Genomic DNA, 1,001,515 nt, shown 5'->3' on the forward strand with positions numbered 1-1,001,515 from the left:
GAAATGACATAACGAGAAAATATAAAATTAATTATACATCGTTTCCTACATTGTAAATTATAATTTAATAATTAAGGATATTATTCATTTCACGGAAAATGATATTTAAAGGGGATATTCTAAAGAAAATAAATTTGCCCATGTTGTAAAATTAAATTAATTACGATAATTTTTTTTTGATAAATTAAATTTAATATTGAATTTTAATACTAAATTTAATTTAAATTGTAATAAAATTTAACAATTTAACAATAAATAATTAGAAAAAAAAATTATAAATAAACAAAATGAAAAAATAATTTATTTTAAAATTTAACAATTTTAGTGACTAATTATGATAATTTGTATGTTAAATATTTTTAATTTACAATATTATAGTGAAATCTATTATTAATTCATCACAACATGGGCGTTAAAATTGCGAGGCTTATAAATAATGAATAAAATGCATATATAGAGAGTATTCAAAAGAAATGAAATGAAATGTTGAATTTCAAATAAACTAATAAGGAACATCAAAATGAGTTTCAATTAATATTTTAACTGCAAATTCAGTGCGCAATATAGACTAATGAGGTATTTCTCAAGACCTCCTGGAATGGAACAATATAGTTAATCCGTTATATGTAGAGCATAATGAATAAGACATTAAACTAATTATTCAATGTAAGAAATTTTTTCATTTGAAAAAAATTGTAATAATTTAATTGCGTTAATAAAAATAAATAAAAAAAAAAAAGAAATTTTTGTTTAGCAAAAAAAATAGAAAATTTATAAAATTAAATAATAAATTTTAACTAAAGACTGAGAATAAAAAATTCGACTAAAGAAATAGAAAAAAAAAACTGTGGAGGGAAAAAAAAACTCTTCTCCTTTACAGTCTCTTCTTGCTCGGCATCGACTACTTGAAAATACAATAGCCAATTGCGTAGGCGATTTAAACTCAGAATTTTGCTGCTAAGAAGTATATACGATAACAAAGCGTGTCTCTTTTCGCCCCAAAAAATGCAATCCTATGCGCTTCTTTCACTAACGGTTGATATAACGAGATAATAATTCTTCTACTCTCATATACATATATATATATTTATTATCGCCTCGAATCTTAAGTATGCGTGAAATAGCTTAGAAGTCTCTTATTTTGCCGCGTCACCTTTTCTTCAATATATATATATATTTCTATTTGATTCAAGCCAGTCTTTTTATAGAGCTAATAAAGACGTTTCTTTCCCACATCCGCTCTCTCTCTCTCTCTTTCTGCGTTTTCTAACGATATAAGGTCGAGGATCGCGGAGTATCGCTCAGTATAAAAAAAATCCAAAAAGAAAGCTCACCATTTTATCAGGTGGAAGAACAAAAAAATCTCGAGTGAATGCTTGTCTTTCATGATTAGCATCGTCGCCGTTGTGATCAACGAGATCTCTTCCAGTCTCGTGGCAGAATCCTTCCTTCCTTTGAATTCTCACCCTTGTCCTCTCATTTGCTCCATTAAATACAATCTGTTAAAAATTATTTTTCAAATTAGTATGATGATAATAAAATTATATTTATGAAATGAAAGATTTAGAGTATATTTTGTCTCATTTTAACTGTTTTGTGACTAATAAAATATTGAACAATACCCAGGGACAAAGTGTAAAGAAAATTATTGTAAAGACTAGAAAATATTTCCTCTTGTGTGTATTTTCTCTCTTGAATAGTAGAAGGAATAAAAGAAACGATTCGAAGACCAAAAAAAAAAAAAAAAAAATTGCATTTCAAAAGACCCTATTGGTCAGCCAACCCTCTTTCATTCCATATAGTATCAATGGTATATCTACCACGCAGGTCGGGTACATTCACATTTACATTTCTTGAACGTACACACAAATGCTAATATACATGAGACAATAGGCGTACCTTTATCACGTGACCAACACGTGAGTACCCTCAAAAAAGACCCTCAACTTGTAACTTTTTTCCTCTCTCTCTCTCTCTCTTTCTTTCTCCATTCATATGGTTCGCTCATTTTGTGGGTGACGGCGAAGACTTAAAAAAAAAAAAAAAATTCAGACGAGGCAAGTGCTTTGATACCAAAAAAAAAAAGAATCACGTTCCTATATACTTCAAAGCACACTTCTTTTTTCCCTCTTCAAATGCAAGACTTATGAAATTATTCAATCAAGGTTAATCTTTAATGGAATCACACTATAATAATTGAATAATTTTCTCATTTAATACTTTTGTTTTTCGCATTTGATTGTAGGAATATAAAGTGATTATTTATTCAATTGATTTATAAGTGTTTTTTTTCGTTTAGAATTGCTCGATGAGTAATTTGTAACACAAAAATTAAAAAAAAAAATTAAAATAATTAAATTAATAAAATGAAAAAAGGGAGGAGAATGGAAAAATTAATTTTGGAAATTTAATTTCGAAGATATAAAATAAAAATTTGACAGGTATGAAAAATAAAAAACAGAGAATTAAAAAGCGGTTTTTATAATGAGAGCAACGACCCTCGAATAAATTTTTTTTTTTTATCCCGATAAATCGTAATTACTTTGATGGATTTATAAAATCGATTGTCGGGTTCTGGAAGAAGCCGAAGTTGAGTATATATGATGTATACTCGAGTCACTCCCCTTAGTGGTTTTAATGTCTTTGGAACGCCGGGAGCACGTGTTACAGTTCACAATGAACGTGTAACAGGCCGTGGCTACTTTCAAAGTATGTGTGTGTGTGTATATTTCTCTTCAGAGTCACGCATATAACCAACATTTGTAAATGATCTCTATACGTTTTATGTTCCGGATGTTTGCATGCAAGTTATTTTGCGATGTATATAAAGAAAATTTTTTTTTTTTTTTTTTTTTTGCAGAAAAATTCCATTCATATCCATTTATAAGAAATAAAATATATAAATAAATTGATAAAAATAGAACAAATAAATTTAATAAGAAGAATAATAGAAGAATGGTAAATAAACGTTTATTATTCGTCTATATGGGATTGAAACAAATTAGGAAGATAAATCGAAGAGACACCCAGTGGGGCAAAACGCGATTCATGAATCATTGTTGTTGAGCAACAACTGTCGAGAAACGCCTCTCACTACAAACTAACAATAGGATAGTACAATAATACGATCCCATTATCACGATTCACCGGTAACGCCGGGTTATCTGGATTAATCAAAGTATCAAGTATATATATATATATATATATATATAAAATGACAATAGCGAATATTATAGCAACAAAACGATCATGTTCTTCCTTCTGATTCGATGATTCGAAATTATTATCCACGCGACACTTATTATAACTTTCTTAAATTCTGACACTTGATTGCGAAATTTGATTTTATTTTTTTAATTGTTCAACTTCAATAGATCCAATTTAAAAAGATTAAAAATGTTTCTAAAGAATATTGTAAATAAAAATTTAATAATTTATAAAATATTAATAAAAGTAATAATTTATAAAATATTAATAAAAGTAATAATTTAAGAAAACGAAATTTTTTTAAAAACCTTTTCTGTGGCTGAGAATATGCATCCCTTATTAATGAACGAGTTCGGAATAATCTTACTCATATTAACGATTTCGCAAAAGAAAAAAAAAACCCCGTATAAATGAAGAAAGGAGAAAAAGGGTTCTAAAAGAGAAGAAAAAAAAGGCAGGAAAAGGTATGGACCAAGGGACTAAATAGATGACTCACCTTTACTGCGAAAGAGAAGAATCTGCTCGACTTAATGTCCTCCATTACTTTTTGTTCTTTTCCCCAGAGATTCAATCTAAAAAAAAATAGCAAACGTCAGTGATTCTAAATTCCATTAACAATCTTAAAAGTGTTCCTAAAAGAACCAAATTAAAAATCTATAAAATCAAAATTATAATAAAATCAATATCTCTTATCATATAAAATAGAAAATTTCATTTTTAAAAATTATTTTCAAACAAAATACAATCAGGAAGTTATAAAATAATTCTTTTAGTAATTATTTTTGATATACCTCCTCTTCTATTTGGATTTTCTAGATCTAGAAAGCGTGACATATATGACAGCTGGAATGGATATATTCTTCCTGAAGAAATACGATTCCCTTCGCACGATGATCCCCGCGGAACCGGCTGTGAAACAGTAGCTCTCTTGTCAAAACACCATAACTCTTCCATCATCACAACTTTTGTCATATAGCGCAAAATGCAATAGGCACCTGACAAAAGAAAAAAAAAATTCTTTGTGATATAAAAAAATCATCTCCAATGTGACGAAATGAGGCTTTGCAACGAAGCTGAAGTACGCAACGTTTATGATAAACGATTTTTAAAGAAATAATTTTGTAAAATAAAAAATTGTATAATGTTTTGCCTAAAAAATATTTTTTTATAATTTGTTAATTAATAAAAACTACAAGAAATATTTTTTAGGCGAAAAATTATAGAATTTTTCATTTCAAAAAATTAATTCTTTAAAATCGTTTATCATAAACGTTGCGTACTTCAGCTTCGTGCTTTGCACTCGTTACACTTCGTTGGGAATTCTTTCCAACAATCGGAAATGAATTGTGCAAAATATTTAAAACTCGTTCAATTATACTATTATCAAATTAAAATAGTATTAACTAATAAAAATTAGAAAAAAAATTCAATTTTAAATAAATAAAAATAGAATTCAATATAGAAAATAAAAATAACTATTAAAAAAAAAGAAAGGAAAAATATTTTAGGAAAATGGTAAAACATAACCTAGAACTTAAAAGGGGGAGATATTTTGCTAGGAGGAAAGATTCATACATAAATTCACGCCACTGTTTGCTGGAAAGCAATACTCGAGTTCCTTAAGAGGCTTAACGTGAGAAAGAGAGAGAGAGAGACTTACCAGTAGACGCGCGCGTTCTTCTTTATTCTTTGTTCTCCGCATGGTGTTCTCCAGGCAGAAGAGATGAGAGAAAATGAAAAGAAGCCCGTGGGAGGCTGCGGGTATACTCGAGAGAGAGAGCATTGTCGCGTGGGCCTGCATATGTCCTACGAGCCAAGTCCATTTGTCCCCTTGCATTTGTTTGTCGTTGTCGTCGTCGTCGTAGTCCTCCGGTTCGAAATGTGCACGAGTCGTGTTCACTTGGAGATCCACTTTAATCTCAAAGCGATTAACAATGGTACCGACCACAGACAAGCTATTCCCTTCTTTATGAGATTAAGATCTCTATGCAACAGAAACTCCTGTAAACTTCACATTAAGCCTTTTTTTCATGCGTATATATAATTTATCCTCCGCCATAAACAAATTTTCATTTTTTCTGTTTTTAATTGCATGTAATATGATTTTTTTTAAAATTACTTTTTCCATATTTCATATTTAGTCTCACGGTTTTCAAACTGTAAATAGAAAATAAATACAATAGTACATTGTGCACCAAGTACAGAAAGGAGCAATTTTCCGACGAGGGGTTTAAAAAATGCTTCTTTCTCACTTATTTCATGTTGAACCCGGTTGGAAAAACATTATTTTTGTGCTAATTTAATGTAAGAAACTAATTTAAATTATCTTTTACTTTGTTGCGAAGTATTTTGAGGTTATGTTCGTCCTACTGAATTTAGAATCTCTTACACGGCACTTATTTTATCACTTTTTCGATTCATTTAGTTAATTTCGATCAATAATTAACCATAATTAGAGAATTTAAAATATTAAAATACGATTAAAAGATAAATATACAAAAGAAGTGTATCATCTTCAAACGACTTTCGTCAAACTAGCCGTAAACTATTTTCGAAAACCAAGGTCATAAAACTTTTACAAATTTCCGCTAGATGGCGCAACTATAGTGTTCCCAATGCAGAAAAATTTCGATTTAAGTTCAAAAAAGTTGAGATTTTATATATAAGTCTTCGAAATTAATTTATGTAATTTAATTTTAAATTAAAAAAGAATAATTTTAAAATTATTAAATAAATTTTCAAGAGGGTTAGGTTAAAATTTAATAATTTTGCAATAAATGCAAACTTACTTTTTTGTTAATGGAATGTGGTAATCTTGTGAGCCTCGCGAAATGAGAGGAAGTTAGAGCTGATTTCTTCAGGAAACATAAGGCGTTTTAAGTATTATTCTCTCTTGGCACTTTCGTCGCACTCCCTTGCGCGTATATATATATATATATTCTTTTCACTTCCTACTGGCAATATGTGGGCAGCACGGTTATTAGACATTTTTATTTGCAAAACTCTTGCGTGTACACACGTGAGACCATTGTTTTGCAATTCACGTTTCTCTATCCTTCGGGTATTTGATAAAAATAACGATGAAAAGGGAAGAAACAAAAAAAGAAAACACCTATTGACATTTTCTTATTTTTATATATACTAAGAATATTTTCTTTGATCTCTTTTCTGAAAATTTTCTTATATATGGCAAATTAAAATCTTCTTTTTCATCATCAATTTGCAGTAATGTATTTTTGATTTTTTTTCTCTCTCCCTTTTGTCTTGCAATTATCCAGCGAGCGATTATTTTATCCCAACACTTTCATTTGAAATTCACTCACTGTGAACGTCATTATGTCCTGGTGGTGAATACTCTCAACGAATATAAATGAGTACTGAGACGGCTATATAGTGATAATATTCCATACAGTCAAAAAAAGCAAGTGTCAAACTGGTTTACATGTCGACAAGAATATATCCTACTTCCAAGGATGCAATCATTCAAACAGATGCTTAATGTATAATTTAATGACATTTTGATTTAAGATCACTTTCCTTTCTTCCGGCAATAATTCTTTAGGATAATGAGAAATGTCCCTTTAAACAATTTTGTTTTTATCTGCAAGATGTAAAATAAATTATTCGTTTGGACACTTTTTTTTTGAAATTTTAATAAAATTTATTCAACAATAAATAGAATTTAAATAAAATATTAACGACGTTCAAAAAAAAGTTATGAATTTGAAAATTAAAAAAAGGATATTTTGAAATAACTGTAAAAAAAATTCGTTTTAGGGAAAAACGGAAATAAGTACCATAATCCTCTTCAAAAATCACTGACTTTCGTTCTATTGCTGTTATAAATTAAAGTGAATGCGCCTTTTATCATGAATTATGTTTCTCTGTTACGTGCGGATCCTACGCACATCCTCATTCCAATTGCCCTTATGGAGATAGAATCTAGCTCAATTTCATAAAAGAAAAAAAACTCATTATTTTGAGGAAACATCAACAAGCCTGTTGAAAAAAAAACATAAAAATAAATAAAAATATTTCAAACAATTTTTATAATAATCAATTGAAAATTAGTTTTCTTACCTGCGATAGGAGCTCATCTTCCAAAAATAATATCACAAATATTAAAAACTGAAAAAAAACCTGAAAATCAGACAAAAAAAATGGAACAATTCGTTTTTTATTTTATTAAGAAATTTCATTTTAATAGGAAGTTTGTTTTTTCGTTTAATTAGGAAGCTAATGATCTTGAAAATATGGGAAAAAAAATAATGTTCAAAGTACCTATCGCGTGTTCTATAAATATATAGACATCCAGACAGCTTGGTAGGAGGATTCATGGGGTTGATGACCAAGGGTTGTAAGTGGGTGCGGCTTTTCTGATAATAGCACCAAGGGTCTTAAACGAACTTTCTCTCTCTGACCATTCAGTCGATTTACAAATTGCAAACACTGAAAAACTAATTTATCAATGATAACGTCAATCCAGCATCACTCACACTTCATTCTTCAATCCACTCTAAAAAAAACAATCACATTCAAAATAAAAAACACAAATTTCGAAATAAATTATAAATCTAAAATAAAAACAAAATTAATTTCAATAAAATATTTTTAAAAAAATTTCATAATTATACTATTTTTATTCCGAAAGGTAAAGAAAAATTATTTTAAAAAAAAATTATTCCTTATTTTATAAAGTAGAAAATTTTTCTCAGGAAATAAAGTGAAGAGAAGGAAAATAAGTGAAATTAAGGATATGAAAGGATCCTCACTCTCATCTCTCTCTTTGCATATTTAATAAATTTCAATTCTCCTCGAGTCTTCGAATCACTGAATTATTAATTTACTCAGTGAACAAGATTTTCTCAAAAAAAAAATCTTTATCATAAATTCAAGTCAAAGATATCATTTAATGAAGTAGTGTTTATTACAGAGAAAACGTTACACTGTTTACTTTTTTTCTTCATCTTTGGAATAATGTAAGAAAGTGCATAAATTTTAACAGCATGCGAAGGACTATTGACTAATTTTTTTTTTTTTCAATCCCTACATTATAAATTACAATTTTACAATTGGCATGTAAAAAATTGTACATTATTTTTGTACACTTTCGTATAAGCGCCGTCTTACCCAAAGTTTTTTTTTTTTCATAAAGCTTTGTGTAATTTTATACTCATAAGTGCATACTTAAAAAAAACACTTAAAGAAAAAATGGTACTCGATTAATTATCAAAAAAACAATGATCAAGAAAATACAACTGTGAAAAAGTCGTAAATTTCTATTGAAAAAAACAATAATTAAAAAAAGAAAACAAATGATTGCAATATTTTATCTTGTGCCATTTTTTCATATTGATTATAATAAATCGTAATTTTTATTCACAATGTGATTACAATAGTCTTGAGAAAAGGAAATGTTTCCCATTTGCATAGTGTCAAGAACAACGAAAAGAAATTAAACAAAAAAAAAAAAAGTAAATTCTTTTGCCTTAATTGCAAAAATATAATTTCAATTTCGTTTCCTTTTCTCGTTTTCAATTAATAAACCATAAAATTAAATGGTTCGTTACTTAGAAAAAAAAATCATTGATTAAATGAAGTTAATTCACATTTCATTTCAATATTTATCAGTTTCCAAAATATGTAAAAACTTAAATATGATATATTAAAACAATAGGAAACGTTACTCACATTTTGGACAAAATAAAAATGAAATGTGCCAGTTGCAAACAATTAATTGCGGAAGTAGATTTCCTCGATTCATTCATTCATAAACACACGTCGCTTATCTAAAATCATAAAAGAAAAAAAAGTCTCTCTTATTAAATATGATTATTAAACTAGTACAATTTTCCCCTGAAATCCTTTTTTTTTTTTTTGCTCACAATACGATACAGGTATTTTTTTTGCCACTAATTGAAAGATTATAATTCATTCAATGTGGACAAGGACATAATTTATCGTGAATGATGTACATCGGTTAATTAGAAACTTTTTAGTTTTTTCGGCTACCTGAACAAATATGGAGAAGCTGCTATTTACACTCAGACTGTAGAGGTAATACATTAGGCTCTTTTTCTCTGTTCATTCTCAAATCTAAGCAACACTCAAAAAACTATTTATTTTTTTTTATGTAGATTTTTTCTATGATTAAATGAAACACGTATAATCAAATTTTCTTTATCGAAAATCATTAATTTACAAATATTAATTGATAAATTATCATTTAATATCTATTAAATAATAAATTTCGAAAAATTGATTATACATATGTCGATTTTCTACACTATTGATAGTATTTAATACTAATTAAACATTTGAAAAAGTGTTTTTAATTTTAAGTGCAGAATTAAATTTCCTAGTTTCTAGATTTCCCGGTGTTATCTTTTTGATGGATTTACATTTTTTTTTCTCTCTTAAAACTATTAACTAACATATTACACCCATAAATTAGTTTAATAGTACCTATGTATACAATTTCCACAGTCTCTCAATTTCACCATTTATAATATTTTATACACTTATACTGGATGAGAAATATACTTAACTATTTTTTTGAGTACACATCCTTTACTCACTATGACGGACATTACGATATGGTCCCTAACAACCGCATCTCACTGCTGTCTTCATCCTCGTCTTCTTCTTCCTCCTATAATACAAAAAAAAAAATAATTGAATAATTGACAAAAGATATTTATTTTTTTTTTTAAATGTCAAAAATAATATTTAACATACCTCATCAAAACCAAAACAATTTTCCATGTCTTTACGCAATTTAGGATCATGTTGCGAAGACTGTGACTCAGATTTGTTTCTCGTGATTTGAGTTCGTAATTTTAAATTCTCTAACGAAGTGTCTCCCTCTTCTTCTTCATCATCTTCTTCAAGTTCGCCAGAGACATCGGCGACAATGGTATTTTCTTGACCCAAAGGATCCTCCATTACTATATCTCCATCCTCATTAGCCACAACAGCCATTTGCTAAATAAAAAAAATTAAAAATTAATTTTTTTTATTTAAAAATTTTGGAAATCAAAAAAATTTTTCAAAAAATTACCTGATCGGATCCTTGATTATCAGCAAGTTGAATAACTTCCAGAACAACGTATTGTTGACCGTCAGTTCCTTCAACGGCCATCATTTCATCATCACCCATCTCTTCTTCCTCCTCCTCCTCCTCTTCTTCTTCCTCTTCTTCTTCATCGTCATCATAGCTTAATTTAGAAGCTAAATCACCTAATTAATTAATTAAATTAATCATTTAATTTTCAGTTATTTTAAAGTTTTTTTTTTTTTAAAAGAAAAACTCACCTGTCATGACTTCAACTCGTTGACCATCAATAATTTGAATTTTCTTTTGCCTTCCCATTTTCAAAGCTTGTTGTTTCTCTTGCAATGATGACTCTGGATCATGCACAGCCATATGGCGAATAAGATTACCTTTATGTCTGTAAATTAAAAATAAATGAATAAAATAATTCAAAACTTTCAATTAATTAAAATTAAATTCTGTATTCTTTTTCTTTAATTCAATATTTTTAATTATAAATTTATATCATAATGCTTAATTAACGATAAATTTTTTTAATTGATTTTATTTAATTACCTGAATGGTCTCTCGCATTCTGGGCACTGATGCGTTTTTTCCTGCGGTGGCGGTGGAATATAAGATGGATTATGATATAAATTGCAATGTCGTTTCAATAATTGCTTTTGCCTGAATGACTGATAACAATGATCGCATTGATATGGCTTTTGATCTGTATGAATAAGCATATGGCTCTCCAAATGACGCGCTGATATTGATGCATAAGGACAAAGATCACATTTATAGCACTTCTCGCCTTCATGAGTTTTGCTATGAAGCTTGTAACTATACCTGTAATGCACAAATAGAAAATTATAAATTATAATCTGAAAAATTAAATCGATTTCATATAAATAAAAAGGAATTCTTTTAAAGGTAAAATTTTCATAAACATTGCTTCTATTATTCTTACCTGTCAGGGAATGTTTTTCCACAGCGTTTACATTTTAATGGTTTGTCTGAAGTGTGTAATTTTTGCACGTGAATACGAAGATCCGTTTTACGTCCACACGTTGTCGGACAAAGTTCACATTGAAAAACCGGCTTGTCTCCAACTTTACAAAAAAAAATTAAATTAAAATTTATAATTAGAAGACCAAAAAACGGTTTTTTTTTAAATACATACCATTATGAACCAATTTGTGAGCCTTTAAACTATTAGATTGTGTGAATCTTGCTTGACAAATATCGCACTCGTACGGTTTCTCACCAGTGTGAATTCGTAAATGTCGCTTCAATTTGAAAGTATCAGGACTCGCGTAAGTACAATGTGGACACTGCGAAGACAAAAAAAAATTAATTAAAAACTTATTATAACAATAAATAAATTTTTCGAAAATTTATAGTTATTTTGTCAAAGGATAAACAAAACCTCATAAGGACGTTCGCCTGTATGAATACGCATGTGATTGCGTAATTTATTTTTTTCCACACTGGCATAATCACAAATAGTGCATTTGTGAGGTTTTTCATTCGTGTGTTTGTATCGCGTGTGTCGTACCAATTCACCTAAATATGAAAATAAAATATTTTTAAACATACCTGATAAGGTCGTTCTCCAGTATGACAACGAATGTGTCGCTTGAGTTTCGACAGTTCAACAGAAGCGTAATCACACTCGTGACATTTGTGCGGCTTTTCATGAGTGTGTCTGTACCGAACATGTCTTACAAGTTCACCTGTAATCAATTTTTTTCTTTTAGAAAATGTAAACCATTACACACCAGAATATATTAGCATTCAATTGAATTTATATTAAAATATAAAACAATTGTCACACAAACAAAAGTCACAAGTGCATGAATATAAAATTGTTTTAATTATTGTTTATTAACATCTATTTAAAAAAAAAGCATTCACATTCAAATAACTCAAAAATAATTTTACAAATACTATTTCAAGCAAAACATGTCGGTAGACACAATTCATGCAAAACACAAAATTAAAAATGCCGAATGCAATTAAAACGAATACAATTAATATTCTTTGAAATATAAAAATATTTTTTGTCTTTTGATTCATTAAAAAAAATTAAATTCATGCATAAATGACAAAAACAATTTTTAAATAGAGATGAAAACTAAAAAAATATAAACAATTTGAAAATCCACATACCCGATGTAGTAAATGCACTGTCGCAAAATTTGCAATGATGCGGTTTGGTCCCGGTATGTGTATTAACATGATTTTGAAGTGATGCCAAAGTCTTGAAACCTCTTTCGCACACACTACATTTATGTGGCCTTTCCTCTGAATGAGATTTCATATGTCGAGATAAAAGATATCTGAAAATTCCCATAAATATAGATTTTCAAACAATTTTCACTCGAAAATTTTAAATTTTTTTGCCATAATTGCTTATTAATAAAATCAAATAAGAAAAAATAAATTTAAAATTTTTTACAAAATTATCTATAGAATTATTCTTAATACTAGAAATAGAAAAATTACCTCTTAGGACTTGTGTAGTTGCAATAATTACACATATGCGCTTGAGTAACAGTTTGTGACTTTCTGGGAATGTATTTAATAATTTTAGTTTTATCATCCTCGGTTTCTGATTCAACGGTGGGATCATTGTCCTCATTATCTTCAAAATCATAAACAGTGAGATCCTGTTCACCATCACCTTCCTCTTCACCTGCTTCATTGTCACGTTTTGGTTTCTCTTCATTCTCAGGTTGTTGCACTATAAGAACATAACTCACTTCACCAGGATTAGTGTCCGATGGAACAATTGTTACTGTTTGATATGCATCATTGGAATTCAATACAACTTGATTATTCGTTGCATTAACAGCTTGTTCCTGAAAATATAATTTAGAAATCAGAAATTTGAATTTAAAAATTACAAAAAATAAAGATAAATGTAATGTAATATTAAATTAAAAATTACATTTTCCCCATCGACTTGCTCTAATTCTTCAAGTTCTTGATATTGTTCATCAGCTGCAGTGTCGCCTTCAGTTTGTCCTTCTGTGTCATCAACTTCTTGTATTTGAACTTGGGTCATTACAGGTGTGTCATCACCGCTTGCTTGATAATAATATTGTCCTGATTGATCGACAAAATATGTTCCACCTTCTTCGCCACCAGAAAGACCTTCAACTTGTTGTACTGCAAATAAATAAAATTTACCATAAAAATATTGTTTTTAATTTTTTAAATATCGGAAAATAATTATAAAGAAACTTACGCTGAACATGTTGAAATTGTTCACCCTGTCCTCCTTCTATTTCCTTGTTGAAGGTTTCCAGGTAAGTTTGTATTTCCGTTACGGTTTCCTGATTACCCTCTAATTTTATAGTAGTCACGTTAGTTGTCATCTTTGCGTGACTCAATCATGAAACTTTAGAATGAGAAAAGTTGCAACTGAAATTAAAAAAATCACAAATTTACCCAAAAAAAAGTATTTTAAATAAAAAAAGCTATTCAAATACAAACTATATTATTATTAATAATAATTTTTAACAGAGAACCTGAAAATTAAATTTTACAAACTAATTTATATTCTCAAACCATAAAAAGATACGGGAGTAACAATATTAATATTATTGCTTACATATCTTTTTTTTCAATTTGAACGACAATAATTTAAAAAAACGAATTATGTAATAATCGAGTAAATTCAACTATAAAACAATGTAATAAAAAGAAAAACAAGGACACAATTGTCCCGTTTTCAATTGTTTTTCAACAATTTAAAAATATTCACCAACAAAAAAAAATCGGAAATAATTGCAATACATTGCAAAATTAATATTAATCATATAATTAATTTTTCCTAAATATTTTTTTTTTATTTTAAACATCCCTGCTATAAAGTTTGCAAGCCAATTACCTTTATTGTACTTTATACAAGAAACAGAGGCCAAAGTAGAGTCGAAAGAAAATCAATAGCTCAAGAAAATGATATATGAATATAACCCGGAAGTGTTTTTAGGACATTGAAATCAGCACTAATTACAAAGGGAAAAAGAGGGGGAGAACCTCGTCCAGAGGATGATCATCGTGGTCACGTAAAATTATAATAAACCTTGGCTATACACAAACAAACGTTAAAAATTAATCAAAAATAAATCGAGGGGAAAAGTGAAGCGGTGGAAAGACGCCATGGTTCGATAAAATGTTGACCTGTTCTAGGCGGAATCATGCCGAGGTCGAGAGGTGTTCGCGAAGATGGCAACTAGGATATTCGGTCCCAGGATTAATTCATAGGCAGTGTGTTGTCCTAGAAGCCGCGCATTCTGTCGGGAAGCTTTTAAGACAACGTGGGTGCTTTCGACTTCAGGACACAGGGGGCATTAACGACAAAAATTTCAGAAAATTATCACTGTCGGCGCTGTCATCAATATGGAGGGCGCAGCTAAAAGGATGCAGTCGCACCAGCTTTACAATGTCTAGTACTCACCAACTTTTTTCACACCGTACGGCTTGTAGACTGCTTCAATGTCGCCAAAAACACTGTAATATGCTTTATTTCACTACTATTCAAAATTATTTCCAATTTAGAACACGTTCAATATTTGATAAACGGAAATTATTTCCGTTTTACCTCGTAACTCTGAATTGTTCGCTTGAGGGCGTTGTGTAAGAAGTAATGACAATATGGCGCTGACGTACTGCGAAAGTTTAAATGCTGCGCAGTTGCGTTTGCGCATTGAGGCTAAACGTCTTCTTGTCACGTGATTGGACAAGATGGGTATTGCCAATATAAATCAATTTCCGGTTTTGGAAAGTTTTGTTTAATAATAGAGAATAAATTCTTATATAAATTGTCATTCAATTTATTTAAATTTAGACGAATGTTTATTTTAATGTATATATTTTTTTAGTTACATTATCCATAACGATTCCATTACAAAATATAAGTATAATAAAAGATAACACTACAGTTGGCAATTCTGCTTTTGTTGTTTTTACCATTTCCGGTTTATCCGAATTTTGTTTTTTGATTTTTCGTTAAAATTTAATGCCAAAGTGACCGGAAATGAGTGTTTTATTCCGGATGATTAATTTTTATTGGTAAATTAAATTTTTTCTACTAAATACCTTTTTATTTAACACTATATTCCGTTAAAATTCTTTCTATTTTTTATTGCGTAATGTGACGTAAGTATCGTAACAAATTTACGCTTATTTGTACGTAAGGTACGTTACACTCGTTTTTTGAATTTTCTATGAATCGTTGACGTTTTTTCTAAACAAATTGTTTTTAATTTTAAAAAAATGTTTATATTTATTATTTATAAGACACGGAGATTTAGGGTTATTTATTTAAAGTTTACGGTTAATAATAACTTTCGAAATACATTTCTTGTAAGGTAAGGTTAGAACCGCACATGATCAAATAAGGTTATGTTTGTGATATTTCAAAACAAAATATTTGTATGCCTTTTATACAAAATGTTGAAAGTTAATTAAAAATAGTTTTTTAGTGTCAAATTTGAGAAAAGTTCAAGTTATTTGTATAAATAATGTTAATGTCAAAGATTTTATTTCGAACTCTTTTAAAAACAAACAATGTGAAGTGCAATTATCTCCATAAAATTCATTTTCAAAAAAGAAGAATTAGATTATTTTCAACTGTTTCTGAATCAGAAAATCTTGTATGCAATGTAGGAACAATAGGACATGTTGATCATGGAAAAACAACTTTAACTGCCGCTATTACCAAGTATTTATCTGAATTTAATAAAAGTTGTAAATATGTTTCATATGATGAAATTGATAAGGCACCGGAAGAAAAAGCAAGAGGAATTACAATAAATATTGCACATGTTGGCTATTCGACGGAAAAAAGACGATATGCTCATACAGATTGTCCAGGACATGCTGATTTTATTAAGAACATGATTAGTGGAGCATCACAAATGGATGGTGCTATTCTTATTGTTGCTGCCGATGATGGACCAATGCCTCAAACTAAAGAACATCTTCTCCTGGCAAAACAAATTGGAATCAAGAACATTATTGTTTATATAAATAAGGTATTGTAATTTTTTTTTTCCATTATCTAGGATCATGAATTTAATAATTATTAATTTTTTTTTCCAGGCTGATGTGGCAGATGAAGAAATGCTTGATCTCGTGGAAATTGAAGTTCGAGAATTATTATCAAATTATAATTACAATGGTGAAGAAATTCCATTTATTCGTGGTTCAGCTCTTTTAGCATTAAATGGCGATACATCCAAATATGGAATCCCATCAGTAATGAATCTTCTAAACTCCTTAGATTCATATCTTCCAAATCCAAGTAGAGATTATAAATCGCCGTTTATCTTACCTGTCGACAATGTCTTCAATGTTCCGGGTCGAGGAACAGTCATTGTTGGAACAATAAAACAAGGCATAATGCAAAAGAACATGCATTGTCATCTCCTCGGCTTTGATGAAAAATTCAAAACATCAATCTCTGACATTCAGGCAAGATTAACTTTTTAATTAATTAATAATTGACAACAGTGACTTTATTTTTACAATATTCTTTTTAATTACAGATTTTTCAAAAAAGTATTCCCGAGGCAAAAGCTGGAGAAAATGTAGGCGTTTTACTAAGAAATGTAAAGTACACATCCATTCGAAAAGGAATGCTCCTGTGTCTACTTAACACTCAAAACATTAGCAATCATTATGAAGGTCAAATTTATTTGATGTCAGCAGAAGAAGGTGGAAGATCAAAACCCATTCCGGTGAGTAAATTAAAATTATAATCAAAATTTGTCATCTATAATTGGAAAATTTTCTCAGGTGCACGGTTTTAGTACACAAATTTATTGCTCAACGTGGTCCATTTATGGGAGATTCGATCTTATTCTTCCCGAAGGTTCAAAAATGTTAATGCCAGGCGAACAAGCAACAACGAGATTAACATTTCTGGATAAAATGCCAGTATTGGTTGGTCAAAATTTCACCGTGAGAGAACACAATATAACAATAGCCACTGGACGAATCACAAAAGTAATGGAATCCCTTGCAGTTGATAAAAAGAAAATAAATAAAACCATAATTCCCGGAGTATGTGATGTTCCCCTTGAGACAAAAAAGAAAGTCCAAAGTAAAAGTAAGTAACAATCAATTAAAAACCTATAGTAAGGCGTAAAAATTAAATCTAATTTTTTTTTAAATTGAAAAAAGAATATTGTTATCTATTTTATATTTATTTTCTTATCCTCGAATAATTTTATTCGTGCATTGTTTTTTTCAATCGTGAATGACAAGATGAACGTTTTTTTTTTTTATACAATTTACACATGATTCATTTTAACGACAAAGAAATTAAATGGAAAAAAAATAGAAGTAATAAAATATAATATAACAAAACAATTGTCTTTTTTATATTAGAAAACAAAAAAGACAATTTATCAATGACGAAATAGTTGGATATTTTAATTTCTTTTTTATTAAAGAACCAACGAGTAACGTATCAATAATATGTTGGACTATTGTGTTTGTGTTTTTTTTTTTTATCGTTCGTATATGGAATTCTTTAAAATGACACTTTTTTTTATGTATAAACATGACGCGTTTTCCCGAATGAACATCATTCGAGATTTGGTACATCACTTATATACGTGAACAACGCGGATGTCGATTACTTGTCTAAAGACGCCTTGGCCTTAAAAGCGAATGATTTTTTTTATGCGTTGAATCCCGCCAAGAAGTCTGTGACAATCTTCTTCATTTTTGCGTCTGACGCTTCAGTGATTGTATTTTCTTTCGCGATGGTTGCCAAGAGATCTTTTTGCGTCGACCTATAAAAAATATTGAAATATTAATAAATTTTTATTCAATAGATTAGAATTATTAGAAAAAAAAAAGAAAGAAAATTACCTAATGTGGGCGAGGAATTCTTTTTCGAAGGCAGTAATTTTGCTGGGATCCATTTTATCAAGGTAACCACGGACACCACAGTAAATAACAGCGACTTGCTCTTCAATGGCCATTGGCACTGGAAAGAAAAAAAAAATATTTTTAAATTCGAAAATTGTGGGATTTTTGGTAAAATTTTCAAAAAAAAAGACAAATTTACCATATTGTCCCTGTTTTAAGAGTTCTGTAAGTCGAACACCACGGTTTAGAAGTTGTTGGGTTGCAGCATCCAAATCGGAACCAAACTGTGCGAAAGCGGCGACCTCACGATACTGGGCCAACTCCAATTTCATGGAACCGGCGACCTATAGGAGAAATTCGGCAAAATTTAAAAAACGAATATTAAAAATTATAATTTCCAAAATATTTTGAGAAACAAACCTGTTTCATGGCCTTGGTTTGAGCAGCTGATCCGACACGAGATACAGACAAACCGACGTTAATGGCTGGTCGAATACCCTTGTAGAACAATTCGGTTTCCAAGAAGATTTGTCCGTCAGTGATGGAAATGACATTGGTGGGAATGTAGGCAGACACATCACCAGCTTGAGTTTCAATGACTGGCAAAGCAGTCAATGAACCACCACCAAGTGATTCATTCATTTTAGCCGCTCTCTCAAGAAGACGTGAATGAAGATAGAAAACATCTCCTGGATAGGCCTCACGACCTGGTGGTCGCCTCAACAACAGTGACATTTGACGATAAGCCACAGCTTGTTTTGACAAATCATCGTAGATAATCAAGGCGTGTTTGCCATTATCTCTGTAAAGAAACAAAAATTGAAAATTCATCTCAAAAAAAAAAAAATAAATAAAAATAAATACCTGAAGAATTCTCCCATGGCACAACCGGAGTATGGTGCCAAATATTGTAGAGGAGCAGCATCGGAAGCTGTAGCCGATACAATAATAGTATAATTAATAGCTCCACTGTCGGTCAATCGTTTCACAATTTGTGCAACAGTTGATCTTTTCTGTCCAACGGCAACGTAAATACAATACAATTTTTTCTTCTCTTCGCCAGCGTCATTGAAACGCTTTTGATTGATGATGGTATCAATGGCAAGAGCAGTTTTTCCAGTTTGCCTATCACCAATGATCAACTCACGTTGACCACGACCAATTGGTACCAAAGAATCGACGGCCTTAATACCAGTTTGCATGGGTTCCCTGACAGATACTCTGGAGAAAAACAAATAAATTTATCACTCTTCGAAAGATTACAATTTTTAAAAAAAATTTAACAATTTACCTAGGAATGATACCAGGGGCCTTGGTTCCAATACGGAATCGAAGTTTATTATTAAGAGGACCCTTGCCATCAATTGGATTACCCAAAGCATCGACGACACGTCCCAAAAGTTGTTCACCCACGGGAACATCGACAATAGCTCCGGTACGTTTGACAATATCACCTTCCTTAATATGCCTGTCGTTACCAAATACTACAACACCAACATTATCAGGCTCCAAATTCAAGGCCATTCCCTTTAATCCAGAACTAAATTCCACCATTTCGTCGGCCTGAATATTCTTCAAACCATAAACACGAGCAATACCATCACCAATGCTCAAGACACGTCCAGTTTCTTCCAAATTTGCCTATCATAAAAATAATAATTATTCCAAAAATTTAATTTCATTTATAAAAACTCATTAACCTAATTTTAAACTCACTTTTGGTGCTGCACCAAGGATACGTTCCTCCAGAATGGAAGAAATTTCGGCAGATCTTCTGCTGCATGAAACATGATATTTACGCGATGCAATTCCACTAGCTGGATATTTAATCTGTAATAACAAGTTCACATTGATATTTAAATAAATTTGTTTTCTAATACACACACCAAAATACTATCATTACATAACGTACTCCGATTTATGTAATACAAATATCTAGGGCGATATTTTCAAATCTAATGTAATTAAAAAATGATTTTACACAAGAAAAAAGGACTTTTCCAATATTTTCGAAGAAGAACGTAAAAAAGATAAAATAAAATAGTCAGTGATGTGGAAATTAAAAATTTGACCGGTGGCACTCACGGAAAATGTCGGCGCACACTCAGGCACACAATAAAATTGTCGTTCATGATATGGTTTGAGAGAAATATTTTGTTCAATTTACCTGCACAGTGGCGTTTGGCAGTTGTCTTGCCACAGAGGCAGCCAGACGAAGGGACAATAGGGCCATTTTTTTCGTATTTTTTTGCCCGTCGACCGGACTACGATGTCAAAGATGAAGAACGGTCAAGACAACGAACGAGCAGAAGAACAAGTCTCGTCCAACCCCACTCTGTCGTCCACGCTGCTTTAAGCACAGGAAATTGGCATCCATCGATCCATTTTTTACACTCGAACCCAAAGTTACTACTCTGTTTTTAAGAAAGAAATTTACCTTTTTGTGTAATTTTATTTATTATAATTGTGTAAGTTTCATAATTTATTTATATTTTTCATCTATTTAGAATATTTTCTTATCTTATTTTGTCACTAATTAGTCAAATTACATGAGAAAATTGTGACGTTATTTCCGGTTTGAGGTTATGTTTTGAATCAAATCACAAGGCGAGGGAAATTTAAATAGTGAGAATTAATAAACACTTAATTGATAATAGTAATTTATGTATTTTTTTAACAAATAGTAAATTTAATAATAATTTTTACTAAAAGCCTGTCAATTTATAAAAATTTAATAACATAACCTAAAAATTGTTATTAATTTTTATTCTGAAAATATAATCGTTTAATATTCAGTATTTAAATATTCAGATAAAATTGTATGAAATATTTAAATAATTATTTCTTTCTACAATTTTTCTTTTATTGTAATTTATATTTAAATTTTGAATTTGAAAAAATTAACCAATCACCAACAACCACCCCCTGCCCTAAAAAAGTAATCCACCCCTGGACATTAAATAAAATGGCAGACTTGTGTTGAAAGGACGTTGAGAAATTTATTATTTTAGAATGTCGTTAAATACATTCCAACGTGTGTGATAAGTGATTAGTATTAATTACAGTGTTAAACAGTAATCATTTTAGATAATAAATAATCAAAACATGAAAATCAGTTAAATGTTCATTGTGTATTTTGTGTACATTGAAGGAATCAAAAGTCTTACAGAATGACTAATATCCTTAGATCAAGCTCAACTACATCAATTCGATGATGGAGCTTTTTACAGTCATTTATCGATTATCAAAAAGATCATTGTTTGACCTTAAATTATCAAAGGTTGAAAATCTAAAAATTTGCCAAGGTGTGTTCTAATTATTGACTATGAAAACCTAACCCAAAAATTTTTAACGATCGCAAAATGTTAATTGAATTACAACGGTTATACTTGAAAGCTCTCACGATAAGTGATATAATTATCACGTTACCTAATAAATTATAATGGTTAATGATAAATTAAATTATGATAATTGATAAATTATAATTGTAATTTATCAATTATATTTATTAAATTTGAATTATTTATAAAAATAACGGTCAATTAAAAATAATAATTGTAAGATCATAATAATCACAATTATTAGTAACTAATACAATTTTTCAATTAATAAATGTTGTATATTTTAATCAATATCATTTCTTTTTTTTCAGAGAATGTTGAATAAACAATGAAGACGTAGATAATTCCTAGAAATAGTGAGAAATGAATCAATATTCGACGGAGATGATCTAAATTTAATTGATACAGAAATTTGGAGAAAATCAATTTTTATCAATGAAAAGTATGGATTCAGCAACGGAATTGGAGCATATTGAGAAGCTCGTGAAGGAGTCGGAGACATTAAAAATCCGCCTCGAGGATGAGAGACAAAAATTGAATGATGTTACACGTGAGTAGATTTTTTTTATAAATTAAATTTAAAAAAAAAAAATAGAAAACTTATTGTTTGTGAGAAAACAGTAATAATTAATTTAAAATAACATTTACATTGAAAATGTTTAATAATTATTTATAAATATTTTCTAAAATTTATAATTAAATGACAAAAAAAAATATTTGAATCAAAATAGAAAAATTTCTTATGAATAGTTTAATGGCGAAATTTATACGAGTTTTTTTATAATCGTATTTTTATCAAAGAAACATCTCGAGAATTTTTTTGATGAGAAAGTCATTCATTATTTTAGTCGCAACTGTTGCTGACAGACTTGAGGCTATAAATTGTATTAATGTAAAACCTAGGAGAGTATTAAAAGGACATCAGGCGAAGGTACTTTGCTCTGATTGGTCTCCAGATAAGCGACACATTGTTTCTTCATCTCAGGTATTAATATATGAATTTATTAGTAATCCAAAAATGATTACAATTTTATAGTTTTATTTCTTTTTTTTTTTCTGAAAAGAATTTTTTCTAAAATTCCTGCCTGAATTGCTTCTTTGTTTGGCTTTTTAGAAAAATGCCTATTCAATTTGTTTTTTTCGCTTGAATTGCTTTTTTCAATTTTTAAGAAAGTATCTTTTAACTTTGAAAATTCTGCTTGAATTTTTTTTTTAGAAAAGCACCTTTAATGTTTAATTTTTTTTCACTATTGAGGAATGCGATTGTTTCAAGATTTTTACGTACATTACGTTTTAAATGCACAGTAAAATCTTGAAAATTTATAATTAGAATTTAAAATTTTTGCAGAAGTTTAAATTAAAAAAATTAGGGGACAAATAGATAAAAGAAAACAAGTATCTATTTTATTTGTCTATTAGTAATGTAAAATACGTAAAAAGCGATGCACTTTTTTTTTGCATTCTCCGCTAAATTTTTCTTTAACTTTATTTAGCAGTGTTGTTTTTATTTGAAGCATGTGATGTTTTGCCATTGTATATAATATAGAAGAACATGTGGATGTTTTATAAAGTAAGTGTTTTTTGTAAATTATTTTCTTTTTTGTATAAAGGTATAAAAAGGTGTGTTAATTATTTTCGCAATTATTTTTTATAATTCGTTTTATATACAAATTCATTTTATTCTTTTTTAATTTATTTCAGGATGGGAAAATGATCATCTGGGATGCTTTTACAACTAATAAAGAGCATGCAGTTACAATGCAGACAACTTGGGTTATAGCTTGCGCTTATGCTCCGAGTGGAATGCTAGTAGCTTGCGGGTGAGTATTTTTTAAAAGAATAAAAATTTCTATTTTTACAAAAAAATGTATTTTAGGGGTCTGGACAACAAAGTAACGGTTTATCCCTTGAGTCTTGAGGACGATGTATCGGCGAAAAAAAAGACTGTCGGCACTCATACGTCGTACATGTCTTGTTGTGCATTTCCAAACAGCGATCAGCAAGTATTGACCGGAAGTGGTGACAGTACTTGTGCCCTTTGGGACGTGGAGAGTGGACAACTTTTGCAAAATTTTCACGGACATTCGGACAGCGTAATGTCCATCGATTTATCGCCCAGCGAAACGGGCAATACTTTTGTTTCCGGAAGCTGTGACAAAATGGTCTTCATTTGGGATATGCGAAGTGGACAGTGCGTACAAAGTTTTGAGGGTCATCAGTCGGATGTTAATTCGGTAATTAATTATTTATTTTTTTAGTATTTTATAAATTATTTTTTTAATTCTCATTCTTATTTTAATTATTAAAATTAATTATTAATTTACTTATTAATTTTAGGTGCGTTTTCATCCAAGTGGAGATGCAGTGGCAACAGGTTCTGACGATGCAACCTGTCGTCTCTTTGATCTTCGTGCAGACAAAGAAGTTGCAGTTTATGCAAAAGAGAGCATTATTTTTGGTGCAAATGCTGTTGATCTCAGTGTTAGCGGTCGTCTTTTATTTGCAGGTTATAACGATTATACCGTAAATGTTTGGGATACATTGAAATGTCAACGTGTTGCTCTACTATACGGACATGAGAATCGAGTTTCTTGTCTTCGCGTTTCACCAGATGGAACCGCATTGTCTACTGGTAGTTGGGACACGACTCTTCGTGTTTGGGCTTAATTTTTTTTTTTTCCATCACCAATCATCTTTATACGCCCTTCTCTGTGCACAATTATTATTGATTAATTTCTTAAAATAGCACAAAAAAAAATGAAAACGATGATATTTAAACACGCAGTATTTACAATAAAAAAAAAGAAAAATGAAAATTGTACCAAACGCGATATTTCATGAAATTCATTGATATTGTTACTAGTCGACATTTAAGAGAAAATAAAAATTGTAGATGCGTATTAGATAATAAATTACTGTTAGATTTTCCCATGTGTCGTTTTAGATTTGATGAAATTGTGTTAGGCTGGCCCTAAATTATAACTGGTCAGAGAAAACTATCCCTGTTGAGATTATAAAAAAAAAGGAAAAATAAAGATTTAGAGAACGTGACAATTGTTTTATTTTCTTTCCAAATTTCATTTATTTTCTGTTAAAATAAAAGATTTTTTTTTAAATTAATTTTAAATGTGAATCATTTAAAAAATCTTTTATTTTATTTATTATTTATTTATTTCTTAAATGAGATTTTTTTTATTTTAATTCCTATTATATTAATTTTATCGAAGTAATTCAAAAAATTTACAATCTATTAATTCATTATAACAAATTTAATTATTTTAAAAAATGTTTTTATTATAAAATTGCGATTATTTTTAAATTTAATTATTTTGAACTTCAATTATTTTGGAATTCAATTATTTTCGCATTAATTTATTGTAAAATAATTAAATTTACGAAATAATTATATTTTAAAAAAAAATTAACTTCAAAAAAATATCGGAATTTAAAAAATAAATGATTTTAAAAATAATTAAATTGTAAAATATTTGCAAAACAAAAAAATTCCTCGAGTTTATAATAAAAAGAATAATGAAACAGTTAAATTATGAAGTTTAAATTTAAAAATAATAGACATTTTATCTACAAAAAAATTATTATCCAAAAAATATCAGTAGATTAGGATGGTTCGTTTATTTAATGAGTTTTTCCCCCTTTCGTTTAATAAACGGCGCGCTCTATATATCGCGGTTAGATGACTAATCTTTGAATGAGAGACCACACCTAAAAATTTATTTGTTCAGATAAAAGAAATCCCATATAAAAAGAAATGTTTCGCTTATAAATAAAATACTGCGTAAATTGCAAAATGCAATATAATATGAATTTATTCGAAAAAAAAAGGATTTTCCTTGAAAATTTTCGTTTTTTTGCAATGAGAAAGAGAAGCGCATCTTGTACACATTATATTTTAGGAATGTCAAGTATGTGAAGACTTTAGCTGTAGGGCATATATTTACCTTGTAAACAGTTGAGAGGCATAAGATGAAGGCAAAAGAGTCATCATACGACTTTATCTGTAAACTTGGTGAAAAACTAAAGGGTACGAAGTACAAATGTGCATAATACGCACAAGTGTGTCGTCTTCGCGTTTATTTCTCTATATATTGGTTTTGTCCCTTTCTTTTCAGTTTTAAACCTCAAAATAAACGACAAAAAAATATCGAAATAAAGTAAATAAGCTCAGGTTGTATATTATGTGTGCTTTTCCTTATGGTATACAAAATATTACCGGATATTTTTCCTCTTTTGGGTTACTGTTATCCTTAATATTGAATCCTTAGTGTTACGAGAGTAAACTTTTTTTTTTTTTTTTTTTGTTTCTGACCTTATTATCTGTAAGCGTTTGAAGAATTTTAAAAAGTTCGGAAATATTCTTCGGTGAAAAGGTTTTTTATTACCGATTTTATTATATTTAGCGGATTTTATAAAAAATAATCTAAAAAAATTATTATTTATTTTACCATTACTATATATATTTATCCCTTTTTTAAATCATATTTATAACGCTACTTATTAAATACAATTTAAAAAAAAACTATTAATTCTTTTTGTAAAATTTTTATTTTAAAATGAAAGGAAATATATTAGTAGAATTTTTTAAATAATTTATAAATGCTTGAAAGGTGTATAGATTTTTCTATTTTATATTCTTCACGTATCTTTTTAAAAAAATCACACTATATAATTTATTTAGCGGCAAGTTTCGTCTTATAAAATATTTTATGTATTTCTATATTATATATACAAAATCGATTAAAAACTAAAATAAACACTTGGCCTTAAAAGAAAATGAAAGATTTCAGTTAATTATTGTTTTGTGTGAATTAAAATTTTTTTTTTAAATTATAATCTTCAGTAAAAAAAGAAAAATATTTCTATTTTTTCAATTTAATGCAATACAGATCCGATATACAATATGAAGAAGATAAAGTCTACTTTTGGTATTACATATAATAAAATGACCGATAACTCTTTGTTAAATCTGCTCAACACAATGAGAATAAATTAAAAGATGTTGTTCGAGAATATAACGTTAGACGTCAATAAAATTTAATTTTTAGTTTCAATCACATGGAAAATATTGGATAATTTTGCAAAATCTAAATTTAAACATTTTACAAGGGAAAAAATATTGACGAACGTTTTTTTGTATAATTACATTTTTAAATTGAAAAAAAATTGTATTTATGGAATTTTTCCTGAATAATTATTTATTAATTATTTAAATTTTAATAATTTTTCAAAAAATATTTGATTTTAAATTATTTTAATTATTAATGTAATAAATTAAATGTAGTTAATTGTAATGCAATAAAATTAATGTTTTTTTTTTGTTAAATTTTCAGAAATGGCGACATTTTTCAGTGACACATTCTATGGAAAATTTAAAATATCCTGACACCAGGAGGAATTTGGAAATATTGTGGAAAACATCATAATTTTGAGGAAAACTTATATGCACTAGAAAATTGAGGAAATTCTTTATCGAAATAATGAAGAATCTCGGACATTGCTGTTTTTGGGTAAGATTATATATAAATTTTAATATTTAAATAAATCTTTAAATAATATTAAAAAAAACTATTATATTAAAAAAATTATATTCAAAAGAATTTTTATACATTTAAGAGAATCTCTAAATATTTAACCAAATTTTCAAATATGTCAGAATTTAAAATTAAATCGTTAATTATTCGAAATTTCATTTAGCCAAATTTTTATTTCACAGAATCGCCAAATTATTAATTTTTGGCCGAAATTTCATTTAGCCAAATTTTTATTTCACCGAATCGCCAAATTATCAATTTTTGGCCGAAATTTCATTTAAGCAAATTTTTATTTCACAGAATCGACGAATTATCTTTTTAGCCGAAATTTCATTTAGCCGATAAATTTTTTTTTTGAATATTAATCGATTGGAAAAACAAACTGTGTCGTTTATTCGGACAAATGAAGTTTTTTAAAATGAGAATTTGATGAATTGAAAATATACTGCCAACTGCGAAAATTCGGCTAAATGAAATTTCAGTTAAATTCAGATAGGGGAGATGATTTGGTATAATTTTTTAGAATTTTGCCAAATTCAGATATTCTTTGTTCGATTCGATAAAATAAAATTTAGCTAAATGAAAATTTAAAATCCATTAAGTAGAAAATTGAATATATAAAAATTCGATATAAAATAAATATTTTGTTAAATAAAAGTTAATTAAAGTGGAAATTCGGTTAAATAAAGAATAATGTAAATAAATAAAAATTCTAAACATTCTAAATAGAAATTCTGTTTCTAGTTGGAGTAAAGTTGGAGAAAAAATTTCATCTTATGAAATTTGGCTTAATGGAAATTTTGCCATTGAATTTCGATACTTTGGAAATTTGGACTGTCTCAGAAATCATTTGGTTTTTCAAAAGTCTTGATAATTTCATTAGGATATTTTGGATTTTCTTTTGGATATTTTTGGAAAGTCTTTTTTGATTTTTTAGGAAGTTTTTTTTTAGATTTTTTCGTTCCCCATAGGCAAATTAGAGGGGAAGGGTCCTCATCACATGTATATTAAAGTGTTATTAGGCATGCGAGGGAGTATGTATATATATATATATATCGTAGTGAATATCGCGTTTGTATATATCGGCGATGCGCAGGGGGTGCCGAAATGTCTAATTAGCCTTCCAGACCTACCCTTATGAGAACCAATGAGAAGGCTCGTTTTACTTGAAAGCCCCGCCTCACAAAGCACCGTTGCCCTTTTCCTCGTGACAACCGACCACAGTTTGAACGTGAGCGCCGATCGGCGAACGTCTCCTGTGTGCGGAAGTTGAACGCTCTCATTTTTTTTATCTCTCTCTATCTTTCTCTCTCTCTCTCTCCCTTGAAATCAGAAACGTGTTTACCGTTTTGTTTTTTTTTCTTTTTTCGGCAAAAAAGGAAAAAAACAAAACTAGTTAAAAAAAGTTTAATTTTGAAATAAACAAAGTTTCGTATGATAAATTGCAAAAACGAAGATTTTTTTTAAAAAAGTGTGCGGGTTCGTTCATCTCAAAGTTGACGTGATACAACCGGTGACTTCTCTTCGTGTTTTGTCCGGATTCCAACAGTCGAGAAGTTGTTAATAGCTCTTTCTCTCTCCCTTTGACTCTTTTATATATATTTTGAAGTCGGGAGAGATCGAAACCTCGTCCTTGCGATCTTTGGAACAAAAGAGGAGAAAAAAAGGGACTTCTCTTTCTTCGGAGCCACAGTTTTTTTTTAAGGTATACACATACAGATATATATATTTTGTTAGAAAAAGGATTACTGTCTTTCTTCGTTGTTGTTGTTCTTCTTCTTCTTCTTCTTCTTCTTAGTCTTCTTTTACCCGAAGCCTTGTTTTTATATTGGCGATCTTTCTGTAATGGCATGTCTGCTGTTTTGCATTACAAGAAATTTCACTTAAAGTTGAATTTTTAATGTAATTCAAATCATTCCCATTGATTTCAAAAAGGCAAATGTTTAACCATATGTGTATTTGTGTGGAACCCTTTTGTCGATCCTATTCTGAGAATTTATGTTCTCCGAGGATCAAAACGCAAACGTGTATATGTGTGTGTCGATTCAGGTTTTTTTTTTTTAAATAGAAATTGATGCCTCACTGTATAGACATAATTAATTAGCTTCTGACTTAAAGGCAAATTAGCACCAAAATCTTTTATTTAATTAGAGATGGATCCCGTATAAGAAATTATTGTGTGTGTCTAATTGATACTCTTTTTTTTTCTTCTTCTTTCGAAACGTGTTGAATTCAAAAGTGGAATAATAAAACATCCGCGTCAAAGATTTTTTTACGTCCGTAAATTTCACTTTTTAGATTTTTTTTGTATATAAGATTTTTTAGAAAATTGATTTTCAAATCGATTTATTTTTTTCAGTTTCAGTTAAATGTATTTTTATTATTAAAACTAGTTTTTAAATTTATATATTAGGAAAATTGATTCTCCAAATAGATTTTTTTTTCCCCCTAAATGGATTTATTATGAGAAAATGAATTTTTCTTTCACGAGTAAATAATTTATATTCAAATATAATAATTTATGCGCCTTTGAACAATATCCTGAATAAATATGCATTACATTTGCATTAATTATATGTGAAAATATTGATAGTATATATAATAATATTGGTTTAATGTGTTGTTAATAAAAGTTTTTTTTTTTTTTTTTAATATTCGTTTATTAATAAATTATTCTAATTAAATAATATAATTGAATGCATATGCGCAAAAGTTTGTTTTAATCATTAATGTATGTTCTATAATATATAGAACTTTCTCTGATTGTAAAGTAAAGGCTCCGTTTTTCCTCGCGCACATTGATCTCGCCAATAATCATACCTCTTTCTTTAATTATACCACTTTTTTTTATCAGTGATTCGCTAATTACAAATAACAGCTTTTATGTCTTTTAAATTACTTGCCCCCTTTTTATTTCCTTTTATATTTTTCCTGATCGTCTTTGTCGCGATGAAATTTATTATTTCCATTAAAACATTTGTCGATTACGTTTTGCAATTAGAATTATAAATGAAGGATTAATTGAATCAAATTATTATTGATGTCACAAAAGTTAATTATGAAATTGAAAAGTAATTACAAAAATATTTCAATTATTAGAATTTTTTATTCAATGGACAAACTAAAAAAAATTAAATTAATCAATTTTGTGAATGACAGTTGTAATATAAAAATTATTATTTTTGAAAGTCATAGGAAAAAATCAGTTCTTTTTTTTTTCTTTATCAAAAAAAAGAAACGGGATTTAAAAAACACTACTGTTTTGAAGGAATCAATTTATAGTATAACATTTTTACTGAAGTCAAGTATATTTAATTGATTCATAATTTGATTCTAAAAATTTACTATATTTATGAGCGCAGAGATTCTTCAATTTTTAATGAGTTCTGCTCCAAACAAGAGTTTATTGCCGCTCGTAAATATGTCACTATTTTTACTCTTTAATTGCGCTTCGATTTGATTCTTTTCTGATGAAACACACACTATTTAAATTAGAGTACATAAATTATATTTTCATATATGCAAAAGAATAATGATATTTATTTATATCGAGAAAGTTTAATGCAATAAATAACAATTATATATATGTTGGATATATATATGTAATATTTGCGTTATTTCGACATTTTGATTAATTGCACTATATTTCATTATTATTACAGTTAACATTTCTCTTTTTCAAATTTAATTTTAAAAATATATTATTTGATTTTTATTTTTATAATTTGTTTAAAAAAAATTTTTTTAATATTTTTCAAATTATTCATTTTATTTAAAAATTTTAAAGCTTCATTAAATTACCTGTGAAATTGTGAATCGTTTATTGAATTTTTATTAAATGGGATTTAATTTAAATTTAATTTATCGCTAATATTTTTAAATCGTTTTTTTATTTTTATTTTAATAATATTAATTTCCTTTGGAAAAATGAATTTAAAATAATATTAATTCGAATTTGAACGTATTACGCAGTTGTGAAAAAACGAAATTAATATACCGATTGTAATCGTGAGAGTAATTTGTGTCATTATCGGGATTAAAATCTCTAAATTGAAAGAATGATGAACGATAGACAAGGAAAGAAAAAGGGGGGATGGACAATATAACGCTTTGATGGAAGTAAAAAAATATTCCTTCTTTTTTTTAGATTCAGGACCGGAAATTGGATCGACCTTCAATCACATAAATGAGGATGATGCCTCGAGAAGACCGAATTTCGATAATGCGAGGTTAGGAGTGTGACTTTTTCTCTTTCGGAGTGATTTCCTTGCTAACGGCGCTCCAAAGAGAATCGAAAAAGAGTTAAATAGGAGAGGGGAGAGAAGAAAAGGAAGCCGATTGTTTCAAGTCGGAAGATGCGTCAGGCGATAATTACAACTCTCGTCCTCCTGCTTCTTGTCGGCCGGAAAGGCGTCTCGGCGAACTGGTGGTAAGTCTTTTATAAATGCTAATTAATATTCTATAATAATATTATTAAAGCTTCATTTTTCGTCATTATTGCTCTTGTAAATTTATCGTATCAGATGCAAGGGAGATATTATCAGTTCCTTTTAATTTGAAATTCGATTATAATTATAATAATTAAGTTTTTTTTTTTTTTTTTTCTTTATTCCTTTTTGGTATTTGAAAATAATCTCGTTCCTTGTGTAATATTTGAATTTGAACTACAAATTTTTATATTTCGTTGGTACGAGATGCTAAATAACTGTTTATGACCATACGGTTTATTTCTTTCCTTTTTTTTTGATCGGTTTCTTGAAAATTTTTCGGGCTTTCTTCGATCACCATCCCCGATTCTGACCCAGCTTTCTCTGACCGCTTTTGTATTATAGTGGGAAATGTGTTGTATTTTTTTTTTATTTTCAAATGGGATTTCTATCTAAATAGCCCCCGGTGCAAACCCAGACGGTTGTAAATTGGGGTGGGTCAGTGTTATAGTAAAGAGGGTCTTGTGCTCCAAAAAGTAATTTTCTCAAAGCAGATAAGAGATAAGGTACCAAACGGAATATCGTTCTTGACGCGAAAATGTTCTTATATATATACAATTTCTTTTCTTTTTTTCATGTTCACTGGAAAAGAAAATATTCTTCGAAATGCGGACAATTTGATTCATATGAGTGAGGCAAAAAAAAAAAAGAGGAAAAAAAAAAATTCATTTAAAGAAAACGTGTAGGTACTAATTGAAGAATCCCGTTGAATAGATATGTGTGTGTGTGGTTTTTTTTTTTATTTATACAAAAGTTCCTTCTGTCGAGAGGATTCTAAATAGTGATGTAGATATCGAAAAATTATCATCATCATCATCATGTCGAGCCACAGGGGTTCTATAATTTTACATTCTCATTACACGCGAGAGGATTATTTTCTTCTTGTATATATATATATAAAAATTCGACCCCCGTGCCCCCGTTTTCATCACATCTTCACGTTTTGAGACCCTCTGAAACTGAAAAACCGGTTTAAAACGATGGTGTGTCTGTCTGCTGTTCATCTTTCTCTCTCTCTCATGGAAACATGTTACCTGCCTACCTAGTAACATTCCAGTAACTAGTCACTTGTTACAAAAATGTTACTAATATAGTTCAGAGTAATTATATCAATTTTTTGTGCCGTTAATTATATTTTAAAATAATTTTTGATCAAGAAGAGAATTCATTTGATAAATTATTTTTTTTATCTAAAAAACGGATAATAATTTAAATATAAAATCACGAAAAAAAAAAAAATAGAGGAAATTTGATTGCGTTTCTAAATGTTTCATGAATTATAATTAATTTATATGTCTATTAAAAAACCATTAGGTCGCAAATTTTAAATATTCTCCTCTATAGTTAATTTATAAGTTGGCTTTTAAAAAAGAAGATTTATTTCTTCATTAAAAATTAAATAAATTATGATAATGAATTTTTTTTTCTGACTTTTTATGAGCAAAGAAGATTTGGAATTGTATAATGTTTTGAAATTTGGATTATTTCAGTTGATATTTATGTTTGAAACAGTGATTTAATTATTGAAAATTTCAATGTGTTGGCGCATTTGAGAAGTGTTTATTTTATCAAGAACTTTAAAAACCCTTTGATTTTGTGGGGGGGCAATAAAATTATGTTTTTGCTTATATATCCCACTAAAATCGTCTTTAGATCTCTTTTCGACACGTCTTATATTATTCTATTTTGCTATTATGTATATATTTGAAAATTCTTGTTGGCTCGGTAAACAATATTTCTTTTCGGCCATTTATATATGTTTTTATATAAAGCATATCGCGCAGTTTTGCTTTTCAATTTTTTTTTAATTCCATTGTTAAAATTTTCTTAAAATAAATATTTTGAAATTGTTGCAGTTTCACACGTTCAGAAAACAATTTATTTTGTAGGTGTGTTTTTGGGAAATTTGTTTCGCGTCGAAAATTGAATTAGTTAATTTATGACAAATGTGGTACACTGAAAAAAAATTTATTTGATTACTGGACTATTATTATTAAATATTTACTTGAAACAAGTAATTTTTATTTGAATTAAATAAATTGTATTTGAATCAATAATTTTTGAACGAATACGATTTCAAATAATAATTATTTGTTAGAAATAAATATTTATTTGGTAATAGTCAAGTAAACGAGTATTTGAAGCAAATAAATTTTTTTTCAATGTTTACTTGTAATAATTAGTATTTATGTAAATAATATTTTTATTATTATTTTATTTATTATTAATATTATTTTAATATTATTACTATTATTTTAATATTATTATATTACTTTAATAATAATATATTATTTTAATAATAATATTATATAAATTTAATAATAAAATTACTAATTGATACAATAAATGTTATAATATTAATTAGACTAAAAATATAAAATTTCTTTCTTTTCTTTTGTTAACTTTCTAGTTTGTTTTAGCGATTATGATGTTGGATTTATTTTCTTTTTTTTTGGGACAAATCACCGATTTGTTTGGATGTTTTTAGAAATCAATGTTCACTTATGTTTCTTTGTTAATAAGAAATGAGCATTTCCTTTTTCTGTGAACAGAGAGCGCGCCCAGGTAGAAGATCTACTTTCAAATAATTCATCGGAAAGCTCTCTACAAACAGACGGAAGTGAGTGCTTCTTTCCTAAAGAGGCTTTTAATATCACAAATATTCGTTTTTTTTTCCTCAACATATACGGTTCTGCATTACTATCATTTCCGTTTAGTATTTTCCTTTCTCACAAATCTATATTACTTTCTTATCATATCTTGTGGTCTTTTCATCTTCAACGTGTATTACACGTATATTTTACCTGCGAGGGGATTTTTCCTTTAAGAAATAAAAAAACATATTTTATTTATGCGCATAAATTAAAAATTTTAATAATTTTATAAATTTTTTTAATTCAGTTTGGTTTAAAATTTTTTATTATTATTATTAATATACATATAAAAAAAAAATTATAATAAATACACTGACAAAAAAAAATTTGACTCACATATTCGGTAACTTTTTTTTAAATGATTTTAATGATTTTATAAATTTTTAATTCAGTTTGGTTTTAAATTTTTTATTATTATTATTAATATATATAAATAAATAAATTATAATAAATACACTGACAAAAAAAAATTTGACTCAAATATGCAGTTATTTTTTTTTTAAATAAATATTTACTAGAACCAAATAATTTTTATTTGAGCTAATTAAATATAGTATTTTGTTTCAAATACAGAAATTATTGGTCTAAATACAAATTAATTTAATTCAAATAAAAATTATTTAGTTCAAAGTAAATATTTATTTAATAGTCAAAGTAACCGATTATTTGAATAAGATAAATTTTTTTCTCCGTGTATAATTATTAATAATAATAATAATAATAATAATAATAATAATAATAATATTATTATTGTAATAACAATTTTTATTATTATTAATTATTATATTTTGAAAATCATCTACGATATTTTTTTTAATATATTATTATTTAATTTTTTTTATTTGTAACAAAATATCAAGTTTTGTACAGTTCCCTCGTTTATTTCATTTGCAAAGTCAATTTTCAATATTGGACCACCTAGTTTAAATGAATCCCTCTCAATGATTTATTTCTTTTTCTTAAAATAAGAATTTCCCTCTAACTTTTATTATAAATGGTTCGATCTGAATCTTTTTTTTTTTTTTTTTTTAATGATCCCATTATTAGTGCCCTCCTACTATATACTAAAAAAAGGAATGATTGTTTCCAAAATTATATTATATAGAAAGAAATTAGTTACACTCTAATAATTGTATATCTGAATCAAAGTAGACTTTAGACACGCCTAATGGCAGCTTCCTTTGATGTTGTTTTTCAATGTGTGTGGAGAATGGCAAAAATAGCCATTAGTGAGTGCAAAAGAGAGAGAGAGAGAGAGAGAGAGAGAGAGAGAGAGAGAGAGAGAGAGAGGTAGGGGTGTGTCCCGTATATATGCAAGGAGAAAAGGTGCACGTCAAAATCGTTTAAATAGTGAAAGGAGGCAGAAGAGATGTGAATGACGTTTCTTGTCTTTTTCTTTTTTTTTTTTTTTTTTTGCGCGTGCAATCTGATAAGGGATGATGGTGATGGTGATGTGGGAGGGGCCATGTCCCGGTCACGCTTTGAAACAGAGTCAAGTAGATTTGTTGTAGATAAAGATAGGAGCTCGTTGATAGCAAGCGAACAGTCAAACGATCGTTTGAGAAGATTTTATTTCTGACAAACTGGTTCCCTTGGCGATTAATCGCCCCCACTATATGTATATAATCCTCAAGGCGGCTAACCGACCGTATGGTATATACTACGATACTATATAATACTTCTTCTTTTTTTTCCCTTCTGTATATATCGTCTTATTTTGTCCTCACCAACCCTGAAACCACGAAGCAAAAGCTAATTGCAAATGAATGCCACAGATATACCGGGTGCTCTTTCTCTCTCTCTCTCTCTCTGTATAAATGTTTTTATAAACTTAGAATTGCAAATGTTCATATATAGAAAGGCGTTGACTCTTATCTCACATCTCTCTCTATAAGTATTTCCAGATAAATGTCTCTTTGTTTTATTCGTGCAATCTTACCTCGATACATATAAGAAACAACACGTTCTTCCCATTTCGCTTTTTTGTTTCTTTTGTTAGTTTCGTAGAGATTTTAATTTTATTCATTATAATTTACTTTCTATTTGATTTTTATAAATTTTCAACGTTTATTTATATAATTTTATTTATTTGATGTATTTATTAAGGTAGTTACTGAATCATCAACCTATTAATCGTATTTTATGTGGTACAGATATTTCATATTTATATTTTCTCTCTATGTATACTAATTAATCATTTCAATATAGTTGTAATTTATATAAATTACGAGGATTTGATGCGATCTTTAATATATAAATGAGGTGTAATTAATTATTAGTTTTGTACAATGATTTTGTTTCAAATCAAACTTTTTGTTGATTTCTGTATTTTATTATCGTTTTTTTCCGTTGTATTTGATAATAATTATTGACATATCGTTATGGTAGCAGGTAGCGATTAATTAGATAGTAAATTTTAATTAAAACAGTAGCTGATAGTAGTTTCAGTGAGTAATTTATTTAATTTACGAAAAAAAAATTATTCTTAACTTTAGGAAAGTTTTTAAATTAATATTTTGTAATTATTGAAAATTATTTGATTGTACTGTCTGAATCTGAATTAGTAACAATTTTAACTGAATTAGTAAAATTTACGTAATTAATAGTAAAAAAAAAAATTATTTTATTTTTGAATTAGTAAACTTTAACTGATTAATAGTACAAAAAACATTTTTATTATCGAATTAGTAAATTTTAACTAATTAATAGTACAAAAAACATTTTTACTATCGAATTAGTAAAATTTAACTAATTAGTAGTAAAAAAAATGTTCTACTATCGAATTAGTAAAATTTAATTAATAGTAAAAAAAAATTTTTTTTATGAAATTAGGAAATTTTAACTATTTAATAATAATAAAATTCTTTCATTATCTAATTAGTAAATTTTAACTAATTAATAGTACAAAAAAATAGTACATAAAAAAATTTTTTTATTATGAAATTAGTAAATTTTAATTATTTAATAGTAATAAAATACTTTTATCATGCAATTAGTAAATTTTAACTAATTAATAGTAAAAAAAATGTTCTACTATCGAATTAGTAAAATTTAATTAATAGTAAAAAAAAATGTATTTTGAAATTAGGAAATTTTAACTATTTAATAGTAATAAAATATTCTTTTATTATCTAATTAGTAAATTTTATCTAATTAATAGTTCAAAAAAATAGTACATAAAAAATTTTTTTTTATGGAATTAGTAAATTTTAATTATTTAATAGTAATAAAATTCTTTTATCATGCAATTAGTACATTTTAACTAATTAATAGTAAAAAAAACATTTAATTATCGAATTAGTAAAATTTAACTAATTAATAGTACAAAAAACATTTTAACTATCGAATTAGTAAAAATTTAAATAATTAATATTTAAAAAAAATTTACTATGGAATTAGTAAAAGTTAATTAATAGTAAAAAAATTTTTATTATGAAATTAGGAAATTTTAACTATTTAATAATAATAAAATTCTTTCATTATCTAATTAGTAAATTTTAACTAATTAATAGTACAAAAAAATAGTACATAAAAAAATTCTTTTATCATGCAATTAGTACGTAGTAGTAGTAATTAACTAATTAATAGTACAAAAAACTTTTTGACTATCGAATTAGTAAAAATTTAACTAATTAATATTTTTAAAAAAAAATTTACTATGGAATTAGTAGAATTTAACTACTTAATAGTAAAACAATTTTTTTCTATCAAATTAGTAAAATTGAACTAATTTAAAAGCAAACATTCAGTCCCAAATTAAATTTAATTAAAATTTATAGTTTTTACTAATTCTTTTGAGAGTATATATAGCAGCTAATTGAAAATTAATTAGAATTAATTTTACGATCTTTAATTCATATATATTCTGCTGTAAAATTTACCATATATATATATATAATTATGATCAATTCATATATTATTTTTGCTGTACCATATAATTAATTATCTTTTTTCAATATTTTAAATCACAAGGTTGTGTTATATTTATAAAATATCTTATTATTTTACTTTATCTGAGTTTAATGTGGGCTTTTATGGTAACAGCATAAGTATCACTTTAGAGGTAAATAGTCTATTTCACCTATTACAAAATCTCGTATAATATATTTTAATGTTCTACAACGTTTATGTACTGAGGAAAAATAGATTATATTTGAGATAGAAGATAAATAAATTATCTGTAATATAAACGTGCTCGAGTTATAACATATATATTAATACGAGTCACAATTAATATTATTTCCAAATAATATCGTAACAGTTTCCTGGTTTTTAAAAAAATAAATTCATTTGATTCGCGCGTTTACTTGACGAATATCAAATAAATATTTAATTGAACCAAATAAATTTTCAAATCAATTTTTGAAATTAAATAAATTTTGAAACCAAATTTAATAATTTTTTAAACCAAATAATTGAATATTGAATAAACCGTATTTGAACCTGTTTCTGTATTTTAAACAAGTACCATTTAATTAATTCAATTAAAATTTATTCGGTTCAAGTAAATATTTATTTGATAATAAGGAATCTATTAGTTGAATCAAATAAATTTTTTTTTCAATCTCTAACAATGGTTATAGTTTTCTTTTGTAACAGTAGGTTTCTTCTAACTTTTCCGCTTTGTTTCAAAACCAATTTTCAAATAATTAATTTCACAGAAAATTAAAAGGCATTAAAATAAGCTGCAACGCTTATTATTTTAATCCAATTTTGCTTATTTTAATACCAAAATGGATTAAAATAAGCAAAATTGAATTAAAATAATAAGCAGCTTATTTTAATGCCTTTTAATTTTCTGTGTTTAAATAATTAATTTTAAATAATTAATTTTCAATTAATTATTTTTTCATCAGTGATAGTTTTAGATAATGTGTTCATGGCATTTATGGTACCAGACCAATGGTAGTTTCAAATATGGTAGATTTCGAGAATAGTTTAAAATCGATGATTTAAAAATCAATGATCTATAATCAATGATCAATAATTGATAATTTAATCAATAATCGATGATTAAATCAGTAATCGATAATTTTAAGTAGGCAATAATGTAAATAATTTTCTAATTACAATGTTAATAGTAATTGAACGAAGGAACAACCCAGGGCACCTTGTATATAAAACACGCACCTGTTTAAGATGTACAAAGATCTCGACAAAAATCGCATCCTCCTCGAGTCCCTGAAATCCTTCTTCGGATCCATTCTCCCGGCGTGATCAACGCGCGATTGGCGAGAGAAAGACAAAAGCCAAAGTAAAGACGAAGAAATATCAAGAGAGAGAGAGAGAGAGAAAGATAAAAAAATATATGTAAGGGAGAGAGAGTGAGTGAGAGAGAGAGAGAGAATGAAAGAAAGAGTCAATGAGAGGCAAAGGAGAGAGCATGCAAAAGAGAAAGGCGTTAATGCGATTTTTAATCTCCCTCGTAAAGTCGGCGCGCGTGCAACTATAATGCGTCCTGGCGGTCGGTTCGCGCTTAATAAAGGTGCCTTTATTAAACCTGCGGCAAAAAAAAAAGCACGCCTTCTGATGCCTCGGCTTACGGCCATTTTTTATGTTCTTTCCATCGTTTTAAAAGGCAACTTCTCTCGTCTTCTTAGTCGCTTTTTTTTTTTTTTTTTTTTTGCATATATGACCATTTCGATTATAGGTGTGAAAAGTCGCTTTTAAAAATAGTGACTCATTTTCTGCAATGTTTACGATTATTTCAAACAAGAGGTGTATATACACATTTCGCATCTAGTTAGACTATTTTAAAATTTCCAATTTTCGTTATGAAAATTTAATTTTTTTTTAATTAAAGGACTTTTTATTTTAGAATTGGTTCTCTGAAGATTAAAATAATTTTTTCGAAAGAGGAAAAGAAAATTTTGTTTTTTTGGGTCAATTAGGGATTTTTGAAAAAAAAAAAAAAGATTTTAGTTATTACAAATATATGAAAATCATTGGAGACAGTTAATCCTTTTATATATATATATATTTATATATCCATAAAATCAATTGCTTTTGAAAATTATTCATTGCATTTTTATTATATAGGCGCGAACGAATATACTTTAAAGATTAATAATCTTTGTAATAACGAAAAGTAATTTTCTGACACTCATTGGCATATTTGCCCTGTGAAAGTTTGTTATTTTTTTTTAAAAAAAAGATACTCCAATTGACATACTTTATTTTATTTATAAATGCAGAAAAAAATATTTTATTTAATATATTGAATAGAACGAAGCTCCAATCTATTATGATTTTATTATAAAAATAAAATAATACGTGTGGATTTTTGTAATTTTTTTTACGGTTTACATAAATTGTAATTTATATTTTTTAATTAATTTTTTTAATTAATCGACAAATTTAGATTTCGAATAATATTAACATTGAAAAAAAATTTATTTGATTCAAATACTCGATTACTTATTATCAAATAAATATTTACTTGTATAAAATAAATATTTACTTGTATCAAATAAATATTTATTTGTATCAAATAATAAATTTGTATCAAATAATAAATTTGTATCAAATAATAAATATGAATTAATTAAATAGTATTTATTTCAAATACAGAAATTATTGATTCAAATACAGTTTATTTAATTCAATTATTTGGTTTCGAAAATTATTTGATTCAAGTAAATATTTATTTATTTGATAATAGTCAAGTAACCGATTATTTGAATCAGATAAATTTTTTTTTGTAACAAATATTTATTTACGGTTTTTTTTTATTCATTTCTTTACAAATGTTGATAGTTTTTTTTTATTGTCAACTCTTAATGCATTTGAATTAAGCGCATGAATTAAATTTTAACGGTCGAAAGGGACTGTGAATGAAAATGTGTTTCTTGCTTTAAAAAAATACATTGTCCTTTTATTCATATATATATATATTATTATATATAGAATGGATATTGTCTTTTATTATATAAAATTTATTTTTAAACATAAAATTTCCGAGTTTGAATCGAGAGAGGGTAGTAAAACGACCCTTAGGATTGCTATTTATCCGCTGTGTCTATTGAGAAACATATTCGATCAGACAGAGGACGTTTTTCTTTCAATTCCTTTTTGCGAATTGACGAGGTTTTAGTATACATATATAGAAAGGATTTTAAGAGCCTCGTAAACCCAAAATGCGCCATCGAGCATGAATCGCACGTTGAATCGACATTGAAACTTTTTGTCGGGATTTTTTTTTCCTTTTTTTTTTATTTTATATACGATTCCATGTAAAGAATGAAACTGGAACAAATTGTTGCTTACGTGGTTACTATTTGTCATTAAATTGCCGTTTCTATTTAAAAAAAAAAGGTTCTGTTTTTAAAAAACAGTTTTTTTTCTAAATTAAAAAAAATTACAATTATTTAATTGATTTATTTATAGTAAGGGGTTTTTATAATTTTTTTCTTTTTGCAAAAAAAAAGGAGTCAAATTTTTCATGAATTAAAATTGAAAACACAAACACGTTTCAACAAAAAAAAAAATTCCTGAATTAATGCCATGATTAGCGTCAATTATTCACCAACTTATCGCATTAGTTCCACATCATTAAGAATTGAATTAGTTGAACGGTGATTTAATGAATCAAATTAATGTTGTAACCTCCCTCTCTCTCTCTTTCTCTTGGAAATTTTAAATGAAATTTTGTCGACATTTCAATACACGGGCTTTTTATATATATATATACATAATATATATGTGTGTATCCCTTCTTTTCGGCGAATGGCCGGAAGAGAAACTTTTTTTTGCTGATCAAACAATGTATCATCCTTTTATCTTTTTTAAAAAAAAAAAACTCTTTTATCTCAACCTGTTTATTCACACGCTTTTTGTATTTCAGTCATCATTACAAAAGCACTTAAAAGAAATTACTTAATTTTTTTTTCTTTATATGCAGTGTAGTAAAAAAAAAATTGCACCTTCGGTATTTTGTCTGATTTTTTATTTTACATTCAGAGAAAAAATATATTTTTCTCAGAGCTAAATATATTTTTGTTTGTTGGAAATAAATTTTAGTTGATTTAAATAAATATTTAATTGTTGCAAATAAATATTATTCGATTTAAATAAATATTTATTTATTGGAAATAAATATACAATTTTTATTGATTTGAATTCGAATTGATTATTCGAATTATACACCCAAGGAAATGTTTTATTTGAACCAAATATATAATATATTTGGATTAAATAAACGTAAATCTGTCTCAGTAGCGTCTACTAATTTATTTATTTGTTGTAAATAAAAATTTTATTTAAATGTCCCGTTAATAAATGAAATGAAATGAAAATGAAATAAATAAAAAGTTCATTTGTAACAAATAAAATTGATTTGCAATAAATAAATTTTTGGTTCCTAGACAAATATATTTATTTGCAACAAATAAATATTTGGCTCTGAGACAAATATATCTTTTCTGTGGATGTATTTATAATAATTTCAAATTTTTCGAAACAAAATTGATACAGTGAATATAAAATGAATATATAAAATTGTATATATTTTATTGCACTGGAAATAAAATCGCCAATTGAATATAAAATTATACCAATATGAAAATAATGCGAGAACTGACGGTTTTTTTTTTTTCTTTTTTTTTTACAAAGAAGAAAATTGAATCCTGGATGATTGCATATCTTTCACGCGCATACGAAAATATGATCTCATCACGTGATGAGAATGTTTCCTTGATATTTTATTAACTTAGATTTTTTTTTTCAAAATGACAAAGCGTATAAAATCGCAGATTGCAGCTTATCTTCCATTTAATCTCTCGCAATTGCTTATATTTCTCTCTCTCTCTCTCTCTCTCTCTCTCTCTCTCTCTCTCTCTCTCTCTCTCTCTCTCTCTCTCTCTCTCTCTCTCTCTCTCTCTCTCGGTTATCAATATCGAATGATATAATACAGTAGCCCTTAATTAAATATAATTTTACATTTTCCCTTCTTACGGCTTTGAAATCATTCGAGCATATTCGAAATCCTCCCACGGGAGCTGAAATGGTATAATAAAAGAGGCGATTTGATTCAAAAAGGAGAGAAAGAAAAAGAAAAAAAAAAAAAGGTTTTAAATTGGCAATTCGTCGAGTTTCATTTTACGTCAGCAGGTTTAACGATTAGCGTATGTGTATATCTGGCGAGTCCGAAAAATCTTAATACAAACAGAGCAATATGTTGCGCGAGGGGAAAAGAGAGAGAGAGAGAGAAGGAGCTTTTTACAGGCGTATATATGCGGATAATAACGCGGGACCCTCAAATACGTTTTTTTTTTTATGATAGTACAAGATCACATGACCATATAATATATTACGGGACACTTTATGCCTTGAATAAAAAAAAAAAAAAAAAAAAAATGGAGAAAAAAAAAGAAAAATTCGATGGGGAAGCACCCAAGTGGCAATGCCCTCTCTTGCAATATAAACCTATGGTTGAAGCTAAAGATCAGGGAAGGACGAATACGATCTTCCGCCATGTTGCCAGTTCAGCTATATACCTTTGGCTTTGGAATCCATTAGACATTAGAAGCTTATGGGAATATTAAAAGTGGAAATCGTAAGCTAGTCTCACTCTAACGAAATCCCTCCGTTTTATATCGATACTCGCCATTACTCGGAGTATGTCTACGAGACATTCACCGTCGTCATAAATTCTATTTTATATTGTATTTTACTGCCATCACCTTACAGTTAACTACCGTTTTCTTATAATAAAATGCATTCCATACCTTAAATTCGCTTTCACAGTCAATACAAAATAGTGTAGGAAAAAAGTCTTTTTTTTTAAAAAAAAAATACAAAATATATATTTTTTGATAAGAACGGAAAAAAATTTATTGTGGCAACAACTCCAATTTTAGAATAAAATTGTAAAAAATGCTATAAACAAAGAAAATAGTGCATATTCAACAGGTAACAATCTGTTTTTTTCACAAAAAAAATTTGCAGGTGCGCCAAAAATTTTTTTTACAAGTTTCATTTGTGTATTTTCCAAAATTAGCTATTTTGTAGAGAATACAACTGCAGTTTGTAGATAACACATGAGATTCTGTGCAAGAAATTTATTTCCGTGCACGGAGAAATTCTGGTAATATTTACTCTGAAAATGGTAAAATTTACTATACGAAAATAGTAAAAAATTTACTCCTGAAATAGTAGAAATTATTTTGAAAATAGTAATAATAATATATAATTTATTTCAGCCTATTTGGGCCAGAAACGAAATTGGTTTACATTTATATTTTATCTAGTCTCATTCATTTATCTATACTAGTCTCTCATATGCTTATATTATTCCGAAAATAGTCAATTTTACTATTTTCGGAGTAAAAATGCCCAGAAATGGGCAGAAACTCCGAATAGTTCTGATTAATTGTTCATTACATTCTGGTAATTTTTACTCCGAAAATGCTAAAAATTTACTCCTAAAATAGTGAAAATTATTCCGAAAATAGTATAATTTACTCCTGTAATAGTAAAAATTATTCCGAAAATAGTCAATTTTACTATTTTCGGAGTAAAAATTACTAGAAATGGACAGAAACTCCGGACAGTTCTGATTAATTGTTAATTACATTCTGGTAATTTTTACTCCGATAATGGTAAAATTTACTATACGAAAATAGTAAAAAATTATTCCGAAAATAGTATAATTTACTCCTGAAATAGTAAAAATTATTCTGAAAATAATAAATTTTACTATTTTCGGAGTAAAAATTACCAAAAATGCGCAGAAACTCCGAACAGTTCTAATTAATTGCTGTTAATTACATTCTAGTAATTTTTCTCTGAAAATGGTAAAATTTACTATACGAAAACATCAAAATTTACTACTAAAATAGTAAAAATTATTCCGAAAATAGTAAATTTTACTATTTTGGAAGTAAAAATTACTAGAATTTAATTAACAATTAATCAGAACTGTCCGGAGTTTTTGTGCATATTTCTGGTAATTTTTACTCCGAAAATAGTAAATTTTACTCCTGAAATAGTAAAAATTATTCCGGACATAGTAAATTTTACAATTTTTAAAATAAAAATTACCAAAAATGCGCAGAAACTTCGGACAGCTCAGATTTTACTTTTAAAGTATAGTAAAAGTTATACTTTATTCATTTTTCTCCGTTATGAAATCGAAGCAAGAGGCAAAAAAATATTTTTGAAAATTAATTTCAATACTTTAATATTATTAAATTTCCAAATTAGTATTTTTTTGTCGAACAAAAAAAAAAGGAACGTAAATTTCGAGAATAATAATAAAAAAAAAAAAAAATACGAAAGTGAAGACGTCGCGGATGAAGCGCTACTAAATTGAAGATGCCGGAAGAAATTTATTGGCGGCGGTGGTGGTAGTCTTACATAAAGAAAAACGTTTACGACGGTAATTATTCAGGTTGCGGTGAATCATTTCCCCGCGAGAGTGTTGTTACTTGTATATATGCGAATCCCCCTTGATTTGGTTCGCGGTCCAGGAGAAAAAAAAACAGAGAGAGAAAGAAAGAAAGAAAAAGAAGAAAAAAAAGAAGGTTATTTAGTCCTGCGGGCAGTATTTGGCGCGCGATGGCACACAGGGTAATAATACTTTTGAGGAGAGACTCCAAGGAACACCGCTCTCATCTTTTGCGTGGGGGCATCTCTCTCTCTCGCGATCGTGGCAAAACCTAATGGGCGCAAAACTCTTTATTCGTTTCTCTGTTTCGTTTATAGTAACTTCTCATTTTTGTCTCTACTTTTTCCCTCCTTCTTTCATCCTCCCATGTAACGTTTTCTCTTTCACTCACGGAGGTTATTTATTTTTTTTTTTTTTTTGGTCCTCATCCTCCTCAATTCTCAGTCGCTCGAAAAATCACCGACAAAGGTATATATGAAGCTCGATGGACCTGCGAGGCCTATAAGGATACTCGAATCCAAATGTTTCCCTCGCTTTAAAAAAAAAAAATAGTTATATATAGATATAAAAGGGGGTGCTCCCGAAATACTTAAAAAAATAAAATAATCCAATTTTTTTTTAGACGGAATTTTCATTTGGTATAATTTTATATTTAAGTGAATTCAATTATCGGAATTGTCATTTGGCTTAATATTTATTTAACTGAATTTTTATTTGACAAAATTGTAATTTGGCAAAATTTTTTTTTAGGTATAATTTTTGTTCAACTGAATTTTTATTTAACCGAATTGTTATTCGACTGAATTTTCTTTTGGTATAATTTTAATTTAGCTGAATTTTCATTTGATGGAATTAAAAATTGGCTAAATTTTCCGTTGGTATAATTTTTGTTCAACTGCATTTTCATTTAACCGAATTGTTATTCGGTTGAATTTTCTTTTGGTGCCAAATTGTCATTTGGCTTAATATTTATTTAACTGAATTTTTATTTGACAAAATTGTAATTTGGCTAAATTTTTTTTGAGATATAATTTTTGTTCAACTGAATTTTTATTTAACCGAATTGTTATTCGACTGAATTTTCATTTGGCTGAATTTTCTTTTGGTATAATTTTAATTTAGCTGAATCTTCATTTGAAGGAATTAAAAATTGGCTAAATTTTCCGTTGATATAATTTTTGTTCAACTGCATTTTCATTTAACCGAATTGTTATTCGGTTGAATTTTCTTTTGGTGTAATTTTTATTCAACTGAATTTTTATTTGGCTAAATTTTAATTTAACCAAATTGTCTTGGGGTAAAATTTTTAATTAAACACATATGCATTAAGCCAAATTTTTATTTAACTAAATTTTCCGTCAACCTAACCTTATTTCACTGAATATTCTTTTTTTGTACGAGAATATTTTCTAATAATTCGCTATTTATATTTATAATTGAAGTAAACATTTACATATTGTATATCATTAAAAAGAAATATTTCCACTCTGATCTTTACATTGTATATAATAATTAAATATATACAGAACATATATATAGGTAATATATAAACATTTTGAATCGCAAATAAATATCAGTCATGCATATATAAAATAAACATTGCGTATACATAAATTTAATATGCAGAAAGTCGGTTAAATATATAATGTGAAAAAATTGTCGACGACACTATTTTTGCATCGTTGCGTATATATAAATATATGTAAAAAAAAAATCTTATATATCCTTCGGCAATTTTCATGCGCATTTTAATTAGTTGTACTATATACTACTATAGAAACTTCGTCTTGAAAAGACCATCGGTCTATCTCCGAAACACACTTGTTGAACGCGTGGTTTATCTTTGGCCATAGATCACTCGACGAACATTGAACGCGTATAGTAGTCCCCTAACCCCTTTTGAGCTGTCGCGATTCTCCTCCCCCTTTTCAGAAAAAAAAATACTGCAACTTATCCCTCACAGATTCTTTTTCTTTTCTTCGCGTATTCTTGTTAATTTTATATATTCATAGAGAAATAATTCTAGTTTTTGAAATATTTAATTTTTGATTGAATCTTAAAAAAATAGAATGAATTTTTATAAAATAAATTCTAATATTCGAAAAATATTTTATGACCCCTTATTTGTCTTCTTATTTACAAAACTGGTGCAGAAATCTAGTTTCATTGCTTTCACTCTGTTCGGATTATATATATATATATATACGCATTTGCCTCGAGCCTCTCTTTCTTTCTCGCATTCATCGTGTATATATATGTTGGGGTTTTTTTTCCCCCTTCAACCCTCCTGATATATCTCCTTGGCAGCCATAAATTGCCGTGTCCTTTTATTTGCGGGACTTTAAGTAACAGGATTCAGAGAGAGAGAGAAAGAGAAACAGAGTTTGGGAAGTATTGGCAATAGTTTTGTGTGTGTTTATATGTATATATGTATGTTTCACGTTTTTGAACTGGACTCTCTCGTCTGCTTTCGTATGAATGAAAATGAGAGACCACCCTCTTGCAAAAGAATCACGGCACAGATGCAATCTTATTTCACGGGATCACCCCCATGTTTCACATTCACATGTTATACATGTACGCGGAGGGCTGTGTGTTTTGAATTATATACAAGAGTCTCTAGGCGTCGCAAAACGATTTTCTTTTTCTCTCCCTGACCTCACATTCATCTTAAATTCATTACTGTGTACGATTCCGGTTGTTGTGTCCAGCTGGTTTTGTGTCTGTATCCAAAGTTCAAAAATTTTAATTTCTTTTCGGTTTCCTTCTTTTATACCATTGTTTCATTACTTATTAGGAACTAATTTTGGTTCCAAAATCAGTATTGTGATGACAAATAGTAGTACTAATATATTCGTTGTAACAATAGGTTGTAAGAACAACAATACAGATTTGTTGTAGACCAAACAAAATTAGTTCCAGGTTTAGTTAGTACAATTCACTTTTTGGACTGAAGAGACACAAAGAGGATCGACTATTAATACAAATTACTGTACGGAGAGAAGAGAGTATAACACGTTTAGTACAGAAAAGAAATACCCAAATCTTGGTTGTCTACAATTAAGCAGATTTTGGACAACAGATTTGGGTATTTTACCAAACAGAATAGTCCACTTAGTGACTGTTTAGTGAGTCCAAAATGAACGATTCTGTTTGGTAAAAATGGTACTACGCCTTGATCTTAAATCCAAAATCTGATTTTGATTTTACCAAAAATGAAGCCTCACCAAACACAACCTTTTTACATTCTCTATGGTATTTTTAACCTTTTCTCTTTTAGAGTCAATATTTGAATTTTTTTTCCATTCAATTGAGTTTTTTGGGAAATTATTCTCTATTTTTTTTTTTTCATCTAATTATATACTTGTTTCCGGGTATTTTTTTGTGGTTGAAAGCACCCTCTGCTTATACATAGTTATGGGAAAGAGTCGACAACCCCATAGGCCCGGTATCAATTAGTCGCGGGTTAAAGCCTGGTCTAATCTCCATCATAAATAACTCAGTGCAGATGCGTGTATATTGGCGCGTTTTCGGGGAAGCAGTCCCCTAAATTATTTCGAAGCGATTGTAATTCGTTGCCCCACCATTCATATATGTGCGTGTGTCTGACCCTCTCTCTCTCTCTCTCTTCTTCTTCCTCCTCCTCCTTCATCATATAACATTATTTCCCCCCCATTATATAGTTTTCCTCTTTCTCTTTCATTCACATATGTTATACGTGCCGTTATATTTTGGTTTCAAAAAAAAAAAAACATTAACGAACCTTTTAAAGAAATTCAATTGTATTTTATAGACAAATGTGGCACGTTTTGAAAATATATTTCATTTTTTATTTCAATATTTGTATATATTGTCTAAGGTGTAACATAGTGGATGCACCTAACACCTAATTGGTAAAATAAACCCAGGTGGAACAACCGGTCTCAAGGGGACGGAAACACTCTCACTATTGGATGTTTCTGCAATATAACTCGTTTGGAGGATTTGCAAAAATAAGTTTTTTTTCCAAATTATTAATAATTTTTTAGGATTATTTTCCCCATACAAAAAGCGAATGATAAAAGGTTAATATACAAAAACAAGAGTATAAATTTCTAAAATGTTCCTTTCGAGATTAAAATATCATAGATATAGAGAAACTTGAATGTTACCATTTAATGTGTAAATATCAGATAAACCATATGTTGGGAACGTAAATTTTTCCCCATATAGTGAAAGGTCTTGTCTTGAACTGCAATTTCTCGATTTCTCTCTTACATCTTTTTGTCGCACACGAGGCCATACGGGGTTACAAAATTGGCGTAAAAAAAAATTATCTCTTGAAAATGAAAATGGAAAGTTATATATAGAGGAACAAAGAGATGAGGCATGTCGTTACAGATGATGTAGTCAATGGCATTGGGTTTGTGGGACGTACTAGCAAACCACGAAATCCCCATAGACCTTTAATATTAACGAACAAGTTAGTAGGTACTCTGAAGGGCATAACACGCGGGAGCGAGTAACGATGATCCTTTAGGCTATACATATATATATATGCGTGTGTTATGCCGTTGCTGCCCTGGGCCATTACGATTCTCCGTATATATATAGAGGGCCGCGAGTTTACTGCTACGCTGTTTTACACGCACGTGGGGTTCCTTTTTTTATGGTCAGGTGATTTCCGCCCGTTTCTATCTCCTCTATATCCTTTCCCCCATGAGTCATAATGGGGGAGCAAAGTTAAGACGGATCGAACTTTTGGCACTTTTTCCTTAATACCTGCAGAATTTGTAACCTTTTTAAAAAGATTTGAATATGGATCTAAATTTTTTAGTTTTTAATTTCATAAGGGGGTTTTATTGCTTGTGGGGTAAGAGAACGATGGAAATTGGTACTTAAACGTGATTGTATGGAGGTAGCTACCCTGACTAATTGCATTATCACGGTTAGCCTAACTAATTGTATTGAAATTATGGCATTAGAAATGATTTTAATTGGCAACATTCTTTTAATGGCAACATTTCTTTTAAAATTCTTGATGTAATTTTGTCAATTTTGAAAATCAGGAAATAATTTCAAATTTCCGGTTCTGGTTTCCTATCCGTAAGGTATAATTTAATACCGATTTTAGGTGCTAATTTGGTACTATTTTCATACCTAAAATCGGTAGTGTATGAGAAAAATATGCTATTGAATCAACGGCATTTTTGCTAAAGGCATAAAAATTATTGATTCTGAAGCATATATGCTGAATTAATTTTTATGCCTTTTGTAGAAATGCTGTTAATCCAATAGCATATTTTTCTCAGCTAATTAACAGCTAGATTTTGTTTTACTATTGTTTCAGTAACGTTTTCTATACTCTGTCATAGAAAGAATTTAAACAGGAACTGTTTCTTTTCGATAATTAAAAAATTTAGCAGGGATCTCTAAGCGACTTTTTCTGACTATACAGATAAACATATTTCCAAACTGCGCTGAAAAGTTTCCATTAAAGTTGTGCAATCATTTTCTGGTTTCTAAGAGTTTTTCGCTCACATGTACATATATCCATTAGATTTATCAGTACTTCAATTTCCAATCACATTTGCTTGATCTCTATACTTTTTCAATCACTAATGATATAAGTAATTGAAACTTCAAGTAAAATATTTCAAATTTTATCATTATACAAATACTCTAAAAAGCCGTTTCTTTTATATATTTTTTTTTGTCAGAAATACCGGAATTAGAATTCCTAATTAAAAAATACAGAGAATCTATTTCGAAGGGTTTTTAGTTGTCTCCACCTGCTAGTATATACACCTGCTATATTCTATTCTCTGAATTTTGATCACTTTCGGGGAAAAAAAAACATATAAGAGATTTTTTTATTCGAGCATCAATGGAATGCATTAAAATTACCATATATTGTCAGTGATTGGTTGAATTTCTCGAATGAGGGTTGGAGTTCGAAGAGGGCCATAGAGGGTGGAGCACTCGAGAGCGTACTCCATAATACTGGAGAACCATATACCGAGCAGTATAGGAGCAACGGAACCAGGAAACATTGGTGGCGGACCTCTCGTTGCTTTTCTGGACGAGTAGAAGCGTGCATATGCATGTGCTTGGATTCACAGCTCAAGTGTCCTTCAGACGTGAAATAACCCTTGCTGGAAAAAACCTCGAAAGCTCGTTAACGAGTTTCGCCATTTTTTTTTTTTTTTTTTTGCCTCTCCACTTCTTCACCCGGTTGATCCTCTCTTTGAGTTCTTTTCTACATCCCGCAGGCTTTTCGTGGTACATGTCGATGAGAGAGAGAGTGAGAGAGAGTGAACGGAAACTGGAGGACCCTCACCCCAGTTACACTATATGTGATATACGCCCCATTCTTTTCATTATTAATCCTTCGGTATATTATATACAAAAAGAGGGATTTTTTTTTTCGAAAATTTATCAAATATTTGATTTTTGTTATTATTATGCGGTATGTATGTTTTGTCGTCGAGTAAATATGTGTATTGTGTGTATACGATTTGCGGGACAAATCGCGAGTAAACTGAGAATCGATATGCCGGTATGGCTAGGTTCATAAACAGAGAGAGAGAGAGAGCAATATGCGATTGAATAGTTCTTCAATGGTGTTGACTTTAGTTAATCAATTCCAGCATCAATGAAGGTTTTTTTTTCCCGCATTGGTTTAAAAAAGCAACCATTGTTCCTGAACCGTTATTTTAATTTTTTTCTACGCACATTAATCGGAGTGAGCAAACATTGCCGGGGGGTGTATAGCTTCAGACCTTTTTTTGTAACAGGGAAATTAATCTAAAATTAATTTTATACTGGTGGTGGGTATTAATTCTTTATACATCATTTGCCCTCTTTTTTTTTAAGTTCGACTTTCTTTTTTTTTTGGAGAATATTTACTATCTCCTCTATCATATTGTAGAAAGACATATGCGAGTAAGAGAGTGATAAGGGAAAAAAAAAGCGTAAACAGCAAGCAGAGAGGCAAACACACAACAACAAACAGACAATATCACCAAGGCATTCAGAGTACGGCGGATTATGCCTTGAATTTTGCAGGGCCATATTCATTTCTGAGATTGGTTTCTGGCTTCTTCCGCTTTTTCTTATCGTTGAACGGGTGTCCTCCCCCCTTCTGTCCCGATGAATTTGCAGGAGAAAGAAAGTTGTAGAGAAAGAGAGAGAGAGAAATGAAAATAAAAAGAGTTGGCCAGGAAGAGCTTATTAGTTCCTTCCGAGGGAAAAATAAAAGTTTACCCGACATCAGCTAGATACCCATCGCAAAATGGGAACTAGTTTTTTGTATCTATATATAGAGAAAGAGAGGATCGAAAATACAATCTGCCGAATCTTTTGCGATATCGAAAATTGAAGGTGATCCAAAAAGTATATAGAATATGCAGAAGGTCTTTTCATGTTTCTTATGGTAAAAAAAAAAAGTATGAAAAACTTTTTGTCTTTATTTCTTGAAAAAAGTTTCTTTAGTGAGAAAAATATTTATTTGATTCAAATAATAATCGGTTACTATATCAAAATCAATATGAACACAGAAAATTAAAAGGCATTAAAATAAGCTGCAATTATTTTAATCCAATTTTGCTTATTTTAATCCATTTTGGTATTAAAATAAGCAAAATTGGATTAAAATAATAAGCATTGCAGCTTATTTAAATGCCTTTTAATTTTCTGTGAATATTTTTGTATAAAATTTGAGTCAATTAAATTGTATTTGTTTAAAACCATATTTCAATTTAAAAGAAATGGTACAGATTTTCGAACTGTTGCGGTTAAATAACTTCAACTGCTCTCTAAATTTGAATCAGCGATAAGTATATACCACTGTTATACCAATTAGCGTATATACGCTGAAAAATCAGTGAATTTTCACTAATTTATCAGTGCATATACACTGATTGGAATCAGTGGTATAATTATAGCTGAGAATCAGCGAGATTTCGCTGATTCAAAGAACCCCGCACCATTTACATGGGAATTTGGGGTCCGGTGAAATTTTCTGCAACTTTATAATTTTGTAGTTTTTGACCTCCTGAACAAAAAATGTAAATGGCAAAATTCAAAAAAATGTACAAATTTTTTAAAAATTGAGGTTTAAGTTTAAAAAATAGTGTTACAAGCGGAAAAAATTCAAAAATGAGTAAAACCAAAAGAGGTAAACAAACTGTCTTAAAACTCGCTACTCGAAGGTTTTCGGGGTCGCTCATTACGAATTCGATGTCAATTTTTGAAAATCCAAAATGGCGGATCCAAAATGGCCGACGATTTTTTTAAATACATTGAATTCCCTTAAATCTTGTTACTCGGGGGTTTTCGGGGTCGCTAATTACGAATTCGATGATAGTTTTTCAAAATTCAAAATACCGGATGTGAAAAAAGGTTTAAAAATTATTTTTTAACGTGTTTTAAGAAACTTTGTTTAGTTCTTTTGGTTTTGCTCATTTTTGAATTTTTTTTGCTTTTAACACTATTTTTTAAACTTAAACCTCAATTTTTAAAAAATCTGTCCATTTTTTTGGAATTTTGCCATTTACATTTTTTGTTCAGGAGGTCAAAAACTACAAAAGTTCAAAGTTGCAGAAAATTTCACCTGACCCCAAATTCTCATGTAAATGGTGCGGTGTTCTTTAGAGAGTGCATTATCAGAATTGAATGTTACAGAAAATTAATTTTCGTTAGACATTTTTTTTTTAAATATTTTTTATTCTCCATATACATTTTATCGTGGCATATATAAAAAAAAATGCAAAAAAAAGAGGCTAAAAATATTTAATATATACATAAAATCCAGAAGCAGTTTCCTTTTCAATATGCCGGTATACTATAAGAGAAATCTATAATTAGAACCCGGTCTTGCCCCATCTTCTCTGGCGAAACAATTAATTAAAATTCTCCAATAATTAGAGGCGAGATAGACAGGCAAAAGGGGGGGGGGGCAAAAAAAATTGATAAAAAGTTAAAAAAAAAAAAGGAGTAAGGGTTGGTTGATAGTGTGCGGTTTTAGACTTAGAATGCATTCCAAAACGGTTATCAGACGAATAGGGTATAGGGAATATAGCCGGTGGCAAACAAGCTCCATGATGTCGTGTTTCGTTATATATGAATATGATGGGAACGAAATAATACAATATGGATCCCAACCCCCCTTCACCCCCCTCATATACTCATCATGTTACATATATATGGGATAAAATATATTAAAAAACAAAAACATTTTTTCCCCGCATAATTCTGAATAATCGATATTTATAACAATTTTTATTTATTTATTTATTTATTTATTTATACAATTTTTTATTACCAATTTTTATATATTAAAATTATTTTCGAGAAAATAATAATATGAATAAAAATACAATACTTCCCCTATGAGGAAGCAATAAATAATAATAAATATAATAATAATAATAATAATAATAATTTTTTTTTAGAAGTAATAAAATAAGTGTTGTTCTTATAGGGGGAAAATATATATATATATATATATGTAAAACTTGGATATAATAAACGTATACTCTATATAGGAGAACAAGGTTCGTACAGCTATACATATGCGGTAATTAGCGAAAGGGGTTAGTTTAGCTAAAGGCGGGGCCTACACTAACCAATGGGATCGTACACTTCTTGCGGATGCTGTGTATAAAACACACTCTGATAACACCGCCCGCGGGTATTCTCTTCGCAATTTTTAATTCTCTCGTTTTTTTTTCTTCTTCTTCTTTTGTTGTTAAATTTGCCCTTCCTAAATTTTAGGTCTTTGCATTTTTGAATAATATTAATTTTTACATCATTCAATAATTTATTATCAATTTTTAAAAATTTTATTTTTTATATTATTATTATTATTATTATTGTTATTATTATTATTATTATTATTATTGTTATTATTATTATTATTATTATTACTATTATCATTATTACACGGGGAAAAATATTTACCTGAAATAGCGAAAGTTTTCACTAGAGTAGCGAAATATTTAACTGAAACAAGTAAAACTTTTGCTACTGTAGTGAAACGTTTCGCTGTTCGATGTAAGTCTCGAAGTAAATCTTTTTTCCGTATATTATTACTATTATTATTATTATTATTATTATTATTATTTTATTATTATTACTATTTTTTTTATTATTTTTGTTATTATTAAATGGTTCAAATATGGATAGAATTTTTTTTTTCTTTATAAATAAATATTTGTGGAACTGTAAAAAGGATAATTTTTTATAGAGTAAAATGGAAAATTTTATTTGTGCTATACATTTCTCTTCTCTCTTTTTTTTGTACATGTTTTTTACACATTTTTCTCGCTGATATCCGCGTACATTTTTCTAGACCATCACCACTATGGCAGAAAAATTTAATAAGAAAAAATCTCGGAGAACATTTGCATTACTTACATTCTTCACGATCTTTTTTATTATTGTAGACAATTTTTCTGTGTTTATATATATATATAAAAATTCTGACATATCTCTCCTTCACTTCTTGCACATCTGTGCATATGATTTCATATGCGCAAATAATTTTTGCTTCTTTTGTATTTTTCTGTTTTTAATTCTCATATACAATTTATATACATTTCCTATATATATATATACATTTCGTTATATGCGCGTCATCGACTTTGCCTTTAGGCGCCTAATCGTTTATTTTGTGTCTAGATTATAGCTCCTAAACGTTCTTCTTCATCCATTTTCGCTATAAGAGTTAAATCATTTCATGCTAAAAAATTCTGGTCCTTTTTTTTTGATCAAGTTTATTTTTATTCTACAATAAGTATATCTGTTTATGATCTATATATTACCAATCACTACACGGAAAAAAATCTTAACCTGAAACAACGATAATTGTTTTTTGGAACAGCGATATATATTTTACTAAAGCAGTAAAAATTTTCGTTATTCTAGAGAAACATATCGCTGTTTCAGATGAAGATTTTTTTTCGTGTAGTATTTTACTGGGGGCAAAAATTAAGGGCAAAAATGTTCATACCTAGATCAGCGATATGTTTCACTAAAACAGCGAAAGTTTTCGCTATTCTAGAGAAATATATCGCTGTTTCATCAGGTATTAATTTCGGGAATAGTAAAAACTATTTTCGGAGTAAACTTTACTATTTCCGGAGTAACTTTTTCTATATTTGGAGAAATAGTTGTCGGAAATTCCGAACTTTGAGTTTTACTTTGTAAGTACAGTAAAAGTTACTTTAAATTTTTGTTCGTGTAGGAAAAACATATATTTATACAGAAAATTAAAAGACATTAAAATAAGCTGCAATGCTTATTATTTTAATCCAATTTTGCTTATTTTAATCCATTTTGGTATTAAAATATGTAAAATTGGATTAAAAGAATAAGCGTTGCAGCTTATTTTAATGCCTTTTAATTTTCTGTGTAAAGATTTTTTTTTGTCGTGCCCTTTTTTAATTTGCAAAAAATTAATGTTACTTTATATCAATTAATTTTTTTATAGTATAATTATTAATTTTTTATTTTACGGAATTTAATTTATTTAAAAAATTATTTTTTGCAGAAAAAAATTGCATTTCAAAATATTTTACTAAAAATTATTTTCTAAATATACATTGATAGAAATAAACTTAATTTGTGTTATATCCGGGTCAATGCAATTTGTTATTTCCTTATTACAATACGAAAATAATTCACAGAGGCGCGCATCGATTATCAAAATAAATTCTGAACATAAAAAAGAAAAATCTTTTTTGAAAAAGTAAATCTCTTTTGGTTTTAAGTGATTCTGATTGTTATTTATATATATATATATTGAATTCTTTAATTGGGATCGCGAGTTATCTGTAATTTGAGGCATTTGGTGAGATTATAGCAGCGCAACATTGGGAAGGTATAATATATATAAGAGAAAACAAGGCATGAGCATTAAAAGGAGAGTCGATTCTGAAATAAGATAAATGAGAAAAAAAAAGAAGGAAGGAAGGGATATAACGAAGACATTTGAGTTCTATTGGTCCCGACCATGCCTTTTCTGCATGGCAAAGCAATTAAATGCAATTCCAAAGAATTCCACTCAGCACTCAGCGCATAATCTGCAACAGTCTGCTTCTCCTCCTGAGAATGAGAGTAGTGGCGATCCCTTACCTTTATCTTATTAGTCTACAGTTATATATTACAGTCTTTTAAATGATCTACTCAACTTCTTCATTTTCCCACAGGGGAACCTTATATAAAAAAAATAAACCTGTTATAGTGTTGACAAAAAGCTTTTGCCTTAAACACTATATTATATACCTGTATATTAATACTTTCAAGTCTTTATCGAAAATTAATCAATCGATCCTTAAGTGGAATAATAACACTTATGATAATATAAAAATAATAATATTATTATTATTAATTTTTACAATTTTTTGTAATTATTATTATTAATAATAATTTATTATTAATTTATTAATTTATTAGTTATAATATTAATAATAATTATTACAAATAATTAATAATAATAATAGTAATAATAATAATAATGGGGCGCATGATTATTCCATAAAAATCAAATAAGAATTTTCATTTTAGAGAATTTTATTAGTAGTCATTATTTTTAGGACGAATTTTCATTTTCCGAATTAGAATTTCTTTTTATAGAAATTTTCACTTAATTAAATTTTTAGCTGCCGAATTTTGGTTTGGCAGAATTTTTATTTTTATATAGTCATTTAATTTACATAATTTTTTTTTTAAGGGAATTTTAATTTAGCAGAATTCTCATTGAATTGAATTTTATGTGATACGAATTTTTAAATGTGACAAATTCCAAATTCACCGTATTTTAATTTGTCCGAATTTTTATTTATACGAATTTTAATTTGTCTGTATTTTTATTTGTACAAATTTTTATTAGTACAATTTTTTTTTAATTAATAGAATTTTTTTGAATTAATTTTCATTTGTCAAAAATTTTATTATGTAAAAATTTATATAAAAGAAAAATCTGTCTAATTTTAATTTGAAAATTCGTATAAAAAATAATTATTTCTAAAAAAAATAAAAATTCTAAGTGATGATTTTTTTTTTTTTTTTGAAAAAAATTTATGCGGCAATAATTATTTTAATTATTTAACTGTTAATTAATTATTTTATAGTCTTTTAATTTCCGTAAATAATCGTCCTTAAATTTATTGAATTTATTCCAGTGTCAAAATTTTATTCGATAATAAAATTCGCAGGTTTTTTTTTTTTGATATTCTCTAAAATCGACAATAAAATATTAATATGTGAATAAATTTTCAAAAATGTAGAAAAAAACACAATTCTTCTTAGTCACTGAGTTTGAAAAAAAAAAAATTCCAAAGCAATCAATGAAAAAAATCAACGATTTTAAAAGAAGTCAACGACTGTAAAAATATTATGTAGTTGCTAAAAAGAAAGCGAATTTTTTTTTTTGAAAAAAATGATTCGGAAAAATTAAGGAAGGGAAATAGAAATATTATTCAAATTTGAACGATTTTATTTTTATTTTATTTTTTAATTCTTGGACTTTAAAAAATATATATATATGAATAACGAAGCATATTGTAGTTGTTTTTACATGATTGAATGGAATATCAGGGTTTTTTTTTTGCGGCATACACTGCACATCGTTGGGCGGTACACACTCTACTTGATATCCCAGGGGCAATATGCCTCTGCACTTTTAGAGTTTTCCTAAATAAATCTACATATAACGTTCATGAAGTATACGGCTGCGCATATCAACATGGGTTTAAATCGTAAACAAGAACAATGGCTTTTTACCCCGAGGGGATATTTCGCATACCCTAATTAAGAATGGCCTTGTTTTTAGTAAACTGCAAAATGATTTGCAGGTCCCTCTCGTCATCATCATCATCATCATCATCAACATCAACCATCTTCATCTTCATCATCATTATTGTTATTACCTTCATCGTTAGGTCGCTCGTTTTATATATATTTGATTTAACCCCTAAGATTTTGATTTCAAATTTTAATTTTTGATTTTCTAATTTAAATTCAAATTTGAATGTGAATTCGTTCACTAATTTAAATTTTTGAAAAAAAATTTTTTTTACTGGTTTTCAGTCATTTTTTTCACTAAAAAATTTGGGAAAGGAAAAAATATTACTGAATCAAATAGTAATGTTTTACTAAAAATTAGTTAAAATTTTTTACTAATTTTTAGATTGTTTTCACTAATATTTAGTAAGAAAAAAAGAAAATAGTACTAAATTCAATAGTAATATTTTCAGAGTGTCTACTAGTCCTGGAAATGTCCTGGAATTTGAAAAAATGTCCTGGAATGTCCTTGAAAGTCCTGGAATTTGAATTTTTGTTCTTGAATTTTTTATATTTTGCTTTTAAATTTTCAAAAATTTATAATTTTGTCAATCAAGTTAAAAAAAAATTCATTAAATAAGTAAAATGAAAATTTACTTAAGTGATTAATTAATTTTTTAATAATTTCTGAAAACAATAGTTAAATTAAAAATTTTTTTATTCCTTAAGGTCATCCAATTTAATGTTCTGGAAAAATAAGAAATTTGTCCTGGAAAGTCCTGAAAAAGTCCTGGAATTTTAATTCAGATTTTTAGTAGACACACCCTGTTATTTTACTAAAAAATGGAAAATAAAGATTAGAAAATTTCTATTAATTTTTAGTCAGTTTTCTTTTCACTAAAACTTTAGTTAAAAAATATAGTATTAAATCAAATAATATTTTACAGGGCTGCCATACGGGTCAGAAAAATCAGGAAAAAGGTCAGGGAATTTTATTGAAAAGTATTTTAGAAAAATATCAAATTTCTAAAAATGCTACTAAAATTATAATTTTCAAAATTTTCAATTCAAACTTTTCCTCTCGCTTTTGCTTCCAAAAATTATTGTCTTTTTTTTATTATTGAAAACCATAAATATTTTAGAGTAAGGGAAAAAATTTAAATTCAGACTGGAAAGCAGGGAAAAATAAAATTTTTGTGACAATTCTATTTACTAAAAATTAAAATTAATTTCTACTAATTTTTAGTCATTTTTCACTAAAAGTTTAGTAAAAAAAAATATGTATATATATTTCTATCAAATAGTTTTACTGAAATAAATTTTACTAAAAATTATTGAAAATTTCTATATTAATATGAATTAGTTAAAAAATTATTTTATAAATCTTTTTTATTTGTATTTTTTATGATTGTAGTTATTTTTAATTTTTTTTTAAATATTTTTTTAATATTTGTTAAATTAATATTTTATTATTATAAAAATTGAAGAAAACGAAATAGTTTTTTATATTTGATAAACATATATAATAGTGGATTGACTTTTGTATGTATACAAGAAAAAGTTGATCCTCAATTTTGTGCAGGATACTCGGCGCGTTGAATGAAAATTGAGGATTGAAAAGGAAAGATGCGATTCACTCGAATAAAAGAAGCAAGAAAAAAATTGAGTGGAATAAGTGGAGAAACTATTTCCTTTTGCGCGGTGCTTTTTTTTCTTTTTTTTTTTTTTTTATAAAACTTATTAATTCGAGTGCTTTTCTATGATTTGAAAAAACTTATCTTAAGTTCTTTACTAAAATTTAAAAAATTAAAAAATTCTTCAAAAATTTACCCATAAAAAAGAGAACAAATATTTCCAGAGTCAAATTAATTTTTTTTTATTAGAGAAAAATTTTTTTGAAATATTTGAAAATTAATTTTTTTCGATTATTATTATTTATTATTTTTTTCTATTATTGGAGAGAAATTTTTGAAATGTTTGAAAATTAATTTTTTTTTGAGTGAATTTTAAAAGCGTAGAAAGAAAGGAAATTATTTTTTTTTCTTTTATTGGAGAGAGAAATTTTTGAAATGTTTGAAAATTAATTTTTTTTTTTAGTGAATTTTAAAAGCGTAAAGAAGGGAATTTTTTTTTTCATTTATTAGAGAGAAATTTTTGAAATGTTTGAAAATTAATTTTTTTTTGAATGAATTTTAAAAGCGTAAAGAAGGGAAAATTTTTTTTTTTTTTATTAAAGAGAAATTTTTGAAATGTTTGAAAATTAATTTTTAGTAAATTTTAAAAGCGTATAGAAAGAAAGGAAAAGGATTTCATCAAGTAAGGAGTGATTTTATATATTGTATATAAACCAAATACTCATACGTTTATGTAAATACAGATGTATGCCCAATTTGTTTGGCACGCGTTTCGTAAATAGAGCACACAAAAAAATTGCACACGCTCAAAATGCCTTGCGATGAAATCAGAGATGACATGAAGTGTCGACAGAATTCGTTAAAAATCACTCTCGTACATTTTTCTCATTAACATTTTTTATTTTGAAAAAAAAAATAAAACAAAAAATGAATTTATAAAAAAAAAAAATTTTTTTCTCTACTAAACAAAAAACCAATATTTAATTACAAAATTTTTTTTTTTGATAATATATTGGTAATATAATAGGAATTATTTTCCCTTGATGTGTACGCGATCTTGTAGAAATTTGAAGCTTCAAATCGATCGAGAAGCACACAGAGAGACTTTGCGAGGGTGACACAAAACCAAGAAAAGAAGAAAAAAAAAAAAAAAAGGGGTAAGTCGAGCTGTGTGCATAGTAGACTTTCTGTCCTCTTGGGAAAGGTAAGAGGTATATTATAGGGGTGCAGGGGGGGGGAGGATTAAAAAATATAAGGGGGTGGCAAAATACACGACACAATGGTTAAAAGCAACAGGAATAAAAAAAAAAAAAAAAAATCCATATTCAGATTCGATGGCTAAGATGAATGTTCTATTCATGAAAAATGTCCGTGTGCCGCCCATTATCATCGTTATATTGCGCAACCGATGATTATTATTATTATTATTATTTGAGGGTATCGCATTGCCCGTCATAACCACGTCAGAGGGAGCATTGTCCACGTGACAGCGATAAGGCCCATTTGCCGCAGTTTGAAGTATATTCAACTAAACCGCAAATATAATAGGGATAAAATTCCAAAAGCGTCCAACAATGGTCCTCGACGTACTGCCTTCAACCCCCCGAGAAGGGTAATTATAAAACCCGCGCTTTTTTTTTTTTTGTGAGAAACATATTAATTACACTTTAATGAATTTCATCAAGATCTTATTTCCGCGAAATCGACATAATTGGAAAAATTTTCTGTAATAAAAAAAAAAATATATTATTTTTGAAACAAATTTTTTTTAATTATGAAATTTGATAAAAAAGAATTCTTTTTTTTCTATTAAATTTCTGTTATATAAATTGTTGGTTACTTAATTAGGAAAGCTGTAATTAGGAAATGAATCGTAAATTTAGTTTAGGCCGCGGGTATCTATGAATAAAGTTGGTGGAACTAAAATTGGATGGAAAATTTTTTTTTTGAACTTTTGGAATATTAAAAAACGAGACGAAAAAATTAAAAAAGGAAATTTTAATTTAAAAAATGGTAATTTTTACTAAAAATAGTTTTTAATTTATTTTATGTTTTTTTTTTATTAATAAATTTGTATTTTATTTTGAAATTTTAATTTAAAAAATAGTAATTTTTACTAAAAAATAGTTTTTAATTTATTTTATGTTTTTTTTTTTTATTAATAAATTTGTATTTTATTTTGAAATTTTAATTTAAAAAATAGTAATTTTTACTAAAAATAGTTTTTAATTTATTTTATGTTTTTTTTTTATTAATAAATTTGTATTTTATTTTGAAATTTTAATTTAAAAAATAGTAATTTTTACTAAAAAATAGTTTTTAATTTATTTTATGTTTTTTTTTTTTATTAATAAATTTGTATTTTATTTTGAAATTTTAATTTAAAAAATAGTAATTTTTACTAAAAATAGTTTTTAATTTATTTTATGTTTTTTTATTAATAAATTTGTATTTTATTTTGATAGGAGAAATTGCAATCGAGGACCGGGATTTTCGAAGTGTTTCAATATCGTAGGGTCCACTCTCAGATATACAAAACTCGAATATATATTTGGCAAAGGGATAAGCCGTATCGTAAATACCACTTTTGAACAATACAAAAAGGAGAATATATATAATATTTATGTAGAATATTCGAAATTTAGCTTTGAGACAAGTGTCAAAATACTCAAAATATACAAAACTCATCCTCAAGAGGAAATTTTATTTGACGAACATTTCAAATTCTGTATTGCAATAAGTCAGAAATTTTTATATATTTTTATTTCAAAAGAAAATTTAAATTAAAAAATAGTAAAGATTCCAAATTTTGTCTAACAACTGAAACTGATAAAATTTAAGAGCAATAATGAAAAACAATTTTTTGCAAATTCTTTTTTTAAATATTCATTTTTTTTTTGAGATATTAATTTTTTATTGCATTTCAGGTTTTTGGGTATTGAACCAAGAACAAGTACATCACACGAAAATGGAGGAGAAGGACAGATTGGAGCCGGAGTAATTGGTCCAGCCAGTGCGGAAAAAAATTGCAGAAACTTACATCTTACTCCAAAACAGCAGGCGATATGTTTACGATCGCCACCTTCCCTGCAGGTGATTTCAATCATTAATTTAATTAAGATTCTTCTTTCATTTTTTTTTTTAAATCTCTTTTTTAAATTTAATATTTTTTAATTCAAATTTTTTTTTTACGAAAAATTTATTAATAATTAATTTTTTAATTCCAGGTTATTAAAATTAAAAGTAGTACTATTTTGTAATTATTATTATTTTTAAAAAAAATTTTTTTTATTGAGGATCAATATCTTTGTGATACGTATTGAATTATAGAAATTTTTTTTTCTCATCTCAGTTTTGGAAAGTGCGTTTACATTTCTTAATGCACAAATCTGGTGAGAATCTTTGGTCTAGACAAACTCGAGCCAAAAGTTGGTTCCTTTGACTATTGCCGACGCGCGCGAGAAGTGCAGACCGGTATATTGTAGAAGAAAAAATATTATATATTTATGAGAATCTTTTCTTTTTTTTTTTTCTTTTCAACACTTTAATTTAAAAATATTCTTCACGCTTAGATTCATTAGAAATTCGATTTTTTTGAGGGGAAAAAAATATGTTTGAATAGTAAATTTTACGAAATTAAATAAAAAAAATTACCGAAGAGTACAAAAAATTTGTAAAAATCAACTGCAGGATAATTTACGTTTAATTTAATTCAATTTATTAATTATTAATTATTAATTATTAATTGTAATAATTCAATTTATTTATTTAAAATTGGAGTTATTTAGTTAATTGAATTTCTTTAAATTTTAGTTTTATTTATTATTTTTTTATTTTATTTATTGTCAACTTGTAATTTACTTTATTTTTTATTTCAATTTTTTTTATCAATTCTTAGTTTTTTATTATAAGAGTTTATATAATGATCGCATTAATCTGCATATACATAAAATACAATTTGAAAGATTGAAACGCGCCTCGTGCAGATGCTTTATGCAATATCTGCAGAAGACATGTAATCGCTCATCTTGAAATTGAACATTAATCCTTAATATCCTTAATTGAGTTTATCGTACCTATTTAAATTCTTTAGAAATTGTTTTTGTTGTCCTTTTTAAAAATTGCAATATTTAATCAAAAATATATTTCTCAAATATTTATTTTATTTATTATTAATTTTTATTTGTATTGAAATTATTTTAATTTATTTAAACCAATAAATTATTTTCTAAAATAATTTTTACCAATAAAAATAAATTATTTAATTTTTTTTGTATTGTGAAAAATATTATTTCAGCTTCTGTATTTTGAGCGCCAATTTTTTTTTTTTTGCGAATAAATTTTAATTTATTTAAATTGTTTCAGGCAATCAGTGCAGGTGCAAGATTAGCGATAGAAGAATGCCAACATCAATTCAGATCGGCAAGGTGGAACTGTACCATTAATCCTGAAAATCCCGACAACATTTTTGGCGGTGTCATGCTAATCAGTGAGTCCAAAAACTAGTAATTTTTGCCTATTATTTTCTTATACCCACCATTAAAAATCGCATTTCTTAAGAAGCAATTTTCAACTTTCTCATTTTTCAAATATGAAAACAAGAAACTGACAAAGAGAAGCCTCTTTTTGTTCTTGTTCAGAAGAATTTTTTTTTTTTTTTTTTTTTTTTTTTTTTTTTCCTTTGAATATTCGCATAAAATATATTTGTAAAATTAAATAACAATTTTTATTCTTAGATGAATATTTTTTAAATTTGAAATTTAATTTTATGGAAACAATTTTTAAAAACCTCTTTTTTTGAATAATAAAAGAAATTTTTTTTTTTTTAAACAGATAGTCGAGAGGCTGCATTTATTTATGCGATATCAGCAGCGGGAATCGCTTATAGTGTGACGAGAGCTTGTTCACGAGGAGCTCTTACAGATTGTTCTTGTGATAACCGGGTGAGAGCGAGACATCCCAATCATTGGCAGTGGGGTGGCTGTAGCGAAGTAAGTGTATTAAATTTCAACCCTTTCATCTTCCTTGCGCGCATGTTTTTTGAAATGAAAATTTTTCTCTCCTTGAAAGACAAAAAAAAAAATGATTTATTCATTCGTAAATTTTTGTGAAAACTATAGCGGATTTTTGAATAATTGTCAAATAGAGATGGAGAATAAAGAAAAGTGATTTTTCTCTTTACAAAACAAAATAGCACTGTCATCATTATTTTGTATAGGGACGATGACTGAGGCTAGTGGAACATATTTTCTTTATTCTATCTGTAACGCTGAAGGGGTCGACCGCAGGTATTTCAGTTACGACAAGACGAAGCACGTAAACGGATGCATTTTGCGTGAACAGGTGACCCCTTGTAGACATTGCAAGCTTACAAGGGGATTAAGGGGACACTAAGCTTGTTAACTTGCAACAACCCCTCTTATTCACGAACCCATGCTTTGCCTATGAAACACGTTTCATCAACATAAAACCTAGAAACAACCCTCAAGATTCTCATTTCTCAATCCTGGACACAGTTTATAATTTTTCTTTCTTTAACTACTTTAATGAGTTGCAAAATTTCTTTTCTTTAACATTTATTGATTTCATAATTAATTTTATTATTTATTTTTTTCTAGACAAAAAATTTATCAGATTGTAAATTTGAAGAAAAAAAATATATATATAAACTAGATTTTTGTATTTTGTAAACGTGTGAAACAAGTTGACGTTAAAGTGAAGAATTTCTAGTGGACGACCTTAAAAACCCACGCGCTATTTAGATAAAGGATATAGAGACGTAAATAAATGCGGCTAACCATAGTAAAACCATAGTCAAGTTTTGTCCTTGCAATTTATAAACGAGAGAATATATATCCCCTTCGTTGAGGTCCTAGAACTGTCAGAAATACGCTTGATCTCAAGTAACAATGTTTGCACCTCACTTCCCTTTTTCAAAAATAAAATTCAAACACTCGAAGGTTTTTGCTTTTCAATACTTATTGCGTTCACCTCAAAAGGAATTAGGATCAACAACAGAGGAGATTATTTCTCTTGTTGGAAAAGCCATTTTACCTTTCACATTTAAAAAGGAATTTGCTGATGCAAATGTCCTTCGAATTATTTTCTATTAATATATACAAACATTGTCTTTTTTTGCGCAAAATTTTTTTCTATTTTTAATTTTAGTTTCTTTAAACAAATTTTAATTTAAAAATTTTTTTTTTAAAACTTAATTTTAAAAAATTAATTAAATAAAATTAATAATTAGTGGGATAAAGAAAAACGGAAACCAGTGTCAAAATTATAGTTTCATTTAAAATGAAGAGAAAAAGAAGTTATATTTCTTATGAATAAACATGACTTTGCTTTAATTAACTCACGAAACGGATACTTTGCTAATAAACTTATCTCTTATCGTCACAGAGTTTGAACATAAAAAACATGCAAATGTGAATCGGGACATGCTGATTTCATTGAAAATGTAACCATTAAATTTCAATTAGTTTTTGATCTGGGAGATTAAACTCATTATTCAGATGTACTTGACACACAGTAATATACAATATTCTTGAAAGAAAAATTTATTTAATATTTATTAAAATTATCTTGCTCACATATAAATTTATTTTTAAGGAATGTAAATGTGAAAGTTTACTATATTTATATATATTTTCATATTTCTCAAATGATATATATTTAAAATTTCAATTATTTCATGTTTCTGTAAAATTAACAGAAAATTTACAAAAAAAAATTTATTTGCAAGAATTTTTTTTTTAATATACTTTTGAAATACCTACTTTTAATCAGTTATAATAGTTTAATAATTATAAATAATTGTAAAATTATTCTATTGTAGAAGTTATTAAAAATAATTGAAAATTAATTTATTCAATGAATTTATTGACAGAAAATTTACAAATATTTGAAAAAAAAAATGTATTTGCAAGATTTTTTTTTTAAATATAATTTTGAAATACTTTTAATCAATTTGAACAATTATAAATAATTTGTAAAATTATTCACCTATTGTAGAAATAATTAAAAGTAATGGAAAATTAATTTATTCATTGTAAAGAGTAAAAAAAAAAAAATTGAAATTTCGCCTGACAGAAAATTGTTTTCAGGATATTCACTTTGGAGAAAAATTCTCTCGCGAATGGTCAGATGGAGGGGAAGAACCAGTAAAAGACGGTGTAGTTCAAGGCCCAGCTGGATTAGCAGGATTACTCATGAGAAAACATAATAGTGAAGCTGGAAGGCGAGCGATTCGCTCAAGGATGCAACGTGTCTGCAAGTGTCATGGTAAATTGCAAAAAAAAAAGAAGAAAAGAAAAAATCCTTTAAAAAGGAAAAAAAATGGTTTTTAATTAATTTAATGGCTTTTGTTAAGAAAATGATTATAATCTTTACTTTTCAGGTATGTCCGGTTCATGTAGTGTTCGTGTTTGCTGGCGGAAATTACCCACATTTAGGGTGGCAGGAGTGGCATTGGCAGCACTGCACGAGGGCGCAGCTTTAGTGCGTCTTGCTCAAAGGGGTGGCAAAAAACCAGCAAGATTAAGGCCGGCAAGACCTGACCTGAAACGGCCAAACAAAACCGACTTGGTTTACTTAGAAGATAGTCCTGATTATTGCGAACGAAATACCACGTACGATTTTTTTCTAAAAAGAAAATTTTATTTATTTTTAAATATTTATTTTTTAGCTTACCTTAATTTAAAAATAAAATTGTAATTGTATGTTTTTCAGTTTGGGAATTCCTGGCACGAGGGGAAGGATATGCAATCGAACATCATTAGGATTAGATGGATGTCGTCTGCTCTGCTGTGGCCGAGGATATCAAACACGAGTGCGAGATGTAACGGAAAAATGTAATTGCAAATTTGTCTGGTGCTGTGACGTAAAGTGCGAGCTCTGTCGAGAAAATCGTGAGGAGCATGTTTGCAATTAAAAAACAAAACAATGTTTTCACCAGAAGGCAAAATGGTACTTAGAAGAAAAAAACCTCAAAAGGTTTTATATTCAAAAGTATAAAGCGAAAAAGTAAGAAACATTTTTGACCCTCACTTCTTTGTTTTTTATTATTAATAATAATAAAGTGATAGACTTCATTTATCATGAGAAAATAGTCAAAAAAAAAAGTAATAAATCTACATAACATACGAGGCAGGGGGAATATTCCAATTATTATTTTTTTTTTTGAAGACGAATTCAAACTTGAAATTTATTTTTTTATTGTTGATTAATTTTAATAAATTCTTGAAAAGAGTGAATTTTTTTTTATTCTAATATTTGTGCGTAAAATTGACTCCCTGCCAGAGAAGAAGTTATTGAGATTTTTCGTAAAAAAAAGAAAAAAAAAAAAAAGCCGCCCGAAAATGTTTGACGCACGACGTACGCAAATTCGCGCTTCCAGTGCGTAAGCGCCAAGAGAGGCTACTTTTAAAAGATATTTATAATTTATGATTTCCCAAGAGCGTGAATGCCATAGCGAGTAAAATGTAAACGAGTTTGTAATGTTAAAAAATTGTAAACCGTTTTTCGTTAAGCTCTCGGCCCTTGGCTTTAAAAAAAAAAATTTTTTTTGGCGCTCAAGGATCATCAGAAATTGATTCCATTTAGGAAAGAAAAAAAAAGCGCCCATGCTCTCTAATGAGTATATAGTGATTTCAAATGACAACCCAACGACGCCTTCGGGCCGACCGAGAAGATTTTTCTCGTATGCCAATGAATGTACATACACGATTTTTTATTTTCTAACGTACTTAATACTTATCCTTACCGCTGTATATGTATATATATATAAAAATATGCGAGACACATTATTTCTCGTCCAATTCAATTTTTTGATTTTTTTTTTTAATTCAAATTTAAATTAAAGGTCGTTAATTTGCGACGAACTGACCATTCTGATTTTAATTTAGAAAAATCGAAAATTTCTATAAAAAAAGAAAGGACTATTTAAAAAATAGTTTTTTTAATTTTAAAAACAGAATTAAAATAAAATTGAAATTACATAAATAAAACTCAAGAGAATTTAAAAAAAAAATTGTTTCATCGAGAAATAAGTCAAGAATGTCGCAAATAAAATACCTTGGAGAATTTTTGATTCCATAATAAGAAATGGACGAAAAAATAATCAATTGCATATACATATTAAACGTACATAGTACTGATAATACGAAATCCAAGGCACTTTCATTCGAAAATTATTGAGCCGAGGATTCCGTCCACTAGTTTTGCCCATTCTCTGTGTTTTAAAAAATACTTTGTAAAAAAAAAAATTATTTCGATTCCAATTCCAAAAATCAAATTTTTCCTTTCTTTCGAAAATTTAATTTTCGAATATTTTTTTATTGAGGTGATAATTTTATTATTTTTTTTAAAAATGCACAATCCCATAATTTCAATATCCGTCGGGCAAAAAAAAATCGATAGGTTATAACCATATCGAAAGTTTAGAGAGTAATAAAAATGAAAAAAAAAAAAATGAAAAGCAAGGTTATTCTCTTGCTGTACAACAACGATATACAAAGCGCAGTATTGAAAGATTGTAATTTATTTTGTTTGAGATAATTTATATAAATATATATATATATATAAATATATAAATATATGTGTATATTCATACAGGGTAATTATCCAGTGATTTACATTGATTTGTGGTAAAAAAAAAAAATTGAAAAATCATCTAATTTTTTTTTTTTTTGTTTCATATATTTAATTATTGCACATGATTTTTGTAAATCATAAACTTCTTGGATAATTACCTTGTATATTTATATCGTAATCGCAACTTTTCTAACGTTACTTTTTCTCAAGTAACTGTTTGAAATATCGCATCACTCGATTAGCCTTAGGATACGGTAGTTTATAATATTTATATATGCATGACTTGTATCTTATACGTGTATTTATAAATACAAGATATAAAAAAATTTGATCACAATTGCTCAATTTTGTTTTTTTTTATAATTCGTTGTTTTTGTTTCATATTTCGTTGTTATGAATGTTTATGCAAAAATTTTATATGCATAATTTATTCTAAAGTTCTAAATGTTCACACGAACAAAATTTGTAATTTTAAAAATAAAAAATGAAAAATTGAAATTTGAAAACAGAAAACAATGTTCATTTGAACATTAAGAACTTGTATGAATTATTTACAATTAATTTGAAATATTGCCAAAAGTAAATTTAAAGTTTAATTTAAAAAAAAAATTATCTTTTATACTTTCCTTTTGATTTATTATGTTGACGTTCGTTCATTGCTGCGAAACGTGTGGCAAAATAAAGCATCGTAATGAAAATACTAAGTAGAGTGCCAACTGCAATACCATAGAGAAATTGCCATATTTCAGCGTAAGTATGAATATTTTTAACAGGTAAAAGAAAATTATCAGCTTCTGTTCTAATGCGTCCAATGTATTTAAGCCAAAAAACAAGTCTATCCATTGCAGGTGTTGGTCTATCTCTCAAGGAAAGTGAAATTTTTCTTGCATTTTCACGATACATAGCAGAATTGTGAATTTCATTCACAGCAGCGAGAATAGTTTCAATTGAAAAATCGCCTTCCGTCGAGTAAGCAAATCCTAATTTCAGAATGTGTAATGCATTTTTTTTCTCGTCGAAATTTCTCGGAAAACATATAACAGGCGTTCCATGAAATGCCGCCTCCAACAGTTCAGTTTCTTCACAATGACTCAATAAAACTCTCGTTCGCGGATAGCCTGTAAAATAATTTTCAAACTTAAAAAAAGAAGAAATTAAATCGTAAATTTAATCGATTTTAATTAAATCGTTATTAATCAATCGTACTATTCTAAAAATACTTAAGAGTAATAAATATATTTGTAAATAATACCTATAAGATCTTGACGATCGACTTTATCGTTAACAAAAAGATTTGTTGGTTGCGCTTCAAAAGTTACATTTTTTTGTCTCCAAACAAGAGCCTGTCCTTGTCTTCCCTGAGGTAATTTTTTTGCCAATTCTTCCATGAGACTTGAATGACTTTCATCTAACAATGAGACAATTGTTCCAGATCTTAATTCAACTAATTCTTTTTGAAGATTTTCAGGCAATGGTTCAACACCTCTACAATGGAAACATCCGACCTAAAAATTAAAAAATAATTTTCCTTATATCCTTTTTTTTTAATTATAATCAGTAAAAAAAAAAAATTATTCCTCACCTCTACAACTAATTGTGTCAAAGATGCAAAATTTGTACTAAAAACACTGTCACTTCCCCATAAAATTAATTCAACATCATTGTAAAGATTTTCCAATGTCACATCAATATTTGGAAGATATTTTGAGACTAATTTCAAAGCTGGATTAACGTAATTACTGCGAATTGATGAAATAAATAATTTATCTTTTACTGTTGAAATCATTGTCATCATAAATCCCTCAGTGTTTATCGGAATTGCCGATCCTGTTTGTATAAACGTATAAAGTTCTTCATTTGAACCTAGAGTCCAAATTACTGGAATTGATTTAATTGACTTCACCCAGGGAATTAAACAGGCATCGTGTCTGAAATATACAAGGTATTTTTTTATTAATAATTGCATGAAAATTAAATTAAATTAAAAAAAATATATATACCTAATAGAAGGAAATATTGTAAATGTGGGTTGAAGTTCACGAACTCTTTTTAAAATTGTTTTATCACTGAGAAGTTGTTCGCAGGCTTTGAGAGCTTTTGCTTCGACTTTAGTTTCTTCATTAAAAACTTTAAGCACTTCAACTTCAACTAAATTTTCATAAATATTCGCTGTCGAAGGAACAATTAAAGTTGTATCAATTCCCTGATCAGATAATGTATTTGCCAATAAAGAAAGATCATAGGTCTCTTCAAAGGCCACAATCAAAGCATTTTGTGGTGGAGTCGCTAGAAATGATGTTCTAGCTAAGGAAATAAATGCAAATAGTAAATTTATTATAATCTCTCTCTTCATTTTTTAACTTTTATTAATAGTCACTTTTTTTTAGAATTATTTTTAAAACCACACTTATAAATTTTATTTAAAAATATTTGTTAATTATAATACACTTTATAGCACTCTTTTTATCACAACTTATCACAGAATACTACTCCCACATGTATATTTTTAGTAAATCACCGAAAAAGGATATTCCTCCACGTGTACTTTTCTTTTTTTTAAAAAAAGTTTTATTTATAGTATTTTTAAAATACAATGTAAAACTAAATTTATCACAAATCCTTGACACACTTTTCAAAAAAAAAAAGAAAAAATAGTTTATTATTAATAAAAAATATTGACTTTTAAAAAGAAAAATAAAGTATAAACAAGCCGCAGAACTGCCAGGGAATGTTATCTGTCAACATAACCGCGATTTTTCAATTTTTCTTTATATTATTTAAAAATTAACAATTATTATTTGAGTTAATTCCTTTTTTACAGAAAATAACTATTTTGTCTTATTTTAATTCACAATATAAATATTAATATTTTTGACAGGTAAAAATAAACAATGCTTTTATTTACATATGTAAATATTAGGGCTGGTTCACACGTTATTTCTCGTAAAATTACGTATTGTACGTAAAGCAACTACCGTTCTTTGCTATTATTGCGTTAATTATTTCTCTACCTACTCATATCTGATTAAAGAAATTGACAAGTGTGTTTATCCTGTCATTTTGTAATTAAAATATTTCAGCTTTATTTAAAATATTAGTTAAAAAGTGCTTAAATATTTAAATAAACAACATTTTTATCTAGTTGATATTCACTTATTGACATAAGGGACATAAATAACATTACAAATTACTGTAAGTATAATATCTCATTCTTATTCGTAGTAGAATGTCAACTTTTTCATATAATTAAAATCTTCTCTTTTCTAATAATAGAAAAGATCCAAAATACAAAATAAATTGCCATTATAGTTTTTACAAAAAGAAAAATAGAGTTTATATGTTAGGATTTTTCTGAAATGTCAATATTCGTTGTTCTCTAACCTTGAAATTATGCGAAACATTATGGATTGTTATTTATTTTTTAGATAATAGTGCATTTCCAACAGGAGAACAAAATGGAAGAAAATAATGAGAAGGAAACAACTTATGCCCAGGAAGAGCCAACGACAACTGCAGGTCAACCGTTATCTGATTTTCTCCTTCAATTAGAAGATTATACCCCAACGGTACTTTTAACTTTTATTTTATTTGTATTCACTATCAAGTAAATTAAATTAATTTTGAATATTATAAAGTAATTATGAAACTTTTGCAGCTTCCTGATTCAATTACGGAACATTATCTGCGTACTGGAGGATTCAATACTACAGATGCAAGAATGTGAGTATTTTAAAAAGTAAAAGTATAATTATATTTTAAAATAATTCTATTCTTATTTTTAAATGTGTCAATAAAAAAATTCGACATTTTTTACAGTGTTCGTCTAGTTTCTTTGGCGGCACAGAAATTTATTTCCGAAATATCAAATGACGCTCTTCAACATTGCAAAACAAGAGGTGCGAATTTAAATACAAAAACCAAAATAAAAGATCGTCGTTATACATTAACTATGGAAGATTTAACTCCCGCCGTCGCAGAATATGGAATAATTGTCAAAAAACCACATTATTTTGTTTAATTTCCTTCTCTGTGTCTATAATAAATTAATTACACTCTTAGAATAATTATTTGTAACAATCATTGTTATTTTATTTTGTACTGAAAATCATCTAATGAATACTTTTATTTACACAACAATAATTTTATTTTTATTGCAAATTTTTTTTCTTTTAAATTATCAAAAAAAAAATATTTAAATTTTGTTTTATCATAAATTGAAATTTCGCGCCAAGCATTTATGCGCAGAATCGTGTGCGCGAGAAGGATGAGATTTTTGGAAATTCGATATTTTTTTTTTAACAATTTTTTTTGACTGCCGAACAACAAAAAAAAGGATTGTCATAATTATAATTCATTATTAAACAATTAACGAATTGGATAATTTGCAATAATTAAAATTTCAAGTGTTACACAACAATTTGTGTTCGTCGTTAGAAAGAACCATCAACAAAATCAAAGAAATTGGAAGCAATGAAAATGAAGCAAATGGTGATTGTATGACAATGGATTCAATGGATGCAAATGGAAACGGGAAGCGTGGTCTTCCCAAATTACGAGAAGTTTTTTACCGGCAAAGACAAGATTCTGATGTGAGTCATTTCTAATTAATTGTATATTCTCAGATCCCTGAGTGACCTCCATGGATTTTATCAGGCACTGATTATGGACCCGCTTCCTAACCTAATTTTTGACAGCTGAGCAAATTGTATTATATATATATATATAAAATATATAGAAATATCTGTGAATCGTTTCCTTAAAAAAATCACCAATTATCTAATAATGGTAGATCAATTTTTTATAAGCTTTTTTTAAAAAAAAATACTCACTTTAGCCTTTTTTTTGTCACGATTAGGGAACTCCTCGAAACATACGCTTTTTGGGGGTCTTTGATATGGCTCCAAAAGTAACATTTTTGTTTATAGATTTATTTAGAATATATAATTTACTATAATGAATTTTTGAAACATTAATTTTTTCCTATAAATGATTGAATGATTTTTTTTTATTTCAGTTACAGATTTTGTCAATATTGATTATATTATACAATCAGCAATATTATCATATTGCCAAATGATAATTGTATTATTTTTCAATCAATTGTTGAAGATTCCATTATTTTATCTTCATTATTATTCTTCTTTTGTTGCATTATAATAAAAGAGCTTCTTTATTGCATGACAAAAGTGTCAATAGCAATTTTGCTTCTAACCCTTTCAGACCCATTGGGAATTTTAGATTTTAAAGTAATTTAATAAAAATTTGTAGACAAAAACTTTTTTTTGTTTTTTTAATCACAAAATTGAATTTTCAGCATTTGGAGAAATTTTTGGGTATTAAAGGGTTAATTTTTACATTATTTTTAATAGCTTTGATGGTGTTAAATTTTGATTTTGAGAATTAATTTTAATGTGTAAATTTAATAGGATGGACAAGAATCTTCAATTTTGGATTTTGTCTACGATGACGCAGACACACATACAAATGAAATTGCAGAACTTTACAGTTACACCGAACATTATGAATTACAACTTAATCTTAAGGTTTGTTTTAATTTTTATATTAAAAAAAAAAAGTCAAATTTAATTTAAATAAAACACATAAATTTTAGGCGTTCGAGGATCAAATGGAAATTTACAATCTTCGACCGTTGTGGCAAAATTTATCAACAGAACAACAAAAGTCGATAATTCATAAATTATTAGATCAACTTGAATTATCAAATAAACAAACTAGAATGAAGGCAGCTCGTTGTATTTTATATATTGCTCAGGGTTGTTGGGCAGAAGTTCAGTCCGATAAAGAACAACAAGAATGGTCGAGAACAAATGTTATGTTACTTTATGAAACTGGTACTTTTGCTGCATTCGTTGAATTATTGAATATTGAAATCGAGTGGGTATTATATTTTATTTGAAATGGAATTATTCTTTATTGTTAAATTATTCTAATTAATTTTTTTTAAAACAGAGACAGCACAGCAGCTAATTCTGCAATGAGAAAATTGGCAGTCAGCCTCGCAGACTCTGTAGATATTCGATTAATTTTATCTGTTTTGTATATTATCACTGAAATAATGAGAGAGGAGTCAAAAAATTTAGAAGACAGTCCATATAAAGTGAATTTTGAAACGTTTAAAGAAGAACTCAGTGAGTAATTTATTGATTTATTTTTATTATAAAAATTAATTAAAATCGATTGATCATAAAAAATTTCATTACAGTGAATCCCTATGGCGATGAATTTTTGATAATCAAATTACTTGGAATGGTGACATGCTTCTGTAGTGGAAGTGCTCCTCATTTTCCAATGAAAAAAGTTTTACTATTCCTTTGGAAACTTATATTAGTTTCTTTAGGCGGTATTGAAGCTTTACGTGAATTGAAGAAAAAATATCGCGAGGAAGCAGGACTTCCTGTCGATCAAGAAGACACAATAGAGGTGACAAAAAATATGAGACCAAGCTCACCACCTACAAGTGCTGCTGATTTACTCGATTCGCAGAATCAAAAAAGGAATAATAGAGCTTTTCGAAGGGTTCGTTTTATTTTAATTTCTAACTTAAATTTTTGTTAATTTAAATAAAAAGGAAATCATTTTTTATTTTTAGAGTTTAATGAAGCAAAGTTCATTGGATGAACCATTATTGGGAATGGAATTTGAAGGTGGCGAAGGTGGAACAAATTCGGGAAATAATGAAGGTGACGGCGATATGGTATTGTATATGGATCAATCACAATGTCAGAATTATTATGAGGATCCAAGTAGTTTGGTTCAACCGAGACCAAGTACACCGCAGCCAGTGAAAGATAAGGGTTTACCATGGACTCCAAAAGTTAGGCAAAAGGACGTTGATATGTTCCTCGAGGGTTCAAGATTGAAATTTGTCGGTTATAAATTGCAAGGCGATCGAGAAAGTTTAGCGGGTCTACCTCAACCAATTCACGAAGGAGTCAATATTCTCAAACGAGTGAGTTTTTAAAAATAAAATTCTTTTTTTCTAATAACTAAATTATTTGTAAATTTTCAGCATATGTACACTTCATTAGCGGAAATACAAATTCAAAAAGAAGAGGAAATAGCTAGAAATCCAATGAGCACTGAGGAACCAACAATTCGTCAGACTCCAACAGAAATTTTATATCAAGCAATGCTACCCAATCTTCCTCAGTACATGATTGCCTTATTGAAAATCGTCCTTGCTGCTGCGCCAACAAGCAAAGCAAAGACTGAAAGCATTAATATTATGGCTGATGTTTTGCCTGAAGAAATGCCGTAAGTATTTTTTAATATCTATTGAAAAAACAAGCAGTTATTTTTGTTGAGAAAAAAAAATACACTAACAAATTTAATTGCAGAATGACAGTATTGCAGTCTATGGAATTAGGAATCGATGTTAATCGTCATAAGGAGATTATTATTAAAGCGGTTTCAGCAATTTTGCTTCTTTTATTGAAGCACTTTAAAATAAATCACATTTATCAATTTGAATTTATGTCACAACATCTTGTTTTTGCCAATTGTATACCTCTAGTTTTGAAGTTTCTTAATCAAAATATCCTCGCTTATATTGAAGCAAAAAATGTGTAAGTTTTCGAAAAAAATGTAAAACATCAATTTTCTGATTTATAATTTTTGTTTTTCTTTTCAGTATTTCAATGTTAGATTTTCCAATGTGTGTTATCGGTGATCAACCAAAAATAACAGTGGATGATCTCGAAATAAGAAGTACTCAGTATTACTGTTGGCGAAATGTATTCTCGTGCATTAATTTATTGAGGATTTTAAATAAATTGACAAAATGGAAACACAGCCGTGTAATGGTACGTTGAAATTAATTTTTGAATTAATTTTTTTTTCTAAATATTCTATAATTCACGAATTTACAGATGCTAGTTGTATTTAAATCAGCGCCGATATTAAAGCGAACATTAAAAGTGATGCACGCCATGATGCAATTGTATGTATTGAAATTATTGAAAATGCAAACAAAATATTTAGGCAGACAATGGCGCAAGACAAATATGAAAACAATTAGTGTTATTTATCAAAAAGTTCGACATCGCTTAAATGACGACTGGGCTTACGGCAATGGTGAGTGAATACCTTTTTTTCTATATACATAAATTATGTAAATTACAATTTAGAAAAAATAAGAAAAATAATTTTTGAAAGTAGATTTGGAAGCAAAACCATGGGATTTTCAAGGAGAAGAATGTGCTCTAAGAACTTGTGTTGATCAATTTAATAATCGTCGATATTCGACAGCAATTCGTGACGAGGAACTAGAACCAGTTGATACAAGTGTAACATCAGTTCTTGGAGTTAATGTCGAACTCACCGATGAATTTAAACAACACTATGAATTATGGTTACAGCAAGAAGTCTTTCAAACTAATATTAATTGGGACGAATTATTAGAAACAAATTGTGAAATCTAAGACGAAATCATGCTTTATTTAAAAAAAAAAAACGAAACAAACTAAAAAAAATAACAAACGAAACGAAAATGGAAAACTAAAAGTTTTATCAGGTTTCGTTAATAAAAACAAGAAAAATGTTCGAAGAACATGATTTTTACGTCTAATCGGACGGCGTTCATCAAAACGTAAATATTTGATGAAATTTATTCCTTTTTCGCATCGCCGATTTTACGTACATATAAATGTATTTTTTAAGTTTGTGCAATTTACCGGAACTAGCCATGTAATATTTATATAATCGATTTTTCTGGAGCAAGAAAAAAAAAAAAGAAATTCTTTGTACCTTTGTAAGTATCGTTTTTTAGTGTTAAAGAAGAAGAAAAAAAAATTAGGAGAAAAAAAAAAGAAATGAAATAATATCTTTGGTTCAAAATGGCGAATCGTTCCAAAGATCCGTTATTTACTCATCGAGATTAATTAGCAAAAATCCTGATGAATTATGATTAGAGTGTCGTACGTTCTAATTGTGATTTTCTCCCATTTACTAAACAAAAAATAATTAATTGAAACTTGTAAGCAATTTTTAATTTCGTATTTATAAATTTAAGAAAAATAATGACAAGAGGAACGCGAAAACGAACGACGTCACTTTTTATTGTACATTAATCATCGTGTATATTTATGAATTGTGCGCGTGAGATTATCAAGATTATTTTTTTTTTTTATTTGCGAGAAAATTATCAATACATTTTTTTTATGTGAATTTCCATACTTTTTTCTTTTTTTAAAACAAATTTTTTTGAACTATTTATATTTTAAATTTTGTATATGGAAAATTACATTTAAAAATTTTTTATTTAAGAAATTATACATTTTAAAACCTTTTTTCTGTGAATTAAATAAAATTTTGTCAAATGAAAATTTGTATTATAGGAAAAAAAAAAGTGATTTAGAATAGTCTTGATGATTTTACTTTTGTGTAGAGTAAAAACAAAAACTTTTTGTAGAAACAATAATAGACCAAGAAAAAGTTTTGAAAATTTTAATAGCTTTGCTTTGTCTTTTAGTGCAAAAGCATAATTATTACAAGAAAAAAAAAAAAAGAAAACCTGTAGAATTAGTTATTCTGAGGAAGAACAAAGAAGCGATGTAATGTGATTAATTTAAATGAAAATAAAATAATTTTTACCTTTCTTTTTTCTACTCAACTGCCAGATGCAATTGTTGAATAAGAAAAAAAAACAGCAGGAGCTGATGAACAAAATTTATTGAGAAAATATTTTCTTTGATGAAAAAATATTTTTATAGTTAAATAAGAGACTTTTAGCACTGCCTATTTATTATTTACAATTGTTAATAGAAAAATCAATGTTCTCAATTTTTATACCTTAAAAAACTTATTTTTTTATTTATATTTCAAAAAATTGTTCCTTCCATTTATCTTTAAAAATTCAATTGTTTTTAAATGTTTCTGTTTAAAAAAAAACAATTTTCAAGAAAAATTATTTTATTTTATTATGTGTAAATAAATAATTATAATTTAATTGAAAATATAATTGCAGTCTCTTGTATAAATAACATAGTAAAATAAAAAATAAAATCAATATTAAAAATTTTCATGATTTCTAAAATTTATTTTTCAACGATAAACTATCGTAGAATTTTTTTTTTATAATTGAAATGTATTAGATCGCAAATTAAATAGTAACTACAAGTATTTTTTCATCGAAAGAAATAAAAAACACTCAAGACCAGTATTCTCTGTATGCGTACAAACCTTTTATTAAATATTCGCAAAAAAAAAATTGACATATTAAATAAACATTATTAGAAAAATAACAACGTTTTTTTAATTATTCTTAATTTTTAAAAACAATAAATTTTTCTGTAACCTACAAGTACCTATAGTAAATATATTTTAAGACACAATGTGATTTCAATTGGATTATTTCACAAGGAAGAATATACAAATATCTTGCATAAATATCAAAAGTTGTACATCTTTTCAAAAAGGAAGACAGAAAAATACAATTAGTTAATAAGTATTTATTTTTTTTTTTAAAGGACTATTCAAAGCACGTTTGGGAATGTATTTGTCTTGATTTATTATTTTATAGCAGTCTCTCATTTCTATATTAAAAACGATTTAATTCCTATTTTTTTATCATTTTAATTAATTCAATCAAATTCAGAACAAATCGATATTGAAAAAAATATAAATAATTTAGCATGAAATCGGATTTGTCCTTTAATCTGCTTTCGAATATGGAGAAAAAATATTGTATATAAAAAACAATTCAAGAAATGAGAATTATTAATTTAAAAAGATTTTCTTTAAACAATTTCTCATAATTGGGTAATTTGCTATTATTTCTAAAAAATTTTCTAAGGAAATCTTAATTCTATGTTCTTTTGTTTCTGATTCGTATTTAAATAAAATCTAATAAATAAAAAACTTTAGGATCAAAAAATCAGTGATTGTGGGGATGTACCCATTTATATGATCCGTAATAAATAAAATTATTGTCTTTCGCCTTTTCATCGGCTTCTTTCGGTCCACGGGAACCATATCTAAAAAGAAAATAATATTTTTTAAGTATTTTCAATTTATAAATTAAAAAAATAATCTAATATTTGAAAAAAATTATAATTTTACTTAATTAATTAGATTACTTACTTTAATTAGATTTATAATTAAAATAATTTACATTGAATGAACAAAAGATTTTTAAAAAATATAAAAAAAGTACGACTTACTTATACGGAGTAGGACGGATTTTTTCTATTTGATGAAGAAGAGGAGTGAAAATTCTCCAAGCCTCCGAAAGTTCATCGCTTCGTACAAAGTGCATTTGTGATCCACAGAAAACATCCAAAATCAGTCTTTCATAAGCATCGGGAAGTTTTAGACCCTAAAGGAAAATTTTTTTATTATTTTAAAAAAATATAATTAAAAATAAGTTAACTTATTAAAATAAAAACTAAATTTTACCTTATATCTGCTAACATAACTGAGGTCCAATTCAGTTTCTTCCATGTCAAAAGTTATACCTGGAGATTTTGTCATCATTTTTATATAGATGGCCTCTCCAGGCTGAACTCTGATAACCAATTCATTTCTTTTTGCTTTTCCATCGAAAATATCACCAGGAACATCCTGATATTGAACTCGAATTTCCGCTTTGCGTTCATTTAACGCTTTACCGCATCGCAAAATAAAGGGAACACCGTCCCAACGTTCATTTAAAATTTTCAAAACCGCAAGAGCATAAGTTGGAGTATTAGAATTAGCAGGAACAGTTGAATCATCCAAATATCCCAATTTTCCCTCTTCGTCCTTAGCTTCTGGATCGCCGACATATTGACCAAGAACAACATCGTCAATTTCAACTGGTTTTATACACTTCAAAACTTTTACTTTTTCATTTCTGAAAATTAATTATATATTACCAAAAAAATAATTAATTACAATAACAAAAAAAAAAATGTTTTTTAATTTCAACCTTATATCGTCCGGATGACATGAAGCCGGTTTTTCCATTGCAAATAATGATAATATTTGCAATAAATGATTTTGCATGACATCGCGTATAATTCCAAATTCATCAAAATAACCACCTCTTCCTTGTGTTCCAAATGGTTCTTTAAAAGTAATTTGCACCGACGCAATACTATCTCGATTCCAAGTTGGACTGAAAATTCGATTTCCAAATCTCAATGTCATTAAATTTTGTACCATTTCTTTTCCAAGATAATGATCAATTCGATATAATTGATCTTCCCTGAAAAGACTCGCCAAATGATCGGATAACTGTTGAGAACTGACAAAATCTTTTCCAAATGGTTTTTCTATAATTATTCTCGTCCATCCTCTAAAATTAAAAAAAAAAATTTCAAATAAAAATTTAATTTAATATTTAATTAAATAATGTAATAAAAATAGACGTACTTTTGTCCCATACAAGTGTTTCTAATGTGAACTGTCACAGATTCAAAAACACTTGGTGGCAAAGCGAGATAAAATAATCTGTGTGCATTTTGTCCTTTTTCGTGTTTCTCAAGTTGCTGATTAAGTAATTCAAAATCCCTTCGTGTATTATAAGAACCAGCAACGTAGTGATTTAATTTCCAAAATTCCTCATATCTCTCTTCATCGCCTGGTTTTACTTTCATGTATTTTTCACATTTTTCCCGTAAATCTTGTACTGTTAAATTACTTCGTGCGTAACCGAAAAATGTAGTTGTTTTTGGCAGTAAATTATCTCGAAATAACCACCAGAGAGTTGGATAAATTTTCTTTTTCGCTAAATCACCCTTTGGAAAAATTTATAATCAAAAGTTAATTGTAAAATGTAAAAAAAAAAATTTTTTAAATAAACTTACGGAAGCACCGAGAGTAACGAACACATGAGGAAAAGAAGAATCAAAATGTGTTCCTTCTAAATGATCCATTTCTTCGGATTTCAAGGACTGCCTGATAAACATCAGACTGTCCTCTGTAGATCGTCCTGTAAAAAAAAATAAATTTCTTACATAATAATTTTTAAAGAAAATAAACATAAAATTAAAATTAATTTCTATTTTAGCCTTGAAAATTTCAGTCGCAATTCAATCATAATTAAGAAATAATTATTGTCATAAAAGACCTTGATATTTATCAAATCCTTTTCGAAAATTAAAATTTATTAATTTCATTATATTAAATTCATATTTAAAAGATATTTTTCATTAAATTATATTTTTTAATATATTTAAATTATTATGTATTTTTGATAAATTTTCATACGTAAAAAATATAATTTCATTTTTCTCCACATACAAAAATAATGTGCCATCTTCTTAAATTTACATTTGAAAAATCGCAATAAAATTTGTTTGTTTCACTGAAACATGTAATTTGCATATAGAATATTTTATCTAAAAAATTTCCGCTAAAATACTCGAAAAAAAAAAATAAATAACTTACGTTCCATGATGATGGTTGTTTAAATTTTAATTGAACAGGAAATCTAAATGTGAAAAATTAAAAAAAAAAAAAAAATACACAATAAAGATTTTAGAAAAATAATTAAAATAATAAATTTTTTAATTTTAACTCCGAATAGTTTGAAAGAAAAGTTCGAACTGCGGAGTCAATCGTATTCCGCATAGTCAGTGAATCGAGTTGAAAACCACGTGGATGGCTCACATACAAAAAAAAAAAAAAAAGCGGGGATACAAATACACTTATATACAATATTGTACAATTATATTACAAAATATTACGTCAATGTTCAATGACTGAAAATAGTTAATTATTTTCCAAGAATTAATTTTTTTTTTCCAATTTTTTTGTATACGTGTTTTTTTTTTTTTAATTGGAATTTAGAAATTTCAATTTGAATAAAAATTTAAATTTTAGAAATTCGTATAAATTATGATGAAAACTATAATTTCACATCTAATTAAAATTATAATTTAATTTTAATTAGAATAATTTTATTGAACCGAAAAGAATTATTTATAATTATTCTCTATCTATTGTCCCTTTTTGTAAATTTACAATTTAAATATAAAAATTTTAATTCTCTATATTTTTAGTGTAAATAAATTTTTTTTTTAAAACTCTGAATTCTAAGTAAATACAATGAACGTGAAATTAGCATTTTTAATTAATGTATTGGATTTGAATTTAACATTTTAACATTGTATTGAGAAAAATATTTTAGTTAGAAATCACAATGTAAGAGAAAAAAAAATAGTGTATAATCGTACAAGTTTTATCAATCATCGAATTATAAAAATCTGTTAATTTTTCTTTTTGTCAGTTGTTTGTAATATTCATCTGAGGGTCAAGGTTACTTTGCGTTTAAGATATTTTATGCAACTATGCTTATTACCTTCATTAATGAGCTTTTAGATATCCAGAATTTAACATTTTCTTTTTCTTTAATGTATATATACTTTTCAAATGAAATTGCGCAATTTTAAAGAATTAAATTTACATTTATAAAATTAAACTTTCTAGAAAAATTTTCTTCAAATACAAATACAAATACAAATATTTTATTTAACAATTTCATAATGTTTAAAAAAAATTAAACAAATATTTACATTTTAATTTTATTTTTGTTAATTAAAATTAAAAAATTAAAAACCTCAATCGAAATGTCACTGAACGATAAAAAAAAAAAAAATTGCATTGAAGACCTTTCAATGAATGGGAAAATCCGGAAGTAAATAATTCTTTCATTAACATGAATACGATTCAACTTATAAATATTCAATGAATTCTACTCACGTAAAAACCAAATTTCTTTTACTATTTACACAAAATTGGAATAAATTTTAAATATGCTTCAAAATGTGGAATTTTTTTTGAAAAATAAAAGAAATTCTTTGAAACGTAGAACAAATTAATTATGAAACGAAAGTATTTACTTATTTGAAAATTACAAATAAACTGACAATAAAGTATTTTTTTTACACCTGTTTTCTAACTAATAGAGAAACCATTGCATTTGAATTTATTTATGCATTATTACAAAAAAAAAGAGTGGGGTTAATCAGTTTTTTTCATATGAATGTATACTTAAAACATTGTAAAACGTTAATTTTATTCTATTTTGAAATTCTCATTATTTTTAATAATAGTCCTACATTGGAAATAACAATTAGAATGTTACATTAAAAAAACAAATTAGGAAAAAAAAATCAAAATTACGAACAAAATAATATTAAAATTTAATTATACATTTATCCAAGTATTTAAATTTTATTTAAAATTGTAAATTAAATTTACGTTTAGAATTATAATATTTAAATTTAAATTTATTTTCGTCAAAGGGTTTTTTTTTAAATTGAAAGATAGAAAAAAATAATTTAAAAATATATTCAACACGTGCTTTTAGATATTAGCTAATGCTTGATGTAAAACGTGACAATAATCTAATGACATCATAACAGTAATATCATCCGAGTCATTATTATCAATAAAATGTATTTTTGTTACATTAAATAAAAAATCGTGATTTATATTAGATTTGATAATTCAACAAATTATCACTGATAATAATTTGTTGGATAAATTGTAATACTAAATCAAAGATCATACAAAGTGCAATAAAAAAAAATTGAAAATAAAACATTTGCAATTAATCGCAATTTATATAAAAATAAAACAAAAAATGATTGTGCACTTTTAAAACATGCTGATCATTATCTTCTGATTTTTAATAGAAAATTTAAAAACAAAAAATTATTTAATATCAAGAACAAGGTCATTTGATAAAAAAATATCTTGACAAAATATTGTATAATTTAATGATTATAAAATTTAGAAAATAAATAATATTTAAAGAAACTCACGTCGTAAATTTAAGGAAGACATTTTTTTTTTTTTTGGTTAGGTTGCAACAGTTGAATTTTCCTTTGACTTCTATATAATAAATGAAAATGTGTATTTAAACACTGATCTATTGGATTAAATCTCTCTTCTTCAACAAATAATTAAGACTTTCTCTTTTGACCAAGGTTTAAAAACTGTAAAAAAAACTGTTTATTGTCCTTGAGTTGTGTGGTTTTCGAGACTTTAACGTTATAACCTGAAAAATATTCAATAACACAATAAATTCGAATTATTTTTATTAAATCAATTATTTATATATTTCACCAAATTTTCCATTTATAATCTTTCTTAAATTCTGATTATGACAATAAATAAACAAAGTACATATTTACCTCTGATTACACTTATACCGGATCACGTGATTCGCCATCAGCTGATTGTCAACATAACCTTAATTGTTTTTGTCTCCTCGTGCGTCGATTTTTTTCGGCTCCTTTTATTTCTAATTCCAGTGATTTTAATTTTGTAAGTATTTAAAAATATTGCATTACAAATATTCTTTCTTTATTATTTAAAAAAAAGCAATAGACATTTCTTTTATTTTATTCTAGAAATATTAAATTTTTACTAGACTATCTTAATTTTCATTCCTTCTAATTTCTTCAATAATTTACTATTATATAGAAAATGAGGGGTAGTCATTTATTAATGAGTATAGCAAACAAAAATCATCCAAGGGCTCAACAAAGAGAAACTAAAGTGACATTTAAGGCATTATTACCTCTTAAATTAAGAGATAGAGTCAGTGGAAAAGGTGACCTTCATAAAGGTAAATATTTAAAAATAAAATCATATGTATAAGTGAGAAAAATATCAAAACAAAAACAAATTAATTTATATTTTTTAGAAAAAGGTTGTCTTCATGAAATAACTCTTGCCATGGCTTGTCTTGCAAAACATAATTATGAAAACATACCATGCACAAAAGAATTGAATACTTTTAATGATTGTTATAATAAATATATAACGAAAAAAAATGCATTAAAGGAAAATCGAGAAAAGGGCATTCTCACACCAAATGCAAAAACATTAAATCACAATGAAGTTAATATTCTTCTTAAAAGATATCCCACTCAATAATGAACGTATGTAATTTTTTTTCTTCTTCTTTATATTATAATTTATTAAATAGAACAGAGATTTTATATCAAATGACTCCATTAATTAGTTTTTAAAAAAAAACCTATCTTGTAGTATCAAATTATTAAATATATATATAATAAAAAATAATTTGAAATTTAATTCATATTTACAATTATTAAATTTTATTTAACTTAATTTTTTGCTAATTATTATTTAATAGAAGTATTGTCAGCTGTTGTTGTCAAGCGTTTAATAGCCAAACGTTCAGAGAATCCTGTTAAAATTTTAACAATAATAAAACAATCAATAAATAAAATATTTTTCAACTAATGTAAAATATAAATTTAAAAAAATACTCACGAAGAACGTGTGTTGTTTTTATGGGTTTAAGTTCATTTAAATCTTGTAGTTGACTTTCAATACGCTGTAGGACTTTATAATTTTCCAAATGTTCATCTTTATATGAAAAATATGAATAAAATAGAGTCAAAAAACAAAGGAATAGTGAACATTTCCGAACCATCCAAGTTGAATGTAAAAGTTGTATCTATAAAAAATATATTAAATTAATAATCAGAGAAAATTGAAAATTAGTAATTAATGTAAATTAATGTAACCTTATCGTCGTGTAAATTATTTTCGTCATTAGCATAAAAATTAACAAGCATTCTTTCAATAATAATATTGAAACTCAATACTGTAAAGAGAGAAATTCGAGAATTTAATGTCTTTTTCGTTGCACTAAATAGAGCCGCAAAAATGCAAGAGATAATATAGTAAATAATTGACTGAAACCAAGACACTTCGCCGATAATCCAATTTTGAAATGTACGAATATAGGAAAATATTTGATACAACAATTCCTTTTGATCTCGAGCCGATTCTCTGCAAAAAAGAAATTTTTTTTAAATTCTCTTTATTTTCGATTTCAAAAAAAGAAAATTTCAAACTTACTTGAAATCACTGACAATATTGTTTACAGTTTCAGCTGAATTTTGTATAACACCCTCTAATTTAAGTCCATTGTCCAGAAGTTGATTTTGCATTTCTAATCCCTCTTTTTGTCTTTCTAAAACTACACTTTGCATTTTTGCAGCCTCGGAAATTTGCTCTTTCATGTGAGTTGATGCCTTATACAAGCTGCAGGAAAATATAAAAAAATTATTCAATTTTAATTGCATTTTAATAATAATTCAATTTATTATTTATAAAAATAAACAAACTGTTTTATTGTAGATTCCGTTTCCGCTTGCCAAATTTCATGACTCAAAAAGAAACAAACATGAGAAGTGTGAGTGTAAAATTCATTGTATACTCCAAAAGCACGATCGGTCATTTTATTAATGCACTTTCTGATGAAAAATAAAATTTATATAAAATATATTTGAAAAATAGGATTGAAAAAAAAATTGAAATTATTACCGTCTTTCGCTTCCAGTTTTGCTGAGATGACAAGAATATGTCACATGGCCAGAATCTTCTAAAAAGCAATTTGCTAAGTAAAGAGCTAATATTGAGTGTTCATGATCATTTAATTTTTCACAGTTTCCTTTGATGGCTTTTAATGCTTCATGCCAGCAAATGCCATGTTGTGGTAAAGTTGATTTCGCTTTAAATAATAATCATTAATTATAGAATAAATTAAAGTACATTTTTTTTTAAAATTAAAATAACAAATAATAAAAAGGTAAATAAACTAACCTTTTATAATATGATATTGTTCTTCTCCTAATTCTTTAATTTGTAAATCACCATTAAAAGCGGAAGTCAATAAAATACACTTGAATAAAAATAATAAGAATTTTAACATTTCTAGGTTAGAATTAAATAATCAAAACAAATGAATGTTGATAATTGTCAACAATTAAATTATTGTTAATCGTGATTAAAATAATAGATAACATTACGAGTTTTTAATTAACAATTCAAAAGGGTAATTACGAATTTCCCGATTGTGTTACCATTATTATAATGTCGTGTTACTAAAAAACAATACTTTGCTAATTTTTTTTTTCAAATTGTTTGAATTTCAAATCAAGACTCTAAAAACAAAAGTAAACAAAAACACAAGCGGACAAGTGTCAACCTCAACTGTCACTTTGTAGATGGCGCTATTCAAAATTTCACGGAATTTACGTAAATTGTCGTAATGTTTTAAAATAAAATGCCGCGAATTTCAAAAATGTTCTCTATTTTTTTAATTGATAATTTACAAATGTTAATTAATTTATATTTGTTCATTAAACAATTTTTTCTTTAATAAAATTAGTAATTAGTAATAATATTTAATAATAAAACGCTTAAATTATAATCGATTTATTATTTTATAAAATATTATGTAATTATACAATTTTTAACAACTTTCGAAAGTAAATATTTTTTTTTGTGATCTAACACAGATCTTATAATTAATTTAAAAACTATAATTTTCAACAAATTATAGCCTATAAAACCTAGTTTTTTTTCAGTCTGATTCGCATGTCAATTCATGCTCAAATATTAATATCACTGAACCAATTTGATTTCATAGAAAACAATAACAATGGTTCATATTAACATATTTTTTTAAACATTTTTTTTTTTTCAATTCTCATTCAAAAATAATATAAAAATTCATTTTTTAAATTAAAAATACATACAAATTTAATTTGACTGTTAATCTTATTTTTTTTTGATATCTAAAAATTATAAATAAAACTTATTCAAGGTGAAAACATTTTTGTACTAAAAGTAGAAAATTACATTTTCCATCTTTTACAATTGTGAACTTTTTTTTAAAGGAAAACGATTTTTTTTAATTCTATTAATAATGAGAGAATAGAAAGATTTTTAGTGAAATGAAGAAATATGAGTATAATCTTTTTTTTCTCTAATGGCATAAATAAAAATCTCACTTTCATTTGAGATATGTGGAAGTTCTTGAACTTCAAGAAAGAAATCAAATTACACATAATTTCTGATCTCATTGAGAGAGATCAAATTTTTGTGTAAAAAGAAGAAAAAATTATTGATCCCATGAAAAATATAATTTCAAATTAAATTATTATGTCACGATGGCTCTTTTTCTTGATTTGTATTATTTTCTACTTGATCATAATGACTAAGACATTGTTGATATGATACTGCACTGGCGTGTCCCGATCTTCCCGATGACATTGGAACACCCAATTCCCATTGATCTTTAGCGGGATCATAAATTTCTACTATATTTAAAAAGCAATTACCATTGTAACCTCCTGAAATTGTAAATATTTTTAATTAAAATTTAATTTATTTTTAATTTAATTAAAAAAAAACTATTGATTATTGAAAAAGTAATTACAGACCCATAGCATATAATTTTCCATCTAAAACAGTAACACTTAAGGCACTGCGAGCAACTGAAACGCTGCTTACTGTTTCCCAGACACTTGTCTCGGTATCGTATCTCTCGACTGATTTTAATTGACTTGTTCCATCGTATCCTCCAACTACGTAAATATATTGACCTAAACTAGCGACACCAGCTCCAGATCGACAGCACATCATTGACGAAACCATTGTCCAATTATCATTTTCCGGATGATAACATTCAACAGAACTTAGACGATATTTCCCATCAAATCCACCAACTGCATAGAGTAATCTAAACAAAGAAAAATTAATTTTTTAAATCACTTTTACTGAAATTTCAATTTTTTTAAAAATATATTTGCCTGTTTACAACCGCAACTCCAACACCCAATCTTTTAACATGCATTGATTTAATACTTGTCCATGAATCTTCCTCAGGATCATAACATTCCACAGTATTATGAAATTCTGGACCAGAACTTCCTCCGACTGCATATAATAATCCATCCATCACTGCTACGCCAACTCGATTTCTCGGCACAGACATTGGACTACAAGGTCTCCATTGATCCATTATTGGATTATATCTATCCACCCAATCGCTGTCAAATCTAAAAGAAAAATAAATTTTACAAAAATTAAAAAAAAATAACTAAATCAAAAAAATTTTCATTCACCTGCTATCTGGCGAATTATTTCGACCACCCACAGCATAAAACATTCCTTTAACAAAAGCACCACCTAATCCCGATCGTGGAACAAGTAAATTTGCATGTTTCGACCATGTTTTATCATCAACATTATAACCCTCCAATACATCTAATGAATGTTTCAAAAAACCACCGGCAATATAAATAATTCTCGGTGTATTTGGTGTTCTTTCTTTAACAATTGGCTTTTTATGTAGTGTTAATTCTTTAAATATTTGCGCAAGATATTCACGACATGCAGGTACTTTCTTTAAAACATCACAATTTATCATTTGATCCTTAAGAAAATTTGGTGTCAAATATTGACAACGTACTGCTTGCAATATATTCTCCATTTTTGGTCCTCTTGCCTCCTCATTATATTTCACCCATTTTAATACAGCATTATAAACCTCTCTCTCTTCTTGTACATTTAATTCATCTTTCCTCACAAGTGCAATTAATCGCATTGCTGACAATTGTAAAAATTCATCTTCCAAACAAATTTGTGTAAAATGTTGTAAAATATATTGATTTGCTTTATTTAATAATGTTTGACAGCCATGTTGCTCGGCAAAATTTGCTATTCCTATTGCATTCGTTGGATCAAGTTGTTTTTCCAAAAATGTACAACACGCCTCAATTACATTATTTACCTGCAATTTCAAACAATTAGTAAATTTTACAGAACTAAAAATAATTTATCCAAACAATATTTGGAAAATATTTTTTAAATTTAATTGAATTTTCAAAAGATTTAAAATTGAAATTTTTGAATTTAATTGAAACTTTCAAGTGTTTTGTAATTAAAATTTTAGATGATTTCACTAAAAATTTATTAGAAAATGAGGACAAAATACAATAATTTGAAAATCATTTTTAATTGAAAAATGGTTTCAGATAGTTGAAATTTCAAAGAATATTATTAAAATAGTTAAAAATAATTGAATTGAGTTATAATTGAAATTATTAAATTTCAAAAAAAAAATTTCGATGGCAAATTTTAGAAATAATTAAATTTTAGATGCTTTTAAATTCAATTAATTTTGAATTCAAATTTTTGAGAATAATTCAATTAATTTTGAATTCAAATTTTTGAGAATAATTCAATTAATTTTGAATTCAAATTTTTGAGAATAATTAAATTTTATTTAATTGTAAATTTGAAAAATAATTGAATTTCAGTTCATTTTGAATTGAAAATTTTGGGAAATAATTGAATTTTAATTGAAATTTTGGATAATAATTTAATTTAAGTTCATTTTTGATTGAAAATTTAAATAATTAATTTTGAATAGAAATTTTAGAAAATAATCGACTTTTATTTCATTTTAAATTGAAAACTTGGTAAATAATTAAATTTTAAATTGAAAATATTTGATAATTATTGAATTTTAATTGATTTTGAATTAAAATTTCTTGTAATAATTGAATTTTTGTTTATTTTGAATTGAAATTTTTAAAAAATAATTCAATTTTATTGTGATATTTTTTTTTAAATTATAAAGAATTGTTAAATTTCATAAAAATTTTAATTGAAAAATAATTTTGATATAATTGAATTTGTGTATTTTTTAAAAAAGTCGGAAAAAATCATATAATCATATTTTGCTAGTAAGAAAATAAATAAATATACCTGAAACATTGTCGCAGCTGGCAATAATGAACAGACAGTAACTTCAGTCACTCGAATTTGACCCGTGTACATAAAATACATTAATCTTGCCATTGCTGTTGGACATACACCGTGTAATTTAACTCTTGTCATTTCACATTCCTTCAAACCTCCAGTAAACATTGCCTAAATATAAAAATCAAATTTAAATTTTAAACTAAACATTTCTATATATAATTAAAAAATCAAATACCTTAAAATATGGACTCGCTGCTGCTAATATGACTTTATGAGCGTGAAATAATTCGGAACCAACTTCTAAAATAACATCAGTCAACATATGATGACTACGCATCATAAACATCATTTTCATAGCCTCTTTTAAATAATTTGCCATACAAAATGTCATGTCTCCAAGCTCATTGTGTTCTTCTGCATTTATACTACTGTCCAAGTCATTTTCTTCAATTGACGTTTCTGTTTTTCGTTTAAGAGGCTGGAATTGACATCCAGATCCTCTTTTTCTCCGTAAACTCTCCTCGTCATCCATTAAAGTAATCTGAAATTAAAAAGGATTAAATAACAAAAATAACCAAAATAATGTTTGAGAGTATTTAAAATTTTAAAAACAAATACTCTTGTCAACAATCACCGCACTAATGACAGGAATGGTAAAAAAAAAACACCGGTTCCATATCCGGTCAAAAAACCGGAAATACACGATTCTTTAAAATGATTTGCAATTTTTTTCGCGCGCTTTGTTAATATTGTCTTTGTCTAACTAGTTAGAAAAAGAGATTCAAGAAGACGCGTTAATAACCGTTAAAATCTAGTTTATTTAATAAATTCCTTAGTGATTAGTGCCATTAATTACGTAATTAATAAACAGGTTTATTTTAAAAAACATTTGTCTACTTATGTTAAATATTACAAAGTTGTATACTATTATCAACAAAGGCATATTTAATAACGAAAACAATATTTTTAGGTTAGGATTTCCAAACAAGATTCGAAATTACATTTTTAATGAAAATTCAAAAAATTTATAAAAAAATTGTAAAGAAGAGAGGTCAATGAGTTAATTTAGAAGCAGAAACAAGTTGCAAATTAAATATTCAAGGAAGAAAAAATACTGAGAAACATAACCTGAAAAAGATGAATACGAATATCTGACGTTTCTGCTGGAATTTAATTTACAATTTAAAAATTCTTTTCCGTAAGTTTTTAATTAATTTATTTATTATTTATTAATTAGTTTATTATATAAATTTATTTATATTTAAATTTTATGTTTAAATACGATTTTAATGAAAATGATTAAATTGAATCAAGTGAAATTTATGATTCTGTTTTTTAGTAAATATTTACATATTTATAAAAAAACAAATAGTTTTCCTTACCGATTTTTATCAAATAGAAAATGCAGATTCAATATTATAATATATTATAAACAGTTTGAACAGTCCATATTATTTCCAAATGAATTTTTTTTATATAATAAAAATAACTTAATCACCAAATAATTATCGATTTTGTGTCCTGAGGATCATTATTTACCGGACTTTTAGAGAATGATTCACGATATGACTTATCATTGATCATGAAGAAACAGACGTGAATATTATATTTGATGACAGGTTTATTTTTTTTTTTTTACTCAAGTTCTTTATAACTATTATAATTGTCTTGTATATACACTTTACACAACAACAACAAAAAAAACACTCAATTGTTTCTTCTTCAATGATGATATAGTTTTAATATTCCAACAGTATAACATCTGTGCTACATAATGCTGTCACAAAACACACCACATTACAAAACACACGGAAGTTGTGTGACGTCACGTTTGATCTATGTGTTAGAGTTATATAGATGGAAGATATCATGACTGACAGATTTATTTGTTTATATTTATGAAAGAATTTATTTTTATTTATAATTAACATAATTTAAATTCATAAAAATCGATTTTCGAAATTCCATTTTTTTTTATTTCATTTATAAAAAAATAATTTACTTTTTGTTTTTTTTTTAAATTTATTTGGAAAAATGAAAGAAAAATGTTATTTTAATTAAATTATTAATTATTTTAATGTAAAATATTTAATATGAACTTTAAACAATTTAGATTTGACAATCTTTTGTAGATGAAAATTTTCGTTATCAGATATACCTTTTTATTTTGTTATTTAATCTGTAAGCTCTTTCTCTCATTTGTTTCTCTAATATATCACATAAATAAATAAGAGTATACCAAGTTACACTAAATGATAATAATTTAAGATAAACTGAGAGAGCTTAAATGATTAATAACTTTTCTTTTCTTTTTTTTTTTCTGTTAGTGTGTGAATCTATATAAATTTGTTTTATAGAAATGAAGACTACAGAGTATGAAACGTACAGAACGCGAAACCACGAATGACTTGCATTATTTTCTATACAATACGTTAAAAGTTCTTTTGCTGACGTTTCGTTTTATTTACTTTTAAAGTTCTTGTGTAATTTTTCTATGAATATTAAATTTATTTATTTAATGGGCTTTTATAGAAAAAATATTTCAAAAATCAAGTGCAAATTTTTTTTATTAATTCATATGTGATATCAAAAAAAAAAAAAAAAGCTCAAAACAAAAGACTTTTTTTGATAAGTCATTCTGAGATTGCACTTTCACTTAAATGTCACGCGCGTTTATTGTAATTCACTGTTAAATTTGCTTTTAAAAACAAACAAGGCTAATTAAAGTTTATTATCTCGTTGAGATTACGTTGTCAAGTTCATATATAGTAATGATAAATTTAAACATTTTCTTTTTGGCATTAATATATCGTTTTTATAATTTATATTGTCAATTTTAAATTTAGAAAAATTATTTTAATTGAAAAAAATTGTATTTAAAAAAAAAGATTTTTGGATATTTTTGTGAATATGAATAAGAAATCAATTTTATATTGAGACAATATATTTATTTTTTCTTATAATGTGGAGTTTTCATCAACAATAACAGTATAGTTAGTAGGCGCGTATAACAAGAGAATTTGCACGCCAACAAGTCACCACAGCATTATTATTTTTTATAATGATCTTCAAAACGTTCGATCCTTGATGAAAATTGACATTAAGGCTCTACAATATGATTTAAATTTTCTTTTCTTTTTTTTTTAGTCAGTTTTGATCCAATTTCAATTTTCAATCAAGATCATATTCACATCTCCTGTTACTAATATTATTATTATTATTATATATTTCTCCATTATGTTTTTAAAAAGATCTTTGTTGATCCTCCGATTTCATTCGAGCATCACATTTTTATTTCTTTTTTTTGTTGTTTTTACGTAGGTAATTAATATCTTTTTTTTCTCTGACAAAAATGCGACACTAATTTATTCCTATGACTAATTAAAAGATTGTTTTTTTTTTTTAATATCAGACTAAAAATATTTGTTTTTCAATTTTATAACGTCATATTTATATGTCAATGTTCTATTTTCTATGAAACATATAAATAAAAAGAGGTATTACGATTGTTAATACTGTACGTTTCAGAAACGGCAATTGTTTTTTTTTTTACTTTCGGGAAATTTAGCGAAACGCAAGATTTCACGAAAGTGAATATTGATAATTATTTATACGGTTTTATAACTTACAATTACATGACTAAAACTCCAATGAAAAGAGACTTCGTTTTTTTAAAAAGAAGATTATCTTCTATTTCGCAGTGATTTTTTTTTTTTTTTTTTTTTTTTATTCGTGAATGTACTTTCTACAGTTTTATGTCTTTATGAATTTATATTTCTTATTATTTAAATGAAACTAATGATTTTTTAACTTTTACGACTGACAATAGTTGACAAATTACGGCAGTGCTTAGAATAATATTTATTCCCTTCGATGATTTAACACACATTTTGCGATAGTTTTTCCTTTTTTTTATTTTTTTTTTGACTCCAGGGAATAAATTGAATCGCAATCGTTGTCCTTATGAAGTTAATGAATTTATCGATTCATAAAGCTTAAGGCTATATAGTGAGTCACAAATGAATTTTGTTCATGAAGTTGATTTTTTGTTTTAAAAGAAATAATAAAATGAGTTAAGTTATGGACAGCTTGCTTTGTGCATCATGGTTTTTTTTTTTTTTTTTATAAATTATCTTTTCGTACTTTTTTATTGCATGTATACATAGCGACGAAAAATCCAAGATTTTTCTTTTCTTTCTTTTTTTTTTTTTGGCGAGAGTTAATGGCGGTTAAAGATTTTTTAGAAAAAGTTATCAGACAACAATTTATAAATAATTATGGTCAAAAAATATCCAAGTAATCGAAGACAGATTTTTTTTTTTTTCAAAATTTCAACACTTGGATATTTTTTGTAACTCTCAAAATTATATATTGATATTAATAGTATATACAGAAATAGATAATGAAATGATAGACTAGGCCGCCATTTCTCAAGGCCTAACAGGCACTACGATAGTTTTTTTTTTTTTTTTTTTTTTTTTTTTTTTTTTAGTATTAACGATTATTTATAATTAAAATTTTTTTTTGAGGAGAGGAGAAAAATAAAAGGGAAGATGTTCTTGTTGGCGCACAGAGACGGTGTGTGGTGAGATCAACCTCTGATTCAGGCAATCTCGATAATTAATAATTTTTTTTTTTTATAATTTTTATATATATATATATATATGCATTTATATACAGGGGATTTTCTCGTGATGTCGTTATATGCAGAGTCTTCAGTAACTTTGTCATTTAATAATAAATTCTTTTTTTTAATTACAAACCAAAATCTAAAAATAGCAACTTAACTAAATCACAGATAGATCCCGCCTGACCAAGATTTAGACATAAAATTAATCTCTAGTAAGTTTATCTTTGATTTTTTTAGGCTCGGGTGACTCTTTGGCCCCCTATAATTTGTATTTTGATCACTCGTTAATTAATTGCATTATTCTATGTATTTTTTCATTTCTATTAATTCACTTTTTTTTTTTTTAAATATTAGACGAATACGCAATATATTTTTTTCTCGAAAAAAATTTTTGGGGAATGATCAAGGCATTCATTTTATTTCTCTCAGGAAAGGCAAATTTTTGTTATATTTTTAATTTTCTTTTTCAAAAACGAATATTGCCAATATTTTTGTGATAAAATTCTACCTTGATCGTACCCCGTGAGTTTGAATCTAATTTTTCGTCAGACGAGCTCACAATTATTGACAATAGTCTATTGATATATTTTTTTTTTGGTAATTTGCAGGATAAGGTAAAATGCGACTGATACGCACACAACGTTTTTGAGAAACATTTTGCATTATATACTGATAATCAGAAAAGAGAGGAAGAGATAGAGATAGAGAGAGAGAGAGAGCTTCAGCAAGTGCAAACGCTCAGGACTTTCAAAGATGTCAGTCATGTTTTTTCTAACGTGCAATCTGGACGTAGGATATAACGCTTTTTAAAATTCGCTAATACAATAGGAACAGTGATGACTCTTCCATTTTTGGAAATCAAGACATTCTGGCAAATATACCCGAATTTTTATAATATATACAGTCATGAGTGAGTATTCTAACTTTTAATAATAAATTTTTTTGTAATACCAAAAAATTCAATTTAATTTCAATTGAAAATATAATTTTTTTTGATTATAATTTTCATTTTAAAAAATGGATTTTCACTTTGTTTTTCAGAAATCAAAACATTTTGTACTGTAAAATACAATTGGAATAAAATTTTTGGAAATAAATGAGGAATCTTCGGAATTTTAAAAAATCCTATAAAAATATTGCCCATGACTGATAAAAAAGGATTTTGTTCAATTAAAAAATAAATTGACACAATTCACATTAAAGAGGATCTACCGCATAAAATTTGTTCATCAATCGCAATATTAGATTTTCAACAGTCAACTATATAAACTATGAAACTAAATTTCTATAACTACTTAATATAATGTAGAGAAATCTTCCAATAGAGTAGGTAGGTACTTATACATAATTCAACTATCAAAGTATTGGGCGGATACCGGCTACATCTAAGGCCTCGCTCATGAATCATTTAAAATTAATAAGTATTTAATTTAGTCCCATACATTCATTCTAACAGCTTAATCGAACAGTATTTAGAAGAAATAAAACAATTGTATTTGTCACTTTCATTCGATCGAAAGGATTCCGGTGTGGATGACAGGATTTTTTTCAAAAAAAAAAAAAAAACAAGCTTTCTTCTTTCAATTCCAATAAAATTGATTGTTGGTAAGCAATTCCCGCAAATAGTTTTTTTTTGTAATTGAATATAGATATTTATATCAGTCTCAGCATTAATGGCGAAATGAATATTGAATCGTCCTTAATATTGTACTTATATTGTAATTGCAATTTTTTTTTATCGACATCCTTTTTTGAAAAAATTGAATCCCAACAATCGTCACGAAAATGACATTTTTCTAAAATGCCATTTCTATTTTTTTTTTTTTGCTTCGCATTAATTTAAGAGATCACGCGTATTATAAGTGGTCATTCTACGCCGAGAAACCTACAAACGTGAGCCTCTCTTTCCGTAATAGGAAATGTAGATATATTTAAATTGTTAAGGGATTTTTTTTTTTTGCAAAACTTGGAATAAAATTAAAACAAACCCTTATTGTCAGTACTGGTCAAGTCAAAAAACACAGATTTTTTTTTTCGAAATAGACTTGTACAGTTCTGCAAACACGAGGTCACTTGTCAATTCCCTAAATTTTTTTTAAAATCTACAAAACTACATCTATACACTCTATATACTACTTGACATTAATGAATCGCAACTTTAGAATTATGTAAGAAAATGTTATAATAAAAATTGGCAGCGTTTTTTTTGAATTTTACGCACTTATTTATCAATTAATAGATATTACAATATATTTCTATAAAGTTCTAAAATTTTTTTTATTACGATAGACAATTTCGCTTTTGCACCTACGGTAAATAATTTGTTTAAAATTTTCTATTACAATGGAAAGAGAGACTCACCCGGGCCCACGGTTAGTGTAGAGTTAAAATGCCAACAAGAAAATATTTTAATATTTTCACAAGTGCTATTTTTTTTTTTTCCTTTTTTAAGACACGTCTACCAAAAATTGATAGAATTATTATTTTTTTTTTCTATTAAGTATATATTAATATAGCTTATTTCTTTTTATCTCTCTTTTTGTTTATTAATGTACATAACAACATGCGAACAAATTTGTTCGACCTGAATATTTTTTTTTAACTCCATTCTCATTTACGAAATACTATATATTAATGCAATATTCAGTCCTCTGAAATTGCATTCTTTTAAAAATTTTTTTTATTTTCAGTTTCTTCTATAAATTGACCTATAAATCTGATATTGCTTATGTCAATCAAAGCCCCTCAGAGGCGACGATCATTATTATTAAAGCTGGCTGCTTTCTATTTAAGAATCTCTCTCTTTTTTATTTTTTTACGGGAATATCACGATCTATCAAGGGGGATCGAGTAATTCGCGATGATGCGCTCGCGCTGTTAATATTGCTTTCAATTCCGATTCCAATTGTTTTTTCGTTCGTTCATTCATCAATTTACCACCCACAACGGGTTGGGCATTTAATCTTGGTGACTGTAGGTCACTCATCGATTTGCCCGTGTCCTTATTCTCATGACTTCTTGCACGGCGAATCGGCTTTTTCAATGAAAGTATATCCTCTTGACTTTTTTTACGACGTGAACCCTCCTCACCGGGAATCAATGTTGATTCTTGATTCAATGTATAGGTTGAACATGATCCAATTGCTTCTGATGATCTTGTTATATCGAATATACCAGAGCCCCATTCACGCGATAATTTACGACCTATTATCGAGGTCAATTCATTGTTTGGCGAGAGTAATGGACTTTTGCATGCCTGCGAATGATGATGATGATGACTTGATTGTGGTGTGCGTAATGTTGCAAAAGCTGGAAACGATTGTCCTCTTTTTGCTGGACTTCGTGAATATTTAGGTGGTTGTGTACAACTTGCACCTGATAATGATTCACCACGTGGCGGTGCAATTGGACGTAAATTTGCACTACCACCAAAATTTGAACCAGGATATGGCGGCGGTGAATCACCTTCACCATGACTTAATCTACGACCCACTGTTTCCAATGGACTTCGTGCACGAAGATTTGTGCTACTTAATGTAAATTCACGTGGTTTCATTGTATCTAAACTGATTGGCGATAAACCCAATCTTGAACTTGATAAATTTGTCGAACTCGTACATTTCTCGGATCTTTTTGGACTCCTCAACATCAATGGACTCTTACTTCGACTTCGATCACGTCCCTGTTTCTCTTCTTTTTTACCTGCACGCTGTATCTCTTCCTTTGGCGCTGCATCCACCTTCTCTTCCTGTTGCACTCTGTTGAAATAATTTTTTCCAAATTTTTATTTAGCCAATTTTATTTTCCCCTATTTTTTTTTTTTTTGATCTCTATTTAGTTTTTTTTGATATTTTACTTTTTCAGTACCTTCGGATTTCCTGAATCATTTCAAAAAATTGTGCTTTACTTTTGCGACGACGTCGTTGCTCATATTCCTTCTGGAACACAGATGTGGTTTGAAATCGTGTGCAAAATTAATTTTTTTATCAACAATAATTAATTTATATTCTTTATGGAAAAAAGTTAACTTACCCGTTTCACGCTCTTTTGAAATAACGATGTAATTTGTCCCTGACGAACAGTGTGTACCAATTCACGTGCAGCATGATGTGGCGATACCAATTCAACACAATTAATAAATCGATAGAGTTTTTGTGAGAAAAACATGACATTTCGATTTCGCCACATTGATGTTTTTGGACGATGACGTAATTTTGGTAGTGTATATTTGTAAAACAAATGCTCGGCAGCGAGAATAATTGTTCCTAATAGCATTCCCAATCCAAGGAGGCAAAATACACCGGCAACTGATGCAACACCAAGTGGTCGTGGTTGTCCACCGTGCTCGCGATCGATCCCCAATTCACCATCTCGCATGCATGGTAAACCGCCGTACCTGAATTTAAATTAGTCTAATTTAAAGGTTTCCTTTTTTATTTGCTACTCTCGAGATATAAATTTTTTATAACCACTGAATAAATTTTACTATTCTCCATAAAAAAACAAAAAAAAAAGGAAATTTCTATTTTCCGCTAAACAAATTTTTATCTTTTTAAATTAAATTAGAAAATAAATTGTCTTTTTTTTTGAAAGAAATTTTTATATTTTCTAATTCTGTTTTATTTTTTTTAAGGTAATATTGATCTCGTACCATTTTTCCTGCAAGATATCCAAGAATCCATTGCTCGTGTAATTGGCTATTACTTTGGAAATTGTTCCCGTGAGAGGATGTCCTTTAGACAAGGCGATGGCATATGTGTCGGCATTCATGATGGTATCGCCATTTTTTTGCAAACTACAACCATTGTCCGTGCCTCGATAATAATCCAAAATAGGAGTATCAGCTATGAGAATATCAAGACTTCCATTTCTTAGTCTCTCAACACCTTCGGCAACATCAGACAATGAGTATTTAATAATATGCGACCACAATTCTTTATGATATTGTTGCACATAATACTCGGCAGCTGATGCTTTTGGAACTCCAACACGTTGTGATAATAACTGTAACAAAATTTATTTTTGTTAAATATTTTCCAATTCTTAATTATATTTCAAAATCTAATTTTTTTTAAATTAATTTAGAACTTACACTTCGATGAGTGGTGACGGACGAATGAAAAAAGAGACCAGCAATTAAAGCCGCTATATTGGCAGTATAGGAAGCGACAAATATAACGGAAAATCCACCCCAGACGTTGATCAAAAATTTATTAGGCCATGATTTGGGAGCTTTGAATGCAACAAGATGACCACATAGAAGACCCCACATCACCCATAATGCTGAGGCTATTGAAAAATTTTTACTACGCTGTCGTCCCCATGGATTTAAGCCAAATGGACTGAACCATTCATAAACAGCAACTGCAACAGCTGTTATATTTAACGAGGTAAATACCGCTATCCAAAGTTGTGGACTAAATGGCTGTAGAAAGGCAAGTAGTGGAATTTCCGAACGATGTTTTGGCGCTGATAAAAAACTAACGCCACTATAAAAATACGGAGTTGTAAAATCAACCACCTCAGCACGTTTCTTTGATACGCTCAAAGGAGCAAATGCTAATTGAGCATGACCCGTAACAAGTTCGCCAATAACTCCATTCCATGTGCCATCGCGTCCAATTTTTCTTCCAAAAAAGCCATCCTTTACAATATAGAGATTAAAACGAAATTCCAATTCTTTGGACATTTGTGCCAATAAATCAATTGTATAGCCATAGCAACATTTTGTAATTTCATCCTGATGACATGTTAATCCTCTCAAACATTGTCCCTCTTGTAAATTTGTCGCCATTGTAAATGGTGGTGCAAGTGCAGTTACAATACGATACAATGGCATTCCAATTTTTTCACCACCTTGCTCAAGATAAGCTGGCATAATTCCACCACCTGGCCAAATAATTGTATCCAATCGAACACTTTTACCACCCTTGATATTGCCCACTTTGGTCCATCTGAAAAAAAACAATATTTTTATTCCATCCTTAATTGTGCCAAAATATTATTAACTTACTTCAATAGTGTTCTATTTCCAGCAAATGTAACGCCTTGTAAATTTAATAATTGAAATTCAGCTTTATTTTTTGAAATTTCATCCATTGAATTACGTAATTTTGCTGTTAATATTCTCGACATATTTTCACGATATTCATTAAATGTGAATTTTGCTTGACTATGAGCGAGGCATTCAGGTATAAAATAATCCTTTAATTGAGGATCACGAATTCGCGCAAGTTTTGGTTTTAATTGAGCGATTGATTCTTCTAATGCCTGTGATGTTGCACGCAACATACTTGGCAATATATCTTCACCACTCATAAGGCGTCTTGTTGATGCTCTTGAATCATCACCACTTGTCAGATGTAAATTAGAAGGCGTCAATGCAAGCATTCCAACTGGCATAAAATTTTTAGAATTTAATTTTTTATTTATAATTTTCTCATCGTCATTGTCATCAATATTATTAATAAAATGTGCCGATTTATCTTGACGTTTACGTTTAATAAATATTTCGCTTGCCCATCGATATTCATGTAAATGTTGTATGTCATTCGCTAAATTAGGTAATAAATCTAAATTTATTTCGTTATCGGGAACAAGATTAATATTACGTTCCATTGTTTCTAATGGCGGTAAATTATCATTTGTTGTTATTCCAACACGCGATGATGATGATGTGCCATGTAAAATTTGTGAATCAATTAAATTTGGTTCATTTGAACGTAATTCTTCTTTTAAATCGAGCCACAACCACAAAAATCGTCCTGTGAGCATTTCAAATTTACTCGCTGCCATTATTATTTTACGTGCGTTGTATAAATCGCAACCCATTACAAGAACACCGCCACTTCCACCTTCTTCGGATAATCTACGAAGTCTTAGTCTTAATGTTTTGTCGTTGGTTGGAAGATGAATTATCGTTTTGGGTGTTAAATTCATTCGATGTTTCTGTAGAAGATGATGCACGGGAAGTAATGTTGTATCAATGAATAGAGTGAATGCATGCCAATTGGCCTTGTGCATTAAAGCGGCGGCCGCTGCTCCAACTTCCTCTGGACTTGAGCCTAAACGACTTTCAAATCGTGCTTTCTGCCCCTGAAAAAAAATTCCAAATAATATTTTCTGTTTTTTGGTAAAATATATTTTAATTTCTTTTTTGTTGCAACAAACCTGTTGGAGAAAATCGCGATAGGTGAATGGCAGCCAAAGAGTTGGTAAATTGAGAGATGATGCTGCGGATACGAGAAATCTGGCTGCGGGACCACCGCCAATAACAATGCTCAATATTGTCTTGCCATTTTCGATGTCGAGGCAAAATTTATTTAAAAGTGACAATGGATAGGATAATGAATCGGTGACGGGTGTTTCACGTGCTTCAACATATGACAATTCAATGTCCTCCAATGATGCATCAGCTCGTGTCTTCTCCCATGCCGATTGTATATCATTTTTATAATTTGTCGCTGTATGAATAACACGTCCATGTGATTGTGTAAACGATACAACTAAACGCCATGATGACGATCTAAGGCGATTTTTCAATGATCTTACTGATTTGTCACTTTCAGCTGCGCAAGATAATTGCCAACAAATCACAACTCCAATTATTATAATAACAAGTCTTCCCCAAGAGGAGCCGCTCATCTTTCAACCTCCTCTTCTATTTCACCTTCTTCAAATTTTGTAATCTACATTGTCCTCTGCTTTCTGTAGTCTAAAAAACAAATTTTAAATCAAAAAAAATTTCCCTAAAAAGTTAATTAATTACCATGTTTACTCAAGTTGGAAAATATTTTTCCAGAATTAGGACAAAAAATTCAATTACGAAAATTAGCAAGCTAAGCAAAAAAAATTGCATAAACGAAATAATTATCGATTTAATTAGATTCTAAAACAAGTATTAATTAATTTCTATTTTTTTCCCCTTACCTTTGAGAAGAATTAAGGGTTGACGGCGACGAGGGTGACGACGCGTCTAGAGAATACCTCCAAATACCGCGAGGTATGCTTCTGAGGCACGACAACATAATCAAATTAATGATTAAATAAATAACATTAGAATTTGTCCGCAAAAAAAATAAATTTTTTTTCAAACTTCTTGTTTTTGTTTATTGGAAGACAAAAAACAAAAATAAGCCGTCACTTGTTCTCTTGAGAATATCTTGTTCCTTGCGTGACAGCCATTTTCGGGCTCCACCCCATACAAACACCCACCTACGTTCTATACATGTGACGTGAGCGCTTGAACCAACTTAAACGAAACGCAATGACAGAGGGTGCGCTCTTGAAAAATATTTCAAAAAAGAAAGAAAAAAAATTGATGCGCAACAACAATGTTTGTCATATCAATTTTTAATTTTTTTTCGCGAAATAGATTTAAAGGCGTTAAAGTATTTTTTTTTTAATTTTTTGAAACATTTACACGTAATATACAAAACTCGCAAAATATTTTGACACTAATATGGTTTTATAGGTCGAATAATCATCAGGAATCTCTCGTACATAAGATACTTGTGATTGATTTTCTTTTTATGAAAGACACAATAGGGTAAAAGAAAGAAAATGTGTCGCCCTCCCTTCAAACGATTAAGATCAAAAAAGATTTTTAACGAGATAACGCCTCACTTTTTATATATCCATTTTTTTTCTCATTTTGCTTTTATTTGCTTTTTTAATATTTTTTGCTGTAAATTTTTTCTACTTTTATATTCAATTATTTCTTTTTTGCAAAATTTGCATTTTTACAGAGTAAAAAAAAGGAACAATAATCTGTGAGGGAATATAACTTTAGAATTTATTTTTAAAAACAAAAATTTGGTAAATTATATAATTTTTAAATTTTCTATTTATAATATTGAGATTAATTTGTTGAGATGAAAATAAAAAATATTTATATTTATTAATAGCTATTAAATGCTCTTTAAATTGAATTAATAAACGATATTTGAGTAATTATATACAATGTTATCGATATATGAGTATTTATCGTGGACTCTAAGAATATAAATGTGATTTTCTGCAAATATATATGTATCTGTGATTAAAATGTAACAAACAGCAAAACACATCCTTTTAACTACTTTTCATATTTTTATTCTCCGATTGTGATTATATATATATATATGTGAGACGCGAAAATATATACAAGTGCAATATGAAAAGAGCTGACAGATCACGTTTTACTTTCAACATATAATAATTCATGCAGATTTATAAATATTTATAATTACTAAAATTTTCCATATTTTACAATTTAAACATAATTCCATTGAAAACGATTTTTTCTCATGTAATATTATTTTTATAATTTTTTAATATTGACTTATTTAAAAAAAAAATATTTTTTAATTTATTACAATATTTATAATAATTATATTTATTAATATTTTTCTTAATTGTTTATTTAATTTTCAAATTATTTCCATTTTTTTTAATTCTCCCTAATGCATGATTAAAAAAGAAAATTTGTTTATAAATAATATATTGTAAGTTTAATTGTAAACAATTAGTTAATAATAATAATTTTTGTTTACAGATTGGTTTTTGGTGAATTGTCGGCGACTTGAATTTGCCGCTGAACTTGCGTACTAATAAAATCAATGCGACTGAATTGTGGCGAGTGCAGTGAATGGTGTCAGTCAGAACAATTCCTTAAATTAGAGGTATTCTCCTATTTTGCAAAGGAACAAAAGATTGGCAAAAAAATAATGTACAAAAATGCCAGGTCAAGAGGATATTGATCTTTACACGGACAAAGTCCTGTCGAAAACCAGGATATTACTAGAATTGACAAAAGCAATTAAATTGGTAAGGACATGTCTGTACTGCATGATTGGGGGGATATAAGGATTGTAAATTCACTTTATTTTATTTAATTTAAAATTATTTTTTGTTTTTCAAATATCATTTGTGTAATTGAAATTATTCATTTTTATTTTTGCAAATTTTTGCATAAAATGGATTTATAAGTAATTTTTATATCACAAATTTTTTTATTTCATTTTATTTATTTTAATATTTTAATATTTTAATATTGTAATTATTTTACATTTTATATATTTTTTCTTTTTATTTTATAATATTTTGGTTTTTATTTCTTTTTTTTTCCAAATGTCATATATCGATCACTTTTTCTTTGTCATTGTCAAGTTTGAATAAATCGTCATATCTAAATTTACTTTCATTGGTCCATTTCGAAATAAAGTCCTCTAATTTTATATCTTTATATCTTTGACAATTTATTCAATAATCACATATATATATATATATATTCTTAATCTGCTTTATTAAAACTGTGTTTTTTTTCTGTAATTATCAGCTGCTTTCATTTCTTGCCGTCAAATACGCATTTAACTTTATAATACTAACTTATTTCATGAAAAAAAAAAAAATTTATGGAAAGAGAAACTTAGAAAAAGGTCGAGGACTAATCATTATTTTCTCTTCCAATATACATATAGTATTGACATGCCATTGTAGAAAACTTTTTAATTTCATAATCTTTTGTTTTTATTGTTAAAAATTGTTCATTTTAATTAAAATGTCAAGACTTTATCTTGTTACCTTGGGGGAATTTATTATTTTATTTAAAAGTTAATTTTTATATTTTACTATTTGCATTTATTAAAATTTTTATTTCAAATTTTAATGAAAAAAAAAAAAATTATTATTTTTAAATAAATATATAAAAATGATTGAAAATTGATATTTTTGGAAAAATTAGGTTTATGCTCAAAGCCTTCATGGCTCGGTTGTATTGGATGGAGATTCTTGGTTAGTTTATTGGTTAGATCGAGCCTTAAGACATGGTTTACGTATAGAAAGGCATGGATATTGGGGCACGGCACGAGAGCTTAGCCACCAAGATGTCGTTGTTGTAATTCACGCATTAGGAAATGTATTAACATCCATTGGAAAAGGTATTTTTCTCTCTTTCTCTCTCTCTTTCTCTGCATCTGCATTTATAATCAAAGTAGATTTTCTCGCAACTAATTCTCTCCTATATAAATATTAATCGAAACCGCTTGAACTCAAATATGCATTCAAAACAAATTCTTTACAGGATTATATTGATACTCTATTCAAAAAAAAGAAAGAAATATTAATTACAAAATAAGTAATTCAATTGTTACAAATTTTTCTAATCTTAATTATATCAAAAAATATTTTGTAAATTAAATAAAAAAAAATTTATTTTATTTCAGGTCGAGCTTGGCTGTATCATACTTTGAGTGAAGGAAGTTTTGAAAGTTATTTAGCTTGTCTTCTACGAGATACACATACTTTAAAAAAACAGTATTTTCCTCATGCGCTTGTTAGGAATCCTGACAAAACCAATCAGCTCATTAATTTATTAGTTGGTCTAGAAAATCTTTCTTTTACATTGCAATTGGTAAGCAAATATTTTTTTTAATTCCCGCTTTTTAAAAATAATTTCCATACCTGGTGTGTGTCGATAAAAAAAATTATTCTCATTTCAATGCAACGATAAGAAATAAAAATGAGTCATATGTTTTTGTATTTTAAAAAAGAAGCTGGATAATTGCATATTTTTCCATTTAATTTTTATTCTAATTAAATTAGAATAAATAATGAAGTAAAATGAAAAAGAAACATTTTTTAAAAAAAAAATTGAATTTACTTCCTTTTTCATTTTACATTATAAGTAGAAGTATCACCCCCCGGTTACAATTATCACGACTAATAAATAACATCCGTCCTATAATGAAACATAAAGATAAATATGTTTTCGTGACAAGCAAGAGCAATATGTTATCGCAATGTGTACCTTCTTTTTTGAGGATTATATATCGCTGAAAGATTTGCGTGGAAAATTTTGCTAACTATTAATTCATTAATCACATATGTCTCTCATGGACTTTTATCAATATTGTTTCTTTATAACAATAAAACAATAAAAAATGTTTCATATCAACTTGTTATTTTTTTTTAGGATGTTACATATTTGGATATTGTTAATTATATGCCTCAACGTCCTATGAGTGGATCACCATCTGGTACAGCTTTGACATTGCATCTGAGATCATCGAGTTTTTCACCGAGTTTAGTTTCACCCGGTGACAGTGGTGTTGCACTCGATAGCGATATGGATCTTTCAAATGAAACCGATGGCAGTAGTTGTCGAGAGGTAATTTTTCCGAAAATTTTCTAAAAAGTACATTACTTATAGAGAAATTATTTAAATTACAGGATTCGTCAATTGAAGATATTCCAAGATATCGCAACAGCAAATACAAGACAATTTTGAGTAATTGTACAAAAGATATGAAAAATATGGATCGTTCATTTTCATCGAGTGATTCGAGTGAAGATGGAAAAACGACAAAATTTCAAAAAACTTTGGTAACAACAAGTGATATTGTTAATCAAAATTTCCCACAAAAACTCGATGACAATGAAATAATTGGCTCGAGTTTGGATACATTGAAAGATTATTCGTACTATAGTAAAAGTCTCGAGGAGTCAAAGGTTAATAATGATTTTGACAATATTGGCAGTAACAGATACAGCTACTATGGCGATAATGCTTCATACAGTTTCAAAAAAAATATCGATCCACGCAATTCGTATGTCATTAATAATGATACAAATTTATTGGAACTTAGCATGACAATCTCGGACTGTGATAGTACCGAAGCACCGTACAGTATTTTAAATACTATCAATATGGTTGATACCAGCATTCTATCGACATCGAGTTCAGAAACAGTTGTACAACGTCGACAACGTAAAAAGAAACGTGGCGAGGGTAAAAAACGTGTTAGCTTTCACGAGGATATTTTTAAAATGATGAAACTCGATGACGATGAGAATTATGAGGATTTCTCAATGAATTATCGTTCACCTTATCAAAATCAAAAGAAAAAGGATGTTCAACAAGAACGTTATAGTTGGTGCGCCAATGGTGATTCACCATACATTAAAGAGACAATAGACACAAGAAATGCATATTCGGAATATTATTCATCAAGTTCATCGTTAAGTACCCACGATAGTGAAAATGAAAGACGATTAACGACAAAACTTTGCAATCATCCTGTTTGTCAAAAAAATTATCGTTGCACATGTCTCTCAATATCAGAACGCGGTGTACCCGAGGGTCAAGAGGATCCACAAATTAATGCTCGACCAAAAATGGAAATTGATCTCAAGGATAATGAAGCACAGGAAGCCTATATTGTTGAAAAAGAATATGGAAATATTATTGAAGATCCACCAGTTAAATTAGAAATGCCAAATAAATTACCAAATACAAAATCAGATTGGTCAGATGTTGATTCAGTTACAACATGTGATTCAGATGATAGAAAAAATCGTCATTTAGCATCACCACAAAAAAAACGCAATATGACGGCAATTTTATCAGGTGAAAATAGTAAATTACTTATTCCACCTTTACGTCAAGTACCATCAAAAACATCACTATTGAATCGATTTCTTCGTTCAATTACCGAGAGAAAATTTGATGTGAAAAAAAATAAAAAACCAAAATCAAATCAACTTTACATTAAATGCGCAAAAGTTGATCAAGATTCATTTAAAGAATTTAATCGTGAACTCGAAAAGGAAATACAAGATAATCAAGATCCCGATAAACGACGATTTAGCGGTGAAAAAATAAGTTTTCAACAAAAAGAAATTTTTAAACACAGTATTTATAGAGATAAAACAGAACAATTGTACAAGGTTTATAAAGTTCGTAGTTCCTACATGACAAATGGCGAAAGTAAACCAATGCTCGCACTTTTAACTGATAAAACTCTCTATTTAACAAGTTCAAAATCTGATCACACCTATCGAAATCAGTTTGTTATTCCTTATAATGAACTCGATGTTATTATGGTAAGTTGATAAAATTTAATTCAATGACAAAAATTTTGTTAATTTAATTTATTTCAGCTTGGACCGAATGCACAAACAATATTAATATCAAACGCTGACAATGAAATGCAATATTTATTTTCAACTGGAAGTGCTGAAACCACTTGGGAACTTATTGCTCATTTAGAAATGGCTATGAGAAGATCACCATCAAAGCCAAGATTACCAGCAGTCAGAGAATTAAGTTACGATGATATGCATTCATTGAGACATTCTATTTTAGCCGAAACGGCAGTAAATCTAGTAAGTTAAATAAATAACAAAAAAGAACTAATTCATTATATTTTTATAATTTAAAATTTTCTAAAGAAAAATAAAAAACATGTATTTTTTTTTTAAGGAGGAAAAAATTGAGCACTACAATATTATTTACATGGAGGATGAGCATATATCACCGCCAAGTACACCTTGCGGTCCAACAAAAGAGGGAGATTTAATGTTTCGCCCACACACTTATCAATCACAATATCCAAATGCACCAACAAATGCATGGGAGGCGGGATATTTTGTTTTAAAAGGCGGTGTTGTTTATATGTTCACTGATTCTAGTCAAAGACTTCCAAAACGTGCGATTCCATTGAAAGGTGGCCTTTGTCAAGGATGCCGACGAATACCAAATTCACATCGACCACATACATTTGAAATTCTTCTCAAGTCAAATAAATCATTTCAATTTGCTGCACCCGATGAATATGTTGCTTCAGAATGGTTACAAAGTTTTATTCAAAGTGCATCGGGATTATTTGATTCATGCGAAAAACGTGAACCATTGCCATGTAGTTTGGTTGTATCGTCGAGGCATTTAATTGCAATAAATGAAGTTTTTCCAGGAACGCAACGAGGACAAATTTTATCTTGTGCATCGATACAGGATTTAACTGCTCTTCGAATGCCTTTAACGAATCAGTCGTGGTGCGTTTTGGTAAGTTATTTTTTTTCTATTATTCTGTGTTAGAGAAAAATCATTTTTTTTTGGCTTTAATTTTCAAGTTCTATTTTTGTATTTTTCTCTTTAATATTATAATTTTTACTGAAAATGAATTTAGAAAATTAAAATAGCTTTTTCGGAATTGAATTAATATTTTCAGAATTCATTTTTGGTTGGATAAAAAAAAATGCATGTAAATTTTAATTCTTTTTTTTTAAATTAGGAATTTGCGTGTCGTGAAGTTCACGAAAGTAACGGAGATTGGGTAGTTTACTTCACTAACTACGCAGAATTCTGTACTTTTAGAAAAATCTTAGAAACCCTCTGGAACAACGTTCATGAGGTAAATATGGTTTTAATTTTTACTTTTTTTTTTTTACTTAATAGATAGAATTTTTATCTTACTTCTTTACTTTTTGTTAATGAAAATATTTAATAGTTTATTATAATTATAAATTATTAATTTTTCTATTATAATATAAATATTTTTTTGTTAATATTATGAAAAAATGGTCATTAAAAATTGTAAATTATATAAATAATAAAATTAATTACAGGAGGATTTTCCAGTGATAACAATTCAGCCTGAAGATAAACTTAATCAGCGATGTACGGAAGTTAGTAAAGACTTAGAAAATGCCTGGCAATATTTGTTACCTATAGCACCTGAATAGTGGTTAGTAAATGGTACATTAAAACAGCATAATCAGTCCTTTATTCCTATTGTCGATAGTTGCAAAGGTATTCTTGAAAAATCTAAATCATTTATTGCAATGAAAAAGCAAATGCTATCTTATCAGCTTTTCAAGATCGTCTAGCAATGTTCTTAAAGTTCACAAAATTCACATGATTCGAATTTATTTTCCACGAATATATTTTCAGTAAACAATAAATGGAAAATTTCTATAAAGGAACATAATAATTGATAAAAATTAATTTAATTTTTAAATAACACTATATTATAAAAAATTTATTTTTAATATTTTTAAAAACAATGTGAAAATTTTGAACTTTATGAATCATTGTTAAGTACCAAATATTATAACGTTTGGATCAGTTATTTTCATTGACAAGAAAATAATAAACTAGTAGAATAAAAAAAAAGAAAACCGATAAATACTCAATGCAACTCTGCTAGAGATTAAAATGATAATTTTTTTCGACTGAAATAACACTTAAGCAAGTGCAATAATTTTTTGAAATATTTGCTAATAAGTACACAACACTGTTATTACCACTCACAATTATAGAAACAACTAATATATATATATTATATATATCTATAATTGAAACTAATGTGAAACTAATTATGTGAGTGTCTGTATATTCGCATTTACCAAAGATTATATATATATATTAGTGAAAAATATAAAATGCGACCTAATTTTTAAATTCATTATAAAACCGCCTTTATTATCAAATTAAAATCAAGAAAAAATAGTACTTTCAAAGTATTTAAAAAATTTAGTTTCTTTAGCTAATTTTTATTAGTCATTGTTTATTGTAAAAAAAAGATAAATATTTGTTTGACTTGTGGTGCTTTGCTTAAGATTCGCATAATAATTAATTATTAAATGTTGTAATTATTATTAAGTATACACATAAGAATCAATTAGCTTTATTTCAATTCTTTATTAATGAAAAATTTCATCATAAATTACTTTTGTATAAAATACTTTATATAATATATAAATATATTTTCTCGCATTTTAGATGCATATTTTTTTTCTAGTAATTTCGAAAGAGTAGAGAAATTTGTATTATTTGTAAAAAAAAAAAAAATTTAATTTCCTTTATTATATTTGTTGCTTATGCCACGTAATTGTGACGATAAAATGAATTGTGATAGAATTAATAGTAAATAATTTAATTATGAACTGATTTTTATGAATAATACATTCCAAAAAATGAAGTTTTGTGCAAATATTGTTTTAGCGATTCGAACAAGGTATAAATTTTATACTGCTGAAAAGAAATACTTGCTAATATTATGCCTTTGTACTTATCGCGTACAGTCTACAAAAATTGTAGCTCTTCATCCCCCAAACAAAATGTAATACTTATACGGAAATTAATAAAAATTACTTCAATGAATTAGTTGACTTTTTTTTAAAATTCTAACTTTTATTTAGCTTTTTGTGTATAATAAATGTTTTTAAAAAAATTTATAGTAATAAAGAAAATATATTTTAATACCTAATTTATTGATTATGAGAATCCCACCAAGATGGAATAAAATGTCCTTGAGAACTTCTATTCTTTTTTCTTAAAACTTTAGCTATATCAACTTTTGGATATTTTGCTTTGATTGCTTCCATATCTGGATTAGGGAAATTGCGTAAAATGCATGCAACTTGATTTTCCTCGTAACTGAAAAGAAAAAAAAATATTACAAATAGTAATTTTTCTTAGGAAAATTCAAATAAAAGTTCAAAACATACTTTCTAAATTTTCGCCTTTGATTATGAAATTTCTCCTGATATAATCTCAAGAATTTTGCTACTGCTATGCCTCTATTACTATGTATATGTTCTTTTTTCCATTTTGTATTGACAAATTTCGGAATTGAATATTGACGAAAACGATAAACAAATGGTATGCCTGTAAGAAAAATTCAAAAATTATAAAATTGTATTAAAAAATAAAAGAAACAAAATTTTAATTAATACCAACCAATTGCATTTCTCACGACATTTGCTGGTCTTTCGCCTGATTTTCCAGTTTCAAGTAAATGATAAGCTTTATTTCTTTCTCGAACAACAGTTTCTAAATTTTCCATACTTATTTCAATTTTATCCATTCGTTCATCATTGGGAAAAATTTCATATTTTATTTTATACAATTCTTCCATTGTTAATAACATATTTCGTTCCTTTAGCAAAATATACCTAAAATATTTTTCTCTAGTAAAATTTAGAAAATAATTTAATAAAAATATTTTTTTTTTTTTAATGAATTACCATAATTTATGAAGATCTTCATTACTCTTTATTCTTAATTCATCAAGTTTCCATGCACGTCCAACTTGTACTTTACGTTTTCCCCAATTTTTTTCATCATCAAAAAATTCCATTAAATTTTTTGCATCATTATGCTTTGACGTTGTATGTATAAAAGAAGATTTATTAAAAGATCTAAAAATAATGTAAAATATTTTACTAAACAATAAAACTAACCTCTAAATTTTTTATTACAGTATTAATCCAATTTTTGATAAGAAAGATGAAATATTAAATTAAAGAAAAAATATACCATGCGAGAATAAATTTAACAGTAAAAATAAATAGTAAAATAAATAAATAAAGCAAAAAAAAACAATTGTTACATGAGTAACATGTGAAAATACTTCTTTTAAATAAGTGTTTCTTCTAATGACAATAATTATAATTTATATACTTACATCAAATTACAAGTAGGGATTGCAACTGATATTGTTTCAGTTTTAATAGATAAATTTGTTAATAATTTAACTACATTATTTAATTTACTACCGTATATCACTTTAGTTAACGCCGCCATTTTTATTGACTTTGATTTCAAGTTGGTACTACTAGCTCTTGTTTTTTTTAAATTGTCCGTCAGATGGCGAAATTATCGATTTTTTCGTTTTACAATATTGGTAAAATAATTACCGGTATAATAATATTACCGGTAAAATGACATATAACCTAAAAAAAATATTTAACACAACATGTCTTGTATAAAAGTAGTAAGTAAATAAACATTTTACATAAAAAATAATAATTTTTATAATAATAATTTAATAAATTTATTTTATAATTTTTATTATTACAGTCAGTTCCACAAATTGATTTTTCAAGTACATCCAGATCATCAAATGATGATTTATTATCTATTCAAAATAAATATAATGAATTAATAAAAGCTGCAAAAAAAGTTTTTGGTAGTGGTTGGAGCCATTCAGTAACAAATAGTACAATTGGTAAGATATTTATATATATAATAGTCTAAATCAAAATAATGTTTTGTTTTTCATAACCTGTAAATAATTTTTTTTAGATTTCATTGATCAAAATGGAACAAATTTCTCAGTGGGATGTTATTCATCATTAAAAGTGATACTGCCTAATGGAATATTTCACGAAGATTCCGGTTATTCTAACATAGAAGGAACGACAAAAGGATTATCCATTGAAAAAGCAAGAGTAGTAAGTATTTTCAATTACATTTTTCTTTAAATAAATATTTTCACCTATTTTTTTTGTTTGTTTTACAGACTTCAATGACGAATGCTCTTGCCAAAGTTTTATCCTGTTTTACGGAAATGGATAGAGAATTAGAAAATTTCAATCAAACATTAAATGTTTCTGCTATTCCAAAAACAAAATTTCCATTAAAGCGGCCAATTTCACCACCACCACCGCCAGCTCAATCAACACCTAAAGTCTCAAGAGGTCCTGCTATTTTTGATATGACAACATTTAAAGAACCCGAATCACATTCTAAAGCTGTAAAAGAAAATGTTATTGATTTCAACGATATTTTTGACTCTGTTCCAACATTAGGTTCTTCTGTTACCACCTGTGAGTATTATTATTTATTTTAACAATTCTCTAATTGAAATAGCAATTAATTAAAAAAAAAAAAAAATCTTTTTTCAAAGCTGTAACTCTAACAGAAGAGGAAATGCGTCTTGAAAGATTACGTAAACAGCGTGAAAAACAAGAAGAATATAAAAGAATAATGAGAGAGAAAGAAGAAAAACGAAAATTTGAATTACAAAAGCCAAATTCTAAATTTTAAGTTAAAATTCAAGTTTATAAATTCGAATGAAAACTTGTAAAGATAATGTTAAATTGTATAGATTTATTTATTATTTAAGACTTTTTTTTTTGTTTTCCATGAATATTCTGGAAAAATATTCATGCAGTGTATAAAAGTTTATAGAAATAGGATTCATTAAAAATTATTATTATGCCTGAAAAAAATAAAGTTCCTAAAAGTTTGTAATTAAAAAAAAAAACACTTATTCATCATCGTCATTATAAATTACGATTTAACCCTTTTTTTCAAAGAAAATATAATTAAACAAAAAATAAAAATTTCTCTACATTGAATAATAAATTTTACAATATATTTTCATAAATAGAGAATATTAAATTCTCTCATTGATTTATTAATTAATTACGATAAGCTACAAGCACTTTTCATATTTTTTTTTTTTTTTTTTTTTTTTTTTTTTCATTTAAATTCATTTTTTCGTCCTTCCCGCATTCATCGGTATTAATTTTTAATAATTTAATAATAAACTAACAATAATTATTCATAGACAATAATATCTGTTTACTATTTGCGAATTTAATTACAATCGTTAATTAATAGTACTCTTCTCCGTTAAAATTATTTAACCATTTAAGCGTTACTTTTGAGTAGTAAAACTCGATTACATTCACATATAACGATAGTTTTTTTTTTTCCCGTATCTATCATTGTAAGCGGAGAAGATACAATATTTATAGTATCGTAAATCATTTTTTATTTGATTACGTTATGTACAGGAACCTATGATGGAGCTTTTCTTTCATTCTCATTTTTTCTAATTTTTTTTTTTTTGTTAATTTGCTCTTTTGGGCGGTTTTTATTTTTATTCAACGGAATGCAACATTTCTTTAAAAATCGGTGAATTATTCCTCGCTGAATTTTATTATAAATCGATTTCTTTTCATTGAGAAAAGCAATTCCATTTAAATAATCTGATAATTTTTTTTTTATTATCCAAACTTTGATAATTAAAAATAAATAAAATTTGTAATTAAAAATTATTTAAACGTAAAATAAAATTAATATAATTGAAATTAACATTAAATAAAAATATTAAAGACTTTTAAATAAAAAAAAGTAAATATTTATATTCCTTACAAAGTAAATAATTAAAAATGAATTTGTTAAAAGTTTTTTTTTAACACTAAAAAAAAAAAAAAATAGAGAAGCTGCCATAAATTTGTTTATAGGAAAAAAAAATCAGATCACAGTTGGAATTACTTTAAGTGTAACTCTATAAAATTTGCAACTATATCGATTGCAAAGTCGTGAAAAGTCTCCATAAAAGCGAGTTGCTAATTCATAATTACGTGATATTTCTTTCATATAACAATACTGCTTTAGTCGCTAATTAATTATTATTTTTATATAAATATTTGATAATTTGGCATATAGTACATTAGAAATAGTTCCTTTGTTCACAATATTTTTTTTGTGTGATAGAGATATATTGCACTAATTTCAAAAAAAAAAAAAAACTAATCTAATACTGACGAAAAATTTTTTGTACGTCAATATTATATTTTTCATTAAATGAAAAATAAAATTTCAAAAAAAAATATATATATATAAAAAAAATTCAAAATAAAAGTATTTCAAGATATAAAATTATATTTCTTGTTTTATATAATTTTTTTGCGATAATTATAATAAATAAATTTTTTGTATTAAACCAAGTCCACTTCTGGGCCGAAAGGCTGAAGCTTAATTAATAAATAAATAATAAATAAATTCTTCGACGACTTATAAAGCATTTTTCAATGGCACAAACAACTTGGAAATGGATTTCGAAAAATTGCTTATTTTAACAGTGATTTTCTTTTTAGAAAAGAAAAAAATAAATAAATAAACGAAAATCTTAGTAGAATAAATTTTACGTAAAAAGAATCATGAAAAAAATAATTATAAAAATAAATATGTTTTAGAAAGAAAAAAATACAATAAAAAATAATTTTTCCAGAACTGTTAATATTTTTTCGAAATTCCAAATCTAAGTGTTTACAAAATATAAGAAAAATTAAATCCTCTTTTAACAAGTCAGCTGGTTTTTTTTTCTTACATTTACACGCAGCGATGGTAAATCGAAAATAAATATTCAAAAAAATAAAAATAACGTAAAAAATTAAATAGCAAATAATTTAGGGCCACGCCTCGCGCAATTGCAACAAAGTGACTAGTTTTTTTTTTTTTTTCTTTTTTCGTCTCTACTTCACTTTCACTTTATTATGAGATTATGTAATTGTAGGGAATCTAGCTGACTAGTCTTAAATATCACTGAATTTACCGAATTACATTATACAATAATTATAAATACTCGAAAACCAGCACTTTTTATACGACGGAACATAATTACTATATTCATTGCCCACTGATTATTTTCATAGTCATTTTAAAGGGCTACTAGTGTGCATGAATTTTTTTTTGAGAATTTTGTTTTTCCATTACAATTCGTTGTTTTACAAGTTCTTTTTTTTTCAAGAATTATCATTATGTATATATTTTACATAGTTGAACGTTATTTCTTTCTTTTTTTTCGCTTGTAATTGAATTACAGTTTATTGAACCGGGGTGTAGTAAATTCTAAAACTTTCTACGGGAAAATTGTTGCATTCTGTTGATTTCCTTTTTTTTTTTTGGCAGAGACTAGCACACTCGCCCCCGATCCGACTACATAAAAATTATCATCTAAGATAATCCCTTTCCATCAACAAATAGAATTTAGATATCCTGTAATTTCACCTATCTGTACAGTAACCGCTTTTTTTTTGTGAATTCGGTACTTATTTATATTCTTTTGGAATATAGAAAATAATAAATAAATATTCGCGACTGGAGATCAGCGTCGCTCGTTGGTTCCCATAAATTTTTCTCGAAGAACACAAACGAGACGGGATATAATTATAATATATATATATAATATATATATAATTTAAAAAGAAAAACAAAATAGAATTTTTTTTTGAAATGCCAATTGTTTTTTTCGTCAGTGTACAAACAGTTAAAAAATTATGAGTTTCTCACAATTTACTTCGTTTAAAAATGAAAAAATTGTGCTTACAATTTTTCTATATATAGATTTAGAAAAATAATATCACAAGCGGAATTAGAAAAAAAGAATTAATATATGAGTTTTTTTTTTCACATCTACAAATATTTGTTCCATCTAAAATACAAAGGATACATTAGTGCAGACACGATTACAAAGTGCAATGTCGCGTTTACAAAAGCACACATTATTGTTTAAATATTAATTGAGTCAAGAGTATGATAATATAGATATTATATTATAGAATAACTGAGATCAATTATATGTGACCATTTTTTTTTTTTTTTTTTTTTTTTTCTTTGGTCATTATCATTAATATTAATAAAGAGTCTAGGTATAATTTTTTTTTTTCAACTTGTCAAAAAAACAAGTTTAGTCTTTAAAGACTTGGAAGTATTTTTTTCACTGATTGTACACTGAGGAGAATATTTGTACGATCTTGGTTAACGTATTTTGTAAATAAAATTTAAATACGTTGAGAATGAAAAAAATGCCTTCTTCAAATAGAATATATATATATAATATATAGAAAAAAAAAACAAAGATCGTACCTATAAAAAAAAATCCCTTGAGAAGCCTTAAAAATTAGTGAATCACGTCTTCACTTTATTTTTCGCTCTTTACGTCATACGTAGGGAATACGTTTCCCCCCCTCCCTTTCACGGATTAAAGTCTTCAATATTTTTTTTTTTATAAGGAGTGTCCATTGGTTTAACTAGAAAGGTTTTTTTGCTTACTAATTTGATCCAAAAAGGTATCACATTCCTAGTTGGCTGTAGTTCAATAAATTCTCCTCACTCGAGTTGAATTAAACATTTCCCACATATAGTTGAATGTCGCAGCCTCACGTTTCACGTCCAATCACTGTACTTTCCGGCATTGGTCTAAATCTGCGGCATCTAAAATTAGTTTCTTTATTGGACAAATAATAATTTCGAAAAAAAAAAAACTAAAAGCAGTAAAAATAAAATTGGCATCTAATTAGTTTGTTTGGGACAAATAAACAAAAAATAATTCACACCTTGCATTATTTTCTCCGATGTGAGGTGGCAAAGATGAAGGTGGTGGTGGAGGTTGAGAATTCGCTGCTCCACTGCTGTTTGAATCATTGTCACTGCTCTCTTCGGTTCTCTTGCCAGCTTCTCCTAGAAGATGAGAAGGTACACCTCTCGGATACCATCTAGATATTACCTCAGATATTGGTCTTGTTCTACCTTGTGGTCTTTGAAAACGTAAATTAAGTTGACTTGCGTCGGTCACATATTTTTCGCTAAGCCTGCGACGACGCAATGCCGGTGTGCAGCCAGTTAAATTCTCGTCTTCAGTGGAACTTGTCGAAGTTAATGGCGCCACATTTGGCCTTGCATCGGGTAATGTTGCGCAACGTCTCAACGCTGGTGCTTCCGCATGAATTGTCAATGGCTTACCTTTAGTGACTAAATACAAATGAATGTGTTTTGTTAGTTTATGATTGATTAATTGCAAAAAAAATAGAAGCTGTTAAGAAAAATAAAAAAGAAAACAAAAAGATATATTAATTAACAAATCAACTAACCCGAGTCTTTTGATTGAGAATTTTGAGCCGCAGATTCACTTCCTGTTCTCGTTGTTGTTGTATTTGTTTCTGGTGTTGATTCTGATAAGGAACATCGGGGACTTTTTACCGGAACTGGAATTTTACTGTATGTACTGTGTGGCCTGTAGGAATTTTCTCTGTCTTTATGTTCTCGAAGTTGAACACTCGATGGTACAGTGGTCGACGCTGTTGTCACGGGATTTTTATTTGGCATATTGTTTGCGCAAACACGATTTTCAGTTGTGTCGTAATAGACGGAAGAATCTTGCTGACCGGCTGGACTTCCAGCTGTGCCATTCGTTAATTTTTCTGCAAAAAAAAAGATAATTTTGAATTTAAAATCAAAATTTTAAATAATTTGAAAAAAAAGAAATGTCCTTACTACTTTGTAATGGTTCTTTATCGGCGCTTGTTTGGACAACAGTAGCGCCTCCAGTTCCATCGACAACTCTTATTTCAAGTCTTCCAGCGACCGCTTGTTCCTCTTCATCACCGGCTGGTGTTGTTGGAACTGTATTTGTTGGCGAAAACGTAACTGCAGGAACACTCGCACGTCTACGTGGTGGACTTTCTCTTGGCTCATCGTGTCGCGTTGCAATATTCCTCATAACATCGACTTCGTACAATAAATCATCAAATGCAGCCTGTTGGACCTATCAAAACGAATTAAAAATATAAATTTTCGATAATTTTAAAAAGCAGATTGAAACGTACCAGAGGAGCTTCTAAATAATCGCGAACGTGCGGCGCCAGCGCCGGTACACTCCATGCTCTCGGTAATGCTCTCTGTAATTCCGGATATTTTTCAATTCCGGCAATATTTAAACACCTGTGCCGACCAGCAGCACGCGGTGAATCCTCACTTATTCGCGAAAGTGCAGTTTGAACAGCCGATAAACTCTGTTGTTGTGATGAAGTTGGCAACACCGACACGTGCACCTTTCCTTCCTGAGATGTCGTTCCCGCCACTACTTCATTACCGATCTAAAATAGAAAAAAAAATGCATAAAGATCTCAAAATTCTATTTATAAATTTCTATTCATAGATATTTTTTTTTTGTCAAACCTTCTTTTCTAAATTCTATGACACAATCGAAAATAGAATATATATAAATAGAATTTCCGAGAACTATAAAATTCCAAATTTGAATTGAAAATAATCTCACTTGTGGTACAATGGATGGTGGGTGACCTCCTTTATGTTCCGGACTTTGTAGATTGTCGCCTTTCCATTCATTGTCTGTTTCCTCGGAATCGTCAAACTGTGATTTCCACTGTGATGCCAATGTCAATCCACCGCCACCTTTTGTGACTTGTTGTAAAGCTGAGACATTATCATCATCTATTTGTGCGAATTGAGTAATGGAACAATCTCTAAACGCTGAACGACCACTTCGTGACTGATGACGTCCATCGACTCTCTTTTTTGGTTCTCTTCTCAAAGGTTCCCTCTGCTCTGTTACCTGTTATAAAATAATAATAATATTAATATTAAACACCAAAAAAAATTTTAAATTCAGAGAGACGAAGACAATTCACGTTAAAAAAACGTTTCACGAACCAAAGTTTATTTCTTCTTTCATAAGGACTAATTCACAAAATTATTTCTCAAACACTACTACTAAACACTGTTTTTATACCTTAAAATTTTATAAATCAAAAAATTGAAAATGTTTTCAATTTTGCTTCTTCGTCAACTCTATACACGATTCTTCACTGACGTTATCAATACTCTTCGTTGAAATTTCCTGAAATATTTCATTCAAATAAAAGGAGAATAAAATCAAAAAGAAATTTCCATCCAATATTATGTCTGCTTTCAAAAAAATTTAGGAATTTAGGAATATTTTAAAAATGAGATAATGAGGGGAGAAAAAATGAAATACTTACTGGACTTTGGTTTCCGACATTTTTTGCATTAGTAACGTCGTACGAACAATACGAGGCATCGACGTCAGTTTGTATTCGAGGACTTGGTGGTTCACCAGATGTTTGTTCTGGCGCAGCAACAACTCGTAAACGTGCAAAAGTTGCACCGCTCGCCGATTTACGAAGAGGCACAGAAACATTTGTATTCGATTTAGTACGTGGGACTTCTGATGCTGAACGTGCAGACGCAACCATTTCATCTGCCTCGGTGTCAATTTGCTTTTCCACCGGTGGCGTTTGACATTGTGGTTCGACTGCCATTGAAACTGCGCGTCTCTTCTTCGGAGAAACTGCAAAAATTTCGTTTATTTTTTTTTATTAAATAATTTATTAATCAAGATAAAACTCATAATAAGCTATAAAATTCCATTTCTTACATAGTTGCAAAAACTGAAAGTATTTTTTTGCATAAATTTTCGAACCTTGCACAGGTAGTGAAACAGCGACTTGACCCCCTTGAGGATTTGTATTGTCCGTAACAGGTAACGTAGCATTGCAATTTTTATCCCGGCCATGATTGCTAATTGCTGCTGTTAACGGAATTGTTGATCCTTCTATTGTACACTGTCGACTTCTCCTGCATATACTTTCATAATCCAATTGAGCCTTTAAAAGAAATATTTTTAATTATAAATCAAAATTGTTTAAATAAAAAAAATGAAATTTTGAAAAATTAAATAAACTTACATCTAATTCTTTTCTGTTGTCGGGCTCGACATTCTCTTGATTATTAGTATCTACATTTGGTGTGGTTTGCAATTGATTAATTGTCGTCGCTGTTGTATGTGTTGGCGGTAGTGGAACAGTGGGTAACGATCTGGTGGTTGGTAAACCTTCATTAACAATTATAGGTCTTTCCCAGTCGTAGGGGTCACTCGCCTTCACACCACGACGTCTCATACACCTTTCAAGTAAACCACTCAACATTGCATAATCTGGTTTATCCGCATAGCTCAAACTCTAAAAAATAAATTCAAGGTAAAAATAAAAATTAATAAATACAAAATTAATCGAAAAAATTAGAAAAAAAATTTTGTACTGAATTTGAATACAAAATATAAACAAACGTTTATAGAATAAGTTTAGGTACATTTTGTAGAATGCCAAATATTTCTCTTCGATGCAACGATAATACGTAAAGAAACTTTGTCAACAAGCCAAAAAAGTGTTATAGATATTTGTAACATAATTATATCATTTTCAGTAAAGTATTTTTCAATAAGCTTAAAAAAAAATGATGTAATATGTTAAAAATAATATTTTTATTATTTTAATTAATTTACAAAAAGTATAGTAAAAGTATAGTTACCTGAATGTGTTCTAAGAAAAGACGGAAATCCGAAGGAAGATGCTTCAGCAGTAATCGATAATCATATTTTTCTTTCAATAATCCTACCTGATTGATTGAAAAAAAAAGAAATTAAAATTACATTTTTAAAATAAAATTATAAATATATTTAGAAAAATTTAGAAGACTTACTTGTTCCTTGTCTTTGAGTTTACGCCAAGGAAGTGAACCATTAACGAATTCTATCAACATATAAAAAAGGGACCACAAATCGTCGTGTCGTCCCATTTCTTTGTTCTTGTGAGCATTGATAGACGCATACCGGACGGTACCTCTGAATCCTGCCGCTGCACGAGGAGGTCGAACTTCTCCATTTCCCGTTGTAAATTGACGAGCCAGTCCAAAATCCAGCATAAAAACCAATCTGCAATTATTGGACTGACGACCAATTGAAAAATTTGACTGCAAAATAATTAGAAATTTTTAGAAAATCCTCGTTTTAAAAATTGGTAAATTATTTTTTAAAATCTTAACTATTCCGTAAAAAAACAAAAAAACTCACTGGCTTAATATCTCTGTGAAGGAAGCCAACTTGATGTATATTTTCTATTGCTTTTAAAATTTGAATTCCAAGTCTCAATGTTGTGGATAGAGAAAAAGAACCTCTCGGTTGCGCACGTCGTAATTCTGCCAAATTTTTTCCTTGAAGTTGCATTACTACATAATTGAATCTATCATTTCGTCCACAGCCTATAAATCTACAGACATTTTCTTTACCTGAAAAGAAAAATTCCTTAATAACCTTTTGAATTAAATAGAAAATTTCTAAAAATTTACACAATAAAATTTGAAGGCTTTCATAAACATTCGTTTTGTAATTCAATTTTATTAAAAAAAAACATTTGCCAAAAAATTTAAATAAATGTATCTTAACAATTACCACCTTGAAGCTTTTTAAGAACAGCCACTTCCATTTTAAGAACTTGTTTTGGTTGACGAGCTGATTCCACTTTAAGGGCGACATTTTCCTTTGAGACTAAATCTAGGCCTTCATAGATTTCCCCAAATCCACCACCGCCAATTTTTTTCGTCTATTTTGTAATAAAAAAAAAAATAAGTAATTACAAGAAATCATAAAAATTACAAAAGGAACAATAATCAAAAAAAAAAAAAATTCTCAAAGAAAAGGAGAGTTCGTGGATGAACTGTACCTTTTATTTTTTACAATTGCATCAATTAGAAAAATATTATTCCGTTATGAAAATTATTTTGATTAAAAAAAAACTATTTTTCTCCCGTCAAAGAATCTTATCATTTTATGAATCATTATACATGCATTATTAAACAATGTGTTGCATTATTGAAAACACTATATTATTCGAGAAAAAAAAAATATCTAATGATTCATTCATAGAATCAAAACACTTATATAACAATAATAATTTGCAAGAAACATGCTGTTTTGTTGTTTAAAATAAAACACTACCTGCAGTTACTTTTAAACTCATGATCAATACAAGATTTTCAATAAAATATTAACTTCTCTCTCTAAACCTCAAGCTCCATTAGTTAGAATTTAATAATGACTTCCAAAAAAAGACTTGAAAATTAAATCAAGAAATACATTTTTAAACGATACAAATATACATTTTTATAATATTGATTATATTATAACAAGAAGAATAAGTAAAAGAAGAAATAAATAAAATAAAATAAACTTTAATAAAATTACTATCAAGCACTAAATTCTAAAAATTCATTTTGTTATCCAACTTGAAATTTACATCAGAGATGTGAATGAAAGATTCACATTAGATTCAAAGCCAAAATCAATAGTTTTGGAGTAAGTTTCTCCTAGAATGACAAGAATTAATAATAATGAAAAATTATGAATTGACTTGATTAATTATCGTCGAGTGTTGATATGAAAATTTTTTAAATTCTCAAGGTCAAAATAAATTAGATTTTTTTAAAATACCAGTAAAATTGATGTAGAAATATAAATTCAATAGAGAAAACTTATCGAATCGTGTAATTTGATACTCGACGTAGTCTATAAATTCATGAGTTTAAAGTTCAGCTCATTCACAAAAGCAGAAATAATACACACACACATGGAAAAAAGCCAAAAGTAGGTAAGAAAAATAGTGGAAAAAATTGATAAAAATAAAACTAAGACAAAAAAAAAAAAAAAAAAAACATGTCGCTTACCACTTTCCATCTTTCTTTAACCACATGGCCGGGTTGCAGAAGATTTTCACTCGTCATGGTGATGTTATTATTCTGATCCGTGCTTTCATCGCCTACATGTCTCGAGATGAGTTTTTCCGGATGATTGGGATGCCTAGAAAATGGAACCAACCCCTTAATGCGGTTGCCATGGTTCTCGACAACGATTGCACACTAATTTAAAAACCGCGAGTTTAATCTCGCGACAGGGACACTTGACACGCCCAGTAGCCCACACACAAAAAATACAATTTATTTATTTTTATTTTTTTTAGTTCGTAACCTATAAAGAAATAATCGAAGAAAAATTCTTGGTACGCGCCCCGTGTTAGGCAGCCATGATTGCGTTTAAGCAAAGGGTCAGCTATTCCAAGGGGATGACTTTGCCCCCTTTCCCTCCGACGATAAGTCACCACACAACCGGCGCACAAAAAAAAAAGAAGACAATAATGTCCCTTGTCTCAATGAAAATGTTAAATGACTAATAAGAACCTCAAATTCAAGAATATTTTTCTTATTTAATGTAATATGAAGATTCGTTCCTTTTTATCTCCCACGCATTTAGGAGTGATCCAAATATATGACATTTATTTTTACTTAAAACGAACGTCGTCTGCTATTGTAAAATGAATTGAATGTTGTCACTTTCACAATTGATAATGTTGTCTTAAAATTATTGGAATAGATTTTTGGAATTGGCAGCTTTTCTTTTTCAATTATTAATCACGATAAATTAAAAGGAATTAATTAGAACACTCGCGAAATAATTCGTCGTACGCCGATGATGGCTCCACCATTTTTCAACCAAAAGTCTTTTTAGTTTAATTGATTCACCGCTAGGAGCGCGAGAGATGTGTTTTAAGAGCGCGACATTCAAATACTAAAATATTTAAACTTGAAAAAGCTCTAAGCACATATCATCAGACTTTGAGCTTTCACAAGAGACAAATGTTAAGAAACAACTGATGATAATAATAATAAAGCTGAAGCATAAGTTATAAGAGTTTATTTTGAAACGGAATCAGATAAACTTCAACGTAGAAAGGGACATCATTCAACAGGGGCATTTTAAGGAACTTTTTATATTTTTGCTTCATAAATAAATAAATACATAAATAATTTATAAACTATAATTATTTATGTATAAATTTTATTATTTCTCAAATAGAAAATAATTAATTGACAAATAATGTACGTATAAAAAAATAGAAATTTTTCTTATAAAACTTAAGAAATTGTTTTTTAATGAAATTATAAAATTAATTTATTGTAAAATATGCAGTTTATGTATTACAAAGCGTGTAAGAAAGAAAGTTTCATAGAATGAAATTACATTAAAAGGAAATTATTTCATTCGTGCGAATTACGATAATTCAGAGCGTTGACCGTGCCCCATTAATTTTCAACACATTAACCCGTTCTCTGAAAATAGCTGAGATCTCGGATCCTTATTCAGATTGAGCTATAAGTTTTAAGTTATCCACTCTTCTTGAAAGTGGCCAGAAAGTCATTCAAGTAATTATAAAAATTATTTTTAAATATTTACAAAAAAAAAAAAAAAATTTACTCATATTTGTAAAATAATTATTAATTAATATATTAATTAAAAAGAAATAATTTTCCTTCTATATAAAGGAAGGAAAAATTCTATTTTTAAATACTCATTAAAAAGTCTTTTGTTTTAATTAAATAGTAGAGAGTTTAATGACTTGATTTAAATTTCTTTCCTTCAATGACAAAATCATTAAAATTTATTTTTCAACTAATCAATTTTTACTATTATTTTTATTTCATTTTCAAATTTCTTTTTCTCTTTTTTTTTGTTATAAAAATTAATTTATTAAAGTTATTTTTTAAAGGTGCAAAATTTTTAAATTGAAATACATTTTGTTAATATTGTTTGACATTCGTTTTGATATTTGAAGGTTTTTAAACATTGAGAGAAAAAAAATAAAGTTTCTCGCTTCTTAGTTTGTCAAAGTGAAATGTTTTTGTGCAGAACTGTGTAAAAAAAAAATGTTGAAAATTTAAAATTAGATGCGATTGAATTCATTTTTTGTTTTTTTAAAAAAATCAATGTTCACATAAATCGTATCAAAAGAATTACGTAACGTTTGAAAAAATTTATATGGTATAATAATTGCAAACCGATTATTATAGATTACAATGTTATAACAATAAAAATTGCAAAAAAAAAAATTTATTTTGATTATTTTAATTAATTTTTAAAAAATATGCAAGAATAAAATAATAAAAATAGAATTTTTAATTAATTATTTACAGTAAAATAATTTAAATTAAAAACTAATTAATAATTATTATTATCAAAAGATTAATTAAAAGAGAAAATGAAAAAAAAAATGTTGATATAATCAAAAAGTAACGACAAGTAAATTTAATTTTTCTTCAAAAATAACGAGAAAATAATCATTTCCCACGACATAAATGTGATTGGAAGTAATAAAATAAAATATAAAGCTACTGAGAATCGCGGAAAAGACGCGCGCAATTTTTATTGAAACATTTCTGTCAAAACTTCTTGGAAAAAAATTAGCAAAAGTAAAAAAAAAAAAAAGAGAGAGAAAGAAATGAAGAGAAACACATGAGGAAAAAACAAATATCTCTTTTGAAAGAGAAAAAATGCAGAAGAAAAATTCAAAAATACAACCACAGTGCAAGCATCTGGGTGCTATGATTAAATTCGGAGTTTGCTCTGGTTATTTTACGCTCTCGAGTCTGTTTCCTCTATTATGTATAGTTTGCACTCATAAGAAGAAGAAGAAGAAGAAGGAGAACAAAGCCCAAAAAGTTACACCTTTTTGAGATAATTTATAATTACTTCTACCGGCTATTTACGATTCCTTTCTATATAAATTATATAGGTACGAATATTCCCATATGATTATCGATTATACACGAAATGTCTGATATTTTTAGACGATATTTGGATTTCTCTAAACACTGACTGGTACAATAATTTGCATTCAAGGCTGGAATTTATTTATTTTTATCGAATTTATAAAAAGAGTCTCCCTTTGAATTAAATATCCCTCTAAATTTCATCGAGAAAAATATTTTTCCCTATATACCTAAAAAAAAATAATTTTTAAGTTATTAATTTATTTAAATAAAATTAAAAATAAAACTAATTAATGCTAATTATGATAAATCATTGTTAAATAATATTCTTTGAAATATTTTTAATTAGGTACTTAAAAATAGATGTTAAAAAAAAAATTAATTTTATGAAAAAAAAAAAATTAATCTAAAATAGTAAAAACTGATTATCAAAATGATGGAAATTTATTGCTCTCTACAACTAACTCTAGGCTTGTTAAATTATTGTTGATGCCAATTGATGTCATACTAGATAGAGCATGTTTATTATTCTGGTTCATAAGATTTTGCAAAACACTCATGTTTTAATATATATATAAAATAAAAAATTTTTAAATTATTAATTATTTTCTCGAAATACATGAAACTATTTGGACAATAAACAAAAAGCAAATGACGTTTTTCTTTGTTAACTTTCTAATTTTTTTTTTTTTTTGTTTAAAAATAATGATAAAAAAATCATCAAATTATAATTTATATCACATTATCATAATAAATATTATTTAAAACAAAATAATTTTCTTTATCTATAAATAGAATTTTAAGTTCAATGTTCGATCTTGAATTATAACAAAGGAGAATTTTCCGTAAAATTGAAAGAATAAAAAAATTTTTTTTAAACTTTTTTTACCCTCACTTTTATTGCAAATTACAAGAAAGAGAGAGAGAGGGCAAAATTATGTTATACGAGATAGTAAATTTGCGAGAGAGTGTATATTATCTTTCTTTTCTCCACTTTGCTTATAAAGTTTTGTCCACGAAAGACAGAAAGGTTTATACTAATATACTCTCTTCTTCAACAGAGAGAAATAATTTAAGTTTAAACATCTATTTTTAAGCAGCCCCATTCTGTTTATGATACCAGAGTTAGACTCCTATTTCCGCACGAAAAAAACATTTTTTTTGTTTTATTTTATTTTTTTTATATTTCGATTATGTATATAGTACTCGAATGATTCCTAGGTCAAGATATCATGAATTTATTATCTTACTCTATTAATAATGAACCGATTTTCAAAATGAATTTTTTTTTTACTTTTTAATTACTAAACACAAAAAAAATTGGGTCTATTATTTCGTAAACGAAAAATATTTTTGAACAATTTTTTTTTTTTTATTTCTACACATTTTTTTTCGTTTTGCTTTCGTTTTCTTGATTTTGTAATTAGGACAACGTGTACAAATGACTTGAAATGTAAACGTAATCCTTAAAACTTCATTTATGGCAATTGGGTCAGTATATTGAAAAAAAAAGCAGTTTGTTCTACACATCATTAATCGATAGATTCTTCCAATATAAATTGAGTAACATTATATGGCATTCAAGTTTAGAAAAAAAATTAATAAATTAAAAAAAAATATTTAAAATTTATATTAATTATTTAAAAAATTGGATATTTTAATTTATAAACTATATTTACTCCGATTCAAATGAATTTTTCCTCGATCGTTAAAAAAAAGAAACAAAGAGAAAATTAATGATAGAGCAATTTTTATTTCGATTCTAAAAAAAAGTAATTTTTATTTTGTTCTATATTATCTAATTTATTCTTAACTTCTCGTCTATCTAGAAACACGTGTCCTCTCACATTAAAACGTGTCGTTGAAAACTAACTTGTCAATTATTTTCAAATTGATGAAAAAAACAAAACAATGATTAATTAATTATATTCTTTCTTACTTTTTATTATTACAATAATTACTACTAATTAGAAGAATAAAATTTTAAAAATATTATTTTTTTATTTTACTATATAGTGTTATAAATAATTTAAAAAATAACGGAAAAATAATATCTATCGATTAATGATTTTATGTTTAAAAAAAAAGCCATAAAAAATGTTTTCCTTTGACCTTTTAAATTTGAAAATATTATTTTTGAAATTTATTAACCACAGTAGCATTTCTAAAAACGATTTTACAATTCAATAAAACATCGGCAAAACAATCAGATTTGCGAGAAATATTATTATTATCATGACCTTTGTAGAAAAAAAATATTATTGATTTTAAACATTAAATTGAAGGAAGTCACGAAATTTTGACGAAAAGTTCAATTATTTTTAACGAGCTTTTTACAGGCGAAAATAAAATTTCAATTGAAATTTTCTTTTTTTTTTTTTTGAAGCAAATGCGAAATGTTAAAAATAAATATTTCAAATTAAATATAGTAATAAAGAAAGAAAGCTAAGCTTATATGTATATGAATATTGAAAGCACATGATGTTCATAATTAGCATTATTAATTGTCAGATAAATCGATTTCCTTAGAGTTTTTCAAGCAAAAATAGTTATAAGAAATTTTTTTTCACATCTCATTAATTATGAATATAGAATTTATTATAATCTTTAGAAAATAAAATAACCTTTTTGTTAAAATATTTAAATAATGGAACTAAAGAAAAATATTTTTTTTTATACACTGTAAAAATAAAAAACCCAATTTTTTAAAAAATAAATATTGTAATGAATTAATTAATAATTAATAAAATATTTCTTTTTCACAGTGTATAAAAAAATGTTCCATTCATAAACACATAAAATGATCAAACAAAACATCATCGTTTACACATACCTTCTGTGGGGTAAAAATTAATCATATTAATTATTTAACGTTTTCCGCAACAAATATTCTAAACAACTCATTAATTTTCAATTATGTAAAACTAAAAAGACACTGTTTTCACACATACCACTTCATGGCCTCCAATTAGAAGGTATCACCAGTAACAATTGGAATATTTTTGAGTTCTTGATTTAAAAAATTTGATTGAAAATAATTATAACAATTAGAAGGTGAGAGTGAGACGATATATAACTTTTGAGAGAGAGAAAGAGAGAGAGAGGACCTTCGCGCGCCGATTCATCCAAAACTCTGATCTGAAAACTAGAGCCGGCAAAGCTACACGAGCCAAAACCAAGTCGTTGCCGTTCAAATGGCATTGGAATAAGATGCCAAATTTCCACCATTTAGGACCCTCCCTCATTTTTAGGCTCATTGTCCTCCCACATCACCTGAAAAAAGACAATAACATTAATCAAAGTGTTTTGACAATTTAGAATCAATTTTTAGAAGAATTAACAGAGTATTTTTAATTAATTTGCCAAACATTTTCACGTAGATAAAAAATAAATTTTTTATTTTAATTCAATTAAATAATTTAAAATAATTATTTTATTTACTTTTCCCAGACTTTTAGTATAAAAATAAAAAAAGAAATAGTTAATTTTTTTTTTGAGGTAAAGGAAAAAAAATTATGACAATTGGAAAAACCCAAGAATATATAATATTGGGGTCAAAGAGAGAAAATAGTAAAAAAAAAAAGAAAAGAAAGAAGATAATTTTGTGAGTTATTTTTTTTCTCAACAAGTCGTTAAGCAAAAAAGTCTTGGCAAAAGAATGGTGAATTTAATGTCTACAGTCATGATTGGCAAACCACTTGCTAATTAACGAAGGTCCTCATATAAGAATAATTATAGAATGCTAGGACAAATGTGTTATCTAATTACATATATGTTTATCAAGATAAAACAACACTTTCTCTATCAAAACAAAAAGAGAGTAAATTTTTTCTATTTTCAAATTTTCCCTCAAGTAATTTAAAAATCAATTCTTTTTCAAACTACAAAAAAAAAAATTACTAAATATAATAATTATTATAATTAATCAGAAATAAATTAATAATTACTAAAAATAGAGTGAATAAAAATTTTTTAAAAAATTTAATTTTTTTTTAGAAACTATCATCATAGGTAAAAAAAAAGAAGAGCGGAAGCAGTGGTTTTTTTTAATACGAAAATCAAAAATCTTTCGGCCAACGCATTTCACGAGGTTAACTATTTTCGTAATCTTGACACATGTATAATAATTTCACGTAGAATTATTATATGGTTTAATTTAATATGAATTAAATAAAAAAATTATATTTCACTTATTTCTCTAAAAAACAATATAATAAGTAAATAAAAACAATAAAAATGAACAATTCTAAATTTTTCGTCTGTCTGTCTGTCTGGTAGACACAACTTATCTTGCTATTTAGTGAAAAATGAGTTTTCCAACATTTCTGAACATTCACTATAACTTCTTTCATTGACATACAATTTGGCATATGATCAAAGGGATATTTGTCCGGTTGTTGTTAATATCAACGTGAATTTTACTCTATTTTTAGATTTATTAACAAGCAACAGGTTAATAAACTCGATAAAGAATTTTCAAAAAAAAAAATTGTAATTGTCTTTAACTAAAAAAATATATAAATTTATGATTCTGTATATTCCTAAATTTGAATTATAGCTATTAAACTAATTTAATTACCAAAAATTTCAGTTACATTTACATATCAAGTATAATTAAATTAACAATTAAAAATAGCCAAACATAACAAAATTGAACTTAATTTTAGGTTATGTTGACATTAATTTTAAAATTTTATCCTTAATTTTATATATTTCAAACAAAAACAAAATAAAATCAACTGTCTATACATTCTTGACTAATAATTTTTAATTGTTTACGAAAACTAATTATTTTTCATTAATTAAAATATAGTATAAACAAAAAGTTACCGTTAAGATTTGACATTGAAAATTTTGACTATAATTTAGATTTAAATAAAATATGTGACACTTACTCATTTTTTTAAATTATTTATTTGGATTGTTATTATTCTCAATAAATTACTTTAATTATCCTCTCTTTAAATTGAAATTAAATTAGAAACTGATTATAAATTTTGAAAACTTCGTGTTATTGTTATCGTTAAACTGATATGAATGACTGATATACAGATAAGAATTGAAATAGACATTAAACAGGGGCCGATTTTCAAAAGTCCCGCTCTAAAATAAGTCGATAGGTGTCGCTCTATTTGTGCGTCGTCTGCTAAAGCATGTTTATTAAAGATCACAAGAAGACAATTATGATTTATTTTCTTTATTTGTTGAATTAATTATTCACCGGTTGATTTATTGAAGAGGACACGTTAATTAGATATAAAACAGTAATTAAACGTTATAAAGGTAACTATATTATTATATACAATCTTAAAACTCAATGTAATTGCAACCCATAGTACCAATTCGCTCTGCGAAGTAAATTTGATAAATTTAGTCACCGAAAAATTAGATTACGGATCTAAATTTACGATTTAATACTATAAAATAAACTTTTTTTTTCTGTCCTATTAATGATTATCAGGTACAGAAGTTCTGGCTAAATAATGGACGCAAAACGTAACGGGTTTCATGACTATAAATTAAAGACGCGAAATAACTTTACGGAGAGTTAGATCCTTGACATACATCATACTTAATAATGCCTCTCACCAATTATTTTGCAAGAAAATTTCTTCAATCTGAATACAAATTACACGAAAATTATAACACAAAATTTCGCTTTTTTTGTGAAAGTAATCTACTCGTGTGTAATAAGAGTGTGAGACAATATTTATTTTGATATATAAACTCTGATATATTTTCAAAGAATATTATCTCTCAATTGAAAATATATTATTCTTTACTATTTCTTTTTTTTTAAGTTTCAAATTATAATTTATTATAATAACATAAAAATGATTTTGAAAATAAAAACCGGTTTATCGAAATTTGCTGATTAACGACATTAATTTTGAGAAATCCATTATAGAAATGATTTAAAAATAATCGAAATTATATTTTGTTTATAAGAAAAATATAGCGAATTATGAAAATAAAAAAAATTTACATATTTAATGATTCTATTACTCACGCGGTGTGTGAAAATTATACAAGTATTTAATATGAAAGATTTGCAATAATTATGACAGAAATTTAATGAGAAGTTTATAATTTATTGAACATTAAATTTGAAATTAATTTGAAATGCAAGTGCAAAAAAAAGAAAAAGAAAGAGCAAAAAATACTTTGGGAAACTTTAATCATGGAGCCGTTACTGGCTGTTCTCCTGTCACTAAAAATTGTTCTCTCTTCAACACATTTGGATTTAGTATAGATCTTTTCTCTTTTCTCCATTAGTCCATTCCAACCAATCTTTCCCACTCTCGTGAGAAGTCGACTCTCGTGTGACGTAGCTCCTCGTGTTTTAAGATTATTTGGATTTGATTCCTTTTTCACCATTACAGTTTGAGTTACGTTTTGCGTCGGATTTGTTTCTCATAATCATATTGTTTATTCGCAATTGACAATTTTAATGTTATTTTCTTTTTAATTTTTCTTTACCAGAGAAAGGTGAATTAATTTATAAAAAAAAAAATTAAATAGAGCGCAATGGCAACTTCAGAGGTAGCTAATTTTTTCCAAGATAAAAACGTGTTCATTACTGGTGGTACCGGCTTCCTTGGAATTTGTGTTATCGAGAAATTACTACGATGCTGTCCGGATGTTAATAATATTTACGTTCTAATTCGTCCAAAAAAAGGGAAAGAAATTCAAGATAGACTAGAAGAATTGACGAAAAATTCCGTAAGTTATAGAAATTTTTTTTTTTAAATTATTATAATTAAATAAATTTTAATTTGTAATTAAATACGGCGCACCTCTTCCCACTACAATATCAAAGTTCAATGGCATTAATTATTACTCAATCTCTATTTATTATTTTCTCGCTCTAATCAATTCAATCTCTAGGTCAATGTTAATTTCATTAATAAAAGATTTTCTTGTTTTATAAATTAGTGATGGTTTTTTTTTTTTCGATTTTTAATTTTGAAGATTCAATTATTTTTTTTGTATATTTAAAATTTTGAAATTTCACAGGTATTCGAGAAAATTAGGAAAGAAAATAAAGAGGATCTTTTTAAAAAATTAATCGCTGTCGCCGGTGATGTTGGTGAGGAGAATTTGGCCCTTTCTGCTAATGATAGATTGACATTAGTGGAACATGTCAATATTGTTATTCATTGTGCAGCATCATTGGACTTTGAAGCCGATTTAAAGAGTACTGTCAATATTAATTTATTAGGTACTCGACGTGTTGTACTCATCTCTCAAGAAATTCGTGATCTTAAGGTTGTTTTTTTTAAATATTCTAATAATTTTAATTTTTTTACATTTTTTGTATTCTCAAGATTTTATTTATTTTAATCTATTAAATATTTATAGTGAATTTATTTTTAAATATTACATAAAATTTTCATTTTCTATTCAGGTGTTGGTTCATATTTCAAGTGCATATGTCAATTCAGTACTTCATGACGTTCAGGAGAAACTTTATCCTCCTCCAACCGAAGTAAAAGAATTTTTGAAAATGGTCGAAAGAACGGATGAACAAATTTTGAAGGAAGAAACAAGAAATATTATTAAAGATCATCCCAATCCGTACACTTTCACGAAACATTTAGCTGAACATGAAATTGCAAATTCAAATCTTCCCGTTACGATCATACGTCCCTCAATGAGTAAATTTTTCTCTTTTTTTGAAAAATAGTAATAATTTTAAATATTTAAAAAAAAATTATTATTGCAGTTACTGCAGCGTGGAATGAACCCATGCCAGGATGGACAATTTCAAAGAATGGACCGCAAGGATTTTTGATGGGAGCAAGCAGAGGAGTCGTGAGACGTTTACCAATTGCACAAGAGCTCATTTACGACTACATTCCTGTTGATATTGTCGTAAATACTATTCTTGTTGGTGCCTACAGTGTTGGCCGAGAAAAGTAATTAAATATTATCTCAATTTCACGACATACCTAAGTATTTAAATGTTAATTATATTTAAAATTATTCATGACAGAACTTGAAAAGAATTACAAAAAAAAAAATATAATTGTTACTTTCTTATTTATATTCTGTGGTCATCGTTAATCAATGGGTTATTTTGTTTTTTTTTTCTCTAAAGAATAATTCAATTTTGTTTTTATTTAAATTTTTATAATTTTAGAATTTAAAAAATTATTTTTAATTGTTTGAAGCAATTTGAAAAAAAAATACTTTAAGAGTTTGTGTTTTCTTATGGAAATGAATGATGATTTTTTATTTTAGGAGTAAAGAATTGAAAATTTATCATTGCACATCGAGCACATGCAATCCATTTAAATGGGAAATGGTATCTCCGAAAATTGATGAATTTCTACACAAATATCCACTTCGCGGCGCAGTTTGGTATCCAACATTGAAATTTTTGCCATCACTCTTTTGGTTCAGAATTTCCGCCTTTTTTTTGCATATGATTCCAGCTTATATTTTAGACACTGTGACAAAAGTGTCCGGCGGTAGACCAATGTAAGTTCAAAAATTTAGTTATTTTTAAATAGAATAAAAATTAAATTCATTTTTGTGTCTTATAACACATTTTTATTTATTTCAAAGTATTGAGAAATAAATTTATTGAGAATAAGACATTAAATTGAATATCTAAAATGTAAATTTCTTAATTTACTTTTTTATGTATTTTATTTAAATATCTATTTAATTAAAATAAATAAGAATAAGAATTAATTGAATAGGAAAAATATGAATTATAAAAAAATTTGAACTTATTTTTCATTGGAAATTTAATTACAGTTTAGTTCGTCTACACACGAATGTAAATAAATCACTTGATCTTTTGGAAAAGTTTATCTTCACTGAATGGAAGTTTGACAATTCACGTACTCTTGAATTGCACGAATCTCTTTCAAATGAGGACAAAAGTCTTTTTACAATGGACATAAGACCATTAAATTGGGAATATTATTTTCTGGATTTAGTTCAAGGTGTTAGACACTATCTCTCCAAGGAGAATCCCAAAAATTTGGAAAAGGCTCGATCAAAGGATAAAATGTAAGTAATTTTTTTTTTAATTAACATTAATAACAATTCATTATTAATTATTCATTATTGTTATTGCGAGTTCGTAAATAGTTTTTTTCAACCAATTTCAAAGATACTCAAAGCAGGGTGTCTACTAGTCCTGGATGTCCTGGAAATGTCCTTGAAAGTCCTGGAATTTTAAATTTTGTCCTTGAATTTTTTATATTTTGCTTTTAAATTTTCAAAAATTTCTAATTTTGTCAATCAAGTTAAAAAAAATTCATTAAATAAGTAAAATGAAAATTTACTTAAGTAATTAATTAATTTTTTAATAATTTCTGAAAACAATAGTTAAACTAAAAATTTTTTTATTCCTTAAAGTCATCCAATTTAATGTCCTGGAAAAATAAGAAATTTGTCCTGGAAAAGTCCTGGAATTTTAATTCAGATTTTTAGTAGACACCCTGTCAAAGTGAAACAAAAATACATTTTATTTTTCTCGAAAACTAATATAAATATTTTTTTTGCCAAAAAACTAAAGTTCGAAATTTAAATTTAAAATCAAAAAAAGTAACCAATTATTTTCTTCTGTAATTAAAAAAGTTCAATATAGTAAAAGAAATCGAATAATAATTTTTCTCGAAAACTAATATAAATATTTTTTTTTGCCAGAAAACTAAAGTTCGAAATTTAAATTTAAAATCAAAAAAAGTAACCAATTATTATCATCTGTAATTAAAAATGTGCAATATAGTAAAAGAAATCGAATAATAATTAATGTAGAGAGTAATTGTCATGAATTCATTATTATTAATGAATTTATTTATATTTAGGTTGATGGTGATTCACTTAATTCTGCAAGCAGCTTTATTAGCACTTGTTTGGTGGATTACCAAATCTGTTCTTGGATCAACTTGGACGAAAACTGGTTTAATAGTGCCTTTGATCTATGTTCTCTTTAATCAGCTCTAATTTTTTTTTTTTTTACAGTTTATTAATCACAAAAGTGGCATTAACGAAAATCGTGAAATTTGATGAAAAGAAGGTTTTTTAAAATACTTTCGATTATCAATTTATAATATACGTTTGGGGTGCTAATACGTTAACGTTATAAAAAGAAGTATTCCTCTTAAAAAGGAATAGATTAAAGAATTAAAATTTAATAATTATTCCAAGAAATTGACAAAAAAGATTTTCTTTTTGCTTTTTCTCTACTTATTTTTAAATTTCTTATTTGTTAAAGAAACCTTACATTAAAGGTACGAGCAATTACTTTATATATGTTATAAAGGTGACGGTAATCGATTTTCTTTAGTAATGCACAAATAATATCCATTAATGTTTTTTTTCAGAGATTTAAGATTGAAAACAGATTCTCTTACATAGTATTTGACTTGCATTTATTTTGTCAATAAGTTTAATTTTATTGCATAAACATTCCAATATTTAAAAAAAAAAAATTCTCAAAATTATTCTGATAAATAGTAAACATAAAGCACCAAGTATAATATATTTTAAGAACTATAACTAAAAAAATGTCATCATTGATAGTTAAAGTATATTTATTCGTGAAATAGTTTAAAGCTTTAATGATTGTTTATTTAATTTCTACGTTTGCCATTAGTGTGTCTGAGTGTGGGTTGTTGGTGTAATTTACACATTGAAATAATAAAGTAGCTTGTACTTTTTCATACAATTTTCTTAATTCAATTTTTTCTCAAATGATATTTAAATAATTGTTTCATTAAAATATAACATTTTTACAATATAAAGAAAACATTAATTAAATACAATTTCATTTTTTAATTTGTAAAATAGTGTTGTTTAACTAAGAAACGTTTTCAATTCAATTACAATTGAAATTTATTTTTAAAAATTAGTAAATTTTCCATGTATATTAAAGTCTTTTCTTTTTCTTCTTTTTTTATAAAAATATCTCAGGAAATTGCATTCTAATATTTTACAACTAGTTTTTTAATGACAACAGAAGTAAGTAGTTAGGGAAAAAAAAGTATTTTAAACAATTGAATCGGTTAATAAAAAAAAATACTTGTCTATTGTTTTCGCAAATTGTTTTCATTTCAAACATTTCCTTGAAGATTAAAGAGACGTTAGAAATTTAAAAAAAAGGAAGAATATTTTCGAAGAGAAATTAATTTTTCTAAGTATCGATTCAATTAGTTTATTAAAATTTTTATTATTATTTAATTCTTTATTATTTTAGGCAAAAATTTTTGATTGAATTTTCCTTCAAAAAAGAGTTGAAAATATTAGTTAAGAAGAGTTTGAAAAATAAAAATATTTTTTTTTTTTGAAGAAAAATGATTATTTATTAAAGGTAAAGTATCAAATGGAAATAATGAGATATAAAAAAATGTGATTTATCTTATTTTACATTTATTATAATAAATTTCTTGTGGGGAGATTTTTTTCAGACAATCACAGTATTGAATATCCATCGACCCTAACGCATGGATGCAAGCAAGATTAAAATGTGAAGGTATACATAAAAGCGTTCTCCGATCAGAGAATGGTAGTCAGTCGGCTCAATAAGTCACTTTAAATCTGGACTCCCTGAAGAGAACCTCCGACAACGTCGTTTAATTTGTTAAGTCTTAGTCATCAATTGGCAAATCAATCAGTCTTACAGGATTCAACTTTAAATTTCACATTAAAAAAGGTCAGTTTCTGTGTTATAAATATTTTTTAATTAATTTATTTATTCATATTAAATTCATTAAATTTGTTGTTTAATTTTTTTATTCATTTAATATTCCTCAGTTTTCAAATTTTTATTATTTTCGTTATTTTCAATTTTTAAGATTAAAATTTTTTTGAATTTTAATATTTTATAATTTATTGAAATTTATTTTTTAATAAAAAAGGTATTTTTTCAATATAAACTTTTCTTATTTTATGAAATCATTTTAATTAACTTCATTCATTATTTTATGAATTTCTTTTAAATATGAACTAAATTAAAATTTATTTTAATAATTAAAGGTTTCTTATTTTTTTAATTGAAAAAAATTGGTATAACAATAATAAATAATAGACAATAATAAAAATTTATTATGACAATAATTATTTTCTAAAAAATGAAAAAAATCTAAACATCTAAGATAAAAATAGTAATTACAATTAAAATCATTTTTTGTTTATTTCTTGTACTATAAAAATTTAAAAACTATCATAACCACATTTTAATGAATGCATTAATTATTGCTGAAACAAATTTTTTTTTAATTATATTCGTACCTCATTAAAAATTTGATGCCAAGTGCTTTGAATTAGAGTAGGAAAATTTTAATGAAATTGTTAATAGATTTTTCTACACATGAAATTAATTTTACGATTCGTTCAACTATAAGAACTACTTTTTATGTGATTTAGTGCACGCAGCAAATTTCGAAACATTTTATTTGTATTGGCCTCGAGGAACTTGTATATCTTTTGTGTATCAGAATGCACTTTCGCATTCAATATATATACTTGATTCGTGTCTACAATATTCTTTAAGTGCAGTACACTAACTATGCGACGAGAGAGGAACACTTTTATTTCAAAATCCAAACTTTGAAAAAAAAAAAAAATCATTTTAATTACGTATCAAAGGGAGCAAGGCTACGTTCTTGTAATCAAGTTGAAATAAATTTTCTTTCACGTACTCAATTTGCACGAAACAAGTCCCGCAAATATTGGAAAAAACATTTAAAATTATTTAAATTAATTTTTTTCTCTACAAATTTAAAACGTATACAATGTAACTCGGTTAATTAATTTGCATAAATTAATTACCGGTCATAAATTTCCATTTTTTTTTCATGAAAACAGATCTGAATACATTTTATTTGATTTGGAAATCAATTTCATTTAACTAATTTAATTGAAATTATTTTTATTCATCTATTTTGATCATTAATTCATATAATTAGATTTAAAAAAAAAATTTTTACATTCAAGGAAAGTAATTGTTGATTATGCAAAATAAATATAGAAATGTCATATGAGAAGTTATCATTGACTTTAATATGTAAATATAGAAAATAAATTTTGTTCCTCTTATAAAAATGAAAAGAAATCAGGACAACGACGACTAGTCGCTGTGGACTTTAATATTACTTTTTATTAAAATTCTTTTTTTTTTACAATTTATAATTGTTCTTCTCTTTATTTTATTTGCATAAAAAAAAATTGATCATCATAATTTAACGATTTGAATATTCAAATGATTTTTATATAAAATTAATTAAGTTCAATTTAAAAAATTTTTAAATAATATTAATGAAAAATATAAATTTTAACATGTTAAAAGTTTTAGATAGGGCTTTTAGATAATAAAAAAGTTTTATGTAAACATGGTCCATTTGTAGGTCACGAAGCCTATAAAAATGAAATGTGTGAAAATAAATTTATTTATCTTTTTTGGTCTAAAACGTATATTTATAATACGAGGTGAAAAAATTTCTATTGGTTAAATAGTGTTAAAATTCTCTCATAATAATTGATGCAAGAAAATTAAAATACATTACATTTACTCGCCTAATTAAGGCTTTGAAAAGTCGTTTACCTTTTAAATAAATATCACATTCTATTTAACAACAAAACCTTATTTCATATTAGAAATGCAAAAAATAATTTAATTATGAAATTGTCAATTACAATTTATTTTTTTATAAATTAATATTTAATTTCTATAGAAACAAAATGATTATAGTGTTTTTTTATGAATTTAAAAATAGGAAGTGAATTGGAGGGTCAATAATTAGAATCATTAAAATCTATTTGAAAAAATAATAATTTGAACAGAGGAGAATTTCTTTTTATTTTCCAACATTAATATCAATTTCTTTGGAAGGCATTTATCAAAAGATTTCTATTAAACATTCTCATCATAATGCAACTGTATGAAGGATATTACATCTTTCACTGTCACTTTTTTTTTTATTCATCAAGAGCTCGTAATGTATGTTTGAGATCATAAAAAATTATTCACTTTTTGTTTCTTTATAATTAGTAAAGAAATTTCTAAGTGTTTATAATTTTTTCAGTTAGAAAATTTTTTTTTTTATTTTGTCTAGATTTATATTTTTTTGTAATGTAAATATTTTTTTTAAATATTTAATAATAATTAATTGAGAGAATCATCATCATTCGAAATAACTTTCTCTTTTTTTTTTGTACGAAATCTGAACAACTTTTCTAAAATATCGTTTATATAATATTTTTTTTTCTCCAATTTTCGAAAACTCAAGTTTTGTTTGTTAAATGCAAATTGAAAGATAAAAAAAAATTTAACTCATCATTATTATTTTTAATTAGTTAAAAGAAAAAAAATGGTTAAAAAAAGTAAATCAATGAAGAATTTAATTTTTTTATTTTTTTAATTACATAGCCGCAAACAAAATTATTATATGAATATTTATATAAGATTGATAATTTCCGTAAAAATTATATTTACAGTTTTGTTGTTTTTTATGTTTGTTAAATTGTTTATAAAATGACGACATAATAATTATGTGAATTCCTATTTTATAGACACCTTTTGACATTAATTGCATATCCGCTTCAAAAGGGGGGTAAGGGGGGTAGGTGGGGACTTTACTCAGACGAATGGATGAAACAATATTGAATCATCATTGATTTCATTAGTTTCCGAAACGAAAGGTGGCTTGGCAAAATATTTTTTTTTTTTTCGAGAAGGCCTTGAGGGTTTATAAACGATTTCACATTGAACTAAGGTCTCTTGGGCACTTCTTTCACCCTTTTTTTTATTCTTGAAAAATTATAGCTTGCACTCTCTGTTTTTTTTTCGTTTAAAATAATTTTAGTTAAATAAAAATTGTCTTATTAAAATTTAATTTGAAAAATATTTTATATATTTCATTGAAATTTATTGTACACAAAATTTTTTAATTTATTTTATTGATAATGAATTTTTTTTTTTTTGCAGATTGAATAATGGAACCAACAATACCAGAATGGTTCCGAGATAGAAATGTTTTGGTGACAGGTGCCACGGGATTTGTGGGGAAAGTTTTAGTAGCCAAATTACTTCTCACTTGTCAGGAAATTGGAAATATTTATATTTTGATACGAGAAAAAAAGGATGTCAGTCCTCAGAATAGACTAAAACATCTTTTACAGGTGAGAAAATTAATGAAAAACGATTAAGAAATTATGAAACCGTTTTTTTTCGCTTTCTTAGCGCAAAAAAAAAAAATGTGCGTACTTAAAAGAATTTAAATTGTTTATTTATAATTTTTGTTTTGATATTACCTAATGTTGGGCTTTGAGAAATAAAATATTGATAGTCTTGAAAAATTGATGAGTCAAATGAAGAGGAAAATTTTTTCTCATTAAAAATGATTAATGAAACAGGTTTTCAATTTTGTAAAAATATGTATATTTTTTTTTTTCATTAATATTTTTGCATTTTATAAAAATATTTAACAATGTTTTCTTCTAGCTCAAAAAAATTCTCGCCTTATTCCGGTTTATATTTTACATAATATCTTATTCTATAACCAAGTTTTCGTTTATAAATAAAAATTCAAGGCTGAATTAGCAGGAACTACTTTTTTTTTAAAATCTTTAACCAGTTTTTGTTTAATTTAAATTGTAGAGAATGAACTGTGAACGTTAATTTTCTTATCAATATTTTATCTTTTTTAAAAAACATTTCGAAAACTGGAAAAATTACTTCTTACTACGCTACAATGTATAAAAGAATTAATTATACTTTTATATAAGAAAATAGTAATATAATTTTTAACTATCATAAACATTTTTTTTTTAGTAGGTATTAAAAAGTTTTTTGAAAAATTACATCATTGTGAAAATGAATTTTATGGATATTTAAGTGATAATTAACTATCAACAAATTTTAATATTTTTACCAAAAATGATTTTCTTGTAAGAAAATTATTTCTTATATGAATATCAATTATACCATTTTTGATGCGATTGGCAATTTTTTTTATAGTTGTAACATATTTAGTTATTATAGAATGTGAAATGTTTTCCTTAATATTATTAATGAAAAGTGAAAGCTGGAGAAAATTATATACATATAAATTGTATTGTTCATATTTTTTTAAGGAAAAAATATTTTTCATATTTTTTTTTAATATTAAATAGCTGAGAGCTCTTTCTTTACATTTTATTTGATTTACTTTTTTTTTTTTAATTCGAATATAAATGAGATATTTGCTACTGATTCTTGAGGAGTTTGTTTTGATATATTTTTTTTCTCCCCTTGCACTACATATTTGCATCGGTCTCTTTAACGCACAAGAGAAAGGAACTTACTGCGCGTAACTGAGTTATTTTATTTTGGTGTGATTTAAATTATCTCAACATAAAAAATGAAAAATAATTGCAAGCCTTGAAGTTTTATAAAATAAGAAAAGTTATATAAATTATGTCTTTGCGTACAAAGAGTCATAAAGTCAGGTACTCCAAAAGAAAACAAAATAATCTCCTGTGATCTCCTGGAATTAATTTGTAGCACAAAAAAAAAAGAAGTGATCTACGATAATGATAATTATTTTTAATTTTATATGTAAAATAATATTTTTCTCATTTAATTTTTCTTTTTTTTATCTGAAAAAATTTTGATAATTATTTTTTTCTTTTTCCAGCAAGAACCATTTAGAATATTGTCAGAGAATAATCCTGAGAGACTGAAAAAAATTGTTGTCATTAATGGTGATACAACAATTGAAGGACTTGGATTATCGCTTACAGATAAAAATCGTTTAATCGAAGATACCTCGGTAGTTTTTCATATGGCTGCAAATGTTAGATTTGATCTTTCATTAAAAACTGCTATTAATTTAAATACAAGAGGAACGGCTAATGTTTTGTCAGTTATAAAGCAGGTAATTAATTAATTATTTTATTTATTTAAATAGAGAAAAAAAATCTAATTTTGTTAAGAAAATTAAAATATTTTTCAGTTTAAAAAATTAAAATCATTTATTCATGTATCAACTGCATATTGTCAATGTGGAGAAGAAATTTTAGAAGAACGTGCTTATCCAACGCCAATTTTACCAGAAAAAATGTTCACTCTTATTGATACAATGAATGATAATATTTTAGAAGCATTGACACCAAAATTATTGGGTGATCAACCAAATACATATGCCTTTAGTAAGGCATTGAGCGAAGCTGTTGTGTCAAAATCTGGCATACCTACAGGCGTTGCTCGACCCTCGATCGGTAATTTGATTTTCTGTACTTTTTATTCTTTTTGCTAATGGCAAATATATTTCAAATTTATAATTTTAAACAAAAGAGAAAATATAGAAATCAAACGATAGTTAATTTTTAATATACTTAATTAATTTTGTAATATATTTGCGAATTATTTATATTAACTAATTTTGATTGGTAAATTCTATTTCAATTCTATTTTCTCCTAAGGATATTTTTAATTTATTTTTATTATGCTAAATATTTCAAATTTTTAGTTCTTATTCGATTAATTTATTATCTATTATATAATTTTTTTTAAAATGATGATTAATTTTTTTTTCATTCAAATCATTATTTATTGTAAATTTTTGGAATAAATTATCTTACATTGTTTAGAATGTGCAATTGGTAATCATCAATTTATTCACACATTATAGTAACTGATTGCGCTTATAAAGTATATTTGATTGCATCTTAATAAATATTCATTTACTTGATATTCTGTAAATCTTTCATAAATGACGTACTGTGCATTTCTTTTTTTCTTCAATATTGAAATTTTTTTTCAATACGTAGAAAAAAGTGTTCCATTTATTTTTTTTTTATAGAAATAATTCAATTTTTAATTCTTAGCTTATGTAATATTATTTATTAGTAATAAAATAAATTATAATTTAATAAATAAACTTCAGAAAGCTTACTAATTTTTATATTAAATATAAAAATTAATTAGTAATCTTTCTGAAGTTTATTTATTAAATTATAATTTATTCTATATATAATTTATTATTATTAATTATAATTTATAAATAAATTTTATTTATTTACATTTTTAAGCGGGCTATTTATTATATATTTTTTAATAAAATTTTGTTATTTAATAAAAAGAATGAATTTAAAAAAAAAAAATTGCATAAAATTTCAATATTTAATTAAAATGATGTATTTCAGTGACTGCATCTTGGAAGGAACCAGCTCCAGGCTGGGTTGATAATATGAATGGACCAACTGGTTTAATGATAGGAGCTGGCAAAGGTGTAATTCGTTCGATGCTCTGCAATCCCGACTATCTCACCGATATTATACCTTGTGATCTTGTGGTTAATGCCACAATTACACTCTCATGGAAAGTTGGCATTGAACAACCAACTGAACCAATTTTCATGAATGTTACTGAAAGTGGAAAAAATCCAATTTCCTGGAGGTACGCGCTCGACAGTGGCAGAAAACACGCTCTCGAAAATCCATTTTCAGGTGTGGTTTTTAATTATCATTATTATCTTATATTACAAAATTATAAGAAAAAAAAAAAAAGTTCCTGAAAAAATTTAAATATAAATGGAATTTTTAAATAATTTATTTAAACCAATAATCCCAGAAAATTGTTAATAATTTTTTTTTTTTTCATTGAATGAATTCTTCCTTTAATCAAATAACCAGCAATTTACTAAAGAAGTAATTTCTACTTTAAATGTACTTGACATTTATGTAATATTTCGCAGTGTTTTCAAAATGACAAGAGACTTTTTTTTTGTACTGGAAAATGAAAAATAGAATAAATAAATCCTATAGTAACAATTTATTTATATTATTAATTATTAATTTTTTTTTAAAATCATTTTCTAGGACCTTTGTGGTATCCTGGAGGTGGATTCACAACTTCGAAAATTGTTCATTGGTTCTCTGTATTATTTCTTCATATTATCCCGGCTTATTTATTGGACACATTATTATATGTCACTGGGAATAAACCATTTCTTGTAAAAATTCAAAATCGAGTTACAACGGGTCTCGATTTACTGCAATATTATACGACGAAGCAATGGAATTTTCGGTAAAATTATCAATTTTCAATTTTAATTGTACTTGTTAGTTTTAAAAAAAAAATAACAAAGAAGTGAAAATTAATTCATACTTGAAATTCGGATTTTAAATTTTAATTAATTTTTCTATTTTTAAATCGTTAAAGACAAAATATTTTATTAAGTTTACTTTCGATGATGAAAATTATTTTTATTACGTTAGAAAAATTTGCAAAGAAATTACCCATAGCGGATGTTTGTCATCCTTCTTAGAAATCTCTCTTTTTTTATTAAAAAAAAAAAAAGATAATTTTTTTTTTCCAAACTCTCGCAAAGTTTATTATTCTTGTCATAGTTTTCTAATAATAGATTCATATTCATAATTTCTAAGACTTGAGTAAATTGAACGATTCTAATCTGCAGGAAATATAATTTATGTTGGTGTCTTTTACATTTACGTAAATGTTTGTTTCGTCAAGTGTGGTAGGTCAACGGGTTAATGACGGAGAAACATTTACATTTAAGCTATTTTATGATCAAGACACTTGTTGCACTTTAAAATAAATTGCATTCAATTTGAATTCTTTATAATCAAAACAAGCTCGAGATATTTTTTTTTCTCGTGTGAAAATTTTTTTATTTATTTTCGTTGATTAAAATTTAAAATTATTAAATTATTAAATTAATAAATTAATGATTTATGTTTACAGAAATGACACGATGAAAAATTTGGAGAACAGTTTATGTACATCTGACAGAGAAACGTTTTTTATGAATACCAAGGCTATTTGTTGGAATGAATACATATTAGATTATATATTGGGTACTAGAAAGTATTGTTTAAAAGATGATCCTTCAACTTTGCCACGTGCAAGACGTGTTTTTGCATTTTTATATGTTGCAGACTTGTGTCTTAGGATAATATTTGGAATTTTAATTGCTTGGTTCATTTATTCTTGGATGGTGCCATTTAAAACTTTAATGGAAGTCAGAGAAATTTGAATTGTTTAAAAACTTTTTGAAAAATTTCCTTTTTTTATCATCTTAATTTATGACTAAATTATTTTTTTTATGGCAAAATTAATTAATATAAATAAAAAAAAAAATGTTTTGACAAAAATGTAATAAAATAATTTCTAGTTAAAAACATTAGTAAAATTGGATTAAAATTAGAAAAAAATGTGAATGTTAAAAAGTAACTAATTAGTGTTATTAGCTTTGTTGATTAATAATTATTAAAACGAAAATTTATGTCTGGTGGTTTTTTTTCGTTAATAAACTAGATAAATACAATAATCAAATATACAAATAAAAACAATAAATAAGTGCAAAAAAAAAAAATGAATAAAAATGATATTCAAGCGTTTTATGAAACTGTTTTCCAGTATTTTTTATCCTTTTCCAACATACGCACATATAAAAATGAAGTAATACTTTTAGAAAGTTATTTTATTTTCAAAGATATTACTTAATAAAAATTTGACTGATGTTAGAAATATTATAAAATTATAAAGTTGGTGTAAGAAGAACAAAATTCAAAAGTATTACAACACAATATTATCAATGAACACAAATCATTCGAGAAACTATGAGATAAATGATAATAATTTTTTCTTAATGAAAAATAATTTGAAAATATAAAAATATATTAACAATATAAATAAATTATATATAATGGAGAATAATTGTAAAACAATTTTAATATTATTTATCTAATTATTCGAATAAAGTATTAGTAAAAAAATAAAAAAAATAATTAATTAATTATTATTAGTAAAATTATTCGTAATAATTAATAAAAAATAATTTGATAAATATAAAAAATGTATAAAAATATTGTAGGGGGAATTAAAAAAAAAAAAAAAAAAGTGAATTGCAGGCATCCTGAAATGTTGAAATTTTAGTGACTAACTTTAAAACTTCGTCTAGTGTATACACTTATTCGATAGTATCTGTCCAGTTTACTTACTCTTACTCTCACCTCTTTGCTCGACTCGAATGGTTTAAGTCGTAGCAGCAGCAGCGCACGAAAGTTTTCTTGCATCATCGATATATAGAGGTCGAAGTGTTTCGCTCTAAGGATATAGTAAAAATGTAATTTACAATGTTCTGCCATGAGAAATGGCACCTGCAAAATGTTATTCATATAAAACTACTGCCAATTGAACTCGTTCTTTTTTTCCTTTCTCCTTGCGATAAACTATAAAAAAAAAAATTTCATTTACAAACATTTGAACTCATCTTGAAAATTGTACCTGTTCTTCTCATAATTATTTTATACCAGAGATTTTTTTTATCTTTTCATTTAAATTATAATAAAAAAAATTTATACCTCAATAATTAGCTAATTTAATTATTTGAAACTAGATAATTTTCCTCTAAACTATAATTTTTCTCTAAGTGATTGTTAAATTATTTGTCTATCGTAAAACAAACTTATTATTACTTAACTCTAATTTTTTCTAATATTTGTCCTTATAATTATATAATATTTTATTTTTACTGGTATAAACAAAGTCAATAAACGGATAATTATTCAAAAAAAAAAAAGGATAAACAAAAACAAAATGTAATAAAATTATCTAAATTATTTATTAAAAAAAATTTATTGTTGATTTTACTAACAGTAAATAAATGAAATAAATATGCAAAAAACCAGTTTAAGTGAGGAGGGTACGTTACAAGTCAGACAAGTGAAAAGAGACATTTACTGAAAGACAAGTAGAAACGGAAATTTATTGAAAGACAAGCAAGGGTCAAGTGCCTGATGTTTTTCAAGAATGAAATGAATTACATTGAAACGATAATAATTCTCTCTTTTTTTTTTATTTAATTCAATCAATTGCTATATAATTTTGTCATTTATTAGAAACTCCCTCTCTCTTTTTTTTACTTTTGCAAATAATTAATAATAAAAGTACAATTTAATGGCAACCCAATTAAAAATAAATTTAAAATAGAACATTCTTTTTTTTTACACATATTTCATAATCATAAGCCATTCTAATGTTATATAAATGATCAAACGTAAAATTAACTAAGACCCAAAATAGAAGAAAATGATTTAATAATATGTATATATATATATATATATATATAAAAGTGTGATTGCTGAAATTTCGAACGTGATTTCATTAATTCACTTTTAAATCCTTTTTTTAATACATGAAATTTATTATACAAAAATTTTGAAATAATTAAAAATTTCACAATTTAATTTTTCTTTGTTCTCATTTTTTTTTTTTTTTTGTCGAAATTTCTCTTACGAATTTGTGAATAAAAAACTTAGAAAAAAAGATAGAAACTAAAAACTGTTCTTTGTCAAACGAAAAATTTATTTTCCATATATTTGGATATGGAAAATAAATGTATATTTTCTGTAATTTAATTAGATGTTTTATTTTATTTCTTGTACTTTTCCCACTGTAAATAATATTTTTTTCCCTGTATATTTATTTGCCATTTTTAAAAATAATATTTGCTATTATTATTTCTATTATTTCAAAGAATTTCAAATTTTTGTTCTAGGAATTTTAAAAAATTATATTAATTTATTTAAAAACTAAAATTACGAAAAAATAATTTAAATCAGAAAATTGATTATAATTAATTAATTATTAATTGGAAAATTAATTAGAACATTTTTATTTGTAAAAATAAAAAAAAAGATGAAACAAACAATGATTAATCTTTCAATAAATTTCACGGATCTCTTAATATTCTTTATATAAATAATTACCATTGTTAATGAAGTTTCAATTCATTTGTGAATCCCCGAATTTTTTGGGTCCGTAATAAACGGCCATACGGTCCTGAATCAGTAAACCGATAAATGACCGGTAGACGTTGGGCCATATTATGTCGGTCATGTTACCTCAGTCTGCAACGGACTCACCAACCTAACGTGTCGAGTTGAGCTGGCTGCAAATTATAGTGTTTAACGCCTAACGAAAAAAAAAGAAAAAAAACAATCGTATACGGTCGCTTGGACGCGTCACATTTTTTTCGGCCAGTGTTCCAAGGGAGGATCCAATATTCTCCTTGTAAGTGATTTAAAATTAAACAATTTATAATTGTTAATTTATTTTACTTTGCCTCCTTTTTGACTTCAAATATCGCGGGGCTGCAAATCCCTTTCTATTCTTCAAGACCTCAACACGTGGAAAACCTGAAAAAGTTTATGTAATTAACAAACTATTTAACTTTGTAACAGTGATCGTGTTCAATAGAAAATATATTTTATTATTTTCAGTGAATAAAAAAAAAAATTACTGATATTAGTATTTTTTAATAATTAGTCAATATAATTTTTTTTTTTATTGATTTCTTATGATTTTTAATTAATTATTGTTTTTTGCTTAAAAATTAAATTCTCTAATTATTTTTTTTCAATTATTCATAAGTTGACTCAATTTTTTCTAATTTTTATACTATCTCAAATCATCAATTTATTGAAAGGAAATTTTTTTTCTTTGACGACAAAATTATTTAAATTTTATTTGAAAAGAATAATTTTATGAAAACAAAAAAAAAAAATTGATGTTCTGTGTATAATGTATTCTAATCACGAAAAACATTTCATTTCCTTTTGTACTTTATGCAACAAAAGCAACTATTTTAAAATGATCGTATCATCAGAAGAAAATTATATCCAAGAGTTATACGAATGCGTTTAAGAATAAAACGTTTGACTTTTACTCGCGACATTATTAAAATGCACAATAAATAAATTTTATTTGCACATATCATTTCACTTTTAGAAATTCAAGGAACAATGTTTTTTTTTTTTTTTTTTTTTTATTTTAAAAGTAACTATTTTTTAAATTACATTTTTGAATAAAATTAAATACTCCATGAAAATTTTTAATTATAATTAAAAAAACATTTTTTTTTTCAATAAGGACTGAAAAAAATAATTCACGAATTCAGGCAGAGGGGGAGAAAAATATATTTTCTTTAGGAAAGTTTGTTCGGTTAAAATTTCTCAAAGTCAAGGATAGTGCGGTTGATTCTTATAATGACAGTAATCTCTTCAGGAGAGGAAAGCATTGTTTTATTTCTATAATACGTGAACAAACGTGAGATCATAATAACGGAATAATTATTTTGATTTAAAGGAGGAAAAAAAAAGTTAGCGACTGACGAACTGCGAAATCGACAATTACAAGGGTGATTAGCTTCATTGTTCATTTGTCACTTCTATAAAAAAAATAATAAAACAAAAAAAAAACTATACGCATATATTTGCATCGTTAAAAAAAAATTTTTTTTTCTCTTAAGCTATTTACAAATTAAAACAATAAATAAATTTTTTAAACAAAAATTCAGAATAAAAGCACCTACTAAAAGTTATTTATAAAATTAATTTTTTTAAATATAATTTTAAAAAATTATTTATTCCTTTCAGTTTCTAATTTCTCGATTATTTTTTTCTATATTCTCCGTTATTACAAGATCAAGTTTCAAACAAATTATAAAAGATGAAAAAAAAATTGCATAAATATATAATAGGTAAATTATAAAAATGTTATTTCAAGTACAAATTGTTTTTGTTTAATAGTGCACTTCCTTAACGTGAAATTCATATTTTGCCACACTTTAAAAGAAATAATATTTAACGAAAAGTATGCAATTTCTTGTTATTGCCAATCGTGCTTACTACCAATTACTTCCAATCACGTGATTATATTTCACAGCAAATGCAATGCTGTTATAGGTGAAATACATATTCATGATTAAAACACGATTTCGCATATGTATGTTGAAAAATTTCGCTACATATTCAAAATGCACCTTTCCTAATACCCGACATTTGATAATAGTAATATTCTCATTTATTGATAATTATAATATTGAAAAAAAAAATAATAATAACTATTTTGTTTTACATTATTATTTTTTCTAATAATAATTAAATAAATAATAATAAAAATAGTATTATTTTTCTTTTTTATTATTATTACTAAAATAATAAATCTTGTTAATAATTATGGAAAAAATAATATTGTTATAAATATTAAATTACAATAATATAACAAGTCTATATTTCTATAATTTGATTTAGAAAGTCAGTGACTCTTCCTTGTTCTAAAAATAAACTTCATTAGAAGTCAATTGACATGAGATTTATAACTACATGTTACATAAACAATCCTATTTTTTTATCTTTTTTATCCAGGATTGTAACAATCAATTATGTTAATTTGGAAAATTAATGTTTTTTTTTACATTATTATTTTCAATTTAAATAAAGGTGTGATTTGCATTTTTAAATAAAAACTTTACTCTACTTTTATGTTTTACATAATCGTATTCATTTTAAGAATTTGCACTTGAGTTTAAAACTGGTTTCTAAAAGAATTCCAAATTATGCTATATTTATGATCAACGACAAAGTCAATATTGTTAAAAATTTCTGGATGAAGCGCAGAATTTTTGTATTATTTGACGAAAATTTCATAATGAAATTAGATTTCAGAAAATTGTCAATACTTTTTTTTCAAATGATGAAAATATGAAAGACGAAGATTAAAAATAACTTGTTGCATTATGTATTTATAATTGTGAACATGTAATTATTTCCTAATGATCTTTTTTACTATTATCATTTTTAACTGATTTTTTATTTAGTATTCAAAACTTGTTTATTTATTGTTTTAAGCTTCAGATTGTGTTTTAAAATTTATAATAAAATTTCTTTCAATATTTTCAAAATTAAATATTAAAATATTAAATAATATTCAGTAACAATATAAAATATTAAGTATTTTAAATTCTTTCGTGAAAATTATTTGTATTATTTAATCATTTAACCTTTTACACAAAATATAATTTATCTTTAGAAATTTATCATTAGAATGTCAACTTGAATTAAACAGAAAAGATAAAATTTTACGTAATATATAAGAAAATAGAAAATCAAAAGTTCAAAATGATTACACTATTGGATAAATTTGTTATCATATATGAAAGATCAGGAATTTTTTTTTCATTTTATATAATAATAAATTAAAAATAATTGTTTGAATAGAAATGAAAAATTTTATATTTAACTGATAATGTTACCTATGTTTCTTTGCAGAAAATTAATCCAGATCAGCAATTCGTTTGAAAATCATGACGGAAGTGAAAATAGAGGAGTGGCCAGATAGAATAGCTGAAGTATTCAAAGGTCGTGAAATTTTACTCACAGGAGGCACTGGATTTTTAGGAAAAGTTATAATTGAGAAATTTTTGAGATGCCTGCCAGAAATTGAACAAATTTATCTTCTTGTCAGGCCAAAAAAGGGAAAAGATCCAAAACATCGACTGGATGATATATTTAATTCTGCTGTAAGAAAAAAAAATAAATTTTTTTAATTAGCTATTCTTAATTACAAACTAATTTATTTTTTCAATTTCGAGAAGATAGTCAAAGACAAATAAAAATTCAAAATAATTAATAATTTAGACATAAAAATAAAAAAAAAAATAAACTAAAGCGAAGATGTTAAGAACAACGAGTGTTAAATTCTGATCTCACAATATTACGTATTATTACAAAATCAACCTGCAAAAGTAAAAGTGTATTGCACGGAGAGAAAGTCTATATACCTATACAACAAGATACATCGTTGCTTGTGTTCGGAAGCTGTATAATTGTGCAATGACTCATTGGCGTGCAAACGTTTATTCTATTAGTTGCAAAGAATTTGCGTACGAATGATATTTGTTTAAACGAGGCCAAGAAAAAAAAAAATAAACGAATAAAAAAGAAATCAAGTGAAATAAAATACTCTAAAAGCAAACTAAATTAAAACCTACGATTTTTTTTACATTTTCCATGTAATAAGCACTTTCTCAAATCAAATTTCCAGTTTAAACATGAAATCAAAACAAGATCTGAATTTTTTTTTTTTTTTTAATTACTCAAATAACTATTATTTTTGTTTCTTTAAAAAAAAATTATTTCTTTCCCTGAGGATAAAAGTTGTTAACTTACAAGTTAATATTTAAATATTTTTCTTTAAGTTTCGAAGGTTTTTTTTCTTTTTCAAAAAATAATTTTACCTCTTGGTGAAATAAAGAGAATTTTTTCGAAATAACAATAATTTCATTTTAAACATGGAAAATAAACTTCATGAAAAATATGTCATTTAATGATTCAGGACACTATTCTGGAAATTATATAAGAGAACTCGATTCTCCTGAATTCTGCACAAAAAAAAAAAATTGCAAAGTCATGTCATTACTTGCAGGAATAATTTAAATTCAATAGTAAACCTAGTTCTCAAGCAGGTTTTCATATTTTTCGTTTTATAAATTTTACATGTATATGTATATTATTTACAGAGTAAAAAAAAAAAATTAAAGTTTGTTTTTGTGGGAAGTAAATTCGTCAGGGAAAGCGTCTTGGGCCTGGTTATAATACTTATTGCAGAAACAGAGTCAAGGCCTCGTTCAAACATATAACCGAACGAATATTATCGCATGGTGAAAGTATTAAAGCTAATATATGTTATGTCATTATATCTTAACTGAACATTCTAACGCAATATCAGACGTACATCATCGTATGACGAGAGTTACGTCAACGAGGTTCAATAAAACAAGGCCAGGGTACTGGAATTTACTTCCAATTGATTATACCCCCCAAAAAAAGAAAATTCAAGTCAAGAGCAAATCATTAACTTTCGTATTTTCAATGAGAAAATTAAGAATTTCGAAAATTGCCATCAATTTCAAAATGAAATTACAATAATTGTTTAAATTCAATTTCAATTTTAAGACAATTTTTTAAAATTAAATTAAAATTGAAGCTGATCCTTGAATTTTTTTAAATGAAAAACTTTTTATCTAACAAAATCATCTTTTACAATATCGAACTTTTTTTTATTCATGAATGATTTGAATATTTTTGCATACGTTGAATTAATTTAAAGGATGTCGACGTGACTTTTATCGAAAAAAGAATATTAAAATAAAACAAAATCCTGAAAGGCCAACGACACTTCTCTGACTCAAACGGGAATTCCTGCAACTCAAGGCAGAATGCAAAATGAGGAAAAAAAAAGAATGAAGGTTGAATTTGAATCATTGTAAATATAAAAAATTATTTCGAAAAAATTCTCTTTTGTTAAATTTTCAAGACAATTGGAAAAAAAAAATTACTGTCAAAATGTATTTTTTTCAATTATGTTGCATTTTTAATAAAAAAAATTTTCTCAATTGTAGTTTTCGACCTTTAAAATATTCAAGGATACTTGAAACAAAATGTTCATAACATGCAAATTCAAGGCAATCATGTAAATCATTTGATTATGTGATAGGAAATCAACTACACATAATGACGCGAATGGCAAGATAGAAAAAAAAATGATTACCATGTTAAAAAAAAAAAAATTGCAAAACTTTCTAAAACCAAAAAAAAAGGGGAATTATAGTTTATTACTCTAAACAGGTCAAAGTCACGTTACGAAACGTTGCAATAGTAAAATTTATCACTTTAGGAAGTTTGAATTTTTTTTCTTAACGAATTATTTACAAATCGAATTTTATTTATTAACTTGTATATGAAAATTATTATTTGTAATTAAATAATTTCAAATTAAATTACTTATTTTTAATATTGAACTATTTACTTTTAATTAAATAAAATAATTGTAAATTTTCGATTTGCTTACCTAATTTTAAAATTATTTTTCAGCTTTTTGAAAAAGTCAAAGCACAACGAGGAATTGAATCTCTGAAAAAGTCCGTAACCGTAATTAGCGGTGATGTATCGTTACCAGGATTGGGAATATCAGCAGAGGACAGAAAATTGATATGTGAAAATGTCAGCATTGTTTATCATGGAGCGGCCACAGTCAGGTGTTATAATATCTGAAAAAAAGAAATTAGTTTTTTAAAAAAAGAAACTTATAATTTTTAAATTATTATTTTTTTTTTAGATCTTTTTATGACTGATATAATTGTAAATGATTGTCTAAATTAATTTTTAATTAGGTTTGATGAACTACTTAAAAGAGCTGTTTTGCTCAATACTCGTGGGACAAAACAAATGTTAGACCTGGCTAAAGAAATGAAAAATTTAATTTATTTTGCACACATCAGCACTGCCTATTGTCATCTCGAAGAGAAGGTATAATTTTTTTATTAATTAACGATTAAATTATATTTTAATAAATAAATATTTAATACCTAACTTTCCATAGCTTCTTGGCGAAAAACCATATCCACCACCTTCGAATCCACATAAAATTATCAAATGTGTAGAATGGATGGACGATGATGTTGTAGAGGCAATGACTGATAAAATTTTGGGAAATTTACCAAATACTTATGCATTCACAAAAGCCTTGTCCGAAGGTCTTGTCGAAGAAGCAATGCCACATATTCCAGCAGTTATTTTGCGGTACACAAAATTTGATTGTTCCAGAAAAAAAGAAAAATTAATTTAAAAAAAGTTCTTTAAAATTCTATACAATTGTGCATTATTTTCTTTTTTTTTCTAGACCAAGTATAGTGATTCCAGTTTGGAAGGAGCCTGTGCCAGGTTGGACGGATAATATTAATGGACCAACAGGACTTTTAATAGGAGCTGGAAAGGGAGTTATCAGAACGATGTATTGTAATGAAAATGGTTACGCTGATTATTTACCAGTTGATATTGCAGTTAATGCAATATTAACAGCTTCTTGGAATTATATTTACTGCAAAGAACATCATAAAAGAGTTTATAATCTCACTAGTAGCAGTGATTTTAAGGTTGATGATTACTATTTAGATAATTTTTTTTTTGTAAATTATAATTTTTTATTTGAATTTTCTTCGCAGGTAACATGGGCGGAAATTATAGAACGAGGTCGTCGAATTACGGAAAAAGTTCCTCTCAATGGCGTTGTCTGGTATCCTGGTGGTAGTATGAAAAAAAGCCGTCTCATGCACAATATTAGTGTTCTTTTCTTTCACATGATTCCTGCCTACATAATTGATGCCCTTATATTTCTCGCCGGACACAAACCAATGTAAGATTATTCTAAAAAAAAAAACGCGATTCCTTTTTTTCATATAAAAAACGGAATCACAATCTTATAAAATTTTTTTTTTTTTAATAGAATGTGCAGAGTACATCGACGCATTCAAAAAGGTTTTGAAGTTTTTGAATATTACGCCAATAATCAATGGGATTTTGTAAATACAAATATTGCAGAAATTAGAGATAAATTAAATCCACGTGAAAAAATGTTGTATCAAATTCACGGTGATGATTTGGATTTGGATGCTTATTTTGAAGCTTGCATAAGAGCTGCAAGAGTTTATATTCTAAATGAACCGCCAGAAACACTGCCTTCTGCTCGTAGACATATGAAAGTGTAAGAAAATTTTATTTGCAAATAAGTTTTAATTTTTAAAAATATTTTCTCCAAATTTAAAAAAAAAAAAATTGTCCAAACAATTTTAGCGCGGTTTTTAAAACTAGCCAATCACAAGTCATTTACAGCATAGTGATTGGTTAGTTTTAAATCTCGCGCATAATTCTGGACAAATTTTTTGTATGTTTATAAATTTTCTTTTATATTAATTTTTCAAAAAAAATTTTTTTTTTAATATTCAGAATGTACTGGGTGGACGTGATCACGAAAATCCTCTTCTTCGTCTTGCTCATTTACATGTTCGCATGTTGGAGCGAAAGTTTTCGAGAATTACTAGCTCGAGGCTGGGAATTAGTCACTCGACAACTAACATCTTAATTTATAATTTTTTTTTTTTTTTAGACCATAACTTATATACTTTTGTACTTTCGACCAATTTTTAGGTCATTGAAAATCGACTGCAAAACATTTCACAGATACATAAAAAGTTATTTACATTTCATTATAAAAATAATTTTTTTTTATACTTATTAAAAATCATGCATACTTTTATTTAAATTCTAGAAGATAAAGACAAAAATTATTTAACAAAAAAAAATTAGCTAATACGAAAATATGTACTCTACTTTGTAATAAAATTTTTTTTAACAAAAAAAATGGAACTACAAAAATGGAAAATTTAACCTTCGAGAATTTAAAATTGTAATTGATAATAAAGGGACTATAAATTTCAATATTTTTTTTGTCGATTTATTTTAAAATATTGAAAATAAATTTTTTTTTAAATATATATATTTTATATATATATTAATAGTGATTTAAGAAATGTATACAACATACCGAGTAACTGCTTGTGTGGTTAAAAGGAATAAAAAAAGAAAAGGAATTCAAAACATGTTCACCGTTTCGTGGTTTTTATTTTTAAAAATTAGAAATAACACCACTTCAGACGGATTCTTGAACTGGTGGTTCGTAGCCTTCTGGTCTATCAACTTTCGAACCAGCTTCACCACCCTCACCACCTTTACTTCCACCTCCATCCCCGTGTAATTCCAACAATTTGCTCAATTCAAAACGGGGTTTCTTTAATACCTTAACCTGTAAACAAAATTGAAAATTTATTTCCAGTTAATCATATTAACAATATATTTATAAAAAATCAATTTTGTTTTTTCAAGAAATAAAAATAGCTTTTTATATTACACACCTTACGAATATAGACATCATGAAGTGGGTAAATTCCCTGACAAGCTTTCTCAATATCCTTGGCAATAGCATCGGGTAAAAGTTTACTAACAACGCCCTTGAGGTCACTTTTAGAGATGTCCTCGTTGATGATTTCTACCATCTTCTTGCGAATGTTGCGCACCTAAAATGATAAAATCTCAATAATTACACAATTCTTCAATTACTAATTTAAATAAAGTACAATTTTTAAATATTTTCAATTTAAAAAATTGTTGCGACTACAAATAACACTGTAGCCATTCAATAACAACAGTGTGGTAAGAGAGTCCATTTAATCTACGCAAAACTTAATACCACTGAAATATTACAAATTACAACAGATCAAAGATTGCGTTTGTTACAAAATTCTAAAAACAAAAAAAAAATTCCATCTCTTACTTGAGAATGTTGAGCGTAACACGTTTTTCTTGTGCTCTGTTGATCTTTGTTCGTGAAACCAATACAGAATACTCTCAAAAGATATCCGTCTGTGGTTTTAACATCAACGTGTGCCTCAATTAAAGTTTGCCATTTTTTCACCATTGATCGAAGTTTGTCAGTGGTGAGATCCATACCATGGAAATTGGTCAAGACATTACGTCCTTGAACATCTTCGGCGATGAGTCTAAATTTTCTGAAGGATCTCTCGGCATCGTTATCACTTTGAAGATCAGCAAGTGAAACTTCAAATACTCGGAATTTCAAACCTTCGGAGGCGATTTCTAAAGAAATGATAAAAAAAAAATTTAATATTCTTTCTAAATCAATAAGAATCATAAAAAGAAAATATTCTACTATTCTATTATATATAATATCTAATATTCTATTATTTATATTAAATAAAATAAAATGTCGCAAACACCAAGTTTATCGTTACTGTGAAATAAGTAACAAAATGGTAATGATGTGTACTTTTTTTTAGCAACATAAAACGCCACAAAAGTTTTGAATCACTAAAATGGAGCTGGAGTTGCATTATTTTAATACATTAATCAATAAATTTAATTGTAAAAAATTGAAAATTTAAGAAAATATTGAGACAAAATTACAAAACTTACTTGTTCCTTGAGTCCTGTTAACCAAAGTTTTACCGACCTGGCGGCTGGTAAACATCGATGGTGCTTTAACATCATACCAATCTTTGCGAGTGAATGGGTCGACACTATCAAAATAATAAAATAATTTTAGATACATCTACAAGATGTATTTTAGATTAAAAAAAACAATTAAATCATAATGCTAATACTAAAAAAAACGTGACTAAAATAATTTCACATATTTTTAGGTTAGGTTAAACTCCAAAAAAAAAACACATTTAAAAACCAAAGCAAACGAAATTAAATTAGACCTTACAAAAATTACAAAGTACTCATTAAACAAAAATTTATTAGTTAAATAATAGAAACAAAAAAACAAAGTTCAGTGAAATAAGTAAACAAATTACATTCTAAATAAAATAAAACAAATATTTGTATTCTATTCAGAAAATCACTGTATTGAACAATTATACCAAAATATTTTGTTTTAATACAAAATAGATATTAAAAAATAAGGAAAATATAAGAGGCATGGAAGATTTCAAGTGTCACACGCGTTAAGAAATCCATTATAATCACGAACATCGTCGAGCACAACACAAAACCAAAACATTTTTTATATCCAATAAAGCACAAATTATAATGCACAATAAATATAATTTACTCACATCTTCTTTTTGACGCCTTTTTTGCCTCCTTTTGAAAGTCCCTTATTTTTACCCACCGCCATGTTTGCGGTTTACAACGGAAAGAAGTGTGCGACGTGCACAGAAGAAAAAGGCGGAAGTGAAACGAAACTACTGCGACCTATCAGCGACATTTGTAACTATCACAATTCAAATTGCGCATGCTTACAATTACTTTTTAAATTTACTTAAACAAATTTATATTTTTAAAACATTAATTTTTACCACATTGTTATTTTTATTATTAGTTTTTAAAAAAAGATAATTTTTACTAATATACAATGTATTAGGAGTGTTTTACATGTTTAATAATTCAAATAAGCGCGCTCTCACTTACCTCAAGCATGCGCAGATAACTTCACAACAGTTACATGCATTTACGCACTTACGTAGCGACAAGTATTTCACGGGATACTCTGTAAACACCAGGTAAACAGCGTAAACACATAACAATCAGTGCAAAGGTGCAAAAGTAAACATAACCTGATTTTCCCTAGTATTCTTTTTTTTCTAAGTTATATTTATTTATGAATATTAAATAATAGGTTTAAAAATTGTCCTCCAATTGAAAACATAATTGATCATTGTGAAGTTAGTTGTCTCGAATGAAATCGATGTTACAATCATATAAATCGATATAAAAGGTGTTCAAGTCATTAACGGACGTTGGGAAAAGTTTATTAATCAGTGAGACAAAAACAAGGAGAGTGGCTGTTCCAAATGATTAGAAAATCGGAGTGAAGGCAACTCGCATGCGCGTGTATGAGTGAAAAGCAGGAAGATGAAAAGAGAGATAGAGGTAAGTGTTAGTCAATAAGAGAATGGAATGATTGAGAGAGACAGAAGTGTAGATCGAATGGCGGGGGTACTGTAGATGACACCTGTAGCTCGAGCTGATCAGTTTCGCCGCGACTGTCATCGTTGATACATTATTGTTTTTGTGTACAGATGTTCATTATTTTATGTGACGTGCACGTGACAAATTATTGCATACTGAATAATCATTAAGTGCGACAGGTGGGTGTTATTTCTCAACGTGTTTATTGTCATTAGTTTTATCGCGACTAATTTATTCTATTTACTGTTTTTCGTCTTATCCGCAACCGTTTAATTTTTCCCTTATTCCCCTTCCCCCTCTCCCTACAATTTAAACAAGTTTGATTAGCTCCTTGTAAACAGAAGACATAAATGTTTAATATTCCAGTGAATCGTAGATAATAGCATTTTTTTACTTTTCATATAATTATTTAGTTTCTCGAATTATGAACGTTAATTTTAGCTAGTTGATGTGGTAAAAGAATGTCAAATTGAAAATAGAACTTTCCTAGTGAAGGTTAATCCACCTACGCCATCTGTGTTAGTTTTTCGCGGACCGTTATATTTTGAAAATTTTTGTGTTATAATCGGATCGTGGATAGTTATTGTAATGTTGATTTTTTTTCGGTAAAATTAATAGCATGTTTCATGTTTATTACATATTGAAAGTTAAAAACATGGAGTGTAGACGTGGAGCCGAACAGGTTTTATTCTTTAAGATGAAGCATGGATTCTTACGTTCTTAACTGAAAATAGAAAGGTAACTACTGTTCACCATCAGGCTTTAAAAGAAGATAATTTTCTTGGAAGTGATTAACGCGCAATTAACATTTGAAATGGATTTATATCGTGTTTTCGTGTTTATTTTGTAAATCAAGTGATTAATTTTTGATATATAAAAAAATTATAGGTTAAGTTTGTCAAAAGTGATAATATTGACGAGTTTGCTCTATTTTGCGAACGTCGCCATTTATTGGCAATACGTCAATGATGTAAATATTAAATGACAACAATATTCGAGAGGTATTTATATACAATTTTTTTTTCCTTTTCTTTTTATCTTTTTCATATATTAAAACGAGAGTAGATACAACAAGAAATAGGTTAGGTGTTACAAAATTTTTTCTAACTTTTATACCTCTTTGCATCAATGTTTTTATATTACATAGTTTAAAAACTTATAATTGATCGACCTAGAATGAGAAGTAAATGATGAAATAATGATGCAATTATTATATACAGATAATTGCGGAATTCTTGAGGTTTTTCAAGTTTGTTATTATTTTAATAACGTATTAATCTTTCCTTTGTTGGAACGTTTGTTTTCGTAACTTAACCTAAGATTATGTGTCTGAAATTTCAATTCCGATTCTAAAATGGTGATTGTTTTTTTCATTAAAATTAAATATTTAGAGGTTAGAAATTTTTAAATTGAAAATAAATCGGTTGTAGTTTTTTTTAGAATATTTTAATTGTAGATATTTTATTTTAGTACGCAGTAAATTGTTTTTATAGGTGTTTTAATCTTTAAACGTTATTGATTTAAGAATCTTTATTAATTATTTAAAGAATATCTGAAAGTATAACTTCTTAAACGGTTATTGGCGTTGTACGAGTTGTCTTCTTGTTTTCATGTTAATTATACATGTATATCAACATCAGGATCAGATTATTGTTCAGTAGAGCCCAAGGCTGTAATTTGAGATAACGATTTGTATAATATACTCTTTTTCTATTCAAAAGTAATATTTTGAATTTGAAGAATTATTCAAATTAAAATGTTTTGTTTCTATTTTTCAAATACTTTCAAATATGTAAAAATTGAAAACAAATTTCAATTTATTACAATTATAAATTATTCAAAATATTTTAAAATTGTTTTTTTTTTATTTTTACAGACGAACATATACGGCGACATTAAAAAAAATTGAATTTAGAATTTATTAAAATCTTTCTCTTTCTCGTTGATTTGACGACATTATCTTTAAAACATTAAACGACTGCTCCTACCACCTTCGACCTGCTAATCGCTTAGACTTGGACATTTAGCGAGGCGACAGAAATCTTACTGCTTTTTAGCACAGTATGTCGATTATCAAGGCGATACTCTTTCGATATTTTATAGATCATGATAAATCTTCAATTAATTCACAATATCCTGGTTTCATATGGTAACGCTTTTACTATATACTAGTGACGTAAATGTGACACAGAAATCGTGAAATGTGTGAAAAATTGGAGAAAATAATAGACAACAAAAATCAGGTACAATAATTAAATATTTATTATTTTCTCTTTTTTCTTCTCTTGAATTTTTCTATTATTTTTCGATTTAGAATTTATAATAGACATTTCTTATCAAAAAGGATAGAATTATTACCACTCAATTATTATCGCTTGATTGCATTGATAACGGGGTTTAATTTCAAAACCTTCAAGTTAGAAAAAAAAAAAAACAGCTGAAAGTACATTATTGAAGGTTTTGTTGACTTTAAAAATTAGATATTTATTTTTATTATAGTAAATTTTGTAGTTTTGGAAATTTAAAAATTTTTTTTTAATTTGTAATTTCAGTTATATTTCGTTATTTCAACGCACTTTATTCAGAGAGATACATCAGGAAGTTAATGGAAACACTTTCGTTTGTAAAAAAAAATTCCTTCGAGTGAAATCAGAAAGATGGACGAATTTTTGAATTTGTATATATATATAGAGAAAAAGTAGATATATAGCAAAGTGATCGTGCACAAGTCAGTATAGAGAAAGGCAATGGGAAGGGAAGGCGGAGTTGCGAGACGAGGAGGAAGAAACACAGATTGGACAGGTTGAGCTCCGCATCGTCTTGCATTCCAAGAGGCAGCGGATTCCGGAGCGTTTTCATCGGGGAAGTGGAACGCTTACGGTATAACCATTTTCCCCGCAACTCAAGGAGCTTCATCGCTTTTTAGAGAGCAAACCAAATGACATTGAATTGAAAAATCTTGGATATCTCTATAGTTTTTGATGGATGCTTATCGTTGTAATCGTGATTTACGTCCTTGAATCACGTAACGCTTTTACTCTTCTTTGACTTTTCACTTGGTTATAAAACCCCTTCCCCTCCCCTTATTTGCGAGTAGGTTCATATTTTCTCCTCGATCTCAATATTCTTACCAAAAAAATTATTTAAAGCCTTTTCTAAAATTATTTACTGTTATCGGTATTTATTTTCAAATAAATTAAAATTCGAAATTGTCCTTTTCAATTTGGAAGTTTGTAGTAATAAAAAAGAAAATAGTGATATTATTGAAGGCAAACCAGAAGTAGTTGCAGGTAATTAAAATTTCCTCTTTCGACCTGCTTAACAGAGGGGCAACTTCCATAAATTGTCGCACAAAAGTTGTTTTAACGGATTAGAAAGGATCTTTGAAAATTATCCTTGTATACAATAATGTGTAGGAATTTCCCAAAATTTTTTTTTTTTTTGAAAAATAGTTGACAGATGATTTTATAACTGAACATCTTTTCAAGTAAAATAGTCATAAATGTAAGGAACAAAAGAAATGGAAAATATTTGTTACGACCTGCAATTTTGTTAAATATTTTTTTTTCTATTTTATGAAATTGAATATTCTGGTACTCTTATTTATTATTTATTTATTTTTTTTTGTACACTGAATTTAAGACAAAAAGTTACGAAAACAATATTTAATTTTGTTTTTTTTTTCATGAAAACCAGTTGTTTTATCAGATGTTATCAGTTAGTTTTTTACCCGTTATTATAAAATCCAAAGAAACCGGTGTCTTATTACTAAGAACTTTTGATTATGCAATATTATTGATGAATTGTCATTGATATTTCTAATTGATTTCAATAATCAACTTTTTCTCAATGGATTAAAATATATTAAATATTTCTATGATTTTATTCGATTTCAATTAGTTTATTAATTAATTTAATTTAATTTTTTTCTATCGACTTTTTTAATTTAATTTTTGATTTCCATATATGGATGAGTTAATTATTTTGGTTATTCATCAAGTTTACGTATGTTTACATGTAAACTAAATTTTCCGCCTAGTTTTCAGAGACAATATAAACTGAACATAGAACTAGTTGCCCTGTAGAAACCGATTTCTATTGTGATAGCTGGGTGAAACAATGGAACGCCTAGACTTTGTCGGAGAGAGTGTGTGTGGTCATTTATTGTTACACTTGTCTAACCTTATTCAACATTAAACCTCCATTTGTTGTCATTTGTTTTGTACGCGATATGGTGTCCCATTGCGTCTCTTTTTTCCATTGATATTTAGAATTTTGTAGAAAGCTAAAAATCAAAGAGTAGAAAAATCGGCTGAAAGAAATTTTTTTCCATTTGTATTTTCTTTAATTGTTTTGTGATACTAGATAATTAAATTTTTTTTAATGTTTTGATTTTTATAGTATTTTTTGAATTAGATTTTTTTTTTTTTTGGTTTTTATTTCCAATGGGATGTAATATGAATTGGTGAATGCAAGTTTGAAAATGTCAGCAACTTGCCAAGCGGGTCGTTTGCCCTTGTGAGCATGTAATGAAACACTTTCGACTTTCGACTCTGACAGCGACTCCTAGCAATAACAACTGTTAACCAATACAAGTAGAAGGATCTCTTTATAATAACTATATACAACGCCCACAATCGAAAACACCTGCAGTTTTTTTTTTTTCATTTTCCAATTTTTTTTCCCCCGGTTTGTCTCAAATGGCAAATTTTTCGAAATTTTCCTGTTAATTTCTCATTTAATGTTAATTTATTTATGTCTATTTGTTTATGTTCGTTTTGCGGTTGCTTTGTATATATTATATTTATGATTCTCATGACATCTCACTTGAATAGGATTTCGAAACATGTTATTTCTCAAATGTATTTGCAAAAAAAATTTTTTTCTTATTTAGAATTTTTTTGATAAAATTTGAGATTTTTTATTAAAAAATTGTTGATTGACAAAAACAATTAGGGAATAAATAATAATTTGCATAAAAGGGTTTTGCAGGTTGATAAATTCAATTGCTGATAAATAGAAACAATTTTCTTTGTCTGGCAGGTTATACATATATCTATAGGTGTGCGCGCCATTGTAAACTCCAATTGCCAATCATTTGCTCGGCTGGAGAGCACGTGGCTAGTGGTTTTGCAAGGCGCGTAAAACACTCACAATGATAAAACATAGTTAGGAACATTCGCTTTGCTTCCTGATTTCTCTTCGCACATAAGTAAATATACGCGAGTTGAATATTTTCGCAAAAAAAAAAAAAAAAAAAAAGTTTTCCTTTACGCGGGAAATTATTTTTCCTTTCGCCATTCGAAAATTGAGCATCAATTTATTTTCATTTTATTATATTCTATTCTCAATTTTCATTATTTAATTTTAATTCGAAAATCAATTTTATTTGAAATTCGTTTTTTTCCTATTAAATTATTATTTATCCCTTTGGTTATTTTAGACGATTATTTTCTATTTTGGTACAGAGGAAAGCGATTTTGAATCTTTTTATATTTTACCAGAAGTATTTTTATTTTTTTCTCGTTTTTGAGAGAAAAAGGGACATTAAATACGATCTGAAAAAATATATACTTGAAAATTAAATCTAAAATCAATTTATTGTAGAATTATATAATTTTATAAAATTACTGATAATCAAATTTTAATTTGCTGGCAAAAATTAATTGTAACTTTTGACTAATAATTAACTATAATAATTCTCCAATTGTCACTTGAAAATTTGATTATCAATTTTTGAAAATAATTTTTGCAATTCGATTCATTTCTTTATTAATTTAAATCGTAATTAATTTTTCCTTCTCTTCATTCTTGTATGAAACGTGATGAATATTCGAAATACTTAAAAATATTTTGAATTCTTATAAATCAACAGAAACATTTCTCGTTCTTTCTTTACCAATTTTATTTTTTTCTCATTATATAATTTATGCCAAAAACTATTTTCAAAATCAATTTTCAAAATCAATTTTCAAAATATTGATTAAAAAAAAAATGATTTACTATTGTATGAACAGGCTACGATTATTTATTTTGAGAAATCATTCGCGATTAATAAATGGCTAATGAATTTTTCTTTTATTTTCAGATTGGAGTGCCATCTTGGTTATAGAGGAAGCTGAGGAAGATAAAAGTCCGTGTCATCGTCGTGGACTTAAAAGCCGCATAAGTGGTTTCGTGGAGTAGCGATTATAGTCGTCGTGCTTCAGTAATTCGTGTTCAACTCGCTGTTCGCTTTGGACTTGGATTTAATCCTCCTGACTGTCCAGCAGGTCGTGCCGGATCTATCATGCGAGAATCGAGTTCAACTGAAATACTCTAGTGAAAGAGTGAGAAAAAAAGAAAAGAAGAATGTAAATGTGCGTATAAAAAAAAACAAAAATGTGTATAAATATTTTCATTCGGAAGTGAATATTGTGTTTAAAAGTGAAAAACCGCGTAAATATAGTATATATATATATATTGGTAATAAATAAATACGCAGTCCACATGGTGAATGGAAAGTCAGAGGATCACGCCAGTGATGCAGTGGTGTCGTGTTTGTGTTAAGTGCCCCGTGCTCATTGTTTGGATTACCTAAAGAGATGTCTTCCTCCGTGGGATACTATGACGATAGAAATCCCCTCCTTAAGGGCACTTTATCCAGGTACTGTTTATACTTTTTAAACTTTTCAATTTAATTTATTTGAAAAATATTTTTTAAAGTTGCGCAGGGTTACATTTTTTAAATAAAAGTACAATCGGTCCAAATAGATTTTTTCGAAGAATCATGAAAATCCTTTTTTTCGAAAAGGGAAAAATAATTTTCCATTTCAAGGTTCGTGATGATCATCATTTTATCAGCATTGTCCCATATGTTTAAATATTTATCCACCTGAAATATTAATGTTCCAATGCAAATAAACAAGATATTGTATATATTTTTCTCGGAAAAAAAAGACGATTTTGCGAAAAATTATATTTCAATTTGTAATATCGAAAAGAGGAATTAAATGTCCCCAAATGAATGGGACGCATGATTATGTTTTAAAAATCATTAGTCATAATTTACATTTTATCGAATTTTATTTGTCCTAATTAGTTTTGAGCCGAATTTTAATTTGTTCGAAATAGCATTTGGCATATAATTTTCATCAATCTGATTTTCTATATGGCAGAATTTTTATATAACGGAAAATTCAACTCACAGAATTTTTATTTCTTCGAATTTTTATTTGTCAGAATTTTTATTTACTCGAATTTTCATTTAACATAATCGTCATTTTAAAGAATTTTTATTGGGTAGAATTTCATTGAATAGAATTTTCATTTGTCCGAATTTTCAAATGGCCGAACAAACAATCGACAGAAAGATTTCGGCGCGATTTTTAAAATCAACCAATCACAATTTTATGAATAATTTTTGATTGGTTGATTTTAAAAATCGTGCCGAAATCTTTCTGTCGATTGTTTGTTCGGCCATTTGAAAATTCGGACAAATGAAAATTCTATCAATTAGAAATTCTATTAAATGATTTGTCGGTTAAGTAAAAATTCTGTAGTATGAAAAATCGATTATATGGAAATTCTATCAAATAATAATTCGAACAAATGAAAATTCATCTAAATGAAAATTCTATTCAATGAAATTCTACCCAATAAAAATTCTTTAAAATGACGATTATGTTAAATGAAAATTCGAGCAAATAAAAATTCTGACAAATAAAAATTCAGCCATATAGAAAATCGGATTGATGAAAATTATGCCAAATGCTATTTCGAACAAATTAAAATTCGGCTCAAAACTAATTAGGACAAATAAAATTCGATAAAATGTAAATTATGACTAATGATTTTTAGAACATAATCATGCGTCCCAAATGAATTAAGAATTAATTCTTGTTTTTTTAATACTAGGTCGATGGTTGACCTCCGTTTGCCAGACTCTCTTTGGGAGAGAAAATCACGGACGCGTTGCTTGCTGGCAATTCGGTGAACGTATGTAACACGTGCGTCTGCTTTTCTGCACGTAGGCTACTTGTCGATCGAACTACCACTTTATAAAATAGCAATTTAATAAAGAGGGGGTAGGGGATATAGGACAGGGTCGGCATTGTATACAAAAATTATGCGTCATTTCACGTAATTATCGCACATCGTCAAATGTTGGGGGAAAACAAACTACAAAGATTTTTCACAAAAATTTCCATTTTATTCCTTATTGGTTTTTTGTTTAAAAAGATTCTATAGGTTTTCATTTTCTAATTCTCGTTTTTGTGTTTGATAATTGACGCGTAGCTCAGAATTTTAAACCCCTTGCGACAATACCCTGGGGGTTAACGAGCTTTGGGGTCCGTCAAATTTTTGCACGTGTACAATTGCTGATCTTTTGCCAGATTTGAGAAAAAACCATTTCTCGTTCTCGTTAACGATAAAACTCAACTGCTTTTTTTTTAAAAAAAAAAAAAAGTTTCTGACCCAGGTATATACACCTTATATTCACCTTTGCTCTATTTTACACTTTATCTGCAGTATACACTCAACTCTCACACATTTATCATTCTCCCGAACGATTTTTAAGATAATATAAATTTTTAAAATAAATGTATATACTCTTTCTTTCTTTTACGTTCTCTTGCTTTGAGATTATCATCAAAGAAAATCGTACTTTTTTTCAAAAGTAATTTTTGATGGTTATTTTTTTATATTCTAAATATAAATTTTTTTATTTTTGTCAATTTTCTATTTACCGTTTTTAGTGAAGATTATAATATAGAAGTTTTAGTGCTGATAATATTGTATTAAATTTAGTCTTGACTTAAGGTTGTGGATATTACGAACGTTGCTAATAATTTCCGGTTTTATTCAAAGTCGAGATCTTACAAACTGCGGGGACACAAGAGAGCTCTCTCATCAGGGTCGTATATATATCTCTGTAAATGTTTTTTGTACTCAAATCGAGAGTCAGGAAGAATCCCATCGTCCTTGTTTGATATGAAGGATATATTTGTTTTCCAATTCTTATTTATTTTCTATTTCCTTTTTTTTCCTAGTTTTCATTTGTTTCAAAAATAATTGTTGAAAAACAATTTTTTATATTCTAAAAAAAATTCTTTAAATAAGAATATTTCGAATTATTTTCTTCAATTACGTTTTGTTTCCTTTTTTCTGTAAGAATTTGTATTAGAAAAAATAAAAAGATTAAAAAACGAATAAAGTAACTTTTAAAACTACTTTAAAAGTAACACCTGAACTGTCCGCAGTTTCTGGCAAAATTTTAACTCCGAAAATAGTAAAATTTACTTCTGAAATAGTAAAAATTATTCCGGAAATAGTATATTTTACTATATTTCTGGAGTAAAAAAATGTGGACAATTTCGATGTTATTTTTAAAGTAGCAATAGTTACTTTATTCGTTTTTCCATTTTTTGTAAGTGTAACTATGACAATAGTTACTTACTATGGCAAAAGTTACTAGGGCAACAATTACTATGACAAAAGTAACTAGGGCAGCAGTTACTATGGCAAAAGTTAGTTACTAGGGCAAAAGTTACTAGGGCAGCAGTTACTTACTATGACAATAGTTACTATGGCAAAAGTTACTAGGGCAACAGTTACTATGGCAAAAATTACTAGGGCAACAGTTACTTACTATTGCAAAAGTTACTAGGGCAATAGTTACTAGGGCAGCAGTTACTATGGCAAAAGTTAGTTACTAGGGCAACAGTTTCTATGGCAAAAGTTACTAGGGCAGCAGTTACTTACTATGGCAACAGTTACTATGGCAATAGTTACTATGGCAAAAGTTACTATGGCAAAAGTTACTAGGGCAGCAGTTACTTACTATGGCAATAGTTACTATGGCAAAAGTTACTAGGGCAACAGTTACTATGGCAAAAGTTACTAGGGCAACAGTTACTTACTATTGCAAAAGTTACTAGGGCAGCAGTTACTATGGCAAAAGTTAGTTACTAGGGCAACAGTTTCTATGGCAAAAGTTACTAGGGCAGCAGTTACTTACTATGGCAACAGTTACTATGGCAAAAGTTACTATGGCAAAAGTTACTAGGGCAGCAGTTACTTACTATGGCAACAGTTACTATGGCAATAGTTACTATGGCAAAAGTTAGTTACTAGGGCAACAGTTACTATGGCAAAAGTTACTAGGGCAACAGTTACTTACTATTGCAAAAGTTACTAGGGCAGCAGTTACTATGGCAAAAGTTAGTTACTAGGGCAACAGTTTCTATGGCAAAAGTTACTAGGGCAGCAGTTACTTACTATGGCAACAGTTACTATGGCAAAAGTTACTATGGCAAAAGTTACTAGGGCAGCAGTTACTTACTATGGCAACAGTTACTATGGCAATAGTTACTATGGCAAAAGTTAGTTACTAGGGCAACAGTTACTATGGCAAAAGTTACTAGGGCAACAGTTACTTACTATTGCAAAAGTTACTAGGGCAGCAGTTACTATGGCAAAAGTTAGTTACTAGGGCAACAGTTTCTATGGCAAAAGTTACTAGGGCAGCAGTTACTTACTATGGCAACAGTTACTATGGCAAAAGTTACTATGGCAAAAGTTACTAGGGCAGCAGTTACTTACTATGGCAACAGTTACTATGGCAATAGTTACTATGGCAAAAGTTAGTTACTAGGGCAACAGTTACTATGGCAAAAGTTACTAGGGCAGCAGTTTCTTACTATGGCAAAAGTTACTAGGGCAACAGTTACTATGGCAACCCTTACTATGGAAATAGTTACTATGCCAAAGGTACTATTACTTTTTTTCCTGATTTTTTTCTTTTTTGATAGAAATTTTCCGTTTACAATTAAATATTTGGATTAGGTTATAAAATTGTTTTTTTTTTTAATGCGAAATGTAATAATGATCAAGATGTTACACATTGAATTATATAGGGACTTCTTACACTTAAGAGCATTATAATGTACATTATATATATGTTCTATGAATCTATGCAGTGGACTTGTTTAGCACACGATGCTGTCAAGCCTGCAGCTAAACACTTTCACCGACGGATTTCTAACGCCATACTCTTCGAATCTTCGAGACGTTTTCTGTTATGTATATATAGGGTAAGTGTATCAATTACTGTTAAGGTCCCAATTACTGCGATTTTTATAAAATTAGTAAAACTTAGTAATTGAGAACATAAAACAGTTTTAAAATGACTTTAAAACTTATTCCTAATGATAATTGATATTATATCCACTAAAAATGCATATTTCGACTATTATCAAATTAGTTATTTATTTTTCAATTGAACCTATCACAGTAATTAGAGCATGTGTATATTTTTCTCATGCTGCTATTACTGTGATCTATCCAGTCAACCTAACCTCTAAATCAACGCTTTTTGCGTTACAGTAATTGGTGCACATGATTCACAGTAATTCATGCAAATTTGCAGTAATACCAGCATATGCCATTTTTTAAAAAGTTAATATTTTTAATAATATATATTAGTTTTTTTCAAGTTTAAAGTATCATTTCTATTTTAATAGACACTAATAGTGATTTAACAAAAAGAAATAAATCATTATTTTATTTACACTTCTATTATTTTATCATTAAAGTCGGTCTTGGGTTGTACATCACAGTAGTTGGGACATTTACCCTATGTTTGTGTCAAAAAATCACTGACGCCATTTCTAAATCCCAAGAAAAAAAAATAGTTCATATTTTTAAATCCGTAAAAAAAAATCTAAACGCTTTTAGAGAAATTCATTGTCCTATTTTTAAATTTGATTTTAAAAAAAAATTTTGTTTTCTCCGTTTCGTTCGTAAAAGTTTTATTTCTCGTGAAAAAAAAAAAAAAAAAAAATTCGACTATTGGGAAGTAATATTGCTTTTTTTTTGTCGAAAATCCATTTTTACGATTTGTAATATATAATTGACCTCATTTTTTTTATTTTGCAACTATTAGACAATTGAAAAATAATAATTTTTTGTATATTGTCTTTATTATTTTATTGTTCGGTTATAAATTTATTATAAAAGAATGTACGGACGAATCCTTTCTCTTGATGACGTGACGTTCTGCCATAAGTTTATGGATTCGAAAGATAGAATTCGTATAGTATGTCGTTCCTCGTTTTATGTTTCGATAAGGTGGTCTGAGAAAGAATTTTTTTTCAGTTGTAACGACAACGAAGGAGGTTTATAAATATATATATATATATATACACAAGTGAAAGTCGATGATGACAATAACAATTTGTCTGTAACCTAATTATTTCTTTTCTAAAATTAGGTATCGTTAAAATCAATTTTTTTTTATTGGAAAAAAGAGAAGAAAAAAATTAGTATTTCAAAAAACATTTTTCCTTTTTTAAAAAAATTTATTTCTTCTCAAATTAATGTTCTTATATAACAAAGAAACACATAAACTTTTTTTTTTGTCTCTAATGTATGTGATTAATTCCGCTATTAAATAGCAACATTTCGTTTCATTTGCTGTTGTTGTCGATAATTACTTTTGGAGAAAATTGTTGTTTTCTATTTGATTTGCAACAGAGAAATTTTTTTTTAATTAAAATATTGAGTAATAAAAATGTATCAATTATTAATATTATAATTAATTATTAATTAATTAATTATTATTTAGTATTATAAAAAAAATTAAATATTGAGTCGATAATTCTAAAATACACCGCAGTGGGAATAAAAGAATTTTGCATTGAATGAATGTTACTGACATATAGACGCGTACGTTATGTGTTGTTTGTCACTTGGAGGAAAATTCAATCACTGTCAGCAGACTTTTGAAAACAGATTGAAATAAAATCTAAATTAAAATCTCAAAGGGCGCGCACAGTTAATTAAATTGCAAATGAGAATGGATTTTAATATTTTTTTTTGTAAAGCTTTTCTAAATTATTAAAACATTTTTTTTAAATTTATTTCGAGATAAAAAAAAATGAAAAACGCGACAATCTTAATTTTTCTCTTTGAAAAAAAAAATTCGTGTCTAATTAAAACATTCCTTGACTGTAAGTAATGCTCATGGTATATAATAGTGTAATAATAAAACAGTTAATTGTCTACTTTCGTCTCGCTATATGTATATGTATACTTGAAATGATAAAAAAAAAGTAGTTGCCGAAATCATTACCGTGACAATATAATCCCACTTCCTGGAAGTATTAAAAAAAAAAAAGTAAATAAATTAATTGAAGATTCTATTAGAAATTTGTTCCCAATTTTTAAATTTCGAATTATATTTTTGAAAATTTAATTGAAAATATTTTCTTTGTGATAAAATAGAAAACAAAATTTTTTCTCTAGTAATTATTTAAATCAATGAATTAGGGAATAATTTCGATAAATAATATTGCAATTTCCTTGCAAAAGCGATTTTTTTTTTTTTTTTTTTTGTCAAATGCAAAGAGAGAATTTCTTTCTCACTTCTCGCTCTATACATTCCAGTGATACGCATAGTTGAGTGATTCTCACGGAACCTAAGCCTGTGTGTTGTAGTTCTCGACGCCCGATATGACGTCAAAGATCGCGTAGAAAGAGTTCCGTTAGTCGGCGCCGCTGCCACCGTCGTCGTCGCCAACCAGTACCTGGGAGCTGCTGCTGCTGTGGGAATCATCCGGTCGAACCTTTTTTCCCCCACTCCCTTTTTTCTCTATATATATATAACCTCAACTCTCGTATCCTCATCCTTATTCATCCAATATAGTTTCTACCTTATCGTCATTCCAATTTTGAACCAAAAAAATAGGTATTTTTCGAAGTGCATTCGCTATCCTTTTTTTTTTTGTTCTCGTTAGTCGACATCTTCTTCTTCTTCGAGAAATTAGTCGCCCAACGATCACAGCGCAAACGAGAACCTACTTTCAAGGCTCTTCCATATTTAATGTGTTTTAGTCACTCTCCGAAAGACGTTCAAGCATTTCCATAATTTATACGACTTTAGCACTCTCTGCGCGCAAAAGAGATGTTTATTAATCTTCCATTTCCAACATTACTTTTCGCAATAGAGAAAGAGAGCATTGCTTTTATTAATAATATTTATTTCGAGTTGAATTTTATTAACCAAAAATAATGTCCAAGTTTAAAAACGAGGGTTTTTAATTATTATTTTCCGGTGATGTAATGAGAAAAAATTGAGATTATTTCGCTAAATTTTAAAAAATAGTTTTGTTAGCAATTATTAAAAAAAAAAACTGAAAAATAGCCAAACTAATAAAATTACCAGAAATTTTTTTTGGTAATTTCAAGATAAAAGTGAATTTAACTGACAATTATTTTTAATTATTTTCATTATTATTTATTATAATTATTTTTTATATTATTTATTATTATTTATTATTTTATTATTTATTTTTTCTATAATAATTATTTATTATTTTATTATTATTTATTATTATTATTATTTATTTTTTCTATAATAATTATTTATTATTTTATTAATAACGAAGCTGAAGTACGCAACGTTTATATAAACGATTTTTAAAGAAATAATTTTTTAATTAAAACAAATTCTATAATTTTTTGCCTAAAAAATATTTTTTTATAATTTCTTGATTAATGAAAACTACAAGAAATATTTTGTAGGCAAAAAATTATAGAATTTTTCATTTTAAAAAATTATTTCTTTAAAAATTGTTTATATAAACGTTGTGTACTTCAGCTTCGTTATTAATATTAATTTTTTAATTTTTTAATTTAAAATTTTTTTTATTTATTAAAATTAACTTATAAAAAAAGTGACAAATTAAAAATAAAATTCAGAGAGAGTAGGAGAGAAAATAAAAGTTTGTCCCATCTTCTTCTTTCCTTAGCTTATAATATTGATCTTGTTTCTATATCATCTTGTTTTCCTGAAATCTTATCTTGTTTCACCTTCACCTCTATACATATACGTATATATGTATATTTTCCATGCCATTTGCTTCTGTCATATTTCGCAAAATTGACTTTCCTCAATTCCACTTTTACCTCAAATATATATATATATAAAATTTTTTCCTTTATTCAACATAAGTTTAGTTTTATTACTTTTCATCATCCTCTTGATATCAGTGTTTTCTTATGGTCTCTTTTGAATTATATTATTTATTATTATTTTTTCTCAAATATTATTTTTGATTATTCATTTTTATTATATTTATTAATTTATTTTTCATTTCTATTTCTTATTTCGGAATTTTATCATTTCCTGAAGGAATAGTGATTATCCCGCATATATAAAGTGACTTACTTCTCACGATTTCGCAACCAGTGAAAATTTCCATGGGAATTGAAGAGTAAAAACAAATAGGTTTTAATTGTTACATCCTAAACTGTTGCAATGAAATAATTTTAAGTGAGATTTTTATTTTTATTTGACGGCGAAAAAAAAAATGTTTCATTATTAAGAAATATTTATTTTTTATGGCCAAATTCGAATATAATTTTTATTTTTTTAGATTTCGTTTTTTTATATTATTTATTAATTATTAATTATTAATTATTTATTATTACTTATTAACTATTTATTTATTACTATTTATTTATTACTAATTATTTATTAAAAATTATTTATTAATAATTATTGATTAATAATTATTTATTAATAATGTAAAGAATAATTTTTTAAACTGATAAATTTTCTTTAAAAAAAGCATTTTCCGTCAGAAAATATTTTTTCCGTCTGTGTTAATACAACATCTGACCTAGAAAATCGATATTTGACGAATTCTCGAAATGTCGGGAAACAAAAAAATGAAGAGATGATTTTAATGCATTGTTCTTTAAATTTTTTCAAAGCAGCACTTCCTGTCTCTTTTCTTTTTTTTCGATTCTGTCAATTTTTTTTTCCCCATCTTTTTTTTCTGGGTTTCAGATCAATTTTTTTTTCTCTTTTGTTTTTCTCCTATCTATGACGCCCTTTAACTCTCGACAATTCCGATTTTCCTGCGCGTCCTCTCATTTTCTATCTCTTTTTTTTCTCTTTCTCTCTCTCTCTCGCTCATCTCTCGCTAAATTTATCCCAAGAATTCACACTGAAAATATCCATCTCATCTGGCGAGAGGTGGCTGCTCTTCTCTTTCTCTCTCTCTCTCTCTCTCTCTGTCTCTCTTGATGTAAACGCGGCGACGACAAAACCCACGCGGTATTAGAGCAGACACGGGGAAGGAACAATGTGGGGTGTTGTCAGTTAACAAAAGATTTTCGTTTAATGTACTTGATCCACATATTTCGCTTAAATATAAAAAAAAAATTAAATTCAAGGACAATTTTAATTTACATTAATAATTATATATATTTACAATTGTTGGTCTCAATTTTTAACAGAAAATTATCTCTATTATGAATATATTAACTAAAAAATTAATACAAATTTATACACTGAAAAAAAAATTTATTTGATTCAAATACTCAATTACTTGAGTATTATCAAATAAATATTTATTTGAACCAAATAATTTTTATTTGAATTAAATAAATTGTATTTGAACCAATAATTTCTGTATTTGAAACAAATATCATTTAATTGACTCAAATAATAATTATTTGATACAAATAAATATTTATTTATCAAGTAATCGAGTATTTGAACCAAATAAATTTTTTTTTCAGTGTAATAATAAATAATTAAAAAATTTGCACTAAATACTTTTTTAACCGATGGAATTATTTCTTTTAATAATCAAAATTTATTTAAATATTTAATTTAAACAAATTCGTATTTCTGAAAAAAAATGAAATCTATTTGGAATATTTCATTGTATATAGAGAAATAAATGCATTTAGTGTCACTGTGTATTATAAAGTATAATAACGAGTCGCTGGTTATATATGGTTAACGACAATTGTAAATTAAGATTTTTCGCAAATGCTGTAAATTACAATAATTCTTCTATCGTCAGGCAAAGAAGTTAACCTTGAGGGGAAAAAACTTCGTTTCCACAATCAAGTTGAAAATTATATTATTAGATATTTTTATTATATATATATATATATATATATATATATTACGAATTATTGATCAATGTATATTTATATTATAATAGAGATATTATTGGACTTCAATTTTATATTTATACTAAAATGTGATATAAATATTATTTTTATTTATATAACAAAAATTATTCTGAATGACGTTTTAAATATTAGTGTCGTATATATCAAAAATTACGTATCCTGTGATGGTATATATATTTTTGTCCAGTTAAAAGTTATCTTTATAATATTTGCAATGGAAATATAATTTTTTTTCTATTTTATACAAATTGTCAGATCGCAATTGAGTTTTATTTTGCTCGAAACTTTTTTAATGGAATTGTTCGCTAGTCACTATTTTCAATTCAATTTCACAAATTATTCTCCTCTCTGTCAGGTACACATATTTTCAAGGTTTTTTTTTCTGATTCGAAAAAAAGATCGATAGATTAGAATATATATTTTTTTTTCAAAAAAAAAAATTATGTTTCCACACTCAGAGAAATGGTATATTTGTCTCCGAGCCTACTAACTCATTTATTTGTTGCAAATATATTTCATTTCATTGTAATAAAAAATTTATTTGAGCCAAAGAAAAATTTATTTCTAACAAATAAAATTTTTATTTACGACAAATAAATAAGTTAGTAGGCTCTGAGATGAATATACATTTATTTAACTCAAATATATTTTATTTGGTCCAAATAAATCATTTTTCTGGTTGCATTATATTTTCTATATTATAAATAATTATAATTTTTAATAATTTCAATATATTTGAATTAAAATTATTTTATATAAATATAATATATAATCAATTAACACTAAATTGATTGAGATTTGATTGATTCCCGCATATAGTGAAATTCCACTACTGATTCCAATCTAGAGAGTTGCATTAGAATTCTTTTCCATTTAGGAAAGTTTAGGAAAGTTATATTGGCATCTATATATATATATATATATATATATATATATATACTATATATATTATTGTTATTATTATTATTATATTATTATTACTATTATTATTATAACGGGTATAAAATAATTTTTTTTTTTTGACAAATTTATTTTAAATGAAATAAAAATATTTTTAATCTTTACTAATTAGAATATAGAACAAGTTTTTTTTTATATTATGTTGCTGATAAGCTTTTGATTAAATCAGTAGACATTTTTTTTTTTTTTTTTTTACAAAAGTCGTTCACCGTCTGGTAACGATTTTTTTTTTTTATTCTATAACACTGAATTAACATATACTAAGAGAACTTTTTTTTTTTTTTCGTTCAATCTGCAACTTCTAAAGGAACCATATATATATAGTTTACATATATATATATGTATTTATATCGTTAGTATATTGAAAAAAAAGTATCAAAATTTTAAGCAGCCTTCAGACTTTAACCCACATCTTATCTCACCAGCTGATAAAACATATTTTTCTTAAAACATAATGGGACATGTATATTTGAAATTTATTAAGTGAATAATCTTCTTTTCGTTTGTGCTTCATGTTTTTATAATATGATATTGATTTTTAGTTGACGTGCAATGAGAAAATAAAATTTTAATTTTTTTCAAAGACAAAAGACAAATTATAATTTTCGGAATTTCTCTTAAAAAAAAGTTGCAAAAAAAATAATATTAAATTAATTTCGTAACTGAAAATTTTAATAATTTCTATTTATTATTAAATTTAAAACAATAAAAAACAAATATTTTTGCAAAAGATTTATTTTCTTATTTAAAAATGGAAAATATGTTAAAATTCTCATATATCTAGTAAAAATAAAAAAAAAAATATTGTGCTTATTAAATTTTATCGCTGAATGCTTTTTTAAAAAGAGGTTTCTTTGCTTTTGAAATTATTGTGAAAATACGGGGGGAAAAAAAAAATAAAATAAAAAATAACTGAAATTATACGAAAAGCAATCTTCCGGTAACTCGTAATTGTAACTCAGTGAAAGTTCAAATGAAGCATATGCCAATGCGGTTATAATCTCAACATGATTTTAATTAATTGAAACTGAAATTGTTTTTTCTTGTTCACTTTCTCATATATGTGAAATATAATAATAATAATAATAATGAAAGCTTTGTTTAACGTTGATTAAAATATCAAAATTTACTTCTGTTTTAACAAAAAATATTACAATAAATAAATAAACACTAATAAAATAATACATAATAATAATATTAATAATAATAATAATATTATTATTTATTATTAATTAAGCTTCAGCCTTTCGGCCCAGAAGTGGACTTGGTTTAATACAAAATTAAAAAAATATATAATAATAATAATAATAATAATATTAATAATAAAAATAATAATAATTATTATTATTATTATTTTATTAATTATAATTTTGAATGTAGGACTCTTTTGTATATGATGAGCATTGTGGTATTCTCCAGAATTTTTTTTTCGAATGAGATTTAAAAAAAAAAATTTTGAAACGTGATAGCAATATATGTATTAATTCTTATTATTTAAATTCGCTCTCTATTTGGCTTTATTTAATGCACGTAATATACATATATGTAATTTAAAGACTCACATGCAGGCGGAATGCGAAAAGAGTGTAGCGCGGTAGCTATTGGCTTCAAGGCGACAAGTCTCCTGGCCAATGAACTGGCAAGTTGAAGATTCAATGTCCGTCCGACGTCCCTGGGATACAAACGTTAATCCACACTCTTGTGGATTGAAACGTGTGTGTTATTATTATTATTATTATTTTTTTTGCACTGATTTTTTCTAAAATTTGTAATTCTATTCCAAAATTCGAAGAAATAATTCTTCTTTCTTTATATACAAAATGCATTTTTAAAAAGAAAGAAAAGTTGATTGGTTTAAATAACCGGTGGCCTTAGATTTGCCAGATCATTATAAAAGACGATCGCATCTTGATGCAAAAAGATCCCTGCAGCGAATGTTATATTCGTTATATTATAGTCAATTTAAATAAAAAAAAAGAAAAAAAAATGTAAACAGCTTCTTCGAGACAGATGACCATGAATTTGTCTGGACCACAAATTAACGAAAATCTAATTTTAGATCTCAGATAATGGGGGAAAAAAAAAAGATAACATCGTTTATTCCGCATTTCGTTTATTAATTCTTATATTAATTAAGAATTTATTGTATTTTTATTTTAATGAAAATTTTGTATTTTTAAAAAATCAAATTGAATTTTTGTCCTTGAACAATGTTTTCCGGGGCCAAAAGTATCAGTTGCGCTTTGTTATCATATGCATATATATACCGTTCAGATTCATTTGATGATTAATATGACCTTATCTCTTTTCCCCTTATGTCACTTGGGTCACCTTTTTTTTTTTTACTCTCCTCTTCCTCCTCAGCGCAATACCATTAAATTCCCATTAACTAGTTACAATTTTTTTTTCTAATTACACTCACCGAGTAATACAAATATAATATTCTCATTTTATGTATATATACATGTTCAAGAAACATGATTCGGCTCTGATGCTTTGAGGTCAAGTTCTCGTTAATTCTCTATATAGACACACAATGAGTTGATAACAAATCGATATACATTTAATATGTTGAAATCGCTCATCATCATCATTATCATCATCATCATCATCAAATGTGTGTGTATATATTTAGATTCGACATTATTGTCCGAAAAGAATGGATGATTGTTATATATATAAATTATTATATACAAAAGCAAATATATAATATATATATTGTGAAATTAAATTTAGAATCTCGTTATATTGATTAATGTTATGATAACTAATGAGTATTTTCTTTTATTGAAATTCGATATCTTTCACTATTTGAAATTTTTATTAGAAAAAAAAGAATCTTTCTCTTCAACTTTAGTGGAATATATATTTTTTTTTGTGCATTTAAATACATACCGCGAGTATTTCTCAAATGTGGAAAATATTATCGCAGCATCGTGCTAGAGATTTTAATGAAGTATTCTTCAGTGAAGCAAAAGATTTAATTTACACTGAAAACAGTTTTAGACTTTCCCGTTTAGAGAGAAGTTTATCCTCAACATTTAGCAAAACCTTTTGGTAAAATCTACGTGACGGGAGACAATTCGCGTTTTACATTTTAACATTATGTATTATAAATGTGGATTAAAATCACTTGTTTCGTTTGATTAATAATAATTTAATAATAATAATAATATTCAAATTTTATTTGGTCTAAATAAATTTTATTCGGTCTAAATAAATTTTATTTGGTTTAAATATATTTTATTTGGTCTAAATAAATTTTATTTGGTCTAAATAAATTTCATTTGGTCTTAATAAATTTTGTTCGGTCTAAATAAATTTTATTTGGTTTAAATAAATTTTATTCGGTCTAAATAAATTTTATTTGGTCTTAATAAATTTTTTTCGGTCTAAATAAATTTTATTTGGTTTAAATATATTTTATTTTACCTAAATAAATTTTATTTGGTTAAAATAAAAATTGTATTTGTTTCAAATAAAGAAATTATTAATTCGAAAAAAGATTATTTGGTACAAATAAATATTTATTTGATAGTAGTCAAGTAACCGATTATTTGAATCAAATAAAATTTTTTTTTTTCAGGCACTAAGACAAATATGTTTTTATCTGATTCAAATAAATTTTATTTAACCCAAATATAAATGCAAATAAAATATTTCTCTGGATGAGAGATATTAAAATTTTTATTTTAACCAAATAAAATTTATTTAGACCAAATAAAATATATTTAAACCAAAATAAAATTTATTTAGACTGAATAAAATTTATTTAAATCGAATAAAATTTATTTAGATCAAATAAAATTTATTTGAAACAAATAAATATTTATTTGGCTCTGAGATAAATTTATTATTTCTCTGGATGCAGTTGATCTTACCAGAAATTAACTAAAATTATCTAACCAGAACTGTCTAGTCTTATCTACTTTCTCTTGTTAAAAGAACTGGAATTTTTATAATATTTTACTAGATACATCTAGTAAATTCAATCAGAACTTTTTTTTATTGGTGTTTTATATTTTTATGGTTCGTATCCATTGTTCACAAATCTATATTTGTCCCTTTTCCATATATAGAAATGGTGCGCACTTTTCTTCATTTTTCTCCATCTATATATACACTCAGAGAAAAGATTTTTTTTTTGAAACAAATATATACAACTTTTTTGGATTAACAACAATATTTTTGTTTATTTCAAAGAGAATTTATTTGTTTTAAATAAAATTTGTATGATTCAAATAAAATCTGTTTGAATTCAAATGAATATTTGGTTTATTTCAAACAAATTTTTCGAACAAAGAAAGAATTTGATTGAAACATATAAACTTTTGGTTTGTTTAACTGTATTTTTATATATTTGTTACTGTATATATTTATTTGGTTGATTCAACAAAAATTTATAGTTGTTTCAAACAAAATTCTGATATTTCAAACAAAATTCGGTTGTTTCAAATAAAATTTGGTTATTTAAAAAAAAACATTTAGTTGTTTCAAACAAAATTTAGTAATTTAAAAAAATATTTGGTTATTTAAAAAAAAAACATTTGGTTGTTTAAAACAAAATTTAGTAATTTAAAAAAATATTTGGTTGTTTCAAACAATATTTATTTGTTTCATGCAAAATTTGATTGTTTCAAACAAAATTTGGTTTTTTAAAAAAACGTTTGGTTGTTTCAAACAAACTTTTTTCTGACTGTATAAGTATATAATTGGATAGAGAAAAAAAAGTTATCTGATTTAAATAATCGGTTACTTGACTCAAATAAATATTTACATTAAAAAATTTTTTATTTGAATCAATTAAATCGTATTAGTTTCAAATATTATTATTGTGCCAAATCCAGAAATTATTATGCCTTCATTTAATTCAAATAAAAATTATTTTGTTCAACTAAATATTTATTTGATAATAGTAAAATAATCGATTATTTGAATCAAATAAATATTTAGTTGAACCAAATAATTTTTATTTGAATCAATTAAATCGTATTAGTTTCAAATATTATTATTGTACCAAATCCATAAATAATTGTGCCTTCATTTAATTCAAATAAAAATTATTTTGTTCAACTAAATATTTATTTGATAGTAGTAAAATAATCGATTATTTGAATCAAATAAATATTTAGTTGAACCAAATAATTTTTATTTGAATCAATTAAATCGTATTAGTTTCAAATATTATTATTGTACCAAATCCAGAAATTATTGTGCCTTCATTTAATTCAAATAAAAATTATTTGGTTCAACTAAATATTTATTTGATATAATAGTCAAATAATCGATTATTTGAATCAAATAAATTTTTTTTTTAATATCCATATTTTTATATCGTGTATCAATTTCGTATCCATATTCAATATTTGTCAATGTAATATGAATGTAACATCCTTGTACGGATGTAAACTTGGAAGAAAGCAGATGAAGACGAGTTCAAGTGCCATTCAAACATTTCTATTTTCGATTGTCTATACTATAGAAATGGATCCTTTGGTGTATATAAATATATAGTTAGAAATTTTCCAAAGTGTATGTGTGAGCTCGGTATAAAATGGAATTTGGTAAAAAGTTGAACGCTTGATGGAGGTTGAAACGTGTGTATCGTCTTTGTTGCAGCGTTTATATACTCTCGAAGATGACCCCGAGCATACGTGGCATTCTGTCTCCTGGTGAGTATGTGGGTCGAGAAATGCCGCACTCGCTAAATATATCTACAATGCAATGCAAACGTGAATTGTGAACGCACGAGGACCGGTGGTGTATATGTTGTTCACTAACCGGTCGTCGTCGTCGTTGTCGTAGTCGAAACATTTCTCGCTCCTTCCAGGAGAAGCCTTATATATATATTTATATACATCTTCCCATTTGGATTCGCCTGCATATTCGCCTGGAAGCGAATCGACAAATCGATTTGTCAATCTGTCACTGCTATCGAGTTCCTTAGTTGCTTTGGAACGAGGCCTTGTGTATTTACCGGACTTTATATTGTTGTAAGGTTGCCTCTCAGGTTCGTCTTGAAAATCAAAACCCCTAGTCGTGAGGAACTCGAAAATAAATTGTTCATTCTCCTTCCTTCTATTGAAACCTTAGACGCAAAGACGAAGGCAATCTTTATCGCAAAAAATAAATGTGAACTTCTTTTCCATTTTTTTTTTTTTTTTTTTTTTTTTTTAACTTTTCCGAGATTTTCTCGATATATTTGGGTATAAGTATTGTAGCAATTTTTTTTGAATTTTTCTCTGAAAATTATTTTCAATTATCTTTCACTGAAAAAAAATTCTAGTTAGATTAACCAGAATTCTAGTTAGAATAACCAGAATTCTGGTTAGGGTATATTTAACATTTTGATTCTGGTTAGGTTAACCAGAATTCTGGTTATTTTAACGAGAATTCTAGTTAATTCAACTAGAATTCTGGTTAACATAACTAGAAAGTAATGTTAAATGTAGCCTAACCAGAATTTTTTTTTCAGTGTTTATTTGGAATGAGATTTGATAGAGAAAAAAATTTGATTTTATTTAAATAATAATAATTATTTATTCAAATAAATAATAGATGTAATAAATATTTTTCTATAATAATTTTTAAAAATAAATAATTGAAGTGTATTTGGACCAAAAAAATTTTTCTATTTTGACACAAATACTATTTCAAATAATAATTATTTGAATAAATACACAGAAAATTAAAAGGCATTAAAATAAGCTGCAACGCTTATTATTTTATTTTTAATCCAATTTTGCTTATTTTTTAATCCATTTTGGTATTAAAATAAGCAAAATTGGATTAAAATAATAAGCGTTGCAACTTATTTTAATTCCTTTTAATTTTCTGTGTATTTATTTGATAATAGTCAGGTAATCGATTATTTGAATCAAATAATTTTTTCTTTCAGTATATTGAACGCAAAAAAGAGCTTTTATTACTTAAAAGAAAGAGAAATTTAATATTTACAATAATAAAAGGATTATTTTTTATATTATTATTATTTTATTATTATTATTATTATTATTATTATTCTTATTATTATTATTATAGTATTATTATCTTTAGTTTTATATTTATTAATAAAAAGGGTTTTTGACAAAAAACAAATTATTAATATAATGAAATTATTAACTTTTATTTTTTTTTTATAATTGAAAAATATACCAAAATTAATTGCTAATTTTTCTTCTGTTTTTTTTTTCAGGTGAGTTTTCAGATGCAATTTTTCTACTTTAAGAATCGCGCAGATTTTGTGAGTAATTTTATACAAAATATATATATATTTTTTATGATAAAAAGAAAATCTTATTTTAAGATAGAATAATTTAATAATTATAATAAAAATTAGAAAATTAAATAATAAATAATAATTAGTAATTAAATAATTAATTAAAAATATTGAAACCTTAAGTAAAACTCATTTCTTTATTTTTAAAATAAGATTTTCATTTTAGAATTTTTTTTATTATTGTAGAATAATTTCTTTTTTTTATACTTTACTACACAAAAAAGAGGAAATTAAATTTTTTTTATTCTATATCTTTAAATATAAACGCTGCGTAAAAATTGCAGTTCCCCTTTCTTCACTTCGATGTTTTTCGATCATTATATATTCAATGACGTATCGAGTTCTAGTAATGTGTCGCTTTTTTTCTGAAAGTTTTACGAAAGTATGAATATTATGAAAATTTCTATATATATATATATATATATATATATTTGAGTAGCATCAGTACGCCAATTTTTTTTTAAATTAAAAAAAAAAAAGAAAATAAACGTTGACTCCAATTGAGTGAACGATTCTATCGACATGCAAAGTGAAAGGCGCAAGCAAGTCCACCAAGTTAGGTTGAAATAAAAAAAAAATCGAGATAAACAAGAAGAAGAGAAGGGGAAATAAGAGACTGGACTGAATATAATTATTGTATATATGCATTAATATATATTATTTTAAAATCTTCAACTCATATATATATATATAATATATATTTGAAGCTAGTTTCCCATTTTGCAGTTAACATAATTATAAATTCTTAATAACGATATAAATTTAATGCGCAATTATAAAGAAATTTTTTCAGGAGATAAGAATTTTATTTTTTAAATTTATTTTGTTTATTTATTTATTTTCTTAAATTTTATTTCCTTTTTTAAAATAAATTTTTTTTTGCTCCCTTTTTTACATCCAGAAAAATGTTTTATTTGAACCAAATATATAATATATTTGAGTTAAATAAATGTATATTTGTCTCATAGCCTACTAGACCATTTATTTGGCGTAAATAAATTTTTTTTTTTATTTAAATCAAATAAAAATTTATTTGAATCTAATATAAATTCATTTGAACAATAAAAAATTCATTTGAATAATAAAAAATTTATTTGAAACAACTAAATATTTATTAGGCTGAGACAAATATATAATTTTTCTGAATGTATATATTTTGAAAAATTTATTCCTTTCAATAAGTAAAAAAATTTAATAATATTGTATAAATTTTTTTTTTTTATTTGCTCTTTAAAACAATTAAGTAATCTGTGTGTGGTATACCACATGCATTGTCACGTTTGTCGATTGTCTATTATTATCAACATTTCCCTATAGTCAGACCACAAACGTAAACGATATGACTTTTTTTTTTTTATTTCTTGTATAAAGATATATATTAAGATACTGTAATCACCTTCTTTTTAAAAGTCTATAAATTATATCCTCCGACACAATTTTCAACTTTTATTTTTATTTCTTTTTTATTTACAATAAAAAAATAATTATCATTTTAAAAATTTATGTAAAAAAAAGTAATTTTTATTTTAAAAATATTTGACGCTTTTGATTGATTTAGCAATATTTAGTTGCAATTTTTTTTTAATGACTTTTTTTTATCATTGATATTGAAATTAAGTCTAATTTGTTATTGGGAATGGAGCATGTTGCGCCGCACAGCGCCGACAATATCGAAATGGAGTCAATAAAAGAGTACACATACACGTAAAATTACAAACACATATGTATGTATATCTATGTGGAAGAGACGAGTTCTTATTATATCGGATGCGATCGTTCAAGACAAGAACCACGGAGTCAGAAACCATTCCAAACGGAGATTCAAGTAAAAATTGTGTTGCTGGGCTATACCATATATATATAGCAATATCTAATCCTCCCTTTTGCTTTGGTAGTTCACCCTCAGCAGGAAATCAATAGAGCCGCAGTACTGGTCAATGAGAAGCCTGTACTGGGTGAGAGATGACGACATTTCTCTCTCTCTCTCTCTCTTCCTCTCTTCATCTTTCGCCACTTCTGAAGGTCCTCTCTCATCCTGTGTGTGTATCTTCTGTTGATATCCAACACATTCGTCCCTCTTTTTTTTTTTTTTTTTAAATACTCTTCTTTCTCCACTTAATTATCCAATATTTCCGAAACATCAATTAGCACCCTCTCTCGAATGCTAAAAAAAAATACAATTTTCATTCAGAAACAATTTTAGGACTCTATTCGAAAATTAGAACGTTTTTTATAATTTTAAAAATGACAAATACATTTTCATTCTGTTTAAGCTTGGATAGTATCTTTATAGACGATCTTTTCGCCCTCTTTTTGGAAAAATAGTCTGGTAATTTTTATTTGAAAAAAAAATTTAACACTATACAAACACTGATTTTTTCTCTAAATTTGAATTAGTTGAAAGTGACTATTAGTAAAAATCGTGGCTTACTTTTTATTTCCAAAATTAGTGAAAGATAATTAATTATTAGTAAAAATAACTAATTATTGGAAGAATAAAAAATTTACTAAATTATTAGTCAAATTTACTGTCTAGTAAAATTTAAGTAATTTAATAAGTGAAAAAAATTATTTTACTATCGAATTAGTAAGATTTAACTAACAGTAAACAATTTTTTTTTACTATTGAATTAGTAAAATTTAATTAATTAAAAAGTCAGTTACCTAATTAGAATTAAATAAAAGTAAATAATTATTAGTGAAATCATGGCTCACTTTTTGTTTCCAAAATTAGTGAAAAATAACTAATTATTAGAAAAAAAAAAAATAAAAAAAATTTACTAAATTATTAGTAAAAATAATCAATTATTAGAAAAAAATAAAAAATTTATCAAATTATTAGTAAAAATAACTAATTAATAAAAAAAAATTTACTTAATTATTAGTAAAAATAACTAATTATTAGAAGAAATTTATTACTAAATTATTAGTAAATAGTAATAATAATAATAATAATAAGCAATAAAAAATATTTAAATTTAACTAATTAATAGTAAAAAAAAATTTTTACTGTGGAATTAATAAAATTTAAGTAATAAATAGTAAAAAAAAATTATTATCGAATTAATAAAATTTAACTAATAGGAAACAATTTTTTTTTACTATTGAATTAGTAAAATTTAATTAAGTCAAAAACAAAAAATCAGTCACTAATTAAAATTAAATGAAAGTAAATAATTATTAGCAAAATCATGGCTCACTTTTTATTTCAGAAATTAGTGAAAAATAACTAATTATTAGTCAAAAAAAATAACTAATTCGAAAGCAAAAATCAAACACTGATTCAAATATTAATATTTCTTCTGATCATTTAGTTAAAAAATTATTAATTATTAGTTAAATTAATTTTCAGGTTATGTAAAAATAACTGAAATTTTTGTTTAATTATTAATTAATTCAATTAGTTAAATTTGACTATTTTTTAATTTAGTTTTTGACTAATAATTACCTATTTATTTTTTTGACTAATATTTTTTATTTTTCACTAATTGCGAAAGTAAAAATTAAGTCATGATTTTACTAATATAATTAGTCACTTTTAACTAATTAAAAATTGAAGATTATATTCTGAATTAAAATCAGTAAAAATTTCAACTAATTTGAATTAATGACTCATTTTTTGCTTTTGGATTAAAAAAAATTAAACTTAATAATAAAAAAAAAAAATTTACTATTAATAAATTTTAGTTATTTTTGTTAATTTTACACTGAAAAAAAATTTATTTGATTCAAATACCGGTGTATTTGGTTATTATCAAATAAATATTTACTTGAATCAAATATTTCTTATTTGAATCAAATAAATTGTATTTGCTTCAAATACTGAAATATTTGATTCAAATACTATATATTTGATTCAAATAAGAAATATTTGATTCAAATAAATATTTATTTGATAATAACCAAATACACCGGTATTTGAATTAAATAATTTTTTTTTTCAATGTAGTAAAATTTATCTAATTCAAAAGCAAAAAATGAGTCATTAATTTAAATTAGTTACAAAAATTTACTACACTCAGAAAAAAATTTGTTTGAATAAACTAAATTATATCAACCAAATAAATGCATTGCTATAACAATTAACCAAATTCTTGTTTGAATCAAACCAAATGTTTTATTTCTCTCAAATAAATACTTTCATTGTTCGAAAAATTAATTACAATTAACAAAACGTTCATTTAAATCAAATAAATATCTATTTAAATCGAACAAATTTTGTTTAAAATAATTATAAAAATTATATCTTACAAAAAAATAATATATTTGTTTCAAATAAAATTTTTCTCTGAATTGTAATTCAAATTTAGAGAGTACTGAATTAAACAGTAATAGTTTACTAAAAAAAAATTAAATTAAAATTTCTAATTTCAATTTTCATCACTTTCTCTATTAGAAAAAAAAAAAATAATTCTCCACAACAATCAATTGTAATAGGTGATAATTGTTTTGTTAAATCATTTGTTGAGCAATAGTTTATGATTCATTACTAATAAAGCTCATGCAAACTGTGTATATATTTTCTAATGATTGATGATGTTTCTTTGTCTCTCTTGTTGAAAGTGTCCTCTTGACATGCAACGTCCTTGCATCACCCACACGTACACATGTTTATTTATTGTCTAAAAAAATGTGTACTCTCTTTTTGAGAGAGATAAAAAAAATCGCTACAAGAAGAGTGTATTTTTTTTTTTGTTTTTGATTGCATTTTTTGAAAACCCCAGAGGGGGGAATAATAGTATCTTTTCTTATGCACTATATTTGAGGTGGGTGTTGTAGGTCTATATATTCTGCATGTAATCCCCAAGTTTCTACGTCATCGGTGCGTGGTTTCTTGCGCCTGCGTGACGTTGCAGAAGTCATGCGTCACTAGTGACGTGTGTCGTGTGAACACCCGATGCAATGTTAGGTTACATTGATGAAAACTTGTTGCACATCGTATATACATTCACGTAATGAACGCAATTTTTTTTTTCCCACTACATCCCCATTGTAGTCATTTCTTTTTTTTCATTCATAATCCTTTTTTTAAACATCTACATTTTTTTTGGTACTTTTGTAATTTTTTTTCTTCGTTAATTATTTTTCTCATTTTTATCAAAAAATTTTTTGTAGTTTTGGTTTTTAGTTATTCAGACTTCCTTATCAGCTTTTTCTTCTTTTTTTTTTTGAAGTTATAACATGTATCGGGAATATTCAACATAACAGGAAAACTTGAGATTCCAGATGTTAGTAGTTATCAGCACTTAAAGTTACTTTCACTTGAAGTAAATCATGTTAAACTTCAGGATAATTTTATACATTGCTCATAAATAACTTATATGTTTAAAATGTCATTAAAGTACACGAAAAATTTTTTATTTGCAAAAAAACAATTTTCTACGCTTAGAAATGGTGTAAAATTTAATTTTTAATTATGTGCCTTTTTTTTATTTAAAACTCGGAAATTATTTTATTTTTTTATTTTCTTTATAGAAATAATAATTCTTCACAAAGAAATAAATTCAAAAGTATATGCAAAATCTTTCTATTAATAAATCATTACAATATTTACGAGAGACAACTTTCACGATTGAATAATTAAGTTAAAGGAATATGGATCAGACTTGCTTTTTTCTTTTCTTTTGAAAAAAAAAAAAAAAAAAAATGTTGAGGAGAGTCTATTTTGAACACACCCTCGGAAAGTATTTCATAGTGATTGTTGCAAGAGAAACCCATAATTTTCTTCAATCTTTAGGATCATATAGCCTAGATTCATTCGATTCTCACTTTTTTTTTTTCTCTCTTTCTGATCGAGAACACTTTGCGTAAGTTGAGACAACGTTATCTAAACATTGTGACCTGTTTAAATGAATATTTTTCCTAGGTAGATTATTTAAATGGAATTCAAGTGCTGACGGATAAAAGAGAAGAAAACGAAAAACTTTATTGAAAATAGATTTTAATTGCTTGTCAATAAAAATTATATTATATATTTCCTTTGCAGAAATATTTTTCGTTTTCTTGCCGTATTCCTGTTAAACCTGAAATAAATTAATTTTACTATTACATAATTAGTTAATTAATTCGTTAATTATTTAATTAATTAGTTAATTATTTCATTAATTATAATAAAATTTTTTCAGTTCGGTTACATTTTCAATATAGTTAAAATTTTGAAAGTAAAAAAAAATAATAAAAACAGTTCTGTAATTCAATTGTCGCTTTAAAGGAAAACAGTTTATGACTTTGCGGATAGAAACTTTAACGATAATAACCCTATCGTTTACATACCATAATCATTAACATAAACTTCAATAATGTTGATTCCCCTTCTTTGATCAAATTATACTCGGAAGTCAACCAGTGTGGGATAGCTATAGGACAACCTGGCTAGCTCCCAGAGAAAAAGACTGGTTTCTATAATAGTAACGGTGCCGAATTAATAAAAAAAAAAAAAGGAAAAAAAATTATATGTGTAAAATAATAATAATATATGTTAAAACTTGTAAGAAAATAATATTCTGAGCCTTAAAAAATATAATAAGAATCCTGAAACATAAAATAAGATATTAAAATTACTTGAATTTAAGAATTATAAATTTTTTGATTCAAATAATCGGTTGAGTTATCAAAATATTTATTTTTATTAAATATTATTTTAGTTAAGTCAATAATATTTGTTTCAAATACAGAAATTATTGGCCCAAATATAATTTATTTAATTCAAATAAAAATTTGGTTCAAATAAAAGTTTGGTTCAAATAAAATTTTGGTTCAAATAAAAGTTTAGTTCAAATAAAAGTTTAGTTCAAATAAAAAATCTTTGATTCAAGTAAATATTTATTTGATAATAGTCAAGTTTATTTGCAAATAAACTTTGTTTTCTCAGTGTATTAACGTAAAATTTCGTTTTTTGTTTTTTTTGGTAAATTTTTTTGTTTTTTTCCTTTACATTCATAAAGGATCATGAAAGTAATAGTATTGTCTCGACCCACAAGAAACTTGAACGATAAGACTTTATCTCAAGTGCATGCAATGATTGTATATATACGCTCTTTCACTTGAAACTTTTCCCGAGAAGACAAAATTAAGGATCAACTGTATAGTAATTTATTTTAGAAAAAAAAAACAGTTTATAAATTTTCAAATGATTACACTGAAAAAAAGATGATTTATTTGGTTCAAATAATCAATTACTTTGCTATTATATCAAATAAATATTTATTTGTTTGAAATAAATTTTTTTTGGTCTAAATATATTTTATTTCATTTAAATAAAAATTAAATTTGAAATAAATTTTATTTGGTTTTTAAATAAAAATCGTATTTGCACTAAATAAAAATTGTATTTGCGTTAAATAAAATTTTATTTGTGCTAAATTAAATTTGTTATTTAAAACAAAAAGTTATTAGGCTTTGTGACAAATATATTTTTATTTAAGATTCAAATAAATTTTATTTGTCTCAAATAAAATATTTCTCCAGGTGTTCGAACTGAAAAAATGTTATTTTATATTTAATTAAAAATTTATCTATAATGAAATAAAAATTTACCTATAATTAAATTAAAATTCTTCTATAATTAAAATTCATCACTAATTAAATTAAAAATAATTTCTATAGTGCAAATTAATTTATTAAGATATTGAAAATTTTTTTATTTTTTGTAAAAGTAACTCTTATAATGTAGTATATACAATACCGTCCATTGGCAATTTGAGGAGCATCGAGGATTTCCTGTGTGGTATATATATAGGGAATGTAAGAAAGATAGAAAAAGTCAGATAAGACGAAAACCAGAATAGGAAGTTGTTATCGTTATCACTCGTGATGTTATTTTCGGTTTCGAACGAGCAATGAATTGCAAACAATTGCTATCTTCATATATAGGTAATTTGAGAATCTGTGCGCGCGGCCATTTCAGAAGAGAAAGAAAATCGTTTATTCCGGTGACTGACTTTTAATTCGTATCATTTGCATTAAAATCATTGGCTTTAATTCCAGTTATGTTCTTATATATCCTTTACATGAGACAGTTGTATATAACTTACATTCTTGTTACTATTTTAATTAATCAGAATTTGTTTACCTTTTTTCAATTTGCAAAAAAGTTTTCCTCAAAGTAAAACTCGAAATAAAAATTTGATATCATTCAAGATGTCAATAACAATACTTAACCTATTAATAGTTTGGTTAATTTTTTGACAATCGGTCAGGTAGTCAGTAATTAGTGAATTATACTCCAAAGTCTTTTTTGATATAATCAGGAATTAATAAACTGGAAAATGATCAATTCACGATCTATTAACAACAATCAGTAATATATTATTCTAAAATCAATTATCTAAAGCGACGTCGTAATTTTTTTGAACGAAAACAAAGTTAAATTAGTGTCGGTAAGCAAGTTTTGATATTGGATGAGGGATTTAAAAAAAAAAATAGTTTGACAAAAATCCAAGAGATGTCAGCACAAGCGCCACGCGAGTTTTAGCCAATGAAATATGATCCCCTCTCCTCGTGCACCAATGGCGCTTCGATGTTCAGCACACGGACGGTGATGATCGCAATATGGCTTCCGTCACCGCCAGCAAGTGAGAGTTCTTCATCGTGTAGTGAGCATTTAACAATAGACAAAATAATGGATTATTGACGTTTATTTGTGTTCATGTGCAAGTTAATATAACAGTGTATCGTTATAATTGATTATTCTTCTATTTTGTGATTTTCCTTATGAAATAATGGCCGAAGAATCTTAAATGACGAGAATGTGAGTGAGCGCAGATATAGTGATTCTAAAACAAGTGTGACAAAGACAGCAGTATAATATATAAAAGAGGCTGTATGTAGTTTTTTTTTTTTATTATAACAATGATGATCAAGATTATATCTCGTGTAAGTGTATTGAAAGTTTGTTAACTGTCAATAGTTTTTGGATTTTGTCTAAGGCTATTATTCGTTACGGTTCGTCAGTTTCCTCGGTCCTGTGAGCTCAGTGTTGCCCTCTCACCGCCACCAGAGACCTAGAGGTAGCCATCAAAGTAGTGTTGAACTAGAGTCAAGTGTATTGGTGTGTATAATCATGTTCATGTACACGGCCATCTGCCTCTTCGTACAGAGTTGTGTTCACCTGTGTGAATTTACGTGTATGTGTACTCCCGCACAGTGTGAGTGAATGTGTTAGTGCAAGAGAGAAGACTATACAACACACTCTTGTTTGTGTGTATATATATATATATATATATGAAAATGTATAGAGCAACGCGCGTTTAAGTGAGCGAGCGACGTTGCCACAATTCTCTCTTTCGACGAAGGAGCGGGATTACGAACGAGAAACGTCCTTTCGAGTTTGTGTGAAAGAATATATTGTCGCGCCCCGAATTTTTCAAAGCTGTGTTATTATCAGCAACAGGGAAATTGATGCCATGAGACTACTTTTGAGAGGCCACGACAACACGTGAGAGAGGGGTCCTTAAGAAACAATCATGGGGAGGCCACGGTAAGTCTCTCTCTCTTTCTTTCTGCACTTTGTCTTCTTCTTATTAAGTGCAAATTTTCTCTGTTCGATATTATAAATATTTTTTTTTAGGTATGTTTTTTTAGGTTAGTGTCATTTCGTGTTTTCTTTCTTACTTTTGGTTTTTAGGTTAGGTTTAAACTTTTTTTTTATACTTAGACAATTTAGTCGTCCATTTACAAGTTTATCTAAAATATTGTGGGGGCTATATATAAACATAATGTAGGATTTCTAGCCCTAGTTTTGGTAATAAATCTATAAATAGATTTATCAATTAAAAAAATTATTTTTGGATATACTTTTATGGAAATGTGTCGGACTTGTGTAAATTAATTACGACTTTTTTTTATACATAATTTAACTTTGTTTTAAAAGAATTATTTTATTATTTAGCATAAAACGGTTTGTAAAATATTTACAAAAATATTGTCAATCAAAACAATGGCGAATTAAATGAAATTCGAGAATCGTGATATTTAATACAATAATAATTATGTACTATTAACACTGATTTATGAATTTTAATGTAATTATATATACACAGATTATTTTCGTATATTTAATATACAAATAATGCATTTATATGGCAACACATTAACGTCAAATTGTCAGTGATACCAATACAAGGGGTGGGAAAAGATACTGCACTCGGGGAATGAAACAGACACTAACACACACATATACGTGAAAATATTTGTGTGTGATTATAGATTGTAAAGTCGGAGAGTGAAACGGAGACAACGAGTCAAAGCAAGTGTCAGCTGTGTGTTAAAAAGGGGGATGCTTAACGGTGTGTAGGTGTGTGTGTATATATATATATATAAATGTGAGAGAGAGAGGGGTCTCTTTGGTTCCCCTTTTTCCCTTCTGCACCTATAAACGCCCATGTCATACTCGCACATGCATGCCGATGTGCCTCTCTTGTCCTTCTTGTAGGCTCTCTTTTCTATACATATTCTCCTCCTCTCTTCTCTATATGTATATATACCTTCTCGTCGCGAGACGTTTCGAACTCGCGCTCGATTCACACTAATCACGGAGTGGCGTCCTCGCCATTCGTGTTTTATTCGTCTTTCGTGTGCGCATTCGAGACATGCTTTTGCACGGTTTCGAGTCGATGCGACTCTCCCAACACTATTCCAGATACTTCTGGATTTATCATGTGATTCGCGTGGGCGAATATATATATATATATATATATATATATATATAATTGTAAAGCTTAAAAACCTTGAGGGAAAAGATAAAGACGAAAAATTATACCGATATATAGAACATAGAATATATATACAATATATAGAATATAGAACATATAGATTTCAATAGATTTAAAAGTGTGATGGTAAAAAAAACCGATCGCATGTTGTCAAAAAGTAATTAGAATCAAATCACAGAAAATTAAAAGGCATTAAAATAATAATTTTATTATTTTTATTATTATTATTATTTTAATCCCATTTTGCTTATTTTAATCCATTTTGGTATTAAAATAAGCAAAATTGGATTAAAATAATAAGCGTTGCAGCTTATTTTAATACCTTATATAATTTTCTGTGATAGTAAAGGGATGATTTACGTTAGGAAATTAGGCTGAAAAAATATAATATTATATTAGTATAATTTATATATAATATATATTAATTATTTATTTATATATTATTATTTAATAATAATATAATATTATATTATTAAATTATTATTTATTATTATTATTATTATTATTATTATTATTATTATTATTATTATTATTATTATTAATTATACTATAAAATATAATTATAGTAATTAGTGATGGAAATTATTTTATTACAATAAATGTTTATTTAATTCAAATATATATTATATTTGGTTCAAATAAAACATTTTTCCAGGTGCAATTAACAAAAAAAAATTTTTTTTTTTTTTGTAAACTGTCAAAAGTTTACGGTTATAGAAAAAGGAAAAATGATATACGGAAAAAAAGGTGAAAAAAGTAAGGAGGCAAATAAATAAAATAAATAGGAAAAGTGAAAACGAGGGTTGAAATTAGAATGGGAAAAAAGATCTTTACCATGTTTCGAATCAAGTTGATGGATAAACGTGTGTGTCTGTGTGTGTTTATCATTATTCAAGAAATATTTCTAGATGTCACAAGTTAACGGAGATGAATGACCAATAAGAATCCGATATTAATATAAAAAACATTTTTACACTTTGAGAACAAATTTTCGGAAAATAAAATCCCTCGATTTTTTTTTTATTTATTATTATTATTATTATTATTTTATTATTATTATTTTATTATTATTATTTTGTTATTATTATTTTATTATTATTATTTTATTATTATTTTTTTTTATTATTATTATTTTGTTATTATTATTTTATTATTATTATTTTTTATCATTTTTTTTTATTTTTTTGTATTTAAAAAAAAGAACCAAAATTCCTATTAAAATATAAATTCAGAATAATTATATATAAATTTCCAATATTGTCCCTGTGGCTAAATAATCTTTTTCTCTTTTAGAGACTAAATTAGAGGGTTTTTATCTATTTTATCTCTATTTTTTTCTTTCGTATAGATATTTTAGACGCCCTAGTACTATTTCCCCTCTTTCACACGTGTTTTTGTCCTTATGCACTAGAGTCACGTTCCGGATAAAATTCTCCCTTCCAAACCCCCACCGCCCCCTCTTTTTTTTTTCTCTTAAGGGGGCAATGCTCGCTATATGTGCACGCTTTCAAAAAGAAATAGAAGAAATTTACATTTATGAAATAAAGATCACAAATTTATTTATATTGCACTATCTTTTTTTTTTGAAAGTTTATTTGGAATAGAAATATACATTCTTCATTTTTTTTTTTTTGTGGTGGATTTGACACAATTTTGGACATATAATAGTGGCGGGGGGTGGGGGGCACACACCACTCAGTTCCATTTTAATCGGATATATTTTAATCCAAGCTTTAAGCCATTCGCGAACCCTATAAGCTAAGCCAAAGCACTGGACTCAGGATTTGTAATCTTCACTGACCTGGAAATACGAGGCCAGAAGCGTACTATTTTTCTTTTTTTTTTTTTCTTTTTCTTTATAATCATAAAATTATGAATTTAATTCGCTTTGTAAAATTATGGGATGATTAGAATTTCTTTTATATTCGTGTAAAATTACTCGTTCGTTAAATCTTGTAGAATAATTTATCTTATTTTTCTATGCCTACCGATTTTTCTGTTAGCTTGAAGATATATTTTTCTTTAACTCACATTTTCCCTCGCCGTTTTTATATTGGCGACTACAATTATCGTGGACAATGGATTTATCTTCCGTTTTATACCTGGTGGCATGGACAACTGTCAGTGTTGCTTCTCTGACCTTCACAAAGGGGGAGAAGAAGGAAGTTTAAAAAAAAATTCTATTGTGATAAATGGAAAAATTTTCTGGAAAAAAAAATATGAGAAATAGTAAATATTTTCCAAAATGTATAGTTGCTATTTTGTAATATGAAAGGAGATCAAAAAAAAAAGTGAATTTTGTTGAAGAAGAAAGGTACGAACTTTTTAGCATCTCACATAAAAATGGGCTATGACTCATCAGTGGCTTAATCTGGATTTGTTTCGTGGCAGGTTCATTGTACTTTGGTCTACGGGTATATAGCACATTATAACTCTTTCTATTTAATTTTGATTTTTGAATTCGAAATCTTTAATTTTTGGCGAAAAACTTTTTCTGCAATTTAGAATTTTTTCTATTTAAATATTTTTTGAGAGTAAGCGTGAATGACTATTTCGTGGAAGAAATGTCACCGACAAATTCTAGTGAATACAAAATTTATCTTGAAAAGATCAATCAATTTGATTCTAAGAATGAGATTTTTTATTTCAATTTTTTTTTCTTGATAATTGATAAATGTTTAGGAATTAATTATTTTAATAATTAATAATTAAATTTTCATTTAGAAATTTAATTTACCGCAAAAGTGAGTTTAAAAGTTAAATGTCTAGTATGGTATTGATTATCGGATAGGGTGGAAGCTAATTAGGCGCACGTGTGGTTTGGCAAAGGGGGAGGGAAAAAAAAAAACTCTTGTCATTGGGATAAGAAGAATGATTGAGTTTAACTATTTTCTTTTTATATCACAATTGATTCTGTATTGGATAGATTTTTTTTAGCAAACTAAAAAATTCGTTGTTTTAGATGTTTCATTTACAAAAAAAATAATTGATGTGTTCTATATAAGCCATGTGTTTACTAAACGCATACTCTTTAAAAAATCGTCGCTTATTTTTCGATTCTGTCAGCTGTTAATTATTTTATTATTATTCTATTATTATTTTATTATTCTATTATTATTTTATTATTATTATTTATTCTATTATTAAAGTAATTTTTATTATTCATATTCAAATAATTTGTTTTTTTTATATTGTAATTATTAAAATAAAATTTTAGTTTTGAATATTAAAATAATTGGATTAAATTTGATTTGACATTTGGACAAAATGTGTGATGGGAAATTTTTTTTTTTTTTTCTTTCGATAAGATCGTTATAAAATAATGAAAGATGATAATCTCGGTGAGTTGAAAAACAATTATTGAAAGTGAGCATATAGAGTCTGGAGACGTTATTTGAAAATGAAAGGTGGTGGGGACTATTAAGCGATGTTGCCAGTTGGCACGCGTTTACAAGAGAGGTTACTTCGCGCGAACGCGTGCCATTCGTGTTTCCACTCGACTTGTAACGCAATGTAACGTGCTTATGTGCTTGCTTGCTTACTATATACCTACTTGTTTATTACCCACTTGGTAACTGACACTCAAATCTTACCCCTTCAAACTTATTGTATATATATATATGTACACTTTCTTTAAATTTCTTCCTTTTGTCCCGCATTGTATGACATTCACATAAATATGTTTCTAATTAGTAAAACTGGAAAAAAAATTTGATTCAAATAAATTTTTTTTTCAATACTCTTTAAATCTTAATTAGTAGTTTTCTACTAATGAAAAAGTGAGGATTCGTTTACCAATCACTCAGAAAAGAATTCGTTTGAAGCAACCAAATTTTGGTTAAATCAACAAAATAAATTCATTGATATACAGTTAACCAAACATTTGGTTGCATAAACCAAACGTTTATTTAGCTCAATCAAATTGTTTCTTTATTCAAAAAATTTATTAAAATAAACCAAACAGTTATTTAGATCAAATAAATATTTATTTGAATTAAAGTTTGAACTAACCAAAAAATTGGGTAAATATAAAAAAATGGTACATTTGGTTCAAACATATCTTTTTTCTGAGTGATTGAATTAGTAACAGTTTTGACTCTATTTTTTTTTTTAGTAGAAAACTACTAATTCAGATTTAGAGAGTATAATTAGTTTTGTAACAGTATAGTAAAAATTATTTTACAGTACATAAAAATTATACCGAAAAATTTGGTAACATTTGTTATCGGGAAATCAGAAATTGTTTATAAGAGAGACAATAGGAAAATTCATAACAGGATGTAATAAATAATATACTTGCTACTGTAAAAAAAATGTTAATGGTACATGATTCTGAAATTGCATTCTATTCTTATCTCACATCACTGTATATATACTATTATTATTAATTATTCAGTATAAATTTGAATTAAACTTACAAAATTTAATTATATTCTTATTAAACTTTATATAGAAAGTTTTTAGTTCTTTTTTCTTTCTTTGAAACTTGTTTTTTCTTTTTTTTTTTTTATTTTAAAGTTGTGGAGTATTTCTTTTAATTTGCGGTAGTTATAAATCATGTTTAAGTCAATCAACGAATGCATTTAATTTTTTTTTTGTAAAAAAGTTTAATTGAATTCAAAATTAGAAAGTAGTTTTTGCATTTATGATAAGAGGATTAACTTTCTCTTTGAAAAACTTCTTTATATATATCAAAGAAGGAAATTTATATTTTAACCCTTCCTATATTTTTAGAAGTGATATTTAAATATTTATATTTATTGGTGTTGTTATAAAATTTTATGTAACGATAACAGTTTTATTGGGCAAAAATTACAATTTTTATTCAAATAAAATTTATTTGGTTCAAGTAAATATTTGTTTGATAGACGATTATTAAATAATTTTTTTTTAGAATTATTAGCAAATTTTTGTTCGGAATGAAAAATAATTTTCGATTTTAAATACAAAGAGGGGAAAAATTGCGGAAAATCGTTTCATTGGAAATAATGCAATGTAACTCAATGAAAGGATATATCCAAATAGGATTGCTTATTAGAGCGAAGAGAAACGGGTCTTATAGTCCAGAGTTTCTTGAATGTTTACAGAAGACTAAGACATCTTTTGTATATCATATCCTCTCTCTCTCTCTCTCTCTCCCTCTCTCTCTCTCTCTCTCTCTCTCTCTCTCTCTCTCTCTCTCTCTCTCTCTCTCTCTCTCTCTCTCTCTCTCTCTCTCTCTCTCTCTCTCTCTCTCTCTCTCTCTCTCTCTCTCTCTCTCTCTCTCTCTCTCTCTCTCTCTCTCTCTCTCTCTCTCTCTCTCTCTCTCTCTCTCTCTCTCTCTCTCTCTCTCTCTCTCTCTCTCTCTCTCTCTCTCTCTCTCTCTCTCTCTCTCTCTCTCTCTCTCTCTCTCTCTCTCTCTCTCTCTCTCTCTCTCTCTCTCTCTCTCTCTCTCTCTCTCTCTCTCTCTCTCTCTCTCTCTCTCTCTCTCTCTCTCTCTCTCTCTCTCTCTCTCTCTCTCTCTCTCTCTCTCTCTCTCTCTCTCTCTCTCTCTCTCTCTCTCTCTCTCTCTCTCTCTCTCTCTCTCTCTCTCTCTCTCTCTCTCTCTCTCTCTCTCTCTCTCTCTCTCTCTCTCTCTCTCTCTCTCTCTCTCTCTCTCTCTCTCTCTCTCTCTCTCTCTCTCTCTAGTGCCGCCTTTAGCGTATATCTTTCCGATTTTGCGATGAGGAAGGATCTTGCCGACGTTATATAGTGAAAACTTGTAACGTCGACAAGAGAGCACGTGCACAATTGGAAGAAGCAAATATTCGCAATGCAAACTTGTTTTTATTTTTGTCGTGCGATGCACACAGGAATGCAACTCTTCTGTTTCTTTCTTTTTTTTTGTCATCGTTTTTACCCTCTCTCTCTCTCTCTTTCTCTTTTCCTTTTCAATTCTTTCTCCTCTCTGGACCAACCATCTTCTTTTCTCAATAACACGTCGATAAAGGCTGCGACTGACAACCCACTTTGATAACGGTGCTGCCCGAACCAACTCAATAGTCGCTGTCGTCGCGCCATTTCAATTTCTGCGAAAAGCTTTGTGCTATGTCGGGGTCTTGCGAATATATATATATATATATATATATTCGACAGATCGAGAACACATTCCCCGAGAGTCGTGTGTCTACCAACGTTTCTCGTTTTCGAGATAATATACAAATTTAAAGGAGTTCAAAGAATAGAGAATATTGACTCAGTTTGATGATTCGATATATATATGAATTTTTGGAATTTGAAAAATAGAACTTTGTGTTTGGGAAAATAAAACATGGAAGATAAAAATAATTATCTTTATCTATATTTGTAATTATAATCATGGTTAGATTTTGATAATATATATAAAGTCATTTATTTATTTTGAATGTGGGAGTAAAGGAATTTTTCATAATTTTCACAATTTTAAATTTTTATGAGTAATAATTAATATAATTAATATAATTAATAAATAATTAATATGAGTAATTTATAATTTTAGCTTTGAATTACTCATTATTAATTTTAAATTAGTGAGAATTCGTTCACTAATTCAAATTAGAAATTTTTACTAATTTTTACTAATTTTGTACTAAAATTTTACTATTTTATTTAGTGCTATTTTTTTTACTAAAGTTTTAGTGATAAATAACTAAAAATTAGAAATTTTCACTAATAGTAAAATCACAGAAAATTAGAAGGCATTAAAATAAGCTGCAACGCTTCTTATTTTAATCCAATTTTGCTTATTTTAATACCAAAATGGATTAAAATAAGCAAAATTGGATTAAAATAAGAAGCGTTGCAGCTTATTTTAATGCCTTTTAATTTTCTGTGATAGTATTTAGTAAAATTTTACTATTTGATTTAGTAGTATTTTTTTCTACTAAAGTTTTAATGATAAATAACTAAAAATTAGTAGAAATTTTTTAACTAATACTATTTTATTTAGTGCTATTTTTTTCTACTAAAGTTTTAGTGATAAATAACTAAAAATTAGCACTAATAGTAAAATAGTATTTAGTAAAATTTTACTATTTGATTTAGTAATATTTTTTTCTACTAAAGTTTTAGTTCATGATAAATAACTAAAAATTGGGAATTTTCACTAATAGTAAAATAGTATTTAGTAAAATTTTACTATTTGATTTAGAAATATTTTTTTCTACTAAAGTTTTAGTGATAAATAACTAAAAATTAGTAGAAATTTTTGACTAATACTTTATTTTTGAGTAAAATTTTTTTTTATTTGATTTAGTAATTTTTTTTTTTTACTAAAGTTTTGGTTAAAAGTAACTGAAAAATTAGTGTAAATTTTTTACTAATTTAAATTAGTAAATAAATTCTCTTTATATATTTAAAATTTAGGAAATTAAATTATTATTTAGTACTCTATATATATATATAAAAGAGTACGAGATTATTTTTAAAAAGAAAAAAATCTCCGCAAAAATATTATATATTCTAAGCTTTCTTGCATGTCTTTTTTTAGTATACATGCGAATTCGGATTCTTCTTTTAGATACCTCTGAAATCATTTAAAATACTCTATAAAATGCTCCAGAATATCTAAAGGAAATCTATTATGCAAACTTTTTCAAATTCCTCTAAAATTTATATTTATATATATACAATTTTAAACAGTATTTATCATTCCGAGATTGAAAAATAGAAATTACACTATTTTTTATTTTCTCTAAAAATAAATTTTACACTATTTTATTTTTTATTTTCGTAAAAATATATTTTATACTATTTTTTTATTAAGAAACAAAACAAAAAATTAATTAAAATAAAAATATGTAAAAAATAGTAAAATTAAGTTTTTATGAGACAAATATTTAAATTTGTACCCTTTTTTTTGTGTTTCAGGTATGTTCCTGTTATTATGGCTTTTATTATTCGTGAACAATGATGTGGTAAGAGAAAAAAGTATAATTTTTTATTTGAATACGAAAAAGAACGAATTTCCCTGAAGTGAAATTTTCAGAAATGTTTAAACTTTTCAAACTTTAGAATAACAAATTTTTTTTTATTTCTTTTTAAATTTAATTTTAATGTTAACTTGATATTTGAACATTCTTTTTTTAAATTAAATTTTATTTATTTTTATTTATTTACATTTATTTATATTTATATTAACTTGGAATTACTCTCTAAATCTGAATTAGTAAAAATTTTAACTAATTTGAATTAGTGACTCACTTTTTGCTTCTCAATTAGTAAAATTTTACTAATTATTAGTAACTTTTACTAACAATTAGTAAAATTTAACTAATTCTACAGTAAAAAGTGTGTCACTAATTTAAATTAGTAAACATTTTTACTAATTCAGATTTAGAGAGTACTAATTGAAACTTTAAGAAATTTTAATTCGGAAATAATTTAGAGAGTTAATTTTTTAAAATAAATTTAGAGGGTTTTAAATATATTGAGTTTGAAAAAAAATGATTTCTTTGAAAATTTCACTCACTATTGGGAATAGGGACTTTATAATAACGGAATCATCATCAATTATGCCTATACACGATCGTATACATATGAGTATGTATATGTATAAACTGAACACTTGATTGTTTCGGAAGTTCAAACCCGATACTTATAGCTATATCGCATTACGACCTCGGTGTAGCTACTGCAAAGATTACAATAGCGCATAATGCAAGGTACACATGTTATACTCCTGCTCATATATATATATATATATATATATATATATATATATATATATATATATGTGTGTGTGTAGGAGGAAAAAGAGACCTAGAACTCAGAAAAGGCCATTATAAAGAGAAGTTTATCCACTGTTGATAAGGTCACAATCGACATTCTTAGTTAACGTATATAAAATTTCAAAAGTATAGTCACAAACATTATTATCTGCTATTAACTTAATTTAAACAAGTCAGAGTCTACATTGAACAAAAAAATATATTTTTCAGCTTACTTTTTAAATTTATATTAGTGGGGCTACACTAATTTAAATTAGTTGAAGTTTTTACTAATTAGTAATTTTTTTTATTCAAAATTTAGTAAAAAAACGATTAGTAAATATTTCAAGTTAATTTAATACTAACATTTTTAGTAAAAAAAAAATATATTACTAAATATTTTATTTATTAGTTTTTTAGTAATATTTACTAAAAATTTCTACTAATTGAAATTAGTAAAAAAAGTCTTACTAATTCAAATTTTCGGTATACTCTGACTGAAAAAAAAATTATAATTCAAATGATCGATTAGTTTTATCAAATATACTCTCTAAATCTGAATTAGTAAAAATGTTCACTAATTTCAATAAGTAACTCACTTTTTGCTTCTCAATTAGCAAAATTTTACTAATTATTAGTAACTTTTAACTAATTCTAAAGCAAAAAGTGAGTTACTAATTTAAATTAGTAAACATTTTTACTAATTCAGATTTAGAGAGTAATTTGTTTCAAGTAGAGAAATTATTGTTTCAAATACAGAAATTATTGGTTGAAATAAAAATTATTTACTTCAAGTACTTCTCTAAATCTGAATTAGTAAAAATTTTAATTAATATGAATTACTCACTTTTTGTTTTGTATTACAATTTTTGTTTATTATTAATTTTTGGGTATTTAATTAATTCAAAAGCAAAAAACGAATCACTAATTCAAATTAGTTTGAAAATTTTTACTAATTCAAATTTAGAGAGTAAATAATTATTTGATAATTGTCAAGTAATTGATTATTTGAATCAAATAAATTTTTTTTTCACCGTAGAGATAGAAAGAAAAATTATTATTTTAAAAATTTTAGAATACAGGGAAATATTTTAATTTTTCTATTTTCACTAAATACCAAAATAGAAAGTAAAATAAATTTAATTGAAAAAATAATTTGTACGAAATTAATTAGTTAATAATTAATCGTATATATATATATATATATATATATATATATATATATATATATATATATATATATATATATATATATAAATATGTAAATATAGTGGTTATTGGCTAATATTTGATATAGGTATATATACGTAAACATGAACTAGACTTTGATTAATTTGTTTTTTATTAAGCTTAATGCTTTGTGATAATATTTAATAAGATGGACAATTTGTTTCAATATAGCGGTGGTTTTTTATTTTTCTTCTCATTCTCGTGTGTTGTAAATGGTTTTTAAACACTTGTGTTGTTATATCTTGATAAGTCGATTGAAATAATAATACCATTGTGCGACCAAGAACGTCGATCGTTGCGCCATCTAATAGTGGGTATATTATTGATATCGCTCATCGTATGTATTCTATCTCTTTGCTCCTCTATGATTATAATACTATTTTATTTATCCTCCTATATACATATCGTCTCTTTTCTCTCTTTCTCTCTCTCTCTCTCTCTCTTCGAAGTGTATATAAAACTCTTTTTTTGCGTTTCCTCGTGCCGTGCTTTTTTACCAAATGAATAAATTAACATTTTTTTCCTGTAGAGTTCAGTGCCGCATTCCTTGAAGACTAGGGAAGGGGGACGAGTTACAGTTAATTGTGTCAAAGGTCATTTCTTATTACAACTTAATTTTTAGTAGATTAAAAAATATTTTTTCAAAATTTTTTTGTTTTAGTTTTTTTTTCAAATTTTTTGTTTTAATTTTTTAAAATATTTTTTAAAATATTTTTTTAAAATATTTTTTAAAATAAAATTACCAAAATTATAATTTTGCTTTCAAATTGAAAATAAGTGGTTGGAAAAATAAGTTGACAAGTATTGGTCAGTATTAATTGAATATGATGCAAGTGGGTCACGTTGGCCACGTGCAGGGCATTAAGAGTCAATTAGTAGTTGTGACCGCAAGTCAGAGCTAAACGTTTATATGAAACATTTTATAAAGATTTTTGTTGTAAATTTTGTTTTTTATTTTTTATTTATTGAGGCGGAATTTTAGTGAAAAAAAAAATTATTTCAATATAGATAAGAAAATCCAATATTTAATTTTCTTTAAATTTTATTTATTTATTTTTCATAATTTTGTTTTAGTTTTTTTTCAGAGTGTAGGTTTCTTTTTTTTGGGAAAATAAAAAATTATTGATAGCAATTTTTAATTTTCTTTTTTAAATATTATTTTTCATTTATGATTTTTTTAAAATTTTGTTTAAAGTGTGAGTCAAACGAAAGTTATTTGAACTTTTGCGTTGAATAAATTGATATTTAGTTTTGTTTACAATTTTTAAAATTGTTGGAATTTATTCTATTTGCCGTTTTGATATATTTATACGATGAACTGACGTTTATTTGTATTATATTTTTATTTGTCAATTTTTTTTTTTTTATCGTGAAATATATATTTTTACATATTTTTTTTTTTTATAAACCAATTAGTAACAAAGAAATAAATAATATTTATAAATAATAATATAATTATAAATAATTTTATAATAATAATTTAATTGTAAATAATTTAATAATAAATAATAATTTAATAATAAAATAATAAATTAATGAGAAAAGCAAATATTGGATTTTTTTTCTATAATACAAAAAAATGATTTTTATTTTTGTTTTTTTAAAAGGGTAAAACATGGGTCAAATGTATACAGGTGGATAAAACGAGGGCTGAACACAACGAGTGGGTGATCTTCTTCCAGTTCCACGTGTAGGTTGAAGGTTAAAGCGACCCAGAAGCCGCGACCTTTGGGCTTCGAGTCAATTTAGCACTACACAGGACGAGCAGTTCGTTTGCTATCAATAATTAAAGAGGGTTTTTTCATTGTTCAATGATTAAATTCAATCGCGAGAAGTAATAAATTTCTTTTCCATTTCAGTCATTTCTGTCTTATTATTCTTCTCTTTTTTTATCGCTTTTAATTAATTCGTTTTTTCTTCTAAAAATTAACTCTTTTTTTTCTTTTTAATATACCTTTATTATAAGAGTTGATTTTTTTTCGAATTAAGTCACTGGTTTGTTTTTTTTGTCGACATACCTGTTGTTGATAATTGTCGATGATACCTCATTATCTCGTTTACTTGAAGGTCAATTATAACACAAGTTAGGTTTCGTTTCATTTTTTTTTGATTTTCATTTATAATCCATAAATTTGTAATTTTAGGATTTTTTTCTCACATTTTTTTTTTGTGGAAATATTTTTTGGAATATATTATAATTTTGTCCTTTCGTTATTAATATATAAATGCAATTGATAACCATATTTGCAACGGTTTAATTGCTTTCTGTATTCCGTTATGATGCCGCATTATACACACATCGACATAAATTCCACTCGACAATATCACTTGGATAAGTCCTCAGAATGAAAACTGACTTCCCTTTCCTTTCATATATAGTACAAATGAATGTTTCCTGTAATTAAAAAATATCGTATAGTCCACGGATTATTAGAGTTTATATGAAGTCTGGATATTTTGTAATCTCTTCTATTTCAAGAATTATACATATATATAGGGAACTATAAATTTACCATTGAAATATGTATTAATTTTTCAACCTTTGAGGTGGTGTTGTGTTTTATTCAAATTCTTTTTTTTGCAAATTTTTTTTTGAGAAAACAAAAAAATCTGAATTTTTCTTTTCTTCTTTTATAACGATAAACATATTGCTTCTCCGACCTTTTGCGTGAACAATAAAATTTATGGCACCCGCATTCCACTCTACTATGTGGACATACAAAAAAAAAAAAAAAAAAAAGATATTATGACCTCGCCATCGATTTGATAGGCGGATATCATTTTGTTGTTTTTTTTTAAATTCCTGCCGGTAATTTTGTAAAAAAATTTCATTGCAAATTATCATATGCTGATAAACCGATAAACTATAGGAGGCTAAATTCTGTTATTATAGAGAAAAAGGAATGTAGGAAGAAAAAAAAAATTTTATATTACGGTAAAAATTTTTAATAATATATTTAATCAATTTAATTTTAATAAAGATACAAATTTATGAGAAAAATGAATTTTACTAAACCTGGGAAAAAAATTTTGTTTAGTTGCTACAACAAAATCTGTATTTTTGTACTAACAATATTACTACAACAAATTTTTAGTTATAATAATTATAATAATAATAATAATAATAATAATAATTGTACATAATAATAATAATAATAATAATAATAATAGTACACAATAATAATAATAATAATAATAATAATACAAATTTGTTGTAAGAAACCATTAAAAATTTTGATATAACTAAAAATTTGTTTTAGTAACAAATATATTGTTAGTGCAACAATACAAATTTGTTGTGGCAACTAAACAAAATTTGTTAGTTTCAGGTTAAAAATAAATTGTACATACTAAAGTAAAATTTATTTTTCCAGGGCGTATGGTTATCCAAAAGAAATTATTATTAATTAAAATTTTCATTTTAAAGAATTTTATTGGAAATAATTATTTTTTGCACGAATTTTCATTTTTCGAATTAGAATTTGATACAGAATTTCTTTTTATACGAATTTTTATTTACTCTCTAAATCTGAATTAGTAAAAAAGTTTACTAATTTGAATTAGTGACTCACTTTTTGCTTTAGAATTAGTTAAATTTTACTAATTGTTAGTAAAAGTTACTAATAATTAGTAAAATTTTACTAATTGAGAAGCTAAAAGTGAGTCACTAATTCAAATTAGTAAACTCTTTTACTAATTCAGATTTAGAGAGTAACAAAAATTTTTATCTACAGAATTTTTGTTTGGCAGAATTTTTATTTTATTGTCATTTATTTTACATGACTTTTATTTTATTTAAGAGAATTTTAATTCAATCGATTTTTAATTTAAATTTTCTCATTCAATCAAATTTTATGTGATTCGAATTTTTAAATGATAGAAAATTCGAGCAGAAATTTAAATTTACCGAATTTTTTACTTACCCAAATTTTTAAGACGCCGAATTATCATTTATCCGAAATAACAAATAGCCGAACAAACAAATCGGTAGAAAAATTTCTTCGATAATTTGTAGTTTCGGATAAATAAAAATTTAGCGCCTTATAAAAAATCCATCAATTAAAAATTCGGATAAATTAAAATTCGTCGATTTGGAATTTTCGTCATTTAAAAATTCAAATATAAAATTCGATTCAATGAAAATTCCATTAAATTAAAATTATAAATAAAAAGTCATTTATAAAGAAAATGATTGTTAAAAAAATTTTGCCAAATAAAAATTTTAGTAACTGAAAAATTTTGTTTTGTTAAAAAAATTCGAATGAAAGGGAAAATAAAAACATTTTTCGAAATGGATATTAAAAATTTCAATGCAGGGAAATAAAAAAAAAAAAATTGATATCTCGTGACTAATGGATTTTTGCGAAGAAATTACTTTTTATATAGAGTGTTTGAACGATTTCAAAGATATATATATTTGGTATTGGTGAAGAATTTTCCAGTATTGCCTTTTGCCATTGTCTGAAAGAGGAAAGGACTTATTTCAAAGGGGGTGAATTGAAAAGGATCTCCAGCAGTTTAGGTTTAGTCATACTCAGTAAATAGAACACGACACTTGGAAGACAAAAAGAAAGAAAGAAAAAAAAAAAAAAAAAAAAACCCAAAGGCAAAACTTGTCATTATATTCTTCTATTACGTCATATCTATTGCATGATAATAGATTCATTGTAATAGCACAATTTATAAATTGCCCGTGGAAATAAAATTGAATCCAGATTTTTTTTACCAAGAATAAGATTTCGAAATTTACCACAAAAATGTGTTTTCAATTATTTTAATATTTTTCCTCTTATTCGATTTTTTTAAATAGTTTATTCTGAAATTGAATTTATTATTTGAAAAATTAAATAATTTATAAAACTTTCCAAAGTTAAATTTATTTTTATATACGAGAAAATATATATATATATATATATATAGTGAAAGCAGTGTCGAAGGCAGTGATGCTTGCAATGCTTGTCCTTGGCTTCGCATTTACTAATCCGTAAAATCTTTTAAAAGTATTAAACGCAGAACAAATTGCATTTTATTTTGTCGAAAGCGGATTTAATTGTAAATATATTCTGTTTGGTTTTTTGGATAAGATAAAATGTATTTTCTATTTTAGAAAATTTTTAATGATTCATTTTTTGAAAAATAGTAAGAATTTTATGATTCATTTTCTGAATTTCGTAATTTTCTTTATACAAAGAATAAATATTGTGATTTATTATCTTAATGATAGGTATATAAATTCTCGAAGTCGTCATAATTTTATATATGGTCATGTGGAGGACATGTTTATTAATAACTAATTGAAATAATGAATTAAAAATTTTTTTTTTTTTAAATTCCAGTGGGAAATATAATTTAGTTTAGTGATTTTTAACGGTCTTTGCTATTTCGAGTTCCTTGAGTTTCGCCCTTATACTCCCCCCCCTCTTTAGACCCTAAATTCTCTAAGCGATTTTTCTCTCTTTTTTCCCCACTCTTTTTTTCGTCTCTCACTCCCTCGTTTTTCTTCTTCTCTCTCTCTCTCTTTGGTTGCAGTCTGTCATTTTGTTTTCTTCTTCCCTTTTTTCGAGAGTCGACGTGAACAGTTGCACGTGAGTCTCTTTAAAACTCTCGGTTTTTTAAATCCCAAAGTGATTTTTTTATCTGAATAATATTTTTTTTCAATTTAAAAGAAAAATTAGTGAATTTTTAAGAATAATTAAAAAAAAAAAAAAAAATTGGTCTTAATGAAATACATGATAATGATGATCATGACGACAACGACCGTGAGACCGTGAGAACGACAGAAATGTGAGGTTAAATGCGTGCCACTGGATATATAGACACGCAATGTGCATGATGTTGTGCGTGTGATGCCAATATACATATATATATACCTGAAACTTTTATTCCCGAGACTCCCTTCAAAAGCTGACAACAAATGTCCCGCAGGCAAGTGTTCAAAAAAAAAAAAAAAATAATTCAACACAAGGGGTTTGGTTTTTACTGCTCGTTAAGTTGGAAAATCTAAATGATTTGAGTCGCGATTTGTTGCGGGATATATAATATATATATATATGTTTTTAGAAGTAAATTTTTCAAAGGGTAGAGAAAAATCGAGGGTGGGATTTTAACAAATTTGATAACCCCGCCTCACCTAAAAAAATGTGATTTAATTGTTTAGAGCTGTATATAAATTTCCTAAAGGCAACGGAGAGTAAATATACAATCAAAGAAATCTTTTATTACGTCAATTAACGAATTTTACCCCTCGATAAATAACACATTGTACATCTCATTCGAGCAGCACTTTATTTGCTTTCACTGGTTTTTTTTTTCATTTTTTTTATTTTTTTAAATTGCCTTTTTGTCCGAGAAAATGTTTCGCGTGAGAATTGGCAAAATTCCCCGCTGAAATTGACAATTTGTTTAAAGTATTTTCTGCAAATATATTTTATATAAATATTTGCATATAAATATATTTTTACTAGTATTCTTTATTAGTAATTTTATTAATTTTTGTATTAATATTTTATAAACAAATAATTTTTATTAATATTTATTATTTTTTATACAAATATTTTTAAATAATTTTTTATAGAAATAATTTTATATAAATATATATATTCTTATATATAAAAATAAAATTCGCTTGTTAATAAGAAATGCATTGTGAAATACTAAAAAATATTTGAGATTTGAAATTAAAAAAAAAAATTGATAGAAAAAATGAATCGTTTGAATTGAATAAAATTTTGTACTATAATACAACAATATGTAATTTAGATATGGTTGACTTTCGTTGTATTTTATAATTTTTAGACTCGATGCAAACTAAAGAACCTCATTATGATCCGAATAGTTACTTACCGACAGAGTACACTCATTTATCGCTCTACCGCCGATGGTATAGATTTCTACTTTGTAATCTACTTTATCTAATTAAAGCGTAATTAGCCTTTAGCATATACACGTATTTTCTCAATAATTTTGTGTAAATTAAAGTAAATTAAAAATTTAACTCTTCTTTATAATATTCAAGTTCTATAATCACTTCCAATTAGAAATTACGAATAAAAATTTATATATTCAAAGAATTCAAAAAAACTAATAATAATAAATAATAATAATTAATAATAATTAATAAAAAATAGTATAAATTATAAAAATAAAAAATAATAAAAAATAATAATAAAAATTATAATAAAAAAAATAGTAATAATAATAATAATTATAGAAATAAAAATAATAATATTTTAAAAGGTGTTATTATTGTTGATTAAAAATAATAATGATAATAATAATATATTAATTTATTATTCGAGTATAATTAAAATAATATTTATTTCACGTTAATTTTTTATTTTAATAATTGATATAGTTAACAATTGGATACTTCGATTATAATAATAAATAATTAAAAATTATTTTCAATCATTTTAAATCAAATAAACAATTTTCATTGACAATAAGAAATTATCTACAGTATATGCGACCTTTCTTATATGTAAAGTTTTTTTTTTTTAAATAAAAATAGAAACAATTATGTTTTATTGACTTCTAACCGGTTTGGAGACATTAATTTTTAATTTCCTTTCGTCATTGAGGAGTTTATATTATAATTCTCGGATATACTATATATAATAACGAAACTGAATTTTTTTTTAAAATTATTTAAATAATATAAAATTTAGAAAAATTATTTTTTATTTCGTCTATTTTTAAACTTATTCTAAGTTTAACGGGAAAATAATCAATGTTTCATTTTAAGAATTTATTTTTCATTAGATTTATATAGAATTGTTGGAAAGAAAAAAAAATGTGTGTGTGACACGTGCAGTCAAGTGCACCAATGAAACACGTGTCTTTTTTGATTTTTTTTTCTCACTTTTTCTTTTCTCAAACCTTTTTTTTTCTCTTTCTCTAAATAATATTTTATTTCAATTTTTATTACCACACGTGTGTTCTATATTATATATATATACTGATATTATACAATAACAATTGTTATAATTAATCACATATATATGATAAAAATGGTGTTTATTGTTATAAAAGTGATTTTGTTTGTATTTTTTAATTCTTTTTATTTCGTCTTTGTTTTCAAAGTATTAATTTTAATTATATTCGAAGAAATAAATTTGCGATTTATATTGTATATAGAATTTTTCGCGCGCAAAATTGTTCACTGTATATATATCTTAAATTTCATTTCTTATCTTCTCATCTTTCACATTAGCAGGAACTGATAAAATAAATTGCTCATTTGCAATTGTTAAGTCCTGCTGTTTTGATTTCTCTTGCAGTGAAATAAAAATTTATTTGATTCAAATAATTGGCTATTTGTTAATTAGCAAATAAATGTTTATTTAGATCAAATAATTTTTAGAGTTAAATAAACTTAATTTGTATTTAAAATAAATAATTAATTGATATTTGTAATTTATTTTTTAATAATTTTAAATAATTTTTATTTTAGGAAAATAATTATTACTCGATAAAAATAATGATTGATAAAAATAATTATTACTCGATAAAAATAATGATTGATAAAAATAATTATTATTCGATAAAAATAAATATTTAATTGATAGAAATAAACATTGCTTTAATACAAATAAATAGTTATTTTATACAAATAAATATACTTATTTGATAGAAATAATATTATTTGATAAAAATAAATTTTTCTTTAATACAAATAAATATTTCTTTGATACAAATAAATAATGTTCCTGAAGTTGCGAACAAATTTTTTTCCACTGTACACTCAGAGAAATGAACCAAATAAAATATATTTTTAAGTTAAATAAACGTATATTTGTCTTAGAGCCTACTATTTATTTGGCTTAAATAAATATTTTGTTTGGCATAAATAAATATTTTATTTGGCATAAATAAATATTTTATTTTGCGTAAATAAAAATTTTATGTATAAATTTTTTATTTAAATGAAATAAAATATATTTGTAATAAATATAATCGGCAGGCAGTTTTTTTTTGTAAAAAAAATTCTTTTAAAAGAGGTATATAGATGATAATTTCTTTTATTAGATAAAAGATATAAAAAATAATTTCCCGTATTATAGTATACAAAATCGGAACACTTGACATTTTCTCTATAATATTAATTGAACTGTTTATCTCTCCAATAATATATCAAGTTGGTTTATCACATTACCAAATCTCATTATACGTTAGCTGAGACGCCATCTTTCCAGCATCTCGACTTTGGTCCATAGAGAAAGAGAGAGAAAAAATAGCAAACGAAAACTGTCTATGAGGGTTGAGTGAACGTTTATTCATTTTTTTTTTTTGGGGGGGGTTCCTATTTATGTGTGTGTGAGATGAAGAATCTAAAAAGAAAGGGAATATCTATGGGGGCGCTCTGTCGTGGCAACAGTGGTTGGCACATGGAAAATTGAGGGGTTCTCTCTTTCTATATGGACCAAAGTCGAGACAGAGAGAGAGAACTAAAATCGTTTCGTGGGCGATGGAAGTGGATGATGGTGGTGTAGCAAAAGGGGGTAGAGGATTGGAGAGGAGGGAGGGGGGGGGGAAGAGACGCGCGACGACGCGACTATACCATTGCACTCTCGCACGATTTTCACCGCGCGCATATTCGTTCTCTCTTCGTTCATTTCCCATTACAAGCCATCTCTCTCTTTAACCGATAGTGTCTGCCAATAAACTCGCTTCGCTTCCTTTCGCCGAAAGCGTGACGTAGGTCAGGATACGATTCTGCTTGGATTCAAGAGAGAGAGAGAGAGAGAGAAAGGGTCATTCGCATTGCGCTTTACATTTTCGGAACCTATGTCCATCTTCTCTTTTCGACTCTCGCCCCCCCTTTTTACCCTCTTTTACCCCCTTTTACAATTCCCTCTTTTACCCCATTACAATTTCCTTTTTTGTCCCTTTTGCTCTTTCTGTTTTGCACACCTCTTTTCTTTTTTTGGATAAATAAAACAAATGTCTGTTTTTTGATAACATATCGGACAACTCGTTTTTTTTTTTTGGTTGAGAAAGAAATCCATTTTTAAAGGTGATTTGTTTATGGTTCTTTATGGGTTCGCTCGTGAAAAATCTGTAAATTTCATATAGGAGGTTTTTTTGTTGTTGTTGTTTTCACTGCGCTATGGAAAACCTGGATATATACTTCATTTATATTCTATTTTATTTCTCATAAATTCTGATTTTTCGCAGTGATTTTCGCGTATATATGTATATGCATGTCTGAGAGTGTTTTTCGTATATAAAGTATTGTATATTTATTTTTCTTTATTTCGAAATGGTTTTGAATTTTTTTTTGCAAATTTTTGGAAGAAGATATTTAAAGAAAAGGAACAGAAATTTTTTTCATCTTTAATTGAGAGAAAAAAAAAGTGTATTTAGTATTATTTTACTAAGTTTTAAAATAATAAATGTAGTAGTTTTTTTTTAGATTCATTTGCGACTTTGAACAGTTGTGTATTTTTTTTTTGTATTTAGAGTATAAGATTAAAAATAAAAGAGGAATGAGAGAGTTTAGATAGAGGATGCTATGAAAACAAATAAGTCTTATCGATACACAGTAAAAAGAGACCCTTTTCCTTTCGAAAGGCAGTTAAATCTTTTTATCTAAATTTCAGTTAAATTGAGTAAGAGTCCGTATAAAATTTATCGTCGTTAAAATGATACACAGTCTTTAGTACTTTTTTTTTTTTAACTATTTAATAATGTTTCCTCTATTATTAATCATAATTATTTCGTATTTATAATAATAGTAATAATAATAATAATAATAATAATTATTATTATTATTATTAATACTACTACTACTACTTTATTATTATTATTACCCACTTGGAAAGATTCCCCGGAAAGTGCCCCCTGGAGGTTGTATCAGAATTCCGCCGGAACTTCCAACGTAATTCCGTCGGAATTCCATCGAAGTTCACAAAGAATTTCCGATGGGATTCCGACGGATTTCCAACGGAATTAGGACTCCAAAAATTTCGAAAAAAATTAATCGGAACTCCGTCGGAATCCCATCGGAAATTCTTTGGAATTCCGACGGAATTACGTTGGAAGTTCCGGCGGAATTCTGATAGAACCTCCAGGGGGCACTTTTAGGGGAATCTTTCCAAGTGGGTTATTATTATTATTATTATTTTGTATTATTATTAATACCTATTATTATTTACTAGTATTTTATTTATTTATTATTTATTTATTATTTATTTATTATTTATTTATTATTTATTTATTTAATATTCTTTTTTATATACCGAATTTAGTTTGTTTAATTTTTTGTTCATTTTTTGTTGTTGTTGTTGTTGTCTTTTTGAAGTGTTTTTATATATATATATATATATTTATAAAAAGAATTTCATTGATCTTTTATAATAGAAAAACTGTTGCGCTTTTCTCGAAAGAGAATGAGAGTGCGCATTCCCGTGAGTAATCGCATTTTGTCCGAATCAGTAGTTACGGAATATTACAGTCAGACGTCTAAGTAGTTACTCCTGCTGCTACTGCCGCTTCTGCGGCAATGGAATTCCTTGTAAAAAAAAAGAATAAATAAATATAAAAGCTTCAACTCGTTGAAACTTTTCCAAGGTTGGGGGTGGGGGGGAAACACTTGAAGAAATTAACTTTTTAAATATTTTGCCAGAAATTTATTTTCTTTTGTTGTTGTTGTTTTTTTTTTGGTCCGTATGTGAATAAAAAGTTTTTATGAAAAATTACTTTCGTTTATTGTATGCGCGGAGCATCTGCAATTGCGAGTTTTCGTAAATTATTAAATGCGACAGTAAAAATAAATACTTTTTTTTTTACTTTTAATTCTATAATTATTTTTTTTATTGTTAATAATATTATTATATTATATTTTTATATTTGTATTATTATACTATACTATATATTATATTTTTATATTTATATTATTATATTATACTATATATTATATTATTACATTTTTTATTATTATTACTATTAATAATAATTTAATTATTAATTAAAGTAATATTAATGTCTGTATAATTTATTTTTAAAATATATGTGAAAATTATGTTTTTTAATAATATATTTTTTATTTCTTTTTCAGGTAAGTTCAATTTTTATATATGGTGGAAAATGTGCAGTATCGGTGAGAGTAAATTAATTTCCATTATTAATTATTAATTATTAATTTTTACTATGTAATTCGGATTTGTAAAATATTTTTTTTTTGTGAAATTTATAATTTTTAAAACTTGACAAATAAATTATTAATTTTTTTTTTATTCCTTACCAGAAATTGACAGTTTTTACTACTGGCGAAGTTCTGGTACTAGTATTTTGCCATTATTGCGCCAGTACTTAATTTTTAATAGGGATTATTAATTGAAAAATCGATTTTCCATACACCAAAAAAAAATAATTTTATTACAATATATTATTATGATTATAATTAGCATAATATTAACATTATTAGTACACTGAAAAAAAATTTATTTGATTCAAGTAATCGCTTACTTATTGTTAAATAATTACTTATTTTTATTAAATAATTACTATTGGAGTCTATAAATATTATTGTACTATTGGAGTAAATGATATTCGTTTTAAATACAGATTGATTCAGATACAGTTTCTATAATTCAATTATATTTGGTTTCAAAAATTATTTAGTTCAAGTAAATATTTATTTGGTAATATAGTCAAGTAATCGATTATTTAAATGAAATAAATTTTTTTTTTCAATGTAAAATGCATATTATTATGATTAGTATAATATTATAATTACAATTAGAATTGTAATATGATTATAATTAAATATGTGACCTTCCACGAGAAAAGGGACCTTCCGTTAAAAAAAATTTTAGGTTATGTTTAGCGATAGTTTTACCTTGATAAAAAGTTTCTTTTTAGATAAGGATAATAAAAATTTATTTTTGAATTTTTCGAATGTATTAGATAAATTTTTTTAAATTAAAAATTGAGTATTTTCACTTTAAAAAATTACAAAAACATAACCTAAAATTTTTTTTGAACGTAAGGTCCCTTCTCTCATAGCGTCACAATTATTAGTTACACTGAAAAAAAAAATTATTTGATTCAAATACTCAATTACTTGACTATTATTAAATAAATATTTATTTGTATCAAATAATTATTATTTGAGTCAATTAAATGATATTTGGCTCAAATACAGAAATTATTGGTTCAAATACAATTTATTTAATTCAAATAAAAATTATTTGGTTCAAGTAAATATTTATTTGATAATAGTCAAGTAATCGAGTATTTAAATCAAATAAATTTTTTTTTTTAGTGTATAATTATAATTAGTATAATATTGCGGTTATAATATAAAATTATTTTTTTTTACGTTAAACGCATATCAGATAATGTAAAATTTTGAAAAAAAAAAAATAATCCAGGATGGATTAAGAGCAGTGTTTTACTGACAAGCAAAAAAGGAGAGAGAGAGAGAAAAAAAAACATTGTTCTCGTGTGGCTATTCTTTTGTCACATTGCTATCATTTAAGAGTATCGCTACTTATATATATATACACACGCAGTTACTGATTAACAGGAGCAGTATATAAATATAGTACTACTAATAAATATATATATAGTGCGACCATTATCATCTTCTTCTATATACTAGTATTGTTTAAAGACACCCGGCGCAATATTGTTCCCGCGCGGCGGCGGCGTATCGGTCGAGCGGCCATTTTGATAATCTACTCCCTCTTCCATTCCCTCTCTCTCTCTCTCACTCCCCCCCCCCTCTTTTAACAGAGTCCCTCCCTCACATCCCGTATCATCTATCCGTCTATCTCGTTCATGGACCCTCTCTGCATCATCCTCTCCTCTCTCTCTTTCTCTCTCTCAAAATTCTCCCACCGCGCGCGCCACTCGTCGACGACTACGACGACGCGCGTGTGTTTTTTTTTTTTCTTCCTTGTGCGCCTTGACGCGCGAATCTCGCGAGCTTTTGCGGCAAAGACGTGCAAAGTGTCGCATCGTGTGTTTTCATGTCAATTTATTTTACATAAATAATATATATATATATATATATTTATATACGCAGTGAGAAATAAATTTTCGTTGTAACGGTTTTGAAATCGCTAACAACGAGAGAGAGAGAAGTAGATAAACATTTTATCTGTGAATGTGAGAGATAGTGTGACGCAAAAGTGTGACAGTGATTTGTTTTTTTTTTTCTCGTTTTTATTCAATTTGTGAGTATATAGAAGTGGTTAAAGCGTTTCCGGAGGAGCGCGCGTCTGGATTAGCCGCTCTCTCCCAACGCAACTACGTCAGTGTCACGTGTTTTTTTTTTTTTGGTTTTTTATTTGCAGTGCAAAAAAGAAAATGAGGGTGTTTATATTTTTACACGACATTAGTGTTGGTGATAGATCAATAATAGGATTTCGGAACAATGAAATAGTGCGGTTTTCGAATTATTAGCTGTGTGATTATATTGGTGGAAAAAATTCTTTGGTGAGTTTTTTTTTTGGAGTAATTTCGAAAGGGATTTTTTATATACACAGAAAAAAGCTGGTGTTAAAGTAACACTTTGTTTTTCTTGTGTAGTATTTGATATTTGTTTGGCTATAATTTTGACTGATTCGATTTACTTATCAAAAATTGAGTACTGGCGCAGTATCGGTAGTACTGTCAATTTCTAGTATGTGGCCCACTTTTTAGCCTAAACCAAAAAATTTTTTTTTAATTTTGGTTTATAATAATAATTATTTTAATAATACAAAATTATTATTATTATTATATTTTAATAATTTTGCACTTAGTTTTTTTTTTATTTTTTTGATTTTGTATTGCCTCTGTTGATTTTATTGAATCGTTAAATTATTCTTATTATTGATATCTTTTGAATCAATTTTTATTCGATGATACATCGTAAATTAAATTAATTTTGAAAATAGTTTACTAATTAATTTTCCATTAATCGCTTTCTATTGTCAATTTATTTGTTGAGTATTATTTATTTATTATTTATTTATTATTTATTTATTATTATTATTTATTATTATTTATTTATTTCAATTTTATTTATTTATTTTATTTTTTTTTGATTTTCTTGAAAAAAAAATGAAAGAAAAATTTAGTCGAGCCATATTGGGCAATTATATGCGATTAACTGTCTTTAAATTTATATAGTACACACATAAATGATTTTGTTGAACAGAAATAGTCGCTTTGAGTTTCCGGATGAATCAGCATTCAGAGAAAGAAGTTGATTCAGAGTAACAAAACATAGTTCGCAATACATATATATAGAAATTTCAACTGAATTTAGTATTTACTATTTCTCCTCAATGTTTATATCAAAAAATTTTTTATAATTAATCCTCTCACAGGGAAAAAAAAATTAGACAAAAAATTATTTGTAATTCGAATCAGTTAATTTGTTTATTAAAATTAATTTATAATAATAATTATATAATTCAATTAATTATTGTTATAATTTAATTATTATTATATTATTATTATTATTATTATTATTATTATTATTATTATATAAATAATTAAATTGTTTGATTTCGAAAATTTTCATTTTAAATTAAATATAGGAATTCCATGACGTATTTTCGTTTTAAATCACAGAAATGTTTTTTATATAATTTAAAAGGCGATAGATAAATTAATTTCTGTTTTGCTTATTGAGATTCTTTTTTTTTATATATATATACTTGGAGATTCTCTTGTGACGTCAAGACGTCATCGGGGTCAACCGGTCGCGACGGTAATTTGCACTTGTGTGTACACACATTTGTTTTTATAAGAAAAACGGAGAAACTCATATGTTTTCCCCTCTTTCCCCCCCACTGCCTTTTTTTTTATTCTTAGTATTTTTGCACTATACTTTTGTGCGATCTTGAAATTCTTTGTATTTTTCTTCTTTTATTGTCTCTGATTATATTATTATTATTATTTTATTATATTATTATTTTTTTATTGTTATTATTATTATTTCTTATTATTATTATTATTATTATTATTATTATTATTTTTATTATTGTTATTATTATTATTTCTTATTTTTATTATTATTATTATTATTCACTCTCCCTCTCTATATAATATTGTGATTATAATTCTTGGTTCGCATATTATCGTTTCTCATCTCTTTCTTTCTCTCCTTGTTACTTGGCAAATGATTACGTAAGTGACAAGAGCTCTACTATGCGGACAAGTTGGTTTCCTTTTAAAAATGGCCGCCTACCCACTATTCCTAACCGAACGAAGAACCTCGGGAGCTTTCGTGTAAAAACAGAGAGTCTCGCGAATGCTCTCTTCTCTCGTGCCTCTTTTCAACGTACGCCAATTCCTTATTTCCCCCCCCCACCCTCTCCACCCCACCCACTCATCCATTCTTTACTGCTAAATCTGATTCAATGACGTTATAGTATATGTTATTTTTTTTTAAAGGCATTTTCATTTAAAAAAAAAAAAATTCATTCTCTTTGACGTCATAATTTTTTATTTTTCTATTTTTTATATATCCCGAGAATGATAATTGTTTTGAATTATTTGTATTCAGGAAACTAGTTTTTTTTTTGATTCAAATAATTTATTTTATTGTAGCAAATAAATATTTACTTGAACCAAATAATTTCTATATATATTGAATTTAAAAATATTGCACTTTAAATAATTTTTATTTGAATTAAAAATATTGTACTTGAACCAATTTAATTTACTCCAATAATAATAAATATATTTATGAATAATAATTATTTGATATAAAGAAATATTTATTTATTACAAGTAAATAATTATTTAATGTCAATAAATATTTATTTGATACCAATAAATATTTATTTATTACAAGTATTTATTTATTACTAATAAATAATTATTTAATATCGATAAATATTTATTTAATACACACTAAAAAATAATACTTACTTTCAGTTCACTTTTGACTTAAACCGTTAACATTAGAACCATTTTTACTGAATTTCAGCCTTGAGTGTATGATTTTAAGTCCTAAAATTGACTTAATCTAGTTTTAAGATTAAAATCACACTAGTTTTAAGGCATTTTGATTTTAAAATGTTAATGGTTTCAGTATTTGTTTTTTGTGTGTAGAAATAAAATAATTGTTTAATACAAATAAATATTTATTTAATAATCATCAAGTAACGGATTATTTGAATTAAATTCTTTTTTCATTATTTAATAATATGGTGAATAAGAGGGAATTTTTAATATCAATATAATTACGTAGTGGAATATATTTGAAAATTACTGTTTTTTTTTTTTACAATTATGTCACGCTTTCACAATTTTGTGATATACTTTCGTTTAACGAAAAAAAAAAATATTAGAATTTGGAGAAAGTATAATATACTCCATATGAGTAAAAGTATAATATTAATGTTTCAAATAGAGTTCATTGATTAGATGTGGCTAAGTTTAGATGAGATGATTTTCCTCATTTTCATGCTCTCAGTTCGATGCTCGGAAGAGTTCAATGACGCTATATAGACGTTCGCACAAAGGAACTTTGTGCTCTCTTATACGTTGCCATCGCAATATCACACGACAAAGTGTATAGCAGCAGGTTTTGTCTCTCTATTGAAAAATTTTATTTTATTTACATACTCTTCCCCTCTAATATAAATCACATTCCTTTTTTTCTCAGTTAAAATTTTAATAACTTAATTTTTGCCATTTAAAATTGACTCCTTTTTTTTTGTTAAAAAGAAAAAAAAATAATTAATTCCCATAATGCGGGAACATAATTACCTTATATAATGGAACGAAAAAATTTCCTTTCTCTCCTGGTAGTATGAATATAATGAAATATTTATATACCATATATATATGAGAAAATCTAGTTCAAAGCCAAAATTGCTTGTAATTTAAAGGGATTTCTTTCCTCGAACTTTTTCAACTTGAACTTATTGTGAACTATTTTAGAACTTTTTTTTTTATTGTATTTAATTTTTTTCTTTTTCTTTTGGATATAAATAATTTTGATGTCATATGATTTTTCTGTGAAATATTTTATTTTATAAGAAAGTAACATGCAATTGTTTTTTTTTTTTTTTTTTTTTTCCTCCTGACCAATCGACTAACGATGTCAGTGTGTCAGTGTCAAGGGAATCGAGCTCGCCAGATCACAAGTGGAACAAACTTTTATTCACTAGGAGTTTTATAAAAATTATTTTCAATTTTAGGAATGATGCAAATAACTATAAAAATTTTATAATTATTACTCTCTAAATCTGAATTAGTAAAAATGTTTACTAATTTGAATTAGTGACTCACTTTTTGCTTCTGAATTAGTAAAATTTTACTAATTATTAGTAACTTTTACTAACAATTAGTAAAATTTTACTAATTCAGAAGCAAAAAGTGAGTCACTAATTCAAATTAGTAAACATTTTTACTAATTCAGATTTAGAGAGTAATTATTGTGGCATAATATTAATATTTTTTTTTTTATATTCGATTTTTGAAAAAACGATTTTTTTTTATATAAAAATTAAATTTTAGAGATTAATTTCAATTGAGCTCCTCGTATATGTACAATAACAATCTTATTACGTTGTAATTCTTTTCTCTTTCTCTGTTCGGTAATAGCCTGAATATTTACTCGTCCTTCGTCATCCACAAGTGTTTTGAAATGTTAATGCTGTCTCATCCGTCGAACGCTTTCTTTAGTTTGTCTATCTCTCTCTTTCTCTTATACTCTTCTGGGCTGAGTTTATAGCAATCTCGTGTTTGTATGTTGAAAGCAACAACTCCTTCAATCGCATGATATTGCCATAGTGTGTATATATAAAGCAAAGAACGGGACTATAATAAATCAATAATAGCACAAGCGTGTCTATAGGTGTACAATTTATCAGAGAAAAGAGAGCTGATAACTTCTTTAAACTGTCTATAATCGCTTGTAGGAAATTCTTCGATATATATATTTTTCCCCTTTAATTTCGAATTAAATCATTTTTTGTTTGGAAAGTAAAAACAGTTCGGAAAAAAAAAATAATCGAAAATAGAATTTTACATTAAAAATACAATACAGAGTGGGTTTTATGTTCCGGACCCCCTAAAAATTATTTTTTAATTCAATTTTTTTTTATTCAAAAAATGAAAAAAAATGAGATTAAAAAAATATTTTAGGGGGTACATAAAAATCACCCCTGTATATATTGTTCCCCTGTAATTTCGAAATTATTTTTGTTTGTAAAGTAAAAACTATTTAGAAAAATAATTGAAAAGCAAAAAAAAATTTTTACATTAAAAAATATTATTAATTAATAATTAATTAATTAATTAATACAGGGTGTCTACTAGTCCTGGAATTTGAAAAAATGTCCTGGAATGTCCTTGAAAGTCCTGGAATTTTAATTTTTGTCCTTGAATTTTTTATATTTTGCTTTTAAATTTTCAAAAATTTATAATTTTGTCAATCAAGTTAAAAAAAATTCATTAAATAAGTAAAATGAAAATTTACTTAAGTGATTAATTAATTTTTTAATAATTTCTGAAAACAATAGTTAAACTAAAAATTTTTTTTATTCCTTAAGGTCATCCAATTTAATGTCCTGGAAAAATAAAAAAACTTGTCCTGGAAAGACCTGAAAAAGTCCTGGAATTTTAATTCAGATTTTTAGTAGACACCCTGTAATACTATTAAAAAATTATTATTAACAAAAAAAAAATATTAAAAAATAAATTAAAACAAAAGAAATTGTTTTTGTTCTGAGGGATTGAAATATTAGTTATATGTAAACAATGGTGAGAGGAGAAATTGAGAAATTGATTGGCATAAGAAATTAATTATAATATATATAACGGGTGAAATAAAATGTGTAGATTTCTCGCAGGTCTTAACATCGAGGGACATGAAGCTTATTATTGATTTATAAAATGTCCTCATATAACGTGCAATTCATATAGTGGTCTTATGTAAATTATGTCGCTTCTCGAAGGTTAAATCCCTGAAATGTAAACCAAGGTCAATGAGACTTTGCACATCTCGCATCACGACATTAAGACACACTGAGAAATCGAATTTTCCAAATTTTATTCTACATTTTATTGCTTAAATAAATAAAAAAAAAAAAATTCCCCCAAAATGACACAAAAAAAAAATTATACCGCGCCAGAGAAAAGTTTTGTTTAATTCAAATATATGGAAAAAAAAATTTATTTGATTCAAAATAATAATTGGCTATTTTCATTATTAAAATAAATATTTGTTAAATACTTTTTATTTCCCTCAAAATAATTTTTAACTAAAACCAAATGATTTCTGTTTGTAACAAATAAAATTGAATCAAACAAAAATTATATTTGGTTCAAAGAAATATTTATATTTGATAATTTAAGGAATATACATATTTATAAATAATAATAATAATTAATAATAATAATATAATTTATAATAATATTTAATATTTATAATAATATTTAAAATATAATTTGGAATATTTATATTGTTTATAAATATTTGTTTACTTTAAGCCTAAGTTATTTCAGTTAAATAAAATTTAATTGATCCAAACAAAACGTATTTGAAAAAAAAAATTTGATTAAAATAAATATTTTTTTGATCTAATTATAAACGTTTTGTTTATTTTACTAAATTTTTCGAATCAATACTGAATTTAATGGAGCCAAAGAAACTTTTGATTAATTTAACGCAAGGTTAATTTTAATTAATAATTATTTATTATTTATTTAATATTAATTATTAGTATTTATTTATTATAAATTATTAACTAATTTTATTCAATATTAATTATTAGTATTTATTTATTATAAATTATTAACTAATTTTATTTAATTTATTGTATATAAGAGAAAATTTATTTGAATGAAATAAATTTATTTAGTTGATTCAATTAAAATTTGATTGTCTCGAAACAAATTTTAATTATTTGAGGACAAATTTTGTTTTCCGAGTTCACCCTATTTGAACTCTGCTTCCCCCCTCCCCCTATTTAAATTCCCCATCTCTCAATTTTTTTTCTTCTTCTTTTGATCTCTTTTCTCTCAAACTGGATGACGTATATATGCGAATAGAATATATCGCACGTGCATGTAAGCCACGTGCACATGCGTGTTTCTCGCACTATAAAATATTGTTAGTATCAACTTTTAAATTTCCGGTATAGAAAAAAAGATAAAAGGGTCTGCTTTTTTTTTCATCATTGATAAAAGAGATCTTTCAACAATGAAAATAAGATGAAGGCTCATTTTATTGTAATTTCATCACGAACAGAAACATAATTTTCTGGCACTTGAAGAAAATTTAATGATAGAAATTATTTTCTCCTATATAAAATTGAATTAAACCACTTTTCAATGTTATAATGAAGTGTATATAAATTCTGCCGTGTTTTCTAAAAACTTAGGTAACTGCAGAATGAAAGATTTCGAGAAAAACGCGAAAAACTGTTTAAACTTCATTGATATGTACCGCAAAGCCTAATTAAAATTTTTAAATGCCGTTTTGTTCCTTCGATTCGTCTAAATTTATTCTTTTTAATTATGTAAAAATAAATGTTGTATTTGTTTAAACATTCAATAAATTATTAAAAATGTAGTTACCGGTATGCTGATTCGAGGGTCGTCGCACGAGAAACTTAGGTAACTGGTAGTTACTTGGTCCCTCGTGCTAATAACCGCCCGTATTAGGCCTCTCGTCGCACAGAAAACTTAGGTAACTGCAGGGAATATATAAGAATTTTCATCTTTCTGGGCAAAAAATAGTAAAAATATATTAAATAATAAACTATAATTATTTAATAAGCTGCGAAAGTTGTCACTATAATTATTGTTTTTTACAAATATTTAATTTTATGGTTAAATTTATTTTAATTATACAATATTAGAGTCAAATATTGTATTAACTCAGAATATATTAAATAATAATATAAAATAAAATAAAATACATAAATAAAATTAAAAAAATAAATTAAATTAAATTAAAAAATAGTAAAAATATATTAAATAATTATATGAAATAAAATAAAAATAAATAAAAAAAAATAATAAATAATAAAGTGTAATTATTTAATAAGATGCGAAAGTTATCATTATAATTATTGTTTTTTACAAATATTAAACTATATGATTGAATTTATTTTAATTATACAATATTAAAGTCAAATTATTGTAGGTAATGTAGTTCGCTGCTTTATTAACGTTTATTTAAATAATTAAAAACGATTTTAATTTTTTAAATAATTGAACTAAATTATTTATATATTAATCATGAAATAAACATATTACTGAACTTCATTTTCTTAATTTATTAATGCTTTTATATTATTTATTAAAATTAATACTTAATTTTTCAATAATTGATAAATTATTATTTAGGTATAATTATATATATATATAGTATTGGAGTTTTTTATTTCATTATTTATTGTCATTATAAATTATTAATTGCACAAAAAACATTGTAATTTTAAAGAAATGTATAAGATTTTGCAGTTACTTGGTCCTTCAAAACACGGACCTCCTTTTTCGAGGCCTCGTCGCATAGAAAACTTAGGTAACTACAGTGCTCTGATAGCACTCTGTAGTTACCTAAGTTTTCCATGCGACGAGGACTCGAAAAATGAGGTCCGTGTTTTGAGAAACTTAGGCACTGGTGCAGTTACCTAAGTTCTTCAAATCACGACCTACAAAATACGTCACAACACCCAAAGACACCCAAGTTTTTATAGCAGTTACCTAAGTTTCTCAAATTATCACTCATCAATTTTTGCAGTTACCGGTATTTTCAATTATTTATGCAAAAATTATTATTAATAATATTAACAATTTTTAAAAATAATTTGCATTAACAGGTGTATCTTTTTTCCACGATTCCAACGATATAAAAAACTCATTTTTCGATTTTTTTGCAGTAACCTAAGTTTTTAGAAAACACGGCAGAATTGATATATCTTTTTGTAAAATTGTGTGTATGTAAAATGAATGACGAAACAATAATTGACAAACAACGGAAAATATTATCTTTCTCTCACTCTCATAATGAAATAATATATATATTCAGTTCAATGTGCTCGTGACATGTCAAAATCATTATCGATAAAATATATATATATACGCACGGTGTACTTCATTTATTATTATCACACAAGAGAACTTTTCAACTGTTTGTATAAATTGTCAATGTGTGGAAATTAGCTAAACGATTCGCATATATATTGTATATATGCGTGTAGTTTGAAAAAGAATTTATTATATCTATATATGTTTCCTTGTAGAGACAAAGCGGAAAGTTAACTTGTTAAACACACATTTAATGAATATTTAAATTCAAGTCAATATAACACTATAGTTTACTAGTTTTCAAGATTAATAAATAATACTTGGAAAAAAGTTTGTTTTTTTTCATAGAAATTTTCTTCTTTTATCTCTTTTTTTACTTTTAAATATTTAAATAAATTTTTCTTTTATTTTTCAAAAATAAGAAAATTTTTTTTCTAGAAAAAATTCTAAAATTTACGTTTATAATCAACGATTTTTTATTATATTTTTTAAATGAAAATTCTATAAATTTTTGTCATTGTTTCAGGGAAAAAATTTTTTTTTTGGATCAGCTATATGTTTCTCTGGAATAGCGAAAACTTTCGTTGTTTTAGTGAAAAAATATCGCTGTTCCAGGTGAAGATTTTTTTCCTTATCAAAAAATTATAAAATGATGAATAATAGCAATAATAAAAAATTTAATAATTCGATAATCGATTAATTAATAATTATTTATTTATTTTTATTTATTATAATTATAATAATATTTCAATAATTTTAATAATTAATAATAATTAATAATAATAATAATAATAATAATAATAATAAAAATAATAATAAATAATTATTAATTAAATTTAACTTTTGGTTAAATCAATCAAAAGTTTCTTTGGCTCCATTAAATTCTGCCTTGATTCGAAAAAATTTAGTAAAATAAATCAAATTAATTATATCAAAAAAATATTTATTTTAATCAAATAAATTTTTTTTCATCAAACACGTTTTGTTTGAATCAATTAAATTTTATTTTTAATTTAGTTTAAAGTAAACAAATATTTATAAACATAAATATTATTATAAATATTAAATGTTATTGTAAATGATATATTATTATTATTATTATAAATATTATTATTTTGGCAACACTGGTCGATGAATATTTCCAAATTATTTAACTTTATTATTTCAAATTACGTAAATATTCAAACTGGAAGGTTTGTGACAACCCGAAAGTACCGATTTTTATTGCGGCTTACCTGAATGTAATTATTTATTTATTTACATATATACGGGCAATAACGGGCAAATTATTAAATAATAATAATATTTCAATAATTTTAATAATAATAATAATAATAATAATAAATAATAGAAAAAATAATAAATTTTTATAATTTTCTGATGTTAAATTTATAATTTTCTGTTTCAAAAAATAATTTGTTTTATTTAAATTAAAAAATTAAATTTTATTTTTTATATTGAAAATCAAATAATTTATTTTTTTTAATTATAATAAGGCGAGGGATTTTTATTTATATAGATAAGCGCGTATATATTCAATTTGGTTAATCTCAAAAAATGGATTTAATAAAAAGAAATGCTAATTGCAAGTGAAGGGATGAAAAATCTAATTTAGAAGTCAAAGGAGGGAGAAAGAGAAAAAGATAAAAATTGTGAACAGTATTTTTAAAAAAACATGATCTCTCCCTCATATCAGTATAATTCTCCGTTCGCAACTGGCGAACCGCATAAATCATCCCTGCTCTCTCATTACCATTTCAAATGGGCCGCGATTAACGAGAATTAATTATCCACCGGGCAATATCGGCCTGCAGCGTGCTACGCCGTAATTGATTCGTTATTACAGTATCTATATAAACGAAAAATACGAAAAAATTCTCTCTACTTTTTTATATATATATATATGTATATAGTTTTTAACTTTTCCACTTCTCGATTACTTTTGGCGAATAAGCTCACTTTTACACTCTCGAAACATTTCCCTGCCAAAGAAGAAAGTTATAAAAAGGATTATTAAACTTATTACCGACAATTACCTCTTTTTAGAAAAAAAAATGCGACTTTTTTCTTTTTAAATTTAATTTAAAGAAATTGAAAAATTATATACCTTATTTAAGTTGAATTTTTTTCTTTTCTATAAATTATTTATCAATTTATTTTTGGATACAAAAAATTATAATTTTCTATACTTTATTATTTGTATACTACTCTCTAAATCTGAATTAGTAAAAATGTTTACTAATTTAAATTAGTGACTCACTTTTTGCTTTAGAATTAGTTAAATTTTACTAATTGTTAGTAAAAGTTACTAATAATTAGTAAAATTTTAGTAATTGAAAGGCAAAAAGTGAGTCACTAATTCAAATTAGTAAACTTTTTTACTAATTCAGATTTAGAGAGTAAAAAAGTAGTAAACAAATTTTTCGTTCAACGTTTAAAACTTGAGGTATATTAAAAATTATTTGATTCAAGTAAATATTTTGTTTAATAATAGTCAAGTAACTTATTGTTTGAATCAAATTTTTGATACTCTCTAAATCTAAATTAGTAAAAATGTTTACTAATTTGAATTAGTGACTCACTTTTTGCTTTAGAATTAGTTAAATTTTACTATAATTGTTAGTAAAAGTTACTAATAATTAGTAAAATTTTACTAATTCAGAAGCAAAAAGTGAGTCGCTAATTCAAATTAGTAAACATTTTTACTAATTCAGATTTAGAGAGTACACGGAAAAAAAGAAAAAGTAACTTTTACTACTTTAAAAGTAAAATTGGACCTGTCCGAAGTTTCTGCGCATCTCTGGCAACTTTTACTCGAAAAATAGTAAAATTGACTATTTCTGTAGTAAATTTTACTGTTTCCGTAGTAATTTTTACTATTTCTGAAGTAAATTTTACTATTTTTGGAGTAAAAGTTGCCAGAGATGCACAGAAACTTCGGACAGGTCCAATTTTACTTTTAAAGTAGTAAAAGTTAAAAAAATCGTGTATTAGGAAAAATATTTTATTTTACTACTTGTTACATGGAAACTTTTGTATTTTAAGTCATAAAGAGATAAAAAAAAAGAGTGAAAACAGAACATTACTGTTTCCCATATAAGCCTTTATTTTTGGTTTAGGATGTTTTAACGAGTCATGTGAAGTTGGCACCAAAATCTCAAAAAATGAAAAATCCACAATAAGTTCTGGGTAGATTATCAATAGTTCTAGAGTTCTATAAGTTTTAATTCAATAGTTCCGTAAATTTTGACCAGAAAACATGATATTAAAAAAATAAGGTGCTAACTTCACCCAGCACTATAAATTTCGCAAAAAAGAGTTCTGACATATTATTCCGATAGAAAATACAGAGTTCTAGAGTTCTCTTATAAAACAAAAAAAAGTTCCGCAAAATTTAAAAATTTTGAAAAATTTAAAGTTTTAGTCAATTTGACCAAAGTTCTGGCACCTTTATCAATAGTTCAACAAATTATTCTTATGAAATTCTACTCTTAAGGGTATGTGGGAACCTCCCACGTGACCTAGTATGGAAAAACGTATTTTGTTAGTATACATCCTTCTCTAAAACGAGAAAAGATTTTTGTCTAAAATTTTGAGGGATGATAGATTTTGGTACTTACAATGAATCTCGCTGTTCTCCGAAAAATACATAATTTTGCGTTAAATTATTAAAAAAATGAAGTTTAAAAAGTGGGATTTTTAAACGAAAATGAAAAAAAGATGGCGGCGCATACAGAGTCGTTGCTTGAGTGTGTCAGTGCTCCAGTAAACAGCGCCAATTTAAGCGAGTGGCCGCTGAATGAACTATGATAAAACACATTATTTTACTATTTATTGCTTTATTTTTATTATTTTTGCGTTAAGTTGTAGTAAATAAGTAGAACAGCGAGATTCCTTGTACCAAAGTAAATCATTTCTCCCGAATTTCAACCCAAAATCATTTTTTATTTCAGAGAAAGATTCAAACCACAAAAAAACCTCCTTCGCCCACATACCCTTAACTCAAAATCAAAACAAGTGCTGAACTTTGAAATTTTCGAAAAAATTTGAGTTCTCATGAGTTCTAATTAGAGTTCTGGCATCTTCATCAAGAGTTCTACAACTTATCCTTATCAAATTTTACTCTAAATTCAAAATAAAAAAAAGTGCTGAACTTTGAAATTTCCGAAAATTTTTTTTCAAAAATTTGAGTTTTTATGAGTTCTGATAAGAGGTTTAGCAACTTCGTAAAGAGTTCTACGATTTATCCTTAGAACATTTTACTCAAAATTTAAAATTAAAAAAAATGGGTGAACTTTGAGTTTCTGAGATTTCATCAACAGCGCGGAAAAAAAATTATTGTGGGATTTTTTTTCAACTACCATTTTCATGCATATAAAATTTACAAAAACAAATAACAAAAATTTTTTCATGTATTTCGGGAGTGTTTTTCTTTAGTCTAACAACTTATATGTCAATATTTATAATACAAACCAATCAGAAAAATTCTAGAAAACAAACTTCATTTTATCGCGTCTAAAGTGGGTAGACCCCTTAAGGGTTTTTTGTAGAATTTAGTGGGAGAAAACAGAACTACTATCAGAATACTTAGAACTGAATTTCGAAATATTTTAATTGTTGTCAATTGAAAGTCCTGTAGTTTCTTTGATAAGAAATTTAAATGGAAAAAAATTTTATTACTGTTTTTTGTAGAACTTAATGAGGGGCAAACAGTACTCTAATCAAAACTCTTGCAATTCAATTTTGAATTATTTGAATTTTTTTTAAATTTCAAAGTCACGTAGTTTTTTAGGGTTTCGTGGCCCATGGCCGAAAGCTTTATAGTTTCACTTTGGCGTCCGTCTGTCCGTAGTATATTTTGGGGCACCACAGCTCCCAAATCAAATTTTAGGGCACAGATGCCAAATTAAAATTTTGGGGCACCACAGATCCCAAATTAAAATTTTGGGGGCCCACAGATCCCAAATTAAACTTTTGGGGCACCACAGATCCCAAATTAAAATTTTGGGGCCCCACAGATCCCAAATTAAACTTTTGAGACACCACAGATCCCAAATTCGAATTTTGGGCAAACATAGCTTCCAAATTCGAATTTTGGGGCACCACAGATCCCAAATTAAAATTTTGGGGGCCCACAGATCCCAAATTAAACTTTTGGGGCACCACAGATCCCAAATTTAAATTTTGGGGCCCCACAGATCCCAAATTAAACTTTTGAGGCACCACAGATCCCAAATTCGAATTTTGGGCAAACATAGCTTCCAAATTCGAATTTTGTGGCACCACAGATCCCAAATTCAAATTTTGGGCAAACATAGCTTCCAAATTCGAATTTTGGGGCACCACAGATCCCAAATTAAAATTTTGGGGCACCATAGCTCCCAAATTCAAATTTTGGGGCCCCACAGATCCCTAATCTCCATTTACTGAATGGACATTTTCCCGAATGGACATTACATGTCCCATTAGTTAACATGCCCCTATAATTAACATGTCCCAGTAGTTCATCTGTCTCAGTAATTGACATGTCCCAATAGTTGACATGTCCATATAGTAGACATGTCCCTATAGTTGACATGTCCCAGTAGTTGACATTAAAATTTAAAGCGCCACGAAACCCTAGATGTAGGCGCAATTGCGCCTAGTTCTTTTCCCATTTTTTAATTTTAAGTTTAGAAAAAAAATGTAGGTGTGTTTTTTGTAGAACTTAGTGGGGGGTAAACAGAACACCCATCAGAACTTAAAGAACACGTAATTTAAATATTTTTTTAAATAAAAAAAATTTTCGTACAGAACTATTTTAGATAAAAAGGAGAAATCTAAAACTCTGTTAGTACTATTCAGAACTCTAAAAAATTTTGATTTTTTTGAAAGTGAAGGGGTTAAATGTAGATTCTGAAAATAGTAAATGCACTTTTTTTGATTTTGAATTGAGAGTAGAATTTCATAAGGATAATTTGTAGAACTCTTGATGCAGATGCCAGAACTCTAATCAAAACTCATGTAAACTCAAATTTTTGAAAAAAATTTTCAGAAATTTCAAAGTTCAGCTTTTTTTTTGATTTTGAATTTGGAGTAAACTGTTATAAGAATAAGTTGTAGATCTCTTGATAAAGATGCCAGAACTCTTCTCAGAACTCCTGAAAACTCAAATTTTCGAAAATTTTAAAGTTTAGCACTCTTTTTGATTTTGAATTTAGAGTAAAATTTCATAAGGATAAGTTGTAGAACTCTTGATGAAGATGCCAAAACTCTAATCAGAACTCATGAGAACTCAAATTTTTTTGAAAATTTTAAAGTTCATTTTTTTTTTAATTAAGAGTAAAATTTCTTTTAATGAAGATGCCAGAACTCTAATCAGAATTCATAAAAACTCAAATTGAAAAAAAAATTTCGAAAATTTTAAAGTTCTGTACTTTTTTTTATTTTAAATTTAGAGTAAAATATAAGAATAATTTGTACAACTCTTGATGAAGATGCCAGAACTGTTATTAGAACTCATAAAACTCAAATTTTTGAAAATTTTAATATTCAGCACTTTTTTTATTTTGAGTTTAGAGTAGAATTTCATAAGAATAATTTGTACAACTCTTGATGAAGATGGCAGAACTCTTATCAAAACTCATAAAAACTCAAATTTTTGAAAAAAATTTTTTTTTAAATTTTAAATTTCAACACTTTTTTTTATTTTGAGTTTAGAGTAGAATTTCATAAGAATAATTTGTTGATCTATTGATAAAGATGCCAAAACTATGGTCAAATCAACTAAAACTTTAAATTTTTTAAATTTTGCAGAACTATTTTTTGTTTTATAAGAGAACTCTAGAACTCTGTATTTTCTATCGGAATAATATGTCAGCACTCTTTTTTGCGAAAATTATAGTGCTGGGTGAAGTTAGCACCTTATTTTTTTAATATCATGTTTTCTGGTCAAAATTTACGGAACTATTGAATTAAAACTTATAGAACTCTAGAACTATTGATAATCTACCCAGAACTTATTGTGGATTTTTCATTTTTTGAGATTTTGGTGCCAACTTCACATGACTGTTTTAACGTAAATGAATATATATGTAAACGAAGCAACTAGCATGCTCTCATCCATTACGTCGCGTTGCAGTTGAATTAATTGCGTCGATGAATTGACGCATACGCATCGATATATACTATCGAAATATCGAGGTGCAGTTAATACGCGAAACTCTCTCTCTCTCCTTCCCCCCTCGGATGCACTTTGATCGGCTTTGAACGTCCAAACTGTTAAGCATAGGATTTAATCATTCGCTTTTCTCATTTACTGTTATATATGCGCAATGATATATATATAAATTTATGAAAATCGCAAACTAAAATCATTTTCACCTTTAAATAATTTTTTTTTGAATATTTCTTTTATTGACTCGAACAAAATTTTTCCTATAACCCTTTTTTAAATTTCCAAAGTAATAACGATTTAGTGCGATAATAAATATTTCGTGTAGAGTTATGTGAAGAAAAGAATGGAATTTTGTTGGTTTTGAAATTTACGATTGTAATATTATTAAAGGAGAATTTATTAAGCATTATGTTTATATATATATATAGTGAACGAAAAATGATTTTAAAAGAAAGGAAGAATTTCATGTTTGGTTGCGTGTTGAAATTCTTAGTAAAACTCATAAAATTGAAGAATAATATTGCTTCACAGTTAATAGCTGTTATAGTATATAAAATTGTACACACCAACGATGAGTAAAACGCGAAATTGTCGCGTGACTTTGTAAAGAGATTATATTTTTGCTATATTTCAACGGCAGTCATCTCCCTCTCGACAGATAATAAAGATTTTATGTATTGTGTTTTGTATATTCCAAAATATATATATATAGTTTAAAGGCAATATAATACGCCACAGGCGGAAACCACTTAATTGCAATGATCTACTTTAGCTTTTGTTTCTAAATAACTAGCGTTATATGTATATATACAATTGTGCTTCATTTTTGAAAATTTATTTTCTTCATTGAACATCGAAAACTGTAACTAGGAAAAACAAAACATTATTTTAATCAAATGTAAACTTTTTACTCCATTTTTCATTGTTTTCAAACCTTTAATCCCCTAAAACAATGGAAAATGGAGCATTTTATGCATTTTAACCCTTTTTGCTCCATTTTCCATTGTTTTCAACCCTTTAATCCCTTAAAACAATAGAAAATGGAGCAATTTATGTATTTTAACCCTTTTTGCTCCATATTCCATTGTTTTAGGGGATTAAAGGGTTGAAAACAATGGAAAATGGAGCATTTTTCAAAATTTTTTAAGTTTGCTCCATTTTCCATTGTTTTAGGGGATTAAAGGGTTGAAAACAATGGAAAATGGAGCAAAATTCGAAAATTTTGAAAAATGCTCCATTTTCCATTGTTTTCAACCCTTTAATCCCCAAAAAAAAAGGAAAATGGAGCAATTTATAGATTTTAACCCTTTTTGCTCCATTTTCCATTATTTTAGGGTATTAAAGGGTTGAAAACAATGGAAATTGGAGCAAAATTCGGAAATTTTGAAAAATGCTCCATTTTCCATTGTTTTCAACCCTTTAATCCCCTAAAACAATGGGAAATGAAGCAATTTATAGATTTTAACCTTTTTTGCTTTATTTTCCATTGTTTTAGGGGATTAAAGGGTTGAAAACAATGGAAAATGAAGCTTTTTATGAATTTTAACCCTTTTTGCTCCATTTTCTATTGTTTTCAACCCTATAATCCCCTAAAACAATGGAAAATGGATTAATTTATAGATTTTTACCCTTTTTACTCCATTTTCCATTGTTTTCAACCCTTTAATCCCCTAAAACAATGGAAATTGGAGCAAGAAGGGTTAAAATCTATAAATTGCTCCATTTTCCATTGTTTTAGGGGATTACAGGGTTGAAAACAATGGAAAATGGAGCAAAAAAAGTTAAAATTTATAAATTGCTCCATTTTCCATTGTTTTAGGGGATTAAAGGGTTGAAAACAATGGAAAATGGAGCAAAATTCGAAAATTTTGAAAAATGCTCCATTTTCCATTGTTTTCAACCCTTTAATCCCCTAAAACAATGGAAAATGTAGCAAAAAAAGTTAAAATCTATAAATTGCTCCATTTTCCATTGTTTTAGGGGATTACAGGGTTAAAAACAATGGAAAATGGAGCAAAATTAGAAAATTTTGAAAAATGATCCATTTTCCATTGTCTTAGGGGATTAAAGGGTTGAAAACAATGGAAAATACAGCAAAAATGATTAAATTTCCTAAAATGCTTTATTTTTTTATTGTTTTAGTTGATAGTTATTATTTTCAACTGAAAACTATTAAAGTTGTTTGATACCAAAAAGTGAATTTCTAATTACATTATAAAATAAATTGTTTTTTCTTCAATCCTGTTCTGGTAAGACATTTGTCGCCGCATATTAAATTCGTTGTAACATTAAGTATATATATATATATATACATATGACTTTGTTTTCCCTTCGTGCAGGAAATCGCAGTGAGTTTGTTTCGACCTCGGTTTCGACTGAACGTGTAATTCGAGAACTGGCGAGTGTGTTAGAGTTGAATTTATGAAGTAGAGAAGGTGTGCATAGCTTTTGTCCTCTGGTATAATATACATTCACAAATGTAGTCGCGCGCGCGGCCAATGCTCCCCCTCTCTATAACATGTAATCCCAGCGAAATAGTGATATTGAACCTTAAGTGCAATTGCATCTATGATGCAAAAGTTTTGAACGTTCAAATGAACAAAAAAAAAATTTTTTTGTTTTTTAAAATATTCAATTGGAAAACCTTTAAGTTGACCTACAAAGACGATATCAATCATAAAAACAAAAAAAAATTAATATTAGGGGTGATAAACCACCCCTAAGTAATAATTGATAGAAAACATAAGAGAATTAGACCCTTACGTAATAACTTTTTGGGTTCAAAAGTATATAAAAAAATTTGTTTTTTTACCCTAAACAACCACCATGTATTTAGACCCTTCGGACCCTCCCCTAAAAGCCACCCCCTCTTGGTAAAAAATCAAAAAGTCCATTTTCGACCCTTACGTAATAACTTTTTGGGCTCCAAACTAGCTAAAAAAATTTCTTTTTTTACCCTAAACAACCACCATGTATTTAGACCCTTCGGACCCTCCCCTAAAAGCCACCCCCACTTGGTAAAAAACCAAAAAGTTCATTTTCGACCCTTACGTAATAACTTTTTGGGCTCCAAACTAGCTAAAAAAAGTTGTTTTTTTACCCTGAACAACCACCATGTATTTAGACCCTTCGGACCCTCCCCTAAAAGCCACCCCCTCTTGGTAAAAAATCAAAAAGTCCATTTTCGACCCTTACGTAATAACTTTTTGGGCTCCAAACTAGCTAAAAAAAGTTGTTTTTTTACCCTGAACAACCACCATGTATTTAGACCCTTCGGACCCTCCCCTAAAAGCCACCCCCTCTTGGTAAAAAATCAAAAAGTCCATTTTCGACCCTTACGTAATAACTTTTTGGGCTCCAAACTAGCTAAAAAAAGTTGTTTTTTTACCCTGAACAACCACCATGTATTTAGACCCTTCGGACCCTCCCCTAAAAGCCACCCCCTCTTGGTAAAAAATCAGAAAGTCCATTTTCGACCCTTACGTAATAACTTTTTGGGCTCCAAACTAGCTAAAAAAAGTTGTTTTTTTACCCTGAACAACCACCATGTATTTAGACCCTTCGGACCCTCCCCTAAAAGCCACCCTCTCTTGGTAAAAAATCAGAAAGTCCATTTTCGACCCTTACGTAATAACTTTTTGGGCTCCAAACTAGCTAAAAAAAGTTGTTTTTTTACCCTGAACAACCACCATGTATTTAGACCCTTCGGACCCTCCCCTAAAAGCCACCCCCTCTTGGTAAAAAATCAGAAAGTCCATTTTCGACCCTTACGTAATAACTTTTTGGGCTCCAAACTAGCTAAAAAAATTTCTTTTTTTACCCTAAACAACCACCATGTATTTAGACCCTTCGGACCCTCCCCTAAAAGCCACCCCCTCTTGGTAAAAAACCAAAAAGTCCATTTTCGACCCTTACGTAATAACTTTTTGGGCTCCAAACTAGCTAAAAAAAGTTGTTTTTTTACCCTGAACAACCACCATGTATTTAGACCCTTCGGACCCTCCCCTAAAAGCCACCCCCTCTTGGTAAAAAATCAAAAAGTCCATTTTCGACCCTTACGTAATAACTTTTTGGGCTCCAAACTAGCTAAAAAAAGTTGTTTTTTTACCCTGAACAACCACCATGTATTTAGACCCTTCGGACCCTCCCCTAAAAGCCACCCCCTCTTGGTAAAAAATCAAAAAGTCCATTTTCGACCCTTACGTAATAACTTTTTGGGCTCCAAACTAGCTAAAAAAAGTTGTTTTTTTACCCTGAACAACCACCATGTATTTAGACCCTTCGGACCCTCCCCTAAAAGCCACCCCCTCTTGGTAAAAAATCAAAAAGTCCATTTTCGACCCTTACGTAATAACTTTTTGGGCTCCAAACTAGCTAAAAAAAGTTGTTTTTTTACCCTGAACAACCACCATGTATTTAGACCCTTCGGACCCTCCCCTAAAAGCCACCCCCTCTTGGTAAAAAATCAAAAAGTCCATTTTCGACCCTTACGTAATAACTTTTTGGGCTCCAAACTAGCTAAAAAAAGTTGTTTTTTTACCCTAAACAACCACCATGTATTTAGACCCTTCGGACCCTCCCCTAAAAGCCACCCTCTCTTGGTAAAAAATCAAAAAGTCCATTTTCGACCCTTACGTAATAACTTTTTGGGCTCCAAACTAGCTAAAAAAAGTTGTTTTTTTACCCTGAACAACCACCATGTATTTAGACCCTTCGGACCCTCCCCTAAAAGCCACCCCCTCTTGGTAAAAAATCAAAAAGTCCATTTTCGACCCTTACGTAATAACTTTTTGGGCTCCAAACTAGCTAAAAAAATTTCTTTTTTTACCCTAAACAACCACCATGTATTTAGACCCTTCGGACCCTCCCCTAAAAGCCACCCCCACTTGGTAAAAAACCAAAAAGTTCATTTTCGACCCTTACGTAATAACTTTTTGGGCTCCAAACTAGCTAAAAAAAGTTGTTTTTTTACCCTGAACAACCACCATGTATTTAGACCCTTCGGACCCTCCCCTAAAAGCCACCCCCTCTTGGTAAAAAATCAAAAAGTCCATTTTCGACCCTTACGTAATAACTTTTTGGGCTCCAAACTAGCTAAAAAAAGTTGTTTTTTTACCCTGAACAACCACCATGTATTTAGACCCTTCGGACCCTCCCCTAAAAGCCACCCCCTCTTGGTAAAAAATCAAAAAGTCCATTTTCGACCCTTACGTAATAACTTTTTGGGCTCCAAACTAGCTAAAAAAAGTTGTTTTTTTACCCTGAACAACCACCATGTATTTAGACCCTTCGGACCCTCCCCTAAAAGCCACCCCCTCTTGGTAAAAAATCAAAAAGTCCATTTTCGACCCTTACGTAATAACTTTTTGGGCTCCAAACTAGCTAAAAAAAGTTGTTTTTTTACCCTAAACAACCACCATGTATTTAGACCCTTCGGACCCTCCCCTAAAAGCCACCCCCTCTTGGTAAAAAATCAAAAAGTCCATTTTCGACCCTTACGTAATAACTTTTTGGGCTCCAAACTAGCTAAAAAAAGTTGTTTTTTTACCCTGAACAACCACCATGTATTTAGACCCTTCGGACCCTCCCCTAAAAGCCACCCCCTCTTGGTAAAAAATCAAAAAGTCCATTTTCGACCCTTACGTAATAACTTTTTGGGCTCCAAACTAGCTAAAAAAAGTTGTTTTTTTACCCTAAACAACCACCATGTATTTAGACCCTTCGGACCCTCCCCTAAAAGCCACCCCCTCTTGGTAAAAAATCAAAAAGTCCATTTTCGACCCTTACGTAATAACTTTTTGGGCTCCAAACTAGCTAAAAAAAGTTGTTTTTTTACCCTGAACAACCACCATGTATTTAGACCCTTCGGACCCTCCCCTAAAAGCCACCCCCTCTTGGTAAAAAATCAAAAAGTCCATTTTCGACCCTTACGTAATAACTTTTTGGGCTCCAAACTAGCTAAAAAAATTTGTTTTTTTACCCTAAACAACCACCATGTATTTAGACCCTTCGGACCCTCCCCTAAAAGCCACCCCCTCTTGGTAAAAAATCAAAAAGTCCATTTTCGACCCTTACGTAATAACTTTTTGGGCTCCAAACTAGCTAAAAAAAGTTGTTTTTTTACCCTGAACAACCACCATGTATTTAGACCCTTCGGACCCTCCCCTAAAAGCCACCCCCTCTTGGTAAAAAATCAAAAAGTCCATTTTCGACCCTTACGTAATAACTTTTTGGGCTCCAAACTAGCTAAAAAAATTTGTTTTTTTACCCTAAACAACCACCATGTATTTAGACCCTTCGGACCCTCCCCTAAAAGCCACCCCCTCTTGGTAAAAAATCAAAAAGTCCATTTTCGACCCTTACGTAATAACTTTTTGGGCTCCAAACTAGCTAAAAAAATTTGTTTTTTTACCCTAAACAACCACCATGTATTTAGACCCTTCGGACCCTCCCCTAAAAGCCACCCCCTCTTGGTAAAAAATCAAAAAGTCCATTTTCGACCCTTACGTAATAACTTTTTGGGCTCCAAACTAGCTAAAAAAATTTGTTTTTTTACCCTAAACAACCACCATGTATTTAGACCCTTCGGACCCTCCCCTAAAAGCCACCCCCTCTTGGTAAAAAATCAAAAAGTCCATTTTCGACCCTTACGTAATAACTTTTTGGGCTCCAAACTAGCTAAAAAAAGTTGTTTTTTTACCCTGAACAACCACCATGTATTTAGACCCTTCGGACCCTCCCCTAAAAGCCACCCCCTCTTGGTAAAAAATCAAAAAGTCCATTTTCGACCCTTACGTAATAACTTTTTGGGCTCCAAACTAGCTAAAAAAATTTGTTTTTTTACCCTAAACAACCACCATGTATTTAGACCCTTCGGACCCTCCCCTAAAAGCCACCCCCTCTTGGTAAAAAATCAAAAAGTCCATTTTCGACCCTTACGTAATAACTTTTTGGGCTCCAAACTAGCTAAAAAAAGTTGTTTTTTTACCCTGAACAACCACCATGTATTTAGACCCTTCGGACCCTCCCCTAAAAGCCACCCCCTCTTGGTAAAAAATCAAAAAGTCCATTTTCGACCCTTACGTAATAACTTTTTGGGCTCCAAACTAGCTAAAAAAATTTGTTTTTTTACCCTAAACAACCACCATGTATTTAGACCCTTCGGACCCTCCCCTAAAAGCCATCCCCACTTGGTAAAAAACCAAAAAGTTCATTTTCGACCCTTACGTAATAACTTTTTGGGCTCCAAACTAGCTAAAAAAATTTGTTTTTTTACCCTGAACAACCACCATGTATTTAGACCCTTCGGACCCTCCCCTAAAAGCCACCCCCTCTTGGTAAAAAATCAAAAAGTCCATTTTCGACCCTTACGTAATAACTTTTTGGGCTCCAAACTAGCTAAAAAAATTTGTTTTTTTACCCTAAACAACCACCATGTATTTAGACCCTTCGGACCCTCCCCTAAAAGCCACCCCCTCTTGGTAAAAAATCAAAAAGTCCATTTTCGACCCTTACGTAATAACTTTTTGGGCTCCAAACTAGCTAAAAAAATTTGTTTTTTTACCCTAAACAACCACCATGTATTTAGACCCTTCGGACCCTCCCCCAAAAGCCACTCCCCTCTTGGTAAAAAATCGAAAATGTCCATTTTCGATGAGATAGAAGTCCGCAACGTTTTAAGAAACGAAAAATTAAAAATGCAGAAAAATAACTTTTCACAATACAAGCCGCTTAAAACACACGTTATTATTACAAAAACAAAATATTAAATCATCAACCCCCAAATTAAACCTAAAATTATGGGTAACTTGCCCCACGTCATCAGTAAAGTACCCTTAAATGGCCCAACTTTTCATATTTTTTGGTTAAAATGGCTTCTCCTAACCATAAGACAAATTTCGAAATAATCTTTCCAAATTTTCATATAAATTTAGTAAATAACGAAGTGCGCGTCGGTTTAACTTACTTCTGGTTTTTCGTATAAATTTATCAATTTACGAAATAATACTTTCAATTTCTGGAATATATTTACTAAAAAGACTATTGGTAAAAATATACCGATTTTCGTTATCAAACTTAAATGTTCCGCGTTTGAAAAAGAGAATACTAAAATTTCCTATCAGACTTATCAAATATTGATACACTGAAAAAAAAATTTATTTGGATCAAATAAAAAGTATTTGATCTAAATACATCATTTAGTTGTCTATTATCCAATAAATATGTATTTGAACCAAATACACATTTACTCAACCTAAGTATTTTATTTTATCGTATCAAATAAATAGTTATTTGAATCAAATACATAGTATTCAAATCAAATAAATGGAATATTCAAAACGAATAAATAATTATTTGAATCAATTATGAAAATTATTTCATTCAATACTGCATGTTTTTTTACTCAAATAAATATTTATTTGCATTAATAAAATATTTTTCTCGAAACAACTAAAAATTTTCTTGAATCAAATATTCGATTATTTGTCATAAGTAATTGTTTTAATTGAAACTAAAACCTCTTTAATTGCGGCAATTATTATTTTATTTGATCCAAATACATAATTTATTTGCATAAAATGTAAGAATTTTTTGATTCAAATAAATCAAAATTTGAATTGAATAAATAACATATTTATTTACTAATTCTTCAATTTCTAAATTAAATTCTTACTCAAATAAATAAATTAAAAAATATGTAATTTCTGCATACTATGATCGCATATTTTCATTTTTCAACTAATTCATACATAGAATTAATGATTAAAGGTAAACCTGAGAAATAAATAAATCTAACGCATGGGGGGAATCGAACCTACGACCTATACTACGGATTATGAGTCTAACGCTTTACCAACTACGCTACGCACGGTACGTGAAAACGAATGTTAACTTCTTGATGTCAATTGAACTTGCAAAATACTTAACTCAGAAAAGTGCTTGGCATCATTTAGTTAAAGTTAAGATATTAAATTATATTTTCCAATTAAATGCAATTTATAAAATTTAATTAATTATATGTTTCATGATTATTATCATGAATCATCCCAGGTGAATTTTCAAAAAAAAGTGTAAATATATTTTTATTAAAAACGCGTTTTTCGCTGTTCTGAATCATTGTAAACATTAATTTTGTATTGATGGAAAAATATTTGACTTTTGGACTTCGAATATTATTAAATAATATATATAAATAAATGAATAGTAGGTATCAAATAACTGATTATTCTCATTACACTTAAATATTTAATTTATCATAATATTTTATTTTCCTTTAATAAAATAGTGTATTATTTAAATAACGCATTATTTGTATGAAATAATTTAATTAATTAGAATTAATAAATTTATTGTATCAAATACTTTTTATTTGTATCAAAAAAATGAAATATTTGAGTGAAATAAATAAATTAATTGTTTCAAGTAAATCATTATCATCGTTTCAAATAAATATTTAATTGATTGAAATATTTTTTTATTTTTCTTAATAAAATAGTGTATTAGGATTAAATAACGAATTATTTGTATTAAATAATTCAGTTTATTTGAATCAATTACATAAATTTATTGTGTCAAATACTTTTTATTTGTACCAAATAAACGAAATATTTGAGTGAAATAAATTAATGAATAGTTTCAAGTAACTCATTATTTGTATTAAATAAATTCATTTATTCAATTCAATTAATTATTTAATTGAACCAAATACGATTTATTTGGTTCAAATAAATGCGATTCAAATAATTCAAGTTATTTGAATCAAATACATATTTTTTTGATCCAAATAAAAAGTATTTGAACCAATTAAATATTTTTCAAATAATTTAAAGTATTTGAATCAAATAAATTTTTTTTTCAGTATACTAAATTTCTTCCGTGTGTAAGTTTAAACCGAGTGGATAAAAGCAGATATATTTACTTGCAGGCGACATTGACTCTGGCTGGGACTGGTGTAGTGCAGGCGGGGATATTCGGTCGCGTCCGGTGTACTTCGTTTACGCTCGGCGCTACCCCCGCCGGCCGCCACATTCACCTTCAAGGCTCTGGCGAAAGTCGACTGTAAAACGTTTCTTGCATTTCTCGACTAATTTCGTTCTCTCTCCACTCGGAAACAAATTTTTTTGTGCTAGCACGGCGGTTTAAATGTAACACAATTTTTTTGTTAAATATTTAGCTAATAACATAAATTTTTTTTGTTAAAAAAATTGATTTTTTTATTACGAAAAAAATTTTTTTTCCAAAAATTGTTATTTTTTATTACAAAAAAAAAATTTGTTTTCCAAAAATTGTTATTTTTTTTAAGAGAAAAAAATTTATTTAAAAGAGAAATTTTTTTTTTAAATGTTATCAAAATATGAGTCATATTATTTTAGAAAGAAATTCGAAAAAACGGCTTTTTTCACTTGTCACATTTTTTTTCTTTTAATAAAAAAATAAAATTTTCTTTTAAATAAATTTTTTTTTTTTAAAAAAAATTTTTTTTTAAAAAAAATATTTTTTTGGAAAAAAAAATTTTTTTCGTAATAAAAAAATCAATTTTTTTAACAAAAAAAAATTTATGTTATTAGCTAAATATTTAACAAAAAAATTGTGTTACATTTAAACCGCCGTGCTAGAACAAAAAAAAATTGTTTCCGAGTGGAGAGAGAACGAAATTAGTCGAGAAATGCAAGAAACGTTTTACAGTCGACTTTCGCCAGAGCCTTGAAGGTGAATGTGGCGGCCGGCGGGGGTAGCGCCGAGCGTAAACGAAGTACACCGGACGCGACCGAATATCCCCGCCTGCACTACACCAGTCCCAGCCAGAGTCAATGTCGCCTGCAAGTAAATATCTCTGCTTCTATCCACTAGGTTCAAACTTACACTGTCTCTGACATATGTGTGCGTGCACATTTAATTCCAGGAACCATTATTACAAATTAAAATGATAAAATATTTTCTGAATTAACAAATTTTTGTTAAAAAGATTTAAATAATATTTTTTTCAAAAAACATTTTTTTAATTCCCAAAACAATAAAAAATTTTGTACATAAAATTTTTTAAAATTTTTTGTTGAAAAATTTTTTAATTTTATTAAATGAAGAAAAATTTTGTTAAAAGCTCTTATTTTTTAATTTTTATTAAGTCAATAAATTTTTCTTATTATTTTAAAGTGTTCGTTCCGTCCATTGTTTAGAATTTTTTTTTCGTATATTACAGAAGGTATCTAAACAATAAAATTTTTGGTCCCGGCTATTCTTTTTACTCCTTGTAAAGTATGCCTTAAATTTCGCCTCGGGTTACTATACATATAATACTTAAATCTGAGAATTAAAATTTTTGCACGCATCGAAGATCAAACAACTTAAACATGAAGGTATTTTTCTAGCTTAATCGATTATTAACTATGCATAATAACAAAGATATTATAGACGTAAATTTTTTGGGGGGAGGTTAACATCAAATTGCATTCCGCAATATTTACAGGCTCAAATGTGAGGCATTTTACGTGTAATGTCCTGAGTTAAAAAATTGATTTCTCGAAAAAAAGTAAAACTTAGGGAAATTGTTGTCCTACCTGATAGAAAAATATCCCCAAAAAAAGTTTTGACACCGCCTACTATTTGAATATTTTCTGTCTATAAATGCAATAAATAAAATTTAGGCAGGTTTTTTTTTGAAGTTTTTTTCATGCTCTTTCCGATGGTGAATTTCGTTTTTTTGAAATAAATAATTACAAAGAAAAGTTCAGGTTTTTTCCGATCTGTATATAAATTTTCAGAATGCCGAGTTTTTTTGTTTTCGAGATATTAAATATCAAACATTTTATGTCGGCGAGCGCCAGTGTAAACGGCAACCACGGCGCGGTATAAGTTGACATTTAAGGGTACTTTTCTGATGACGTGGGGCAAGTTACCCCAAAACGAATGCTTTCCGCCCCCTCTGGGGAGTTCTAGTGCACATATCTTTTAGTCTTATGGTTAGGAGAAGCCATTTTAACCAAAAAATTTGAAAAGTTGGGCCATTTAAGGGTACTTTACTGATGACGTGGGGCAAGTTACACCTAATTTTAGGTTTAATTTGGGGGTTGATGATTTAATATTTTGTTTTTGTAATAATAAAGTGTGTTTTTAGCGGTTTGTATTGTGAAAAGTTATTTTTCTGCATTTTAAATTTTTCGTTTTTTAAAACGTTGCGGACTTCTATCTCATCGAAAATGGACTTTTTCGATTTTTTACCAAGAGGGGGGTGGCTTTTGGGGGAGGGTCCGAAGGGTCTAAATACATGGTGGTTGTTTAGGGTAAAAAAACAAATTTTTTTATATACTTTTGAACCCAAAAAGTTATTACGTAAGGGTCAAAAATGGACTTTTTGATTTTTTAACAAGAGGGGGGTGGCTTTTGGGGGAGGGTCCGAAGGGTCTAAATACATGGTGGTTGTTTTGGGTAAAAAAACAAATTTTTTTAGCTAGTTTGGAGCCCAAAAAGTTATTACGTAAGGGTCGAAAATGGACTTTTTGATTTTTTACCAAGAGGGGGTGGCTTTTAGGGGAGGGTCCGAAGGGTCTAAATACATGGTGGTTGTTTAGGGTAAAAAAACAAATTTTTTTAGCTAGTTTGGAGCCCAAAAAGTTATTACGTAAGGGTCGAAAATGGACTTTTTGATTTTTTACCAAGAGGGGGTGGCTTTTAGGGGAGGGTCCGAAGGGTCTAAATACATGGTGGTTGTTTAGGGTAAAAAAACAAATTTTTTGAGCTAGTTTGGAGCCCAAAAAGTTATTACGTAAGGGTCGAAAATGGACTTTTTGATTTTTTACCAAGAGGGGGTGGCTTTTAGGGGAGGGTCCGAAGGGTCTAAATACATGGTGGTTGTTTAGGGTAAAAAAACAAATTTTTTGAGCTAGTTTGGAGCCCAAAAAGTTATTACGTAAGGGTCGAAAATGGACTTTTTGATTTTTTACCAAGAGGGGGTGGCTTTTAGGGGAGGGTCCGAAGGGTCTAAATACATGGTGGTTGTTCAGGGTAAAAAAACAAATTTTTTTAGCTAGTTTGGAGCCCAAAAAGTTATTACGTAAGGGTCGAAAATGGACTTTTTGATTTTTTACCAAGAGGGGGTGGCTTTTAGGGGAGGGTCCGAAGGGTCTAAATACATGGTGGTTGTTGAGGGTAAAAAAACAAATTTTTTGAGCTAGTTTGGAGCCCAAAAAGTTATTACGTAAGGGTCGAAAATGGACTTTTTGATTTTTTACCAAGAGGGGGTGGCTTTTAGGGGAGGGTCCGAAGGGTCTAAATACATGGTGGTTGTTTAGGGTAAAAAAACAAATTTTTTTAGCTAGTTTGGAGCCCAAAAAGTTATTACGTAAGGGTCGAAAATGGACTTTTTGATTTTTTACCAAGAGGGGGTGGCTTTTAGGGGAGGGTCCGAAGGGTCTAAATACATGGTGGTTGTTTAGGGTAAAAAAACAAATTTTTTGAGCTAGTTTGGAGCCCAAAAAGTTATTACGTAAGGGTCGAAAATGGACTTTTTGATTTTTTACCAAGAGGGGGTGGCTTTTAGGGGAGGGTCCGAAGGGTCTAAATACATGGTGGTTGTTTAGGGTAAAAAAACAAATTTTTTTAGCTAGTTTGGAGCCCAAAAAGTTATTACGTAAGGGTCGAAAATGGACTTTTTGATTTTTTACCAAGAGGGGGTGGCTTTTAGGGGAGGGTCCGAAGGGTCTAAATACATGGTGGTTGTTTAGGGTAAAAAAACAACTTTTTTTAGCTAGTTTGGAGCCCAAAAAGTTATTACGTAAGGGTCGAAAATGGACTTTTTGATTTTTTACCAAGAGGGGGTGGCTTTTAGGGGAGGGTCCGAAGGGTCTAAATACATGGTGGTTGTTTAGGGTAAAAAAACAAATTTTTTTAGCTAGTTTGGAGCCCAAAAAGTTATTACGTAAGGGTCGAAAATGGACTTTTTGATTTTTTACCAAGAGGGGGTGGCTTTTAGGGGAGGGTCCGAAGGGTCTAAATACATGGTGGTTGTTCAGGGTAAAAAAACAACTTTTTTTAGCTAGTTTGGAGCCCAAAAAGTTATTACGTAAGGGTCGAAAATGGACTTTTTGATTTTTTACCAAGAGGGGGTGGCTTTTAGGGGAGGGTCCGAAGGGTCTAAATACATGGTGGTTGTTTAGGGTAAAAAAACAAATTTTTTTAGCTAGTTTGGAGCCCAAAAAGTTATTACGTAAGGGTCGAAAATGGACTTTTTGATTTTTTACCAAGAGGGGGTGGCTTTTAGGGGAGGGTCCGAAGGGTCTAAATACATGGTGGTTGTTTAGGGTAAAAAAACAAATTTTTTTAGCTAGTTTGGAGCCCAAAAAGTTATTACGTAAGGGTCGAAAATGGACTTTTTGATTTTTTACCAAGAGGGGGTGGCTTTTAGGGGAGGGTCCGAAGGGTCTAAATACATGGTGGTTGTTCAGGGTAAAAAAACAACTTTTTTTAGCTAGTTTGGAGCCCAAAAAGTTATTACGTAAGGGTCGAAAATGGACTTTTTGATTTTTTACCAAGAGGGGGTGGCTTTTAGGGGAGGGTCCGAAGGGTCTAAATACATGGTGGTTGTTTAGGGTAAAAAAACAAATTTTTTTAGCTAGTTTGGAGCCCAAAAAGTTATTACGTAAGGGTCGAAAATGGACTTTTTGATTTTTTACCAAGAGGGGGTGGCTTTTAGGGGAGGGTCCGAAGGGTCTAAATACATGGTGGTTGTTTAGGGTAAAAAAACAAATTTTTTTATATACTTTTGAACCCAAAAAGTTATTACGTAAGGGTCTAATTCTCTTATGTTTTCTATCAATTATTACTTAGGGGTGGTTTATCACCCCTAATATTAATTTTTTTTTGTTTTTATGATTGATATCGTCTTTGTAGGTCAACTTAAAGGTTTTCCAATTGAATATTTTAAAAAACAAAAAAATTTTTTTTTTGTTCATTTGAACGTTCAAAACTTTTGCATCATTGCATCTAGAAACTTAGAAAAATATTCCATGAAGCGAGGGAATTGCTTTTATAATACTCTTTTTTTCTTTTTTTTCTTTGTTTTCTCTCCTCTTTTCTCTTTATTCTCTCGCAAAGAAACAGATCAATAAGAGATTATATGTCTCCTGTAAATTTCTGTCTATATAAATTTCATTCACTATAAATTGTGTACGTGTATGTTTTCGACAAAAAGAAAAAAAACATTTGGTTAATTTATTTTAATTTTTACATTAAAATAAACGCGTTAGGAGAGTAATTGCACGGAGAAAAAAGATTTCTTTTATAAAGTAACTTTTACTACTTTCAGAGTAAAACTGGACCAACTCGAAGTTTCTGCGCATCTCTGGCAATTTTTACTCCAAAAATAGTAAAATTTACTCTAGAAATAGTAAAACTTACTACGGAAACAGTAAAATTTACTACAGAAATAATAAATTTTACTATTTTTGGAGTAAAAATTGCCAGAGATGCGCAGAAACTTCGAGTTGGTCCAGTTTTACTCTGAAAGTAGTAAAAATTACTTTTTCTTTTTCTACGTGTGTTTTATGGAAAGTAAACATTTTTAAAGGAATCAATATATTTATTGATGATTGAGAGACATCAAAGACTTTATCATTTATAGTTGGTTTATGGTGCAAGTTAACATCGCAATCAAGTCTGTGTATGTCATTGCGATGCGCATTGTCCTTCGGGCAATCAGAGGTTTGCGCGTTTTACTGCGTGTACACACATCAAGTGTAAACATATGCTGTTGCCAGCTGCATGATTGTTTTACACATATATAAATGTATGTATAAAATAACTCACACACATTTCCATTTATGTGTTTGCGCGTACAGCTTAATTATGCAAAGTCTTTCATCTTTCCATATCGGATAATTGCAGTATACAACAACAACAACAACAACAACAAGAACGATTTTCGCATCAACGCGAATCGCTTTGCCAACCGAAATTAATTTATACTTAGATGAACATTGAATAGAAAGTTCCAATTGTAAAGGCATATAAACGTTTATTTAAAAGGAGCGCTTTAGTATATGCGAACTTTCTGAATTTTTAAAAATTTTCTATATTAGTTTTGATAAAACGCGATTTTTTAATTAAAATAAATTTTAAACGTTGCTTGAAAGGAATGAAATTATAAAATTAAATATACACTGAAAAAAAAATCCTCTTGTTTCAAAAGGATTCCTCTTATATTTCAATGCATATTTTCCTCTAGTATATGCTGCAAAAGGATGTCCTCTTGGTTTAAGAGGATTGTCCTCTATGTAAAATTATTCCCCTTAATTTAAGAGGATACTCTTATTTTATAGAGGAAAATATCATCTTAAAAAGAATTCTGACACAGAAAATTAAAAGGCATTAAAATAAGCTGCAACGCTTCTTATTTTTATCCAATTTTGCTTATTTTAATCCATTTTGGTATTAAAATAAGCAAAATTGGATTAAAATAAGAAGCGTTGCAGCTTATTTTAATGCATTTTAATTTTCTGTGGAAATAATGAAAATACAATCATCTAATTTGTATGTCATAGATATAATCTATAAAATTAAAAAGGAATAAAATTTGTTATTCCACACTGAAAAAAAATTCTAGTTAGAATAACCAGAATTCTAGTTAGGGTATATTTAACATTTTGATTCTGGTTAGGTTAACCAGAATTCTGGTTATTTTAACGAGAATTCTATTTAATTCAACTAGAATTCTGGTTAACATAACTACACGGAGAAAAATGGAAAAACGAATAAAGTAACTTTTACTACTTTAAAAGTAAAATTGGACCTGTCCGAAGTTTCTGCGCATCTCTGGCAACTTTTACTCGAAAAATAGTAAAATTGAGTATAAATAAATTTTATTTATTTTATTTTTTATTTATTTTTATTTTTTTTTATTTTATATAAATAAATTTTTTATAAATAAATTTTGTTGAATAAATCAACTAAAGCTATTTTTATTAATATTTTTATGCGAAAAACATATATAATTCATTAAATTTGAAAATTTATTTTAAATAAATTTTCAAATAAAATTAAAATAAATAAAAAATCGTAATAAAATAAATTTTTAAATAGCATAACTTCAAAATTATTTAAATTTTCTTAAAAATTACTTTTAAAAATTTCTTTTACATTCAAAAATAGGCACGTATATTGTGTAAGCTGCAACTCTATCAAGATATTTAAAAGATTATTATCCATTTTGGTTTATTCCCCCCTTTTTTTTTTACACAGAAATTAAAATTTTTTCACGCATGATATATGCGATTTATGACGCGACGTAAATAATATGACGCAATCATCTTTGCGCATGAGCGACTTTTTATGGAAAATCCTCTTAGAAAATTTAGAGGAATATTCTTAAACATAGAAGATTATTCTAAATTCTAAGATTATTATTTTAATTCTAAAAAGATTTTTCTGAATATAAGAGGAATGCTCTAGAATAGTCCTTTTTTGTTTCGATCCTCTTGAAATTAGAGGAAAATATTCTCATTTAAAGAGTATAATACTCTTGTTTTAAGAATAAAAAATTCAAGAGGATTCTGTAAGAGGAATTTTCCTCTGAATACTCTCTAAATTTGAATTAGTAAAAAAGTTTACTAATTTGAATTAGTGACTCACTTTTTGCTTCTAAATTAGTAAAATGTGAGCACAGAAAATTAAAAGGCATTAAAATAAGCTGCAACGCTTCTTATTTTAATCCAATTTTGCTTATTTTAATACCAAAATGGATTAAAATAAGCAAAATTAGATTAAAATAAGAAGCGTTGCAGCTTATTTTAATGCCTTTTAATTTTCTGTGAGTCATTAATTTAAATTAGTAAACATTTTTACTAATTCAGATTTAGAGAGTACAAGAATATTTTTTTTTCGGTGTAATTTGATGATTTAATTTTTAGTTAATTTTTTGGAATTACTAATTTTTTGTTTTTTTAATTTTCAGTGTGGAAAGGGACCGACTTCGAGAGCGGGAACGACAAGCCCGCGCAGCGATGTCGGTCCAGGCGGAGCAGGCAGCAGCTGGAGGTGCTCCTGACGCTCGGCACGGTCATCACAATCATGGACATCATGCCGATTCGCACGCTGCTACCGCTTCCCTCTTTCGTGCTCCTGTTAAGGTAAGATTTCTATTTACTTTACTATTTTTCTTATTTTTTTTTTTTTCCAAAATCGAAAAATTTTTTTCTACCAAGAAAACTTTTTTTTTTTATCTTTTACATTCATTTTTAAAAATTTTTCTCTTTTTTCTTTCTTTGCAAAAAAATTTTCTTTTTAATTCGAGTTGAGAATAAAAATTTGTTTTCTTGTTAAAAAAAAATCTTTTTTTAAAAATTGATTTGAAGAATTGTGAATAAAAATTATAATGGCCAAAGATTCTTCAAATCGTTAAAAAAAAAAAAAACTTTGTTTCATTTAGAGAAAAAATGAAAAGAATTTGCTTCCGATGAAACAAATATATATATATATATATATAACTGATAACATCTGCTTCACCGGAAACTAAAAATTTTCACATCACAGTTTCTCCTTTTACAAATATTGATTTTAAATATTACGTGTTTATAGCTTTTAAACGCTCGAATGAGTGAATTTTTTTTTTATTGATTTAAATTTTACCTTTCACTGTATATATTATTTAAAAAAAAATTGTGTTTAAACAGCTTCGTATTCATTTCGTTTTTTAATTTGATTTTAGAGACTTTTTAAATATTGCAAATAGATAAAAATGCTTTTAAGGTTAATTCAATTTTTTTGCAATATGGCAAGACAAATATTTTTCATTCAAGGGAAATAATTTTTTTTTTTATTTCTTATTAAATTTTCTCTGCGGCGAGTTAATATATAGGAAAATTTGAAAAATGTTTCTTATTTTAAGATATTTTATTTTGTATTGCAATAAATTTTCAACACTGATCTTATTTTTATAAATGAAACTAAAAATTACTTTTAATTAAATTTGGTAATTTAATTAATTAATTAATATATAATTTAATATTAACTAATTAATTTTGGTACTTTTTGGAAGGAATGATGTCACAAAATATATTGCGTCAAATAATATTATTTTGTTACATTTTATTTCTTTCACAAAAAATCGCGTTTATTCAAATTTTTATAAAAACAATAACTTAATTTTTTTTCTTGAAAATTTTTTTAAAATTTTTAAATTTTTTTCAATTAAAAAAATATTTAAATTATAAACAAATTATTTATTGTTTTTATTAAATAATTTTTTAACCATTACGTTATAATATTTTTAACCATTATTAGTATTAAATTAATTATTACTATTATTGTTATTACTATTATTATTATTTAGTTATTTGAATATTTACGAGCAGTGCCCTTTCGTACAATATAAATATTATTTTTATTATTATTATTAGTATTATTACACTGAAAAAAATTTATTTGATTTAAATAATTGGTTGGTTACTTGATTATTATCAAATAATTTATTTGTATCAAAATTATTTTTTTCAGTGTATTATTATTATTATATAAAATAATTATTAAATTAAATCACTCAATTTACTATCAGCAACATTAAAAAAATTACAAATATAGAGAAATGTTTCAAGGAATAAAATAATTATTTGTTTATAAAAATTGGATAAAAATTGCGATTTTTGTCTGAACTGAAAGGAAAAAAAAACGAAGCTGAAGTACGCAACGTTTCTATAAACGATTTTTAAATAAATAATTTTTTAAAATAAAAAATTCTATAATTTTTTGCCTAAAAAATATTTTTTTTATAATTTGTTAATTAATGAAAACTCCAAGAAATATTTTTTAGGTCAAAAAATTAGAGAATTTTTCATTTTAAAAAATTATTTCTTTAAAAATCGTTTATTCACTCAGAGAAATAGTATATTTATCTCAGAGCCTACTAATTCATTTATTTGTTGTAAATATATTTTATTTTATTTGAATAAAAAATTTATTTAAACTAAAGAAAAATTTATTTATGACAAATAAAAATTTATTTATGACAAATAAAATTTTTATTTACATCAAATAAATAAGTTAGTAGGCTCTGAGACAAATATACGCTTATTTAATTCAAATATATTTTATTTGATTCAAATAAATCATTTTTCTGAGTGTATAAACGTTGTGTACTTCAGCCTCGTAAAAAAAAATAAAGACGGTAAAAATAATTATTTGATGATAGTTTTTTAACTAAACCCTTTTTTTCGAAATGGTTATATTATCAAATTTTTCATAATTAATTAATTTTTCTAATTAAATTAATAATTATTTCCGAAATAAAGAATAAATATTTTTATAATGTATCAAAGAAATTGCCATTTATTCTTTAAATAAGTTTTTGAAATTACCCACCGTTTAATTATCGTAATTTTGGGGGAAATTGGCCAACGCTATATATATATATGGGGAGCTAAATGAATCTCAATTAATTTTATGGATATACCCCTAGCTTACAAGTCGTTGTTGAGATAAGTCTATAGAATTGAGGAGGGCGTAATGCGTGTTGAAAATCGGAAGTGTGAAGGGATGATGAGAGGGTGGAGAGGGGGGAAAGGAGGTATGGCAGCTGTCCACAAAGCATCGGAAACAACCCTTGGTTAGGTTTGAAGCCGGTTAGGTTTGAGGATATATCCATTGGACCTCTCTCACATTGCTCGTAAACTCCATGTGTATATATATATACACACATGTACATCTTCTCTCGTTTTCTTTTTTCTCCCTGAATTTTTTTTCGTCCTCTCTCTTTCTCTCTCTCTCTCTCTCTCTCTCTCTCTCTCTCTCTCTCTCTCTCTCTCGTATTTTTTTTCTCCTTTTCTCTCTTTTTTTATTTTCCTCCCGCCCCCCCCCTTGCCCCCCCTATTCTAAGCCTTTTGAGATTTATCGTTTACTGAAGATACACTATCCTGTCGATAGATAAAATCGCTAGCAATCTCGTGGCATTTGAAACGGAAGAGAATTGCCGAACGGCGTAAAACACACCACTGAAGGAAAGTGCATTGAAAATCAATGTTTACGAGTCGACGTATCTCACTACTTGTTACGACACTCTCTATATACAGCTGTGATAATACCGGCTAAAAGCAAAAATAATTTACAAAACGCGAATTACAGTAAAAAAAAAGAAAAAAAAAACTCTTACATTGCGGTCATTGTCAAACAAAAAATCACAAATGTTGAATAAATATTTGAAAAATTCACTCTCTTTTTTGTTTTTGTTTTTTTTTTTTGAAAGAAAGTTAAAATAAAATATTTCCCGCGGTTATATATATTTATGTTTAATATGTAAATGTGGTGGTAAAACGGTTTGATAAAATAAAATTTAATAAACAGATATGATATTATAACTTGATGAATTAATAAAAGTTTTAATATAATATAAAGCAACAGGTGTTTGTGGATTTGTATAAAAACATTTTTAAGAGAATTTAATGAGGGAGATTAAAATTTTATTTTATTCGACGGGGATGGAAAAATTCTTTTAGTATAAATAAATCTTTGTGAGAATAATATGTAAATAGAAAAAGAAAAATTGTATCATCTGTAAGTTAATTATTATTTTTTATTTTTTTATTCTTTATATTTTTATTATTTTTACTATTTTTTAATTTTTTTTTAAATTAATTTTTTAGTTTTTTTATTTATTATTATTATTATTATTTTTTAATTTTTTTTAAATTAATTTTTTAGTTTTTTTTATTATAAATAATAATATAGTTAAATAAAAAATTATTAGAATCAAAAATAAATAAAAAAAGATTTTATTTTTCATTTATTGAAGAGAAAGAGAGAAATAAATTTGATCACAATTAATAATTAGAATTTAATTAAATTATGGGTGATTGAAAACAATGGCATTTTAAATTAATAGAAATGAATATAAAAATATTATTCAACAAGTGATTTTTCATTGTTTTTAAATTTATTAACCACGATTTTTATTTATTAAAATAAAAAAAAAAAAAGTTTCCGATAAATATTTCCAAAAAAGTTGTTTTCATTTTTAATATAGATAAATTATTAATAAGAAAAGCTATTAATAGTGGGGTTTTTTTTCCCAACAGTTTGTAATTACAGATTAATCTAATTTAAGTTATTTCTAGACAATTACAAATGTGTCACATATCATGTGATACTTCAAGGACGAGTAGAAAATAATTTTGAATTCGTGTCTTATAGTATCACGCGAGGCGTACGTGGAACATTTTTGTTTGTCATTTTTTTTTCAAAGAAACACAAATTTATTTATATATATATATTTTTTTAGCTTTGATTGAAAAATGTAAATTAATAAATTGATTATACATTAATAATTTACTAATTAATTATTAAATTATATTTACTAATTATGTAAATTATATATAATTATTATATAAATAACATAAATATGTTATAATAATTTATAATCTATAAATTGTTGTATAAATTAATAATTTATAAATTATATTATAAATTAATTTAATTCAGTTATAAATTATTAATTAAGTTATAAATTAATTTATTGAATTATAAATTAATAATTAATTAATTTAGAAAATAATTTATTATTAATTTTTAAGAGTTTTAATTAACTCAATTAATTTATATAAAATTGAATATATTTTTTTGAAAATACTTTTTCAATATATATTAAATAAATAAATAAATAAATTTCTTAGCATAAAAAAAATTTGAGACAACAATGTTGAGAAATAAAAATTTTTTAAAAAAATAAACCTGTTAGTGATAATAATTTTTTTTTTTTTTTTTTCACTCGAGAATAGAATGAAGTGTATAACCGATGACACGTAAATTGAAAAAATACACATATAGAAAGAAGTGGAAGGTAAAAAATTTATACCACAATACAGAAAAATGTTGATAGTTGAAAGCTATTGAATATTTAAAGGACATTTTGTAAAAATTCTTGTCTGTATATATATATTCAGAGATAGAGGTTCGTTTGATTTATTTTCCCCACTCGTAATCTTGTTACGAATCAGAAAAATTTCAAGAATCAAATCTTATTTTCGAGATTTGAGCTTATATGGTCTTTCAAAACATGACATTTTTCTTCTCTGACTTTTTGCTCAATAGATATATATATTATAATCGAAATCAAATATATATAATCTTCTTTTTAGAAGATTATATAAAATTAATTTAAAAAATTAAATAATAAATAATAATAATAAATAAAAAATAAATACAAAAAAAATAAAATAATAATAAATAATAATAAATAAATACAAAAATAAATACAAAAATAAATACAAAAAAAAATTAAATAATAATAAATAATAATAAATAAATAAAAAATAAATAAATACAAAAAAAAATTAATAAAGTTGGAAATTTTTATAGAAATTTCAAAATAAAAATATTCTTGGCATGGAAAAAATTGTTTATCTGGAACAGCGGTATATTCATCTAGAATAGCAAAAACTTTCACTGTTTTAGTGAAACATTTCGCTGTTCCAGGTAAATATTTTTTTCAGCGAGGCTAAAATTTTTAAATTTGAAAAATTTTTAAATAGGAACTTAAATAAATAGAAACTCATTAAATAATAATTATTTTTTTTCATATGTAAATTATCAAATATAAAAAGGGGGAAAAAATTAATAAACAAAAATTCAATATTGTAAAATGTGAATCGATGATAATAATAATAATTATTTATTAATAATTTGTACATATGGCATTGGATTTCCTTTTTGCTGTTCTTCATTCTTCTTTCTATGTTTTTTTTTCCTCAATATATCGTGCTTATTACTCTTTTTCCGGTGCTTTCAGTATTCTTCACTTTGTCCTTCCGGTGGATATAATCGTACTTTCACGTAAAACCCACACATATGCACATACAGTATTTCGGAATCGGAGATAGTAGGTCACAGTTGTCAAATCATTAGTTTAGAATTCAGAATTAGTCATATTTATCAACATTTATAGAATCAAAAAAAAAAAAAAAAAATAATCGAAGGATAACGTTAAATGTCACATTTTTTTTTTAAAGACGTTAAAATATTTTATTTTCTATTAATGAAAGAGCTTTATTTATAGAAATAGGGTAAAAAAATTGCAAAATTTCCAAATTACTAAATTGCGACTTTTTATTTTAATTACAAAAATATTTATAATAAAACAATAAAATAAACGGGACTTAAAATCCGTTTAAGTATAACGGTTCGCTAACTTAAATGTTAACTTAAATGTATACACTTTTACGTATTTACGAGGACAAAAAAAAAAATCTACAAAAAAAAACAAAACGTATAAGGTCGTTAAAATTCTAAATTACATCGCGCATATAATGTTTTACACATATATTAGCTGTTAACCTTGTAACGGTTTTAATGAAACTTTCTTAATGAAATTATTATTTAATTTTAAATTTTACTTTTTTTTGTAAATTTTTCCTGGAAAAAAAATGATTTTTTCCAATATATGTAGAAAAAGTGAATTTTATTTTTCCGATTCGTTGGCTATGTTCCAAAAAAAGGGGTCAAGCTGTAGGTCAAGTTGAATTTTATTAACAAACTTTATATCGCGCAGAGTGTGACCAAAATTTACGTGTCTATCATCGATCTATTGTATATGTGACGTCGATATTACGTAATGAATTGCGATACTTTATCGTGCCCGAGTGACATATGTTGTGTTTGCACTACTTTAGATCGATTTAGATTCAATTTGTGACTGAAAAACAGAAAAAAGTCTTTAAAAATTTTTTTTCTTTTTATAAAGAAATTATTTTCTCGTATTAAATTGATTTGGTTTCATAATATAATATATATTTGTTTTCTCCCTTTTTTTTGCCTTTCATTTCAATTTTTTTTTCTCCAAAAAAAAATTGGACAAGTTTGTTGATATAGCAATTTTCTCCTTACTGTGATAACTTAATTATCCGCAATTAACTAACCCCCCCCCCTCCCCTTCTAAGTTTATATAATTATCGACGATTATATCGGATTCATCGACGACCATAATCGCTCCAGGGATTTGGATTTACGTTAAATTTAAGTTTGCCTCCTGACATTCATTATAACAAAATGTATATATGTATATAATTTGGGATGAGGCGAAGTTTCCAATTTCATTTACTAAAGTTGAGTGTAATTAACATGAGAAAATAATAATACTGGCGAGATGGGTAACTTTAAATTATTTTCAATTTTTGATCAGTGAAATTTTTAGTAAAAATTTTACTTGCAGTACAAAATTTACTAGTAAAAATTTTACTTACAGTACAAAATTTACTAGTAAAAATTATACTCACAATACAGTAGAAAATTTACTAGTAAAAGTTTCATTTGCAGTACAAAATTTACTATTAAAAATTATACTCACAATACAGTACAAAATTTACTAGTAAAAGTTTTATTTGCAGTACAAAATTTACTAGTAAAATTTTTACTTACAATACAGTACAAAATTTACTAATAAAAATTTTACTTACAGTACAAAATTTCTAGTGAAAATTTTACTTACATACAGTAAACAATTTACTAAGAAAAGGTTTACTTACAGTAGAAATTTTGAACTGTAAGTAAAATTATTATTAGTAAATTTTGGTATTGTATTGCAAGTAAAATTTTTACTATTAAATTTTGTACTGTAAATAAAGCTTTTACTAGTAAATTTTGTACTTTAAGTAAAATTTTTTTAGTAAATTGTGTACTGCAAGTAAAATTTTTATTAGTAAATTTTTAACTGCAATGTAAGTTAAAATTTTTCCAGTCAATTTTGTACTATAACTATAGCTTTTACTAGTAAATTTTGTTCTATAACTCAAAATTTACTAATAAAAGTTTTACTTACAGTACAAAATTTACCAGTAAAAATTTTACTTACAGTACAAAATTTACTAGTAAAAATTTTACTTACAGTACAAAATTTACTAATAAAAATTTTACTCACAATACAGTACAAAATTTATTAGTAAAAGTTTTATTTGTAGTACAAAATTTACTAGTAAAAGTTTTATTTGCAGTACAAAATTTACTAGTAAAAGTTTTACTTACAATACAGTACAAAATTTACTAATAAAAATTTTACTTACAGTACAAAATTTCTAGTGAAAGTTTTAATTACATACAGTACACAATTTACTAGTAAAAGCTTTACTTACAGTAGAAATTTTGTACTGTAAGTAAAATTATTATTAGTAAATTTTGGTATTGTGTTGCAAGTAAAATTTTTACTATTAAATTTTGTACTGTAAATAAAGCTTTTACTGGTAAATTTTGTACTTTAAGTAAACTATTTTTTAGTAAATTGTAAGTAAAATTTTTATTAGTAAATTTTTTACTGCATTGTAAGTAAAAAAGTTTCCAGTCAATTTTGTACTATAACTAAAGCTTTAACTAGTAAATTTTGTTCTATAAGTAAAAATTTACTAATAAAAGTTTTTCTTACAGTACAAAATTTACTAGTAAAAATTTTACTCACAATACAGTACAAAATTTACTAGTAAAAGTTTTATTTGCTGTACAAAATTTACTAGTAAAAGTTTTACTTACAATACAGTACAAAATTTACTAATAAAAATTTTACTTACAGTACAAAATTTACTAGTAAAAGTTTTATTTGCAGTACAAAATTTACTAGTAAAATTTTTACTTACACTTCAGTATAAAATTTACTAATAAAAATATTACTTACAGTACAAAATGTACTTTAAAAAAATTTACTTACAGTACAAAAGTTACTTAAAAAAAATAAATTAAATTTTGTACTGTAAGTAAAACTTATTAGTAAATTTTGTATACTGAAAGTAAAGCTTTTACTAGTAAATTTTGTACTGTAATTAAAATTTTTACTAGTATATTTTGTACAATAAGTAAATTTTGTAGTGAAAGTGAAATTTTTATTAGTAAAATTAATTAAAATTGAATTTAGTAAAATTTTACTTACAACAAAAAAAAGTAAGTAAATTTTGTGACAATTGAAAGTAATGAAATACTTTTATTATTCCATTAAATAAACTAGAATTTATTTTCTTTTTTCTTTTTATCTGTTTATAAAAAAAAAAATTGGTTTGTCTGTTTGTGTTGAACTTGATTTTCGTGTTTAATTTTCTACTGAATAAACTGATGAACGCATCACACCGTGTACGCGTAGTTTAGGGGTTGGGGGAGAAGGGACGATATTGGCAATGGTTTTTAATCCCCTTTTAAGATAAAATGTTGTTGAACTTTCAGTAAATTTCAACTGGCAGAATAAAGTAACGTGAAAATGTTGGCTCAACGCGTATAGTATTGATTTACCTCTCTTTTGCAGAGGAGTGAAATTTGCCAAAAAGGTCAAAGTAATCCTCTCTCTCTCTATATATATATCTATTTCGTTTAAACTTGATGTTCATCTCGCGGGACAAATTAATCTGTTGGGTAATGTCGCGTGTCGCAAAACAAAATTGAAAGGAGTTATATTAATAATAAATAAAAAAATTTTATATTTTTATATATGATTCTTTTTATTTTTATTATAATTCAACTCATATACAGAGATTTATTAATAAACGGAATTACGTAATGACATATACTTGTTTTATATATATATATATATAGTTTATATTTCGATTAATTATATAATATTTTTATTTTAATATTATAAAATTTTCGTTTTTTAAAATAATATAATTTGATGTATAGATTTTTAAAAATTTTTTTCAGTACATTTTTTTTTTAAATTGAAAAGAAATTTATTTAATTCAAGTAATCGGTTACATTATTATTAAAATATTAAATAAATATTTACTTGAACCAAATAATTTTTATTTGCTTTAAATAGACTGCATTTGAACCAATAATTTTTGTATTGGAAACAATAATTTCTGTATTTGAAACAAATACCATTTAATTGACTTAAATTATAATAATTATTTAATACAAATATTTATTTAATTGACGCAAATGATAATTATTTAACACAAAAATATTTATTTACTTGGCGCAAATAATAATTATTTAATACAAATAAATATTTATTTAATTGACGCAAATAATAATTATTTAATACAAATAAATATTTATTTAATTGGCGCAAATAATAATTATTTAATAGGTAAATAAATATTAATTAAATTGGCGCAAATAACAATTATTTAATAGGTAAATAAATTATTTATTTGATTAATAGTAAAGTAACCGATTATTTCAATCAAAAATAATTTTTCTATACATATTTCGTTTGATATATTTCTCAGAAATATATAAATTTTTAATGTTCTATTTATTTTTTTTTTAAAAAAAGGACAATTATTATTTCATTTGAATATGTAAAAATAATTTTAATTACGCCTGACCAATAAAAAACGAGTTTTTTTTTTGCAAAAGTAAATTTTCCATTTTTCAGTAAGACCTTTCACCTCCGTTTAAACGTCTTTAACGATAGCAATATAAATGTCTTTAAAACGATCTCAACACACTAAACTCACAGGTTAAATAAGAATTGCAAATTAGCACATAAAATTTGTATATAATGTTCTTGTCATTTTGATTTACACTGTCTCAACTGCATTTTTATATATATATATACAATGTTTATGTGTTAGTTTGTGACTCTCACATCATTTTTCTTTTTTTTTTTTTTTTTTTTTTTTTTAAATGCACTTTTTCAAAAAAGTTTTTTTTTTTTTGAATATGTAATGAAAAAAATTACTCGTAAATAATATTGAGAGCAGGCTGTTTGTCCTCTCTAGCCAGATGTTTTTTTTTTTGTAATTTAATTACTATATTTACATAGGTTTAATGTTTTTTTAAAACAGTTTTTGAATTATGGCATCAATATTTCATTGTTTATGAATTTGTATATGTATAGAAAATTACTAAATACACGTGGAAAATTAACATCATTGTGACTATAATTATGGTTTATGATCAGTGATAATTTTTTTAAAATTGAGAAATTAAAATTTTTTACTAATATGATATAAATTAAGTATACTTATTAAATTATAAATTATTTAAATAATATGTTTGAATAATTAAATTAGCTACAGCAAATTACAAATTATTATTTTAAATAATATTAATAAATAAATATATTATTAGTAAATAATAATAATTATTATAAATTCAACACTTATTAAACACTTATGTAAATAATTATAATAATAATAATAATAATAATAATAATTATAATTATTATTTTATTATTATTTTATTTATTATTATTATTATTTTATTATTTTTATTATTATTTTAATTATTATTATTATTTTATTTATTAGTAATTCTAAATTAGATAATTAATAAATGTTGGTTAATTAATTTTTTTTAATTGTTTGAGCTTTAACTGGAATAAAATAGATTAAATCGATTGTTTAGTTGTATCATAAATTGCATAATGAGCTTTCACAGTGAACTAAATGTATATATATATATATATTTCTATTGTATACGCGCACGTTAATTACAACATTAAACGGTTCATATAATGTTCATTGATTATCTGTTCAATACAATTTCCACCAATATTGTATAATTTAACTTTATAAATAGTTTACAAATATTCAAGACAAATGTTTATAAAATGAATTCACACCTTTTTGAAATTATATAATAATAATAATTATTATTATTTAATAAATTAGTTTTTCGATTTTTTGGAAGACGTAATAATAATAATTATTATTATAATTTATTTTGATTTTTTTTCTATATTAAATAAAAAAAAAAATTCAATTCAATATAGTTCACGCATAAAATATGTAAATTTCTCTCTCTATATATAAAGTCGATAGATGTGTGCATTTTCTAGTACTTGACGATTTTTTTTTCTTTTCCTCATTGCAAAAGTATTACAGTTTGAATCGTTTTAAATTTTCGGTTTTGCGGTCGAAAGGGCCGAATTGAGAGTATTGACCTTTATGTATTATTCAAGTCTCTCGATGGGGAGGGCCCTGGGGGTGAATATAAAGAAGTAGAGAGAGATTCAAAAAAACTAAAAAAAAAAAAAAAAAAACGGCTATCCACACAGTCCTACTGCTTCCCCCCTTAGCTCTATTTTCCTTGTTCACCCTCTTCTCCACGCTTGTAGAATGCAAAACGTCAGCGAAGTTTTTCTGTATTTGAAAAATTTTTGAACAGGTTATTCAATTTTTAATATTTATCGTCAAAGTAGTTTTTATTGTTAAATTATTATTATTATTACAATTATTATTAATATTATTATGATTATTATTAATATTATTATTGTGCCTAAAAAGTGTTTCCTCGTCAGTAAAAAAATTCTTCTAGTAATACAATTTAAAATTTGTTAAAAAATATTATAATTAACAAATTTTAATTATAATTCAAACCGACAGTAATGAAATTTAAATTTTTTACCTATCTCTGTCCAAATATTGTAAAATTAACAACTGAAACTATTATTGTTTGAAATTGTTTTAGTTTAAACCATCCTTTAAGAATACATATTTTGCTAAATATTTCAATTTTCCACTCTGAGTGTTGAAAATTATTTTTGAGACTTATAAATATATATTCTAAAACTTACCAAATTTAAATTTTACAAAGTGAATTTAACGTAGAACCAAATTTTTCAATAGTAGAATTTTTATTTAACCGAATTTTTATATAACATATTTTTACATATAATCAAATTTTTATTTAGATGATTTTTTTATTACAGCTTAATTTTTATTTAACCAAATTCTTATTTCATATTAAATTTTTGCTAAACGAAATTATTATTTAGCCGAATTTTTATTTTACTAAATTTTCATTGAATCGAATTATTATATATTTTCGAATTCTCATTTCACTGAATTTTTATTTAACCGAATTTTTATTTAATAGTATTTTTATTAAAGCCTAATTTTTGATTTAACCAAATTTTTATTTAATAAAATTTTTTATTAATGCCTAATTTTTAGTTAACCAAATTCTCATTTCACTGAATTTTTGTTTAACCGAATTTTTATTTTGCTAAATGAAAATTTAGGGTAGTAAAAATTCGGCTAAATAATAATTTCGTTTAGCGAAAATTCAATGAAATACGAATTTGGTTAAATGAAAATTCAGTCAAATAATAATTTAGTTACGTGAAAATTTAGTTAAATACGAATTTGGCTAAATAAAAATTTGGTTCAATGAAAATTCGATCAAATAATAATAATTCGGTTACATGAAAATTTAGTTAAATACGAATTTGGCTAAATAAAAATTTGGTTCAATGAAAATTTTTATTTAACCAAATTCTCATTTCACTGAATTTTTGTTTAACCGAATTTTTATTTTTCTAAATCAAAATTTAGGGAAATAAAAATTCGGCTAAATAATAATAATTTCGTTTAGCGAAAATTCAATGAAATACGAATTTGGTTAAATGAAAATTCAGTCAAATAATAATTTAGTTACGTGAAAATTTAGTTAAATACGAATTTGGCTAAATAAAAATTTGGTTCAATGAAAATTCGATCAAATAATAATAATTCGGTTACATGAAAATTTAGTTAAATACGAATTTGGCTAAATAAAAATTTGGTTCAATGAAAATTTTTATTTAACCAAATTCTCATTTCACTGAATTTTTGTTTAACCGAATTTTTATTTTTCTAAATCAAAATTTAGGGAAATAAAAATTCGGCTAAATAATAATAATTTCGTTTAGCGAAAATTCAATGAAATACGAATTTGGTTAAATGAAAATTCAGTCAAATAATAATTTAGTTACATGAAAATTTAGTTAAATACGAATTTGGCTAAATAAAAATTTGGTTCACTGAAAATTCGATCAAATAATAATTCAGTTACATGAAAATTTAGTTAAATACGAATTTGGCTAAATAAAAATTTGGTTCAATGAAAATTTAGTAAAATAATAATTTGGTTAAATGAAAATTTAGTGAACTGGAAATTCGGCTTAATAAAAATTTAGTAAAATAATAATTCAGTGAAATAAGGAATTCGTTTGAATAAAAATTCAATGTAATAATTCAGTTATAAATAATGAAAATTCAGTGAAGTGAGAAGTTGGCTAATCCAAAATTTAGTTTAATAAAAATTGAGTAAAATAATTTGGCTAAATAAAATTTGGTTAAATGAAAATTTTAAATGAAATAAAAATTCTAAAATAATAAATTAATTTAGCGATTAATTTATTTAACTGTGCATTTGGCTAATTAAAAATACGGTTTAATAAAAATTGAGTACAATGTTTAATTTGGCTAAATAAAATTAGGTTTAGTGAGAATTTGGTGAAATTTCGTTTTAATGAGAATTTGGTGAAATTTCGGTTTAATGAGAATTTGGTGAAAATAAAATTCGGTTTAATGAGAATTTAGTGAAATAAAAATTCGGTTTTATGAGAATTTAGTGAAATAAAAATTTTTATTTTGAAAATAGGAGCTTTTTTTTGCTATTTAGCATATGAAAAATGATTATTATTAAAGCGCACTTGTCCTCGAGTGACTCCTCCTACCGGTCTTTGACCGTGTCCACGTGCATAACAAGGATCGTTGTAAAGGGTGGTGAAAGTCTGCTCACCAGTTACCTCGTATACAACCACAGAGTCTACAAAGCGTATACACAGTGCCACGCGCAACCAATACGGTTTCTCTAGACTTGAGAGAGAGAGAGAGTGTGTGTGTGTGGGAGGTCGAAATCAATACGTGAGAAAGGGTGGGATAATGCAATAGCTTGTCAAGCGAATCGTAATACACACACACACACACACTTGTATATTAACATGCACTTTTATATTATATACATATATTGTATATACGTATACACATATTATATATACATAAACACCTTTATGGACAAAAGGAAAGTTGAAACCGAGATCCTTAAATAAAAAAAAAAAAAAAAAAAAATTGTGGAGCAAATAGTAAAAAAGGAAATGGGGTGGGGAGCACATAGGAAAATGAGGAAAATGAAAAGAGTGGGTTTTAGATGACAGAGAAATATACGAGGAAATGTCGACAGTTTTTAATGAAAGCAATGTGTGTTCCATCATTTTTATTCTGTTTTTTCTTTTTTTTTTTCTTTTTTTTTTTAATGTTGACGCATATAATTTCATTAGCCAATTACTTGAGAACCTGAAGGTAAAATGTAAATGTTATGATGATGGTATTCATCACTCTTATTGTCATTCATTTATATATATATATTTTTACATTCTCATCATGTTATTATTTATATGTATTCCTTTTTACCTGTATCTTGATTAATAATTAAAAAAATTTTTTTCTTTTGTTTCAGGTGAGTTCATGATTCATTTTCTCATTCAATATTGTGGTAAGTCGAAAAAAAACCGAATTTATACTATATCAATTTTTTTTTTTCAAAAATCGAAAATTTTATTTGTTTTTTTTGCCAAAAACCGTTCTATATATATATTTTATTATTAATTATACGAAAAACGGTTTTGTTAAAAAATAAATATTAAACCGATTTGGTACATTTTATTATTATTAATACAAAAAAAATGGTTTTTGACAAAAACTAAATATTACCGAAAAACTGTTTTAGGCCTTTTTTTGAATTAAAAAACAAATATTAAAACCGTTTTACGCCTTTTTTTTGTTATTATTAATAAACTGGAAAAAATTTATTTAATTTAAATAATTGAGTAATTGACTGTTATCAAATAAATATTTATTTGTATGAAATAATTATTTGCGTTAATTAAATAAATATTAATACCAACACAGAAAATTAAAAAGCATTAAAATAAGCTGCAACGCTTATCATTATTTTAATTCAATTTTGCTTATTTTAATCCATTTTGGTATTAAAATATTAAGCAAAATTGGATTAAAATAATAAGCGTTGCAGCTTATTTTAATGCCTTTTAATTTTCTGTGAATAAATATTATTTGCGTCCATTAAATTTATATTTATTTGTATTAAATATAATTATTATTTGCGCCAATTAAATAAATATTTATTTGTATTAAATATAATTATTATTTGCGCCAATAAAACAAATATTTATTTGTATTAAATATAATTACTATTTGCGCCAATTAAATAAATATTTATTTGTATTAAATAACTATTATTTGAATCAGTTTAAAATAATTATTTTTCAGGAATAAAAAAATTATTGGCTCAGATATAATTCAAATAATTATTTGTTTCAAGTAAATATTTATTTGAACATAGTCAGGTAATCGATTGTTTGAATCAAATAAATTTTTATTTCAATGCAGAAAAAACGGTTTTAACAAAAAAAAAAAACAAATATTACCAAAAACGATTTAGGCTTTTTTATTGTATAATTAATTATATTTATTAAATAATAATTAATATTAGTTAATTATTAATTAATATTAGTTAATTATTAATTAATATTAGTTAATTAATAATTAATTTTAGTTAATTAATAATTAATTAATAAAAAACTAAAAATGTACGATTAAATGGAAAATTGAAAAAAGCGCAGACAGGTGAATTAAATACCCATTGTTTTTGCGAGTATGATATATATAGTTGGTAGTGAAATATCGCGATGGAATTTTTGTTATATGAAAAAGAGAGTGAGGGGGGAAAAATGGAGAGCGGGAGGAAAAAAAAAAGACAGTTAAGTCGCAGAGACAAAGAAAGCTTGACAGATTAAGAGAATTTGAGACAGACACACGACGAAGCGAGATGAGAGATGGAAAGAGGGATAAGCGCGCGATAAAATAGAGAGGTAGAAAACAAAGAGTCCAAGACAATGGTTTTGAAAATGTCGAAACACATTTGTGGGGAGTCAGTGCAAGTAGAAAAAAAAATGAACGTAAAATAAATCTCTCTCTCTTTCTCTCTACTGCCGTTACGCTTTTCTGCAGACAGAAAATTACACCTGATGCTGGATAACCAAGTACCAGACTAAGTCGGAGATGGACCATCCATGTCACGTGCCACCTTTAACTTCTTTTTCTTTCTTGACACTTCATTTATTGCTCTTTATTTACAAAACAGAAAAAAAGCAATTTTCCTCGTAAAACAATATTATCTCAAAACATTATTTTTATAAAAAAAAATATTTCTTGGAAAATTTATTTATAAAAAAAAAATTGTACCTGGAAAAATGATTTTTATTTAAAAAAAAAAAGTTTATTTGGAAAAATTAATTTAGAAAAATTATTGTTATTAAAAATTATTATTAAAAATTGAAAATGGATAAATTTTTTTTTATGAAAAAATTATTTTTCTGGATGTGAAAAATAGTGATTAGAGGATTTTATTGGATTTTTTTTGAAAAATTGGATTAGTTTTATATATAAAATTGGAAAAAAACACCTATTACGTTTTTGCATGAGCGATGGAAGAAAGATGCTGTGTGTGAAGACTCTTAACCTTTTGTATCTGGAAGCGTCGATTAAAGCATTTCTGCTTGACTGCTCGTCTGTCATTTGAATACGATTCACAGTCGAGCAAAAGCACTTGCCACTGAGAGGATTAATTAATCGTATCCTGAGCAATGGGTTCTTGTTCCTTTGATTTACATCACGGTCCTTGAAACGGGTTTCGCTTTAGTATCAAGTGATCCGCTATCTAATGCTCCAGGAATCCCGTAGCTCTACCCTCTATATATGTATATTGTTACACATTACTTTTCATATACAAATAATAATTCAAATATGAATATTCCAAAAATATTACGAGAATATTCCAGAAAATATTACATAATATTTCAAAAATATTACAAATTAATATTTCGAAATATTACCGAAGAATATTCCAAAAAATATTACCGAAGAATATTTCAAAAATATTCCGAAATTATATTCCAAAAATATTCCAAGAGTATTTCAAAATTATTACAAAAGAATATTCGAAAAATATTACAAACTAATTTACCAAAAAATATTACAATATTCCGAAAACTATTACAGAAGAATATTCCAAAAATATTCCGAAATTATATTCCAAAAATATTCCAAGAGTATTTCAAAATTATTACAAAAGAATATTCGTTAAATATTACAAACTAATTTACCAAAAAATATTACAATATTCCGAAAACTATTACAGAAGAATATTCCAAAAATATTCCGAAATTATATTCCAAAAATATTCCAAGAGTATTTCAAAATTATTACAAAAGAATATTAGGAAAAATATTACAAACTAATTTACCAAAAAATATTACAATATTCCGAAAACTATTACAGAAGAATATTCCAAAAATATTCCGAAATTATATTCCAAAAATATTCCAAGAGTATTTCAAAATTATTACAAAAGAATATTAGGAAAAATATTACAAACTAATTTACCAAAAAATATTACAATATTCCGAAAACTATTACAGAAGAATATTCCAAAAATATTCCGAAATTATATTCCAAAAATATTCCAAGAGTATTTCAAAATTATTACAAAAGAATATTAGGAAAAATATTACAAACTAATTTACCAAAAAATATTACAATATTCCGAAAACTATTACAGAAGAATATTCCAAAAATATTCCGAAATTATATTCCAAAAATATTCCAAGAGTATTTCAAAATTATTACAAAAGAATATTAGGAAAAATATTACAAACTAATTTACCAAAAAATATTACAATATTCCGAAAACTATTACAGAAAAATAATTCGAAAATATTACAAAAGAATAATCTAAAAAATATTCCAAAAGAATTTTATTAAAATTCGAATTTGATTTGAATAGGAAAAAAATTTTCCATTAAAAAAAAAAACATTGCAATTGTAAGATTCGTCATGTAATTTTAATGTACATAATTTAACAAGCTGAAAATTAGTAATAAAGCAATGATTCTTGATATAATGATGGGACTAAGTTTCAGGTTCACTGAACCAGAAAAATGTACATAAATAACAATTGCGCTTGTATCATTACGTTTTACCTCTTATGCGTTTTCCTTTATGTTGATTTTATTTACACGTGCAATTCTGTTGTTTTACTTTTCATTGTTTATGTTTTTCTTCCAATATTGGTTATTCATTAATAATTACTATTTCATTATTTAATTATTAACAATAATAAAATTTTTATTAATAATTATTTTTAATAATTATTTTATTAATAATTATTATATTTATTATATATTAATTATATATTAATTATATTAATAATTATTATTTTATTATTAATTACTTATAATAGTAATTATTATTATTATTATTATAATTATTATTAATTATTATTAATTATTATTAATAATAATAATTATTATTATTAACAACAATTAATATTTTATTTATTATTGTTAATAATTATTATTTTATTAACTATCGTTAATAATAATTTTTTTTATTATTAATTATTGTTAATATAATAAAAAAAATACTTCTTCTTTCTTTGTCTCGACAATGATTTTAATCAAAATCATTTTGCGTAATTATTGTAGAGAGAAAAAACTATTTTCAGAGCCATATTTGAAATTGATGTTTTTACGTCTATAGGAATAATGGGAGAAGAGGGGGTGGATGATAGTTAACTGTCTGTTTAGTTACAAACTTTATTATTATTTCAAACTTATTCACTCTTTACAACTTTTGCCAATATATAATACCTTTTACGATAACATCGTTGCTGTCTTAACAACATCATTAAACTCACATAATTAAATGTTTTTACGCGCGCGTTGTATAGTGAAACAAAAAAAAAAAAAAAAAAAAAATCGATATGCGTTCAATTTTATTACTTTTCCGGGTAAAAAGCGATTATTATTTTGATGACGCCAATAAGAATTTCGCTGGAATTACTAAAATATATATTCACTCATGCAACAATAATCTTTCGCTAATTTAGATAAAGTATAATTTTAGTATAGAAGTATAAAAATAATAATTGTTTTTACTTATTTATAAATATTAAATTATTAAATTACAAAATAATTTAATTAGTAATTTAGTAAATTATAAAATTAGTAAATAATTAAATTAGTAATTTAGTAAATTATAAAATTAGTAAATAATTAAATTAGTAATTTAGTAAATTATAAAATTAGTAAATAATTAAATTAGTAATTTAGTAAATTATAAAATTAGTAAATAATTAAATTAGTAATTTAGTAAATAATTAAATTATTTAAAAAAACGATTTAGTTGAAATATTCAATTTACTGTTGATAAGAAGTAATAAATTATTTTGACACAACTTTTCAATATAAACACGACAGTTTACAGACACGTATTTAAAATCACAAGTTTAAAAAGTTTCAATTTGCAAAGTTTAAATTCTTTCGATTTGGTATGCGTCCGATTTTTCAAATTCTTCTCAAGTTATTCAAAACTTTTTTTCTTTTTTTTCACTAAAAGTAGAACATCACTTTAAATTTTGTTAAAACTTTGTGGTAATTTTTTTCTTTAGAAATAATTTATAAGAAAGTGGCTCTGAATTATAATTTTCAAAGTTTTTTCAAACGAAAATCAATATACGCGTCTAATTAAATTGTTTTATCAATATATTTACAATTATAAAATTAATAGCTGAAGGAAGGAAAATATAATTATTTTTCTCAAAGAATACTTTTTAAAAAAACATCAAACATTTATTGCGTATATTAGATGATTAGAACTATTTTTTGCGTATTAAATTTTCATAATTAAAAAGACGATATCGAAAATTGTGATTCAAGAGGAAGTAAACAAATTTTTGCCATGGTCCAATGATTATGAGGAATATATACTATCTTAACAAATGTCCCCGTCATTATATTATATTATATTCGATTCGAGGCTGGGCTTCCTTTTTGAGTCCTTGAAGAGGCTATTAATTCACCTACCCATTAACGTATCAAGTTTACCTCGACTCTAATCGATCACGAGTAAACCATATCTATATACACATACCTTCGATTTCATCAAGTATTTCGCTATTCATGCTCGCGTGTGCAATTCAAACGGGAAACGGGTCGTTTCGTGTCCTTCGAAGGACGCGAAGACCCATTGTTATAATCCCTTTGCGTGGTTCCTATATATGGATCACTATATATATATTTATATTTATAAGAAGCTCATTAAAAATGGTAATTAAAAAAAACAAACAGTTTGTTTGTTTGTCTTTTTTTTATTACTTAATTTTAGTCTAGAAAAAATTATTTGGTTCAAGTAAATATTCATTTGATAATAAAGTAATCAATTATTTGAATCAAAAAAATTTTATTTAGTCGAATTTTTATTTTACTACATTTTTAATTGAACCGAATAATTATTTTTTTCAATTCTCATTTCGCTGAATTTTTATTTTAACGAATTTTTATTCAAACAAATTTAGCCAAATTTTTATTTAGCCGAATTCTTATTTAATAGAATTTTTATTAAAGCCTAATTTTTATTTAACCTAATTATTATATCATTAAATTATTACTAAACGAAATTATTATTTAGCCGAATTTTTAGTACACTAAATTTTCATTTAATTGAATTCTTATTTTTCCAAATTATCATTTCACTGAATTTTTGTTTAACCGAATTTTTATTTTGCTTAATGAAAATTTATAGTGAAATAAAAATTGGGCTAAATAATAATTATGTTTATCGAAAATTCAGTGAAATGCGAATTTGGCTGAATAAAAATTTGGTGTAATGAAAAATTCGGTCAAATAATAATTTGGTTACATAAAAATTTAGTTAAATACGAATTTGGCTAAATAAAAATTTGGTTTAATGAAAATTTAGTGAAATAATAATTCAGTTAAATGAAAATTTACTAAACTGGGAATTCGGCTTATTGAAAAATTGTATTGAATAAAAATTTCGTTTAGCGAAAATTTAATTAATTAAAAAATTGATAAAATAATAATTCTATAAGTATACAATAATTCGGAATATAGAAGACTAAAGTCTAAAATCATTTTTTACTAAAGTTATTGTTTACTAAAGTTATTGTTTACTAAAGTTATTGTTTACTAAAGTTATTGTTTACTAAAGTTATTGTTTACTAAAGTTATTGTTTACTAAAGTTATTGTTTACTAAAGTTATTGTTTACTAGTTATTTTTACTAAAGTTATATTTACTGAAGTTATATTTACTAAAGTTATTGTTTACTAAAGTTATTGTTTACTAAAGTTATTGTTTACTAAAGTTATTGTTTACTAAAGTTATTGTTTACTAAAGTTATTGTTTACTAAAGTTATTGTTTACTAAAGTTATTGTTTACTAAAGTTATTGTTTACTAAAGTTATTGTTTACTAAAGTTATTGTTTACTAAAGTTATTGTTTACTAAAGTTATTGTTTACTAAAGTTATTGTTTACTAAAGTTATTGTTTACTAAAGTTATTGTTTACTAAAGATATTGTTTACTAAAGTTATTGTTTACTAAAGTTATTGTTTACTAAAGTTATTGTTTACTAAAGTTATTGTTTACTAAAGTTATTGTTTACTAAAGTTATTGTTTACTACAGTTATTTTTACTAAAGTTATGTTTACTTTTTTGAATTTATATTCTTAACACGGTATATTAAAATTCTCCTGTACAATATTAATGTCTTATTTGTCCGAAAGTAAATCACTTTTTGACAAAAATTTGAATTTTTACCCTCACTATATAAAAAAAAGGGACATTGTGTGAGCCTGCAATTTTCTTTATTCTTTTTCGGTCGTTTTTCCCATTTTTGTAGACGTCTGGCGTCTATGGTTTGTGCGAAAGGATTCAGAGAGAGAGAGAGAACGCGACGAGAATCACCGAATGAGACGCGTATTCACTATAGGAGAATGGAACTCGAGAGAAAGAAATAAAATGAGTGAAAGAGAGAGAGAGAGAGAGGGAGTTGGTGATAAAGAGGGTAAAGGGGGATGGAAATGATATGAAACGGAGCAAAACAAGGAAGGTTAGCAGTGAAACCACCGGAGATAGAATGAGATGTCAGAGAGTCGTTTGTTGGTAGCTTGAGAGAAAAAAAAACGGGGTGGGTGGGTGAGGATGGAAAACGGAAACTTGAGGGTGGAATAAAAGGGGTGAGAGAGAGAGAGAGAGAAAGAGACGAGACTGACGACGCGGTGGTTGGCAGAAAAATAATCGCGGATGAGTGGAGAGAGCACAAATGGACCGATTCCTTTTCCACTTCATTCAGTGTATTTCTTATCTTCTTCATTTTTCTATTCCTTTCTCCGCGTTCAGTTTGCTTTCTCCATTTGCGATGATTAGTTGCCTCCTCCTCTTTTCACATATATCGCGGAGCATTTAATTTTCAAAACGAACGTTCGCTTTTTTGTTTTTTTTTCCCCCCTTTTTTAGATTATTTTTCATCTTTTTTTTTTTATTTTTATTTTTATTGAATCATTTTTTATAACTATTGAATTTTGTTTTTATTAATTTGAAAATTTTGTTTTCTTTGTAATCTTTTAATATAAAATAGGAAAAATTCAATTTATTTTCGAAAAAGAGGATAAAAGTAATTTTTTTCGTTTCATTTTGTTCGCGAATTATTAAGTCAAAGGCAATTCAATTCCACCAAATTTGGTTCAGTTTATCTGCGTACGCTTTCAATCAGTTTCCCCTCTCTCTCCCCCTTCTCTTTTCTGCGCCTTAATTCATCCCAATTTACTTCGATTTCCCGCGCCTATTTTGCGTACAAACGTTTCATTTAATCAATTTTCTCGACCCCATTCCTTGGCAATTTTTCCTTAATTCTCGAAATATAATAATTATCCATAATTTTATCACAATTAATTATTCATCTGGTTGAAAATTCTATCCAATTGAATAATTTACTTTTTTTATTTCCATTTTACACTGAAAAAAAAATTTATTTGATTCAAATACCGGTGTATTTGGTTATTATCAAATAAATATTTACTTGAATCAAATATTTCTTATTTGAATCAAATATTTCAGTATTTGAAGCAAATACCATTTATTTGAATCAAATAAATTTTTTTTTCAGTGTATGATTATTATAATTTTATATTTTTTATTATTTTTGTTTTTACTCATTGTTTATAGTAATAAAAATTCAATTATCGATTTAATTTCACTTTTTCGAATGAAAAAAAAGTCGATATTCTCTTTTTTTCAAAGAAATAAAAATCTATTCTTGTGGTGCTTTTTATCTTAGAAACAGAAAATGTCGATCCATCAAAGAGTTACTTGTGGGAATTCATCTTGGTTCTAGAACAACTTCTTATTCTTTTTTTTTCTTTTACTTTTTTTTTTTTTTTTTTTTCTTTTTTTTGTTGATCGAATGAAGCCATTTCAGATCCTTAATATCGAGATTACACGTTCAGTGGTGTTAAGATTCCCACGCGTCTTTCCCGGTAAAGTGAAAAGAGAGAATATTGCTCACCTCGAAAAGTCAATGACTCTGTAAACCGAATGATTTTCGCTCGTTGATTACTCTATCCAGTTTGCGAAGAGATTAAAAAAAAACTATATATCAATCTATTTTTTCTTACATATTTATTTTGATTATTTAAAAATTACATAATACGTAAATAATTATCGACAAATAATTAAAAATTTCAATATGTGATAATGAAATTTTTTTTTTTTTTTCGCTAAACATATATTATTATTTATGGTTGAGAGGAAGAACTGTAACAGGTGGTATCAACTTGGTGACACAATTTTCAGAGTTTCCCTACTTTTCTTTTCTTCGTCAAGCTCTCTTACAAGATGTGTCGAGGTCGAGAAGAGTTCTTCTCTAGCACACGTGTTGAGACACCCATATGTACAACCATGTACTTCAACTATCGACACATTCTCATTGTCAAATGAAACCTCTCAAAACACCTTTTGCAAGCTCTTTGCTCAAGAGCTCAATTGTTTTTTTTTCTTCTTCTGGTATTTCATTTTTTTTTTTTTTTTTTTTTTTATTAATAGTGAAATATTTTTCTTTTCGAAAATTTATTTATATTTTATTCACGCAATTCGGATAAATTATAAATATAAATGCGGATAATTTTAAGCATAAAATATTAGTATTTGATTTAGTAATATTTTTTTAAAGTTATATGTTTAGTAAAAAAATTACTGAAAGTATTAGTATAAATTTTTACTTATTTAATTTAATAGGTAAAATATTACTATTTGATTCAGTAATATTTTTTACTGAAGTTATATTTACTAAAGTTATGTTTACTTAAGTTATATTTACTAAAGTTATATTTACTAAAGTTATATTTACTAAAATTATTGTTTACTAAAGTTATATTTACTAAAGTTATATTTACTGAAGTTATATTTACTAAAATTATTATTTACTACAGTTATTGTTTACTAAATTTATTGTTTACTAAATTTTTTGTTTACTAAAGTTATTTTCTGCTAAAGTCATTTTTTACTAAAGTTATTGTTTACTAAAGTTATTGTTTACTACAGTTATTGTTTACTACAGTTATTGTTTACTAAAGTTATTTTTTGCTAAAGTTATTATTTACTAAAGTTATTGTTTACTAAAGTTATTTTTACTAAAGGTATTTTTACTATAGTTATGCTTACTAAAGTTATGCTTACTAAAGTTATTGTTTACTAAAGTTATTTTCTGCTAAAGTCATTTTTTACTAAAGTTATTGTTTACTAAAGTTATTGTTTACTACAGTTATTGTTTACTACAGTTATTGTTTACTAAAGTTATTTTTACTAAAGGTATTTTTACTATAGTTATGCTTACTAAAGTTATGCTTACTAAAGTTATTGTTTACTATAGTTATGCTTACTAAAGTTATGCTTACTAAAATTATATTTACTAAAGTTATTGTTTACTAAAGTTATCTTTACTAAAGTTATGTTTACTAAAGTTATGCTTACTAAAGTTATGCTTACTAAAGTTATTGTTTACTAAAGTTATTTTCTGCTAAAGTCATTTTTTACTAAAGTTATTGTTTACTAAAGTTATTGTTTACTACAGTTATTGTTTACTACAGTTATTGTTTACTAAAGTTATTTTTACTAAAGGTATTTTTACTATAGTTATGCTTACTAAAGTTATGCTTACTAAAGTTATTGTTTACTATAGTTATGCTTACTAAAGTTATGCTTACTAAAATTATATTTACTAAAGTTATTGTTTACTAAAGTTATCTTTACTAAAGTTATGTTTACTAAAGTTATGCTTACTAAAGTTATGTTTACTAAAGTTTTTGTTTACTATAGTTATTGTTTACTAAAGTTATTATTTACTAAAGTTATTGTTTACTAAAGTTATGTTTAGTAAAGTATTAGTGAAAAATTACTAAAATTATTAGAAATTTTGAAAAAATGAATAAAATATTCCAGTAAAATAATGCCGAAATATTTTTATAAAAAGAATATTTTTCGGAATATTTTATATAAATGCTTCGGAATAATGTGTAGGAATATTGCAAAGATACTCCATGGAATATTAAATGATAAATATAAATATAAAATACTCATTTTCGGTTTTTTTTTGCACTATCATAAAAATACATATGTAGTATTGTATTCAGAATATGTGAAATTTATTGGATTTTAATTCGAAAGACAAACAGACATTTCCATTTCGAAATATTATGTGAAATGTTTTATTAATAAATCGTTTATACTATATATGTATGTAATATAAAGTGTTTGGAGAAGAGATATGGGGTGAGAGGGAGAGCTCATAAATAACAGAATATTCTGTGTATAGAAGTCAACCGAAATATTCCGTTGAGAGTATTATATATATGTATATACCTCCCACGTAGTTTTGTTTGTGTGATCTCAAATGTATGTATATACATATGTACTTCATTTCTACGCCCGGGCGCTTAATGCAAATTTTACATGCATGAAGCGACAAGGCGAAATTCTGGAGTTGGCGGATAAAACGATGCCGGGCACGTAACGTACCACGTGCATTTTAAAATTGAAAGAAAGGCGGTGCAACGGAGAGAAAGAGAGAGAAAGAGAGATATGTTCACCCTTATGGAACGAAAGACACACTCTTCTCTACCATTTTTTTCTTCTTTCTTTTTTTTTTTTATCTCTATTTTAAAATCTCTTCCTCCACTTTTCTTTCTTTCTTTCATTCTTTCTGACTCCATGGGTTTATTCCCCTTTATCATCGTCTAATTATCCTCCACTCGTATATATATATAAATATATGTCCCTTGACGAGTCGCGCGACAAACTTCCAACCCTCATTTTAGGAATAATGCTTTCTATTTTGTTTCATATAATAACCTGTTTGAAACCCTTTTTTTTTGTTGCAATTTTTGGATGAATCAAGTTTTTATTTCAATGTCAAAAATTTTTTTCGTATCAACCAAATTTATAATTGCTATACAGTTAAGCAATTTTCTGATTGAATCAACGAAAAGTTTATTTGGTTCAAATTTTTTCTTTGTTCAACAAATTTATTAAAATAAACCAAATGTTTATTTAGATTAAATAAATATTTATTTGAATAAAGAAGAAAGATTTGATGAACCAAATAAACTTTTGATTGATTTAATCAAAAATTTGAATAGATGTAATATTTGTTTTATTCAAATTAATATTTATTTGATCTAAATAAATCTTTTGTTTATTTTAAATAAATTTTTTTGAACAAAAAAAGAATTTGATTGAACCAAACAAACTGTTGGTTGCTTCAAACAAAAGTTTAATTGTTTCAAATACAGAAATTATTGGTTTAATTATAGTTTATTTATTTCAAATAAAAATTTATCTGGTTCAAGTAAATATTTATCTGGTTCAAGTAAATATTTATCTGATTCAAGTAAATATTTATCTGGTTCAAGTAAATATTTATCTGGTTCAAGTAAATATTTATCTAGTTCAAGTAAATATTTATCTGGTTCAAGTAAATATTTATTTGATTCAAGTAAATATTTATCTAGTTCAAGTAAATATTTATTTGATAATAGTATAACCGATTATTTGAATCAAATAAATTTTTAGTTCAAAATTATTATTATTATTATTATTATTATTATTTATCAGTGTTTATAAAATAGAGATCAATGTTAACGTACAAAGTTATCAAGTTGTATTCAAGTTTTGAGCGTAATTGGATATAGACGGTAGTACCTTGATGGCCAAGGAGATAAATCGATAACGATGGATATCAAAGCGTGTTATAATGTTTGATAAGCAATCACAGAGCATAGCACAAGGTTGGTTCATCCATATATATATATATATATATACAGTATAACAATACACAACAAACCTCTTTAATCAAAAATTTCATCATCTTCAATGAGAAATAAAAACACGAATTATTGCAAAATATTTTTCTCAATAACGAATATTTTTATATACAAATCAAGGCTTTAAAAAAAATTCTGTAAAATGTAAATACGAAGATATGAAAAATTCGTTCAGAAAAGAATTCTATCAATGAAAAAAAATTTATTTGTTTCAAATAATCGGTTACTTAACTATTATCAAGTAAATATTTCCTTGAACCAAATAAGTTGTATTTGCACTGCAAAAACTAGCCGTCTTAAAAGTGCAAAAAACGTCTTGTTTTAAGACACATTTGGTGTCTTAGACGCGAAAAACGTCTTAAAACAAGACGTTTTTTTTGCACTTTTAAGACAGCCAGTTTTTCACAGTGTGAGTCAAGTAAATTTTATTTGTATCGAATACAAAAATTATTGGTTCAAATTTAATTCAAATAAATTTATTTCGTTTAAGGAAATATTTATTTAATTCAAGTAAATATTTAGTTAGTTCTAGTAAATATTTATTTGGTGTAAGTGAATATTTAGTTAGTTCTAGTAAATATTTATTTGGCACAAGTAAATATTTAGTTAGTTAAAGTATATATATTTATTTGGTGCAAGTAAATATTTAGTTAGTTCTAGTAAATATTTATTTGGTGTAAGTAAATATTTAGTTAGTTCTAGTAAATATTTATTTGGCACAAGTAAATATTTAGTTAGTTAAAGTATATATATTTATTTGGTACAAGTAAATATTTATTTGGTGCAAGTAAATATTTAGTTAGTTCTAGTAAATATTTATTTGGTGTAAGTAAATATTTAGTCAGTTCTAGTAAATATTTATTTGGCACAAGTAAATATTTAGTTAGTTAAAGTATATATATTTATTTGGTGCAAGTAAATATTTAGTTAGTTCTAGTAAATATTTATTTGGTGTAAGTAAATATTTATTTGGTGTAAGTAAATATTTAGTTAGTTCTAGTAAATATTTATTTGGCACAAGTAAATATTTAGTTAGTTAAAGTATATATATTTATTTGGTGCAAGTAAATATTTAGTTAGTTCTAGTAAATATTTATTTGGTGTAAGTAAATATTTAGTTAGTTCTAGTAAATATTTATTTGGCACAAGTAAATATTTAGTTAGTTAAAGTTTATATTTATTTGGTACAAGTAAATATTTATTTGGTGCAAGTAAATATTTATTTAATAATAGTCAAATAATTATTTGAATAAAAAAAAAGTTTTTTTCCAGTATATTTAATATTTTTTTTCCGTGTAATTATTAAAGCGATAAAAAGGGTAACACCACGATTGTCAAGAGAGGGAGAGCGAATTTGATACAACAATGGAAGTAGAATGGGAAGACTTGAAAATTACACAAGTGATTAACGATCGTGTCGTGAAATTTCAGCAGTGAAGTTTGAATTGAGATATGGTAGATCAGTGAACTGGATATTGGATTAGAGTATATATATATATATATATATATATATATATATATATATATATATATACGTATATATGAAGTGAAGAAAACGATGGAGCGTAACGTTTTGATCGCGAAGTAACACTGGGCGGGCAAAAGTGTGGTAATTAATCACGCTTCAGTCAAGGTCTTCAGGGAGGCTTGGAGCAAAACGTTGCTTTGCCTCTGCCTTCGAGCCACACGTGTTATACCTATATATATATATATATATATACACTGTAGCACAGGTGCGCTCGTGCGCGAGAGGGCAGGAGCGTTAATTAGCGTTTCATTAGCGGATCGGACCGAAGGTGTCGCTCTCTCACACACACACATATTAAAACCCTCCAACTTTCCTTTCGTGAAATAATATCTGATTATATCAAGTATTTCATTTAACGATATAATTACTGTTATCGTTATTTCATTTGACCTTTCATTCACAAAACTTATTGAGGGAGTTTAATTAACATCAAAATTGCTTTGTATATTTAATACACCTACAACACTCTCTAAATCTGAATTGATAAAAATTTTAACTAATTGGAATTAGTGACGCACTTTTTGCTTTTTTATTTAGTAAAATTTTAACTAATAGTAAAAAATTTAGTAAAATTTTAACTAATAGTAAACAAATTAGTAGAATTTAAATAGCAAAATAGTCACCAATTAGTTAAAATTTTTACTAATTTTTGTAGGCATTTTTCTCAATCAAATAAAAATTTTAATAATTTTTATGAAACACGATGATCTCCGGTAAAATAAATAATATGTAAAAAAAAATTGGATAAATATCATTGGTGAATATAATTGAGAGTAAATATTCGAAGTATAAAGCGCAAAGGGATGATGACGCTTTTTATAATGTACTTATATAGAAAACCGTAGAATGTGTCGCATAAAGTGACTTTGAATGTAACGTAGCGTGGCGTTAGGAGGGTGTGAGGTAAGCGGATTTCCGCTTTTAAAGTAGGTTTGCTCTTGTATATGTATATTTATATGTATATATATATATATATATATATATATATATATATATATATATATATATATATATATATATATATACAGAAACGCCAAGAAGAGAGTATGTAAGTGAAAAAACCGCAGCATTTTAGTGAAGCAGGTGGATGTCTCGTTTGAGGTCGCGTGAGTTGTAGCACGTCCACAATTCGACCTCTTTCCTTTCCATGTTTCAAACCTCTATTTTCTCACTCTCTCTCTCTCTTTCCCTTACGTCGTTCTCTTGCGGTGAATCTGATCCCAAGGATGAGGATCAAGAAGTGAGTAAAATAGGGATCATCTAATAATCCTTTTTGTGGAAATTTTACTCACTTCTGCAAGACCTAAATAGTCTGCACTCGAAAAAAGGATATTCTTCATTTTGGAATTTAATTTTTCTTTTTCTTCTAACAATAGTATTAATATTAATTAGTAAATAACAATCTTCTATTATATTAAGTTAACAAATTTCGAACAACGACACCGACCCCGTGATCTCGACACCGTCCTTGAAAAATCTATTTTCAAATAAATCAAAATACTTTGCATATATGCTTTTAGAAAATCTTACAAACTATTTTTATGTAACATCTTTTTCCAAATTTACCCCGAAAATGGGTTATTTTTCAATTTTAACCCGAAAAAGGGTTATTTTGCAATTTTACCCCGAAAAAGGGTTATTTTGCAATTTTTTAAGAATTTTTTGATTTTTTCAATTTTTTATTATTATTTTTTATTATTTATTGTTGTTTTTTCAATTTTTAGTTAGTAACCTATAATAATGTGTCTAATTTTAAGTGTCATTAAAATCAAATGTTTTTAACTTAATAATTTTAACATTTCTTAATTTAAAACGAAACATCTTCTATTATATTAAATTAACAAATTTCGAAAAACGACACCGACCCCGTGACCTCGACACCGTCCTTGAAAAATCTATTTTCAATTATTTTCAAATAAATCAAAATACTTTGCATACATGCTTTTAGAAAATCTTACAAACTATTTTTATGTAACATCTTTTTTCAATTTTAAGATAAATTTTATACAATATTAATAAGATATCAATTTAAAACATAAATTATGTATATAATATACATAAACTACAATAAGTAAACAACAATAAGTACAATTTTAACCGAGCGAGCGTTAGCGAGCGAGGAATACATCGCTAGTATTAATTAATACTAAATACTAAATATTAATAAGGTTCCGAACCAAGTACGGAACCCTAATAAAAAAAAAATTTATTGTTATTTTACCTTAAATAAATTTTGAAATATTTTTTTGCTCGTATTTTTATAAAATTCATGTATAGCTATTTATCATATATGTTGAAACCAGAAGTTGATCTTTTTATGAGGATCATATGGGACAGGATGTGACAACTTTCGTCAAAGGGAATTTTTATGTCAGAGAAGGGAAACTTTGATGGATCGTGATATCATATATATTTTTTTTCTGTTAACTCTTTTATATCCTCCTTGATGTTTACCAAGTGTGTATCTCAGTATTCCATTATTTTTAATTGACGTAAAGATTTTAGAAAAAAATAGATTTTAATTATTAAACGTTACAATATTTAGAAATAATTAACGATAAATTTCTGTAAGAAATTTTCAATTTCGAGTGTAATAAAGATAATAGAAAATACGATTTCGTTAAGTAAATAATAAAAGTCTGATAATCTAAAGCAAAAATCGTTCATATAAGTTAAATGACGTTTTAAGCTTGAACAATTCAAGTTGAGTTGAGAATTTCAAAGAATATTGGTTTTAGTCTTTAAATTTCTAGATATATATATATATCTTCAAGTGAAAGCTTTCAAATTTAAACTTCAGAGTGGAATTCCTTATTCTCTCTCTCTCATCTTCAGTTGTAAAGTAGATATGTCTACTTTCAATGAATTGATTTGAAAAACTTTTGCGTTTTTCAATTTCTCTCTACGATTTAAAAAGCACTTGATGTCGCCTCTTCAGAGATATTTTTTTTTTTTCGAAAAATGAAATTTTACGCTACCTAAAAAAAAATATTTGAAAAATATACATTCAACAACATGGATAATTTAGTTTACTTGTTAATTAATTTAATAGCTATTCAACTGGCAACTAATTACTTAACTAGTTAGTCTGGTCCTTATAACGGAATAGATTCAACCAGTTCGTGGTCGTTACTAATAAATTAGTTTGTAAACCCACTGGGGTATATCAACTATACACTACTTTATTATTCTCCATATATAATATTCACAAACTAATTTATCAATATTGTTACACGAGATTTTCATAAAAAAAAAATTTACTTTTTTCCTTTTATCGTTGGGAAAAAAAAAAAATGAAATTACTTTGAAAACGGGAAAAATTCGTATATAGAAAGTTTTCCAATCCTCTTCCCCCATATATATACTTCTTACGTGCTTGGAGTATTTTCTTTCGCATTGATCGAAAATTTATATATATATATATTGAGAGATAGCAGATGGAAAAATCAATAAATATACACTCAATTTTATGGGTCAGTTAAGAATTTTTCAGCTGATATATAAATTCACTGCGACGTTAATTCTTCATTGCCATAAAATTAGATGATTCGAGTTTCCGCGTTGTTTATAAAGGAAAAAGAATTTAAAAAAAAAAAAAATAATAGAGATAACGAAAAAAAACCTTGAGCGCGTTCATCGATGCGATAAAAATCTCCTGCTGCTTTTATTGGTTACTTGCTTTGATAATACGACTTATGATAAAATCGTTAACACACGGTGTTATCTGAATATAATTTTCATGTTTACTTTTAACGTCATTATATTATTTTCAAGATTTTCTCGATTTTTATACAAATACGAATAAAAAATATATTTATCAACCCTTTTTTTTCTTAATCGAACTGTCGTTGAGAGAGAGAGAGAGAGAAAAAAAAAAAGGGAATTTAAAAGAACGGCAAAAGGAGAACGATATATGTTTAGCAATTGGCAAACGACTGCAAAAGATAAGATGAGTGTATAGGAGCGAGCAGAGAGCATCTCTCTAGCAAAACACTTGGACCATGGCAAGTCGGAGATTCTTACTGGCAAAGCTCGGAAGAAAAAAAAAAGTAGAAGCGCTTGATCTTTGCCAGACTCGCGGTAAAATAGAAAAAGAAAAGAGAGAGGTAGAGAGAGAGAGAAAATCCCTTCATCTTCTTCGCTTTTGCAAACGAAAGATTCCCATTGCCCGAGACTGTCCATATAGTCATCTATCTGCGTACCTTCGACTCTGTTCCGTTCTTTTTATGCAACCTCCCGAGACGATCATGAAATTTCTCGAATTTCTTTCTTCTCCTTCTTCACACAAGTATACCAGGTTATATATTACCCTCTTTCTCAAACTTGGCATATACGATTCTTTCCTTTTTTTTCTGGTCGTGAAAACCATTTTTTCCCTCTGAATTTGTCCAAAAAAAGGTGGATTTCTGAATTATCGACAGTATATTTCGATTGTGGTTAATTATGAAAGTGATAATTGGACCAATTTGGTAGAATTCGGTTATTTTGGGTTTAAGCTGAGAGCCACGATTAGTTTTACCCTCGAATTTGCTAAAAATTGAGGTAGATTCCTAATTTACCGACAGTATATTTTAGTTTCCGTCGATTGTGGAAAATTAGAAACGTAATAATTGGACAAATTTGTCAGAATTCGGTTATTTCGGATCTAAGTCAAGTGCTACGATTTGTTTTCCCTTCGAATTCGCTAAAAATTGAGGTAGATTCCTAATTTACCGACAGTATATTTCAGTTTCCGTCGATTGTGGAAAATTAGAAACGTAATAATTGGACAAATTTGTCAGAATTCGGTTATTTCGTATCTAAGTCAAGTGCTACGATTTGTTTCCCCTTCGAATTCGCTAAAAATTAAGGTAGATTCCTGCTTTACCAACAGTATTGTTCAATTTTCATCGATTATGGACAATTATGAAAGTGATAGTTGGACTAATTCGGCAGAATTCGGTTATTTCGGGTCTAAGCTAAGTGCTACGATAAGTTTTCCCTTCGAATTCGCTCAAACATGAGGTAGATTCCTGATTTACCGACAATATTGTTCAGTTTCCGTCAATTTTGGAAAATTATTAAACCGACAATTGGTTAAATTTGGTATCATTCGTTTACTTCGAGTCTGAGCTAAGTGCCACTACTATTTTCCCCTCTCGAATCAGCTAAAAATTCGTGTAGATTTCTGAATTACCGACAGTTCATTCATCCGTCGTAAAAGTAGTGTTTTAATTACTTTTTTGTCTTGACTTTTACAAACAAAAAATTCAATTGAAGGAAGGAACTTGATTTTATGAATATAATTTATTTCCTTAGGCATAATAATAAGAAACAAGAAAACTAGAAGCTACAAGAGTACCTAAAGAATGCTTTATTGTCGATGTTGGTCAAGGTTACGGAAGAAGGGAAGACCATGACCTAATCGCCTCCTCCTCCTCTTTGCACGTCCTATTTGCTTTTTCTTTTTTGCCTCTCTCTGTCTTTCCTCCCATTGTTATGAAGCGAATCAGATATCAATATATATATACACACAGATATTAATACACTCTCGGTGAATTGAAAACTTAGTTTTTTCCAAACATTAATAATTTTAAATCCTGTATTACAATTTTATTTATTTCTATTTCAATCTTGAGAAAATCAAAAGTACTTTCTCGATGAATGTTTTTTTTTTTAGTAACTCAACTTGGCAAACGATCTTAAAATTGATGCCAACTATTGTTCTATAAGTATACACCAATGTGACAATTCAATTTGATGTTTATTCACTCAGTGCGGAAATAGAATTTGAAGATATTTTTAAAAATTTTTTGATGAATTTTGCTTTTAGGTGAATCCCGATGCTCAAGATCGAACGACACAACAGATCCAGTCGAAATTGGGTAACTATTCGGTGGTGAGGCACCTGCTCGAGGATCCAAAGAGGCTGATTGGAATCGATGGGGTGCCAGCGAGTCCAGCACCGGCTCATTCATCGAGGCTCGCCAGCAGCTCTGGTTCGAGTTCAAGAAGCTCGCCATCGTCACAGGAGTTTAAAAAACCTGGGGGGCCCAGGTCAAGTTCATCTTCGAATTCATCATCGTCATCATCATCATCATCGAGTCACGCCTCGGCGCAACGTGGTGGTTTCGTTAAACCTGCCGATGGGAAACCACCCTACGGTGGTCGTGGTGGTTATCCAGGACAACCAGTGAAGCATGGTGGCAATAGTAATGATCATCGTAGTCATGGTTTACTTCCGGCAAAGGGTCCTCCACCTCCTTCAAACTCATCAGGAAGCGGTAATTCAAACGTTGGCAGTAGTATTGCCAATAGCAATAACAACAGCAGCAGTAATAGTAGCAACAGCAGCAGCAGCAGTAGCAACAGTAATCGACTTCATAACGCCGGTAGCCGTCTGCCGAGAATTAACCTCGATAATGTGAGTAAAATTTTTATTTTCAATTATTATTTATATAAAAATGTTGTTTCTGGGTTCAATCAGTATTTCTAAATTCTTTATTTTTATTCCGGCTTTAACTACTTTCATTTGACTCGATCGCATCAGGTGGACAATTTTGAGACGCTGAAATAAGCTCTAAAATTAATTAGAATTTTTTTTTTGTAGAATTTTATAACCTAAAATTTACTTTTAGCCGAATTTGCTTTGATTGAGACTGAAAATTACCGAATAAACAAGTGAAAGATTTCGGCGCGAATTGTAGAATCTGAAGCGAACTGTAGGACGTAAAATTTACTTTTAGCCGAATTTTCATTGATAGAAACTAAAAATAACCGAACAAGCAAGCGAAAGTTTTCAGCGCAAATTTTATAGCCTCAAAATTTACTTTTAGCCGAATTTTCAGTTGGCAGAATATTTAAAACGCCGAATTTGTTTTCATCGTAACTGAAAGTGACCGAACAAACAAGTGAAACATTTCGGCGCGAACCGTATAAACTAAAATTTTCTTTTAGCCGAATTTTCATTTAACAGAATTATTAAAACGCCGAATTTCCTTTGATCGGAACTTAAAATGACCGAACAAGCAAGCGAAAGATTTCGGCGCAAATTTTATAGCCTAAAATTTACTTTTAGCCGAATTTTCAGTTGGCAGAATATTTAAAACGCCGAATTTGCTTTCCTCGTAACTAAAAATGACCGAACAAACAAACAAAAGATTTTGGCACGAATTGTAGAGCGTAAAATTTACTTTTAGCCGAATTTTCATTTGGTAGAATTCTTAAAACGTCGAATTAGCTTTCACTAAGACTGAAAATAACCGAACAAACAAGTGAAACATTTCGGCGCGAACCGTATAAACTAAAATTTTGTTTTAGCCGAATTTTTAGTTGGCAGAATTATTAAAACGCCGAATTTCCTTTGACCGGAACTTAAAATGACCGAACAAATAAGCGAAAGATTTCAGCGCAAATTTTAGAGCCTAAAATTTAATTTTAGCCGAATTTTCAGTTGGCAGAATATTTAAAACGCCGAATTTGCATTCGTCGTAACTGAAAATGACCGAACAAACTAGCGAAAGATTTTGGCACGAATTTTAGAACGTAAAATTTACTTTTAGCCGAATTTTCATTTGGTAGAATTCTTAAAACGCCGAATTAGCTTTCATCAAGACTGAAATAACCGAACAAACAAGTGAAACATTTCGGTGCGAACCGTATAAACTAAAATTTTCTTTTAGCCGAATTTTCATTTAACAGAATTATTAAAACGCCGAATTTTCTTTGACCGGAACTTAAAATGACCGAATAAATAAGCGAAAGATTTCGGCGCAAATTGTGTAACCCAAAATTTACTTTTATTTATTTATTGTATAACCTAGAATTTACTTTTAGCCGATTTTACATTGACCGAAACTGAAAATGACCGAACAAACAAGCGCAAGTTTTTGGCGCGAATTTCAAAAACCAATCAGTATTTTATTGATAATTTGTGATTGGTTAATTTCGAAAATTCGCGCCAAAATCATTCTGTCGATTATTTTTCGGTCATTTCCAATTTCGGGCAAATGGAAATTCGGCGTTTTAGTTAAATTCGGAATTTAAATTCGATCAAATCAAAATTCGGCTAGAAAATAATGTTTTCTAGAAGTTTTTCTCTAATGCAAAAGTTAAAAAATTTTTTTTTTATTCTTTTTATTCATTACTAATAAAAAATAAATAAAATTTTTTTTATTCTTTTTATTTATTACTAATAAAAAATAAATAAAAATTCTTTTAAACGACTATTCTGTCATTCGAGAAAATAATAATTTTGTCAAATTTTAAAATCGATGTAATAAAAATTCGATTAAATGAAATTTCTATTAAATAATAATTTAGAGAATTCAAAAAATTCGAATAAAAATAAATTTTTGGTTATAATAAGAAATGAAAATTGAAATTCAATTAATTTTTGGAGCCTATTTAATTTTTTTAATAATTAAAAAAAAATTTTAATTAACGGATTGTTTTTTAACTTGTTAATAAATGATGTATATAAATACACGAGAGATGGGTTGAAGTATAATAATCAAGGGGCTTATAATTGTATGATGGTGACAACTGTTTACGGAGAATGGATAACATTGTGTCATCGTTTACAGAGAAGATATATGTGCCTGTGGTATTCGACCCCTTTGTGGTCGTTGTCAGCTAGTGCGAATTTCTTGAAAATGTAGAGCAAAGGTGTCACAGAGAGATTCAAATCTAATAGGAATTAATTTCAAAATTGTTTCGAAATATTTTGATGGAAATTTAATTAAAATTCTCCATTTTTTTTTCATTTTACTACAACAACAAAGCATTTTTTTAGAAAATTAATTTTCTCACATTCTAATAAATTTACAATTTATTAAATAATTATTGGCTAAAAAAACTTTTTCTTTTTTAATTTATAAAAATTTAAAATATTTTGTTGTAATATTAATTTTTGCTTGCATTACTGGATAAAATTTTTCAAAACATATATATTATGCCCTATTTAAAATATGCAATCTCTCGTTCTGATTCTCATCCGCTTTTATATATATACATATGTATATATATGTGATGGGAAATGACGTTAATTTTTCACCTGATGTATTTTGCAATTATTTTCATTTCCATTACATAAATTGAATGTTTATTCATAAATATCGTGTATGTCATTTATTTGATAATAATTGGACAGAAATTATTCATTATTTTTCTTTATTTTAATTTTTGTATTAATTCGATTACTGAATCAAAAATTTAGTAATTTATTTAACTGACTTGTTTAATTATTCGATTTTTAATGAATCATTAATTAAAAATTTCATTAATTAAATTAATTGATAATTATTCAATGACAATATTTTATAGTAACTTTTGCAAAAATTTGGCAATCTTTTTTTTTAATTTCTTTATTTTATTTTATATTTTTTTTCATAATAAATAATCTTTTTTTTTACTAGGTCTTTTATTTTCTTTTGTTATTATAGTAGAAAATAATTCTTTTTTTTTTTATTAGTTTTTTGTCTTTTTAATTATTTTTTTTTGTTATTATTTTTCCGTTTATTAATTTATTATTTATTATACATTGTTTCTTTATTGTAATTAAAGTTATACGTTCGTTTGCTGTTGAAAATAGCTTCTTTAATTGTCATTATTATTAATGTTGGCCTCTTTGATTGTAATCCATTGTTCGTAATTATTATAATTGAAGTTATTTTTTTTTTAGTTATTCTAATTGGCTTTATCTTCTTTTCTAATCAATATTTATTATATATTATATTACATCAAAAAAATATCAAATCATTATATTTTATAATTTTTTATTATTTTAATATTGATTTTATTGCATTGCAAAATTAGTTTCTTTAGTTGTCAATATTTCAATTATTATATTTTTAAATATAATTTTTCAATTATTGTTTTTTTAAATATAATTTTTCAATTATTAAAATGTTTTACGGGATATTTAATATATAAAAACGAGTTTTAAAAATAAAAAACCTTTTCTAGTTTCATTCATACTTTTTATATTTAACTTAGGAAAAGGGTTCAACTCATTTTGTGCCTTGAAAGGTACTTCAGCTTTATATATATGAAAATTGATTCTAACTGAAGTGCGCGCTGTTCATTTCCCTCTGGCGAAATTTTTTCCCTCTGATAAAAATAGACTTGATATATATAAAAAGAGAAGAGATAAAAATGAGTGTGAGATAAAGAGTCCTATCGCGATTAATCAGAACAGAATATATCCTAGTTATTTTATTCGTGTCTCTGTTCTTTTTTTCTCTATATTTTATAAAGTATCCACTGGCTCTGATTGCTACCTGTTTCTTTTCTATATAGATTTTTTTTTAATTTTTTTTTAATACTTTATCCTTGTCTTTCTTTCTTGATAAATGCTATGTAGTTGTGGTTTCATAGATAAAAGCCGATGAGAAGAGATTGAGTGTATCCCAAGTAGTTATCGAAGATTGAAATAAGAGTTTGGTTTTTGTTTTTTCCTCTTTCTCTCATTTTTTTTTTTTTTTATTCTTCTTTATAGCAAACTGTCAATTAAACTTGATTTCATGTTTCTTTTCCTATTGAATAATACTCGTGTGTGTACTATGCAAAATTGTGGTTTCATTCTCAATTATTACCGGTTATGCATATATGTTGTTAATCTTTTAATACTTGATTCGAAACAACTAATTTTGTATAATATATATTACACAGGGGCGTTTTATAATTATTCTGTAATAAGCTAATTGAGAGAAATTTATTAATTTACATTAAAATTCTATGGGAAAATAAAAATTTTTCCTAATTTAATATTTAAGAAAATCTTTATTTTAGTTCACAATTTATAATTTTATTTATTGTATTTTTTTTTATTTTCTTTATTTAAATTAAATATTAAAAATAATTATTTCTAAAAATAATTATTTTTAATATTTAATTTAAATGAAGAAAATAAAATGAAGAGAAAAACAATTTTTTTTACAGATGATATGGGAAACAAATATTCTGTTGCAATGATTATCTAATAGAAATAGGAAAATAAAGAAATATTAAGCTATGATATTAAGGTGTACTGCATAATCAGATCTATTTATTAATTAAAGTACGGAGAATTTAATAAGCTAAATCATTAGGGATTAAAAATTTATATAACTTGTTTATGTTTATATAATTAATTTTTCAACGAGAAAATGATAACAAACGTATATATATATATATATAAGTGAAAGTTATATGGAAATTAAATTTTTTTTTTGTTATCAAAATTTTATTTAGTAAAAAAAAATTGTAATTATTTTTGTTTTTCTTTTTTGCAGGGCATCAATTCGAGGCAGACTCTCGAGGAAAATACACCAGATGTTGAGGACATTTTAAAGGTGAGAGAAAAAAAAAAAAAAAAAAGAGACTTTTACCTGAATTTTGCGAGTTGTTAGATTAAGCTCAACTTTTAGGGTGTAATCTCTAAGCAAGTCAGTTTACAAGCGATTGTAAACTTTCCTGACACTCTGAAAACTCGAATTCAGAATATATTTCCCTCTTGTGTTTTCTCTTTGGGATTACTTGCCACTTATTTAGATTCTTTTTTTTTTTTCCTTTTTCTCTCTCTCTTGGAAACATAACCCTTTTTTTTATTCAACAAATTCGGAATATTGACTACCTTTTTTGTTACCGTTTTTTTTTTAAATTTGATTTTTTAATTTTTTAAATAGTTTTTCTAATTTGGAAATTTTCTGTCTATATAAAAAACAAAAAATTAGGAAAATAGAAAAATCGGTAGGAAAAAAGAACATTACAAATTGTATAAAAAATAAAAATTAGGAAAATAGAAAAATCGGTATGAAAAAAAAAATTACAAATTTTTTTTGTTCGCTTTTATATATTTTTTTACTTTCTTTTACTATTATTGAACATCGAATTGATTAATTAATAAAAATTAATTGATAAAATTAGTTAGTTAAATTAATTGATAAAATTAATTAGTTAAATTAATTGATAAAATTAATTAATATCATTTAATTAATATTAATTTAATATTATTATCCCGTAGAAAAATTGTGTACGGAACGTAAAACAAAATAGCTTTTTAATTCCCGGAAATATATTTTTTTTTTTTTTTGAGAATATATCGTGTAATTAATTAAAATAACCCTTTGATGCCAATATATTTAAATCACGCAAAAAAAAAAAAATCTAGAAAAAATATTCCTTATTTATTTTTGAGGATGAAGCTTATAAATATAATAAAGGGACTTGTGTCTTTATAAAAAAAGATTCCCCATGAAATTTGAGACAAAATTTTTTGAGGCCAGCGCTCTTTAGAGACTTGACAAAATTCTAATTCCCAATGGAGCTATATCGATCGGGAAGCAATTTAAACACACAACGATGAGTCATCATTGTAGCATCGCGTCTCCCCTTCGATTTTGTCGTTCGTGATTCATCTTTTGCCAGAGATTTTCTCTCTCTCTCTCTCTCTCTCTCTCTCTCTCTCTCTCGTTTTTTTTCGTCTGGTCCATTCGAGAGGAGAAAAATTCAACCCGCAGAAGCGTAATCTCTTGATTGACCTAAACCTAAAGGCGAAATATATATATCTATATATAGGAGGATTGTCGCCTACTATCTTCACCCTTAAAAAATATATAACGAAAATATCAAATTTCCATTGTGCTTGTAAATAGGGTTGTGAAACGAGAACCGCGTGTGTCTATAAATGATTATTGGATGCTTTTAGGATTCATGGGAGAAATTGAGGATCTCTATTAAAAATAGGAATTGATTTTTTATTTATTTATTTATTTTTGTTTTAAATTCAATTATAACAGAAGAAAAATTCCAGTTTATTTTTTTATATAAAATTTTTATTTGGTAAAAAAAATTCTTTATCATCACAGAAAATTATAAGGTATTAAAATAAGATGCAACGCTTATTATTTTAATCCAATTTTGCTTATTTTAATACCAAAATAGATTAAAATAATAAGCGTTACAGCTTATTTAATTGCCTTTTAATTTTCTGTGATGTTTCACTAGAATAGCGAAAACTTTCGCTGTTTTAGTGAAATACCTGTTCTTATATGTTCCAGGTGAAAAAATTTTTCCGTGTATAATTTTTATTTAAAAATCAAAGAAAAGGAATTTTTTTTTTCTAGTTTCGTGCTTTCAAGATTGTGTTTTTTTTCTGATTTATTTTAACCCCATTAGAAAAGAATAAATATATTCACTATTATTTGACATTGCGATAAGTGTATTAATTTGCAAAATATATTTGTTTGCATATATAGGTATAAAGAATTATTTTCTGACTCGTGTATAATAAATTGCTCGCACGCAAAGGATATATATTTCACTTTTTTCTTGAATAAATTATAGTTGAATTTTTATTTTATATGCAATTTAACATTCAATTTAATAGAGAAATTAATTTATCGCTATTTAATAGAAATAAAATATATCGTAATTATGAAATCAATTAGTTGAGATGAATTTATTAAGGAGAAAATTAAACTTGTTTTGATTCAATATTTTTTTACTCTTTTTATTTTTCGAAACATTTTCTTTTTTTTAAGTAGCCGAAAGTTTTTTCAACGAAATATTTTTTTCAATCTATAAATTATTAAAAATTATGATGACTATATGTAGAATAAAACAGTAAATTAATTATTAAATTAAATAACTTCTTTTTAGATATATTTTGAACAATATTTTGTAATAAAATTCGTACTTAAAGAAGTTGCAAAAAAAAAAAATTTCGTTCATATGAACGTTCAAAACTTTTGGCTCATTTTTTTTTTTTTTTTTTTACAAAATATATGTATTCTTTTTCACTATAATTTTTCTTTTAACCCTTTGAAGCAAACATTTTTCTTTAACAGGAATTTATCTTTGAAGTGCATTATAGGGGGTTTTAAGGGTTGCTGATTACGAATCCGAAGCCAGATTTAAAAAATTTTCAAAATTCAAAATGGCGGATCCAATATGGCGGACAATTTTTTTTTTTTAAATTGATCATATCCGCTCGAAACTGGTTACTCAGGGGTTTTCGGGGTCGCTGATTACGAATCTGGCATCATATTTTCAAAATTTAAAATGGCGGACCCAATATGGCGGACAACTTTTTACAAATTGTTCAAATTTGCTCGAAACTGGTTACTCGGGGGTTTTCGGGGTCGCTGATTACGAATCCGATGTCAGTTTTTCAAAATTCAAAATGGCGGATCCAATATAGCGGACAATTTTGTTAAAATTGATCACACACAAAAGCGCCATTTTGAATTATAAAAATCCAAAGTCATATTCATAAACAGCGACATCAAAAACATCGTAGTAACAAGTTTCAAGCAAATCCGATCAATTTTTTCATTTTGTCTTCCGCCATTTTGAATTTTGAAAGTCCAACGTCATATTCGTAATTAGCGACCTCAAAAACCCCCGAATAACATAAGTTTTAAGCAAATCCGATCAATTTTTCATTTTGTCATCCGCCATATTGGATCCGCCATCTTGAATTTTGAAAATCTGATGCCAGATTCGTAATCAGCGACCCCGAAAACTTTATAGACATTATTTTTAGGTTTTTTCGCTATTGTTGTTTAGTCACAATTACATTTATTGTAAAAAAAACGCTATTTTTAAACTTAATTTGTTTATAAGATTTATTTTATTTATAAAAAACAATTTTTTTAAATGTAGTTATATTGTAATAGATATTCTAAAATAAATTTTAAATACATTTTGTTACTGAAAAATGTGTAAAATAGTGGCTGAAGTATATTAAAAAAAGTGCCAAGAAAAAAGGTGACACTCAGGAGTGTTACTATACCGCAAAGGGTTAATATAAAAAATAACTGCAGAGAGTTAATTTTCGAAGTTGATAAAAAATTTTATGAAATAAAAATTCGTAGGAAATTCTATTGAAAAAAATAAAAATTCTATAAAAAATTAATTTTATCGATGCGATTGGAAAAATAGGTTGATATGTAGGAAGTCTTTTTTTTGAATGGTTCACGAATCATTTCCTAGGAGAAGAAGGGTTTCGATTTACAGGAGAATTTACGACTTGACTACTGTATATCGTCTTTCTGACTATTCGAAGTTCGTAAATGTATATATATATATATATATATTCCATAGACACACCGGTATGAACCGATGAATTATTCTCACGGCTGGCCCGTGGGAAAATACGGGTTGCGCCAGTAGGCATCGTAAATGCAACTGCTAATTGCACTCAACGATGGCAAAAGACGCGAGTTTCAACTACTTGAATATATATATATCACATTCTTTGACGAACTCAGATTCATTGAGATGATCATCATCCATCCTTTTGTTTTCCTTCCTCTACTCGCTTCCTTTCTTTCAATTTTTCCAACATTGTCTATATATGAAAAAATCAAATCTTTTTCTCCCCCACTTGTTACCAATTTTTTTTCTGTTTCTTAATTTTTTTTACTTTATTTTCACAATTTTTTCTTGCTTTTGAAAAAATGATACAGTTTTATTATTAAAATTTAAAAAAAAATTACCTGGAACAGGGAAACGTTTCACTATGCGGTAGCACACCCAGAAAAATGATTTATTTGAATCAAATAAAATATATTTGAATTAAATAAACAAATGTTTGTCTCAGAGCCTATACTAACTTATTTATTTGGCGTAAATAGAAATTTTATTTGTCATAAATAAATTCTTCTTTGGCTTAAATAAATTTTTTATTTAAATGAAATAAAATATATTTGCAACAAATAAATGAGTTAGTAGGCTCGGAGACAAATATACAATTTCTTTGAGTGCAAAAGTTACACTTGTTTCAGTTAAATATTTCGCTATTCTAGGGAAACCATTTGCTGTTTTGGGTAAATATTTTTTTTACGGGTGGTATATAGAAAAAAAAGATCACTATATTTTTTTTCGGCTGAAAAAAAATTGATCAAGAATAATGTTGTTTTCGAATGAGTCACTTGTTTCACTTACTAAAAGTGTTGTGCGCGAGTTTAAAAAAAAAAAAAATAGCCAATCCGTCAGTAAATAGTCACCTATAGAATCTGGGCCAACTATTCGTGTTACTACACTATATAACATCCAAGTTGTGTGTTCGATGAGATACGCAACAACGCGATCATTATACGACGTTCTATAATGGAGTAATAATTTCTATTTCTTTTTTCTCACTTTTCAATCGATTTTCATTTTTTTTTTCATTTTAATTTTTAATTTTTATTTTTTACATATTTTTTTATTTCATTTTCATTTTCATTTTTTTTTATTTAATTTTTACTTTCGACGGAAAAAAAATTATATTCCAAATTTTTGGAATGTAAAATTAATTTTATTTAAAATAAAAATGGTTTTTTGAGATTACATCTCACATATGTGATGAGTATCGTCAGATTACAGGCGCTACTTTCGCGCAAGAACATCGCGATAACGTGAGAATCAAAATTCAGCATTTTTCTCCAACCGTTTTACATTCAGAGGATGAAATTTTTTTTTTTTTTTTCTTAATAAAAGTAGTCCCTTATCTCCCACTTCTTTTAATAGTGTAATAATAACTTCAGTGGTTTTTACACATTTGTCACAGTATAATTTCTCGTTCATTTCAGAGTGAAAATATTAGTAGTGCGGTTTAATTTCAAAATTTTTCTTGTAAACAGGCAAATAGATTTTTTTATCAAAATAAACTTTCTCAAAAATAATACAATAATTTAATAATTATTTTTTAATTATTATTCAATAAAAAAATAATAATAAAATTAATAATCAATTAATTAATAATATAATAATAACAAAAAATATAAAAATAATAATAACTCTCTAAATTTGAATTAGTAAAAATGTTTACTAATTTAAATTAGTGACTCACTTTTTGCTTTAGAATTAGTTAAATTTTACTAATTGTTAGTAAAAGTTACTAATAATTAGTAAAATTTTACTAATTCAGATTTAGAGAGAAAATAATAATATTAATAATAATAAATAATTCAAAAACAAAAAATTCTACTATTGTTTGTGAAGTGAAGGAAGAAAAAAAACCCTCCTGAATTTGTTTTTACATCAAAAGTGGTAATATAAACAAATACACTTAATAAATAAAATTTATTTATATTTTAATTTTGTTTAATAAAAAAAATTTCTAAAAGTATTTTTTTAAATAATATAAAATAATAGTAAAGGAATTCTTTTTTTTTTTTTTGAAAAAAGATTCGGGTAAATTTACATTTGTTATACGTGTATGTTCGTTAATGTCTTTCCACCCCCTTTTTTGTGATTTATGCACTTCGGGGAGAAAAAGAAAAAGAAAATAAAATAAAATAAAAAAAAGTCGAAAGATAATAACGATCAACGCTCCGTAACATAAAGCTGTCATATAAATAATCACTGCCAACATTATATATAATATATACACGCATATACATATTATTTATATATATATATAAAATAAATAATAGAACGTGTAAATAAAAAATAAAATTTTCCTTGTTAACAATGAATTTTAATTTTTGCTGGAAAAAAAAGAAAAATAATTAAAATATATGTTCATATAATAATGCATCTCGTAGATTGCAATTTATTGATAAGTTTGTACACGTATTACATACAAGGTAGTCAATTTTTTTTTTTTTTTTTTTTTTATTCAAAGAATTTAATTCATTTTTAATGATATTTTATTGGCATAAAAGAGAGTCTGTGATTTTAAATTCCGATAACGAAGTGTCTCTAATTGAAGTAGAATTAATGGATAAAAAATTTGTAATTACAGTAATCAACCAAGTACCATAATTTAGTGATGTGAAATTATTGTAATTATTTTACACCAAATAGCTGGATATGTTTTCAGTATCGTTTACAAACTATAAATGAAATTTTTGAATTTTTTTTTTTATTGCTATTATCAATATTTATATGTTTTTTAAGTATTGAACATTTATTATTAATTTATTTATTATTACTTATTTATTATTATTTATTATTAATTTATTTATAATTTTATTTATTATTATTTATTTATTATTAATTTATTTATAATTTTATTTATTGTTTTTTTATTAATTTTACTTATTATTTACGTTCGTTAAAAATATTTCAATAATTTTTCTTGACCATTTTGGATACAAAAAAAAAATAAAAAAAAAACAATAAAAATTCTTTTCTTTTTATTACATCCAGAGAAATGTTTTATTTGAACCAAATATAATATATTTGAATTAAATAAACGTATATTTTTCTCACAGCCTACTAGACTATTTATTTGGCGGAAATAAAATTTTTTATTCAAATCAAATAAAAATTTATTTAAATTAAATAAAAATTTATTTAAATCAAATAAAAATTTACTTAAATCAAATAAAAATTTATTTGTATCAAATAAAAATTTATTTGTATCAAATAAAAATTTATTTGGCTGTGAGACAAATATATCATTTCTCTGGGTGTATATTTCTTTTTATTTTATTTTTTTTTTATTTTTCCTGTGTCCAAAGTGGTTGATAAAAAATTTTTTTAATTTATTTCAAAAAAATTATTTTACGTTTTAAAAAATTACATAATAAAATTGAAATTATATTTTAAAAATATTTTTTACATTGCGATGCACGTATAGTGTAATTATATGAGTTTTCAGGGCAAAGGGTAAAAAAAGAGAGAAAGAGAGAGAAAATAAAAAATACTGATTGATCGTTGCACTCATTATTACACGGTTGTAAACGGGCAATCGGAGGCGTGCACTTGCGCGTAATACAAATGCGCGTTGATAATAAAGACCAGTCGTATATCAAGTGTCGAGTCGAATCATCCCTGTAAAATCATATATATATATATATATATATGATCTTGATTTCTGATGAGTGACGTTACATACAAAATTGTGTTGATTATAATCGACGTATACATATTATATCCCACATTTATATATATAGATAGATATATAATGATCGTTAACGGCATTTCACATCGCACGCAGCTTGCATTTTGTGACGGTTGCGCTCTGCTTATTTCACAATAATCACTTCCTCTTCGCATAAATGGTCTGAAAAGCTTGTATAGAAATTAACAATAGAAAAAGACGTGGGCAATTAGTTTACTCATATTTTGAATAATCAGTCACGGCACTTACTATCTTTTTCATTAAAAAAATCTCTCTCCCAATACTACTTCTTTTTTTTTCATTGACTCACTTGTACTTATGTTGTTTAGGCTCTTTAAAAAAATTTCTTTCTATTCTCTTTGTTGTTTTTTTTTAATTTTTAAAAGTTTTCCGTTTAATATCAATTTTTATTTAGGCGATTTTCTGATTTTTTATTTAGCCAACTTTTTGTTTATCTGAATTTTTATTTTAAAATAGAATATTTAGTCAAATTTTTCTTAAGCCGAATTTCTATTTTAATGCAGAATTTTTATTCAGTTAAATTTCTATTTAGCACAATGTTTATTTAGTTTAATGTTCGTTTAGGTAAATTTCCATTTAATTAGAATTTATATTCAATCGAATTTTTTGGTTAAGAGTACTTTTTATTTAGCCAAATTTTTCCTTAGTCGAATTTTTATTTTAATAGAATTTTTATTTAGTCAAATTTCTATTTGGCATAATTTTTATTTAGTCGAATTTCTGGTTAACAGTAATTTTTATGAAGTCCAATTTTTATTTAGCCGAATTTCTGTTTTAATAAAATTCTTATGTAGTCATATTTCTATTTGACATAATTTTTATTTAGTCGAATTTCTTGCCAACAGTAATTTGTATTTAGCCAACTTTTTATTTAATTTAATTTTTATTTAGCACAATATTTATTAAGTCGAATTTCTGGTTAACAGTATTTTTATTTAGCCAACTTTTTGCTTATAACCGAATTTCTGTTTTAATAGAATTTTTATTTAGCCAAATTTTTACTTAGCACAATTTTTATTAAATCGCATTTCTGATTAACAGTAATTTTTATTTAACCAAATTTTTGTTTAGTCGAATTTTTATTTTAATAGAATTTTTATTTAATTAAATTTCTATTTGGCATAATTTTTATTTAGTCGAATTTCTGGTTAACAGTAAATTTCATTTAGCCAAATTTCTGTTTTAATAAAATTCTTATGTAGTCATATTTCTATTTGGCATAATTTTTATTTAGTCGTAATTCTGGTCAACAGTAATTTATATTTAGCCAAATTTTTGATTTAATTTAATTTTTATTTAGCACAATATTTATTTAGTCGAATTTCTGATTAACTGTATTTTTATTTAGCCAACTTTTTGCTTATAACCGAATTTCTGTTTTAATAGAATTTTTACTTAGTTCAATTTTTTATTAAATCACCTTTCTGGTTGATAAGAATTTTTATTTAGTCAAATTTTTATTTAACTAAACAATCTATAAATTCGTTAGCTTATTTAATTTTCAATTAACTGCAATTCGATCAAATATACAAGAATTCAAAATTCCTTCAAATTAAAATTTGTTTAATTAAAAAATTGACTAAACGAAAATTTAGCCAAGAAAAGCTAATAAAAATTTATTTATTTCGAAAAATAAAAAATTGGCTAAATGACTATTTAGCCAAATAAACCAAATGAATAAAAATGTATTTATTTTGCGAAATGAAAATTTAGTCAAATGAACCAAATAAAAATTTATTTATTTCGCAAAATAAAAAATCGGCTAAATGACTATTTAGCCAAATAAACCAAATGTATAAAAATGTATTTTTATTTCGCGAAATGAAAATTTAGCCAAATGAACCAAATAAAAATTGATTTATTTTGCAAAATAAAAATTCAAAACAGAAAATAAAAAGAAAATCATGAATACCTAATTAAAATTATTTTTTTTCCAAAAAAGAAATGAAATATTTTTTGCATTATTATAATATTTCTCAAATATAAACCATGCCTAATTATTATTTGAGAAAGCACGATCCGGATTTAATGAGGAAATTAGTGTTCAGTCGGTGTCAAACATGGATTGCATTTTATCTTGAATGTTGGTAGTTTGCTTTTCCATTACTTGGCACGTGCGGCATGAGGAAATACATACGTATATATATATATATAATATATATAAAAAGGGGTGAAGGGAATTTAAGTTTGTAGTTTGACGTCAGGTTTCCTTACGTATATATGTATATATAAAAGGGCGTTAAAGCGTAAAGAAAAGAGATAGAGAATTTCTCTCGCATATTATATCCTTGACGCGTCACAGTTGACGAAAACATTACTCTTTTGAAAGAGGGACCCATTAGATATATATGTATAACAGTCGTGCCGCTCATTGGGACGAGTGCAAAACTGAGCAAGTGCAATGTGCAAGTCGAGTTCATAGAAGAGGTGCACTTTGCCTCGCACTGTAACGGGTTTTCACTCCTTCACGTGCACGGTATAATTACCGAGGGCTTCACTGTATTCACTTAAGTATAGTTAACTCGTACATATATATATATATATATATATATATATATATATACACACGCGGGCATCAAGTATCCGGTCCCTGAATAAACTTGTACGCTTTTACTTGTCTATTTGATGCCTTTATTCCAAAACTATATCCCTTTTTTTTATTTTCTTATTTCTTTTTTTTCTTTGCTCAATAATAATAATTATTTAATCATTTGGTTAATAATATTAGGATTTTAATATAATTATTATATATTTATTTACAGTAATAAATTAAACTGCCTGTTCGTACAATTTTTGGTATTTTATTTAAAATAGAAAAAAATAATAATAATATAATTTTTGGAACTAGTATCTTTAAAGAAAAATATTTATTTGATTCAAACAATTGTTAACTTAACTATTATTAAATAAATGTTTACTTGAATAAAATAAATATTTATTATTTTCAAATAATTGCCTATTATCACACTGGAAAAAAAATTTATTTAATTCAAATACTCGATTACTTGACTGTTATCAAATAAATATTTACTTGAACCAAATAATTTTTATTTGAATAAAATAAATTTTATTTGAAACAAATATACCATTTAATCGAATCAAATTAATAATTATTTGATACAAATAAATATTTATTTGATAGTAGTAAAGTATAATCGAATAATTGACTCAAAATAATAATTATTTGATACAAATAAATATTTATTTGATAATAGTAAAGTAATCGAATAATTGAATCAAATAAATTTTTTTTTTCAGTGCAAATAAAGATTTCTTTGGACCAAATAATTTTTATTTGAAACAAATATACCATTTAATTGACTCAAAATAATAATTATTTGATACAAATAAATATTTATTTGATAGTAGTAAAGTATAATCGAATAATTGACTCAAAATAATAATTATTTGATACAAATAAATATTTATTTGATAATAGTAAACTAATCGAATAATTGAATCAAATAAATTTTTTTTTTCAGTGCAAATAAAGATTTCTTTGGACCAAATAATTTTTATTTGAATCAAATAAATTGTATTTCAAATAATTTTTATTTTAATTATAAATAAATTAAATTTGAACGAAATAATTTATAATTTATATATAAAAAGAAATAATTGAATAATCTTTGGAAATAAAAATATGAATTATATTAAAATTAAATAATTAACAATTTTTAATTTTATCTACATCTGTGACTTGACAGTTAGAAATATAATATTTCCCGATATATTAAATGTGACATTATCACTTTTTCCCTATTCCAATGGTAAAAACAAAAAAATCTCTTTCTTTTCCTTTTTTTTTTTTACTTCCGATTTCCGGTTTAACTCTAAAGTACTTTTTCTGTAACGTGTGAATGACAGTCGCGTTCACTTTTTTTTCTCTCAGAAAGTGGATATATAGCATTTTTTTTAGAAAGATATATATAATTTTTTTTTTATTTCGATTCTATGTTACGTGAGCATCTGCAGGTATTCTCTTTTTATGAGAAATGTATGTCTATTTTACGTTTGATGATCAGTCGTGAAATGTCCTCTCTCGAGCACACACACACCAATCATCTTATACATATTTCGATAGAAGAGGAAATAACTCTTGAGATTCAAAACAATTTATACATATCCAGACTCCTATATATATTATTGCTCGCAATGAATTTTATTCGTTTGCTCTCTATATAAATTCTACGTTTCAATTTGCAAATACTATTTGCATAACTAATTCGCAATGTTTTTTGTTTTTTTTTGTTTTATTTTTTTTTTCTAAAAATTGTTTATTCTTAAAAGTGGAGAAAAAAAAATGCCGAAAAAGAAAATTTTATTCAATCGTAAAAAAATATTTATCTAGAACAGCGATATGTTTCATTAAAACAGGGAAAGTTTTCGCTATTATAGAGAAATATATCGCTATTCCAGAGAAACTTATCGCTGTTCCAGGCGAATATTTTTTATCGCGTAATTAATTATTAATTATTATTATTTTTTCGAAAAAAATTATTAAATATTTTATTTTTTTTATATATTATATTCAATTATAAATATTTTATATTATATTATACAATATTTTATAATATTACACTGAAAAAAAAATTTATTTGATTCAAATACCGGTGTATTTGGTTATTATCAAATAAATATTTATTTGAATCAAATATTTCTTATTTGATTCAAATATATAGTATTTGAATAAAATATTTCAGTATTTGAAGCAAATACAATTTATTTGATTCAAATAAGAAATATTTGATTCAAGTAAATATTTATTTGATAATAACCAAATACACCGGTATTTGAATCAAATAAATTTTTTTTTCAGTGTATATATTATATAGTTTATTTAAAATATTAAATTAATTAATAATTATATTTTTGCAAAAAAGTGAATTTTCCCTTCTTGAATGATTTTTTTACTTTTTTTATATTTCAATTTTTTTCACGATAGTTATATATATATTTTTCGTTATCTTCACTTTTTTTGTGTTTAACTGGGATGTTAAATTAGTTATTACTGCGAAACGTGTGTATACGAGCTCAATGGCGCGATGGTATATATATATATTTATATTCGTATTTGTTTGCATAATTTCAAGGATATATAAATGCTTTCTCGCACCAAAAATATTCGCGATTCGTTATATTTGCGAAAAATATGCAGCAATGACGTCTGCGTACGACGACCTAGAAGCCAAGACTCGTCGATGAGTCATATATATATAGTTGAAGCATTCTTTTGACGCCATTTTTACCTTTCGCATTCCTCATCGCCCTCCATAGGGTCTCTCTCATATTGGTCACTATCGAAAAACTCGAATCCCGCGAATTATAATTGGAAAAAAAAAATAAAAAAAATAACAAAAAAAAAATTACTCCGCCAACGTTCGTCATTTAGAGAGCAAAATCTCAAATTTTAAAAAATGCGGTTAAAAATTTTATAGTCAATTTGGAAATTATATTTAATTAAATTATACATTTTATTTATATTAATAATTATAATTAATTTATTATTATTTATTAATATTTATTATTATTGTTTATTAATATTATTTATTAATAATTATAAAATAAAAAGGCCTAAAATGGTATTTTTATTTTATAATTATTAATACAAAAAATGGTTCTAGCAAAAAACAAAAATTTTTTTTTAATTAATATTGTTTATTAGTATTGTTTATTAATACTATTTATTAATAATTATAAAATAAAAAGGCCTAAAATGGTATTTTTATTTTATATAATTATTAATACAAAAAATGATTCTAGCAAAAAAGAAATATTTTTTTTATTAATATTGTTTATTAGTATTACTAATTAATATTATTTATTTAAATTTCTGAAATTAATAACAAATAATAAACAAATAACAAAACAATAATTGTTTAATCGACAGATAATTATTTTTTTCTGCATTAATAAATTAATAATTTCTCGAAATTTTTTTTTTTTGTCCACTTTCCTGAGGGGCAAATTTAAACATTTGAAAGAATAAAATTATTATCAGATTCTCTTGGGAATGAGAATATATATATATATATATAAAGTAAATATAATGAACTCTCCGGGATTTCGCGATATTGAGTATCATTCGCGGCTAATAAATATTTGTTCATGGTTTAAACAAACTCGAGAGTTAAACTCGAAAGACGATTAATTGTCCTCTGAGTCAACAAGTAGTACCTTCGAGAGCAAGTTTTCTTTTTTTTTTTTGTAACTTTTCTCTTTCTCTCTCTTGTCTTCAAACTCCTTCAATTTCTAGTCGCTCGACAATACGTTTGACTTACTCGTATCGCGTTTCTCACTTGAAGAAAATTGGCGAGAATGTCACACTAGAAAAAAAAAAAAAAACTTTATATTTTTCTTTGTTTCAGGAAATGACGTCAGCCGCAACACCATTGACAGCCATACCTCAAACACCAAGAAAGGAAATTGAGTCGAAATACACATTCAACACGAGTCTGGTGAGAAAATTTTTTTCAAAATTCTTTTTTTTTTTATTATTTGACGTAAATAATGGGAAAATTTAAATATGAAAATTATAATCAAGTTTAAGGAAAATAAGAACAAAACAAAAGGAAATAATTATTGCAATTGGGAGAAAATTAGTAAAATTGAAAAAAAAAATTTATTTACGCCAAAGAAAAATTTATTTATGAGAAATAAAATTTTTATTTACGCCAAAGAAAAATTTATTTATGAGAAATAAAATTTTTATTTGCGCCAAAGAAAAATTTATTTATGTTAAATAAAATTTTTATTTACACCAAATAAAATAAGTTAGTAAATAAGACAAATATATACTTTTATTTAATTCAAATATATTTTATTTGGTTCAAATATATTTTATTTGATTCAAATAAATTATTACTCTAGGTGTAATTGTGAAAATTAGCTCCCTGAGTAAAAATAAATAACACTAATTAACTAAAACTTAAATAATTAGTTAACTAATTATAAAATTAAATTATAAATCAATTAATTAAATAATTAGGTAATTAATTTTTTAGTTAATTACTCTCTAAATTTGAATTAGTAAAAACGTTTACTAATTTGAATTAGTTGCTATTTTTTCTCAATTAGTAAAATTTTACTAATTATTAACTTTTACTAACAATCAGTAAAATTTAACTAATTCTATAAAGCAAAAAGTGAGTGACTAATTTAAATTAGTAAACATTTTTACTAATTTAGATTTAGAAAGTTTAATAGAATTTTTGTTTGCTAACGAATTAATTAAAAAATAAAAGAATAAAAATAAATAAATAAAAAAAATTTTTTTTTTAAATTTAGAAATAATTTCTGATTAGAAAAGGGTCTCTTCAATTTTCCATTGAGTGGATTTCATTGCCAATTGGAAATCTTATAAGCAGAGCTCGACAGTGCTCTTTCGATTCATTCCTTTCATGCTTGCGTACACGGTATATAAACACCGGGAGAATTCAAATTGCCCGGTACGCTTGGCACTAAAAGGAGTCTCGTGCCACTTGGCGTTGTGTCAAGAAAAAATCGGCGAGAATGTTTCAATTCTTTCTTTCATAGCATATATATATATATATATATATATATATATATATACAAATTTTCAAGTGAAACAGAGTAAAACATATAAATACAGGGGACAGATATTCCACAAAGTTTATATACCTCATGTACAACTTCCCTTCTGCGTATTCTTGGAAATTATTATATCTCGTAAAATGTGGGTTAATTTCATCTCCTTCACATCTCTTTCTCGGCAGAGCAGGCGTAAATAAAATTCTTCTCATGTCATGAGAGAAAAGAAAAAAAAAATATTTGAAAACACTCGGAATAAATTTTGAAACGTCGCCAAAAACTTGATACTCCAAATCATTTTAAATCTTCTTGATTTGATTTAAATTGGATCAATTAATTGGATTACATTTAATTATACACAAAATTTTAATTTGATTTAATTTTTTTAATTCATTTATTTTTTAAATTTATTTATTTAATATTTATTTTTTCAAATAATTTTTTTATTTTTTTATTTATTTTATTTATTCACTATAATTTTTTAATTAATTAACCCTAGGAACTTTATTAAATAAATAAATAGTATTGTTTTTTAAATAAAAATATTTTTAAAACTTTTTTCCGTGTAGAATTTTTTTTTTTATTACTTTGTTTACATATATATATATATATCTTTTTGAATTATTTAAAACACAACTGCAGTCTTTTAAAGTCCTCTAAAAATTATTTCATATTCTCTTTATTACTTTTTTCCGTGTAGATTTAAAATAAAAAAAAAAAAAAATCCCAAAACTCTAAGCGAAGGAGAAAAATACATATTTCGAAATAATCTTTTTTTTCCTCTCTTAAATCAACAAAAGCATCTTCCTTATAATTTATAAAGAATGTTTTTCCATTTACTTTTTTATGATTTATGCAAATTATTTATAAACAAAAAATTTATTTTTCTATAATTTATAAATATAAATTTATAAATAAAAATTTATGAATTAAATTATTAAATATAAATTTATAAATAAAAATTTATGAATTAAATTATTAAATAAAAATTTATAAATTAAATTGTTAAATAAAAATTTATAAATTAAATTATTAAATTTAAATATTTACAAAGTTTATAGTATCATAAATCGTTTTTGGGGAAAAAAAAAAGAAATTTTTGTGGTATAAACAGTGGATTATATATATATATATGCTTTGAAATGCGGTACTTTGCAGCTGCATCAGGCATTATCCATCAAATGTAAAACTTTGGTTTTTGATCCTCGAAAGTTGTATGCACAACTTCGCAAGGTTGAAAACACCAGAGTTTCGAGTTTCTGCATAGAAATGTTCAATTCTCTCCACTTGAAAGAATGTCGATTTTAAAAAGAGTATTCTCATATTCTGACTGAAAATTTATTTTTCTACGTATATATACAAAACTTTTGTGTATAAAAATCAACAAAATGATTTTTTTTTATTTTTCAGGTTGAAAATCCACCACCAACAAAGCCTCGTGAGTAATTTTTAATTTTAAATTATTCTTAATTAATCGTTGAATTTAAAATCATTTGATTCAAATTTTTTTCGGTTAATAAATTGGTTTAATAATTTATTTATTTCCGTATAAATAATAATTTATAAATAATTTATTATTTATTTCCGTATAAATAATAATTTATAAATAATTAGTTTTTAAATCGTTTTGAATTAAATGATTTTAAATTTTTTATATAGAGCAATAATTCATTTTCAAAATGGAATTTTCTAGCTATACAATTATCATATATAGAGAACATAAATCAAAAAAAATTTTTATTTATCAAAAAAAAAAAAAAAAAAAAAAAATGAATACACTTTCATAGTGGAAATATATTTTAAATTCATAGTGCGTTCATTTTCTTTTTGTTCTTTGAATATTTTTTTTTGAGCGTAAAATGCGTGGAAATTGTGTGGTTTTGATTGAAATCCTGAGAAGGGTAGAAAAGTGGTTTCATGAATTAACCATACGACCTGCTGAGACATTTTCCATCTCTTTCCAAATGAGAGAGAAAGAAAAAAACCAGTTAACAGAATATTTATAAAACTATTTTAATTCTTTGATATTGCGATTACACAAATATAACGTAATTTTTTTTCTTATATCAAATATTTTTTTCATATAACAGAAATTTTATTTACATTTTTCTCTTTAGGTAAAATAAATAATATTTATTTAAAAATAAATTATAAATAAATTTAAAAAATAAGAAATAAATTAGAAATTCGAAATAAATTTAAAAAATTAGAAATAAATTAGAAATTCGAAATAAATTTAAAAAATTAGAAATAAAATTAGAAATTAGAAATTACAAATAAATTTATAATTTATAAATTATAATTAAAAATTATTTATAAATAAATATTTATATTTTACCCTAAGAAAACAATTGAAAATAAAATTGGAAAAATAATTTTGATGGTATTTTATATTTAATTTCGAGGGTCTCTCTCTCTGTGTATGTGTATTTAAATTACACACCTCAAGTTTACCCTTTTAACAGGTCCCTTTTGTACTTGTCGTTTGCGTGTGATGACCGCGAATGAACCACCGTACATCGTTTTGTGCTTAAATTAAACGCATTGACGTCAAATACCCCATTAGCAGAATCACTTGTTTTTGAATCTCATCGGAAATCATTCGCGAGTTGTTTGAATCGTCATTACCTACCTATATATATATCTGTTTCTCTCTCTTTTTTATCTTCGTCTTCTTTTTCACTATATATATATAGTTGATTTCACAATCATTTATCTTTTCTCTCTAATGTCATGATTATTATTACAGTTTCATTTTTATATTATTATCGCTTTTAAAATATCAAATATAACTTTTTTTCGAAACAAGTAAATATTTTATCAGTTGCTTTTCTGTTTAATAATTTTAAATTTCTATAAAAGTTTTCATCATGAAATTTGAAATGACTCTAAACTTGTTATTATGATCGTGTTTTAATTTCCTCATTTATACGCGATTATTTTTATCAGTATATATATAGGCTAAAATAATATATATCTTCCTTGTTCCTGTTTTTATTATTTTTGCGCGCATTTTTGATAATCTTCCCGCAATTTGGTTTAATTATTTTGTTTCCATTTTTTTTTTACAATTAAATTTTTCAATCTATTGCAAATTTATTTATTTATTTATTTACACGGGCAATACCGGAATAAAGAAATTTATTTCAATTTTTTATAATTTATTTTTATTTTATTTTTTATTTATTTACTTTATTTTTATAACTTTTATTCAATTTTTATGATTTATTGAAAATTATTTCTTTCAATTTTATGATTTATTTGAAATTATTTATATTTTGTAATTTAAAAAAATGGAATTATACATCCAAAGTATTTTTGATTTATAATTTTAAATATAGAGTAAATTATATTTAGTAAACTCTACCTACATTGAACCTTTCAACTATATATATATATATAAATGCCAGAATCTAATCTCCTTTCTTGATTCATTAATTATTTATTAGTGTTTGAACAACCCTCGAATATTTCGTGACATGATAACTACTGAATTATATATTATAATAAAGCCCTAATTCCCACATTGATAAAAATAATATCTAAAAATGATTTTTTAAATCATGTTTCTGGAACTCATAAATATTTTAATTCAATCATTTTGTCATTTTTTTTTTTATTTGATCCAATTTAAATTTATTATTATAACAATGTGGTTTACAAATTAATTATTAAATAACAATTAAAATAAATACCCGTTTGACCTACTAAATAATAAATTAATTAATAAACAAATTAATAAAAATTTACTGTAAAATAAAATTTATTATAAAGTAAAAAGAAAAAAAAATTAAAACAAATTAATTAATAAATAAATGATAAATAAACAATAATAATAATAATTATTATTATTACTATTATTATTATTAATGGATAGAATTATTATTATTATTATTATTATTATTATTATTATTATTATTATTTTCATTATTATAAAATATTAATAATGTTGTTAACAATAAATTAAAGTAAAAAATAAAAAAATAAAAAATTAAAATTAAAATGCAAATAAAATAACATAAATAAAATTGAGAATGGTTATTATTATGTTTTCGTTTTATTTTTACGTGGGGAAAACGCAGACATTTGCCAGGTAGTCACGGTCGTCAAAATGTTTCTGTTCAATGTTGATGAAAAATGCACTAGGTGTCCCAAAGTGGAATAATATATAGGAGAGGAGGGTGAGAAAAAAAAGGGGGATATATATAGTGTATACGTGTGATGGTATATATCATGAATTATATTTCACATTTCAACAATCGACCAACAGGTATATATTACATGAGTTTCTTTTTTTATTCACGTGCAAAAATCGCCCCTTTCTTTCCATTATTATGTCACTTATAGTAGATAAGGAGGGGTTGAGAAAAAGTTTTGTAGTTATCGTATATAAAGGTGTCACAAAACCCTCCACTTAAAAAAAAAAAAAAAGGTTTTAAGACCTTTTCTTTGATAATATATTCAATTTTGATAATATATAGAAAAGTCAAGGTAAAACGATCAATTGTATATAAATTTTGTAAAATAAGTATTTTTTATTCGCAAATTTTTTTCATTATACTTTTTTTTTTGTACATTGTTATTATTTTTTTTTCTAATTATTTTTAATTTGAATAAAGAAGAATAAACTAGGAATTGATTGATTCAATTAAAAAAAAAAAAAAGGAAAATTGACTTTTCTAGTGATTTTGCAAATATCGTAAATGCACTCGATTATATAAGGGACGAACTAATAAAGAAAACGCTATGCTTCCTTTGATACTCGTTTGCATATATTCATTTCAAGGGAGAGTTTGTGTGCGAGATCGCGTAACAAGTCACCTCCCCTTTTTCACCCTTCAACCACCCCCCCCCCTCTCCAGTCTACCCCCTCGAAAGGCCATCGCGGTGTTCATTGTCGCTTTCTCTCTTACACGAGTTTGGATTTTCCTTCTCTTTCTCTCTTATACTTAAATTTACATCCCTCTCTCTCTGACTTGTTCTCTTTCTATCGTCATCTCTCGCTTTCTCGCCACATGGCAATGTATACATATATATATATATGGTAGAAAGGGTGAGAGAGCGATGAGATGAGGTGGTTTCCATGGAAACGATCCAGCCAACCATCCTGGTTGTTCAGCATCGCGCCTGCAACCCCAAGTTGATCCGACTCGATGGCACCGCGTCGCTGAATCCGGAAACGAGCCTACTTCTCCGACAGATTTGACTCTTTTCTTTAAAAAACCCACGCCCGACGACGACGACCAATCTCATCTTCTTTTTTTCTTTGCGCGTTTTTATCTCAACTAACCGATCATCTGTTATATATAATTTCATTTATTGAGCTGTCGAGTTGAAAATTTCACGAGTTTCCCCCATCTTATTCTCTTATCTGTGACAATTTCTTAGAAATTGGAAAAAAAATTTTTTTTTTTTATTTGATTCAAATAATCCGATTAGTTTATTGTTATATATTTATCAAATAAAACATTTTTAAATTAACCACTTGGAAAGATTCCCCGGAGATTCTATCAGAATTCCGCCGGAACCTCCAACATAATTCCGTCGGAATTCCATCGGAGTTCCAAATAATTTCCGATGGGATTCCGACGGAATTTTTAGAGTTCTAATTCCGTCGGAATTCTGCCGGAACCTCCAACATAATTCCGTCGGAATTCCATCGAAGTTCTAAAGAATTTCCGATGGGATTCCGACGGAATTTTTAGAGTCCTAATATTCCGTCGGAATTCCGCCGGAACTTCCAACATAATTCCATCGGAGTTCCAAATAATTTCCGATGGGATTCCGACGGAATTTTTAGAGTCCTAATTCCGTCGGAATTCCGCCGGAACTTCCAATATAATTCCGTCGGAATTCCATCGGAGTTCCAAATAATTTCCGATGGGATTCCGACGGTATTTTTAGAGTCCTAATTCCGTCGGAATTCCGCCTGAACCTCCAACATAATTCCGTCGGAATTCCATCGGAGTTCCAAAGAATTTCCGATGGGATTCTGACGGAATTCCGACGGAATTAGGACTCTAAAAATTTTGAAAAAAAATTAATCGGAACTCCGTCGGAATCCCATCGGAAATTATTTGGAACTCCGATGGAATTCCGACGGAATTACGTTGGAAGTTCCGGCGGAATTCTGATAGAACCTCCAGGGGACACTTTCCGGGGAATCTTTCCAAGTGGGATATTAGGAAAAATTACTATAGGTTTACTAATTTATTTTTAGGAAATGTGTATTTTCGGAAATAGTTACCCTATACCAAAAATTACCAGTGTTCACTACTGGCGCGGTACTGGTACCAATATCGCGCCACTACTGTTAGTACTGGCGCTGTACTGCCCCAGTATATAATTAATTTTTGATAATTTATAGGAAATTTTAAAATTAGGAATTTATTTATTATTATGATAAATAATTATAATTCATTTATTTATAATTAATTATAATCTATTATAGCAATTATTATTATTATTATTATTATTATTATTATTTACTTATTATTTACTTATTTCTTCAATTTATTTACCCTCTAAATCTAAATTAGTAAAAATGTTTACTAATTTGAATTAGTGAGTCATTTTTTACTTCTGAATTTAATTTTTAATTTTTAGTTAATTTTACTAACAATTAGAAAAATTTAACTAATTTTAAAGCAAAAAGTGATTGACTAATTTAAATTAGTAAACATTTTTACTAATTCAGATATTTAGAGAGTAGAAAAATTGCAATGAAGTATAAATTATTTATAAATATATTTAAAAAAAAAAAAAAAACTACCATTGAATGTCAAAAAGGAATTTATACACAATTAATTTTGATTACTCATACAACCAATTTCACAAATAATCGCAACAGCTGACTTTTTTTTTTTTTTTTCTCCCTCTCTATATTAAACACCGCAGTCATGCCATTGATCATTAGTCGCTCGAGCTGTAAACTAGTTTCACTTAATAATTATCATTACTCAATGTAACTCATCAATCAAAATATTTTCTTTAAGTCAAATTTACTATCTAAGATCGAATTTAAGAAAATAATTGTTTTTTTAATTCGATCACTTTTGAATTTGAAAAATTACGAATATAAATAATTAACTATATATTTATATTTTATATTATATATTATATAATAATTATTATTATTTATATTATATAATATAATAATAATAATTATTATTATTTATATTATTAATTTATAATAATATAGTAACACAGAAAATTATAAGCGTTGCAGCTTATTTTAATGCCTTTTAATTTTCTGTGAAATTAATAATCAATATTTTCATTTTTATAAATTGTATATAGGGGAAATTTAATTAAAGGTATACTCGTTTTAACTTTTCCATAGTGTTATTGTTTTATCTGCTATACATAAAGATGAATTATTCTTATATGGCCTAATTCCTCGAATCATGTACCTAATGATATTCCAAGGGAGAGAAACGATGGAGGTCTTCGGGCATGCAATTCCCTGTGATATTAATAATTAAGATCGCCTCCAGCAATCACTTCTCTCCCTCTCTCTCTGTCTCTACTGTATATTATATATATATATCTCACTTCTCTTATACCCTTTTGAGCCTTCCCCTTTCTCTTCTCTCTCCCTCGTTTTGCTTCGAAGCTCGTCCATCAAGCCAGATTTCTCTCTCTCTCTCTCTCTCTCTCTTGCTATCGCTCGTTTTGCTTGAACTTGAGAGTGGAAGCTACCATGTCAGAGACACTTAATATTCAATCACTTACTCGTCACGTTCCTCAGTGTGGCTTTTGAATAAACGAATCTGATGAATTAATTTCCTTGCCGTCACACGATTTCACATCACAAATCTCTTTTTTTTTCCACATTTTCCAAACATTCAGGTGGAAAAAAAAAAAAAAAAAAAAAAAAAACCGTGAGCCAAAGAGGACAGGGAAAAATAGTCGCTCTTTCATTTCTCGCATTTCAATGACTCGAAAAAAAACTCTTTGTGGTCAATTCTTGTTATAACTTCAATGCTTTTTTTTCCACAAATGTATTTTTTTTTTTTTTTAATTTGACACTTTTTTCCGTGGCACAAAATTGTTATGGATTTTTTTAATAATTTTCTAATTTTGTTGATGATAATAAAAATAATAATAAATAATAATAAATAATAATAAATAATAATAAATAATAATAATAATAATAATAATATACTTAGAAAAAAATTTATTTGAAACAACCAAATTTTGGTTGAATAATACTAAATAGCAACCAAATATAAATGCATTGTCACAGTGAATCAAACTTTTATTTGAAGCAATCAAAACTTTATTTGGTTCAAGTAAATTCTTTTTTTGTTCGAAATATTTGTTTTTAATCAAACGAATTTTGCTTAAAATAACCAAAAAATTAGGTTAATACAAAAAAAAATTGTACATTTAGTTTAAACAAATTTTTCTATACGATTATAATATTAATAATAATAAAGAAATATTATAAAAATAATAATAAATAATAATAAATAATAATAAATAATAATAAATAATAATAATAATAATAATAATATACTTAGAAAAAAATTTATTTGAAACAACCAAATTTTGGTTGAATAATACTAAATAGCAACCAAATATAAATGCATTGCTGTCACAGTGAATTAAACTTTTGTATGTAGCAATCAAAACTTTATTTGGCTCAAATTCTTTTTTTGTTCGAAATATTTGTTTTTAATCAAACGAATTTTGCTTAAAATAACCAAAAAATTAGGTTATAATACAAAAAAAAATTGTACATTTAGTTTAAACAAATTTTTCTATACGATTATAATATTAATAATAATAAAAAAATATTATAAAAATAATAAAAAAAAATAAATAATAATAATAATTGCCTACACTCAGAAAAAAAATATTTTTTGAACCAAATGTACCATTTTTTTATATTTACCCAATTTTTTGGTTAGTTCAAACAAAATTTTTTTTAATTCAAATAAATATTTATTTGATCTAAATAACTGTTTGGTTTATTTTAATAAATTTTTGGAACAAAGAAAAAATTTGATTGAGCTAAATATAAACGTTTGGTTTATGCAACCAAATGTTTGGTTAACTGTATATCACTCTCTAAATCTGAATTAGTAAAAATGTTTACTAATTTAAATTAGTGACTCACTTTTTGCTTTAGAATTAGTTAAATTTTACTAATTGTTAGTAAAAGTTACTAATAATTAGTAAAATTTTACTAATTGAGAAGCAAAAAATGAGTCACTAATTCAAATTAGTAAACTTTTTAACTAATTCAGATTTAGAGAGCAATGCATTTATTTTGTTGATTTAACATAAAATTTGGTTGCTTCAAACGAATTTTTTTCTGAGTATATAGTCAAATCTGATTAAGCGAGATGAGTATAAAAAAAACCGACTCATTTGACTCTAATTAAAGGGAATTATATAAGAAGATCCGATTATAGAATTTACAGACGGTTTCTGATTAAAAATTTTTAGAACAAACTTGAAAATATAGTCAATGTAATACGATTTTTTTTTTTGTCTTTTATTATTCGGGTCCAATTTAATCAACTTTGTCTGTTTTATTATATTATACAATTTGAACTTGATTAAACAGAATTTGAGTAACGGGTTAAATAAAATTACTTTAAAACTCTTTTTCAGGAACTTTAAATTTGACATATTAAAAAGTTTTCAAATTTCTATACTAATACGAAAAAAAAAAAATTGCATCCCATTTAAGAAGGTTTGATTGTATTCTCTAAAAATAAAAATTAGTTAACACAAAAAAAAGGAATTTAAAAAAATAGGAAAATAAAAAATATAAGAAAATAGAAAAAAGGAAAATGGAAATAAAAAAATGCAAAAAATAGGAAAATAGAAAAAGGAAATAGGGTAAATGTACTAATTGCGGCGCGATTCGAGTCAAAACACCTTTGAAATAGAAAATTCGACATTTCTATTTTATAAACTCAATTTAAGACTTATTAAACTAAAAGCTTATGTTATTAAGATATTAAAAAAAAATTTAACTCTATAAAAATCGATTATTTAAACAAATATGAGAAATTAAAACTAATACCATAATTTTCTATTGCGGCGCGTTTGTATCAGTTTCGGTGTATCAATTTCGGTGACCAAAATTACGTGTATTTTGAAGATACTTTGCCCGCCGAAATTGGAGCCAATGGAAATCTTAAAAATGTTTCAATTACGGCGCGGAAAAAAATTTGATCTCAAATAATTAAATTAATAATTCTTTAAATGTGCATCTTTATAAGTATTTGTATCAAAAAAAGATTAAAATAATTTTTTTTTAATCATTTGGCAACAGTTATATTAAATATAATAGTAATAATAGTTATTTTTTATGAACGCGCCGTAATTGGTGCACTCGCCGTAATTAGTACACTTACCCTACAAAAAAAGTGAGAAAATATAAAAAAAAAATATAGAAAATTAGAAACAAAAAAGGATATAATACAAAAATGAAAAAATTGTCTCAAATTTTTTTTATAATTATATTTTCTTGTATGTGAAAAATCACATCGTTTTCTTGGGCTAGTTGACAGAATAAAAATTGGTTTATATATATAAAGAAGAAGAAAAAAAAATGAAGGGTTAAGAAATTTTATCGGGATATATAAGAGTCACAGGACTCTTGTGTCGGTGAACGGGAAATCTCGCGGATAGAAACTCAATCCGGAACTCGTTCCACCGGCTTTATCGGACGACGCGCAGGCAGCCCAACCGGAAACGAGGGTCGAGCTAACTGGATTCCTCCTCGACATAGCTCTGGTGTGTGTATGTGTGACCCTGGTCTCTGTGCCCATAGAGCTTATGTTACTATAGTCTGTTTACAAGGAGGAGAGGATAGCTTCGCGCAATTCCGCGTCCCGATAATATCTCCCTTCTCTCTTGTCTTCATTAGATAACAGCTAATCAGTCACCCTATTTAGGGTCCGCAAAATCCAAACACATACACACATTAAGCAAATAATTTGCACAATGTTTGTCAATCAATCAGTCTGATATTATCAAACAATTCTGTTTAACGTTCAGTTACTATTATTAACCACTTTTCACTTACTTCATTTCGATTATTTCATTATTTTATTATAATATAATAAATATTATTATTATTTTTATTTTATTTCTTCATTATAATATTAAAATAATAATAGCTAATTATTATTATTTTTATTATTTTTTTATTATTATTCTAGGGTTGTATAAATAATTTCTAAAAATCAATTAGAATTTTTTATTTAATAGAATTTCATTAGATATAATTTTCATTGTAGAATTTTCATTAAACCAATTTTCTGTATTAGAGAATTTTTATATTAACGAAAATTCACTTCACTGAATTTTTATGAGCCAAAAATTTTGAACGTTCAAATGAACAAATTTTTTTTTTGAAACTTCTTTACACCCAGAGAAATGATTTATTTGAACCAAATAAAATATATTTGAATTAAATAAACGTATATTTGTCTCAGAGCCTACTAACTTATTTATTTGGCGTAAATAAAAATTTTATTTGTCAGAAATAAATTTTTCTTTGGCTCAAATAAAAATTTTATTTGTCAGAAATAAATTTTTCTTTGGCTCAAATAAATTTTTTATTTCAATGAAATGAAATATATTTGCAACAAATAAAATGAGTTAGTATTAGGCTCGGAGACAAATATACCATTTCTCTGAGTGTAAGTGCGAATTTTATTACAAAATATTGTTTTAAATATCTACACGGAGAAAAAGAAAAAGTAATTTTTACTACTTTCAGAGTAAAACTGGACCAACTCGAAGTTTCTGCGCATCTCTGGCAATTTTTACTCCAAAAATAGTAAAATTTATTATTTCTGTAGTAAATTTTACTGTTTCCTTAGTAAGTTTTACTATTTCTAGAGTAAATTTTACTATTTTTGGAGTAAAAATTGCCAGAGATGCGCAGAAACTTCAAGTTGGTCCAGTTTTACTCTAAAAGTAGTAAAAGTTACTTTATAAAAGAAATCTTTTTTCTCCGTGTAGAAAGAAGTTATTAATTTAATATTTATTTAATTTACTGTTTTTTTTTACATTGACATTATAATTTTTAATAATTTATAGATTGAAAAAAAAAATTTTGTTCATTTGAACGTTCAGAACTTTTGGCTCATGAATTTTTTTGTTGTTCGAATTTTCATTTTCGTCAGGATTTTTATTTACTCGAATTTTCATTTATCAGGAATTTTATTTGTTCGAATTTTCATTTGGCAAAATTGTTTTTTTGCTCGAATTTTCATTTAACCACACTAATTATTTTAATGAATTTTTTATTAGGTAGAATTTTATTGCATAAAATTTTCATTTTATGTATATATATTTTTTTGATGAATTTTTCATTTATTCGAATTATTATTTAATACAATTTCCATATAGAACCGATTTTTTTACTACCGAATTTATATTTAGCTTAAAAATATAATGATTATAATTTCAAATTTTTTAATTTTCGGAATAATGTTGAGGAAAATTTTTTTGATAAGTATTTAATTTTTTTTTAACATTCTGATTTGTATCATTCAGCTTAGTCGAAAATTGCAATTTTTATAAACAATTTTTTATAAACAATTTATTTTATTTAGTGAAACATTTTTCTACAATTATTAATTTTCTTCAATTTTGTTAAAAAGTATAAACAATACAAATTTTATTTATTAAATTTTTTTTTATTAATTATTTTCAATATAAATATTAATAAATAATAATAATGGTAATTATTAATTTATTATAATAATAGTAATTAATAATAATTAATAATAATTAATAAATAATTAATAAATTATTAATAAATAATAATTAATTAATTAATAAAAATAATAAGTCAAACTATTTTAACTCGGCATAATTTTTTCCAAAAAGTGTATATCTTGTAAAATTGTTTGAAATTAATTTTTATTTGTTAATTTTGATTTTCTTAATTTTGTTTTGAGATCCATCCTCCATCGTCCCTTAAATTGCGTTAAATAGGTAAAATAATTCTTTTTTGCTGTATTTTATTTTTCGTAAATTCCTTTTTAATTGCAATTGAACTTTAATTATGAACTTGTAAATATTATGAACTTAACGAAATTAACTTTGGGTAAATTGGTTTTTAAATCAATTTTTATTTTTTAAGATTGCCTTTCAATTGATTTTAAAAACGGAAATTAATTTTTACCTAAATTGTATTTAATTCTTATTTAGATTTTCCTTTGTTTTAAATAGTTTATAATTTAAAAATTATTTATTTTTTTATATTTTATTTCAATATTTAAAAATTTTTAGTTACATTTAGTTAAAACTATATTTTCATAGTTCCTAATTTGAAAATCTTGTTTCGAAATTTAGTTTCTGTTTAATTTCAACTTCTCTAAATTAAAATTAATTAATAATATTTAAATAAACTTAAATATAATCTCAACAAAAAAAGTTGAATTACAAAGAATTTCCAGTTGAAGAAATCTAACAGTGAATAATGCCCGAGAGTGATATTATCATTATTATTATTATTATTATTTTAGTTGGAGATAATGAAAGGGATTATGGTTGCGCTGTTGATTTAATTAATTCGCTATTCAGTGTACATAGTCTCAAGAAAACTCATCTTGCGCAGTTGGGTTTTATTGCAGGACCGCGAAAAAAAAATAAAAAAAAAAAAAAAAAAAAAAAACTTAGAGTCAACTCTGCAAGAGAACAAAGATCGTGAAAAACAGGTTTGTGCGCGAATTATGACGCAATATATTTCGAGAAGCTGGAAGACGTGAAAAACAAGTGCATCTTTTTTAGTCTTTGCTTTTATATATATATAAGATGAAATAAAATGACGCGCATTGCATTTGAAAATTGAACTCTCTCTCTCTCTCTCTTGTGATCAATAAATACATGTCGACACTGACCGATTCCAATGAATCTAAACTTGTTTCGAATACCAATTAACAGAACGGTACTGATTACGTTATATGTGCTGAGATTAAAAGGAAATATCCATTGATTCCCGTATGTAAATTGTAAAATATTTTCTGTTTGTGTTTTTTTTTTTTTTATTTAATAATAAATATTTAAACAAAATATTGTTGAAAAAAAAACTGAAAAAAAATTGTTCTTTTTTTTTGATGTGGGATTCTCAATGATTTGTATATTGCGAAAAGGGTATATAAAAAAAATAAAAACGATGTGATTTCAATTTTTGTTGCGCGCACTTTGTTCTCTCTCCCCAAATCGATTTAATTGAACGATTGTATATGCAATATAAATTCACAACCACAGAATCGTTGAATTGAAAAATCTATTTTTTTACCTGAGAATAGAATTTAATTTGCGTTATCTTTGGAATAAAAAAAAGATTTTTTTGTTTGTTATCAAAGTGATAGGGGGTAATATAATTTGGCAAGTAGGTCAATGGAGGTTGATATTCAATAAATAATTTGGACCAAAATCCCAATTCTATGGAGAAAAAGAAAAGAGAGAGAGAGAGAGAGAGAGAGAGAGAGAGAGAGAGAGATTTACTTCCTGCGAGAGAGTAGTCTCTCTCTCTGTATGTGCAATGAACCTTGAACCCCCTTCTCTTGATTTTTTTTTTCATACTATACTTCAAGTTCCTCTACTCCGCATACTCACTGTTATCGGAAACGATAATGGTGCATGCAAGCGAGACATCAGATTTTTCAATGCTCAAGAAAAAGAGAGATATATATACAGAGAATTATTTCCAACATTGTCTAGCTATTTTATTTTATCAAGCGCAGACTTCGCAGTCCCATTTATATCTCTCGTTTTGTACTTTCAAGATATTCAAGATATTCTCATTATTTGCTCACATACCATAAACTCCGTTGATTAAGAGACATTCATTTATTATATTTACAAAATAATTTCCAAACGATTTTTATTCTTACAACCTATAAACATTAATTTTTATTAATATTTTAATAAATAAATAATTTATTTATTTGATAAATATTAATTTATTAATATTTTATAAATGTTAATGCACCCAGAGAAATGATTTATTTGAACCAAATAAAATATATTTGAATTAAATAAACGTATAATTTGTCTCAGAGCCTACTAACTTATTTATTTGGCGTAAATAAAAATTTTATTTGTCAGAAATAAATTTTTCTTTGGCTCAAATAAATTTTTTATTTCAATGAAATGAAATATATTTGCAACAAATAAAATGAGTTAGTAGGCTCGGAGACAAATATACCATTTCTCTGAGTGTGAATATTAATTTAATAATATTTTATTAATATTAATAAATATTAATTTATTACTATTTAATTAATATTTATTATTTATTTTACAAACAATATTGAGAAATTAGGACAACATTTTTTTTTTCAATTTCATTAAGGAAAGAATTTAGTTTATAATAAGGAAAATATGCAACTTTTTGCTAAGTTTCCTTATATATTATTATATTTGGTTTTAAAGAGGTACCAAAAAGAAAGTGGCTTTTAACAGCTTATAAATTACAAACGCGAATTTTCTCGAACCACTTTCTGTCATCGTCAAGGAAAAACAAGTCTTCTCGAGTATAAATAAAAAAGAAGATAGAAAGCTCCTCTCTCTCTCGTCAGAGATTTTTTATATAGAATGCACCATTTTCATAAAAAAAAGATACATCTATTTGAGTAATTAAAAAATATATATATACAATGGAAGATATTTGATATTTCAAAAATTCAGACAATGGGAATTCAGAAAATAGATAAAAAAAAGATGCTAAATTAAAAAGGGGAGAAAGATAAAATATATTAATTATTAATAAATAATAATAAAAATAATAATAATAATAATAATAATAATAATAATAATAATAATAATAGATAATAGATAATAAATAAAATAATATGTATATAATAATGAAAAAATATATTAATAATAATAATTAATAATATACTAACTAATTTGGTATTATTTATTAATTACTATTAGTAATTATTACTATTCGTTATTTTTTAGCATTAGTTGTTAATTATTATTAAATATTAATTACTAATTAAATAATAAATAATAATAATATAAAAGAGACAATAAAATAAATTATTTCCTAATAATTAGTAATAAATTAATTAATATATAATAATAAAAAATATATATTAACAATAATAATTAATAATATTCTTACTAATTAGGTATTAATTGTTAATTACCATTAATAATACTAATTACTATTTGTATTGACTATTAAATATTAATAACTAATTGAATCAGAGAAAATTAAAAGACATTAAAATATGCTGCAACGCTTATTATTTTAATCCAATTTTGCTTATTTTAATACCAAAATGGATTAAAATAAGTAAAATTAGATTAAAATAATAAGCGTTGCAACTTATTTTAATGCCTTTTAATTTTCTGTGATATTAAATAATATTAATAGTAATACTAATTAAATAATATTAATAATAATATATTAATTAATTAATAATCAGTAGGTAATTAATAAATAAATAACAGTTATTATTAATAAATATTTCCTATTAATTATTAATTATTACTAATTACTAATTATTTATAAAAGAAATTAATCAGATTAATTAGCTTAATCGGCTTAATATAATTAAATAAAAATAAAACGCGAAAAAAGAAATTTGACGAAATGAATTTTTTTTTTCAAAAAAAAGAAAAAAAAACCCCAATAAGTAGACGTGCAAAATGAAGAAAGATAGTAAGAACGATAAGAGAAATAATATAAAGAGCGATGAAAAATGAAGAAAAATATGACTGAAAGAAATGAAATTAAAGTGATTTTATCTTTGGTCAATAATTATGTTGCATTTTTTTTTTTTTTTTTTACCAAACTGCTGGTAATATTTCTTATATATAGGTTGTAATATATATATACAAGTCTCTCGTTTTTCTATGTAACAGGAATTTTAAAGTTTTTCACGAAATTACCAGTTTTTTTTCTCTTTTTTTTTTTTTTTTTTTTTGCAAGAAAAATAACGAAGCACGTCTCCTGAGTTGACGGAAAAACCTCGCGATAGTCACGTGCATCTGAGCAACGAGAGAAAGAGAGAAAATGAGAGAAAGAGAGTGAAAGAGAGAGAGAGAGAGGGGGAAGGAGAGTTACCCTCCCGTTTTGCAGTAAAGAGACCTCTTTTTCTTCCCTTCCTTTATCAACCCTCTCACCTCAAACCCCCCTCCCCCCATTTCTACCTCACGTACCGCACACAAAACACTGCTTCTTTCTCTGCAATGAGAGACTCGTTAATTGTTAATGCTCCCATCAAACAGATTGTTCCATCAATTAAAGTTCGCTCGCGGCTATATAGGGAGAGTGAGAGAGTGCATTTTCATCCTAATCATTTAATGCAAATATTGATTTTTTTTTCTTCACTTTTCTGATTAAATGTTTATTTATTTATTTCTTTTCGAAATTTACAGTTATTTTTTTTGCTATTGTTATAGAATAATTTATAATAATTTTAATGGGGAATTAAATTAAAATTTTTTAATTAGAACTAAATAAATTGATTTCTTATTCATTTGTGAATTCTTTTGAAGAGCTTCTTTTTTAAATTTTTAATCTTTAATTTTTTATTTTTTATTCATAGAAAAAATTTTTTTTATTTAATTCAAATAATCGGTTACTTTTATTATTAAATAAATATTTATTTGTAACAAATATATTTATTTGTATAAAATAAATATTTGTATCAAGAAATTTTTATTTTTTTCAAATAAATATTTAATTGTATTAAATGAATATTTAATTTGTTACGAAAAAAAAAATGTTTAGCTGGAACAGCGATATGTTTCTCTAGAATAGCAAAATCTTTCGCTGTTTTAGTGAAACATTATCGCTGTTCCAGATGAAGATTTTTTTCCATGTACCAAATAAGCTGTATTTAAACCAATCATTTTTGTATTTGAAACAAATATAAAATTTTATTGAATGAAATAAATATTATTTGGTTCAAAAAAAAAAATTTAGTCAAGTAACCGATTTTGTTTGAATCAAATAAATTTTTTCCAGTCTAACAAATTCGTATAAACGTTAATGAATAAAAAAAAGAGTAAAAAAAATGTTAATAAAAAATATTAGAAAGAGATTTAAAAGAAAAATTGAATTAAAAATTATTATTATTCTTTTTTAAATTTTGAATTTTGAATTTTGAATTTTTTATTCATAGAAAAAATTTTTTATTTAATTCAAATAATCGGTTACTTTTATTATTAAATAAATATTTATTTGTATAAAATAAATATTTGCATCAAGTAATTTTTATTTGTTTCAAATAAATATTTAATTTGTTACAAAAAAAAATGTTTACCTAAAACAGCGATATGTTTCTCTAGAATAGCAAAAACTTTCGCTGTTGTAGTAAAACATTATCTCTGTTCCAGATGAAGATTTTTTTCCATGTATCAAATAAGCTGTATTTACACCAATAATTTCTGTATTTGAAACAAATATAAAATTTTATTGAATGAAATAAATATTATTTGGTTCAAAAAAAAATTTAGTCAAGTAACCAATTTTATTTGAATCAAATAAATTTTTTTCAGTCTAACAAATTCGTATAAACGACGTTAAAATAAAAATAACGTTAATAAAAAAAAGAGTAAAAAAAAAATGTTAATAAAAAATATTAGAAAGAGATTTAAAAGAAAAATTGAATTAAAAATTATTCAATTATTATTTATAATAAGAAAAAATAGTGAAAAGAAATTAAAGAAAATAAAGTTAAAAAATTAAAAATTTCAGTAAAAAATAATAGTTAATATAAAATATTAGAAAATATAAAAATAGTTTATTTGGTAATAATGGAAAAATTGTGATTTAGTATAGAACGGGACAAAGTTTATATAAATTTTATTGACAAGTGTTTTTTTTTTTTTTTTTTTTTTGTCATTCATCTACTCTCCTTGTCCTTAATAACCATGGCCATTAAGTAGCGACCTCGCGCGTCGATGTTACACGAATTTTGAAAAACACTCTTTTTAAGAATATAATTTAATTGCGAGTTACCTTATGGAAAATTTTATTCAAAAGGGAGGGTAAGAAAAAAAAAATCATCTCCTTTTTATTGAGAATAAATAATTTATATATTCTCCCGCGCGAATATAAAATCATTTTCAACCAGTAAAAATTAAATTGACGTCTTATTTTTGTACCATATATATCTACATAATTTTCCGTTATATTTCAACTTCTGTCTTTTATTTGCATAATTTGGCAGCAAAAAAAAAAAAATATATTTTTCTTCAATTTACATAAAATATTGATTTATACTTTTATTTAAACAAATAAATTTAAATGTTAAATCGTTTTTTTAACGAAATCTTTTTTTCCGTTCTTAATAAATAAAATAAATAAATAAAATAAATAATTTAGTTTGAAATGTCAAATAATTAAAAAATATTTATTTATTTTTATTATTTTCTGTTATTTATTTATTTTTGTTATTTTTTTTATTTACTTTCGTTGTTATTTTTTTATTTTTGTTATTATTTTTTTATTTACTTTAGTTGTTATTTTTTTATTATTTTGTTATTTATTTATTTTTGTTATTTTTTTTTTATTTACTTTCGTTGTTATTTTTTTATTATTTTGTTATTTATTTATTTGTTTTATTAACCTTTTTTTTATATATTAATATTATAAAGGGATATATTCGTATATTCTAATAAAAATGATTTTCTGATGTATATTCCGAAACTCATTCGTTAAATATTTATTAGATGACGTATGTGTGTGTGTGTGTGGTGCCAAATTTAGCGAATGACCCTTGTCTTGAACAGTAGAAATATCGTTCAAGTAAATGCAGAAGCAATTGTGTTTCTTGTCGTTCTCGAGGCGTAAGAATTTACGACCACTGGGGCTTTTATGGTGTGAAGAACAGAAGGAGAGTTTCTTTACTTTTTTAAAAAATTATGGACAAGAAAGAAGAAAAGAAAGATAGAATAAGATATGAAGTGAATTGAGGTGAAATATTGTCGAAGAAGAAGGAAAATCCTATATAAAGATAGAGGCAAAAAAAAAGAAAAAAACACTTGATACAAAGTGGAAAAAAAATAAAAAACAGTAAAAAACAATTGAATATACTCTCAAAATCTGAATTAGTAAAAATTTTTTTAAAAATTTTAAATAAATAAATAAATATTGGCCACAAATAAATATTTATTTGATAATAGTTAAGTAATTCACTTGAATCGGAATAATATTTGATAATAATAATAATTATTAAAAAAAATAAATAAATAATTTATATAATTATTTTACTATGTTAATAATTATTTATTTCGTAAACTGAGAAAAATGTTTAGTCAGAGCAACCAAAATTTGGTTGGGCCAACAAAAAAATTTTGTTGGTATTTAAGCAACCAAATTATTTGTTTGAGTCAACCAAACTATTTGTTTGAGTCAACGAAACTATTTGTTTGAGTCAACCAAATTATTTGTTTGAATCAACCAAATTATTTGTTTGAGTCAACCAAAAAATTTGGTTGATTGTTTTTTGTTGGCATAATAAAAATGTTTGGTTAGCTCAACCAAATTTTTTTTGTTATTGGTAAACAAAAATGTTTGGTTGATCAAACAAATAGTTTTTTTTTGTAAAATTAAAAATTTTATTCTTTTCTTTTTGTCTTTTTTTATTTATTTATTATCAATTTAACATTGAATTTATATTTATCCGCAATTAAAATATTTGTGAATATTTTGTTTGTCGTAACGAAATTTTGGTTGGAATTTAAAAATGTTCAACCAAATAATTTTGTTGGCCCAAACCAAATGTTTGGTTGAGATAACTCTAGGACTTTGTTTCAGCTAACCAAAATTTGCTTACAAGAACCAAAATTGCCTACAATGGAAAAAAAATTTATTTGATTCAAATACCGGTGTATTTGGTTATTATCAAATAAATATTTACTTGAATCAAATATTTCTTATTTGAATCAAATAAATGATATTTGCTTTAAATACTGAAATTTTTGATTCAAATATTATATATTTGATTCAAATATTATATATTTGATTCAAATATTATATATTTGATTCAGATATAAGAAATATTTGATTCAAGTAAATATTTATTTGATAATAACCAAATACACCGGTATTTGAATCAAATAAATTTTTTTTTCGAGTGTAACCAAACAATTTTGTTTGCAAACACTAAATTTTTTTTCTCAGTGATATCATTTGGGTACTTCCATCGTTATATAGTTAAAATTAAACTTTTACTAATTCAAATTAAAAAGAGGTGCGAAAAAAAGTATAATTGAAATGTTAAAATGGAAAAAAAGAGAAATTAAAAAAAAATCGAGCAAAAGAAACAAATGAATTGCAGAGAGACGCTAAGTGAATTACTCGTGATATAAGATACTTTTCTCTTAAAATAAACAAAACAAAAAAAAAGGGGGGGGGGAAAGATACGAACGAGAAAAGGAAGTTGCAGAGAAAAGTGTCGCTCCCATTTTCTTATTAAAACCGTTGCCTCTAAAGCTGGTTTTGGATCTCTCTCATGACACGATGCGGAATTCCGTATAGCTTGTTAAGCTCAGCAGGACGCTGTGAACCTCGAAAGCACACCGTGAATAACGTTTAGCGCGGGTGTAATGTAAAATTCGCTCTTCAACGTGAAATTAAAATTTGTAGTCTAAATAATATTCTCACTTTTAATGAAATTATCGTTCTTTTTATTTTCAAAAAAGAAAAAACATTTTCCATTTTATCGATATTTTTTTTTGTAATTAATTTTGAATCAAGTTTTGAATTAATTTTTAAATCAATTTTTTAGAATTAATTTTCATCGATTATGGCTCGTGTATTTTTTTTTCTTTAAAATAGGTGTGTGAGATTTTTTTTTGAGAATTTTGCGACGCTTATAATTAGTGTGTTCGAAAAAAGGGTTCTCGATATTCGGTGTTTATGTGTGTGAGGGGAGATAATTTCCAAATGTCCAGGAGGAGAAACTGCTCAATTATTATATGTTTCGCTGCGTCTCGAAAGATTTGAACGAATTCGTACATCCTCGCTTATGCGCGGCGCTTTGCGGTATCTAATTTTACGTAATCTAATTTTGCCCGCAAAACCTTCCGTAGCTCGTAATCGACGCGTTCCGTGTGCAAAATACAAGAAAATCTTCGAAACGAAAAAATAGATTCTTAATTCATTCATTGTATATATTTTTTATTTATTTATTTATTATTTTCTATTTATTATTCATTTTTTCCCCAAAGTAAAAATTAATTTTTTTTATCGTTAGAAAAAAAGGGATTTTATTGAGAAAAAAAATTTTTAATTTGTAAAAAGTGGAAATTTGTTATTGCGGTTGTGGAGTAATTTATGTTAAGTGGTATTTATCGTTAAATGTGGAAGCTGCGGGCAGGTAGTTTTGTGTTTAAAAAAAAAAACAGTTTTTTTTCTGTTATTTCAATGGAAGTTTTTTTTTGGTAGAAAGAGGAATTTCCTCGGCATTTTTTTTTCATTCTTTATTTGTATCTGAGCATCTCTAACTATACCAGAAAGTTGTCCATTATTTGGAACGACAACGATAACTTGAGGGGACAAGGAGTCGTGTCACAACAATGTTGTTATATATATATATATATGTATGTGACTGTATGCCCACAACGCGTGTCTTCGAATCATTAAACTCAAAGTATATGACACCGACCACACTTATCGTCATTGTAACTTTTTTCCTCGTTTACAACTAAACTGCATATATACATCTCTTTCTCTCTCTTGAAAAAAAAAAAAAAAAAAAATTTCTATTGTCCTTGCCCACTTGGAAAGATTCCCCGGAAAGTGTGCCCACTGGAGGTTCTATCAGAATTCCGACGGAATTTCCAACGTAATTCCGTCGGAATTCCATCGGAGTTCCAAAGAATTTCCGATGGGATTCCGACGGAATTCCGATTAATATTTTCAAAATTTGTAGAGTCGGAATTCCGTCGGAATCCCATTGGAAATTCTTTGGAACTCCGATGAAATTACGTTGGAAGTTCCGTCGGAATTCCATCGGAGTTCCAAAAAATTTCGGATGGGATTCCGACGGAATTCTGATGGAATTCCGATTAATTTTTTTCAAAATTTTTAGAATCCTAATTCCGTCGGAATTCAGTAGGAATCCCATCGGAAATTCTTTGGAATTACGTTGGAAGTTCCGTCGGTATTCCATCGAAATTCCAAAGAATTTCGGATGGGATTCCGACGGAATTCTGACTAAATTCCGATTAATTTTTTTCAAAATTTTTAGAATCCTAATTCCGTCGGAATTCCGTCAGAATTCAGTCGGAATCCCATCGGAAATTCTTTGGAACTCCGATAGAATTACGTTGGAAGTTCCGGCGGAATTCTGATAGAACCTCCAGGGGGCACTTTCCGGGGAATCTTTCCAAGTGGGTGTATTAGAAAAATCTCATTATGATAATAACTAATTTAAGTTAATTCACACTTGCTAATTAAATAATTAATTTATTTATTATAGTCAAATTTTTAAGTTCCACAATTTAATTAATAATAAAAATAATAAATAAATTTGACTAAATTTCGAAGAGATTTTTTTAATCCAAAAAGTGGATTTATTTTTGATAAAAAAAAAGGAATATAAGAATAGAAAAGGAGAGTCAAATCATTTTCTCTTAATCAGTCATCGACTTTTCGAGTCACGATGAAGGAAGTCGATGACCCTCCGGTCTTCATGACGTGCACGTGCACACACCAATAAGTCATAGTGGCCATTTCAAACGAATGTACATTCATAAAGTATATCACTATAAACATCATTGTTTTCATATCGGGGGAAAAAAAAAGTTCTTTTCTCCTATCGGTAAATTTTTAATTAAATTTTTCGTTTCCCTTTAGGAAAAATTTTTTTATTCGAGAAAAAAGAGAATTTTTTAATTAAACACTTGTAATAATAATAATAATTCAATAACTAATAATAAATTAAAATAATTGATATTTATTTTTATTAAATTCAATTATGGTATTTATTTTAAATACAGAAATTATTTGGTCCAGCTAAATATTTATTTGATATAAAAAATAATTATTTGATATAAAAAATATTTATTTGCTATAAAAAAATATTTATTTGATACAATTAAATATTTATTTGATTCAATTATATTTGTTAATAACCAAATAACCGATTTATTTAAGCCAAATAAATAATTTTTTGTATAGTAGTAATATTTTTTTTTATATAAGTGAAATTTGGATTTTAAAATAAGAAAGTTTTGGAAATTTTTCATGATTTACGATTCATTGACAAATGAGGAGAAATTTTGTATTTATTATTCGCAAAATATTCTCTCTTTCTCTTTTTTTTATGTAGCATCTTATCAACATCAAACAAACTGAACTTTTATAAAAGAAAAGTTGACAAGAAAACCCAACAAGAGAGTTGTTGAAGATGTGTTTTTTTTCTATTCCCCCTCTCTCTTTACATATATGATTTATATTTATTGTTATTTCTTTGTTGAGTGGATAAACAACACGACAACTGACGAACTTGACACAATTTTAGATTTACTTCTCTATCATCTTATGACCCACATATTGTCAATATTGCTTTGCGGTTTTGTCCATTAAATAACATTTTTAATCAAAATCGAATCGAACAACTATTTATTATTATTAATTAATTATTAATTTATTATTATTAATTAATTATTAATTTATTATTGCCTATTATTATTAACTGATTATTAATTATTACAAAAAAAATAATTATGATTATGTAGTTTGCAGATTTTTTTTTATTGTTATTGTGACATAACGGATGCACCTTTTTTTTTTGCTGAAAATGAATTTAGAAAATAGTCGTGACTTTCTCGGAAAGAAAAAAAATAATGTAAAACGTGTTACATAAGAGACGAGAGCCTAGGGACAGGTCTCTCTTTCTCTCTTTTTTCCTTTCACATTTGCATTTTTTGCTCATAGCGTTGAATCCTATTAAACGCTATATAAGCTGCAACTTTTGTTCCCTTATAGCAATAAATGTATGTGTTGGTTATGACCTTCGAGAGGTATCGATTAATCAGCAGGAGGCCCAATGCCAACCAATCAACTTATCCATCTTTTGCGATTGATCGCGTGAGACACGAGCCGCACTAAAATTTGTTTCAGAAATATTTTTTTTCTTTTTTTTTTTTTTTTGCCTACCTCAAGTTTATATATATTGTTATTCCCTCGGCAAATGATTGGCCCCTCGTATATATATTCGCGTTCGGCTAAAACCATCAACCTAACGTGACTGAACGATAATTTCATGTTGAAGTCCATTGATTTCCTGTTACTAGACTCGTTTCTTGGGTAACCTTCTTCAATTTAATTAGGCGCAGTTACTTTTTTTTCGAAAAAACTATAAATGTTCAAATCGTATTTCCAAAATGCAACATAAAAATATATTTTAGAGAAAATTGGAAATAATTTTTAAAAGGAAATGCCAAAAAAAAAAAAATTTTATGAAAACTTCAATTTATAATATGCTCTGATATATATTTTGCAGAAACATAAATAACTTTTTTTTTTCGAAGTGCAGAATACGAAATGAAAATCAGTACAACGGCATTTGGGGGATTCGCATGAGCCATCTGTTCTCATAAAAGCTGGGACACATGTGTTACGCGATAAGGGTTAATTTACCCTCATTTTTCCATTTCTGTATTGCATTCAGCTTTTATTTATTGGAAGCGCCGTACTTTTCGACATATATATAGTATATAGACACAATTGTTTCATTTCCCATCAATATTTTCGAATGAGCATCAATGAAATTTGAATTGCATTATTATCATCATTTTTTATTCTTTTGTATTTTCGATTTTGTTCCTTACTATTATTTTTTACTACTACGATATAGTAATGCGACAGTAGTCAATTTTTAATAGGGAAATTATCAAGCACAAATATTTATTTCCATCATAAATAATTTTTATGAGTACCAAATAATTATATATTTGTACCAATTAATTATTTGTGTTAAATAAACTGTATTTGTACCAAATAAACTATATTTGTACACAAAATTTTGATTTGTATACCCAAAATTTTGATTTGTGCCAAATAATTTTTATTGGTACTAAATAAACTGTATTTATACCAAATAATTTATGATTCAAATACAATTTTTGCAACAAATACAGTTTATTTACTGTATTTGTATCAAATAAACTATATTTGTACACAAAATTTTGATTTGTACCCAAAATTTTGATTTGTGCCAAATAATTTTTATTGGTACTAAATAAACTGTATTTGTACCAAATAATTTATGATACAAATACAATTTTTGCAACAAATACAGTTTATTTACTGTATTTGTATACCAAATAAACTATATTTGTACACAAAATTTTGATTTGTACCCAAAATTTTGATTTGTGCCAAAATAATTTTTATTTGTACTAAATAAAATGCATTTGAACCAATAATTTCTGTATTTGTAATATAAAATTCAATTGTCTCAAATAAGAAATTATTTGCTTTAAGGAAATATTTATTTGATAATTCTTTCCATGAATTTTTTTTTATTAAATAGATCTTATATCCGTATTTTATCCCTAATGTCGTTGCACTGAAATTCAATTTCTTTTTGTTTTTTTGATATAAGAAAAACGAAACTTGAAAACACCAAGATGAGAATTTCCTTTTTCTAATTTGTTCAGAAGTGACTTTGAAGGTCATCAAAAATTACTGCGTCTAGCGACAGTAAGCGCAGCATTTCTAAGAACCAAATGTACGACGCAACCAACACTGCAACAGCACCTAGTAATAGCCTCGTCAAGTTTATGATAATGGCATAGCAACGAGCAACCACACTCATTTCAAAGTTGGCCTGCTACTGCTGCTGCTGCTGCAAGAATACATGCAATAAAGATCCTGCGAGAAACGAGGATTGTATACATATATACACACATTCGTGCGGTAAATGTTCGACCCCTTAGTTTGATAAAAGGCAACACAAGAAAGAAAAGGGTGGATTCAATTGAGAATAAAAAAAAAAAGAGAGGAAGGAAGCTCTTGCAACATGTACATATGTCCGTTGACCCAATTTTCAAAAACATTCTCGAAATGAATTGATCCACCATTGTTGTGTATATATATATGTTGTGGAATTTTATATATAAAATAGCTTCTAATAAGAATGAATCGTGGTAATTTAGCACGTTGGCCTTTCTCGATTATGGCTCTTCATCCTTGGAAATCATGACGTTGCAAAATGTCGTCTGCATTGCACGGTATATAATATAATCACCCAGGAAACCGCGTCGTGCAAATTCACCTGTTTGTTGTCGGAATCACAATTCTTACTGTCACTTCTTCTTTTTTTTTCTAGAAAATATAGTACCAATCATAATTTTTAATTGATATATCTATTTTTGAAATAGAAAAAGAAAGGAAATGTCGAGAATTCGAAAATGTTTCTCTCTCTCTCTCCTTTTTGTTGGAATAATAAAGAAACACTTTCGCAAAATGTGATTATAAACAAACGGTCTCGACCATGGACTCATTTTTCTAGCACTTTCAGTTTTGATGTAATGGCAATAATAGTCACCTTTCATATTGACAAATTCCTTAAAATTACAAATTAGAATCAGAAAATAATTCGAAGCAAATATTAATATTGTTCCCTCAATGTAAAGTTGTTGACTGAATATCGGTGGTCTTTTGAATTTATGCGTTTTTATCGCCTTAATTTGAAAGAGGGATCTCTCTTAGTATGTATAGGAGCCTATGAAAAAAGTTTCGAGAGTGAAACGAGACGAAAATACTGGTTTATTGGCATCCCTTTTCTTGATGGGGGGAGGTGAACTTCCGATCATCCAGTCGCCAATGTTGGAGAGAAGAAGAAGAAGAAGAAAGAAAAAGGCAAAGAAATAAAAAAGAGAAGGGAAAAAAAAAACAAAGAAAGAAAAGGGAGGTGAAGGAGTATATATAGGGAGTCGATTCCTACAGGTTCGGGGCAAGGTGGTCTGACCAGATCTTGCACCGAAAAACAGGTGTAGTCTCGACCGCCTATAGTGGCGTGTGCCACGCTTATACGATGTGGACACATGTCCTCTCTTTGAAATATACGTACACATATATATACTCAATATGATCTTTCACTTTTGTAATCTCTTCTTATAATGATACACCACTGTGTTTACATTAGCCACATCACTATCGAGATAAACGTATTTATCGACTTATCGCATATGTCTAACCTGTCTCTCTCACAGTTTATATCTGTTTAGTAACAGAGGCCACAGTTTACATCCTCTTTCCTGTCGTTTTTATCTTCTATTTGTCCTCTTGTTTGCATTATTTTTTTTTTTTTTTGATATTACTTTGTAGAAAATTTTTGAGAATAAGATTTACCTTTGAAATACTTTGATATTTACCAAAAGATAAAATTAAGTAGTTGCTTTTATATGAAGGATAAGATTTAATACCAATTAGAGAGATTAAATGATCAGCGGGCTTAATTACTGTGAAGGTTGCTTGATCATCTTTGGGAAAGGGAGATGCTGCATGTCGAGAAGGTCATGTGGCAATTGGCTGCTACCTGGATGCCTGATCATTTATCCCGTAGCGTAAAAGAAGACTAATATAAGGAGAATTACAAAATCTGTAGTGGATTTAATAGGAAAATTAACGGATGGTCTACTAAAAACCTTGTATACATCTGAAATAATCGGAATCGGAAACAGTGGCTAAATAGAATCAAAAAGAGCTGTTAGGGCAGAAGAAAACTTTGAAAGGTACAGAAACTTTTTCCTAATTTAGGAGTATTTAGAAGCATAACCAACATATTCATAAACCTTGTCTGGATGCATCGGAAACAATCAGAAACAGAAACAGTGGCTGTACAAAATCAGAAAGATCTGTTCTGGCAAAAGAAGACTTCGAAATGTTCACAAAATTTCGGCCTAAAGTAGGAAGATTTAGAAGCATAACCAGAATTCATAAATCTTGTCTGGATGCATCGGAAACAATCAGAAACAGAAACAGTGGCTGTACAAAACCAGAAAAATATGTTATAGCAAAAGAAGACTTTAAAAAATACAGAAATTTTTGCCTAAAACAGAAAGATTTAGAAGCATAACCAGTATTTAGAAACCTTTGTCTAGATGCATCGGAAGCAATAAAAATCAGAAACAATAGCTTTACAAAACCAGAAAAATTTGTTCCGGCAAAAGACTTCGAAAAGAACAGAAAGTTCTACCCAAAAATAAAATTTAGAAGCATTTCCAACTAATTCTACAAACCTTGTCTGGATCAGAATCAGTAACAGTATGGTCATGTAAAATCAGAATTATCTGTTCTTGCAGAAGACTTCGAATAGTACAGAAAACCCTGCCTAAAAATTAAAATTTAAAAGCATAAGCATAACAATACAAATTGTTCAAGTTAATCATTAAACAAACTTTGAAGTTTCCTTAAGGCAAATTTCCCTTTTATGAAACAACTATCTCGCAGCTGTTTTATTGACATTCGCGAAGAATATATATATTCATTTAAAAACTAATTCCAAGGAGGCATATAATCTCTTCGATCTTATATGTATTGCAATAAGTACCTTTGCAATATCCAATAAACACCTGGCCATTGCGCGTATAATATCCTCATTCTAACCTTGTTGAAAAACTCAAAAAACAGGACAAGCTGGAAGCCAGGTGTGCGTAGGCCCTTGATTTCTTTTTATTTTTTTGTTCCCACAAGGTGCCGTGTACATCAGCATTAGAACCGGAATTGATTAAGAATTCTATATTAGAAGTGAACCCCTTTTTTGGATTTGTGACCTTATAACCTTCCCTTCTCCCAAAAATATAGAAGAAGAAGAAGCAGGAAAAGAAGAAGAAAGTCTACAACTTGAGGACGATTTTATAACTACTAGAGTCTCTATATTCTACAAGACGAACAAACATACACGTTTCGGATACACAGGAAGACCAGGAGGCACAGAACCAAAGAGTGGGGCACAACAAAGCCATCGGCGAACGCAGGTGAACGCTGTGTGGCTCTGTGCCTTCTGTAGGCCGACAGAAACGCAACGTACCGGTTCAACACACAGGCTAAAACTCCACACGCATTTATACTACAACCACTTTACTGAGTTGCAGTCGTGTATACACCATCAGAATCGACACATAGGGCTGCGACGACGATGGGGTTCGTAGAGCTCGCCGGTCTCAGTCAACCGAGCCGCGTCTTTGCGAATGCACACAATATTTATACAGCCATTCGCTGTAGTTTGCGCGCCATTTTTTTTGCAATAATTATTTTGCCATATTTTTACAGAAAAATACAAAATCTGGTGATATGAAAAAAATTGGAAATATTTTTAGAGTGAATCAATTAGGCAAAAGAAAATACGTTTGCATCAATGAAACTTTTTAGTGTTTCCTGGTTGAGTCTCTTGAGATGTATACCAAGTTCGAGGTACTTCAAGGTATCGTCAGTTACCTTCTTGTCTCAGGTGGGCATGAGAATTTAGAAAATACAAAACACGTGGTTGTTTTTTTTTTGTGAAAAGAAATTAACGGCAATTTGCAATGTTAGCTATTTTACTGTATACACTAGTTTTGAAAGCTTCTGATGGTAAAATTAATTAAGTTTGGACGTAAACGTGTGTCTTGAATAATCAATTAGCTGGAGCTTAGTTTTGCTTCTAAGATAGCCGCCATGTTGAAAGCGGAAGTTTCAATCCTTATGGTGTGGGAACTGTTGAAAGTTGTTTCCTATATGATGAATGTTATAATTACCCCGGTGGAAGGGGTATGATGAGAATTTTCCCCGAAACAATTAGCGTTTTTTTTACTGTATTTAATTTTAGTTGTTGAAAAGGTTCCTTAAGGTTTTTGGCAAAAAGATCGTAGAATTTGTATTTAAAAATCTGATTTTAGAAACGTTTAGGTTATGTTCTGAATTGCAAATCAGTTGCGCGCGCATCTTCGAAGTGGTGGGGCAAGTCCTGTTTTTTAGATATTAAGTTTTTTTCTTTGTAAACATTTAACAATTGTTTTTTATGATAGTGTTATCAAGTAATTTTCCTGTCAACCTGAAACAGGTGTAACAGTTCAAAAAGATAACAAAATTGCAAATATTAATTTTAAATAAAGAAGAAGAAGCATTTTTAAAATATGGACTTCCCCTTTTTTCATGTGCCTCGTCACGTTTCACTACACCCTGACACGAGTCCATCCCTTCTCGGTACAGGCAAAAATCAATAACCGGAGAATTAACACCGAAGCTAGTTCTAAAACTAGTACTAGTTTTTTTTTTAAAGTAAATTTATAATGTCAGAAAGGGCTAAACTGACTTCCTATCAGGTTTTCGGTGAACACTTTGCATCTCTCTTCTTCTTCTTTTTCTTCTGTTACTTCCTTTTCTCTTCTGAGATCCCTTGGAGACTATATAGTAAACGGTAAGGCACCTTAAAGTAAAACTATCCACCAATTGACCTCTCTCGGGACTTTATATTCCCTTTTCCCATGATTTGCGTATGTGTGTTCTATTGCTTACGCAATAACCACTGGCACGAGTTACTCATAGCTACCGTTTTCCCCTCTCTTATTTTCATCGTGGGTCATTGTATTCTCGGGGCGACTCCAAACCTTACAACTTGATCGACATTGTAGAACCGCTTTTATATATCAATGAACCTTTTCAAGAGGAATATCGCTTCATATATATTTTTTCGATGCAGCAGCAACTATTTTAGGGTGTTGTTATGGTTACACTCTGGGATTAAAAGTTTTTACTAGCATCCGCTAGCATCCTATATAATACATTTCTTTTTGAACTATAGCGAAATAATTAATCATTAATTAAGATTAATTAATAGAATTCTTTCAAATCAAAAATCTGACTAATAATTTTTAATGGGTTAATCATATGCGCCCCCAAAAATTACGGTCTTACGGAAAATTATAAGTTATTAAAATAAGCTGCAACGCTTATTATTTTAATCCAATTTTGCTTATTTTAATACCAAAATGGATTAAAATAAGCAAAATTGGATTAAAATAATAAGCATTGAAGCTTATTTTAATGCCTTTTAATTTTCTGTGTATATTAGTATTAAAACAAACATAACCTCAAAATTCAAAGTCCTAGGTCTCTAAGATTCATGGATCAAACATAACCTTAAAATTCAAGCACAGAAAATTAAAAGGCATTAAAATAAGCTGCAACGCTTATTATTTAAATCCAATTTTACTTATTTTAATACCAAAATGGATTAAAATAAACAAAATTGGATTAAAATAATAAGCGTTCCAGCTTATTTTAAAGCCTTTTAATTTTCTGTGCTTTTAGTTTTGCAAAAGAAGAAACAATAAAAAAAAAAGTTACATATAGATTTGTACAGCAAAATCGTACAAATTTTCTAATTAAAAGCAAATACAATTATGAAAAAAGATGGGAATAAAATAAAAAAGGAGCAATTAAATAGAAAAAAAATGAATTAGAGAGAGATAATGCAGGAATATAAATAGTATACGTGTTTAGGTTTGTCGATTAAAAAGGAAGGGAATGCGTAATGTGGTCAAGGTTGTAAGTCAAATGGATTGGTTGGTATTGCGTGCTTGCTCTTCAAATATACAGTTTGAATATATATATATATATATACTGTATCTCTTTGCACATATACATAGACTGAAATGTTATATGCAGCATTGTGCACACGATATATATTCGCGAAAACATATTACTGTACTCCTATGGATATTTCATTGTTATCCAATTATACCCAAAAGCTATTAAGCAACTAAAAGCTGGGCTTCAAACTATCGATCCGATTTTAGCTTAATTACACCTCGTCTCGGTTTTAGACTCTGTATATTGTATATATATATATATATGTATGTACCATCTTTGGTATGCTGTCATCAATCGATTCAACGAAGACTAATTAGCGAATTTCTGATATCAATAATGTTTCCTTATGTCTCAATCTACAATAATAATAATAATAATAATAATCTTCTGATGATAAGTCTCTTATTAATGTAGTGTAAAATTGATTTTATTCAAATTATTGGTTGCTTGTATTATCGAAACGATATTTATTTACATAAATAATTGTTTACTTATTTATTATCGAATATTGATAAAAAAAATTGTTCGAAACCACCAAATACATATCTATACCCCAAAAATAATTTGTTTGGAACAACTGAATTTTGGTTGCATCCGTTAAATATTTATTTGGCTCAATTTGAATATTTGGCTCAATTCAGTTTAATTAAACCAAATTTAAATAAATATTTACAGTTAGAAAAAAATTTGTTTGGAACAACCAAATTTTGGTTACATCAAGCAAAAATTTATTTGGCTCTATCAAAATTGGTTCAACTCAACTTAATTGATTAAACCAAAATTTAATTTACACTCAAAAAAAAATTATAGTTGAATCAATAATTTATATTTATTTATATGATTATTATTATTTATTTGTTTATTTATTTATATTATTATTTATTTGTTTATTTATTTATATTATTATTTATTTATTTATTTTGTTTGTTTGTATTTATTTACTTACTTTCGTTCAGTAAACATCCATCGAGTTTGAAAATGATTTTGCCTCGTTTGTATATAATAGAAAATAAGAAAAATTGTAATTGTTATATAAATATTTTATTTTTGCTTTTTTTTTTTTAATAAACTTTTTTATTATTAAAGTTTACGTAAGGAACATTTTTTTTTTGTTCGTAATGAAAAGTACGTAATTGAAAGCAGTTTAAATTTTATTGCTCTCTGTCAAATGTAAATTTTCTTCAAAGATTTATCTCCTTTTATAAATAGCTAATTGTTTCTCTTTTGCTTGTTTTAGAACGTGAGAGACACGCTACCAGCAGACTTTCCACGTAAGTACCATATACACACACATATACAAATTTGCATCCAAAATAATTAACTATACTGAAATTGAAATTAATAATTAAAAAAAAGGAAATTGAATTTCGGTCTCTAGCGAAAATTTACGATTTTAATTTCATTTTTTTGCTCTCTCCTTTTTTTTCGGGTTATTTTTAAAAAACAAATTTGTTTTCGTACTCCTATATTGTTATTTGTATTTTGTTATTTCAATGGTTCTTTTTATATTTAACGAATTTGCAAATAATCATCTTTCTTTTTCTCTCAACGTATAATTATGAGAATTCGATTTCTTTTTTCAAGGTGGGGAATAAAGTGAGATTTTTTTTTTTAAATTAGTGAAACGAGGACCATTAATCTATCAAATGGCAATTAATTATGCATTCAAAAGAAACCAATCCAACTTGATAATGTCGCGCGTTGGCCTTCTCGCGCGCATTTAAAATAACGATTGAACTTGTACTTTGTGATTTAATTTTTATTGTCCCTCACTCTTAGTGCTATAAATTTAATTTAATTTCTATATCTATTTTCCATGGAAAGTTTTGCATTAATTATTATACTGTAAAATTATTATACACATCAAATAATTCTAGAGGAACAAATTTCCAACGTATATATATATATATATATATATATATATATATATATATATATCAGGGATGTGTCCGGAAACGGAACTAAAATCAATTTTAATTTTGTTCCGTTCCGTGCCAGAGGCATGAAACTGAATTACTTAAGAAATTTGTTTTGTGTCCCGGCACGAAACAAAAATAAGAGGCAATTTTATTTTGTGCCGAGGAACGGAACAAAAATACGAGGTAATTATATTTCGTGCCGAGGTACGAATCCAAAATAAGTGGTAATTATAATTTGTGCCAAGGAACAAAACAAAAATAAGAGGTTACTATATTTTGTGCTGTGGAAAGAAACAAAAATAAGTAGAAATTTTATTTCGTTCCAAGCTCAAAAACAGAAATATATAGTAATACATTTACGTGTCCTGACACGTTACTAATTAGACTCGGATTTTGTTTTGATTCTAAACCCTCTATTCAACATGATACAAACATTTAAATCTCATAAATTCCGAGAAATGAATATTTATCTAATTCTATAGTTTATTTCATTATTAAGATTAAATAAAAATACTCTATAAATTTTAATATATGAATATTAACATCATAAATGAATATTGTACCCTTTCAGATATATGTATATTTTTTTACTCAACAAAGTTTATAAATCATTGTACCCGTAAGGGTTTTTGGGGTCGCTAATTAAGAAACCAATATCAGTTTTTTAAAAATTCAAAATGGCGTATCCAATATGGCAGACGAATTTTAAAAAAAAATTATCGGATTTACATGAAACTTATTACTTAGGGGTTTTTTGGGTCGCTGATTACGAATCTGATATCCGTTTTTAAAAATTCATAATGGCGAATCCAATATGGCAGACGATTTTTTAAAAAAATTATTGTATTTACATGAAACTCGTTACTCAGGGGTTATTTGGGTTACTGATTACAAATCCGATATCAGTTTTCAAAATTCAAAATGGCGGATTCAATATGCCGAATAATTTTGCAAAATGTCCTAGCCGTAGCCGGATATCTCTACGATGTCCTCAGGATATCTATGGATATCCTAATTACCGGATATCCCTAGATCGTTCGTAGGATTTCTTGAATATCCGAATGCTGTTAGGGAATATTAATTGAGTAAAAACTCAAAGAATATTTTATGATTACATGTTTTCATGATAGCACCCGGTTATGATACACCCTGTATATATTCAGTCTATATTTATTTTATTTTAATTAAATTTCTCAGAAATCTTATTTAACATTTAATAGACAGTCAACTTGTTGATAAACAATTTTTATTGTATGCGACTTATTTATTTTATTTATTTACTATACATATATACACTGCCGCTCAATAATATTTACCCACCTTACAGCATATTAGGGCTTTACAAAAAGTTTTGTATCTTTAATTCTAAAAAAGATGTAACCTTCCTCAAATATTCATCTTAAAGCTTATATCTTTGACTTTAACGATACAAAAAAGAAAATAAAAAAAATGCATTGTTTAATTGTTTAAAATAACAAAAAAAATTTTCATTTTTTTTTTAAATTTCAAATTGATCTTGGTTATGAAGAAATGATCAGAATTTAATTCTCGATACGGCATTTGAAAGCTTATTTTATCACCTTTTAAACGCTTTTTTGAAAATTTGTGTACGATGATTTTTGAAAAAGATATGACCATTTACTCGACCATTTATTTAAAAAAATGGCCCATTTTTTTCAATTGTTTCTAACTTATGAACAATTAAGTTTTGAAAAAATTTGTTTAAAGAAAAAATGTTCCTTATTATGTGTAGAACTAGGAAAAAATATTTAAAATTTTTTAAAAATAATTTTGTTTTTCTCCCATTTTGATCTTATATATTTTTACGACAAATACATGAGGTCAAAATGAGAAAAACAAAATTATTTAAAAAAAATTTTTAATATTTTTTTCCTAATTCTGCATATAATAAGGAACATTTTTTCTCTAACCAATTTTTTTCGAAAGTTAATTGTTCATAAGTTATCAACAATTGAAAATTTTTTTCAATGACTGATAACTCGAAAAAAATGGATTTTTTAAATTTTTGATAAGAGAAGAAAAGTTTCAGTTTTTCTTTTACTTTTCAATAATGTTAACAAAAATTTTTTAACAATTTTACAATTTTTTTTAATTTTTAAAAATGCGCAAAATGCTGCGCGCGGTGTTTAAACGTTTACTTAAACCAATAAAACTTATCGGCCCACTCTAAATTTTTTTTTTCAAAATTTTCTTAGTATTTCCAGGTATGTTTAAAAAAAATTAAAAAAATATCATAGCCAAATTAAAAAAAACTTTATTTGTTTAAAAAAAATTGTTATTTTTTTAATAAAAACTGAAACTTTTCTTCTCTTAAAAAAATTGAAAAAATCCATTTTTTTCGAGTTATCAGTCATTGAAAATAGGTCTACATTGAAGAAACTGAAATTTCGAAAATTTTTCAAAAAGTAAAAGAAAATATAAAAAGTAACGGTAACGCGTTACTCTTTTAAAAAAGTAACTGTTCCCATAGCACATTACTGTTTAGAAAATGTAACGCGATAATTTTTAGAAACATTATCGGTAACGATTACGCGTTACTGTTTAAAAAAAGAATGTTAACGAATTATTTTTTAAAAAATGTATTGGTCACGATTAGCGATACTTTTTACAAAAAGTAACGGTAACGCGTCACTTTTTAAAAATAGTTACAGTAAAGATTGTATGTTACTGCATAGAAAAAATAACGGTAACGCGTTACTCGTTAAAAAAAGTAACTGTTCCCACAGCACATTACTGTTTAGAAAAAGTAATCCTATTGATAACGAGGGGGGCCGGGGGTTATAAAAAGAATAAAATATTGTTGACTTATTTTATGGAGAGCCCCTTATTAATAATACCACCCTTTATATGATACATTTTATTGTAGTCGAGTAATTGATTTTATCAATTTTATTAAAAAGTATTACGCTTGTAACTCATAAAGCTGTGGTTTGATTTTTTTATAATAAGAGACTAAGTACATATTATTTAGAATAAAAACATTTTCTTGTCTCTTTTCATTTCTAATGTTGGACATATAACGAATTTGAGAGATAATATCCTTGAGTGCAAGGACACTTAATGTAAACAGGCCCGACAATCTGTTCTCATTTATTGTTGTTTACGTATTTGGAACGGAATAATATTCCTAAATAATTAATTTTATTCTGTACTTATAGCACGAAAATAAATACCTGTAAATTTTTGTTTTGTACCTTGGCACGGAATTAAATATACAACTATTTTCGTTCCATGCCTTGGCACAGAACTAAATATATAACCATTTTTGTTTCGTGCCTCGGCACGAAACTAAATATGTAACTACTTTCGTTCCATGCCTTGGCACGGAACTAAATATTCAACCATTTTCGTTTCGTGCCACGGCACAGAACTGAATATACAACTATTTTCGTTCCATGCCTTGGCACGGAACTAAATATATATACATTTTCATTTCGTGCCTCGGCACGGAACTGAATACACAACCATTTTTGTTCCGTGCCTTGGCACGGAACTAAATATGTAAATATTTTTGTTCCGTGGCACTGGCACGGAACAGAACAAAAATGGCATTTCCGGACACATCCCTGATATATATATATATATATAATCTCAAACAACGTGCTCTCGGTAATCTGAATACAAGATTTAATTAACAAACTTATTAGGTTTCATTAACTAACTACACTGACTATATACAATACATATATTAAGAAAATTAAATTCAAATTATTATCAACAGGATACTTATCATATACTGAAAATAAATTTTTATTTGATTCAATAATAATCGATTATTTAATAAATATATAATATGTATTAATTTAGAAACAAATAATTTTTATTTCTGCTAAATAATTTGTATTTGCATCAAATAATTTTTATTTCTGCCAAATAATACCTATTTGTACCAAATAATACTTATTTGTACCAATTAATTCTTATTTGTGCTAAATAGTTTTTATTTGCATCAAATAATTTTTATTTGGGACAAATAATACCCATTTGTACCAAATAATACTTATTTGTACTAAATAATACTTATTTGTACCAAATAATACTTATTTGTACTTAATAATACTCATTTGTACCAAATAATACTTATTTGTACTAAATAATACTTATTTGTACCAAATAATATTTATTAGTACCAAGTAATTCTTATTTGTGACAAATAATACTTATTTGTACCAATTAATTCTTATTTGTGCTAAATAATTTTTATTGGTACTAAATAAACTGTATTTGTACCAAATAACTTTTGTTACAAATACATTTTTTGGAACAAATACTGTTTATTTACTGTATTTGTACCAAATAATTTTTTTTGTGCCAAATAAACTGTATTTGTACCAAATAATTTTTTTTGTGACAAATAAACTGTATTTGTACCAAATATTTTTTATTTGTACCAAATAATATTTATTAGTACCAAGTAATTCTTATTTGTGCCAAGTAATACTTATTTGTACCAATTAATTCCTATTTGTGCTAAATAATTTGTATTTGCACCAAATAATTTTTATTTGTGACAAATAATACCTATTTGTATACCAAATAATACTTATTTGTACTAAATAATATTTATTTGTACTAAATAATACGTATTTGTACCAAATAATATTTATTTGTACCAATTAATTCTTCTTTGTGCTAAATAATTTTTATTGGTACTAAATAAACTGTATTTGTACCAAATAACTTTTGTTACAAATACATTTTTTGGAACAAATACAATTTATTTACTGTATTTGCACCAAATAATTTTTTTTTGTTGCCAAATAAACTGTATTTGTACCAAATATTTTTTATTTGGCATAAATAATTCTCATTTAAATAAACAGTATTTAAATCAATAATTTTTGTATTTAAAATAAATATCATTGATTCAAATAATAATTATCATTGATAGAAATAAACATTTATTTAATAGTCAAGTAACCGATTATTTGAATCAAATAAATTTTTTTTCCAGTAGCATTTTTCTAACAATTTGCCCATTTTTATTATTATTATTTTTTTCATATTTTATTGAGTTTTGATATATAACAGTAAATTTAAAGCGGAAAGAGAGTAAATTACAAAATTTTTTAGATGGGAAATATACAATATATATATATATATATATTTAAGGGATATCTTTCACGGTGTAGTAAAACTTTCCTGGAAAGATGGAACAAGCGTAAATCAATGCAAGGTCAACGTGAAACTACATTTTTCCATCCATTGCGTTTCATTGTACGATTACCACGTGCAGAAGAAACGATCGTCAGGGGATTTTTAGTACCTTCTGGAATGTTGTTCGCTTCTGACAAAGGCGTAAAGTTCATGTATATATATATACACATGACGTGGGAGTTGATCGCATCAATCTTTATTTCCTTTTTTTTTAAATAAAAAAACCCGTCATTTGTTTATCTTTAAAACACAGGGTGTAACGTGATTTTTTTTCGAAGGAAACTCTAAACCCTTTGCTAATTTACTGCTGTTATTGAAAACATGAATTATTGGTCTCAATAATATGAGTTCGGTTCTCTGAACAGTTTTTTTTTTTTTTTTTTTTTTTTTAAACGTTTTTAATTATTGAAAAGTTAAAAAACTTACACCCAGAGAAATGTTTTATTTGCACCAAATATAATATATATTTGTGTTAAATAAACTTATATTTGTCTCAGAATTTACTATATAGCCCTATTTATTTGGCGTAAATAAAATTTTATATTTATAGTAAATACAAAATTTATTTGCATTAAATTAATATTTATTTGGCTCTGAGACAAAAGAATTTTTGTGGGTGCGTAAAAAATTGTTAATTAATTTTTTTTTGAAATTTAGTTTTAAAATACAATTTATATAAAAAGGCGAAAAGTGATTGGATCCAAAATCTTCTTCCGGCGTAATGCAGAATCTGATTGTTGGTAAATTGCTCTTCGCTTTATTACGTCGTTACGATATCGCAAAGCCAGTCTACCGTGCGAACTTCTCCAACTTGTATATACTCGGATTTATTGAGCATTGTAACACACAATCAAAGTTTCGTATTTCTCCAATGATGTGCGTGAACCGTCTCCATAACATTTGCACTATATCGACAATAGTCAAGATTTCCTCACTTCAATCAGGAATACATACATTCTCTCTAAATTTGCATTATAGTGAAAATTTGCCTCCAATTCAAATTAGTAGAAATTTTCACTAATTTTTAGTAAAATATTACCATTAATTTGTTTAAATACTAATTCAAATTAGTTGAAATTTTTACTAATTCAGATTTAGAGAGTAGAGTGTATTTTCTATTCCTTCTTTTTCGAATTGATTAGTAACTTTCCTCTCTCTCTCTCTCCCTGCAAAAAAAACTTTGACGAATAAGATCAGTGTAGTGGAAAAGAATTTTTTATAAAACTTTTTTTTCCCCCACTTTGCTTTATATATAGATAGAAAAGAAAAAAGAAAAAATGAAACAAGGGAAAAAAGATAAAACAATAATGCCCTCAACTTTCATAATTGAATAGAAGGATTCACTTAAACCATAGTGGAACTTGAATTTTTCATTTAAAGTTGGTTGGATAAAATTTTAAGTAAGAAAGAGAGAATTTATAAAAAGATTATTCCCGACTTTTATACAGAGTTGAGAAAAAAAATTATAAACTGCTTGAAACGTTGATAGGTTTAGCTATTAAAAATTTGAAACGTTGAGATGTTTTTCCTGTCATAGTATTTAGTTTCACTCATTGTAGTAATATAAAACGTTGATAATTTCAATCGATGACAGTTTTATCGTCTACAACATTAAACGTTGATATAGTTTCAGCCATTTTTAATTTTAAACGTTGTTGATTTCAGTCGTTCCTTATTTTAAACATTTCAGTCGCTTATATCTTTAAACCGAGTTGATAATTTCAGGCGTTTACAACTTTGAACGTTAATAATTTCAGCCGTTTACAACTTTGAACGTTAATAGTTTCAGCCGCTTACAATTTTGAATGTTGATAGTTTTAGCCCCTTATAATTTTAAACATTGATAATTTCAGCCACTTATAAATTTGAACTTTGATAGTTTCTATCGCTTAAAACTTTAAACGTTGATAATTTCAGCCGCTTGTAACTTGAAACGTTGATAATTTCATCCTCTTAAAATTTTAAACGTTTATAGTTTCAGTCGTAACTAACTTCACACATTAGTAGTCTGAATTAATAGTAGTTGTTTGAGACTTCCAGCCCTTTCCAATTTTAAACGTTTCCAGACTCAGTCGCTGATAACTTTGAACGTTGATAATTTTATTTGGCTGTAATTTTTAACGTTGATAATTTCAGCCATTTATAACTTTAAGTGTTGTTAGTTTCAGCCACTTCTTTCTTTTCAGCGTTGATAGTTTCAGCCGCTTATAACTTTGAACGTTGATAATTTTAGGCCCTTATATATAAGGGCCTAAAATTATTTATTATAAACTATTGTTTTGTACGTTTATAGTTTCAGCCGCTTATAACTTTAAACGTTGATAATTTTAGGCCCTTATAGTTTTGTACGTTTATAGTTTCAGTCGCTTATAACTTTAAACGTTGATAATTTTAGCCGTTTACAACTTTAAACGTTGATAGTTTCAGCCGCTTACAACTTTAAACGTTAATAGTTTCTGCCCCTTACCATTTTTAAACGTTTATAGTTTCAATCGCTTATAAGTTTAAACGTTGATAATTTCAGCCACTTATAACTTTTACGTTATTAGTTTCTGTCGCTTAGAACTTTTAACGTTGATAATTTCATCCGCCTATAATTTTAAACGTTCATAGTTTCAGCCGCTACTAACTAAACACTATAGTAGTTTGAATTAATACTAGTTTTTTGATAGTTTCAGTCCTTTCCAATTTTAAACGTTTCGAGATTCAGTTACTTATAACTTTGAACGTTGATAATTTTAGTTGATTGTAATTTTTTAACGTTGATAATTTCAGCCACTTCTTTCTTTTAAACGTTAATAGTTTCAGCCGCCTATAACTTTAAACGTGGATAATTTTAGGCCCTTATAGTTTTCTACGTTCATAGTTTCAGCCGCTTATAACTTTAAACGTTGATAATTTCAGCCGCTTACAACTTTAAACGTTGATAGTTTCAGCCGCTTACAACTTTAAATGTTAATAGTTTCAGCCCCTTACAATTTTAAACGTTTATAGTTTTAATCGCTTATAAGTTTAAACGTTGATAATTGCAGCCACTTATAACTTTTAACGTTGTTAGTTTCTGTCGCTTAGAACTTTCAACGTTGATAATTTTATCCGCTTATAATTTTAAACATTCTTATTTTCAGCCGCTACTAACTTCACACATTAGTAGTCTGAATTAATACTAGTTTTTTGATAGTTTCAGTCCTTTCCAATTTTAAACGTTTCGAGATTCAGTTACTTATAACTTTGAACGTTGATAATTTTAGTTGATTGTAATTTTTTAACGTTGATAATTTCAGCCACTTCTTTCTTTTAAACGTTAATAGTTTCAGCCGCCTATAACTTTAAACGTGGATAATTTTAGGCCCTTATAGTTTTCTACGTTCATAGTTTCAGCCGCTTATAACTTTAAACGTTGATAATTTCAGCCGCTTACAACTTTAAACGTTGATAGTTTCAGCCGCTTACAACTTTAAATGTTAATAGTTTCAGCCCCTTACAATTTTAAACGTTTATAGTTTTAATCGCTTATAAGTTTAAACGTTGATAATTGCAGCCACTTATAACTTTTAACGTTGTTAGTTTCTGTCGCTTAGAACTTTCAACGTTGATAATTTTATCCGCTTATAATTTTAAACATTCTTATTTTCAGCCGCTACTAACTTCACACATTAGTAGTCTGAATTAATACTAGTTTTTTGATAGTTTCAGTCCTTTCCAATTTTAAACGTTTCGAGATTCAGTTACTTATAACTTTGAACGTTGATAATTTTAGTTGATTGTAATTTTTTAACGTTGATAATTTCAGCCACTTCTTTCTTTTAAACGTTAATAGTTTCAGCCGCCTATAACTTTAAACGTGGATAATTTTAGGCCCTTATAGTTTTCTACGTTCATAGTTTCAGCCGCTTATAACTTTAAACGTTGATAATTTCAGCCGCTTACAACTTTAAACGTTGATAGTTTCAGCCGCTTACAACTTTAAATGTTAATAGTTTCAGCCCCTTACAATTTTAAACGTTTATAGTTTTAATCGCTTATAAGTTTAAACGTTGATAATTGCAGCCACTTATAACTTTTAACGTTGTTAGTTTCTGTCGCTTAGAACTTTCAACGTTGATAATTTTATCCGCTTATAATTTTAAACATTCTTATTTTCAGCCGCTACTAACTTCACACATTAGTAGTCTGAATTAATACTAGTTTTTTGATACTTTCAGTCCTTTTCCAATTTTAAACGTTTCGAGATTCAGTTGCTCATAACTTTGAACGTTGATAATTTAAGTTGATTGTAATTTTTTAACGTTGATAATTTCAGCCACTTCTTTCTTTTAAACGTTAATAGTTTCAGTCGCTTATAAGTTGAAACGTTGATAATTTCAGCTGTTTATAACTTTGAACATTGATAATTTCAGCCACTTATAACATTAAACGCTGATAGTTTTATCCACTTCTTACTTTAAACGTTGATACATTCAGCCAGTGACGAAATTAAAGCAATCGTACATTTTAAAACGATGTGATTGTTTTCAGTTAATTTTACAAATTACACAAAGGGTTTGAAGAAAAAAAAAGAGAGAGAGAGAGATTCGAGAACATTGCATAAAAACGATAATTCCAAGATATATATATATAAGTCGGAAATCGGATTAGTTTTTTTTTATCTTTTTTTTTTGTCGGAATGGAATAGCTTTGAGGATTGTTGTCGTTTTTAGGGAGAGAGAGAGAGAGAGCGGGGGCGCTTTGATTATCAACAGTTTGCAGTAATGAAGGAGACAATAAAAGAGAAGTTTTTATCTATGTGTGAGTGTGTGTGTGTTGTATGCACGGGGGAAGTGGAGCGTGACCTCACTTCCAACTCTTGCTTTGCGGAACGATTATGTTCAATTCTTTATATATTATTATATACATTAAAAAATGCTTCATAAGTTTTTCTCTATATATCTATTTTACTTTTTTTTCATTTGTTCTCGATTTAAAAAAAAAAAAAAAAAAGTTACAAATTGCAAATTATCGAATTACTTTTCTTTGCATGAATAAAAAATATGATAAATCACAACTTTGTTATGTAGAGTACAATGGACGAATATATTTATCGGTTTCTTTTTTTTTTTTTTAATCAATCCAACGTCAGTGATTGCAACATATTGCGGATTGCCACGTCCTATGACGAAATTCCAGTCACTTAATTCCATCATTATAAAAGTCTGTAATTTTATATTCGCAATATTCTCTCAAAGAAAAATAATGTTTCTTTATTTTGGTTTTTTTTTTTTTTTATTTTAATTTGTCATTGCGATATATTGTTTGGAATTATTTATATAATTGTTATATAAAAATATAATTGATAAAATAATTGTTTAAAAAAAAAATTATTTTATTTAAATAATCCATTACTTTACTATTATCAAAAATAGAGATTTTCTCGAACCAAATAATATTTTTTTTAACAAAATAATTGAATTAAATAAATTTTATTTGTTTGAAATTTATACAGAAATTATTGGTTCAAATATAGTTTACTTAATTCAATTATTTGGTTTTTTATTTGGTTCGAGTAAATATTTATTTGATAATAGTTAAGTAACGGATTATTTGAATATAAAATAAATTTTTTTTACAGTATATACAGCTAATTATTTATATATTATTATTATTATAATTATTATTATTGTTATTGTTATTGTTATTGTTATTGTTATTGTTATTGTTATCATTATTATTATTAGATTTGAAAATAAATGAAACGATGAATTCTTATTGTCTGGATAATTAAAGGTATAAAAAAGACCGCCGCAGTAGTAAAAGTTTAATTTTCCCAGAGTAATAATTTGAATCCGGATCTTTTTCGCGGATCCTCGTGGTTCTTTTTTTTTTTTTTCATTTTCTTGCGCTTATAAGTCAAAAGCAGAATGTTAAAACGTGTAACCGAGAACTCGTAACGACGACTTATGAACGTAAAGCCGGTAAATCCTCTTTAATAGGCTTCCACTCCAACATTGCAGACTTGTCTCAGTTAACTTTGTAATTTTTCAAGGTCGCTTGATGAACTATACTTAATTATATGTCATCTTTTATTGCACTTCTCGATACTTACTGTCCAAGGTAATTTAATAGCATCGCGCGCTTCTTCGTTATAATGTTGAACTGACGTTTATTTTGTTAAATATTCAATTTTATTTTGCGCCGGTTTTTTTTTTTTAATGGTAATTGAAAAAAATTTTGATTTTGTGAAAAAAAAATATTACGTTGTTTTAAAAATTTTAATGAAATAAATTTTTTTTTGGTAAATTGTAAAATTAAAAATTTATAATTGTATTAATTTTAATTTTTTTTGTAAATTTTGTCTTAATGGAATTAAGTTGGATTGCATTTTTTTTTATTCTTCAAATGAGAATAGATGAAAGTGAGTCGTGTGAATATTGACCTTTTAAATTTACCTGAGAAATTTGAAGGTCCAGTGATTTGAGTTTGAAATTTCGACTATGTGTTTCATTAAAGTAACAAGATTATCGTCGTGATAGTCGCACGTTTACTTAGAATTATTGACAAAGAGAATTTTAAGAAAAAAAATGAAATTTTTTTTAAATAGCAAATTTGAGATATAAGATTAAAAAGTAATGAATAAAAATAATAATTTAAAAAAAAAAAATAAATAATAAAAAAATTAACTAATTAAAAGTAATTTAAACTAATTTTAAAAAATTCCTCTTTTTTTTGAAATTAATAAAAATAGAAAGAAAAAAACGGTTACTGGCAAGTAATGAAAAATAAAAATGAAAGTTGATTGAAAAGAAAATATGTTTGTGTCATATTTTTAAAAAATCTTTGTAGCGAATAAATGAAAATTATAACTTTAGAGACGTATAATGAAATTTCCCTTTGAACATGGTTTTATTCGTATTATTTACTTTTATTCACATATATATAATGACAGATGGGAATTTCGGTGAAATTTCACGTTATATGCGCTCAATAACGATATTTTCAAGCCCTGCTCTTTCTCTCTATCTTTAAGGATTTTCAGTGTAGCTTTGATCTCTTCGTTTGTGTGGGTTATATTATATCACATTTCGAAGAGGGATTTCCCATCTCTTTTAGATATCGATTTCGATTGAAAATTCAATTTCTCTCTCTCTCCTTTATATGTATTTTATTTGAATAAACCATTAGTTTAATATTTTATCGATGTGACAATTTTAGTTTCTTATAGTCTCGACAAATTATGTCTTTCCAATTTTAACTTGTAAATTGTCTAAATAACTTTCAATATAATATTCTCCATTAATATTTAACATTATATGTATTCATTCTATAATCGTTATATTCAATTATAGTAAGGGTTTTAATATTTTAATATCTATATCTATATCTAGAAATAGTATATAGATATGGAAACATATTAAGGAGATTATTAAATTTGCAAAGTCTGATCAAAATTAAATTATAATTCACTTTGGACCTTTAATTGAAATTAAAATTAATATTTATATCAATTTTATATATATAGATGTAATTCTGAAATTAACATTTTCTAAGATATATATTAATGTTTAATCTATTTTTATAAGTGTTTAAAATAATATAGAAAAATTTATACGATAATAAATATAAAATTATTAAATATATTATTAAATAAATAGTAATAACAATAAAATAATAATAACAATAAAAATAATAATAATACAGAAATGTAAAATTATTATAAAAAATAAATATTTTTTTGTATATTACGGATAAAGGAAAAAAAAAATTCTAGTCTTGTGGGAAGTATAATTATTCGGTAAACTTTGTATAAAATTCACAGGATCAATATATATTATATATATATATACAGTATAAAAGTCAGTTATATTACCTAAAAGTTTTGGGTAGACTTTAAATTTTGCAAAATGGCTCTTGGGAGTAATTACAGAAGTTTCGCGAACGCGAGAATTGCAAATGGATTCCATTTTGTAAGTAATCTTTTAAATACTAGGTATTTTTGAATCAGCAAAAGAAGGAAAATTATTATTTGCCGTGCGCTTGAAAGCGGAAGAAGCAAAAGAAAATTTTGTTTACAATAAGAAAAACTTATTATTCAATTTAAATAATTGTTTATTTTAACGAAATTAACTGCGCTGGTTCAATAAATAAATTAACCGTTTTTAAGTCAAAAATAACTAATTGTTATAGTAGAAAACTAATTATTTATTTTGTAGGGCTACTATTTTAATTAGTACTACTAATTATTAGTAGAAAACTACTAATTAATTAGGGTTACTATTTAATAGTATATTTAATTAGTAATACTAATTATTAGTAGAAAATTACTAATTATTAGTGGAAAAGTAGTTATTAGTGGATAACTACTCAGTAATAGTAGAAAATGACTAATTATTAGTGGAAAAGTAGTTATTAGTGGATAACTACTCAGTAATAGTAGAAAATTACTAATTTATTTAGTAGGCCTACTATTTATTAGTATATTTAATTATTGATACTAATTGTTAGTAGAAAACTAGTAATTGTTAGTAGATAACTACTCATTAGTAGTAGGAAACTACTAATTCCTTTTAAAAGGCTATTATATCTTAATTAGTAAATCCTAATTAGTAGTTTTCTACTATTAATTAGTAGTTTTCTACTATTAATTAGTAGTTTTCTACTATATTAATTAGTAGTTTTCTACTAACAGTTAGTATTACTAATTAAAATAGTAGTATTACTAACTGAATTATTAGTTTTCTATACTAATAATCCTTAATTTTTAACTAAAAATTACTCAAATCCGTAACTATTTCCTTTAATAAACAAATCGTCGCAGTTAAATCAATCAAAAGTAACTAATTCATATTTAGATACTATAATAATAATTTTTAGAAACATAGAAAATTAATAAAAACAAAAAATTCTAAAATTTGTAGAAAAAAAAATTAGTTCCCATTTTTGAAGCTATTATGCAAATTAAAAGAATTTAAAAATTACTCTTTTTGAAACTTTGATCTAGTTTCTGAATATTGTTTCTTGAAGCTATTGAACCTATTTTGAGCATAACACTTGTATTTTAACACCTCATCTACACATGTATAACACTTGAATGGCTTCTTCCGATCATTAATATGAACTCTCTCTCTCTCTCTTTCCATCTAAAAACTTTAAAGCCGATCCCAGTTATTTCAAAGCTAATAGTCTGAAATTTTTTTTTATTCGAAGTTTATACTTTTCTTTTTTTTTTTTTTTTTTTTTGATTATATAGACTTTTTTCCCCGGACTTTAACGAGTGAAGCGCGAACCGCTATCTCTCTCGCAGACGAGAACACACACACAGATTCAGCTCACTTACTCATTCTTAAGCCGGATAGAGGCGAAATTATTACCAACGCTAGTTGCTGTACAGTACATATACCGGCGTTCGCGATATCAGAGTCTATGGAATATAGCACGCTGTATATGCGCGAATAGCAATGGCGTAACCAAAAGAGGGCAGAGAGAGAGAGAGAGAAAGAGAGAGGGAGGGAGGGGTAAAAGCGGAACTTGCAAGAGGGTTCGAGAGCCAGACGATACATAACACGAGATGCAACTCACGACCAAGCATCAGAAAAAGAATCGAGTCGCGACAAAGAAAATCGAGCCTCATTTATAATTTGGATTTTTTTTTTTCATTCTTATTGCTTTCCTACTGGAAATTAATAAATTAGTATTAGCGCAGTACTATTATCGTTTTCACTGATTTTTATTGGCAAAAATGACTAATTGACAGTAGAAAATTACTAATTTATTTAGTAAAGTTTACTAATTGAAATGGTAGCTTTACTAAATTAATTAGTAATTTTCTACTATTAATTAGTAGTTTTTTGCAATTAATTAGTAGTTTTCTACTATTAATTAGTAGTTTTCTACTATTAATTAATGGTTTTCTACTATTAATTAGTAGTTTTCTAATATCGATTAGTATAATTTTCCACTACCAATTAGAAGTATTCTGCTAGTAGTTAGTATTTTTCTACTATTAATTAGTATAGTTTTCTAATATCTATTAGTAATTTTCTACTACCAATTCTAATTGGTTCCAATTAATTAGTACCAATCCTAATTTAGTTTTCTACTAAATATTAGTCATTTTCTACTATAAATTAAACAGTAGTTTTCTACTACCAATTAAATTAGTTATTTTCTATTATCAATTAGTATTTTTTTACTAATAATTAGTCACTTTGTACTATCAATTAAATTAGTAGTTTTCTACTATTAATTAGTAGTTTTGTACTATTAATTAATGGTTTTCTACTATATTAATTAATGGTTTTTCATTATTAATTAGTAGTTTTCTGCTAGTAATTAATAGGATTCTACTATATTAATTAATGGTTTTCCACTATTAATTAGTAGTTTTCTGCTAGTAATTAGTAATTTTCTATTACTAATTAGTTATTTTCTACTATCAATTAGTAGTTTTCTAATTTCCATTAGTAATTTTCCACTACCAATTAGAAGTATTCTGCTAGTAGTTAGTAATTTTCTACTATTAATTAGTAGTTTTCTAATATCTATTAGTAATTTTCTACTACCAATCCTAATTGGTTCCAATTAATTAGTACCAATCCTAATTTAGTTTTCTACTAAATATTAGTCATTTTCTACTATAAATTAAATAGTAGTTTTCTACTAGCATTTAAATTAGTTATTTTCTATTATCAATTAGTATTTTTCTACTATTAATTAGTCACTTTCTACTATCAATTAAATTAGTAGTTTTCTTCTATCAATTAGTAGTATTCTACTGTCAATTAATCTTTTTTTTAGTAAAAATTAGTCAAAACTATTACTAATTCTTAGTAAAAAAAACTGATTGTTATTAAAAAATACTGCTAGTTTATTTAGTAAGGCTACTTTCTTTAATTAGTAAATTTTACTAAATGAATTAGTAGAAATGTAAGTAGGTGAAATAGTAGAAACAGAAATAATAGAAATAGTGGAAAGAAAATTAGTAGAAATACCAGAAATAGTAGAAATAGAAATAGTGTAAATAGAAATACTTGAAATAGTAGAAACCGAAATACTAGAAATATAAATAGTTGAAAAATAGAAATAGTAGAAATAGTAGAAATAGGAGATATAGTAGAAATAGTAGAAATAGTAGAAATAGTAGAAATAGTAGAGACAGAAATAGTGAGAGAGGGAGAGAGAAGAAGAGAGATTGGAAAAGACAGCGATGATAAAAGAGAGGTTAGGAGGGACAGAGAGAAAGAGGGAGGGTGAGAGAGAGAGAGAGAGAGAGGATAAAGAGGGAGAGTGTACGTTGGAACTTCCGAAGTTATTCGCAACAAGCAGCTTGCTAGTCTGGCTTGTGGAATCTACACCCCCTTCCATAAGTTCTCCTTTTACCTCCCCCCTGTCCCCCTCGACCCTCTTTATCCTCCATGGCATCCTTATTCTCATCCTCATCCACCTTCTGCCACCGACTCTGCAGTTTTCTCTCTTTCCTCTCACTCTCTCTCAGAACTTCCTGTCCTCCTCTATTTCACTCTCTCTCTCTCTCCCTCTCGTTAATGGCCCCCAAGAACTTACTACCAACTCCACAAATTCTAGCTCTCTGTGGGTAACTCTCTTCCCCTCCCTCCCCCCCCTCATCGTACGCGACAAAGACGCTTCACCGAGTAGCAAAAACACTTATTTCCGTTTCTTTTTTAAAATCAACCTCGCGGAAACTTTTCCCAAGGCGGATGTATCGAGACCAATGGGCAGAATACTTTGGATGCTTTGATCTTTTGCGCGCGGCGTGAGATGAAATGATGTCGTGCTACTGCAAAAATTGCTCTTTTGTAAATTAGATTTTTTATATATATATATATAGATATATATACTTTGACTTTTTAAAGAGAGAAAGAGAGAGAGAGAGGTTCGTACTTAAATTAATTGGATAGCTGCGAAAACGGAGCAGTCGAGAAGAGATGAATATATACTGTTTCAGCTGACCCGAAACTTTAGCCGGTCAAATACTTGAGTTAATTGGATTTTAGCTTTTCAAACTGATCATGGTTCTCTTCAGCTAATTACATTTCTCTCTCTCTCTACCTCCCTCTCTCTTTCTATTGATTGCATGTTTTAACTGATCAGTTTGCACTCTTGCTTGATTTACATCCAATTCGCGCTTTTGATTGTTCATTCTTGTGATATGATAAGATTAAAATTGGGCGAGTTGTTTTTTTTTTTATTAACACGATTTTTTCTTCTTTTATGATTTAATGTACTTATTTTTATTTTTTTTTTGTTGACAATTTTTATAAAAAAATTATTTTTATAGAATTTTTACATTCTTTCGTAAAATTTATTAAACGAACCAAACGTTTGTTTAGATTAAGGAAATATTTATTTGAATCAAACATGTATTTGGATCAATCAAATATTAGTTGGAAACATCGCGGTAGTTTCAGCCATTTATAATTTAAAACACTGATAATTGTAATAAATAGTAGTTTCAGCCATTAGGAATTCAAAACGTTGATAACTTTAATTAATTGTAGTTTCAGCCATTAGTAACTCAAAACACTGATAATATTAACCAATTGTAGTTTCGGCCATTAGTAATTTAAAACACTGATAATAGTAAGCAATGGTAGTTTCAGCCATTTATAATTTAAAACGTTGAAGATTTTAATAAATAGTAATTTCAGCCATTAGTAATTTAAAACACTGATAATAGTAAGCAATGGTAGTTTCAGCCGTTTATAATTTAAAACGTTGAAGATTTTAATAAATGGTAGTTTCAGCCGTTTATAATTTAAAACGTTGAAGATTTTAATAAATGGTAGTTTCAGCCATTAGCAACTTAAAACACTGATAATATTAACCAATTGTAGTTTCGGCCATTAGTTATTTAAAACACTGATAATAGTAAGCAATGGTAGTTTCAGCCATTTATAATTTAAAACGTTGAAGATTTTAATAAATGGTAATTTCAGCTATTAGTAATTGAAAACACTGATAATATTAACAAATTGTAGTTTTGGCCATTTATTTAAAACGTTGTTAATTTTCATCAATGATAGTAATTAGTAATAGTAATTAGTCATTTAAAACTAATAATTTCAAGTAATGGTTTAAACAAATTTTAAATTCAGCCTCTGATGTTAATTTGAAACATTGATAGTATCATATAATAATGTAATAATGATAGTTTCAGCCACATATTAGTTGAAACGTTGATATCAAAACGTTTATAGTTTCAGGCAATAATAGTAACAAAAAAATGGTACTTTCAGCCTCGGATAATAATTTAAAAACGCTAATAATTAATGACAGTTTCAGCCATTTGTAGTTTAAAAATTTTATTAATTCATAAATAATAGTTTATTAATTAATAATTAAAATAATTTAATGAAAGTTAGTTGATATCAAGATAGAAATTTGTCATCAATTAACGCCCTCTCTCTATAAAGTCCTGGAATAACAGTGACAAATCTTGAGTGGGAGATTATAGTCTAAGAAGAGAAAGAGAGAAAATGAAAAGGTTTCCCCTATATATTTAGAGGAGAGTGTAAAAATTGTCCTTAGGGGGAGGATTTCTTTTCTTTCTTTTTTTTTGCACGACTTTCTTTGTCGTGGTTGAGTTGATAGGAAGGGCGACAATTTGGCCACGCTTCCTTAATCAGGAGCATAAAGAGGGAGCGTTACTTTCCCATGCACGCCACTTGACAGGGGTTATGTGGTAGAGACAGAGTCTGGTAATCTTCGATCGTGAGGCACTTGGCAAGCGTTTTCCTTGCTTATTGGATATCCAAGGAGAATTATCGTCCTTCTCTCTCACTCTCTCTCTCTCTCTCTTGCTGTACACAAAGCTCGATATTATCTACCTCGTAAAGCTGGATTAACAGTTTTGCTCACTATAGAGGAGATCTTAACCAATACACGATATGCTGATCCTTTTTACCCCAAGCTAGATATTGACTAGATAATAATAAAAAGATATTATCAACTTTCTCAAATTTAATTGTTATTGTTTAGGTAATTATTTTACAGAGGTGATTCAAATTTTTTTTTTATTCGAATCTACAGCATCCAATATAGTGGACCAAAAAATCGGTCTTAAAAAGAATTATTGCTTTAATTTTGTCACTGGTTGAAGGTATCAACGTTTAAAGTTATATGCGGCTGAAACTATCAACGTTTAAAATAAGTGACTGAAACTACAAACGTTTAAAGTTAAAAGAGGCTGAAACTATCAAAGTTTAAAATAAGTGGCTGAAACTATCAACGTTTAAAGTTAAAAGAGGCTGAAACTAAGAAGTGGCTAAAATTAATAACGTTCAAAGATAGAAGTGGCTGGAACTATGAACGTTTAAAGATACAAGCGACTGAAACTAGGTATAAAAGGCTAAAATTATCAACGTTTCAAGTTACAAGCGGCTGAAACTATCAACGTTTTAGATTATAAGTGGCTAAAACTATCAACGTTTAAAGTTATAAGCGGCTGAAACTATCAAAGTTTAAAATAAGTGGCTGAAACTACCAAAGTTTAAAGTTAAAAGAGGCTAAAACTAAGAAGTGGCTAAAATTAATAACGTTCAAAGATAGAAGTGGCTGGAACTATGAACGTTTAAAGATACAAGCGACTGAAACTAGGTATAAAAGGCTAAAATTATCAACGTTTCAAGTTACAAGCGGCTGAAACTATCAACGTTTAAAAATGTAAGCGGCTGAAACTATAAATGTTAAAAGTTAATGTAAGCGGCTGAAAATATTAACGTTTAAAGTTATATGCGGCTGAAACTATCAACGTTTGAAGTTACAAGAGGCTGAAACTGTCAACGTTTAAAATAAATTGCTGAAACTACCAACGTTTAAAGTTAAAAGAGACTGAAACTAGGAAATGGCTGAATTTAATAACGTTCAATGATAGAAGTGGCTGAAACTATAAACGTTTAAAGTTGCAAGCGACTGAAACTATGTATAGATGGCTAAAACTATCAACGTTTAAAGTTGAAATAGGCAGAAACTGTGAACGTTTAAAATAAGTGGCTGAAATTAACAACGTTTAAAGTTAGAAGTGGCTGAAACTACCAACATTTAAAGTAACATGCGACTTAAACTAAAAGCGTTTAAAATTATAAGAGGCTAAAACTATCAACGTTTAGGGTTATAAGAGGCTGAAACTATCAACGTTTAAAGTTACAAAAGGCTGAAATTATCCTAAAGGAGAATGCTCAAGGATTTTGCGAGAATTTTTTTTTTCAATTCGAATCTACAGCATCCAATATGGACCATAAAATAGGTTACTACTATCAAATAAAATATTTATTTAAAAAAATTTTTTTTTTCGAATAAAAAAAAAATAATAATAATTTAAATTGAAGAAAAAAATGTTTTAATAAATTTTATAAAGCTTGGGTGACAAAAACAAATGTGACATAATTATATAATTGCAAGCGTTATAGAATTGAATGTCTCGTCGAGTTTCTAGACATTCTTCTTCTTCTTCTTTCTTTTTTTTTCTTCCTTTTCGAAAGATTATTGTGAAATTAACGCCTTTATAACATGACCCTATTTTCACAATTGAATTCGAAACAAGAAACATTATTATATTTGTCTCCCAAGATGAAATGTTGCGAGTCATCTGGCAATTTTATCAAATTAGTTTTGCCCTGCGAGAGATTTAATTGTGACATTAAAGTTTGCACTCAATGTATATATATCAACACAATCGCGCCTCATCTTCGAATTGATGTGCGCTTTTGACATACAACTAAACTTTATATATATATATATGTGAGAAACTTTGTCGAGGCATTTATCTTCTTTACGATTAACAAGAAACTTCCTATTAGCGCAAACTTAGCAAAACACTGACCATTCTAATTGTATATAATTATCGTGTCGATCCGTCTCGGCGCGCAGTTATCACAAGATCGCGTTATTATGTCCACGCGCAGGTTTTCGCTTTCTTGAGGCTAAACTCGCGGTGGCATTATTATTATTTTTTTTTTTCCTCTTTCCTCAAGAAAGGTGACACAATTTCTGCTATGGCTATTATAAAGTTATTATACATTATTCATAATCTAGTGTTGTTTACAAATTTCTTCATTTTGTCGTACGTGCGATAATTATTTAGAATCATTTTTATTTTTTAATCATTTTTTTTTCTAATGACAAATTGAAATTTTTATTATGGAGAAAAATTTAGAAATAATATAATAGTATAATTATTATTATATTTGCAAAATGAATTAGTATTTTCTACTGACAATTTTGTTACAAATTTTCACCAAATATTTAAAATTTGTTTTCAATGTCCAAAAATGCTTTATATAGTTTTTTTTTGCAAAAATATAGTAGAAAGGTTCTCTTTTTTTTCAAAATAAATTTTTTAACTTCAGAATTTTATTTTTGTAATTTTTTTGCGAAAGGAGGGAAAAGTTTTTAAGAATCACTGTAAACTTTTCAGTATAACTTTGGTGTAACTTGTTTTTTTTTTTATTTGGGGGGGAAAAAGTTGAAAGTAAACAATTCTGAAATAATTTTTGTGTAGAAAAATATTTTCAAATAATATAGTATATTTTAATACTAATTATTGGTATAAAATTAATAATTACACAGAAAATTAAAAGGCATTAAAATAAGCTGCAACGCTTATTATTTTAATCCAATTTTGCTTATTTTAATCCATTTTGGTATTAAAATAAGCAAAATTGGATTAAAATAATAAACGTTGCAGCTTATTTTAATACCTTATAATATTCTGTGCATTGGTAGAAAATTGCTAATTTAATTTGTAGTATAAAATTACTAATTTGCAGTACAAAAAATTACTAATTGTTAGTAGAAAAGAACTAATAATTAGTAGAAAACATCTAATAATTAATAGAAAACTACTAATTTAAATGATAGTAGAAAATTACTAATTATAAGTAGAAAACTGCTAATTTGTAGTACAAAAAATTACTAATTATTGGTAGAAAACTACTAATTGATAGAGGTAAATAAGTAATTATTAGTAGAAAATAACTAATAATAAGTAGTTATAAATGACTAATTTAATTGTTAGTAGAAAATTACTAATTATTAAAAGGAAACTGCTAATTGATAGTAGAAAACTACTAATTTATAGTATAAAAAATTACTAATTACTAGTAGAAAATAAATTATACTTAGTATACAGCTACTAATTTAATTAAAAGTAAAAAATGACTAATTATTAGTAGAAAACTACTAATTTGTAGTACAAAAAATTACTAATTGCTAGTAGAAAATAACTAATACTGAGTAGAGAGCTACTAATTTAATTAAAAGTAGAAAATGACTCATTATTAGTAGAAAACTGCTAATTTATAGTAGAAAACTACTAATTTGTAGTACAAAAAATTACCAATTACTGGTAGAAAATAACTAATACTTAGTAGACAGCGACTAATTTAATTAAAAGTAGAAAATGACTAATTATTAGTATAGAAAACTGCTAATTTATAGTAGAAAACTACTAATTTGTAGTACAAAAAATTACTAATTACAAGTAGAAAATAACTAATACTTAGTAGACAGCTACTAATTTAATTAAAAGTAGAAAATGACTCATTATTAGTAGAAAACTGCTAATTATAAGTAGAAAACTACTAATTTGTAGTACAAAAAATTACTAATTATTAGTAGAAAATGACTAATACTTAGTAGACAGCTACTAATTTGATTAAAAGTAAAAAATTACTAATTATTAGTAGAAAGCTGCTAATTGATTGTAGAAAACTACTAATTTGTAGTACAAAAATTACCAATTACTGGCAGAAAATAACTAATACTTAGTAGACAGCTACAAATTTTATTAAAAGTAAAAAAATGACTAATTATTAGTAGAAAACTGCCAATTGATAGTAGAAAATAACTAAGGAAAATAAAACTACAAATCAATAATAGAAAAAACTAATTGATAATAGAAAACTACTAATTGATAGCAGAAATTATAGAAATTAGTAGCAATATTCGCCTAATCCCATAAATATTATTTTAAAATACACGAAAATATTTTAAGCAAAATTTTCCCTCGCAAATTTAAATATCCGAAAAATTTTGCTATAGAGATTAGTAAAAATTGTTGCCTCTGATATTATTATTATTATTATTATTATTATTAGTCTCGTATATCTTGGCTAAATGCCACGAGGCAAATAGCCAATCCTTTATAGGCTCTCTCTCTCTCTCTCTCTCTCTCTCTCTATATATATATATATGAAAAATAGATTAAAAAATGTAGGCGTTAAATCGTAAGTAAATGAAAAGTAAGTAGCAAGATGGTTATGTATGGAAAAGTCTGGGCCAACTGTATCGATTGCTTGGTTGCAGTATATGTATACAGAAATCCACAGAGGGGGGGAGGATGAGGGTGGAAGCTGAAGAGGGGGGGGGTGGGGGTGGGGTGAGAATGGGTGGTTTGAGAACTCGACGCTCTCCTCTTCGTCCTCGTTGTTGTACGCCATCGGCGACACGAGGGTCACCAACCCGCTGCAAATCAATTTCACTATAGTCGAACTGCTTTTCTTCTCTCGCATGGAACAAAGAAATATTATCTCTTTCTCTCTATATACCCTTAAAAAAAAAAAAAATAAAATTCTTTTTTTTTTTAAAACTACCACCAATCGTTTTAACTAGATGGCTTCATATCAAAATGTTTCTTTCATTAAATAACTGTAATTCTTCCTAAATGAATAAATAAATATACAAATAAATAAATATATAAATAAATAAATATATAAATAAATAAATAGTTTAATAATATATTTTTTTATATTTATATAATTGTTATTTAAAAAGAAAAATAAAAATTACTCTTTTCATGCATAAAACAATATATATATGTAATAATTTTGCCAATTTCATTGGAAAATGAAAATTATTTTTACATTTCGTTTGCGTGGATTCCGTTTTAATCGCGCTTGCCCGACTGATTTGTAATATTTCTTCGAGAACAAATATATTTCTTGGAAAGGAATTATTATTACTATTATTTGACGGTGAGATTTCAAATTGGTTTTGCTTTTGTGACGCCTTACGATGATGCTTCCTGTTGTGTGTATATGTGTTGGGTTTGCTAAAAATCATAATTACGAAATTACTACCTTTACGGTTTTTTTTTTTTCGAAGTCCTTTTTTTTTCTCTTTTACTCATAACAATAATTTCAACTCATTAGTTGCTCTTTGTTTATTTTTCATTACGAGAAATACCATCGGTGTAAAAAAAAATCCTTTTTTTTGGAAAATTTACCCCCACAAAAAAAAGGGAAAAGAATTTTTTGAAAATTTTTCAAGTAGTAGGAAAGAAAAATTATTAACGAATAATTATTATTATTATTGAGTCAATAATAATTTTTTTTTTTAAAGAGATTTGTACCTTTTAGTCTATAGGGATTCAGAGACCTTGATCTATTTTTAATGCCTCAAATAATACACAATATGATACATCCCGTTTTTTTTTTTTGTAATATTTTCTCCGCCAAGTACCATCTTCAATATAATATAGAAATGGAGGCGAAAAAAAGAATCTTATATACAAGGTGTAACTGAATCGAATGCCGTTGGCAATGCCTTCTCACGATTAACAAGGATTTATGACCTTGAGTCCGTGGTATACCGACTAAGTCCCCTTCTGTCGATGGTTATCGATGCTTTACTAGCCGACCTTCTCGTAAAGCGAGCACACCTTATCCCACTTCAAGGGGTCTTCAAAAAATAGAAAAAAAAAATTCCCAACTCAATATATTATTTGTTCCTATAAAATATCGAATTTTTCACTCTTGAAAATGAAATTCATTTTTATTTGATTTAATGTTTATCAAATTTGAAACTTTTATGATCAATTGAAATAGTTAACAATTTATTATATTTTAATTATAATTAATTATTTATTAATTAATATAATTAATTTATCTATTAATTGATATAATTAATTTATTTATTAATTAATATAATTTATTTATTTATTAATTAATATAATTTATTTATTTATTAATTGATATAATTAATTTATTTATTAATTAATAAAATAAATTTATTTAATAATTTATAATTATTTTAATTAATAACTAATTTTGTAAAAAAAAATAATTACAAAATGTTTTTAATTTTTGTATTAATTATAAATTTTCATTATTAATTTTTATATTAAGTAGTAAACGACAGTTTGAGTCAGTCATGATTTTTTTTTAATTTTAATTACGCTGACAGTAGTGAAAATAAATTTTAGGCGGACACAGTACTCTTTGAATTAGTGTAATTTTCCTATAAGTAGTAAAAGTGAATTTCAGTCAGACTTGCCAAATCCTTGTATTGTAGTGAAAGTCCAGTATTTAAGTCAGACAGTACTTTAAAAAAAAAAAATTTTAATTTCACTATCAGTAGTAAAAGTAATTTTTAAACAAATTGAAATTCTCGCAATTTTAATATCAATAATATTGAATTAAATATTTAAATCTAAAAAATAAATAATAAAATAACGCTAATTAAAATTAATTTATTATTATTTGTATTGTCATAGTGTCTATAACAAAAAATAAATTACCATTAATTTTATGTCTGTAAATAATTGTCAATTAACGCAAATAAGAAATTTATCGCTTGTCAGTAAAATAAAGAAGTTCATAAATATTTAATTTAATATTTAATTTAATTATTAATTTAATTACTAATTTTAACGTTAATTATATTACTAATTTTATCGTTAATTATATTACTAATTAAATTATTAGGATTTATTATTAATTTAACTATTACTTTAATTAGTAATTTAATTATTATAATTAATTATTAATTAAATAATTATATAATTCGTTACTAATCACAGAAAATTATAAGTTATTAAAATAAGCTGCAACGCTCATTATTTTAATCCAATTTTGCTTATTTTAATCCATTTTGGTATTAAAATAAGCAAAATTAGATTAAAATAATAAGCGTTACAGCTCATTGTAATGCCTTTTAATTTTCTGTGAATTTAACTATTACAATGGCAAAAAAATTTATTTGTTTCAAATAATTTGAGTATTATCAAATAAATATTTATTTGTATCAAATAATTTTTTTTCAGTGTACTTTAATTACTAATTTCATTATTCTAATTAATTAATAATTTTATTTTCTCAATTAATTAGTAATTATTTTTTTTATTAATTATAGTTATTTTATTATTACAATTAATTAATAATTTATCATTATAATTAATTAGTAGTTAAATTATTATAATTAATTATTAATTTAACTATTACGTTAATTAGTAATTTAATTATTAATTTAACTATTACGTTAATTAATAATTTAATTATTAATTTAACTATTACGTTAATTAATAATTTAATTATTAATTTAATTATTACGTTAATTAATAATTTAATTATTAATTTCAATTAATCAATAGTTAAATTATTATAATTAATTATTAATTTAACTATTACGTTAATTAGTAATTTAATTATTAATTTAACAATTACGTTAATTAGTAATTTAATTATTAATTTAACTATTACGTTAATTAATAATTTAATTATTAATTTAATTACAAACTCACAGTCGATAATTGACATTTGAATAAAAACAGTTAATTTAATAATAATAATAAAAAAAATAGTATCACTTTGTGTATATAATGAAGAACAGATGTGAATCTACAAGTCAAGAAATATACCTCTGTTAATAAATTGATAAAAAACCAGTTTTTCCCAAGTGGCAACAAGAATATGAATTTTAAATATCTAATATCCAGTTTCCACATATATATTGTGATTTATTAAAGTATCATCTTTGAAAATAAAAAAAAAAAAAATCAAATACCTATTACAAAATGAGATTCCACGTGCCGTAAATATTAATATATATTTTTTTTTATTATTAAATTCAAGGAATAAGAAATTGAACAATTTTTTTTTTTTTTTTCTTGAAACGCGACAAATTTGACTTTCAATATATATATATAAATATCGATAGCGATATAATCAAGATGAGATCAATAGCCGAGGGGATGAAGATTAACATATTAGATGATGACCAGAGGCGGTTAATGTGGTAAATAATAAAGGATAATAGGCGGAGATAACTGGTATTTCATTCAAGTTGCGGACGTGTATTATGATCGGTCAAGCCTAAATGGATGATGAACGATGCTGCGCAACAGATTTATCTGGTATCTTAAAGAAGCCTTGAATGTAATATAAGAAATATCTTTTTTTTTCCCGATTATGATGTTTGCACTTAGTAGCGCGCTATAAAGAAATAAGACAATTTTTTACTATTTTCTTCAGAATATCTCAAACGAATCATTTTTAATTTTTTTTTCTGATCAAAATTAATTTCTGCAATTATTAGAAAGAAAAAAAACAGATTTTACAAAATAACAATATTAATAAAAATATATTAATAAAATAATAATATAAAATAATAATATAATAATAATAATAATATTTTACAAATAACAAAATAAAAAAACAGAAATTTGGATTTATGATATTTTTTTTTTTTAAATTATGTTTTGTACTCATGACAGAGTAGAGAGAAAAAAAAAGAGATAGGCAGAGAGAGAATTGAAGATTCAAGATGTAAATTCAAAACTTGAAGGGGGAAATCTACTAGTAGGTATAGTATGCGGTTTGAAAAGGTAATTTTATCGGATATAAAAGGAGTGGCTGATGCTCCTAGGATTGAAAAAGGGCCCGCCAAGAGGTTGCGTGTTGATGAGTTTGCGGAGGGTCGATGTCCGCCTTGTGTGTATCGTTTGAATATGTGGTCGCCACTTGACTTTGCTGCTTTCTACTTTCTGCCACTTTACTTGCCACTTCTTCCATTTTATAATGAAATGCTTCAATCTCGATCCGTGGAACGTTACAGACTTTGCGTTTTATGCAATTTTTTTTTTCATCTTCCATTCCCTTGAGCATTTTCCAAAAGGAATTTGTCGATTTCGTCACAGAGAGAGAGAGATTTATCTCCTTTTTTTCCGATTTTATTTATCAGATGCCACTTTTTACAAAATTACATCATTTTTTTTTTTTTTTGGAAAAAAATAATATTTTCGATGGAAACTAATTAATCTGCATTCCACCAGAATCAACCGGTTGAATTCTGAAACTTATCGTTATCATTATTTTTTTTCATTTAAAAAATACGTGTTTAAATTCCCATTTGATAATCGCAAAATATTTGCATTTTGTTTTTTTAAAATTTATTTTTAGAAAAATAATTTTTTAAATATTCATTTTTTTTTTGTTACAGGAACTTGGAACGCGACTTGAGTCTTTCCGATGATAGCGAAGATGAAGTGGATAAGGTGAGAAAAATAAAATAAAAAAAAAAATATATTCTTATATGTAGAATTTATAAAAATATTTTTCTTTCACAGAATCCACCGTCGAGACCAATACCAGATATTTCAGTCGAGTGAGTAAATTATTTATTTTTTTTAAACAAATTTTCTTTTTTTCGTTTTTGATTCTAATTTTGATTTTGAATTTTTTTTTGTGTAGTTTAACGGCACCTCTACTTCCGGCGATGGCATCAGCGGCTGGACCACCCTTACCGCCAATGTCACCAATGGGAATGTCGCCAATTGGTCCTATGTCGTCGCCAAGGCCTCTAAGTCCACCGGCAGCATCGCCTCTAATAAAGCAACCGATGCCGACTCCTCCAAGAATGTTGTCGCCAACAATTTCAAGTCCAGTGAATAATAAACGATCGCCAAATCCTCCGGCTAACCAAAGACCTCCAAGTCCACCTGGACAAGCGCCACCAAGTTCCGGTAGCGCGAGTTCCAGTTCAGATTCCGGTTCGGATTCCTGTTCAGATAGTAGCGACGATTCGGAAGATGAAGTCACCCAACCACCAGTCAAAGGTCCAACAACACCACCCTCTGTCTCGCCACCCGCTCCCATCGAGGAACCACCATCCGCCGTTGAGGAATCAAAACGACGCTGGGATCTCAGTTCATTTATGAATAAAACCGCTCTGCAAACCGGTGATCAGAATACCGACACCAAAACCAAACAGGTATTTTTTTATTTTTCGATTTTTATTTTATTTCTATTTTTATTTCGATTTCAATTTTTTTTTCGTTTCCAGAATGATGCATCGTCGAGACGTTCAGGATCGCCGAGTACCCAACCTGAATCGAGAACATCGCGTCGTGAAACAAATCGAAATGGCGCTCACGATTGGCAATTGGATGAGGCGTTAAAAAGAACACGAAATTCAACAATGATGAGTGTATTGAGCGACAGTGAACAACAATCGGACACTGAGAAACCAACGCAAGTAAAAGAGGAGCCTGAGAAACCAAAACCGCCCGATGTAAGAAAACGTGGTAGACCGAGAAAATCGGTAAAAAGTCCAAAAGCAAATAATCATCGTGCATCAGATGAGAATTTAAAGAATGTCACGACAAAACGTAGCCGACCACGTGCTGGTTCATCGAGTGTCAATAATAGTATGAATAAGAAAAAGGTGCCTACCTCAAAGCCAACATTGACAACGAGTGACGATGCAAGTGATGCAAGATCACCGGCAGCATCAAGTGATTCAGAATCTGATCGTCCAACAACGGCAAAAATTCCCGTTAAACGTAGACCAAGATTAAGTGTCTCATCAAATGATGATGATGATGATAATGCATCGGAGAAAAATAGTGGAACCGACGACGATGATGATGATGATAATTCACGATGGAGGCGAGTTTCAATGAAACGTAATAAAATTCCCGAATCGCCGAAAAAATCACAAGATAAAAAGAAAAGTCCCATTAAAAATAATTCCAGAAGATCGAGATCAAGAGTTACTAATAATTCCGGTTATCATTCCGAAACGGATAGTGATTCAGAATTTACAAATAGCGATGCTGTGAGGAATAATCGAATTCAGGTATTATTGAATTTCATTACAATTAGAAATTAAAATTAATTAGAAATTAAATTTAAATAAATTTGAAAAATGAATTTAAATTATTTTCCAGGTTGCTCGAGTACCTCCACGACCAAGAGCACCGTTAACGAGGACAACATCGCCGGACAATTCGGACAGTGACAATAGTCCAGCATCGGGAAAATTACAAGAGGAAGACGGTGGCAATGTTCAGGATAAAAAGAAGAGTGACACTTTAAGAAAATTATTCTCATCGGCAAAAGGCGGTGGCAAAGGTGGTGGTAAAGGTGGAAAGGGCGGTAAAGGCGGTGGCAAATGTGGAATATACGTTGAGGAATATACATCAGCAAATACGCCAACAGGTGGAGAAAGTCCATGTAAAAGGTTAACATCACAAAGTTCAACAACAATTCCCATACCTCCAATTAGTTTTGTTAATGGTCTACCAAGTGTATTGTGTCGGCTTGATTTAAGTCGAATTTCTCATATACCACAAATATCACGCGGTAAAGAACTTAGACAACGTACTGAGCTTCCTGATACGAGGCCGTCTTCCAGACAAAATTCCTCGTCAATTCATAATCATAATCATCAAAGATCGTCATCGAATAATAGACAGGAGGAAGGTGAAATTGTTGAAATGTCAACATCACAACAACGTCGTGGCGATGTGGACACAAAAAATATTGTGATTAAAACTGAATTGGAAATGAAACCATGTTCTGTAAATATTATTAATATGTGTAAAGGTGATGGTGATAGTGCCGGTATAATGAACACATCAGGTAGTTCTGGTTCGGGTTTAAGTGGTGCTTTTAGCGGCAATGCACCCAAGCGGAAACGCAATTTGAGTTGTAGCTCGGTTTCAAGTTTGAGCACCGTGTGCTCGGTTGATGTCAAAGTCAAGGACGAGGCCAAGGAGAAGAAAAAGAAGAGAAAACGAAAGCACTTGGAGTCTGATATCGTTGCTTCCAGACCATCCGCTAATCAGGTATCTAATTAATCTTGTTTTAATTTTAATTGTTTCACAATTTTATTGAATATTTAATTAAATATTTAATAAAAATCTGTTTTGATTTAATTTTTTTTTTGAAATTAATTTGATGTTATTTTTAAACAATAGCATATTGACGTTCAACCAACTAATCACGAGCGGGAAGAAAAACCAGATTTGGATGAATTACCACCACCTGAAACGAAACGTCTCTATTTCTCCTATTTCGATCCTCCGGTTCATGTTAAGGAAGACGACGAGAGGTGAGCATTTGATTTTTTTTTCTCTTCAACAAAAAAATTGTGAATTTTATTCATTTTATCTCTAGAGTACTAAAATAATTATAATTAACTAGCAATATTAAACGCGCGCCAAATTGAGTATTTAATTGTTTGTTATAAAGAAATTAAAGATTAATATTATCAATAATAATTTAAATTTATTAGAATAATATTTCATATTAAATGATAATAATGAAAATTATTATTATATGTTATTAAATTATATATAAAATTGAATTATTTTCCAAATTTTCAATTTAAAATTCAATTATTTACCAAGTTTTCAATTTAAAATTAAATAAAATTCAAATATTACCCGAAATTTTAATTCAACATCAACTTAAATTAAATTATTATCCAAAATTTCAATTAAAATTCAATTATTTTCCAAAATTTCGAGTCAAAATTAATTATTATTAAAATTTTCAATCAACAATCAACTAAAATTAATTATTATCAAAATTTTCAATCAACTAAGATTAAATTATTTTCAAAATTTTCAATTTAAAATTCAATTATTTACCAAGTTTTCAATTTAAAATGAAATAAAATTCAATTATTTTTTAAAATTTTTATTCAAAGTTAATTATCGAAATTTTCAATTAAAAATGAACTTAAATTAAATTATTATCGAAAATTTCAATTAAAATTCAATTATTACCCGAAATTTTAATCCAATATCAACTTAAATTAAATTATTATCCAAAATTTTAATTAAAATTTTATTATTTTCCAAAATTTCGAGTCAAAATTAATTATTATCAAAATTTTCAATCAGCAATCAACTAAAATTAATTATTTTCAAATTTTCAATCAACAATCAACTAAAATTAAATTATTTTCAAATTTTCAATTTAAAATTCAATTATTTACCAAGTTTTCAATTTAAAATAAAATAAAATTCAATTATTTTTTAAAATTTCGATTCAAAATTAATTATCGAAACAATGCCAAAAAAACATTGAAAAATTTTAACCAACACAAAATAATGTCAAACAATACATTTAAAAAAAACAAAAGACCTATAACAAATACTAACTTCAGGTGTGGACAGAATGAACGAAAGATATTCACGATTATTATATGTAATAATGTCTATATAAATTAATTAATTAAATGAGAAATAGCGGAATTTTGAATGGAAAATAAAAATGAAATTTATTTTTAATTTAGGGACCAGAATCAGTACCTGACAGAAGCGAAACGGCTAAAACATAGTGCTGATGTTGAAAGCGACACCATGGCTCAGGGTATGATGTATATTGAAGCAGTTATGTACTTCGTTCTTACTGGCTGTACCATGGAGAATGATCCTGTAACCGAAAGATCATCTTTCACCATGTATAGAGATACTCTCAGTCTTATTAAGTAAGTTTCTTCGCTTCTAATTAAAATTGTAAATTTATCATTTTTTTTAAAATTGACTCAATAAGGTTATTTACGTTTTCTGTTTTTTTCTAATTTAATTTTAATTTTTCTCTTTCAGATTCATTTCCTCAAAGTTTAAGACGCAACATGCATCAGAAAGCAGCATTAATACCAAACTAATTGTCTTAAGGTAATTTTTTTTCTTCAAATTTTACATATTGAAATGAATTTTATTAAATTTTTATTCCAGTTTAAAAGTTAATTTAATTATGTTTCGGCGATTGATTTAATTTCTATTTAATTACATTATTTTTAATCATTTACAATATTTCACTTATTTGTTTTACGTATTGTTTTTTTTTACTGCATTTTTGTACTTTTTATAAATTTTTCTCATTTTAAATACTTTAATCATATATTTTCTTTATTCATTATTTTTGTTTTATTTTTTTTTTTTACTGTTTTCTTCTTAAAATAATAAAAAAATTTTAATGTTACAATGTTTTATTAAAAAAACATTATTATTTTACTACAAAATAAATAACAATATATTTTTGAAATATTTAAAATTATTCAAGATTTTATTTTTTATTTTTTTAGTGTATAATAAAATAATAATTTCAGAAATAGAGGAATATAAACATGGGTGATAAACCACTCAGTGTGACATCAATGTGCGAAAAAAAAATAAGTGTGTATACGAAACGTAAATTGTTTACAAAATTAATTAACGAAATCATTTATTTTCAGTCTATGGTGCCAGTCTCTTATCTACATGAAGCTCTATCAAATGAGGAAAGTGGAAGTCAGAGAGCATCAAAAGGTCCTCACTGATTATTACCAAAAGGTAAAAAAAAATTTTAATTTATATTTTATAAAAGTAATTTTAATTTTGAAATTAAGTGAAAAAAAAAAAAAAAAACTGGATGAAAAATTACATTAAAGGTTTATTTTCTGCAGAATCCATCAACGCCGATTCAACCTGAAGGTCAGGGTACGCCATCATTGTCGCCAACACCGTCACCAGCTGGTTCGGTGGGATCAGTTGGAAGTCAAAGTTCAGGATACAGTAGCGGTGAATTGGCTCACAGATGTGCCAATGGACAACAACTTCAGGCTGCTTCCTACGTTAGTGTTCCTCTTGGAGTTTATAATGCTTTTTCCAGTCAAAATTATCATTTTGGTTTACTTATGAGTGGCCACGATCTTTGGGACCAGGCGAATGCTTTAGTGACTGGAGAACACAAAAGTGAGTAATTTATTCTGTTCAATTAAAATTAAAAATTACTGTAAAAAATTCTGCCTGAAGAAAGTTTTGCGTTTTAGATAAATTATATTAACGAAACAATTCAAATAACTTCAATTCTTTCTTTTAATTTCAGAATTTTTTATTGAGCTGGATGGGAAAATAGGTCCTCTAACATTGAAAAGTTCACTGCGAGATCTTGTGAATTATGTGTTAGAAGGGATCAATAAAATGCGAGCCCTTTGACCTCAGTGGCACAGCCCCCGACCACCAACTCCAAATTACATCACAGCTCTCCCTCCTAATATGGCAACGTATTCAAGTCTGTTTACGTAAACACGACAAAATAGACTCTTAAAAAAAAACTTGTTGAGCTAAAAAAAACAAACACTAGTGTTTTACGATTCAGTTTATTTTTTTTTTCGTTCGTCGAGCACAACAGACGTTTATATATACATATACACAAAAAAAGGTGCTTGAGGTATTTTAAAGAAACGGGGATTCTTTTTTTTATGTTTCTCGCGAGGAACACGTCTCCTGGAGGGATAACAACGTTCAGGTTCTCGGGGCTCTGGGAAACATAATCAACCAATCATCAACAAGTGTTACACACCTCGTGATACTGAGCGAATTTTTTTTTTCAATTTTACTTCAAAGACTGCTAAATTATTCCTGTCGAATAACCATATCGAGAAATTGAGATAACAATGGTGGTTGACAAAATTGCCTTTCAAAAAATAAATAAATTGACAAACGTCTACAAATGACGTTAATATCAATAATTTTGTCACTAGAGTATCGTTTTGTATTTAGAGAAGCAAAATTTTGTAATTAAACAAGTTTTATAAAAAAATCGTTTGTCTTCGTCGCTCACCATTGCTCTCTGACTCGAAATTAAAAAAAAAAAATAACAAAGAATTCATGTAGATAACTTAGTAAAAAAAAAAAATTATTAGTATATTCTTTGGCTGAGGATCTAGAACGCGAATAGATGAGAAACTATAAATGTTTATTTTTTTCTTTCCGAGGTGTCTTGCTTTTTTGTAAAATGTGAGTAGATACAATAAAAAAAAATGTGAACAGGAGAACAAACAAGTGCCACAGGAGCGTGCGCTCTCGCTCCTCATCGCGGGGAGTCTGCAGGTTACCTGAAGCATAATATATGTCGTTAAGTGATCCAAATCCAAGAATACACGATGATATAGTTTATTACGTATATAAAGTGATTATATACATAACGAGAAATTCTACATATATATATATATATATATATACATATTATATATAAAAATATAAACATATAAACAATGTGCACGTGAAAAAAGAAAATCAGTGCGCGCTTGCGCGTCCGTTCGCCGAAGGATTTTGCTCGAATCCATTATTCTAAAGTCGCAATTCCATCGGTTTACTGACGCGACTCATGTTTAGAGTTCTCAATTTAAAAAAAAATTACGTCGACATGAAATATTCGATTTCTTTTTTTTCCATTGTTCTTGATATTTTTCTTTATTACTATTTTCATTATTCTTTCGTTTTTTTAAATTCCGCTATTTTTTTTCTAATTCGATTATTATTTTCTATAATTGAAAATTCAGTTGAAATTGTAATTTAATTTTCTTCTAACAATTTTGGAGATTTTTCCAACTGAATTCTTGAATATTGATCGAGTTTAAAATTCGAGGAAAAAGAAAAGTTGAAAGGAATTTAAATAGAAAATTACCATCGTACGATAATGTATGATTTTATCTTTTTTTTTTCTAACTCTTAGGCAATTTTAAATATCTTTCTTTGGAATCTCAATTTTTGCCAAATAATTGGTTGAAATAATTTCAAGAAAGTAAAAAAAAGTAAAATGTAGAATAGAAAATTAATTTCAAATTTCAAATTTTTGTTAAAATTAGTAAATAAAATTGTAAATGATATAATTTAGTGATAAATTTTTTGTGCAAATTTTTGAAAAAAAAAACATTCGAAAATACGTGACACGTAATTTTGGAACTCTATTCATGCAATGTGTAGATAATCGAGATTAGTAAAATAAATTGAGTACGCAACAATCGACGCAAGTAAAACAAATTTCATATACTACAATTATTATTTACATTACTTAGACTGTAATGGGGAAAAATAGTGGTAATAGAGAAAAAAAAAAAGCTTTTAAGCAAGTACGTGCATATACGAAAAAAAAAAAACATACATTATAAAAAGCGTAAATGAGTGAAGAATCGAGCGCATATACATATATACATAATATATAAGTAAGTTGCTCATGTGTATATTTTTGTAAATAGGTATATTATGAGTGCCGCCGCCTTGAGGGTAGCCTAACTGCTTTTTCCGTCGAGCCAGTTGGCTAGCCCGCCCCAATTTTTGCTACGTTTTGCGAGAATATTTTTGATCAGATTATCTTTCTAGTTTTTAATCGATCACAAAAAAAAAAGAAGAAAAGAAAAGAAAGAAAATCCATGAAAATTCTCAAAAATTTTATTTTTCTGCTTACAAATAATAAAATTAAGCGTCTTGTAATTTTTCATTTTTCTTATAATACAAAAAAAAATTCACAATACGCTTAAATTTATTCAATTTTTTATGCGAGTCGGCTTTTTTGAAAAATAAATTTTACAAAGTTTACAATCTTTTACGAGCCTAGAGAAACTTCGAAAAGATTTTAATTTTTTACGCTCCAATGCTTGCTATATAGTTAACTTTTTTTAAAAAAAAAAATACAATCGAGATAGAAATTTCCCACTTTAGAAAAATTACTGTAAACACAAAATTAATTTCAAATTTTTATTCGAAAAATTTTAACTCTATTTTAAAAAAATAAAATTTAAATTTAAAATAAATTGATTTTTAAAAATTGTTAAATTTTAATTTTAGGTTTTTTTAAAGAAAATTCAAATTTTGTGTTTGCAATACTTAACAGTGAAATAATTGTTCGCGAGATAAAAAAAATAAGCTTTGATTACAATTCAAAATGAATGAGAGATAGAGAGAGAGAGAGAGAGTGAGTATGAAGAAATAAGATTCTATTTGTGAGTAAAAAAAAGTATTCGAAAAACGTAAAGAAAAGTGTCAAAAAGCAAATTAAAAGCTATAGCGGGCTGTAGTTTAGAAACTCATTGCGGTCCAATGGTTCACGGGATACAATTTTATATATCGAGCAAAAAAATAAAAAATGATGACCAAGGACGCTTGTTAAAGTTATAAAAAAAAATGCAAAGAGACTAGGAAAATTTTCGATATTTTCATGACATGTATTAATTGTAAGATAAAAAAAATATTTATATCAGGCCCGATACTCATCAGCTTCATTTTCTCCTGACTTGTGCGATTCTTGCTTTTGACACTTTTCTTGCAAGATTCTCAAGAGAGAGAGAGAGAGAGAGAGAAAAGAGAGAAAAATACTTGCACCGACAATTCTCGGTCCACAGTGTTTCTTTAAGTTTATGCATATCAATTTTTTAAAGGGATTTATCGTGCCCCTTTTTTTATCGAAAAAGAAAAATAAAAAAAAAAAATCTATAAACTATAATTTAAAACACATGGAATGAAATTTTAAATACAAGCGTAGATTATTTCAATCAGTTCGAGTTTCTTAATTGCTTTTTTTAAAAAAAAAAAACGTAAGACAAATTATTTTCTATTTTTCAAATTTAAATATTTATTTTTCAGATAATATTTTCTATTATATTTATTAATTACTATTAAAAAAGAAATATTTATATTCTTCATTGTTTCCGAAAATTACAATAGATAAAAAAAGAAAAAATGGAAAATAATTTGATTTTCGATTGTACGAAAAAGTGAGAACGTGAAAAAAAAGTGTGACTCTATAAGAAATATCGTTACTGCAATTTGTTTATAATAAAAATTTGGTCCATTGTATTACGCTACTTGTACTATATTTATATATACATATAAATATAATATATACATATATGTACACGCATATGTGTATGTATCCGTATCAAGATACTATTTTAATTGTATTATTATTATTATTATATTATTATTATATTATTATTATTATTATTATTATATTATTATTATCATTATTATTATTTTTAATATTATTATTGCATAATTATGTTATTACAATTATACTATATTGTAATTATTTTACTACGTTCTTGAATACAAGAAAAACTTCATTCTCACTCTCTTTTTTTTCAAATAATAGTTGGATTCAGAAAAAATTGTTTTAAAAAAAAAATATTTCACTGTGAAGAGAGCGAGGGATGAAGGGATTGAATGAGCGAGAGAGAGAAATTTAAAATTGTAAAAAACGAGTTTACATGGGCAGAGTTTGAAGATTCTACAATGAAATAATGACCAAGGCCTTTCATTGAAAATTATACACTTTGCAACGAGATAGTATGAGAGAAATAGAAAGAGAGAGAGAGTCAAAAAAAGAGCGAAGTTGGCATCGAACCGCAACGATGATCCTTGAGATTTTCGTCTTTTAACATTTTACTGAAAAAAAAACCAGCAATAATGCCATATTTAAATTAAAAATTTTATTTGTAAATTTTTGCAAACAAAAATGTTTTTTTTTTTTTAAATTCAAAAATTATTTTTGGGAAATACATCTTTTTTTCAATTTTTAATACAGAATTTCATTCATTCATTGTAAATATTTAAAAAGAAAAAGAAAACATTTTTTTAAATCGAAGTTTGATTTTAATTGTTGTTCTCTGCCATTGAATGAAATTGGAAAAAAAAATTTTTAATTCGAAAAATCCATCTCTTATTTTAAATAGAAATCCAAAGTTTGAGTGAAATTTTAAATTTATAATTGATATTTAATTAGATCAATATTAATTGTAAAGAAAGCGAATTTAGTTTTCGATACTTGGAAATGCCCAAAATTATTTTTTGTTTGAAAAAATATTAAAATATTTCGTAATTAAAATTTTTTTTTTATCCCTATTTTTGTTTTGATTAAAATGCGCTCAACGCCACAAAACTCTGTATTGTCGAATGCGCAGTAAAGAATGTGAATAAAATAAAATAAATGCCAGAGAAGTATCGAGAGTGCAACGAGACGAAATATAGAGAAAGAGATATGTAAAGGGCAACCGCACCAAGGAGAGACCAAACTCGCTTAAGATTATATTTACTATGCTTTTTATTTATTTGACTTATTATTATTATATTATTATTATTAAAATTATTATTATTATATTATTATTATATTATTATTATTATTATTATATTACACAATTAAATAATAATTATTATTAATTAATTATTATATTTATTGGCGTGGAGGCTGAACGAAACAGTCGAAACCACACTTTTCATAAATTAAATTTGTTGACACTAATATTATAATTGTTACTTAACTAATATTGTTTCAGTTGTGCAAAAAAAAAAAATCCGCAAAAATCATGCTTAAAAATGATTGTATCCAAATATAGTATTTTTTATTTATTTTTTTTTAACACAATTTACTACAAAAAATATTTTAATTTCAATTTGATCAAGAAAATATGAAAGTAATTTTTTTTTTGTTAGTATTTTGTATTATATTATTTGAAAAAATTTCTTTTTTGGATATTTCATCAAATTCTAATTGAAAAAAAAGAATCATTCGGCCTTGGTAGACTATTTAAATGAGAATGCGTGTCGATGGGCTTGGCTTGTACTTTTACTGATATACCTGTACTGATTAATTTATATAATTTATAAATTTATCTTACTTGTATAGGCTCGTGCAAAAAGAAAAAAAAAAAAATAATAACAATTTTACCTGGATTAGCGAAAATTTTCAAAAGAATTAAATAATTTTTTCTATTAGTTATTTCGATGAATTTATTTGTTATTCCAGGTAAAAAAAAAATTTTTCTCAGAATTGTATTTCCATGATACAAAACAATTATTTGATTAATCTCCCACACCCCCTACACCCCTCTCGCACCTCTCTGTGAGAAATAAAGATTTAAGTTTCTGAGGAAACTTCGCTTAGATAACACATGCGATTTAAAAACAAAAAAAAAAAAAAAATTGTAATATATCGAAAAGAGAATCAATTACACATTTTATCGTCTCACTTATAACAAAGTGAAGATTATTAATAAAAAAAAAATAAAAGAAAAAAATAATAATAAAAATGGAAGCAAAGAGAAAAAGCACAGTGACAATATGTATACATATATACATTTGCGAAATATTTTGTGAACAGGGCTTTTTTTACCTATTTTATAGTAAATCTCATTGAGAGGCTTTGTCCAGAGAAGCAGAGAGATATAGAAATACATTTAAATAAAAAAAAAAAAAGCAATCTGTAACTGAACATATATAAATATAAATATAAATATATATAGTTTAGAAATGACGTTGTGGTCGACGGGGCGGTTCGATATTTTATCGACCTGTACTCAATTTTCTTCTTTTTTTTACATTTTTGCGCCTTAGGCTGGCATTGTCATTATTCTAATTATTATATTATTGTGTATATGGTATAAATTGTAAAAAGGAACGTATTTACTACATCGTATTCATTTTATGAGGAAATAATTGTCCTCCAAATGAACATATTGTTTAAAGTAAATTGAATAAATAAATAAAACATTGACCAAATCAAAAAAAAAAAAAAAAAATTGCTGCTCTTATGTATTTGCTTTCCTTTTATTCAAAAAAAGTAATTAGCATTTATTATATAACAATATTTACTTTCCATTTATTTATTTTTATAAATATTTATAAAATTATTTCATTTTAGTTTTAATTTCTCTACAGATTTTTAAATTTAAATACGATATCGAATCGATATATTCATAACTTCACATTGCTCCAAATTTCTTAACCTCTATTACAATTTATTATAGAATTATATTCAATTATTGTATTTCACATCTTTAATATCAATTATTTTGTCATAAATAAGTATTATAGTATATAATTAATTAATAATTAATAATAAATTATATTATTTAAATTACAAATTTGAATTCTATCGATATATCGATAGTCGCGTTTAGTTCGAGAAGTGGCCACCAGTGGCGCTGTTGCGCACTTGCTTCTTTGTGAATGCAGCCGCCCGTCGGTTACAGTTGCGTCTGAACCTCCGTAGTGAGAGGTTGTATTTTGTCCAATTTTCTGTTTTTCCGTTTTGATTCGTCAACTTGCATAAATCTTTTGTGTTTGTTTTTTTATTTTTGTTGTAAAGAAATTATGTCATTATCAGTCTTTATTCAACATCCATAAAGGATTTAGTGTGTTATTAAGTGTTGTGTGCTATTGGAAAAAAGTTATCAAGAAATTATTCATCGAATAATTTCTCATCACCGTGTCAAACTGTACCAATCGTCTTTGTTTTGTTTATCGACATACTTTTCCGGAGTTTTTTTTTCACCTTACGTTACACACATAAAATTTTCAAGGTAAGCTTTTCTTATATAAATATTACAAAGTCGTATATGATTAAGCAGTGATAAGATAATTGTCAATTAACTTGTACTCGCGTTATTCAACTCAGCCACCTGTTGGTTTTGCGGAAATTGAAAATATTTTTCATTCCAAAGGAAATTATTCATTTATAAACGAATATTTAATACAATAATTGGACACATTATTACCTGCTTTGAAAGTAATAAGACGGAAAATCTGCGACATTTAAAGCGAATTACTGTATAGTGAATAATCTTTACAACATTTTTTTGTATACAAATCATTTTAAGATTTTTGAGTGTTTTTTTCTATAGAACGGATTGTTGGAAGAAATAACCTTAAGATTTGAATATGTTACTGATAATTTATTCTCGATAATTGTTTCCCCCCCTTTCTTTATTGGAAGCTTAATAATTTGGAGTGTTTTATGATTGTCTGGCATTTTTTTTTGATGATAAATTTTTATCCATTAGGTGTATTAGGGATGGGTGATAATATCCAATATATATATATGATTGTGTGTAAGTCCTTATCTGAGCTGCATTCCTTGTTTTCCCCTCACGGTTTAAAGCTGTAAGGAATGGAATTCGAGGATGCATACATTTAAGATACACATACAGGGAAAATACACAGTTTAACGTCTCGTTTCTCACCTCGTTTTGCTTTGCTCCATTCGACAAGCGGAATCGTTTACATAGGATGTGGCATTCCTTTTTAATGTCAAAAAAAAAAATCTAAATAGTTAAACTATCTCTCCAATGCTTAATATGTTCGAGATAAATTGTTTAATTTATTATAATTCCAAAAGAAGGAGAAGTAATCGTTTGAGGAAAACAAGTATTTAAAAAAAATAGAATTTTTTGAATTTTTAAAAAATTTAAACGTAAAAGAAATTTGCTTTTTAAAAATGTAGTCTACTTTTTCCTTGCTTTATGATTCGTTTAGTTTTTTTTCCTTTTGCATGGTCAATGACTTCAGTGCCTTGTTGTTATTATTAATATTTTATTTTATTAATACTATAAAAGGCTGCAATTTATTTATAGATTTTTCCTCAATAGCAGCAATGAATTTGTTATCCTTCTATAAATATATATGATAGGAATTTAGTTTTATTTTTTATTATTTTTTTTATTTTTTATTTTGAATTTGAGTGTTTTTCGGATTTATTAAAACAAAATGAATTATTTTAAGAAAATATTTTATTAAAATTATAATTTTTTTTTTAATCTTTGACATTTTTTAATTAATTTGAAAATCTACTGAAATTCATTATCAAAATATTTTTCCATATGATAAAATTAGTTTTTGAAACAATTTGTCAATTTATATTTTTTTTTCTCGAAACTTTTTACCGACACCTGTAATAAACCGTTTCTTTTGGTGTTTTAAATAGTAAAAAAAAATTTTATTGCTCGATAAAAATTTCTCAAATGCATATATTTTATGAAAGTGAAATATTTAATAGTATCCCGACAATAATATAATCGACTGGAATCTCTCGTGAACGAATCATTTTGAATGCTGTGTGTTTATCCTGGTCGAGGAAGGTCGGCTGCGTCGTGGCCTTGAAGTTAGCTGGTCCAGGGGAATGTGATCTCGACCTAAAGTATAGTTATATATACACCGATTCAGAGTTTCTTTGTTGATTCCCTCACTATAATGTACGATTGAAAATTATTTACGTTCATCTCTTCGACCTCATTTAAAATCCCCCTTCTCGAAATTTTTTGAGAAAAATTAACGTTTCTTTGCACTTGTGCAAGTCGACCTTCTGTATTTATATATTTGTCCTTTTTATTAGTTTCACAATTCATCTGCATTTTTTTTTTAAGTCTTCTAAAATATTTCTTTATTATTATATTTATTAATCGTAATTAATTTGATTACAATCAAAAATTTTTTAATTAACTGAGTATTAGAAATAGTAAACGAAATTTTAATTAAGAGCAATTTAGTTATGCAGAATGGTTTTGAAACCTTGAGACAGAGAGAGAGAGAGAGAGAGAGAGAAAGAGGGAGACTGACCGGATGTACCCTACAGTCATCTTCGCGAAGAGTAACAATGAATTGCGCAATTTTGTTACGACGTAACATTTTTGTTTTTATGGCAGGCGTGTCCTGATCCAATACATATTACGTGGTTTTAAACTCATCGGTTGCGTTAGTCAGGAAACGAGGATAGGTAACGTGCGACCTGGTTTATTAGGTGCGCCCTGAAAGGCGCCATAATAAATCCCACCTCGAAATGTCACGACCTGATCTCAATTTTATTATATTATAATATGCACTAAACTTATCTTCAAACTCTTATCTCTTTTTTAATGGCATTTAATATTTTTTTTACAATGCATTTATGCTTCTTGTAAATTATTTCGGTAGTTTTATATTATGGCTTCTGCTGAATTATATGAATATTTGTAAAATAATATTTACAATAATTTACACTGAAAAAAAAAATTTATTTGATTCAATTAATCGGTTACTTGATTTTTATCAAATAAATATTTATTTGTATCAAATAATTATTATTATATAAGTCAACATTATAAGTTCACAAACATTATTATTATTATTCATATGCCTTTCGGCTTTTGAACGTTATTATTATTATTTATATGCCTTTCGGCTTTTGAACGTTATTATTATTATTATTATTATTACTAACGACAAATATTAATATAATATAATATTATATTATATTATACGAAGCTGACGTACGCAACGTTTGTATAAACGATTTTTAAAGAAATAATTTTTTAAAATGAAAAATTCTATAATTTTTTGCTTAAAAAATATTTTTTTATAATTTTTTGATTAATGAAAACTACAAGAAATATTTTTTAGGCAAAAAATTATAGAATTTTTCATTTTAAAAAATTATTTCTTTAAAAATCGTTTATATAAACGTTGCGTACTTCAGCTTCGTTATATTATATTATATTATATTTGTCAATATGGGGAAAATACCTGAGTAATATCGGACCACTCCAATAATTATTATTTGAGTCAATTAAATGATATTTGTTTCAAATATAAAAATTATTGTTTCAAATAGAAATTTAATTCAAATATAAAAATTATTTGGTTCAAGTATAAATATTTATTTGATAATAGTCAAGTAATCAAATAAATTTTTTTTCAGTTTAACTGAATATATTTGAATTTATTATTTAATTATTTTTTTTTTTAATTAACACCAACTGAAAAAAATTATTTGATTCAAATAATCGGTTACTTGACTAATATCAAATAAATATTAAATTGGACTAAATAATTTTTATTTGAATTAAATAGTATTTGTAACAATTATTTTTATATTTCAATGTAACATTTAATTTATAATTATTTAATAGAAATTTTGAGTCAAGTAACCGATTATTTGAATCAAATTTTTTTTCCAGTTAATTTAATTTCGTAAAATATATTTTAAAACGGTTTTAAAAATATCAAAAAAAAAATTAAAAATAATTTCAAGGAATTTCGAATCTATTTCAATATATATACGCATTTCCAAATGTAGTTTCAATGAAATTTGAAAGTGATTTCAACCGGTTGGAGAAAAAAAAATTTTTTTTTGATGTAACTCTGGAATATATATATATAGAGAGAGAGATTGAACGAAATACTGTGTACATTTCATGAGAAAATTTCGAAATGATTTTGAAATAAAATATCGTATTGAATTGCTGCGTTCGTGATTGATATCAATAGGTTCTCTTACATATATATATTATATATATATATATACTTTAGAAAATCTTGATTAAAAGATTTTGTTCAAATGTTATCGACACATAAGAATTTTATCAAAAAGACAATAGAGTTTATTTTTAAATGATTAATAATATGTTTAGATAGAAGAAAAAGTATATAACATATAGATTGCAAAAAATGATAATGCGAGAATAATATTGTTGACGACGACAAGAGAGAATGATGTAAATGGCTCTCATTGCGTTAATTTTTTTTTTTATCAGTGATATTATATTTTCATTTATATATCCCATTAATATGGTAATCCAATTATTGGATAATGTTATGCAATACCAATGATTATATTTAATCGTTAATATTTTTTGATATCTGTTCATTTTGGCACAATTTTTGATTTTCAAATTGTACTCTCTAAATCTGAATTAGTAAAAATGTTTACTAATTTGAATTAGTGACTCACTTTTTGCTTCTGAATTAGTAAAATTTTACTAATTATTAGTAACTTTTACTAACAATTAGTAACATTTAACTAATTCAAAAGCAAAAAGTGAGTCACTAATTCAAATTAGTAAACATTTTTACTAATTCAGATTTAGAGAGTAATTTTTCATTTTAAAATTTGATTTTAAAATTAAAATTCGCTACATTCTTATTACGAATTTCATTTTGATAGGGATCTTAAAAATTTGATCAAGGTGACATTGAAAGTAGTCCCACCCCCTTCTATTTTTCTAGTATAAATCTTGTATATATAATACGTAGGCGAGATTTTCTCTACCGATCGAACTGGTTCGTGGATAAGGTCTTTAACCTTATCCCTGGACTCGACGAGAGTGAGGATAGTTGATTCTATCTCTGGTATCAGTAGAAGAGGTAGTTGGGGGAGGAAAATACGTGAATTTTATGAAGGTACTTGGTGCATGTACTTGTTTCGTTGGGGCAGCTTATCGCCTTTTTGCAAACTTGCGCAAAGTAATTTACACACACACACAGCTAAGAATATATAGATCCCCCATTGGATCGCGGGGGTTACAAACAATTCACGTGTTGCACACATTTTGCTCGCGTAAATTTTCATTTGCTCACTCGTGATTCTCTTCTCTCTCTCTCTCTCTTTTTCTTTTGGTATATCTTATCCACCCCGCGAGAACCTATATTCTCTGATAATGATCAGTGATGTTGTACTGTTTCGCTATATCTTACAAGAGAATCTTACACGCATAAATGAAAATATTGGAAAAACAAAGTAGACTAACAAATTTAATCAGAAAAGATTTATTTACTCATTTTTTTTCATCTTGTTTGCTATAGTAATTCTTTGCGAGAAAATAATAAGGCAAATGATGCAACATAGAAATAAATATACAAAAGAGATAATTAACCCTATTGTTGGGATCAATTTTATATATTTAGTGAAAGTATAAACAAATAAGAAAATATGAATGTAATTTTTGATATGCCATTGTGAACGAAATATCGCGCGGGTTTTGTCAAGTTCAATGTGGCGCAAGAGAAAGTATATTCTTTACAATAATGGAAACAAAAGTCAAAGGCAAATCGTGCCTTTTGTCAATTCTTGAGATCCTCTGTCCAGATTTTCTCTTTGATAAACAAAAAACACATTGTATTTATATAACTTATTATAAAACTTATTTTTAATACTACTACACATGATGAAAGAATGACGAAATTAAAACTTATCTGTTTCTAGAATTCACAGAATTATTTTTAAAAATATTTCTAGTTTCATTTGTACACTGTAAAAATAAAGTACTGTAGTACCGATTTTAGGTACACTGAAAAAAAATTCTAGTTAGAATAACCAGAATTCTGGTTAGGGTATATTTAACATTTTGATTCTGGTTAGGTTAACCAGAATTCTGGTTATTTTAACGAGAATTCTAGTTGATTCAACTAGAATTCTGGTTAACATAACTAGAAAGTAATGTTAAATATAGCCTAACCAGAATTTTTTTTTCAGTGTATCAAAATAGAACCAAATAGTACCTAAAGTAGGTATTAAATTAATATGCTGAAAAAAATATGCTATTGAATCCACAGCATTTCTGCTAAAGGCATAAAAATTATTGATTCTGAAGCATATGCTATAGAATTTGTAAAATATTCTATATAGCATATGATTTTGAATCAATAATTTTTATGCCTTTTGCAGAAATGCTGTTGATTTAATAGCATATTTTTCTCAATGTACCTTTTTTTTTACAGTGTACAAGAAAAATTTTGCCATTTAATTAGATTTTTAAATAAAATTGTTTTCAGTTATGCAATGATGTTTTATCGAATAAATGCTATAACAATACTATATATATGCATCTTCTCTATAGAAATTAGTAAACTCATTTGCATATAGTGCATCAATAGACAGGTGTCGCGTGCCATTGTTTTGATGATAATAATAATAATATACATAAGAATAGATATGTGAAGCGTCAACTAACCCATAATTATTGCTTTCTGATTTTCCTTTTGAATTATTGTTCACTTATAAAGGAGAGAACGCAAATTCCATAATTCATTGGGAGACTAGATTAACGACTACATCAGGAAATGAATAGGCCTCTCTCGTTTTAGAATCAAGTTTCATTATCTTAGGAAAGTTCATTCACGTTGGCTCGCCTCTTTTGTGAATTTAGATTCTAAAGTACAGATATAAATCATATAGTTTATGAAAATATAATACAATGTTTTAGCTACTAAAACAAAATAGTATATACATCTTATTTTATAGTTCAATTTCAAATAGTATTTTCTTTTTGATGGAAGGAAACGAAATATAGTGCCAAATATTATTTATTTTGAAAACTGGAGCAGTGTTAAATCCCCTTTGAAGATGAAGAGATGAGGTGAACTTATGTGGTTAAAGTCCCGTTATTCTGACCCAATCTTTTGCAAAGATTCTCCTGGTTCGTATTTCTCTTTTTCTCTCTCTTTTCTCGTTTACGATAAACGAGGGCCAAGGTTATAGGTATCGCATGAATAACCATTTCGCTTGGTTTATATTTTATGAAAGATCTGTCGTTTCCTTGTTGCTGCGCTGATGATATTACGATTTAAGATATTCGAGAATAAAAGAGTAAAGAATAAATTTAACCTTTGAATTTAATTCTTTGAAGTTTATACAGTCTTTTGTTGCAATATTAAGAAATTGTTGCTCAAGAGAAGAAACTTTGATATTTATAGAGGCAAGTTAACCTTAGACATTCTTTTGAATTCCAAAGAGACAGAGTTTTGATTCAACTTCCAGGCAACTTAAAAAGTCCATTTTTAACGAACCAATCATAATTTTGCTTTTCAACTCTCTTTTTGAGATGTCATAAAGTCAACTCATTAGTGACAACTTGTTTTTTTAAACCTCCTACTCATTTTCAAGTGTGTCGTAATTTCTCTCTCTTAGCAACAAAATAATTTTAGGACAAAAGAGATTTCGCATTTTTTTTTCGTTTTGATGAAGTCATGGATCAGGGCCGACAAATTTTGTTCTTATGCGATAATAATCCAGGATACGGTCTGTGTAATCTGTTCGTGGTTAGAAAGTAACCTCTTCAGGTGTCGGTTCAATTGTCACGTCCAATTTTTTTTTTTTTTTATCGAAAAATTACGTAAAAATTGATCGGATATCCTTTAAATTTTAGAAAAATCTTTATTCCGTGGGGTTTTTTAATTTATCATTCAGTGCACCTTCAGAAAGTGTGTGTATATACATCAATCAGGATGTAACTGGCTGTTATGAACGATGTAATATCCTTTGTGTATGTTGAACATTCCAGGTCTTGTATGGTAGCAAACGATCGCATCTTGAATTATGATGAATGTAGAATCTCTTTAAAACACACTCGTGTGAGGAATCTTAAATAGAAGTTCTCTTCAATATACTGAACCTTTATTTTTATATTTGTCAAAACCGAAATTCATGTATAATGACGATTTACAAAACAATTATGAGAATCGTAATGGTCGCACAAGACCAACTTAAATGGAATAGTGTAACTGTTATAATTAACTGCTCGGGAACCATCAAACCGTAAATATAATATTAAATATTACTAATTAGAAATAAAAAAAAAATTCCGTTTATATGGAATTCTTGCATTTATATGTGAGAACCTAAGAGTAGAATATAGTGTTTTATTCATAAAGCCATAAAAATGTTGATGAGATGCGGAGGAAAATACTTGATGCTGTTTGCATATTGTTAAACAGACACCATTGAATGGGATCATTCAAGAAAAGTATTTCATTCTGTGTTGAATACCTTTTGCATCCATATATATTTATTTATGGTGCGGTAAAGTCAGCAGAAAACACATAGTCATTTCCTAAAGCTTTTTAGATCTTTTTCGTTTCAGTATTTTCCAATCAGTCTTTATATTTGTACCTTGTAATTTGCGGGCTAGTTTGTTCTCTCAACTCGGCACAAATGTGAATGCGCACTGGCCCGCGCAGCTACGCTCTGCTTGCTGCCGACAACGCGACTCATTACCGGACTATCCTCTTTTACCTCGAACCAATCCCTCTCCATATTCTTCTAAAAAAAAAACTTTTTCTCATCATTGTAGTCTCCCACCATTATCGGCTCTTCAAAAAGATATTATGGTCCGAACTTTAGAATTCTCAGATTTTAGGATAAAACAATTTTAGATTAGTCAATTAGGATTAGGTACTTTTTGTAAATAGATTTGTTAAATGCTATTAATCTGCATTCTAGATGGTTGTAGAATTTCAAATTGTACCATTTGGAATCGGTATTGCTAAAGCAACAGTATTTTTATGATGGTTTTATTTTTCGCTCTCTTTAGAATAACATTTTATATAAAAATACAAAGAAAGGCTTGTTTTACTTTTAAAGAATGACCATAGATCTTGCTAAAAATAAAGAAACAGGTTGGGGTTGAAGCTGACCGTAATTTAACACCACCCACATCCTTGGTTTCTTTTGGTGGGGTTTCCTACTTGGTTCTCACGTGATCTGTGAGAAAACTACCAAAGGGAATTCTTACCACCATTCCCTTCGTCTTCTTTTTCTTCCTTATTCGCGTATCACACTTTGTCTTTCCTGCAGCTCACTCGTCTTGAAATTCCAAGAGTTCTGATGCGCGGATCCGCTTGAAAGATTTCCTTACAGAAAGAGAGCGCAGTATATGATGCTTCATGGAATCCTTGTCAGTAAATTAAAATTATTTAGTGTAATTTTTAGACCACCCTGAGAAAAATAATGCATTTTTGCAAGTCACGTCTCATGTTTGTCTGGCAAATATATCTCATTCTCATAAAAATTACACGCTTTTGCAACAAATAGACCGTCAGAGTGGATTATAATGAATGTTAAATAGCGTATATAGTGAATTCAAAACAGCGAGAGTTTGGCTCTTCTTTTCTTTCGTGTTTAAGATTGAGCCTTTCTCGTTTCGCGTAGGTAAAAGCGATTTTGATTCGCTCTAATCACTCAACTTTCCGTGATACTTACTAAATCTTACATGACCCATCTATGTGCGGCGAAATCGAATTCTCTCGCTCTTTTTTTGACGTCACATTCGATATAGTATGTGGTTTTAATGCGTCAAACCACAAATTCAATCCACGAATGGATATTTTGATTCATATATATATATATATATATATATATATATCTTGTACACGGGGATTTTGCGCCAGAAACTTACTCAATCAAAACAAAAGTTTCGTAAGTCGGGCAATCGATTCACGAGAGACTCTGTCTTGCATGAGAAGTCGCGTGATTCGCATCATTATCGAATTTCACGGTTTTCGTAAAAGTTTACATTTTTGCATGCAACATAATCCTCTCTTGATCTTATCAAAGTTTTAGAAAGTTTTTCTCAACATCAATATGATCGAAAACATCTTAATAATGGAAAAAAAATTTTTGATTATTTAGTAATTAGTTAGATTTTTTTTTGAAATAATTCTGATAAATTTATTTAGCGTGGGAGTTATCACGCGAATTCCAATAATGGTCGTAAGCGAAACTGTCATTAAAAATTAACATTGACTCTTCGAATTTCCCTGGAGGCATCAACAGATTCCGTGTGCGTCCATTATTTCTGTCGCTTCCAGGAAATACTTTCTGGGAAAAAAAGAGATACCTGATATGCGGTAGTTTATTGATTTTCACAAGGTCCCTAGAGAAAAAAAAAGTGTATAACAAAGAAAATGTTAAATTTTTTAAATAGTTTTTAGTATTAAATGCATTATGATAATGTTTCAAAAGGGGGAAATTAATTCTTCTTCAATTATATATAAATTGCAATTGTGAGGTATTTCATAAAAACATGTGGAATTTTAATCCCATTCAAACAAATACGAAGATATATTTCATCAAATTTTTACCTAATTGGTTTAATAAAATGCAATACAAGACCAAATTCGGGAATAAAAAAAACTAATTTAAAATTGTTTTCAATTTTAGATTTCTTGTAGAGGAATGAACGCAGTTGTAATGTAATTTCCTTCTATATTAAAATAGGATCTAATTACGAATAATTCATTTCTTTAAGATCCATTAGTAATATATGTTCCCGTGTTAGAAAAGTGGCATAAAATTTGGAACAGAACGAGTATTTATAAAACAAATCCATGTGAATTGAGCGGCATTTATATATGTTCGTTATAAGAAGCAAGAATCGGGTTTACCCATAGAAGGAAGCCAAATCGATGCTTCCATTACCGTTGTAAGACTTACGGAGAGCACTGTTACGTAATACCTGTTCTCCACAGTCCGAAACTCCTTTCTTGAACCCCCAGATATGCCGCAGGTGTTTTGGAAACACCTGATAAAAAAAGTTAATTATCCGTTTTATAGGTCATTGGATTCTTTTCAGAGCAACCCAAATATCTCTTTGAATATAAAATTTTGAATTAGGAGTTTATCATCATCCTATAGAAGTTTTTTCAATCAAAAATTGATGCTTATTCATACGCACAGCTTTCAATGCTCATCATTTGGATTTAATCGAATGAAGCTATCTTCTCTCAAACCTAGATTTATCGAAATTGTCCTACATACGTCGAGCCGTTCATTTCCTGAATTGGGATCAGTTGATTCCACTTCATATGCTGCGGGAATTGAAAATCTATTCGAATTTTTCGAGAAATGTTTATATTGATAAAAAAAAATATGCTTAAATCAATAAAAATTATTCGACGGTCAACTTCCCGGACATCGTATCATTTCTGACATCGCCCACATTCCATCCTGTTTATTAAATTGTTTTTTCTCCTTTCGCTTTAGAATCTCCTGCTGTATGTGTTTTAAAATGTTCATCTAAAACCACAAGAATGTGCTCATATTTTCTAGTGCTATTTAATTATTAATACGATCAGAATTTTAATTTAATTAATATGATAGAAAAAATTTGAACTACAGCAAAAATGAGACTAGATTTTTTCTGTGTATAAAAAGTATATACAATTTAAAAATAGACTTTTTTTTCTCGTAATTTAAAATTGAATTCATTCATTGATTGAATCGAGTATTGTCTTTATAAAATGTAAGTATGAGTGACATAAATAGGACCTTACAAAAGGTTTAACTTGACTCGGTACGACGACCTCAAAACTGTATAGGCCGTTGGTTCTTTCACGATCGATAGCAGTATATGCCACCTAGAGGAGGCGTCTATATGACCTTTGTACCTTTGATTTTAAATGCATGTCATCACGGTACTTTAATTTTAATTCCAAAATTCGAGTTTTCCAAAATTTATCTTCTTTGAAGAAGATGAAGTTTTTCGTTATTGCGTCTAGACTCCACTAATTAGCCGCAACTTGTAATTCCCCTCTATCTTATATATAATAAAGACTTGCACCTGCTTCTTTGTGGAACCACAGGTGTAGTTTCGGAAGCCATGCACGTTGTCCTTGTCTACTACAACATATCGACGTGAGATAACCATGCTTGCAGAAATGTCTAGAGAGCTTTATACCTTATGAAGTATTCAGACCACATTACCGGTGTTATACTTTCAAGGAGACGAGATCCTTGCAGACGATAGTTTATTCTCATCTAAGTTCATAGGGTTGTGCAGTGTACTAAAAGAAAATTTATCTGCCACGTGCCTCTTCGTGTCTTTTCAAACCTGTTTCTGTTTCTTCTTCTCTGAAATTTTTTTTTTGGTTTTTATTAAATTTTGCGCCTCGAATTTAGAGCAAATATCTAAAATTCATCATTTTTCAATCATCTAAATATTTAGAATCATATCCATTTATGTGGAGCTATGACAATAAAAGTATTTTTATTTATTTATGCATAGGCTCTAGTGGCGCCTGAGTGTCACTTTCGACTCTCCAGACACGCAAGAATACGACGTCTGAGTGACTCAGAGGAATATTAAACTAGTCTAGAATATATATACTTGAACGAGATAATGTTATGGTGTAGTCAATTCTATACATTGAAAGAAAAATAGTATTGAATCAAGAAAACCTATGTACTTGACCGTATTTTATACCAATATTTTCTTGATCCAAGAAAATTTACTTCAAACTAATAAAAATTTCTTGGATCAAGAAAATATTGGTGTCAATTACAAAGGTTTTCTTGATTCAATACTATTTTTTTTCAGTGTAATGACACAATATTGATAATTCTAATAAAGAATTTACAAGTAGAACCCCATACTAACATCTGATTTTTTTAAACATTATTTAGTTTTCACAAATCATTTCATTTATTACTTTTCTCTGGCAAGATAATTAGGTAATGATTTCTTAGCCGAAGTAAAACATGGATGATAGTGAACTTAGACTTAAATGTCAAGCTGACATACTTTTATTACTGTTTCTTTTTTTAAATTCGTTTTATTAAAACTTCTTTTTTTGTAAACTTTCGTTTATTTTAATGAAAGTGATTTTCTATGATAAACTTTAAAGACTTAATCTTTAAGATTCGATTTATGGGAGTCTGGGTGATCACATGCTGTGAATTATTATCGATCGACAAGGCGAACTTTAAAAATAAGAGATCCCCCACCATTTTATTTTACAGCTCCGCATGGCCTTTCTTCTTTCGACATTGGTGATCGCGCGGCGCGATGTCGAGAGGACGATAGTGAAACCAGCATTATCCAATCGTTGGTTGAGTGTTTGCGACCCTAGTCGTGACCGGTTAAGGTGGTGGGAATCCGCCCTAAGATCAACTCTCATACGCCTTAAAACCGACTGCATTTATATTTGCCGTCGCCCTGTCATTCTTTTATATATATTTTTTATATGACCATCTGAGTTCTTGGTATTCAATTGTCTTATTTTTGCGACTAATTCCGTCTTTGTGATGAGCTGCGATCACCATGAACGGAGAAAATAGGGAATTCAAAATCAAATTCTAAATCTTTTGAAAAATACGTATTTTTCATCTAAGCGCAAACGTACTACTACACTGTAAAACGAAGGTATTAATTTTATACCGAATTAGGTACTAAATTGAACCAACGGATCGTAGAAGGGCATATACGCAACACAGAAAATTAAAAGGCATTAAAATAAGCTGCAACGCTTATTATTTCAATCCAATTTTGCTTATTTTAATACCAAAATGGATTAAAATAAGCAAAATTGGATTAAAATAATAAGCGTTGCAGCTTATTTTAATGCCTTTTAATTTTCTGTGAATGTATTTAGCATGGCCCATATGCCCTTCTACGATCCTTCGGTTCAATTGTCATTTGGTTCTATTTTGATATATCTAAAATCGGTACTATTTTGGTACATTCTTTTTACAGATTATACTACTACACCCTAAATCTGAATCAGTGAAAATTTTACTGATTTGAAGTCAGTGAATAACTTTTAGAGTATACCATCCATTATATTTAATTAAAAACGTACCAAAATCACGAACGGATCATCTTGCGCTAATTTTGTTTATCCTACAATGACCTTTTGTCACTTATATTTTGAAAATCCAAATGATAATTTAATTAGTGAAATAATTTTAATGAATTAAAATTTCCAAGCATTTGGAATTTTATTACCTTTATACCTGCATTCCGAGCTTGATGTTTACATTGAAGTACAAAGAGCACCTTAAATTAAAGGTCATAACAAAGGAAATATCAAAGATAATAAAATCAGCTACCTGTTTAAACCCGTTTAGACAGTCGATTTTAAAATTTGTGCTGTATAATTTTTTATTTAATATTTTCTCATTCAAAGTGAATAGCTTCGGGAGTGTTCTTTTAATTCGCGAACAAATTTAAAAGTATTTGTTTTTTTGTTATGTAGTAAATTTTTTTGTTCCGGGAGTGTACGAAATTTTTAAAATCGCGATCGCTTAAATCTGTTAGCTAAAGTATTTCATATAATTTAAAAACGCGGTTTCCAGTGTTGATTTTCTTCATTATGTGATCTTCTCATCTAAAATCTATTTGTTACAAAGGTATAATTTTATAAATATTATATTCTTTTTCTAAAATTTAATTCTTTAAGAGACTTGGAAAAATGTACAAAAACATTTGCGATTTATATAAGAAGAAAAGGGTTGCATGACTTTTTTTTTAATGTCGCGACAAGTTCAGGTTAAACTGCATTCCAAGTCCATTAACGTAAAACGGGAACTTCCGAAAATAGGCAGCAATGTTGCCATTTTCTTCCAGCGATTCGCAATTCTTAGAAAAAAAAGAGGAAAAAAAAATTAATTTTCCTAATTTTTTTTTTGTTTCAGTTATGAAAGTTGGAAACGTCCAGTGAACACGTGAGTAATTTTTTTTTTTTTTTTATTAAATATTAAGATATTCTTTTGTGTAATAAGATAATAATTGACTCTATATATTTTATGAAATCTATTGTATTCATTGTATCGAATACGATATATGTAAAATAATTAAGTAACTGTTGGTGGATGCCGGAAATTCATCTCTGCAATATATTACCAACACCTCCGCGCGAAGCTCCTTTCTAATTGCAAGTTTCAATATATATATATAAAAAAAGGTATAAAATTTATATATATGTTAGGAGTTTATAATTATTAGAATTTGCAATATGACGTCTCTTTAATGGAAGGTTCGCGACTTCAATCTTCGTAACCGCGTGGTGCTAGGGGCGTTCACGCATCAACGATAGCAATTAGCGTGCCAATTAGCCCATAGATAGGTTGAGGCGTTTGTTAGTAATTAATTCGAAATTGGACGAGCCGTCGATGGCCCGGAAGTCATTCTCAGTTCTGCACTTGTAGAATCATTCGCCCACACATTGGCGCAAAATCGAGGTTAGTTTGTATATATATGCGTCCATTTTCTATCGCTCTCGTTGATTACACACCTCACCTTCGCATCTTGACAGATAAGAGCATGCACACCTGCGTTTATAACGGTTAACCATGGAAAATACGGGTCCTCAGGTTATTCGGTTTGTCCCACGGACCGGTTCACCTGATTATTCGCGATTCAATTGGAACATTATCATTTGATACTTGTTCGCCTCTTTTTGTACCGTTAGAGACGTATATAAGTAACTTGGTGAATTTGCAATATAACTTATTGAAAATATATGTTTATTTTTTTTTTTAATTCGATTTACTTTCTATAATTTTAATACATTTTTTTGATAATTTAGATAATAGAAAATTTTATAATAATACACTGAGAAAAATGTTTAGTCAGAGCAACCAAAATTTGGTTGGGCCGACAAAAAAATTTTGTTGATATTTAAGCAACCAAACTATTTGTTTGAGTCAACCAAAAAAATTTGGTTGAGTGTTTTTTGTTGGCATAACAAAAATGTTTGGTTAGCCCAACCAAATTTTTTTCGTTAGGTCAACAAAAATGTTTGGTTGATCAAACAAACAGTTTTTTTTTTTGTAAAATTAAAAATTTTATTCTACCTTATCTCTTTTCTTTTTATCCTTTTTATTCATTTAACTATTCTCTTAAGCTATGAGCTGAGAGCGAATCAAATTATTTGGTTGTCGCAACCAAATTTTGGTTAGGACAACAAACGATCATTTGGTTTTTTAGAACAAACTATTTTGTTGTGTTAACCAAATTATTTTGTTGTCGTAATCAAATTTTGGTTGGAATTTAAAAATGTTCAACAAAATAATTTTGTTGGCCTAACCAAATGTTTGGTTGAGATAACTCTACGACTAGGTAGGTTTCAGCCAACCAAAATTTGGTTACAAGAACCAAAATTGCCTATAATCAAACAATTTTACTGCACACACTAAATTTTCTTTCTCAGTGTAGATTTTTGAAGACCTTTTTTTTAAATGAAAAAATTCTATGAATTTTCGACTGAATAATAATTTTTGCAATGTTTATTAATAAAAAAAATTATGAAAAATATTTTTTAGAAGTTTTATAATTTTCTGTTTTAAAAAATAATTTGTTTTCTAATAATCAAATAAATACTTACTAGAACGAATAAATTATTATTTGAGGCAATTAAATTTCCCGTGTAGAAATTGCCCTACTAGGGCCCGCGGCGTTTCATTCCCTAATAGGGCAGCCTGATTAGGCCCCGATCTGGACCCTGGAAAAATTTCTGCACGGATTGTTTCAAATACAGAAATTATTGATTCAAATTCTATTTAATTCAAATAAAAATTATTTGGTTCAGGTAAATATTTGTTAATAGTTAAGTAATCGATTATTTGAATTAAATATATTTTAATGTTTTAAGAATTTTTTTTATTAAATCACAGTAGAGCCATTATCACAATAAAAACTGTAAATTTTTATATTTCAGAAGAAAAAATTTTTGTCTTATTAAATTCTTTGCTAATAGTTTTTTAAATAAACTTACATAAAATTGTATAAAGTAGGTAAATAATATTCCAATTACAATATAATAATAATAATAATATAGCTAAGGAATAATAATGAGTTGAGAGAATAATAAAATGTAGAATAAAAAAAAAATCCGTTACGGTATTTTTGTTTCTTGGAAATTTTTCTTTTTTTTCAACAATTCGTCAATCTATATTATTCACGTTACTTGTAAAGATAATGAGAGCAATTTAAAGTGGGCAAGCGTAAAAAAATATCCAGTGAATTAGATTCGAGGGCTAAGATAACGTATAAAACTTTCTTTTATTTCTTCATTCAAAAGACGTTTTGAGAGTAAATTTTGTATATATATATATATCGTTAATAAAATTTTAATGAAAAAAAAACAACAAACAAAATACTAGAGAGGTTAAATTTCAATTTTTAACCAATAAATTGATTTGAATAGAAGTGAGGATTCATTGAAATTTAATCGAGCTTTCGAGGACAAAGTGATTTTTAATATGATGAAAAATTGTATACAAAACTGAATTTCTACCTCAATGGAGATTAATATAAAAATAAATATTTTTTTTTTATGTGAAATGATATTTGAAAGTTAACGAAAAAATTAACTCTTTTTTTTATTTAGAATTTAAATTAATTTCTTTAATAGAATAAAAGTTTTGAATCTAGAATTTTTTAGACGAAAATTAATAGAATTTTTTATTTAAAAAAATATTTCTGAAAAAAATCGTTGATTATAAACGATTAACTGCAGCAAGGTATTTAATTAAAATACAAATTATTTGGTACAAGTAAATATTTAATAATAGTAAAATAATCGATTATTTGAATCAAATAAATTTTTATTCAGTGTATTACAAGAGTATTAAAAAAATATTCATCAAATGTATTATTAATCGGATGTAGGAAGGTTGGCTTTGTGGTTTAGGGGCCGATGGGGAATCCCCCTGAATATATATATACCGATGTAACCTTAACATTGTTGGGTCGGGGTTAAATCCGCTTATATTCGTTTGTGTCTCTTCAATCTTGAATTTGAATTTCATTTCAATTGTTAATTTTTCTTCTTGATAGTCGGCAAAGATTCTCTCTCTCTCTCTTTCTTTCTTCCATTTCTTCATAAAAAAAAAAATTCCTTTTCTTGAACGTTAGCCAACTTTAACCTTCCAACAATGTTGGACGATTTCTCTTGCAATTATATTCGTTTTGAGAGAGAAAAAGAGAGAAGTGACTGCACACAAATCTCTTGACTTATAACACAAAACAAGATAATTATGTGTCTCATTTTTATAGTGTGTATGTGAGCGCGCGCAGTAAATGAATTATAATCTTTTCCTGGAAATACTGAGATTTTCAAGAAAACTGGTTTTAATTCTTTAATTAAATTTATGTTGTTAGTGACTATAAATTTATATGTTCCAATTTATAATTATTTAAAAAAAAAATACTTGGAAAAAAACATTTTTTTTTTTTTTTTTATTTGAATCGAATAATTTACAGTTTTTTTTTTTTCTTTAATTATGACTGTTGTAATGAAAGTGGAATTTTCCATGCGTCGAAAATAGAGGAGTACTTTCGATATTTGACTATATGTATATATATATATCAGTGAAATGCGCGCGCGTAGATGATAATTTTATCGCATCAAATGAGCGAGGATGTCGTGTAAACCAACGCACTGAAGTTGAACGATAATTAATTATACTTTGGACGCACAATTTTGTTTATATATATTTAATTTCTTTAGTGGAAAGTAAATATGAACACACTTTGAAAGTAATTTTATAGTTGTTTACTTAAAATTAGATTTCGCTGCGCGGGTTAATTAACTATAAATTTTTGCTTGCAAAAAAAAAGAAAAGAAAAGAAAAAAAAACGAAAGAAAGAAGGTAATTGCAATATATGTAGATGGAGAAATTAATACTCGAGTTTCTAATGATTCTCTTTTTTATAACGCCTCTCTGTACATATTTCCTTTTTTGTCGTTTTTATTTTTTTACTTTTATTGTTACTTTTTTATTCTATTTTTATTTTATTTTTACTTTTTTTGTTACTTTTTTTTATTCTATTTTTATTTTATTTTTAATTCATTTTTAATTTATTTTTCGTTACTTTATTTTACTTTATTTTTTATTTTCATATTGATAATTTTTTACTTTATATTTTTATTTTATTATAATTATTTTCTATTTAATTTTAATTTTAACTGGATCGTTATTCAATTAATAATTTCGTTAACGTCCTTTTAATTTTGATGTAAAAATTAGTTTTTCGACCACCGGGAACAATTTGTTATTTTTATTAATTAAAAAGAAATAAAAAAACACAATTAAAAATGTATTATAATTTTTTAAAAATAAGGTAAAATTAAATAATTAAAATAAATTTATAGAAAATAAATAACATAAATTTATAGAAAATAAATTAAATAATATTTAATAATTAAATTATATTTAATAAATAAATAATATTTATTTATTATTCAATAAATAATTTTTTATTAAATAGTATTTAATTAATAAATTAAATTAAACCCTTTTTTAATTGAAAAAAAAAAATCAAAATTATCCTCGGTGGTTAAAAAACTGAATTTTCTACAGATTTTTTAAATTCAAAACACATTTTGTCTTGCTGAAACTTCTGTTTCTACTGAAAAAAAATAAATAGTAGTTAAATTCTTGTCCGGCTATAAAGTTCCATTACTACTTAAGATCGCGATTACAGATTATAAATATGTAATCGTGCAAGCATGAGAAAATGTTAATTAAAATTGTTCAATAAATTAAATTATAAAGGGCTTAATTAGATCTGAATTCATATATAATAATTCATAATACATTCACATTTATTTAATGGTAGCTGATTTTTTTTTATACAATCATTTTTCTTGTTAATAAGACAATAACAATTTGACATGATTTTTTTATTGCTTTTTTTAAAAAAAAATAGTAGTTAATTTTTGCATTGGAAAAAAATCATATTTTATTCAAATAATCATTTACTTTACTATTATATCAAAAAAATATTTATTTTTATCAAATAATTATTATATTAAAAATAGTTTTTGTTTCAAATACAGAAATAATTATTATTTATTTGATAATAATCAAGTAACTGATTATTTAAATAAAATAATTTTTTTCAGTTTACGATTTACCCATAGAGAAATGATATATTTGTCTCACAGTCTAATAATAATATTTATTTAATTCAAATAAATTTGTATTTATACATAAAAAATTTTATTTACGCCAAATAAATTCAATTAATAATTTAATTATATCATATTATATTATTTATATTATATTATTATTATTATATTATTATATTATTATTATTATATTATTATATTATTATTATATTTATATTATTTATATTATATTTGGTTTAAATAAAACATTTCTCTGGGTGTTGTATACTTTTAAATTAAACTGTGAATTAAATTATATTTTATAATTAAAATTAAAAAAGTGATTAACATTAATAGTAATATTCTTTTTTTGTATAAAAATAATTTTAATATTGTATAAATAATTTTTTAATGGCAAATTTTTTCTAAGTGAAACATTTACTCAAATTGGCATAATGCGTTTGTTAGTAGTAACATTGTTATGGAGTCATAGGTATATAGCATAATACGGGCGTTACGAAGTCAAACTGCAGCTGACGGGGAGTGAAGCACCGTTATCGTTTTATTATGAATTACCTCCGTGCGTCTGGTTCTAAGTTTCTCCTCTCTATATCTATCCATCTAAGTATATATATATATATATTATAGATATATAGGTTTATACATGTCTCATTTTCTCCCAACACGCGAAAGGAGCTCGATATTCGCAAGTGTATCAGACAAAGTGCGGAAAGTCATATAATATCGAGACGAGAACGAGACCAAAAGGTGTATATACCTATACATATAAAACGTTATATACACACAGAAGTTCGTATTCCCACGCCGTGAAACGGAATGAGCATCCCAACCCACACACACACAGAGAGACGCAAGCAGATCGTGAACGCGGATATAAGCGAGCGGCGTCGACTGCATCAGAAGCTTGAGAAATACGCGATAAATAATACATGAAATTGTCTATATATATATAATCGAGGGCCCTTTCAGTGTAACACTCTTTCTATAGGCAAATGCAATAATAATGCATCTTGTGTTGACGAGAGACGTGGCACACACGTTTTCTAAATACCCCTGACGTGACGAAAAGGGGCTCGTAATTTCTATATATACAAGGGGGAAGGGAGGAACCTACTTTAGAAAATCATGTCTCGTAACTGTCTATAAATATATAGTATATTGACGAAGAAAATTGTTTAATAGTTCCCTATCGCGAAACTAAATAGAAAATTGTTTGCTTTTTAATAGGTTTTTGTATGGAAATTTATATTATTATTATTTATATTTTATTACTACTTATTATATCGACAGTACTGATTGAGTACTGGCGCGGTACCGGTACCGAAGCTTGCAATGATTATTTTTTTGCCAGTACTGGTTGCCAGAGTCGGTAAAGTATCGGTCCTAATTATTTATTCACAGAAAAACGGAACCCTGTGAAATAAATAAAAAATCACCTTGAGGGGGATCGAACCTATCACCCGTGGAATTAAAATCTAACGCTCTAACCACGACGCTACGCGCACACACTACGGGACGCCTGATTATCCCGTAAAAATCAGTTAAAATTTCCATTTTTAAAGAATTTTATTGTATTTAATTATTTTTTAGAAGAATTTTTTAATTTTTCGAATTCACATTTTGACAGAATTTCTTTTTAAACAACACACTAAAAAATAATACTTACTTTCAGTTCACTTTTGACTAAAACCGTTAACATTAGAACCATTTTTACTGAATTTCAGCCTTGAGTGTATGATTTTAAATCCTAAAATTGACTTAATCTAGTTTTAAGATTAAAATTACACTAGTTTTAAGGCATTTTGATTTTAAGATGTTAACGGTTTACAGTATTTGTTTTTTGTGTGAAATTATTCACTAAACAGAATTTTTAGGCACCGAATTTTTATTTGTGAAAATTTTTATAACGCCGAATTTTTTTATTTGTCCCGAAATTTGCAAATGGCCGAATAAACAGTTGAAAAATTTCGGGGCGATATTTAAAATCCAATAACGATTTTCTTTGATAATTTTTGATTGGTGAATTTTAAACTTTGCGCCGAAATCTTTCTGTCTATTTGTTCGGACATTTGTAATTTCGGAAAAATAAAAATTCGGCGTTTGAAGAATTATATATACCAATTAAAAATTCGGTGCCTAAAAATTCTGTTAATTAAAAATTCTTTAAAAAAGAAATTTTTGACAATTAGAAAAATGAAAATTCGTGTAAAAAATAATTAATATTTAATAAAATAAAATAAAATTTAATTAATATATTCTTCTGATATAGAATAATATGCTCGAATCGATAGAAAAGAAATTTTCGAATCTTTACACAATTATTGAACATTGAGAAAAAAAATTGGTTTCAAATTTCTTTTACCGAAATCAGTTAAATTTAGTTTCCCCCTTGAAAAATGTGTGATGATTTATCACAGTTCTTAAGGAAGTGAAAGAAAAAAAAAATTCGTGTTCGACAAAAAACTCGTCTCTTTTTTCCCCATTTGTTTTCTTAAATCGTTTCTCTTAAACGGAAGTGTTTAAAAATAATAATGAATAAGTACCCTTTAAAAAAAAAAGTTCTGACACAACTAATTTTAGAAATTTCCGGAAGTTGGAAGATATTTTTGAATACTTTCACGTTTTTTTTTCTTCATACGAGTTGAATAAAAAAAATTAATTTTTCTGTGAAAATAAATTTATTTTCTAAAAAAAGAAAATATCGCGGGCTTTTTCAATATGGGAGAATATCAATGAAATGCGTGTGTAAGATGCAAAGAGAGAGGAAATCTTTATTACTCTTTGGTTTTGTGTTCGAGAAGTTATGAAACAAAGCACTTTGTCCTCTCTTTATATACAAAATGACAATGAGACGAAAGAGAAAGAGAGAGAGACTGTGCTTTTAGTTTTCTGCGATGTGTGAATAGACGACACTTGTCATTTACAGTGAGAGTTACTGCATATAGAAAAGATGTGTTTCCACAAGTGGATGCTGTGCGCACAAGGTTGTCGTCGGAGAGTACATTTTTCACTTACGCGGAAAGGATTTTTATATATGGAAACTTGAAGCATCTTTGTTTCCGTATATAACGTGTAGTTCGAATTAATCTCCTGCTTTTTTTTATCTCAAGAAAAAATTTGTTTGATTCAAATAATTGCGATTACTTGACTATTATCACACTGACAATGAGAGAAAAGATTGATTGGGGTTACCATTTTTAGTTAGTAAACTATACTGCTCCTAATTAGTTGTTACTATTTTTATTGGTTGGTATAACTATATTTTATTAGTTGGTTTAACTAATTAGTTTGTCTGTTATAACTATTTAGTTACCTTGGTTAGGCTGACTAATTAAATGGTAACAGTAACTAATATAAATTGGCAAAAATACTCTTACTAAACTAAACCAAACGTTTCTCTTAGTGCAAATAAATATTTCCTTGAACCAAATAATTTTTATTTGAGTCATTTAAATGGTATTTGTTATTAGATTCGAGTCAAGTAAATTGTTATTTGTTTCGAGTAGAGAAATTATCGATTTAAATACAATTTATTTAATTACACAAATTATTTGGTTCAAGTAAATATTTAATTGGCTCAAAATTAATTTAGTTCTGGTAAATATTTAATTGGCTCAAAAATAATTTGGTTCAACTAAATATTTAATTGGCTCAACATTAATTTAGTTCTGGTAAATATTTAATTGGCTCAAAATTAATTTGGTTCTAGTAAATATTTAATTGTCTCAAAAATATAATTTGGTTCCGGTAAATATTTAATCGGCTCAAAATTAATTTGGTTCTGGTAAATATTTAATTAGCTCAAAATTAATTTGGTTCTAGTAAATATTTAATTGTCTCAAAAATATAATTTGGTTCCGGTAAATATTTAATCGGCTCAAAAATAATTTGGTTCAACTAAATATTTAATTGGCTCAAAATTAATTTGGTTCAAGTAAACATTTAATAGACTCAAAATTAATTTGGTTCAAGTAAATATTTATTTGATAATAGTCAAATAACTGCAGTTATTTGAATCAAATAAATTTTGTTTTCAGTTTTCATTTTTTCAGAAATAATTTATTATTTTTATCCAAAAAAAACTTGAAAAAAATTGAATGTTTTAGAAATAGTTTATTTATTATTTTATTTATCTCTGAAAGCTATATGTAATTAGTGTTTGTTTGAACAGACGATTCAGCTAATTGTGTTTATTGAGTATTATCTGTTATAGTAGAATTTTTCGAACGGTCAATTACTCTTGGTTCGGATGACAGAGAAATATACCCTGTCCTCACTCTGACAAGTATGCGGCATTAGTCGGTAGGAGTAAAGATAGTAAAAGTGGGAGTCAAATGACTCATGTCGGGGAAGTTGGGTGGTTCGTTGCATGCTAACTAAACAGAGAAAAAATTCAAGAAGTTCTCTCTCTCTCTTTCTCTCTCTTTTAACATCCCACACTTTTTGAATATAATATTCTTTTACCACTATACAATTGACAAAAAAAAAATTTTCCTTTTTCCAAAACGTTGCATTGTTTTTTCAATATAAAAAGCTCATTTCTGTGAAACTGAAATTCTCAATATATGAATCAACACCAGGAATTTCTCTTGATTCCTCATTATCAGAAAAGAAAAAATAAATGATTTATTTCATTTATTTTTGTACTTTTCTGAATCTTTCGAATTCCTTAAATTCTTTAAAAAATATATTTTTTGGTTTTGCGAAAAAATTTTGAAATTTATTTGATACAGACTCCAATCATTTTAAGTTGCATTTAAATATTCTCGGGTTGTAAATATATAAATGAATTTTTTTTTTTTCCGGACGTATAGTGGTTTGAAAATCGTGACCTCTTTGGAAACATAAATAAAACGTTGTGTGTAAGCACATTTTCATGAAAAATTCATTTCCAAGGGTTGCAGTCAACGTAAAGTGCAATTGCACGTGAGTAGGCAAGTGAAATCAAATTTTGAATAAATTATTAGAGAGAGAGAAAAAGTTGTCCAAAATTAATCCCCCTGAGGAATTTATACCTATTTGCGATAATAATTTTTAGGTCATGAAAATTTTATACAAAAATCATTAAATATCTTGTTCAAATTTTTTAAAAATTACAATTTTTTTAATTTGGTTACAATGTACAATATTTGTCTAAATGAAAAATTATAATTTAGAAAAAAAAATTTTAAATTTAAGTTTAAAATTATAATTTCAACGTGGATTAATTTTGGTGATTTTATTACCTTTTGTACCTGAATCCCAAGTTTGCAATGTTTACATTGAAGTACAAAGGGCACCTTAAATTAAAGGTAATAAAAATTTGAGATGGGGGAAATTTGGAAGATAATTAAATTAGTTGCAATTTGTATATCGATCTGTTAAGACGTATAGTTAATATAGAAAATTAAAAGGCATTAAAATAAGCTGCAACGCTTATTATTTTAATCCAATTTTGCTTATTTTAATCCATTTTGGTATTAAAATAAGCAAAATTGGATTAAAATAATAAGTGTTGCAGCTTATTTTAATACCTTATAATTTTCTGTGAAAGTGAGTGTTAATTTTTTAATTTTAAACATTTTTTTTCTTTTTATTCCGAGAGTGTTCGAAATTCTTTAAATCGTGATCGTTTAAATTTAAAAAAAAGTATTTTATTTCTTAATTTAAAAGATCGAGTGTTTCAAATGTTTTAAATCTCGTGTATTTCCGGCGCATCTTGTTCAAAATATTTAATTCATCGTTTGCAGCCTAAAGGTGAGAGATATATTTTTTATAATCTCATGCAATATTCTTTCTTTTAGTTTTTTATTTGTTTTAAATAAAAGAATTTATTTTGAACAAATAAAATTTTGCTTAGCGCAAATAAAATTGATTTGAAACAAATAAATATATATTTGAAGCAAATAAATATTTATTTGAAGCAAATAAATATTTATTTGGCTCTAAGACAAATATACCTGTCCTCTGGGTGTATCATTACTATTATTTTTATTATTATTATTATTATTTCCATTCTTATTATTATTTCTATTCTTATTATTGTTGTTGTACTATTTATTGAACATTAACTATGGGAAAATAATTTTTCTACCTGAAAATCGGGAAATAGTTGGGAATTTATTTTTTTTTTTGTGCCCACCCTGAGGTTGTAATTTTTGAGGGAAAAAAAAAATATAAATACAAAACGTTATATGAATGTTGGAGGCAAATTATTTGAACGGATGTCATGCACTTTTATTATGATGATATACCTCTCTCGCGCGTACATTTTGAGTCATTATATATGTGTATAGTTGATATGATGAGCTTGGCCCATGCACCATGGGGTTCAAAAGAGATCATCGACCTTTTCTTCGATAGTCATCTTTCCAGAGACGTAGCGAATATGCTAATGTCAGAATGGCGAGCAAGTTAAAATACTCCTTCATGCATTGAAAACCGGTAGTTTGGAAAATGGCAAAAATTGCTACTTTATAACTGTGTAGAAAATGAGATAAACATGTCTCAAAACGTTCATCGGTGTTTATATATATATATATATATACATGTGAAAGCCAGCATCCAAATCAGGTTTTGTAGTTCCTTTTTTTCCTACCATTCCTTTTTTACTTTTTTATTTATTTTTTTTTTTTAATTTTTTACTTCTTTTTTTATTTCTTTTTCAATTTTAATTTTTTTGTACCTTTTTTTAAAAATTTTCTTTCTCTACTTTCCATCTTCGTTTTTCTTTTGTATTTTTTTCTCATTTTTTTTGTAATTCATTTTTTCGATGCATTTTTTATGTTCATTTGCAAGTGTGTACTTTGCCACGAAAGACACCATTGATTATATTCAATTAACAAAATTGGGGACGCCATTAAGGTAACGTGATATCTTTTAGGGAGTTGAAATTTAGGGTGAATTGTATTAATATGATGAATATTTATTCATTCTGCAATATTATCGAAGTTATTTTTGGAAAAAAAAATTTATTTTTAGATTTTTAATGCCCTATTAATTAATTTAACATATAACTTAAAGAATATTTAATATTTAAAGAATAGGTACTTAATTCTCATAAATTTAATGAGCCAAAAGTTCTGAACGTTCAAATGAACAAAATATTTTTTTCAATCTATAAATTATTAAAAATTATAATGTCAATGTAAAATAAAACAGTAAATTAAATAAATATTAAATTAATAACTTCTTTCTAGATATTTAAAACAATATTTTGTAATAAAATTCGCACTTAAAGAAGTTTAAAAAAAAAAAATTTGTTCATGTGAACGTTCAAAATTTTTGGCTCATTAAATTTATGAGAGTTTATTAAATATTCTCGATAACTTTTTCTCCCATTAGGAAATTGAAATAAATTCCCCTATTTATTTATATATATAAATTAAATAAATCATTTTCAATTTGATTCATATACTGCTTATTGTTTCATTTATTCATTTGTAATAAATGAGCACATGAAGTCTTGATCGTTTATCTCTCTCATTTTTTTTTTTGTACTGTGTAAGTACTTGGAAAAATTTTTAGAGCGCGTAATCTGGCGTGGATAAAAGATTGCACTCAATCTATGTGTGAGGAAAGTGGATTTGTTAACGGAAAAAGAATCCACAGTGGATTTTTTTCTCACGTTTCTGACTTTTCTAGATAGGAAAAAAAAACAGAGGGTAGCAATTTTGTGATTTTTTTTTCTCTCTCTCTCGGGGGAAAAAAAACCCCAAATGAAAACTCGAGGCACACTCAAATGAGTTTCTGCGTGAGAGCCATTGTTTTAATATCCCTTTGTTTTTTTTTACATCAACATTGCGCGACACAAATAATTTTCCGACGGATTTTCCCCTGATTTTAATAGCAACCTTTTGAAACCTTTGAAATAATTTCTCAAACACTTGTTGACGAGAATAGTTCGCATATTGTGATGAAAGCTTATTTGTTTTTTTTTTTAGAATATCGTAACATTTTTTATTTATTATTTTATTTAGAAAAATTGTTTAGAAAAATTCCAGAAAATGAAAATTGCAAAATATATAGTATTAATATTTATTTGTATTTTTTATAATATTCAATTTTTTAGAAAGAAATTATTTATTAAATTTTTTTTTTAGTAAAAAATTGAATTATTTGAAATTTGGAGAAAAGAAAAAAAATTGGGAAAAATTTAGATTTTTGCAGTTTCCTTGTTATGATATATTGGTGGCTGCCGCGGCGTTCATTCACTCTTTTATAAATAGCAACCTTAGGCCTGGTGCACGTCTCGGGTGTGGCAACTCTTTCTTGTCTCCTATCAGTGTGTCCCGTGAGACCACCGACAATTTTGAAGAACATCCAGACTCTTCTTATTGATTTCGATACGGAAGTCTGGCTCTCTAGGGTTGAATTTTAGTTCCTCTCAAATTGAGAATCTGTCTGTGACTTCTTATAAAAAAAAACTGGTCCAATTGTTTCCTCAAAAAATATTTCCAAATCATTTTTTTTAGTTCCAATGGTCACATATTTAAAATTTACCTGATTCAAATAATCTGTTATTTATCAAGTAAATATATACTTGAAACAAATAATTCGTTATTTATCAAGTAATTATATACTTGAAACAAATAATTTTTATTAATTAATTATATTTAATTAACAATATAATTATTATTAATATAATTAATAATATTTAATTATTTATTGCACTGAATAAAATATATTTGATTCAGAAATACAAAAACTTTTTGGTATAATTATTATAAATAATAATTATTATTAATTTAATTAATAATATTTAATTATTTATTTCAGTGAAAAAAATATATTTGATTAAAAAAATACAAAAAATTATTGGTCCCAACGAATAAATCAAATAAAAAAAAAAATTGTATTGAAATAAATTTTATTAAATTTTTACTTTTTCTGTGTTGCAGATTTTCAAATCACCGGAAATTCCAATTGAAATGCCTATTTAATTAAGGTGAGTCACATTCTTTTTCTTCTTTCTTCTTTAATATAAATAATCTTTTTTTTTTTTTTAAACAATATATTTTGAATTATCCAATTTTGATAAGAGCTAAACAAAATTGAGTAGAAAAAAAGAAAAGTGTGTCATTGTCACAATCATAGTATTGCACAATAATCATTTGAATATATATAGTGTGTGTTATTAGACGTAAAGGGTAACACACCTCTAATATGTATAGTTAAATTGATTGTGTAAAGTTAACTAATCCACATAATGTTTTTTTTTTCAATATAATTTGACCTTGAATTTTGCCGTGACCGGAAAATCGTCCAAGCGTCGCAGGTGATTATTAGAACTCCGATAACTGACGATTAACTTTGAAAATAATCCGCGTACTATTATAAAACTTGAAGTATATTTTATCGATAATCGGTTTTGCCTCTTATTTTATAAAGTCATATGTCAAAAAAAACACTCTCTTTGGCTCGTTGCCAAAAATTTTATGATAAAACTTTGTTCTTTTTTTTCTAATTTTTAAGTGGATATAAATTTTTGATGATAAAACTTTTATCTTGTCTCTTCTCAGAAATGATAAATTTTGATATTTTTATTAAAGTGATTAATTACTTAATTAATAATTTATTATTAATCTATTATTAATTTATTATTTATTAATTTATTTATACCTAATTTTTTATAATTTACTATTAATAATTTTAATTTTTGATATTAGATAAATAAATTATCTAAAAATGCTATTATCGTTGATAAATTAAGTGTTTTGATAATATTTCACTCATGAAATTGGTTTCGTTTTTTTCGATAAAAAAAAAATGGTTGTACATAAATATCGCTTATACATATATATCGATATCTCTATCTTAACGATATTTATACTCGGTTGTATAATCTCTGTTTACCTAAAGTAATTGCTTGTCATGTCACGCGTTTTCAATGTTACCTCAAAATGCGTACAGCAAAATAAATAGCAAGAGTTACGTGGCCTAAAGGATTTATATTATTGCAGCAGTAATTTTATTTTGTATGCTATAAATATAAAATACATTTGCAGAAATGCAACACAATATTTTGCAGAAAAAAAAGTAATATTAATTTTCACCTAATGAGTAAATATTATCAATATTGATTAAATAAATTAAATTTTTTTAATAGTGATACTTTGGTACTTTTGGTATCAATTTGGTAGTTTTAGTACCAATTTGGTAGCTGTAGTACCAATTTGGTAGCTGTAGTACCAATTTGGTAGCTGTAGTATCGCTTTGAAATTTTTGGTATCAATGTATAGTTTTGGTATCAATTTGGTACTTTTAGTAACACTTTAATGCTTTTGGTACCAATTTGGTAGTTTTAGTATCAATTTTATATTTTTAATATCAATTTGGTACTTTTAGTATAAATTTAATATTTTTGGTATCAATTTGGTACTCTTAGTATTAATTTGGTATACTTTTAGTATCACTTTGATATTTTTAATACCAAATTTAGTAGTTTTAGTATGCCTTTGATATTTCTAGTATTAATTTGGTACTCTTAGTATCAATTTGGTACTTTTAGCATTAATTTGGTACTTTTAGTATTAATTTGGTACTTTTAGTATTATTTTGATATTTTTACTACCAATTTTGTAGTTTTAGTATGCCTTTGATATTTCTAGTATTAATTTGGTACTCTTAGCATTAATTTGGTACTTTTGGTATTATTTTGGTACTTTTAGTATTATTTTGTTACTTTTAGTATCACTTTGATATTTTTAGTACCAATTTTGTAGTTTTAGTATGCCTTTGATATTTCTAGTATTAATTTGGTACTCTTAGTATCAATTTGGTACTTTTAGCATTAATTTAGTACTCTTAGTATTAATTTGGTACTTTTAGTATTAATTTGTTACTTTTAGTATCACTTTGATATTTTTAGTATACCAATTTTGTAGTTTTAGTATGCCTTTGATATTTCTAGTATCAATTTGGTAGTTTTAGTATATCAAATTTTAGTTTTATGACACTTTGTTACTTCTAGTAAAGGTGTTTGGTTATGACAACAAAACATTTGGTTGGTATTTAAACTAAAATTTTTTTAATCGCCTCAACAAAATTTTAGTTATCTTAACCAAAATAATAATTTATAGTACCCTTTAACTTTGGTTAAAACAATAAAAATACTTTTTATAATTTTACTGGCGCCAACTATCGGGCAATCAAAATTTTGTTGAGGCAACAAAAAAATGTTTGTTTAAATTCCAACCAAACATTAAATAACAAAACATGAAACATAAAATACAACATATAAAACACAACATTTGTGACATGTGACACACGTTTCTTATTTTCATGTAATAAAACGTATTATATATTATCGTGATATGGAATCGCGTGACTTTAGAGGACAATTTCATTGTTCACTCGATACTTCCTTCTCAAGAGTAAAATGAGATAGTGAGGAGAAGGAGGATGAGGACATGTGGACAAATGCAAATAGATATATATATATACAACGGGCTCTCTGACATGGATTTGTTCTTGACGCGACGTTTGCGCGAGAGTAATCCTCGCAGCCAGCAGCTGTGCCAAGGTCAAGGCTGAACGGGTTGCGAGGGTGCAATCGATGCAAGCTGCAAGCAAAAGCACCCTCTCTCTCTCTCCTTTTCTCTCTCCATGTAACCATGGTAACCATCTCTCTCCTGACCCATTGCAATGATATGCCATCTGTTCCATGAAAACAGTAGCTCAATTTGACCCGCTCGATCCAGGTCCAGTGACTGTATCCTGGATCAGCTGATTGTCTTCCCTTGACCCTTCATCGTCATTATTATTATTATTATTATTATTATTATTCCCCTTGGTCAGTATTTCTCAGACGGATCATTTTAAATTTAAATTTTGGAACCAAAAATTATTTCTTTTTCACTTAATCCCTATTAAAAATACGTTCACGATGTTTATTGATGAACGATTAGAAAAGAAATTTGGTTTAAACATTTTATTTTTTATTTAAGAGAATTTGAATTTAATTTTAATTTAGCGGAATTTTTATTTTGGCGAATTTTTTTGTGATTCGAATTTTTAAATGACAGAAATTCTAAGGCAGCGAATTGTTATTTTTCCGAATTTTAATTTGTATGAATTTTGATTTGTACGAATTTTTAAGAAGCCGAATTTTCATTTCTTCGAAGTTACAAATGATCGAAAAAACAATCGACAGAAAATTTTTGACGCAAATTTTAAAATGACAGAAATTCCAAGTCACCGAATTTTAATTTGTTTGAATTTTTATTTGTACGAAATTTTAGAACGCCGAATTTTCATTTTATCCGAAATTACAATTAACCAAACAAACAATCGACAGAAAGATTTTGGCGCAATTTTTGAAAATTAACCAATAACGATTTTCTTGATAATTTCTAATTGGTTAATTTTCAAAAATTGCGCCAAAATCTTTTTGTCGATTATTTGTTCGGAACAATTGAAAATTCGGCGTCTTAAAAATTCGTATTAATAAAAATTCGTACAAATAAAAATTCGTATTAATAAAAATTCGGACAAATTAAAATCCGTACAAATAAAAATTCGTACAAATAAAAATTCGTATTAATAAAAATTCGGACAAATTAAAATCCGTACAAATAAAAATTCGTATTAATAAAAATTCGGACAAATTAAAATTCGATGATTTGAAATTTTTAGCATTTAAAAATTCGAATCACATATAAATTATATTTAATACTAAATTTAGAAAACTTTTTCCCTATAAATTTTATTAATTTCAAAACTTTTGCAATTTCTCATTTAAAAATGGAAATTTTTATAATAAAAGCAAATTCTTCATTTTTGTTTTTCATCCGCAATTTTTCTTACAATTTTTTTAAATAATTCATATATTTTCCGTTTAAATTAGACTAATAATTTTTATCCTATCAAATTCCCGCTTTTTCTTGTCTGATAAGTTTTATCTCTCTCGCAATTTTTCCCCTCTTTTTTTTTTTTTTTTTTTTTTTTTTCCTCCCGATCTGGCGCACTTGGCCAGAAACCACGACTGCATCCTCCTTCTCTTCCTCTATATTAGTTTGAATCGCATCTTTCGAGGAGAAACGTGAGAGTGGAATTTCTAAGGTCAGGGTGTTTGGATCGATAAGCACCAAGTGGTTTTCGACAGACACACAGACGCACATAAGAATAGATATTTTCCTTCGACATTTTGTCACGTCGCGGAATTTTGAAGTGCACTTGTCTCACGTGGTTGTGATATAAAGATTAATTTTCCGTGTATAGAAAAAAAAAAAAAAAAAAAAAAAAAAAAAAAGAACTCGGGGGGGATGGAAGAATGGCAGGGAATTGGTTGGAAAAATGAGGAGAATTCACTTTTTTCCGTCTGGATAAAAAGAGTTAGAGAATCATATTTAGGATTATGGATTTTGGAAATTTTTCAGACAACCACTGGAATGACGACTGCAACCAGTGGAGGAGGAGGTGGTGGTGCAAGTGGAGGTGGCGTTGGAGGTGCCCTAAGTCTCATGGGATGTGTTCGTGAAGCATCACCAACGCCGGTTGATCATCATCCATTGCGACTCAGAAATTTTCAGCACAGTGTCGATGCATTACCAAAGGGTGAGTCGATTTTTTTTTTTACACTGAAAAAGAATTTATTTGGTTCAAATAAATTTTATTTTTTTTTTATTATTAAATTGACGGGATATTTATTTGTATCAATCTCTAAATTTGAATTAGTGAAAAATGAGCTACTAATTCACATTAGTAAGAATTTTGACTAATTTTTAGTAAAATATTACTATTTGAATTAGTAGTTTAAAATTTTTTTTACTAAAGTTTTAGTAAAAAGTGACTAAAGATTAGTTAAAATTTTTACTAATTTAAATTAGTGACTCACTTTACACTAATTCAAATTTAGAGAGCAGATAAATAATTGGTATAATTATTTCAAATACAAAAATTATTGGTTCAAACACAGTTTATTTAATTCAATTATTTGGTTTCAAAAATTATTTCCTTCAAGTAAATATTTATTTGACAATATTCAAGTAAGCGATTATTTGAATCAAATAAATTTTTTTTTTTCACTGTTGTATTGAAAAATTTAGTTTATATTTTTTAAAATTTTAATTGGTAATTCGTTTATTTTTATGATGATTAATAATAATTATTAATCATTATTAGTTATTATTAATTATTTTTAATCTCTCTAAATTTGAATTAGTAAAAAATAACTAATTAGAAAGCAAAAAGTCAGTCACTGATTCAAATAGTAATAATATTTCTACTTATCATTCAGTTATTGGTAAAAATAACTAATTATTAGTTAAATTCATTTTTTGGTTAATAATTAGTTACTTTTTTCTACTAATAATTAGTTATTATTTTTACTAATAATTAAATTTTTTTTACTAATAATTTGGTATTTTTCACTAATTGCTAAACCAAAAAGTGAGCCACGATTTTACTAATAATTAGTTACTTTAAACTAATTCAAATTTAGAGAGATAATTATTAATAATTATTGTTAGTTATAATTAATAATTATTGTTAATTATAATTAATAATTATTGGTAATTATAATTAATAATTATTGTTAATTATAATTAATAATTATTGGTAATTATTATTGTTAGTTATAATTAATCATTATTGTTAGTTATAATTAATAATTATTGTTAATTATTATTTTTATTAATTATTAAAATCTACCAATTAGTACCAAAAAAAAATTGGTCCACCTTACGCTGTCCAATTAATTCTCGTCAGTTCCCCAATTCTCATGCAAAAATGACAAAAAAATATTTTTTGAAAATTTAATTATTTTCTCTTTTTTAAATATATAACAACAATTTGTCAGAATTTTTTTTTCTGATGCATAGTGATTGATGAGATTTTTACAATTGGCGACACGTTTGTCCTTTTTTTTTTCACCACCGAAAAAGCTTTTTTTTTATTTTTTATTTTTTTTATTATCAGATAACTCCGACTAACGAGCATGGGGGATTAGGTTATTCATTTATCGACTGTTTGACAATTGTCCATGACCTAGTTTCAGATCTTGGAGAATGTACTCATGGTACACTGTCGCTATGCAAAATAAACATTTAATTCCACCATGATTTAATCCAGGAATTAAACTCATGAAAATTCCTTATTACGAAAGAACATTGAAAAAAAGCAACATTTATATGAGAATAATTAAATATTGCAAAAAATATAGTTTTTAAAAATTCTAAAAAATATAAGAATAATTTTTGTTTTTGCATATTAATTAGTTTAAATTCAAAATGGAATTGAATGGAAAAAAATAACTTTACAACTAAATTTTTTCAAATGTAATTATTTTATTATTCGAAATTGAAATCATAATTTTTGGCTATTAAAATTATTTAAAATAATTACAAAAAAAAAAATTTAATAATTGTCTTAATTTTGAAATTAACTGAATTTTAATTTGTTGACAGTTGATAAAAAAAAAAATCTAGCGAAGGAAAAATTTTTTTCAAATTATCAAAATCTAGGTCAGTAAATATGTTGAGTGCATTTTCCCCCCTAAACTCCTCATTTGAACTGGTTTAGAACGCTTTTTCTTTAATTTTAATTAATTACTGAGGTGCTATTTGCGTATATTTATATGGGCGGTAAAAATTTACGCAATTTAAGATTTAATTTGATGAAAAAAAGAAATGAAATATGTTGAGAAACGTATAAAGAATTTTTTATTAATTAATTATGCAATTATTTATTGGTTAAAATTTTTTTCTTTTTTTTTAGCTGAATTTATTATATCTATATTTTTTCAAACAAATAATTTTCGTAAAAAAATAGAAAAAAAGTCGTATTTTGACTTTTATGAAATATTTTTTTACAAAAAGTTGAATTATATATATATATCAAAATTGAATAACGATATTTAACTTCCGATATGAATTTAGCTATTGTTCAATATTTTTGACACGCTTCTCGAGCACAATTTTTTAGAGTCAATGACAGCTATTGGTGCGAACTGTGAATCGTATTTATTTGCCCTGTGTCGATTTTTTTTATTTATTTATTTCTTTTTCAAAAAATCGGATTTTCGAAAAAAAATGCTTCGGATTTTTTTTTTTTTTTTTGGCTTTGTATTAATTTTTTTTCTGGTATTTTTTAATATTTTCTGTTTTATACATGGAAAAAAAATTGTTACATTTTTTCCTAATAAATTGAATTGTAAAAAAAATGTTGAAAATGAGGTATTCAACAGTTTGTCGAAATGAAATATATTTTTTTTTGCTATATATATGTACAATTTTCCTCGCACAGTTAAAATTTCCGGTTTAACACCTCTGCCTTCGATTTACCGTCAAATAACTAACGAGACGCGAGGATTTTCGCTAATTAAATAGTTCCCCTCACCCCCTCCTCTCTGAGTTTCAAGTGGGGTGTAGATTCTGTTGATAGAGATGTTTCCCTGTAGCTAAATTGAATGTAGGGTAGATATTTAATTACATCAAATACACTCAATTCCCAATATACACTTGAGAATTCCGGTCGCGATGATATCTTCCTGAAAAAAAATATATAGGTATATATATATTTATAGATTCTTTAGAAAATTCCACATTTTCCTCGCACAAAATTCCAATATGAATTTATTTTTCTCTTTTCTAATATTTATTTTTTTCTCTCTCTATTTCTGAACAAAAATTTTTTTTTCTTGCATTTTCTATTTCGTGTGTGAATATGAATATTTTACTTTGGTATGCGTCTTTTATGTTGCTGTATCAGTTTTTTTTTATATGTATAATCTTATCAGTTATTCCATTATCGATTCACGGGAATTGGTAAAATTTTGTAATGATAATATTTTTACATAATATTTTATTTTTGTTATAAATATTTTTAATTTGTAAAATAAGTGAATAATTTTGAGGCGAATAATATTTAGTAGAAACTAATTTATTTATGACAAATAAAATTTTTATTTACGCCAAATAAATAAGTTAGTAGGCTCTGAGACAAATATTTGTTTATTTAATTCAAATATATTTTATTTGATTCAAATAAATCATTTCTCTGGGTGTAATATTTTTGTATTAAAATTTTAGTGAAAAATAACTAGAAATTAGAGGAAATTTGTATTAATTTTTAGTATTAAATATGTTTACTTGATTTAGTAATATTTTTTTTTTACTAAAATTTCAGTAAACAAAGTCTAAAAGTTAGTTGGAATTTTTACTATTTTTTTTAGTAAAATATTACCATTTAATTTAGTAATATTTTTTTATTAAACTTTTAGTAGTGAGAAGTAACTAAAAATTAGTAAAAATTTCTACTAATTTATAGTAAAATATTATACTATTATAGTAATTTTCTTTATTTAGTAATATTTTTTTACTAAAATTTTAGAAAATAATGACTAAAAATGAACAGAAATCTTTACTAATTTTTTGTAAAATATTACCAACTACTTTGGTAATATTTTTTTTTTACTAAACTTTTAGTGAAAAATGACTAAAAATTAGTAAAAATTTGCACTAAATTTTTAGTAAAAAAAATACTATTTAGACGTAAAATACAATTATTTATAAAATTTAAGGCATGTCAAAATTTAAGGCCTTTTTTAAATTGTTTTAAAATACTTTTTAAAATCGTGAGTCTAAAAAATCAGCGACTGAAAAATACACCGCGTTTAAAATTTCAAATCGTTTTAATATTACAATAAAAATAAATACGGACTTTGTAAAATCGCAGTTTGGGTATTTTCTTTTTTATTAATTTTTTAATATATTCTGAATATAATATGAAGGTTGAATGTATTGAATTTTTTATCGCCGCTACATATATATATAATATGTGTGAAGCCTTGATGCGAAAGAATTGTTTGATGTTATCGAGATCAAATATTCACTTTATGGTTCATAGCTTTTCTCTCTCTCTCTTTCGCTCTCTCTCGTCATCTTTTTCAATTGATAGCACACAACACTTTGCGTCATCGATTTTTCTAGTACTCTCTTTATTTTTCCTTTTTTTTTTATTAGAGATCCCTTCAATGTCTCGCAATTAAAGGCCATCCACAAGCCGCAGTAACGAATGTCACTCATTGTATATAAGGGGGTGCAACATTATTTGCTGATCGCAACAGTTTGCAGAAGCACGATTGTTGAGGTACTTAGACTGCATTGTTGTGTGTATAAATATAAGGGGAAAGAATGGATGAGAGAGAAAGAGAGAGAGAAAAAAAAATACGACCGCGCGACTTGCAACTATTTCCTGTGAGACTTGGCGGTTTTATGTTTTATAAGCGAGAGATAGAAAAGAACGCGTGTATATATATATATAGACAAAAACGGAAAGAAGAAATGAATTCATTTCTCCATTTCAAGTATTTAGTTCCATCACAATTTTTCTGTTCCACTTGCATGCAAGAGGGAGAGAGAGAGAGATAGAGAGATAGAGAAAATTAAACTAGCTGTATCTGGAGACAATATAGAATAAGACGGCAAATTTTTTTTTTGTTTCTTATTGCGGATTTTGTCTAGAAAATTTTGTTGGCATTTTAAAATGAAATTTTTTTTTTGAATTTTTTTTTACTTCAAATATGTATTTTTTTTATATTCATTCAATTTAAACATAATTTTTTTTTTAAATAAAACAATTTTTTTTTAATTAAATAATTAATTATTTTTAATTAAAATACTTAATTCCCACTTGGAAAGATTCCCTGGAAAGTGCCCCCTGGAGGTTCTATCAGAATTCCGCCGGAACTTACAACGTAATTCCGTCGGAATTCCATCGGAGTTCCAAAGAATTTCCGATGGGATTCCGACGGAATTAGAACTCTAAAAATTTTTGAAAAAAATTAATCGGAATTCCGTCAGAATTCCTTCGGAAATTCTTTGGAACTCCGATGGGATTCCGACGGAATTAGGACTATAAAAAATTTTGAAAGAAATTAATCGGAATTCCGTCGGAAACTCTTTGGAACTCCGGTGGAATTCCGACGGAATTACGTTGGAAGTTCCGGCGGAATTCTGATAGAACCTCCAGGGGGCACTTTCCGGGGAATCTTTCCAAATGGGTTACACGGAAAAATTTTTTTTTTATCTGGAACAGCATTATGTTTCTCTAGAATAGCAAAAACTTTCGCTGTTTTAGTGATACATATCGCTGTACCAGTGAAACTTATCGCCGTTCCAAGTAAAAAATTTTTTTCTCTGTATTTTTAAATAAAATACTTAATTACTTTTTAAATAAAAAATAAATATTATTTTTAAATAAAAAAAATTATTTTTAATATATAGAAAATTATTTTTAATATATAGAAAATTAATTTGTTTTCCAATAAAAATATTAGTTTTAATAAAAAAAAATTAATTCAATTGTTTTTGTATAAAAAATATTAATTATTATTTTTATCAATTTAATTTTTTTTTTACTTTAAATTAAGTCCAGTAAATTTTTCCTATAATTTATAATATTGCGATTAATTAACACTACAAGTATATATTAATTACACATTCGTTATTCATTAATTATTTTTCTAAACCTGTAAATATTCTTCTCTCTCTCTCTGTTTCTCTTTCTCGTATATGTATAAGAAATAAAAATAGTTTTCTACGCATGAAAATTGTTTTTATTCGAAAGTCACGAAGTAGAACTCTCATAAACTCAATCAGAAATTCTCTCACAGTAATTATTATATATATATATTATACTTTCCGAAGAAAACTGATGTGTGCGTATGTCTGCTCTTTTACAGAGTCAATTAAAATTAACCTCGCAATCAGTTTAACAAATGGAAGTTAATTTTTTTCCTTTTTTGAGTATAAATATATAAAAGCTGCGTGCGACATTCACTATACATAATAGTCTCCGATTAATTGTATTTAATTTATTTGTCTTATATAAGTTTATTGAAATTATCTTTTTGTGATATGTATTTTCCTTTTTTTTCCAATGATTAATCATTGCTTCCGTATATAGATGAGATTATTGTTGGTATTATTCAGAACTGATAATAATTAATAATTAAATATTAGATACCGCGTTTTTTTTTCTTCTTCTAAAATCCACAATAATTCGATTAACTCATTTTTGAGATTATTATCATATCTTTGTAATAGCTATCATGTAATTTGACATATATCGATTGCAATAAAAATTATCCACCGATTTGAAAATGATTTGAGAATTCTTTTATTTTTTTGGGAAATTTTATATTTTTAATAATTATTTAATATTACATTTTTGAATTGTTTTTAATAGAAAAAGTTAATTTTAACTAATTAAATGAGGCTTTATTCATTTAATTTATATAAATAAATTTATTTCTAAATTTATAAAAAAATTATATTATTTAGAAATAAATTTATATAATTAATTATGTTATTTATAAATTATTATTATATTTATTGTTTTATTTTTTATAAACAAAAAATATCCACCGATTTGAAAATGATTTGAGAATTCTTTTATTTTATTTTTTTTTAATTTTTTATTTTTAATAATTATTTAATATTAAATTTTTGAATTTTTTTTAATAGAAAAAGTTAATTTTAACTAATTAAATGAGGCTTTATTCATTTAATTTATATAAATAAATTTATTTTTAAATTTATGTAAATAAATTTATTTTTAAACTTATTATAAAAAAATTATATTATTTAGAAATAAATTTATATAATTAATTTTGTTGTTTATAAATTATTATTATATTTATTGTTTTATTTTTTATAAACGATACTAAAGTCAGTTACGTTTATTATCAACGATTAATAATTTTTTTCAACGGTAAATTGTAAAATTTTTCAGCTAAAAAATAATTTTTTTAATTAATTAGAAACACTCTGCGAAAAATAATTTTTTATATAGAATTATTCCTTCAAAAATATTATTTATATAAAAATCGTTGATTATAAACGTTCTCTTTATTTATCGTTTTTATCTATTTTATAAATAATTATTATAAATTAAAAAATAGAACTAAATAAGTATTAGCAAAAGCTGATTAATTATTTCGAAATCGCATATAATATTAAAAATTAAAAATATAAAAATATTGTAATATTTATTTTATTTATTATTTTATTATTATTATTATTTTTATTATTTATTATTTATTTTTATTTATATTATAATATTATATTATTATAAATTATAAATATTAAAAAATTTATTTTTATTTAAAAAAAAAATAAATAATCATTTACAAAATTCGAAATTTTTATTGCAAAACGATTTTTGTTTTTTTTTTATTTTTAAATTTAATTTAATGAGCGCAGGGATTAAAATTGTCAACTCTTTTAATGATCCCTCTATTTTTTTTCCTGTTTTTTTTTTTTTAAATAGCACACGTATGTTGAAAATAAATCTTGCAGAAGAGTAGTGGAATAAAATACAATAAAGAACGAAAGAGAGAGAGAGATTTAATTAGTAGAATAGTATGAAATGAAAAAGGAGTCTGTGTTTGTGTATATATATATATATGGTATCAAAAGCCAGCCTCTGGGTTAGCAGTGCGCCGCATTAAGCTTTGTGGATAATCATGTCAGTCGTGTGTACATTTCCTCTCCTCTTCCCCTCTCTTTTTGTCCCGCACCTGCAACACCTTTCTACCTTGCAATGTGTTTATTCGTATACAACCAAGTAAACTGGGTTACATCCATTGAAAACTACAATTTTCTATTTTTCTTTTTTCGTTTTGCGAAATAATTCTAAAAATAATTTTTTCAATACTTTAAAAAACTTCCCGCGAATTATCATAACAGTGTCAATTATGTCGATGAAGCAATATTTCCCATTTTTTAAAATTAAAAAAAAAAAAAAAAAAAAAAAAATTTAAAATAATTAATTAGTATTTATTGTATATTATTTATTATACAATATACAATTTAAATTATTAATTAAATATTAAATACCATTTTTATTTTTAATTTTATTTTTTTTCCATTTATTTCACATTAGACTTTTTAGAATTTTAAATTATTTATTAAATTTTAAATTTTGTATTAAATTATATATTATTTATGGATTTTCAAGTATTTGTAGATTTTATTGAAAATCCCCTTCTGATTGACGTAACATATTTAATCAGTTGCTACGAGGATATACACTTATCCCGAAGGCAAATTGACTCGTTCTCGCAGATTTGATTTGCTGAGGAAATGGGAGCAAGTTAAATGAACTGATGCGTAAATTTCGTTAGTTAATGTCAATTAGACTTTTTCGGAAAAAATTTCCACTTTTCTCATTAGCAACGATATAATGAAATTGCAAAAATTGGGAAATGTTTTTTTTTCCAAGTTGGCAAAATTCTTTTTTAGATACACTCCTTTCTATACATTTTGCAATTAATTACAATTAAAAAAAAGGGGGAAATTTAATTTTATACAAAATATAATATTTCACGAAACAAATATTATTTTCCAAATGTAGAAAAAATTTATTAATTGATAAAATTTCGTATAAATGAAAAAAAGTAAATTAAAAAAAAAATTGAAAAAATAATTGTAAATTTAGTGATAAAATTATATTTCGTAAATAAAATTAAATTAAAACAAAATTAAATTAAAACAAAATTAAAAAACTAATTGTTAATTTAGTGATAAAATTAAATTTCATATTTTTTGTAGGCCTTTCTATACCTTTTGCAATTAATTAAAATTTAAAAAAAAAAGTGTAAAATTTAATTTTCTACAAAATATAATATTTCACGAAACAAATATTATTTTCCAAATGTAGAAAAAATTTATTAATTGATAAAATTTCCTATAAATGAAAAAAAAAGTAAATTAAAAAAAAAATTGAAAAAATAATTGTAAATTTAGTGCTAAAAAATTATATTTCGTAAATAAAATTAAATTAAAACAAAATTAAAAAACTAATTGTTAATTTAGTGATAAAATTAAATTTCATATAAATGAAATATATATAAAAAATTAATTGTTAATTTACAGATAAAATTAAATTTCGTATTTTACAAATGTAAAAAAAAAATTGTCAATATTTTTACTAATTAAATTATTTTTTTATTGCAGAACCAAAGAAAAGAAGATTTCATCCATTGCGAGGATTGCGAAGAATATTTAGGAGAAAAAGTCGTGGAGCGGCGGATTCTCGTCTAACTTCCGGTTTAACTGATGGTGATTTACTAGCTCGTGATCGTGAGGAAGTCACTTTGCGACATCCTGCAGGGCGAACAGAAGAAGCACGTAGTCGAAGTGCTAGTGAACTTCTCACGGATTCCTGTGACAGAGAAAGGTAAAGACATTTTTTTATTTTTTATTTTAATTTTTTTTTTTTTTTTAATGTATATATTACCTTTGAAGTTTTTTTTTCACATTGTTTATAATATAGAAAATAATATGTATAAGAGAACAAAAAACTATTTATGAAGATTTTGAAAGAAAACCATATATATCTCTATGTTTGCGGTTTTGAAAAACACAGTCGACTCATTGCAATTACAGCGCTCTTTAATTTTATAATACATAAAAACGTTATAGTCATTAACTCGTTTTGCGCAATATTCTCTTCATTGCTTCTCTAGAAAATTTGTTTATTCTTCCTTCGTTAATAATAGGCTTTCTTCTCACACTTAGAATTTTTTTTTTCTCAAAAAAAAAAAATAAATAAATGCTAAAAACTAACAATAAAATAACAAATAATTAATAAAAACAATAAATACAATAAAAAACAATAAATGTAATAAAAAAACAAATAATTAAAAAAACAATAAATAATAAAAATTAAATTAAAAAAAAATCAATATAGATCATTATTCAAAATTTTCTTTCAGTATAGAACAAATTGGCTGGCCAGATAAATATGGAATAGTCTTCTCATTGAAGTCTGAGAATTCTTTCAAACAGTAAATATATTTTCCCAAAAAAAAAAATTGTCTGAATATTTTAAAAAAAATTCTTTTTATGTCTTTTGTGTATGTATAGTGAAATCGTATCCATATAAAGAGGCTATGAAATTCGAGAATGTTAATGTAAAGGCTAATTAGACAGTGAAAGCTTTTTTTCATTATTGCATTGTATTTGCTGGTATAATTTTGTTTTAAAAAATTATATTTTAATGTCCAATTTAAATGGTACTTGGTGCTATTTTTCAAGTTGCTTTTTATTTATTCGTCAAGTGCTATTTTTTTTAATATACTATATTTGGGATAATGGTGTACCTGGTTTTACAGACTTTCATTTTTTTAGTATTTTTTTTTTTAAATAAATTCCAAAACTGGGAAATATTTTTAGAAAATATTTATTGTAATTTAGAGAAAAAGAAGTTTGTAATTCCAGAAAATTAATTTTAAAATTCTTTTTTTTTTGCTTGTGAACAGTTGGAATGACTCGACGAAACATTAAAAAATAATGGATAAATGCTAATAAATTTAATAAATGTTTCAGTGTATTTCTCAGGAGAAATGGCGAAGATGATTCCTTTACGAAATTTCGAGGAGGAGCGGGACAATTATCAGTTTCACATGACAGTGTTTTTCCTGGAGAAGTGCCTCACACTCGTCCTCTATCTCTCGAATCTCTTACAACCCTTGAGGTGAGTTTTTTTTATAATTAAAATTCTCATTTAAAATTTATAAATATTTAATAATATTAAATATTAATTTATATAAATTTGGAGAATATTTTACGAGGCTGAAGTACGCGCAACGTTTATATAAACGATTTTTAAAGAAATAAGTTTTTAAAATGAAAAATTCTATAATTTTTTGCCTAAAATTTTTTTTTTATAATTTGTTAATTAATGAAAATTACAAGAAATATTTTTTATAGAATTTTTTATTTTAAAAAATTATTTATTTAAAAATCGTTTATAGAAACGTTGCGTACTTCAGCTTCGTGAATATTTTTGATTAATAAATTAATTCTTAAAGTAAAAATATATAAAAAGAAAAATAATCTCAAAGTAAGAATTTGAAATAAGTTTGGAATCTGAAATTGCAAAAATTGGAATTTAATTTTTTCTTTTAATATTTCAGAGATAGAGAATAAAAAAAAGAGATTAAATACTACAAAATGATTGAAACTAATGAGAAATAGTCGCGAAAAAAAATATAAGGGTTTCTTTGTAATATATGGAGAATTTGTTTGGAGTCTGTCGAAATAAAACAGACAGTGATAAATCTCCCAGAATTCTAATCTTGAGCGTTATATATTTTACCCGAGTGTTCCAAAGGTCCCTAACACCAGTAGCTGGAATGCTCGTAAACCCCGATGATGAGGTCAGACTGGAAAATCATTATAGTCATCCTTCCTATCATAATATTTCTCTTAACTGCATTCTTCGCAATAACCCAAAGATAATCGATAGTTTATTTCAATAATTTTACAATATTTATTTTAGGTCTTCTTTTTTTTTTATTTTCACATTTATTAGTTTCTATTATTTCTTAATTTAATCAATCAAAATATTTTTCATCTTAAAATTTTTCTTAATATTTTCGATTCCAAACTGATTTTCAAAAAGGAACATTATTTTATTTACTTTTCCTGAAAATTAGAACTATAAATTTAATTTTTAAAATAATTAGTGGAATTGAATTTGCGATTCTATATTAAAAAGTGAGTTTTTACATTTCGTTTTTGGCCTGCGACTAAAAAATTGAAATTCTTTTTCCATCTATATTCCATGTTCTCGTGACATGAAATAGAATTTTGTAGATATTTGCGAGAAACTTGGAATAATTTTTTTTTCTTTTTTTTTTTTAAACCGTACTTTCCACATTACTTCTTAAGAAATGAAAGATCCATTCTCAGCATCTGGTAAACTTATGCTCCGGTAACTTGTGCGAATGCATAGCACGCCTATTTCAGTCTGCAATAAGGTCAACAGCGAAAATAGAATCGCGGTAAGCTTTTAAGACACGAAAAAAAGAAATTTCAATTTGACAATTGAAGTTTTTTTTTTTCAAATGATCAGAAAAATTGCCCCACAAAGGAAATTCGAAATTAAAAAAAAATAATTCAATCTAAAATTATATATAAATATTAAAACGACCTAAAATTAGTTTTATGTTTTGATATTTTAATTACTTGTTAATGTACCGAGCGTTAGGTAATTCCAATATTGAAAAAAAAATTAGTACCTATCATTGAAAAGTAATAAATGAAATTTCACAATAGATGTTTGAATTAATCAATTCATGAATAATCATTCTGAAAAAGTATAATGACCTCAAAAGAATAGTGCAAGTCATGAAAAAAACTTAAATTGTATTTCTTAATGAACTGTCAAAGAATTTTTTTTTTCAACTTATTTAAATCTATATTGAATGACTAAAAAAAAAAATTACTGGTCACAGATAAATATTTGTAGTTCCAAACAATGAATTCATAATCAAATATTTACTTAAATCTATCTCAATTTTATTCACTATTTTAATCCTTTGTGTTTATATTTTTTTCCCTAATTTAATTAAAAACTTTTTTAATTTTTATTTAATAAAAAAAAACAGAAAAGTGAATTGCATGAGTTCATTTTTTTTCCCTTATAAATTATTATTATTATTCAAGTGTCTGCCCGTTCCGTTCTGATAGACGATGAAAGTTAAAGCGATTTTTCTCCTTAAAGATTAGCCGCATACTCTTGAAACTCTTGAAATTTACTTCAATTTTTATTTCAGCGAAGGCAATCTAATACTGGAGACGAGACGGAACACAACCGAGAGTACAAGTCACATGTGGCCCAAAGGCAGAGGATATCATTAAGGGTGAGTACAATTTTTATTCCTTAGATTACAAAATTTATTTTCTTTTTCAAATTTTTTTTTTTTTTCAAATTATTGTCTTTTTTCAATTTCATTAATTGACTTAATTATTAAGGATCTTAATTATTTGCCGAGAAATAATAATAATTATAATAATAATAATAATAATACTATTGTATTTCCAAATATATAATTTTATAATTTATTTAAAATAAATAATATAATAATATTTCAAATTTAAAACTGATAAAAAAAATGTTTTATTAATTATTTAAAATATTTTTTTTCTCTTACCAGAGATTATTATTAATTTAATTAAAAAATAGCGAAAAAAATTATTATTATTATAAATAAATTTAATTTAAATAATTTTGATTAAAATTTTAATATTAAAATAAAAAACAAAAGTACCCGTAACGATTCAGTAACTTTCAATTAAGTCTGAATAAAACTTTTAATATTTAGTTTTCTTTTTTTGTAACACAACTGATTGCTAGACAAAAAAAAAAAAATTAATTTTTTTTTTTTGTCTACTAGGGGACTTATAAATTATTATTATTATTATTATTATTTTGTATTTCGATAATAAAACTCTCGAAAGAGTGAAAGTCAACTGTCCGTGGAAGATACTCCTTTGCTTGAAAGACAATTTATTCCTAAAGTGCAATTCCAGTTAATGTGTTCAAGTGGGCATGATTGTATATTAGTGCACTTTCACGTTTGATGTTTGTAATTCAATATAGTAAATACAAATTCATCTTACATTTCTCACGATATAAACAATATAATGTTTTTTTTTTCAGTTACTTTATAAATACAAAACTCGAAAGTTGCCTCACGATCCTTTGGGAAGTTTTATTATCATTTCAAGCAAAGATATATCTTTTATACAAAAAAAAAACATTATTGCAAATTTTTGCTTTTTTCACTTTTATTTATTTGATAATTGCAAAAATTTTTTTTTTCTTTCCTTTAATATAATTATTTCCTTTTTTTAAATTAATTAAAATATATAATTAGAATTATATAATTATATTATTATAATATATATTATTTATTATTATTATTATATTATTATAATTTTTCGGTTTTGAATTATTTTAGTTGAAAGTGAAAAATTTAATTGATTTTTTATTCTATTTAAATAGAAAATAAAAATTCAGTTCAATTTTGAGAATTGATAATATTAAGTCAATGAATGGAGACGAAATGAATGCGTATTATGTGAACCGAGTCGCGTGTTTGAAACTTGACTAAAGCACGTTTTGTTTGCAGGTGCTGGAGCAAATAAAGACAGTCATAGAGAACCGGAACCATCAAGCCTCTGCGACCTCCACGGATTCCACGAGTTCCCCTCAAGTGAGTACATATACATATATATATATTATAGAGATACAAACTTGTCTCCATCAGGTTCACGACCCCTTGTCATTAGATTTATCGTCGCACTTTCTCTCAAAATTCATTGCCCTCTTTTTTTTTTATTTTTTTTTCTTAAACAAAAGTTTATCTTTCACTCTCTCTCTCTCTCTACCATCAGCTATATAATATTCCTATAACAGGACATTCAACCTTTCTCAATCAAAATTTCAGGAAATTCAACTACTTTTAGAAAGGTCGCACTTAAAAAGATTTTAAGACTTTTTACATTCAAAAGATTTATATCTTCAATTTTTTAAAAACCGGATATTAAAATTTATTTCATATTCTGAGACTTTTTTTGTCAATTCATTTTTCAAAAAAAAAAAAAAAAACAAACAAAATCCAATTGATAAATAAAAATAAATAATAAATTAAATTAATTGATAATTAAATAGTAAAAACAGGGTGTCTAACGGTCAGGGAAGTCAGGAAATTTTGTTGGTCAGGGAAAAGTCAGGGAATTTCAAAAAATTTCATTCAAAGTCAGGTAAATTTCTACAAAAATTAAAATTTTTTGTGAATTTAAAAATTTTTTAATCAAAAAAAATTTGAATGGTTTTTATTACCATTTGTTACTACCATTAGAAATTAATTTATTGTTAAATATGTCAATAACCATATTTTTGTCCAAAAAAAGCAGAAATAAAGTTATTATAAAGTCAGGGAAAATAAAAAAATGTCAGGGAAAAGTCAGGGAATTTTTTTCTCAACCCTTGTTAGACACCCTGAAAAATAAAAAAATTGAAAATTATTAAAAAATTATAAAAGAAAAAAATGAGGAATTGATTAAAAAAAAAAATTTCAATTGGAAAAAATTTTTTTCTCGAAATAATTAAATCTGCTGAGCTTCTGTCTTCTTATTGAATGACTTATTAAATTTCTTTAGAATTGATCACGTATTTATTGCAATCAGCGTTTCCTTTCAGTCATTCACGCGTGAGAGAGAGAGATTCAAATGAAAATTATTATTTCTTTTGTCTATACACACCATTATTATTCTTTTATATGACATTCTGACTTGTTTTTCACTTTGCAAACTGACATATTCACTATCAGCCGGAAACCACTGAGGTGAGATAATGCAAAAAGCGCTTTTATTCTACATATCATATCAGTCGAAAGTTCTCTCCGCTAATGCAGTTCTCCTCTGACATTAAATCGTACACAGTCACGTTTTTTTATATAGTATAAAATTGCATTGCTTTTTCAATTCCAATATTTTAAATGGGGGTAAACGAACTTTTGTTCTATTTTATATTTTTGATAACAGTTGTATATTTTTATTAAAAAAATAATATAATAAAATTGTTTTCCTTTTTTTAGAATCGCTTTGGCAGCTACGAAATTCATGAGAAATCATCAGAGGATTCATCGCAAACAAGGGTGAGTTAATTACTGATTTTTTCATAAACAGGTTAGAGAAGAAATAAAAAATAGAAATCGTATAAAATCTCGTGCAGCAACAGGTGGCGAATAGGGAATGATACCAACCCCCGTTAGTTAATCTTCTTCTGGTTTCCTCTGCCTTTTGCCGTGAAACGTTAAAAAGTCATAAAAATACTGCAATTTTACTTCGTCTCGTGGCTTTTTTTTTTCTCTTCTTCTTTCTTCACTGGGTAATAAACTTACCGAGAAAACGGTTTTAAATGTTATTGGTCAAGGCTTGCGGAAAATTCAAAGAGATTTCTCACGTTCGTGTCCCAACAATTATATTATAAAGTTCAAAATAGTAAAGAGTTGCTAAATTGAGTTCTTAAAAATTATTTTTCATTGTTTTTTTTTTTCTTCCATAGCGAAAGTTTTATATATTTTTTTTCGAGGCAAAAAAATTAATGAAATACAAAGAAAAAAAAAGCCAAAGTAGAATAAAATAATTGTGATAAATTAATTAATTTACTGTTAGATATATATAAATTTCAATAGAACTATTTTTTATTGAGGAGCAATGTCACAAAATTGATCATTATATTTCCGATTCTTAGGTAGCAATTTATACCGTTAGAATTTATACAGCACTTCTTGAACTGCGATAATGAGCGATAAATTTTCACGACTCTCTGCTTTTAACATTGCCTTGTCGTCGACGGATAAACATGCCGGATGCACATTTACTATGTTAGAATCAGAATGAATTATTATATTCTCTTAAACAGTTGTGCGATCAAAGCTCAAAATCTTTAAAAAACAATCGTCTCTATAAATAGATTTAAAAATTAAAAGTGCAAATTTCAAGACAATTTTTTTTCATATTTATTTAATTCAACAAAAATTCTTTAAGTGATTTGGAAAATTAATTCTTAATCACATTTTTATAATTTTTATATTAAAAAAAAAATCAAATTTCTCTTTTCTCGAATAAAATATTTTTAAAAATGTCTTTCTAATTTTTGTAAGAAATTTAAATGTTGTTTTTTTTCATTTTAAACATTTATGATTGAAACAAAAATTAATGAATGAATGAAATTCTTTTTTTTATTTAAAAAAATATTTTCTATTTTTAGTTCCATTTTTGTCTCGAGCTATATAAAATTTCTTTAGAATTGTGAGAAAACGTGGGAAATCAGGGCGGATTCTTTTCTTCGAATGAGTGCTTTAGTCGCTTTTGTGATCTATAGCATAAAGTGGTATTCGTGAAAAGTAATAACCGTTACTTAGCAAAGTGCGTGATGCCGTTCACAAAGTTGCGTTTAATATTATACTTAAAGAAATTTTTGTAGAATTAAATAAATATGTATAAAAAAAATTATAGCTTAGACAAAAAAAAAGAAAAAAAAAAGCGAAAAAAAAACAAAATAGAAATATTTCAAAAAGTATTTATTAAAGCGAAAATTTAATTTTAAAATTATCACACATTTTGTTTTAAACAATTTATTTTAGCACATTGAAAAAAAATAATATTGAATCAAGAAAACTCCATTTACTTGTCCGTATTTGATACAATATTTTTTTTTCGCCATTGACATGAAAAAGTGTCTTTTTTGTGCCTGTTTTGGGCAGATAAAGTAGCACTTTTTAAGGCAGTTTGGGCCAACTGCCTAAAAAAGACTTTTTTAGGCAGCAAACTGCCGTATAAAGTCTTTTTTAGGCAGTAAACTGCCCTATAAAGTCTTTTTTAGGCAGTTGTTAATTTTTGCATAATTTTTTTTTTTGCTTTTATTTTATTTATCAATTTTTATTATTTTTTTTCTTTAAAATTGTTTCACTTTTTCATAACAATGGCGAAAAAAATAGCGTATGTGGCTCGCACGTAGTAATTTTTAGGTTCGGATGATTTCAATACTCGCTGTCTGTGCGACTTCGGTTCGACTCGGCTCGCTTTCGGCTCGACTCGACTCGCCTTCGGCTCGTCTTCATCTCACCTACAGCTCGCCTTCGTCTCACCTACGTCGCACTAACGACAGCTCGTACTGAAAATTACATCCTCACCTAAAAAGTACTACTTTACGTGCTTGCCACATAATATACTATTTTGATCCAAGAAAATTTTTACTAATAAATTTTTTTGAATGAAGAAAATTATTAGATCAAATAAGGACGAGTATATAATTTTCTTAAATCAATGATACTTTTTTTCAGTGTACATTTTGAATTTCCCTCTATTTTGAAATTCAAATTATTCTGAATTGTAGGTTTTAAATATAATTCCCTTTGTACTTTAATTCATCTTGAAATTATAACTTTCTAAGTATATATATATATATAATTAATATAAAATCATATTTAGATTTGTAGTGATATTAATTTAATTTTAATCTTTCAACTTTCTAATTAGACTGTGAAATAGTATTCTAAAATTTGAATTAAACTTTTTGAATGGCATATAAGTAATTTTTATTCTCTATACAAATTTAGAAAGTTTATTAAAAGGAAAATTCAATTGTGCGTTAAAAAAATAGTTTTGGAAAGTCTTTTTTTCAGAAAAAAAAATTTTTGAAAATATAGTAATGATAAAAAGGATTTCTAGTCGACAGGTGATTCTTTACGATAAGTAGGTAAAGTAGTTATTACACTTGAGTTTATACTTACCGAGAAAATTCTTCATTACCAACAAATGAAAAAATTACCAACAAAAATATTATTTTTTTAAAAATATTATTTTTTAAAAATAATTATTGCAATTTTTTATAATATTCATTTTTCTTTAGTTTCTTTGAAATGAAAATAATTTCACATAATTACAATTATAAACTTGTTTACATTTTCTTCTTTATCCACTCAGTAGATAATTCCTGCTTTTGTCAGACAATTCAAAGGTAATGGATAACAAAATTAATTTTAAAATGCTTTTAATAGAGAATTAATTTTATTTATTTAAATTCAATTTTTTATAACTTACATAAAAATATAAATTGCAATAATTTTTATGAAATTTATTCGCACATTTGAAATGAAAGGATTGGAAGTAACTTACGTAAAGAATTGCCAATTTATGACCGACTGTTCATCTCCTTTCGACCGAGAAAACCGCTTGAGTAACTGTAGGAAATGATAGAAAATTTAAAACTTTTTTTCTTTTTTTTTTTTTTGCTTTTGTAAATAAATTGCTCTATACCAATTTAAAAAAATTCAGTGATACTTTGTAGCCGAATTAAACGTTAATTATTATTATTATACAACTGATTGAAAATTACAGTCAATTATTATCATAACAAGTTGCAAGTTAATTCCTTTATTTTTTATTCAATCATTAATTTACTTCCTCTAATTAATTAAACTAGAAATTAAATAAAAATACATTGTAAGTGAAATTAAAATTTTTATTTTATAGAAATATAAAAAATAATTTTGAATGATTTAAAAAAAATTGTAATTTTTGCATATCGGTTCGAAAATAATAATTTTTTTTTTATAAATTGATTTTGTTAGTAAAAGGTACATTTTTCGACAATTTGGCTCGTGTTTAATGTTTCCAATAGTTTTATTGATTTAATTTCGGTTGCTCAGACACGGTTTCTCGAAAACATTGTAATTTACGAATGTCTTAGTCATGACACGAAAATAACTTTTGATATTAAAAAAAATAGGCCTTTGGGTATTAATTTTTCGAAATTTTGTAGAGAATAAATTTTGTTCTATTTAAATACCCTTTCCACTATTTTTACTTATTTAATTTTTTAGTTTTGTCTATTTATTATTATTATTAATCTAAATTTCAAGAACAGAATTAAAGTGCAAAGAATTTTAAAAGAAATCAAAAATTTAAAAAAATTCGAAATCAAGAATTTAAAAAAAAAAAATCGAATTTATTTTTCAAATACCGGGTTTTATTTATTTTCTTTTTCTCATTTATTCTCTTGTCTAAACATTCGCAGTATATATACCCTTCATTTCTTATTTCTATTTGTTTCTCATCTTTCGAGACTCTCCTCTCATCTTTGTGGCACTCCTCAAGATTTTTCTCCAACATATAACAATCATGAGTCGTCAAGACAGTCCCGTTTCTTGGTTCGAATTTTTTTTTTTTTTTTTTTTTTTCATTTTTTATGGCATATATGCTTGTGCAATAAAGCAAAATAATAAACCTCTATTTTTAGTTAAAAGGAATTTGTTACAAAAATTTAAATAAGCAAAATTTCTTTATTATAAAAAGTCGTCATAATAATTTTCTAAAAAAAAATGGGGTTTTTATTATATTTTTCGTACATTGTTATTCCGTGAAGTTGATAGAATAAATTTTTCTGAATTGGTTAAATAAAACTTTTATATGTGATGTTGTTCAGTCGGCGTGGCGAAACATGGAAGTTGATTTCCGCCATAAATACATATATACATGTGTATATATATTCGACATAAATGTCAGGTAAATGACAAACCTATATAGAAAACTGACACCGGAGAAATGTCAAATTATATGCGAATCCTCTTCATTTATAAATCGTGAAAAATATTTTGTAATTGCGAGAAAAAATTTGAACTTTATAAAAAAAATTTAAATTCCTTTTCAAATAGTAATTTTGAATTTTAATTTCATTTTGAAATAATTTATTTCGAATTAAATTTTGAGCACCGATTTAAATTATTTTTATTAATGTCGATGGATTGTGTATTTTTTTTTTTTTTGAGGAGGTAAATTCATTGAATTTGATTGGGCAGTGAATTTTTTTCCTTAAATAAAAATAATTGAAAAACTAATTGAAAATAAAGAAATCTAGTTTGTGTATTAAACAGCTGGCAGGTAGTACATAGGTATATTATATATAATATATATATAGAAAAGTATAAGACCGTTACTGCAAAGTTTCAGTCCGACCCTCGATCGTTTTTTTTACCCTCTCCTGTCCCTTCACTCATGGTCGCATTGCCTCTCCAAAGTCAACCGCCCCCACTTTACTTTACTCCATCCCCAAAGCAATGTACTCGATACGCGAAAGGACCATCGTTATCCAGTCTTTGCGCCGTGACTCTCGCGAATGCGGCAACTCCTTCCGCAATGTGTACAGTAAAAAATAAAAATTGTGAGGTTTGAACGAAAAAAAAATAAAAATGAAATTCAAAAAAAAAACCTGCCAGCTGAATACTTAATCGCTTTCTTTATTTTTTTTTTCCAAATTAATGGAAATAGATGTAAAAGAAAGAAAAAGTGTTACAAAAATAATTGTTGTGTTTTATTCATTTGTGAAATTTACAAAAATTTTGTGCTCGAAAAAGTGACGAAAAAAACAAGTGAATAATGTTTCATATATTATTTCAAAATCGAAAATATTTTCAACCAAGTGAATTTCTCTCAAAAAAAAATCGAATCGATAAGAAAATCATTTGTCTTGATAAAAAAAAATGTTTTCTCATTCTTTTTTTTCCGTAATGTTTAAATGCGCCTTAATTAACGAATTGAGCATTTGTTTTCATATCTCATATTCTCATCATTTTCGTGATCTAATTTTTCCAAGTTCGTGCTGCGTGTACTTTCGATAATGTCATTGTAATTGTTCTTGGAACGGAAGATAGAGATTCCATGCGATTATATTTCTTTCTTTTCTTTCTTTTTTTTTTCAAGCACGCACGCTTTTCTTATGCAAGATGTATAACAATAATAATTATTATTATTGAGTGAACATATTTAAATATTCCGGGCAACGCTTTCACTTGTAACATTGGAATATCAATCATTTTTTTTTTCATTCTTCTATAATATAATTATTACATGACAAAATTTTTAAGGATTCTTTGTATGTATTCTCCATAATCGCTCACGAATTTATGTAATTAAATTAAATTTGTAAATTTTTTTTTCGTAGGCAAAAATTGTTTTGCATAAAAGGTAGATGACACTACTGCATAGAGGAATACGTTCGATTATCAGACCGAATCCTATATTGGTTAGAAAACTCTCGTTGTCAGTACGAATCGAGGATGGAAATTAGCATGCTTCCTTCTCGCACTTCCTATTCGCGTCGCTGAACCTCGTATACAATTGGAGACGCACGAGCAAGAACCAAGTTTCTGCTTTTAAAAAAAAACAAAAAATAAACTTCGTTCAGAGAATAATTCATATTTCGCAAATTTCGCCTTAATTGCAAGATTGTGAAATCCTTGTATCTTTTGTTTTTTTTTTCCTTTCTTTTTCCTTAAAGTATTAAAAATAAAGAAATTAATTTTTCCCTCCGCACGTGTATGAAATCCTAACTTTTGTAAAAAAAAATCAAATTTGTATTTAAAAATTTGTCAGCAAAAAAGAAGATTGAAAAATATTTTTCGCCCTGCATCATCTATATACAATCGTGTAAATTTACGGTTCCTTATTTTAGGTCAATCCACGAAATTCTCGCTTGAATGAATTTACCACTCCTTCACCCCCTTTTGCTTCATTGGTTTGTTTCAGAGAAAGCGCGTAATTCTTATTGACGCGATTAGATTAGATAAGATCAGTGCATATAGCCGCATGTGATTAATCAGAGAAGTTTTTTCTCTTCATTAATTTGTGCAGTGTTAGAAGAAAATTGAAAAATAAATTACAATTTTCAATTATAAACAGTATACACTTAGGCAAGAGAATCTTATTGTGTATTTAAAATCAGAAATTACATAATTTATTATTAGTTTTAGTTTATAAAAATTGAGAAAATAATAAAAATAGTAATAATTTAAAGAGTAATTGGAATTATTGCATTATTTTATATTAACGATTCGTCTGTGTAATAATTTTATATTTGAAAGACTAACTTTTCATCTCGGATGCATTTGATAGTTGGCGAAAGTTCTAGTTTTAAAATATCCTATTAGGGAGTTCTTTTATAACTTTCCATTAATTGACGCACAATTAGTATCAAATTCAATGATTGTATGTGAGAAACTGAAAGTGGTCTTTATCTTAATTAAGAAAATTTTTTTTTACTATTGCCATTATTCCTATACACAAGGGACAGAAAACAAAAACAAACACTTATTGTTTAAGGAAATTAGATCACAAACAGTTAATTTATATATATGGAAAATATAAATAATAACAAATTACCGACTGTTTGTAATGTGGAAATCTACTTCAGCGTTTGATACAGCAAAAAGAAAATTGAAAAGACAAAATTACCGACATAATAAAAACTAAATTACCGACAGAAGGTAAACAAATTTTTTGAAAAATGATCCTATAAAAAATTACCGACGTAGAAATCTACCATACCGACTGATGGTAAAACAGTTTTTTTGAAAAATGATCATATAAAAAATTACCGACATAGAAATCTACCTTACCGACCGATGGTAAAAGTTTTTTGAAAAATGAAAATATAAAAAATTACCGACATAGGAATCTACCTTACCGACTGATGGTAAAACAGTTTTTTTGAAAAATGAAAATATAAAAAATTACCGACGTAGGAATCTACATTACCGACTGATGGTAAAACAGATTTTTTGAAAAATGAAAATATAAAAAATTACCGACATAGGAATCTACCTTACCGACTGATGGTAATTACCGACTGATGGTAAAACAGTTTTGGAAAAATCAAAAAAATTAAAACTGTTTTACCATCAGTCGGTAATTACCATCAGTCGGTAAGGTAGATTCCTATGTCGGTAATTTTTTATATTTTCATTTTTCAAAAAAACTGTTTTACCATCAGTCGGTAAGGTAGATTCCTACGTCGGTAATTTTTTATATTTTCATTTTTCAAAAAATCTGTTTTACCATCAGTCGGTAAGGTAGATTCCTACGTCGGTAATTTTTTATATTTTCATTTTTCAAAAAAAACTGTTTTACCATCAGTCGGTAAGGTAGATTCCTACGTCGGTAATTTTTTATATTTTCATTTTTCAAAAAACTGTTTTACCATCAGTCGGTAAGGTAGATTCCTATGCCGGTAATTTTTATATTATCATTTTTCAATTTTTACTAGAAGTCGGTAATGTTAATTTCTAAGTGTCTTTTCGGTTTTGTTTAAAAAATTGGATTACCACGTTGATAATTTTGTCTTTTCAATTTTCTTTTTATTATATCAGACGCTGAAGTATATTTTTACATTGCAAGCACTCCGTATTTGGAACTCTAAAAATTTTAACCTTTAACCATCATAAAAAGCCTATTCAACTTTTAAACCTTTCAAACCTCATGAAAACACTATTGAACATTTTAACTTTTGTACGAGTTTCAAGATAGTTTTCATTAGGGTTCAAAGTTTCAATAGGATTTTTAAGAAAGGTTTAAAGGTTTTCAATTTTATTTTAGAGTACTAGTCTTTTCAGTTTTTGTCTTTTCTATTTCCACTTTTTCAAATTTCCGATATAGGATAGGTTTTCTTGAACTCCTTGAGTTTTCGTGTTTGTTCCTCTGGTTTGTCTGAAAAAAAATAAACAATTTTTTGTATCAATTATCAGCTTAGTAATTTTTAATATAAAAAATTCTGTTTTTAAAAAAATATTTATATTTTGTATTTTTTACAAATGTTTTTTTTTTATTATAAAGAAAATTAATACCGTCTTTTATTTACGAAAAATTAAGGAACTGAATATTTATTGTTGAAAAATGTCATTGTGTAACATGGCACTGACTGTTATGTTTATCCAGTTTAAAGTGAGACGTGTACGAGGTAAGACCGTGTAAATTAAATCTCTTTTATTGCATTAACCTGTTCTTATGACGCGATTTAAGACGTGCTTAAATAGAAAAAACTTGATGTTATTTTTTTTTTTTAAATGAATAAGATAAATTATGATTTTAAACAAAAAAAATTATGATTGTCTTTTCCTAAGTATTATTCACGTAGCAAAAATAATTAATATTTTAATATTTTATCTTATTAGAATGATATAAAGTCACTACACTGAAAAAAAAAATTTATTTGATTCAAATATTTGGTTACTTGATTATTATCAAATAAATATTTACTTTAACCAAATAATTTTTGAGTCAATTAAATAGTATTTGTTTCAAATACAAAAATTATTGGTCCAAATATAATTTATTTAATTCAAATAAAAATTATTTGGTTCAAGTAAATATTTATTTGATAATAAACCGATTATTTGAATTAAATAAATTTTTTTCTCATTGTATAAAATTATAATTAGTTATTAATTAAAATTAGTTAAAAATTTTACTAAATTTGTTTATAGAATTAATTTTATCAAATAGGTTGTTGATAAAAAAAGTTCACGTTCTACTCTCGAGCTGTATATATTTTCTCTCATTTTCTGTGACAATGCGACGGAAATGCGAGCATAGTTCTCGTTGTATTCGCAACGTGCCACATTTTTATTTTAACATCCTCTTCTTCATGTAAAACTATTAAATTATTTTTACATACATTGTGAATTTTCCTACGAAAGATATAATATCAATTTCTGATAATTTTCTAAAAAAAATCAAAACAAATTTTTTGAATAAAAAAAAATAATTTCTCCAACATTGTATTATGTGAAAAATATATTTCATCTCACATTACAAGATGATGATTCACTTGTCAAAAAAGGAGTTGAGAAAATTCAACCCACGAATTTTGAAATCACACCTCGTGCAAAAAAAAAAAAATCCTTGCATAATGTTTTATTAATTAGGAAAGAGTTGTATGAGTGGGCACATTAAAGAGTGTCAAATTCATAATTTACATTTCTTCTCAGTTCACCAAATAAATTTTGTATAGAAAATAATACAAATTATTATTAATCTTTTGCATTTTTTTTTTTTTTTAAAAAGTAAAATATTTTTTTTTACCTTGTGATTTATTGAAAAATCGTGTACAAGAAAATGTGAATGATTCAAACAAAATGCATTTTATCGTTGACGAGTGGTATTCGGATTTAAAGGATTGTTATAGCTCGTTACCTTATCATTTACGTCAATAAATTCCAAACTAGTGAAGGAAACTTAAAATTTTCATTTTCAAACACATGTAAATTTTAATTTGCAATAAAAATTTATTTGTTTTAAAAGGAAAATACTATTACGATAAAAATTATTGTAATCAAAAATAGATTCAAAATTTGAATAAGAGTAATTATTTTAATTTTTTAGTAAAATGTTAGTATTTGATTTTTTTTTTTACTAAAGTATTAGTAAAAAATTACTATTAATTTTACAAAATTTTTTTTTTCTTTTATGTAATTTAGAAAGTAATTTTTTTCTATACGTTAAAATTTAGATATTAAAAATAAAAGTTAATTGAAAATTTAAAAAAAAAGGAAAATTGGTATAAATAATAAATGGAAATTAAAAATAAAAAACAAATGATAATTATCGATTAGGAGAAGAATTATTTTGATTATAGAATATAAAATAATGAGCTTTAATGGGCCCTCTCAATTGGATGTAATTTAAAAATAAAAAAAAATGTACTCACTTTTTAAAAGACGGAAATTTCTCTCCGGGGAATTAATCTTTTATTTCAGGCACACCTTCCATTTTTTTTCTTCATATAATCTTGTATGTTTCCTGAAAACAATTAAAAGCACTTTTAGAAATATGAAAATATTTTCAAAAAAAAATGGTACAAATAAAAAAGTTTCAAAAAAATCAGTACAATTTTAATTAGAAATGTTGATAATTTATTTTTCTATTCTCAAACAACTTTCCAACAATTTTTTAATATATCTATACACTGACGTTTATGTGAAATTTACACGTAATTGTAATTTACACATATTTGTGTATAGATATTTAAAAGTATCTATCATATGAATATATAGAGCCGAGGTCATCCCCTTCTATCCTAGCTATAAGGTTTCATAAAATATTTATTCTCTTTTCAATATGGAATTAAATTAAATCAAATTCCATATTAAATGAGATACATAATTAAGTTCGTAATTTTTTTTTTTTTAATTATATCGACGAAGAAAGTAATTTGTATCAATAAATTGAAATAAAAATAAAATTCTTTTTCTTTTTTTTATCACATATTTCTGTACCAATCCAATACTTTCACCCGCTATAATCTCATTAATAAATTTTTTTTCCATTATGCAATTTATTGAAAATTTGTTCCTCATTTATATATTTTATATATATAGTACACAAAGATTTCCTTGAAATTCTCGTAATAGGTAATTGTTTAATTACTCTCGACAAAAAGTTTCTACTTGATTTAAATAAACCATTTCTTTTTACGATTGAACATGATTCGCGAAATGAAAATGTATTTTAATTTAATTAATTTTTATGTTAATTATATTTTTACTTTTTTAATTATTTTTTTTTTTTAATTTTGTTTTTTTATGTAAATTTTAAAAAATGCCGCAGTTTCCCACGATAAATGGAATCAATTGCAATTCATCCGATTAGTAATAATGTGTTTTAAGCCTGAGGGTAAAAAATTTTTATGGTCAAGATTATTACACAATGAAAAAAAAAAAAAAAAAAAGTAACGCCTAAAGGACTTTTCTCTGAAGAAAGATTGTGACTTTACAAAGAAACGTAACGATTGAAAGATAATTTCAATTTTGCTCGAATGGCCATAAATATTCGACTCGAATTCACAAATTGGAAATTTTTTTCAAAGAAGAAGTAAATTTTTTTTCTACTTCTAATAGTTATATTTATCTCAACCTCTTCTTTTTTTTTTTAAAAAAAAACCGATTACTTCGTCTAAGGTTAGTAGGTTGATATTTTCATAAAATATATATTTATTTTCCTCCCTTTCCTTTCTCTTCAACAAAAAGTCTTTTTGCAAAGGCCAGAGAGTGACAAATTATATTGTATTCCGCAATTTCCGGTTAAAGTACCTACACCTATCCGGTTAGAGAATTTATATACAGTTTTATATCCAACAGAATTTTTATTGGACGAACAGGTGATACCAAACAGGTGTGAAATGGCAGAAGTAACGAATTTTTTTTTTTATCTGCTAAAAATTATTTAATTTTTTTTTATCTGCTAAAAATTATTTAATTTTTTTTTCTGCTAAACATTATTTAAATTTTTTTTTTATCTGCTAAAAATTATTTAATTTTTTTTATCTGCTAAACATTATTTAATTTTTTTTTCTGCTAAACATTATTAAAATTTTTTTTCAATTTAAATCAAAATTAAATTCAAAAATTAATTGATTATAAAATCATCAATTATACGAAATTATATTTTCCATACAAAAATTGCTATGACAAATTATGTTCTAATTTTTTGAATTTGGAATCGAAATCAAATTAAATTCAAAATCGAATCATATCAATTATAAAAAATTATATTTTTCAAAAAAAAAAAAATTGTTTTGACATGTTCTCGAGTACAATAAATTAAATTGTGATACTGTAAGTGAAAATGGTAAAAGGAAATCGGTTGTGGTTTATCAGAATCAGAATCATTGTGGGCGATTGTAGCGCGAGCGTAGGTTTTTGAACCACGACCTCTTGAGAGGATCGATCCATCCATTCACTTTGTGCACAATGACTTGTCCCATTCAAAAAAAATTTTCAGATTTTGCAATTTTACCCATACTATAGTGAAATTTATTGATTTTTATTGATTTTTATTTATTTTTTCTATTTTTCTATTTTTCTATTTTTATTTTTTCTATTTTTCTATTTTTATTTTTTTATTTTTTCTATTTTTTCTATTTTTTCTATTTTTTCTATTTTTTTCTTTTTTTATTTTTTTTATTTTTCTATTTTTATTTTTTTATTTTTTCTATTTTTTTATTTTTTCTATTTTTTTATTTTTTCTATTATTATTTTTTCTACTTTTATTTTTTGTAATTTTGCCAAATGGAATTATTTTTCCAAATCGTTACTTTTGCCTTTTTCCTCGTTTTAGGGGAAAAAATAAAAAAAAAAAATTTTTTCCAAGATTGAAATTGCATATTTTTCTTTGCATTTTACGACTAAAAAAAAATCTAATAGAACAATGTGTATAAATAGCTAAATACAGAAATCTAATACTTTCCATTGTTTGTCTGTCACGAAGAATAAAAAGATCATCTGTCAACTTACAACTCCATATCTTCATCTGTTATTGTTTTCTCTTGTATTATTACTCAACTTCTATTGTGACAAAATTCTTTTGTTTCCCTTTTTTTTTCTTTTTTGACCAATAAAAACCAAATTTCCAATTTTTTTGAATAATCTGGACCATTAATTAGTAAATTATTTTCATTTCATGATTTTGTAATTAATAAATAATTAACGCAAAAAAAAAAAAAAAAAAAAAAAATAGAAAGTTATGGGACATGAGTTCTCTTGCATGCGTTCCGCATTTATCTTTACAATCTGAAACAATTTCCGTTTCCTCGGATTTTCAAAGACAAAACAATTTCTACTTTCATCTGATTTTTTTTAAATGTGGAAATAATTTTTTTCAAACTTTCCATATTTTTTTGTAAAAGAATTTATTTCGAAAAAAAAAATTTGGATCATTCAAGGTATAAGGTCAAAACGTGGGAAGCGAATGAGGATTCAGGTGGCAAAATGAGGGCAAAAATGCTCGAGTGAGAAATTCTATGAGAAAACGATTTAATATACAGTGCCTTTGGCAGACCTGTTTTGTTTGGCTAATTGAGATCGAGTAGAAGAAAAAAAAATCGACCTAATAAAAAAAAAAAAAAAAAAAAAACCAATAATGGTGGTGTCACATCGCGAGAGCAATATATCGACTAATATTCGGGCCATAATTGAACAATTAAATCTCAATCCTGTCGAGAGACGACGACTTATTAATCGAAATGAAGAAAATCGCAAAAGTTCACCGCCAAAGATTTCAATTGGTGTCTATGGCAGCAAGGAACCCGCCTACGAGATCTATAGTGAAGTGAAGAAGAACGGTATCGAGATTCAAACTAGGTCGAGAGCTGAGAACAGGCAACGTCTTCCTACGATAAGTCGTAGGAAAAGTGATTGTGAGGTACGAGTTCAAAATACGAGAAAAAAAAATAGAAAGAATTTTACTATTTGTTTTTTTTTTTTTAACTATTTTTGTACCAAGAATTATTTTTTTTTTTAAATATTTTTAAAAAATTCAAATTGATAAATGTGGGGGAAGGAAAAATAAATTATTTGTTTTTTGGAAAAAAAAAAAATGTTGGCACCTGCAACCGGTTTTATCGATGGTAAGCGGTTGCACTTGGCAAACTTGACAGAGAGCCATACCGTTAGAATTAACGTACAACGTTCGCGATATTTCCTGGGACAATATCATATACTTCAAATGCGATGACAGGAAAAGCAGATAGCATCGAGAGATGAGAACAGCAAATAGGGAACCTATTCACGAGTGTCATCGATAATTTCTCTATATAACCACCGGCGGCTAGTTTATAATCTTTTGCTATTTATGATTTCCATTCCAAAATCATTAGAATGTCTCGTTATCTTACAATTAATTACCAACGTTACGAGTACAGTTACTAAAAAAAAAAAAATTTTTTTTGCCCCCTCAATAGATTTATGAAACAGAAAATACATTTCGCTTTTTTATTGAAAAGTTCAAATTGCCTATAATTAAATATCAATAAATTAAATTACATTAATTAATTAAGGCAAAAAATCCCGATTTAAATAAAAATAATTATTTACAAATTGTCTAATTTCATTTTTTTTAATTTTCATTTTTTTTAATTTTCTTTATTTTTCGGAATTTTATTCTCCCGTATAGAAATCATTTAATTAGATGCAAAAAGGATATGACAGTGATTTCCTGTTTTTAAAAGAAATTAGTCTGTTTCACTTTATATCAAAATGATTGTAAAAATTGATTAGAATATTTTTTTTTAATAACGAATATAAAAGTCTACGAGGCAGAGGAAACTGTAAATAATTTTTCCGTTTTGTGAAAAATATATTGTTTTAATTAACAATATTGTTACTCTGTAATTTTTTTTTTTAAATTAATTTCTCTCTTTTTCCAGGTAACAAGAACGATAAAAGATTCCAGTGAACGAATTGCCTCAACGCAAAAGGAGGATTTACGTAAGTGAAAATTAATTCACTTATTAATTATTTATTTAATTAACTTATTTAATTCAATTCCCTTTTATATTAAATTTCGTAATAATAATATATTAATATTACGAAATAAAGATAACATCACGTAGTTTATGAAATTTACCCTTAAACTGATTAAAAAGAGAGAGAAAGAGAGAAAAAAATGTAAAATATTAATTATTTTTTATAATAAATATAAATAAATAGAAAATAAAATACATAAATAATAAACGATATTTAATTGTCCATATCAACTTAATTATAGTAATAAATTAAATAAGTAAATTAAATAAATTAATTAAATTAATTTATTAGATTTTTTTTAAACGTAAAAATGCAGCCAAATGTATTTTTCTTAATTTCATTTATATCTATTTTTATAAATTTTATAAAATACTGAAAGGACATGACCTATTAGTTAATAAATAAATTAATTAAATTACTTAATTAAATTAATTATCAGGCCTCGGAACAATTTTATGGCGCAAAAAAAGTCGTTTAGTCGATTTAAATTCCCAAAAAAATTATTAGATATTAAATTGGTTTGATTAATTCCTCAATAAGAATATATCATCAAAAAAATTTATTTCGAATAAGTATTCAAGAACTAAGACTCAAATTTTAATAAAATTAGAAACAAAAATTGAATTTCTAAATCTTTTTTGTAATTTTTATTTACAATTCAGATTTTTGAAAATAATTAAACTTGAAGTAATTTTTTATTGAATTTTTTTTGCAAATTTTATTTTCTGACTTTTTATTAAGTTTCAATCAATTATTGATTATCATAATATTTTTAATTGAAAAATAGTTGGAGATAATTAAATTTACAAAGAATTTTAGTCAAAATTTGTTAAATAATTGAAAAAAACGAAGCTGAAGTACGCAACGTTTATATAAACGATTTTTAAAGAAATAATTTTTTAAAGAAATAATTTTTTAAAATGAAAAATTCTATAATTTTTTGTCTAAAAAATATTTCTTGTAGTTTTTATTAATCAACAAATTATAAAAAAATAATTTTTAGGCAAAAAATTATAGAATTTTTTATTTTAAAAAATTATTTCTTTAAAAATCGTTTATATAAACGTTGCGTACTTCAGCTTCGTTGAAAAAAAGGAAATTAAGAAAATATGCTTTTTATACGAAAAGAAAATTTTTTTTGTTTAAAATTTTTTTTAAAAGTTGGAAAAAGTCAAAAAAAAAAAAAAGTATAATCCGAGGCCTGTAAATTTATTAAATAAATAAAATAATTAATTTATGAATTTTCTACAGCACAACTGGAGACTGCGAGTTTAAATCACACTGCGGCCCATCATAGGATATCTGTTCGACCAAAGAACAGAAGACCACCGAAAAGAAATCCAATTCAAAATGGCCTTACCTCAACAAATATTCCACCGACCATAAATGAGAGTTCAGATACTCTAGACAGTCTTGAGCTCATCAGTAGCAGTAATGCAAGTTCACCAATTGAATCGAAAAATGTATCTATATTGAGGAAATCATCGAGTAGACTCTCGAGGAATTCTGATATCTTCGAAGAATTAGAAGCCAAACTACCGAGAAAACCAAGTAGTGTCGTATCACTTTCGCCTGATAGTTTAGATTCCACACCTTCTCGAACTTTTAACGATACCATCGACAGTGAGGATCATTCCCCGGAAAATCGATCCATCACGAGAAGGTAACAAAAAAAAAAAATAATTTCTTTTTTGTAAATATCGAAAAAAATTATTTTTGAAGGAAAAAAATTAATTTTTTATTTTCCATTCACAGACCTTCTAATCGAACTTCGAAGGGAGCGGAAGTTTTGGAGAAGATGGAAATTAAATTACCACGTCGAAGGTCATCATCTAATCGACTTTCAAAGTCGCCTGACAGTCTGGAAAGTTCATTACCTTGGTTCTCGAAATCAACGGAAGGTTTCGATAAACTCATCGAGAATGAAGAGACAAAACCGTCGACGAGAAGATTCCTAAATCCTATTTCAAAGAGTATTGATCGAGTCTCTAAATCCTCGGACAGTTTAGAGGTCATTGACACTTTAACCAGTGACGATTCCATTGAACGACGACGCAGTAGTTTCGATTTCAGACCACGCAGGTAAATTCTACAAAATGCTAATAAAAATACTAATTATTATTATCAAAAAATATACATCGAAAATTTATTTTTCAAGATCCACGACCAAAGTGATGTCCAAGTCAACAGAGAATTTTGATGCTCTCGGTCATCATCAAAAATTAGAGGAAATTGTACCACTGCAAAAAAGATGCAGCGCATCAGATATAAATCTTTCCAGAAGAACGCGTACTAAACTATTTTCAGAATCTTCAGATAGTTTCGAGAGATTGGACGCTGTGGAAAAATCAACGGACATTGATGTGGAATTTAAAAAGAACTTTTGGCGTTCGTCCGAGAGTTCCGATAATCCGGAACTTGACGAGAGACCCGATAGTCGACGAGTAAGAAGGCCACCTAAAAGAATTCCAAGTAAAAATGATTCACCATCATCGCCAATAATTACACAATGCGATGAGAGACGACCAACACCTATTCCTAAACCAAGACTTCAAAAGTCATCGGAAAGTTCGGAACTTGGAAGCACTGATACTCTTGGCTCTGATCGAAGAAATAAATCATCAGACAGTACAGAAACACTCGATAGTCTTGAAAAGGATCTTGAACAAGATAGAAGAGATGATGAAGTCATGGATAATATCATTGATAGGGGCGATAAATCCGTATGTTAATTTCCTAATTATATTTTTTTAATTTTTAAAAGATACTAAAAAAACAATTTTATTTCAGGAATTTTTCGACAGTACATCAACGGAAGAATCAGCAAACGCCGATGGCAATGACGAAAATAAGTCTGTGATTTCTAATAATGATAAATCATATTGGAGACAATCATCTGAATCGAAGGAAAATCTCGATATTCATCAATTGTTGGCCATTACAATTGTGACACAAATGGCAAGTGATAATGGCAACAATCAACGTGGCACTAATGTATTTTTGAAAAAAAATCAAAGTTCACCACCAACATCACCCCTAGCCAAACCTGAAGATAATAAAATGCTCTTTAATAATTTACTTTCAAATAAAAATGACGAGGATTTACAAAATATGCTTAATGGAAACATATCCGAGGTATCGACCGATACCAAAAGCTTTAAGGAGAAATTGATTATGTTCGAAAGACTTGGCAAATAAATTTCTCGAAACCCTTTTTTTTCGAAAAAAAAGAAAAATTTAAAGTGATAAAATTATTTTTGGAATAAATTTCCGCTAAAATTATTTCGAGAGAAAGAAAATCAAAATTGAGATATATATATATATATTTGTGCAGAGCACAATTGTTTCTTGTTATAAACATTTTTTAAAATTATTTCTGCAATTTCAATTGCAGAATACAATATTTATATAATTTATTAATTTCAAAAATCTTTTTTTACAAAATAGTTGCTTCAATTAATGCATTTAGAGAATTGATATTTAAATTTATTTTATATTGTCAAAAAAAAAAACAAAAGATTTATCTGGAAATGAGAAAAAAAAAATTGTAACTGTGGCTTTATTATTGTACTGTGTATTGATAAATTAATGAAAGAAAGTGAGTGAATTTACAAAAATATTCATGACAGTAAATATTAAAATGACTTATGCTTGTCATAGAATTTAGAAGATGATTACAACAGATGTTATTGTTGTACAGTAGCATATATAAATATCATAATTGTAAATAAAAAATAATGCCCAAAAGTCAATTAAAGATTTTTTTTTTTTCTATCAACATTTTTAATTCCTCCGAGGGGCTGTTCACTGAAAATCCAATTGAACAATATTTGAGAATTCATTAAAGATTTTTAAGGATTGCTAGTCATTTTTGTAATTCCTATTTTGAAATTAAGGGAAATAGTGCTTTCATTTTATTTGAAGTAATTACTTGCAAGAGTAAGATTGCAAGAAAAATAGATTAATTGTATAATTCGCCGCCGAATTCGCTCGTATGTCTCCGTAACCATTCGTGACTCGCAACAATTCTTACTGCATGATTTAGAATTTTACTGGAATCGACGAGATTCGTTTGGATTCGCATAGTATTCGACAAATTCGAACGTCCTTTTCAATAATCGTCGGTAATCTCTAATTAAAATACAATATAGTCAGAATCAAGAAATTTACATTTTCTTATGTTAATTGATGAATATTCGGAAGATACCTAATATATTCTCTACCTTACAAATCGGGTATTCGAGAGTGAACAGCCCCTCGAATTCCTCCAAATCCAGTTTTATTTTACCATATTCGAAATAAATTATAGTAAAATTTATCATACTTTGATTGATAAATTTTTCTAAACATAAAAAATAATTTCGTAAACTAAGATTTTATTTACATATTTGTAAAAAAAAATTAATGAAATATTTTTTAAAATAGAAAAACAAAATTGTTTATTAAAATATATCACTAACCTTAGCTTCCATTCGCTGTTGTCACTTATTTTGAAACAGATCTTCTGAATACTCGCGATTTAAAGTTTTGAACGCTCAATAATTTACATTTAAATTAAAAAATAAAACACTAAAAAAAAACTTTTTATAAAATATTTTCGTTCGCGATTTAAAAAATTCGAGCACTCCCGGAATTAATAACTTTTCTGAAATAAATAAATTTGTTAAAATTACAAAATTTATATTTTAACTTTGACTAAACTTAAACAGGTCAAGACAGGAACTCAATTAATTAAATTACCTTTGGGATTTTTCAACAATATTGCTATGACCTTTTGTACTTAAGTGTAAACAAATTACACGGGATTGAGGTATGCAGATAAATCCCAAAGTTATAAAACTTTATGAATATTCGAAAATTTTTGTAAAAAAAAATTAATTTAACATTTAAACAGGTCGAGACAGGAGTTTAAATTAATTAAATTATCTTTGGAATTTTCATATTGTTATAACCTCTTGTACCTCGATGTAAACAAATAGCTTGGGGTGCAGGTATACAGATAATAAAATCCCAAAGTTGAAATACTTAAAATTTTAAAGGATAATTTCGTGAAAGTTAAATTTATAAATTCAATTTGTAAAAATTTATAAATTTAATTTATAAATTATATATTATAAATATTCTATATTAATATAAATTTACAAATTTTTAAATAGAAAAAAATTATTACTTATAAAAATATATCACTAACCTTAGCTTCCATTCGCTGTTGTCACTTATTTTGAAACAGATCTTCTGAATACTCGCGATTTAAAGTTTTGAACGCTCAATAATTTACATTTAAATTAAGAAATAAAACACTTAAAAAAAAACTTTTTATAAAATATTTTCGTTCGCGATTTAAAAAATTCGAGCACTCCCGGAATAACTTTTCTGAAATAAATAAATTTGCTGTTATATTAATATTACAAAATTTATACTTTCACGTTGACTAAATCTAAACAGGTCAAGACAGGAATCTCAATTAATTAAATTACCTTTGGGATTTTTCAACAATATTCCTATGACCCTTTGTACTTAAGTGTAAACATATACAGATAAATCCCAAAATAATAAAACTTTATGAAAATTTCGTCAAAATTAAAGTTGTACATAAATTTTTGTAAAAAAAAAAAATTAATTTAACATTTAAACAGGTCGAGACAGGAGTTTAAATTAATTAAATTATCTTTGGAAATTTCATATTGTTATAACCCCTTGTACCTCGATGTAAACAAATAGCTTGGGGTGCAGGTATACAGATAATAAAATCCCAAAGTTGTAATACTTAAAATTTTAAAGGATTATTTCGTGAAAATTCAATTTATAAATTCAATGTGTAAAAATTTATAAATTCAATTTGTAAAAATTTATAAATTCAATTTATAAATTATATATTATAATATTATAAATATTATACATTATTATAAATTTAAAAATTTTTAAATAGAAAAAAATTATTATTTATAAAAAATATATCACTAACCTTAGCTTCCAATCTCTGTGTCACTCATTTTGGAGCAATTAAATCTTCTGGAAACACTCGCGTTTAAAAAAATATTGAACGCTGAAAAAATTACATTTAAATTACGAAATAAAAAAAAATGTTCAAAAAGCTATTGCGATTTTAATAATTTTAAACACTTCCGAAACAAAAAGTAAATTAAAATGACAAAAAAAAGTTTAACTTTCTATAACATTTTCGTTCGCGATTTGTAAAATTCCGACTACTCCCGGAGCTAATAATTTTTCCTAAATAAATAAATTTGCTGTTGAAATTACAAAGTTCTCTAACATTGAGCACGTCTAAACAGGTCGAGACTTGAATTTCAATTAATTAAATTATCTTTGGGATTTTCTTCTATTGTTATATCCCTTTATACCTCAATATAAACAAACAGCTCGAGGTGAAGGTATACAAGTAATAAAATCCCAAAACAATAAAATTTTAAAAGATAATTTTCTGAGAATTCAAATCGTATTGAAACTTTTGTAAAAAAAAAATTAATGCTACATTTTATAAATTAAATATAAAAAAATTATTATTATATATCACTCACCTTAACTTCTAATTGACGTCACATATTTTGGAACGATAAGTTCTTCTGGAAAATTCTCTGAAATTATAATTAATTTAAATATTATTCTACTTATATATAAAACTAGTGTAATAATAGTAATAATGATGGAAAATTAAAGTATTATAATTACTGCAACTTAATTATTTAAATTTTATTTTAGTTGCAATTTACAAAATGCGTTCTTAAACACGCTATATTTATATTTTGTTTACAAAAAATTGGAATGAATCGATGAACTCGATATTTAATAAAAGACAATTTTATTATTTATCGAGAGTTCATTAATTTATTTATCATATTTTTTACGTACTTATTTCTTTTCTTTAATTAATAATTTCATTAAAACTTAATATTTCACTTGGGAACATTCACTTTTTTCCCCTTAAAAAAAATTCACAATATCAAACAATATAATGTTTGACAATTTTTGGTGTTTTAATGCTTAAAAAAAAATATGGATTGCATTAATGAAGAAAAACAAAAAATATAAGGAAATATCTTTTTTTTTCTTTGTTTTTTTTCGAATCTTTTTCAAAATTCCTTTCATGTATATATATATATACAAAATTTTATTTGAAATATATAGTTTCTCTAGAATATGCTTCTATTTATGTGAAATTCATTGGGCTATAATAATTATTTATTATGAAAATTAAAAATATTATTTTAAGTAAGTTAAGATATTTTCGATCACAGAAGTTTTAATTTCTTTTTAGTACTGTTTATATAATTTAACAATTCCGTTAATTAATGATAAAACTCCTGATTTTGAAGTTAATTCAAAAATATGAAAAAATTAATTAGTATTCTGATTTAAAAAAAATCAACTTCTTTTTTTAAATCTATTTCATAAATTATCACAAATTATGAAATTTCAGAAATTAAAATTTGATAATTTGTTAATCTTAAAAAATGAAATTCCAAAATTTAAGATTTTATGATTTTAATCAATAAAATTCTAGATTAAATCCATTTGATATCAGGTAAGTTGAATTCATTTATCATTCAAATATGTTTTTATAGATAAAAATTGTATTTTTTCTAGCAACACTAAAAATAAAATTAAAAGATCACGTTATAAACTCAAATTTTATTAGTTTTCACATGATTTTTTAATTTTTACTTCTCTATATTCACTAAAAAAAAAAAAAAAAAAAAAAAAACTGTTTAAAAAAATGTCCCTTATTTGTTATCAACCTGATTTCATATCAATTTCATTTATAGAATTCTATTGATAATAAATAAAAAAAAAAATTATTAATCTACAGTTAATAAAACTGATTCGATGTGTCAATTACGTATATGTGATTAGTCACTGAGCAAAAATTATTTTCTATAAACAAATAAAATTACCTATCTTGTAAACTAGAGTTCCATCATATACAGAATAAGTGTGCAAAAAAAAAAAAATCGAATTTAAAAATAAAAAATGTTAATCATTTTTTTCTCAAAAATTCGATTTTCAATTTCTTTGCAAAAAGTTTTTTTTCAGTTCATGTGTATGCATGTTTTGTGTCTGTTTACATAAAAACACCAAAATATATATTTTTTTTTTGTTTAAAAAATAAAAGAAAAATTGCCTCACAATTCATCGTGTGTGTCGATAATTTCTGGCATTAATTTACAAACTGATGGTGTTAAAAATTCCATCGCATATTCACAACGACTTGGTTCCGTTACTGAAAGAAGTTTATTTTCCTTTCCACATAATAATGTAACGATTGTTGAACGCGCTGGTCCATTCCAACATGTATAACCATGATCGTATTTCATTTTTGAATATCTATTGTCTTGTGGACCATGCCAATCGTTCCATGAACCAAGATTAACATCACTACCACCTGATTTTGATCTTTGTGTTGCTTTACCAAATATACAAAGTGTATAAACATATTCTAAATCAGTAAAATCAAAACACTGCTCATCAAGTGATGTAAATTCACCATCAACTCCAAAATCATTTGATAATTTTTCCTCCACCTTTTTAATGTCCGTTAAAAGATCTTGAACTGCTTTGTCAGCTTCGTTGAAACGATTTCTCGCAGTGTTTGCCTGATCGACTAGTGCTTGAGTTTCCTCATCGTATTGTGATGCAGGTTCCTCAGGTTCCGGTGTACGTTCTTCTTTTTCTCCTTCTCCCTCTACCTCGCCTTCTTCTTCACCTTCATGATCATCTTGATCATCATGATCGTCATGTTCCTCATGATCCTCTGTTTCATCTCCCTCCGTGTGTTCAGCATTTTGTTCCTCAGCTTGTGCCTCCGTTTCCTTTGGTTCATCACCCGCTGGCTTAAAAAGTCCTGAAAATAATAAAATTTATAAATTATTATTCAATACCTTTTTTTTTTTTTAAACTTCAAAAATAAATTAATTTCACCTTTCTCTAACATAATAAAAGGTTTAATATTCGCCCAAGCTGAGTCAATAAATTCTTGCATTGTTATCTCTGGTTGATTGTTCAAAAAATAGAGCGCTTCTTCCTCAGAGACTTCACCATTTCTATCTTTGTCAAATGTAATTCTCGTTTGTAATTCAACAATAGTTACCGTACCACTTGCATCAGAATCCAAAAGTCTGAAATAATCTTCAGCCTCATTTAATCTCTCCTCACGTACATGATCGTTTTCCGTTTCAATTTGTTCCGGTTCCGGTGGTTTATATTTATCTAAAGCTATTTTCTCCTTCTCCTCAGCATCCTTCTTTAAACCCTCCTTTTCCTTTTTTATTAATTCTGCCTCATCATGATCAGTACGAAGTTTCGATAATTTCTGCTGCAACTCGTTCTTTATTTGTTTACCTAAAAATTAAAATAAATTTTTTTAAAAAATCAAATACAATTTACAAATAGTAAATTAAAAAAAAATACGTTATAGAAAAAAACATAGAAAAAAAAAAAAAAATACCTTTTGCGATCATCTCATTGCGTATGTCATTTCCTTCACGTGCAACTTTTTGTGCCTCATCAGCTTCGAGTTTCGCTTTATGTCCAAGATCGTAACAATTATTAACGCACTCATTCGATTCATATTCATCACTTGCATCACAACAATCACAAACACCATCGTTAACACGTCCCGAGGGAATGTATTTTGGCTTATAACTCAAATTTTGACAGTAAAATGAGCCATTTGAACAGGCCGATGTTCCGGGTTCATCGCTACCATCAACACAATCACAAAAGTCATCATTAACTTTATTAAATGAAATAATTAAACTGCCATCGAGACAATGAAAATCTCGATCAGGTGAATAAAGAGGAATTTTCGTTGGATGTATACCCCGGATGCTAATCACCTTGGAGCCGGCTACGTGGCTCTTGGCGAAACAAAAAGTAGTTACCGAAACTACAAAATATAACCACCATGAGTTCATTCTCAACTATTGTCAATTGTTCACTAATTTTAACTACCTAAACACTAGTTACTTTACAATATGATTTAAAATTATTAATTAGAAAATTAACAATTCATGCAAATTTTGAGGTTCAGTTTACTTTTACTCGCACAACACAAAAAATGTTAATTAAAATTAAGACCGTTACGTGGCGCCACATTCGCTGTGTGACGTCAGCAAACAGCTGTGTCATGTGACACTAAACATTTTTTAATTTTTAATTATTCTATTAATTACAAAAAATATATTTTGTGTTAAAAATAGAAAAATTATCACTTAAATAATTACTGCAAATTTGAGTCAATTGAACAAAAAATAGTACTTAATAATTTGATTCACATAGTGATTTTCAATCACGTGACTCGAGGCGCGAAATTTTAAAATAATAATTACTGAGGAAAAACATAATTTTCATTCATGAAGTGAAAGTTGCTTTTTTAATTTTATTTCTACAAGATTTCTCTTACCTTGTAAAAGTGTTCAAACAATAATCTACAATAATAATAATAATTCAATGTCCTCAAAACAAGAAAAACTCTATACCTTAATTTTTGTAAAAGAAAAAAAGGAGAAAAATGAAAAAATACTTTTGGGTTTAAAAAAGAAAGGACTCGACCAAGGATTGTGGAATGGTTTTGGCGGCAAAGTAGAAAAAAACGAATCGATTTTGGAAGGAGCTCTGAGGTAATTTATCATGAAATTTTATATTAATTAATTTAACACGCAATTTTATATTAATTAATTTAACATGAAATTTTATATTAATTAATTATTAATTAATATTATTAATTAATATAATTAATTAATTTAATTAATTAATATAATTAGTTAATTTAATTAATTAATTTAAATTTAAATTTAATTAATAATTTTTAATTCTCTTATAAATTAATATTCAAATTAAAAGAAAATAAAAAATTTTAAATTATTTTTAAATTAAAAAATAGTTTAACTTTATTTTCAGTTTTAAATGGTGTTTAAAAAGAATTTAATTAAAATATAATTAATTAAAAATGAAACTCATTTTTTTTAAGAGTAGATTTATTGAGGTCAACATTGTTAGCCTTTTTTTTATCCTACTACAATGAACCAACAATTATGCCTTTTTAAAAAACTAGCTGCTTTTGAATTGTATAAAATGAGTAATGCGAATATGAACATTATTTTTAAATATACATATATATGAAAATAAATAGATAAGCGACGATAAATAATAATGTACTCCATTCACTTTTATAATGCCTGGGGTTAAAAATATCACAAGTTTCTACAACACACCTACTATAAAAATTCTTTTCGAATTAATATCCATGATTATACAATTTGATTATTTAAAAAAAATTATAATCAAGCTCAAAAATAGAGATTAAATATCCTAAAATGAAAAAATCAATTTTTTTTTTACATTGTACACAATAACAATGTGAGAAAATTTCAATTTTTTTTTTTATAGAAATTTTTTGAAATCGAAATTTATATCAAAAAATTTTAAATATTACATAATAATTTTTAATAAATAATATCAAAATTAATTAATATTTTTAGAGAATTAAAAGAAGAATGTGGTTTATCTGGTGAATTGAAAAAAATTGGAGTACTTCACTTTCATGGAAGAGAAGAAGGAATTGTATCAGTGGTTTACGTTTTTGATACTTATTCTTATATTGGAGACATAACCGAGTCCGAAGGTATAATTATTAATTAATTTTTTAAAAATCTTTGTATAAACACTTGTATACTATTAGCTTTAGGATATTTTATCTAAAAACAGTATAATCCTAAGAATATCACAATATCGGTATAATTTCGTTAGGACGCAAGTGATGCCTTATTAACTAACACTGAAAATATTACAACCTATTTCATATAGTTAATTGTTCGGCAATATTTTCTTTTAGTAATTATAATTTATAATCATAAAATTCATTTTTCGAAAATTAAATTTTTTAAATAAAATTTTCTTTTTTAAAATAATTTTTCTTTTTTTTTTTTTGCAGAAATGCAACCAAAATGGTTTGAGATAAAAGAAATTCCTTTCAATGAGATGAAAGAAGATGCGAGCATCTGGTTTGATCACATGTTAAAGGGAAAATTTTTCAAAGGCTACTTTCATTATGAAAATGATAAAATTGTAAAACACAAAATAGACGAATTAACCGAATTTGAAGAAATGTAATAAAATAGATTTTTTAAAATTAAATTTCAAAAATTAAATTTCAAAAATTAAATTTCAAAAATTAAATTTCAAAAAACTATTTTTTAAATCGAAAATTCATTTTCTTTTTTTTTTTAAAGGACGTTTTCGATTTTAGAATAGTAATAATCATGTGATTAGTAACTGGTATAGATAATACAATTTTTATATAATGTGATTTTAATAAATAGTGCTCTCAAATCTTAACCTTTATATTACCTATTGTAATTAACAATTAGATTCTTATACTATTTGTAAGATCAAGTTTAAAACAATTGTGATATTTAAGTAGAGATTTTCACTGAATTCAGCAATATTTTTTTTTTTAGCAAAACATTCAGTTTTTTTTAGTAACGTATACTCGGCAATATTTTTAGCGATTTTTTAAATATATTTAGCAAAACATATTTTAGCTGCTATTATTCAATATTTATAAGTACTAAATTGTGTTAATACAAAAAAAAAACCGTAAATACTGAATTATTTGTGACTTTAATCCTTAGAATAATTCTATAAAAATTATATATATACTTTTTGTTAATCAATTAATGATTAATTCTTTGGAAATGCATTTTTTTAAAATTGCATTTGTTCATTTTTTGCTCAGACTTTTTTCTATTTAATAATCTCTAAATAATGCTCAAAACTATAAAATGAGATTAGAATCACATTAAGTAAAATTTTAATAAAATTAACAAAAAAAAAGGTACACTGGAAAAATAAAATATATGATTCAAATATTCATTTGATAATAAAAAACGAATTTATTTGAATTATAATTTTCTTTTTCCAGTGTAATCACAGCAAAAAAAAATTAGAAAACTAAAATCTGGTAAGATTGCATTCTTATAAATAAATTATTTCTGCCTGTTAAAATTGTTTTCTATAAGAAAAATATTTTGATTCTTTTTTCTAATTTCTTAATCGCTGTATATATACTAATTAGTGAAAAATGGGCATATTTTTCAACTGAAAGGAAAAATCGATTCCTTTCAATTGATTTTACAAAATTTTTTTTTTTTAATATTCCAAAACGTACCTAAAATTCACTTGGGCAAGACTTAAGCAGCGGACCAATGTTCCGATCTCCATAAAAGTGTATACATATTATGCTTTAAATCCTCCGCCTCTAAACTATCAATTGGCGAATCTGTATATCTTGTGATTAAACTTCGATAACCACGTCCAACAGTTACTAAAATCATTCTCTTTTTATTTATCGATTTAAATGAAACAATTTGACACACCTCACTTTCAAATGGTCGAAAAACTGTAATTGGTCTCAATGAATTGCATTCAGCAACGGCAATACATCCCCAAGTTGTTCCAATATAAAGTTGATTCATACACGATTCAATACTTGTCACTTGACATTTATCTGAAGTGAGATTTTCCTCAATTGAAATTGATTTCAAACTTTCCGAGCAAGGCACCAATTTCGACATATCAAGTTTATTCACAATTTGTTTACATTCAATGTCCCATTGATAAACAACACATCCTGGACAAGTGTATGATAAAATTGAATTTTCAGCACTCAATAAATAAGTGGCAAATAAATTTTTATCACCATTATCGCCAATAGCGTGTGATATTTCCACGGTGTCAATCAAATTTCCATCTTTTAATGTATAAACACTTATTCTACCAAAACTTTGACCAACCCACAATTCTACAATACGTCGTTTTTTACTAATAACCGCCATTGAATATGTTTTAACATCATCATTTGATTCGCCGACAATTTCATTTTTTTTCAATTGAGTAAATGAATTTGAAATTAAAAATAATTTCCCATTACATAGAGCAACAGCGAATTGTTTTAAATTCTCAAGATAAATTAAACCAACAATTTTCGAATCACTCTTGTCATCATCGAGATGATAGCTTGCAACACATGCAAAATTAGTTCCAAGATAAACATGAATATGTCCCGAATTATCACCAATCCAAATATAACCATCAATTTCACACATTGCAAATGGTATTAATTGTGTGTTAATTCTAACATGTTGCAACCATCCTTTTTGTGTTCCAAGAAGAACATCAATTTCACCATTATTATGTCCAAGCCAAATTTCATCACCAGTTATATTATCCTCCAAATGACGTGATGACATCGTTATTGCCGTGACTCTCGATTTTTCCGTCAATAGCGTAACATCAATTAAATGAACAAATTCCGGTGCCGATGCAATTGAAACAATTTGACTTGCTGTCGGTCGATCCTTTGGATTTTGTGACCAACAAATCACCATTAAATCAAGAGCATAACATGGATGATGTAAATCTCGATAGGTTAACGGTGGTCTTCCACCTTCTAAAATACATTCCTTCACTGCCTCATGACCCTCAAATGGCTGTCTCAATGTTATCAATTCATAAATAAACATTCCAAACGAAAATGAATCCACCTTCTCCGTATATTCCTCCTCGCCATTATATTTAATTATTTCCGGTGCCATAAATCCTTCAGTTCCACCAAAACCCTTTGCACCCGATGGCAGTGTTTGTCTCGAAATTCCATAATCAGCAACCTTCACATGAACCGGATGATCAGGATGATCCTGAAATGGTAACGGTATCTGCCAAACAAGAACATTTTCTGATTTTAAATCTCTATAAATAACATGCTGCTGATGTAAATATTCAACAGCTTTTGCCACCTGTAATATAATTGCCTGCAATGTATATGGATCAAGTTTAGCACCAGATCGTCGATAATTTTTCAATACATTATCCAATGCACCCTCAGGTGCTAAATCCAATACCAATGCCAATGGACTAATAACAATACCCACCAATGGTACAATATTTGCGTGTCTCAATGTTAAAAGAATATTTAATTCCTGTCTTGCCGTACAATAAGCCTTACAAGCATACTGCAATGGATCACGATCCCATTTACTTTGCGCCGCTTTAAAAGCCAAAATTGCCGATTGTTTTGAATTTGGACCCGGTGGCACTGGTTGTAACATTTTCATTGCAACATCAGCTCGACTATTTGTTCCCGGTAAACGACAAATACCACGAAATACAAAACCAAATGCACCACGTCCAAGCATTTTTCCTCTTTTTATATCATCCGATTTTATTAAATGCCTAGAACCAAGATCCATAAATATAATATCAGGTGCAATGTGCGATAATGGAATATCCGAATGTTTTGGACAACTAATTGTTTTATTGCTATAAGCTGATAAAATACATTCCTCCACCATCCATGAATAAACCAATGTTCCTTCTGTATTAATAAAATGTTTCACATCCGGATTACCCTCCAACGATGGCATTCGACTCGATGTTGATCCATCATCTTGTCCAACACCACTGTCACCATCCGATTTATAACTATCCTGACTTTGTCTCTCACGATTACGATATTGAATCTCATCATTTTGATCCTGATCCTGATCATCCTGATCACCATTATTCAATAAACATCTCGGACACGGTATCAATCTTGTTACCAATAATTTACCCTCCGAAGTATGTACAAATCTTGTACCCAACGTTGGATACCAATCCTCCAACAAAATATCAATATGATCAACAATCAAAGCAAGAAGTTGTGGCATACTCTCAGGTTGTGGATCAACAACAATTGCCTGATAACCCATTGGTTCATTATCCATTCCATCTGTTATTATTGGCTGCTTCACAACAAGTGTATCAACTGGAAACCAAATTTCCAAAATTGCACTATTTTTCAAATCAACTGTACACCAAATTCCATCTTGTTTCAATTTAAATTTATATTGTCGATAATCGTATGGCGAATTTTTAAGATTATAATTAACTTCCTTTAGACGCAATAGTGTAACACCTGCATAACGAAGTTCAATTCCAGTTTGCCACAATATCCATTCAGCGTGTGTATCCAACATAGAGGCAAATATTTTCTCATCAACTGCATCTTTAAACGGTGTTAAAAATGACATAACAACATCAACAATTGCATCGTCTGCCAATATTCTTGTTATTAATCTCGACCAAAATCCACTTGGAAAATATGACATTAAAAGAAGTCGTGTTATTGAACAATCAGGCTGTGATCTCGATGTCAAATATAAACATTCAAGATTCGCTTTCTCTGAATTTGGAAATGGAAACAAAGGCGAAGTAATTATTTTCTTTGATCTTGTATGCCAACCACGTGTTTTCACTGGTATTTTAATAATCTGATTATTTCTCAATATATCCTCCTCGGATGGTAAAAGCGATGGTATCAATAATGTTCGATAATCCCAAGTAAGAGCCACTTCAAATTTATTCAAAAGACTCACAATATATCCTTGCGTATCAACCGATGATATTGTCGAAGATTTAAAAACATGTTGAATATCATCTAATTTCATAATTCCCGAACGAGCAAATGGATTAATTTCCCTTATAGTGACAACGTGAGCAAGCATATCGCACAACCATTGTGGATCCAAAAAATATAAATCCTTAAGTGTTGCATCATCATAGTGAAGAATAATTCCATTCTCATGTAAAAATAATGTAGCCTGATGAAGTTCCGCTGGATCACGAAATGAACGTCGCAATTTTGTCAATTCACATTGCACCGCTGCATAATATTGATCAGCTCTCAGCACTGGATCAGCACCCGCCAATCGTCGATCGTGAGCCAATTGTACAACAACTTCCTCCAAAGCTAAATAACTCGCCGGAACACGTTGCTCAAGTAATAATTCCTTACTTCCCGGTGATCTCAAACTAAAAACAACATCATAAATTAAATTACAAAGCATTTTAATATTATGCCTAGTCTTACAGCTAACTTCAATTGTCTCCATAACTCTTGGCAATCCACATTTTTCCGCGTCAACAACATTTATAAATTTATCCCTAATATGCTGTTGTAAAATTTCACTTTGCTCATTTGATACATCATAATGTGTTCCAACAATAATTACCGGTGAATTTGGTGCACGACTCTGTATATTTACCAACCATTGAAATATTTCTGCAACACCTTTAAAACCATCGGTTATTTTCCAAACAACCAAATAAAGACTACGTTTTGATAAAAAATATTGATGCGTCGCATAATATTCCTTCTGTCCACCAAAATCCCATGTTCGAAAATAAACACCACCATGCGACGATTGTCCACGTACTTTTTTCTCATACATCCAATCACCAATATCAACACCAACTGTCGATATAATTGTCCCTCTTGCTGTTTTTGCATTTACATTCTTATTACCCATTCGTTTTGCCCAATGATCAGCGGATTTTTTTTTATTCGGCACCTCACCCTCCTGTCTCAATTGTTCCAATAAACTCGTTTTTCCAATACCCTGTATACCAACAATCATTAATTTCATCCTCGCATATGGTTTAGCATCCTCCAATACCGATTTTAAATAGCCAATCACATCCATTGTTTTATATTTTTTCGATTCAATCATTGTCTTCAATGGTTCTTGTAATTTACAACCTTGTGTATTTAAATTCCATAAACGCGACAGTAAACCCATTTGCGGTGGTAATTCAACAATTTCACAATTTCCACTCACATTCAACACGGAAAGATTACTTAATTCATAAATATTATGAGGAATTTCTTTTAAATTATTATTACTCACATCCAACATACTAACATTTGGAAAGAGAAGATAAAGTTTTGAATTAGGATAGGCACGTGAAATTTTCTCACCATCGTCATCGATAATTTCACCATCATCAACAGATGTTAATTGTATTCTAATTAATAAATTATTCGCCAAAACGAGAGTACGAAGATTTTCCAATCGCAAATGACGTCTATGTGTGCAAACAGACATGAGAACAACGTCACGTAATGATGTTGCTGTTTGACGATTATTTGGACCAATTGGTGATTGAATATTAGTTGTCGGACAATAACAGGCAGTTGTTGCCTGTTCCATTGAATCAGCATCAGCATCAACTTGCGGTAAACTTGGCCAACATGATATTTGATTATTTGATAAATCCAATTGTTTAAGACTCGCTGGATACGATGTTATGTGACTCATTGATCTCAATGAATTATAAGCCATATTTAATCTTACTAAATTCACTGCCAAACATGGCAAAGCCACGGGTATACTGTTAAATAAATTATGCGCTAAATTCAATGATGATAAAACAGATCTTACTCCCGTTTCTGTATCAACATCATTAATTTTTTCTGAAACTTGCACCGATTTTGTCCAAACATGAGGACGTTCTATTTCAATAATACGTGCATTGGCAATTTTTGAAAAAGAATCCATTGAATCCGTAGAGTTTTCTCTTGAAAATTCAATTTGTGATACCAAATTTCGAAAACTCGGACTATGTCCAATTGTATCCTCGCGATCAATTTTTTTATCAATATTCTGAAACACTTCACTTGGTAAATCACGTAAAAGATTAAAAGATGCATTCAATTCTTTCAATTTTGGCGCACGCCACAAATTATTTGGCAAACATTGTAATTTATTATTCGATACATCAAGTATCTCAAGACTTGGAAAATTCATCAAAAACTCCGGCAATTGCTCCAAACGATTATCCTGTAAATAAAGTTCCTCAATAACAGGACAAAGTTTATCTTTTGGATTTTTTGATTCCGCAATAAGTGTATCAATTTTATTACGTGCCATATTTAAATATTTCAAACTTTGCAAATAAAACACCATTGACGGAATAGACGTTATTGAATTGTGTGATATATCAATTCTCGTAATTGCATACAATACTAAATCATTATTTTTTGCACTTAATTTTTTATTAACATTCAATACCGCATCGACAAACCATTGTGAACGAATTTGTGACAAACGACACTGTTGATTATGCCAATTTATCATTGTCGGAACATTTGGAAATAATGTTGAATAAGTGACATTACCAAAACTAGATAAAGCCGAAAAATGAGACGACTGTGTACTGTCAGTCATTGCTTTTTTATTAATTTTATATTCCGAATCGGGAAACGCTTTTATTGATAATAATTTTGCCGTTAATGTTTCATCACGATTTTGTGCTGCAATTTTTAATGCCTTACAATCATTATCAACTGCTCCGTGTTTCAGTAAAAGATCAACAATTTTAACATCACGATTCTCACATGCAATTGCCAAAACTGTTGAAAAACTCGATTCTGGATCTAATTGTTCATAAAGAATTTTTACCGGTAAATTTGGATTTGCACCAGCTACAAGTAATGCTGCAACAACATCTAAATGTCGTCCCTTAACAGAAACGTGTAATGCAGTTTCGGTATTATTATTACAATATAAATCTAAATATAAAGGACAAATAGTATTATCATCCTTTTTCTCTGATGATTTACTTCTAAAATTCAAACTCGACATTAGCCTTTGAATACCACTTGATATTCGTCGTCTTGACATTGGCACCGGTGTTGCACTACCCGTTTCTTCTTCTTTAATTTTTCGCGCTTTCACCTTATAATTTAAAAGTGTTTCAACTATTTTAAAATTACCCAACATACTTGATATATAAAGAATATTTTGACCCGTAACATCTTGTGTATTAATATCGAACGCCATCTCATATTCAAATTCCCCCGTGGGATCTTTAAATCGTTGAAACAAATTTTGTGGATATTCAAATTTGAGCAGATAATCAAAAACAGCGTGATGACCATTTATCACAGTTGCATGAATTGGTAGCCATTTTTCAACAGTTAATGATTGAATTTGTTTTGGAAATTGACGAAGAAGAATTTCAACAATCTCTAATTTACCATTATAACAAGCAATATACAATGGACAATATTTTGTCACTGAATGAATACGACAATCAGCACCATTCTCTAATAATAAACGAACAATATCCCTTTGTCCCATTTCACATGCAATAAAAAGTAATGTATTCGCTCCATTTGGCGCCATATTAACAATAATTTCTAAATCATGTGATAATGCTTGAATAATGCCTTTCGCTGCCAATACATCGCCCTGCATACAAACACCTCTCAATGATGCGTGTGAAGCTAATCTTTCGAGTTCATATTTTTCCTCAGCTTGTTTCAATAATGTGGAACATTTCACGTGTTCCTTTTTCTCCGAGACATCCAACGGTGAATATCCATTTTTATCACAAACACCAAGATCAACTTTATATTCAAGAAGTTTCTCGACATTTGATATATGACCATATTCAGCGCTAATATGCAGTGGTGTACGATACTGACCTCGTGGACCGCAGGCAATATTTGGATTTGCACCAGCTGATAATAATACTTCAAGACATCGTGAATTTTCCGTTATTGCTGCCGCATGTAAAGCCGTTCGTCCCCATGAATCTTGACTATTTATATATTGATTGTGTTCACCGCCTAAAAGATCCTCGAGAAGTTCCGCATTGTCCCAAAGTGCAGCCTGATGCAATAATCGTCCTGGAAAATCCTCATCCACCGGTGTATAATCCTCCATTGTCGAATCTAAAAAAATTAAACACATTGTTAATAAAAATAGAATTTATTGAAATTAAATTTATCAAAAAAATTACTGAAATAAAAATAGAATTTATTAAAATTAAATTTATTTAAAGGTTACTCAAATAAAAATAGAATTTATTAAAAAATTAATTAAATAAAAGTAGAATTTATTAAAATTAAATTTATTTAAAGGTTACTCAAATAAAAATAGAATTTATTAAAAAATTAATTAAATAAAAGTAGAATTTATTAAAATTAAATTTATTTAAAGGTTACTCAAATAAAAATAGAATTTATTATGAACCTGAAGTCCGCAACGTTTTTAAAAACGAAAAATTAACATAGAATGATTTTTTCAAGTCATTTTATTATTAATTCTGATTTGCACAAACTTTTAAGAAATTAATCTTTTTATAGAAGCCAGTTACCACCGAATAACTTTAATTTTATGCCAAAGTAATACATATTATCTAATTATTTTTTCGTTTTCGTTTATAAAAACGTTGCGGACTTCAGTTTCATAATTTATTAAAAAATTAATTAAATAAAAGTAGAATTTATTAAAATTAAATTTATTAAAAAATTATTAAAATTTTAGTAATTTAATTTATTTTCTAAACTGATTTTTAAATTATTAAAATTTCTTTAAAAATTCAAATTTAATGTAACTAAAAAAAAAAATAACTAAATTTTTGCATATTAAAATTTCATCAAAGAATTTCTTACTATTAATATTTATATTTATAAAATGTAAAGAATTATTCATTTTAAAAGAGATACAATAATGAAAAGTTAACACGCAACGTGAAAGTGTTAAAATCATAAATTCATTACAATCAAGAAGAAATTAGATTTCTTTTCTAATATTTTTATAATACACTAAAAAAAAAAAAATTAATTTCTCAATCCTATATTGTTACGCAATGTAATAAAATCAATAACACATATGTATAAAAATGATAATTATCTTGATAAAAAATTGTCAATAAACATGATAGATTCAAATAATAAACAAAACAAAAAAAATTAAAGAACTTAAATTATTAGCAAAAAAAATTTTCCAAGTTGATTATATCAACTTTAAAATTTAAACAATTTCAATTCAAATTTGAATTGAATTCAATTTGAATTTTCAATTCACAGAAAGCAAATTGAAAAAAAAACCGAATTGTTTACATAATTTTTTGACATAAAAAAGGAAAAATTAAATACACACCGCAATGTCATACCTTAATACTAATTAATGCGAGATATTCAAATTTTTTTTTAATGATTTTGCATTTTAATTGATAACGTCAGTATTTTACTAGTCACTTAATGAGACTGAAAATATTCCGCAGAAAAACATCGATTTAAAAATCATCGTCGAGTGTTGTTTTCCTGCGGTTTATTTTGAAGCATCAACATAAAAATGTCATTTCGACGTCTAAACCACAACAACTCGTATTAAATACAGTGGTCCAGTTATCCATGATGATTGTCACCTTTCATGGCCACTTCCACTACCACCACCACTACAATTTTATCATTTATCAGTTATCATTTATCACTGTGTTATACACTTGAAATATGAGAAACCACAAAAGAAATAGAAAGAGGTTATGACACCACACCTCTGAGACGCCATTTTTGTTTTGTGAGAACGAGAGAGAAACGAAAGTGAAGGAGGGGAAATTATTTTTATAAAAACCACATTAATTTTAATACAACAATTTAAAAATATCCTATTTGTTTAAAAATTATTTCGAATTTAAAATTTGTTTACCCATTTTACAAAAATAACTGCTCACATTACAAATTAAAAAATTTTCAGTTTAATTTAATAAAAAATTAGTTAAACAGAAATTTGCAAACTGCTCTAATTTATTTTATTTACTACATTCGTATTAATTTTAATTGCAAATTAAAAATGAGATCTATTAAAAATGAAATTTAAAAAAAATGTAAATTTCAATTTGAAAATGGCGCCAACGTAGGCAGCGCTCACAACGACAAAAACTGGAACTTTGCTTTTACGTAATTTCCAAAATTTAAATTTTCAATTAAACAATGTCAATTCTCACAAACAATAAGTAAATAAATACCTACTTAATACTAGTTAATTGAAAATAATTGTTTTATACCTCTTTTTATTGACTTTTTTTAAATAAGTTTAAATGAAGTAAAATAACAACGACTGCGCATTGTCGTCGCGCATTTGCAAAGTTTCTTTCGCGTCTAATAATTTGATTTTATTGAATTTTCAATACTTCAAAATCCTTGAAACGATAGACAGACGAAAAAGGTACACGTTAAGATTTTCTACTGTATTTTTCAGGTAATTTTCTTTCAAAATATGTATATCAAATTCATCAATTAGTTATCACAATACGTCATACTTTTTTTTGTTAGAAATGGCACGTGTAAGACATACACATTCAGTTCGTATAGTAAGCGTGTTTATTAAATTTTAATAAACAATGAGTTTAACATTTAGACGTATGTCTGTGCAATATAAAAGTACACGTTTTTTAAGTGAATTAGCTGGTGATGAAAAAAAGAAGTTTGGTAAACGTATAATTGTTAAAAAAAATAAAAGTGATGAAAACAATGATCTAACCTCAAAATTAACAAAAACGGAATTTAAATTTATGAGAAAAGATATTAAATCATCGCCTTATGATGTCCCTCCTAAACTTACATCAATTCGAAGATCTAAACCAAAATACAAAGGATATTATACAAAAACAAATCAACTTACTGCTGAAAATTATATTTTTAGTCGAAATTCAGAAGAAAAAGCCGATTTTGTATATGGAATACGAAAGAATAAATTCTCCAAAAATTATCACACAAATTCATTATGTGCCAATTTTATGTTAAAGGAGAGTAAAAATTTTGAAAAATCTCTAATAAATAAAACATCAACAAAGAAAAATGATAATTTAATTAATTTACCAAGTAAAAAATATCGCTATCTTAATAATTCAAAATTTAAAATAATTAAAGTTAAAAATCCTATAAACAATGAGAATATAACAATTAAGGCAACAAATGAAATTTCAAAAAATAAAGAAACAATTGAACAAGTCAGTGATAATAATTATTTAAAAATAGATGAAAATCGAGAAAATGAAATTAATTTACAAATGCTTCCTTCAGCTTTGTTTAAAACAATTTTTCCCGAAGAAAATGAGTCTATTGTTTCATCAGAGAAATTAGATTCAATTAAAAAAGAATTACTAACTTTTGGATTAAATGTTGATAATCAAATTCGCTTACCAAATGTGGATTTAGAATTACCTAGTCTCGAAGGAAAGAATATTGAGGAGCATTTTTATAATATTGCCAATTCACAAATTAAACCCTACATGAAAGTTGTAAATGAACTTGTTAAAAAAATACCTCCAGTTCCTGAACAATGGATTTTTCAAGAAGGATGGACAAGGTAAGTTAATTTTTTTTTTTAAAAAAAAAGTAAAATTATTTTGAAATTAAAGTCCACAACGATTAGTAAATTATTTTTTAAAACAGAAAATTAACGAAGTACGCAACGTTTATATAAACGATTTTTAAAGAAATAATTTTTTAAAATGAAAAATTCTATAATTTTTTGCCTAAAAAATATTTTTTGTATAATTTGTTGATTAATGAAAACTACAAGAAATATTTTTTAGGCAAAAAATTATAGAATTTTTCATTGTAAAAAATTGTTTCTTTAAAAATCGTTTATATAAACGTTGCGTACTTCGTGAAAATTTGTAAAATTTATCTAAAAAATGTTTTTCTTTTCTTTTATCAATAAACATTGAAAAAATAATTGAGACGAAAATTCATAGAATTTTTCTATTTAAAAAAAATATTTAAAAATCGATTATAAACGTGTTGAAATTTAAAAAAAAGAACTAAAATAATTTTTTTAAATAGAAAAATTCTATGAATTTTCGTCTCAATTATTTTTTCAATGTTTATTGATAAAAGAAAAAAGAAAAACATTTTTTAGATAAATTTTATAATTTTCACGAAACTGAAGTGTGCAACGTTTATATAAACGATTTTTAAAGAAATAATTTTTTTGAAATGAAAAATTCTATAATTTTTTGCCTAAAAAATACTTTTTGTATAATTTGTTGATTAATGAAAACTACAAGAAATATTTTTTAGGCAAAAAATTATAGAATTTTTCATTGTAAAAAATTATTTCCTTAAAAATCGTTTATATAAACGTTGCGTACTTCAGCTTTGTGAAAATTATAAAATTTATCTAAAAAATGTTTTTCTTTTTTTTTATCAATAAACATTGAAAAAATAAATAAATAATTGAGACGAAAATTCATAGAATTTTTCTATTTAAAAAAATATTTAAAAATCGATTATAAACGTGTTGAAATTTAAAAAAAAGAACTAAAATAATTTTTTAAAATGAAAAATTCTATAATTTTTTGCCTAAAAAATACTTTTTGTATAATTTGTTGATTAATGAAAACCACAAGAAATATTTTTTAGGCAAAAAATTATAGAATTTTTCATTGTAAAAAATTATTTCTTTAAAAATCGTTTATATAAACGTTGCGTACTTCGTGAAAATTATAAAATTTATCTAAAAAATGTTTTTCTTTTTTTTTATCAATAAACATTGAAAAAATAATTGAGACGAAAATTCATAGAATTTTTCTATTTAAAAAAAATATTTAAAAATCGATTATAAACGTGTGGAAATTTAAAAAAAAAGAACTAAAATAATTTTTCTAATTCTAGATACACGGAATCAGGATCGGAAAAAGTGGATTACCCATTGGAAGAGGGTTTAATTTTTGATGTTGAAGTTTGTATGAGTGAGGGACCACTTCCTACATTAGCAACAGCAGTTAGTAAAAATGCATGGTACGGTTGGATATCAAAATCTCTCGTCGAAAATTCTAGTCTTGTTGTGAAAGATCGTTTTCTTTCAAATGAATTTCTAATTCCTCTAGAAAGTACATCTGATGATTATGGAACAAAATTAAATAATTTTCAAAAACGTGGTAAAATAATAATTGGTCATAATGTATCGTATGATCGTGCACGAATTAAAGAACAATATTGGTTAAATTCAACTGGAACACGATTTATCGACACAATGTCAATGCATATATGCGTCAGCGGAATAAACAGTTTTCAACGAGCATTATTGAAGGCTGATAAAGAGGACCTTGAGGAAAACTTGCGCAATCATTCATCGTTGAACAATTTGGGTGACGTTCATCAACTCTATTGTGGCGAGAAAATCAATAAAAAGGCACGCGACTTATTTGTCGATGGTACTTTATTACAAATTCGTGAAAATTTCAATGATATGATGAAATATTGTGCCAATGATGTTAAAGCGACATTTAATATTTTTCAAAAATTATTACCAATGTTTCAGGAACGTTTTCCACATCCAGTTAGTTTTGCCGGTATGTTGGAACTTGGTTGTGCTTATTTACCAGTGAATTCAAATTGGCAACGTTATATTGAAGAATCAGAATTGACATTTGAGGATTTTAGTCATGAATCAAAGGCTATTTTATCGAATCGTGCGGCTGAGGTTTGTCAACTTATGCACGATGAGAAATATAAAAAAGATTTATGGATGTGGGATCAGGATTGGAGTACTCAGGATATTAAAATTAAATCGATATTGACGAAACAACAACGCGATGAAATGATTAAAGATAAAGCAAAAAGGGCAATTGAAAAAGAAAATTTAAAAAATGAAGAAGAAGAAATTGATCCACTTGAAGAGAAATTCGCTTATTTGAACGATACGAAATATTATCTACCTGCAAAAATGCCTCACATGCCCGGCTATCCAAATTGGTATCGAAAATTATGTGACAAAAAGAACAACGAAGATTGGTTACCAGGTGCTCAGAATATTAGCACTTCTATGAAAGTTGTGCCTAAAATTTTGAATCTCACATGGGAAAATTATCCCCTACATTATATACGTGAACATGGTTGGGGATTTCTCGTGCCTTATAATAATGATCTAGCTATAGAAACAAAAATTCCTTTAAAAGAACTATTGAAACAATGTCCACTACCAATTGAATCAAAAACAGAAATTGAAATTGATTACACAATGATGACACTCGATAAGGAGGTACAAAGTGATTTATCAAAAACAGAATTTTGGCGCGATAAAAAGAAGAAAAATCCCGAAAATAATTTCTATAAAGGCAGTGGAATTTGGTGTAATATTGACATTGATAATTGTTGTTGGTTCTTTAAATTACCACACAAAGATGGAACATCAAAAAACGTTGGCAATCCATTGGCTAAAGATTTTTTAAATAAATTCTCCGACAATGTACTCGCTGGTCTTGATGTTAGTGCATCGTCAGTTTTAAAAATAGCAAGAATGCTCTCCTATTGGCGAAATAATCGTGATCGAATTTTATCTCAATTGGTAATTTGGTTCGATGAAAAGAGTCTATCGAGTGCATTGAAACGTGATAAAAGAAAAATGCGTTACGGTGCAATTCTTCCACAAGTTATTGTTTCGGGAACACTTACACGTCGAGCAGTGGAACCAACATGGATGACGGCATCAAATGCTCATGCCGAAAGAATTGGATCTGAATTACGTTCAATGATTCAAGCACCACCGGGATATAATATTGTTGGTGCCGATGTTGATAGTCAAGAATTGTGGATTGCATCAATAATTGGTGATGCTTATCATGCAAAAATTCACGGAGCAACACCATTTGGATGGATGACATTGATTGGTAATAAAGCCGATGGAACGGATATGCATAGTGTTACAGCAAAGGCAATTGGTATATCGAGAGATCATGCAAAAATAATTAATTACGCACGTATTTATGGTGCTGGTCAAAGATTTGCCGAGAGATTATTGAAGCAATTTAATCCAACAATGACGGAAGCTGAAGCGGGGGCAAAATCAAAAAAAATGTTCGCCATGACAAAGGGGAGAAAAATTTTTAGACTTAAAAAAGAATTTATCAGCAAAGAATTGGTTGATAAGGAATATAGTTCGGGTTTAATGTTTAAAATTGCGAAAATTTATGGTCGAACGGCAAGTGAAATGTTTGAAAAAGGACAATGGATCGGTGGTTCTGAATCGGCAATGTTCAATAGACTTGAAGAAATTGCTGGTAATTTAACGCCGGTTACACCGTTTTTGAATTCAAGATTAAGTCGTGCCTTGGAGGGACAGGAAATTGATGACGATAAATATTTACCAACAAAAGTCAATTGGGTTGTTCAAAGTGGTGCTGTTGATTTTTTACATTTAATGTTGGTTTCAATGCGATGGCTAATGAAAGATAATGCAAGATTTTGTCTATCATTTCATGATGAAATTCGTTATTTAGTCGCGAATAAATATAAATATAATGCTGCACTTGCAATGCATATTACAAATTTATTGACACGTTCATTTTGTTCGTCGCGACTTGGTTTAAAAGATTTGCCAATGTCAGTGGCTTTTTTCACATCGGTTGAAGTTGACACTGTATTGAGAAAAGAAGCGAGTAGTGATTGTAAAACACCATCAAATCCACATGGTCTTCAGGCTGGTTATGAAATATCACCTGGCGAAAGTTTAGATGTATGGAAAGCTATTGAAAAATCTTCTGGATCAATTGGCTCATGGCATAATAAAAATAAAATCAATTCTATTGATACAAATTTGAAAAATAAAGAAGAGGCGAATGATGATCAAATGTGATTTATTTTTACTCATATTAAGTAATTTTATTTTTTCTATCATTTCATGAATGCATTTATTGTAAAAAAAATTCATTACAAATAAATATTAAATTATAAAAATTTGAAACATTTTCTTTTTCAGTTCACAATGTCTAAATCAACCAAACGTAAGCATGTAACAAGAGAACTTGAGGAGGATTTAAGTGTGCCATCGGAGTCTCAATCGATAGTTCAACTGATAGAATCAAGAGGAAATAACCTTCACGAAGCAATGGATGTAAACGGAGAACGATTTCTTATATCTATGCCACGAAAGTTTCGAAACAGCATTTGGGTTAAAAGAGGCGATTTTGTTATCATTGAGCCCATCGCCGAAGGTGACAAAGTTAAAGGAGAAATCGTAAAAATTCTAAGAAGGGTATGTTTATTTTTTCTAATTTTTTTTTCGAATTTCTAAATAGAAAAAATATTTTTGATAATTTTTTTTAGGAGCACATAAAGTATTATCAGTCGCAAAATTGTTGGCCTCAGGAATTTCAACAGAAACGACACGAGAGTAATGGCGATGCAGATAACGAGGAAGAAGATGATCCAAAGGATAATGAGGAAAAAGAGGAAGATGATCTCTTCGTGAACACAAATAGAAGACCCTTAAATCACGACACGACGGAAACTGAAAGTGATTCAAGTACCGAAGCTTCTGATTCTGATTAACTGCCTATGTGAGTCTCTGTAGTATTTATGAACTTCCAGAATTATCAAAAGAAATTAATTGAATCCTCATGTGAAAATGAAATTCACAGAAAGAAAAAAAAGGTTTTTTTCTCCAAAACCCTTGAAAGTAGTAGTGTAATTTCGAAGAGAAAAAAAATGACAAGTGCATTTATTATATTTAGAATAGAATGTGTTGTGCCAAGAAACTAGTTTTTAAAATATGAATTGATAGATCTTCGATTGATGTAAATATTTTAATGTGTACATTATAATCCGAAATATCAACTATATTTTTCTACCACGTTGGTACCTTCCAAATATAACAATATTTTATTGTTCTGTGTGTTTAAAACAAAAAAAAAAAAAAAAAAGAAAGCGATTGTTATCTTTTCCTGAATCATAGAATCTTAATAATGTGATAACAGACAAAGCTAAACAAAAATAAAGCTCGTTATGATTGTTGTAATTTTTTATCTTTTTCACTAAACGGGAAATTAAAACAATTTAATAACAAAAACTAAAAGCAAAAATAAAAATTTCCATAGAATTATCTTAGGTACGTTACTTTAATAATTGGCCTCGAATCTTTTATTTATTTTTGATAAAAATATTTTTTTATAGCTAAACATTTCTATTTTATTTTTATTTTTCTCTTTTTTTCAACTGTGAATTGTTGAGGTAATTCAGATAAAAAAAAAGATGAAATAGGGCCCCTGAGGCAAATCGATCATAAATATTTATTTGTGTATGTACACATTTCTACGTGACTATATCGAAAGTAAAATGCAACGATTTTTGATAAAGCATTTTATCTATAAAACCGATACAACCCAACGACATTGAATTCTCGGATAAATATTAATTTAAATAGAAAACTGTTTTTTTTTCTCCTACAAACGTAATACGATTACTTTTGTTATTTTCTTTTATCAATATAATTCTACGTTAGATTTTCAAATTAACTGATTTATTAAAATTATTTATTATCAAATAATTAAATTATTAATTTTAATTACAATTACCAATTTTGAAATTTTAGTTTTTTTATGAAAAAAAAAAATTATTATTATAACAAAAATGGTAAAAACCGGTATTTGAATATTTTAACTATAATAATTAAAAAAAAGATTGACGAGCAATAATTATATGAATATTTTTGCATAGCCAGATATTAGAAGACTTTATCGTGCGTATTAATTGATCAAGAAAATAACATGGTGGAAAATGCATCCTTCAGCAGATTAGGTTTATTTGTTCCAAGAGAATTATTATTAAAATTAAACAACCATTTTTAGTTGAAATTCAAATTCTCGGAAAAATACCTTAATCGAAAAATTCATTAAGATGCATTAAAAAAAAATTATACTAATCAAAATGTTAATATAATTTTAATTTTTAATTTATAAAACAAAATTCAAAATATTTTTTATAATATTTATATAAATATTTATAATATAATATAAAAATCTCTCTCTCTCTCTTTTTTCTGTGTAAAATATAAACAGCCATGATTATAAATGATAAACCAGTTTTTTTTTTAATTAAATCTGATTTTATAATAAAAATGATGTAAACAATTTTTTTAAAAGCGTTTTCCGGAGATTTTTTTCTAATTGTAAATTAATTTATAAATAATTATTAATTAATTAACAATTTGTACAAAGGAAAATTAGATAAAATATAAATTTTTATAGGAAAAAAATAGAAAGCAGATGGGTAGAATAAATTTTGAAATCAAATCCTTGCGTTTTGATATTCATCATTCTTTTGTTCTTATCAAAGAGGTTTTTCTGCGAGAGTTGCTCAACGAGACACAATGGTACCTCCTCTCAGTCAGTATTGAAGAGACTACTTGAAAGTACAATATTTCTATCAAATTATTAATATTTACATAATTTCATATTATATTCATCAAAAAGGCTTTATCAAAAATATTGAGAATAAATAAAAATATGTAAATATATAATGTTTACCTACGACAATAATAATAATAATAATAATAAAAATAATATTTCTCCTTGTACAGAAGATTTAACTATGAATTTTATCAAGTTCCTATCGTTAAGTGTTAAGTTTTGGAAAATTTGATAGTGAATTGCATTAATTTTCTGATGATCTGTCGAAACCTAAAGAGTTTGTGGTCCAAATGAAACTTCTAATCGATCGTTTCTCCAATGGAGGATGGACATTCTGACGTATCGCAGATCGTTTTTTACTTTATATCTCGAAAAAGAGGGTCAATAGCTGAACTAGGAAAAGTAATTTATTCTTGGATTGGAAAACGGTGACGTTTGGAGTTTATAAAACTTCAGAGGTGAAAAGAAAACGCTTCTATATAGATTTTCAACTGGGAGCGATATTATTCAACAAAGTGAGTTTGAATTATTATTATTCTTTGATTTATGTTCTTAATTTCAAACTCATTTTTTAATGTTTCAACTTTCTAAGAGCTAAATTTTTTTTTAGTTTCCTATAAAAATATATTAAAATTTTTTTTTAAGAAAACAGAATTTTTTATTTTTTGCAAAATTAAAAAAAATATAGAAAATTAATATTGCGTTGAAAGTATATTGCAATAAAGTACAATTTTTTTTTCCTTATTTGTTAGTTAATTTGACGTCAGCGATATTAAAAATTAAAATCCCAAGAAACAAAAATAAATATTTTTTTTCTTTTTAAATTGAATAAATATTTTTAGAAAAAAATTTTTTTTTTTGTGGAAATTAATTAAGATGCGCAAGAGATGAGGGAATTTTCAATTGTTATAAATCAACAAATGAAATACTAATTGTTAATAAAATGTCAAATGGTAGTAAGTCTCTTATCAATTCTTATCTGAGATTATTATTTCGAACATATATAAGGAGACTTAAAAAAAAATCTTATCTAATTAACAGATTTATAGAAGTGATTGCAAATAATTTTAATTTTTTAAAGTGTAAATATTTTATTATTTTTTTTTCTTTATTTGCACTAAATTTAATTTAGTTCAATGAAATTAATTTTGATTCAAAAATTTTTTCTATCCTTATCATATCTACATTAAATTACAGCTGAATGCTTTCGGTTTCTAATGTTCAAAATGATTTAAGAGTTTCCTTAAATCGACCCATTGACTCGAAAATTCGTTCCAATTGTTCAAAAGTTAATTACGAATTTAAATTTTATTATCAAAAAAAAAAAAAAATAATAATAAATTAAAAAAGGATTTAAAATTATTTTTTTTATTTTTTTTTTAGGGAAAAAATCCAAGAGGAAGAAAAAAAAAAGAAAAACTATGGAGTCAACGACAGAAGATGATGGGGATTTGGAGGATTTTTGGGATAATTTAAGATTAGAGAATCTCACGGAAGTCGATTATTTAAACAGGGTTCTTGGTCCAAAAAATTTGCCATTAAATATGGCAGTGCCATTGACAGTGGCGTATTTAATAATTTTTATAACGGGAATTTTTGGTAATATAACAACCTGTATGGTAATTATTAAAAATTCATCAATGCAGAATGCCACCAATTACTACCTCTTCAGTCTCGCCATATCCGACCTTATTCTACTTGTTCTCGGTGAGTTCAAGAGGGAAATTAAAATCAGATAAGAAATTCACAGATTGGATAAGATTGAAGATGAATATAACTATTCAATTTATATACAATTTTCTTTTAATTGAAATTAAATTAATTGAAATTAAATTAAATGAAATTAAATTAATTGAAATTAATTTAATTCAAATTAAACTAATTTAAATAAAAAAAATATTAAATTAATTTAAATAAAAAAAAAATATTAAATTAATTTACAGACAGAGAAATACTTTATTAGCGTTTATTTGGGATAAATAAAATTTATTTGCATCAAATAAAAATATATTTATCCTAGAGTCTAAAACCTTTTTATTTGTTTCAAAAAAAATTTATTTAGCAGAAATAAAATTTTATTTAGCAAAAATAAAATTTTATTTAGCAAAAAATAAAATTGTATATAGTAAATAAAATTTTTTATTAAACTCAAATAAAATTTCATTTGAAACAAATAAATATTTATTTGGCCCTGATAAAAATATATCTTTCCGCTGGGTGTAAATTTAAGAAATTAAATAGTTAAAAAAAATTAAATTAATTTTTTAAAACATTTTTAATTTCCTTTATGTTATAATATCAAAAATTCTAACAAAAAAAACCCAGTATAATTTTATTTTAATTTTCTTATTTATAAATGTAAGTAATTAAAATTTGTCGCGAATGTGATTATGTGGAGTTTAATTAAATGAGAACTTTAATTAAAATAACACACAACCAATAGAGGGGATGATATAAACTAATTAGAAAGTAAACTCAAATTTTTTTAAATGCAAAAATTATTTTATAAAAATATTGATTAACAATAATTATAATAATAATAATAATAAAAAAAAAAATTATTATTTTTTGAGAATTTTTTTTTTACGCGATTTTTTTATGAGAAAAAAATCATTTATAAAGAATTTCAAGAATTTCATATATTTAAAATACTTATAATATGAAAAAAAAGTACTAAAATCAATTATACAGTAATTAGGGAAAAGCACTGGTGGTATATTGCGTTGAAAAATGACTTCTGACTATTATTGGGAGAAGATAACAAGCTTTAAATTAATCTTCGTGTAAATTTACAATATAAATGTCGCGAGTTTTGTGTGAATGTTTATTGGATTTAAAAATATCGTAGAAATTTGCGTCAGTAGACGTGTCAACATTGATGGGAGATGTTAAATGAAATTTTTTTTTTTTTTTTTTTAAATTAAAAAAAGGATAATGATATAATAAGCCAATATAGTACATATCAGAATGTAGAATCTTTTTTTTATCACCAAATCATATTTTTTTAATATAAATTTTTTTTCTTTTTCCTTAAAAGTAATTTTTTTTCGGAAAAAGAAATTAAAATTAAAAGAATTTAGAAGATTAGGAAATGAAGAAAAAGAAAAATAAAATTGATAGTGAAATATTTAGCAAACAATTAGAGTCGGGAGAAAATTTACATTCTCTGATCATTAGATTTGGGATTTTGGCTTGATGATACCCACAGAGAAACTAAAAAGTGATAACGACAAAAATTTAATTAGGTTAAAAGCAATTAAGTTCAAGTAACACCTCTCGAGAGAACATTTATGTGAATTACGAAGTTTTGGGTTTCTTTTTTTAGAACGTGACTGTTATATTTAATTACCAGGGGAGGAAAAAAAAACAAAATTTTATTTTTAAAATATTTTTAAATTTAAATTTTAATTTTATTAAATTATTATTATTATTATTATTATTAATTTTATTATTTATTTAATTTTAATTTTAATTTTATTTTTAATTTTTAAATATTAAAAATAAATAAAATCAAATACCAAAAGAAAATAGAAAATTATGTAATAAATATACAAAAATTGTAAATGTTTATTAAAGTCTAATTTTGTTTAATAAAAAAAATAATTCTTTGCAGGACTTCCGAATGAAATAAGTGTCTTTTGGCAACAATATCCATGGATTTTCGGTCTCACCGTATGCAAAATAAGAGCTTACGTATCCGAAATGTAAGTAATTTTTGAATTTTTTTTTTTTCAAAATCATTGAAATTTCTATTAATTAATTAATTAAAAAAAATTTGACTATTTTTTCTGTTTATTATTTTTATCTAAATTTTTAGTAATTTTTTGACTAATAATTTCTATATTTTTTTGTTTAAAATAAAAATTTTAATTTATTTATATTTTAGGTCCTCTTACGGATCTGTTTTGACAATAGTGGCATTTTCAATGGAACGATATTTGGCGATTTGTCATCCCTTTCATGTAAACGCAATGAGCGGATTAAAACGTCCAATTAGTTTTATCTTGGGTGCATGGTCAATTGCCATGATATCAGCCATTCCATTTGCCATTTATACGAAACTCAATTATGTCGAATATCCCCCAAGTAAGAATTTATCTTTTTTTTTACCATTAAACAAAAACAAAAAAAAATTTATTTTTCCTACAATTTTGCTAAAAAAAAAAAAAAATTCTATTAAAATTCCACGAAATTAAATAATTATTACAGTTAAACTGGCAATAATAATAATAATAATAATAATAATAATAATAATAAATTAAATAAATTTTTTCACATTTTTTGAAAATTTATTTTCAGAATCAGGAAATAAATCAAAAGATTCGGCTATTTGTGCAATGCTTCTACCAGATATGCCTCATTTTCCACTTTATGAAATGAGCTGCCTAGTATTTTTTCTCATTCCAATGATAATAATTTTTATCTTATACGTGAGAATGGGTTTGAAGATTTATAAGAGTACTCGAAATTCCCTCGGGCCTATTTTCAACCAAAATTCTATTCACACTGAATCGAAACAATTTCAATCGAGAAAAAGTATCATCAGAATGTTGAGTAAGTTTTTTTTCTGTTTTATTAAATTAAATTTAAAAAAGAAAATTGAAAAATTAAATTGAAAGAAGTAATTTTTCAAAAATTGCAATAAAAAAATTTTTTTTTTTCCCCAGGTGCTGTAGTGGTGTTATTTTTTATTTGTTGGGCACCATTTCATACACAGAGATTATTTTATATTTATGGCGCGAATGCTGATTATTATCCAGATTTAAATGAATTTTTATATATATTTAGTGGATTTCTTTATTATATTAGTACAACTATCAATCCAATTTTATACAATCTTATGAGTTCACGTTATAGAAAAGCCTTCAAAGAAACACTTTGTTGTAAAGGGGATAATAATAGAAGACAAGGACTTGTCAATTTCTCCAAGATAAATGCTTCACGATTGAATTCTGATCAAACGAAAAATACATCAAACATTCGATCATCTTTCAGGTGAAAAATTAATCATAAATCACTTTTTCTCTATTTATACTGGAAAGCAGTTATTATTTTTATTAATATTATTATTTTATTTTATTTTTATTATTTTTTTTTATAATTTTTATTTTTTATTATTTTCTTTATAATTTTTATTATTATTATTATTATTATTATTATTAAATTATTTTCTAATGTAAATATTATTAATTACAAAAAAATTATTTAAGTAAAATAATCCCTTAATTTTAATAAATACAAATGGGCCTTTTTTTGTCGTATGCAATTCAAGCTTATATTCAATATGCACTTGTAGTTGCATAATTTTAACGAGCGTGCATGTGAAAGACTCTGTAAAATATATTATCTCCGTTTATAATAATAATAATAATAATAATGCATCATCTTTTATTTCTCAAACAAAGCTATTTTCATATTTATTTTTTTTTCAATTCTTTTATACTTTTTTTCAAAATTTTTGTATATTGAAAAATAGAAGGGTTAATTAATTAAAAAAAAAAAAACAAATTTTTTTAACGAAAAATTCATTAATTTGTTTCAGATATTCAATTAATCAGGCAAAAGAAATGTTTCTCTCGAATTTAGATCAAGAATCTGATAAAAATAATGCTTACAATGCTAAAGAAAATTTAAAGAACAATAATTTATTATATCCCGATAATCATTCAACACGAGCGCTTCTCGATAGAAGTCATTCATCAGTGAAAATTCAAACAAGTAATGAAAGTTCCGGATCGAAAAATCAAGTTAAGGAATCTTTTTCAACTGCAAGCAGTCTTTTATGATAAATATATTTTACGTGAATTATTATTATTATTTTTTTTTTTATATTATATGTTCTTTTACGAAAAAAAAAATTGTTTTACTGTACATACTGTTATTGTTATTATGTAAATATAAAAAATGTTTATAAAAAAAAAATATATATAAAATACTTATATAATATATTATTTTAATTTATAAATTTAATTTTAAAGTAAAATAGTAAAAAATTATGGAAAATAAGCGTAAATTTAGAGAAATGAAAAATTTTTTTTTTTCAATATTTGATGCATATAATAAAATAAAAAAGAAACTAAATCCGCGAATAGAAAATGATGATTAGACTTCCGTTTTTCTAATCGAAACGGAAAACGCAGTTGATTTTTTTTTATAACACACATGATTTAAACAGAACTAGATATTATGACTAATCGTTTATTTTACCAGTCAGTAAGTGATTTCTCAGTTTCAATGATAAGTTTTATTTATTAAGTTATGTTTTGTGTTTCTGTGACGAACAATAATTTTTCTTTACTGAAGTTAAATAAATAAAATATTTTTTCAATAAAATTATAAAATAATAAAAAGTAAAAAAACAAATAAAAATAAAATAAAACAATAAAAATAATAAATAAATAAATAAATAATACCTAATAATACAAATAAGAATAAAGTAATAGTAATAATAATATTTCACTAAAATAGTTGTAGTAATTAAAAAGAAAAAATAATTTAAATAAAGAATTTTGGAAACAAAATTACAATTTTTTTTTTAAATTAAACTTCGCGAAAATATTTGACAATGTTTTGTAAACATTCATTTTTCTTAATTTCGTAATGAAAACTTTTTTTCCTAATGTTAAAAACGAAAAAAAGTAGTTTATTGAAATTTCAATGGAAATGGAGGATTCGGAAAATTCGGATCTCAAGTACCTTGATAAATTACTTGGTCCCCAACAATTGCCATTAATAATAGCAGTGCCTTTAAATTTAATTTATATAATTATATTTTTTGTTGGAATTATTGGAAATTTAGCGACATGTATGGTGACAATAAAAAATTCATCTATGCAAAATATTACCAATTATTATCTCTTTAGTTTAGCTGTGTCTGATTTACTTTTATTAATAATAGGTAAGTAAATAAATAAATTTAATATTTTTAATTAAAAAAAAAAAATTTCAATTTTTCAATTATTACAAAAAAATATTTCAGGTCTGCCAATTGACATTATGGATATTTGGCATAGATATCCATGGCAATTGGGTTCATTTTTCTGCAAATTGTCTCACTATATTTTAGAAATGTAAGAATATTTTTATTTAATTTTTATTTAAAAAATAAAAAAAAATTTAAATGAGTTTTTTTGATTTGATTTTTTTTTATAAAAAAGTTATTTTTTTCTAGGTCATGTAATGTATCTGTATTAACGATAATGGCATTTTCATTGGAAAGATACGTCGCTATTTGTCATCCTTTTCGTCTTCAAGGAATAAGCGGTTTTAAAAGACCAATAATTGTGATTTTTGGTTGTTGGCTGACGGGAATTATTACAGCCATTCCAACAGCTTTAAATTCTATAGTTTCATCAATGTATTATTTTCAAGGTGTATTTATTGGTGACTTTTTTTTATATTTAATCAAGTTTATTAATAATAATTAATAATTAATAAATAATAATTAATTATTACTATTAAATAAATAATAATTACACCGAAAAAAAAAAGTTCTCAAATTTAGAGGATTCCTCTTCTTTTGCAGCAACTTTTCCTTTTATATATGGGCACTAAAGTTTTAATATCAAATTGAGAGGATTTTCCTCTCTTATATTTTGAGAGGAATAATTTCAAAATAAGATTTATTCATCTTGTTTCAATCTTACGTCAAATTCAGAAATGTCAACCTTCTTTACTTGGTTAAAAGCAATTTATGGGTTAATTTACCTGTTATTATTTGGATTATGTAATTTATAGTGAAAGGAACCATTTTTGAAAAAAAAATATTGACGGCGAAAACACGAGCTGAGTTTCTATACAATAAATTACCAAAAATTTTCAGTTTGTTAAAATGTTTTTAGTTTTTGTTAATTTTAAAATAAAGTACTCAGTATAAAAGTGAAAAAGGGCTTATGGATTATTTAATTTAAAGTGAATATATATTTAAAAAAATTTAAAGGTTAAATTGCTGAAATATTAAATTCTCATTGCAATATTATTAAATTCTAACCCTAGAAAAAATAGATGTTAAACACATAACATTGTTGATAAATTTATTACAGTACATTTATGACAGTTTTTAATTTAAACAGAAATAAGTTTTTATAAATTAAAACTTTAATTTGCAGTGAAGAATTTGTTAATTAAATAATTAATGTAAAAAAGTGGTTTTTTGAAACTGAATGAATTTTATGAATTTTATTTTATTTTTTTATGTATTTTTTAAGTATTAATTGCACACAATATTTTGTATTTTATTTTTACATTAATTTTTACTAAAAAATAAATTAGTATCTTTTTTCTTTTAAATTTAATTTTAATTGTAAATACTTTTTATAAATAAATAAATACATCAATATATTTTTAAACTTTTATTTTTTTTAAACTCTAAAAATGATAAAAAAATATACAACATGGATTACAAGTTATAAATTTATTTAAATAACCATGTACATAAATTTAAAATTTAAATTTAGGTGTTATCATTTTTGATCCACTTCGGGGCGCTATTATTATCTTATGTGGAAGATAATAAAAAAAATCTTTATATTGACAACACTTCCATTTTTTCGTATCTGTCAATTCGTATGAGTAAAAATGATTATTAAACCCTATTGTTTTGATCAACGACAAAATAAAATAGACAGTATTTTCTTGTAGTACAATAAATCTTACTAAACCAAATTGAGGGAGTTCGTTTTTGAAGCCCAATACAATTGCGACATTTGTTTCGTACTTTGTGCCTTTTATTAAAACCCAGTTTATTACTGTACTTTTTGATTGCGTTAATGTATTCGGCAAGATATTTCTAAACATAGAATATTCCTTAACAGAATGAAGTGTCTCATTATTACGCGAAATGGGTCCACAAACAAGATCAATGTATAAAGGTTCGTTTGCAAGAAATCTACTGCATTGTTTTAATTGAAATCGCGTAGCCAACGACAATGGCAAATTAGTTCTCGAATTAGAAACATGAGCAGCTTGTTTAAAAGGTCTGTGATTCGACTCCCAACGACGAGATTCAATAAAAATCAAAGGTCCAAGTATCGGTTGCAAGTCAGGAATATGCTCCATGTTGTGAAATTTTGGTTTAAGGGTTTGCTCAAATTGCGAGATGTACATTTCATTGTGCTCGGATATTATTACCCTTAAATATTCTGTCATTTCCTTGTTAACATAGGGAGCTGTTATAAAATCAACAATTTCCCTAAGTCTTAAGAAAAAACACCAGACGGGATCATCCTCAGGAATGTAATCTCCGACCATTAGAGCAAAATTTCTAACAAGAGTTAGCATTTCTGATGCAGATAACTTTATATTTTTTGAGCGCAAGTTTTCTTCCGAGATGGTAGGGATAACATTTCCATCATCTGTTAAAGAATAATCAAAACTTCGAATACGTTCGTTTAAAGTGAGAAGATTAAGGAATTTCTTAACCACTACAATGTAATAAATAATTTCACCCATATCATATCTTGCAACGCCTTCAAAAACGTCATGCATAATATCTAAATGAGGATTTTCAGTTGGGTCAACGTAACTAGGAATTCTATTTAACATACACATTTCATGAATTCCAGTTTCTGTTGCATTATTTGTCTCAACGTCATCAATGTAATTTTTAGAATTTCGGAGAAGAGAGTGGTCAACAAATAATTGCGAGTGGAGTTTGTCTTTGTGAATGGTACATATTCTGCAAGGATAATTCGAGTTGAATCCTTTAATAAATCCTAATATTTCGTTAAGTCCTAAATTATCCCCGAGAATTGCGCAAAGACAAAAATAAATTCTCTGTCCATTAATTTCTATTCCATTCACTTCTAAATCAATAAGATCGTCAATTATAGGTTTAAAAACATTAGCATTTCCGAAAACTTTATTTTCTGATAGAAAAAGCAAACCTAGGAAAATATTTTCAATTTTTGATATTAATTCTGGAGGAAGGCAAGCTATAGAATAATATAATGCACCAATCTTATGATCTGTGGCATGTGATCCTAAAGCGTTATCTGGTTCAAAATCATCAAAATAAAGAAGAATTGGAAGTACTATTTTATCACCAAAATTTTTAATCTTTTTTTGCCACATTTCTCCTTGAACAATATTTGTAATTAAATCATCGTTCTTTGATTTATAAAGTTCTTCAAGATTTTTCAAAATACTTTCGAGTGCTCCAGGCAATTGAAGAAAACGAGATAGAACCTCCTTCATTGGGATATGTTGACCATACACATTACAGTGCTGAAGTTGTGTTGTTTGATCATCTTTTTTAGTATCATATTCAGATCCAATGATATATGGTTCTGGTTCAATGTACATGCCCGTTTCCTTGAAAGCCTGAATTCTCAAATAATCAGTTTCTAGACCATCGAAAGGATTTGAAATGGTTTGAAAACCAGTTTGAATATCTAAAATGTCTTTATCAGGCACAGAATTTGATTTTAAAATATTTAAAACTTTTTTTTCAAGAAATGAAATGTAAGGACCACTTAACAATTCTGAAACACCTTCCACTACAGTTTGCACTGTGCTACGAGTCACTATACTAGATGAATATAGTTTTGACGTAAATAAAAGAGCAGCATCTGCTACGTCTTCCTTAAGCTCAATATTGGTAGGATTGTACTCTACATTTTTCGAACTATCCTCAAACTTATCATTGTCATTATCACAAAAAGAAATGGAATCAGTGCTAGTTTTATCATCAAAATTCATTTTAATGAAAACTGAGGAAGAGGAATTACCTTTATCGACTTCTGAGTATTCGGAATGTAATATTTTATCCTTGAAATGTTTTATGAACGATTTTAAACTCTTATAGGATCTTAAACAATTAGAGTTTGTACATCTATATATATCAACTGATTTGTGACAAAGTTTTATATGAAAAATTAAGTTGTCCACATTGAGGCATTGAAAATGTTTACACGCGAAACACGAGTAGACCATTTTGTTAATTTTAATTCGAGTATTGTAAGATTTAATACGATGAAAATAAAAACGATATCACTTCAAATTCCGTTTTAGAGAAATTAAAGTATTAACAAATTCTAATGCAAAAGTTAATGTCGTTCTAATGCTCTTCTAAATTTACAATTTCAGTTGTACGCTGAATATTCACTAAAGTTTTAAAATTGCCCACCATTGTCGAAATATTTGCGCTCTTCTTATCATACTCTGTAAAAATATCGTATAGAGCTTGTTGAACAAAGAGCCAAGGCTGATAAGCTTCTTGTGAATATTCCGTATGAAGAGCAAAGATGGCTTTAAAGCAAACGTCGAAAGCTTTTTTCAAGTTGGGGAATTCGTACTTGATGGTGTCGATAATACAATAACTTCTTGACAATTTTGCACGAGTTGTTCCAACACATAGAATGAAAGGTTGAAGTTTCTCTTTTTTTTTCATTTGATTTAATCGTCTCATTATGGCAGGATCAATGTCATTAGGTGACTACAATGCAAAATGATTTATTATTTGTTTTTTAATTTAATTTTTTATTAATTAAATTTAATTAAATTAAATAATTAAGATAATTAAATTAATTAAGCTGTCGGATCAAAGAAGGGCACATAACCAATGTAATTCAAATGGGTTATGTGCCCTTCTTTGATCCGGCAGCTCAATTGTTTGATTGTTTTTTTATTATGCTTTTTTACAAAAACATAAAAATTTTCCTAACATACTTTCACATGGAGAATAAAAGCTTCTTGAGATTCTATTTGCGTTGGACGGGGTGTAATCGACTGACTTTTTTTACCCCTTGACTTTGGCTGCTTAGGAAATAGGTAAGGCAGCAGTTGAAAAAGTAAATTATCTTTTTCATCTAAAAATATGTGATATTTAATAAAATGTAAAACTAGGAATCAGTATTATTCATACAAAGTGTAAAATATTCTAGTATACCGTTTGTAAATGACTTAAAGTTGTCAATAGTATCTTTTATTTCTGCAGAATGACATTCTAGTCCTATCAATTTTAGTAATGCTGCTTGTTTTAGGTTCCAATCAGAAGATAATGCTTGAACGGAGTTTGGATATCTCAATTCGAAATCTGCTTCAAGCAGAGTGTATCCTAACACTAATCTGAGGACCTTATAGTTTTCATAATATTGACTAATTGGCAGAAATGTGTTTTCAGATGAGGTCAGACTGTTTAAACGAAAATGATGTGTGGATTTCCATTTCTTTTCGACTTCAGACCAGGGTTCTAAATTTTCTTTCAACCATCCATCTGCATTTAACACGTCATTGCTCACTTTCGATTCAACATTCACTTCTGCTTCATCCGAATCTTCAGTATCTACTACGCCTTCTTGGTGTAGTAACTTGGCATTGCGATATTTTACGTTTCTAATATAATTTGGCAACTTTCCTTCGTGATTTTTTTGATTTTTACCATTAACTTTTGCACGTATAAAATAAACGAACTAGAAAAGAAAAGGTTTTATAACTAAAAATCCGAGGTCAGAATTTTTATATTGGTTCTTATTTCTTATTCTACAGATGTGCTCAGAAAACGGTTCAAAAATAAAAAAAATGAATTTTTTTAATTTTCACTTCAAATCGTATATAATTTAGAAAATTCCATAAAACTTTATCACACTCACTTGAGGTTCCGATGGAAATAGTTGCCTAATTTTTGTGTCAACTTGTTCATAATCGTTTGCACTGGGGCTGTGTGTAAAAAAGAAAATAAATTTTATTTTCATGATTACTATTTTAATAATTAGATATACACAAATTAAAAATAATTTAGTTAATTATTAAACCTACTTCCTGTTCAGCTCTAACAATTTCTCACCAACAATGTGAATCAAAATTGAACGAGATTGTGAATTCAATAATTTATTTTGTTGATAAAATTGCAAGATGGTCCTTCCTTTACTAGAATTTTTTAATAAATCCTCAAGGTTCTAGAAACAAAAATATCTTTATAATATTAAAGTATTAAGTATTAAAGTATTTTTTTAAATGAAAAAAGTCCTTCTAAAAGGTTGTTTGCAGGAAGTTTTACAAAAATTTTTAAAAATCAAATCTTACAATTTGCAAAATTTCTTGACTCACAATCCATTTGCAAACGCGCTTAGATTTACTTTCTCTTGGTGTCTGTTTATCTCTTTTTCTACTGCAGCTGGGTTGTCCAATATTGTCAACAATTTCAGTTTTGTCACTACAGATAGAGTTTACAAGTTTTTCAATATTTTCAGTGTCTTGATTCCAGTTGAGTTCTGATTGTACAGTTTGTTCAATAATTTGAATATCTTTGCTACTATTGGACTGTAGAAGACTTTTAATAATTTGTTGGTTACCGCTGGGTGTTTTATGAAATAGAATATCCTGGCTGCATCCAGGTTGTACAATATAATTTTCATTTATTTCTCGCAATAGATCATCATTTAAAAGTGAAGGATCTGCGAAATCGTTTGGATTCTTGGTATTGGAAAATTCAGAGTGATCATTCTAGGAAAAGCACGCAATATTTATTTTATATATTTATTTTATTTTTCGTTTTTAGTAAACTTATATTTTAATTATTTTTTTTTAATTGATCGATGCTACATGACTTTTTCAAAGTAAATTTACTTACCTTTTAATTTGTTAGTCCAATTTCAGAAATAAAAAGATCAAAATAATCTTAAAACCTTCTTCTTAATAATCCTGAAAAAATCTATTATTAAACAGAAAGTTTTGAAGATTATTTTGACCTTTTTAATTTTATAATTGGATTGACAAATTAAAACATAAGTAAAATTGTTTAAATATTTTTTTATTTAAGAATTCATGGAAAACACCAAATATATTATTTTCGATTTTTCATTATAAATTTTTCAAAACTAAAACGAAGTTTTTTTTTCAAATAGAACGTGAGATATACCGAATTCAAAAAGTTTCCAACATTTTGAGATTTAATATTTTTGAGTTACATGAAAGTTTATTATTTACGCCGTTAACCTTTAAAACTCACATTAAATCGATCATTTATTAATATTATTTATTTATATTTACTTTAAATTTTTCATTTATGTTACCTCGGCTTTTTGAATTTCTTCTAAACGGGATAAAAGAATTGCCAAATCTCCAATAGGTTTAATTAATTCGTGCAGCAGGAAAGGGACTTTTTGAATTTGCTTCAACGTTTGAAGATTTAGAACCTTATTATCTATAAAACGTAATTTAGCAACAAGAAAGTTAATTTAAAGAGTCAACAAAAAGTTATAAAAATTCAATTACTTTCAAAACTGGAAACGTAATCTCCGAGTCCAATTTCAAATAATACGTTTTTCAGCTCGGTGTCCATTTTATTTTGAACTGTCACTTTGTGAATAAGTCTGAAGATGCGCACAACAAAACAAAATAAAACTTTAAAAATCTTTTTTACAGCATAAATTTGTTTAATTTTGAGAGGAATAATCTCAATTATAGAAAAAAAATCTTAAATGCAAATGAATAAATTCAATCAAAGAGAAAAGATTAAAAGTTATCCTTTAATATAAATATTCTCAAATAAAGAATAAAAATCCTCCTTTTTGTAGATGAATATTCGTATATTGAAAATAAAATGTAAAAGTAATTTATGAGAGGAATTTTATTCTCATTTGGAGATTTTATTTTTTTCGGTGTAATATTTAATAAATAGCCACACCCTAAAAAAAGTAATCTCATATTTAGAGAAAAAATCCTCTTCTAATATCCTCTCAATTTTTCCTCTTCAAACAAAAGTATTCCACTTGAATGTAGAATATTTTTATTCATTGGTGACTAACAATAAAACAAAACAAATTTTATGACGTTCTGATGTCAAAAACATTGAATTAAAGTTACATAAATAAACAATTATATTAATTATCAGTTTATAACCATAATTGTCAAATTATATGCGAGAGGAAAATCCTCTCAAGTGAAGACTATTACTTTTGATACAATATATAAGAGGAAAATATGCATCAAATTAAGAGGAATTCGCTAGAATCAAGATTACTTTTATTATGGTGAAGGAAAATTTTCAAAAAAATTCAATTTTTCTTAGGCAGACGATTTTATTGCATATTCTTGCACAAAATACACCTAAAAGTGTAGAAAAAAATCGACAGCCAAATCCGAGTAGAGGAAGACCTCTATTACGACCAAAAAGTCATCCAGGTCAAAAAAAAAATTTCCAAAAAAATTCAATTTTTCTTAGGCAGACGATTTTATTGCATATTCTTGCACAAAATACACCTAAAAGTGTAGAAAAAAATCGACAGCCAAATCCGAGTAGAGGAAGACCTCTATTACCACCAAAAAGTCATCCAGGTCAAAAAAAAAAATTTCCAAAAAAACTCAATTTTTCTTAGGCACACGATTTTATTGCATATTCTTGCACAAAATACACCTAAAAGTGTAGAAAAAAATCGACAGCCAAATCCGAGTAGAGGAAGACCTCTATTACCACCAAAAAGTCATCCAGGTCAAAAAAAAAAATTTCCAAAAAAACTCAATTTTTCTTAGGCACACGATTTTATTGCATATTCTTGCACAAAATACACCTAAAAGTGTAGAAAAAAATCGACAGCCAAATCCGAGTAGAGGAAGACCTCTATTACCACCAAAAAGTCATCCAGGTCAAAAAAAAAAATTTCCAAAAAAACTCAATTTTTCTTAGGCACACGATTTTATTGCATATTCTTGCACAAAATACACCTAAAAGTGTAGAAAAAAATCGACAGCCAAATCCGAGTAGAGGAAGACCTCTATTACGACCAAAAAGTCATCCAGGTCAAAAAAAAAATTTCCAAAAAACTTAAATTTTTCTTAGGCAGAAGATTTTATTGCATATTCTTGCACAAAATACACCTAAAAGTGTAGAAAAAAATCGACAGCCAAATCCGAGTAGAGGAAGACCTCTATTACGACCAAAAAGTCATCCAGGTCAAAAAAAAAATTTCCAAAAAACTTAAATTTTTCTTAGGCAGAAGATTTTATTGCATATTCTTGCACAAAATACACCTAAAAGTGTAGAAAAAAATCGACAGCCAAATCCGAGTAGAGGAAGACCTCTATTACGACCAAAAAGTCATCCAGGTCAAAAAAAAAATTTCCAAAAAACTTAAATTTTTCTTAGGCAGAAGATTTTATTGCATATTCTTGCACAAAATACACCTAAAAGTGTAGAAAAAAATCGACAGCCAAATCCGAGTAGAGGAACACCTCTATTACCACCAAAAAGTCATCCAGGTAAAAAAAAAAATTTCCAAAAAAATTCAATTTTTCTTAGGCAGAAGATTTTATTGCATATTCTTGCACAAAATACACCTAAAAGTGTAGAAAAAAATCGACAGCCAAATCCGAGTAAAGGAACACCTCTATTACCACCAAAAAGTCATCCAGGTAAAAAAAAAAATTTCCAAAAAAATTCAATTTTTCTTAGGCAGAAGATTTTATTGCATATTCTTGCACAAAATACACCTAAAAGTGTAGAAAAAAATCGACAGCCAAATCCGAGTAGAGGAACACCTCTATTACCACCAAAAAGTCATCCAGGTAAAAAAAAAAATTTCCAAAAAAATTCAATTTTTCTTAGGCAGAAGATTTTATTGCATATTCTTGCACAAAATACACCTAAAAGTGTAGAAAAAAATCGACAGCCAAATCCGAGTAGAGGAACACCTCTATTACGACCAAAAAGTCATCCAGGTCAAAAAAAAAATTTCCAAAAAAATTCAATTTTTCTTAGGCAGAAGATTTTATTGCATATTCTTGCACAAAATACACCTAAAAGTGTAGAAAAAAATCGACAGCCAAATCCGAGTAGAGGAACACCTCTATTACCACCAAAAAGTCATCCAGGTAAAAAAAAAAATTTCCAAAAAAATTCAATTTTTCTTAGGCAGAAGATTTTATTGCATATTCTTGCACAAAATACACCTAAAAGTGTAGAAAAAAATCGACAGCCAAATCCGAGTAGAGGAACACCTCTATTACCACCAAAAAGTCATCCAGGTAAAAAAAAAAATTTCCAAAAAAATTCAATTTTTCTTAGGCAGAAGATTTTATTGCATATTCTTGCACAAAATACACCTAAAAGTGTAGAAAAAAATCGACAGCCAAATCCGAGTAGAGGAAGACCTCTATTACCACCAAAAAGTCATCCAGGTCAAAAAAAAAATTTCCAAAAAAATTCAATTTTACTTAGGCAGAAGATTTTATTGCATATTCTTGCACAAAATACACCTAAAAGTGTAGAAAAAAATCGACAGCCAAATCCGAGTAGAGGAAGACCTCTATTACCACCAAAAAGTCATCCAGGTCAAAAAAAAAAATTTCCAAAAAAATTCAATTTTTCTTAGGCAGAAGATTTTATTGCATATTCTTGCACAAAATACACCTAAAAGTGTAGAAAAAAATCGACAGCCAAATCCGAGTAGAGGAACACCTCTATTACCACCAAAAAGTCATCCAGGTAAAAAAAAAAATTTCCAAAAAAATTCAATTTTTCTTAGGCAGAAGATTTTATTGCATATTCTTGCACAAAATACACCTAAAAGTGTAGAAAAAAATCGACAGCCAAATCCGAGTAAAGGAACACCTCTATTACCACCAAAAAGTCATCCAGGTAAAAAAAAAAATTTCCAAAAAAATTCAATTTTTCTTAGGCAGAAGATTTTATTGCATATTCTTGCACAAAATACACCTAAAAGTGTAGAAAAAAATCGACAGCCAAATCCGAGTAGAGGAACACCTCTATTACCACCAAAAAGTCATCCAGGTAAAAAAAAAAATTTCCAAAAAAATTCAATTTTTCTTAGGCAGAAGATTTTATTGCATATTCTTGCACAAAATACACCTAAAAGTGTAGAAAAAAATCGACAGCCAAATCCGAGTAGAGGAACACCTCTATTACCACCAAAAAGTCATCCAGGTCAAAAAAAAAATTTCCAAAAAAATTCAATTTTTCTTAGGCAGAAGATTTTATTGCATATTCTTGCACAAAATACACCTAAAAGTGTAGAAAAAAATCGACAGCCAAATCCGAGTAGAGGAACACCTCTATTACGACCAAAAAGTCATCCAGGTCAAAAAAAAAATTTCCAAAAAAATTCAATTTTTCTTAGGCAGAAGATTTTATTGCATATTCTTGCACAAAATACACCTAAAAGTGTAGAAAAAAATCGACAGCCAAATCCGAGTAGAGGAACATCTCTATTACGACCAAAAAGTCATCCAGGTAAAAAAAAAAATTTCCAAAAAAATTCAATTTTTCTTAGGCAGAAGATTTTATTGCATATTCTTGCACAAAATACACCTAAAAGTGTAGAAAAAAATCGACAGCCAAATCCGAGTAGAGGAACACCTCTATTACGACCAAAAAGTCATCCAGGTCAAAAAAAAAATTTCCAAAAAAATTCAATTTTTCTTAGGCAGAAGATTTTATTGCATATTCTTGCACAAAATATACCTAAAAGTGTAGAAAAAAATTGACTGCCCGATCCGAGTAGAGGAAGACCCCTATTATGACCTTTAAAGAAATTTTCGTCATGCATTAATAATTAATTATTATAATTAAATAAATAATAATTAATAAACAATAATTATTAATTAATAATTAATAATAAACTTGAAAAATTCAAAAAAAAATTTAATAATTATTTTTAATGATTTTATATATTATATGTTTCAAGTTAATTAATAATTTCAGGTAAATTAATTCTGTCCGAAAAATCGGCTCTATGTGCAACGCGAAGATTTCAATACCCTTATTTAGAAATAAGTTTTGTAGTATTCTTTTTAGTGCCAATGATTTTAATTACTATTTTGTATATAAAAATGGGATTGAAAATTCATAGAAGTACAAATCATACAATTTCTGATCAACAATCAATTAGTTTCGAATCTAAACAATTACAGGCAAGAAAGTCGATAATCAAAATGCTATGTAAGTTAATAATTAAATTTTTTAAACTGTATTTAAAAAAAAAAAATTCAAAAAATACATTAAATTCCAATTTATTAATTTTTATATGATACAGATTTTAATTTGTATTCTTTGCTCAATTTTTGAAATAAAACAGATTTAATTTTTATTTATTTTTTCTAAATTAATTTTTAATTACTTTTAAATTAATTGTTAATTTTTAAAAATTTGTAACAAAGAAAAATAATTCTTTTGTTTTTATAATGAAATGAAATCGAAATTTTTTTCAGGTGCAGTGGTAGTTACGTTTTTTGTATGTTGGGCACCATTTCATACACAAAGAATTTATAGCATCTATTCAAACTATGCATCGGATGAGCTGTTCATTCTCAGTGGCTTATCATATTATATGAGCACGGCTGCCAATCCAATTTTGTACAATGTCATGAGCACACGTTATAGAGCAGCCTTTAAAGAAACTATATGTTGCATTTCAATTTCAATTAAAGTTAAGAAAAACACTGATTCAACAAAACAAAATGAAAACAATATTTCTGAGAATAATGTCTAATTTTCGCGACTAATTAATTATAGTATTGTAATATTAAAGTAAAAAATAAATATTATTATTAATTAATTATTAATAAATATCAATAAATATAATAATAATTAATTATTTAATTAATTTAATAATATTATAAATAATAATATAATATTTAATAATTTTCTTATTATTTTTTTTTATTAAAAACAGATTTTTCTATAACAATTTTAGTTTCAATTTGTAATGGACAGCAATTGTCTATCGATAAATTTTCAAGCAAATATATACTATCGTAGCAAAACAAACTCGAATGCAAGAAAAGAACATTGAATTACAACAAAAAGAATTGTGTTTGTATAAGAGATAATTCTTTTATTCCATTGAATAGAATTGCAATGTGTTTTCAAAACTTTAAACATAAAAAAAAACATTGTACGGTGTATAGTATATTTATTTTATAAACTATGCGCACTGTATTTATTTCAAAAATATATTTAAATTATTTATTTTGCTTTTTACAAAAGGAATTTAATGTAATATTTTTAATGTTAATTAAAAAAAATTTAATTTTTAATGTGAATTAAAAAAAAATTGAATTTTTAATATAAATTAAAAAATTGTAATTTTTAATAAAAAATTGAAAATGTATTGAAGAACAAAAAACGAATGATGAATGAACTTATTGATTGAAGATGTTACTTGTAAAATTTAGTAACTCTGTAATTAATTTGAAACGTCACTTAAGAATTTTCATGAAAGAGTGAGAGGGGGTGGATTACTATCATACTTTGGCTAACTTTATTATTTCCTGAACTATAAAGTATTAGAAAAAAATTTGGCACATAAATAATTATTATATTAATGAAAAAAAAAATTATTTGATTCAAATAATCATTAACTTGACTATTATCAATTAAACATTTTTTTAATTAATTTTTTAATTATTTGAATCAATTAAATTGTATTTATTTCAAATACAGAATTTATTGGTTCAAATACAATTTATTTAATTCAATCATTTGCGGTTTCAAAAATTATTTGGCTCAAGTAAATATTTATTTGATAATAATAAAATCGATTGTTTGAATCAAATAATTTTTTTCCTGGTTTTTCAATATATAAAAAGTCTAAAAAATTCCATATTAAAAAATTTTCTTTTTAAATTGTTTAAAACTAATTTTCTATTACCCTCGTCATGTAGACAACTTCAGTTTATAAAAACTAGAAATGTCAGATTTACACGAAATATTAAAATAGAAAAAAATTACTCATCAAAATGTAGTTGAAAATTGAAAAAAAAATTCCTATTTAATTTTTTACCCTCGTTATCACCTAATAATGGAAATTACATCAATGACATATATTGGCGCGTGGTAAATGCTAATAAATATCGAATTGCTGAAGAAATGGATTTTCCTACACCACTACAACTACTATATTTAAAAAAATCGATTTGCCTGCTCACCAAACCATTGTGGTCGGTGATTGTGAGCTCATTTTCAGGTACTATTCAGCAAATCTCAAGAATGAGATCGATTACACGGGTAATTAAGAAGAAAACGATTTTAAAGATGATATCAGAATATTAAATTTCCATTATAGTTAGTAAAAAATGAAATTCTACATTTATAACAATTTTTAATTACTTGTAACTTATTTTTTTTTTGGAGTTAGATTCAGTAAATAAAATTTTCCAATTGGATTTGTTGTTTATAATGTTCACACAGTTTCTTTGAGTGATAGGCAGAAAATAGAAAATAAATTATAAATTTTAGATTCGTAAATCACACTGAATGGGGTGTAATTTTTTTTTTTCCCCCTGATAAATGAAGTATAAAATTTTTCACTTTCTCGAGGAATTCAAGTGCTTTCAAAAACCTCGTTTGATGCTCAATTTGTTTTAACGATCAATCATAATTCAATTTATTAGAAGCATTGAACGTTTAAGTTGCTCTTTGATCATGAAACATTTTGTATAATATTTGCATTACATAAGAAGCAATCAAATTTTTAATTTAGAAAAAGTATTTGCCTTATTGGAAACTTTTAAACTAATAAAAATAATCAAATTAATAAATTAAAAATAAAAAAATAATAATATCAATAATTTAATAATAATTTATTAATTTTTGTAAATTGATTCAATTTTTCTTAAAAATATGTTCACAGGTGTTTCTGGGGCTCTTGATATGCGAATCAATAATTCTGACTATCAATCCAAGTGAACAATTGGAATTAAATCGGGAATTTTTTCGATTCGAAATTCAAGAATATCAAGTACATTTACCAAGAGAAGCTCAAGCATTTTCAAATGAATTTAGAAGAACTTTAAGGGCAAATGTTCCAAGTTACATTGGAAAAAGAAACTTACACTTTTATGTTAGTGATACCACAAATGTGATCTCGTCAGAATTAGCTTCAGTGGCGGTGAAGCGATCAGAAAATGGATCAAGCACTGAGTAAAAAAAAGGGTCATGGAAAAAAGTTGATAAAAGAAGATAGCACCCAAAATACGAAAGAAATAACGATTCCATTTTTCTGACTCTTATATATAAAGTATTTAATGTCACCTCATCAAAATACTATATAAAAAAAAATGTTAATTTCAACTAAATCAAATTTATCCTTTAAGATAAAAAATATATTTGATATTTTAAATTATGTATAAAATTTTTTACGTTTTGTATAAAAATTTGGGAAAAAAGAAAATATGAATATAAAAAAGATAAAAGATAGAAAAAAAAATGGGAAAAAATTGAGATCACACAAAACGAAGATATACAGAGGATATTTAGAAAAAGCTTCTATGAATATTCAAATAAAATGAAAAATTGAGCAGCAGTTTCCGAGAACACACAATATTTAATTAAACATCTATTTCGTTATTGATTGGATTTTGAAAATAACTCCAAAGTTAATTAAATCCTATGACATCATAAGCTTCTATTTAAAAAAAAAAACAGATTATAAAATCTTTAAATGTTTCAACAATAGTTTCTAGAAACATGCGTCTTTGAAATTTTTTTCTACAATGTGAATTTCATTTTTTTTTATAATAAATTTTTTTTATAATTTTATATCTCATAAAATTTTTTTCTAAATTAAAAATTATTTTTTTTTTTAAATGTATTTTCGCGCAACTAAAAATTGACTTATTCTTCTATTTTTTAATTATTAATTTTAATTCTATTTTGGCTATTAAAATTTAGTTTTGAATTTAATATAAATTTTGTTTCAACTTTTTGTTAAAACACGTTATTCATTTTTAAAAAAAAATATGACTAACACAATGCATGAGAGAGAGAAATTTTTTTTTTTTAAAAGAAGTCTCACGGTTTCTTTGATTTAAATATAAATGTACTTACGTACATCACTTTCTGCATTTGTTCCTGTTTTTCATCGCTCGTTAGTACGTGTCAAGTGCAGCTCAATAATCTGAAAATAAAAGAAAAATAAATATATTTGTCAGAAAAATTTAAAATAATTAAAAACAAAATATTTTTTTACATATATAAAATTATTATTATTTATTTATTTTTATTTATATATTATTTATTATTTTTATTTGCATTATTTATTTATTTTTATTTTCATTATTTATTTATTTTTATTTATATTATTTATTATTTATTTATATATAAAATTAATTACAATTTAATATAAATTTTTTTATAATTTAAAAAAAAATATTCACATTAAAAAAATTATAAAATTCTTCATTCCACACAAAACATTTAAATATGAAAAAAAAATTTTTTTGATTTCAAATATATTTTTTTTTTAATTAATTCATTGAAAGTCATCTCTACTATCGTGGTGCACCAATAAAGATTTTCATGAATATATAATTGTCAATGACAATTTTCTCCCTTTCAAGTTTCATCGACGGTTCATGAATTTGTCAGGCGAAATTTACATCACTCACACAAGCTTTTTTCTTTTTTGAAAGGAAGAAAATTAGTTTTTCAAGTACCAAACCAGATTATTCTTTTATATAACGTTCATATACTTTTTTTTTTTTTTTGCCTAATAAAAATGTCACTGTAAATGAAATTACTAATATTTAAAAAGTTTTAAAAATGTTTCATCAAAAAGTTTCAATTTTCAAATTCTTTTTTTTGTACTACCATAAATCTTAACTAAAAAAAAAAAAATACACTAAAAATAAAAAATCGAAAAGTAAATAGATTTTAAATAGCGAAAAAGATTTAATATTTAATTACATTTCAAAAAAAAGGGGGGGGGGGTGAAATATTTTTATTGAAGCACATGAAGAGTGGGAGTAAAATGGAAAAACTGCTCTAGGGAGTAAAATACCATTTTTTTGATTAGAAAAAATAAAACTAGCCTCAATGTTAAATTCAGGGGAAAAAAATTAAAATACAAAAATCAAAATATAAAAATTAAAATATAAAAATTAAAATATAAAAATTAAAATATAAAAATTAAAATATAAAAATTAAAATAAAAATTAAATTAAAAAATACGAATTATTCAATAATTTAAAAAAAAAAATTGGATTGAAAAATAGTTTCGTGCTTCGTTTGAAAGCGCTTATACAGAGTTACAAGAATACATATAGGGGTGGTTTAATCGCACTAGATTTACCCGTTCTAGCGGCACTTGTGCGCCGACCATCGAACCGCTTGCTTCTCCCGAAGGACTCCTATGTCCTGTTTCCTCCCGACGGAAGTTCTCAATAAAATAAAAATTGCCACTTTTCTCGTTACTTAAACACACTATTTTTTTTTTACTTTACAAAATGTACACAAAGTCAAAAAAAAAAATTTCCAAATTTTCTTTAAAAAAAAAAAATTTTCTAAATATTAAAATTCAAAAATGTAACCAAATTATTCTTCACCGTAACTTTAAACCCAAATTATTAAATAATAATTAAAATCGTTTGTAGTTTATAAATATAATTTATCAAATTTAAAAAAAAAATTATAAATAAAAATTGAAAACTAAAATTAATAATAATAAAATAATAATAATTAAAAAGTGTTTTAATTGCCAAAAAAAGCGGATTTTAAATTTCCCTAAAAAGAACTTCAAAGTGAACATTTTTGGATGGGGAAAAAAAAGCGAGTGTAAAAAGAAGTGACACGGTGACAGTTCAGTGACACTTTTTTTGTAATTAAAGAAAAATTGTGTTCGAAATTTTCTCTCTCTCTCACTATCGAAAAAGAAAATTAATGTCAAGTGAGAAAAATTATAGACAATAATGGATAACTTAGAGAGAAATATTACAGATTTTAATAATCTCAGTGAACAGGAATATTTGGAAAAAATATTGGGACCTCAACATTTGCCAGCTGAACTTGTTATACCAATAACATTGATTTATGCAACAATTTTTATTACAGGAGTTTTTGGAAATTTAATAACATGCATTGTTATTAAAAGAAATCCAACAATGCAAACAGCGACTAATTATTATCTATTTAGTCTTGCTGTATCTGATTTGCTGCTCCTTGTTCTTGGTAAGATGCGAGAAAGCTAATTGATCAAAAGCGCCTTATGTATATATTCTGAATATGTGTTTTGTATATATATATATATAATACCGAAATTTATGTCTATCGACCATTCACTGTATAAACTTGGACAGTTTCCCTCCAACAAATACCAAGTAAATTAACATTCTCAACATTTTGAAAGCTCAATTTTAGACGATAATTTGGTTTTGATTTCATACATCAAGAAATATGATTATAATTACATTTTACAAATATTTGGTTATTTAGTTAATAATAATTTTTAATTGTAAAATTATTTAGCAATTATTTATTATTTATTATTATTTATTTTAATTAATTATTTAATTATTATTGATTATTTATCAATAAAAATTTTAATTTGCAATTATTATTTGATAATTTATCAATAAAAATTATATTAATTATTATTTATCATTAAAAAATTAATTATTTATTACAAATATTTAATTATTTATTTAATAATAATTTTTAATCGTAAAATTATCACTTCTAATTAGTAATTAATTCTAAAAATTACTAGCTTGATGATAATTTATCAATAAAAATTGCAAATAATAATTATTATTTATAAAAAATCTAATTATCAGATTTAAATTTTAATTCATAAATATAAGTAAAATATAATAATAAAAAAATTAAATTTAAAAACAATTGAAAGAATAACGTAAAAAAAAAATAAAATAAAATGCTATTTTTCCCTTTTTGTTGAGAGGAAAATGTGTAACATTAATTTCTTTAATTTCAACATCACATTCTCGTGAAAAGAAAAATTTTTCTCTTATTCTTTTCTATTTTCTCGTTTGAAACTATTTTTAAGGAACACAATTTTTTTTTTTAATGTGTTACACTCTTAACAATTTTATTTTACAATTTTTAAAAGAATAAAAAAAAATAACAACTATATTTTCGGGCAAAGTTTAGTGCTGTGAAAATATTGATGGTATATATATGGAATATATTGGCTACAGCTGCAGCAAAAACCAATTTTTCGCTTCTCTATATGCGCAAAAAATACTATAATTCAAAATAATAGTACAACTTAGGAAAGTTTAATTTTCTCACGGAAAATATTTTCACGAAAATATTCGTTGACAGTTTAATTTTTTAATTTCCACTTTACAACAATTTTCAATTTTTTTATCGTATAAAAAATATTTTTTTTAATTTATTATTTACTATACTACTATTATTATTAATGTTATTATTATTATTATTATTATTATTATTATTTAGTATATTATTATTAATTATTAATATTGTAAATAAAAAAAAATAAAATTAACTTTTTTCAAATATTTTAGGAGGCAAAAAAATTAGTTTACAATTTGTAAAGCTTGGCGGAAAATTTTGTTTTTTTTTTTTAAAATATTGAATTTATTATTTTTTATCAATTGCACCAAAAATTGTTATAAATGTCCGTTTAAAAAGTGTTTGTAATTCCCAAATAAATTTCCATTATTTTCAATTGTTATATCAAAAATTCTGTATTTATTGCACAGTGAAACAAAAAATTTTTTTTTTTACAAGCAATGAGTATATTTGTTTTTAATTCACGTTTACACATCACAAAAAAAAGAAAAATGGGGGAAAATTAATTTAACAAAAAAAGAATATCAAGTTATATTGGATTCAATATTTCAGATTTTAAATGTAAACTTTTTTAAATATATATGTTATTTGTTGCGAAAAAAATATATCACGGACAAAAATAACGTTTTTACAAATCTGTAAAAATCGGTTGTAGCATTAAAAATCTGACCTAGTTTTCAGGGCGATTTTTTTTTTTTTTGAATAATACTTTGAATTCAGAAAAATATAATAGTATTTTCCTATATATATATACGTATAATTGACAACAACTAGAGAGGAATAAAATGATTCGAATTGTATATATGTATTTTGTCAGAATACAATAAAAGATAAAGGAGGCTTTGAAATAAAATATCTAAAAATTGAAGTCTCCTCTTTAAATGCATTCTCGCGACCAATCAATAAAAAAAACGATTTTCTGACGAAATTCTAAAGCAAAATGTATATTTCAATAAAATATGTTTCTAATAAAAATAATAAAAGATATAAAAAAAAAAAAATTACAAAACTCGTAAAAAAAAAAAACTACAAATTCTAATAATAAAAATGCAGATGATTTTATTCTCTTAAATAGAAGCGAAGTTATATTTTTAAATTAAGAATAAATATTACCAATTTTTTTTCAGTTTTCTCTAAAAAAGTCAGTAAATATTTGGAAAATATCCAAACAATAAAAGAAATCTTTCTGTAGCGATTTAAAAAAAAAAAGTTATACAAATACTTTTAGTTTCAAGAAATTTTATAAAACCAAAAAAGCATCCAGTTATTGTCAAATTATTTTTATTATTATTATTATTTATTTATTTATTTAGAGGAATAAAAAAAAATAGTACATAAATGAAATAAATAATTGTCTAATAAATTATTAAAGAAAAAAATTATTATATTATTAGAATAAAATTTAAGAAACGATATTTTTGAATTAATTTTGGAGTGGAAAATTTATTTATTAACAATTTAGTCATTTTCCATCCACCCCCTTTCAACGTGAGTGTCTCTTTGAAAATTTAATCGATTATAAATGTTATTGTAACTAGCGTGCAATTTGAGGTCAACTTAAGAGCGCCGAAACGGATAAATCTTAGTGACAGGTTCAGCTTTAAAGGAAACCTTCCGGTATAGACAGGTCTTTTCCAAGAAACTAATAATAATAATATAATTAATATAATATTAATATAATAATAATAATATTAATTATATAATAATAATAATAATATTAATTATATAATAATAATAATAATATTAATTATACAATAATAATAATAATAATAATAATAATAATAATAATAATAATAATACAAATAAAAATAATTCTATTTTTACTGTTATTCAAATTAGCCTAAAAAAAACTAATATAGAAAAAATAAAAAACATCCAAACAAAAAAAATAATCAGTTAGGCCGTAAATAACAATTGGATTTTAATAAAAAAAAAAAAAAGAAAAAAATCTGCCTGCAATGCACTGATTTGAAATTCAATTTTTTGATATTCGTTGACCTAATAGTAGTTGAAAAACCAGAAACCCTTATACTGTAATCATGTAATATATTCTGTTTTAGCAAAAAAGGAAAGAAAAATCTGCATCTTTTCAAAAATAATATTTTTTAAAAAAATAATAAATTCCGACATTTTCCTTATAAAAAGGAATCTGTTATTTTTTTCAAAAAAAAAATACTCAGTACCATGTTTTATTGAAATATATAATATATACTTTGAAAACCTACATCTTAATCTTCACAAAACGACCACGAATGATGTGCAGAGAAAACACAAAATGAGAAATAAATGAGTACCGTTCCATTTTTTTTCCTTTTTTCATACCATTAATAAATTATTATTTAAAAAAAAATATAAAATAACATAATTTGAAACAAATATAATTTAATTGACTTAAATTAATTAAAATTACTTAATACAAGTAAATATTTAATTGATTGCCAAGTAACCGATCATTTGAATCAAATCAAATTTTTTTAATGTACTATTTTTATAGACGCAGAAAAATACTATATTTATAAATTAGTAAAAATAGTAAATAATAAATTTTATCAAAATTTACTAATTTTAAAATATTTTTATAAATTTATAATTTAAATAAAACACGCGCAATCGATATAAATTAAAAAATAAGAGGCAAAAAATGAAAAATAATACTATTCCGGAAAAAGAATATTTATTAGAAGACAAAATGTATTTTCTTCTAATTAACTGAAGCTTAAAGAAGCAGTTTCCTTGGAAGAATAAGCAATTTATTGACCTCAAAATAATTTAATTAATTTAGAATTCTTTTCAAGAAAGAAAACGTGTAAATGAATTTTATAGTTTTTCGTTTTTTATATTCTTCTTTTTGTTAAAATTTGTATTTTATTTCCCAATTTAAATTTAAAATACAATTTTATTTTTAAATTGTTTTTATCCTTTTCTTTTATTAAAAAAAAAAAAAAAAATGCAAAAAGTTGAAATATGATAAATTTCTATACACAATCTAGAAGGTGAAAATATATTTGTTTTTCAAATGCGCATTTGAAAATCGATGCATTCGAAATGAAAACATGTAAATACAGAATTTATAGATCACACATTGGGGAAAAGATGTTCATAAGTATCCGTTTGAAGAATCAAAACTGAATCCTTTCAGTATTCAAATGAGTTTTTTGGAGTACTTTTTTTTTTATTTGAAGAAAATTCATACCAACAATGTGATTAAAGAGAAATGTGGTTTAAACTACCGATTTATTTTTTTATTTTAAATATTTTCCTTATTCATATGGAGTAATATATATATATTTTTTTTTTTGCGAAAAATATTTTCCTCAGCGAAAAAACGATATTCTAAATTTAAAAATACAATCTTGATTTCTATTTAAGAATATAAGGTAGGTTTTATTTTTAGAAGTAAAATATTTTTCAATAAGAAACAATATTCTTAAATTAAGAAATGTTCTTTTTTAATTTTCTTAATTCAATATAAAAAAAATTTGATTAGTAAAATATGTTAAATAAGTTTTTTTATTTAAAAAAATATTTAATAATAAATAAATGTCATTCATGTGGAAAAATTTTTCGAATTTTTAAATTTTGGTAGAGAGACGGAAATTCCCCTTCTTTGCGAGTAGACAATTTTTTTTTTGTCTTTTATTTGACAATTTAAAATCGATTACTTGAAAGCCATCAATCATTATTTCACAAATGCTTGAATAAATCGAAAAGAACAAAAGTTTCCTTTAAAAAACACTATTTCTTTTTTTTTTTTAATTACCGTCACAATCTTTTAATTTAACTTTTATTGATTCGAATTTTTTTATTTATTTTTTCTGTAATTAAGTAAATTTCTAGTGCGGATGTAAAAATAATAAAAATATAAAATATAAAACAAATAAAAATATATAAATTTTACACAAAATTATTACTACAAAATTATAAATTAATAACAATTGTTGTTGTAAATTAATTGCAGAGAACAAAAATTAATTTTTATTTTATTAATTTATTAATTAAATTTTAAATTGTTAAATTTATTAAAGAAAAATCACTTTTTGACAAAAACTGACTTGTACATTTTTTTAAAAATAAATTTAAGTCTGTTATTACTATGGAACTAGTTGACAGTAATTAACTGTAAGATAAGTTTTTCTCACTTAACTAAAAGCTCTCATCACTTCAACTTTTCAAAGTGTACTAATTAAAGAAAAAAAGAAAATAGTGTTTAATAAAGGATTTTCGAAAGTTTAAATACGAGGGGGAATTTATTCAGGTAGTCAAGTGTACACTCTTCCTGTAATACTTATGTAGTAACGTGTAATACCGTGTAATAATGCGTTATTACAGTGCTGTAATAACGCAAAAAACTCTGTAATATCTCTGTAATAATGTGTAATACTCTGTAATAACGTGTAATAACTTAGTAATAAGGATAATATGAGATGTAATACCGGTAGTCAAGTGTACACATTTTTAACTAGTAAATTCCCCCTCGTTTAAATAACAAATCCAGAATTAATTTAAAATACCAAAGTTAAATTATTTTCATATATAAAATCAAATAAAATTTAAAGCTCAAACAAAATGCAAATTTAATTTATTATGAATTTAATAATTTATTTATTATTAATTTAATAATTAATAATAATGAATTATTATTAATTTAATTAATTTAGTTTAATTATAATTATACTAAATTAAAATTTAATATTGAAAAAAAAATAAAAATAGCAACAAGAAAAAAATATTTGCTCTAAATTTGTTAGTTCCCTTTCTATACCTATACATACGAGGATGATTTACGAAAGGACCATAGGTTTTATATGTGATGAATAGCATTGAATGACAAAGATTTATCGTTTAAACACAAAACGAGTGATGGGATTTATATTGGCATCAATGTCATATAATATAACTTTACAATCCATTGCTTTGGAATATAATTTAGTTATTTATTATATATGTATATACCAAAAACAACCAAAGAAATACAAATTCCAAAAATGAAGAAATAAATATAATTTGTTATTGGGAAATATATTTTTATATACAAAAATATATATATTAAATTTATATAACATTTATATCGACAATTTTATACAATATAAAAAAAAAACTAATTTCGAAACTTGAAAACAAATAAAGATTTTCAATTTAGAATATCGATGAGAGTTACAGAACAATCAGGATGACGTGAAGAGACAGATAAGCGGTTTATAAGATATATTACGAAAAGCTGGTGTATAGTTCTCTATGTAATAGACACACCTATCAATAAACTCCTTGTCCAATATCATTTGATATAAATTTCAATGCATTTCTTAATTAATTCCTATCGCGATAATTTAAACGAAATTACTATAAATTATTACTATTATTATTATTATTATTATTATTATAAATAATTATAATATATAATATTATATTAATAATATAATAATTATTATATTTAAATGAAATTATTACAATTATTATTATAAATAATTATAATATTATCTTGAATTTAATACAATAATTTTATTATTAATAATCCTAGTTATAATTATAATTATTATTAATATAAATTATTATTTGAATTAAAGAAATTAAGTCAAATGAAATAAAATTATCTAATAAAATAAAATAAATAAAAAAATAAAATAAAATAAAATTCTTTAACTTTATAAAAGTTTATTAATTACTTTCGTACATAGTAAAATAAATTCTTTTTTTTCTATATATTGTGAATAAAATAAAATATAATATAATATAATAATATTTTTTATTTATTTTATTTTATTAGAGAATTTTATTTCATTTGACTTAATTTCTTTAATTAAAATAATAATTTATATTAATAATAATGTGAAGGAGAAAGTTTTTCAAAAGGCTTTTAACGCGGTTTATACATATTTAAACTATGTGACAATATATTATGCGTTTTATACTATATAAAGTTATTCTCATCGGACATGAAATGCATTGAAAAATATTAAAGGAAATAAATGACGAACAAAAGTGTTGAAATGAGAAAAATGAAATAACATTAAATTGAATCTCATTAAAAAAAAAAAAACGCAGAGAAAAGAAAAGCAACATATCCATAAAAGCTTCTTCATTTTATTTCTCTTCTCAATGAGAAATAATATAAGATAATAATTGTTCTTGGATTTAAAAAAAAAATTATTCTACAGCAAATATAATTCAATTGTAATAATTACAAGAATTTGAAAAAAATTTCTATAAATAAACAAATAAAAAATTTTAGAAATAAAATAAAATTTAAATAAAGAAAGCAATAATATTTATTGTTGTTTTAGGTTTACCAAACGAGATCTATGTATTTTGGCAGCAATATCCTTGGGCACTTGGAGTTGTTTTATGCAAAATAAGAGCATTTGTGTCAGAAACGTGAGTCTTAATCTTAGATATAAATTCTATTGTTTACGAGACAAAAAATAAAAGACAATAAAAAACATATTCCTCAGTAAAAATAGAAAAATCATTTTTCTATTAAAAAAAGAAAATAATTCAATGGGTTATTTTCTAAATATTTTCTTTTTAATGTCAATTTTTTTTTATTAAATTATTTATCATGGATTACTTAAAAGTTCAAACTTTCGTGCTCATAAAAGGATCGAAAACTTTTGCGGGTCAGAGAAACCGGAAAACACCATTTTCTATTTCTATCATGAGGAAACATCTCGTTCCCGGTACTAAATATCTATAGCTAAACTTGAGCACTGTTTCTTATCTAAATAAGACTTGATACAAAACTTTACTGAAACTCACCCCGCAAAAAAGGAAGTCGAGTCTAAATTGTAAATTTATTATAAGTCAATTTTTATATCCGTGAAAAAGAAAATATTTGTATTGTTTATATAAAACTTTATAAAAATTCATTCTATTTTATATTTATTTATATTTTCTATAAAATATAATATATTAAAATTCCTATAATTTTACACTAAAAAAATTTTTTTTTATTCAAATACTCGACTGTTAACTAAATATTTACTTGAATCAAATCTTAATTTTTATTTGAATTAAATAAATTTTGAACCAATAATTTCTGAATTTCAAACAAATACCATTTCAAATAATAATAATTATTATTTGATACAAATAAATATTTACTTGAACCAAATATTTATTAATAATTAAATTTAATTATTTAATTATTTATAATTATTATTATTTTGTTCAAATAAATATTTATTTCTATCAAATAATTATTATTTGATAAAAGACAAGTAATCTTTTATTTGAAGCAAATAAATATTTACTTGAACCAAATAATTATTAATAATTAAATTTAATTATTTAATTAATTTATAATTATTATTATTTGGTTCAAATAAATATTTATTTCTATCAAATAATTATTATTTGATAAAAGACAAGTAATCGATTATTTGAAGCAAATAAATATTTACTTGAACCAAATATTTATTAATAATTAAATTTAATTATTTATAATTATTATTATTTGGTTCACATAAATATTTATTTGCATCAAATAATTATTATTTGTTAAAAGACAAGTAATCGATTATTTAAGGCAAATAAATTTTTGTTTTCACTGTACGGAGAAAAATAAAGTAATTTTTTACAACTTTTAAAGTAAATTCTACAATGTCCGGAATTTCTGCGCATTTTCGTCAATTTTTGCTCCGGAAATAGTAAAACATACTAATTCAAATTTTTCTTCTTTCTAAAGCAAAAGTTACAAGAGATGCACAAAAGTTTCGAAAAGTTTAGGTATTACTTAAGTAATATAAAAGTTACTTTACATTTTTCTCCATAATTAAAATTCTATGTATTTAAATAGAAAAAAATTTAAATTAAAAGTAAATTTAAAAAAATTCCATTCTAATTTGAAATAATCGCATATTGAATAAAAATAAAATTTTTTTTTTCAAGATCCTCTTATGTGTCAGTACTAACGATAGTCGCCTTCTCAATGGAGAGATACGTCGCAGTTTGTCATCCCCTACATCTATATGCGATGAGTGGCTTGAAACGTCCACTGAGATTTATTCTCCTTGCTTGGATGTTAGCACTTGTATGCGCGATTCCATTCGCGGTATATACCAACGTCAATTACCTTCACTATCCTATTGGTGAGTATTCAAAATCCACTATATTATTTAATACCATCAATATATCTATATATCTACAAAACATGAATTGAATAGTCTCAGTCGTGTTTCCGTGTTATTGATAGCCATCGATTCTACATAAAACTTTAACGTCTGTCCAATATTTCCCTTTCAATTTTATATATAAACTGATATTACAATGTAGACAAAATTTTATGCTTTTCTTAAATAAAAACATATTTTTCATTATACAAAAATTAATAAATTTTTTTTAAACCAAAAACTAGGATATTATTTCAAAATTAAGTTTCATAATACAGAGAACACACAGAAAATTAAAAGGCATTAAAATAAGCTGCAACGCTTATTATTTTAATCCAATTTTGCTTATTTTAATCCATTTTGGTATTAAAATAAGCAAAATTGGATTAAAATAATAATCTTATTTTAATGCCTTTTAATTTTCTGTGAACTTAACTATTATCAAATAAATATATTTATTTGTTATCAAATTAATGTTTACTTGAACAAAATAAATATTTATTATTTTCAAATAATTGGCTATTATCATACTGGAAAATAAAATTTATTTAATTCAAATACTCAATTACTTGACTATTATCAAATAAATATTTACTTGAACCAAATAATTTTTATCTGAATAAAATAAATTGTATTTGAAACAAATATACCATATTTATTTATTTATTTATTTATTTAATTGACTCGCAAATAATAATTATTTGATACAAATAAATATTTATTTGATATTAGTAAAGTATACACAAAATTAAAAGGCATTAAAATAAGCTGCAACGCTTATTATTTTAATCCAATTTTGCTTATTTTAATCCATTTTGGTATTAAAATAAGCAAAATTGGATTAAAATAATAAGCGTTGCATATTATTTTAATGCCTTTTAATTTTGTGTGTACTTTAAAAAATTTAAAAATTTAAAATTTTCTGTGCAAGAAACATTGTCACAAATTACAATTCGATCCAAAAATATAGTCCAGAAAAAATAATTCTCAAAAATAATAATAATAATAATATTAATAATAATAATATAATTTATTTGCTTCAAATAAATCGATTAGTTGACTATTATCAAATAAATTATTTGTATCAATTAATTATTATTTGTGGATACTGTCAGCAATCAGCGCTGTACTAACATATTAAATCTTTAACCGATCGGTAATATAGAAATCTATAAAAAAAAATTTCATTTCCAAATTTTGAAAAAAATAACTGTGGCATCGAGACTAAACCTAAAGTAATCGAATAATACAAAAATATTGAAAATATGACTTATAATTTTCGAGAAAACCGATCGGGTTATTATTTTTTTTTTTTTTTTCATTTGCAGGATCGAAAAATATTTCCAAAGACTCGGCAATGTGTGCTATGCTTCGTGACAATATGCCCGATTTTCCCCTTTATGAATTAAGTTGCTTGATCTTTTTTTTATTACCAATGCTATTAATGGTGATACTATACACCCAAATGGGTCGAACGATACAAAGTACATCATTGGGACACTCTCTCGAAGGTACTATTCACGGTGAAAGTAGACATGCTCAATCAAAAAAAACTATCATACAAATGCTGAGTAAGTAAAAATTATTTTTCATAAATTTTGTTTTTCTTTAAACAATATTTATTTTATTTAAAATACTATTGAAATTAAGAGTATTAAATTAATATAGAAATTTAACAAATAAATTTGGTTTAATAAACGATTTTATAAGCAAAAAAGTTCTTCTCAACAACAAAAGATGATTATCATGATATAGGCGAGAGAGCAAAATTAACATTCAAAACTTTCGACATAAGAGCACACAAAATAAGGTCCAGGTGTTTCCTTATTTGTTTAAAATTAATTAAAAACTATTTATTTAGCATTTTAATTAAAAGTATTTTTAAAAAAAAGTATTTTAAAAAAAACTATTTTTTTTGGTAAATTTTTACGAAAAATTTTATCTAAAACAAAAAAAAAAAAAATGTGTGAAAACGTGCTTTGAATACATAAAAATTTTAATTTTCTCAAATATTTACATCATGAATATCAAACAAACTCTCTTTTCAATCGAATCACGTTTTGATTTCAATCAATCATTTTACTTGCCAAAACTGATGGGCATTTTGCAAATATATACGGATACAGTTTAGACAATTCACTGATTGAAAATCACATAACTAAATATTCAATATATATATTACTGTGAGTGAAATATAATTACATTTTATCTAATCGATAGCTAATTAATTAGAACAGATAAAATAATATTCCACAAAAATATTTTATAAAATTTTTAATTGATAAATTTAAATTAAATTACTTTTATTTAAATAAAAAAATGTTATTTCATTAAAATAATCGTTTACTTGATTATTATCAAATAAATATTTAAATGAACCAAATAATTTTTAAAATCAAATAATTGAATTAAATAAATTTATTTGGACCAATAATTTCTGTATTTGAAACAATTACCATTTAATTAAAATTATAATAATAATTATAATATATAATTATAATTATATAATTATATTATAATATAATATATTATATTATATTATATTATTATAATATTATATAATATTATATTATAATTATATAATTATAATTATAATAATTACCATTTAATTAACTGAAATATAATAATTATTAAATACAAATAAATATTTATTTGATAATAGTCAAGTATAACCGATTATTTGAATCAAATAAAATATATTTTAATTTAATTCTATAAAATACAATATTTTATTTGAACGAAATTTCAAGAGAAACAATATATATTCATAAAAGAAAAAAAGCCAAAAGATGATAAGAAACAAAGCTCAAAAAAAAAGAAAATGATACAGGTGAACTTTTTGAATTCGTGTATTTTGCTTTCTCGCCCATCAAAGTGTCGGATCACGTATCTGCTCTAACTACTTTTCTCAAGGAGTATAGCCAAGCTTCAAGCCAGACTGAAGAAGTTGCACATGAATGATGAACTATATTGGCTTAACCCTCAAGACTTAAAAAAGAGCGCACTTGCAGAAAAAAAAATATATATACAGAAAAAGAAAGATTGAGCAAAGTGCATTGTTCTCGAAATTAATAATTCAGGGGACAACTATTCTTCGGGATCTAAAATAAATTAATTAAAAAAATTCGCTTCTATTATATTTTTTAAACGAATTTTTATTTTCCGAATTAATATTTAATGGAATTTCTATTTTTATACAAATTTTTAACTTAACAAAATTTTTAGCCACCGAATTTTTTTAAATGACAGAAATTCCAATTCACCGAATTTTTATTTGAACGAATTTTTAAGACGCCGATTTTTTATTTGTCCGAATTTTTAATTGATAAAATTTTTAAGACGCCGAATATTTATTTGTCCGAAATTATAAATGACCGAACGAATAATTGACTGAATTTTTAAATAACAGATATTCCAATTCACCGAATTTTATTTTGTGCGAAATTTTATCAAATAAAATTTTTAAGACGCCGAATTTTTATTTGTCCGAAATTATAAATGACCGAACGAATAATCGACTGAATTTTCAAATAACAGATATTCCAATTCACCGAATTTCATTTTGTCCGAATTTTTATCTAATAAAATTTTTAAGACGCCGAATTTTTATTTGTCCGAAATTATAAATGACCGAATTTTTAAGACGCCGATTTTTTATTTGTCCGAATTTTTAATTGATAAAATTTTTAAGATGCCGAGTATTTATTTGTCCGAAATTATAAATGACCGAACGAATAATTGACTGAATTTTTAAATAACAGAAATTCAATTCATCGAATTTTATTTTGTCCGAATTTTTATTTGTACGACTTTTTAATTGATAAAATTTTTAAGACGCCGATTTTTTATTTGTCCGAAATTATAAATGACCGAACGAATAATCGACCGTATTTTTAAATAACAGATATTCCAATTCACTGAATTTTATTTTGTCCGAATTTTTAAGACGCCGAATATTTATTTGTCCGAAATTATAAATGACCGAACGAATAATTGACTGAATTATTAAATAACAGAAATTCAATTCACCGAATTTTATTTTGTCCGAATTTTTATTTGTACGACTTTTTTATTGATAAAATTTTTAAGACGCCGAATATTTATTTGTCCGAAATTATAAATGACCGAACGAATAATTGACTGAATTTTTAAATAACAGATATTCCAATTCACCGAATTTTATTTTGTGCGAAATTTTATCTAATAAAATTTTTAAGATGCCGAATTTTTATTTGTCCGAAATTATAAATGACCAAACGAATAAATGACCGAATTTTTAAATAACAGATATTCCAATTCACCAAATTTTATTTTGTCCGAATTTTTATCTAATAAAATTTTTAAGACGCCGAATTTTTATTTGTCCGAAATTATAAATGACCGAACGAATAATCGACGGAAAGATTTTGGCGCCATTTTTAAAATTGGCCAATCAGGTATTACCAAAAAAATCGTAATTGGTCAATTTTAAAAATTGCGCCAAAATCTTTCCGTCGATTATTCGTTCGGTCATTTGTAATTTCGGACAAATGAAAATTCGGCGTCTTAAAAATTCGAACAAATAAAGATTCGGTGAACTAGAAATTTTTACATTTAAATATTTTTTACTGTAATTAAATTTTTTTTTCCCCCTAAAAAAACCTACTAAAAAATTATGTGTACGTGGAGAAAGAAAAGAAGAAAAATGTTTAATCTAGCTAGGAAAAAAACAAAAATATATGTGTCCTGACGCGGTGAAAGGGACCTTACAGTTTAAAAGCAAATTGTAGAGGACGTGCTGTCAAAGAGAAGCAAGTAAATAGGCGTAGACTGCACCGCCTATGTTTAAATGTTTATAAAAAAAGACTATTGCAAGGGGACAATTTTTGATTTTTGTAAATCAAACAGCAACTCAAAAACTATCAATTTTTATAAGAAAATTAAAATCGACAAAAGCTAACGTTAAAGATAGTGCTTTCAAACATGATTCAGAAAATGTAATACGAGAAAGATGCCTACGTTTAAATGTTCATAATAAAAAATTAATTGAAAAAAATAATTTCTATTTTTTGGAAATGAAATAGCAACTCAAATACTTTCAATTGGTATAAAAAAATAAAAATCAATTTTTTTGGCGTAAGGTCCCTTTCACCGCGTCAGGACACATATCATACATGTAATCTGGTAAATTTTTGTATACAGGTGCTGTGGTAATCACATTCTTTATTTGTTGGGCACCGTTTCACGCGCAAAGGTTGATATACGTTTATGACGAGAGTGGAGCCTTGACCAGTGTCAACGACTGGTTATATCCAATAGCTGGTGTATTGTATTATTTTAGTACAACTGTAAATCCTATTTTATACAATGTAATAAGTGCCAAATACAGAATAGCCTTTAGAGAAACTTTATGTTGTAAATCAACAACTGGCTCACATGGAAGGGACGATATGAGCAGTGTTCGCGATCATTCAAGAAGAGAATCGCAAATAATTCGCGTTCGAAGTCTCTTCGAAAGACATCGTAGCTCGCAGTAAGTTAAATTTTATCATATAATATGAACAATTTTAGCTGATCTATGAATTTTTTAATTCGTAAAAAATTCTTTTTGTACTTTACAAAAATAAAAATAATTATTTGATACAAATAAATATTTATTATTATATAAATAATAATAAAAAATAATAATTATAATAATATAGTAATTATATTATAATATTAAATACAAAATAGAAAAAATAAATCTATTATAATTAATATATTAATAATACTACACTGAAAAAAAAAATTTATTTGATTCAAATACACGATTATTTATGAGCCAAAAGTTTTGAACGTTCATATGAACGAAATTTTTTTTGCAACTTATTTTACTGTTTTATTTTACACGGTCATCATAATTTTTAATAATTTATAGATTGAAAAAAATATTTTGTTCATATGAACGTTCAAAACTTTCGGCTCATGATTATTTGACTATTATCAAATAAATATTTACTTGAATCAAATAAATTTCTTTTTCAGTGTATTAATTAATAGTATAATATTGTCCCGTGTGGAAAAGTGATGTGGGCCCCCAGCGGGGGCCCTTATGGATCGCCCTCATGCCATGAGGGCCGCATATGGATGATCCATAGGGGCCCCTCATGGAAACGACATGCTCATCGATGAGGGCGCCCGCATGGGCGATCCATGAGGGTGCCCCTACGGGCGCCCTTATGGGCCCTCACGTTTGCCCTCATCTTGCCCTCAAGTTTGCCATAATGTTTTTTAATCAATAATATTAATAATAAAAGTTAATTAATAATAAATAAGCTTAAGTTATGAATAAATAACATATTTATTTAATAATTATTCAATTTTAAATTAAATTCTTACTCAAGTTGAATTTATTAATTAACGTTCTAATTAATTAACTGTCGGATATAATTAAAAGTAATAATAAATTAATTAATTAAAAAATTAAAAAATATGTAATTTATGCATACTATTAACGGATATTTTCATTTTTCAATTAATTCATACATAGAATTAATGATTAAACGCAAACCTGAGAAATAAATAAATCTAACGCATGGGGGGAATCGAACCTACGACCTACGGACTATGAGTCTAACGCTTTACCAACTACGCTACGCACGCTACTTCAAAACGAATGCTAACTTCTTGATGCTATTTAAACTTGAAAAATACCTAACAAAGAAAAGTGCTTAACATCATTTAGTTAAAGTTAAGATATTAAATTATATTTTCCAATCAAATGCAATTTATAAAATATAATTAATTATATGCTTTATGATTATTATCATGAATCATCTCAGATAAATTTTCAAAAAAAGTGTAAATATATTTTTATTAAAAACGCGTTTTTCGTTATTCTGAATCATTATAAACATTAATTTTTTGGTGATAAAAAAATATTTGATTTTTGGACTTAGAAAATTTTGCTAATCGATGATGAGGGCGATCCATGCGGGCCCCTACGGTGGCCCTCATCTATTTTGCCATAAGTGTGAGTGTTATTTTCAAAAAAGTGTAAATATATTTTTATTAAAAACGCGTTTTTCGTTGTTCTGAATCATTATAAACATTAATTTTTTGGTGATAAAAAAATATTTGATTTTTGGACTTAGAAAATTTTGCTAATCGATGATGAGGGCGATCCATGCGGGCCCCTACGGTGGCCCTCATCTATTTTGCCATAAGTGTGAGTGTTATTTTCAAAAAAGTGTAAATATATTTTTATTAAAAACGCTTTTTTCGTTGTTCTGAATCATTATAAACATTAATTTTTTGGTGATAAAAAAATATTTGATTTTTGGACTTAGAAAATTTTGCTAATCGATCATGAGGGCGATCCATGCGGGGCCCCTACGGTGCCCCTCATGGATTCGCCATATGGATCAGCCCTCATGGGCCCCCGCCGGGGGCCCCGAACTCTTGAGGGCAAGATCGTGGCTTTTTCCACACGGGGTATTAATTAATTATTTAATATTAATATATTTTTTATTAATAAAACTACTACAATTTTATTATTATTATTATTATTATTATATTTATTATTATCCGATTATTTGAATCAAATAAATTTTTTTTTGGTTCAAGAATTTGTGGATGAGATAAAAAAAAATGAAAATGTACAACCGCGATATAAAATCCTGTACCATATAAAGATATAACACATAAGATACGAGTAGAAACAAAAATTGAAACTAATTTATTATTTTTCGAGTATAATGGAGGATATTAGTAAGATAAATTATAGCAAATTTATCCATATGAAAAGAAGAATTTTTTTTTTTTGGTGTACTAATGCAATTTCATGGTAGAATGGTGTTACAGCATATTGTACTAAATTTTGTAGTAGTTTATTGTCCCACCACCTGTGTGACTTATGTGACACCTTCTGGTGTTGTGGAATTCACAATAGAGCTTGGACACAACACTCTTGACTTATGCAATTTACAATCTACTTCCCTTACGTTCTCAAAACCATTTTCCTATATTATATATTCCCAGTCAAATCTATAATAGATTAAATAATCTTCCATAAAATTTGATCAATTTGTTTACAAGAAACTTTAATTAATCAAAGAAATCAAAAATTACGGAAATTATTATTTTTTTTTATTTTTGTTTGTCAGTTTGAATTTATTCATTTATATATAACAGATATCAGAAAACTTTTGACAATGTTTGTTTGCGTAAGAATAAAACTTTTTGAATATTCAATTTTTCATATAACAAAGTGTTTACATTTAAAAAGTTTCCGTCAAAAAAAGTTTTCAATGTATAGAAAAGTGTGCTCACTGTTTGGAACAAAGCCAAATATAAAATGAAATCAATGCTTAAATTTATAAAGTATCATTTTTAAAAGTAAAAAATTTAATAATAAAACACATTCAAGTGAAAAAATACAACTAAAAATCATTTCCTACTATTTTATGAATTTCATTTAATATCAAAGAATGAGGAAATAAATTAAAAAATTATTTGACTATTATCAAATTAATATTTATTTGTATAAAATAATTTTTATTTGCATCAAATAAATTTTTATTTGTATAAAATAATTTTTATTTGCATCAAATAAATTTTTATTTGGATCAAATAATTTTTATTTGCAAACAAATAAATTTTTTTCTATATTAAATATTCAAAATACGATTCATGTGTTACAGAAAAAGTTTAAATCTCACGAAACAAAATTCGAGATCTTCGGGAAAAATGAAATCGTTTACTGCTGAAGAAAAAGGAGGAGATGACCATATGGCATTGGAAACAGTTAATATATAAGAGAATCCTCGGAAAAGTTATTGGATTCGACAAAATTCTCAGTTGTTGTGCAAAATTGCAATGGTCAAATAAAATGTCATACCAATATTAAAGAAGAAAATACACCTTCAGAAACGCCAATTTAATTATTAAAAAAAAAAAAAAAATGACAAATCAATCTAAATGGATTTTTTTTTCATCTATGAATTTACAATCAATTCTTCCACATGTGCATCACGTTTTTTTTGTAAAACACAAAATTTTTAGATAAATGTTTATATTTTTATTGCAAAAAAATATGATGTTATATATGTGTATAAAAATATTTAATATAAAAAAAATGTGATAAATTGTTTTTAACAATTTTAAAAAATTTAAGTTTTGTTAATTAATTGTTGTAATTAATCAATTATGTTCTAATTGTTATAATTAAATTAATTTAATTTTTGTAATTTATTGCACCATTTTGTATTCTCTGATTGGATTATATATATTTTAGTATATTGATATTATATTCTTACAGAATATTATATTTTTGTATTTTATTATTTTATTATATTATATACAATATTATAGTCTTGCATTTATATTTTATATGTATTATTTAGTAGAAATATTATAAAGTACTTATAAATTTTTTTTCTAATTTTTTTTTTCTAATTTAATGTATAATGATTATATAATAAAATCAATGTTATCTCTCTACAATGATATAATATATTCCACAATTATTCAATTACAAATTAATTAATAATATTTCAAATAGAATCAATAAATTATAAATTAGTTAATAATATTCCATTTTTTAAATGGAATTATCATATAAATAAAAATAATATTTAAATAACTCAAAATAAAAAAAAAATAAATTTTAATCTAAAAATAATTTTCCTCTAAATGTCCAATTATTCATAAATGAATTAAACTGAAGGAGAATTAAAAAAAAATTTCATTTTAATTACCAGGGAATATTTTACATAAAAAATAAATATAATCCTTTATAATTTATAATTACATTTGCAAAAATATAAATGCAAGTCCTTTTTTAATATTGCTCACGAAATAGGACAGATTTTGAAAATTTATATTCTACCCAAATATAAGAATACCATATTAATATAAATGTAAATTACGAGAATGGAAAATACTTTTTAGTTTAGTAAAATGAAAACGGGCATTAACATTTTTTTTCACGAAGCTCTTTGCACCAAATGGAATCACTATATTTTATGTCGAAATAAATTTTCATTTCTATGAAAGCATTTCTACTTAAGAAACTATATTATACATTTTTTACAAAATAATTTTTAAAAAATATTCTTTTTTTCAATTTTTTTTTTTTTTTTTTTCTAAGAATATATTATAAGATTTTCTAAACTATCATAAAGAGTGTCAAATTATTAAAAAGTTCTGCACAAGTTTGGATATGAGAGAAATAAAATAGGAATTGCAAATAATTCCCTAAAGTGAAGAATTCACATGAGATTTAATATTTTTTCTATAAAAAAAAAGAAATTGTCCTCAAGACTTTTTATGAAGAAAATGAAAATTTCTGAGAATTTGAAATCGTGTCATTGAATAAGAGATTTCTCCGCTACGACAAGAGATGTTGAAAAGTTTAATCGAGCCAAGAAAGAGATTTGCAATTAGAGAATATATAACGAGGAATAGAAAAAATAGAGAACCAAATTATTTTTTTAATTCAACTTCGACGTTTTTTCGTATTAAATAGAGCGCGGATTATATTTAAATTCTTTTCGTATATATATGAATATATTTTCATAAATTAAAATTTTTTAATTAATAATTAATTCACGTTTTAATAGTAAATAATAATTGATTACTAATCAAAATGATGCACTTCAATATTCATGTTTAATTTACAGGTATGAGAACATATATTACATGAAGTGCATGTGTTTGTTAAATTGAATATTGGAACTTTCTGTACGTTATGAATAGAATGTTGATATAAAATATACGATATACACCTGGCAATATCGTAAAGTGATATGCTGAATATTACACTTTTGTTGGTTTATTCCTCAATTTTCCAATATATTTAATAAACAGAAAATTTATCGAGAAAAATTTTTAAATATTGATTTAACAAACGAAATTTTTTTTCATAACAATGGAAAATATGTTCAACTTCCAAATAATTATCCAGATCAATAATAATATACAAAAAAAAAATATTGAAATTATTTCGAAAAATGTTTAATTAAAATTTAAATAAATAATTCAATAATTCAATAAATAAAAAGCAAATAAATGTAAATATAGAAATTATCGAAACTAAAACTAAAACTCAAATTAAATTCATTTTTTATTATTTTAAAAAATGTTTTTAATAATAATTATTTGTATAATTTAATTAATTATGCTATTTTCAACGAATGCAAGAAATTATATTTTCAATAATAATTATTAGATAAACCAACAAAAATGTTTCAAATTTGAGGTTAGAATTGACGCGAACTATACAATTTGCGTCACTTCGAAATTGTCAGCAAATTATTTTCCCAGTATGCAGTTTTCATAAAACTTATTAAAACGTACAGAAATAAATATAAATTCAACAAATAATATATATATTTAATGTACTCACCGATGAAGATTTCTGCTCCACATGTTCAGAAGATTGATGTGCATTGTCCATCCATATTATTCTGCTTCCTTTCACTTTTTCTGCCATTATTCGTCACTAAATACACACAAAAAATATAATTGAACTAATATAAACAATACTTTTTATAAATAATAAACAGGATTCTTTAAAATATCTTTGAATTTAAACACTGAACGGCACTCAACAACTGGCGCGAAGCTAATGCGCAAATGCTTGCAAAATTCAAGATGGCGGACGAAACATAAAGGCGCATACACATGCAAGTTTGCAATGCATTTAAATATCTGATATTTTTATAAAATATTTAAACTGAAATCAATAATTAAATATTTTAAATAAAAATTGTATAAATTCACATTATTTTTTATATAAGAATAAATTTTAAATGTTAATATAGAAAATAATAAAAGTTTTCAATTCTAGAAATACACAGTGTCTCCATCTGTCATCAAAAAACGGTACCATCGAAAACTAATTTATCGACAGAAAAATTACCGTTTAAAAAACTTGAAAATGTTAACGTTATCAGTGTAAACAATAATTTTATCGTACAAATTTTATTCTATTTTGTATGAAAGGTAGGCAAATTTGATTAAATTAGAAAACATTGATAAAAAATTTATCTATTTTATAATTTGATTTCTAAAAATTCGGGTAATTTCAGAACTTTAATCGTTAATTTACGGTGGACGCTTGTTTTCAATTTGATTATTAATCTTATTTTATATTAAATTTTACCGAATTTTTTTTAACAATATAAATTATTTATCTTCTTATTAAAGGGTTATTATTATTATCACTAATTATTTTCTAATAAAAATACAATATTTAATTTAACAATCATTTTAAATTGAAACCTAACCTTAACTTTTTATTATGGAAATATATACTGTGTTTCAAGTCTTTTTTTTCTGATTTGTGTTTATATTGATATAAATTGACCTTGATTTAAAGTCACATAAACTTATGAATATGTTGAAAATTTGTGAGAAATTTCTTTTCTCGAAAAGCAGTATTTACAGTGACTTGTACCTTGTATATTATTTTTCAAAGACTGATCTTTTAAATCAAATTTTTAGGTGACGAATGAATTGCAAAAGGAAGATTTATAATTTTAGTATTAAGTGACAAGTTCTGTGAAATATTACAATAAGAATGCAATCTTTTGTGACTAACAGGAGGACAAATAGTACGAAAAGTAAGTTTTTCTTTTATTAATACAGTTAAGAAATATAAATTTTTAGTTTTATTGTAAATTAAAAATGAATGCAAATTTCTTTTTTTTGTTTTTTTAGAGTACCAAGTTTCAAGAAAAAGTCCTTACGATAATTATAAAGAAAATTTGAATTACAATGATAAACTACAAATTACTGACGACTACTCAAGGACATTATCGACAAGAACCACTGGCTCTTCAAATATTGTATTACGATTATCAGAATCCAATAATTATAGTATCGACGATGCTACAACTCAAAGTTACAAATTAACCACTTCATCAAGCAAACAAAAATCATTTAATTCAGAAATAAAAGATATTATTGTAATTAGCGATTCAAGTGATGATGATAAATTTATAAAAAATTCAATTAAGTCCGATAATTTTAAAAAACTTCAAAAAAGTAGTATCTGCATTTCATCATCTTCAGATGAATCTGATAAAGATGATTTTATTTTAAAATACAATGATCAAACAAATACACTAAACAGTAATGCAGCTAAAAGAAGAATTTCAAATAATTTTAAACCTCTTAATACTTTTAAAACTCGACAGAGATGCAGTATTTTATATACATCGGACGATACTGCATCAACGGCTTCAACAAAATCAAAAAGTTCATCGTCACAAAAAAAAAATAAATCACCAAATTCATCAATTTCTCACATTAGTGCAACACCATATCCAATTGTTTCTAATAAATCAAATGAAATTGATAAACCCATTTCAAAGGCAATTGATAAATTAAAAAATCAATCAACAACAAAAGCAACTACGAGTCCAAGTTTTTGTAGTACCAAATATCAAAAATTATTTCCAAGAAAAATCAACAAAAATCATCAACTTTCAAAGGCGGAAGCACTAAAAATTCTCAAAGTTGTGAAATCAAAACAATTAAATTATTTCTCCGCCAGTGATAGTGAAAAAAGTCAAATATCAGATTCTTTCAATTCACCTCGTAAACGAAGTAATGGAGCAAAAAAATCAAATATCATTAATGAAACTGATTCGGAAAAGTCAAAAAGTACAAAATCAAGTGAAAATAAAAAAACTAAATCACAAAAATCGAATATTATTAATGAAACTGATTCTGATAAATCAATTGAAAATGAAAAAAGTAAATCAAATATTATTGAAGAAACTGATTCCGAATTAGAGGAAAATAATCCAAAAATTCAAAAAGAGAAAATTCTTCAAATTCTTCAAATTCCACCAACTGATGAAAATCCCGGTTACAATAATCTCTCGGCAAGAAAACGTAAAGAAATTGCCAATTGGATAATGTTAAATAATCCTGATGCAAATAGTGAGAGTTCATTTAGTCACATTTCGGGTAGTAATAGAAATAGTGTTTGTTCAGGTAATAGTAGCTTGGAAAGATTAGAAGTTAATTACGAAACACCAAATAATCGAGGTAAATTTTTAAAATTACATTCCGATAAAAAGAAAAGTGCAGATGAATCCGAATTAAAAACACCAATTGCAAATGCAACTGATGTTCTCAATGGTTTAAAACTTGTCGATACCAATAAAAGAATTAATAATCGCACTCCATTAACTGAAAATCGTTTAACAATATCAACAAATACAAAATCTACAGAAACAAGTGTTAAACGACAAACAAGAATTGATGAGTATTTAAAAAAAACTAAAACTATTTCTGGAAAATCAATAACTGTTATTACACCAAGAAATAATGTTACAAAAACACCTGCAATAAATTCAAAACCTGAGGATGTGAAAATTGAGGATTGCGTTGATATTTTGGATAAATTGTACGGCGATACTTGGAGAGCAAAAGCTGATGTTATTTTATCAGAACCAAGAAAGAAAAACGTGGTAAAAAAAGACCGTGGTGTACAAACTGAAAGGTAATAAAATTTTACAAAATTCATTTATTTTTTTAAATTAAACATTTTTTAATTTTAGGAAAACACGTTTAAGATTAAATGTTGATTCCGATAGTGAGGAAGATCTTGATTTCGGAAAATGTAAGTTCTATAAATTTTTTAATTCCATAAAGAAAATGTAATTAATAACTCTTTTTTTTCAATTTCAGTTGTTCAAAATGTTAGACCGACTCTAAATTCAACGAGAAAAGTACGAACAGAGGCAAAAACTTTAACAAATAATAGATTAAAAAGAAAAGAAATTGACAGTTTTATTAATGATAATTCATCAAGTGATGGAAGTGTTCCCAGTTCGTACTACACGGCTGTCACTAATCATGAAATAAATTATAAGAAAAAAATTACTGATACTCCTGCATCAACTTCAACATTGAGGTTTGTTCATATAATAAAATTAAAAAACGAAAAAAAAAATTTTCTAAATTTTTAAATTTTTACAGGGCATTGGCAATTTGTGATCCTGAATCAGACGAGGAACCAATAAATAATTTAAGAAACAATCATTTCAATAGAAAAAAATTATCATACAGTGACAAAGAAAATTCATCAAGTTCAACTAGTGAATTTGATCCAGAAGATATTATACATCCAAAAACTGTGATAAAAAAACGTGAGTGAAAAAATTTATAAAAAAAAAATTTTATTATTAATTATTAAAATTATTTTTACTTCTTTCTTTTAGCTATTAAGAAAAATTTACAACACGTTACAAATTCACTGAAGGCTAAAGCTCCAGCAATTAAAAAAACTTACAGCTTTTTGGCCTCTCTCAATTCTTCCATTTCGATAACTGATGCTCATCAAGACGCGCGTGTTTTTCGAGAGAATTTCAAAAAAACAAAAGAAGTACTTTGTCAACGGTTGTTTGCAATGTATAATGAAAAAATATTTGATAATAAACTGCCAAAAGATATGCTAATTGATTGGAGTACAAGAATGCGAGGAACTGCTGGTTTTTGTTACAATAAAAAATCAATTAAAAGCCTGGGAACAACAATAAGATCTTCTAGAATTGTACTATCAACTAAGGTTTGTTATATTTTTTTCTATTCTATATAAATTAAACAAAAAAGTTAATTAAATAATAAAAAAACTAATTATATTAATTACTAATTGATAATTCAAATTTAATTAATTAGTTTCAATTTCAATAATTTTTAGGTATTGGACAGACCTGATCGACTACGAGATACTTTAGTGCATGAATTGTGTCACGCAGCATCTTGGATAATTAATGAACTTTCAGATGGTCATGGACCAATTTGGAAAGGCTGGTAAATAATTTTAAATTATTGAAAATATTTTTCTTCCAAGAGAACAGATCTATTTTAATTAAAAATTTGAATAATTAGATTCTGAAAAAAAATCTAAAATTTTCTTTAATTTTCCAGGGCAAAAAAAGCAATGAAAGCATTTCCCGAATTACCACCAGTGAGTGTGTGTCATAATTATAAAATACACACAAAATACACTTATAAGTGTACAAATTGTGGATATAGGTAAATTAAATTTTTTTTAATTGTAATAAGATTCAGTAGAATAATGAATGTAAAAAAAAAATTTTTGATTTTAGTATTGGAAGACACTCAAAATCACTGGATGTACAATTGAAACGTTGCGGTTATTGTTATGGAAAATTTGAATTGTTCATTAATCGAACAACAAAATCGGGAAATGTAGAAATGAAAACACCGTCACGCACAAAGGATCCATCGGCATTTGCTCTCTATGTTAAGGAAAATTATCAAAATGTCAAGCAAAATAGAAGAAGTATGAAACACGGTGAAGTAATGAAGGTTTTAGGTCAGCAATTTTCTTCAATAAAAATTGCTAAACAACAAAATTGATATTAAAGAAAAAAAATTAAAGTAAATTTTTCTTTAGACGAAAAATAATTAATTATGCTGGAACCATATATATATATACATATGTATTATAATATCTATTATGGAATTTTTATTTTAAAAGAAGTTATTTTTTAAGTTTTCATTTTATATGCTACATGACTAATAGCATTGTGTCATGAAAAAAAAATATATATATATATTTTTTTTTTAATAAGAAAAGTTAAAACTTTTTATATATACAATTAAGATGTTATAAGCATAATGTAATAATTAAATAGACTGATATGATTTTCTCATTGCAGAATACACAATATGTGTTTAATAATGTACTTCAAAAATTTTTTAATTGCAAATAATACATATTCTAAAAATTGCATTTATATATTATTTAATTCTGAGAATTAAAATATTTTGCAAATAATGACTAATGTTTTTCCATTTTTCATAATTTATAACCTATCATTTTTAAAAACACCAAAATAAGAAAATCGTTACTGAATATAATTTTTAAAGTACATATTTTTGCCTAATTTCATCATAAACTGATTTTTATTCAAATTGATTAATTTTTCCAATCACAAATTTGAGGTTAGAATTGACAAAAATTTAATGAATAATTATAATTTCTTTATAAATATATTTTCTCCATTTCCAGTACTTAATATTGGGAGAAAACTTATTCAAACAGAAATAATTTATAAAAATACTTTATACATTAAATGTACTCACCGATGAAGATTTTGTGATTTCTGCTTTTTATAGATTGATTTGCATCATTCACCGATTTTATCCCACTTCTTTTGAATTCTCTTCTTATTAAACACTGAATACACATAAAAAACATTAATAAACTAATATAAACATAACTTTTTATAAATAATATAACAGAATTCGTTCACTTTTTCAATTTAAACACTGAACCAGCGCGAGGCTGATGCGCAAATGCATAACCATAAGGCTGCGTTCACACCATTATTGGACAAATAGTTCCGTCCAGAACGAAATGCACAAATTTGATTGGACAGTCTACATTCTGACAACCAATCACGTTTGTCTATTTCGTTTTAGTCCATAAAATTTTTAATTTGAAATTGTATACAAAACAGTATTTAAATTAATAATAAATTTTTTTATGTCTTTTCCTAATTATGTAAACAATAATTATTATTATAAATAAATTTTCGCAAAATAAAAGCATCGTAATATTAACTAAAATTTTTTATTTACCGTTAACTGATAATTATTTAAACTTTGTGCTATTTAACGTATTTAAGATTAAGCATTTCTTTTACAAAAGCAAAAAGAAAGAAGTAAAACAATTAGAATTGATGGAAAATTTATATTTTTCAGGTATTTTAAGTAAAGTGACGAAGATCTTTGTAATACGTTTATCACATTATGTTTTAAAACACATTGAGAAAAAAAAATGAAAGATGTGTCATGAGGAAAAATCATATGAATTTTTTTTTTTTTTTGCCGCATTTTAAATATATAGAAAGCTTTTCCTACATTTTCCAAATGAAAATGACAAGTTTTAAATTTTATTCGAAACTCGCATGAAAAAAAAAAAAACCACTCACACACACGCGCGCACACAGTATACTTAATCACGTCAAATTTCTTTTTCAAAAATTCAATTCATTCTCATGGTCGATAAAAATTGCAATAATATATCCTAACTTCCATATAAAAATGATTATAAGCTTATATTAAATCTTCTATATAGCAAAAACATTCATTTATACACAATTCATTCTACTTCTTAATAACTATATATAGTTCAATATTTTCAAAGTTCTCACGACATAATAATATTTCTTTTTTAAATTTAAATTAATTATCGTCGCAACACTTTAATTAAGTTGACTTGTAATGCAAAAATGCAATATTTAAAAAATTTACAAGTATATGGAATGAAAATAATGAATTTCTTTGAAAAAGAAGAGAAAAAAAATAATGAATACAGTAGAACCTTCAGCTAAAATGAAATTTGACTAAATTGGGTTCAAATGATTTAAGTAAACCGTGGAAAAAATATATTCATGAACTTTTTAAGAACATTTATGAATATATATATTATAATATGAAAAAATAAATTAATCGAAGAAACTTCCTCACCAGTTCTGGTGGAATGCTATATTAAGAATTACTAAATAAAGAAGAAGTCTCTGTATAATTATAGAAAAAAGAAACAAAAAATTAAGAAAAAAAAAAGTCAACCTTGATTTGTTGTTCCTCAACAGTAGATTCATTTCCTGCTGTCCTTTTTTTGTTCGGATTGTGTGTCATCAGTCACAGAATTCTTGAATTTTGGCAAATTGAATTTTTATTTATTCAATCGTATTCGTGTGATGATTCCATTTTGCCAACGAGACTGTCCCTTTCCTCCTGAGTCGATGGCACTTGAGAGGTCGTGGGCCTGATGACTTTGCTCACTTTACTCAGCCCCTCAGTTAATCCACTTGCGCCCGTCACACTGGAAAATAGACTACAATGGTCATGTTAGATCTTGAAAGTAAATAATTTTTTTTTAAAGGCTTCACAGCGCAATGAAATACAATAAAATTGATAAACAAAAATAATACGAATAAAAAACTATTTTAACATAAAAGTAAAATGAAAAAATAAATAACAAAGGTGCAGAAAAGAGGGAATGTATGATCTAATCTAAAAAAACATTTCTCGGTGCTTTATCAAAAATTGTTACTTACTTGTAAAATAAAAACGAAAGATTTTTTTTCTCCATTAAATAAAATGATAATATAACTTTTTTTCAATATTATTTGTCAAAATCTTTATTTTTAAAATTAGAAACATAAAGAACACAAATTGATATTTTATTTATATTCTTTTTTTTCTAAATACTTCAAATTCTATAGGGAATAAAAAACTAGTATATAAAAAATGTGAAATAAAATTGGAGAAAAATCTTTGAAAAAAATGATTATTGGGGTTTTATTTAAGAAAAAAAGAAGGGGGAAAAATAGGATTTCCAAACGCATTCATCAGTCCCTCCAAACTGTTGTGAATGTTTCAAAGAAATTTATAGTGAGTCGACAAAATATAAAGGACTTTTAGGATCTTTGGGGGTATTGCTGTGAAGCCTGAAATAAAATAGAAAGGCTTCTTTTCAACAAATGTATGCACCAGCTTCCAAATGAAAATTTGCCACACAAAATTAAAAAATTAAGAAGCATTAAATTGTTCACTAGTAATAATTATTTTAGTAATTAATTAATTTAACTTTCCAAATTATGCAAAACAAATTTATTTTTTCGCCTTATTCGGGCATTATTTCCACTTGGATCGAAAGTTAGAAAATTAAAATAGAAAGTAAATTCTAATATTAATACTCACACTACATCCATTTCATCATCGTCATCTCCCTGTAATAGTTCATCATTCAACGTGAAATATGGATTCGCGGAAGCTGGCCGGAACTTGTAACCGGTCAACACAAAGAAAACATAAGTTGCCATCTCTCGAAACATTTCATCTAACCACTCATATTGGAATGGTACTGTAATCTGTGAAAAATTTTTCAATTACATTTTACTAATAAATCAAAAAATTTAATTAATTAATAAATAAATTAACTGATAATATCGAGAATTAACGAATTAAAATAAAAAGTACCTTCATTAAGTACACTATAATCCTAGTAATGTAAATATAGCAGACAATGATAATATAGAAATGCCTAAAAAGCTTCAGTTTTCGTAAATTAACAACGGCCTTGCCGTCAGTGTGCGCAGCTTCTTGGAGATGTCTAATACTCCAAACAACTGGGAACATAATTGCACCACAGCAAAGTAAATCTACTAATATAAAAACATCCCTCCAAGTTTTATGCTCTATATCACCTTCTTCACTCTCCTCAATTATAATTTCCGCCACATTTGCTAAAACCTAAAAAAAAAATCCATTAGTTTCTTTCTTTTTCTTATAAAATTTAAAATACAGAAATAACTTTTTTTTTTACCTGAAGTGGTATGACAATCATAAACACTTTTTTATCTTTATCGGCTAAAATTGGTTTAATAAATGTCCAACCAGTTCCAATTAGTACAATAGTTATGAATAGAACAGCTCCTTTCAACAAATGTGCTATATAGTAAAGAATAGCCCACGCTGCAACATGTTCTCCTTTAGTTTGAATAAAGTGGTAATTAATTCCGTGAAAGAGAAGCGACAGTGATTTAAGGTAGACGAGAATGGCCATAAGATAATGTATTTTGAAAACCTGATGTCTAGAAAATAAATTTCGCTATTTAATAATTCAATTAAATAAAAATATTAAAGTAACATAAATTTTTTTTTTAAAAAAAAACAAATATCTTTAATATTTAATACTAACTTGCTTTTCTTTAAAATAAAGACCCAAAAACAACCGGAGAGAAAAAAGAGAAGTGCCATCATGAAATATAATGCAGGTAATGGCATTTCGCCAGCGCTAAGATAATTATCGCGGTTACTCTCTCTAATGTGCATCTATTAAAATAATTCATAAAATTAATTGCTTTTCAAAATTAAACATTAATTAATTACATCTTCATTCACTTTATCATAAATTATTTATACTTATTATAAATTATGAATGAAATTTATAATTTTATCACTTACCGTAAAATCGACAAGAACATTATCATCATTTTTGTAATTAGGACAACTATGGAAATAGAAATTATAAAGTCCTTCCTCTTCTTTTGTATAAACTTTCATAAAAAAGCTCGTGTTGTAATATTTCTCGCCATTTTTAATATCAACTGTCATTGGCAATTGAAGACGAGAACAAACATTTAAGTCCAAATTTTTGTCCACAGATTCAACAGGTTTTCCAAGTTCTGAAATTAAAAATTATGTCAATCATAAAAAAAAAAAATTCTAAAATATCTTTTAGAAAAAAAAAGATTTCATATTAATCAAGATCTCAGCGTGAATATAAATTTCTTATCTTTTTGGCATTCAGTGTAAAAGGACAATCACCTAATTCGACCCTCAGAAATACATGAGATTCAAGTTATTTATAAGAACGAGAACGATGTCGAATATTTTTAGCAACAACCAACTAAACTTCCCGCTGCCAGATTGATCTTGTCATTACACAATCCAAATGCAGGGAATAAATCGATTAAATCAATTCATTTTTTTTTACTAATCATTAACAATAGAAGTCAAAAATTAAAAAATAGTTGAAATAATTTTTTTCCCCCTTAATTAATAACAAATTTAATAAATTGTCAAAATACAATTAATTTTAAAAAACTGTATTTTTCAGTTTTTTTTATTAATATTCAAATTCCAAAATAATAGAATAGAACAAAAAAAATTTCTCGTTATTTCTTTTTGAAATCAAAAGATGAGAAACGATTATGAAATAGTAAACTGGAAAATGATTTTCAAGATTTGTCACTGATATCTGATGACTCACGCGAACGATATGTTTGCATATGCCAAAATATAAGCGTCCACCTGTTGAATTGCGGTTACACGCTATGAATTTAATAATAACTTCAAGACAGCGAACATCGGAGAGAAATTTTAATAACATCACAAAGAAGAGGAAGAAGAAGAAGAAGAAGATGGAGAAATGTTCTCTTTCAAGATAAATTTCATCTTATTGAGATATACAATATTGTGCCAGATGCTGTGTTTATATTGTGAATTCGCGATCAAAGAAGAGGGAAATAAACGCCAGGACAATGTAACGCCTATTCTTCTCGTCACAGCTCGTTCAAAACTACCCCATTGGAATTGGGCCAAAATTACGCGTGCCCTCTCATAAAATATATTATTCTCTTCAAGAAACATGAAATATATACTCGCGAGAGTCTTCGAGCAGAAATTCTACATAATACAATAATTTTTCATTTAAATTACCAAAAATCCCGTTTTTCATTTAAAAAATATTTTCTACATAAATTAAATTTAAATTCAATTCTACTTTTAATTTAAAATCCCCATTTAAAAACTTGTAAATTATTTCCTTTCGAATTAAAAGAAAATTAAGAGCATTTCATTGAATTTTAAATAATGGAAAAACAAAATTTGACAATAAAAAAAAAAAGAAATTAATTAATTACCAGAACCGGAAGTGTTACGTTTACGCCGTGAAATGAGAGCACTATCACTGAATGGAGTTGATAGAGAACCTCTCTTGGCTCGAACAGCTGGCATCATGCTCTCATCTTTGTAAATGTGAACAATATTAACACTAAGACTGCAATTAACTCTCATTCTGCAACAGATAACATTTATATTTAGATGAAATTACACATGTATTAAATAATGAGACGAAGTTTATTAAGAGATGAAAATAAAAATCCCCCAAATTGAAAAGAATAAAAAATAGAATTTAAATAAATAATTTCACTTAATGATTAAATTCTAATTTTTTTTTTCCAAACTAAACGTCGATTTTTATTTTCACATCTTTATAATAAATAAGAAAAAAATATATTACGTATTGTTCTTTAAATCCATTGTGAAGTAAATAACTTCACTATCATCTTTTTTATCCAATAATGTTTTTGGATTCGATGATCCTTGTAATAGACATTTCTCCTGATGACTTTCCAAATATGGATTCATCGCATCACTTTTAGTTCGATCCAATGTGAATCCAAACTAGAATAAATAATAACATAATTGTAAATAAATTTATAATTTTATAATTATTAAAATTATTATACAAAAATATGAAAATAATTTAAATTTTCAATAAAAAAATATAATAGTTATTAATCAATAAATGCCCCTTTTTGAAAATTAAAATTTTAACTAACAAAAAGTGAAAATAGTGCCAATAAATGAAAGATATTGTTTGCATAACAAAATAGGGTTAATCTCTCTATAAAATAATGAAAGTAAATATATTTTCAGATAATGAAAACTTTCATGAAGTTGTTAAAGTCGTTTCACGGCTTTTAAAATTCCTAAGCGTGTTATTGTTTGAAAATTTCGTGCCAACATTTTGTTTCACCTAAGTATTCAGTTACTCATTTCCTGTAATATTCAACAATGATTTATAATCTTTAACAAACTTTAATTTAGTTGAAAATATAATGAACAAATAATAATAATACTAATAATTCTAATTAATAATTAATTAATTGAATTATTTAAAAAAGTAACAAAAAATTTGAATTTCAGTTTTTCTATGAGAAATCAGTAAATAAATTTATCAAGATTAATTAATTAGTTAGACAAGTGATTATTATTTGCGTATTATTATTATTATTTTTCTTTTTTAACTTTTTTCATATCTTTACAAACACATTCTTAAAGGAACAAATAAAAATCGTCCACTTTAATATATTATTTGTTTTGGCCTTGAACTAATATTGATAGATTAACATTCCTTTATTCAGCTTTCATACGTCATCAGCAGAAATCGATATCAATTGAAAAATATATTAGTTTTTAAGGTAATCCACTACAAAAATATAAACTAAAGAACTTTTTTTTTTCAAATTTCACAAATTAATCATCAAAGAAGATAAAAATAGATGATTCTTTTCACTTTGCCATTCAAGGACATGTGTTGTATATATATGTTATTAATAGATTTTTCACAATTCTTTATAAAAATATTTCCCCAAGCGTTAATGCTCCAATTATTCAAATTTGCATTATAAATAAAATTATTGATTAAAAAATTTTGAACATAAATAAATTATACATAATTTATTAATAAATAAAGTAATAAAATTATCAAAGAAAACTTATTTAAAACTATAAACTATTCTAAACTATTATTTAAAGTAATTATTTATAAAATCCACATTATTAAAGTCTCAATCTAAAAATCAATATTTCATTTTCATTCACAGAGATAAAAGAGTAAAATAATTTAGTTCTGTGCATAAAAATTGAAAAGCATTGTAAATGTTACAGATAAAATCACAAGCTTTTTAAAAAGGCAATTAAATTAAAAAATAATTGGTCAATAATTATGATAAGAAATATTAAAACTTAAAATATTTACCACATGATTCTCATTGAAGCGACTAGCCTTGAAATTCGTCAAATTCACACTTAATACACCTCCCATGTAAAATCCAAATGTACTTAACGAAATGAATCGTCGATTATCATTCTGCAAATTAAAAAAAATTATCATAAGTCTCTAGGATAATAAAAAAAAACACAATCATTTCAACATAACCGGTAAAAGTTTTCCAGTTTATTTAAAAAAGATATTTTGTAAAAATAAATAATTATTTTTAAAGAAAAACAAATTTCTTGCTTTTAATATTTTTTTTCTAAACAATTAAAAGAAATAAACTGAGAAATAATATTTAAAAAAAAGAAAAATATATCAAATACTGTTCAATACGTAGTAAATTTACCCTTATTTCCAATTTGTGAATTCTTGCAGTGACAATGCCTAAAGTCAAAAGTATCCACAAGGTACCAACAAAAACATTTTTTCTCAACATTTTGACAAAATTATTTTTTAAATTTACACTTTTTACATTACGAATTAATAAAACAGAGAAATACACGGAAATAGCCTCGCCTTGTGTGTCGCACTAAATACACTCTTAAAACTAAAATATATTATATTTGTAGAATTAATGTAACTAATTAAATTTTATTTGTTTATTCTTTCTAAATTTATACACTTTCACGCGACATTAATTTCTTTTCAATAAGAATAATTGATTTTGTGCAGGAGTTACTAAAATAAAGCAGACTTCTGCCAACCTTCTTGGAATGAACATAACCTACAAATGAGAATTTGACGTTTTGACACATCTGTTTTACCGTCTAAGTTTTAGAAATTTTTTTTTAATTTTTTATCGACAGATAAAAATTCCATCTTAGTTCCGTTTATTCTCACTAGAGCAAAATCAGTACTTTTTAAAAATATATTTTAAAAATAATTTCTAATTTCTAAACAACGGTTTTTCTTTATAATTAGAGTGGAATATGTAAAAATAACCACTTTTAATTTAATAACAAATATCTTCTATTAATTAAATTGTAAGGGAATTATTAATTATATAAATATTGTAAACAATTTTGAAGTTAGAAGCAAGTAACTTTTTTTGTTTTTCCTCAATTTCGACTTTTCATTAATAAAAACAAGGTAAACATTCAATCAAGTAACTAAATAGTAGAAGAAAGTAAAAAAAAAAAAACAAAACTTATCTAACGATCAGTTTTTCAATTAATAACATCATGTTTAATAACGAAATGTCTGAAGTAAGATGAATCAATGTCTTATTATTTTGAGGTTATGTCTAATAAATATTTTTTTTCAGGAGACATTTGAGGAGCTTTTGAATATTATTGAAAAGAATTTCGCGTCATTACAAATTCTAGACTGTGATTCTGAACATAAATTAATTAAATCCGAAGGATTTTCATTTAAAAGATCTTATCAATCTGGACATTGCAAAAACATTGTTACCACACACATGTGGAAAGAATACTTTGATACAAATTTAAATTCAAGGTATGTAATTAAAATATTTTTTCTTATCATAAGTAATATGTTTATCGTTTTTTTTATATTGTTACAATTTGTAATTTAAAAATTCTAATTATGTTTGCAATTTTAAATAATTTTTTTTTGATATTATGAATATTTAAATTTAATTTGTATTTTCGAGTTGCTCCTAAATATTTTTTATGTTAGACAGGTAAAAGACTCTCAATGGCAAGAAAAATCTAAAGGCAATGAACCAGACAATCTACAAAAGAATAATTTAACATTAATCGCATCTGCGGCAATTAAAAATCAAGTATTTCAAAAGATAACAAAAATGAAGGAAGAAAACCCCGAATACATGGAAGTAGAGGAATCAAACATTGGCGGAATATTGGCAGAAAAGCCAATATATTCTCGTATCGGCCCTAAAAAATCATTTCCATCTTTTTTTCCCCTTCCACCTACACCAACGACAACTTTTGTTACAAACAGTACAACCTCGATAGTATTAACACCATCGAAACTTGCGAGATCAAGTCGTTCTAGTATCACTCCTGTTTCAAATTTATCCGAAGACGAAACAACTTCCTTAAATGTAAGTCGATCATTTGGACAATTTACATTCAAACAAAATGAAATAAATGATGTAAAGGAAAATTTAAACATAACGAAACCAATTCCCGCTATTAGGAATTCAGTTTCCAAAGAAATAATCGACGTAAAACAGGAACTTGAGAAAGGAAAGAGAAAACTACGTCCATTAATGCAAGAAAAGAAACAGAAACCAATTTACAGTTGTTCTTGTTGGCAAATTATTTTCTTTCTACTACTTCCTGTTTTGGTTATTTTGATATCGGCAATTTTCAATCAACCAGAAACAAGTACAATGTTTTTTAATCCAACATTTAATTTTACAAATGTCACGGAAAATCTTCCAAAATTTGTTCACGGACAAAATAAAGCAATTATGGATATTGTTGAATTTTTCAAATTGGATAATTCAAATTTTAAAATTATCACATTTATCGGTGGAACGGGTGTGGGAAAAACTCACGTGGCAAATATTATAAAAGATTCATTGCCAAATAATTATTATAAATTTGAATATTTCCCAACAATTTATAATAAAATTGGTGAAGCTTATTCAAAACTTTCAATTTGTCGATGCAATATTATTGTTTTGGAAAATTTAGGAAATGATGATATTTCAGATGCAGCATATTTTGCTTATTCATTGAAAAAACGTGCATCAAATCTTTGTGTATTAATTCTTGCATTATTTAACACACAAGTTACCGACAATTATCTCAGACGTAGTTTAGATTTAGAAGGAAGTGCAAAAAATATTGAAAATACATTCAAAAAAGAGAACGTGGAAATAAAATCAATAATATTTGAACCACTTGGAGAAGAATCAATTGTGAAATGTATAAAAGATGCAATTAATGAATCACATTTAAAAGTCACCAATGAAGACTTTAATCAATTAAAGGAACATTTATTGATATCGAATAGTGGTTGCAAGGGAGCATATTCAAAAGTTCAACTCTTTGGAAAAGTCATTGACTGAAAAAAAACTGTGATTTAGAAATAAAAAAAAAAAAAAAAATTCTCTTCAAAATTAGACAAATTTCAAGAAATTCAAAATTTCATTTAACTAATATAGAAAGATATTGGAAAATTAATAAAATATACCTTTAAATCAATTTTTGATAGGTATTTTTATTAATTTTTTTTTCTCTTTTCAATCATCTAAATTATTTTTCTCTAATTAATTTTTCTCAGTGTAAATAATCACTATCGTGATACATTCCTATATTTAGAAAAAAAAATAATAAATAACGGTTAGAAAAAGTTAGTATTTTTATATTATATATTTAAAATTACACAAATATTTTATTTTTTTTACGAAAATGTATATTTGTGCATTTTTGAATCGTCGTCGTTTTTTTTTTATAAACCTATTAAGACTGTTGTAACATGCTATTAATATTATAATATTTGTATTCTGGATGAAAAATCCCACGAGTTAATGATAAAAAAAAGAAAATAATTTCTAATTACTACGTAACTTTTTAGATTCGGATTATTTCTTTATCCTGATTTTATATCAATAATAAAATTGTACAAAGCTAGAATTTCTCTTCCGCGTTGATTAAGGCATAGATAGTAATTTACGAAATTTGTTTTTTTTTTTTTAATTTAAATCACTAGTTATTTAGAATTATTACACATTATTTTTTTTTTAAACAACCATAAATTAGATTAAAGTTTTATTTGTTTTATTATTTTATTTTTAAAATATTTTTTCGATTCATTTTAATTTTTGTGCATTCAATAATAAGAAAAAATTATTTCAAACTTCAGTTAATTTGAGTCAAATTATCTCGCTGACAAAGTAACAATTTGCACACTTTAACTTTGCAGCGCTATTAATCGTATTTCACTTTCTTATTATTTATAAGCACCCAGGAGTTGATTTGATATTGCGTGTCAAACATCGTAACAAAATTGTTACGGTTATGCAAAGTCAAAAGAACCAACAAGAATAGAATTCTAGATACTCTCTCCTTTACTGGGTCAAATATTCTTTCTAACTTTCAGATCGTCTCGTTATTTTTTTTTTTTTTTTGATAAAAAAAATTCTGTTATTTCAAATTATATCGAATATCCCCATTGCAAATACGATTAAATTACGTGAAAAGAAAAGAAAAAAATCATTTAGTCAATATTTTGCTTCTAAAGAAATTTTTTCAATTTTGAAAATGTAAAAGAAAATTATTATTAATCAATTTTTTTAATTTGCCATTTACGATTAAAAAATTCTCTAAATTTAATTTTGTGAAATGAAAAAAAAATCTAGTTAAATATAAATTGCAGCTTTGCGAAAGAAATAATTTTCGTGCCTTAATTTATTTTTTTTTGCATTGTAAAATAATAGTTAGAAAGAGGAAATTAAATCTATGACGATAAATTCAAGTTTTCTTTCTTTAGTGCTCTTCATATATATATATACTTGATTGAAAAATATATAAATACACTTGATTTACAAGTATTCCACTTTCGATGAAGAATCTATTATACACGTGCTTAATCTAATAGTGTAAAATTCTTACATAAAATGTTATTATCGCATATATACGATTTCTTGCGCAAGTGAATTCATACAATATAATTTTTTTTTTTCAACGTTCAATTTCATAATTATTAAGTAATATATTCCCTACTGTAATGTAATACATTTAGCATTTTTCACTTGAAGTGAAATTAAATAGAAAAATAAATTTTCATTTAGAATATTTATATACCTATATATGAAACAAATCGAAGCGGTGCACAGTACTGAACTTTTTAACGATATCAGTGAATTTATATCGTGTTAGAATTTGATGATTGATATTTTTTTTATATAATTTGATACAAGGAGAAATTGAATTATAAAATTATTTATTAATATTTAATTTAAAATGTTCTTTATTTTTTTATACCAAAAAATTATATTTTAAATTGTTTAAATTAAAAAATAAATGATTAGATAATTAATAGTAATATAATATAAAAATAGTTATAAAAAATATTTTAAATTAATTTAAAAAAGGAAAAATCGAATTTTAATTTTTTAAAAATATATTGTCGATTAGATAATGAAATAATATTATGTGTATCAAAAATGAAATTGAAAGTTACATTTCAATTTCTTTGATATATTTTTTCAAGGTAGAGATTCTATAATTTGAATTATGATAAGTTGTATTGAAATATAATACATTTCTCCAATGTTTAGAAACAAGTTTAATAATTTATGAAAGGGCCTAATCTGAAATGATCTCAGTAGGATGAGATTTCTTAATGTCTGAATCTTTACGCGGTTATTCAACATCAAACATATTCGTTATGAAAAATAGATGAAAGCTTGCATTCCATTTAACTAGAATTTTTTTTTCATCTCATGGCAATTTGAATAAATATTTATAAAAATAAAATATTCCTGACGATATTGTGGTTTCTTTTTTCTTTTACTTCAACTCTTTTAAAATGTTAAATATTGTATAGAAAATAATTTCCGACTTTGTCATAGATATATGACAAAAAAAAATTAATATTGTGCTTTCTTGACTATGTATTAGTTTTTTTGTTTTCTTTTTTTTTGCAGTGAAATACAAATTTTTTGATGCTATTTTATGCGCTTATGTCAGGCCTCGTGTCTAATTTATAGTCTCTTGGTTTTTTTTCAAACTTTCAGAGCTCATTTTTGCAAAGAACAAGAAATTTTTTTTTTTCAATCTTAGAGAATTTATACAATGGTCTTCCATGCGTGCCCGTGAGTCATGTTCGTTTCTCCAATTACGTGTAAACTACGTTAAAAAACAAATCTTCAAGAACTTCTCTAAACCAAAGACTTTTATTGTCCTCTACATTATAACTTTCTCTCACAATTTTTAAACAATATATAATGTTGAAATTTTGTCGAATGTTGAAAAAAAAATCGCCCATAAATTCTTTAGCAAAAAACTTTAAAAGAGACAGACTGTAAATTTTAAATATGTGATTGTTTCGTTTATTTTAAAACAATCGATTGCAAAATTTTAGTTATCAATATATTTTCACAGTTTGGAATTTTTTTTGTTCGTTATATATTTTTTTTTTCAAATTAATATATTATAAAATATTTTATTGTTTTATTTTATAATTAACTTTTTTTTGTATTTATTTTGACATTTAAATTTTAAAATATTTAATTTTTTTTTCTAAATTTGACACTACTGAATTTAAATAATTAAATTGAATATAAAATTATGTACGAAAAAAGTATGTTTTTTTTAACTATAAAGGAAAAAGTATTAAACTTTTATTTAATGATGTAACAAAGGTTGAAATTTGCGTATTACATCTTAAGTTTATGTAGTTATTTAAATATTAAATCAATCAACATTGTTATTCCTTTGTATATCTAATAAGATAAATTGAAGTTAAAAAAAGTCCATATTAATTAAAACTGTATTAATAAGTTACAAGAAATCTTTTTTTTTTTTACATTTCCACGTAAACTACATATTTTCCACGTGTATGTTTATCAATTACTAAAATGGAACTTAAAAACTTAATTAATTTTATTTCCATATTTTTTTTAATATTATTTATTTATCAAAATTTAATTTAATTAATTAATTTATTTCAATTTAGAGATTTAATTATTTTTATCAGAATTATTTAATTTAATAATTATATTTTATTTACTTTTTTTCTATTGAACTATAAGAAATTAATGTATATCAAAAATAATAATTCGAACCACTAATAACGAAATCTACCAATATTTTGAAAAACCAACTAAATGAAAATTCACAAAAAACTAAACTAAAAAAATTTTTACCAACAAAAAAATAAAAAATTGTAATTTATACAAAAGACTGCAATAATTATTAATTAAAATAACCAACAATTGGGAATAAAAAGAAGAAGAAGAAGAAATTTAAAAATCTCGAAATAGCAATTATTGCAAAATAATTTTTTTTTTTGCGATTATTGACCCTCCTTGAAGACATAATATTGTCCTTCAAAGATGAATTCAGGATGAGGAATCTTTTGTTTTTATCATTGAGACTATGATTAGTAAGTCAGGGACCACCTTATCGAAAGACTAGCCATCTTGCAGGTCAAGATGGATTATAAGAGAGTGGAGAAAGATACGCATACTCCTGACGGAAATTATAAAAGTGGGCCCAGTACTTGTGAAGGGGGTCAGTCGTTGAATAGTGTCGCGGACGAAGACTTCGCTTTAGGGGGTACGTTTTGCATATTACAATTCAATATAATAGTAAACAAGCAAAAAAAATTCTTTTTCAAAAAATAAAAATTAATTTCTGTAAAAGAATGTGTGACAAAAAATTGGAAAAACCAAATAGTGTGTTAAAACAATAAATCGTGTAAATTAATAATAAATCGTAAATAAAAAATTGTGCTTTGTTTTCAATATATTTATAATCTATAAATTCATTCGCGATGATAAACTAAAGAGAAAGTGAAAGGATATATACCAATGCAGGGCAAAAAAAATATTGTCTTTGTTTAGTCAAAAAAAAAAATCAAACTTTACCTGCATTTAAATTATATAAAATTTATTTTTAAATTCCCTTGTCAATAAAGACCGGTTTTTATCTCGATTTTTTTGTTTATTATTTCTAATTTTTCGTTTTATGTCTACTTCATTGTCGAGACCAGGAATCTCGTCTTTAATATTAAACAAACAAAAAATAAATTCGACAGCAAATATTTAAAAAAATTTTATAATTTAAATTTCTAACTTTTTTCTTTTCGAAATTTATTTATTTAAATAATTAATTAAATCAATTTTCTTTTAATACTTTAATTAGAATTTCTTTAAACTTTTTTTTTCTTCCTCTTTGCATTTGACGTAAGAATGTTTTTCCAGCGAAGGCAAACAAACTAGTTCTTCAATATAGAAATAAAAAGTAAATAGGCGCGGTAGAATGTTTAATATTCCAAATACAGAATCTCTTTGATTTTCATAATACGAACGCCGAATATGACGAGAAGAACACCTCAATGGCAAATTTAATTCAATGTCAAAAAAAAAAACTATTAATATTCACAATTCATTGTAGGTCAAAGTCAAATTGTCAATTGGTGAGTCTCAAAAAATAATTTTCTATCAAAAAGGAGAAAAAAAAATTTATTAATTTTTACTTTAAACCAAAGAGGAAAAATAATAATTAGATTAACAAAGAATTTTTTTTTCACTTTTCCTACATTTATTTTTTTATTTTATATTTGCCATTTTCTTTATTTTTTTGGTAATTTGTTTTTTTTATTGTAATTTATGGCTTTCTTTTTTTTAATATAGTAATTTGATGATAAAACTTGCATAATAAGTAATAATGTAATAATAAGGGATGTCTCTCTTTTCCATATTTAAAGAAAGGAAAATTGAAACCATAATCAAAAACTACTTTGCAATTTCAAGTTCCATAATTACAGTTATGTCAAGTATTATAAAAGGATTACGCGAGCAGACATAATACCAAACGATAGACGATTGACATCTCATGAACGCAGAAACATGATAACTATTGCTTTCTATGCGGAAGAATAGTATTCGTACATATACGTATTCTACACCTATTAACCTGAAAGCCTGTTTTATAGACTGTGTACTATTTAGCAGTCTACGTTTAATTCCATGAAGTTTACAACTCTTTAAATATTATTCAACATCCAATAACTAATCAGGGTCAAAATATAAAATTAAATCTTATTTTAGAAGTTTCATTAAATTCTCGTAACGAATCGTTCAAGGCTAAAAGATCTGTGTGTAATAGAATTTCATAAATTTAACAATAACTTCTTCATTTCTCCTAAGAAAATTTTTACATTCAAGAAAAAAATAAAAAATAAATTGAAATAATTAAAACTACCAACAATTTTTTCATTCTATACCAACAAAGAAACAACGAATAATTATTGAAAATTGTAACTACCAACAATTGGAAATGCAAAAAAATATATTTACCAACAATTTCAACTAGAAAAAAAAACTATCCACCACAGGAACTATAATTAACAAGAATTTATTAATAATACGAAAAATTCTCCATTACTTGCGGAATAATCGAAATTCTTCAATTTTTTTTTTTGCAAATTTCAAAATCATTAATTTCCATTCTAATTAACAGTATTTTACTGCACTAATTTTTTTTTCCTCTTCCTTCTTGGAAAAATTGCAAAATGTATGCAATAAAATATTTCTTTCGCCCATTGTGAAGCAATACATAATTTGTCCACAAAGAAAAATATTTTTATTATCCTGTGCAAAAATTAATGAACTAGTTTTGTTTTTTATATTTTGAACTGAAAAAATAGAATGTAAACAAGAAACTTGAAATATCAAACGTAAATGTTTGACTAGTTTAGAAAATTTTTTTTCACAAGATGTCTAGAAAATTCATCAAAAAAAAAAACTAGATTTTTTTTCCCCCTCCTCTTGTAAATAAAATGTAAATATCTAGATTAGAAAAAAAGATTAGACTTTATAATTTATCGATCTAATTTTAAAAAGTTGTTACAAAAAACCAGACAATTCTCACATAAAGAATTTGTAAAAAAAAATTATTATCGAATAACAAAAACTGAAATTCGATAAAAATTCCTAAGCAAAAAAGAATAAAAAAAATTCGGTAAAATTTAAATAGCGTTCCAGTTCATTAGATTTTTTGGGGTCATGAGCGTGCGATCGTCGTTTTCATTGTTAAAATCGTGAGAGGCGCAAAGAGAAGAAACAAAGGTGGGTTAACAACCCAACCAGCCTCTTATGCAATTGGAGAAAGTTGTTGCAAAACACTCACACACGTGTATGAGATCGTTTCCCACACAAATATATATATAGTTTGAATCATAAATGTTTGTGTGTGCCTCGCGTATTATTTGTTATATCATAAGCACACTTACTTTTGGTCCAGCGATTATATTAGTGTATGATGCAACATTATGACTACGTATTAAGTAATTCTGTATAATATATTTACCAGATCTCTAGAAAATGCGAGCAACGTCTCATATTCAATATATATATATATATATATATATATGTGGTATTGGAATCAAGAAATTAGGTCACCAGGTCGATTTTATCCACAGCTGCCCTGAAAACGAAAGTGAAATTAATTTCCTTAATTCCAAGTTGATTTTTATCGTTATTAAATTATTCAGAAACACACATTAAATGCTAGTTGAAATTTAATAACTACTGCTTCTCATTAACTTTATATATTTAGTTTCTCTTTATAAAAAAAAATTTGTTTAAATTATTTTTTCATTAATTAGTCTTAAATGTCAAACAAATTATTCATTCAAGTTGAACCAATAAATTTCAACAAAAAATATAAAATTAATCTAATAAGTGTAAAATCCTGATTTTTATATTTTCAATTTAGAGCGAAAAATACGATTATGAGAAAAACAATTATCCTGATTTGCAACCAACCTAGAAACAGAAAATATGAAATAAAAATAATAAATATTATATTTCAGACTAAAATTCCAGTGTGAAACAAAAAATAAAGAAAAAAAAATGGGTGGCGTCGAATGGGCAACCGAGGAAGATGATTACGAGTGTCCATTGTCAAAGGAGACACAAAAAATGGCCAAAGATGAACTTCGCGAGGACAAAAACACAAGGGATCAGGCTTTGGAGCAAATTAGAAACTGGGTAAAACTTAATCCAAGGATTGAAAATTCCCGAATGGGTGAGGTTCTACACATAAATTCTAAATTATAATCAAATTGTGTAACTTTATATGAGACGTATTATATAAGTCTTAGGGATTTCTGACAAGTTTTGTCATAATCAATAGGTGGCTAAGCAATTTCAAATTATGTTACAAAATTTCAAATTGACTATAAGAAAATTTTTTTTTTTCTTCTAAAATTATTCTCATTACATAATAATAATAATAAAAAAAAAACAATCCAATTTACATTCTCATTTACAATTTTTGTTACAACCAATTAATTTTGTGACATAATTTCGAGAAATTGGTTTATTAAGTTATATAGGGAAAGTCTAATTAGTGGAGAGCAATTAATTAAATAACTACCACTATTTATAATAAATAGCAAAGCAAAATTAGAATAAAAAAAGTTTTCAATTCATTTTTTAAAATTCTAATTTTAATTAAAACAAAAACAAAAAAATTTAGAAATGTTTCTATTTTTCTGCGAATTGTAAAATGTGATTTGAGATGAGTCATTATTAAAAATCTTCAAAATTGATTACAAGAAAGGCGAGGTTTCAAGGTAAAAAAGAGTCTGAGGAGTTTAAAACATCGCTCATTCACGATTACGACATTCAAGGTTACTTTCGATTGCACTTCTGGTATCTAGAAATTATTTTCATCTCCTTTAGAGATCAATTTAAATAAGTGAAAATAAAATTAAATTCGAATTTCATTTTCAAAAAAATTTAAATAATTTTTTTAATGTATTAGTGAAAAAAATATTTTATTATAAAAATATACTATAAAAAGTTAATGTCAATAATAGAATTTTTAAATTTATAAATTAGAGTATTTATATATTTTCAAAAAAACTGTACGGTGAATAAATATGAATTTTCGAATTGCATGAGATAAAAGGATCGAAAACATTGCAACATGAACATTAGAAGGGAATACATGACATTTGGCGAATGTAAATGGCACAGATTTCACATCATGAATTTTCATAGATAAACTTGAAATAAATTTTTGTAAAATTCAATTATTTTTCGTTGTAATATTTTTTCTACTTTTAAAATTAATTAATGCAAGTCATTTATAAAATTGAATTGAATTCAAAATGATTAAGTATTAAAAATAATAATCAATTAGAAAAATTAATTTTTTAAAAATATTAATTAAGGGAGAAATGAGAATTTTCAAAATTTCAGATGGTCGATTTTTCCTAAGATTTCTGCGATGCAAAAAATTTAACGTACCCATGAGCCAAGAGGCAATTGAAAGGTATCTTTTATTACGTCAAGTTTATCATCCAGCATTTAATCATTTGGACATTACTGAACCAACAATGGAAGAATTACTTTCTCTCGGGTAAGATTTAAAGAAAAACAAAATATTAATAAAAAAAAAACAATCACATTAAAAATATAACTAATCATTTCTTAACTCTTTAGATATCTTTTCGCGGTTCCTGGTCGAGATGTTAAGGGCCGTCGTGTGATTGTCGCTAGACCCGGTAAAAAATCAGCGTTACGATTGAAAATGCAGAAAAAAAACAGCACCCAAAAATTAAAAGCACTGATAAAAATTTTAAATAATTAACTTTGAATTGAATACCAAAAAAAAAAGAAATTAAATCTGTTTAAATATCTTAACGCTGACTATCAAAGATATGAGAGAAAAAATTATACTGAAATTTTTTTTTAAATTTTGAATTCAAATTATATATATATATATATATATATATATATATATATAACACTATTATTAATTTTAATAATTTTTCGTTACTGTTATGTTAATTATGTAAAATTTGTTCTCTCACGTCTTAAATTATAAATCTAGGATATATTTGAAAAGCATACCATTTGTCCTTTAGGAGTATTTGATCCGTATAAATATTCAAATGCCGACATGTGTAAAATTCACGGGATCACTTATGAATCGCTGATGGAAGATGAGGAAAGTCAGGTCCGTGGCTTCGTTCATTTCGCAGATGGTGCAGGTGTCAGCTTTCCTCATTTAACTCTCTTCACTCCAAAAGAAGCAGTTCGTATCGTCAAAAATGGCGAAGTAAGACAATCCATTTTCCTATACAGAAAAAAAGCAATTAGAAATAAATAATTATTAAATTTCTACAACTTTAAATTATAATTAAAGTTATAAAAAATATATTATCGAGATCTCAAATTTAATATTTTTATTTACTATTTCAGTATTAAAAACATTGATATAATCAATTTAATTTTAAAAATTAAAATTTTTATTAATAATAAATAAAGATATTTTAATTATTCTAATATTAAATTTTCGCTCTGTTAATTCAGAAGTAGTTTGCATTTTATAAATTTCAAATTTTTAAATATTAATCCATTAGGCAAAAATTTGAATATTTTGCAAGAAATATTAATTTCAAAGTAAATAGTAATAAACACCTCAAATCCTATATGATATTTATTCCTTCAAATGGATTATATGTGATTAACATATCCAGTTTTTATCAGAAAAAAAAATAATTTTTTTTTATCCACTCTTTCTCTTTCTCTCATCGATTTAAAATCTAGGTCTCACTGGATATAAAGTTCGTTTTCGTTGACCCAGGAAAGATTTTGTCCTCTTTTATTCCGCGGAGTGCAACTTCCAAGGCCACTCACGTAATAAATTATTTCATAATATTTCTTTTAGAGGCTCGCCAAAGACCACGTGAAACCGGTTGTCGTCTTTCACCTCATGGTCCCGCGCAAAGATAAATTTCATCTTTGCAAAATATCCATCAGCTGCAAAAAAAAAAAAAAAGAATAAAAATTTAAAAAAAATGCACATAAAAATTTTTCATTTATTTTTTTCTATATTATTAAAACTAAAAAAAAATATTTTATTTTTCGTCTAGCGAACCGTCCCAATGAGACACAAAGAAGTTCACGCAATTAATGCTCATCCTTCGCTCAAGTTTGCCTTGGATTTTGGAATGTCTCTGATTTCCGAAAAGATTAAAAGTCGAGTTAAAATTTACACTAGCCTTGAAGATGCGAAAAATAATAAAATGGACACTAGTATGCTACCAAAAGAATACGGTGGTACCATGCCAATGAAAGAAATGATTGGTAATTCGCTTATTTACTATTAAATTTAAAAAAAAAGTTATCAATATTGGAAATATAAATAAAATAAAAATCATTCATCTCCCTCAGTTACAAAAAGTTTTTTTTTTGCGCAGATCTATGGCGAAAGGAATTGCTTGCAATTCGACCAATGCTTCTCAATAACGATAAGATGCGAGTGCGCATGGAATTATATTCGGAAAAGGCAAGAGAAGGTGCAGTGTCAGCTTTAAAACAAGGAATGAATTGTTTCTCCGCATCATCCAATGGAGATCCAACAATTCACGGAATTAGTGGCTCATTCCGAAAATTAGAAGTTGATTAATGTTTCAAAAAAAAAGAAACATCTAATTTATAAAATATCATATTAAAATGTAAGATAATGATCTATTCATGATCAAATCATCTTTAGATATAAATAAGATCATCTTTTCCTACATTCCCATTAAAAATGATTATCCTTTTTTTATACATTCACTTATATACTATTTTCTTTAAAAAAATAAGAAAATTCTATTTTTCATATAATCGCACCTTGTAGTTCAAGTTTGTACAGTGTGTTTTATCAAAATAAATATATATATAAATATTTTTAGATTAAATATAATCAAGATTTTATTTTCCTCGATTTATTTTCTTTCTTCTCTCTTCCTTTTTTTTTGATCACTCTTTAAACTTCTAATTAACCTACATTAAGAACTATACAATTTTTTTCATTTTATCAATAACATTCCGTGGAAAACAGTTTTTTTTTTTTTTGTTTCTTCTTCATTTTATAAAAAATACTTTATAAATGCGTAAATTAATCATTTCACTGAGTTTACAATTAGAAATTATTAAACTATTTTTTCTCATCGTCCTCCGATTCTGTTGTATCCCATTCATAATATTCTGGAACAGTGACTTTTTGTTCAATTGACTTCATTTTTAATTGTTCCTTTGGATTTGATTTCACAATTTTTTCATTTGAAATTGATTTTAATTCTAATTTTTCAACAATTTCGGGTTCATCATCGTTATTATCGCTTGAATTTGAAGAATTTGATGTTGACGAAGCGGGTGAACTCGATGAATTCGACGATGAATCATTCATTGATTTGTCTTTTACGATACTAACATCATCGTCCCATTTTGATTCAATTTGTTCTTTAGTATCATTAGATTTTGAATCTTTCACGTAATCATCATTTGTTTCTATATTACGCGAACGTTTCGCTTTTTTTCGTGAACTACGATGTTCTTCTTTTGATCTTTCTCGATCGTGACTTCGTTTTCTGTGTCGGCTACGATCACTACGTGAACGATGACTTTTTGAATATCTCCTATGATCGGATCGTCGATGCCTCGAATTACCATTTCCATTTCTATGTTCATCATCATAACGACTTGAACGTCTACTTGAATTTTTATAATGTTTCGAATAATATTCCTCATCCGATGTATCATCATAATCACGATTCACTTTACTGTCATTGTGATGATTACGAAATCTGCTGGAAGACGGATAATTATTTCTTTTCGAATTTTGATAACGATCATCCGAATAACGACGACGACCATCCTTGTGATCTGGTTCTGGATCTGGTGAATCCCATCTCCAGTTTCGACTATTATTATCCATATCGCCACGTACCGAATCATCCCAATTCGATTTGTGCCTTAAAGAAAACGTAATTTAGAAATTTTACAAACTATTCATCAAAACGGCATTTAAATGATTAAAATATTTACCTGCTTTCGCTTCTTCGACTACTTTCGTCAAGTCTCTTTACCCATCTCGGTGGACTCTTAACATCGTATTCGTTATTAGGATTTCTAAAGACATGTAAAAAATTGCAAAATCTGCCCTTCGGACATCTCGCCATTCCACAAATCGCAGTTCTCCATGATTTAATACCAGTGAATTCACAATGAATTTGTCGTCGTGCAAACCATCGGCCTTTTAATTTTCGAACCGCTCTAAAAACAATATCAATTTATTTAGAAATGATAATTTTTTTTTTTTATTTCAACTTAATTATATTATATTTATTAAAAAATTGTTTACCTTGCAGCATCTCGTTCAGTAAAATATTCCACATAAAGATTCCCACGTAGATGAGCCTCTGAATTTCGACAAAATTTTAATGTTTTAATTTTACCAAAACTTTCAAGCTCAGGAACAACGTCTTTGTAGAATTCTTCAAAATGTTTTCGCAATTCAGAACGATCAACTTCAAGAAACGAATCATTATCACCGTCGGCTGGATTATTTTCCAATGAATAGTGAGAATAAAATCCAGGAATTAAAATCACTTTACTGAGACCAACTTTTTGATGATTTCTTGAACAGACATCGCCATATCTGAAATTATAAATATTATAAATATTATAAATAAAATAATAAAATTACTAATGCAATAAAAAAAAAATTATAATTAATTAAAAAATTATAAATACCTGCAGGATCCAGTTTTCGTGAAGAATTGACAAATTTCCGCAGTTTTAGATTGTGTTTCTGTGATTGTGCGCAAAAATTCTGGAGTCTTTGCTCCATTATCAATGTAATCATTTATTTGCTGTTGTACTTCTTCCTGTCTCTTAAGTTCCTTTTCTATTCGACGTTTTTCTTCCTCTACTTTTCGCCGCTGTGCCTCTTGCTTCGTCTCGTATTCCTTTCGAATCATTTCTTCTTGTTCTAATTGTTCTTGTCGTGCTTTTTCTCTTCGTTCTTGTAGAGCTCTCCATTCCTCCTGAGCTCTCAACTATAAATAGAAAAATTTCAAAAATTAATAATATAAATTTAATACATCAAGCAAAAAAAGATTTTGTCAAATATTTTTTTTAAATTACCATATATTAAAAAAATACCATAATAAAATCTTTTTTATATCGAGTTAAATAATTATTTACAAAAATTCTATCATTGTTGAAGAATTTCACAGATAAGATAACTTTCAAAAAAAAAGAGAATTACAGTTTAAAATACTTTTATATAGAAATACATTCCAATAAAAAAAAAAAAAAAAAACTAATAAAAAATAAATTTTTTTAAAATACTCCAAATATCGACATTAACTTATGTTATTGACTCAGGTCATCCACCTTTAGATACTTTTTATAGCATCAACATTATCTTCAATTAAACACAATATTAGTAAGATATTATTTTAAAAAAATAGATAAAATAAAAAACCTTAATAATTATAATTTACCAATTGAAAAAAGTAATTAAAATTAAAAAAATTATTAAAAAAAAAGGTTATAAATTATATCAAGAAGTATGTATAATTTTTAGATTCTTTTTTTTTTAAATAATTCTTAATGTCAAATCACAAGGTTCTATTAAAAACTTACAATAAAATAATCCGGTGGTTTTGGTGCACATACTGTATCACTACTTGAAATCATAATTCAAAAATTTTAAAAGACTTCATACACGTGTTGTATTTTCAAGTTCACAAACAAATGAATTAATATATTATAACAATTTTTTAAACAAATGATAAAGCATTTGTCAGATTGTTTAATTAAAGAAATAAATATAAACAATTTAGAAAAATAAATCGGAAAATGACACTTTTAAAAAAAAAAGTAATAAATTATTGTGTAAAATAATTTTAATAAATAACTAAACTTAATTAAAATGAAAATCAAAAGTTGTGAAATTCTGCAAAGTTTCTATACTACTGTAGTTGACAGTTGTGTAAACTTGAATAAACCTCGATGTATAATAGTCGATGGGATGATGGTTTTGTTATAATCAATAAAATACTATATAATGTTCTCTTATATCCACATTTCCAGAAGGACTTATAGATTCTAACAATTATTCAAAAGCCCCTATAGACTATAAACCCTGTAGGTCAATTGCCTCATGGTTTGTTAAATCTTTTATTTATTAATATTTATTATTTACTTCACACTTCCAAGAGGTCAAGAGCCTAAGTTTTTTACCTACGTGATTTGACAGTAATAATTAATTATTTGAATATTTTTTAAATTGAATAAACAAAATTAAAAATTTTTAAACGCTGTTATAATATTTATCATTAAGTTCGTAATAATAAAAATTATTAAAGATTAATTAAAACAAAAAAAATTATTCTAACCTCTTTTTCCCACCACTCATGTTCTTTTTGAATTTGTTCCTGTTCCCTGATAATTTCCTCTTGTTTTTCTTTTTCTTCTTGTTCTTTAATCCAATTTGAATATTCCGCGGTTTTTTCAAGTGCCGCCCTCAGACGTTCAGCGTCGGCGTCACGTTCCTGAGCAGCTCTACGACGAAGACGTCTTCGTCGTTCCTTTTTTACTTTTCGTCTCCATTCTTTATGACTTTCTTTTTTCTCACTATTATTAACACTAATATCCATAACTATACATTTCCACCATAAAAAATCTCTTCACAATTCTTTTTAATTGACAATTTCGATCATTCTGCCAATTAACTACGTTACGTTCGCAGTTGACTACACGTGTTTTCCGACTAACCGCCATATTAATAAAAAACTAGTTAAGAATAAAATTCTCCAATTTTAATTTCTTTTAATACTAAATTTAACATGGAAGTTATTTTATATAGGTCCATACGATTAAATCGAATAACAACAAAACACACTTTTGTTTATAAATTTTGTACTTTTTACGAATTCTTTAAAAATACATACCGGAATTCTTGCTTAAAATTAAAACTTGTTATTGTATAAACAATAATATTGTTTAAAAGTGGGAATATTCAGAGAATAACCATTGTTATAAAAAAAGGATTGAAAACATCACCGTTGTCTTCTGTTATTGTTTCACTGAGAATTAATCATTTTAATAACTGAAGATAACCAAAGATTAAAAAATCAAGTAAAATTCGTGAAACGTTGCTAAAACGTTTATATACTTGAATAAAAAAAGATATTCAACCATACACAATAAATAACAACGAAAAACTTGCAAAAAACTTTATCCAAAAGATGCGGAGAAGGGGTTTAATTCAGCTTAGTTCATAACATTAAGGCGGCATTAACTTGTCCACGTTTCTTTGGCAAAAAAATGTCACATTTCGGAGATTTAACCATTACGTAGATATACGTAAATCACTGTATCTACGTAATATACTGTATAAACTATAATTTTTGAACAAAATTACAGTAAAACTACCTCTAATTTAAACATTTCGAGGGGAGATGACATTAATTTATTTTTTCCAATATTGTTTAAAAAGAAAAAAAATTACTCACCGATCGTTAATTCCTTCCTTATTCGGACAATTCCTCTCTATTCGTCTTGAACTGTTCATGATCTCCATCCTGGTGCACAGTAATATGGCGGTAATTTTGTTTTCACATCATTCTTCAATTAAGAAAAATCCCATAGCACTGTTGCAGTATTAATCAACACTATTTACCCCACTAGAGATCATATTAATGTAACTTCCGTTTTTCACTACACTTTCCAAAAAAAATTGTTTTACTTCGCGAATCAACAACACGCACCACGAGGCACCAAATGCCCGGTTTCACACAAAAATCAAAGTTCTTCTTTTAATTGATTTTTGATTGGAAGCACACTTCACTATTAATCACATTTTAACGAATAATAAAATCACAACAATCTTTTCTTTTTCATTGTCACTATACACTTTTCACTCTATAACAAAACAAATTTCTCAAAAGAACGTTGAAAAAGTTTCGAAGCAGCAATACAGATTCCTCCTTCATCGGTGGTGGTCCGCGAGTTACTGAAGTGCGATAAGTAGGGAAACTATCGATATCTCGAACGTTTGTACCGCTCGACCACCAGGTGGCGCTAATGCTTAGTATCGATTCTTTTGGCGCTAAAATTCAAACTGTTAAAAAAGAAAAAATAATTTTTAAACAATAAATCGTCAAGTTTTCAATAAAATTATAAAAAAATAATAATTGATTTATTCTGTACAATTTTAATAATTTATTTCGATTAAATTAAAGACAAACTTAAATACTCATAAAAATATAAGTAAATTTTTTAATTAAAATTTACGAATTTTTCAAGGTTATTTTGGAAATTCTATTGAATAAAAAGTTCTTAATATATTTCAGGAAAAATTTTAATAAAAATAAACTTGTACGACTTCAATTATCAATAATCAATAATAATATTAAATATAATTATAATATAGTAATAAAGTTATATAATAAAACAATAATTAAAATAAGGCGAAATTAAAATTAATACTATTTAAAGGATATTAAAAAATACATTTATATCTAACAAAATTCAAAATTGCCTGGAAATAGTTTAAAACTGGAACTCAGCTACAAGCGCCCGCGTTCAACTCCACTAAAACTGATCACCTAACAAAAGCTGGAATTTTTTTTTATAGTTGATTTTACTTTACCACTTAATAAACATTACCTCCCCGAAAAAAATAGACGAGCCAAAAAATTTATCTCGCAAAGAAAAAGGGAATTATACACTATAAACATTTATTTACGTCACATAAGTACAATGAACACCGAGGGGTCGCTAAAATAATTATTATTTTTACCATATTGGTTTAATTCTCCTTAATTTTCTACTTTACTTTGTTTCCTTACTTTTTTTTTTTTTTTTTGAGTCTTGACGAGCACCCGAAAATAATTTATCCTCTCAATTCAATCATTTACACAAATATTCTCTCTTAATTTTCTTTATATAGATAATATGAATATATTATATCGTTCTTTGTACAATATATGTACACATATGTATATCACAATCTTTCATTCGCACTCATTTTATTAGAGTTAATTGATTAAGCAGCGCGAAGATAATTTACAATTTTTAAATTAAAAAAATGAGGAGTAATACTCAGCACTCGTTTAAAAAAAAAAAAAACAGGGATCAGATCGTTCATTTTTTTCCATTTATATAATATAATATATATTTATATATAATTTATGAATGCAATAGCATTAATAAAATGATTATTAAAAATACGGTGCATCTCATTAATAAACAAAAATAATAACGAGTACTGTAAATAAAAAAAATTAAAGAGAAATTAACATCGCAGCAAAAATCTTCTACAAAAAAAAAGAAAAAAAAAAAAAAACTGAGATTCTCTACACTTTTAAATACAATCGATTATTTATTACTATTCATAAAATTAATAAAATATAAATTTAAATTCAATTTTTTCAAACTATCTTAAAAAAATTTTACTAAAAAATTTTATCACTAACATTTACTTTTTCCTCATATTAATTATCTTTATTTCAATTTAATCCAATTATAATTATATAGTACTTTAGTAAAATTAAACAGAATAAAAAAACAATATATATTATATTTATATTATAATATTATTATTATTATAATATTCAATATATAATATATATATATATTTATATATCTTATCAAAAATCGTAATAAAGAGATTGTATTGTAGAGATAAATATTAACGCCTTATAAATTAATAAAAATATTCGGAAATATTTTCTAAGTATGATATCATGGCAACTAAAACAAAAAAAAAAAAAATTATCTCAACATCGATTGAGTTTGAAACAGTTCGAAGAATAAGAACCTTTCTTTTTCACTCTTGGAAATAAACAAATTTTCCTCAACACTTAATTATTATTTTTTTTTCCTACAAGAGGAATTTTTTTCAACATTCAAATTATCAACAGTTCATTCGTGTCTCTCTAGCCATTGAGTCACGATCTGTTCAAAATCGAGCTACTCTATGTAAAATTTGGAACGATTAAAAATAATATTAATAATAATAATAATTACATTGTATTACATATACATGCATTCAGTCTTTGTTGCTAAATATTATTATATTTATAAGATAATCAGAAAAGTCATGACCGTTAGCTTAAAAACACAATTAGGAACTGGATGAAAGATAAAAGCTGATGATTATCATTTTATGGGTCCCGAATTTTTTACCCGATTTAAAATATAGCAAATATGGGTGACATATTATTTAAATCGATGATATTAATTAAAAATTATTATCTAATAAACAATTTCTTTCAAATTCTTTGAAAATCAATGAATTTTAATTTTTTTTTTAAATTATTTTGAATTAAATTTACTTTTAACAGATTTGTCATTAATTAAAATAGATAATTTTCAATTACGAAAATTGATTAATTAAATACGATCGACTAAATAATAATACACCCAATGCTTTTTTTTTTAAATATCTGAGCACGAAAAATCTGAATAGCTTTAATGTTTTCCTCGTCTCATTTTGTTTTCTCTCTCTATATATAATATATTTATCGTAAAACATCTCACTTTCCCTGAAATTTTCTGTAAATTACATCTACAAGTCGATTGGAAGATATTTCTCATAAATGGAAACAAGAAATTCAACGATATTTGAAGAACTAAGAAATAATAAAATGTCTAAATTTAAACAACTTGAAAAATATGAAACTAAAAATGTTCATTAAATACATAGACTGCCAGTGATTTCTTTTTCCATTTGATGTTAAAGCTTCATTCATTTTTTTTTTTAATATTTAAATGAACACCATTTTTTTTTTTAAATATATATATAAATATGTCAATTACCTCGTGAATAAAAATATTTGATTCGCATGGAGAAGCAGTATTCGTCGAATCACAGATAATCCATTATTATTGAAGCTTTTAAACTCACTTGAGCTTTTTTTTTTTTAAAGACTGATATTAATTGTCAAAGATTCGTCATGGCAGTTTAAAAATGGCAGCTTTTTTAATGAGCCAGTCGCTCATTAGAATGAAAAACAAGGGGAGAGACTTTAATACTCTCTCTATTTTTCTATCTCTCTCACTCTCATTCTCTTCTCTCTCATCCTCTTTCTCTCCAACTAATAGAAAAAGTAAGTTTTTTTTTTTTTTTTTTTTTTTGGAGATTGTTTTCCTCATGCAGAAGAGATGCACATACGTGGACGTAATAGAAAGTATATTTTAGCAAAGGCTAGATTTGTATTATCAGTTCTATAATCGTCCCTGTTTCAGTCATTTGAAACAGATTTTTTGTTGTCAAGTGTTTGTTCAAAGAGACATAAGGCTCGATGTACAAATTCATACTGCTCGGCAGTTTGTATCATTCCACCTCTGTCGTACCTGAAATATTTTTAAAAAAATTAAAATAATTTTCTATTTAATAAATAGAGAAATAATTATTATAACGAAAAATACCTCATTTGACATAAAATGCCTAAAACATCAACATTTCCGTCTCTGATGAGCTGAGTCATTCCATTTGCTAATGCTATGAAACACCCTGTCCTTCCGATTCCTGCACTGCAGTGAACTACTATGGGTCCCAATAAATTATTTACTTCCGCAGCTAAGCTAACGAGCGTATCAGCTTCTTGTGGCACAGCATGATCTGGCCACGAGTCATACCTGCAAAAAAATGGTAACAAATCAAGGACTTCTATTTATTTTTACAAAAATATTCTCTTTTCTACATTTATAATTTAGAAAAAATTAATTTTATAATTTTCTATTTTATTTTTTAAATTGAATCACTCACCAATAATGCTGAATATTTCGTCGTTCACTTTGATGCCTAATTTCAAGATCTCTAACTGTATAGCCATCGCGGCTAACCACAGACATGACCATAATTTCATAAGATCCAGTATTTATCCTGCTATTTTCCTCAACTGGAAAATATGCGTCACATTTTGTCTTGGCTGCCTCATGCAATCTCGTTATCATTACAACAACAGGAGATCTTTCCGACCAAATCATTCGCCAAAAGTCATCAATTGTGTTGACTAATGGTCCTTGTGTTGCAATATACCTAACATTATCACCATCATAACCCTGAAAATTATAAACATATTTAAAAAAAAAGAGGAACTAGAAAAATTAATTTAATAATTAAAATATATATTTTTTTTCAACTCACGCGAATATAATTTGCGTTAATGTAACTGTTTAATGGATCATCAGAGCCTGGTAAGACAACACGTGTCTGTGAATTTGGCAATACCGAGCGATATCTATTTTTAATTCCCGATCCACAGACATCAACTTTCTCTGGAAGATTCAATGGTACTTCCCAAAATTCTTTGTGCAGAGAACTTGGATCACTGATTGCTTTTTTCAATTGTACTCTCGATAAAATATTTCCAGCGCTTAGAAGAAATTCTTCAGCTGTACACTCACGAGTTGGTGTCACCACATGCGGTGGACTCTCAGGTGCAGGTGTCAATTCAATGGTTAAACTTGCGCTCGAACCTCGTCGCTCAAGTAATCCTTTCGGTCTGATACGCATTGCTTCGGGTCTTCTTTCTGGCGTTGCAACTGCCATTATCTTGAAAAAGAATACAAATAAATAAAAATACAAATTAATTAATTAAGAAAAAAATAGAAATTTACCTGTCGTGAAACTGCCATGCCCGACGTCTCAGGAACAGGCCGAATTGGCTGAATGGGTACAGGCGGCTTAAGAACAGATTGATGAACCCACTGTGCTTCAATTGGATCCTTATTATCTTTACTGGCCTTTTCTGTAGAACAAACTGCTCCTCCTTCTTCTACCAATCCTCGCATATCACCATCTTCAGTGTCCTTTTCACGCGACATTTGCTTTCGCAGCCATAAGAGAATCTTGAAGGTAAAAAAAAAAATTATTTAACAAATTTTTCGAGAAAAATAGATTGAAAATTAAATTGCAAATATTTACCAGAAAAGTGAAGAGAATTGCGCCAACGATGGCGCAGAAAACTATGAAAAGGGACAATTGCCAATCTAGCCATGATAGAGATACTGTTGAGCTAACCTCCTGATTGGTACGGGCGCGAAGCTGTGCAGCTTGCAAATCCATACCAGCATCATCCAGTCCCACCGAGGACTGTCGAATTCTATTAAAAAAAGAAAATCATTCAGTTAAACCAAACAGAAATTTTCGAACTACAAAATTACTTCCAAAAATTTACAATTATCGCTTTTAACAATTTTTTTTATTTTCACCTGTGATGAGATCGTGCAGACATGCCCTCGGCAGCCGGCAGCAAAGCAACCGGTAATACCGTATATGTACGCCACTTTTCCTGAGGAATTAGGGAAAATCTTTCCAAAGAATCAGAACTGGCGTCATTGTTACTCGATTTGTCATAATAATAATCATCACTTATATAGCGATGAGTCAGCGGAGTACCTGTACCTCCTGTGAACAGAAAGAACAATATTTCTCAATATAAACTGCAAATCATAGAAAAAAAAAAGATCTTAATTTTATAGCCAACACAATATTTCACAATATTCATCAACAAAATTTACAAGTCATTTTATATTATTATAACTTTAATCACTCAATTACCTATTTTTAAAAAATTGGAAACAATCTGTAATATTCTATCATTATTTTAGATAAGGAAAAAAAATTTATTGCACTACTGTAAAAAAAAAGAAACTTAATGAGATCATACTTTTCTTACTCACGAAAACGTGATTTTATTGGATAAAGTTATTGTAACAAAAGAAATATATTTTGTAATAAAAAGAACTTTTAAATCATAACTGCGTGCATTAGGAAATCGTGCCTAAATGATCGTGACCATTAAAAGTATTTTACTAACGAGAGCTAAACGAAATAGCGTAAGCGCTATTTTTAAGTCTCTACTTACTACGCGCCTCTGGGATTGTATATTCTATCTGTTAGCTTCCACTTATCGAAATCAGTAAATTTATATTTCGTATACAATAAAAAAAAACACACACACAATTAATCGCCTATAATTTAATCCTCAAAAAATAGGAAACAAAAATTTACTTTCCTTTTGAAATTTTTCTAAATTTTTTCGAAAAATTAAATTAAACAAAACAGATTTGTTATCAAAAATCGAGATTGAAATTACAAGAGATTAAAATAATACATTTTATCGTCTTACATCATGAAATCACAAATCTAGAGCAAATAGAAAAAGACGACTCTTTCTATCCGCGTAGCATAGAGGAAGTAAACATTGGGCTAATTTTATGTTCCAAAAGAGAGAGAGAAAAGACGAGGGCTTTACGAGATGAAACGATTCATGCAAAGATGAATAAATCAGAGAGTTCAGGGCCGGTCAAAATTTTGTATATTGGATGAAAATGTTTTTTTTTTTCCTAACGTAATTTATAATAAATTCCGGAAGACTTGAGGCTATCGTTCTCTTTCGAGGTTTCCTTTTTTACTGAATACATGAGTAATAAGTTGCAAGAGGACACAACAATTTTTATCCGGACAATAACCTTTCTCCCACGTGTTGAAGGCTAACGTGTTCATCGCATGACGTACATGAGTCAACTTTTGTCCTTTTGCAGCCAACAATCTTTTTTTTTTTCTCTCCCCCAACCTTCTATAAGTTTAATGCATCAGACGTCGACTTTCTCGAGTCATTAAATACGAACCTTAAGCTTCCGAAAAGATTCTAAAAATATAAATGATATGCATAATATATATATATATATATATATATATATATATAAAGACGTTAAATATTAAATGGTATTGTATTACTATAAATAAGGATTTTAATATAAAATTAAGTAAACAGATGAAATAAATTTCGATGTATTAATTATTAGATGTTTGTCTAGAAAGTCGTTATAAATTATTCGAAATGAAAAGAGCTTGGGTAGAATTCTGGATGGTTGGGAAGAAACAAAAATAGAAAAGTCAGAGTGCTGATAAATCATGAAACTTGGCACACAAAACTGACGTAAAATGGCTAGACCGAGGGTATTTTCTTTGCATTTCTAAAATTCATCGTGACGATTATTGATAATGATTTGCACGAATATTAACTGATAAAGATGAATTTTTTTTTTTGAACTCAACTTATAGGTTAAAGCACATACATCACAAAATTCACATTACACAATTTGGAGCATTTTTTTTAAATTTCAAGAATTATTAAAAATTAAAATAATTTAAAGGGAATATGAATCAGAAAAAAATATCTTTTGTTACACTAAAAAAAAAAAGTTATTAAATTATATAAAAGATTGGTTAATGCACAAAATTTTCACGATAAATAAACACTTATAATTTTAGGTGTTGCCTAACCTAGGACAACAGATCTCGAATCAGTTTCTTCTGTGCAGATCATGAAATGCGGGTATTGACGTAGAATTATACAAGATTCAGTCACGTTGATGCACAACACGCAAAAGCCATGATTAAATTACATCCTGTTTTCTAACTATTGTGAAAGAAGGAAGCACTGAGGTTCGTTCACACAAATAAATCCATATTCTCATACACACACTGTTTTAACACGTGAGAATAAATTGACTATATATTATTATTAAAAAAAAAAGAGAGAGAACAATTATCGTAGCGAGATAACAAAAGTCCAAAACGACACTCAAACCGTACCTTTAATTAAAAAAGCGTGTATCAAAATAGCAAAAGTTGTTTGCCTTCGGAATAGAAAAAAAGTTACGTTTGCATCGTGTAGTTTTGTGTACGCCGTATCCGCCATTTTTTTTTTTTTTTTTTTTTAAATAAAAATACACAACCTCTCTACGCAAGCTTTGGATTCAAACTGTTGCTTATTTCACTGTTGACGTTCATTGTTAAAATTTAGAAAGGGGGGATAGTGGGGAATGGAACACGGGCACCAATCAGAGCGCTTGGCACATTTTCCAACGTCCAATCATCGTTGATTTATCAGTTTTTGAACAAGGGCGCGAAAATTTAAAATTTCTTTTTTAAACATCAGATATGAAAGTAGTATTTCAATTACAGTATATCAATAACATTTATGTTAAAATAATTATTATAATTTAATTACTTTAGATTTGTAAATTAAAAAATAATTTAATTACCATGAAACAAAACTGCATCCACACACTGGCGCATAATGTGTCCTTCAAAGGTGCATGAACTTTGAATGAAACTTGTTGAAAAATGTAATGGAATAATGTATGTAATGTGTTAAAACTCCTTTGACGCGATATTCATGATTTTTTAAATTTTTTTTTGCACTGACCCCTATTTTTTCCTTCTTTCTTTTTTTGTTATTTATTATTTTTTTTTTTTGCAGTGTCAGGGAACAAACGGATGTGTAATTCTACGCCGTCTTTTTCAAGTTGTATGATTCAGAAAACCGGAAACTATTCGTTCAGACGCCTCTGCCGTATGCCTGGTCCATTATTGAACAGCTCTTATTCGTATTAACCAAGTTCCTTTGACCCTCTCGTCGTCTCATGTATCTTTGATAGACTTCTATGATATATATATATATATATACCTAACCACATAAATGCGTAGAAATTCCTTGTTGCTTCAGGCGTGACGAAAAACCGGCTTTTTAAACACGTGATGTCTCTGTACAATTTTTAAACTACCACCAGTTTTCAATTTAGAAAAAACCCTTTTAATTAACGCCCATCACATTCAATTGAAAAAGAAAAAAAAAAAATAAATAACAATTGATCACTTTTTGCGAGAAATAATTCTAGACTGATTTCTAATGAAATTTAATTATTGTAAATAATTTTTTTTTTGTTAATAATAAATTAATAATTTTTTTGAATAATAATAATACAAATCAGAATTTATTGTATTAGATTAAAAATGTAATTGACAAAAAAAGGACATTTTTTTTTAAATGTTAATTAGCTGTTGTGAATTATTCTTAATTATTTATGAACGAGTCCGCTGTGAATCATTGATTGACAATTTCACTGTTAGTGAAGTCAAGGGGAAATGTCTCTCGATTTTCAATTTGCAATTCAATCAGACAGTATATATAATTTATTACGCTCTAATTCATCTAGATCTGGTTTCATTTTTTTTTTATTTTTTTAATTGATATACCAAACAAAAGCTATATGAAAACTATTGACACTTACTTAAAAAAAAAAAAAAAAAGACGATAATCTCCGTTATCACTTTACTGACAAGAAAAAAAAATTGTTATACACAACTACAATTATAATAAATATTAAATATTTTAATAATTAATTAATATTGTAAAATAAATTTTAAAAATTTAAATAAATAATTTTCAATAAATATTTAACAAATAAAAATAATGTATAAAATTATTGAAAAATCGATTGTAGCTTGAAATTTAAAAAATAATAGTGATTTTGTTTTTTGTTTCATTGAACTACTTGTGTAGTATATATATAGTTAACAAAAAGACGAACCCGGAGAATAAACAAGTTCATTTTTCAACGTCGATTCACTTCATTAGTAATCAGTCGAATTATTCCATCAGCAGTGTAGTTATTCAAACAAATACTATTATATTCCAAATATGTATACATAACATTTATAATAAAAAATTGCATAATTACACGCGCGAAATAAGAATTTTGTATTTTTCTTTTTTTTTTTACTAATTAGTTAATTTTTTCACACGCATTAATTAACCTGAATTAATAGAAAAATGAAGAAGAGATTTTTTTTAAAGGGCGGGGAATATTAAGAAAAATAGGAGAGGGGGGGAGAGAGAGAAAAAAAAACGTAAAACTCGAGCGAGTAGTCGCCAAGTAAGGAACGACTGACTACGTTCATACTAACTGACTTTGATGGTTCATTCATGGCTTGAGCTTTGCAAGCTTTTTCGAGGGCTTTGCGCACACTTGTGTAAAATGCGTGACGCTGATTGGATATTTCGATCGGGCGTGGGTGGCAAGTTACACGATATACAAGAGGAGCTTTTTACAAAAACCTAGCCAACGCTTGGTACAAATTTTTTTTTTTTTTTTCGTCTTTATCCCAATTGAATAAAAGAATCAGTATATTTTTCCTCATGCTGTCAATAAACACACGGGTAAAAATTTATCTTGTTATTAAAAGAGAAATTAATTTCCACCTACATATAAGTTATCGATCTATGTTTATTATATTTTGGACCCCCTCCAAAAAGTTATAATTTTTTTTTTTTTTTGAACGAAAAAACAAATAATTTATTTATTGCAACTATTTTATGGTAATTAATAAAATTCAAAATCAGATAAATAGTTTTCTGAATGTTGATTAAAAATAAAAGTTATTTTTGGGGAAAAAAATCTTGAAAAATAGATTTAAAATTGACAAAAACAAACGTTAAAAATAGATTCAAATTTTATACAACGAAATAAGAGATTAAAAAAAGAATGTGAATTTTATTTTTAATTTGAAATAGATGAGATTTCTTTAAACGTGTTTCTTTTTTTTTTTGCTAGACAAATCTACAAAAATATATCTAAAAGTCAACTAAGTCAGGAACTCCTGTGGAGTTGTATATTATTAGCATATTATATTCATCAAAACCTGATTGTCAAAGAATTTTTTTTTTCTTTTTTTTTTGTAACTGTCTCTTTTATTTTGTCCATCACTTATCTATTTTGCCAAGAACGATTAAAATGTTTTGATAAAAACGTCTAGTTGACCGTTCGATGTAATTTCTATTTTTCAGGACACTAAAAGCTTTTTCAATATCTCATCCACTTAAAAAGGCAAAAATAATAAAGAACGATAAAATAGTTACAAAAAAATAAATTACTAATTACAATAAATATTATTCCAAAATAGTGACTGTAGAAAGAATAAAATATAGTTGCAAAAAAAAATTTTACTTTTATTTATTTATTTATAATAAATAAAATAAATGAATTATTGACAATGAATAAAATAGTTACAAAAATAATATTTTTCGAATAAGAAAATTTTTTTTTTCTAACAAAAGAAAAAAATGTTTGCAGAGCAACGGGAAGAAAATTAGCAAAAAAGAGAACATCTCATTTTGCATTCCGTTATGTGATTGCAATTTAGTTGAAACTCTTCTCTTGTTTGTTGCAATCGTAAATCTTTTTTTTTTCCTTTCAACAATTGACGTTTTCCTCTGAATTTAAAATATACGCGAGTATAATTTCAACCCATTTACTATTTATATTTCAAATTAGTGTTTCAATTAATTCTTGTCGTTTGTTATAAAAAATTTGACGTATGCAATTAATAGAAAATACGTTTTCTCGATAAAATTATAATTTAATATTAAAGCAAATTTCAATTTTATATCAAAATTCAGGAAGTAATTTATTTATTTCCTTATACGAAATAATAAATGATAAAACAAATCTTATCATGGAAGTTTGATATTTTCCCCAAAAAAAAATATGAATGTCGTTCAATCTTAATAAAATTTATATTAAAAAGAAATTTTTACAATAGAGAAAAATATTTGATCAATTTTTTCTATTTTTTTTCGTTAAGAAGTGGGTTGTTAAGATAAAAAAAAAAGCAGTAGGAGCTTGTGGAAAATTTCTGTCATTCTCGTATCTTCTTTTCTTATGAAACAATCTCTATTTTTATACTTGAGTGTTTGAACTCTCGACTTTAAGAAATACATAGAAAAATAAACTGCCAATGGTTTTGAATTTTATCAACAAAAAGCTTTTGTATTTGATAAAAATTTGTTATATATATATATCTTTCCGTTTTTGACAATATGATCCAAAAAAAATTATTTTTTTGGATTTCAAACTGAAATTTTTTCTGTTTAAATTTAATTATTTAAAAAAAAATATTTTCGTAACTATTTTTTTCATTTTGCAACTATTTAATATATATCAAAACTTACGTCAAAATTTATTATCTTAACAGTAAAAGAAAAATAAAAAAAAATGAATAATTTTAAGAATATTTTTAAAAAATTTGAATTTGATATAAAAATAAATCAAATGTCCAAATTTTGATTTAAGGAAAAAGGGGACAAGAAAATTATCTTTCCCTTGCGGAGGTCCTTGATATATATACATTTTTTTTTGTCAAGTTCAAATGTCACACAGACGATAAAATGTTCTATTTTCTTTTTCTTATTTTTTTTAAATTTATTCTATTGGTGTTAAACGTGGACTTGGCGGTGATTTCACTATAAAGAGGAGAAGGGGGGGGGGGGCGAAAAAATTCTTCAAGAATCGTAAGGACAATAATTTTAACGCGTGGGTTTCCCTAACCGAAAATCATGCTCTTGATGGTGCGTGGGTTGATCTCTTAGTGTAATGAATGAACATAACTACTGAACAGAATCAAATACCTTGTCGTTTTCCTCCAGGATTGAATGGGACTGGATATGGGAGAGACGAACAAATTTTTTCCCAAAAAAAAAAAAAAAAAATATCAACTATTTTGCCGAAGTTTTTCTCTTATTCCAATAATAATTTAGTAATTCCAATTCCGTCGTTTTTTCTCTGCGACACTGAAATAAAAATAAAACACAATTAATTTTTCTATATAATTTAATTAAATAATTAAAAAAATATATTTTTTCAAAGAATCATATTTTTGTAAATAAAACTTGAATTAAAATATATTTTTCTATATAAATAATAAAATATATATAAAAATAGTCGTGAGAAATTTAAAATTCAAAGTAAACTTATAATTCTTTTCCGGATGATAAGTTTGATAAAAATCGTTCAGCCAAAAAGGTCTAATTTTCAACTTCATCAAACTTTTGTCAATCGATGAATGGAAGGACGAGCTCGACTCATTCAGGAGGTATAATGTAGTACAGCTGAATGAGAGCCCGTTTTGTTGAATGAGATATCGACAAGTTTCAAAAGAAAATATATTTTGCAATTTAAATTAGACTTAAAATTTTTTTTTTATCAAAATATATGTAAACATATGCGCCGAAATTGTTACGAAAGCGACAAAAAAAAACATTTTCATTCATATCTTTTTATAATTTTACATTTAAAAAAAATACTTTTTCGATCATTCTTAACAATTTCAAATATGGAAATTAAATAAAATATTGTAAAGTTAATAAAATATAAAAAAAAGCAGTTATTATTGTATTTAACAACTGATTTTGTGTATATAAGATGATTTGTAGAAAAATACTTTTAAAAAGTTATTCTTCCATGAAATATTATACACCTACAGAAAAGTTTAATTTTATATATAGTTGTGGGTGTCTCAAAGTAATTTGAAATTCGATAATGAAGAATGTATGGTTGGTTGGCTATTGAATTCCATTTATTGGAAAATGTGTACAACTACAATTATAGTGAGAAACAAAAGAAAAAGAGAAATAACCATTTTCATTGAAAGTGAGTTTTGTAAAGTGATTTTTTCTTCACAATACAAACCAATATTTTTTTTTTAATGGCACTTTTTAATTCAATAGTTTTTTTTTTTAAACTGCAATTCGAATATTTGTTAAATTTTTTAAAAAGAAAAATTTGATTTAAGAAGAAAATTATGAAATATTGCATTTGCAAGCAAATTTTTTTCCTAAGATGTTAATTTAAAGCCTGTATTTTATGCGAACTTATTACTTTTATGTCAGTAGAATATAGTAAAAAAAAAAAAATTTGCAAGTGTACGCAAAAATTAAAATGCCTACAAATAAAAAAAAACGTAATATTTGCATTAAGTGGATATAATATACATTTCATGAGAAATAATTGCGAGAATTTTAAAAGTTATTAAAAAATTTAATGCGATATAACTGGACAAGGAAATCTTGGAACTTTTTTTTTTAATTACACTGAATAAATTGAATCTTCGTAAAAATTGAAAAAAATGTCATTTTAACTGAAACATGCAAATAATATCCAAAAATAAAATTTAAAAATTAAATTAAATAATAAATCGTTCAATAATATTTTAATATAATATTAATTTAATATTTGCAGTAAAGAAATTTTCAAATATACAATGAAAAATTTGATTTAACTGCATAGAAATCATTTTTACTAAATAATTAAATTTTCAGTTATTTAAAAAATTGTTACATTTTTAATTGAAGATGAAAAATTTAGTTGCAGCAAAAGAAGAAGTTTTTGGACTTTTTTCATGAATTGAAATAATTTTTTTTTTCTTGATCTACATAAATAATTCATTTGAACTACAATAAATAATTCATTTGACTACAATTTCTAATGAAATTTGGAAAGTTTATAATTTTAACAAATTTTCTTAAGTAATCAAGTTTGCTAAAGTGTAAACACAATGTGTGCGTGTAAGTGTGTAAGAAAGAGAGAGAGAGAGGAGAGAAAGGGTCGTTATACTACGAGTTAGAATCGAACACCTCACGATCAACCCTTACTTTTATATATATTGCGCGATTCTCGTACTTGTCCTAGGTCACAAACTTGTCCCTTATTAATGGTAATAAGATGATTTACACCACCTCTTATTATCGTCAACTTGAAACCGGGAAGTTGCATTGGACGCATCTGAATGGCGTCTGAACGGATTGCAAAATGCCTGCGAACTGCATTCAGTTAACAGACCCATGCGAGAAGAGAGGGACAAGACGCGCGCATTCGTGACATGAATTCGCGCTTCTAGTTTTACCCCGCATCCAAAGTTTTATATACATTTTTTTTTATTCGAGATAAATACAAAACAAAAATAGTTGATTTGGTGTTTAATTGATAAATGTTAATGAATTATATCAATGATTATAATATTGATTGTAACTACAATTAATTTTGACAATTGTAAATAATTTTAGGAAATAGTAATTAACTTTAGGAAACTTTAATTTCGTACAATTAATCATAATCAAAAAACTTTGAGAGGGGAACCTAAATTTACGATCCGATTTTTTTTATTATCAAAGTTATTGCAATAAAAAGCAGCAGTAAAACGCGGTGCTATATATTACCGATAAAAAAAATACTATTTTTAGAACATTTATACGACTTTCATTTCCTGCTCCTAAAATTGTTTATTATTTTTATTTCGCGAAAAATCTCAATTTATCGAAATTTGCCATTTTCATTTTAACTTTTTCTATATTGAAATTTAAGTGTGTCATTTTTATATTTAATATCAATTATAAAAATAAAATAATTTTTGAAAATTATAAAAATATGCTTAACTTTCTAACAAGGACTTCTCTAGTGAAATTTCAAGCACAATTTTTCTCTTCTCATTTTTTTTTTTTTTTTCCTTTTGCCTTCAACGAAGTTGAAAGAGAGGAAAATTAGAGAGTGGGGAGTGTTGAATGAGGACTCGTGGTTTGAGACCTAAAAGGGGTGGGAAAAACCCCCATTGGATGAAGGGGTCGAAACATAGGTTAGTCCACTCGACGAACTGCGTCCCCAATCGATATTTACGCGGAACAACCCCCATTGCACCCCTTTATAGTTTTAGGCCAAATTCATTGAAATATTTCTCCATATATATATAGACATATAGTGTAATGCATTTTTTATAAATCAAGATCATGAATGATTATTATTGATGATATAGTAAATGCCCTCAGTATATCGTATATTATTATCAATGAAGTCAGTCTCCAGTGACTAAAGAAAAACTTCATTCAATGGGTGGAGTATTATGAACGAAAACTGATTTCAGTTTTATCAGTAATTAAAAAAAATAGAAATCATTCAAAATTCATTTAGAAATTTAAAAATCAAAAAAACCTTTCTCAAAGTAAAACTAAACTGTTATATATTATATAATTATATCACACCGAGGGAAAAAATATATTTTTCTCTGCCAAATAATTTCAAATAATTTTTTTTCCAAAAAAAGTTATTAGACTTTCATATATTTTTATTTCCTTCAAATAAATGCTAATAAAATATTTCTCTAGGTGCATATTTTATATTATACAGAAAAAAAAAATTTGATTCAAATAGATTACTTTATTAAAAAAATATTTTCTTGCACCGAATAACTTTTATATTGAGTCAATTAAATGGTATTTGTTTCAAGTAAAGAAATAATTGATTCAATTATTTCGAAAATTTGGATTTTATTTCATAATAAAGTAACCGATTATTGGAATCAAATAATTTTTTTTTTCTATTTTATATAAATTGATTCCTTTTAAAAATATAAATTATATAAATGACAAAGAAAAATTGGTATTTTTTTTTTGCAAACAAGCGTGATTAGAGAAAACGAGAAAAGAGGGGGCGAGAAGTGTGAAGGACGAATGAAAAGTGATTATTTAATATTCGAATACCTGCATTGTTTGACACGTGTGTCACGTGTTATCATTACACATGAGCTATGAACAAATATATACTCAATTTTTCCATAAAATATAAATATATAATATTTATATTGCATAATTATGTGTATCACCCACGCTTCTACGGAAAACGCTCATAATTCTATTTCCTTGTATACATATATACATACCTCTCTTTAACTGTAAATGCTCTAACCGGCTTCACTCTCTTGTCGCTTCAATTAAGCATGAAACGCTATTATTGGGCCCATTCTATTTCCTGTCCTCATATATATGTATCCATAGACTATATATATATATCAACTTTTCTGCTATTTTATCTTGAGCATGAAATTATCCTTATGGCATTAATTTATCATTGGAAAAAAATGGATCTTTTTCCGCCATGAATAACTGAAACAAAAATATTTTAATTAAATTTAAAAAAAAAAAAAAAAAAAATTTAAAAAAGTTAAATTAATCCAAAGGGAAATATTTTTAATACTCCATAATGGAATATGTTTCTCTATAGTAAAAAGTGATATACACCAAGTGGAGCTAATTAAAGTCGTTAAATATATTCGGACGAGCTTTGGACAAACATCCGGGCTTCCGGTAACCTCGCACTATACCCAGAGTATAGAGAACTCGCCTCAACGATATTGCCATGTTTTTCTTTCCTATAGCCGTTAACCGATCGAAATACGTCATTTCCGGTTCCGGTCTGTAATCGTGGCTCTACGATATATATAAAACCGATAGAATTTAAGAATGAATGGCCTTTGATTATGTATTTAATTAATAATTTATATATGCACACATATTAAAAAGATATAATGAGAATATAATAAGATAAAATAAATCGGTGACGATACATCGATATACTCGCGATTATTAATCAGAGCGTGAACCTAACGTCCTCGATAATTCAGTTTTTTTTTTTTTTTTTTTTTTTTTTTCAATTTTAACTTATTGTAATTCAAATTTGTCATTGTTAAAAATGTTAATTTAAAATATACCTAAAAATATATATTTTATGAATTTTATTCTTACAGTTAAATTAAAATATTTTTAAAAGAATATTTTTAAAAATAATATTTTTTTAAGAAAATCTAAAAATAAACAGTAAGTAAAAATAGAAAATAAAATTCTTAAGCCAAGATTATATATTCTTTTTAGAATATCGTTTTTTTTTCGTTGATATTTAAAGAAAAAGTCAATCGCAGAAAAAACATCTATAAGAAGAACGTATAAACCTATACAAACATAGTAGGTATGAAAAAAATCCCATGTGAAAAATTAAATAATACGTGACACAATAATTCGAAAAAAAAAATATTATTCGTGAAATATGTATGTCATTTATAGAGAGATAATCTTTTACGTTAAGAAAAGGTGGTTCCTGAAAGTTAGGCTCAAAAAAAGACTGCATCACCAATGCTAAGAGACCATGAAAATCGTTACTTCCGTTTTAAAACCGTCAAAAATTTTCCCTCTCTCACTATATTTTATATCTCAATGTTTGACAATATTTTACTTTTCTCCAAAAGAAAAACCCCAAAAGCAGGTGTAATTTTTAAAAATTATTTAGATTATTCAATAAAAAAAAATTGATCTCCTTGGGAAATGTAAACACTTTTTTTTTCGAAAAATAAAAATGTTTCCAATTTTTGTTTTTCACAAGTGTTCTAGGGAAAATAGAAAAGAAATGAAAATTTGGACTATAAAAAAATATTCGACATATATATAGTAACTAAATAACTCTCGAGTGTGGGAATTCACTTTTGAGCGAAAATAGAAGACCCTTGGTAAACATTTCCTTGGCTACATTGATTAAAATTCGCTGCTGGAATATTAGACCATGACACAATTTCCGTTCATGTAGTATTAAGGCATCGTGTGTTGTGTATATCTATATATGTACACAAGTACCTGTACTGGGGTATATAGTATAATATCTCTTTTTCATTCACAATTTACGTGCCATGAATGATATCGCTGCAACTGTCGCCTTACATTAATGAAATTATTTTACTCTCTCTCTCTAGAAAAAATTTCTTATTTCCCCATACAGATATTTTCCTTTCAATCATTTTATCGGATCTTTTTCGAATATACTAAATAATTCCATATTATTCCAACGATAGAAAAAATACTCCAAATTTATCTGCAACAGCGAAAAGTTTCACTAGAATACAAAGAAAGAAAATTATTTAAAATAATCAGTTATCTGACTATAATGAAATATTTTAAATATTTATTATTTGAGTCAATTTGTTTCAAATACAGAAATTATTGGTTCAATATTTTTTAATTGAAATAAAAATTCTTCGTTTGATAACCGATTATTTAAATCAAATAATTTTTTATTTCAGTGTAGCTAAAGTTTCAGTGAAACATTTAACTGTTCAAGAAAATGGTTTTAATGTAAATTTTGAAAAATAACTACAAAAATTGTTCTAATTACGAAATGGATTTTGAAAAAAATTTTCTATTTTAATTTTAAAAAATTGGAAAAAAATAGTTTTTTGTAAAATAAATATATATATATAGTAATGGAAAGCACGTTTTCCAGTCATCGTGGCTGCTCAATAAAGAAACACACACAAACAAACACATATATATATACACACATGTTTGAAACGGCGCGCATACGCATTTGGGAGAAGCCTCCCCTTTGAATGGGGGAGGCTGCCCATTCGCATCCGTTTTCAGAGGGGTAGCTCTCTCTCCTATACAGATCTTTCATTGAGCGGCTTCCTCGTTTCCGCTTTTCGTTCATGTTGTGTCCCCCTTTCACTTCCTTTTCTCATCCCTTCTTTCAACCCCCCCGTTCCTTTTCCGTTTGTCACTTCCACGCGAACTATATAGAACCAATCATCTCCCTCGAATTTATCATTGACTTTCTTTCACGCCTAAGCTATATCTATCTATATCATCTTCTAGCCTCGAACTGTTTTTTTTTATATATATATAAAAATATTATTATAGAACCGCCCTGAAAATGTCTTTACAATCATGTCACCTTTAACTTTATTATTTTCTAATTTTCTGAAAAATTATTTAATTTTCTCCTCAACGAATTTTTAATAATTAGCCAAAAATATTTTTTTAAATTTTCAAAATGTCCTTGGCTTTGTGTGTAGAGAGTAAAAACAGGACAGGGGATGACCTTCTCTTCAATTCTCATTGAGCGAATGCATCCAGGCAAGTAAAAAATAAAAAAAAAAGGAGGAACAGTTACCAGGCTTACATATATGGGGGAGGTTTCATGGTGACCTATTTCACGAGTTGTGACGTGTGGGGGTGGGACCATTCACCCTGGAGCTCAACCCAGGACCGTCCATGTTGGCAAAACGAAACTGGGTCACATCCAGTTGTCGCGAATAACGTAAATCCCTTTTTCCAAAATAAAATCAACGCAAACTTTTTTTTCTTTTTAAATCTCCATATTTCTTATTTTCAAACAGAAAAAGAATTCGAATTTGTTGCGCAAAATTAATAAAAACTAAAAAATAATTAATTCACCTTTGCCAAATTTAATTATTTACAATAATAATTATTATTATTTATTAATATTATTATTAATAATATTATTAATTATTATAATAAATAATAATTATTAATATTAATAACAATTTTTATAAATAAATTCTAAATACAAGAATTTTGTAAAAAAATACCGAAATTTAAAATTATTTCATAATAATTAAAATTCTTAATAATTCCCAATTTGTTAAAAGTTTAAAAACTTATTAAAAATGCAAACAAATCCAATTTCTCACGGTGAATAAATATGTTATTCCATTCAATTCCAGTGGCCCTTAGATTTAAACTACTTCCCGAGACGCTATTCTCATGTCCTTTGAATTTCTTTCTCCGCAGGAAAGCCTTATTGCTGGACTTCCGGCTTTGCCATATATAAAACGACTGTTAAGATTGCGTGAACGTGTGTGCGAGTGAAATAAGTCTGATTCCATCCTGTATGTGTGTATATATACATGTTTTCCTTCCATATTAAATTCAATGTTTTGCATCCAAGAGTGAAATAAATATATATTAACGAAAAAAAAAAGGAAAAACCCTATTTCAAACAAACAAAAAAAGGAATATGTGGGCAAGTCACTTCCGGATGCACCGGGGTACTGACACCTGCAAAAGAAACAACACAAATACTCTGACACTCTCTAATCTTGTTAAAGGAATCGCAATCCCCGACTTCCGATTTCTAAATCATGACATCCGCTCCACCGAACATCTGCTTTTCGTCACTGATTTTCATTAGTCCCTATTAAATCCATCGCCCACTAATTCCGGTATTTAATTTGGATTAACTGCGTGTATGAGAACCTAAAACTGACAGCAAAGAAAAAAAAAGGAAGTTTAATATTTCTACATTTCTTCAAATATCAATTTTCAAAAAAAAAGAGAGCCTAGCACAGCAAACTTATAAAAACAATTTCATTGTATAAATTTTAACATTTAATTTTTGTGTAAAATTCACAAAATTTTTAATTAATGTCTAAATTCAGAATAAATATTCATTTAAAAATAGAGATTTTTCAAAATTAAATTTCTAATATAATTGCATATTAATTAATGCATATTACGATAATGGAATTTATATAAAATTGGAGAACTTGTATATATATGTATGTTTGGAGGGTGTAAAAGGGGGTTGAGTATAAATGGGGGGGTGGGGTTGCTCCAGTGACCCAGTTTATCCCCGGGAGTTGAATGAACCTCATTTTACGTTTTGACGTCATTCACGACCTCATTTCCGGTTCCCGGAGCTTGCAGCTTCAGCCCTGAAGCTCTGTCCTGTTGACCTGAAATCTCTCATGAATCGAAGGACTCGCTTCGTTCATTCGAGCCTGCCGCGCCTGCTGGGGAGTAACTATGAATGGATTTGTGAAAATACAAGGATTTCGAGCTTTACAAGCTGCTCCGGGAACTTGAAACTATAATATACATAAACGAAAATGAATGAATCAGGACAAATATTAAATTAATTAATTTAACGAAAATTAAAAATAAATAATAGAAAATAATAAAAATATCATTATCGTTAATTAACGATTTTATAATACAAATAAAAAATATCAATATTATCTTTGCGTAGAAGAAATTACATATTAATTAAAATAACATTTTCAAAGAATATAAAAATAATTTATTCTTGAAACACTGTCGTAATCAAGAGTAATTATTTTATACTCAATTATTTATCTTGTTACAAGAAATAATAGAGAAAAAATAATCCTGAATCAAAAATAAATACAATTCTAAGATTTTTGCATTTGTACATTAAATATGTTTATATTTCAATGTACACAATTAAAAAATTATTCCCCGTTTACAAATTATATTATTTTTATCAACATTGAACTGCGCTTAGAATTGAAAAATATTTTTGATTTTATTAATTACTATTCTAAGTGTCCAATGCCAACCAATATTAGATAATTCAACTTATGGCGTCAACAGCTAAAATAGAAGTTATACACAAAAAAAAAAATCAAAACAAATACATTAAAAAATATATGTTAAATAAATTCAATTTTACCTTAAAATAATCTGATGCGTCATATTTTCTCATTATTATACTAATAATGCATAATTGAAATAAAACTTATAACGCCCATAACTTTAAAAACTTCTGAGTTCTACTTCCACGTTCAAATATATATAGCTCATTAAACACAACAGAAATTGAATAAAATATTAAATACATCATTACAAAGAATTTTGTATACTTGCAATTATTAATAACAAAGAATTTAATTGTTTATAACACTTATTTTTGTTTATATTTATCACAAAAATAACAAAACTTTACTAATATTTCACTTGTTTAGAACCTAACCTTTACACATGTGACAAGCGCGAAAATACATTCCAAAATGGCGTCTTCGCTATAGTAAAAGGCCATTCACAACGTTGCGTTGCACATCGCTTAAGGAATTTCATTGGTTGACAATTGGACACTTTTCATTAGCGAACCAATCAAATTAACAGGGTTGTTTTTCGATTGGTTGATAAGTTTTTTTTTTAAACATCCAATCAGGGAACAATTTAAATTGCCGCCAAATTTAAATTTGAAATAATGTTAGATTTTGATAATAAACTATTCATTATAAAGGAAAAATGATTTCTTTATTTAATTTTCTTCGTGACATTTTTTTTTACAATTGTTGCAATAAAAGGAAAATGTCCCGAAAGTAGCATTTACATTATTTTTTGTCTTTAAAACTAACATCTACAATTAAAAAAAATTAATATTAGTTATTTAATATCTAATAATTTAAACATTAATTTATATAATTAACGTATTTTATTTAAAAAAAAAAAATAATAATAAGTGTTAAATTTACATTCAAAATGTTTAAATTAGTTTTTATTACTTTCGTCAAATTTACAAGTAAAAAGAAAAAAAAAACTGTAAATATATATACATGAATCAATAAAATTTTTAAAAACCTAAATCTCTAAAAATTAAATCAAATCCATAAAAAAAAAAGAAATCACATTACAAAAATCAAGTATTATAAATCAGTGGCATTTGAAAGAAAACGTTCCTTAAAAAAATTGTGTTTCTCCTTCTTTGCCTTCTTTGGTGTCCTTGTAAAATAATTAGAAATTTTTTTATTCGTTGGACTCTCATCCTCTTCAATTTCTTCCCATTCGACCGCTAATGCTTTTGATTGAAGTATTGTTTCTGCCGTCGACCAACTGAATCTCACCAACATTGGAAATCCAAATGTTTCATCAATATTTTCCGTTAACCATTTTTTTGTTGCCGGATCATTGGGATAACCACTTCCATAATCAGATCCAAATTCAGCTTCACGAAATTGCCATGCACGTAGAGCGTGATCTCTTGAAACTTTTGCACAAATACTTGCGGCACTAACAATTGGAAATGTTGAATCAGCTTTTTTCTCAACAACTATTTTTAAATCGGGAAAAATTTGTTGCAATCGTGCTTGATATTTTTCTGGTTTACCAACAGTGTCAACGTAAACCTCGGCAAGATTAACACCCGCCTCTATTGTTAATTTAATTAAATTTGCCGCCGAACACATTGAAACTTCATTTAATGATGTTTTTGTTCGTCGATACATGCAATTTGATATGTAATTCGGTGAAATTGCATCGACAGCCCAGCCCATTTCATCATTTTTCTCACAAATTTGATCGAATATTGCATCTCTTTTTTCTTCGGTTAACGATTTTGAATCAGCACATCCAAGATCAATGAGAAGTTGTTTTTTTGACAATGGCGCATAAGCAATTCCATAAACCATCGGTCCTAAAACTGGACCACGTCCTGCTTCATCAACTCCCAATAAACAAGGTTCATCTCGACAAATTTGAGGAACCTTAAAATTAAAACATTTTTCTCAATACAATTAAAAATATAAATAAATAAATATAATAAATAATTCATTGAATAAAGAAACAAAAATTATATAAAATTTTCATAATGTACTTACATTTGACTGATGAAGTAAATTAACACTATGATCACCTTTTTCGAAATAAACAGTTAAATCACTTTTTTTTTTAATACAATCAATAGTCGAAGAATGTTTTCTTTTCTTTGTTGGCGACATAATATTTTCATTATTTTCTTTATCCATTTTTCAATTAATTAACAAACAAAAAAAGAAAAACATCAATAATTAAACTCCCGAAAATGTCAGTTTTTCATTCTAACCTATAATTGTCAACGCACGTTGATTCATGAACCGCCAAAAAATTCATTTCAGAACTACCAACTGTTGCAATTATAAATGTAGCCAACATTCAATTTTTATTTTTTAAAAAATTAATTGCATATGGTAAATTAATGAATATAAATTATTCAATTAAAAATAAGAAAAATATAGAAACAAATAACTTAATAATTGTCAGTAATTAAAATAATAATTACAAATTAGAAAAATATATTTTTCGAATATATTTTTAAATTACGCGCTTTTTTTAACGATGGCGCTGCGAATCGACGCAAACCGGTAGCGCGTAAACATAAGTAAACAACAGTAAACAACATGGTTGACGAAATGTCAAATTTCTGTCATTTATTATTAAATTATTTAAAACTCCTTCCGTAATTTATATATAATAACAAAAAAAAACATAATTCAAGTAAAAATGAACATAATGTGATAAAAGAATTCTAAAAATATTTCTCATATCAAAATTAGTGAATAATGTCTTCAGATAAGGTAGGTTATATGAACTATCAAAATATTTTGTTTATCAACTAAATTATTATTAAGAAATTAATGTTCAACTCATTAAAAGTGTTATTTTAATTACTATTTCGTTACCATAGGTTAATAAAATTTAAAAAAATTATTTAAAGTAGATTTTAAATAAAAAATGTAATAAAATGTCAGGTTAAAATAAATTAATTTTATAGGTTTTGCATCGTTTGGACCAGCCACATGGATCAGGAAGTGTTTTTATTGCCTGGCGTCCTGGTAGTAGTACACATTTGGCAACAACTGGATGTGATTCAACAGTTGCAATTTTTGACAGACAAGGAGAAATACAAGATCGTTTTAAATTAAGTGGTTTATGCACTGGATTTGGATGGGATGCCGATGGTGATGTTCTTGCTGTTATATCAAATAATTCATCATCAATAATGATATGGGACGCGACTACTGGCAAAAAATCAACAATAGACGCTGGAGTTCGTGATATTTTAACATGTATGACATGGTCAAAAAGAAATTCTCTACTTGCAGTTGGAACACAAAAAGGAAATCTCGCTATTTACGATCACACAAATTCAAAGTAGAAATTTTAATTTTGAAAAATAAATAATTTCTTAAATTATTCTTGCTGGATTATATTTATTTTTTTTCTAGACGAATTCCCATTTTGGGAAAGCACAGAAGACGTATTTTAGATGGTGCTTGGTCCTTTGAAGGACTTCTTGCTCTAGTTGGAGACGATAGAATTTTATCAATAAGTACAAGCGAGGGTGACACGCGAAAAGAAATTCCATTACAAGGCGATCCTTCAAATGTTCAATTCAGTGAAATGAAAACCGATCATCGAGTGGGAGGCGAAAATACAGTTAAATAATAGTTAAATAGTTAAAGAAAAACTGAAAAATACTTTCTTTTTCTAATTATAATTATTTCAGGTATCGTTGGTAATCAATAAAATGACTCTCTTTTTGTTTAACATCCTCGATACTGACAATCCACTTGAATTATCGTTTCAAAAACGTTATGGTCGAATTGTTTCTTACGTTTGGTGAGAATTTTTAATTTTATTAGAAAATTAATAAAAATTATTTAATATTTGTTTATGGAAATAAAATTATTTTTTATTTTATTTTTTCTAGGTATGGAGATGGTTATATTTTAGCTGGATTCGAGGCGGGATATATTGTTGGTATATCAACTCATATAAAAGAGGCTGGTCAAGAATTGTTTCAAGTAAAAAATCATAGAGATTGTTTAAATGGTTTGGCACTTAGCGATATAACGGGAAAAATTACAACTTGTGGTGATAATTCAATAAAAATTCATAGTCTACAAAGTTTAGAGGAAACAGAAAAAGTAATCACAGTTAGTGGTGAAACAGGAGTTAATACTGTAGAATGGTCAGCTGATGGATCAATGATAGCGGCTGTTACACACAGTGGCAATGTTTTTATTTATCTAACTGAAATACCAAAATTAAGAAGTGTTTGCGGCAATAAAATTGCCATGCTAACGAGTTTAACAGAAGTGACTGTTCACTCTTACACATTAGATAAGGTAACAAAAAAAAAAAAAAAAAAATTTCACGTATCTAAATTTTACACGATAATGATTTTTTTAGATTAAACCACAACCGCAAGTAATTAATACTATAATCGAGCCCTCAGTGATAGCAATTGGACCACTTCATTTAGCAGTGGCTTTAAATAATAGAGCTCTATTTTGGGATTTATCAACAACACAATATAGTTCTTCTGTACATTTCGAGAGAGATTATTTATCAACCGTTGATAGTATTTGTTTAAATGAAACCTATGCCTCTATTCTTTTTGATGGAAAATTACAATTACACGCAGTAAGTATAATTTTAAAAAACAATTTATATTTCACCGGATAAAATTAATTTTTCTTACAGGTAAAAATAGATCAAGCTTTGATAAATGCTAGAAAAGATACAAAAATGTTACCGGATCAAATGATGAACAGCACTAAAGTGACATGTCATGCACTGTCTTCAGATTTTTTGATTTATGGAGATGACGTGAGTTCGAATTAATTTTCAATATAAAAAAATAGTTCTCAAGGGAGAAACAAATTATAATTATTGTTTAATAATTAATATTTACTTTTGCAGATGGGACGAATTGTTTATTTTAGTTTAGAGGCATTTCATCAATCATTGGAAACATCACACGTCAATGGAATCAAGCAAATTTTTATGGACGCAAATGGAACTCAAATTTGTTTCATAGATGACAAATCTGATGTTTATGTTTACGACCCAGTGAATGAAATAATTAGTCCAGTGCCCGATTGCCTTGATTCAGTGGAGGGAATAATATGGGATCAAAATTTATTTGAGCGGAATATATTTGCTGTCTATAATAAAAATACTATCGTGACTTACGTTTACGTAAAATATCATATTGATGGTACGTTTTTTTTTTTTTAATTATCGATTAAGTTTTGAGTTCTAAACTATTATATTATCACTAGGTGCAAAAGTCGTTAAAGCGGGAAAAACGAAATTACCGTCAGAAACTATACCAATGTTGATGTATTCTGGAGAAGTGACTTTAAATACAACTGTTGGAAAATTGATACAAATTACATTATCTACACACGAAATAATTGGAAACGTTGTGGATAATAAGAGAGTTACAGAATTATATCAAAATCAATTACTTTGCAGAAGGTAAATTAATCTACTTTTTAAATTAATTAATTATCTATCTATTACTTCTAAATAATTGTTAATTTAATTGTTAGATTTCAAGAAGCATGGGAAGCCTGTGAAATATTAAACGACAAGGATTGTTGGTTGAAATTAGGACAAACGGCTTTGGAAAATCTAAATATTGATTTTGGTAATTTCTTTAATTTGAATTAATAAAAATTAATTTAAATTTCACTGATTAATCGAAATTAAAATTTAAATAGCCTTACAAGTTTATCGGCATATTGAAGATGTTTCAATGGTATGGGCATTGGAGAAATTAGAAAATATTGACGAATTGTCATTATTATCGGGACACATTTGCACATTACTAAACGATTATGATAAAGCGGAAAAATTCTTTTTGCGTTCTTCGCAACCAGTCGAAGCATTATATTTGCGACGCGATTTAATGATGTGGGTTCAGGCATTAAATTTGGCTCAAACTTTAAAGCCTGAGGAAATACCATTTATTTCAAGAGAATATGCCCAGCAGCTTGAATTCACGTAAGATTCAATTGTTTAATTAGTGAATTTTTTTTATAATTTATAAAAAATAAATTACAATTTTTTAATTGCATAATAATATTAAACATTGTTTTTGAATTGAATTTATTTTCAGAGGAAACTATCCTAAAGCTTTAGTGAGTTATGAAAGGGGAATAATTGATTTATCACCAAAATTATTATCACAGCATCCAAATCAACGAGCTCAATGTCTTGCTGGAATAGCAAGAATGTCAATAAGATGTGGAGATAGTAGAAAAGGTGTCAATATTGCCATGGACAATGATAGTTCAAGATCTTTACGAAAAGAATGTGCAGAAATTTTGGAAGCTATGAAGGTAAGAGAGTTTTGAAATTAATTTTTCAAATTAATTATTTTCTAATATATATAAATAATTAAAAATCGATTTTAATTCTCTAGCAATTTAATGAAGCAGCTATGCTATATGAAAAAGCTGAATATTTCGATAAAGCAGCGTCAGCTTATATTAAATTAAAAAATTGGATTAAAGTTGGCCAACTTCTTCCTCAAATTTCATCACCAAAAATTAATATTCAATATGCTAAAGCAAAAGAGGCTGAAGGAAAATATGAAGAAGCATCGAGAGCCTACGAAACAGCCAAGGATTTTGATAATATAATAAGAATAAATTTAGAACACTTAAATAATCCAGGTAATAATAAAAAAAATTATTTAAAATATAATATATGAATAATATATCTAAATAATATTATTCTAATTAAAGGACGCAGTGTGGAAATAGTTCAACAAACAAAAAGTATTGAAGGTGCAAAAATGGTTGCAAGATATTTTCAAAAATTAAATGATTACAATTCGGCTATTAAATTTTTAATTTTATCAAATTGTCATGAGGAGGCATTTCAACTTGCTAATCAACATGGTAAAATGGAATTGTATGGAGAAATTTTAGTTGACACACTCGATGAAGATAATGTTAGAAAAGAAGATTTTAAAAGTCTAGCAATTCATTTTGAAGCGCAAAAAAATAATATTCTAGCTGGAAAATATTATTTTCACGCAAAAGAATATCAGAAAGTACGTTTAAATTTTGTCTTCGTAAACTTTTAATTAATTTAAAATTATTACAGTTGGTAATTAATTATTGTAATTGCTAATTAATAATAATTATTATCACAGTAATAATTTTAAAAATAGTTGTAAAATTAATTTTTATTTTATAATTTTAATAAAATAATTTTTCAATTTAGGCTTTAAAACATTTACTGAAAGCTGTTCAATTGGCTACAGACGATGATTTAGCTCTTACATTAGCCATCGATACAGTAGCTTCATCGAAAGATGACAAATTAGCAAATCAATTAATTGATTTCTTATTAGGCGGTGATGGATTACCAAAGGTAAAAAAATATATATTTAATTTTTCTTAATTATCCCATGTTCCCGAAATTAATTTTATAATTTTTCTCAGGATCCCAAATATTTGTTTCGTTTGTACATGGCACGAAAACAATATCGAGAAGCTGCAAAAACCGCTGTTATTATTGCCAACGAAGAACAAATTAATGGTAAAGAATTATTTTATTCTTTTATTTCAATAAAAAAAATTTTAATTAATCTCGAAGGAATTAAAATGTTCATATTTTTCTTTTCGAATTTTATTTATAACTTGCAGGAAATTATAAAAACGCCCATGACGTTTTATTTGGAATGTATCAAGAATTAAAGAGAAATAATATTTCTGTTCCTCTGGAGATGCAAAACAATATGAGATTATTGCACTCATATATTTTGGTACGTTTACACGTGAAAAGAAGCGATCATATACGAGGTGCAAGAATGCTGATAAGAGTTGCTAATAATATTTCTAAATTTCCATCTCGTAAGTTTAGATTCTAAAAAATGTATTTTTAGTTCTTTTTGTATCTTTTTTTAAAAAAAAAATTTATTTTTTTAGATATCGTACCAATTTTGACGTCGACTGTTATTGAATGTCACAGAGCTGGTTTTAGAAACGCTGCATTTAATTATGCAGCTATGTTAATGCGTCCAGAATACAGATCGCAAATTGACGTCAAATATAGTAAGAAAATTGAGGCAATTGTGCGAAAACCACCAAGAGGAAATGAATATGAATCTGAAGATGAACCCCTGACACCTTGTCCCTATTGTAAAAATAAACTTCCTGAAACTGAAGTTACTTGCGATAAATGCAAAAATACTATTCCATTTTGTATTGCAACGGTAAAATAGTTTTCTCACCATTAACATATTTGGTTGCAATTTAAATAATTTTTTAAAAATTTATTTTCAGGGACGACATATTATAGAAGGAGATTTTACTGTTTGTCCACAATGTGACTTGCCAGCTATAAGAAGTGAATTCATGAGGTAATCTATTTTTTTAACTTTTAACAAATTAAAAAATAATTCGATTTTGTTAATTTTTTTTTTTTAGAATTATTGATACAGAAGAAATTTGTCCAATGTGTTCCGAACGTGTGGATCCAAAATTAATTCCTTTTAATATCGACATTCAATCGTATCTTTATCTTCAAAATAAAGACGATAAGTCAGCACCATGAAGAGGTCACTTATATTATTTATTTATTATTGCTTATCTGTTATTATATTTCACTGTTTCGAAACAGTATAATGAAACGAATCCGTCCATTTATTAGTACAACAAAAATAAAAATATATTGTAATAATTAGGTATTTGTGTTCTAAGGTCACATTAATTTAGAATTTTATTTATTGAAGTTCACAATTGTTTTCTCTTTGTAATTTTGAATATATTATTACAAATATATAATTCAAAATATAATAATATAACTTAAAAATGTCTTTCACTAAATTTTTAACTGTAAAACCCTTTTTATGTTAAAATTAAAAAACAATTTTAATTTTTTTTTTATAAAAATTTTTTGTCAATTAAAATACTTAAAAATTTTTTTTATGATAAAATTCAGCATTTTTTTTAGAGTAATTTCAGAAATTATTTTTTAAAAAAAATGTTTTTAAAATATCTTTTTTGTAATGTCACTATTTAAAAATCCAAATTAGCCAAACTGGATGTTTTTCAGCTTTATTTCGACATAAAATTTATACGAAGCTTTAAATAAAAAAAAAAACGAAAGAAACTTGGTTCCTTAATTATATGTTCTCAGTTGCTCATAAATTTTCATTAAAAATTCAGTGAGTCACACATAAAAGCACAAGTTTCTCGTGATTTTGAAACAAGAGCTGTTGCAAATCACTTTGCATGTATATTATATTATTAATATCTATAATTGCACGTTTTAATAAATTTAATTGTATTTTTAAAATTTAATAATCGTTATAACAAGCAAGTTATCTCATTTTTTAAATATTTAAAATATTTTAATTTTTTTTTAAGTTTTATTTTATTGATGAAATTGTCTTTCAAAAAAAAAATGTTAAATTATTAAAAGTTGCAAATTATGCAATATTCCATTTCATAAATATGACAAAATTTCAAAGATATGACAATTTTGGAGAAAATTCAATTAACGTCGATTTAGTCGCGAGTAGCTGGTAGAAAATTCGATTATTAAAAATCCGTGAGGTAATTTTTTTTTTGTAAATTAAACCGAATTTACCGGAAAAGGGTGTTTCAATTTTTAAAAAGAGATTCGTGTGATTGGGTCAAATATCAGTAACTTAATATTTCGTCTCTAATTCATGTGTTCCCCTTTTTAAAAGCCTGTTATGGATTCACGTGAACTCTTAAGGATTCTTTTTTTTCAAACTCAGGGAAAAAAAAAAATTATTTCTATACCGTTGTAAGTAAAATACGCACGTATAGAAATTTTCAATTATTTCAACAGAATGAATTGTTTGCCCTTTATATTTCGAAGAAAATGTATTTAAAAAATTTACTTCCCATTTTTCGTTTAAATATAATTTAGTAAATATAATTTTATAATTAATGAAAATGAGTTACAAAAAAAAGAGTAACACGCTCAAAATTACTGTAATTTCACTGATAAAAAAATTTTCAACAAAGCAAATTTAAAGTAAAAAAAAAAAAAAAGGTAATGACAAAAAAATTTTGTTATGTTTCTTCACGCTTAATAAGTATGAAATGTAGTGCTTGTGTTCATTTAGTGAAACATAGGGACATATATGAAGTTTAATATACGAAAATGTTTAACGGTGCAGTTTGCGTGACTGTTATTACGATGTGGATGGTGCAGGAAAAGGCAATTAAAATTTTTTTTTAGGGCATAATGACATTATACCGAACAAGTGTAGGAATATCTCTGGCTCCAAAGAAGGTGTACATGCGTGTATCTGCAAGCGACAACGTTAAAAAGCGTTCGAAATCAGCCGCCCGCGCCAAGGCCAGCCGGTCCCCCCTTTTACCCCCCTTTCATCCTCATCTCGCCTTTGCCTGGACCTCCGACTTCTCAACCTCTATACGTCCAGCATTCTTGGACCCAAATCCCACCAATCTCGTGGGACCTAGGGTCCAGAATTCGCCCAATAGAAACAAGAGAAGAGCCAACTTCACTTCAACTGAAGTAACACTCTTAAATTTTACTTTGAAATTAAAGTCCAGTCCTCTTTTTCTTTCTCTCTCTCTCTCAAAAAAAAAAAAAAATAAATAAATAAAAATAAACTTTTATACGAATTTTGATTTATGCTAATGAAACTGTTTAATTTAGATTTTAGTTAATCAATGGAGATTATGGAAGATCAAACGGGTGAAAAAAAAGTATATCTTCAAATGTGGGGGGGTTACAGCTTGTTTTAAATCAGCCTTAAAAGTAACTCTTTTTTTTCCTTTGCTTTGGATTAAAACTAGTTTCTTGGATATAAAACTCGTTTTCAGTCTATTTTTTGGTCTTAAATTCAAAACTCGAAGGAATTAAATTTTATGAAGATACTTCGTAATAGTTTTGAAAGCAAAATGGTTTAATTATAATTAAAATTATAAAAACAGGGATCTGCGCTTTGTTTGAGTTATAATGATTTAAAAAAAAATTTATTTTGAAAATAAATGTAGATAAATTTATTTTATTACGCATATTTCTCATTACATTTTTTCTTCAAATTATAACTCAAGTAAAGCGTAAATCCTTTTTTTTATGTTAACGATTTGTTTCAATAGAATATATCCTGAATATAAAACATATAGGTATGTATCTTTCGTAATTACATTTGAAAAAAAAAATGTTATCAATATTCTTTTGCTATAAAGAAAATTAAATTCAAAGCCAGTAAAAATTTATTTTCAATCCTAAAATCATTCAAAGGAAAGTTAATTTACAAGTCAAGTAGCTACAATAATATTATAAAAAGTAAAGTTAACTTTGATTTATTATCACGTATCTAGATTTGTTTGATTTTATCATTTTTTTTTTTTTGTAAAATTTACTTTCTAATCAACTTTTCGAGTCGTTTAGCGAAAAGTTAATGATTTATTTTATTTGCCTTGTAGTTTTAGTGTATTTATTTTATGATAAAATTTCAAAAAGGGAAGCACAAAATTTTTGTCTATTTTTTTTCTTTTTTCCTGACTATGCTATTAAAATGTTAAGATGGTTAGGTCAGGTAGTTGAAAATCCCTTCTTTAAAAAACGCAGGTATATATAGGATAGAATAAAAATAAACTAGGATCAACAGGTTGTTTTCCGACTAGTCATTTGTCATATTCAAAAAAAAAAAAACATATTTCATTTTCTTCTCCGAAAGCTTAATTTAAACGCGTAGAAAAAAAATCTACAAAAAAAAAAATACTTAGTAGAATGACAGACTATTAAGACAAATTTTTGAAAAGAGATTTTCTCAAATTATTAGTGTATTCTGATTTTATGATTCTCAAAAAAATTATCATCAATCAAAAATATCTCATACTAAAAAAAATATATTTCCAAATAGAGATGCAATTATTTAAATAAAAGAAAATCATGATTTTTATCAGCTTCGTTTCCAAATTAGTAGTAATTTCATGATTTTTTCATATTCAAATTCATAAGACCAACAAATTAAATAGAGAAATATTTATAATTATTTTGAGCCCAACAGAATTTTTTGGTTTCGAATTTTTATTTTACAGAATTTCTCTTTACACAATTTTTTATTAAAAAAAAAAAATTCTTTTTAAAATAGTTCCTATTAATTCCAATTTTAATTTTTATGATTTTAGCTATTTTAATTTATTTCAAACAATAGAATTTTAAGTGATTCGAATTTTTTAAAAGTACGAATTTCCAATCGCGACAGAATTTTTTTATTCATTTCTTATTCGGTTATTTGCAAAATTTCGGACAAATAAAAATTCGTCGTTTTAATAATTCTATCAAATAACAATTTGTGCAAATAAAAATTTGGATAAATGAAAATTCGATGAATTAAAAATTCAAACATTCAAAAATTCAAATCACTTAAAAGTCAGTTTAAAATGTAAAAATTCTCTTAAATGTTAATTCGAAAAATAAAAATTTCGTTTAAAAAATAATTATGTCAAATAAAATTTTTTAAAATAAAAATTTTGACTCATTTTTACACAATAATTATGCGCCTCATTATTTTCTCCTTCTTTTTTAAAAATAAAATTCTGTAAAATAAAAATTCGTTACATAAATATTATGTTAAGTGAAAATTCGTTTAAAATCGAAATTTTCTTAAATGGAAATTCGAAAAATAAAAATTTCATTTAAAAAAATAATTACAAATCTAATAAAATGCTTCAAAATAAAAATTCTTATTTTTATACGATAATCATGCGCTCCATTATTTTCTCAATTTCAAAAAAAAATAAAATTGAAAAAAAGATTTTTTAAATAAAATAAAGTAGGTATATATATATTTTTTTAAATTCAAACATGAAAAGAAATGCATTTTACTGAAAATTTTTATGGCAAATAATTTATTCTTGCTTTCACTTTGGTATATAATATTGCTGGGTTAAGCAGATCAACGAGTATATGTATAAAAGAAGAGGAGACCTGGACCAGAACTCGAGAATGAGAGGAGACGGTGGGCGAGATGAGAAGTCAGAAGAGGAATGAGAGGGCAAGAAGGGAATCTTACAGCGAAAAGAAGAGAGAGAGAGAGAAAGAGAGAGGTGAACGATGTGGGCATTTTCAGGGCTCGTGTCGTTGGGAGAGAAAGGGGGATGCTGCTGCTGCTGTTGCTGCCATGCCGCTGTGGGTTGATGGGGGGGCGGAGGAGGGAGAAAGAGGGAGAGGGTCAGATTTAACCTGACTTTTACCGGCGAACAAGCGTGGGCGACAAAAGCTTGGATGGACGGTTGGGATCAGGTCCCGAACCCGGTCTTGCCACCTCGAACATTCTCTCTCTCTATAGTATGTGTGCTTCAGAAAAATAATGGTATCTTGACGAGAAAACGTCAAGGGGAGGAAGCAAAAGGGGCTTTTGTATGTACAATCCAGAGATGAAACTTTGCGAATTTCAAACCTTTTAACTTCCACATTAAAAAAACTTTCAAAAAATCAATTATCAAAAATTCCAAATTTATAATTACCAAAATAATAATATTCAATAATATGAATAAAATAATATTAATAATTATAATTTATAATATACAAATATTTATGATATTGAATTGCATTTATTAGAGGTTCTAAAATATTTTTTTTTTTTTTTGTAAAGAAAAGAATGAAAGAAAAATTTGGTTTTATAGCTTATTAAACACGTGGAATTTGAGGGAAAAAAAAGACGTTAAGGAAAGCAGTTAAACGAAACGATTTTACTGTTTTGTGCGGTCTTCTGTTAAAAGTAAAATGCTTTGTGAGTTTCTGTACTTCTGTTTCTATAATATAAAGATTCGGAAGGATTAGAAAATATTTTTTCCAGAAATTAGGCAGGCAGTTTTCTTATTCGAAAAATCCCTCTTTTCGAGAAAGAATACATTTTCCAAGGATAATTCACAAAAGAAACTCATTTTCCACCAATTCGCAGAATAAGAAAAAATTATTTCCGAAAATCTGTCTTTTCTTTTCAAAAATTAAAATCTACTTTACAAAAAAAAAAAAAAAATGATTTACTTCAAATAATTCCTTACTTGATTATTATCAAATAAATATTTCCTTGAATCAAATAATTTTTAATCTAAAATAGAATTACTTTAATTCTATTATTTTCATAATTTTAAATAATTAAAATTTAATAAATAATTTTTGTTTTAAATTATATTTGTTTTAAATAAATTATTTAATTCAAGTAAATATTTGGTAATATTCAAGTAACAGATTATTTCAAATAATTTTTTTTTTCGTTTTCTCTTAGAAGATAAAATAAGAGTCATCTATACATAAGGAATATTCCTCTCAATATGAGATTAATTTTTTAATGTTTAATAAATAATAAATATATTTTTTTATTTAATAATTTTTTTTTTTAATCTAATAAATATTGAAAATAAAAAAATGATGTCTAAATTTTTGAAACTTGACTTCTAAATAATAATTAGATAATTTATTGCAGATTAAAACAGAGTAAGAAGTAGATTAAGTTTAGTGAGTGTGTCGAAGGACTTAACGGGGGAAATGAAGTTGAAATAATATTAGTAGAGGACAAGATATATATAGTGAATATAGCAAACCACAGAATGAGAATAAGGATGAAGAAAAGGTAGAAGAAGAAGAAGAAGGAGGAAGAAGGGTTCCAAGGAGTCGGTTGGTCGACGGAATGTTGTTTGACCAGCAAGAGACTGGCCCAACCGCTGTTGGACCTAATGGGCCGCACACTGGCGGACTATCTCGGACACATCTCTCTTTCGAAGTATGTCCGCCCCGACTATACAATTCGCCATTCTTACTCCTCTACCATGCATTAATCTACTTACACGTAAATTTACAATTTCTCCTTCGTTTTCATCTCTCATCCACTTATCTTTTAAAAAAATCTCAAACTTTCCAAATTATTTTTAAATAATTATATTTTCTTTATTTTATTTCGGTTAACTTAAATTATTTGGTTTAAATATTTATTTCATAATAAAGTAACCGATTATTTGAATCAAGTAATTCTTTTTTCAGTGTAGAATCGAAAGGATAAAAAAAAACGTTTTGCAAAGTACGAAACAAATTGCTCGTTATAATAATAATCGGTTTAAAAAAAATGAGGAAAAAGATAAAAAAAAAAAATGTTTCACATTATATTACATTAGATTACACTTGTGATTGTGATATAGAGAGTAAAGATAATCTTAATTGTATCTAATTTATCTGTAATAAAATTAATCTACGCATTGCATCACAATTATACTTATAGCTTCTTTGCAGACTTGTAACTCTTTTATATTATTTGTAACAGTGAATGTACTTTTCATTTTTTTTTTTTTTTTATCGAGACCTTGATTTTTTTTATCACTTGAAATCTATTTCTGAATAAATTTTTCCTCTAGTTATAATAAATATTAAAATATTTATTTTTTAATGATCACTATAAAAAAAAAAAAATTATTTCATTCAAATAATCGTTTACTTGACTATTATGAAATAAATATTTTTAAATAATTATTATTTTAGTCAATTAAATGGTATTTGTTTCAAATACAAAAATGAGTTCAAATACAGTTTTATTTAATTCAATTATTTGTTTCAAAAATTATTTGGTTCAAATAAACATTTAGTCATTGAATCCAATAAATTTTTTTTGTATCAAAACTTAATGTAATCAAATAGAATAAGTTTTTCTGTATGATAAATTAATTTTTTTTTAGCAATCACTGTCAAAAATTAATTTTTTTAAATCCCTTGGAAATCCTTAAAACAAAAAAATCAGTAGAGTAAAAGAAAGCTTTTAAAACGTTAGTTTTTAAACAAAGTAATAATTTTTTTTATAAAATGATCAAACTATAAAATAATAAATTTATTATACTAAGTTGAGAGAGAATTTTAACCAAAGAGATAAAATATTTGCCGCATGGAATTCCCCAAGGTATGTATTCACGTGAGTTACATTTCTTTGGCGTAGGTGTATTATATCTGCGCAAAGAATTATATACACTTTTAGCAGTAAAGAACTCATGGAAAAACTTTAAACGTGTAGAGAGAGAGAGAAAGAGTATGTATATCGTGTATATGTATGAAACGCCTCTGCATGGCCATTATGCTCATCTAATATTTATTCCCTTAATTTTATTTACTATATTGTCTAGCTTTTTGTATACTATAGTTATTTTTCAAGCTATTGCTTAATATACCGTGTTAAAGATTTTCTCGTTCATTTGCTATACGGTAAATGCAAAATCGTGAGTGCGATTATCGTATATAAGTATTAGTGAAAAACGTACTCAATGGACCTTCCACTTATAGCTTTAAGGAATCTTTAAAAGATTATCGTTTTGTGTTAAGAATTTTTTTAAAATTTTTTTAAAGAATTATTTTTCAAAGAATTATTTATTTCTCGAAACCAATAATATTGTTTGAAGTTACTATATTTTTTTTGTACAACTATATCAGTTTTTAATTAATTTTCTTTTTAAATATTTTTGGAAATGCCAATTAATTATGAAACTATTATTAATTAGTTTCTTATAATTAAATAGATATTTCTATAAATTGAAGAAATTACCAATACTGCCATTGAAATTACCATTTTTTTTTAAATTGTCATTTGCAATAATTAATTTTTTTTTTCCCTTCTTACACTAATATACCTAATTGTTAGTATAATATTTTTGTTTTCAACTCAAGTGCCTACTCCGAAAATTTATTCAAAAAACGTTTCACGCATTTCAAGGACGTTGATGTCATCCGTTGAATCACAATTTTCATCTTTTTTTTTTTTTGGTAAAATTCTAATATCGATTTCAGTCACAAAAATTTTGGCTTGTTTTTTGACAAATAATGAATATAATTTTACGAAAATAAAAATGTTGTAATGAAAAAAGAACACACTTTTTTAATATGAAAACTCCATTATATATTGGAGTGTGTGTGTATGTAATTTAATAATTTAAATAATTTAAATAATTAAAGAAAAATTATATCTACTCTCTAAATTTAAATTAATGAAAAAAATGACTAAAAATTAGTAGAAATTTTTCACTAATTCAAATTTATAGACTAACATTCTAAATTTTGCAATCTAATGATTTTAGATATTATTTTATAAAAATTTAACAAAGAGCGATTGTCTATAATACAATTACCATTTGTTGCAATATTTATAATATATAGAAAAAAAAGTTTTAATTACATAATTGGCTAATAAATAGTGATTACAAATTCTTCAAAGTGTGTTAAATAATTGTATAAATTATAAACATTTTGATGCAATAATTCACGTTTTCCTAAAGAAACAGAAAATAATATATGTAAGACATGTTACATAGAATCAACAATATTTTTTTTTTTTTTTTGCAATTTCGTGGTTTTCTTTTATATATACATATACAATTTAGAAACTAGTAGTGCGTTTCTTGCAAACCACAGAAGAAAACTGACAAAAAAAATTCAACTTTCTCTTTAAAAGATTTTATTAATTACATGTATCTATATTTACTCGAATGTAGTTTTACAAACTTTATGAGCGAGAAACATATCGTTAAAAATAAGTGATTTAATTTTTAATTCATTTAATTAATTAGATTCTTTTTAAAAATTTTTAATTAAATTTTGTTTTATTAATTACGTTTTTTTTTTATTTTTAATTATAATTATATTGAATTTAAAAAATAATAATTAATAAAATTTCAACATAGAAGTTAATTATTGCCAAAATTTTCGTAACTGAATGCATATTCATTTATATATGACAATGAAAACAAATTGACGAATGAATTATGTGATTTGCGAGGGTAAATAATAAATTTAAATATGTCTTCATGCTTCCCATATGTTTACGTATCTTTGCATGAGTCTTTTATTACCCATAATTATGTATAATAAAACACGTATTTCATGCCGCATCTAAACTGTATTCGCGAGCCCTTGTAAAAAATTATTAATATATAATAACAGAAGAAATTTTTTTCCAAAAACTATTATCATCATGATTTATCGGCCAAGTAAAAATTACAATTTATTTTCACAAAACTTCGTTTTCTATTAATTTTTGACCTTTGTTAACTTTTTTTTTTTGTTAAAAAAAACCTCTGAATTAAATTTTCCACAATATTAACGCTACATTAATCCTTTCTTTTATTATATAATTTTATAAGAAAAAAAAATTTTTTGAGTTAAAAAAGAAACATTGTTTCTTTTATAGAAAAAGGTGATTATCGTTTTTTTTTATAATTCGTCAAAGGAGAATTAGAAGGTCATTATACCTTCTATAATAAAGAGAATCAGTCTCGGAAAATAATCGATTCGGTTAAGTTTCACATTGTATAGTCATAATGACCAAGTTCCACTCATCAACCATAAAAAGACGCACGGCTCTCTAGAATGGAAATTTTTTTGTGATCCCAGTTTTTTTTTTCCATCCCACAGTTAACTAGGCTAAAACTAGAGAATCTAGTTTCGAAGATGAGTATATAGGAAATAAAATATTGTAAAGTAAAGCAAGCACCGCAAAGGCTATATATATATATACATATAATCTTATTGGTTCTTGGTGTCTGCAGCCAGAGTTGAAGCAATGAGGTTCGCAAATGGTCCAGCCGCACAGCCTCCTACATCTGCATAACCGGTAATATGGCTAAACTCTCGCGAATGTTGGTTGGTAATGGCATTTTCTCTACGGCCAGACACATTATAATCCTGTTGGCTTGCTAACTCTATATATATCGTGAACCAGTCTTGGCTCCCATATATATATATAATATGTTAAACCTGTATGTGTATCTATACGAGAGAGTACTGGTTATATTCTCGAAAGAACTCGAAGAGTCGGTACTCTCTCAGTAAAAGCGTAGGCGCGAGTACTCGCAAAGAGGATTGTAGTGACGTCATCAATTTTATTCGATGTCATTCGCCTGAAGAGAGCAAAGAATCTCTCTTTCTCTCTCTCTCTCTCTTTGAAAAATCATCAAACGACGATCACTTCATTTGAGATTTTCTTCAAGGACAGTGAAGGTCTTTAACCTCTATTATATACTCAAGTTGACGACACATGACACGTCAAGAGTGTATTAACCATGAAATAATATTTTAACCTTCTTTTTTACAATTAGAGAAAAAAAAAAAAATTACTGAGAATTTACGAATAAAACCTCTATTTCAGTACTTTCATTGGTTTCCAAAAAAAAAATCGTACAAATCCTAAAACAGAAATAAAAGAATAATTTCAATGGCCTATTGTAATTTCAATTAAGATTTTTTATTAATCAACATACTGATTTAGTTCGAGAAAATTAAAACTATTTTTCGATATTATTTTTGACACAAAATATTTTTGTACAAAACAATATTGTATAATATATAATTATACAATAAAATTGTTATAAAAAAATTTCGAGTCAAAATAATAATGACTCTTTAGTTGAAATTTATAAAGCAGTCAACGATTTTTTGAATTAAAAAAAAAATTTATTTGATAAAATTTTAAAAATAGTAACTTCAAACAATTTTTTGTAAGTCTCATCATTTCTCGAGATTCATCTTATATATTGTCTACTGGAGATTTCAATACACGCAATAGCAGTATCTTTTCATCTTCAAAAAAAATATATAAGAGATTCTCTTTTCTATAGTCACATTTTGTATAAAAATAAATTTTCTGAATTAGTAAAAATTTCAACAAAAATTAGTGTCTTTTTTTGCTTTTGAATTAATTAAATTTTACTAATAGCAATTATTACTAAAAAAATATATATTTCATTCAAATAATCAGTTACTTGACTTTTAATAAAATAAATATTTACTTGAACCAACAAATTTTTGAAACCAAATAATTTAATTAAATAAACTTTATTTGAACCAATAATTTCTGTATTTGAAACAAATACAATTTACACAAAAAGATTTTTATAAAAAAATTTTATAAAATTTTGTAAAATTACGAAATTTTATAAAAGTATTTCAATAAAAGTATTTTCAAGTCGTGGAAAATTTTTTCAAATTTAAAAATAAATTTTACAAAATTTGATATTTATTTTCTTTCCGTGTAATTGACTCAAAAAATAATTATATTACAAATAAATATTTACTTGATAATAGTCAACCGATTATTAAATTTATTGAATCAAATAAATTTTTTTTCACCATAATACAATAAAAGAAAAATTTTTTTTTTACTATTTTAAATTTTACTAATACAAAAAAATCACTAATTTAAATTAGTTAAAATTTATACCAATTCTTTAGAGGCTACATCGAAACTAAAATAGAAAATTAATCCAAATTAAAATTAATCCAAGTTAAAATTTATATACCAATTCTTTAAAGGCTACATCGAAACAAAAATAGAAAATTAATCCAACTTAAAGTAACAATTAGAATAACCTGCGATTTTCTCTAAAACAAATAACGAAAAAGATGGAAATCTAAAAATATTTACCCGATATTATTATAAAAGTTTAGAACTTTTAAAATAAACAATAATGTTGATTCTAAAACGCCAAACGAGAAAAAAATATTTTCTTCCTAAGAGAGATATTTTGAGATTAAAAATAGGATGTTGCGTGCCTGTTTTAAAAAAATCCTTCTTAACATCCAGAGGGACCTGTGTAAGGTATTTGACAATGAATCCAAGAGGGGTATATATGGTCAATGGTCGGAGGCGGCGAGGTAGGCACCCCATAAGAAAATACAAGACTAGATTTAGTTTTATAACATGGGGACCAACCAAAAACCTGTGCCAGGCCCTTGAAGGGCGAAACATCCATAAACATATTTTAGATTTCGACCTGAGGCTTAGAGGGGGGTTTCACGAAGGTTTCCTTTTTGCAGGGACGGGCAGGTGCGAACCGATTTCTATAGAGGTTCAGTAACGGTTTTCCGAAAATCCTCAGACGCAGTAACCGCCACTTTTCTCTTTCTCTCTCTCAGGTCTTTCTCTCGAATATTCTGTATATAGCACGAAAATCGTTTTACAACCTAGCCTTCCTTTTATATGTTTGCACCGCTAATTGTCGGCGACTTTAACATTAGAACACTATTGAACTTTCACATTTTTACTATTTAACTTCCAATTTAATATATTAAAAAAAATTTGATTTTATAAATAATTTGAATCTTTTTTTTTAAAGGAATTACAAAGACTTTTACTTTTATTATTGTGGCACTCATCAATTTATAATGTATATTACCCATTTATTTTTCCCCATAAATCTCACGCATTTTCTGTATACTTAAAATTTAAACATAGGTCATTCATATACGCTTATATGCGTCGCGAATATTATTACAAAGCTAAAACGTGTTTGAGTACGTGATATTGCACGGAATTGCGTGAATGAGATTTTGCATGCGTATCAGACCCTACGGCCTGAGGTCCCGGATCTTGAAGGTCAGAATAAAGCAGAACCCGAATACCTGACTCATGTGAACGGATCTCAACGCGAGATACATTCAATTTTTTATTTTAATTTTTTTTTTTTTTTAGTAAAAATTTATAAAAAAACGCATTTTTCTAAAAGTCAAGAGTCTTGAGAAACATGAACGTGCCTTAACAGCATTTCAATAATCGTTCCAATTATTATTTATATGAAATATGCGCGGCAAAAAAAAAAAAAAATGAAAGGAAAAGCAGAGATTATCCGCGGAACAAAAAGGATCTTTGAAAATTCATTATTAAAAAATTCTACTCCTTTGGAGAGAAACGAGGAGAGAAAGGAAAAATTATTCAAGAGATAAAAATTCTTAAAAAAAACGTTTTTTTTCGAAAATATAGAAAGGGGTCGAAATGAAGAATATTTACCTAAAAATGGAGTAATTTTCACTCTGAAATTATAGTAAATTGTATTTTAAAACCTACGGGAATTTTATTCCTGGAGTAATTTTTTTTTCTAAAATCATTATAAATGAACGAAAATAAATTTTATAATTATATATTTTACTTTAGAACCAATGTAAATTTTACACAAAGAAGAGTAATTTTTACTCCGAAACCGAAGCAATTTTTACTCTAAAATTCTACACTAAAACCAAAGTAAATTTTACTCAAAAAATAGTAATTTCCACTTTGAAATAGGAGTAATTATTACTCTAAATAATTTTTTCTCCTCCCCCCAAAAAAAGAAATTGTTTTTTTTCTCTCTCTAAATACATAAACAAAATTTTGCAATTGCATCTAATCTTTAATCTGCGATATATATATATATACCGACAATAACGTTACGAGCTGATGCCCTTCGACTTCCGGCGGATGTATGTCGTCCTTGCTCCGACGCTTCTCTCGTTTTCCTTGTGCGCACACACCTGACTTTTATTAATAATTTTTTAAAATTCGACCTTCAATTTACAATGTCTTGTATGAGAGTCTTTTGATACAAAAGCAATTTAAAATTTCTCGAGGCACTTTTGCCATTTAATTTAAACAATTAATTTTCCACGGGATATATAGGTACCTTGGGCCATAGTATCTGCACATGTTTTCTGTGCAATAATTTTTATTATACACCAATTGATAAAGTGGAATTTATTTTACGAGTTTCGTAATATGCAATCTGACAGATATTGCCTCCTTTCAAGTCCGTAACAAAATCATCAATAAAAACTCGATGAAAAAAAAAATATATTTCTCTTTTTTTTTTTTTTTAATGCAATAAGGATCAAAATAATATATTAATATCAAACTACCAATAATGCTCAAGTAATAATTTATTTAAAAATTGCAAAATAAAGTAGTAAAATAAAAAAAAAAAATTGTACTGTTTTTTATTTGAACAATAAAAAATTTCAACCAAATTTGATTTTTCCTTTTTTTGTATGAGTCAACAAAAAAAAAATTTTTGACCTAACCGCAAGTTTTGTGTGTCTATATTGTGATTTTACTAATTGTATATTTTCTTTATTTTGAAAAAAGAAAATAATAAGTAGTCGTTAAATTGTAATTAATCATAGTTTAAAATGACTTTTAAAAATGAAACGATGTTTATATAAAAAGGAAAGAAATTGTTTTTTAAACAGAAAAAATAATAAGATTAGTTCCTCAATAGTTTACGGAAAAAATTAAAAGAAGAAAGTGTTTCGCGGAGAATAACGTTGTTAATCGATTAGTTTCATGGTTCGTTAATTCTTACTATGACGTTTGTTTACAAAAAAAATTAAATGTTTGATTAAATCCAACTTAACACATCGATCCATCATAAACTGTCACTTATTTTGCCAAGATGTCTATAATTACATGAAAACTTTAATTAATTGTCAAGATCAACTATTTTAAATTTTTACATCATTCTTTCAGAAGTTATGTCCTTATGTAAATTTTTTTAAAATGTAAATTGTTATAAAAATTTAAATAAAATATAATTTACAAAATATCTCATTTTTAATACAGAATAAGTTTATTATTTTATAATATTTATATTTTATTTCTATAAAATTTGCAATAAATAAAATAAATAAAAAAAATTTATAATAAAAAATTCTGTTTTATTGGCAAAAAAATTAATTTTAGATGAAATATAATTATTTTTAACTTATTTTTTAAAAAAAAGGTTTAGTAAAAATTATTTGTTTCAAATAATCGGTTTCTCGACTATTATAAAATAAATATTTGAGCCAAATTTTGAAACCAAATAATTGAATTAAATAAAATTTATTTGAACTAATTATTTCTGTAATTGAAATAAATATCATTTAATTGCCTCAAAAAATAATAATTATTTAATTGACTCAAAAAAATAATTATTTAATAAATATTTATTTGACAATAGTCAATTAACCGATTATTTGAATCAAATAAATTTTGTTTCCATGTAGAAGACTTTAGAAGACATCTTAATAAACTATGATTAATTACATTCAAATTTTTTAGTACAAAGTCAAATTTTTTTTATACACAAAGATAAATTTCGCCTAATTAATTTAAATCGAATCAATAAATTATTTCCTAAAATCGAATATTTTTTTTTCTCTTAAATCCAAGATTATTCTTGATTATAAGAGATTTTTTTACAAATATATTTTTCTATTTTTAAAAATACTACTTTTTTTTAATAATTCCCACAAAAGAGATGTAAAAAAAACCTGAATTAATAATATTGAAACATATATTAAAATAATAATTAATAAAAAAAGCCTTCTCTTAAATAATTATATAAGATTTATTTATCATATAAATAATTAAAAAAGAAAAGTAATTTTATTGAGAAAAAAAACGGTTTTACATCCCTGGTTGAAAGAGATCACCCAGTATACAGAGTTTTAAGGAGGTATATCGGGCCCAAACGAAAGAAGTACGTTGGGACTCATAAAATAGTAATAGGAGATCTCGCGAAACACATACACACGCACACAAGAGAGACGCAGGAGGCAAAAAGTGGGAGAGACAAATGAAAGGAAGAATATAAAAAAAGGGTTAGATGGGACATAGAAACGACTAAGAGGGATGGGAGAAGAATTCTCCCCCCATCATATCAATATATATATAAGATTAATCCTTGGAAAGAAAATAATATTATATAAAATTTTCTTTCTTACGTTTCACATATATAAAAGGATATGTATAAAACTCGAAAAATCAGAATCATTCCCTCCCCTTCTTTTACTTTTAGTCTCTTTTCACATTCGACCATGATCACGAGAGACCACGTAACGTTTTTCCAAATCATTATATGGACCCCTTGAGCCTATCTCTCAAGGCCGGCCCTGAAAGTGGAGAGAGAGAAAAAAAAAGAGAGAGAGAGAGAGAGAAAGATACAAGAGGGGTTTGGGTCATTGGTTGTTCGTTGCGTTCAACGTATGGGAATCGTTATGGCCGACTATAGTCGTTGGAATGCGTTCTTTTTTTTCTTTTTGTGTCTCTCTATATACCTGGCGGTCCGCGCACAGCATCAGCTCAACCTCCACAGGTAATCCCTGCTTCGGAGGACCGGTAGAGTTGAGAGAGAAAAAGAGAGAGAAACAGATAAGGCGGATGCTGTATGGATAAAGAGAGATGAAACACAGCAGGCGGGATAAAAGTTAGACAGAACAAGAAGGAGAACAAGAAGGAGAAGAAGAAGAAGAAGGGAGAAAAGAAGAGAAGAAATCGAAAGAAACGAGACGATCTCTTGTTATGTAGTGATGGGCGACTTTCGGACATTTATTATAAAAGAAACTTTCAACCGAATCTAACAGCCTAAAGTTTCTCGGGAGATTTTCGAGATTTGCTGAAGAATTTTTTTTTTTAATCTCAGCATATCTTTGGACCAAATTATACAATTATCGATGCTTTTAAATTTTTTAAAATTTCGAGTAATTAAAATTTTTAAGAAATAAGAAATTTTTTTTTTTTTTTTTTTAATAAATAATTTTTTCTAATAATAATATTTTCATTTTAATAAAAATTTAGTTTTTCGAAAAATATTTTATAGACAGAATTACAATTATACCACAAAACTGTTTCACCAAGTTCAAAGCCGTTAAGCTGAAACTAATGAAATTCTCTGTTAATGATTTTTTATGACTTCCCGAACATAGAAGTTGAATTATTTTTACAACTGGACTAAAAGCAATTCTAAATAAACGAATTTGAAACATATTTTTAAATTAATGAAAGTTTTTTAACATTTTTCAAATCACAAAAGAAATAGTTTCTTTGAATTAAAGAAATTTTTTTTCTTCTTTTATAATTGAAAAAAAAAAATTCAATTATTTATGGCCGATTAAAGAATTTTTTTTTTGTAAGTCAAGGAAAATCTTTACTATATACTATATAGAAAAAGAAGGTCAAGGATATGATTCTTCAATTCAAAGAATCATTTTTCTTCTTGATTGATTGTTCTTATTTCAGATAAAAAAAAAAAATTAACATTCTTTTAGGGAATGTTTCTTCAATTAAAAAAAAATGTCTCTTAAAATATTTAAAGAAAGTTTTTTAAACAGTAAATGAAAATTATTACTAGATTCCACACTGAAAAAAAAAATTTGTTTTAAATAATCGGTTAAATATTATTATTTACTAAATTATTATTAAAAATAAATTATTCAATAAATTTAAATATTATTATTTATTATTTTTTGGGATTCATTTTATCTACAAGAAAAAATATTTTTTTTATATTATTTTAATCAATCTTAAAGAAAATGCTAATTACAAATTTTATTATTAATTAATTATTATCATTTGAACAAATAATTTCTGTATTTGAAACAAATACAACCATTTAACTTTAATTATTTACAAAATATTTATTTAATAATAAATCGATTATTTGAAACAAATAAATATTTTTCCAGTACAAGAAACAATTTTTTGATCTAGCAAATGTTTCTTTGGTCCAAAGAAACATTTGTTTGCTTTGAAGAAAATATTTTATGTCTATAAAAGTAACTTTTCTTTATATTAAAAAAAAAATGATTATTTGGTAGCTCCAAAAATTATTTATAAATGTAAAATATATTTTTATTTAAGGGGATGTTTCCTAAAAAAATAAACTGCTCCAAAAAAAAAATGCATAATTTTTTTTTCCACAATAATTTTTTTTTTTTTATCGTAAAAAGAACTCTGTGGTTCAACGGTCAAGTTTAAAAAAAATCACACCACCTCATAGACAAGAAGTCTTACATAAGACGACGATAATCTTTCCTTTCCCATACAACATAAAAGTACCATAAAATGCCTTCTCCCATAAACTTTTGCATAACTTCTAAAAATAGTGTCATTGGACCTATAAACAAAAATTTCATCCTAATACATCTCTAATCATTGAAATTTTTGAATTTATTTTTTTTTTTCAACTAATTTGATTCGTTAAAGAAATCTGTTGGGCAAAAAAAGATGACTGTTTAAGGAGGTGAGATGGAAATTGAAGCAAAGCTACATCATTTTAATCGGAGAGACTCTTATACCTGTATATATGGTAGATTCGTTCATTTCGAATCGGTGACGTTGAATCAACGATTTAAACTGACCAATCGGAAGGTAGAATTTTGAAAATGGTGGGACAAAAGGGGGATGCGGGAGGGGTGGGGGCTTACGAGAAAGGTGTGTGCAACCTCTGATGTGGGGAGCGGGGCCAGTTTCTCAGTGAGTGCGGTAGTGATCTCATCTCGGACCGCGCCAGGTGTAAGTGTATAATATCCCAATTCGAAAAATTCTAAACGACCAAAGTGAAAATGCACGAAATTTTCAAACTTCTTTTTTCCATTCAATTTTTTAATTCAGGTATGTGGGTTTTTTTTTTGAAAATCTAAATTCTCTAAAATTTCTATTTCTTTTTCATTGAATTTTTTTTCCAGAATTTCTATTTTTTTTAAGTTTCTGCGTATAGACAATTTATTCAAAAAATGATATTCAGTATTCAGCAAATATCGTCACTACGCGATGAAAATCTTAAGTGAGTCATCAGCAGTCGTTGATCGTCTTATTCATATACGTCTTTCGTTCGTTTTGTAAGTTTCCATTATGGAATTTTGCTTAAAATAAAATTTTACAATTTCTATTTTTTTAGCGAGAAAATTTTAATTTTTTTTTTTTTTTTAATTTGTTTCAAATTTGTATGTTGGGGCATCATTTTAGAAATTCGAAATTAAATTGTACTTTTGCATGTTTTAATTCATTTTTGTTTTTAAAAAAAAGTTTCTTTTTCAGAAATAATTTGGAATTTTTCCTCCAAAAGAATATTTTATCAATAAAAAAAATATTTTTTATGAAATTTTAAGGCTTATCAAAATTTTGTGCGCTTGGGTATGTATTTAATTTTTCTTTGTTATAAATTTTATTTTATTAAACTAAATAAAATTTATTAATTGAATTCAAAATTTTTTTCAAAGTCTTTGAATATAATTTTGAATTAATTATAATTAATTTTTTAAAATATTAATCTGGGAAACTTCGAGAATGTACAAGATTTTTTTTTATAAAAATTTAATTTTTGAAATATTTTTAAACACTCAAAAATTTATATTTTGTATTTTTAATCGAAGGCGAAAAATTAATTCCATATTAATTAGTAATTGAAGTTTTAAATTAATTTAAAAAAAATTTTCTGATGACGAAATTTCATAACGCAATTTTTAATAAATTTTTTTCGGGCATTTCGCGCGCGAAATGTCTTGTGGGAAAATAATTTATTTTTGATTGAAAAGAAAAAAAAAGGAAGCTATATGAACAAAAAGCGTTTGTTATGAGAATGTTTCTCGTATTGCTTTCTTGCATAGTTGAGAGATAAAGCGAGAAAAATGATAATGATATCCGTCAGGTGAATCAACCCACGACGGCCTCCGACTTATGTCTTTCCTCTTTCTTCTTTCATCAATGCAAGAAAGCACAAACACATGTAATATACATATATATATAGAGAACTGCCGGGAAATCCTGGTTCTGGTTCTGGCTTTCGACCAAGAGCCGCACCATCGCCGCCGTCTCATTTACCGTATATACACGTTCGACTCGTTAAAGTTTCGCGTGCGAATTTCCAAGACTTGAAACAAGAATTTACTCCCCATAGCAACAGGTTAGCTTTCTTGGTCTATACCCGGAAACCACTTTGACCTTATACTTCTCATCTCTTTATTTTTCTAATTTTTGCATTTATTTTTAATTCAAAAAATTAAAAAAAAATACATTCTGTATGTAAAATTACATATCTTGAAATTTAAATGAAAATCATTATTATTAAATAATTTTATATTATACAATTATTATTAATCTATGTACTCGTAAAAATAAATATTTATATACATATTAATTAATAATTATTATATAATTATAAATTTATAATTTAAATAATTTATTTTCGATCGTATTTTTATTATTATATTTAATTATTCCCCTTTTATATAAAAAATGTTCAATTAATTTTTTTTTTATAAAGAAAATTTATTTCGCTTATGTAAAACTACGCGTTCTCATAACAAACTCATTATGCGCGTTAGCAAATTGTGTCAATAATAAACGAAATGTCAAAATACTTGTACCGTGAAAAAATAATCGAGATTCAGGCAACCGTATTTGTTATTAACGTTGCGTAATGACATGCCGTACAACCTGAATCGGAGAATTCATTTATTTCTTTATCCTTTTTCCAGATGGTTCACATTTAAAGATACAATGTATTTTTTTAATTTCATTATTTAAAAAAGAAAAAATAATAAATAATTTATACTAAGTGTTTCGGGATGCCCCAAAAAGCGTCGCTTACGGTGGGGCACAAATAATAATAAATAATATTTTAATTCAGAAATTAAAAATGAAAAGAAAAATGGAAAAAATTTCAAATATTAAAAAAAAAAACCACACGAATTGCACTCGCACGTGGTAAATGTTTGACCTCTTTTTTTGATCTTAAAAAATTTGAATTTTTTTCTTTTTCTTTTTGGAGACACGTGCACATACAGCTAAATATACATTTATCGGGATTTTAAGGCCGCATATCTGTTACATATATGTATCGATAAAACCCACAATGCAGACTAAGGAAACTTCTATCTTGAAAAATCTTTCTATCATGCCGACAGGCACATATTTAAAACCTTTCACGCTAGACTGCGAGCCAGCGTGAGATAAATCTATGAAAAACCTTCATATATATATATGTATACCACGAGGTGAACTTCCTACGCCAATTCACCGAACCTAAACGAAAAAGTAGGGATACAAATTTGATTATGCTCGATTGTATATGTCACATCCTGTAATTATCTGCATTTGCTTTTTAATCGAAATTTCATTTAATTTTTCTCAACGCTCATATACAATAGAAAAAAGAATAAGTTTCTTTACAATTAAATTCGAAATCGCATTCTTTAGTTGAGAAATTACTTCATTTCAATTTTTTGCCTCAATTTTGCTAATTGTTTCTTTTTTTTCAAATTTCATATTTCAACTAAATCAAAAATAATTTATTTTTATTTTATTTTTTTGCATCGAGGACAAAAAAAATCCTTTTTTCAGAGAGGGAGATAGATAAATTTTTTTGAAGGTCAAAGTCAAAATTTACAGTATTGTACATCTTTATTTTGATGAAACATTCCTTTGAAGAGTAAGTCACATTTGTTATCAGTTTCATTACTGTTTCGATAAGCATTATATGAATTTACTTTGTAAAGACCACCTTTAGGAATCCGAATGATTGGTGTGACTTATTACGAAACATGAAAAAAAAAAAATTATTTATATATATACATATATATCGGCGAATAGGTGATAATTGACACGAACGACAGGTCTTATCGTCCAAAGACCCTGACGTGATCGTATTTGTGCTAATTAAATTTTCATAACGTGAATATCAACGGAAAACATCTCTGGATGGTTATTCGTCAACGATTAACTCTCACGCGAAAAAATTTAAAATAATTCACCAGAAACTTTTTTTTTTTCTAATTAAATTTAAAAATTAAATAAATTTTTCTATAATTAACAGAAAATTTCTGATTCATTAAGCGATTAAACATATATATATATATATTTTCAATGTTTTCTCATCGTAAAAGTTCACTATTTGTTATACGCGCGTAATTACAACAGGACGTTTTCATTCCCAAACAGAAAATAATCGGTGTGATTATTTGGTAAAGAATAGATTGACCAATTGCGAACACTTTACTAGGACAAAACAATTGAATTGTCCCGCGCATAATTAGACAAAATAAAATAAATTGCAATTGATCAGGGCACGAGAGAAAATTTAATTTGTATTTCTAAATATTCATGATTATCCAATTTTATTAATTAAAAATAAAAAAAATAAAAAAAATCATTGAACAAAAATATTTATTTTATTATTATTTCTGCTTTAATTATTATTATAATAGAAAACAAATGATTTTATAATACTGCGTTCCATTAAAATTATTCACTTTTGATCGTTATGTTTGATAAAATATTCAGTCATGTCGGTGGGAAAAGAATTTTTTTTTTTTTCTCCTCTCGATGGTCTTTTATATAAAGTTCTTATAATGCCTTATAAAGTAGAATTCGAAGAAGTTAAGAAACATATAATAAATGTGACTGTTATTCCATTTGTGCGGGGTTTTTTTAAATAAACACAAATCTCATTTATCTCTGACACGTGTGTGCGTTTTACCATTATTATCGTGGTTGCGAAATTTTTGCGCTCACAATCATGTCCATCAACCTAAATCTTTTACATATAATACCGATTCCATTCACGACCCACATATATACTTCGGTCAAGGATCTCACCGACTGAACTTCATTTTAGACCCTGAATTTTTTTGTCAATTTCTTTAATTTTTTTTTTCATTTATTCATTTTATATTATCCTTTTTAATTCCTTTTTTTATTAAATTAAATTAGCATTTAACAAATTTTTTTTATTAATTATAATAATTATGGGATTTAAATTAAAAAATTTTTTTTTGGAGTAAAAAATTTTTTCTTGGATAACAAAAATTGTGAGAACATTGCGAGAGTATAAGAATGGAGCTTGTTTATAAAATTTAACACGTCTTCTTGGTACCGTTGTCTTTGACTGTATAATGAAAATAAGTTAGCAATTATTTACCCGAGACTCGAGGTTAAACTGAAACCCACCACACCGGTTGAGAGTTAAAATTATACAGCATCTTTATAGTCATTGACCGTTAATACATATTTTAAACATGAGGCAAACTTGAATCTTTATTCTTCATAGTTTTTTTTTTTTTTTTCCTTTTTTTTTGCATAAAATGTGATTTTTCAACGATGATAATTATTATTAAACTTTTAAATATTCTCCAACAGAATTTTTTATTTTCTGCGTTTAAAAATGTGTTTTTTTTTAATACTAAATTTAATTTAAAATTTGTCCCAATATTTATTATTAAAATTAATTATTTACTTATAATTAAACACGTGTAGAGTAATTTTTTATCAGCATTGAAATGAAGTAATTTCTTTACATTTTTAAAAAACACGTTCTGACCTTGTTTTTCATTATCAAAATATTTCTCAATTATTAAAAATATAATTTTATTTTACGAGATAAAAATTTTTAAATAAATGAAAAAACAATTATTTTTACAATAATCGAAAAAAAAGAAAATAAAAAATAGTAATAAATTATTAAAAATTAATTTCTAGAATATTATCAAATGAAAAGAGACATGTGCATTTAAAATTCGAAAGATGCAGAAGAATTTCGTAAATATTTGCAAGTGATGCCTATGTATTATCGCATACGTAATCGTATTCTTACATATTAAATGAGAAAATATGTTTTATATTCAGTTTTCCCTTTCAATGCGGATATCGCACTTGAATATCGAACCGTGAGAGAAAGTTCGAAACGTGGAATAAAAAAAAACAAATTCACATGCAACAACAAAGTCTAAGTTAGGTCATGTATCAGTGCTGACACATGTTGAATTAAATTGCGCATATGCAGGCGAGAGACGAGGATATACAATTGAAGAAATTATGTACATTACACTCTCGTTGATATTATAATTTTAGAATTCAAATTATCATTATTGTTGCTGGAAATACATAAATATAGTCCATATAACATAATTGATAATTTTTTTTTATATATGAGTGATTAAAAGTAATGGCAGTTTTAATTTGCAATTTTCTGATGGAATTTCAAACAAATAGCTTCGAAAATTTTTAATTCGATAATGGTTTAATAATATTGTTTGTGAATTTTTAAATTATTGTAATTAAAATTTTGATTTCTTTTTTGAAATTATTAAATTGGAAATATTGAACTTGGTGAAGAACAAATTTAATAACCGATTTCTGACACGCGTGAACAATATGACAAGATTATAACTTTCTCTATAAATGGATCTCGCGAAAGTGACATTTGAAGATTGCTATACAATGAACTGACAAATATAACCCACAATCAACTATGCAATATAATAAATTATATTAAATAAGAATTAATTTCCTTTTTTTTTTTGAAATTTATTTTTCTATTTTCCAAATTTGATATTTCTATTCTAAGATATATTTGCTGAAATTATTTGAATTTAACTTTATATTAAAAGTAATTATAAATTGAAAATATTGTCATTCTTATCGCTTAGCTATCATCAAAAATATTTTCTGTTTATTTTCATTTTCTGAATAGTTATCAATTTGTGTGAAATTAGAATTCAAATGAAAAATATATAAAAGCAATATTTTAATTTCAAAATTAAAATATTTGAATAAAATAATTAAAATAAATTATATCTAAAATTCAATAAATTAATTAAATAAATAAAATTATTAAATTAAATAAATTTTACAAAAAATTTATCGTATAAATTTTATTTAACTCTTTAAATTGGAAAGTATACTGATTTGAATAATTGAAATACTATTAATTGAAAATAGTTGATTGTCTGGATAACGTATAAAGCGCGGTCATTGTATAAAGAAAATATTCAGAATAAATTTCAAAAGCGAGGAGTATAATTGACATTGATTTGAGCAAGATACGTTTGGTAATAAATCCTTGAGTGGGACAATTGATTCTCATTTCGTATCGAGCAGCTTTCTCTTTAAAATGTCAGCTCTTTCACTTGTTTCACATTTCTAAGTCGTATATATACTTTTCATTATAATATATTTATACAGAATGTGTCATGTTAATTTTATAATTATATCTTAACAATTGAATCTTGAATCTCGCAAAAATTAATTATACACACTTTTGGATATAATTAAAAAAAAAAAAAAAATTCTTCTGAGAAATATTTTTGACGAAATTTGTCAAACCTTATAATTTTGTAATTACAATTTATGTTATCTGTTTTCAGAATCTGAATGCTTGTCAACTTGGAAGAAATGAAAGCAGATGATGTTTAAGTGAAGAGAATTTTTTCGAAGAGAAGAAAGAATAAAGAAGAATTATGCTAAGAAGATTTTCTGTTTTGGAGTGAGGAATTTTTTTTTTTTATAAAAAAAAAGAAGATGATGGCGCGGACATTTTCTTTGGTTATCTAGCTGTATGAGTTTTATTGTACATCATAAAGCTAGGTTACCGGAGTTAAGCTCCTCGCCGTATCAACCCTAATCTTCAACCTTCAACGCAGCCAATTATACGGTCTCATGTTTACCTTTACATATATACATGCGCATACTACATTATATATATATTTGGACACATCACGACAAACATGGACTTGGACATCTGCCTAAGCAAATTACGAAATTTGTCTACTGATTTTAAAAATTAAAATAAAAAACCACGTGTGCGATCAAAAGCTGTATTATTTGAATTTTTATTTTATGTTAAAGATAATTAAAACCTACGCAAAATGTAAATAACGTAACTCGCAAGAAAATATTCTATTATAACAGCTAAATACCACAAAATAATTAATTAATTAATTATTAATAATAATTATTATTAATCAAAAATTAATATTAATATTCACAACAATGTGAAAAGTTTTTTAACTGTGTTACATTAATAAAAAAAATAATATTAATATTATTTTTTTCGTATTTTTGAATAAACGATCAGTAATTTTTAACTAACAATATTGTACTCTAAATCCGTAAATTTTTTTTAAATAATTTGAATTAACGACTGAGATTTTACTACGAATTAATTAAAATTGACTATTAAATTAGCAAAAAGCATTTTTTAAAACTAATTTATTATAAAAATTTAACTAATTCGTAGCTAAAAGTCAGTCACTAATTCAAATTATTTAAAAATTGTTACTAATTTAAATTTTATACAATAGGTATCATAAAATTGAATAATATTTTTAATTTTATTCAATTTTTAATAGTTATTAAATTAAATAAATTATTAAATTATTTATTTATTTAATAAATATCAATCAATTTGTTATTAAAATTTTAATTGAATTTTTCTCAATTGTTAATTTTAACTACGGATTTTTATCGAATTAAATTAAATTGAAATTCATTTTATTATTAATTCATTATTACTATTGTTATACATAAATTCATCGACGTGACTATAACTTGTATAATAAAAATTTCAATTCATATTTTAAGTTTAAATATAAATTATGCCTAATCCAAGAATCCCATGATCCTCTATATTGTCACTAATATTATCAAATTTTATAATTAAAAACAAATGTCTTGTGTGCTCCAATAAAAATTATTTTATTTAATAAAAAAAATAGTACTAATTATTTATTTAAAATATCCCATAATTTTTTTTCCAACATCTTTAGATTCTACTTTTTATTGTTTTACATTAAATATTTTCCAACAACTAATTAAATAAATATCAAAAGAAAAGACTAAATTTTTTGTTAATAAATCTTGGAAATATTTACATATTTATAAAAGAAATAAATTTTATTTTTAAAAAATAGTTTCAATTTCATTTAATTCAATAAGAATGAAAAATTTACTTTAATATTTCATCGAACATCGCTTTAAATATAATTCATGAAATAAATATAGTAAAAAATAAATACAAATCTTCCACCCAGAAAAATGTTTCCGGTAAAGAAGAAGGATGTCAAAATTTTAATTGCACTAATTTGAATTAGAATTTTTACAAATTCAAATTTAGAAAATTTAAGAAAATAACGTGTCAATAAATTGAAAATTATTTATAAGTCAAACCTACTATAATTATTCAAAACGTAAACAGAAAAACAATCGAATAATTAATATAATCTTTTAACAAAATGCATACATAATTTAATATGCATGATAATGTTTTAATTATACAGTTTTGAAGACAAAGTATAAACGTTTTTTTTTATTTCAATAAAAACGAATTCCATCAAATTATATCATTTTCTTGAAAAAAAAAAAAAAAAACATACACACATATAACTTTGTTGCATATAGGTGTTTTCTACACGGTATATATCGTGGTTCATTGTTCTCTCATTTGAAGACAGTATCAAGGAAAGAGTCACTTTTTAGGCACGGGCATGATGCGTGACGACAATAGTTCCCACAATAAAGGAGTCTCTCAGATATTTACTAACTATACATATATGCATACATGCCGCAACAAGGGTGAAACGTTTCCATTGGTTTACTTGGGAAAACTTTATATATATCTAGCAAGGAGCCACCTAAACTAAAGAGCACGTCAATATACATATATATAAGAAGCCTAGAGAGGATGTGTTTACTTTCATTCAAAACCCACCTATATATACCTCCTTCTAATTATCCTATCATCATAAAAAAATCACATACATTTTTTATCCTATCAAGATTAAAATGCGAGATTAACAGAGTTGCCCTTTTTCAAACTGTTAGTTTGTTTTAATTTCTTCTTATGATGTTCTATTATGTATCCATTCATTTCCTCTTTCTTTATACTAATTTCATTAAATTCCATATAAATAATTAATTAATTCGTTATTAAACATATCGAATTTAAATATTAATTTTATTTCGCGAGTTACTAATTATTACTAATAAAAGAATAATTAATCTTTAATTAGCAATTTTATAATGAAACAGAAGTGAAAATTTATTAATTATTAATTAATAAACTGAAAAAAATTTGATTCAAATAATCACTTAACTATTATCAAATAAATATTTATTTGTATTAAATAAATTATTATGAGTCAATTAAATGGTATTTGTTTCAAATACAGAAATTATTGCTTCAAATAGTTTATTTAATTCAATTATTTCAAAAATTATTTGGTTCAAGTAAACTTGATAATAGCCAATTAATCGATTATTTGAATCAAATTATTTTTTTCACTTTGAGTTTATAATTAATTGTTTAATTAATAATTACAATTATTTTGTTATTATTTTAATTTTTTAAATCATTAGATTGAAACAAGTGTGGAAATTTATTTCCTGTTTTCACTATTTATATTTTTATCAAAAGAAATTGAAACGAGAAATATTGAAAAACTTTTTTTAAAAATTTCAAAAAAACACTTGATTGAAATTAAAATAAATTTTTAAGGAGTCAAATTTAATTAACAAACAAAATTAATTTAATAAACAGATGTTAATTTTTAGAAATGAAAAAGATTGAAATACAAATTAAAAATATGATTAATTAAAATAAAAATCAATATAGAAATAACTTACTAACAATATATTTCTTTAATTTTTAAGATTAAATTTTTTTTTATAAGAAATTATTTAATCTTTAATCAAAAAAAAAAAATATAATATATATGTGCGTTTATGTGAAAAATTGTAGTTTATTAATGCCCAACCGCCTGATGTTTCGTTTGCCGATCATGGCACGCTATTCATATACTCTAAAGAACCGGTTCAATTTGAACCGGTTTTATATTGCTGGAAATTCGACTGAAGATTCAGGCCCACACAAAATTATACTTTACTCTTAATTCTAAGATGAAACTAAATTAGAAATTTGCCAAAATATTGATAAAACTATTATAATATCGCACATTAATTTAATTTATAAATTTTCTAATTTTTAATAATATTAAAACTATTGCTTTTTATTAGATATATAAATTTAAAAAATATTCTCTATTATTTAAAAATTTATTTCATATTCTCTAGCTGTTTTGTTTGTTAATTAATTTTTATCCTTAAGAATTAATTTCATTTTTTATTGAAATATGTATAAAATAATTTTTTAAATTCTATTTTTGTTATAGAAGTGTTTTTTTGGAAAAATTTCAGTTTTGGTTTTGTGTAAAATTTCAAAAAAGACAAAATTATTTAATTTTTTAAATGTATCTTATAATTCCGAAATTAAAATATTAAATTTTTGGTAATTTTTTAATGATATCTTCAAAAAGAGTCAAATTTTAAGAAAATAGTTCCTGAAATTGCCTCTCGATAGCACCACCTTACAGATCATAATTTTCAACTCTACTTATTCTAAAGTGAATAATTATTTTAAAAAATGTAATTCCCTTACTATTTATTAATAAATTTTAAAATTCTTTGAATGTCTGCAATTGTAATTTATTTTTTAATAATGTTCAAATAAAAAATAATTTTCCCGCTTCACGTGAGAGGCGGGAAATTACAACCAATACGGTACAATCTTAGTCAAAAAATGTTAATTGATTGGTGAAAATATTTCTACTCATTTCATTAATTATTTTCTATAATTTTAAATTTACAATAACAATTTATAAAAAAAATAATTAATTTATGAATTAGAATTAAAGTTTATTAAAAATAAATTTTGAGTAATTTAAAGTACAATTTAAAAAATTCAAATATTTTCAGTTCTATTACCAACTTTAGAAAAGGTAATTTTTAACAAAACAAAATCAACAAAACGAATGACATTCGGGATGTCCTGATGATGTAATATATTATTGTATGACATGGCAGTCAATAGTTATAGCTGACAATGACACATCATCAAGAGTGCAAAAACTATCGAAAAACTATTAAAGAATTTTTTAAGACTATATATAATTTATTTATGTGACGATTAATTGTCACACAAAAACAACTGGTGAAGGGTTATATTGTTAAAAAATTGTGAGAATTTTAAAGCCATATTTATAAGTTTTTTTTTTCTAAATGTTATTGTGAATTTAGTACTTATTTTTAATTTTTCTTAATTTCTTTAATTTTATTTTCCTACGTGATTCTTTTTTGTTTCTATTATTTTCTATTTTTTAACTTAATATAACCTTTAAATGTCAACAAAATTCCCCGTTTTTGAGAAGACTTGACACAAAATTTTAGATTTGATAAATTTTTAAATGTTAATATAGAATTTCCATTATTGAAAAAAAAATTTAAATCAATATTGCAAAAACACATTCATGATTTTAGAATATAAAAAATTAAATTTAGAATCATTTTACTGTGTATTAGGTAATATAAAAATATAACATATTTATGTAATTCTTAATTTAAATTTTTTTAATTAATTTATTATTTATTTTAGTGTTTTTACTTTATATGATTGTGCCATATTTAATTATTTATTTATGTTTATAATAATTTTTTAATTAAAAAAAATAAAATTTTTTATAAATACAATAATATTGTTTATATATCACCGGTGTTTAGTGCCATTTTAAAATTTTTTTAATCATTAGAATGAAACATGTGCGGGAATTTCCTTTTTGTTTCCTATCAATGTGGAGTGAAAATCAACAAGCATCAAAGCTACTAACAATTTACGGTTGCATCAGACTGTCAGACTCTTTGAAGCTTTCATTGATATAACGTCACAAAAAAAACTGGGAATTTCTTTAATTTAGTAAATTAACACAAGAGGTACGTACAAATTTTGATTTTAATTAAATTTCGTTTTTTATTTTCCACTTTATAATTAGTGAATTAGTAATTTTTTAATTTTATATATTTGATTGTTTTTTTCAATTGTATTGCAAAAGGTTATAAAATATATCGAATTTTTTAAAATTTACCACATGGTAGTAAGTGAATTTTTCAAAATTTTTAAAAAAATTTTTTAAATTTGTTCATTAATTATGTTTATTAATTTGCTGATTAATCTCCTGGGTTATTTTTATTCTTTAATTTTATTTATTTAATTTTTGTGATTTTATTTCTTTTATTTAAATTATTATACTCTTTTTTTTAAAATTTTAAAAGTAAAAATTATTTAATCAATTTTAAATTATTAAGTTTTAATTTTTTTTATTATTTTATACAAAAAATCGCATTTAGATATTCTTATTAGATTTTAATTAAAGAGTTTTAAGTGATTTACATTTTATATGTTATTACGTCTAATTTCAATGTTCTACCTAATTTACATTACAAATTTACGTCATTAAATTACACAAATGTTATTATTATTCATATTGATTGTTCAATAATTTTCATTATCTCTTGGTACATATTTGAATTTTATGACGTTTATACTATATAATTTCAAATAATTGTCAAAGAATTAAAAGATAAATAATAAAAAAAAAAAACATGTTAATATAAAGTAAAAACAAAAAAAAGTAAAAGAATTCAATTTTCAGATTTAAGAATGTGGGTGTTTGGCTATGGATCGTTAATATGGAAAGCCGATTTTCCATATGAAAAAAAAATTGTCGGATACATAAAAGGATATGTTCGAAGGTTTTATCAAAAGAGTGTTGATCATAGAGGTGTACCAAATAAGGTATGTTATAATTAAAAGTTAAATTAATTTAGTTCAATTATTATTGATTTTTCTTATAATTCACATAAATATTTATAGAAATAAAAGAAAATTATCAATAAAAATAAACAATTAATCTAATCAATTGTAACTAGTATGAGGAAACAAATTCTATTGTGTATATAAATATATTCTAATAAAAAATATCTAATTTTAGCCTGGTCGAGTGGTGACATTAATGGCATCAAGAAATCCGGAAGACGAAGTGTGGGGCGTTGCTTACAAAATTTCAAAAGACAATATCGATCATGTTGCTAAACATTTGAATTCACGTGAAAGTGGATATGAAAGAAGAACTGTTTTATTTAATCCATGTAAAACTGTGGGAACAATCGATGGGGATTTATTAAATAGCAATATTACATCAAATATATTAATCACAAAAAATTCATCAACTATTACACTATCGGATACAGATGAATTGCCTTTTCATGTAACAGTCTACATAAGTAGAGAAGATAGTCCCCTATTTACGGGGACAGAAGATTTAAATACAATTGCAAATCATATATTAGAATGCTGTGGTCCAAGTGGACCAAATATAGAATATTTGTACAAATTAGCAGCTGCGATGCGACTTATTGCTCCAACAATAAATGATGAACATTTATATTCACTCGAAGAGGCGGTGAAAAAGTTAGAAGTGGAGAAACAGTATTATTCTAGTTAGTAAATTTTCTATATATATATAAATATAAATTTAATATATCTAAAAAAAATAATATGAAAAATCAATTCTAATTATCTCGTCTGTTTTCCAAATAAAAAAGTTTTTTATATTTAAAATTTATTTTCTTATTCATTTCCCTCTCTTTTTATAATTGTCACTTTAAAGTAACAATAATTTTGTTTATTATTGTCAAATGAAATCAATATAAAATAATTTTTTAAAAAAAACTCTCAATTTCAATCAGTGAATAATATCATTGATTCAAATTTTAAAAGAGTACAATATAGTGACACGAAAAATTTTAATTCATGCGCTTCATGCAAAAGAAAATATTTATCCTCACCAAAAATAATTTCCGATTTCCCTACCTACAGCTATATTTAAAACGAAAATTATGCATCACACTCATGGAAAAAAAATTTCTCTCTAACTATATTTAAGAAACTGAAAATTCGTATTAGATTTTTTATATTATAATTGACATTTAATTAAATTATCATTTAATAAAAAATTATTTTTTTTTTACAAAAATTGAAATTAAATTTTCAAATTGTAAAAAATTTATAGGTATTACTAATAATTTTTTAATAAAAACAAATAAAATTCTAAATTCTTTAAAGTGCAATTTAAAAGAGAAATATGTTCAATAAAATTAAATTAAAAATATGTAAACAAAACATGAAATATTGTAAAAACTTGAAAGACTGACACAAATATTGTTTTTTTTAATTAGAAAATTAATTGGAAATTTTTTTTCTCTATAGTTAAAGAGAATAATTAAGATAAAACAATAAAATTAATAATAATATAACAATAAAATAGTAATTAAGAAATTATTTGTCAGTTGTGTCACTATATTGTTAAAATTAAAAAAAACTCACAGATCATTTATTCCCTCACCGAAAATGTTGAAGAGATAGAGCAGCATTTGCTCAAAGATCCTCTTCTTTTCCAATGAATTAATTAATTAATCTTTTAATCAGCCGCTTTTCCTCTTGCAAATCCACCATTATGCTTCCTTTTCTTCTGAATTTTTCACTTGAATCCAGGAAGAATGTCCTCACAATTTGAAGAAAATTTAGCTGCGAAAAAGGTTTGTACTTTAGTTTCAAATTTTTAATTTTTAACATTAAATTATTGTCATTGAACGATCAATAATTTAATAAACTTTCGAAACAAAATGTAAAAAAAATTTAAAGATATAATGAAAATATTTTTTTATATTACCACTTATTGATCATTGCTAAAATTAAAAATTAGCAATTTCATTTTGGAACTGAAATCAAAAATTGTTAATTATAATTCCTGAAAAAAATTACTTAGCAACCTATAATGTTAATAAACTAAAATATAAAATTCGAAACATTACTTTAATATTAAATGACTATTGAAAAATTAAATCGAAATATTTTTAATATTGTAAAACAACTAAAATTTATTCAATAATTTATCATTTTTTAATTTATTATAATATTAAAGACAGAAGAGACTTACTAATTTCATTAATTGTTTTTAAATCAGAAAGTTAATTGAAAATTTTGTTCTCTAGTTACAGAGAACATTAAACATAAAATAATAAAATTAATAATAAAGAAATAATTTCTGTCAGTTGTTGCACTATATTGTTAAAATTAAAAAGACCCACCGATTAATTATTTCCTCCAAAAGGCTAGTTAACACAAAAGGCTAATTAACAAGAAGAAGAAGAAGAATTATTCCCTCGTCGAAAATGTTGAAGTGCCAGAGCAGCATTGCTCAAAGATCCTCTTCTTTTCAAATGAATTAATTAATTTTTTAATCAGCCGCTTTTCCTCTTGCAATTCCACAATTATGCTTCCTTTTCTTCTGAATTTTTCACTTGATCCAGGTAGAACGTCGTCATAATTTGAAAAAAATTTAGCTGCGAAAAAGGTTTGTACTTTAGTTTCAAACTTTTAATTTTAACATATCTTTTATTAAATTACCGTCACTAAACGATCAATAATTTAATAAACTTTCTAAATAAAGTTTAAAAAAAACTAACTGGAAAAAAGTTAAAGAGATAATGAAAACATTTTTTTACATTACCATTTATTGAACATTGCTAAAATTAATCAAAATTAGCAATTTCACTTTGGAACTGAAATCAAAAATTGTTAATTATAATTCCTGAAAAAAAACCTACTTATCAGCAACCTATTCTGTTAATAAATCAAAATATGAAATAAAATTCAAAGCATTACTTTAATATTAAATAACTATTGATAAATTAAAATTTAAATATTGTAAAACAACGAAAATTTATTAAACAATCTATTTTTCAATTTATTATAATATTAAAGACAGAAGAGACTTACTAATTATTAATTCACGTCGACTTGAAGAAATCTTCATAATAGCTCTCCAGAAAATCGAAATATTTGCAGGAATCATTTTAACCCTTCAATTATTTTTAGTGCAAAAACTGAAACACAATAATGCAAAAAGTAGAATTATTAAAATTGAATTTAGAAATAAATTAATTGTAGAAAATTAAGTACAATTGTACTGAATTTTTGCAAACTAAAATAATCTCCGAGAATAAAAAATGAATCACAAATTTGTATCTTCCTTAACATAACCTATAAAAATGCAAAATAATTAAAATCTATTATTTAATTCGAATATTTCATTAAAAACTTATGAAAAAGTATCTTTTATCAAAATAAAAATCTCAAATTTTTCCCTCCATATATCTAACCTCTATATGAATGGACTAACGAGTTTGAACAAGTTGCACTTTATGATACTCGTAATTGAGACAATTTTTATCAAAAACAATAAAATCTCTAATAATTTAATTATTATGAATTAATGGGAATTTATAGAAAAATTACAACAATTTTTACATTCTTGCTACCAATAACAATACCCCTTACACCCAACAATCATAAAATTTATATCGTTCGTATTTATACGCATATGCACATGTTTTAGGCAACATTCAATAAATAAGTTATTTTTAATCAATTATTTACAAGAATTTAGTAATTTTTACCACTTTTAAGACTAAAAATGAACGAAATGAACACATACCAAAATTTAGGTTAAGAAAGCACTCACCAAGCTAAATCTAATTTCCTCGTCAAAGATGTATCGACTTTCATTTATATGATACTAAATATGAAAATAAAACTATCACTCTTTTCAAAAATAGTTAACACATATAAAAACTTTATAAAATGTGTAAAATTATTGCAATTTTTAGCAGAAAAAACTGAGAAAATGACCGTTAACAATAAAACTGAGCTCGCGCGCTCATAGTGAGGGCGGAAATGACGCTAATTCTGAACTTATCACGTGACCAACTTCTGATTGGTTGCTTTAAAAGCGCGGCAAATTTTCTTATATTTAAATCACAATAATGCTTAAATGCGTAATTCAACACTTAATTGTTGTTTATATTAATTATTTATCTATTATATACCGAAATTAAAATTAGAAAACTTGTATTGTCTAAAATTATGCCTAATTAAACATATTAAACTACCTATAAAGCGATTCAGCAAATAAACACAAACATTTCGATCGTAGCGCCTATAACTGGTGGTGATTTACAGAAACAATTTTTCCTTCAAAGCGTTTATACAACATTTTATTGGAGAGTTTCAAGAATTAATTTAAACACTATTTGCACATGCGCGAAATTAAAAAAAACAGTTTTTATGATTTTTATAATGGAGGCCACACAATCTTGTGAATAAAACAGTATTTTTGAAACGTTTTCTCTTTAGATAGTGTTTATAAGCTACTAATTAATTTAGAGGAAATAGAGTGAATAACAAGTTGTACGTATTTGATCGATAACTTATGTGGAAAATTTAAAAACATGAGGGTTGCTCAAAAATTAAATTTTGAAGCATGTGACGAGGACGATCACAACATTAACAGTTCGGGATGCGGTGATGATATTTCTGATTCTTCTATTGATGATTTATATATATCACCTATAACACAGCCAGGAAAATCGGCTTTTAATAATTTAATGGACTGCGGTGATTATGAAACAATTCAATCCTATTCAAGGAATAATCATTTTCCTGCTACCACTTCAATGACAGGTTAGATTTCCTTTCTTTCCATTCAATAACCTTGTAACAAAGAATCATGTCTCATGTTTATTTTTTATGTATTTTTTAAAAATTCTCCGAAGAATTAAGTTTTATATTTTCAAACATTCAAATTAAATTCTTTACATTTAATTTTTTTTTTTTAAATTTAATAATTTATTATTAACCAATTAAGTTATCAATTATCTAATTAAAATTAAATTATTCTCCTTTTTATACCAATCATCTCAACTAATTGACTATTAACTACTTTAAATATATTTTAATGAATTATTTAAAATATTGAAGTTTAGACGTAATTGACAAAAAACAGTTTTAATTTCAATTTTAAATTATTGCGTGTAAAATATTTGATATTTTGTGTCTTTTGACAAATATTTACACAATATTTTAAATTGATTAATTATATTCTAGGTAGGGCATTCATTGTGTCATTTTTTGAAAAATAATATTTGTATAATTTAAAATTATATTCTATAATAATTTGAATATGTATTTTAATGAAATGAATAACGTACCTAAAGAATTGAAATTAAAAAGTAATTTTTTCGATAGTGCATTGTCATCAATTTTAAAATTAATTTTTACTTTAATACTATTGCTGAAGAATTATTTGTTTATGCAACAGTTGTGTTTTTTTTGCAGTGTCGGATTTTAATAATATATTTCTATTTTTAAAGAAAACAATTATTCCAATCAAATATAATTTTTTTCAATAAAAATAACAATAATTAATATCTACGTAGAATTTTTCTGATAATGAAAATTAAATTAAAAAATTAAATTCTTATTTTAGCATCTAGTGAAATAAGGATTCCACTTCGGGAAAGTGGATCACCTAAAAAAATGTCAATGGCTTGCAGTCCTCCTTACAAAAGAGTTCGAGCACTTCGACTTTTTGATTCACCAGCAACTCCTAGGACTATAATAGAAAAAAGTGTATTTCACACACCAGTACCCTATAAATGTTCGAGACTTTTTTCCATTGATAAATCACGTGCCAAAGTTACTGGTTTTCAAAATAAAACAGACAAACCTGCAGCTAATGTTAATCCATTTACACCAAATGGCATGTTATTAAATGCCAAAAAAAGAACTAGATCTAAACGAAATCTTCACGAGTACGTAATTAATATATAAACCAATATTTTTAAATTATAATTAATTATTATTTTCATTAAATAAATTTATTAATTTTCAGAACGTCGTCAGATATTGAAGTTCCTAAATTTGAACTTGATTCCGAGGATTCTGACAGTGAATTAGAGCAACCGACAAAACGTGTTGCTCTTCAAGACTCGAATATTCCTCGATATCGACAAGAATTTTTGGAACTTGGAATAATTGGTTCAGGTGAATTTGGATCAGTTTATAAATGTATTAATCGATTAGACGGCTGTACGTATGCAGTGAAAAAAAGTTTAAAACCCGTTGCTGGCAATGTTAATGAAAAAAATGCATTAAATGAAGTTTATGCTCATGCTGTTCTTGGAAAACATGAAAATGTTGTAAGATATTATTCAGCATGGGCGGAGGATAATCATATGATTATTCAAAATGAATATTGTAACGGTGGTAGTCTCGCTGATGCGATATTGACACAAGAAAAAGAAAAGAGATTTTTCTCTGAATTAGAAATACGACAATTGCTATTCCATGTAGCGAAAGGACTTCGTTATATTCATAGTATGCATCTTGTTCATATGGACATTAAACCGGGGAATATATTTATTTCAAGGGAGAAAAAATTAAGTGCTATGAATGATGATTCGGCAGATGATGGTTTTGATGAGGAAGAAACAGTTGAAGAGGAAGTTACATATAAAATTGGTGATTTTGGACATGTTACGTCAATAAATAATCCTCAAGTTGAAGAGGGTGATTGTCGATATTTACCAACGGAAATACTTCACGAAGATTTTACGCATTTATCAAAAGCTGATATTTTTGCATTGGGATTGACGGTTTATGAAGCTGCTGGTGGTGGTGCTTTACCAAAAAATGGTCCCGAGTGGCATAAAATTAGAAATGGTGAATTAAAAGAACTACCTCGTTATAGTAAAGATCTCAATGATTTGCTTAAGGTAATTTTTATAATTAAAATTTATAATAAACCTCCATAATCAAAAATATATGATAAAATTAATTTTTATAATTACAGTTGATGATTCATCCTAATGCTGAGATGAGGCCTTCGGCATCATGTCTTATTCAGAATAAATTACTTTCAACTAAAACCAAAGTTCAATTACGTCGTGAACCTGATGGGGAAAAACATAAGAACGAGGATGGTAAAAATGGACCAAACGATATTGACATGAATGATGGAATTAGTAAAAATTTCAGTGGTTACCAATTGAGACCAACACCAACAAGAATGTCATCACGTGTGATAGGTAAAAAAGTCAATCGAAGCCATAGCACAATTTTCTAAGTGTCATATCATTTTTTTTTATAAAAAAATGATTACTGAAAATTAGGCCGAAAAAAAAACTTGTTATTCAAGAAGCGGTACCCATTGGTGCCTTTATATTGTGATATCGTTAGTTCTAGATCATAAGCAAAATCTTGGTTTGGATAATACGGTATTCAGAGTGAAATTGCCCAATTTGATAATTTTCTCAAATCTCTAACTTATATTTTAAATATTACATTTTTTTCAAATTTAATGTTTAAAAAGTGATAAAAGATTTATTCAATCATTTTATCAGATCAGATTGTTTATACTTCAAATCCACAGTAAAAAAAAAAAAAATTGGATTAAAAGTAACAAATGTGCTTCCAAAAGAAAAGAATTTAAAAAAAAAAGTTGATGCTAAATTGTAGACAAAAGGCTTTTCAAGCTTTCAATGACAATTTTAAATTTAGATGTGAATTTAAAAGTAGTTAATTAATTTTTGAAAAATTTAGCAATTTAACTCTGCATGACCAGGAATGTTGAAGTGTTTTTTTAAAAATTATTTTTATAGAAATTGTATTCGGACCGATTCTTAGTCGACGTTGAAATTTGTCTTATTTAATTATTGGTATTTCTAGTATCTAGGATTTAATCGCGTTGTTTTTTTTTTTTTTTTTTGGCAAATGTTTTTCAATTTCTAATTATTAAGAATGTTTCATATAAAATTTACATTTATGACATTTCTTTTCAAAGAAAGACATCAATTTTTCAATGAATTATTTCAATCGCGTTATATATTTTCAAACGCGTGTATTTTTGGTTTTATATTAATTTTCTGAAAAAAAAAAACTTATTTAATATTACAATTTTTTGTCTTTCTTACTTTGATTTGTATAATAATTAATTATACAAAATATGCTGCTTTTACAAGCGCTCATTATTCTATTTAAAAAATTGTAATTTACTTAACGAGATAACTTTTACAAGTACATCTTGGAAAATAATTGCATGTGATTTTGAATTTGGAACCAGTTTCTCAGAATTTTACTATCAAATATAATTCTGTCGCAGGATTAAATTTTGCAAATATTCATTTTAAATGAAGGATGAAATTATAGATTAAAAAAAAAAAAAAAAATTAATTAAATTGTAAAAAAAAGACGCTTTCATTAATAATTTTTAACTGCTTACCAAGGAGAAGCGACTCCGTAAGGTAAAATAAAATCGCATTTATATTTTAATACGACGTGATTAATATTGTTTTCAGTTCACTTAATAATATCATTAACATGATTACAAAAATAAAAAGATTTGATTTAAATCAACTAATTTATGTTTTCTTGTAGCCTTTACGTTAATTATTAATTACTTTTTAAATATTTTAAATGACCAATTCATTAAAATGTGAATTTTATTATTACTAAAACTAATTATTATTTTTTATATAAAAATTAATTAAGAATAATTATGTATAATAAAACAATTATTGTAAAAAAAATTAAAAAAAAAAAAACTTACCGAACGCGGATTCCAAGCCGAAATAATGTGCAGTAGCTTATTTTGGACCAGCAGCATCCAGCCAGCAGTTAATTTTCTTCCTGGTCCTTGAATTCTGCAAAAAAAAAACATATTAATTAAAAATTTATTGCTATCTTATGGCATATTACATACATGGCCTACTTATATATGATTAAAAGGGATTAAATGTAAAATAACAAGAATTCGAAAAATTGTTTAAATAATAGATTAAATTATTGAAAAAAACATTACTTTATTTTTTAAATTACGGACAAATGTCCATTTAAACACGAATTTGACGTGAAAATATCTGCATATCGTAATTTTTAGGTTAAGTTTTTGTCGCAAAGAAATTTGTTCGATTTATACATTTATCTCGTACTTACCAATAAAACTTATTTAATATATAAAATATTTGAACAAATATGATCTTAATTAATGTAATATATTTATAAACAATGAACAGATGTATAAAATATAATTAGATTTAATATTTCTTTTCACAAGGTATCTGCTCCTTCGCTCCATTGCTCTATGCAGAAATGCCAACCCAAGATAAAAAAAAATACCAACCTCCTTTGCATGTCTACCAACATGAATCTATAAATGTTTTTTCGTGTTTATTTATTAGCAAATAATATCAATTAATTCGAATGTAAGATTATGGACGATGCATATTAATTCAGTATAATTAATATTACAATTAAAAATTAATATTTAATCCTTGCATTTTGAACAATAAAGTCACTAAATTTTCACTAGAGCAGGGTGCGGTAGTTGAGAATTATGACAAGACAATGGAAACCAACCTTAACGTATGGCGGAATATTTGAATTGAGAACCACTATGCGCAATGAAGTGCGCAAATGATAAAATTAAGGTAAAGTGAAAGTTAACCTCACTCCTCAAACTGTTAGCGTCTATTAGGTTACAATTACAATGATTAGAATGAAAATATTAGTATAAAAAATTATTATTCTAATTTATTTATTGAAAAAAGTTTTTCAATTATATATTTATCTGTTTAAGAGAAAAATAATCATATATTTATAATTAAAACAATTTGCGGCAAAACAAGGTAAGTTTAATCTTTTTGCATGTCATTTTCAAAAAAGATATATTTGAATTTCAAAATTATTACACAAATTTATTATTTTATTTTTAAAAGACAAGCAATTTTATTTATAAACATAAAAATGTTATTTTAAAATTTTTTTAAAAATGTATGCTTTCTTTTTTATTTGAAATTATTTCTATAGAATATAATTCACAGAGTTAGAATTTAATTTATATATACTTTCAATTAATTTTTATAGGAAAATTAAATTATTATAATGGCGAAAGTAGACGCGGAAATTATTGAATTAATTTCCGACGAGGAAACAGAGAATGATAAGAGAAATGATAAAAAACTGAAAACATGCAATGTGAATTGCATTAATTTTCAATGTACTTCTGGAGTTAATATGAAAATAGCTCCAACGTTTGCTTGCACATTTTATGGTGTAAATACAGCTAAAAAGAAAAAGCGTTTAATTTGTGAAAAATGTCTCAATGATTCTATAGAACATCAACAGATACTTGTTAATTCTTTTTTGGATCGAAAACCATTATTAAAATGTGAATTTCCTGATCATACAATGGAAGTAGAAATTTCTGATAGTGATGATTCGGATACTGAGAGCAAAACAGATGACAATGAAGGTAAGAATTTTTTTTTTTCTTTAACTCTTTCAAAACAAATTTTAAAATTAATGAAAAATTTTAGATGATTTCTTGCCAGAGGAATTTCTTTTGGATCTTGAGCAAAAATTAGACGTATCATTGGCTTCAATTAGTTCGAAATATGATATTAAATTTCAAGTTGAACAAGCACAAAAATGCCTTAGTACACAATGGGACAATATACAGAGTAAGTATAACTGAAAATTTTAGTTTTTTTTTTCTATTTAATTAATTTTTTCAGCTGACAATGATAAATTGGACAATGATATAAAAGATCTAATGAATAAACTCGATAAATTACGAAATTCACTATATGAAGAATTTAAACCAACTATTAAAATGATGGAAGATCTTACAATTTGTGATGGTGTACAGGATAATAATCAATTTCCTCTTGTTGCAACGAAAAAAGTCACACAAATTCGTAATACACCAACAGTGTCAGCGCCATTGGATAATCAACCAATTATTTTGGAAGAAATTGAAAGAGATACAGTTAAGGCTGCTGCCGATTTACCACCACTTGGTCTTCTTGTTAAACCCGTTCCCGATGTTGATACCGCTGTTTTAATTATGAAACACGCTTTAATCCCCTGGTTAAAAGCGAAGGTTTGTTTTTTTTTTTTTTATTTACAACTAAAAAAGTTAATTCAATTTTAAATTTCCTAAATTTTCCAGGTAATAACAGTACTTAATAAAAATCCAACTCAATATAAAGTGAAATTAAATGCAAAAAAACATAATCATGCAATGAAAATTGTATCTGGAAAACAAGTTGCAATTGCACAGCCGAGTCCTGTTATTATTCCCGTTTCCACACGTGTCGTTGCACTATTTCAAGATGTGAATTCAAATAATTTTTACAGTGGTGTCATTGCCGAACCACCGAAATCAACGAATAAATATCGGTAATTTTTGATTGAATTTTAGAAATTAAAAATCAGAAATTAAAATTGTTTTTTTTTAAAGGTACTTGGTATTTTTTGATGATGGTTACGCGCAGTATGTAATTCACAAGAATATTTGCCTCGTGTCGGAAAGTTCAGCACAAGTTTGGGAGGATGTGCCAAGTCCATCGCGTGATTTTGTGAAAAAATACATGGAATCATATCCAGAGAGGCCAATGGTAAAATTACAAACTGGTCAAGTGGTGAAAACCGAATGGAATGGAAAATGGTGGATAGCACGTGTCATACAAGTCGATGCAAGTTTAGTTCAAATGCATTTTGATGCTGACAATCGAACAGAATGGATTTATCGTGGTTCTGCTCGTTTGGGTCCACTTTATGTTGAATTACTCAAGGCAAATGCAAGACAACAGGGAACGCACGCCACGGCAAATGCTCCGGCGCGTCATCGACTTCCACTTTCATCCAATGTTAGTCTCTAAATTATTTTTTAATTATTAATTATTTTTTATACATTCTTAAATTATTTTATCATTCTGAATTTCAGAAACAAGGAATGCCATACGTTGAATATACATCGTCAACTGATCAAGACGATTTTCTAAATCGAAAAACAGATCAAAAACAAGGGGCTAACGTTTCAAATGCCAATCGATCAATTGATAAAATTATTCAAGATACGCCATTTGTTCAACCGCAACAACAATCGCGTGCAGTGGCAAAGAAAAGTACAGCGAAAAAGCCAATTGTTCCTGAACCAACTTATCAGCCACCAACTGAAACAAAACCATCACACAGTATTGTTGTAAGTTTTCTATTTTTTATTTTTCTCAACTTGTTAATTAATTTCCTTTTTTTACTTTCAGTATTATCAGACACAAAATCGAACGAGTCCAAAGAGATATATACCACACAAATGTGCACCAAAATGCCTCGAGGGTTGTTCATTTACGCCTGAAGATTTAAAGGGATATTCACCATTATCAATTCCATTGCTTTGCGGTTGGAATAGACAATTATGTAAATTTTCTAAAGGTAAAAAAGTCACTGTCTATCAATCACCGTGTGGTAAACGTCTACGTAATATGGAGGAATTACATCAATATTTACGTATCACTTGCAGTCCAATGTCTGTCGATTTATTTGAATTCGATCATTGGGTTCATTGTCTCGCTGAATTTGTCCTTGATAAATGTTTCGTTAACATTAAGGTGAGTTTTGGAAAATTTAAATAGTAATTTTTAATTAAAAATTGATAAATCATTTCAGGATCTTAGTTATGGTGCTGAAAATGTTCCAATTCCCTGCGTTAATGAAATTGATCACGCTTTACCCGATACAATTAGATACAGTACACAAAGAGAACCAACCGAAGACGTTCATCTTAATTTGGATCCTGATTTTTTGTGCTGTTGCGATTGTACCGACGATTGTCAGGTTTGTTTAAATTTGGAAAATTTACTGTTTGTAAATAAATCATTAAAACAGAATAATTTATTTGGATTTCTTTCAGGATAAAGAAAAATGTCAATGTTGGCAATTAACAAATCGAGGAGCGACTCTTGGAGGAAGAGTTCCAAACACAGCGGTTGGTTATGTTTACAAACGACTTCCTGAACCAGTGACAACTGGTATTTATGAATGTAATTCAAGATGTAAATGCTCTGTAAAAACGTGTTTAAATCGCGTTGTTCAACATCCTTTAACGTTAAAATTACAAGTATTTAAAACCGCTCCTCGTGGTTGGGGAATAAGATGTCTCAATGATATTCCACAAGGCTCGTTTATTTGCATCTATGCGGGAAGATTGCTCACTGAACAAGTACGAAAACTAGTTTAAACTATTTTATTAATTATAATAATTAAATTCATTATTAGCAATTTTAATTTCCATTTTTTTCAATTTCAGGGAGCGAATGAGGGAGGAAAAAATTACGGCGATGAATATCTCGCTGAACTCGATTACGTGGAAGTCGTTGAAGGAATTAAAGAAGGTTACGAGGCTGATGTTCTTGATCCTGAACTTGAATTAGCTAATGATTCGGGCAGAAAGGATAACATAAGCGATGAGGATGATACAAGTAAACCTTCTGGTTATGAGTCTGATGAAGATTTTGATATCACTAAATATCGTGACGATCCAAATCTTAGATTGAAGGACATTGGAGAAGATAATACACCAATTCGGTAAGAATTTTATTTTTTTTTTGTTTTGTTTTGGAAACAATTTATTTTTATCATTTTTTTTTAACAGTAAGCGACTGAGGAAACGTAAAAAGGGAGAAAAGCCAAAGGAAGATGATGATGAGAGTGAAAAAAATAAATCAAAATCCAAATCATCATCAAAACCAGATTTCGATAAATCAGAAAGTAGAGATTCAAATTACGATACAATAACGCTCAGTGATGAAGATGAATCGAAGCGGCGTGAACCGGGTAAACTCGATTTGACTGTTGAAGCACAAATCGATCGGCCAAATTACAAGTCGGTACGTGACTTTTTTGGCGAAGATGAGGCCGTTTATATCATGGATGCCAAAACCACGGGAAATATTGGACGTTATTTGAATGTGAGAATAAATTTCTTTTACCGAAAAATTAAAAAAAAAATTTATATAAAAAATCATCATTTTTCTTTCTTTTTTTTTTAGCACTCCTGTGATCCAAATGTATTCGTTCAAAACGTGTTTGTGGATACTCACGATGTAAGATTTCCCTGGGTGGCTTTCTTCGCTCTACATTACATAAGAGCTGGTCAGGAATTAACTTGGAATTATAGTTACGATGTTGGAAGTATACCAGGCAAAATGATTATCTGTAAATGTGGATCTTCAAATTGCAGAGGTCGACTCTTATAAATTTCCTTAATTATAATTATGCGTTTTTTTTCACAAGATCTCGGTAACTATTTAATCATTTTTTTTTTTAAATGTGTACACATACGTTGTTTATAGTAAATAGAAAAAATGTTTTCACATTCAATTAAAAAAAAAACAGTTCTTTTTTCACGATTAAAAGAATTTGTTTTTCTTCTGTGTAAATACTCTTTTAAATTATTCAACTATACGTTTGTATTTAATTTTGCGAAACAATAAAAATATTAAAAAGTATTTAAACAATTTTCATTAATTTTTCTAATGGGAATTTTAAAGAGCAGTTAGTTGTATTTTTTTTTACTAAATATATTATTAAAACAAGGTCTTACACATCTTAGATGTAAATTACAAAGGTTTGAGTGTGTGTTCTTTTCTAAAAAATAAATCGGAAAGATTTAATTTCTTTTTTTGTCTGTAAAAGAACTAATAAACTATTTCGAACTTATTGAAATAGGTATCGCGAAAAAATTATTTTTGCGACTCTAGGCAGGAAAACAATTTTAGGTCGCGATTACTCGAAGCGAGTATTATATATTTTTTTTTAATTATGTATATATATTATAAACCTACACTATATAGCTTCATACCTTTTTTTTGTGTGTAAGTTACATAAATATACAATATATATATATATATATAGATGTCTGACAGAATGCGAGAAGAAGTCAATAACGAAGCGACAATATTATCCTATAAGGAACGTGACGTATCTATTATTATTATTTTTTTTTTAAATATGTAACAAAATTGTTAAATTTTTCTTTTTTTTAAAGTGTTTTGGTTTTGTATTGCTCCAAGAGCTCTTTAATTTCTTCTTTCTCGGCTGCATCCAAATAGCTCGTACCATCAGGTGTTACACCATTTGGTCGTGCCCCTTTCTCCAATAATAATTTCACACAATTTGTGTGTCCTTCCCATATTGCAGCCAAAAGTGTCGTGATACCGTGTTTATCTCTCGCCTGAATATTTATTTATTTTTTTTTTCAATAATTTTTTCAAATAAATCTTAAATTTTAATTACTAACAAAACATTTAATTTTTCATCCACAGGTATATTTGGAATTATTATAATTTTCAGATAAAAGTAATTTAATTGAAAATAATAAAGCAAAAATTGACTTACATTAGCGTCAGCACCCTTTTCTAAAAGGTAACCGAGAACATCACTTTGACCATAATCCGCTGCATAGTGCAATAACGTCCTTCCATTAATTAATTTATTAACATCCATATCCTGTAAACAAATAATTCTTGTTAATGACTTGATCACTTTCTTTTTTTTTAAATAAACATTCTTAATTTCCAATTATCTTCACAAAATTTATGAAAATACATATTTAAATTACATTTTAATTACATTTCAAATAATTGATTGTTTTCATTAAAACAAAAAATGACAGGGGAAAAAAAGTATCTGTCAACTTCGTTTAAAAATGCACTATTTATCATTTGATAGTGTAAAATTCTATTCCCAAACAATAATCAATGTTAATAAAAAAAATTTAAACAAATAAACAATTATTAAAAACAATAATGATATATATATATTCTTAAAAAGGAAAAATGCGACATTTTTTCAACACACCTTATTCTCTACAATGTCTCGAACCTGATCCAGGTCACCGTTCTTTATTCCCCACACAAGTTCATTCATTTTGACTGATGATTAAAAACAAATTTTTTTTTTTTTGATTGATTGAATATAAAGATATAGAATTTGTTTATTTATTTAAATAAAATACACTTCCATTAGTTTTGATTGTGCCGAATTTACACTGAATTGGCTGATTGGCAGCTGAACCAGGGATGAGAAGTTGTGAATTACTATGTTATTTTACGTAAATACACCTATCACCGTATAAAGAACCGTAAATTTTGCTGTAATAATATGTAAATTTGTTTACTATTTTTAACTTCCAAACCCTGATAGTAAACGAAGTGTGACAACTTCAGACCGTTTTGAAAGGAAAAATTTAATGTTTTGTTTATTTCCAATAACAATTAAAATTAATTAACTCTGAATTTTCCTAATACAAAAAGAATTATAATAATAACGTTAAGTGATTTAATTGTTATTCCCTTTTTTCCTATCAAGAAATTCTATTGAGATTATAAAATTATTCGTCTTTTACAAATTTTTGATTTAACGGATAATTTAACCCTAAAATTAAGTTCAAATACAAAAATGTTTTAAATAAAAAGTGAATTATTTTATCAATAAATAATGAACGAGAAGAAGGATAATTTTTCTTGGGCACGGAAATTGGGATTTCCTCCTTCAGGATGTACAGATTCAATTTTGTGAGTATTAACATTTTTTTGTTATAAATTGTAAATATATAATTTTATTAATTATATAATATTAATTAATATTTAGATTAAATAAAGGAATAATTGGACTTCTTTGGGATGATTCGTCAAAACTTTTAAATCATCCTAAGGATGTTATGGAAACGAGAAAAAATATTTTACTCTATAAATTAAGAAATAATTTACAAGATCCTAGTATAAAATATATCAGAAATACAGATCAATTAATAGCCGAGAGAAGTAATTTAAATGAACGAATTAAATTATTAGAAGAGAAATACAAAGAACAAGAAACAAAGACAATCAAAAAAGGTAATTTTTAGTTTAATGAATAAGAAATTATAAATTGATTTTCATAATATTTAATTTTTAAATAGAAAATGAATTGCGATTAATAAAACACAAGAAGGAATCGCCAATTATGAAGAAAGAATTACTTAAAATGAAAATTGAACAAATTCAAGAATTTCTTAAGGACAGTAAAACAATGTTAAATATAAGTAAACATTTAATGCCAGCAAATAATAAAGACGTGTCTTTAAGGGAGATACACGAGTGTTTAGATTTAGTGAGTAGCATTCGTTCCGGTGTAAATAAAAAACAAGTAAGTTTTATTATTTTTCAAAGCAAATTTTAAAACGAAAATTAATTAAAGAAATTTATTTATAAATTTTTTTCCCTAATTCTTAGATAATCAACAAAATCACACAAATTTTGGGCTCGAAGCATGTACCAACTTTATGGTCACTATTATTAGAAAATCAATCTCAAGACATGGAGATTTTAATTTCACTGGGTAAAAAGGAAATAACTGAATTTAAAACAACAGTCGGTGAAGATATTGACATTGGCTTAGCAAAAATGTGCGGAGAACATATTAAAACTGTTTCAATGCAGTTATTAGAAATTGCAAAGACTTCGGAAAACGAGAGAATTCTCATGGAGTGGATTGAAAAACTTGAGGTAAACTGAAGAAGAAGAAAACTTTTTTTTCTAAAGAAAATTATCTGAAACCGAATTATGAATTTTTTTTTTCTAGATGGCTGAACCAGATCTTACTGAATGGTTAGAATATGCACTCGAAGTTCGAATGCACGAAGTCGAAAACAATATATTATTAAAGGAAATAAATGACATTTCAAATAGTCTCGCTGAACAAGAAAACTCGGAAATGGAACTTTCTGAAGTTTCCGCCAAATTAGAAAATCTTAGTTCCGAAAAAGTAAGAAAATCCAATTTAAAAATTCAAATATTTTAAACAAAATATGTTTTATTATACAATTTTTTTGTTTTCCTTTTACAGAAAAAATTAATTGATGACGTTCAAAAGTCTTTAAATTATCTTAAAGTTATTCGTTATCTCATAACAGAAACGAGAGAAAAACAAATGGTTCATCTTCAAACAATTGCAATTTTACGATCTGACACACAAGTACCAAAATATTATCAATGTCAAAATGAAAATCTTTCTATTGAATTGGAAACATTTTACAAGGAATTAAATATTGAAGCATTACGACAAATGACAATAAAAAAACCATTTGTAGAACAAAGGTTATTTAAAAAAATATATATATATATATTTATCATTTTTTTTTTCTAGAGAAATTAAACTCTACATTTTCTTTTCAGGCATCTAATAAACAGTTTTAATAATTCATTGATACATTTATCGGGAAAATTATCTGGAAAATTGCCAAATTCCCTGACAATTTTAAAAATACCTTTCTATTATTTATTGGAGAGTTATAAAGCTTTGTACACAAATGCATTATTGAAACGAATTGACAATTCAGAAACATTTGAATTACTCAATGAATATTCACAATGGGATGTTACGAGATTGGAAAATGTTCTTAAGAGTACAATGGAATTATTACAGCATGTAAATTTAATTTGTAAAAAATCCAGAGAACATGTCAATGAATTTGAACACATATTTGATATATGGTAAAAATATTTATCTAAATAATTTAAATCAATTATTAAATAATTTATTACAAAAAATATTTTTTTTTTTTTAGGAATCATCAAACTTTTGAAAGTGCCTTCAAAGTTTTAGAAGAATTAACAGTGGACGATGTGACATTAAAAGATTGGCAGCAACGTTATAGCGTTGTAATGTACATGTTGAAAAAATCAAGCAAAGTTTCTCTCTCATTTCAGCCTTACAATTTTGAGGAACGGTAACAAATATTTTAGATTACATATTTTTTTATACTTTTCTTACTGCTAAGTGTAAAAACGTGTTCACTGAAAATTGAACTAAAAAAACATTTGTATTAATCAATTTGTAATTATTTAAAATATATTTTACAAGTAAATTTTACCGATTTTATCTTATTTTATTAATGTTAATAATTTTTGAAAAAGCCCGCGTAAACAAAAATGAGAACCACTGAGGGGATTTGTCCAATTAGAATTGGAATTTTTTCCTCCAATCAGCTGATTCTACTTGGAAACCAGCCATTTTCTATATACAAAAAACAAGATTTTGAAAAGAATGTTTATTTACTAATAGTAAATAAGAAAAGTTTGTTTATGTCACATATACAATAAAATTGTTTTCTATTTTTAAGAAAATTTTTAGTGTGAAATTTTAAAAGAAGAAACACAAAAGGGTTAATTAACCCTAAATCAAGGAACAAAGTGACGTCTAGTGGTGTTGATAACTGTTTTCTGATCAATTTTTTTAGTATACGTGACTCTAGTCCGCAGACGACGTTGTTTCAACACATATATACACACAATTCTCTCTGCTGTCAAAAAGAAGATTTTCGTTTATTTTTGTTATATTATACACTGGACCACTATAGTTTAAAATTAAATCGAATTTGTATGTCTCGCGCTAAATTATAGAAACAAAACGTTTCTTTTTTAACATGATTAAACTATTTTCCTTGAAACAAGCAAAAAAGGATGGAGAATCGCCAAGAGGTGGAACACAGAAGAAAGCTTCTGCAGCCCAGCTGAGAATAATGAAAGGTTTTTAATTTTTCATTGTTTTTTTTTAAAAAGAAATGCATTTTTTTTGCTATTTATAAAACTAAATTTTCCTTTATGTTTTTTTTTGAAAAGAAATTTGTTTTTTTCCAATTAACCTATGTTTTGATTTCTCTTTATAGATGTAAATGAACTTAATTTACCAAAAACATGCCAATTAGATCATCCTGATCCGGATGACCTTCTTAGTTTTAAAATAACCATTTGTCCCGATGAGGTAAGAAATACTTTTTGTTAATTAATTACTTAATTGAAATTTTAATGTTTGCATTTTATTATTTTCAGGGATTTTATCGTGGTGGAAAATTTGTTTTTAGTTTTAAAGTTGGGCCTAATTATCCACATGAACCTCCAAAAGTCAAATGCGAAACGCAAGTTTATCATCCAAACATTGACCTTGAGGGGAATGTGTGCCTGAATATTTTAAGAGAAGACTGGAAACCAGTCCTTACTATCAATACGATTGTTTATGGACTACAGTATCTTTTCTTAGTAAGTTTGATTTTTTCAAAATTTATTAATTTTAATCTTTAAATTAGTTTTTAATTTCGTAATCTTTAAGCAAAAAAAAAAAAAAGAAAGCTAACTATTTATCATTTCACTTAAATAGGAACCAAATCCAGAGGATCCATTAAATAAAGATGCTGCTGAAGTTTTACAAAACAATCGTCGAGTATTCGAGCAAAATGTAGCGAAAGCCATGAAAGGTGGCTATATAGGTCAATATTATTTTGAACGATGTTTAAAGTGATACATCGCTCGTTTCATGGAGTGTGTGTAAAAAAAAAAATTCACAATCGCAATGGAGGTCTTGAAAAAAAAAATAAAAAAAAAATAAAAAATAAATAAGGAAAAATTTTCCGAGTACGAGTAATGGAGCACTTGGTGTAGGACGTTTTTTGCCGTATACCGTACGTTTTGCTTTTTATATACTCGCTAGTTTTCGAATATTCGACGAGACCTTCGATCTCTTTCTCTCTCTCTCTCTATTTCTCTCTTAAAAACCATCGAATATTTCACGCTTCTTTGGTCTATAAATCTAATCTAAAATAAACAAAAATAAAAAAAACAGGAATGATTAATTATAACAGAAAAACAAATTTTACTTGTACATAAATCGATTAAAATATGTTTCAAGTATAAAGACGGAAGTGAAAAATGAAAAACTTTAAACTCTTTAATTTGTGTTATTTGCTGCCATTCACCGTTCTTTTTCCTCCTATATTTTCAAAAAACACGTCTGTCGGGCACCTATTGATAATTGTACAAAGTCTGGATTTTAGATTTTTCAAAAAAAAAATTTTATTTCACTCTTATTTTAACTTTTTTCTCTTTTTTAAATTTAAAACAAATATTGTATTCTTGTCTAAAAAAAATTTTCTTTCAATTCTGTAAAAGTTTCAGATTAATAAATGTTCTTCACAAAAAAAAAAAAAAACAAAACTGACGTCTCCACGTCAATTGAAATAAAATTCTTCACACAATGGTGAATTTGCATAGTTAAAAAAAAATAAGGAGAAAAGTAAAAACTTTTTTTCAGTATTATAGTAAATCAGTGACGATTTTCTTAATTTTTTTGAACGAAATTTTAATATGCAAATCCTCCAATGAGGAAGTACAAATTGTAATTTAAAAAAAAAAAAATTCATCACTGCATTTATTTATATATAATAAATTTCTTTGAATCATGACTGAGTAATTAATAAGATTATCATTTAATCGTGTTTTTCAATTATCAAAAATAATTCACTTTTTTTTTGGTCATAATTCAAAGAAACAATTACTACTAATCTGTAATAATTTTCTAGTAATGTAAGAATATAATAAATACAGTCGAAAATCCCACTAAATTTTGTCTTTTTTTTTTTTTTTAATTTAGCCACCAAAAACTTAAATTTGTGAAAATTAATTTTCTCGTAAAACAAAAATATAAATTAATTCCTTTGTTTTAAAAAATAATGTTAAATTTAAAAAAAGAACAACTCTTTTAATATTAATCGCAGACACAAAATATTTATTTCACAAAAAAAAAACCTTACAGCCGAGAACACCTCTTTTTTGTACAGTTTTACAATTAAAGAAAAAACAGAGTGCATTTTAAATATTGTTCTTTCATTGAAAAATATTTAATTATATAAAATCTTGTCAAGTACTTCATTCATATACTTACATGTATATATATATATATATTTATTTATTTATAAAAAAATTGAATAACGTGTACAATAATTTTTTTTTTTTTTTTAATTTTCTCTTAATTATTGTATTGAAAAAATGAATCAGAATAAATAAATTTACAATTATGCATTGAAGAGAAAAAAAAGAAGTATTCAAAGCAAACACAAAATGCGAGAAATTCGTCTCAATGTAAACAAACTAAAAAAAACACATTTTATATGCTTTAAATATATATATATATAAAAAAAAAAATTTTTTAAGAAACATTTTAAGAATATAAAAATTCTTGATAACAAATATTTTTTGAAATATTTCTCTTTCTTTCTTTCTCTCTCTCTAATTTTTTTTTCTTATTCAGACGAATTTCTTTAAGGCGCAGTTGCTAAAAAACAGAACTTTTACAGTACTATTTTTTTTCACTTGTCTATCTAAAGTAATATTTAAATCCTTTGGGAGAAATAGGACGATGTTTTTTTTTTTTTGTTAATGATCTCTAGACGGCTTTTTATTTTCGTTAGTGTACAAAACGAGCTTTCAATCTCTTTTTTTTCACTTCCCAATTACCAAAAGTTAAAAAAAAAAATTTTTTAATTCGTAATTGGTAATTGCAAAATGAAATTTATTTAAATACAATAATTTTTTCTTTGCCGTTTAGCTCGTATTTTTGTCTTTTGAAAATGCCGGAAAAAAGTAGATAAATTAAATTGGACAGTACTTTCGTTTAAATTTTTTTTTTTTTTTTTTTTTTCCTCCTAAAATTATATATATATATATAAAAAATGTGTACATTTTTGCATAAAGAAAAGAAAATTTAATCGCCTCAAAAGCAAAAATTACAAAAAAGCGTATTTCATTCGATTGTGACGCTACTTTTTGAAAAAATAAAATGACACATTTTTTTTTCTTTTGTCTTATTATTTAAAATCTTTATACAACAAAGTGTAGCATCGCCTTGCGATTGTAAATTTGCGTGAATTGATTTTATTTTTTTTAGTTAATAAATTGATCACCTAATTAATTTATTTTATTTTTTTTTTTGTTGAGATTGTTATTGACGTATTTCAGAATAATTAAAAATTAATCCGACCGTCTTGGATAATGTACATTTAGTTTACAAAAAAATAGTAAATAGGAAGTGCTATATTGTCTTCCTAAATGATCGTATTAACAGTTCTTTTCTTTTTGTTTTGTCTCCTCATTAACTGTCTTAACGATGTAATTAACTTTTATAATTTTTTGTTTGTTTATTTACTTACTTAAGTCTTAAATAAAAAAAAAAAAAAACCTTATTAATTTTCTTTATCGACCTAATGGCGTCCCGCCAAAATTGAACGAGGTGGGCACAGTTTGAGAATGAAAGGCGTAACCTAGAAGAAAATAATTTTTTTTAAAAATAAAAACAAAAATAATATTAAGAAAAAAAAATGATTTACTAACCTCCACTCTGTTCAATTCGTTTGCTTTCTAACGCAGCTTTACGCTGATCGGCGAGGAGAATGATTTCTTGCAAGGTTTTTTGTTGTTCAGCTGTTAAATTACTGGTTAGCGCTCTATACCAATTGTGATCTGTTTTTTCAATATCTTAAAAAGAGAATTTAATTAGTTGAAAAATAAATTTTCAATTAATACTCACCTGGAATTGAAATTGTCAAAAAAAAAAGGCGTACTTACTTTGCATAATTTCTTTAAAAACGACATATTCATCCTGTTTTTTGTCGTCCGAATCTAAAGGTGTAATATAAGTCTCAAGAGCAGTCTCTTCGTTCGCTTCATATTCTGAATCTTCATCATCATCTTCGTCCGATTTATGATCACCAATTCCATCTTGAATAAATGAATTTACAGTGAATCCATGATGGGTTTGAACATTTTTTGTTACTTTTTCTTGAAGTTTTTCCAAGTATTCTTGACTACCGTCGTCAATTTCATCCTCGTCCGACGACAAGACTTCTAAATAAAAAAAAGGATAAACATTTAACAATAATTTACATAAAAAAATCTTAAATCTTATTAATATTTAAAAAAAAAAAATCACCTTCGTCAATGTCAGTTTCCTCATCATCATTTCCATCGTCATCGCCGTCGGCAACTTTTGCAGCATAGGCACGTTTCAGTCCGTCAAAAAGTAAAATTAACGATGGAATAATTTGATGAGAACATTCATTCACTGCTGCTGGTCTCGATGGACCCATACTTATTAAAGTGCAGAGACCAAAAACGCAAAGTTTCCTGTCATGTAACCTGTTGAGGGAAAAATATTAATAAATTATTATCAAAATAAAATTTAATTTCTTTTGCTTTTAAAGGAGAAATTTAATCTCACCCAAGAAAACAATCGGTGTCGAGTATCCATTGCTTTATGAAATGCGAAGCAATTGGTTCTGCCGATTGACCCAAAGTGCCTTGTAATCTATTCATTGCATCGAGACACAATGTTGGATTATAATACAATGCTGCAATTACTACTTGAAGGCACATTGTTCTTAGTTCGGAAGTTTTCACTTCACGCGTCAGACGTTCCAATACCAATTGAACAAGTGATGGTATGCACTGAAAAGAAAAATAATTTTCTAAATTGTAAAATTTTTCCATAAAAAAAATTCTATTTTCAATAAACAAATAAAAGGGATATTTTTAATTTTAAATTACAATTTACCTGATCTATTTGTCCTTTGCATTGTAAAATGATAACTTCCAATAATTTTGCAGCATGGCACTCGGGATCTTCACCAGCATCGCCCATCAATACCTAAAATCATTTTTTTAAATTAATAATATATTTATTAAAAAAGGCAAAAAATATTCTTACCGCTTTACACATATTAAACATGGCTAAAATATGATTTTCATTCGATAGGAATGCTGGTGTATCGACGGTAATATAATTGTGAAGCGCAGGCATCATATCGGTGAAATAATCGAAACCATCTTTTTGAAATAATTGATACATAAGTTCCAATACTTTCCACATGTCTTCGGAAATTGATTTTCCCGTGAGATCGTAAACCAACGATAAAGCCTCTTCATAAAATTCTACAAGACCCAGAAAACAATTTTAATTAAAAAAAATAAAATATTTTTTCTGTTAATGAAAATTAAAGAAAACGAACCCATAACACTTTGACCGAAAATATGAGCAATCACTTGTAGAACTGTAGGTTGCAATTGAGCCATTATTTGTGGTTGATCTTCCATCACTGACAAAAGTGTTTCTATTGTATTTAATAAACCCATTGCCGCAATGGCTTTCTCATCGCTACCCTCGTCCGTTTCCAAAACTTGACTAAATGTTGCAGCCTGGAGAATAAAATAAAAATAAATTAAATTAAAAATCAATTTTTAATATTAAAAAAAGAAAAATTACCAAATGTTGACAAATTTCCACAGCTATTGGCATTAATTGTTCTGGATATGTGCAAACAAGTTTTTGCATAACAGTCGCCAAATCATCATTTTCTGTTTCTCTAATAATATTCAATAATTCAAGTGTTATTTGTTTAATAAATGGCTCAAGAAATCGTTGTGCTTTCTCTTGGGCAATAAGCAACATCTGAAGAGCAATAGCGGCTTCAACTTTCACCGGAAGATCTTTATCCGTCAACAATGCATGAATTGTTAATCTCATCGCTTCAACTAAAATTAATTCTTCCTTAAACTTGATTTCAGAAAAGTAATGTAACACCCAACATGCCTGAAAAATTTAAATAATATTTTAAAAAATTCAAAATTCAAAAAATTTGCTAATTTTCTAAAATAATTAAATTTTGTTACCCTCGCTCTCATGTGACCATGTATACTATTAAATTCAGGGAAGACATACTGCATGAGCATCTTATCCATTTGATCCTTATAAATCTTTTTCCTCAGCAAAATATCAGCGAGGCTTCCCACCTAAAAATTTTATTTTAGAAAAATTCAAAAAAAAATTATGTTAAATATTTACCATGTGCAAAGCACCGTCCTTTTGTCGAGGATCAGCATTCGGACTGGTTAAGACTTCCATACAGAATTGCATTGTCTTTTGTAACATGTCTTTGCGCTTTTTACATGACGCGTGTAATAATGTTTGTGCAGCAGTCACAGGAGAAACAAAGTCCTCGAATATATCTAAAAATAAAAATTGTAAAATTAAACAATTTTTACTATTAACAAAATTATTTGTAATTTACGAACAATGTTCATTAATTTTTTTAAATAAAAATTTACCAAATTTAACTCTAATGTACTCGTAAGGATCCGTGTTCCATAATTCTTCGTCAGCCTCTGAATATGAAAGTATTGGAAACAAAACATCTCGAATAATTTCATACATATGAGGCTTTAAGAATTTCCACGAATGAGCATGGCAAACTCTGTCAAAAATAAATATTTAATTAATTTCTTTTTAAATACAAATTTAGTAATAGAAAAACAACTTACGCTTGATTAATATAATTTAGAGATTGCTGTACAACTCTTGGAGAAATGAAAACTTTTCTACGATATTGATCCAATATTTTGAGCAAAACTTCCAAAATTCCACCGCTAAATGTTTGCAAATACCATTCGGAGAAATCCTTATATTCCTTGATTACTTTTCCCGGACTGCCATATCTAAAATATTTTTAAATTATTTAAAATGATTCTATTTTTTTTGAAAATAAAATTCAGAAAAAAAAATATTACCAACCTTTCAAACATTCTTTGAAGAATGTGAAGTGCCCATTTTTTACATTTCCACCAGGGCAATTCAGATCGTTCATCGTCATCTAAATTAGGATCATTTGTTTCAGCGGGAACAGGTCTATCTGCAACTTGTCTCACTACGTCCATCCATTGAGAGAAAACTTCTTTCGATATAAGATCAAGAGGAAGAGTGTACTGTAAACAATTTTTTTTTACAATTTTTCAAAAATCTTTAAATTTTAAAAAGTTTCATTTACAATAATTTTTTTTTAAAAAATACCTGCGTTAAGGCGAAAAATATTTTGAGTATTTGTTTTTGTAAAAGGACAGACTGCTCGGATGCATCAGGTAGAAGTCGGATTATTAATTGATAAATCATGGGCAATAATAAATTCATAGCTTCATGAAGTGGTCCTCTATCTTCAGCTTTTTTGTACCTAACAAAATTTTAATAATTAATTTTTTTTTTCCAATAGTAATTAATTTTGTTTTTATAATATAGAGATTTAATTTAAAAACTCACTCGAAATTTTTAACAAGTTGATAGAGAGCAAGAAGAATACCGGGCCAACAGGAAGCATCTGGATTTTGTAAGTAAATCGTAATTTTGTCAATAATTTGCGTCCACCTTCCAGGGAAATCGTGCTTTACAATATTACTTATACACACTGCCAATTGTACCCTGCATTTAAATATTTCAATTTTTTTTATTTTTAAATATTTGACAATATATATTATTAAATAGAAAAATTAAAAAAAAAAATTACCTTATAAGTTCTGGTGCCATTACTACTGCATCGACAATCGCGTTACGAATCATGGCACGATCTTGTTCATGAATACTAAATTGTAAAGCAGCATTGTCAGTTTCTCGATCCACCCAGTTTGTCGTTATTAAATTTTTTAAATATATGACACCTAAAACAACAATTACAATTTTTTTTATAAAATATAAATAATTTTTAAATTATTATTTATTAAATAAATTAAATTAATAATTATTCAAAAATATTTTACAAATTAGTTTTTACTCTCACCTGCTTGTCTAACTGGCATGTCAACATCCGGCGAAATTACAACTTGCAAAAGAGTGGGAGCAAAACCAATAATTTTGTGAATCTGTAAAATCATTAATTTATGGATTATTATTATTATTAAATGACAAAAAAAATTGTTTTTAATACAATTAAATTTAAATAATATTAATTATCGCAAAAACTAATTAAAAACTAAATTTTATATTAATCAGAAAACGGAATTTTCTCGATTTCGCATGACATATTGAAAATGCAAAGGTCAAATTGAAAGTATTATCTGTAAATTTTGAAAACAATATGCTTGATTTACTCTAAAATATCTATATCGTGTTTCTAAATAAAGTGACAGAAAAAAAAATTCAAATTTTCTTTGCTTAACCTCATCTATATTACTATACAGAATTAGTAATCGCATTCTATGAATTCTTGCTCTAATTTTAGAAATTCAATCTCTTTAGTTTTTCGTAAATTGTATAGAAATTTTCAAAACTATCGCAAGTATACTATTAAATGGAATTGATGAAAACGTACATGTAAATAAATGATAAATTGACTCATAAAAAAAGTACATCACGATAAAATACAATTTAGACATTTATTTATACTTCTATTTAATTTATATGAAAAATAAATTATAAATCAACAATATTTCAAAAATGAAAATAAAAATTTCTAATTAATCGAAAAAATATACAATTTTCCATCAAAATAGTTTAAAAATCAGAAAAAAATCATTAATCATGAATTTTGATTAAACAATTAACAATTTAAAGCTGAAAATAAGAAATTTGCAAAAAAAAAAATAATTTCCTTTGACAATTCTCCTGTCATGAACTTTATAATTGAAATATTTAATCATAAAACAATTTTCACTTTTGATATTTTCAAAAGTGATGAAAACAATTTTTGATATTAAAATTGCTCTAGGATAACGGATCACGATATTATAACATTGTAGGTAAATCAGAGCTTCAGCCACATTTTTGCTTCTAAAAAAAATGTGAGCCCCTCATCAATGACTTTGAAATATGTCCAGACTTTCGAAAATCGTTGAAAAAATCAACAATATCGAATATAACCATAAAATATAATAAATACATAATGAAACATTGGAAATTAAAGAAACCACATGTGCCACAAGTTTTGGCGATAAGGTAACCGAGCACGTTTTTACGAGCGACGACAGCGAAACGTACCTGGTTGAGCTGTTCCTCCGCCTGCTTTTGTTGAGCGGGATCTATCGTTGCTCGCAATAATTCTGTTAATTTACGGGGATCCATTTTAGCGGCAATAATTTTCGTTGTAATAATAATTCTTACTTGTTAATTTTTTTAATCCCGTTTTCATCCGAGTAAAAAACGATTTCTACCCGGCGCATTCACCTTACTTGCCTGCCTGCCTGCCACTTACTGCTCCCTCGTCACGTGACGCATCAACATGAACATGGCGGCTATTCGATGCGATCGATGCGATAAACATATATAGCCATTAAATATTTTCAGTTATTCATTTCATTTATAATTTCAAAATAAAAAATACACACACGGTTTTATCATCATAAAATGAATGTTAAATAATTTTTTTTAAACAAATTTTTAGGAAAATATTTCAATTTTTTTTGAGTCAACAAACGCGGGATTAGAAATATTCCAAAATGTAATAATCTGATTGGTTATGACTGATATTACAAATGACGTCACGTGATCACGCGCCAGTAGAAAAAAAATTATAGAAAGATGAACCCGCCAAAATAGAAATTACAAATTTTATTTATTATAATTTATATAATAATTGTAAAATAAAAACAAAATTTTAAATTAATATTTTTATAATTTCAATTAAGAGATTGTTATTTGACAATTAATTCAAAAATTTATTTTGTATGTTGATTAAATTAAACTTAAAGGTTGGTTCACATTAAACACTGTGAACTAGACTTAAAGGAAGTGACGTAACGGATTTTAAATTCAAAATATTCGTTTATTCATAATTGACAACATAGAAAAATGTTCATTTCACATTTGGCAGTTGAGACATAAAGTTATAAAAATAAATATATAAATTAATACTGACGCTTTGTACTGAAATGACAGTAATTGTAATCAACACAATGGGAATTCCGCTACTTCTTCAAGTTTATATTTGAGAATTAAATCTTCTCCTCGATAAAGAAAATAACCTTTAAATGGAACACCTTTAAACATGTATGGGAACCATAAGGAATTATTTGGCCACATCTTTTGATAAGGTATGTCAGATAAATTAAACCATTTTGGCTTCATTTCTGAAAATAATAATTAATTCTACAAAAATATAAGTGATTATAAAATATGAAATTTCATTTATAGTTACAATTTTTATTAAATGAAAATTAATAATGACCAATGTTTGTTAAACAAAAATTAACAATTAATAATGATCAATTTTTATTGAATAAAAATTAAATTACCATCCGTATTAATAATATTTCCTTCGAAATCAAATGTATCAAAAACATGAACTTCCAAAAGAACTGGATCATTTTCAAATTCAAATTCAAGAATTCCAATTTTTCGTAAATCTTTAGCAATTAAACCACATTCCTCTTTTAATTCTCTGTAATTATAAAGTTTATTTATATTTACATTCATTTATAGTTGTTTTTTTTTTATATAGGATTTTTAAAATTACATTTGACATTTACAGGTTATATTGCTAAAATATTTTAATAATAATTACAAAAATTTTATTATTATATTATTAAATAATTGATAAAATTAAAATTAATTATAATTTACCGAAGAGCACATTCATGAATTGTCTCATTTGGTTCTAATTTACCACCAAAGCCATTCCATTTTCCAATACCGAATCCTCTTAATTTTAAACCTAATAAAATTTCGGTTTCTTTTCTCACCATCACCAATGAAAATACTTTATTAATACTCATAGTTGAATAAATTAATTAAAAAAGATTTAAAACACAAAAACAATTCGCAACTGTCGTCCCGCAACCGCGTGTTTTTCTATATTAGGCTGTATCCACAATAAGAATTTTCAGCGTTGTTCGCGAAAGGTACACGTAAGTTACGCGAATGTTTTGCGGAATTGACAACTACTGGAAAAAAAATTTCGCTTTGTTTTGATCGTGGATACATAACCTCCAAATTAATTTCGGTAACAATACCTGATTGAAAGAATGTCATTAATTCTAAAAAATATTTTCTTGAAATTTGTAATGAATAAATTTTACGGTGAATTAAAAATATGTATGCGTAAACATTGAACAATAAAAGTCAACTTTCAGGTAATGAAAATATAATAATAATAATAAATTAATAATATTAATATTTTTTATTATTATTATTATTATTTTATAATAATAATTAATTAATAATTAAAATAATAATAATAAACGATAATATAATATTATAAAGTTGTGTTTGTTATTCGATGCCTTTACCGAAATTAATTTGGAGATTATGTATCCACGTTCAAAACAAAGCTAAATTTTTTTTCCAGTAGTTGCGGCAATTCTTCAAAACATTCGCGTAACTTACGTGTACCTTTCGCGAACAACGCTGAAAATTCTTATTGTGGATACAGCCTTATAACTTAAAAGTTAGGTTAGGTTGGTTTGCGAAAATCAACATGGCAGGTTCGAAAATGCCAATAATAATAAATTGTGGAAAAACAATGTTTTCACATAGATTTGGTGCAATATTACAAAGTGTACAATTAAGAGGATCAATTAAATTTCGTGCTTTAAGTACAGAAAATACTAAAGCAGGTAAGTGGAACAAATTGTTAGATTAAAAATTTTTTTTTTTTTTGAGGTTATGTTAAAATGAAATTAACTTTATTTATTTAATAAAATATAACAATAAATGTGACATTCTTTCTTAATAATTGGTAAATAAATTTAATTAATTATTAATCAAAATAGTTTTCATCTTATTGGAAATAATTTGTTTGAAATGAAAAAATTTTTATAAAACAAAATGAATAGTATTTGTTAATAATATTTTTTTTTTTTATAATATTGTCATACTATTTATATTTATTTATTTATAATTATTATTAAAAATTCTATTGTTTTTCGGATAAAGAACGAGATCCGGCACCATTTTTTTTCAACAAAGAAGTACAAAAGCTGCTGAAATCAATGACAGGTCGAAATTATCAGAAAATATTTCGTCGTCGAAAAGATAGTAGTAAATCAGTTTCACCAGAATATAAATTTATGACTGACGATCAATTAAAAGAAGCAATGCAAAGTGCTGAGAGAAAAGCAGAAAAACTTTTACAAATGCCACCAGTTGTAAAAGAAAGAAAACCAATTGAGAAAATTCTTTCCAAAGATGTGGCATTACAAGGATATACAGATTCAAAACTTGTCATTACAGATATTACATTCGGTATTGAAAATCATGATAGATTAATTGCCGTCAGAGAACCAAATGGTACATTAAGATACGCCGATTGGGACGAGAGACACAGAATGAATCAAATTTATTTTCCAATGGACGGAAGAGATATTACAATGCCAAAAATGTTTGATAAAGAAAATCTTGAGGTAACAAAATTTAAAAAAAAATTAATAATTTTCCACTTATTTAGAATTAAAATGAAAAAATTTCTTTTTACAGGATTTATTTAATCGAAAAGAATATGTATTTATTTTGGATCGTGCCTGCATTCAAATGGAACCAGATGATCCAAAATATCAACAAGTCAATCAATTAACATACGAGTCTATTGATAAAAATGAAGATTGGGATCTATTAAAATCGACAAGACACTTTGGTCCAATGGTTTTTCATTTAACGTGGAATAAAAATATTGCAAATCTATTTCTTCATAATATACAACAGGAAAATATCAAGGACAATGTTTCATTGATAAATCTTTATCAAAAATTACATCCTGACATTAATTACAATAATCTCAAATATGAGGATAATGATTTGAAATATGTTGAAGATTTTGCAAAACAACAATTTTCTGAACATAAAATTATACCTGCATTACAAGCCCATAAGGAATTAGTAAAAGAACGTGAACAATTAGAAAAGAATATTAAAAAAGCACATGGACTTGAATAAAAGTAAAACTTTCGGAATGCAGAGAAAAATGTGTAATTATTATTATGTATTATTATTGTTATGACGAATAAATGGATTTTCTAAGAGGAATTCAATTTTCGTATTTGGGGAAAAAAAAGGTGAGAATTTTACTTTTTCAAGGTATTTTTTGTAGCCCCTTCTTTTTCATGAATGACCAAAAATGAAATTGGTTTTCACAAAACGATAAGATTGCCGGTACAATAAATTTTTCGACTCATTCAAGTCACAGTTCTTTTTCTTTTTTTGTCTTCTATATAGAAATTAGTTAATTAAATTGTGCAATATATATTTTCTTTATCTAATCATTATATAATAAAGTTAACGAATCAAGATTATTTAATCGCTATATTTTTTTTGATAAGAAAAAAATATTAATTAATCACAAATTGATTAATGTTTCTGCTTTCGAAATAAAAGTTAATTACGCTTTAAATTTTAAAACAATTATCACAATATTAACAAAAGAAAAAGAGAAAAAAAATTACAAAGTAAATATTAATAATTAAAACGAATTAAATTATTATTGATTTGCAGAATAAGTAGTTATGGTCGGTTTTGATCAGACCGTTGATTGGAAGCTTTGTATATAAATATTCGTGTAAGAATATATAATTAATTATTAATAAAAATAATTGATTATTATTTAAAAAAAACAATTATTAACTTTTAATTTTTTTTAGAATAGAATCAATTTAATTTTGTTTGCAGTATAAATCAAATACTCTCAATTTCAAAAATAATGAAAATATTTTTTAAATTAAATAAAAGTATTGAAAAAAAATTTGTCAATTGTAATTTTTTTTCTTTTTAATCATCTTTTAACTATATTGACAGATATGTCGTTTTAAAGTAGTTTTCATAAAATGCGAAGAAATTGTGTTTAAATGATAATATTATTTTCGAAGCAGAATAAGCATACTATTAAAAACGTTTCATCATTGAATAGAAAAATACTATTTTCAAAGAAATTATTATCGCTCGTACTTGACAAATTTTTATTATTATTATTTCTTTTTATTTTTATTATTAATATTATTTCTTTTTATTTTTATTATTAATATTATAATTATTATTATATTTTTTATTATTATTTTAATAATTGTTATTATTGGAATTAATTACTAAGAACGATAATCTTTAAATATGGCTCGTTTAATCAATTTCAGAGTGTATAAGATATATACCTTTTGATTAATTTAAATAAAAAATTGCTGAGAGTTTTCCGCTTTAACAGGACATTTAATATATGTATATAGAATCATTAATCAGTACAATGGTTACATAAATATGTGTATAAAAATACTTTTACGCTTCGCAAAATTCTATAGTGTGAATTTTAGTTTCATTGAGACGTCACAATGAAACCTTGTCAAGATTAATGAAGAGACACAAATTGATCATGCAAAATCACTATTGTCATAGCACTCTACGCGAATCAATCGTTTTTTTTAAGAATAGTTTTTTTTTTTCTAATCGATAAAAAAAAGAGCGGAAAAGTAAAAGAAATACGAGATATTTTTAGCCATTCATTTCATCTATTTTTTTTTTTAATTTTCTGTAAATATAACATACTTTTTTTTATAATAGCATAGCATATTCTTAAAATATTCCCATTTTGAAATTATAATTTGGAATATTTTTTTGAAATGTATGGAAATATTGCTTTGAAAAATTGTAGAGAAATATTCCATTGGAATATTATAAATATTTTTTTTTAAATTTAGTATAATTATTGTTGAATTTAATTAATTTTAATTGAACAATGAAAACTTGGAATTCATTTTTTGAAGCAGAAGAAAAAAAATTTCCCCATTTTCCACTTTATTTAATATGAAGACCAATTATCAACTCCAGTAAAACCTTGTCACGTTTAATGAACAGAGTTCAAACAGATCAAACCATATATAAAGTAAAAAGTCACTTTTTTATTTTTTTTATACAAATTATTCTGAAAATTAAATTTTGAAATACTTTTTACAATAGATCATTAAATTAATTTATAAAATAATGATAATAATTAAATTACTCAATTTTCAATTAAAATATTTTTTTTATATTTCTAATTTTTTAAATATAATTGTATTTAATATTATTCAAATAATTTTTTTTCTCATCACGTTTTTTTTTGACATTTCAAATAAATTTAAAAAAAAAATATTTTTTTTAATATTTACTTAATAAATTATATATCTTAAAAAAAATTGATGGAGTCTTTATACGAATAAAAATTTAGTCCCTAACGAGAACTAATTTTCTTTTGCTTACTTTTCAAGGAAAACAAACTTAACTTGTTTTTGCTTACTTTTCAAGTTACATATAGGAAAAATCGATGTCCCGTATACTCGCTTTGCTGTTTCTTTGCAAAATCAGTTGCTCAAGATTTTCTATCTGAAATAAGAAATACCAATAAAATAAAAAAAATTAATTCAACTAATAACAAATTTCCCCTCAGCGGTTATTGCAATGGGCTTTAAAAAGAAAGAAAAAATATTTTTGCAACGAAAAAAATATTTTTTTAAATAGTCGTTTTAAATAAAAATTTTCTTCATCATTAAAGTATTTTTTTTTAGGTATTTCAATATTTTACAAAATTCTACTATTTTCTTTATTAATCCTGAAATATAAAAAATTTCTACAATATTTCAAAGAATATTTTCTTACAATTTAAAAGAATACTTCATTAAAAATTTCTCTATTTAAGAATTGTAAATATTATAATATGGAATATTTTCTTTCAATTTTTTTTTTCTCTTAAAAAAAAAATGATTTCGAAATTAAATTTCTCGTCAAATGTCGGTTGAAATCAAAAACGAAGTTACAATAACAAATCATTAATAATTAATAATGATCGCATTATAATGGATATAAATGTGTATATCGATATATAGACAATGCAATTGTAGATACGACACAGTACAATGACATTTAACTTCAATGATTTTCCGTTGACGCGTGTTAAACGCGAAATTTTTATTTTTTTTCAAACGTGGAAGCAACAGTTGGTGGGGAAATAGGGAGAGAGAGAGAGAAAGAGAGCGAGAGATTTACTGAATATAAATCATATGTGCAAAGAAGACACAAAATGATGCTTACAAACCGACGGACATGCGTAAGATCCCACGATATAGTTTGTTGCAAGTTAACGTAGTCTCATTGAAACGACGTCCAGCGTCGGTCGCGCGCGTATTTTTCGACTCTCTTTGTTTTATCAACAAAAAAGAAAAACAATTATTAAAATAATAATAAAATAATAATAAAAAAAATAATTTTTAAATAAAAAAAAAATTAATATTGAAAAAAAACCTCCCTTAAATTTTAATTAAAACTATTTTTCAAAAAATTAATAATTTTTCGTTTATTTTAAAATATTTTATTTCCAATAAGAAATAGAAATTTAGAAGACAAGAATCAAGCAAGTGGTAATCAATTTAATTTTTTTTTAATTAATTATTAATTAATTAGTAATAAAAATAAAAAAATAAAAAAAAATTGAATAGTAAGAAATTTAGGGATAATAATCGTATACGAAATAATAATGATTAAAATTAATAATATAATTATAATTAATTATTTGTGCCGGTAAAAATAATAAAAATCGAGTCAAGATTATTTCGATTATAATTACTGCTATTATATTATATTAATTATTATTAAAATATAGGATTAGATTAGATTTTAGGGAAATCACACGAAAATATATTCCAAGTTTATTTCGATTATTATGAAGGCTAATGTGATAATTATCTGAAGGTAAAAACATGATTCGTAACAAATTTGTATTGTATATATTGTAGTTATATATCTTGATGAATGTGCACTTTTAACGCAAATGATATATTAATTCCCAATTATTTATTTAGAAATTTTTTTTTTTTTTTAATTAAATCTAAAAAACGTACCAAAATAAAATTTATTTTTTTTGAAAAAATTGTTATAAAATAAAAATTGCATTTCTATTTTTCTTTTATAAGACAAGGAATTTTTTTTTCTTCTAGTGCGCATTATGATGAATTATCAGCGAATAAAAACATTTACAAACAATCGACAAAGAAATTTTTATCATTAAAAATTTTCAATCTAATTTCCTGTGAAGAAAAAAAAAAAAATAATTTCCATTATTCTAAAAATATAATTCGTAATAATAATTTGTCAATAAATGGCATTTTTTTCACTATCAATGCGGAATCGAGGTGCAAATAAAACAGTTTATAAATCCAGTGACAAGTGATAAATTTTATTTCCGTTTTTGGAATATGGAACACGAGAATTTCGAGTAAACAAGAAAATTGGACAGTCACTTATACGATTCTCTAGCATTTTTTGAAATAAAAATGGTAAGTTGTTTACAATAAAATATTAACTAGTTAGAAAATAAAAATTTGTTATACTTTTATTTAAAAAAATAAAAAAATAATTTGTTAAAGTTTAAAAAATTATTGTTATTATTATTAAATGGTTTTTTTTTAATTCAAAAGTGTGGTTTTTCTAGTGTACTTTAATATCCCATGATGTTAATTAAAAACGCCTAATTAAAATTTACTTCAATGGCTTTTGCCGGGAGATATAAAAAAGTGCAATTTTTAATAGAAAGTACTTGAATTATTATTCCCATTGAAAAATTGCTTTTTGTATTTTTAAAAATAAAAAAAAAAAAACAGAAAAAAATATTTCATAGATAAATTCAATTTTAAATTTAGAATTTTGAAAAACAAATTCTAAAAATAAAAAATAAATAAAAAACGATTAAAAATTAATTTTTATTATATAAAATTTTTCGAGACACAATTTTCTATTTTTAGAAAAAAACTTTTATCAATGGTAATTTTTTTTTTTTTATTCTATTCTGTATAGGAAATGAAATGCAGAAAATTTTTTCACACCTTTTTTTTTTTGGGGCGGTAAAAATATTCTCGCGCACTAATAAAGTTTCTTTAGTCGCACAAATTTTTCGCGCCCCAAAAAAATTGAATAAATTTCACACTTTTTGTTTCATTCTGACAATACGAAATTTTCCAGAACGTCATTCAAATAATTTTTATATTCAAAAAAAAAATTCTTTTTGCTATTAAATTATATTTGCAAAAAAAAAAAAATCCATCTCTCTTTTTGAGTGAAAATTTTTTTTCAATAAATCATAATAGCTTGCGCGGTATTAAAAAAAATAAACCCCTAAATTTCCTAATATTAGTCAAATATTTTCATAAAACAGAAAAGAAATCTTATAAACCACAAAAAATATACATGTGATATATACTTTGCATTCGTGATTACATTATGTATGCAGAAAGTATAAAAATCTTTTTCCGCCATCGTAGACAAGCGGAAAAAAAAGAGGGCAAGAAATAATGTTCTTTTTCTTTTTTAATGTTTAAAAAAAATTTTTTTTTTTTTTTTTTTAAATAGAACTATGAGGAAAATTTTAAATATTTTTTTTTTATTTTGTATTGTATCAATCGTCAAAGTAGCGCCACACACGTGTACCTATATATCTAATATAATTTTTGCACAACTCTCTTACCTTATGGATTCTATAAATAAAGTTTAAGGTTACATTTATAAATGTTTCGTGATAATTTCACATGCGGACGGGGATAAATGTTTTTGCAAAATGTTGACAGATTTTTCATATATAAATAAAAAAAAAAGAAAAAAAAATTATCACTAAAAAAAAATATATAATTTTTGGAAAAAAATTTTTTTTTTAATCTTTGAATAATATTTAAATAAATAAATAAAAACAAACCCAAAAAAAAGTTTTTCTAAAGAAATTTTTCTAAAAGGAATTTAATCGGTCACATATCTAAACGAGTTATTATTCAATTTATATCAATTTATTAAAAGATCATTCCGTTCATTAATTTCCATTAAAGAAGTCCCAATAAAAAAAAAAAAGAAAAAGAAATCAATAAATTACATTGATTAAATCTCGTGTCAAATGTTACACGTGATAGCGTATATCATATATTATGGAATCTTATCAAAATACTAAAAAAGAGACCGCTCATTGATATAGTATCGTTAATTTAATTGTATTGAGCATTTTTTTTTAAATGGAAAAAGTGTCAATTAAATTCTTAACTTCTTTGAAAATCAAGTATAGCCGGAAAACAATTTCTTTTGTTTTTGAGGAAAAAACATTAATTTGCAAATTATTGTAAAAATTTAATTTTTAATTTTTATTTTTTTTATTATTTTTATTATTTTTATTATTTTATTATTATTTCTATTTATTTTATTTCCTTTACATTAATGAACAAATTTATTTTCGAATACCTTTTCTACTAAAAAAAAAATTATTTGGTATTATTCGGATTTTAAAATAATGTGAAAAAAAACACAGTCAATGACAATTGAGTTTTTAATAAAATTGATTATTTTATATCTTATCAATATTGATATATAAAATTTTTTATACACTTAACAATAAGATTATGTGGAAATTCTTATAGAAAATTCCCGAAAAAAAAAAATAAATAATGATGCAATTCAATTATTTCCCCGTATAATAATAAAAGAACAAATAAAAATGACAAATTTTTCACATGTGGAAGAACACAATATCAAATATGTCAAGGTGTGTTTATTACTATTCCAATACCAGAGATAGGATTACGATTTTAATCTGCAGATTGGTGTTAATATTTTAAATATATACATAAAGACACACAGACAACAAGTTCCTGCATTCTATACACATTATTATCCCTATTCTCTTATAATATCGAGTCATAATCTATTTTATTTTATAATCGGGGAAATTTTACAATTATTCGCATAAAATAATATAATATTTTTTTATCTATGGTTAAATTTTTAACAAAAAAATGATAATAAATTAATAATTTTTAAATAAATTATTAAATTAATTATTGAATTAATAATTTTTAAATAAATTATTAAATTAATTATTGAATTAATAATTTTTAAATATTAATTAGAAATAATTTTTAAATTTAAATTTGCCAATAAAAATGTTTAATTAATTTTATCATTAATAAAAAATGTTGAAGGAAATAAATAATCTCAACGATTGCAGTATGATAAATTTAATAAAAAAAAAAAAAAAAATAACAAAAAATAAATAAATAATAAAATAAAAAATAAATTTATTTTTTAAAAATTGTAATTGATATTAAATTTATCTAATAAATTTTCATTTTAACTATTTTGTGAATGAATTTAATAAAATATATTTTATTCCAGAAAAATTGAGAAAAATTTTTACAATTTAATTAAATTGACTATTATTAATTTTTTTTTTTTTGCAAGAAATTAGCGAAATTAAATTTAATTAAAAAAGAAAAAAAAATATTACTATTATATTTTAACATCAAAGTATGTGTGTATTTGTCAAATTGAAAAATAATTTTCGAAAACAAACCTTGGGGGGGTTTTATATATATAAAAAGTTTTGCTGTGGCGTAATGGATTCTTTATCGCTCTTCAACTTCCCATAAAATTGGATTGTTTCGCACCAGTATATATACGCGGCCTTTTAAAGAATCATTAGTTGATTAGCTTTTATAAGCAGCTCTTCTCGTTTTTTTTTCTAATTTTTTTTTTTTTTTTTTTTTTTTTCCGAAAACCCCTTTTTATCAATTAGGTATTATGAAAACAAAATAAAGACAGGTTCAGGGTACAAAGTGCTATTATAATAATTATTGTTTGTCAGGTTTTGAGTCACGGGGATTAAGTTTCAACGAGACACAGAGTCAAGGATATAATAATTTAATCGCTTTTCCTCTAAACTAGACAAAGGGCATGAAATAAATTGTTACAATCACTCACAAAAAAAAATATTTCATCAATTAATCAATCAATCAATCAACTAAGTAATTAAATAATTAATTAAAATTTCGGATCATTTCTAATTGGAAAAAATTGTATATACTTATATTAAAGATAATAATATAATATAATAATAATTAATAAAATAATAATAATAATAATAATAATAATAATAATAATAATTATTATTATTATTATTATATTACAAATTATTTTTATTATTAATATTATTATTTTTATTATTATTAATCATTATTATTATTTTATATTTTTATTATACTTTTATAATAAAAAAAAGTTAGTTTAGTTATAAAAAAAAATTAATATTTTGTGCCTTTATTAATTAAAAAAATTTAACAAATTTAAATCAATCAAAAAATTATTAAATCGGTCAATAATATTGACAAGTGTTGAAACTCGAAGTCATCAAAATGATTTCAAGTTGAAAGTAGTGAATGCAAGTACTAGTCAGACATGCGTGAATATAAAGTCTCTCTGTGAGTAGTAAAAGTCATTCAGTAGTAAATGTCCCTGTGTCGTCAGACTCAAATTTTTATCCTTGCTGAGAAATTTATTATCTCATAATTAAATAAATCAAAAAATAATAAAAAAAAATGGTAAATAAAATTTATTTAATACTACACTGAAAAAAAAATTTATTTGATTCAAATAATCGATTAACTATTATTAAATAAATTTTATTTGGAATAATAATTTTTGTATTTGAAACAAATATCATTTAATTGACTCAATAATTATTTGATACAAATAAATATTTATTTGATAATAGTAAAGTAACCGCACAGAAAATTAAAAGGCATTAAAATAAGCTTATTATTTTAATCCAATTTTGCTTATTTTAATACCAAAATGGATTGAAATAAGCAAAATTGGATTAAAATAATAAGTGTTGCAGCTTATTTTAATTTTTAATTTTCTGTGCGATTATTATTTGAATCAAATAATTTTTCTTCAGTGTAATTAAAATTAAAAAAAAAATTTTTTTTAATTTTTAAAAAATTAGAATAGTATATCTAAATAGTAAATTTTGAATAGGAAAATTACCTCATGTGGAAGGATTTCAAAAAAAAACCGGAAATGACTAATTCCGGAGAATTTCCGGAAAACTTACAAACTAGAATTTCCGGAAATCCTTCCACATGGATTGAAAATTAATTTGAATTGATCGACTTTTCACTAATTCAGATTTACTCCAAAAAAAAGGAGGAAATTTTCGAATATTCATTCTGTAATAATATTAAAAAAAAGGGAATTAGAGTTTATATATTCAAAAAAAAGGGGAATTTTGTGTATAATTTTATAAACCGTCCATTTAATTCTATGGCACGTTAAGCTTCTGACTCAACATTAGACGTAATTGTCTTCTGTCCTATATATATATATGTATAGAAAAGAAAATCTTGCTAGAAGAGTTTTCATGTCCCATGAAGCATTCAAGCATACCAAACTGCACAATCATGCTACTGAGAAATTCAAACTCTATATAATATAATATAGATAGCTTTATAAACTTTAAAGTTCCCAAGAAAAAGATATAGAATTACATCACAAATTGTGATAACTTCGAGAGAAAATTGCTATATTACAATTTTTTTTTTTATTATTATACAAATAAAATAATTCCAATGGAAAATATATGGAAATAATTTTTATAATTTTTAATGGAAAAAAAATTTTAAACAAAAAATAAAAAAAATTAAATAAATAATAATTTTTCCTAAAAATTGGAAAAATTTTAATTATTTTCTAAAAAATAAATAATAATAAAAAATAATTTTGGCAAAATAAAAGAAAATTAATATTTAATAAAAATTTTGGTATTAATAAAAATTAATAATAAAATTGGAAAATATGTAAATAACTTTTTATAATTTTTAATGGAAAAAAAAATTTTAAACAAAAAATAAAAATTAAATAAAGAATAATTTTCCTGAAAATTGGAAAAATTTTAATTACACTGAAAAAAAAATTTATTTGATTCAAATACTCGATTACTTGACTATTATCAAATAAATATTTATTTGTATCAAATAGTTATTATTTGAGTCAATTAAATGGTATTTGTTTCAAATACAAAAATTATTGGTTCAAATACAATTTATTTAATTCAAATAAAAATTATTTGGTTCAAATACAATTTATTTAATTCAAATAAAAATTATTTGATTCAAATAAATATTTATTTGATAATACTCAAGTAATTAAGTATTTGAATCAAATAAAATTTTTTTTCAGTGTATTATCTACAAAATAAATAATAATAAATAATAATTTTGGCAAAATAAAATAAAATTAATATTTAATACAAAATTTAATATTAATAAAAATTAATAACAAAATTGAGATAATATCAATATATAATAATAATAATAATAATAATAATAATAATAATAATAATAATAATAATAATAATAATAATATAATAATAATAAAATAAATAATATAATTAATTAATTAAGAAAATTAATATAATAAAATAAAAAAATATATAAATGAATAAAATTAATATAATACAAAATATATGAATTGATGATATATAATATATACTGCTTTTGAATATAAAAAATTAATAAGAGGAAATTATGCGCGCAGGATGTGAAATTCCCAAATGTAACGTTATACAAATGTTTGCTTAACATTTAACTAACCTTGAAATTTGATGAACCTCTGTGAAAAGTTGAATATTATATTCAAGTAAATTAATACGCAAAGATAAATTTTAAATTTATTGATATTTTCTCAATTTTTTTATTAATAATAGTAATATAATTTTTTTTTCGAGAAAAAGAGATAAAAGTTGAAACTAGATAAAAAAGCGAGGAGAAAAATGTTTGAAACTTAAATATAAAAAAAAAAAACATCAAAATAGTTTATATAATAATCAAATATTCAATAAAATGTGAAATCCTTGGGTAAATAAAATGCAATGAAAAGATCTTCTATATAAATCAAGAAAAGAACAACAATATGCTTTTGCGTGCTTTAAGATTGAATTTTGGGATATTGCAGAAAACTTTATTATATACACCCTAAGGGTTGAAAGAGAGTTTTTTTTTTTTTTTTTTTTTTTTTTGCCCAGACCAACGTAATACAATTTTTATTTTTCTTCTTCCCCGCGAGGCCTTATTAATAATTTAGTCAATAAAGAGCAGAAAATATGTTAGACACGCCCATAAAATACAAAAAAAGACAAAAAGTTTTATAAATTTAATCTTGCAAATGGAATGCAAAAAAATAATAATATAATTTTCTAAAAATATTCTTACTAAATAAAATATTTGAATCATTAAAAATTTTCTTACTAAATAAAATATTTGAATCATTAAAAAAATTTTTTTTTTTTACTAATTCTAAGCAAAAAACAAAAATTTAATAATTTTTGTTTTTTAAATTATTTAAATTAATAAATTACTAATTATTACTATGGCATATTAATTAAAATTAAAATTAAACTATTACGCATTCTCCTCTTCAAATGTTAATTTTTCGGACCAAATTTCACGTCGTAAAATACTGAATATAAATTGAACTGAAAATTTTGTACTAAAATATAATGATGTGAGGGGTGGTCAGTGATGTGTATGCGTTAAAAGTAATCATATTTTCTTGAATATTAATTTAACAAAATATTTATAAAAAAAAAATTGAAAATTTAATCCGAATTTTTAATTTAATTTTTTTTTTATAAATAATTATTATATTTTTTTCATAAAAAAAAATTTTGAAGTTTAAATTATATATATATATTTTTAGGAGAAAATTTTAGTCGAGAAATTAATATTTGCGGCGATCATGTCACCCAACAGTCACATACTGTTAATAAAACACTAAATTAATGGGAATCGAAACGCTAACTTTCTCTCAAATTATTAATTAGCATTTGACGTTGAAATCTTGCAAAGCAAAATTATATACCCTATGTATAATCTAACTTATCCTTACAACCAAGCTGGAGAATATTAATTAATGCGATGAAATTGTCGTTTATTTGTATATATTCTCATGTAGGAAATTTTGATAGAAAAAAAAAATTATTTAAAGAAACAAAATTTTTATTTCAAAAAAAAAAAAAAAAAAAATTATAAAAATAATTTAATTAAATCAAATTAATTTTTTTTATTTTTATATTAATAATTATTTAAATTTATTTAAATGAATGAAATTTAATTTATGAAATTCAAAAATTTAAATCCAAATACCTAAATATTTCGATTTTGATAAATGAAAATTTTAAGTAAATTTGAGTATATTGAACTATTTTAAACCTAAAAGCAAATTGGAAAAGAAAACCTTTTTTTTCTAATTTGTTTATATGCCAGTTGGTAGCGTGTGTAATTTAATAAACTATAATCAACTTCTTGGAAATATGAACGCCCTCATTTTTATTATATTATAAAGTTTATCAATGCATATCAAATTTTATATAACAATGCCTTACGCATTCCTTAAGGGAGACTAATTTATTATTATTATTATTATTATTATACATATATACATTGAACTTTAACGAGAATGTCAAATCCATAACAATTTTTTTTCCTCATATTTAAAATATATAATTAAAAAGGTTACCATATATTATTAATTACAAATATATTATTTTGCAACTAATTTTTATTTAAAAAAAAAAATTTTTTAGTTACAACTAATATATTTGTTAATTTTATAATAATTATTAATAGATAAAATTCATTAAATTCATTAAATAAATAAATAAATAAATAGAACCCTTATGAAAATTCCTTATAAGAAAATAATGTTAAAGCTGAAATGTTTTCAATATAATGTTTTTTGTATATAATATTTTCGCGATTATATAGGTAATTTATTATAAGAAATTGATTATAAAATTTTTTTTCTCAAATAATTATAAAAATATAATTATCAAAGACTCTGTAATGAAATCATTACAATTTTTTATAATTATGAAAATGTAATTATAGAAAATAAAATTTTTCACGTGCAAAAATTAAAATATTATAAAATTAAAATTATAAAAATTTAATTACAAAACTATATATGTATAGTTATCAGTAAAATACAAAATTAATTAATTTCTATATAATTAAATTTTTATAATTTTAATTTTATAATATTTTAATTTTTGCACGTGAAAAATTTTATTTTCTATAATTACATTTTCATAATTATAAAATTGTAATGATTTCATTACAGAGTCTTCTAATAATAATATTTTTATAATTATTTGAGAAAAAAAATTTTCTAATGAATTTCTTATAAAAAATTACCTATAATCGCTAAAATATTATAAAAAACATTATACTGAAAACATTACAGCTTTAACATTATTTTCTTATAAGAAATAATTTTCATAAGGGAAATGTACAAATATTAAAATAAAAATTATTCTTCAAGTAAAAATTATCCAATAAATGAAAATAATGATAATAATAAAAAAAATAAATAAATAAAAAAGAAAAATATAATAAATAACAGTAATTACTAATAATAATATAATAATAATAATAAATAAATAATTATTATAATAAATAATAATAATATATAATAATAATAATAATCTAATTAAATTTTGCAAAGTTTCGCAACAAACATAAAGGGAGCATGTAATCGTTCGTTTATACCCCTTTAAGTTTCTCATTTCAATTTGAAATTTAAATTATTTCACAATCTATATTCCACGACTTGATTGAAAGAGGATAAATTTGTTTACAACAAAGTTTACAACACTATATAAGTTTAAATTAAGTATATGCGCCCTTTCAAGCGAATTATATTATATACGTCGAGTTAATTTCCAATTAATTAAAATTGAAAATCCGGTTAATTAATTCAATGTAACTAATTTGAAACGAGCGTGCCTCATTGGATAAAATTAACCTTTTGTTGTTCATTTTCTTTTTAAATTATTACGAAATAATAATTTAATATATATATAATGTTAAACCCTTTATTATTGTTGATATAAAATATTTTTTTCTATTTATAAATAATAATTTATTGAAATTATTTTTTATTTTCAAAAAAATTATACAAATTTATAAATAAATTTTCTATTTATAGATAATTTATTTATATTATATTTTTTTTAAAAAGCAGACACTTATATAAGTAATTTAAATAATAAATAATTATAAAATTCAAAAAAAAAAAATTATATAAAAAGTTAGAGAATTACGTAACTTGTCTGAGCAAAGTTAATTTATTATAAGATATATATATATTTTTTTTGATTGCATGTGACGCTTCTTTTTAATTAACCTGTTGTTTATTATATACTTTATATATTGCAAACTTCTAACAACTTTCTCGTGAAAAAAAAAATTCCACTTTTATATTCATTAAAAAAACAAAATCAAGTGTAAATAATTAATTATGGAAATAATTCAATTTGCCTGTGAATAATAACTTTTTTAAAAAAATCGTGCAATTAATTAACTATAAAATAATAATGAAATAAAGGTTCTTTAATTTTTTTTAGCTATTGAACTTTTTTTTATAACACTATTTTTTTTGTAAACTCATGTATAAATTTTTCTATCAACAGTATAATAAAGTAAATGAAAAGTGTGTGCATAAATGGAAAAAGATGTAAAGAGAGGAAGTAAATCTCACTTTAGTTTACGGATTTAATGACTTGTATCGGATTTACGAAGCCACTGGATGGGCATTTCTGGGTTTTCATCTTGTGTATATATATATTTTGTTTTGCATTTCTCAAAATAATTGTACGATGTAAAATATAGGTCATTATTTTTTGTTAACTTTTTCATTTAATTTTTAATTGAAAATAATCATTTTTTAGTTTCTTTTGATTATATTTAAAATTTTTTATTTCAAAACTAAGTGTAATAATTGTGTAACTATTAAATAATAATTATGTAACAAAACAGTCATGTAACGGTAAAAATATAAATAAATAAAAATAAAATATAAATATAAAATTTGAAAATGAAAATAATTAAATATGCATTAAATATGATATTCATTTTTTTCAAATTATATTTAGTTTTTTAGTAAATAACATAAATAAATATATATATATAGAAAAAAACACAGAAAATGAGAATAAGTTCATCCAAGCTTTTTATAAAAAGGAATTTAAGTTCTACGCTCGAAGGAAAATTTCGTTTTATGAAAATCTCTACGAGATTATATTTGATAAAGAAATCGTATATATTTTTATATTATAAATATATTTATATATATATTTTTAAAAAATATTTTTTTTCCACACGGGCTAAATATTAAATGTAGAAATTTTCTCATTTATATATTTATAAAAAAAAATATCAATTATATTTCATAATTTGCTTAATTCATAAAAATTTTTATAGATGTAATAATTGAATATATAAAGCAATTAATAAAAGGAAAAAAAAATCTAATTAAGAGCCTCTCGTATTCCAAAAAGGAATAAAATTCAAAATTGTCCTTTTCTATATATATATCAAGAGTGTGAGGATTAATTTTAATGAGCCACACAGCAGACTTTACTGGATTAAATTCAGTGAAATTTCAAACAGAATTCCAAATAATTTCACATCTATTGCAAAATTTATATACTTTTTTAATTTAAAATTGTTTAATTATTATTTATTTATTTATTATTATTTTAATTATTATTTATTTAATTATTATTTATTTAGTTATTATTTATTTAATTAAAAAAAATTTTTTAATATAAAAAAATGTTATTATTTTTTTTCTATTGTAGAAATAAATTTTGAATAAATAAATATTTTTTTCAATTTGAAAAAATTTTATATAAAAAAATAATAAAAAAATCATTAATTTTTTTTTTATATCCGGGCGTTTTATGTGTGAGGGATTAGCAATTATTTTTAAAAAGATATTTTACGCTTTTCTCTCATATATCGGTTCATATGGAGTAAATGAGAGCAAGTTGGCTCTTTCGTTAATTGTTTGATCGTCTCGGGGTGCGCCACACCACAAATTACAGTATATAACACAAATATAAACGCATACAAACTTAATTATCTCCGGTATATATTAAAATTGAAACTTTATATATTTATACGTCTTCACTTTTATAAAGTAACGTGAAACGTTTTAGCCCAAAACTTTTAATTAATAATAAAAAAAAAATAATCACAATATTACACAAAATTATTTTTATTTCATTTATTTATTTATTTATATTTTTTTTATATATTATTATATTTGTTTAATTTTTTATATTTTTTTTATATTATTTATTTTTATTTTTTATTTCAAAAATTATTTTTATAATTTTTGAATAATTTTTTATTCCATAATTTTTTAATAATAAAATTATGAATTATTTAATTAAGGTTTTACTCTTTTAATAAAAAAAAATTAATTAATTATTAGTAATTAAGCTTATTTATTAGAATGGAAATTGTAAAGGCCTTCTTAAAATGCTTACAATAAATTATTAATTAATAAATTAATTATATATAAAAATATAATTAAATTAAATATAAATTAAAAAAAAATTAATACAAAAATAATTAATTCAAAAAGTAAATTTTTATTTGTTATTATAAATAACTGAATAAAAATACAATTTTTATTATATATACAAAAACACACGATATAAAACAAGTGTCGATGTTCTTGTATATATAAACTTAGAAAAAAAAAAAAAAAATTGTTATAAGAAAAAACTGAATCTAATTTGACATCTACTTTGAATTTTTATGAGACTACATTATATGGGGGAAAAAATATTATGTCGCATAATATCTAAGATATCATTGAAGGGTCTTCAATTTTCTTTATATATTTATATCGAAAAAAAAGTTGCCACTTAAAAGGTTTTCTTGTGGGCAAACAAAACCAATATTCATTTAAGCAACATAAAATTAATCTTAAAGCTTGTCAGATTTTTTTTATTATATAACAATAATGACTTCGTTGTCTCCAATTTCCTATATAATGGATTTTCCATGAAAAAGAAGGGAAATTTATTTTTAAAATCAAAAGCAAAAAAAAATTTTTATTATATTTTTAAGATTAATTTTTTTTAATATAAATTTTAACTATTAATTAATTTACTATTATTATAATAATTAATAATAAAAATAATAATTTATTTTGTATTCCTTTAAAAAAGCCGTTTCCAATTTTCATCCTATTATCATTATTATTATTCAATAAATAATCATACCATTATGAATCATTATTATTTTTTTTTATTTATTATTAAAAAATTTTTATTTCAACTTCTTTAATTGATTTTTACTGTAAATAAATTGAAAATTAATAATCTGCAATTTATTTGCGAAATAAATTTGAAAATTAATAATCTGCAATTTAATTGAAATAAATTTGAAAATGGTATTATATATAAAAAAAAAAAAATGAGCACCAATAAATTGAAATGTTGAAATGGGAGCACTTAATAAAATTGATTACTTCCTCTCTTTGCGATTAAGAAAATGTATGTTGGTGCCAAAAGAGTTAAATACAATTTATGAGGACAAAACTACAGAGCAGGTGCTCATGTGTTTATGAAGTCATTATAGGGTTATAAGACCACGACGCGACGGGTGTCACATTGTTTAATGAACAGCACAAGAAATATTTTCGCGGTGTTCCTATACATATATATATATACACTTTATATCGCGTATATTACATATTCTTGAATAAAATATGATAGTGTATTTTTCATAATATAAAATTGTCGCGGAAAATTTTCACCAATTTTTTCATATAAAAAAAATAAAATTCTATATACACTTTATCCACCTCTTCATGAAGTCAATAAAAAAAAAATTTCCCATTTAAACAATTATAATTAATAGATTCTTGTTTGGATTTTATAAACAATTGAAAAAATGGAAAAAAAAACCAAATTGGAATTTTTTATAATTAATATATTTATTAATAAAAATTTATTTAATTAAAAAATTAGAAAAAAAATTTTTTAGTAGTAATATAAAAAAAAAAAAAATTGTTTGCTTAAATTTTTATGAGAAATTCTTGACAGATTTACACTTCTTGGGTTACACTATATGAACGATTGGTTTTTATATATTGATATTGACAATTAGTGAGCTCGTAATCTTATTATAGTGATAATATAAAAAAAAAAAAGGCGACGAAAATATTAGCTAAAGAAAAATCTGAAACCCTTATTATATAAGGGGTTATTATTAATTAATTATTATTATTATTAATTCTATCGATATTTAGTTTTTTATTTTTTTTCAATTATATAAAATTATTATTAATATTATTATTACTTATATAACTTTTTTTCTTCTTTGACAAAGAAATTTTTTTTTTTTATTTATTGTGAATTGTAACTGATAAATTATTCCATATTATAATAATAATAATAAATGTTGAATTTCTCGCAAATAAAAATATGAAAACTAAAAAAAAAAAATAATTTTTACTAGGAGTATAGAATTCACGCTCAGTAGAAATATTTCTATATAATTTAAATTTCAAAAAAATATTCAAATTTTTATTTTGTCCCACCCATTGGAGCGAGAGAATTGTAAAATTTTACATATGCCACACTCACAAGGGGGTTAAAGAAAGAAATTACTCTTTACCTTCTACAGGGAATTCATTTTTTTTTCTCGCTCTCTTTCTTTTTTTTTGTATATCGTTCAAAAAATTATATTTATATTATATATTGTATTTTTATTAATTTTTAATATTATATATTTATATTTTTTTTTTTCTATTTAAAAATATAAATATTTATATTAATAGATTGAAAAAAATAATTATATAAATTTTTTTTTTTTTTGGTAAAATAAACAACAATTGATATTTCAAAAGGAATATTCCATTCATATTACAGAATATTCCAAAAAAAATTCCAATGGAATATTCCACGATAGAATTTGTAACTAAATTTAGTTCTTTAAAAAACATATATTTTTTTATTTTATTTATCTCAATATGTTTATATATATATATATATATATATATATATATATATATTTATATATATATATATATATATAGAACCATTAAAAAGGAAATGGAAAAAGTTTTGAAACACATTTCTCGCATTTTATGTTTCTATATATATCCATACTAAGAAAATGACATTTCAAGCGTAAAAAGCAAAACAAAATGCACAAATGTGGGATATATATGTATGCGCAAAATGTCATTTCATTCATTCGTATATATATATATATATTCATATCACTCAGTCTTAAGCGCTATTATATTTTCACTATATATGTATGGGGTACACTAATACCAAAGGAATAATTTAATTTTCAAATAATTGCCTCAACTTTTCTGTAATGAAAGAACACTTAGACGAGGATATTAAACTATGATTATTATTATTATATTCGGTTATTTTGAAATGACAAATAAAATAAAATCCCAATTAAAAATTTTTTTTGTAATAAATATTTAATTTAGGAATATACTCTCTAAATCTGAATTAGTAAAAATGTTTACTAATTTTAATTAGTGACTCAATTTTTGCTTTAGAATTAGTTAAATTTTACTAATTGTTAGTAAAAGTTACTAAAAATTAGAAAAAATTTTACTAATTGTTAGTAAAAGTTACTAATAATTAGTAAAATTTTACTAATTGAGAAGCAAAAAGTGAGTCACTAATTCAAATTAGTAAACTTTTTTACAAATTCAAATTTAGAGAGTAAATATTATAAAAGATATTCCGAATTTTCCCATACGAAAAAATATTTCAAAAATGGGAAAAATATTCCTTAAAAAATATTCTATCAAAGAGAAAAAAATTTTTTTTTTTTTCAAATTATGAAATAATTACTATAAAAAAAATAATAATAACTGAAAATATATAGAAATAAAATAACTTTCAATATCTTTTGCGACGAAAGTAATATAAAATTTTGTAGCTCTTATATATACGTTTGATATTATTTTCTCCTTTATATAAACTGGCACAAAAGGTGCTCAATATTTCGATGAAAACTTTAAAAATATTAGCACCCAATATATAGATCATAAATAACTCTTTTTCAGACCATTCGCGTAAAAGTCGTTTCCAACTTTTGATTTTCGTCTCTCTCTCTTTCTCTCTTTCTTTTTGATATATTTATTCACCATCCGTTGAATGATAGCTGAAGATCCAATCAAATACATAAGAGACAAGTGTAACACAATTTTTTTATTTCCTTTTTTTTTTTTTTGAAATAAAAAATTATTTTAATTCCCATTTATTTTTCCCCATTGAATTTATTGGGACAATTTTTTTTTTATTTAAAAATATTAACAAAATAATGTCGAAACAAAAATTAATAATAATAATTATTTATTAATATTAATAATATATAATAATTATTTATTAATTATAATTATTAATTATAATTATTAATTTGTGTTTCTACATTATTTTTTTTATAATAAATTATTAACAATAATTAAATTGAATTATTTTTTTTTTGAATTCGTATGATGATTTTTAATTGTAGAAAAAAAATGTTTTCGTTCCTTTTTTATACATGAGGAAGTAAAATTGGTTTTTAACATTTTTTTTTCTTTTTCTTTTATTGACCATCAATATATGGAAATCTTTCTAATATTATGATGAATGAATCAAACCATTCATATATATATATATATATGTCTTTTACACGCGTGTTGAAAGAAGGGACTCAAGTTCTTTTCTCGCGTTCACAATAAGATTCACAATATTATTCTTTCTCTGTTTTACATTTCCATATGAAAAATGGGTTAAGAGTCGTTTCATGAATTTAAAAGAAACACTCATATTTTACTTAAAACAAGATTATAGAGTGTATAAAAACGAAGTATTTTAACATTTCTTTTTTTTCCCACCCATTTTATATATTTGATAAATTCTTATATTATAGTTTTGTATTTTTACAGTGTATATACAATATGAGTCTTATCATCACTATAAAGTGATGGTATAAGTGACTATAAACGTCTTTTTTTTGAAATATTAACAATTTTTTCTTGCAAAAAAATAATTTTTTCCTTACAATTTATTATAGTAATATTTTATTGATTCTAATTTTTAAATATTAGAAGAAAAAATTTGATTAAAAAAAAGAAAAGAAAATTTTGATAAAAATGAGATTTTTTTTTATATACGGATTACGATATATTGCGAATGATTAGAAAAAGGGCGGTTTCTATGAGAGGGGGTAATTATTTTTATCTATATAATTATCTGAAGGGCTCTTAGAACCCTTGATAACGTCATAAAGTCTTTTTGCAAAGCTCTTAATAAATTAAACCGCAAGTCATCTATATATATATATATACATTGACTTTCTATTGAACACTATATATATATTGCTATAACTATAATTGATTTTTTATGCCTTCAAAATATTTTTTCTGGCACCAAAAATTCGAAAACAAATTTATTTATTTATTCACAAGGAGCGGAATATTTGTTTGTTATTCACTATAACGGGATAATAATTAATTATTTCATTCATCTGAAATTTATATTTATATATATTTATATATATATATATATTTATTTATTTATATGATAATATAAATAATTATTTTGTAATTATTATAATTTATTAATAATTTATTATACGAAATTATTTTTTTTTTTTTAAATTTTCAAATTCCCGTGTGGAAAAGTGATGTGGGCCCCCAGCGGGGGCCCTTATGGATCGCCCTCATGCCATGAGGGCCGCATATGGATGATCCATAGGGGCCCCTCATGGAAACGACATGCTCATCGATGAGGGCGCCCGCATGGGCGATCCATGAGGGTGCCCCTACGGGCGCCCTTATGGGCCCTCACGTTTGCCCTCATCTTGCCCTCAAGTTTGCCATAATGTTTTTTAATCAATAATATTAATAATAAAAGTTAATTAATAATAAATAAGCTTAAGTTATGAATAAATAACATATTTATTTAATAATTATTCAATTTTAAATTAAATTCTTACTCAAATTGAATTTATTAATTAACGTTCTAATTAATTAACTGTCGGATATAATTAAAAGTAATAATAAATTAATTAATTAAAAAATTAAAAAATATGTAATTTATGCATACTATTAACGGATATTTTCATTTTTCAATTAATTCATACATAGAATTAATGATTAAACGCAAACCTGAGAAATAAATAAATCTAACGCATGGGGGGAATCGAACCTACGACCTACGGACTATGAGTCTAACGCTTTACCAACTACGCTACGCACGCTACTTCAAAACGAATGCTAACTTCTTGATGCTATTTAAACTTCAAAAATACCTAACAAAGAAAAGTGCTTAACATCATTTAGTTAAAGTTAAGATATTAAATTATATTTTCCAAATAAAAGCAATTTATAAAATATAAATAATTATATGCTTTATGATTATTATCATGAATCATCTCAGGTGAATTTTCAAAAAAAGTGTAAATATATTTTTATTAAAAACGCGTTTTTCGATGTTTTGAATCATTGGAAACATTCATTTTTTGTTGATAAAAAAATATTTGATTTTTGGACTTAGAAAATTTTGCTAATCGATCATGAGGGCGATCCATGCGGGCCCCTACGGTGGCCCTCATCTATTTTGCCATAAGTGTGAGTGTTATTTTCAAAAAAGTGTAAATATATTTTTATTAAAAACGCGTTTTTCGTTGTTTTGAATCATTGGAAACATTCATTTTTTGTTGATAAAAAAATATTTGATTTTTGGACTTAGAAAATTTTGCTAATCGATCATGAGGGCGATCCATGCGGGCCCCTACGGTGGCCCTCATCTATTTTGCCATAAGTGTGAGTGTTATTTTCAAAAAAGTGTAAATACCCAGGTGCGAATTTCGGTCGGCCGCCAGAGTTGGTTCGTCGGCCCATGGTCGGCCCAACTCTGGCTGCCGACCGGTCGGCAGCCAGAGTTGGGCCGACCATGGTAAATATTTGCACCCAAAGTTGGGCCGACTATGGCTGCCGACGTCGGCAGTCACAGTTGGGCCGACCATTGCAGCCATAGTTGGGCCGACTATGGGGGATTATGGTCGGCACAACCTTGGCAGCCATAGTTGGGCCAACCTTGGCTGCCATAGTTGGGCCGACCAGGGGGGGTAATGGTCGGTCCAACTATGGCAGCCACAGTTGGGCCAACCATGGCTGCCATAGTTGGGCCGACCATGGGGGTAATGGTCGGCACAACCTTGGCAGCCATGGTTGGCCCAACTGTGGCTGCCATAGTTGGGCCGACCATTCTTCCCCATAGTCGGTCCAACTATGGCAGCCACAGTTGGGCCGACTAAGGGGAAAATGGTTGGCACAACCTTGGCAGCCATAGTTGGGCCAACCTTGGCTGCCATAGTTGGGCCGACCATGGGGGACAATGGTCGGTACGACCTTGGCAGCCAAGGTCGGTCCAACCTTGGCTGCCATAGTTGGGCCGACCATCATAAAGTAAATTTCTCTCCTACCATTGACAAATGTAAAATGTTTTTGTTAATTTACTTGTAATTGATTAATTTAAAAAGAAAAAAGGTTATATGTGATTAATTTATTATTTTGAATTACTAACTTTAATTTTTTTCAAGCTGTAGCTTATAACATTTATTTTTCTCCGTGACTCATATGTCATTGCGTAGTGTAGTGGTTAGCGTATTAGACTGCGGTGCGTTAGGTTGCGAGTTCGATCCCTGCGAGCGTTAAAAATTTTAATTTGTATATATGTATGTTTACGATTGCGTTTAGTGTTTAAGTATATAAAATAAATGTATAATGAATTTAAAATGATTACTAATATATGTTATTTGTATAACAAATTTTTATATTTTAATGTTTATGGTCGGCAAAATTTTAGCTGCCAAGGTTGGCCCAACCATGGCAGCCATAGTCGGGCCGACTATGGCTGCCGACCGTCAAGTTGGATGGTCGGCAGCCAAGGTCGGCCCAACTATGGTACCCATAGTTGGCCCGACTTAGTCGACCATAGGTCGGCCGACGTTATCAATTCGCTAGTTGGCCCGACCATCGGCAGCCATAGTCGGGCCGACCAAGGCTGCCATAGTTGGGCCGACTATCATAGCCGACGGTCGGCAGCCATAGTCGGGCCGACCATGGCAGCCATAGTTGGGCCGACCTCGGCTGCCTTAGTCGGGCCGACTATGGCTGCCGACCGTCAAGTTGGATGGTCGGCAGCCAAGGTTGGCCCAACTATGGCTGCCATGGTCGGCCCGACTATGGCTGCCGACCGTCGGCAAGGATGGTCGGCCCAACTAGGGCAGCCTTGGTCGGCCCGACTATGGTACCCATAGTCGGTCCAACTTAGTCGACCATAGGTCGGCCGACGTTATCAATTCGCTAGTTGGCCCGACCTCTGGCTGCCCGAGGTGGGCCGACCATGCACATGGTCGGCCCGACCATGGGCCGACCGACAATTCGCACCTGGGTATATTTTTATTAAAAACGCGTTTTTCGTTGTTCTGAATCATTATAAACATTAATTTTTTGGTGATAAAAAAATATTTGATTTGTGGACTTAGAAAATTTTGCTAATCGATCATGAGGGCGATCCATGCGGGCCCCTACGGTGGCCCTCATCTATTTTGCCATAAGTGTGAGTGTTATTTTCAAAAAAGTGTAAATATATTTTTATTAAAAACGCGTTTTTCGTTGTTCTGAATCATTATAAACATTAATTTTTTGGTGATAAAAAAATATTTGATTTTTGGACTTAGAAAATTTTGCTAATCGATCATGAGGGCGATCCATGCGGGGCCCCTACGGTGCCCCTCATGGATTCGCCATATGGATCAGCCCTCATGGGCCCCCGCCGGGGGCCCCGAACTCTTGAGGGCAAGATCGTGGCTTTTTCCACACGGGTTGTTTTAACAATTAAAAAATAAGAATAGAAAATGTTTACTGCGTCTATAAACGGATTTGAAAAGTTAAGACAACAGGCGCGACTCGTAATAAAATTAAAAAGATTTTATTCAGTTCCCATGGACCCGAAATAACTTTTAATGTGATTAAACATATATAAAGATTAAATTCTAATGAAATTAATTTTAAAAGAAATTAATTCCTAATAATATGTATTTTTTTTATCATTTTTTCTTCATTTTTTTATATTTATGATGAAATTTACATATTATTGAAAATTTTCAAATTTTCAATTTTTTTTCACATCTTTTGTTATATTATTTCTTTTTTGAAAAAAAGTGCTATTGACTTATTATATTCCTTCTGAAAGGAAAATTTTTATATACCTATTTTGCGATGCATATTACACAATTCACGTACTTAGCATATATATACGTTGTATACGTTGGCAGTGTGATTTGACAAGTTTATTTCAAGAAAGTGACCTGGAATAATCGATCTTACTTAAGGAAAATGAGCAATTCAACACAAAATTTATATTAATTTATCTTTTTTGTTAAATCGAAAATCTGATTTTTAAAAAAAATTTTTAATTAAAATTATTAATTATTAATTATTAATTATTAAATAAGTAAATTATTTTTTTAGATATACAAATTTTATTTACGATAATTAATTAATTAATTATTATTTATTTATATATTTATTATATTATAAATAATAATAAATAATTATATGATTATAAAAAATTTTTTTTGCTAATTACTATATTTTTTTTCAACAGGAGGACGGAGATTTTAATAGTGAAAAAATGCAGGAGACGATAAGGGAAAATCAAGCGAAAAATTGTCAGCCCATATTTAATTCATTGCCTGGTGAGTGGGGATTATTATTTTTTTTATCTACTTTTTTGATATAAGAAATTTTTTTTTAAATAGAATTTTGGTTTTTGGATTAAAAAACAAAGAATTCTAAAAAAAAAAAAACTCAATGCTTTGTGCAATATTATACAATAATTAACCCCTTTCAATTTTCCTGCATATGCAATAAATATAAAAGTTTAATGTCCTATGTGAAGAGAAAGCAATAAACGTGAAGATAAAATTATCATAAACGACACGTTTTATCACTTATAATACACATGCAAATTTTTACGATTTATTATAAAGTGACAAATTTATACACACATACAATATTTATTTCTTATTTATTTAAGTAAACCAACTATAAAATAAAAATAGAAATAAATATTTAATTCCATTAAAGAAAATATTAATAAATAAATAAATTATATTTTTTTAATTTTGTATATTAAACCAAGTCCACTTCTGGGCCGAAAGGCTGAAGCTTAATTAATAAATAATAATAAATAAATAAATTAATTAATTAATAAAAATAATAATAAATATTGAATAAATTTTTTCTAAATTACATTTTTTAGCATTTTAATTATAAAAAAAAGAATAATAATTTAAAAAATTATAATTATCTTCCTTTTATAGTAAATTAAACAGCTCAAAATGGCTTTGGTATAATTAATTTTACCGAATGATCAATAATAGTTTAATTAAACGATAATTGCAGGACAAATACAACCCTACAATTATAGCCAAACTATATATAATAATAAACTACATAAGAGAAATGAAAACGATTTTTTACTCATTTAATTTAAAAATAATAATTATTTTATTTTTCTCTTTATATTATATTTGATTTAATTGTAAATAAAAAAATTATTTTTAATTATAATTATAATATTAAATAATTATTCATATTAAACTAATATTAGTAATATAGTAAATTTTCAAGAAAAAAAAAAATTTAATTCAACAATTAATTCAATTTAATTACATACTGCTGTTTATCAGCATTTGAATATAGCGTGACTTTAAGTATTTTGTGGATTATCTTCTAAATAGGGTAAAATTCGTCGAATTACTATATATACGAACATTAACGTAAGAGAGAAAAAGAGAGATAATAGCCGTACCCACTACTCACGTGTGATACGATAAAAATCAGAATTTAATTTTCTTTATAAACAATAATATTATTTTTTTTAATAATTTTTAATGCAATATTTTTTTTTTAAATAAATAAATTAATTAATAGGTAATAATTAATTTTATAATAATTTAATGATAATTTAATGATAATTTAATAATAATTAATTTTATAATAATTTAATAATGAAAATTTAATAATAATTAATTTTATAATAATTTAATAATAAAAATTTAATAATAATTAATTTTATAATTAATAATAAAAATTTAATAATAATAATAAAAATAATTAATAATACTAAATAAATTTATTATTGTTCAATTAACTTGAGCTACTGGTTTAAAAATATATATACCTTATAAAGGAAAGATTTTAATTTAATCAAAATGGAAAGGAAAGTGAAGAACAAAGTCTCCTCTGGCCTTCTAAGTAGATACAGCCAGATTTAGTCAGACATTTGAATACCTAAAGCTCTCCCTCTTCTCATGAGAGATTTAATTAACTTTTTATTTAATGTTTATAATGCTAACTATACAATTTTGGAAATATTAAATTCAATTAAATTTATCAATTATTTTTATAAAGAAATATATTTAAAAAAAATATTATTAATAACAATAAATATTTATTTTTGTATTATTGTTATTGTTCTTGTTATTATTTTTTTTTTATAATTATTATTTATTTATAAATAAAAAATCAAAACAGATTAAAAAACATTTTTTTCACAATTTATTTTATTTATAAAAATAAATAAAAAAATAAATAATAATAATGTAATAAATAATGTAATAATAATAATTAAATAAAATAATTTTTATTTGTTTTCTCAATAAAAATAAATCGAGGAAATTGTAAATTGATTGATCAAAAAAAAAATTTTAATTGATATCTATATTGGTTACGCAAAAAAAAAATATTATCTCTTTTTAAAGAAGAAAAAAAAAATCACACGCATTTTATGAAAGATGAAACGCTATATACCTATATATATATATTATTGTTATCATTCTAGATTTAAATCATTTTGAATACAAATTGAAATTTTCACAGGCCAAATTATCCCCTTCGTGTAAAGTAATATTGTCTACATTTATCTCTACAAAAATGGGGAACATTAAACATTTACATTAATTTACATAAATGAAAATTGTGTTAGACGACATTCAAATGAACGTAAATTTAATACTATCTGCTTTTATATATATATATATATATATCAACAATATATATAGGAAGTTACGTAAATGTGTATACGAAAGTAGACAGTTTTATAATTTGTAATGCATTTTGTTTTTTTTTTTTTATTTATTAATCCCCGAAATATAAATTCAAAAACTAACAAACTTCTGTTCCTAGATTTAGTACATTTTTTATATATATTTATAACTCATTTCAAAATATTCAAAGTTTTGTTTGCTATTTTGATAATTTATTAATAATATTTTTTTTTAATCACGATAACACGGAATATTATTTATTTTTTTGGAATTTTAAATTTTGAAAAAATACTAATTTTCTATTTTCATAAAATAATAATTATAAAAAATAGGAATATTCTTTTGGAATATACGAAAAATATTTTTTTTGAAATATTCCAGTATTTTTTTGGTAATATTTCAAAAATATTATTTTTAAATATCCGAAAAATATTTTTTTTGTACAATATTTGAAAAGAAATATTATATACGAATATTTTTCATTGAATATTCCAATAATAGATTCTAAATATTCCATATATGGAATATTACACCCACAATAATTTATAAAATATTCTACATTCACCAATAGAATATTGGAAAAAAAATATTCCATTGGTAAATGTCACAAGGAAATTCTTGTTAAATTGTTATTTATTTATTTTTAATATTGAAAATACTTTAAAAAACGTTTTTTAAAAAAAAATTTCTTTTTCAATAGTATAATAGAAATTCTATATAAATATATGACATTTCACATAAATGTGGGTTCATTCGAGCAAATGGAATGTCACACACGGGTGGTTGTGGTTTCAATGAATTTCTATTTCTATTCAAACAACATTAGGTAAATCTCATAAGACAGTTCTCCCTTAAGACCATTTTATCATTATAAAAGTTAAAACAAAAATTATATCACTGAATATATATTAAAGTAAATATTAATTAATATATTCCAAAGGAATATTTTGAATTATTTCAATATTTTTTAAACGATATAGAGAAATATTTTTTATCACAATAATATATTATCAAAGAATATTCCTCTAAAATATTCGAAAAAATATTTACAAAAATATTAAGAAAATACTCCAAAAAATATTCCAAAAAATGTTCAAAAAATATTCCTTTGGATTATTCAAAATATTCACAAATTATTTCGAAATATTTCTTAGGATATTCATACAAATATTCCAAGGAATATTTAAAAAATATTACCCGAAATATTAAGAAAATATTCCATAAAATATTTAAAAAAATATTCCAAAAAATATTCCAAGGAATATTTACAAAATATTACCCGAAATATTAAGAAAATATTCCATAAAATATTCATACAAATATTCCAAGGAATATTTACAAAATATTACCCGAAATATTAAGAAAATATTCCATAAAATATTTAAAAAATATTCCAAGAAATATTTATACAAAATATTACCCGAAATATTAAGAAAATATTCCATAAAATATTAAAAAAATATTCTAAAAAATATTCCAAGGAATATTTACAAAATATTACCCGAAATATTAAGAAAATATTCCATAAAATATTAAAAAAAATATTCCAAAAAATATTCCAAGAAATATTTTACAAAATATTACAAAACATATTCATACAATATATTTTAAAGAATATTTCTTGAGATATTCCTACAATTATTTCAAGGAATATTCATAAAATATTCTTTGGTGAATATTTCCTAAGATATTCCTTCCATATTTCTACAAATATTCAAAAAAAAATATTCCCCCAAATATTACAAAAAATATTCCTGAAATATTTTTTAAAAATATTTATGGGAATATATATATATTTTTTTTGAGGGAAAATAAAAAAAAAAAAAAGAAAGCGCATATAAAACAAGGAACGTATAAATCTTATATGTATATAGCGTTTGTCAATACACATTTTGCTTTGCATAGTTTGATGCATTTGAAAAATTCAATTTTGTATTCTGATACTGCACTAATTGATTTCAAGTAGAAGGGTTATAAATTACTCACTCTTGAATCTGGTAAAACAAGGTATAACTAATGCTTTTATCCCAAGAGTGAAATTGAATTTTTATATGCTGAGGGAATATAAAAAAAGATAGAGAGAGAGAGAGAGAGAGATTTTTTGACTGCGACTTAATTTTGAAAAAAATTTTTTTTAATACCTTTTTTTAAAAAAATAATATTCAAAAAAATAATTTAAAAAAAATAGTATCTACTTTATGTAAATTTATATAGAAAATTCTTTTTTTTGAAAAAAATAATTAATAAAAAAAATAAATAATAAAAAAATAATAAATAATAAAAAAAAATCTTTCTAAATCTAAAAAAAAAATTAAAAAAGAAAACTTTTCATTTTTTTTTTGCGTTATCAAAAAAGTACCTAATGAAAAAACTACTAAGTAATTTATATCACTGATATTACAGGCTGGTGTCCGCAGACATGGGATGAAATTCTCTGTTGGCCAGCAACTGCACCAAATGAATTGGCCGTCCAACCATGTCCACATTATATCGCAGGTTTCGATACAAGGGTATTTATTATTTTCTTTTATTTCATATATCTCAAAATAATAATATTATATATAAGGAAAAAAAAGATCAATAAATTCCATATAATACAAAATGTTCACTAATAACAATTTTCAAATATAATAAATGAAGAGAAAAACTTTCAACTCTTATAACAATTTGATTTCATTTGTAAAATTAATAAAAAAATATTTTTTAATATTAATAATCTAAAAAAATATTATTTTTATTATTAATAATATAAAAAATATTATTTTTATTATTTATAATATAAAAAATATTATTTTTTATTATTAACAATACTAATAAATAAATTAATAATAAATTTTCTATAATAAAATTTTCAAATAATTAAAAGTGAAATAAAGGAGGCAAATTTATTTACTAAAAAAAAAAAATAAAATAAAATTCTTTTTGTATAATTAAAAAATTACTAATAAAAATTTATTCATTTTTTTTTTAAAGGGAAATGCAACTAGGCAATGCTTATCAGATGGTCAATGGTACCAAACAGCAGAGACTAATAGTACCTGGACAAATTATACTCAATGTTATCACACCTCACTTGTTACTGTATTAATGGACATTCGAGACCTTTCGTCAGATAATGCAACACTAAGACATGTGAGTTATAAATATTCCTCTTCTATATATAAACCCATTATAAAAGAAAAATTATCAGAGAAAACACATTCATTCTAAAAAAACGAATAAGAGAAAAATTGAAAAGTCCATTGAAATAAGTTAAAATCCAATTTTCCCAAATAAAAACTTCTTTTCATGGAAACTGAACATTTATTGTTTCTTTGCTCCAAATTGAATTCGGGTATAGCAAATAATAATTTTCCAAGCTAAATGAAATAATATAATAATAATTTAATAAAAGAAATAAAAATAAAATTTAATTAAAAAAAAAGATTATTTAAATCAAATTGACAAAAATTAATAGTAATTGTAATAATAATAATAATAATAAATAATAATATAATAAATTATATAAATAATAATTTTCCAAGCAAAAGAAATAATATAATAATAATTTAATAAAAGAAATAAAAATAAAATTTTTAATTAAAAAAAAATGATTATTTAAATCAAATTGACAAAAATTAATAGTAATTGTAATAGTAATAATAATAATAAATAATTATTTAATTATTTACTAGTAATTAAATATATATATAACTATAAAAAATTTATTTGGTTCAAATAATTGTTTACTTGTCTATTACCAAATTAATATTTATTTGAACGAAATAATTTTTTTTCGGTTTATTATATATTATAATAAATTAATAATTTATAATATTTTATAATTATTATAATTAATAATTTATATAAAAAGGTTAATAATTTAAGAAATATATAATATTACTATACAATATAATAATAATATACTGTAATGGAGAATAGTAGTTTAAAGCACTTTTTCTCCAGATTCATATAAAATCCGTCAGACCCAAGATGAGTTGGGTGACACAGTTTGCTTGGCGTTCAACGAATTTATTATTCTCCTTAGCAACTTTATTATAAAAAACGGATATTCTACAATCTGTTGGATATACATTTCTATATATGTATTTACTATGATGATATAGTAATATACAAAGAAATGAATAAAAATATAAAAATGAAAAATACTAAAAAATATATACTAAATATATGTATATTTATAAAATAAAGTGACAGAAAACTAAAATAAAATGGAAAGTAAACTGTTGGAAAAAAAATAATCATCTCCTATTCTTCCGAGTGATGAATATTTTATAATTTTAAATAACAAATATATTTTCCAATATTGCTCTAAAAAAAAAACGGTGGACAGATAACTTCAAAAATAAAGTCACTAAAAGAACAAATTTTTTTTCAAATTAAAAAAAGGCGAAAAAAAATAATAAATTTCAATTTCTGTTAAATTTAAAAATTGCATCAAAAAAATATTGATTTTTAAAAATCTTGCATGAAATTAAAAAAATAATTCATTTTTTCTATAATAGATTAAAAATTATGACTCGATAAATTTCGAAAAAAAAAAAACCACGAGAATATAATATGATTAGAAAGTGCAATTGCATTACTCTCGAGATTTTTATACATTTCTTATATATAAAAAGTTTTTTTTCGGGATGAGCAAAGAGAGAGAGAAAAAAAAACGAGAATGGGGGGGAAGAGCAAAAATGAATCTAACTTCTAGCCATATAAGTGCTATATAGAGATTTGTCTCAATGGAATAACATTCATTTGTTCCTTTTTGCTTCGGTAAAATTCATTCTCAGTATGCAGTTAATCGAGTGTAAGAGCAAATGCGAAAACGTACGTGCCAGATATTTTTTGAAATTTATACGCCAGCTAAATATGTGTTCACACACATATATATATAGATACAAATCTTCAAGTGTGTACACAGAAGAATATACACAGATTTGTTCTGAAACATTGCTGTTATTTTCACATAAATCAGAATCACTTGATCCAGTTCCAGTAAATTCTAAAAAAAATAAAAAATCATTTATTCCATGATTGATTAATGTTTTAACAATTTAAAAAAATATATCATTTTTTATAAAAAAAAAAAATAAAAAATTACCTATGAAATTTTTGTAAAATATTTCAGAATTTAAAAAAATATTCCAAAAAATATTCTTTATACAATATTCCGGAAAAAATATTCCTATTCTCAAACGCTTTTTTGATGATTAAAAAAAAAAAATTTCACGCTCACAATTTTTTATTGTCTTTCATCATTATTATATATAGTAGAAAAAATGGACCGTTTCTGAGAAAATGTCAAATTATTAAATTTTATTTTACAAAATTGGATACTAAAAGAGTCAATAAATTTTTTCTTTTTATATTATATTATATAAGCCGGTGTACATTTTCTTTCATTATTTTTTGGTCCTTTGCTTTCTTTCAGGATAAACTTGTTTGAATGCTTTGCTCAAGTTAGAGAGAAAGAAAGACTTTATTTTTAAAAATATTTATCCGTACAACAAAAATAAATAATTAAATAAAAAGAAAAAAAAATTTACTATTTCGATAAATAATTTTCAAAATGAAACATAATTTTTTTTCAATTTCACCCTATATATATTAAGGTGTCATATTATTCTCTAATATAAGGGAAAAAAATTGATAAATTTCCCCCTTATCAATATATATACTTGATATACAGAAATAGAAAAAAAGATGAAAATTACAAGTTCTTAGAAAATACTTGGAAAAGTGCGACATGTTGTCGTCAGAAACGTTATTGGATACAAAAGCTTAAAGAAAAATGATGGCAAAAGAGAGATCTTTTTACAAGTTTTTTTTACCCTGTTAAAAAAATGACTTCCATTTACAAGAATTTAGAAAAAAAAAAATTATAAAATATGAATTTTTTTTATAATTTACAGAAAATATATTTTTGCTTCAGAAAAATAAAAATATTTTTGAGAAAAAAAAATTTTCCAATTTACAGAAATATTTTTATTTTCAATATTATTTTATTATAATAACAGAATATTATTCTCTTTATTTCGATATGAATATTCCATATGAAATAATTAATGATACAAATCAATAATAATTAATTTTAATTTAATTTTCAGAAATATCTACCAATTATTAAAGCAATATCAAAAGTTGGATATGCATTTTCATTTTCAACGTTAGTTGTTGCATTTTGCATTTTGGCAGCCATCAAGTAAGTATAAATAATATTTATAATATTTATTTTTAAATCCTTTTTTAGAAAAAATTTTTTTTTAAATAAAATTTATAGAAAATAGAATTGAATTTTAAAAAATTCAAATCTCTTGAATTTTTAACATTTTTTTCTCACAAATATATTAATTCTATAATTAATTATAAAAAAAAAAAAAATTGGAAACTTAAAAAATAAATAAAACATGCGAATCAATTTAGAGAACAAAATAAAATTGTAGAAGAATAAAAAAGAAAAAAAAAGCCAAATTATTGATCGAACGTTTGACATTTTATCAAATGGGCCGAGTTAATTATGAAATAAAAAAAAAAAAAAAGAAAAAAAAATAGGAAGTGTTGAATGCTTTTGGAGCCTGAGGAGAGTTATGAGGAAGCCGAGGTCCTACATTCCAATTGACTAGGAGAAATACGTGCTACTAATAAGAATCTTTAACTTCTTCTAGGATGAAAAATAATGTGTTAAGAGAACTAAATCTCACTTTTCAAAAAAGAAAAAAAATTCTCATTATTGGAAATTATAAAAAGCCATATGAGAATTTAAAAAAGAAAACAGAATTATTAAAAATTAAAAAAATATTTTTTTTTTTATACAACAATTCACATATTTGTAATTCTTAGCGAATTTTTCAAAACTTTTATATTTAATAAAAACAAATAATTGTTCATTTTAATTGGAAACCTTAAACCGAATATATGTATATATAAAATGAAAAGCGAATAGAGAGATACAAATATAAAATTCAAGAGATATAAATTCTTTTTTTCCTAATTAAATTAATTTATATTAAATATTAATTAAAAAATTAGAAGCAATTCAATTTATAAAATTAAATTAATTTATTAAATAGATAATTATTTTAAGTGTTTCTTTATTGGACGTAGGAAGCTGAGATGTCCAAGGAATATTTTACACATTCATCTTTTTGCATCATTTATGGCAAGAGCATTTATGGCCCTATTAAAGGATATGCTTTTTGTATCGGGAATTGGATTAGCATCGGATATTATTGTCAAGAATGGTGAACAATATTTAAAATCCGATTTAATGTCATGTAAAATATTCACAAGTATTTGGCAATATTTTATACTTGCCAATTATTCATGGATTCTCATCGAGGGACTCTATCTTCACAATCTCGTTTTTCTAGCATTATTCACAGATTCCAATTCCAGCATCACTGGCTACATTGCTCTTGGATGGGGTAAAAATTCTCCCAATTGTTCAATTTTTCACTGAAAAAAAAAAATTTCTTTTTTAAAACGAATAATTAATTTGCAATTTTTAAAATATTTAATTAGAATATTAATAATTAATTAATTAATTATATTCCATTTAAATATGAGGGGAAATATTCCAAAGTGGAATGTGAAATTGAAATATTTCTCTTTCAAATTATATACAAATTTATACTAATAATTTTTTTTTTTCTTTACAGGAATGCCGGCAATTTTTGTAATACCTTGGATTATTTTACGAGCAGTTTTTGATGACACTTTGTGTTGGACAACTAATGATAATAATGAATATCTTTTTCTAGTCATACGAATACCTACGATGCTCTCGATTTTAGTAAGTGTAAACAAAAAAAATTCGCAAATAATCGCGATTTTTTAAATTAATTGAAATTAATTTTTCAATTAACAATTATAAATTATAATTGAAATATTAATAAATTTACAAATAACAATAATTAATAAATTATTTACAGATAAATTTTGTACTATTCGTGAATATTGTGCGTGTGCTACTTTCGAAATTAAAATCCACAGTTTCGGAGGAGACTCAAAGATACAAGTGAGTTACAAAAAAAAAAAAAATCAAATTGAAAATTTCATTCAATTAAAATTAATTTATATATTTTTTTGAATACTCAGTATAATTAATTGATATATTTAAAATTAATTTATTTGCCTCGAATAAAAATTGTAGAAGCAAAAAATATTTTTAATTAATTATAATTATTTCTATATAGAATAATTAGCAATTAAGTAAATAAATTCAAAACAGTAATTATCTAATACTTTTGATTTCAAAAAAAAAAAAAAAAACATACAATTATTAAAACAAAATCAATTTTATCCGAATGCAATCTATTCAATGTGATTCTAGAAGCTATAATTTTTTTTGCATGATGACTTTCAATATAAAAAAATTTCTTTTGATTCTTTCCTCATTTAGAAATAAAATGAAAGGAAAATAAAACGAAATAAAGTAATGTAAAAAAAAACATTAATTACTTTAAATTATTTGTAATTAAAACAATTTTTTTTTGGTAAAAGAAAATAATTTTTTCAATATTTTCAGACGATGGGCAAGAAGTACTCTAGTTTTAGTTCCACTTTTTGGAGTTCATTATACTGTATTTTTGGGCATGTCATACAGTATAGGTGTAAATGACACTGTCGAGATTGTGTGGCTTTTTTGTGATCAATTTTTTGCCTCATTTCAAGTAAGATAAAATCTGTGTTCTATTTTATATCAGTATAATTAATCTGTAATTTCCTTTTTTCTAAAACGAAAAAAAAAATATATTCTTTTTTTTCAAAAGGGTTTCTTTGTTGCGGTTCTATATTGTTTTCTAAATGGCGAGGTACGAATGGAAGTTTCACGTGTTCTAAGAAGTCGAAAGTGGCCACGATTAGGTGGCGGTGGACGATGGGGTCAAAGACATTCAACACATTCCGGAAGTACATGTAGTTGTAACGCGAGTAAATTGCGAAAATCAAGTAAATCAAGATGGTGGCACAAACCTTGCATTTGCATTTTCCGTGAACGAGATTTTCATCATCATCGTTCATCTCACTCGATGGCGAGTACACAAGGTGTCTCTTTGATCCTTCAAAACTATCCTCAAGTTCGAAATTTCCTTATCGAACGATTTCTGGGAGATTGACCACATCTTTATTTTTTATATTTATAATAACACAATCCTTTTTTTTCTCTCATTTGCTCTGAAAATGTAAAAAAAAATTCTAACATTAATTTTCTTTATTAATACTATTCTATTTTATTATTAATATAATTTACTAATATTACTAATATTAATATTTACCCTAGAAGTTCTTCTGCATGGAATTTCGTTTTCTGCAAAAAAAAAAAAGAAAAAAATTATCAAATGATAAATGAAACCTAATGTGTAATATTTATACTGACCTTCAGATGTTGGACTTGGGACGCGCGGTGGCAGTTTAACAAGTAGTCGAGGTTACATCGAGGGTGTTGGAAATGGTCCATGTCCAGGAGCCGGAAATTGTGTCCAAAATGCAAATCAAACGTCACCGCTGTGCAGCAAATACACTGACCAGTCGTTGCTCTCCTTTTGCTCAAATGTAAGTCATCTTGTTTGAAAAGAGAAAACTCTTAAGAATTCCAAAGGCACATAAAAAAACAAAAAATTCTATTAGTAAAAAAAAGAAACCAAAAACAATTTAAAAAATATTTTTGAAAGACTTTTTTTATAAAAAATAAAATAGAATTAAAAAATTAACATTATATAATTTAATAACTTATATAACAATAATTTACATTTTTATTTTTATAACAAAAAAAAAGAAAATTTATTCTCAATCCATGATTATACTTCAATGCTAACAAATGCAAGAATAAAAAAAAAATCAACTTTCCTGCAATCAAAAATACTATTGATCAGAAATTGATGTCCTTTCCATGAGCGTGACAATATCAGCATAGATAAAATCTCAAATATAAAGTTCAATCAAAATCTATTTAATCTTTATGAAAGGAAATCGAAATCAAATTCACATAACTAAATTGTACATAGAAAATTTGCCAAATAATTATTTTAATTTTAAAAATTATTATTAAATTTTATTCTCAAATGAAAAATAAGAATTATAATTATTTTCAAATAATTATTATGGAAAAAAAAATTAGTTAATATTTTTTACGACTCGTGAAATTAATATAGTTATAAATAAATAATTTTTCCAGATGTCGGAAGTGTCTACAAGCGCCGCAATTTCCGCTCTCGAGAAAGGTGAGAGAATTCGAGACCAACATCGCTGGAGTGATTCAGAATGTTGTCAACTTGCTTACGAGCTGCATAGTTTGCATCAACAACCGCAATCCTGATTTTTACTTATTTCGCAACAACAAAAAAAAACACAAAAAGGCGCACTAAAATTTAAAAAATCTGCTTAACTATTGAATGTTAAATTGGAAAAAAAAAAGTTTTTTTTATATATATATGTGACGAATATTTAATGGTAAAATTGTATTTTAGCATTAAATAAGATACGTTTGATATTTAATATTATTGTCACGGAGAGAGAAACATTTCTCCCTTCGATTATAAAATAATAATAATTAAACACTGACTGATTCAAAAAGTGAAATTGAGATTTACAAAGCTTTAGTTGTGTCATCCAGTGAGTGTTCAAAAAAAAAAAAAAGAATAGCTTTCATTTTTCTTTTTTTTATTCAAAGGTTTTTACAATTAAATGCATCAACCTTATCACTGTACATAGTATCATTTTTTTCACCGCCAAAAACAAATTAAAATGTAAGACTCAGAAAAAAATGTACCTTGAAAGCTCTCTAATATATAATTATTGTATGTATACTTATATGTTACGATTGTGAATTGTAAATGTTTCTTATGCTATGCGATAGCCAAACTTAAATAAGTATTGTGCATTGAAATAAAAAGAATTTTATGTGATAAAAATTGTTTTTACTTCTAATTATTATTATTATGACTATTAATTAAAATCTAATTTGAAATAGTCTTTAAATTTAATTTTTTTACAATTTCTTTTAAAAGAAATTGAAAAGAAAAAAATATAAATAAAATTGTCTTACGAATCACCAGTAAAAAAAAAAATAGAAATACTTGATTTAATTTTCAATCAACAATTAAACTGCTTCTTTATTTTTTTTGTCGAAAATCGATAACACACCACCACCATCATCTTCATCAGCTTTTTTAATATTTTCATATTTCTTTTTATTCATTAAAAGACTGTTGACTATTTGCTGTGCATCATGAGCTTGACCATAGTAGTCCAAAAATAAACCATCAGGATCAACCAAATAAATAATTATCGTGTGATCAACCTGAAAATCAAATTTTTATATTAGTATAAATAATTCAGTCATTTAAAAATTAAAAAAAAAAAAAAATACTAACAATATAATCATTATCCACATCCTTTGGTCCATTACTATAATAAACTCTATAGGCTTTACAAACTTTATCAGTTTGTTCTTTTGTGCCAGTGAGACCTAAAAGTTTACTCGAAAATTCTTTTGTATATTTATCAACAAGTTCTGGTGTATCTCTATCAGGATCGACGGAAATAAATATCGGTTGAACCTCCACTTGGTGTTCTTTCTCTGAAAGAGTTAATAAGTAATGAGAAAAAAATTAGTAAACTATAATATAAAAATTATCTTAAAATAATTTTTAAAATATTTTTAAACAATTTTTTCATAATACCCAATTTATCGACGACTAACGCCAATTTTTCAAGTTCCTCAGGACAAATATCAGGACAATGTGTAAATCCAAAATAAATTAACATCCATTTGCCAAGAAAATCAGTTGATTTAACAAGTTTTCCATCAGATTGAACAAGTTCAAATGTTCCTCCAATTTGTGCTTTTCCAATAGCTCGTCTTCTTTCACGTTGTATACGTAAATCTTTTTCATTTTTTAATTTATACATATATGCCAAAAAACCACCACCAATTATTACTCCAGCAGCAACTGATTTCCATGTTACTAATTTTATTTTCTGAATCTTTTCACTTGAATCTTTCACCGGATTTTGGAATAACGCTTTACTTGTATTTATTTTCCTTCCCTACAATAATTTCAATTTGCAATTACATAATTATAAATTCATTATCAAGAATTTTAAGTGATTTTAATAATGAAATGAAATTGAAATTCAATAAACAAATTTACCTTTATTTTTTAAAATAGTAAAAAAGAAATTAGCATACCTTTTGTAAAATTCGTGACGAACATCGTTGTGACAGTAATAAAGAACGTAAAATAGGAATTGACATTCTTTTTATAAATTTGTAAATTGTAAATTAAATTTTCGAATTTTTAGGTTAGGTTCTCAATTTTACATAACCTTTATTGTATTATTTCCTGTAAAAAAATGATATACAGAATAATTATAAAAGAGAAGTGTATTAAAGAAACATATAATCAAAATTTCAATAATTTTATACCTTTTCTTATTATTTTAATGTTTAAATAATCATTTAAAACGATTAAAACACCGCAATTATCACAATTACTTAGTCGTGCAACTTCGTGTAATTCGTTGTCATTCGTCAATCTCTTCGGTACTATTCGTTTACGTTCGGGAACTTTCGAAAAACCTTCGGATAAATTCGTCAATTATTGACAGATGCATTTTAGGTTAGGCAAAGTCACGTGGTTTTGTTTATAAATGAATAATTTCGATTAATTATTTATTAAAACTAAATAGATATAATTAATTAATAATCTATACATAACGCAAAAGTTTAAAAGTCATTATTTCTCATTTTCAAATGTTTATTTAAAAAACCTTTTCTACTATATCAAAACAATTATATTGTATATGTTTTTTTTTTTTGGAGTAAAATATTTTATAAAATGCAGATACCATTTTGCAATATTAAATCCTGTTCTGCATTTTCTACCGCAGTATTCCTTTTGCAAAATTCCCATCTGTTGAGAAGAAAATTTTTTTAATCACAAAGTGAGTAAATTTTAAAAATTAATTAATAAATAAAAATTGTAGTTTAAATAATTAACTTATTTTTAGATAATATGAAAAACATTTCTTTCAACAAAAATACCTATTGCCTATTCGATTTTCAATAGAAATTTTATTAATAAATATTGCTGGACCAACAGGTTCCACTGTTGTAGTATTATTCTCAGCTTCATTTACTTCCGGTTTGTACCAAAGTTTTCCATATATTTTATTAGTATTTTTCGAAATTGAACGAAATTCAGTAGCAGCAATATTTCCAAAATTAAATGTCTGGTTCCTTCTGCCGTAATTGCTAAAAAAAAAAAGAGAAAATAAAAAAACAAATAATAAAATATAAAAATTGCAATTACAAAACAAAATAATAAACATAAATACAAAACGTATTTTCATTTAAAAAAAAGAGAGAATTTAAATTCTCACTCGCACGGAATCTTGAATAGCGTTGACGAATTTCCGTTATCAATTTTCAAAAATAAGAGTCCTCTAGTCCTCGGTGTTCCTTGAATCATCTCAACAATGGCTCGGAACGGTTCACCTAAAAACGTGTCCTTTGTGTTTGACACAAGCGTCAAATTTGTTGACATCAGTACACACCTCAAGAGATTTAAAATTTATTTATATAAATATTTATATAAATAAATATAGATTTTTAAAAAAGTATAATTTTGAAAAAAAAAAACCGATTAATTATCATCGAATACCGCAGAATGGTGCTTCATCCCTCGTAACCAAATAATAAACTCCCATGGGACCATGGTTAGCCTTATATCCCATTTCCTGTATCCATTCAGTTCCTAATGGTGGAAAACAATTTCCTAAAGCAAATGATATTCCTCCTTTTCTGCATGGCCAGGCTGTTAATTTGCATTCCTCTTTTTGACTCTCGAGACTCGCGACAAAAAGTTGCCAAGCTCTCACATGACTGCACGCAATGCTTCCATCCAGGAAATCCTCTAAAAAAAATAATTACTCTAATAAACCAGTAGTTCCTGATGTGAAAGTATAATTTTCACTCAATATAAACTAATTATATAAATTAAATATTAAAATATTTAATTGAAATCACCTTTTATAAAAAAAAATTAAATTCGAATTTTTTTTTTTTAAATAAATTTCGAGCAATTAGAAAAAAATTTATTCTCTCACCATTAAGATGACTGACAACAACGGAATTTTTCACATCACTGCATCCCGGTTGTTCTCTGCCTCCATTTGGAAAAAAATCAATATGTCCAATTGGTTTTAATAAACCAAAACCATCGGCAAAATCTTTTGAGCCATCCGTATGAATAACATCGACAAGATCAGCGTCTGATGAATCAAGTTTACGTGCTTTTTCCCTCAATAAATGTGTTCTAAATAATGGCGATGCTGGATCTAATCCAGTAATACGACCAAGTAAAATATTACGTTTTTTTAAAATTTCGGAAGCACAACCCGCAACATGTGCTCCTAAACTAAAACCAATAATGTGAATTTTCTTTTGATTTGTTCCAATATTAATGACATCCAATAATATCAGTGCCAATTGACGACCAACTAATTCGGTATTTGCAACTGCTGTACTGTACGATGCACCCGCACCTTTTGTCCAATCGAGAAGAATGACATTTGTGTCTTCCTAAAAAAAAAAATAAGGGCAAAAAAAAATTATAATTTTTAAAAAATTCATTTTTTTAATTAAAATTTTTAATTTAATGCAGTAATTTAAAAAAATCTCATTTTTGATATTTTTTTAAATGTCTTCAAAAAAAAAGGATAATGGAAAAATAAATTTATACCAAATCAAGAAGTAGGAGAGCTCCTTTTATGGCACCCAAATCACTGCCACTGCCTTTATAACCATGAATTACGATTTTAAGTCCTTTAGTTGCATTATAACGTGATTTTCCAATTGACTGTGATTTATCACCATAATTAATTACTTCCGGATTTTTTCTCTCCTCTCGGGTGTATAATAAAAATCGTGTTTTTATTTCATTTGGATGCTGCGGTGGTCGTTTTAAACTTAAATATTGCGGTGGATCAGCAAAACATCCCACCAAGTCTGTTTAGAAAAACAATTACTTTTATTAATTTCTAAATAAAAATATAAATTAAATATTTCAAAAAAATTGGAAACTGCAAAAATTTTATTTTTTGAAAAATAAATTTTTTAATATTTACTTACCAAAACAAACTTTGGGTGCGCTTTCTTCACGAACTGCTAATCTTCTTTGAATCATGCGATGTCTTCTTTCTAAAAGTCTTTCTGAAAATAAAATTTCTTTATTAATAAATAATAAATGAATTAATAATTAAAAAATTATATTCAATTTCTTTATTTACTCACGTTTATATTGAATTCCATTAGAATGATGAATATGAGATAAAAGAATAATTGAAATGAAAATTAAATTATATTTTTTGATCATGATTAATAGTGTAGAATAATAATATTGATGAGGTCGTTTGCCTTATAAACTGGCCAAGGAGACAGAAAGACTGTACACTGATCATAATATGTAGACTGCAGTATCCCAGGTGTGATTTTTTTTTTATTCCCTCCTTAAACTGCAATACCTTTCTCTTCATCTTCTCCTTTTCTCTCACTTTCTTCCTCTAAATACCAAGAAGTGTTTCAAAAAAATAATTATTAATTTAAAAAACAAAATTCTTTAATTTTATTTTAATATAAATAAAATAATTTATTATTTATATAATTAATTAATTTTTCTAACATTTTAATTAATATTAATCCAATTAATTAAAATAAAATTAATAACTAAAATTTTAAAAAATCATTAAATTCAGAATAATTAAACTGAATTCCATAAGAAAAAAAAAATACAAATTATAAATTTATTATTGAATAAAATAATAAAAATTGAATATATTTTTTAAAAAAATTTTTTATATTTGGTTTTCAACAAATATATACTTTTAGTTAAAACTTTCGCTTGACGCAACTTCAATGTCCCCGCATTTCATGATGCAATTTTTAATGTGACGAGTTCACTATAGCTATTAATAATGATAATTTAGATGCCTATTATATTGTCAGTGACTTTCACTACCTCGTGGAAAACTATTTTCCACTTAATAAAATAAAGAGTATATAAAACGTAAAATTATAAATCTAATAAAACAATAGTAATTCAGTAGTAAAAAAAACGCCCATTTAAAAAAAAAATAAAATATTTTAGAAATGAAAAAAAACTGAAAAATATTTCTGCATTTAATTTTTTTAATTCGATAAAAAATTATATAATTTAATAAAAAATATATATTTAAAAATAGAATATTATATATACTATTAAATAATACAATCAATTAACAATTTTGTAATCGCGAACATAAAAAAAAGGATTATAAAAGCATTGAAACTGGTTTATCTGAAATGAGCAATAAAATCGTTCATTTAAAAAAAAAAAATATTTCTACAAAATCCAGTTTGTTTCAGTTATTTAATGAATCCAACATGAATTCAGATGCAGTGAATATTGTGTTATATAAAACTATCAGCAAATATAAATTAAACATTTTCTTCCGCTAAAATATGGGTTAATAGAGCAAGTACTCTTAATAGAAAGCAACACAAAAAAGACAACAAAAAATTTTCTCACAAAAAATAATTTTCAAAAAAAAGAATAAAAAAAAATCTCCTTTTTTATTTTTTTTTTTTTTAAAGAAAATTTGAAAAAATTTTAATAAATTCTTTATTAAATCAAAGACTTTTGCCTACGGAACTATTTTACATTGATCGCATAAATATCGAACGCATCACTGACGTTTCATATATTAAACGAAAAATTGAAGCTTGAAAAACAGTACATTTCATTAAAATGACATCAAATTGAAGATTTTTTTTATTTATTTATTTATTTTTATTTTTTTTTTTGAATCGTTCAAGCACGCGAGCACACGATTCAAGTGTTTATTTTATTTTTATAATTCTCAACACTCGAGGGTAAAAGCTTCGTGCAATTTTATTTCGTTTTTTTTTCATTCTTTTAATAATAATAATAATAATAATAATAATAATATTTCAAACACGCCGAGTGTTTCTGTTCCTCATATTGTATATATATAATATTTATTTATATATTTATATGTCTGCTCCAAGAGATAAAACGCGATGGAAGATCAATGAAAAAAAAAAAAATTAAATTAAAAAAAAAACAATGAGGAGCAACGAGGTTTTTTTTTTCGAGGCGTGTACTTATAACATATTTATTTGCAATACTTTTTTTTTTTAGCAATATACTGATCCTTATTGTAGACATATATTTATATCGTATGGCAGCATAGTATTAATGACATTGTATAATATAGGTGAGGTGACTGATAGAATGATTTTTTTTTTTCATCTCTGAGACGAAAGTTACAGTTTTTTTTTTTTTTACGTTCTTAATTATAGTAAAAATAATAATAATAATAATGTTTTTTTTTCTCTCGTTTCGCATTTTTTTTTCATCACTACAATAATTGCAGTTTTTATAAATAGCAAAAAAAAATTTTTTTTGCTATTTTTTTTTTTTTCTTTTGCTATAAATGTTATCTCGACCACTCGTTCATTATTTTTAATAATATAATCGTTATTATTTCAAGGAAATGATAATCAATATCAATCGACTTCGCTTCGTGCAAACGGTGCATCATGATCCTCTCTCTTTATCTTTCTCTACAACTTGATTAACTCGTCAATTATAATAATTTTTTTTTTTTTGTTTTTTTTTAGCTAATTTTTCTAGAAAAAAAAAAAAATATTTTGCAAAGAAGCAATCGCGAGATTATACTGATCGCTGATATACCAAATTGATAATAATTATTAATTATTATACTTATTTATTATAACATTATTCTTGTCCCATTGCTTTTTTTTCTAGTTAAAATATTCAATATATATATACTATAAATATTCTCTAATAACGATAATGCAACGTCATTAATTTATTATTACAATTTGCAACTTAGAAAAATAGTCCTGGCACTCCGTGACCATGTCTCGCGATAAGCTTTTTCTTTTTTTTTTTTTTTAATATTCTCACATTCAAAAATGCGCTATATATTGTTTTACAATATCATATAATATAAGACTTTGATTTCTCAAAATCGGAAACATCGAATTGACTAGTTTTCAGATAATGTCATTTAGTGAAAAAAAAAAAAAAAACGGAAAAAAAAATTTTTTTTAATAAATAATCTCCTTGTTTTCCAAATATTTAAAAGAAAAGGAAAAACAAAAATGAGAAAAAATTTTACACTAATAAATTAGCAATGTTTAACTAAGATATATTAATACTAAAATAACAATCTCACTTTGTGCATAATTACACGCTGAGTTTTATAAAAAAATTGTACAACTGTAGCACCGTTTTTTTTTCAAGTCAATCCACGCATCATTTTTTTTTTTAAAATTATTAAATAAAAATTATAAAATGATCCCCCGTGAAATATTCCCCAGAATAATAATAATAATAATAATAATAATAATAATAATAATAATAATTTGATAGATCATAATAATTAATAAATAAAAACACTAGAATATAAAAATTTCATAAATTCCCTAATTTTTGATTTTTTTTAAAATAGTTTCAACGAAATGCAAGAAATGAAGAAAATTTTTTTTGTACAATTAATTAATTTCTTACTATAATTAAAAATCTTTCTATACATTTTTTTTCTATATAACAACAATTATTTATTTACAAAACTATATATATATATATTTTTTTTTAATCCTAATTGCAAATAAAAAAAATTTTTAATTTTTTGTAAAACTTGAAACTTCAGGATGGGAATTAAAAATTCATTTTCTTTTCATAGTTATAATTTTTTATATATATTTTTTTATTTTCCACTGAATTAGTTCTCTTCTATATAGATATATATATATATTAAAGCAAAATTATTTTTTTCTTTTTAATACAAATTTTAACATTTAACATCTCTTTTTTTACATAATATGCGATTATAGACGTTAATTGAAAAAAAGAAGAAATAAAATAAATTTTTGATTTTCATCCCATCTTTAGGAATAAAAAAAAAATCTTTTTTTCTCTTTTTTCAAGAAAATCAATTAAAAACAATAATTTTCAATTTTTCGATCCTTTCAAATCAAAAATTATAAATAAAAAAAAAATTCGATCCATTTTGATTATGAAAAAATGTTTTCAAAATATGTAATTTAAAAAAAAACAATTAAATTTCATTATACAGTATAAAAAATTAATTTTCACTATACCGATTCGACAACATGCAATTCGCGTCACACGAGACGTGGAAACGGTATTCAATAAAATCTATATGAAAAACAATCAACGGAACAACAGTTTAGTTTACTACCCTTTTTTTTTAATTTTCACGCGCTACTATTATATTATTATTATTATTAATTATCTAATATTGATTTGTATCGATTAATACCTTTTTTTTAAATCTTCCCCTTTCCCTACTACGCAAATCCTCATACTTTGATGCAATTGACGCTCCTTTTTTTCTATTCTTTAAAAAAGAATAAAAAAAAAAATCATTTTTCTATTCATCATTCATTCTCCTTTTTTTTAATATAGGGCACAAAGTGCCAAAAAAAAATCCTATTTACTTTTCTTTCTATAATATATCATTTACACAAAACATTCTCTATTATATTTATATAGAATTACATTCAACGCATTTATAAGCATTGTTTTTCGTATATCATTATCAAAAAAGAAAAAAAAAAGCGATCAGTCAATCAGCGTGCGCTTCTTCGATATAAATATTTATAATTTATATAATATATATATATATATATGCACTACTAATTTTTTTTAATCACTACAGGTGATAGCATCAACGTTTTTTTTTTGCGTTTAAAAAAAAAATTTAATTTACTATATATATAAAAAGAAAAATGAGAGAATCATGTATTTTCATTACCTAACATGATACGTCGCATGTATAAATACTGATAGAGATATACTTGCCTGCCGGTACACCATCTATTTTTTTTTTTTTTTTTTTTTTTTAATCATATTAATATATCAATATTTATATATATATACCTTTTTTTTAGTATTTATATATTTATACTTAGAATTTTCAATTCTCGAGCGATCCGATCGCCTAGCGTTCTTGCCTATTTTTTTTTTTTTTTTTTAATCCCACTCAATGTACAATTAATATTTTTATCTCTAGTACACATGGCTAATTCCATACAGATTCATTCTTCTTTTTTTTTCATCATACTTTTTTTTTTTCATAAAGATACTCTTCTGGTATCATTGACGCAATTTAGTATATCAATTGCAAATATAATGCTATTTAAAATGATTTAAAATTAGCCATAACAAGAAAAGAATGAAAAAACATCAACATTTATACAATTATGAATTGTAATTCGTATTCAGGTTCCTATTGTCGAAAATATGAAAAAGTTGGATAGATATAATATAATTAAACTAGTTCCATTAAATAATCTACATTTTAAATATTATTTTTTCGGGGGAGGACTCCACAATAACGACGTTTTTTTTTTTTAATTCTATTGTAACAACCTTTAATTATTATATAATTAGTTAATTAATTATATTTACAATTAATCCATTATATATATATATATTTATTTGCAAATGATATTTCAATGCAATTTTATATTCATTATAACTAATTAATAAATTATAGTAATTGATTAACTATAATAATTAATTAATTATAATAAACCATAGTAGTTAATTATAATTAATTAATTAATTTACAATAATTACACTATATTATAATTATCTTCTTAAATATTCATTTTTTTTTATATCTAACCAACTTTTTCAGTAGCTATATTAAAATTGTTATAATACTGTAAATTTATTTGTTTTAAACAAATTTAGCAATTAGTCATTTGTTGGCATTTTTCTATTTTTAATATTTTCTTTCATCTTTTCTTGTTATAATTATTTAAAATTTGCATGATTTTTTTTTTTAATTTTTTATTATGCAAAATTTCAAGCACTTTTGCAATTGATTTAACAAGATGGATTTTTCACACATGGCGCATTTTTTTGTTTTATATTTATAATCATTTTTTTTATATTTATATATATATGTATAAGAATCATAAGCTGAAAATCGTATAGACTCGCATATAATAAAAAAGAGTTTGAAGTTGAGAAAATTACAATCAGTCAGTATGTACTTAAAAATTACGTCGAATAATCTCGCAATCTTATTAAATGTCAACAATTCGAGTTCTTTTTTCAATTTTCGCCCTTTCGTGGAGTTAAAATAATTCCAAGAGTTTTTTTTTGAAAGAAAAATTTCTATTGAGAAAAAAGTTTGAAAAAAATTGAAATTTAAAAAATTTTTAAAAATTGTTATTGATTATTAATTTGAATAAACTCATTAAATTTTTAATTACAAAAAATAATTTTTTTTTTTTTAATTAATCACTCTCATTGCAAACACTTTTTAAAGATGATACATATTGGTTTCACTTATGATATAATAAATGTTTATAGAAAGTGGATCTACTGACTGCTCTTAATTTTTTTTTTTGTTTTTTTTTTGGTTTTTTTTTTTTGGTTTTAAACGCATTGTGCATAAAAAGTAAGTTTCTAATAAGTTTCAGGAATATATGTCTAATAATGATGAACGTTTTTTTTTTTTTCTTTTTGCGATGATTAAATATATCAAAATGCCTTTCTTCGTTCGAAAATAAATCCTAACTTCGTTCAATGGCTTTTCCATACATTTTTTTTTTTAATTTCTCTTTTAAGCAATATAGTATCATATATATTTTTTTTTATTCTATATTTATTTCGTATCTTATGTATTAGAGACAAGCGACGCTTTTTGTCGATATTTCAACTCTACTTAGTTCTTTCTTTTTTTTCAAATTCTTTTCCTTCTTCCTTCGTATATAAAAAACTATTAGATCTCAAAAATGGATATGTACGAAGACGAAGGTTTTGACGATAGATAATTTTTTTTTTCTCGCCAAAAAAATTAATTTATTTATTATTTTAAAGAGAAAATAGTTACTCTTATTTTTTTTTGTCCACTGGTTTTTTTTTCCAAAAAAAAATATTTTTGAATTTAAATTAATCATTATATTTGAAATTCATTTCATAATTTATCCTAATTTTTTCCCAACAAACAATTATTAAACATAACAATATATAATTAATTAGCAACGATTTTCTCTCAACTTTAAAATTTTTTGTCCTACAATTTTTTTTAAACAAAAACAATTTTGAAATAAGATTTTCAATTTTTTTTATTTTTTATTTTTTTAATATTTTCAATTCTTTAGCCACATCAATTTCTATCGTTTTCAAAATTTATTTTATAACTGAATTTTAGAATAAATCCATGAATTTCGACAAACGCGGACAAATTTCCATTAATCTCAAACCTTCGAGACGTTCATTAATCTGACAATTAAAAGTTATTCCTTAAAAGAGGCCAGTTTAATTGGTGTTCATTGAGTTTATTATTTTAATATAGGCCTGTCTTTTGCATTTAATGATTCTAAGTAACATTTTTTTTTTTTATGATATGTAGGACGATCTAAGCTTAGGGTGACCCTGCGATCTAATTTGTCTTTGATTGAATTAAAAAAATTTAAAAAAAATAGTAAAATTTTTCTAAATATAAAATAAGCAAAATATTTATTTATAAAAAAAATTTTAATTCAAATTAATTGGATGATTGACTTAAAATATAAAATTTAACTAAAAATGGAAATATGAATTTAAAAATAAAAAAATTTCACAAACAACATTTTTATTTCAAAAAATTGAGATAAAAAAAATTAATTTAACTCTTAGAAAAACTTCAAATCGGGGCACTTATTTTTTTTTTAAACTCGATCGATTTTAGTCTCTTTTTTTGAAAATAGAATGCGAGTCTGTGGTCGTGTATATATAGAAAAAAAAAATGAAATATGTAAATTCAGATGGTTTGGGGGAAGGGATATGTGTTTGCGAAATTCTTGAGTTTACGCGAAATATGAATGAAAGGGAAGTGTGAATCGATTATATCAAATATGTACAACGGTTTTTTTTTTTGCTTTCTAAACTATTAATTAATACTCATTAATATTTTTTTTTTTAAATAAGTTTTTTTTTTTTTTTAATTAATGAGCGAAATCGAGTTTCGATTGACCGTTCGTTTTAAAACGATAAGGACGAAGTGGCATCGAGATTCATTAACAACAATAATAATAATAATAATAATAATAATAATAATAATCTTAAAGCACCTCGCGTATTACAAATCTATTTTTTACTTTTCCCTTTTTTTTTTAGATCGACTGCAGCAATAAAACTTAATCAATTCACGATCGCCTTAAATACCCTGATATCATTTTTCAATCGCGAACATAATTCGAATAAAATCGCGTATTAATTTAAAATTACGTTTTTTTTTTTGCAAAATTTTTTCCTTTGAATAAAACAAAGTTCAAAAATCTTATATCAAATTTTTTTTTCAATTTTCTATTCAGTTTGACTAAATTTTTTTTTTTTGTGGAGAAGCCTAAAAAAACTCACTTGAAAAAAAAAATTGCTCTCTTTTTTGGTTTTTTTTTTTTAGAAACGCTTATGACAAACGTGGTCCATTTTGTTTTTGTTTTTTTTTTTTATAATAAATTTATCCAAAGGAAAGTCATAAATTTTTCAGCAAACAAGTCTACGCAGTCTTCGATGTTTGAATCGAACTTTTTTCGTAAAAATGAGTCTGCAATTAATTCATAGCTTTTTTTTTTATATTTCGAATATTATTATCACTTGTGTGACTTGAAGTTGAAATTTATGACTTGCGAAAAGTAATAATAGATTACTTTTTTTGTTAATTAATAATCGATAAATACGATTGCACAAGATATTCAGGTAATGCAAGCGTCATCTTAATTATTAGTTTTTTTTTTTTATCTACTACTTTGTCATTTCTCCATTTTTTTTTCTCTTCGATTAATTTTTTTTTAGCTCTTCTCATTATAAATTAGGCTATAATTCAACTTACAATTTTAATTAATGTACTTTTTTTTTACAGAAACTATTTTTAGTTGTAATGTAATTGATATAATTAAAACGAATTACTATTGTATTTTTAAAAAATTGAAAATTTTTTGATAAAATTATTCTATTTTGCAAAATATTAATTTAACGTAAAATTGGAGTTGTCTTTTATTTTAATTTTATTAAAAACAGTTTTCGATTTTATGTCTTTCGTTCCATTTCGACATATTTGGCTGATGTGGGATAAAATTTAATTCAATTTGTACAAAATTGAAAATGTGCGTTCAAATGACGTTTATAGGACTTAATTAATAGTTAAAAACGAACTAATCAGACTATTATGTTTTCTTATTTTTAATAATTGTATATGCATTTTGGAGAATTTATATATATTTAAATCGAAATCACTGAAGGAAGATGCAAGGGATATTTTTTTTTAAATCTTTGAAAAAAAATGATTCAATTTAAACTTTTTAAACGAATTTAAAAAAAGAAATTAATTCGAACTATTTAAATGATAAATAATATTGTAATAAAAATTATTTTTATTACCATAAAAATATTTTTAATTTTAATATAAAAAATTTTCTTTAAAATTATTATTTTTTATATTTATATATAAAATTAAAAAAAACAATTAAGAGAATCCCTCTTACATTCTTCTTGCAGTTTTTTCGCGATCTCAACTGTGACACTGTTTTGTAATTATCAATTTACAAAAATGTGGCAGTGTACGTCTCGTACAGTTTTTCGATAAATAAAAAAAAATTCAAATATTTTTTTTTTAAAAAACGAGAGTTGTACGAGAGGGACGAGTAGGTATAATTTTTTTTTTTTTTTTTACTTATTACAATACCACACACACTATTTATCATGATTTTCGATCATCTCTATTGATAATAAACGATCCTTGTTTTCAATGATAAATATAAGACTAACTGTGCGAAATTATTATTAGTGTATTTAATGGGTATTATGTTACAGATTGTGTGATTAAAAAGGGGCGGTTTTCGTGTTTTGCTTCTTTTTTTTTTAGTTATTCGTGCACGTTACCCCCTTGCAGTCATTTTTTTTGTATTGTTTTTTGTTTCTTTTACGTTTTAACGTAACACAGTCTGTTCTAATGTTACTCTTTAGACAACTAGACATTAGTATGTATAATAATACTGGCTATTACTGGATTAAGTTTTAAAACTCATTTGCTTTTTTTTTGTTTGTAAATCATTAATTATTATCGTTTGGGTGAGTTTTAAGATTTTTTTCTCTCTTCCTATTGTCAGACATATACAGTAGATTCACATATTCCTTTTTTTTTATTCGTCGTGTACAATTATATATGTACAAATCGTACGTATGCCTGTATAATATATATATTTATTTATATATATATATATAATTAGTTATTTATATATAGTTGTTTTTTATATATATAGTTTTTTTATATATATAATTAATTTTTATATATATAATTAGTTTTTTATAATTATAGTTTTTGTATAATATAGCTATTCATTATCGTCAGTATCATCTCGATTCTTTTTTTTTTTTGTTGATGTTTTTTTTTTTTTAATGTACGTGTTGGCTAAAGCTACAATAGTCTTTATCAAAAGCACATGTATATCGTAAACTATTCTATATACATGAACATATAAATATGTATGTATACAGAATATGTGTAGAATAATATATAATATATAGCATATAAACCGAGCTTATTAGTTTGTGTTCCTCTCTTTTCAATTTAGTCTTTGTGGGTATTGTTTTTTTTTATTCCTGTTTCTTGCTAATAGAAATTATTTATGTCAAAATCGTTTTTAATTTCATCAGTTCTAATTCAATAGAAAGAGATACTTTTATTCCCTATGAAATCTCTTTCTTGAATCGTTAATTGAAATTGTAAAAATAATATAAAAAAAATTGAGATTTATATAAGTGAAAAATTGTACAATGGAAGGTTTTTTTCTTCATAGTTACGTATAGCAATTATTGCAGAGTAATTTTATCTCCCAAGTTTAGAAAAATTTAGTATAAAGCACTGTTTTTTTTATATATATATATAAACAGCTGAACTTTTTCATATATGAAGAAAGAGAGATTTAAAATATATTTGTATGTATTAAAAAAAAAGAGTAGAAAAAAAATTATTGCATACCAGGAGATTACTTTGTCCTAAATTTGTTTCCTTCAATCATGAATTCCAAATTCCTTTTCAAATTTTCGTTCTAACTAGGCCTCATCATCCATTATCATCGACTATTTTTCTCGGTTCCACCGAGTTTTTGAAATCCTATAATAATTATAGTCCTGGTCCCATTGGGTACCAAAAAAAGAAAAAGAAAAGGAAAAATAATAAATCATCAAATTTCATTATTCAATGAATTTTGGAGAGATGATCCTCATCACTTGCCTCAGCATCACCTTCAACGCCACGTTCTCCCTCTTCCGGATGAGTTGGATTTCCTTCTTCTGTGTCAACACTGCTTGTTGGTGTTATTTGTTCTGGATTTTCATTCCTCGCAAAACCTAAATTTCCACGATCCTTGTTGTTATTGTTGCTACTGTTATTGTTAATATTGTGTCCATTATTGTGACTATTGATACTGTTTGTGTGACCATTTTTATGGCCATTGTTGTGATTAATTTTACTTGATTCCTGGAAGGTTGAATCCTCACTGCTAGGGGAACCGGGAGACGAGACTATCACCTAAAAGATATCAAAAAAAATTTGGTTAATTAATTAAATATTTATCACTTATAATATAAATATTACAATTTTCTATTTAATTTTTTTTTTTGAAATAATATCAATTTCTTATTTATTTGCACTTCATTTTATATATTTTTGAAAAATATATTGTATGTCTAAAAACGCAATTGAATAAGTTAAAATATTTTTAACATAAAAGAAAATCGTTTAAATTTATACTTGTACAAAATGTTATTTCTTGCATTTAAAAATAAAAATCATTTTACCATACGAATATAGTCGAGTAGATACCAAAAAGTGTGGGATTAAGACAAAAAAAAAAAATACGTTGAGATTGTAGATGCATTTAAAGAGCGTACAACTTCAGTGAAGATCTGACAATAATAATTGTCAAATATTTTTCAAAAAAAAAACTATCCGAATCCTCAATTTTTTTTAGATACCATAATTTATAGGATTATATAAAAATTATTATAATTTATATTAATTATTAGTTTTTAGAATCTTTTTTTCGATTTCTGAAAAATTGAACTAAATAATTTTATTCGCCACCTTATTAAAAAGAAAATGAAGAAAATTCAGATCTTCATTTTGAAAATTGTTTGCTCTCATATGTACTTGAAAAAATAGAGCATGCAGTAAAAAACGAACGGATGAAAAAAGAGAAAGAGAGAGAGAGATAGAGATGATGAATGAATTGTGAATGAAAATGATAACGATAATGTACCTGTGCAAGAAGCGGCGTCTCTGTGCTGTCAGCGCTTTGGTAGAGCCGGCAATTTGCGTTTGCTCTGAATACGTGCCCAAACAAAAGATAAAGAAGACAACGTAAATCTCACTATGTAAATGGTATGATGGTGTAGAAAAAAAAAACTATTTACAAATGAAATGATAGTTTACGCATGAAAAGATTCAACAGTTTTATCAAAGATGGTCTGTCCAAAAAAAATAAATAATAATAATAAATTAATAAATAAATAATAACAAAAAAAAGTATAAATATAATAAAAAAATAATTACTCATCTAATTCTTAATTGAATTTTACTACTATAATAAATATCGTTTACTGCAATTTCTATCTTATAAAAATAAATAATTCTTTAGCTCTGAGAAAAATATATTTTTATTTAATTCAAATAAATATTTCTGTTTTAAATTTAATTTTTCGTCATGTGTAAAAAAATGAATTAAAAATTGAATTTAGAAAAAAATTCACTAAAAAGTAAATAAAAAAAAAAAGGACAGCTCATCTTTGACAATTTCATCAACTGCCTTTGTGAATACTAAATATCACGCAAATGCAGAATTAATATGAATAAAAAAAAATCATGCATGAAAAAGGGGTATGGCACACGATTATATATTTAGTATATAATATATAATACGCGAGAGCATTTGAAAAATTAGTATGAGAGACTTTGTAAAAAAAAAGAAAGACTTGGATGATAAAAATGTGAGAAAAATTTGCAAAAATGATGTGTTGAATGATGAAGCGTATAATATATACAATTTGAAAAGATAGAAAATTTTATGCAATGAAGATGATAGTTATCATTTTGATATCTACCATGCTTTTCAAATGAGATCCTACACTCCAAAAAACGAAGAAAAAAAAATTCCATTTACAAAGCAAGAAAGAACACACATAAGATGATAATAATAATTTTGTAACAAACAAAAATTGGAACTTAACCAATTACGTTTCAAGCTTTAGAGAAAGAGAGATACAAATTAAAATTCCTCTCATTTGTCTTTTTCAATTAAAAAAACAGCATCCAACAGTCAACACTTGCCAAGCCAATTAAATTTTGTCCTTAGAATATAAGCACTCAAATTTTCACAATAGTGAAAATATTTCCGAAGAAAATAATAATTTTATTTACAATATTATTGGAAACTCGACGCTGCGGATGCACCATAAAAGCTTGGATGCGAGTGAAGAAGAATACGGTTGAAAAAATAATTATAAAAAAAAAAAAAAAAAAAAATTGAGAAAAATAGACAAACGAGCACGAATTACCTGTCGTGGTTTGACCGGCGGTGGAGGACGAATGGAGGCCGCGGGGGCTACGTGGGTTGTAATGGGGGGCTGTTGATGAAGTGAGGGTGGCTGCTGCCAAGGCTGCCCTGTTCGTCCCAATGTTCCCTGTACCGGATGATGTTGCAAGTGAATTGGAACCTGCGAGTGCAACTGCGATGGCATTGACGGATTGCTGGTGTTGTTGTGCTCGACTGCTTGCGTAACTCGTGGAAGTGTTGAAGCGACTGAAGAAATCTTCCGAACTGTCTGTGAAATGAGCTACTGATTACTTGATTCCCACAATTATTTTAATATTCAAAAACATTTTAATTATCCAAAACTGTATAAAAAAATTTAAAAAAAAAATTAATAAATAAAATAATTAGCGATTATAAATTTAAAAAATTGAGAATAAAAATAATTAAGAACAATAGCATTACCTGACTTGACAGGCCAAATTTCAAGAAGATATTTAAGCACCGCAATTGGCTGTTGGAAGTCTAATGGCGGTCCAGTTTCTTCCGCGTGCAACATTAAAACTGGACCAAAACAAACTGCTAAACTTGCTGGCGACATTTTATTGCATTGCGATAATACCAGGGCCAAGTGATCCAATAAATAAATTAATGTACACTGAAAGAATATAAATTATTAATTTTAATTCTTTAATGTTTTTTTTTTTAATTGTTTTTGAAATTAAATGAAGAAACTCACCCTATTCACTTTTGGGAGACAGTCAAGGATGCTGAACATAAGTTTGGCATTACCCTGTGGATCATCGGGCAGGCAGACTGCGAGCGCGTCCACCATCATTTGGTAGAGGCACTTCGTGAAGAGGGGCTCCGGTAATTCTCTTAAATAATCCTTGAGAACACCTACAAAAAAAAAGGAATTTTATTTCGATAAAATTTAACTAAAAAATAAAATTTGCTAATTAATTTTCTTTTGAAATTATTCACCTGTGATGACATTAATATCAGGAACATTATCAGGCGATAAATCGACCGATCTAGCATTTCGCTCAAATGCTTCTCTAAGTATTCTTTTTTTCGATGCCGATCCACACAGTCTATACAAGCCTGTAAATTAATTGTTAATTTAAAAATCTATTTACAAAATAAATTAAAATATTAAAAAATTACTTTTCTTACAAATTTTAGAAATTAAATCTTCTTTACTAATTAAAAAAAATTACTACTTTAATGATAAATAAATTATAAAACCTAATAAATTAACTATTCAAAAAATTGAATTAATTAAAGAAAATTATTATCACATTACGACGAAAATTTTCTTAAATTTCAATAAAAATTATATAATTAGTTCAAAATTGAAATAAATAGCAATACCGATAATATCAAGTCCTCTTCGTTCAACTTCCTCGACACAGCGCCAAACAATTATAGGAATATTAGGAGATGAGCTCATTGCCAAAGCAGTTGACACTCCTCCCGGTACACCTCCAGTCTTGCACTCTCGTGTAACCTACAATTAACAAATTTTCACTCACTAATGTTCAAAATACAATTTCAATCCCGAAATAATTTTTTTTTCTATTTTTCATTTTAATAGAATTACAAAAATAAATGTAATTTAATAACAAAATTTTGTTTCATAAAAAAAATGATCAAAAGGAAATACTCACGACAGTGTCGAGATCAACTCCAAATAGTGGCGCAACTCTAGTAGCTAATGATATAACGGGCAATCCACGTCGTCTAAATGTTTGATGCGCATCAGTATACCTTAATCTAAGATAAATCGTTCCACGTGGTTCAACTTTCAATGCCAATTGATGCAATGGTGATTCCTTTAATAGGCTAATTAAATGTACAGATCCTTTGTAACAAAGTTTGTGCCTGTGCTGTGGATCCCATGAATAGACAAGTAAATCCAATTGTCGATTTCCAACCAAGTCCAATTCAAAAGTTTCATCCCAATCGAACATTAAATCACCAGTACGAACAACTGTTCTTGCTTTGTGAACTCTATCGCATTCAAGAACACAATACAAATCCCTAAGTGCACAAGCGCCTGTAAAAAAAAAAAGAAGAGAAAAATATTTTCCCATATCTTCAATTTATTAAAAAAAATTGAGTGTATTTTTTGTGTTTTCAATTTATTATTATGAAAAAATATAAATGTGCCACTCGAACCAATGTATATATCATTTCGAGTCGTTTTGTGCAAACATATGAGAAAAAAATGTGAGTGAATTTTAATTAATAGATAATAATAAATTAAAATAAATAAAAGAATTAAAAAAAATAGAAAAATTTGAAATGAAAATTGAGTGATTTGTTTTCTGTTAATATTTTTTTTTTGGAAAGAAAACAGTGCCTTCAGCCGTGAATGTTGAACATTCACGGACGTACCTAAGCTTGGCTGACCTGATGGAGTAGAAGGTGTTGTCGCTGCAGAAGATGAAGTTGTCGATCGAAGACCACGACCTGCCAGCAGGTGGACCCAGAGCAACCCATTCACTCCACTGGAAAGATCACCACCCGTGTCACCGCCAAGAGAACTCAATAGAGAGCTCGTTGAACTTGGAGTACCCACCGTCGGTGGCTTCTCTATTTTATACTTGAGGAACTCTGCAATAAAAAAAATAAATAAATATCCAATTTTAATTATACAAATTAAAATATTCATTCCCAGCTGAAAAAATAGCCTTTGGAAGTAAAAATTAATTATTTTTAAAATTCTTTAAAAATTCCCACCTGCAGGATTAATGTCTAACAGTCTTTGATCCTGTGTTCTTGCTGGTGTGGGAGTCGGTATACTTCTTGTTGACTCGAGATCCAAAAGATTTCTGATCCTTCTTACCGATGTTGCACGTTGACTGACAGTACTGCTCAATGATGGTTTTTGACTTAATGATGATCGTACATTGGAAGCAACAGAAGATGGCCTTGGATTGCCTGCCGCAGTTCGATGAGAAGTGGAACTGATAGCAGTTGAAGCCCTTAAATTTGCGAGATTCACTTGTTGCGCTGACGCTGACCTCGTTGATAATCTATCTAAAGTACTTGACATCGGTCTATAGCTGCCATATCCTCCATATTCAGCCTATAAAATGATAATTATTAATTACAATTTTTTTCTTTCTCAAAATCCCTTTCTCATTCCTTATTTAATTAGACAATAAAATTAAATACAGATTTAAATACATAATTTCTTATTAATTAAATAAATATAATTTTTCTTCTCGTTTCTAAAAATAAAAACTAAAAATGTTGAGAAAAAAATTAAAATGCCTTTTTGGAAATCGCACCTGATTTGCTGCCGCGTGAATATTTTCAGCACTATAAGTGTAACGTGGAGGCCTGTTTGTTGTTGCTCGAATTTGTTCATACAATGCGCTGGTACTTGGTGTTCGACTCAACCATGCTCGATATTCATCTGACGTGAAAACACTTGGCGACGATGGTATCCTTCCTGTGTGATTATAATATTATTAAAATCACTATTAATGACATCTCAAATGATATAAAAAAATCGTTTTATTTTATTTTTCTTGTTGAGAATATACTTTTTCCAAATTCTTTTTTTTCAACTATACCAGATGCTACGAGGTTTACCAGACTGATATATATATATAATTTTTTTTTTAGATAACTTACGTTTATGACAACAAACTACCAAGTTTCGAAATTAAAAAAAATACAGGCATTAAAAAAAATTTACATTCTCCTAAATTAATTAATAAACGTGTCAAATCTACAATAGTTTGATAATTAATGCATACTATTTGAAAAACTATTGATTTAGTAATAACTAAAAATAATCATTAGCACTAATAAGAGAATTTGTTCTAAATAAGAAATTTAAAATAAAATTATGCAGAATCTAAGATTTACATTCTGCTTTAATTAAAAAAAAATTGCTAAGTAAAAAATATTCTTTTCACATTCCTGGAATATTGGAACTTTGCTAAAGAATTATTTCGGAAATATTTCTAAAATGGATCCCAAAAAAAATTCCTCAATATTTCTGAAATATTATCAAAAAATGTGAAATATTTAAATATTTTTGGAATTTTTTTTTTTTAATTCCTGGGATATTTCAATTGTTACTGGGATTTGAAAAAAGGGACAAAACTAATTTTGTAGAAAATTGAAAATAATTCTTTTTTTTTTTTAAAAAGAAATTTTACTGGATATATAAATATATGGGAAAATTTTGTTTGTTTGTTGTGATTATATTTCTTACCTCTATCGCGTCTAATTGATGGAAACTCGGGAGCGGACAATGCCCCATCACTATCTTCCTGGTCAATAAGACCTGACGTAACAGTGCTAAGACCAGTTCTAAGGCCTGGTTGCTGCGGCAACGTTCTGCCGCTACGAGGCAATGAGTTTGTTCTTAAACCTAAAATAACGTCAAAAACCAAATCCTTCCTTAAAATTTTCTCTCTCTTTTTTTTTAATTCCAATTTTTCAAATCAATAAAAAAAACAATTTCGGTCAGCTCATTATTGACTGCTTTTTCATCTATTATAAAAAGTGAAAAAAAATCCCATATGAATCTATTTATTATTTTATCTGTCAGAAAAAAAAAAAATTATTAACGAACGTGCAAACTAATTCCAAGCAGTCAAAAATGTACTTTCACCATTTTCATTAAAGATATTTTAAATAAAGTTAATAATTTAAAAAAAGTAAATTTAAAAAAGTAAATTTAAAAAAAAAAAAATTCACGAAAAGCCTCGTATCCATTGTTTGAGCGACAGAGACGTTGCCGTAGAAGACTTCTATATAAAATATATATCTCATATGTGTTTATATACATGCAATTTTTTTTTCTGATCTATAATATATATATAGAAATGTGTATAAAAAATAATTTTCGCTAATGTAAAAAAAAAAAAAATGTTCAATCTTATACATGACAATTTTTGAAAATTAATAACATACCCGTTGAACCCTGACCAATTTGTGATCTCGATAATGTTGCCAAATGTGAAACAGCACTACTCTGTGATGGATTATTTAGATTATGCCTATAGTAATAGTAAGCCGATCTTGGTGAACTCGAACATGTGGCTTCAGTGTCAGATGCATAATCCAACGATGGTCGATGTCTTCTCGTCAAAGTACCAAATTGACCTTGACCTCGTGTCGATGATGTTGTATCATTTTGTCCATATCTTGTATTATAGCGCATCGCCGACGATCCTAATTTATTATTGTAAATAAATTATTAATTAACTAGCAAAATTAAACGCGCGCAAGCGCGACAAATTGAGTATTTAATTGTTTGTTATAAAGAAATTAAAGATTAATATTATCAATAATAATTTAATTTATTAGAATATTATTACATATTAAATAATAATAATGAAAATTATATGTTCACAAGCCTCGGATTATATGACTTTTTTCGACTTTTTTCAAAAATACAACTTTTATCGACTTATTTTAATAAAATGCGACATTTTTTTTTATATTTGAAAAAAAATGTAAATAAAATACATTTTTTAGTATAAAATGTAGATCTTCTTCAGATCTTCTTCAATTCAATTATTTAACAAATTTTGAACTAAATTGATTCTTCACTAAATTAATTATTTTTAATAATTTTAATTAAATACATCACAAATTCAATTATATCAAAATTAGTTTATAATTAAAATTTTTATGAAATTTAACAATTGTTTATAATTTAAAAAAAAAATATCACAAAAAAATTGAATTATTTTTTAAAAATTTCAATTCAAAATAAACTAAAATTCAATTATTACCCAAAATTTTAATTCAAAATCAATTAAAAATCCAAAATTTTCAATTTAAAATTTAATTATTTACCAAGTTTTCCATTCAAAATAAAATAAAATTCAAATATTTTCAAGATTTTCAATTCAAAATCAACTAAAATTGAGTTATTTTTAACATTTTAAATTCAAAATCAACTAAAATTCTATTATGTATTTTTGAAAACTTCAATTCAAAATCTTTTAAAATTCAATTATTTTCAAAAATTTCAATTTAAAAGCTTCAATTATTTTTAATGATTTTATAATATTCTTCGAAAATTCAATTATTTGAAAGCATTTTGCAATTAAAAAAAATTTTTAAGTTCAATTTTTGTCTGTAATTTCTAATAAATTCTTCAATTATTTGAAATTAATTTATTTTCCAAAATTTCAATTATTTTCAAAATTTTCAAATCAAAATCTTTTAAAATTCAATTATTTTCCAAGCATTCAATTCAAAATCAACTAAAATTCAAGTATTTTTCAAAACTTTGATTGAAATTCAATTATTTTTGAAAATTTAAATTCAATATTAATTAAAATTCAATTATTAATCAAAATTTAAATTGAAATTTAATTATTTTCCAAAATTTCAATTATTTTTAAAAATTTAAGTTCAATTCAGTGAAAAATACAATTTTCAAAAATTTTAATACGAATTTGTAAAAAATCGACAAAATTTCAATTCAAAATCAATTAAAATTCAATTATTCTTAAACATTTCAATTTAAAATTATTTATCAAAATTCACAATCCAAAATCAACTACATAAAATTAAATTATTCAAAATTTCAATTAAAATTCAATTATTTTCCAAAATATTAATTCAAAATCAACTAAAATTCAATTATTTTCAAAAATTTCAAATTAAAAGCTTCTAAAATTTAATTATTTTAAAAATTTTCCATCTAAAATTTGTTGAAATTTAATAATTTTTAATTATAACTCTTTCTGAAGAGAAAAAATGAGATTTCATTTTCAAAAATGAGAAAAAGAATTGTCAAAATTTGACAAGTCATAAGATAAATATTCAAAAAAACACGTGAAATCAGAAAAGGCCAACTTCAAGTTAGGACAGAAGGACAGACGTAGCATTTTATTATTATATAATTTTTAAAAATAAAAATGTTTCAAAAATCCGAGAAATTTGAATTCATTTTTGAAAATAATAAACAGAATTAAATATTTTTCAATTATATTCTAAAAATTCATTAAAAAAATAGTTTAAAAAAAAAAGAATTATTAATATTCCCCTGAAGGTGGATATAATTTTTCAAACAATATTCTGATAACAAATTTTTACTAAATATTGACAAAATGGGGAGAAAATAATAAATTTACATGACAATAATTTTACCTGTCTTGAGACTAGACCGCAAGAGCGTATGGCGTGCTGGTGTGGTAATGCTGGTATAATCAACTCGGGGTAAATGTTGGTCAGAACCACTTCTTGGCATAATTCTACTGCCCCCAGTATGTTGAGAGTATCCATAATGTGAGGCTTGAGTTTGGCCTGAAATTCTACCTCCAGCTGACTGCATTCCAGTCCCAGTTGACATACGACGTGGTCCATTCGATGACATCACAGGATTCGCATAAAACGAATGAACCTAAATGAAAATTTAAATATAAATTATCCAATTCTTCTTTTTTACTTTTCTAATTTTCTAATTATAAACAGCTTTTAAGCGACTTTTTCACTTTTCACGTTGCTTTTATATTAAATATCATGCTTTGAAACTTAGTTTTTTTTAGAAAAAAAAAATTAACGAGCAATTTTTTATAATAATTATATCAATTAAAAGCATTTTTTTTTTAATAATTAAGAATTAATTTTGCAATATTCTTATAGAAGAGAAGAGAATGAGAACTAAAAATAGATGTGTCGAATAACATCTTTTTGTTGAGAAAATAATTTTACAATTATTAATTAAATGTCTTAATATTTAATTAATTATATTAGAAAACAAAATTATGTACGTTTTAAGCCGTGAAATGTGCTGAGTCTTGCTAAAAGCATTTACAAAACATTCCTTGACAATTCCTTTATTTACCTCGTTTATTAGTTTTTATCTTCTTTTTACAAAAAAATTTTTTTAAAATTTTGTTTAATCAAATTTAAAAATAAAATTACATTTAAAAGTTTTTTAAAAACATTTTTTGTATTTAATTGAAAAGTGATATAAAAGCAAAAATAATTCTTTTCTATCTATAATAATAATTATTATCAATTATTTTCATTATTCCAATTTTTAATTTAATTTACCGTATTAAAAATTTTCACTTTATTTTCCATTATTTCACAATGAATATTTGAATGCTATAAACCCTTTTTATAATGAAGTTTATGAATAAAAATTTACTTTTCATAATTTCATCTTTTGTCAAGAAATGTATTTTCTGCTCGAAGCAAAGTGAACAGTATATATATATATATATGTATAGCGAGGGAGAAAATATTGGAAGATGCACACATATAAACAGATATAGAAAAGCTTTTGGAATAGATTGACAGAGAGACATAGTGAGCCCAGAGAAAAATTTATTTGCCCTCATCGACAATACACACAAAACATTTCGTTTATATTTGCGTAACAAAAAAAATAATTTCCTTTTTTTTCTTTTGCTATCTCAACAGATAAAAATGATTATTATTTTTTCAAAAATTTTTGATTCAATCAAAAGTGACTGAGACTCAAAATTTGAGATATGCCACACAAATATTGATAAAAAAAAAAAATGTTTTGTCAAAGCAAAATATTTTTCTCAGTTGAAAAAAAGATAGAGAAATAGAGAAAGAAAGAGAAAGAGAGAGAAATAGAAAGACGAAGGGGGTGCGCCAAATATAATTTTAGTATAGCAATATACATATTGAAGTATATACTCATTACGAGATCTAGATATCAACAAGAGTTATATTATTTTTACCTTCGTGAAATCCTGGTCAATTTTCAACGTAGCAGTCATTCATATATAGAACCGATTAGTCAATAAATTACGTCTTTTTAATAAATATTGAACGGCGGTCGTTAAATTTTTTCTCTCAACATTTTTATATTACAAAAAAAAAAAAAAAAAAAATTATTTCATTCAGAAAAAAAGTTATCAAGAAAAAATCTACGGAGGTATTGATTTTTTTTTAATAGAAAATTTAACTATCCTCTAGATCCGCCATTCTTTTTTTTTTCTTATTTAAATTAATTATTTGTATGTTCATAGCGCTCTTAGAGAGTGGAGGGCAAACAAGTGTGGAATTGTGCAAATAGGTAATAAAAAAAGGTGCTCGATCCACATCGTCTAAGACATCTATGTTTTATAATAAAATTCATCACTATCAAATGATCACTGACACACCAAATTTGTGTCATTAATTAATAAAAAATAAATAAATAAATTTTAGAAAATTTGTTTTAATAACAAACATGCAACATATTAAATTTTAATTTGTTCAAAAAAAGGGGAATTTTTAATTATTTTTTTTTTAAAAACATTGATAAATGTGTGTGTGTCATTTTTTTTGGGCAATCATTTAATAATAATAAATATTAATAAATGTAAAATCTAAAATAATTTTGAAAATTGAAATTATTAAACATACTTTTTCAGCGAGACTCTCCAATGTTTTTGGATAACCACGTTCGTAGGGTTGAAAATGTTGTGTTGCTGATGGTTTTGGTTGATGTGTGATAACAGGCGCTGGTGGCGGTTGATAGGACCAATGACCTTCGGGTCGTGAATTATAATAGAGATCGCCATTGCTTGATCCTAAATCTTGTGTCGATCCAAGTCCAGTGAGACCTAATCTTGATCTTGATGGTAACATTTCACGTCCGTCTCCTCTTCTTCGACTACTGTCACTAAAAAATTATTTTTCAATTAGGTCAAAGATATTTTATTTTTTTCAATTTTTTAAATTCTGTATTCTAATGAAAAGAATCCGAATTAAAAAAAAAACAATTGTAAAAAAATAATTTCCAAATTACCGTATATGATTACTACTTGAATGATCATTTTCATCTTCATTAATATCACGTTTAATGACAACGACAGGTGTTGTTTTGTGTTCGCTGTGAAGATTGTGTGGAATAAGCTGATGAGGACCACGCCTCGTGGCTAAAATGAGTCTCGTAGGAATTGACATCACAATTACAACATCATCTAAACTCATATGCGTCACGTCAACAAGATTCACTGCCAAAATTTCATCTCCCACCTAAAATATAAAACAAAATTCAAATTTGTTTTTTTTAATTTAATTTGAAAAAAAATTTAATAAAAAAAAATTGTTCAATTTAAAGATAATAGATTCGAGAAAAAAAAAGATAGAAACCTTGAGACAACCACTGTTATAGACGGCCGATTCCAGTGCTATCCTAGATATAAAAACGCCATCGTTTCTGTCTACTCCATTTCCTTCTCTTATATAAAGTCCCAACGTCTGTCCCGGACTCTTGATTATCTCGACGAAATGGATGGGATATTTTGGATCCTGGAAAAAGTTATTTTTAAAAATCTTCAATTAATAAAAATTTTTTAAATTCTTGACAATTTTTTTTTTCTATTCGAAATCGACGCGACGAATTAATTATTATTTCATTAACATAGAAAAAGATGAGATTAGAAACTCATGGATCAATATTCTTATTATAATTTTAGAAAAAAATTTACCTGCACTGAGATGAATTTCTTTGCAGCTTCTTGTGCCTGTCTTCCCATTTGACGTGGTTCAATGGTACGTACAACCATTTGACCTCGTCTTTCAACAGCTTCAAAAGCAGCAGCAGTCGAAGCATCATGGTCATTTTCCACCGTTTGAATTTGCTTGAATATCTCTGTACTGATCCCACTCACCTTTTTTTAAACAAAATTAAAAATTAATATTTAAATTATAAGAAAAAAAAATTTGTTTTGATAATATAATTTTTTTGTTTTTGAATAATTATATTGAAACTCACAGTTTTCTCTTTCCTGATGCATACCTTTCTGAAATCCCCTTGGATGACCATAGGAGGTGGTTCCTTGGGGCGCAACTGGTTGGCAGATGCCTGCCTCCCAGGACTTGCACTTATGTCTGTCACTTCCCCACGCCCCTCCTGAAAAATAAAAATCAAATTTAGTAGAGTAATTAAATTTTAAGGCGGGTTTTTTTTTTTATTTTTTCAAATCAAATTTTTGGGTGGAAAATTTGTTTTGGTTTCCAAAACTTTTCAATGAACCCAGAATTTGTTTTTTGTCGCAGTTTTTTTTTGTATTTGATTTTCTGCGAAAAAAAATAGTATTGAATCAAGAAAACACATTTGTTCGAATTTTATTCTTTTTAATAAAATTTTGGTAAATGAATTAAGAAAATTAGTGTGCAGCATCAAGTAAATAATTTTTCTTGAATCAATAATAATTTTTTTTTCAGTGTGGTTTTCAAAATACTTTTTTAATTTTTTTGAAATAATAATTTTTTTTCATGGTTTACAAAATATTTGTCTTAAAACATATAATTTTTTTTGTGTGGTTTTCGAAATATTTTTTTTTCAAACAGTGATAATTTTTTTTTCAGTGTGGTTTTCAGAATAATTTTCCTGAAAAAATAATTATTTTCAGGGATTTCAGAATATTATTCTTGAAACAATGATAATTAATTTTTGTGTAGTTTTCGGAATATTTTTCTTGAAACAATGATAATTTTTTTTCAATGTGGTTTTTTCAGAATACTTTTCTTAAAACAATAATTTTTTTTGTATGGTTTTCGAAATATTTTTTTTTCAAACAATGATAATTTTTTTTTTAGAATAGTTTTCGGAATATTTTTCTTGAAAGAATGATTATTATTTTTTCTGTGGTTTTAAGGAATATTTTTCTTCAAACAATGATAATTTTTTTTCAGTATGCGGTTTTCAGAATATTTTTTTTTTTTTTTTTGAAGCAATGAGTTTTTTTCAGTGTGGTTTTCAAAATAATTTTCCTGAAAAAATAATTTTTTTCAGGGATTTCAGAATATTATTCTTGAAACAATGATAATTATTTTTTGCGTGGTTTTCGGAATATTTTTCTTAAAACAATGATAATTTTTTTCAATGTGATTTTTTCAGAATACTTTTCATAAAAAAATAATTTCTTTTGGGTGGTTTTCGGAATACTTTTTCTAAAACAATAATTTTTTTTTCATAATTTTCAAAATATTTGTCTTAAAACAATAATTTTTTTTTGTGTAGTTTTCGAAATATTTTTTTTTCAAACAGTGATAATTTTTTTTAGAATAGTTTTCAGAATATTTTTCTTGAAAGAATGATAATTATTTTTTCTGTGGTTTTCGTAATATTTTTCTTCAAACAATGATAATTTTTTTTCAGTCTGCGGTTTTCAGAATATTTTTTTTTTTGAAGCAATGATTTTTTTTCAGTGTGGTTTTCAGAATAATTTTCCTAAAAAAATAATTTTTTTCAAGGATTTCATAATATTTTTCTTGAAACAATGATTATTATTTTTTGTGTGGTTTTCGGAAAATATTTTTCTTAAAACAATGATAATTTTTTTTCAATGTGGTTTTTTCAGAATACTTTTCTTAAAAAAATAATTTCTTTTGGGTGGTTTTCGAAATACTTTTTTTAAAACAATAATTTTTTTTCATGATTTTCAAAATATTTCCAGATTCAGTCGACGGATATAATTTACATGATCTATTAGATCTTACCCTCAAGCATGGCACGAGGATGATCCACGCGGTCGATCCACACATCCGGTCCCACTACACACACAAACACACAGAGAGGATTAAATTTCCAATCCCTTTACACTCATACCATTATTATTTGAACCCTCCAGTTCTGGAGATACATTTCACTATAACTGTTGGAAATTTCTGAACCGGATCTCTTTCTCTCTCTCTCTCTCACACACACAATTCCTGCAATTTTCAACCACTTGTGCAAAAGGGCTACGAATTTTCACTCTGAGAAGAAGAACCACCCCAATATATACACTGTGACATACCGCACTTTGCCCCCATGCCAGCTAATATGGCGGGAACCTATCTTCAGGAGCAAGAAGCGGGGGCGCTTGCGCCTCTTTCCCTCCCTCCCTCACACCCCCTCCCCCGGGAATGAGAGAGTTTGGGTACTATCGACCCGATGTGACGTCACCTCACACCCATTCTAGTTTTCTCTCTCTGTCTCTCTCTCTCTCTCTATCGGGAGCGTATTTTCTTCCTGGTTGCTCTACATTTCTGTCTCACTCAATTGCTCTCCGCCCCCCTCAACCCCCTTTTGGTAAAAAAAAACTCTCTTCATCCCCTTTATCGGCCTCTCTCTCTCTCTCTCTCTCTCTCTCTCTCTCTCTCTCTCTCTCTCTCTCTCTCTCTCTCTCTCTCTCTCTCTCTCTCTCTCTCTCTCTCTCTCTCTCTCTCTCTCTCTTGCAATACGGCACGTCTGCGTCCTACAACCTCTAGTCTCGCCGGTCTACTCGGGATCGCACAAGAACCGGATGCCCATATGCGAGCAATGCAATGCCATCGCCTCTGATGCTGCACCTATATTATTACCAAAATCTTGAATATATTGCGGTTTAAACATACTGCAAATGCTGTTAATTAATGACAAATTTTAGAATTTATACACTGGAAAAAAATGTATTGTTATTCAAATATTCCGGTTACTTATGATTATGTATTATCAAATAAATATTTACTTGAACCAAATAATTTTTATTTAAGCCAATTAAATAGTATATTTGTTTTAAATATATAGAAATTATTGGTCCAAATACAATTTATTTAATTCAAATAAAAATTATTTGTTTCAAGTAAATATTTCTTTGATAATACCCACTTGGAAAAATTCCCCGGAAAGTGTCACCTGGAGGTTCTATCAGAATTCCGCCTAAACTTCCAACGTAATTCCGTCGAAATTCCATCGGAGTTCCATAGAATTTCCGATGGGATTCCGACGGAATTAGGACTCTAAAATTTTTGAAAAAAATTAATCGGAATTCCGTCGGAAATTCTTTGGAACTCCGATGGAATTTCGACGGAATTACGTTGGAAGTTCAGGCGGAATTCTGATAGAACCTCCAGGGGGCACTTTCCGCGGAATCTTTCCAAGTGGGTATTATCAAATAAATATTTACTTGAACCAAATAATTTTTATTTAAGCCAATTAAATAATATATTTGTTTCAAATACAAAAATTATTGGTCCAAATATAATTTATTTAATTCAAATAAAAATTATTTGTTTCAAGTAAATATTTATTTGATAATACCCACTTGGAAATATTCCCCGGAAAGTGCCCCCTGGAGGTTCTATCAGAATTCCGCCGGAACTTCCAACGTAATTCCGTTGGAATTCCATAGGAGTTCCAAAGAATTTCCGACGGAATTCCGATTAATTTTTTTCAAAATTTTTAGAGTCCTAATTCCGTTGGAACTCCGTCGGAATCCCATCGGAAAATTCTTTGGAACTCCGATGGAATTTCGACGGAATTACGTTGGAAGTTCAGGCGAAATTCTGATAGAACCTCCAGGGGGCACTTTCCGAGGAATCTTTCCAAGTGAGTATTATCAAATAAATATTTACTTGAACCAAATAATTTTTATTTAAGCCAATTAAATAGTATATTTGTTTCAAATATAGAAATTATTGGTCCAAATACAATTTATTTAATTCAAATAAAAATTATTTGTTTCAAGTAAATATTTATTTGATAATATTCAAAGTAATCGCGATCCAATAAATTTTTTTCTCAGTGTCTGCAATTAAGGGGGAAATTTTTTTTTTTTTTTTTTTTTTATCTTAAATAGCGATATGTTTTGCTAAAACGGCGAAAGTTTTCGCTATTCTAGAGAAATATATCGCTGTTCCAGAGAAACTTATCGCTATTTCAGATGAAGATTTTTTTGCGTGTAGGGAAAATTTTTTTTTATTTGAAACACCGATATTTTTCTCTAAAATAGCGAATACTTTCAATATTTTAGTACACTGAAAAAAGGGTTTGGTATTGATAACCAAACGTTTGGTTGGTATTTAAGCAAGCAAATTTTTTTTGTTGAATCAACAAAATTTTGGTTGTCCCAATCAAACTTTAGTTAGGACAACAAAAATCCTTTTTTTCTAATTTTGGTTATGTCAAACAAATTTTGATTGAGACAATTAAAATTTTGTTGATTCAACAAAAAAAATTTTGGTTGCTTAAATACCAACCAAACGTTTAGTTGTCAATACCAATCCTTTTTTTTCAGTGTACATCCAGAGAAATGATTTATTTTAAACAAATAAAATATGAGTTAACTAAACGTATATCTGCCTACTAACTCCATTTATTTGTTGCAAATATATTTTATTTTATTTAAATAAAAATTTTATTTGTCATAAATAAATATTTGCTTTGCCTCAAATTTTTTGCTTTGATTTAAATAAATTTTTTTTATTTAAATGAAATAAAATATATTTTGGCAACAAATAAATGAAAATATATACAATATATTTTGCAATTGTATCAGTAGTAAAAGTAAATAATTAGTCAGACTTTGAATTTTTTGGCAGTAGAACAAGTCAACAGTTAGTCAGACATAAAGAAATTTTAAATTTTGTCAGTAGTACAAGTAAATAGTCAGTCAGGCTAATAAAAATCCAAATTTATAATTTAGTGGGTAGTACAAGTAAATATTTAGTCAGACGTTTAAAAACTTTTTGTAATTTTGACAGTGGTACAAGTCAATATTTAATCAGACTTTCTTAATAAATGAAATTTTATTTATTTATTCAAATTTGAAATTTTTTCAGTAGAACAAGTCAATATTCCGTCAGACTTGATAAGAAAATTTGTTAATTTTTTTTATAAATTTTTGCCAGTGGAAAATATCAATATTTAGTCAGACTTTTTACGTTTGTAATTGTGTCAATAGTACAAGTAAATAATTTAATCAGACTTGTTAATTAACTTCTTTTTTTTATTAATTAACTTTACAATTGTATCAGTAGTACAGTTAAATATTTAGTCAGAATTGCTTAAAATTTTTATTCAATTGTATCAGTAGTAAATGTAAATAATTAGTTAGACTCAAAAAAAATATTTATAATTCTATCAGTAGTAAAAAACAAATATTAACTCAGTTTTCCTTGTAAATTTTTGTAAATTTGTCAGTAAAACACGTCAATATTTAGTCAGACAAAATTTTTCTAATTCTACCAATAGTCGAACTAAATATTAAATCAGACACACCAAAAAAAATTTGCTAAGTAAATCAGTAGTAGTACAAGTCAATATTTAGTCAGGTTTTTGTTATTTTTTCAGTTCAAATAAATATTTTTAATTTTTTAATTTTTCTTTTTTAGTTTTTTAGTTTTGTCAGTAGTGCAAGTCAATATTTAATTCAACTTTCTACGTTTTTCTAATTTCATCAGTAGTTTGAATTGATTCTAGTCAGACATAATAAATAAAGTAAATAAAAAACAGTATAGTAAAAATTAAATCAACTCATTCGGATTTTCCAATTTTTTTACATTATTTACAATTCTTATTTTTTATATTCATAAACTCTCTCTCTCTATATATATATATAGAAATAATTACAAACAACTATATATACCATGTAATTAAAAACTTTAATAAAGTTACTTGACACTGTGTATGAGCAATTATTATTTTTGTTGCAATTTACTACTCCCAGTTAGATATATTGGAAAGTTTTAATTAAAAAGAAAAATAACGTAAAGTTTTTCTGGACGTGTCATCGCGCCAAGGAAACAGTGTAAATTTTTTTTTTCAAAAATAAATATAATTCGAAAATTTCTATTTTTTAATTCGAGTAAAACTAATATAAAGTAATAATTCTTATTCGCACAAAGAAAATTTCATTTCAGTTATTTGACTATTATCTAACAAATATTTACTCCAAAAAAATAATTGGATCACCCGTAATTTTCATTTCAAATAAATAAATTTTATTTAAATTAAATAAATCGTATTTGAACCAATAATTTCTGTATTTGAATCAAATACAATTTTTCTTTTATTTATATACAAATATTCATTTAATAATAATAATAAAGTAACCGATTATTTGAATCAAATAAAAAATTTTCAATACACAGAAAATTATAAGGTATTAAAATAAGCAAAATTGTATTAAAATAATAAGCGTTGCAGCTTATTTTAATGCCTTTTAATTTTCTGTGTAATTATTTAAATTAATTAAATGATAATATTAAATAAACAATAAAATTCAAACTTTAATATATAAATATTCTCAGACTATTTATGTGTGTAAAATTTACATTTTTTCGAAAACTTTTCTTTTGAAACGAAAAAGAATTTCCCTCCAAGAAAAATGTATATAAAAAAGAGAAAAGATATTGCCTTAAATCAGCTATATATACACAAAACTTATATAAATAGTGCGAATAGCAGAAATTTTTGAAACACAAAGATGATGCATTCGCGTATATATACGTCAGTTAGGAAACTATCGAAAGTTTATAGGGCTCAACAAACTTCCATCAAAGTATATACCTGAACTTTGAATGATAAGTTTAATAGTACTAAATTACATATTTGATCATTACAGTCCTGAAACTATGTCAAATTATTTATTGAACGCAGGAACACAAATTTATTGCCACAAAAATATTCTTAAAAACGTCGATTAATCAAAACTAAAAATTAACCATTTTTTTAGATTAATTTTTTAAAGAAAAATTTCTTAAATTTATAGATGCAGTGTTAAAAAAATTTATTTGATTCAAATAATCGATTACTTTACTATTATCAAATAAATATTTATTTGTATTAAATAATTATTTTTTTATCCCCAGAGAAATGTTTTATTTAAACCAAATATATTTGAGTTTAATATAGTATTTTTGTCTAAGAGCCAACTGGGTCATTTATTTGGCGTAAATAAAAATTTTATTTGTCATAAATAAATATTTCTTTGTAACAAATAATTATTTCTCTGTATAACAAATAATTATTTATTTGCGACATATAAATATTTATTTAGCTTCGAGAAAATATATCTTTTCTCTGGAGTCAATTAAATGGTATTTGTTTCAAATACACAAAATATTTGGATCAGATATACAGTTTATTTAATTTAAATATAAAAATTATTCGATTCAAGTAAATATTTATTTGATAATAGTCAAGTAACCAATTATTTCAATTAAATAAAAAATTTTTTTTTCTCAATGCAGCTTCGAATATATTTTGTAAACAAAAATAAAAGAGCAACAATTATCCTTAATTTCACCTTCTTAATTTATCATTCTAACAAATTTTTTCTTAATCGTTTTTCATTTCTTTTTCTTTTTTTTTTGCCCTCGATTTGGGAAATAAGCTTTAGGCAGAAAGTATAATCTAGGCTCGCGGAGACCTAGCTTTCATGAAGGACCCTCTTTATCGAAAAAAGAAGGAATAAAAAGAAAAGCGAGATAAAGATACGCTGAATTCTTATTCTAGAAGCCTCTTCACGATTTAAAATGCGAGGACTGGATGCTCGCGAAAGATAAAAAGAGTGCTTTTCACAGTCGAAGATCAATTCTACTGTGAATATGAAGAAAATTACGATTTCAAGTGTCCGCCGAGAGGGTAAAAAGTTTTCAAAAATAATTATTCCTTTGCGGCAAATATATATATATAAAAGTCGTTGCAATTTAATATAAAATAGAAATTTTTTTTCCCCCATAACAAAACTAATTTATATGAAAAAAATAAATTTTATTTGATTTAAATAATCGCTTACTTGATTATTATTAAATAAAATATTTATACTTGAACCAAATAATTTTTATTTGAATTCACAGAAAATTAAAAGGCATTAAAATAAGCTGCAACGCTTATTATTTTAATCTATTTTTTTCTTATTTTAATCCATTTTGGTATTAAAATAAGCAAAATTGCATTAAAATAATAAGCTTATTTTAATGCCTTTTAATTTTCTGTGTTAAATAAATTGTATTTGAACAAATAATTTCTGTAATACCATTTTTTAATTGACTCAAATAATTATTTAATACAGAGAAAAATTTGTTTGAAATAACCAAATAAAATTACTGTACATTTAAATAAACGTTTGATTGATTCAACTAAATTATTCAATTGAACAATGAAAAAAAATTATTTGATTCAAATAATCGGTTACTTGACTATTATCAAATATTTATTATTGTAACAAATAATTATTACTTGAGTCAATTAAAATGATAATAAAAAAATTAGTTTAAACACAGTTTATTTAATTCAATTATTTGGTAAATATTTATTTGAGAATAGTCAAGTAACCGATAATTCGAATCAAATAAATTTTTTTATTTCGGTCAAATAATCGATTATTCGAATCAAATAAATTTTTTTCTATAAATATATAATATGATGATATAATAATAGAGATGCTGCATAATTTGCAACGATTTGTCTTATGCTTATTTCACAATTGATTAAGTAAGCAACTGTTGTTCAATTATGAGAGAACAGGACTCTCATGAGGGATGGCACGATTATATATATATATATAGTATTTGAAGAGATAGGAACAAACTATGTCGATCGATGTTATTTACACAAAACGGACGCGATAACGATGTATATCCGCAGTTAAATCTCAAACAGTAACAAAATAATTCTTTAAAAGCAACATTTTTTTAAAAAAATTATTATATATTATAAATTAATTTTTTGTAAATTCACACTGGCAAAAAAATTATTTTATTCCAAAAAATTCGTTACCTGCCTATTTTCATAAACAAATATTTATTTGTATCATATCAAATAGTATTTAGCACAAACAAAAATTTTATTTAGCGCAAATTAAATTTTTTTATTTAAATCAAATAAAATTTATTTAAAACAAAACAAAATTTATTAAAAAAAAAAAATTTATTTAAACAAAACAAAATTTATTTAAAGCAAAAAAAATTATTTAAACCAAATAAAATTAATTCAAAACAAATATAAATATATTTATTTTGTCACTGAGATAAATTTATTTAATACATAAATAAATATTTATTTGTCACTGAGACAAATAAATTTATTTAAAACAAATAAATATTTATTTGGCACTGAGACAAATAAATTTATTTAAAACAAATAAATATTTATTTTGCTGTGAGAGACAAATATAAATTTTCTCTAGAGTGCAGTGCACTATTTATTGCATTCATTTTTTATTATCATTATTATTATTATTTTTTTATAATCTTAAAATTGGCTTTTAGAGAAAAAATGTCTGTCCAACTTTTCAAGTATAGTATAGAAAAATCGTAAAAAATTTTTAATGATAGACCATAAACTCAAATGAGTTGAAGAGTAAAATCTAAAAGTAGATTTAAAAAAAAAGGAAGTATTATAAAGTCAATAAAATTTGCAAAAATGGAAATTCGCCGAGGGCGCAATTTCTTTGCTTTGAGAATCAAAGAAAAAAAAAAAAAATTTCCCTCCCTCTTTCTTTTTCTCTGTATGGTAAAAGGCGTGTGAAATAGGAAGCAAGGTCTTGGGAATTTTGCGCGAGAGAAAAAAAAAAAAGAAGAAATATTCACCTCTATCACCTCGTGATAAAATAAAATATGTAAAACCGCCATATATATATATATATATATATACATTTTATATATATACATATTCACGGGTTAACTTTCAAGTAGTACTATATGTATAGTAGAAACTGTGTGACCACACGAAGCTTTATAACGAGCATAAGTATGAATAACGACTTGGAAAAGCTCAAAGTTGACTACCTGAAACTTCCCCAGGATCAATAAACGTTGCTGGTATTTCACGTTTTCCACTAGTATTAAATGGCTTGCCGCCAACTGCAAACAAAAACTAATATCCTTCCTTCTTTTTTTTTCCTTTCTTTTTTTTTTTACAAGTTTTCAAAGCAAAGCTATATACACACTATGTACATGTGCGAGAGGACTTTAATTAAAAATTAAATTAAGACGAGAGAAAAAATAAGGCGGGAATTTTCGCGTATAAGGTGCGACGTTAATTCCACTATTGCGAATGGGAGAAAAAAAGAGACTTTGTTGAATATAAGAAAATAATAAGAAAGACAAAAATTAAATTTATACGACTAAATACGATTTTTACTACTGATGAACTAACTAAAATTAATAAAGTCTTACTAAAAATTTATGTACTACTCTATTTTTTTTAAACTGAAAACAAAATTTATATTTGATTCAAATATTTAATTACTTGACTGGAATATTTAATAATTATTATTTTACAAATAAATATTTACTTGAACCAAATAATTTTTTGCATTGACTTGTACTACTGATTTATTAGAAAATTAATTGGCAAGCCTGATTAGATATTGACTTGTACTACTGAAAAAATTACAAACGTTCTAGACTAAATAATTTACTTTCACTACTGATTAAATTATATAAAATATTAATTATCAATTCTCACTAAATATTTACTTGTACTTACTACTGAAGAAATTACAAAAATTTTAATTGGCTGACTAAATATATATTGATACTACTGATTTTCTATATTTTAATTAGGTCTGACTAAAATCAATTTATTCTACTAAAAAAAAATTACGAAAGAAAGTCTGACTAAATATTTTTTTACTACTGGCAAAATTACAAATTTTATTAGAACGTCTGACTAATTATTTACTTTTACTACTGGTACATAATTAAATATATTTTATTAAAATATAATATATATTTTATTAAAATATAATATATATTTTATTAAAATAAATTTGTACTACTGAAAAAAATTACATACGTCTATTAAGTCTGATGGAATATTGACTTGTACTACTGATATTTTTAAAAAATTTTACAAGCCTGACTAAATATTTACTGCTACTACTAATTTTACAATTTTTTTTAATTATGTCTGACGAAAATCTATTAAAACAACTAAAAAAAATTACAAAAGAAAGTCTGACTGAATATTTACTTGTACCACTGATAAAATTTCAAATTTCCTTATAGAATGTTTCACTAACTGTTGACTTGTACTACTGTAAAAATTACAAAAATTAAAAGTCTTACTAATTATTTACTTGTACTACTGACAAAATTACAAATTTCTTTAAAATGTCTTACTAACTATTGACTCGTACTACTGCCAAAATTACAAAAATTCAAAGTCTGACTAATTATTTACTTTGACTACTGATACATAATTTAAAAAAATATTAGAAGTTCAGAATAAATATTGATTTGTACTACTGAAAAAATTACAAAAGTTTATTAGGTCTCACAGAATATTGACTCGTACTACTGTGATAAAATTACAATAATTTTACAAGCCTGACTAAATGTAAACTCCTACTACTGATTTTCTACTTTTTAAACATGTCCGACTAAAATCGGTTTATTCTACTAAAAAAAAATTTCAAAATAAAATCTGATCGAATATTTACTTGTTCTACTGACAAAATAACAAAAGTCCAAAACGTCTGACTGAATATTTACTTGTACTACTGATAAAACTAAAAATTTTATTACGTCTGATTGACTTGTACTACTGATAACTATTTTTTTAGTCATTTTTCACCAAAACTTTAGTAAAAAAAATATTAAATCAAATACTAATACTTTACTGAAAAATAACTAAAAATATCCTACTAATATTTAAATGATCACTAAAATTAAAATTTAAAGAGTAGTTTAAAAAGAAAATATTAACAAAAAAAAAGAATCTGGATACAGCACTGGACGTAGTAATGATGATAGTAGCAGGCAGTAGTAGAAATTATAGTACGCAAGCGTACGCAACATGAGCGGGGGGGTGGGTGGCGTTGGTTGTAAAGGGTGGTTGAGGTCATTTGGTAGGGGAAAGGATTCAAGAAAGAGATTGAGGGAGGAGTGTCACGACAAGAGAGATCCTGAAATACAACATGTTCTGCGATGCGCGCCTGCGTTTTTGTGACCTGATGAAAACCTCAAGTGGCCTCAGCTCGTTTCAACCACTGTCTATATATATACATATAAACATCGATCTATATATTGCAATCTAATTATTTGTAACTCTGAACTTCCCCCCACCCCCCTCCTCACTCTCTCTCTCTCTCGAACAAACACAGTCTCTTACTTATTCACAGAGGAGTTATTAATGCTCAATTAAATTATTATATATATATATATAAATCTAATACTAAAATAAATAATAATAAATTTAAATCAGAAATGCATTTTTAAATAAGAGTTATTAAAAGGTTCATTATAAGTAGTAGAAATGGGATTTAGTCGGACATCCCTACAAGTAATTTTAAAATTAGTAGTAAAAGTAAATTTTAGTCAGACATCCCTTAAGTAATTTCACAATTAGTAGTAAAAGTAAATTTTAGTCAGACATCCCTTAAGTAATTTCAAAATTAGTAGTAAAAGTAAATTTTAGTCGTACATTATTTAAGTAATTTTAAAATTAGTAGTTAAAGTAAATTTTAGTCAGACATCCCTTAAGTAATTTCAAAATTAGTAGTAAAAATAAATTTTAGTCGTACATTAGTTAAGTAATTTTAAAATTATTAGTAAAAGTAAATTTTAGTCGGACATTAGTTAAGTAATTTTAAAATTAGTATAGTAAAAGTAAATTTTAGTCGGACATTAGTTAAGTAATTTTAAAATTAGTAGTAAAAGTAAATTTTAGTCGGACATTAGTTAAGTAATTTTAAAATTAGTAGTAGAAGTAAATTTTAGGCGGAGGTGCCTTAAGTAATTTCAAAATCAGTAGTAGAAGTAAATTTAAGTCAGGCGTGCATTTTTAAAAAAGAATTATTTTAAAGTTCACTATAAGTAGTAGAAACAAGATTTAGTCAGGCATTCCTATAAGTAATTTGAAAATTAATATAGTAAAAAGACATTTTAGTCAGACATTCCTGTAAGTACTTAAAAATTAGCAGTAAAAGTAAATTTATGTTAGACATCCCTTAAGTAATTTAAAAATTAGTAGTAAATGTAAATTTAAGTCAAACAGGCCTTTTCTTAAAAAAGAATTATTCTAAGGTTCATTCTAAGTAGTAGAAATAAAATTTAGTCAGACATCCCCGTTATAAATGTCAGTAATTTCAAAATCAGTAGTACAGGTAAATTTTAGTCAGGCAAGCCTTTAAAATTAGTTTGTCATTTCATAATTACTAAAATCAGTAGTAGAATACAGTTTTAGTCAAACATTTTAAATAAGTAGTAAAAGTCAATTTTAGTCAGACATACATTATAAATTTCAGAAATTAGTAGTAAAATTTAATTTCAGCCAGACATCAAACTTTGAATACCTTTTTTTCAACAAGTAATAATAATTGTTAAAGACTTTTTCATTATTTCCATAAAAAAAAGTGCAATTATAGAAATAAAACCCCGAGTAAATTATTATCTATACAATTGATTTTGAGAAACGAGTGAAAATGTAAACAACTTTCAAATTAAATTCTCTGATTAAAATAACGTTCCACTACTTGGCGTGCATTTATGGCTGATTGAAAAAAACCTTTTTCACTTTGCAACTCAAGAAAATGTAGATTTAAAATTCAAATTTGCGTGTTGAATAAAATTCTATTTGAAATTTTTATTGCTTTTTTCTACTTTGATTTTTAAAACTATTTCAAGTTTAATTATATAAACATTCCCAATAGCACGGAATATTCCATTCACATTCCTGTAATAAACCATCTATATTCCAGAAATATTAAAATTTCCTACTTTTGGAATGTTATTCTTTGGAATATTTCCTTGAATATTAAAATGTCTAACTTTCGAAACGTTTTTTTGGAATATTTCAGGAATATTAAAATGTCCTACTTTTGGAATGTTATTCTTTGGAATATTTCGGGAATATTAAAATGTCCAACTTTCGAAACGTTTCTTTGGAATATTTCAGGAATATTAAAATGTCCTACTTTTGGAATGTTATTCTTTGGAATATTTCGGGAATATTAAAAAGTCCAACTTTCGAAACGTTTCTTTGGAATATTTCAGGAATATTAAAATGTCCTACTTTTGGAATGTTATTCTTTGGAATATTTCGGGAATATTAAAATGTCCAACTTTTGAAACGTTTCTTTGGAATATTTCAGGAATATTAAAATTTCCTACTTTTGGAACGTTTATTTGGAGTATTTTGAGAATTTTTGAATATTTAGGGAATATTTCATCCATATTCTAGGAATATTACAGTGTTTGACTTTTGGAACTTTTAAAAAATATTCCAAACAATATTGCAGGAATATTATAAAATCCCCAACATTTGGAACGTTTATTTGGAATATTTCGGTAATATCACAATGTTCAACCCGTGGATTATTGTACAAATATTCCATCGTAATATTGTGGGAATATTCCAACAATATTTGAATCAAACAAAAAATTTTTTTTTTCATTTTATATATAAAATCAATAAAATCGAGATACATAAAGAAAAGCAATTTAAAATCACAGAAGCAAGAAAATTCTTTTTTTTTTTTGAGTGGGGAATTTTCAAAATTGCCGTATCGAATGCTCATCTTTTATTTCTTTCATATATAGGTATATATGAGAATCACTTGAGCCAATGGACCTGTGGGAAGAAAGACAGGTATTTTTGTGGAAGTGAATATATATATATATATACGTAGACAGTAAAAAAAAATTCACGTATTTGTGTGTATGTGTGTTCTCAAGAGGCTCGAATGCCACTTTGATAAAAGAGCCAGCTTGGCTCTCTGATGCTGAGATGGTGACTATAGTTTTTCTTTTTTCTTTCATCTCTTTCTTTTTCATTTTTCTATATCAACTATAGATATATATATTTCTCAAATATAAAAATATTATTAAATATATAAATATATTGTAAAAATAAAAAAAAATCTTATCTCCATCACAAAATTTATCTATTTAAATAAATAAAATTCTCTAATTTTTTTTTTTTTTTTATAAGAAAATATTTTCATTTTAATACGAAAATTCCAAATTAAAGGGTAAAATATCCTTTTACAATTCAATATTTAAACATATTTTTTTTGATACATTTTATATAAATATAAAAATTATAAATATTTTTCTTTAGTAATTGAATATAAATAATAAAGAATAGAAAAATGTTATAATGTTTGAGGGCAAAAAAAAAAAAAAAGAAAAAAAAAATGGAAAATGGTATCGATCGAGAACATTTACGGAGGAATTATACGTGAAAAATTAATCAACCCTAGTCCCAGGTGAACTCGGCGCATACAATGTATATCGCATCGTGCTCATTTACTAATGCCTACATATATATAATAATATCGAATTCAGAAATACAAGAGATAACCAATATTATATATATATATACCTGTATAATATTTAAAAGTTACGTTTTTAAATATTAATACGTTACTTTATTTTTTAACCTTTGTATTTAATATTAAAAATTTTTTTTTCATACCCAATAAATTTAACTTTAATTAATTTTTTTTTATTTGGAATAATTTAATTAATTTTTAAATTTTAAATCATTAAAAACTACGCTGCGAAAAAAAGGTTAAACAGAATATTCCATTCTTAAATTCTATTTTATTTTCTCTCTTGAAATATAAGAATATTTTTCTATACTAAAAAAAAATTCAATTTTTTTATTTATATTGATTGTTGGAAAAATTTTCCATTTCTCTTTCAAAATTCCTAAACCTGACAAATTTTCTGGACATTATGCAACAATTACCTTCTTTTTTTTCTCTCTCTCTTTCTATTTTTCTCAATTCAATAGAAGAACGACGGGTGACCAGGAAATAACGGAGAAATCTCGAGCACGAATATTGGAAAAACAGTTCACTGACAACGAGAACACACTATAATTCTAGATATATATCTCTCTAAAAAGCAAGAAATCGAAGTATATGACCTCCATTTCTATGTTTTACTTTTTTTTCAAAAGTAAAATAATAAAAAAAAAAAAAAATACCTATTTTTCCAAGTTTTATAAAATACCTGGCATAAAAAAGTAACGTCATCTCTTTACAATATTTATTTCTATCGACATTTTTCTATATATGAAATTAAACGAACATATTCCAAAAAGGACAAAATATTCCATTCACATTTTTCAAAAAATATTGAATAGGGTTTTAAAAAAATAACCGCTACGATATTCTAGAATTTAATATTTACCATAAAAATATTACTTTGAAATATTGTAGGAATATTCCTTCGAAATATTGTAGGAATATTTCTTTGAAATATTCCATTGGAATAGTATTATTTCATTGGATTAATATATAGGAATGTTATAAAAATATTACTTTGGAATATTGTTGAAATATTCCTTTGAATTATTGCAGAAATATTCCTTTGAAATATTACAGGAATATTCTTTGAAGTATTACAAAAAATATTCCTTTGGAATATTATAGAAATATGAGAATATTTTAAATGAATAACATAAAAATATAATGTTAAAATATTACACGAGTATTAAATATTATATACAGGAATATTAAACAAAATATTCAAAAATATTCCTATAATATTCTGTAATATTCCAATAGAAATACTATTAAATATTCCATTGAAATATTATACAACTAATTATATGAAATAAAATATTAAATTTTCCAACTGAATATTTCATAAATATTCCAATGAATATTTAATATTCCATTAAAATATTACTTTAATATTCCAACGAAATATTCCTTTTCAATATTTCCTTCTAATATTTAACATTCCAATGTGGAATGTTTCTAAAATAAATTTTTTTTTAACTAATTTCAAAAGTGACTTAACTATAATAAATACTTTTAGAATTATATAAAAAATAAAATATTTCTTATTACAATAATATAGAAATATATTTTCAACATTCCATATTTATAAATATTTCAAGAATGTGAATGAAAAATTCTATGCAACGCGGGGGTAAATGTAATTACAACGTTATATCCACGCATGTATATATATATAGAGAGAGATATATATATGTACATTTTTAATAAGAACTAATGACAAACTACTGCCTCTATGATGAAATTGGAGAACTTAAACTATTAATTCCGGTTCAAGATAACTTGAAATTAGACTGAACTTTAACACAAGGGAGTATAATCACTAACCACCTCAAGCCTATAATTTCTTTTTTTTTTAAGAAAAAAATAACTAAATTTCACATGTGGTTTAATTTCAACTGGGTAAATACTATAGTTACATAACATCAAATTAAATGAAAATTACATATTTGAAATTACCTTCAGTTAAAGTATTTTACAAAAAGTATAATAATTAAAAAAATACTTTTTTTTCCTATTAAAAAAAAAAAATATATAAATTATTGCAAAAAAAATTTATTTCCATAAAAATTGCAAATTTCGAAAAATATTACGAAAAAAAATTTTTTTTTACCATATCCCTAACAGAATGGAATATTCCCTTAAAATTCTTTAAATATTCCAATGGACCGTTGTAAATATTCCAAAGTAAATTTTCAAAAGATCAAAAATTTAAATATTCCTCGAATATCGATGGAATATTCTCAATGTTTCTATTAAATATGCCCGAAATATAAATGAAATATTCCATTTACATTCCTTAAATATTCCAAAGATCCAAAATTTAAATATTCCTCGAATATCGATGGAATATTCCCAATGTTTCTATTCAATATCCCCGAAATATAAATGAAATATTCCATTTACATTCCTAAAATATTACAATGATCCAAAATTTAAATATTCCTCGAATATGGATGGAATATTCTTAATTTTCCTATTGAATATACCCGAAATATTGGAATATTCCATTTACATTCCTTAAATATTCCAAAGATCCAAAATTTAAATATTCCTCGAATATCGATGGAATATTCCCAATTTTTCTATTAAATATCCCAGAAATATAAATGGAATATTCCATTTACATTCCTAAAATATTACAAAGATCCAAAATTTAAATATTCCTAGAATATGGATGGAATATTCTTAATTTTCCTATTAAATATCCCCGAAATATTGAAATATTCCATTTACATTCCTAAAATATTCCAAACATCAAAAATTTAAATATTCCTCAAATATGGATGGAATATTTCCCTATATTTAATAATCCAGGAATGTTGGAAATTCAAATATTACTAAAATATTCCCAAATTTGCAATTGAATATTAAAAAAAAAGGAATATTCCGTCCTATTATATATGGCGTATAATCAAATTTGTAAACCAATTTACTTTATCGGAAATTACGAAAGATAATTATTAATTAATATAATTAAAAAAAAATGTAAAAAATATTTATTATAATAAATCAATGATTAGAAAATTTTTCACCAAAAATTATTGTACAACCTTAATGGGTTGAAAAATTCCTATAAAGATTTTAAATCTTAATAAACGATTCATCGCGTGGTGGAGTGTATAAGGGTGCGAATTATAGAATGGAAGGACGTAAAGTCGCAGGTGGGTCCAAGAGTGGAAAACAAGGGGGGAAGGGGAGGGGGGGAAAGAGGGTGAACGCTAAAAGATAATTAGATATTGATTTCACATTAGACCATGCTAGCTAGACGGCTATTCATTAACGCGTTACGGCAGCCATGTCGTAATCTATTAAAATTTGAGTATCTCATTAAAAAAAGAAAATTATTATTATTATTATATTTATTCCTACACCACAAATGTTTCATTCACGTTAAAAAAATTTTCCCAATTTAATTAATCAATCATTTAAAAAAAAAACTTGGAAATATTTCACTGGAATGTTCCTATCAAATATTCCAAGTAAATATTCTCACAATATATTCCAATGGGATTTTCATTTACAAGAATTTAATTCCAGAATTTTTTTTTTTTTTGAATATTAAATATGATCAAAAATTACAGTTAGTATTATTATAGAAATATTCCTTTTACATTTTTAGAATATTCCATTGGAATATTGGGAACATACCAAAGGAATATTTCAATAAATGTTTCAGGAATATTAAAAATGTCTAAACTTTGGAACGTTCCTTTTGAATATTGCAGGAATATGCAATTAGAATATAAAATATGCCAATAAATGTTTTAGGAATATTAAAAATGTCTAAACTTTGCGAACGTTCCTTTTGAATATTGCAGGAATATGCCATTGGAATATTAAATATTCCATTGAAATATCAAAAAAAAATCTACAATTGATATTATTATATAGGAATATTACAGAAATATGTACGGTATATTCCTAACATAATAATATCAATTTTAGATTTTTGTAATATTTAATATTCAAATGGAATATTTAATATTCCAAAGTAATATTGCTGCAAAATTCCAAAGGAACGTTCCGAAATTCAGATATTTTAATATTCCTTGAACATTTATTAAAATATTACTTTGTTATATTTCCAATGTTTCAATAAAATATTCCAGAGATAAAAATAAAATATTCCTATAATAAAATAATCAATTTCAATATTTCTGAAATATTCCAATGGACCGTTGTAAATATTCCAAAGTAAATTTTCCAAAGATCCAAAATTTTAATATTCCTAGAATATTCCTTACGTACATTCCCAATGTTCCAATGGAATATTCCAGAAATAAAAATAAAAAAATATTTCTGTAATAAAATCAATTGTTGATTTTTGTAATATTTAAGTATGGAATATTTAATATTCCAATGGTATATATTTCAAAAATATTCCAAAGGAACGTTCCAAAGTTCAGACATTTGAATATTCCTAGAATATTCCTTAAGTATATTTCCAATGTTCCAATGGAATATTCCACAAAAAATATTCCAATAATAAAATCAATTGTAAATTTTTTTGTAATATTCAAATGGAATATTTAATATTCAAAAAAAAAAAAAAATTCCTTGCAAATGAATAATATTTCTTGGGCAAAAAAATTGTACCCATAATCATAAAAGAAAAAGCCGAGAGATAATACTCTTCCAAAAAAAAAGGACAGAAAAAAAGGAATGAATAATTATTCCTGAAACCAACTGAATATATAAACTTGAAATGACGTTTTTACAGGGAATACACGTATAGTTGGAAGAATATTCACAAAGTTGTCTTTTCGAAAACGTTTTTCATGCATTCTCATGCCTCGACAGATAAGCGAGCTAGTTGAGGAGAAATGAATAGAAGGATTCCTAGAGGAGTAGGATTAAGCTTGCCAGCGGTTCTCATTGTTGGTATATATATATATGTGGAATACGTGAAAACGTTATATTTCACGTTTTTATGTGTCTGTGTGTACATCATATAAGATTCCACTGAAAATTGCTTTCAGTGGTTATGTAATTTTCTCTAATATGCGTGCGGCGATGTTTTTTTTATTTTCTTTACACTTTGCGCCAAGAGGAATACGAAAAAGTGATTTTAACACTGAGATTTGAATGTCTCTGAAATGCAAAGCTAAGAGAGAGAAAGAGAGAGAGAGAGAGAGACTTAATACTCCAAAGCTTTAACTATATATAGCTCCCTTCAAATAAACTTCCATTCTTTTTTATTAAGCTTTTATAAGTACTAAAAAAAAAATTTCTTTTATATTTTGTAAATTCCAAATATATTTAACAAAAAAAAAATATTTTTAGAAAATTCCAATATTATTCCAATAGAATGTTTATTATTTTTGAAATTCCACTCGAATATTAAATATTCCATACGTAATATTCCCAGTTATATAATTAATATTCTATTGCAATAGTAATGGAATATTTAATATTTCAATGGAATATTCTAATACGATTCCAAACGAATATTTAAACAATAATATTCCAATGGAATATTTATTCCTATCTAAAAAGCAAGAAATATTCCATTCACATTCTTGGAATATTTATTCCTATCTAAAAAGCAAGAAATATTCCATTCACATTCTTGGTATATTTATTCCTATCTAAATAGTAAGAAATATTCCATTCACATTCTTGGAATATTTATTCCTATCTAAAAAGCAAGAAATATTCCATTCACATTCTTGGAATTTTCTATCCATATTCCAGGAATATAAAAATGTACAGCATTCGTAATGTTCCTTTGGAATAATGTAGAAATATTCCTTTAATTTATTGTAGAAATATTCCATTGGAACCTTGTTTTTAATATTCCATTTGAATATTCCCAAAATAGTCCAATTGAATATTTGTCCAATATTCTATAATGAACACTCCAAAGATCGGATATTTTAATATTCCTAGAATACAGATGAAATATTTCAGGAATGTGAATAAAATATTCCATTCTATTGGATTCAAAAGGAAGATTCAAATATTCCAAAAAAATATTAAATATTCCAAAAAAATATTACGTATTCCAAAAAAATATTACATATTCCAATAGAATATTAAATATTTCCATAATATATTTAATATTCCAATGGAATAGTAAATATTCCCATAAAATATTAAATATTCCAATAGAATATTACATATTCCCATAAAATATTAAATATTCCAAAAAAAATGTTCTTACAATATTTTTTTTTAAAAACACAATTTACAAATGAAAAATTTAAATAATTTTAAATGTTTTTTTTTACTAAATATTCCTAATATTCCAATACAATAAATAATACTTCCAGTGAAGAAAATTAAATTCACATATTGTCATGATTTTATAGAGTCTATAAATGGAAAGTTACCCTGCAGGAATGTTTGTGTGTCGTAACATATACGACCCTTACGAAACTTCCGGTTCGCGTGCACGTGGACTTTCGATATATATATATATATATATATTATATACGTAAAGTCCTCGCCGCCGATAGCGAGAAGGGTTCGCGGAAGCATGCAAAATATCCGGAAAAATGCTATGAAGGATATACGCGGAAAAAACGTAAAAACAAGTTCCGGAAAGCAATATATAGTACGATATATATATAGTATGGTGAATCGAACTTTTCATTTACAATAGTTGAGTATAATAAGGTTTCAAAGATAAAAATAACGTAGATAAGATGCAAAAGCTAATTTTTGCTTCATGAGGATATATTTTGAAAAAAAAAATTTATTTTTATAAATTGCACCTATTTTTGTGTCGGCCTTTTTCGATTCTTTTTTTTACACTTAGCTTACTAGACTGAAAAAACAATTTATTTATAATTCAAATAAATGGATACTATTATTAAATGAACATTTACTTGAATTAAATAATTTTTATTTGAACTATATAAACTGTATTTGAAACAAATAATAATTTCTGTATTTAAAATAAATAATAATTTCTGTATTTAAAATAAATACCATTTAATTGACTTAATAATTCATACAAATAAATATTTCTTTAATAATAATTAAGTAATCGTTTATTTGAATCAAATAAATTTTTTTTCAGTGTATATTTAAAAAAAATTCTATTATTCCATTGGAATACTCTGGTAATATTCAAATTTATTATTCAGGTAATATTCCAAGGAAATAATCTTTGGAAAGAATATTAATATAAATAAATAATAAAATAAATAACAATAAATAATAATATTCAATTGTAATTCCAATCGAATATTCCCACAAAATTCCATTTGAATATCACCACAAAATTCCAATGAAATATTATTCTATAATAATCCAAAGGAACGTTACAAAGATCGAACATTTTAATTATTTCTAAAATAGAGATAAAATATTCCAGGAGAGTGAATGGAATATTCCGTGATATTGCTAACAGTAAATAATGTTTTGCAAATAAAATTTTCATACTTATAAATTTCGATTTTCATAATATCCCTGATATAAAAATCAAAACCAACCTATACAAATCTATAACAATTTTTTTTTTAAATGTTAATACCAGACTTTGACTAAAATAAAAACGAGCAAAAAAAAAGTGAACAAAACAACCTATTTAAAAAAAAAAAAAAAAAAAAAAAAATAGTGAAACAGATCGTGTCCAACAAATCAGTTAGAGGCTTACAGAGGATTTTCTACTCTCGCTCCTAGAATGAGGGAGTTAATAGGGGGGTTGGGAAGGGCGGCAGGTAAGAGTAAGTAGAGGGCATTATATGCACTCGTTAACACCAAAGCATTGTTTTTAAAATGACGCCAGATAAAAGAGAGAAAGCAAACAATACAATAGTATATATATATAAATAAGCACTGAAGGATTTAAATTTAGTATAATTTATACAAGAAAGAGACGCAAGATTATTTAAATTTCACTAACGATGTCATTTCGAGAGAAGAGAATCACTTCAAAGTCTATTTACAATAGATACATATATATTTTTTTAAAAAATAAGATTAAGAGTGATATTCCCTTGAAATATTTATAAATATTCCAAGGAAATATTTTATAAAAAATATTCAATTTAAACAATTATAAATATTCCAAAGGAATATTTTTGTCAAAATTATAAAAGAATATTTATATTTATTTTAATGTAATAGTTTAAAAATATTCCAAAGGAATATTTTTTTAAATATTCAATTGCAATAAGTATAAATATTCCTTTGTTATTCTTATAAAAATATTCCATTGGAATACGTATAAATATTCCAAAGGAATATTTTTTTAAATATTCAATTGCAATAAGTATAAATATTCCATTGGAATATTTTAAAATTTTTTAAACTATTCCATTGGAATACATATAAAAATTCCAAAGGAAATTTGTTTTTGAAAAATATTTCATTAAAATATCTATAAAAATTCCTTTGGAATAAGAATATAAAAATTAATTCGGAGTATTAAAAAAAATATTCCCAGGGAATATTCCTATTATTTTTGAAAAAGAAATTCTAGTAGCGAGACCCTAAGAATATTCCAGCAATATTTCCTATTTTTTTTTATTTCGATATTCAGGTGGAATATTACTAAAATATTTTAACTCAAAAAAAAAAAAATATTTGTATGCAAAATTTGAAGAGAAAAATGTCAAAACAAGTTTACCGCAAAATTCGATGCATCTGGCGTTAAATTTTGATCCGCTGCAGATTATTGAAAAAATTTATATATATATATTTATTGATTTGAAGAAAAATTTCTATTTATCGTGAATAGACGTCTTTTCATGTTGATTTCTCTTTTCTTTTCTCTTATATTTACTCAGACTAGGAATTTTCTTTTTTTTTTTTTTTTTTCTTTTTCTTCATGAGAAACTACGTGATATTGAAAGTTATCGGGAATTTGCAGCATTCAATCTCGACGACACAACACGCCGGATATTTTGGCTTCACTTTAGATTAAAGCGCGAAGGAATGAAGTTGAGTAATCGCAATTGTATATATATAAAGAGAACAGTTGATCGAGTTAAGAAGAAAATGCAAAGATTGAATAAAAGGAAATTACGAGATAAAGAACAGGTGCTTCTCTCTCTCTCTTCCTACTTTTGTGTCCAAACAAAAAGACACTATTTACAATTATTCATTCTATGATTGTATTTTAATTAAAAAATTCATTTTACTTTCAAATTTATAAACTAAATTCAAAACTTTGTTTTACAGTTAAAAAATTAGTAATTTACAATTAATTAAAAAAAAATATAATTATTTTAATAATTCATTTAAAAATTATTTAATTAAAATTAAATTAATAATTTACAATTAATTAAAAAAATATAATTATTTTAATAATTGATTCAAAAATTATTTAATTAAAATTAAATTAGTAATTTACAATTAATTAAAAAAAATATAATTATTTTAATAATTCATTTAAAAATTATTTAATTAAAATTAAATTAGTAATTTACAATTAATAAAAAAATATAATTATTTTAATAATTAATTTAAAAATTATTTAATTAAAATTAAATTAGTAATTTACAATTAATTAAAAAATACTTATTATTTTAATTGATTTAAAATCGCCAATTTAATTAAAAATTAAAATATTTTTAAAATAAAGAGGTAAAAAAATTATTTGAATATTTAAAAAGAAACAATAAAATTTCGTATCTGTAAACTTTATCATTTTTCAAACGTCAAAAGCATCAACTTTTTTTTTGAATATTTTTTTATATATATAAGTGTACGTCAAGTTTGTGAGACATATGGCAAGACAAGTAATAATCTTTCAGCACATGGTACAATAATTCTTATATAAAGAGGTGAGAAACATGTTCTTTATACTCAAAATACTTTTGAAATTTTCAAATTACTTCCAAAATATCAACTTTAAAACAAAAAAAACTATCATTTAAAAAGTGAGTAAAAAATATTCAAAAAAATTCTCCAAATTATTTTTGCGAAGACAATTTTAAAATAAAAGAAAAGAAAAGAGAAAAGAAAAGAGAGAAGAGAAAATTTGTCGAATAAACAGAAATTGAAACACCTTTTCAATTTCGTATAATGTGAACATAATGGTCGCTTTGTTCGCACAGAGCAATGATGTTCTATGATATGATCATCGCGCTTAATAACATCCATTTTTCTCTTCTATATACCATTCGCGTGCAATATTGCATGACTAGGAACAATCACTTCAACAAATTTGAGTCAAACGTCGATAACTTGGTTAACAGATTAGCTTCGATTTTACCCTGAGATTTATAGTGTCACGTAAGGAGATTTTCTATAATAAACAATTTGCATAACATAAAATGACATAAATTGTTTACATTTACAATTCAATTGAGAAAATGTTATTAAAAACATTTTAATTTAATTAATTTTAATTTTTAATCGAATTTTTATTTTTCCAAATTATTATATTTAACAGAAATTCCATTTCATCGAATTTCTTCATTACATAATTATTATTTAAACGATATTCAATTTTTAAAAAGAATTATTTTATCGAATTTGAATTTTATTTCTTTGAAATTGACAAAAAATTATTAGCCGCTCTAATTTTTATTAGAAATAAGTCTATTTAAAAAAAAATTCTATAAAATAATTTCACAGAAAAATATAAAGAATTTTTTCTAAACCAATTTTTTCGAATTTGACAGAATTCTTAAAATAAACGAATTTTTATTTGTCTCCAAATAAATATCGGGCAGAAAAATGTGGATGCAAAATTTAAATATTGAACAATCAGAAATTATCAACAAAATTGTTTGGTCAAATTGGAAATTTGCGATTTTTTTCAGCTAATTATTTATTTAGACTAAAATAAAAATTCCGCGTTTTAGAAATTCTGTAAAATATAAATTCGAAAAAATGAAAATTCGGTTGAACAAAAATTCTTTCTATTTTTTCTCTATTCTTTTGTATGACTATTTTTTCTAATAAAAATTCGAGCAAATAATAATTTTCCCAAATTCAAATTTTATAAAATAATAATTATTTTAGAAATTCGATTTCATCAATTGAATCGAATTTCCATTAAATAATAATTTGAAAAAAAAATAAAAATTCAGATAAAAATAAACTCTAATAAAATTCTATCAAATGAAAACTCGAAAAAATTATTTTCCTAATTGTAAAATAATTATTTTCGTCTCTATTTTGATTGTCCAATCAAATATTGTTGATAGTTCCAAAAGAATATTCAAACAAAAGAAAAAATTAAATTTTTGAAAGGAAAATGAATGATTTTCTCTGGTTTGCAAAAAAAACCGTGAAAATTGGAATTTTGGAAAAATTGAAAAAATCTTTTGGTAACACTCACTTTTCTGCGGCCGCAGCAGAGCATGGCTGAAACGCTGCTGCTGCGGCGTGCCGTTGATGAGAGTTGAGGCTGATGACAGACGTAGCTGAGTCGCGCGCCCCTGTCCCGCTGCAGCTGCAACACGCGCACCTGCAGCTGCACTTGCTCCCGATCCCGCTGCCCTTGACCGACACCGACTCGACCACCGTACTTGATGCGCACGTGTTTTCGCCACTGCATGAGTTCGGTGCGTCATGCCCTCTTCCTAAAAAAAAATAAATATTAATTATCAAATTCAATTAAATATATTCCCATAATTCAATATTACTATTCTTCAAAAAAAATTTTTTTTTCTTTATTTTATAATATTATATTTTTTTGCTATTAACATTTTAATAATAATAGTAACAAAATAATTTTTCATTTTGAGAAAAAAAAAATTAGAATTTCTTTTTGAAATATTTAGAAGTAAATAATTAATAAATTATTTGAAAATTTACACTGTAAATTATAATTTATTAATTTATATTAAAAAAAAATAATAATCACACTAACTAAAATATCTCGACACAATAGTTGTCTGGGAATAGTTTCATTTAAATGATATCTACAATAGAAACAGTCTATTTAAGTCAGACAGCTTCATCCTGTTTCACATTATGGAAAATGTTAACTGGATTATTCTAAACAAAACTATTTACTTATGAATTAATGTCTAACTTGACATCGTATATTAGAAAAACAAAATAGTTAAGAAACTCTTTATCCTGAGATTAATGGAAAAAATTTTTTTGTGTAAATTGAAATTCCTTCAAACTATTTTTCTCTCTCTCTTTTTTTTTTTTGATTTGTGAAATTGAAAAATTCCAAAAGTGTAGAAAAAAAAATAATTTAACAATCCATGCTTATAAACATTTATAAAAGTACATAGTTTTGAGTACAAAGTTAAATTGAACTCTCATATTGAAACTTTGTAGAACCCGCATAAGTTTGCCTAACTTTATTTGCTGAACTAAATTTGCTTAACTTCTGTGTAGAAGTTGAGCGCAAAAAGGAAAAAAAAAACAAAAAAAAAAAAAAACAAGTAAATTTCAAACTCTAAAAGCCCCAGACAGTCTTTCTGAGAATAATAATTCAGCCGTACTTTTGTATAGTTGGGAGGAAAAAATAAATTTTTTTTTTTAAATTAGTAAAAGTGATACTAGATGAATTTATTCCTGATGCTAATTCCTAATAATAATTTAACAAAATGGAAAAAACCAAAAAATGAAATCCTAATATTCTAATTTCCATTTTTGAAATTTATTTGAAAATTTGAATTTAGGAAATATTCTAAGAATGTAAAATAAAAATTTTCAAATAAATTTCAAAAATGGAAAATTTAACCAAAAAATGAAATCCTAATATTCTAATTTCCATTTTTGAAATTTATTTGAAAATTTCAATTTAGAAAATATTCTAAGAATGTAAAATAAAAATTTTAAAACCAGAGATAACTATTTCCGAATTTGTTTAAAATTAAAAAATAATTTTCATTATATAACATAGTTTTCAACTGGGCTAAAATATTAAGAAGAATGTTTCTCTCTTTTTCTCTGATAATAATATTGGATGAAATACTTCTATTTTAGCTGGGCAAATATATAGGTCATCGATGAAAATATAATGTGAAATGTGGGACAAAAGCTTGAACGCAATACGTCTATATACATATTTATATATATATACGTATATAGTAGTAGAGTAAAAATTGAAATAATCACTCAAGTATTTGAAAATCGATTTTCACACACAGTTTATCCTTTTTATTTGAGAAGATTTATTAATAAATTCATTTCGTTAAATTTTTAAGATATTCACGACTGAAAATCTATATATATAAAAGAGAATAAATTGAGAAATAAATTTCTTGCTATATAAATTTATGATAAACTTTATATATATATAGTATATAAAGAAAAACTTAATGTAATTTATTTATATATTTAAGTTAAATGCTCATTTAACCAAAGGGGTAATTTTTCCGCGCAGCTTCTCCGATTTTCGCAAAAGGAGACCTCAACTAAATCATACTGCATCCGCGGATTCCAAGTTTAATTAATTCCCGTCTGCGGTCAAAACTATAAAGTACCATAAACAATTTTTTCGAAAAAAAAAATTTATTTTGTTTCTCAAAAATAATTCTTTTCAATTTATTGCAATTACACAAAATATTTCAAAATGTATTTTGATTTTTTATTATAAAAAAATCATTCCATTGGAAATATTTCTAATATTCTAATTTACATTTTAAAAAATTACTAAAGAAAATTGTCATTTTTTTATTTCCAAAATTTTAAGAACCAAAGAATTTGTTTTTGTATCAACTTATTTTTATTAGTGTTATTTTCAAATTAATTTTAACTCCAATTAATTAGAATTTTCAATCTTAATTTCAATGAATTATGAATAGAAAGGGAAAATAATTTTTGTTATATCAAAAAGTTACAGAAATTGATCTTTGACAATGTGACATTTTACGGATATATATATATATTTGAGATAAATTAACATCAGTCTATAAATGATCTGGTTATAACTTACAAAAGGACATAAATTCTATATATCACTGAAACTCTATTGCTTTAAATACTTCCGCTTGAATCAGACATTTTGATTAAATAACATCAATGAATTTGCTCACTGAAGCGAACTTTGAATAACAGAATGGACAACAATAATTGTTTCGACATTTCGTTATTTCACTTCAATCCGCAATTCAAAAAAAAAAAAAAACTCAACAATTACGTAATTTTATTTTCAATAAAATAAATATTTTTAAAAAATCTATTTTATTTTAATAAAAAAGTAAAAAAAAAATTAAAAATTATTAAGTAAAAATATTTCTTTTTTTTCATATTAAAAAAAAATCTTGTTCAATTCTTTAGGGATCGAATTATCAGAGAAAATTAAGTTTGAAAATTTACACTAATTCCAAATAATTTTTTTTACAAAAACAATAAACTTATTTTCTCGAAAAACTTTTTCTCATTTTCATTTATTACATTTATAGTATAATAAAGACTAATTCCCATGATCTCAGGGGGAAAAAAAAAGTTACGAATCGAGAAAATACTTTTCTCGAGTAAAGATTGTTTTTGAAAAAAAATACAACAGAGAAAAATATAAAAGAAAGCGGGAATAAAAGAAAAAAGTTTTTCAAAAAAAAAAAAGAAAAGAAAAATGTGTGAAAAACAGGAAAATGACATGTAAGTCAAAGGAATGAAAATTATTGTTCCTTAAGGGATGAGGGTCGTTACTTTAGAGTTTTACCCATCAGCAAAAGTTACGAAACTTTTCATTTAAAACTATCAACAAGTTGACAACAGCTTAATTTGCTCGTATGTTACTTTGAAAATCCTTATTATTTAAATTTTTTCCATTTATCTTTTAATGGCAAAGACAAATTTTTTTTTAAATTTTTTTCTTTCTTTGTAATTATAAACTAAATTTTAATTATTTTCATCTAGAAAATCCAATTTTCTTCCCAGTAAAAAAGAATTATATTATTAAATTATTATTTTTAATATTATAATGCAATGAAAAGTTTCTTAAATTTCATTTTGTCCTCTCTTGTCACGACATTTTAAAATGTTAAAAATTGCCTGACTAACTTTTTTTTTTTTTCCAAAGATAAATCTTAAATGGAATTTCTTGAAAAGTTTATAATACAAGAAAGTTTTAAAGTGTCACAAAAGTTTTTCGATTACCTTCTAAAAATCATCTCTTATTTGATGGGCCGATCGGTCCCTGCTCGTCCATTTTTCAACAACCATCACCTTCATTCTGCAAATCAGCTTCTCCACACCTAAAATGTATACAATACAAAATTAATTAATTTAATTTTTAAAGAATAAATACTTTTTTAAAAAATAGTTGTACATTTATAAAAAAAAATAATTTTCCACCTAAAAAAAAAAATTTAGTGTCTTTTTTTATTATCTAAACTTTATAAAGGACAAATAAAAAATTCTTATCAATTGCCTTTTCTCAAATTGAAGTTAAATATTTGAAAGAGAAACAAAGTTTTAATATATAACAATTTTCAAAATGCAATTAAAAACATTTGCTAGTATTTGAAAAGTCTCTTTCTACTTAAGAAAACTTATACAAATGTGTATGAGTTTTGAAATATTTATAATTGGAAATAAACTCATTTTAAGTAATGTCAGAGAAAAACTTTTACGTAGATTAGTTTAAACTTTCAGCAATTTTCGTAAAATAATTATAAAAGCATAAATGAAATTACAACAAGAATTCCTTAATGGAAACAACCAATTATAAATAATATAATATGCAAATGAGAAAATTGGGCATTTTTTTTTCCTTTCTTCAAAGATTTTTTTTCTCCCTATCTTTTTTTCTTCTGAATAAAAATTTTTTATTTGTACAATTTTTTTTTTCAAATGTTATAAAAATTTCCGACAAAATTCTTCTTTGTAAGATACTAAAACTAAATTTCAAAAATATTTCCGGAATATTTCAAAAAAAAATTATAGAAACAAAATATTTTCAGAATTTAAAAGGAATATTTTTTAAATTTTCAAAATTTCAATTTAATATTCCACGTTGGCAAATAGAATAATAAATAATAAACAAAAAAAATTTCACAAAGCAATAATAAAAAAAAGAGACACTTTCAATATCCAAAATTAGTTTTTTATAATTCCCCATTGCGGAGATAAAAAAAAATGAGATAACGCTGCTGATAACACTAGATATAAACCTACAATCAATTTAATCTAAATTCTATTATCACCTCCATTAAAAAAAAAACCTATTTTTTTTTTTTTTGAAAATAAAAAATAGCAACGAAATTATGAAAAAAATCCGTTTGGAATAAAAATTTCAGAGATTGCTCTTTCATTTAGGATTTTTTTTTCTTTTTTTTTAAACCCTCAAGCGTCTCATCAACCTAAATATCTTCCGGAGAAAGGGAAAGTTCGTTATCGGTCTTTTCCTCTCGATCTATCCACGTCTCACGTGTGGTGATATATATACCTTTTGGAGCCAAAGAGAGGAGAGGTTGTACATATATAAAACCAGGAGAGGGATAGTGTTCTAGACCCTGAAGCTCTCTTTTAATAAAACACACATACATACAAATATTTCCCTCCTGGCAAATATAACCCTGAGGGATTCGGACAGGAGGAAAGAGAGAGAGAGAGAGAGAGAAAGATTTTTTCCAAACGATAAGCCCTGGCATACAGAATTATATGTATATATATATAGTTATGTTCAGACACACACACACAGGACTGGTTTCGGTCGGCCGGAAGAACCAGCTCAAATCGATAAGACAGATACGCACGTTAAGGGCGGCCAAGAAAATAGCCGCCATTCTCAACGACGTGCAGAGGCCCCCATAAATCCCAATCGAAGCAGCCACCCCTTTCACGCATCATCATCATCATCATCATTATCTATCAGAAATTCCACAGAGCCATTAAAAAAAGAGGGAAAAAGAATAAAACGAAAATGAAAAAACGAACGAGAGAAAAGGAAAAATATTCTTGTATATAAAGATAAAGAAAAAAAAATTGTATCAAGATTCAAGAAATCAGCAAAGAGGAAAATTGAAAAGCAGAATAAAAATCTCGCGATGAGGGGGAAAAATGAAAAAAAAATTTTTTTTTTCGGAAAATTGTCACCGGCGTTCCAGCCAATGGTCCCGGACTGGTGGATCGATATCCTCTTTTTTTCACTCCCCCTCTCAAAAGAAGACAGACTAACAGAGAGAAAAAGAGGTTTGAAAGGAAGGAGCAAAAGGGGTGGTTTATATAGAGTGGCACTAGAGAGAAGCTGAGCGAGAAAGAAACAGAAAAAAAATTTTTTTTTTTTTTCTAAAAGAACCGAAGAAAATGGTACATACCCAAAATTTGTTTCTCTTTCAATTTCTTTTTTTTTCGCTCCTTATTGTCACTTTTTCAAGTCATATTACACACATTTATATATATATATATATATACATATATAAACGAGGTTTTCGGATATAGCACTTCCACGAGTCACGGTGTTTCGCCGTCAAAATCAATACGACCCACCTCGCTGACCCTCTCCAATCCCCGTTTCGCTCACTCTCACTCGGTGTTGCTTTTTCTATCTCGTTTTTTTCTTCCTTTTTTTTACTCTTTCCTTTTTTCCTTCCTCTTTATTTATTTTTTTTTTGTTTTCTATTTCGAGGTTCCACTCCCGCACACAATCAAATCCTAGTTTGGCCCAAAGCAAGAATAGAAAACAATTTCACTCCGAAAAATTTCTGGAAAAAAATTTTTTTAAAAAATTAATTTAAAAAACAACCACCGTATAAAAAGAGTGAACAATTTTTTCCTATATGGCAAAACAGAAAAAGACGGTCACGATAGTGCGGCGCTATTCCTCGAGGTAGTTCCCTTTTTTTCAAGGCGGTACTTTTATTTAATTATTTTTTTTTTTATTTTTATTTTTAAATCAAGATTTATCGCGGGCGCGTCGATGTAATTTAAGGTACCACGATGGAGCGCCGCATCCCTCAACCCCAAAGACCAAAGGCGGACATGTTGTATTGTACGAGGGCGCAGACTCTAATCGTGAATTTCACCCTCCTGGAGTAAAGTGACTCCCACGCAAGCGCTTTTTACCCCCCGCGAAAAGAGAGAGAGAGAGAGGAGAGAGGTGTGAGGTTCATTCGATCCTAGATGGGTTATATGGTTGTGCGTGCGATAGTAAGCGCGTATATACAGGGCTGTATAGAAACATTACGATTAATTGAAAAAAAAAAATTCTCCCCTTTTTTTCCCCTCATTTAAAATTTGGAAAATTATCCCCCCCAAAAAAAAGAATACTTTTTTCGATATTAAATTGCAAAAAAATATATATTTTTCATCAATTTCTTCGAGACAGTATATATACATATAAGATTTCAATAAGTGAAAATCCACAGGGAATCAGCCGCAGAGTTCAATAAACTTTATATTCTCGCTGGATAACACAGTTTCTCACTGATAATTTAATTAGAAAATCAGTTTTCAATATTAATATTATTATTTTATCGAATTAACAAATAAAAAAAAAAATTATAGAAAATTATCCGTATTAAAAATTAATTGAAAAATTTCGAAAAAAACTAAAATATTACAAAATAGTTAATTTTTTTACATATCAAAATAACTAAAATTAAAAACTAATTAATAACTAAAATTTCTATTAAATAATTCTATTTTTTTTAATAAAAATTATTTATTCAGAAAAAATAAATTCCTTTTTCATAAATTGATACAGTTTTTTTAAATCAAGATTTTACTAATTAGTTTTAGCTAATTCAAATTAAAAAAAAAAAATTTTAAACTAAAAACTCTTGACAAAAAAAAATTTATTCGATTCGAAATAATTTCAACAACTGTTAAATAAATATTTACACGAGACCAAATAAACATTTATTCAATTATTATACGTCAGTGGAATACAGTTTATTTGTCAAAAAAAAATATTTATTTTATTTTATACCAGTAAATCATTTATTTAGTTCAAGTAAATATTTACACAAAAATTTATAATAGCGGATAATTTCTATTCATTTTTTTTAAAATACTTTTATAAATTCTATTTTCATTATATAATTATTATTTTAAATTATTATTTTTTTGTAAATTATATTAAAAATTAAAACCAATTCAGATAAATAAAAAAAAATTAAATCTACCCCAAAGAAACTTTTATATCGAATAAAAAATTATTTACAAACTCGCGAAAATAAAAATGATTTATAGTATCAAGAATGTATAAATATTAAAAAAGGGTTCAAAAAAAAATTTTTTTTTTTTTTTTAAGGGAATGCGACCCTGTGTCTAGGGTTTCTTAAGAAGGGTTGCAAGGGTGCATCAGAGCGTTAGCTGTCACTTGCTCCTATTTCAAGCCATCGAGTATATCATCTTACGTTTTCCGGAGAAAAAAAAAAAAAAGGATGGGACCTCAAAAATAATTGCAAGGGTTGACTGACTGAATCCCGCAAGTGCTTTTAAGTGCACATTTAAGGGTAAAAATGTGCGGTTTCAGAAATTAGAAGCTTTACTTTCAACTTTGCAAATACCTTTTATGCGCACAAAAAAAAAAGAGAGAGAGACAAGCAGAATATTTACCCTTTCCCATCCCCTGAATCCTCAATTTTTGCCAAGAAACAAAATTTTTTCATCATATCAAATAAATTATTAATTATTTATTTATTAAGCTTCAGCCTTTCGGCTCAGAAGTGGACTTGGTTTAATACAAAATTAAAAAAATGTATTAAATAAATAAATTATTAATTTAATTTTAATATTATTTTGAAAGAAATTTTTTTTTTTCAAAAAAGTGAAAAAAATTTCAATTTATAATAATATTAACAATAATATTGAAAGTGTCTTTTTATAGTAAAATTTAAAAAAAAATAAGCACATGAATTTTTTTGTGAGTTTGATTTTCCTCTTTTATGATTGAACAAAAAAAAAAAAGAAATTGTTTCTCACTCGATAATTATTGAAATGAAAGTATTGTAACCAATACATACCTTTATGTATTGAATAGGAGACGTTTGAATTCTGTCGATGGTCCCGCACAGTATATATATATATATATATAATGTAAATTGTTCAGCAGATAAGAGCAATTATAGGTGATCGTTGAATCGAAAACGATGAATTTCACGGGTGAATTATGGTCAAAAGCAAACGATGCCCTGAGGTCCACAACTGACTGCCATTCCTCTCGTGATCGTCATTAATGGTCATTCTGTTTCTGATCTAAACAACCATTCGACTCAAGCTTTGCTCTCCCATATCGTCTAAATTATCCCTCAAATCTGTTTATTATATCGATACATTAATTGTCCCAATTCACTCTTTGTTTCTCACATTTATCATCTTCATTGGCAATCTTTAAATAAAATTTTAATAAATAAAACTTAAAATAAAAAAAAACCTTATAATAAAAATAAAAAAAGTTGAAAAATTCATTAAACAGTTAAATAGTAAATATTATCCAGTAATACTCACATTAAAAATCGTGTTATTAAAATAAAATTGAAAATTGATCGAAATTATAATTTTATCCATTTTTAATTTCCTGTAGTTTGAATCTTTAATTTCAGAGACAGATATAAATTCTCTTTTTCTATTTCAAAGATCATGGCACGTTAAAATTTCACTAAAAGGTATTCCTCAAGTTTTAAAATAATTCTTGTTAAATTAACTTTTCAAATTAAATTCCACGATTGATCCAAGAAAAGAATTAGTTTTCCCAATTTCTGTAAGAAAAAGAAAAATTAATAAATAATAAATTAAAAACATGAAAAATTTTAATATAATAAATAGATTTAATTTATTTACAAAATAAATTTAGTTTCAATAAAATTGAATAAATTATATTGAAAGTAAATTATATTTATTTAAATTAATAAAAATATTTACAATTATATATTAATATTATAAAATATAACAGGGTTTTTAAACGATTCTATATAAATGATTTCATGTCTTTTTTTATTGTTTTCAAAAATATTGTCTTTTCAGGAACTTGTCGTATCAAAATTTCTAAATATTCCAAAATTTTAATAATCTATTGGAACACTGTACAATTTTATTTTAAAACAAAAATAAAAGTGAATAATAATTTATTCATATGGAAACAAACCAAAATTTTGAATATTCAATTATTAAAAAAATTTTATTTTAATTTTGAAGCAAAATATTGAAATAGATTTAATATTAAAATTTTTTTTTAATATTTTTAATTGTTTTTAATAATCCAAAATATTTATTCAAAAGCTTAAAATACTTAAATTTAAAATAAAAATATTCTTTATTTAATATTTTAAATATTCTAAATATTCAAAAACTGAATACTTTTAAAATATTTGATTTAATATTTTGAATATTCGAAATCCCAATGGAAATTTATTGTAATTGTTATAAAACTGCAGCAATTTCATTTTCTAATAACTCTTTCTTTTAAGTTCCCATATGAATGAAGGAATAAATAAACTGCGGTAAGGTGTACTTGCCAATGAGCTAAGAAAATAAAGAGAGCGTGGGGTAAAAGTTGTGGTTGAAGAAAACAGACCTGCGCTTCTCCACACCTGAGGGTGTATAGTGCTTAATTACTCCCGTATCACAGAGCGTAGTATTTCGTAGTAAGAGCAAAAGGGAGACAGATATATATATATATATAGAGAGAGCACATTATCGCTCATCTCGTTTCTTGGCCAACACGCATAGCTGTAAACTATACTGTCACACACACGCATCATGGTCGAATACATCTAGTTGAAATGTGCGGTGTGTCAACCACCCTTGACACACCAAGTGACTAAAAAAAAGAGGGGTATATTTCTATGTGTTGAGATGGTTTGCGGTGGGGAAAAAAAAAATCCTTGAATGTCGTCCGACGTTCATTCAAATAACGTCCAATCACACTCACGACTGTAGGGTTACGTTAAGAAGCTTGCCACCAACATTTTTTTTTACATTTATTACACTCCTTAAAAATTCCAACTTGAAAAAATATTTTAATCATTTTTGAAAAGCCAATATTAAAAATTTTGGAATTTTTCTCCATCTTCAAAAAAAAAAAACCAATTTCTTCTCCATTCAACATGAAATTCATGAACCTAGAATTTGAAGTAAATTCATATTTTATTCTTATTATGTACAAACGATTGAAGATAATTGAATATAAAAAAATAACTATATATAGTTTTGTTTACGTAATTTCAATAAATTCTAAGTGTCCTTTGTATTTATTTTCCTTTTCTTATTTGGACGATTAGGTAAATCGTGCATACTTTTTTTATGTTTTAAACTTTTTTCATTCACTTCCTCCGTTTCATTTTCAATGTCCATTTCTTCATGTTTACCATTTGATAAAACAACTGAACTAAAATTAACATCTAAACCTTCGCCCATTACTTCAGCTCGTAATTTACGAGCTTCCTTTTTCAATTTTTGTTTTGCTTTTTGATTCTTCTTTTTCTTCTTCTTTGAATTCGCCAATTCCTCATCTTTATCATCATCAGAATTATGTTCAACAATTGAATCCTCATGTTTGCCATTTTGCAATTTTACTCCATTCACCGGCTCTGGTTTTGTTTCCTTTTTCTTCGCCGATCTAAAAAAAAAAAATTTGTTTTTTTATTTCTAATTTTCAAAAGAGAAAAATAGTTTAATTTAATTAAACTTACGACACTGTGGGAGCTCCAATTTGTGATGCCAATTTATTGTAACAAGATTTAACATCTTTCGTGAGCGATACATTTAATCTGTATTCTCCCATAGTTTCTGCTATCAATTTCCAATCCCACGCTTCCGGTAAATGATGAGAACGAACTGCGTGCAACAATGTAAATAAATTGACAACAAATTTTTGCTTAATTTCCTTTCCAATCACTTGTTGTTCATCTCGTGAATTTTCCTCACGAATTTGATTTTGCGCAACATTCTCCTTTAATAGTTTTACACTCTTTTTAGACAATTTTTTCTCAAGTTTCATTCGCCTCTCTTTATGGTCGTCGTTCTGCAATATTCTTGCATTCCGATAGAAAACTAACAAAAGTTCCAAAGCCTGACTCCTTCTAAACGATCGAATCTCATTGTCGAAAGCAAATTCCACCTGTTAAAAAAAAAGTCCATCAATTAATAAACAAAAACAAAAAAAATTCAAATTACATTTTTGAAAAAAATAATTTACCAAAAGTGGAACAAGCATCCAGTTGCCCTCCCAGCATAATTGTAATATATTTTTAAAAAAGAAAATTGAAAGAATACAATCTCTTTTCTTGAAGAATGCTGTTAAATTCTCAACATAAATTTTTGCCAAATCGTCCATTGGTAAATTTGCCTGTTGTGAACATCTTACCAATAATATACAACATTTTGCCAATTGTTCGCCCATTTCTTGACAAATAGACGCTGATCGTTCACCTTTTTCAATTAATATTCTCATTAATGTCGTCAACAATTCATTGTCCACATTATCGGTATCTTTGAATTTTTTTAAATTTGCCAATTTTTTTAAACAACCTTTCACTTTATTTTCAAGTGGTTTTTGATGTGGTTCCTTGATACAATATTCAAGTAACATAAATAATGGAACAATCATATCAAGAGCCAATGCCATCGATGGACAAGAATCCAAATAACATTCAAGTAAATCAATAACACGAATACGAAAATGCGTTAAAGTCTCAGCTGATTTTGATTGTTTTTTCATTTGTGTTTTACGACTTTCACGAAGTATTTTAAAAGCCGCCGCCAATGATGCATCAAGACGTTTTCCTTCTTCTTCATCAATTTTATCAACGTCAATTTCGTCATCGGTTTGAGCGGCCGCATCACCAAGAGCTTGACTCACTGCCAATCGTAATCGATCTGTTACAGTTTCATCCTCATCGTCATCATCAGGATTGTCATCGTCGTCACTATCATCCTCATCGCTATCAATTTTATCTCCTTTTTCTTCTTCTTCTTCGGAATTATTTCCCGAATCTTCATCGTTATTTTCTTCGCCTTTTTTAACACCATTTTTACCTAAATTTTCTATTTTCAGTTGTTCACTATCATTTTCTTCATTTTCTGATTCCATCTCAGAATCTGAAGAATCATCCTCAATTCCTTTTGCGCTTAAAGGTCCCTTCGTATTCTTTATATCTAATACCTGTACAAATTTTTATTTCCAATTAGAAATTATTATTTATCTTTTAAAACAGTAAAAAAAACAACAATTTATAATAAATAAATATTTACCGCCAAGATTTGATGTAACGAAACGCTGGTGAGATGAGGGCAAATATGTGGAAAAACACAGCCAACAACAGTGCGAAGTAAATGTTCATTTCGTGATAAAAGTGATAATAAAAGATCGACAACAACTTCGGTCCATTCGGGTTCATCAGTGTCGCTTGTCCCTTTTGATTTACGCGATTTCTTCTTCTTTTTCAATCTCTCAAAACAATTGTGTAATTCATCAATTGATGAAATTGCCATTTCTGGATCGGTAAATAATTGTAAACCCATATGTAAATCCATTGTATGAAAAAATGCGGCAAATTTATCATTATCATCCTCCGATTTTTTAACAACATTCATCATTTTTTGCCATGCCTCTATACCCGTTTCTTCAAGAGGTATTCTTAATTTTAAATCATTATTTTTGACAAATAATTCTTCATTTAAATATGAAACCATATTACTTAAAATTGATCTCAAATCATTTAATTTTGGCAATTTATTGTCTAGTGCACGATAGAAACTGACTTTAATTTTATCTGAAACAATACACAAAATAATAATTTTTAATTAGATTTAAGATTCCAATTTTTTAAATTCAATAAAATAATTTATAAACATGTAAATAATAAAATAAATAAAATAATTACTTGCTAAATCAACTCCAACATTCTCAGATTCACAAAGACCAAGTTTAAACAAATATTTAAGTTGTTTCAATCTCCAAGTTTGATTTGATGTCATTTCCGTGTGACTTAATAATCTGAAAAATAATTTTTTTAAAGAATTAATTAATTAAAATTCAATAATTCTAATTAAATTATTTTTTTTTTAATACTTACTTTGTCAAAAGTTGAACTGCATAAATTCTCTCGACATTCGTCCAAGTTTGTGCAGTTTCACTATTATTACTCTCTTTTATTTTTGAATTGTCTATTATTTCTTTGTAAATTTTTGCCAATTTTTTCACACCATCGCCATCTAATGTAGCCGTAAATAATTGAATAATTTTCAAGCCAGTCATTTTTTCAATCATTAAATCACCTGGATATTGAATTAATCTCAATAAAGTATTAATTTTAATTTTATTATCAGCATTCTCGGATAAAATTGTCGTTAATGATGATAGAATATTTTTAAAAGCAATTGTAACTTCATCCTTCTTATTTCTTTTGTTAAAATTACATTTTCGCAACATAAATTGAAGATATTTTTCCGAGAGTAATTCAGGAATTAATGATTTGTCTTTTACATTTTCAAGTAAAAGTCGTAGTAATTCAGTTGCAAGATATTCGTCAGTTTTTGATGGTTTCAAAAAACGTTTATCTATCGCTGTCCAAAATAATTCAACATATTCAGTTGTTGACAATTTTTCAATAAATAATTTATAAATTGGATGTCGATAACACACGATTCGAGGTATTTCCTAATAAACAAAAATGTAATTATTATTAATCAATTATTTTTGAAATCTTTTAACGATTCTTTCAAAAAAAAAAAATACTCACAGTTAAGATTTTCGTAATACTTTCCATGGATTCGACATTAATAATATTTTCAGATCCAAAAGTTTTTTTGTAAATCTTCTTTACGACTGATGGAAATTTCTCCTGAATAATCAATAATGTATGTAAAGTTTCCAAATTTTGTTCTAACAATGGTTTAATTAATTCTTGTTGAAGTAAAGGCCAAACATTATTGACAAATAATGTCTCATCGATTTGATTTAAAAAATCAATAATAAATGAATATGCAACAAAAGAGAGATAACTGCGTTTTTTACTAGCAGCAATTAAAAGTTCCAAAACTTTTACTTGTTCTTCTGCTGTACATTTTTGAAGAATTTTTGAACGCACTAATGATCCGCATGTTAATATTCGACCAGTGTAAACTTCTCCAACTTCCTATTTAAATTAATATAAATATTTTAAAAAATTTTCAATTAGCAAAAAATAGAAAAATTTAGTAATTTAATTTACTTACACTTTTAAGTTTATTGTTAACGGGTTGTAAAACATTTTCCATAATTTCTAAAATTTTTTCGACTGGTGTCTCTGGATTTGTAGTCAAGTACCCAGTTAAAGTTATATAGAAACTTTTTCTTGACGTTATATTAGAAGATCCAGTACCACGGATCAATCGTTTTAATGTTAAATTTAATTCTTCAGACGTATCATCATTCTGGAGAAAATATTTTCAAGCTATTAGCTAAATATATTTAAAATCTTAGGGGCGATAGATTTCTCAGGTGAACAATAATTTCTAAAACCTAACCTCAAAATTTTATTCTCAATTTCAAATACCATTAAAAATAATCATTATAAATTAAAATTAAACCCCTATAAAAATTTACTAATATTTTCTTTATTAAAATAAATAATTTTTTTCAACTAAACTTTTTATAATCTAAAGATAGAGTTAAAAAAAATATCTGACGCATGTTTGTGATTTTAGGTTAGAGAGGCTGAACAATTTTATAAGTTTTACAAGTTTAGTTAAATTTTAGATAAAAAAAAATTCTATATAAAGAAAAGAGAATAAAATTCTTACCCAATTTTGTTCTGAAAGATATTTGACTAGTTCAACACCGCCAGCAATTCTCTCCTTATCGGATCCTTTAATGAGTTTTGGAAAAGAATCAAGAACACCTAACTTCGTTTTCTCCATTTTTTCATACGAATATTTGATAATAACAGTTAAAACTTTTTACTTGCACGATATTTTCACTGTTTTTTTCTCACTCTACACAATGTGATCATAAATCTTGTATAAAATTGACCGCAGGATAAATAATCCTGGGATATAAATAAAAAAAAATTACAAAACAATTATTTTGGCCATGCGGTAGACACGCAAGAGGCTTTTTAAGAAGTTTAATTTTATATCTGTAGAGGGAGCTACTATCCAATCACGGTTGGGAATGTATTAAAAAAAATGTTGTAGAATACGTAAAACACTGTATCTACGTAAAATACTCTATTATCACTAAGTTTTGAATAGATTAAAAATTATACAATATTTATCTCTTTCTGTAAAAAAATGTAAAAATTTGATTATTAATAATTGAAATCATGAAACAAAAATAGAATTTTTTAATAAAACAAAAAAAAAGGATACATTGTAGATAATTATCTGAAACAAATAAATGCGAATTTAAACAAGTACGTATAAATTAAAAAAAAAAAATTAAACAATTGTTATATATTTAAAACAGTAATAATAGAAAAAGGATACATGTTGAGAAAACAATTTCTGAAACAAATATAAAAACAAACACCTTTTAATTAATGCAAATAAAACATAGAAATTAATAAAATTAAATATTTCTCAACATCCTGTAATTTATGAATAAAAATACTTATCCTTAAATTTATTTTCCTTAAACTTCAATCACTAAAATCAACACTATAAAATTGTTCACTCACTGAATGATTTAAAAAAAAATCGCGACGTAGTTAAAAAGAAAATAATTATTTAATTAGCGGAAAAAAGAGAATAATAATAAACAAATTTTAGTGTTGATGAAATAAAAATTATCAACACAAATATATATTTGTCATGGGGCAATATTTTACGCGATTTTTAAAAATGATTGTTAAAATTTAAAAAAATTTCAATATCTTAATACACAAATATTTACAAAAAATATAACATTATAATATAGAAAAGAATAAATAAAATATATCAAAAAGTATAAAAATATATTCTCTCTTTATACTTTTTGATTATATTATCCAACAATGTACAAAAATATAAAACATCTGAAAAATAAAATAATTATATTAAAAATTTAAGAATATAAAAATTCAGTTTCTCACCACGATGATTCAACTGAAAAAGAATTTTCTAAATTAAATTTGAACATATACAGTACATGGAAATACAACATTGTAATATTTGTGTACAAGATAGTGACACAAAAAATACACACATACAAAATTATTAATATTTTTATTATTCTTACCAGAATAATATTCCTCCCTAGCTATATTTAAAAGAAATGGTATCTCACTCACACTTTAAAGAAAACCTATCCTACCTATAGCTATATTTAAAAAATCTAACAATTCATTCCGCAATATACAAAGTACACAACAAACATTGCCAAAAAAAGAATATTTTTTTTTTGTCAACGGTGTCACTATGTTGCTAAAAAAAAAAATAAGACTCACCGGTCGTTGATTTCCTCCTCAATGTGCCATTCATCGTAGTAGCTCTGCATCGTAGAAGCTCTGCTTTTTTTTCTGAAGCTGTATATGATCTCCATCCTGAAGCAGCTCTGCTCCGCCTTTTCTTCAAGAGTACACAAACACAAACTCACAATCACATTATTTTAACGAACTGAATTTAACACGTACATTTTAACAATCAAATTTACTTTCTTTTTTTTATTAATATAAACGATTTTATTATTAGCACGATTAGACACGAAATGCAAAAAAAAACACACAATTTTGGCACGTGGTCGACACAATGTATGGCAGCCATTTTGTCCTTCTATATTTCTTCAACTTTCATTGGAGAATTATACCCCCCAACTCAATATATTGCAACAATGTTGGAAACATTACTACAATACATCTTAACATTGTAACCGTTATGCAACAATGTTTAAAATAAAGTTGTAACATTGGCAACAATGTTGCAAATATATTGCCGCTGTACAGGGGTGAAGAGAATAAAAAATGCCTATACCAAAATGATTTCAGATCTCGATAAATTCGATAAAAATCCAATTTACTAATACATCTTTCGATTCTCATTTAATAATATTTGCAAAATCAGAAATACTGTAAGTGCAAAAATATATTTGTTCTTTGGAAATTAACTACGAAAACGACACTCACCACGAGACCTGTATGCCCGGTTTTATACAAATCAAGTTTTTTCCGAAATAAATATCACTTGTATCATTTAATTACACGTTAGAAGTTAAAATTTGATTATAATAGAAAAGTTTAATCACAAAACAATGAAAACGAACAAAATATTATTCGACACTTGTCGAGAGAAGCTGGAGCAACACGCACAGACTTGTTCTACCGTCGCCATATTGCCAAATGGACGACGACCAATCATATTCCTGCCTTTAATATATATTCAATAAAACAAAAATTTTACATTACGAATAACTATTTCATTTAAATAATTAAAAATATTTACTAATGATTTAACAAAAAAGTGCAAATTGAACTAAATTTCATTCGATCGTAGCGCTACACTTGCCGGAAACAGTTTTAACATGAAAATCAGTGACACCAACATGAAACGGAAACGGAACGTTCCCATCAATTTTGATTGGCCGGAATGCGCGCGCTAATTTAAAATATACTACATTTCAAATTTACCCGCTTATTTTTAACCAATAAAAATTTATTGCAAACGCTTGCGTAATTGGTATTACTGAATCAAAACAAGAGTCATCTTTCTTGATTAAAACGCATACTTCATTATTCATCACGTTTTTAACAGAATATAAAAAAAAATCTCGACAATCCTTTCTTTTTCATTGTCATTATTAGTTCATTGTTCTTTGTGATACAGTGTCGTAAAACAACGGTAGTCTTTAGAATCATTGAAATAATAAAATAATTGCAAACCCATTTACGCGAATGGAAATATAATTGACAATCGATTAAATCGGGAGTGTCGTTGACTGCAATTTTTCAGGCTTTACGTTTTGCAAATGTTTTATATATGCGAAACAAGAGAATTTTCAATCAACGTAAAAATAATTATTTAATAAAAATTGTGGAAGCATGTCATCTGATAAAGTTATTTCGCAAACGGAATTTCAATTATCCTGAGTTTTTTCAGTTCACTGAAGCCATACGTTTTCGTAAGTTAAATGTCATATATTCCATATGATTATTTAATATAATTTTTATTTTGTACATTATATTTTATTTGCATAAAATGGTGTAAATACAATGACAGTTATTGATTATTGTACATTATTAGCTTGAATAACTGGTTAAATCAATGCTGTTATATACATATATATATATATTGTACACTTGTATGTATATTAAGGGTGGAAAAATGTTACATTTTATTTATTTTTTTTTTTATATTATTATTTAAGTGCTTTACTTTGTTTTAAAAAAATAGTTTTTTTTAAATTACAAAAAAAGTTAAATATTTGTACAAAATGTACAATTTTGTATTTTTAAAGAAAAATTGCTTTTTTTTTATTTATTGTGAAAGTATTTTTAGAAATGTTGATTGTTTACAGTTGGCTTGACATGTCATATTCTATTGAACGTCTAAACTATATGCAAGACAGCAGCAGTGACACAGAAACAGATTGCAAGGAAACTGATGGGCATGGACGGAATTCGGCTTATAAAAACAGATTGAGGTGAGACCAATTTATATAGATGATTTTTTAATACTATTTTTTTTTCACAAAAAAAGCTGTCTTAGATAATTCTCAATTTTACCTCTTGTTAATTTAAAAAAAAACAAAAAAAAATCGCATGTTTCCCGAAAAAATTTTTTTCAACATTTTTATTTATTGTAACAATAATCGAAAACAGCAAAACATTTTACTGAATTGGTTTTAAACTCAGCTGAAGGAGATAAACTGACTAAAAAAAATAGTTTTTTACTAAACACTCACTCAAATTCAAAATTTTTTTAAAACTTGAAAATAAAAATACACTTAATTAATGTATATTTTAATTTTTTTGTACATACTTCTTGCTTTTCATTCCTGCTTGTCATTTTTCTTATAATATATATTATATATGTATAATCAATATATATATTCTCAAAACATTTTCATTAAATCATAAAGCACGTTTGCTAACGACATTATTTTTTATAATTAAAATAAATTTTTTACGTGTTATTCGCTCGTATATATATTATATATATGTTGTCACTTTTATTCTTGAAGTACATCCAAGTGGTTTTCTGTTTTCAGGTGAGTTCGAAAAAATTTAGATTCTTGTTACTTAGTTATGTTCTAATGCTTAGATGCAGCATTGGCACCAATTTCTTTAATTAATTTTTTATTAGTAGATCACCCATTTTTTCTTTTTTAGTTTTTTTTTATTTTTTAAGACAGTATTTTATATAAAAAATATTATTTCTCTAGGTAAGCGTTATTATATTATATATATTTATACAAAAATAACAAGAGGAGTCAGAACAAAAGTATGATCAAATATATATGTACATGGAAAATCTACACATTTCTTGGAACAATACCAAATAACTAATTGTAACTTCCTATTTTATATATATATACATTTATATATAAATTATTTTTTCTTATGAAATTCACCAATTTTTTAACTCATATTTTCATATCGTTGACTCTTTGAAAAAACTATTTTGTAATTATTTTAATTACAAATTATTTTTTTGAAAAGAATTTGAGATAAATTTCAATTTTGTTAAATTTTTACAAAGAGTCAATAAATCATCGAACATTCTAGGATACGTAGATATCCCAAAATGCTTGATTTTAGCTGGAAAGTTAGTAAGGAAATGTGGTTGTTTTGCATGTAGTTGTGGTGGTTCGTCCAAACCAAAATCTTGTCTGGTTCAGAGGGATGGAAGCATCGAACAACATTGTCCTCCCATCGAGAAAAGCAGACAGAGCACAAATTTAGGTCAACTAAACAGGTAAAAAAAAAAAAAAAAAACTCAATTCAAGAAAAAAAAAAGAAACGACTGAATGAGTTTCTTTTACCACGAAAAAAAAATTCATTTTGACTAACAATATAAGGATCTCTTTTCCCAAGAGATTGAAAATTCATTATTCACCTAATAATTATTATATTGAAGAAAGAGGATTGCATGGTTTTTAGAGATATACACTTTTTTTTTTAGAATAATAATTTTTCTACGTTTTTTTTTTTTAACTTTTATATATTATGAAAAAAAAATGAAAAAAAGGAAAATAAAGTAGTAAGTAGATAGAAGCAGCTTATGGCCTCGTTCTTTCCTTGCGGCACTTATTCTTAGTTTCTTTGTTATAAGACCTGGATCCTTTCAATGTGAAAACGCTATTTGTGTATAAGGTAATACAAATTTTCAATAAGACTTTTTTTTCATTCGCAAGCACTTCATCAAACTTTTTTGTTTTTTTTTATGCCGAATAAATAATAGAAAAAGAAAAATTTTTCCCTTGCATTCCTTTTTCTTGATTATTTCCCCAGACAGAGAAATATAATAAAATATATAAAAAAAAATGAGGACTTTGATTATAAAAATAAATTATTTTTAGGCTTCGTACAGGGATTGGAATAACGAAAAGTCCACAAAATCAAAATCGAGAAAGTTGTTCGTCGTCAAATTTAACGTCAGGAATGAGTCATCAACAGATTAGTGACGAGAGAATTACTCTCATTGTTGATAATACAAGGTTGGCAAATAAAAAAAAATTACTATTTTTTCTAAAAAGTATTTTCAAAAATTAATTATTAAAGAAAAAAGAGTTTAAGATTTAATTTTTTCTTTTTAGATTTATAATCGATCCAGCACTTTTCACGGCCCATCCAAATACAATGTTGGGACGAATGTTCAGCTCTGGAATCGAATTTGCACAACCGAATGAACGCGGTGAATACGAAGTGGCGGAAGGAATATCTGCAATGGTTTTTCGTGCTATTCTTGAATATTACAAAGGAGGAATCATTCGTTGTCCACCGACTGTGACGGTTCAAGAATTACGAGAGGCTTGCGATTATTTACTTATTCCCTTTGATGCCAGTACTGTCAAATGCCAAAACTTGAGTAAGGATTATTTTTTTCCTAAATGTAAAAAAAAAAATGGCTAATTTTTTCTAATTTTGAAAATTAATTCCAGGAGGATTGTTACACGAATTGTCCAACGAAGGAGCGCGTTGTCAATTCGAAGTATTTCTCGAAGATTTAATACTACCCTTAATGGTGAATAGTGCACGACGTGGTGATCGTGAATGTCACATAGTTGTTCTATTAGAAGACGATGTTGTCGATTGGGATGAGGATTATCCACCACAAATGGGAGAGGAATATTCGCAAAGTAGGTATCAAAAATTAAAATTTTTTAAAAAAATTTTCGAAAATATTAATTAAAAAATAATAATTACAGCCGTGAACAGTACAGCGATGTATAGATTTTTCAAATACATTGAAAATCGTGATGTTGCTAAGCAAGTGATGAAAGAACGGGGTTTAAAAAAAATTCGTCTTGGAATTGAAGGCTATCCAACTTATAAGGAAAAAGTAAAAAAACGCGCCGGTGGCCGTGAGGAAGTAATTTATAATTATGTACAAAGACCATTTATTCATATGTCATGGGAAAAAGAGGAGGCAAAAAGTCGTCATGTTGATTTTCAATGTGTTAAATCAAAATCAGTGACAAATTTAGCAGAGGCCACAGCTGATCCTGTATTAGATGCAGGAGGAAATCCAATAATTGCTCTTTTACAAGCTGCGGAAATAGTACCACAACCGGAAGCTTCACCGCCAATGGGACAGGATATTGATGTTGAAGGTGCACCTGGATTAGCGCCTGATTCCGATGCATTAGGTTCAATACCGCCTGATGAGCAAACATTATAATCGGATAAGAATAATAATAATAATAATTATTATTATTGCACATTACGAATAACATACTCACAAGCGGCTGTTTACTTCAAGAGATTTATCAAAAGTATTAACGTAATGTTTCTCCGAATTCGAAGTTGAGAAACGCTGGGTCCACCGATTCGAGAGCCCATTATTATAATTATTAATAATAATAATAATAATAATAATCAATTATATCAATAATTAGACTTGATTGAAAGTACTCGAGTAAAATGTTCGCTTTTACTTGTTCATATTTATATTAAATAATATTATATAGATATATATGTACGAAACAAGAAGACTTATCTCACAAAACTGTAAATTTTTTTCAAGTTGGTCATTTTGTATCTCTTTAAATAAAATTTAAAATAAGCAAATAATTTTTATTTAAATATATTAGAATTCCCTTTTTAAATCTTCGGTCCATTTTATTACTAATTCCCGTTTTTTTGCTTCTATTTTCTTTACAATTTGCTTTTTAATACTTTTTCCTTTATTTTAAATAATTTTATTTTCTATTTTTAATATTTCTCGAAGCTGGATTATGCGTTTCTCTCCTTCCTTCAACATTTATTTTCATTTTTTTTTTTGAATTTTACTTTTATATTGTTTTTTTTTCAATTTAATTTCAAGCTCCTTATTTTCAGATTTTTCTCAAAAAAAAAACGATATTTCAAGTCACGAAAGAATATTTTTTTCATTTTGAAGAAAAATTGTTGAAAAGAAGACGGAAAATAGTCGATGAAAATTGAATTTTTGGGATTTTCCACCTGTCGACAATATCGGCGGAGTAAGGGTGGTTGAAGAAGAGGATCTAAAACGAGGTTCATGTAGAACCCAACCCCCAATTGTATTTTTGAACGAGCAACGAGAAACGCAGGCGCTACAACGATCAATAAACACACGAAGTCGAGGGCAAGATAACAGTAGCTTACAGGTTCGCAGATAGTAAGCGTATATTTTGGATAAAAAAAAAAAAAAAAAAAAAAAATTAAAATCAGGCACCGGCTCAACTTGTGAGGCTGCAAAGCAGCTCCTGCAGCATGCAACCGCCTCCAAGAAAAGTAAGTCTAACATACTTCAGGATGACATCGTTTCGTTATCGAATTCTATTTTTTTCTTTAAAATTCCTCTATACATATATCTATTGGAAAAGTCGCGCGCGCTCCTGTCATTTTTTTTTTTTATTTTTTTTTTTATTTGTAAAACACATCGTAGGTGTTCATCAATGAAATACTCTCTTCTTGAAATCGATTTTACTTGAGATGATTTTTCATAATTTTGAAAATATTCTCTTCTTTTTTTGTCACGATCTCGCACGAAGAAATTTCGGCTTTCAATCGTCCTTTTCCCGAGGACCCCATCACCTTTTAAATTGCCCTATTTAACAGAGAGAGAGAGAGAGACCTAGATTTCAATCATCAAAAAAATTTTCTCCCGGAAGTGGTTTCGTTATGCTCATTGATTTTCTTTTTTTGTCTTTTATAGATTTTTTTTTTTGGGAAAATTAAATCTTTTTCTTTTTGCTTCGTCTTCTTCTTTTTTCGTTGTATAAAAAGGTGGCTGTAGAAAAGAAATTGCCTTTTAACCTTTAGTAAGTGGACTAGACATTCGTAGAACATTGATTTCTTGCTAACGACATTTCAGTTTAGTTAGACATTTACTACTTTATAAAACTGATAATCATAATTTTATTACATTGTGTTAGTTTCCTTTCTTTTCCGGTCTCATTTTCATCGATTTTTTATATTTTAAATTTCTTTACACATTGTATTCTTTCTAATTTAATTTTTCAATTTCTTTTTGTTGTTCATAAATGAAACTTTGAAATTGAAGTTTATTAACTTCTCTCTATACTGTAAATTGTTAACTTCTGTTCTTGGAAGTTTTGAGAGTTTGTTAACTTTTGTATTTTCACACGTTTAACTTTTGTGTGTTTTCGAGTTTGAATTGTCACGAGAGAAAGTTTATCAAAATATTGAATTTTTGGCTTATTGTTCTTATACTTAAATAGAAATGAAGAAAAGCTGAGGGAATTTTTTTCAAGTCACGCGAAAATTTCTTTTTCTTCTTTTTTTTTTGCTGAATTGAGAATTTCTTGATGATTTGTCAAGGGCGAGCTCTTTACAAGGACAATTAACTTCCAAATCAAAAGACACTAGGCTATCGATTTTTCGATGCTCCTCAAATTAATGTCAGGGAATGGAAATTGATTTTTTTGTTTTTGAAATATTTTCGACAATTTTTGAATATCAAAATTTAAAAATTTTCAATTTGAAAAAATTGACAGTTTAGAAAATTAAGATTAATTTCTTTAAATAAATTTAGTTTTATTGGGAATTTTGGAGATTCCTTTTTCTTTTTTTTTTTTGAACTCTTTTGAACCCCGTTAAATATAGTTTCAGTATATTCATTCTAGACTCTCATTTCAGGATCATCGAACCTTTCTTTGCACATGCATAGGCTCGCGGTCCTTTTCCAATCGATTTTCTTCTTCGCTTATTTCATTTTAGCCGATGCAGAATATCCGGCTAAATTCCTCGGGCAAATAGATTATCAACGCAGTTACATTTTCCAATTATGCAATTCTTAATCGACTATACGATGAAGTAATTAAACGAGTACAAATTGTCGCCGTTTTTCTTTACTTTAATTAATTTTAATTAATTAATAAATCAATTTTCATTTTTTGCTTTCTAATTTCTTTTTTTTTTTTGGCAAGCAAAATTTTATTTGCAAAAATTAAAAATGTTTCCCAGAAAAATTATTTTTATTTTCTTCTTCTCTTTTTTTCTATTTTTCAGGGAAATTATGCAAAGTTTCTCAAAAATGTACACGCAGAACAGGCCGCGAAATTGCAGGCCAAGAATCAACACGAGTGCGACCTGTTGGAGGATATCCGGTGAGATTTGAATTTTACATTCAGTATTTATCTAAATCTTCATTTTACAGTAATAAAAAAAGAATTTTATTCACGTGAATTTGTTTTTTAAGACAAATTCAAATTAAATTCAGTGACTAAAAAAATTAAAACAGGGTGTGGTTAATTGTTCGGTAATTTCTAAAAAAAAAATAATTATTTTTTTTTAATTTTAATTTACAATTTTTTTTGTAAAATTGAAGAAAATAACTGAAAGCGATAAAAAGGAAACGTTATCCTTGGCTATTTGTGGGAAATTATTTCGACAATTAGAGATTAAATATGTAAGATATCTAATAATTTAGGGTATAAATAAGTTTTTGTTAATAATTAGTTACATCAGACGAAGCCTTCTTCACTTCAATTCATAAATCCTATACATGTCGACCTTCACATTGGATATCGATCCATTTCTAAGTTTCATAAATTTTCCTCAAAAAGATCGCCACTTAGATTCAAATCATTTTGTCCTCGAAGACAAAACTGTCGCTTCATTTCACTCTAATTCAAGAATTTATATAAATATAGTCCAAAATTTAGTAATTCTGATTACAAAAGGTCATTTATTTTTTTGTATAAAAAAAACCTGTTTGCATGTTAAGGCATTAAATTATATTTTTTTCAAGTTTAGTGAAAATTTTCCAAAAAAAAATTAAAAACTAATTAGAAAAATCAAAATTTATGAAAAAATAGTTTATTCGATAGTGAATAATAGAATAGAATCATTAAATTTGGTTCAATTATAGTAATAAACTAAATGAATATTAATTATTATTACCATTCTATTAATAGTAATATTATTTCCATTTTAGTGAATTCAGATATTGTTAAATGTAACTATTTTGATTTTACGTCAGTAGATTAATTAAAATTTTAGGTAAATTAAGAAATTATACACAATGCGAAATAGACTGACTTCCGGTACATAAACTGGGGCGGTGGTGACGGTAAAAGGGGGTGGGAAAAAGAGGGTGATGATCGAACGTCCAAGTGCATTGCGCGTTACACACGTTGCGCTTTAGTTTAAAAGACTTTTATAATTGTAATAAAAAAGAAAAAAAAAATAATAAATCTCTAAATGACCTTAATTTAAAATAAAATCAATACCTTTATACTACAAGTGATTAATTTTTTTTTGAAAATCACTTTATTTATATTTTTTTTTTTAAATAATTGTAGAAAATAAATTTCCAATAATTTTGATTTTTTTCTTTCTAAAAAAAGGTGTAATGAAAAATAAAATCATTTTTCTTTACGTGAAAAAACAAGGGAGATTCGCAAATGAATATGCGGAAAAAGAGAGGGTTTAAAGAATAATTTTACTAATGGGGTCAAGAGAATACTCGAGAGTTTCAATTATCAACGTTTTCGATAAAACATCTCTGAAGACTTTAATTAACCATTAATTGATCGCTGTATTTAATTACTATACTAAAATTGTTCCATGAGAAAAAAAAAGAACTTTCTTGGCAGATAAGTTCACTTGTTGACAGATCTAATTTGGATTTTAAATCCTAAACAGAAATAAAAATTTCAAGTTAATTAAAGTTTTCAAGCTGGGAATATAAAAAAAAAAAATAATAATAATCTAGATGAGTAGTGATAAAATCGTTCATTCGCATCTTAGAAAAACCATATTTTTGATATTATTTCAGTAATTTCACCATAAAAAAGTCAGCCATTGAAAAATCCTACTCTGAGGTGAGTTTTATAGATGAGAGTTTTTTTCTTTTTTTTTTTTTTAATTATCATTATTTCTTGAAAATTAATTTTGATTTTTCTTTTTTTAAGGCGTTGCTGAAGATATCCTCGGCATATCTAAACAAGAAGATTCCAAACATTCCTGATATTAAGGTCGATGGAGCAGAGGAAAAATGGTATATAACAAGACCCTTTTTCTCTCAAGCTACATTATTTTATATACACCATATAAATATCTGACAGTTTCTACAATTTAAAAAAAAAATAACTGAGATATAAAAAAAAAACACACACACAATCAACCACGTGAATTTTAGGAATATGTGGAATGTCTGGAGAACGGTCCTGGAGGAAAACGAGAAACTTGCTCGGGCTCGACTCGCTGCCGTTGAAGTTTTTCAGCAACAAATTGCTGACGATGCCAAGGTCCTGCGAATGCACAAGCTTCAAATTTCCAAAAAGGTATTTTTTTTACTCTCACAAAATAATAAAAAAAAAAAAAATTTTATAGATAAAAATTTATTTATCTCAATTTGTATTTTTTAGAAAAAATTGTTTGTATCCGATTTATTATTCTCAATAAATATAGAGAAGAAAATGGAAATTGAAAATAGATTTTTTTTTATTGCAGGCCATCGATCAATTAATGATAGTACAAAAGGAGCTGCAAACTTGTGTACAAGATGTGGATAAAACGAAAAAATTGTACTTCGATGAAGAGCACTGTGCTCGAGATGTACGGGACAAGGCAAAGGATATTGAAGAAAAGTGAGTATAAAATTTAAAAAGAAAATAAAAATTGCTATGCAAATAAATACAATTTAGTTTTCGAAGTGTAATAGCGATACAAAAGTTTTTTTTTTTTCAAAAGTTGAAATTTATGGAAATTGTAAAGATTTACAAACTTCTCAAAAAGCTTGTGCGACGATAAAAAAGAAATTGTGAATAAGGAAATTTATAATATTTAGAAGAATTTTCTGTTTTGGAAACAAAAAAAAAAAAACTGTGTCATTTTCAGGCTCAAGAAAAAGAAGGGTTCGTTTTTTCAATCAATCACGTCATTGCAAAAGAACAGTGCCAAGGTAATTTTCAGTAAAATTAAAAAATAAATTTTAAAGAAAAAATGAAAGAGAAATTAAATTTTTCAGGTGAGTTCAAAACGAGATGCTTTAGAGGAGAAATCGACAGGAGCACGTAACGATTATTTGTTGAGTTTGGCTTCTGCAAATGCGCATCAGAACAGATATTTTGCAATCGATTTGCAAAATACAATGCAGGTAATATCACTTAATTCAAACATTTTATTTTAAATATATATTTACTATTTCGAAAGTTTAAAATGATAATATATTTTTTTTCGGGGTTCGGGTGGATTAGTATTTAGAGCAAGGTGTATACGACAAGGTAGCCGAATATTTGACACTTATGGGCCGTACAGAGCTTTTAACTTGTTTGGCAAAACAAAATAGTTATGGAATAATTCGCGACCAAGCACAACAGGTTTGAAACAAAAATCGTCATTTAATGCAAAATTATTAAAAACAAAATGACGAATTTTAGATGAAATAAAATTTTGGTTATTTATAAATAAATTGGTAAATTGTTTTTTGGAAATATTTTGGTAAGTGTAAATAAAATTATTTTCAGCTTACCAGAGAATACAACATTAAATGTTGTTGCTTGTATTATCCTGTTTTGAAGCAACACATTCAATATGATTACGAGCCATGTGACAACGATCCCTTTGACAAGTAAATATAGAATTTTTTAATTTTCTTTTCATCTGAAGCAAATTTTAGTTTTTTTTAAAAAATTAAAAACTTGTTTCTTTTTTAGAGTGACTGCCGATCATTCAGCTGCATCATCCCTAGGAAAAGAAGCTCGTCGTTGGGCAACGAGAATAGCTCGAGAAGTTGGCAGTATTAGAGAAAATAATAGAAAATTACAAGTTCTTTTTCAACTTAAAGAATCGGGTCAAAAGGTACGCGTTTATTTTTAAATTAAAAATAAATTTAAATTTTTTTAATTTATTTACGAGGAATATTTTTATTCCAGACCGATCCAAATGATCCAAATGGCCCTGACATTGACACCAAGATAGATGATGTGAAGCACAATATCCGACGTGCCGAGGTAATTATTATTATTATCACCGTATATAGGGGTGAAAAATAATTTTTAAATATAAAACTAGTTGTATCTTTAAATAAACTCATTATTGTCTCGTCTCGTTTATTTTATAGACAGCAAAAATGAAAGCAGAAGCCAGATTAGAATGTCTTCGTAATGGAGGAGGTAATTTCAATTTTTTTTTAAATTCAATTTAATTTCAATTTTTTTTTAAAAAAAGTGTGAAATCAAATTTAATTGATTTTTAATATACTATGAAATTTTCCAGTCAACGTAGATGAATTCATGCAAGAAGTGGAAACACTAAATGTTCAAGATATTCCCCGGTCAGCGAGTTCCCTTTCAGTACGCACAGACGCTTCCGGAACTGCGGTAAATATTCAATAGATGTTGAAAGATATATATATATACATATTATAACAGACTCGCGATCAATGTCGAGACCGCGTGGTATATTTTTTTAAGGTCGTTCTACTTTAAAAAATAGGATATAAATCAATGATGAAGAATTTAAGATCAATCAGGGAATATTTACTAAAAAGAAACTATAAACCAAAATTTTACCAATTTTCCAATTAGGGAATAATAAGTAAATTTTCATTTATACAGAAAAAAATCAAAGAAACAATTTTGAAATTGCATTTTTTCAGGAGCATCCATCATCGGATTCATTTTACGATAGTGACGGCGATGGTGGAAGTGATTTAACAACTGTCGAAAGACCCGGAAGTGTGCGCACTTCTTTGCCTCATGAAGAAGACTCTGGCGAAGATAGACAGAGGCACGACAGTTCGGAAGTTGATGGTAAAGAAACAATAAAATCATTTCTTTCCAACAATTTAATTTATCTAAATATATTTTTAGCTCTATTGGAACAAGAACAGCAACGAATAGAAGATATTACCGCTGGTTGGGATGATCCAGCGAATTTAGATTGGAGCAAGTTGGATGAAGATGAATCGGCCATAACACAAGAAACAGCCGATGTGCCTTCTGATCAACAAATTTTCAAGTGCACAGCTCTTTACTCGTACAATGTAAATATAACATTTTGTTTTTCATTTCTTCAAATTAAATTGACAAAAAAAATGAAAATAATTTTTTTTTTTTTAGGCACAAAATCCGGATGAATTGACTATAGTTGAAAGTGAACAATTAGAAGTAGTTGGCGAAGGTGATGGTGATGGTTGGTTGAGAGCAAGAAATTATCGTGGCGAGGAGGGATTTGTACCGCAAAATTATCTTGACGTTGAAAGAGAAACAGAGACACAAAGTAATCTTGTTTCACATGGACCAGGATTGGTACAGCAAATTTCATTTTCATCTGTTGATTATACAATTGATGATCATGATGCTGTTGATCCTGATGCACATATACAGGCAACTGCTCAAGATTCGTTTGTACAAAATCATATAGGTAAGAAAATTTAGAAAAGGATTTTATTTAAATTCACAAATTAATAATAATATTGATTTATAATAAAAATTATTCAAGGTACTGAAGAGTGGTGCATTGCTCTGTATGATTATGATGCTACTTGTGATGAGGAACTCACTTTTATTGAAGGGGAAATAATTAAAGTATTGAGGAAAGAACCTCATGATGTTGATGACGGTTGGTGGGAAGGTGAATTACGAGATCAAAAAGGCCTATTTCCATCTTTAGTCGTAGAACCTTGCGCACCGGACGGATCACCTTTGTCAGAATTAGAGGTAAATTCACTAATAAATTACTGAAATAAATTATTTAATTTATTTTAAATATTAAATTAATTTTATTTTTCTCTAGGACGATGTAACACCACCTAGTTTTGCACCTCCTCCAGAACATACACCACCTGAAGTTCCGGATTATGTCTTAACCGATGAATTTGAACACTCGGAATTGAATGGTACGGTTTTTAATTTCTATTGCGATAAATTTAATTTAATTTTTTAATTAAATGGAAAATATTCAATAGATTCAGGAGGAGATAAACCAGCTTTTGTAAGTGAGAGATCAGGTTTTGCAATGAATCTCACAAGGAATCAAAAAGAACAATACGGTATGCAATTTGATGATGAAAATAACGAAAAAGTCGAAGCTCCGGGAATAACAGGTGAGTAGGAAAATTTATCTATTAATTCAAATATTATTATTAATATATGAAAATGCAATTTATTAGTTTCCATTATTATTCGACTTGTATTTCTAATGCTGCTCAGTAGAGGAAGCTAAAGAGGAATCAAATGCAACAGTTGAAGTAAGTAAAGACAAAAATAATCAAATTTAAATTCCTTCTATTATCTAATTTCCCTTTTTTCTTTAGAAGGCGAAAAAGAAGACAGCAAAAAAGAGCGAAGACTCCAATAACATTGGTCTTGGTGTAGCACAAATTGTCATTACAGCTGCAACTCCAATGGAAGAAATAGAGCATCCTTTCCCAGGCGAAGAAAAAGATGATGAGGAGAAAAAATCTGATGAAGAAAAAGACGACGAAGAAAAAGAACAAGACACAATCGTGGAAGCTGTTCATGAAGAGGAAATGGAAATAAAACCAGACGAACCAAAATCACCACTACCAAATGTTCTCGAAGAAATTGAAGAAAAAGTCGATGATCTACCAGCCGATTCAGGACCATTTCCAGTGAGCAGTAGTTCAGGTAGCGATGGTGCTGAATCAATATCAGGACCTAGTACAGCAGAAAATTCACAATCACTACCTGCTCGCGCTCCTTCTGCTACTACCACTGCTACTGTTGTTGAATCCGAATCACAAGCCGAAAATGAACCTGAAAATGAACCCGAATCACCGGAAATAATTCCAAATAAAATGCTCGTTGGCGGGAGAGCGAGTATTCCCGATGAATTACAACCCGATCAATTGGAAAAATTACAAAGCCTAAAAGAGTCTAACGCCTAGGATTGACAAAACCTCGGAGAAATAAATGACGACGACGACGACTGTTATGCCTTAACAGATAAATGGGCTCTTCCAATAAATCATCGGAATAAATTCCAACATCTTTTGGAATTTTGGAATTCTCCTGAGGTCATCATTGCGAAAAAAGACTAATACTTGCTACATAATTAAACTGACAACTGGATATTTTTATGTTAATATTATTATGTACACAATTTTTGCTAGGCAAATTAACTTCTAGTAAAAAAAAAAACTACCTAAGTAAGTTGCGGTTTTTGCAACAAAATTTACAAAAACAATTATGTACAGCCATAGGGTAAAAAAAAAACAACAAAATAATATATATTAAAAAAGAAGAAAAAAAAAACGACTCGTCGATACCTGTAATAGCGGAACTTGCGTCGTTCATGTAAATTATAGAGAATTACAAGAATGTTGCATGGAAAATGAATTATTTTCTTTTATTTCCAAATTTCCCGATCATTCAATTATAAATTAAATTCCAATTAAATAATTATTTAATTTACGTAAAAAATAAGATTTCTTTTTAATTGTATTTAAAATAAAATACCCCATCATTGGAAAAAAGCGGGAATTTTTTTTTGCAGAACTAATTTTATTATTTAGAAAACGCATTTTACTTTTTGCGCTATTTCTTTCTTTTTTTTATGAAAAAATATTGTCAATAAAAAAAATGTTTATAAAATGTCGAGAAAACTGTTTTTTTTTTTTTATGGTTGCATACGTAGAGCACCGTCAAGACGAATTGTCTCTCCATTGAGTAATGGATTTTCAACTATCGATTGACAGAGATGAGCATATTCATCGGGATGACCAAGTCGTTGTGGAAATGGTACTGTTTGTGCGAGAAAATGACGAACTTTATCTGGTAATGATTGAAGCATTGGTGTATTAAAAAGACCTGGAGCAATGGTACAAACTCGTATTCCAATTGATGCCAAATCACGTGACAATGGCAATGTCATACCAACAACACCTGCTTTACTTGCCGAATAGGCACATTGTCCCATTTGTCCATCATAAGCAGCAACACTTGCAGTATTAACAATAACACCACGTTGTCCATCTTCGTTTGGTGTATTTTCCGCCATAATTCCAGCTGACAATCTTATAACATTAAATGTACCAATAAGATTAACATTAATTACCTTTGCAAAATCTTCCAATAAATGATAGGTCTTTTTATTATGATTGTAAACTTTGAAGGCAACAGCAATTCCCGCTGCATTCACAACACCATCGAGTTTGCCGAATTTTTCTTTTGTCATTGCCAAAGCTTTCTTTACATCATCTTCGGAAGTTACCTAAAAAAAATATTTCTTTCTAAATCCATTTTCTTTTTTTCTTAATAGAATTTCAAGCGTATTTAAATTAATTTTCGTATTAATTTAAGATGATATTTTCTTTTTTTTTTTGGAATGAGGAGATTTCAACTTACATTCATAGGTGCAAAAATTGCATTTTCACCCAAATCGGAAGCAAATGTAGCACCTGAGGAAGTTGGCAAATCAGCAATAACAACTCTCGATCCTTGTTTAATGAATCTTTCCACTGTACCACGACCGAGACCTGAAGCTCCTCCAGTGACCAATACAACGAAATTCTGAAAAAATATTTCAAAAATTAATTCAATCTGAGAATAATAAATAAAAGAAAATTAAAACAAAATATTATTAGAAAAATGGAATTTATTTTTAAAATTTCATTTGAATTTGATTAAAATAATAAAAATAAAGAGTACTTTAAATAAAAATTATATATGTATTATGTATTACGATGACTAGGTAATTTTTAAAATAAAACCTAAATTAGCATGTGATATTAACAATGTATTATGATAAAATTAACAATAAGAAAACAAAAGAATAAATCAAGTGTTTCAATCTAAAATCCCTACCGAAATATTAATAACATAAAAGGGTTAAATTTAAAAAAATACCATAAAAAATAATACACATTATCCTTGAAAAAGTTTAATAATTAATAAAACTGGAAATTTTCTCAAAAAATGGAGCAATATATACGAACCTTCAACATCTTGACTTTTCTTCAAAAATAATTGACAAAATGGAAAGTTCCCTTAATTAAAGTTAGTTATTCACTGAACATTGAACTTTAAATGATATATTTTATATATGAAGAAGGAGATTGTACATCTGGACTTTGAACCGATTTTTGTCTGCAGAAAATATAGGGACACGTGGGAGTAAAATTTTAGTGGGGATTGAATTATGAATAAAATTTGTTCTTCTAGTTTACTTATTTATATGTAAATATTAACAAATAAGTAGGATAAATATTAATAAAAATCTAAATAAAATTTATACTATGTGCTAGTACAAAATAGTACAAACAAAAGTACTTCAATACAAAACGTAAAAAAAAATAAACAATTGACATAACCTATAAAAAACTGTATACATTAAAAATGTTACTTGCGCATGCGTCGCGAACACATTTTGATTGGTCATAGATCTCGCGCGTTTATTTAAATTTAAATAAAAATTTTCTAATTACATATTTTAATTAACTTTCCCATGTGATTTTAATTTAATTTTCAAAACGTTCATTATTTTTACTAAATATATTAATATTAAAATTATTTCTAATTAAATATTTTTAAAAAATTTCGTTTCATTTATTTAATAAAAATTATTTTTCTAAAAATACATTGTCTTTTTAACAATAATAAAAAGTCATTATAATAATCAATGTTATCTTGTAAAAAGAAACTATATTTCTTCTGTAACAAGCGTATTATCAATTCTAGAACTTTTTAAGGTCAGAGTTATACATTTTTTTAAGTTGTTGATAACAATTGAACCTTCAGTTTTACTCTAGTTAGAAAAATAAAATCAGAAAAAAAAATTTTTAGGCAAGATACAAAACTATAAACCAAAATAAATAATAAACAATTTTTATCAAATTTGAATTTAATTTAAAATCTTGATTTTTGAGGAGAAAAAAAGAGAATAAAATAAAATAATTTAAAAAAATTTTAATTGAAAAATATTAATTTTATTTGAAAGTAAAAAATAGAAAGAATTTGAATTTATTAATTGACAAACATTGGAATGGATTCCGTAAGTGTTTGTTATTTTAAGATATTTATTCAGTTTTTGAATAATTCTAAAAAAATTTAATTAAACGTTTTTTTTTTTTTTGCAGAAAACTATTTCTTGTATTATTGAAAATAATATTGTCCGAGCTGAAAAATTACCTCCACTATCAAATGATAAACGTTTAAATGATTTAATATTAGAAAATTTTAACAATAATCCAGATTTCATTGGACTTGTATGACTGATGGATTTAATTTAAAAATATTCTGATTAATTTAGAATAAATAATATAAAGTATTTAAGAGTTTACTTACAATATTTCCTTTGTAATTTTCCAGATTGACGCTTACTCAGGAGAAACTTGCACTTATAAAAAATTAAGAAACTATAGTATACGATGTGCTCTATGGTTGAAAAAACAAGGAATTGGTTCAAATGATATTGTTGCAATTTGTTCCGATCATAAAATTGCAATATGGATTCCTTTATGTGCTACTTTCTTCATTGGAGCGAATTTGAATATTTGGTACGATCAATGGTCACCTGGTAAGATTTTTTTTTTTCACAAAAAAATAAAATTAATAAAATAAAAAACATAATTTAATTATATTAAATAATATAGAAAATTTGTAGATTTAAAAATATTTTTGAAACTAATTATTAAAAAAAATTTCAAGAAACATCGAGATATTTTGCAAAACTTACAAAGCCAAAAATTATATTCGCCAATGAGAAAGCGGGAATTATGCTTAAAAAAATAATCCACGATGAAAATATTGACACAAAATTGATAACATTTCGTGAAATTATTGGATTTGTTTCACTTGACGATATTATAAAGGAAATTATAGAAATTTCAGAAATTGATAATTTTCAATGTTATCCAGTGAATGATGATGACAATGCCTTAATGTTATTTTCTTCTGGATCAAGTGGAATGCCAAAAGGTGTTCAATATTCATATCGTGGAGTTCTTTACAATACGTATAGATTTTATAATGCTTTTATGAAAAAAGAAAAATTAATCTCTTCCATCACAACACCATTATATTGGATTGGTAGTTCATTACAAATTTTGCGATGTTTATTATTGAATTATCCAGCAGTTATTGTCGATGAACCAACACCAGAAAAATTTTGTCAAGCTGTAAAAAAATACAAGGTTATTAATTTTATTTTATTTTACGAAATAAATAATAATTAAATAATCACAATTTGATAAAGAAAAATGTTAATCAATATATTATTTATAATTTTTTATTGAATTGTTTAAATTTTAATTAATTTTCTATTTATCATTCAGATTCAGTGGACAATTTTAGGAACTGGATTTTTAAACGAATTATTCAAGTCAGGACTTTTAGATAAATATGATTTTTCATTTATCGAAGAAATTGGAGCTGGTGGTGCAAAAGTAAGATCGGAAATTTTGAAAAAAGTCGACAGTGTTTTGCCAAATGGACTAATATTACAAGGATATGGTAAATATATTTTTTATAAATTTAAAATAATTTTTTTTAAATATTTCGTTTGTTACACATAATATGATAAATAATTTAAAAATTAATAAATTATTAATTTGAGAATAAAATTTTACAATTGTTTTTATATAGGTCTCACAGAATTTGGCGGTTTGGCACTATTACAAAAAAGAAGTGACAAAAATTATGAATCATCAGGAAGATTAAGTTACGATATAGAAATGAAAATAATTGACACAGATGACAATAAAAAAATTTTAGGATCAAATGAAGAAGGTGAAATTTGTTTAAAACAAACGTACATTATGAAACATTATTTTTCTAATCAAAAAGCAACTAAAGAAGCAATTGATCAAGATGGTAAATTAATTAAAAAATAATAAATTTAATTCTTAAAAGAATTATACAATTTAAAAAAAATAAAATAAAATTTTAAAACTAAAAAATTAATTTTTTTTACTAAAGGTTGGCTTCACACTGGAGATTTAGGATTTTACGATGAAGAAGGCAACATTTTCATTGTTGATAGAATTAAAGAAATGATTAAATTTAAAGGCCATCATATTTCTCCAAGTGAAATTGAAAAAATTCTCCTACAGCATCCAAATGTTTTGGAAGCTGTTGTAGTTGGAATTCCTCATTTAATTGATATCGAGCATACAATTGCATTTGTTGTTGCAAGAAAAAGTTCAGAGGTTTTTATTTACTTCAAATATTATTTTATTAATATTAAAAATTATTATTTTTATTAAAAATATATTTATAAAAAATTCTAGGCAATAAAAAGAGAACTATTTGAAATGGCATCAGTTCTTGGTGAAAAGAAACGTCTCCATAAAATAGTATTTTTGAAAAATTTACCAAAAACATCATCAAGCAAAATCAACATAATTGAATTAAAAGCAATGGCTAAAGCTTATGCTGAATAATTAATTAATTATTAATTTATCTGTATTTTTCTGTTATTAATTAATTTGATATTTAATTTATTCCATTAATTCAAGTTATTAAATTTAAATATTGAATTTCAAATTGAAATTGTTATATAAATATAGAAGAAGTCTTTTATTAAATTTTTTTTTATGAAAAAAATTGCTTTCATGAATATGAAAAGTTTCATTCTTCATGTCTTAATGTCTTCATTTTTTTCAATTAAACTATATATAAGATTTGTATATTCACGATCATTTTAATAAATTGGTATAGTGTGATTTAATTGATTAGTCCTTGTTTTATAATAAGATGACGTAGGATTATTCGCATACAATGATATTTATAACTATTGCAAAACTGATAACAAAATATCCAAGTCATACAGTAGGGAGTCTCAATGTTATAAATCTCAAAGAATGCAAATAATAGATTCATTTATCCTCAGAACGACAATCCCACTTCCTTAATTCCATTCAGTTATATCAGATCAACATGAATTTGACGGTAAAAAGAAGTAGAATTTATTTTCTCGTTTTTTTCTTTCTTAATAATTATTTTTCATTTTTATAAACAAAATTATTATTTATTAAATTATATTTTCGATAAAAGAAAATTAAATAAAAATTTATCTAACAGGACTCTCCACGATTTGTGATTGAAAATAAAATACTCAAAGGTAAAAAGATAACATTGTCAGATGATAAGACAATAGGAGAAAGAATTCTCGAAAATTTGAAGAAAAATCCCGAATTCGTTGGACTTGTAAGTTATTATATTTATTATGACTTCTGTAAAAGGCAAATCATGTCATAAATTTCATTTACTGCTCTTGTTAATACAATGATTTTCAATTTTTTACGTTATCTTATGTTTGTTATGAAAAAACATTCATATTCAATTTGTAATTGTTATCAATAATTAGTGATAAAACAGTAGCATTTGTCAGCCAATATACAAATTGAGATTTTTTTTATTAAATTTTAAAAATCATTAATTTTTCTTTTGTTTGTATTTATTTTCTATCTCAGTTTAAAATTATTTTAATTTTTGTTTAATCAATTCATTTATTTTATTTTTACTCCATTTAACTGATCATAAATTTCATTTTAAAAAAAAATTCTTTTTATCTAGTTTTTTAATTTTTCGGTCATTTAAATAATAATTATTTAATAATTTTATATTTACCTATAGTAGAAAAAATAAATTTTTCTTTCCAATTTCCAGATCGATGCTCAAACAGGTGAGACTTCCACATATAAAAAATTAGCTAATGACAGCATTAAATGTGCATTATGGTTAAAAAAACAAGGAATAACTTCCGACGATGTTGTCACAATTTGTTCTCATAATAATATTTCCCTTTGGGCATCGTTTTGTGCAATTTTCTACATTGGAGCAAATTTAAATCCATGGTACTATGATTGGTCCTTAGGTAAGATTATCTAAAAATAAGAATATGTTTAAAAATTAAAAACAACCTTTTTTTTCAATTAATTAATATATTTTAGAATCAGCCAAACATTTTCTTCATTTGACAAAGCCAAAAATTATTTTCGCCAATGTAAAAGCGGCTATTATGCTGAAAGAATTAGTTAAAAAAGAAAATGTAAAAACAAAAATTGTTGTTTTTGGCAATGTACCTGGATTAGAGTCGTTTGATGATATTATTAAAGAGTCAATAAATGTTGAGAATATTGAACAATTTCAATGCACTAAAGTCGATGCAAATCATGATTGTTTATTAATGTTTTCGTCTGGAAGTACCGGTCTACCAAAAGGTGTACAACACTCGAATCAAGGTGTTTATTATAATTCTTATAAATGGGGTATTTGCTTTGAAGAAACCCTTGGAAAACCAGCGATGTTCACTTCCACACCATATTGGATCACTGCCATTATCAGTATGACTCGTAATTTACTATTCTTTTGTCCAACTATCGTCATTAATGAGCCATCACCACGAGAATTTTGCCAAGTTATTGAAAAATATCATGTAATTCATTAATTATTTAATAATATTAATTTTGTCGAGGTAATTTTTGCCGAGACGTTTCCGTATTCTGAAAAAAATTAAAATAACATAAATAATAATAAATAAATTTTGTAGATTCAGTGGCTATTTACTGGAACGGGAATGACAAATGAAGTTTCCTTATTGGAAGATTTGTCTAAATATAATTTTTCATCTTTAAAATATTTTTTAACTGGAGGATCAAAAATAAGACTTGATGTTATTAAAAAAATGAATCAAGTGTTGAAAAACAATCAATTTACTGTGGCATACGGTTAGTTAAAAACAATAAAAATAAAAAAAAAAAATTTTATTATTCAAATCTAAAAATAAAATATTAAAAATTTTATTATTATTTTTTTAAGTAAAAAAAATAGGAAAAAATTAAATGTTTGCTTTTTATTTTTTAGGAACTACGGAATTAGGTGGCTGTGGCATCTATTTAGTGAATAATAAAACAAAAAATTACGAATCTACTGGTATTGTATTTTTAGATGTGGAATTAAAAATTTTAGATATTAACACCAATGAAATATTAAATCACAATCAATTGGGTGAACTTTATTTTAAACATAAATATATGTTGAAACATTATTTAAATAATCCGCAAGAAACTGCAAAAATTTATACCAGCGACGGTAATAATTTGCAAATATGAAAAAAAAAATTAATTATTCTAATTACAAATAATAAAAGAATATAATTTTCAATACAATTTTAAAGAGACATTTTTTTTTGTTCAGGATGGATTCGCAGTGGTGATCTAGGATATTACGATAAAGATGGTAATATTTTTTTAAAAGAGAGAATAAAGGAAATGATTAAATATAGAGGTCATCAAATATCTCCTATGGAAATTGAAAATATTCTTTTAAAACATCCAAAAATAATTGACGCTGTTGTTGTATCAATTCCTCATCCAGTGGATGATGAACATCCATTTGCATTTGTTATAAAAGAAAAAAATTCACAGGTATTCTTTAAATTAAAAAATAAATAAAATATAAATAATTGTTTCTAATTCTATTGTTTTTTTTAATAAAGGTAAAGAAAGATGAACTTTTACAATTGACATCAGTTTTGGGAGAAACAAAAAAACTACGAGGTGGATTAGTATTTTTAGATACATTCCCATTAAATACCTCGACAAAAATTGATAAGAAAAAATTAAAAGAAATGGCTATAGCCTATACAACTAAATAAGTAAGAAAATATTTAAGTTCATTTTTTTTTTTTAATATGTCAACGAACTTGTATTAATTTTCAAAAAATAAATCTTTACTTTATTTCCTTAAAATTTATTTCACTTTTATTTTTATATAACTATTACTTTTTTTTAATATGAGAGAAAAAGAAACACATCACAAAATTAATTTTCTAAAATTATTCGAATAATTGAAATAGATCTCTAAAAATAATTAATAATTTTGCAAAATGACAAATAAGGCGTTAATTTATAATTATTGTCAATACAAAAAAATGTCCCTTATAGAATAGTATTGAAAAGTATTTTCAGAAAAATAATCAGATTAATCTGATTTAACAAATATCAATAGAATTTTAAAAATTAAAAATTTAAATTTCTATTATTCATTATTTTTTCTCTTTTCTATATTATAAATCAATGTAACTAACATGATTGAATAATCATTTAAAACATTTAACAATTGATTAAACAATCATTTACAAAAATTAACAATTGTTTAGAATTATAAAATTCTATCAAAGAAATTTTTTCCACACATTTCATATAATAATTTGCATATTACATAAATTTCCCTCTGTATATATAAAATAACTAAAATTTAAGCGATTGTTAATAATTTTTTTTAATACCTGCTAATTGACTGTGGTTTTCATTTAAAATGAAATTATTTTGCCTCCTTGCTGTCACGATTTTCGTCGTCCAAGCTGTTGAACCTGTCGAAGTAAAAATACTTTTAATTTAATTGAAAAAAAAAAAAAATTATCTGAATTATTGTTATTACTATTGAAATAAATTATTTTGTGATTTTTAAATAGTTTTGAAAAATTAATTTCATTATAGGATTACAAAAGCAATAAGATCAACGATATATTAAATACACAATTTGAAGTAAAGCAAATACAGGAAGATATTAAAACTTATCAAGATACAATTCAGAAGGACATAAAAGAAATTTGTGATAAATATGAAAAACAATTTTTGAACGAGACTCTATCATTTAATGAAAAAACTACGGTAAGAATAAATAAAATAAAATTTGTCGATTAAATATTCTTCACATTCGATTATTTAATTTCTATAATGTAAATAAATATTTAAATTAATTTGAAATAATTTTCTAAAAATTATTATTTAAAACTGTAGAATATAGATTATACTTGTAAAAATAGAACAGCTGTGAACTTGTGTCTACAAACAACTGAATCAAAATTATCAACTTATAAAAAGATTATCGTGGATTATAAAATTTGTCTAAGCAAAGCACAAATTAAATATTATCAAGTTCCACTTGACGACTATTCATATCTTCTAGTACACGTGAGTAATGTTTAATTACATGAAAAGATAATTTAATTATTATTGATATAATATATTTCAATAATTTTTTTTTTTTTTAATTTGCAAATATTTAGATGATCGAAGCATTGGAAAAACATATAGATAATTTTGCCGAAGAATGTAATTATTGGGGTACGAAATCGATGATAGTTTTAACAATAGATGAATGTTTTAATTTAAAAAAACCAGGAATATCTGCAATATTGTATGGTTTGAGGAAAATGAATGTGCAAATGAAAAATTTAATGTATCGTTATGGAGAAAAAGTGAAATATGAATCTAAAATTTGTGCATCAGTTCAACAGATGAATCTACAGAGGGAACTTATAAATTTCCAACATAAAATGAATTCGTGTCTTGAAAATACCAATTAATGTATTAATTAAATATTAAAATATTTAACAAAATGTATATATATAAAAACTTAAAATAATTTATTATATGTAAAATAATTATTAAACTAAAATTTTAGAAATAAATTCATTTTTATTTAATAGCTTTTTTTCTAATTTAATTCGCGACATTTTAATTAATTATAAGATTTAATTTCACAAAAGATGATAAAATGTCAATGTTAAATAAATCGATAGAAAATTTTATTAATTTTTCACATGACGTAATATTATTAAAAAGAAAATTTCATGACTTTTGAACTTTATAAATACATTGTATATTTAACTTTCTTAGCAATTCCTGTTTTTAAAAGGAAACTTGTTTAGAATATTATCGATAAATAAACTATTTTTACTAGTTTTCAAAGTTACTGATAAAGTATATGAGGCAAAATTCCTGAAATGTCCGAACAAAAAATTAAAAGTTCTCGAATTTAATCCATACTTTTCTAAAATGTTGTTATTGTTGGTGAAAGTCTAAAAATCAATTATTATTGAATTTAATAAAATAGTTTTTAAATTACAACATTTTTAATTTTTGACTTTTGAAAAAAAAAATTTTTTTTAATGTACAATATTTATAAGTAGAATGCATAAAAGTTAACATATATATAATGATTTTTAAAGCTTTTTTGACGAGCTACACGCTGTTAATAAAATTTTTTTTTTTAAATAACATTTGACCTTGAAATTCAAGGTCAAAATGTTAATTTACATTTATCTCAAAATCGGATTTTTTAAAATTATTTTTAACTATCTCAATGGAAAGCTTGACTAAAAAAAAAAAAAATTAAAAATGTTGTAATTTAAAAACTATTTTATTAAATTCAATAATAATTGATTTTTAGACTTTCACCAACAATAACAACATTTTAGAAAAGTATGGATTAAATTCGAGAACTTTTAATTTTTTGTTCGGACATTTCAGGAATTTTGCCTCATATTTGTATAGTTAAAAAAATTTAATTTGCTATTAATCTTCCACACTGATATTTGTGGTGAGTTGAAACAAAAATTAAAAATAAAAACAATTGTAATTTTAACAAATGGTCATATTTTAAATTTTATTTTAAAATTTGTGATATTTTTATATCGTTTAATTTACGTCACTCAAATTTTAAACTCTTTAAAATGTAAACAAATGATAAATTTTTTTTTCAAATTGATATCAAAAAATAAGGTAAAAGACCTAATCGTTGGATTTGAGGAAAAAATTTATAAATTTTTTTTTCTTTAATACAAATTTGTTTTTGTTACATCTGGCTACATTTATATATAATTCTTTTCCTCTCTTCTCAAAAACAAGATAATATGTTTCCAAAAGTAATAATCTTTTTTAAACATTAATATAATGACAGTAAGGCCCAATAGAAATAAACTCTTAATGAGTTTTTCACCATTTTCTTTTGAATTTCTCCATTTTTCTTTTAAAGGGCCCAATGGCAAATTTTCTCAACCCCCTTTTTCACGCCTATGACAAAATTTTCCTCCTCTTTAAGAAATTTCCCCTTTTTCGCTATTTTCCCCCAGTATTAAAAATTCAAAAATTGTAGTAGGGACAAACCCTTAAAAACCTATGTTTCTGTACAATAGTCAGTCATTCCAAGTTTACAAATTCTTTCTTAAAAATCAAAATTCGAAAAAAAAACTCAATTCTACAAGTTATAAGTTTTTCTCAAATTTACAAGTACCAAGTTTAAATTTCAACAAATTTACAATTTATTTAATCAATTGAAGGAAGGAGAGATTTATATTCAAAGCAATTTTACATCTTCAGGAAACTTCTACAAATTAAATAAAAAGTAAGTGTCAAAAATTATAACTATTATTTCTATTTATTTCTTTTTGAAATCTTTTTCTAAAAACTACTAAAATCTTTCATTATTCCCAATTCCGAAGAATACTGCCGTTTAAAGCTGGCGGTTATTCTTCAATCGTATAAAAATTTAAAATTCTTTATGTGTTTCCAATTTAAATTACCTATCATTCCTAAATTTGTTAATGTCATTTTATAAGGTTGTGATTAACAAATTTTATTCCTTAAATTGTGTATTTCCTTAATTTCTATTATTTTTCTAAAAATTTAATATAAATAATAACCAAAATAATCCCGAGCTATTGGATGAGAATCCAGGCTCAAAATTAATTAAAGAAATTTTAATAATAATAATAATAATAGAAATTTTCTATAATTTTCTATTATATTTTATTATAATATATTTGTTATTAAAATTTTCTTATTAAAAAATTAATTTATGTTGCATTACGTAACATTTTTTATATTCTTGTTTACATTGTAAACAAAATATAAAAGAAATCTTATTTTACATTATTTTCTCAAATCACATAAAACAATTGAGTCGCTTACATTATTATCTTTAATTGATATTTAAAATTTTTTTTTTAAAATTATCTTTGTTTTTGTTAAATATTATTTTATCTGATTTGTAGAGCAGAAGCGTAAATAGTTTCTAGGACAATGCACCTTACTTTTATACTATGTATGTTCATTCAACTTTGTTGGACTAAGATAATCGATAAAAGGTGTGTATTTAAATTCAATATCAAAACTTAGATATCTTCTTTCACTTCAAAGACAGTTAATTATTAATCATGTACTACACTCATTAGAAAAAAAAAATTTACCTACAAAATTCATTAAGAAATTAATTACTGACTTATAAAAAAATTAATAGAATAAATAATAAATTCTGTATATAAACAATTTTTGTTTGATTCATAATTAAAGAATTAAATTGAATGTTGTTAAGAAAACGTGTCACATTATTTCTCAAAAAAAATTTATAAAATTCAATTAATTTGATAATGTCACAAAATGAGTAAGTAATGTTTTTAACTATATTTTTGTATAATTTATATATTAATTAAGATTTTTTAAAAAATTGATTTTCATTATTCAATGGAAAATTTCTATCTTTTCTTTTGTCAAGTATTTATTATCGTTGTTTTATTTATTTATATTAATTTATTATTTATTTGTGTATTACTAATTATGAAAAATATAAAATAAAAACGAACCTCTAAATTTCTCCACAGCAATACAAATTATTTGAAGAAGTCCCATAGTCTTGAACAAGTCACCTCGACATTTGGACTTTCAGAAGGACCTCATTGGGATGTTCATTCTCAAAAACTTTACTTCGTTCAAATATGGAAGCAACACATTTGTAGTTATAATCCAGCAACAGGAGAAGTCTTCTATGCTTTTATAAGTTTGTTCCAAATTAAAAACTAGAAAGAAAATAAAAATTGAATAATATAATAATTAATAATAAAAATGTTATAAATAATAATACTTATCGTTTTAAAAATTAATTTTTCCAAATTTTGTGTAGAAAATGGTCCCGTTAGTCTTGTAACAACTGTTGAAGGTGAACCGGGAAAATTACTGGCAACATCCGGAACTGATATTGTATTAGTCACATGGAACGGTGAAAATAATGATGAAAATCCTGAAATTAAATTATTAATTAGCGTCGAAAAAGGTAAAAAAGGCTTCAGATTTAATGATGGAAAAGTAGATGCAATTGGAAGACTATGGGCTGGTAATTAATACATTAAATTTTTATTATTCATTGAAAGTGAATTAAATTAAATAAATATTAAAATAATACTCACAATTTTATCAGGAACAATGTGTCAAATTGATGAAAAAAATATACCAGAAGTAGGAAGTCTTTATATTATCGATGAAAAATTGGATCCAAAAGTAAAAATTTCCTCAGTTTCAATAAGCAACGGTTTAGAATGGAGCAAAGATAATAAAAATTTTTACTTCATTGACACAACGACAAATAAAGTTTTTGCTTATGATTTTGATTTACCCTCTGGAAATATCTGTAAATAAAAAAAAAAAATTTCTAATTAGTTATACAGTTAAGCAAAAATAATGATTAATGAAAAATTATTTACCTTTTTTTTTACAGCGAATAAAAGAATTATTATTGATGTAAAAGAAAAAGGATTTCAAGGATTTCCTGATGGTATGACTATTGATACTGATGGAAATTTGTGGATAGCATTAGTCCATGGATCCAAGGTTAGAAAATTTTTTTATAGAAGAATTAAAGAAAATTAATTAACGTTAATTATTCATTTCTATAGTTAATTCGCGTGGATCCAGAAAATGGAAAAGTTCTCAAAGTTATTGATTTTCCAACAAAAATGGTAACAAGTGTTGCATTTGGAGGTGTTGATTTGGATATTTTATATGTGACAACAGCATCCTATGATTTTCCAACAAAAATTATTGATGCCAAAGGCGGTACAATTTTTGCTCTAAAAAATTTAGGAGTAAAAGGATATCCTCCAAATTCTTTTAAATTAAATAAACAATTCTAATTATTAAATTATTTCCCTCATCCTCTTCTTATCATAAAAGAAAGAATTCTTTTACTACAAAAAGAATTAATTTTTCTCAAAAAAAATTACTAGAAAATCAAAATATTTTTTTTTTTTTTGTATCAAATTTGCTATTTATTGTTACGCATTTAAGGAAAATATAAATAAACAATTATATATATGCGACTATGTTAACATTTATACACGAGTGAAGATAAATTATCACAAACTTTTCTTTGATACTTAAAGTATTCTTTATAAAATGTTAAATATTTTTCTTTTCACTAGAGACACTATAAACATTTAATGAACAATAAATTACATTTTTACAAATAAACTTAAAATTAATATTTTTTTTTTTGTATGATTATTTTGTGTCCTACAATAAAAGAGACATTGACGAAAATAATACTTATTAATTGCAATTTTCAGAAAATTAATTTCACTGTGACGTGTTTGAAATCATGATTAAATTTTTAATTATACTAATTTGTAATCTTCTTCAAAAGATGTATGTTTTTTTTTTCTTCATTTGTTATAAAATTTGTTTACTAGAAAAAATTTCTTTCTCTATTTTTAAAGTTTACTATCTACAAATATGATTAAAAATTTACTGTAAAAAAATATTTTCTACCTTCGTAATTTTTGCAAAAAAAAAAAAAAAATTTCTCTGTACAAAATAATATATCAAACTTGTTCATCGTTAAACTTGATTAATATAACGATCAACAAAAATTTATGCTTCGATTTCAATTTATACCCTTCCCCATCCCTTTTTTTTTTAAGTCACGATTCGGCAATTAAAAACAAAACAAAAAATCACAAATTTTATCGCCGAATCGTGAGATAATTTCAGTCGTCTAATGTTATAATTTCGACACTTTCTTTCGTTGCCGTTTTTTCATTTCTCTTATTACTATTATTATTTGTCGTTGGATTTGCACTTTTTTTTGTTATTTCAAATACAGAAAGATCACCTGATGATTTAAGACTCTCTGGCATACCTTGAGGCATACCATTTAATGATTTTGTGAGATTTTTTGCAAAATCCAAATTTTTTTGCTGTGGAATTATTTCAATTGAATTTTGTTGTTGTAATTGTGAAAGTGCCGTTAGTGTCTCATTAACTTTTGATTGAGACAAATTTGTTGTTGTTGATAATTCCTGGGATTTTTGTTTACGAAAAATGGGTGATTTGGAAGTTGGAAATTTGCCAACTGGATTTACAGAGACACTTAATTCCGATGGTAAATATGAATGTTGTGATGAAGATGACGAAAATTGTGTATGAAGATGATGATGATGATAATTTGATAATTGCGGGAAATTGGTAGTGGATTTTTGTGATTTTTTCACTGGATTCATAACACTTGATTGTTTCTTCGATTGTAATTTATGTTGCAATGTATTGCCGGCGCGATTCTGTTGCGTTGATGCTGATGTTGATGATGATGATGATGGAAGTGTCAGCATACTTGGAGTGACGACAGTATTGTTGCCCTTGAGAGATGTATACTGTGATGAATTGTGAGCAGGCTGAGGATTTGTCACTCGCATTTGTGATGATTGTTTTGTCGAAGGTGGTAAAGATTTCACCGGAGGGATTATTGATTTAGAAACCGGGGGTGGTTTTGGTGGCGTGGAACTTGATTTTATCGGAGGGATAGATTTTGTGGTATTTGATTTAGAAATTGGTTTCACAGGAGTAGAGAATGGTTTCACAGGTGGAATTGAAGGTGGAATTGAAGATGATGGAATAGATAATGTAGTTGGTGAATTTTTAAGTAGTGACATTTGTGATGTTTTTGATGTTTGAGGAAAATTGGAATTTGAGGGGAATTTTTGTTTATAGGATGATGAACCAACGGGTGTAATTGAGATGTCCGGTCGTTCCTTAATTGATGAGGTTGTTGTTGTTGTGGTTGATGATTGTTGATAGAGTGGCGATGATCGAGTTGTTGCTGAATTATTAGCCAGGTTTATCTTCTGTTTGACTGTTAAATTACTGTGATTATTTATGTTGGCAAACTGATTGATATTGGGGGTAGTGGTAATATTACTATTGTTACTAGTCGTGGTGCTCATCGTCGAAGCATTGTTCATGTTGGTCACATTGCTCGACGACGATGTATTACTGAGACTAGTTGCTAAATTCGTTATTGATGAGATATTACTTTGATATTGTCTGAAAATATCTTGATAGTTTCCCATCTGATTCAAGTAATTCATCGCAAAGTAAGGATCCATCACGCCACCGCCTACGCCAGAGGATAACATAGCGGCTAACATGGTTGGATCGAGTAACGGATTCAAACAGAATGGATTCATTAGTGAACGATTACCTGATGTTGTGCTATTGTGATAATTCGAATATGCTCCTTTAGAATTAAATTGATTACTCATACTGTCGTGCTGCAAACTTTGAAGATGCTGGTTCACATTCCTTGGACGTCCACGTGGTCGACCTGTCACCGATGACGTTGTCTTTGGCGGTTTTTTGCTCTGTGTCACCTGGGGAATACTTGTTGTCGACGTTGAATTCGTTGCAATTGTCTGAAATACAAAATTCAGAGCATTGACAAAAAATATAAATGAAAAGCAAAATTCTAAACAGAAAATAGAAAAGAAATTACGGAAACAGTTGTCGTAGCGGAAGTTGTAACAGTTGCAGAGGCAGTCAAAATGGAAATGGCTGCAATTTTGTTCGCCTGTTGGCAGTATTTCAGAGCAGCCTCAACGACATTTCCCTCCACGTTCTAAAAAAAAAGGAAAAAATTAATTTTTTGTTCTCTTGACAAAAATTAATTTAAAAAAGCACTTACTTTAGTTCCAATGTACGCTTTATAAGACTGAACCAATAAATTACGAGAATACGAAACTTGCGATTCCGACCATTGGGAATCTTTCTTGACAATTTGCTGATGAATATGATAAACGTCGAGTAAAGTTTGGGTTCTTTTATCACCTCTCGGCAATTGTGATACATCGGTCGTCGATGGTGGATCCATAGATTGAATTCTACTCCTAAGTGATTGTGCACAAAGTGTCCACGCTTGGCGAGAAAGTTGTTCTCTTTCCGAATCTCTCAAATATTTTCTAAAAAAAAAAAAAAAAACAAAATAAAAACACAATAATTAAATTGCAAAAATTGTAATGCAAATTAAAAAATCTTTACTTGTCAGATTCAGGAACTTTTTGAAGTTGAACACATATTTCCATGAGCATTTTACTGTCTCCTGTCTCTTTTAAAACTTGCATCAATAACACAACACATCTTGACATATGAGAGGCAAAACTTCCCGCTCTATCAACATCGGGACTCGGTATTCTCCAGACACCCTGATTAAGAAAATTATTTTCAATTCTAATAATAAATTAATTGAAAAAAAAGAACAATAATTAAATTGTGGAACTTACATTAAAAAAATTGGTACTTTTTCTATCGGCAAAAAGTCCTTGCACTGTTTGTGATTGATAAAATTGGCATGAATAAGTTTCCAATAATAATTGTCGGCATGTTGTTGAATTTTTGGCAATTTTGTTGTAATAAAAGAAATGCGCCATACGATATAACGATTTATAGTGTTCGGGAAATCTTAAAATACATTGTTCCAATCCAGCTAAACAGTGAGCGATCAGTAATGCAGTTTCGTTGTCGTTGAAACATTCTTCTACAATTAAAATATTTAAGATTAAATATAAAATTAATTATAAAATTAATTTTAATTACAAATTTTATTAATCACCTTCTTCAGAATTTTCGTTCTCTTTTTTCTTCTTTTCAATTTCACTTTCTGCAGATTCACTATCGCTATCACTGGAACTATCACTATCGGAACTATCTTCACTGCTCGTACTATCATCACTGCTACTTGAACTGGAATTATTCGTCTCAGTTGTGCTCGTTTGTGTTGTTGTACTTTCCTGCGAGCCCCTTCGAGCCAAAGCTCCCTCTTTTCTCAAAATTTTCTTCCTTTCGATCAATTTTTCCTTTATTTCCATCTCCTATAAATTAAGTAATAATAAAATACATAAAAAAAATAAAATTTAAAAAAGTAGATAAAAAAATACCTGTCCTTCATCCTTTCGTGGCTCAATTTTTCGTAAATCTTCTTCCATTGTTTGCATTTTTTCCCCCGATTCCATAATACCATTCTCATCAATCTCCATCAATTCGTTTCCATCAATAATCGCTTGTGATTTAATTTCATCATTTTCATCACTAGAGATAATTGTGATTTCATCACTGTTACCTTTATTTTGCATCGCAATCTCACAGACATTATCAATTAAATCATCAATCAATCCAACAACATCTTGCATTAATTGAAGATGAGAAACACCAGTTAATTTCATTTTCTTTCCATTATCAGATATTGGCTCATCGGAACATCGTTTACGATTATCCGTTTTCAAAGACTCAGTCACTTTATTTGCAGCCGATTTATCTACAATTTCAATTTCCTCAATACTACTCGAACGATTTTGCACAGCATTTGCTTTTACAATATTATTTTGTCCATGAAACGATTTAATCAACACTTTATCAAATTCAGGATTACAATTTAATTTCGATGGGAATTTCATAAATGAACTTTGTGCACATTTATTAAGATGTTCTTCAAATAATTTACCCAATGATTTTTTCAATGGTTTTCCCTCATTTTGTTCTAAATATTTGAGAATACTCGCATGAATACGATAATGAACCTCTAATGCTTCAACTGAAAGATTTTGTGGTGTTTTATGATTTATTCGTTCAGGATATTGTGCCTTACTTTGTTTTAATAATTCCGATGCTTTTGAATAATGTCCAAGAAATATGGGTGGATCTTCATTTTGTTTTTCGGCAATTTTTGCAAGCATATATTGACAAAGCCAACGATCATCCTGTATTTCATCAATTCCATCATAAGTCATGAAAATACGATTTGCCGATGAAAAACAATTTGCAGCTATTGTCAACATTTCATCTTTTCGCGTTTCTAAAACTTTAAATCTGTCTATATTCAATGATTCGCTTTCGGCTTTTAATAAACGCGAACAAAATGAATGAATCATATAAACAAAATTTCCATATTCTGTCCAAATTAACAAATTTGCCGGTGACAATTCAATTGCACGTTGAAAACTGCATTGTGCAAGTTTTGCTTTCACGAGAAATTTATCTTCTTTTCTGAAAAACAAAATTTTTATAAATAGAAATGAATTTGTTAAAAATAAAATTTAATACTCACATGTTTGGTCGACAATTGTTGAGCCATGTTTCAATTACTGTTGCCGTGGACATGGCCAATCCAACCCAGGAATTAACTTCCGTTGGTTGAAAGCACAAATGAAATAAATAATATCGAGCTGCGAGAATCCATTTTTGATATTTAAAATAATAATCAGCGAGTAAATAGTATAATGTTGAAATTTGATCATTTGGTAATTTTGCAACAATTGGCATTTCTTTCTTTTCACCCGTGATATAATCAGTCATGTCTTCTAACATTTGATTAGGATCAGTTTCCTGCGGTATAAATTTACTGATTCGCTTAAAAAGTGATTCAGTATCAATTGAAATTGATGACGCACGTGGAGTATCGAATTCTGGTAAAACATCAGGTTTATAAAAATCAAAAAGTAATTGTGCCGATTGCCATGTGATGTCAATTTGTGTAACTTCATGATCCTCGAGATGTTTTGGTCTTGCTTTATTTTGCCTCACTGGATGTCCAAAGAGACAATACAAAATTTGTTCTAAATATTTTGTCAATTTATCGCGAATATTTGAATATTGTGGACTACGAAGTTTTGGAATTATTAAATTCATTATAAAAATAAGAAGTTTCGCTTGATTCATTGTACACCAACGACGACGACCCAAAAAATCGTGAGCTATAAAAAGAACCATCAACGATGTTGGAATATCTTTGTCCTCATCTTCTTCGTCAGATTCTAAATTTTGCGATGATTGACTTTTATTCTTATCGGTGGTGTTTGATTTTGCTCGCTCTTTATCTTCTTCACTGAAATAATTAATGATTATTAATCAATAAATAGAAAAAGAAGAAAATGTTTTCTTGTTTAAACTTACAATTGTAAAATATAATGAAGAAGAATCCAGGGCAAGACAGTTTTAAAAGTCATTTCTGTGACATTATCAGGTACATCTAATTGATGACAAACAATGTGAACCAAATTTTGAACTAGACGAGATCGAAATTCCACATCTAAGTATTGCACTAAAATGTTATCTTCACTGCTACAAGCGTCCATTTTTTCAAGAATTTTTATAATCAAATTAGACCATTTCTTCTGTACGTCCTCATCTGAACTGTTTATGTAAGTTTTCCACGCTTCATTTAAACAAACCTCGGACCAAATATAACACTCCTGTAATAATAAAAAAATTAGATTATTTTTGTAAAAAGAAAAAAATAAAATTGTAAATTATTGTTTTCGAAATTATTTACCTCGTATTCTTTAAGTTTCCATAAACTGTCCAATAACATATGAAGTTGATCAATACGATCAACAATCACATCATTGTTAACACTACATCTGCTCGCTTGTTTTGCATACTGAAAAGTTTCTTTTAAAATTGCCACTAGCTCTACATATTTCTTTTCTTCGTAAAGTTTTTTGATTTCTTTTAATTTCTGACCCCTACAAAAAAAAATTAAAATGTTACTTTTTAGAAAAAAATTAAAATATTTAATTTTTTTTTAGTAAATTTCCAAACCTTTGAATTGACAGCAACAATTTTTCAACAGCTTTAATACTAATGTGAGAATGATATTTACAATTTTTAAGCTTGAGAAATGCACTAGGAATTTCGCCGTTCAACTGACGCATGTAATTCAACAACTGGAAAATATTTTATTCATTAACAAATACGTCAATTGGAAATTATTTTTTAAAACATTAATCAGTAAAAAAAAGAAGAATTTATTTAATATTATTATCTTATTATCATAATTAAGAACTTACCAATTCTAAAGTTTCGACAACAATATCCATTTCCCCTTGGCAAAGGAATATATTTGCTTTTAGCCACAAAACCCTTAACAAGAAAAGTATATTCTCCTCGTTAATTAAATTGTTTCTTACACTCGAGAAAATAATGTATCCAAGTTCTTCAGACGGCATTCCATTTCCAAATGATTGTAAACTAGAATTAAAGATACAATTTTTGAAATTCTAATTAAAACAAATATTTTTACAAATATAACTCTTACTTTGAAGGTGGAACAACTTCCGGTTTATTATCTAACCATCGATCAGTATAAAGTTCTCCAAATAGTAAAGACATTTCAGAATCTAATTTCAAAATTTCATCTTCCGATTCATCACCAAATGGAGAATGTGGAATGTGTTCTCTAAATTAGAAACAATATTTTTTATTAAAAATTCATTTTTCTCTAATGTATATTTCATTTAATTATTATTACTTGAATAAATTACACTGTAATTAAACTAATTTTACCAAAAAAATCTTTTTCAAATTAAAAAATTGAATTTAAATTAATTATTTTCTTACCTTGTGAATTTATAGGCTTGTAAGTATATTTCAGAAAGTCCTTTAGGCCATTCAAGATTCCATTTTGTGCACAAAAATTCCGTATATTTTGCTATGATGATCATTAAATTATTTTTACAACTATGTTCATTGATAAAAGCTTCGACATCAGCTTTTTCTAATTCTGAACCGAAATAATTTTGTTGTACGCTGTAAAAGAAAAATAATAATTAGTATTTTATAATTACTCGCGATTGCAATTTTTTTTATTCAATATATAAAAATAATTAATTACCAATCTTGAGGACTTGTTGGTTTTGAACTTTCTGCACTTGCAATTCCCTCAGTACTTTCTTTATTAGCAAATAATTGATATAAATCCATTGTGTCCATTGAATCGTCCATCGATTTTGAAGGTTCTTCTCGGGAAAATTTCACATTTTCAGATCTGAAACAAAAAATAATAAAATTAATAGTTAAAATAATTAAAAAAAATTTGCAAATTTGAATATTAAATACTTACAATAAACTGCTGGGAAAAATTCTTCGTAACGTTTCCTCCAAAAGAACATCATCTCTCTCGGCTTCCTTTCGATTGGACCCTCCACGAACTCTCGCTGATCTTCTCGTATTATTTGCACTCCAAGCCCATTGTTGCAAAAAACACAAAGAACTTCTTCGTCGTTTTTTCACTTTTTGACTCTCATCTTTATTCTCCGATTTATCATTCGATTTATCATTCGATTTATCATTTGATTTCTCATCAACCTTTGATGATTTATCATTGGATTTATCGTTTGATTTATCATTCTGCTTGATAGTATCATTATCATCAATTTTCTCCACATTCATTGATTTTTCAATAACAGAATCATTATTTTTCTTTGATTTATCAGCTTCCTTTTTTTCAATTTCCTTCTCTGTTGGCAATTTTTCAATTTCCTTTTCAATTGGCAATTTTTCGTTTTCCTTTTTAACTGATGCAATTTCAATTTCCGTAATTGGCAATTTTTCACTATCCTTCTCGTCGGACAATTTTTCCATTTCCATATCGGTATCGAAAAATTTAAAATCATTATCATCGTCCAAAAGAATATCGGATTCGGACAATTTGAGTGGATCCTCCAATTCAATAACTTGAATATCACTCGAACATGATTTAATATCGTCGTCGTTATCAATTTCCATTATGGCATCGTTATCAGAAACTGGAGTATCGTCGTCAATGTCAAACACTGGCGGCTCTTCTTCTCTCTTCTTTATTTCCTCTTCTTTTTTTATCTCTTCCTCCTTTTTTCGTTCTTCTTCCTTTTTCCTCTCTTCCTCTTTTTTATATTCTTCTTTCCTTTTTCGCTCTTCCTCCTTTTTACATTCTTCTTCTTCTTCTCTCTTTCGCTCTTCCTCCTTTTTACGTTCTTCTTCGTCTTCTTTCATATTTTGCTCCTCCTTTTTCAAATTAATCGATTCTTCATCAATTTTAATTTCAATATCGCCATCAATTTCCATATTTTCCTCATCCGATGTTTTTTTCTCAGCATCTTCTGAATTTTCAATAACAATGCTGACTTTACTCGCAAAACTGATATCATTTTTAAACACATACTCGTGTATATTAACTAAACGTTCGCCCAATTCAAACCAAGAATAATGAGAAAGTGGTTTATGAAATGACAATAGAGGCAAGGGAGTAAAATTAAATTCCGGTCGACAAACTTCGGCCCATTTTTCAGCAATTTCTTTCACTTCTTCCAAAAGTTTTTCCCCAATCACCTGATCATATTCAGTATCAAGAGGTGGATCCAATGCCCAATCGCTATTATAAAGTTTATAAGATTCCTCTAGACAAGGTACTTGTTTAAAAATTTGATTACGATACGCCAAGCCTCTAATATATGTTGAATCGCGTTCAAGTGCCATAGAAATATACAATAAACAATTCATATAATCAGGAACTGCATATAAAACTTTAATAATATTATCCAAACATGGCCAATGATTGGGATTACATTTTAATCCATATTTAAAAGCTGAACAAGCGAGTTCAAGATTTGCAATTTTCATCGCTAACATTCCAATTCTTTGCCAAAGTGTAACATCTGTATCATCTAAATTCGCAGCTTCCCAATAATTTTCAATTGCATCCTCATAATTTTCCAATTCTGTTTGTATACTACCAATATTTTTGAAACAAGCATATTTCAATGATAACATTGGTCGTGTTCTTCCATCAGGCACTTCTGGTTTCTCCACCTGATCTAATAGTTCTGTCTCAAGTAAATCTTTAAAAACAATCAAAGCATCTTCTTTTTTATTTTCTTGCATCAATTGTAATGCTCTATTATATTCAGTAAGGGCAATTTGTTCCTAAAAGAAGAAAATAATTTAATATAAAATCTTTTAATATCAGTGAAATCAAATTTAAAAAAAAAAAAACTTCAAAAACAGTTGGACAATAAAAAAAAAACTAATTTCATTTTCTTGTAATTAATTAAAAATACTAAATTTATAAATAATAATATGAATAAATAAAAATTATTTAAAATTGATTATAAATATTTTGATATATTGTTCATTGTTATAACAATTTGAGGTTATGTTCGCTTGGGAAATGCATATTAATTAGCTTGCAAAAATGTACCTCAGCCTCTTTTGTAATTGTTGTAACATCTTCTTCCTCATCTTCTCTGGTCGAAACCTCATTTAATGCTGTTATTTTTATCATTGTTTTTTAATTTGAAATTTATTTCAATAAAAAATCACGTTTGCAAAAACATTACAACCGGTTCATAGTTGTGTAGCACGTAGCACTAAACGCCATATTTGTAACTGCGCGCAATGAATTCTGTATATTTAATTTATCTTATAATAATCTGAAAGTTTTTCAGATGATTTTCCAAAACTGTACCTGTTAATAAATACAAACGACAAATTAATAAATAATGAAATTTCTTTGCTTAATAAAAGAAATGTTCTTCTTTTTCTAAAAAAAACAAATGGGCGGTAATTTTGAAAATAAAATTTAATATTGGCGGTAATTTGTAAAATTATCCTCTACTTATTTCATTTTTTATTTTATATTTATAAAATAATGAATTCAAAATAATATTCCTAATTTATTTTTCCTTAAAAATTTAATTTATTTACTTACTTTTTTAATTTTTCTAACAGTTTTCAATATATTTTGATTTATCTATAAATCGAGATGATTTGTATCTATAAACGAAGATGATTGGAAGGTTCTAATGTTGTTTTTGCAGTTTTTTGCGAACCTTTGACACTGTTTATCACGTGAGGAATAAATCAAGACTAAATAGTGCACACCAACTAGCCATAAAGTTTCAAAGATGAGAAAGAAATCCTTTTGTAAGTGTTTCCACGATTGGAGGAAAACAATAAATACATAAAATCTAATATAAAAAACAGAAGAAGAACTCCTATTGTTTTAAAAAGATTGAATGATTAAAATATAAAAAATAAATCATGCCGACTTTTTCAGGTAAAAACAAAATTTTATTACAAAAAAAAGTTTTATTTTTAATTATACTGACAAAAAAAAAAAGATTTCGTATTTATTTATCAATTTGGTTTATTTATCAAAAATCTTTATTTTTTGTTAATTGCGACGTTGATTGTAAGTAGTTATTAAAAGAAAATTTCTTAAACAAATAATTTTGTACAAAATGTAAATACTAACCTCAGATAAAATTAATTATTCATCTTTTTGATTCTGAAAGTTGTCTTTCATTTCGATAAAAAGATCCTCAATGACGTTAATTAAATTAAATTTCAGGAGATTTTTATGCGAATGAAAATAAATCATTGGATTCCCTGAATGAATTAAATTCTGAAAATACAAAAAACATTTTAATCAGAAAAATTCGTATGGCAAATTTTGGAATTTACAATCATTGGTTTAGAAAGTGTAAGAATTTTTTAATTATTTCTATAAATGTGTAAAGAAATAAATAATAAGTGTTTTTTAAATAAAAGAAAAAAATAATAATAAAAATTATTTTAAAGCTTCAGATAAATATGGAGCCGTGACGTATCTTTTACCTGTTGGTTCTGTATTTATTTTAACATTGATCATTTTACTCATGGTAAGAATATTTTAATTAGTAATTAATTTATTTAGTAATTATTAAAAATAAAAATTTATAGGTGATGTTTAAACGATGTCCACAATTGGTTGCGGCTATTGTTACTGGAATTTTGGGAACAATAGCAATATTCACTGTATTAGTGACTATAAATCATCCCGATGTTTATGAATAATTATTTTATTTTATTCTAGTATTTAAAATTCGCTTTCATTTTGTAAATAGAACATGTTCAATAGAAAATTTGCATTTACTTCTTTGTAAAAAAACGTTCCGTATTATTGTGATTTGTTAACTGTCACCACAATATATAACCTATAAAAGTGTCCTTAGATTTACCATAATTAAGACTGTAAAAATATTAAATCTATTTATATACATTAAACAAACAATTTTAATTAACATATGCTTTATAAATACCTGTTTCTATTTTTAATATCTTTTATTTAGAAGCGAAATGAAATAAAAAAATATTTGTTTACTTTTTCTTCAAGTGCCATCGCCGCCATTTTGAAAATCGAATGGATCGATGAATCGAAATTCAAATAAAAAAATGAATTCAATAGGTGGCTTCTTTTTTATTTTTTCTCACAAGTGGTAATTAAATTTATCAATTAATATATAAGAAAAATAAAAAAAAGATATTTTCGAAGTGGTTATCGCTTCACGGGAACATTTCGTTATTTAGAATGAAGTTAATTTCAAATTTCAAACTTCTTGTAGGCTCCATTGCCTCGAGGCGCGAAATTTAAAATTAATAACGGAATTTGCAGATAAAAAATCTTTCTCAATTTTCAAAATTAATTAAGTTGATTAGCGCTTGGGGTGAAAAGGGGATTTTCAAACTGGAGAATGAAATTATTAAAGTAACAATAATAAGTAATTGTAATTTGTAAAAAGCGGGTTAAAAAGATGATTGTGGATGAAATTTGAATTGTTGTTTGATGTCTTCTTATAAAAAGTTACTAAAACGGTACCATTGTTAAGAAAGAAAGAATGCATAAAAGCTGTTACTGAACTGAGCTGAATTGCTGATCTGTTCTTAATGAAAAAGAGTATACTCAAAAAGTGGTTGTTTAAACACAAAAAAGAATATGACAAAAAGCTGTTTAAAAAGATTCCATAATCCGAGAAAACAATTTCAATGATCAAAAGCGCAAAAATAATAATTGTAAAATTTGATAAATTAAACAGAAGAATTTCCTCTAATTACAAACCAACACTTGTCTTCTAATTAACGGAGAAAATTAAGAAAGATTGAATTTCTGTAACTTCAAAGTTCAAAGATTTCGAAGTCGTAGACCGATGAGAATAAACCACAATTTTTTTTCTTAATTTTTCTATAATTATTAAACTATTATAAATTAATTAACTTAGATTAAAGAGATTGGATGTAGAATTCAATCATCTTTGAAGCACCAATTAATTCATCTTTTCAAAATAGTATTCTAAACGAGGTTGTTTGCAAAACCTTTAAAATTGTTAATCACATTAAAAATAAATAAACAAATACAAATTAATGTTAAATTACAAAAGTTTTACTTTTATTTATAGTTACCAAAGTACGGTTCCTTTACAAAAAAAATGACTTTTGTCAATTTACGCTGCTTATTTCTAACTATATCATCAAATGATGACAACAATATTCAAATGAAAAAATTAAGTCAAATTAACAAATTATTAAAAATAAAGACCAACTTAACATAAAGTTGACAAATTCAATTAATTCTTGAACAATTATATTGCTTATAAAAATACTAACAAAATATTTTTAATTTTTTTGTAGTCAAATTATTGGCACACATTTTTTGACACTTGAAATTATTGTTAACTGTATTAAAAGTAAAATTATGTATAAATTAATATATGAACATTCAAGAAAAAAGTATTAAGTATTGTGAAGAAATTAAACACAAAAAAAAAAATATTTACAAGAAATTTCCACGGAAAAATAGTTCATTCTTTGTTGAAGACTTGTTTCTTTTATTTATAGTGAAAATCAATAAGATGTTGGGAATAAATTCAATTCTGAAATAATAAGAAACAATATTTCTATTAATTATTACTGAATAATTAATTGTTAATTTAAAATTTCAATTAACTTACTGTTAGGAAAGTGTTCTGTATTGTATCATATCAAGTGATACACGTTTTACAGTCTCGATATAATCTTCCAAAGTATCCTTCAAATCATCATAAGCCTGTAAAAAATAAAAATTACATTTATAGAAAATAATAATTATTATTTTTTACTATTTTGTAAAATAAATTTATACCTCGATATAGCTTGTATCTTCATTGCTCGCATGTTCTAATTCCAATAACAAGAGTTCCACAGTATTTAGCGGTAACCAAACAGGCGGTTTAGTGGCCACGAGGGGTGATTCAAAATCAAAATGTTCCATTCCCTTGCCCAAAATTGCTCGAATATAATCGATGGCGAGTTCACTTGCTTCGAGAATTCGTCCCATGTTTAATAAAAGACGTAATAGCTCAGCGGCATTTCGTTTCTAAAAAATTAAAATAAAATGTAAATTTTTTTTTTTTAAGAAAAGCAAAAATCAATTTTTACCTTGTAAGAAGACATAAGCCAAGCTGGAATAAATGCTCCATGATGAAGAAGTTTTCTAGCAACACCTTTATGTAATTCACTTTGATTTTCCTTCTCGTGTGTTAATGTTAAATGTTCCAATAATTTCCAAACAATATTCGCCACATTGGAAGCAGATAATGTAATATCTAAAAAAAATTCAAAAAAAAATTAATTTAAATTCTTTATATTTTAAGAAATAAAAATTCTAAATACCAACCAAAAACATCGTTTAGAATGAGCCAATCCCAAGCTTTTGGATCATCCTGTTGACTCAATCTAACGCATTGTGATGCTAAACTTTCAAGTACAGAACTTTTTCCAATACCAAATTGTTCACACAAATGCAATGCCGTCACGTATAATCCAACACTGGATAAAATAGCTATCAGTTCTTCAGGTCCTATATTTTTGCAAATTCAAAAATAAATAAAAAGAATAATCTTAATGATAGTAATAAGTAAAAATTAACTTACCAACTTGTGCGACAACAAGTAATTCAGAATTGAGTTTCGATAATTTTAATCTTGCATCAACGATATAATATTCTTTTTTAATATCCTTTAATTCGACAACTTCAACTTGTCTTTTCACTTTATAATGAAGTATTTCTTTTCCATCAATGCTTCGTTTTGACTTTGGATTTTTTTCTTCATAAAAAGTTTGATCAATAACTGGTCGTACAATCCAACGGTATTTTTCATTAGCCAAACATAAACAATTAATACAAGCCAATAGGCATTGTGCTTGTTTAGAAATAATTGGCGCCGAATGTGATTCTTGTCCCAAACGTATTGCTTGCTCATACATTACAGATGCAGCTAAAAAATAATTCAAAATTAATTAACATTAAAAAAATGTTAAACAAATTTTACAAAAGCAAAATTACCTTTTCTGAAATTTCCCTTATTAACATGAAAACTATATAAGAAATTATAATAATTATTCTCCATTAAATCAACACTTCTTGCTCTACCCTCAACAATTCTTTCCAAATCCTCATACATTTCAACATAAGGAAATAAAATAAGATCAACAAGTTTCTTTCTTTCAAACAGTGTAACAACAAGTTGCCGTAAACAATCGACACGTCTCGCTGAATCGGGATTTAAATTTAAACAATGATAAGCTTCCACATGATGTCCCAAATTAAGATGTTGTGCAAAAACAATGGAATGTAATGTTGGTAAATTTGGATCATCTTTATCGGCAATTGCAATTGCAGTTTCAGCCAGTTCAATAACACAATCTGATGCATTATGTTGATCAAAGAGTTCAATTACTTTTAGATAATAATTGACGAGTGCATTATTTTCCGATATTGGATTTGGCTCAAGAAATGTTTCGGCAATAAAACGATCAGTTAAAACGCCATTAGACGAACGAAAAAATTGATCGCATGCCTTTTGTGGTTCACCCATTTCTAAAAGTGACACGGCAAGAATAAATTTTCTTGATACAATATTCCATTCGCACCATGTACTCAAAAGACGAACGTATTCTTGAACAAGAAGAAATTGACAGCTCGACAATAACCATTCGGGGAAGACGAAATTTCCCGATCTTGGCCAACTAAATTGTTTATTAAGGATAAATAATTTTTTAAAATGATTTGTTTAACTTAAACAAAGTTTTAAATAAAGTTTTAAAAAAATTGACATTAAAAAAAAGGATACACAAGTTGTGCAATGAGTGTTGCATGCGTGAGCATTCCATAGTGCCATAAAATTAAAGCCGATTGTTCCGGTAATGTATTTGCCAATAATTTCTGTGCGTGCTTCGCACCTCCACTTTGAATAAAAAGTTCCAATAAAGACAGTGATCTTTGCTGTCGTTGCATTACACTCACTTTTGAATCCGTTAATTTCAATAATGAGAGTCTCTGCATACTCGTTTCTCTATAAAAATTAAAAATATTTAACCATTTATCTATTTTTTTTTTTTTAAATCAGACTTACAATAAGGCTGGTGAAAGATTGGAAGTAGCATTAGATCCACATATCCAAATGACAACAAAATAAGCTTGTGTAAGTTTAACAGTTCTTGGCGCCAATGACGATCTTATTGCTTGTAACGATGAAGAATTAAATAATTCCGGTCTCGTCAAAATAATCTGCTGAAGGATCAACAAATCGCGACAAATTGAAAATCTCAAGAGAGTAATTTGCGACACACTCTCAGCTATTGTTGATATTCCCAATTGACTGCCAAATAAATGACTCACATGCATTAATGCACGCGACGCTTCCTGATTATCAAGAAGATCCAATTTATTCGGTTGTCCCAAATCATAAGTCAATGCCTCCAATAGCATCGCCATTGCTTTCGAAACGTCCTTTACATTCTTTAATCTTTGATTTAATTCCGTTTGAAAATCATAGTCCAATAGCTGAAAAATTCAATAAATTAGAAAAAATAAATAAACTATTTCAAAAAAAACAAAAACATACCGGATCGTCAGTTTCTAATATCAATTTCGAAAGCATATCCTCAATAATAATATCCGGACTTTTAAGATTATACAATTCCCTCTCAATATTCGCCTTCAATTCCTCGGATATCTGATCCTCCAACATAACAAGTGACGACATCAACATTATCAAATCCTGACAAATATTATCATCCTGAGAGAGTACAGGCGTTGTTTTAAAACGCGATACATAACTTCTTTCATTTGACAACATTAAATGCTCCAATGCCTCCATTGGTCGTAAAAGTGAGAAAGATGATTTTTTCAATAGTGCAACACCATAAACATTTTGTAACAATAATAATCCAACGGGTCGTGAACCATTCACATGATATTGCACCACACACGAATAAAATTTCGACCAACAACGATTTGCTATTTCCAAATAATCCTCATCCATTAATTCATAATCCATAACTTCAGCTTGTATATCAGCTTCAACTGCCATACAAACACGTTCTTTTAATACGGCCGGCGATAAACTTATATCAGCAATTAAATTCGATCGTCGATAAATGCTAAGCGCTCTTGTTATATCGGCTAGTGAAAATTGTCCCGGATGAAAGATAAAATTAACATAAGCTTGCCGTGGATCCGTACCCGGATCACTGACAATATAATCCCTATCCGGTGGTTGTTCAAGAATCGCCGTTTCCCATTCGGAACTAATTTGCGCACCGTTCAATGGCAATTGTGCATGTGTCACCGCAACTGTATCATTGTCCGTTGTTCTCCAAACGGCCCAAAGTCTCGTTGCCGTGAACGAAAAATCCACCAAGTGTTGCTACAAATGAATTTTCGATAGTAAAAATCGATAGGTAAAAAATAGAAGAAAAATGAATTTACTTACATCGGGTGCAAATAGTGTGCAAACACGTATAAATTTAAAAACCCCAGCGTCTTGAATTGGTTTCAAAATACTGAATTCGCAACCATTTCGAAATTTTAGATACGTTCCAAGATAGAGTTCATTTTCGGAGCTAACAGCTTTTCTTAGAACATGACCCTGTGCACCTTGTGAAGCAATTTTATTATCAATAGCAACATCAGTGACGGCGATACATTGTGCTTTATTTGTTGACCACATGCGAACATTTCCCTCGCGGCATAAAGCAAATAAATACGTATCATTGCCACATGTGTGAATTTCAAGTGCCATTGGTACCTGACCCTCGGTACTTCGTCCACGAAAAGCCGTTGCAATTCCACTCAAAAAACGTGGTACTATTGAATCTTGTTTTAATTCGCTGCTGTGAACAAGACCCGTCCATATATCTAAGCGTAATATTAATATTGTACCCGAACTGTAAGCCAATGCATAAAGTGCTTCCTCCTGTGGTAGCATTAGCCATGATGCCGCCGCATGTGGAACCGGAGAATCTAAAAATTCAAATTAATAAATTTTAAAAAAGTTAAAAAAATTTTTTTATAATATTCAAAAAAAAAGAATCAAATACTTGTAGTTCCAGCGGTTGGTATAACGTGGAATGTATGAGGATCCCTTGCTTCGCTGAAAATTGACTGAATACTAAGATCTGGATGTGAACCAAGTAAAGGTTCCTGGAGTAAATAAAAAATAACGGTTAGTATTTGAAAAAAAATCTCCATTACATAAAATAAATATATTTTACCTGTCTGTGAATTTTGTCAGGATGTGGAAAACTCAATTTATGAATACTAGAAACCGTGGCAATTAAAATAACAACTGAATTTGCAGTTTCATGAATTGTAATTCCATCTAAAATTGGCGTATCAGTGAATTTATAACGTACTCGACAATTCGCTAAATTAACGTCCAAACTATGTTCAACTAATTCAAGAATATCGTGACATATTCTCCAATAAATAAAACGATTCCTTGTGAAATATTTCGAGCAATCTTTATACGAATAACCACCCGCTCTCTCTGGTACTTTAATATCCTGTAGTGTACTTTGGCTTCCACCTGTAATTTTTTTTAATTTATAATAATAAAGTAAAAATAATCAAAAATTAAAAAAAATTGAAGGTTAAGTCACGTTGAAATTCGTTATACAAAAAAATATAATACTTAAACAAACGTAATTTATAACGTTAAGAAACAATAATAACAATTAAAAACAATACTCTACGATTACTAATCTATGGAAAAGAGTATATATTTCAAAGATATAATAAATAAAATCAATTATATATTGAAGGTTAAGTTTAACAAACCGGTATTGAGGGTGATCTCCTTCCACTTCTCGGGTACAGTTTGGTCTGGAATGACTTCCCTGTAGCCGAGGGGAAACTCCATTGTTTATTTATCACTATTTATCACTTCTTTTAATTAAATTTTCATTTAAATAAGCACAAAAAATGAAATTTTCCAAACGTTTATAACCGTTAAGCGCGCCAACAAGCACATTTGTTACATAGTTTCTCTAAATTGCCGCTAGAAGCGCTCAAAAAAAATTATAGCAGAAGAACAAAAATAAACAAATTTTCAAATAATTATTAATTTGAAAATTTAATACATTTCTAGTCAGTCTGTAAATACTTAAATGAGATTAATTTAATTTTAAAACTAGTGATTAATATGATTATATACCGAAAAGTGTTTAAATATTGTTATTGTGATAGATATTCAAATAATTCAAATTTCAATTCCTAACCTAAGAGAAGAAGTGTCAAAATTATAAATAAAAACAAAGAAACAACAATCAAAAATGAATAGAAAAATATTGACAACGTGTTATTTAATATTGAATGTATTTTTTTCAATAATGATTGTCCTTTTAAATAAATGGCTTTACGTTCAAATTGAATTTCCAAATATGACACTGTCAATGATACATTTTGTTATAACATTCATGGGATTAATAATATGTGAGAAATTGGATGTTTTTTGTATAAAAAATGTTCCTTTAAAAGAAATGATTTTAATAGCAATGTCATTTTGTGGATTTGTTGTATTGACAAATTTAAGTTTAGCGCACAATACTGTTGGAACTTATCAAATTGCAAAAATGTTGACAACACCATGTGTTATTTTTATGCAAATAATTTTTTACAATAAATCATTTTCGATAACGGTAATGTTGACATTAATACCGATTATCGTAGGTGTTATTTTGAATTTTTACTATGATATTCAATTTAATATATTGGGAACTGTTTACGCTACTTTAGGCGTACTTGTGACTTCTTTATATCAAGTCGTAAGAGATTTATTTAAAAATATTTAATTCATTTTATAAATAATTAGTTTTAATTGATTACATTTTTTTTCAGCTGGTTAATAGAAAACAGAGGGAATTTCAAATGGATCCAATGCAATTGTTGTATTATCAGGCACCATTGTCGGCAATTATGTTGTGCATTGTTATTCCTTTTTTCGAACCTCTGGGAAATACTTTTACTTTTAAATGGTCTTTTTTCGATTTAGTAAGTGTGAATTCTTTTTTATATTTAATTACATTTAGGGAAAATGTTTAATATTTGCATTTTTTGTAGATAATGGTTCTTTTATCAGGAGTTATTGCATTTTTCGTGAATCTAACATCCTATTGGATAATTGGATATACATCGCCTTTAACGTATCCTTTTTTCAAAATAGATTTAAATTTCTATACTTATAATATTTTTTTGAAATTTTAAATATTGTTATTTAGATAGATATATTTCTTAACTAAAAAAATAGATACAACATGGTGGGACATTCCAAGTTTTGTTTGCTGCTTTTAGGAGGATCACTCATATTTCATGAATCTCTAGCGATTAATCAATTAATGGGAATCACATTGACACTAGTTGGTATTATTTTATATGCTCACGTTAAGGTAAGTAAATAAATTGCCGCGAGCTAATTTTTCATTTTTTTTTTTAAATAAAAAATAAACACTAATAGTTCTACTTTCAGATGAAAGACAACAAGACTTTATTGCCGCAATCGTCAACTGAAGAACGAAAGCCTTTACATAAAAAAAAGCAATTGCCATTTTTTACACAATCTGTAAAAGATTGATTTAAATATATATTATTTTTTTAAACAATTTGGTGAACTTTTTCAAATTTCACGTTAAACTTTAAATATTTAGAAACTTTTTTTTAAAACATTATTGAATTATAATAAATTTTGTCAATATTTGAACATTTTCATATGAATCTAACATTAAAGAAGATTATTAATTTTTTTTTCTATAACTTGTTTTAATTTTTCATTTAAAAATTAAATTTCTATTTAAATAATAAAAAAATTTTTTTAAAAAATCATTGTTTACGGAAGCAAAAGGTCAAAGTTACACCTAGGGCAGGGACTGTTGATTACAACCGAAGTAGAATAGCTTATTTGTGATTCAAACATATCATGGCTCATATCATAGCTTTTTTCCCAGGTGCATCGGACCCTGTTGAATGAAACCTCTCATCGCTCTTATATATCGCCCAACATGTTTTTTCACCGCTTACGAGTAAGAATTTCAATTGCTACATCGTCGTGAGACATCTTTTGATTCTTAAAAAAACCTTATTACATTCTCCATAAACCATAAGGCACAAGAATATACCAATCGGCAAATGAAATTTTCTCTTACGGTATCCCTACCGCTGGTAAAAGTCTTGCAGTATGCTCTATTGATCGTGAGTCACACGCATGTGTCTGATTACGCAATGACCGCGAGAATTTCAAACAAATTCATTCTTTCTTAATTTATTTTTTAAAATATTTAAAATAAAGATAAAATTTAGCGAAACTTAATTAAAAAAAAAGGTAGAGGTAATTAAATTAAACAAATCGTTTTACTCTAAAATCCACTAATGATGTTTTATTAATATAAGATTTCTAATGTTAAAAAACATACATATTTCGTTAAAGACAATTAGTCCCCAAAAATTTATGTCTACAATTCTTAATTCCGAAAATCTGATAAATCGTGACAAAAAAAAACTGTAAATAGAATCAAATTCTACAAAAAAAAAAAAAGAGTTCATTGCAATTGAAAATCAAGCTTACAAATAATATTTGCCCTTTTTTTTACATTGACAATGAAACTTAACGTCAAGTCGCAATGAATTGTATAAATTCTTTTTTTTTCTTTTACGGTAAATACACAATTATATGATAATTTGATCTTCGTATTATTGCTAATATACAAGAAAAATATTTTCATATAAGAAAAAAAAGATTACGGTGAGCCAGAACGTGAGCGTGATCCACTTTTAGGGGTTGCTGACCTTGAACGTGATCCACTCTTTCTTGAACCAGATCTCGAACGTGATCCACTTTTTCTCGAACCAGATCTTGAACGTGATCCACTTTTTCTTGAACCTGATCGTGATCGTGAGCCATCACTTTTCCTCGAGCCTGATCTCGATCGTGAACCACCACTTTTTCTTGAACCCGATCTCGATCGACTTTTCCTCGATCCCGATCTTGATCGTGAACGTGATACCGATCGCGATCTTGATTTAGATCTCGAGTGTCTTGATCCAGAACGTGAACGTGATCCCGTGCCAGAACGTGAACTTTTCCTCGAGCCAGATCGTGATCTCGATCGTGATTTTCGTGAACCAGAACGTGAACGTGACTTTCTTGAGCCACTGTTTGATCTTGACGATGATCTTGATCTTGATCGTGAACTTTTTCGCGAACCTGATCGTGATCTTGAACGTGAGCCAGATTTTCGCGAGCCCGATCGTGATCTTGAACTTGATCGGGATTTACTTTTAACGGATCGAGAACGTGATCGTGAACGTGATCCATCTGAATCGGAGACAATTCTTCGTTTTCCACTTGGTCCTTCTTTCTCGCTGTCGTCTCTGTAAAGTAGGCAATAAATAAAATAAAATGAAAAATATGATAGAAAAATTGGAAAATTTTTGCTCACCCTCCAGAAGCTTTTCGTCGATTATCATCACTGTCCGATTCGCTTGTTGAAATAGTTTCTTTGGATATGATTCGTCCCTTTTTGGGCGTCTCTGCTTGAAACTTTCTCGATTTTTTCGAACTTCCCAATTTCTTTCCTCGTTTAGCTTTTGGTCGATCACTTTCGGATCCTTGTTTTTGGAAAAAAAAGAGATTAGGATCAATTTGAAAAAATATTTTTTGCAAAAAGAAGATTAAATAAAAAAAATACCTCCGGCACTGTCACCACTGCCAACTCTTCTCTTTCTTCCTCTACCACGTGGCTTTCTCTCGGCACTCGATTTCCTTTTGCGTTTCTTCTCACGAGGTACGTCCTCTCTTCGTTCGCCACCATCCGAACCACTGTCACTGACGTATTGATCAGTTCTGACCTTCTTTCCTTTTCCTTTCTTTTCTGACGGCATATCCGAGAACAATAAAACATTCTTTGTCTTCTCCCTGTACTCGTGACGTTTCTGCAACATTTCCTCCTCCTTCTGCCGGCGTAATTCCTCCATTTTTTGTTGCTCCTCTGTTTGACGAAGCTTAAACGCTTGCCTAGAAGAAAAAATAAATTAATTAAATAAGTAAGAAATTTTTTAAGTAATTATTTTCATTTACCGTTCTTCCTCTTGTTTTTTCCGAAGAAGTTTTTCTTCCTCGTCCAATCGTCGAGCTCGCGCCACATGATATTGCGCTTGTGACAATAAATCTTGACATCTTCGTGATTCTGTTTCAGATAGTGTTTCCATGCGATCACCATGTGAGCCTAAATATTGGAAATATTTATTCGACAATCCAAGTTCATGAACTGCTTGCAATACAGTTGTCAAAGTTGATTTCTCGTCTTTTAAAATTGAAGTCGCGAGTCTTTGCAATACGAGCGCAATATTATAAAGCAAAACAGTATCCTGAGGTGCCACTTTACGAGCCTGGAAATCAAATAAGTTTTATTAATTTAATTTAACAAAATTTGTTTTTCTAATTTACCTTCAAGAGAGTCATTTTTGCTTCATGGAGTTTTCCCGCTTTAAAGTAAGCTCGTCCTAAATATTGCAACACTTCCACATGATGATATTTGTAGAACTTTCGCAAACAATTTTCATACTGAAAAAAAATTGTATTAAATTAAAATTGTTCGATAGTTGTTTCGATTTAATTTTTTGAATCTTACCATTTGAATGGCACTGACATATTGCTTCTGCTCAACATAAATATGAGCGATATTTAACCAAACATCACAAAAATCAGCAGTCGCTTCACGCACCTGAGCGAAAATATCACGCGCTTCATTAATACATCCCTTGTGTGCCAATACAGCACCAATTCCATTTGCAGCCCAAATATTTTTTGGATCAGTTCTCAAAACCTAAAAAAATTTTTTTTACCTTACTTATAAAAGAAAATTCAAAATTTTTAAATCAATTTTACCTGTTTATACATGGCTAAAGCACGATCCTGATGTCTCTTCTCACGATCTTTATCCTTTCCACTTTGATGTAATGTCTGCAGCCAAATATTACCCAAAGCAATCAATGAATAGGCATCAGTACTTGTTGTTGGATTCTTTAAAATTCTTTCAAATTTCTTTTGACCCGGTCCCCATTCCATTTTTGCTAAATGAAGATTACCCAACAATGACCATGCATCTGGATGTTCATTATTAATTCTCAATGCATCCTTAAACCAATCGGAAGCCTCGTAAATTTGTCCCTTATCACGTGCCATACAACCAAGTCGTAAATAACAATCAACATAATTTGGATGTTCTTTTAAAATATCTTTATACAATTTTTCTGCCTTATCAAATGTACACAAGGCTTCGTTCAATCTCGCTAAATTATACGTGGTTGTCACTGATATTGAATTATAATAGCCTGGATCGTGTTCTGCCTCTTGATTTGAGCGCGATAATGATTCCTCCAAATTTTTTCTCGCCTCCTCCAAATTTCCGAGACTAAATAAATTTTGGATAAAAATATTTTTAAAAATTGTATTATAATTTATTTTAAAAATTATAAATAAATTAAAATATACCGATAGTGTAAAGAGCCGACATTATTGAGAATTTCCGGTGGAATATCAACACCGACTTTGTCCTTGAGAATTTTTGTTGCAATTCCATAGGCATTTAAAGCGCCATTTAAATCAGATTGTTCAAGAATTTGTGCTAATTCAATCCAAGCTTCCACATCATCCGGAAGTTGTTCAGTTACTTTTTTCAAATGATTCTTAGCAATATCTCGTTTCGATTGAGAAGTTGAATTAGCATACAATGAACCTAGAATCTTCATCGTTTCATAATTTCCCGGTTGAGCTTTGAGTACTTTTTCAAAACATTGAGCCGCCTAGAAAAAAAAAATTTATATTATCTTTTCTTTTTTATCTTCATTTTCAAAAAATTAATTATTTCTCACATTTTCAGAATCTCCTCGATAGATGTACATTTGACCTAAACCAAAATGCGGAAGCACAAACACAGGCGGTGCAAATTGTGTTGCTTGATAATAATATTGAAAAGCCTGATCGTAATCGCCCTTTAAAAGAAAAAAAATTCGTAAATTTTTGTTCATATTTTTGTTTAAAAAAAATTTATTTTAATTTTTACCTGAACATGAAAAGCTCTTGCTAGTTGATAACAACTTTCAGCACGCATCGCTTCATTTTCAGTATTATGAAAAGCATGAAGCGCAAGATGTTGAACTTTATTGTAATCTTTTTTAAAGAAAAAATGATTTGCCAAATGATTTAGAACCATGGGATTTGTTGAATCAATTGTATACGCTTTAGAGAGCATTTGAACACCAGATTTTATACTATCGGGTAATTGTTGATTTAATTTCAATATTGATAATCCAACGAGAGCACCAACACATTGACTGTCTAATTCAAGTGCTCTTTCAAAAGCTAATCGTGCTTTCTCTGGATTATTCATTTTCATAAAACAATGTCCCATTCCTAATCTAACGGCAGCTGGACATTTTGGATTTGTTCTCAATGCTTTTTTATAGAATGCCAATGCGCCACGATAATCTTTCTTATTAAATGCAATACACGCTTTACCCAATAATGATGGAATATTATTTGGCGATTGATTTAAAACAAAATTAAATTGCGCGTCAGCTTGATCCATTTTATCGCCTTCCAAAAGGCAAAAATAGGCGCGTCCCAATAAATGATTCTAGAAGAAAAATTAAATTTTTATTTTATTAAAAAAAAAAAAGGATAAAATGGATTATAATTTAAAAAAGAATTTTTAATTATTGCAGTGATTACCTGATCATACATGATGATTTTGTCAGCTGTTGTATAAAGTAAAGTTGCTTTCGTGAAGAGATCACGTTTTTTGTCCTTATTTTTCTCGCGATTCGCCTCCTGGACATAATAAGCAGCCAACATGTCAAGGGCTCGCATTTGATCTTTCTCAAAGTCTCGATAATTGGTGTTTGCATCGAGACGTGATGATTCCAGTATTTTGATGAAATCATCAATTTTTGTTTGTTTATAATACTCCAGCTATAAAATGAAAACATAAATGTACCTAGAAATTTCTATTAAATTAGACATTTAAATAAAAAAATACTCACGGCCAAGCTGACCCAGATATGAAGGCTTGCATTTTCTTGCCGTAAAATTCCAAGAACTTCATCACCGTCAGGAAGTTGATCGGGATATAACTCGATCACCTTATTTGAAAGAAAAAAACAACAAAAATTAGCAAAATATAATTATAAGAAAATATATTTTTATTTATATCAAAAACGTACCTCATCCGTATCACGAAGCGGGATCTCGATGGCCGCCATCGCAATTAGCGATTTAGACCAATTTGTCTAGAAAAAAAAGTAAATAAAACTTTTTAGTCTTACATTAATAAAAAACAATCATTGACAATTATTTTTTTTTATAAAATAAAAGCATACTACAATCAAAATAAAACAAACAACAAAATAAAATCACAAGAATTTTCACAATTTCCTTATTTTCCGAAACTTATGGCTTAATTAACAATTTGTTTTCGATATTAAATCCATATGTTAATCAACATTTTTTTTTTTTTAATTATCTTTCACATAATTATAGTAACTTTTCTATTAATTTTTAATTTCCACATTTAGTGATAATACTGTTTACTATATTTTAATTAAATTTATTTTTATTTAAAATAAAAAGAACTCACTTTTAAATCCAATCAATCGATTTAAATATTAACAAAAGCTAAATTATTCGCAACAATCATGGGTTTGACAACTTTTTAATTTTTTTTATCACTTCTGAACAGTTTTTTCTACTATAAATCACTGTTTAAAACTTAATAAATAATTATCAATTGAATAAACTCACCGTTTATTTATTTAGTAGCCAGGTTTTATAATTTTATATAAATAAACCGGTTTCAAAATTCATAATCTCACGAAAATAACCTCACTTTTGCGGAGTTATTTTCATGAAAAAAAAATATGACGACAGCGTCCATCGTCCTTCCGTTCGCCATGACAGATTTATGACGACATAATCGTGACGACAATTCCGATTGGTTTATTTTGGCGCTTAAATTTTAATCTGCTGGAAAACTAAAAAAAAATCTATTTTATTAGAACTAGAAAAAAATTTCATAATATTCTTTTAATGAATAAATTATTCCACTACATGTGATTTATTTTGTTAGATAAAAATTTACATAATTAAATATTAGAAAATTTAGTTAAATTTGAATTTGCCGCGTTGCAGTAATGATGCAGTGCTGCACTCTTACGTCACATCCGGCTAAAAGAACAGGGTAGTGTAGGTTGATAAAGTCAACAATTCAACAAAAACACATTATCACTATCGTGCAGTGAGAAATTTCTCGTGTTTTCTAATTTTTCTATAAACAGTGAAACATTATTATTCTGCCTTGAAAAAGTAGAATGGTTAATTGATAATAAAATCAAGTATAATAAGTTTTTAGTTCCATTTTTGGACGCGCGTCATTTGGAGTGGAGAAATAGCGTTCCTTTAACGCAGTATATATTCGAGCTTTTGGAAAAAGTGAATCAAAGTTGCTTTGATGAAAACCTAAATTTATAACACGACGATGACATTGATAGTGAATTTACGAATTGGATCAGTAATTGATGGTGATCGAATGATTTTCGAAGCAGCTCATTTTGGCGGGTGACGTGTTGTTTCTGTTTTTGATCGACTATCATCGTCGACGACGACGACGACAACGAAGACAGTGACGGGGGGTGGGGTGGGCGGCCTTCGGTGGATCGTGGAAAGCACGCGCCGTGAAAGAAGAACACGTGGTGCGACACGGGGCAAGGATACCTGATTGTCAAGAATTCCCGACGATGTCACGTTGGTTAATTTGTGTGATCCTTGAAGGCGCCTGTCCAGTAAATATGAGATCCTCCGTGGTCAGTTTTCAGCGTTAGGGGGGCAATGCACTGTGGGAAGTATTTGCGACACGCGCATGCGCATTTCAGTTTACAGTTGGAGTTTGGAAGAAAATGGCGTCAGCTAAGTTTCTGGAGGAAGCTCTCAGCACGGACGTCGACGAATCCGCAGTAAACGCAATTGTGGGCTCACTCGAAACGCAATTAGTGACGTCGACGCCAACGATTGCCGTTCATCAGCCAACTTCCGTCGCGATCAGTCAACAGAATCACCAGGTGAACTCAACTATTTCAAACGGGGGCACTATCTCCGCTGTCTTACAGACACAGAAACATGGGGTTGCCAACGGCGGCAGTCAGACCTCCGTTAACAGTTTGATGACTCAGGAGGTTCCAAAATCCATTACAACGAGTACTTTACTCCCGGTAAATGTCGTCACGACAAATGCTGTGGCGCCACAGGTTACCGCTCAGCAACAACAACAGCAGCAACAGCAGCAGCAACATCTCCAACAGCAAAATCAGTCGACAGTTGCAGCCACGTATATCAACCAGGTAACCTCAAATCAAACTGTTCCTGCTCTCACCAAGACACATGAACAAGTGAAAATTATTTATTCGGGCGCGGGACAGGTTATCGCGACAACCGGAGTTGTTAATGCTAATAATAAAATTACATTTCCTGCCCAAAATGTTGGGCAACTCGCGAACGGTACTCTAGGTGTTACGACACAGACGGTCCTGCAGACGGCAAATGTTGTCACAAATACCGGCACAGTGGTTCAACAAAATAATCAGGGTGTTAATGTGAATAAACCGACAGGTACTGCTTTAGTGATAAAGAGTAGTGGAACACCAGGTGGTATGGTCTCCGTCCCGTTGTCAGTTCCTGTCTCAGTTGGTGGTAACGCTGTTAATACGACTCTCCAAAGTAAAGCGGGAGTAACGTCAACAATTGTACCCAGTAATATGCAGATTCTCAATATGAATACAATAAGGCAAGGAACTCCTGTTGCGGGTCAGCAAGGTGGTAAACAAGTCGCTCCAAGACTTGTCATCGGACAACCAATGGTGGGAGCAAGACCTGGTGCTCCAGTAAGTATTTCAATTTCTCTATTTTGTAAACATTACCTCTCACCAACATTAAGAAATCACGCACATTTACCTTGATCATGTGAGTGTTTTCTAATTATATACAGCGCTCTCTGCCATTGCACCTTTCAAGTTCCCGTGACTAATTTCATAAGGATGATTTAAAAAACAAAAAAAAATTTAACCAAAATTTTGACACTATAACCTCAAAGTACATTTTACAAGTTTCTTGTCAATCTATTACATGGGTTGTTGAAAAACAATTATATCTGTAAAAAAAAACAACATTAGCTGAGACCTTGAATTTTAATAGTATAACTTATTAATTCAGTTGCAATACTTGTTTGGTTTTTCTTGTTCCTTTCGAAACTTATCAAGGTATTTTTCTTTCGACAAATGATCAAAATGTCAAATATTCAGAGATGATAATATAATTTATCAGCTCAGAAATTATCTTACATTCTTATCATATATTGATATACTAATTTTCAATCTAGAAAATTCCTTTTTTTTGAAAATATATTTCAAATCTTCTAACTCCATCTGTCAAAATGTAAGTCTGAGTCTAGCTGTCAGTTTTCTGAAATTTATCTTTTTTCTCTGGATTTTTAAAAGAAAAAAATTTAATAAAGGTAGGGAGGATTTTAAATTGTTCATTGTTCTAAGAATAAATATTCTTCATTCATCAATTTAAGTTTTGATAACATTTATAATATATGTATATATACGTGTCTCTTGATTTTAGCCTCTTGTCAATGTCTTTTTCTCAAGATTCTTGGAATTTCTAATACAAAATTATCATTGAAAGTTTCAGTCAGTGTTTGTGTTCGAAGCAAAGCTCACTTATAATCAATTCTCTGATAGATAACAATTAGTTGTGCTGTTGTTTTAATTTTATTACACAGTTTATTTTCATCAAGAAAATTACTATACAATGTACGTTATTAATGACAAGGATTATCATGGAGTGAGTTTTTCTTTAAAAATAATGTGAAAGTGATTCATTAATTATTTTCAATTTTTCATTCTATTATCAATTATTATTTATTTTAATTATTTTTATTACATCTGTAATTCATTCATTAATTTGTTACATTTTATTAATGTGAATTTATTTTCATCTTTTATTCAATGTTTTTGTGAAATGATGCAAAATAATAAATTAACATAACCTTAAAATCTTTCATACAATTTCAACCTTGGGATTGGTATTAGTGTTTATTAAAGTTAGTAAATAAATGAAAGTAAATAAATTTGATATGTGAAAATAATAATTTTACTTCTTTTAATGATTATTAATAATTTTTTTTTGTGTATTGAACTGACGAGTACTTTTTTAATTGTTATTAACATTATTATGAATTGTTTTCTTTATGAGAATTAATTTTTTAATAAAATTTTTTTTGGAAAAAAATTTTGTGATTATATACTAAAATTATTGGATCTTTTTCAGATAACGTTGCAAGCATTCCATGGTCTTCAAATACAGGGAAATTTAATTGTGAAAACGGAAAATGGACAATATCAATGTATAAGGGTGGCAGCCCCAGCTTCCGCAGCACCAGGAGGCACAGCTGTGACTCCAAATAGTATAGGCGCGAATACGATGGTTGCGACACCAACTGGAGGCACGACTTATCGCCTCGCGTCTGTGCCGGTTGTAAGTAGGCTGAACACTCAGTTCACTGGCCCGCCACTCGCCACCCTAAGAAAACCCATGCAGGTGACGCACTCTCATACCTCATACGAGACTCGATGTAGTGCTGTTGTAGAATTTTCATACGTTTTCTTTTTTGTATTTTTTTTTTTTTTGTTAATTTTAGTTCACTTGGAATGGTGTTACCATTTGCATTTTCTTGTCCTGCATCGAATTTATAACCTTGGGTCTTCTGTAGGAATTGTTTTTTTTGTATTATGTATAAATATCTGCCTTTTTTTTCTTTTTCATTTAAATATAATGTTTCAATACCAATCTAAACACAGGTCCATTTCTCTCATCTCTCGCAAAATCATTTTATTTGATTTTTTTTTATTCAAAAGAAAAGTGGTTACTTATTTTTGCCTATAGTTGATTTTGTAAAATTGTAATCTCTTTTAATTATTCAACTTTAAATTCGGAATTTAAGTATTTTAGAAATAAAAACAACTTTCTATTAGAAAAATTCAATTTGAGAAAATTCAAGATCAATTGAGACACGAGTCTGTATACAAGGTGTAAGTGCGTCAATTTTATTTTAACAGAAAAAAAAGGTATAATATTTACTAAATCTGTGTTTAGTTAGTATTTTTCGTGAATGTCAATCTTTTTTATTTATGTATTTTTTAATTAAAAAAGAAAACATCCTTTCCCGTAGAAAATTATTCTATAAAAAAAGTGCTGTTCAGTGAGTTGCATGATCAAAAAAAAGAGTGCTTTAATTTGATTTATTTTGATATTTCTTTGTCTGAAATTTTTTTTTGAAAATTATTGCATTGAATGACGATTATTTAGAAAACTTTTGTATTTTACAAGAGTGTTGCAGTATTTTGTTTCTATTGTTTTTAGATTGAACGCAAGATTTCTATTTTTTCATGAAATGTACAGAAAATTTGAGTTTTCTGTATAAATTTATAATAATTTAAGCATGAGTATTGGCTTAGGGTGAATTTTTTTTTCCTGTCGTTGAAATTTTGTTTATAAAATTGAGAAGTACAAAAATGTTTTTTTTTTTTTGGAAAAAAAGAGATAGAGACGAGAAACATCGACGCAAGGTTTGAGAATCTTTTTTTTTTTAAATTTTCTTTGCATTTAATTTTGTTTAGACCGCACAAGCAAGTGTGACTTCTGTAACTCCAAATGCAACTGTTACTCAATCAGCTCCGACCACTGTTCCTGTTACTACACAGAATGCTAATGTTACAACAGGCCAAACGGGACAAGCTCCTGTACAGGTAAAAATCACTGGTTTTTGTTTTTAATTTTTATCACAGTTTTAATTTTTTGAATGTGAAATATAAAAAATGTAAATTGTTTAACGTATTAAATTTTTTTTTTTTTAATTTCAGCGTCAGACCACAGATAATACCAAAGAAAAGTGCCGTAAATTTTTAGCAAACTTATTAGAGTTGTCTAGTCGAGAACCTAAACATGTGGAAATAAAGGTTCGGACGTTGATTCAAGAATTAATTGATACTAAAGTTGAACCCGAGCAGTTTTGTGATAGACTTGAAAAATTATTAAACGCATCTCCTCAACCATGTTTAATCGGTTTTCTCAAGAAAAGTTTGCCTCTTCTTCGGCAGTCCCTCGTTACAAAGGAACTTGTTATAGAAGGAATAAGACCACCTCCCGCAAATGTTGTTTTCTGTATAGCTTCCGCAACTCCAGCTACTGTACAAGTAAGTTTATTTTTTTTTACAATTAAAAGAATTTTCATTTTTAAAAAAATAATTATTATTTTTCTGTGATGTTTTGTAAATACTTTTATTTCAAAAAGAGAGTCGAAATTTTTAAATTTTACACTAAAAAAACAAAAATTAGGTTTAAAAAATTGATACATGTGTGTAAAAAGGAAATTAAAAATTGTATTTATGGAATTATTGAAGTGAAATATCGCTACATTGAATCAAATTAGAAATAGTTTCTCATGAATATCATTTCGTTTGACATTTATTTGATAAGGGAGTGTTAAATAAGTTATCATGGATATTCTTTAGATATTGTGTCTACATTGCTCCGATAATGAGATGTCAGAGATCAAAGAGCATGGACTTATCGATAATAAAAAAAAATGTAATTTATGAACAAATGAATTACATTGATCGAGAATTTTTTTTTTTCATTAATTTGTCAGATCATTGATTTTTAATATTTTAAACTGACAATCATAGAATCTTAATTTTTTTTTTATTTGTAATTTTCAATTGTATTTTATAAAAAATTTGTAAATTGTGGGTAATACGTTATTTTTTAGAAAATAAATTGAAGGAAAATTAATAATTAATAGAATATGAAGGAAAATTATTTGTAAATTGTAAATTTATTTTTCACAGCCTCAGTTGAGGAATACTGTAGCCGTCTTTCCTGTGTCAGTGGCAGCAGTTGCTACTGCGGGTACTCCAATTCCCTCTGCAACTGCAACCGCAACAACGCAAGTTAGGTTGATGACACCGCAAAATACTGTCGCAACTGCCGCTCCTAGAGGAGTGCAACAGGTTCAACAAAGGCTTGTAAGTCTCTTCTTTTCTAAGATTACTAAAAAGAAAATCATGATTTTAAAATTTTAACCCCCAAGTTAAAAAAGTTTATATTTAAAAGTTTGAAAAATAAATTTAAAAAATTGTAGTTAAAAGAAAATATGTAAAATTTATAGATTCGACCAATAACGACGGTGGCTCGTACTCAAGCAACCGCTATTAGATCGGCAATGGCTGTAAGTACAATTCGACCTTCGGCAACGGTTGTTCAAAAAACAGCAACGACAACTGTTCTCAAAACAATCGCTGCTGCCGCTCAGGGAAAAGCAGTTAATGCGACTACTACGCTCAACAAACAAGTTGTAGTGCCTTCAGTTCAATCAAAACCGACAATTAAGGAGAAAGAGAAAAAAACATTTTCCTCAGCTGGCTATACGTAAGTGTTATTGAAATAAAATTTTCTTTTCTTAAATTAAAGCCTTTATCATGAAAATTCCGAAAATATTTAAATCTGTCTATGTAGGGGCGATGACGATATAAACGATGTCGCGGCAATGGGAGGCGTCAATCTCGCAGAGGAATCTCAAAGAATCCTCGGATCCACAGAATTTGTCGGGACTCAAATTAGATCTTGTAAAGATGAAGCCTTTTTACATTTGTCACCTCTGCAGCAAAGAATAAAACAAATAGGTAATTTTATTTTTAATACCAACAAAGTAGTAATACTCTAATTTAATAAAAAAAAATAATTTAAGCAATAAATTAAACTTTTTATAATTTCAGTGTTAAAATATGGTTTGGAGGAACCAAATCAAGAAGTATCGACCTTAATTTCTCACGCTGTACAAGAAAGGTTAAAAAATTTAGTTGAAAAACTTGCAATCATAGGAGAACATAGGGTAGATCTCAATAAAGTATGTATATTAAGATTTTGAAAATTAGTATTTTGAGATAAAAGGAATTTTTTTTATATTTATTCATTTATATTATTTTGCAGATGGATCCTAGGTACGAAATTTCTCAGGATGTGAGAGGGCAACTTAAGTTTCTCGAAGACTTAGACAGGGTAGAACGTAAGAGGCACGAAGAACACGAGAGGGAAATGCTCCTGCGAGCTGCAAAAAGTCGCGCAAAAACTGAAGATCCCGAACAAGCAAAATTAAAAGCAAAAGCAAAAGAGGTAATAAAATCAATAATTTCGGTTTTATTTTACATTAAATTAAAATCAAAATTAATATCCATAATTTTTATTCAAAATTAATGTTTGATTATAATTTTTAGATGCAACGAGCAGAAATGGAAGAATTAAGGCAACGTGAAGCTAATTTAACAGCTTTACAAGCCATTGGACCACGAAAAAAACCAAAACTCGATACAGGCGGTGCAACAGCGAGTCCTGCGAGTTCTGGATTAAATGCAACATCTTCTGGCATGAATCGTCAAATGTCAATGAGACCGAGAGTGAAAAGGGTAAATATAAGAGACATGTTATTTCTATTGGAACAAGAAAAAGATACGTGTCGAAGTACAACACTTTATAAATCGTATCTAAAGTGATGTTCTGCAATGGGCAGGAACACAAGTGATACGCCACTAAAATGGCGTTTTACTTGTATGGTCTTGTGTGAGCTGGTCTCAATAGATCTCAAATTTCGTGACGCGCTCCTGTGGCACCTTCAAAAAGTGCCTGACAAATTGCGTGCAATTGAAGCTCGATGCCAATTTGGCTTGGAGTTATCTACACATTTTTTCCAACAAAACTTTATTGCAAAAAAAAAAAAGAAAAAAAAGAAAAAAAAAGAAAAGCGTCGATACTAAGCTTCCCAACTACTTGTAAATGACTGAAGTTTTTTAAGATTGTAATATACAAAAAAAAAATGTAATAAATTGTTCTTTATTTTTTAACTCGAGATCACGTCTGTATAGAGAAAAAAAAAGAAAAAGAAAACGATGTGTATGAAGCACATCGTTCATTTTTCTTTAAGGACAACATTGTCCATTATCTAAAAGAGGTTGTATTGCGCGCGAATGTTTCCCAAAAAAAAAAATGAATAAATGAATTGAACGGGTGAAAAAAAGATTTTTTTTTGTATGTAATTTGGTTTTTGTTTTGTATATGCCTGCTCGTAATATTTGACTTGTACTTTTGGACATTGTAAATCGTATTTTTGCAAAAAAAAAAAATAAATTCCGCGATAAGTGTTATCTTACCAATTGAAAAGAGAGAAAGTGAATGAAAGAGAGTGAGAGAGAATAAAAAAAAAGCACTGTCCAAACAGTATAGAAGAAAAATATTATTTGTACAGTTTAAATGACACATAAAACTATTGTAGGGATAATTTTCAATGTTGGTACAACAAAATATAGCTACTCGACTATTCTCTAAAATAAGAATGGAATTGTTATCAGTATATTATGTTGTAATCTACATTTTCAGTGTTTATAAAAAATTAGCTGTTACGTTTTTTATTAAAGAAAGATTTACGAAACTAAGAATCACGAATATTTTTTCGATCAAAATATTAATTTATTATTTAATGAAAAAATGGGGAAAAAAAAAAGAAAAGTAACTCGTTGCCGCTACTTAGGAGTAAAGGAAACATTGTGCTTCATGAAAAAAATAGTGAATTGAAAAAGAAAAAAAGAAAAAAAAAATGCAAAAAAAAAAAAAATAAGAAAAATGTGTGTACCTGATTTGTATGTAAAAGATCCGCTCTGCTGAAAATACGTGGGTGCCTATTGTACAGATTTTTCTTCTTTCTTTCGTTACGTCCGACATTTCTCAAATATTCTGTGCTGTCAAAAATGTTTTCAAATTTTTTTTAACAACGGACTGCGAATCAAATCAAAAATTACATTGTAAATCAGCGCGTTCCTTTAAATTTTTTTTTACAAACGCGTCTTTTTTACAAAGTTCAAAAAAATTTTCTAAAAAGAAAAAAATTTTTACAATATCAGTGTGCAAAATTGAATAATTTTTGTTTTTTTTTTTTTATTAGATATAAAAAGTAGAAAAGGGAAAAATTGCGGCAATAGAGTCTCTAATATAAATATAAATAAAGAAAAACGACAAAAAAAAAAATAACTAAATAAATAAAAAAAAAGTTTAACGAGAAATTTCTAGTAGTGTATAGATAGGAAAGTTGACTGTAAATATAGTTATTAAAAAAAAAAAATTGCGGTGACGTTTTATCGCAATTATCAGAAAATCTTCCTAAATCGATAAGGAAGATCCGAATCATCCCTTGTAAATAGATCATTTTTCCATAAAAACAAAAAAAAAATTATTTCCTGTCAATGCGAAGTACCATTGTACTATACCTTAAAAAACATTTGTTGCGATTACACATTTAGGTTTTTTTTACACCGTGAGAAAGAAAATTATTGCTCTTTATACTGCCACCTAAAGTGGAATTTCACAAAGGAAAAAGAAAAAAAAAAAATGAAAAAAAAAGATGTGTAAAATTTACGGTATAGCAATTTTGGTACAGTACCTATGCTATTTTTACAAATTGTATTAATAAGCAGTAGCCAGAGCAAATAAATAAACATGAAAAGATTTAACGCAGCCAATTAACTATTTCTCTTAATTTTTCTTTTACTTCATCTCATTTGTCTTCGTTTATATTTAATTACCGTTTTCGTTTCTGTAAATTAATTTATCTTTAATTAAAATTGTCGTTTAAAATTTTTTTTTTTTTTGAAAATTAATTTCTTATATTTGTAAATGTTATGAAATAATTTTAAAAATTATTTTAATTTTTAATGAAATTAATTTTTTAATAACATTATTTACGTTTAATGAAATCGAATGGAATTTGCCTTAAATAAATACGCTCTATTTAATTTTTTTTTTCTTTAATTCGTCTTAATTAAATTTCCTACTTGAAAACCTCAAGAATTTGTTTTTCAATTTTTATTTCATTTATTTAAATTCTATTAATGAAATGTATTTCTTTCAAAGGAAAATTATTATCTGCGATCATTATTCGAATTTATTATATTTTTCGATTTAATTAAATTTTGTGCTCTCTATTTTAATTAGAATTATTTTTTTTTTTTTATAAATTATTTTAATTAAAGTGAATAAATTTTTTTTGGAATTTTATGCAAAATTAGTTTACGATTAGCATTTGCGAATTTCAAAAGGGGGGAAAAAAAGAATTATAACGTCGAAAGAGAAAATAGAGGGAAATTAAAAGCGATTCAAGTTCTCTCCTTTGAAATTGTGTGCAAATCTTGAGAGCACGCGCACATACAATTGGTTTGAGGGCGAATTCTCGAATTTCAAACTGTCTTCCTACGCGTGCCAAAGGCTATTTTGCGTTTGTGGGGTATATATATTGAGGATCGAAAAATTTTCCCTTCGGGCAATATAGAAATGGAATATAATCAGCTAGAGAACCAGAGCTTGGCGGCAGCGGCGGATTCCAAGGATGACAGCCTCCGGCTACTATTCCTTGAGGCAACATGGATATTGAGTTCACCGTAACCATGGCAACTTCCTCGAGGCGGTAACGCTTGTACGCTTTGTAGTACGCTTATCCCTTTTCCTGCGGTTACGTTATCAACGCAATGTTGCCTGGTACCATTTCCGCGTTAATTCCTCGACCTCGCGATTCTATTCTTTCTTTTATATATCGAAGACGCAAAATAAAATCAAAATTACTTTTTTTTTTTTGGCAAAATTATAAAAATTTTTGAATAATAAACACTTTTTATTTATACTTTCAAATCTGGACCGTTATTAGGTACATTATTTTTAACATCGCATTGTGCACCTGTTTTGTATTATATCACCTTTGCCACCTAATCTTATAATATTTATATGAAAGCAAAGCGATTGGCCTTCTGAAATAATTCTAGTTGACAATATGAGATCAACGGTCGTTTCGTTGTCTTCAGATCACGAGATACAATAGATTCGCCATTTTATAATATAAAGAAAATTATTTACAATTATTAGTAAATTTTTAAATACAGATATACACCTTATTTATATATAATAAAGAATTTAAAATAACAAAAACAATCGCCTTGTAAAATGCCATTTTTTTGCAGTGAATTCAAAGAAACAAAAAAAAATGTTATTTTTGACATATTCAACAATATAATTTCTAGATAATACAAAAAACTCTTTTTTATCACTGCTTTGCGAAAATTTATACAATTCGAGCTTTGAAGAGATTTTGCCAGTCTTTTTTTTGATTAAATTACTCAATATCAGAATCGCGTTGACTCCGAATTGTCCTCGAAGATGTTTTTCGAGGCGTTGATGTACTTTGTCAAGTGTTGGCAGCTTGTCTAACAAATAAATATTCGGAAAATTGTTGACCATCAACACCGCCACCGTTACTTGCGACAACATTAAATCCCGCATTTAACAACCTAGTGATTGCCTGAACGGAATTTAATTTACAATAACCATTAAGTGGAAAACGAATAACGTGCCTCGCATCCTGTTGATGCCATGCGACACCTGATCTTGCATCAATCACAGCTTGTGTTGATTCGGGAAAAACCTCATCGAGAAGTGATCTTCCACCGGAGAGCATTACACGTTCACCAAGATCAGGACTCACGTGTAATGCAACACATTCGTAGCATTCGTTGCGTTTCTCTTGATCTCTTATGGGTGGAATTATTCCTCCACCGCCTCCACCACGACCACCGCTAAGACTCGGTGGTGGGCTTGGAGACGAGGTCGTCGCGCCATTCTTTATGCGATCCTTTTTCATTTGCTCCAGCTGCCGGCACATTGCTGCAAGATATACATTTTTGAATTAGTCAATTTTTAAATAGCTCCAATATAGCAAATTGACAAAAACAAAAAAAAAAATACTGAAAGTTAGAAAAATAATACATTGAGCTAATTTTAATCAATTTTTTTCCAATGCTTTTGGACAATCATTTATAGAGAAGTGAACTATAATCCTGTAAAAAAGAAATTTTAATGTATTAAACCTTTTTATAAGAAATTACCTATAAACACTATTTTGCTTCTATTATGTGGAAAGAGTACTTTAAAATTCTGTTTAATAATAATTAATAATCCATTAAAAACTTACGTCAAAAAATTAATATTTATATGTAAAATTCGAAAAACCTTCATTTTCACTTTTATCTAGGTATAATTCCACATATTTATTTATTCTTTAGTATCTCTGCTTGTATTTTCTTCTCATTCAGAGTAAAATCATTTTATTTTGAAATTAAATTATAAAAATAGATTTTGTTTACATGTTTCTTTCACTATTAGTAAAAAAGTAGGGTTTAATACTAAAAACCAAATAGTACATAATTATAACGATAAATCAGCTTTCAGATTTAATTAATAGTTATTTTTAGGATAATTGAGTGTAATTATTTAGCGATTTAAATGTTTTGACACTTAGGTTATAAACAAATATATAATTTCTCCCCCCCCCCACTTTGCCAATCAAAAAGTGTCACATTTCGGATATTCTACTCTATTGGACAAGCCTGTTTTCCACGACTCTACCTTGTCTGCCATGCCATTTATCGTGGATGCACCGTGTAAAAGCTTCGTAATTGTTTAAATAATAAAAAAATAGCTATTTAGTAACGTGAAAAATAGTTTTTCAACGATTGTGCTTCGATTTCCCACAAAAGCCCAAGGTAAGTCTTTTTATTAATCAGTATTAATATATTTATTAAACAACATTGAAACCATTTTATTTTCCAATTTTTGTTAAAATTTCCGTTCCTTTATATAAAAAATCATTATATTATTGTGTTTTGTGCTTAATTTATCTTTAAAATTGCTAATATTTAGCGCAATAATTACATTTTTGGATATTGTGATAATTAACAGTGTTGTATCATGTCCGAATTTTTTTTATCAATTCAGGTTAATAATCGCAAAAATATTAATTTTATATTTATAAATTTGAAAAATCTTGAGTAAAGGGAACGGGAAATCATTTCCGGTTGCATTCCGGAAGTGCAAATCATTTCCGATTGCATTCCGGAAGTGCAACCATGAGTATGCAACCTTAAACTCGTGACTTCCCAACCCTGCATAAAGTTCTCGGCGTCCCTTTTCCAGCGACCCAACCTTGCTTTTCATTGCTCGAGATAGCTACGCACTGTGCACATCGGCGTCCTAATAATTGAGACTTTTTTTACATTTCTCATTGTTTAATTAACCAAATATTGATGAAAAAGCTGTTCCTTCATGCTGGTGATGATTCTTATCAAATGGAGAAGGTAAAACTTTATAATTATTCTTAAATAATAATTTCTTATTGGTCGCAAAAATTTTTGCTTTATTTTATTAATTCCGAAAAAATATTTTTAATACTATAAAAAAACGATTTAATACTCAAAAATTTGCAATTACTTTACAATTATTTATAAATTAATTATAATTAATTATATCATAATAATTATTCGAATATCATAATTGTTAAATCAGTAAAATAAAAATTTATTTAATTTCCATATTATTGATTTTCCGTTTGAAAAAGATTTAAAATATCTAAACAAAGTTGTAATGAAAAGGGTTGATCATTTCCGGTTGCATTCCGGAAGTATAGCCATCAGTACGTATATACCCTTAAACTCGTGACTTCCTAACCCTGCATAAAGTTCTCGGCGTCCCTTTTCCAGCGTCCCAACCTTGCTTTTCATTGCTCGAGATAGCTACGCACAGTTCGCATCGACGTCCCATTTATTCAATCTTTTTTTATATTTCTCGTTATTTAATTAATCCAATATTGATGAAAAAGCTTTTTCTTCAAGCTGATGGCCAATTCTCATCAAATGGAAAAGGTAAATCTTTATAATTATTGTTAAATAATAATTGCCTATTGGTCGCAAAAATTTTTACTTTTTTTCATTAATTCCGAAGAAATATTCTTAATATTATAAAAAAAAGTTTTAGTACTTAAAAACTTGCAATTATTTTATAATTAATCATAAATTAATTATAATTAATTAATTATATAATAATAATTATGCGATATATAATAATAATAATCATAATTGTCAAATGAGCAAAAAAAAGTTTTGATTTTCCGTTTGAAAAAAATTTAAAATATCTGAGCAAAGTTGTAAAAAAAGGGTAGATTCATTCCGGTTGTATTCCGGAAGTAGAGACCTGCTTCACAACCTTGCTTATAGTTACATGTTCATTTTCTTGTGACTCATCCCTGCTTTTCATTGCTCAAATTGGCGCGCACTGTTCACAATGGAGTCCTGATTATTTTGTTTCTTTTTGCATTTCTAATTGTTAAAATAATCTGATATTGAGAAGAAAAGTCTTTTATTTGAGCTAGTGATTCATTTTTATCAAGTGGAGTTGGTAAGTCTTTATATTTATTGGTGAATAATAATAATATATAGACGACGAAAAAAATTTCCCCTGTTTAAGGTTAAATTTTGTGTCAAATTTTTTTTTTTAATAAAATATTTCATAAAGTTTTGAAATAATCGCAATCTTTTGTGTCCCAATTATCTATAAAAAAGTGATAATTGAAATATTTTTTTGGTTATGTCTATCGAGATGATTGACGATTATCGTTCTATGTTCGTCTTGCTTGGGAAAAATTATAAATCTGAATATTTTGGTAAAATATTAATATTAGTTATTCTAATAAATAAAAACTAATATATTTTGCCATTTATGAATAAATTTTGTTTTTGTTTTTGCCTTGGAAAAAATTATAAATCTGAATATTTTGATAAAATATTAATATTAGTTATTCTAATAAATAAAAACTAATATATTTTGCCATTTATGAATAAATTTTATTTTTGTCTTCATTTTTAATAGAATAAATGTTATTTTTGCATTGTATATATGCAATTGGTATAAATTTTTAGATTAGAATCTTTGTTATCGGCATGTAGGGAGAAAATTTTAATTCATGTTGAGTTTTTTTCCAAATCGCAAAAAATAATTTTTTAATAACTTTTTTAAGGTTATGATTTATTTGTATTTTGAAGTATATAGGTAAAATCTAATTATTATTATTATTTTAGAGAAAATTTCTTTTTACAGGTTATGTTCACAATATCAACAATGTATTTTTTCATATTTCAGTAATGATTTTTATATTTAATTTGTATAAATAGTATGACAATTTTTTTTAAAAATACTTACGTGCAATGTCAAAATATCTTGCCTCCTCGAGAAGGAGATCCAAATCGGCAAAATTATCAGGAATAAGTAAACGTGAATTTCGCATAAAATTGAGAATATGACGAAACATTCCACCGTCCCTGTCAATAAAATAATGTTGTTTCAAAGAATCCAAAACAATAGGTATACTTCCGTTGAATAGTTTTGCTAGCCTCGATTCCGGATACCTGAAAATTGAAAAAAAAGACATTTCTAAAAATAATTCCAACGGATTCTTTGAAGGATCTAATTCGAATTATTTTCATTCTCTTCGACAAAAGATTTTTTTTTTTTTGTGTTTTCTGTGCCCCTGTATATATATATAGAAATAAAGTGAATCAGGCAGGTGACCAATGTATTCGGCACCTGCTTACATAGCCCGCGGGTTAGTTTTGCCTAGGGCACAAAATTTGCAGCAGCTGATTCCATCGAAAATTTTTTTTACAAGCTTCTCTTATTATTTTTTTTTCTTTTACTAATTAATGACGTGCCATGTCGATAAAATATCGAATCTTCCAATATTACTCCCTATAGGAGCCCAATAGATTTTATCAATTTTATCAAGACTCATTTTTTTATAATTATATTACTTTTGTTTATCTAAGGATTAAAATTTTGTTTACTTTTTTACTAATAACAAAATCAATATATTTCAGATAACGAAAAAATCATTGTTCAGGAATTATAAAAAAGGGGAAAAAAATGGAGAAAATATAATTTTACGATTCACAAAAAAAGGAAATCGAAGATAAACGAGTATTCCAAGCAAAGCTGTTAAGCAAAAGCCCTGAACAATGCAATTTATTCTTATGATTTCTTGCTTGCGGTAAATAACGGAGTTCGATTATCGTCATATCCTGAGGACTTTATTTGAAGCGGCGCCTCGAGAAAGGTAAGCCTCCTTCATCTTTGTGAAAGCTGGCGGAACGGATATGTTTCTAATAATAAAAAAAAATAATACAAAAAAAAAAATATATATAGAAATTAAAAAAAAAGAAACAAAAAGAATTATCAAAATATATCTCTATCTCTCAATTTGCAACTGAATGGAAAATCAGAATGAAATATAGATAAGAGTGACAGGAAAATATAGGGGAAAAATGTCAGTTCGTAGATCAAGTTGCGTTCACTTTCTGATGGAAAGTGTGACGCTGATTTTAAAAAGAGATTTGAAAGAAAATTTAGCGTTTGCAATGATTGATGTATGAATTTTTTATTTTTCTTTTTCGCTTCTGTGAGATTATTTAATATTATATTTGATAAACGTTTATATTAATTTTACTTTATTATCATTATTATTGCTATTATTTTTATTATTTACTGAAATTAAATTTCAGGCGAAATTTTTCAATTTTGTCCAAGTAGAAATTTTAAATAAAAATTCTCTTTAACGAAAATTTAGTTAAATAAAAATTCTGTTTAATATAAATTTGAATTTTTCAAAAAGAATATATATTTTTTACATCGAGTATCTGAAGTTTACTTTTTTTTCGACAATTTTTTTTTTTTTTTTCTCGAATGTTTAAGAGCAAAATGACGTAGATACGCCCGAGGTAACAATATTCTTGGTTCATAAGATTTTAGAAATTGTAAAATTTATCATTTAAAATATTAATCCTCAAGGTCATTGTATAATGGAAACCATTATATATATATATATATATGCATATATGCACTTTAAGTTGATTCTCTTGGTATATATATAAAATAACGTGTATATATTATGAACCCGTGCAAAAAGAAGGACTTTCTGTTCTCGTCGTTGTACCTCGTCGTGCGTTATGGCACAACGAGGGAGGAGTAAGGTACCTTCGGGCCGGTTCCCATACCCTCCTCTTCGCGATAACGTATAATAACGACGGCCTCGTGTTGCTCGAGGCGTTCGTCTTCTAGAGAGATACCGCAGGGTAACTATACCTGGTGAGAGACCAACTCGATGGTGCCAGATATGTAATGTTTTTGCGTCCTTGGTACCAGGTTAGAGTTTCATACTTATACATACATATATAAAGCCACTGGCATTTAGGAAAAAGACGAAAAAAAAAATAGAGGAAAAAAAGAAAACTTTTTTTTTTTGAAGATTGATGTAACTTTTGTTATAAAGTTTAGAACAGTTTTTTTCGAGATGACTATACAGTTTTATGAAGATTGTCAATTTATTAAAAGTTTAAGTGGAGTTTAAGTTTTGAGATTTTATTAAAAAAAAGAAAAAAAAAATGTTGGCTAGTTTAGAAAAAAAAACTCATCTACGGGATTAGAATCTTATTTTTTCATGTGGGGGTTAGATATAATAAAACTGATTGTTTTAGAAAATTACTCAATTTTTTATTCTGTATTACAAATAATAATTACAATCATAAATTTATTAAATTGTACTAATTCGTTAGTAAAAATTTTTCTCTACTATTAATTAGTTAAATTTTACTAATTTGTTTGTGAAAAAATGTTTTCTTACTATTAATTAGTTAAATTTTAATAATTCGTTAGTAAACAAAATTTTTTCTTACTATTAATTAGTTAAATTTTACTAATTCGTTAGTAAACAAATTTTTTACTATAATTTGGTCACATTTTACTAATTCGGTGGCAAAAAAAAAAAAAATTTTTCTTAATTAGTCAAAATTTATTAATTCGTTAGTAAAAATTTTTGTCTACTATTAATTAGTTAAATTTTAATAATTCGCTAGCAAATAAATTTTTTTTAATTAGTTAAATTTTACAAATTTCTTAGTAATATTTTTTTACTATAATTTGGTCAAATTTTACTAATTCGGTAGCAAAAAAATTTTTCTTTACTATTAATTAGTTAAATTTTACTAATTTGTTTGTAAAAAAAATGTTTTCTTACTATTAATTAGTTAAATTTTAATAATTCGTTAGTAAACAAATTCTTTTCTTACTATTAATTAGTTAAAATTTTACTAATTCGTTAGTAAACAAATTTTTTACTATAATTTGGTCAAATTTTACTAATTCGGTATCAAAAAAAAAAAAAAAATTTCCTTAATTAGTCAAAATTTATTAATTCGTTAGTAAAAATTTTTGTCTACTATTAATTAGTTAAATTTTAATAATTCGTTAGTAAATAAATTTTGTTTAATTAGTTAAATTTTACTAATTTCTTAGGAATATTTTTTTTACTATAATTTGGTCAAATTTTACTAATTCGGTAGCAAAAAAAAAATTTTCTTTACTATTAATTAGTTAAAATTTACTAATTCGTTTCTAAAAATATTTTTTTTTACTATTAGTTAATTGTTACCAATTCAAGAGAAAAAAGACAATTCGAAAATTTAATTTTTTTTTTTAATTAATTCAGATTTGGAGATTGTATGGACAAACATTGAAGTTAATAAAAAAAAAAAAAAAAATTATAATCGATTATTAGTTGAGAGTTTGATGATGTGCGGGTGGAAAGAGGGACTATATAGGGATATAGGGATCAGGGAGAATTTTTTGAAAGAGATAGAGCGAAAATGAAACGGGACCAGAGGCGGAGGACGAGAGGCCGTGATTACCTCAGGGCACTGTTGGGCCCACCGTCGACCAAGCGGGGTCCGATCCCGGGTCAGATCCACTCGCTATGGGAAAACACTAAACGATCGGCTCACATCACTCAGATCCCTTTTGCTCTGCTTTTGTATATATGTCTATATACCGGGTGTCCAGCCCAGTAAATTATGTACAACCCCCTTCCTCTCTCCTCCAACCCCCTTTGGTCAAGACTCGCGCGCGAATATGTGTCTTGATCGGCGATTGACTTTTTTAAAAAATAATAAATCAAGTTTGTGTGGTAAAAAAAAATTTCTTCAATAAAAATAGATTAACTGAAATTAGATAAAATATTTATTATTTAATAATAAAAATAGATACAAATTTAAATTTAACAGAATTTTTATATGTAAAACAATTTTTTATTTAATTAATTTTTGATTAAACGAATTTTAATTTGGCAGGATTTTTTTTGGCAAAATTTCCTTTTAGGGAAATTTTTATTTTACTGACTTTGCATTTATTTAAATTAATTAATTATTAACATTGGAATTTTTTGCACTAAAAAATTTAATTAGTTTTTTTTTGATGATTTGTGATTGGTGAATTTTGATATTTTTTAATGAATGCGATGTTAATTTTATGTAGGTTTTCAATTATACAGAACATAACGGAAGTTAGTTAAATGTAATCATTTATATATAAAGTTGAGGTGTTTGTATTTTTTTTTTTATTACTTTTTTTTTACCGATTGCGGATCGTTTCTCCCTGGCAGTTAAAATGTATATATGTACAAATACATCCATACACTTTATGTATATATGTATATATAATCTCACATATATCGGGAATTGATTACGATTCGTCTCATTACGGCCGTACATCGATTTCTGCGTAGCTTCGCGGCTGTCGTTCATCACGGGCAAAAAAATTCCGCAAATAGCAAACAAATTGATCGTCTAGAAAGTACCGCAGGGGGAAAATAGTTAAACTAATAGTATATACTGATATTAATCAAAGAATTTAATAACGCGTGTGTGTGTTCAGTTTGTTTTCCTATATATGTATATAAATGGAGAAATAAATTATTTCAATTATTTTTTTTTTTGTTGAAAGTTGTAGAAATTTTATATTACGGTATTTCTTGATTTTGTTCGGAAATTTGCATATTTTTATTTAGGTTACGTGAAATAGAATAATATTTTCTAAATTCTGTTTTTTAGTTATATTTCCATTGTCGTTTGACTTATCCAAAAGAAATGATTTTTCAGCATTTTTTTTTCTCGATGAAGAAGGGGGTGAGATGCAATTTAGAAAAATGCTTTTCGATCGCTAATAGGGATTTTATTTTTTGTAAAATTCTTCAGATGATACCCTGTTAGCCTCGAGTTTCATTGTTTTAATATATTCTTTGACTTTGAAATGTGTCAATTTATTTTCAAATAAAAGTGTCATCGATTTAGTCGACACGTTTTTTTTTTGCTGTTTTTATATGTTTAGATATACACATGAATAGCATTGATATGAATCTGGAATGCGCGATATGTCGAGTTACTTTCAAACAAAACATTAAGGTCAACAGCATGTAATGAGGGAAGGTGCAACGAAGCGTGGCTCTATGTGTATTAGATATTGGCAAGTCAAATTCCTTCGCGTTTCAAAATTTTTTTTTTGACGTGACGTCTTATTTCGAGGTCTAGGGAGAGTCTGTTTTGATATTATTCCGGTGCATTTCAGCAATTGTCAATTTCGTTTCGAAAATTTTTAATGTTTTGAAATTTTGTTTAAGTACAAAATAGATACTAAATAAAAATCGTATAAAATGAATATTAATTAATTTTTCTTTTTGTAGATTCTATCCTCGATGGCCTGTGGTGTCAGTTCAAAGATAAAGACGAAAGGAAGAAAGGATATCTTATTTTGAAGGACACAGAATTCTCATGCAGACTATGGTTCGGTCTATTTTGACGGTTATTTTTCACATTTTCCAAATGGAAATTTAACTTGAAAGTAGGGATCTCCGAGGGCTATTTAAAGAATCTCTTGGAAGCTGAAAATTTATAATTATGGTAAATATTTTATTTTATTGAAAGAATTTTATTACACAAAAAATTTAGTTTTAGTTCAGTAAAATCATTAATGTTTTTTTAATATTCTAATATCGCTTAATAGTCGCGCTCACGTGCAACACTTGTTCCCCTTACATATATATCTCGTCTCCTAGATAGAATCTCCTCTGGCGTACTTGCGTATTTCGTTACGGGATTACTTTGCGGATTATATCGTTGTATATATAAAACGGATTTCTCTTCTAACCACTCCGTTAACTTAAATTGACATTGTTGTATAGTAAAATATACTAGGCTTATACTGTCAACCTTGAGATGCATTTATTATACTGTTATTGCGGGACTTTTTTACTGGCAGTAAAAAGTCACAGTTTAGGCGCAGTAAAAAGGGAAATCTTGTTGCAAGATTAGTTATTTTTTTATAAAAAATTTTTTTTTAGAAATATTATTTTGATATAAGTAAATTTGGTCTTAATTTAATCAAAGAGTATTAATTACATTAATATAAAAAAGGGGTTTATTTAATATTAAATAAATTTAAAAATCTTAAAATAATATTTTTATAAAATAAAAATTTGTTTTAAAATAGGAATTTAAAAAAAAAATGTTTCTTACTTGGTTAGAGTTTCTAATGACGAGGTGTATATCGTGCCACCAACGTCGATGTGAACGGGGGCTGTGTATCGTGATGCGGCGGCTACACAGGGGATTCCCGTCATTTTTTGATTATAGACGGGCGCTACTGGCGCGGGAGGTGTTGGCGATGATGAATTTGACATCGTAGGTGATGTTGCCGGCGAACTGCACGGTGACAGCAATCTAATAAAAATATTTTCAAATTTTATTTTATTTTATTTTTTTTTATATAAATAATATAATAATAATTATTATATTAAGAATTACGTCTTTTCGAATCTGATTTGAGAATGTATTTGCAATTGTTGAAATGAGTAAGTGTGTTGACAGGTGTAAATATTAATAAGGACGAGTACATACCTCATTTTAATTTGAGCGCTAGGGAACATATTGCGTTGCGCCGTTAGCTCTGCTTTCGCCTCCTTCCCGTCAACCTCACATTTCCGCCTGTAATAGAATTCTCTGTTACTCTCATCATTATCATCTTTCATGTACTAATTATTTCTAATCCCTTTTGCCATAGTTTAAAAAAAAAAAAATTAAAATTTCGATATGAATTTTTGAAAACAGAAAAGTCAATTTTAGATCTTGAGGTAAAACACATAAATAGAAAATGAGTCTCTGTTTGAAAATTTTCCTCTTCTTGGTCACCATTTTATGTATCTCATTTCCGGATTTCTTATTAATTTTTCGTTATGCGTTTGTTAAATATTATTTTACCGCTAATTGCCTTATTAATACATATGAAAATTATGAATTAATGTAGGCGATGCATGAATATTATAGTCGAACAGAGAGAGAGAGAGAGGAATAACATAACGTTAAATCGTTATGGCTTATCATGCGTTTATAATATAGCTATCGTTAAATTATTTTGTTATTTACCCGCATCGTAAACCGGAAAAGCTTGGAAAAATAAACAAGAGTCAAAATATGAGGTAGCCTTGTGTTTATAGTTAAATGTAAATTTCAACGAGATATAATGGAAAATGAGATTATTATTTATTTACATTCAATGAGTGTTTGCGGTGGTAATAATTTTAGTAATTGGATTACACTTTAAAGAATTATCAAAAAGCAGTATTAATGGAATTAAAATGATGTAATTGGAATATTTAAAAAAAATACTATATATATTTGTAAAGTATATATATAATAATAAAAATCTTGTCTGCAATAAATTCTGATCTTTTTCAAGTTTCTTATGTCGCACTCTCATTTCATGTTTCAGGTTTTTTTATATTATATGAGTTTTTACGAGCTGAACGAGTTTCCTTCGCGGTGGGTCATCTGACAGCAATTCACCTGATGGCAGTTGGACAACTTGTAACTGTATATAATTACTCCAAGAGATCTCATTCTCTAAAATTCGTCACTTGGTGAGTTTTGTTTAGTTATTTTTTTTTAAGGTTCCCTAAATTCGGATTAATAAAAATTTCTTTTTAAATGAAAAATAATAAGTTTAAATATTATTTAGTTTTGTTGAGAATTTTCTCTTTATCGTGAATATTAGCTATAAGGCGATTTTATTTTGAAGGCAGGAAATTTTTTTTTTAATGGAATGTAAATCAGAATTATAGTATTCACTTGCGAGTGAAACGAGCTTATCAGTGAAGTAGTTGTGGTTTGAGTTTTGAGCCGTCGGTTATTCCGCCCACGTGGTATCTCTTTCTTTCTTTCTTTCTTTATACCAGATCGGCTTAAAGGCACACCCTATAACCTAAAGTTCTTGTCCCAACGAGAAAGACGTAGGGATATATGGTTGGGTCCATTATTTCCAGTACTGGTTTTCTTCCGCCATCAGTTGATATCGCCGCAGGAGACATTAAGTGCACACGCATGCCTATACTTGTCTTTTCTTCATGTCCATTTTATGTCGCACGCACATGAATGTTTATATATGAACGCGAGAAGATACTTGCAACAATTTAACGATGAACAAGAACCGCAAAAGAACGCGACAAATTAAGCTGACTTTTCGTTGTAATTTATTTCATGGAAATAAACTTCAAGACCGGAGGCATTGATTATTATCATTTTTTTCTCTTCTGCAACTTCATATTTTTTTTTTCAAATCAAGGGGTAGGAAAGATTTAAAAAAAATTTTTTTTATCGTTTTATAATAAATATAGATTCTTTTATATTAATTACAAAAGATTTTAATTTGTACGAAAAAGTAGCGGATTTTTTTTTGGAAAAAAAGAGTTCTTAGAACAATGGTTTGGTTTTTTTTTTCATTTTAAAGTGGCAAAAGTGGAACCATTTAATTTTGTGTATTTTTTTTTTGGTGAAAGGATGCAGAAGGACGAGAGAAGATAAATAATTGACAAGCATGTAAAGTGTTATATTATGAAAGAGGTCTATCCGTGTTTAGCCCCTATATTATGCTAAATTAAACATATCAGCTTGACTAACGCGCGTCGTTTAACGGATGTAAATTAGCATGATGGTTTTAAAAAAAAAAAAAAAGATCTTATGAAAGTTAACTGTTTGACCTGAAGTGTTATTACAGACCATCTCAGACGAGACTAGGCCATGTTTATATATTCGCTTTCGAGCGTCCTTGGCAATATTCTGATCTTCTCCTTCTGACCATTTCACGACGCGCCATACTTCCGGGCTATTGAAATCAGTTTCATGGTTTCGTTTCGTTTTTTTTTTATTTTTTAAAAAAGAGGAAAAATTAATTTTTTAGTAGTTGCGTTTAAAAAATTTTTAATTTTCTATAAAAAATTTATTTGATTCAAATACTCGATTACTTAAGTATTATTCAAATAAATATTTACTTGAACCAAATAATTTTTATTTGAATTAAATAAATTGTATTCGAACCAATAATTTTTGTATTTGTAACAAATTAATTGATTCAAATAATAATTATTTAATACAAATATTTATTTAATAATAGTCAAGTAATCGAGTATTTGAATCAAATAAATTTTTTTTTCAGTGTAGTATATAGAAACATTACAGTCTTTAAAGTAGAATAGGTTAATTTTTGTCAGACAGTTTATCCTCAACTAGAAGAAACATATATGACTCATTTAAAAATTCTACTTTAAAATTAGAAATGGTATTCAATTTTTATGCAATCAGAGAAATTATATATTTGTCTGAGAGCCAAATAAATATTTATTTGATTTAAATAGAAATTTTATTTGTCATAAATAAAATTTTTATTTACGCCAAATAATTGGCTATTCGTCTCTTGAGACTTTTATTTAACTCAATTTTTATTTGGTTCAAATAAAAAATTTAATTTAGTGCAAATAAAATTTTTATTTAAACAAAAATAAAATTTTTTTAATATAAATCTTATTTAAGCCAAATAAAATTTATTTGAAACAAATATTTATTTGGCTCTAAATATATAATTTCTAAACTCAGAGAAATGGTATATTTGTCTCCGAGCCTACTAACTCATTTATTTGTTGCAAATATATTTCATTTCATTAAAATAAAAAGTTTATTTGAGCCAAAGAAAAATTTATTTCTGACAAATAAAATTTTTATTTACGCCAAATAAATAAGTTAGTAGGCTCTGAGACAAATATACGTTTATTTAACTCAAATATATACTTTATTTGGTTCAAATAAATCATTTCTCTGGGTGTATGTATTATTTTAATTGTAAAAAAAATTGACAATATTTTTTAAATAAATTATTTTGCAATGAAAAAAAATACTTTTGATGATAAATATATGATGAAAATAATTTAGAGTAGTGAAGATGCGTCCCTGTTGGAATCCTGAGGGCAAAGTGTACCCCCGTCAGGTATATAGAAGCGTCCAATGGCTCCGGGGCCAGTTGTACATCCGTAGATATATACATATATACGATTGCTAAAGTATAAGTCTATATAATATTTGAGTGTATATGTTTATATGTGCATATATGACCATATTGAGGTGTATATATATGTATATTGTGAGCACTCCAGCCAAGTCACATTCCACTCGGTTTCAGGTATGGGATATATGATTGTTGAGGACACTTTTGCCTTCGGGCCACTCCCGCATACGAATGCAAATTCGAAAATGCCTCATTTTCTTTCGCGGAGGTTTATTCAAATGTACACGCAGGCGCTAAATACTATATAATATATATATATAATATGCCAAAGGTCATACGAGCGAATTTTTTTTTTTTTGCCCATTATATTCGTTGCTTTGTATATTTCAAAAGTTATATACTTGACGTGATAATTTATACTTATATTAACTGAAAATGTGAATTCAAATCAGGCCCGCGATGTTGCGCATAGTATCAGTTATAACTCTCGAATTCAATTATTATTTATGAGTCACTTTCACTTGCTTCTCGATATAAATAGTACTGATTTAATTATTTTTTCTTCTTTACTTGATTTGTTTATAATTGGTGTATAATTTCCGCTTGGTCAGGCAATTTGTGGAAACAAAATTTCGTTCTATTTGATAAACGAGATTGCGATAGATTTATTATTAATGTTTCAATATTGGAAATTTATATACTTTTCTGATTTTATACTGGAAAAGAAGTTTATTTGATTCAAGTAATCGGTTATTGACTATTACTAAATAAATATTTATTTGAACGAAATAATTTTTGAAATAATGGTTATTTGAAAAAAATATTTTTCTATGAAAAATTTAAATGAACCAAATTTTTTTATGGTCTATTTGAAAGCCCATTAAGGCGATTTATTTTAATTTTCTAAAGCAGTGGTAATTTTAGTCTATAATAAATCATAGGTCTAATGTTTAAAATTTTCTTATTTTATGTTTAAAGTTTGAGCAATTATGACTTTCATCTTTTCTAATTAGATGAACTAGATAAAAGATAATCGATCCTTATAATATATATAATATATATATATATATATATATATATATGAAATCATCGTAAGAAAATTGTGTTTCTTACGGTAAATGATAATAACTCGCTTGACTTAAAATATGATTAAGTGCGTTTAACAGTAAATTTTGAATAGAAAAAGACTGATAAATTGGTGTCATAATGAGTGTGATTCATTAAAAAATTAATTGACGTTTTTGCCGTTATATTCCAATATTGATTTTTATTTCTAATTTATTATTGATTCGTCTCAATTTAATATTCATTTGATGATAAAATAATTTTTTTCATTAATAAAATAATTTCTTTATTAATAAAATAATTTCTTTATTAATAAAATAATTTTTTTATTAATAAAATAATTTTTTTATTAATAAAATTATTTTTTTATTAATAAAATTATTTTTTTATTAATAAAATTATTTTTTTTTATTAATAAAAAAAAAGAGTATTAGGTAGATTTTGCTATATATAGGTGAGAAAAATTATGCGGAAGTCCTTGCATTACTCTCTAAAGGCAATTGAATTGAATTGGTATATATATAGTAAAGAGTAGCGAGTCATTGGTTCTGATGGACGACGGGCTACAGAAGCCTCATTAAGTCCCTGTATAAGTTTTCTCGATTGCAATCTCCTTGTTATACTGTGGGCAATGTACTTCCCCCTTTCACGCACCTTTTGTGATTATTATTTCGCAAAGTATTTCACATTTGATTTTTTATAGTATATAAGAGAAATAATTTTAATAAGGAAGTTATAATTTAGAATCCTTATAATTTTGCAAGGAAAAAGTTTTAATAAAATTTCATTTCGTATTGAGAGTAATATTTTGGGGCGCATGATTAATTCCATAAAAATCATTAGAGTTAGAATTTTGATTTGAAAGAAATTTATTAGATATAATTATTTTTTAGATGAATTTTCATTTTTTGAATTTTAATTCGACACAATTTCTCTTTAAACGAATTTTTATTGTACAGAATTCTTAAAAACGCCGAATTTTTATTCGTCCGAAATTGCAAATCGCCGAATAAACAATCAACAAAAAGATTTTGGCGCGTTTTTTGAAAATTGACCAATTAGAAATTGTCAAGAAAATCGGTCAATTTTAAAAAACGCGCCGAAATCTTTCTTTTGATTGTTTATTCGGCCATTTGCAATTTCGAATAAATAAAAATTTGGCGTTTTAAAAATTCTGTACAATAAAAATTCGTTTAAAGAGAAAAATTCGAAAAATGAAAATTCGTCTAAAAAATAATTATATCTAATAAAATTCTTTTAAATCAAAATTCTAAGCAATGATTTTTATAGTATAATAATGCGCCCCTAATATTTGCATATAAAAAAATACATTTTTTACATATAAAAAAATATACATACACTTTTTTATATTTAATAATATTAATTTAAATAGTAGATTTAGATCGTTAGAAAGGAAAACTAGGATAGTTTTGTGTCATAAGAATATATATTGAGATGTGGAGCGTGCATAATGTAGGAAAATTAAGGGGATGGTTAAGTGTCTTATAAAATGTTGCGGTATTTTCTTTGATGATAGGAGTCGAACATGTAGAGAATATTGTATAGTGTGAATGTGTGAATATATAGTACAAGCCCACCAATCAGGTGAAATTGTAGTTTGCTTGTAGCTTTTCTTCACTTCTTTTCACTCCATCTTTGATTTGAGTCCAATCTTCTAATCCGTCACGTCTCTTATATACCATTCCCAATGCTTAAAGCGCTCGTAATATATATTTTAATGTTCTTCTAAAAGTCCATCCAGAGTGAGAGAAGGCAATGATTGCACTCTCTTTTTCTCTCTCTATACATTTCTCAAGTACATCATAAAACAGTGCTACAGATTGAAATACTAGTGCCCATATAAGATGATGTTTTTTTACCCCATTACGTGATAAATGAGCTCCTTTCTCACTTTATATTAATAGCGGAAGGTAAAATTGAAACTTTTGACATTCAAATAAAGAACCCCGCACCATTTACATGGAAATTTGGGGTCCGGTGAAATTTTCTGCAACTTTGTAATTTTGTTGTTTTTTTCCTCCTGAACAAAAAATGTAAATGGCAAAATACAAAAAAATGGACAGATTTTTTAAAAATTGAGGTTTAAGTTCAAAAAATAGTGTTAAAAGTGAAAAAAATTCAAAAATGAGTAAAACCAAAAGAACTAAATAAACTTTCTTAAAACTCGTTACTCGGGGGTTTTCAGGGTCGCTTATTTCGAATTCGATGTCAATTTTTGAAAATCTAAAATGGCGGATCCAAAATGTCCGACCAATTCTTTTAAAATGCATCGTATTTTGGATTTTGAAAAACTGTAATCGAATTCGTAATCAGCGACCCCGAAAACCCCCGATTAACGAGATTCAAGTGAATTCGATGTATTTTAAAAAAATTGGTCGGACATTTTGGATTTTCAAAAATTGACATCGAATTCGAAATAAGCGATCCCGAGTAAGGAGTTTTAAGAAAGTTTATTTAGTTCTTTTGGTTTTACTCATTTTTGAATTTTTTTCACTTTTAACACTATTTTTTGAACTTAAACCTCAATTTTTAAAAAATCTGTCCATTTTTTTGTATTTTGCCATTTACATTTTTTGTTCAGGAGGTCAAAAACTACAAAATTACAAAGTTGCAGAAAATTTCACCGGACCCCAAATTTCCAAGTAAATGGTGCGAGGTTCTTTCCACTCATTGATGTTTCTATTGACTTAACAATTGTTGGATTTGTTTTTATAAATTGTTTTCTTGTTCTAATAAACAAATGGAAAATAAGTTTTTAAAATAGGAAAAAATAAGATTGAAAAAAAATTATTTTATTCAAATAATTAGTTAGTTATCAAATAAATATTTACTTGGATCAAATAATTTTTATTTGAATTAAATAAATTTTGCAATAATAATTTCTGTACTGAGAGAAAAGATTGGTTGGGGTTACTATTTTAGTTAGTAAACTATGCTGCTAATTAGTTATGGTTTAATTTATTGGTTGGCATAACTATTTTATTAGTTTAACTAATTAGTTTGTTGGAATAAGTATTTAAATAGTTACCTTACTAACGAAATGGTTAGGCTAACTAACTAAATAGTAACAGTAACTAATATAAATTAGCAGAAGTACTCTTCACAGAAAATTAAAAGGCATTGAAATAAGCTGCAACGCTTCTTATTTTAATCCAATTTTGCTTATTTTAATCCATTTTGGTATTAAAATAAGCAAAATTGGATTAAAATAAGAAGCGTTGCAGGTTATTTTAATGCCTTTTAATTTTCTGTGTTACTAACGAAATGGTAATCCCAACCAATCGTTTTTCTATGTGTTTGAAACAAATACCATTTACTCTCTAAAGAATTAGTAAAAATTTCAACTAATTTGAATTAGTGATTAAATTTTTGCTTTTGAATTAGTAAAATTTAACTACCAGTAAATAAATTTTTTACTAACTGGTAAAATTTAATTAATTCAAAAGCAAAAAGTGAGTCACTATTTGAAATTAGTTAAAAATTTTACTAATTAAATTAAATTTTAAATTAAATTTTAAATTAAATTTTAAATTAAATTTAAATAAATAAATTTTGTATTGAAATAAAATATTCCCGACACAATAGGAAAGCTTTTTCTTTGTATGATTTCTTTTTCTAAAGTCATCAATATATTTCTTGCTTTAAAGCCTACGCAACTTGTTGAATCAGAGGACGAAAGAGACGCGAAGTGGGTTTAATGGATGGGAATTTTGTGTATGTAAAGGGCGTGTAGGAAAGGGGTAGGTGTCAGGAAAGTACAGTGGGATGAAGGGGACAGAGAGACAGAGAGAGAGAGAGGGAGAGAGAATGAGAGATGAACGCGTCGTTTGGTCTTTGGATTGTTGAAGCGCGTGCCGACCGGTTTGGCTTGCGCTCACATCAACTACCAACTCGACTGGCGTTTTACGTAGGTAGCCTCAATTTATTGATGCTCTGGCCTCCAAGCTAATCTATAATATATCTTTACCTTCGAAGCACAGAAGCCAATCTTAAAATTTAAATCCTCAAAAGATAAAATTAGGCTTATATATATTGTTTTCAACGAATGAAAATTATGAGTTTAGTCCAAAATAAAAAAGGAATTTACTTAAAATTTTTATTTTCAAATAGTATAATTATGATTAAATATATAATATTATGAAAGTAGGTTAATGAAGTAAGTTTATACCCCTTTTGTTCGGGGGGAAAACGGAATTAAGAAATTCTTTTATGCTTCATATATAAACGTAAGATTTATTGACATGCTCGAGTGATTTTCGAATGAGGTGCAACACGCGGAAATGGTACGAGGCTTCAACTCGATTTTCAAGCCACATTTGTTGATGCTTTATTGGCGAAAGTGAGTCGTTGCGGATATGAGCTCGCGAGGGCGAGTTTCGCAGTGATCCTTCTATATATATAAATTCCAGACTTTTGATCTTTACACATTTTTTTCTTGGTTAATTTCTTATTCCTTTACACAGAAATGCAGGAATGTTGTAATTAAATATTTTTAATTCGAACATGTAGAAAACAATTTTTCTTCAATAAAATTTAGTGGTTAAGGTTGTTTTTAGTCAGACAGGAAAGAATATAGAATTTTTACGGTTGAAATGAGAGAGAGAGATAGTCCTGATAGGAGAAAAAAAAAAGAAAATTTAATAATATGTCAATAATGAATGTATATACTTATTTATTTTGAAGCTAATAAATAATCATTATGTGTTCCAGTTTCGTGATATGATTGCATCCTGGAAACACCTTGCCCAAGGCGCGGACTAGAACCAGCCATTATAGGCGGATGACCTGTGGGTTTAGAAACTCTACTATCAGTCGCAATATATATAAATATATCTATATATGCGTGTGCATTTTCTCATTCCAAGTGGTGGTAAGTTTATTTTCACTTCATAAGTAGTTATTCACCAATACAAAGTTTTTTGTTGTTACTTGGGCGTAAATCTCTTATATGGTTATGCCTGATGGCATTTTAACATTGCATATAGCGTGAATGGATATAAAATCAGAAAAAAAATTTATACTCAATACTAAAAGTAATTTAGTTTATTTTCTTTATCTTTTTACAAGATTCTTTTTTTAAAAGGGAAAATTAGTATATAAACTTATTCGAAAAAATGTTCGAGGAAATCGTTTAGGTTTACAAACGGGGAAAAATTTGGTATATTTTTTTGCGTTAGGGATTTAGATTTGTTATTGTAAGAAGACAGCAGGACGTATCAATTTGATATTCGTGTTTTGCATACTGCCTACGTAATCTGGCTTTTGCAGCAACAAGCAAAGGAGGCACTCCCGACACGCGCCAATGCATGTCTTGCTCCATTTCATCTTTGTCCATTCCCACCTATACCTACTACTACTACTACTACTACTTGCTTTTACCTACTTAGTCCGCGAGACGGAAATTCTCACTGCAAGTGCGACTCGATTTGCAGCCCACGATGTCAACGGGTTTAAATTTCCTCAGGGGAAATGGATTTGAGACGATCATTTCGATGAAACGCGGTCTTTATTCACTCTGTTACCATATTAGAAAATATTCCGTTATTCCATAGATATTCTAAATTTAAGGTTCTTTAGTTAGGTAACTAATTAAATAGTTATTCCAACAAACTAATTAGTTAAACCAACTAATAAAATAGTTATGCCTAAAAATATAAAATTAGCAACTAATAAATTAGCAGCAGTATAGTTTACTAACTAAAAATGGTAATCCCAACCCTTTTCTCACTGAAAAAAGGTTTTGGTATTGACAACCAAACGTTTGGTTGGTATTTAAGCAATTTTTTATTGAATCAACAAAATTTTAATTGTCTCAATCAAAATTTGTTTGACACAACCAAAATTAGAAAAAAAAGGATTTTTGTTTTAACTAAAGTTTGATTGGGACAACTAAAAATTTTGTTGATTCAATAAAAAATTGCTTAAATACCAACCAAACGTTTGGTTGTCAATACCAAAATCTTTTTTCAGTGCGCAGTTATTTGACTATTATCAAATAAATATTTAATTTTAAATATTTATATTGAGTTCATTTGGTATTTATTTAAAATACAGAAATTATGGGCAGTTTATTTAATTAAAAAATAATAATAAAATTTAAAAAAATAGATGATAAATTAATGATGAAATTAAGTATGTATAAAACGTTCATTGCAGTTTATCTTTGTCTACTGCGGGATTAATTTAATTAACGACAGTGAGCGAGGATGAAAGATGTTTTCTTTAATTTAAACTTATATTTCAAACACTGATAAATTTAAATTAAATTTCCCCCTTTTTTTTGGTTCATAAAATAAAAAAAAAATGTCAGAGATAATTTTTTTTTTATTACTTTGTTGTTTCTTTGAAGATAAATTCGCGCAATAGGGGGTATATGTATATATATATAGGAAAAGTAGTTCAGTCCTTGCTGCCTCCAGATATTATTACTTGCATCTTAGTAGAACCTATGAATGATATACTCGTTTTCAAAGGTGGCATCAAGTAATAACTGCCACTGCAGACATGACAAATGATAGTCGACTTACTCAAGTTGTTACTACTGCATGCTGAGTTTCATATATAAAATAATTTAAATTAATGAGCGCAGATTCTCATTGCTTGTTTTATTTTTATCTCTCAATATTCTTGATTTTTTGTTTTGCATTAGAAAATTTTAAATATATAATTTTGTGTTAAACATTTTCATATTTATTTATTTCTCTTATATTGAATTGTATTAGGTTTAATTTTCTACAATATAAATTTATAGATCTATAAAATAACCTTTACTTTTTCTCCTTTTGAATCAATCCATTTGTGAGTAATAATTGAGGCAATTTAGACGCGATTAAAGAGTGGAAGAAAACTTGTTTCTCAAGAGTTAGGTTTACAATTACAGTTCTGAACTCTTTGCACATTAGTGCACTATATAGAGAGGTACTTATCGATCCAGTTCGAGTTAAGTTCGATATTAGCGCAATTTGATAACTAAGACATTAGTATTTTGTGTCATAAATCACACATTTCAATTGAGTTTTTTTTGTATCTGAAGGATCGGATTTTTTTTACCCTTTCTGATTTGTAGGGGATTTATTTTCTTCTCAGATGATCAAGATTCAAAAATGATGCAACTTGTTTCTTATTTTCTTTTATCTATTAATAAATGTTAGTTTATAGGTCGGTATGGAGATTATCTTTCATTTTAATTTCTTTAACTTTTATGAGCCACAAACTAGAATTATATGTTCTCGAGAAAATGTATAATGTTTCAATTATGCTTTCACTAATTATATACATATTGAGAAGTAGGTAGGAAACATTTAAATAATTATTTCATATTTGTTTAGATCTTTTCAATAATTTTTTATGACATAGTTAAGTGAAAATTCTTTTATTTCGGTAAAAATAATAATCAATGTAGCATGTTTATTTAATAGTTTTTCTCTTTTTTAGAATGCAATTAAAGAGCTAGTTTTTAACGGTTAATTAAAAACTCTTTTTTTCAATACAAAACGAAAATTTTGTTTCAAACATTTATATTCTTGTTTTTGAGAGGATAAATCAGAAATTATTATTTTCCCAACTGTAAAAGACATTTATTTCTTAGTTGAAATTCAGTCGAAAACAAATGCTCTAAAGTAGAAAATTTTAATGTTAGAAAAAAAAAGAATCATAAATGAAGTCGTTAGAGCCAGAAGCAGATTAGTAAGTTGTAAAATATGAGTTAAGTAAAATAAGTTCTGCTTTTTTGCCTGGCGATTTTAACCTCAGGCCTTTTTGTTTCCAAGACTTTTGGACGGTTTTAACCTTCTCTTTCTCTTTAGGGTAAAATTTTTAAAATATTTTTAAAATTTACCCCTTTTTCATTATTTTTGTTGATAAAATTTCTTTTGTTTAAAAATAAGTATTTTTTTTTTTTATAAACGCAATGGATTTATTATTGGTTGGCAAATGGTTCTCAAAATATTGAAGTTTTTTTTTTTTTGTGAACAAAAACACAATGTGTGGTCAATTGAGACGAACGAGATAAAATATTTGCGGGTAAATTGTGCTTCCTCTGTTCGCTTCATGAATAATTTTGGTTCGCGAGATACTCGTCAGCCAGAGGGCTTGTGTGTGCTTGGGGCGTTGGGTTCTAATTACGGCAACTGCAGAACGCATTTGAGCCTGCAGCATATCCTTCGGGCTTTACCGAGTTCCTTTGCCCCCCTCATTCTCCTCTTCTCTCTCTCTCTCTCTATACATATATACATCATTCAGGAAGCCCTCTGTCCATTTTACCACTGAACTTTTCATTTGGGCAATGCTTTTTATAAATTCAAAAACACAAATTTACAAATAATTTTTATATTTAAATTTTATTTTTTAATTATATATTATGGACAAAGTTATATATTAATTAATGAATGGAGGGAAAATTTTTATTAAATAAAAATTGCCAAAGAGTGAAAGAAATGTAGGTTATTTAAATTTTAATTAAATTTTACTCTAAAATTTGTAATTTTTTAAATTGAAAAAAGGAATTGAATTTAAGGATTCAATTTTGATTTTCTAGCAAAAATTGTAGATTTTTTCTTTACAATTTTTCTCATAAAAATAGTGTGATTAAATATTAATGTAAATAGTGTTTTTGGAAAAAAAAATTAAACCAGTAAAAATAAACATTTGAATAGTTGCTGAAAAATAAATCGTTCAAAAGGGATAACGTGTCGTATAAATCTGTGCCTAACGAAGTGAGAACCACATAATATGGTCGGAGCAATTAAATAGCAGCCTTTCATAAATTCTCCGTGTGTTTGCTAATTACAGCGGGATATACTTGTCTTGATAGTATAAAGCTTAAGTGACTTCTTATGTGTAACTTATGAACAAGTCTTCATATCTCTCTCTTTCTCTCTTTTACCCCGTATACTTGAGTCGGTTGTCGTCTTATAGCTTTTTAATGAAACGAGGTGGGTCCAAAAATTTTTTTTTTTCCCGAAGATCTTGTTTACCAAATACGATAAATATAATATAAAATTTAATAATACCGATCATAAATTTTTTAAAAGGCAAAATTGTTATCAGATTATAATTTTAATATCTGTTTAATTAAGTTTATTATAAAGTTAAAAGATTTTCAGATAATGATTTTTGAGAGAAAAATTCACTGATAATTTATGTTTAATGTGAGTTTAAAGTTAAGAAAAAAATTCAAAGGAATCATTTTTATATATTGCGAGGATTTAATTTTTCTGTAGATTACAAAAAGGATACGATATTTTGGTCAGGTCCTATAGTATATAAAAACTGAATACATAAATAAATGTTGTTTTTGGTATTTAACTTTATTAGTATTTCTTCATTTGCCGTAATTTAATAATCGAGGTCTTTTTAGTTATTTTTTCAAGTAAATATTGTTTTTTTCAATTTATGTTATCTCACCGTTTCTGGCACGTGGGCTCCAGGTTGACGGTTTCTCTGATATCCACAGTGTAAAAGATTGTTTTATAATATTTCTCTATTCTTTTTTGTTTCGTTTATCAAAATCAATGAAAATCAGATTATTTTTATATTTTTTTTATTTGTTTCGTTCACTTGGCAAAAAAAAAAAACAAATCACTTTTTATTGTATTCGTAGGACAATCATTCAAAATAGATAACACACAATACCACGTGGTATTGGTTGCACGTGAAGACTCAGCTTTCACGATACGCGCACTGCTGCAGCCTAGCTTGAACTGAGTTGAACAGAGTAATGTAGTTTTCTCTCGCTTCTGCCTGTTTACCCCTACCGCTGCTTACTCCATCTCTTTCACCTCTGTCCAGCATCCATCACCACCTACTCATGCAGTTCACCTACACCAATGCATTTCCAATTGCACTGGTTCTTCTTCCAATTTTTTTTCCCTCGAATTAAGCAAGAAATAGAGGTGAATTATTATTTTATTGCTACTTTATAGAATTTGTCTCTTTTTTCGGTGGTTTTTTTTATTACGAAGGTTTCTTACCCATAATATACTGTTTCTTTTATCTTACAGTTAGTAGAATTGGCACTTAGAGATGACATTTACTTTACCATCAGTCGGTAAGGTAGATTATTATTTTATCGATATTTTAGAATTTGTCTCTGTTGGTTTTTTTTAGTACGAACGTTTTTTCCACAATGTACTGTTTCTTTTATCTTACAATTTGTAGAATTGGCACTTAACGATGGCATTTACATTATCATCAGTCGGCAAAGTAGATTACTATTTTATTGCTATTGTAGAATTTGTCCCTTTTTTCGGTGGGTTTTTTTTTATTATGAACGTTTATTTCCTTAATATTCTGTTACTTTTACCTTACAATTTATATAATAGAAATTGGCATTTGGCGATGACATTTACATTACCATCAGTCGATAAGGTAGATTATTATTTTATTATTTTAGTTTTTGTTTTTTTTGGTGGTTCTTTTTTTATTACTAACATTTTTTTCCACAATATATAATTTCTTTTACCTTCCATTTAGTAGAATTGGCTCTTAGCGATGACATTTACTTTACCATCAGTCGGTAAGGTAGATTATTATTTTTATTGCTATTGTAGAATTTGTCCCTTTTTTCGGTGGTTTCTTTTTATTATGAACGTTTATTTCCCTATAATTCTGTTACTTTTAGCTTACAATTTATAGAATAGAAATTGGCATTTGTCGATGACATTTACATTACCATCAGTCGATAAGGTAGATTATTATTTTGTTATTTTAGATTTTGTTTTTTTTTCGGTGATTCTTTTTTTATTACTAACATTTTTTCCACAATATACAATTTCTTTTACCTTACAATTAGTAGAATTGGCACTTAGCAATGGCATTTACTTTACCATCAGTCGGCAAGGTAGATTTCTACTTTATCAACTGTTGGTAAAGTAGATAACGAATCTCTAGTTATTTGTCTAAAATTTGATAGAAAATATCTTTATTTTATGAGAATTAGAAAACGAATAAAAAAGAATGTGGTTATTAAACTTTCTAAAAATCGAAAATTCCTTTTGGGGGGTCATCATCATATAGGAATGTAAAAAAATGTTAAGGTCAGACGTCACCTTGTCCCTGGTTAAAGTTGGCTTTTATATGTATGTATGTATGTATAGATATATATATATATATATGTATATGCGCGAGGCGGCATCGTTTCGGGTTTCGAAGTGCTCTTGGGCATCTTTTGAGAACGATGTTGTTGGCCGTGGCCGTTTTAGCCTAAGGGCTCCTCCAATACGACAGAACGGGTCAAACCCGGTTCCCTTTATATCGGCATGGCACTCGTTCGCGCAAGTCTCTCTCACTCGCAACTGCCCCATTATTCTCAAATGGCCGATGGCCAGTACTGCAGCTTCACTTTACTATATACAACAAAGGTGCATGCCGAGATGCGCGCTCTCTCTCTCTCTATATATATATGCGTTATCTCATAAATGTGAATCCCACCATTAGGTTGGAGTACAAAAATTTATTTTCTTTTGGTTTCCTATTTTGTGTTTTATTTTATTATTTTTTAGTTTAAAAAAATGAAATTTTATTTATAGAACTTGTTTTTAGAGTAGTAAAATTTTTATAAAATGGTAATAAGATTTATAGGAACCATGACAATCTGTAGATGTTTAAAAGAGATTAATTAGAATATTATTTCTTTCAACCACAAAGGGAGGTAATGCTCCTTGTATCCAAACCAACCCCTTTTTACTGAATTATAAATTTAAATTCGTATTCCTCATCTTTATAGTCTTCGCAGACTGTTCACTAATCGCATTAATTCGAGTATTATTGTACAGTGAGGGGAGTAAATTATAATGTTATTAAGTTGGATCCCGATTGAATCAGGATTAGGACCGCTGAATTTCTTATAACGTTATAAAGAATAGTACACAAAAAATAGTAAAAAACAAAAATTTTACAGCAATATTGGAAACATTGACTCCATTCTAATATTGTAGCAAAATTGCAGAAATAATGGACAATGTTGGCAATATTGCTGCAATTTTAGTGAGGGAACTAAAACGGTCTGACAGACCGAGAGTGCAGGAAACGTAACTTAATAGTTCAAAAGGTTTAAAAAAAATGATTAAAATTGTAGAATTTTTGTGTCTTTCTTATTGTATAGAGTAGGTCAATTTGAATATTTTGGACGAATGCATAATCCGTAATCCGTGTAATGCAGACGAAAAGGTAGACAGAGAGAGAGAGAAAGATAGGGTGACGGTGTGAGAGTCATGTGCTTTGGGGGAGTAGTGGATGAGGTGGTGGAATGGTGGTGGGCTGTGTGAGAGAGGTATAATGGTGGTCACATGCCCTGAAGCATCTTCGTTCTCTGGTTCTCTCTGGCTCGCTTCGTTCGCGCTGAGAGAAAATAATGTGATGTTTTTGTATCATACGATATACAGACGCGTATTCGCCTTAAGGCATCAGCCACGATGTAACGAGGAGTCCAACCATTGCCTTAGGGTTCACATATTTTAGGGCAAGCCCTTTCCCTTTGCATTATCTCTCATTCTCTCTCTCTCTCTCTCTCACACACTGGTCCTATATCTTCTTTTCAACTTCCTCTCTGTCTTTCACTTGAGGGGGCGCCCTTTTTTGCTTGGCCCTACTACGTGTCTTTGAAACGGGTCGTGTTGTGCTCAAGGCTAGGGCCGTGGTTCTTCTCTTCCCCTAACTCCCACTATCTCTCTTTCTCTTTTTTTTTCTCTCTCTCTCTCAGTCCATTCTCTTTCCGCTTGCAATTCCCTCTACCACCCTTCGTGGTAAAACTCCTTTCGAATAGGGTATCGTCGTTTTTCTCTTCGAGTCCTTTTCTGCCAATTTCATCTTCGTTGCATCGTGAATTAACGAGGACGTGCACGGCTCGAACGAGAAAGCATGCGGGAGTAAGGTACCACCAGGAGAAAAAAAAAAAATGTCCATCAAGTATTTGAGGGGCATAAACGTCGACAGGTCCTATAAGTATACCGTTACTCGTGCCTTTTTTGCTTTATTCTTGAATATAATTCTTTTGTTTTCGAGGCAGTAAATCCTTTTTTTTTTCGTCTCATCGCTATATGGCAAATTGGTTTTTATTTTTGAAAAATGCTATTTGTTTAATACCTTCGAATCAAAATAGAAAATTGGTAAATTATTAATAGGTTTAAATTTCTAATTTTGATTATAATTTCGTAAAGAAGACAAATTCATATCAGTTTAATTAGTACACTCATCGAGTCGCAGTCCTTTGTTCTCGTAAACTAAAGGGAGTTTCGTTTTCCTGAGTTATATATATCTAATTATGTTTTCATGCCTAATTAAAAGTTTTGCTATATACCAATGTCGATCAACTTTTCGAACATTAAATTCATATAAACGCTTAGTAATTAAAATTTATTTCTAAAATTAGTGAATTAAAGAGAAAATTTTTGAAATTAAAAATAGGAAAAGTCGAGGGATTTTTGAAAAAAAAGAATCAAGATTTCTTTTACCACTTTGCTGAATCTAAAGTACTTAATAAGCATTATTGGTGGGCCCATTGCGCACATATAAGGTGGGAGTTTGGGCCTGAAGCGCGTCCCACGGCGCGACCATCCATGGGATCCGCCAAGACTTTCTCAAGGAGTGTTTTGCTTATGTAAGTGAGGATAAGATTCAAAGAGAAAGAGGGTATAAGGCCCCGGGGCCGTCTGCTTCTTCTCAAAATGATTCACAGCCTCCGGTAATTTACATTCGTTTGCGTGGGTGATCGCTCGTCTGACTCCCTTCGACTATATCTTTTCTTGTCCTGCACATCGGAAAGGTTAAACATACACCCACCAGAGGTCGTGTAACCGCGAGCGGATAGAAATCGCGAGAACGAGACAGAGAGTGGGACCGCGACAGGGAAATTATTCCCGATTCAAGGAAGAAAGAAAGAGAGAGAGAGAGAGGAGAGAGACTCGGTGGTTATATGTGTATATGCGCTTGAGCGACTTATGTTGTAAGTACCTCAAGTCAGGCGTTAGAGCACTCAAAAGAGTCAAAAAAACCCCGCGAGCGCACAATGCGCACGAGTCGAGATTTACCTCATGAAGATCGATAACTATGCAGGGATCGAGGGATGGGAATATATTCTGTAATTTGAAAAAAAAAATAAATTTAAAAAATTGTGTTAAAGGCTTCTCTATACATTAGTGGAATTTTTACTTTTAATTAGTACTTTTTTATTAACGAATTTTTAGATTTCACAGAAAATTAAAAGGCATTATTAAAGCTGCAACGCTTATTATTTTAATCCAATTTTGATTATTTTAATCCATTTTGGTATTAAAATAAGTAAAATTGGATTAAAATAATAAGCGTTGCAGCTTATTTTAATGCCTTTTAATTTCCTGTGTTATTGTTAATAAATTAGTTGATGATTATGCAAAAATAGAATTTAAATTAATTAAAATTTTTACTCTTTTAATGGGTTTTACACGAATTAAAGGACCCCGCACTAAATACACAGAAAATGGCTTACGGTTAAATTTGGCTATATTTTGAGAATTTTTAGTTGAAAGTGTTCTGATTAAAAAAAAATTGTCCAGAGGTCACTGAATAAATAGTTTAGCTAAAAAAAAAATGTCGAAATAACGCTGCGCCTAATGAATTTACGTATCTAAGTGGGCAAATCACTTGTTCGAAAGTGAATATTATAAAAAATTATTATTAAAAAAATTAATTCAGTGACCTCTGGACAATTTTTTTTCAATTAGAACACTTTCAACTAAAAATTCTCAAAATATAGCCAAATTTATCCGTAAGCCATTTTCTGTGTATTTAGTGCGGAGTCCTTTGTGAAATAGTTTCGTGACTAAGGTGGCGCTCCTAGTGTTCACTATCGGTATTACAAAACGTCGTACCTGCTTTATAGAATATTTTTCTAAGTTTCATTCAAGTTTCTATTAATTTCAACTACAGTAATATTTTTCCATAACAATCAATTTCACTAATTTAGATTTTGGATAAATTATTTTCAAAGTACGAAATGTTATATAAACAAAAATATTTTTATAAAAAATTCATAGTGCGGCCTTGATATAACTTTTTCCTCATATTTTATCGATGTAATTATTATGACTTCGGGGCATTTATGGGCACTGCGACATTCTTGTATTGAAAAAAAAAATACTGCGGAAACAGATATATATAAAAGAACGTTTTAATCGCTGCACGATTAGTGGAATATAATTTTTTTTTTATATACACTCATTAACATAATTTCAATGTCAAAAAATTATGTATATCTAATTATTGTAATCTACAGATTTACGCATATGGTTATGAAATATGATTTAATCGAATATAAAAATCTGGAACAAAGAGTGTGTAATTGAAATTTTCCACAGGAAAAAATACATTCTGCAAAATAATATTTATTTTAAAATTTTTCAAAAGTTCTTTGACAGAAAAATTACGATTAAAATTTTTTTTGCTAATTAGGGATTATTTTCTCATTTTAGATATATATATTCTGAAAATATAGGGGCATAAATTGAGTTCATTTTCGAATTCCCCAAACGTAAAATGGAACACATCGCATGCAATCCAAATAGTGAACTTTATATGTTTTTGATCAGTCCAATGTATTTATATATATATATATATATATATATGTATTTTGCCTGAAGCTATGACTGCACTGTACGTGAACATTGAAGTCTGACTGTCTGACGTTTACTCTCTCTCGTTCGAATGTTTTCCTATATATACAACTCATATAATCAAATATGAGAATAATATTTTAAGGCAATGAAATGCCATCTTCTTGCAAATTCGTGGTATATATAATAATTTCTTTTCCTTGTGTATTTATATGATATATATGTCAGGGAACAAAGATTTACTCTGAGAATGGAAATAATAGAGGTCATTTTGTAGAACGGAAAAGTTATTATGGTAAATAGAGTGTCGATCGTGATCGATTGATTGATCCTCAACACCTGGAGGGCTTTGGATTTTATTTTTCTTCAAGGGTCTGGGAAACTTTCGATAAATCTTTTTTTTTTTTTATAAAGAAAATAACTAAATTACTCGCTGAAAATTTATATTATATTGAGGATAATATAAAGCGTAATTATTAGAATTTATATAAAAATTCTTATAGACATTATGATTTTTGAATTGTCAGTATATAAAATACTATATTGGCAAAATAAAAATCGTTAATAATAAATAACATTATTGGTATTCTAACGATTCATCTCTTTATTTCTGTTTTTTTTTCTTTTAGTGAGATACGCTGAGATCCTCGGGCATTTTATGGGGTTCCCCCCCTCCCTTCCCACTTCATTAATATTTCATTTTAGCGCCTGAGGGCCTCGTTTATGAGAAAAGGGCCTTGGTCGTCGCCGAAATGCCCCAGGCACTCACAGTGTGCATTGTCTCGCGCCTCGGGGTACTTTTGCCCTCCTGCTTCCCTCTCTGGTTTCCTCTGCTTCGCTTCTTTCTCTCTCTCTTTCTCTCTGAACCTTTCTTTGCGACCCATCTTTCTGCTTTTTTTACAACTGCGGTTTCATATACATATATACTGTGTTGGGAAACTATATCCAAAAAAGTTGGTCTTCGATATGAATATTTAAAAATATTTTTATTTAATTTAGAATATATTTGCTTCGTAATAGAGTTATTGTTATACTCTGTAGATTCCTATTCCTGAAAGTATATGATTAATTTAAAAAATTTGTTGTGTTACACCTGCGAGAAAAATGTTAGTTTACTTTAATGTAATTGCTTGTTGTTGTAAAAAAGTTTATTTTTACATATTGTAACTTTCCTGCATACTATTCAGAAAAGGATAATTTTCTGTATAGTATGCAGAAAAATTATAAAAAAACAGTGCAAAAAAGTATGCTTTTTTGTATAGTATGACGGAAAATTACAAAAGAGTGCAGAAAAGTACACTTTTCTTTATAGACAGCAGAAAAACTATTAAAACAGTGCAAAAAAGTATATTTTTCTGCGTAGTATGCAAAAAAGTTACAAAACAGTGTAAAAAAGTATACTTTTTTGTAGGAAAGTTAGGAAATTTTGAGATAGGCTGCAGAAAAATTATATAAACAGTGCAGAAAATTATGCTTTTCTGTATAGTCTACAGGAAATTTACAAAACAATGCGGAAAAGTATAGTTTTCTGTATAGTCTGCTGGAAAATTATAAAACCATTGCATAAAAGTATACTTTTCTGTATAGTATGGGGGAAAGTTACAAAACAGTGGAGAAAAGTATACTTTTCTGCGTAGTATGCAAAAAAGTTACAAAACAGTGTAAAAAAGTATACTTTTTTATTTATTTATTTATTTATTTACACTAGAACGTCAATCGAGAACACGTCAGTCGAGAACAGAGCAAGGGAACACTTGAAGGGAAGTGGGGAAGCGGGTAGAATTTAGGTTATGACTGACGCCAAAGTCGTACTTGTGATTTTTAAATTTAAGGTGGATTCAGTGCCCCACTAGTGAAAATCCCCTAGATAGAATTCACATTGTTGCGTAAGGCCCTTCATCCGGCCCTGAGTGTTTTTATTTTCGAGCGATAAAAATCGCGTCAATCGAGAACAGCACTGCACATTCGTCTGTTCTCGATTGACGTTTTAGTGTATTTATTCATGACATATACGGGTAACAATTAAGACCCTTTAAGAGTTACATATGTATAAACTAAAAGTATATCGCCAAATGTTAAATGTTTTTGTAGGAAAGTTAGGAAATTTGGAGATCGTCTGCAGAAAAATTATATAAACAGTGCAGAAAAGTATGCTTTTCTGTATAGTCTTCAGGAAATTTACAAAACAATGCAGAAAAGTATAGTTTTCTGTATAGTCTGCTGGAAAATTATAAAACCATTGAAGAAAAGTATACTTTTCTGTAAAGTATGGGGGAAAGTTACAAAACAGTGGAGAAAAGTAAACTTTTTTGCACAGTCTGCACAAAAATTATAAAAACAGTTCAGAAAAGTATACTTTTCTGCATAGTATGCAAGAGATTTTTAAAGAAAGTAAGAAAAAGTATACTTTTCTATATTGTATGCAACAAAAGTTGAAAAAGCAGTGCAAAAAAGTATACTTTTCTGCATTATTTTGTAACTTTCTTGCATACTGTTCAAAAAAATAGACCTTTCTGCATTGTTTTGTAACTTTCCTGCATACTCTACAGAAAAGTATACTTTTTTGCACTGTTTTAAAATTTTTTTTGTTGACTATACAGAAAAGTATACTTTTGCACATTGTTTTGTAATTTTCCTGCATACTCTATAGAATAGTATACTTTTTTGCACTGTTTTATAATTTTTTTTGTTGACTATACAGAAAAGTATACTTTTCTACTTTGTTTTGTATCTTTCCTGCATACTCTACAGAAAAGTATACTTTTCTCCCCTGTTTTTTTATAACTTTGCTGTTTACTGTGCAGAAAAGTATACTTTTCTAACTAGTTTACAACATAATAGCAGTAATAATGTAGGGTTTGCAATACTTATATCATAATTTTCAAAAAAAAAAATTTCTATAAAATTTTGCAATTTAAGTCTTGTTTATTTCTATAAAAAAAATTTTTTTCTCTTTTTGCAGATGTTCAATTTGAGGGGGATGGCGTTTGTTGCGGAGCAGCTCCTGGAGGAGATCTTGCATTGCTGAGCGCAGTTCAATGTAAGTCGATTTACTTTTTCTCGAAATTTTTTTCTATTTTAAAATTATGAGTTTGATGTCTATCAACTAATTTTTTATCACTATTGATTGCATAGAACTAATAATCATTGATAAAAATATACTTAACCAGTACTAATATAGTGAACCTATTGAATTATTATATTTTTTTATGAATAAATTTTCAGTCAGTTGGTCCAGTAGCAGAGAGATTCATCTGATTGAAGCAGAGAGTATGCTGTCATCGTACCTACGACACGTTGAAAAAAATCAGTAGTGGTGAGCTTTTTTTTTTTGTTTTCTCTCCCAAAAAAAAAATTCAATAATAAATAATCTAGAATCATCCCTTAATTGGCAGAAATCTAAATATACTGTTTTAGAAAATAAATTTTATTTTTTTTATTTTTTCAGTTTATTCCCATATGACAACCTGAAGGACAGGAAGGATGTGGAGGAAGAAAAGCGGCCCCTGCATGCTACCAGTTTATTCCAAAGTAGTTTATTTTTTTTTATATTTTTGTTTTTGCCTGGTAGCATAACTCCCGGTCTCCTGCAGATGTGCAACAAGAGGGAGGGTTCTCCGTGGAGTGGTCCAAGAAGAAAATTTTTCAACGTTGGATTCGCCGATCGTTGAGTCATTTTCTAAATTTATTTATAGCTCAGGAGTAGATTTTTCTTTTCGTTTTCCAAATATAGCTATAGGTAGGAAAATCGGGATTAGTTTATATTTTATTAGGATTTGATTTGCGAATTGTATTTGTATTGTGTGCATGTTTAATTAATCCATTTCTTTCAGTTGAATCATCGTGGTGAGCAATAATTTTTTTCATTTATTATTTAATTATATCTCTTTTCAGGAAAGTGTTATTTTTTTTTAATGTGCGCGTTAGAAATTATTAGCTTCGGGAGTGTTCGATTTTTTTAAAACCGCGATCGTTTTTTTAGGGTGTTTAACTTTTTTTTCCCCCCGTTTTCAATATAGACAATTGTGTTTCGACTTTTTCTAAAATCGCGATTTTTCAAGAATGAAGAAATTTGATATGGAGATATACTTTTGAAGACATCTGCTATCTGTAAGTTTTTTGGTTTTAATAAAGGTATTTATTTGATGTAATTATTTATTGCGTATTGAAGGTGAAAATATTCTTCTAAATAATTATTATTTTTTAAATGTTATTTATATATGTGACATGCTCTGAAGAAAAAGGGACCTTAGGCTGTATCCACAATAAGAATTTTCAGCGTTGTTCGCGAAAGGTACACGTAAGTTACGCGAATGTTTTGCGGAATTGCCAACTACAGGAAAAAAAAATTTCGCTTTGTTTTGAACGTGGATACATAACCTCCAAATTAATTTCGGTAAAGGTATCGAATAACAAATACAACTTTATAATATTATATTATCGTTTATTATTATTATTTTAATTATTAATTAATTATTATTGTAAAAAAATAATAATAATAATATATATTAATATTATTAATTATTAATTTATTATTATTATTATTATTATTATATTATCATTACCTGAAAGTTGACTTTTATTGTTCAATGTTTACGCATACATATTTTTGATTCACCGTAAAATTTATTCATTACAAATTTCAAGAAAATATTTTTTAGAATTCGATTTTTTAAAAATTCTATAATTGTTACATATTTATATTAATTAAAAGTTTCAAAGGTATGACAAATTAATGACATTCTTTCAATCAGGTGTCGTTACCGAAATTAATTTGGAGGTTATGTATCCACGTTCAAAACAAAGCGAAATTTTTTTTCCAGTAGTTGGCAATTCCGCAAAACATTCGCTTAACATACGTGTACCTTTCGCGAACAACGCTGAAAATTCTTATTGTGGATACAGCCTTAAAAGCAAACGATTTATAGGTTATGTTTACGGTAGTTTTACCTTGATTAAACGTTTATTTTTATTTATGTAAAATTAAATTCAGTTTTTATTAAATATTTTAGATGTAATGAAAACTTAAATATCAATTATTGAGAGTTGATCTTCTTTGTGTATATTCAATTCGAAATTTCAAAACATAACCTACAATTTTCGGCTTCTAAAGTCCCTTTCTTCAGAGCGCGTATTAATTTGTAAACAATTTTAAATGCTTAATTTTTATTTTAAATTGAAATTATTTTAAAAAACGGAAAATTTTAAAAACACGTTAAAAATGGCCCCAATGTTTTAATGTCAAAAAAAAAGTCTTGCAATTTAGCGCAACTTCTTTAATCCGTGAAATGTGTATTCAAGCGTAAAGCAAAGACATGGTCGGAATAAAATGACAATGATGTCCAACCCCCGCGATCTTTTTTTTTTTTCATTGAAGGGATGCGCAGAATTGTAATCGACATCAGAGTCCTTTCGATTGCTCAACTTGCGGCTATATTCGGCCGACGTACCGTAAACGAAAATCCAGGAAGAAATTGCCCCGAAGCGCGGTGAGCCGTAGCCAGTTGACAAGAGGTCGACTCAAGTATAACGAGACGAAGAGTAGAAGTAAAGGAAAAGAGAGAGAGAGAGAGGGAGCTCGATGTGGTTGACGGTGGTAGTGCAGTGGTTTGAGAAGAAGGAAAAGGAGTTGTGGCAAAAAGGGTTTCGGGGCGAAAGGGGGCTAAAATAGAGGGGGAGGTCTTTTGCTTGGGGCAATGCAGGCAGACGTTGAGGTACCCGTTTTCCCTCGGGCTAGGCATGGAATCATGCAGCGAAGGAGAACGTTGCGCTGTTCCGGTGATGGGTGAACGTGGAAGGTAGGGGTGAGAGGGGGGGGGACAGGAAGGACGTGGGTCGAGGCAAAATGCCCCAGGCATTTCGGGGTACAGTGTCGCACACGATATGATGGTACGAGCGGAAGTTCAACCTCTCGGGAAAATAATTGTTCTTCTATAGATATAAAGAATTTAATTTCTCTGAATTTCAGATATATATATTTTTTGTGAAATTATGTGGCATATTTTACTATACTTATATGTAGAAAATTATATCATATTTTTAATATTTATAATTTTTATTTATAAATATTAACATATAAATAATTATTTATAAATTAAAATATATTATTTACTTATATTAAATTTATATAAATATTAATTAATATTTAAAAATATATTTATTATAGGTATAATATTTATATTTAATTCTATTTTTTTGGAAATATTTTTTTCTGAGTATTTTGAAAGATTTCAAAAAGAAAAAAAAAAGAAACTCGTTTTAAAAAGTAAATCTTTAATTTAATTTCTCATTGTTGGAACGGAAATAGGCTATTGGTTGAAATATATACAGGAAACAATGAGACAACTTTCCCACGTGTTCTCTCGAAGTCAGTTCGCTAAGTGTATCTACTTCTTAAAAGACAGTTTCCTGTGTCTTGTTTGGCACGCGCAAACTTTTTTTTTTATCTTAATATAGTACTGTTGATAATATAGGTGTGTAAGGTGGGGTAAAAGTAGACGTACTTTCAAGGCAATGTTTTTTTTTTTTTATTTAAACGATGTAAAAAATAAAATCATGATTCTGACATTTTTTTGGTTTAAATATTAATTATAAATAATTGCAGAACTACTTTGAATGTAACTTTTTTTTTTTTATTATAAAAAAACTAAATTTAGAATTAAAATTTTTATTGTTAAACAAGAACGCAACACATTTGACCATCCTGGCAATCTACGGCATTTCTTTGAACTGTTGGACCACATCGGTCCATACAAATACCTCCATGATGTCTGCAATGAGTTCGGAACTCGCTTTTAACTGTAAAAGTAAACAAAAGTTAATTAGTTTTTTATGTAAATTATTAAATTAATAAAATAATTTGCTAATTAATTTATAATTTAATTAGTAAAATAATTAATTTATAATTTATAATTTAATTAGTAAAGTAATTTACCAATTAATTTTTAATTTAATTAAGTTAAACAATTTACTAATTAATTTATAATTTAATTAGTAAAAATAATAAATGCCTCGTTGATAGGAGACAATTACAATGAAAAAGATACTGTAACATATTGGTGCTTAAAATAATTATGTAATATATTTTATTACTTAAATTTATTTCACGCCATTGGTTCGATATTTTTTTATTGTTATTGTTAATTAATTAATTAACTTACCAACACTGCAACATTCATCTCCTTCACTCGAACATGTAACAGATTTATCTCTAATAAGCGTCTCACATTTTTCGGGCGGTAGACAATTTTCTAGGGGACATATTTCGGAAGCCGCTACTTGTACTGTAAAATAATTTTTTTTTTAAAGAAAATATTTCCTTTTTGATATATTCAAAATTATTAATTATCGTTCCATAAATAAATTATTAATAATAAATATTATTTTTTAATATTATTAATATTATTTATTAATATTATTAATATATTTTTTAAATCAATAAATAAATATTTACAATTGTTTAACTATAAAATTCACATATAAATAATAAAATTACTAAAACGAGTTTTTAACGAAACAATAAATTAAAAAATATGTTTCTATTTTAAATTGCAATAATAAATTGTTAGTATTTCTTATCATTATGAGTATTTTAATTCAAGTCCAACAGTTCAATAATTATTTTACTCTAGGTATGAACTTTCAGTAAAATTCTTTTTTGTCTTCACTCTAAAATTGAATTCAAATCTATTGACAGAACTTTTGTTATAAATTTTCTTAAAAAAGTCTAAATATTTTATTAAATGTAAAATTTTTAGAAAAAATCAGATAAAATAATTAAAAATTATTAAATAAAATAGTCAATAATTAGTAAATAAAATAAGCCACATAATTTTACATTTTTGAATAGATACACTGAAAAAAAAATTTATTTGATTCAAATAATCGGTTACTTGATTATTATCAAATAAATATTCATTTGTATCAAATAATTATTATTTGAGTCAATTAAATAGTATTTGGTTTAAATACAATTTATTTAATTCAAATAAAAATTATTTGGTTCAAATAAATTGATAATAGTCAAGTAATCAAGTATGAGAATCAAATAAATTTTTTTTTCAGTGTAGAATTCTTTTCAATATTAATGGTGTTAATTTATGTAGATGGTCGATGAATGAGAATAAAAATGGTATATAAATGCCAGCGTTGCTTACCTGAATGAAGATAGCAAATACAAAGTAGAAAGAAGAAAGTAATGTTAACTGATAATATTGCGGTTCTCATCCTTGGTAGTTATATTCTTGACAGTCGAAGATTCAATGGTATTACTTTCCCGTTCGCGCTACCATTATATATACACGATGCTTCCCGCAGTACTCTTTTAAACGTTAATTTAATTTTGCAATAGTATTAGTGGTCTCTTGTATAAGCGTGGTCGCGCTTGCGTGTGTATATTCATCAGACACCGCGATGACTCGTATCGCGTTGTGCATTTCATTATCAGGTAGCACTAACAAGCACGTCTTTATAATTTACGATTGACTTCTCACTATTTTTTTTTTTTTTTTTTTTTTTTATTGTTGTCTTCACATCAATAATAAATTAATTTATTATTGAGAAATAAATATTCCACATTAGACGTTGAATGTAAATATTTTCTTGTCTTTCTTTTTTATGTATATGTTGTATAGAAAAATATCTTTTTATTACTTTCTAATTTGATGGTATTTTAAATTCTTAAATTCAATTGTTTTGGGTCAAAAATTTTTATGAACATTTTTTTTTGAGTTGAAATTTAAATTAGTAAAAAATTTTAATTAATTTGATTTACTAACTTGCTTTTGAATTAAAATTTACTAATTTGTTAGTAAAAAGAAATTATTTAAATTTTATACTAATTCAAAAGTAGTAAGTAATTCAAATTAGTTACAATTTTTTAATTAATATTTAGAATTAGTTGAAATGAAATTGATTTTTTAATTAGAGTTTACAACAATTACAATAAATGAATGATACACTGAAAAAAAAAATTTATTTGGTTCAAATACTCGATTACTTGACTATTATCAAATAAATATTTATTTGTATCAAATAATTATTATTTGAGTCAATTAAATGATATTTGTTTCAAATACAGAAATTATTGGTTCAAATACAATTTATTTATTTTAAATAAAAATTATTTGGTTCAAATAAATATTTATTTGATAATACTCAAGTAATTGAGTATATTTGAATCAAATAAATTTTTTTTTCAGTGTAATTATATATTTAGCTAGAAAATTAAAAATAGTAGAATTTTTATGTTTGAACTCCTTATAAGTTAACATCACTATCAACAGGGGATTTTCAACATATTTCTTTCTTTGTTGACCTTACTTAAACATACTTATATATCGGGGGATTCCTTAGAGAATAAAAGTCATCAATATTTCAAATTGCTTCCTTTTATGAGGAAGTATTTGTAACATATGTAGCATATAAACAATTTTTTATTTTGAAATAATTTAAAGACAATTTTTTTATTACAGTTTTTTATTGGATACTTTTTTATTTTTTTTATTTTTTATTATTTTTATTTTTATTATTTTTATTTTTATTATTTTTATTTTTTCATTTTTATTATCATTGTTATTACAATTGTTAGTAATAATAACAAAAGTTTCAAAATTGGATATTGTAAATTATTAAACTGGGAGTTTCTTTACCAAAATGTTATAAAAAATAATTTAGAATTCAGTTAATAAAATAAAATTATTAAAATCAAATGTTATAATTGATTATATTATCAGCATCATTTTCTCGAGAGATAATAAAAAGATATTTATAACAGAGTAGTCGAGTCATCTCGCGGATCCTCTATCAAGCTCTTATATGATATATACCATCATCCCAAAAGTTTCAATTCTTTCGAGATGTAATTTATTTTCAATTTATCCAAAGAGCACTCAATTTTTTTTTATGTTTGAAAGTTATTCCACTTTAATCGATATAATAGGGAGTAATAGTAAATTTATTTTTTTATTTTTAAATATTTTTATTACTGTATACTTTTTACATCAGTGAATTAACTAATGATTATACAAATATTAATATCATTAATGAAAATAATTTCATTCAAAAAAAAAAAAAATATTGAAAAAAATTATTTTATACGTGAAATTTTTTTTTTAGTAGATGATATAAAATAATAATACAATAAATAATACAATTAAAAAAATTATTTTTAAAATAATAAAGTAAGTCAGTGTATTTGTCCGTCACATCGAAGTTATATTTTATCTTTTCATTTTCTTTTGTTCTCTAAAAGCGATTTTTTTTCTTTGCAAAAATTTTCTTGCAGAAATACTTTCATTATAATCATAAATTTAAAAAAAAAGTAATTACAATTATTTATAACATACGTGTATGGCATTCTGAAAATAAAATCACTATATTGAATAAGATAAGATAAAAATAATTAACAATGCCTTTTTAAAACCAGAATTTTTTATATAATAATAATAATCGAGTGATAAGTACCTGTTAGGATTTCAAGCTACTATATATATTATACAGGTTCAATTTCCTTAAATGTTTAGAGTCAACAATATTTCGAGTGTCAATAAAAGATTGTTATTCTCATTTTTTTTTTATTATACACAATAACCTGCAGTTCTGATAACAAGTAGAATTTTGCAATTTTTATCAAAACAGTTTTTTATACAGAATTTTTTAGTTTAACAAATTGTCATTTTACCGAATCGCTAATTAACTAACAGTATTTTTTTTGCCGAATTTCGATTTAATCTAATTCACACTTAACCGAATTAAAAATTCGTTTAATCAACAATTGGATTATAGATGAAAATTCAGTAAATATAAATAAAAATAGTGTTAAATTGTTATTTCGTTAAATGGTAATTCGTAAAAATGACAAATAGGTCAAATGGAAATTTACTTAAAAAAATCAATTCGATTAATATATATTTTTTTTTTTTTTTTGTAAAATAAAAAATTTTGTCAAAATAAAATTCGGGCAAAATTTTCTCTCGGTTCCGCAAATATCAGCAGAAATATATGAGTCGTACGTTTGTAAATGCAAAAACGATACGGATTGATTTGTGATAAAAAGTGACGTATTGAGTACCAGGAAATAAATTCCAAGTTTGCTTGAAATCCTAATGACTTTTTTTTTCCTTTTATAGAAGTGTATCTGCACAAGATACTCCTCTCTTTTTATTATCTATCAGACTTACTTTTATTTATTTTTTTAATAATAATAATATTAATAATAATAATAATAATACACAATAAATTATTATTGACCCCGAACATTTACAATTTATCGTCATAAAGTTCTTTTTTTTAATGTTATTGATGGGAAATTATTTACATGAGACTTATCATTAAAATACAGGCTTCCATAGTGTGTACATATGCATTTGTCATTTACTAGAATACTGTACAGAATATGTGTGTTGCTTATCTTAAGAAATCAAAAAATTGTCGATGTGACTAGAACTTGCAAAATAATAGTCTCTCGCATTATTATTTTTTTTTTTCATTTTCTTTTGGAAGCATAAAATAGTATAAAATATCTCACACGATTAAACTTAACGATTGTACACTTATATCGGTTTCAGTTTTTTTTTTTTACGAGAATATGACTCATTTTCTAAAACTACCAAAAAGTTGAAAACATTGAAATTTGTTTTTAATTTCCTAAAATTGTATAACATTATCTAGTCCAGACTATATTGAACAAAAAAAGGAAAAATTAGGATAAAATATAGATGTACAAAATGAAGATTTTGAAGTTTTTTTGGGTTTGAAATTTTGCTTCATCGATTTTCAGAATTAAAATTGAATTGAAATTTAGATAATTTTGTTTTATCACAGTCAACTATGATTATGCACTGGGTCGATAGTCAGTTACAGTCTTTAGGAATGTGTATATATCCTTAAAAGTTGGTCGTTCATCTTCATCTCTTTGCCAGCAGGAACACATTACTTTATAAACGTCCTCGGGACACATCATTGGTTTTGGCAAAAATACCTGAAATTATTTACAAAACAATTAATCAAAATTGTTCTCTAAAAAAAATTCATTTTAATAAGATTACTTTTTATTTGCTTTTCTTCAATTATTTTTAATTAATTAATAAATATTTACTTGTAATTCCTCTCCATAATACATGAGTTCAGCATTTTGTATGACTTGTTCGTTGGAAAGATGTTGAAATGGTTTTTCTCGCGCAAAACTCATGACTTCCCATAATGTGACAGCGAACGACCAAACGGTACTTGGACAGGTGTATCTATCCTGAAATCAAAAGGGTTTTTTTTTTTTTTTTATTTTTTTTTTAAATGTGATTATATACAGCTGGACTGAAAAAATGTTGTGTTGATTAAAAGGGAGACCAATTGACAATTTATTTGATAACGTACCAATAAAATACTTTCCCACGAGAGCCATCTGATTGGAGCTAAAGGTCGTCCACCTATGTCGCTGTAGTCTTTTTTATAAAGGTCACTGCACATGGCAATGTCTGTCACTTTTACGGTGTAATTTCGTCCTAGAAGGCAATTTCTCGCCGCCAAATCCTTATGCACTAGATTTTTCGATTCCAGAAACTTCATACCCGATGCTATTTGCAATCCCATGTAAAGTAGACAACTTTGACTGAAAGGAATAATATTTAAAGATTTCTTTTTTTTTTAGTATTTTGTTTATTTCTCATTTTTAGATAAAAATTGAATTTACTAAAAAAAAGAAATAAGAATGGTAATTCGTAAAAGCTCATTTTTACTACAAGTGGAATTTAACGAGTTGTTTGTTAGTTTGGTTTTTTAAAAAAAAGTCTTCTTCGAATTTTTAAAAACATTTGACCCAGGAAAATGTGCAACGTAAATTCCTAATTAACCCCCATTCTTTAAAGTATACAAAAAGCACCGGAATAACAGAGGGAAAAAAAAATCTTTAATATTGTTTTTTATTTTCATCTATGAAATGTAGTCATTAAAAAAGCTTTCACAATGTGAGAAAAAAAAATTAAGAACAAAGTTTTGTTCTACTTGCATAATTTTCTCTTGTGAAAAGTTTCATCTGCTCAAATGATCTCGGGAAAATTGTTTTAAAAATTGAAACAGATTTATTTTTATTAATTAAAATTAATGCTCATTAATTAGTATTTAGAATTTAGTATTTAGAATTAAAAATTTTAATTTAGGCTAATCAATTTGATTAATTAATAAATAGATGAGTGATTGTCTATTAAACTGGGATTTTAGTTTAGTGATATACTTAATAAGGACTTAATGGATATTATCTGGAAATTTCTCAACTAGAAAATTTTACGCGCTGTTGTTGTCGATGATATATAGAAGAAAATTGATTTAATCAAAATTATCGAGCGTTCGATATATTAATTACCTGAGTAAATTGAGACTGCAGTTTGGCCTCTGTATTCCAGTGAGCGGCTCACTGTATTGTAAATAATGAGCAAGATCGCCAAGCTCCGTGTACTCGATTATCGTCCAGGGCGTTGCTGGATCTGCTGTGCAAACACCCAGAACACGAGCTACGTTTGGATCAGAGAGGCCAGACAGAAAGCGTACTTCCCTCATAGCGTCACTTGCATTACTGCACTTGCTCTCCTTGTTAGAAGCTGGTACTCGAGCAACAATTAATCTCAGAGCTTCAGCATCGTCAATTTCACCTAAAGTCGTTGCTGCACAAACTATTACCTAGATGAAAGGAGAAATAGACTCAGTTTTTTTTTCGGTGTCTTCTTTACTTTTATCAGATGATGATGATAGCTTTCTGCTTTAGTCTTTTGTCTTTTCTCTATACTTGGTATTTTAAATACTGATACAAAGATGCTGCTGATGATGATGATGATTATAATTATTAGATTAACAGTACTTAAAATTATATTCAGAGATGATTGACTAAATTATTTGATTTATCAGTGGTTTTAAGAAACTAATTGTAATTAGTGGTAACCAATTTTTATGACCACGGAGAAAAATGAATTGCTACAAGAAAATTTTAGTTGCTGCTACAAAATTTTAATTGCTACAACAAAATTTTAGTTGCTGCTACAAAATTTTAATTGCTATAACAAAATTTTAATTTCCACAAGAAAATTTTACTTGCTGCTACAAAATTTTAATTGCTATAACAAAATTTTAATTTTCACAAGAAAATTTTAGTGGCTGCTACAAAATTTTAGTTGCTACAATAAAATTTTAATTGCTACAAGAAAATTTTAGTTGCTGCAACAAAAATTTAATTGCTATAACAAAATTTTAATTTCCACAAGAAAATTTTAGTTGCTGCTACAAAATTTTAATTGCTACAACAAAATTTTAGTTGCTGCTACAAAATTTTAATTGCTACAAGAAAATTTTAGTTGCTGCTACAAAATTTTAATTGCTACAATAAAATTTTAATTTCCACAAGAAAATTTTAGTTGCTGCTACAAAATTTTAGTTGCTACAATAAAATTTTGTTTCTTACAACAAAGTATTGTTATACCAACGAATATATTAGTATTACCAACGAATTTGTTACTACAACAATACAGATTTGTTGCAGTAACCATACAAAATTTTAGTTACAGATTTCGTAACTACAATATTTATTTTTCTCCGTGCAGTAATGATCATTAAACTATTATTCGGATAATTAGCAAAAAAAAAATATTTAATAAAGAAATCCAGAAAGGAATGTGTTAATGAAATAATGAAATGGGTTAAAGTAATTAAATTTTGGCAGTGGTTTTTAGCAATATGTTTTTTTACCTCTCCAATATGACTGGAGCCAAGTTTCTCCATTGTATGTAGACATTGGTGTGGTATGTTTGTAGGTTCAATTTCCCTGCACTTATACGGTTTATTCATACTAGGCGCGATATTCCAACTGACAACAGGTGCTGGTATCTGGAATCGCAAAAAATTCTTCTTGATCAAAATACAATGGATAAAATTGAATAAAAGTTTCGGTGTTTCTTGTAATTTTTGACCATCCGAACAAAAAATGTAAAAAAAATTAACAGAGAAATTGACATTAATTAACAGAAGAACCTTCAGTTAATTAATGTTAATCCGTTTTTCCCTTTACTTTTTTTTGTATGAAGAAGGTCGAAAACTACGAAACCAAAACCTTTTTTTTTGTTCCTTTAGCTTACTTTATGTTTTTCTTTTGGGGCAGTGTTCCATCTTTTTGAATGTCCATAATCAGAATCACGATGACGAATTGACAAATTAATGACATTAGGTCTCACTGGTGAATTATTATAAGTTTGTAGTGTTCGATAATGTTGAGTTTGACGAATTGGCGAATTTGACGATGATGATGACGATGAACATTCGGATTTTGACTTTAGACGTACATTAATATCAGGACTGTCGAGATTATTTAATTTTTGCGGTGAATCTGTAAGGAAAATTTTTGGTAAAATTATTGACTATATAATAATTTTTGTTCTCTTTTGACTAATTTAAAATTTCAAACTCGTCCTTGAGTAATGATAACTGATTTTTTGGGGGGAGATCATTTTCCATGATAAAGAGATGCAATTTTCTTCTTGATTAAACTCTTGTGACTATACGTACCAGAATTCGCAACAACCGCATAAGTAGACTTGTACTGTGAGTCTACCAGAGGAGAATTAAACTGCTCCATCGTCAGTGGTTCGTGCATGCTAACGTCCTCCGGAACATCCGGAGAGACGTGGGCGTTGTTGTTTAACATTCCACCCGGGGTCAAATTTAGAAGGAAGTCCTGTGAAATGTTAAATACAATTTTCCTTTTAATACAATTTTCATAATGAACCCTTCTACTATGTATTGTTCACTGAAAAAGCTTTTTCTTTAGATCGTTTCCATAAATTCCGCTAATTTGTACTTTTATTTATTTTCTATTGTGGAAAATTGTTATCAATCGCTTACATAATTTATAGGATTTCATAAAAGGATATAAATTATTATATAATGAAAATTTTGAATATGATTCTATAATGTGCGATTCATATTACATATATATTTGTTAATTAGTGTTAAATTATAAAATTTAGTTGAAACAGTTGTAGCACATATATATATATGTTTGTTAATAATATTGTTCTCTATATTGGTATTAAAATGGATTGGCTTTATAAAGGACATAATGAGAACTTCCAGATCTATTACAACAAGTCACATACTATTGTCGATTAACTGTTATTACGAATTGCGTACATTGCTATACATAATTATTGTATGTCTATATATGGATATATGATCATCATAAATAATTGCCCGAAGGATATGATGATATTCATTGACGTATATATATATATTTAATGAAATAAAACTCACCGGAAATTTGAGTTTCATGTTGATTGCAAATCCAAAGGGATTTTTTAACACTGTCGGTGAACTTTGTAGTTTTTGTCGACGGCTCAATAATAAAATAATAACAAATACTAATAATAAAAGTAATGTTACTGCTGTTAGAACGCCAATTAAAACCTCCACGTATTCTTTGCCCTCTTCTCTTGCAGTTACTGAAAGAAAATATGATTAAAAATTAATTTTATAATTTTATTTTCTATGGAGAAGGAAATTAAAAAAAATATATTATTATAGAAATTTTAAACATGGCATTCTTTTGTAGGAGATAAAAAATTTTAAATGTTAATCGAGGGAGCTGAAACGTTAAATCGTGGTAACTTATGCGGAAGGATGCTCGGATGAGTAGACATTTTAAATTTTTGACGTTTTTCACTGGCCACCAAGATAAAATTAGTAAAGCACAATCCAGTTCAGTAGAAGGTATTACGGTTGAATTCAAACTTCATATCTCTGTTTTTTTTTTTTTTTTTTTTGCTAAATGTTCTGTTCCTCTTTTATTTACACCTGCTGGGCAAATCATGTGTTTTTAAAAAATAGAAAATTTCTCTATCAGCTCGTAATTTGAAAGATTACACGTTTTCCAAAAAAAATACATACTTTGAAAAATGAAAATAAAAATTGTTTTATTTTTAATTAAATTAAACTCTTGATATCGATTATTTTAACCATTCGAGTATCTTTTCTCAGAAGTTGACGTACAATTCATTTAATTATTTACGTTTCGTGAAAGTTGGCTCTCAAATTATAAAGCTCACCAACAGTGGAAGTTGGTTAGTTTGGATGCCTTTTAATCGCGTTTTCCCCCAGTATACACAGAATGACGTGCTTCATTTTCGTAATGAAGTCGCACAACTCGTGCCAAAATCGAAGACGTTTTTCGGTAACGAGAATGCGCAATTGCTTACCTGTTTAATTTTCAAGAATAAAGGCAAACATTTGGGTAAAAGTTTTGGCTTCTCTTTTGCTCTCTTAGAGAGAAAGATGATGAAACTCTACATGTATATATATATATATAGTCGAAGAAAAAGCTGACTTCCCTTTTGGAATGTGTAATTATCTTTGGAAAGTAAGCACTTGGTGTAACTTTGTCTATTTGTACGGAAACTGACTTGTGAGCTAAGTACCAAAGTACGCTGGACAAGTTACCTACTCGTTTGTAAGTTGAGGTCCACGTCCTGGTTTACTCGAACCTCCCCATTACTAATTTTGGACACAGTCTCCTCTGTCACGTTCTCGAATGGATTGGCTACAGTAAATAGAACATCTGTATTAGACTTGAAATTTATTTCGCCATTTACATTTAGAAAGACAATGTTTATGTGACAATTTCATTTTCTTTGGTAAACGGTCACTTTTGTTTCCCAATCAAGGAGAATTTTCCTTTTCTTTTTAGATAATTTAAAAGATTGTTTCTTTTATTTATACTTACATTCCTCGAATGTTATTTCACTGATTATTATCCATCTTGCTGCAAAGTAAAGATGAATTTTGACGTATTGACCAACTTGACTGTGTAAATTAATCGATACATTGCGAGCGTTCTCCAAAATTGTGTCAGGTATATAGGAATATGAAATAGGCTCTTTTTCTTTATCAAATTCATCGGTTTCGCTAAACCAAACTTCTGCTTTTGAAAAAACCTAAAAAATATTTTCAAATTATAAAAATAATTTTTTAAAATTTTTAAAATTTTTTTAAAATTTTTAAAAGAGAGGAAATATTTATAAAATCAAGAAATTAGATATCGTACCTGAACATCTCGTGAAAAATAATTGTTGGTATATATGTGAACGGCGTTGAAAACTCTGAGATCGTCGAATTGGAAAATGAGCTCGATGAAGTTGTTAAGAAAAATATCGCGCATCCAGGCAACCCAACCACTACCTATAGAAAAAAAAATACTTGATTAACATTTTCTGCCTGTGTAATATCTATTTTGAGTTTCACTCAGATTCATGTAATCATTCATTTTCGTATAATTCTTTTTTTTTTTTTTTTTTTACTGAAAATGCCGAGTTGATATCAATTAAATTAATGCAAATGCACGAATTGTCAATTAAAGTGCAAAACAACTTTGTAATAATTGTAGGTAGTCACTATAAAGTTTCTCGACCTTCTATCTTTTCAGAGAGAAATTTATATATACATATATATATATTTGCATTTTCTAACTAGACCCGACTTAACTTTGATATTAATTAAACTGAAATATTAAACTATTTCACTTTAACGTAATTAGTTTTACTTTAATTACTTTGTCATTCCTTTTAAAATAATTGCATTTTATATGTATTTTTTTTAACGAATCTGAGAAGTTGAACATTCTTTGATGTATTATAAAGAATTATTAAATCTATAATTATAATTCTAAATTCAAATTATTATTTATAAGTAATTTTTTTTTATTCTTTTCTACCTCTAGTAATGTTCAGATTTTCAAAATAGAAACAAAGCTAAAAGAAAGTACAATTTAATCGGTGTTAGAAGTTTTTTTTTTGGAAAAAATTTTTCATTTTATTTGCATCGAATTTTCAGATATGTAATTTTCAGTTCTTCGTTTATTGATTCCTATTATAGAGGGAGATAGAGTGGAATATGAGGCAGACAATGAGAAATCTATATTTGAGTGATTGTTGATTATAACAAAAGGAAAATTGAATAAGAATGAGTTATTGTAGTTGGTGACCTAATAAAAGTCGATGATGATGTGCTTTATTGCTAAAGTGGATCAGAGAATGTATATGTGTGTTTATATTTGGTTTAGTGACTTGTAGTGATGAAGGATTAGATGGTTAATTAAGTATCTGCGGGAAATAGAAAGCAGTGCATCGTTGCAAGCATTAGAATTACCTCTTCCATATCCGGTATCCATCCTGTAATTATCGGCACCGGTCTCTCCATCGATCAGTCGACCTAAGCCTCCAGAGAGTATTCCAGATTCTCTCACTCCATCGTAAGAACTGTCGCTCAATTCGGGCATTGGTGATTCTGGCATTGTATAACTTATTAAGCCACCTGTAAATATGCAAATTTCATCACAAAATTAATAATGAACTAATTAATAATTAATTAATAACAATTTTATTTTTATATATAATTTTTGAATTTAAAAAATAAAAATTAATTAATCGTAAAAATCGATGAATCGAAATAAAATTTTTGTACATATATTAAAAAAAAATTTTAAATCACGCAAAGAAAAGTGTGTTAAACATTTTGCCATTGACCCTGATAATAATTGTAACATACATCTGAATAAACTTGTTTTTTTTTGTATTAATATTTCATATATTTATTTTGCGATATAAATATGAATTTTTTTAAAAAATGTTTTTGCGATTTAATTTCCATATTTACGATTATTTGTAGGTAGCAGATGTTCGATTCACTTAATATAGGGAAAATCTTAATAAAAATTTGCTATGTTTTTAACCATTAAAAATTAATTAAAGATTTTTATCACATTGTGTTATTTTTTTTTTTTTAGAGAATACATTAAATATTTTTAATATATGTTGTAAAATTTGTAACATTATTTCGAAAAATTTCAATATTGAAAGTGGATTATTTTTCCTTTATTAAAAATAAGTAATTGAAAATTTAAATATTAGAAAAAAATAATTCTATAAATCTGATAAACTTTTCGTCATAAAAAAAGAATAAAATTTTAATAATAAAATTTAATAATTAATAAATCAACGAGTAAATTGTTTTAAATGGAAAGTGTTTATAAATAACGAGTAATTTTTATTATGAAAAATAACAGGATGATATTAGTATAAATAGTTAGTGGGAAATCTAATAAAGATCTTTAATGAAGATAGTGATTAAACGTCATGATTTTCATGAGTTCTTATAATGGTTGAGTGGCTAATTTTGAGGTGAGCAAAAAGGAAATAAGGCCTCTCCTTTTCTCCCCTTCAACCCTCCGTCAATCTTTACATATAGTGAGAAAATTAATAATAAATTGCTAAAATAGCATACTATGCACACGATATACTATGCATGGATCGTGTTTAGAATCACCTAACTGCTCTCAATATTTTACGGCACAGTAGCCGTAATGTGTCACGCGATGTGTGGTCAAATGTTTTGGTCACTCTATATGTTTGTACTTTGGTCGACTCCAAAGCTTTCGAGACTCGTTGCAAATAATCTCGAGAAATTAATCCGCGATATATACACACCTACCAACGACATATGTATAGGGCTAAATTAACCCTTTGTAGGAGAATATGTTTAATTACAGCTAGTCAATTATTTCTCTCTCGAGATATAGGAAATATTCATTTCTGTATATATATATGTCGCTATTAATTTTCCATCCAGACATAATTTCATTGCTTTATTTGAATAATTATTCCATATACGAATACTGATGTCTTCAAGTTTATCTTGGGAAAATAATTTTAAATATATTTTTGTATCCAAATTTTTATATTAATTTGATAACTCATATTTTTGCACTGAAAAAAATTTATCCGAAATCTTCAACTACCTTTTGGTAGTTGAGTGAAAAGAAGTTAAAACAATTACTTTCTTAGTTAGTTTAACAATGTTTGTGTAGTTAATTTCATTATTTCTTAAGAAGTTAAAAATTAGTAGTACAATTAACTTAAAAATGTAGTTAGAATTTAAAACTAACTACAAAATCTTATTATATCAACTACATTCTTAGTTATTTTAACTACTTTTAAGTAGTTAATACAACTTTTAAAATTGAGTTGAGGACCTATTGTACTATACAGGGTAGTTAAAAAGTAGTCAAATCTACTACTTATTTTTTTGAGTGTGGCATGAATTTGTTGTTTTTAAATTAATTGTATAATAATATATAATATATAATATATAATATATAATATATAATATATAATATATAATATATAATATATAATATATAATATATAATATATAATATATAATATATAATATATAATATATAATATATAATATATAATATATATATATAATATATTATACTTTTATAATTTAAAAGAACTAAGAATTTTTATTTTAATTAATTTTGATATAAAAATGATATTAAATAAAAATTTACTTTTATGTAAAATTAAATAAAAATTCTAAATTAGCATTCTTAAGAGAGACAATTTATTTGATTTTTCGCTTCATTAATGATTAAAATTTTCGCTAAATATAACTGAATTGATAAAATATATATATGTATGTAAAATTATTAATTTGAACTAAATGAGGTGATAATCTATATGAACAAGATCAGCTTCGTAATTGATCGATCGGTTCTCGGAAGCAATTTCTATATAAATTGATTAATTATCACCATAGGGTAAAATTTGGACCTGCTCAATGAATAACTACTAACTTGTTGTATCAATATTAAATTAATATATGGAAAAATAATAAATAATAATCAAAAAATTCAAATTTCTTAATTAATATAAAATTATTATTATTTTTGATGAATAATTATTTTTATTAATAAAATATTTATAAAAAAAATAGTAATTATTTTAAATAATACAGTTTTATATGCTGGGTAGAATATTGTGTATATATTTTTTATTTTATCGAGTTTTTTATTTTTGATTTTTATATTTTTTTTTATTGAGAAGCAGTTTGACTTTATTTGTGTTTAAATTTAATGATGATAAAATTTTTAAGTTTTTTTTTTAAATTTATTATATTACTTTATTATTAATTAATAAAGTAATTAATTATTTAAGGTCAGTAGTTATTCAAACAGAGGTGTTCTATGGTCTAGTAATTTTTACAGTAGTAGTAGGGTGTTTTAGTCAGACAAAAAGTTCTGTAATCTTGTTTATAATTTTCAGTCAAAATGAGTTGATTGTTATAAAATTCTTCTAATTTTGGTAGTGGAAGTAAAAAGTAGTTGTAGGGAGATTTTTAAATTAGTACATTAGTAGTAAAAGATGTTTAAAGTCCGACATTCGTCAAATTTTGGCAAAATTGTTCGACAGTAGTACGAATCGATTGTAGTCAGACAAAACTTTTCTAAGTACATTTGGTCCTCAGTAGTAAAACTCGATATTGGTCAGACAAATTGTTTTAAACTCTTGTAATTTTTTTGTTGATTAGGTATATTCAGACATGAATTTTCTAAGTTCTGTATAATTGTATGATTATTTAAAAATATTTACAAAAAAAAATTTTCTAGTAGTAAAAGTCAAATTTAGTCAGACACAACTTTTCCTAATTTTGCTTTTTTTGATCTAAGTAGTAGATGATAGTTACTGTCAGGCAAATAGTTTAGATTTTTTTGTTACTTTTTTACACTATCAGTAAAAAACGAAAAAACATTTTTTTATAATTTTCAGTGGAAAAGTCATAATTAGTCAAAAAAAATTTTTTTGTTACATAATGCTTTTTTAAGTAGTATAAGTCAATGGCCTTTTTTTTAAACAGGAAATAGTCATCTTTAAAAATATTTATATTTTATTAAATACTATATTTTTGGGAGAGTCTTTTTTAAAAGTAAAATAAATTTTTTTTTTTTTGTCAAATATGATCCCCGCGAATGTTTCTTTTTCGTGGGGGAATTTCATTTTTACAATGTCTGATGATATATAAAACTTTTGAATCTCTTAATCCGTGTAATAAATTTTATTACACTTGAGCCCTTTACCTGAAAAGCTTGTCGTCCAAAAACGATGTATTCCATATATGACACACAAGGACGTTTATTTTTGGTTTTAGTTTCACGTTAAACTGTACTTAGCCGTTATGTTGATAATAGAGTTTCATGTCTTTGGGATAGAAATGTATCACTTTCTGTAATAGAAATACAGCCATTGTCTCGTGTCTTGATACCATTGAAACTATTATTTTCTCCCTAATGTCTCCCCTAGACACAATGATATAAATCAACTGAGATAAAGAACATGTTATTTATTGCCGCGTAATAATTTATGATAGTTTACAATTGTTTTCTATTTTCGTGTGTCGCGCGGTTAGATCGCAAACCAAAAGTTTTCAAGTCAAATTTATATGATTTTAATTAAGAATGAAGTAGGTACTGTCATAATTTAAATACACTTCAATTTTTAATTGGAAATTTTTTTTTTTGTCATTATAAATCATTATTCTTTTGACATCATTTTTTAGTCATTAAAATAAATCTCTTGAACATTTTTTTTTCCTCATTGTAACTTTATAATTTTTTTTTGTTCATTAAATTCATTTCATTATAGGTGTTCCAAAGTGTCGAGATTTTTCTGATTCTAAATATATCATATGTTAATTGGAGGGAAAAATTAATAATTTTTTTTTTGTTAAAAAAATTTTTTCTAAGCAAATATAATTGGAATAATTATTGTAATAAAAAAAGAAACAATGTTTTGAAAGTTTAAAATAGGTTAAGGATAATTGTACAATATAGTATCAATACAGATCAGTGAATTGTACAAATCGTTATACTTTAATGAAGTCTTTTTAATAAAATAACAGAATAAGCTGTAGATGAAATAAAAATTGATATCCAACAGTAGCGCGGATATTAGAAAAGTAAAAAGGTGTACAAAACAAGATAAAGAAATTGGATCAGCTCGTTATGCTGGAGAAAACTTTAATTGGTGCATAGTTCAGAGCTGAAAAGTGAATCGTATATATATATATATATAGAAGAAGGCAAAGGAAAAGTAAAGATGAAAACTTGGGAATACAATCTTCTTCTTCCTGATTGACTCTCTTATTCCAAAAACTCGCAACGTTTCAAACTTGAGATTTCCTTAATAATTAAATAAAGTTTTGGTAATTAAATTTTTGCACCGCGAAAATAAAAATAAAAATTTGTTTTTTAAAAATTGAATTATGCGGTTTTCGAAAAAATAAGGGAAAAATTTTTATTTTGAGGGAAAATACAGATTCAATCTATCGTAAAACATATAAGGCAAATGGATTGAAAAATGATTTTTATCCTTGATTTGGCATTATTCCGTTTTGATGGTTGAGATTTGTAGGTAATGGTTTTGGTAGACGTTGGTTTGGTGAGAGTGGCTATGGAAGCGTGTTTTAAGCAGATGCCGTGAGCGACCCCCATAAATCTGCCATTCCCGCCCAGTGAGCTCGATCTCACACGCTCTGAATGTTTCTTATAGCGCGCGAAAAGCTCTCTCATGTCGCCGTTATACTTTCAACATTCAGTAAGCGCGTGTATAATGTTAGCTTAATGTTGTTGGTTATTAGCGACCCGGAAAAATCATTTATGTAAATTCCAATATCGATATTATGTATGTGACTCACAAAGAAAGGGACCTTAAAAACAAACTAATTATAGGTTATGTTTTGATTAAAACTTTTTGTTTCTATAAAATTAGTTTTTATTTTAAATATAACGAAGACAAACATTGGTTTTGCATTAAGAGTTGCTTTTCATTTTTTTTGAAAACATAACCTACAATTTTTTGCTCCCTTTCTTCGCGACGCCTAATATATATGAATATTGTATATTATATATATATATATATATATGTTGAGAAAGTGCACTAGCGATTGCTTGGTTTTCGAAAGACCGGAAGTGCAAACCACGCTATAGAGTGGATTAATGACAAATTAATGCCAGTATGCCATAAGCGATACTGAATAATCAAAGTTCAGGGGATTTTGAAACACCACTGGTACCTCCTCGATTGCCGCAATTAATCCATCTTGATTGATTTATCAAAAATTCATAAAGTAGACGCGTAGTCAATAGTTCACATCTGTAAACAAGGGGTTTAAAAAATTTGCCGTTGAAAAAAATCAATATTTTCAATTTATGACTTTATTTTTATTAAATTCGATATTTTAATCTTAACAGTTAGAATAGCTCTGCAGAGTTTATTACTGAGCTAAAAGTAGAATTTAAAACAATATGTCTGACTGTGACTGATTTTTACTACTGAGACTTAGGAAAAATTAAAATTTTTATTAAAATTGTAAATGTCTGACTATAATTGACTGTTACTACTGACAATTATATAATTGGAAATGTCTGACTATAGGCGATTTTTATCACTGATACCAAATTTACATACTGTTGAAAGATTTGACTGACCAAAATTGTGTTTTACTACTAACACTCACACTATAACTGTCTTTTATTACTGATAAAAAATGTATGAAGAACTCGTAAACGCTTTGTCTGACTAAAACTGGCTTAAACTACTTAACATCGACAAGAAAGCAATTATATTTTAATACTGACATTTATACTATAATAATTTGGGATGTCTGACTATAAACGCCTTTTACTACTGATACGAAATAGATAATAATCTCGTAAAAGCTTTATCCGACTAAAATTGTCTTTTACTACTTGTACTCGACTATAACAACAATTACATTTATTACTAACACTTATACTACAATACTTAGGAATGTCTGACTATAAACGGATTTTACTACTAATACAAAATGTATAAAAATTAACTCGTAAATTCTTCGTCTGACTAAAACAGTCTTTTACTACTCGTAGTGATTATAATCGTCATTTTTTACTAATTGTAAATTGTAACACTTGTAAAAACTTCCTTTGACTAAAACTGACTTAAACTACTTATACTGAAATTCTTTTACTACTAGATTATACAATAATAATGTAGAATGTCTGACTAAAAACGTCTTCTACTACTGGCATGAAATCATTACTGACTTTATGAAACCTTTGTCTGACTGTAACTTTACTACTACAAAATTATTTTAAAAAAATTGTCTGACTGCAATTGACTTGTACTACTTGTATCAAAATTAGATAACTAGAAAAATTCTATCTGAAAGATTACTTCTTTTGAGAATTTGTTAGAGCATTTGTTTCAAACAAATATTATTAATTTTTACAATTTCTAAAAAATTATTAAATTTATTATTAATAATTATTAATAAATTATATTATTATTGTAAATAATAATTGTATCCCCTACCCTCGTTTCAACTTTAGTTTTTATTAACTAAGTTAAATAGAGGACAGCTTATGTAAGATTATAAGTTCTTAGCTTAAGAAATTATTCATTAAATTTTAATTATTTAATTAAAATCATAATTAATAATTTAAAAACAATAATGATTATACAATAATATAAGAAGAGAATAATTATTAATTATAAATATTATTAATTATAATAATTATTTATACAATATTACAAGAAAAAAACAATTTTTAATTTCATAAAAGTTTGCAATTTCTTTTAATGAAAATGATTTTGATTTAAGATAAAAAAAAATGTTATATTCTATCCAATATAATTTGTCATGTAATTAAATAAATTTTAATTCAATCGGTAGAAATCGTGAAAAGAAGTAATAATAATAATAATAAAAAAAAATACGTTATTATAGTAAAGTAGTTTACCGAGTCTGAAGCGATGATAAAAATTTCACGCTTTTAGAATGGTTACCTTTAGAGAGTGAGTGAGAGAGAGAGAATTGAGGGAAAACCGAGTCGCTTCCGGCGTGTCGAAATAAACCGGTGGAGAGAGAGAGAGAGGAGTTTCCTGCTCACGTTATATTCTCCTTTTCCTATTTTTCTCTTCTACTCTCTTAGTGAGAGACGAAGACGGTTTGAGCCTACATTATTTATGCAAGTAGTATACTCACTCTGATCTTTGCAGCCTTTGAGCTCCATGCGAAGGCAAACCGTGCGCCTGTGTACGGAGTGAGGTAACACGCGTATCTGGCTCGCGAAAATCGGCGGAATAAGCTCGTGTGAAACGACTGACGACGTATCACTGTTACCAGCTAAAACCTGCAAATCAAATTATAGAGATAATTAATGATAAACAAAATTATTTCATATTTTTTTGAATTTTTTTTTACCAATTACACCGAACTTTGTGACTTAGTAATGAAAAATTAGTCATTAAATATAAAAAGTAATAGAAATAAAAAGTAAATTAATTCTATAATGATAAAGTGAATAATTATGAAAAAAAAACTAAATAAATATTCTCAAATTAAAATTAATATATTCTGAATTTTTTTTACATAGGCAAAAAAATCTTCACCTAGAACAGCGATATGTTTCACTAAAACAGCAAAAGTTTTCGCTAATCTAGAAAAATATATTGTTATTCCAGTGAAACTTATCGATGTTCCAGGTGAAGATTTTTTTTGTGTGCATTTTTTCGTTTTTTTTTTACAATTTTTTCTTGTATTTTTTTTGGAAAAATTTTTATTGTTTTCTGTCAGTAATATATAGATAAATTAAATTAATTGACGAACAGCAATTCCAATTTATAAATATAATAATGAAACAACCAGTTATTAAAACTTGGGTCTTTAATTCTTTCATTTTTTTTTAAATACCTCAATTTATTTGAAATACGTCAATGAAAATTTCCGTTTTCCAATAATTAAAGTTCAATTAAAAAGTTTTGAGAACGAGAAATTTCAATGTAAAATATTCCGATGACTTGTCAGATTTAATTTTATCTTGCGCGTAATTAATGAAAAACAAATTACAAACAATAAAAAAAAAAAAAAAAAAATTACTTAATATTGTTATAATTAATGATCTCTTTTTTTTATAAATAAAATTTGAAGACTATAATTGAAAACAAGAGAAAATTTTGAAAATTCACCATATATTAATACTAAAGTGAACCGAGAATTAATTAAAATTATTTTTGCTTTAAAACATTTTCAATTTGAGAGAAGATATTTCCATGAATATTAATTATATGAAATTTATGTGTATGAATATCATTATGAGTATAAAATTAATTTTCAAATATATGTTGAAAAAAAAAATTTGATTAAATTATTTGTAAGAGAGAATTGTTTATTGTAGACAAAGTGGGGATTTATTTTCAGTTTTTATATCGATTATTTTAGGCTGTAATTAATTAGGTTTGTTAAAATATTTTAAAAATATTTTAAAATATTTTACAATATTTTAAAATAAGATTTGCTTTATTATTTTTGAAATGTTTTTTTTTTTTAATTACTTAAATTAGATGTTGAGAAAACTGAAGTTGATGATAAACAATATAAGGTAATTTTCCAAGAAAATTTTGAACTGAATTTCTTAAAATGAAATTAGAGAATTGGTGCGGTATTTTTGATGAAGTCGGTTTAACAAACTCAAATGAAATTTGGTCCCTTTTATTTTTGAGAAATAATAGTTCGTTATTTGACGCTAATGGCCTCTTTCCTTTCCTGCCCCTTTTTCCGTTCTTCTTTTTTAGCTGCAATTCAAATAATCTTTTTCCTTTTTACTCTTTTCGAAGCTTTGTCTGAGGTTTTCGTAACGCCTAGTATTTACATAATGGGGTTATTAGCTTCATGCATCGGCATTGCAGTGCTCGGTGTAATATCCCGAATAGTGGATGAATTTCACCTCCTTTTCTTCTTTTATATATAGAAAAAAATTTCGATTTTTTTTTTTTTTTGCAAACTTGTATAACATATATTTTCTCAAGAAACGAGAAGAACAAAATCATTAAGTTACAGGTCAAAGTAAAATGGAACTTTAAACAAAAGTGAATTAAATATCCTAGAGATGAGATAAAATGCCGCTGGGCACAGCTTTCAGAACTTTTCCAACAATCTTTTTATTTCTTTCATTTTTCCTTTTCCTTTTCACCCCCCCCCCTTTTTTTTATCTTTCTTTTCACGGAAAAAAGGCATCAAAGATTTTCTCTGTAACGAATTTAATACTTGCAAAAAAAGAAAAAAAAAAAAAAAAATAAGAAAAGTGCATGTGATTCATTCTCAAGAAAAGTTCATTCTTTCGATAATGTGAAATTTGTTCGTAGGATGAGAAAAATCAAAGTTCTTGTCACAATAATCTTCTTAAGAATTTTACTTGAAAAAATTTAAATTCTTTTTCCGGGCAGAAATTAATTGTGTAATTTTAGAATTTGAAAAATTAAAAAATAGTTAATTTTGTTAGAAATTGTTTCGAAAATGTGTTTTTGATGTTTTCTTTTTTTTTTTTTACCTCTTTGCCATCCCAACTCTTGTATGGTTTCCAATCACCGAAAGTTGTTCTTCGATACTCTAGAGTATATTCCTCGACGTATTCTTGTCCTCGTCCGTGATCAAATCGACCTTGAGTCTCGATTCCAGTAACGACATAAGTTCTCTTTAAATCAATCTGCAGCCACTCTCGTACTCCATTTTCTATTTGTTTTTTTGGACACCACGCTCCGCCAGCTGTTTCTTTTCTTAATCTGAAAAAAACGATTTATTTTTTTTTTTTAATCTTAAAAAATAAGAATATTTAAAAAATATTTATTATTTTTAAAAAGATATTTATTATTTAAAAAAATATTTATTATTTTAAAAAAATTATTCTTTATTATTTTTAAAAAAATATTTTTCGTAATTTATTTTTAAATTTGAAATAAATTTTTTCCTATTTTGAAAATGGTATGCACTAAATTCAAGAATAAATTGCAGTAAAATATTCAAGTATCGATTTTGAGTATATTTTTATTTTAATATATTCTGAAAATAGTTTTTTTTTTTAAACAAAAATAACTTTAAAGTAGAGCAAGGAAACAATTTTTAGTTTTTTTTTTTTTTAATTTCGAAGTTTTTTCGTTTAGAATTTCTTTTTAAAAATACAAAAGTTTTTACATTAACTCTCGGAGTTTCTTTTTTTTTAAATTATACCCACTTTTAAGAAACAATAATATAAAGCAATCAGTGAAAGTATATAATTGTTTTCAAAAATGAAATTTATATATCTTTATATCAGTATAAAATAAAGTTATAATAATTTTCTTTTGTGTTGCGCAATACCATTATATTCGCGTAGAGATCTCGCATTCGCGAAATTACGTTTTCCGCACCGAGACCAATGCGATTTTCGCGCTGAATCTCGTTACCTGATCGTAAAAGCCGCATGACGCATCTATATATATATATAGAGAGAATGCATCTATGAATGACGGACTGAAAGCTTTTTCGGTTTTGAATCATCCGACTGTGTCACGAGTAATATTACACGTTTCATGAAAAAAAAAATATATATATCTTGAAAGTATCGCCATGGCTATTGAATCGCGTACTTTTATGCCCAAAACTAAAATTAAATTACTCACCGGCAATGATTCGTTTAATAGGGCCATCAATTTTATCTCTTTTTTGTTTAGTTTACTTTATTGTTGGTAATATGTGTTAAAATTTTTTTTTCTATTCAGATAAATTAAATTTTAAATTAAGTAAATTTAAATTCAAAACAAAACTGAAAACAAAATTTATCTGATTCAAATACTTAAGTTCAAATAAATATTTGAATCAAATAATTTTTATTTGAATTAAATAAATTGTACACCCAGAGAAATGTTTTATTTGAACCAAATATAATATATTTGAGTTAAACAAACGTATATTTGTCTCAGAGCCTACTAGCTCATTTATTTGGCGTAAATAAAATTTTTATTGGAATCAAATAAAAATTTATTTAAATCGAATAAATATTTATTTGAATTAAATAAATTTTTATTAGGCTCTGAGACAAATATATTATTTCTCTGGGTGTATTTAAATTAATTTCTTTAAAATAAATACCATTTAATTGACTCAAATAATAATTGATAAAAATAAATATTTATTTGATAATTGTAATCGATTATTTGAATAAAATAAATTTTTTTTCATTTTGAAAAAAATACCATTTTTTTTTTAGTATTTTATACAAAAATTAATTTTACATTTTCTTTAATTTAGAATTTCTTACTTTAAGAGTATAGAATAAAAAGTAAATTCAATTATCTATTTTATTAGAAAATTTTCACGAGTTATTCTCAATTTCTATTAATTTTCAGTGGCACTTTATGTAAAATACTTAAAACTAATATCAGATAGTTTAATCCGCTTAAATACTTTAACTTTAAAGCATTTAAACAATTGTTTGCAGAGTTTTAATACTTATGACCAACACAAGTTGGGTTTAGGTCACCGATAAATTTTCCGCTACTTATGAAATATCAACTCAAAGAAGAATATATATAACTAATTTTAATGTTGTTTTCTTCTTTTGTAAATTTTTCCCTACAAGAAATTCGATTATTTTCCGTCTTGATGCGATTTAATGTTTCTTCTTCTTCTTTATTTTAATCTCAATGATATTCTTTTTTTTTGTGATAAAAAAAAAAAAAAAAAAATGCAGAATTGTTGTTTTCATTTAAAATCCTATGAATGCAATGGTTAAACGTAAACATGAAGGGGGAACATTTTTTGATATATATAGGTATGGCGCGCCTCTTGATTTCCGCGGGAAACGAGAGAAATGAAATTCTGCGTACGAATAACAGCTTTTAATGGTTTAATTAAATTTGTCTGTAATTACACAACAATCATTTATGCAGAAGAGCATGCAAACAATTCCAATAAATTCCACTGCATATATGGATGCAAATGATGTTTGAAAAAAATATATGCCCGCTTAGTACTAGAAAACATTATAGTATGAGAATAAGTACTTAACATTTTCAATTGTTTGCTATACTTTACAAACTTTTCATGTTCGTCATTATTTAGTGTATGTATATGTGTGCAAATGAAAACTGTAAATTTTTCGTTATTAATTCAAGAATGTAATACGTTTAGTTTTTTTTTATTTTTCAGATTTTTGACTTTTCTTTGTTCGTTATATTTTCAAAAAATGTAAAAATGCAAATTAAATCCTTTTCATTAAAATTTTAATCAAGTTTTAAAATATGATAAATTTTCCTTATATCTAAAGTTTTATAAATATTATTGAAATCGATGATAATGTAGGACAAATATATAAAATTTAATAAATGAAAATATATAAAGTAATATGTAATTTAAATTAAATAATGGTGAAAAGTTAATAGAATATTAAATTGAAATAATTTGAAAATTAAATTAAATTGAAAATAATATTTAATAGAAAATAAATGATAAATTAATTTAATTGTAAAAATTATTAAATTAAAAAATTAATATCTAAAATAGAAAAATAAGTTCTGAGAAATTTTTTTTTTTAAATAATTTATTGCCGCATGAAAATTAGTTAATTTATCAATAATTATAAATTAATCTGAATTTAATAATTTAATTTTGAAATAATTATTGAAAAAATTAAAGTGTTTTTAAAAATTGTGACGATATTGAGAATGGGAATTTTATAAAAAGAATAGCGTTCCAGTGACGACCGATTATAGTCAGGAAAAGCAAGCTGTCGTGTTCGTCTATTGCCCTGAACAAAAGAAGAACAATTCACTGGATCGTTCGACGGTTTTAAGAACTTCTCTGTTTCAAGAACTACACTTAAATAGTGTATTAAAGCAGAACACTTCTTTTTCAGTGACTGTACACTCTATAGTTCTCTCACTTCCTTTTTCTCGAATTGCCTGAACGGAATTTCCAATGTGATTGTTTGACTTTTATCTCTTCCACAAAAGATAAAGATAATGAGCCACATGAAAATTCAGCTCGTATAAAAGTACTTTCTACTCTCTTGGAAAATGAAATATTGATTTTCTTGCAATTTTTTGATTTTTATTAAAAAAAAAAAAATAAAAAAAAAAAAAAAGTTTATTTTTTAAAAAAAATTTCACCTGCGGCATTATGTTTCGAAAAAATTTTAAATTTGGAAATTATTGTCAGTTTATTCTTAATTTCATGTAAATTAATTAATTATTATTATTATTATTATTATTAATTATTTTATATAAATCTTATAAAATGTATTTTCTTTTTGCAGATTCTATCATCGATGCAAAGATATGGGAAAAAGTAAAAAAAGGATATCTTATCTTGAAGTACAAAGGATTCTCCATATTAATGTGAGTTTAATTTTTTCAATTTTTATCTATTATATTTTTTGTAAAATTTTTGTTCATCAAAAATGTTGAAGTTATTGGCAAACTAACGAAATGTTTAAAAAGGTTTTTACCTGCTTTTCCAATTTTTAGGAATAGATTCAGTTTATTATATCGAAAAAAAAGCGGAATTAAAAATTCTTGTAAATAACTTTATAAACGAAAAATCTATATGAATTTAAAAATATGTTTATAATATAGATTATTACACGGTTTAGTGGACCATTAAAAAGAACATATCTTTCATTTAGCAAAAAAAAAAGGAAAAGGAAACTTGGCGGAAAACGCCTGCGATAGTGTCAGAGTGATTCACGCGGATGTAGGCCGAGTTACGATTCTGCAGGCGCTCATCCGGCTGACTAAAGCCATACTTGTTCCACTTCTAGAGGTCGCTTAGGTTTCTAATCTAAAGAAAACGGTTTATACCGGATTTCCCGTTATCAATAAAAAATATATAAATATAATTTAATTTACTTGATTATACATTGAGAAAAAAATTTAATTCAAATTATCAACTATATTATTAAATAAATATTTGTTTTAATTAAATAATTATTCTTTAGGTCAAATGGTATTTGTTTCAAATATAATTTAATTCAAATAACAAAATTATTGATTCAAATACAATTTAATTCAAATAAAAATTATTTGGTTCAAGTAAACATTTATTTGGTTCAATTAAATATTTATTTGATTCAAGTAATCGATTATTTGAATCACAAAAATTTTTCCTCGGTGTGTGAAAAAAAATCGTAACATTGAAAATGAGGTTTTAAACATGAAAATTTAATTGTATAATTTCTTTTTTTGGAAACTCTTTACCTTGACTTAAATGATGTAGAGATATGGGAAAATTAAGGAAGAGGTTGCAAATTAAATAAGATTTCAGGTGTATTAAATTTAAATGGTAAACTGTAATGAGGTCGGTATTAAAAGCAAGCAAGACGATAAAACGACATTAGCATTAAAAGCGTGTACTTAAAACTGGAGAAAAACTAAATAGTGTAAGCAGGAAGGAATATATATATATATATATATATATATATATATACAGACAGTGATATTATTTTAGATGCAGATTTCAGAGCAGATTTCTAATAATTAAAAATTAAAGCACGTAATGCAACCTGCAATAATCTGCCATGATTGTAAATATTATTTACGAAATTTTTATACATAAGCACGTATAAAAATTATAATTATAATTTTAGAAAAAATTTTACTTTTTATAATCTCTGAATTTGAAAGACGTATGAGAGATGAAGTTAAAAACGGAGAGATTTTTTTTTATATAAAATATATAGTATTGGATGATAGTTTTTTTTTTTAAATTAAATTAATAATTAAACTGGAAGTTAATTAAAACTTTATTTAAAAGCAGAATTACATTAAACTACACTGGTCTGAATTAATACTTTTTCACGTATTACACAGAGGGAATTATTTTTACAAGTTTTTAAATTTTCAAATTTTCAAATTTTCAAATTTAAAAATTTTAAAATTTTCAGAATTAGAAAATTAAATATTAAAAAACTGATTTTTATTTAAACTATTTTATCTCAGTTTTTTTTTAAATAGACTAGAAATTCTTGTAATTTTTTTTGTAAGTAGTAAAAGTAGGTTACAGTGAGACAAAAATTTCTCTTTTTTTTTTTTAAATAGTTAATTTTTTACCTGCTATTTTTTGGTCCCACATTGGTTACGTAGGACGATGATGCATTGATGGCAGAATCTGGAATTGCTCCAGTTTCCATTCCAAGTGGTGTGTGACATGACCCTGGAAAAAAGAAACAATTTTTTTTTTTTAAGAAATTTGTTAGCATATTTTTGATTATCATGAATTTTGTTTGGAAGTCAATACCACTGGGATTGATAAGTAGGAATTGAAAGTTTCACTTTGTAACTACGTTTACTAAGTTAGGACAAGTAGGAAATAGCCTTTAGCTCAAGACATAGCGCCACTGGGGTATTATCCAATTATTAGTCTTTCAGCCACCTTATTCACGTTTCAATTCAACCGAGTTTGTTCTCATTCACGCTCAATCTTCCCCTTAAAACTTTGCATCCGATTAAACCTCACATTCCATAAATTCATTACAATTTTATTTTAGAAAAAAAAAAATTGTTAACTTTTTTATAATTGAGAATAGTATTTTTAATTTTTTTAGAATATTAGTGATAATAATAATAATAATAATAATAATAATAATAGTAATAATATTTAAAAAAATAATAATAATAGTAATTATATTAAAAAATAATAATAATAAAAAATAATAATTTTAATACAAAATTTTCTATTATTTTACTAAAACAATATGAATTATTAATGTAGAAGATTGAATTTTTTTTTAAATAACGTACACGTACAGTTAATATATATATATATATATCATCTTTTTTCTGAAATCTTTTAATAACGCGTTTTAAAAAGAAACATAATTACTACAGCGGAGTGTCACGACTCGGTTCACTTTGATCATGTTTCTCGGGGAAATCGCATTTTTTAAAAACCGTTTTTTTCAGTTCGTGCATTTCTCTGAATTTTTTTTTTGTTGCTTTTTCTTTTTTTTTTTTGTTACGTGCACTGGCATGAGTAATAGGTATTAGAATTCTCTGTTACTATACAAAAGTATATTTTTAATTATACAGGATAATAGATTTGATTAAAAATGTGGACACGATTAGAATTTAAATTAAAAATTCTCATCATATAAAAGAAAAAATTAATCAAAATTTCCATTTGAAAATTAATTTACGAAAAGAATAGCAAAATTTTCCTGTTTTAAAAACTAATTACTTTTTTTTTTATGTTAATTATTTATTTATTTGTAAATAAAAATTTATTTTTGTATTTAACAAAATATTATTATTATTATTATTATTATATTATTATTATATTATTATTATATTTTATTCTGTATTATTTTTTTTTTGAAGGAAATTCGTTTGACTAATGGAACTGTGTTTTTTTTGGGTACAAAGAGTGTATTTAATGGTTAAATGGTAAAAGTAAATTATGAAACATTCACGTTAAAGAATGAAAGCTCCGAAAGAGTGATTTTTAGTAACGAAATGAGATCGTTTTTATTGGCTCGACAAATTAACTTAGGGGTAAAACGATCGATCCTTCACGGGCGATTAAATTTCACGCGTGTTTACTCAGGCTCTGCAGTTTATGTTGACAGACCTTCGCTTGCTCGTTCTTCTCTTCATGAGTGAACCACAAAAAAAAAAAAAAGAATGTCTCCTCTTTTATTGTTGCTGGTTTCGATATATATATATATATATATTCCACTGAACAAAATTTATTCTTTTCCTCTGAAAAAAACGTGCGTCTTATCCTCAGATATAACTGACGGTGAAGCGAGAGCCCTAAAACTTTTTGAAAAGAAGAAAACTTGTGACAATTTCGAAAAATGGAACAAATTGTGAGAGAAGAACGAAAAGGAGATAGAAATGCACCAGTGGCGAGGAAGATTACGAGCGAGGCACCCGCTTTAATCCGTTGTAGAAATAAATTGTCGCAACTCTTTCGTTGTTAAAGAAAGAAGGATAGAGAGAGAGAGGAAGAGAGAGAAAGGCAAAATGATCTAGAAAAGTAGTATAGCGGGAGAGAAAAAAAAAAGTAAAATAGGGATCAGTGCCATAAAAGTAGGAGCCAACTTCACTTTGTTCGAAACTCCAGTAATTTTGACGGTTATGATGCAAGGTACAGAATTCTTTTTCAAAACTTTTGTTTGCCAAAAGATTTTCATCTTTTTATCTTGAAAAATAGTGGAATTTTTTTTTTTTCTTCAATAAAGATCAAAAAGAATATTAAAATTAAATTTTTTCTAAGAAATGTAACCAAATGAATTGGAAATTATTCTCATCCTCTATAGGCTGACATTTTATTATCGGTTTTTTGGTGAGGGGAAAAAAAAGTTAGTTGAAGAAGTTGATCCTTTTAAAAGTTTACTCGGTCATAATGTGCGGTATAATGTGTATTCAAGCTTGGAAATATTCTGGTATCCTGGAGTAAACAAATTTTTTTCTCTCACTTTTTTTTTTTTATTGAAACTAATTTTATTTTTTATTTGTTACTTTTTGTTGTTGTTGTTGTTGTTGCTGTTGTAATATTGTGAAAAATGATGTGCATCATTTTTCAAACTTCTCTCATCAGCGGCAAACGTGTGCAAGTCCTGGCTTCATGGAAACACTTGGAGGTATTCCATTAAAACTTTCCAACGAGAGAAGAGGTACTACTTCTTACAAATATCTGATCTACTTCCCAATCCAATCCCTAAACCTATTCTGCTGTATTAACTTTCTTCAAACAAGTTGCAAACAGTAAACTTGAAGGTGACTTTATCCCAATCGCCTTAAGCTCAACTACTTTGACGCCAATCCGGGAAAAGGGTCAACCTGACCTTTTTTTTCCCTCTTTTTTTTTATTTGTATAAGCAGTCAGGAGTTGCAAAAAAAAAAATTTAGTTTTTTTTTTGTTCTGGAAAAGAAAAGTCTTTATGGTACAACTATTTAGTTGTTGGAACAATTTTGTTGTTTTGGGAAAATTTTTTGATGTCTGACTGTAACATAGTTTTACTACTGGTAAAATTAGAAGAATTAAAAAAATGTTTCTTGCAATGGCTGACTTAAAATTATTTGTACTACTTCGTACTAAAATTAAAGGAATTTGAGAAGTTCTGCCTAAAAGTAATTTTCAATACTGATAAAAAAATTCTGTCTGACTATAACTCTATTTTACTACTTCAAGTAATTTTGTAATTTCAAGTGCTCTGTCTGACTGTAACTGGCTTTTACTACTTATAAGTATAAATAAAACATACTTCTACTACTGGAGCAAAAAATGGTTAAATATAAAGTCGCATGTCTGACTAAAAATCTCTTGTACTACTAAAACTAATTTTGTCAAAATTCTGAAGATTCCGTCTGACTGAAATTGACTTTTACTACTGATACAAAAATTATGTCTGACAAAACTGTATTTTACTACTTAAATTAATTTTCCAATGTCAATTTCTCTGTCTGACTGTAACTGACTATTACTACTTATAGTCTGTCTGACTAAAAATCTCTTCTACTACTAAAACGTATTTTGTCAAAATTCTAAAGATTCCGTCTGACTAAAATTGACTTTTACTACTGATACAAAAATTATGTCTGACAAAACTGTATTTTACTACTTAAATTAATTTTCCAATGTCAATTTCTCTGTCTGACTATTACTACTTATAGTCTGTCTGACCAAAAAATCTCTTTTACTACTGAAATTAATTTTGTCAAAATTCTGAAGATTCCGTCTGACTAAAATTGACTTTTACTACTAATACAAAAATTATGTCTGACTACAACTCTATTTTCTGACTAAAATTGACTTTCCCTGCTGATAAAAAAATTATGTCTAACTATAACTCTATTTTACTACTTAAACTAAATTTGCAATGTCAATTGTTCTGTCTGACTGTAACGGACTATTACTCCTTATAGTCTGTCTGACTTTAAAATCTCTTTTACTACTGAAACTAATTTTTGCTAAAATTCTGACTGTTCTGTCTGACTAAAATTTCGTTTTACTACTGATAAGTGAAAAGGAAGAAAAAATAATTTTTCTGTCTGACTAAAACTTTCTTTTACTACTTAAATCAATATAAAAAAATTATAAACCCTGTCTGACTACAATTGATTTTCACCACTGATAAATTTTACTAAATACACTTATACTACTTGTACAAATAAGAAACTTGTTTTGTCTGACCATTAATGTATTTTACTACTGTATAAAAGAAAAGACAGTAGATAATTGTTGGGTAAAAAATTATTCTTAACTTTCTTGATTTTTCTTTTGATTAGATTAGGTTTAATTATAGTAATTATTTTCTCGTCAATTATTAAAGAAAATATTATTAAATAATAATTAAATTATATTTAAAAAGGGTACGTTGGAAATTTTAAATTAAGTTAACAAAAATTGAACCTCCACTTTTAGAGAAAGAGTAGATTTCTTGATGCGATTGGATTCCTGAAATTTATGCGTGCTCATTGCTTAAATCTGATTGTCGGTTTTGCTGGCAAGTTTTCGATATATCATGGAATGATTATAGTTCTCCGTATCAAGTTTGGCCATTGCTGCGAGTTCCCTTGAAACAATTGTAAATCGGAAACTAACTGCTCGAGGTTATTCTTATTTCCCTTCCTGACAGTCGAACATTGCCAATTTCTGTATACTCTCTCCCTCTAATTAATCAAAATGATAAATAGACAAATCGATTAGTTCTCGTGAACGCATATCCATTGAATTAACATCGGATATGCAGCACACCTTCTGTGAATTATTTCATTTGTTTCAACAAATTCAGTCTTAAAATAAGATTGTATACTTAAAATATAAAATATTCTTAATTTCATTTTATATTAAAATATTCTAAAATAGGTCTTTTTTCAGTGTAGAATATATTTTCAATTTGAAAATAATTTTGTTCTAAATAGAAAAAATTGATTTTAAATTATAATTACGTTGAAATAGGAAAGTGAAGGAAAAACACGTCCTCAAGAAATGAGTCGTAATACATCTGTGAAACAGCTTATTCGAGAGTGGATTGCGAACCGGATTTCCGGTGACAATAGAAGTTGTTACTTACACATTGTGACAAAAGCATTCAGTGTAATAGTATGTGCAAGGGCATCTCTAGAACAAAATAAACTCCACCACCTTACATTGCCACTGGACAAGGTTCTATTTGTACCATTCGTATAGCGTACAAACCATCCGAGATATGCAAATCAACAGTAGTACCCACCACACGACGTTTGAACTTTCAAACGTATTCATAGAATTGTGTTCGAACGACTACTATGACTACGACGAGTTGCGAACGACATAAAATAACGTGGAACCCCCCATGGGATTCCTGGGAGTTTCCAATGTGTAGTTGCGCTTGTTTCTCTCTCACTCTCTCTTTCTCTCTCTCTCTCTCTCTCTCTCTCTCTCTCTCTGCTTTCCCCATTCCCAAAATGACGGCCAACCTTGCTCTCGAGTCAATGTATTCCACATTTGTCAGACTCACGTTTCGAATAATTTGAATTTCACTTGTGGCTAATGTTTTTTCAACTGTTTCCTTTACTGTTTGTGTTTCAATTGATATATTTATTTTTATTTATAATGTTTGACAATTTATTTACTCTTGACGTGTAATGTCGAATTTCTTCTTTAGATATTAATATGCAGTAGTTAATTTGAAAATATCTATTTAGTACCAAAAAGTATCAAATACCAAAAGTTGTAAATTGTTACCAAAAATATCAATTTGATACTAAAAAGTATTAAATTAATACCAAATGTAACAAATTGGTACCAAAAGTATTAAATTGTTACCAAAAATATCAATTTGATACTAAAAAGTATTAAATTAATACCAAATGTAACAAAGCGGTACCAAAAAGTATCAAGTTTTTACTAAAAGTATCAAATTAATACCATAAGTATCAAATTGATATTAAAAGTAATAAATTGGTACCAAAAGTACTAATTTGATACTAAAAAGCATTAAATTAATACCATAAGTATCAAATTGGTATTAAAAGTAATAAATTGGTACCAAAAGTACTAATTTGATACTAAAAAGCATTAAATTAATACCAAATGTAACAAATTGGTACCAAAAACTATCAAGTTGTTACCAAAAGTGTTAAATTAATACCATAATTATCAAATTGGTACCAAAAGTATTAAATTGTTACCAAAAATATCAATTTGATACTAAAAAGTATTAAATTAATACCAAATGTAACAAATTGGTACCAAAAGTAACAAAGTGGTACCAAAAAGTATCAAGTTTTTACTAAAAGTATCAAATTAATACCATAAGTATCAAATTGATATTAAAAGTAATAAATTGGTACCAAAAATATCAATTTGATACTAAAAAGTATTAAATTAATACTAAATGTAACAAATTGGTACCAAAAAGTATCAAGTTTTTACCAAAAGTATCAAATTAATACCATAAGTATCAAATTGGAACTAAAAGTAATAAATTGGTAACAAAAGTACTAAATTGATACTAAAAAGCATTAAATTAATACCAAATGTAACAAATTGGTACCAAAAAGTATCAAGTTGTTACCAAAAGTGTTAAATTAATACCATAAATACCAAGTTGGTACTAAAAGTATTGAATTAATACCAAAAGTACCAAATTGCTATCAAAACTATTAAATTGGTACCATAAGTATCAGAATTAATACAAATGTATCAAATTGGTACCAAAAGTATCAAATTATTACCAAAAGTACCAAATTAATACTAAAAGTATCAAATTATTACCAAATGTATCAAATTGGTACCAAAAGTATTAAATTAATACCAAAAGCATCAAATGGCTATACGAATTTGGATCAATTTGATACTTTCAAAATAACTGCGACGTTAAGAGGAAAAAAAAGAATGTGAGAGAATAATTTTAATCGAATAGAAAATCTTAAGTAATCCTTCCGATGAAAAATCCTTTTTCATAGAAAAATATTTTTACTTTAAGAAATTCATAGAAATGAAATAAATTTCTTTTCAATTTGAGAATAAATAGTTTTTTTTACGTTTTTATAGAAGTTACAAAACTAATAGTTGAGTTGTAATTAAGAATTTGAATTTATATTTGCCAGGACAAAAAAATATTTAATTAACACATTAATCGATATGTATTTTTACTTTCATCTTTTGTCAACATTTGCACAGCTTGCAAGGTTTTCCTTATATAACACGCGGAGAAATGGGTATTTCATGTCTCTTTCTCCCTCTCTCTCTCTCTCATTCTCATTTCTTTTTTTTTAATGATTAATTAATTAGTTTGAAATATTACCACAGTAAAATAGAATCCTTTTTTAATTACGGTTCTTAAAAACAAATTATAACGAATTTTTATGAAACCAAAAACTGGAATATATTTTCCTAAACCGTATTTTTAATGTTAGAGTATAATAATACTCATAAATTCTAGAGGCACATTAAAAAAATAGATATTATATATATATATATATATATTTCTTCCTAGCTAGATCTCTTCATGATGTAAAAGAGAGATTGAAAAATGTTTGCAATAAATAATAGTGACTTTTATATTATGACAAAGATTTTGTTCATTTTTTTTTTTAAAGCGGATTTTGCTTCTCGACAGATGTGACTTTTAATGACAACTTTATACGCACAAAGACAGATTCATTGTTTAACGAATATCAAAAAAAAAAAAAAAATTGTATTTTTACGTATATTTAGAAAAAAAAAGTTTAGAAGTTTTTTTATTTTAATATACTATATCGAACGTTTATATGTGTATATATATGTATTTGAAAGGACATACGTTATAAAAGTATTAAACACTTGAATGGAAAAGTTTTTACGATGAAAAGTGCTAAAAGTGGTACAAGCTAAAAAAATGGGTAAAAATTTCATGACATATGGTTTATAGGTGTTCTCAGGGTCTGTGAATACGAATCAGGATCTATATTTGAAACTTGTCTTGTGGTTTTTTTTATAGAGTCGCTGAAAATGAATCTGATGTTAACTATCGTTATGAAATATTTATTATTTCATGGTATTTTTTAATATTTTAATATTCGTTTTTTAATATTGCGAGTGGAAAAGTTTTCTTTCGAGGGTTAGGAATATTTATCTCAATGTTTTCTACTGATAGCTGAAATTTATTATTAGTATTATTTTCTACTATTTAGTATATTCTATTATTAATTAATAATAATGCCCTGTAAATTACTATTAAACTCACTAGGAGTGAAATATAATTTTTTCCGTCTGACTAATATTCTCTTTTACTACTTAAAGCAATATTGCAAAAATTACAGAAACTGCTGTCTTATTGTAAGTGATTTTTACTACTGATAGGTCTGACTAAATTATATTTGTACTACTGTTAGTACTAATAGAAATTCTTCTATCCAACTGACTCTCACTATTAATAAATGTGACTAAAAAATATTTCTAATTTTAGTATTTCTAAAATTGCTACCATTGCTACTGTTTTAGTATTTATTCGTCTGACGAAAATTTTATTTTACTACTGATTACCAATTTACACAAATTTGCAACGTTCACTCTGCAGACAAATATAAAATTTTTTGTTTGACCAAAAATGCTCTTTTATTACTGAAACTATTTTTTGATAGAATTCAAAATTTTCTGTCCGACTGTAACTGACTTTTACTACTTATAAGTTTGACTAAAGTACAATTCTTCTACTGATGTTGCAAATGTAGAATTTTCTCGTTTGACTAAAACGCTCTTCTACTACTGCAAATGATCGTACAATAACTTGAAAATTTCTCTCAAACAGTAACTGACGTTTACTACTTTCTAAGTCTGACTAAATCATATACTTTTACTACTGGTGGCATAATTAGACAAATATAAACTTTTCTGTCTGACTAAAATTCTATTCTACTACTGAAACTAATCTTACAATAATTTCATAATTTTTGTCTGACTGTAACTGACTTTTACTACTTATAAGTTTGACTCAAACGCACTTTTTCTACTAGTACAAAAGATAGATAAATAAAAAATTCGTTTGTCTGACTGAAATTTACTTCTACTATTACATTGAAAAAAAATTATTTGTTTCAAATGATCGCTTACTTACTATTAATAAATAACAATTTTATTAAAAAATTATTAATTAAAAAATTTTTAAAAGTGAATTGCAGTTTAAAAAAAATTAGAAACTGTTTCAATTTTGTTTAAACTGAAATTCACTTTTTTATATAAATCGACAATTGTGACGAATCACATTAACTAGCATCGTTATATCTATTTGGGATCAATTAATTTAAAATTTCCGTTGCTTTAGGGATGGTAGAATTAAAGCAGAACTCTCACGTATATATAAGTGTATATATAACACATGTCGCTTGCAGCATGTCGAGTCACTCGTCTTAATTCAGTGGCAGACACTCATAGTACTTTGGCTTCACTAAGTCACGCAACTAAAGCAAGAGAGATAGAGATAGAGAGAGAGATTTAAACGCATAGGTGGATATTGCGAGGAAATCCAAAGCCTTGCGCGAACAATGGGACACCTGCCTGCCAGCCAGCTAATAGGCACATTGGCGAAGGGGTTGGAGAAGAGATTATACGCGCTTCAGTGAAATCCGTCTAGCAATACGAAAGGGGTATGCGCGCCTCAAGATGAGTTGATATTGTTCAAGGATGAGAAGGAGTTATAGAGGAGGGTGGCGTTGGGAGCAAGCGAGCGAGAGAGAGAGAGAGAGAGTCGGTTATATGAGGAGAGTTACGTGCAAGAAGCTTGGCAGGATTGACGTGCTTCTTAAAAGCAGAGAGGTGGAACGAAGGTGATTCGAGAACGGAAGGCTGGAACCTTCTTAGTACAATAAGAGCGAGAGAGAGAGAGAGAGAGAGGGAGAGACGCGATGAGTTTCCCCCGTCACGGAGGTCAATTGTTCTAACTGTGCCATTACTTCGAATTGGCTGGTTGAAGACAATGCTTTGATAATACGGTTATCCGTAAGTCTCTGCCGCCACTTTACTTGACCTGTTTTTCTTTTCCTTTTTTCTTCGCCTGAATGAAGGACAATTTATGAATTGAGGGGTGGAAACTCCTTGTAAAACACTTTTTGACTAAAAATAAATATCCGAAGTAAATTAAAACAGTTTTGTCGTAGAAATTGAAAAGATACGTAAGGGCCAAGTGTCACTTTCGCTTTCACTTTAACTTCCGCTTTCGCTTATACTTTAACTTTCGTTTTCACTTTTATTTCGCTTTCACTCTCCTTCTACTCTACTTTTATTTGCGAAAATAAATTCGTATTTATTCATTTGCGAAGTAAAAGTAGAGTGAAAGGAAAGTGAGAGTGTAATAAAAGTGAAAGTGAAAGTGAAAGTGGAAGCGAAATCGAAAGTAGAAGTGAAAGTGGAAATGGAAGCGAAATCGAAAGTGGAAGTGAAAGTAAAGTCAAGGTACAGAATAGCACAATTGTAATTAAATTTTTTTAGAATTTTATACATCCACTAGATAAATCTGTTGAATTTTGTTAGAAGTTTAAAATTGTTACCCCCTTTTTCAACAAGTTTAATGAATAGACGAATTTTCGCTGTTTTTTTCTTTTATGTGCAACGTTTTTTTTTTTTTTTTCTTTTTTTTTTCATTTCAGTAAAGAGTATTGGCTAAGTTTCGTGTATAGTTCTAGGTCAAACTCTCTTTCTCTCTTCCTTCGCAGTTAATCGTTAAAAAATATGAAACTTTTTGATAGCAGCTTCTTGTAAGTTTTTAATTTACGCACACGTGCAGCTTATTCGTCCTTTCGAGAAAACCGCTGAACTTTCAAGCTCGCCTTCTTTTATATATATATATATTAAACCCTTCTTTTTTTTCTATATACAGTAATGAAGATAAGTTACGAGTCGTTAAGTACTTGTTTCTTTTACAAAATGGTATAATTTTCGTAGTGATTATTTTTTTTTTGTTGAAAAAGTGGTAAATAAAAAAGAGGGATGAAAGAAGAAAGATGAAAAGGGAAATAAAATTCAGACATAAGAGCATAAGAGGAGAATAAGAGAAATGTATTTAAGAGTCTGAAGAGGGGTGGGAAAGAGGGTGTTTCTAAGAGGTCATTCGTAAACCTTGTTTCGTAACATTTCGTCGCATCTGTCTTAAAGTACATTCCATAAGCCTCTGTCATATTTACATTTACTACTGTAGGTATAGTACATACCTTACATATTTTTCCTTTTTGCTTTATATTTCTCGCGTTTTATTTATTTTGTATTTTGTAATTTATTTTTTTGTTAATAGTGAAAACAGTTTTAAGTTGAGATATTAATTTTTCCCCTTTATATATATATTTGGATAGAACTTGGAGAGATAGAATTCGAGAGTGTGTTGTATTCTTCATTACCAAGTCAAATATCGAAGTTTGTTAATTTATCGTAGGAAGTAAAAATGTCGCGAGGAACAGAAATATCTGTCTAGGTAAAAGGCCAATTTGACCTAGTTCAGAAAGTTATAACCGTCGCTAAATGTCCTCTGTGAGTTAGTATAGTCATGGTATCACTTAAGAAAATTGATAAATCATCCCCGTTTGAATCGATTCTCAATAGTGGAGGAACATTCTCCACGGGTGATGAAAACTGTTTTCTTAAGCTTCTTCGACAGTAGTAGGAACCAATTTTTCACACTTGGACAAGTTCATGAATGATAATCTTAATTCTATTGTCGGGGAATTTTTCTCGTTGAGAAAAAAATAATTTTTTTTAGAAAAATATTATTTTTTTTATTTACCAAAGGGAATTAATATTTATTTGTCAATTTTTGTAAAATATGATTTTTTAGTGACTTGTTAAGTAGAGTTTATTGTATATTGCTTGTTAGCGGAATTTAAAGGTAAAATTTTCAAGTATTTGATGCATAATGAGCATAAACATATATGGATAATTGTAAAAGCGGGATTTTATCGCAAGGCAAAATGGCTCATTTCCTCCTTTTGACTGGAGGAATTTGGTTCTCTGATGCTCGATGCTGAATGCTTGTTGCAAGGGACATATAATAAGTGGTGCCACTCATGTGGACAGAGGACTATGGCATGGGTGCTTAAAATGTCTCGAGCTGGTGTCGAGTGCACTGACTGCACTTATCTTTGTAACTGTTTGTCTACCTCGAGGATAGACCATTTACCATAACGAGGGAAACGGAAGCAACATGCAAAACCCCTTGGTTCCTGCAACAATGAGTTTGAGCTTTGTCCTCTTTCTCTTCACGTTTACATTTACCCTTTCTTCATTTTTATATTTTTTTCTGTCCATTTTCACTTCACTGTTTCTTCGTAATTTTTTTAAAAAAAATTTAATTTGTTATTCTTGTTGTAAAAAAAAGTTGGAAATATTAATTTTTTTTTAAATGAAAATAGAGGATAAAATTCAACTAGAATAATTAGAGTTCTAATTACTTATCTACTTAGAAAGTCTATATTCAAGTTTCTCGAGTGCATTCAGAGAAAGATTGAAAACCTCAATTCTTTCTCCTTAAACTATTTTCCTCTCCTACAAACAGATTATGTATTCTACCTCCGGCAACTCGTTAAAAAGTGCAGTTCGAGTTCACCTCATTTTGCACTCCTTTAGTTCAAATGTGTACGAAAGTTTCTTGTCGAGGCCATCTCTCGCTGCAAGTGGAGAGAGAGAGAGAGAGCGGGTAGTTGAGTTTTCAACAAGTTCAGTCTCTATTACATGTATACAACATGCGTTAATTATTTTCAGTTGCATATTTTCTTTACAAAAAAAAAAAAAAAAACTAAATGCTTTTACAAAGCAATACAATATCAAAAAAAAGTTTTTTTTCCAATTTAGGCATTTTTTCACTCGAAGAAAAAATAATTTAGCTTTTTTAGAAGATTTTTGGTTTTTTTATATCAGAATTTATTATATAGTCGGTAAAATTAGAATTTTAGTATATTAAAAATTTTTGTCTGACTGTAACAGATTTTTACTACTGACGAATCTGACTAAATCATTTTTGTACTACTAGTAGTCAATACAAAAAGAAACTTTTATGTCTGACTAAAATGCTCTTTGACTACTGAAAATAATCGTAAAAGTATAAAAATAATTTCTGTTCGACTGTGACTGACTTTTACTACTTATAAGTCTGAATAAAACTCACTTTTACTACTGATGCAACAATTTTTCTAGTAGAAACTCTTTTGTCTGACTAAAATAATATTTTACTACTGAAAATAATCGTACAAGAATTTTGGCAATAATTAAAAATTTTCTGATTGACTGTGACTGACTTTTACTACTACTAAGTCTGACTAAATCATGTTTGTACCACTTGTAGTACAAATTCCCAAAAAAACTCTTCTGTCTGACTAAAATACTTTTTAACTACTGAAAATAATTTACGAATGTAAAAATTTCTGCCTGTCTGTAACTGACTCTTACTAATGATAAGTCTGACTAAAACATACTTCTACTACTAGTGCAAAAAATTGACAAATTGTCTCCTGTCTGTCTGACTAAAACTCTTTATTCTACTGAAACGAACCTTACAATAATTTCAATTAAACCATCTTTAATTTATATTAATTATAGATTTTCTGATAAAACAATTTCTTATTTATTTCTTATTTGTTATTAATTGTAATAATTAATTTTTTAATTATTAATTAAATAATAATGTAATAATTAATTTTTTCATTATTAATTAAATAATAATTTAATAATTTTTTTTTGTATATTCCAAAGAATTATTTAACAATTAGCTTACATTTTTTTATGAAAAAATTTTTAATATTACTTGTCAAAAATAACAGTTCGTTTGAGGCGGATATGTTTTTATTTTTTGTTTAGAAAAGACATTTCCTGTTGAATTCAACCAAGTTCCATTTACTTTCTTGATCCTTTCTTTTATAGAAATAGATCTTGTTTCATCAGTGACATATTGGAAATATCGACAGTCGCGAGACACATAAAGAAATTCAAATAAAGTCGCAAACAGATATATATATATATATACAATACTGTGTATATGTGAAACTTGAGATTCTTAAACTGAAACCCTTGTTCTGATAGGGTTTTACAAGTTCGTGATGGTTTCCGAGTGGTAAACCATCACAAATAAAAACCAACACGCAATATATGTGTATTTTTATATATTGAATCGTAAGCGCTGAACATTTGCGATGGTTCAATATAATATAAATCTATTTTGTCCCCTTCTATATGTATATATATTTCGTATGCGAATTCGAGTGTCTACCTGGAAAAGTACCCAAACAAGTCGTATTGCCAGTTTGCGTGTGTGTACATATATATATATATATATATATATATATATATATATCGAAACGAGAGGATACAAGTAGAGTGGAACATATCAGAAACACTCCCAGTTTCCCTCACCATTCTAAATAAGTTTCGGCCACATTTACAGAAAGCGTTTTACATGAAGTGAATACAGAATTTCTAGATTTTCAAATAAATTCACTTTTTAGTTTGAAGAAAATCACTCACAATATATTATTTGCATATTATTTTGCAAATAGAAAGGAGTAATTTTTGTTTTATTTATACTTTTTCTTTTTGATAAAGCCTAATCCAGTAATAATTCAAAATTTAATATAGTAGACAAATATTAAATGGAAAAGTTTTTTAATTAATATAATTAAAATGATTTTATAAAATGTTTCTCGTCGTCAAAAGATGTTGGCTGTAAAAGGTTCATTAGTTTCATTTTTACCAAGCTATTACGGAAAAAGGATGTTATATATATAAAGAGAAAGAGAGAAAGAGGAAGATATAAAATATGTCGAAAAATTGAAATAGTCCTTTTTATACTTTCTGCGTGTAATTATTCTATGGGTCTTGTTAAATATAGTAAATTAGAAAGCTAGAATGATAAAAAAAAAATAGTGGGACAGAGTGGAAAGTTTTCTTGCAACCCTTATTTCTATGCAAGTTGTGAACTCGCCACAATTCACTGCTGTCACCTTTTCAAGCAGAAACTGTTGGTATGAGATCCCAGTTCTCCGCTGAAACTGCCAACTGGTCGGCTTTGAAAACCTTTTACAAACGACTATACACCATGCGGGCTCACCAACTATATTACATTCGTGTTCAAGGGTTTTCTGGTCAGAGAGAGAGAGAGAGAGAAAAAAAGGAAAAGAGTTAGACGAAGACGAAGAAGAAGACATATTAGTAGAAAAAAAAACATAACAGTCCTTAAAGTTTCGGATTTTTTTCCCGATCGGTTTTTATTTTGCCCGAGATATATATTTTTTTTAATTAAAAACATAAAAACTATTTTTTTTTAAAATGAAAATATTTTTACATTTTTTTTCGGAAAGAATTATTCCGAAAAAAAATATTTGATGCAAATAATCGGTTATCTGACTATCAAATAAATATTTACTTGAACCAAATTTGAACTAAATAAACTGTTTGAACCAATAATTTCTGAATTTTGAAACAAATACGATTTAATTGATTGAAATAATAATTATTTACTATAGAGAAATATTTATTAATAGTCGATTGTTTAAATCAAATAAATTTTTCCATTGTATAAAGAGAAGGTATATATATTAATTGTTTTACATTGTTTAATTTCGTGTCGTTTATTTAATGAAAAATAATATTTTTTGCCATGAACACAAAAAATTTTGCAACGAATTTTATTTTTTTTTAAATTTTTTTTTTCGAATACAAGGAAAACAAAGTATTTGTAGTTTATTTAAATAAATCGTGGTAATAAAAATATCTCTTTTTGTTGAACCGTGAAGTGAAAAGAGATATTCCAATTTAGATAAGGGCCTTTTTATAGAATAATCAATAATTCCTTTTATCAGAAAAACAATTGTCAAGGTATACTGATTGCATAATTTAACTGGTTACCAAAACAGAATCAATATATTTTTGTTAAAAAAATTTCCTGTTTAATTTTTTTTTTTCGCTGCGAAAAGGTCGTTGAGTAGAGTTGTATAATTAGAGAAAGTTACAATTAATTTTTTTTAATTGGGATATTTTAATTAGTATTTACAATTTGGTTTTGTGAAAAGAAAATTTTTTCGTACTTTTGTAGTTTTTTTTTTTATTGTTTCTTAGCAACAATTTTAATAATTTTTTTTGTGGTAATTTTTTTTAATTTACGTGGAAAAAATATAAATATCAAATTTTATAAAAGGATTTTTAAATTAAAAGTTCACACTAAAAAATAATACTTACTTTCAGTTCACTTTTGACTAAAACCGTTAACATTAGAACAATTTTTACTGAATTTCAGCCTTGAGTGTATGATTTTAAGTCCTAAAATTGACTTAATCTAGTTTTAAGATTAAAATTACACTAGTTTTAAGGCATTTTGATTTTAAGATGTTAACGGTTTCAGTATTTGTTTTTTGTGTGTTGGAATTTTTTGTATGAAAATTTTATTTTTTCACAGTGAAAAAAAAATTTATTTGATTCAAATACTCGATTACTTGACTATTATCAAATAAATATTTACCTGAATCAAATAATTTTTATTTGAATTAAATAAATTGTATATTTTTGAATCAATAATTTCTGTATTTGAAACAAATACCATTTACTTGACTTTAATAATTATTTGATACAAATAAATATTTTATTTGTATCAAATAATTATTATTTGAGTCAATTAAATTTTTTTTCAGATTTGATTTTGAAAATACTTTTATAAAATTTGATTTTACTACTTTCTTAATAGTACAGGGGGTCGATTACGTAACTATTCCACATTCCACATTCCGAATTCCGCATTCCACTTTTCACATTCCGAATTCCGCATTCCATTTTTCACATTCCGAATTCCGCATTCCACTTTTCACATTCCGAATTCCGCATTCCACTTTTCACATTCAAATGGAATGTGTATAATGTAGTTCGGAATGTGGAATCTGGAAATCTGAATGTGGAATGTGGAATGTGAAAAGTGGAATGCGGAATTCGGAATGTGGAATGTGAAAAGTGGAATGCGGAATTCGGAATGTGGAATGTGAAAAGTGGAATGCGGAATTTGGAATGTGGAATGTGAAAAGTGGAATGCGGAATTCGGAATGTGGAATGTGGAATAGTTACGTAATCGACCCCCAGTAAAGGAAATGTTAAAAATTTAGTTAAGAGAATTTGGACAATGGAAAAAATTTTTTTGGCAACATTTCTGATACAGAGTATGATTTATCCATCACTTTATTTTTCTCGTTGGGATATTGAAAAAAAAAAAAAATGAAAAATCTCCAATATGTTTTATAAAGTTACAAGACCAGCAAATAAAGCCTAATATTGTTTTGGAGGGTCGACATTCTGCTGTTGAGTTCGAGTTGAAAAACATGAGATTTGTTTTCAACGAGGAGGCATTATTTGAAATAAAGGGGGGGGAGGGGGAAAGAGTGTCTCAAATATTGGTGACGCGCAATGCAGAATGCAGTCTCTGAACGCGGAGAATAGAGCCGAGTGTATACCAAAGGAGGTATATATATATATAGAGAATTTCACTCTGAAAAAGCGGTGGGAGTCCGTCAGGTGGCAAGGCTATAATCCTCTGGAACTGAACTGGAATGGAACGGGAATCAGTCGGGTTGGGACTTTACGGGCGCGGGTCATCGTTTCAAGGTGGGACGTTTATTCGACCATGCTTGTCCGAACCTTTACGACTCTTGTGTGCTCTCACACACCCCTTCGTTCAGGGATCAAGTTTTCAATTTTTCATTCCGTTCTTCGCTTTGCATTTTGATTTCAATGTCTAGTTTTATTTTTTCCTCTCTCTCTCTCGACCCCTTCTTTGTGTTTTATTTTATAATTCCTCTGCGAAATTCAATATTTTTCAATTTGTTTTTATTTATTAAAAAAAAGGACAGGAATACCTTTTTTTTTTATTTTGTCTTTGTTTTCGGTTGGATGGGAGATAAAAAAAATTTCATAAATTATTTAAAGTGGAAAAGAAGAAGTCCACTTAAATGTAAATACACGGGTTACAGTTGCAACTCTTTGAAACAAACTGCCTCAATGAAAATCACATTCCGCTTGCCAGAAGTGGGTTCGTGAGAAAAAAATCGATACCACTTGACTTTTCTCTCAATTTGCCTTTACTCTTTCTCTTGAATTTTTCTTTTTTCTTTTCTTTTTTTGCTCCGATTACAATCGTCTCGCAGTATTTCAACCTTAGCTCTCTGTCGTGGTGTGCTGGCCCTCGACTTTCTCGAAGAGTAAACGTGATTAATCGAATAATTAGAAGAGAGTCGCAGGGTCGTCTTAACTTTAAGAAGACTTGGTGTTTCTCTGTGAAGCGTAGCGGAAGCGGAAGAAAGCTTCTTTACTGAGGATGCGATTTATCCTGTCGCATTAGATTCAAAATAATTGATCCCTTGAGTCATTACGTTGAGACTGATGGCGCCCTCATCTTGTGACTTGAAGGTAAAACAAGGGGAAAAAAAACCCTAGAGTGCGCACCATCTAAGCTCACTGAAAAATTCAAGGATAGCATCTTCCTCCATGATGACATTGTTTTTTTGACACGAAGTACATACACTCAGTTAACGAGATACATTTTAACTCTTCAACGTTCAGTTTGCAAAAAGCCAGACAAACGTTAAACAGTTTTTTTGTTGTTGTCACTCTTCTCGAATTTTTTTTAGGTTTTGTTTAATTAGGTTTCTTATTACATTACCAGTATAGGGTTTTGATAATTATACTTTAGGAGGGATTAAAATTTATTTGGCTGACTAGAATTGATTTGTACTACTAGAGATTAAATTATACGTTTTAAATACGTTTATAATTCAAGTAACATTTTGTCTAACTAAAATGCTCTTTTATTACTTAAACAAATTTTACAAGAGTTAAAAAAAATTCTGTCTGACTAAAACTGAGTTTTACTACTGATAAGTCTGACTAAAATTGACTTTTACTACTGACAAGTCTGACTAAAACATACTTTTCCTACTGAGAAACAAATTTTCAATTATAAACTCTCCTGGCTGACTAAAACTAAATTTTACTACTGAAAATCTTACTAAATTCTAATTGTTTTGTCTGACTATAATTTATTTTTACTACTGATAAGTCTGACTAAAATACACTTCTACTACTGGGACAAGAATTTTTAATTAGAATTTTTAGGCTGACTAAAACTATTTTTTACTACTGAAATTAATCTCATAAAAATTTACTTTTTGTTTGACTGAAACTGACTTTTACTACTGATACGCCTGACTCAAAAATACTTTTACTACTGAACAATAAATTTTCAATTACAAACTCTTCTGTCTGACTAAAACCGAGTTTTACTACTGAAACTAAAAATCTTCGGAAAATTTTAAATGTTCTGTCTGACGAAAATTGACTTTTACTACTGATAAGTTAGACTAAAAAATAATACTGCTGAGCAACAAATTTCCAATTATAAACTCTCCTGGCTGACTAAAACTAAATTTTACTACTGAAAATCTTACTAAATTCTAATTGTTCTGTCTGACTATAATTTACTTTTACTACTGATAAGTCTTACTAAAACACACTTCTACTACTGGGACAAGAATTTATAAATAGAATTTTTAGGCTGACTAAAACTATTTGTTACTACTGAAATTAATCTCATAAAAATTTACTTTCTGTTTGACTGAAACTGACTTTTACTACTAATACGCCTGACTCAAAAATACTTTTTCTACTGAACAATTAATTTTCAATTACAAACTCTTCTGTCTGACAAAAACCGAGTTTTACTACTGAAACTAAAAATATTCGGAAAATTTTAAATGTTCTGTCTGACTAAAATTGATTTTTACTACTGATAAGTCAGACTAAAAATTAATACTACTCAGCGACAAATTTTCAATTATAAACTCTCCTGTCTGACTAAAACCGAGTTTTACTACTAAAACTGAAAATTTTCGTACAATATTAATTTTTTGTTCTGTCTGACTATTACTGAATTTTACTACTGATAAGTAGTATTAATTTTTGTGTCCACTAATTCTGACCATGACTACTAATAAAAAAAATTAAATTTTCTGCTGAATTACAAATAATTCTGCGCGAAAAAAACAAAATTTTTATGAACAAATTTTTTTTTTACACATATTACTTTTTTGTTTTAATGTAAAACACTTGAACAGCGCGAGTCTTAAAGGGTTAAAGAAAGCCTTAACCTAGAATAGTTTGTGCTTGTTTAATCGATAAACAATCTACTAACCGAGGGGCTTATTTGTCTTTTTTATCGAAAGCTCTCAACTAAATTTGCTCTCTTTTTTTTGTATGCTTAAATAAATTTCCAACTGTTGAAAAGATATGAGTTATGTTTCTGTTTGTTTTTTTTTTGTAAGTAATTTTAAATTAACATGAATCGATTGTTTGCATTTACTTTCTATTTTTATTTTTTCCTATATATAAATAAGGGCAACACTATTTTTTCTGCTTTTTTTTTTTAATTATTATATTTTCAATTATTAACATTCTATTTATATATTTACAAAATTTTACTACGGTAGAAATAATAATAATTAACAAATATTTAGCGGGTAACCTTTTAATTATGTAAAACACAAAGGGGGAACTGTTTTCATCGTTTACTAATTACGTTAAATATTTACCGGTCAACATTGAAGGAAGAGAAAATAAAAATTTAAAAAAAAGGAATAAAAATAAATTTTGTTTATTATGATAATATATTTTTAACAATGTTTTTAATTTAATAAATTAAATGATTAATAAAAATTTTAATAAAATTGAGGAAAAAAAATGAAATGGGAAAAACAGATTTGATTGCATCGTTGACGGTTAATTTAACCGCAAAATGTTTTGCTAGCAAAGTAATTGGAAATCTTCATTAAATATTTGATTCTCGAAAAAAAGTACCATTTTTAATTAAATTGAGACAATAATTTCATGAAAATATTTTTTGTTTACAAACGTGAAATTTTTTTTTTCAAATATAATATAATTTAGTTATATAAAAAAAAAGAATCGTTTTGGGCTATTTGTAATTTTTTTTTTTTTAAGTACAAGTTGATTTAATTTTTTTTTGATTTACAAAAATATTTTTTTTATTGTCACTTGTTTAATTGAAAAAAAATAACAAGACAATAGCAATAAATAATCTAGCAAATAGTACAATTAAATACACACACGGGAATTAATTTTCAGAATATATGCGCATGTATTTTTAAAGAACACACTTCATTTAACAAGGAAAATGGCATTAGCGAAAAAAAAAATGAAAAAAAAAAAAAAATTGAAAAGATACGATCCGTCAGTATTTGTCGCTATGAAATACGTTCGGTATTGTGAAAAAATATTCACGTTCAATTTATATAGCAAATTAGGTGGAATAAATTTTTGTCTCACACTGGTGACCTACTTTTTCTATCATAGCTTGCAACGATATTGATTTCTCTTGTTAAAAAGAAATGATTCACAGTTTTCAATTTTACCCCACAATATTTTTTTTCAATTTTATTTTTTTCTTTTATTTTTGCAACGACAACGACGACGACGACGACGAGCCTTCTGGTGCTAGACTTTACGCTTCGCTCGTTTTATTCTCTGGCATTAATTGGGCTACTGGTAACAATCTACAAAGCAGAGAAAAGTCACTTTTTTAAATGAGCCCTTTTTTTAACAATTAAAATCCTAAAAATTTATACAATTCTTCTTTTTTTTTGGGAGGGTGTTGAAATTTTTTTTCATATATAATTATTGAGTTTCTACGAATGAATAATGTGTTTATTTCAATATCAAGTACAAAAGATTTTTTTTTTTTTTTTTTTTTGACCTCCTCGCAAAAGAAAAGGGCTTGATAAAAGCGACACGTAGATGTAAAATTGATAAAGTTGATCTCTGTCATGAACCGAGTGCAATTAACATTAATATACTTTCAAAGCTTTGTCACTAATTGCAGATTTCAACATATATATACAGTCGCCATATATACTCATTAGCATTTCATCACTTGACCTGTAATGTATTCGTGATATAGATCCTTCAACAATGAATTTTTTTTTTTGCTTTATTATTCAAACATGACGTTGAAATAAGTGTCGCATAATATAATGTCCGACTGGAAAATTGGTGACAAAAATAACCATATTTTGCTCTATATTACAAAGAGAAAAAAATTCTATCGATGCTGTGGTTTTATAGAATTCTGTTAGATTTTTTCTTGGTGGATTGCAAATGTAGTTATTTATATTATCGACTGTCGATACAGTGACATTGGGGAAATTTATTTTACCGACTGATGATCGTTGTAGAAATCTGTTGCAATTGCAATTATTTTTATTACCGACTGTTGATATTAGAGAATTTTATTTTACCGACCGATGATCATTGTGGAAATCTGTTGCAATTGCAATTATTTTTATTACCGACTGTTGATATTAGAGAATTTTATTTTACCGACCGATGATCATTGTTGAAATCTGTTGCAATTGCAATTATTTTTATTACCGACTGTTGATATTAGAGAAATTTATTTTACCGACCGATGATCATTGTTGAAATCTGTTGCAATTGCAATTATTTTTATTACCGACTGTTGATATTAGAGAATTTTATTTTACCGACCGATGATCATTGTTGAAATCTGTTGCAATTGCAATTATTTTTATTACCGACTGTTGATATTAGAGAAATTTATTTTACCGACTGTTGATATTAGAGAAATTTATTTTACCGACCGATGATAATTGTGGAAATCTGTTGCAATTGCAATTATTTTTATTACCGACTGTTGATATTAGAGAAATTTATTTTACCGACTGTTGATATTAGAGAAATTTATTTTACCGACCGATGATAATTGTGGAAATCTGTTGCAATTGCAATTATTTTTATTACCGACTGTTGATATTAGAGAAATTTATTTTACCGACTGTTGATATTAGAGAAATTTATTTTACCGACCGATGATCATTGTAGAAATTTCTATTACCGATCTATGATAAAAGGACGAAAAGATCGTTTCTTTTTTCAATAATTTAGTTTTTTTTTGAACTTTTGAGTTTTAGTTACCAGAATTTTTTCTAATAAAAAAAAAAAAATAGAAATATTTTAACTTACGAATATCGAATGTTTCGACATGAAAAATAGAGCCCAGTAGTGTCAGCAGTATACAGATCCCGGGCAATGTTGATAGGCGATCAGTCTTCATGTTCTGCTGCACCGAAAAAGTCTTCAGGAGATCATAAGGCCAATAACTAGAAAATAAAGAGAAGAGATTATTTTGTAACTAATCGTGCATCTGTTGCTGAGTACAAGATGAAAGAGTAGTAAAGTGAAATAGAAGGGGAAAAGTATTATCTGTCGAGAGATTAATGACTAACCAGCAGGGTTGTAGGTAAAGTGCGCTCTTAGTTTTCCTATACCTACTTTAGTCGTTGGAAATAATTACTCTTTGAAAAATAAAAAGTCTTAACGATCGTTGTCGAAAAACATTTTCATAATTACTCATCTTGAAATATTTGATTTTTTCAAATTTAATTAACATTATAATTTTTTTTTTGGGCAATAAATTGGTTAAGTTAAAATTTTCAATAGTAGGTTATATATGTATATACAAAATAAAAATAATACTATTTATCGTATTTATAAGAAATTTTGTACAAAAATATATATATATTCTTTATATTTTCTTTAACCATGACATATGTGTATAAAAGTATAAAGTTTCTAATAGTTTTCAAAGACGTAAAGAAAGTTTTTCGAAACATTTTTATGTTGTCGTATATGTCACCATATAGTAAATTTTTACTACTTTGGAATTCATGAAGGAAATTTTCTCAAGTTATTGTTCAGAATTTTCTTTTTTTTTTCCAAAAAAAGAAAATATATTTTATTTCGAAAAAATATTTTCACTTTATAAAACTCTTTAAAAGTCACTTTTAAAAAGGAAGATTTGAGAAATAAATTTTTTTCCCACCCACTTTATTTGAAAAGAAAATTAAATGTGAAAAAAATATTCTCTGGATATTTTTTTTAATTTTTTCCCAAAAAAAAGTTTCTTCTTTTATAATAATATTAATTTTTTTATTAAAAATTTTTTAAATATCTTTTGATAATTGAATTAGAAAAATACGATTTTCTCATTACTCATTTGGTAAATTATCCATTAAAATAAAATGGTAAATGCTTTCAAAAATTTTTGGCACGTTATTTGAGTCTTAAAATTTCTCACTAAATATATAGTGCGCGCATAATTTTCAAGAGTTAATTTAAGATCCAGACGACTTGGGAAAATTGTCATTCGTTTTCTAGTTGGTAATGAAATCGAGGTTAATTTCTGTGTCAAGGGACGTGAGATGGCAAAGGAACGAAGTCTTGAAGGGTGTGGGGAGGGGGGGGGGCAGAGAGAAGGGGGTCGACGCGCTTTAACTCAGAGGTGGCAAAGCCCTCAGGGTTGAATTTTAGACGTTGGATCGTGACCTGATCTTTGGGTCACGTATCTTTCCTAAAGATCTTCAGAGGTCCACATATTTTTTCGATGAGCAACTTTGCGGTGACAATTTTCCCAAGCGAAAGTAGACGAGGAAAAAAAAAAAAACAAAGCTAAATTTTTGGTGGAAAAAGAAAAAAAAATCCCCCCCCCCTTTTTTTCTTGGCACAGTTTTATTTTGACCAGTCAGCTTGAATTGTATATACGTGTGTCGCGTTGAGAAACACACTGTTGTGTGGACTGTGTGAAGTAACTCGTAATCGAGTCCTCACCCAATTAGCCCCAACCTAACACCCTCCCTCACCCTTATACACCTTTATGGAGAGAAAACCTCTAAGCTCTCTTTCCCTTTCGCTAGTTTACTTGGCTACTAATTTTCTCTTTTTCTCTCTTGCTCTCTCTCTTTTAGTCTAACCAGAATCGTATTTGTCTGACCGAAGAAGTATTTGTCTGCCCTTTACGGTCTTTTTTTTTTTTACTGCGTTCGGAAATGGCTTTTACGGTCACGCGAATAGACACTAAGGATTTCTTTTAATTGAGACGTTGGCTGCGTTGCTCTACCTGTTTTCTCAGAAGGGTCTATACATTAATGTAATCGAATTTTTTTTTTCTGTTTTAGGAAAATGTGTTTTATTTTTTTTTTATCTAAAATTAAATATTCTTTAATAATAATAAATATATTTTATTTTTGTAAATATACTAGAAAATAGTAAACACTTAAATAGTAAATAATAAACTAGTAAATAGTAAAGTAAATAAATATTTTATTTTTGTAAATATACTAGTAAATAGTAACGAAGTAAATAGTAAACTAGTAGATAGTAAATAATAAACTAGTAAAAAGTAACGTAGTAAATAGTAACGTAGTGGATAGTAAATAAGAAACTAGTAAATAGTTAGATAGCAAATAGTAACGTAGTAAATAGTAACGTAGCAAATAGTAAACTAGTAAATAGTAGCGTAGTAGATAGTAAATAAGAAACTAGTAACTAGTTAGATAGCAAATAGTAACGTAGTAAATAGTAAACTAGCAGATAGTAAATAATAACCTAGTAAATAGTAACGTAGCAAATAGTAACGTAGTAAATAGTAACGTAGTAAATAGTAAAGTAGTAAATAGTAAACTAGTAGATAGTAAATAATGAACTAGTAAATAGTAAAGTAAATAAATTTTTTATTTTTGTAAATATGCTACACGGAGAAAAAAGATTTCTTTTATAAAGTAACTTTTACTACTTTCAGAGTAAAACTGGACCAACTCGAAGTTTCTGCGCATCTCTGGCAATTTTTACTCCAAAAATAGTAAAATTTACTCTAGAAATAGTAAAACTTACTACGGAAACAGTAAAATTTACTACAGAAATAATAAATTTTACTATTTTTGGAGTAAAAATTGCCAGAGATGCGCAGAAACTTCGAGTTGGTCCAGTTTTACTCTGAAAGTAGTAAAAATTACTTTTTCTTTTTCTCCGTGTAGTAAATAGTAAACTCTTAAATAGTAAACTAGTAGATAGTAAATAATAACCTAGTAAATAGTAACGTAGTAGATAGTAAATAATAAACTAGTAAATAGTAAGGTAGCAAATAGTAACGTAGTAAATACTAACGTAGTAAATAGTAACGTAGTAAATAGTAAACTAGTAGATAGTAAATAATAACCAAGTAAATAGTAACGTAGTAAATAGTAAACTAGTAGATAGTAAATAATAACCTAGTAAATAGTAACGTAGTAAATAGTAAACTAGTAAATAGTAACGTAGCAAATAGTAACGTAGTAAATAGTAAACTAGTAGATAGTAAATAATAAACTAGTAAATAGTAAGGTAGTAAATAGTAACGTAGTAAATAGTAAACTAGTAGATAATAAATAATAACCTAGTAAATAGTAACGTAGTAAATAGTAACGTAGTAAATAGTAAACAAGTACATAATAAATAGTAACGTAGTAAATAGTAACGTAGTAAATAGTAGCGTAGTAAATAGTAAACTAGTAGATAGTAAATAATAACCTAGTAAATAGTAACGTAGTAAATAGTAACGTAGCAAATAGTAAACTAGTAAATAGTAAATAATAACCTAGTAAATAGTAGCGTAGTAGATAGTAAATAAGAAACTAGTAACTAGTTAGATAGCAAATAGTAACGTAGTAAATAGTAAACTAGCAGATAGTAAATAATAACCTAGTAAATAGTAACGTAGCAAATAGTAACGTAGTAAATAGTAACGTAGTAAATAGTAAAGTAGTAAATAGTAAACTAGTAGATAGTAAATAATGAACTAGTAAATAGTAAAGTAAATAAATTTTTTATTTTTGTAAATATGCTAGTAAATAGTAAACTCTTAAATAGTAAACTAGTAGATAGTAAATAATAACCTAGTAAATAGTAACGTAGTAGATAGTAAATAATAAACTAGTAAATAGTAAGGTAGCAAATAGTAACGTAGTAAATAGTAAACTAGTAGATAGTAAATAATAACCAAGTAAATAGTAACGTAGTAAATAGTAAACTAGTAAATAGTAACGTAGCAAATAGTAACGTAGTAAATAGTAAACTAGTAGATAGTAAATAATAAACTAGTAAATAGTAAGGTAGTAAATAGTAACGTAGTAAATAGTAAACTAGTAGATAATAAATAATAACCTAGTAAATAGTAACGTAGTAAATAGTAACGTAGTAAATAGTAACGTAGTAAATAGTAAACAAGTAGATAATAAATAGTAACGTAGTAAATAGTAACGTAGTAAACAGTAGCGTAGTAAATAGTAAACTAGTAGATAGTAAATAATAACCTAGTAAATAGTAACGTAGTAAATAGTAACGTAGCAAATAGTAAACTAGTAAATAGTAAATAATAACCTAGTAAATAGTAGCGTAGTAGATAGTAAATAAGAAACTAGTAACTAGTTAGATAGCAAATAGTAACGTAGTAAATAGTAACGTAGTAAATAGTAAACAAGTAGATAATAAATAGTAACGTAGTAAATAGTAACGTAGTAAACAGTAGCGTAGTAAATAGTAAACTAGTAGATAGTAAATAATAACCTATACTCTGTCCATCGAGAGTTTGCCCTCGGAAAACGACGAGTTTTAGTCATTTTCGCGCAGAACATCATAAAAATGAAAGAGTTGGCGGAGTTTTGAAATAAGGACCGCCTTTTGTGAAAAAAATGTTAATTTTAGACTTGGTTCAAAATATGGTTTAAATTGTCACTTCTAATCCCCAGTCGTCCGTGCGTTCACAAGTCCCAAGTTTATGAGGGTCCTAATAAACTGCACGTTACAGTGCAATAAAAATTTTAAAGAATTTTAGTTTTACAGATAATTAATTTTGAACAATATATTCGGAATCTGCAAATTCTCACGATTCTAATGATATGTAATAGTTTTGCAAAACAAGAATCCCTGCAATTGTTATTAATGTTTCATTTGATTCTAGTTCAGAAAGTGAATAAAGAAAAATATTTGTGTATATTGTATGTTAAACAAATTATATGTTTTATTGTGGGGGTATTTACTCGCGTATTAGTGCACAATTATCTTGTAATAGTCGTAATACTTCGTAATAAGTGTAATAATGACATCAAGAGTGTAAACTCAAGATGCACTTAATAAAAATTTTAATTACAGTGAATGACTTAATTGTTATTATGTATATCAATTAATTAATCATAATTAAAAATACAACCTTACATTAATAATTAAGTTAAATTAAAAGTTTATACTAAATTCTAAAAAGCTATGTGTACATACAAACATTTCATTAATCACTGAATTTGTGAATTATTTAAATTTTAATGTATTATAGTTAAACAACATACTGTTGAAATCACAATAAAATGAGGATTTCAAAAATAACATTTTTAATTTTGTAAGAACAAAATTAAAAAACTTTGTATTTTTTATTAAGTGATTACCATTTGAATGTCCCTTGTTAGGTATAAAGGTCATAAATTACCCTTTGACTCGTGAGGGCCTAAGACCGTGTGGAAAGGTAGGAGACCGAAACGATTGTTATTGGCTATTTTTCCGATGAAAAAAATTACGGAAACGCCATTTTTAAGTTTTTCAACGCCCTCAGAGAAAAAAACTGCGCGACCGAGGGCAAACTCTCGATGGACAGAGTATAGTAAATAGTAACGTAGTAAATAGTAACGTAGCAAATAGTAAACTAGTAAATAGTAAATAATAACCTAGTAAATAGTAGCGTAGTAGATAGTAAATAAGAAACTAGTAACTAGTTAGATAGCAAATAGTAACGTAGTAAATAGTAAACTAGCAGATAGTAAATAATAACCTAGTAAATAGTAACGTAGCAAATAGTAACGTAGTAAATAGTAACGTAGTAAATAGTAAAGTAGTAAATAGTAAACTAGTAGATAGTAAATAATGAACTAGTAAATAGTAAAGTAAATAAATTTTTTATTTTTGTAAATATGCTAGTAAATAGTAAACTCTTAAATAGTAAACTAGTAGATAGTAAATAATAACCTAGTAAATAGTAACGTAGTAGATAGTAAATAATAAACTAGTAAATAGTAAGGTAGCAAATAGTAACGTAGTAAATACTAACGTAGTAAATAGTAACGTAGTAAATAGTAAACTAGTAGATAGTAAATAATAACCAAGTAAATAGTAACGTAGTAAATAGTAAACTAGTAGATAGTAAATAATAACCTAGTAAATAGTAACGTAGTAAATAGTAAACTAGTAAATAGTAACGTAGCAAATAGTAACGTAGTAAATAGTAAACTAGTAGATAGTAAATAATAAACTAGTAAATAGTAACGTAGTAAATAGTAAACTAGTAGATAATAAATAGTAACGTAGTAAATAGTAACGTAGTAAATAGTAGCGTAGTAAATAGTAAACTAGTAGATAGTAAATAATAACCTAGTAAATAGTAACGTAGCAAATAGTAACGTAGTAAATAGTAAACTAGTAGATAGTAAATAATAAATTAGTAAATAGTAAGGTAGTAAATAGTAACGTAGTAAATAGTAAACAAGTAGATAATAAATAGTAACGTAGTAAATAGTAAACTAGTAGATAATAAATAATAACCTAGTAAATAGTAACGCAGTAAATAGTAACGTAGTAAATAGTAACGTAGTAAATAGTAACGTAGTAAATAGTAAACAAGTAGATAATAAATAGTAACGTAGTAAATAGTAACGTAGAAAATAGTAGCGTAGTAAATAGTAAACTAGTAAATAGTAAAATAAAAATAGTAAAAAAAAGTAAAATAAAAATAATATACCAAAAGTAGTAAAAATAATAGCAAATTAAAAATAGTAAAATAAAAATTGTAAAACAAAACTAGGAAATAATAGTAAAATAAAAATACAATAATAAAATAATTAAATTCATAATTTTCGTCTTTGTTATAAAAAAATATTTTCTTTTACATAGATTACAGAAATGATCTAGACTATACAAAAAAAAACAGTAAAAAGAGCATGTAGAATTTTTATAGATTGCTCTCTATTTCCAATAGAAAAAAAAATGTGATCCAACAAATTCTTATTGTCCTCTCAATTCTTCGTGTATGATTTCATTGATTCATTCGTATAGTTGAGCTCGTAAAGATTTTCGATTGATTCGCAAACCACAGCAAAAGAATAGAAGTTCTTCTTGACTCTCAGAGTTTATATAGATAGAACTTTTGCCACACAGATTGTCGAAAAGTCACTCGGAACTTCCAAATCACCAGTCTTTTCTCATAAAACGAAGAAAACCCTGTTTTATATATATATATATATATATACACTAACCCCGCGAAGCTCTTCATCTTTACTCAAACGATGTCGGCCATCTCGCTTCAATGCATTTTGTCGCTTAGTCCCATGATCCGAATTATATTCAGAAGGAAATATCAAGCTTGATAATCCGAAACGTTCGGAAAACTTTTACTTGATTTTATGAACTATTAAAGTTTTATTAAAGGTTTATTATACAAAGTGTATGTATATATTTAATTCAGAGTTTTTATTATATTAATTGCATTATAGAATTCTTTAAATATTTAAATATTTTCATTAGAATATTTTACGAATTTTCTTCATAGGTGACTTTAATATATATAATATATATATAGGAAAATAACAAATAAAGTTTCGTTTTTTTATTCATTCAACATTTTATTCCTGAGGAATGAAATCACGAAGGTCGTTTCTCTCTAATCGAAATTCGTTTTCATTTCTTACTCGATTCGATTCCATCTGCTGATCGCGTTTTCAGTTTCAAGATATGTGTATGTGGCACAGTCGCCATTTTCTGAGATACCGTTTTCTTGCCTTCGGAAACAAAGACAATTTGCCAGAATAGCGTTTTTCCTCTTTAATTCACTATTTTAGTGTAAAATTGTCATTTCCTCGTAAATTTCTTTTTTTTTTATCTTTCAAATCTCATTTCTTTTCTCTCCAATTTTTTTTTTTATTTATCTTTGGGAAAAAAAATTGAAACCATATAGTATGTAATTTTTTTTTTAATTTTATCATTATTTTTTACATTTAAAACATATTTGAAAAATAGTAAACTATTAAAATCTTTAACTATTCAACTATTTAACTATTTAACTTTTTATTTATTTTATATTTATTTATTTATTATATATATATATATATATATATATTTTTATTATATATAAATTTGTTATTAAAAGAGGATTGCCAATTTAGGCCCTATTTGGGGAAAACTGATCAGGGCCTTGTCAGTTTTCTAGAAAGTATATATTTTGTAAGATATTATTTATAATTATATTGAAAACATATTTTATTTACATTTTTTTTAAACAAGGAAAACTATCGAGGCCCTGATCAGAGTCCTATTTTAAAGCTAGTGAATACCCTATTTGGGGTTGCGGTAGGGAATTCTAGTCAAACCCCCAAAATAAAAAAAAATCAAAGTATAAATGATTTATTGATAATAATATTTTTATAAAAAGGAATCTTAAAAACTTAATTTAGTTACATTTTCTTCGAAAAAGGGAAAACTTGTCAGGCCCTGACTAAATCCTCACTTCCGGTGTAGAAATTGTCCTACTAGGGCTCTAGTAGGGAATGAAACGCCACGCCTGATCAGGGCAACCAGAAAATGTATATTTCCTAATTAGGGCCACATCAGACTTGGCGTTTCATTCCCTAATAGGGCGGCACGATTTGGCCCCCATTTTGGCCACGGCAAAAATTCTACACGAGTTTAAATAGGGAAAAATTTACTTTTCCGTATAAAAAAATAAATTAAAATATATTTTTATCTTTTTTTTTTAAAGTAAAATTAATTTTTGAATTTGTTCTCATTTTGAGATTTTATTTTTTTGCGGTGTTAAATTTTAACGAAAGCTTTCCTTTTGAATTAAATGGAAAATGATAAATTTTCCACTTTTGATAAAAAAAAGGCATCGAGTCAAATTCGACTGCTCATAAGATGTTGGAAGCAACAATAGAGTTTGAAAGCAATGTAGCTCATATCTTATCGTAAAAGCACATATATACATAGAAGCATCTTTAGAAGGAGGAAAATTTGCTCGTTCAAGATGACGCGTATGCCTCGGTCGGTAGCAATGACTTATGTACACCCCCTTCCGACTATTCGACGTCTCCGCACACAAACCCACATTCACACCTCATACATTCACTCTCTTTCTCTCTCTCTCTCTCTCTCTCTCTCTCTCTCTCTGTGTATCGTACTCGTATCTCGCGTTTCATGCGGCCCTTTTTGCACGGAATATTCTCAGCTACCGAGGCTCTAACGCCTTATACAAACAGGCTGGCGTTATCTTGCCGGAAGCGGGCGACAAGGAGGCTTGAGGCGAAAGAGGGTGGAAGGGGGGGGCATGATGATGTGGGGCTACAGGAAGAGATGCCGAAGTAGGAACGAGAAAAGAAGAAGGGGGGCAATACCATTAGACGCGAACGAAAGACCGTGCTTCCGTCTCTCATATTTGCGATAGCTTAAAATCGTACTCTACGTGCGATAATAAGAAATGATATAGGTCCTCATTTAAAAGTAGTTTTTACCACATTTTTTTCCACCTTTAATTATACCTCGTATTTTTGTCTTTTAAATTAGTTTCAACTTTAATTTTAAAATCTTTTATATTTTTGCCCAGGTAGAAAAATTAACATTACTAACGTTACTAATATTACTAACGTTAGTACCTATAAAAAAAAATTAAGAAAATGTTTCTAAATTGTATTTTTGCAGAAACTTGTCGAAATTCGACCACCAGGAAGTATTTAATGTTCTTACCCGCACTTTTTATAATTTTCATTTCTATTATCACTTTCAATTTTTTATTTTGATTACCGTTTCCACTTTCACTTTTTCTAATTCTCATTTGCACTTCCATTCCCACTTCCACTCTTTCTAATTTTTATTCTCACTTTTCTTTTTCTAATTTTCATTCCCACTTCTACTCCCATTTTTTCCACTTTCTAATTTTCATTAGCTGTTGCCATTTCGACTAAAACTCTTTCTAATTTCCATTTACACAACCATTTCCACTTTTTTTTAATTACCATGGATGGAAATTAGAAAAAGTGAAAGTGATAATGAAAATTTAAAAAATTAGGAATGGAAGTGGGAGTGAAAATATAAAAAAGTTGTAATGAAAATAAAAAAGTGGAAGATGAAATGGGAATGAAAATTGGAACAAGTGAAAGTGTGAATGTGAATTAGAAAAAGTGGAAGTGGCAATGAGTATAAAAAAGTGGAAATGGAAATGGGAATGAAAATTAGAAAAAGTGGAAGTGGAAATGGGAATGAAAATTAGAAAAAGTGGAAGTGAAGTAGGAATGAGAATTAGAAAGAGTAGAAGTGAGAATGGAAGTGCGAATGAGAATTAGAAAAAGTATAAGTGGAAACGGGAATGGGAATGAAAATTAGAAAAAGTGGAAGTGGAAATGGGAATGAAAATTAGAAAAAGTGGAAGTGAAGTAGGAATGAGAATTAGAAAGATTAGAAGTGAGAATGGAAGGGCGAATGAGAATTAGAAAAAGTATAAGTGGAAATGGGAATGGGAATGAAAATTAGAAAAAGTGGAAGTGATGTAGGAATGAGAATTAGAAAGAGTAGAAGTGAGAATGGAAGTGCGAATGAGAATTAGAAAAAGTATAAGTGGAAATGGGAATGGGAATGAAAATTAGAAAAAGTGGAAGTGGAAATGGGAATGAAAATTAGAAAAAGTGGAAGTGGCAATGAGTATAAAAAAGTGGAAGTGGAAATGGGAATGAAAATTAGAAAAAGTGGAAGTGAAGTAGGAATGAGAATTAGAAAAAGTATAAGTGGAAATGGGAATGAAAATTATAAAAAGTTTAAGTGGAAGTGAAAGTGGTAATGGGAAAGTAGTGGCAAAGTTTCTGTGAAAATATATTTTAGAAACTCTTAATTTTTTTATAGATACTAACGTTAGTAACATTAGTAATGTTAGTAACATTAGTAACGTTAGTAACGTTAATTTTTTCACCTGGGTGTGATAAAAGTATTGATTCTTTTTTTATTTGACAAATTTTGGTAATAATTTTGATTTCTTTTAATTATATTTCGTAGCGCATAGGTAAAAAGTAATCTGTTCGTGACAAGTTGAAAATTTTGAAATAGAATTAACACAAAAAGCTTGTTTTAATAATAATAACTTCATAGGAAAATTAAGCAAAAAAAAAAAAAAGAAACATTTATTTTAAGAACAAGGTTAATTACTAATTAACTGAATTAGCACAAAGGTAAGAGAAATGAAAATGTTTCTCAACTCTCTGTATATATGTTGGCAAAACATATTTAAATAACAATTTAAAGTGGCACAATCTCTTTAGTTTCATGAACGACAGTTTGTGACATAAATTTTAAAATAACTATTTTTATCCAAAAAAAAAGAGAGTTAAAACGTGAAAGTTCTTTAAAATGAAGACAACACGTGTGGATGACACGCGACCAACGTTTTATTCTGTTTCTCTCTCCTATTCTTTTTTTTTCTGCAAACATTTAAGTAAATAAATTACAAAGACAAAACAGAATTCTAGCAATTTTATGAATATTTTTCAAAAACCTGGGAAATAATGAAGTTGTTTAAAAAAATATAGAATTTTTTTTTTCTTCGTTCACACTGATTTAAAACCACTTTTTCCTAATTTATTCGGAAATTTCTTTTTCTTCTATTTCCTACCTTTACTTCCGATAGCTTTCTCCCTTAACCCCCTTTTTCTACGTTTCCCCTTCGCGCCCCCTCCCCCCCTCTGCCACAGACCTTCTCTGTACTTTCCGTGACGGCGTCGGTCTGGATTGCAAACTGGCTATTCTCATGTTAATTCCTTTCTTTAGACGTAGATGGTCAGCAGCCGCGCATTTACAATGGTAATTTGAAAAGCACGGTTTTCCCTCAACTCCGAAAGGATCATTTTTGATCATTTCTTGATGAAAAGATTCGTTGATGCGAACATAAGAACCTAGTCAGTTGTTCGACATTATATTTTACACTCTCTTTTTGAAATTTGTATAAGGTGTTACTTTTTTTGACAGGTGACACAATTAGGGAAAAAAATAAATTCGTTCTGTCTGACTAAAATGGACTTTTACTACTGAAAATTAGAATTTGGAGAAATTTTTAAGTCTGACTACAATTGACTTCTACTACTGAGAATAAAATTAAATTATTTGGTCTGACTGCAACTTACTTTGACTACTAATATAAATATTACAAGAAATTAATTCGTTCTGTTTGACTAAAATTGCCTTTTACTACTGAAAATTATAATTACTAAAAAGCTTAACGTCTGACTAAAATTGACTCTCACTACTGATTTTAAAATTAAATTAATTGGTCTGACTTTAACTTACCACGACTACTGATCCAAAAATTACAAGAATTTTTTACGTTCTGTCTGACTAAAATTGCATTTTACTACTTAAAATTGCGTAAGGGTTTATTGTTTGACTAAAATTGACTTTTACTACTTATATTAAAATTAAATTTCTTGGTGTGACTACAAATTACTTCGATTATTGATACAAAAATGACAAGAAATTAATTCGTTCTGTCTGAATAAAACTGTCTTTTACTAGTGAAAATTAGAATTAGGAGAGATTTTTAAGTCTGACTACAATTGACTTCTACTACTGATAATAAAATTAAATTATTTGGTCTTACTACGACTGACTACGACTACTGATGCAAAAATTACATAAATTTTATACGTTCTGTTTGACTAAAACTGTATTTTACTACTAAAAATTATAATTACTAGTGAGCTTAATGTCTGATTAAAATTGACTCTTACTACTGATATATTATTTGGTCTCACTGAGCCTCATTTTTACTGCTAACATTAAAATCACTAGAATTTAATTCGTTGTCCGACTAAAACTGCATTTTACTACTGAAAATTATAATTACAAAAGGGTTCATTGTCTGACTGAAATTGACTATTACTACTGATATTAAAATTAAATCACTTGGTCTGACAGAAACTTATTATGACTACTGATACAAAAATTACAAGAATTTTTTACGTTCTGTCTGACTAAAATTGCATTTTACTACTTAGAATTACGTAAGGGTTTATCGTTTGACTAAAATTGACTTTTACTACTTATATTAAAACTAAATTTCTTGGTGTGACTGCAATTTACTTTGACTACTAATACAAAAATTTAAAAAATTTAATTTGTTATGTCTGACTAAAGCTGGACTTCACTACTGATATTAACATTAAATTACTTGGTCTGACTCCAAATTTCTTTGACTACTAGTATTAAAATTACAATAATTTAATTTGTTCTGTCTGACTAAACCTGCACTTTACTCCTAATTTTTATTATTGTATTTAAGTTTAAAGTCTGACTACAATTGACTTATACCACTGTTATTAAAATTAAATTATTTGGACAGACTGCAACTTATAGTTTGATTATAAATATAAAAAATTGTAAAATTTTTGTTTGATCTGTCTGACTAAAACTTTATTTTACTACTGAACGTTATAATCACAAGAGATTTAAAACTTTGACTACTACTCTTACTACTGATATGAAAATTAAATTATTTTGTCTGACGGCAGCAAACTATTACTATACTGATAGTAAAATTTCCTCCCCCCTTTTTTCATATTGATTTTGTCGGATTAAAACTAACTTTTACTACTATAACAAAAGATATCTAAAATGACTATATGAAAAAGAAAATAAAAGAAACTCTAGTGAAAATAATAAAAAAAAAATAACGTTGAATAAAAAAAAATAGATGCGAAAATGCAAGATGAAGATTGAAAAATGAAACCTGAGAAAATACGTAATGAGAGTATGAAAGAGAAAAGAGTGTAGACTGTTTAAGAGAGATCAGGTTATAAAGCTCCTTTTCGTGTATAGAAGAAGGGAAACTTTCAATGAACAGACTTTTAGCTTTTTGAAGGATCACCATTGCAAACAACGAAATATACCGAGATGAGAGCAAGAAAAACAAGATTTTTCCTTGAAATGCTGAAAATGAAGGACAATAATAGTTATAAAGAAAATCTTTAAACATTAAATTGTTGTACTTTAATTTTATTACTCTTTAGTTATTTTTATCTAAATTTTTGGACAAAAAAATATATTGAAAATTCTTTTTGAATATTAATTTTCAGTATGCAGTAGTAGAAGTAAGTCAAACTGGACAATAAAATTTCAATTTTCATATATATTTAATGATTATATTACATAATCTATTTAATGTATTTATTAACAGAAAATGTAAAGTCATTCATATGATTGAGTTTCTCTTGAGGGGAAAATCTATAATTGAAAGAAGAGTGAATATCAAAAAAAGCTTCTTTTTTGAAACTCGGTTTCGGTTTCATTCAGGATAAAAAAAAATCCATCTTATTGTTCTCATTATCTTTCTTAGGGGGTGGGATGAAAGCGTATAGCTGTTATTAGCCAAATGAAGAGGATTTCAGTTAATCCAGTGATGAGTTGTTATAACTTTTTTTTTTTTTTGGTGGTCTGTCTATTTAATAATTTAGAGTTGTTTAATGTTGGTAAAAGTGAAAGCAGATTAACATGAATATTATAGAAATGGGGATTATAATAATCTGTAAATGGTGTTTTAATGAAAATTTTTAACTTATATTTATCCAAGTTTGATATATTTAAAATAATAATTTATAATTATTATTTATAATATTATTTTAATATTATAAATTATTATTATTATTATTATTATTATTATTATTATTATTATTAAATAATACTATATTTTATTAATTATTATTATTTTTTACTAAAATTGTTTTTTTATTATTATTATATTTATTATTGAAATATTTTTTTTTTAAATTTTCTGATTTCTGTTTGCAATTTTGGTTTTCTCTTGTATATAAAATTCAGTTATTTATTTCTTTCGAATGCAATCGATTAGATCTCTTTTTTTTTTTGTACAAAATCGAAGCAAAAAAAAAAAATATTAAAAACTTATAAAAGTTTTTAGGGTACAAATTTTCCATTTCAGTTTAAAATAGCTTCATTTTCTATTCATAAATGTTATAAAAAAAAAAAAAGTAATTCGAATCTTTTGAAAATTGCAAACGTATGTGTGAGTGTGTAAGAAAAATTGAAGTTATCTTGCTTCATTGGAGATTCTAAACTCGATCCACTATCTACATACATTTTCTCTAGTACGTGAAATCCGGAAAATCAACCAATGAATTTTTTTTTTTTAAACTCACATATATACAAATTGAAATACTGAAAATTTTGTAATTTTTTTTTTAAACCTGTTTTTGTATTTTAATTTCTTTTTTTTCCAAATGTGCCCAGGTGAAAAAATTAACGTTACTAACGTTACTAACGTTAGTACCTATAAAAAAATTAAGAGTTTCTAAAATATATTTTCACAGAAACTTTGCCACTACTTTCCCATTACCACTTTCACTTCCACTTAAACTTTTTCTAATTTTCATTCCCATTCCTATTTCCACTTCCAGTTTTTTATATTCATTGCCACTACCACTTTTTCTAATTCTCATTCCCACTTTCACTTCCACTTCCACTTGTTCCAATTTTCATTCCCATTTCATCTTTCATTTTTTCATTTTCATAACAACTTTTTTATATTTTCACTCCCACTTCCATTTCTATTTTTTAAATTTCCATTACCACTTTTACTTTTTCTAATTTCCATCCATTGTAATTAAAAAAAGTGGAAATGGTTGTGTAAATGGAAATTAGAAAGAGTTTTAGTCGAAATGGCAACAGCTAATGAAAACTAGAAGTGGGAATGAAAATTAGAAAAAGGGAAGTGGGAATAAAAATTAGAAAAAGTGGAAGTGGTAATGAAAATAAAAAATTGAAAATGGGAATGAAAATTAGAAAAAGTGAAAGTGGAAATGAGAATTAGAAAGAGTGGAAGTGGGAATGGAAGTGCGAATGAGAATGAGAAAAGTGGAAGTGGTAATGTAAATAAAAAAGTGAAAGTGAAAATGGGCATGAAAATTATAAAAAGTGGAAGTGAAAATGGGAATGAGAATTAGAAAAAGTGAAAGTGGAAACGGTAATGAAAATAAAAAAGTGGAAGTGATAATAGAAATGAAAATTATAAAAAGTGCGGGTAAGAACATTAAATACTTCCTGGTGGTCTCTGCAAAAATACAATTTAGAAACAGTTTCTTAATTTTTTTATAGGTACTAACGTTAGTAACATTAGTAACGTTAGTAATATTAGTAACGTTAGTAATGTTAATTTTTCTACCTGGGTGTAATTTTTAATTTTAATTCTGTTTTTTGTAAAAGTATAATTTAACAGCTTTTTAAAATTTTAATTTCGTTTTTTTGAATAGTGTAATTTTTAATTTTGAGCATGTCTTTTAATTTTCCTTTTTAGGGCGGAAATGTGAAGGTATATATATATATATATATGTTTTGGGGAATGTTCTTTTTTTTCGCGTCGAGACATAGTCGCTTTAGCGGGATAGCAAAAAAAAGCAAAAAAAAAAGCAAAAAATAGAAAAAGAAGCGGGAAACGCGACTCACAGCAATGCATTTGGCTCTAAAATGCCTTTTGAGATTCTGACGCTTCGTCAGTTCTCTTTGGACGCGCTCAGAGTGGCATTATCGTGGCGTACCGCAAGTGCATCGTAGGCTTTTGCCGAGTGTAGTTGCAGTTTCGGCTTCTGAGGCGTTGGAACGTTTCATCGTTCCAAGTGGGCAAAAGTATATAGCGATGCTTCTTAAGGACCATTTCCTACTAAAAGTATCTCTTTCTCTCTCTCTCTCTCTCTCTCTCTCTCTCTCTCTCTCTCTCTCTCTCTCTCTCTCTCGTTTTCTCTCTCTCGGACTTTTTCCCTGATGTTCAGGCTTTCAGATCTCCCCTTTTGCCCCCCCTCTCTCACTCTTTTCATCGACTGTTTTTTCCTCAACTTTACGAACACATTCAAATAGAAAACCCCTTTTTCAGATGCTTCTTGTCCAAATGGAAAAGCAGTAAAAGCCATCGATTATGCGGTGCAGCCTTTGAAACTATTCCAAGATTTTATGCCAGAATAAAACTCAAAAATATTATACTGAAACTTTCATTGCTATCGGAACATTCATAATCTTAAGTAAAAAATATATATATATATATATATTCTTCTGTCATTCAGATATGGAAAATTCATTTGAAGTCGTATCGTAAAAATTCCTTCTTGTTCCATAAAATTAAGAATTCTTTTTTATAAATTCTTTAGAAACATATTTTTAGAAATTTTTTTTAGAACCATTTTTTTTTTGAAAAAAAGGTACAATAACTAAGTCCTGAAGAGAAATGAGTATATCGATTGACATAATAATTGAGGGATAAAAAAAATGAGTATTAAATGTAAAATGAAGTGGGATTTAAGAGATTTATTTGTTATTTATTTTATTTTTTTTTTATTGATATAAAAAATGGCCACAGCTGCTCGTAGAGGAGTCTATACGCCATCAATTTGAAGAAAAAGTTGTGGGGGTTTTTTTTTTTTTTCTAAGCGGGCATGTTTACGTTGGGAGTAAACGAACCGTCATTTGTTGTATACGATACAACTTGATACCACCTGCACGAACATTGGCCGCACTACACAGTTTTTCTCAAGTGGAAAATATGTGTCAAAACTTTAAACCCCCTCCGCGTGTCTTGCACACTTTTCAAGATTCTAAAGCGAACTACTTGATGAGCCTTGTAAAATCGATAACTTTATACTATCGTTCCTTGCTTCGATCTAAGTAGCTTTTTATCATTCACATATATTAAAAAGTGTTGGTCGAGTTTTCAAGAGACATTTTTCTTTTTGACAATTTAATACATTTTTTTAAAAAAAACTGATTTAAATTTTATAATCTTTATCAAGACTTAAAAATAGAATAGAATAAAATAGAAAATAGAATTGAAAAATTGATTAAAAATTAATTCAATTTTTTAAAAATAAAAATTCTTTTTTTGTTTCAGATTTCTCCAATTCTCGTAAATGGTGAGTTTTTTTTCTTGTCTTTTTATATATTTTATAATAATTAAAAAAAAATTTTATTTAAATATATTTAATATTTTCTGTGTCTAAAATAAGACAGATTTTTTTTTAATATTTATATTAAATGACTGACAGTTCTCATATTGTAAAATGAAGTTGAAAAAAAAAACACGTTCGATTCCATCTAAAGTGTATTACATATTAGTATGTATAGGAGTTAGCGGAAGGGAAAATTGTAAGCATGAAAAAGAGAAAAAGGAGAAAAAGAATTTTAGATTGGCTCACAACATAGCTTCTAGGTTACACCAGTATTTTCTTGAAAAAGTATCTCACCTCGAATAGAAAAATGTTTCTTTGTTTGATATTATATTCAATTTACATTATATCTTGAAATTAAATCTTAAAATTTCTCAATTATCTTTCAATTCGAAAAAAAATCGAAAAATTAAAATTGTTTATTAAAAAAAAAATTAAAATTATTTCAATTATAATTATAATTATTATCAATTATAATCTTTCAATTCGAAAAAAAAACGAAAAATTAAAATCGTTTATTAAAGAAATTAAAATTATTTCAATTATAATTTTTTAAAAACTGATATATTTATTAAGTAATGAAATTTTTTCCCTTAATTAGAATTTAATTATTTAATTATAAAATTAAGTTTTGTTTATTTAAAATTGTGACAAAAACTGATGAACATTCTGTTATTTACTAATTTTCACGCGAAACTTTCGTGACCCAATGGTCACGTTATTTAGTTGAGAAAGTCATCCATCTCAAATGCCAAAGTTGGATAATTATTAATTTTCCCCAGTTGGAGGAGAAAAATACAGTAAACCAAAAATAAAGTTAGAAAATACCTCTTTGTCAAATTGATTTCTTTTGTGTCATTAATCACTATTACAACAAAAAGTTGAATTAAAAATTTTAAATAAAAAATTTTAAATAAAAAATTTACAATTAAAAATTTACAATTAGAAAAAATTCATTGAAAAAAGAAAATGAAAAAAATAATTAATTTTCTTTTTTAGAATGAGAGTATATTTTTCTCCAAACCGCATAGATTCTTTTAACTGACAAAAAAAAAAAAAGGAGTGGGGTGTTAGTTTACTTCCTGGACACTTTTCAAGGGAATAGAAACATTTAGGATGGAGTTTCATTTGAAAAGAGGGAACACGATCAAAGTCTCGGTGGTTAAGTCCATGACATGGGGGGGGGGGCAAGGCTCGAAAACGTAGCCAGTAAATTATGTAGTATAATGGGAGATTCCTTTCTCTGCTTCATCCGTCAATGTCAGGAGCTAAAACCTCCTCTCTAGCCTCAGCCATTCGACCCCTCTCTAAATATAACCTATATTTACCTATCCCGCATTTTTAATACTTTTACATTTTTAAATCTCATTTTCAAAGCTCTTGCTTTTATTATAGAAGACAAAATAAATCAAATTATTTTGTCGAGTCACAGAGATTAAATTTTCTTATCTTATAAATAAAACAAAATATAAATGAAAATTCTCCTTTTTAACTTTTAAAGAATAAAAAGAAATTTTAATGCAATTTTTTCTTTTATTATTTCAAATATCAAAAATAATTTTAAATAATTTTTATAAAAATAATTTATATATAAATAATTTTTATATAAAAATAATTTCTATAAAAAAAAATTAATTAAAATTTCGTTGTGTTAAGTCACTGTAATTTTTTCTTTTTTTTTAGTATTATCTAATGAAATAATTACTTGTAAACTCCTCTCGTAGTGAAGGAAATAACGTGTAATTATAAATTTCCTGCAATAAACGATGAGATAGTTTTCGCTTGAGTTAAAAGAGGTTAGTATGTATATATACACGTAAGAGTGAGCTGATTAAAACCTGACTCAATAGTTTGCTCAAACTTGAGGCATTTACGTGCAATAACAACCTTTATGAACGCTTCTCTCTCTCTCTCTTTCCCTCTCTAAACGAGAAAAGTTTTCCCTGCGTTTTCTTTCACGCAGCCGAGTAAACAATCAACTTTGTGTGAGTAACTGAAACGTCACATCAGCAAATGTTTGTGTTCATCCTTTCCTCTCCCACTTCATCAAAATTAAACTATCACATGGAATATATTAAAATCTTAACTTTCAATTACATTAATGGAGTGTATAAATAGAAATGGGACGCATGATTATGTTCTAAAAATCATTAGTCATAATTTACATTTTATCGAATTTTATTTGTCCTAATTAGTTTTGAGCCGAATTTTAATTTGTTCGAAATAGCATTTGGCATATAATTTTCATCAATCCGATTTTCTATATGGCAGAATTTTTATATAACGGAAAATTCAACTCACAGAATTTTTATTTGTCAGAATTTTTATTTGCTCGAATTTTTATTCAACATAATCGGCATTTTAAAGAATTTTTATTGGGTAGAATTTCATTGAATAGAATTTTCATTTGAGATGAATTTTCATTTGTTCGAATTATTATTTGATATAATTTCCATATAATCGATTTTTCATACTAAAGAATTTTTACTTAACCGACAAATCATTTAATAGAATTTCTAATTGATAGAATTTTCATTTGTCCGAATTTTCAAATGGCCGAACAAACAATCGACAGAAAGATTTCGGCGCGATTTTTAAAAACAACCAATCAAAAATTATTCATAAAATTGTGATTGGTTGATTTTAAAAATCGCGCCGAAATCTTTCTGTCGATTGTTTGTTCGGACAAATGAAAATTCTATCAATTAGAAATTCTATTAAATGATTTTTCGGTTAAGTAAAAATTCTGTAGTATGAAAATTATCTCAAATAATAATTCGAACAAATTGAAAATTCCTCTAAAAGAATGAAATATATGAAAATTCTATTCAATGAAATTCTACCTAATAAAAATTCTTTAAAATGACGATTATGTTACATGAAAATTCGAGCAAATAAAAATTCTGACAAATAAAAATTCGAAGAAATAAAAATTCTGTGAGTTGAATTTTCCGTTATATAAAAATTCTGCCATATAGAAAATCGGATTGATGAAAATTATTGCCAAATGCTATTTCGAACAAATTAAAATTCGGCTCAAAACTAATTAGGACAAATAAAATTCGTTAAAATGTAAATTATGACTAATGATTTTTAGAACATAATCATGCGTCCCATAGAAATACAAAAACACTGTGATAATTTGTATATAAAGAGTAACAAAAAAAAAAAAAAAGGAAATTTTTATGGAGTTTTTTAACTAACTTATGAAATATGAATGCTAGATTGCAGGCGTTTTCATACATTTTGAAGACCTCTTGATAACTTTTGAATTTGAAAATACTTATGAGCATTCTTCAAGGGATTTAAAAAAGTCAAGGACTTAAATTTAGTGGAAGAGGCGTAAAAATAATAAATTTCTTCTTTTTTCCCAACAATTTGGGATAGAAAAAATAATTTAGAGCTTATTTTAAATTGCTTTTTTACGATTTAAATTCTTACAAAGCAGTACTTTTTCGATAAATATAATTTATATATAGTGATTAATTAATATTTTATTTATTTTGCAGTGAAAATTCTTTTATTAAATTTTGCTTCCAAATCTTTTCTTCAAACAAGAAAAATGAAAATCCCCGTAGAAATAGAGTTGTCTTCATATAAGAAAAAGATTATCGGCTTTGTTTACAAAAAGAAAACAAAAGAATAGAAAAAGTTTTTCGAAAATTAATTCGACTCTCGCATACGTTGATGCAAGTTTATATAGATATAGAGATATATATATATATATATATATATATATATATATATATATTGTTCAGTTGAAAGACGTGAAAAATTTATCACCCATGGCTGGTTCGTGTCGTGAAAATAGATTTTTCTTTCTCATGAAACATTCAAGTTCCGTCACAGAATCACTGGACCAGTTCGATTATTCGACGAACTGGAGAACGACCAACGACAATCCTGCATTGGTCTTCGATGACCATCTCTTTCGTTTTCATTCTCTCCGTTTTCCTTTTTCTCAATTCGATTTAGTTGGTGGCCACTTGATGCAAAAAGTTGAAAAAAAAAAAAAAAAAAAAAAAAAAAAAAAAACCAATCCGGATTTCTGAGAGACGACCATTTCGGAAAAATCCCGAACGAAAACTAGAATGCACACGCGAGATTAAAATGTTTATGTCATCACCTAGTGTATATATAGAGTGACGACTCCATCACTGTATATATATATATATATATCGTTGGCTATAACACTTTCTGTGTGCTTCCTTAAGAAAGATAGCGGATATCTTTTCAGGAAAATCTGACGCTCTAGATATGGCGAAATCGTGATGACATTAAGAGACTATTTGAAATGATAATAAAAGAAAATTTTATTATTTTCATTTCAATGATTTCACAATGAAGTCAAATTGTTTCAATTCAAGAAATTTAGTTATTTTTCCAAGAAAAATGTAGAGAGATTTCTTTTTTTTTTTTTTAGTTTAATTTGAATTAATTGTTTTTCTCAGAATTAAACTTTTAGATTTGTGAGGGTGAAAAAAAAATGTTTGTAATACTTTATAATTAAAAAAAAAAAAAAGATTTCTTTAATTACAATGCTATTCTTTTTTTTTTTTCTTAAACTATGTTTATTATTCAGAACATTGAATATTCTGAAAACGCGATAAAGCGATGATCGATCGACTATGCAGATGACAAATATTAATGACTGGAAAAAATTCAGAGCAAAAGAAAATAAAATGGTTTATGATAAAAAAAAGAGTATCAAGACGCAAGAAATAAGAAACTTGGGCGGCTAATTCGTTGAATTAATTATTCTCTTTTTTTTTGTTGATATTTATCCTGTAAAGGGATACATTTCAAAGGAATAAATAAAGAAGGGGAAAAAAAATGTTAATTTTTCTTTTCTGTCTGACTAAAAATGGGATTTACTACTGATTTGTTGGTACTGTTCTGTCTGACTGAAACTCACTGTAACTACTGAAAATTATTTCTAAATTTTTATTTTTTATTTCTAAATTACAATAATTTAGAAATTGTCTGACTAAAATTTTCTTTATCTACTGATTTTAAAAATCTGTCGGAATAATAATGGGATTTACTACTGATTTATTACTACTGTTCTGTCTGACTGAAAATCGTTTTTATTACTGATTTCTTCTTCAGTTTTTAGTAAAATTCATCAATCACATGTCTGACAAAATTTAAGTTTTACTACTGATTTCTAAATTATAAGAATTCGGAAACTTTCTGTCTGACTAAAAGTGTTTTTAACTAGTGATTTTAAAAAGTGATGTCTGACTATAATCGCATTTTATCACTGAATTTTTTTCTCTTCTGTCTGACTGAAAACCGCTTTAACTACTGATTTCTTCTTCAGTAATCTTCAGTAATTTTCATCAATCTTCAGTTAAATTTTTCTTCAAGAATATGTTTGACAAAATTTAGGTTTTAGTATTGATTCCTAAACTATAAGAATTCGGAAAACTCTTGTCTGACTCAAAGTGTCTTTAACTACCGATTTCAAAAACTAATGTCTGACTAAAACCGAATTTAACTACTGATTTTATTATTTATAAATTATTTATTTTATTTCTGTCTAACAGATACTAGTTTCAACTACTGGTTTCTAAATTATTAATAGTTATTATATGATATTCACGTCTGACTTAAATCGAGTTTTACTACTGATTTATTAATTAAAATATATTTATACTAAAATAAATTGTAAATTAAATATAATTAAAATAGAGTTTAAATTTAACTTTATTATTCACATTAAAAATATAAAAATAAAAAAGTAAATAATATGTTCATCTCATATAAAAATATAATTTTAATGAAAACAAAAAAAAAAGGTTAAATTTTTTTACAAAAAAATTTTTTATACAATATATACAATTGCAAAAATCTAAAAAATAAAAGTATGTTAAAGAATGATGAAAAATTGAACCATTTTTCATGGATATTTTTCGTATATATATGTATATATTTTTTTTTCACGGTTGGAAAATAAGTGATGATATTTCGCGATTCGCGCGTAGAGACCATTTTTCGCTTGAAAATACCTCACAGTGATGAAAGTCGTACGATGAACGAATTCTACTCTATTTGATTCTTGTATATTTGTATCTCTCTCACAGGCATCAAAATACTCGAGGCTATTGGCCAACGGCCAGAACTCACTACTGACGAAGTGTCATGCATAGAAAATATTCAGCCAAGATGTGCTTAGACTCATACTGTATATATATATTTATTCTTACTCGATTTGAGAAATTCTTTTCTCTTTTTTTTCTAAAGTAAATTTTATTTTCTTTTTCTTATTATTTATTTAATACATTAAATAAATGTTAATTTTATATAATATTATAATTATTTTATAATACATGGAAAAAATCTTCACCTGTAACAGCGATAAAGTTTCACTGGAATAGGGAAAGTTTTCGTTATTCTAGAGAAACATATCACTATTCCAGTTAAATATTTTTTTTCCGTGTATAATAATATATATTATTTTTATAGTATTTCTATATTTTTATAAAAATATTTATATTATTATTATTTTTGGTCACGGAAAAAAAATTTATCTGGAACAGCAATAGGTTTTATTAGAATAGCAAAAATTTCAATTATTTCAGTTAAAACTTTCATTATTCCAGTTAAACCTTTCGCTGTTCTAGGTAATTTTTTTTTTCGTGTATTATATAAAATACAGTATTTTATTATTATTATTCACGTAAAAAAATCCTTACCTTGATCATGTTTCACAGAAACAGCGAAAGTTTTCGCTGTTCCAGAGAATCGCTGTTATAGGTAAACATTTTTTTTGCATGTAGAATTTATGTAGTAAATTTTATTTCAACTTTTATTTTCTTTTTCTTATTATTTATTTAATACATTAAATAAATGTAAATGTTATATAATATTATAATTATTTTATAATACATGGAAAAAAATCTTCACCTGAAACAGCGATAAGTTTCACTGGAACAGCGAAAGTTTTCGTTATTCTAGAGAAACATATCACTATTCCAGGTAAATATTTTTTTCCGCGTGTAATAATATATTATTTTTATAGTATTTCTATATTTTTATAAAAATATTTATATTATTATTATTTTTGGTCACGGAGAAAAAAAGATTTATCTGGAACAGCAATAGGTTTTATTAGAATAGCAAAAATTTCAATTATTTCAGTTAAAACTTTTATTATTCCAATTAAATCTTTCGCTGTTCGAGGTAATTTTTTTTTTCGTGTATTATACAAAATACAGTATTTTATTATTATTATACACGTAAAAAAATCCTTACCTTGATCATGTTTCACAGTAACAGCGAAAGTTTTCGCTGTTCCAGAGAATCGCTGTTATAGGTAAACATTTTTTTTGCATGTAGAATTCATTTTTAAAAAAATAATAAATTATCTTGAATTTTGATAATAAAACAAAATATTATTTTATTTATTTTTTATAATTGGTAGAAATACGAAATATTGAGAAAATTAAAATAAAATTGGAAAAAAAAACTTATTTAGAAACGTATTTATAATGATGAAAGAAAGAAAAGAAAGTGAATGAACTATAAGGAACCTTTACTGGGTTAAATGAAGGATAGATTTAAAGCGTATCGATAGTATATCGAGTGAGTGGAAGGGAATTGGAAGATAGAGTCGATGAAAATGCAGTTTGGTATGCAAATAATCCTCGGCCTGAAAGCAATTTGGCGTCACGGTGTTCAATCTATTCTCTTAAGTAGTTGCTCTCAGGATATCGTCAGCCAAACTATATATATATCTATATAGTATAGTAGCTTACTTGTTCAGTCTTTCAGTCAAGTTTTGCATTTTCAAGAGTCACATTCTCTTTGTGTATATTAATTCTTATTTGTATTAGTGGTAAACGATAATCACACTTTTTTTTCGCAAATTATCATTCATCACGGAGAGACAGAGAGAAAATGAAAAACGTATTTTTTTTTTCATTCCAAGTAAAGATTATTGTGTGGGTCGTATATAAATATATATATGTGAGAAAATGAAACTTCACGAGAGAACGAACGTGTCACGAATAATGGAAAAGTTCAGCGGCTTATTGTGCTGGCTAATGACGACACCGAGAGACACTCTAATCATCGCGACTTCGTGTCATCGACCACTGAGTGGAGAGCATGTGCCATTTCTCGCGCGACGACGACGACGACGCAATTTTAGCTGATTGTCAGATTTAGCTGGCGCTCCTTGATAAAGCTCAATGCACAGTGAGAAAGAGAGAGAGAGAGACAGAGAAAGAGAATGGGGGAGGGATAAGTGTTTAATGTTTACCATCCCATTCGTCAGTTAACCAGTGTATATATATATATAGTGCTATTTCAGCATTCTTGTGGTTTCTTTGTTCAACTGTAAAAATAAAATAATCTTTTTTTTCGGAGAAAAATCATTTTTAAGATAAATGTATTTTCTCACGTGTCACTTTGAAAATGATGCTTTCAGGGATTTTGCAAAAGTTTTATATAAAAGATGTTATATACTTAGCGAAGAATATTTTAAGCTCGTCGCTCAAAAAGTTTTCAAGATCCCCAAGCATACTTTAATAAAAACAAGAAAATAAAAAACAAACAAAAAAAAAACAGTTTAATATTTTTGTACAATGAAATTCGAATTTTACTACTAATTTTATTATTTTAAATAGTTGAAATTCATTTCAACTTAATTAGTAGCGAAAATTAATTTATTATTTTACGTTTCAAAATAATGTGTCTGACTAGAAATAGCCGTTACTACTGATTTTTCACAGAAATAGAAAATAGTTGTGTCTGACTGAAATTTACTTGAACTACTTGTTTTTCGTAAACTAAAATCGAATTTTACTACTGATTTTTAAAAATTGGGTTTTCTGTCTGACTAAAAGCGGCGGTAACTACTAATTTTTAAATTAACTTCAGGACATTTTTGTCTGATTGAAATTTACTTGAACTACTGATTTTGTAAACTAATGTTTGACTAAAACTGAATTTTACTACTGAATTACTATTTTGAAGTGTTTTATTATACTGTCTGACGATCATCGACTTTTACCACTGATTTTTGGAAATAATAGATTTCAGAAAGTTTCTGTCTGACTAAAATTTACTTTTACTACTGATTCCTAAAAAAATTTCTGTTACTACTGAATGTCGTGTTTGACTAAAACTGAATCTTACTACTAATTTCCTATTGTAGACTTTTTAAGCATGTCTGACTAAAATCTGCTTTCACTACTTATTCCTAAAATGCAGGAATTAACGACTATTTTTAAAATTAATTTAAAGTCGTGTTTGACTAAAACCGAATGTTACTACTTATTTTTTATTTTCAATGTAATGTTGAACTTTCAATGCAATGAGTCTGACTAAAACCGAGTTTCACTACTGATTTTAAAATGAGTTATTTTCCTAAAACGCATGTCGGACTAAAATCGAATTTTACTACTGAATTATAATTATTTACCTAAAAAGAAGTTTTCATGTAAGTAGATAATCATAATTCAGTAATAAAATTCGATTTTAGTCAGACATGGGTTTTATGAATATGATTCATTTTGAAATCAGTAGTTAAACCCTTGTTTTAGTCAGGCTCAATGCTTTGAAAGTTCATTTTATTTTTGTAATAATAAATCAAAATTCGGTTTGTTTCAAACGCGACTTTAAGTAATAACAGTAATTTTATAAATAGGCGTTAATTCCTCTTTTTTATGAATCAGTAGTAAAATTCGATTTTAGTCAGACATGCCTAACAAGTTCATAAAAAGAAATGAGTACTAAATTCAATTTTAGTCAAACGTGACTATGAAATTAGTAGTATAAATAAGTTTTAGTCAGATAGAACCTTTTTGAAAATCTTTTCTTTCCAGAAATCAGTAGTTAAAATCGCTTTTAGTCCAGAAAAAATTCAAAAATGTTCTGTCATTCTAAAACAGATTTTAATTACCAATTTCAAAAATAACTGATATTTATTGAATCTCAACTCTAACAAAAATAAAATTTCATTCCATAAAATTTTCAGGAAAAAAAATATTAAACTAGCACTCGTTGAGATTGAAAGCTAATGAATAATTAAAAAGTCGAATTTAATTTTACAATTATGTAATTTACTTCTCTAATACATAAATATACTTCCTTTTAGCCATAATTAATTTATAATGACAATAAAGTAATTTCACAATATTTCAATTAATAATATCAATTAATTTAAAATTAACAAATTATAATTAGTGACAAATGATTTCCTTTCCCTGTCACAAATAATTTCATTTAATAATATTATCCCTTCTCTTCTATACAAATTGCAAAAAATTTAATCATAAAAAAATTATCTATTATTAAAACATGTTTGCGAAAAAACAAAAAAAAAACTTTTTCAGAATTAAGAATATTTTTAAATTTCACAAAGCAATTTTAGTTTATCAAAGTGCATTCAACTTTCGTAAAAAAAAAATTCGCTGAGTAAGGCGATATTTATCATTAAAGTCTGATAAAGCGGGCAAAGCTCGAGGCACCGCCTCACGAAAAAAAGGGAAAATAATACAAAAAAAAACCTTCTAATTTATTCATCAATAGAGGCGTATTATATATATATATATATATATGTATGTATATAATCGATTAGAAAATAAAGGCGAAGAAACTCCTTACAATAGTCAAAGGCGCCCTCTTCTCGTTCGTTCTCATCCCTGGCAAACACACACACACAAAGAAATACATTTTTAATACTTTAAAAATGTGAACGTTTCTAGTTGGCTGAAGATTCTTTAAGAAATCCGAGATTTCGTTCAGCATAGATAAATAAAATATATATCAAGTGAATGCGATCTTCTGTATTTTGAAAAGAGAGAGATTTAAGGTAAAACGTATATATATATATGTACAGATCCTTATTCGTGAAACGCAGGCTAAAAATGATAAAAGTAGATTATCTTGTTTTTTTTTTTTAGAAAAAAAGAAACGCGATATCAGTTTGCTCTGCGCGATCTGATCTTTTAGAAGTATAATAAAAGGTTTTGCTTTTCGCTACTTTATGTTTATTTTTCCACTATACAATTTTCCCTTATCATTTTTTTTCACTTTCTTCTTCTTCTCTTTCTCTCCTTTTCTCTGTATTTTTTCTCTTTTTTCTCTCCTTCTCTCATTTTTATCATTTTCCCCTTTTTCTCTTTTTATATTTTAGCAAAGTTATAAATGGCTGTCATTGACAGTGGTAACTATATATATATATGAGGGGATCAAGTCTTGTTTACCATTGCTCTTTGGGAACCGCTTGAAAGTCACGCTTACGGTGAGCAAAGTAAATTTCGTGGCTTTTGAAATGCGCGTGCAGAGTTCTCGATTTCGCCTCCCGATATTTCGAATAGTAGTGAGCAAATGCGTGTGTAGGTTTGTAGTAGTACAGTGTTTTGTGGTTAGCCGAACGAATGTGGCTTCAATTGGTATTGCCTCTCTCTCACTCTCTTTCTCTCTCTTGTCCTATACTAATCGACGCATAATACATCGGATTCCGCTTTAGGTCCCTTTACTAAGCCATTTTCACCGAGCTTGAACCGTACTCTGAATTCCCCTTTCTGAATCGTTTGTTCTTCACATCCGGCTCTTTTGTTACCATTTCATCATTAGTACTCTTGTAGCTTTTCCAAAAATAGAATAAAGGACCCCTGAACAAAATATATATGTATTGAAAATAGATTTTTGAAAAATTTTTTTTTGTAACTTTGTAGTTTTGTGATTTTTTGAACTTGAAAAATTAAATTGAAAATTAAATTAAAAAAATACATTGAAAAAATGTAAATGGCTAAATTTAAAAAAGGATTCTAGACGAAAAAAAAAGATTTACCTGAAACAGCGAAACGTTTCACTATGGTAGCAAAAGTTTTACCCACTTGGAAAGATTCCCCGGAAAGTGCCCCCTGGAAGTTCTATCAGAATTCCGCCGGAACTTTCAACGTAATTCCATAGGAATTCCATCGGAGTTCCAAATAATTTCCGATGGTATTCCGACGGAATTCTGACGGAATTAGGACTCTAAAAATTTTGAAAAAAATTAATCGTAATTCCGTCGGAATTCCATCGGAGTTCCAAAGAATTTCCAATGGGATTTCGACGGAGTTCCGACGGAATTAGGACTCTACAAATTTTGAAAAAAATTAATCAGAATTCCGCCGGAACTTCCAACGTAATTCCGTTGGAATTCCATCGGAGTTCCAAAGAATTTCCGATGGTATTCCGACGGAGTTCCGACGGAATTAGGACTCTACAAATTTTGAAAAAAATTAATCAGAATTCCGACTCTAAAAGTTTTGAAAAAAAAGTAATCGGAATTCCGTTAGAATTCCGTCGGAATCCCATCGGAAATTCTTTGGAACTTTCCGGGGAATCTTTCCAAGTGGATATTTTGTTCCAGTTAAATCATTTGCTATTCATAGTGAAACCTTTTTCTATTTTAGGTAAATATTTTTTTACGTGTACACTCAGAAAAATTCCTTTACTATTTTTTTTCTATTTCCAGGAGGCTTCAGTTAACAGTAGTATAAAAAACTGTTTCAATAACAATTAAACTAACAGTAAAATATAGTAAAAAAAAATACTATTTACTATATTTTACTACAAATAAATAAATTAAATTTTGTACTAATAAAAGAGTTATTTTAATAATTTACTAGCCACTTAGTTATTTCAACTGCAAATATTAGTATCTTTAACTATTACTAGAAAAAATTTATTTGAATCAAATAAAAATAAAAAAAATGGTAAATAATTATTATTTCAGGATCAATTAAATGGTATTTGTTTCAAATGGAGAAATTATTGGTTCAAATAGAAATTATTTGGTTCAAATAAATATTTATTTGGTTCAAATAAATATTTATTTGGTTCAAATAAATATTTATTTGGTTCAAATAAATATTTATTTGATAAATAGTCAAGCAACCGAGTATTTAAATCAAAAAAAATTTTGTTTTCAGTGTAGATGAAAATTAACAATTTAAATTTACTACTAATAACTGTGTTAGTTTAGTAAAAATCATTTTGAATATGATACTTATAACAAAAATGAGAAAAAATTATATTTAATTTAAATACAAATATAATTTTAATTAATTATCTATATTTAAATTAAATATATTAATTACGTTAAATCAACGAAAAAATTTTTAAAATAAAATAAAATTTCTTTAATTGTTTAGCAATGATAAAATTATTTTCATTTAAACATAATATATTTGAATCAAAAATATTCTCCTCTCAGTGTAGTTTTTTTTTAAGTGGTTGTTTTTATAAATGACAGATTTTTTTTTTAAGTGTAGAAATTGACAATTTTGCTTTTTTGTGAGAAAGTGAAGTTTTTTTTCTCGTCACAGAAAGCAAGATTTTCATTTTGTAGCCTTCTATCTATCTATTTTTGTTCAGATTTAAATTTTTTCCTCCGAATTTTCATTCAATAGATATTTATCTATATTAACCCAAATTTTTTACTTATTGGAAATTTTTTTTCTCTATTATCGTTCGAGACGAAAAATAATTAAATATTCAATTCATATATTTAAAAATAGTTGAAAAATCTTATTTCAATTTATGAAATTTCTATTTTCACAATCTGAAAATACAAATCAAAGATAGAAAAATAGGTCATTTTGGTATCTATACTATAAAACTAAAAATTTCTATATCATTCTCTTAATTTAATATTCAGTTATATTTTGAAACAGAAACACTTAAAAATATGATTTTATTAATATAATATACACTGAAAAAAAAATTCTGGTTAGGCTATTTTTAACATTACTTTCTAGTTATGTTAACCAGAATTCTAGTTGAATTAACTAGAATTCTCGTTAAAATAACCAGAATCAAAATGTTAAATATACCCTAACCAGAATTCTGGTTATTCTAACTAGAATTTTTTTTCAGTGTAGATTTTTAAAATCGCAATGAAAAATCAATGATAGAAAAATAGAAAGAGAAAAATAAATTACGAAATGATAAAAAGTAATTAACGTCTTAATTGAACATTTATCCCTTGTCAAAAAAAAAAATATAAAATATAAGTTTCATGAAACTTTTAATTCGCAGTAACAGATTTCGCTTTTTTTCAATCATGTGATATTTTAATTAAATTATGCGCAAAAAGATGTGATTTTATCGATGTATTATTAGCTAAATGAGTAATGGAAAGATCAATTTGAACTAATTAATGAATTTTATTAACTTCGATAACGGAACAGAGAGAGAAAGAAAGAGAGGGAGGTAATAATATTCAAAAGTTTGATTTGATTTGAAAGTAGGTATATATATATATATATATTAAAGTCAAGTTCGTGTTTTAAAACATTGCATTCGACAGAGAAGTAATAGTATTAAATGATCAGAAAAAACGAGTGACAAAGTTTCAACGAGTTTAACAGGCTTTTTCACGAAAAGAGAGTATATAAACTGGGTCGAATCATAGGTTGAATGCCCTAAGTACACTTTACGAAGCTGCCAGCTCGATGGATGGATGCGCTCAATTATAAATGCTTAAAGGATGCAAAGCACTTGCACGAGACTTAAAACATTATTCCAGAAATCTCCTTTACATACTTTCTTCTTCTTTTTTTTTCATTAAAAAAAAAAAAAAAAAAAAAAATACCACCTCAGTTGTTTTCAATGCTTGTTCATATGTGAGAAACAATTAAAAATTTAAATTAAAGTTTTTAGTGTGTGTCTGTGTGTGTGAAATGAAATTAAAGAACCATTTTTTTTTCTGTTTAGTTGTATTCAGCTGTTTTTAGTCAAATATTAATTCATATATGTGATAAAAGTCTTGAATTCGTTGTGAGGTTTTAATTTAAATTTTAATTAACACATGGGTTTCGAGATGATTAATCGTGAAAAAAAGGTGAAGGGAAATTTAAATAAACAAAAGAATTTAAAAAAAATGGGTGTTTAATTAAATATAGAAAAATAAAAAAACGAATTTTCAATTATTTATAAAAAAAAAATAAAATAATTCAATTTTAATTTTTTAAAATAATTTTTATATTAAATGTTGATTTACTTGAAAGGAAGATAATGATTGAAATTACTTTTTTTTTTTGGAAAAAAGCGAGATATCTCCTGACTTTGTAGTTTGAAATAGAAAGAGAGAGAGAGAGAGAAAGTTGATCTAAAGAAAAGCTAAATCCTAAGGAAATCTGAACGTGCGATCAATGAGCTCACGGCATGGATTCACGAAGCTAACTCTATCTAGGCAAATTACATTTCAATCCTGTTACAGGCGCAAACACGCCCGTCAACGTCCAACCACGTTTCTCTCTGATTAGTTATACTCGACGTGAATTATATTTCTGAAGCAATTAATTTACAAAGTTCTTGCTTCCGTGAAAGTGAAAGACGAAAACGAAATTTCATGATTTTCACGTCCATCGAAAATTTATGCATTAAAAAAAAAAAGGGCTGATATTTTTTTTAAAAAATTTGTCACAGATAGTGTAGTCAACAATGGACCGCAATATTTACAATCGTTTCCACTCTCTAAATTTGAATTAGTAAAAATTTTAACTAATTTGAATTAGTGACTCACTTTTTGCTTCTGAATTAGTTAAATTTTACTAATTATTAGTAACTTTTACTAACAATTAGTATTAGTAGTATTAGTGAGTATTAGGACTCACTTTTTGCTTCTCAATTAGTTAAATTTTACTAATTGTTAGTAAAAGTTACTAATAATTAGTAAAATTTTATTTTATATTTACGATTTTATTTTATATTTTATTTTTATATTTTATTTTTTATATTTTATTTTTTATTTTTTTTTATTTTATTTTTTTTTAATTTTTTTTTAAAATTCAAATTAGTAAACATTTTAGGATTAATACTAGGATTAATATTAGGATTTTACTAATTATTAGTAACTTTTACTAACAATTAGTATTAGTAGTATTAGTGAGTATTAGGACTCACTTTTTGCTTCTGAATTAGTTAAATTTTACTAATTGTTAGTAAAAGTTACTAATAATTAGTAAAATTTTATTTTATATTTACGATTTTATTTTATATTTTATTTTTATATTTTATTTTTTATATTTTATTTTTAATTTTTTTTTATTTTATTTTTTTTTAATTTTTTTTTAAAATTCAAATTAGTAAACATTTTAGGATTAATACTAGGATTAATATTAGGATTTTACTAATTATTAGTAACTTTTACTAACAATTAGTATTAGTAGTATTAGTGAGTATTAGGACTCACTTTTTGCTTCTGAATTAGTTAAATTTTACTAATTGTTAGTAAAAGTTACTAATAATTAGTAAAATTTTATTTTATATTTACGATTTTATTTTATATTTTATTTTTATATTTTATTTTTTATATTTTATTTTTTATTTTTTTTTATTTTATTTTTTTTTAATTTTTATTTAAAATTCAAATTAGTAAACATTTTAGGATTAATACTAGGATTAATATTAGGATTTTACTAATTATTAGTAACTTTTACTAACAATTAGTAAAATTTAACTAATTCAGAAGCAAAAAGTGAGTCACTAATTTAAATTAGTAAACATTTTAGGATTAATACTAGGATTAATATTAGGATTTTACTAATTATTAGTAACTTTTACTAACAATTAGTAAAATCCTAATATTAATCCTAGTATTAATCCTAAAATGTTTACTAATTTGGATTAGTGACTCACTTTTTGCTTCTGAATTAGTAAAATTTTACTAATTATTAGTAACTTTTACTAACGATTAGTAAAATTTAACTAATTGAGAAGCAAAAAGTGAGTCCTAATACTCACTAATACTACTAATACTAATTGTTAGTAAAAGTTACTAATAATTAGTAAAATTTTACTAATTCAGAAGCAAAAAGTGAGTCACTAATTCAAATTAGTAAACATTTTTACTAATTCAGATTTAGAGAGCAACCAAAAAAATTATTTGAGACTTTTTTTTCAAATATTACAATTTTAAAAAATTAAAAATTTTTTTTTTTTGGATTAAAATATTACAATAGCCTTTGAGAGGGGAAAAATGATCCATTGTTGCCGACTTTTTTCTATATATATATAACATGCACTATTGGCAGTTAAAATGGAAACTGTCATCCGAAATGTATAGACGCTGTAATGTTTCTAAGTCCATTAACGATCTCCCTCAACTTGCACTTGAAAGGTTGTAGAGGTTTTACTTTTTTTTTTTTTTTTCCTTTTTCCCAACTCCCCCTCCACATCTCGGACAAGTGCACAGTAAAACGAACCCCTTCTGTTCGAAAATTCCATTTATCGCTTCGTTATTTTCTACCGAGTTGAACTTTCCCCGCGTGTAACTTTCGATGGGACAGTTTGATCGATACTTGAATTTCGAAAAAAGAAAAAAAATTAATAATATTTATATATAATGTCCTTTTGTAAATTGTATTTAATTATAAGAAATAACAAAAATGTAAATATAATTTTTTTTTTGATAAAAAAGAAGAAAACAAAATATTAAGTAAATTTTGAAGATGTTTTGTCAATAAGTCTCATCAATTACCAAATAGCTTTTAATGAGTTTTTTTTTTTTTTTTAATGATTATATTATTATTATTTCTGAAGAATTTTTATTTAAGAATGAAAAGTAAATATGTTGAGAAACAATGGGGCTTTGTGATAAGAAAGGTTCTCAAAGCAACTGTCTTCGGTGAAGCTTCCTTTGTTATATGTTTAAATTAGCTACTAGGTCTGAAGACGCTTCAAGGCATGAGATCGTTGACCTATTCAACCATCTAGTTCTGCTTGAATGTGAAACGATCTTGTCACGTTCTAGCAACTTGTCAGAATTGATGTTAATATTGTCAAGTATGCACGTATTATAAAAAGCCTCAATTATGTCTATATATATATATATATAAATATACATATACTAATTCGTTTTAATCTAAATATAAAAAGCAATATACCTTTTCAATTATTCAATAATTACAGGATCCATTTTCAAAAAAAAATTTATACGTATGTTTATTTTAGATTCAAATAATATTTTATGAGCACTTTTTTGTATTAATAAAAATGGAGTACATTAAAATGAAACAGAAAAACAATATACGAGAGGTAAATTGAATTATTTTGTACAAAAATGCGCTATATATAAAAATATAAAAAATTCACTTAGTTAATATTTTCATATATACGGAATTTTTCATTTTTGTTACCATTAATTACAAGTTAGGAAATTGATAATTAAAAAATAAAACAGTCATTATTAATTCGCAAAAACTGTCATTCAATTATTGTAAATGATTATTATTATGTAAATTGTATTACTAATTTGAAATTATTAATTAAACATAGCTAATTATTAAATGGGACAAATTAACAAGTATATACGGTTAAAAATATTAATTTTTCGTATATTAAAAGATAGCATATTAATATTTAGTATATTAACAGTTAAAAGTATATTAATATTTCGTATATTAAAAGCTAGCCTTTTAATATTCAGTATATTAACAGTTAAAAGTATATTAATATTTCGCATATTAATAGTTAGCATATTAATATTTCGAATATTAATAGCTAGCATATTAATATTTAGTATATTAATATTCCGTATATTAATATTTAATATATTAACAGTTAGTATATTAATATTTTGTATATTAATAGTTAGTATATTAATGTTTTGTATATTAATATTTCGTATATTTATATTTAGTATATTAATATTTTGTATATTAATATTTCGTATATTAATATTTCATGTATTAATATTTCGTATATTAATAGTTAGCATATTAATATTTAGTATATTAATAATTAACTAACGAATATTTTGTATATTAATAGTTAGTATATTAATGTTTTGTATATTAATATTTCGTATATTAATAGTTAGCATATTAATATTTCGAATATTAATAGCTAGCATATTAATATTTAGTATATTAACAGTTAAAAGTATATTAATATTTTGTATATTATAAGCTAGCTTTTTAATATTCAGTATATTAACAGTTAAAAGTATATTAATATTTCGCATATTAATAGTTAGCATATTAATATTTCGAATATTAATAGCTAGCATATTAATATTTAGTATATTAATATTCCGTATATTACTATTTAATATATTAATAGTTAGTATATTAATGTTTTGTATATTAATATTTCGTATATTTATAGTTAGTATATTAATATTTTGTATATTAATATTTCGTATATTAATATTTCGTGTATTAATATTTAGCATTTTATTGTTTCCAATTTCGCAAACATTTATTTTTAATTAGCAAAACTTATTAAATTTAAAATGAGAATATTAGCAGTGTTTAGATGTTTAGCTATATTTATTTGTTTTCTTTTTTTAAATTTTCACCTGAGGCTTTTAATCCCATAAAAAATAACTAACAATTATTTTGGTGCAAAAAATATTTTACACGGTTATAAGAATATATTTGATTGTACAAAGAATAATAATACAGCACTTTTACAAGTTTTGCCATACATATATATATAGTATATATATAAATATTCTACCATCGTATACAATGACATTAAACTTGATATTATATCTCTATTGTTCTTCTATATACTTACTCTAGTATTCATATAGAGTATAGTAGTGGTAGTAGTATCACTACATCATAATTTAAACCCTTTTTTATAGCATCTTTTATTACTGATAATAACGCATAGAAGATGCATAGTGTGTCTATTTTCATGTGGCAAAAGCGTAGAATGTCGATTTGCATATTCTCACTGGAATAATATCTACAGTGCCATATAAGAACACCTGAGTGAGATTTATGAATTTCGCCTACGAAGACACGAAATATTACAGAAAGAAAAATATATATTTTCCGTTTACAAAAATATTAGAAAACTCAAGATTTCTGTCTCTCTCTCTCTCTTTTTCTTCTTTTTCAGAAAAATAAGAAAAAATAAAATTGTATTGTTAAAAAAAAATCCAATTTTGGAAAAAAATATTTTTGAAAATTTAAAATTATTTTTATTAATTTGGAATTTAAAAATCAAAATTTTAAATCAATATCCAAAATTTCCTTCTCTAAAATTATATTACTTCAATAAATTATTAATATTAATTATTAGTAATCTATTAATATTTGTTAATTATTGACCAAAATTGTTCAATTTCTACGATTCCTCAAATATTTGTTACTAATATTGAGATATCGTGAAATCATTATGGCATATACAATATTGAATCATTAATAATTCATTAGTAAATTTAATATCAACAAATTTCTATATTTAGTTTATTATTTAAAAAAAAAAAATACAATTTCTCTTCTGCTAAAGACTGGGGTAAAAAATAAATTTGTTCTATGATTAGACGGAAAATCGATAGTTTATAAATATAAATTTTCATATAATTTTTTTTTATTATTATAAATTTCCACAATTTTTTTTTTTGAAATTGCCCTGCCACACGAAATTGTAAATAGATGAGAATACACCACTTCATGAAACCTGTGGAAATTTCATTTCGAGTTTACAACATTTTATGTTGCATTCCTCTATATTAGAATGTTGAAAACAAATTTTTGTAGCAATTTAAAAAATCTGCTTGACTTTTTCGTTTACTTTTTTCTCATTGTAGTTAAATTAAATGAATTAAATTATAAATTATAATTAAATTATAATAATTTACTGTGTAAATATAGTAAATTATGTTTTTGTATTTTGAAAAGAAAAAGTTTTTCTAGTAAATTATAAGAATGTTTCTATTTATTCGAGGAATTAAAAATTTTTTTTTTTAATGTTTGTTAGTAATTAATTTTCATGGAAAAAGAATTTTGATTTTTCCATTTTTTTCTCCGAAATTTTACATTTCGAAAGTTTTAATTTTTTGATTTTTAATATAAAAATTATCTTTTAATTTTACTAATTTATTTTTTTTAATTATAATACTGTTTCTCTTTTTTTCCAGATTCTTTTTTTTTTCATCAATGAATGAAGCAACAGCCGTGCGAGTACTCACCAGATTCTGAACGTTATTTTTGGACCCTAGGGTCCTTTATATCACGGGTACCAACTTGATTCTCTGCTCATGGATCCTTTCGTAAAATTGTTTCCACGAAAAGGTAAATATTTTTAAAACACGGCATTATTGGTTTACACATTGAAAAAAAAAAATTTATAATCACTTGACACGCATTTTATTAAATTATTAATTTTTTAACGATATTCACAAATTGCACTATATATATATTTATATGTATATATATATATATATTGAAAAACAAAAATTTATGGCTCCTAAGTTCGAAGTGATACGCGCGAAGGTCTCTCGCGTACTGACCGCAACCTGCGATTCGCATCGATTTTAAACCACGTTTGCAGGACTTGTCTCGCGCGCGCCTAAATTGCCAGCTCGCTATTAAAATAATTAATTTTTATTAAATTATTAATTTTGTATTTTTAATTGAAATTTTTTTTTTTGAAATAGTTGAAAATTATTTTTTTTTTTTAATTATTAAATAGAGCGTTATCAGTTGTTTTCGTTTCGAAAGGTAACGCGTCAGTGCTTGATGCTTGCGCAGAACTCTACCTACTTTCTCCCTCTCTTTTCACAGTCTCTCTCTCTCTCTCTCTCTCTCTCTCTCTCTCTCTCTCTCTCTCTCTCTCTCTCTCTCTCTCTCCCTCTCCCTCTCCCTCTCTCTTTCTCTCTACTCTTGGTGCATAGCGCACCGCCCTTTTCTACTTGCGCTGTCCAGTGTGCTCTCCTACATACTTTTTTCCATCTGCTTTATCTTGTATCCTGCTTCTGAGTTTCGTAATTTCAGACAGAGATATTAGCTGCTTTTCAAAGCGGTTTTTTTTTTTTTTTTTTATTTTTTTCTGGTACAGATGGTGACTTTTTTACTTTTGCCGAGAGATGGGTGCCTTTGAACTAGAGTTCTAGAAAAAGGGTATGATTTTTGTCTTTGAATTCATAAGAGTTGCGCTTAATGGTTTGCCTCACTTTAAATAACGTATTTTGTGTTTTTTTTTTTGGAGGGAAAAGGTGGCAGAGAGGGAAAGTTTTTTTTAATATTTTGTAAAATTGTTGTTGAAGAATTTTATTGACACGAATTTTTTAATTTAAAAAAAGTCTGATTTAAAGACATTTACTACTGATTTTCCAAGTTGGTAGTAATGTCTGACTAAATCCGATTTATACTACTGTTAGAAAACTGCAAAAATGTAGAAATTTGAACTAGGCATTGACTTGTACTACTTGACAAAATTACTAGGTAAGTCAGACTAAATATTGACTTGTACTACTGAAAAAATTACTTACAATTATTAAGTCTGAGTAAATATTTGCTTTTACTACTAGCAATGTTAGAAAAAGTTTCAGTTTGACTGAATATTTACCTTCACTACTGATTTTCTAATTTGTCTGACTAAAATTTTTGATTACTTTGTACTACTTTCTTCACTACACTACATTATTTCTAAAATCGATTTATACTACTGATGATAAAACTACAAAAATTTAAAGTCTGACTAAATATTTACTTTTACTACTGGTTTTATAATTTAGTAGTTATGTGCCTGACTAAAATCGATTTATTCTACTGACAAATTACAAAAATTAAATAAATCTGAGACTGAGTATTGACTTTTACTACTGATTTTTAAATTTGGTCATTATGTCCGACTAAAAACCGACATGTACTACTGAGAAAATTACATAAATGTAAATAATTGTAAAGTCCGACTGAATATTGACTTTGACTACTGAATTTTAAATTTGGTCATTACGTCCGACTAAAAGCCGACTTGTACTACTGAGAAAATTACATAAATGTAAATAATTGTAAAGTCTGACCGAATATTGACTTTGACTACTGATTTTCGAATTTAGTAAATGTTCGACTAAAATGCCTCACTATACATTTACTTGTACTACTATTTTCTATATATTACTCTACAATATGTCTGACTAAAATCGATTTATACTATACTGATGATAAAAAATTACGAAAAATTAGTCTGACTAAATATTGACTTTTACTACTGATTTTTCCTTACATTTTTTTTCTGTGTCCGACCAAAAAACCGACTTGTACTACTGAGAAAAAATACATAAATGCAAAAAAAAATTTGAAATGAAATATTGACTTGTACTACTGACAAATTGAACAAAAAGAAAGTCTGACCGAATATTGACTTTGACTACTGATTTTCGAATTTAGTAAATGTTCGACTAAAATGCCTCACTATACATTTACTTGTACTACTATTTTCTTATATATTACTCTACAATATGTCTGACTAAAATCGATTTATACTATACTGATGATAAAAAATTACGAAAAAATTAGTCTGACTAAATATTGACTTTTACTACTGATTTTTCCGTACATTTTTTTTCTGTGTCCGACCAAAAAACCGACTTGTACTACTGAGAAAAAATACATAAATGCAAAAAAAAAATTTGAAATGAAATATTGACTTGTACTACTGACAAATTGAACAAAAAGAAAGTCTGACCGAATATTGACTTTGACTACTGATTTTCGAATTTAGTAAATGTTCGACTAAAATGCCTCACTATACATTTACTTGTACTACTATTTTCTTATATATTACTCTACAATATGTCTGACTAAAATCGATTTATACTATACTGATGATAAAAAATTACGAAAAAATTAGTCTGACTAAATATTGACTTTTACTACTGATTTTTCCTTACATTTTTTTCTGTGTCCGACCAAAAAACCGACTTGTACTACTGAGAAAAAATACATAAATGTAAAAAAAAATTTGAAATGAAATATTGACTTGTACTACTGACAAACTGAACAAAAAGAAAGTCTGACCGAATATTGACTTTGACTACTGATTTTTCGAATTTAGTAAATGTTCGACTAAAATGCCTAACTATACATTTACTTGTACTACTATTTTCTTTATATTACTCTACAATATGTCTGACTAAAATCGATTTATACTATACTGATGATGAAAAATTACGAAAAAATTAGTCTGACTAAATATTGACTTTTACTACTGATTTTTTCTTACATTTATTCCCTGTGTTCGACCAAAAAACCGACTTATACTACTGCGAAAAATAACAAAAATTTACCAAAATCTCTATACTCTACTGATAAAGTAAGAAAAAATATTCCTTTTTTTATTTTTGATATATCACATATTTTTTTTATATCATTCCCTCTATCCTTGACACATATTCTTTATGTTTATCTCCTTTTTTTGTGGAAAACAACAATAATTTTTTTATGCGAATATAAAAAAAATTCTTATTTTTCTAAATTTTTTCTAAAATTTCTCCCTTATAGTATATTATTACGAGTTGAGAAAAAAAAATTCAGCATTTCCAAAAAGTAAAAAACATTTTCCAGGTTTTTTTTTCGTAATAAGAGTTGTTTCGTGCAAAAACAATATAGTAAATAATAGTTAATATGCAAAAAGGGATAAATAATAGCTGTAATTTACGAATTATTGTTATTATTATTATTATTATTGTTATTAAATGAGTTTTAGAGTGTAAGACGCGAGGAGTCTAGGTTCGTTAAGAGGATTCGTATATAGAAAATACCACAGACCCGGAGGAATTTCTCTAAAAAGCGTATGCGGTCAAATGGTATACCAAATTCACCGCGCTTTCCAATTAAGCTCACGAGTACACTGTCTCTAGACAAATATTAGGCGTTGTCCAGCCGCCCCTCACCAGTTATAGTTATACCAGTTTCGGTACGATATATATATATATGTACTCGTCATAAAGCTCGGATATATATATGTATATCTCGCGACAGACCTGGGGAATTAAGGGTCGTATCCAAAATCATATTAGAAAATTTCATATCTCAATATTTTAACATCCATAATAATTAGTGCAAATTAATTTCGCGATTATATTATAATTAAATTTTTCCCTTAGAATTTCATTTTTATTTTCTATTATTTTTACATTGACATAAATAATTGAAACAATATTTTACAATGAAAAAAATTTTTATTTCATTCAAATAATCACTATTATCAAATAAATTTTTATTAAATAATTTTTGAAATCAAATAATTAAATTAAATAAACTGTATTTGAATCAATAATTTTTGTATTTGCAACAAATACCATTTAATTGACTTAAATAATATAATTAAATATATATATTTTATAATAGTGAAGTAAACGATTATTTGGATTAAATAAATTTTTTTTCCTGTGTATGAAAAAATAAAAAAAAAAAAAATCTCTTAGGAAACTATTTTTCAGTAGTGAATGAATTTAGTTTTGGTTAATTTTTAAGGTCTTTGTATATAAGGGATCCATCGCTCTTCTAAAATTTTCTCTTGTATAGAATTCTGCCAATTATTAGCGAATATGTGTGTATTGAACAATTAAAGCCAATATGACTCAATGTAGGTGTGTTCGAGTATTTTTTAAAATGAACCAATTTAATTGATTACCGAACTAGTTTGTTGACTAATTTACTATTGATGGAAATTTACCGCTTTTCATTATTTTCAATATACTAATGGAAAAGTCAATTTAAATTTACAATAAAAGGGTTTTAAAAATTTATATAATATAGTCATTATATATTTAACAATTTAAAACATATAATTTTTATATAAATATTTTTTATAATTTATATAATTTATAAAAATTTATAATATAATTTTTTTATTTTTTTTTTTATAATTTTAATATTTTATTTATATAAATATATATAAATATATATATATATATATTTTTTTTTTTTTAAATTGTTGAATTATCATATGGCGTTCAATAGGCAGATGACAATTTGAAAAAAATTAAGATGAATTGCATATTATTGGGAAACTGTATTCTTGAACATTTTTAATTTCTTATCTTAATAAAAATTTTGAGGACATAAGTTTTATATATCCTCGGACAAAATAAAATCCTTTGGGTACAATAATGCATTGGCATCCTCCCAATTCTCGCACAGTATATTATGACCCGGTTCTTCCCACTGACCCTCTAAATTATCTGATTTTCTTTTTTTTTTCAAGTAAATTTTTCATTCTTCTTTTTTTTTTTTAAATCCTAATTATATAACTAATTATTAATTATTAAAAAAAATATATTTTTTCTATGAATTTCTTTAAATTGTAAAAAGCAAAGAAATTATATACTTGAATTTAGAGGATTTTTCTTTTTTTCCACCTTTCATTCTAATTGTGTGAAATGTTATGATTTTTAAAATGTTAAAATTGTTCGCTATACAATTCTCCTCGTTCTAACATTGATTCATATCCCAGTGGACAAAAAAAAAAAAAAAAATGAACTCACACGATATATTTCTCGACGTTAAAAAGACATCGTCAATATTTTTATGACACCCCTGAGGGACATAAACCTAAACTGTGCATTTTCTCGTTTCAAGTGAAATGTTCTCATAGTTTATTTTAATGGCATTTGGTTTTAAATTCAGCTTGAATAAAGAAGCGATATATTTCTGATTTGTTTGATTGTTTTCTTTTTGTGACATGACAGGGGAAATATTTCATTATTGGGAATAAAATTTTATTATATAATTCAGTTAATTAATTTCTGACGTATGTATTAACCTAAGCAGTACTGTTTTTCTAATATCACTGTAATTTTATATGAAATATTCGTAATATTACGTTTTAATATTATTGTAATAATACTATAGTATTACCTTGAAATATTACTATAATATTACTATAATATTACTGTGTAATATTACGGTAATATTACTTTACATTACTTTAAATATATTTAGTAATATTTTTTTAATATATTACGTTCTAATATTACTGTAATATTATAATAATATTGAGTTAAAATTACTTGTAATGTTGGTGAATTATTTTAATATTGAGAGAATATTAATAATATTCTAATATGTAATATTTTGCGTTAAGGAAAAAATCACCTTAGTGGGAATCGAACTCCAAACCTAAGGCACATGAGTCGGGAGTCTTAACCAACTAACCAATGACTTGTAGCAGTTTAAATCCTCAACGAGTCAAGTTGGTTCGTTGGATAACATGTCCGACTCGTCTGCCATAGGTTCGGAGTTCGATTCCCACTGCCAGGATTTTTTTCTTTAAACAGTAAGTCTCTCAGTATTACATTGTAATATTACACCAATATTACGTGTAATAATACCTCAAATTATATTTAGTATTACCTCAATATTACACGTAATTACATTGTAATATTACGACAATATTATATTGTAATATTACACCAATATTACTTGAAATATTACCTCAATATTACACGTAATTATATTGTAATATTACACCAATATTACTTGAAATATTACGCTAATATTACGCTAATATTACTTGAAATATTACGCTAATATTACGCTAATATTACTTGAAATATTACGCAAAAATTACTTGAAATATTAGGGCAATATTATATTGTAATATTACACTAATATTACTTGAAATATTACCTGAATATTACACGTAATTATACTGTAATATTACACCAATATTTCTTGAAATATTACACCAATATTACTTGAAATATTACGTCAATATTACTTGAAATATTACGCTAATATTACTTAAAATATTACGCCAAAATTACTTGAAATATTAGGGCAATAATATATTGTAATATTATACCAATATTACTTGCAATATTACTTTAATAACATTTGTAATAACTAATATTACATCAATATTACTTAGAATAATACCTTAGAATTACATGTAATATTACCTCAATATTACTCGTAATATTCCATTGACAGGAACATTTTAATATTACCGTAATATTACTCCAATGTTACACCGTAATATTACAAATCTTTCTTGTAATATTTCAGTGATATTAATTATTACCTGTCACATTTAAATTATTTAAGATTTGGAAAAAGTTAGAGCTTCCTTTTGTATTCTCGAGGAGTATTAGAAATACGTTTTCTTTTTTTGTTTTTCTTTTTCCTTTAAACTCAAGTAACGAGAAACTCGTGACGAAGTGCTGGTTGTAGGTGCAGACCACAAGAAGGAGATCGCTTCTCTTCATTATTCAAAGCTAAACACCGCCATTGGTCATGGTGCCCCCTTTACCTTTCTCTTGTAGACGCGTTGAACCTGAAAGCTCCCTATTTAGGAAAAGCAAATTCGGCGTCAGAAGCAACTCTTGGGGGCAGAGACGATGGACTGTGAATGTGTGTGTATGTGTATGTGTGCGCAGCACCATGTGCTAACTTAACTGAAGGGATTACAAGCTTAGTTAATGGATGTCTCACGAACGGTTTTGGGGTAACCGCCATACTACGGGTGGCTAGTATCCGTAACCAATGGATTTGCAAAGTCTTTCTATATAATAAATTCTAGATTATAGAGAGAGAGAGAGTTTCCTTCGACAATTCACCTCTCTATATTGTCTGATTCCAAAATATTGGCTAAAAATTTTAAACCACTTGAAACTAAATTTTGTTCAATTGCAATAAATTAATTTTTTTTTTTCTATTTACTTTACTAATTTTATTTATTTTATTAATTAATTTATTTTATTTATTCTATTAATTAATTTCATTTTATTTATTCTATCCCAGGTGAAAAAATTAACGTTACTAACGTTACTAATGTTACTAATGTTAGAACCTATAAAAAAATTAAGAGTTTCTAAAATATATTTTCACAGAAACTTTGCCACTACTTTCCCATTACCACTTTCACTTTCACTTCCACTTAAACTTTTTATAATTTTCATTTCCATTTCTACTTCTACTTTTTCTAATTCTCATTCGCACTTCCATTCTCACTTCTACTCTTTCTAATTCTCATTCCTACTTCACTTCCACTTTTTCTAATTTTCATTCCCATTTCCACTTCCACTTTTTTATATATTCATTGACACTTTCACTTTTTCTAATTTTCATTCCCATTTCCTATTTCCACTTCCAGTTTTTTATATTCATTGCAACTACCACTTTTACTAATTCTCCTTCCCACTTTCACTTCCACTTCTACTTGTTCCAATTTTCATTCCCATTTAATCTTCTACTTTTTTATATATTATATTTTCACTCCCACTTCCATTCCTATTTTTTAAATTTCCATTACCACTTTCACTTTTTCTAATTTCCATCTATAGTAAATAAAAAAAAGTGGAAATGGTTGTTTAAATGGAAACTAATGAACAGCTAATGAAAATTAGAAGTGGAAAAAATGGGAGTAGAAGTGGGAATGAAAATTAGAAAAAGGGAAGTGGGAATAAAAATTAGAAAAAGTGGAAGTGGAAGTGGTAATGAAAATAAAAAAGTGAAAATGGGAATGAAAATTAGAAAAAGTGAAAGTGGAAGTGAAAGTGGAAATGAGGATTAGAAAGAGAGGAGATGGAAGTGCGAATGAGAATTAGAAAAAGTGGAAGTGGAAGTGGTAATGTAAATAAAAAAGTGGAAGTGAAAACGGACATGAAAATTATAAAAAGTGGAAGTGAAAATGGGAATGAGAATTAGAAAAAGTAAAAGTGGAAATGGTAATGAAAATAAAAAAGTGGAAGTGATAATAGGAATGAAAATTATAAAAAGTGCGGTTAAGAACATTAAATACTTCCTGGTGGTCGATTTTCGACAAGTTTCTGCAAAAATACAATTTAGAAACAGTTTCCTAATTTTTTTTATAGGTACTAACGTTAGTAACATTAGTAACGTTAGTAATATTAGTAACGTTAGTAATGTTAATTTTTCTACCTGGGTATTTACTTTACTAATTTTATTTATTTTAGTAATTAATTTATTTTATTAATTAATTTCATTTTATTTATTCTATTTATTTATTTCCAATGAATGAATAAAACAACGAAAAGTGTAAATAAAAAGTGCATTTTTTAAATTAAAAAATTAAATACAATTAAATTGCATGTGTATTATTTTTTCTTAATTCAATTATATTTCAAATTATATAAGTTTTTCTTTTTAAAGAAAATTCATTTGGAATTTGACTTTTAAAAGTAAGAGAGAGCGCGCGCGCGTAAGGGAATAACATTAAATTCTTTAGCAAATCAACAATTCATCGTGGAATGCTTTCAGTTCGTCACTGAAAAGGACGAGTAGTCAGGCTTGTATTCAAAACAATGCGAGTTTAAAAAAGAAAATCCTCACACAAAACGGCAGACAAATAGCTACTGTTGAAAAAAAAGAGAGAGAGAAAGAGAGAGAGAGAGAAAAAAAAAATTTTGTTGGAAACAATGCCACGACAAGAAAGCAAAAGACTCGCGAACGCTCATTCCGATTTAACAATGCGCGAAAGAGAATAAATTCTGATTTACTTTTTTATTTTATAGTTGCAATGAACTTTAGGATTTATTATTATTATTTAATAGGTAAATGATGTTATTATTATTATTATTATTATTTATTATTATCTATATTTTTTTATTATTATTGAATGTATTTTTATTTTTCTTTACTAAATTCGACTTTTTTGTTGATTTGTGCTAAGAAAAAGCAAATTCTTTCTTTCTTTCTTAATCGAAAGTTTCTTTAGTTTTTTTGTTTTCCTGATTTTTGGAGTAGAATTCTCAAGGCGCGTGTAAAAAAAAGCACTTTCCTGTGACTTTCTATATATTTTTCGATTGGGGAAAGTATATTTTTGTAGAGAAAAGCCAGTGTCAAAGTTCTCACCTTAGCAGCTGGTATCAGCTTCACCGCAGGAACCGTTGATTGTGACACTGATAATAGTTAAAGTTTACTTAGACATATATATATATATATAGGATATATTTAAAAGAAAGAGAAAAATCCACCACCTTTCCTCGATCAAGAAGATTAAATGTTAAAGTACATATATATATAGAATGAAGACGAAGAAAAATTTTTTCGAGAAAAAAAAAAGAAATTACCCGCGAAAGTAAAGAATATAAATGTGAATGTCAATATTCTTGAATTTGTAGCTATCGTGGGAAGGAAAAATTCAATATGTTAGAATATTAAAAAATAACTTTTGAATTTTTGAACTGATGATAAATAAAATAATATTTTGAAATGCTGTGGAACATAATATATCCTATTATACATAATATGTATGTATATTATAATAAGGACTAATTTTGACATTGAAATTAGGAATCCGGCTTGGATTTTAACGAGACTTGAGAAACTTGTTCTCAATGAAATCTTAGTTTAAGTGAAACGTGGTTTTCCAAGTTAAACAGGAAGTTTGAAGAAGTAAACCGATTATGTAAGAAGACCGTTCATTTTCAATGGAGTAAGAAATAACTTTTTATTCAGAAGCTGACTTTATTAGGATCTTTATTAATTGTGTTCCTTCCAAGGGGGATTATATGTATATATATATATATATATATATATATATACAAAAAATACAAAATAAGTTATGAGAATTTTTTTTTCCAAATAATTTAAAATTCGGTAGAGAAAAAAAAAATTATTTATTTTTTTAAAAGAAAGTAGTAAATTTAGTAGGGGTGAATAAATATTTATTTGTACTACTAGCAAAATTAGAAGAAGAAAGTCTGACTAAATATTTACCTTTACTACTGGTTTTATAATTTAGAAGTTATGTGCCTGACTAAAATCGCTTTATACTACTGACAAATTACAAAAATTAAAAAAATCTAAGACTGAGTATTGACTTTTACTACTGAATTTCAAATTTGGTCATTACGTCCGACTAAAAACCGACATGTACTACTGAGAAAATTACATAAGTGTAAATAATTGTAAAGTCCGACTGAATATTGACTTTGACTACTGAGAAAATTACATAAATGTAAATAATTGTAAAGTCCGACTGAATATTGACTTTGACTACTGATTTTCGAATTTAATAGTTATATGTCTGATTAAACATTTACTTGTACTACTGTTTTATTTACATTACACTACATTACGTCGGAATAATGTCGATTTATACTACTGATGACAAAATTAGAAAAATTCAAAGTCTGACTAAATATTGATACTTTTACTACTGATTTTCAAATTTAGTTTTATAATTATTTGTGTCTGACTAAAACCGACTTGTACTACTGCACTGTAAAAAGAAGGTACTAAAATAGTACCGATTTTAGGCATCAAAATAGAACCAAATAACAAATTTAGTACCTAAAGTCGGTATTAAATTAATACCTTTCGTTTTACAGTGTGATGAAATTTAAAAAATAGAAATTCTGATTAATTATTTGTATTACTAACAAAATTACAAGCGCTTACAATTTTGAGAAAATCGAACTTGTATTATTGAAAAAATAACAAAAATGTAGAAAATCGATTAACGACGAAAATACAAACGTTTAGAATCTTCTTCTAGTGTTACTATACTATGTCTGATTAAAACTGACTTGTACTACTAAAAAAATTACAAAAACATAAAATTGTGACTTAACATTGACCTTTACTACTGATTTTCTATTTTTAGTATTTATGTCTGACTAAATACGGTTTATACTACTTAGAAAAAACTATTGGCAAAATTACTAACGTTTTGTAAATGAAACTAAATATTTACTTGTACTTATGAAAAATTACAGAACGTAGAAAGTTGAACTAAACATTGACTTGTACTACTGACAAAATAACTAACTAACTTTTCGTGAGTATGACTAAATATTGATTTGTACTATGGACAAAATTACTAATGTTTACAAAAATTGCTCAACTTTATAAAGTCTTGCTAAATATTTACTTGTACTAAATATTACTAAATATTACTAAATATTACTAAATATTACTAAATATTACTAAATATTACTAAATATTACTAAATATTACTAAATATTACTAAATATCACTAAATATTACAGAGTATTACTAAATTTTACTAAATTTTACTGAATGTTACTGAGTATTACTAAATATTACTAAATATTACTAAATATCACTAAATATTACTGAGTATCACTAAATATTACTGAGTATTACTAAATATTACTAAATATTTCTAAATATTACTAAATATTACTAAATATCACTAAATATTACAGAGTATTACTAAATTTTACTAAATTTTACTAAATGTTACTGAGTATTACTAAATATTACTAAATATTACTAAATATCACTAAATATTACTGAGTATTACTAAATTTTACTAAATTTTACTGAATATTACTGAGTATTACTAAATTTTACTAAATATTACTTAAGATTTGGTACTTTCACTCACTACATAATATTATGTCTGACTGAATCCAATTTTCACTACTGATAAAATAATTTTAAAAAAATGTTTAAACTAAATCTTATTAAATATTTACATTTTACTGATAGGAAGTCACTTTAAAAATTCATTTTATATTTTATATTTCCTAAATTTTTCGTTCATTTTTCAAATGAAAATTAAATATAAAATATAGAAAATAGAAATTTCAAAAATTGAAACTTGTATACAAAACAATATAATTTTTATACTATTAACAATAATTTCAACCTCAGTTATATTTTACGTGAAAGCTACTAAGGTTATAAAGAATAAGTGAGAGAAAGGCATTGGGGGAGAGAGAAAGGGGGGGGGGTAACCAAATAAAGCTAAAAACGGGGAACATGCAACTATGCTTTGTAGTTATGTGAGTTTCTCCATATAATGCAGCTCGAGGAAAATGATAATGTTGAAAACAATGTCGCATCCCTAGCATTATACTTTGTGTGGTAGACGCGTCAGTTCGTTGGTTTAAAGTATACCGACACCCCTTACGTGTTTATATATATATATAATTATTTATATGTGTGTATAATTGCAACACAATTGTAAAATGTTGTCATGGCAATGTTTCTTGGAAAAATGCACTGTGTGTGAAATTGCATATATTTAGGTGCGTGTTACACGCAAGTGAACAGACCGCGCACGCATCTATGGAAGCTTTTTGACATCGACTCTTCCTCCCTTATTGTTTCCCTAAGCTTGACTTGATTATTATCATTATTATAATATATATGTATGTACACTTTACACACGTGTATATACTTGGTTTATATATATCTATAGTGATCCAATATCTACGATATTTAACCGCAGCATATTTTGTGTTGAGAAATTATTAATATCGAAGGAGAAGCCATCCCACGATGATTAATGAATTAATAAAATGGGTGCTGTGTGTGCTATCAACATCGTTGAAATGTGTAATCGATATATACGTACAATTCCTGCTGCGAGAACTTATTCTCGCTTTTCAGACTGAAAATAAACAATTTGCCCCCCTTTTTTTTATATATATCAGCGTGTGCGGGTTTTCTCAAAATTGATGCTTTTGTTTGGAAGTTAGGATTTTTTTTTGCTTATCTTTAGAGGGGTGGATTTTTTATTTTTTAATGGAAGGATATTATTTTAAGTGACTAGAAGTTGAGAAATTTAGTTATTTTTTTGTGTGGAGAGAAAAATCCGTAAACTGAAATATATTTTTGGCTTTTTAAAAATATTTTCCCATGTGAAAAAATTAACGTTACTAACGTTACTAACGTTACTAATGTTACTAACGTTAGTACCTATAAAAAAATTAAGAGTTTCTAAAATATATTTTCACAGAAACTTTGCCACTACTTTCCCATTACCACTTTCACTTCCACTTAAACTTTTTATAATTTTCATTCCCATTTCTACTTCTACTTTTTCTAATTCTCATTCGCACTTCCATTCTCACTTCTACTCTTTCTAATTCTCATTCCTACTTCACTTCCAGTTTTTCTAATTTTCATTCCCATTTCCACTTCCACTTTTTTATATATTCATTGCCACTTTCACTTTTTCTAATTTTCATTCCCATTCCTATTTCCACTTCCAGTTTTTTATATTCATTGCAACTAGCACTTTTACTAATTCTCCTTCCCACTTTCACTTTTACTTCCACTTGTTCCAATTTTCATTCCCATTTCATCTTCCACTTTTTTATTTTCATTACAACTTTTTTATATTTTCACTCCTACTTCCATTCCTATTTTTTAAATTTCCATTACCACTTTCACTTTTTCTAATTTCCATCCATTGTAATTAAAAAAAGTGGAAATGGTTGTGTAAATGGAAACTAGAAAGAGTTTTAGTCGAAATGGCAACATCTAATGAAAATTAGAAGTGGAAAAAATGGGAGTAGAAGTGGGAATAAAAATTAGAAAAAGTGGAAGTGGAAGTGGTAATGAAAATAAAAAAGTGAAAATGGGAATGAAAATTAGAAAAAGTGAAAGTGGAAGTGAAAGTGGAAATGAGGATTAGAAGGAGAGGAAGTGTGAATGGAAGTGCGAATGAGAATTAGAAAAAGTGGAAGTGGAAGTGGTAATGTAAATAAAAAGTGGAAGTGAAAACGGGCATGAAAATTATAAAAAGTGGAAGTGAAAATGGGAATGAGAATTAGAAAAAGTGAAAGTGGAAATGGTAATGAAAATAAAAAAGTGGAAGTGATAATAGGAATGAAAATTATAAAAAGTGCGGGTAAGAACATTAAATACTTCCTGGTGGTCGATTTTCGACAAGTTTCTGCAAAAATACAATTTAGAAACACTTTCTTAATTTTTTTATAGGTACTAACGTTAGTAACATTAGTAACGTTAGTAATATTAGTAACGTTAGTAATGTTAATTTTTCTACCTGGGTTAATTAAATAACTTTCATCTGGCAATTATAAATTATTTTATTCTTTGATCATTTTCGAAAATAAATTTTTTTCCTCTATTAGTAATTTTTTTTCTACTTTTTTTTGTATTTATTATTTCTATTTTTTTACCTTCCTTTTCAATTGTTAAATCCTTTTAGTTTCAATTTCTTTGTATTTTTGTCTTATTCTAATTTCCTCAAACTGTTTCAAGCATCAATAGTTCTTTTGTATATAATAGAACTCTCTCTCTCTCTCTCTCTTATAAACGCGTTTCTTTTTCTCATTCACCTTTTTCTTTCAATATAATAATGGTAATTTCTTTTTATTCCATTTTCTCTTGTCAAGGTTCTCTTCAAATTTTTATACTTTTCGTTCAGTGTCTTATATAAAAATAACTTCTTAACTTTTTCCCTTCTTTTTTTCTCCCTTGTTTTCTTTTCTTTTTTTTTTGCTTTTATATATTTTATCTTATCTATATTTAAACATCAACCAAAAAAAATATCCCCCTCGAAATTTCAATCTATTATATAATTACAATACTAAATCAAAATTTCCATCGATATAGAGGGCGGAAATTTTTTGCTTTCGTCACTACTCAAATTTTTAGATCCTATCCTAATGTGGAGGGGAAATTGAATTTTGAGAGGGGAAAAAATTTATCAAAAAAAGTTTATTATTTAATTTAAAAAAAAAAAAATAATTATTATTATAATATTTCTAATTAGCATTTAATTAATTAAAACTTTTCTATAGTGAATACGAGACAATTTTTTTTTTTTCAAAGTGAAAATAAGAAAATTTTTTTTTTTTTTAAAAAATAAGGAAGAAAAAAAAACTTTATTTAATTATTTTTCTCTCAATCATTCATTTTCCTCGTTGTTTACTAATGGCAAAATGCCTGCTTAAAATCTCATTCCCCATTTGAAGTTCTCCCTCATTCTCTCAAGGGATCAAATACAATGGGTTCTCATCCGCGGGGCGTGCCAGGTCAGGATTCGTATTAACGATCTTTTCATCCAACAGGAACCTAAAGTCTGATTCATCTCGTTATGCTGCTGTGCGGGAAACGAGTAGAAGAGAGAATCAATATATCGAAAATTTAATCGACAACCACTCGGGAAATTTCATACCAAAAGCAATTATTATCAGCAATGACTTCGTCAATAAAAGAGCCGCTATACTTTTTCTAATTCCGGTTCTCCTAGACTTTTTAATAATAATAATAATAATAATAATAATAATAATAATAATAATAATAATAATTCTCCTATTCTCGTAAGCATTCGTTTTAGATCATTATATGTTAAATTAAATTTTTTTTTTCTATATCGAATAAATTAAATTAGTATTAAATTTTGAGTAATAAATAATTTTAATATTTTTTGTTATTATTTTTTTTTTGAAAAATAGATTGGTATGTTTTAGTCAGTTATTAATTCATAGCAATCATTTGTCTCAATCAAATGCATTTTCTTTCTATATGAAACGATCAACAAGTTTTTTTTTTCTAATTTATAAGTCAAAAAAAAAAAAAAACATCGTTAGTAAGACCTATCAGATTCAGTTTCTCTTGTTAAATTTATTACGGAGAAATAACTTCAACTCTCCCCTATGTCGAACTTTCTTTTGAACTGTATATTATTTATTAACGCATGGTTTAGAATTTTTTCGATTGGAAAAATTGCAGATTGCTTAGTTTTGAATATATACTGTTTCGAAATTTTTTTTTTTTAATAAATTTTTGAATATTTATTTATTTTGAAAGAAGAAATTTATTTGAAAAACAATTTTTTTGTTTTTGAATATTTATTTAGTTCGAAGAAAAAAATTCTGGTTGGAAAAAAAATTTAGTCAGAAATAAATTTTTTTTTTTGAATATTTATTTAGTTCGAAGAAAAAAATTCTGGTTGGAAAAAAAATTTAGTCAGAAATAAATTTTTTGTTTTTGAATATTTATTTAGTTCGAAGAAAAAAATTCTGGTTGGAAAAAAAATTTAGTCAGAAATAAATTTTTTTTTTTGAATATTTATTTAGTTCGAAGAAAAAAATTCTGGTTGGAAAAAAAATTTAGTCAGAAATAAATTTTTTGTTTTTGAATATTTATTTATTTGTAAGAGAAAATTTTTGGAAATGTTGGTATTTAAGCAAAATTCATTTGGGAAATAATTTTTTTGTTTTATTTAATTGAAAGAAAAAAAAATTTGGAAATATTTTTATTGAAGAAAAATTTATTCGTAAATAATTTTTTGTTGTTAAATATTTATTTAATTGAAAAAAAAATTCAAATGCAGTATTAAAAAAAAAAATTCATTTTGAAATAATTTTTCATATTAGTTGAATTATTTTGTCAAATAAATCTCTTAAGTAATTACATTTTTTTTCTCTTTCATTATTATTATTATTATTATTATTTTTTTTTAATTAAAACGTTTTGATGAAATAGCATATTATGTTTGCTGTTAGGAACAAAAATTTTGATTGATTAATCGCAGAAATATTTCGTGTTCGCGTAATCAAATATTGTTTTGCGTATACACTGAACAAAAAAAAATTTTGATCAATCTACACTAAACTGGATTAATTAAAAAAAAAAAAATCTTTTGTTTGAAGTACGTAAAGTTAATAACATTTTTTGTGTAAATTTACACGTATTTATAATAATTTATGTAATTAATTAATTAATTAATTGTTCCCTTATGGAATATTGGAATAATTTTTGTTTCGAAAAAGTTTTATATTAAATTATTAGTATAAAATTTTAGGATTTTAGTAATATAGGAAAAAAATTTTTGGATTTTAGTAATAGAGGAAAAAAAATTTTGGAGTTATATTCTAAAAGAGAATTTATTTTCTTTCAATTGTGTTTACAGGTGAAAATCTATAAACGAAGATAGATGATTTTAGACAATTTTCCTGTACCTCATGCTGCGCTCTATAACATGAAACTTGAATCCCATGCAAATTTATAGGTAAATAGTAATCCCTTTCTATCCCTCCAAGTTTCGAATAAATCTACGAAAGTAGGACCGCTTTCCATTGAGCGTAGAGATGCATTCAGACCCTTCGTTCTGAATATATAGAAAATACGAGACTGAAATATTACTAACATCTTTTGACTATAATCTCTTTTTCATGTCAAATCTTAAAAAAAGGAAATTCTCTGTTTGAAATTTCCAAAAGTGTAAATCTTTTTTTTTGGGAAACAAAAAAAATTCGAATAACAATTTTCAACATCCAATAAATAATAATCGCCCTTATGAAAATTTCTTATAAGAAAATAATGTTAAAGTTGAAATGTTTTCAGTATAATGTTTTTTGTATTATATTTTCGCGATTATAGGTAATTTTTTTTAAAAGAAATTCATTATAAAATTTTTTTTCTCAAATAATTATAAAAATATAATTATTAGAGACTTTGTAATGAAATCATTACAATTTTATAATTATGAAAATGTAATTAGAGGAAATAAAATTTTTCAGGTGCAAAAATTAAAATATTATAAAATTAAAATTATAAAATTACAGAAATTAATTAATTTTGTATTTTACTGATAACTAACTTTTTTACACTTTTCTAGTAGTACAAGTAAATATTTAGTCAGGCTCACTAAATGTAAGTAATTTTGTCAGTAGTACAAATTAGATTTTTAGTCATATTTACTAAATTTACTAAATTTCAGTAGTAAAAGTAAATATTTAGTTTTGTAATTTTTCAGTAGTACAAGTTGGTTTTAGTCAGACACAATTTTTGAAATTTAAAAAACAATGGTAGAAGTCAGCTTTTATCAGACTCGATTTTTTTGTAATTTTTCTAATAAAGTCGACTTTTTACATTTTGTAATTTTTTCAGTAGTACAGGTTGGTTTTAGTCAGACGCAATGAAAAAAATAAGAACAGTAGTAGAATTATTTTTTCCTAGAATGTATAATTTTTTTTGGAATTTTTCAAAGAGTACAAGTCAATATTTAGTTTGAGTTACTAAACATTAGTAATTTTATCAGTAGTATTTTCTAAGTAGTAAAAGTCGAATTTAGTTAGACATATTACGAAAAATAGAAAATCAGTAGTAACGGTCAATAGTAAGTCATATTGTTAAGTTTTTGTAATTTTATCAGTAGTACAAGTAAATATTAAATCGGACTAACTTTTTTACACTTTTCTAGTAGTACAAGTAAATATTTAGTCAGGCTCACTAAATGTAAGTAATTTTGTCAGTAGTACAAATTAGATTTTTAGTCATATTTACTAAACTTAGTAATTTTGTTAGTAGTACAAGTCAATGATTAATTCAACTTTTTTATATTATTACAATTTTATAAGTAGTATAAATCGGGTTTAGTCGGACATAATGGTTAAATTTGTAAGGAAGTAGTACAAGCTAATATTTAGGGCTACCTTCTGCATTTTTATAATTTTTTCAGTAGTAAAAGTAAAATTTAGTCAGACGTAATGACTAAATTATAAATTCAGTAGTAAAAGTAAATATTTAGTCAGTCTTTTGAACTTTTTTCAACTTTTCTAGTAGTACAAGTATTTACTCAGACTTACTAAATTTAAGTAATTTTTCAGTAGTACAAGTCAATATTTAGTCGGACGTACTAATAGTAATTTTGTCAGTAGTAAAAGTCGATGTTTAATTCAACATTCTACATTTTTTTCTAAGCTTATAAGTAGTAAAAATCGGATTTAGTCAGACATAACGACTACATTAGTACATCAGTAGTAAAAGTAAATATTCAGTCAGACTCACAAGTTTCTGTAATTTTAAAATCAGAATCTAGTAATATAATAAAAAAATAATTTATAATTAATTTAATAGTAATAATAATAATAATAATTATAAGAAAATTTCAGCTTTAACATTATTTTCTTATAACGAATTTTCATAAGGGTCGTTTCATTTTTATTTTTTGGAAAAAAATGTGGATTTTAATATATATTTATATGAAAATAATTCTGTTTTTATTGACTACTGTTTTTTTTGTTTGTACGCGCTGTTTGTCGAGCAGGTGACGTTGAATCGTGAGATTAGGTTGTTCGCTTGTACTACTGAAAACAATTGCAAATGCTCCTCTTCAAATGAATACCCATTGAACATGATCCCATCCAAGACCATACTGATCTGTATTGCCACTTTAAACCGCCTCCATTATAGACGTAGGAAGATTGGATCATTAAACCTCTTCACTATATATTTGACTTTAGGTATCTCTAACCCAAGATTGGAAATGAAGACAATTTTCATCATTTGGGTTTTAAAAGTTCTCCTTTTAATTATTAAAAATCACATTTTTTATTATAAAAAAAATTTTTTTGATACAAATAATCGGTTATTTCACTACAAATAAATATTTTGTTGAATGAAATAATTTTTGAAACAAAATAATTAAATTAAATAAACTGTATTTGATGCAATTTTTGTATTTAAAATACAATTTATTTGAGTTAAATAATAATTATTTGAATTGAAATAAATATTTATTTGATATAAGTAAATATTTATTTGATACAAATATATATATATATATATATATTTATTTATTTGATACAAGTAAATATTTACTTGATACAAATATTTAATTGATAAGTCCAAGAAACAAATTATTTTGAATCAAATAAATTTTTTGTCAGTGTATAAATTATAAATATGACTTTGTTTTTTTTTATAACCTTTTGATCGAAATTTATTTTTAAAAAAATACTTGCAAGGAAATTTTACATCTTTATCATAAATTTTCATTTTTTATTTTAGTATTTTGTATTTTATTATAATATATTTTTGAAAAGAAATTGGAATGTTTTTGTTATGTACTGTATTTTTTACAAAAAAGAAAAAAGAAAAAATATTCCACATGGTTGCTTTGCAGGAAAGAACAGTACTATACATGTGTCGGGGTTTTTTTTATGAGACTTTTCCCGTTGTCCATTTCGAAGATGTTTTCTTCACGCTGACGTATTTTGGTTTCGAAACTTCTTACAGAATTGTTGTTCGCAGTAGATTTCTCACTTTCTGGAATTTTTCAAAAAAAATTTTTTTTCAAGTCTTTTTCTCTATATTCCTGATCTTCGTAATTTTTTTCCTTATATTATGTCAGGCAGAAAAATTATAATTAATAATAATAATTGTTATTATTATTGTTATTATTATTGTTATTATTATTGTTATTATTATTATTATTATTATTTTTATTATTATTATTAAATTAATTATTAATTATTTCTTTATTATATTACTAGATTCTGACTTTAAAATTACAGAAACTTGTAAGTCTGACTGAATATTTACTTTTACTACTGATTTACAAATGTAGTCGTTATGTCTGACTAAATCCGATTTTTACTACTTATAAACTTAAAAAAAAGGTAAAATGTTGAACTAAACATCGACTTTTACTACTGACAAAATTACTATTAGTACGTCCGACTAAATATTGACTTGTACTACTGAAACAATACTTACATTTAGTAATTCTGAATAAATACTTGTACTACTAGAAAAGTTGAAAAAAGTTCAAAAGACTGACTAAATATTTAATTTTACTACTGAATTTATAATTTAGTCATTATGTCTGACTAAGTCATACTTTTACTACTGAAAAAATTATAAAAATGCAGAAGGTCGCTCTAAATATTATAGCTTGTACTACTTCTTTACAAATTTAACCATTATGTCCGACTAAACCCAATTTATACTACTTATAAAATTGTAATAATGTAAAAAAGTTGAATTAATCATTGACTTGTACTACTAACAAAATTACTAAAGTTTAGTAAATATGACTAAAAATCTAATTTGTACTAATGACAAAATTACTTACATTTAGTGAGCCTGACTAAATATTTACTTGTACTACTAGAAAAGTGTAAAAAAGTTAGTCCGATTTAATATTAACTTGTACTACTGATAAAATTACAAAAACTTAACAATATTACTTACTATTGACCTTTACTACTGATTTTCTATTTTTCATAATATGTCTGACTAAATTCGACTTTTACTACTTAGAAAATACTATTGATAAAATTACTAATGTTCAGTAACTCAAACTAAATTTTGACTTGTACTCTTAGAAAAATTCCAAAAAAAATTATACATTCTAGGAAAAAATAATTCTACTACTGTTCTTATATTTTTTTTCATTGTGTACGTCTGACTAAAACCAACCTGTACTACTGAAAAAATTACAAAATGTAAAAAGTCGACTTTATTAGAAAAATTACAGAAAAATCGAGTCTGATAAAAGCTTACTTCTACCATTGTTTTTTAAATTTCAAACATTGTGTCAGACTAAAACCAACTTGTACTACTGAAAAATTACAAAACATAGAAAATTAAACTAAAGAATTGTACTACAAAAAAAATTACAGAACGTAGAAAGTTGAATTAAATATTGATTCGTACTACTAAAAAAATATAAAGTCTGACTCAATATTTACTTATACTACTGATTTTTTAATATAATCTTGAAAAATAACTAGAAATTTCCATTAATATCTTTTTTGTTTTTAATTTAAATATAATATTTGACATTTATGGGAATAAAATTGCTCCCCTAATATTTTATCTTCCGTTGAACAATTGTACATGTATATATATGTATGTGTAAATGGCGAATGTCAAGGCAATAGTAAATAATAAGAACGAGGTACTTTAAACGTTCCTGCACGTCGGAAGCGTAGTTTATTTCTTATAGGATAATAAAGGACGATTCCTATGTTGGTGTGTCTCACCAAAAGGGGTGGGAGATAGTGTGGGACATTTCCATTTTATTGGACAAGCAAGGGCGAACGAGTATCGTGCACAAGGTGTGTGGAGAATATAGGAATCCGAATTGGGTGATGCGGAAGTACTCCACTCAGTTGGCAGAGTCAGAGCAACGTTCGAATATCATCTGCATGCCTGACCGTCAGCAAGTTCGTCTCACTTTCCTATATATATATATATATATATATATATATGTTTATTTCTCTCTCTCTCTCGCACTCGCTATATCTCCTGTTAAAATACACATTCGACCATTTATGTGTGATTAACGTTTAATTATAATTACGGGTCATTGATGCCGATATGCATCATTACTGCCGGTATAATTGTGTACTCCATTTCGTTCCGAGATTCACTCCCTCATTATGACTCTATCCACGTCTGTCATAAAATAACAATTAAAGTGCACTTTGTTTGCCATTTTGGAGAAATTTCTCTCATTGAGAGCTAGAGATTTTCAAATTGAAAATAATATTATTTTCTTTTTTTTTTTATTACTCCAATCTACGTTTGTCGTAAAATAATAATTAAAATGTACTTTGTTTGCTATACTGAGAAAAAAAATTTAGTGTTTGCAACAAAATTGTTTGGTTAGGCAATTTTGGTTCTTGTAACCAAATTTTGGTTGGCTGAAACAAAGTCATTATCTCAACCAAACATTTGGTTAGGCCAACAAAATTATTTGGTTGAACATTTTTAAATTCCAACCAAAATTTGGTTATGACAACAAAATAATTTGGTTAACACAACAAAATAGTTTGGTCTAAAAAACCAATTGATCCGTTTGTTGTCCTAACCAAAATTTGGTTGCGACAACCAAATAATAAAAGAATAAAATTTTTAATTTTACAAAAAAAACTGTTTGTTTGATCAACCAAACATTTTTGTTGACCTAATAAAAAAAATTTGGTTGAGCTAAGCAAAAATTTTTATTATGCCAACAAAAAACACTCAACCAAATTTTTTTGGTTGACTCAAACTAATAGTTTGGTTGCTTAAATACCAACAAAATTTTTTTTGTTGGCCCAACCAAATTTTGGTTGCGCTGACTAAACATTTTTCTCGTCAGTATAGTTTGGAGAAATGGGTTCATTGAGAATTGCAGTGAGAAAAAATTATATTTAATTTAAATATAAATGTAATTTTACATACACGAGGAAATTCTCAACAAAATGAAAAAAAAATATTGTAAATTAAATAATTATTATTTAATAATAATAAAAATAATAAAATAATTTATTATTTATCTTTACTTTATTATTATAATTATTTTAATGTTATAATTATTTTATTGTTTTAATTATTTTATTATTCTATTTATTTTATTTTTACTATTTTTTATTTTTATTATAAATCCCTATACAATAAATTGTTACCTAGAAAATTCTTACCGTAAACTGTACACGAGTAACTAAACTCTACACTAAAAAAAATTTATTAGATTCAAATACTCGATTACTTGACTATTATCAAATAAAATATTTACTTGAATCATGATAAATTTCGAAACTAAATAATTGAATTAAATAAATTGTATTTGAACCAATAATTTCTGTATTTGAAACAATTGCTATTTAATTGACTAAAATAATAATTATTCGGTTCAACACACAGAGAAATGATTTATTTGAACCAAATAAAATATATTTGAATTAAATAAACGTATATTTGACTCAGAGCCTACTAACTTATTTATTTGGCGTAAATAAAAATTTTATTTGTCAGAAATAAATTTTTCTTTGGCTCAAATAAATTTTTTATTTCAATGAAATAAAATATATTTGCAACAAATAAATGAGTTAATAGGCTCGGAGACAAATATACCATTTCTCTGAGTGAAGTAAATATTTATTTGATAATAGTTAATTAATCGAGTATTTGGATCAAATTATTATTTTTTTTTATTGTACACATTAAATATAAAAATGAAAAGAAAATTTTTTAATAACTCTACAGATAGAAATTCTACATCAGTAAATTCTATATGGCTCTAAAAAATAATTAATTAAATTTTTTTTTATAATTCTACACAATGAAACTCTAAACCGAAAAGTTATAATTTTCTCATTTAGGACTATTTTTAAAATTCTGCACAATTTAACTCAATATTTTTAAACTCTACAAGTAAAATACAAAAATAAATTAACCCTACACAAGTTCACTAATTAATAACTAATAAATAATAATTAATTTCCTCAATTTTAAACTCTACACAAAAATTCTACATTTATAATTCTACAGGAAAAAAGTCTACACAATATAATATTAAATAATTTTTTTTTAATTATTAATTAAATTTTATTTAATTATTTTAATTCTACATCGTAAAACTCTACACATCAAAAAAAATTCTTATGATAATAATTTAATTGAAAAAATAATATTTTTTGCGTGTGTATAGATTTTTACTGTGTAGAATTTAATTGTACAGAATTAAAATATTAAATAAAAAACAAATGTTATTTAAATTACATGGTGTAGAATTTTTTTCGTGTAGAATTACAAACGTAGAAGTTTCTTCGTGCAGATTAATTTAATAAAATTATTTTTTTTTTTACTAAAATTAAATTTAATTGTGTAGAATTTGAAAAAATTTCATTGAAACAAAATATATTTTTTTGTGTAGAAATATTATTTGGTTTTGCAATTTAACTGTAGAGTTTAAGCAGTTTGTTCATTTAAGTCAAATAACCAATTATTTGAATCAAATAAATTTTTTTTTCACTGTAACTTCGATTTAAACCAAAAGTATTCACTCAGAAATTTTTAAATTGAAAATAATTTTTTTCAAAACCATTTTCTTTTTTTGCAAACTGAAAACTTAGATCGCAATAACAATGGATATGAAAACTAAAAAAAAAAAAGGGAAAAAAAGAAAGGTCAGGGAAGTTTGTTGAAAAATGGTTTCAGTTCCTTCCTGAGCTTTCGAGATTCAATTTATCGTTTGCTATATATATATATATATATATGCAATCGACGAGTGTTTGTACGAAATGGAAAGAGATATTGTTTGACCGTGTGTGGATGAGATAGGGAAATAAGTTATCGGACTGAGGTGATACGTGTATTGGATTGTGAAGTAATAGAAAATATCCGAAGTATTCGTGCTTTCTGGATTCCCAGTCTTCCCATTTGGTAGACTACTACTTGTTCCTCCTCCTCCCCCCCCCTCACTCCTCTCTTGTATAGTTGCAGTGGGACTGTACATTTTCAAGTTGAACTTCTTTGTACACCTCACCTAAAACGTGCTTTCGCATACCGATTAGTTTATTTCTTTAGAAAAAAATTTTTTTTTTTTCTTTTAACTCCTTTTTTTTGTAAAATAAAGAATTACTTCTGTAATTAGACGAATAATCAAAATCGCATTAGAAACTTGTTCTATTAGAAAGATAATTTGAATTTTTTTTATTCTTTTTTATTTTTAACTTTCTACAGAAAAGTAGTCGGTAAAAAACTAGTTTTTATTTTTTTCACCACTTGTTATAGAAACGTTTTTTTTTTTTTTTTATTTCCTAAAGCTGAAGATTTTACTGTTACGTGTCATTTTAAAAGAAATGGTTTGAATTCCCAGAGTTAGTGCTTGCTTAATCATTCACGACACCTCTCGAGTTGAGTTGTGCGCATACATACACACGAATATTCTCACAGAGCCCTCGATGTTAACGCGTGAAAAAAAAAAAAAAAAAAAAGCCCTAAGAAAATTGCGCTTCAACGCAACTGAGGCCATTTTAGAGTAAAAATAAAGCACACGTTTCTTTTGTCTTTATATTATATATATATATATATATATATATACGAAAGGTAAAATTGTTACCGCGATTCCCTTCGTTTATGAGCTTTACCAGGTCATCTTTTTTTTTCCTCAAGGGAAAAAAAAATAATACATATATATATATATATTTATAGAACCAACAGTTTTTCTTTCTTGCAAAGACATGTATGCAAATATAGAATTTCTTTTACATGCAGAAAAATAACGTCTTGATAATATCTTTTATTCTTTTTACTCTGTTTTTAATCTTTTTAAATTCTTTATATTTGAAAATAATATTAAAAATATTATAAAAGTATAAAATAATAAAAATAAATTATAAAAAATAAGTAATAAAAAAATAATAATAAAATAATAAAATAATATAAAATATAAAATAAAAATTATTAATAAAAGTAAAATATTGTATTATTATTACAATTGAAACTAAAATTGGATTTGCTCACTTGATGTTTAAAAAATGGTTCTTATGCGATAAAAATGATGTGATATATTCAAATGAAAAATAATGGACAAAATGTTTTAGTAAATTTTTTCACATTACCATATAACGAAGAAAATTATTTCTATCCTACTTGGAAGAAAAAAAGGGGGAATTTTCTCGTCTCATCAAAAATACTTTTCAAAATATGGCTCCCTTCAACATTATAATGTCCGTTGTGAAATTTACAAATGCATTTTATTTCGCTTGGTCGCTTTTGCAAGAACAGACTTTCATAATGATCACCTGCATTTTACAACAAGATCTCATTACATTTTATACTGAGAATATAGAAGTAAAATATCTTACTGTAATTTGTAGAAGAAAAAAAAAAGCAGCAACACTTTTCAATAATTGCTCATTCTTAAAATAGTTATAATTTATCACTCGGTAGAAGTTTTAGAAAATTTTTCTATAATAATAATCCCACTTGGAAAGATTCCCCGGAAAGTGCCTCCTGGAGGTTCTATCAGAATTCCGCCGGAACTTCCAATGTAATTCCATCGGAATTCCATCGGAGTTCCAAATAATTTCCGATGGGATTCAGACGGAATTAGAACTCTAAAATTTTGAAAAAAAAAAATTAATCGGAATTCCGTCGGAATACCATCGGAAATTCTTTGGAACTCCGATGGAATTCCGACGGAATTACGTTGGATGTTCCGGCGGAATTCTGATAGAACCTCCAAGGGGGCAATTCGGACTCTAAAAATTTTGAAAAAAAATTAATTGGAATTCCGGCGGAATCCCATCGGAAATTCTTTGGAACTTCGATGGAATTCCGACGGAATTACGTTGGAAGTTCCGGCGGAATTCTGATAGAACCTCCAGGGGGCACTTTCCGGGGAATCTTTCCAACTCTCTAAATCTGAATTATTAAAAATGTTTACTAATTTGAATTAGTGACTCACTTTTTGCTTCTGAATTAGTAAAATTTTACTAATTATTAGTAACTTTTACTAACAATTGGTATTAGTAGTATTAGTGAGTATTAGGACTCACTTTTTGCTTCTGAATTAGTTAAATTTTACTAATTGTTAGTAAAAGTTACTAATAATTAGTAAAATTTTACTTATTCAGAAGCAAAAAGTGAGTCACTAATTCAAATTAGTAAACATTTTAGGATTAATACTAGGATTAATATTAGGATTTTACTAATTATTAGTAACTTCTACTAACAATTAGTAAAATTTAACTAATTCAGAAGCAAAAAGTGAGTCACTAATTCAAATTAGTAAACATTTTTACTAATTCAGATTTAGAGAGAAGTGGGTATAATATTTACTAATTTTTGAATTTATCTTTTTTTCAATAATAATAATAATAATAATAATAAAAATCTTTTTTGCGTTAAAATATAAATTTTAGCTTTTATTAGCTTTCCATGTTTCAAGGAAAAATGAATAACACTTTTTAAAAATAGCTTGAAGCCGTTTTATCAAACGTCAATATGATGCGATTGCTTCAAGGTATTTGCAATATAAAGAAAAAAAAAAAAACTGAAAAGAAATATAACGATATAGTTTTTCAAAATTTGTATAAAAAGGTAAAAGTCAAGTTTTGTCAAAAAAAACTTTATTTTTTACGGAATTTTCACGTAATGTTTCTTCTTTTTTATAAACAATATTTTTTTGTAAAATTTCTTGATATTTCAAGTAGACATATATAAACATTGCGTGACTAAATTCAGTAAGGCATCAACGCTTTTACAAATTACTTTTATTTCCCCATCACGACTTCATTTAATATACACTGCGATGTAGACACGAGGCATATTAAATTTAAGTCACGAATCAGATTAATAACCCTTAAAACTTGTTTAATTTTACTTTCAAATATCGAGAGTTTGTTATATTCTATATTTTATTAATTATAGTAGTTTAAATTAATTTTTTTCCTTTATTATTAAATTAAAAATTTATTTCAAAAATTAATTATTAATTAATTAATTTTTTTTTTAAATTTTAATTTAAAAAATTTTTTAAATTAAAAATTTGTTTTTAAAAAAATGGTTTAATTTCTCAAAGAGAGAAAAATTAGAATAAAATGAGAAAACTTGAGCAATGAAATGATAGAAAATAAAATACAGATGATAACGTATAGGATTGTGGGTTTTTTTTTTTTTTTTATTTTTTTTATTGCCTTTGAGTGCGACTGTGAAATCATTACACGCAAGGGGAGTTGTGGCACTTTGAAACGCACAGTTCATAACTGCCTTTACAGATAATTACCATATTTTTCCATGTCTAGAAGAACTACTACAATTTTTTTTTTTTCTTTCAAAGAATTTAGAAACGTTGCAAAGATTTTTGCATTATATATCACGTCTACATGTAATAAATATTTTTTATCTTAAAAAGTACTTAAGTACAAATAATAATATTTAAAAAAATAGCGACATCAATTTTGTCTTTTCCTGTTTTTTTTTTTTTTTTTTTTATGAATCTTAAAATTTATTGATAATTTCTAAAAGTAATTCTATATTTGTAAATCTTTTAATAATTCATAATATTTTATTATACACACATCGGTCAAATTATATATATATAATCCCAACTAACAATGATTGACATTATTTAATATCTGTTTTATAACATTTCATAATATGTGAAGTGTAAAAATATTCTGACAGAATTTTATTATTAATCAAAAAACATGAATGAATACAAGTTTAGTTTATAAATAAATATGACATTTATGTATCACCTCTGTTTGAATTTTATATTATTTATAAAATTTAATTTTACTTCTCTAATAAATAAATAGTCAATTTTATTTAAATCATTAAATTCATCTAAAATTAAAATGAAAAAAAAAAAAAATTTTTTGGTTCTACCATAATTTTAATTACTAAAATAATAAATAGATTTATTATATTAAATATATTTTATTGTGAAATTAAAAAAAAAATTTACTATAAAAAAAATTAATTAATTATATTTTTATTATTTTGTCTGTTGGAAAAAAAAATTCCTTTTTTTCACTACGAGGTAATGACGTTTTATCTCGTGTTGTGCATATATAGAAGGTCCACGTGATCGCGTAAAAAAGTTCTTTCGATTGAGTTTCTTCACTTTAAGAAAGTTCCGCGTCGAAGCGTTCTGCCATTTCATTTCAATGTTGGTCGCGCACATATATAGCAATGACGAAGGCACACAAAAAAAAAAATTTTTTTTTTTTTTATAGGGTGCGGTATGCGTAGAGCTAAGGAAATGGAATTTCTACACCTGCCATCCCCTCCCCCTTTTCTTTTTTCAAGGGAATAGAGGGTGGGTGTTAAGACTCCGTCGTTTCTCATTCCCTTGCAGCCTAAAAAAGGTTTAGTCACGTTCGGTCGAACATCGATCGTTCGCGTCACGAAGCGCGAACTCTCTCTTTCTCTCTCTCTTTCTCTGTGACGTTCTTAGTGTTAAAAACTATTTCGTCTTGGTAACTCGACTTTTGCTATGCACAGCAAAGAGATGTTTCTGTCTCTTGCGTGCCTTTACATAACCAACTTCCCTATCAAGAAGAGTCAAATAACAAGATCAGGAAAACTATTTTCAAAATGGAAAAAGAGAATTTTAATGGGAATTTAATTTAACTAATAAATTATTTATTATCTATTTCAAGGAACATTTTTTTTTTTTTATTATTTGAAAAGTAATACAAATTTTTTTTTTTTAAATATATATTAATAATTTTTAATTAAATCATCAACTGATCATTTACCCGAATTTCGTTTTTCCCGGAATATATTCATGTTTTTCTACTTACACAAATTTTTATATTTAGGTACATTTACAAATTTGATATTGATTTTCATATTTACACAAATTTTTATATTTATATATTTATAGATTTTAAACTCCTGTTTATATTTGCGAGAATTTTTATATTTACATTTAGAAATAAAAATTTAAAATTTTATTCTCGATAACATAGTTATTTGGGAAAATGGAAATTCGATAAAAAAAAGGCATTCGGGAAAAAAGGAAATTCAGTAAAAAATACATTTGGGAAAAAGGACATACGGTAAAAAAAATAGATTCGAGAAAATGACAATTCGTCAAAAAAAGCATATGAGAAAATGGAAATTCGGTAAAACAAATACATTCGGGAAAAAGGAATTCAGTAACAGGATATAAATTAGTGATCTACATTAGTGATCTAGTTTAGTGATCTAGATTAGTGATCTAGTTTAGTGATCTAGATTAGTGATCTAGTTTAGTGATCTAGATTAGTGATCTAGTTTAGTGATCTAGATTAGTGATCTAGATTAGTGATCTAGATTAGTGATCTAGATTAGTGATCTAGATTAGTGATCTAGTTTAGTGATCTAGATTAGTGATCTAGTTTAGTGATCTAGATTAGTGATCTAGATTAGTGATCTAGATTAGTGATCTAGATTAGTGATCTAGATTAGTGATCTAGATTAGTGATCTAGATTAGTGATCTAGATTAGTGATCTAGATTAGTGATCTAGATTAGTGATCTAGATTAGTGATCTAGATTAGTGATCTAGATTAGTGATCTAGATTAGTGATCTAGATTAGTGATCTAGATTAGTGATCTAGATTAGTGATCTAGATTAGTGATCTAGATTAGTGATCTAGATTAGTGATCTAGATTAGTGATCTAGATTAGTGATCTAGATTAGTGATCTAGATTAGTGATCTAGATTAGTGATCTAGATTAGTGATCTAGATTAGTGATCTAGATTAGTGATCTAGATTAGTGATCTAGATTAGTGATCTAGATTAGTGATCTAGATTAGTGATCTAGATTAGTGATCTAGATTAGTGATCTAGATTAGTGATCTAGATTAGTGATCTAGATTAGTGATCTAGATTAGTGATCTAGATTAGTGATCTAGATTAGTGATCTAGATTAGTGATCTAGATTAGTGATCTAGATTAGTGATCTAGATTAGTGATCTAGATTAGTGATCTAGATTAGTGATCTAGATTAGTGATCTAGTTTAGTGATCTAGATTAGTGATCTAGATTAGTGATCTAGATTAGTGATCTAGATTAGTGATCTAGATTAGTGATCTAGATTAGTGATCTAGTTTAGTGATCTAGATTAGTGATCTAGTTTAGTGATCTAGTTTAGTGATCTAGATTAGTGATCTAGATTAGTGATCTAGATTAGTGATCTAGATTAGTGATCTAGATTAGTGATCTAGATTAGTGATCTAGATTAGTGATCTAGATTAGTGATCTAGATTAGTGATCTAGATTAGTGATCTAGATTAGTGATCTAGATTAGTGATCTAGATTAGTGATCTAGATTAGTGATCTAGATTAGTGATCTAGATTAGTGATCTAGATTAGTGATCTAGATTAGTGATCTAGATTAGTGATCTAGATTAGTGATCTAGATTAGTGATCTAGATTAGTGATCTAGATTAGTGATCTAGTTTAGTGATCTAGATTAGTGATCTAGATTAGTGATCTAGTTTAGTGATCTAGTTTAGTGATCTAGATTAGTGATCTAGATTAGTGATCTAGATTAGTGATCTAGATTAGTGATCTAGATTAGTGATCTAGTTTAGTGATCTAGATTAGTGATCTAGATTAGTGATCTAGATTAGTGATCTAGATTAGTGATCTAGATTAGTGATCTAGATTAGTGATCTAGATTAGTGATCTAGATTAGTGATCTAGATTAGTGATCTAGATTAGTGATCTAGATTAGTGATCTAGATTAGTGATCTAGATTAGTGATCTAGATTAGTGATCTAGATTAGTGATCTAGATTAGTGATCTGGATTAGTGATCTGGATTAGTGATCTAGATTAGTGATCTAGATTAGTGATTTTAATTCCAACGGATTCTTACTCCTAAAACATCACTAAATTCAACTGTGCTTTACGTTTTTGTCGACATTTTAGTTAAACCTGTCGTCTCTTCCCGACAGCTGTGTCGGGGAAATGGAAATTTGGTTAAAAAAGGCATTCGGGAAAAAGGAATTCGGTAAAAGGACTTTCAGGGAAATGGAAATTCGGTAACAGGACATTCGGGGATGTGGAAATTTGGCTAAAAAAGGCATTCAGGAAAAAGGAATTCGGTAAAAGGACATTCGGGGAAATGGAAATTCGGTAAAAAAGTCATTCGGGAAAAATAACATTCGGGGAAATGGAAATTCGGTAAAAAAAGGCATTCAGGAAAAAGGACATTCGGGAAAATAGAAATTCTATAAAAAAGGCTTTCGGAAAAGTGGAAATTCGGTAAAAAATTGTATTCGGGAAAGAGGATATTCGGGAAAATGGAAATTCGGTTTAAAAAGGCATTCAGGAAAAAGGAGATTCGGAAAAATATAAATCCTATAAAAATAGGCATTCGGGAAAAAGGAATTCGGTAAAAGGACATTCAGGGAAATGGAAATTTGGTTAAAAAAGGCATTCGGGAAAATGGAATTCGGTAAAAGGACATTCGGGGAAATGGAAATTCGGTAAAAAAAGGAATTCGGGGAAATGGAAATTCGGTAAAAAATTGCATTCGGGAAAAAGGATATTCGGGAAAATAGAAATTCGGTATAAAAAAGACATGCGGGAAAATGGAAATTCGGTAAAAAAGGCATTCGGGAAAAATAACATTCGGGGAAATGACTGGTAAAGTAGAAATAAATTTAAATATAAATTCTAATATTAAAAACAGCTTCTTTAGAAGAAAATTAATTTTTAATATTTCAAAAGAAGGTTCTTTTGCGTAAGGAGCCAGGTATTCAATATGTCAAACTGGAAATTTTCTCTTTTAGTATATATTTTAAATTTGTAAGCACCGTCTGAGGACAAAAGGTCATATTATACCCTGGGGCTCTATTATTGAGAAATACATGACGAGAATTTCGCTGGTCCCGCGTGCAGAACCTTCATTAATCCACTTAATTTGAAAGTAACAGCGAACCAGCGCCATTTGCACCTGCTACTATAATAACAGCAAAAGACTCTTGCTATAATCGTTTAAATGCCGACCAGGCTCTCTCTCTCTCTCTCTCTCTCTCTCTCTCTCTCTCTCTCTCTCTCTCTTTCTTTTTCTATAAAAAAAAAAAAATTTTCTTTCGCAAAAAAATTAAAATTATTTTCCACTACAATATATTAATAATTTTACTTACAATAAATATTAACTTAATTAATTATTTATTTATCAATTAATAAATTAATAATTATTTATTAATTTTCACAAAATAATTTTAAGGGAGGGAAATTTGAGATTCTTATAATATATATGTAATAAGAGAAAATGAAGCATTCAGTCTAGACATTGAGTATAACAATAGTTTATTCTCCATTGAGAAATTGTGATGCAATCTCAATGGTATAATATGACGAACGTTTTTAATTGGACAGTTGATGTGAATCTTGTGTCATTTTTGGTCTAGGAAAATTTACTGCCGCCCAACTATGATATATATATATATATAGGAACAGACTCTTCGATCTCGTTTGCCACCTTACGAATTCATGGCAATCACTTCTGCTCTGCATGAAACTCCGCGCGATAGGAATACCACACGAGAGACGCTCTTCTATGGATAATACATGTTGCAACACTCATAAATATTTACCGACATGAAATACTTATATGCGCACATTGCACACACTATTCCAAACGATATCGACCTATCAAACTTCATTTTGTTAACTAAATTGACTACCTACACACCACTATCAAAAATTTAATAATTAATTCTATACAAGGTGATTCAAATTTATCTGATAAAAAAAATTTTCTTTTTCTAAATCTTCTTCTTTTTGGTTATTAAACGTACACTGAAAAAAAAAAATTTATTTGATTCAAATACTTCAAATTATTTGAAAAATATTTAATTGGTTCAAATATTTTTTATTTCGATCGAAAAAATATGTATTTGATTCAAATAACTTAAATTATTTAAATCGTAATTATTTGAACCAAATAAATCGTATTTGGTTCAATTAAATAATTAATTGAATTAAATAAATGAATTTATTTAATATAAATAATGAGTTACTTGAAACTATTCATTCATTTATTTAACTCAAATATTTCGTTTATTTGATACAAATAAAAAGTATTTGACACAATAAATTTATGTAATTGATTCAAATAAACTGAATTATTTAATACAAATAATTCATTATTTAATCCTAATACACTATTTCATCAAGACAAATAAAAAAATATTTCAATCGATTAAATATTTATTTGAAACGATAATAATGATTTACTTGAAACAATTAATTTATTTATTTCACTCAAATATTTTGTTTTATTGAAACAAATAAAAAGTATTTGATAGAATAACTTTATTTAATGGATTCAAGTAAACTAAATTATTTTAATACTAATACACTATTTTATCAAGACAAATAAAAAAATATTTTAATCAATTAAATGTTTATTTGAAACGAAAATAATGAGTTAGTTGCAACTATTAATAATATAACAAGTAAATGATGTTTTTGGATCAAATACTTTTTATTTGATCCAAATAAATTTTTTTTTTTAGTGTATAATGAAAAAAATTTACTCGATTCAAATAATTGCTTACTTGACTGTTATCAAATAAATATTTATTTGTATCAAATAAATATTTATTCATACATGGAGAAAAATATAAAAACGAGTAAAGTTACTTTTACTATATTTTAAAAGTAAAACCGGAACTGTCCGCAATTTTTGCGTATTTCTGGTAATTTTTACTCCAGAAATAGTAAAATTTACTCTGAAAATAGTAAAAATTTGCTTCTGTAATAGTAAAAATTATTCCAGAAATAGTAAAATTTACTATTTTTGTAGTAAAAATTGATAGAAATGCGCAGAAACTGCGGACAGTTCCGGTTATAAAAAAAAAAATTATTTCAAATGATCAAATAGCAAATAATGTGAAAATATAATTTGGACCAAATATTTTTCGTTTTGAATTAACTAATAATTAATATTTATAATTTTAATAAATAAAAATATTTATAATAATAAATTATAAAATAATATAATATTATAATAATATAATAAATACTAAAAAGAAATAATTAAAATAAAATAACAAAATAAAAACAAAGTATAAATAATATATTTTAAATACGATTATAATAATAATATTAATATAATTTTTATTATAATTATAATATTTTGTTACTTTAATTATTTCTTTTTTTTCTCATTAAAGGCGCAATTATTTTCTTGCTATTTTGAAAATCAAGTCTTTGTTAGTATTGTTATTGGGTTTATTGTTGATATTTTTGGAAGATTCAAAGCATGCCACATTGTTTGCATACATTGCAGGCGATGTTGACTATTAAATTTCAATCTGTTACATGTATGTATGTATATATGTAAACTGCGGATATAATAAAATTAAATCAGTTAATTTTGAAATTTATCTGAATTTAAAGTCAATTAAATAATAATTCTTTTATTTATGAATTATTACATTTATTATTTCCGTATAAATTTTTTAAATAAACAAATCATATTAAATTTTATTAAAGATTTTGAAATAATTAAATTTATAAACAGATAAAATTAAAAATAAGTGGAAATAAATATTGCAACTACGAATATTTTTTTTTTGCCAGTGAATTGAAAATCTCAAATATAATTTATTATTTAAAGGGAAATAATATTTAATAATTGTAATTTTCAATTTCTTAGAAGAGATTTCGAAAATTTTATTATCTATTTACCGGTGCGTTGCGAGCTGAATGTTTACATTGAAAAACAAAGGACACCCTTAGCGAAAGGTTATAAACAATGTGGTGGGAAAATTTTATTATTAAATCAGTTGCAATTCGTCTATTGACCTGTTGGTAGCTCAACGCGAGTAAATTTTTTTTTTTTTGTAATTTTAAATAGTTATATTTTTTTTTATTGATTTTTTTTTTGTTTTCGCATTTGGAGTGAATAATTTCGGGAGTGTACCGTGGTTTTTTATTTATTTATTTATTTAATTATTTATTTTTTATTTATTTTTTATATAATTTTTAATTCACAAACGAAAAAATTTTTCCTTTTTTTTTTTATTTAGTAAATTTTTTTTGTTTTGGGAGTGTTTGAAAAATTTTGTAAATCTATCGCTAAAATATTTTTTTAAAAAATAGTATTTTGTTTTTTTAATTATTGAAAAACGTGGTTTTGAGAGTATTCAAAAAATTCTTTAAACTGGGATCGTTGAAATATTTTTTTAAAAAAATAGTATATATTTTGTTTCTTAATTATTAAAAAACGTCGTTTCGGGAGTGTTCGAAATTTTTTTTAAATCGCGCGCGTGTGTGTGTGTGTTTTCGTCAGATATTAATCGTTCGAAGTAACATGATACATCGGTTGCAGAAGGTTAGTGATTTTTTTCGGATTTAATTTTTTAGATGAAAATAAATTCCAGGGTTTTTTTTTTTAAAATACAAATTAAAAATTTAGATTTTTGAAATCCAATAATTTTGAAAAAAAAATTCTACTACAAATTCAAAATTTAGATTTTGAAATCCAATAATTTGGAAAAAAAAATTCTACTACAAATTCAAAATTTAGATTTTGAAATCCAATAATTTTGAAAAAAAAAATTATACTACAAATTCAAAATTTAGATTTTGATATTTAATGTAATCTTGAAAAAAAAATTCGAATACAAATTTTAGATTTTGAAATCGGATAATAATTTTGAAAAAAGAAAATCGGAAAATATTTTTTCTATTCAAATATATACAGAATCATCGTATATTGATAAATGTATGCGTTTATTTTATACATGAGTGATTTTCCATGGATATATATATATATATATATGTACATGGAATTTACGTCGGTGACTGCACGATTTATTACTCCGGGCCCGTAAAATGAAAGAGAAACATCGGGACGCATTTTGTATTTGGATCAGCGTCATCGACAAGAACGACGACGACGATTCGCTGGTTCACATGCAAATCCGTTGAGTGCAACTTCGTGCTCCTGTTCCCCATTTCCCATCGCTGATTTATAATCGGTCCCAGTGCAAACATTCAGCATGCGGTCATTGGTACAATCCTTAGTAAAAAAAAATAAAAAAAAAGAAAACTAAAGGAACACTGAAAAAAAAGTAACTAGTCTCCTAAAAAGCATTTGAAATCGATTAGCGCTCGCGAAAGTCGTAAATTTCACTCTTTTTTTTCCCCCCCTAGCCATTCAACTTGCTTTTTTTTTGTGAAATGTGTGTTTTTTTTCTCTCTTGGTAAAATGAAATTTTTTTCTAAAGAAAAATTTGAATATCTTTGATTTGTATTTTAATATTTTTAATTTAAAAAAAAGATTTAATTTTTGAAAATTGAAATTAAATAGGGTTATTTTGAGTTTCATTTTATGTTGAGAGAAAAAAGTTTTGGGTTTTATTAAACTAAAAAAAAAAATGGAAAAGAAAGTTAATTGTCTTTTTCATTTGTTTTTAACACTTTATTTAAATCTAGTACGAATTCTTTTACTCCTGAGTCGTATGTGTTTGTGATGTTGCACTCTCGAGGGTCGTTAAGTAAATAAATTAAAACAACGGTTGATAAAGAATAGAAGAAAACAAGACAGAGTTGTGGACTGAATTTTTAATTTTGACTTATGTTTATTTTTTTTTATTTATTTTTATTATTATATATTATATTTACTATTATTTATTTATTATTATTATTATTCGTTATTTATTATTATTTATTTATTTATTATTATTTATTAATTATTTATTTATTATTATTATTTATTTATTATTTTTTATATTTTTTTTTATTTATTATTATACTTTCAGTAAAAAAATAATTATTGCTTTGAAAAATTTTTTTCAAATAATTTTCTTTTGTAATTTAATCAACATTTTTTTTTTTTTTTTTTTTTTTTTAATTCTCAATTTGAATAATTCGAATAATTTCGATAGTAATAAGAGTGAAATTGATTTTGGGTTTACTTTTTCCATCTTATGATTCTCATATGTGTCTAGGTAGATTACATATACTTACGTTAATCTCCGGAATCTTTTTCCTTTGCCGATTCTTCGATCCTTATCAATCTCCCACGACGTGGGCTCTGATGATAATCCAGAAAA

At 26.3% G+C, this 1,001,515-nt stretch overlaps 68 protein-coding genes and 6 long non-coding RNA genes across 136 annotated transcripts; 40 read left to right on the top strand and 34 right to left on the bottom strand.

The window, feature by feature from the left end:
• Positions 1–8,110: 8,110 nt before the first annotated feature.
• On the bottom strand, positions 8,111–14,918 carry LOC127281767 (transcriptional repressor CTCFL). 2 transcript variants are annotated; one of them, XM_051305648.1, is made up of 13 exons: positions 14,709–14,918; positions 13,494–13,669; positions 13,194–13,414; positions 12,749–13,104; positions 12,413–12,582; positions 11,840–11,976; positions 11,424–11,574; positions 11,211–11,352; positions 10,817–11,089; positions 10,522–10,658; positions 10,268–10,446; positions 9,946–10,191; positions 8,111–9,859 (listed from the first exon to the last, which is right to left on the bottom strand). In XM_051305648.1, exons 2-13 carry the CDS (start codon positions 13,621–13,623, stop codon positions 9,797–9,799), a joined length of 2,205 nt encoding a protein of 734 aa, XP_051161605.1. In that variant the 5' UTR covers positions 13,624–13,669; positions 14,709–14,918; the 3' UTR covers positions 8,111–9,796. The 2 variants fall into 2 exon arrangements, with proteins under 2 accessions (XP_051161605.1, XP_051161606.1); XM_051305649.1 differs by lacking the exon at positions 14,709–14,918 and adding an exon at positions 14,139–14,534.
• A 707-nt stretch (positions 14,919–15,625) lies between these two features.
• Positions 15,626–17,935, top strand: LOC127282014 (elongation factor Tu-like). The gene is made up of 4 exons (XM_051306077.1): positions 15,626–16,287; positions 16,355–16,726; positions 16,801–16,992; positions 17,051–17,935. Exons 1-4 carry the CDS (start codon positions 15,775–15,777, stop codon positions 17,369–17,371), a joined length of 1,398 nt encoding a protein of 465 aa, XP_051162034.1. The 5' UTR covers positions 15,626–15,774; the 3' UTR covers positions 17,372–17,935.
• LOC127282013 (ATP synthase subunit alpha, mitochondrial) lies at positions 17,685–20,482 on the bottom strand. Its single transcript, XM_051306076.1, has 8 exons — positions 20,301–20,482; positions 19,850–19,963; positions 19,425–19,774; positions 18,998–19,354; positions 18,554–18,935; positions 18,333–18,477; positions 18,134–18,251; positions 17,685–18,054 (listed from the first exon to the last, which is right to left on the bottom strand). Exons 1-8 carry the CDS (start codon positions 20,364–20,366, stop codon positions 17,940–17,942), a joined length of 1,647 nt encoding a protein of 548 aa, XP_051162033.1. The 5' UTR covers positions 20,367–20,482; the 3' UTR covers positions 17,685–17,939.
• A 603-nt stretch (positions 20,483–21,085) lies between these two features.
• Positions 21,086–24,528, top strand: LOC127282017 (guanine nucleotide-binding protein subunit beta-5). The gene is made up of 6 exons (XM_051306081.1): positions 21,086–21,438; positions 21,786–22,024; positions 22,323–22,459; positions 23,176–23,294; positions 23,351–23,708; positions 23,812–24,528. The coding sequence occupies exons 2-6, from the start codon at positions 21,910–21,912 to the stop codon at positions 24,139–24,141; spliced, it is 1,059 nt and encodes a 352-aa protein (XP_051162038.1). The 5' UTR covers positions 21,086–21,438; positions 21,786–21,909; the 3' UTR covers positions 24,142–24,528.
• A 3,708-nt stretch (positions 24,529–28,236) lies between these two features.
• Positions 28,237–70,885, top strand: LOC127282016 (protein Wnt-1-like). The gene is made up of 8 exons (XM_051306080.1): positions 28,237–28,728; positions 31,171–31,452; positions 63,879–64,044; positions 65,317–65,440; positions 65,785–65,942; positions 68,061–68,238; positions 68,354–68,585; positions 68,686–70,885. Exons 2-8 carry the CDS (start codon positions 31,379–31,381, stop codon positions 68,885–68,887), a joined length of 1,134 nt encoding a protein of 377 aa, XP_051162037.1. The 5' UTR covers positions 28,237–28,728; positions 31,171–31,378; the 3' UTR covers positions 68,888–70,885.
• Positions 69,281–73,449, bottom strand: LOC127282015 (UDP-glucuronosyltransferase 2B4-like). The gene is made up of 4 exons (XM_051306079.1): positions 72,549–73,449; positions 72,131–72,476; positions 71,801–72,053; positions 69,281–71,666 (listed from the first exon to the last, which is right to left on the bottom strand). The coding sequence occupies exons 1-4, from the start codon at positions 72,899–72,901 to the stop codon at positions 71,158–71,160; spliced, it is 1,461 nt and encodes a 486-aa protein (XP_051162036.1). The 5' UTR covers positions 72,902–73,449; the 3' UTR covers positions 69,281–71,157.
• A 106-nt stretch (positions 73,450–73,555) lies between these two features.
• LOC127282018 (transcription initiation factor TFIID subunit 10-like) lies at positions 73,556–74,612 on the top strand. Its single transcript, XM_051306082.1, has 4 exons — positions 73,556–73,740; positions 73,974–74,114; positions 74,204–74,268; positions 74,365–74,612. The coding sequence occupies exons 2-4, from the start codon at positions 74,004–74,006 to the stop codon at positions 74,564–74,566; spliced, it is 378 nt and encodes a 125-aa protein (XP_051162039.1). The 5' UTR covers positions 73,556–73,740; positions 73,974–74,003; the 3' UTR covers positions 74,567–74,612.
• Positions 74,613–74,810: 198 nt separating this feature from the next.
• LOC127282019 (striatin-interacting protein 1) lies at positions 74,811–80,079 on the top strand. 2 transcript variants are annotated; one of them, XM_051306083.1, is made up of 11 exons: positions 74,811–75,137; positions 75,975–76,091; positions 76,160–76,443; positions 76,519–76,697; positions 76,772–77,085; positions 77,159–77,518; positions 77,579–77,823; positions 77,907–78,134; positions 78,200–78,371; positions 78,438–78,642; positions 78,727–80,079. In XM_051306083.1, the coding sequence occupies exons 1-11, from the start codon at positions 75,045–75,047 to the stop codon at positions 78,987–78,989; spliced, it is 2,460 nt and encodes an 819-aa protein (XP_051162040.1). In that variant the 5' UTR covers positions 74,811–75,044; the 3' UTR covers positions 78,990–80,079. The 2 variants fall into 2 exon arrangements, with proteins under 2 accessions (XP_051162040.1, XP_051162041.1); XM_051306084.1 differs by lacking the exon at positions 74,811–75,137 and adding an exon at positions 75,168–75,333.
• Positions 79,012–86,838, bottom strand: LOC127282020 (glucose-6-phosphate 1-dehydrogenase). Of its 4 annotated transcripts, XM_051306086.1 has the most exons (9): positions 86,691–86,838; positions 86,319–86,554; positions 83,938–83,980; positions 83,355–83,479; positions 82,921–83,285; positions 82,475–82,843; positions 81,964–82,399; positions 81,729–81,883; positions 79,012–81,542 (listed from the first exon to the last, which is right to left on the bottom strand). In XM_051306086.1, the coding sequence occupies exons 3-9, from the start codon at positions 83,942–83,944 to the stop codon at positions 81,443–81,445; spliced, it is 1,557 nt and encodes a 518-aa protein (XP_051162043.1). In that variant the 5' UTR covers positions 83,945–83,980; positions 86,319–86,554; positions 86,691–86,838; the 3' UTR covers positions 79,012–81,442. The 4 variants fall into 4 exon arrangements, with proteins under 4 accessions (XP_051162043.1, XP_051162042.1, XP_051162045.1 ...); XM_051306085.1 differs by lacking the exon at positions 83,938–83,980; XM_051306088.1 differs by lacking the exons at positions 83,938–83,980; positions 86,319–86,554; positions 86,691–86,838 and adding an exon at positions 85,392–85,410.
• LOC127282023 (uncharacterized) lies at positions 86,691–88,824 on the top strand. 4 transcript variants are annotated; one of them, XM_051306094.1, is made up of 3 exons: positions 86,691–86,823; positions 86,983–87,127; positions 87,206–87,513. In XM_051306094.1, exons 2-3 carry the CDS (start codon positions 86,986–86,988, stop codon positions 87,436–87,438), a joined length of 375 nt encoding a protein of 124 aa, XP_051162051.1. In that variant the 5' UTR covers positions 86,691–86,823; positions 86,983–86,985; the 3' UTR covers positions 87,439–87,513. The 4 variants fall into 4 exon arrangements, with proteins under 4 accessions (XP_051162051.1, XP_051162049.1, XP_051162050.1 ...); XM_051306092.1 differs by lacking the exon at positions 86,691–86,823 and adding an exon at positions 88,538–88,824 and having other exon boundaries at positions 86,930–87,127; positions 87,206–87,443; XM_051306093.1 differs by lacking the exon at positions 86,691–86,823 and adding an exon at positions 88,678–88,824 and having other exon boundaries at positions 86,930–87,127; positions 87,206–87,443.
• Positions 87,514–89,545, bottom strand: LOC127282022 (uncharacterized). The gene is made up of 7 exons (XM_051306089.1): positions 89,143–89,545; positions 88,864–89,050; positions 88,665–88,793; positions 88,396–88,581; positions 88,059–88,326; positions 87,802–87,988; positions 87,514–87,715 (listed from the first exon to the last, which is right to left on the bottom strand). Exons 1-7 carry the CDS (start codon positions 89,249–89,251, stop codon positions 87,651–87,653), a joined length of 1,131 nt encoding a protein of 376 aa, XP_051162046.1. The 5' UTR covers positions 89,252–89,545; the 3' UTR covers positions 87,514–87,650.
• A 202-nt stretch (positions 89,546–89,747) lies between these two features.
• On the bottom strand, positions 89,748–94,919 carry LOC127281915 (kelch-like ECH-associated protein 1B). The gene is made up of 7 exons (XM_051305898.1): positions 94,479–94,919; positions 93,332–93,637; positions 93,100–93,264; positions 91,452–92,119; positions 91,137–91,385; positions 90,768–91,066; positions 89,748–90,677 (listed from the first exon to the last, which is right to left on the bottom strand). The coding sequence occupies exons 2-7, from the start codon at positions 93,626–93,628 to the stop codon at positions 90,490–90,492; spliced, it is 1,866 nt and encodes a 621-aa protein (XP_051161855.1). The 5' UTR covers positions 93,629–93,637; positions 94,479–94,919; the 3' UTR covers positions 89,748–90,489.
• LOC127281918 (uncharacterized) lies at positions 93,848–99,295 on the top strand. Its single transcript, XR_007843109.1, has 4 exons — positions 93,848–93,967; positions 94,067–94,294; positions 98,335–98,636; positions 98,768–99,295. It is a non-coding gene; the product is annotated as an uncharacterized LOC127281918 (long non-coding RNA).
• A 948-nt stretch (positions 99,296–100,243) lies between these two features.
• Positions 100,244–106,056, bottom strand: LOC127281913 (uncharacterized). Of its 2 annotated transcripts, none has more exons than XM_051305895.1 (8): positions 105,656–106,056; positions 104,897–105,440; positions 103,740–104,821; positions 102,819–103,680; positions 102,378–102,730; positions 101,759–102,122; positions 101,594–101,661; positions 100,244–101,484 (listed from the first exon to the last, which is right to left on the bottom strand). In XM_051305895.1, the coding sequence occupies exons 2-8, from the start codon at positions 105,368–105,370 to the stop codon at positions 100,563–100,565; spliced, it is 4,125 nt and encodes a 1,374-aa protein (XP_051161852.1). In that variant the 5' UTR covers positions 105,371–105,440; positions 105,656–106,056; the 3' UTR covers positions 100,244–100,562. The 2 variants fall into 2 exon arrangements, with proteins under 2 accessions (XP_051161852.1, XP_051161850.1); XM_051305893.1 differs by having other exon boundaries at positions 101,594–101,664; positions 105,656–106,055.
• Positions 106,057–107,261: 1,205 nt separating this feature from the next.
• Positions 107,262–114,650, top strand: LOC127281914 (uncharacterized). Of its 2 annotated transcripts, XM_051305896.1 has the most exons (9): positions 107,262–107,533; positions 108,450–108,645; positions 108,931–109,118; positions 109,680–109,874; positions 109,937–111,589; positions 111,647–111,871; positions 111,969–112,550; positions 112,780–112,899; positions 113,114–114,650. In XM_051305896.1, exons 1-9 carry the CDS (start codon positions 107,444–107,446, stop codon positions 113,228–113,230), a joined length of 3,366 nt encoding a protein of 1,121 aa, XP_051161853.1. In that variant the 5' UTR covers positions 107,262–107,443; the 3' UTR covers positions 113,231–114,650. The 2 variants fall into 2 exon arrangements, with proteins under 2 accessions (XP_051161853.1, XP_051161854.1); XM_051305897.1 differs by lacking the exon at positions 108,450–108,645.
• Positions 114,651–114,654: 4 nt separating this feature from the next.
• Positions 114,655–116,121, bottom strand: LOC127281916 (39S ribosomal protein L47, mitochondrial). Its single transcript, XM_051305899.1, has 5 exons — positions 115,957–116,121; positions 115,517–115,690; positions 115,230–115,444; positions 114,998–115,157; positions 114,655–114,926 (listed from the first exon to the last, which is right to left on the bottom strand). Exons 1-5 carry the CDS (start codon positions 116,073–116,075, stop codon positions 114,758–114,760), a joined length of 837 nt encoding a protein of 278 aa, XP_051161856.1. The 5' UTR covers positions 116,076–116,121; the 3' UTR covers positions 114,655–114,757.
• A 24-nt stretch (positions 116,122–116,145) lies between these two features.
• Positions 116,146–117,472, top strand: LOC127281917 (DNA repair protein RAD52 homolog). The gene is made up of 5 exons (XM_051305900.1): positions 116,146–116,265; positions 116,352–116,499; positions 116,577–116,725; positions 116,794–117,100; positions 117,181–117,472. Exons 1-5 carry the CDS (start codon positions 116,248–116,250, stop codon positions 117,318–117,320), a joined length of 762 nt encoding a protein of 253 aa, XP_051161857.1. The 5' UTR covers positions 116,146–116,247; the 3' UTR covers positions 117,321–117,472.
• Positions 117,473–117,836: 364 nt separating this feature from the next.
• LOC127281919 (tau-tubulin kinase homolog Asator) lies at positions 117,837–135,326 on the bottom strand. 3 transcript variants are annotated; one of them, XM_051305905.1, is made up of 17 exons: positions 135,161–135,326; positions 133,217–133,538; positions 127,389–127,521; positions 126,121–126,268; positions 125,740–125,954; positions 125,370–125,639; positions 125,199–125,285; positions 124,577–124,849; positions 124,267–124,495; positions 123,851–124,179; positions 123,127–123,423; positions 122,675–122,944; positions 122,343–122,613; positions 121,940–122,269; positions 121,599–121,820; positions 121,406–121,529; positions 117,837–121,283 (listed from the first exon to the last, which is right to left on the bottom strand). In XM_051305905.1, the coding sequence occupies exons 2-17, from the start codon at positions 133,222–133,224 to the stop codon at positions 121,229–121,231; spliced, it is 3,261 nt and encodes a 1,086-aa protein (XP_051161862.1). In that variant the 5' UTR covers positions 133,225–133,538; positions 135,161–135,326; the 3' UTR covers positions 117,837–121,228. The 3 variants fall into 3 exon arrangements, with proteins under 3 accessions (XP_051161862.1, XP_051161861.1, XP_051161858.1); XM_051305904.1 differs by having other exon boundaries at positions 121,406–121,820; positions 124,312–124,495; XM_051305901.1 differs by having other exon boundaries at positions 121,406–121,820.
• A 64-nt stretch (positions 135,327–135,390) lies between these two features.
• LOC127281921 (putative fatty acyl-CoA reductase CG8306) lies at positions 135,391–140,955 on the top strand. 2 transcript variants are annotated; one of them, XM_051305907.1, is made up of 8 exons: positions 135,391–135,548; positions 136,749–136,988; positions 137,283–137,534; positions 137,674–137,923; positions 137,992–138,184; positions 138,510–138,749; positions 139,032–139,289; positions 140,093–140,955. In XM_051305907.1, the coding sequence occupies exons 2-8, from the start codon at positions 136,794–136,796 to the stop codon at positions 140,229–140,231; spliced, it is 1,527 nt and encodes a 508-aa protein (XP_051161864.1). In that variant the 5' UTR covers positions 135,391–135,548; positions 136,749–136,793; the 3' UTR covers positions 140,232–140,955. The 2 variants fall into 2 exon arrangements, with proteins under 2 accessions (XP_051161864.1, XP_051161865.1); XM_051305908.1 differs by lacking the exon at positions 135,391–135,548 and adding an exon at positions 136,634–136,653.
• A 720-nt stretch (positions 140,956–141,675) lies between these two features.
• On the top strand, positions 141,676–150,514 carry LOC127281922 (putative fatty acyl-CoA reductase CG5065). Of its 2 annotated transcripts, none has more exons than XM_051305909.1 (7): positions 141,676–141,939; positions 145,213–145,406; positions 146,903–147,142; positions 147,221–147,485; positions 148,413–148,715; positions 149,088–149,295; positions 149,974–150,514. In XM_051305909.1, the coding sequence occupies exons 2-7, from the start codon at positions 145,221–145,223 to the stop codon at positions 150,263–150,265; spliced, it is 1,494 nt and encodes a 497-aa protein (XP_051161866.1). In that variant the 5' UTR covers positions 141,676–141,939; positions 145,213–145,220; the 3' UTR covers positions 150,266–150,514. The 2 variants fall into 2 exon arrangements, with proteins under 2 accessions (XP_051161866.1, XP_051161867.1); XM_051305910.1 differs by lacking the exon at positions 141,676–141,939 and adding an exon at positions 144,904–145,000.
• A 2,625-nt stretch (positions 150,515–153,139) lies between these two features.
• Positions 153,140–161,349, top strand: LOC127281920 (putative fatty acyl-CoA reductase CG5065). The gene is made up of 9 exons (XM_051305906.1): positions 153,140–153,306; positions 156,345–156,595; positions 158,949–159,112; positions 159,248–159,383; positions 159,457–159,656; positions 159,757–160,009; positions 160,079–160,269; positions 160,360–160,617; positions 160,860–161,349. Exons 2-9 carry the CDS (start codon positions 156,380–156,382, stop codon positions 160,993–160,995), a joined length of 1,554 nt encoding a protein of 517 aa, XP_051161863.1. The 5' UTR covers positions 153,140–153,306; positions 156,345–156,379; the 3' UTR covers positions 160,996–161,349.
• A 165-nt stretch (positions 161,350–161,514) lies between these two features.
• On the bottom strand, positions 161,515–163,717 carry LOC127281923 (40S ribosomal protein S3a). The gene is made up of 5 exons (XM_051305911.1): positions 163,550–163,717; positions 162,903–163,006; positions 162,244–162,566; positions 161,825–161,986; positions 161,515–161,715 (listed from the first exon to the last, which is right to left on the bottom strand). Exons 1-5 carry the CDS (start codon positions 163,609–163,611, stop codon positions 161,563–161,565), a joined length of 804 nt encoding a protein of 267 aa, XP_051161868.1. The 5' UTR covers positions 163,612–163,717; the 3' UTR covers positions 161,515–161,562.
• A 350-nt stretch (positions 163,718–164,067) lies between these two features.
• On the top strand, positions 164,068–389,163 carry LOC127282010 (AF4/FMR2 family member 4-like). Of its 7 annotated transcripts, none has more exons than XM_051306070.1 (19): positions 164,068–164,366; positions 170,494–171,051; positions 258,364–258,538; positions 293,739–294,329; positions 299,179–299,238; positions 313,115–313,204; positions 315,708–315,735; positions 348,080–348,113; positions 377,148–377,202; positions 377,275–377,312; positions 377,399–377,918; positions 377,991–378,785; positions 378,877–379,776; positions 379,909–380,042; positions 381,234–381,428; positions 381,547–381,618; positions 382,179–382,275; positions 382,389–382,677; positions 382,811–389,163. In XM_051306070.1, exons 2-19 carry the CDS (start codon positions 170,990–170,992, stop codon positions 382,918–382,920), a joined length of 4,245 nt encoding a protein of 1,414 aa, XP_051162027.1. In that variant the 5' UTR covers positions 164,068–164,366; positions 170,494–170,989; the 3' UTR covers positions 382,921–389,163. The 7 variants fall into 7 exon arrangements, with proteins under 7 accessions (XP_051162027.1, XP_051162026.1, XP_051162028.1 ...); XM_051306069.1 differs by lacking the exon at positions 164,068–164,366 and adding an exon at positions 164,431–164,584; XM_051306071.1 differs by lacking the exon at positions 164,068–164,366 and adding an exon at positions 164,635–165,143.
• On the bottom strand, positions 191,053–197,994 carry LOC127282012 (uncharacterized). Of its 2 annotated transcripts, none has more exons than XR_007843130.1 (3): positions 197,782–197,994; positions 195,895–196,020; positions 191,053–191,785 (listed from the first exon to the last, which is right to left on the bottom strand). It is a non-coding gene; the product is annotated as an uncharacterized LOC127282012 (long non-coding RNA). The 2 variants fall into 2 exon arrangements; XR_007843131.1 differs by lacking the exon at positions 197,782–197,994 and adding an exon at positions 197,158–197,298.
• A 571-nt stretch (positions 389,164–389,734) lies between the features above and the next one.
• Positions 389,735–457,561, top strand: LOC127281747 (dentin sialophosphoprotein-like). 2 transcript variants are annotated; one of them, XM_051305622.1, is made up of 14 exons: positions 389,735–390,062; positions 404,480–404,509; positions 418,581–418,627; positions 423,060–423,237; positions 432,642–432,864; positions 434,016–434,163; positions 436,250–436,336; positions 437,609–437,692; positions 439,079–439,138; positions 454,024–454,084; positions 455,375–455,786; positions 455,879–456,205; positions 456,282–456,846; positions 456,914–457,561. In XM_051305622.1, exons 4-14 carry the CDS (start codon positions 423,072–423,074, stop codon positions 457,319–457,321), a joined length of 2,541 nt encoding a protein of 846 aa, XP_051161579.1. In that variant the 5' UTR covers positions 389,735–390,062; positions 404,480–404,509; positions 418,581–418,627; positions 423,060–423,071; the 3' UTR covers positions 457,322–457,561. The 2 variants fall into 2 exon arrangements, with proteins under 2 accessions (XP_051161579.1, XP_051161580.1); XM_051305623.1 differs by lacking the exons at positions 389,735–390,062; positions 404,480–404,509; positions 418,581–418,627; ... (4 more) ...; positions 437,609–437,692; positions 439,079–439,138 and adding exons at positions 444,136–444,418; positions 452,542–453,020.
• On the bottom strand, positions 446,673–460,620 carry LOC127281748 (uncharacterized). Of its 3 annotated transcripts, none has more exons than XR_007843088.1 (4): positions 460,089–460,620; positions 458,584–458,768; positions 449,530–449,621; positions 446,673–447,530 (listed from the first exon to the last, which is right to left on the bottom strand). It is a non-coding gene; the product is annotated as an uncharacterized LOC127281748 (long non-coding RNA). The 3 variants fall into 3 exon arrangements; XR_007843086.1 differs by lacking the exon at positions 460,089–460,620 and adding an exon at positions 459,315–459,887; XR_007843087.1 differs by lacking the exons at positions 458,584–458,768; positions 460,089–460,620 and adding an exon at positions 459,315–459,883.
• A 199-nt stretch (positions 460,621–460,819) lies between these two features.
• On the bottom strand, positions 460,820–464,201 carry LOC127281928 (glucosidase 2 subunit beta). Its single transcript, XM_051305919.1, has 3 exons — positions 463,587–464,201; positions 463,061–463,480; positions 460,820–462,983 (listed from the first exon to the last, which is right to left on the bottom strand). Exons 1-3 carry the CDS (start codon positions 464,053–464,055, stop codon positions 462,265–462,267), a joined length of 1,608 nt encoding a protein of 535 aa, XP_051161876.1. The 5' UTR covers positions 464,056–464,201; the 3' UTR covers positions 460,820–462,264.
• Positions 464,202–464,358: 157 nt separating this feature from the next.
• On the top strand, positions 464,359–466,261 carry LOC127281932 (oxidized purine nucleoside triphosphate hydrolase-like). Its single transcript, XM_051305925.1, has 3 exons — positions 464,359–464,760; positions 465,622–465,764; positions 466,074–466,261. Exons 1-3 carry the CDS (start codon positions 464,591–464,593, stop codon positions 466,250–466,252), a joined length of 492 nt encoding a protein of 163 aa, XP_051161882.1. The 5' UTR covers positions 464,359–464,590; the 3' UTR covers positions 466,253–466,261.
• A 145-nt stretch (positions 466,262–466,406) lies between these two features.
• Positions 466,407–536,232, bottom strand: LOC127281924 (leucine-rich repeat serine/threonine-protein kinase 1). 2 transcript variants are annotated; one of them, XM_051305914.1, is made up of 4 exons: positions 536,150–536,232; positions 530,424–530,519; positions 507,729–507,798; positions 466,407–474,698 (listed from the first exon to the last, which is right to left on the bottom strand). In XM_051305914.1, the coding sequence occupies exon 4, from the start codon at positions 474,688–474,690 to the stop codon at positions 467,332–467,334; it is 7,359 nt and encodes a 2,452-aa protein (XP_051161871.1). In that variant the 5' UTR covers positions 474,691–474,698; positions 507,729–507,798; positions 530,424–530,519; positions 536,150–536,232; the 3' UTR covers positions 466,407–467,331. The 2 variants fall into 2 exon arrangements, with proteins under 2 accessions (XP_051161871.1, XP_051161870.1); XM_051305913.1 differs by lacking the exons at positions 507,729–507,798; positions 530,424–530,519; positions 536,150–536,232 and adding an exon at positions 475,925–476,465.
• LOC127281925 (DNA polymerase subunit gamma-1, mitochondrial) lies at positions 477,019–482,697 on the top strand. 2 transcript variants are annotated; one of them, XM_051305915.1, is made up of 3 exons: positions 477,019–478,122; positions 479,433–482,390; positions 482,518–482,697. In XM_051305915.1, the coding sequence occupies exons 1-3, from the start codon at positions 477,155–477,157 to the stop codon at positions 482,552–482,554; spliced, it is 3,963 nt and encodes a 1,320-aa protein (XP_051161872.1). In that variant the 5' UTR covers positions 477,019–477,154; the 3' UTR covers positions 482,555–482,697. The 2 variants fall into 2 exon arrangements, with proteins under 2 accessions (XP_051161872.1, XP_051161873.1); XM_051305916.1 differs by having other exon boundaries at positions 479,433–482,414; positions 482,518–482,659.
• Positions 482,647–483,089, top strand: LOC127281890 (probable RNA-binding protein EIF1AD). The gene is made up of 2 exons (XM_051305864.1): positions 482,647–482,793; positions 482,865–483,089. The coding sequence occupies exons 1-2, from the start codon at positions 482,647–482,649 to the stop codon at positions 483,087–483,089; spliced, it is 372 nt and encodes a 123-aa protein (XP_051161821.1).
• LOC127281929 (neuropeptides capa receptor-like) lies at positions 484,887–490,816 on the top strand. Its single transcript, XM_051305921.1, has 8 exons — positions 484,887–485,043; positions 485,116–485,460; positions 486,329–486,652; positions 488,559–488,649; positions 488,832–489,031; positions 489,245–489,499; positions 489,613–489,940; positions 490,488–490,816. Exons 3-8 carry the CDS (start codon positions 486,367–486,369, stop codon positions 490,729–490,731), a joined length of 1,404 nt encoding a protein of 467 aa, XP_051161878.1. The 5' UTR covers positions 484,887–485,043; positions 485,116–485,460; positions 486,329–486,366; the 3' UTR covers positions 490,732–490,816.
• On the top strand, positions 491,044–504,412 carry LOC127281931 (neuropeptides capa receptor-like). The gene is made up of 5 exons (XM_051305924.1): positions 491,044–491,843; positions 491,925–492,015; positions 492,117–492,316; positions 503,604–503,840; positions 504,110–504,412. Exons 1-5 carry the CDS (start codon positions 491,603–491,605, stop codon positions 504,388–504,390), a joined length of 1,050 nt encoding a protein of 349 aa, XP_051161881.1. The 5' UTR covers positions 491,044–491,602; the 3' UTR covers positions 504,391–504,412.
• LOC127281927 (uncharacterized) lies at positions 495,993–499,266 on the bottom strand. Its single transcript, XM_051305918.1, has 8 exons — positions 499,160–499,266; positions 498,958–499,088; positions 497,969–498,388; positions 497,702–497,841; positions 497,536–497,602; positions 496,833–497,355; positions 496,613–496,752; positions 495,993–496,379 (listed from the first exon to the last, which is right to left on the bottom strand). Exons 1-8 carry the CDS (start codon positions 499,224–499,226, stop codon positions 496,002–496,004), a joined length of 1,866 nt encoding a protein of 621 aa, XP_051161875.1. The 5' UTR covers positions 499,227–499,266; the 3' UTR covers positions 495,993–496,001.
• LOC127281933 (uncharacterized) lies at positions 499,930–503,360 on the top strand. Of its 6 annotated transcripts, none has more exons than XR_007843113.1 (4): positions 499,930–500,221; positions 500,990–501,142; positions 501,602–502,060; positions 503,286–503,360. It is a non-coding gene; the product is annotated as an uncharacterized LOC127281933 (long non-coding RNA). The 6 variants fall into 6 exon arrangements; XR_007843115.1 differs by having other exon boundaries at positions 501,602–501,907; XR_007843110.1 differs by lacking the exon at positions 503,286–503,360 and adding an exon at positions 502,980–503,125.
• LOC127281930 (neuropeptides capa receptor) lies at positions 508,988–528,250 on the top strand. Of its 2 annotated transcripts, XM_051305922.1 has the most exons (6): positions 508,988–509,846; positions 517,235–517,325; positions 518,838–519,037; positions 520,387–520,629; positions 524,240–524,570; positions 527,719–528,250. In XM_051305922.1, exons 1-6 carry the CDS (start codon positions 509,588–509,590, stop codon positions 527,831–527,833), a joined length of 1,239 nt encoding a protein of 412 aa, XP_051161879.1. In that variant the 5' UTR covers positions 508,988–509,587; the 3' UTR covers positions 527,834–528,250. The 2 variants fall into 2 exon arrangements, with proteins under 2 accessions (XP_051161879.1, XP_051161880.1); XM_051305923.1 differs by lacking the exon at positions 520,387–520,629.
• LOC127281926 (germ cell nuclear acidic protein-like) lies at positions 530,909–535,841 on the top strand. Its single transcript, XM_051305917.1, has 10 exons — positions 530,909–531,022; positions 531,524–531,642; positions 531,740–533,534; positions 533,593–533,654; positions 533,723–533,948; positions 534,014–534,183; positions 534,256–534,602; positions 534,735–534,847; positions 534,965–535,072; positions 535,147–535,841. Exons 2-10 carry the CDS (start codon positions 531,600–531,602, stop codon positions 535,418–535,420), a joined length of 3,138 nt encoding a protein of 1,045 aa, XP_051161874.1. The 5' UTR covers positions 530,909–531,022; positions 531,524–531,599; the 3' UTR covers positions 535,421–535,841.
• Positions 536,233–536,745: 513 nt separating the features above from the next.
• Positions 536,746–544,165, bottom strand: LOC127281935 (protein GPR107). Of its 3 annotated transcripts, none has more exons than XM_051305927.1 (10): positions 543,772–544,164; positions 543,408–543,518; positions 541,884–542,047; positions 541,504–541,658; positions 540,044–540,264; positions 539,778–539,911; positions 539,403–539,670; positions 539,057–539,329; positions 538,778–538,947; positions 536,746–537,896 (listed from the first exon to the last, which is right to left on the bottom strand). In XM_051305927.1, exons 1-10 carry the CDS (start codon positions 543,859–543,861, stop codon positions 537,755–537,757), a joined length of 1,728 nt encoding a protein of 575 aa, XP_051161884.1. In that variant the 5' UTR covers positions 543,862–544,164; the 3' UTR covers positions 536,746–537,754. The 3 variants fall into 3 exon arrangements, with proteins under 3 accessions (XP_051161884.1, XP_051161883.1, XP_051161885.1); XM_051305926.1 differs by having other exon boundaries at positions 536,746–537,908; XM_051305928.1 differs by lacking the exon at positions 536,746–537,896 and adding an exon at positions 538,297–538,524 and having other exon boundaries at positions 543,772–544,165.
• Positions 544,166–544,268: 103 nt separating this feature from the next.
• LOC127281936 (uncharacterized) lies at positions 544,269–546,930 on the top strand. 3 transcript variants are annotated; one of them, XM_051305932.1, is made up of 3 exons: positions 544,269–544,408; positions 544,690–544,883; positions 545,067–546,930. In XM_051305932.1, the coding sequence occupies exons 2-3, from the start codon at positions 544,846–544,848 to the stop codon at positions 546,427–546,429; spliced, it is 1,401 nt and encodes a 466-aa protein (XP_051161889.1). In that variant the 5' UTR covers positions 544,269–544,408; positions 544,690–544,845; the 3' UTR covers positions 546,430–546,930. The 3 variants fall into 3 exon arrangements, with proteins under 3 accessions (XP_051161889.1, XP_051161888.1, XP_051161886.1); XM_051305931.1 differs by having other exon boundaries at positions 544,283–544,514; XM_051305929.1 differs by lacking the exon at positions 544,269–544,408 and adding an exon at positions 544,607–544,630.
• A 3,581-nt stretch (positions 546,931–550,511) lies between these two features.
• LOC127281938 (clavesin-2-like) lies at positions 550,512–557,800 on the top strand. Its single transcript, XM_051305935.1, has 7 exons — positions 550,512–550,645; positions 553,908–554,122; positions 555,304–555,463; positions 555,547–555,608; positions 555,972–556,165; positions 556,983–557,196; positions 557,310–557,800. Exons 2-7 carry the CDS (start codon positions 553,948–553,950, stop codon positions 557,516–557,518), a joined length of 1,014 nt encoding a protein of 337 aa, XP_051161892.1. The 5' UTR covers positions 550,512–550,645; positions 553,908–553,947; the 3' UTR covers positions 557,519–557,800.
• On the bottom strand, positions 557,783–562,135 carry LOC127281937 (U2 small nuclear ribonucleoprotein auxiliary factor 35 kDa subunit-related protein 2-like). Of its 2 annotated transcripts, none has more exons than XM_051305933.1 (5): positions 561,285–562,135; positions 559,633–559,937; positions 559,241–559,537; positions 558,925–559,152; positions 557,783–558,851 (listed from the first exon to the last, which is right to left on the bottom strand). In XM_051305933.1, the coding sequence occupies exons 1-5, from the start codon at positions 561,543–561,545 to the stop codon at positions 558,035–558,037; spliced, it is 1,908 nt and encodes a 635-aa protein (XP_051161890.1). In that variant the 5' UTR covers positions 561,546–562,135; the 3' UTR covers positions 557,783–558,034. The 2 variants fall into 2 exon arrangements, with proteins under 2 accessions (XP_051161890.1, XP_051161891.1); XM_051305934.1 differs by lacking the exon at positions 561,285–562,135 and adding an exon at positions 560,530–560,641.
• Positions 562,136–563,613: 1,478 nt separating this feature from the next.
• On the bottom strand, positions 563,614–584,934 carry LOC127281978 (tyrosine-protein phosphatase non-receptor type 5-like). 5 transcript variants are annotated; one of them, XM_051306017.1, is made up of 10 exons: positions 584,617–584,934; positions 579,242–579,464; positions 575,163–575,324; positions 568,114–568,309; positions 567,827–568,004; positions 567,520–567,750; positions 567,047–567,454; positions 566,666–566,961; positions 566,326–566,535; positions 563,614–566,250 (listed from the first exon to the last, which is right to left on the bottom strand). In XM_051306017.1, the coding sequence occupies exons 4-10, from the start codon at positions 568,134–568,136 to the stop codon at positions 566,139–566,141; spliced, it is 1,458 nt and encodes a 485-aa protein (XP_051161974.1). In that variant the 5' UTR covers positions 568,137–568,309; positions 575,163–575,324; positions 579,242–579,464; positions 584,617–584,934; the 3' UTR covers positions 563,614–566,138. The 5 variants fall into 5 exon arrangements, with proteins under 5 accessions (XP_051161974.1, XP_051161973.1, XP_051161972.1 ...); XM_051306016.1 differs by lacking the exons at positions 575,163–575,324; positions 579,242–579,464; positions 584,617–584,934 and adding an exon at positions 571,383–571,452; XM_051306015.1 differs by lacking the exons at positions 575,163–575,324; positions 579,242–579,464; positions 584,617–584,934 and adding an exon at positions 570,958–571,176.
• A 485-nt stretch (positions 584,935–585,419) lies between these two features.
• LOC127281979 (ribonuclease H2 subunit A) lies at positions 585,420–586,796 on the bottom strand. The gene is made up of 2 exons (XM_051306018.1): positions 586,547–586,796; positions 585,420–586,432 (listed from the first exon to the last, which is right to left on the bottom strand). Exons 1-2 carry the CDS (start codon positions 586,691–586,693, stop codon positions 585,596–585,598), a joined length of 984 nt encoding a protein of 327 aa, XP_051161975.1. The 5' UTR covers positions 586,694–586,796; the 3' UTR covers positions 585,420–585,595.
• A 304-nt stretch (positions 586,797–587,100) lies between these two features.
• Positions 587,101–593,067, top strand: LOC127281977 (WD repeat-containing protein 19). Its single transcript, XM_051306012.1, has 20 exons — positions 587,101–587,281; positions 587,479–587,858; positions 587,933–588,143; positions 588,214–588,326; positions 588,418–588,835; positions 588,900–589,133; positions 589,194–589,319; positions 589,413–589,710; positions 589,775–589,973; positions 590,048–590,145; positions 590,219–590,501; positions 590,617–590,839; positions 590,923–591,175; positions 591,248–591,558; positions 591,732–591,881; positions 591,953–592,049; positions 592,157–592,363; positions 592,439–592,725; positions 592,796–592,872; positions 592,940–593,067. The coding sequence occupies exons 1-20, from the start codon at positions 587,267–587,269 to the stop codon at positions 593,064–593,066; spliced, it is 4,107 nt and encodes a 1,368-aa protein (XP_051161969.1). The 5' UTR covers positions 587,101–587,266; the 3' UTR covers position 593,067.
• An 18,478-nt stretch (positions 593,068–611,545) lies between these two features.
• On the top strand, positions 611,546–618,381 carry LOC127281981 (uncharacterized). Of its 2 annotated transcripts, XR_007843124.1 has the most exons (4): positions 611,546–611,679; positions 611,786–611,906; positions 612,106–612,201; positions 618,210–618,381. It is a non-coding gene; the product is annotated as an uncharacterized LOC127281981 (long non-coding RNA). The 2 variants fall into 2 exon arrangements; XR_007843125.1 differs by lacking the exon at positions 612,106–612,201.
• Positions 618,382–622,676: 4,295 nt separating this feature from the next.
• Positions 622,677–625,291, top strand: LOC127281980 (putative glutathione-specific gamma-glutamylcyclotransferase 2). 3 transcript variants are annotated; one of them, XM_051306020.1, is made up of 4 exons: positions 622,677–622,913; positions 623,424–623,604; positions 624,324–624,466; positions 624,663–625,291. In XM_051306020.1, the coding sequence occupies exons 3-4, from the start codon at positions 624,332–624,334 to the stop codon at positions 625,173–625,175; spliced, it is 648 nt and encodes a 215-aa protein (XP_051161977.1). In that variant the 5' UTR covers positions 622,677–622,913; positions 623,424–623,604; positions 624,324–624,331; the 3' UTR covers positions 625,176–625,291. The 3 variants fall into 3 exon arrangements, with proteins under 3 accessions (XP_051161977.1, XP_051161976.1, XP_051161979.1); XM_051306019.1 differs by having other exon boundaries at positions 622,677–622,854; XM_051306022.1 differs by having other exon boundaries at positions 622,677–622,854; positions 623,472–623,604.
• Positions 625,292–626,699: 1,408 nt separating this feature from the next.
• LOC127281983 (uncharacterized) lies at positions 626,700–633,698 on the bottom strand. The gene is made up of 5 exons (XR_007843126.1): positions 633,432–633,698; positions 633,180–633,273; positions 627,512–627,618; positions 627,243–627,294; positions 626,700–627,075 (listed from the first exon to the last, which is right to left on the bottom strand). It is a non-coding gene; the product is annotated as an uncharacterized LOC127281983 (long non-coding RNA).
• LOC127281982 (wee1-like protein kinase) lies at positions 628,842–632,986 on the top strand. The gene is made up of 4 exons (XM_051306023.1): positions 628,842–629,254; positions 630,060–630,384; positions 630,465–631,347; positions 631,425–632,986. Exons 1-4 carry the CDS (start codon positions 629,023–629,025, stop codon positions 631,695–631,697), a joined length of 1,713 nt encoding a protein of 570 aa, XP_051161980.1. The 5' UTR covers positions 628,842–629,022; the 3' UTR covers positions 631,698–632,986.
• Positions 633,699–634,090: 392 nt separating the features above from the next.
• On the top strand, positions 634,091–638,922 carry LOC127281984 (histone-lysine N-methyltransferase eggless). The gene is made up of 13 exons (XM_051306025.1): positions 634,091–634,257; positions 634,496–634,883; positions 634,948–635,091; positions 635,146–635,513; positions 635,583–635,812; positions 635,874–636,282; positions 636,360–636,617; positions 636,679–637,023; positions 637,082–637,249; positions 637,326–637,634; positions 637,722–637,999; positions 638,067–638,382; positions 638,464–638,922. The coding sequence occupies exons 2-13, from the start codon at positions 634,514–634,516 to the stop codon at positions 638,668–638,670; spliced, it is 3,402 nt and encodes a 1,133-aa protein (XP_051161982.1). The 5' UTR covers positions 634,091–634,257; positions 634,496–634,513; the 3' UTR covers positions 638,671–638,922.
• A 485-nt stretch (positions 638,923–639,407) lies between these two features.
• Positions 639,408–640,487, bottom strand: LOC127281986 (myotrophin-like). The gene is made up of 3 exons (XM_051306027.1): positions 640,274–640,487; positions 639,812–639,922; positions 639,408–639,647 (listed from the first exon to the last, which is right to left on the bottom strand). The coding sequence occupies exons 1-3, from the start codon at positions 640,340–640,342 to the stop codon at positions 639,456–639,458; spliced, it is 372 nt and encodes a 123-aa protein (XP_051161984.1). The 5' UTR covers positions 640,343–640,487; the 3' UTR covers positions 639,408–639,455.
• Positions 640,488–640,636: 149 nt separating this feature from the next.
• LOC127281985 (uncharacterized) lies at positions 640,637–643,322 on the top strand. The gene is made up of 8 exons (XM_051306026.1): positions 640,637–640,989; positions 641,066–641,310; positions 641,376–641,602; positions 641,689–641,961; positions 642,038–642,220; positions 642,302–642,552; positions 642,631–642,948; positions 643,023–643,322. Exons 1-8 carry the CDS (start codon positions 640,913–640,915, stop codon positions 643,186–643,188), a joined length of 1,740 nt encoding a protein of 579 aa, XP_051161983.1. The 5' UTR covers positions 640,637–640,912; the 3' UTR covers positions 643,189–643,322.
• A 364-nt stretch (positions 643,323–643,686) lies between these two features.
• On the top strand, positions 643,687–645,177 carry LOC127282055 (NEDD8-conjugating enzyme Ubc12). The gene is made up of 4 exons (XM_051306127.1): positions 643,687–643,983; positions 644,124–644,218; positions 644,287–644,493; positions 644,612–645,177. Exons 1-4 carry the CDS (start codon positions 643,881–643,883, stop codon positions 644,750–644,752), a joined length of 546 nt encoding a protein of 181 aa, XP_051162084.1. The 5' UTR covers positions 643,687–643,880; the 3' UTR covers positions 644,753–645,177.
• Positions 645,178–645,986: 809 nt separating this feature from the next.
• Positions 645,987–653,308, bottom strand: LOC127282054 (importin-7). The gene is made up of 19 exons (XM_051306126.1): positions 653,078–653,308; positions 651,882–651,963; positions 651,612–651,762; positions 651,368–651,526; positions 651,125–651,281; positions 650,849–651,039; positions 650,599–650,772; positions 650,386–650,531; positions 650,123–650,286; positions 649,951–650,070; positions 649,544–649,870; positions 649,290–649,476; positions 648,989–649,212; positions 648,836–648,928; positions 648,503–648,729; positions 648,215–648,420; positions 647,851–648,129; positions 647,617–647,760; positions 645,987–647,546 (listed from the first exon to the last, which is right to left on the bottom strand). The coding sequence occupies exons 1-19, from the start codon at positions 653,159–653,161 to the stop codon at positions 647,479–647,481; spliced, it is 3,183 nt and encodes a 1,060-aa protein (XP_051162083.1). The 5' UTR covers positions 653,162–653,308; the 3' UTR covers positions 645,987–647,478.
• A 532-nt stretch (positions 653,309–653,840) lies between these two features.
• On the bottom strand, positions 653,841–654,911 carry LOC127281744 (oxidized purine nucleoside triphosphate hydrolase-like). Its single transcript, XM_051305618.1, has 3 exons — positions 654,659–654,911; positions 654,331–654,476; positions 653,841–654,165 (listed from the first exon to the last, which is right to left on the bottom strand). Exons 1-3 carry the CDS (start codon positions 654,808–654,810, stop codon positions 653,984–653,986), a joined length of 480 nt encoding a protein of 159 aa, XP_051161575.1. The 5' UTR covers positions 654,811–654,911; the 3' UTR covers positions 653,841–653,983.
• LOC127281740 (secretin receptor-like) lies at positions 653,981–695,486 on the top strand. Of its 5 annotated transcripts, none has more exons than XM_051305614.1 (13): positions 660,277–660,405; positions 660,982–661,320; positions 682,350–682,440; positions 687,199–687,305; positions 687,769–687,927; positions 690,897–690,991; positions 691,888–692,213; positions 692,448–692,581; positions 692,721–692,806; positions 693,317–693,461; positions 693,561–693,834; positions 694,172–694,341; positions 694,964–695,486. In XM_051305614.1, exons 2-13 carry the CDS (start codon positions 661,318–661,320, stop codon positions 695,102–695,104), a joined length of 1,731 nt encoding a protein of 576 aa, XP_051161571.1. In that variant the 5' UTR covers positions 660,277–660,405; positions 660,982–661,317; the 3' UTR covers positions 695,105–695,486. The 5 variants fall into 5 exon arrangements, 4 of the variants coding, with proteins under 4 accessions (XP_051161567.1, XP_051161568.1, XP_051161571.1 ...); XM_051305613.1 differs by lacking the exon at positions 660,277–660,405 and adding an exon at positions 660,592–660,736; XR_007843082.1 differs by lacking the exons at positions 660,277–660,405; positions 660,982–661,320 and adding an exon at positions 653,981–654,129 and having other exon boundaries at positions 693,561–693,821; positions 694,964–695,112.
• On the top strand, positions 655,474–657,055 carry LOC127281742 (28S ribosomal protein S22, mitochondrial). The gene is made up of 3 exons (XM_051305616.1): positions 655,474–655,650; positions 655,970–656,436; positions 656,510–657,055. Exons 1-3 carry the CDS (start codon positions 655,512–655,514, stop codon positions 656,963–656,965), a joined length of 1,062 nt encoding a protein of 353 aa, XP_051161573.1. The 5' UTR covers positions 655,474–655,511; the 3' UTR covers positions 656,966–657,055.
• A 382-nt stretch (positions 695,487–695,868) lies between the features above and the next one.
• Positions 695,869–697,353, bottom strand: LOC127281743 (protein SCO1 homolog, mitochondrial). The gene is made up of 5 exons (XM_051305617.1): positions 697,217–697,353; positions 696,980–697,133; positions 696,471–696,837; positions 696,162–696,367; positions 695,869–696,088 (listed from the first exon to the last, which is right to left on the bottom strand). The coding sequence occupies exons 2-5, from the start codon at positions 697,043–697,045 to the stop codon at positions 695,888–695,890; spliced, it is 840 nt and encodes a 279-aa protein (XP_051161574.1). The 5' UTR covers positions 697,046–697,133; positions 697,217–697,353; the 3' UTR covers positions 695,869–695,887.
• A 75-nt stretch (positions 697,354–697,428) lies between these two features.
• On the bottom strand, positions 697,429–700,344 carry LOC127281741 (pancreatic triacylglycerol lipase-like). Of its 2 annotated transcripts, XM_051305615.1 has the most exons (8): positions 700,085–700,342; positions 699,923–700,003; positions 699,534–699,799; positions 698,899–699,373; positions 698,454–698,705; positions 698,173–698,287; positions 697,835–698,044; positions 697,429–697,703 (listed from the first exon to the last, which is right to left on the bottom strand). In XM_051305615.1, exons 1-8 carry the CDS (start codon positions 700,164–700,166, stop codon positions 697,622–697,624), a joined length of 1,563 nt encoding a protein of 520 aa, XP_051161572.1. In that variant the 5' UTR covers positions 700,167–700,342; the 3' UTR covers positions 697,429–697,621. The 2 variants fall into 2 exon arrangements, 1 of the variants encoding a protein (XP_051161572.1); XR_007843083.1 differs by lacking the exon at positions 697,429–697,703 and having other exon boundaries at positions 698,011–698,044; positions 698,173–698,300; positions 700,085–700,344.
• Positions 700,345–710,149: 9,805 nt separating this feature from the next.
• Positions 710,150–757,204, bottom strand: LOC127281766 (rho GTPase-activating protein 100F). 7 transcript variants are annotated; one of them, XM_051305644.1, is made up of 21 exons: positions 756,543–757,204; positions 754,381–754,478; positions 750,653–750,896; positions 724,194–724,307; positions 723,883–724,065; positions 723,545–723,703; positions 723,198–723,427; positions 722,813–723,071; positions 720,572–720,824; positions 718,376–718,636; positions 717,672–717,830; positions 716,734–716,897; positions 716,180–716,528; positions 715,850–716,053; positions 715,105–715,493; positions 714,809–714,944; positions 714,419–714,538; positions 714,174–714,334; positions 713,900–714,092; positions 713,460–713,722; positions 710,151–711,435 (listed from the first exon to the last, which is right to left on the bottom strand). In XM_051305644.1, the coding sequence occupies exons 3-21, from the start codon at positions 750,869–750,871 to the stop codon at positions 711,103–711,105; spliced, it is 4,149 nt and encodes a 1,382-aa protein (XP_051161601.1). In that variant the 5' UTR covers positions 750,872–750,896; positions 754,381–754,478; positions 756,543–757,204; the 3' UTR covers positions 710,151–711,102. The 7 variants fall into 7 exon arrangements, with proteins under 7 accessions (XP_051161603.1, XP_051161601.1, XP_051161600.1 ...); XM_051305643.1 differs by having other exon boundaries at positions 710,152–711,435; positions 715,835–716,053; positions 756,715–757,204; XM_051305641.1 differs by having other exon boundaries at positions 710,152–711,435; positions 715,835–716,053; positions 756,640–757,204.
• Positions 757,205–761,297: 4,093 nt separating this feature from the next.
• On the bottom strand, positions 761,298–766,280 carry LOC127281900 (myb-binding protein 1A-like). Its single transcript, XM_051305875.1, has 9 exons — positions 765,955–766,280; positions 765,388–765,585; positions 764,913–765,308; positions 764,247–764,830; positions 764,055–764,167; positions 763,423–763,943; positions 762,368–763,333; positions 761,862–762,289; positions 761,298–761,788 (listed from the first exon to the last, which is right to left on the bottom strand). The coding sequence occupies exons 1-9, from the start codon at positions 766,069–766,071 to the stop codon at positions 761,404–761,406; spliced, it is 3,708 nt and encodes a 1,235-aa protein (XP_051161832.1). The 5' UTR covers positions 766,072–766,280; the 3' UTR covers positions 761,298–761,403.
• A 2,565-nt stretch (positions 766,281–768,845) lies between these two features.
• On the top strand, positions 768,846–773,357 carry LOC127281901 (BTB/POZ domain-containing protein 10). 2 transcript variants are annotated; one of them, XM_051305876.1, is made up of 7 exons: positions 768,846–769,243; positions 769,640–769,765; positions 770,923–771,039; positions 771,644–771,781; positions 771,881–772,152; positions 772,226–772,423; positions 772,493–773,357. In XM_051305876.1, the coding sequence occupies exons 2-7, from the start codon at positions 769,650–769,652 to the stop codon at positions 772,963–772,965; spliced, it is 1,314 nt and encodes a 437-aa protein (XP_051161833.1). In that variant the 5' UTR covers positions 768,846–769,243; positions 769,640–769,649; the 3' UTR covers positions 772,966–773,357. The 2 variants fall into 2 exon arrangements, with proteins under 2 accessions (XP_051161833.1, XP_051161834.1); XM_051305877.1 differs by lacking the exon at positions 770,923–771,039.
• Positions 773,358–773,751: 394 nt separating this feature from the next.
• On the top strand, positions 773,752–782,936 carry LOC127281904 (protein nervous wreck). 4 transcript variants are annotated; one of them, XM_051305882.1, is made up of 22 exons: positions 773,752–774,041; positions 775,782–775,879; positions 777,553–777,598; positions 777,689–777,774; positions 777,916–778,060; positions 778,230–778,366; positions 778,617–778,680; positions 778,747–778,875; positions 778,976–779,098; positions 779,246–779,349; positions 779,435–779,579; positions 779,654–779,731; positions 779,842–779,893; positions 779,997–780,100; positions 780,379–780,532; positions 780,593–780,765; positions 780,842–781,145; positions 781,224–781,441; positions 781,518–781,620; positions 781,690–781,827; positions 781,937–781,971; positions 782,038–782,936. In XM_051305882.1, the coding sequence occupies exons 1-22, from the start codon at positions 774,021–774,023 to the stop codon at positions 782,629–782,631; spliced, it is 3,051 nt and encodes a 1,016-aa protein (XP_051161839.1). In that variant the 5' UTR covers positions 773,752–774,020; the 3' UTR covers positions 782,632–782,936. The 4 variants fall into 4 exon arrangements, with proteins under 4 accessions (XP_051161839.1, XP_051161841.1, XP_051161838.1 ...); XM_051305884.1 differs by having other exon boundaries at positions 773,753–774,041; positions 781,894–781,971; positions 782,038–782,166; XM_051305881.1 differs by having other exon boundaries at positions 773,755–774,041; positions 781,934–781,971.
• A 130-nt stretch (positions 782,937–783,066) lies between these two features.
• On the bottom strand, positions 783,067–785,025 carry LOC127281908 (3-hydroxyacyl-CoA dehydrogenase type-2). Its single transcript, XM_051305889.1, has 3 exons — positions 784,681–785,025; positions 784,091–784,255; positions 783,067–783,956 (listed from the first exon to the last, which is right to left on the bottom strand). Exons 1-3 carry the CDS (start codon positions 784,687–784,689, stop codon positions 783,363–783,365), a joined length of 768 nt encoding a protein of 255 aa, XP_051161846.1. The 5' UTR covers positions 784,690–785,025; the 3' UTR covers positions 783,067–783,362.
• Positions 785,026–785,711: 686 nt separating this feature from the next.
• LOC127281892 (bacitracin synthase 3-like) lies at positions 785,712–793,180 on the top strand. The gene is made up of 19 exons (XM_051305866.1): positions 785,712–785,735; positions 785,821–785,949; positions 786,053–786,260; positions 786,392–786,876; positions 787,018–787,195; positions 787,328–787,555; positions 787,661–787,890; positions 787,972–788,121; positions 788,558–788,632; positions 788,765–788,890; positions 789,353–789,560; positions 789,637–790,121; positions 790,236–790,413; positions 790,550–790,777; positions 790,883–791,112; positions 791,184–791,342; positions 792,187–792,360; positions 792,490–792,663; positions 792,759–793,180. The coding sequence occupies exons 1-16, from the start codon at positions 785,727–785,729 to the stop codon at positions 791,340–791,342; spliced, it is 3,306 nt and encodes a 1,101-aa protein (XP_051161823.1). The 5' UTR covers positions 785,712–785,726; the 3' UTR covers positions 792,187–792,360; positions 792,490–792,663; positions 792,759–793,180.
• Positions 793,181–793,997: 817 nt separating this feature from the next.
• Positions 793,998–797,446, top strand: LOC127281905 (regucalcin-like). 3 transcript variants are annotated; one of them, XM_051305886.1, is made up of 8 exons: positions 793,998–794,074; positions 794,814–794,878; positions 795,528–795,620; positions 796,134–796,309; positions 796,433–796,642; positions 796,727–796,936; positions 797,024–797,136; positions 797,202–797,446. In XM_051305886.1, the coding sequence occupies exons 3-8, from the start codon at positions 795,556–795,558 to the stop codon at positions 797,436–797,438; spliced, it is 1,011 nt and encodes a 336-aa protein (XP_051161843.1). In that variant the 5' UTR covers positions 793,998–794,074; positions 794,814–794,878; positions 795,528–795,555; the 3' UTR covers positions 797,439–797,446. The 3 variants fall into 3 exon arrangements, with proteins under 3 accessions (XP_051161843.1, XP_051161842.1, XP_051161844.1); XM_051305885.1 differs by lacking the exon at positions 793,998–794,074 and having other exon boundaries at positions 794,417–794,878; XM_051305887.1 differs by lacking the exons at positions 793,998–794,074; positions 794,814–794,878; positions 795,528–795,620 and adding an exon at positions 795,685–795,916.
• An 844-nt stretch (positions 797,447–798,290) lies between these two features.
• LOC127281902 (calcineurin-binding protein cabin-1-like) lies at positions 798,291–808,238 on the bottom strand. The gene is made up of 18 exons (XM_051305878.1): positions 808,094–808,238; positions 807,584–807,850; positions 805,469–807,309; positions 805,241–805,393; positions 804,967–805,155; positions 804,665–804,805; positions 804,417–804,597; positions 804,169–804,293; positions 803,900–804,092; positions 803,521–803,819; positions 802,676–803,452; positions 801,510–802,614; positions 801,185–801,443; positions 800,856–801,109; positions 800,614–800,777; positions 800,261–800,534; positions 800,072–800,194; positions 798,291–799,991 (listed from the first exon to the last, which is right to left on the bottom strand). The coding sequence occupies exons 2-18, from the start codon at positions 807,665–807,667 to the stop codon at positions 798,291–798,293; spliced, it is 7,863 nt and encodes a 2,620-aa protein (XP_051161835.1). The 5' UTR covers positions 807,668–807,850; positions 808,094–808,238.
• Positions 808,239–808,293: 55 nt separating this feature from the next.
• On the top strand, positions 808,294–809,447 carry LOC127281909 (uncharacterized). Its single transcript, XM_051305890.1, has 4 exons — positions 808,294–808,441; positions 808,736–808,867; positions 808,966–809,045; positions 809,107–809,447. Exons 1-4 carry the CDS (start codon positions 808,426–808,428, stop codon positions 809,218–809,220), a joined length of 342 nt encoding a protein of 113 aa, XP_051161847.1. The 5' UTR covers positions 808,294–808,425; the 3' UTR covers positions 809,221–809,447.
• A 1,114-nt stretch (positions 809,448–810,561) lies between these two features.
• LOC127281903 (nuclear pore complex protein Nup160 homolog) lies at positions 810,562–816,515 on the bottom strand. The gene is made up of 14 exons (XM_051305879.1): positions 816,302–816,515; positions 815,737–816,050; positions 815,563–815,665; positions 814,956–815,485; positions 814,086–814,889; positions 813,594–814,024; positions 813,312–813,533; positions 812,525–813,207; positions 812,112–812,456; positions 811,856–812,038; positions 811,618–811,784; positions 811,322–811,555; positions 811,152–811,246; positions 810,562–811,073 (listed from the first exon to the last, which is right to left on the bottom strand). Exons 1-13 carry the CDS (start codon positions 816,381–816,383, stop codon positions 811,154–811,156), a joined length of 4,191 nt encoding a protein of 1,396 aa, XP_051161836.1. The 5' UTR covers positions 816,384–816,515; the 3' UTR covers positions 810,562–811,073; positions 811,152–811,153.
• A 40-nt stretch (positions 816,516–816,555) lies between these two features.
• LOC127281906 (solute carrier family 35 member E3-like) lies at positions 816,556–818,121 on the top strand. The gene is made up of 5 exons (XM_051305888.1): positions 816,556–817,287; positions 817,361–817,513; positions 817,583–817,665; positions 817,770–817,908; positions 817,989–818,121. The coding sequence occupies exons 1-5, from the start codon at positions 816,796–816,798 to the stop codon at positions 818,091–818,093; spliced, it is 972 nt and encodes a 323-aa protein (XP_051161845.1). The 5' UTR covers positions 816,556–816,795; the 3' UTR covers positions 818,094–818,121.
• A 743-nt stretch (positions 818,122–818,864) lies between these two features.
• On the bottom strand, positions 818,865–824,481 carry LOC127281955 (RNA polymerase-associated protein CTR9 homolog). The gene is made up of 14 exons (XM_051305979.1): positions 824,316–824,481; positions 823,739–823,804; positions 823,559–823,657; positions 823,248–823,487; positions 822,580–823,152; positions 822,389–822,508; positions 822,009–822,319; positions 821,403–821,928; positions 821,146–821,340; positions 820,962–821,078; positions 820,593–820,903; positions 820,204–820,529; positions 819,955–820,123; positions 818,865–819,886 (listed from the first exon to the last, which is right to left on the bottom strand). The coding sequence occupies exons 2-14, from the start codon at positions 823,775–823,777 to the stop codon at positions 819,253–819,255; spliced, it is 3,660 nt and encodes a 1,219-aa protein (XP_051161936.1). The 5' UTR covers positions 823,778–823,804; positions 824,316–824,481; the 3' UTR covers positions 818,865–819,252.
• A 271-nt stretch (positions 824,482–824,752) lies between these two features.
• LOC127281956 (transcription initiation factor TFIID subunit 4) lies at positions 824,753–834,188 on the top strand. Of its 2 annotated transcripts, none has more exons than XM_051305980.1 (10): positions 824,753–826,447; positions 827,898–828,167; positions 829,247–829,375; positions 829,490–829,822; positions 830,477–830,653; positions 830,797–831,056; positions 831,144–831,310; positions 831,404–831,534; positions 831,618–831,800; positions 831,902–834,188. In XM_051305980.1, the coding sequence occupies exons 1-10, from the start codon at positions 825,467–825,469 to the stop codon at positions 832,175–832,177; spliced, it is 2,907 nt and encodes a 968-aa protein (XP_051161937.1). In that variant the 5' UTR covers positions 824,753–825,466; the 3' UTR covers positions 832,178–834,188. The 2 variants fall into 2 exon arrangements, with proteins under 2 accessions (XP_051161937.1, XP_051161938.1); XM_051305981.1 differs by having other exon boundaries at positions 827,898–828,104.
• Positions 834,189–835,707: 1,519 nt separating this feature from the next.
• Positions 835,708–860,541, bottom strand: LOC127281961 (BTB/POZ domain-containing protein Tiwaz). The gene is made up of 5 exons (XM_051305987.1): positions 860,247–860,541; positions 846,323–846,409; positions 845,942–846,145; positions 839,748–839,953; positions 835,708–836,381 (listed from the first exon to the last, which is right to left on the bottom strand). The coding sequence occupies exons 2-5, from the start codon at positions 846,349–846,351 to the stop codon at positions 835,906–835,908; spliced, it is 915 nt and encodes a 304-aa protein (XP_051161944.1). The 5' UTR covers positions 846,352–846,409; positions 860,247–860,541; the 3' UTR covers positions 835,708–835,905.
• A 12,390-nt stretch (positions 860,542–872,931) lies between these two features.
• On the bottom strand, positions 872,932–874,750 carry LOC127281963 (uncharacterized). The gene is made up of 3 exons (XM_051305990.1): positions 874,585–874,750; positions 873,589–873,711; positions 872,932–873,226 (listed from the first exon to the last, which is right to left on the bottom strand). Exons 1-3 carry the CDS (start codon positions 874,652–874,654, stop codon positions 873,102–873,104), a joined length of 318 nt encoding a protein of 105 aa, XP_051161947.1. The 5' UTR covers positions 874,655–874,750; the 3' UTR covers positions 872,932–873,101.
• Positions 874,751–877,635: 2,885 nt separating this feature from the next.
• On the bottom strand, positions 877,636–963,229 carry LOC127281959 (discoidin domain-containing receptor 2-like). The gene is made up of 17 exons (XM_051305985.1): positions 962,918–963,229; positions 924,122–924,258; positions 901,198–901,300; positions 895,665–895,896; positions 893,321–893,468; positions 885,602–885,766; positions 884,502–884,635; positions 884,181–884,391; positions 883,902–883,997; positions 882,716–882,903; positions 881,972–882,140; positions 881,545–881,792; positions 881,159–881,296; positions 879,786–880,099; positions 878,801–879,035; positions 878,526–878,675; positions 877,636–878,408 (listed from the first exon to the last, which is right to left on the bottom strand). Exons 2-17 carry the CDS (start codon positions 924,210–924,212, stop codon positions 878,262–878,264), a joined length of 2,769 nt encoding a protein of 922 aa, XP_051161942.1. The 5' UTR covers positions 924,213–924,258; positions 962,918–963,229; the 3' UTR covers positions 877,636–878,261.
• Between the last annotated feature and the right edge of the window lie 38,286 nt (positions 963,230–1,001,515).

This window comes from Leptopilina boulardi, unplaced genomic scaffold (assembly GCF_019393585.1).
Source record: "Leptopilina boulardi isolate dan_hultmark-lab unplaced genomic scaffold, ZJU_Lbou_2.1 LbouV2_278, whole genome shotgun sequence".
Classification (NCBI taxonomy): domain Eukaryota; kingdom Metazoa; phylum Arthropoda; class Insecta; order Hymenoptera; family Figitidae; genus Leptopilina; species Leptopilina boulardi.

What these genes read in the sequence shown, in the direction of transcription:
- LOC127281741 (XM_051305615.1), bottom strand. Translation starts at nt 700,166, where the DNA reads ATGATCAAAAAATATAATTTAATTTTCATTTCAATTATTCTTTTATCT. An exon ending in CGCACCCAAAGTTTGTTTTG is followed by an intron (nt 699,800 to 699,922) that starts GTAAGTAAATAT and finishes TTTTCTAAACAG; the next exon opens with ACTTGGTGGGATGTTTTGCT. An exon ending in GGATGAAGCACCATTCTGCG is followed by an intron (nt 698,288 to 698,453) that starts GTATTCGATGAT and finishes ACACGTTTTTAG; the next exon opens with GTGAACCGTTCCGAGCCATT.
- LOC127281938 (XM_051305935.1), top strand. Translation starts at nt 553,948, where the DNA reads ATGGGTGGCGTCGAATGGGCAACCGAGGAAGATGATTACGAGTGTCCA. An exon ending in TGTGATTGTCGCTAGACCCG is followed by an intron (nt 555,609 to 555,971) that starts GTAAAAAATCAG and finishes TTTGTCCTTTAG; the next exon opens with GAGTATTTGATCCGTATAAA. An exon ending in GTATCGTCAAAAATGGCGAA is followed by an intron (nt 556,166 to 556,982) that starts GTAAGACAATCC and finishes TTTTTCGTCTAG; the next exon opens with CGAACCGTCCCAATGAGACA.
- LOC127281766 (XM_051305643.1), bottom strand. Translation starts at nt 750,871, where the DNA reads ATGCAGTGGCGAAAACACGTGCGCATCAAGTACGGTGGTCGAGTCGGT. An exon ending in AAGAGGACTTGATATTATCG is followed by an intron (nt 714,539 to 714,808) that starts GTATTGCTATTT and finishes ATTAATTTACAG; the next exon opens with GCTTGTATAGACTGTGTGGA. An exon ending in GTCTCCCAAAAGTGAATAGG is followed by an intron (nt 714,093 to 714,173) that starts GTGAGTTTCTTC and finishes ATATTCTTTCAG; the next exon opens with TGTACATTAATTTATTTATT.
- LOC127281919 (XM_051305901.1), bottom strand. An exon ending in CTTTCAGTTTTTGCAACTAT is followed by an intron (nt 124,180 to 124,266) that starts GTAAGAAATGGA and finishes AAATTTTTGCAG; the next exon opens with TTTCTCCGAAGAAGAGACGC. An exon ending in ATGTCGGAAACCAAAGTCCA is followed by an intron (nt 123,424 to 123,850) that starts GTAAGTATTTCA and finishes ATTTTATAACAG; the next exon opens with GTAACAGAGCAGAGGGAACC.
- LOC127281977 (XM_051306012.1), top strand. An exon ending in GAAAATTACAATTACACGCA is followed by an intron (nt 589,134 to 589,193) that starts GTAAGTATAATT and finishes TTTTTCTTACAG; the next exon opens with GTAAAAATAGATCAAGCTTT. An exon ending in AAATCTAAATATTGATTTTG is followed by an intron (nt 590,146 to 590,218) that starts GTAATTTCTTTA and finishes AAATTTAAATAG; the next exon opens with CCTTACAAGTTTATCGGCAT.
- LOC127281929 (XM_051305921.1), top strand. Translation starts at nt 486,367, where the DNA reads ATGGAGTCAACGACAGAAGATGATGGGGATTTGGAGGATTTTTGGGAT. An exon ending in AGAGCTTACGTATCCGAAAT is followed by an intron (nt 488,650 to 488,831) that starts GTAAGTAATTTT and finishes TTTATATTTTAG; the next exon opens with GTCCTCTTACGGATCTGTTT. An exon ending in AAGTATCATCAGAATGTTGA is followed by an intron (nt 489,500 to 489,612) that starts GTAAGTTTTTTT and finishes TTTTTTCCCCAG; the next exon opens with GTGCTGTAGTGGTGTTATTT.
- LOC127282020 (XM_051306085.1), bottom strand. Translation starts at nt 86,340, where the DNA reads ATGTCTTCCTTAAATTTACGAC. An exon ending in AACACTTGTATGGGACAAAA is followed by an intron (nt 82,844 to 82,920) that starts GTACGTCTATTT and finishes TTTTAATTTTAG; the next exon opens with AGGATGGACGAGAATAATTA. An exon ending in TGTCATCCGGACGATATAAG is followed by an intron (nt 82,400 to 82,474) that starts GTTGAAATTAAA and finishes ATTAATTTTCAG; the next exon opens with AAATGAAAAAGTAAAAGTTT.
- LOC127282022 (XM_051306089.1), bottom strand. Translation starts at nt 89,251, where the DNA reads ATGTTAAAATTCTTATTATTTTTATTCAAGTGTATTTTATTGACTTCC. An exon ending in AAAACTGGAAGCGAAAGACG is followed by an intron (nt 88,794 to 88,863) that starts GTAATAATTTCA and finishes ATTTTTCATCAG; the next exon opens with AAAGTGCATTAATAAAATGA. An exon ending in AAAAACAACACACGTTCTTC is followed by an intron (nt 87,716 to 87,801) that starts GTGAGTATTTTT and finishes AAATTTTAACAG; the next exon opens with GATTCTCTGAACGTTTGGCT.
- LOC127281985 (XM_051306026.1), top strand. Translation starts at nt 640,913, where the DNA reads ATGAACGAGAAGAAGGATAATTTTTCTTGGGCACGGAAATTGGGATTT. An exon ending in AACAAAGACAATCAAAAAAG is followed by an intron (nt 641,311 to 641,375) that starts GTAATTTTTAGT and finishes ATTTTTAAATAG; the next exon opens with AAAATGAATTGCGATTAATA. An exon ending in AAACCATTTGTAGAACAAAG is followed by an intron (nt 642,553 to 642,630) that starts GTTATTTAAAAA and finishes TTTTCTTTTCAG; the next exon opens with GCATCTAATAAACAGTTTTA.
- LOC127281979 (XM_051306018.1), bottom strand. Translation starts at nt 586,693, where the DNA reads ATGGATAAAGAAAATAATGAAAATATTATGTCGCCAACAAAGAAAAGA. An exon ending in ATTTACTTCATCAGTCAAAT is followed by an intron (nt 586,433 to 586,546) that starts GTAAGTACATTA and finishes TTTAATTTTAAG; the next exon opens with GTTCCTCAAATTTGTCGAGA.
- LOC127281916 (XM_051305899.1), bottom strand. Translation starts at nt 116,075, where the DNA reads ATGGCGGCGTTAACTAAAGTGATATACGGTAGTAAATTAAATAATGTA. An exon ending in TGTCGTGAGAAATGCAATTG is followed by an intron (nt 115,158 to 115,229) that starts GTTGGTATTAAT and finishes TTTTTCTTACAG; the next exon opens with GCATACCATTTGTTTATCGT. An exon ending in CAAAGGCGAAAATTTAGAAA is followed by an intron (nt 114,927 to 114,997) that starts GTATGTTTTGAA and finishes TTTTCTTTTCAG; the next exon opens with TTACGAGGAAAATCAAGTTG.
- LOC127281930 (XM_051305922.1), top strand. Translation starts at nt 509,588, where the DNA reads ATGGATAACTTAGAGAGAAATATTACAGATTTTAATAATCTCAGTGAA. An exon ending in TTTGCTGCTCCTTGTTCTTG is followed by an intron (nt 509,847 to 517,234) that starts GTAAGATGCGAG and finishes TTGTTGTTTTAG; the next exon opens with GTTTACCAAACGAGATCTAT. An exon ending in TTACCTTCACTATCCTATTG is followed by an intron (nt 519,038 to 520,386) that starts GTGAGTATTCAA and finishes TTTCATTTGCAG; the next exon opens with GATCGAAAAATATTTCCAAA.
- LOC127281982 (XM_051306023.1), top strand. Translation starts at nt 629,023, where the DNA reads ATGAGGGTTGCTCAAAAATTAAATTTTGAAGCATGTGACGAGGACGAT. An exon ending in TGCTACCACTTCAATGACAG is followed by an intron (nt 629,255 to 630,059) that starts GTTAGATTTCCT and finishes TTCTTATTTTAG; the next exon opens with CATCTAGTGAAATAAGGATT. An exon ending in TCTAAACGAAATCTTCACGA is followed by an intron (nt 630,385 to 630,464) that starts GTACGTAATTAA and finishes ATTAATTTTCAG; the next exon opens with AACGTCGTCAGATATTGAAG.
- LOC127281747 (XM_051305622.1), top strand. Translation starts at nt 423,072, where the DNA reads ATGACGACTGCAACCAGTGGAGGAGGAGGTGGTGGTGCAAGTGGAGGT. An exon ending in AACGCAAAAGGAGGATTTAC is followed by an intron (nt 454,085 to 455,374) that starts GTAAGTGAAAAT and finishes AATTTTCTACAG; the next exon opens with CACAACTGGAGACTGCGAGT. An exon ending in TTGATAGGGGCGATAAATCC is followed by an intron (nt 456,847 to 456,913) that starts GTATGTTAATTT and finishes ATTTTATTTCAG; the next exon opens with GAATTTTTCGACAGTACATC.
- LOC127281901 (XM_051305876.1), top strand. Translation starts at nt 769,650, where the DNA reads ATGTCATATTCTATTGAACGTCTAAACTATATGCAAGACAGCAGCAGT. An exon ending in GCTTATAAAAACAGATTGAG is followed by an intron (nt 769,766 to 770,922) that starts GTGAGACCAATT and finishes TTTTGCATGTAG; the next exon opens with TTGTGGTGGTTCGTCCAAAC. An exon ending in TGTCAAATGCCAAAACTTGA is followed by an intron (nt 772,153 to 772,225) that starts GTAAGGATTATT and finishes AATTAATTCCAG; the next exon opens with GAGGATTGTTACACGAATTG.
- LOC127281980 (XM_051306020.1), top strand. Translation starts at nt 624,332, where the DNA reads ATGTGGGTGTTTGGCTATGGATCGTTAATATGGAAAGCCGATTTTCCA. An exon ending in ATAGAGGTGTACCAAATAAG is followed by an intron (nt 624,467 to 624,662) that starts GTATGTTATAAT and finishes ATCTAATTTTAG; the next exon opens with CCTGGTCGAGTGGTGACATT.
- LOC127281740 (XM_051305610.1), top strand. Translation starts at nt 654,088, where the DNA reads ATGGGAACCATAAGGAATTATTTGGCCACATCTTTTGATAAG. An exon ending in TGGCCACATCTTTTGATAAG is followed by an intron (nt 654,130 to 682,349) that starts GTATGTCAGATA and finishes TTTTTTCAACAG; the next exon opens with GAGGACGGAGATTTTAATAG. An exon ending in CATATTTAATTCATTGCCTG is followed by an intron (nt 682,441 to 687,198) that starts GTGAGTGGGGAT and finishes CTGATATTACAG; the next exon opens with GCTGGTGTCCGCAGACATGG.
- LOC127281956 (XM_051305980.1), top strand. Translation starts at nt 825,467, where the DNA reads ATGGCGTCAGCTAAGTTTCTGGAGGAAGCTCTCAGCACGGACGTCGAC. An exon ending in CGGGACAAGCTCCTGTACAG is followed by an intron (nt 829,376 to 829,489) that starts GTAAAAATCACT and finishes TTTTAATTTCAG; the next exon opens with CGTCAGACCACAGATAATAC. An exon ending in ATAGGGTAGATCTCAATAAA is followed by an intron (nt 831,535 to 831,617) that starts GTATGTATATTA and finishes ATTATTTTGCAG; the next exon opens with ATGGATCCTAGGTACGAAAT.
- LOC127281917 (XM_051305900.1), top strand. An exon ending in AGTAACAAATAGTACAATTG is followed by an intron (nt 116,500 to 116,576) that starts GTAAGATATTTA and finishes AATTTTTTTTAG; the next exon opens with ATTTCATTGATCAAAATGGA. An exon ending in CCATTGAAAAAGCAAGAGTA is followed by an intron (nt 116,726 to 116,793) that starts GTAAGTATTTTC and finishes TTTGTTTTACAG; the next exon opens with ACTTCAATGACGAATGCTCT.
- LOC127282016 (XM_051306080.1), top strand. Translation starts at nt 31,379, where the DNA reads ATGCGTCAGGCGATAATTACAACTCTCGTCCTCCTGCTTCTTGTCGGC. An exon ending in TGGCGGTGTCATGCTAATCA is followed by an intron (nt 65,441 to 65,784) that starts GTGAGTCCAAAA and finishes TTTTTTAAACAG; the next exon opens with ATAGTCGAGAGGCTGCATTT. An exon ending in TATTGCGAACGAAATACCAC is followed by an intron (nt 68,586 to 68,685) that starts GTACGATTTTTT and finishes TATGTTTTTCAG; the next exon opens with TTTGGGAATTCCTGGCACGA.
- LOC127281744 (XM_051305618.1), bottom strand. Translation starts at nt 654,810, where the DNA reads ATGAGTATTAATAAAGTATTTTCATTGGTGATGGTGAGAAAAGAAACC. An exon ending in ATTCATGAATGTGCTCTTCG is followed by an intron (nt 654,477 to 654,658) that starts GTAAATTATAAT and finishes TTATAATTACAG; the next exon opens with AGAATTAAAAGAGGAATGTG. An exon ending in AAATATTATTAATACGGATG is followed by an intron (nt 654,166 to 654,330) that starts GTAATTTAATTT and finishes TATTATTTTCAG; the next exon opens with AAATGAAGCCAAAATGGTTT.
- LOC127281978 (XM_051306013.1), bottom strand. Translation starts at nt 570,611, where the DNA reads ATGGCGGATACGGCGTACACAAAACTACACGATGCAAACGTAACTTTT. An exon ending in CGAAATATTCAGCATTATTG is followed by an intron (nt 566,536 to 566,665) that starts GTGAGTGATTCA and finishes ATTTTTTTGCAG; the next exon opens with GTATGACTCGTGGCCAGATC. An exon ending in GGCATTTTATGTCAAATGAG is followed by an intron (nt 566,251 to 566,325) that starts GTATTTTTCGTT and finishes AAAATATTTCAG; the next exon opens with GTACGACAGAGGTGGAATGA.
- LOC127281928 (XM_051305919.1), bottom strand. Translation starts at nt 464,055, where the DNA reads ATGAACTCATGGTGGTTATATTTTGTAGTTTCGGTAACTACTTTTTGT. An exon ending in CAATGAGATGATCGCAAAAG is followed by an intron (nt 463,481 to 463,586) that starts GTATTTTTTTTT and finishes TTTAATTTTTAG; the next exon opens with GTAAACAAATAAAGAACGAG. An exon ending in TTTTATTATGTTAGAGAAAG is followed by an intron (nt 462,984 to 463,060) that starts GTGAAATTAATT and finishes TATTATTTTCAG; the next exon opens with GACTTTTTAAGCCAGCGGGT.
- LOC127281903 (XM_051305879.1), bottom strand. Translation starts at nt 816,383, where the DNA reads ATGGAGTTTCCCCTCGGCTACAGGGAAGTCATTCCAGACCAAACTGTA. An exon ending in GGAGATCACCCTCAATACCG is followed by an intron (nt 816,051 to 816,301) that starts GTTTGTTAAACT and finishes AAAAAATTACAG; the next exon opens with GTGGAAGCCAAAGTACACTA. An exon ending in ACCAACCGCTGGAACTACAA is followed by an intron (nt 815,486 to 815,562) that starts GTATTTGATTCT and finishes TTGAATTTTTAG; the next exon opens with ATTCTCCGGTTCCACATGCG.
- LOC127282017 (XM_051306081.1), top strand. Translation starts at nt 21,910, where the DNA reads ATGAAAAGTATGGATTCAGCAACGGAATTGGAGCATATTGAGAAGCTC. An exon ending in AAAATTGAATGATGTTACAC is followed by an intron (nt 22,025 to 22,322) that starts GTGAGTAGATTT and finishes TCATTATTTTAG; the next exon opens with TCGCAACTGTTGCTGACAGA. An exon ending in ATCAGTCGGATGTTAATTCG is followed by an intron (nt 23,709 to 23,811) that starts GTAATTAATTAT and finishes TATTAATTTTAG; the next exon opens with GTGCGTTTTCATCCAAGTGG.
- LOC127282023 (XM_051306094.1), top strand. Translation starts at nt 86,986, where the DNA reads ATGAGGGGTAGTCATTTATTAATGAGTATAGCAAACAAAAATCATCCA. An exon ending in AAAAGGTGACCTTCATAAAG is followed by an intron (nt 87,128 to 87,205) that starts GTAAATATTTAA and finishes TATATTTTTTAG; the next exon opens with AAAAAGGTTGTCTTCATGAA.
- LOC127281892 (XM_051305866.1), top strand. An exon ending in TTGCAAGAAAAAGTTCAGAG is followed by an intron (nt 787,891 to 787,971) that starts GTTTTTATTTAC and finishes AAAAAATTCTAG; the next exon opens with GCAATAAAAAGAGAACTATT. An exon ending in AAGTTATTGAAAAATATCAT is followed by an intron (nt 790,122 to 790,235) that starts GTAATTCATTAA and finishes TAAATTTTGTAG; the next exon opens with ATTCAGTGGCTATTTACTGG.
- LOC127281914 (XM_051305896.1), top strand. Translation starts at nt 107,444, where the DNA reads ATGCCAGGTCAAGAGGATATTGATCTTTACACGGACAAAGTCCTGTCG. An exon ending in ATTAACATCCATTGGAAAAG is followed by an intron (nt 108,646 to 108,930) that starts GTATTTTTCTCT and finishes ATTTTATTTCAG; the next exon opens with GTCGAGCTTGGCTGTATCAT. An exon ending in TCTGGAACAACGTTCATGAG is followed by an intron (nt 112,900 to 113,113) that starts GTAAATATGGTT and finishes AATTAATTACAG; the next exon opens with GAGGATTTTCCAGTGATAAC.
- LOC127281890 (XM_051305864.1), top strand. Translation starts at nt 482,647, where the DNA reads ATGGATGTAAACGGAGAACGATTTCTTATATCTATGCCACGAAAGTTT. An exon ending in TCGTAAAAATTCTAAGAAGG is followed by an intron (nt 482,794 to 482,864) that starts GTATGTTTATTT and finishes AATTTTTTTTAG; the next exon opens with GAGCACATAAAGTATTATCA.
- LOC127281924 (XM_051305914.1), bottom strand. Translation starts at nt 474,690, where the DNA reads ATGGAGGATTATACACCGGTGGATGAGGATTTTCCAGGACGATTATTG.
- LOC127282014 (XM_051306077.1), top strand. Translation starts at nt 15,775, where the DNA reads ATGTTAATGTCAAAGATTTTATTTCGAACTCTTTTAAAAACAAACAAT. An exon ending in TTATTGTTTATATAAATAAG is followed by an intron (nt 16,288 to 16,354) that starts GTATTGTAATTT and finishes TTTTTTTTCCAG; the next exon opens with GCTGATGTGGCAGATGAAGA. An exon ending in GAAGATCAAAACCCATTCCG is followed by an intron (nt 16,993 to 17,050) that starts GTGAGTAAATTA and finishes AAATTTTCTCAG; the next exon opens with GTGCACGGTTTTAGTACACA.
- LOC127281963 (XM_051305990.1), bottom strand. Translation starts at nt 874,654, where the DNA reads ATGAGAACCGCAATATTATCAGTTAACATTACTTTCTTCTTTCTACTT. An exon ending in TATTTGCTATCTTCATTCAG is followed by an intron (nt 873,712 to 874,584) that starts GTAAGCAACGCT and finishes ATTATTTTACAG; the next exon opens with TACAAGTAGCGGCTTCCGAA. An exon ending in AGATGAATGTTGCAGTGTTG is followed by an intron (nt 873,227 to 873,588) that starts GTAAGTTAATTA and finishes TTACTTTTACAG; the next exon opens with TTAAAAGCGAGTTCCGAACT.
- LOC127281904 (XM_051305881.1), top strand. Translation starts at nt 774,021, where the DNA reads ATGCAACCGCCTCCAAGAAAA. An exon ending in CAGCTCTTTACTCGTACAAT is followed by an intron (nt 780,766 to 780,841) that starts GTAAATATAACA and finishes TTTTTTTTTTAG; the next exon opens with GCACAAAATCCGGATGAATT. An exon ending in CACCTTTGTCAGAATTAGAG is followed by an intron (nt 781,442 to 781,517) that starts GTAAATTCACTA and finishes ATTTTTCTCTAG; the next exon opens with GACGATGTAACACCACCTAG.
- LOC127282055 (XM_051306127.1), top strand. Translation starts at nt 643,881, where the DNA reads ATGATTAAACTATTTTCCTTGAAACAAGCAAAAAAGGATGGAGAATCG. An exon ending in TAACCATTTGTCCCGATGAG is followed by an intron (nt 644,219 to 644,286) that starts GTAAGAAATACT and finishes TATTATTTTCAG; the next exon opens with GGATTTTATCGTGGTGGAAA. An exon ending in GACTACAGTATCTTTTCTTA is followed by an intron (nt 644,494 to 644,611) that starts GTAAGTTTGATT and finishes TCACTTAAATAG; the next exon opens with GAACCAAATCCAGAGGATCC.
- LOC127281922 (XM_051305909.1), top strand. Translation starts at nt 145,221, where the DNA reads ATGGAACCAACAATACCAGAATGGTTCCGAGATAGAAATGTTTTGGTG. An exon ending in CGTTGCTCGACCCTCGATCG is followed by an intron (nt 147,486 to 148,412) that starts GTAATTTGATTT and finishes GATGTATTTCAG; the next exon opens with TGACTGCATCTTGGAAGGAA. An exon ending in TCTCGAAAATCCATTTTCAG is followed by an intron (nt 148,716 to 149,087) that starts GTGTGGTTTTTA and finishes ATCATTTTCTAG; the next exon opens with GACCTTTGTGGTATCCTGGA.
- LOC127281984 (XM_051306025.1), top strand. Translation starts at nt 634,514, where the DNA reads ATGGCGAAAGTAGACGCGGAAATTATTGAATTAATTTCCGACGAGGAA. An exon ending in TCCCCTGGTTAAAAGCGAAG is followed by an intron (nt 635,514 to 635,582) that starts GTTTGTTTTTTT and finishes TAAATTTTCCAG; the next exon opens with GTAATAACAGTACTTAATAA. An exon ending in AAATCAACGAATAAATATCG is followed by an intron (nt 635,813 to 635,873) that starts GTAATTTTTGAT and finishes TTTTTTTTAAAG; the next exon opens with GTACTTGGTATTTTTTGATG.
- LOC127282019 (XM_051306083.1), top strand. Translation starts at nt 75,045, where the DNA reads ATGACAATGGATTCAATGGATGCAAATGGAAACGGGAAGCGTGGTCTT. An exon ending in GTTTTGCCTGAAGAAATGCC is followed by an intron (nt 77,824 to 77,906) that starts GTAAGTATTTTT and finishes ATTTAATTGCAG; the next exon opens with AATGACAGTATTGCAGTCTA. An exon ending in GGAAACACAGCCGTGTAATG is followed by an intron (nt 78,372 to 78,437) that starts GTACGTTGAAAT and finishes ACGAATTTACAG; the next exon opens with ATGCTAGTTGTATTTAAATC.
- LOC127281909 (XM_051305890.1), top strand. An exon ending in CAATCATTGGTTTAGAAAGT is followed by an intron (nt 808,868 to 808,965) that starts GTAAGAATTTTT and finishes ATTATTTTAAAG; the next exon opens with CTTCAGATAAATATGGAGCC. An exon ending in CATTGATCATTTTACTCATG is followed by an intron (nt 809,046 to 809,106) that starts GTAAGAATATTT and finishes AAAAATTTATAG; the next exon opens with GTGATGTTTAAACGATGTCC.
- LOC127281935 (XM_051305926.1), bottom strand. Translation starts at nt 543,861, where the DNA reads ATGTTGAGAAAAAATGTTTTTGTTGGTACCTTGTGGATACTTTTGACT. An exon ending in GCTTCAATGAGAATCATGTG is followed by an intron (nt 542,048 to 543,407) that starts GTAAATATTTTA and finishes TATTTATTCTAG; the next exon opens with TTTGGATTCACATTGGATCG. An exon ending in GATGATGAAATGGATGTAGT is followed by an intron (nt 537,909 to 538,777) that starts GTGAGTATTAAT and finishes TGACCATTGTAG; the next exon opens with TCTATTTTCCAGTGTGACGG.
- LOC127282018 (XM_051306082.1), top strand. Translation starts at nt 74,004, where the DNA reads ATGGAAGAAAATAATGAGAAGGAAACAACTTATGCCCAGGAAGAGCCA. An exon ending in TAGAAGATTATACCCCAACG is followed by an intron (nt 74,115 to 74,203) that starts GTACTTTTAACT and finishes AAACTTTTGCAG; the next exon opens with CTTCCTGATTCAATTACGGA. An exon ending in AATACTACAGATGCAAGAAT is followed by an intron (nt 74,269 to 74,364) that starts GTGAGTATTTTA and finishes CATTTTTTACAG; the next exon opens with TGTTCGTCTAGTTTCTTTGG.
- LOC127281906 (XM_051305888.1), top strand. Translation starts at nt 816,796, where the DNA reads ATGAATAGAAAAATATTGACAACGTGTTATTTAATATTGAATGTATTT. An exon ending in TGACTTCTTTATATCAAGTC is followed by an intron (nt 817,288 to 817,360) that starts GTAAGAGATTTA and finishes ATTTTTTTTCAG; the next exon opens with CTGGTTAATAGAAAACAGAG. An exon ending in TTTTATATGCTCACGTTAAG is followed by an intron (nt 817,909 to 817,988) that starts GTAAGTAAATAA and finishes TTCTACTTTCAG; the next exon opens with ATGAAAGACAACAAGACTTT.
- LOC127282013 (XM_051306076.1), bottom strand. Translation starts at nt 20,366, where the DNA reads ATGGCCCTATTGTCCCTTCGTCTGGCTGCCTCTGTGGCAAGACAACTG. An exon ending in GCCCCTGGTATCATTCCTAG is followed by an intron (nt 19,355 to 19,424) that starts GTAAATTGTTAA and finishes GTTTTTCTCCAG; the next exon opens with AGTATCTGTCAGGGAACCCA. An exon ending in GCCATGGGAGAATTCTTCAG is followed by an intron (nt 18,936 to 18,997) that starts GTATTTATTTTT and finishes GTTTCTTTACAG; the next exon opens with AGATAATGGCAAACACGCCT.
- LOC127281955 (XM_051305979.1), bottom strand. Translation starts at nt 823,777, where the DNA reads ATGGCGGCCATCGAGATCCCGCTTCGTGATACGGATGAG. An exon ending in CAAAAATGACTCTCTTGAAG is followed by an intron (nt 820,904 to 820,961) that starts GTAAATTAGAAA and finishes TTTGATTTCCAG; the next exon opens with GCTCGTAAAGTGGCACCTCA. An exon ending in CGACGAAAAGCTTCTGGAGG is followed by an intron (nt 819,887 to 819,954) that starts GTGAGCAAAAAT and finishes CCTACTTTACAG; the next exon opens with AGACGACAGCGAGAAAGAAG.
- LOC127282010 (XM_051306070.1), top strand. Translation starts at nt 170,990, where the DNA reads ATGTCTTCCTCCGTGGGATACTATGACGATAGAAATCCCCTCCTTAAG. An exon ending in CCGACACCAAAACCAAACAG is followed by an intron (nt 377,919 to 377,990) that starts GTATTTTTTTAT and finishes TTTCGTTTCCAG; the next exon opens with AATGATGCATCGTCGAGACG. An exon ending in CCAGACCATCCGCTAATCAG is followed by an intron (nt 379,777 to 379,908) that starts GTATCTAATTAA and finishes TTTAAACAATAG; the next exon opens with CATATTGACGTTCAACCAAC.
- LOC127281925 (XM_051305915.1), top strand. Translation starts at nt 477,155, where the DNA reads ATGAGTTTAACATTTAGACGTATGTCTGTGCAATATAAAAGTACACGT. An exon ending in TTTCAAGAAGGATGGACAAG is followed by an intron (nt 478,123 to 479,432) that starts GTAAGTTAATTT and finishes TTCTAATTCTAG; the next exon opens with ATACACGGAATCAGGATCGG. An exon ending in GAGGCGAATGATGATCAAAT is followed by an intron (nt 482,391 to 482,517) that starts GTGATTTATTTT and finishes TTTCTTTTTCAG; the next exon opens with TTCACAATGTCTAAATCAAC.
- LOC127281902 (XM_051305878.1), bottom strand. Translation starts at nt 807,667, where the DNA reads ATGATAAAAATAACAGCATTAAATGAGGTTTCGACCAGAGAAGATGAG. An exon ending in AAAGTTCCTGAATCTGACAA is followed by an intron (nt 800,535 to 800,613) that starts GTAAAGATTTTT and finishes TTTTTTTTTTAG; the next exon opens with AAAATATTTGAGAGATTCGG. An exon ending in AAGCGTACATTGGAACTAAA is followed by an intron (nt 800,195 to 800,260) that starts GTAAGTGCTTTT and finishes CTTTTTTTTTAG; the next exon opens with AACGTGGAGGGAAATGTCGT.
- LOC127281927 (XM_051305918.1), bottom strand. Translation starts at nt 499,226, where the DNA reads ATGGACACCGAGCTGAAAAACGTATTATTTGAAATTGGACTCGGAGAT. An exon ending in CTTTAAGTCATTTACAAACG is followed by an intron (nt 496,753 to 496,832) that starts GTATACTAGAAT and finishes ACATATTTTTAG; the next exon opens with ATGAAAAAGATAATTTACTT. An exon ending in CTTTTATTCTCCATGTGAAA is followed by an intron (nt 496,380 to 496,612) that starts GTATGTTAGGAA and finishes TTTGCATTGTAG; the next exon opens with TCACCTAATGACATTGATCC.
- LOC127281921 (XM_051305907.1), top strand. Translation starts at nt 136,794, where the DNA reads ATGGCAACTTCAGAGGTAGCTAATTTTTTCCAAGATAAAAACGTGTTC. An exon ending in AAGAAATTCGTGATCTTAAG is followed by an intron (nt 137,535 to 137,673) that starts GTTGTTTTTTTT and finishes TTTTCTATTCAG; the next exon opens with GTGTTGGTTCATATTTCAAG. An exon ending in GCTCGATCAAAGGATAAAAT is followed by an intron (nt 139,290 to 140,092) that starts GTAAGTAATTTT and finishes ATTTATATTTAG; the next exon opens with GTTGATGGTGATTCACTTAA.
- LOC127281915 (XM_051305898.1), bottom strand. Translation starts at nt 93,628, where the DNA reads ATGGATGACGAGGAGAGTTTACGGAGAAAAAGAGGATCTGGATGTCAA. An exon ending in CAGCTGCGACAATGTTTCAG is followed by an intron (nt 92,120 to 93,099) that starts GTATATTTATTT and finishes TTGAAATTGCAG; the next exon opens with GTAAATAATGTAATTGAGGC. An exon ending in AATAATTCGCCAGATAGCAG is followed by an intron (nt 91,386 to 91,451) that starts GTGAATGAAAAT and finishes TTTTTCTTTTAG; the next exon opens with ATTTGACAGCGATTGGGTGG.
- LOC127281936 (XM_051305929.1), top strand. Translation starts at nt 544,607, where the DNA reads ATGTTTAATAACGAAATGTCTGAA. An exon ending in TTAATAACGAAATGTCTGAA is followed by an intron (nt 544,631 to 544,689) that starts GTAAGATGAATC and finishes ATTTTTTTTCAG; the next exon opens with GAGACATTTGAGGAGCTTTT. An exon ending in GATACAAATTTAAATTCAAG is followed by an intron (nt 544,884 to 545,066) that starts GTATGTAATTAA and finishes TTTTTATGTTAG; the next exon opens with ACAGGTAAAAGACTCTCAAT.
- LOC127281986 (XM_051306027.1), bottom strand. Translation starts at nt 640,342, where the DNA reads ATGAATGAACTTGTGTGGGGAATAAAGAACGGTGACCTGGATCAGGTT. An exon ending in GAGACATTGTAGAGAATAAG is followed by an intron (nt 639,923 to 640,273) that starts GTGTGTTGAAAA and finishes ATTTGTTTACAG; the next exon opens with GATATGGATGTTAATAAATT. An exon ending in AAAAGGGTGCTGACGCTAAT is followed by an intron (nt 639,648 to 639,811) that starts GTAAGTCAATTT and finishes ATAAATATTCAG; the next exon opens with GCGAGAGATAAACACGGTAT.
- LOC127281905 (XM_051305886.1), top strand. Translation starts at nt 795,556, where the DNA reads ATGCACCTTACTTTTATACTATGTATGTTCATTCAACTTTGTTGGACT. An exon ending in AATTGGAAGACTATGGGCTG is followed by an intron (nt 796,643 to 796,726) that starts GTAATTAATACA and finishes CAATTTTATCAG; the next exon opens with GAACAATGTGTCAAATTGAT. An exon ending in CATTAGTCCATGGATCCAAG is followed by an intron (nt 797,137 to 797,201) that starts GTTAGAAAATTT and finishes TCATTTCTATAG; the next exon opens with TTAATTCGCGTGGATCCAGA.
- LOC127281923 (XM_051305911.1), bottom strand. Translation starts at nt 163,611, where the DNA reads ATGGCGGTGGGTAAAAATAAGGGACTTTCAAAAGGAGGCAAAAAAGGC. An exon ending in AAAGGCGTCAAAAAGAAGAT is followed by an intron (nt 163,007 to 163,549) that starts GTGAGTAAATTA and finishes TTATTTTGATAG; the next exon opens with TGTCGACCCATTCACTCGCA. An exon ending in ATGATGTCTATATTCGTAAG is followed by an intron (nt 161,716 to 161,824) that starts GTGTGTAATATA and finishes TTTTGTTTACAG; the next exon opens with GTTAAGGTATTAAAGAAACC.
- LOC127281743 (XM_051305617.1), bottom strand. Translation starts at nt 697,045, where the DNA reads ATGTCAATTCCTATTTTACGTTCTTTATTACTGTCACAACGATGTTCG. An exon ending in CGTCACGAATTTTACAAAAG is followed by an intron (nt 696,838 to 696,979) that starts GTATGCTAATTT and finishes AAATTATTGTAG; the next exon opens with GGAAGGAAAATAAATACAAG. An exon ending in ATGTGGATAATGATTATATT is followed by an intron (nt 696,089 to 696,161) that starts GTTAGTATTTTT and finishes TTTGATTTTCAG; the next exon opens with GTTGATCACACGATAATTAT.
- LOC127281900 (XM_051305875.1), bottom strand. Translation starts at nt 766,071, where the DNA reads ATGGAGAAAACGAAGTTAGGTGTTCTTGATTCTTTTCCAAAACTCATT. An exon ending in GTATTACGAAAATCTTAACT is followed by an intron (nt 764,831 to 764,912) that starts GTGAGTATTTTT and finishes TTTGTTTATTAG; the next exon opens with GAAATACCTCGAATCGTGTG. An exon ending in GCAGTTCAACTTTTGACAAA is followed by an intron (nt 764,168 to 764,246) that starts GTAAGTATTAAA and finishes ATTATTTTTCAG; the next exon opens with ATTATTAAGTCACACGGAAA.
- LOC127281931 (XM_051305924.1), top strand. Translation starts at nt 491,603, where the DNA reads ATGGAAATGGAGGATTCGGAAAATTCGGATCTCAAGTACCTTGATAAA. An exon ending in TCTCACTATATTTTAGAAAT is followed by an intron (nt 492,016 to 492,116) that starts GTAAGAATATTT and finishes ATTTTTTTCTAG; the next exon opens with GTCATGTAATGTATCTGTAT. An exon ending in ATCAATGTATTATTTTCAAG is followed by an intron (nt 492,317 to 503,603) that starts GTGTATTTATTG and finishes TAATAATTTCAG; the next exon opens with GTAAATTAATTCTGTCCGAA.
- LOC127281932 (XM_051305925.1), top strand. Translation starts at nt 464,591, where the DNA reads ATGTCCTCAAAACAAGAAAAACTCTATACCTTAATTTTTGTAAAAGAA. An exon ending in ATTTTGGAAGGAGCTCTGAG is followed by an intron (nt 464,761 to 465,621) that starts GTAATTTATCAT and finishes TAATATTTTTAG; the next exon opens with AGAATTAAAAGAAGAATGTG. An exon ending in AGACATAACCGAGTCCGAAG is followed by an intron (nt 465,765 to 466,073) that starts GTATAATTATTA and finishes TTTTTTTTGCAG; the next exon opens with AAATGCAACCAAAATGGTTT.
- LOC127282015 (XM_051306079.1), bottom strand. Translation starts at nt 72,901, where the DNA reads ATGAAGAGAGAGATTATAATAAATTTACTATTTGCATTTATTTCCTTA. An exon ending in ACAATATTTCCTTCTATTAG is followed by an intron (nt 72,477 to 72,548) that starts GTATATATATTT and finishes TGTATATTTCAG; the next exon opens with ACACGATGCCTGTTTAATTC. An exon ending in TGACACAATTAGTTGTAGAG is followed by an intron (nt 72,054 to 72,130) that starts GTGAGGAATAAT and finishes TTTAATTTTTAG; the next exon opens with GTCGGATGTTTCCATTGTAG.
- LOC127281937 (XM_051305933.1), bottom strand. Translation starts at nt 561,545, where the DNA reads ATGGATATTAGTGTTAATAATAGTGAGAAAAAAGAAAGTCATAAAGAA. An exon ending in ATGAGTGGTGGGAAAAAGAG is followed by an intron (nt 559,938 to 561,284) that starts GTTAGAATAATT and finishes TTCTATTTATAG; the next exon opens with TTGAGAGCTCAGGAGGAATG. An exon ending in ACTGAACGAGATGCTGCAAG is followed by an intron (nt 559,153 to 559,240) that starts GTAAACAATTTT and finishes TATTGTTTTTAG; the next exon opens with AGCGGTTCGAAAATTAAAAG.
- LOC127281920 (XM_051305906.1), top strand. Translation starts at nt 156,380, where the DNA reads ATGACGGAAGTGAAAATAGAGGAGTGGCCAGATAGAATAGCTGAAGTA. An exon ending in CATGGAGCGGCCACAGTCAG is followed by an intron (nt 159,113 to 159,247) that starts GTGTTATAATAT and finishes ATTTTTAATTAG; the next exon opens with GTTTGATGAACTACTTAAAA. An exon ending in ATTCCAGCAGTTATTTTGCG is followed by an intron (nt 159,657 to 159,756) that starts GTACACAAAATT and finishes TTTTTTTTCTAG; the next exon opens with ACCAAGTATAGTGATTCCAG.
- LOC127281908 (XM_051305889.1), bottom strand. An exon ending in CAATTTTTGCACCTATGAAT is followed by an intron (nt 783,957 to 784,090) that starts GTAAGTTGAAAT and finishes TATTTTTTTTAG; the next exon opens with GTAACTTCCGAAGATGATGT.
- LOC127281742 (XM_051305616.1), top strand. Translation starts at nt 655,512, where the DNA reads ATGGCAGGTTCGAAAATGCCAATAATAATAAATTGTGGAAAAACAATG. An exon ending in TACAGAAAATACTAAAGCAG is followed by an intron (nt 655,651 to 655,969) that starts GTAAGTGGAACA and finishes TTTCGGATAAAG; the next exon opens with AACGAGATCCGGCACCATTT. An exon ending in TTGATAAAGAAAATCTTGAG is followed by an intron (nt 656,437 to 656,509) that starts GTAACAAAATTT and finishes TTCTTTTTACAG; the next exon opens with GATTTATTTAATCGAAAAGA.
- LOC127282054 (XM_051306126.1), bottom strand. Translation starts at nt 653,161, where the DNA reads ATGGATCCCCGTAAATTAACAGAATTATTGCGAGCAACGATAGATCCC. An exon ending in CGGAGGAACAGCTCAACCAG is followed by an intron (nt 651,964 to 653,077) that starts GTACGTTTCGCT and finishes ATGATTTTACAG; the next exon opens with ATTCACAAAATTATTGGTTT. An exon ending in CTAAATTATATTAATCAAGC is followed by an intron (nt 650,532 to 650,598) that starts GTAAGTTGTTTT and finishes TATTTTTGACAG; the next exon opens with AGTTTGCCATGCTCATTCGT.
- LOC127281959 (XM_051305985.1), bottom strand. Translation starts at nt 924,212, where the DNA reads ATGAAGACTGATCGCCTATCAACATTGCCCGGGATCTGTATACTGCTG. An exon ending in GTGGGACCAAAAAATAGCAG is followed by an intron (nt 895,897 to 901,197) that starts GTAAAAAATTAA and finishes CGTTTTTTTCAG; the next exon opens with ATTAAGAAAAGAAACAGCTG. An exon ending in TGCGGTTGTTGCGAATTCTG is followed by an intron (nt 881,793 to 881,971) that starts GTACGTATAGTC and finishes TTTTCCTTACAG; the next exon opens with ATTCACCGCAAAAATTAAAT.
- LOC127281961 (XM_051305987.1), bottom strand. Translation starts at nt 846,351, where the DNA reads ATGTTCCCTAGCGCTCAAATTAAAATGAG. An exon ending in AGCGCTCAAATTAAAATGAG is followed by an intron (nt 846,146 to 846,322) that starts GTATGTACTCGT and finishes TATTTTTATTAG; the next exon opens with ATTGCTGTCACCGTGCAGTT. An exon ending in AAGATATTTTGACATTGCAC is followed by an intron (nt 836,382 to 839,747) that starts GTAAGTATTTTT and finishes TATATCTTGCAG; the next exon opens with CAATGTGCCGGCAGCTGGAG.
- LOC127281767 (XM_051305648.1), bottom strand. Translation starts at nt 13,623, where the DNA reads ATGACAACTAACGTGACTACTATAAAATTAGAGGGTAATCAGGAAACC. An exon ending in CTGGAGAACGACCTTATCAG is followed by an intron (nt 11,575 to 11,839) that starts GTATGTTTAAAA and finishes TTGTCTTCGCAG; the next exon opens with TGTCCACATTGTACTTACGC. An exon ending in ACGAGTTGAAGTCATGACAG is followed by an intron (nt 10,447 to 10,521) that starts GTGAGTTTTTCT and finishes TTAATTAATTAG; the next exon opens with GTGATTTAGCTTCTAAATTA.
- LOC127281926 (XM_051305917.1), top strand. Translation starts at nt 531,600, where the DNA reads ATGCAATCTTTTGTGACTAACAGGAGGACAAATAGTACGAAAA. An exon ending in CGTGGTGTACAAACTGAAAG is followed by an intron (nt 533,535 to 533,592) that starts GTAATAAAATTT and finishes TTTTAATTTTAG; the next exon opens with GAAAACACGTTTAAGATTAA. An exon ending in GAATTGTACTATCAACTAAG is followed by an intron (nt 534,603 to 534,734) that starts GTTTGTTATATT and finishes AATAATTTTTAG; the next exon opens with GTATTGGACAGACCTGATCG.
- LOC127281913 (XM_051305893.1), bottom strand. Translation starts at nt 105,370, where the DNA reads ATGAGCGGCTCCTCTTGGGGAAGACTTGTTATTATAATAATTGGAGTT. An exon ending in ATCGCGATTTTCTCCAACAG is followed by an intron (nt 104,822 to 104,896) that starts GTTTGTTGCAAC and finishes ATTTTTTTTCAG; the next exon opens with GGGCAGAAAGCACGATTTGA. An exon ending in CCGTCACCACTCATCGAAGT is followed by an intron (nt 102,731 to 102,818) that starts GTAAGTTCTAAA and finishes ATTTTGTTACAG; the next exon opens with TTATTATCACAACGTGTTGG.